Below are 1,153,433 nucleotides of genomic sequence, written 5' to 3'. Positions count from 1 at the left end.
CAGTTTGCTACCAGCAGGCGCGCAACACCCATTGGCACACACACAGCCGCACCCGAGCACTTCACAGGTCTTTTAAAGACCATTTGCATGTTAATGAGGCCTTGCTGTTGTTTCACCCCTCTGAAGAGCCCCTGCAGCTCCACTCTGCCTATTGCTTAAAGATTAAGCCCCCCCACCCCCGAAATTTCTTTGCCCCCTCCCCCGAAATTTGGCTCTAGTAGCGCCTCTGGCTACCAGTCTGTTTTACTTTACTTAGTTATTTTTCCTATTTTTAACCTTTTATTCCAGATGCTGCACATTTCCAGCAAAAATTATTTTCTTTTTTGGATCCATTTCACAGGGGAGGAAATAAAAGAAAGGAGAGGAAAGAGTGTAAAAACCCAGTCTTGAAATCTCGGTTTTCTGTAAGAGAAGAACTGCTAGATAGAAAGAGAGGGAAGAGGGAAAGAGTTGGGGGGGGGGGGGGCAGCTGAAGCTACAGCAGAAGCGGGCACTGTATTTTACTTCTCTGGGTTTAGAAGAAAAAGACAGAGTCCTGTTACTTCTCTGCCGCCCGTCCTCGAACGCAGGGGCGTAGGAGACACTAAAATTCTGGGGGGGACAGGGACAACCTTGTGGACGTTCCAGTGACCCTATACAAATCACCGCCCGTTAAACAAATACAATCACATACTTTCGAAGTGAAATATTGAGAAAAGCAGGCATGTAGTCACAGTTTGCATGTATGCGTTATTGTTATTTACATTCATATAGAAATGAGACCAAATGTTTAAAAAAACATATATATGAATCTTACATCTTCAGGCACAAAGCAAACAAAGGCCGCTGACTTAGGGTGGGGGCGTCGTTTTTGCAAGTGCATTATGGTTTGAAAAGTACCTGCTGCTGCATTCCTGGTCTCCAGCAATTTTCAGGCAACAATAAAAATGTGAAGATAACTTTGGTGATTAATGTTCTTTATTGAGAGAGATCTAAGGTTTGTCTAGTGGAAGTTTTAACTCATGGTAAGGTAGCCACAGTGGGGTAATATGCCTGCTGCAAAGAACGTGTACCATGCAGATCACAAAATGCATATCATGCAAATAGGTTACTGCTTTTGTCTGAGATATTCTTTTGGTATTTGCAATTTATAAGTTAAAATCCTAACATTGAACAGTGAGCTATTAACCATAATCAAAGAGCTGCATAAAAACTTCAAGGTATAGATTAGAACGTTATGATTTTTCCCCAGTCTTTCCCTATCCTAATGTTGGAAAATGGGTTCATTAGGATAGAAATCAATTCTGATTATTAAAGAGAATCCCCCAACCATGGTGTTATGTTTTAAATTCTGAGTTTGTGTTTCTCTAGTGTTGCAAAGCCACCCTGTGCCCTGGGCACTCCAACTTCTTGCTGACTGGTACTGGTGGTACCTGACTGACGGACCCTGGCCTCTGCCTAAACAGCCAGTGCTATTCTAAAAGAGACACTTAAAAATACAGTGAAAACACCTACATACACTAGGGTGCACTATGGGTTAGGGTACCCCTATGATTGGCATGACCTCTCCTATAAGGCCCTAGTACATAATAGGGAAGGGGGATTAGAACTACCTTTAAGTCCCTAGAATATAATAGGGCATGGCAGTTTAGAGGCCAGCAGCCCTTTCTGCACTTGCATGTGTGCACTGCTGAAGACGGAGATCAGATTAAAAGTAGCCCTGTGTTGTAGGACTGCTTTTAAAATGCAAATTGTGCCCAAACTCGACTTTTGGGTTTGGGGAACTTACAAATTGATCAACTACAATGTTGGGGCAAAATTAAGTTAAGTGGAAAAATGTTTTCCACTTAACTATGGCTGTATCATATTTGCCACATAATACATCATCTGCTGTATAATCTAACGATTACCCCAAAAACTATTTTGTAGCTCAACGGATCACAAATTACTAAAAGAAATGTGACTTATGTTGCTGTGAAGTGTAGGGCCCTTTGCCAAGGTTAGTAAAGAAAACAATTGGTCCCAGACACTCCTAATTACACTCAAATTAATACCTGTAGGAGAGTGTAGTATGCAATAAATTCATACAACAGAAAATGTATAATGTAAAGGCACATTCAACAGGGAAAATATCATAGATAAGAGGCCAACCAAAGTCAAGATTGTACCTTAAGAGGCACCGACGGATGTGGTACGTCTCCTACTTGTTCTGAATTAAGAATTGAACGTCTCACCGGGACCAATAGCAGCATGTGATTAGAAGGTCTCACGCCGCTCCATTTCAGTGGTACCTCATGGTGATTTCTCCCCCACCCTGAAGTCATTTCAGGATATTTTGACAGAGTACAGCCTGGAATTTAATTTCATCACACCGCGATCGTGTTCGGGTTCCCTTTCCTTTGTCCTGAGGAAGACCCGCAGCAGAGGAGACTACTTACCCTTTTGCGTCAGGGTTGAAACGTCGACATTTCCCCAGTGAGCCTACACCCAACAGCTACTCCCCTCCTACTCCAACCACAGATGAAGTACCAATGAGGTACCAATGGGTGAGGTGGACTGGCCTCAAGGGTCTTGTGACCTCACTGACAGATTCACAGTTGATATAGGGTGTGCTTCTTTGTATGGAGTGAACTACAGTATGGATTGTGGTGGACAGGCCTTCAAGGTTAAGTCAGACTTGCCACTGTTAGGGTCCACCTGCAGGTGCTAAGACACTGGGCTTCTAAGGTCTATCGGGCCTTTTTAGGTGTAGCATCGGAATAAGCTGTCAGGAGGGTGGACTGGTCATGAAGGCTGAACATGGTTCTCCAGTTCCACATTCAGCAGCTCCAGCCAGAGTGCCACATCCTCTCCCACACTGAACACCATACTGCCCCACTGAGAGAAACTCGCACTGCCTTCAGCTACAACTCAATTGTGCTGCGACTAAATTCAAATTATGCACTAGACAACAGTAAAATGCTGCCTGAAAAAAAAATGAACACCACCCTGGAAAAAGCAGACACTCATAGCGAATGCAAGAATAAGCAAAGCATGCGAACTGTAATCAGTAACAACATGGTTACCTTAACGTTTTTAAACTCATTATTCAGAAATCAGTAAGTGATTTTTCCTGAGAAGTTCAGGACATGGCTACAGGAGCAGGAAGGGACCCATTTCAATGTCCATTGCTTATATCCTTTCAAAATGTAAGCAGTTTGGTTTACAAAAGACCACATCCCCGAACACAAGCTAAAATAATTAAAACAGTTGAAAACGATCATATTAAACGTTTCCACTCTACCCATCAACCAGGTATTGCAGTCCCTTTAGAAATGGTGCACTTCCCCACCCTGGGAAAACAATGTTGTTCAAAGAAAGAAGATAAAAAGAAAGTAGCGCTTTCACTGGCAAACTCTGTAAAGTGGCGCTAATGTGTGTGGATGTAACTAACAATCAGGCCTGTCTGCTGACCACTCTGTATTGCTTTACTTAGGTATTTAATTTTTTTTCTCTCCGTCCTGAGGTTTTCGGTCAGAAAATGAGGATATTTCCAGCCTAAGTGTTCCAGATTTTTGGGATCCATTTCACAGGGAAACAACTAAAGAAAAGGAGAGGCAAGAGAGAGTAGGTAAGAGCTGTCTTTTGAAATCAGCATGTAAGCAGGAGCGAGACACAGACAGAGAGAGATGGAGGAATAAAGAGAGGAGGGCAGCCGCCAGAGGCTTCTCTGCCCTTCCCAGAACGGCTGAGCCTTACTGCAGCATAACAAAAGGCAGAGCGCGGGTGGCCTCTTTGACTCCAGGCAGGTCAAGTGCAGGGCCATTAAGTAGCGCTTTCGCGCGCTAATGGCCCTGCGAATAACAGAAGGGAGAGGGGAAATTCTTTTGTCCCCTCGTCCCCCCCACCCTTGTCCCCTGTGTCCCCCCACTCCAAAATCTGGGGGGGGGATATATCCCCCGCGTCCCCCACACTTCCTACGCCCATGCTCGAACGCCAAGCTTTATAGGCGATGGTGATTTCTTGCGTCCCGGGACGCATTTTCAAAATAAAAAAGTAGGGGAACGGACTCGCTGGATTTGAAGAAGTAGGGGCATGCCGTGCCCTGCCGTTCCCCCCCACTTCGACCACTGGCTGTAATTACTTGACGGTGGTTGGTTACCACCTCCCTCACCTCTGTACCATATGTATGTCACGTTTGTCACGCTTTGCTTCTTTTAATCCGGCCAAACACCTTTTAAGTTGCACTAACCAACGATGCATGTGATTGTGACATGTTTTTACTTTGGAGGCTGCTGTGTTCATTGTCTATTTTGTTATTAATTATGATTTCTGTTAATATGTTTTCTTCTTTTATCTGTACAGCTTGGTCCAGTCTACATACATTAAGAAAGGTGCCTCATTGCAAGGTTGTAGAGTGCTTGGTTCAGCTTGGAGTAGCCAACAATTGTGTAGATAGTGTAGTATCCTGACGAATCGACATGTGATTTCCTACACTATAGGCGAGAAACATGTTGACCACTCGTATTTAGCTTCCGCTGACCATTATATCAGCGGTGACACCTTTGATGTTTTTAATTGAGTCCAGTGGGCTCGCAGATTAAATTCATTTTGGAGCACCACTGTGCCTCATTTTATCCCTCTACACACATTCTCACCATATATTTGTTCCCATCTACACCACGAGGCCCCACACCCGCACTTCACCTAACGGCTGGGAAAAATATCTCTGCCAAAGAGTCCCTCATAGGGTGCCCGTCAGGCTTAGCAGTGCTGGCCTGACGTGGAGCAAGCCTTACGATGAAGCATGACACCCAACCGGGTTTGTGAGGGCCCCACTTCCCAATTTGGGAGACACCCAGTCTCCACCTCAGGGTATGAGTGTTGACCAACCCATCTGCCTCCTCTTCCCCCCCGCCAGAAGAACTGCATACTTCTTTTCTCACATATGATTTTCCCCTACAAAGAGGCAGTACTGTGAAAAAAAAATATATCTTTATCATCAGGTTGAGAAAGGTCCACGGAATGATTGAAAAGAATATGTTTCTGTAATTCCGAACATTTGTCCTCCAACTACTCTGAGGGAGGTGCGGCTGTTTCTGGAAATTGGTTGCTACTGTTGTCAGTGGATTCCAAACTTTTCCTTGATTGTGAAGCTTTTAATAATGCTAACCCACAGCGAGATCATAGATATGGTACCATTTGATGACAAATGCCTAGAAGCCTGCTGAGGCTTCAGGGAAAAATTATGTGAGGAACCTACACTTCGAATGCTTGATTACAATATGGAGTTTTAGCTCTTCTACAATATACTTTTTACTCTTACCCAAAAACATGGTGGGGTCATGATGCCAATTGTGTCCCTGTCAGCTGAGTTGGATCCAGCAGCTGTGTGTATTGCAATTAAACAAAGAGAAGAAATTGTGATTGGACATACGCTAATTGTCTGTGGTCCACATTCACTTGAGATTTTTCTGACTCATACACAGACTCGGCACATGATAAAACGTTGTCTGACAAGATATGAACAAGTCATATTGGCAGCTGGGAACATCTCTCTCAGAAGGGGTAGTTTTCTGAATGCTGTATCCTACCTCAGACAGCAATGAAGCCTGAGACAGGAGTGATGATAATAATGAACAGAGCATGGTTGCATTAATGTCACAGAGTCATGTACCAAGCCAAAGTCACACATTAGAGAACAACCTCTTGAAATGGCTGATCTGATTCAGTTTGTAGATGGTTCTTATTTGATGGACCATTGTGGAGCATTAAAGGCTGCTTATGTAGCATGTCACATTTCTGAAATTCTTGAAGCATCATACCTGCCTGATGTAACTTCAGCGGTGTACAGTCGTGTATGTGTGACGGTCTAGTAGTTGGAGGGGCGGAGCATCCGGGCAGGGGAGGAAAAGGAGGAGCGAGAGTGGGGACGGCAGTTAGAGTAGGGACAGAGCAGAGGAAGGTAGAAGAATAAAGAGTTAATAACGAGAACACGGTGTCGGTCGTTATTTGGTGTAGAAGCACGACACGACAGCTGGGGATGAGCGGCATGCTCTCCTGAACCCCAACGTGCGACGTAGCCCGCCCGAGAGCGAGAAGCGGAAGAAGACGTCGGAAGCAACGCTACACGCGTTGCACTCTGAGCCACCTGGACCGTGTTCAACGTCCCGAAGGAGCGGAGAGAGCGGGGTGAAAGCGAAACCCTGCCCCCCCTGTTTGGACCCTTCCGTAAAAGTGACCCGCCGTGTGAGAGCTCCCCCCCAGCGTGAAGTGGAAGACGCGCGTGTCCTGGGGAAACAGCAGCAGCGAAGCTCACCTGCCTGACGTCGACTGAGACCTCACGGAGCCGGTGAGTGAGGCTCTCAGAGCAATACAGTTAGTGAGAGAAGAGCGGTTGAGCCTCGTGTGAAGCCCTGTGTGTGGTGCCGGTCCGGCGGCCATCTTGAAACCAGGCAGCTATCCAAGGACACCCCCATTAAATCGGACAGGCGGCTATCTTGAAGTCAGGCGCCCAGAAACCACTAAAAGGGGATTAAACAAGCACGAGCAGCGACAAGCAACAAGCACGAGCAAAACCAAGCACAAGACAAACACAGAAATAAACAAGCACAAGTAAAAGCAAGATAACTTTGCGACAAGCCTAAGCAAAGACGAGTGAAGAGCTGAACAAGCACGAGCAAAGGCAACCAACACATCAAACAAGCCCAGGCAAAGACAAATACGGACAGAAGTGAGCCGAGACAAGCCCACGCGAGGCGCCATGTCGAACCAGGGATCACCAGCACGCCAAGGAGCGAAACCAATTGTCATGGGACTGTCACACCTGCGCCCGCCAGAGCCTCTGGCGCTCATGGTCGGAGGTAGCATGGGCCCTCGCTGGGAAGAATGGATCGAAGACTTTGAGGACTACATCAAAGGCTCCAAGGTACTCGGTGATGAGGATCAACTGATTGCGCTTCGCAACCTTGTGGGGAAAGACATCAGCAAAATGATCAAGGAAATCCCAGCTGCGGATGCAGGGACGTACGCAAAGGTACAGGAAGCTCTGGATAAGAAATTTCTACACAAAAAAAATGTAGACTACGAGAGGTACGTGTTTCAGCGGGCGCACCAAGAAAAAGATGAAGCGGTAGGCACATACATAACTCGACTACGACGGTTGGCACGCCACTGCAACTTTGAAGCGTTCTCAACGGATGATGCCATACGGCTGCGTGTCATTGAGGGCTGTCAGTCTGAGATCCTCCGAAGAAAACTGCTAAAAAAAAGTCACACCCTAGACGAAATCGAAGAACTGACCAGAGTGCATGACCAGGCCGAGGAACAGGCCAAGACCATGGAAGCCGGACGTACGGAACGCCGAGAGCAGATATGTCAGGTGCGAACCGGTCGCTCTCGCCGAGAGTCCAGGGAGCGCGGGCGACACGATCGGCCATCATCGCGGCGGCGCCACTCTGGGCACCGTCGACCAGACTCAGGGAGGAAGAACAGACGATATGATCACGTGAAGAAGGCGAAAGCACGAAAATGTTACAGATGCGGGTATGACTTCCCACACTCCGGAGTGTGCCCGGCCATGGGACAGCAGTGCCTCAAGTGTGGTCGGAGCAGTCACTTTGAAGCCATGTGCGGAGAGTATCGCCGCGAGAAAGAAAAGAATTCGCCTGCGACGTCGCGGAGCGACACTCGCCGGCACCATGCAAGAGCGGTGCATGACCGCCCGAAGTCGTCATCAAGATCATCGCACTCCAGCAGGGAGTCGCGGATCTCGCGATGGTCGAGGAGATCACCCTCTCGAGACTCTAGATCAACATCAGACGAACGAGGATACTCGGTGGAGTATGCGAACATGATCGCTGACCCTGATCAGCTCAAGAAGTATCCCCGACTGGACATCAGCGTCGGTGAACATAACACAAAATTTGTAATGGACAGTGGGGCGTCACTGAACTACATCCCAGTGACGGAGTACAACAAAATGAACCCTCGTCCTCGACTGAGCCCGGCACACGTCCGTGTCTACACCTGGATGTCCAGGAAGCCACTTCCCTGTCTCGGGAAGTTCTCAACTACGCTGAGACACCAGACAACATCTATCCCGGCCGTGATTCATGTCATAGAAGGACCGGAGGCTGACTGTCTTCTTAGTCTGCCGACGGCCGAACGACTACGGCTGGTGGAGATCTTATACCGTGTCAGCAATGACAGTGACATCGTTCACAAATTCCCGAAGTTATTCATGGGACTTGGCAAAATGAACAGAGGCCGGATCCGCCTCCACATCAACGAACAGGTCCAGCCGGTTGCCCAGCACCCTCGGAAAGTGCCATTTCACCTCCAACAGGCCGTGGAAGATGAATTGCAAGAGTTGCTAATGGCTGACATCATCGAACGCACAGAGGGTCCCACGCCGTGGGTGTCACCAGTGGTAATTGTCCCAAAGAAAGGGACTCCCGGAAAGGTCCGGTTGTGTGTGGACATGCGGATGCCCAACACCGCCATTGAGAGAGAGCGTCACCCAGGCCCCCACCTGAGCGACATGATAGCTGCGCTAAATGGTGCGCGAGTGTTCTCCAAGCTAGACCTTAACAAAGGGTACCACCAGCTGGAGCTCCATGAGAGCTCCAGGTATATCACAACATTTGCAACGCACCTGGGGCTATTTAGGTATAAGAGGTTGAACTTCGGCATCTCATCAGCCGCTGAGATATTCCAAGAAGCCATTCGCCAAACCATTCATCACATCCCTAACACACTGAACTACAGTGATGACATTTTGGTATATGGGGCAAGTGTCCAGGATCATGACACGGCCCTAGACCGAGTCTGCCACGCCCTTCTGGAAGCAAATCTAACGCTCAATAAAGAGAAATGCGAGTTTCATCAATCGAAACTGAAGTTCTTCAGGCACATCTTCTCGGGAGCCGGGATGAAGCCCGACCTGGACAAAGTGAGCACGCTAAACGACACCACGAGCCCACGAGATGTCAGCGATGTGCGATCATTCCTGGGAATGGCGAGCTACTGCTCAAGGTACATTAAAGACTACGCCACGCTCAGCCACCCACTCCGAGCAATGACCAAGCAAGGACAGACGTTTGAGTGGACTTCCGAGTGTGAGCGAGCCTTCCAGGAAATTAAACAAGCCGTAGGAGCAGCTGAAAGTCTGGCATACTTCAGCCCGGACCGCAAGACTGAAATCACGGTAGATGCAAGCCCTGTCGGCCTAGGTGCTATCCTAGCCCAATATGACAACGACACTGATCAGCATCACATAGTAGCACATGCCAGCCGAAGTCTCTCCGACACGGAAAAAGCCTACTCTCAACCTGAAAAGGAGAGCCTCGCGGTAGTGTGGGCCTGCGAGCACTTTCACGTGTTCATCTATGGAAAGCACTTCACCATGGTGACGGACCACCAAGCGCTCGGCACTATTTTTGGGAATCCGCGCTCGAAAATGCCACCTCGCATTGAACGCTGGGGACTGCGACTGCAAGAATACACATTCACCATTGTCCACAAGCCGGGGAAATCAGCCAACCCCGCCGACTATATGTCGCGCCACCCTGAGGCATCTCAACTCCCCAAACTGTCTGTCGCTGAGGAGTACATCCACTTTGTGGTGGACCAGGCGAGACCACCGGCTGTTCCTCTGGAGGTCATCCAACAAGCCACATCGCAGGACGAGATGCTGCAAAAAGTGATTCGCAGGGTGCAGACACACCGATGGCGGCAGGAGGAACCCCATGAATCCGATAATGCGTCAGGAACTGCAGGCGTTCAGGAACGTGAACGAGGAACTGTCCATCACCACTGAGGGTCTGCTATTAAGAGACCACCGAATCGTCATCCCCAGGCAACTGCGCCAAGGAGTCATCAACCTGGCTCACGAAAGCAATCGAGGCATAGTTGCGACCAAGAGGGCCCTCTGTGAGCGCGTCTGGTTCCTGTTCCTGGATACAATGGTGGAACGCACCCTGAAGGACTGTCCGCAGTGTCAGGTGGTGGGGCATGGTGATCCCCCGGCTCCACTGCAAATGACGCCACTGCCAACGGGAGTGTGGCACGAGCTAGCCATGGATTTCTACGGCCCAATGCAGTCGGGCAAATACGTTCTGGTAGTCATCGACGAATACTCCCGATTTCCCATTGCCCAGTTTGTGTCATCTACCGGTGCAGCCACTACCATCACTGTGCTGGATGAGGTCTTCGCAGCCTGGGGTGTACCTAAGGAACTGAAAACAGACAATGGCCCTCCTTTCAACGGGCGGGAATTCAGTGACTTCATGAAGCTAATGGATGTGCGACACCGGCGGATTACGCCACTATGGCCACAAGCCAATGGCACTGTTGAAAGGTTCATGGCCACCCTCAAGAAGGCATTCCAGCAGGCCTCGCTCGACAAAAGAGACCTGCAAACAGCCCTCAACGACGTGCTCCGATCATACCGAACAACGCCTCATGCCACCACAGGCAAATGTCCAGCAACACTCATGCTAGGGCGCCCCGTTCGAACACGGATACCTACATGGGAAGGAGCCCTACGACCAGTGTCTCCAAGTCGCATCCATCAAGAAGTGATGGTTGCCGATAGAGCCAGCAAAGAGAACATGAAAGCGTATGCGGACGGCAGGAGGCGAGCCCGGTCTCTCTCTCTTCAAGAGGGGGATTGTGTGGTGGTCAAGCAAGAGCAGAACAAAAAGACGGACAGTAGGTTTAGGGCGGAACCTTTGACAGTCACTCGACAGAAGGGCACCATGCTGACTGCGGAATCAGACAATAGGCGCATCACGCGGAACGTGTCCCACTTTCAGAAATGCAGCCCTGCCCTGCAGGAAGCCCTTGAGCTGCGGTCAACGACGCCGAGAGCTGAGCAGACCGAGAAACGAATTGAGTGCGCCGCCAATCAGGAACAGGACAATGGGGGCACCCCCAGAGCGGTGGCAGAAGGCCGGTCCCTCAGACCACGGCACACAATTCGACAACCGAAACGGCTAATTGAGGAGATGTAGACTCATGTTCTTTGTGTTGTTAACAAAGGGGGAGATGTACAGTCGTGTATGTGTGATGGTCTAGTAGTTGGAGGGGCGGAGTATCCGGGCAGGGGAGGAAAAGGAGGAGCGAGAGTGGGGACGGCAGTTAGAGTAGGGACAGAGCAGAGGAAGGTAGAAGAATAAAGAGTTAATAACGAGAACACGGTGTCGGTCGTTATTTGGTGTAGAAGCACGACATGACAAGCGGAAGTGGCAGAGTTGATTCCACTGACAAGAGCTTGTTATCCTACAGATGATTTAAATGTGACTATCTATACCATGGGTACTCGCAGACATTTTATCAGAGGCCAAAATGTTTGGTTTGACCGAGGGCCGCACTGATGCCAGCAGTGGCGTTTGAGGGGGAGGGGTTTGGTGGGAAAGTGGGTGTAGGGGAAGTGAAGCATATACATCTAGTTTCTGAATTGCACAATGACAAAACAGAAACCCTGGGATTAATCCCAGTTTCCTCACTTTATCAAGTTGTGTGATCCTAGGCAATTGTTTTCCTTCACTTCCCCCCTTTTTTAGGTCTCGCCTGAACCAGCGCATGCGCTGGTCTGGCGAGACTTTTTGTGAGGGCTCAAGAAAGTGCTACCACTGTAGCCTAGAGCTACAGTGCATGTGCGCGGGCATACACGCCTTACTTTCGCGGCCGCTTTGATGTTTGATCACGATCGCGATCCCTTTCGCGGCCGCAGGGCCGCTTAGATGTTCTCTGTGAGCCAGTTTTTTTTTCCTGTTTATTACTTCTATGTAGTAATGGTGGCACCCGTGCGCCGCCATTACTACAGAGCAGTAATAAACAGAAACAAGCCTTGGCATAGCCAATAGGTCTTGCTTTTGGGACCTTATAAGTATTTAGTTATGCAACTGTTGCATGGCTAAACACTTATAAGGTCCCAAAAGCGAGACCTATTGGCTATGCCAATGCTTGTCTTCATTATCATATAGAAGAGGACCTGGAAATACATGACTTAAGAATGTGCACTGTACAAAAACCTTTTATGTCTGATTAAAAAAAGTATAATGTTGTTCATGTATAGTAATAACCCAGGCCACACAAATAGAGCACAGGCCACCCAAAGAGAGCACATCACTGACTTGCCTATTATTTCTCTATTGGCATTGTTCTCAGCGTGGGGGGGATTAATGCTTCTAACCTCATGTTGGCAAACTATCCGATAACAAAAAAATAGTTCTCAAAGCACTGATATAATCTGATGTACTAAACTGAAACGGTTGTGCATGTTAATGAAATACAATTCTGAAGAGACTTTAATATTTTTAAATTTTTGCTGCAAAGTGCCCTAAAGGTGTTTCTGAAGCTAAAGACTCCCTGGTTACTTGTTTCTTTACCATCAAGTAACCTTTAAATAAATACTTGCCTGTTTACTTAACATTTCTTAAGGTTTAGTGTTGGGTCAAGTAAACAGCATCCCAGTGAGTGCTGCAGTGTACCAGGAGGCTGCATGTATAGGTCAAGAGGGCTGCATGCTGCCACGGGTCGTATTTTGAGTTTCAATGATCTATACAGACAACCAATATGATGATGTTGGAGTGGTCCATGACTTTATACAGTTGTGATCACAACGTGTTTTTTTTGGCTTGCTCTGGAAATCTCACCAGGAATGGCTCTTTTATTCTTGATTTGTTGAAGGCCATACAATTGCCCAAAGAAATTGCAGGGGTCAGGTGCACTGCCCATAAGGCTGGAAGAGGAATAGACATGCTTGGAAATAAATTGCACACCAGATAGCACGATACTGTGCATTTGAGAATGAAGCAGTGATGTCGTACTTTAATATTCGGGACCGCGTAGGGGACAGGGCCCTACCCCTGTCTATCTCTGTATTAGCGAACCGCAAATGGTAAATGCGGCATGTACGAGTGCTTTATATATCGTTCTAGCTATGAATGCACTGTGTTCAGCTTCACTACGCGGGTTCCATTTTGGAAGCAGTGGCCATCTTGTCATTGCCCTCACATAGGCTATAATGGAGTAAATACGGGCCTCACAGTACATGGGCTTTCCCTCTGACTTCTCTGTGACCTGGGCAGCTGGCTCTGCTGCCCCAGGCCAAACCGGTCTCACGAGCTCCCCTTCTTCCGTCCACCTGTGATTAGCATCAGGGCTTGACCCGTCATAAAACCCTTTCATTCTACACAATCCCCCGGCTAATCTCTTCCACACCTGCTTGTTCCTGCTTTATGACTTGTTTCCCAAAACAGGAGATGCTCATGTTTATTGGGGGGTCTATTTACATCAAATGTGGGATCTGAACCTTACTGTGTAAATCATTGTGGGCTGGCCGAACTGGAATGTGGGATGGTCATCATGACTCTGCTTTTTCGTTTGTAATGTATACTTATAATGGCCATATCGTAAACCAAGGAATGTGTGCCTGGAGCATGATATTTTGTACTTAAGGAGAAGTCCGTTCCTATGATTTTCAGCAGTCTCCTGAGAACATACACGCTGTTGTACTTCTAGGATACCTGTAATTGGTCTGCAGCCAATAAACGAATCTTTGACTTCACCCAGAAGACTCTGTGTTTCTGTAGGTCCGGAACAGGGTGAACACAGAAGTCATAGGGTGTGTGCCCCTGCACCGCTGGGTCTAAAATACCCAGTACTTCAGTTTGGCGCCCAACTCGGGACGATTTCAGCGGTACCAGTCCAAGCCAGAGGTTCGTGAGGAGCTTCGTGTGGAAATTCCGGAGGAAGGCCGCCACTTCATCGACCCCTGCATGTCGACGTGGTCCGAAAGTCTTTTCTGCGAGGTTCTCCGCGTCCCGACGGCTACGAAGGACTGCTGCCCTGATTAATCGACCTGTTTTGGACCCTTGACGAGTTTTGAGAGAGCGAAACAATCGAGAGAGTCTTCTGGTGACGCCATCGATCAGCAATATTCAGTTAAGTATAAGTGGAGCGTCTCCTATTTGTTTTTGGTATCCTTCGGGATCGTTTGATTTGGTAATTTGGTACTTTGGAGTTTGCAAACGCCAAAACCAGAGGACTCGTGTATTCACGAGGCTATCGTAATCGATAATCCTTTGACGTTTGGATCTAGACTAGTGAGCAAAGATGCCTGGTTCTGGAATATTTGGTAGATTATCCTGTTTGGGTTGTGGAAAAGATTTCCAGCTAGAGGAATCATGTCCGGTTCCTCCGGTTGGAACTCCAACTTATGAGCTCTATGTAAAACATGGCGTAGGCCCCATTGCATATAACGAAGTGTGGATCCACTACACCAGGAAAGATGGTGTTTTAAAATGGCCCCAAAATGGTAGTTTTGATACCGATATTTTAGATAATTTGGAAATTAAATTGTTTAAGAAGAAAGCCCGGCCGGCGATGTTTGACTCTTTCCGCTTATGGCGAAAGGAAGCCAAACAAAAGGAAATTAAGTTAGCGAAAAAGAATAAGAGAGAGAGAGGTATGTCAGTAATGCAAGCAGCTGTACAATTTAAAGACAATGAAGAGGAGCAAATGAATGAGCAATTGCACAGGCAGCATAAGTTAGGGATTGACAAATGTTACCCAGCTTTACCACATTCTAAGCAGAATGAGTCCGAAGAAAAGGAGAAAGATCCCCTGATGTCACATTTGTTGAGTTCGCCACCCCCGTATGCTCAAACTGCCACGGCGCCTCCCCAGCTTGTAAATATGCCGCCTCCAGTGCATATACTGCAAGCCTTGCCGCAACCGCCAGTTGCTTTGCAGCCAGTTCCTATTCCTGTAGCGCAGCCCTCTCAAGCGCCGCCAGTTGTGCTTCCAACTGCCCCCGCACTTCCTGCGACTTTGCTTAATTCAGCAACTGCCTCCCCTAACACTCTTCCTTCCACCACTCCAGTACCTGTTTCTGCATCCTCTTTTCTTCCCTCTGTTTTTCCCCCTGTTCTCGCCTCAGCTTCTCCTTCAGCGCGACAGCGCTTAGCTAATGTGGTTACTACATTAATGTCTCCTCTCTTCGAGTCATCTGGTGCGACTCCTGGTTTACAGCGTAAGCAGTTGCGCAGCCAATTGCCTAACCCCGATGAGAAAAAAGTAATAGATAACATGGCGCGTAGATGGATCGTTTTTCCTTCACTGTATAATGTGGAATCAGTAGTCAACGTTTTCCATCAATGGGATGCCCCAAAACAGAGATATGTGTTTGAGAAAATGTGCGAAATTCTCTGTGAAGAATTGGAGGATAGTGGTAAAAATCCGAACCCGCAGGAGTTGTGTAGAGTGAGGTTCGATTTTGGAACTGGTATAATTGTGGACCGCGAAGTAGATAAAGCAGTTGCGGTTGTATTGTCCTTTAGGAATGATGATTGCCAACAGTCATTGTTTGAACAAGAGGTCCTTGTGGGGAAAAAGGCAAAAGCGCGCCAATACCCTATGAGAGAAGTTCCCCCGGTATGGAAGGAAGCGGTTGCAGCTGCCGGTGGTAACCCCGCTGTGGCAGCGCATTTCCAGCGTGTTTGGGTGCATGTTCCATGGAAGCGCTCTGAGGTGTTAGCGCTTAAGCAGTCCTTGCCTGATCCCCGTAAAAACCCAGCAGGTTATCATAAAGAGTTGTCACAGACGGCAGGGTCATGCATTATGAATCTGGCCGACATAGACATGTTGTTTGGTAATGTTGTTCCACAGCCTCTATGGGGATCAATTCGTAATGTAGATCACAATGCAGAACTAGGGGATACATGGGCTAACATTGTTGCTGCTGATGCTAGACAAACTGGTGGCGCGAAACCAGAACCTTTAGTAGCTGAACTGCCTGGTAGAATCATCACGTATATGAAGACAATAATGCCTGCGATGCGCGTAAATTGGGACAAGTTATCTGCATGCAAGCAGAAGAAAGATGAGACAGTGTCAGACTTCTTTACTAGGTTTGAAGAAACGTTTATTGACCACAGTGGGCAGGATATGAGTACTGAGGGTGGCCAACGGCTGTTTGTGGATAAGTTTGTGCAGAATTTACTTCCTGACCTGTGTAAAAAGTTAAAAGATTCAGAAAGTTCTTGGGCTGTTTCTTCTTCAGCGCAAATACTGGCTACTGCACAGTATTATGAAAATAGAGATAAGGACGAGAAAGATAGAACAGAAAAGAAAACGAAGGAACTAAAGACAAAGGTCCTTTTACAGCAGGCCTATCCGCCACGTGGAGGTCAGAATAATTACAGGCAACCCCAAGGTGTCTATCACCAACCCCAACAGTTTCAGAACAATCAGCAAATGAATGGGTATTACCAACCACGTGTCCCTGTAGGTCCCAACCAATGTTCATACTGCAAAGAGGAAGGTCATTTTAAATACAGTTGCCCTAAATTAATGCAGCGGAACGGTAATGCGTATGGCGCAAGAGGAAGGGGTGGTCAGCAAGCTCCTAGAGGCAGAGGGCGTGGAAGTGTTCCTCAGAACGCGCGTCCTCTGCCGCCTCAAAATACCATCAATAGCTTTGATCAGCAAGCTAACGCGATTAGTAATACGGCCCAGTATTATAATAATGATTATTATGCAGAGGACGGTGATGTAGAGAATAATGATTACTAGGACAGCCGTAGACAGAGAGAGGGAGTTGTTTCAGTGCCAGTGGATCAGAGTGGACCGTATGTTAAGGTGACTACAGCAAATGTAACGGAGCCTTTTCTGCTAGACACTGGTGCTGCAAAGAGTTCAATCATGCATTCAAAACTCCCTGGCGCACCTTTGTCTGGCGATATAAATGTTTCAGTAGGTTTTTCTGGCGCCCCGGTTAGGAACCCGATTTCCAGTCCCATGTCACTTTCTGTTGGACCTTGCGAGCTGAAAGCACCCCTGATTCTGACAACAGGTTGTGGTGAGAATTTGCTAGGATTAGATTTGTTGAAAAGATTGCACGCTACACTGTACTGTTCTCCTTCAGGAGTACAACTTACATAAGGTAAGAAAGTGATTTCCCCAATGTACTTGTCTAAAAACACAATGCCACCTGAATTGTCATCCCTTCCGGATGCCCTTTGGGCTACTGGTCCCAATGATGTGGGCCTCTTGGAGATACCGCCATACGTGATGACTTTAAAGGCTAATGTCAGACTGCCACGTATTCCCCAGTACAAGATCTCTAATGAAGGGCAGAAAGCATTGTTAGACATTGTCAGCGACTTGATTAATAAGGGTGTGATAGAAGAGACAAGAGGCAACGTTTGCAATAGCCCGATTTTACCTGTCTTAAAACGAACGGACCCTTCACAGCCACCTGTTTACAGATTTGTGATTGATCTTAGAGAGGTTAATAAGATTGTTGTGCCACAGTTTCCGGTTGTCCCCGATATAACTGCCTTGTTAACGATGATTCCAGCCTCTGCTGCATGGTTTTCAGTGATCGATTTAAAGAATGCTTTCTTTAGTATCCCAATTGCAGAAGAGAGCAGGGACATTTTTGGTTTTAGTCTGGGAGGCCGAAGCTTCCGCTTCAAACGCGCTCCCCAGGGCTACTGTGAGAGTCCATCCATATACAGTCAAGCTTTGAAAGCGCAGCTTGATGCAATGTTTTACCTAGAGGCGCTATCCTGATTCAGTACGTGGACGATTTACTGATCGCCGCGGATACTGAAAAGATTTGTAAAGAAGCCACATTGTCACTGTTGCGCCATTTATCCGTTTTCCATCACAAAGTGTCTCTCTCTAAGCTGCAATATTGTCGACAAGAAGTGACCTACTTAGGTCATCTCTTATCGAAGGAGGGAAGGAAACTGACCCCAGAAAGAATTCAAGCCATTGCACAGTTGAGTGTGCCAAAAACACAGAGAGAAGTGCGTGCTTTCTTGGGCATCACTTCATACTGTAGGCATTGGATCCCTAGTTTTTCTTTATTGGCAAAACCTTTGTTAGCCTTAACATGCAAAGACACACCGAATCCTATCCCATGGTCTGAAGAGTGCCAGAAAAGTTTTGTGGAATTGCGTAATGCATTATGTTCAGCACCTGTGTTGGGTACCCCCGACTACAGTAAGCCTTTTACATTGTATGTTCACGAGAAAGATGGATGTGCGTTGTCAGTGTTAACACAGCCTTTTGGCGACAGACCGCGCCCATGCGCATATTTTTCATCTACCTTGGACCCTGTAGCGAGGGCATTGCCAAGCTGTCTGAGAGCGACAGCTGCTGCAGCGATGTCTATCCGACAATCTGCTGGTTTGGTAATGGACAACACATTGATTGTTATGGTTCCACACGCTGTAGACACATTATTAAATAGGACCAAGACACAACACTTGACTAGTGCGCGGCTATCAGGTTATGAACTTACACTGTTAGCTAATCACATACACATAAAGAGATGCAATACGCTGAATCCAGCTACATTGTTGCCAATTCCAGCAGATTCAGATGAGATTGAGCAACATGATTGTCTGTTCAGAACGGAAGAAGAGACGAAAGGGAGAGTAGATCTAAAAGATACTCCCCTGACTGAGTGTGATGGCACTTTATGGGTGGATGGGTCATGTTTCAAGCTCCCTAATGGTGACACGACTGCTGCATATGCTATCACGACTTTGCACACGGTTGTGGAAACTGCACGTGTGCCACATAATTCGGCCCAAGCAGCGGAATTAATCGCCCTCACGAGAGCATGTGTGTTGTCTGAAGGAATGAGAGTGAACATATACACAGATAGCCAGTACGCCTTTGGCGTGGCCCATAATTTTGGGCGACTGTGGAAAGAGCGTGGGTTCCTGACGTCACATGGAGCTAAAATTCAGAATGGCAAGCTGGTGAATGATCTCCTTGAGTCACTGACCCTACCGTTGCAAGTTGCGATCATGAAATGCAGTGCGCACAGGAAAGTTACAGATGATGTTGGACGTGGAAATGCGTTTGCTGATGAGACCGCGAAAGAAACAGCACAGAATGTGAAGACTAGAATGTATGTTGCAGGCCCTGCAAGATGGGTTAATGATGTTGGGATGTGTGAAAACACAATAGAGAGTGTGAAGTCGCTTCAAGCTGAAGCCACAGAGGAAGAGTTAAGCAAGTGGAGAGAAAGTATGGGTAAGTTGGATGAGAATGGTTGCTGGATTGATCTGACAGAACATAAGCGATGGTTATTGCCTGATGCATATGTACTTCCAGTGGTTACTATGGCACATGGAATGGCACATATTAGTACGAAAGGTATTTGTAAGTTGTTGGCTCCAGTATGGCAGAATGCTGGGATTCCCAAGTGTGCAGAGAATGTGGTCAAGAATTGCATAGTATGCTTGAAGTACAACCCTGGTAGGGGAACCCCAACTCCGGCTGGTCACTTTGCACCCCCATCATGTCCATTTGAAGTTTTGCAGCTGGACTTTATTCACATGGAAAGATGCAACAACCTGAAATATGTATTGGTGGTTGTTTGTGCTTTCTCAAAATGGATAGAGGCTTATCCTCTGAAAGATAACACTGCCCTATCCACAGCCAAAGCCCTTGTGAAGGAATTTTTCCCTAGGTTTGGGATGCCAAGAATGGTGTGGTGTGATAACGGAAGTGAGTTTGTGGGTAAAGTGATGAAGAATGTATGTGAAGGGCTAGGGATAAAGCAGAAGTTCCATGCTGCAAATCACCCCCAATCAGCTGGATTAGTAGAGCGCTACAATGGAGCCTTAAAGCTCAAGCTGGCCAAAATCCAGGCGAGCACCGGTCTTAAATGGCCTGACGCTCTGCCTCTAGCACTCCTGTCCACCAGAATGACCATACACTCACGAGTGGGGCTTAGCCCTTATGAGGTCGTCTTTGGCCGCCCGGCTAATGTATGGGGCGTGCCAAGACCGGCGAAATTTAGTGAGATAGAACATCCAGTACTGCTCGATTACCTGTATGATTTGACTGTTAAACTGCGTGTTTTGCACCAACAGGTACATGATACTCTTCCCCAAGCTTCTGAACCTCCTGGACACCCTATCAACCCTGGTACGTGGGTGCTAGTCCGAAATTTTCAGCGCAAAAGCAACGACGAGCCTCGCTGGATCGGCCCTCATCTTGTTCTTCTTTCGACAAGATCAGCAGTGCGAGTGAAAGGGAAGAAGCACTGGATTCATGGTACCCACTGCAAAGTAGTCCCCTTGCCTCTGCCATATGACCAGTGGGTCAAGGAGGGTATCGCCGACTCAGAGACAGACACTGTACCTCGTTCTGTACCATTCAGTGACGCACGCATAAAAGGCACAGTTTCAGACCAAGAGAGTGACAATATTCTACAGGAAGCTGTGCCACCATCAAATCGACTGGACACCACTGAGCCTGAACTTTTGTTTCAAGACCAAACAGCACCTGGCCGTCTCCGCTATAATTTGAGACCTAGGCCCATGGACAAATAAAGATTTCCTTACGATTTCCCTTTTGACATTTTTTGCTCTCCCATCTGAAGGACTTTCTTGATTTTTGTTTTTCGAACCACCATCCGGGTTCTGCCGCAGGGTCGCGGTGCCAAGACTTTGGGGTACAGGCCGAAGACGCTAGGTCAACGGTTCTGGTTGGTCTAGGGCGTTTCCCTGGACTAACAGGCGTGCCCCTCAGCAGAAGAAACTCATCCACCGCGAGCGGCCCGAGTAGAGGATGGAGTTTTTTAAGATGGAGAGACCGATTGAGGAAATGAACTCTAACACAAGGATGTGTAGAACTGTAAAAAGTAAATGTTTTGTCTTTTTGTGTCTTTTTATACTGTGTAGTATCATAATGTTTATTGTAGGATTTGTGTTTTTCTCCGCTCAAAAGCCCATTGCACCCACTGAACAGCCTATATCTCCTTCTACTGCCTCCTCTCACTCTTTTCACCCTTTGCCTGAGCACGAACAGACCAGACGATCAGAGTTTGTAAATAACTCATTTATCCAGCTCTTGCACCAGCACCAACTAGTAATGAATACGACCAATTGCTGGGTGTGTGGGTTAATGCCACATACCATTAACAAGGGTATTCCCTACCTAGTGCTGCCGTACAGTTACAATGGATCGTCATGGGCATTCCAAACCATGTTTCTCTATGCTCTAGATACATACTCCCCTCGCCAACCGCGTTCCATCAGACCTATCACCAATAATAAGGCTTTGATGAAAGGAGTTGCCGATATGAGTAGGGATATCGATGCATACTCATCCATTCCCAAAGAAGAGTTGAGACCTTATGTAGGATGGAACGCGACGGGGTATAGTATTAGTCTGGGTGAAAGACAGCGAAAAATCTCATCTCCAATCTGGGTCGTACCCCACATGGGGCGGTTCTGCTTACAGGGTAATGGTCAGAATCCTAGAGCTCAACTGGGAAGAAGTGACTGTACCGAAACGTACACCTTCCCGTCACAGTTTTCCCCTGCGTTTTTGGCTGCCAAGGGCACATATTTCATCTGTCATGACCGAGCATATACATGGCTGCCCCCTGATTTCTCGGGCACATGTTATATTGCGAACTTGCTACCGCCGACATTTACTGCTGCCTCTGACTATCACAAGACCAGAGTTGTGAGAGGTGTGATTAGTAAAGAGGACACTGCCGGTCAGGAAGCGGGAGACTTCTTCTTGGGTTTCCTGCCGTTTTGGGGACCTATGGTCAATAGTAGGAACCTGAGACAACTGACTCGTGTGGTTGAATCCACTGTCAATGTAACGGCTGGTGCCCTTAGTAATCTGACAGCTGAGCTCCAAGCGGATCGCCTTATGACTTTGCAGAACCGCATGGTTCTAGACGTTATTCTTGCAGACCGCGGTGGGGTATGCAAGGTCATCCAATCCAGTTGCTGCATTTTCATACCAGATAATGCTCCAACAGTGTATCAAGCCATCTCCAAACTCCATAAAATATCTGAAGCCATACACGTGGATAAGGGAGATTGGTCACTAGTGGGGTGGTTCTGGGAATTGATATCTGCCTGGGGTTGGAAAGTTCTGATGGTCATTGGAATGATCTTAGCCATTCTTTTCCTGTTCTGTCTGTGTATACAGTGTGCTCCTGCGATATGTGGTCTCTGTGCTACCTTATGTGTAAGGAAACCTGTATCAAGGGACGAGCTAAGTAATAGGATGATGCTACAGCAACATCTCCATGACTTTGTGAACATTGACCTAGACTCGGATTAAGATGAGTATAGTGATTGCCTATGTAAGGGCAAAAGGAGGGTCTGTCGTACTTTAATATTCGGGACCGCGTAGGGGACAGGGCCCTACCCCTGTCTATCTCTGTATTAGCGAACCGCAAATGGTAAATGCGGCATGTACGAGTGCTTTATATATCGTTCTAGCTATGAATGCACTGTGTTCAGCTTCACTACGCGGGTTCCATTTTGGAAGCAGTGGCCATCTTGTCATTGCCCTCACATAGGCTATAATGGAGTAAATACGGGCCTCACAGTACATGGGCTTTCCCTCTGACTTCTCTGTGACCTGGGCAGCTGGCTCTGCTGCCCCAGGCCAAACCGATCTCACGAGCTCCCCTTCCTCCGTCCACCTGTGATTAGCATCAGGGCTTGACCCGTCATAAAACCCTTTCATTCTACACAATCCCCCGGCTAATCTCTTCCACACCTGCTTGTTCCTGCTTTATGACTTGTTTCCCAAAACGGGAGATGCTCATGTTTATTGGGGGGTCTATTTACATCAAATGTGGGATCTGAACCTTACTGTGTAAATCATTGTGGGCTGGCCGAACTGGAATGTGGGATGGTCATCATGACTCTGCTTTTTCGTTTGTAATGTATACTTATAATGGCCATATCGTAAACCAAGGAATGTGTGCCTGGAGCATGATATTTTGTACTTAAGGAGAAGTCCGTTCCTATGATTTTCAGCAGTCTCCTGAGAACATACACGCTGTTGTACTTCTAGGATACCTGTAATTGGTCTGCAGCCAATAAACGAATCTTTGACTTCACCCAGAAGACTCTGTGTTTCTGTAGGTCCGGAACAGGGTGAACCCAGAAGTCATAGGGTGTGTGCCCCTGCACCGCTGGGTCTAAAATACCCAGTACTTCAGTGAGATCAAATGATCAAATTACAATTCCAGAGACAAAACAAAATGAGTCAATTGAGATTTCTGCTGAAGTTGCAGAAAGTGTCAATTGTTTTTTAAAATCCTATACAGACTTCATTGAGTGAATCGAGGGATCTCCAGGAGAAGGTGTCAGAGGATGAGAAAAGAAGGTGGGACATGTTGGGTTTCAGAAACAATAATCAAGAAGCGTCTAGCACTTCGGAGTATAAAGGTATCCGACCAGACTCAGTGCTGACGTCCGTGGCCAGATATTTGCAGTCAGTCACATGCGGGTAGGGATGCTGTGACCAGGATTTCTAATAAGTATTGGTTGATTTCTAAACTCAGAAGATTTGTGTCAAAAATGTCTAATTTGTCAAAGAAATAATCAGAGAAAGAAGATTATAGTTCTTATGAACCACACTGGCAAATCAGAAAGCTCATTAACGAGGCTTCAAGCAGATTTCATTGAGATGCCAGTTTACAGTGGTTTTAAGATTATTCTTGTGATTGTCTGCTCATTGTCTAAATAGCCCGAGGCCTAGCCCACCCAGAGATCAGACAGCATGGCAGTTGCCAAGCTTTTGTTGAGGGAGTTAATACTTTGGGCTGGTCTACCGACTTCCATTGAGACAGATTGTGGTTCCCATTTAATGAAATTCTTAAATTGATTTTTACAGCTTTCCAAATTTATCAAATATTCTATTGTAGTTAATGCTGTTAATCATCTGGTGTGGTGGAGAGAATGAATGGGACGATCAAAATAAGTGAAGTGTGTGCATCTACTAACCTGAAGCTGGCAGATGCTCTTTCTCTTGCCCTGATGAGCATTAGAAGTATGCAAAAAATAAAAAAAGACAGGCCTCTTGACATATGAAGTGGTAATGAGCAGAGGAATGACATTGGCCTATCTTCCTTCATCTACACTTGTTTCAGTAACTGATGATATTGTACTAGATTGCTGCAAATGTCTGGCTGATGTGGTGACATCTGTTTCTCATCAGGTGAGTTTGGCACAGCTTAGACAAAATAAACTCAGTGCCCTCCCTTCAACCCAAGGGATTGGATTTTTGTGAAGAAGCATGTCGACAAAAGTTGTCTCAACAAATGCTGAAGAGGCCCCTTCCAAGTTGTGATTGTGACTAATACTGCTGTGAAACGTGCTGTGGTCTTCCAGTGGATACATGCCATTCACATGAGAAGAGTGAGGATGGTGCATGAAGATGTGTTGATGACAAACACTGAGTAAGCTCAAGTTTGTAGTGTGAATGTAGATAGTGGTGAGGAAAATATTGAAACTTCACCAGTTTGTGAAGTCGCTGAGGAAAGTGAAGGTGAAGATCCTGGTGAAAGTACCAGTATCTGTGCCAATTCCAATTCGAAGGTCAGAGTGAAGAGCTGTTAAGTCACGGGCAGCAGCAAGAAAAACCAGCGTCTGATCTGACTAGTGAAAGTCTTCAGTTGAAAATGTATGTCTCAAAAAACCCCAGCAGAGAAAGCAGTTCACAGCAAGACTAGTTGCTGATGCTGATCAAACACAAGTACATCAGTGAGTGGAGAAGATTCAGCATAATCACATGTCAAGATGTGAAGTAAGTGACCCGATTAGGGCCACCCGGGTCACCACTGACCACCTCTTAGCCTTCCATGTCTAATGAAGAGTCAGAGAAACTGAGGAGAATATACACCAATAATCATTTATTGTACACACTCAGAGCGGGCCCCCGTCTGCACAGTCTGAAGAGAGTGTTACAGAGGGAACTGAGAACTGTAAGCATAAAGATACATTATATGCAAAGCATGGTTAACTAACAACATGCCCACAGTGGAATGTTCCCAACAGAGTTGGATGAACAGCGTAAAGACAAAAGAAAAAACCTTTTACTCTTGTATCTTGCACAACCCAGAACATTTTCAAGGCTGTTCCACCCTGGGCTTCGATTAAACTGCCAGACAGGTGAGAGAGGGCCTTTATTGAGTGGGAAAGCTATGCACTGGCACTAACAGTTTTTTGTTGCAGAAACGAAACTTAGCAAGGAGCATTTCTCGGAATCAAACAGGATTAGTTTTGAATTGTAAAGAAAATGGCATCTAAAAAAGAAAAAGGCGTAGTGTATGCTAACTTATACATAGCTTTAGAAGAGCATCAGCGAGCATAATCTAACAGATGCAAGGGTTGAGACACTAAAAGCAGTGAAGAGTACCAGCAAAAGTAAGCACTGTCAGAATGAAAGGTTAAAGTCAATCAGAGAAAAACCAGAAGTAATTAAAATCGACTCAGAGAACAGTGAGAGTGAGTTGCCTGTTTCTAAAACCCCAACAATGAAGAGAATTTATAACAGAAAGCATGTTTTAATCTTGCATTAGTGTCTGAAGGAGAAGAAGATAAGTCGGAAACAGAGATCTGCAGCCCAATTAACTGTTACCAATCCATTTTTGAAAACGACACTAGAGCAGAAATCAGACAACTAGAAATAGCACATTTGGACTAAATTAGGCTAGGGAATATCCAGAAAACTTTAGCTCCCACACACTCTCAAACATATCTACTTCTAATTGAGAAACGTGTTGCATTAGGACGGTCTCTAAAAGATAAAACTGAGGCTTACTATAATAAAAATAGAGCTCTCCAATATGAGTATGGCGAACAAGTAGGCAAAGTGCTTGCACACCAACTCTCTGATAAAAGGGTTAGCGAGTAGTAAAAGGTATAAGAGGAGCTGGTGGATTACTTTATACAGACCCAGAAGAGATATTAGAGCAATTCTCAAACTTCTATCAGGCACTTTATAGCAATCCTAATGTGTTCGACACAAGGACATTTATCGAATATATGGACAAATGCAAATTCCGGGAAACTATCCAAGATTAGAAATAGATCAAATACTAGATCTTAATTTAGATATTACAACTGAGAAAATATTTGACGCTACCAATGTACTTCCATCTGGCAAAGCGGCAGGAGAAGACAAAATACAGTTGAAATTCTATAAAATATTTAAGACTAACTTAGCCCCTATTATGTCCCAGCTTATGAATCATGTTGGTGTAAAGGGGATGGTGCTGAACTCGTGGGATATGACAAATATTGTCTTCTTTCTGAGAAAGAGCAAACCGAGGGAAGAATGTGGGTCATATCGACGATTTCATTAACCAACGCAGATGAGAAAATCTTCGTAAAAATATTGGCTATGCGCCTTGCACCCTTCATATGTCACAATTAGTCTCTGACCAACAACATGGATTCATACCTGGCAGGGACACAACTTCACATGTGAATACAGCTCTAGTTGCTTTTGATGCTGGCTCCAAACCCAATAAGGACTTAGGAATGATCATGCTTGACGCTGAGAAAGCATTTGATCATGTAACTTGGGACTGTCCTTGGGCAATACTCTCAGCATATAACATTCATGGCCGCTTCTACGATTAGATTCGTGCTCTGTACAAAAGCCCAGTAGCTAAATTAATTTATCTAAATTACCAGTCCGCTCCTTTCTCTATACGGAGGGGTACTCGGCAAGGGTGCCCTCTATCACCTTTACTATTGGCTCTATATATAGAGCCATTATTAGATCATTAACTACTAACCCACAAATCCTTCCAGTCTTACTAGGCTCTGAAGAATTAAGAGTGACGGTCTACGCTGACGACATTGCCGTTTTCTCTGCTGACCCAGCCAGGGCTAAAGAGGCTATTCAAACCAAAGCCAGTACATTAGAGGATTTCTCTGGGTATAAATTAAATGTCAATAAGACCCAGATTATTCTTAACTTCCGGGCAAACAGGGCAATGATTGGAATTGTCACGTCAGCAATCTATTTAGGAGTACAGATTTGCGCAGACCTAGGACAGGTCATCAAAAGGAATTATGAGCCTTTATTTAAAGATATGGTTGCTAAAATGAAGGAATGGCATAAACTTCCTATTAGTATCATAGGACGTTGTAATATCGTTAAGATGATTTTTTTGCCCACATTTCTTTTATATTTAGGGCAATACCACTGCATGTCCCAAATTATTTCTTTAAAAAATTGGAGGGGGCTATCAGTAGTTTTATTTGGAGTTATAAACAACCGAGACGTGCTATAAAACTTTTAAAACTAACTTACAGATATGGAGGATTACAATTACCCGATGATAAAACATACTTTTGGGCTTCCTTTGAAGGACGTCTTAGTGATCTCCTCGCTTCTAACAAGCCACATTGTTGCTATAGTCTTGCCATTGGTAATGATAGTACCATTTTTTATACAGGATCCACGACCCAAACTACTTTAAAAGAGTAACATTTAAGACGCTGAGGGACATAGTGTACATATGGCAGGATATAACAGCTAGGTGTAATCTACCTTTGGCGCATTCTTGCATGCCATTATGGAGCAACCCCTTGCTTCCGGAAATTTTTCATGATATGCAAGCCAAATCTTGGAACATATATGGTATTAATCGACTCAATCATTTATACAATGCTACTGGTTTCCTTACGTTCTCAGACCTTCAGAAGTCATATGGCATCCCCAAAAATATGTTTTACAAATATTTACATATCAGAGACTGTCTATGGGGGAGTAGAGAAATCAGGCACCCTGCAGGTTCGGATATACTGAATTACCTACACTCAGAGGGAAAACTGACCATCAGTAAGGCTTACCAACTATTCTCTCAAATATAGGAGAACGACAGCCTTAAAACAGCATCTAAATGGAGTGAAATATTGAGACAAGATGTAGGTCCTTGGGATATTGAAGAATCATTGGAGAAATTAGATTCCTCAAAATGTTCTATTAATTTAAAGCTGCAACAATTTAAAACTGTATTTATGCTCTACTATACCCCAGAATGTATAGCTAATTGGACAAATACCATTAGTATCAATTCAAATGACAAATGCAAATGCGCCAAGTGCGGACTGGTTGCTGCTAATATCCTATATATGTTTATTACTTGTCCTGGCTTGACTGACTTTTGGAAGGACGTTTTCTGTATAATAACTGTCCGCTTAAAAATTAATTAATCATCTTACGGATAAAGATTTGATACTTGGCTATAAGTCAGACATAGATCCAGCATTAAGATCCTTTATTTCTATTATTATAGCAACAGCAAGACTTTGCATTGCCTGCGCATGGATATCTAATCTCCACCTACATTTTATGAATGGTGGGTAATGTTAAGGGAGATCTTCGAGAGGGAGATGGCCATAGCCAAAAGTAGATGTATCTGTTCTGGCAAGAAGTTTCATCGAATCTGGGGTCCTATGTTAAATTGATAAATTGTCCCATGTAAAAATGTTGTATCTCTCTTTCTTTCTTTTTTTTGCCTTTTCCCCTCCGTTTTCTTTATTCCTTTATGTGTTCATTTGTTTAATGTAGTATGATTCTTTTTAGAAGCTCGTTTTTTTCTACTGTTTCTTTTCTTCTGTTATTTATTCCTTGTGATGAATAAAAAAGAAAAAAAGAAAAAAGAAAACGAGCTAGAAGAAGGGCTACCTTAAACTCGGAGGGAAACGTTTGTCTGTGGTAAAATTATTTTTCAATTTGAGAAAGAATCCAGATGAAGAAAAGCGTTTGAGAAAATGAACTTCTGGAAAAAGAACTGAAAAATCTTTTTTTGTGAAGTTTGTTTTGAATTTTTAATTGTTTTTAAAGAAAGAAGTTCTCTTCTTATTCTGAAAAAAAGTTTTTGTCAATTTTTTCCAAGTTCTTTTTTTTATTTTTGACCGCAAAAGAAATAGTAAATGTTATAAAATGGTTCTCCTTGATAATGACACTAATAGTTTTAATTATTTTAATCTCTATTAAGACATTTCTCCTGTGGGATATGACTACACAGAGATTGAATTAACTACAGTACATCATGGAGCTGGATCTTTTACATTGACACAAGGAAAGTCGAATTAGTTGAATTCATATTATTATCTATACTAAAATGTTGGGTGAATATTATGCGAATATAATGGGGGTCAAGATTTGTTTGGTGTGTTCTTTTCTCCTTCTCCTGCAGTTGAAGCTGCAACCAACTTGCAGCTTCCAGTTTATTATGGAGTGTCTTGTAATGTGTTTGTTAGTATATTTAATAATCATGAGTTTCTATCGCGATAGCTGTCAGATTTCAATGATTCCCTGGAAAATCTTCCTGTTTCTGAAGATGCACAATATGTGGTAAAATATAGTAAATTTCTGACTACAGTTACGCAAATTAACCTTAACACTTTTAAGACTAAACGGGGTATGTCCTTTTTTGAATGAGTAAAGATGAGCAAGAATTATAACGAAAGAGGAGTGAAAATTGTTTGAGACTGGAAAGATGAGCTAAGGATAAAAGAACAGATTAAGTTTGAGGAAAAATTTAAACTTTTGCATTCGCATTCAAGGTTGAGAACGGAACATGAGAGAAAGGGAAAGTTGTGTATGGCGAATGGTGAACCTACAATATTAGGTCAATAAAATACGTGTGTTGGAGTGTGAAAGAAGTTATGTTGTTAGTGGCGATTTTTCTGGTTGGTGAAGAACCAATTTTGAGAGGGATTTATTTTGTGTCTGGTAAGACTGCTTAGTTCAACCTGCTGGGTTCCTGTTAATTAGCCTTATTGTTTCCTAGAGTCAAACATGTGACTGGAATTAATGATGATGTTGGTTTGAAGAGAGTGTAACATAGTTTTGAACAAATAGTATTAGATATTTTAGTTGCTATGATTCTACCTACTGGTACATCTATGAATGATGTTAAAATTAAAAGGTTGTCTACACTTGTGAACTAGCTTGCTTCAGACACTGCAGCGGCGATAACTCAGATTAATTCATAACTCATAGCAATGTGAGATATGATTATGCAAACCACTTAGTGCTAGATATCCTTCTTGCAAAGGAAATCGTCCTAGGATGGTCACAATATCTTTCTTCAAGGACCTCCCTCTAGCTCATTGTGCCCTATTAAAGAGAAGATAGTCCAAAAAAGAATGAACTGATTATTTAAGAAAGCACAGAGAAAGAAACAAATTAAGATTGCTTTTAAAACCATGATATATGACTGGATAATGATTTTCTGAGGAATGGAGGCTGAAATGCAATGTGAGGAAAATTCAGACAAAAACCTCATACAGAAGTCAAAGAAATATGTATGTCAACATAAAATACATTTGTTGTCCACCATCGCTTGCTAATTCCTCTCCTTGTTTTTTGCTCTCTTTTACCTTTTCCATTGCTGACCGGTGGACTCTGAAATAAGAATGCAACTTATTGTAATTCCTTATGGTTTACAGTGAAAGTATCCCCCATGAGGGATGAAAATAAGCACAGACTGAATACCCCACCAGTTTAAAGTAGGATTTAAACTATTAGTTTTGTATAATAGCAAAGGGAAATGACAGACCCTACTCGAGTGTGCTACCCTAGACCACAGCTTGCTTATAATCGCAGTCTTAGAGACACATATACTCTTCAAGAGCCTATGTACTCATCACACTATTTCTCTGATTAAATTGAGAAATTTCTGTTCTGGGATATTTGTGACATATAGACAGAGTGATCAGAGAAAGCATCCCTAGTTACAGCACTGATCTCCCTGAAATCACCACTAGTTATTTCACTTAATGTCAATAGATTAATTTGACACATTACCTAAATAGAAAAATGACACTGACATATTTTGCTACAAAGTATCCCAGCATAGCCCTCTTCTGAAACTCACCTCTCCCCGTTGGAACCTGAGTAAGGACTAGGTAGGCAAGGCTATTTATGGCTGCAATATAGAATGAGATAGCACTGCAGAAGGAGAAGCCATATCTTTCAGGAAGGGGGGGATAGGCATACCTATTCATAAATCCCTTCCTCGCTACATACTTAAAATATGGAGAGGCCCAAAAGAAGCATATGTATTTCCTAAGCTAAATATCCACTAGGAAATTATAATTGTGAGGTTTGTGATTGTGCAGAATTGTGTTAAATCTTTTTCTTAATAAATTATAATGTATACTACCAGAGATTGAGCAAACTAAATTATCCATTGGTAAAGACGGGAATATTGCTGTTGATACTATACTGGAAATATCAACCAGGCAGGCCTGATAGTTTCAATGAAAAAGACAGAAGCATATGTAATAGTTGACCGTTCCTTGGTGGGTATCTGAAGACTCCTAATTCCCCTCCCCCCGAGAGAGGTCTTATATATTTGTCAAGAGTGCACAAAAGCAGTATCATATAGACTACTTTTTGCTGTCCCATGCCATGCTGTCGAAAGTGACCTCATGTGAGATTTTAGAAGGTACCATTTTGGATCATGCCTCAATGTTTTTGGGATTGTATATAGGCTTAACAACATCCATGAACATAGTTTGCATAGTGGGCACTTATGAAATGCCTAATTCCTTGAGCTGAACGTGTGTGAGTCTAGCCTAGTGGCACTACTCTAAAAGCCAGTTCTTCAGCTTTTTGCGGAATTCATGAAGTGAGAAGGAGGCTCTTCTGTGTAGTGAAAGGTCGTTCTACACTTTAGAAACACTGTAGAAGGAGACCCAACTGCCAGATCTGCTTTTCTCTATGTTTAGGATGTGTCCAAGTAGGAGTACATATGAACGTAGGTGTTTGGAAGGTTTTTGAAAGCAAATGTGATTGCTAGGCCAGTGTTATGTAGTGCATTGAAAGTGTGGTTGAGGAGTTTAAATTATGCTCATTTGCGTAGGTGGAGCCAGTGGAGCTCCTTAAGGTGTAGTGTGATGTGAATGCTGTGTGGGAGATTGATAGTGATTTTGGCCACCAAGATCTGAATGGTCTGCAGCCTTCTGTGAGTTTTTTTTTATCCTGACATAAAGGGTGTTTCCACAATCCAGCTTGCTTGTGACGAGGGCATGCATGACGGTTTCTTTCTCAGCATGTCCAGTGTTTGAAAGCATGAGGCGGTGATGGCATTGGCTTGGGCTGTCATGTTGAGTTTGCTGTCAGGGATGATCCCAAGGTTCTTGGCGTAGGTGGTGGGTGTCAGTTTTAGCTCTGTGGGCCCCCAGGTGGAGTCCCACGATGAAGTCCTCTTCAGGAAGATCACAATATCGGTCTCATCAGCGGTCAACTTTAGACAGTTAGGGCCTGATTATGAACTTGGTGGACGGGTTACTTTGTCACAACAGTGACGCATATCCCATCCGCCAATATATAAATCCAATAGCATATAATGGGATTTAAATTTCGGAAGACAGGATATCTGTCACGGTTGTGACAGAGTAACCCATCCACCAAGATCATAATAATGCCCTTCGTATTCGCCCAGTGGGCTATTTCAGTCATGAAGGCATTGTACTTAATCCAGGTAATGGGGATCTTGTCCGTGAGATACAGAATGCTTGTCATCGGTGTAGGAGAGGACATTGCTGTTGTGAGAGTGGATTATGCTGGCAATATGGATCATGTATGTGTTGAAGATGGTCGGGCTCAGGGAGGATCCTTGCTGAACTCCACAGATGAGGTTGTGGCGTCCCAGGTCCCAGGTGTATTGTGCCAGGTTGGCTGATTGGGTCTTTCCAATCAGGAAGAAGAGGATCAATCTGAGTGTGTTTCCTTGAATTTCGAACTTGTGTCGGTACTGCATGACAAAAGGGTGGGAGTCCTTGTGAAATGCTGCAGAGAGGTCCAGGAGTATGAGGGCCGATGTGTCTCCTCTATCCAGAGTCATGCAGATATCGTCTGTAGTGGCAATTAGGTCAGTTTCTGTGCAGTCGTTTGGTAGGAAAACAGACTGAATGGTGTTGATGGGGTGGTAGTTGTTGAGGTTTTCAGTGAGGCAAATTTCACTTCAAGCTGCAAAAACTTCACCCTGGACTGAACCCTCGTCCCGCTCACCATTGACTCCAGAGTCTAGCTTCTCCTTGGCGATCTCAACTTTCACCTGAAAAACAGAAACGAGCCCTGGTCCATAACATTCCTCGAAAGATTGAGCAAAATGAGACTCACCCAGGTGTGCATACACTGGACCCCATATTCACAACAATTGACAGCATCAAATACAACACCACCATGCCACTCATATGGACTGACCACACATTCATCCACTTTCAAATGAACACACCTCAAGTCAGCACCCCTACCAGGTTCAGCGTTCCAATCTGCAGCTGGGGCAAAAATCACAGAAGCAGGCTGCATCAGTACCCACGGCTGAGATCTTCCCACATCCAACCTTGGCAAAGACACCAACAAGCATAGTAGTTCAAGCAAGCAGGCCAGCTGGTACAGAGAAGACATCCAAGACACCAAATATCACTGTAAAAAGTTATAAATTAAATTTAAAGACAGCACAGCACAACCCACAAAACTATCTACAAGGCTGCACTCAGACGCTATCAAGAGCAAATTGGCGACACCAAGAGCTCTAGTAGATCACTGTTAATGGGACTTTTGGATGGCTAAGGCATGCACCTGAGCCAGGCAGAACCCACCACTCTACTCAGGGCAAGCTAGATACACACCTAGGATAACCTGTGCTCACCCTCTGGTAGCTTGGCACAGAGCAGGCAGGCTTATCATAAGATTCAAGGTGTAAAGAATGTTTGCAACACACACAGTAACACAATGGATATACCACAAAAAACTCCAATCAGATTATAAAAATAAGACCAAACTGACAAAAATCAAATTGGTAGATCGAGAGATATCACTTTTAAATGAATCAAGGCAAAGGCAGTGCTTTATGATTTGTGTTTTCCAGGCACTTGTAGCACTGCAGTTCTAGAAGAGCCAGTGGGCTTCTATTAGAATACTTTAAGGTCCCACTTGGGGTTCTGTCATGCTCTCCGCCATGGAGCGGCTGCCTTGTAGTAAGCTTAGGGATTCCAAATGGTAGCTGCGAGGAGTGCAGTGCAGTAACACAGGAACCGCTCTGGTCTGGTTATAGATAAAAGAAACGCACGTGCACTCAGCTGCGAGGAATGCAGCCCAGTAACCCCGGACTGCTCTGGTCTGACTGCCCACAGCAAATATCTTCTGTGAGGCAACGGGTGAAGTCTCAGACAGCACCCTCCTTTGATATGGAGCACTAACTGTGGTGCTGGTGCTGCTGTGAATCGCTTGGCTCGACGAAGTGCAGCTGGGGCAGCGAAGACGTGGTTGAGGTCTTTGGCTGTATCATTGTCCTGGCAATGGGTAGGGTAGGGGCTGCAGCACTCATGTGCAGGCCCTGGTTTGGTTTCCTCTGCCACTCAACTGTAGAGTGCAGCTTTGTGATGGAGTGGGGCAAGTCAAACTGAGACCAATTTGTGTGTGAAAAAGGCCGCTTTATTGAAACAGGTGCACATCACAAATACCAAACCTGGTAACTGCCGTATGAAACTGAAACGTCGCTATACATTGAAAAACTGACCCCTGATCTCCCCCGCTCCAACGATCCCCTCAAACCTTCCCCCACCCTGCCATTAACATAATAACAACATTACACAGTATTGCATTTAAAAATTATGCCTTACAATAAAAACCAAACTCCCATACATGCCTTTCTGCAACTGTAACTAACAAAACGTCTACCACTGAAACTTAGGCCACTGCCAACCCTGGCCAACTTTTCAAAACCCCGCTACCCAGGAAAAAGGAGGGATGGATCTCCTGTGACCCTTTTTTCTGCCCCCCCCTCTCCGGTTAGGCACATTAACTTCCTATATGACTTTGAACATTTAGGGTCCTAGCCAAAACCTCTCTCACTTCTAAAAGGTAGAGATCCATACCAGTCATTGAAAGGTGAACACAATCCCCTCTGAAGAATTCAACAGTGTCAAAACAAATCTATTTATGAGCAATCCTGCCAAACCCCACTTCCCTACAAAAATGTGTCATCTCAGTGTTAAGTTTCCGTCTGGCCCTGTGTACCGCTCCTGGGTTAAGCGCCCTATGTCAAACCCTACAGGGAACAATCTCAGTCCAAACTACAATGCATCCTGCCCACTGTTGCTTAATCAACGCTAAATCCCTCTTCATATTCTCATCAACACAATGCCCTTTTCTTTGTACAAATAATTTTCACCAAGGTGTATGACCAATATGTCTAGGCACCTGTCGCCCACCATCAAGCTATTCAAGCACGGAATCAATTCCCTCCAGCACATGCCCCCTTTTCCTTTCCACAACACCTTAAACAGCCTATTGATAAAACCTAGGTTTTGTTCAAAATAACTCTTGTGGGCCTGGAGTTGGGCCCACTTCACGAAGGAGTTCCCCACCACCCAAATCGTCATCTCCGCCGAAAGGGGGCCCGCCACAGAACCTGAAAAGAGAAACATCCACGTGAGCTTTACATTGTTGACAACCGTGCCAATCCCCCCGTCATTCCTTCGCAAGTAATACCTATAACACTCAGATGACCAGCGCCCCAGGCGCATGATGTCTCCCCCCCCTCCCGCCCTCTATTGTTAGCTTCTGATGCTGCCCCAAAATGGAAGGAATGTGTACCAAAACCCGCGCTGTTCCAAGTTCCTTTAATGCCGTACTCAAGACCACTAGTATCTGGAAAGCTGTCACTCTGGTCCCATTAGCATGTTCGTAAACTGACCCCCAAGCCCTTGGGACGCAGCGCGCCAACGTGCCTCCCAACTGCAAGGACAAGTAAGCGAAGGAACAGATGCCTGTAGCGAAACCCATTTACCTAGACCCCTCTGATTCGTTTTAGACTTCTGCAACCAAATATGTTTCCCCGAGCTACGCGGGACCAAATCTTCCCACTTAACCTCCCCTTCATGTCCCCCAACAATTGTGATACCCGAAATACGCCCAAAAATATCCACACCATCAATGTAGAAAACAAGCAATTCTCAGAGCTCTCTGTGCAGACTTTCCACAACATCTATATCACCCTACCTAACAGCCGCCAAGACAAAGGTTTCCTGATATGTCACATCTGGCCTTATTCCCTAGCCCATCCCTCTAGAATTCTTGTTCCCAAATCACCTGCTGAAGGCGAGTAGCCCCATAGCAGCTTACCCACAAAAGTAATCCCCGCTAACTTCCCTGCAACCGTGACTCTGGACAATCCTTTATCAATCATATCCAGTATGAACTGAATGACATCCTCCACCCTTTGCTCTTTATGAAAGTGCTGCTGGGCACCTGAAAACAGAAATTCCTTCCACGCTAGACTATAACCTGTCCTAGTAGACTTCGCTAGTGACCCTACCACTAGTTGTAGCATCCTGTGTTGCCTACGTACCACAACTGCTGCGGCATGGGCATCAGAGTTCTGTTGGCGTCCTTGGCTAGCCACCGGAATCTCCCCCACTGCGAACGAGACAAAACATCCACAGTCATTGTCCACACCTTCGTCATGTAGTGTCCTGAATGATATGTCATGATGCAAACAACTGAAGACAAACACTCTCGATAACTTCAGAACATGCTCATCCCTTGCTGACAGGCAATTCACTATCCCTACAACAGCCATATTACCTACTCTGAATGTCACTTTCTTGTGCGCCAGCTGTGCTCTCCACAATGTCACTGCCACCACTAAAGGAAAAAACTCCAGAGTGGCAATGCTCCTACCCCCATCTCTCCATTGTGCAGGCCACAACCACCTCCCTTGCCAAAACAGGCCAAACCCCTTGCTGCCTGCTGCGTCTGAGAAGATTTGTACATCCCAGACTAAGTCTTCTTCCCTTGAAAGAAGGATCCCATTAAAAGACTGTAAAAATACCCGCTACATTCTCAAGTCCTCTTTCACACGTGCTGAGACTCGCACGTGATGGTGAGGTGATCTTTGTCCTGACAATGCCCGTCCCAATCTCCTACAGAAAGTCCTCCCTACTCTCACTACCCTGCATGTGAAGTTGAGATGGCCCAACAGGACCTGCATCTCCTTGACTGGTACCTTTTCCTGAGTTAGCATGACATTGAGCAATTCCAACATTTTTAGTCTCTTGTCCTCTGGCAAGCGTGCCTGCATTGCCCCTGAACCAATTTCTATTCCTAGAAAAGACAGTGCTGTGCTGGGGCTCATTGTCTTTTCGGGTGCTAAAGGCACCCCCAGTTCCCCCATCAGCTCTTTGAAGTTTTCCAGGGCCTCCTGGCACTCCGTGGAGCCAGGAGAGCCCACAAAATCGTCCAGATAATGTGTCACCAACTTGTGACCCGTGTGCTTTGAAAACAGCCACTGCAGAAAGGTGCTGAAACACTCAAACAATGCGCATGATATAAAACAGCCCATTGGTAATGCTTTATCCACGTACCAGTTCCCGCTGAAATGGATACCCAGAAGATCCCAATCATCTGGATGGACTGCAAGCAAACGGAAAGCTAGCTTTATGTCGCATTTTGCCATTTGTGCCACTGCGCCCGCCGTCACTACAAGTGACAGTGCCACATCAACTGATGAGTATCGGACTGTGGCCTACTTTTCATCAACAAAATCATTCACTGAGCTCCCTTCTGGCCATGATAAATGTTGAATACACCAGAATTGACCTGGTTCCTTTTTTGGCACTACCCCAATGGGTGACACAATCAAGTTTTCCATGGGCCAGTCAGTGAAAGACCCAGCCATTCTGCCTAACCTCACTTCTTTGTCTAGCTTTTCCTGCACTATTAGTTTATGTTCCTTCGCTGACTTTAAGTTCTCTGCCCACCATTCATGCCTTGGTCTCCTATACCCCAAATGGAGACCCCATCTGAAACCCTCCTTTAACACTTCCACAGCCCTCTGGTCGTCATATTTCTGCAGTGCTGCATTCACTTTCTCTGGCCTAACCGGAGTATAAGCCCTTGGGCCCAGACCCTGACCCCTCTTAGCCCCCCGTGCCCATGCAAAGTGTTGCTGCTGCTACCCCCCTGCGTTGGCTCCTCCCTACTGTCACTGCTGGCCCCTTTGCTGGTAACCGCCCCCTGCCCCGAAGCAATTGACCAGCGCATGCCGGCATCCGCACTTCGAGCACTCGTGGCGGAATTTACAGAATTCCTGAATGCGCAGTCTCTTGTTGAAATCCCATCAGGACCCTCCTGCCCCCGTCTGCCCCCTTACAGTACTTCCCACTCCTCCACGGGTGGGTCTCCCCTGAAAGGGCCGGTAAACTATTGGAAGCCCACTAGCTGTGAAAATGGTCTTACTCGCTCTTGACTCCCCCATAGTGTGCTGCCACAAATCTGAGTCCAGCTCACCCCATTTAGCTTCGGGATCCCATGCCATGTGCGCTCTAAACAGCTCATCTTATTGCACCCACCCATAACCGCCCCACTGTAATCTGTGCTTTCCGAATAACTTCCATGTATTTAAATAGTGCCACGCAGTGCTCAGGATATTTTTCACAGAAAACACTTTCGTAGATCAAAAACGCAGCCGTCCAATTTTCTACGGTCAATGGAACCCTCGGCCCCTTGGCCAGTTCGTACTCCTCCTCTTTTGACCCTTCTTTCGCTCGCACCTCCCAATGCAACAGCTTAAGCATTTCCACTAATTTTCACTTCCAAATGCGTTCTTTGGTTGCCAGCATCAAATGCACTCTCCGTGGTTAGGTCACCCCCACATAAGGGAGTTTTTTGATCTTCAACTCTTTTCTCTCAAACTTGTCTTTATTCTCGTCAATTGCCTCCTCCCCTTTATCAACTTTTTCTGCACCTCTGCTAACTTTCACTTTGGTCCCGCCTGCCTTCCCTCCTTCTTCAGTGCCCACGCCTATATCTGACACATACTTACCCTTCTGTAATCTACCCTCCTCTCCCCCTATACCATCTCCCCTCATCCCGATCGATACCATCACTGACTTCCCCATCCAGCCTTTTGCTTTACCTGGCTCCAAGGAGGGTGCCTGTGTTGCTGCGGTCCGCCTCGCCAGTGGCCCCGTGGTTGATAATGACTTGGCAGGCCTCCTCGCATGTCCCGACGCCCTCCGTGTTACCTGCAAGACACTATGAGACACATTACTCTGTCCCCCCTATCCTGTCTTCCTCATCCAGCAATTCGCCTTCGTCAATGTTCTCCTCATCAAAATCAAGCTCTTTGCGCCATTCGCCCTGTGTCTCAACATGATGGCACCTACTGTGCCCCGTCTCCCTGCTTCAGCCGGTATTCCACCGGACCTACTGACTGTTTGGTCGGTGGGTCCTGCAGGTGACTGGCCTGGCGCTGGGCCTGACCCAGGGGCCCCACTGCCCTGCATAAAACTGACCCCCCTTTCCTGCCTCATGTCCCTTTCCTCCACCCCAAAAGACCCCTCCGAGCCATGTACGCATCCACCTGCCCTGCTCTGTCCAGGCCCCTCACCTCCTTCCAGGAGGTGAAAATATCTAACCCCTCCCAGGCATGACTGCCTCCCGCAGGCTTCCACTCCCCAGGAAAATCCTCCTCCTCCCCATCCGAGTCTAAGGGCTCCCGTACCCCCCCCCCCCCAAATGAAGCCAAATGCTCACCACTTCCCTCCCAGAAATCTCCATTGACTCCCCATGCCTCTCCCCCCTCCCCGGAAGGCACCTGACCCAGGGGTAACTCAATGCATGCCCCAGGGGCTTGGTTTCTTGATGGGATTACCTCTCTTAATCCCTCCCTCCCTCCCACCGGCCTCCTATATTGTAGAAGCGAGTGCCCCCTCTCCCCCTCAACCCGGGGCATGCCCACATCACCCCGCCACCCTTTCCCCTTTCCCCATGGCACTACCTCCGATTTCCCCGTCAGCCCTGCTGCTCCCGAGGCCTCAGTCCCACTCGGCGGAGGTCCTGGAGCTGACAGGACCTTATTTCACGGCCCCCCATTCTGCGCACTTGATGCGCACTTACGGTCCGATCCGGCCCCACCTCCACGCTCAGTTCCGAGAGCCTCAGACTTCGCACGAGGCTCCGGCACAGCGGATGATCCAGGGACCGCTCTCCTGACATACGAGCGGCCCCTTAAACTTACTGCCCCAATCTTCGCCCTTTTGGGGGAAGTGCATTCCGCGACTGCGGCCACAACCCCTGCCAACGCCCTATAATGAGGATGCGATGGGCCTACGGCATCCGGGATCAGAAGATCCGGCCACCCCGCCTCGCTGAGAAGGCGCACTGCTCCCAACATGCAGTAATATTCAATTGCTATTACTAATTAACCTAAGCTGCTAATCTAACTGCAAAAGGCTACATGCGAAAAAATTGCTCACTACACTACTACTGCTTCCAGCCACCAAATAACCAAACCTAAAATGGTGGCTGGGAGCGACCCTCGCTGTCCCTAATACTTGGGCTATATTCTAACATGCCCAATAATTACAAAATGGCCGGTGCCTGGCCAGCCCTGCCCCTCCCAATCTGCCCACTGCGCTCGGCTGCCCCCCAAAAACCCTTCTTAACACAGAACGGCCTCCGCAGTAAAATGGGAACCATGAGGCCTTGCTGGGAAACTCACGCTGCGCTGAACCCATGGCAATCAGGCAGCGCTGAAGTTCAATAAATGCAGATCTTGGTTTCCCAAAGAGGGACATGGGCTTGGGCAGAACAGCCTCTACAGTAGTAGATTCAAGAAGCCGATGGCAAGGTGTTTGATGTCCCTGAGACCTTGGGGAGAACAGCGGGCAAGCCAGAAAGCCCTTGGATTCACTCTGGGGTTTAGTCCTTGGTCCTGTAACAGGGCAGAGGTCAGCAGGCAGCAGGGAAGCTCAACAAAGCTGGGAAGCAGTTCCTTAGAACAGTCAAGGTCGGGAGGATTGTTTGAGGAGAGAACATGGCGGCGGGCTGAGAAGCCCGGCCGGGAGCGCCGACTCACTCAAGGCATAAACATGAGTTAGCATGAATTTTCCCCCAATGCAGATCCCTATTAAATAAACAAACAAGGAAACTTACCCCATGTTATGGGACTATTCATGCGAAGTTGGCCGGGAAGGTGCCTACAATGCCGTAAGGTTCGGGAAAGTCCAGTGAGCCTACGCGTTCAGGGCATATGCTTGTGGGTGCAGGCAGCTACAGAGCTGCAGTGGAGTCAGAGGGCCACCGCCCGCATCTCCTATCGGGGGCCTCTAAGCAGCCAGGAAATTGGTGGACCAGATTCCAGTAGTCACATAATTGAAAAGAATACGGATGGGGCATGCATGATTCCGGTAAGCAGAAGGGGAGGGGAAGGAGAAACGCTCTTGCCCTAGAGCCCCTATAGAACATACAACCCTGATAAATTCCATAACTGCTCCTAAAGGTAAAAGGGGTCAGAAACACATCACCCCAGAAGAGGCAGATAGGAGATTGATCCAATGGAGGGTAATTGGCTACTGCCTGAGAAATAGGAACTTTGACGTGGAAAGCACAGAAATAGAAACAACACGTAAAAGCCCGGTTATAGTTCCGATAACCAGCAAGTTAGGAGAAAACCAGGGAGTAAATCAGAACTGGGAGGTGAATACCGTTATCTCAACATCTTCCAAATCTGCACAAGGCAAGCAAGGAGCGAAAATTAAAATCACTCCCTCCCTACGCTCCTTTGTAAAAATTCAAGACAAGCAAGGTCCCAATAGTATATCAGTTGCAGGGTCAAAAAACCAGTGTATAAACAGGGTTTGCACAGATACTATCATGCAGAGAAATATCCAAGGTTCCACGGGGTGGGGGGGTTTGACACAAACAATAGATATCAAGTGTCAGCTATCGAAGGGCTGAAGGTAGACATTTTATCATCAACGACTGTGCCCCAGGGGGGGAATTAAATGTAGGGCCGGAGGTAGAAACACCAACTAGGCTGGTGAAGTGATTAACTCCAAGCAGGTTGTAGTATTTCAAGAGTATTTATTATAATAGTTACAGATGTACCAGGATACCACAGTTGGTTACCCCCCAAAGTGAGTGCAATGAAGAGGCAAAATTATCCCAAGGGCACCCTAATCTTAGAGATGAGGGCGAATTTTGCAAAATCTGAGAAAAATCAAGACAAAATACAGGCTACATATGAGGCACTCGAAACACACTATTGGGCCGAGTATTGGTGGTAGAAACTTCCTTAGAAAAATTGGGTAGAGAAGTAGTAGTTAGTCAAGGAGAAATTGAGACCTTAAAAGCAAAATGAGATAGACCTAAGGGAAAAGATTGAGTTTTTAGAAAATAATGCAAGACGAAAAACCTCAGAACTCTAAATATTCCAGAGGGGAAGGAAGGAGAAAACATTAAGAGCTTTGTGGTCAAGCTTTTGAAAGATTTTATCCCTGGGATAGAGGACATGGCGTTAGAGGAAGATATACAAAGGGTTCACAGAGACCCTTATAAAAAAGGGAAATTAAAGAACACTGCTCGGAGAATCTTAGTCAACTTCAAAACCTATGTTCTAAAAGAAAAAAGAAGTGAAGCCCTGAAAGCTGGCACTCTTTCTAAAGGGGTCTGTATTTTCAGAATCCGTTCAGACATATCAAGAGCCACACAGAAAATAGGGAATGGGAATTGGGCCAAAATATGCAAGAACTCAGGTCCTTGGGGGCAACAGTACAAATGTGATTCCCGGCCTCCCTGAAAATTAAGAGGAATCATATGTACAATATTAGGGAGCCTAGGGAGGTGGCAAATCTCACAGAGCAATTCAAGTTTCAACAGAAGTAGACTAGGATCTGTGGGGTGAAACAGGATACTGCCATCTGAGCCAGGGAAGGCCCTCTACCACCCAAAATTCCTTGAGTGTAAAAGCCTGTAAATCCTGTGGCTCATCTTGATGAAAAGGAGAAAGAAAACAGGAAAGGATGTTTCCCTGAAGAACTGAGCTTCTGACGTTTTGCAACATTTGCGGGATAACCTCATCTTCCCTAGTTCGAATGTGTCAGCTGAGGATGAGGATGTTTTAGCACAATATATGAGGCCTGAGTCAGAATCAGTCCCTTTGCAGGCAGCTGTTAGAAGGGTGTTGCAAAATGAATGGAAGGACATTGATAAGTCATGTTTTCTCTCCAAAAGATATCCTATTGGGCAGTGTGCTGATGAATTCCCAACTACTGTTAAAGTGGATAATCTTATGGCGGAGCTATCCATTCAGGGTAATGTCATATTAGCGGATGCCTCCCCTCTGGATCCGGTGGACAAAAAAGTGGATGTGGCAATTAAAATATTATATGCAGCATCTAATTTTGCGGTGAGATCAAATATGTATTCTATATATGGTGTACAGTGACTGCTCAAGGACTTTCAATGTCATCGCATGGCTGAGGGCTTGGACTGTGTGCCCTTCTGAGTGTGATGGAGCAGCAGGTCCAATATTTAAAGGATTTTTCCATTGACAATTTATGTTCCTCCACAGAGGCATCAGGAAGAGCAATCATTATTCGCCGTCATGTGGGGATGCGGGCATGGAAGGCAGATGCTTCTCCGAAGTTAGTAGAGATGAAGTTACCCTTTGGCAGCTCCCGGCTGTTTGGTCAGCAGTTAGAAGAAATGTTCAAGAAAACAGCAGAGTATAAAAAATTGGTTACTCCTGTTAAAGCATTCAATAGAGGCAGAGCTTTTACTTATTGCAGAGCTTTTCTTCTGGCTGTTGCTAAAGGGGTATTGCAGCCCTTTCGAGGGAGGGGTCGTGACCGGGGGGCCCAAAGCTCTGACAAATCCTAGTTTTAGCACCCAATTGTCAATATCTCATCTCCTGTTCCCCCAAAGGCATGACTATGGACTGGATGTTCTTGTAGGGCTACATCTGAGATGTTTCAAAACATTCTGGGCAAGCACCACCCCAGATGGATGGGTGGTCAGAGTAGTTTCAGAAGGTTACCAGGTAGAGTTTCTGGACTTGCCTCCAGATTGTTTCAAAGTGACACCCTTACCTAGCTGCAGGCTTTACAGGATGGAGTCCAAAAAATGCTTCTCAAGAATGCTAGGGGTTTTACTCGATACTCTTCTTGGTGCAGAAGCCTTCAGGAGACCATCGCCCCAGATCTGAAAGACCTCAACAAACCTCCTCATAAATCAAACCTTCAAAATGACAATGTTGCAGAGCATATTCCTATTGCTGAAGCGGAGGGACTTTTTCACGTCTCTAGATATGCTGGATGCCTATTTGCATATGCCAATCTTCCAGGGCCATCCGAAGTTTCTGCACTTTGCAATAGTGGATCATCATAACTAAGGGTGCGTGGAACTTCCATGGAGTTACATAAAAACTCCACGAGCAGGCGGATATCAGTACGTTGTGCTGCTCGCATTGATTTTTAGCACGGGAAGCTTGTCCCATTCTGCAAAATCAGTGTGAATGGCACCACACAGTGCACCAGAGTGTGCCGCTTCTTTGCTGCCTCTCGAGTGGATTTCCTTCCTAAGTAGCAGCTTTCTGAGATAAGTCACGACCACTTGCAACCACCACGTTGAGAAATGCTCACTGGGTGCCGTTCTAGCACCTGAAAATCGTGCTAGAGGAAGCCAATTGTTGCTCATGCTCACCAACTTAACATTGGCTAGACGCATGCATGAAAAAACTCCACCACATGGCGTTGGCGGACTTTTGTTGGAACTCCGCATTGCAAGCACAACACGGAGTGGGCAAAGCTCCGCCAGAGGAGTGGAATTTATCACCCTCCCGATATCATTATCAGTTTCAAGTCCTGCCATTTGGTTTGACACTAAGATTTTTTTTTAAACCTTTTGGCTCCTTTGGTAGGTATTTTTCATACTAAAGGTATTCATTTATACCCATATCTGGATAACTGGTTAATTGGCTCTACTTCTTTTACAAAGTTGAAGAACAATATCACAGTAGTATGTCAAGTCCTGTGAGCCATGGTTTCCTGATCAATATCAACAAATCCAATCTACAAATAGTGCAAAGACTTCAGTTCATTAGGGCTCAGTTTTGCATGGAGATAGGGGAGCTGTTTCTTTTTCTGGACAGGTCAAGCAGAATGGTGTTACATTTGTCAGACTTCCTTCAAAAGACTCAGGCATCAGTTCGCTTGTGGTTAAGGAGTCAGGGAATGCTAGCATTGCACTAGCATTGGTGCCTTAGAGCCGGCTCCACGTTTATCCATTAGGCCATCTTTTGAACCAAAGGAATCCCTTCTCTCAAGTTTACGAGGCTTTGGTGCCAGTTTCTCCACATTTCTGGGTAGAGCTCCAGTGCTGACTTGCGCCAGAGAATCTTCAGAAGGGGTTTCAGTTTAACCTGCCCACTAGTCATTTCAACAGATGACAGCAAAAAGGGGTGGGGGCAGTCTTAGGAAGATGGTCTATTCAAGAGGCCCAGAATTCGTCCAACTGGAGGGAGTTGGCTGGAGTGCAAGCTGATCTTATTTGGTTTCTTCCTCTGATAAATAATATAGCAGTCTGCATTCAGACATTATAAGGGCATATATAAACAGGCAAGGGGGATGCTTCCTTCTATCTTTCAGCTGGCTAAGGAGATATGCACCTGGGCAGAGATCAATCTCCTATGTCTTTGAGCAGCATATATTCTGGGGAGGGTGAATGTGCCAGCTGACCAGCTGGGCAGGACTTTTCCTTGTCTTGCTCCCTGTGTCTCTCTCCCCTAGTCTTTTAGGAAATAGAATTCTCTGCTTCCTCAGTTTTATTCTCTGATCATGGCCAGGGGAGCAGCGGCAATAGATGCATTGTCTGTGAGCTTGCCTCCTGCTCTTCTTTATTGCTTCCTGCCATTTCCCTTGATATCAAGGGTACTACAGAACATTTGTGAGGATAAGGCTAGGATGCGTTAGTAGTCCCAGGATAAGCATGGGGGGCATGGTTTCCACTAGTGCAGAAGATGGTGATCCCTCCTCCATAGATATTTCCACTCCAACCATGCCCCTGGAGGCAGCCACTTCTCTCTCAGAGTTCAGTCACCAATTGAATCGGGGACTTTGACTACTGAGCGGTTAAGGTTGCTAGTTCAGGGCTGATCTTCAGAAGTAGCACAGTCCATTCAGCAGTCCCATCAGCAGTCCCGTCGGTCTGCTACCCATACACCATACAGTCTGTATTGGGGAAACTTTGAGAAAGGGTGTCATTCTACATTCCAATCAATATGAACCAATTAAAATCCTACATTTTCTGAGAGAATGGTTTTGTCCTTGAGTTGACAGTCTCCACCATAAGGGCACATTGGGCAGTAATTCAGGCATTTCAAGGTGAAGTGGTGGCAGGAGTTGCTCAATTGGTTTCAAGACTGTTGAGAAGGTTTTCATTCAATGTCCAGTTATACGTTCTCTAGTTCCTCCTTGGGATTTGTCCCTAATTCTACATATCTTGACAGGGGCTACATTTAAACCTCTTCAAACAGTGGAACTTAAGTACCTGACACAAAAGGTTGTCTTTTTAGTGGCAATTTGTTCGGAAAGAAGGGTTTACGAAGTAGGTGTGATGGAGCAGGATTTTTGCAAAAGAAACCTGCTCAGTCGAACACCCCTATAATACGTACTAACAGTAAGTAGTGTCAGAACAAACTAATGTGGACATTTACATTACACGTGAGAAGCTTGCTTTGCGATGTGCATGAAATAACCCTGAATAATACGTAAATAACCGGAAATGTAATAATTTTGTGTTTAAAATGAATTAAGACGGTTTGCATGGCAAGGCCGCATGTGAAATCAGCAAAAACCATGGTGTGTGTTGCTTTAAAACTAAAAAAAATAACACAGCTTTTATGCTTGTGCTCTGCTAGACTAACCGTTAATAAGGAGTAGAGCTAAAATGGGGGTAAACAGTGAAACGTGCACTGTCTCATAATTGATAAATGTTTGTTCCTGTTCTTTTAGTAATGGACACGTCCTCCATATTATAAAGTTAGCCTCAATCTATTGTGGGTGAAATTTGGAGCAAGCATGGTCTATGTGATCACGTGATCGAACTGCTGTGCGCAGCTGAAAAAGCTTGGCCTGGTGAAGAACGGAACTCTTGTAAAGCAGCCAAAGCCAGTGTCTTCATAGGAACAGAACTTGTAGATGTTGAATTTAACAAAATGTACAATAAATTGTTACATGTGTACTCATGAGAGAGAGAAAGTATTGATGACTGTATTAAAAAATGTTTTAAACAATGGTGTAGTCAAAGGTTGATGATTTCATAGTGGGGTGACATCCCACTCCTAGAACTCAACCAATACCTTAGCTCCAAAAATTTATTTGGCAACTGTTGTGGGACGGACATGTAATTTTAGGGTTTAAGAATAGGTGCTTTAGGGGTGTGGGTTAGAGAAGGAGGAGGAGATTGCTTAGACTGTAGTTGTCCGAGAGAGGGTGTGTCGCTGATCATTGGTTTGCTGTGAGGTCCAGCTTTTCCGGTCTTGTCCCTATTTTAGTCTTGAGTCTTGAGTCTTTGATCCCTGACTCTTGATTCAGGGGTCCCCCACTGCTACCTAGGCCTGGGTGGTGGTTTCCCTTTACAGATCTCTTGGGTTTGTATTTAACTTAACATTGCAGAATATATTTTGCAGATGTATTTTTGTCTCTGAAACTTCTCTCTCTTTATCTATCCCCTCCAAAATTGATGGATTTGTTCAATATATTTGTTTGCATCTAATGTCAATGTTTACTCTCTTATAAATTGAAGTTTCTCTCTCATAAGGTTTCCAGTATTTGAACTTATGAATATGATCTATATGAAGCATTTATATTACTAGATAAACTATTTAACCTCACATAGATTTTGTAGTTATTTTTGCCAGTTTTATGATTTTAATGTCTTTTGAATAACCATTGCTATCAACTCTTCAACCAATTGGTCCATCGACCAAGTAGATGAAAAGTCGATTTACATATGTTTAATTACACTAAAGTACAGGGTGTATGAAATTTAGTGTTTGAGTAAACTAGAGTAGAGTGAAGAAAGACTTACAAACTTGAACCCAGCGCATCAGGGATTTGGGTGAATGTGTATGGGCCAAAGTGATGTGATGTTGTTGAATATTTATCCCTGATCAATATATTTGGGTTCGTGCTTTATCAGTTTCTTGGTAGCAGAGGATGGCTTATTATTGATTAGTTTGGTAATGGTTATTGAATATTGTATATATGTTTTAACATGAGGAGTTAGTGTCATGTTCTATGTTGTTTCGAAGTACAGGTACGGAGTTACCTGAGGAATCCCAGGAAGGAATTTGCCTGAGGTAGGCAGAAGAAGAGTGTGGTAAGGAAATCACACTGCAGAAGTACTTTTTCTGTGGAAATAATACTGAAAGCTAGTTAGGGCTGTCAGTATTATAGTTAGGGAAAATTCGTATGTTAGTAGAGTGTAAGAAATAGCGATGGGTCCACTTTTGAAACTGTAGCAGTATCCCCGGGGGAGTAACAGGACACCTTTCTAATGCCAAGAAAGTCCTCTTGTGAAACTTCGGTTTTATCCCTAGAGGAGTAATTAGAGCTTTCCGGAGCTTGTTAGAGAAGTTAGATAATGCTGGTCGTTATTATTACTTGTGAGGATTTCTTGAAAAAGTTAAAACTATCTCTAAATTTAGCCGAGCAGAGAAAGTAGCATTGTCTTTTAAGTTGTAATTAACAGATTTTTGATTAAGAAAAACTATAAAAAATATTGTCAAAAGATTTTGTATAGGAGGGGTCAGTAGCAGGAGTGATACTGACATCACAAAGTTCTGCGCTGGTATTGGACAAAGCTGCGGGCATGTATCGAGAGTAAAATTGCAAAGGGAGGGTCAGTAGAAGGAGTAAAACAGACGTCACAAAAAGGCCACGCTGGCATTAGTCAGATAGCGGGCGTGAACAAGCAGTGATTGGTTAGCTGGTGTGAGTCTCACTGAAATTGGATGAGACAGAAGTTACGTTGTGAGCTATGATTGGTTGGTTAGTGTGAGTCACGCTGGTATAGTACCAGGCTTAGTGAATAAGGAAAAGAGAATTACGGAGACGTTTTGTTATTCTGTTATTTGAGAAATACTAATATGAAAATGGGTTTGATTAAGACAATAAAGAATTTCTTTAAGAAAGACAAACAAATTGTGACTAGAGAGGGAATTTCAATTCCACCTCCAAAACCCCCTGCTTCTTATATGATGATGGAGCGAGGATATCATACTTGTGTTTGGTTGGAAAACTGGATGAAATATACGAAGGATGAAGGGATGTTAGCTTTTCCTGAGAATGGTTCATTTAATGTGAGAATTTTACAAAATTTGAGAGCTAGAATGAATTCATTGGAGCCGAGTCCAAGACTTACCCAGGATGAAGCATTAGAAGAATGGGAAGTGGAAGCTTATGAATGAGAAAAGGATAGAAGTGGTATAAGATTCAGAGGTTGTATACCTAGATATCCATTTGGAGGCGAGAAGATCAAATGAAAAGATGGAGAAGAGCTTTAGTGACCGAGGGTCTATATCCAGTTTTGGCAGTGGAGAGTCAAACCGGTACTAAGCATAAAGAGAAAAAGAAAAATATAGAAACGTCCAGAGAGAGTTTGGATGAATTTGATGATGAATTGTTAGAAGATATGACTAAAATACCTCAGCCATATGAAAAGAATTCAGGGGAAGGTAACTCCGAGTGCCCCACAAATAGTAACCCCATTAAATCCCCAGGATACCGAAATAGCTAGAATAGTGCGAGAATGTGGAGAAAATTAAATAAATAAAGCTAAAATGGAACAGGTACAGAAAGTAAATCACTTAAATTTGAATGCAGAAGCTTTGACAGTACCTGTGACAATTAGTCCTGTGGTTCCATTATATGGAGAAAATGTGACTTTGTCAAGAGCACATACAATGTCAGTTCCAAGGAGTAATGAAAGGAGTGAAACAGTGTCAGTAACAAATGAAAATAGATGAGATGACCAAAATATCACACTGTTAGATTTACCGGTTGGTGATATAATAAGAGAGACCCAGAGGAGAAGTATTCAATTAGATCCAAGATAAATAGGACCAAATCTAATTCCTGTAGCAGGGAGTTCAGCAGGTCCCTCTCCAGAAGAATTAACTAATTGGATAAAAGAAATGACCAAGCCAAAGGCTCAACCACAGAGTATAAATGTGAGTCACTTGAAAGTAGATTTAGAAGAGATTATTATTGGAACAGTGCGTCCAGATGGATTAGGGATTTATAGTGAGGAAGAGTTTCCGTTAAAGGAAAACCAGCAAGTTGAAAGTGCATGTCGAAGGAGAGAGGTTCCAGGTGGTGGATATGTTCATGTACTTTGGTAAATGACAATATGTTGTCATTTACCAATGATTTTCCCAGATTGCAAAAGAAGCCAGTTGAGTGGTATAAACAAGTGGACTAATTTGTAAAGGTTTCATAGGTGTTGTTGAAAGATTTAGATGGTCTTTTTGAAATAGTAGTTCCAGCTGATTTGTGGACAGAATGTAAAATTACAGTAGACTGGCCTAAGGATGAATATCCTAGGAAGGCAAAAACAGGTGCACCATCTGAAGAGGTGATGAAGAAGTACCATCAGGTCATTACTTTTTTAAAGGGAAAGATTTCACCTAAGGAAACAGATTGGGTTAAGATTGATAGGACGACTCAAGAGCCTAAAGAGTCAGTGCATGCATATTATGAGAGGTTTTTACAAGTGTTTAAACAGTACAGTGGGTTTGAGAATATTGGAGATAAAGAAATGGGACATTTTTTGTATCGATTTGTGTATGGATTGAAACCAGAGATTAGCACAATGATACAGCAGCATATGCTCTGCTGGCAAAGTAAGTCAATAGACGAGATTCTGAGGTATGCAAATTATTGCAGTGTTGACATTGATTCAAGGCTTAAAAAGTTAAAGGAGAAAATGATGTGGGCACAAGTGAAGATGGCAGAACAGCAACAAGAAAGTAATAATATGCAACAAAGTCAGAGTCAGGTTGGTCAAGTATCCAATGGAGGTAAAGGAAAATTTAAAATGAGCAAAGAAGAAGCTAAAAAGAAATTTCCTTGTCATGCGTGCGGAAAGCTTGGACATTGGAAGAATGAGTGTAGATCTGGTCCAAATGATAATGGAGTAAATCAAAATTTAAATCCACAGATGCAGAATGAGGTGATTGGGAAAAAACAGCAGCAGCAGCAGGTAGTTACTCCACAGTTACAGGTGCCAAAACCTCCTATACCCCCTAATGTGAATGCTCATATGCAGATGTACAGCGCAAGTAATGGATTCCAAGGAGAAGAGCAGTTTGGTAAGAATCAACTGGCTTTGCAATATCTGTTGCGGTGTAATGAGAGTGTTTCAGATTCATCTCATTGATGGTGCCTGAGGGGAGAGGGAGAGTGCGTACTTGGCGCATCTTTAGTGGTAGATCACTCAGGTCCATTTGTTGATGGAAAGGTAGAAGGTAAATATATCACCTTCTTATTGGACACTGGTGCTACCCGTTCTACTGTGAGAGCAGCAGAAATTCCAAACCTACCCCTCTCGGGAGAAACTATCCAAGTTGAAGGTGTTGCAAATAAACATATTAGAACTCCTGTCACCGCCCCGATAGAAGTTCATATTAGAAATTTCAAAGACATGCATCGGTTTGTGGTAAGGGATTCCAGTCCTGTTAATCTATTGGGCAGAGATTTGTTGTGTAAAATGTACTGTACCATTTATTGTACACCGGATGGTGTTGCCTTTATGAAACCTGATTAGAATGTTGAATACAATGTAAAGAAGGCCTAAAGAGAATCAGAAGTGAGTGAATTATATTCACTCCTCACTGAAGATTTGCCTGAAAAATTAAAAACTACAGTAAGATCAGATGTGTGGGATTTCACAGGAAAGGAGATTGGGTTAATGACAAATGTAGATCCAATTCAGATTACAGTGAACAATGGTGCTAAATATACAAATACCCCACAGTACAAAATGAGTCCAGAAGTAATTGCTGGAATAACACCTGTAATTGACCAATTGATTGAGCAAGGGATTCTGAAAGAAATAATGGGAAGTCCCTGTAATTCATCCATTATTGAAATTAAAAAGCCTAAATGGAAAATATAGAATAGTACAAGATTAGAGAAAGGTGAATAAGATTGCAGTACCATGTTGTCCAGCAGTGCCAAATCCAACAGTAATTCTTTATCAAATTCCCTGTGATGCTGAATGGTACACTGTTGTTGACTTGTGTCAGGCATTCATTTCCATTCACTTTCACCCAGAAAGTCAATATTTATTTGCCTTCCGGTTCGGGAACCGTGTCTTGGCATGGTGCCAAGTTCCTCAAGGGTACACTGAGAGCCCTTCAATCTTAATCAGATCTTGAAAGATGTTTGGAGACTTTGGTTATGCCTGGACATTCTGTTTTGGTGTAGTACATTGATGACCTACTGGTGGCATCAAGAACGCGAGAAGCAGTGTGACAGACACAATTGCTTTACTGAACCATTTAGCAGAAGGTGTACATAAAGTGTCCCCATCTAAGTTGCAATACTGTAGACAGGAAGTTCAGTATTTAGGTCACAAGATCAAAAGGGGGATCAGAAAGGTGACACCAGAGAGAATAAGTGTGATCAAGAAAATGAATCCACCCAAATATCAAAAGGAGGTGCGAATGTTTTGGGGAATGGTTGGATACTGCAGGCAATGGATCTGTGGCTTCTCACTGATTGCAAAACCTCTACAGAGGTTGACACGAAAAGATGTGAAAGATCCAGTTGTGTTGGACAAAGAGAGTATGGAATCTTTTTCAAGATTGTGAAACAGTCTCTGTCGAGCACCTACTTTGGGAATGCCAGATTATACTAAAGAATTCGCGTTACGCTGTTGTGAGAGAGGTGTGCACTTGCAGTCTTAACTCAGAAACACAGAATGGCACGACGTCCGGTGGCATACTTTTCAGGTACCCTGGACTCAGTGGCTGCAGCATTACCAGGTTGTTTAAAAGCAGTAGCCGCAACTTGTGTAAGTCTGGAACAGAGTGAAGCATTTGTGATGGGTTATCCTGTTAAGGTGTATGTACCGCATTCTGTTGAGATCCTTTTAACGCACACACAGACTCAACATATCACCTCCAGTCGGCTGACAAAATATGAAAGAGTAATTCTAGGTGCTGAAAATGAGACAGTGATGAGGTGCACTACTGTGAACCTCGCTACCTTGTTGCCTCATTCAAGATGTGAGGAAGTGAAGGAGTAAGCAGAACATGATTGTCTGGAAGTGACAGAACTCTGTGCTAAGCCCCGTCCAGATATAGAGGATGAACATTTGGAAGAACCAGATTGTGAACTGTTTGTGGCTGGATCGTGTTTGAGAAATGAAAAGGGTGAATTGTGTGCTGGTTATGCTGTCTGCACTTTAACTGGAGCACTAGAAGCATCCTGTTTAAAGGGGGTAAACTCCATTCAAGTCGCAGAGTTAATTGCTCTGGCTAAAGGTCTAAAAGTGACGATCTACACTGACAGTCAGTACGGATTCGGTGTCGTACAGACTTCGGTCAGCTGTGGATGCAAAAAGGATTTATGACTTCCTCAGGTTCCCCAATTCGGAATGGAAAAACTGTAAAGGGATTATTGGATGCTTTACACAGTTACCAAAAAGAGTTGCAGTTGTAAAATGTGCTGCACATCAATCAGGAGATGACAATGTGACAAAGGGCAAAAGATATGCGGACCAATTAGCGCGTTATTGTAAACAAAATGGGGTAGCTATAAACAGATCAATTCAAAAAGAAAATGCCGAATACCACCTTATGTTCACAACCACATTTGAGACTTGGGATGAGGTAAGGCAAATGCAGGAAGAAGCCAGTGATGAGGAAAAAGAGGAGTGGAACAGAACAGGTTGTAGGAAAAATGCAGGAGATGAGGTATGGGTTTACTGTGATGGAAGACCAGTATTACCAGATTCTTTACATTCTCACAAGACCAGGATGTACCATGGACTAGCTCATATTGGAAGAGATGCAATGGTAGACTGTTCAAGCAGACATGGTATGATCCAAGGTTCAGGGTCATCGCAGAAAGTTTATGTCAAAGGTGTGTCATCTGTCAAAAACAGAATCCAGGGAGAAAGACAGTTGTGAGTTTGGGTGCAATTGAGAGAGCAGGAGGTCCTTTCACCAGACTTCAAATTGACTTTATTGAGTTACCTCCATGCAATGGGCTGAAATACGTCGTTGTCATTGTCTGTTTGTTTTCTTGTTGGGTAGAGGCCTATCCAACGAGAAGGAATGATAGCCTTACAGTGGCTAAGCTGTTGTTGAGAGAACTGATCCCTAGATTTGGTTTTCGAGTCACTTTGGAATCAGATAGAGGATTGCATTTTAATAATGAAATAATTTGAATGATTTGTGCAGCATTACAAATTGAACAGAAGCTGCATTGTGCCTATCGACCAGAGGCATCTGGCATTGTTGAGCAGATAAATGACACAATAAAGTCCAGATTAGGGAAGGTATGTGCATCCACAACACTGAAGTGGCCTGATGCTTTACCCCTTGTATTGATGAGTCTTAGAAGTATTCCTGAGAGAAAGACTGGATTGAACCCCCATGAAGTGTTGATGGGAAGAAGCATGAGACAAGCATTCATACCTGCGAACAAACTGATAAATGTATCTGGTACTGGGAGGTACATATGAATGATATGAATACAGGTACCAGATCTGGGCCCATGTCTTCTACATTTTTAGAGTTTAAATGTATATATGCCCTGGAACCAGTCCTTGATGTGATCCAACCCACTCTCGCCAGGAAACTTTTTCTGCAGTTCCGTCATGGATGTCTCCCGCTCCATGCTGTGACGAATAAATGGTCCAACGGTACAGATAAGGGTTGCCCTGCATGTTTAGCTAATGAAGAAACTGATTTACGTGTTCTGTTTTTTTGCGAAGGCTATTGTAAAATCCGACGGAGTGAGCTCACAAATATATGTAGGAATTTGGGCTCTTCACGTTGTATGGAACTTTATAGACTGCTAAAAACAAACACTGATCTTTCTATTGTCTATGCAGTATCCAGATTTTTATATCGCATGTGGTGCATCAGGGCAAATCTTTTGAAAGAGAAATAATTTCTTACTTATTCTTAAAATTTGTAAATATTTTAAACTTGTTTTTTATTCAATGATTTGTAAAATGGACTTTGTATATTGATGTCTCTTTTATGGCTCATGCCGAAATAAAGATATATTGACTGACTGACTGACAAATTTATCTGATGATCGTGTGCTAGATTATTGCAAAGGACTGGCTGACCTGGTGCGTTCTGTATCCAGCCAGGTTGGAAGAGATGCCACAACGACAAAGCGGTGCCAAGTACATCATTTGAATTCTGGAGAGTGGGTTCTAGTAAAAAGAAACATGAGAAAATCATGCCTAGCACCCCGTTGGAGTGGTCCTTACCATATTGGTGATGACCACAGCAGTGAAGTGTATTGGCTTACCAAATTGGATACATACAAGCCATACCCGGCTAGTCCCAAGTCCAATTGAAAGACAAGAAGAACAGCAACTGGAAAATCAAAATCAAGAACCAGCAGCTGAAGAGTGTGAAGCTGAAGAGTCTAGAGTGACAGATTCTGATGAACATTTTGATGATGAACAGCCAAGCACAAGTAAAGTAAAATAGGCACAAGATACTGGGACTAAAAAGACTGCTTTTGAGTCAGAAGAAGGTGAGGCTGCTGATGAGCCAGAGGAAAGTGAAGAAGCTATTGAGATAGAAGAAAGAGAAACAGCTGTCGAGTCAGGAGAAAGTGAGGCTGCCATTGAGTCAGAGGAGAGTGAAGAAACCATTGAGACCGAAGAAAGAGAAACAGCTATTGAACCAAAAGCAGGACTAGAAAAGAGTAAAGACACAGCTGAGCTAGTGGAAGGTGAACTCACTGATGAATCAGAAATAAGTGTTGAACATACAATAAAAGAAGCACAAGTGAACAGTGAATAACAGATAGAAAGAGGACTGAATAAAAGAAGGGGTGAATAAAACACAGAAGGTGAAAAGGTAGTACAGAAAAAGAGACCTAGAAAAGGAGACACATGGTCAAATGGAGCAAAAAAACTGAAATATAGAATAGTAAGAAGAAGATTGTGAAAAAGACCAGAGAAAAGTAACGAAGTCTCAAGTCAAACAGATCCAGATAATCCAGGAAGAAAAGGAAATAGAAGAACAAAAAGAACAAGAATCCCATGTAGAGGGTACAAGGCTCCTGAAGGGACCTATGTCATACTAGAAGCCTTCGAAAGTTTGGGTCTAAGTGAGATCATGACAATAGTGACACTGAAAGGGAAGATGAAAACAAACTGAGACCACCTTAAAAGGAGCTGTAAAGAGATTTACTGGTGAAAATTTGTCAGTTGAATTTGGATCAAAAGGTTCAGAAAAAGACCAAATAACTGAAATAAAAGAAAGGGGTAAAGAAGAAAAGACTATTCGGCCTCCTAAAAATCGAATACAGAGCAGCAATTAAACTCTATAAACTGGAAATAAAAAGTGCTCAAACGCTATATTACCAATATAGAATTGTTTTTGCTGCAAATTCCCCCCGTGAAGTATTTCGGATTGCTAAAGCTCTGGTCACCCCTTACACCGCCCCTAATATCATAGCGGACACTCAATTCCGTTGCAATCAATTGGCGGACTTCTTTTCAAATAAAATACAAGTGATCTATAAGTCTTTTCCTGAGAATATAATCCCTCAAATGGACTCCACGATGGGCATTACTTTTTCTAGCCACTTAGGTCATTTGGAAGAATTTCTGCCTTTGGATATGCCGTCCTTCTACAGGATCCTGGATCGTTTAACATCAGGTTCCCCATTAGATCCTGCTCCACATTCTATATTAAAACAAGTTAAAATGCTGGTATCCCCAGTGATGCTGGAATTAATTAATGCTTCATTGAGGACTGGAATTGTCCCCCCTGCCTGGAAACAAGCGATGGTTAAAGCCCTCCTAAAGAAACCCAATTTGGATTCAGAGGAGTTGGCAAACTATCGCCCTATATCCTTGTTACCTGGGGTTGGTAAAATAGCTGAGAGGTACGTTAATTCCATCCTTTCTGCTTTTTTGGAAACCAACAACTGTTTCCATCCTACCCAGACAGGATTTAGAGAGCAGCATGGTACGGAAACTGCGTTGATCAGTGTGATGGAAAAAACAAAACGTACTCTTAATGGCGGAGGCTGCGCTGCCCTTATCCTCTTAGATCTCAGCGCAGCCTTCGATACGGTGAACCATCAGCTACTGATTCAACGACTCTGTAAGGTGGGAGTGTCAGGAAATGCACTAAAATGGCTCCAGTCTTTTCTTGAAGATCGATCCTTTGCAGTCCGAGAAGACGACATTATGTCAAACCAGTTGCCATTGAATTGTGGGGTTCCTCAGGGGTCTTCCCTGAGCCCCACGTTGTTCAATATTTATTTGGGCCCGCTGGCGGAAATAGTATTGCCATTTGGGGTTCAAATAATTACTTACGCCGACGATACCCAGTTGGTGGTTTCCATCAACCAGCAAGATAGTTCTTCGTCTGGTTTGTCCTCATGTCTTGCAGCCATTTCTAAGTGGATGGATGCATCATATTTAAAGCTTAATGGGACCAAGACAGAGCTTATATTATTGGGTAATTCGGCTCCATCTAATATCGATCATTTTTGGCCCAGTTGTCTGGGCCCTGCTCCTATTCCCAAAGATCATATTAAGAGCCTTGGGGTGTGGCTGGACCGTAAGTTAGATTTTAAAGAACAAGCCCGCAAGGTTGCTGCCAGCTGCGATGGACTGTTAAGACTGCTTAGAAAGATCTTGCCTATTTTACCTTTTGGTGCTAATAGGTTGTTGGTCTAGGCACTGATTCTTTCTCGGTTAGACTATTCTAACGCTCTATATTTGGGAGCTCCGCTTTCCTCGATTAGACGTCTTCAGATTGTTCAGAACTGCGCAGCTCACCTGTTGATGAATACTCCTAGGCGGCTTTCTGCAAAACCGGCTCTCGCTTCCCTACATTGGCTCCCCATCAATGAACGGGTCCAGTTTAAGGCTCTATGTATTGCCCATAAAGCGATTTCTGGCAAAGGATCTCCTTTGATGCATTCTCTCATTCAGCCCTATTCTCCTAATAGAGTTCTGAGATCTGGAAACAAACGCTTACTCACGGTCCCAAAAATCAGAAGAATTCGTAGTGGGGGGCAACTCTTCTCGTATAACATAGCAAAGCTCTGGAACCTTCTGCCTCTTCATGTCCGCTTAGAGGATGATCATTTATCCTTCCGGAAGAAATTAAAAACCTATTTTTTCCCTTGAGGATTGTCTAAGTGTGAAGTGCTGCTAATAGCGCTGGGATGCCTTCGGGTGAACACGCGCTTTATAAATGCTATTTTCATTTCATTCATTTCATTTCATACGTGTTGTAGTTGAAAAGGAAAAAGAAAAGATATAAAAGACAAAAAGAAGAAAAGAAAAGGAATAGAAAGAAATAAAGAAGAAATTGAGTTAGAGGAGATAAATGGAGAATATTATGACATGATGAAAGAGCTAGTTGAGAGTGCTCTAAAAGAAAATGAAAGTAAAATTTAGATAAATTAAGGTGCCACTCGGTATGGTGAGTATTTATGATGGCTTCTAAAAGCCATCAGAGGGGGGATTGATGGAGCAGGATTTTCACGAAAGAAACCTGCTCAGTCGAACGCCCCTATAATATGTACTAATGGTAAGTAGTGTCAGGACAAACTAATGTGCACATTTACATTACATGGAGGAAGCTTGCTTTGCGATGTGCATGAAATAACCCTGAATAATACGTAAATAACCGGAAATGTAATAATAAAACAAATTAAGATGGTTTGCATGGCAAGGCCGCTTGTGAAATCGGTAGAAAGCATGGTGTGTATTGCTTTAAAACTGAAAAAAGTAACGCAGCTTTTATGCTTGTGCTGTGCTAGACTAACCGTTAATAAGGAGTAGAGCTAAAATAGGGGGTAAACAGTGAAAATTGCATTGTCTCATAATTAATAAATGTTTGTTTCCCATTCTTTTAGTAATGGACAAGTCCTCCATATTATAAAGTTAGCCTAAATCTAGTGTGGGTGGAATTTGGAGCAAGTATGATGTATGTGATCATGTGATTGAACTGCTGTGCACAGCTGAAAAAGCTTGACCTGGTGAAGTACGGAACTTTTGTAAAGCAGCCAAAGCCAGTGTCTTCAAGGGAACGGAACTTGTAGATGTTGAATTTAACAAAATGCACAATAAATTGTTACATGTGTACTCATGAGAGAGATAAAGTATTGATGACTGTATAAAAGATGTTTTAAACAATGGTGTAGTCAAAGGTAGATGATTTCATAGTGGGGTGACATACCACCCCTAGAACTCAACCAATCCCTTAGCTGGAAAAATGTATTTGGCTACTGTTGTGGGACGGACATGTAATTTTAGGGGATAAGAATATGTGCTTTAGGGGTGTATTTTAGAGAAGTAGGAGGAGGTCACTTAGGCTGTAGGTGTCCGAGAGAGGGTGCGTCACTGATCATCGGTTTGCTGTGAGGTCTAGCTGTTCCTATCCTGTCCCTATTTTGGTCTTGAGTCTTTGATCCCAGACTCTTGATTCAGGGGTCCTCCACTGCTACCGAGGCCTGGGTGGTGGTTTCCCTTTACAGATCTTTTGGGTTTGTATTTAACTTAACTTAGCATTGCAGAATATATTTTGGAGATGTATTTTTGTCTCTGAAACTTCTGTCTCTTTATCTATCCCCTCCAAAATTGATTGATGTGTTCAATATATTTGTTTGCATCTAATGTCTCTTCATCTTTCCACTCTATTGCAATGTAAATGTTGATGAAATATTCTGTTTTTACTCTGTTATAAATTGAAGTTTCTCTCTCATGAGGTTTCCAGTATTTGAACTTATGAATATAATCGCTATGAGCATTTATATTACTAGATAAAATATTTAACCTCACAAAGAGTTTGTGGTTATTTTTGCCAGTCTTATCATTTTAATGTCTTTTGAATAACCATTGCTATCAACTCTTCAACTAATTGGTCCATCGACCAAGTAGATAAAGTTGATTTACATATGTTTAAATACACTAAAGTACAGGATGTATAAAATTTAGTGTTTGAGTAAACTAGAGTAGAGTGAAGAAAAGCTTACAAACTTGACCCCAGCGCCTCAGGGATTTGGGTGAATGGGTATGGGCCAAAGTGAGGTGATGTTGCTGATCAATATATTTGGGTGCACGCTGGATCAGGTGCCTTACTCTCAGTTTCAGCTTTTATTCGCTTTTTCCCAGAGAAAGTGGTATTGCACCCAAGTACGGGTTTTCTGCCTGAAGTTCCATCATCTTTCCGCTGTTCACAAAACATTATCCTTCCTTTCTTCCCTGAAGATCCTTCCACAGCTGAGGAGGACCGTTTGCATTCCTTAGATGTACTCAGAGCCCTTTCAGTCTATTTGCATGGAACCTTATCATTTCACAAGGTCGACTCCTTGTTTGTCACTTTTGGGATAGTGAATAAGTGATGACATTCTTCTACATCTACTCTTCAAGATGAATTAAATATACCATCCTTTTGACTTAAGATTTACTGCACATATGATCAATCTGTGTTGCTTGGGTATATCTCACAAGTAAGGACTGGATTGGGGAAGATGGACAAGGAGGTAATGCATTCGTTACATACTGGTAATCTTCATTACTCGGAGTCTAAGCATTCCCCTATAGAGTCTTGTTCTTCCCACCCTCCCTCGCAGGGGAGTATTGATAATAGTGCCTCTAGTTTTTGTTTCTTGTCTGCTTGGTGATAACCGAAAGTGAAGTGAGACTTCTTCCTCTTTCCACTAGCAGCTGGGTAATGGCGGCAATGTTGGGATAATTTTTTTGAAATAGCTAGGTAACAGTGTCTGCAGGGAGGAGTTGGAATCTCACAAGTAGGGACTGTAACGGGGATTACTTGGACTTGGAGTAATGAAGATAACCAGTAAATAACCGGTGCTTTTCACATTCAAGTACTGATATGATTTAGCCACCCAGAAAGAAGACAATTTCCTTTAAAAGGAACATTGAAAAAACATTAAATTAAATTGGAAATAAAAGCAAAGATTGGCCCACCATCCCTAGCACTGAAGTGGGCTACTTTTTAGGTGGATATTCTTATGTGCAAGAGCAAACTGCAGTACTCACAGAAAAGAGAGCCAATGGTTGATGTGAGCTGACCCATCGCCCGTTACTGTGGTGGGCTGAAGCAAAATGTGAATGATACTTGAACAGTCCAATGAATGAAGAGGATGATCTGAAGCCTGTGTATGTAAGTATATATATATATATATATATATATATATATATATATACATACATACATACACATCCAGGCTTCAGATCATCCTCTTCATTCATAGATACATATATATATCAGCCACGGCCCGTATAGGGCGTGCCACCATGCGGTGACATGGTGCGGGGAAGGGGCAGGGTGGGGGGTTGTAAAATGCGGCATACGGACAATTTCAGGTAAGTAATGAAAAAAAAAAAAGAATTTCGTTGCGTGCGCTGCATCGCCAAATGCGATGCAGCACGCGCAAGAAAATTACGTTTTTTCTTCATTACTTACCTGAAATCGCCCATATGCCGCATTTTACAACCCCCCACCCTGCCCCTCCCCCATGTCACCGCCTGGTGGCACGCCCTTTACGGGTGTGGCTGAGATATATATATATACATATATATATATATATATATATATATATATAGACCACCAGTTCCGGTAAAAGATCGGTCTGTCAGCGGGCGGTCCGAGCAGGGAAACCGGAATTCCTGATTTACACACTCCACACAATCTCGTCGTGACGGGAAAGAAGCTCGGACTCCAAAATTGAATGCAGTTACGTTTATTCGCACAAGTGCAAAACGACGCGTTTCGCCATTACGGCTTGGTCACGCGTAACCAAGCCGTAATGGCGTAACGCGTCGTTTTGCACTTGTGCGAATAAACGTAACTGCATTCAATTTTGGAGTCCGAGCTTCTTTCCCGTCACGACGAGATTGTGTGGAGTGTATATATATATATATATATATATATATATTCACTGAAAAAACCATGGGTTTCACACACGTTATAGTTAGGAATTAGCATTTAAAAAACCTTAGAAATTCAATGAAAAAACCAAAGGTTTCACACATGTTATAGTTAGCTGGACATTTCACTCGTAAAAAACCAATGAAATTCCCCCGTTATAGTTAGTTCAGCTAACTATAACTCGCGCGCCCGCAATGCACTACTGATGACGTCACATATTACATCACTCATGACATGGTCAGTGACATCACTCATGACATCACTGATGACATCTCAAATGACATCACTGATGACATCATCCAGTGAATGTGTGTTTTTCTGAAAATTAAATATGTTTTATATATGTATATCTCAAGGTCGATGGAAGAATAAATGAGTATATAAGTGTCTAAATTGATGATTTGTTTCTGAAAAATTGATTGTATAACTGACTGATTAAGTGTATCTTAGTGAATACATGGCTTAGTGAGTAATGTTTAAATGTGAAAATATCTGTATCAGTCTCTCACTTTGTGTATAAGTGGCTGCATGGGTTGGTGAGTAGCTACATGAGTGTCTATATAGGTTTTAGTTGGTTTTTTGAGTATCAGTATGAGTGTCTGAGTGTCTGTATGGTTCGGTGGGGGTATTACGTAGTGCATAGGTGCATGAATGAGAGACTCACTGTTTGTATGTGTTGAAGACAGCATGTGTGCAGGACTGTATGGGTGGATGAGTGTGTGCATGGGTGTGTTAGTGAGTGAATGACTGTCTCAATAGTGTCTTCATAAGTAACTACATATGTTTTAAACTAGTATATGTGACTATTGGTGTTTATAAGTGAGTATATGTGAGAGTGAGAGATTGGAAGAGTTCCTGTATGAATAAGTATGTGTTTCTATAAGTGATTGTTAAAAAGACTAAGTATGTGTAAGTTTCTGTAAAAGTAAGTGTGCTGGTGTGTGTATAACTGTATGTGCAAGTAAATGGATGTTTGATTCTTTATTAGCATGAGTGACTATGTGTGAGTAACTCTATGGATGAGTGGGATTGTGTTACAGGATGTTTAGGTGTATGAGTACATATGATGTGTGAGTACATGTATGAGTGACTGTATAGGATTGTTGGTGGATGAGTGGATGTGTATGTGGATCTTAGAATTACTGAATAGGTTGTTGTAACTGTTATTGGTATGTCCATTGTTTTGAAAATTTTAGTCTCTATTTTTGAATGTTTGTATCAAAGGTTATATTAGGGTGAGAGTAGGTCTACCACTCTGTCACAAGGATAATGTCATCAGTGATGTCATTTGAGATGTCATCAGTGATGTCATGAGTGATGTCACTGACCATGTCATGAGTGATGTAATATGTGACGTCATCAGTAGTGCATTGCGGGCGCGCAAGTTATAGTTAGCTGAACTAACTATAACGGGGGAATTTCATTGGTTTTTTACGAGTGAAATGTCCAGCTAACTATAACATGTGTGAAACCTTTGGTTTTTTCATTGAATTTCTAAGGTTTTTTAAATGCTAATTCCTAACTATAACGTGTGTGAAACCCATGGTTTTTTCAGTGAATTTCAAAGGTTTTTTAAATGCTAATTCCTAACTATAACGTGTCTGAAACCCATGGTTTTTTCAGTGAATTTGCAAGGTTTTTTAAATGCTAATTTTTTTTTTTTCTTCTTTTTTTTTTACATATTTTTATTTTAATTTTCTATACTTTTTTAAAGACTATGGTTAAATTTTTAAAATTCTACAATATGTTTTTTTTAACATTTTTTATAAAAAAAACAGGTAAAATTTATTAGCAATACATTTTTTCCTTTTTTTTTTTTTTTTTTTTTTTAGTACGCGTACCGTAAGCTTACGGTAAGCGTACGGTTTACGCAATGTCCGTAATTTATCTACGCTGTTTGCATAGAGTTACGCAATTTGCGTAGCCGCGCGTACTCCGCGTGGGGCGCATACGCGTGTACGCTACACGCGCACGTTACGCGGAAGTGTCGGGGAGTGACTGTTATGCGCATGCGCGCGAGCGCGTGTCTTTTTTACGCGCATGCGTACTTTTGCCGTAAGCGTACCGTAAGCGTACGGTAGGTCATGTGATCATGAAACACAACTTTTGATTGGTTGAAACTACTTTCAGTTCTAGAACTCTCCTACACCACACCCATTCCCCTCATTTCTGCTTGTGATCCCTTAGGAGAAGGAGCTGGGTTGTCTTTGTGATACGATGGCAGAACAGCAGAGCTCTTCTGAGAGTGAGGCTAGCAGCACTACCTTGAGGCAGAGAGCGAGGAAACAAAAGACCTCTTACGTATGGGAGTATTTTACTTTTCCAGAAGGCCAGCAAAAGGTAAATGCACCCTTAGTGACTTGTAAGCTGTGTAAGCGTGTACTTTCAAGAGGGAATCCTGACAGGAAGTATTCCTTTGGGAATCACACCATGATGAGACACCTTAAGGATGTACACAGAAGGACACATGCTCGACTTACTGAAGGTAACCCTTCAGTAAGTCAACCAAGCACATCCACAGCAGCTCAGCCTGGACCATCATCTGCAGGGCCGAGTCCTTCTTCTGCAGGTCAGGTGAGCCCTTCATCTGTGGGGGGAGCATCTCCTTTTTCTGGTCCTCTGGAAATTAACCCTCGTTTTTCGAGGGTTGAAGTATGGTGCGCCACTTGTCATGATCTAATTACTTATAGGGAGACCAGTATTTCCCTAGTGAACAATAAAATAGATCAGCACACTTGTCGTACCGTCTAATATTCCCAATCTTTCTTTCCTCTGTCCCTGCATGAACACAACCTTACCTTTCATCTATTTTTTATATATGTTTTTAAAAACTTTTTTTTTTTTTTGTACCGTACGCGTACGGTACGCGTAATTTTTTTTTTTTTTTTTTAAAAGCACTAAAAATCAATTATCACATTACAAGGTCCTTGAGAGACTACAATTAAAAACTGCAAATGTGATTGTAGAGAAGTGGAAAAAAGGGACCATGACATTATTGACTTACCATACCCACTCAAAAAAAGATTTATTCATTTAAATTTTTATTAATTGCTTTTAAAATGGTTCTAGTTTTCGAAAATTTTCTATCTCAATCTGAAAAAAAAGAAAAAAGTATTAATATTTAATAAAACATTTAATAATACAGTACACATATTTACATATTTTTCAAAAAATATTTTTGCCTTTTTTTTGCTGTTTTCAGAAAATATTGCATTTCATTATAAATTGTGAAAGCAATTGCATTCATCATTTAACAGCAGGCAAAAAAAAATTAACAATCTCAAAGATTGTTTTTAAAAAAGCCCACAATCTCTTTTTGCATAAACATAACTTTATAGAAATGCATAATATTCTTAAAAAATATCATCTAATATCAATACTTATTTCTTTAAAATACCGTCTGATATTTTTGTTTCAGAAGTATAATCACAATAATATATGTCAAATAACTCCACAATACATCTGGTTCCATTTCCTTTAGGCCAAATAGTAATTTTAAAATTCTTTTTTTGTTTAATTTCCAATGGAAATCCAATAAAAAACAAAAGTTTAAATTGTACAGATGTCACCGATTCTCTGTAACATTTTGGTTTCCGAAAGATTAATTAATAATTAAATAAGTCCACAATAGAATTGTTTACTTTTCCGCATGGCCAAATAGTAATTTTAAAAATCTTTTTTGAAAAAATTTCCAATGACAATCCAATAACATTCCAAAATTTAAATTGTGCAGATGTTACCGATTTTTTCTAAATTTTTGGTTTTCCAAAGTTTCCTTAAAAAATGGAAAAATTCCACATTACAATTGGTTACCTTTCCATTAGGCCAAATGATAATTTGTTAAATCTTTTTATTTGTAAATTCCAAATGGTAATCCAATAAAATGGTAAAATTGTTTTGTCCAGATGTTCTCAAATCTCTCTAAAATTTAGGTTTCAGGAAGATTAGATAGGAATTTGCTAAATCAAAAGGCAAACGTTGCTTAAAAATCATGCTACGATTAGCATCTTTAACTAATTTAGCAAAAGTGACTGTTTTACTCTCTGGCAATGTTAAATAAATAAACCTTTCAGAATCAACATTAGAGCCACATATATTATAACAGTTTTCACAACTATGTTCCCATTTATAGGAGAGACCAAATACATTTTCAATGTTAACCCCTTCTTCTTCCAGTACCTGAAGAAAATAAATCAAGAATTCCTGTGCGTCTTGCTGTACATTTTGAGAAAACTGTGTTCGTCCTGAACATACATCTAAAACTTTTCTAATTTCAGTAGCACTTTCTATTTGAGTTTTATCATTACTCAGCTTTTCAAAAAGGAGACTCAGCACAGTACAGAATCTTTTTCCCTGATTTACTATTATCTGCTCTTGCAAACTTTCCAGATAAAATGCAACATTCAGCACTACATTAGCGTAGCAGTTGACACCAGAGCTATTTTCAAAATAACATCCTACAACCTGTTCTTCATTTTCCTTATTCTTTTTGCTTGCAATTACATCACTCCTCTTTTTTTTCCTCCTCTTTACATCTTCATTACAGATATTCTCATTTCTCCTTTTACGAGAAACTACACGTTTCTCCAACACAGGATACTGACCTAAATGAGGAGCATAGCTTCTTCTTAATCTATTATACTCCTTTACACAATTTGTATCAGCACTAACTTTTGAATCATCAAAGTCTATCATGAATAAACCTGATAATGTTTTCACTCGTGACAAAGCAACATATGCCATACCTTCTTTGAACACAGTTGAACCAATGTTCACAAATGCACAATCTACAGTCAATCCTTAAGACTTGTGAATAGTTACAGCATATGCTAGCGAAAACGGAAACTGCTTCCTACGTACATATAAGTCTTTCACAAGCATGAAACGAACTGAACAACGACAAATGTCTTTAACTTCTTCTATCTGATCAAATTTTATTTTTAAACATTCAATACCATCTTTTTTCTGATAATTAATAAAACCCACAACTCTTCCCATAGCTCCATTAACTAAACCTTTTTCAACATCCAAATTTCTCCTTAAAAATACTCTACAGTTCATGCAAACATATAGATTTTTTTCTAATCCAGCTGTTTTGGAAATCTTCTTCTCTAGTGAATCCAATTTATTTTTCAGTGTGCCTGTTAATGTGACAGTAATTCTTCCATCCTCAATTTTGTCCACTGCTTCCAATTTCCTGATATCTTCCTTTTCCAATTTCAAAAGCTCCTCATTGAATATTGAGCATTCACGTAGAGTTGGCATAAAGCAGATGACACTTTTCTTTTCTGCAATGTTCTTGTATATCTTCTCTGCAACTATTTCTTCCTTTGGAAATAAATTATGTAGCAGCCGAGTCTGTAATGCTTTTTTGCCAGCTTCTGTGAGTAGTCCAATCCTGATATCTTTCAGAATACTTCCATATTCTTCATCGTTTGCTTGCCTCATATTAGTTGTAAGTTCCTTGTACTCAAAGAAGGATCAAATATTTGTATTACCGATGCTTCCCAATGACTTCTTCGTGTCTTCATGTGTCACAGTATTAAACACTGGTTGTCCTTTAACTGGAGTAAGTTGCAAAAGATCTCCAAAAACTATGACGTGTTTTCCTCCAAATAACACGTCATAGTCTGACTTCAGAATTTGCTGCATTCTTAAATGCACAAAGGCAAGCATTAAGTTCGATACCATGCTCACCTCATCAATAATGAGAACTTGCATCTTCTTCAATACTCTTGAAACTTCCAAGCATGCTTCTCCAGTTAGCTTGTTGTATTGTATTTTGTTCTCATGCTCCACTGGTAACATTAGCAAACGATGTAAAGTGATTCCTTTTATGTTATATGCTGCTAACCCAGTTGGAGCAGTAACCACACAAGACAAAGTAGAATCCGTTTTTTGCTGTAGGTAGCTTCTGATGACTTTTATTAGGAAACTTTTTCCAGTTCCAGCTTGTCCGCTTACATACATCCTGATTGGATGAAATGATGTGCATGAGCACTCTTTTTTTTCATGTAGAAATCCGTGATCAATTTTGTTTCTGATCTCTTCATAAATTTGTTGCTGCTCTTCGTTCAGTTGTCTTTCCAAATTTTGTAAGTCTATAAATTCTCCTTGAGCTTGATTCATAGCCGTTTCCACTTCATTCATGGCTATTGATGCTTCATTTTCAACGATTGGTTGTCCTAGGGGATCTTGACTGAGTGTTCCTGAACTTTGGCTGTCCTGAGAACTGTCTCTAGCTATTTCTGCTGCAATTGTAGTTTCCTGTTCAATTTCTTCATTTAACATTTGCAGATAAGTTGTGAATGTATTGCATTGTATGCTGTCTTTGCAAGCATTAAAAGAATCTTCATAGCTTTGAAATTCTCCCAGTAGTTCATCCTCTGTACGCCATGGTTTAAACAGCTGTAAAAGAGCCAAGTAGTAAAATTCCTTTTTGTCAGTAGTGTCGCAACTCAGCTTCCGGTGATTTATCAAACTTCCTTTTGTTTGCTTCACCAAACATCCTTCCTCACCAATGACTTTATATTTTCCATTGTTGATGTCTTCTGCGGCTTTCCGTGAATAAATGTAGTTCTGCAGCACTTCATAGAGACACATGTTCTCCAGATGATGACTTCTCTTTGGGTAATATGTGTCCAACATGTTTGATTTCAAAATATCTGTACTTTCTGGGTCATTCTCGGCCAAATATTCAATTTCTCCAACAGATTTCAGTACCCGATTTCTCATTGCTGCAAGGCCTAAACTTGCCCAAATTATTCTTCTTGATTTCGAGTAGAGACTTGCAGAAGATAACCTATCTGAACATTCGTAGGATCCAATTTCTCGATGCGATAACATCTTCAAACTGAAACTGTACAGCTTCTTACTGACAGTTTTCACGTGAGAAATCTCTTCCCACATTTCCTTCAATTCTGTTTTTTCTGATTTCGTAATGTAAGACGTTACATATCGAGCAACAGCAATGGAATTGTCAGCTACATACTGTATATCCATGTTAGCGTTCCACATGGATAAAATCACTGGGTTGTAGTCATTTATATTTTTGATTCTTCTTTTCTTTTAAGGTTGTAGGTATTCTTAGGTGATTTTCTTGTGATAGTATGTCTCACAGAAGACATAAAACTGTTAACTCTTCCATTTGAAAGAACAGGTCTAGGAAATCCAAATCGACATTTAGTGTAGTATTTATCTTTGCTCTTGTATTTCCGTCGACAGTATTTTCCACACCGATGACTTTGGAAACGTAAAACTTGCTCCTTTAACTTTTTCTCTTCTGTGCTTTTTGGTATAGCACATGTTGCATATTCTTCAATGTAAGATAACACTGCTTCATCAGTATCTGTTCCAAACTTTGGGGCATCCTTGATCCACAACAGCATATGAATATGAGGAGCACCTCTTGCCTGGTACTCTTTTCTCCAAAAGAAATCCACTACTTCTCCTAGAGGTGGATTTTTTTTATTGCAGATGAAGGACATCATAGCCTCAAATCTATGATTGAAATATCTGCAAACATTAACCGGATCCAATGAGCACAGTTCTCCTGCTGTCTTGTATTCGATGTTTTTAATGTTTGAATTTGCCTCTCGTAGAAAATCCAGTATATCATCCCAAGCGTACTCGGCACAGCTTAGGGTAAGGAACCATGTTGGAGTTCCTAAATTCCGTAACATGCATTTTAATTCACCATGGCGTCGGTACCAATATTCATTTGTCCCACGCTGACAAGCCATCAGATTGATCAGTTGTGTTTCCAAATGATCATCTCGGTGCTGCACTTTCTCCATAAAATCCTTAGCAGACACATTTTGTAAATGTACTCCCCTTTTTAAAATGTGATTTACTGCATAAGACAGTGCAGACAAGTCGCTTTCAAATAAAAGATGGAACAAATAAGGAATACTTTGTCGAAATCTGGGATATTCAGCATATAGTCTTGTAGTCCGATACTCAGAAGCTGGAATCTGTTCCGGACGTTCATCGTATCGTCCTCCTTTTCCTTTAGGAAACAGCTGGGGAAAACATCGAGCTTCCAAGCTCTCCTCCCATACACTCACGGGAGTTCCTTTTGCTTTCTTCATCTGAAACAGATCAATATTGTCTCCCATAACTTCTTTTGAATGAAGAGGATGTATGCTAAAATGTTCATAAATTTCTTCTTCCTTTGACTTGTCCACTTTTTCAATTTGTCCAGTTGGTGTTTCTGTGTCTTCTTGTAAATCTTCTTCTTCTTCTATATAAATAGATTCATACCATTTGTTATTCCTTTTCAAATACAAATTTGCTCTTTGTACTTTCCGTACATCTACCAGCTCCTGCCAAATCTTCTTATTCTTTGTAGGTACACCATTAACCAGAATAATTAATGGTTCAGTTTCCAAAGTATCCGCATCAATAGTTTCCATATTTTTTTTCAAATCCAAGGGCAAATACACCACTCTACCTTTTAAACCTCTCAGTAAATCTGAAGGAGGTAATTTACCAGTTTTGGGCTCCATACGTACTATGGTCTGGAACGGATGAACACATTGAATGAGTATAGACTCATATGTATTTAATTCAGAAAGTTCAGCAGGAATAGCATCCAATTCTAAATTATTATGTACAGCTCTGGTCGGCATTCTATTTTCCTCTAACTTGTTGTAACAGTATTTACAAATACGCTGAACTTCACCCAATTCAAAACAATTTTCAAGAAATATATATGTGGCAAAATCCTTCCACTTATAATTATCTTCATTTTCACTCTTTCTGTAGAGATCAACATACCTGGTTTGTTTTCTATAATGAGTTCTGCGGCAACAAATACAAGTAATATTTGGTCTTTCATTAGAGATTATTGCAAATTTTGATATGTGATCATTAAATGTCTTACTTACAGAGGGTTCTACATTTTCTTCCACTTCTTCCTCATTTACTGTGTCCTTCTCTGCACTGTTTTGTTCAGGACCAAAGTAACAAAACTGAATTTCATCAACAACCTTCTCTACATCTGATACCGTTCCACGGAACAGAGCCCTATTCAATTCATCTAACGTTATTGCTGGACTTTTAGCAAAATACAACCGTCTCACAAACTTTCTCATTTCAGTATGATGAACAGCCAGCATCCTAAAATGATGGAAAACACTATTACACACTTTTCTAGATAGACAAGCCAGAGAATGACCCTGCAAACCAGTATTCTCTCTCACTCTGCATGGATCTAGACTTTGAAGCACCTTAATCTTCTGTTTCACACTTTTTTTGCTATATTCTCTTAGAAACTCACGAAATTTATCAATAGATTCCTGACGCACAGTGCAAATACTACTACAATTCCAAGTGTACACTGGGGCTTTAGGACGTCTCCCCATAGCCTCATCCGCCATCACTTGTACCTCATCTCTTGGAACCATTATCTCCTTCTCCATTATGCAACCATTTTTCACTTCATAAGCACGACCTCTGGTGTCAACTGCATGCAGCAAACTATTACTTTGAAAATAACTCTCTTCATTAAAAAAAGGTTCACTACTTGAACTATGCATCCATTTTCCTAAAAACACTTTACAAAAGTTTGTTCTGTTCACTACTCTTTTCCTTTTGCTATGTGATTTCAGTACATTAACCATTTTGTCTAATGTACGCATCCTATTCAAAATTAAAATGAATAGTTTCCTTTTTAATTCTAATGCCTTTGCTGCAATGGCTTCAATTTCTTTTTTTCTCTTATAAAACTTTGCCTTTTGCTTATATTTCTTCACATCCTTTATCACATTGGACATAACTCTCCTTTGAAACATTTTTCTACGTATCTCTTTAAACGCTGTTTTTCTGTTTAAGTTTATCTTTTTAGTTGCAGAAGGTATATTTGCATTAACTAAATTCTCAATTTTTTCCTGTCCTTTTCGATTGAAATCATTCTTTCCAGTACAGACATTTTGTACATTTTTCCTTTTTATGAATATGTTCCTTAGAAAATCTTTTGTTTGCTTACCAGAAGATTTTTTCTTCTTCCCAACATGAGCATCTTCAACTAACTTAGGTCCTCCAGTTGTCTTCAAATATAGGTTTTTTTTGTGGTCTTTTTTTACTCTGGATTTTGAAGGCATCTTAAATTTTGTTCACTGCTCTTCAGCAATACCTGAAAAAAACTAAAAAAAAATTCCTTTATTTTATTTAAATATATTACTACATTTGTTTTCACATTAGTCACAAAACGAAATTTCTTTGCCAATTTGAAAGCACACTTACTGCTCTTTTTTTTGTCAAGTGATAAACACTTTTACAGACTGACACATTATGAATCCACTTTTCAGATTTTTTAAAAAGCACATGTCCAAACTGCTTTTTCAGACCAGGACCATTTGTAACCTGGGTGACTGCCTACACTCCAGCAAGGGCAACCAGCCTTAGTGATGCTGAATGTGTTTGCATTACTGACTGAAACCTCAAACCCCACTCGCTTGTGAATACTGTGCATGATTCCACATGGTAAGCAGCTGGGTGTGTGCTAAGAGTCTGCTTCTGCACCAAAAAATGGCTCCCCCTTTCCTTCTAATGCAACTGTGAAATCACCAGAGCAATACGCAATAAATCTCCGCCTGTAATTCCTATTTGCACACAGAGTCATGTTTTCACATTAGTCACAAAACGAAATTTCTTTGCCAATTTGAAAGCACACTTACTGCTCTTTTTTTTGGCAAGTGATAATCACTTTTACAGACTGACACATTATGAATCCACTTTTCAGATTTTTTAAAAAGCACATGTCCAAACTGCTTTTTCAGACCAGCACCATGTGTAACCTGGGTGACTGCCTACACTCCAGCAAGGGCAACCAGCCTTAGTGATGCTGAATGTATTTGCATTACTGACTGAAACCTCAAACCCCACTCGCTTGTGAATACTGTGCATGATTCCACATGGTAAGTAGCTGGCTGTGTGCTAAGAGTCAGCTTCTGCACCAAAAAAAGGCTTCCCCTTTCCTTCTAATGCAACTGTGAAATCACCAGAGCAATACGCAATACATCTCTGCCTGTAATTCCTATTTGCACACAGAGTCATGTTTTCACATTAGTCACAAAACGAAATTTCTTTGCCAATTTGAAAGCACACTTACTGCTCTTTTTTTTGGCAAGTGATAAACACTTTTACAGACTGACACATTATGAATCCACTTTTCAGATTTTTTAAAAAGCACATGTCCAAACTGCTTTTTCAGACCAGCACCATTTGTAACCTGGGTGTCTGCCTACACTCCAGCAAGGGCAACCAGCCTTAGTGATGCTGAATGTATTTGCATTGCTGACTGAAACCTCAAACCCCACTCGCTTGTGAATACTGTGCATGATTCCACATGGTAAGTAGCTGGCTGTGTGCTAAGAGTCTGCTTCTGCACCAAAAAATGGCTCCCCCTTTCCATCTAATGCAACTGTGATATCACCAGAGCAATACGCAATAAATCTCTGCCTGTAATTCCTATTTGCACACAGAGTCATGTTTTCACATTAGTCACAAAACGAAATTTCTTTGCCAATTTGAAAGCACACTTACTGCTCTTTTTTTTGGCAAGTGATAAACACTTTTACAGACTGACACATTATGAATCCACTTTTCAGATTTTTTAAAAAGCACATGTCCAAACTGCTTATTCAGACCAGCACCATTTGTAACCTGGGTGTCTGCCTACACTCCAGCAAGGGCAACCAGCCTTAGTGATGCTGAATGTGTTTGCATTACTGACTGAAACCTCAAACCCCACTCGCTTGTGAATACTGTGCATGATTCCACATGGTAAGTAGCTGGCTGTGTGCTAAGAGTCTGCTTCTGCACCAAAAAATGGCTCCCCCTTTCCATCTAATGCAACTGTGAAATCACCAGAGGAATACGCAATAAATCTCTGCCTGTAATTCCTATTTGCACACAGAGTCATGTTTTCACATTAGTCACAAAACGAAATTTCTTTGCCAATTTGAAAGCACACTTACTGCTCTTTTTTTTGGCAAGTGATAAACACTTTTACAGACTGACACATTATGAATCCACTTTTCATATTTTGAAAAAAAAAGCACATGTCCAAACTGCTTTTTCAGACCAGCACCATTTGTAACCTGGGTGTCTGCCTACACTCCAGCAAGGGCAACCAGCCTTAGTGATGCTGAATGTATTTGCATTACTGACTGAAACCTCAAACCCCACTCGCTTGTGAATACTGTGCATGATTCCACATGGTAAGTAGCTACCTGTGTGCTAAGAGTCAGCTTCTGCACCAAAAAATGGCTCCCCCTTTCCATCTAATGCAACTGTGAAATCACCAGAGCAATACGCAATAAATCTCTGCCTGTAATTCCTATTTGCACACAGAGTCATGTTTTCACATTAGTCACAAAACGAAATTTCTTTGCCTATTTGAAAGCACACTTACTGCTCTTTTTTTTGGCAAGTGATAAACACTTTTACAGACTGACACATTATGAATCCACTTTTCAGATTTTTTAAAAAGCACATGTCCAAACTGCTTTTTCAGACCAGCACCATTTGTAACCTGGGTGTCTGCCTACACTCCAGCAAGGGCAACCAGCCTTAGTGATGCTGAATGTGTTTGCATTACTACTGAAACCTCAAACCCCACTCGCTTGTGAATACTGTGCATGATTCCACATGGTAAGCAGCTACCTGTGTGCTAAGAGTCAGCTTCTGCACCAAAAAATGGCTCCCCCTTTCCATCTAATGCAACTGTGAAATCACCAGAGCAATACGCAATAAATCTCTGCCTGTAATTCCTATTTGCACACAGAGTCATGTTTTCACATTAGTCACAAAACGAAATTTCTTTGCCAATTTGAAAGCACACTTACTGCTCTTTTTTTGGCAAGTGATAAACACTTTTACAGACTGACACATTATGAATCCACTTTTCAGATTTTTAAAAAAGCACATGTCCAAACTGCTTTTTCACACCAGTACCATTTGTAACCTGGGTGACTGCCTACACTCCAGCAAGGGCAACCAGCCTTAGTGATGCTGAATGTATTTGCATTACTGACTGAAACCTCAAACCCCACTCGCTTGTGAATACTGTGCATGATTCCACATGGTAAGCAGCTACCTGTGTGCTAAGAGTCTGCTTCTGCACCAAAAAATGGCTCCCCCTTTCCATCTAATGCAACTGTGAAATCACCAGAGCAATACGCAATAAATCTCTGCCTGTAATTCCTATTTGCACACAGAGTCATGTTTTCACATTAGTCACAAAACGAAATTTCTTTGCCAATTTGAAAGCACACTTACTGCTCTTTTTTTTGGCAAGTGATAAACACTTTTACAGACTGACACATTATGAATCCACTTTTCATATTTTTTAAAAAGCACATGTCCAAACTGCTTTTTCAGACCAGCACCATTTGTAACCTGGGTGTCTGCCTACACTCCAGCAAGGGCAACCAGCCTTAGTGATGCTGAATGTGTTTGCATTACTGACTGAAACCTCAAACCCCACTCGCTTGTGAATACTGTGCATGATTCCACATGGTAAGTAGCTGGCTGTGTGCTAAGAGTCAGCTTCTGCACCAAAAAATGGCTCCCCCTTTCCATCTAATGCAACTGTGAAATCACCAGAGCAATACGCAATAAATCTCTGCCTGTAATTCCTATTTGCACACAGAGTCATGTTTTCACATTAGTCACAAAACGAAATTTCTTTGCCAATTTGAAAGCACACTTACTACTCTTTTTTTTGGCAAGTGATAAACACTTTTACAGACTGACACATTATGAATCCACTTTTCAGATTTTTTAAAAAGCACATGTCCAAACTGCTTTTTCAGACCAGCACCATTTGTAACCTGGGTGTCTGCCTACACTCCAGCAAGGGCAACCAGCCTTAGTGATGCTGAATGTATTTGCATTACTGACTGAAACCTCAAACCCCACTCGCTTGTGAATACTGTGCATGATTCCACATGGTAAGCAGCTACCTGTGTGCTAAGAGTCAGCTTCTGCACCAAAAAATGGCTCCCCCTTTCCATCTAATGCAACTGTGAAATCACCAGAGCAATACACAATAAATCTCTGCCTGTAATTCCTATTTGCACACAGAGTCATGTTTTCACATTAGTCACAAAACGAAATTTCTTTGCCAATTTGAAAGCACACTTACTGCTCTTTTTTTGGCAAGTGATAAACACTTTTACAGACTGACACATTATAAATCCACTTTTCAGATTTTTTAAAAAGCACATGTCCAAACTGCTTTTTCAGACCAGCACCATTTGTAACCTGGTGTCTGCCTACACTCCAGCAAGGGCAACCAGCCTTAGTGATGCTGAATGTGTTTGCATTACTGACTGAAACCTCAAACCCCACTCGCTTGTGAATACTGTGCATGATTCCACATGGTAAGTAGCTGGCTGTGTGCTAAGAGTCAGCTTCTGCACCAAAAAATGGCTCCCCCTTTCCATCTAATGCAACTGTGAAATCACCAGAGCAATACGCAATAAATCTCTGCCTGTAATTCCTATTTGCACACAGAGTCATGTTTTCACATTAGTCACAAAACGAAATTTCTTTGCCAATTTGAAAGCACACTTACTACTCTTTTTTTTGGCAAGTGATAAACACTTTTACAGACTGACACATTATGAATCCACTTTTCAGATTTTTTAAAAAGCACATGTCCAAACTGCTTTTTCAGACCAGCACCATTTGTAACCTGGGTGTCTGCCTACACTCCAGCAAGGGCAACCAGCCTTAGTGATGCTGAATGTATTTGCATTACTGACTGAAACCTCAAACCCCACTCGCTTGTGAATACTGTGCATGATTCCACATGGTAAGCAGCTACCTGTGTGCTAAGAGTCAGATTCTGCACCAAAAAATGGCTCCCCCTTTCCATCTAATGCAACTGTGAAATCACCAGAGCAATACGCAATAAATCTCTGCCTGTAATTCCTATTTGCACACAGAGTCATGTTTTCACATTAGTCACAAAACGAAATTTCTTTGCCAATTTGAAAGCACACTTACTACTCTTTTTTTTGGCAAGTGATAAACACTTTTACAGACTGACACATTATGAATCCACTTTTCAGATTTTTTAAAAAGCACATGTCCAAACTGCTTTTTCAGACCAGCACCATTTGTAACCTGGGTGTCTGCCTACACTCCAGCAAGGGCAACCAGCCTTAGTGATGCTGAATGTATTTGCATTACTGACTGAAACCTCAAACCCCACTCGCTTGTGAATACTGTGCATGATTCCACATGGTAAGCAGCTACCTGTGTGCTAAGAGTCAGCTTCTGCACCAAAAAATGGCTCCCCCTTTCCATCTAATGCAACTGTGAAATCACCAGAGCAATACACAATAAATCTCTGCCTGTAATTCCTATTTGCACACAGAGTCATGTTTTCACATTAGTCACAAAACGAAATTTCTTTGCCAATTTGAAAGCACACTTACTGCTCTTTTTTTGGCAAGTGATAAACACTTTTACAGACTGACACATTATGAATCCACTTTTCAGATTTTTTAAAAAGCACATGTCCAAACTGCTTTTTCAGACCAGCACCATTTGTAACCTGGTGTCTGCCTACACTCCAGCAAGGGCAACCAGCCTTAGTGATGCTGAATGTGTTTGCATTACTGACTGAAACCTCAAACCCCACTCGCTTGTGAATACTGTGCATGATTCCACATGGTAAGTAGCTGGCTGTGTGCTAAGAGTCAGCTTCTGCACCAAAAAATGGCTCCCCCTTTCCATCTAATGCAACTGTGAAATCACCAGAGCAATACGCAATAAATCTCTGCCTGTAATTCCTATTTGCACACAGAGTCATGTTTTCACATTAGTCACAAAACGAAATTTCTTTGCCAATTTGAAAGCACACTTACTACTCTTTTTTTTGGCAAGTGGTAAACACTTTTACAGACTGACACATTATGAATCCACTTTTCAGATTTTTTAAAAAGCACATGTCCAAACTGCTTTTTCAGACCAGCACCATTTGTAACCTGGGTGTCTGCCTACACTCCAGCAAGGGCAACCAGCCTTAGTGATGCTGAATGTATTTGCATTACTGACTGAAACCTCAAACCCCACTCGCTTGTGAATACTGTGCATGATTCCACATGGTAAGCAGCTACCTGTGTGCTAAGAGTCAGATTCTGCACCAAAAAATGGCTCCCCCTTTCCATCTAATGCAACTGTGAAATCACCAGAGCAATACACAATAAATCTCTGCCTGTAATTCCTATTTGCACACAGAGTCATGTTTTCACATTAGTCACAAAACGAAATTTCTTTGCCAATTTGAAAGCACACTTACTGCTCTTTTTTTGGCAAGTGATAAACACTTTTACAGACTGACACATTATGAATCCACTTTTCAGATTTTTTAAAAAGCACATGTCCAAACTGCTTTTTCAGACCAGCACCATTTGTAACCTGGTGTCTGCCTACACTCCAGCAAGGGCAACTAGCCTTAGTGATGCTGAATGTATTTGCATTACTGACTGAAACCTCAAACCCCACTCGCTTGTGAATACTGTGCATGATTCCACATGGTAAGTAGCTGGCTGTGTGCTAAGAGTCAGCTTCTGCACCAAAAAATGGCTCCCCCTTTCCATCTAATGCAACTGTGAAATCACCAGAGCAATACGCAATAAATCTCTGCCTGTAATTCCTATTTGCACACAGAGTCATGTTTTCACATTAGTCACAAAACGAAATTTCTTTGCCAATTTGAAAGCACACTTACTGCTCTTTTTTTTGGCAAGTGATAAACACTTTTACAGACTGACACATTATGAATCCACTTTTCAGATTTTTTAAAAAGCACATGTCCAGACTGCTTTTTCAGACCAGCACCATTTGTAACCTGGGTGTCTGCCTACACTCCAGCAAGGGCAACCAGCCTTAGTGATGCTGAATGTTTTTGCATTACTGAGTCCAACCTCAAACCCTTAAACTATTCTTTTATTATACCAGTACACCTTAATTTATTGTGAAAACATAGTCCATATTATTTTACTTGTTCCTCACATTTAAATTTCTCCCAAAACAGAAAATAATAAACACAACTTCAACAAAAAGAATTGCATTTCTATTATTCATTTCTTAATTTACCATATACATCCCCTCTCAAACTCTAAACTCACCTTTAAAATTAGTTAGTTGTGAAAGAAATGTGGCACTCAAACAGCAGATTATCAGAGCCAGGATCTCTGTTCTTTACACCTCTCTCCTCTCAGCAGAACCAGATAATGGCAAACTTTCCCTCTCTTTTTCCACACATATACATGTTAGTTTCAAATCTCAGTGCTTGCCCCTTTTTTTCAAATGTAATCACACATTTCTATTGGTTGAAAACCAACCCTTTTCCAAAAGTACCCTTCCCCCAACTTGACTTCTGCCTAGTACCCTTCCCCCAACTTGACTTCTGCCTGCTACCATAGCAACAGCTCATGGAACACTGCTGTGTGGAGTCAGGTCAGAAGGTCGCCAAACAATGTTTCAATTCCACAGAGCAAGAGTGCTTGACTTTTCAAACCTAACAGCAAATCCATAGTACTGTTCTTTGGTAACACATTTTTCTGTACCAATACAAAACATGCTTCTATTAATTTACACATACAGCCTAGTTTTTATTCTAGAATGGTATGAAACAGCCAATCAGTTCTTTTTTTTATGAAAAAAATATGTATGCCTCCATTTCCAAACTGTCTTTCTTTTCATATTGCCATTCTACTGAATTACACCTCCTGAGTGCATCCAGTTCTCCTTTGAAGATGTTCACAGTGTGGATTGTAGGGCACAGCTATGTCTTCTGGAGTGAAAAGTTTGCAGAGAAAACAGGTATGGTGAGAGACCTTGCTTTGCCAAATGTAGACATTAAATGGATTGGTCAGAGAGGGTTAAAGTGGCACCAATTGATGCCATTGGTGAAATCCTTCATGCACATCCAACACCCTGACCTCATAATAGTGCACTGTGGTGGCAATGACCTAGGCACTTTGACTGGGGTAGGTCTGGAAATGCTTATGAAGGACACCTTTGCACAACTGTTTTCACTTTTCCCTAAAACTGCCTTTGTGTTTTCTAACATATGCCAAAGGCAAAAATGGAACTGGTCCAATCTTTTCTGTCCGCAGATTGACAAAGCAAGAAAGCACGTCAACAAATCTGTTTCTGCTTTCCTCCGTGACTATGGTATGGGTTCCATGTACCACAACAACTTGCGTTAAGACATGCAAGACATTTATAGAGGAGATGGTGTGCACTTCAATGATGAAGGGAACAGAGTCTTCCTCTTGAACCTTAGACTCTGCATCGGTACTTACTTGTAGGTACCACTAAAAAATCACTTCATAAACACAACGGCTCTTTTTAGAGCCCCCTAATATCTATAAACTTAAATCTGATTTTCATTTCTTTTTTTATTTTTATTTTTTACTGTACGCTTACCGTACGCGTACCCCGCGATTTTTTTTAAAATCAATAAATGTTTACTTTGTACTTTTCTGTCCTTGTTTGACCCCCTTACAAATGTTAGGGGGTCTGTAACTCTCCTCCTTGCCCCCTTTTCAAGTTATCACCCTTTTTTTTCTGAGTGAAACACACGAAATGGCGGCCGCCGCTTCCTGGTTTCGACCGATTCGAATGTTTACTAAGATCTAAGAGCCAATCAGAATCGCGCTCGCGCACGCCACCGTACGCGTACGGTAAGCGTACCGTAAGCGCACCGTAAGCTGGCTCAGATATATATATTGATTTAAAGGCTATTTTCTCAGAATCTACTGAACAGATTTACACCAAACCTACAAAAGGCACTTCCTTGACCTGAGGACTACCTCTCTGCCAAATTTCTAGTAATTCTGTTCAGCCGTTCGGGCTGTAGCCCTGTCTAAAGGTCCTATGGAAAAATGCATGGGAAAAACGCGTTTTGGGACCCCCCTTTTATCTCAGCCCCCGCTTGACGAATCCCCCCGAGACTTTCAGGGAAGGAGCGGAGCGTAGCGCCCCACCTATTTTGAAAAATTCGCGAGGATTCGTCGCCCGGCGCCAAAGTTATTCAAAATAGAATGTTGCGGATTTCCTATGGAAACGTGGTCCTAACTATAACTACCTACTGGCGACCGCCAGTAGGTAATATATATATATATATATATATATATATATATATATATATATATATATAAAAATATATATATTATCTACTGGCGGTCGCCGGTAGATAGTTATAGTTAGGACCTATTTTCCATAGGAAATCCGCAACATTCTATTCCCAATTAGTCTGGCGCCGATTGACGAATCTTCGCGAAATTTTCCAAACTTTTGGCCAGCTCCGCTCCTACCCTGAAAGTTTTGTGGTGATTCGTCAAGCGGGGGCTGAGAAAAAAAGGGGGTCCCAAAACACGTTTTCCCTATGCAATTTCCCATAGGATCTGTTGTCGCAGCTACAGCCCGAACCGCTGAACGGAATGACACCAAATTTGGCAAAGAGGTAGTCCTCAGTTCAGACTCGTGCCTTTTGCATAAATGGTGTGAATCTGTTCAGTAGTTCCTGAGAAAAGTAGGGTAAAAAAGTTAGTGATATCTATGGCCGGGGAGGATCCGCGGACCCTACACGCACCGTAAGTGCACCCTCCTCGAACCGAGCGCACACCCTCCCGATCGCGCGCTGAATGCTAATTGGCTGTCGAGTGTCTCTCTACATTCGAAACCAGGAACTGTTGGCGGCCATTTTCTGCCTCGGTAGAAGCGAGGCTGAAGAAGCAAGGGGAATAAGTGTTTAAAACATATAAAGGGGGCAGAGTGGAAATACTCTGACCCTCTAGAGGTGCTTAGGGGGTCCCAGAAGGACCCCCTGAGGCCCCCTTTTAAAAAAAAAAAACGGCGAAATAAGCGCACGGTGCGCGCATCCTAACGCGTTGGATACACGGATTCTCACGTGTTGGATGCGCGGATCCACAGCAATGTTTTTTGAAAAAAGACAAGAAATCATTGGTTGTATGACTACTTTCTACACTGAAAGGTAGGGTGTATATTTCTGTTTTTTAAAGGTATGATTCTTATTGGTTAACAAAAATAGATTGTAAGTAACATTATATATGATAAGCTGATATGTTGAAAAGTCAAGCACACTTCCTGTCTTGTTTAGTAACATTGTGTGCTGAACTTGTGACCAGTGAGCTCAGTGCAGTGTTCCATGGCCTGTTTCTATGGTAACAGGCAGAAGGCAGATTGGGGGAAGGGTTGAAATGTATTTCAGTTGGAAGGGGTTGAAATGTTTAACCAATAGAAATGTGTGTTTACTTTTGAGTTTGTGTGAAGGATTGTGATTTGATGTTTACATGTATATGTGTGGAAAATGAAAGGGAAACTTTTCCATTCTTTGTTTTTGCTGAGAGGTGCACAGTGCAGAGATTCTGTAAAAGAAAATATGGCGAGTGATTGATATACTTCTTCATCTACAAAAGAACTTGAAAGATGAGTTATTTAATTGTGAGGGGATGTATGTAGACTATTTTGATTTTAATCAGACTAATGTATTTCTCCTGCTAAAGTGTAGGGAGTACTTTTTTTCTCTACAATGTGTGTGCATGTAGAAACCATTCTGTGATATGCATTTGTGTTTTTCATGTGTTTGTAGATGGATAACTGTGCTGTTTTTATATTTTGGTAGAATTAGAAACCAGTCATTGTTTATGAATTTGTGAAATGAGTTATGTTATGTTTCTATACTAAAATGTAGTACTACTTCTAGATGAAGAAATGTGTTTTGGTATAGTGCAATGGATAGTGTTGTTTGTCTAGAATCACACAGTGAGTCTGTGTGCATTTGGGACCCAATGTGAGAGAAGCATTTGGTAACATCATGTATTTGCTGACAGATAACTGTTTTAACTTGTCATGTTGTCAAGTTTTAGTAGCATTAGAAGACAGTTATGGCTTATGCTTTCATTAAATGAGTCAGGCATTGACACTAAATTGCAGTCGTGAAATATGTAGATTGTGTGCAGTTCCCTTACCACTTGCACTGTAGTGAATGAGTTTTGGTAAACTCCTAGGGATAGTGGCGCTTGTCTAGAATCACACTGTGAGTTAGTGTGTATTTGGGATCAGTGTGAGAGAAGCATTTGGTAACATCATGTATTTGCTGACAGATAACTGTTTTAAAACCTGTCATGTTGTGAAGTTTTAGTAGCATTAGAATCCAGTCTTTGCTTATGCGTTGCTTAAATGAGTCATGCTTTGACACTGATGTGCTGTACTTATATATATAGATTGTGTGAAGTACCATTAACTCTTCCAGACTAGTGAATGAGTTTTGTTAAACTCCTAGGATAGTGTTGCTTGTCTAAAATCTCACTGAGTCTGTGTGCATTCGGGTAAGGATTGTGAGAGAAGCATTTGGTAACATCGTGCATTAGCTGACAGATAACTGTTTTAAAACCGGTCATGTTGTCAAGTTTTAGTAGCATTAGAAGCCAGTCTTTGCTTGTGCTTTGATTAAATGAGTCAGGCTTTGACACAAAAGTGCAGTCCTGAAATATGAAGATTGTGCGCAGTTCCCTTACCACTTCCACAGTAGTGAATGATTTTTGGTAAACTCCTGGGTATAGTGGTTGTTGTCTAGAATCACACTGTGAGTGTGTGTGCATTTGGGAACCACTGTGAGAGAAGCATTTGGTAACATCGTGTATTTGCTGACAGATAACTATTTTAAAACCTGTCATGTCAAGATTTAGTAGCATTCGAAGCTAGTCATTGCTTATGCGTTGATTAAATGAGTCAGGCATTGACACTAAAGTGCAGTCGTGAAATATGTAGATTGTGTGCAGTTCCCTTACCACTTCCACTGTAGTGAATGAGTTTTGGTAAACTGCTAGGGATAGCGTTGTTTGTCTAGAATCACACTGTGAGTCTGTGTGCATTTGAGAACCACTGTGAGAGAAGTGTTTGGTAACATCGTGTATTTTCTGACAGATAACTAATTTAAAACCTCTCATGTTGTCAAGTTTTAGTAGCATTAGAAGCTAGTCTTTGCTTATGCATTGATAAAATGAGTCAGGGTTTGACACTAAGGTGCAGTACCATGTACTATTCTGTTCACTGTGGCAGAACTGAAAATGTAAAAGTTTTACCTAAGCACTGTCCTAGAAGTAGTCTGATTATTTAGTCAGTTTCTAAGTACCAAATAGATTGCTTGAAATGTCTATGCAGTATGCATGTAGTGTTCTAACATACTATACACTTGTCTTTTACACCTTCAATTCCCTAGTCAGTATCCATACACTTCCAGGAAACATCCTGTCACTTCCTTTGCAGTCCTCTAGAGACCCATTCAACAGCATGTACTAATCCATTCACTGTGCCAAAACCCAAACACTTATAAATTCACCAAGACAGTCTCTTTCCAGTACTCTAATGATTCAGTCACTGCCTAAGTATTCATGCACTGAGCCAGGTCTTAGCACATGGACTTCTTCAAACCCCTATCCACTATGCATGCAGTCCTCTAACCACCTACACACTTGTCTTTCACACCTTCAATTCCCCAGTCAGTATCTGTTCACTTCCAGCAAACACCCTGTCACTGCCGTTGCACTCCTCTAGTGACCCATTCAGCATCATGTACTAATCCATTCACTGAGCCAAACCCTAATAAATTCACCCAGGCACTCTCCTTGCAGTACTCTAATCTTTCAGTCAGTACCCAAGTACTCATCCAGTGACCCAGGCCTTAGTATATGGACTGCTTCAAACCCTTATCCACTATGCATGCAGTCTACTAACCACCTACACAATTGTCTTTCACACCTTCAATTCCCTAGTCAGTATCCATACACTTCCCGGAAATACCCTGCCACTCCCTTTGCAGTCCTCTAGTGACCCATTCAGCACCATGTACTAATCCATTAACTGTGCTAAAACCCAAACACTTATAAATTCACCAAGATACTATCTTTGCAGTACTCTAACCATTCAGTCAGTGCCTAAGTATTCATACACTGAGCCAGGCCTTAGCACATGGACTGCTTCAAACCCCTATGCACTATGCATGCAGTCTTCTAACCACCTAGACACTTGTCTTTCACACTTTCAATTTCCTAGTCAGTATCCATACAGTCCAGCACTTGTCACTGCCTTTGCACTCCTCTAGTGACCCATTCAGTACCAAGTACTAATCCATTCCCTGTGCGAAAAGCCTAGCACTTATAAATTCACCTAGGCACTCTCCTTGCTGTACTCTAATCATTCAGTCAGTACCCAAGTAGTCAAGCAGTGAGCCAGGCCTTAGCACATGGACTGCTTTAAATGCCTATGCAGTATGGATGCAGTCCTCTAATCACCTACACAGTTGTGTTTCACACCTTCTATTCCCTAGTTAGTATTCATACTCTTCTAGCAAACACCCTGTCACTCACCCAGTGTGTCTCCTTATAGTACTGTAATCATTTAGTCAGTTAGCATGTAGTCTTTTAGTGAGGTAGGCTTTAGGGCATGAACTGCTTCAAAGTAGTATGCACTATGCATGTAGTGTTTTAACGATCGTCACACTTGTGGTTCAGGGCTATAGTTTTAGTCAGTTTTTATATAAAATGTGTTTGTACAGTAATGGAATAGTATAAATTTGAAAGTTATTAATATACATTTATTAGTGATTATTTTTTACAGATACAGAACAGGAGTGTTTCTCATTTGTTTGCACTCTTCTCGTGCAAGATTGTTTGGATGAAGGGTCCTTAGGTGTTTCATCATACTTGCTGTGCCGCACGAGTATTTTTTGTTAGGATCCCCTCGTAACAGAACTCTTTGGCAAATCTTGCGAGTGACGAAGGTGGCATTGGTCTTTGTTTGCCCCTTGGGAAAAGTAAAAAATGTCCTCACCACTGAAGAAAAACGTTGTGGGCGTGGTGCCTTCTGCAAAAAAGTTTCCTCAGATTCGGTAAATATTTTAAAGCGGCAACATTTACAGTTTTTGTAAGTTAAACTTATAAAATGTTGTTATCTTTATGCATTTCATATATCTGTTATTTGTTTCTTGTATTTTGTTGAGAATACCATGTTGGTTTTTTTTTAACAATCTTTCTGATTTTCCAGGTCTGTCGTCGACATCCATGGTCCCCATAGGAGTGTTCCGCCTTGTTGTTTTGTATTATTGTTGTTACATTTTGTTTATTAGTTTATTGTTCATCTATATGTTAAGAAAAAAATAAAGTTTGAAAATAGTTTATCGTTTATATATTTATTATTATAAAAAATAAAGTGAAAAAAAAATTAATAACGTTTTTGGTTGTTCTCTTAACTGCTTTGTGACTCTTTCTTGTTATTGATGGAGTCCACCATGGTGTTAAATTTTGGGGCACTTATCGCTGGAATACTGGTGATATCTGCAGTTTGCACCAACTTCTGAATAGTGTGTTAGATTTATCTCAACTTTACTTCCGTTAAAGTGCTGATAATGAAATGGAGAGTAGCCGTTCCCGTGCAAAAAGACACGAGGTGCACCTTTCCGATTTATTCTAAATACTAAAATCCTGTATTGAATTGCACTGAGGTATTGGCTGCACTTAGTGTACACACAAAATCTATTAAGAAATCTCATTGTATTTATATTGATTGGGAATAGTGCGTCAGGTGCTGGATCTTGATGAGATACACTGCTCAGTTCGTATATTGTTCTGCACACGAAAAAAATCACATGACAACTTTCACACCAATTGCAATGAGAAACAAATTCCGGCGATAAGACACGGTAGCACTAGGGATTTTACACCTGCTTTCTGCTGGTGTTAAGCAGGACAACTACCTGCACCATGAAAGGGAACACAGCCAAGAGCCACACCAGAACACCCACAGGTGCCATAGAGTCAATGAGCATGATACAGGGATACCCATGAGGGCCAGAAGACTCATCTCAACAACTCCAGGACCGCCAATGCCCCCCAAACCCACATCTTAGTAAGTGTGTCCCTGTGGTCATTGTCTTAGCATGATAGGCACAAGCCCTGCAACATCACAGTGTGCTGTCACCTCAGCGTTGGCAGTGAGCCTGGATGTGTAGCTATGCACGCATCCTCCTGCATGCACAACTGGCGTGTGCTGGTCTGGGGTTCACAGGTCAGTGCAGGGGTGTGCCTATCCGGCAAGGGGAACGGGGTGTCTAAGACATGTCCGTGTACAGGAAGTGCGGTAAGTGTGTCTCTGTGTTCTGGTGTGGCCTGCTACAAGAGCCGCAGCAGTCGATGTTGTAAAGTGGCATGCACCACCTCCAAACGGCACTGTGATGTTGTAGTTGGAATGTAGCAGGACATGCGCAAATAGGCATTACATGTATGCCGTACGAGTGCACGAGATACAACAGCGCACCGTACAAATGTGTGGGGGCTTGTGGGAGGGAAGAGCAGCCGTTTGGCAACATAACACACAGTGAACTCGACCATGTGCCACATGCTGGGAATCTCATCCATGATGACCACAGTCGCAGACATCCCACAACACCAACGACTGACCTTTGTACACATCCTGTATGAATGCAGCGTTGTTTTCACTTCTATGCTCGTTCAGTGGTGTGATGTTGGCGGGTTGTGTGATTTGTGCTCCTTGTTGGTGTGTTTCATTTTGGCCATTGTTAGTCTATATGTGTGTTGTACTTAATTTTAATTGTGCATGTGTGCCATTCTGTCCATCTCCCCCCTCCCCTCACTCCCTGCTTCTTCCTCTTCCTAGTGCTGTTGTGCCTATAATTTTGATGCTGCACACATAAATACATGTAAAGAATAAATTAGAATAGTTACTTGATTCTTTTAGGTTTCAAAACTTCTCTATTGGTTTCTTTTTAATTTTCCATATGAACCGTTTTGTTAATATTCAACAACACATAGAAGTCAGAAGTGCAACGTATTCTATCAACACACTTTCTAGAACATTCTACAACACCTGCAGGTTAAAAGATCATCAATTTTTTAAAACTTAACAATATTTTTTTGTAACATTTTCTTGAACATTTAACGGCATGTGCAGGTTAAAGGTTGACGATTGTTTTAAGTTCGAACAGTGCCTTCCAAATGCAAGTAGCAGGTGTGGTTGTGCTGAGCAAATGTTATCCTATGATATGTATTCCACGTTGAAACTGCTTTTTTCTTAACCAATCACAAAGATGCTTTTCCACAAAACTAATGTGCACCCCACTTTTAAAAAAGAATGCTTTTCATGATAACTTCAGAGATAAGTTATAGATAGGAATTAGCATTTAAAAAACCTTTGAAATTCACTGATAAACCTTAGGTTTCATGCACATTATAGTTAGGAATTGGCATTTATAAAACCTTTGAAATTCACTGAAAAAACCATAGGTTTCAGGCACGTTATAGTTAGCTGGACATTTCCCTCGTACAAAACCCTAGAAATTCCCCTGTTATAGTTAGTTCAGCTAACTATAACTCGCGCCCCCGCAATGCACTGCTGATGACGTCACATATTACATCACTCATGACATGGTCAGTGACATCACTGATGACATCACTGATGACATCTCAAATGACATCACTGATGACGTCATCCATGTGATAAATTACTGCATCTTCTCACACCCTAATTTAACCGTTGATACACCGACTCAAAATTTCAGACGTCCATTCTCAAAACCATAGATACTCCAATACCAATGACTACATACCCACTTATTAACTCTTAGGTCTACATACTCCTCCACTCATACACCTGTACAGTCACTCATACTTACAGTCACTCCGTACAAGACTATCATATGCATTTATACACCTACATAGACACTCACACACCACCAATCATCCATAGAGGTACTCTCACACCTAGTCAGTCATGCAAATAATTAATTACACTCCCAGTTACTCACCTATGCAGTTATACACACTCAAGTTCACTTACTCATAAAAATAGTACCACATTCTTACGCTCTTATACAATCATTGATACAAGCACGCACTCATCCATACAGCCACTCTCACACTCACACACTCTCACATATACGCACTTATATACTCTTACACACATATATACTGCCTTTCACATATGTAGTTAGTCACAAATTTACCACTGAGATATACATTCAATCCCTAACACACCCATACATACACTCACTCAACCATACAGTTCATCACAGATGCACTCTTAAAACCATGCACCCATAGAATCACCCACTCACACATCTATGCACAGAGTCACACACAGCCTACGCACACAAACACTCAGGCACCCATACAGATACTCAGACAACCAATCAATAACCCATATAGACACTCATATAGCTATTCACAAAACCATGCAGCCACTTATACACCAACACACAGACACATACAGATATTCACACAGTTTAGTCACTAGTCTGTAGTAAGATACATTTAATGACACTTATAGAGTCAGTTACACACCTACAAAATCATCCATTCACACAGTTGTACACCCACTCATTCTACAACAGGCCTTTCCCTATATATAGTAAACATATTAAAACTTTACAGAAACACATACTCACTGGATGACGTCATCAGTGATGTCATCAGTGATGTCATTTGAGATGTCATCAGTGATGTCATCAGTGATGTCACTGACCATGTCATGAGTGATGTAATATGTGACGTCATCAGCAGTGCATTGCGGGGGCGCAAGTTATAGTTAGCTGAACTAACTATAACAGGGGAATTTCTAGGGTTTTGTATGAGGGAAATGTCCAGCTAACTATAACGTGCCTGAAACCTATGGTTTTTTCAGTGAATATATATATGGTGATTACCAGTATATTTTTTTGCAGCATGTATTTTCTCTATGTCTAACGTGCAAAGTTTGAATTAGCCAATTGTGTCATTGTTTCAATTAGCACTAAGCACTTTAAAAAGCGAGATCGCAACTCCCATGGTGTCATGTGATCAAGGCCTCTGGAAGGCTGAAACGCGTCATGCAGGCATTGCTGTGAACGAAATAAATTAATTACTCACTTGCAATCTGGGTCAGTTCTCATCTGTTCCTGTTTCCTTGAAGATCGTGGGTGTTCAGGAGCTCTTCAGGCGAAATCCCCGTCATTTACCTTACCGGTATTGCTTCTCCGGTACTTCAACTGACCCCTCCTTTGAAATTGGGCTAAGCAGCAAGAAGCAGTCCTTTCGGTGTTCCGGAAGTTTCTTTGTTCCTGTCAGCATCAGCCGCTGCAGCCCCCGGACTACGTGCATCACTCCCGGAATCGGCAGCGAGAGCGGCGCTGAGAGTCGGACGACCCTGCAGGCACCAAGGTACTCGCTGTGGTAGGGAGTTTGCCATACTGTACGGAGAAGGAGTGTACTAGGGTTTCGGACAACGGGATTATCCTTTCTGTCCCTTTACACTGTGAGTACACATTAGTGTTATACTATACACAGCGTTATGTCTGCCGATGCCATGAGGAGCAGGGAGGAGGCGGCTATTGACCTGTTTGATGACTCACCGGCTGGGGAGTCATCGACAAATACACAAACAGTCACCACATCTAACGGGATGTCTAACCCTTGTGACATATTTAAATGCCTGGTAAAGTTAATGAAAGCTGAGCAGTCCAAGTGGTGGGAGCACCGCTCCCTGAGCCGTTACCTGGAGGTGGGGCGTATACCCCGTGGACTTAGAATCATGCTGGCACCCAGTTATGAGCAACCTGACCCTAATATGCTCAATGTATGGTCTGAATGTAATTTTGGAATCTTCGCTCAAATTGGTAGCCATCCTACTAAAATATGCAGAAAGTGATCGTGCAGCGTTGCAGGTCAAAATTGATGAAATGAACAAAGAAATCCAGGCACTGGAAACTTCGGTCGATTGTAAAAAACTTAGGGAAGAAATGATTACGCGGTTACGCAAAGAGGAGGAAATCATAAAAAAGCGCAAGGCATTTAAATTTCAGCGGGACAAGATCGACTATCAACAGGGTCGTATTTTCACTTTCACAAGGAAATTTGATGCCATTAAAGCCTCTAGAGTACCAGTAGCGCAGTCCTCCTCTGTTGCTAACTCGAATGCCAAACAAACACCTCAACCAGCATCCTCAGTATCAGACCTCAGTTCACTACCTGACAGTGAGTCTGATACAGAGCCTAGTAGAAATGCAACGCACTTGGGGTTTACCAGGTTTTCCCTGGCACAAGAGGTGGACTGTTTGCGACAAGATCGACGCGAAACCTTAAGACCGAGGAGGCCAAATCCCAGCAATGCAAAAGAAACAATCAAAAGGGCAGATCACGCCGACAAGCAGGCCTCACACGCCAAGCCAAAAAGAAAAAACAACAAAAGATGGAACAAGTAGTCAACGTGCTACATGAGGACATTGAGCATATTGGATCCTCATCAGTCTTAAACCTTACCAATATCCAGGTAAGTCAAGCTGAGACTAAAATTCTCCATCTTGGTCTCACGTTCAGTGCACCTAGTAATTTCAACTATTCAAAAACATGGATTGATCTGTACAAATTTATCCGCAAATTGAAGCTTCAGAAGTACTTTTTGCTTAACCACACTGCTCTGAGACCTAATCCCACACCCATTGTGGGCATGCAACAAGGATTAAGTGTCAATGATCTTGAACTATTGCAAGATCTTCAGCAACTACATAATGAAGTCTCCAGCTCTGGCAGCACAGCAGAACACCTGGTTTTAAATATGCCTGGCCATACTAAATTCAAATCTAAATCAACTTTCACTCCACTAATGCTGCATTTTAATATTGATATTTTTCATGAATTGTCCATCTCAGGGATCAAGAAATTATATTCATCTACCTTACGTGCAAAATTCAAATACACAGCGCAGAACAGCTGCTACATTCAACTTGTTAAAAAATTGCAGGCCAATGACAACATCATTGTCCGCCAATCAGACAAGGGCGGAAACGTAGTGCTGTGGCCCATGGATCTCTACCTGGAGGAAGCCTACAATCAGCTTAATGATTCCCAGTGCTACAAGCGTTGTGATGCAGCTACAGTGAAAACAGCACAAACTGAATTTTATTCCCATCTTGTTGCCTGGAGGAGTACAGGATTACTGAGTCAAGATGAACTAAAATTTCTTAAGAATGACTTTCCAGTAATTCCTGTAATCTATTTTATTCCTAAAATTCACAAGAACATTGAAAAGCCTCCAGGCAGGCCTATTATATCGGCACGCAATGGGTTGTTTGAAAATACATCTGTGTATATTGATGGCTTTTTACAGGAGCATGTTAAGGCTTTACCGTCTTATGTGCAAGACATAGGTGATTTCCTCAGGAAAATAGCCGGGTTAACTTGGGACCCTTCGTATTGGCTGATAACGCTGGATGTAACATCTCTTTATACCAGCATTCACCATCCTGATGGTTTGAAAGCAGTCAAGCACTATCTGGGCACCAGGCAAATTCATATGTTTAACCACAACAAAATGCTGTTTGCCATGATTTCCTTTTGCCTGCACAACAACTTCTTCATGTTTGGTAATCAATATTTCCAACAGGTCAGAGGTGTTGCCATGGGGGCCTGTTTTTCTCCCAGCTATGCCTGTCTCCATATGGGCTGCTGGGAGGAACGGGTCCTCTATGGTCAGCACCAAGACATATTTGCCAAACATTTTATTCATTGGTATCGCTATATAGACGATATTTTTATGATATGGCAAGGTACTAAACAACAAGCTCTTGACTTCATTGATGTGATCAATTTCAACACATTAAACCTCAATTTCACCTCTGATATAAGTCAGGACAAAGTGTTCTTTTTGGATGTTGAAATTGTTGTCAGTTATGGTAAACTCATGACACGACTCTTTAGGAAACCCACTGCAGGCAACACTTTGCTGCATGCCACAAGCCATCATCCAGTGCACCTCATACGCAGCATTCCCTATGGGGAGATGCTGCGTATCAGGCGCATTTGCAGCACGGAGTTGGATTGTCTTAGGGCACAGGAAATCAGAATATTGCGATTTTTAGCCAGGGGCTACACAACCTCCACAATTGACAGTGCAATTCACAAGGCTAACTGCTTGTCTAGAAATGATGTCTTGATGAACAAAGCATCCACAGCAACATTGGTCGAAACCAAAGAGCCAGTTAGATTGATTTTGACGTATAATCGCCAATACCAAGCCCTCCGTAAAATCTTAAGGAAAATTTGGAGCTTGGTTTGTAATGACCCTGTAATTGGGGATCTAATGGCAGCGAGTCCGGAAATTACATTTAGGAAAGCACGCTCTATGAGCGATGCTTTAGTCAAATCCAGTCCTGAAATAGGCTCTAGTAAAACATGGTTACAGGCAAGCAAGGGTTTTAAGAGATGTACTAGCTGCAAAGCTTGCAGACATGGTGTCAGCAGAACGGAGTTTCAAATTCCGTTCTGTGACATTCCTCGACCTATCACCAAACTACTCACCAGCAAGACTGATTTTGCTGTCTATGTGCTGGAGTGTCCATGTGGCCTGCAATATGTTAGTAGCACCAAGTTGCAGGTTCATAAGCGGATACTCCAGCACATATGGGCAATCAATGGGAGTGATGCTTCCTATCCGGTTGCACGCCATTTCAAAGAACGACATGACAATAAAAGTGAACTTCTCAAGTTCTTTGTCATTGATTCGGTACTCCCCTTGAGACGGGGAGGCAATAGAGAATCTTTGTTGCGTGCACTTGAAACCAGATATATCTTAGAATTAGACACCAAGACGCCACAGGGCCTCAATTCTAGCGAAGATTTTTACACTTGTCTTTAAGTTGGTTCAGTTCATGACTCCCAGTATTCTTACTTGATTTGTGTATTGGTCACGCCTCCTGTATTACCTATTGATTTTAACACTTTTTTGACACTTTTTTATCACGTTCTGCACTTTGCACAATATACTGTACACATTTTTTGCACTGAGACATAGCTAGGTTGATGTCCAATTTCGGACTGATGATTCAGATACATGTTATTTGGTCAGCAACATTCATAGGCAGTTTTACAACATTTGTGGGGTAGGCTTCCAAAATGCATTTACATCGTATATAGTTGAAGCCGTTAATTGTCTTTTAGCCATGTCTGTTAGCGGCATTGTGGGTCCAGCTTATACTGTTGGACTTTACCCACTTGGGTAAAATTTTCAATTGCCAATTTTGCACAATATTTGCTTGGTTTGCTCATATAGGAGAGTAATTTCAAAATTCAAATGTATTTTTTAAAAATTTCCCCTTTGGTTTTACCTTCAAATTATGATGATCACACATCTTATGCGTACCTAATTTGTTTATAAGGATTTTAACTAATTACTATGTGTGTAATCATGATGTTGCCCATTACTGCTGGCGATTACCAGTATATTTTTTTGCAGCATGTATTTTCTCTATGTCTAACGTGCAAAGTTTGAATTAGCCAATTGTGTAATTGTTTCAATTAGCACTAAGCACTTTAAAAAGCGAGATCGCAACTCCCATGGCGTCATGTGATCAAGGCCTCTGGAAGGCTGAAACGCGTCATGCAGGCATTGCTGTGAACAAAATAAATTAATTACTCACTTGCAATCTGGGTCAGTTCTCGTCTGTTCCTGTTTCCTTGAAGATCGTGGGTGTTCAGGAGCTCTTCAGGCGAAATCCCGTCATATATATATATATATATATATATATATTCACTGAAAAAACCATGGGTTTCAGGCACGTTATAGTTAGGAATTAGCATTTAAAAATCCTTAGAAATTCACTGAAAAAACCATAGGTTTCAGGGGCGTTATAATTAGCTGGACTTTTCACTCATACAAAACCATTGAAATTCCCCCGTTATAGTTAGTTCAGCTAACTATAACTCGCGCGCCCGCAATGCACTGCTGATGACGTCACATATTACATCACTCATGACATGGTCAGTGACATCACTCATGACATCTCAAATGACATCACTGATGACATCATCCAGTGAATGTGTGTTTTTCCGAAAATTACATATGTTTTATATATGTATATCTCAAGGTCGATGGAAGAATAAATAGGTATATAAGTGTCTAAATGGATGATTTGTTTTTGAAAAATTGATTGTATAACTGACTGATTAAGTGTATCTTAGTGAATACATGGCTTAGTGAGTAATGTTTAAATGTGTAAATATCTGTATCAGTCTCTCACTTTGTGTGTAAGTGGCTGCATGGGTTGGTGAGTAGCTACATGAGTGTCTATATAGGTTATTAGTTGGATTTTTGAGTATCAGTATGAGTGTCTGAGTGTCTGTATGGTTCGGTGGGGGGTATTACGTAGTGCATAGGTGCATGAATGAGTGACCCACTGTTTGTATGTGTTGAAGACAGCATGTGTGCAGGACTGTATGGGTGGATGAGTGTGTGCATGGGTGTGTTAGTGAGTGATAGACTGTCTCAATAGTGTCTTTATGAGTAACTACATATGTTTTAAACTAGTATATGTGACTATTGGTGTATATAAGTGAGTATATGTGAGAGTGAGAGATTGAAAGAGTTCCTGTATGAATAAGTATGTGTTTCTAAAGTGATTGTTTAAAAGACTAAGCATGTGTAAGTTTCTGTAGAAGTAAGTGTGGTGGTGTGTGTATAACTGTATATGCAAGTAAATGGATGTTTGATTCTTTATTAGCATGAGTGACTATGTGTGTGAGTAACTCTATGGATGAGTGGTGTTGTGTAACAGGATGTGTAGGTGTGTGAGTACATATGATGAGTGAGTACATGTATGAGTGAATGTATAGGACTGTTGGTGAATGAGTGGATGTGTATGTGGATCTTAGAATTACTGAATAGGTTGTTGTAACTGGTATTGGTATGTCCATTGTTTTGAACATTGTAGTTTCTATTTTTGAATGTGTGTATCAAAGGTTATATTAGGGGAAGAGGACGTCTGCCACTCTATCACAAGGATGATGTCATCAGTGATGTCATTAGTGATGTCATTTGAGATGTCATCAGTTGTGTCACTGACCATGTCATGAGTGATGTAATATGTGACATCATCAGCAGGGCATTGCGAGCGCGCGAGTTATAGTTAGCTGAACTAACTATAATGGGGGAATTTCAATGGTTTTGTATGAGTGAAAAGTCCAGCTAACTATAACGCCCCTGAAACCTATGGTTTTTTCAGTGAATTTCTAAGGTTTTTTAAATGCTAATTCCCAACTATAACGTGCCTGAAACCTATGGTTTTTTCAGTGAATTTCAAACGTTTTTTAAATGCTAATTTCTAACTATGCCTACAGAGATAGGACATGTGAAGAAAGAAGAAAAAACGCACAGAAAGAAAAAAAAGAAATGCAGAAAGAAGCAACAGAATTCCTCAAAGACGAAGAAAAGTGCAGGAAGAAGGATAACGTGCAGAAAGAACAAACAGAAGAGCAGAATGAAGCCTTGTTGCAAAATCATCCTGTACCCTCAACTTTTTCAGACGGATACTGGTGGTAACTGAGTCTGACTAGCCAGTCCTAGAGCCAGTGCTATGTTAAAAGACACTCAGAATACAGTGAAAACACCTACATACACTAGGGAACACTATGCGTTGGGGTCCCTCATGACCTCCTCTGTAAGCCCCTAGTGTATAATAGGGCAGGGGAATAAAACTACCTCTTAAAACGCGCCACAGGGCGTGTTTGCACACGTCACCTCAGGCCCCGTCCCCTCACTTCCCCACTGTGTAAACACGCCCTGTGGCCGTTTTAAGTTGGGAGATTAAGTCCCCTTGAATCCTGAGGGTCCCTAGGGTCCAACCAGACCACTAGGTACCTCCAGTAAGCGCCACAGAGCTGCGTTGCAGAGAGATGTAAAAAGAGGCACAGCCTAGACCACCTCTCTGCAACACAGCGGAGTGGTGTTTCCTGGAAGCACCTGGTGGGCTAGTTGGCCCCCAGGGTCCCTCAGGATTGAAGGGGAATTTTTTCCCCAACTTAAAACGCGCCACAGGGCTTGTTTGCACACGTTAACTCAGGCCCCGTCCCCTCCCTTCACCACTGTGTAAACACGCCTTGTGGCCGTTTTTAGCTGGGAGATTAAGTTCATTTGAATCCTGAGGGTCCCTAGGGTCCAACTAGCTCACAAGGTACCTCCAGTATGCGCCACAGAGGTGCGTTGCAGAGAGGTGTTAAAAAGTGGCACGGCCTGGCCCACCTCTCTGCAACGCAGCTCAGTGGCGCTTACTGGAGGCACCTGGTGGGCTAGTTAGCCCCCAGGGCCCTCAGGATTGAAGGGGAATTTTTTCCCCAACCTAAAACGCGCCACAGGGCTTGTTTGCACACGTTAACTCAGGCCCCGTCCCCTCACTTCACCACTGTGTAAACAAGCCCTGTGGCCGTTTTAGTTGGGAGATTAAGTTAATTTGAATCCTGAGGGTCCCTAGGGTCCAACTAGCCCACTAGGTATCTCCAGTATGCGCCACATAGCTGCGTTGCAGAGAGGTGTAAAAAGTGGCACGGCCTGGACCACCTCTCTGCAACGCAGCTCAGTGGCGCTTACTGGAAGCACCTGGTGGGCAAGTTAGCCCCCCGGGGCACTCAGGATTGAAAGGGAATTATTTCCCCAGCTTAAAATGTGCCATAGGGCGTGTTTGCACACGTCACCTCAGGCCCCGTCCCCTTCCTTCCCCACTGTGTAAACATGCCCTGTGGCCGTTTTTTAAGTTGGGAGAATAGGTCCCCTTGAATCCTGAGGATCCCTAGGGGCAAAATAGCCCACTAGGTACGTCCAGTAAGCGCCATTGCAGAGAGGTGTAAAAAGGGGCACGGCCTGCACCACCTCTCTGCAACGCAGAGCAGTGGCACTTACTGGAAGCACCTGGTGGGCTAGTTGGCCCCCAGGGTCCCTCAGGATTGAAAGGGAATTATTTCCCCAACTTAAAACACGCCACAGGGCGTGTTTGCACACGTCACCTCAGGCCCCGTCCCCTCCCTTCACCACTGTGTAAACGCGCCCTGTGGCCGTTCTAAGTTGAGAGATTAAGTCCCCTTGAATCCTAAGGGTCCCTAGGGTCAAACTAGCCCACTAGGTACCTCCAGTAAGCGCCACAGAGCTGCGTTGCATAGAGGTGTAAAAAGGGGCGTGGCCTCAGAACACCTGTCTGCAACGCAGCTCCCTGCGCACACTGGAGATACCTGTTGGGCTAGTTGGCCCTCAGGGACCCTCAGTATTGAAGGGGAATTAATTCCCCAACTTACAACTGGCCAGGGGGCGCATTTGCAGAGTGCTGCAAGGAGGGGGCGTGGCCTCCAGCGCGATGCCGGTCTTTTATTTATTTTATTTTTTTAAGAAGGAGGGCTGTGTGGCCCCCTTTCTTTTTCCAATTTACTGGCCCTGGGGACCCCATCCCCCAGGGCCTGCACCCTAATTTTTTTGTTGAAAAAAATAAATTTGGCCCTCCCAAGGCCTTAATCGGCCCCGGGGACCCCAACCCCTGGGTCATGGCCTTTTTGTTATTTAAAATCTTTAGGAGGGGGCTGCGTTGCCCCCCTCCTCAGGCCACTTATGGCTCCGGGGACCCCATCCCCCGGGGCCGGCCTTTGTTTTTTATTATTTTAAAAATATATATATTTATAGAAACACCTAGGACATGCTGGACAAACCGTATGTACCTATCACCATGACAATTTGCGTGATATTCATTAAAAGGCGACTATGCATAGAATTAATCCACATGGAATGTATTTACACCGCTAGTGAAGCTCTGACGTGTCTGACGCCCTACCGTGCCTAATCCCGGCGCCCCCGCCGGTGGGTACTCTCCAAGTAGACACCCTTGTCGTTTATTTATACAAACATGGGTAGCTATTGACGGGCACATTTAATATACACGCACACCAAGCCATTCAAAGGGGATTCGACAAAAATTCGACCAAACTATGCAAGAAACCCCCCTCACGGTTAATAAAAAACACATCCACCGCCGGATGTGTAATACTTTTTATTTTACTCTCTGGAAAGGAGACAAACCTCACTTGAGAGTCACAGCGTGCTCCTGGCTGAGCCCAATGCTGTGTTACACCCACCAGTGCCCGCCGATTGCCTCACACGTCTGTGTTGTATTCCACCAGCTAGTGCGTATGCTATGACACTCTCTAGCCCATGTGCACTGTAACACCACCCCGTGAATATGTCATGCCACACTTGCCTTCGCACGGGTTATATTGCCCCATCTAACGTGCCTTCCTCGATGTGTATGTTATAACGCACAGTGCTATGCCATACATATTACAATCTGGGATCCATATCTTTGTCACAGTGCATATGCAACGTTACACTCCCCAGCACATATTTTATATTACAACTTTAGAGACTAGTTATGTTACACAACACTGCCCTGTGCATATTACACTCCAAGGCGCATATCGCATAGCACGCGCTAGTGCCTGTGCTATCTCGCGCTCTCCAATGAATTTGTCATTGCGCACAATGTATTGCATATTAAATTTCACGCCCGGTTCATCTTATATCACACTTTTTGGTGCATAGTTTATACCATATACTACATCTAGTTTTCATTTTCAATCGTGCTCTCAGGACTATGTTCTATATAGCATTGCGTCCACCAACCCTTTTCACGGGCATTACATTTTGCGATGGGGGTGGAGGGTCAGGGGGTGTTTCTGCCAAGTGAGCCCGGAGTCACAGTCACAAACGTCCTCTTCTTCCTGAATAAAAGTGAGATTATGCTGCATTCTTGTTCATATTTTAAGTAGTTCGCACAGACACACATTTTAAAAACAATAAAGTTCCTAATACCCATCTTCTCTGAACAGTTAGCTTGCTGCCCCATCCACCTCCTCCCTATCCTCTGTTGTCTGAATCCATGGACTAGCCTCCTCCCTCCTGCCATGCATGGTCTGATGTGCTGCCACTGCCCTCCATTAAGCATGATGTACCAGTCCACTCCTCCTGCCCTCCATTGCCCAATTCTATGGCCCATCATTGACCTCCTGCTTAGCCTCTGTGCTTAGCTTGATGCCCCTATTCTCCTTCCCCCTCCCCTCCGATGTCTTTGTGCATGCCCCTGCTCCATCTTTTTTGCCCACTATGTTCCATGGACCTGCCACTCCTATCTACTCTGAGTATTCTGTTGAGCTGCCACTCCCCTCCCACCTGCCTAGCATTGTCAGATGACTGTAACCTGTCCCTGCCACCTCCACCCTGCCTGTCCACATGCCAAGCCCCTATCCTCTTCCTCCTGTCCTCCATGGTCCATTTTACTGCCACACCCTTCTGCCCTCCCTGATCTGTTCCTCCTGCCTGCCCCGCGCGGTCTGTTGTGAGGCCCCTTCCCCTGAACTCTCTTGTCTGTGCCCAGGTCCTGACCCTCCTTTCTATCCTCCATGGTCCTTTGTGCATACCCCTGCACCCTCCTTCTTGCCCATCATAGCCATTGTGCTGCCACTAACCCTCCCGCTTGCCATGCATGGTCTTCTGTGCTGCCATGGCCCCTCCCACCTTCCCTGTGTGGTCAGCTAGCTGCCCCTGACCCCCTCCCACCTTCCCTCCATGGTCTGTGTGTATGCCACCATAGTCTCATTGTTGCTCTCCATTGTGTGTCTTGTTTCTAGTGCCCATCCTGCCTGACCTCCATGGTCATCTTGCTGCTCCTGCCCTGCCACCTTGCCCCCGGCCCTCTGTTTCCATGTGCAGACCCCCTATTCCCTCCCTCCTGGCTTGTCTGTTCCATTGTAATGCCCCTGATCCGTCCCTTCTGCCCTTTATGGTCTGTTATGCTGCAGCTTTCTCTCCTGTCTGTCCATTATGGTCAGCTAGCTACCATTGCCTCTTTCCCATCTGTTCTCTGTTGTCCATGTGCATGGTCCTGTCTCCTCCCTATTGCTTTCTATGGATTGTTGTGCTGCACTCCCGACCCGCATGCGCTGTGTGGTGTATTGTGCTGCTGCAAACCCTGATCTCTGCCCTGTAGGGTCAGTTTGGTGCACCTCTCCGTGTCCCTCCTGTCCTCTGTTATCCGAGTCCATGTCCCCACCCCAATTCCTCCTGCCTACCATGATTCAATGTACCATACTTGCGAACATTTTGAACTTGGTAAGAGGGAGATTTTGAAAAAAAACTGGGGTATTGATTTTCCCCTTTGAGTTACATTGAAAAAGAGGAGATTGTAGACAGGAGACAGATCAAATAAAGCCCATTTGAGCCTAAAAACATTGGACGTTTCCTGGCTGAAACGGATCTGTTGGAATGTATGGTTGTACTACCACTGCCTCTTCCTTCTGCCCACAATGGTCTATTATATTGCCACAGCCTCTCTTGCCAGTCCTGTATTGTTGGTTTGTTGCCCCTGCCCCCCTTTCCACTGCCCTCCATATTCTGTTGTGCTGCCACTGCCCTTCCTGCCTGCCCAGTGTGGTCAAATTGTTGCCTCTGCACTCTCCTACCTGCCTTCAATTTTTAGAGTCCGTGCGCCCCTGGCCTCTGCCTCTCAACAGTATCCCAATGAACAACTAGATTGCTAACATTCCATATTTATTACAAAAGTGTGGAACGCCTGACGTCATCTTGATGTAATCAAAACTGTAATACCTAGAGTATTTCCTTTAGAAATTACATATATGAGAGGGTCTTATTTGCATCAAAATTATGGTTAGTGCTCTAAAAAACTAAAATGAGGACATATTTTCTGAGTTTTCAAATAGCGACAAAGAACTTTTAAATTATTTGTAATCTTTAGGTTTTTTTATCCAGTTGACCACTTGATTAAATGTTGCACCTTGGCGAGAGGATGTGGTGTTACTTCCAGAGCTGCAGACTTTGCAACTGGGGAACCAGGTTGGAGTTTCTGCTTCAGCACAACATTCTGTGATTGTGGTCAAATCACTTAATCTCCCCATGTCTACAACCAAAATGAATTTGAGCTTGTGTGATGTAACCAATGCTCATGTAAAGCATTCCAATACCTGACAAGTCTGCACTATATAAAACTGCAAATACACAAAAAATAAGTGTTTTGCACACTTCTGTCATTGGGCTACATGTGGGCTACACCTGGGTGATATTTGTGCTGCATTTAGGCTCTTTTGTGTCTGGTGGCCATTTTAGGAGATTTATTTGTTATGAAGTTTCCTAATTTCCTCATTTACTGCAGTCTCCTCAGTAGGAAATGCTTTCAGTTTTTTACTTTGATTCCATCAAGAAGGTATTCAGATATGTCACACATTTGCCATAAATTCTGAATGTTAGCACTCTAGTTGCTCATTAGATCACTGTAGTAAAGCTACTGCTCACCACGGAAGTCTGCTGCTGGTATTAAAAGTGCATGTTTCAGTCTGCATATCAGAATTTTTTAATGAAATAGAAGAGGATTTGAGAAGTCACTCAAAATGTGCCCTAATTTTTCTTTCTTCAGCACTAATCATAATTTCTTTGGAAAAATGAACCCCCTCATTGTGTTCCTTTTTAAATTAAATGTTTTAAGTGTTACCAGTTTATTCCAATCAAGATGGCTTCAGGTGTGCCATACTTTTGTCATAAGTAAGACAGTAAGCGCTCTAGTTGTTCTTAAGAACACTCTGGGACATTCTGTCATTAGGCTATACTTGGGCTATATCTGGGTGATATTTGGGCTACATTTGGGCTCTTTTGTCTCTGGTGGCCATCTTGGGAGATTTATTTGTTATGAAGTTTCCTAATTTCCTCATTTACTGCAGTCTCCTCAGTGGGAATACTTTCAGTTTTTTATTTTGGATCCATCAAGAAGGCATTCAGATGTGTCACACATTTGCCATTAATTCTGAATGTTAGCACTCTAGTTGCTCATTAGATCACTGTAGTAAAACTACTGCTCACCAGGGAAGTCTGCTGCTGGTATTCAAAGTGCATGTTTCAGTCTGCATGTCAGAATTTTTTTATGACATAGAAGAGGATTTGAGAAGTCAAAATGTGCCCTAATTTTACTCTCTGCAGAACTAATCATAATTTCTATGGCAAAATGAACCCCCTCATTTTGTTCCTTTGTAAATTAAATGGTTTAAGTGTTACCACTTTATTCCATTCAAGATGGCTTCAGGTGTGCCATACTTTTGTCATAAGTAAGACTGTTAGCGCGCTAGTTGTTTGTTAGAACACTCTGGGACATTCTGTCATTGGGCTATACTTGGGCTACATCTGGGTGATATTTGAGCTACATTTGGGCTCTTTTGTCTCTGGTGGCCATTTTGGGAGACTTATTTGTTATGATGTTTCCTAATTTCCTCATTTACTACAGTCTCCTCAGTACGAAATACTTTCAGTTTTTTACTTTGATTCCATCAAGAAGGCATTCAGATGTGTCAAAAATTTGCCATAAATTCAGAATGTTAGCACTCTAGTTGCTTATTAGATCACTGTAGTAAAGCTACTGCTCACCAGGGAAGTCTGCTGCTGGTATTGAAAGTGCATGTTTCAGTCTGCATGTCAGAAGTTTTTTAATGAAATAGAAGAGGATTTGAGAAGTCACTCAAAATGTGCCCTAATGTTTCTTTCTGCAGCACTAATCATACTTTCCATAGCAAAATGAACCCCCTCATTTTGTTCCTTTTTAAATTAAATGTTTTAAGAATTACCACTTTATTCCAACCAAGATGGCTTCAGGTGTGCCATACGTTTGTCATAAGTAGGACTGTTAGCGCTCTAGTTGTTCTTTAGAACACTCTGGGAAGCTGCAGTAGAACACAAAGGAATCAACTGAAAGTCTCTGCCCTTGTTGGATGTACATGTTTTACTGAGAATGTCAGACTTCATTCTCACATGACTGAGAAAGATAATGTGAATTTACAGAAAATATGCTCTCAGTTAGCTTATAGATCACCTTCCAAACCTCTGTGGGAAAAGCATGAGAAAATAGTTTTCTCTCAAACATGATTCATCATATCACAGCAGAAGGCTTTTTCACATGGTAAAATCACCTTAGAACACACCACAATTTTAAAATGAGTATGGTACCATCAACAAATGATTTATAATGTAACTAAAGTCTTAAAACCTTCTATTAACTGCAATGCTTTTTAATGAGGTGCTATCATGTATATTGGTTCCAAGATGGCTGCCAACACGTCTTGGATGAAGTGCTGACAGCCAATCAGATCTCACGATGAGATGTGTGGTTAGGCTCCGCCCAGATATATATGTGATTTTACTTTTGATTTTCTGAGGAACTACTGAACGGATTTACACCATTTAAGCAAAAGGCACATGCCTGACCTGAGGACTATGTCTTTGCCAAATTTCAAGTAATTCTGTTTAGCCGTTCGGGCTGTACCTTCCACTAAAGGTCCTATGGGAAAATGCATGGGGAAAACGTGTTTTGGGACCCCCCTTTTTTCTCAGCCCCCGCTTGACGAGTCACCCCGAGACTTTCAGGGTAGGAGCTGAGCGGAGCGCCCCATTAGTTTTGAAAATTTCACGAAGATAAGTCAACCGGCGCCAAAGTTATTCAAAATAGAATTTTCAGATTTCCTATGGGAACTCGGTCCTAACTATAACTATCTACTGGCGACCGACCGCCAGTAGATAATATATTTGTCAGTCAAGTTAGCTTTATTTGACGATTGTCATAAAAGCATACAGAAATTAGATATAAGTACAAGAAAGAAGGACATATTAAAATAGTTTAAAAAATAAATAGTATCACAACATGATTCATAATTCAAGGTTTTAGAGAATCTGCCCAGCCAGCAATTTACTCCTAATCACTCAGGCCCTTCCGAGGAATTTAGCAACAGATATATAAATACATGGAATTTTTGTAGAACGCAAAATTCTAACTGCTACCTTGGCATTCCTAGTGCCCAACTGTCGACACATTGGTTTTATCCAGGCCCGTCGCGGAATTACATATGATGGGCATTGAAACAAGAGATGGTTGATTGATTCAGTAGATGCCATACAACCAGGGCAATTGAGCATGTTTCTCGAGGACCATCTAGATGTGAATTCTCTGACTGGAAGACTACCAACTCTAAATTGGAAATAGAGCTTCCTATCCAGAGAATTAGTAATATCATCCCAGAATGTTGCCAGGAAAATCGTGACATGAAAATCAAGAAATACACCTGTTAGTGAAAGCGGGGCTATACTTCTATAAACTCGAGTAGCCACCATTTCCCAATATAAGGCCTTCAATACTTGCTTTGACGGGAACCTGGCGTTTACTGGGTCCTCCCACAGATCTTTTAGACCCAACTCTTTAAGCGTCTCATATATCCTATGGAGCCACTTAACTTTGTGGAAGGTATCGATCTTAATTATGTCCATAAGGCCAAGAGCAAAGAGCCCAAGTTCCGGGGTAACCCATAATCGTCGCCAGTATAAGACTGGTCGAAACGAGGCAATTAATGCTATTGGTCTCATTCCTAGATCATAAAACAAAGGGCACAAAGGAGTACTCTGCGGTAATTTAGTAAGATTGCGTAAAAATCTATTTTATGAAGTAGACATTTTATGAAGATTCTCAAATCCCCATAACTCAACTCCATAGAGCGCTGCACCAACCACTTTTCCATCATACACACAGACTGCAGGGTCAATTGGTTTTGTCAAAGATTTAGTATGTTCTTTACTCAGCGCACCAGAGAGTTGAGAATGTTTGAGGGTTGCCAGATCTACCTGCTTCTTCCAACCCAAATCATGTTGGATACAAATACCTAAATAAATAAAATCTTGGACCTGATAAAGTGGCAGATTATTCATAAATATTTTGCCCTTGAAAGATTTGGACTGATTAAAAGTCATACATTTTGATTTTAAAACATTTATTTCTAGCCCGCGAGCTGAACCAAAGTCCTCAAAAATACCTAAAGATTTCTGAAGGCCGCTCGGGGTTTTAGCTATAATCAGGCAATCGTCGGCAAACATTAAAATAGGAATTTTAGCACCTGCCAATATAGGGGCATCTACGCTTGCATCAATTAATAATTTAGCCACATCATTGATGTACATAGAAAATAAAGTTGGCGCAAGAACACAGCCTTGTCTAACCCCCTTCTGTATAGGAAACTGAGTGGTCACTTGTCCTACACAACCCCACCTGATCTGTGCAAAGTTGTCCACGTGCAGCCTGATAATTAAAGAAAGTAATAAAGGTGGCATACCCATTTTGTCTAGGACAGCCCATAAAGATGGCCGAGGGGCAAGATCGAACGCTGCCCTTAGATCAATAAAGGCAGCATATAGGCTGCCCCCTCCTAAAAGTACGGTCTTCCAGTGGAGCATAGCAAAATGCAACACCTGGTCGATAGTGCTTATTCGGGCTCTAAATCCTGCTTGCAAATGGGAAAGGATTAAGGCGCCGATCACGATCCTGTAAAAACCGGGTACGAACCGTCGGACGGAGCATATTCTCCGTCCGACGCGTACCCGGTCGTCAAAATCTACCAACATGGAATTACGATTCGCACGGAAACACCATTTCCGTACGAATCGTAAAAAACCCCGACCGAACAAAATAAACATACAAATGCGATCCGGGAAAGCGCCGACCTGACGTCGGGACGCTCGCAGCCTGCCATTCACGAACCAGGAATTACGATTTGCACCGACGTCATCCCGCACGGTGAATATTTTCCGGCTGCCAAAAACTGCCGGGAAATCAGGACGACGCGAACAAGGAGTACCAGTACGCGATGGACAGACAGCACGACGCGAACAAGGAGTACCAGTACGCGACGGACAGACAGGACGACGCGAACAAGGAGTACCCGTACGCGACGGACAGACATGGACCCGAACCTACGTGTCATCCCGGCCCTCATAGCAGTCGACCTCCTCTACAGGTTACGACGCAGATGCCGCTGAAGGTCAGAACAACTAAGGGAGGGGGGAAAGGGGGGGAAAGGGGGGGGCAGGACCAGGGGCAGGCCACAAAACCCCCACCATAGTCACACAGCACACATGCCCTGGACATACCTGACTCCCAGGCCCTGGTCACTACGAGGGGGTGGGGCCATGTCCAGCCAAGCCAGCGACCGCCACAAAGGAAGTCCTTGACGACGCGAACCTGCAACACAACCAGACAGGTACGTCCCGTACCCACGCCTTAAGAGCGTGGGTACGAGTCGTACCACGCCCACACCTACGTCACCCCAACAATGGCGGGACGGCTCGTACCCACGTGGCAAAGGCCTGGGGACGGCCCGCAGAAGCATCACATATCGTGGGGACGGATATGTACGGACCGTACCCCCACCCCGTATGCATGGAGCGGACCCCCAACCCCAACAGTGCAAGTATGACACATACCCCCACCTGCGGACGTATGGAGCGTACCCCCCACCCCAACAGTGTAAGTACACCCTGTACCCCCACCCGCGGACGTATGGAGCGTACCCCCACCCCAACAGTGTAAGTACGACCCGTGGCCTCACCCGCGGACGTATGGAGCGTACCCCCACCCCAACAGTGTAATTACGACCCGTGGCCTCACCCGCGGATGACTGGAGCGTACCCCCACCCCAACAGTGTAAGTACAACCCGTACCCCCACCCGCGGACGTATGGAGCGTACCCCCACCCCAACAGTGTAAGTACGACCCGTGGCCTCACCCGCGGACCAATGGAGCGTACCCCCACCCCAACAGTGTAAGTACGACACGTACCCTCACCTCAAAGGCATGGAGCATACCCCCCACCCCAACAGTGTAAGTACGACACGTACCCTCACCTCGAAGGCATGGAGCGTACCCCCCACCCCAACAGTGTAAGTACGACCCGTACCCCCACCCGCGGACGTATGGAGCGTATCCCCACCCCAACAGTGTAAGTACGACCCGTGGCCTCACCCGCGGACGAATGGAGCGTACCCCCACCCCAACAGTGTAAGTACGACACGTACCCTCACCTCCAAGGCATGGAGCGTACCCCCCACCCCAACAGTGTAAGTACGACCCGTACCCCCACCCGCGGACGTATGGAGCGTACCCCCACCCCAACAGTGTAAGTACGACCCGTGGCCTGCCCCGCGGACGAATGGAGCATACCCCCACCCCAACAGTGTAAGTACGACACGTACCCTCACCTCGAAGGCATGGAGCGTACCCCCTACCCCAACAGTGTAAGTACGACACGTACCCCCACCTCGAATGCATGGAGCATACCCACATCCGTGTATGTAATGAGCGTACATATTGTGAAATGGAAGAGGTGTGTGCAGAGTCCTCCCAGCAGTGCCCAGAGACAGGAGGGGTGTGTGCAGAGTCCTCCCAGCAGTGCCCAGACACAGGAGGGGTGTGTGCAGAGTCCTCCCAGCAGTGCCCAGACACAGGAGGGGTGGGTGCCTATCACTCCCAGCAGTGCCCAGAGACAGGAGGGGTGTGTGCAGTGTCCTCCCAGCAGTGCCCAGAGACAGGAGGGGTGTATGCAGAGTCCTCCCAGCAGTGCCCAGACACAGGAGGGGTGTATGCAGAGTCCTCCCAGCAGTGCCCAGACACAGGAGGGGTGGGTGCCTATCACTCCCAGCAGTGCCCAGAGACAGGAGGGGTGTGTGCAGAGTCCTCCCAGCAGTGCCCAGAGACAGGAGGGGTGTGTGCAGAGTCCTCCCAGCAGTGCCCAGAGACAGGAGGGGTGTGTGCAGAGTCCTCCCAGCAGTGCCCAGACACAGGAGGGGTGTGTGCAGAGTCCTCCCAGCAGTGCCCAGACACAGGAGGGGTGGGTGCCTATCACTCCCAGCAGTGCCCAGAGACAGGAGGGGTGTGTGCAGAGTCCTCCCAGCAGTGCCCAGAGACAGGAGGGGTGTATGCAGAGTCCTCCCAGCAGTGCCCAGACACAGGAGGGGTGTATGCAGAGTCCTCCCAGCAGTGCCCAGACACAGGAGGGGTGGGTGCCTATCACTCCCAGCAGTGCCCAGAGACAGGAGGGGTGTGTGCAGAGTCCTCCCAGCAGTGCCCAGAGACAGGAGGGGTGTGTGCAGAGTCCTCCCAGCAGTGCCCAGAGACAGGAGGGGTGGGTGCCTATCACTCCCAGCAGTGTCCAGAGACAGGAGGGGTGGGTGCCTATCACTCCCAGCAGTGCCCTGAGACAGGAGGGGTGTGTGCAGAGTCCTCCCAGCAGTGCCCAGACACAGGAGGGGTGGGTGCCTATCACTCCCAGCAGTGCCCAGAGACAGGAGGGGTGTGTGCAGAGTCCTCCCAGCAGTGCCCAGAGACAGGAGGGGTGTATGCAGAGTCCTCCCAGCAGTGCCCAGACACAGGAGGGGTGTATGCAGAGTCCTCCCAGCAGTGCCCAGACACAGGAGGGGTGGGTGCCTATCACTCCCAGCAGTGCCCAGAGACAGGAGGGGTGTGTGCAGAGTCCTCCCAGCAGTGCCCAGAGACAGGAGGGGTGTGTGTAGAGTCCTCCCAGCAGTGCCCAGACACAGGAGGGGTGGGCGCAGAGTCCTCCCAGCAGTGCCCAGACACAGGAGGGGTGGGTGCCTATCACTCCCAGCAGTGCCCAGAGACAGGAGGGGTGTGTGCAGAGTCCTCCCAGCAGTGCCCAGAGACAGGAGGGGTGTGTGCAGAGTCCTCCCAGCAGTGCCCAGACACAGGAGGGGTGTGTGCAGAGTCCTCCCAGCAGTGCCCAGACACAGGAGGGGTGGGTGCCTATCACCCCCAGCAGTGCCCAGAGACAGGAGGGGTGTGTGCAGAGTCCTCCCAGCAGTGCCCAAACACAGGAGGGGTGTGTGCAGAGTCCTCCCAGCAGTGCCCGGACACAGGAGGGGTGGGTGCAGAGTCCTCCCAGCAGTGCCCAGAGACAGGAGGGGTGGGTGCCTATCACTCCCAGCAGTGCCCAGAGACAGGAGGGGTGTGTGCAGAGTCCTCCCAGCAGTGCCCAAACACAGGAGGGGTGTGTGCAGAGTCCTCCCAGCAGTGCCCAGAGACAGGAGGGGTGTGTGCAGAGTCCTCCCAGCAGTGCCCAGAGACAGGAGGGGTGTATGCAGAGTCCTCCCAGCAGTGCCCAGACACAGGAGGGGTGGGTGCCTATCACTCCCAGGAGTGCCCAGAGACAGGAGGGGTGTGTGCAGAGTCCTCCCAGCAGTGCCCTGAGACAGGGAGGGTGTGTGCAGAGTCCTCCCAGCAGTGCCCAGACACAGGAGGGGTGGGTGCAGAGTCCTCCCAGCAGTACCCAGACACAGGAGGGGTGGGTGCCTATCACTCCCAGCAGTGCCTAGAGACAGGAGGGGTGTGTGCAGAGTCCTCCCAGCAGTGCCCAGAGACAGGAGGGGTGTGTGCAGAGTCCTCCCAGCAGTGCCCAGAGACAGGAGGGGTGTGTGCAGAGTCCTCCCAGCAGTGCCCAGACACAGGAGGGGTGTGTGCAGAGTCCTCCCAGCAGTGCCCAGACACAGGAGGGGTGGGTGCCTATCACTCCCAGCAGAGCCCAGAGACAGGAGGGGTGTGTGCAGAGTCCTCCCAGCAGTGCCCAGAGACAGGAGGGGTGGGTGCCTATCACTCCCAGCAGTGCCCAGAGACAGGAAGGGTGTGCGCAGAGTCCTCCCAGCAGTGCCCAGACCCAGGAGGGGTGTGTGCAGAGTCCTCCCAGCAGTGCCCAGACACAGGAGGGGTGGGTGCAGAGTCCTCCCAGCAGTGCCCAGAGACAGGAGGGGTGGGTGCCTATAACTCCCAGCAGTGCCCTGAGACAGGAGGGGTGTGTGCAGAGTCCTCCCAGCAGTGCCCAGACACAGGAGGGGTGGGCGCAGAGTCCTCCCAGCAGTGCCCAGAGACAGGAGGGGTGGGTGCCTATCATTCCCAGCAGTGCCCTGAGACAGGAGGGGTGTGTGCAGAGTCCTCCCAGCAGTGCCCAGACACAGGAGGGGTGGGTGCCTATCACTCCCAGCAGTGCCCTGAGACAGGAGGGGTGTGTGCAGAGTCCTCCCAGCAGTGCCCTGACACAGGAGGGGTGTGTGCAGAGCACTCCCAGCAGTGCCCAGAGACAGGAGGGGTGTGTGCAGAGTCCTCCCAGCAGTGCCCAGACACAGGAGGGGTGTGTGCAGAGTCCTCCCAGCAGTGCCCAGACACAGGAGGGGTGGGTGCCTATCACTCCCAGTAGTGCCCAGAGACAGGAGGGGTGTGTGCAGAGTCCTCCCAGCAGTGCCCAGAGACAGGAGGGGTGTATGCAGAGTCCTCCCAGCAGTGCCCAGACACAGGAGGGGTGTATGCAGAGTCCTCCCAGCAGTGCCCAGACACAGGAGGGGTGGGTGCAGAGTCCTCCCAGCAGTGCCCAGAGACAGGAGGGGTGGGTGCCTATCACTCCCAGCAGTGCCCAGAGACAGGAGGGGTGTGTGCAGAGTCCTCCCAGCAGTGCCCAGAGACAGGAGGGGTGTATGCAGAGTCCTCCCAGCAGTGCCCAGACACAGGAGGGGTGGGTGCCTATCACTCCCAGGAATGCCCAGAGACAGGAGGGGTGTGTGCAGAGTCCTCCCAGCAGTGCCCTGAGACAGGGAGGGTGTGTGCAGAGTCCTCCCAGCAGTGCCCAGACACAGGAGGGGTGGGTGCAGAGTCCTCCCAGCAGTGCCCAGACACAGGAGGGGTGGGTGCCTATCACTCCCAGCAGTGCCTAGAGACAGGAGGGGTGTGTGCAGAGTCCTCCCAGCAGTGCCCAGAGACAGGAGGGGTGTGTGCAGAGTCCTCCCAGCAGTGCCCAGAGACAGGAGGGGTGTGTGCAGAGTCCTCCCAGCAGTGCCCAGACACAGGAGGGGTGTGTGCAGAGTCCTCCCAGCAGTGCCCAGACACAGGAGGGGTGGGTGCCTATCACTCCCAGCAGTGCCCAGAGACAGGAGGGGTGTTTGCAGAGTCCTCCCAGCAGTGCCCAGAGACAGGAGGGGTGGGTGCCTATCACTCCCAGCAGTGCCCAGAGACAGGAGGGGTGTGCGCAGAGTCCTCCCAGCAGTGCCCAGACCCAGGAGGGGTGTGTGCAGAGTCCTCCCAGCAGTGCCCAGACACAGGAGGGGTGGGTGCAGAGTCCTCCCAGCAGTGCCCAGAGACAGGAGGGGTGGGTGCCTATAACTCCCAGCAGTGCCCTGAGACAGGAGGGGTGTGTGCAGAGTCCTCCCAGCAGTGCCCAGACACAGGAGGGGTGGGCGCAGAGTCCTCCCAGCAGTGCCCAGAGACAGGAGGGGTGGGTGCCTATCACTCCCAGCAGTGCCCTGAGACAGGCGGGGTGTGTGCAGAGTCCTCCCAGCAGTGCCCAGACACAGGAGGGGTGGGTGCCTATCACTCCCAGCAGTGCCCTGAGACAGGAGGGGTGTGTGCAGAGTCCTCCCAGCAGTGCCCTGACACAGGAGGGGTGTGTGCAGAGCACTCCCAGCAGTGCCCAGAGACAGGAGGGGTGTGTGCAGAGTCCTCCCAGCAGTGCCCAGACACAGGAGGGGTGTGTGCAGAGTCCTCCCAGCAGTGCCCAGACACAGGAGGGGTGGGTGCCTATCACTCCCAGTAGTGCCCAGAGACAGGAGGGGTGTGTGCAGAGTCCTCCCAGCAGTGCCCAGAGACAGGAGGGGTGTATGCAGAGTCCTCCCAGCAGTGCCCAGACACAGGAGGGGTGTATGCAGAGTCCTCCCAGCAGTGCCCAGACACAGGAGGGGTGGGTGCCTATCACTCCCAGCAGTGCCCAGAGACAGGATGGGTGTGCGCAGAGTCCTCCCAGCAGTGCCCAGAGACAGGAGGGGTGTGTGCAGAGTCCTCCCAGCAGTGCCCAGACACAGGAGGGGTGGGTGCAGAGTCCTCCCAGCAGTGCCCAGACACAGGAGGGGTGGGTGCCTATCACTCCCAGCAGTGCCCAGAGACAGGAGGGGTGTGTGCAGAGTCCTCCCAGCAGTGCCCAGAGACAGGAGGGGTGTGTGCAGAGTCCTCCCAGCAGTGCCCAGAGACAGGAGGGGTGGGTGCCTATCACTCCCAGCAGTGCCCAGAGACAGGAGGGGTGGGTGCCTATCACTCCCAGCAGTGCCCTGAGACAGGAGGGGTGTGTGCAGAGTCCCCCCCTCCCAGCAGTGCCCAGACATAGGAGGGGTGGGTGCCTATCACGCCCAACAGTGCCCAGAGACAGGAGGGGTGTGTGCAGAGTCCTCCCAGCAGTGCTCAGAGACAGGAGGGGTGTATGCAGAGTCCTCCCAGCAGTGCCCAGACAGAGGAGGGGTGTATGCAGAGTCCTCCCAGCAGTGCCCAGACACAGGAGGGGTGGGTGCCTATCACTCCCAGCAGTGCCCAGAGACAGGAGGGGTGTGTGCAGAGTCCTCCCAGCAGTGCCCAGAGACAGGAGGGGTGTGTGCAGAGTCCTCCCAGCAGTGCCCAGACACAGGAGGGGTGGTTGCAGAGTCCTCCCAGCAGTGCCCAGACACAGGAGGGGTGGGTGCCTATCACTCCCAGCAGTGCCCAGAGACAGGAGGGGTGTGTGCAGAGTCCTCCCAGCAGTGCCCAGAGACAGGAGGGGTGTGTGCAGAGTCCTCCCAGCAGTGCCCAGAGACAGGAGGGGTGTGAGCAGAGTCCTCCCAGCAGTTCCCAGACACAGGAGGGGTGTGTGCAGAGTCCTCCCAGCAGTGCCCAGACACAGGAGGGGTGGGTGCCTATCACTCCCAGCAGTGCCCAGAGACAGGAGGGGTGTGTGCAGAGTCCTCCCAGCAGTGCCCAGAGACAGGAGGGGTGGGTGCCTATCACTCCCAGCAGTGCCCAGAGACAGGAGGGGTGTGTGCAGAGTCCTCCCAGCAGTGCCCAGACACAGGAGGGGTGTGTGCAGAGTCCTCCCAGCAGTGCCCAGACACAGGAGGGGTGGGTGCAGAGTCCTCCCAGCAGTGCCCAGAGACAGGAGGGGTGGGTGCCTATCACTCCCAGCAGTGCCCTGAGACAGGAGGGGTGTGTGCAGAGTCCTCCCAGCAGTGCCCAGACACAGGAGGGGTGGGTGCCTATCACTCCCAGCAGTGCCGAGAGATAGGAGGGGTGTGTGCAGAGTACTCCCAGCAGTGCCCAGAGACAGGAGGGGTGTATGCAGAGTCCTCCCAGCAGTGCCCAGACACAGGAGGGGTGTATGCAGAGTCCTCCCAGCAGTGCCCAGACACAGGAGGGGTGGGTGCCTATCACTCCCAGCAGTGCCCAGAGACAGGAGGGGTGTGTGCAGAGTCCTCCCAGCAGTGCCCAGAGACAGGAGGGGGTGTGTGCAGAGTCCTCCCAGCAGTGCCCAGACACAGGAGGGGTGGGTGCAGAGTCCTCCCAGCAGTGCCCAGACACAGGAGGGGTGGGTGCCTATCACTCCCAGCAGTGCCCAGAGACAGGAGGGGTGTGTGCAGAGTCCTCCCAGCAGTGCCCAGACACAGGAGGGGTGTGTGCAGAGTCCTCCCAGCAGTGCCCAGACACAGGAGGGGCGGGTGCCTATCACTCCCAGCAGTGCCCAGAGACAGGAGGGGTGTGTGCAGAGTCCTCCCAGCAGTGCCCAGAGATAGGAGGGGTGGGTGCCTATCACTCCCAGCAGTGCCCAGAGACAGGAGGGGTGTGTTCAGAGTCCTCCCAGCAGTGCCCAGACACAGACGGGGTGTGTGCAGAGTCCTCCCAGCAGTGCCCAGACACAGGAGGGGTGGGTGTCATGTCCTCCCAGCAGTGCCCAGAGACAGGAGGGGTGGGTGCCTATCACTCCCAGCAGTAACCTGAGACAGGAGGGGTGTGTGCAGAGTCCTCCCAGCAGTGCCCAGACACAGGAGGGGTGGGTGCCTATCACTCCCAGCAGTGCCCAGAGACAGGAGGGGTGTGTGCAGAGTCCTCCCAGCAGTGCCCAGACACAGGAGGGGTGGGTGCAGAGTCCTCCCAGCAGTGCCCAGAGACAGGAGGGGTGGGTGCCTATTACTCCCAGCAGTGCCCTGAGACAGTAGGGGTGTGTGCAGAGTCCTCCCAGCAGTTCCCAGACACAGGAGGGGTGGGTGCCTATCACTCCCAGCAGTGCCCAGAGACAGGAGGGGTGTGCGCAGAGTCCTCCCAGCAGTGCCCAGACACAGGAGGGGTGTGTGCAGAGTCCTCCCAGCAGTGCCCAGAGACAGGAGGGGTGTGTGCAGAGTCCTCCCAGCAGTGCCCAGACACAGGAGGGGTGGGTGCCTATCACTCCCAGCAGTGCCCAGACACAGGAGGGGTGTGTGCAGAGTCCTCCCAGCAGTGCCCAGACACAGGAGGGGTGGGTGCCTATCACTCCCAGCAGTGCCCTGAGACAGGAGGGGTGTGTGCAGAGTCCTCCCAGCAGTGCCCAGACACAGGAGGGGTGTGTGCCTATCACTCCCAGCAGTGCCCTGAGACAGGAGGGGTGTGTGCAGAGTCCTCCCAGCAGTGCCCAGACACAGGAGGGGTGTGTGCAGAGTCCTCCCAGCAGTGCCCAGACACAGGAGGGGTGGGTGCAGAGTCCTCCCAGCAGTGCCCAGAGACAGGAGGGGTGGGTGCCTATCACTCCCAGCAGTGCCCTGAGACAGGAGGGGTGTGTGCAGAGTCCTCCCAGCAGTGCCCAGACACAGGAGGGGTGTGTGCAGAGTCCTCCCAGCAGTGCCCAGACACAGGAAGGGTGGGTGCCTATCACTCCCAGCAGTGCCCAGATACAGGATGGGTGTGTGCAGAGTCCTCCCAGCAGTGCTCAGACACAGGAGGGGTGTGTGCAGAGTCCTCCCAGCAGTGCCCAGACACAGGAGGGGTGTGTGCAGAGTCCTCCCAGCAGTGCCCAGAGACAGGAGGGGTGTGTGCAGAGTCCTCCCAGCAGTGCCCAGACACAGGAGGGGTGGGTGCAGAGTCCTCCCAGCAGTGCCCAGACACAGGAGGGGTGGGTGCAGAGTCCTCCCAGCAGTGCCCAGAGACAGGAGGGGTGGGTGCCCATCACTCCCAGCAGTGCCCATGGAACGCAAAGGGTGGAGTAGCCACAGATACCATGCCCACAAATGTCAGTCAGGTGCACAAAGACCCTGCAGTACACGTACCACATGTGTGCGAGGCTGGGAGTATACACATGCATGGGGCCAAAAAGAAAACATGTCCACATGAAGTCATGTCAATAGTCCACATACACAAGTACAATGACTACCAAGGATGCCACGAACGATGCAGGTGGAGAATGGCTCAGCATGATTGTGCAAAGGTGTAGGACTACGTCACACACCCAGCTAATGGACACACAGCTCTGCGCTAAAGTCAGGGGACACCCTGCAGGGAAGAAGTCAGGGTACACAGAGGAAGGAATACACCTTGGGACAATTGCAACATGCAGCAACTGCTTACATGAATGGAGAAAGGTAGCTAACACCGTGTGATGGCACACAGATCCCAGGGTCCCCCCTATGAGCAGCACACTACTACATTTCCCACACACCCAACACATGACCAACACCCACAACCATGTAGCAGCCCCACCAACAGCAATGCCAGCAAAGCAGGAGTGTTCCAAGGGCAAAACATAAATAGCTTTATTCAGCATGAGCAAAAAACTAGTATGAAGTAAGTCCAATATTAACAAAGCCCATAGGGCAGTCCAGGAGTCCCAGCTAGATGGGGGACACAGTGGGATGCGTGTCCCCTAGCTTGCCTGCACAGTTACAAGCCGTTGTCTTCCACAGGGGTCAGGGCATCATGTTGGGGGGAAGGAACAGGCACCGCAGGGACAGGAGGGCGAAGGGTAGGCGACGTGGGTGCAGGGATGGAGGACTCCACCACAGGGGGTGAGGCAGGGCCAAAGGTGGATTCTAGGAGCGCGCTGCACACCTCGGCAAGGTCCTCCAGGGACTCCCCTGCACCCGAAGGAACCACAGGCCCCAAGGAGGGGGGGGGTCAGAGGGATGGGTCGCAGCGCCACTGGGGGAGGGTGTGGACAGGGGGGGGGACTCAAGCACCCTGACCGTGGACTTCCTTGACCGCTTGCGGGGTGGTGTCACTGTGGGGCTCAGGGACAGAGCGGCCATGAAGGAGTCTTTGGGGGAGATGTGGCCAGGAGAGCTGAGGGGAGGGGATTTGGATGGAGTGGATTGGGTGGAATGCGGACTCCCACTCTGGCTGCGTGTCACACGTTTGCCCGCCGACCCAGTGGGTGTGCCTACTTCACCCTGTGTGTGCGTGTCAGGAGGTGTGCAGCGGACCTTCCCTGCTGGTGTGGTGCCTGTGTCTGTTGTGGTGGGTGCATGCTTACGCCTGGGTGTATGTGGGACAGGCATGGGAGTGGGAAGTGTGGAAGGAGCAGGGGCAGGGGGTGGGACGTAGCGCTGCAGGAGACCCACTGCTGCAGTCAGTGTGGAGTCTATGGACCTCAGCAAGTTGCGTTGGTCAGCCTGCGATGAATGAATGCCCTCCAAGTATGCCTCCATGTTGTTGAGGACCTGGCTGTGGCCATGGAGGACATTAAGGATCGCAGTCTGACCAATCTGCAACTGCCGCTGGATGTCCACAGACTCAGCATTGGCGGCAGCAGTGGAGACAGGGGCAGGGGGTGCGGTGCCTGGCAAGAAGGAGACATGTGGTGACCGGGCACGTTGGGAAGGGACACAAGCACGTGGGAGGCGGCTGATGCCAATGGAGGGGGCGGTGCCAGATGTAGGGCTGCTGTCAGATGGTGGTGCAGCCACCGCCCACTCGGAGAGATCATCCTCGGACCCGTCAGCTTCATACTCTGTTGTGCCAGTCGACAGGTCCCCGGGTTCACTCTCCTCCGCCTCAGTCCCACTCGAAGTGCCAGCCCCGATGTCACCGCTGGCACTGGTGCTCGGTCCCTCCGCGCCGTCTGTGTCCATGTCTCCCTCCGTGTCCCCCGACGATGCTGTGGGCAGGGTGAAGAGACAGAAATTAATCATACACCTGTATACATATGTCACATGAGTCAAATCTTCTTAGGTTACAGTGCATAGCCTGAAACAAAGGAAGAGTTACAACTACAAAACAAGGTACATATGTAGGCCCTGCAAGACACAGTTGTGTGACCCACCATGCCATGGAAAAACTATGGAGAGCATGACACAATAGCAAATGAGATGACATTGAATATTGACTGAGGAGCAAGGCCCTGGGGACAATACAGCACTGCATCTGCACCACACAGTGTGGCAGGAAATTGGGATGAGCAGGGACCATATCCAGGAACTAGAGGCACATGCAGCATAGGTAATACTGATAACATGCCCACCCTGACTGGCACACAGCACCTTGAGTGTATGTCCAGACAAACATCACACACTGGCCAGTTCGAGCAAGGAGATTACAGGTCTTGACATGTAGGCCATGGCCGCACCACCCACCCCCTACATGAGACAAATCTGTGGAGACACAGGAAGCACTTACATCTCTTAGTCTGGGTGAAATACACATGGGATGCAATAATTCAAGATTGCACACCAAATACCCAAGGTGCGCCTGTCCAAATAATCATGTACAAATGGGCATCATCAGATGATTGCTACAAGACACACAGGCAATGGCCACCGTGAGTATGTACTTGGAAAATCAGGTCAGGCTGGACAGTGGACACTTGTAATACATCTCACGTCAATAAACATGGTGCCAGGGGACAATGGCACAGAGCACAACCTATGCTGTAGACACAGAGATTGTCGACATTCTCGGATTACACACATGATACCTAGGAAAAGATGCCCCTGGGGACAGTAGTGGCCACACAACTCCATGCTCCTGAATGGGAATGACTGCGACACACGCTAACATCCCTGCACTATGCGTAACGCACACTCATGCACATTGTTAGACGGACCGGGAGGGTCGGCCGAGGACGAGGGGAGAGGTCTCCGGGGAGAGCCGTCTCCAGTGATCGTACAGATGAATAACTTCCCCCCCACAGATATACACCACACAAGGATAAGATTTAGCGTTCTTTATAGGTGATTTCTTAAGGTACGATGAAATGGTACAAGGAGGTCTGGACTCAGGGGTCCCCTCGATTCGAGTCTCTTGGTTTGGGGAAAGAGGGTAGCGGGACAGTCTGGTTACCAGTCTGGTAGCTGAGATGGTATGGTGGATAGCTCACAATCCTCGAGCTCGGTGTTCTAGCTTGGACGGGCCGCGGCAGCGCCAGCAGGTCCCGGTGAAGATGGTCGTTACACGGTCCGCGGCAGCGCCAGCAGGTCCCGATGAAGGTGGTCGTTACAACGGTCCGCGGCAGCGCCAGCAGGTCCCGACGAGGATGGTTGTTGCAGAAGGCCGCGGCAGCGCCAGCAGGCAGGACGATAGTTCACAAGGCAGGGCTACGGCAGCGCCAGTAGTCCGTCAAGGCTGAGTTCTCTCGGTGTCTCTCGACTCCAGGATACAACTGCCTTCCTGCTCTGGAGCTGCCCTAGTTATAGGTCTGGCGCCCTTTGATGTCCGGACCCTCGCACTTGGAGGTCGGGGGGTCCGGGATGAGGGAGTCCAGACACCCAGCAGGGGGTGGAGCCAGCGCCTGGGGGAGCTGGAGGGTGATCGGCACCTGGCGGGGGAGAGCCCTTGACGCTCCTTTCTCCCATTGACCTGCCAAGTGGTCCGTTCACCTCCTGGGTGGATGGTGGTGCCGGGATGTCGGGGCCGGCCAGGCCCAGGGTTAGGGTCGGGCTGAGGCCACGCGGCCTCGTGGCGCAGTGTCCAAGATGGCGGCTGATCCGGCCGGGGGAGCCGGTAGTGGTTCGGCCCCATGATACATGGATGTCCGGGGGCAGGAGTTCCGTTGGGAGACGGGGTGCGGGTTGCCCTTGGGGGTAACACCTGGGAGTCCGGGGTTTGGGCCCTGTCGTGCGGGGAGGGAGCAAGCCCTTCATGTGGCCTGTCCAACATGCGTCCCCCCCAGCTGAAGGCGGGGAGAGTCACCCATCCTCTTGGGGACTCTCCTCGTCGAGGCGGAAAAAGCGTGACAGGCCATCTGCGTTGGCGTGGTCTTGGCCCGGTCGATGTTCCACAGTGAAGTCCATTCCCTGCAGGGAGATGGACCAGCGCAATAGTTTTGGGTTTTCCCCCCGCATCTGCATTAGCCACTGCAGGGGTCGATGATCGGTTTGCACCCGGAAGTGGGTACCGAAGAGATAGGGCCGGAGCTTTTTGAGGGCCCACACCACTGCGAAGGCCTCCCTCTCGATTGTGCTCCAGCGCTGTTCTCGGGCCAGGAGGCGTCTGCTGATGAAGGCCACCGGCTGGTCAAGACCCTCGGGGTTCAGCTGGGAAAGAACCGCCCCGATGCCGTGGTCGGAGGCGTCTGTTTGTACAATGAATTCCCGACTGTAATCGGGGGCCTGGAGCACAGGGGCGGTGCACAGGGCGGCCTTCAGCTTCTCGAAGGCCGCTTGACAGTCGGGTGTCCAGTTAATCTTCTTCGGGTGGTTTTTGGACGTGAGACCCGTGAGGGGCCCCACAATGCTGCCATAGTCCCTCACGAACCGCCGGTAGTAGCCGGTGAGTCCCAAGAAGGCTCGGACCTCGGTCTGCGTGACGGGGGGTTGCCAGGACTGGATGGCAGCAATTTTGAGTTGCAGAGGGGCCACCAGACCGCTTCCCACCTGGTGTCCGAGGTAGGTCACGGACCCTTGACCAATTTGGCACTTGCCGGCCTTAATCGTGAGGCCGGCCCGCTGGAGGGCCTGCAGGACCTCTTGGAGGTGGTGGAGGTGGTCGGACCAGTGGCGGCTGTACACAGCGATATCGTCCAGTTAGGCGGCGCTGAACTCTTCGAGCCCCGCCAAGACCTGGTTCACTAGACGTTGAAAAGTAGCGGGGGCATTCTTCATGCCGAAGGGCATGACCTTGAAGTGGTAGTGGCCATCGGGGGTAGAAAAGGCGGACCGTTCCTGGGCCCGGGGTGTGAGACCGATCTGCCAGTAGCCCGCTGTCAGGTCGAAGATGCTGAGGTAGCGGGCGGCCCCCAGGCGGTCGATCAATTCATCCGCTCGGGGGATAGGATGAGCGTCGGTCCGGGTGACAGCGTTCAAGCCCCGATAGTCGACGCAGAATCGGAGTTCAGGAGTAGTGCCGGGGGCAGCGGCTTTGGGGACCAGTACGACCGGGCTGGCCCAGGGGCTGTCTGAGGGCTCGATGACCCCAAGCGGGAGCATCTTGGATACTTCCTCTTGGATGCAGGCCCGCACCCGATCTGGCACGCGGTAGGCCCGGTGTCGGATAGGGGGACTGTCCCCGGTGTCCACGTCGTGCAAGCACCAAGGGGTGATCCCTGGGGTGAGGGAAAACAGTGTAGCAAACTGCAGCAGGAGGTCCCGGCAGCCCTGGCGTTGCTCTGGGGTGAGGGCATCGGAGAGCCGGACCCCGTCCACGGAACCGTCGTTCTCCTGGGTCTTCAGGAGATCAGGGAGGGGCTCGGAGTCTTCTTCCGCCCCACTGTCGGTAGCCATCAGGAGGCTGAGCTCTGAGCGCACAAAGTGGGGTTTGAGTCTGTTGGTGTGGAGGACCCGGAGGGGGTTCCGGGGGGACCCCATGTCGATGAGGTAGGTGACGGGGCTCTTGCGTTCGACCACTTTGAAGGGCCCCGTCCACTTATCTTGCAAGGCACATGGTTCGGTGGGGGACATCACCCACACTTGTTGACCAGGTTCGAATTCGACGGAGGAGGCATTCTGATCGTACCATTTTTTCATGTCCTCCTGACTGGCCTCGAGGTTCGCTTTTGCCATCTCCCTGAAGCGCCGGGTCTGATTGCGTAGTGCCAGGAGGTACTTGAAGACGTCTGGAGGGGTCTTTAGGGGGGCCATCTCCCAACCTTCTTTGACTAGGCTGAGGGGCCCTCGCACAGGGTGCCCGTACAGGAGTTCGAAAGGGCTAAAGCCGAGGGACTTCTGGGGAACTTCTCGATAGGCGAAGAGGAGGCACGGGAATAGTACATCCCACTGGCGACGGAGGGGCTCTTCCAATCCCCCAATCATTCCCTTGAGTGTGCGGTTGAATCGCTCAACTAGTCCGTTCCCTTGAGGGTGATAGGGGGTCGTGAATCGGTAGGTGACCCCGCACTGTTGCCAGAGGGACTTTATATATTTCGAGATAAAGTTTGTGCCTCGGTCGCTGATGACTTCTCGGGGGAAGCCCACCCGGGAGAAGATCCCCATTAGGACCCGGCCGACCACCGGAGCTGTTACAGTTCGCAGGGGCACAGCCTCGGGGTAGCGGGTGGCGTGGTCCACCAGCACCAGGATGAACCGATGTCCTTGCGCCGTGCGGGGGTCCAGGGGCCCCACAATGTCTATTCCTACCCTCTCGAACGGGGTGGTGACCACTGGGAAGGGTTGCAGAGGGGCTTTGAGCTTACGGCCGCTCTTCCCACTGGCCTGGCACGTGGGGCAGGACCGGCAGTGGTTAAGGACGTCGTTCCGCATCTTCGGCCAGAAAAAGTGGGTCACTAGGCGACTGTAGGTTTTGTCCTGGCCCAGGTGTCCAGCCAGGGGAACATCGTGGGCCAAGGTTAGTAGGAAGTCTCTGAAACGGAGGGGCACCACCAGCACTCGACTGGCCCCTAACTCCGCGATTCTTTGTTCACTGTATAGCAGGTCGTTATCCCAATAGACCCAATGGGTTCCGGTGGAGTCCCCTGCGCTCTGGGCGCTGGCTTGCTGGCGGAGTCCCTCGAGGGAGGGGCAGGTCTTCTGTTCCTGGCGGAACTGTTCCTGGGTGGGCCCCCCTTCTTGACGCCACTGAGCCAGGCCGGGAAGGTCCTGGGGCTGGGCGACCCCTTCGGGCGTTGGCTCTGGGGGGTCGGTGTAGTCGTTGTCCTCTACTGGAGCGACCGGGGGAGGAGGTGCTGGCCATTCTGGTTCTTCTGGTCGGGGGACGGCACGGGCGGCCATGGACCGGGTGGTTACGCAGGCCCAGTCCGGGAGGCCCAGCATCCCCAGGTGCTCTCTTCTTTCGACGGCGGCCCACGGGGAACTCTCAAGGTCATTCCCCAGGAGGCAGTCCACGGGGGCATCATCCCGGACCGTCACCTTCAACATGCCGGAGACCCCTCCCCATTCGAAGGGGACGCCGGCCATCCGACACAGACTTTCGGAATTGTCGGCTGAGCGGACGGGGCAGAGAATGTTCGGCAGGATCTGCTCTGGTTTCACCAGGTGACAGCGGACGGCCGTCACACTGGCCCCTGTGTCACGTAGGGCTGCGGCCCGACGCCCATTAATGTTCACCCACTGGCCATATTTCCGGGTGTTGGCGGGTAGGGGAGCCCGCGGGACCATGTCTTTTCCCCCTAGGCAGGCTAGAACCATGGCGGCCGGTTCCCACTCTTGTTGTGCCTGCTCATATTCTTCCTGTTCCTCGTAGATTTGTTCTCCCCCCAGGGCGGCGGCAGCTACCTGGCGGGGCTTTGGCGTTTGGTTCTGCGGGCAGCTCGGGTCATTGGCGTAGTGGCCGACTCGCTGGCATCGGTGACACGTGACGTTGGCTCGGAACCCCGGGCGCATCGGGGGGTTGCCCCGGCCGGCCGGGGGCGGGGTGCTGGCCGCGGGAGTGGCCGGGATGGTGTCTCTCCCTCGCCCCTGGCCTCCTCCTCCTCCTCGGGGACGGTGCTGACCTTGGTTGTTTCGGTTTTGCTCGTGTGGCCCTCTCCGGCCCACTCGGGTGCTTTCCCATCGGTCAGCTTCGGCGGCGAGTTGCCGTGGGTCAGTCAATTTACTGTCGAGGAGGTGCTGCCTGAGCTCGACGAAGCAGTTGTTAGACAGGTGCTCCCACAACATAAGATTAAAGAGTTGCTCGTAGGTCGTTACGTGGCTTCCCTTGATCCAGCCCTCGAAGGCTCGGCTGAAATAGTTGACGTATTCCACCCAAGTTGTACCCGGGATCCGGGTGCAGTCTCGGAACCTCTGGCGGTACATTTCGGGTGTGAGCCCATATCGGGTGAGGAGGGCAGCCTTCATGTGGTCATAGGATGACATCTGATGATCTGGGAGCTGCAGTAGGGCATCGCGGCCTTCGTTGACGAACCTCCCCCATAGGCCGGCTCCCCAGTCACTCCGATTGATCCGGTGGGAGGTCATGGCGATCTCGTAGGCTTTGAACCACTGTTGTATGTCGTCCTCTCGGACATACTCTCGGACAACATCCTTGGGGATGTGGACTTTCTTCTTGGTTGCTCCCGGGGTGTGCGGTCGCTCAGGCACCCCCGGTTCTTTATTCTGTTTCCGAAGTTCTATTTCCGCCAGTTTGCGCTCGTGTTCGAATGTTAGTCTTTTTTCTTCGAGCTCTCTCTGCCTCTGTTTTTCTTCCCGTTCTTCTCGGAGCCGCAGATGTTCTAGATTTAGTTTTTGCTCGGCTAACTTTAGTTCACCGTCCATCTTGAGTCGTGCCATTTCCAACTCATGTAATCTGGTTCTTTCTCTTTCCTGGATCTCTTCCTGCGAGAGGCCCGTTCCTCGCTCCTCGGGAGCTGTGGCGTTCCCCTCTGGTGCTACACCGTTTTGGTCGGGGGATCCGGCGACCCCGGTTTCCGCCCACGACTCAAGGGCGTGCTTCAAATCGTGTTTGGTACTCAGGCCGGTGGTAGCAATGCCTAGTTCCATGCAGAATTGTTTAAGTTCGCGATGGCTATACTCTTCCAATTTATCCATCTGGAATTTCTCGGTGGGACCGCTCTCTTTGGTTGACATCGTGGTTTGTCGTGGGGTGAGCTACTCTCTGTACGATTACGCGTTGATTCGGATCGCGCCGCTGGCCACCAATGTTAGACGGACCGGGAGGGTCGGCCGAGGACGAGGGGAGAGGTCTCCGGGGAGAGCCGTCTCCAGTGATCGTACAGATGAATAACTTCCCCCCCACAGATATACACCACACAAGGATAAGATTTAGCATTCTTTATAGGTGATTTCTTAAGGTACGATGAAATGGTACAAGGAGGTCTGGACTCAGGGGTCCCCTCGATTCGAGTCTCTTGGTTTGGGGAAAGGGGGTAGCGGGACAGTCTGGTTACCAGTCTGGTAGCTGAGATGGTATGGTGGATAGCTCACAATCCTCGAGCTCGGTGTTCTAGCTTGGACGGGCCGCGGCAGCGCCAGCAGGTCCCGGTGAAGATGGTCGGTACACGGTCCGCGGCAGCGCCAGCAGGTCCCGGTGAAGATGGTCGTTACACGGTCCGCGGCAGCGCCAGCAGGTCCCGATGAAGGTGGTCGTTACAACGGTCCGCGGCAGCGTCAGCAGGTCCCGACGAGGATGGTTGTTGCAGAAGGCCGCGACAGCGCCAGCAGGCAGGACGATAGTTCACAAGGCAGGGCTACGGCAGCGCCAGTAGTCCGTCAAGGCTGAGTTCTCTCGGTGTCTCTCGACTCCAGGATACAACTGCCTTCCTGCTCTGGAGCTGCCCTAGTTATAGGTCTGGCGCCCTTTGATGTCCGGACCCTCGCACTTGGAGGTCGGGGGGTCCGGGATGAGGGAGTCCAGACACCCAGCAGGGGGTGGAGCCAGCACCTGGGGGAGCTGGAGGGTGATCGGCACCTGGCGGGGGAGAGCCCTTGACGCTCCTTTCTCCCATTGACCTGCCAAGTGGTCCGTTCACCTCCTGGGTGGATGGTGGTGCCGGGATGTCGGGGCCGGCCAGGCCCAGGGTTAGGGTCGGGCTGAGGCCACGCGGCCTCGTGGCGCAGTGTCCAAGATGGCGGCTGATCCGGCCGGGGGAGCCGGTAGTGGTTCGGCCCCATGATACATGGATGTCCGGGGGCAGGAGTTCCGTTGGGAGACGGGGTGCGGGTTGCCCTTGGGGGTAACACCTGGGAGTCCGGGGTTTGGGCCCTGTCGTGCGGGGAGGGAGCAAGCCCTTCATGTGGCCTGTCCAACACACATCATGTCACAGGCCACCACATGGGACATGCCTGCTGGAAGGCCTGCCACTCGAGAGATTAACTCCCATGTCTGGACTCAGCATTAGTGCCAACTGACATGGAACCCACAAGTCCAGAACTGGACAGGGCACAGGCAAGGTCACAAAACCTGTTACACACCACCCCCACACATGATGCTGCAGGCATTGTACACTTGTAGAAGGTGTCAGGCTACATAACCTTGTGATGGAGTGACTACACACAGACCAGGGAACACATTGCAAGGAGGGGAAGGGAGGCAGGAGAGCACTGCAATACTGTGGGGAACAGGATCTGCACAGCACCATAAACCCTGGAAGTGTATCCATGGAACAGTGCACTTACAAATGCTGGTGAAACACAACAAACACACACATGTACCTACCCCCTTCCGGCTGCTGCATCTCCTGTAGACGCCTGTCCAAGTCTGGAAAGACCACCGCCAGCACACGTTTCTGGATGTGGGAGAGACGGCGGCGCCCGCGGTTCTTATGGCTCTCAGGTGAGTCCCCCAGCAGGACCCGTGCGATCCTCCGCGTCCAGCACCCGATATCCTGCCAGCGTTTCCTCACCTGGGACAGGTGCCGCCTCCGACCATCCGCACTCCTCACGGCGCTGACGGCGTCCAGCCATATCTGCTCCTTGGCAGAGGCGTCTACCTGTGAGGATGAACAAGTGACACTACATCAATACACCTGGCACATGTCACAGGGACACAGATTAGAACACATTTGCTGTTTACAACAAGGCATAGTGTGCATCCAACGCATTGCACCTTTGTCATAGGGACATGATCCTCTGGGGGAAGGCCAAAAGCAGTACGTGCCATTGAAAGGACACAGGTGGAATGAGGGCAACTACACAATCAATGAGCCAGGCTCACACTGTGCATCACACCCAACACTCCTGTCTCTGGGCACTGCTGGGAGGACTCTGCACCCACCCCTCCTGTCTCTGGGCACTGCTGGGAGGACTCTGCACCCACCCCTCCTGTCTCAGGGCACTGCTGGGAGTGATAGGAACCCACCCCTCCTCTCTCAGGGCACTGCTGGGAGGGCTCTGCACCCACCCCTCCTGTCTCAGGGCACTGCTGGGAGTGATAGGAACCCACCCCTCCTGTCTCAGGGCACTGCTGGGAGGGCTCTGCACCCACCCCTCCTGTCTCAGGGCACTGCTGGGAGGGCTCTGCACCCACCCCTCCTGTCTCAGGGCACTGCTGGGAGGACTCTGCACCCACCCCTCCTGTCTCTGGGCACTGCTGGGAGGGCTCTGCACCCACCCCTCCTGTCTCAGGGCACTGCTGGGAGTGATAGGAACCCACCCCTCCTGTCTCAGGGCACTGCTGGGAGGGCTCTGCACCCACCCCTCCTGTCTCAGGGCACTGCTGGGAGTGATAGGAACCCACCCCTCCTGTCTCAGGGCACTGCTGGGAGGACTCTGCACCCACCCCTCCTGTCTCTGGGCACTACTGGGAGGGCTCTGCACCCACCGCTCCTGTCTCAGGGCACTGCTGGGAGTGATAGGAACCCACCCCTCCTGTCTCAGGGCACTGCTGGGAGGACTCTGCACCCACCCCTCCTGTGTCTGGGCACTGCTGGGAGGACTCTGCACCCACCCCTCCTGTCTCAGGGCACTGCTGGGAGTGATAGGAACCCACCCCTCCTGTCTCAGGGCACTGCTGGGAGGGCTCTGCACCCACCCCTCCTGTCTCAGGGCACTGCTGGGAGTGATAGGAACCCACCCCTCCTGTCTCAGGGCACTGCTGGGAGGGCTCTGCACCCACCCCTCCTGTCTCAGGGCACTGCTGGGAGTGATAGGAACCCACCCCTCCTGTCTCAGGGCACTGCTGGCAGGACTCTGCACCCACCCTTCCTGTCTCAGGGCACTGCTGGGAGTGATAGGAACCCACCCCTCCTGTCTCAGGGCACTGCTGGGAGGACTCTGCACCCACCCCTCCTGTCTCAGGGCACTGCTGGGAGGACTCTGCACCCACCCCTCCTGTGTCTGGGCACTGCTGGGAGGACTCTGCACCCACCCCTCCTGTCGCAGGGCACTGCTGGGAGGACTCTGCACCCACCCCTCCTGTCTCAGGGCACTGCTGGGAGGACTCTGCACCCACCCCTCCTGTCTCAGGGCACTGCTGGGAGTGATAGGAACCCACCCCTCCTGTCTCTGGGCACTGCTGCACTGCTGGGAGGGCCCTGCACCCACCCCTCCTGTCTCAGGGCACTGCTGGGAGTGATAGGAACCCACCCCTCCTGTCTCAGGGCACTGCTGGGAGGACTCTGCACCCACCCCTCCTGTCTCAGGGCACTGCTGGGAGGACTCTGCACCCACCCCTCCTGTCTCAGGGCACTGCTGGGAGTGATAGGAACCCACCCCTCCTGTCTCAGGGCACTGCTGGGAGACATCAGGCATTCCCCCCCCTGGGACCCCCCCTACAGTACATAGCATGTGTGTCACACCTGGACACAATGGCAGAAGTCACAGTCACAAAAACGGGACACAGTCTGTGCCAGTGGACACTGAACTCACCTGATAACCTGGTCGCCCATACAGCATGGGGTACCGTGGGAGGATCACATCCACCAAAGCCATGTTCTCCTCCAGGGTGAATGGCTGTGACCTCTCCACAGCCCATGGTTCCAGGGAATCAGTAGCAGCAGCTGGGTCATGGAATACAGAGATGTGCAGGCAAGTGCTCCCTCATGGGACCTGGCTGCCTTATATCTGCTAGGCCTGGGCGGTAAATTCCGTTCCGCTCGCGGAATTTGCGGAATTTGGGTAATTTCGCGTTCCGCGGAGAACGCGAAATTGCCCAAAATTCTACTTTCCGCGACTTCGCGGAATTTTTTCTTGTTCGCGTTCTCAAAATGCGTGTTCGCGAGATATTTCTCCCCGAGCACGCAAACAGCAACTGTGAACAGGAAAAAAGCATCGCGAACAAGCAATTCCGCGTGTTCGCGGAATTTCTGCATGTTCGCGGAAATTTTTTACCGTTTCGCGGAGATTTGCGTAACGCGATTACGCAAATTCCGCCCACCCCTAAATTATCTGCCTTGCTGGCCCATCTCATGCACAGGAGTACAGAGTGATTGGTCACTCACATTTGCATCCTATGTTTCCTCCAATCCCTTCAAACCTAGCAGTTTGTGGGTTCTCAATCTGTTTTTTTCTCCTGCATGATGTCAGCCCCACAAACACATTGCAACAAAGTAGATTCATTCCAACTGACTTCTGCTGTGCACCTTCCTGAACAAATTCAAAATTTGAACTTGGTCTCCTTGACAACCAGCATGCATGTAGGCCTTAATACTTGTCCCTCATGTGTCCCCTATGTAATTTGGAGCTTCACACACAGGTACGGTGCGTTCCGGGGCCCTAGGGCACCCCAAATGCATAGCAACAGCCCGTACACGCGTGCCTACGTTCACTATCACTATGGGTGTCCTCGCGTATGCGTACTCGTAGTGGTACAGGCCGTACACACGCCTGTACGCTCACTATCACTACGTGTACGCATAGGCGAGGACACCCATAGTGATAGGGAGAGTACAGGCGTGTGTACCGCCCGTACCACTACGTGTACGCATACGCGAGGACACCCATAGTGATAGGGAGAGTACAGGCGTGTGTACGGCCCGTACCACTACGAGTACGCATACGCGAGGACACCCATAGTGATAGGGAGCATACAGGCGTGTGTACGGCCCGTACCACTATGGGTGTTCTTGCGTATGCGTACTCGTAGTGGTACGGGCCGTACACACGCCTGTACGCTCACTATCACTATGTGTACGCACACGCGAGGACACCCATAGTGATAGGGAGAGTACAGGCGTGTGTACGGCCCGTACCACTACGAGTACGCATACGCGAGGACACCCATAGTGATAGGGAGCGTACAGGCGTGTGTACGGCCCGTACCACCATGGGTGTTCTTGCGTATGCATACTCGTAGTGGTACGGACCGTACACATGCCTGTACGCTCGCCATCACGATGGGTACACATACGGCAGCACTCCCATAGTGATATGGGAACGTACACAGGCCCTCTTAGCAGCAGTACGGCGGTTTTCACACGTCACAGTGGTGACAGGCAGCACACAGGAAGGAATAGGGCGGACATACTTGTCCATGGATGGACATACTTGTCCATGAATGGACATCAAGGCATTGTCTGTGCATTACTACATGTGTGGGGCACAGGTGTGACAGGCTGTGATGTGGCACATTACTCCTGAGTCGAGAAGGCAACAGATGTATGATGAGATGTGTACAGATGTAATATGTGACGGTGCAATGTGTGCCAGGCATGCCCTTGACTCCTTGGACATGTGTGCATGTTGTACTGCACACTTGGGATGACCGACACTGGCATGGCACGGACACCAACACACGGAAGTGTCCCTTGATGCCCGGTACAGGGGTTACCACACCTGACTTGTCACTACCCACGGTGAACGGTGTGACTATGTCATGTATGTGTGGGGGCTTGCCATTTGGTTGATATTGGAGCACCCTCAAAAGCTGCAGCTGTTGCAGCAACCAACATTTGTCTGTGTGTAGATTGACATTGCACACGGTTCCGCACACCATGCCACATGTGGTTTCGGATGTGAGGTGCGCATGTATGCATGGGACACGGAGTAGCGTGACAAGGACATGTCTGCATCCTCTCAATGAATGTGTGGTGAGTCATGACATGTGCACCTTCATGGCAAGGTGTGTGGGCTGTCCTAGTGTAATGTCATGTGACCTGTGGCTCTAGTGTTCTGCTACCAGTCTCTGCAATCGGCCTCCTACTTCTGCTGATGTGTGGGTGTATGTCACTCCTGTCTTGCGTCTGGCTGTTCACTTGCACTGGGACACAGCTAATCCCATGGCATGGCATGGGGAGGTTCTCAATCTCCGTGTGTAGCTGGGTCTTGGTAGGAGTGTCACCTGGCATCCATACGTGTCCAGGGCATGTGGCACATACCTCACTCCGTATGTAGCATATGTGTATAGACAGATTAACATGTGCTCAGTACAAATGATTTGTTGTTGTGGTGCACTCACTCTTCCTTGTCACTTCCAAATTACTGCAGAGCGCCGCCTCTTCCCCGAGCAATGCCGGACTTGGCTGCCATGCGGGAGAATGATCGGATCTGGTGCTACCGCTTCCCACGACGGTTGATTCTGGAGTTGACGGCGAGACTGGCACCACACCTGCAACCGCTGCACAGGTATCCTACGGCACTGACACCCAAGCTGAAGGTAATAGCAGCCCTACATTTTCTAGCCACGGGTACCTTTCAAAATACCATAGCTCATGTTGGTGGCATATCCCAGAGCATGTTCTGCCGTGTGCTGCATGATTTCTTAGAGGCCATGTTGATTCACCTGGATGACTTCATCAAGTTCCCAACCCCTGAACAGTTGACTGGGGTCAAGCGTGGATTCTATGCCCTGGGAGGGATGCCCCATGTCATTGGGTCCATAGATGGGACACATGTAGCTTTGGTACCACCACACGCACGGGAGGTAGCGTACCGCAATCGGAAGCACTACCACTCCATCAATGCCCTTGTGGTGTGTCTGTCCAACATGGTGATTTCACATGTCTGTGCTCGTTTTCCAGGATCAGCACACAATGCCTACATCATGAGGCGTAGCAGGATGCCTGAAATGATGATGCAGCTGCGCAACGAACGAGCATGTGTTGTTGGTGGGTACAGTCTGTCTGTCCTGTATTTTGCATAGCCTACCAGCACGACCGCTTCACCACTTCTAACGATGTCCATGTGCTTCCCATGTAGGGGACGCTGGCTATCCCAACATGCCATGGCTGCTCACACCTCTCCGCAACCCCATCACGCCGGCCCACCTCCGCTACAACACCGCCCATGGCCGGACAAGGCGAGTGATAGAGAGGACGTTTGGCCTGCTGAAGAGCCGATTTCGGTGCCTCCACAAGACCGGCGGCGCGTTCCCATATGCCCCTGCGAAGGTCTGCAAAATCTTCATGGTCTGCTGCATGCTGCACAACATGGCAGTTGAGAAAGCTGTGCCACTCATCCTGGATCAACATGACGAGGACCATCCACCAGTGGAGGACGAAGGGCTTGGCAATGGGGCTAGTGATGTGGAGGATGTGGAGCCGCAAGAGGACATCTGGACTCGGCTCATACGCGACTTCTTTGCTTAGTGGTGAGTACCAGTGTCTGAGTGTGCACACATTGCTCCACGTGTGGCATGTGTTGTGATGTGTGTCTCCACCTGCATGTATGGCACGTGAGTCAGATGTGTGTGTGGGTGTGTCACTGGAGTGATGGTGGCAGTGATGGTTGTATTTCCACAGTCATAATTGTGACCTAGCATGTTGTCATCCATACATGTGTCGAGAACATGCACATGCAAGTGGCTGTGCTTTTTGTGGCTGACTTCTTGTGTGTCTCTCATCCCCAGGTACTTGCGCATGCCGTCTGCTGGTTGCATTGTTGTGGCACTGCTATTCCTCATTGACACGTCATCGTGTGCTGACTCAGCGTTACACGCACGGACAAGTTTGGAAGTCTCCTTAGGGTAAGGGATGCATCAGGGGTGTATTGGGTGTGGCAGTTGTTCACGATGTATGCACACTGCCCCTGTCGATGTTTGGTTCCTCTGCAGCCATGTAGCATCATCATGGGACATGACATGCAGCTGTGTACACCTGAATAGATGGTCTGACTGGTTGACAGTCATCAGTGATGGGATAGTGGATTGTGATGATGGCATCAATGTGTGTAACACTGCCCTCTGATACATACGGTTTGCATTGGCTTGACATGGTGTGGGACTTCTACATCAGCGGATCAATGGTGTATGGCAGTCTCTCCGTGAGCAGCTGTGGGTGTTTAGCTGTTGGCCGACAATTGTGTGCCAGTTCCATGGCTATCACGCATTTGTGCTGCAGAAGGGGGGTGCCAGTGTTGGACCCACATGTTACTCCACATGAGGTGTTCATGTGTACTTCAAGTTGCCTCTGCAATCCCGAATACATGACTAATAAAGGTGTCCCTATGCCTCCAAGGTGCCTCTTCTCAGTCAATGCTGGTGTGTTGCCACGGTGCATCCAGCATGTCTGGCAGGGTTTCCCCTCATAGTGGCTATGTGTCTATGTGTCGAGTAGCAAGATGCAAGCTGTGTGTGTGGGCTGAGACTGTGTATTATGCATGATGTCCATGACTGTGTGGGTATTGTGACATGTGTCATCCCCATGCATCCAACGTTGGCCAGGCCCCCATTCTCTGCATCCACCGGCCTCAAGCTTGCAGGACATGGTTCTGCCACCTGTCTACACATACCTGGTTGCCCTCCAGGACACTGGACTGGATCCCTGACCTCTGTGCATGACTGTTGCAGTACTCAATGTGTCTGTCAGCACGGTTGTGCGGCCACCCCCTCAGCTGGTTGGGCCCATTACGGGTGTGTATGGTGCTCCATGTCTGTCTTGCCTAATACACTGTGGCCCGTGTGTCCTGTGCCAGACTCAGGCCCCAGGGTGTGGATGGTTGAAGTCAAAAGAGAACTCAGGCATGTTTAGACTTTACAAGACACATGTAAGGTAATAATGCAACCAGCAGGCATCTTCTCTAAATGGTGTGAATTTTTATTTTTGTGGGGGGGTGGGGTATGACGTGAGGGGCTTTCCGGGAGTTTGGAATCCAAAGTTCAGTAGGGGAGTTGGTGTCCTTGCCATTGGAAATCCTCAGAGTCCATGCCACAGTCTTTGTCCACATTGGTCAGACAGTGACCAGCAAGGCCATGTGGCAGAGAATGTCTCGTGATGCTGTGATGCTGTTGCTCCAGTGGGCCAGGTGCCAGGCCAGGTGTCCTGGGAGATGGTGATGTAGCGCCGACACTCACGGTCCTTTCCGTGGACGACCCGGCCTCCTGCGGGGACCCTCAGAAGCAGGCCGTGACGATGTTTGGGATGCTCCATCGGATGTTTCCTCCTCCTCCTGATCCCTCCCTGTGGGTGGTGATGTTCTACGCCTTCTGGCACAGGGAGGGTTGCCCATGTTGTCGGCCATCTGACGGAGTGTATCGTGAATCCCCTGGAACACCATCACTTGCTCAGCCTGTCTGTCCTCCATCCTCCGTTGGTGTTGCAGTAGACAGGCATGTTGCTGGGCCTGCTGGGTCTTGATCCCCTCGAGGATGGACACAACCTGGGCCATGCCCGTGGTGTCCTGCCAGTATGAGTCCAGGATGTTACGGACATGGGAATATACCGGTTCCCCAGCCAACTGGTCAGGCTGGCGCCTCCGCCGTCCTCCACTCCCACCACCCCTGCCCACTTGCACCTGGCCTGCCCTTGTGGGCACATCGGGTCTCCGGGACCCCTGAGGGGTGGCATTGGCGTTGTCGCCTGCCTCCTCCTGGGTGCCCGGGACACCGTGTCCCTCCTGGCCAGCCTGGCTGCTTTGTGGTGGTGGGACAGGGATCCTGGGTGTCTCCTGGGATGTGGCAGGAGTGGGGGTGGTGGTTGGCCCCGTTGTACCTGACGCAGGTGCTGCAGGTGGTTGGACAGCAGAGGTGCCAGGTTGGTCGGGGTCGTCCACAGAGTGGTGCGAGTCGTCGCTGCCGGTGGGATCGGGCTCCCGCAGATCCGGGTCCTGTGAGTCTTCCCCCCCAGTGTTGGGGGGTGAACCACGACGTTGACCTGTGTGTGAGAGAGACAATGTTAATTTTGGTCCATGCAACATCCATGTTTCATCAGTTTCAACGTTGGCACATTTCCTCTTGCAATTAGGATCTGTCTTGCATTCCACTCACAGTGCACTTGTGCATGGGTGTGTCCCTTGGGCACCACTTTGGCCCCTTTAACTATGTGTGGCACAGTCTTACTTGCTGCGTCAAGTGTGACTGCAGTCAGCAGTGGAGTGGGCAGGTGTGGCGAGCCATGCATTGGTGCCTTCCGTGTAGCACTGTACATGTGCACATGGAGTGGATCCACACACTTATATAATGCAGGTAGCTGTCGTTGTGCTCGTGAACAGGTTGTGACATGGCCCTGTGTTTTGCCATGGGGAAGAGGGGGGGTTCTGGCACTGGCCACCCTTGGCTACATGCACGCAGTCTACCTGCTGACGAGCAGACATTCCCACACACCACACGGCTGATTTGCTCTCCCTGTGTCTCCCTCCCTCTCTCTCCCCCTCTCCCTCCCTCCGTGTGTCAGCCTCCTCCCTCTTTCCGTGTCCCTGTGTCTCCCTCCCTCTCTGTCCCCCTCTCCCTCCCTCCGTGTGTCAGCCTCCTCCCTCTGTCCGTGTCCCTGTGTCTCCCTCCCTCTCTGTCCCCCTCTCCCTCCCTCCGTGTGTCAGCCTCCTCCCTCTGTCCGTGTCCCTGTGTCTCCCTCCCTCTCTGTCCCCCTCTCCCTCCCTCCGTGTGTCAGCCTCCTCCCTCTGTCCGTCTCCCTGTGTCTCCCTCCCTCTCTGTCCCCCTCTCCCTCCCTCCGTGTGTCAGCCTCCTCCCTCTGTCCGTGTCCCTGTGTCTCCCTCCCTCTCTGTCCCCCTCTCCCTCCCTCCGTGTGCCAGCCTCCTCCCTCTGTTCGTATCCCTGTGTCTCCCTCCCTCTCTGTCCCCCTCTCCCTCCCTCCGTGTGTCAGCCTCCTCCCTCTGTCCGTCTCCCTGTGTCTCCCTCCCTCTCTGTCCCCCTCTCCCTCCCTCTCTGTCCCCCTCTCCCTCCCTCCGTGTGTCAGCCTCCTCCCTCTGTCCGTGTCCCTGTGTCTCCCTCCCTCTCTGTCCCCCTCTCCCTCCCTCCGTGTGTGAGCCTCCTCCCTCTGTCCGTCTCCCTGTGTCTCCCTCCCTCTCTGTCCCCCTCTCCCTCCCTCCGTGTGTCAGCCTCCTCCCTCTGTCCGTGTCCCTGTGTCTCCCTCCCTCTCTGTCCCCCTCTCCCTCCCTCTCTGTCCCCCTCTCCCTCCCTCTGTGTGTCACCCTCTGTCACCTCAGCCCAGCTTCCTGGGCACACACTGTTAGCAGATCTTTGAATGGCCCTTGGCTTGTTGATGTGAGTTTGTTTCTGATCTCCAGGCACCCATTGGGTGTAGTGTCTGTCTCTGCGCTGCTGCTGTGGTGGTGTGTGCTGCCACTCTTTCACAATGTTGGCTGTTCATTAGCTGCTGTCATGTGCAAAACAGTGCCTTCACCCCCATGTGTTGATGCAAGGCGTCCGCCATTTGCTGGCGAGTCTTTCCTGTGTGGGGACACAGTGTTTGTATGGCTGTGACCTAGGCCATATGGGCACAGGGCATTGTTGTCTGCTTCTGAGTTGCACTATGTGAATTTTGGGGCCCACCCTCCCGCCATCCGGGTTACCGTGTCATGTGTTGGTGTCTTCTGTGGCCTGTGACTTGACATTGTCCAGCTGGGTGCATGGGGCATGGTGGCGCCAGTGGCATGTGCGTGTTCATGGAGTGTGGTTGAGTCATGCGATAGCTTGGGGTGGTTGCGTGCCTGTTAGTGATTTTGGTTGTGGATGACGTTCCCCCCATGTGAGGTGCGTTGTTTGTGTACTCACCCGGGTCTCGGAGTCCTCCTAATCCTTCGACTGCCTCCACCGGCTGTATGGCCATCACCCTCTCCTCCCAGGGCTGGTAGTGTACGGGTCTGCGGGAGGGCCCTCCTCCAGTGGCGTTGGCCTGGTTGTGTTCCTCCAGCATCTTGGCTCGGACCCTCCTCCGCAGATCGTACCACCTGGCTTGGCATTCATGCCTGGTGCTTCTGGTGTCCGCAACAGCATTCACAGCATCGACGATGGTCTGCCACATGGCTGTTTTTTCTGCAATGCTGGTCTGTCTGACCAATGTTCCAAAGAGCTGTGGCTCGACTCTGAGGATTTCATCGACAAGGACCTCCAACTCTCGGTTACTGAACTTTGGATTCTTGTTAGTGGGCATGGTGAGGGGTGTGGGTGTGGATAAGTGGGGGGGGGGTGTGGATGGTTGTGGGTGTGTGGGTGTGGTTGTGCAGGTGTGTGTGTGTGTGTGTGAATGTGATGAGGGGGTGTTTGTGGAGGTGGTTGTGTGAAGGTGTGCAAGTGTAAGGTGTGGTGAAGCTTGTAGTATGGTGCTGTGGGTTGTATGTGGTGTCTGGCAGCAGTGAGTCTGTTGCAAAGGCTCATGGTTTGTGTGTGTGGGCCCTTTTTATTGGTCCATTGGTGGGCGTGGCTGTGTTTGAAGTTTGGGTGGGTGTGTTATAAGGAGTGGTGGTGTTTTGGGCCTCTGTTTGTTTTTGGCAGTTGCAGGTCAGTGAATGTGTTTTTTTAGTGTTTGTTGGACATGTTTAGTGGCTTTGTGCCATTCGAATGGTGTATTCTTGTGTTGTTTTGTTTTGTCCTGGTTGTGTACGTGCGTTTTTAGCGTGTGTACGGTGTGTACATGGGCCATTTGGTTGTACGGTGCTGTCCTTGTGTGTGGCTTGGTACGACTCGTACATGCGGTTGTGATGTTGGGGCCTGGGGTGCGCTCCGTACTTAGGAGGTTGTGGTGGGGGTGCGACTCTGACGTACACGGGTGTACATACAGGGGGGTACGACACGTACTGGGGTGTACATACATGGGGGTAGGACACGTACAGGGGTGGGGGTACGACTCTAACGTACAGGGGTGTACATACACGGGGGTAGGACACGTACAGGGGTGGGGGTACGACTCGAACGTACAGGGGTGTACATGCACGGTAGTACGACACGTACAGGGGTGGGGGTACGACTCGAACGTATAGGGGTGTACATGCACGGTAGTACGACACGTACAGGGGTGGGGGTACGACTCGAACGTACTGGGGTGTACATACACGGTGGTACGACACGTACAGGGGTGGGGGTACGACGCAAACGTACAGGGGTGTACATACACGGGGGTAGGACACGTACATGGGTGTACATACACGGGGTAGGACACGTACAGGGGTGGGGGTACGACTCGAACGTACAGGGGTGTACATGCACGGTAGTACGACACGTACAGGGGTGGGGGTACGACTCGAATGTACTGGGGTGTACATACACGGTGGTACGACACGTACAGGGGTGGGGGTACGACACGAACGTACTGGGGTGTACATACACGGTGGTACGACACGTACAGGGGTGGGGGTACGACGCGCACGTACAGGGGTGTACATACACGGGGGTAGGACACGTACAGGGGTGGGGGTACGACTCGAACGTACTGGGGTGTACATACACGGGGGTAGGACACGTACAGGGGTGGGGGTACGACTCGAACGTACAGGGGTGTACAAACACGGGGGTAGGACACGTACAGGGGTGTACATACACGGGGGTAGGACACGTACAGGGGTGGGGGTACGACTCGAACGTACTGGGGTGTACATACACGGGGGTAGGACACGTACAGGGGTGGGGGTACGACTCGAACGTACAGGGGTGTACATGCATGGTAGTACGACACGTACAGGGGGGGATTACGACTCAAACGTACTGGAGTGTACATACACGGTGGTACGACACGTACAAGGGTGGGGGTATGACGCGAACGTACTGGGGTGTACATACACAGGGGTAGGACACGTACAGGGGTGGGGGTACACTCGAACGTACAGGGGTGTACATACACGGGGGTACGACACGTACACGGGTGGGGGTACGACTCGAACGTACAGGGGTGTACATACACGGGGTAGGACACGTACAGGGGTGTACATACACGGGGGTAGGACACGTACAGGGGTGTACATACACGGGGGTAGGACACGTACAGGGGTGGGGGTACGACTCGAACGTACTGGGGTGTACATACACGGGGGTAGGACACGTACAGGGGTGGGGGTACGACTCGAACGTACAGGGGTGTACATGCACGGTAGTACGACACGTACAGGGGTGGGGGTACGACTCGAACGTACTGGGGTGTACATACACGGTGGTACGACACGTACTGGGGTGGGGGTACGACGCGAACGTACTGGGGTGTACATACACGGGGTAGGACACGTACAGGGGTGGGGGTGCGACTCGAACATACAGGGGTGTACATACACGGGGGTACGACACGTACACGGGTGGGGGTACGACTCGAACGTACAGGGGTATACATACACGGGGGTAGGACACGTACAGGGGTGTACATACACGGGGGTAGGACACGTACAGGGGTGTACATACACAGGGGTAGGACACGTACAGGGGTGGGGGTACGACTCGAACGTACTGGGGTGTACATACACGGGGGTACGACACGTACAGGGGTGGGGGTACGACTTGAACGTACTGGGGTGTACATACACGGGGGTAGGACACGTACAGGGGTGGGGGTACGACTCGAACGTATAGGGGTGTACATACACGGGGGTAGGACACGTACAGGGGTGGGGGTACGACTCGAATGTACAGGGGTGTACATACACGGGGGTACGACACGTACACGGGTGGGGGTATGACTCGAACGTACAGGGGTGTACATACACGGGGGTAGGACACGTACAGGGGTGTACATACACGGGGGTAGGACACGTACAGGGGTGGGGGTACGACACGAACGTACTGGGGTGTACATACACGGTGGTACGACACGTACAGGGGAGGGGGTACGAAGCGAACCTACAGGGGTGTACATACACGGGGGTAGGACACGTACAGGGGTGTACATACACCGGGGTAGGACACGTACAGGGGTGGGGGTACGACTCGAACGTACAGGGGTGTACATACACGGGTGGGAGGTTCGACACGTACACGGGTGTACATACAGGGGGGGTGTGTACATTAACGGGGAGTGCGACTCGAACGTATGGGTGCTGGGGGGAGTGTTGGGCGCGTGTGCGGGGACATGTCTCCATGGTTGCAATGGGAGTTCGGTGCGGACGGTGTTTTTACCATACGGTTGTGAGATCGGACGCACGGGTTGGATCGTGATTCCTCGGTCGGACTTCACTTTTCACATTTGTACGGTAAATCGTACGAGGACGTGTCGGACACATTTTCCGACCCGAGGACGTGTGGGGAAATATTCCGAATGCGGTTCGTATGGACTTTTTACCATGCGAATCGTGATTGCCAGTTTGTACGGCACTTGTACGATTCGTACGGAAAAAGACCGGATACGAGTCGTACGGGGAAATTTTTTACCGGATCGTAATTGGCACCTAAATGTTCAGAGGCCCAGTCCAACACTTTATTCAAAATCAACCTACTCAGAATTTTTTGTGTGGTATCAATCAAACTAATTGGTCGATAGTTACCGGGGAGGGACTTATTCCCTTTCTTAAACACCGGAATAATTTCAGCGCCTTTCCAGGAGGTGGGTATCGGGGCGCCTCTAGCAATCAAATTAGCTAATACTAGTATATACTTTCCCCAGGATTCACTATTACTCAGGAAGATATCGGCTGGAACTCCATCCATACCCGGCGCCCTACCCGGAACCACAAGTTTTAGAGCATTATCGACATCACCCAAGGTAAAAGCTTCATCCTTATAAAACACAAGTTGAAACTCAGGGGTAGTGCTCAGACCCGCTCCTATAGCATAAAGGGACTCGAAATACTCAACCCATACTTCTTGTGATACCCAGTTTTGGGGTTTGTCAGGATTTCCCCCACTCCCCCACTTAAGAACTGCCCACAAACGTCTAGAATCATGTTGGGCACCTGCTTCCCTTAGTTCCTGCCATCTTTGGTCATCCCATGTTCATTTGGATTTTAATATTACTTTCTTATAGACATATCTTGCAGAGCGAACACTGGAACTTACGCCACTTTTAAGGGCAATACCCAGGTTCAAACGAGCTTCTCTACACTCTGCAGTGTACCAACGTGGGGAAGAATCATACTTGTTCTTGATTGGTTTACATGGCCTCACAAAAATATCTCTAAGTTCTAGGAAAAAAGATTCGTGGATCATTGTCCCAGGCATACGGGATCATTCTAAGGCACTCTGCCCCTAGTTCCTGTATAGCAAGGTTTAGGCTACTTAAGATAAAATTAAGATTTACTTGACTTTGAACTACTTTTGCCCATCTGACATGGCGCATATCATTCGCAATGACTGGATCTTGTTGAGTCTGAGCAGACAAGTCATGGCGGACAATAGGGTTCACCCAGAACAAGAGTGACAAAGAAAGAGGATTATGGTCACTCTCCAGTCTATCGATGATCATCATACCTCTCAGGTCTTCCCACAGTTCAAGGGATAACAAATTGTAATCGATTCTACTGGCACGTGAGCCACTCTTAAAAGTATTGGACCCTAATTTGTCATGCTCAGACCTGCCATTAGTTGCTCGAAGCCCCTTATTCAAACAAAGGGCATTGATCTGAATTGCCACTTCAGACCAACGATTGACAGGATCAAGGTCTAATTTTGGGATACCCCATAAACGGTCCTCTTCATCCGAAACACTCCAGTCAGCGCCAACTAAGGGTTCAAAGGTAGTATTAAAATCTCCTCCAATAATGACATGGGAGTGCTGAGAATAGAGAAGCATAAGTTCCTCAAGGCAAGCTATGGTATCAGACTTCTTACCACCAGTGCTTCTAGCATAAACATTATAGATGTCTAATGATTTCCCATTTTTAAACTTGACATGAAGGAGCTGCATATACGGATGTAAAGTAGAGAACTCCTTGACAGTAGTGCCAAGGACCTGCTTGATCCAAACAGTAAGACCGCCTGAAGGGCGCCCTTTTTTACCCTATTCTGCTAAGACATTAAAATTCAAAAACCCAGGAAAATGCTGGGCCTCTAGGAGCCAAGTCTCCTGGAATAAACATATGTCATAAAGATTGATAAACGATGCCCAATCAGGCTCCTTAGTCTTTGATTTTAGACCTGCAATATTCCAAGATAAAAGCGTCCCATACTCTGAATGAATTACACTACCTTCCTGTTGAACCTCCAACATACTACTCAATTGGGGTGTCCTCTCCAATTCCATGGCAAAACCGTGAATTTCAGTGCTATCAATAGTACCTTGCTCAGAATCAATATTTAGGATTTTGCCAGTCGCCAAAAGGCAAACTATAGGATCATCTACAGCACTTTTGTTGCGCAGTCAGTCATTTAGTTCTAAGCACGAGTCTCCCATAGGCTGACTGTAAGGAGCATCTGCCCGTGATAACCGAAGGGGAGTAGACCTCATTTGTATTGCAGAACAGTCCGGGGAACAGCTTCTAAACTCAAGAATAATCAAATTCCCTGCAATACTAGCATCAATGAAGCCTACCTCTATATAGTCCACCTCACTTCCACCCTGTGAAATCCTTCTAACTCCAGCAATGTCAGCTCTAATCACCGAACGACAGCCCCTAGGGACATTCACCATATATTTTTTGTATGGGTGAGGCGTGTAAGTACTTGGTTCATGTTTTAAATCACCTTGATAAGTACTACCCCTAGGGTAAGTTCCATGTCTCACATTATCAGAAGATGGGCCTCCATCAGGCTTCTTGGCCTGGTAATTACCTACGGGTGCTCTGTTAACTCGTCCTACATTTCTCGGGGTGCGATCAAGAAATTGATCAGCCCTCGACAATTCTAAGAGTCTAGACTGATTACTTGGTAAGTTTCGCTCTTGGGATGAGTTGTTCCTACTAATATTAGGGAACTCACTATGCCTGGATGCCACTATTGGTAGAACTTTGTTCGAACTCCCTCCAAGCATAGGAACCTCATTAGCAGGATAAATACCAGAGCCCGAGTTGTTTTCTTCAAGCTTCTTAACGGTAACAGTTAAGATTTAAATTTTACTTTGCATAGACTCTATCAAGGAACAGAGATTTTTCATCACCACCAGTAGAGATTTCATGTCACTAGCACTTGTTTCTAAAGCAGGGATACCATCAGTAGAATTTATAATACAACTACCCTCTAATACAATCGTATCCGGAGTTAAGGCTGGGGGAACAAGAAGGGCCAATGCAGGATTACAAATGTCAGTATCAATTTCTCCCAAGATAGAAAACCTATTGGTACAGACAATATTTGCCATTTGGTTAACCACAGGTGGAATCACATTTGGAGAAAGAGAGACAACCTCCTCATCAGACATAATGTCTGAAACCCTACAAGCAGACTCTTTACCGGGCACCCCTACGCTCTGATCCTCACCACTTTTTTTAGTGAGAAACATGTCCGGAACAACAACAGAACCTCTAGTAGCCTCCCTTCTCCCGCATACGACAGATGTATTCGAGGTATTGCGCAGCTCGCCACATTCTTCAATTATATTGTCAATGCGGTGCATTACACAGTTTCCACATATGTAAGCGTTTTTTCTTAGCTTTGATCTTCCTCAGCTTGCTCTTCACAGGTGATATGCTAGTAAGCTCAGACTCGCCCTCCCGGTTTTTCCTCTTACCCATGTCTTATGACGTTCCCAGCCAATACGCACAATACCTTGAAGTCTCGATGTCAGGGGGTAGCCCGACCCGGCCCCAGTCAGCCCCTGATGGCCACAGACGGCCCGCGAGGCGGGAGAACTGGCTGTCTTTTAAACGCCACCTGGCGCGAAAGCGGTCATCGGGTCCTGCCGCTAAGGCTCCTGGGTTCTGTAGTCCCCTCGCTGCTCAGCCGCAATGGAAGGGCGACGGCTGCGGGGAACTAGCAGGGCTCGGCGGGTGGCAGGTATCGGGTGGGTCTGGATACAAATGTAGATAATATATATATTCCAGCTCTCAATCACCAAGTTCAAAGAGAGAAATATGCACTCACGGGAAACGTTCACTCGGGATCTTTATTCCCAACCAAACAAACGCGTTTCTGCGACCTGCCTTCCTCAGTGTTTGTCGACACACCGGGAAGCCACCATGTTTTATAAATACTTTACATCAGTTTGTCACAAGTGAAAAAGGACTTAATCAATGTTGCTGCTGTATGCGCCATTTTGTAATATGCAATTTAACATTTAATCACCATTGCTTTCTATAATATTACAATTCAAATGGAGGAAACAAGTCTGCAATAATACAATAATCCAATTATTCATTACTTCAAGATTATTATAAATATTTCCACCATATAAAATTATGATTCTCAATTTGCTCGGCAAAAAATCGTAAATCGCCATATTTACATGCCGCGTATCGGCTTTGACACTGCATAATGCCAAATTCCTAAACATAGTCGCCATTATCCTGTATGGGTATTCAACAGTCACTATGACCATCTATGGCGATATTTCCTTGTTACCTCGCAATTCATCTAGCCGTGGATCGGCTTGGGTCCCTTACAGCTAATGAACATACTTTACTCATTCTAGCATGTTACTTTTCATGTTCTTTCACCACAACATTAACAGATAATCAGCGGTTCTTCCACAGATTTAAATTCCAAAACTACAAAGAAATCACAAATAATTACAAATAATCCTTATACTGTATATATTAAAATTCATTGTCTCCACCTCTATATTGCGTGGCTAAACACTTATAAGGTCCCAAAAGTGAGACCTATTGGCTATGCCAGTGCTTGGTGTGGCTGTGTGTGTGGTTGTGTGTGGTTGTGTGTGTTGTTGTGTGTGTGGTTGTGTGTGGTTGTGTGGTTGTGTGTGTGTGGTTGTGTGTGTGGTTGTGGGTGCGGTTGTGGGTGTGTGTGGATGTGTGGTTGTGTGTGTGAGGTTGTGTGTGTGAGGTTGTGTGTGTGTGGTTGTGTGTGGGAGGTTGTGTGTGTGTGGTTGTGTGTGTGGTTGTGTGTGTGTGGTTGTGTGTGTGGTTGTGTGTGGTTGTGTGTGGTTGTGTGGGTGGTTGTGTGTGGTTGTGTGTGTGTGGTTGTGTGTGGTTGTGTGTGTGTGGTTGTATGTGTGTGGTTTTATGTGTGGTTGTGTGGGTGGTTGTGTGTGTGGTTGTGTGTGTGTGGTTGTGTGTGTGTGGTTGTGTGTGTGACTGTGGTTGTGTGTTTGTGGTTGTGTGTTTGTGGTTGTGTGTGTGTCGTGTGTGTGGTTGTGGTTGTGTGTGTGTGGTTGTGTGTGCGTGGTTGTGGTTGTGTGTGGTGTGGGTGTGGTTGTGTGTGTGGTTGTTTGTGTGGTTGTGTGTGTGTGGTTGTGTGTGTGGTTGTGTGCGTTTGTGTGTGTGGTTGTGTGTGGTTGTGTGTGTGGCTGTGGTTGTGGGTGGTTGTGTGGTTGGGTGTGGTTGTGTGGTTGGGTGTGGTTGTGGGTGTGGTTGTGGGTGTGGTTGTATGGTTATACATGTGTGTGTGTGTGGTTGTGGTTGTGGAAAGAGAAAGCACGTTGTAAGTCAAACGGGCGCAGCAAAGCATTAACACAACAACAAAACAAACAAGATCACTTAGCGAAGACTGAGTGCTGATAATGGATACACACAGCCCAACATCTTAAGAGTTTGATTGCAGCCAATGTGCACTCAAACCTGCCCCCTCCTTGTGAGTTGCACCCCATATTTCATGAGTTGTTGTAACTGCTGCACTTACCAAAGCGCTTTGAGAACTAAAGCGCTACATAGGTCTAATCGATTAGCCAGTCGCCAAAATGCTGTGCTTTTAAAGAGAATATGCCAAAAGTTTCCAGCTTCCACATCATATCCTCATGAAAGCGCCAACGAAAGGACTCCCTGAATGGTGCAACGGACATGAAGCAGCCACTGCGATCAGAATTAAACACTGTGAACATTATCCAGTTTCACAGTAACATTTCCTTAATGTTCTTTAAGTCACAAAACAGTAATACTAAAAGCATCTCAAAATAAAGGAACACAAACATCGAGTTTGTGGAAAGAGAAAGCATATTGTAAGTCAAACGGGTGCAGCAAAGCATCAACACAACATGTTCTTTGATGTTTGATGTTCTTGGAACGAAAACATCAAAGGGGCGCCACAAAAGTGATCACGGGCGAAAGTGAAAGTGATCGCGGGCTCTTAATGAGCATGAGAAGGTTTGCCAGCCTCTGCTCCTAAGCGCGCGCCCGCGCACATGCACTGTAGACCTAGGCTTAAAATTCATTATCTCCACCTCTCTCTCCTACATTGACCTCCGATGCAGTTCAGTTTATATTCACAATATTCCTATGTTCTGTTAAATTCATGAATTACCCATCAGATACCCAGGTGTGATGCTAATTCTTCCCCCCTATTTAAACCCCTGGGGACTTTGTCTGACAATCCACTATATAGCGTGACTCTAACCTTCACAGTTTTTTCAACCTGTAACACCCGTTGATGTTTTCGGGCACATGGTCTAAACCATAAAACTGTCATTGGTTCCTGTTGCTGGAATGTTTTTCGGCATAGTGTCTCGCCACTGGATATGACGCATCATTTTTTGCTATTGCCCTTTGATGCTCTAATATTCGAATTTTCAGGGGGTGTATTGTACTGCCTATATAGCATAGACCGCAAAGGCAAATTAGACAATACACTGCATATGGGGTATTACAGGTGATACATTTATTGATAGTGCACATGAACTATAGCTCTAGGCTGGCCATGGTAGCCTTTTTTGAGCCCTCACAAAGAGTCTCGCCAGAGCAGCGCATGCGCTGGGTCAGGCGAGACCTAACAATACCGGTTGGAAAAGAGCCACCACTTCCAAGAATCAATAAACAACAGGCACTCAACTTCTCAACAGAAGAGTAGCATAATGTAGCGGATTGATGAAATAGGCATGGAGTCTGGGTGATCAGTCAGTTGGAGCAAGTCTGCAAGTGGTGAAGAGTTGTGTGTTATGCTGCTGGTGTGTGTTTTGGGGGGGACACATGGGCCTTGGGGTATCACTAAAGTGTACTGACCCTCCTGGCTTACAGAAACCAGATTGCGGTGGTAGGATGATTAATTTGTTGTTTTAGCGATGGCACTTTTATTCAAGGTGTGACTTATAAGGCAGGAAAACCACATAGTAACAAAAGCGCTGTGGCTGCCCATCATTTGGCCACAATGAGAAACTTATGAGCGAGGAGATGCTGTCTGTAACTATCCGTCCGCACAGGCATTCCCTTTAAGTGCCACCCGCAGCTGGCGCGCCTCCTGCCCAGGCCTGCCAAGAAACACGCAGCTCAAGACAAAGTCTAATCTCAACGGTGTAAAGGAACTGGAATTGCTGTCCTATTATTTTTAAGCATATGCTACAGAGATCAATAATGGGAAATGCTTACTTTTACGTGAGTCTCGTGAAATCTCGGTGGGTTAAGGCACTCCCTGCACATGATGTGTGTAATCAAAGAGAAACTGATTTTTAGGTTGAGCATTCAAGACCTATTGTCATTTCTTAAGTTGGGTTAAAGTCATCCTCCAGCTTTTGTTTGTTAGAGTGTCCCTCAAAAATCCTTGCTTGCCAGTGGTCAGTCCTGCCTCTTTGTCACTCCTTTCTCTCTTCCGTTCCTGCCATGCAGCAGGGACTAAGTACTGTCTCATCACACTACAGTTCTTTGTCTGTTCTGTGGGGGACTACTTTATTTCTTTGTTTCCTGCTCTGTTCCTATTTGCCTGTGTGTAGTTTTGGCACTATAGCTAATTACATTTAAATATAGTTTTTCACCCTCCAACCTCCTCCCAATTCCACAGTTTTATTGGGGGTACTTTTTCGCCATGCCTCCCTCTTCGTGATTATATTTTTTAGGCTTTCAAGCAATTTTCGCTTTTCAACGCCATTTGCGCTTTTTTTAGTAGGATGTTAGTTTGGGTTTGGGCTTTGTTTTACGGAGGATTGGGCTTGTTTTTTGGTAGAAGAGCAGAACAAGCCTTGGTAACGCAAACATCTGGCAGTGAATGTCTGAGTTTTTGGCGTTGCCAGTGCTTGTTTAGGACTTGTGCCCTGGTTGCATGTGATTTTGCAACAGGTGTGTTTGGCCGGAAACGCAGTTGCCCTTTTTTTCTTGGGCCAGGGCACTGGTGGCTTCTCAAAGATAATGAAGACAATTCTGCAATCGACAGGAAGTGCTTGGGTGTGGCACGCCCTCGTGTCCCTGTCTTTGCCTACATCGCAACGTACACATGCTACAAGTCTACAACTGTCTAGTGTTTACAGTGTGGCTCGTTGTTTGGGTTGCACTAAACACATGTTGCAAGTGCAAAGCGTCATGCTTACGCCTATTAAATAGGGCAGGTGAGAAAGCTTCCATAATGAAATAATGAGATTCGTTACGTGAATAGAACTCCAGGGGGCATATTTACAAGCCCTTTGCGCCACTTTTGTGTCACTTTTCCCATGTTAAAAGTGACAGAAAAGTGGTACAAGTGGCTTGGAAATCTGACCCCGAATTTCTAAGGTTTATTAAAGAGGACAATCGTTTTTTAAATTAGAATAGTCTTTGGAGGAAACCTACCTCCTCTGAAATAAGAATGTGGCATTCATTTTCTCGCGTAAAGCGTTAGAAATGCTAATGAAATGTTTCCAGTCTGTTTATCGTTCGATAGCACCTGAGGATACGTGGATATGCGTGGTAAAGGTACTGAGGGGCAGAGGTACTGTAAATGCTATATTCACAGAAATGGTTATGAATAATAAAAAGTAAACACGCAAAATTTTGTAAAGAGAATAGTGTTTATTGTATGCTACTGCCACCTAGAGGTTTAAGTGTAAATCTTAGAAGATTAAAAAAACCCATACAACACAGGGCAATGGTCCTACCTACCGCTTGAGAGCATCCAGGAAGTATAACAAGTTTTAGGTCTCGGCTTACGAAAGCAGCGCGCATGCACTGCTCTCGTCATACAAGGGCATCTTGGAATCAATACAGATTCCAAAGCTCTCGGAGGCGGAGTTGAAGCCCCGCCCATCTTTTTAATTGGGTAGCGTCATCTTGCAAGCAAAAAGCTGGCTTCTGATCATAAAGGAGGCTTCTTAGTCCCTCCTTGTTGCCGTCTTGTCTCCTTTTGGCCCCACCCACCGGGATTGGATCTCTGACTTGCGGCGTTACACACTGTCCTTCATTAGCTGGGACGCACTATGTTTTTCGCACAACGCCGACAGCTTGTTTTTTTATGGTTCCTCTATTGCATTAACTTGTGTTTGAGCGCCCTCTAGTGTGCCTTTTGCACTCCTTTTTACTCCCAGTAAAGTAGATATGAACGTGATCCATTCTTATTACCTTCTTGATTTTAGCTTAAACACGTTTGACATTTTTATTAATTTGTAGTGTTGGGTGTTGTTTCACTCAAGCCCTCCAATGTAATAATGTTTATTTGTCGTCTATTCTTTTTCGATGTTTTTGAAACGTTTGCCCCCTTTGAAGCAGCCACTCCTGGGACCCCAAGAGTGAACTCGCGCCACACTAGGGGCGGCAGAGATGAGCCTGTAAAGAGACGCAACATCCGCTATTCAATGCCTACGGATACCCGTGCTGCACTGGGAACACCAAGAGATGGCGCCAGCGTGAGTGCGTGACAGTGGACACCTGGGACAGGACTACACCTGCCAGTGGGCCTCTCGAAGAGAAAGATGTGGGTGACCATGAAAGGCGCTGGGCACGCGGTATCACCGGAAGAGCCTGTCCAAGCCAGCAGCCAAGACTTCACTCGGGAGATAGAAACTTTCTCTGTAGTTTACAGAGAAGAGAGAAAACACAATAAAGTCTCGATGGGATGTTGGTCCATGTGCAGTTGTAAAAAAGTATCAAGGCATTTCTGAATACAAGCTCTGGAGGCTGGCACTCTGAATGTCTAGGTGCAACCACGGTAACCATCTGCTTCCCGTGTGGTGAATGGCTGAGTACCCCAAACTAGAACACTGGAAGCCGGCACCAGCATCAGTGATCCGTCACTAGCCCCGTACACTTCCCCAAGAGGTTGTTGAGTCCGCCTCCACCTCTCAATGTGAAGCCGTCAGTGCAGAGACCGAGCAGGAGTTCCAACATTCTCTGGAAAAGATGTCATCATCACGGAAGTCCCAAATCTTCCAGGTCAAAGGGTGAAGGCCAGTGAGGTCACAGGGACTTATGTGTGAGTGTGCCTTGCGAGTGATAGTGCACTTTACAAATACATATAACATAATATGTCAGTGCTTCATTTGTAAACAAGCATTGAAAATGCAATCGGTCTCGCCTTTTATTAAGTTAAAGCCATTTGCTTTGCTAATGATATTGTATAGCAAAGCAAATGGCTTTAACTTAATGAAAGGCGAGACATATTGCATTTTTAATGCTTGTTTTAATTGTCCAGTTCATGCTGTCCGTTTCATATTCTCCTAACTGAATAGTGAGCGAGAGTCTTAATTTTATTAAAGACACAGAGGTGAAAATTATAGAGTCTCCATGGGGCATATCAGCAAGGCGAGGCGATAGAATTATCGCCGCTTTTGCGGCCGTTTTCGGACGAAAAGCAGCGATAATTTTATCGCCTAATTAGTAAACTCACGCTAACGCGTGAAAACTTGCGTTAGCGTAGGAATTCCTAACGCCCAGCTTTGCATCTCTAATGAGATGCAAAGTGAGCATTCCTGCCCTGACATAACAGGAGAAATGTCGCTAAGCGACATTTCTCCTATCATCAAGCCCCACGCTATGAAGCATAGCTGCAAGAAAAGTAGCGATAACCCCTGTTATCGCTACTTTCCTTACGCCTGCTTCAGGACTGACTTAGCCATGATATCCTATGGAAGGTGAATATCATGGCTAAGTTTGTGAGGCCCTATCATCAAGCTAACGCCACATTGTGTGAGATTATCGCTGGGTTTCCAGCGATAATCTCACGTTAGGCAGTTAGCGTAAGGATTTTTATCGCTTTTGAGATAAGCGTTGCTAATAGCACGCTATCTCAGCGATACAAATCCACGCTAGCCGGCGATAATTATCCTAGCGCTAAGTGCGCTTAGCGCTAATTATCGCCGGTTGTTGCGGATATGCCCCCATGTTTGTAAGAAAATAAGCTGCAGGTTTCAAATGCGAAATTACGGAGATCAAGGTTCACTAGAATCCGTCAGTGTGGCACATCGTGAAAATTCAAAGCGCACCAGGAGAACATTGTGCAGAACCCTATTTACTAGGAGCTCTGAACCGATGGGGTCATGGGCCACTTATGCAAAAAAATGTTTTAGTGAAAAGCCATAGCGTCATGACACAAAAGGCAAACAAGCGTCTCTTGCAGGCACCTGCTCCTGTACAAATGTATATGTGTAACAGCCGCCCAAAGGTGAGCCACATAAAATGTGTAGTTCTGCAGAAAGTACACATATTGCATGTGAAAATATAATGCAGTATTCACTTGCAAAGATGGGGCCCAGCTCTATCTGTCCTGGCTCTCCCTTGGACCACAGCTGTTGAATGTCACTAGGTGCCAGGAGGTGACACAGGAAAAAAAAAAATATAGAGCACCTTGCCACACACACTAATATGTCCAACTACATTTCACTGCAAAGTAGTGATTGTTTGCGGTACTATAGGAGCCTGTTGTTGAGTAAATCCAGTAGTCGTATTAAGATTCAAAACGAGATTTAATCCATAAGTAAAGAAAAGGAAGCACCGCTGGTTACACAGCTTCCAGCTCCAGCAGACCTCCAACAACTGTCCCTCTTGGTTCATGGGACCGATCACATGTTCTATTCTAGAACACTGTGATCGTGCCATGAACCAAAGGGTTTATAAAATAACATGCATATGATCTCGTGCATGCAAGCACGAGATAAACAAAGGAACAGCCGGTTATCACATATAACACATCTTCCCCCCTAAAGTAAAATAAACAAAAATTAAAACATTTAATACACAAATCTGTTTCTGATAAATGAAACAAAATCAGCCATCCACCCTGGTTTTTTCCGCTGTCGTTTTCTAGAATCTGCATCACATTCCTCATCATTGGAAACATTTACAAATTCGGCATTGCTGATAGGACAATTGACGAGATCTTCATCTTCTTTAACATTGTCAACTGACCTTGTTTCATCCACAGAATTGGAATAAATACTTTTGTCCCCTTTGAGAACAGCAATTCTACTCAAATTCCAAACTTTATTATTGGTAAGTTTGACAGAGTTCTTAAGTACCTCTTTTATTTCAAAAGGTCCCATAAATTGGCTTTCCCCTTTTTTGACCCTCCAGGGTTTTTTTACTTTAACAAGCATCCCTACATTAACAATAGGATCATGTACAGACCCACAGTTCAAGGGATAACAAATTGTAATCGATTCTACTGGCACGTGAGCCACTCTTAAAAGTATTGGACCCTAATTTGTCATGCTCAGACCTGCCATTAGTTGCTCGAAGCCCCTTATTCAAACAAAGGGCATTGATCTGAATTGCCACTTCAGACCAACGATTGACAGGATCAAGGTCTAATTTTGAAATACCCCATAAACGGTCCTCTTCATCCGAAACGCTCCAGTCAGCGCCAACTAAGGGTTCAAAGGTAGTATTAAAATCTCCTCCAATAATGACATGGGAGTGCTGAGAATAGAGAAGCATAAGTTCCTCAAGGCAAGCTATGGTATCAGACTTCTTACCACCAGTGCTTCTAGCATAAACATTATAGATGTCTAATGATTTCCCATTTTTAAACTTGACATTAAGGAGCTGGATATACGGATGTAAAGTAGAGAACTCCTTGACAGTAGTGCCAAGGACCTGCTTGATCCAAACAGTAAGACCGCCTGAAGGGCGCCCTTTTTTACCCTTTTCTGCTAAGACATTAAAATTCAAAAACCCAGGAAAATGCTGGGCCTCTAGGAACCAAGTCTCCTGGAATAAACATATGTCATAAAGATTGATAAACGATGCCCAATCAGGCTCCTTAGTCTTTGATTTTAGACCTGCAATATTCCAAGATAAAAGCGTCCCATACTCTGAATGAATTACACTACCTTCCTGTTGAACCTCCAACATACTACTCAATTGGGGTGTCCTCTCCAATTCCATGGCAAAACCGTGAATTTCAGTGCTATCAATAGTACCTTGCTCAGAATCAATATTTAGGATTTTGCCAGTTGCCAAAAGGCAAACTATAGGATCATCTACAGCACTTTTGTTGCGCAGTCAGTCATTTATTTCTAAGCACGAGTCTCCCATAGGCTGACTGTAAGGAGCATCTGCCCGTGATAACCGAAGGGGAGTAGACCTCATTTGTATTGCAGAACAGTCCGGGGAACAGCTTCTAAACTCAAGAATAATCAAATTCCCTGCAATACTAGCATCAATGAAGCCTACCTCTATATAGTCCACCTCACTTCCACCCTGTGAAATCCTTCTAACTCCAGCAATGTCAGCTCTAATCACCGAACGACAGCCCCTAGGGACATTCACCATATATTTTTTGTATGGGTGAGGCGTGTAAGTACTTGGTTCATGTTTTAAATCACCTTGATAAGTACTACCCCTAGGGTAAGTTCCATGTCTCACATTATCAGAAGATGGGCCTCCATCAGGCTTCTTGGCCTGGTAATTACCTACGGGTGCTCTGTTAACTCGTCCTACATTTCTCGGGGTGCGATCAAGAAATTGATCAGCCCTCGACAATTCTAAGAGTCTAGACTGATTACTTGGTAAGTTTCGTTCTTGGGATGAGTTGTTCCTACTAATATTAGGGAACTCACTATGCCTGGATGCCACTATTGGTAGAACTTTGTTCGAACTCCCTCCAAGCATAGGAACCTCATTAGCAGGATAAATACCAGAGCCCGAGTTGTTTTCTTCAAGCTTCTTAACGGTAACAGTTAAGATTTAAATTTTACTTTGCATAGACTCTATCAAGGAACAGAGATTTTTCACCACCACCAGTAGAGATTTCATGTCACTAGCACTTGTTTCTAAAGCAGGGATACCATCAGTAGAATTTATAATACAACTACCCTCTAATACAATCGTATCCGGAGTTAAGGCTGGGGGAACAAGAAGGGCCAATGCAGGATTACAAATGTCAGTATCAATTTCTCCCAAGATAGAAAACCTATTGGTACAGACAATATTTGCCATTTGGTTAACCACAGGTGGAATCACATTTGGAGAAAGAGAGACAAGCTCCTCATCAGACATAATGTCTGAAACCCTACAAGTAGACTCTTTACCGGGCACCCCTACGCTCTGATCCTCACCACTTTTTTTAGTGAGAAACATGTCCAGAACAACAACAGAACCTCTAGTAGCCTCCCTTCTCCCGCATACGACAGATGTAGTCGAGGTATTGCGCAGCTCGCCACATTCTTCAATTATATTGTCAATGCGGTGCATTACACAGTTTCCACATATGTGAGCGTTTTTTCTTAGGTTTGATCTTCCTCAGCTTGCTCTTCACAGGTGATATGCTAGTAAGCTCAGACTCGCCCTCCCGGTTTTTCCTCTTACCCATGTCTTATGACGTTCCCAGCCAATACGCACAATACCTTGAAGTCTCGATGTCAGGGGGTAGCCCGACCCGGCCCCAGTCAGCCCCTGATGGCCACAGACGGCCCGCGAGGCGGGAGAACTGGTTGTCTTTTAAACGCCACCTGGCGCGAAAGCGGTCATCGGGTCCTGCCGCTAAGGCTCCTGGGTTCTGTAGTCCCCTCGCTGCTCAGCCGCAATGGAAGGGCGACGGCTGCGGGGAACTAGCAGGGCTCGGCGGGTGGCAGGTATCGGGTGGGTCTGGATACAAATGTAGATAATATATATATTCCAGCTCTCAATCACCAAGTTCAAAGGGAGACATATGCACTCACGGGAAACGTTCACTCGGGATCTTTATTCCCAACCAAACAAACGCGTTTCTGTGACCTGCCTTCCTCAGTGTTTGTCGACACACCGGGAAGCCACCATGTTTTATACATACTTTACATCAGTGTGTCACAAGTGAAAAAGGACTTAATCAATGTTGCTGCTGTATGCGCCATTTTGTAATATGCAATTTAACATTTAATCACCATTGCTTTCTATAATATTACAATTCAAATGGAGGAAACAAGTCTACAATAATACAATAATCCAATTATTCATTACTTCAAGATTATTATAAATATTTCCACCATATAAAATTATGATTCTCAATTTGCTCGGCAAAAAATCGTAAATCGCCATATTTACATGCCGTGTATCGGCTTTGACACTGCATAATGCCAAATTCCTAAACATAGTCGCCATTATCCTGTATGGGTATTCAACAGTCACTATGACCATCTATGGCGATATTTCCTTGTTACCTCGCAATTCATCTAGCCGTGGATCGGCTTGGGTCCCTTACAGCTAATGAACATACTTTACTAATTCTAGCATGTTACTTTTCATGTTCTTTCACCACAACATTAACAGATAATCAGCGGTTCTTCCACAGATTTAAATTCCAAAACTACAAAGAAATCACAAATAATTACAAATAATCCTTATACTGTATATATTAAAATTCATTGTCTCCACCTCTCTATTGCGTGGCTAAACACTTATAAGGTCCCAAAAGTGAGACCTATTGGCTATGCCAGTGCTTGGTGTGGCTGTGTGTGTGGTTGTGTGTGGTTGTGTGTGTTGTTGTGTGTTGTTGTGTGTGTGTGGTTGTGTGCGGTTGTGTGGTTGTGTGTGTGTGGTTGTGTGTGTGGTTGTGGGTGCGGTTGTGGGTGTGTGTGGATGTGTGGTTGTGTGTGTGAGGTTGTGTGTGTGAGGTTGTGTGTGTGTGGTTGTGTGTGGGAGGTTGTGTGTGTGTGGTTGTGTGTGTGTGGTTGTGTGTGTGTGGTTGTGTGTGTCTGGTTGTGTGTGTGGTTGTGTGTGGTTGTGTGTGGTTGTGTGGGTGGTTGTGTGTGGTTGTGTGTGTGTGGTTGTGTGTGGTTGTGTGTGTGTGGTTGTATGTGTGTGGTTTTATGTGTGGTTGTGTGTGTGGTTGTGTGTGTGGTTGTGTGTGTGTGGTTGTGTGTGTGTGGTTGTGTGTGTGACTGTGGTTGTGTGTTTGTGGTTGTGTGTTTGTGGTTGTGTGTGTGTCGTGTGTGTGGTTGTGGTTGTGTGTGTGTGGTTGTGGTTGTGTGTGGTGTGGGTGTTGTTGTGTGTGTGGTTGTTTGTGTGGTTGTGTGTGTGTGGTTGTGTGTGTGGTTGTGTGCGTTTGTGTGTGTGGTTGTGTGTGGTTGTGTGTGTGGCTGTGGTTGTATGTGGTTGTGTGGTTGGGTGTGGTTGTGGGTGTGGTTGTATGGTTATACATGTGTGTGTGTGTGGTTGTGGTTGTGGAAAGAGAAAGCACGTTGTAAGTCAAACGGGCGCAGCAAAGCATTAACACAACAACAAAACAAACAAGATCACTTAGCGAAGACTGAGTGCTGATAATGGATACACACAGCCCAACATCTTAAGAGTTTGATTGCAGCCAATGTGCACTCAAACCTGCCCCCTCCTTGTGAGTTGCACCCCATAATTCATGAGTTGTTGTAACTGCTGTACTTACCAAAGCGCTTTGAGAACTAAAGCGCTACATAGGTCTAATCGATTAGCCAGTCGCCAAAATGCTGTGCTTTTAAAGAGAATATGCCAAAAGTTTCCAGCTTCCACATCATATCCTCATGAAAGCGCCAACGAAAGGACTCCCTGAATGGTGCAACGGACATGAAGCAGCCACTGCGATCAGAATTAAACACTGTGAACATTATCCAGTTTCACAGTAATATTTCCTTAATGTTCTTTAAGTCACAAAACAGTAATACTAAAAGCATCTCAAAATAAAGGAACACAAACATCGAGTTTGTGGAAAGAGAAAGCATATTGTAAGTCAAACGGGCGCAGCAAAGCATTAACACAACATGTTCTTTGATGTTTGATGTTCTTTGAACGAAAACATCAATGGGGCGCCACAAAAGTGATCACGGGCGAAAATGAAAGTGATCGCGGGCTCTTAATGAGCATGAGAAGGTTTGCCAGCCTCTGCTCTTAAGCGCGCGCCCGCGCACATGCACTGTAGACCTAGGCTTAAAATTCATTATCTCCACCTCTCTCTCCTCCATTGACCTCCGATGCAGTTCAGTTTATATTCACAATATTCCTATGTTCTGTTAAATTCATGAATTACCCATCAGATACGCAGGTGTGATGCTAATTCTTCCCCCCTATTTAAACCCCTGGGGACTTTGTCTGACAATCCACTATATAGCGTGACTCTAACCTTCACAGTTTTTTCAACCTGTAACACCCGTTGATGTTTTCGGGCACATGGTCTAAACCATAAAACTGTCATTGGTTCCTGTTGCTGGAATGTTTTTCGGCATAGTGTCTCGCCACTGGATATGACGCATCATTTTTTGCTATTGCCCTTTGATGCTCTAATATTCGAATTTTCAGGGGGTGTATTGTACTGCCTATATAGCATAGACCGCAAAGGCAAATTAGACAATACACTGCATATGGGGTATTACAGGTGATACATTTATTGATAGTGCACATGAACTATAGCTCTAGGCTGGCCATGGTAGCCTTTTTTGAGCCCTCACAAAGAGTCTCGCCAGAGCATCGCATGCGCTGGGTCAGGCGAGACCTAACAATACCGGTTGGAAAAGAGCCACCACTTCCAAGAATCAATAAACAACAGGCACTCAACTTCTCAACAGAAGAGTAGCATAATGTAGCGGATTGATGAAATAGGCATGGAGTCTGGGTGATCAGTCAGTTGGAGCAAGTCTGCAAGTGGTGAAGAGTTGTGTGTTATGCTGCTGGTGTGTGTTTTGGGGGGGACACATGGGCCTTGGGGTATCACTAAAGTGTACTGACCCTCCTGGCTTACAGAAACCAGATTGCGGTGGTAGGATGATTAATTTGTTGTTTTAGCGATGGCACTTTTATTCAAGGTGTGACTTATAGGGTAGGAAAACCACATAGTAACAAAAGCGCTGTGGCTGCCGATCATTCGGCCACAATGAGAAACTTATGAGCGAGGAGATGCTGTCTGTAACTATCCGTCCGCACAGGCATTCCCTTTAAGTGCCACCCGCAGCTGGCGCGCCTCCTGCCCAGGCCTGCCAAGAAGCACGCAGCTCAAGACAAAGTCTAATCTCAACGGTGTAAAGGAACTGGAATTGCTGTCCTATTATTTTTAAGCATATGCTACAGAGATCAATAATGGGAAATGCTTACTTTTACGCGAGTCTCGTGAAATCTCGGTGGGTTAAGGCACTCACTGCACATGATGTGTGTAATCAAAGAGAAACTGATTTTTAGGTTGAGCATTCAAGACCTATTGTCATTTCTTAAGTTGGGTTAAAGTCATCCTCCAGCTTTTGTTTGTTAGAGTGTCCCTCAAAAATCCTTGCTTGCCAGTGGTCAGTCCTGCCTCTTTGTCACTCCTTTCTCTCTTCCGTTTCTGCCATGCAGCAGGGACTAAGTACTGTCTCATCACACTACAGTTCTTTGTCTGTTCTGTGGGGGACTACTTTATTTCTTTGTTTCCTGCTCTGTTCCTATTTGCCTGTGTGTAGTTTTGGCACTATAGCTATTTACATTTAAATATAGTTTTTCTTCCTCCCACCTCCTCCCAATTCCACAGTTTTATTGGGGGTACTTTTTCGCCATGCCTCCCTCTTCGTGGTTATATTTTTTAGGCTTTCAAGCAATTTTCGCTTTTCAACGCCATTTGCGCATTTTTTAGTAGGATGTTAGTTTGGGTTTGGGCTTTGTTTTACGGAGGATTGGGCTTGTTTTTTGGTAGAAGAGCAGAACAAGCCTTGGTAACGCAAACATCTGGCAGTGAATGTCTGAGTTGTTGGCGTTGCCAGTGCTTGTTTAGGACTTGTGCCCTGGTTGCATGTGATTTTGCAACAGGTGTGTTTGGCCGGAAACGCAGTTGCCCTTTTTTTCTTGGGCCAGGGCACTGGTGGCTTCTAAAAGATAATGAAGACAATTCTGCAATCAACAGGAAGTGCTTGGGTGTGGCACGCCCTCGTGTCCCTGTCTTTGCCTACATCGCAACGTACACATGCTACAAGTCTACAACTGTCTAGTGTTTACAGTGTGGCTCGTTGTTTGGGTTGCACTAAACACATGTTGCAAGTGCAAAGCGTCATGCTTACGCTTATTAAATAGGGCAGGTGAGAAAGCTTCCATAATGAAATAATGAGATTCGTTACGTGAATAGAACTCCAGGGGGCATATTTACAAGCCCTTTGTGCCACTTTTGTGTCACTTTTCCCATGTTAAAAGTGACAGAAAAGTGGTACAAGTGGCTTGGAAATCTGACCCCGAATTTCTAAGGTTTATTAAAGAGGACAATCGTTTTTTAAATTAGAATAGTCTTTGGAGGAAACCTACCTCCTCTGAAATAAGAATGTGGCATTCATTTTCTCGCGTAAAGCGCTAGAAATGCTAATGAAATGTTTCCAGTCTGTTTATCGTTCGATAGCACCTGAGGATACGTGGATATGCGTGGTAAAGGTACTGAGGGGCAGAGGTACTGTAAATGCTATATTCACAGAAATGGTTATGAATAATAAAAAGTAAACACGCAAAATTTTGTAAAGAGAATAGTGTTTATTGTATGCTACTGCCACCTAGAGGTTTAAGTGTAAATCTTAGAAGATTAAAAAAACGTATACAACACAGGGCAATGGTCCTACCTACCGCTTGAGAGCATCCAGGAAGTATAACAAGTTTTAGGTCTCGGCTGACGAAAGCAGCGCGCATGCACTGTTCTCGTCATACAAGGGCATCTTGGAATCAATACAGATTCCAAAGCTCTCGGAGGCGGAGTTGAAGCCCCGCCCAGCTTTTTAATTGGGTAGCGTCATCTTGCAAGCAAAAAGCTGGCTTCTGATCATAAAGGAGGCTTCTTAGTCCCTCCTTGTTGCCGTCTTGTCTCCTTTTGGCCCCACCCACCGGGATTGGATCTCTGACTTGCGGCGTTACACACTGTCCTTCATTAGCTGGGACGCACTATGTTTTTCGCACAACGCCGACAGCTTGTTTTTTTATGGTTCCTCTATTGCATTAACTTGTGTTTGAGCGCCCTCTAGTGTGCCTTTTGCACTCCTTTTTACTCCCAGTAAAGTAGATATGAACGTGATCCATTCTTATTACCTTCTTGATTTTAGCTTAAACACGTTTGACATTTTTATTAATTTGTAGTGTTGGGTGTTGTTTCACTCAAGCCCTCCAATGTAATAATGTTTATTTGTCGTCTATTCTTTTTCGATGTTTTTGAAACGTTTGCCCCCTTTGAAGCAGCCACTCTTGGGACCCCAAGAGTGAACTCGCGCCACACCAGGGGCGGAAGAGATGAGCCTGTAAAGAGACGCAACATCCGCTATTCAACGCCTACGGATACCCGTGCTGCACTGGGAACACCAAGAGATGGCGCCAGCGTGAGTGCGTGACAGTGGACACCTGGGACAGGACTACACCTGCCAGTGGGCCTCTCGAAGAGAAAGATGTGGGTGACCATGAAAGGCGCTGGGCACGCGGTATCACCGGAAGAGCCTGTCCAAGCCAGCAGCCAAGACTTCACTCGGGAGATAGAAACTTTCTCTGTAGTTTCCAGAGAAGAGAGAAAACACAATAAAGTCTCGATGGGATGTTGGTCCATGTGCAGTTGTAAAAAAGTATCAAGGCATTTCTGAATACAAGCTCTGGAGGCTGGCACTCTGAATGTCTAGGTGCAACCACGGTAACCATCTGCTTCCCGTGTGTTGAATGGCTCAGGACCCCAAACTAGAACACTGGAAGCCGGCACCAGCATCAGTGATCCGTCACTAGCCCCGTACACTTCCCCAAGAGGTTGTTGAGTCCACCTCCACCTCTCAATGTGAAGCCGTCAGTGCAGAGACCGAGCAGGAGTTCCAACATTCTCTGGAAAAGATGTCATCATCACCGGAAGTCCCAAATCTTCCAGGTCAAAGGGTGAAGGCCAGTGAGGTCACAGGGACTTATGTGTGAGTGTGCCTTGCGAGTGATAGTGCACTTTACAAATACATATAACATAATATGTCAGTGCTTCATTTGTAAACAAGCATTGAAAATGCAATCGGTCTCGCCTTTTATTAAGTTAAAGCCATTTGCTTTGCTAATGATATTGTATAGCAAAGCAAATGGCTTTAACTTAATGAAAGGCGAGACATATTGCATTTTTAATGCTTGTTTTAATTGTCCAGTTCATGCTGTCCGTTTCATATTCTCCTAACTGAATAGTGAGCGAGAGTCTTAATTTTATTAAAGACACAGAGGTGAAAATTATAGAGTCTCCATGGGGCATATCAGCAAGGCGAGGCGATAGAATTATCGCCGCTTTTGCGGCCGTTTTCGGCCGAAAAGCAGCGATAATTTTATCGCCTAATTAGTAAACTCACGCTAACGCGTGAAAACTTGCGTTAGCGTAGGAATTCCTAACGCCCAGCTTTGCATCTCTAATGAGATGCAAAGTGAGCATTCCTGACCTGACATAACAGGAGAAATGTCGCTAAGCGACATTTCTCCTATCATCAAGCCCCACGCTATGAAGCATAGCTGCAAGAAAAGTAGCGATAACCCCTGTTATCGCTACTTTCCTTACGCCTGCTTCAGGACTGACTTAGCCATGATATCCTATGGAAGGTGAATATCATGGCTAAGTTTGTGAGGCCCTATCATCAAGCTAACGCCACATTGTGTGAGATTATCGCTGGGTTTCCAGCGATAATCTCACGTTAGGCAGTTAGCGTAAGGATTTTTATCGCTTTTGAGATAAGCGTTGCTAATAGCACGCTATCTCAGCGATACAAATCCACGCTAGCCGGCGATAATTATCCTAGCGCTAAGTGCGCTTAGCGCTAATTATCGCCGGTTGTTGCGGATATGCCCCCATGTTTGTAAGAAAATAAGCTGCAGGTTTCAAATGCGAAATTACGGAGATCAAGGTTCACTAGAATCCGTCAGTGTGGCACATCGTGAAAATTCAAAGCGCACCAGGAGAACATTGTGCAGAACCCTATTTACTAGGAGCTCTGAACCGATGGGGTCATGGGCCACTTATGCAAAAAAATGTTTTAGTGAAAAGCCATAGCGTCATGACACAAAAGGCAAACAAGCGTCTTTTGCAGGCACCTGCTCCTGTACAAATGTATATGTGTAACAGCCGCCCAAAGGTGAGCCACATAAAATGTGTAGTTCTGCAGAAAGTACACATATTGCATGTGAAAATATAATGCAGTATTCACTTGCAAAGATGGGGCCCAGCTCTCTCTGTCCTGGCTCTCCCTTGGACCACAGCTGTTGAATGTCACGAGGTGCCAGGAGGTGACACAGGAAAAAAAAAATATAGAGCACCTTGCCACACACACTAATATGTCCAACTACATTTCACTGCAAAGTAGTGATTGTTTGCGGTACTATAGGAGCCTGTTGTTGAGTAAATCCAGTAGTCGTATTAAGATTCAAAACGAGATTTAATCCATAAGTAAAGAAAAGGAAGCACCGCTGGTTACACAGCTTCCAGCTCCAGCAGACCTCCAACAACTGTCCCTCTTGGTTCATGGGACCGATCACATGTTCTATTCTAGAACACTGTGATCGTGCCATGAACCAAAGGGTTTATAAAATAACATGCATATGATCTCGTGCATGCAAGCACGAGATAAACAAAGGAACAGCCGGTTATCACATATAACACATCTTCCCCCCTAAAGTAAAATAAACAAAAATTAAAACATTTAATACACAAATCTGTTTCTGATAAATGAAACAAAATCAGCCATCCACCCTGGTTTTTTCCGCTGTCGTTTTCTAGAATCTGCATCACATTCCTCATCATTGGAAACATTTACAAATTCGGCATTGCTGATAGGACAATTGACAAGATCTTCATCTTCTTTAACATTGTCAACTGACCTTGTTTCATCCACAGAATTGGAATAAATACTTTTGTCCCCTTTGAGAATAGCACTTCTACTCAAATTCCAAACTTTATTATTGGTAAGTTTGACAGAGTTCTTAAGTACCTCTTTTATTTCAAAAGGTCCCATAAATTGGCTTTCCCCTTTTTTGACCCTCCAGGGTTTTTTTACTTTAACAAGCATCCCTACATTAACAATAGGATCATGTACAGACCCTCTTTTCTTATCATACCGTTCTTTATTAACATCATGATTTTTGATGAGATTTTCCTTTACAATCTGAAAATCCAAACTAGACATGGTAGACGGGGCTAACCACGCAGGATTGCATTTGGTTCTTGGATGTCTACCCCTCATTATTTCAAACGGGGAGTAACCCGTCATAGCATTAATGGAGGTTCTGTACATCCATACAGTTTTAAAAATTTGTAGTTCCCATTTATCATTTCCAATTCCCGTAACTTGGATAGCACTTTTGAGAACTCTATTAAACCTTTCAATGACACCATTACCACTTGGGTTGTACAGAGAAGTGGTACAATGAATGATGCCTACTCTATTGAAATACGCTTTAGCCTTGTTAGACAGAAATTGAACACCATTATCTGTAATTAGCCGCACTGGTAACCCCTCCTCAGTGAAAATGTCATCCAAAAACAATAAAACAGAATCAGTGTCCACTTTATCCACAATTTTGACCACAGGCCATTTAGAAAAAACATCAATGGTTGCAAGAACAAATTTAGAGCTAGGACCAACAGGACCCATAATATCCATGGCAATAGTATGCCACGGAAAATCCGGAATGTTATGTTCACCTAAATTAGGTTTGAGAGTAACCAAAGTCTTATCAGCATTCGCACAAATAATGCAATTCCTAATAACACGTTCAATAAAAACATCCATGCCTGGCCACCAAAAATAATTTTTCACTTTTTGCTTGGTTCTGACAATACCACAATGACCCTCGTGACCGTGAGAAACGATAATATGTCTTAATTTGCATGGAGGAATGGCACGATCACCTCTTTTTAGCACACCATCTACCAAAGAAAGTTCATCCTTAATCTCCCAAAAACCTCTAAGGTCAGAATTAATGTTCTTTTTATTAGGCCAACCCGATAAAATGTACCCCTCAACATTTTTTAAAATGGGATCATTTTCAACTTCCTTAAACCAAACCTTTCGGTCAATTGGTGAAAGGTCTTCATCATGCACCAAGGCTATATGATAATCATCCCACTCATTGTATGTGCTTTCTCTCAGAGGCAAAGGCATTCTTGATATAAAGTCAGCCGTTACATTATCTTTTCCAGGCACATAAACAATGGTGTAAATAAAATCCTGAAGGCGCATAAACATTCGGGCTATGCGTGCTGAAGCTTTCAACATGCCTTCAGTGGTTAAAAGGCGTACTAAAGGTTTATGGTCACTTCTAAGTAAACACTCCTTGCCCCACACAAACACCCTGAAATGCTCAAGTGCCCAGACGCATGCTAAAGTTTCTCTTTCTATAGTAGAATATTTCTCTTCAGCAGGTGTGAGTGCCCTGGACGCATGCGCAATGATGTGTTCATTCCCATTTTTAGATTTCTGAGACAGCACAGCTCCTAAACCCTTCGAACTAGCGTCTGTAGTGATAATACTAAGGAGTGATGAGTACAGGCCCCAGCTAGGCCCGCAGAATACAAGGGTTCGCTCTCCTGTAACAAAAGCTAGAAGGAAGTTGGCACGGAAACTGCAAATACAAATACAGAGTTTATTAACCCTTAAGGGTGGTCCTACAACCTACACAACACTCTTCAGTATTGCATAGAGTAGCACTAAGAACTTGCGTACGTGGTCCCCTTTTATACACAACAGAGGGGCTCATAAGTGGGTGGATACAACATAGAGCAAAATTCATTACCATTTATGGACATTTTCGATACAGGATCAATATATGGGTGGAGTTAACAATTTCTTGAGCCCGCGAAAACATGGTCAAACAAGGACTAACTGATAACAGATGTGGTCAAGTCTGGACATGCGCCAGACGGACAAAGGAGCTATTTATAGACTGTTACTAGGCAGATTACAAGAGCAACTAGCGAAAAGGTAGGACTCTTCTCGTGCAAAGCACGTGGAGACATGACAATACAAAATGGAGTCCGGACATTAGTCAGCATAAAACAAGAAACATGCTTTAACTGGAGAGAATTCATGTCTTTAGTGAATGCTTAATCATATCGCTGTTTTAATTTTCAACAGACGACCCTTTCACCATTTACTGAAGACATTCGGCTTGTCAGGATAATCATCATATATGTCAATTTTCATCATCTCTTCCACCTCTTTGTTTAAATGTTTCTGATAGGTGACATTGGCAATAGCTTTCTTATCAGGAATACAGAATGACACACATAAAGAACAGAGTAAAGGACCACACTGAACACAGATGCAACAGGAAAACAGAACTGCCACAATAATACAGAGACCAGTTAAAACTTTCCATCCCCATGTAGTAATCAATGCCCAAAACCATCCAGAAAAGGTCCAAGTGCCATTTTCTGTATGAATTTTAGACTGATGGCGTGTGGTCAGGAATAATACACAACTACTTCCGATAATTCTACATGCTCCACCTCTGTCTGCTAACATAACATCTAATACCATACGATTCTGTAACGCAACAATTCTAGTGATTTGTAATTCTTCCGTAAGATTCCCAAGAGCAACAGCAGCTTGATTCGTTACAGCCTCTACAACTCTTGTTAATCGTCGAACCTTCCTACTATTTAGGGCAGCTCCAACAAAGAAAAACAACATACTGCTGTAAGCTAGTATCAGTTTGATCAACATCATCAATAGATAGAGTACGTTTATACCTATTTACAGTTACATTGTTCAATAACTTCAAATCTTTATGATAGGATGCAGGCGCTAAGAATACAGGGGTAATAAGAACGCTACATAACATACTCCGGACCAGCCGGCTGGTAAGCGATAATAACCCTTATTCCCACATACGAAATACGTATTATGGGAAGCTAAGAAAGTACTATTATTTAATCCATCTATATTCAAAACAATAATACAGTCACTAACACCAACAGGAATATGACCCACACTCTGAACACACAGGTCCGCTTGAGCTTGTGCCACTTCAATCACAAAGTGTTCATTCCCAGCAGTGTCTCTGGTGTTCGTGAAGATATAGGGGATTGATTCATTGTCTGGTCGATATTCTTCCCACTCCCATATTGTCCCATTTGCTTGTGGATAGCCTTCTTTGTCTTGATGACATTCCCTGTTAAGTCTAAAAAGCAGTCGTCCCACTGTAGGTTTCCGAGTGGCAAAAAGCAAAGTATACCATGCTCTACAAGAGCCATTATGAGAGAAAGGAAGAGGTATGAACGGCGTTCCTCCTTTCTTCTGATGAGCTGGCATCATACCACATATCCAACAGTTCGTAGCATTTGTAGCAACATGGGTATGATGCAACATCTGGATAAAAGTATTATTCAAATAAGACTGACGATGCTTCAGTTCTTGATACGGAAGTGTATAAAAGTAGTGCTCCTCAGGCACTGGAGTAGTCAAAACAAGTAACTCACGGGCAGGAGTCACATCCTCAACAAACCACGTGGTTATACCAACAATGGCTACAATGATAATAAAGCTTGTCACACAAAAAATCTTATTCTTCTCCATTTTATAGTAAAAGTCAATATCTTCCTGAAACTAAAAGGTTGTCAGAACTCTTCCCCTTAGGCAGCCGTTGATTTCTTCACCAGTGGGCCAAAACGGGTGTCACTACACTAATGCAGGGCTGATCCCCCCCCCCCCTTGCCTCATTGGCTCTCCATTTCACTAACCTAAGGGCCGTTCTGACAACGTCCTGATACAGAAAGAAATCACTTCCTCGGTCTGAGATGATATCTTCTGCCTCCAGGAATCGCTTGGTCCGGGAAGAGCTCCTCAGTGTCGTTCGGTTCCACAGCACGGCCTTTCTCTGCAGTCAAGATTTCTCGATGGTCGGTCAATACAGCAGGCTCCACTAATCCAGGTGGCACTTTACGACAGTGCAAGGAGTGGATCCAGTTCTTCCGATTGGAGACTCGCACAGCTGTCCTCGTTGCGAGCAAGACTTGCTCAGGACCAACCCATCTCGGCTCCAGACTGTTCGTCCTTTCAAACACCTTGATCATAACATGGTCTCCAGGCCGGAGGTTATGTCCTTCACCTGTGGACCGATCAGGGAGCGCTTCTCGAATCTGTTGATGGATAGAAACCACATTATCCGTTAACTGTGCCAGATAATCATTCATCATTACACAAGGTACATCATACACTGACTTCGGTTTCGGTGGACCCCAAATATTCATTGGGCGTCCAAACACGATCTCATAGGGTGTGAGACCGGTCCGAGAATGCGGTATCGATCTAATTGACAATAATGCCAGCGGTAAAGCGTCTGGCCAAGTCAAAGAAGTCGAAGCTTGGATCTTAGCGATCTTAAGCTTCAAAGTACCGTTATATTTCTCAACCAATCCCGCAGACTGAGGGTGAAACACTGCATGAAATTTCTGGGTAATTCCCAGTCCTTTCAGGACATACTTGATAACGTCTGCTATAAAATGAGGTCCGTTATCACTCCACAACAATCTACAAACACCATATCGAGGGAAGAACTCCTTCAATAGCATCTTGGCTGTAGTCATTGCAGTATTGTCTTTCGTAGGGTATGCCTCAACCCATTTGCTGAAGGCACAAACCACTACTAGAACATACTTCAGATTGTTACAGCGCTCAAGCTGAATGTAATCCATCTGCAAAACCTCAAAGGGTGCAGTGGGTGTTGCAAATCCTCCTGTTGGAGCTCGTGTACCCTTTCCGGGGTTGTACCTCAGGCAAATCATGCAGGTCTGCACTACCCTCTTTGCCGTACTAGCGATCTCCGGATGCTCCCAAACTCGTGTGAGTAATTTGACAATTGCGGAAGCTCCAACATGCGCTAGTCCATGTGCCATCTGAACCATAGGTTGTACAAAAGCTGTGGGTAACTTCCATTTATCCATCTGCTTACTTCTCCAACACCCTTCGTCATCTAATTCTCCATCATTGGACCACTGCTCCCGTTCCTTATCGGAAGCGGTCCTCTGTATCTCCAGCACTTCTCTCCTAGCATCGTGCCATCTTTCTGCCTGTGACTTTACAACATACATTGCAGTAGAGCCAGGTTGCATCGCCGTCTCTCGTGCCACCCGGTCTACAAAAGCATTCCCTTCTCCAACTTTATCAACCACCTTTTTATGGGCACTACATTTAACTATAGCAATCTTCTTTGGATATGTTAATGCAGTCAAAAGGTTGTGAACTAACTCTCCATACATTATCTGTGCTCCATGTGACGTTAGGAACCCTCTCTCCTTCCAGAGTAGGCCAAAATCGTGCGCTACTCCGATGGCATAGCGGCTATCTGTATAAACATTCACACACAATCCTGTACTGAGCTCACATGCTCGTGTTAATGCTATCAGTTCCGCTGCTTGAGCTGATTTCTGCGGTATGCGTGCTGTCTCCACTATTGTTTGTAATGTGGTAATTGCATACGCTGCTGAAGTCGTACCATCTGGTAGCTTCAGGCATGATCCGTCCACCCACAGTTCTCCATCTACATCCGTAAAGGGCGTATCCTGGAGATCAATACGACCCTTTGTCTGTTCCTCAGTCACAAGAATACAGTCATGTGCTTTTCGTGCTTCAGACTGAGTTTCCGGGAACGGCAACAATGTGGCTGGATTTAACGTTGCACACCTCTTTAACGTAATATGAGGAGCCAAAAGCGTCAACTCATATCCCGTTAAACGAGCACTGGTCAAGTGCTGCGTCTTTGTCTGATTAAGCAGAGCATCAACAGCATGGGGAACTAATACCAACAGCTTATGAGATAACACAATTCCCTCGCTTTGGCGTATTGACACAGCTGTCGCTGCAACCGAGCGAAAACAACCAGGCAATGCTCGGGCGACAGGATCAAGTACAGCCGAAAAATATGCACAAGGGCGCTGCTTGTCGCCGTGCATCTGCACTAAAACTGATAATGCACATCCATCTTTCTCATGTACATACAATGTAAAGGGCTTCGTATAATCAGGGGTCCCTAACACTGGTGCTGAACAAAGGGTTTGTCACAATTGCTGAAAGGCAATTTCACACTCATTTGACCAGGGAAGTGGAATTGGGGTATCTTTTGTCAAAAGTGCTAACAATGGCTTAGCTATGTGTGAGAACCCCAATATCCATTGCCTACAAAAAGAAGCAAGACCCAAAAATGCACGCACGTCCTTCTGTGTGGAAGCTACTGGCGTGTCCAAAATTGCTTGAATACGATCTGGTGTGAGTGCACGCCCCTCCTTAGACAAAAGGTGACCCAAATAGGTCACCTTTGGTCTACAGAATTGCAATTTCTTCCTCGACACTTTGTGATTGTGAGATGCCAAAAAGGAAAGCAAGGATAACGTGCACTTCTCACACAGCTCAGGAGTGTCGGCCGCCAACAAGATGTCGTCGACATATTGTATAAGGGCGACACCATCAGGCAGAACAAAGGAATCCAATTGTCTTTTCAATGCTTGACTGTAAATACTAGGACTCTCTGTATAACCCTGAGGGACTCTACAAAATCTATAAGACCTATTATTCAAAGTAAAGCCGAAGAGGTACCGGCTATCAGGATGAATAGGAATCGAAAAGAAAGCATTTTTCAAATCGATAACTGAAAATGTGGTCGCCGTTGGTGGGACCAGAGTAAGCAACGTCGTGATATCAGAAACCACTGGATACTGAGGTATCACTATCTTATTCACTTCCCTTAAGTCAATGATAAAACGATAAACCCTAGTATCGGTATCTTTCTTCAAAATGGGTAAAATAGGACTGTTGCAGACGTTGTAGGGAACTTCCTCCACTACTCCCACCTTAATCAAATCCTGCACAATTTGTATGAGTGCCTCCTCCCCCTCCTGGGAAATACGATACTGAGGGAGGCGCGGTAACACCGCACCCTCCTGGACACTAATGTGGACAGGCGGAATCACCATCTGTCCCACATCAGTATCCGAAGTGGCCCACAAAGTACGAGGGAGAGAAGCTAATACAGTATCCTCTGCAACCACACACATCCGTTCTGTCATAGGGTGATTATCGTTTAATATCACACGTACTCCAGTAGGGGAGCAGAGGATCGTAGCTCTGAAGTGCTTGAGCATATCAAGACCCATAATGTTGTCAGGCGTGTTCGGGGCAAGCAAAAATGGGCAAGGCGCAGAAAGGTGTTCAACACGAAATGCAAGGGGTCGGGATAGAGGGCTTCGAGAGAGTGTACCATCAAACCCTACCGATGTAACCATTAAGCCAGATGGGGGAGCCCTCGGAACCAATTGTTTGGACAGCGCACTGCGAGTAGCTCCTGTATCAACTAGGAACCGATCAGTAGAACCCAGAACATTTGCTGAAACATAAGGACCCCTCTGATCAACCGGCACTTCAACTGATTCCAACCCCCATCCAATGCAATCCTGCGCATGCTTCAAATCATGGTACCCAGAACGGTCATTCCCAGACATTTGATACTGATTTTGCCGATCAAATACATTAGGTCTATCTCGCTGCTGCACGTTAGGCTCAAAACGAGCACGATCATTGGAATTCCCTCTGAAATTCGAAAAGCCCCCTCTACCTCTCGACGGTCCCTGACCACGTCCCTGACGGGATGCATATAGTACCGGACAATCCCTGGCCCAATGACCCAGCTGTTTACAATACGCACATTGATTTCTATTAACATCTGACCGACCCGAAGGGGGACCATAGAATCCTCCTCTACCTCTTTCGACACCCCGACGAGGCGGACCATACACTTGTGCTAGCATCACCTTAGTTTTCAAATCTTTCGATTTCTTCTCCTCATTCCCCTTCGCTTCTTGTTCCTGACGCTCATAATACTGAGCCATAGTCAGGAGGGATGCCGGAGACGAGCTGGACCAAGAACTTTCACTCGCCTTTAATCGAGCTGCTATTCCCGGTAATAAATTCGCCACATATTTATCAGCAAAAAGGTGTCGACCCGTATCATCCGTAAGCGACTGACCACTGAAATCATGAAATGTTTCCTCAAAGCGCGTAAAGAAGTCTGAAACTGATTCATCAACCTTCTGTTTACACGAGGCTAACATATTCCAGTCAATCTTTTTAGGGGGGATAATCGTTTTCAACTTAGTCAAGATAGCAGCAGGAAGATCTAAAATAAGCTGGGGCGGTTTTTGCGCGGGTTTTCTCTCCCTATCCTCATCCTCAATCTCAGACCATTTAGCCTTAAAAGTGGCTTGATCATCCACCTTCCGCACAGATCGCCACATATCCGGTGGTAAAATGAGCCCAAAGAACAAATCTATATCTGCTAAAGTCATAGTACAAGAATTCAAGGCCCCTTCGACCTCTTCATAAAATGCCGCTGGATTCTTGCGGGGGTCAGGCAATGCATTCTTTAATGCCATAACATCAGTCCTATGCCAGGGAGTATAAACCCAATTATACACAAAATATCCCCTAGCATCGGGGGAAGACATGTCTGGACTAGTTCCTGCTCCTTTAGGAGGAATATACAAAGGTGCCGCCTCTCGCATCGGTTTAGCATGCACTAGTTCACTCTTATCTGAATGAGAGGTAGACGATTGTTTTCCGCCGACGTGTGAATCCAATTTCTCCTTCTCCCCTGTCTTTTGGCGCGCTCTCTCTTTAAGTTCAAGCATCGCGTGCCGCAAGGTAAACAGCCGTCGAACCGCATCGGGTACCTTGGAGGGAGAAAAGACACCGTTACGTAATGCTTTAGAATCTGATACTACATCATCAGGCTCAAAAACATCAGAATATTTGCAAAAGGCAGTAACCACTTCGTCAGAAAAGGTTTCAACAAAATACAACTTCTCTCTATCCTGCCAATTTTCCAAAAATTCCAATAATTCAGTAAGAGATAGCTTGCCTTTAAGCGCGCGAAAAGAAATTTTCCGAAGCTCACCCATACGCTCAGTTGATAACATGGACCGCGTGTCTACCTTATCCAAAACCGATCCAGAATCCTGTGACCTCGGGGCAGACACGTCAACATAAGGGGGCGGAGAGCGATCTAATAAATGAAAATCATCTTCGAGATTAGTAAGGACAGGATAAAGTGGCTGGCGGACAGCATATTGACCCGAGACTTGCAACCTACGCTCTTTCTCTTGTCTCTCCGCCAGTTCTCTTTCCTCCCGACGCTTCGCTTCCTGTGCTCTCACATGATCATTTTTCTGTTGCTCTTTATCAATCAGCGCTTTCTCACGTTTCTCTCGCTCACGCACTTCCTTCACCCATAACCGTACACATTCAAACATATCTTGCCGAGCACGCCATTTACACATACACTGTTCCACATACTCAATCTTACGCATATCAAACGATCCATACAAAGGCCATCGTAACTCAGGATCCTTTTTGGTATATGTCCTCCACACTGTGCTGTACATTATAGAGGAAAGACCATGCTTCACATACATATCCCTATTAGGAGTCCCCTCTGGGGGGGCTGGAGCAGATTCCTCGAGATTTAACCGGTTTCCCAAGCAGCAGCACCACTTACGGAGTGCGCTAAAAGCAGGCATGCTCAAAGTAATGCAAAATATGCAGTATTATCAAAAATGGCACTTAAACTTTGCGCCGTTCAAATTTAAACAACTCCAGAGAAATATCTCCACATTACCTGCCTATATGTGTTGCAACGCATATATTCTCACAGTAATCAATACAAAATATGACCGGTCATCACAAATCAAACTCAAATAGCCAACCCAGGCTTCAAAACTCGAAACAAGTACCGTACAACGGTTCTTACCAATCAAGAGTGTCCAGATTCCAACTGCCAAGTTCCAAAATTCGCCCAAACGGCTGTCACACGGCAAACCGACAGAAGAGGTCTCAGTCGAGGACCGGCGCCACCCAGATGGTCAGCTCGGAAGGGAAGGAAGAAAACCTCGTGATGCCAGGACTAAAAGACGCCGCTGGCAGTGATCACATCCCCGGCCAAATTCCTCACCTTCGTCACGACCAGTCCTTCGAGCATCGGAGTCGCCGATGAGCCCCACGTGACGGGCGCCAATTGATGAGTACAGGCCCCAGCTAGGCCCGCATAATACAAGGGTTCGCTCTCCTGTAACAAAAGCTAGAAGGAAGTTGGCACGGAAACTGCAAATACAAAGACAGAGTTTATTAACCCTTAAGGGGGGTCCTACAACCTACACAACACTCTTCAGTATTGCATAGAGTAGCACAAAGAACTTGCGTACGTGGTCCCCTTTTATACACAACAGAGGGGCTCATAAGTGGGTGGCTACAACATAGAGCAAAATTCATTACCATTTATGGACATTTTCGATACAGGATCAATATATGGGCGGAGTTAACAATTTCCTGAGCCCGCGAAAACATGGTCAAACAAGGACTAACTGATAACAGATGTGGTCAAGTCTGGACATGCGCCAGACGGACAAAGGAGCTATTTATAGACTGTTACTAGGCAGATTACAAGAGCAACTAGCGAAAAGGTAGGACTCTTCTCGTGCAAAGCACGTGGAGACATGACAATACAAAATGGAGTCCGGACATTAGTCAGCATAAAACAAGAAACATGCTTTAACTAGAGAGAATTCATGTTTTTAGTGAATGCTTAATCATATCGCTGTTTTAATTTTCAACAGGAGTGAAGGATCAAAACCTGAAAGTGCAGTCGCAACACAAATAGCTTTCTTAACATCATTAAATTCAGTCTCGCAATCCTTACACCACAAAAATCTGCTTTTGTTTTTTATCAATTGTCTTATGTTAAATGTTCGACAAGAAAAATTTGGCACATATTTTGAATAAAATTCAGTGCGACCTAAAAAAGATCTAACATCATCCTTGGATTTGGGATGAGGAGCAGATCTAATAGCCTCAACCAAATCATTTTTAGGTTTGACTCCTTCCTCACACAATTCGTGACCTAAATAAGTCACCGACTTCACTCCAAATTTACATTTGGAATGTCTAATGGTCAAACCATGGTCAGAAAGAACTTTAAGTACATTCTCCAGTGCTGACAAATGTGACTGAGAATTACTACCAAAGACAAGAATGTCATCTTGAAAACAAATTGCGTTTTTGCAATTCTTGAGAATATCTTGCATTACACGTTGGAAAATGGCAGCCGCAGACGCCAAACCAAAAGGCATTCTGTTGTACCTGAAACATCCAAAAGGGGTAATGAATGCTGTGTAGTCTTTGCTATTCTCATTCAATTCAATCTGGTGGTACGCTGCCGATAGGTCAATTGTAGAAAAAACATTTACCCCCCCAACGCTACTCAGCATTTCAGAGATGCGTGGTAAAGGAAACTGATCAATAATGATGTTATTATTCAGATGGCGTAAATCAATGCATAGCCTAATTTTCCCATTGGCACGTTTAGCAACGACGATGGGTGAAACCCACTCAGAAGACTCAATTCGCTCAATAATGCCATCTCTCACTAATGATTCTAACTCTACTTTAACTTCCTCACGGACAGCTAAAGGAATGTTGCGTGCCTTATGAATCCTTGGACAAGAATCTTTTTTTAAACGGATCTCATGTTTAAAATTGTTTAATTTGCCAATATCAGTACTGAAAACACTGGGAAATTTTTGTAATAAAAGTGCACTAAGGCCATTAGACTCATCAATTACCATGACTGGGTCAGGACTATTGGGGTTAAGAACAATATCTAGTCTGCCCTGATCGAACCAGCTTAAGACAGATGGTCCATTTTTTGACACGTATAATTTGGTGGTGCACTCCCTATTTTTGAACCTGAAGATGAGAGTTCTATAACCCAGAATGTCAATTCTTTCACCTGAATAACCCTCTGGACTGATGTCCGTCAACTCTAACGTGCTACCTAGTTTTGGCACAAATTGCGAGTTCCATAGATTCTCATTCACTATGGAGTAAGGGGAACCTGAATCAGCATACATCTTGGTATTAACACCCCCGATAACCATATCACACAAAGGTTTTTTCCTGATGACTGAATTATCAATATTCAGAATAGGATGATCTGAATCTTTAATATTGAGAAGCTAAGAACATACCTCACTGTAATCAGAGTTAGGTTCTTCGCCCTCACTATCGTCAGTTTGATCAATACACTTTACTTTGTTGTTAACCTTCTTTTTATTGCAAGCTTTAGAAAAGTGACCAACTAAACCACAATTAGAACATTTCTGCTTGATAGCAGGACAAAGTTTGAAATTAGCTAAATGAGTTTTACTTCCACATCTATAACACCTCAAATAATCTTTTTTTTCGTCATTCTTATTCTTGAAAGAACTAGAGATTTTATTAGATTTAACGTCCTGTTCTTTGAAGCGAGTTTTAGTATTAACTTTAGAAATAGTATCTTTATTGGCACTGTTAGATTCCCCCTTGACCTGCTTTGCGCTTCTGCATGACATTTCAGATTTTCTTACGATGGCTAGAATACTCTCCAGATCCGAATCCCCATTGACCCATAACCTTTCTTGGATAGTAGCATTGTTAGCGTGCATTACTACTTGATCTCTAATGAATTCCTCTTGTAAATTGCCAAACTTGCAATCTAAAGACAGAGTTTTCAAAATGGAAACGTAACTATCCACAGATTCATCAGTAAGCTGTTTCCTTTGAAAGAATTTGTACCTTGAAATTCCAACACAAACTTTAGGGGAACAGTAGCGATCAAAGTCTGAAATAGCTTTTTCAAAAACATTTCCATCACCACTGCTTTCCACTCTGGGTAATTGATTAAACGCTTTCAGTCCTTCCGGACCCAAGGAATGTAAGAAAATGCCTTTTTTTTCTGGTGGTTTCATTTTACCATTAGAATCCAACGTCTCAATATAGTTTATGAAATACGCTTTCCATTCAACCCAAGGCATACATGGAGAGCTACCAGCTGACCAATAAGGTTGCGGAGGGGCAAGAGTATAACCCTGTGCACACATGTTAATATTTTACAGAAAGAAACACAGTAAATGTGAGATATATGAACCAAATAAGGTACTACAAGTGCACAAAAGCAAAACAGATAATGTGCATATATCCAAAACACACTTTAAATTGCCAAAGAAAACATTGAAGAAAAAAAACTTGAGGGAATCACACCTGAATGCTTTGAAATGCAAAATTGAAAGATATGCCACACACAAAAAAAATTACCATTTTAAACCACTAGATGCCATAAATGGCTAACCCAAAAATTGAACAGAAAATAACATAAGTAAAATTTTGCTTCGCAAATACGAACCAAACCGGAACAGAATTAATTCAAAGAGTCTTCGATGGTAATTCTTTCGCAAGGATGAAAAGAAGGATAAAATCCATCTCCTTAATGATGGTAATCGATTTAAAAAACAAAAAACAAACGAACAATACTGAATCAGGCAGTCAGTATGAAGAAGTCCGTAGGCTGTTGAAATTCTGCCGATCTATGTGTAGCGTGTCACGTGACTCAAGACGCACACGCCATCACCGTGGTTACGTAGTCAGCGCTGGAAGAAGAAAAGAACTCTGCACGGAAGAACGACGATGGAGCTCCTGGGGTGAATTCGGTGAGTGGAGCGTTGGGTTATGTTTTAATACATAACAAATACACAGATGCTAGCTACAAATGCTCCGCATGTCTAAACGATCGATGCTTACATTGTAGGTTCCACACCTCTGTAATATACGAAGAGCTCGTCCACCTTTTTTTTTAAATGTGTTTCCCCGCTCCGTCTCAAAATCCGTTCAGACTTAGGTACAGCACTTGAGGGAAACGAACTCGAGGAATGAACACTCGATACAATGAACTCCCACGAAGTGGCCAGGAATTATGATGGAGGTCCAATTCAAACGAGATAGTAAATAAACTGGATGATGAGCATTGAAAAAATACGAAGAAATACTGAAATATATATATTTAAAAAAATAAAAAAATAAATAAATAAATAAATCCAGCTCGTAGGTTCGAAAGAAGGTGCTTCCTTAGATCGTCGCCAGTTTTGTTGAGTAAATCCAGTAGTCGTATTAAGATTCAAAACGAGATTTAATCCATAAGTAAAGAAAAGGAAGCATCGCTGGTTACACAGCTTCCATCAGACCTCCAACAACTGTCCCTCTTGGTTCATGGGACCGATCACATGTTCTATTCTAGAACACTGTGATCGTGCCATGAACCAAAGGGTTTATAAAATAACATGCATATGATCTCGTGCATGCAAGCACGAGATAAACAAAGGAACAGCCGGTTATCACATATAACACCTATGTATTTGCTTAAAATGTTTTCATTTGTGTATGCATGTATTTGTGTAGATATCTACATATCCATAGCTACAGATAAAGATAGACACACACATACGTTAGGTAGGTAGGTAATATGATCCCAATGATGCCAGCAATGAGTTCTGGTGACATTATAAACCCCAAACCTGAAATTAGAGTCCATTGTAAATGTCTCCAGAACTCAAAGATTGCAATATAGGACTATGTTACACGTTACCCTTTATGTATTTTTATGTGACATGTTTACCTATATTTTAGAGTAGTTATCTTGAAAAATCTGTTTTCTTCAAGCAGCTGGGAATGAGAACTGATTGGAAATAAAGTGTTCAGGTTTACCTCTCATAAATCAATTGTTTATAAAAGAATGGATAATGGTGAGGGCCAGTGGATTCAAGCAATTCTGCGAATGCCTCCTTCACCACGTAATCATTGAGGTATGACATATGGCACATCATTTGTTTAGTTTGCAGATCTCACAAAAATTGTTTGTAGCTCAAATTTCTGAAAATAGTACGCAAATGTATTTGCCTCATGATTTATTTACCCTTTTGTCGCAAAATTACGTAAGCTTGCCACTTTATGAAGATAACCTTATTGCACGTTTTTATTCGTGCATGACATGAAAACTTTTTCTACACAGCATCAAAACAAAAGCGACACTTTTCCAACCATAGACGCTACATGGCGTAGCTTTGTATAATCGTGGATAAGCGCTGCAATGCCCCACAGAGGAGTAGAAAGCACTTAAGAAGTGACAAAGGTGCTGCAGGTGGAGGGGTCCACCTACGACTCTGGGTCCCATCTTGCCACATACATCGGAGCACGGCTCTACAAATGTGGGTTCACAAAAGTCAACAAGAAAAGGTAACTGCTTATTGTGGTCTGCATTTCACTAATCCAAAGGCAGAAGGACTTTGCCTAAAGATAAATATGCAGGTGGGCATTGGTGAATCAATACCTTTCACTGGGCTCTCTGTCCTCATAGCACAAGACAGTTTAAGGTCCTTCCTGGCAGTTCAGTATTCTTTTTATATTTTAAATGTGTCATCTTTGTTGCCATGTTCACTCTGAGCTTTTTCATTAGCGCTAAGTGAAAGTGAAGAAATACCTTGTGCAGTGTTCATTGTGGTGTGCTCACAGGCAGAGAGTGAGAGGCTGGAAGATGCAGACAGGCCCCTGTGTGGTTCCAGTGGTTCTCTTTTGATTGTGATGTCCACATGATGCAGTTTCTCAGTGTATCTTTTACATATGAATAAGTCATTAAATACATACATAGGAAATATAAAAGGAAGAGTAAACAAATACTGTTTACACATAATCTTAAATTTGAACACATCACCGAACCAGGGGGCATATCAGCAAGGGCCGGCTATAATTATCGTTCAGTGCTCTTAGCGTGAGGATAATTATCGCCGGCCAACTCTGAATTTTATCGCGGAGCTATCCGCTATCAGCATCGCTTATCTCCAAAGCGATAAAATTCAGAGCGCAAGCTGCCAATTGTGAGATTATCGTTGGAAATACAGCGATAATCCCACAAGGTTTGGCGACAGCTTGCTGATAGGGATAGACATACTTAGCCATGATATCCACCTTACATAGGATATCATGGCTAAATCAGAAAAATACCAGACGTAAAAAAGCAGCGTTAACCGCGGTTAGCGCTGCTTTTTTTAACCGCCAACAGGGTTAACGATATACTTGATAATAGGAGAAATGTCGCTTATTTTACTCTGGAACGCCCCCTTTGCATCTCATTAGAGATGCGAGGGGAAGCGTAGAGTAAAAGGGTGATGATACCATGCGAATTTGCGTGTTAGCACCCTTTTGCTGATAGAGCGTTAGTTTTATCTCTGCTTTTTTGGCTTTTAAAGCCAAAAAAGCAGAGATAAAGCCCTTGTTGATATGCGCCCAGATGCCCTGAATTTGGAGCAGTCAGCAGTCAGACACACTCTGAGAACGAAAGGTGCGATGTACGAAATATTTATGAAGTCAAAAACACTCCGATTCGAATTTTGCAACCATAAAAGCGTTTTTGGCCATGTACCAATGCAGTTACAGGAGTCGGTAGAGTTTTACCAACTCGTAAAACAGAAATGTCACTGGGTGTTTATTCTGTACGTGGGTGCCCTTCCAAATATGCTAAATGTATCAACGGTTTGCAACAGGAATTACTGTCCAAATCTGTGAAAAGTTACTGACTCCTCATTGGGATGGTAACTTATTTGCTAAAGGAAAGTGATCCTCTTCCCCTTAGTGAATTGTGGACCTACTTTTTGAATATTAATGAGATGGGTGAGACTGAGGCAAATGCAGATTTGGAATTTTACAAACCGACCTATTAGTACTGTAGCCTGAAAACATATTTAAAACACAGAAGGATAACTAAAAAAAATCAAAAAGGATAAAGAATGGAAAGGAAATAGCATTGGCAAAGTAAATTATAAGCATGACAGCTGTGCTCTGAAGTGCACTTCATTCCCAAACTGATGACCTGAGTAAGAATGTACAAAGACCAAACGGCAAGACTGATGATAGGTTCCCATGCACACAGATGCCAGGAGTGCAGGACGCACTCAACATGCTCTCCAGTGCGGGCTATGAATGATAACTCAGCGAGCCTGCTCAAGCTTCATTAAGGGGAGTCACGTGACCTGTGTAAGAGAAGATAGTAGTTCTCCATACTTGATGTGCTGGCTGAGTTGTGCTGAGTGTGGGCTCGGGTAGATTTTGATGGCTTCAATACCTTACACCGATGGTTTACTGAGTTGGTTTTGGTTCATATGTTTCTGTAGTGTGTGTCATTGTTTAAGGGGTATTGTTGTCAGAAATACAGAAACTGTCATCTAGTCATCCTAATAAATATATATGGTCCAAATATTTATACTGTAAGCAGATAGGGTTAGGTAGTTTCAATCCGATCTTGGACACTGGTCTTGATGGAGTACTACAGACCCCAACACAATCTAGGGTAAATGGGTGCGAACCTCAGGAGCGACAGGGATGTTGAAACTCCAAGACCCCGTGCGAGCTAAAAAGGCATTGAGAAAATATACTTGTTCTGCTCATGAGATCATGCCTCCTTTTCCATGATAGGTTTTAGGCTGCGTTCACAGGGGCTTATGGCCTGGCTACAGGAGGGAAAATACTTACCCCGCTCTCCCCGGTTGTATTACACGTCACATTTATTGAACAAAAAGACAGCATACTCTCTTGGAGGTTTCCTCCTAGGGTTCTACATGACACAGCTTTTAGATCTGAGATATCCTTTGAGATATTGAAATCCTTCACTTTGAATCCAAATACAGTAGAAACATGAGTCAGTCTGTGGGAGGCCTTTAATTCTCTATTACTTACTGGTAATCTTCATTACTCCGGGTCCCGTTGTCCTTGTCCCATTCATTGAAAAAGTGGAGATAACCATCTCCCGACAGAAAAAAATACCTGAGGAATGCTGGGACCCTAATACTGCCCCTCCCACCGGGAATACATAAGCAGTACTTACCCAGCATCCCGCCTATACAGCCAAGCCCACACAGGAAGGCCGGCCACCCGAGAGGGAGGGAGGGGCGTATGAATGGGATGAGGACAACGGGACCAGGAGTACTGAAGATTACCAGGAGTACTGAAGATTACCAGTAAGTAATAGAGCATTACCCCAGGTCCCTTATGTCCTCGTCCCAATCATTGACAAAGTGGAGAATACCAAAGCAGAAAACCGGCCTTCCGAACCCACAAGCTCACCCAAGAAACCACACCTCCCTCTCCCTCCCATCTTGCACTCCTCAGACGTGCTAGATCCACGTACAAAAAACACATCTTCAAGGAAAAGGCATCCTTCTTCTGCACTCAACTTGATCGTGCTAAAAACAGACCGAGGGAACTCTTCAAAATCATTTGAAACCAAACTTCCCCCGCACTTCCAAATATGATCCCCTAATCAGCCAGATGTGAAGTAATTTCCCACTTCTTCTCGGAAAAAATAGCTAAAATTGATCAATCCTTCCTTCCCACACAGCTCCCCTCCAACTCCCAATGAACACCCGTCCTCACCTCTAATGCCTACTCCACATCCCTTCGACCAGTTGAACCCTTCTCTCTTCTGCCCACTATCCTACCGCTCCCCAGTGATTCTCCTCACACACCTACTTCCTTACCCCCCCTAACCACTCCCCACACCTATCCCCTACCACATCTCCGGAAACCAACTCCCCTAACTCACAATTAAAGAACAATGCCTCCTTGCTCAACTTCCTCCCCGTGACTGAGCTAGAAGTCCTTAAAATAATTGGTAATCTTAAACCGTCCTCCCACACAAAAGACCCCTTACCCTCTAACCTTGTCCCTGCCCTTAAGCACATCATCACCCCATTCTGGACCACAATCATCAACACCTCTCTCTCCACTGGCTGTGTCCCCACCTCCCTTCAACTTGGACAAATCTCTCCCATAATCAAAAACCCCAATGCTGACCCCAATGACCTAAGCAATCTCCACCCCATCACTAACCTCCCCCTTCTCTCAAAGGTCCTTGAAAAATGTGTCCTACTACAACTAGACAAACACATCGAAAACTTTAACCTACTCGACCCCTTACAATCAGGCGTTAGGAAAGGCTGCAGCACCGAAACGGCAATGCTCAATGTCGCCGATGACATCCACCAATCACTTGACAATGTCGAGACCTGCCTTCTTATCCTCCTTGACCTCTCAGCAGCGTTCGATAGAGTCAACCATTCAGCCCTACTTAATGTGCTTAGGACCCGTTTCGGCCTTAATGGTACTGCCTACAAATGGTTCGTCTCCTACCTACAACACTGAACTCAGCAAATTAAAATTCAAATCAGTCTTTCTAACCCCACTCCTGTATCCCTGGGAGTCCCCCAAGGATCTATTCTCTCTCCTTCCCTCTTTAACCTCTTTATGGAACCCCTCACCCTCATTCTTAAACAGGCAGGCATCAACTACCACCTCTACGCCGATGACACCCAAATCTATTACAAGATTAAAACTCATGCTGACATCATACACTTGAACAACACCCTCACCAAGATCCAAACTTGGTTCCATTCCAATCATCTCAAACATAACCCTAATAAAACCAAAATCATTCTCTTCTCCCCTAAAAATAACCCTCTCCCCGTTCAATCCTGGATATCTGACTTTAACGCACTCAACTGCTCACTCACCCTGTCCAACTCCGTCAAATCTCTTGGTATTTCTATCAACGACACCCTAACCCTTAACGTCCACATCAAAAACTCTGCTAAAGGAGCCCTCTTCACTCTCAGTCACCTCAAGAAAATCAAACCCTTTATACCGAGCGATGACTTTAAAACTTGTAGTTCAGTCACTTGTTCTTTCACGTATTGATTATGGTAACGCCATTCTCAACAGAATCCCCAAGGTCCACCCTGCTCCAATCAAAGCTGTGCTCAACCTTGCAGCCAGGCTCATCACAGACTGCAAACGCTTCGATCATATTTCCCCGGCTCTCAAATCTCTCAAATGGCAGATCTGCCTACAAAACTGCCTTCATTACTCATAAAGTCCTCCACCAAAACACTGCGCAGTACCTCTCAAAGAAACTCCTCATTGCGGGCACCACACGACCTCTGAGAAGCACCAACACCCTCCTCCTAATCCCACCACTGCATGAAAAGAAAGCCATACAATCACGCTCCTTCTCTGGCAATGCCCCTATTATCTGGAATGCCCTCCCAAAAAACCTGTGCTGTAACCCCTCCTATTTCAGCCTCAAAAGAGACCTAAAACTCCACCTCCTCAATTATTATTGGGGATCCGAAACTGTGACCTGCACTCGATCTCCAATTCACCATGTTATATTAGTCCAGTAATATTTGTCCATTTCCTGAACATCATCTACCTAATTATGTATGTGTAGCTCTTGCCCCTGTTAATCTATTTGATTTGTATATTTCGCATGTTGTTTTCATTATCTTTTATCTACTTGTATGCCATGTTTGGCCCAATTATTATTGGGGGTCCTAACCTGTGACCTGCACCTGATCTCCAATCACCATGTTATATTTGTCCAGTAATTTTTGTCCATTCCCCGAACATCATCTAAATAATTACTTGAAGTGTATAGATCTTGCACCTGTATATCTATTTTGATTTGTATATTTCACATGATGTTTCATTATCTTTTTATCTACTTGTGTGCCATGTTTGCTTTTTATCCTCTCATGTAAAGTGCTCTGATACCTCTGGGTCTAGCCAGCACTGTATAAAACTTTTAAAATCAAAAAATAAAGAACAGTGCAATGGTAAATACACACACCGATCCTTAGACCATGATATAACACAAGTATATCAACCCCTGATGACATTTAGTACATACGAGCTACCAAAAGCTGCACTATCACTGAAGATAATGCTTGTCCTTCTAGCCAAGAGAGAATTACTACAGAAGCTCACTTAGCCTGTATATTCCCCACAGCGTGTCTATGCACTGTGTGTTGAAGAGGTATTGAAAATCCTTTCACAAGAGATTGGGGCAATAACATCACCACTTATCATCAGCGTGACTCATGAGATCTCGCATTGACAAAAAAGTTTAATTTTGGAGGTGGTAAAACAGTAGTACTTGTATCAAATTAGCCAATGGGCGGAATGCTCCACAGTAATGTACTGTCTATCTCTTATAAACTTGAGCCTACCAAAAGTAGACGCTTGAAGTATAAAGATAAAGAACAAGGAGTACATATATTTAATAGGGAGAAGGTCTTCATTTTTCTACTACTTTATTTTTAAACCCGTTTCCCATCTGAGAGACCTATCAAACTTGAGACAGCAATGAAAGCACAGCCATTCGTAATGTGAGTTACATGTCCCATCACTCCAAGGTTTTTTTGTATGCACTGTAGCGCGGCGCAGCCTTATGTGTCTAGGCACTGCGGAGCGCTGAAATTATTACACACCACTCCGTATGTTGCTTGTTTCGGAAAGACCCAGAGCGGTCTTCCAGCGTTTATTTATCTCCTCGCGACGAGCCCGCCCCAAGGAGTGCATACAAGTGAAACAATGTATATTAGAGCCCGGATGGCTCTCTATATCCCTCCTTTTCTTTAGCACTTGTCCATCATAGCCTTTATGCTCACGGGGACGTGCACACAAAGTCCTTGAACTTCTGGCTTGGTGCAGGGTTCGGCCGGAGACCATACTTCTGGGTCTAGGATTTGGAAATAGTCTCTGCTCAAGCCAGAACATTTGATGATGGCCCATTCATGAGGGCCTGGTTGGACCTCTGTGGGACAGGGGCAGTCATGCCATCTCCTGCTCCCTGGGACTCCTGTGCGGAAACTGTTGGGCTTGGTGAGCCGATGTCAGCGTGACTCGCTGTCTCGCCGGACTCGTTGAGCTCCTCATAGTTGGTTGTTGACCCCTAAGCTTTCTTGAAACAGATGACATTCCGGATAACCACCTGATTGCTCCTTTGGGCGGAGATCATTGTTCCTTGAACGCGGTCCACAGTCCGCACTTCCGGTTCGTATGGCATCCGGAATTTCCAGCCGGGGTGTCTGTCCTTGACCACTATGCGATCTCCCACTTTTACCTGTGGCACTGTGGCTCCTCTGATTACACTAGCCTTTTGATTCGTCTCTGTCCTCCAGGCTTGTATGGCACCATCCTCCCTCTCTGGAGGCTTCCATGCCGGATACGTCGGTATGCTATCCCACGGGGTCCTCTTGTAGAGCAGATGCGACGGTGCGCAACGGGTGGTGCTGTGAGGGGTCTGCCTGTAGGCATCCAAAAATTGGTTCAGCCCAGAGTCAGCATCTTCTCCCTGAACCACGGCAATGCGCAGGGCCCGGTGCACCAAAGTAGAAGTCAGATTAGTTAGGGATGGACTTTGCAAGTCAGGGTGTACTTTGTTAATAGTACGTACAGTGTTAGTTTAGGGTGAGGCGAGATTGGTGCATTGTTCGAACATTGGACAGGATAGATCGAATGTGCTCCAGTGGAGGGGATTACATTATCCTGGACGACGTGGGATTCATCAAGAGCTAGGACTGAGCAGCTCCACCGCCAGTGCTCAAGAGCACCAACTTTGATGAACAATAGGAGTCTACCAGTGAGGCTCTGACGGACACTGGGAACACTTGCTCTTGCCATCAGTTTAATTGCATTCCTTTTCCCTTGTTCCATAATGTATCCGTCTTGTAGGCCCATTGAGGAGGAGGAACAGCCATTTGCATCACCGCGACTAGCACAACAGGTCTGGTCTAAAAAGAGTAAAATAGTTTTTGCATCAATAATTGCGACTGCACTAATACTTTTATTGGGGATATCCTGGTTCCTGGAGGAGAAGTATCCTGTACATTCCTTGGTTGGTACAACACCCATTCTCCCTGAACACATTTTTGTCACTCTGGCCCCTCACAAAGGAGAGCACCGAAAGTCCTATAAGGATAATGTATTTATACAAATGTTGCATCAGGCTCATGAGGTGTCGAATACAACTAATTGTTGGGTGTGTGGACTACTTAACTCAGTAACTCATAAAAGTGATAACTTGTCCATGCCACTGCCATACATCAGTAGTTGCAAGGGTTGGTTTGAATTGCTCAGTATGGTGCACCCCCATCCCCATTTGATACTCTGGATAGGACACCTGCTGATTCTTGCACTATGGTACAGAAGGTGCATTTCCGTCACAGGGTCCCCCTGATGGTTCTACAGGCCAAGAACCATTTGGTAGATTGTTCGAACATTGGACAGGATAGATCGAATGTGCTCCAGTGGAGGGGATTACATTATCCTGGACGACGTGGGATTCATCAAGAGCTAGGACTGAGCAGCTCCACCGCCAGTGCTCAAGAGCACCAACTTTGATGAACAATAGGAATCTACCAGTGAGGCTCTGACGGACACTGGGAACACTTGCTCTTGCCATCAGTTTAATTGCATTCCTTTTCCCTTGTTCCATAATGTATCCGTCTGGTAGGCCCATTGAGGAGGAGGAACAGCCATTTGCATCACCGCGACTAGCACAACAGGTCTGGTCTAAAAAGAGTAAAATAGTTTTTGCATCAATAATTGCGACTGCACTAATACTTTTATTGGGGATATCCTGGTTCACTTGTCCATGCCACTGCCATACATCAGTAGTTGCAAGGGTTGGTTTGAATTGCTCAGTATGGTGCACCCCCATCACCATTTGATACTCTGGATAGGACACCTGCTGATTCTTGCACTATGGTACAGAAGGTGCATTTCCGTCACAGGGTCCCCCTGATGGTTCTACAGGCCAAGAACCATTTGGTAGATTGTTTTTAAGGTCCTATATGAACGCATACAAAAGTGTAAAGAACGGGACATGGTCCCGAATGGAAATAGCTGATTTCCATGGTATTTCCAGTCTTTCCAGGCTCGTAATGTTACTGACGACCAGCCAATACCAGTGTCAGTGGTCAACACAACAGCTAGTTTCTGTGTCCAGGGGAACGGAAGGATGAAAGTGGGGGAGAGCAGATGCAATTCCACCTATGAGTTGAGAATGACCGCTAATCCACCCTTAATACCACCCCCTAATGTCTATTTTGTCTGTGGATCCCAAGTTTATGTCTGGCTTTCGGGGGTATGGTTGAGCAGGTGTTATCTCTCTTTTCTCCTCCCCCCTGTGTATATAGCTCCATCCAATTACCATAAAGATCATCGGCTGCAGGGTAGGAGTGTATGCTTTCCCCGAGTCAGAAGTGTCATTGATACAAAGGATATAGACCAAACAGATACTACCTTACAACAGTTTGAGGATGCTATGAAGAGTATCGTACTCTTTTGGGGCCCCATGTCCAATAGCCTTAACATTTGTCGGCTCACCAGAGTTGTAGAAGGGGTTATTACTACAACAGCAGGTATATCGACCAATATTACTGCTGAGCTCCAGGCTACGAGGCTCGTCACTTTACAAAACAGGATGGTGTTAGACGTCATCCTTGCTGATCGTGGAGGGGCCTGTCACGTTATTGGCAGCAGCTGCTGTGTGTACATACCTGACCATGCCCCCAATGTGTATGCTGTCATACAGAAATTGCTTAGATTTTCATTGAATATACACTAAGAAAATGGTACTTGGACACTCTCTGGGTGGTTCTGGGGTTGGAAGATCTTTATCTTTCTAGCAGTGACTGCTGGTATTGTCTTCACATGTTGTCTTTGCATACATTGTCTACCGACCTGCTGCACTTAATGTATTAGTGTTCTCACCCCTAAACGTAAAAAGCCATCTCCTGACAATAGTGCTGCCATCATGTTGCAAAAAGACATTGCCGATAGGATGCAGATTGATGAGGGAATTTTTGGATCTGCATCATCCCTTGCAATGTCAATTTCCGATGCTGAATATATGAATAACTCTGATTGTTGATGTTTTTTCTTTTTGTTTCCTTGCATATCACATCTTTTTCGTTCCCAATTCTGCAAGGAGGGTCTGTTGGATTAAAAATGTTTTACCTGTACTGTTCATGCATTACACGTCTTAAGTTAGCATTTTTGGCACCATTTTATATTCAGCCACCATTTTGAGTTATGATTGAAACTAACTTCTGTCTCTATGCCACAGCTGAAAGCAGCTGCAATAGTTTTTTTGTGTTTCTCCAAGGTTGAGCCTTGCTGTATTAATGAATACACCTCTCTTATTAGTGCATACCTTTCCCACTAGATAGGCCTGTTCCCACCCTTAGAGCAGCGGGAACAGGCAGAGCGACCTTGGTGCTGAGATAGCATGTATCCGGTCCCAGACTCGAAACTCATCTTACTGTACTTCATAATTTTAGCTGCACCCGTTATTAGATTTTCATTGGAAGGTTGGACATTCTTGATTCAGAAAGCGTACATATTGTATCTCTATGTTTGCTAAAGTCAGTCCCTCTGCAGCAATCCAAGGAGGCTGGTCAGACAGGACTCCGCTCGATTGTATCTGAATAAAATATACTAGGTTTGTATTCTCTACTGTCTGACTGACTCTTCATTTGTATGGAAGACTGAGAGGTGGTCGTGAGTGACCCGGGTGAACCTAATCGGGTCACTTCCTTCATCTGTAGCTGCTGGCTGAGCTAATGCTCACATTTCACAGCTACCCATTTTACAAAAAAAGGGTCAGTTTTTAGTGGAAAAATGTAATGTATCCATGTTGCGATTTTGGGAGATTTTCTGACGCAGACACTAGACATTTTTTTCAGGAGACTTTGGAGAGTTCTCGGTGGAAGGAAGTCTGTAGCTCCATGCAGATTCCTGAATGTACCATCAGAGAAATGTGAGGAAAATGTGTTTTTTTATTCAAAATTTGAGGACTGCAAGGTATTCTGGGTAAAAAAAACTGCTGGGGGCCTCCCAAGTTACCCACCCCAGATGTCACATTTTGAAAAATATGCAAACTTGCAAGGTTTCCCTAGGTACCTAGGTACGGGCTGAGCTGGGCCTCAAAATTCACAGCTACTCACTTTGCATAAAAAAAGGTTCAGTTGTGAGTGGAAAAATGTGATGTATCCATGTTGCATTTTTGGGAGATTTTCTGATGCGGGCGTGCGCCCTACCCACACAAGTGAGGTACCATTTTTATCAGGAGACTTTTGAGAATGCTCGGTGGAAAGAAGTTTATGGCTCGCTGCAGATTCCTGAACTTTCCATCACAGAAATTTGAGGAAAATGTTTTTTTTGTCAAAGTTTGAGGTTTTCAAGAGATTTTGAGTGAAACCAAAACTGATGAGATACAAGCAAGTCACTCCACCCTGGAGTCCCTCAGGTGTCTAGTTTTCAAAAATGTGCAAGTTTGCTAGGTTGCTCTAGGTGCTGGCTGAATTAGGGGCCAAAATCCACAGCTACCCACTTTGCAAGAAAAAGGTCATTTTTGAGTGGAAATATGTGATGTATCAATGTTGCGTTTTGGGACGTTTCATTTTGCAGGCACTAGGCCTACTCAAGTGAGTTAGGCACCATTGTTTTTGGGAGACTTGGGGGAGTGCAAGGTGGAAGGAAGTTTGTGGCTGCCTGCAGATTCTAGAACATTCCATCACAGAAATGTGTGGAAAATTAGTTTTTTTGTCAAAATTTGCAAGGGATTAATGGTAAAAAAGAACCCTGGTGAAAGCCAAGCAAGCTACCCCATTCTGGATTTGCCCATGTGTCAAGTTTTCAAAAATATGCTAGTTTTCTAGGTTTCCCTAAATGCTGTTTGCACTAGGGTCCACAATCTGCCGCCATCCACTTTGAAAAAACTTCAGTTTTGAATGGCAAAAAGTGATTTATTAATGTTGTGTTTTGGGACGTTTCCTGTTGCAGGCTCTAGGCCTACCACACAAGTGAGGTACCATTCTTATGGGAAGACGTGAGAGTACAGAATAGTAGAACATTTGGTATTACCAATTGTAGTTTGTTACATTTGTGCCTTCGAAGTGTAAGATAGTGTGTAAGAAGAAAGAGATTTAGAAAAATGCCCTTTAAATCGTATGCTGGTATGGGTACACACAAATTCAAGGATGTGCAAATAACCAGTGCTTCTAAACTCCACATATTGTGCTCATTTCAGAAATACATATGTTTCTTTGATACCAATTTTTCACTTTACATATCTCACCATATGAATTGGTGAATACTCGGTATACAATGAAAAACCATTGTACGGTGCAGCTCAGTTGTTGACTCTGGGTACCTTGGTTTCTTGGAGAACATACAAACTCTATATATCCCCACAACCAGGATCTATCAGACGAAATGATATATTGTTTCTGTAAATAGTCCATGGTCACAGTTACAGATGAAAACATTGTCACAAAAGACAGTTTTTCCCTACTCATTTTCAATATTTGTTTAATTCTGTGGGAAAACCTTGGGGGATCTTCACATATAACCCCTTGCTGAATTCAGAATTCTGTCTACGTTTCCCAAATCTATAGCTATCATGGATCACCCATGGGTTTCACACTGGTTTCCACTACAAGCTGAAAGTAGGTTGAGTGTACTGTAAAACAACGTTCACAAGGAACTCATTCAAAAAAAAATTTCAATTACATACAATCTCAATGATTGCATTTGAATTAATCTCATACCAGTAAGTCAAGAAAAAGAAATACAAAATTTTTTTAAAACAAAGACAAATCAATAATAAACACAGTAAGTCTACACAAGACCCTTTTAAACTACTGAAATCTACCAAGCCTCAGCCGAGGTCTTTATTTAATAATCACTTTTTATATCAAATATAAAAACACATTTTATATATACACAAAACCTCTCTTTCTTACATTTACAGTGAATGGTGAGCCCCAGTGAAACAAACCATAACCTCATACAATGTGACAAGACAAAAAAGATTTGTGGAAGGTTATTGGAAAAAATTATAAGGACAGTTTATATACAATATACAGTGATTCAGTCAAGGCTGTCTCTTATTTTGTTGTCGACGGCGTTTCGACCCACTTTTAAATACCGGGTCTCATCAGGACTGTAATTCTGGGGGCTGAGAGAGAAGAAAGAAGGGAAAATAACTATACTACAAGTCATATACTAATATTTTAAAAGAAGGGTACCTACGAGACTTACAATTTCTTGGCTTACCAGTTTAACACATACAATCGTCCGTATAGGATCCAGTATGTATAGAGATGTGGCGGATGAAAGTTACATCCAAACCTATAAGTAAGGGATACTCATTTAGTAAAGACTCAATCTTAATTACTCCATATCATCACCCGAGTGTCCAGTGTTAGCGCACTTACTTGGGTTCTTTTCTATCCTCCAAGAGTGAGAGTCAATTGTTGCACCGGATATTTAGGGAGATTTAGAGTGCTGTTTCAACACTTCTGTAACGTATTGAAAACTGTGATCAATGTTCATAGGACAAAAAAAGGGGGGGGGGATGATCCAGCTCAAAAACCCACTTAATCTACTTACATGTTCAGTGTCAGAAGAAAGGATGACAACTCATATGATCAGTAAAGGTTCTGTTGTATATTCAATGAGGCAGTGCTCACCCACTGTAAAAAACGAGGTGTCTGGTGTCCCTGTAATTTAATTTACATAGGACAGACCACACAGCCAGTAAAGACACGGATCGGCCAACACAGGAGCCGTATCCGGTGCAAAGTGATGAATGCCCCCCTGGTCGATCATTTTATTGAAAAGGATCACACATTCAATGATTTGACCTGGCAAGTGGTTGAAAAAGCCAAGCTTCCACGTAGGGGAGGTGACATCTCTCTTATTCTCCAATCCTTAGAATGCAAATGGATAGACAAGTGTAGGTCTATCAAGAATGGATTAAACAGCCTTGAGGAGTGGCGAAAATTCATTAGTTTACATTAGTGTGACTCTCCTAAAATCTCTGCACATCTATGTATTTGACAGGGCTCTGTCATGCAGTAGACTAATGGAAAGGATCAAGATTAGACAGGATCATATGTTAAAATATTTTGTGTTTCTTTAGAACATTTTGTACAATTTATTAAATATTGTATGGGTGTATCCCCCCGTCCCCCCCGCCCCCTCCTCTTCCCCCCCTCCCCCTCCCCTTGTTCAGAATACACACTTGTGCTGAAAAATCGATGTTTTGTATAGTATGATTGCTTTACAAACGGAAATAATGGTTTATGTATTGATGTATTGTGACCAAGGTTCACATTATGGCACTGATACTGTTCACTAATATACTAGGACTATGCCGTAAATGACACTGACCATCTTGAACAACTACTGGTATCAAAAACGATAAGTTTTCCCACTCTAATGGCAGTGATTCCATTAAGATGTCCACCACGCTTACATATATCTGAAATATTACTCTCTAATTTCAACCACTGCATCAAATCATCTGAATGGTCTACAATTGGATTGCAATATATATTTATACCCATATTATGGCTACTGGTGTTCCCAATTCAAGATGGCCATGACCGTAACAACCTGGGTATAGAAAATACCTCCAAGCCCAAAAATGACTTTCAAGATGAAATAATATACTATACAGTTTCTTTTCCCCCGCCCCCGCCCCTCTTTTCATTTGTACGAATTTGAAGTTACATGACTAAGAGACTTTGAATTGGGTCGAGTAACGTTTTTCTATTACTACAAGATGGCAGCCACTCGTGCCGTCTTAATATCGGCAAACATTAAAATAGCGAGGGTCATGGCTGAATACAAATGTGATCGACTCCGCCGTCCCAACGCTCCCCCATTTAAAAGCTTCAAAGGTAGATTACATCCATATAGCTTATAAAGGAATGGGCATGCATATTTTGAGGAATAGAAGGATTATTAGATATAATTTTACCGTTATAAGATGGCGGCCACTAGGGCGCATTTTTTTCATAGGATCGGCAGTTAAAAATGAGCAAGTTCCGGGCCCGACTGCTAGCTAGATTAATTCGGCTGCAAGCTCTGCGTGAAAGAACACGTATCGACCAAGGTGCCACGAAGTAAGTAGCCCCTTGCACACAGAGAATTATATTTTTAAAGCGACTATTATGGTATAATGAGGGACAATGGCTAATTCATTAATACCCTCGTTTTTTACAGTGGGTGAGCACTGCCTCATTGAATATACAACAGAACCTTTACTGATCATATGAGTTGTCATCCTTTCTTCTGACACTGAACATATAAGTAGATTAAGTGGGTTTTTAAGCTGGATCATCCCCCCCCCCCCCTTTTTTTGTCCTATGAACATTGATCACAGTTTTCAATACGTTACAGAAGTGTTGAAACAGCACTCTAAATCTCCCTAAATATCCGGTGCAACAATTGACTCTCACTCTTGGAGGATAGAAAAGAACCCAAGTAAGTGCGCTAACACTGGACACTCGGGTGATGATATGGAGTAATTAAGATTGAGTCTTTACTAAATGAGTATCCCTTACTTATAGGTTTGGATGTAACTTTCATCCGCCACATCTCTATACATACTGGATCCTATACGGACGATTGTATGTGTTAAACTGGTAAGCCAAGAATTTGTAAGTCTCGTAGGTACCCTTCTTTTAAAATATTAGTATATGACTCGTAGTATAGTTATTTTCCCTTCTTTCTTCTCTCTCAGCCCCCAGAATTACAGTCCTGATGAGACCCGGTATTTAAAAGTGGGTCGAAACGCCGTCGACAACAAAATAAGAGACAGCCTTGACTGAATCACTGTATATTGTATATAAACTGCCCTTATAATTTTTTCCAATAACCTTCCACAAATCTTTTTTGTCTTGTCACATTGTATGAGGTTATGGTTTGTTTCACTGGGGCTCACCATTCACTGTAAATGTAAGAAAGAGAGGTTTTGTGTATATATAAAATGTGTTTTTATATGTGATATAAAAAGTGATTATTAAATAAAGACCTCGGCTGAGGCTTGGTAGATTTCAGTAGTTTAAAAGGGTCTTGTGTAGACTTACTGTGTTTATTATTGATTTGTCTTTGTTTTAAAAAAAAATTGTATTTCTTTTTCTTGACTTACTGGTATGAGATTAATTCAAAGGCAATCATTGAGATTGTATGTGTTGGAAGGCGGACCCCGAGGAGTCGGCGAGACCACCAAGGGGGGCCCTCACACTGTACGAGGTAGCCGAGCGCTGCCGAGAAGTCTCCTGAGAGATCCTTCTCCTATCACGTACTAGCACAGTAACACCACCACACAGGACTCAAGGAGGTTGTCTTACGACAAGCAATTCTTTATCAGCAATAAAAAGGTTACGAGGTCATTATTTACACGAAGGGATCGAGGGATCCACAAAAAGTCTCAGTGTCTCTTTGGAAGGGTAGGGGTAGCGGGACAGTCTTTGGCAGGAGTGCGGTACGAGGGTACCTGGGGCCCAGTTCTTATCCTCAAGCTGGAGGACCTCCGGATCTCGGAGGGGTCGAGCCGCGACGGCGTCAGCAGGGAGCCGGCGTACAGTTCGGGGAGAGCCGCGATCCAATCAGCAAGGCTCTCAAGATGGTTTCTGCTCAGCTCGAGCCGCGACGTCGTCAGCAGGGCTCCGAGGGAGGTTTCAGCGAGGTTGGGCCGCGACAGCGTCAGCAGGGCTCCGATGTTCCAGGTGGTTCAAAGTGTTCACAAGAAGGAGCCGCGACGCAGTCAGCAGGGCTCGTGATGGTTCCGACAAGAGTTCTTCTCCGTAGGGTCAGCCGCGATTCAATCAGCAGGGCTCTCGACTCCGGGATACAACTGCCGATCTGTGGCGGGGTCGCCCCAGATATAGGTCTGGAGCCCTTTGATGTCCGGACCCAGGCGCCCGGGGGGGGCGGAGAGGCCGGGTGGAGGTGGCCAGACGCCCAGCAGGAGAGGCGCCAGGCCCAAGGGAGTTGCAGGGCGATCACACCTCGAGAGGGGAGGACAGTTGGGGGTCCCATCGATACTGTCCTCCGCCGGGGGCGATGAATGGTTCCTGCGGCACCCCCTGGCCAGTTCGTGGTGCCTCGATGTCGGGGCTTCGCTGGGGTCGAGGCCGGGTTGAGCGGGGTCGCACTGACTGGTGCACAGAGTCACGTGGATGCCAACAAGATGGCGGAGCCACGAGGGGTATGCGACTTCGTGCAGCTCTGGATGAAGGGCCTCGGTGCAGTTCAGAAGGGTGGCCCGTGAAGGCCGGGGCAGGGAACGGGCACAATCCACGGGGTTAAGGACCACGCCACGAGGCCGGGTCCAACAGGCGTCCCCCCCAGCCGAAGGCATGGAGAGTCACCCATCTCCTTGGGGATTCTCCTCGTCAAGGCGGAAGAAGCGGGACAGGCCGTCGGCGTTGGCGTGGTCATTGCCGGGCCGGTGTTCGACGTCAAAGTCCATCCCCTGTAGCGAGATGGACCACCGCAGCAGCTTGGGGTTCTCGCCCTGCATTTGCATTAACCACCGCAGGGGCCGGTGGTCGGTCTGGACCCGGAAGTGGGTACCAAAGAGGTAGGGCCGGAGCTTCTTGAGGGCCCACACTACAGCGAAGGCCTCACGCTCAATGGTGCTCCATCGTTGCTCTCGGGGCAGTAGCCGTCGGCTGATGAAGGCCACTGGTCGGTCGAGCCCCTTTTCATCGGCTTGGGACAGGACGGCCCGATCCCATACTCGGAGGCGTCCGTCTGCACCACGAACTCCTTATTGTAGTCAGGGGCCTGCAGCACCGGGGCAGTACACATTGCTGTCTTTAGGGTGTCGAAGGCTGCTTGGCAGCGGGGTGTCCAGTGCACCTTCTTGGGCTGCTTTTTGGACGTTAGCTCTGTGAGGGGGCCAACAATGCTCCCATAGTCCCGGATAAACCGCCGGTAGTATCCGGTGAGACCCAGGAAGGCCCGGACAGCGGTCTGGGTAGTGGGGGGTTCCCAGGCCTGGATGGCATCTATTTTCGGTTGGAGAGGGGCCACCTGCCCGCTCCCCACTTGATGGCCCAGGTAGGTCACGGATCCGTGGCCGATCTGGCATTTGCTGGCCTTGATTGTGAGCCCGGCCCGCTGGAGGGCGGCCAGGACGGCTTTAATGTGAAGGAGGTGCTCTGCCCAGTGGTTGCTGTACACGGCAATGTCATCTAGGTAGGCCACGCTGAAGGCCTCAAGCCCGGCCAAAACCTTGTTCACCAGTCTTTGGAAGGTGGCCGGGGCGTTCTTCATTCCGAAGGGCATCACCCGAAAGTGGTAATGCCCATCCGGGGTCGAAAAGGCGGATATTTCTTGGGCGCCGGGGGTGAGCTGGATTTGCCAGTACCCGGCGGTGAGGTCCAGCGTGCTCAAGTAGCGAGCGGCCCCTAGGCGGTCGATGAGTTCGTCGGCCCGGGGTATAGGGTGGGCGTCTGTCTTGGTCACTGCATTCAGGGCTCGGTAGTCCACGCAGAATCGCAACTCTGGGGGGTGGCCGGGAGCTGCGGCCTTGGGCACCAGGACGACAGGGCTGGCCCACGGGCTGTCGGAGGGTTCGATGACCCCCAGGGCCAGCATCTTCGTTACTTCGGCCTGGATGCAGGCCCGCACTCGGTCGGGTACCCGGTAGGCTCTGTGTCGCACGGGGGGGCTCTCCCCGGTGTCGACGTCGTTGACGCACCAGTGGGTCACCCCCGGGGTGAGGGAGAAGAGGGCTGCGTAGTCCCGCAGCAGTTGCTGGCAGTCGTTGCGCTGTTCCGGAGTCAGGGAAGAGGCGAGTTGGACACCTTCGATTGATCCATCATGGACGTTGGACTGCAAGAGGTCGGGCAGGGGCTCGGAGTCGTCCTCGCCCTCCTCGTCGGTCGCCAGCAGCAGGCTCAGCTCGGTCCGGGCAAAGTGGGGTTTTAGCCTGTTAGCATGTAGGACCCGGAGGGGGTTCCGGGGGGACTCCAGGTCGACCAGGTAGGTGACGGGACTTTTCTTCTCCACTACCTTGAAGGGCCCGGTCCACTTGTCCTGGAGGGCGCCGGGTTCAACCGGGGCCATGACCCATACTTTCTGACCTGGCTCGAATTCTATGGTAGAGGAGTTCCGATCGTACCACCTCTTCATGTCCTCCTGGCTGGCCTCGAGGTTGGCTTCGGCCATGGCTCGGAACTTGCGGGTCTGGTTTCGGAGGGTCAGGAGGTATCGGTAGACGTCAGGAGGGGCGCCTTGGGGCTTCATCTCCCAGCCCTCCTTGACCAGGCTGAGCGGTCCGCGGACCGGGTGTCCATACAATAGTTCAAACGGGCTGAACCCCAGGGACTTCTGCTGGACCTCCCGATAGGCAAACAGGAGGCACGGCAGCAGGACGTCCCATCTCCGCCTGAGGGGCTCTTCCAGGCCCTGGATCATTCCCTTTAATGTTCTGTTGAACCGCTCAACCAGTCCGTTCCCCTGAGGGTGATAGGGGGTCGTGAACTTGTATGTGACCCCGCACTGCTGCCACAGGGACCGCATGTATCTGGAAATAAAGTTCGTGCCGCGGTCGCTCACCACTTCGCGGGGAAATCCCACTCGGGAGAAGATCCCCATTAAGGCCCGGCCTACCACGGGGGCCGTTATAGTTCTTAGCGGGACCGCCTCCGGGTACCTGGTGGCGTGGTCCACGAGAACCAGGATGAAGCGGTGGCCCAGGGCGGTCTGGGGGTCCAGGGGCCCCACAATATCGATTCCGACCCGTTCGAACGGGGTGCTGACGGCTGGAAAGGGCTGGAGGGGGGCCTTGACCCGACCCCCCGTCTTCCCGCTGGCTTGGCAGGTCTGGCAGGACTGGCAGTGGTTGTCCACGTCTCTCCGCATCCGGGGCCAGTAGAAGTGGGTCACCAGACGGCTGTACGTTTTGTCTTGCCCCAAGTGTCCGGCGAGGGGCACATCATGTGCCAGGTTGAGCAGGAACTCCCGGAAGCGGAGGGGGACCACCAACACTCGGCTGGCCCCGAGTTCTGCCACTTTTTGCTCACTGTATAGCAGGCCCTCGGCCCAGTAGACCCAGTGGGTGCCGGTCTGGTCCCCGTTGGTTTGGGCGGACGCTTGTTGGCGGACCCCTTCGAGAGTGGGGCAGGACTGCTGCTCTTGTTGGAACTGCTCCCGGGTGGGGCCCCCTTCGTGTCGCCATTGTGTCAGCTCTGGTAGGGCGCACGGGGAAGCCATCTCTTCGGGGGAGGATTCCCTAGGTCCAGGGTCGGTGTCCGCCTCCTCCTCGCTGCTGGCGGGAGGGGGTGTGAGCCCCTCGGGCTGGGCGGCCCCGGGGGCCGAGGATGAGCGGGGGGCCCGGGCAGTCATGGACCGGGTGATGGCGCAGGCCCAGTCAGCCAGTCCCAGCATTCGGAGGTGCTCTCGTCGCTCTACTTGAGCCCAGGGGGAACTCTCCAAGTCGTTCCCCAGGAGGCAGTCGACAGGGGCGTCGTCGCGTACCGTCACCTTCAGCAGGCCCGTCACCCCTCCCCACTCGAAGGGGACCAGGGCCATCTGGCACAGGCTTTCACTGTTGTCGGCCGTCCGGACGGGGCACAGCACATTCGGTAGAATCTGTTCAGGGGTCACCAGGTGGCAGCGGACAGCGGTGACACTGGCGCCGGTGTCACGAAGGGCTTCGGCCCGTTGTCCATTGACCGTGACCTGCTGCCGGTACTTCTGGGTGTTGCTTGGGATGGGGGTGCAGGGTACCATTTCTCGGCTACCCAGGCAGACCAGGGACATGGCTGCCGGCTCCCACTCAGTGGTCCCTCGGTCGAGGGTCTCCTCTTCCTCTTCTCCTTCTCCCAGGGCGGCGGCCGCCAGCTGTCGGGGCGGGGGCCCGCCGGCCCCATTTCTTCGGTTCAGGGGGCAGACCGGATCGCTGGCATAGTGTCCGGTTTGTTGGCAGCTGTAGCACGTTACTGGTGGCCGTGGTCCGGGTCTGGCCGGGGGCGCCCCCCTTCGGGCTAGGCTCGGGGAGAGTTGTTGCTGCGGTGTCCCTCGAGGGGGGCTCCTGGGGGCCCCGGCGGGAGGGTCTCGGTTCCTGTTCGGTCCTCCCCCTCCACCGCGCTGGCGGGGGGTCCGGTGGGGTTCCTCTGGTACTCCCCCATTGCGTTCCGGGGACCCGGGAGTTGACCCATCGATCGGCCTCGACGGCGAGTTTTCGCGGGTCGGTCATTTTGCTGTCGAGGAGGTGCTGTCTCAGTTCCACGAAGCAATTGTTGGAGAGATGTTCCCACACGATGAGGTCGACCAGCTGCCCGTAGGTGGTTACTTTGCTCCCTTTGATCCACCCTTCTAGGGCCCGACTGAAAAAGTCCACATATTCCACCCATGTGGTACCCGGGATTTTCTTGCAGTCTCTGAACCGCTGGCGGTACATTTCCGCGGTTAGCCCGTAGCGGGTGAGCAGGGCCTCCTTCATGTGATCGTAGGAGGTCATCACCTCCTCCGGCAGCTGGAGCAGCGTGTCTCGACCCTCACTCAGGAACCGCCCCCACAGGCCCGCGCCCCAGTCTTTTCGGGGCACCCGATGAGAGGTCATGGCCACCTCGTAGGCCTTGAACCATTGTTGGATGTCGTCATTCTTGTAATACTCCTTAACGACCTCTTTCGGGATATGTACCTTGGTCTCGGAAGGCGGTAGAGTGTCTCTAGTATTGGGGGTGTTGGTCCCTCCGTTCTTGGCCTTGATCTCGAGCTCCTTGAGACTGCGCTCGTGCTCAAGGGTCAGTTTCTTTTCCTCCAACTCCCGGTGTCGTCTCTTCTCCTCTATCTCCTCTTGAAGCCGTAGCTGCTCTAGGGCCAGTTTCTTTTCTGCCAGCTGGAGTTCGCCGTCCAGCCGCAGTCGTGCGAGCTCTAGCTCGTGGTTCCGGACCTTCTCCCGCTCTCGTATTTCTTCTTCGGAGAGGCCGGTTTCTAGGCTCTTTCTTCCTCCGGTTGCCGGAGTCAGTGCGGTTGATGTGGTCTCAGTCAGGGGCAAGGGACCTTCTTCCTGGGAGGGGCCTGCCCCGGCCTCCAGCCATGACCTCAGAGCTTTCTGCATCTCCTCTTTGGTACCTAGGCCGGTGGTTGCAATGCCTTTGTCTTTGCAGAACTGTTTTAACTCTTTGTGTGTATATTCCTCCAGCCGTTCGGGCTGGAACTCCATTGTCGCGTTGTTTTCCTGGCTGCTCATGATGCTGTTCGTTTGGATGGGTAGCTAGTGGGTACTGGCTGGTACGTACTGCGTTCGGCTCGGATCCCGTCGCTGGCCACCAAATGTTGGAAGGCGGACCCCGAGGAGTCGGCGAGACCACCAAGGGGGGCCCTCACACTGTACGAGGTAGCCAAGCGCTGCCGAGAAGTCTCCTGAGAGATCCTTCTCCTATCACGTACTAGCACAGTAACACCACCACACAGGACTCAAGGAGGTTGTCTTACGACAAGCAATTCTTTATCAGCAATAAAAAGGTTACGAGGTCAATATTTACACGAAGGGATCGAGGGATCCACAAAAAGTCTCAGTGTCTCTTTGGAAGGGTAGGGGTAGCGGGACAGTCTTTGGCAGGAGTGCGTTACGAGGGTACCTGGGGCCCAGTTCTTATCCTCAAGCTGGAGGACCTCCAGATCTCGGAGGGGTCGAGCCGCGACGGCGTCAGCAGGGCTCCGGCGTACAGTTCGGGGAGAGCCGCGATCCAATCAGCAGGGCTCTCAAGATGGTTTCTGCTCAGCTCGAGCCACGACGTCGTCAGCAGGGCTCCGAGGGAGGTTTCAGCGAGGTTGGGCCGCGACAGCGTCAGCAGGGCTCCGATGTTCCAGGTGGTTCAAAGTGTTCACAAGAAGGAGCCGCGACGCAGTCAGCAGGGCTCGTGATGGTTCCGACAAGAGTTCTTCTCCGTAGGGTCAGCCGCGATTCAATCAGCAGGGCTCTGGACTCCGGGATACAACTGCCGATCTGTGGCGGGGTCGCCCCAGATATAGGTCTGGAGCCCTTTGATGTCCGGACCCAGGCGCCCGGGGGGGGGCGGAGAGGCCGGGTGGATGTGGCCAGACGCCCAGCAGGAGAGGCGCCAGGCCCAAGGGAGTTGCAGGGCGATCACACCTCGAGAGGGGAGGACAGTTGGGGGTCCCATCGATACTGTCCTCCGCCGGGGGCGATAAATGGTTCCTGCGGCACCCCCTGGCCAGTTCGTGGTGCCTCGATGTCGGGGCTTCGCTGGGGTCGAGGCCGGGTTGAGCGGGGTCGCACTGGCTGGTGCACAGAGTCACGTGGATGCCAACAAGATGGCGGAGCCACGAGGGGTATGCGACTTCGTGCAGCTCTGGATGAAGGGCCTCGGTGCAGTTCAGAAGGGTGGCCCGTGAAGGCCGGGGCGGGGAACGGGCACAATCCACGGGGTTAAGGACCACGCCACGAGGCCGGGTCCAACAGTATGTAATTGAAACATTTTTTTGAATGAGTTCCTTGTGAACGTTGTTTTACAGTACATTGTACTTACCCGGTTCACAGGGACACAAGGGTCGCTCTTGTAAATTTAAAATATAGAAAGTAGGTTGAGAGCACAAAAAATTTGAAGAATTGGCTACATCTTTGAAAAATGCCAAAACTGTGGTAAAAAAATGTTTTTTATTCAGCTCTGCATGGTCTTGAAAGCTGGGAAGATGGGGACTTTAGCACAACAAACCGTTTGGTGATGCCATTTTTAAGAAAAAAACATTTTTAATTTATCCAGAGCACTTTTTTTCCTATTTTTCATGGGATAACCTAAATATCTAAGCATCTCAGAGCTGACGAAGAACAACTTGTAATCGCTATATGGCACTATAGCAACTCAGTAATAGGTGCAGTGACTCCTTTGTTTTTTTGTGGATTTATAGATGGCTGTTGCACATACAGCTCCCCAGGTGTATCTATTTTACCATCCCTCCTCTTACTTAGCCTTTGATCTGTTTGTATCCCATCTGATACTGCTCTTTGTGAGCAACAACTTTTCTGCGAGTTTTCTTTCTTTATCATTGACCCAATACAGCAATGGTTTGGTGGCCCCTATAATTGTAAATCTTTATTCCAGTCAACATACAGTCATTATTGTCATAGAATTTATTCACTTAAAACGTGCCAGGCCTCATACTTTTACTAACATATGCATTTCTTATACCTTTTATTTCTTATGTACTTTCAATGCGTAATGCATGAAAAAGCAAAGATGCTTGACCCATTTGTCTTCTGCAGTGTGGCGTGGCCTTTTAAACCCAGACAATGCTACAGTTGATAGAGGCAGGGCGCTTCAGTAGTTTCTTGCACATCACTGATAAGTAACAGCATTTTGGGTATTCTTAAGTGATTTTGAGACTCAAGTTAGGAAGTCTGTTTTGGTGATATCACTTCTCTGCTCCCTCCTGTAGCGAGGTATATTTCTGAGTAAAGTAGCAGAGGTTTGAATTGGTGATGTACAAGTAACTCTGACTTCTGAGAGAGGTATTGGTGAGGTAGTAGTTCAGAAATGCTATGTTGATTCTAAAAGTGAGGAATCTCTTAATTTGATAACTCAAGGTAATTCCTATAAACTATTAATATTTGAAGAGCCGACCTGTCTTTCTTTGAGGGGACATGTCTTTCTAGCATTGTTCAGAGCCCTTACTAAAAAAAGCAAATCAATTAACAAACCAGAAATGTTTTCCCTTTTATTACAGGGAGGCTGTCCTGCTGAAGAAAATAACATAGTAACTGTTCATAGAATTATATGGTTAGATTATTTTCAAGTCCACAATAGTGAAAGTCTGCTTAGTGCTGCTGTGACAGCACTTGGATCTCAAGGTCTTAAATATTGCTGCAGATTCAAAGTTGAGATAAAACCTTTCTACCGACTGTGGTTCGAGAAACAGGAAAGAGATCCATATTTGTATTGTAACTAATGCAAACGGAAAAACAAGCATTTGCAATGCAATAGGTCTCGCATTTATAAGAGTTTGAGCTATTGGCATTGTAAAATTACAATGCCTTTTATTTATGTTTTGGTTTTAAAACAAATAAAAGGCATTGTCATTTACAATGTCAGTAGCATAAACTCGCATAAAAGCAGTGTGTGGAGTGCAGCAGTGTGCGGCGTGCAGCAGTGTGCGGCGTGCAGCAGTGTGCGGCGTACAGCAGTGTGAGGCGTGCAGCAGTGTGAGGCGTGCAGCAGTGTGTGGCGTGCAGCAGTGTGTGGCATGCAGCAGTGTGTGGCGTGCAGCAGTGTGTGGCGTGCAGCAGTGTGCTGCGTGCAGCAGTCTGTGGCATGCAGCAGTGTTTTGTGTAACAGTGTGAGGCATGCAGCACTGTGTGGCGTGCAGCGGCGTGCAGCAGTGTGCGGCATGCAGCAGTGTGCGGCGTGCAGTAGTGTGCTGCGTGCAGCAGTGTCGTGCAGCATGCAGCAGTGAGTAATGCAGCAGTGTGCAGCAGTGTGGCGTGCAGCAGTGTGTGCCAGAGAAAACACCCTGTGCAACTAATAAATACCTGAGAATAATAGTCAGCCAATTGTGTTAGGCATAATTTGAACGACATTGTAATTGAACTCGAGCAAATGTGTAATATAACTCGAGCACTGGTACTTTGTAGAGTCACTGAAACCTGTGGTAAAAAAATGCGCTAGTGAAAAACGCGCTAGTGGAAAACGCGCTCGCACAATAACTCACGAACCACAAATTCTTTGTATAGCAAAAAAGGCCACTTTATTAAGACAGGTGCCAAATAAAATTATCTTCAAACATTTGTCCATATATAATTAAATAAATTCCTCCAATTTATTTCCACCTATCTACAAAAAACATAAGCCCCCAATGTAGACAACAATCGGATCCCGAATGCCTGACCCCTGTAGATAGCATCCCTCATTCCCATTTCCTGTCCTCTTAACTTCGTCCCCCCCACCTCCCCGATTGGAGGATGGACAATCCCGCTCAAGGCTGCCCACCCCCCAACAAAAAACCCGCCAACCAGGAAAACCCAAAGAGTTTTCCTGCCCCACCCCTGAACAATGTTTGCAAAAACCCTTCTCAGGCGCACCAAATACTTTCCTGCCAAATTTGCGCAATCAAGTCCCTTAATTCCAGTAAATAGTATGCTTGCCCCATTTTGGACAAATGAACCCCATCGTCCCTAAAGAGATAACCTTCTGTGCTCCGTATGTTAGAATGCGCCAGAACCTTCACGCCATTGCCCTCACAAAACAGTCTCATGGCTCGGTTAACCTTCCGTCTCGCTTTCTCCATCGCCGCATGGTTATGTGCTCCTTTCCAATGCAGCCTCGTGATGAATTCTGTCCATACCACCTGGGTGCCCACCCAATAAGCCTTGAGGACCTCCAGATCACGTTTCATCAATTTTATGAGAGTCAAACCAGATAAGCTAACAAGATCATTTTCCCCCAAATGGAGAATAAGCAGATTCGGTGGCCCCCCTCTTGAACACATCCTGTCCAACAGGGGGAACAATCCCCCCCAACGCATTCCCCCTTTTCCCTGCCATACCACCTCATGACTAGCACTGTGAAGTCCAAGTAATCTCCCACAAATCTGTTGTTCGGCATATACGACGGCCCATTTTACGAAGGAATGTCCTATTATCCATGTTGTCTTTTTCCAACTTACACTCCCCGGAAGCTTACCTAGGTAGAAAAACAAACATTAACCAGAAAACAGAGGAAAACGTGAGTTATTTCCTAACATATTTTTCGCAACATTTGGACTTCCATCTCCCAATCCGCCTTATGTCTGCCCAGGACCACCCCAAACAAGCCGCCTCTGTGGCTGCCCCAATGCGGAAAGAATGCGTGCCAAAACATAACGGATTCTCCCCCAAACGAAGGAGCACCCTTCTCATAACAGCCAACAACTGTGAAACTGTAATCGGATGCCCCTGTGCATGGCAAAAAATTAGTCCCTGAGAAAAGAAACTAGAAACTGTGAAAACCTCCCATTCCTGGACAGGACAGCATTGACCCACCCCACTCCTGTTTATGAAAACCCATTTTCCCCTGCCTAATTGATCGGTTTTGGAAACCCGCAGCCAAATGCGCAACCGTTGATCCTCAAGAAAAACCTCTGTACTATGAATCCCAGCCCTGTTACTCAATCCCAGGAGCTCGGACGCCCTGAATGCCCCAAAAAACAACCAAAGAAAACATAACCTAAATAAACCACATTCGGCCTCATTGTAACAGCAAAGAGGGAGCTCCAAAAGCATCTTTTGCAACAGCTCAAACGTCACCGCCCGCCGCAACTGCCTTGACCCAGCCTGAAACCTACCTAGACCTCTAAGGACCCTCTTTACCAAAACCCCCTGCACCGGATCCCTCCCCCACCTCAACTGTCCGTAAAAAGAAATCCCCGCCAATGGTAGTGTGGGAAAAACCTTTGTCTATCAGGTGTAAAACAAAACCCAATAACATTTGTTCATCAGTCAAACTCCTCCTATGCTCAGCACACAGTTTACCATAGCATAAGAACTCGCTCCAGGCTTGCTGATAGCTCCGTCTCGTAGAGGCCGCTACTGAATTTTCTACCAAGGCGACAATTCTCAGTCCCCCCACTCCCAGACACACTGTGGGATTTGGGTCTTGTTGGGTACTGCCCCGGGTGCCAGCCTGCGAAACTTTGCCCACTGTAAACGAGACAGAGAGTCTGCTATACCGTTATGTACTCCTGGAATGTACCTTGCCTTAAAAACAATGTTAACCTGTAAACATTTGAGCATAAAGGCACGCAACAAACGCAAAACTCTCAAATCTCTGGCCTTCTGGTGATTAATCAATTCCACTACAGCTAAGTTATCAACATTAAACAGCACTGAACGATTTTGAAACTCCTCTCCCCAAACATACAAAGCAACCAGGAGAGGGAATAACTCAAAAAAGGTGATGCTGCGATCCTGCAACAGCCAATGACTGGGCCAACTTTCGGCGCACCAACGCCCCTCCCAGAATATGCCAAAACCGTGTGCTCCAGACGCATCCGAGTAAATCTGAACTTGCCAAATCATGTCCTCCTCCGCAAAAAACAAAGACACTCCATTAAAGTCTGCCAGAAAAGTCAACCATATGGACAAATCCGCCCTAGTCGCCGCAGAAATACGCACTCTATGGTGTGGGAGAGTTGCCCCAGACATAGACATCCCGAGCCTCCTACAGAAAGTTCTCCCAGCCCAGACCACCCTACACGAAAGTTGAGGTACCCTAACAGCTTTTGCACCTGCCTTAGCTTCAATTTGCGCTCCTCCAACACAGAGGACAAGAATGCTGAAATCTCGTGCACCTTTGCCGCCGGCAGCCGAGCCACCATCTCCACTGTGTCAATCTCGACGCCCAAAAACACCAGCGTCGTGCTAGGACCCTCCGTCTTATCCGGTGCCAGCGGCACCCCCAACTCTTGAGTCATTAGCTGGTAAGAACGCAATGCCCCTTGACATTGACCAGTGCTCTTCGCACCAAGGAACAAAAAATCATCCAAATAATGGCAAATTAGGTCATGACCAGTAACATAAGTAAATCTCCACTGCAAAAACGTGCTGAAGGTTTCTAAAAGGGCACATGATATAGAACACCCCATTGGAAGCATTTTATCCACGTAAAAAGCCCCTTGCACATGCATTCCCAAGAGCTCAAAGTCAGACGGGTGAATTGGTAGCAATCGAAACGCCGATTGGATATCGCTTTTTGCCAATTGCGCAGCCTTCCCTGCCGATCCCACTAAATGCAGAGCATCATCTACAGAAGAGTATGACACACAAGAGTCAACAGGCGATATAAGGTCATTAATGGAGGAACTCTCGGGCCACGACAAATGGTGTATCAAACGGAACTCCCCTGCTTTCTTTTTAGGAACTACCCCCAGTGGGGAGACAATCAAATTGGGCAGAGGACAGTGCATGAAAGGACCCGCAACTCTACCTGCCTCCAGCTCAGACCTTAACTTCTGCTGAACCACCTGCGGGAACTCCTTCGCTGACTTCAAATTATCAGCCCATCTACACCGACGAGGACCCTGATAGCCAATCTTAAAGCCATCCCGGAAACCCCCAAAAAGTCTGGATAGTCCTCCAGCCAGCGCCCCAAAACCGCTAACCTAATTGGGGTAGGAGCCCTTTGCCGCAAACTGCAAAAACTGCCCTCTTCCCCGCTGCCCTCTACCTTGGACCCCGAAACTCTGGCCTGCATAGCATTGTGTGAGGGGATGTTTGCCTCCACATTGAGAGCACTCATGCTTGTATGGGCAAAACTGCCTACTGCAGAAGCCCCTGTTAAAGTTCCAACAGGCCCCCAAATTGGACGGCTGACACCTTCCTCCAAACCCCGCCCCAGGCTGGGCGGGACGAGCTTATAAGGGCCGATAAGATACCGGCAACCCACTGGCAGTATGAGTAATAGCAGGTGGCTGAGAAGACGCCATCCATTGCAGCCACAGCTCGGAATCCACATCACCCCATGGACTGTCTGGGGCAACACTCAGCCGAGCTCTGAACTCATCATATGACAACCAAGCATATCCCCCAAAATAACTCTGAGCCTTCCTTATAATATCCATATACTTAATTAAGGTGACTGCCCGATCCGGATACTTTTCACAATAAATGGAAGCGTAGATAAGAAAGGCAGAAGACCAGTTCTCAATCGTTTTGGGGACCCTAGGACACCTGGCCAACTCCCATTCCTCCTCCTTGGAGCCCTCTTTCGCCTGTATATCCCGATGTAATAATTTAAAAACGTCAACAAACTCATGTCGCCAAATTCTACTTTTAGTCCTATTGGATAAATGGGAGCCCAATGGCATAGCAATCCCCATATAAGGCAATTTTTTGTGAATATTCTTGTCCATCTCCCCAGACACCGTGACCTCCTGACATGTGTTTGTAAGGGCTGTACCCCCCCTTGCCCTTCCACCACGAATAAACCTGGTTGTACTGCCCCAGCAGACGCCCTTTCCCCCAATGCCTCCCCCCAACACCAATGGACCTGGTTAATTTCGGAGGGTGACCCCCTTGTTGCCACATCGACCACCAACCCGCCGTACCTGCAGGCAACGGAGCTGCACCTTGATGGCCGACTTGACGGACCTCCTGAGGGCGAATGACAGCTGCAGGCTCTCGTGCTTTTGCTTGGTCCACACTAGACGTCTGCAAAAGACTAAAAACACTGTGTTGCCCCGACAAACCCCTCTTACCCCTTCCAGATGTCGCACAATGCTCCCTCCCTCCCTCCCGACCCCATCCCCATCCCTTAATTCACCTTCTTCCAAATCATCATTGTCAGTGCCCAATAGCATAGCATCACCGCCTCCACCATGAGGTGCCCCACTGACACCCAACATCTCCAAAGCGTCCCGTCCCCCAGAACCTAACTGCAAATTCAACTGCTTCATAGCTGAGGGGTGGCCCGAGTGGGAAAGGAAATCCACTCCAGATCGCCCTTCCTCTAATGGCCCCCCAAATGGAGCCGCAGCGCGCTCCATCCGCAATGGTTGCTTACCGGCCGCACTCCGTGTGGATAAAACCGGCAGAGTGTCCCGCAAGCTGCTCAAACTGTCTTGTTCCTCCCCACCTGTTGTGCCCCCAGAGCCCCTGAAAATACCACCCTGGGGCCGGAAAGCTGCACCCTCAGTACCCACCCACACCCAATGACCTGCCTGTGACTCCTGCAATGCCAACGTGGCCGACTCACCCAAGGGCGCTCCTTGTGGCTCCAGCACTCCCGAGGGGCTGTTGCACTGCCTAGCCGCCTCCACACTGCCAGTTGTGTGCACTAACAAAGGGGCCGCAGCGTGGACTGGCTGTAACCCAGGAGACAATAGCACTGTCACCACACCATCCTGCGCGCTCACATGAGACAAGCAATCACCAACCACAGAGGCTGTACCGGGCATAAATAAACTGGGAGCCAAACTACCTCTCCCATGTGGCAAACCCCTTAACTGCTCCCCCAAAGGGGACTCCCTGGTCAAAGGATGGTGAACCAGCCCTGAGGGTGCCTGCGCTGGACTCTAAACATATTGCTGCCCATTGAAATTCACCAGCGTAGCACACCCCTGGAGCATTAATGCCACCGGCTCCTGCGCAGGGAAATTAACGCGCTCCTGGACTTTGCCATAAAGAGCCTTGTCCCCCACACTCACTGCCCTCCTCCCCCTCCGTGCCCCCACCTTCACAGACTTCGACCGGATAACAGCGCTCCTCCCCCGCAGCCCAGCCGAGCCTATGGACCTCCCCCTCCTGACACCCACCGTAGCACGCCGCCCCCCGCAGACAAGCGAGCAGACCACGTACCTGTTCCCCTCCTGGGGCCACCACTTGAGAGCCGGCCTGCCCCTCGCTGCCTGCAGCCTCGTCTAGCTGCAGCCCCACCGGGACATATGTTACGACATTACCACCGGCCCCAGGCTCCGGGAAAAGACAGGCCGCCACCGCTTTTGACACGCCGCTCGCGGACTTGCGAGGAGCTCGGGCAAGGCCCACCCATGCCGGCCTGGAACTCCGGCCGGCAGCACAGATCACCCGGATGGCCTCCCGCACCTCCTCTGCTGACGTCATCCCGCCCAAAACAACTACGGAAAACTGCCAGGGACAAAAAGTTCAGGAAACCCCTTCTCCCAGCTCCCGAGGGCACAGTGATTTTCCCACCCCTCCTACCCTCTATATCATAGTGACCACACCGTCATCCGCTTCAATCAACACACATGCACAGACGTCACCCAAGGATTACACTGACACTTTCTTTGTGGGTGAAGAACTGCTGCAGGTTTATTTCAAACAACATAAGTATGACGATAAATGGGTTATCTTACGGGCGATCCAGGGCAAGCAGCCCCTAGCTGCTCCGCCCGCCTGGTGAGCCAGCACACACGGTGGGTCGATGCCCGGCAGTGTGGCACATATTTATTTGCAGATCATCCACTGGGTCACGTGATCTGTCTCCTACTCCCGCCCCTTCTGACAGGGGCGGAGCGTGTTGTGGCACACCCCCGGTTGGTCAGGCCCCCCAACCGCCCGAAGAACTAACGGGGCGCCGTCGCGGTCTTCCCAGAACCCCCTTCGGCTCCTGGACCTTGGCTCAGGCACCCTTACTGTGCCGGACAGGGGTACCCTTACTGTACCACCTGTCGCAGAGGTACCCTTACTGTACCCGTCTGCATCCAGATCGCCCTGTAACTCCGCCTGCAACGCAAAAGAAAAACATTAAAACATTCCAATAACGCGCTGTCTCTGCCACGCAGGGTAAGCGGAAAGGGTGGGAATACGCGTGTCCGAGCAGGAGCGGCGCGCAGGAAGCCTAGGAGGAACTGGGTGAGAGGGACGCCTAAGTAGGGGGGCTAGCCTCGCCCCCCCCCCAACGGCCCGCCTCCACCTGTACACTTATTGGGAGATCTCCTCCCTGGGCGTGGCCTCGCGCGCGAGGCAGAAGGAGGGGGAAGGCTGCGACGGGCGGCCACTAGAGGGCTGCCCTGCTGATGTCCCACTGCGTGGGACGCGGGCAGCGGCATAGTGACCACACCGTCATCCGCTTCAATCAACACACATGCACAGACGTCACCCAAGGATTACACTGACACTTTCTTTGTGGGTGAAGAACTGCTGCAGGTTTATTTCATACAACATAAGTATGACGATAAATGGGTTATCTTACGGGCGATCCAGGGCAAGCAGCCCCTAGCTGCTCCGCCCGCCTGGTGAGCCAGCACACACGGTGGGTCGATGCCCGGCAGTGTGGCACATATTTATTTGCAGATCATCCACTGGGTCATGTGATCTGTCTCCTACTCCCGCCCCTTCTGACAGGGGCGGAGCGTGTTGTGGCACACCCCCGGTTGGTCAGGCCCCCCAACCGCCCGAAGGACTAACGGGGCGCCGTCGCGGTCTTCCCAGAACCCCCTTCGGCTCCTGGACCTTGGCTCGGGCACCCTTACTGTGCCGGACAGGGGTACCCTTACTGTACCACCTGTCGCAGAGGTACCCTTACTGTACCCGTCTGCATCCAGATCGCCCTGTAACTCCGCCACAGCTCTGGGGAGGCTACCGTCGCTGCCAGAGCCCCCCCTCCCTCCATAGGCTTTACTGATGTCCTTTGCTAGCTAGCGCCTCTTGTACGTCGAGCAGGAACATGTCCATCCCTACCCTGGACAGGTGCACCCCATCCTTCTCGTAGTACCCCTCAACCTTCTCTTGGATCAATGCATGTCCGATGAAGCCCATGCCCCTGCGCTCCATAAATTTTTGCATGGACCTATTGACCCTTCTACGTGACCGCTCTACTGCTGCCGGGGACCTGGCCCCCCTCCAAATCCTGCGGGGTACAATTTCCGACCACCAGACTTCGCATGACCCCCCAGCCTGGCTAATGGCTGGCAAGTCAGTTTGCATGGACATGAGCAGGGCCCTCCTTCCCATGGAAACCAGGTCATTACCCCCTAGGTGTAAGATAATAATCGAGGGCTGAACCCCCACAACAGCCAGGCGCTGCTCAATCATGCCCCGGGCTTCAATCCATTTCATTCCCGGGGAGCCCAACCACACGAACTGTGTGTTAGCAAAATTCTGCGACCAGTTCCTGTGTGCTGCCCAGCGTTCCAGCCTCGTGATGTAGGAGTGTCCTATCAACCAAACCTGGTGACCTGTCAATGAAACGATGAAGCGGCTTTTAGGTAGTCGTATCTTTATTACACACAAAATTAGATACGTTCATCTAAAAAGAACAAAAAACCCAGGGCGGGAATAGTCGGGTCTGCACATACAGCATCAAGGGCGAACATACCTCTTAAAACAATCCGACTCCCACCGCCCCACCCCTTTTACCCCTTCTGGGCCCAGGCCGGCTTTGGCCGCTGAAGTGGCAGCACCAATTCTGAAGGAGTGCGAGGAGAATCTGCGCCCACTCCCCGATAGGCCAGCCTTAGCCAGAGTGGCTCCCAGAATACGGTCGAACTGAAACTTGGTGAGGGGGGGATCCATCTGCATGAACCAGGAAGGGACCCGGGGACGCTGGACGCAAGGCCAGGTATTCCCTGACCATGTGGACCGGGCAGTACCTGTTGTCCCCTAGGGTCTGTAACACAACTGTCTTCCCCCTCCCCGCCTGGTCTGTCTTTGATCTGCGAATCCGTAGCTCCAGCGATGCATTGAGGGCCATCCGCAATCCCCAGCGCTGAGTCAGACAGGTCAGCTTTCGATTTTGCCACTAGCTCGCTGACCCTAAACGCGCCAAAGAATGCCAGGCTGAAAGCCGTTGAAAACAGCCTAGCTTCGAACGGGGAGAAAGTAATCAGGGGTACCGCGTCCAGGAGGAGCTGAAGGTCTATGAATTCAATGGGTGCCCTGGTGTCAGGTTGTCTAACCTCCTCCCTGGCCCAGCCCTTCAGGGCCGCCCTAATCTTGGATGACCCCGTTGGGTCGACACTCCCATCTAACCTGGCGTCATGGCGCACGGCTGCCAGGTGACCACAAATCCATGAGTGCGATCTGCCATTCTCCTTGGCCCACACCACAAAAGCCTCTACCTGTTCCTCTGCCCCCAAGGCTGAGCAACCCAGCGCCTCCACTACCGCTCTGAACGTTGCTAACTGTGAGTCATACTTCCTCCGCGTCGCTGGTGCCAAGGACCTCTCCCCCATCTTCCTCAGTCTTTCCCCCACTGAAGCAAGCGCCAGAGGTGGTCCGGGAATGGTGTCATCTCCGCCCTTGCCCGCGGCCAGGCCTCTCGGAACCGGAGCCACTGAAAGCGAGAAAGAGCGTCAGCTGCCACATTCCGTACACCCGCGATGTGCCGTGCCCTAAACTCGACATTGCTGCGCAGACCCTCCTTGACTAACTCCCTCAGTAGACTCAGGACTAGCGGGCACGAGGCAGTAAGGCCGTTGATGGCGTGCACCACCGCCATGTTGTCTGACCAGAAGACCACCTTCATGTTGCTCAGTGTGGCCCGCCAGAGATGCAGCGCTACTAGAATTGGGAAGAGTTCCAACACTGCAATGTTCTGTGTCACCTTCTTTTTTCGCCATGCATTGGGCCACCGCATAGCGCACCACTCTTCCCCCAGGATCACACCAAAACCTTCCCTTCCAGACGCATCAGAAAACAAGCAAAGCTCCTGGCTGGCTATCCACGGGGCCCTCCAAATCACCGTCCCATTAAAACCAATGAGGAATTCTGCCCACATGGCGAGATCAGCCTTCAAGCCGGCGGTCAGTCGTACAAAATGGTGCTTCTGAGTTACATTTGCCGTGGCCCCTGCCAGTCTCCTTGAGAACACTCTGCCCGCTGGAATCACTCTTGCTGCAAAATTCAATTTGCCAATCAAGCTCTGTACAGCCCCTAGGATCGCTTTGTCCTTGCCCAACAGCGCCTGGATATCCTGCAACAAGCCCAGTACCTTATCGGCGGGGAGCCTCGACTCGCCTTTTACCGTATCTAGCTCCACGCCAAGAAAGCTCAAGACCTGTGCCGGCCCCTCGGTCTTACCTGGGGCAAGGGGAACTCCTAGAAACTCTGCCAGCTCCTCAAACCGACTCAAGCCTACCGCACACTCGTCCGACCCACCCGGACCGAAGAATAGGAAGTCATCCAGATAGTGGGTCACCTGCGTGATCCCGTGAAGGTCCCCCAAGGCCCACTGAAGGAACGAGCTGAAGGCTTCGAAGTAGGCGCAGGAGACAGCACAACCCATCGGCATGCAGCGATCATAAAAGAACTGCCCCGCCCACTTGAAGCCTAGCAGATGTTGACTAGCTGGATGCACCGGCAGCAGGCGGAACGCGGATTCAATGTCCGCCTTCGCCAACCACGCCCCCTTCCCTACTCTCCTGACCATGTCAATGGCCATGTCCAGGGAGCAGTATGCCACGGAACAAATCCCCTCATCCAGCCAGTGGTTCACAGAATTTCCTTCAGGGTACGAAAGGTGGTGAATTAAGCGGTATGCGCCCTGTTGTTTTTTCGGCACCACTCCCAGTGGTGACACCAAGAAATGGTCCATGGGCGGGCTGCTAAAAGGCCCAGCGACCCTTCCTGCTGACAACTCCTTTCGTACCTTTTGGTCCACCACCCCGGGCATGTTCCTAGCTGACTTCAGGTTCTGTGCATCCCTGGACTCCAGCGGCCCCTTGTATGGAATCCTAAAGCCATCAATGAAACCACCCGCCAGGAGGGGCCTGTCCCGAAGCAGTGGATAATGCCTAATTAGTGGGGGGATATTTTCCAGGATGATGGGTGCAGGACCCTTAACGGGGCCGGGGCGTTCTGTGGTGAACCCAGAAATGCAGGGGACGGAACAGTTGGAGGGGAGGACTGACGGAGGGGGTGGCCCTTGTGTGGTCTCATAGGCGTTGGGCGTCTGTCCTGTTGGGTGCAGCAGGCTGTGGTGTGCTCTGGCTGGGGGGGCAAGAGGTGGCAGGGTGTTGTGCGCCGCACTTGCTGCAGCTGTGTGCGAATTTACATGACCTCCCCCAGGTGCAGTTTCCCCCGTTGTAAAGGCGGCATGTCCCTGAATTGAATCGCTTGCCCTGCCGCTGCCCCCGCCCCCTGCCACCCCGAAAAGGCTGCTGAAAGGGGCGCCTGGGAAACTGATCCCTCTTTCTATCGACTGCCTCCCCTTGCACTTTATATGCCTGATCCTTCTTATCCCTGGTGGGTCGGCACATGTGTTCTACCCAAAGCTGAATCTCCTTCTGATCCCACCCCAGGTCCGGACATATGGCCATTCTTTTCCTGAAATCCTGGTCGTAATAGAACCAACCCAACCCCCCAGAGAGCCTAGCCTCTTCTTGGATCGTGCTGGCATACTGCATTAGAGCCTCACTCTGGTCCGGAAATTTCTGCACTACGACAGCTGCCAATATATTAAATGCAGATGTCCAATTTTCGATCGTCTTGTCCGGCCATCGCTGACACCTGACCCTTTCCTCTTCCTTGCGCCCCATCTTTCTCGTGTCCACCCCTGCCGACCCATGCATAAGTAATGTCAGGATGTCTATATACTCTCGCCTCCATATCCCTTCTTTAGCGGCCTGCGGCACCAACCATGCCAGGGAACAGCGGCCTGATGCCAATGGCGCTTGGGTGACCAGGGGCTTAGGAACCTGGGCTGAACCCTCCCCTCCTGACGCAGCACCACCCGATGCCACGGCGGGCGTAGACTCAGCAGCAGCAGGGGTGGAGGGTGTAGCAACCGCCGGTGTGGGTGGCGGGGACGCCAACGCGCCGGCCGTAGGAGTACTCGCTGCATTACTTGTGGAGGGACCAGTGTCCCCTGGAGGTGACAACCCCGGGGCTCCCCCAGGCTCACCATTGCGCTGTTCCACGGTTGTACTCTGCCCAGCCCAGACTTGGAGCACGGGTGCCTGGGCTGGTGCGGGGCCCGACGCTGTGGGCAATTGTGGCGGTGCAGCCAATGCGTCCAGGCGGCTCTGGAAGACAGACATGAGGCCAAGCATCTGGTCCATGGCTTTGCCCATCTGGGCCATGTCAGTGAGTCCTGTGGCAGAGTCGTGCACCGGTGTTGTTGCGACTGCCGGGAGGACGGTACGTGTTGCGGTCGCCTGGCGTTTCCTGGCCGGCAGGGCCTCCGGCATGTCTTTAGACGTGGGCTTACGCACCCTGGTGGACCTCCAGGGCTCTGACCCCAAAAGGCCTGGGGCGCCCTCGGATGGGGGGGGGGTTACGACCACGCCCGAATCCTCCACCCTGCGACCCTCCAGAAAACCTAGGGCCCACGCCGTGCCCTTCTCACGGGCGAACGCCATAAAGTCCGCCCAAACCCCTTCCTGTGGTGCGCTCGACTGCGTCTCCTCGACCGACGTCTCTTGGGAGAACAGTGGACCCGGTGTCCCGATATTCTCCATTGCGGGTGGGCTACTCCGAAATTACAGCTAGTGCGCGTCCCCTTTGCGCCTTCTCCTTGGATCCTGGCCCTACGTTCGCGGGCTGTCCCTCACCGGATCTGTAATTGGGGAAAGGAGCGGAGTTAGAACGACAGAGAAGCAATGCACTAAATATACCCATAACCACATGCTGGTAACCCGACACACTCATGCACGCGTCGTAGCCTGTATCCACTCGCGTCGCAAAACTACCCTCTCAAGGTACCAGGCTAACCGCACCCGTGAACACCCTGTGTGCAGCCTGGTCTAAGTCCGACCGGGTTTGTTGGCCGCACCCATGGAGTGAAGACAGTACTTGCACTCCCCCCAGCGGCCCAACCCCCCCTGGCTACCCAACTCCCTGCCCGAGCAGGGGCCACGTGACTGCAAGCTACCCGCGGCGATCCGGGCCCGGGCCCGCATCGTTCGGTGCCCTTGGTAGATACAGCGGGAAAGCGAGCCTCCGTGATCGAATGCCTATTGATCTGTTGCGCTACTCAGGCCGCGGGGTTTGGAAAACCTATACTTGATCACCGTACCTAACTTCCGCATTCCTGAATGGGAAGGGTCGCGTTTTTTCTGCCCAGAATCACAGGATGAGGACGCGACGTCCAACCAACCCCCAACCCCACCGGGGTCTAAACACGCGCCACAACGTTGATGGCCCGTGCATCAGTCACAGAAGAAAGGCGACTTCTTGTTACTGTTGAAAGTTAATATCTCGAGTGGCACCCACCAGCCGGTCTAGGCGCGCTCTGCACGAACACCGCCTTTACATTACACAATCAGGCACTGGGGTGGCTCGCGTACTGTCCCGCAACACGAGGGGGTGGCCCGACGTTCAAACCATCGCACAACAACCGCGGTCTATGTAACGCGCCCCATTCATGATGGCCCGCGCAACTTTCACGTGGAAAAAGGAGCACTCTTACTATTGTTGCGTGTAATATATTTATCGCGTAGACCCAACCCACCGGTCATGGCGCGCTGTGCACGAGCACCGAATTACTTAAACACATTCAGTTACTGGAAGCGTGCGATCACGTTGTTTGCCCGGCACACCGGATACAGGAGCCTTCTTATTGTTGTTGCCTACGAATGACACGCGTGCGGCCAGCCCGCCGGTAATGGCGCGCCTAGCCCGACAAACCTATTACGTTACGCACATACAGCTACGGGAAGGGATCACTTTGTTTGCCCGGCACACCGGATATAAACGCGACGTGCAAACCAACACACAAACCCCCATGTCTATTTAAACGCGGCACATCGCTGGTGGCCCGTGTAGCTTAACGTGGAAGAACGAGCATTCCTATTGCATTCGCATAGTGATCATACCGTGTGAGCCTAACCTGCCGATACCGTGTAAGCCTAACCTGCCGAGATTAGCGCGCTTTAAGCCCCCACCGTACCTGCATTACACGTTCAGGCGCTGGCAAAAACAGGGGGGGGTGCAAAGCATTTAGCTAGAAATCCCTCGATGTGGACGCGACGCTCAAACTAACTCCCCCCCCCCCTCCCACAGTCTGTTCACGCGCCACAACATCCGCTGGCCTTTGTAGCTTTTGCCGCGCCCGGGAGCCAACATTGTTAGTGTTATTGCGTTTTCATATCTTAGAACGACTCAACCCGGGATGTTGGAGCGGTGCACATGGTCCCCGTAAAGACATTACAAATTCAGGCCACGGGGAACGGATCAAATTATTTGCACAAAATCAGGATGGGACACGACGTCATACAGCCTCACAGCACCCGCGGCCCGTAAACGCGCCAAATTGTTCGACGGCCCGCGTGTGTTCCGCGGGACAAAGGGGGCACTTTTAATTTTGCTGCGTAGCGTTTAGAAGCAATTCAAAAAAAACCCGTATCTGATCTATTGCACTCCCGCGCCTTGGCATTACACAGCTGAGACGGGCGGGGGGGTTAAGTCAGTGGGCAGGATAAAGGCACATGCTGCCCCACCGGGCTCCGGCGTGCTGCTGCAATGCGAGCGTCTGCTCTCGACGCGCCAAATCTCTCAGTGGACGCGACGGCCACACCGGTCCCCGACACCCCCGAGGCTCGCCATGTTACGATGGGCCCCACACTCTAACCGCGATGCTTCCTGCTGCCCGGAATCGGCCCGACTCGCGCCGTGACACGCATACCCTCCTGGGCCTTCTAAATTCCGACGCGATGGACCCAAGGACACAATGGCCGCGCATGCTGCACGCGTACAATCGGACGGGAAACGCGCCTGGCCGCTAGTCCGATACTGGACCTCCCTCGCCCTGCCACCCCGCAATCGCACCACGACACATGACCCCCCCCCCAGCAACACCCGCATTGCCCCGCAGGGACACGGGACACTGCTTGCGCCCCCCACACCCATGGCCATCCGGGCCACAGGGCCCTGTCCACCTGGTCATGCCCAGGGACAGGGCCGGGGTGGGAGAGGTTAGCAAGACTCACCGAACGTAGAAGATATCCCGGAAGGCACGACGACGCTGGAGGGGGCCCCGATCAAAGTACCATGGTGCAGACGGCAGGAAATACGCGTGTCCGAGCAGGAGCGGCGCGCAGGAAGCAGAGGAGGAACTGGGCGAGAGGGACGCCTAAGTAGGGGGACTAGCCTCGCCCCCCCCCCCAACGGCCCGCCTCCACCTGTACACTTATTGGGAGATCTCCTCCCTGGGCGTGGCCTCGCGGGCGAGGCAGAAGGAGGGGGAAGGCTGCGACGGGCGGCCACTAGAGGGCTGCCCTGCTGATGTCCCACTGCGTGGGACGCGGGCAGCGGCAAACCTCCCCTAGCGCACCTCCCGCCTCCCTGATCACCTCTCCCTCTCACCTGTGTGGCCGTTCCATTGCGCGAACAACCCAGGGGGCGACAGGCTCACGCCACGCACCCCCTGGGTCTCCCCTAGTGAAAAAACACGCATGTATGTAAAGTTCAAGATCTAAGAAATGTCTGAAAGGACTGCATCCTACTTACCGAATCTGTCCTAGAGAGTGGCCGTAATCACTACAGGTTGATGACACAGTCTTGGTAGAGTTGTGCGTGTGAAAAAACTGAGGAAAACATAACCGGCTATAAATAATGACTACATCGCGTAGCGCGCGAAAAAGTCAAATAAAGCTGAACAGTAAAGAGAGACTGAACCGTAGACGTAGTATGAGCGCTATCTTGGAAAAGGAACAAGTATGATGTAACCAATACGGCAGAGTAATAGAAAAAAGCGGCGACGTTGGGTGCAACAGGTATGCAGTATGGAATACTGTCATGTAGGTCATAACGTTTCTAATGAAAACGGAAAGATGAATTGAACTGAAACTGAAAATTGGTAAACAAGAAACATAGGTAATGCGCTAAAGCGCACAAACAAGAGATATGAATGGAATTGCTAATGACGCGCGCAATATAAGCGCCATCTTGGGAAAGAAACGTATTTTATTATGACCAGAACAGCAATGCAAAAGAAAGAAACTACTTTACCACATACTATCCTGTATTAATCAAACACGTCGAACAAAATAGAAAGGGTGAAGGAAAGCTGAGAATGAGAAGGTGGTGTACAGCAGAACATCAGTGCTCGCCCAATACATAAAGTAAGAGTGGAAAGGATGCAATGGATGGCGACTTAACAACTATATGATAAATAATTAAAGGAACTAATCCTATTGTGACCTGAATGGAAATAAAACACAAGCAGACGAAAAAAAACTAATAGATGAACTCTCTTGTCTGCTGCCCCCTGAAATGACTACATGTTAATGGAAGTACTGAAGGCAACTGCTCTGATAAAACAGTGTTGCAGGCACTCCTGAAGAGTAAGCTATGATGTATCTAGTATGCAGGGACAAATACATAGTGCAGTAACTACAGAGCTAAACCTAGCATGCAGGAATTGTGGAAGGGAAGTCTATGCCTGATAACGAAAAAAGTGCCAGTGAGGTTAAAGCTTGGTGGAGTGCACTTGAGTCTGCTTTAGCACTGGTGATGCCTAGTGCCACAATGTTTGTTGGCGCCCCCCCAGTGACCACCTCTGCCACGGATTCCCTAACTACCACTCTTTAACAGAGTCCCTCAAGTCTCAATAAACATTCTCTCCCAGATGCATTCAGTTTTATAGTGCCATTCATACCAGTGTAGGGTTTCAGAGCACTATACAACACACACTACACAGAGACAATCAATCATAGGTGTGTAAATCAGTGTATAGGAAATGTTACCTCAGAACGAGGGCTTCAAGGTGTAGGAGTCACATGTCCTTCTTACTAGTAGACAGTATAGTTTAGGAGTACTTGATCTGGAGAAGCACAAACTCAGAATTTGAAACGTTAACGCCATAGTTGGAGGTTCTCTTTAATAATCAGAATTGATTTCTATCCAAATGAACCTTTTTGTCAACATTAGGATAATGAAAGACTGGGAATAAAAGTATAAGGGTCCAATCTATACCTTTTAATTTGCATGCAGCTGTTTGATGACGGTATACCTCACTGTTCTGTTAGGATTTTAATGTAGAAACTGGAAGTAACAAAAGGATCTCTCAGACCTATTTACATTATGTGTCCTTTTGATCTGCATGGTAAATGTTCTTTGCAGCAGGCATATGAACCCTCTGCACTATCTTACCATGAGTCAAAACGTCCACTAGACAAATCTCAGATCTCTCTCTTGGAAGAACAGTATTCACCGGAGTTATCTTTTTTTTTTTTTTAAAACAAACTTTATTGGGATTTCCATATGCAGGTATTACATACTTCACATCACATTGCACATGTAATTATTCCGGAAACACAGGATACAATTCAGGTTTTGTGTATTATCCTTTCAAGTTGTGCTGTTGTCCACAATATAACACGATAATGTCTCAATCACGCTAGGAGGGTCGCCATTATGTCCCAGTATTGTGCTCCCCATACCTAGCTTTTGAACAAATGTGTTCAGGAGGAGCGGAGACCGCTCAACTATTCACAAACCCCTAATCCCACCCAAAGCCCACCCTCCATACCCACCCATGCCACAAAGTAAGCAGTCACAGTTTGGGGGACTCGAAGCATCCTCTCGGGGGGGGGGGAAGAAAGAAGGGACTGCGAGCCGGAGCAGAGGGCAGCCCCATCCCAAGCCCATGGATGAGGTCGGAAGGAGGCCAATCCATGTACCACGACAGGGGGGCCCCGACCACACCATTCACCACATCACACATTACCCGGAGTCAGGCACACCCTCTCACTCCCAATGACCCATCTCTGTCAACGAGCACCACCACTTATGCGGGGGGATTCCGGGGGGGTAGGCACCATAGCCCCTCCCTCCGACTCTTCCATCTCGCTTTTGAATGATTCAGTCAGATACGCCCACTCCAGTGAGATAGGCCGCTTACGCAGCCCCCGACTCTCCTCACGATACAGCGCCTCGCGTTCCGCTACCGCCCATCGTAACACCTCTTCTCCCCAAGTCTCAACACGTGGCGGCGTGCGGGATTTCCACCGTTGTGTTATCAGGCGCTTTGCCAGCATTAATGCCAGGTTAGCGAAGCGGCGTAGCAGCTTCGCCTTCAAGGGGAGCGGTAAAAGCCCCAGTAAACAAGCTTCTGCCGTGTCCCAGGAGGGGCGTTCAGCAACTGTGCTCAAGACGTGCGCTATCCCACCCCAGTACCCCCACAACCTCGGGCAAACCCACAGCATGTGTACCAGGTCTGCATCCGGCGCCAAGCAGCGGGGGCAGGTTCCATCCGCCGTGTTGTACATCTTACCCAGCGTATGAGAAGTAAGGTAGGCCCTGTGAAGGACAAAGAGTTGTATAGTTTTCAATCGACAGTTACGGGATACTTTTTTAGGGTACTCCAAGACATAAGCCCACTCTTTATCACTAAATGTCCGTGACAAATCTGTCTCCCACCGCGTCCGCAGAGCAGTCACAGAGACCTGAGTGTGCTGCCGGAGGCCCCGATAAAGCCCTTTGACCAAAAATCGTCCATGGCCCATTATGTGGAGGGAACGCAGAAGGTGAAATGTGGAGGGTTCCGCCGGCGCCCCCGCCAATGTGTTCGAATATACCGAGCGATCGCAGCGTGGAGCAGAAGTTGGGTGTCGGGCACCCCGTTAACCCTCACAAACTCTTCGTGAGGCATCAGGTTGCCCTCTTGGAAAAAAGCCCCTATAGTTCCACCCCTTGCTGCGTCCATGCCCGTACTTGCCCGGCACGCAACACCCCCCGTCTCGTGGGGAGGCCACACAGTGGCATGTTTGGGGAGTATGAATTTTGGATTTTGGCATATTTACATGCCTTTGTCCAGTAATGGAGCGCTGTCTTTAGCAGAGCCGGCGGGTCCAATGGTTTAGGAGCGCCAGGGCATAACAACGAGTGCAGGGCACCACGTGCCATTTGGGTCGGGGTATAGCCAATTTCAAACAGGTTTTTCCCGGCCAGCCAGTAGGCCAACCACTGCAGCTGGCCAGCGATGCAGTATGCCCGAATATCGGGTGCACCCTTCCCGTCAGCTCCACTCGGTAACCACAACTTCGCCAACGCCAGCCTACGCCTCCCCATACCCCAGATCAGCAAGATCAGCAGCGTGTCTAGTTCCCGAAAGATCCAAGCGGGATACGCCACCTGGACATTGACAAAGTAGTAGAGTAGGCGAGGTAACATCACCATCTTGGATATCGTTACCCGTCCTGCTACAGTGAGGGGCTGTGTGTTCCAGAATGTAATTTGGGAGCGTACAGAAGAGATGGTGCGCACCAGATTGCCTGCAATGACATCCGGCACTGAACGATATATATTAATCTCCAAGTACCTAAAGGTGACCGGCACCACCCTGAAGGACAGGGGCCCAAAATGGAGCACCGGAGCCTCAAGCTTTCCACTGAAAGAGTAGGCTACGGACTTGGAGGCATTGAGGCGTAACCCGGAGATCTCTCCGCAGCGGAGAAAAAGATCCGCCACCTCCCCCATGTCGGCGCGGAGATCCCGGAAGTACAATAGCATATCGTCCGCGTAGAGCGAGACCGAGTGCAAGACACCATCCAACAGGATGCCATGGGGCCCCATGACCCGCCGGAGGGTTTGGGCTAGCGGTTCAAGCGCCAAGACAAACAATATGGGCGATAATGGGCACCCCTGGCGCGTACCTCGGAAGATGGGGTAGGCAGCAGAGACAATCGAGCCAGTCTTCGCCCTGGCCGTGGGATCGGTGTAAAGCAGCTGGATCCAGGCACACACTTCTGGGGGAGCACCCATTTTCTTCAATACTTCCAACATATAAGACCAGCTGAGCGGATCAAAGGCCTGTGATATATCCAGAGATAAACACCCTGCGCTCTCCGGTCGGGGGCCCGAGGCATGCCAGATGGCATGAAAACGCCTGAGATTCAGTGATGTACTCCGGCGTGGGACGAAGCCACATTGATCCGTGTGGATCAGTCGCGAAAGGAGTGGGAGTAAGCGATTAGCAAGAAGTTTACTAAGAATTTTATATTCCATGTTGAGGAGCAACAAGGGCCTATAGGATGACATATCTAAGGGATCCTTCTCCGGCTTGAGGAGGGACGTGACAATTGCCTCACGAGTAGTAGGGGGCAACCGTCCCTCCGCGAGTGATGACAGATAGAGTTGGTGTAGTTTCGGGACCAATAGGGAAGAAAAAGTGGAGTAAAATTCGGCGGGTAACCCATCAGAGCCCGGGGTCTTACCCAGGGCAAGCGATTTGAAAGCTACTCTAATCTCGGCCGGAGTGATTGGTGCTTTTAAGTCTCGGATCTCAGCCTCTGAGAACACCTGCAAGCCCGCCTGTGACAGAAACTCAGTTACCACCTCTGTACCTGGCGGTGGGTGCGCTCCATAGAGTGTCTCATTGTGAGTCCGGAACGCCGAGTTGATCCCCAGTTGAGTGTGTACTTGCCCGTGACCTCCAGTATTAATGGCCAGGATGGGAGTCGGGCAGGTCGGGGGGACAATCAGTCATGCCAACAATTAGCCATCCCTATCAGCCTCCGAGTGTGTGCGCTGCATGTACACCCCGTAGTCTATTAATCGAAGCCGTTCTAAAGTTTCCGCGTATTTCACTCTGGCGTCCTGTAGGGATGCCTCAGCCTGCGCATCTCGCTGGGCCTCGGCCTCCTGCCCCTGGAACGCCGCCTCCAATTGGGTCAGATCCCAGACCCCCTCCCTTCGAGCCCCCACCAGGGATCCCAGGGACACCCCCCGTATTGACACCTTAAAGGCTTCCCATTCCAGGGAGCGTGTTGACGCGGTAGCTTCATTAATAGTAAAATATGAGGTGATTGCCATTTGCAAGGCGTCACGGAAGACCTGGTCCTTCAACTGGAGGGGCTGCATCTTCCATGTCGGTATTGGCACTGGGGAGCGGCCCCAACCAAGGCACAACTCAATGGGATTGTGATCAGATAAGGTTTGCCCAAATAAGTGCAATGGGAAACCGCCGAGGTCAGTGTCGGTGATCCCAAAAAGTAATCCAGGCGTGTATGCAACTGGTGTGGGAAAGAGTAAAAGGAATACTCCTTAGCTGCCGGGTGTTGCAATCTCCAAAGATCTAGTAGGTCCCAACCACGCGCCCATTGAACCAGGGCCACAGCGCGAGCACGTACGGCTGTACCAGCCAAGGGAGGATGTGATCGATCCTGCTCAACCTCAAATACAGCATTCAAATCACCACCAAGCAACCATGGACAATCACTCCAGTCAGACAAGGCCACGGATACCCGGGAAAGGAATACCGCATGCTCCACATTTGGGGCATACAAGGAGCCCAGCACTACAGGCACTCCATCCAACAGGCCACGCAGCAACACACATCTACCCTGATCGTCAATCCGGCTTTCTACCAAGGCAAAGGGGACCCCAGCACGGATCCACACCGCAACGCCTCTTGAAAAGGCGGAGTAGGAAGTGGCATAGAATTGGCCTCGCCACCGTTTTTGCAGTTTCAGGGATTCAGTATGTAACAGGTGAGTTTCTTGTAAACATACTATCTGAGCCTTACGGCGGTGCAGCTGGGCAACTATTCTGTGGCGTTTTTGAAGGGAGCCCATACCCCGCACATTACAGGATATCAAAACATAGGACTTAGGAACCGTCATTGTCGTGGGAGACACCCTCCCTCCCCCACTCAGCCCCCTACCCCCTCCCTCAGCCCCACCCCCGCACCCCATTTCCCCCTCGTGTAGACCGTGTGGCAACCCCGTAAACAAAACCATACCTAACCAATACTGGGTCCGACGCCCCAGCCACGTCCGACCAAACTGTAAACAAAACATGACTACAGATTCTAAACCAGTCCTATTGCCTAATCGGGGAATTGGTGAAGGACACACTGGGGTAACTGTAACGATGTATCACCCGTGGAAGCGCCCAAGACAGGGCAGGCCGGGGGAACTATCTATACTTGCCCGGATCACACTGTATGGTGCAATGTCCCACTAAGGTGGGCGAAGTGTATAGGAGATATCCACCATGAGCAGTAACTGGGTGCACATTCCCAAGCGCACCTCCGGAAAGCAAATGGCACAATAGTACACAAATGTCCATATCAACAGCCTGGCAGCCCCTCCAGAGGATCTTTGCTGAGGTGAGTAGAATCCGAGGGGAACAACGCTACACTGCCATCCGTGTCAGAGTCTGTGGAGTTTCCTGGGGAGGGGCTAGTGCTGATCGCAGGTCGGGTGGAGTGAAAGGAGGAGGCCGAGCACAACGCATCGCGTTGGCCCTCCCGGATTTGCTGCGGCGGCGGTGCCCCGGAGGACGTACTCTGTGTCAACATAGTCTTTTTCCGTCGTCGTGGGGGCCTCTGCGATCTTGGCGCCGAAGAATCTAACCGCCTAGCCGGAAGTACCTCCGGGAAGTTTCTGTTCATCCAGTCCCATGCACTGTCCGGTGTGTCAAAGAGAGAGACCGCTGTTGGTGGACCACTTTCAGCTTGGCTGGAAAAAGCAGCGCAAAGGGGAGGCCCGCTGCGCGCACTCGCGCCTTCACCTCCATGAAGGAGAAGCGCTTCCGCTGTACTGCCTGTGTGTAGTCCGGGAAGATGAGGACGGTGGCGTTGTCTACACGCAGCCGACCCCTGTCCCGGGCCACATGCAGGAGGTGGTCGCGATCCCTATAATTAAGGATACGTGCTAGTAGAGGGCGGGGGTTGGCCCCCGGCGGAGGCCGTCCCGCCGGGACCCGATGCGCCCTCTCCACAGTGAAGTGGGGGGAGAGACCCGCAGGGGCCACCGCTGTTTTCAACAAGGTCTCAATGTGGATTGTGGGGTTCGTGCCCTCCATGCCCTCCGGGTAGCCCACTATCCGGAGGTTATTGCGGCGCGCGTGCCCTTCCGCATCGTCCGCACGTGCCTGCAGTGCGTCGATCTCCTGGCGCATTCGGGTGAGCTGTTCGGTGTGTGCCGCCACTTGTGGCACTGTCTGGTCTGTGCGACGCACCTTGTCAGCCAGCTTCCGGTGGTCGTCTTTTAGGAGATTCAGGTCAATGGATATCACTCCCAATTGGCCCTCCAGCGATGAGCGAGTGTCCCTAATCTCTTTGAGGATCATATCCAGTTTTTCTGGTGGGGTAGCTGGTCGATCTTTTAAAACACTATTTTGGTTTTTGCCCACGCTGTTTCTCTCAGTTTGCTCCTTACCTAGTTCACTCTTTTGTTGTTGATTTATTATGAACCAGGGGGATCAAGAGTGATTTTCCCTCACCCTCTTGTTGTTATTGTGGTAGCTGGTCGATCGCCACCTGAAGATCGGCCTGGGCAAACGTCAGAACTGATCGGGGGACGGGACATATTGCCCCCGCTGGGCTGGCATACAGGCGTCTTGACCCTGACCCTACCCATAACTGTGCTCGGGCAGAGCGTAGGGAACAATCCTGAGTGTCTCGAGCTCGTCCGTTCTGATGCCCATACCAGGGGTTTTGCCCTGCGGGAAGCTGCAGGGAGGGTAACAAAACAAACCCCCAAAGGCCTTTCACCGTTGCCTCCGGTTCCGCAGCCAGTCTCCCCCAGGCAGGCAAGGCGGCTCGCGGGCTCAGCCCGCTGGCATGCAGGGCGTCGCTATGAAACAGGTATGGAGCCAGTTGTAAGGCTAACCGTGTCTTCCCATGGCGGCAGGGATGTGAGGGTTATCTGCGGGGCCGCTCTCCCCTTCTCTTGGCTTCTGGCCCCTAGCCCGGTCCAACACTGCCACCAGTCAAAGAACGATCTGCTGCTCAGGGCCCCTCCGCGGTGTCCCCACTCCTCACCTTCCGCATCGACGCCTCAGCCTCTGCCAGGCTAGGCAGCATGTCCCGGTGGGCGGGCACGCAAAGGCCCTGGGGCTACCCCGGCAGGCGCCGTCACCACTGGTCAATCCCCTCCGGATGGCGCCTCTCGGGTTCGCGTCACTGCTTCAGGGGAGACTCCCGCAGCCTCTTCCAGCCGCAGAGACTCAGCGTCCCCCGCAGGGAGCTCTCTGCCGGTGCCTCAGCTCTCCGGACCCACAGGAGCACGACACTGGCACCCCCAGGCCTCCGGGACACCTCACCCACGCTCCGGCACCGAAATCCTGCAGACCATGCCCCCCACAGGGCTCAGGATGTCACTGCCAGTCTGCCCCAGGTCACACCACACGATACGTGTACAGCGGGTCCTCCACCCGTGGCAGGCCCGCCGGGCCGAGCACCACCTCCTTTTCCGACAGGGCCACAGCGTGTGCATAGGCAGACCGGACCCCCCTCTGTCATGTAAGGGGGCCTCGTGTCCAACTTTCGAAATCCGGCGGGTGGGCACCCCGCGACTCGGGCACCATCCACGTTGCGGCAGGCCTCAGTCCGGGGGATCGCGTGCCGGCCCAGTCCGCACGCCGGGTCACGCACGCCAGCTCCGCCCCTACCACATCACCGCTGCTGCAGCCCGTCGCCACCACGCCAGGCCCGGAACCGCGCGTCGCCGGCACCAGGGTCACAGCCGGTGGCGGCGAGCTATTTTTCCACGCACAGGAGCACCGGACATTACAGCTGCGTGATTCAGGAGCCGGGTGCCGCCATAGCCCCCAGAGAGGTAGGGAATGTCAGGATTTTGCCGCCCCCGGCCCGGAGCTCGTCTTTCAGACGTCCGCCATCTCCGGCTGCTAGCCACGCCCCCCTTTTCACCAGAGTTATCTTGACATTTTTATTGTTGCCTGAAAATTGCTGGAGGCCAGGAACGCGGCCGCAGGTGCTTTTCAAACCATAATATACTTGCAAACACGTTGCCCTAAACCAAAGTCAAGGCCGGTGCTGTTGCACCGGTCGCACCATCCCAGAGACTGTCCTGGTGCTGCTATGTCATTTCACAAGTGATTTGGTACACAGACCCAAATGACATGGGCCTCCTCGATTTGTGTGATGTCATTATTATGCTATTACCATTACTGTAACTTGAAATCCCCACCAACTTTTTAATTGGAGAATTTAGTCAAAATCATGACTGGTAAATATTGGACATCTGAGCAAACTAAGAAATGTTCCCAGTGCATAAAAAATATCTATAACTTTTCTAGTGTATCCACTTTAAAGATGTTTATTGCAACCAGGATTGTACCCACATGGGCACGTGGTAAAGGTTCAAACACTCGCATCGGACACAAGAACGCTATTTACACAAATATGGATAAACTTCAAGGATTCCAGAACCACCTCGATTTAGTGATAATTGGAAGAAAGTCCAGTTCTGCCTAGTTTGTTAAGACTACACAGACACTTTCACTGTGGCGGTGTAGGACATGCAGTAAGTCAGTGTTCTAGACAGATTTCAGAAAACTCAAGGTGGTGCAGGTAAGTATCTTTATTCATTGTCATCTTTTCAACATAACTGCCACGTCATCTTAAGGAGTTTGGGTGCCCTGTGCAAGACATATTATGGGGTGCTGTGCTTGGAAAAGCTTTGGGGCAGATTTACAAGCCCCTTGCGCCACTTTTACATAATTTTTCCTATGTTAAAAGTGACACAAAAGTGGCGCAAGGGGCTTGTAAATCTGCCCCTTTGAATGTTATTACAAGTTTCCTCCTAATTCAAGCCCACAATACTAAATTGAATGTTATCCTTTGTTGAAATATGTCCCTGCTGGGACCCCAAAAATCTTTACTATGACACTGGGTGTTGAGAGACAGTCAGCAGTACAGATAGGCTCACACGTTTAGATAACTTAATAGAATAGGCAGAGGTCAAATAGAGAGAAAGTTCACTTTCTCTGGGGGTCCATTGGAAGGTGGGGGCCCTAGGCAATCGTCTACCTTGCCCATTGCTTAAAACGTCTTTATTAACGGTCACTTATCACGTCCAGGTGTTTTTTCATTGCCCAGAAGGCTACAAACGGCAGCCTAGTATTTCATTATTGGAAATGGTTAAGTAGAAGGTAGTCTGCGATTCTGTTGCTGCTAAAGTCGGTCATTGCTGGTTCACACCGTTGAGCACGGGGCGCAGACCTCCTTCTGGCAGACCCACTGTAATCCATTGATGCAGCGCTCGGGTTCAATGGAGCCGCGTCTGAAGGTTCCGCACCAATCCGCGCCAGCAGAGCCTGTGACACCGGTGACCCGGAGCCTGCAGAGGGACATGAATGTGAAAACAACGTCTATCAGTGTCATGAGATACAAGTCACAGTTCACACGCGGACACAAATGTGAACAAAAATGCTTAGCAAATTAGGCCCATTCACAAAAATGAAGAGACCTTTTTATCATAACATATATCCATTGATTGAGCTTTATTTACTCTCAACGCGCTTCTGTCATGTCCAGTTGTAGAATTCAAACTTGTTTACATACAGCACATCACGCAATGCACTAACTAGATAATTCCGGAGTTAGTGTACGTTCTGAGCACAGAATCACAGAGCAGCAACCAGCGATTTGTGTTTCCAACCTGTGCTATCTGCTGCTCGTGCACTAACTCATATTAGCACTTGGTGTAGGACATTTAGAGCTGGCAGCCAATCAGAATGCTCCCTTGGCATATTATAACTACTGCTGTAATCCTGTTCATGAAATAAGCAGTAGCTGCTAGCTCTCAACGTTCTTTTGGTGTACTGCTCAGCCCTGTCCCTGAGGTTTGCAGCCATCTTGCAATGATATTGTAAATAGTGTATCTTTGCTTTTAAGTTTCAACATACCTGTCACGTTTAGAAGCAACATGTTGGCGATATTGGAGTGGTAAAAACAATGCTGCAATACGTACAATACCATTCCAAGTTACATTACATTGCAATTGGTGGCCATCTTGGATTGCTAATGTGTATAGTGTATCACTATTGTACTAACCCAAGGGTGCCAACATAATGCTTGTTAACAAGTTGTCTATCTTGGAACATTAAATGAATGATACAACAAGAAGAATGCAATTCCCAAATGATTGCACAGTTTGGAAAAACAGGTCTCACAGGATGAAACTCACTGCAGATTAAATGACTGGCAACTGAGAGGCCTGGTAGGACTGTCTGTGGAAGGACAGGAAGCTGTTCAAAAAAAGGAGGAGGAAAGAAATGAAAGGAGGCCTATAAAGAGAAGAAAAAAACAGAAAGCTAAAAGCTCAGTCAAATAAGTGGCCTACCGTTGTTATCGTGAGAAGTGCGGCAAAGCTGTGTGGTAGTAATATTGTGAATCATTGCAGATTCTGGAACTTTCTCTCACAGAAAATTGAGAAAAAGGCATGATTTTAGCCAAAGTTTGTGGTTTACAGGGCATTCTGGTTAAGATAACAGTGTGATTCATGCAAGTCACACCACCCAGGATTTTCCTAAACGTGTATTTTTCAGAAATGTCTGGGTTTAATAGGTTTCCATGGGCTACAGCGAGTCCAATTTCCTCAGCTACCCTCATCACCAAATCAGTCAATTTTGTTGGTGAAAACGTAATGTCTCCGTATTGCATTTTGTTGCCTTTCATCACTGTTTGGCTAACACTAGCCATACAAGTGAGCAAACGAGATACTGTTGTTTACCTGGAAAAGTGTAGGACCACTGGGTGGTAGGAATTATGTACATCACACATATTCCTGAAACTTTACTGCACAGGAACTGCAAAAAATGTGTGATTTTAGCTGAAGTATGACAATGCTGGTCATTCTGGCTAAGAAAACATAGTGGGATTTAGACAAGTCACACTACCCTGGGCATTCCTGGGTGTCTAGTGCTCAGAAATGCTTAGGTTTAGTATGTTTCCCTATATGTGAGCCAAGCCTGAGCCCAAATATTGCAACTAGCCACACTGCCAAAGTAGGCACATTTTGTTGACGAAAGTTCAGTGTATTCTCTTCCCATTTTGGAGCCTTTCTTGTCGTGGACACTAGGTCCAGCAACACAAGTTCTCTTCATTTTTGGCTTCCCCATGTAAGCTATTGTGCAAAAAAGAGCACACTTTGCAAAACACTCTCTGAATCATATTATAATATGAGTAAACACAAATTTAGAGTTGTACAAATAATCACAAATTCTTTACCTTGGTATCTAGGGCACATTTTAAAATTGAATAGGTTTCCTTCATAACCATTTTTATTAGATTTTGGCATATAAATTGCTGCATGGTAAGTACACAATGAAAAATCATTATAAACAAAGAGGGTGCGAGGAGAGTGTGAAAAAGGGCTCTGTGGTTAGCCATATTTATTATTAAATTTCTGTCTCCTGAAAATTGTTTGTGCTCTTTTAGGAACAAAGTATGAGGAAATCTGTTGCGTACATTGTAATTCATAAGAAGCAAAATGTTTAGCGACAGGAGCATGTTCCCTTGGTTTAGCCTGTGCTTGGGAATGCCTATTTGGGCTTAATATATGTTAAGTTATTGCCAGCGGGTGAGTTGCCCAGCATTTATTTCTCTAGTTCACCATCTACACAGTTCTGGTGTGATAGTAAGCATGAGTGTTGTGTCATTGGCCTGCCTCACAATGCACTTGTTCCATCTCACAAAAACGGCTCTAGTTCAGCAAGGTTCATGCATCTGTGTCTGAGCTATCAGCAGGATGGTTGGAATTTGCAGTTTGATGCAAATTTCTCTCTTAGGTTATCACCTCAGTCTGTTAACAACCAGTGCTGCTGTGATAGTTTGACATTGCCACCAGCACTAGATTTACTGGAGCCACAGATCATCACGGAAGTTGCCTTTACCTGCTCTCTCTTTGCTTCGGTCAGAGCACAGCAGGTATAGAAAAGAAGAGAGAGCAGTCTGGACGTGCTGACATTATTTGTAATGTGATTTAGAGTGGCTGACGTGAGTGTGCACCTCCACTGATTTGGTAGCCATTGTACGAAAGTCATCCCTTTTGCCCTGAACACACCAATTTCTTTGAATGATGCTGGTGGTTACTGACTCAACGTGTCCTTGGCTCTCCTAACAAGGCCCAGGGCCAATGCTCTGTCCTCTAAAAGGTATATGGTAATTGGTATAATTCTAATTGACAAAAGACGACTTACCTGTAAGTCCCTAGTATATGGTAGGACATGTAATTTTAAAGACCCAGTGGATTTAATACACTTACGTATGCACTGCTGTGGTGTCTGGTGTATTTTTAAAACCAGGCCTGCCAACCAGGTTGGTTTTAAGATAGAACTGTGTGCAAATTCGACTTTTGAATTGAAAGTACTTCCAAAGTCTAAAACTACCTTTTTATTACATATTAGTCACCCTTAAGGTATGCCCTAGGTGCCTCAAGGGCAGGGTGCATTGTTATAAAAAGCAGACAATATAAAATGTTTTATATGCCCTGGTAAGGGAAAACAGCCACAGTATTTTTCACTATTGTAGTGTTCGTAGCTAACATGGGAAGGCTTTATTAAACTTTAAAAAGTCTAACTTTTGATTGGAGCTAGCTAGGCATCTCATTCAAAGTATCAAAATAATGGTCACCATAAATCCAGCAACTTTCCAAGGCTGGATTTGTTATAACTGTTAAAGGAAAGTAGTCTTAGAACTTAGGGGCACATGCATCAAGCATTTTACCGGTCGCAAACGGTTCGAATCGCAGAATTGGCCCGTTTGCGAATGAAAAGACTTTTCCAATGCATGTACCTTTTTGCATTAGCAAAATAAGAAATCGCAATTTTTTGCGATTACCCAAAGTGTGAATGCATTTAGGGAATCGCAATTTGTGATTCCCTACTTGAAATACATGTAGCATTTCCTAAATGCGAGTGTGCATTTAGGAAACGCTTAATTACCATCAACTTCAAGTTGATGGCAATTTGTGCATGCATTGGAAAATGCTGCAAAAAAGCATTTTTTCAATGCGCTATGTCGTCCACACATGTGCTACACATGTACTTACTTACCGTTTTTGGGGGTTGCCTCAAGGGAGCCTTACACCCCCAGGCACCCCTGGATTTGCATTCGCAAATTGCGATTACCAATTTGGCTAATTGCAAATGCTTTCCCATTCATTCCTAAGGGCCTGTAGGCCCATAGGAATGAATGGGAATGCATTCCCTAACAGTGATTCGCAATTTGCGAATCACTATTAGGGAATTGTAAGGATTCACAAGATTAATTGCCAATCCTTCATGCATAGGCATTTGCAATTACCAAATAGAAAATCCTTAAAATTCGCTATTTGGTAATCGCAAATGATTACCTTGATACATGTGCACCTTAATATCCTGAAGGTACTGAAAGCAGCCCTGCAGCAGGCTCTTCTTATTGGTCAGCCTTTTACAGTCTGAGCCAAGATGCTACTTGAGTAGGTGTGAAGAGACCTCCTGCTGGGACAATACAGCCATTTGGTGGGAGGAGATTTTCTTCTTGGAGAAGCCAGGAAGAGGAAGGGGGCTGAGGAGATAAACTGGACTTCGAAGGCAGGAGAACAGTTGTCCTAGGAACCAGGCCTGCCCCCAATTCTTTGATCTGTGGTAAACTCCGTAACTCAGCACATCAAAACGCAAGTGCAAACAGCTGGAAATAAGATGGCGTACCATCAAGAACCACACCGACAGAGCCACCTTCAAATCAGCCCTCAACGACTACCATTGACAGATCAAAGCGGCAAAAAGGAGGCCCTGTCCCATCGAACCAACACCAGCGCCACCGAAACCAGGAAACTCTTCACCATCGTCAGAGTTTACCTGCCCTTCAGCCACTGAAAACTCGATCCCCCCTCACAAGAACTCTAACGCCCTCACCAACCATTTCCACAACAGGATAGCGATCATCTGTAAGAACTTTGATCTCTAACCCTCCAACCTCCGTAGTCTCCGATCGACCACCACAGCTAATCATCCGCTCAATGCATGGAAGCGGCTTAGCGCACCGAACACAACCACCCTTATTAATTCCTTCCACTTGGGAGCACAAACCAACTCCTGCCCCCACCGACTTTTCAACCTCGGAAAAGACGAGATCAGCCGCCAATTCACCAACATCATGAATGCCTCGCTAACCATTGCCACCTTTACGGATGCCTGGAAACACGCTAAGATCAGACCCCTCCTCAAGAAACCCTCAGCAGACCCCAACGAACTCCAGTACTACAGTCTCATCTCACTACTCCCGCTCCCTGCAAAGTACTGGAGAAGGCCATCAACCTACAACTCACCAAACATATGTAAAGAAACAACTTGCTAGACCCCTCCCAATCAGGATTCAGAACCAATCACAGCACAGAGACAGCTCTGATCACCGCAACAGATGGCATCCACACTCTACTCGACAGAGTAGAATCAGCTGCTCTGATCCTGCTTGACCTCTCCTCCACCTTCGACATGGTGTCCCACCACACACTCATCGATCGCCTACACCAGATTTGTATAACAGATGACATGCTCAGATGGATGGCATCCTTTCTTACAGGACGCAGCCAGAAAGACCGCCTCCCTCCCTTCACATCGCAAGCCAAGCCCAGCATCTGCGGTGATCCCCAAGGCTCATCCCTCAGCCCAAATCTCTCCAACGTCTGCATGACTCCACTTGCAGATATCATCAGAACACAGGACATCAACATAATCGCCTACACCAATGACCCATAGCTCGTCCTATTGCTCTTTGCCGACCCCGCCGTAATGAAGACCAACTTCCACAACTGCATGTATGTAAGACAACTGCCTAAAACCTAACACGGACAAGACTGAAATTTTCATCCTTGGCAAACACACCACCCTCTGGGATGACTCCTAGTGGCCGTTGGAATTTAGACCTGCCCCCCACGCCAAAAGGCCACACCCACAACCTCTACATCATCCTAGACAGCTAACAGTCCATGGGTCAGGTCAACACCATCTACTTGGCCTGCTTCCACACATTCTGCATGCTCTGCAAGGATTTCAAGTGGCTCTCCATCAGTACCAGGAAGACAATAACACATGCCCTCCTTACCAGCCAACTGGACTACGATAATGCACTCTATACAGGCACCATCACCAAACTCATGCAAAGACTCCAGATGATCCAGAATGCAGCCGCCAGACTGTTCCTCAACCAGCCCAAGAGAACCCACATCCCCTAGCACCTGAAAGACCTCCACTGGCTCCCGGTCCAGAAGAAATGCCATTTCAAGCTCCTGACCCACGCGTAAAAGCCGTCCACCACCAACGACCCACCTACTTGAACCAGTGGCTATACTTGCACCAGTTCCCGAGGAACATTCGCACCACACACCTAACCCTCGTGCAGATTCCTTGCTGTTAGAAATTAGGTTTCTGGTTAGCTAGGGTATGCACCTAAGCCAAGCAGACCCACCACTCAAGTCAGGGCAAGAGAGTTACACACTGAAGATGAACCCCTGCTCACCCCCTTGGTAGCTCGGCAGACCAGTCAGGCCTATCCCAAAAGCAATGTGTAAAGCCTATGAGCAACACACTCGCACGGCAGCGAGACACTAAGCACACTACAAAAGAAACTCCACACAAGGGTATTTAAAAAAGCCTTTGTACTATCCATAAAAACACATTAGAACACAATCACATATATTTAGGCTTTCCTGTTTTTAGTTTCTATTTTTGGTATATTCCGGTGGGGTTTTTTCAGTGTTTTCCAGTGATTTCAAGACCTTAAAAAACAGTGCTTACCCATTTTTATGCCATTAAAAACAACAGAAACAGTGTTTTTCCGGTGTTTATGTAACATTTCGTTTTTATTATTATTGCTTGCTCTCTGCACTGATAGTGCATGCCATTTAGAAAGTGTACATACAGTGTATATGAGATCCAAACACATTTTTACAAATCAAACTTTTTGTAGTACACCATACAATGCTTCTTCAGTGAGTCTTTGGTTATGCGCACCAGCTCTTTTCTTCGCATTTAAACTTTTATCTGTGAAAAGGCCCTCTCAAAATTGATGGATGCACAGTTGTTTCACATGAAAGAGCCTGTGATCCAAACCATAGTACCAGGGCCGCAGCAGGCTGTGGCTGGATCATGGCTGAGCTCAGACCAGGGCACATGGGAAGGGGAGGGGTTCATCCACAGCAGAGACAAGGGGAGGCCCTCAGTGAGCACTAGAAGGCTGCCCTTCTCTAGCGACAGCTGTTGTGCATGTTTTACCAAATGCGCTTGGTCCCGAATTCTTAAATCACCTCTCGATTGCAGTAACATTAATACTGATGGGGGCCCTATCCCCCAAAGTTAACACCCAGCTGTAGATTAGGGCCTTAGTAGGGTCTGCCTACAGCAGGCACCTCTACCAACCCTGTGATCATACACAACAGAGTAGCTACTTACTCGTCCAACCAGAAAGTACCTTGGGCCTCTACAAGAGGTAGGAGAGTGCTATGGCAGCAAGATTACAGTGACATGCAGAATTTGTAAGCGCAATATCAGCATATGCCACTTAATGTTCAGTGGAAATTGGCATTTTCCGCTCACTTTGTGACTGCATCAAACTTGTAGAGCTGCTGCTAGATCGGTGAGATCACAGCATAGTGCTACCTGACTCTGAATACCAGTCCCAGGCAGCTTAGGGAGTGCAGCAAACAAAAACACTGAGGAGCACTGTATGCCTGATGGTGCTGACAGAGTAGCTGCACCACAGAAGGCCTGGTTAGATCACTAGTCTGTCTGCTTTTCAGACACATTCCAGCTGGAGACTGCTTCATCAATGTATGGCCTGAGGGCAAGCCTAGTGTCAAAGTACAGTGTAGAGTGGCATTATATTATCTTTCCAAGAGTGGGTTGGTATGATCAAAATCTAGTTCCACCTGGCTGAAAATCCTTGTTCCTCAAAGCTGAGACAGGAGTGCAGTCAGCATAAAAACACCCTCTCTATGCACAGGCCCACAAGTGAAGCACCAGCTATCTAGTTCAAACATCTATTATTCTGGGTCTTCTGTTGCCGGCCAGAGAGGCCGTTTGTTCCAGGAATGGGCCCAGATGGAGGCTGGCCAAGGAAGAGGGTTGACAATGATCCAACCATAGTTGCCAGGAGCTTGAATGAGCTGAAAATGGAAAATAAATTCAGCGTTGTTCAGGTCAGGGGGCCCCAAAAAGATGCAGAGGCTGTGCAACAGATATAGATGCAAGGAACAGCATTAACAGATATATGCACTGTGCCAACAGATAAAAAGTGTAGCATCATATGAAAGGTGCATCACTAACAAATACAAAGGCTTTTTATGGTGCCTCGTTTGTTGATGCCAGATGATGGATTAGTTTGACATTGGTAGCAGCCACCACATCAAGGTCAAGTACTGCCAGCTTCGAGACACTTCTACCCCTCTGTGGTCTTGGTGGTGAATGCTGGAGGGTGGACAGCCTGACTCAGACATTATATTACTACGGCCTTGTGAAAACCACTTGATGGAGATTCTGAAATGCCTTGTTGGCCAGAAAGTGGCAAGTGCTCTTTCAAAAAATTAGCCATCTTTGCCCATTACCAGCCCACCCACAGAGCCTTCCTTCTCCCCTCTCCTATTTCTGCAGCTTGCTGGAGATATTTGCCTTCGGTAATTATCAAGTGCAGTTAAAGGAAAAGTAAATGTGTGGGTGCGGGCGCTGTGGCATTTCTTCCTAAGTGATGCTGAGCAGCGAGGCTGTTAATTTTAAAATTGTTAAAAGGCAAACACCCAACTCTCTGTTAAAGGTAGAGGGAAGGTTTGTGCTCGCCGCCTCCCAGAACCACCCAAAGGGATAGAATAGGAAATAGAATCTTTAAACCAAACCGCAGGGCACATGTCCTAAAAAAGGAAGTGGGGGGGACTAACCTCGTTAGGCAGTATCCAAGTGAAATCCTGACGCTTGCCATCACAGTGCATGATGTCACGACATGTGAAATTGCATGTGACATAACAGGAAGTGACCTCACTGGATGTGACATAACAGAAAGTGACATCAGATATTAAGACCTCATACATGTTTATCTGGTATATAACTAGTACATTTCAGCACTTTATGAGATTTAACAAATGAGATTTGGCATCAAGGTTGTGCAAAAAACAGTGCCACAACCCCAACGCAAAATCTGGCCTCAACTGATATATTTATTTTTTTAAACACTATCACAAAGAAATTGGCAACAAGGAGAAACATGGCAGTAGATCTCTTCTGCTTAATTGGTTACAATGTCTGCATTTTAAAATATTTTATGGGTTAAGGCATCTGCTCTAAAGGTGCCCAGTACATCTCAGGGAATAGTAATAATGGTGAGATAACTCTGGAGGTGAACGCATTTGTTGGAGAGATCTTTGTTTTGTGAAGTCCCAGATTTGAATTGAAGTAGTATAAGGTTAATGTGTCTCCTTCAAAGCACATCACGTAACATGCAGATGACAGATTTTTATTTTAGGTAGATAGTAAAGTGGGTTACTGCTTTTAACACAGAGATCGTTTTGTTACCTGCACTTTGTAAATTGAAATCCTTTTAATATAGCACAGTGAGTTATGAAGGATACGTGGGACAAGTGACTCCAACACCTTGTAACCCTGTCTCATGTAACTCATCTTGTACATTGATTTAAACATGTACATGATTTATTGTCAATGTATAATGTGTATGTTACGTAAAGAGCTCTGACACCCTGCATTGGGTTGCCTAGGGCTCTAAAAGAAATAAAATAGTGCTATTGAAATTGTTATTTGTGTAAATACTGGGACAGACCAACACATCTGACATTCTAACACTGCATGCATCTATTATATACAATGACTGAACAAATGCAAAAGCTGCCTCTCTTGTGAAGAGAGAACAAGCTGTGTGCCTTTGATTCCCTCCATGGCATTTCAATTTTTTAAGTGTGAGGTTCTTGGCCGCCGCCAGTCTGGATTTTCAGACAAAAGGAGGCCTGATGGTCCCTTAACTTGCACATAAGGTTGCCTTCCTCTAATCTCGCTCTGTTGGTGTAACATGAGTCCTGATTTCAGTAAATAGCCCAAGAGATTAACTGAACCTAAACCATTGTACTGCGTAAGGTCTCTTTCCTAACACCAACACAGAGCCATCCGCAGCGATTCCAAATTAACAACAATAATTTGAGACCTAACCTATGAGATTAAATGTTGCACAAACAAAATAAATGAGTAGTGAATATGATTGTTGCATCAACAAAAAATAGAGTTGTTTTAATTTGTAACAATGCCATCAGCCGGGGTTCAATCAAGAACCTTTGATTCCTCAATTGTTAACATTGAGGACTTTGCTCCCAGCAGAGAATGGACCCCTGGTAGCAATGTCTTTGTCCTTCCCCCTGGCACAGGACTCTGAGCCCAGTCCAAACCAGTTCTGGGGGCACTTAAAAATATCTTTACAAGTGCAAAACAACATCCATTGTTAACCCTCCAGATCAGGAATGACCACTGAAGCACATATCAGGGAATCCCCAATGCAATCCAATGAGAGGGCAGCCTCACAACAGTGAGCAATCAAATAGGCTATTTGTCACTACCAGGACATGCCACACAGTTAAGGCACATGTCCTACCTCCTAACTACACCGCACCCTGCCCATAGGGCTAGCTAGGGCCTACCTTAGGGGTGACTGACATGTAGTAAAAGGGGAGTCACAGACGTGGCAACCACTTTATGTGCCACGTCACAGGGGCAGTAAACTGCGCGCGCAAGCCCTGCAGTGGTACAGGCCTGAGACAGGTTTGAAAGGCTACTTTGGTGGGTGGCGCTAGCAGCACTGGAAGTCCACCAGTAGCATTTAATTTACTGGCCCTGGGTATATAGAATACCACTGTACAAGGGACTGACAGGTAAATTAAATATGCCAAACAGGTGCAGACCAATCTTAACAAGTTTACCATGGAGAGCACATGCACTTTAGCACCGAACAGCAGTATTAAATTGCCCAGAGTCACAAATCCACCAACAACAGGTCTGAAGAAATACAGGAGGAAGACAAAAAGTTTGGGGATGACCCTCCAAAAAGGACCAAGTCCAACAGTTGCATACACCACTGCCATACCAGAGGACACTCCATCTCCCATCTTGCCACCAAAGCCTGGAACACCCTCCCCCTCTGTGAGAAGTTGGCCTGGTATATGATGTTCACTAGTTAAAGTGACCACCTTGTACCATGCCAAGCAACCCTTATGGTGTGGTTGTAAGTCAACCTTTTCGGACTAGCTGCCCTAGTGGTAGCGTGGGCTAAGCAGTCTTTGAGGCTAAACTCGTGAAACGTGTTAAGCAAGCTGTTTTACCAAATGCAACCCCCTTTTATACCAATGAAAGGACACCACACAGATATATATTGAAAATATATATGTATTTATTTCTCAAAGTATCCCCTAGACTCTTTATGAGCACAGGAGCACAAATCGTCAAACAAGATTACAGTAGAATACACAGAAGTTGCACTTTATATGGATAGGCCCTGGTGGCCGCTCAAACCATATACTAAAATAGTGGTATAAGTACCACGAACAGAAAAGGGAAAAGGCCTAGGGCCTCTAGAATCGCTGGGCCTACAAGGAGCTAACTTCAGTTAGTGACCAGGAGGTCCACGGGTTGTGTGTGCAGAGCAAATAGTCACACGCGAGCTCCCATAGGTTTTCAATGGGTGCGTAAAAAGTACAAAGTTACTGCAAAAAGGATCTTCCGGATGGACTATGAACTCAAGATTGGAAACACAGACACTAGAGATGATACTCTACACTTGGGCACCGGAGTGCCAGCTTTACCTCACCCACAGGAAGCGGGTGCGTAGGTGTCGAAGTGCGTCGGGTTTCTTCTATCTGTTCAATGGAGCCTGAAGACAAAGATGCTGCAGGCGGTCGGTCCGGAAGAGATGCGGTGGATCCAAGAGTGGATCGGAGTTGTAGAAGACCTGTAAGCAGAGGGGACAGTGTTCACAGTCACTAGCCAGTGACCAGCGTGGCACCAGGTGGGTACCAGGCGATGTCGGGTGCAAACAGGAAGAAAGGTGCAGCTTGTCTCTGCAGCCACGTGGTCCCTGGAGGTCGACGACGTCCAGGAGTCGGTTCACGAGCTGTCCCACGCAGGCTCTCGGTGTCGGCGACTTGATCGAAGCAAACAAGCCTTGGCAAAAGCAATTGTTGTGGAAAAAGAAATAAGCTGATGGTTCTGACCAGCAAGGTCAGAGGGACTGCTCCTTTGGAGGGGAGCAAGGGCCAGTCTGGAGCAACCAGACCAGCGGTGCAGTTCTTGAAGTTCGTTGCCAAGATGGCCACTAGCCAGCGGCCAGCAACCGGTTAGGCGCGTCGAGTGGCAAAATGCAGAAGGGCCCCACGCAGATCGTGGAGATGCTGGAGGGCTCACCTTTGGTGCAGATGCTGCTCGGATGTTGGGCTTCTCAGATCCCAAAGCACAACTTGGAGGGAGCCTCGGTTGTTGCGCTTGCAGCTGATGGCTGGCTCCACGTGTCTCGGTGCCTCCACGGGTCTCCTCTTTTCAGGGACTGTGGATCGGGCGGTGAGAGGTCTGGAGGTCCAGGTCTTGTCAGTCTCTGGGCTCGGGCTCCGGCGGGAGGCGGCGGCAAAGCAGACGTTGATTCGCTGGATGGTGCTTGCGTTAGCAAGGTGGTCACTCCCTGACCACAGGGGAGATTGGCTTCAGTCCTCTGTGCGGCAGAGCGTTGAAGTTCCCGTCTTCTTCTTAGTTTCAAGTTGATTCCAGGATGTCTGAAGTCTTAGGACACAGCTCCTACCTTTAAGCGGATTCTAGGGGCCGGACTACCTGCTAGGTCCCTCCCTAAGGGTGGGACCAGGAAGGGGGGTGGTTACACCCCCAATCCTTTGTCCAGCTCGCCCTAGGCCCGGGACTGGTGTGCCCCAGGACCGGTTTGAACTGGCATATGCACCGAGGCTCCTTGTGAGCCTCAGGCATGTCTGGTTTCTTTCCAGCCCTACCTGACCAATACACAAAATCCTGTCTGGGGTGGTGCACGCACCTCCCCTGGCAGGAAACCCTTTGTCCACTCCTCCCAATCTGGAAGGACTCCCAGCAGCAGGAGGGCAGACTTGTGTCTGTGGTGGCAGCATCCATTTTGTGGAGCTGAGGCTATGTCTGATTTTACCCGGTTTTCAGGTACTGTACATGTCGTGCCCCTCTAGAAGGGTGGAATGCTAACCCCGTCGCCAGAATTGGCGAGGGGTTAGTATTCCAATTCGTATGACACCTTACTCAACATGTTTTGATAAAGTCAAACCAAAGATAGCATCTAACCGCGAGGTTCATAATGCACTTAAGAGTATATGGTATGACGATATCTGGAAACAGTAGAAGGAAGTGGTTCCGACCACTGCAGACAGGCTCAGCTCATGCCAGAGCACCATCTCACATGGAACCAAGCACTCTGCCTTCAGGATTGTTAAGGCCTGCCATAGGAGTGACTTATAGGTTAACATGTGTCCCATTTAAGGTTAGGTATAGGTATACTACACCTACGTAAGAGGTGGTTACACCAACTTACCCCAGCTGCGTGATCAGCCAGTTGTGTCAAATTTGTTAGGCCAGGCCAGGGGTGGCATAATACATGCTTCAGCCCCTGGTAGGCCTTAGCTACACCAATGCCCTGGGTACCTAGTGTACACTGGTACAGGGGCACACAGGGTGATCTAATTCCAATGGGTTATGCACCTAGGGTGCATGGAGTCCATTTTAGAGTGAGAACAGACAGGCTGAGACCCTGAATGGCAGGATCTCAGGCCTACTAAGTCGAAAAATCAGCTAGACACTAGGCAAAAAATTGGGGGTAACCATAGTCAGATATCCACCTTCCTACACAACCCCCCCCCCCAAACGAAGGGAGATAAGGCTGACCTTGACCAGGTAAGCCTATATTGCCCAAGTGGCCATATAAGGAGGAACCAGCACTGGCATGGTTACCCCCTGTCTCATGGTCCACTAAGCAATCCGATACCCTAAGGGTATCAGAGGGTCTCCACCATAGGGAATCTCTACCTTTGGTGTGTCTTGGCAAAGTAAAAGGCTGGTGTTGAGATGGAGTACTGAAGTGAGTGTCCTCAAAGTGAGGCCTCAGCTTCCTCCAATCATCCTCCACCATGGACGCCTTTCTTTCCTTAACTGAGTTGCACTGTGCTCTCAGGGTCAGCCTCTGGCTACCTAAAGCTGGTGGCTGGGTCCCTTTTGTGGGCTTACTGGAGGGACAGGTCAGGTTTGGGGCCCTAAGGTCCCATGTTTGCCTGTGCCCAACAGAATCCCTCTGGGGGAGGTCCCTAACTACCTGAAAAGGAGATCCCTCAGGAATGTCTTTACCCATCACCTGGCTAGGGCTACTAGCCAGGCAATCCTCATTCTTTTGATGGGGGGGTTCTTGGGGACAGGGGCCCTCTTGGGGTCCACTGGCCTCCATGACCTCTGCAGCCCTGGGCTGACTGAGGCAGGGTAGAGAGAGGCAGGCTACCTGCACCAGACTGGGTCCCACCTTGGAAGGGGCCACTGACATCAGAGGCTCTGCCAGGCCAGGCCTGGCTACCTCTGGGGCAGTTCCTTCACAAGGGGTGAGGTCAGATCCCTGAGGAGGCTGACCTTTTCCTAATGTCTGGGGAGAGGGAGACTTTTCTTCCTCCCCACTACTCTCTGTTTGTGTGGAGTGATCCATAGTTTCAGGCTTCACTACACCTATGTCAGTCTGAGTATAGGCTGAGACCATTACAGCCTTGCCAACCTTTTCAGGGGGGCACTCAGTTTGTGTTTGAGCTGTGACTGTCACAGCTCTGCCAGTCTCTACAGGGAAGTCTGTCTGTGCCTGGGCTGTGGCTACCACTGCCCTTCCAACCTTTCCAGGGAGGAAATCTATTTGGACAGGGGTTGTGAACGGCACAACCCCACTACCCTTTTGTGAAAGGCCTACCATTTTAGAATGGGTGTCTTGTTCAACTCCAGCCCAGGCTGAGAGTTCTAAGTCATTCCCCAGTAAGCAGTCTACAGGCAAGGTTGGGGACACTGCCACCCTTTTAGGGCCAGTGACACCTCCCCAGCTGAGACATACCTCTGCCATGGGATGACTGTTCTGTTTGCCATCAATGTTAGTTACCTGGTAGGAGAAACCAGGCAAAAGCTGCTCAGAGGGAACTAGCCAATGGGCCACCATAGTGATGCTAGCTCCAGTGTCTCTGTAGGCCTCAGCTCTTGTACCATTGATGTAGGGCTCCTGTCTGTACCTACCCAAAGTGTTGGGACAGGCAGTGAAGTTGGCAAACCCCAGGCCACCATCACAGACAAGAGTAGTTGCTGTAGGGGAATTGGCTAAGCCAGGGTCCCCCTGTGTTCCCCAAGTAAACCCACCCAGATTTCCGGGGGCACTCCCACCACCTGGGGGATTACTGCTGACAGTAATAGGTGGTGTGACAGGAGTAATTGGAGGAACAGTTTTGTTTTTAGCCTTTGGGCAACTGCTGTCAGTTTTCCAATGCCCAGGAATTTTACATTCATGGCAGTAAGGCTTTTTAGCTGTGGTAGAGGAGGGAGCTTGGGACCCACCACCCTGTGTGGAGTTTTGGGGCCCTGAGGAAGATTTTTCTTTTGCTTTATCCCCACCCTTCTCTTGAGGCTTGGTGGTATCTTTCTTTTGGTCACCACCCTGGTTTTTAGGCCTGATCCTGGTCCTGACCCATTTATCTGCCCTCTTTCCCAATTCTTGGGGAGAGGTCAAATCTGAGTCTACCAGGTGTTGATGGAGAAGCTGGTTTTGACAATTACTTAAAATCTGCTCTCTCATCATCAAATTGTACAATCCTGTATAATCAGACACCTTACTTCCCAGCAACCAACCCTCCAAAGCCTTAGTTGCACATTCCACATATTCAGACCAGTCCTGAGTCTGTGCCTTCTGGGTATCTCTGAACATTAACCTGTACTGTTCAGTGGTTAAGCCTAACCCATCAACTAGGACACTCTTCAGGGCTCTGTAGTTTCTGACATCCTCCTCCCTAACAGTGAGGAGTCTATCTCTGCCTCTTCCTTCAAAGGAGAGCCATAAGATTGCTGCCCACTGGTCTTCAGGAACCTGCTGCACTTTGCAGGCTCTCTCAAGAGCAGTCATCCATTTGTGGATGTCATCCCCACTTTTGTAGGGGGGCACAACCTTGGACAGGTTACTATTGTCAAAGACCCTATCTTTGTCCTTAGGGACAATGCTGCCACCAGTGGGCATAGACCCACTCTCTCTAGGTTGCCTAGCCTTACTCAGTTTCTCTTCCATCAGAGCTACTTCTAGCTCCTGTCTCCTGATTCTCAGCTGAGCTTCCTTCATTCTGGCCTCATGCTCCCTCCTCTAAGGGGTGGTCATCCTTCTCCTGGAGTGACCTTGAGAGCCTCTAGAGACATGAGAAGCATTAGATTCACCTGAGTGATTCCTTTGCCTCCCAAGCCCTGTGTTAAGTCCACTGGGGAGATCCAATGGGAGGATCCCATTGTCAGTCCCCAATAGCCTTAGGTTAGCTGGGCCACGTATAACACTTGGCACTGGGCTAATTCTCCCTTCATCCTCACTACCTTCTGTATCAGTACCCTTCTCACTTTCATCCTCTGTAGTATGAATCTCATCTAAGGGGTGACTATTGGAAAGGGGTACCTCAGTAGCATCTTCAGAAGGGGGGCCTCCTGTTCCTGTCCCTAAGGGGCCTAACTGGGAGGCTTTCCTGAGAGCTTTCTGATCTTCGTCAGTCTGTAAAAGCTCTCTGAGTTCAGCAGAAGTAGGATTCTTGGGCTGTTTAAGGCCCCTGATATTTGCCAACTGCCTGAGCTCATTTTGATTAAGGGTAGCAAAGATGGATGGTGCCCTCTGGGGGTCACTCTCAACAGAGATGGGTACAGTGGACCCCTCTGCCCCAGCCATTGCTCTTAAGTGTGGGTGGATGTGTTGCAATCTACCTACACTTGGGTTTACCTACTAAACCTATCTAGTAGTTGTAGTCAGGGTGTGCTACTCCCTTTGCTCTACAACAACTAAGTTCAGTAGAACTTAAGTATATCTATCTTGTTTTATATGTACCTACAGGTACCTATGTGATCTTTCAATTGGTAACCAAGAGATTACAATGGTAAAACACAGCAAGCTCAAATCCAACCGCTGCTCACCAATGTGAGAAGTTGGCCTGGTATGTGATGTTCACTAGTTAAAGTGACCACCTTGTACCATGCCAAGCAACCCTTATGGTGTGGTTGTAAGTCAACCTTTTCGGACTAGCTGCCCTAGTGGTAGCGTGGGCTAAGCAGTCTTTGAGGCTAAACTCGTGAAACGTGTTAAGCAAGCTGTTTTACCAAATGCAACCCCCTTTTATACCAATGAAAGGACACCACACAGATGTATATTGAAAATATATATGTATTTATTTCTCAAAGTATCCCCTAGACTCTTTATGAGCACAGGAGCACAAATCGTCAAACAAGATTACAGTAGAATACACAGAAGTTGCACTTTATATGGATAGGCCCTGGTGGCCGCTCAAACCATATACTAAAATAGTGGTATAAGTACCACGAACAGAAAAGGGAAAAGGCCTAGGGCCTCTAGAATCGCTGGGCCTACAAGGAGCTAACTTCAGTTAGTGACCAGGAGGTCCACGGGTTGCGTGTGCAGAGCAAATAGTCACACGCGGGCTCCCATAGGTTTTTAATGGGTGCGTAAAAAGTACAAAGTTACTGCAAAAAGGATCTTCCGGATGGACTATGAACTCAAGATTGGAAACACAGACACTAGAGATGATACTCTACACTTGGGCACCGGAGTGCCAGCTTTACCTCACCCACAGGAAGCGGGTGCGTAGGTGTCGAAGTGCGTCGGGTTTCTTCTATCTGTTCAATGGAGCCTGAAGACAAAGATGCTGCAGGCGGTCGGTCCGGAAGAGATGCGGTGGATCCAAGAGTGGATCGGAGTTGTAAAAGACCTGTAAGCAGAGGGGACAGTGTTCACAGTCACTAGCCAGTGACCAGCGTGGCACCAGGTGGGTACCAGGCGATGTCGGGTGCAAACAGGAAGAAAGGTGCAGCTTGTCTCTGCAGCCACGTGGTCCCTGGAGGTCGACGACGTCCAGGAGTTGGTTCACGAGCTGTCCCACGCAGTCTCTCGCTGTCGGCGGTGTCGGCGACTTGATCGAAGCAAACAAGCCCTGGCAAAAGCAATTGTTGTGGAAAACGAAATAAGCTGATGGTTCTGACCAGCAAGGTCAGAGGGACTGCTCCTTTGGAGGGGAGCAAGGGCCAGTCTGGAGCAACCAGACCAGTGGTGCAGTTCTTGAAGTTCGTCGCCAAGATGGCCACTAGCCAGCGGCCAGCAACCGGTTAGGCGCGTCGAGTGGCAAAATGCAGAAGGGCCCCACGCAGATCGTGGAGATGCTGGAGGGCTCACCTTTGGTGCAGATGCTGCTCGGATGTTGGGCTTCTCAGATCCCAAAGCACAACTTGGAGGGAGCCTCGGTTGTTGCGCTTGCAGCTTGTCGTGGTCTTTTCAAGATGGCTGGCTCCACGTGTCTCGGTGCCTCCACGGGTCTCTTCTTTTCAGGGACTGTGGATCGGGCGGTGAGAGGTCTGGAGGTCAAGGTCTTGTCAGTCTCTGGGCTCGGGCTCCGGCGGGAGGCGGCGGCAAAGCAGACGTTGATTCGCTGGATGGTGCTTGCGTTAGCAAGGTGGTCACTCCCTGACCACAGGGGAGATTGGCTTCAGTCCTCTGTGCGGCAGAGCGTCGAAGTTCCCATCTTCTTCTTAGTTTCAAGTTGATTCCAGGATGTCTGAAGTCTTAGGACACAGCTCCTACCTTTAAGCGGATTCTAGGGGCCGGACTACCTGCTAGGTCCCTCCCTAAGGGTGGGACCAGGAAGGGGGGTGGTTACACCCCCAATCCTTTGTCCAGCTCGCCCCAGGCCCGGGACTGGTGTGCCCCAGGACCGGTTTGAACTGGCATATGCACCGAGGCTCCTTGTGAGCCTCAGGCATGTCTGGTTTCTTTCAAGCCCTACCTGACCAATACACAAAATCCTGTCTGGGGTGGTGCACGCACCTCCCCTGGCAGGAAACCCTTTGTCCACTCCTCCCAAGCTGGAAGGACTCCCAGCAGCAGGAGGGCAGACTTGTGTCTGTGGTGGCAGCATCCATTTTGTGGAGCTGAGGCTATGTCTGATTTTACCCGGGTTTCAGGTACTGTACATGTCGTGCCCCTCTAGAAGGGTGGAATGCTAACCCCGTCGCCAGAATTGGCGAGGGGTTAGTATTCCAATTCGTATGACACCTTACTCGACATGTTTTGATAAAGTCAAACCAAAGATAGCATCTAACCACGAGGTTCATAATGCACTTAAGAGTATATGGTATGACGATATCTGGAAACAGTAGAAGGAAGTGGTTCCGACCACTGCAGACAGGCTCAGCTCATGCCAGAGCACCATCTCACATGGAACCAAGCACTCTGCCTTCAGGATTGTTAAGGCCTGCCATAGGAGTGACTTATAGGTTAACATGTGTCCCATTTAAGGTTAGGTATAGGTATACTACACCTAAGTAAGAGGTGGTTACACCAACTTACCCCAGCTGCGTGATCACCCAGTTGTGTCAAATTTGTTAGGCCAGGCCAGGGGTGGCATAATACATGCTTCAGCCCCTGGTAGGCCTTAGATACACCAATGCCCTGGGTACCTAGTGTACACTGGTACAGGGGCTCACAGGGTGATCTAATTCCAATGGGTTATGCACCTAGGGTGCATGGAGTCCATTTTAGAGTGAGAACAGACAGGCTGAGATCCTGAATGGCAGGATCTCAGGCCTACTAAGTCGAAAAACCAGCTAGACACTAGGCAAAAAATTGGGGGTAACCATAGTCAGATATCCACCTTCCTACACCCTCCAACTCCGCACCTCGATCTCGGTGACCAACTTCAGGAAGGGGTGTAAGACCTGGCTCTTTGAATGAGACCCACAGCAAGTGCCTTCCTCTAATCTCACTCTGTTGGTGTAACATGAGTCCTGATTTCAGTAAATAGCCCAAGCGATTAACTGAACCTAAACCATTGTGCTGCGTAAGGTCTCTTTCCTAACACCAACACAGAGCCATCCGCAGCGATTCCAAATTAACAACAATAATTTGAGACCTAGCCTATGAGATTAAATGTTGCACAAACAAAATAAATGAGTAGTGAATACGATTGTTGCATCAACAAAAACTAGAGTTGTTTTAATTTGTAACAATGCCATCAGTCGGGGTTCAATCAAGAACCTTTGATTCTCAATTGTTAACATTGAGGACTTTGCTCCCAGCAGAGAATGGACCCCTGGGAGGGCCAAGTGCGCCTCTCATAAAAGAAACAGGGGCAGGGGAGGTGGAAAGTCAACTGCACAGCTAGAAGCACTCTAACCTACCAGATAGCAGAGCTGAATTAGGATCAAGGAGCCTGGTGTAGTGATCTGTGTGCAGCCGGCAGGCCCGATTTGATTTAGGTGAAAGAATAGATTTTAATTTTCCTAATGTCATCAATCAGCCCAGGAGGGAAGCGGATGGCGGGCAGCAAAGCAATGGACGCAGGAAAGAGAGCAAAACGAGCACACAAAGCCACGGATTGTAGGATGAGGGAGGAAGGGAGCAGACACCACCATGAACAGCGGGAGGAGGTTGAAATGGTTCATTGGAATTACAGATGCCTAGCTTGGATGTTGGTTTGTCCTGCTTTGGCTACCTCAAGTGGGAAAATGTGCAAGTGGTCAAGTGGTGCAACAAATGTGAAAAAATCAGAGATACTTAGTTTTAAACCGGGTCAGCTGATTAGCAGTCGGTAGGGTAATGTCAGGCACAATCGGGTTTAACCGATTTGTGGACAGCCTACATATATTACACTGTGCCACAAGGCACTTGTCATGACTTCACAGGGATAACATAAATCACTTGGCCAATAGGGCCATTGTCATAATCATCACATTTATGGCGACCAGTAACTACTGGTAGGAACTGTACTTTGCATAATGTTTATGCATACACATTATTAGCGGGGCACCATAGTACACACTAGTAGCATGCACACATTAGGAACTGTGAATCCCCCTGCATGTGCCAACAATTCCTTGGAGCCATATAGCCCCCAACAGTGAGAGGCAGCTGCCCACAGACCCATGGCGCAGCCACCGAAATAATGCTAGGGGGGCCCTTCTTGGGCTCGCCCCACAATGGACACAGGAGCAAGAAAAAGCCCCCAATAGTGTGCACAATCTGCAGCTGCTACGATTCACACAGTGCAACTGCTGGCAAGCCAAATACGTAGGAGACCTCTCCCGGTCTCATGCACCCAATGCGCAATGCCCTGCGAGGGTGGGGAGACCACACTTGGTCCCCCACGAAGGCAACTCCCACAACGGCAGCTGACCGCGAGGACTGGACTCACCCTCACTCCGGGCAAGTCAGAATCCCAAGGGCTGTCTGAGACCTCGATGGGGCCTAGCAGCCCATCCTCTCTGCTCCACTTGTGCGGATACAGTCTTGCCGGGCCAGAACCTTCCGCTCTGGCCCACAAAGGAAGAGGCGGTCGGCAGAACATGGAGCGAAGCCTCCGTCGGCTTCTCTTCTCCACTGGACTGCTCGCGGCCGTAAGCCCTGCCCCAACCAGACTCAGTCATGCCTGGCTTCGGTATGCTGCTCTCTCCTTCGAGTGAGCCCTGACCGCAACTAGGCTCAGCCGCTGACTGACTTCTGGTTGCAGCTGCTCCTCTGTAACGGCGCGACTTCACTCCTCTGTGCCCGCCGCACTCAGTATCTACTGCTTTGTAGGCTCAGTGTTTCTGAGCATGGAAGAATGAAGTGCTCCACCGGCACTGATTAGGGAACAGAGCGAGCCCTCTTCAGAGCTTCCCCAAAGTAAAAGGGAGGTACCCTAATTAAATTAAGCGGTCACGTAGCACTAAGTTGTTCAAGAACAGCAGGGCAGGATTCCACGCCCTGAGAGATCACTGGAGCAGAGGACAGGGCACAGGCAGGCAAGCACGCAGTGTCCCCTAGCAGAGGGGCAGTTCTCTCAGCTACAGGCAGCAGGTAGTCCCAGGTGGCGGTACCTCTTGCCATACAGCAGTCCTCTCTACTTCAGTTTTTGAAATTCAAGAAGTTCGCCAGACATGGGGTCACAGCCCCAGTACTTATAGTAGCAATGTATTTGTTCTTCCCCCTGGCACAGGACTCTGAGTCCAGTCCAAACCAGTTCTGGGGCACTTAAAAATATCTTTACAAGTGCAAAACAACATCCATTGTTACCCCTCCAGATCAGGAATGACCACTGAAGCACATATCAGGGAATCCCCAATGCAATCCAATGAGAGGGCAGCCTCACAACAGTGAGAAATCAAATAGGCTATTTGTCACTACCAGGACATGCCACACAGTTAAGGCACATGTCCTACCTTCTACCTACACCGCACCCTACCCATAGGGCTGGCTAGGGCCTACCTTAGGGGTGACTGACATGTAGTAAAAGGGGAGTCACAGACGTGGCAACCACTTTATGTGCCACGTCACAGCGGCAGTAAACTGCACGCGCAAGCCCTGCAGTGGTACAGGCCTAAGCCAGGTTTGAAAGGCTACTTTGGTGGGTGGCGCTAGCAGCACTGGAAGTCCACCTGTAGCATTTAATTTACTGGCCCTGGGTATATAGAATACCACTGTACAAGGGACTGACAGGTAAATTAAATATGCCAAACAGGTGCAGACCAATCTTAACAAGTTTACCATAGAGAGCACATGCACTTTAGCACCGAACAGCAGTGATAAATTGCCCAGAGTCATAAATCCACCAACAACAGGTCTGAAAAAATACAGGAGGAAGACAAAATGTTTGGGGATGACCCTCCAAAAAGGACCAAGTCCAACAGTTGCATACACCACTGCCGTACCAGAGGACACTCCATCTCCCATCTTGCCACCAAAGCCTGGAACACCCTCCCCCTCCAACTCCGCACCTCGATCTCGCTGACCGACTTCAGGAAGGGGTGTAAGACCTGGCTCTTTGAATGAGACCCACAGCAAGTGCCTTCCTCTAATCTCACTCTGTTGGTGTAACATGAGTCCTGATTTCAGTAAATAGCCCAAGCGATTAACTGAACCTAAACCATTGTGCTGCGTAAGGTCTCTTTCCTAAAACCAACACAGAGCCAGCCGCAGCGATTCCAAATTAACAACAATAATTTGAGACCGAACCTATGAGATTAAATGTTGCACAAACAAAATAAATGAGTAGTGAATACGATTGTTGCATCAACAAAAAATAGAGTTGTTTTAATTTATAACAATGTCATCAGTCGGGGTTCAATCAAGAACCTTTGATTCTCAATTGTTAACATTGAGGACTTTGCTCCCAGCAGAGAATGGACCCCTGGGAGGGCCAAGTGCGCCTCTCAAAAGAAACGGGGGCAGGGGAGGTGGAAAGTCAACTGCACAGACAACGCAAAATACTGGAGGGTCTGACTGAATCCTTGTTTACCACAAAGGGGACAAGAAACTGAAAGAACTAAATGTTTGGAAACTTTCTGCAAAGTTTGGTAGAAAAGTTCTAGGAGGAGGCCACCTCAACGTCGAGAGCCGAGCCGCCGACATCGATTTGCCGATCAAATCTACCTGGCTGGTTTGTCCTGCTGAACGGTTCCAGGAAGAGCTCAACTCGACGTTGAGGGGGAAGCGGTTAATGATGGCTTCAATACCCTTCTCGCCATTAATGCCGAGGATTCAATGTCCATGTTTTCACAGAGCTGCAGCAGGCCGCCATCGCCGACTCGAACTTTGGATCCGAGGAACCAGAAGACTCGCCAGCGAGTGAAAAGCTCCAGCATAAAGATTAAGAGCCTGATTTAGATTTCGGCTGACAGGTTACTCCGTCACAGCGGGGATGGAGAGCCATCCGCTGAAATATAAATCCCATCTGGCATAATGGTATTTATATTTCGGCGCACGGGTTATCCATCCCCGTTGTGACGACGTAATCTGTCTGACGAAATCTAAATCAGGCTCTTAATCTTTTTCCTAAAGGTACAATTTTGACAGGGAGCAAGCCTTCTGCTTTTCTGACCTGTTGTCCATCACGATCAGCCTGAAACTTTGACTTTGTCAATGTCTAGCACAACCAGATGCCACGAGTGGAGCTTTATGCTTTTTGGCGGTAGAATGCGCAATTTTTTATTTAATTTTTAAAAAAATCTTATCTCCGGATCCCTACATTGGATTATTGTCATTTTGGCATCGTTTCAAAGATAAAAATAGTTTCTATTCTAATAAATCAGTGTTCGAATTTTATTGTGTTGTGTCTTTAACTTATTTACTGTTGTGGTGGTATTAAATGCTTTACATAAGCCTGGCTCCTCGTTTGCTAAGCTACTAAGGGTTGAACAAAGATTACTTTATGGAAACTTGACTGGACCTATTAGTGTTTGTGGTATTATTACTACCAGAGGGTGCATACCTCCACCTACTAATAACCCACTTTCCTACATACAAGTTGAAACAGTATTATACTGGTTTATAATTACATTACTATTGCATGATTCCCACTGATTTGGTAGTCACCATGAAATGGTTATGACCTTAGCCTATCATTACATTATTGTTCCAAGATGTCCGCTAAATTTAGCACTGGTCGCCACTGGCTTCAGATGGGAATGCCGGTTCTCTGTAGCCCGGTAGAAGTGAAAGGAGGCTGCTGGGTATTCACTCCAGAAACAAGCAGCCTGCAGCAGTAGCAGATTGAAACGAGGTGGTCTGCCTAATGAACAAGCCACCCGGCAGTGGCAGAAAAAGTACTCGAGCACTTTAGAGTTGTATCTGATTAGACACCTTCATCTGTTGATGAAACCGTAGAAATACAACAGCACATCTTGTGTGTGTAGTCAACACAGGAAAACTTTTGAGCACAGAAGAAGCAGAAAAGCCTTAGTAAAGATAGGCTTAGCATCGAGTCCAGAAAAAGGGATTGCCTTCTGAGTACAAGTAGGAGATAGAGAATTGAATGTGACAGAAAGTGTGAACATTAAGTGTATTTTGATGTATTGAAGTGGAAGCCCTTTATGGAAGATGAAATGATACACCAATCAGCTATTGAGATGAGCCATTTATACTTTTCTTGGGTGATCCAAGATGTAATTGACACTCTCTCAAAGCAATGGCTGAAGACCCTCACCCAACCAAGCAAATGGATAAAGACCCAGACTGTTGACCCAAAGGCCAATCTATCTGAAATGCAAATAATTGGTCAATTAGACCAAAAAAAGTGGGTGAACTGATTTTTGATACTTATTTAATAAAAAATCGAAAAATAGTTTTGCCTCAAAGATAGTCCCATCATTTGCACTAAAAAAAAAAGACATGTAGTTTCTCTTCATCCTGTAAGATAAGCACAACATAAATACTAAACATAATTGTGACATGTTTGCCCAGATGAACATACTTCTTGCTTCATTCCATGCCCTTCCATCCATAATAACAAAAATGGTGCAAACAGATTTGTCCTGCTCTTTTGTCATGGTACAAGCCTTTTGTAAAATAGGTCCAAATCTCTGACTTTTGTTGAACGAGTTATTTTGAAATGGCACAAGAATAAAGATGTGGGATTTAGGACTAATTAAATACATATTGGGATGCTTTTGACGTAAAGAGAAGTTTTGGAGGACAATTTAAACAGAAAACAGTGCTTGCCGTGATTCTTCAAAAATTCACCAATGAGCAATGTCCTCATGCGACGTTGTATAAAAGAAAATAGATTTAGAAGTGTTATTACTGTTAAAAACAGTTACTTGTAGCAGCAAAAATGTTTGATTAAAAAGTGGTAAATTGGTGCTAAACATCTCACCTTAAATTCCAAAAGACCACAAAAGTTCATTAATGTCTTCTTGGACAGCAGGACATGGGTATTCAGTTGTAAAAATGTTCCTCGCAATTCCAGTCAAGTCCACAGCCTAATGCCCAGTTATCAATGAGATGCTGACTATGCTTAGCACGTGCTGCTGGTTTTGCTCTAGAAGTAAGTGGAAGTAAACAGCCATTCAGGCTTACATTTAGAATACGAGTTTTAAGCGCTTTGTGCATGAGGGTAGATCAAAGGGTGGCAGGTAGAAGCAACTTGGAAGCTCAGCTCGTTTTGGGCTCGAAGTTCAAGAGATCCTCGAGGTGAGCCAGAGCCTGGCATCTGGCTAAAGCTTTAAGTGGCTTACCCAGTGGCGGCTGGTGACATTTGAAAGTGGTGTGTCGTAAAACAATTGCCGTACAGCACTGTGGCGTGCGAGCGTAGCGAGCAAGCCTCAACCACCTACGGGGGGTTTGGGGGGGCTTCTCCCTCAAGAAAGTTTTGAAAAAAAAGATTGTGCAAATGGTGCATTTTCAAGCAAATATGAGAAAGCAAGAAGGTGACTGACGATCACATAACCTAAGTGCACAGATATTCTTTTCATATATGAACATCTCTAGAAGCCTGTGTTTATTATACGACTTGCAACAAGGGCTGCCTTAATTTACCACCAAAGAGGTGAAGCAGTGCCAGTCGAAAATGCTTTGTGATCCGGCCCTCAGAGAGCACCATTTGAAAAGCCAGCGGGTATGACCACAGCTTTTAAATTAGCATAACGGCTTGTGCCTAAAGCACGATAACAGGGACACGGTCACCCACATACTTGATACCCCCACACCTATCTTCATTTATACAACGTTCTAATTATCTGTGCTAGATTATGAAATCCATCACAGATTTTAAGTGCTATTAACAATCTCCAGAAACCCCATGTGCTGTAATAAACAGTGCAATGCCCTACACGCACTTAACTTTTCTCTCTCCTCTATTGCTTTGTGTACAGAGACAACCTCGATTTAGACTTAAATCAACAGCCACCGTGTGTGCTATTCAAGCAGAACAAAAAAACAATAATAAATACACAGTGGGCAGAGCGAGGCTCTGAATATTAAACAAACAAAGGGTGCTGACGTATCAAAATAGGGAGAAATAAAATTCAGATCATGCTTTAAAACATGCAATTTTTAACACCTGCTGAAGAGAATATTTTGGTTACAATTATCTGCCGTTCATAATGCCCACCAGTAACTTTGTATGAAACAAAACGGAAAAGCTACTCTGGTTAAATGGTTAAAGTTAACACAGCTGTCAACTTTTTTGTGACGTTCAGAGAGCAGCTGTTTCAAGAACGTTTAAGAGAACGTGCGCTGTTGACAGTCGGGACCCGGTGTTGTGTAATATCTGGTATCCCCTCGAGATCTGGTATCCCCTGCTCTTCGGAATTCTCCGGACGTCCTGCCTATTGGGCAGCTCGGACGAGCCCCCAGCAGCCCCACCCACCCCAGGAGAGAGGAACCTCGGCTCCAGCAGGCAGAAGGAGCTGCGCGCCGAGCAGAGCTGCAGATAGAAACGCACGCATTGCAGTTAGGTGATTCTTAAACAGCCATTGAATCCCTTACGTCTTGGAGACAGGAGAGAAAATAATTCATGGTTCTGAAATTAGCTCATATTACAATTCTTTTCTGGGCCATTTCCAACTGCTGGCTAAACAATTACGTTCGCAGATGCAGAGTTCTTTTAGGAAGCACGATTAAAAAGTGATTACAGTAAAATCTTTATTGAAATGTTATTCGAGTTTATGTGCGCTAATATGTATTGTGTGTCTGAGAAACATCATGTATGCCTTTGTGCCACTTTCATCGTGAGCTGTGGAGGGCACACATGTTTGTATATACTTACTTTAGTTCAAGCACATAGCTGGCATGGTTTCAGATTGCTATGTGTGACATTTTCATAATTTTAGTGTAATTATGAGTGACAATTCAATGACTATGAGGGGCACTTTCTCGCGCGCAAAATCAATCAATGAAAACATGAAAAACATGTAAATATCAGAAATTACTCCCATTTGAGCAGCGAGAACCTCTACGGGCCCCTGACAGACATTAAATTATGACGCCCAGTGAGAATACCCGACTATCACAATTTCAGGGATAGTAGCATAGTGATGCACACAAAAATGCATAGGTTAAGTAACAGTCACAAAGAAGAACTTACATACAACAAAAAGGAATTATAAACTTGTATAGTATGAGAAACAGTACCAGAGTCATAAGCATAGTCGTACACAATATTCACAGTTGTATAAAAGGTCAATTTGTATGCCAGCTTTAGTTTGGAATGTTGAGCGGAAGCTATTATGCAAAGGATCTATGGCCTGTCACCCTAAATGCATTACAATTAAACACTTCTACTCATTCACTGTGCCTGTGTTCACTTACATTCTTACTCAAACTCGCAGTTTTGTGCCCTTTAAATATTTTTTACCTAATTCATGAAAAATTCTATTCCGACGCTAGTTCAAGAAGTCCACTTTTTGCTCAGATTGAGTTTCCATCGCTTTGTAAGCGATCAAAAATATTGCAGTATAGTAGTGTCAACTCAATTGTTACATTCAGCCCACTTACCAAAAGTAGTATTTTGCGCAACACAAGTGATACATGCGAAATAGACAAGAACGAACTCACAGCTTATACAGCTGAGCTGCTTGTAGGAGGCTGCTCTATTACAGAGAGAAGATAATTGGAGGAGGAAATGCTGCCTGCACGACCAAAGCTGGGAGAAGTGGCTCTGATTTACATGCACTCACACGAAGCAGACATTTTTTGCTGCAACAGGCAGGCGCGTTATGCAAACGGAACTTGTAACATATTAAAGATTGTGGCCGCCTTCGAATAATACTTTGCTTTTCTTTTGGGTAGGGCAGTATGGCAGCGCCAGAAGGGCATTGGTGCACATGCTTTTTGCCAGTGATGGAAATGGATGCTATGTTGTTTTTGCACTGGTGTAACTTTATCACAAAGCATCCTTTGATAACCTAAACAAGAACCCTCCCGTTGGTTAAATGTCAATCTTACGTGTAATAGTGACATCATTCATAGTTCCTTTATTCGTTTTTGTTGGGGTAAATAAAATAATAAACTTGTAGGAACTAAGGATCCCTAGCCTTGTTCCCATATTTACACTCACGTGTCTCACCTCCCCTCGACTGATGCTTGCTGGTGTTTGTCATTACTCTTTTCTATAATTTAGTGTAATTTATTAGAGCTTTGGGGAATGGGTGGGAATACTCCTTTTGTGTAAAGGTAATGTGGATTTAAGTGCCAGACTGGAGCCCAGGACACTTGTGAAATGGTGAAAGCTGCTGCTGTCCGCATTCAATGTAATACAATATTTAATTAAATGTGAAATGTAAACTGAACTGTCCCTGACATTGATTACCTTAGGGGCTACACTGAACCACTGTCCCTGCTGCACAGTTAGTTGTTGTGCGAGCTCGGCTGCCGCTGCGTCACTGCTCTCAGTCAGAACAGTCATCCGACCTGAAGGAAAGAGGGCTGAGCATAAAACAGTGAGTACCTCGAACTCCTCAGGTCAGTGTCGTCAGCTTGCCCGCTTATGGCCTGCCTTTACGTGTCCCCTCGTGGCTGCACAGTCTTTGGATAAATCCTTACAGTCATTCTCATGACGTTGGGTCACGTGAATCAGAATGTTGGGACCAGGTCAAATGTATCCAGAGCGGAGCACAGCTGAGTCTGCCCCAAGCCGCGAGCAGCACGAACCAGCACTTCGAGATTTGCTCAGACAGACACTGCGAATTACTATATTGCAGTGCTCCTGCTTGACACTGAGGAAGCGCTATAATGCGTGATGATTATTTTTAATGCGGTGATGCGGGGACTTGCCTTCAAATGCGTTAGGATCACGCGTGATGCGTGGCACTTGGCAGGGCTGCAAACACCTGCCTTTGCTTGTTTCTGTAAGCTTCGGTGCGTGTGCTTTGTCTTTCATTGCAAGTTTGTGTGTTTGCATGTGTGTATGTTTGTGGGTGCATTTGTGAGGGCATGCATTATGTGGATGTGCATGTGTTTGGGCACCTGTATGCTTTTGTTTTGTTTGTGTGAGTGTATGTGTGTGTGCCCTTAACTTCCAAAGCAGTTCTCTGTGCTCATGTTTGTGTTTGCAACTGTGTGGGCATGCAATGTGAGTGCGTGTGTGATTGCATGTATTCCTCGTGTGCAGACTTGATTGCTGCAATGTATCTTTCAAAGTTAAGATATAAGATACTAACTTATATCCTGTACTGTCGATTTCTGGTAAATAAGAGCAAATACAACAGTCTAAACGGTATGAGTCTTATTTAAAGTTTTGAAATGGATGACAAGCAGGTTTCTGCTCTCCTGAAAAGGTGCTGTTCCGCACAAAACCAAATGAGGTGCATATTAAATGTATCATATGGAAATGATTTAGATGATTAGTGTGAAAAGAGTCAAAAAAGAGCTTCCTTTTTTATCAAGTATGTTAGTGGCTCTAGGTGTTGTGCTCACAGAGTTTCTTGTGAAGTGATTGGCATTAAGCCATGAACTTGTAATGAGGGCCTTTCTATCCTGCTAGCACAGATAAACTCGTTTGCCCCGATTTTCACTCTCTGGGGTCGATTCCGATCCGGGTCGGACAGCCCTCCGAGAGCTGTCCGTACCCTTACCTTGCGACCGACTCGTCCCGGGAGCCGGTCCGTCCGGGCAATGAAGTACGATGCGCATAACTGACACAATTCCGTCCGACACATAGGCTGCGATTCCAGCAGCATTTCCAGTACGAGCCGTACCTCCGAATGCTGATTCGAGTCGCCTGGAAGCAGTTCCCACAGCAGTTTCCGGGCGGACAAGTACGATGCGCAAATCCCACGCGCCAGATGGGTCGCCACTAGCAGCACGTCACAGAATCCGGGAGAGCTGCATATCAGGTCCAATTTGCGTCTCAAAACGATCCACGGCTACGAGACGGACCAATTCTCAACGTGTACGAGACGGAGCAACGAGCAGCAAGTACGAGCTGAACCAACAATGAATCCCATCGCGCAGGTCATCCCAGTACTGTACATCAATGACTGGATCAGGAACAGACGCGCAAAACGCAGACGGTCAGTCAGACACCCCCACAAATTAACATCACGAACACACGAAATGCTACACACACATAGGGGGTGAAATCCCTTCCACCAGCAACAGCAAAACAACAGGGGTAGCATGGTTCCCACTAGCAGCAGTCACCACACCTAGGGGGTGCCCATCACCACTCTCCTCCCCACTCATAGGGGGCTGTATGTCCTGCACCACTCCCCTCCCCACTCATAGGGGGCTGTATGTCCTGCACCACTCCCTCCCCACTCATAGAGGGCTGTATGTCCTGCACCACTACCCACAACTCATAGGGGAATTATGCCCTGCACCACTCCCTTCCCCACTCATAGGGGGCTGTATGTCCTGCACCACTCCCCTCCCCACTCATAGGGGGTTGTATGTCCTGCACCACTCTCCTCCCCACTCATAGGGGGCTGTATGTCCTGCACCACTACCCACAACTCATAGGGGGATTATGCCCTGCACCACTTCCCTCCGCACTCATAGGGGGCTGTATGTCCTGTACCACTACCCACAACTCATAGGGGGATTATGCCCTGCACCACTCCCCTCCCCACTAATAGGGGGCTGTATGTCCTGCACCACTTCCCACGCATAGGGGGCTGTATGTCCTGCACCACTCTCCTCCCCACTCATAGGTGGCTGTATGTCCTGCACCACTCCCCTCCCCACTCATAGGGGGCTGTATGTCCTGCACCACTACCCACAACTCATAGGGGGCTGTATGTCCTGCACCACTCCCCTCCCCACTCATAGGGGGCTGTATGTCCTGCACTACTACCCACAACTCATAGGGGGATTATGTCCTGCACCACTCCCCTCCCCACTCATAGGGGGCTGTATGTCCTGGACCACTCCCCTCCCCACTCGTAAGGGGGCTGTATGTCCTGCACCACTACCCACAACTCATAGGGAGATTATGCCCTGCACCACTCCCCTCCCCACTCATAGGGGGCTGTATGTCCTGCACCACTGCCCACAACTCATAGGGGGATTATGCCCTGCACCACTCCCCTCCCCACTCATAGGGGGCTGTATGTCCTGCACCACTTTCCTCCCCACTCATAGGGGGCTGTATGTCCTGCACCACTCCCCTCCCCACTCATAGGTTGATCAAGCAAACCATCCCCTTAACATCTTGGCAAGATCATATGTTTGTGTGTGCAAAATGGCCACAAGCCAGATCCAGACAGTGAACATACAATGTGACTCACATCACATGCCTGCCCAAAAGTCACAAAAAGTGAGTGTGGGGTCCAGAAAACCAGCATTATCAGATCAATGTGGTTATGGGGTACAAACCCCTTATCACTAAAGTGACCAAAAGGTGAGTGTGGTGGACATAACAAGAGTGGCATAACCAGACCAGCACTTGTGACTACTGCAACCAACGTAGTGGCAATGTGGTGGTTGTGTCACTTACAAACATAGATATGAGAGGCAAAGAATGCTGTGTATAACAAGAACTTTCATGTGCAGACATGCATTGGCCATGACCCCTGACAATACCAACAGTGTACAATTAGACTGTGTGAAAAGTGAGCATCATGATGCATACACACATATCTCTACAAACAGACACACAAACTGCGGAATCCTGTGGAGACTGTCAATGTTAGGTGACAAAGTCACATACCATGGCAGCAATGGGACATACCAAACATGATCAATGTGCAGGATGATGAGCTACAAGAACCATTGGACACTAGGGACAAACCTCCAAACAACATCCCCCCAATGGAACGCTAAAGCCACACCAATGCAGAGGCGCAGATGCACAAACACAGACAGGCAGCCACACACTGCATATCATACACAGCACATGTGTGTGTCACAGTGTCCCCAGGCTAGTGCACAACGCATGACGGTGAGCTGAACTACAATGACACACATGTGTACACAGTGCCATACAAAAGTAAATCTTTGACTGGGCACACCTTTGGGGGGCAAGCAGGCATTGTCAGGTGAGCGGGATCACAAAGGATTCATGTGACACAAGGTGGGTGGAACAGCAACCAACACAGCATGAGACAGACCCAACACAGCACTACCCTTTAGTACCCTAATTTGTGGTGACATTAGCCTGTAGGCCAATCCCACTGTTATGATAAAGCAAGTTTTTCCCCATACTGTGTAGAACAGTCAGATGTGCGTCCTGCGTCATGTATCCGGGATCACAAACTCACATCCCACCTCCATAAACACAAATCACTGGCCATGGCCTGCAAACAATGGGCAAAAAGTAGTCATGGGCCTAGACATGATTGACTAGACATGAAGCAACTCCCATTGGGCATCAGCTAGGCACACAGGGACTAGTGATATTGCTCGTGCACACATGACAATCCCGGGGGGGGATCCAAGGTACCCACAAATCCTCACACATGGGCTGACAACAACACCAGTGAAGGTCTGCCACACTGTACAGCATGTGGCACATCGACATTACGTGAAAACTACACAATTAATTCGGAACCCTGCCACACACCTACACCAATGTTGAACCAAAGGAGAGCTACAACGCACAAAGGTCGACACCTTACAACATAGCAGCAATGACCCTGATGATAGGGAGTAGTCTCACACACACACACACACACACACAAGTGAGCTTGTCAATGACAGATATCACTAAGGAAAAACAACATGATGTTGGTAACACATAAGTGCCAATGGTAATCCAGAATGTGTCCCACGTGCGTTGGACAACATCCCTGGAATTTACTACTGAAACAACCAGGGATGCCAGCCTTATGAGCAGTAGTTTGTCATGCACCTACATCCCACAAAAGGCAGGGCAAAGAAGTTAGATGAACACAGGCCAAGTCTGCAAGTCCACAAAACAGGTACATCTGTCTGGAACACAGGCTGCATCCAAAAACGTGAAGTGAACACATACAGACATGCTGACACAACACACACCATGTGCCCAGGCAATGTTATGGAATGACACAATGCCATGAGGGTACTGCACTCCTGGGGAAGGTCAGCTGTGCCAAATGTAGTCTGTGCAGGCTTCTGTCACGCCAGCACAACACTTGCACAGTGATCCAACTATTACAACTCAAGAAAAGCTATGTCACAGAAGCTTGTGTACGGGAGTCCTCCCTAAGTCATCTGCACATATGCAATACACATGTACACCAAGTTGGACTGATGACACAGATGACTTGTGTAACATGGATGCACAAACATGCCTGTCCAGTGGAGATTGTCCAAGTGAGGGAATCTTTCCAAGTGCCCAAATGTAAGCACAACCTATGTGCAACAGTGTATGCTAAAGATGCGAAGTTGCAACCCCAAAGAGAAAATCTGGCCTACAACATGTAGCCAACATCACACCTTGAAATTGCAGCTGAGGATGTCATGGATACATATCTGAAAAGTACACAGATTTCAGGGACCACATGGAGTACATCCCATCAAAAAATATTCTGTTATACCTTTAAAACACCTGTACAGTAACAAGTCCATGACACTCATCATCAACATCATGTACATTTGATGCAACAACACTGGATTACAACAATTGACTTTATTAGGAACAGAAACCGTTTAGCCACAATGTCAAGAGGCCAATGGCCAGTCCATTTCTGGAGTCCTCACAGGGTGAGATGTGACAAGTCGTCAACCATTGCTTGCCTGCACTGCTACGGGCAGGGGACATCTCCCCTTGGAAGGGCATACACAAAGGCAGGCCAGGCACCGCAGTAACAGGATCAGGGGACAGCAGAATGAGGCAGGGGAAGGTTGGTGGGTGCAGGAGTGTCACTGGCAACTGCAGCAGAGGTGTCTAACACAGTTGGTGCCGTCACCACGGCAGGGCCCAAGTCCAATGGGGTGTGTGCTGACATGAATGCAGGGCCCAAGTCAGATGGGGTTGTTACTGGCAGAACTGCAGTGGGGAGGTCAGATGGTTGGGACAGGGCCTCCACTGCAGTGCAAAACTCCAAGGGAGTGTCATGGGGCTCAGGTGAGGTTGGCAGGACAGAGGGGGGGACACGGTCCCCACATCAGTGGCAGGAACAGGCTGAGCATGTGAGGTGGGGGTGGAAGTGCATGTGGTAGGAGGGGATGGCCTAAGCATTTTGGGGATGCGGTATCGGTGTGTGGGGGAACCAGGGGCAGGGTGTGGTGGGGGACCTGTGGAGTGGTGGCCTGGGGGCTGCAGGATGTAGACTGTGACTTTGAGCTGCGGGATTGGGGGGGGTCTTGCTCTTCCTGCTCTGGGGGAACTTGCGGATGGGGGCCTCAGTGTCCGGGCTCCTGGGGGTGGGTGTCTGTGTGGCAGGGGAACTCGCCCTTGTGCGTGGTGACTTCCTCTTCCCCTTGTGCAGCTGAGCAGATGGATCGGTGGGGAAGAGGCCAAGGTCACAGAGGAAGAGCTGCTTGGAAGGGGGGGGTGCAGGTGAGGCAGAGGAAGTGCTTTTGGAGGGAGAAGCATCTGAGGTCTGTAGAGTGCTCGTGGATGCCTGTTTGTGCGTCTGTGACCCATCCCCTGTGTGTGTGTCATCAGTCCCTGGAGTGTGCGTGCCTGCGGATTTTGATTTTGACTTGCATGATTGTGTGCTGCCTGGGTCTGTTGTGGTGCGTGCCGGTGCTGGTGTGTGTGTGCATTGGACAGGTAGGGTAGTGGGGGCTGTGGGTGTGGCAGAGGTAAGAGGGGTGAGGGACTGTTGGAGGAAGGATACTGCTGCTGTCTGTGTGGAGGCCATGGACTGAATGGTCCGATGTAGGGCAGACATGTTGGATGAGATGCCCTCCATGAAGGACACCAGTTGAGTTCACAGAGTGGTGTGGGAATGGAGAACACTCAGCATCGCAGTCTGCCCTACATGGAGCTGCTTCAGTAAGTCCACAGACTCCACACTCAGGGCAGCAGGGGGTGCGGTGCCTGGACCAAAGGAGACATGTTACCTCACACGGGGGCCTCCACGGACATCTGGGAGGGTGGAGATGGTGGTGGTGGTGGTGGGGACAGACTCGCTAGGTGTTGTCTGGGGTCTGCTGACACCCGCCTCCACAAGGGAATCCTCACTGGAGATGCTGTGTTCCTCAGCAGAGGTGTTTGTAGCTGAGGTCTCCTCTGTGTGGCTCCCCTCACCCTTAGTGCCACTGGGTCCCTCAAAATCCTCTGAAGCTGACCCAGTCTGGCTCTGAGGCTCCTCTTGGTCAATAGACTGTCTCCTCCAGTAGCCGTAGATGTATCCGCAGTCAATCGGGATAAACAGATCCACATAAGTCACCCGTTTCACCTGACACATCACAGTCAGTACAGCACATCACAAAGTACGCCTTGGCATCAAGTGCCAGATATTGCGAAAAGTGGAGACATTTTTGGGAAATGACACCTGTCAGTCAACCATGCCCCTCATATCCTGCCCCTCCATGGACCCATCTGTCTGGGGCATGTTGTATGCCACTTCTCATATTTGTGCACAAGCACCACATGGACATATCTCAGAACTGCAGGACTCATGATTTTAATCTGCCAGGACTAACACATGCCATCTCCTGCCACTGACTCAGTATATGTGTCATGCAAAGGGATGGCCAAATTCATTGTCACTAAAATGGATATGCTTCACTCACAAAACACCATGATGTGCACATGTTTTGATGGTCAAGGCCACAATAGAGTGCATGCTGTACAACTGATATCACTGTGGGATAGACATCAGCAAGTGGGATACCATGCTACGGCCCAGTATGGCTAAGCAGCCAGCACTGGCTTCTGTCTCAGGGGCAGTGCATCCAAATTTAAACACACTGCACTGTGTCACAACCATTAACATGTATGAGAATGTAAGCCCTGCAGATGTCAAGTGCACAGGTACACCCAATGCTAGCCACATCTTCAGGCATCTGATGATCACACGTAATAAAAAATGCAACAGATGACTGACTGCAAGCACAAATCTGTAAGCATGATGACATCACAGCATGATGAGAATGAATTGAGACTGCCTGCACTGTGATGTACAATACAACATTATGCACCGTCAAGAGATTCCACACCTATGCATGAACCCATTGTGATGATCCATTGGCCACACCCCAGCTAGCTGCACAAACCAAAATGACCAACACCACAGGAGTCTAAGAGGCTAGGCCACCTCACAATGACACCGATGCAGACACCATATAGCACACTTCACAATGCACTAATGTTAGGCTGACACACAGGAGTAGAAGAACAGAGTGTACTTCATGTCCGGAGTAGGCATACCTGTCCAGGAACATGTGCAACATGGGATTACCCTGGACACCAGGCATGTGTCCATGCATGTGTGAAACACATGATGTACATTTTTCTTATGCCCATAAATTGTCGTTGCTGCTACATGGCTGTTTGTCAAATACCCCTGGCACATATGGTGTGCCAAAACATCAACTGGAACACATATCAATTGCCCACACAGAGTACATGTCTTTTTTTCTGGCAATGTGCAGACACATGGAAATCTTGTGCCTCACTCATGAAGACCAAACAATGCACCGGTCGCAGATGCTGTTCACAACGTTAAATTTGTACAACAGCAGGAACACACAACCCAAGTTACACAAGTCACAGACTGAAAGGGGCACACCTGTGTATCAGATGAGAATGGGACATGACCTATGTTTGCCACACGACTCCTGTACAATCAGACAGGAGATCTGTGGAAGTAAAACCAGGATGTGGGAGTGCAAAGAGCATGTGAGACATTGGACACAGAGAATGCATGCACTTACCCCCTCCTTGCTGCTGTGTGGCCTTTAACTGCCCATCCAGGTCCGGGAATACCACCACCAGAATCTTGAGCATGTGGGGGGTCAGTGTCCATCGTCCGACCCTTCTGCGAGGAGGCGACAGCTTCAGCTGGACTCTGGAAATCCTCCGGGTCCAGCCACGAAGGTCCTGCCACCTCTTCTGGCAGTAGCGGATGCGGCGTCTGTGGGCCCCCACAGAATGAACAGCCCGGGCAATGGTCAGCCAGATCTCCTAATTCTGGTGGGCATCAACCTGTGAGGATGACAAGGAAAGAAAAAGTCCTTTACCACACATGCCACATGTTTGTGCATCACACAGTTGGATATACATGTCTCTCTCGCAAGGGTATATGATGGACACAGGTAGTGCAGATATGGTGATTGACAGTTGTCCTGAAGTTCCAACAGGGAAACATTGCCTGAGTATTACAACCGTGTGAAAAGGCACTTTTCATGCACAGTACCTGTCCACTACAGGAACCTACACACCCTGGGGGTACTATAAACACAATTTCATTGGTGACAGTCAGACAACATACACAATGAATAATGGATGTGAAGTGCACACTCACCCGCTTCCCTGGTGTCCCATACAACTTGCTATACTGTGGAAGGAGGCTGTCCAGCAGGGCCTTGTTCTCCTCCACTGTGAAGGCTGGGGCCCTCTCATCAGTACGTGCCATTCTTGGAGCCAGAGGATGCAGAGACAGCAGCAGTGGTAGCAGAGATGTCAATCTTGATCATGTACTGCAGTCAAGTGAGCTCACAGGTGAACAGACAGACTTATATCTGTGCTGCAGAGGCAGATTCAGTCCCATGTGTCAAAAGCGATAGGTCCAACATGTTTGCATCCTATGAATCTGGCCAATCCATCGCATTGCACGCCTCGTACACGCCATCCGCATCATTTGAAATATTCAAAAGCATTGCAATGACGAGTCTGAAACATTGTTGCAGGCAGCCAACAGATTTTCAAGAAACCGATTTGTACCAGGCTCAAATCCGCATCTGTTCCTATTGAAGACATTGTGCAAGGCGTGCGTGCAAGTCGTGCGTGCGGCTCCGTCCACCCGTGTCAGTCCCCATTGAAGACATTGTGCAAGGCGTGCGTGCGTCTCCGTCCACCCGCGTCAGTCCCCATTGAAGACATTGTGCAACGCGTGCGTGCAAGGCGTGCATGTGGCTCCATCCCTAGGTGTCCAACGCGTCTTTCGCATTGGTCACCCACGTCAGTCACCATAGAAGTAACTGTTTAAGGCGTGCAACACACCATAGCTTGCCATTGACCCATGGGCACAACAACAATAAAGTCTGTGACACAGTAACTCAAAGTGCATGTCAGGCTGTATTACCTGTGTGAGTATGTGGATAAACATGTGATTTTGTATGTTTAACTTAGCGGCACCCACTCCCAGGCAGGGCAGGTTGTCATGGGGACAGATACAATTGTTGGCTGGACACATAACCACTGTGTTTGACAACAGTACCTTTCAGTGCATGAGGCATGTACACAGTTCCCGGTGTACATTGTGTATGTCATGTGACACACACCCTGACTCTTCAGTGGAATGGTAGGTGCCTCACAGGGTGACACAGTGCCACATATGTGATGTTCATCCACAGTATGTGTGCATTTTCATGCAGAGATGATTTCATGTGCTCAATGTCAAACGTTCACAACATCCCTGTCTATTGTCAATGTGAGTTGATGTTGTGTCTGTGTGTCACAAACATCCATGTGTAAGCTGGCATGAAATCAGGGGGCACTACATGTGTGTGTCATGTGTGCTTTGTGTTGTGCATATGGGAAGCCACATCATGATGGTGTCCATGTTGTGACACAAGGTCCCTGTGTCTGTCTGTCAGGATCCTGTGATGTGGGGTAGACATCTGTCCTCACTAGTCTCTGTGGTGTGTGTCTGGTATGTGACACTCGTACTGATGTACTGGGACGGAGTCCATTGATTGCTCACAGCAAAACAGGGACCTTGTTGTGTGGCCCTGCAGTGCTGAGATGTCAGATGATGGGCATGTATCTGATATGTGTGTCCATACCCAGAGCACACACATCATGTTCTTGTGTCCTGTAATGTGGTCTCATGTGCTATTTGTCATGTACATTGGCACATAGATAGGGGGAATGACAAACGGTCTTTGCTCTCCGTTGTACTGCAGGAGACCAAATGTCCACAGACCGTTCCCGGACGTGGAAACCATGGGTTAACGTGACTGCATGCGACGGTACCACTTCACCAGGCCACTGATCGAAGAATTGGCGGAGCAGTTTGCCCCACATCTGCAACCTGGCTGGACATACCCTACAGCGCTGACCCCCAAGGTGAAGGTGATGGCAGCCCTACACTTTTTTGCCACCAGTACTTTCCAGCACACTGTTGCTACTGCTGGTGGGATGTCACAGACTATGTTCAGCCGTGTGCTTCCTGATGTGTTGGAGGCAATGTTGCATTTCCTCGACCAGTACATCCATTTCCCCAAAGCACAACAACTAGCTGACATCAAGGGGGACTTCTATGCTCTGGGCAGGATGCCACATGTCATTGGCTCTATCGATGGGACACATGTGGTTTGGTACCACCGCAGGCACATGAGCAGACGTACCAGAACAGGAAGCATTTCCATTCTATAAATGCTCTTGTCGTTTGTTTGGCGGACATGACCATTTCCCATGTGTGTGCAAGGTTCCCGGGCTCAGCGCACGACGCCTACATGATGAGGAGTAGTCGCATCTCAACGATGATGGCACAGATACAGTACCAGCGTTCCTGGCTTGTCGGTGTGTACTGACTGCTTATCACTGTGTGTGTTTGCTAAAGTAGATTCGCACCCTATTTTCACACTCAACTAATGTGCAATTGTCTCTCTGTAGGTGACTCCGGATACCCCAACATGCCGTGGTTTCTGACACCCCTCAGGAACCCTGTGACACCTGCGGATATGCGCTACAATGAGGCACATGGTCGGACCAGGAGAGTGATTGAGCGGACATTTGGCCTCATGAAAAGCAGATTCCGCTGCCTGGACAAGACAGGAGGGGCCCTCCCATATGCACCTGCGAAGGTGTGCAGGATCATCATTGCGTGCTGCATGCTACATAACCTGGCAGTGCACAAGCGGTTGCCTCTCATCCAGGATGACGATGACCAACCTCCGCCAGCCGTGGAGGATCCTGGCCTGGGGCATGATGCCAGTGATGATGAGGGTGATGGTGATGTTCGAAGCCAGCTGATCCAGAAATTCTTCTCATGAATGTCAGTATACAGGTATGTGTTGTTAAAGTAATGTGTCGGCATGACCTATGTTGGCGGTGCACTGGTGCCGATTGAGTGTGACTGTATGCTACTTGTCAGGATGCTTGCTGTGATGTGTCCATTCTGGTAGTCTGTACTCCCAAACAGTGTTTACCTGATTGTTAGGATGTGTCTGGGTAGTTAGTGTTTTGTTTTGGGCATGTATATTGTTGTTGTCTCCTGTAAATCTGTGTTTTTGATTGTGTTTTCTGTCTGTCCTTCTCAGGGTACTTTGGATGCTGTGTGGTGCGGTCTGAACCCCAAGACACAGATCCTTGTTCCAGAGTGCAAGTCCCAACCAATGATGTGCTACACACCCCTGGACTTTCATCGTTCACCACATGTTTCATTTTCTGATCACTGTCACGTTAGGTTAACGTGCATCAGTTGTGGAATTCTCACAATGTGAATATTTAATAAACCTGCCCTTCACTTTGTGATGTGCTCCGTGTGTGTCCACACATCTAACAGTAATTCGGATCCTGTACCTGTGGGCTGCTTTCCAATGATCCCGGATGGGTGTTGTGTGTGTGCATTCCACTGTGTTTCCTGTTGACATCAGTGTTGACGAGGAGTTAGGGGCCCTGGTGAGATTGTGTTGTGTTGTCCTAGTGGTGTGTCTCACTCATATGTGCCACATTCACATGACTCACATAACTGTGTTCACATTGCTGTATTAGTTTGCATGCACAGTGATCCTTAGCTGCTCATCATCGCCATGGCACAAAGCAAGTAGGAATCACGACAGAGGCAAGTATTGTGTGATTGTGAATTTATTTACAAACATGTGTAAGGATGGTGAACGGAATTTGCAGTGTTGTACAATGTGATGGTAATCCAAAGTTCACAGGTGAGTTGGTAGTCTTGGTAGTTGAAATATCCAGAGTAGAAACCACAGTCATTTGGTGCATTTGCACAACTTTAACCCTCCATGTCAAGTGGGTGATTTAGATGTAGGTCGACAAGGTCAACTGGTTTGCACACAAAGGATGTTAACAGGAGCAGGTGTTGGGTGCTTGGGAGATATGCATGGCCATCAGCATCTTAATTGCCCTTCTTCGGATGACCCCTCTTCTTCCTCGGGGGACCCTCATGTGTAGGCTGATGCGGTGCCGAGGACTCTCCGCCAGAGTCCTCCTCCCTCCCTGTGACTGTTGCGGATGTTGTGGCAACAGATGTTGTGGGCGCACATGGAGGTGTGGTCAGGTTGGTGCTGATCTGGTGTAGGCATGTCAGTATGCCCCTCTGCACTGCTGTTAGTTCATCCAATTTGTCCCACTTGGACTCCACCCGGGCCATGTGGGAGTCCAAGCGGGCATGATGGGCAGCCTGCTGTTCTTTGAGTTCCTTGAGGATCCCCAAGACCTGTCCAAACTCTCCGGTACTTTCCTGGTACGCATCTATGATGCGTTCCAGGTGTGCCTCATCATGCAGTCCAGCTCCATCGTCAGGCTGTGTCCTCTGCCTGGCCACCCTCGCACCACCCTGACCCACAGGGGTAGGACCTGCCATGGCCGGCCCAGCCAACACTGGGCCCCCTTGAGTGTTAGCGCCGGTTGTGTTGTCCCTTGCTTCCGGGGGGCCCTGTGTACCTGTTCTGGTTGTTGTTCTGGGGCCTGGGCCTGTCCGTGTCGGCATGGGGACTCTGTCTGGTGTCCGATGTGGCAGGAGTGGTTGAGGGGGGTGCTGATGTTACTGCTGCTGGGGCTGCACGATAACTCCCGCCAGAGGTGCCAGGTCGGTCAAGGTCGTCGTCCGAAGAGGACGGAGAGTGATCCACGCAGGGGAGCTCAGGGTCCGGCAGAGTCTGGGACTGGGACTGTTCCTCAGGACCTGCTGTGTCCCTAGCATCCCCTGTGTTTGAAGGAGACACACAATGTATGTTATGTTTTTACAGACCTCAATGTTTCACACACATGACATTTGACACTGAACATCATTATGAGAGTCTGTACATTGCATTTTCCTAAGTTGTGACAGACAGAGGTTGATATTGTTGGATCACTTTGTAATGGCAACCTGGAGCATTTTGATGTGCACGTCAAGCTGTGTGCATGACCAGCTCATGTATTGACCAATTGTCTGTAGATGCAGATTGCCACTCAGGTTCCATTACATACCTGACACTGCTGTATTATCACTGTCCACATTTGTGCTTTAACAATGACATACGTACAATTACACTTGGGGTATGTGGCGAGCTTGGGGCATGTATTGTGTGATTCTTCTCTTTCCTCTGTGTGTCACATTGGTGTGTCTGTGCAACATGGTTGCAGTATGGTATGCCTGAGATCCAATGTGAGACACTAATTTGTTGTCTGTGTTCCTAGTTCACATCTCTTTTCATACAAGTCATGGTGCTAGCATAGCTAATGAAGTTGGTGCGGAGTTTTGTATGTGCTAACGCCTTCTATCTTGTCAAATTCCTCCACAGTGAGAGGGATTGGGCACGGAAGCTCTCTTGCTTTTCAATGCTCATTACAGTGATGGGCAGAGGTGTGTGTGTTACAGTTCAGCTGTTGTGAGTTGCATGCCTCCTCAGATACAGTCCAGGTTAGTCATTGTGTTTGGGGTCTCCATGACAGTGAATAATGTGTTGCATGAACATTGCGTACAATGCAGACCGATGTGGGATTGAAATGCAGCTCACAACTGCACATTCTTTGAATGACACCATGCTACAGTGTCAGCTATGTGTGTGTTCATTCTAGCCACTGTCAGGTGTCCACTGTCAATGATGTATTGGTGACATTGTGTGTGCTTGTTGCTATGTACTATGTCTACATCTCCCCAATTGTCATCTACAAGACACATTTTCACAGCCAGGTCAGGGGACTCCACAGGGACACTGCATCTCCAGAGAGTGGGAGGATACCTACAGTTCCAATGGGTGTGAGTGTAGATGTGTTTGAGTTGGCCAGTGCATAGGTGTGACTTGCAGACAATTCATACATCATGACCATGTGTCATTCATCTTGCCAAGACATTTACTTTTGGAGTGACTGGTCCCAAGGGTGCACTTTGTTCTGGCTGAGAAGGTGTGCTTTGAGGCGACATTGATGGTATTGCAGGACCTCCTTCACCCACAGAGGCCAGCGAATCCCCCATGTGTCCTGCTTCCATTGCAGGGAGTCACAATTTATGTTCAGGATGTCTGGTCTTAGTGTCCTGTTGTCAGTTAGAGGTCAAGGCCCAGCATGGTCTTGTGCTCCCCACAGCAGGGCCTAGTGTCAGCCATCTTGGTAGTACTTTTGCACTCCCTGTGAGGTGAGCATGGTTCAGTGTGAGCCTGCAGGGACATGTGGGTGGGGGACTGGTGGCTGTGACTGCAACTCCCATCATGCGTTTGGCTCCACCCACCTTCCCACAATACCTGAGCTTCCTTCCTGTGGATCTTTTTCCCTATGTGGTGGTGGGCCTGTGCTGGCAGTTTGGTAGGCAGTGGTGTCCTGGTGTTTGTTTGCACTCAGGTCCTGAAAAGCCCATGTCTTTCACACAGCAGATCCCAGTGTGGTCAATATTTGTGGGATATTCAAAGGGATTCTGAGGGATTGCATTAGACCAGGTGGTTTGGGTGTAGTTTGTGTTAAGGGGTGTGTGTTTGTGTATGTGCAAGTGCCTGCTGGTAGTTGTAGTCAGAGCTGGCAGTCCTCCTCCCCCACTCCAGACCTCCCACCATGCATCATGCTTCCATTGCAGGGAGTAGTGGTCACCTTTCACGATGCCTGGCATTGGTGTCCTGTTGTCAGTTAGAGGCCAAGGCCCAGCAGGGCCTTGTGCTCCCCACAGCAGGGCCTAGTGTCAGCCATCTTGGCAGTACTTTTGCACTCCTTGTGAGGTGAGCAAGGTTCAGTGTGAGCTTGCAGGGACATGTGGGTGGGGGACTGGTGGCTGTGACTGCAACTCCCATCATGCTTTCTGCTACATGCACATTCCCAGCAGCCCAACCTTCCTTCATTTTGACTCAGCTTTCCAGTGAGGTGGTGTGACAGTGGTGGCAAAATGGAGGACAGTGTTATTTATGGTCATGCCTTGCAGTATTGGTCATTAGGTTTGTACATGTTAGGACGTAGTTCCATCTTACTGTTGGATGGCAGATATTGTATTTGTATAACTGATATACACCACACAGGATACTTGCCTTTCCGTTGCTATGGCTTTGCTGGCGGTAATTTTTTTCACAGTCCCCTTGACAGTGCTATATGTGTGTTGCCACACAATTATGAGTGAATTGGATGTGTACTCACCAGGCTCTAGTATTCCTGTTAATCCATGTATGCTTTCCGGTGGTAGGATGGCCCGCACCTTCTCCTCCCAGGACCTGGAGTGCATTGGTTTGGCAGGAGGGCCACCGCCAGTCTGCCTGCTCAGGGTGTGTTCCCTGTCGATGAGCTTCTTGTCCCTCCTGCGCACATCATAATACCTGTTCTGTATATTGTCCTTTGTGCGCAAACAAGGTGCTTGTGCATTGACCTTGTCAACAATCCTCTTCCACATCTTGGTTTTCTGTGACATGGGGGTCTGTTGGACCAATGTGCCAAACAACTGTTGCTCTACCCTGAGTATTTCATCAACCATGACTTCCAACTCACTATCTGTGAACTTTGGATTCTTCTTGGGGGCATGGTGCTGGGTGGTTGTGGGGATTGATGGGGGTGTATGTGAGTGTGGTAGGAGTGAGTTTGTCAGTGAATATGTGATTTAGTTTTTAAGTGGTGAAAATGGTGTAGTTGTTGTGTGCGTTGTGGTGTGTCTCTGCAATGTGGTGGTGGTGTCTGCTGTCCTATGCCTGTAGTTTGCAAAGGATCATGGTAGGGATTTCTTGCCATTATACAGGTGGAGTTGTGGGTGTGTCTTGCTTCCTTTTTTATTTTTTATTTATTGGCTTTGTCATTTGTTTTTTGGGGCTTTTTGTTGTGACTTTTCCTTTGCTTTTGTTGTGCATGATGGAGACGTTCGTTTGACTGTGTCGGACGCTGCCAGAGGCTCGCGCGGGGTAACCCGAGTCTGTCACACTGACATTCTGCTGTTTTTGATGTTGTCGTATGCGTTGGACGCAGAGGGGTCTGTAGTTTGCTAGTCACTATTTGCTGTGCGTCTCGGTTTTCATGATCGTGCTCCGTGCGAGTCGGTCTCAATTCATACGTTTTGCATCATACTGCGCGGCTCGTGCATCGCGGGTACGTTTCGGTCTTTTAAATTCCTAGTGCGTGTCGGTCGGTAGGATTCCCGATCATTTTACGGGCGAATCACTGATTTTTCGTACGTTTCCGTTGTTCGGCTCGTGTTCCGTGCGAGTGGGTTGTAATTCACATGCGTTGCATCGTACTGCGCGGGTCGTACGGCGCCGGTCCGTGTCGGTCGGTCTCCGTTCCCGGTCCGTGTCGGTCGGTATGTTTTACAGATGGAATCAGAATCGGCCCCTCTGTCTTAAGTCTCTATGGGAAAGCCTTGCTCCTGTCACATCTTAAGTGCCCCTCCACATGTGGGCCATAGAAGAGGTCCACAGGGCAGCAAAGCCCAGCTATTTACAAGATGCGAGAGGAATTAGTGAGAAAACCCTTTCATGCTGCACAAAGCTTTCTCATATTTCAGAATGGTGGAGCAGGTGTGAACCTGGACTTCCTTGGGCATGTGCAGAGCCAAGGAGTTGGGTGCTTTATATGAAACTAGATATTCAAAGGTAGTGATACCTGTTGCAATCCGATATGGTGGGCTAATGCACCTGCAAAAGAAACCTGTGTATAATAAACAAAAAATGAATTAGAATCAAGTTGTAACTACTAAACCTTGTATCGAGGTGTCTGCACTATGAGAAGGTATTGTCTAAGTCAATTAGTCTGGCTTACAACTTAAAGTATCTCTATGCTTTCATCCATTCAGTCACTCATCCGCACTCACATGAAAGTAGTCACTCTTTATCATACAGTCAAGCATCTGGCCTCACCTTACCAACCTACGAAAACCTCATGATCGGACAGTGCTCCACAGCTCATTCATCAAAAGCCCAGAACACTGACAAATGAGGAAGGTGCTTGATGTGTGTGAGGCCTCACTTTGGTAACGACCGGACCCTTTTTATGAGAAACCTAGTAAAGGGCCTTCAATTCAGAAACCACCTTAGAACCTGCCTTTTCAGAGATGCATTTAATGTTCACACTTTCAAACATAGTCAATATTAAAACCAGGCAAAAATGTCCTCCAAGACCTTTTTCTAGGATGACCATTTACGTGTCTCCTATGTGTACCATATCCAGGTGGTTCAATTCCTTTTCATCACCATATAATTCTATTCCTTTCACCTTCTTTACTTCCACAGTGCTCTAAAGTAGTCATAGGGCAACACCTAAGAGCTTTGTAAAACTATTAAATGCATAAACACATCTGCACTTTAGTTGTGCTTCCATAACTAAATAAAATGATATATGTCCTATTTGTCTTGCTTGCAGAGGGGCTCAGACTCAGTAATTCAGTACTTTGCTTGACTGGCCAACAAGAGTGGAACCTGCTTTGTCCATACGCAATTCCTTGCTGTCAGACTGGTTGGATAGAGTTGGAACTGCACTACCCACAGTCATCCATTCATGGTGGTCATGTGATGACTGCTGGTGTCGCTTACATAGGCGGGAAAGTACAGGTATTCCTGCTGACCCTCCTCAAGCACTATAACATGTGACACCAATGTGTGCTCCCTCAGCCTTCCCAGAAGGCACAAGTGACTTACCTTCATTGACACTTGTCATCGTCCCTAACGAGTGCCACCATCCATCATAACATTCACTCAGCAAATCAAGGCTGAGCCCAAGTGCATGTCTGTGTCGCACCTGGCGATTTAGATGACTGGTCTGTTGGTGTTGAGTGGATATGATGCAAGCTGGCACACAGGCCCCTAATGATTGACAGCACAGCAGAGCAGTACAAAACTAAAATCATCATTTTAAATTGGTCCTAATTTTACTACTGAACTAGAAGGCTGCATGGGCTGGGCCTCATGCACAGTGACAGTGCTTGTACAGGAAGAATAGAGGCGTCCCAATGACCACCAGCCTCACCCTCGTCCATGGTGAACTATGACCCCTGTTGAGGGTATAACACTGGGGTGTCATCAGCACAAGAGATAGTCATGGCACACCTGCAGCAAGTGGCGTACCTGTTCAAGGCAGATTACATCAATCCTAGTGGAGATGCAGCTGCCCCATCTAAATCACGCGAAATTAACCTCGGGAAGAATGGTGCCAGCATATTGTTTTTTCTTTCCAAATGTGTCTTTAGACATGTCTAGCTTCCACTACTGCTGCACTGTTCTGATAAATAGCATCCTTTGTTAGCATGTTCATTTCCAATGAGTGTTTATGTTAACCCATTTGCAGTGAGTAGCTTGTATTTGCCTTTGAAAGGCTATCTCTGTCCTCTCACCTACTTGGCTGTTGATGCCCTGCAAGAAAAAAGTCAGTCAGGATGTAATTTTCCTTTTCGCATTTCACAAGCCTGACAAGTAGCACTATGACATTTGATACTATCAGCCATTCCTGGCTTTTAAGACCACAGCATTGCGGGCAATGTAGTTTTCCATTTTACACTTTCTCATAATCCTAGCATTCAAAGTGCTGCTGACTAAAATGCCAGAATTGGCCTGGCGTTTTATACATCCCCATGAGACACTTGTCAGCTATGTTTAAAAATCAAATCAAAGCAATTTACATCAGTGGTTCTTAAGCTGTGGTCCCAGGACCCCTGGGGGTCAGCGAGGCAAACTCAGGGGTCAATGATTGTGTTACAAAATGAGATAATATTAAAATAAATACATTCAACATCATAAAGTGTATACAAAAAAGGAAGCAAAATTGAAAATGTAAAAGTTTATATTGATTGTGAATTAAACAAAATATTTCAATATTTGAGCATTCGTTTGGTATATGTTTGTTTTTGTATTTTTGTGCATTGTTTTGAGATTCAAATTATGAAAATTGCTTAGGCTCGGGGGACCCCATCTTCCAATAATGACTCAGTTCGGGCCACCACATTCCAGTAATGACTCAGTGGGAGTCCACAGAAGTCAAAAGGTTATGACGGCCTTATCTAGATAACTTAAAATCTGTTTGTTTCACACATAAAACCAAAAGTAAATTCTGCCCATGTATTTTGTGAGGGTTTACTCACACCATGCGTTAAAACAAGCATAGGCAATATGAATAGTTTTGTCCTTTGTGTAGTGGAAAGTATAATACTAAGCTTCATAACGCAATACCACATGGACAGCAGCAGCTCAACCTTTCCTAAATCTGGATGAAAACGACATGATATCCCTTTATGGGGGGGAGGGGGTTCAGTGTTTTTATGCTACTTTATAATTTCGCCAAATTGTTGTAGTGACCATTTTTTGTAATGTATGCAGGTTTTTTTTATGCCAGTGAACTGTCATGTTTTGTGTATCCGCAGCTTTGCAGGGCAGTTCTGCTTTGTGCGTCTATGTGGGGTACAATCCTATTGTGTAGTGCAGAGTAGGTGTTCTAGAGTCAGCTGTGGATGGACAGTGTAATAGCAGCCTTGCTGATTGTGTTCCAGTTTCACAGGGAGATCTGTCCATGTGTACATGTGTTGGGGGTTAAGCATACTTTATCGGTCGAGCAGATGCATGTTTTGCGTGGTTGCACAGTGAAACTTATGCTGGAGATCCGCTTATTGCATGTCCTGTCCCTGTTCCCTTCATTCATTACATCTGTTTGCTTCCTCGCCCCACCCTGGCCCCTCTACTGCTTGCCCCTCCACCCACTTGCTTTTGTCTGGTTTTTTTTGTAAATATTTTTATTGCACATTTTCTATCAATATAAACACCCTATACACACCCCCCCATGCCCTGCCCCATACACTCAGAGTTAATCACTATACACAAAGAGTATAAAAAAAACATCCATATAACCAAAAATACAATCTTTTCTATTTTACCACAACATAGAGTTGGAGCTGACCAACCGGGCGGCAGATTTACCCCTAACAAAGTCAGCTGTCCTACTTTGTAGTGCTTTGTGCAAGAATAAACATTGACATTAAATAACATCCCTCCAAAAATACCAATAAAAGTGACAGACCCCCCTCAACCTGAGGGTCTCATACCCCATTTGCATTCAATTTGCCCACAGGATATACAAACAATTGAGCAATCCTTATATACATATACAAATTCCTAACCATCTTGCTAGCCACACAATGTAACCTTTAAAGATAGTTTGGCTATTTTAAAAAGACATAGAAAAGGCTATAGCCCGACCTCCTGGGTCTCCCACTGCCATATATACTAAATACAAATCCCCCAAGAGCCCTTTACATATCTAGTTGTTTACCCAACCACTTAGGGGTGCCCAAAGTTTACTTCCACTTTTCTTTGCTTGTCTGTCTTTCCTAGCATAAATAGCCTTCTCCAGATTGTGGTTCACCAATAGCTGTCTCAACCAGTGTTGGAACACTGGGGGATTCGGATCTAGCCAGGCCGATGCTATAGTGAGTCTTAAAAAAGCCATTGCCACTGCCAAAAAAGGTTTTGCCTTCATAACCGTCCCTCTTTTTGAACTCCCAATAAAATAAGATGTGTGGTCAGACTGACTTTTATCTCTAGTTTATATTCAAGAAAACGGGCGATTTAGTCTTTTACAGGGCTCAGGGCACTACAAGGTGCAAACATATGCACTACATCATCACACACATGGAAATGCGAGGACAGTTCACACCTCAGCCCTGCCCCATTTTGCTATACTAGTGGGCGTGTGGTATAACATAAAGCAGGTCTGAAAGAAGTGAGCTTGCAAATTAGCTGACATAAAAACAGATTGCGAGAAATTAAGAGCTTTATAGAGATCCAAATCAGATATCAATACATTCTCTTCCCATTTTCCCGAGAACTTTACGAGATCACCTTTCATCTCTAAATTCAGAATATTATATAAATTCCCGATTCTGCTTTCGCATCGTGCGGTTATTTCTCGACCAGCTCAATTATGCTAAAGCCCACTGAGCCACCCCCCTTATGCTGCAGATAGTCCCTGACTTGCAGATATTAAAAAAAGTCTCTACCGTTAATACCAAAGTTATGTTTTAACTCCTCAAATGAGACAATCCCAGTGGAGGAATAAAAAGCCCGTAGACTGTTGATACCTAATTGCGACCATCTTTGTATACACTAAACCCCAAAAATTAAGGGAAGATTTTCATTAGTCAGCAACGGTTTGTAAAAGTTCATTCTTCCTATTTTCAGCAGTTTGCATACCCCGGCCCAGACTTTATAGGCACCCAAAATGCACTTGTAATAGCTAAACTCTAGTTGTCTCCAGAAGCAACCCCAGGCTTCATTGCCAATCAATAACTCATATGTTGAAGATATAGCCTCTTGAGGCTTATTAATGTGCTGTTGTCCAAGTAATGTAGAGCTATATTGCAACATAAAGGCCAATAATACAATTTGAGGTTTGGTAATGCCCCCCCTCCTTTTTCTTTTGGAAGTGAAAGGTATTTCAATGCCTTTGTTGGTTTGGAGTAGGCCCATAAAAACCTTGAGAACACTGCCTCAAGCGTCTTCAACCAATGGTTCGAGAATTCTAAATTGATTGACCTATACAAATAAAGAATTTTAGGGAAAAAATCATTTTTATTAAATTACACCTCCCCACAATTGTAAGATTGAAATTGTCTAATCTGCCTAGATATTTTTTCATCTTTCTTATGAGAGGGTCCAGATTTAGTCCACCTCCGAGTTGATGCTAACACCCATATAGACAGCTTTTTTATCATTCTTTTATCCACCATCGTTATCTTATCATTTATCACCATGTGGGTCTCTTCCATATTCAACGAGTATCCGCAAACCTCCCCAAAGAGTACTGCCTCCCTTTCAATTGTTTTAAGGTCCATTTCACGTTTAGGGGTCACCACGGCTATATCGTCTGCATACGCTAAGATTTTCTTCTCATACCCTTGTACTACCACTGGTGTAATTGCTGAATTTAGCTTGAATTTACGTTTCAGAGGGACTATATACAGTGCAAACAGCTAGGGGGAGCAGGGACACCATTGCCGTATCCCTTGTGTGATCTCTATATTTTCAGGCAAATCACCTGAGACAAAAATATTAGCTCCTGGTTTGTAATATAGGGTCTTAACCACTTGTAAAATGTCCAATGCCCATAATCTGCATTATCTGCCAGAGAAAGTGCCAGAAGACCCTATCAAAGGCTTTCTCTGCATCCAATAAGACCAGAGCCATAGGGTCCCATGACACTTGTACTGCATCGAGCAGTGTGACCACTCTTCTGATCTGATCTGTCATGTCCCGCCCGCTATAAAGCCATGTTGTCGGCTGGACACTATCTGTGGCATAACCTGTGCCAACCGTGCAGCTAAAATCTTAGGACAAACCTTTGCATCCCCGTTCATTAAAGTTAATGGTCGATATGAACTAAGAACTGTGGCTGGTTTCTTCTTTAAGAAAACAACCATATTTGCTGTAGACCACGATCCTAGAGGGGAAGTTCCTCTATAGATCTGATTTAATAAATCAGTCAGATGTACTTTCAATTGGGGGGCAAACGTTTTATAAAATTCCACTGGGATCGGCCTTACCTGTAGCCATACCAGCTAATGCCGTATAAATCTCCTCCCAACATATGTCCCCTTCCAGGGACTCTTTATCTTCCGGGGACAATATCCTTAGCGGCACTCCTCTCAAAGTATCGGCTATCTGATCTGAGCTGGCTATTGATAATATGCCCTAAATGCCTCCCTGATCTTCCTGGGCTCAGAAACTGCCCCGAAAGTGGGATCACATATTCCTCTCACTTCATTTGCTGAGATTTCTGTCTAGCTCTTGCAGCCAGATGATGCCCGGCTTGCTCGCTACATTCATACACTGCCTCCCTCCGGGCTGCCATTTTTTCTGCAGCTCTATCTGCAAAAATCTGATTAAGTGCTGGTCTAGCTAAGGTGACCCCTAGGTGAGCCTCCCCTATCTCCCCTCCCTGCTTGACTATTCCAACCAGGTCCTCCTCAGCAGTGGCTAACATATCTTGTTTACGCTGAATGAGTTGTTTTTCTTCCTTCTCTCTATCCAACTAGAACCCCAGCATCCCCCCACGTAAACACATCTTCAGTGTGTCCCAAACTACCCCTATTGGTGCACTACCACTTTTCCCTTTAAAAATATTGGGATCAATTCCTCATATGGCTGCGATAATCCACATTTGTTAATAAGGCCCGCTCAAAACTCCACTTTGTTTTAGTTTCAGTCTCCCCAACCCTGAATTTCCAGCATTAAAGGATTATGATCTGACAAAAAACACGGGTATCATTCAATTCTACAGCTCGTCAACAATGTATTTGAGATAAAAAAAATTGTCTAGCCCTGCAAGCGCACCATGTGGGCCCGAAGAATAAGTGAACACATGCTCTAGAGGTCTCTTCCTACTTCAGACATCAATAAGCCCATGATCTTCACAGATGCTTTCTATGGCACGAGAAACTTTTGTTTTCTGACCCACATACTTTTTAGATTTGCCACTATCCCAACCACTGGGCAGATTGATATTCAGATCCCCACATACCTTTATTGGCAGAGGCTGATGAGTTGATTCATTCGATAAGTCGTTAATAATATGTGGGATGTCCAAAATACTCCCATACACAGAACATAATGACAGTACGCCTCCGTTTTTAATATGACATCCAACAATCACCAATTTACCTTGTCAGCTGGAACTTGCGTGAACTGTATTTTAATACCTTTGGCCAAAATCGCCAGCCCCCCTATTCGAACACTTTGAGAGATCCCCACAATCAACCTATAGCCAAGAGTATTTAGGACATCTCTATGTGAGCCTTCAATGTGGGTCTCTTGCAAGTAAACCACATCTGCTTTCAATGTTTGCTGACAAACTGCCACTCTCGCTCTTTTTTGGCATCATTCAACCCACACATACACACTTTTCCTTGTCCACCCACTACATGCCTTTCATAGCCGGACTATAGCTCTTATACATGGATACAATTAACAAAAATGGCTCTGTCCTAATTTCCAAATTTTACACCTCTGAGCGTATGAACCCCCTATCCTCCCCCTCACCCCACCCCACCCCAACCCATCACCCAAAACCCCCTTTCCCTTCAATCCCCCACACCTCCTCCCTCCGCCCACCCCACACATGTGAGCAATCAAGCCTAGCCTGTGTGAGGGTATCTGTATAACTGCTCTCTCCACCCCCCACCTTATCCATCTGCTACAACCTCTCCATATTTTGTCCTGCTTCAAAGCATCATAAGCTTGATGGTCCCATCTCATTGTAAATCATTGGGGAATCTCTCTCCTCAACAGCTGCATCTGACTACTCGGCTCCCTCCCTCCATTTCTCTGTTGAGGCCTTTCAGATCTCCCCCGACAGTTCAATCAGGTAAGGCTACGAACACTACCCTTAAAAACTATTTTCAGTTTCACAGGGTACTGTAAATATACCTCCGCTCCCAATTTCTGGAATTGTGTGAATTGCCTCACACACCATCTCCTCTCCACTGTGGCATAGGTGAAGTCAGGTCTTGCACAAAAGGAAACCCTTTCAAACTCCTTTTTTGCATTTGGCCGTGCTTGCGCATATATACATTCCCTCAGAAAAAATTTGCCTGAAAATACAAGCATTGGCTGAGGTTGCTCTTGATTGCCTGCATGATGAATTTTAAGAGTTAAGGGAACACGATCGGCCCTTTGAATTTCATTTTCCCAGACCCACCCTATCAAATCTGGGAAGGCCCCCTCCAAAAGTTTTATTCTATACCCTCTTGCATCCCCCCTTCATGGCCTTCAGGTATTCCTAGGAGTCTGGGGTTATTTCTTCTTTGCCTGTTCTCCTTCTCTTCCAATTTCCGCATCATGTCAGTTATCTGGGATCTTGAGATATCTTTGTCTTCTTTAATTCTGCTGCCTCTCATTCGAGAAACTCTGTACGGGCCTCAACCATTGTCATTCTCTCCGATATGTCTGTGCATGTTTTATTGATCCCCCTTACTGCACCCTGCAATTTTTTAGAGGTTTGCTATGCCCAACGATTGTCACTTGTCACTTCCTCCTGCATCTGTTTTATAGAAAATAAAATATCAGAGGGTGAAGGTTCTCCCGTGTTCTGTACTTCTGAATCAGCTGTGCCGCTGGGACCCTCTATTATTCCGTTATCTGGTTTCTCATTTTCCTGAGGCAGCAACTGTGTGTCTGGATAATCAAATCTTAGGTTGGGTGAGTTCCCCCGACTCAATCCATCTTGTCTAGAGCTCTCTTTTCTCACATTTCCTTTTCTTTCCCCTCTCTTCTGCAGTGAGGCTTTTTTTTCTCTCTCCCCACCCTCGGACCTACTTTTTCTCCCTACAGCCACCACTGATTCCTCCAATGGGCTGTTGCTGCTTAGGTCCGAAAAGGTAGTAGTGGAGGACTTGTTTCCTGGTGGTGATGATTCCGAGTCATCCATCAACGAGAAGAATTTTCCACCCAAAAGCTTGGGGGAGCATAAAGTTATTGGGCCCGTTAAACTGCCTTGGATTATCTGGGTAGGACTCGCCTTCCTGGAGGACACAACAACCGCTGACATCTCAACCCCACTTTTTTTTCCGCTCTATATGACCCCGCCGGGGTGCCAACTTTAATGGATCCGACTGCAGTGCTGATGAGGGCACCAGGATTACTGTCTCTTCATCCACCTCGCTCTGCATCGTAATTGGAAATTCCTCTGATGACATCACAGGGGTGTCCAAATCCAACTGGACCGCTGGGATAACTGCCTTTTTCATTTCTTTGTTCCTTGTAGCAGAAAACATATCAACAAGTGATGGCTGGCCATCTCCAGCTTCCATGGGGTTAATACCACGAGACAGCTGTTGTGCCTGTTTGTTGCCAACATCTGGGTTTCCTTATCCTTTAGCTGTCTGATCGTCACTTTTTCTCACCATCCTTCCTTCCATTGCTGTGTCTCGGCTGCTTGGTACTTGAGCTGAAGTTGGTGCACCTGTCCTGGCCCATCCGGTTGAACAATTACCATAACTTATTACCATAACTAATATTGGTCTCTGAGTCTTAGCTCTTTGTCTCTTCTGTCATAGTGCCGGGACACTCTGTCAAGTAGCTGTGTGCTCTATAAATCTATGATAAACATTAACAGAGCCGCTGTGACGGTTGACGATGGAGGTTTAGTTTTCGTGGACTTTGCCCCTCTGTCTGCCATCTTTGCCAGCCACTCCTCTTTAAGGGTTACCGTAACGGCCAGTGTTTGTAGCACATTAGCCAGTTGCTTCGACGTCATAAGGTTCACAGCCAAATTATAATCCACGGCAAATTTGAGGAGACCGCGTCTAAAGCATCCATAACGTGAGTCACCAGAGCTCCTCTCACATTTCACCACCATCGGCTCACCCTCCCGCCGGACTTCCTCGTGCTGTTCAGGTACTGGAATGGACCACCGAGCTATCGAAATGGGGTGGGGCGATACGCAGTGAGGTAGGTTACACAAGCACCATCTTGCTCTCTCCCACTTGCTTTCGTCTCTGTCATCTCTTTCTCTTCTCACTCAGTTTCTCCATTGCTTGATCTTTTCTGCCTCAGTTCCATCCCTGTCTCCCATTCCCCCCTCAATTCAGTTGTCTGCCTTTCTTTTCTGTGGTCCTCGTTCATTTCCATTTTGCAAGGATTAAAGACCCCCTATGACTCCAGAGGCTATAAATATGCAGCATTCATGGGAGTGTTGCCGACTTTTCCTGTTCCCACTTAGCTCCCTGTTTCTTTGCATGGGTGTCATGGCCTCCTCTCCCTGGGTAGGGGGTTGAATCAGGATCAGACCGGAGGGAGGAACAGGAGAATCAACTCAGATGCCATCTCACCCCCTACCCTCCAGGACGTTCCCTGTAGAAGCCCCCAACAAATGGGTCTTCCTATCAGCCTCGTAAACAACAAGCCTCTAGCCCACATCTGCATAGCCATGGGTTCAGCCTCCATTTGTCTTTCATATTGTGTTACGTGAGCTCCACCAGGCAGTGTAGGAGTGCTTTGCATGGACGCCAGTTGCATTGCATAGGAACACACCAATTTTGTAGGCACGAGAAGATGGAGTGGTTTGCCCATAGTCAAGGGATGTTGGGTCGACGCGGAGACTCGAGCCTTGTTTCCCGGCTCTGGATTCAGCATCTCTGTCCGTTGCCTCACACCCTCTCTTAGCGTGAATGAAAGAAGGCATTACAAGGCATACTGATATTGTTTTACAGTTTTATATTGCGCGAACTCAGGTTCGGGGGCACTAGAGCACTTTAAATGAGCATCACACTTTTTTTCTGCAATATCTAGGGCTCTTAATGTTGGAATGATGTATACACTTGCAATCACATGTTTAAACTGTTTGCCCTGGATATAGAACACTATGTATAATGTTACTCTCTACAGCTGACATTCTCTAACTACTTGAACACAGAATGCCTTCTCCTACTATACTCCTAAACACTGCTTGAAAAAATGTCATTCATTTACTCTTGCTTGATTCCTCTCCTTTCTTTCTTCAGAATGCCCCTCTGCTTGGCTTCCATCCTCTGCATATCTTCTATTTCTGAGAATAGTAGTTTAATTAAACAATAGTCTCCTCTGTCTCTTGCCTGTCTGCCTCAATCCTTTTTATTGTCATTCTGCATTTGGCTGATACCTCATTTCATAGATCACAACCTTTCCTCTTTAAATCCCTATCCCTGTGATCTAACAATAACTAATATCTGCCAGCCTATCTATCCCACCCAACAGTTCACCGGAAACTACACAACTAATCAAAATAAACAACAATAACCACTGGACTAACCACTAATCGTTCCGGCGTAGTGTGCTATTTGATGTAAAGCGCTTTGACGCCTCGTAGTAGGCACTATATAATTACAATTACAATTAAATGACAGCCATGGAGGATTTCTCATTCACTTTATTGCAAAGAGCATTACAGCCTTTGTTTGGCACTTGTAATACGGCAGAGTGGATACCCGTCACGTTTTGTTAAAGTTTCACATCTGAGAAACTCTAAATAAGATTCTGTGTGTCTCAGCTAAGAGAATGCCTGCTATTAATTTAGCATATTATTAGTATACTCCTAATTGCAGGATTGTATTATGTTTATAATTTTCAGTAGTAAGGCATCATTAGAAATCATCCACTGTGCACATGTGAGCAGCGCACAATTTATAAAGGAATCAAAACATGATGCGTTGGGGGTTTCAGAGGAAAAGTTGAGAAATTAGGTTTCTGTTGAACTCAGATGGCGAAAAGAAGTGAGACATGCATTAGCAGTAGGATGGTAAATAAAAAGAATCAGGTAGGAAAGGAGACAAACGGTGAATAGATTTCCAGAAGGAAGAGCAATAGGCAGTGCTTAATTTGTAAAAGAATAAGTCCCAGGGCCCAATGTTTTGCATTGTTTTCTAAGACACGCCGGTGGGATTATGCCCGAGACATATAGATCGACTTAGAATCTCCGACTGTATTAATTCTAGAAGACTCGTAAGCTCAATTGATTATCTGATACACCCTGAAGAAGCCCCAGGCCGGATGGCCATGTAAGGGGGCGAAACACGAGTTGGCTGTTTTTTCACTCGTTATTTAACCCATATAGAATTCCTAAATCACCTTTATATAAAGAATTTTCACCTTGAACTCAGCCTACTGGAATTTTTTCCTGAATCAGAACAAACACAAAAACTTGTCCAGACATCCTTTTCTGTAACCAAAGTTTTGCTCAGATGCCCGCGGCTGTCATTATTAAATGGCGGTGTGTTAAATTCAACATTGCATTGTCTTGCTTCCACCTCATTCCCTGCCTCTTTATTTCACTCTTGCAGGTGCTTGTTTATCCCTGCTTTGTCGCTGTGTCACTGTCTGCCTTTCTCTTCTTCCTTCCCTTCTTTTGGGGGTTTTCTCTCCCCTGCTCTGGATCAAAACCTGTTGAGGAAAAATAAATGCTCGTCCCTAAAAATAAGTGCATCCAAGCAGTGGGGAGACTCCATGTGTCGACTGAACAGTAAGGACAGATAATCTCATAAACAGAAAGGAAAAATGAATGGAAGAGAAAAGAGTACTGATGGACTTTGAAATAGGCATAGATGATATATATTGTACCACTGACATTACACAACAGAATCAAGAGTTCATGGTTAGCAGTGCAGAGTATCACACAGGATGTAGGATGCAGAAGCCAAGGCAGGACCTTGGAGGGCGCAGTTCGAGCGTGAAGCTTTTGTGGTTTACAGCCTCTGAGGTGAGGCTGAGGAGAACGGTGCCACGAGAAGCAAGTGGAGCGAAAGAGACATCTGAAGCTCACAGGTGGTCAACCCGGGGCTCCCAGTCCACACGGGCCTCTGGAGCTGTGGCCCCCAGACTGCGGCCTGGCTGACACCAGTCCCTCGCAGCTCTTGACTGCCACATCACTGGGGGAGTACACAAGTTTCCACAGTATTTGAGGGTTGATAATGCCAGTGATCAATATACCTGCCAAACAGACACCCCTTCAACCCAGCAGCACTTAGCATTCTGGGGCAGTTGTCCCCCCGCATTACCACCAAACATTACGCACCATGCCAGCTGGTGGGGTGCTGATCGCTCCTTGCAGCACGGAGACGCGATATAAGACAGAGACACATACTGTGCTGCAGCCAGCTCCCAGGAAGGGGAGGTTAGTGCCAGAACTACCAGGACCTCCCGCATAGTTCGCAGGCCTGCATCTGCCTTGAAGGTCAGCAGAGCAGGCATTGGAGATACTGAGCCTGCATGACAACAGGGCTGCGAGTGGAGAAGGTGGCGAATCCCACATCGAGGGCGATGCAAGTCAATGTCCAGAGAAGCTCCAAGGAAGAAGGAAACTAGGATGGAAGAGATTGCTGAGCTCTGATGTGGAGGGTGGAATATGAGCTAAGGTAAGGCCATAGTGCTGTGGCACACAACTGGTAGGTGCGGAGGTGGCCGGCTTTAGGTCAGTGCAGCTTGTGCCTTCCTTTTTAGAATCCCATACCAGCTCCGCCTTTACCATTTTTACTGCAACATTGCCACTATCCCCTCCCCCTTGATCTCAGCCAGTAAGCTCAGTTTTGGTTGCAATCCCTGCTGGGATACACAGGGCATCCCTACTAGGCAGCCACAGGCTGAGAATTGGCTACAAGTGCTCAAAACAGCCAACTGAGAACCATTGTCGTAAGATCCGATACTTTTAAGACACCATAAAGTATCTAACAAGGACACAAGCCTCAACTCATATTGGGTAGTGGTGTGCTCGTACCTCTCCCAGTAGGCAGTGAGTGATAAAGGGTTATGTGTAGCCACAGGAGGAAGGAGACATTGGCTCTGGCTTTTACTGTGAGACGACTGAGATTGGGCGCAGCATAAATCAACAGGAGGTGGGGCCTCCTGATGCTCATTGGAATAACTTGGGGAAAAAGATCCCAGCATGTGATCAGGTAAATCCGGGGCTCCAGTGGTGACCCTAAAGAGGAAAAGGAAGGCGCCAAAGCAGCCAATATAGCCACTGACACTAACACCTATATTGGTATCTCCACACTAAATTGCAACAATTTCACTCCTGGACTCCTCATGCTTCCCTAGGGAGGCCAATGAGGGGCTGCTACAGCCAAAGATTACGTTTAAGTTTACCTTCTTGAAAGATGCTGGGGGAGTCAAGCAATTTGAACATCAAAGGGTTTACTGTTTCCCTAAGCCCCACAGTACTGGCACAAAACCCTCTTAGAGGACCAGCTATCCCCCGGCAGGCGGTGGTTTCCACAACTAGCAATGGCACCATGATACTTCAAGAAATCCATAGATCCCCTGTTAAGCAGAATAATTTAGATAACCAGGGTATGATGCCGGTAGCTCGAGCCAGCCTGAGAGTCAAAATAAACCCTTTATGCCTAGAGCTCTTAGAACACTCTGAGCAGACAGAGGAAACAGTGATGAAAAATGATATCCCCCTGACAGCAGAACATTTCTTGCAGCCAACACTCGGTCAACCACTGGGGAGCGGGACGACCTGCTACAGTTAATAAACCAACTTGAAGGAGGAAGAAAGGAAATGTCAAACACTCATGACTGACTCACCGCCAGTGCTAGGAATGGGATCCCATAGCAACTGTTCAACTCCACTGGGTCGTGCTGTGGCTGCGACTATCCCCCCCACTGTGCTGAGCCCTCAGGAAACAGCTGACAATTTGGCTGGTACTGACAATGAGGACTCATTAGCAGCTGTGAATGATACTTTATATCTCTACTCGAAGGAATGGGAGAGGATGCTTGTCTCATAGGGCATTGAGGCACCAACAAACTCCAGCCCAAACCCAAAAGGAAGCAAGAACTCACAAGGGGCCTTATGGTCAACCATGTTAAGGATTCTGCAGGGCTCAGAAGAGGCACTCAGTTTTCAAGCAAACAAGCAAATGGATATACAAATTAGCCTACTGAACACTCTAGCAATGTATGTGTCAGGCATTGATGAGAAAATTGCGAACCGAAAATTGCAAACCAAAAGAAAGCACAGGCTGACATGCAGGGAATAGGAAAGAGGTGCAGGTGCTCCCCTGTCTTAGACAAGCTGTCAACACTTCCGGTGAAAATGTCGAGTCTACTGGTTGACCTCAAAGACCTGAATAAAGACAGGCCCCAAATGAGCATAGGACCCCTGAACACTAAGGCAAACCACTCAGAGGCACCACTTCCAGTAGAGCCAGAGGGGCTGAAGTGTGGCCACCTTTCCTGCTGCAACAATGAAGGCCGGGGACTGCTGGATCCAACACTGGGATGGCACCTTCGCCAATGGCAGGCTCACCAGATTTTGACAGGACCCAATAAAACATGGACGAACCACCAAAACAGCAGGGAGCAAGGAAGAGAAAGGGTTGCAACAAAAAGCTCCCACGGCCTAGCAGGCTGGCAGCCACCCAGTCTTCAATACAAGACTCAGGCCACACTCCACCCCCAGGGATGCAGATCTCTATGAGAAACTGACAACTCGGGCAGGGAGGATGTTCCAACATTAATGACCACTTTTAAACAAACCAGCCCTGCGAACAGATAGAGGTAACATTCTCAAGCTCATTCGGACAATGGATGAGATGGGGGAGGCCGCCTCACATAATATAGTATCAATTGAATGTATTGACCCAGGCGCTGGTCAGTGAAATGAATCAACTAAGGTAGTGTGGGGATCTATTGAGATTGCTGAGAAGATCCTGAGTGCAGCCAATATATTCCAGGGCGGGGGGATTACCCTTACACCATTCAAGGGAACAGGATATAAGTTTGCCTTAACATCGACCTGACCGAGAACTGTCTACTCTGTCCTGAAAGGCGCAAGAAGCAAATTGAATGGGCTGAACGGCCCTGTGGTGGGTATGCCACAGAACCAGACGTGGCACAGAGTGGGGTTGGCTGTCTGGTGCCTTGAACAGAACCAGAATTTTACAATGACAAGACACTGCTCTTACTACTGGTATTGACAAAGCACTTAGGATCTGCTCTTGGAATATTAATATGCTTGAAGGACTAGACACCTACCAATACCTGCACACCTTCCATGTAATTCTCATCCAAGAAACCTGGGCTCATCTAGAGGGCTTTACAAGCTTTTATACTCCTGCAGTCAAAGCACACAAACATGGCTGCAGTAAGGGTGGTCTGGCAATAGGAGTCTGAGCTTCAAGCAATATTGAAAACCTAGAGCAAGAAACTGATGAAGCTGGCCTACAAATCGTAGTAATGACGGTCACGACTACAAACAGCCAGCCAAAGAAAATTATAATGGTAAACTTCTACATTCACCCCAACGCCGCAACCAAGGCTGTGCTAACAGAGAAGCTGACTAAGACAAACCTGACTCTAAGGCTAAATGAACAAGAGTGAAATGATAGTTACAGGCCACTTCAACATGTGGTTAATGAGCAAGCTACCGAAAAATGAGGTCACAGCCCAAGAAGCCCTTTGCCAACTCAGGTGGCCCCCAGTGGCAAAAAGAAGATAGAAGTCAAAGCCTATAAGAAAACCTAGATCATTTAGGCCTTAGAGCATTAAACGGTCGGTACAACCCCGGCAAACCACCTGAGCCTTCGTTTTTGTCCAGATCTGGTGCATCACTCATTGACTACACATTTGTAAGTTTCTCACTACTGCAAGCTGTTAGTACTTATGAGTATGGCAAGAAATTGGAAAATGACCTCCGGTCCCAAGAAATAATTCTATACTTAGGCTTAGAAGCACTCGTACCCGCAAAGGATAATGGAACTCCAGGTTACATGATCAACCTCAAACGCATAAAATGCACATTCGCCTCTGGTGAAAACCCACTGATCAGCTGGGAAAGATTCACTATAAAACTCACAGATCTGACTGCAAAACCAGTCAAGTTAATCTTAATAAACAGGCAACATCAAGAGATTAAGGTCAACTCCCTGGAGAGGGGAGGAAGGAGTGTAACCCCGATTCTGGATGGCCAAAAAGGAAGCCAACCGCCTCTGCCAACCCCTCAAAAGGTCACTTATGGACCCTGTCATTCTGAAAGATCTCGGAGCTTCAAGGAAACAATTAAAAAGAGCAAAATGGCAGCTTCAAAGGGCATCTCAGGATTCATTCTGGACTAAGCTGCTGCATGACATAAGAGAAAACAACTCCACCTCCTTTTGGCAAACATTAAACGAATCAACCGGCCCCTCCTAAGAGTGGCAGCATCCAACAACTCTGAGACAATCTGGTATCATTTCTTGAGCTATCACTATAATCAAGGGGCACTGGAGGAACAACAAAGGTGCAAATTAGATGACCCTGACCCAGCAAGCACATCTCAAACCTCACAAAGGGAGAGGGCCCCAGAATTAGCCAGGTGCCCAATCCGCCCTTGCGATGTGCAGAGGCAAATTGCAAGGAGACGTAGGTAAGGGGCACTGGGCTCGAATGGCATTCCACCAGCCATTTACAGGGAGGACCCACTGTTCTGGACAGCTCAACTTGCCCCATTTAGCTCCATAGTATTCCTTCCTCATGGAGAGGTTCAAATCTTGCCCCAAAATACAAGGGGATGTAAGGGCAACCCCAGAAATTACTGTTTAATAGCCTTAATTGATAATAATGTAAAATACTATGCAGGTGACCTATTGGAGGAATTTTAACATTGGGCTGAGGCATACTTACTTGTTCCTGTAAATCAAACCGGCTTTACTAAACAAACAAGGAACAAAACAAACATCATGGTGCTTTCGTTGCTGATTGATTCTACAAAAATTAATACAAACCCTGTCCACCTTTGTTTAATTGATTTTAAATATGCTTTTGATACAGTGGATCGGGGTAGGCTCTGGAGGAAATTGGCAAACCTAAAAATGCCAAATGGTTTGTTAAGATCCCTGGAAATACTGCACACAGACACCTGGGTCATGATCAAGGTAGGGGATGGCTCCCATTTATCAAGGAAAATAAAAACCACGCCAGGGTTGAAACAGTGATGTGTTTTGGCCTCAACCTTGTTTAACCTGTTCCTTGCAGAACTCATTCCCTCACTAAATGAAGTGAACTCACCAAAGTGGTGGGCTTCCAGTTATCAAACCTACTGTATGCAGATCATTTAGTCCTTGCAAACAGAGCCAAGCTCGACCTACAGCGCTTGTTGAATGAAACCCTCGCCTACGGTGAATAACAGAAAAAAAACAAAAATGTTACCAGTGCAAAGAAAAATGAAACAGAAGCATACCTGGCATCTGGGGAATGAAATAATTGAATCATTAAAAAGCTTCAAGTACCTTGGAGTTTATTTCAATGGGAATGGGAGCTATAGCGACGGACTGGAGGAAATCAGGAAGAAGGGCAAAGCGTTGGCATATTTTTTAGGTCTCTTTGCAACAAGCTTAAAGACCCCACACTTACCCCCATCTTACAGGTAGCACATGCTAAGATCCTTCCCACCTTGAGATATGGGAGGGAGGCTCTTGGCTCTCAGGGCCAGGACAGTGCAAATCTGGACAGAATGATTCTCAAAATATAAGGGTGAATTTTCCAACTATCTCCGAACACATCGCCTGCTCAAATAAGGCTGGAATTTGGTTTTCCCAAAGAGTCAAGGGCTCGGAAGGTGGCCTGTGTGTCCTGTTGCCACAAGTTTAAGAAGGCTTCAGAGGGCTTTCTGGGCGGCCACCTCTGGCAAGAACTGGAACTCAGGCCGAGCTCCCCACACATGTCTATGTAAACCAGGCATTGAGTTCACAAAGCTTAACAAATGTTTGGGGCTTATCTCTAGTCCACCGGGAGCTTAGAAAACTAACCAAATCTAGAGCACAGTTGGCATCAGTGTTTGAGGATAAAGATCAACTGTCTAAACATAGTTATGGGTGGATGACACTTCAAAACTACACCACGTTTAAATCACAGGGCTACCTTGACGAAGCCTATTGCAATTGGGCCAAGGTGCATTTCCTGAAGTACAGGCTGGGTTTATAACCATTATTAAAGCACTGCTCCCATGGGGAAGAAGGCCAGGGCAAGCCAGTTGCCGGTTATGCCTGTGCCACACCAGTATAGGGGATCTACGTGAGCGTTTGTGCAGGAAGTGGAGAAACCTGTCATAAGGTCATGCAGGGAGACAGTGCTAGCCTGCTTTGACCCTACCGATATCAGTCTGAACTGTGCCATGATCAAATTCCTTCAGAGATTTGAATAGAGGGCTGCGACTAAGGAGCAAGTAGCCAGTGGAGATGCAAGAGCTACTTGAGAAGTCACCACTTGGGCATTAACACTCCTAAACGCTTGTGATTGCCTGTAGCTAGGCTCAAACCAAAGGCACAATACTCGAAGGTGGGAACAATCACACTTCAACTTTGAACTGCACCACCTCGACCCCTTGACAACTGCTCTATCGGTTTACTTACGCCTTTTTTCCAGCAATTAACTTTTGTCTTAATTTTTAGAAAAAGGGTTTTTATGAACTGATATCTTGCACTTTAATGTTTTATTGCTTACTAATGCCCGCACCAGTACAGATCTTCTATTTTACTTTTTAAAGTAACATTAAATGCTTTCAAAATAGATTTTTATTGACCTTACTGCTATCAAATGAGTCATTTTATGTGTGTTGTATAGGTGTTTTATCATGCATTTTGATGCAAAGATTTTAGTTAATCATGAATTAAAGATTTACTTACTTAAAATAAATCATGAGCTTTTCTTTAACTTCCAAAAAGGCTTCAAAATCCACAGCTTGCTGTTTGGTCACAAACAGGAAAAGATGGTTATGTGCAGAAGGATGGGTGTTAATAGGACATGAGAGTTTTAGCTGACGTATCAGTTTTAGGAGAGGTGGGCAAAGCCGAGAGAAATTGGGTGTAAAGGACAGGGGTGACATGAACCAGAGACAAGGGTAGTGAAAAGAGGGAAGGGCTGCAGGAGCAGAGCTTAATATACAACTTATTAAGTTCTCTGAAAAAGGAGAAGCAGCTCCAGAAGTGAATCAAAGGGCAGACAGCAGCGTAGCTTTGGTGCGGAACATGGGTCTGTGGAATTAGCCCATCATCTATGAGGAATTTGGGGCTGGTCCTGCTCATACCCACGTGACCAAATGGCTACTCTGTGACATGTGCCAGCCCTCATTCAGTTAGATTAGCCGAGACACAAAGAGAAGAAGAAAGATTAAGGCCTCAATTATGATAAGGGCTGCACAAAATGGGTGCACTGAGGTGGTATGCAATTTGTGCATGGTACGAGTAAGGCACCTTGAATTGTAGAATGTCATGTGAAAAGCTCATGCTATTCCATACTGGGGTGAACAAACATGGCATGTGCTTTATCTGGTCCCACAATTTGCAGCAGGTTTCACCTTGCATAAATCACGACGATAGCAAACCGCCACAATTTGTGAACACATTTTAATTATCAGCTCACTCTTAATATAGTCCTGAGAGAGATACAGAAGGGAAAACACATTTGATATTTAGCAATTAGTCACCCCATATTAACTAATTTCTTATTGGTGCATCAATATGTATCAAACAAGTCAGTGAGTCACACAGTTTCAAGTAGTAAAGAAATGTATTTTATATGTATGTATGTGGTATTTATGATGCACCAAAAGGTAGTGGATCTCTCAACACAGGTAAAGGCAAAGACAGAGGGGCAGATTTACAAGCCCCTTGCGCCACTTTTGCGTCACTTTTCCCATGTTAAAAGTGATGCAAAAGTGGCGCAAGGGGCTTGTAAATCTGCCCCAAAGTCGGCATGTGATATAGAGGGCTGCCAAGTTTTTTTTTATACCACTGTAATTTTCGCGACGTTCCCAATTGCTACAATTCATAAGGTTTGCAAAGTTTCTGCCCAGCTAAACTTCCTCATTCACCAAATGCATTAATAAAATGTGGTTCAGATGGAAAAATGTTGCAGACCTTTTCCCTGCAAGTTTACCTTGGTCAATTTTTTTTATTAGCACAGGGACAAATGCATGTAGAGGTTTTGTCCACATTTGCTTTTTTTGAATAGTTTGTTCTCAATACTTGGGTCTCTTCTCCCCATTTTCATCCTCTCTGTGCCACTTTTCACACTTCTCTACCTTTCAATTATTAACTGTACCATCCTGACTCTTGCTTTCGGGTTCTTACAGAGGGTGCAGATCTAATTAAGATATCCTGGCCAGACGCCGATTTCCTCCAGAGTCGCCAGAAGGTAATCCCAACCCAGTATGTCAAACTCCTTATCTAAGTCAAGCGTCACCACCAACTGTTCCCCCGTCTCACTCAAGTTAGGTTTCATCAGATTAAGTAGTCATCGCATGTTGAAAAAAGAATTGCATTCTGGAATAAACCCACATTGATCTACGTGCACTAGGGTGTTAGCAACAGGGAGCAGCCAATGAGCCAGGGCCTTCCCTAATATCTTATAGTCTACGTTTAATAGGGAGAATGGCCAATATGAGGGGACTTCGGGGGTATTTACTTCGAAGTCTTTACTTCGCAAATACCTTTACTACGCATGATTTTAGTGTGCATGTTTTTACTTCGCAAATATATACAAATATACAAAATCTTGCGGAATGATGTATAAATTTGAAAAGCTACTGTCGTCTGCTATCAAATAAATATTCACCTCAGCTGATCAATGGCTGAATGGCAGCCCATGAAATGTAGGGGATACGAGATATTACAGAAATGTGTGAGCTATAATATTTGGTATCCCCATAGTAACCGATGTTAGAAAGCAAAATGAAGGGTGCTATTTGGCATAGAAATACTGTGCTCACCCATCCAACAGAAGACCATGTCAAATTGAGTCCTGGTAAGTTTTAACCCGAGAAACACAGGGGATACCAAATATTATAGATGGCATAGCCCATTATATATGGTATCCCGTAAAGGAACCGGATGTAAAATGTTTTGGAATGATGTATAAACTGTGAAAAGCTGCGTTAGTCTTGTATCAAATAAATGTCCACCTCATCTGGTCAATGGCTGAATGGTAGGCCAAGAAATGTAGAAGATACAAGATATTACAGCAACGCCGGAGCCATAATATTTGGTATCCCCATAGTAGCCAATGTTGAAAAGAAAAAGGAAGGGTGCTATTTGACATAGAAATACTGTGCTCACCCATCCAACATAAGACCATGTCAAATTAAATCCTGTTAAGTTCTAACCAGAGAAACACCGGGGATACCAAATATTATAGATGGCATTGCCCATTATATATGGTATCCCCTAAAGGAATCAGATGTAAAATGTTGTGGAATGATGAATAAACTGTGAAAGCTGCTGTAGTCTGCTATCAAATAAATGTCCACCTCAACTGGTCAATGGCTGAATGGTAGCCTATGAAATGTATGGGATACGAGATATTACAGCAATGCCTGAGCCATAATATTTGGTATCCCCTTAGTAAATGATGTTGGAAGGCAAAAGGAAGGGTGGTCTTTGGTATAGGAATACTGTGCTCCCCCATCCAACATAAGGCAAAGTCAGAGTGAATCGTGGTAACTTCTAAACCGAGAAACACTAGGGATACCAAATATTATAGGCCGTATAGGCTATTAAATTTGGTTTCCCATAAGGGTACGGATGCAAAATCTTGTGGAATGATGTACAAAATGTGAAAAGATGCTGTAGTCTGCTATTAAATAAAAGGCAAATTCAATTGGTCAATGGCTGAAGGGTAACCCATGAAACATAGGGGATGCGAGATATTATGGCAATACGTGAGCCATAATATTTGGTATCCCCTTAATAAATGATGTTGGAAAGCAAAAGGAAAGGTGATATTTGGTATAGAAATACTGTGCTCTCCCCGCCAACATAAAGCGATGTCAAACTGAATCCTGGTAACTTCTAACCCGAGAAACACTGGGGACACCAAATATTTTATAGGCCGTATAGGCTATTATATTTTGTATTCCCTAAGGGTACCGGATGCAAAATCTTGTGGAATGATGTATAAAATGTGAAAAGATACTGTAGTTGCTATCAAATAAAAGGCAAACTCAATTGGTCAATGGCTAAAGGGTAACCCATGAATCATAGGGGATACCAGATGTTATGGCAATGCGTGAGCCATAATATTTGGTATCCCCTTAGTAAATGATGTTGGAAAACAAAAAGAAGGGTGCTATTTGCTATAGAAATACTGTGCTCCTGCATCCAACATAAGGCAAATTCAAATTGAATCCTGGTAACTCCTAACCTGAGAAACGCTGGGGAAACCAAATATTATAGGCCCATTAGGCTATTATATTTGGTGACCTTCTGGAAGGTCGCTCCCCCCCGCTGCAGCTCCGCCTGCACCTCCGCTGTAGTGTCCTGATCGTCTCCGAAGTCGAGGCCCTCCACCACCCGCAGGCTTCCACATGCGCCTCATCCCTGGTGGCCGGTGGTGGCCTTGGTTTGTATCTGCTCTACTCTGCCTTCTCTGCCTATCCTCCTCTGTGCCCCCCTGCCCCCCGCTCACTGCTCTGTTCTGTGCCCCCTTTACTGTGTGCCCCATTTCACTCTGCTGTTGCCCCCTTTTATTGTGTGCCCCGTTTTGACTCTGCTGTTGCCCCCATTTATTGTGTGCCCCGTTTCACTCTGCTGTTGCCCCCGTTTATTGTGTGCCCGTTTTTACTCTGCTGTTGCCCCATTTTATGTGTGCCCCGTCTTGACTCTGCTGCTGCCCCCTTTTTTTTCTGTGCCCCGTTTTTCGCTGCTGTCGCCCCCCTGATTCTGTCCCCTTCCCGAGTTCGCCCCGCTCCGCTTCCCTACCCCCACCGCTGCTTCCCCTGCGGTCCCGCCCCCTCCGTGCCCATTCGCTGCCCCTGTTAAACACACCTCCCGCCTTCCAGCTGCTTCTCCCTCCCCTCCTCCCCACATATGGCGGCCGCTGGGCGGCCCGTCTGCACCCGTCCGCTCCTGGACCGTGCCCAGCGCCAGAACCCCTGGCCCCCACAGCAGCCACGAGGACCGCCACCTCTGCTACGGCGCCAACACCCTCGTCGCTCTAAACCCAGGAAGGACCGACACCTGCTGCAAGGCCGCCCCGAGGCGCACCCACGGCCCCTTCCCCTGCCGGAACTGCAGCTTCTCCTGCCTCGAAAGCGCCAAGACGCCTACCACGACGGAACCCAACCAGCTTAGATGCATCCTGATCAACACCCGCTCCGCACACAAACACGCCGTCGAACTCTGGGACCTACTCGACACCACATAACCAGACGTCGCCTTCCTGACCGAGACCTGGATGAATGAAACCTCCTCGCCAGACATGGCCATAGCCATCCCAGACGGGATCACAAGCAGAGACCGCACCAACAGGGCCGAAGGAGGAATCACCATCGTCCACAAAAACACCATCAGGGTCTCAACAAACACCAACGATACCCTCAGCACCCCCGAACACATGCACTTCCAGATCCACACAGACCGCAAGACCACCCTGAGAGGCACCCTCGTCTACAGACCGCCAGGACCCTGGCCACAATTTTGCGACTCCATCGCCGACCTCATCAGCACGCACGTACTGACCTCCACCGACTACATCCTCCTCGGAGACCTGAACTATCACCTGGCGAACAACAATGACAGCAACCCTTCCACCCTGATCGCCAACCTCGCCAACCTCGGAATGAAACAACTCGTCACGACGCCGACCCACATCGCCGGCCACACGCTAGATGCCATCTTCTCCTCAAGCCCCTACGTCACCTTCAGCCATGCCTCCGAACTCACCTGGACAGACCACCACAGCATCCACTTCTCCTTCCGAAAACCCCTCACACACCTGTGGAAATATGGATTTTTCTGATCAGTTATGTCCCCTATCTTGGACCCCAACGGTTCCATGTATGAATCACAAGTACATGTATGTTCCCTCCAGTTCTAGTTCTGAAGACGCAAACACATGTGCGTCCACCGTCAACATGTCCTCTGTCAGATCCGCCATGAATGGGCTGGATATTCCATTCCTAAGTATGAAAGGCCACCGGCTTTATATGGTTCACTTATGCCATTTTGCAGTTCAGGCGAGTAGGCCCGATTCTGCCATCAAGCTTTTCTCTGCTCTCTGCCTCTGACAGCTTCAGTTTGAGCTCGCATCTGTATCCATGAACTTTGTCCTACTCCCTGTGCGGCTAACGGTGCCTGCCTCGGCCGGTTTGCCTGCCTGCCAAAAACTGTATTTCACCTTCGAGTTATCTGCTTCGCTCCTCAGCCGATGCATTCCTATCTAGTAGTTTAGGTAAACATTTCCTTCAGCTACCGAGCAAAGGGCCCGGCCTCTCTGTCCTCATGCAAGTAATTCATAGCCCTGTTACCATGGAAGGTTTCTGCCCCTTGCATCTCATATAGACACTTAGACACTTAGACGCTTGTGCACGCACACACAGTCAGTATAGAATAGATTTTGTCCAAGAGTCCTCCCTTTGTGGATAACATAGTTCTTTAAACATAGGATGTTAGATATGATTTGGGATTAGGTTGACTTGACCCCCCCAGACTTCTTGTCTCCACATGTAGAGCTAAATGTCAAGTCCCCTTCACCCCCTAGTTGCACGTCAATCACACGTCATGCTGCTGCGCACGCATCTATGCCAAGTATAATCTTATAGATCCACCTATATATGACATCATAACCAATTATGTTCCTTTTTACTCCTCATTACGCCCATTTTCGGTTACGCATGTGAATCGTCATCTTCCTTATCAATTGTTACGCCTACCGCATTCGCTTCATTGTAATGTATGTTCTATAAAAGTCATTTCTTGTCAATAATGTATGTACTTCACTTCCTGAACCTCCGTGGTGATGGAACTTGGAGCAACCGATTATAATCGATCATTGGAATAAAGCCCATTCCGAACCTCTAATACCACGGATTCTGCCTCTTATTTACTGAGCTATTTTTTTATGTTTCCGTATCAAATTAAGTCCCGGTAATTAAATTATTTACCACATGAATGGCGCCCGAATAGGGACACTTTCTCATCTCACGCGCCGGCGGTGAGTTGCAGGCCCGGTCTCCTGCCACAGCTGGACGGACAATAACGCGTACCAGCAGGATTTCCTGTATCTCCCTCCGGTCAAGCGGGGGCGACTGAGGCTGCGATCAACACCCAGACGAGGCGGTGAGAAGTGCGAAGTATCCCGACCAGAGCCTAGCTGAGAGAGCAAGATCCGAGGTATACAGAGGCCCACCAGTTTCCGAAGTCCCAAGTCGAGTCCAGTCTCCGCAGTGTTCGAGTCGAGTCCAGTCCGGTTCAAGTTCAGTTCAGTTTCCGAGGCCTTCCGTTTCCGAGCTACCCGGTGAGTACCATTACTGGGGAGGCATTCTGACGTGCACATAGGTTGTGCCGGTCAAGACGGGTTTGGGTACACAAATCCGGTCTGCACTGTTTCAGCAGTGTATCTGTACTGTTTAGCAGTATATCTAGTATATCAAGTATATAAATTCAGAATAATTCAGTTAAAGTCGAGTATTATGTTTTAGTGATTAAGTTTTCTTTAGACCATCATCATTATTGATTGTTCAGGTAAATGTTAAATGTTAAGGGCCTCATGTAGGTAAATAAATTTCACCGGTTCGTAAATACCGAGCCGTACCGAATCGGTAAATTAGAATCGGTAAGTTATATGTAGGTAAAAATTCGGTAACAGTTACCGATTCGGTAACATTCGGTAATTACGAATCGGAATACACCGAATCGGTAAATACCGAGGTGGAATCCACCGATTCGGTAAATACCGAGGTGGAATCCACCGATTCGGTAAATACCGAGGTGGTATTTAGCGATTCGGAAAATACCGAGGATACTACCACCTACCCTTAACCAAGTAGCCAATATCACAATCATGCCATCATAGAAGGTCTCTCAGGCTTGAATAGGGGACCCCATACCTCAAAGATCAGCTCAGTGAAATCACATCACAGGAGCATCAGGAGTCTCCTCGCAGGAAGGCTCGCCTTCGGTCTGAATAATAAACATGATGTCTGTGATATTAAAAGCACCAACTTTCAGGTATGTGCAGCTGCGCGTGTGCCATGGCTAAATCGTGGGTCGAACAACCCAGAGTGGAAAACATGCATTGTGTAAAATTCCAGACTGTGTGTCACAGCATGTACAGACCAAGGTCGCTGCGCAGTGCTTGGGATGGGAACAACATAATGCACTCGTCTGAAGGAATTTTCGAGTCATCAGTTTATTCAAGAAAGAACATGTAAACGCAGTGTCGTGTGCAAAGACACAAATATGGCTACATAACATTCAACGCGGTCATGCCAACTGAACAATGCATGTTCGTATGCAGGGAGAACTCACTACACGCCCCCTTGAGCGAAGCAATATGTAATAGGCAAGAAAAGAGGGAAAGCAGAGTTCAGTTTGGTCAGAGCAGGACAGGGCATGACCAATGCAGCGCCAAAGTCCTACAGTCCAATTAATTGCAGCATACAATTGTAAAAAACACAATGCATATATAGTAAACAACTCAAGCAGACCATCAGGAAGAGAAAAACGAGAAATAAAAGAAATGAATGTCGCGCCAGGGTGCTGTCCAGTAGCACAGGCGCAATGGACGACTATCCAGTCAATCCATGAATGTATAGGCAGCATATGTGGCCACGGCTTCCAACAGCCAATCGTTTTCAGGGCCACTAAAAGTCTCAGCCATCCAATTGAGTAAAGAAAAGGAACATACGTGTGCTCCAACCAACGGAGCCTCTAGCACAATCTGAGGGCACCCGGAATGTTCCTCCAAATAGCTCATGGACAAGAAGTCGTAGGCTGCCGCTGAGATGTCCCAATTACCCAGGATACCAAGCGCCGCTCCACACTCCATGATCCGGACACCATAACAGGACAACTCGTGAGACACTAAGGGCCGCATCAGTCGATCGAAATCCGGCACCGGAGACAGCATGTTGGTCAAGCACAAATCCAGAGGCCATTCAAAGGGACAATCCAGGCAGTGCAATACAGGTTGTACGCAGGTGAAGTAGGAATACCTGAAGGATAATCCATAAGCCAGGCTCAAAGTCGCCAATGGCAAAGTACCATAGAAGTCAAGCATCCTATCACGAAGAAGATGCAGACGGGACAGGCGCTCGTGTGGCACAGAAGGAGCAGCCATTCCGTAGTATGAAAAGTAAAAGCAGCACACCTTCCACCAGCGCCAGATGCAGCGGAACACCTCCAAAGATGCTCGGGAACAGTGAATGTAAAATGCCGAAATTACACAAATAATAGTGTGGAAGGAGGTCACGAGACCCGAGCCCCACATGTTCACACAAATTGAGCCAGGCCGGTCGTGGACGAGGCATTGATAATACATTGGATCAAAGAGCCGAAATGCAGGGGGAGGTCAGTATTCAGAAGCGCCTGTTCCTCAGTGCGCGTAGTAGCAACGTGAAGGACAAATATTTCACGAGGGAAGTCAAAGGCACCTGTTTGTGGGACAATGGCGCTCTATTCTGCTCAACTAGTTGGACTCTGCTTTCAAGGTTGGAATCGAAGGTCAGATGGAAACATCCCGCCGCCCATGCGGGGGTGGAATTAGAACAGTATTGCAGCAGACAACTTCATGCGAGACAGTTATGTACGGGATTACCACTCACATCCCGCAGCAAACATCATTTATCATATTTAAATGAATACCGTTTGCAAGCACAGTGAAAGAAGGTGTAATCACAGGCACTGGGATACCTCGTAGGACGCACGCCGAAATCGGGGCTTGTACATTGCATGCGCCGTGTACTTGCATGTGCCCATTGTCTCATGCATGAATCCTAGGAGTGAGAGTGCTAGTGCTAATATCTATAACGGCTTAGGCCTTCTCCATGTTCGCTTGGTCAATGGCTCTCAGTCTGGAGGCAGCCTCACTGTGCGACAACTTGCAGACCTCGTTGTAAATAGCATACGCGCACCTTTTGGTTCTGCCACCCACGGGACCTTTCACAATAACATTCCATTCGGTATGCACATTGATGGAGTGGGTGGACTTCCTGATCCTGTAGATGTGCTCTGTGTCAGCTGGTGGACAGAGTGGGATGTGTGTCCCATCAATGCAGCCAATGTAATGGGGGAATGAATTCCTGAAGGAACGGGACAGGCAACTCTGGGATACACCACCCACCGCAGCTGTCACCACCTGCGAAATGCCGGATGCCAGCAGATGTGGGCTGCAGAGCACCTGCACATGTGGGGGTATGGCGTGCGCCCTTCTTATTGGCTGGTCCAGGAGTGGGTGTAGGTCCCTGCTTAAGTCCATGATGGTTTCGGGGTGTAGCCTGTACCTCTCATGTATCTCTGCATCAGTCAGCTGGAATAGTGTGATGCGCTGTCTGTGGATGCGTTCCTTCCGTCGCCAAACCCTCAGTCCTGCTGCCTGTAGACGTAGGCGCATTGCAATGACGTGCATGGCTGCCAGGCTGTCCACGCTGTTGCATTTTGGGATTGCTGAGCTGCACTGCTGTTGGTTACCACCTGCTTTCAATCCGTGTTAATTACCGACTCTTATTTACCGATTTTCCTGGATTTCTTATTTACCGAGTGCTCCTACATGTCATTTTAATTATTTCCACTTCATATTTACCACTTCATGTTTACCGATTCGTTAATTATGTATTCGGTAACTATGAATCGGTATTTACCGCCTCATATTTACCGAAAAGTGGTTTTTGGACTCCTACATCTCACTTGTCTGTATACCGGTCGGTAACGGCATATTTACCGAAATTCGGCCGTTACCGACCGGTATTTCGCTACCTACATGAGGCCCTAAATGTTTTAAGTACGTTCTGCATATTGTGGTGTGAATGACTGTTCATTATCGTGTTTACTGTATTAAGTTTGTTTTAAATCAAGTATCAGATCAGTTCTCAATATGCCGCTCTTTTCAAAATTAAGACAGATCACAACAAGAAAAGGGGTACTCGAAGAAGCCGTTCCTATTCCTCCTAGGGACACTCCAGGGTACTTCATGTATCATAAACATGGCTTAGATGCTATATTATTTCTTGATTTATGGGTAGACTACACCAAGGAATTACCAGAAAGTCAGAGGTGGCCCACAGCGGGGACCTGGGATGCAGAGTGCATCATGAAAGTCGAGGAAGAGTTATGGAAAAGGAAAGTCAGACAGTCACAGAAAGACGCCGTTGAGTTATGGCGTAAAGAATCTCATAGACGTACCGAAAAAGCCCTCCGACAGGAAGAGAGAAATAGAGAGAATTCAAATAAAGTACGAGAAAACCTATTAATTGAAGAAGGTACAAGAGTGAAATCAGAACAAGTAGACAGACAAAGACATGCCCTTATGAATGGTATGTATCCCCTTCTGGCCGAAGGATTACCTAAGGCTACTCCAGAGATACCGAAAGACTTGCCACCCCCATTATTCCCAATAAAGGTACATCCTAAGGGGCATCCTAGAACCGCAGAAGATGTTTTTCTTTCCTCATATTTAGATGACGCAGCTCCCGAGTATGCTAATTCCGCCCCACATAGACCGCCTGCCAGGGAGGTTCAACGCCAAGATCCAGTACCCGTATCTCTACAGCAACAAGTCCTGACACAAGTTCCGGCAAGCACATCTGTTTCTGCATCCGTTCCTACAGCTACTTCTATAGCTGTGTCAACACCTATAGTTGCTGTATCGCGTTCAACGAATCCTTTCACGCCCGATACCCCAGACGGGGCTAGGGGAGGTGCTACCAACATTTTCTCTACGCTACCCAGAATAAATAAACTTACCTTTCAAGAGTCAGCACATTCACGTACCCCCAAACTCATAAACGCCCGTACGCTTAAAGAACTTCTTGTAGATTGTAGATATGACCCTGTGCCCGGCAAAGAGGACGAAATGATCATGGCATCATTACGCATCAGACGAGCCGCGGTGTATTTAGGGAAGCTACCAGGAATGACTGCGCATCTAGATAATATATATCATTTTGTTCAAACAGGGCGAGATTCTGAATGTATTAACAGAGCTATGGAATATCAGAAAGTGGAGATACAGGGGGAACTGTTACGTTTCCTCATAAATTGTGTGATCAGAAATCAAGACCGACCAGGGGTAGACCCGGAAGCAATGCAAATTCTTACCAGATGGAGTCAGAATATATCAGAAGGAAGACATGATAAGCAGAATTGTATAATAGCCATGTGCCGAAAGATCCGAAAAGAAATAGAACGCCTACACGAAGAAAGATTAGCGGTAGACCAGTTCGAACAAAACGAAGAAGAAGGATCAGGACTGCCCACCGGACAGTCAGACACCATAGCCTATGTAGGTAGAGGAAGATCTTGTAATAGTAATAGATGTCTTATTGACCCGATACATCCGATATGTCCAGATAATAACAGGAGTTTCCCAACACCCATAGTCCATATAAGGTCTAACGAGCATTCGTTCCAAGCCGCTGACAAATTACTCCGAGAACGAAGGGGTTATCATTTTCTCGATTCTATGGATGAACAAGAATTAGCCAGGTCAGCTGTCCATTGGGTTGACAGTCCCGGAAAGTACAGTGATGATACAGTAGCACGCACGTTTTTGAATCTCACCCCAGATGAACAGCGTTTAGCTGGAATTTACGTGATTCAACAACTCCTTATACTATATCAGAGTCAACATTCGGACCCTGGTCCCTTACCTGATATATTGACTGAATTACTCATGAATAGATGGAGAGGTTCAGGTACTAAATTAATTAAAGAAATACTAGAATCAAGAAAGCAGTACATTCTTTTTGTATGTTCAGAACATGTTTCACTACCCATTAAGGAAAGAACCACGTATTACATGGACAGACAGAATCCTTTACGAGAAGTACACCCAATAAAGGGCGAGGACAATGAGTTTAAACGCGTATTTGTATACACGCCCATATCGAAAATAGAATTGTTAGAAATGAAGAAAGTGGTACCCAGTCATGACAAAGATCCAGCGGGTTTCCACCGAGAAATTAAAGACATGTTACTCATGGGAGAGTATACCTATCCCGACATTATGACAATATTAAAGGTATTGATGCCTGCTGGCATTTACGAAAAACTCAGGGAAAAAGAGTGGGAGGTAGGAGACCAAAAGATAGAATGGTCAGCATTAGAAGCAGAAGAAAGGGCCCGAACTGCAGGAGCAGGGCTTGGGGATAAAACTAAAGCACTACCAGGTTTACTAGTACAGGTACTGCCACGTTTATTAACTACGAAAAAGGAAGATTGGGGTACTATTTCAGCCTGTAAACAGAAGCAAGATGAAGACACTAGTGATTACTATGCCCGATTTGAAAAATGTTTTGGTATAAATAGTGGCATAAAAGCAAGTAGCGAATCATACCCACATCTGTTTGTGACAAAATTAGTGGAAAATGCCTTGCCTCAAGTAAAGAACAGAGTATTAAAATTCGAGAGTACCTGGCAAGGTAACACCCCATCACAAATGTTACAAATGTTACAGTACCATCACAATAGAATTAGAGAGGAACAAGAACATGAACACAGACGCATGAAAGACACGAAAATGAAAATGCTAGTTTCTCAGACAGTTCCAGCTGAAGGACATAAAAAGGGTATGACACATTCCGGTGATTCAGCAGGACCTGTAAAAGGGACATGCAATTATTGTAAAAAGCCAGGTCATTACGTACACGATTGTCCAGTTTTGAAACATAATATCGCCATAGGTAATACAAAAGAAAGACCACGGCCACCTAGACAGGATCAGAATGAACAAGGAGCCCCGCAGCATGCACAGTCCATGCCAGCTCCACCACCGTCTGTACAGTTTGTGCCAGCTGCACCAGCGCTGCCTGTTACTGCCACACAAACCACGACACGACAACTGTACCAAACCGCACAGTACGACTATCCTGATTATCAACGATACGCATGAACCAGCCTAGAGAGGGAAGTTGACTTACCCCTTATCGAGATCCCAGTAGACCAAGAAGGACCTTATGTACATAGTGAATTATTAGGCCAAGACAGAAAATTTTTACTCGATACCGGGGCAAGTCGAACAACCATAAAACGTAGTGAAGTTCCAGGGGCACCCCTCTCAGGCTCACAGAATATTTCCCTTGGTTTTTCAGGAAAACCTATTGTTAATGAAGTGTCACAACCTCTTCCACTTACGATAGGACCTTTGACCCGAACTACAGATTTATTGCTTACTAAATCATGTCCAGAAAATCTGTTAGGAATAAAAACACTGAAAGCTCTAGGAGCTATAATATGTTGTTCTCCGGAAGGAGTAAGATTGTTTTTACGTGATTTTAAAGGTCACTATGTATCTAGAGACATGGATCCCCGACTGCAGACTTTACCTACACATCTATGGGCACAAGGCCCTACTGATGTTGGTTGCATGAATATTACACCATATCGAGTCACATTAAAGGCAGGAGTGGTACTACCACGAATGCGACAATACAAGTTACCACCAGATGCTGTAGTGGCTTTGCTGCAAATCATTGACGAGCTCATTGCCCAAGGAGTAGTTGTGGAAACAGACTCCAATGTATGTAATTCACCAATAATTCCGATTCTTAAACGAACAGATCCGAAGGCCCCGCCAGTATATCGATTGGTTATTGATCTGCGCGAATTAAACAAGTGCATTGTGCCACAATTCCCTGTGGTCCCTGATATCTCGTCATTATTGACAGCCATTGATTCCGAAGCAACATTCTTTACTGTAATTGATCTTAAAAATGCCTTTTTCAGCGTCCCAATAGATCCGGAAAGCCAATATTTGTTCGGATTTAGTTTAAATGGACGTAGCTTTAAATTCTCACGCGCACCTCAAGGATTTACAGAAAGCCCCAGCATCTATAGCCAAGCACTGAAACGAGAACTTGACAGTATCCACATGCCAGTTAACACTGCCTTGCTTCAATATGTCGATGATCTGTTGATCACCGCTAGAAGCGAACCCGAATGTGAGAAAGCATCACTGACAGTTTTACAATTTCTAGCTGAAAAGGGACACAAGGTGTCCCCTTCTAAGCTGCAATTCTGTGTCCAGCGAGTTGTTTATCTTGGACACTCGCTGTCCAAGGAGGGAAGGCAGCTTACACCCGACCGCATTCAGTTAATAGCTAACATGCCAATACCCAAGACACAAAAGGAAGTACGAGCCTTCATAGGCCTCACTTCATACTGTAGGCAGTGGATCCCTCAGTATGCATTTCTAGCAAAATCACTCATTCAGTTGACAACACAGGAGGCAGCCACATCGACTGTTCTCCCTTGGACTCAGGAACATACACAAGCTTTTGAAAGCCTAAAGAAAGCTTTATGTCAAGCACCTGTTTTAGCAACGCCATGTTACAGAAAACAGTTTACACTCTTTGTTACAGAACGCGAAGGTACTGCCTTGTCAGTACTCACACAGGAACAAGCAGGAGCACACAAACCATGTGCTTATTTTTCTAGTACATTAGATCCAGTAGCTCAGGCTTTGCCTGCATGCCTAAAATCAGTGGCAGCGACAGCTTTAGCAATCAGACAAAGCGATGCCATAGTGTTAGGACATCCATTGACAGTTCAAGTACCACACGCAGTAGAGGTTCTTGTAAATAGAACGCAAACGCAACACTTGACTATAGCGCGACTTACAGGGTACGAACTTACATTGTTCCAGCCACATATAGAAATCAGACGCTGTAACACATTGAATCCTGCCACACTTTTGCCAGTAATCGAAACAGACCCACTAGCCCATGACTGTATTGAAGTTATTACAATAACGACGAAACCCAGACAAGACTTAACCGATGTCCCATTGTCAGATCCAGACCTGACATTGTATGTAGATGGTTCATGTATGAGAACAAATACAGGAGAGTTAGTGGCTGCTTACGCAGTCACAACAGATACTGAAGTCATTGAAACAAATCGTATAAATACTTTGTCAGCTCAAGCCGCAGAGCTCATCGCTCTGACACAAGCCTGTATTCAAGCCACGAATAAAAAAGCCAACATATACACTGATTCACGTTATGCATTCGGAGTTGTACATGACTTCGGCGTGCTGTGGCGAGAAAGAGGTTATTTAACTTCCCACGGTGCCCACATTCAGCACGGACCCCTCATTCATGCCTTATTAGATGCGATACATCTACCGACTGCAATATCAATTATGAAATGTAAAGCTCATACGAAAGTCACTGATATCATTTCTCAAGGCAATGATCTAGCCGACAGAACAGCTAAACAGACTGCTCAAACACAAACATCCGACATGACAAAGACAATAGTCCCGACGCCGACACATTGTATGACAGTTAAAGATCCTACTTTTGACGTAATTGACATCCAGACACATGCTACACCAGATGAAATAAAGAAATGGACCGAATTAGGAGGGATCCAAACGGATCAAGGATGGATGATGAAGGAAAAGTCTGTGTGGTTCCTTCCTGATTCAATGGTCCAAGTTATAATTAACACTATACATAGTCCAGCACATCTAGGAGAAAAAGCTATGCTAGATAGCATTCAACACATTTGGTTCAATAAACATTTACGAGCAGCAGCCAAACAAAAGGTCCGTACCTGTATGATCTGTTGCCAGTTCAACCCAGGAAAAAGCGTTCCCGTAGAACAGGGTGGATTTCATCCTCCTGATCACCCTTTTGAAGTCCTCCAGATGGATTATATCCAGATGGAACGATGTCGAGGATTCAAATATGTTCTCGTAGTTGTTTGTGCTCTTTCCCGTTGGACGGAGGCATACCCGGTTTCAGATTACACTGCCCCGACTACTGCCAAACAGTTGGTTCGAGAATTCTTCCCACGATACGGTTTACCACGTGTTGTTCACTCAGATAACGGCCAGCCGTTCTCATCCGAATTAATGAAACATGTTTCACTTTTGTTAGGTTATCAGTGGAAATTCCACTGTGTCCGACACCCTGAGGCAGCAGGTCTCGTAGAAAGACATAATCAGACCCTGAAAATTAGATTGTCCAAAATATGCAGGGAGAAAGGTGTCGACTGGGTAGTAGCACTACCAGTTGCACTCTTTTACACGAGAATGGTAGCACACTCTCGAACAGGGCTATCCCCGTATGAAGTGATCTTCGGCAGACCACCAAATATGTGGGGGACGCCTATGCCACGAAAAATAACTGATATTGACTGTAATATGCTGACAGATTACTTGGCTTCCTTGATGTCTGCACTACAATCTTGTCGTTCACAGGTAGCTGCAGCTTTTCCCGACAACACCGAGGTGAAACCCCATGACGTAGTTCCGGGAGACTTGGTCCTCGTGAGGAACTTTGATCGAAAGACTCAGCTGGAACCTAGGTGGAGGTCACCTCAGCTGGTGTTGCTCACCACAAGAACAGCCGTGAAGATCGAGGGCAGGAAAGGCTGGATTCATTCAAGTCATATCAAGAAATTCCATGGACTATCAGCAGATGTGAATACCGCACCTCGTGTGTCTTCACCCATTGACTCAAAACTTCCTTTTGTTGAAAAAAGTAGTCCTGAACTTTATAAACTAAAGCTTAGGTCCAACCAGTCAAGCAATTTGATTGTTTAAGTCCTCTCCAAGGTGAAGCGGTTGAATTGTCTCTGACATGTATCCCTTGGACCTAAATAGAGAAAGCACCCGAAAAATGTTGAAACGACAGGCGTACTGTAAATCACTGCGTAGCCATTGCATAATGACGTTATTAATTTTGTTTTTCTTGAGTATTTTAATAATTACTGCAAGTATATTGTTGCACATATATTATCCTATTTCTAGACATGTTTACAATGTTACTGCTGAACATTCTTTTAGTGAATTACCTCCGCTTGAGTTGTCTTATAGATTTGCGCTGCGCAATAACACTTTTATTAGTATGTTACATCATTCCCATCAGGTTAGCAATGCTACAAATTGTTGGATATGTGGCCGACTCCCTCCCTATCAGAATTATAAAGGAATTTTACCTCTCTTTCCATACCCGTTCACACACAACGGCTCCTGTGGAGCATGGTTTAGTTTAATTAATTCCCTAGATTCGAATTCTGCAGTTTATCAAGATAACTGGGTATGGGGAAATTTGAACTTAATTTTGCTTAAGGTCTGCTACCCCAACAAGGAGGGACTTCCCCAGAGAACAGGAACTGATCTAGAAAATGAAGTGTATGGATTAGGTAATTTCACGCTTAATCTTATGATCCTAAATGTCGAATCCGAAGCTACGCCAATTTTGCCCGCTATGTCAATATTTCCAGTAAAGGGTGAACTATGTGTAAGGAAAAATGGTTCCATACATATGGGCCATAGTAAATGCACGACTGTAGTAGAATTTAGTGATCAAGGCAAGTCCACATTTAGAGCTTCCCGCCATTCCTATTTCATATGTGGTCAGACGGCATATGTACGTTTGCCTCTAGACTGGGATGGTACTTGCTATATTGGATTCCTTTTGCCACCTGTTTTTCTAGCTCCCCCTGATTATCACAGAAACACTCATTTAGTAAATAATAGAGTAAGGAGAGATCTCCCAATAGTCGATTACACTGAAACAGCATGGGAAAAATACACAGATTTCAATAAAGGTCTCTTTCCCTATATAGGTACTGTTACTAATAGTAAGCTGATACGTAGATTAACTAGAACCCTTGAAGCAGTAGTGAATGAAACTATTTCCGCTTTAGGCAATTTAACAGAAGAGCAGTCTGCTATGCGGATTGTTGTGCTTCAAAATCGTCTTGTCCTTGACGTCATCCTGGCTGATAGGGGCGGAGCTTGTAGGGTCATCGGATCAAGCTGTTGCATTTTCATACCAGAAAATTCGCCATCTGTATATAAGGCCATAACTCGCCTTCATAAGATTGTAAGCCAGATACACCAGAACCCAGGCACCTGGACTTGGTCCGGTTGGTTTTGGAGTGTACTATCTACCTTTGGATGGAAGGTCCTATCTTTCCTAGGTATTGGCCTTCTCATACTGTTCAGTTGCTGTCTATGTCTACAATGTGGACCAGCGATCTGTGGTCTGTGTGCCACATCGTGTATTCCACCACCAGGATTTCATTCATCACGGAAGAAGAAAGAAGAACAAATGATGCTATATGAACAGATCAATGGATTGATGAAGATTGATATCTCTTAACGGGCAAGTAGGGGACAAGGAGGGAATGTGGAAATATGGATTTTTCTGATCAGTTATGTCCCCTATCTTGGACCCCAACGGTTCCATGTATGAATCACAAGTACATGTATGTTCCCTCCAGTTCTAGTTCTGAAGACGCAAACACATGTGCGTCCACCGTCAACATGTCCTCTGTCAGATCCGCCATGAATGGGCTGGATATTCCATTCCTAAGTATGAAAGGCCACCGGCTTTATATGGTTCACTTATGCCATTTTGCAGTTCAGGCGAGTAGGCCCGATTCTGCCATCAAGCTTTTCTCTGCTCTCTGCCTCTGACAGCTTCAGTTTGAGCTCGCATCTGTATCCATGAACTTTGTCCTACTCCCTGTGCGGCTAACGGTGCCTGCCTCGGCCGGTTTGCCTGCCTGCCAAAAACTGTATTTCACCTTCGAGTTATCTGCTTCGCTCCTCAGCCGATGCATTCCTATCTAGTAGTTTAGGTAAACATTTCCTTCAGCTACCGAGCAAAGGGCCCGGCCTCTCTGTCCTCATGCAAGTAATTCATAGCCCTGTTACCATGGAAGGTTTCTGCCCCTTGCATCTCATATAGACACTTAGACACTTAGACGCTTGTGCACGCACACACAGTCAGTATAGAATAGATTTTGTCCAAGAGTCCTCCCTTTGTGGATAACATAGTTCTTTAAACATAGGATGTTAGATATGATTTGGGATTAGGTTGACTTGACCCCCCAGACTTCTTGTCTCCACATGTAGAGCTAAATGTCAAGTCCCCTTCACCCCCTAGTTGCACGTCAATCACACGTCATGCTGCTGCGCACGCATCTTTGCCAAGTATAATCTTATAGATCCACCTATATATGACATCATAACCAATTATGTTCCTTTTTACTCCTCATTACGCCCATTTTCGGTTACGCATGTGAATCGTCATCTTCCTTATCAATTGTTACGCCTACCGCATTCGCTTCATTGTAATGTATGTTCTATAAAAGTCATTTCTTGTCAATAATGTATGTACTTCACTTCCTGAACCTCCGTGGTGATGGAACTTGGAGCAACCGATTATAATCGATCATTGGAATAAAGCCCATTCCGAACCTCTAATACCACGGATTCTGCCTCTTATTTACTGAGCTATTTTTTTATGTTTCCGTATCAAATTAAGTCCCGGTAATTAAATTATTTACCACACACCACTGCACACTACAGACACCCCGCCGCTGCTGGGGCAAAGTCACCCAAGAACAACTACAGACAAGCCTCGCACTCAACCCTCCGACGAACCCCACCAACCCCGATGAGGGTGCACTCACCCTCGAACGTTGGATGAACGACTGCACCAACACCGTCGCCCCGCTGAAAAATCCCATCAGCAGAGACACCAGCAGAAGAGTCAGCTGGTTCACCCCGGAACTCCTCGACTCAAAACGCACCTGCCGGAAACTGGAAAACATATGGCACAGCAACAAGACGCCAGACAGCCGCACCGCCCACAAAGACGCCATCCACAACCACCACCACCTCATCAGGACCGCCAAAAGAACCTCCTTCACAGACCGCCTTGACAACAACGCACACAACAGCAAGGAGCTCTTCACCATCGTGAAGGAACTCTCCAACCCCAGCTCCAACGCCAACGACATCCCACCATCGCAAACCCTGTGCGACTCCCTCGCGACCTTCTTTCACCGGAAAATCACCAACATCCATAACAGCTTCAGACCCCGGACGACCACTGCCGACCGCGCCGAACCGAACCCACCGCACCCCACCGCCCACGACACCCTGACAACCTGGGCCAACGTGAGCATCGAGGACACAATTAAGACCATGGGAACAATACACTCCGGATCCCCGTCCGACCCTCTCCCGCACCGCATCTTCAACAAAGCCAGCAATTCCATCGCACCCCACCTGCACAAAATCATCAACCTCTCCTTCGAGACCGCCACCTTCCCTGAGAACTGGAAGCATGCAGAGATCAACGCCCTACTGAAGAAACCCAAGGCGGATCCGAGCGACCTCAAGAACTTCCGACCCATCTCCCTGCTTCCGTTCCCAGCAAAGGTCATCGAGAAGATAGTTAACACCCAGCTCACCCGTCACCTCGAAGACAACAACATCCTGGACCCATCCCAGTTGGGATTCCGCAGCAACCACAGCACCGAGACTTCCCTCATCGCCGCCACAGACGACATCAGGATCCTGCTAGACAATGGCGAGACAGCAGCCCTCATCCTCCTGGACCTCTCCGCCGCCTTCGACACCGTCTGCCACCACACACGCGCCTCCATGACGCAGGGATCCGAGACAAGGCCCTAGACTGGACCACCTCCTTCCTCTCCGTCAGAACTCAGAGAGTCCACCTCCCCCCGTTCCGATCCGAGGCCTCCGAGATCATCTGCGGTGTCCCTCAAGGATCCTCCCTCAGCCCGACGCTGTTCAACGTCTACATGGCACCACTAGCACGCATCGCCCGACAGCACGACCTCAACATAATCTCCTACACCGACGACACTCAACTGATCCTCTCCCTCACCAAATAATCCAACCTCCACCACGGAATGAAGGCCGTCGCAGACTGGATGGAGGACAGCCGCCTCAAACTGAACACAGACAAGACAGAAATCCTCATCCTCGGGTCTAACCCCTCCGCATGGGACGACTCCTGGTGGCCCACGTCACTGGGGTCCCCCTTGGCCCCCACCGACCACGCACACAACCTGGGAGTCATCCTCGACTCGAAACTCTCCATTACCAAACAAGTCAACGCACTCTCCTCCACCTGTTTCAACACCCTCCGCATGCTCCGCAAGATCTACAGATGGATCCCGACAAACACGAGGAAAACAGTCACCCGGGCCCTTGTCAGCAGCAGACTCGACTACGGAAACGCCCTCTACGCCGGGGCCTCGTCAAACTCATCAACAGACTACAGAGAATCCAGAACGCCTCTGCATGCCTGATCCTCGATGTCCCACGCCGCGACCACATCACCCCCCACCTGAGGAACCTACACTGGCTCCCTGTCGACAAAAGAATCTCCTTCAAGCTTCTTATCCACACACACAAGGCACTCCACAAAACCGGCCCAGCCTATCTCAACAGTCGACTCTCCTTCTACGTACCCAACAGGAAACTCCGCTCCGCTGACCACGCCCTGGCCACGGTCCCACGCATCCGGAGAACTACTTCCGGAAGCAGATCCTTCTCCCATCGCGCTGCCAGGACCTGGAACACCCTCCTCCTCCACCTGCGACAAACCGAAGACCTGCTGACCTTCAGGAGACAACTCAAGACATGGCTGTTCGACCAATAGCAGCATCACCCCCCCAGCGCCTTGAAACCCTCCCGGGTATGTAGTGCACTTTACAAATTATGTGATTGATTGATTGAGTGTCTCCTAAGTGTACCGGATGCAAAATCTTGTGAAATGAAGTGCAAAATGTGAAAAGATACTGTAGACTGCTATCAAATAAAAGGCAAACTCAATTGGTCAATGGCTAAAGGGTAACCCATGAAACATAGGGGATACTAGATGTTATGGCAATGCGTGAGCCATAATATTTGGTATCCCCTTAGTAAATGATGTTGGAAAACAAAAAGAAGGGTGCTATTTGCTATAGGAATACTGTGCTTCCGCATCCAACATAAGGCAAATTCAAATTGAATACTGTTAACTTCTAACCCGAGAAACACTGGGGATACCAAATATTATAGGCCGTATAGGATATTATAGTTGGTATCCCCTAAGGGTACAGATGCAAAATCTTGTGGACTGATGTATAAAATGTGAAAAGATACTGTAGTCTGCTATCAAACAAAAGGCAATATCATCTTTTCAATGGCTCAAGGGTAACCCATGAAATATAAAGGGGATACGAGAAATGAAAGCAATGCGTGAGCCTTAATATTTGGTATCCCCATAGTGTATGATGTTGGAAAGCAAAAGGAAGGGTGCTATTTGGTATAGAAATACCTTGCTCCTGCATCCAACATAAGGCAAAGTCAAATTGAATCCTGATAACTTCTAACCCGAGAAACACTGGAGATACTAAATATTATGGGCCATATAGGCTATTATAGTGGTTATCCCCTAAGGGTACGGATGCAAAATCTTGTGGAATGATGTACAAAAATGTGAAAAGATACTGTAGTCTGCTATCAAACAAAAGGCAATTTCAACTAGTCAATGGCTAACGGTTAACCCATGAAACATAGGGGATACGAGATATTACAGCAAAGCGTGAGCCATAAAATTTGGTATCCCTATTGTAAATGATGTTGGAAAGCAAAAGGAAGGGTACCATTTGGTATAGAAATACTGTGCTTCTCCATCCAACATAAGGCGATGTCAAATTGAATCCTGGTAACTTCTAACCCGAGAAACGCTTGGGATACCAAATATTATAGGCCCTATAGGCCATTATATTTGGTGTCTCCTAAGTGTACCGGATGCAGAATCTTGTGGAATGAAGTACAAAATGTGAAAAGATACTGTAGTCTGCTATCAAATAAAAGGCAAATTCAATTGGTCAATGGTTAAAGGGTAACCCATAAGACATAGGGGATACGAGATATTACAGCAATGCGTGAGCCATAATGTTTGGTATCCCCTTAATAAATGATGTTGGAAAGCAAATGGAAGGGTGATATTTGGTATAGAAATACTGTGCTCTCCCCACCAACATAAGGCGATGTCAAACTGAATCCTGGTAACTCCTAACCCGAGAAACTCTGGGGATACCAAATATTATAGGCCGTATAGGCTATTATATTTGGTATCCCCTAAGGGTACCGGATGCAAAATCTTGTGAAATGATGTACACAATGTGAAAAGATACTGTAGCTGCATTCAAACAAAAGGCAATTTCAACTTTTCAATGGCTCAAGGGTAACCCATGAAACATACGGGATACAAGATATTACAGCAATTAGTGAGCCATACTATTTGGTATCACCATATTAAATGATGTTGGAAAGCAAAAGGAAGGGTGATATTTGATATAGAAATACTGTGCTCCCGCAAGCAAAATAAGGCAAATTCAAATTGAATACTGTTAACTTCTAACCCGAGAAACACTGGGGATACCAAATATTATAGGCCGTATAGGATATTATAGCTGGTATCCCCTAAGGGTACATATGCACAATCTTGTGGACTGATGTATAAAATGTGAAAAGATACTGTAGTCTGCTATCAAACAAAAGGCAATGTCATCTTTTCAGTGGCTCAAGGGTAACCCATTAAATATAGGGGATACGAGCAATGACAGCAATGCGTGAGCCATAATATTTGGTATCCCCATAGTGTATGATGTTAGAAAGCAAAAGGAAGGGTGCTATTTGGAATAGAAATACCTTGCTCCTGCATCCAACATAAGGCAAAGTCAAATTGAACCCTGATAACTTCTAACCCGAGAAACACTGGGGATACTAAATATTATGGGCCATCTAGGCTATTATAGTGGTTATCCCCTAAGGGTACGGATGCAAAATCTTGTGGAATGATGTACAAAAATGTGAAAAGATACTGTAGTCTGCTATCAAACAAAAGGCAATTTCAACTAGTCAATGGCTAAAGGCTAACCCATGAAACATAGGGGATACAAGATATTACAGCAAAGCGTGAGCCATACTATTTGGTATCCCTGTTGTAAATGATGTTGGAAAGCAAAAGGAAGGGTACCATTTGGTATAGAAATACTGTGCTCCTCCATCCAACATAAGGCGATGTCAAATTGAATCCTGGTAACTTCTAACCCGAGAAACGCTTGGGATACCAAATATTATAGGCTGTATAGGCTATTATAAGTGGTATCCCCTAAGGGTATCGGAGGCAAAATCTTGTGGAATGATGAACAAAATGTGAAAAGATACTGTAGCTGCTATCAAATAAAAGGCAAACTCAATTGGTCAATGGCTAAAGAGTAACCCATGAAACATAGGGGATACGAGATGTTATGGCAATGCGTGAGCCATAATATTTGGTATCCTCTTAGTAAATGATGTTGGAAAACAAAAAGAAGGGTGCTATTTGCTATAGAAATACTGTGCTCCCACATCCAACATAAGGCAAATTCAAATTGAATCCTGGTAACTCCTAACCTGAGAAACGCTGGGGATACCAAATATTATAGGCCCTATAGGCTATTATATTTGGTGTCTCCTAAGTGTACCGGATGCAGAATCTTGTGGAATGAAGTACAAAATGTGAAAAGATACTGTAGCTGCATTCAAACAAAAGGCAATTTCAACTTTTCAATGGCTCAAGGGTAACCCGTGAAACATACGGGATACAAGATATTACAGCAATTAGTGAGCCATACTATTTGGTATCACCATATTAAATGATGCTGGAAAGCAAAAGGAAGGGTGATATTTGATATAGAAATACTGTGCTCCCGCAAGCAAAATAAGGCAAATTCAAATTGAATACTGTTAACTTCTAACCCGAGAAATACTGGGGATACCAAATATTATAGGCCGTATAGGATATTATAGCTGGTTTCCCCTAAGGGTACAGATGCAAAATCTTGTGGAATGATGTACAAAAATGTGAAAAGATACTGTAGTCTGCTATCAAACAAAAGGCAATTTCAACTAGTCAATGGCTAAAAGGTAACCCATGAAACATAGGGGATACAAGATATTACAGCAAAGCGTAAGCCATACTATATGGTATCCCTGTTGTAAATGATGTTGGAAAGCAAAAGGAAGTGTACCATTTGGTATAGAAATACTGTGCTCCTCCATCCAACATAAGGCAATGTCAAATTAAATCCTGGTAACTTCTAACCCGAGAAACGCTGGGGATACCAAATATTATAGGCTGTATAGGCTATGATAAGTGGTATCCTCTAAGGGTATCGGAGGCAAAATCTTGTGGAATGATGTAAAAAATGTGAAAAGATACTGTAGTCTGCTATCAAATAAAAGGCAAATTCAATTGGTCAATGGCTGAAGGGTAACCCATTAAACATAGGGGATACAAGATATTATGGCAATGCGTGAGCCATAATATTTGGTATCCCCTTAATAAATGATGTTAGAAAGCAAAAGGAAGGGTGATATTTGGTATAGAAATACTTTGCTCTCCCCGCCAACATAAGGCGATGTCAAACTGAATCCTGGTAACTTCTAACCTGAGAAACACTCGGGATACCAAATATTATAGGCCATATAGGCTATTATATTTTGTATCCCCTAAGGGTACCAGATGCAAAATCTTGTGGAATGATGTAAAAAATGTGAAAATATACTGTAGCTGCAATCAAACAAAAGGCAATTTCAACTTTTCAATGGCTCAAGGGGAACCCATGAAACATACGGGATACAAGATATTGCAGCAATTAGTGAGCCATACTATTTGGTATCCCCATATTAAATGATGTTGGAAAGCAAAAGGAAGGGTGATATTTGATATAGAAATACTGTGCTCCCGCATCCAAAATAAGGCAAATTCAAATTGAATACTGTTAACTTCTAACCCGAGAAACACTGGGGATACCAAATATTATAGGCCGTATAGGCTATTATATTTTGTATCCCCTAAGGGTACCAGATGCAAAATCTTGTGGAATGATGTACAAAATGTGAAAATATACTGTAGCTGCAATCAAACAAAAGGCAATTTCAACTTTTCAATGGCTCAAGGGGAACCTATGAAACATACGGGAAACAAGATATTGCAGCAATTAGTGAGCCATACTATTTGGTATCCCCATATTAAATGATGTTGGAAAGCAAAAGGAAGGGTGATATTTGATATAGAAATACTGTGTTCCCGCATCCAAAAAATGGCAAATTAAAATTGAATACTGTTAACTTCTAACCCGAGAAACACTGGGGATACCAAATATTATAGGCCGTATAGGATATTATAGTTGGTATCCCCTAAGGGTACAGATGCACAATCTTGTGGACTGATGTATAAAATGTGAAAAGATACTGTAGTCTGCTATCAAACAAAAGGCAATGTCATCTTTTCAATGGCTCATGGGTAACCCATGAAACATAGGGGATACGAGATATGACACCAATGCGTGAGCCATAATATTTGGTATCCCCATAGTGTATGAAGTTGGAAAGCAAAAGGAAGGGTGCTATTTGGTATAGATATAACTTGCTCCTGCATCCAACATAAGGCAAAGTCAAATTGAATCCTGATAACTTCTAACCCGAAAAACACTGGGGATACGAAATATTATAGGCCATATAGGCTATTATAGTTGCTATCCCCTAAGGGTACGGATGCAAAATCTTGTGGAATGATGTACAAAAATGTGAAAAGATACTGTAGTCTGCTATCAAACAAAAGGCAATTTCAACTAGTCAATGGCTAAAAGGTAACCCATGAAACATAGGGGATACGAGATATTACAGCAAAGCGGGAGCCATAATATTTGGTATCCCTGTTGTAAATGATGTTGGAAAGCAAAAGGAAGGGTACCATTTGGTATAGAAATACTGTGCTCCTCCATCCAACATAAGGCAATGTCAAATTGAATCCTGGTAACTTCTAACCCGAGAAACGCTGGGGATACCAAATATTATAGGCTGTATAGGCTATTATAAGTGGTATCCCCTAAGGGTATCGGAGGCAAAATCTTGTGGAATGATGTACAAAATGTGAAAAGATACTGTAGTCTGCTATCAAATAAAAGGCAAATTCAATTGGTCAATGGCTGAAGGGTAACCCATGAAACATAAGGGATACAAGTTATGATGGCAATGCGTGAGCCATAATATTTGGTAACCCCATTAATAAATTATGTTGGAAAGCAAAAGGAAGGGTGATATTGGTATAGCAATACTGTGCTCTCCCCGCCAACATAACGCGATGTCAAACTGAATCCTGGTAACTTCTAACCCGAGAAACACTGGGGATACCAAATATTTTAGGCCGTATAGGCTATTATATTTTGTATCCCCTAAAGGTACCTGATGCAAAATCTTGTGAAATGATGTACAAAATGTGAAAAGATACTGTAGCTGCAATCAAACAAAAGGCAATTTCAACTTTTCAATGGCTCAAGAGTAACCCATGAAACATACGGGATACAAGAGATTACAGCAATGAGTGAGCCATAATATTTGGTATCCCCATATTAAATGATGTTGGAAAGCAAAAGGAAGGGTGATATTTGATATAGAAATACTGTGCTCCCCCATGCAACATAAGGTGATGTCATATTGAATCCTGGTAACTTCTCACCCGAGAAACACTGGGTATACCAAATATTGTACCCGGTAAAGCCATTATATTTGGCATCCCCTAAGGGAACCGGATGTAAAATCTTGTGGAATGATGTAAAAATGTGAGAAGGTATTGAAGTCTATTATCAAACATAAGGCACTTCAGCTGGTCAATAGCTAAAGGGTAACCAATGAAATATAGGGGATACAAGATATTACAGCAATATGTGGGTCATATTATTTGGTATCCCCATACTAAATGATGTTTTAAAGCGAAAAAAAAGGGTGCTACTTGGCATAGCAACAATTTGCTCACCCATTCAACATAAGACTATATCAAATTAAACCCTGGTAATTTCCAACTCGAGAAACACAGGGGATACAAAATATTAAAGGCCACATAGGCTATTATATTTGGTATCCCCTAAGCGAACTGGATGTAAATTCCTATGGAATGATGTAAAAAATGTGAAAAGATACTGTAATCTGCTATCAAATAAAAGACAACTTCAAGTGGTCAATGGCTAAAGGGTAACCCATGGAAAGTAGGGGATACGAGATGTTACAGCAATGCGTGAGCCCAAATACTTGGTATCCCCATAGTAAATGATGTTGGAAAGCAAAAGGAAGGGCGCTTATTGGCAAACGAATACTGTGGTAAGCCATCCAACATTGGACCACGTCAAATTGAATCTTTGTAAGTTCTTACCCGAGAAACACAAGGGATACCAAATTTCATAGGCGGTAGAGTCCATTATATATGGTACCAGATATTACAGCAATGCAGAAGCTGTAATATGTGGTATCCCCATAATACAATATTATGGAAAACGGAGGGAAGGATGCCATTTGGCAGGAAAATACTTTGTTCAACCAGACAACAGAATGTCATGTCCAATTGAATCCTGGTATGGTCTATCCCGAGCAACATAGGGGATACCAAATATTATAGCCCTTATGAGACATTATATTTGGTATCCTCCAAAGGAACTAGAAGTGAAAGCTTGCGCAGTGAATTCAAAAATGTGAAAAGATATAGCAGTCTGCTAGCAAATAAAAGGCAACTTAAGTTGATATGTGGCTAAAAGGTAATGCTTGAAAAGTTGGAAATTCTCGATATTACAGCACTGCAGAAACCATAATATGTGGTATCCCACGGTAAAATATTATGGAAAACACAGGTAAGGGTGCTATTTGGCAGGAAAATAATTTGTCCACAGAATGCCATGTTAAATTGAATCCTGGTAAGCTCTAACTCAAGAAATATAAGGGATACCAAATATTATAACCCAAACAAGGCGTTATATTTGGTATCTCCGAAAGGAACCAGATGTGAACGCTTGTGGAATCAAATGAAAAATGCAAAGAATGAATATAATCTACTATCATATAAAAGGTAACTTGAATTGGTCAGTGGCTAAAAGGTAACCGTTGAAAAGTAGGGGATATCAGAAATTACAGCAATGCAGGAGCAGTAATATGAGATATCCCCACAGTAAATGATGTTGGAAAACACAGTAACCGGTGCTATTTGGCAGGAATATAGGGGGCAAAATCTTGTGGAATGATGTACTAAATGTGAAAAGATACTGTAGCGCTAGGATAATTATCGCCGGCTAGCGTGGATTTTTATCGCTGAGATAGCGTGCTATTAGCAACGCTTATCTCAATAGCGATAAAAATCCTAGCGCTAACTGCCTAACGTGAGATTATCGCTGGAAACCGAGCGATAATCTCACGAAATGTGGCGTTAGCTTGTTGATAGGGACTCACAAATTTAGCCATCATATCCTCCTTCCATACGATATCATGGCTAAGTCAGTCCTGAAGCAGGCGTAAGGAAAGTAGTGATAACAGGGGTTATCGCTACTTTTCCTGCCGCTATGCTTCATAGCGTGGGGCTTGATGATAGGAAAATGTCACTTAGCAACATTTCTCCTGTCATGTCAGGTCAGGAACGCCCACTTTGCATCTCATTAGAGATGCAAAGCTGGGCGTTAATATTTCGTACGCTAAAGCAAGGTTTCACGCGTTAGCGTGACCTTGCTAATTAGGCGATAAAAGTATCGCCGCTTTTCGGCCGAAAACGGCCGCAAAAGCTGCGATAATTTTCTATCAACTCGTTTTTGATATGCCCCAAACTGTGTTCATGGAGCCCAAAGTTTGCCATGTCAAATTGAATCCTGGTAAGCTCTAACCCGAGAAACATAGGGAACACCAAATATTACAGCCCTTATAAAGCATTATATTTAACATCCCCAGAAGGACCCTGATGTGAAAGCGTGTGGAATGAAATCACAAATATGAAAAGATACAGCAATCTGGTATAAAAAAAGGCAACTTGAGTTGAAAAGTAGGGGAAATCAGATTTTACAGAAATGCATGAGCTGTAATATGTGGTATCACTTTAGGAAAAGATGTTTGAAAACTCAAGCAAGGATTCTATCTGGTAGAAAAAGTAATGTGTTCATACAGCCAACATAAGGCCATGTCAAATTGTATCCTGGCAAGTTCAATCTTCAGAAAAATAGGGGCTACCAAATATTATAGGCTGTACAGGCCATTATATTTGGTATACTCCGAAGGAAGCAGATGTGAAAGCTGTGAAATTAAATGCAAAACAAGACTGTAGGCGTCTACAAAATAAAAGGCCATTTAAACTGGTCAGTGGCTCAAAGGAAACTTTGAAAAGTGGGGACAAAGATATATTAATGCATGAGCAATTTTGTTTGCTACCCCCATACAAAAAGATTTTGGAAAACAGAAAGATTGGTACACATTGTTAGAAAACAATATTGTGTTCACTTAACCAATATGGAAATGTCTTGTTACTTACCCATTTCAAATGTTTTCTAAATGTGAAATACAAAATGCTATTGAGCAAAGGAAGAATGTGCTGTAACCAGTAGCACCCAAGATTGGCTGCTAGTCACTAACCAGACCAAGTAGAGGGAGTATCCACCACCTAAAACCAAATAACATATTGAGACTAAGGATATTTTTTAGCTTTATTTATTTATTTATTTATTTGTAGGTTTATATAGCGCTAGAATCGACTCCAATTGGAGTATCTCTGCGCTTTGTGGAGCCGGTAAAACAGAGGAATAAAAGGAGCTAGATCTCATTTCTGAACAACACAGTTTTCAGGAGTTTTCTAAAAGTGAGATGTTCTTTACACTGTCTCAGAGAAAGGGGAAGTCTATTCCACAGAGTAGGGCCCGAGATTGATAGTGCTTTACTACCATGTCTAGATATTTTTGCACGGGGAATCACCAAAAGAAGATTGTTACTGGACCTAAGCGAACGAATTGGAACATAAGGAACAAATTTGTTCTGAAGATAGATAGGCCCATGTCCATTTAAACATTTGTGAATCAAGCAGCATATCTTGAATTTTGATCTCTGGCGGATAGAAAGCCAATGTAATTGCTCCAGAAGAGGTTTGGACGCAGTTCTCGGAGGGGCATTAAGGACAAGACGAGCCGCTGTGTTTTGAATGACCTGAAGCTTAGCCAGCACGCCTTCGTTGGCAGAAAGCAACAGGCCATTACAGTAGTCAATGCGAATCAAAACCAATGTTTGGACCAGAGTTCTCCTAAAGGAGTCCGGTAGTAAAGGAAAAACTCTGCGTAGCAGGCTAATAGTATGGAAACATATTCCAGCAATGTGGTTGACATGCTGTCCAAATAACAGGTCTTGATCCAAACGAATCCCTAAACTGTTCACGACCTGTTTAGGTTCCGGAACTACTCCCAGATCGGGTGGCCACCAATCAGGGGTCCATAATAATTTGGCTTCTCCAAACAACATTAGTTCCGTTTTGCTGACATTGCACTGAAGATAGTTGGAAGACATCCAATGAGCCACCGCCTTCATGCCCGCAGAAAAAGAGCCTTAAATTTCAGCGGACATAGTCTTAAAAGGGAAGAGGAGCTGAGTATCATCAGCTTATGATACTGGGATAAAACCATAGCTACGCATCACTCTTGCCAGGGGTGCCACATAGATGTTAAACAGTGTTGGGCTTAAGCAAGAGCCCTGTGGCACCCCTTTAGAGATCTCAACCTCCGCTGAATGGTACGTGTCCATGATGACTCTCTGGGAACGACCAGATAAAAAGCTCTTTAGCCAATCAATGGCTTTATCCTTGATGCCAGCATTCGACAACCGGTCAATAAGAATGGTATGTGACACGGTGTCGAACGCTGCTGATAGATCTAAAAGGACTAGGATTACTGAGAAGCCCTTATCCTGGTACATATGTAAGTCATCCATAACAGACAGCAGGGTGGACTCCGTGCTATGTTTCAGCCTGAACCCTGACTGAGAGTAGTCCAGGCCGCCAGCAAGTTCAATGTGATTGGACAGATGACAGTTGACATATTTTTCGATCAGTTTCCCTAAGAATGGTAATAGGGATATGGGCCTGAGATTTGTTAAATCGGACCACGGAATAGCAGTATTTTTCCTAATAGGTCTGATAAGAGCACGTTTCCACTCTCTTGGGACAGTGCCTTAGCCAAGAGAGAGATTCATCAACCTTTGGATCATGGGGCAGAGCTGTTCAGTCAGGACAGGCATAATCCTGGCTGGGATGATATCATCAGGACTGCCACTTTTAATCCGTGATATTAGTGCAGATGTCTCTTGTAAAGAGATGGGTGGAAAGGAGTTTAACATATATTTATGCTGTTTGGGATCAAGATCTGTCTTCAGAAGTGCCATATCTGTGGTCGAGCTTTTATTAGTGCAAACTATTTTATCATAGATTATATCTATTTTATTCGTAAAAAAGCATGAGATGTTGTCACACAGCTGTTGGGAGGCTAATTCCGAGGATTCACATGCTGCCGGTTTAACAAAGGTTTGTAAAACTTGATACAAAACCCTTGAAGAGTTCCCTGCAGCTGTAATTTGTGATGCAATGTAAGTTTTGCGGGCAACGCGAATGGCTTTATGGTATGTAGATAGTGAGTCCCAATATTTATTTTTATCCTCGACCAAATGAGAGATTCTCCACCTCTTTTCTAATTTCCTGGCATGTAGTTTTAGCGTCCTAAGTCGATCAGTAAACCAAACTTCTTGTTTCTTTGCTGGTCTGGGTTTAAATTGTTTGAGAGGGGCAATCTTATCAATAGTTTCCATAGTGGCTTTTTCAAAATTTTTAATGGCCATATCAATATTTTCTTGAGGAAAGAAAGGGGGAAAATAAAAATTATTTTTAAAAATAGTGTCGGTAATTTTGTGCCACTGTCTACGTATCCTCGGTAATAGCTTGGGTCGTGAGGGGATACATTTAGGGTAAGGAGTAAGGAATTCAACAAAATAGTGATCTGTCCAATTAACCTGTCTTGCAGACGGACAGGAGACCAGCGTAAAATTAGAAAATATCAAGTCAAGGGTATGACCTGCCTGATGTGTGGGCCCAGAGTTACGTTTCATAAGGCCTAATGAGGACAGGTCAAGTAATAAGGATTGAGCCTCGCTACAATCCGACTTATCACTGTGTACATTAAAATCTCGGACTAAAATAAAGTCGCTATCATTGTTGACATATGGGGCAAGTAGCTCAATCAGTAAGCTAGAAAAGTTATTACACGGTCCAGGGGGCCATTGGAGGGCAGTATTATTTTAAAAATTAATAATTCAATTTCTGGGGAACTTATTTCTTCTAAAACCGATATACTAATTTCCTGTTTATGGACAATAGCGATCCCACCACCAGTCTTAGTAGGGCGATCCAGTCTAACTATTTTATAGTCACTTGGAACTCCCAAGGTTATAGCAGGAGTGGAATGTGGTTTTAACCACGTTTCCGTGAGGTAGCACAGATCGGGTTGTTTAGAGGAGATTAAGTCCCAAACTTCAGCACTGTGTTTAGAGAGTGACCTAATGTTACACAAGATGTTCTTCCTCCCTAATAGGGTGTGGTTACTTCCAGAAACCAAACTGATATCAGGATCGTCTGATATAGAACGGTCAATATTAGTCGTATCTCGGGAAAATATGGTGCTCTGAGTGCAGCAATATTGGCAAGAAAAAGGCCCTTCTACCTCAGGGTATTCAATTGCCCTGCAGCCCTTTAACGAATGTAAGTTATATCCCTTCCATACCTGAGAGCTATAGGTAAGCCTCATCAATGGACGCCTTTGCGTGTTGGTTTTGACAGTCCCCATGGCCCCTAGCCCCGTCCTGTCGCGGACGGGCGCAGACGGGCAGGTCTTTGGCTTGTCTTCGGCGCTGTCAATGGCGCCCTTCTGCGCGCAACCGCTGCGCGCTTTGGCCGACGAGGGGCTAAATAGCCTGTGTGGAGTGCTGTTAGAGCGCTAACCGCTCAACTGTTCCGGGGTTAGTGGGCGTGTCTTGCTCTTGTCCACCCGCCCTCCGCTCAACGGTATTGGATACCGAGTCGGACCAGGGCGGGTAGGCTGGAACACTGAGCAGAGACAGAACCTGGCCCCTAAAACCCCTTACAGTAGAGGTAAGATCGTCAGTGCGCTATCAATTAGAGTATAACAGATAGGCAGTCGATTATGAATGCAATACAACACACAGTGAGGATGGTTATGATTCAATAAGCAATTTAAAAATTACGCCGCAAGTCATTTTAAAATCTCCAATTCTAATCCACAGTGACACACTTCATGTGCTAGTTGCTCAAAGTGCTCCGCTCTGGAAACGTTACCTGACACCAAGCGGGGTCGGGAGACACTGCCACTGTCCTCCCCTTACCTTACTTTCAATTTTTTTTAAATTTGCAATGTTTCCCCTTGAATTTGGCATGCCCTTCACTTTGCACCTGAAGCAACCGCCTAGTACACCTTATAAACTCTGACCGTAACTTTTATTTGTTAAAGTGAAGCTTGCGCTGCAGGTATTTGAATGTCTGGATTCTCTTTGGGTTGTTGACCATTACACTGTTCATTTTCACACAGCACTTTTAGTGTTCCCAAGCCAGTAAGTCTCCTTCATACTGGCAATCTTAAAAGAGTAACTAAAAGTCCCAGAATGCTCAATGTAGACTAAAAAGTGAAGATTTACATCTCTCATAATAAAGAGAGACCTGACACTGGGGCTGCACCAGAAACAAATATCATTTGGTTATGTTTACTATTCTGAAACAGCCAAGTGTTGGCACATGAAAAGGTTTTTGTGTAAAATGCCCTATATTCATTTGTAACAATTATGCTTCCTTTTAATAATCATTGTAGGAAATGACCATATTTTGTGTGGCGTCCCTCCAGATTTTTCCCATATCTGCTTTGCTGGCTTTACAACTCTGTGCAATTTACCCCTGCTAGTAGGGTGCCTGTGTGCCCTCTTAGATATGGTTAATTTGGCTTATTTCTCATTGGAATATTTAACTCGCTTGGATGTCCTTACTATATGATGAAGAAAGTGAACACAGGGTCCGGAAATGTAATGGCACTAGAGGACTGCAGTGCCTATAGTGCCATCAACTACAGCAGCAGGGCAAACATGGCTTCAGGCCTACCCTGTGTATTTCTGACTGCTGCACTGTAAACATTTACTGTGCATTCATTCAACAAAAAGTTTTTGTTAGGGAAAATCATTTCTTTTGAATATCAAAAAGTCACTCCTGTTTAGGCTGCATAGCCCACAAGGCAGTGTGCAGGGTTTATGAAAGTAGAACAGTAGTAATATACAGTTAACAGTAGAAATATACAGTTAACATGCCCTTATAGTTACTTGCACTCAAAAGCTATTTGTACTGTGAGAAGGCTCTTGCTATCCCAAAGGGAAACACTGGGAAGCGATTGTAAAAATAAATGTTGGTCTCTCCAGTTAGGGTCCAGCTACAAAAATGATGAAACAACTATTTTCTATTAGTTATTAAAATCCCAATTCAATGGTGTGAAGTCGCATTTTTAATGAATATTAGGGAACGGTATATTTTAGAAAGTAAAATTTTCCCTGCTTGAAGCTGCTAAGGCTAATTTGCATTCTCTCATAAGCAGTGGCACAGCCAGGAATAGGCCATGATGAATGGTATGAACAATTATCATAGGGCAGGTACAATGGCTTTGGAATCAGGAGTTGTTTTTCCCTTCCCCTGGCAGAAAGACCAGTGGGGTTGGCCCAGGAACTTAATTTACTTCGAAGGGGTGTCCCCTGTAACATGCAAATGTTTGGTAACACCTGGAGAGGTCCGGGCTTATGTCCTTCTTATTAGGCTGGCCCCAAATGCTACCTCCAGAACTGGTGTAGGGTGACCTCAGAGAAGGAGAGTGCTGATTTCTCTGGTCATACATCTGGGAAGGCAGTGCACACAGACTCTGCATAAAGAGAAAAGGATTTCTCCATCTTGGAATTTGAGAGTGAGGGGGCACTGTGGGATTGTTTACAGAAGGGCAAACAGGAACAGTTTCAAAAGCGGGTAGAGTTAACCCTAGGAATTTTTACCCATTCGCTTTGAGCGCCATTAGGAGCAATACACTCGTTGGTACCAAGCGTGAATATGGAACCTCAAGACACACTTTTTAATCACACTTTATGGACCTGTGGAAGAAGAGAAGAGGACCAGACCTGATTTCTGTAACTAGAGCAGAGCCTTGAAGGATTGGGCTTGCTTTCCCTTGTAACCGGGACAAAAGAGTAGACGCCTATTGACCTGTATAGCTATAGGGCCACAACAAGATGCAAGAGGACTTTTCCATGAAGTGCCCAGCTGACCAATAACAACTGGACCTGACTTGATACCTGCTGATGGCCTCTCCTGGAGTGAGTCTTGACTTCCAACTGTTGTTTCTCAGGTCCCGGAAACCTGAGCTGTGTCTAACTGCACTTGTCATACCACCTCTGAAAAGTTGGTACCTACAAGGTTTTAGATTTCCAGTTCTCAAGAGGACCGGAACACACAAACCCATTCTATCCACCCACGGCATAGCCACGCGGTTTGAAGAAAGTGGTTTCTCCCACTTGGAGCTTCGCCGCAGCAGCAAATCAGTGGGCCCTGATCGATAAGGTACCAGGCCTCATGGAGCTGACCGTCGGATACAGCCTGGGGGCTTGACCCACTGAAGGATTTTGACTTCAATTTCAGAGACTGAGTCCCAAGGAAAAACTCTACTGTGGCCATTGACTATCAATGGTGTGTAATCTTTTTCAGTGCTATTATCACTTTAATCTTTAAAATTCAGATCTGATGTATCCCTTAATGGATTAGTCTTGTTTTGGTGTCATTTGGCTTATTACATTTTACTCTATTTTTATAATTCGGTTTGGTATTTTTATTGCTTGGTGTTTTTTACATTATTACTGTTCTGACAGTGGATAAATAAGTCACACATTGCCCTAAATTAAGCCTGTCTTATCTACACCATTCCTATCAGCGGGTGGAGCTTAGGTTAATTAGTGACTATGAAGGTCCACGCTGTCTCGAGTTGTGAATATTTCTTGAGATGCATAGTTGACCACACCAAATATGAATCCAATTTCTTGCAATCATAGAAGAAATGCATATTTTTAAAGGACTGCTTTGTGTGCTTCTTGTTTTAGGTGTAAATGTCAAAAGGAAAAAAAATACATAGTTGTATTGCTTTTTAGGTTGAGCCTAGGGAACACACATGTGCTGTCTGGAAGACCTGTTATATTGATAAAGGAGTCTGCTGCTTAACATTGGTTCAGTCCAGTGTCGCTCTTCTTTGTTGCCTCCTAAGTGGTTCATGCAGTGATACTTCACTTCAGTTCTTCACAGAGGAGCACCGCCTAAATACAGTTTCTTTCCGCTTTCATTCTTCATCTGTTGTTGGGTAGAACTATTTTTTCTTATTGTGGCAGCGCGGCATGCCATGCTTTATCACTGTGCAACAAATGTAAAGCCCAGTTCATATGTACAGCCGCCCACCCCTGCATTTCTCTCATTACCGGCCCACCACCCCCCATTTCTCTCATCAGTCAGTGGTGAGAATAAAATAGTGGTGGCTCGCCTGGATGCTGTGAACTTAAATGCATGAAGTCTGCCCTCCGTGTGACAATGCCTCTGCTAAGAGCCGTCTTGCTTCTTTCGCTAGTACTTGTTTTGTGTTGCTGCCGCTGTATTAGGTTCACGAGCCCTCAACCATGATTACGCAGTTTGCGATCCCTTAACCAAGATGGCGCATCCTAAACAGATTATCTTCAGCGTTGAAAGTACCGTAACTAATATGGCGCCCTTAGGGTGACAAAGTAAGGGTGCTGCGCTGGTCAAAATAATCCAGTTTTTGCCTTCCTTCTGCCTCCGGTGCTGGCTGAACTGCTGGAGGCCCTGGAAGACAGCAACAAGACCATGGGGTCCACGCTGCTGCAGCAGCAGCAGGTGAAACTGGGCCTGGCAAAGCTGGAGCAGGCAACGCGCATGGCCTTGGAGCTCCATTTGTTCAGGTAGGGCAGGGGTGGTGGGCTGTCCGGGCAGGTACAGCATCACAAGTTCGGCAGGAGTGCTGTTTAATACAATACATGCTGAACACCTGAAACTGTTATCTGCAACTTTGCAAGGCATACAAAATGTTTCTGGAGCGTGCTTTGGGTATAGTTATACTTCTGAAATGTGAGGCTAGACTATTGTTTTTTCAGAGCGCAGTGCAGCCTTATTTCTTCTTCGTAGTGCTTCAATGAATGTATGGGTCAGGTGTTTGGTCAGAGAATAAGGACTTTCACCTAGACCCATCAACTAAAGCAGTATCTTATACATTCTGGGGCCGTACTGCAGACAAGTGCGCCAGCGCTAATTGTCGCTGTGCACCAGAGTATGTCTGTGCTTATGTGCATTTGCGTCTGTGCGCTAATACAATATGCACACAGACGCAAACGCTTATAAGCACAAAGTTCAAAGTCTTCACCAACATCACGGCGCATTACAGACTGATCCTCTGTAATGCCGTTGGGCGCACAATCTGGTGCACAGTGGCAATTAGCGCTGGCGCAGTCATCTGTAATACGGCCTCAGAATATGATATCATCTGTTTGTTCTTCCAATCAAGTAAGCAACAGAGATACTGGGAAGCTGCTGCTGTGAAGGCTCACTGGGAAATGTTGCAGTCCTCAGAACAAAAAGACGGTAATGCTGCCACTGCTGTGCCAGTCATGTCATCCCTTCCTTGCCCTCACACGGTTACAAGTTGCAAGACTCCGGAAACATGTAGCATGCCCTTTGTGTGCATGTCATGCACCAGAGAGTTTACAAATAGACCTATATTTGGCAGTCTCAATGCCACAGAGTGGCATAATTGTGTTCTTCAACAGGGCATTGTCAACGTGTCCTTGCAACGTGCAGAACACCACATGCAAGTGCTATAAATGGGACCAGTCATCAGGCTTTTCCTTCATCAGTCATAATTAGTAACTGTCTCTTGTAAGGTTTGATGGAACACAGCATTTAAGATTTGAATGGGTTACACCAGCGTCCAAGTGTAATACTGTGTTGGAAATCTGCAGATTAGGCAGGCATCCAAGCAGCTGACAATGAAGCTTAGTTTCAGGGTAAGGGCACACAACCACCACCAACTTCTGAATTGTAAATGGGATTTTATGTTTATTGAGATTTGGGCCACCATGTAGCCTGATATATCATCCAGTCTTGACCTAAGGTCCAATAAAGTACAACACTTTCCTTTTTATAAATATTTTCCCTATGTGTCCATCTTTTTCTTTCCCATACCAACCATCTGTAACTTTCCTACCCATGCATCACCTATCATGTTTTCATTCAACTGATCACCCAGACATCCGTGCATGTACAGCCATCCATCCATTCAAGCATTCATACAAATAGCTATCATTCCACCAACCCATCCATCCTAACTGCACCTCTGCTTCTTAAATGCTCACATTATATGGATGATAGCCACATAATTCCACTACACACCACATACACCGACTCTACTCTATAACACAGAAATATTTACATTTACGATGCCAATAGCTTTAACTCTCTTTTTCTAACTGATCACTCCACTGCAAACAAAAACAAGCATTAGCAATGCAATAGGTCTCGCATTTGCTAGAGTTTAAGCTATCGGCATTGTAAATGACAATGCATTTTATTTATCTGTTTTGTAATTAACACATAAATAAAAAACATTGTCATTTACAATGCTAATATCTCAAAGTCAAAATACGAGACCTATTTCCTTGCAAAGAAGCAGCTGCCATTGTCTCGGGCTGCTTGGAAATTGAAAGCACGAATGGCGCGCTGAATGTTGCAGGAAGCGATACCAAAGGGGATGATGGATGGAGCGTTTGAGCAAATCAAACACTCACCCCCAGTCAACTGATCTGGGTTTAATCCATCATCATTCTTTAGCTCACTCCACCACCCCAGTTCAGACATGGCCATATGCAATCAGTCTGACCCTGTGCCTCATGGGAACAGTCCTATATAAGCCCTACCTACCCTTAATCCTTTGGGCTAAACCCCTCCTTTTTTGACAATCATGGGAACAGTCCAGCACAAACTGCCAAGCCATGTCTTCCCTGGACCGGAAACAAGCATCCTGGAACTGGTTTCGGGTTCATAACCCTCATCAGCCAGCTATCTTGAATCCAGTGGCAAAGTGAGCAAGGGACCCACGTCTGGGCATACCCTGCCAACTTAGGACGAACAAAGCGATACCAAAGGGGATGATGGACGGAGCGTTTGAGCAAATCAAACACTCACCCCCAGTCAACTGATCTGGGTTTAATCCATCATCATTCTTTAGTTCACACCACCACCCCAGTTCAGAATGTTGCTGGAAAGCCTGTCTGCCTGCAGTAGGAGAAACTCATTTGAAAACCTTCTTTTTTTAAAATTTATTTTATTGATTTTAAAACAAGCTGGACAATCAAAGTACAAGCCATAGTAAACAATAGAATCTTTGCAAACCCACAGCTCCCCCCCACCCCCTGCCACACCCACACCCAGGCAGAACAATAGCAGAATTACAGTACATTTCGGACAACAAGACATCCATTTATGCAAAATTATACCAAGAACAAATCCAAAGAAAGCTCTTCCCCCTATTCAACCCACAGCCTGGCACTAAGACCAACTCCAGGACCAACCTCAATCGACAATCACCCTTTGAGCAGGCCAGCCCCTCCCTATAGCCTATACATTAAGGAGAACCGGAGCCTAAAGAAGTCACACCGCATAACGCTCACAGTAGGTCCGGGTGGGACCCCAGATACTCCGTCAAGGGGGCCCAAAAATCTTTAGGTCGAGATGATTCCGGCAGTTCCTCCTCATATATCTGAAGCTGGTTCTTACAGTACACCAAATCATGGAGCCACTTTTTTATAGTAGGCAACGTTTTTGCTCCCCAGCACTGCGCCACTGCCCTTTTTGCGAGAAGAGTGGAGACTGTAACAATGTGCCTATTGCAGGGCTTAAGGCGCTTAACATACCCCAGCATAACTCAGGGGTACAGCACACAGGTTCCAGCACCACTTCTGATAGAATAGTCACCACCGCAGTCCAAAAAGCATACACCCTCGCACATAGCCAGGCAACATGGAAAATATCTGCGTCCGCCGCCCCACACCTCACACAGTCAGCGGTATCTCTGAGACCATATCTATATAACTGTAGGGGGGAGTAATATACCTGATGCAGGAACTTAAAATGGATAATTCGAAGGTTGCAATTGGCAGAGAGGCGGCCCGTAAGCTGGCAGCACGCTTTCCAGACCTCAGGTGAAATAGGAGTGCCCAGTACCAGCCGCCAACGCACGCAAGAGGGACGTTCCTCCAGATCGCGTTCACGCAAGGAGGCATTATAGAGTCTTGTGATTAGCTTTTTTCGACTCTCTCCCGTCAGCAGCACCTGCAGTGCTAGTAGAATGGTAGGCTCAGCAGGATAAGCCGGATACGCCGCACGGACAGCTTGACGAACCCGGAAGTATGTGAAGTTGAACATAAAACCGCGCTCTGCACCATTCTGTGCCTCTTGTAGCGTTTGAAAGCATCCCCCCTAGTATAAGTCACCCAGCCGAGAGATGCCAGCTGCAGCCAACTCCCATAGGTCAGACCCCACCCTTGCCGCAGAGATTTCTGGGTGTGATGCTAGAGGTAGCAGCGGCGCATACAGGTAGCGTAATGCGCCCTCATAGCCAGCATGCGCCAGGCCCACGCCGTGCACTGTGTGGGCTTGATCTCAGACCGTGGACCACCCGACCCCCCCGAGAGAGTCACTGCCAGCAATGCAACAGGAAGTACAGCATCTGCCTCAATAGCCACATGGGGCTGAAACCGCAGTGGGAAATACCAATAGTGCGCAAATTGCGCTTGAGCGCACAGATAATAGAGGCGAAGGTCAGGAGCCTCGAAACCTCCCCGATCAAAAGGCTGCACTAACAGATCCCATCTACACCTGGGCTTCTTACCTCCCCACACATTCAATTTTATAGGGATATTGACAAATAAATACAACAATTTAGGCAAGAACACCATCTTTACAACCGCAATCCTATCCGCAAGGGAGAGGGGCATGTGCACCCATCTCATAGCCTGTTCAGAAATACGGGTAACCGTGCGGCCGTAATTCTCAGTGACAACCATATCCGGGTCCCTGTGGACTGAGACCCCCAGATATTTCACAGGGTCAGATGTCCATGACAAGGGAAAGTCCAGCTCCACTTCTTTAGTACCTGCAGTTAGCGGAAACACCACAGATTTGGACCAGTGGATCCCTAGGCCAGAGAAGCGCTCAAACTGTACGTACTCCCTGAGGAGCGCAGATAGGTGGACAGCAGGTTTGCGAACATAAAGCAGCATGTCATCTGCATAAAGGGAGACTATCAATGGTCGTTGCCGGAACTGTAGTGCAGCTGCAGCGTGTTTTTGGCGCAGCTTGCAGGCAAGGGGTTCCAATGCTAAGGCAAATAGCATAGGCGACAATGGGCACCCCTGCCTTGTGCCTCTCCTGATGGGAAACAATGATGACACCCACCCGTTAACCCGCACTCGGGCAACCGGGTCACTGTACAGAACCCTTAGCCACTGCAAGAAGAAAGGGGGAAAGCCCATTCTAATCAATACTGTGAACATAAAAGGCCACAGTAGAGAGTCAAAGGCCTTAGCTGCGTATAGCAGCACAGCCACCACTTGGAAGTCTGACTCAAAGTAATGCAGAGTAGAAAAAAGCGTGCGCTAATTATGCATGGTGGAGCGCTCCATGACAAACCCAGACTGATCTGGCAATACCAATAGTGGAACCAGTGGTTGTATTCTAAAAGCTATCATTTTTGACAAAATCTTTGCATCTATATTGATAATAGAAAGTGGTCGATACGATCCGCATTGATTTGCCGGTTTATCCGGTTTCAGTAGCGTGATCAGTAGGGCCTCCCGGAGCGAAGGCGGCAAGGTCCTGGTCTCATAGGCCTCCGCATAAACTGCCAAAAGCCGAGGAGCGAGGTCTGTCGCATATGCCTTGTAAAACTCGCTGGAGAGTCCGTCAGGACCTGCAGCTTTGCAGGTCGGTAGAGACAGAATAGCCTCCATAACATCCTCCTCGTCGAACGGTCTCAAAAGGTACTCTCGATGTCGAACGGACAGCCACCCAAGCGCTATATCATCGAGGTATTCATGAATCTCCTCTATTGGTGGCGACTCTCTAGCGGCGTATAGGCGAGTATAGAATTGCAATACAATGTCACAGAGATCAGTGGTCGAGTGCCGGGCCTCCCCCGCCTCATTCAGGAGCTCAGTTATGGTTTCCTGGCTACTCGGTTCAGACACCTTCTGCGCCAGCGAATGGCCAGGGCGGCCACCCTCACCATAGTAACGCGCTGTGCGGCGCCGGGAACAATGTAACAGCTCTTGGTCAACAGTCTCATTATGGCCTGTAACCAGTTCCCGTATGGCGGCCAGTTTGGCAGTGGTTGGGTCAGAGTCATAGTCCCGCTCCAACTTGGAGATGTCAGATTCTAGCTTCTTTATCCGACGCCGAATATCCCACAATACCCCGGACTGGACACTTATGCAAGCCCCCCGTACAGTAACTTTAAACGCTTCCCAAAGCGTTCCCGCACTTTCTACAGTCCCCTCATTTTCTCTAAAATAATGTTTGATGGCGTCTGCTATAGTGTGCTTGAATACTGGGTCCTTGAGCTCCGAAGGCTGCAGCCACCAAGCAAAAGGTGGCGTCTGATACATAGGAATCTGTAACGCTAGAAATACCGGGGAGTGGTCCGATAAAGTGCGAGCCCCATGTGATGCCTCTGTCGTCCAGGTGCAAACCGTCTCCGATACCAACCAAAAATCAATGCGGGACCATGACCCATGCACTGAGGAAGCGAACGTGCTCTTCCAACTTGAAGGATGACGTCTACGCCAGACGTCATGTAAGTGACCAGTATCTAGAAGCCCCAGCAAAACATCTGCCGCATGTTTGGGTCGGGCCACACTACTGTCAGTTCGGTCCATGGTAGCATCTAAACACAGATTAAAATCCCCCCCCATATGACCAATGCCGGGGGGAACGACGATATCTGACGCCACACATCAGAGTAAAACGAAGGGTCATCCACGTTCGGTCAGTAAACATTCACAATCAACACACTCTCTCCAGACAAACGGCCAAGCACAATCGCAACCCGACCACAAGCATCAGTTACAGATCTAATCACAGTGAAGGATACACCTTTCTTCACCAGGGTCAGCACGCCCCTAGAATAGGATGAAAAAAAGGAGAAGAGCCGAACCCCTGCCCAATGAGAGCCCACTTTGATAGCTGATTCCCCAGTCAAGTGAGTTTCTTGTAGGAGGGCAACCTGCACTCCCATACGATCTAAGTATGCAAACACCGCCCTGATTTTTTTAGGCGTATTTAGGCCACAAACATTCCAAGTAAGGAACTGGATCCCACTAGTCATCATGAAGGACCTGACATATATGGACCCATATATATATATATATATATATCTAATAGATGGCATCTAAGCTTCGCGTGCAACCACTTATGAAGTTTATCTGTAAAAATGCTAACTACATTCTGCCTTCCCAAAAAAGAACCACCCCCAACCCCCACCCACTTCAGCTGCCCCAACATGCCAAAGCCATCCCAATACCCTACCCCATCCTCTTCCCACAACCCAACAACTAAAGAGTACATTTGGGGTACACCCATCATCAGGGGGCACAGAGTGCTGCTAGCCTCCCATAGGTGGGAGGTGGCCAAGCTTGTCCAATACATTGAACTGCATGCATAGAACAACTGTGGCAAACAGTCTTAAACAGAATTCCAAGGCATCTGGACGGTAGTGATTCTAAAGATGAGCCTGCCACCATGCCCATGACTAAATGCCGATGGCCATGAACCCTTATGGGACCCACGCTCCAACCACACATAAGGTAGCCACAGGACAAGGAAAAGGGCCAACTGGCAATAAGAGTCTGTGAACAGCCACGTGGAAGTTACAAAGGAGCATCAGTGCTTGCACAGAAGAATATGTTACATAAAAATGATCAACATTAGAAATTAGAGCAAATAGAAAGCGACAGCAGACATAAAAGGGAGTCGCAGAAAAACAAAGAAGCCCCAAGCTTGTCGATACATTCCACCCCTACTCCTCTGCCGCAGGAGCAGTAGTAGAGTCCCATCTCCTGCGCTTCAGCTGCTTGGCGTGGTCCCCTTGGGGATGAGAATATCTTGCTGTCGCCATCCACCCCGATGCGGAGTCGGGCCGGGTACAACATCGCATAAGAGACCCCCTCAGCCTGCAAAACATTTTTCACACCACCAAATTCTCGGCGGGCCGCCTGGACAGCCACCGTGAAATCAGGAAAAATGGCCAATGTGTTACCCTGATGGACGATAGCGCCTTTCTCTCTGGCCATTCGGAGGATAGTGTCACGATCCATGTAATTCAACATTCTAGCGATAAGGGGGCGAGGAGGCGCACCTGGGACCGGGTGAGCAGCTAAGGAACAATGGGCACGCTCCACTATAAACATGCTGGATAATTGATCCGAACCAAAGATATCTACGATGAGGCGTTCAATATAAGTCTCCATTTTACCCACATTTGTGGACTCCGGCAGCCCAGTAATATGGATATTGTTGCACCGGGACCGCGCTTCTAAGTCCTCGTTCTTTGCCTGAATGAGGGCAGAACTTTCTCCATGCTGGGGGTTTTGCCTGCTACAGAACTAAGGTCGTCCTCCGTCGCTGACACCCTCTGTTCCACCTCATTCACCCGGGCATTCTGTTTTTCAAGTTGGAAGGACACGTGATCAAGACGGGTATTCACCGCAGTCATCGTGCATTCAATAGACTGCAGTGAGCGCTGCATAGCCATCAACGTGGATTCCAGCGTGGGGGGGCCCTACGCTAAGGAGTCAGCCTCAGAGTCCGACGCAGCCTTCTGCATGGTCTTGGTAGTCTTCCACGATTCGAGTCAGGCGCGGCTGCGACTTGTCAGTTCTCCCCATGGCCCCAGACCTAGCTCGCCCGGTCGTATACACCTGAGCCAAGGATAGAAGCACAGGTGGTCGTGCAATGGTTCACGAGGGCCGAGAAATAACTTAACTGGGGGGGATAGTCGTAAACTCCAAACAATGCAGAATCAGCCCCCGCCAGAGACACTCCCCCCCACAGCAGGTCCGCAAGTGGTAGCAGTGGAAGCCCTTACCAGCAGGTAAGTGCCATACACAGTCAAGAGAGATAGGAGGCCAGAAGGAGTATGTTTGCGGGCCCACAGAAGCAGTGATCAGCAGGAGGCCTCCAATCCAGGCCACTGTTAACCCCCAAGATCTAGGTCGACAGCGCTGCGCTCCGCAGTCACCTCAGCACACCAGCCAAGGTCCCAGAGCTGAGAAGTTATGCCCCCAGGCCCCCGTCCTTCAATGGTGGTATCTGAGAAGCTGTCATGTGACTAGGGCTGAAGCGTCGGTGCAGCACTGTCCACAGGCTCGGGGGCCGCTCAAGAGTCCCAAGGGAAGCGGCGCCTGAAAGGCCGAGGGGATCTCCAAATAAGCCGAAGGCGACACACGGGAGCCTAACCACAACATCGCGCCCCGTGCCAGCTGCAGCAAGCAGGCCAAGGTCCTGGATTAAGGCCCGATCCCGCTGCCGCAGCCCGTGCCTCTACCCGACTCCAGCCCCACTCACCGCTGCCGGCACCGACGGGCGTCCGGAATTTAGAGTCACCGCACACCAGCAAAAGACGTGGGGAGGATGATGACTGCAGCCCCGGGGGCCTGCTCCTCACGATCCGAGCAGCCCCCCGCACCAGCAAACGGGCAATGGCTCACTTCTCCGGCACCCGGCCCTCAGGATCGGAGCAAGGCAGGCAGAGTCAGCAGGTAGTCGTTCTGCCTCAACAGAGCAGGAGACACCGCACATAGATCCAGGTCAAGCACCAGACTCCGCCTCTAAGTACGGCCTAAAGCAGCATGGCGGCCGCCATTTGCAGCGTCACGGTAGCGAGACAGCACAGGTTCGGCGAGCCGCAAGCAGTGAATCGTCAGAGGCAAATCCACCACCGAGGGACACCGCAGAATACCAGGAATTCGCACAGGTAATTGTCAGCTATCAAACGTGCGAGATGCAGCAGATAATTGGCGGTTTGTGGCTCGGCCGGGCAGAGCCTCACAGCAGTGTGGCCATTTTGCCAGACGCCCTCTAGCGCCCCCATTTGAAAACCTTTAGATTAGATTGTGCTGTGCAGCATGAGGCATAAGCGTGCACCAGGTTCTGTGAGTGAAAACCAGCCATGTGGGAAACCGGCATTAAAGTGTGCTGTGCAGTGTGAGGCACAAGTGTGCACAAGGACCTGTGCCTTAAAAACAGTATTATGGAAAACCAGCATTAGAGTGCGCTGTGCCACATGAGACACGAGCGTGCACCAGGGTCCATATATGAAAACTATCATTAGTGTGTGCTTTACAGCGTGAGGCATGAGAGTGCACCAGGATCCGTGTGCGAAAACAGCCGTGTGGGAAACCTGCATTAGAGTGTGCTGTGCAGCGTGAGGCATGAGTTTGCACCAGGGTCCATGCATGAAAACCAGCTGTTTGGGAAACCAGCATTAGAGTTTGCTGTGCAGCGTGAGGCATGAGCGTGCACCAGTATCCGTGTGCGAAAAACAGCCATGTGGGAAACTAGCATTAGAGTTAGCTGTGCAGCACGAGACATGCGCATTCAGCAGGACCTGTGCATTAAAACCAGCCCTGTGAAAAACCAGCATTAGTGTGTGCTGTGCAAAGTGAGACAAGAGCGTGCACCAGGATCTGTGCGCGAAAGCCAGCCATGTGGGAAACCAGCATTAGAATGTGCTGTGATGCGTGAGACACAAGGATGCACCAGGATCCATGTGTGAAAACCAGCATCAAAATGTGTGCAGTGCTATGTGAGACACGAGCGTGCACCAGGATAAGTGCATGAAAAATACCCCTGTGAAAAACCAGCATTAGTGTGTACTGTGCAGCATGAGACATGAGCGTGCACCAGAATCTGTGCATAAAAAACAGACATGTGGAAAAGTAGCATTAGAGTGTGCTGTGCAGCAAGCGACACAAGCACGCACCAGCATTTGTGTAGGAAAACCTGCCCTGCTATGTGGAAAACCAGCATTAGGGTGTGTTGTGCAGTGAGTGACATGAGCGTGAACCAGAATTCCTGTACAAAAACCTACCACGTAAGAAGCTGGCACCAGAATGTATGCCGTGAGCCCCCAGCATGCACCAGGATCCGTGTACGAACAAAGGCAGTAAGGGAACTAGTTCCAGAATGTGTGCTGTGTAGCCTGAGACACGAGCGTGCACCAGTATCTGCGTACGAAAACCAGCAATGTGAGAAACAAACAACAGAATGTGTCCCACCAGTGTGCACCAGGAGCCATGTATTACACGCATTTGCAATGCAATAGGTGTCGCATTTGCCAGAGTTTAAGCTATTGGGATTGTAAATGACAATGACTTTTATTTATTTGTTTTGCTAATCAACACATAAATAAAAGGCATTGTCATTTACAATGCCAATAGTTCAAACTCTTGTAAATGCGAGACCTATTCAAAGAAGCGGCCGCCGTTATCCCAGGCTGCTCGGAAAGTGAAAGCACGCATGGCGCAATGAATGTTGCAGGAAAGCATGTTGTGCCTGCAGTAGAAGAAACTCAATAAAGAAAATAGTGCTTACAGACTAAAAAAGACGTACCGTGTAACAACTGAAGTAAAAGAGCCAGTCCTCATAGGAGGTTACAAATGAAGACAAGGCGGTACTAAGGAAGAACTTACAAGCCTATTAACGAATCAGAAGCCAGCATTTCCAAAGGACAATGACACAAGCCAATGGCAAATATGAGAGGAGAGTGTACGGGGCTTCTATTCCATGCTTCAATACATCATGCCACAGAGTAGCGCCTGCGCTGCCCAGGCACGACCTAGAAAATAAGTAAAAAACATTGTCATTTACATCGCCAATATGCTCTAACTTTCACAAAAGTAGGAGACAGATTGCGTTGCCAATGCTTGTTTAATTAGCATGGGCACAAAAAGATAGAGCAGCTGGTAAAATGACAAGTATGTTATATGAGTCAAACTAAACATGCACTGTTATACAACTTATTGTGCAAGTTATATGTTTGTCATTAACACCTTGTAACATATTCATTATATGAAAATCAAAACTCTTTCCCCATTTTAATACTTTGCCTTTTTCATTGCCTTTTTTTTACCTTTACCCTTTAATCTTTCGCTCGTTTTGATTTTATTTTTCCCCTTATTTGAAACCCCTGTTGTTTATATTCTCTTCCCCTCATGTTATTTCGTTAGGATTCGATATCCTTCAGCAATAGTTTCTTTGCTTTCACAATGTTTATTCACTTAATTGCTATTTCCATTACGATTCATTTTCTCCATTTATTTCCGTTTGTCTCTCCATTTATTTCCGTTTGTATCTCTTCGTGCAAAAGTTTCAGGTGATTTATCGCCTGAGCCGAGTTTGACATGCTGTTCAATCGTGTATCCCCTAACTCAGCCCGAGCAGTGATCAACTGCTTCTGTCTGAACCTGCCCGGGCTGAGTTTCGTTTCCGAAAAGTCCCGAAGTGCAGGGGATACACGATACCGTGGGGATACCAGATATTACACAACACCGGGACTGAGGAGGAAATAAAACCAAACAAAGTGTGCTTGAAACCAAACAAAGTGTGCTTGTCAATAAAGGTCAAATCCAAGCGTACAAGCAAAAAAAAAAAATGTATCAGTCAATTCATTACCCTCCTTCCCTTGAACGGTAAATTAAGTAACCCATCTGTGTAGTAGAGGTTTCACTTCAGGCCTGTGCGCGCCGCACGCGCAGTGTGCAGGCGCGGTGCGTCCATTAGGGCGTTGGGGCGTAGCCCCCCCGCCCGCAGCGTCGGCGTCGGCGTCTTTGAATTTAAGTAATCAGTTTACTTAAGTTCATCAAAGAGGAGATCTGACAATCATGCCAGTCAGAATGACGACGGACCGCCCACCCGGGGGTGGGCGGTCCGTCGTCATGTTGACTGACATGATTGTCAGACAGACCAGGCAGGGGCAACAGGCAGCAGCACAAGTGCGCATGATTGGGGAAGGTGAGCGAATTTTCGCTCCGTGCCCAGCCATGCGCACTTGTGTCTGCTCTGGCTGGCGCATGCCCATTAGGAGACCGAGGGTTGAGCAAAGGCTCAAACCTCGATCCCCTAATGGGCAGGCGGGCGAGCAGTAACCCGTGCCCTCGCCAATCCTGGCGCTGCTAGCAGCGCCAGGATTGGCTGACTCAGCCAGACAGCCAATGAGAGCCTGAGAGGGGCTGTACAGTAGGCGCCATTCCAACGGATGACCCGAGGCGGTGCGGACGTGCTCAGGAGTCCTCAGCTCAGGTAGGATAACTAGTTTTTTAAAATTTATTTTAACACCCCCGCGCAATACCCCCCCCCCTGCAATATCCCCCCCCACGCGACACATACACCCCCCCCCGCGAGCCGCAACTGAGCCCTAATAACCTGGCGCCTACGCATGCCACTGAGGCTCAGCCCCGCTGCTTGACTCCTGGCAGAGCGGGCAGTGTGCCAGTCTGGAACACTATGGAACCAGAAGCCAACAGGCTCTCCAGGGGTCGCTCCTGAACGGGAACCCTGCCATACAGATGACAACACATGAACGTTTCTTGGTTCAAACACGCGAAGAACACTGATTCTCCTCTTAGAAAGGGAAATTAATAGAGCTTGCTCGACATTAAAACGTCTCATATTAACCATTCATACAGCACACCCCAAAAATTGCATGTTTGCAGATGCTCACCATGAATAACCAGAGTTTTGCACTGGAATTACGAAGTGTATGTGTTTCACACACACAGTTCAAATGCTGAAAGCCGTCGAAAGGTCCATTTGAAAGACCAATAGAAAAACACGCAGGAATCGATGCGGGAACACCGATTCTCGCATGCTCGATCCCAAATTATGAAAATCCCTATTATTTTCCTACCTCTGAAATTACGGGGACCGGTTATGATAAATTGGGAGCAGGTGGCCTTACGAAGGGGGGTGATTAACGAGCCACTTGGAAAGAGAGCCTGCCAGTGAAACTCTTAAACTCTGGGTGTGGCAGGGCCAAGCGCTGCGTGAAGCGCCTGTGCTTCGGTTGTGGGAAACCCCTGACTCGAAGTGTGACTGTGAACCACACGAGCTCTGCCTTTGGCAGTCACAGTCACAGATGCCACGTGCTCTGGGTACGGCAGTGCTTGGCTTTGAAGCACTGTAGGTCTGGGTGTCAACCACCTCTCAGGAAGAAGGGGTTGGTGCCCCGACTCCGGGTGTAAACAGGGGCCCTAGGAAGGCCTCACTTGACTCGGACTCTGAAACGCGGCAGCGCTTATCGCTCCCTGGAACAAGTCGGCGCAACCACGCCTAACTCCGAGGCCGAGCTTTGAAACATGCATGCTGCACATGTCTCGACGTGTGTGACATGCTCTGCGTGGCGACCCTGTCTCTTAACGAAACACAAAAATCGGTCCTAAACAAGGGGTTGTGTATTTTTTTTTCTTAGTATTGTATTACAGCGTGTGTGTATACTCAAGTTGGGGGAACTTCACTACAATTAGTGCCATAGGGTTATTGTTTACTGCGCTATGCTGCTACTGAGAATGTGCAGCTCACACCGTGGCGTCATGCGTAGTCCTGTGGCATTTATGGCTGCAGGACTTCAACGTGCGCAATAATTTGCAAGTTAAAATATAGGTTTGGAAAGTGATGTTGAGGTGTTGTTTAGTGGCTAAGCTATTAACTTTAAAGCCTGGGACCCTGGGTTCTGATGCCAGCTTCAAGAACTAAATAAAAATCCTGGGATTCTGGGAAAATCATTTACGCTCCCTGTGCCCGATATAAATATATTCGAAACGTAATATGATTGTAATTATGTACCATAATGGTGTGCAACATCCACATGACGCAGTAGATCTTTTGTTTTCCCTTACCCCCATCACTGCTGGGCTCACGCTGTGATCGATATCAGCACATAAATAGCCATCTTTAAATTAATTAGCACAGACATCTTTAATAAAACTCGAGCTCTATTTCTTACTGCGTGATATGCACTATGGACTTTGCATTGCTATACGTTGCTCCTTGGTTTACACACGAATGCATATATTTTCTCCTTATAGTCATGTCTTTGTCTCTTAACTCTACAAATGATTAACAGTGTCTCATAATTTAAACAAAATAAATCAATAACCGCTGGAGGTTTTACGCATTACAATTGCATTACAATACAACACTCACCCAGAAATATGAAAGCCAGCCATGTGCAACTCACATACATAATATACGGCAAACATACTGCGCTCATCTTAAAGTCATAAAAGCACCCAAAAGCAGTCCACTTACAATCCTAAATTTCTGCATGGAGGCGTTCTTGTGTGTTGTCTGGCCGCCCTTAGCTCTTATCTGGCTCCCGAAAAGTTGTGTTGAGTTTGACAACCGGACTAATCTGCAAGGCGGGGTGGAATGCGTGCTCTTGCTGTTCTTTTTTGTTTTCCGCGAGCCAGTGGCCCATGCCATTACCATGGCAACCAGGAAGAGTGCCCGGAGCCTGCTAATTCACCTCTTTATTGTTGCCATAACCGCACTTTCACAATAGCTTTCTTAGCCTTCTTGGTATCTCAATACAGCACGGTAAGCTTTCCTGTGCTGCATGTGCCCAGTGGTGGACAACTGTGAGGCACAGTCAGGAACTGAGTACCTGCACTGCTTTCCTTTGACAAGATATAGCCTGCACTTCTTTCATTTGCAGTGAGAAAGTCTATACTTCTTTGATTTGCATGGAGCGAGCCTGCACTTCTTTCATTTGCAGGAAGAGAGCCTATTTGTGTGCTAATTAGAGTGTAATAAATGATTGGCTGTTGCTGCATCGCCGTAAAGGGTACCCAGATGTACACACTACGTGAACATAATGTGCGCGGGCATGGCGCATTAAAGTTTGTCAGCTGCATTACCTCAACAGGTGTGGGGCCTGTCGGAGGAAATTTGCTGATAATTGTCCCATATGATTTAGTGGCTGACTTGGCAAAAGTGAAAGATTTAAAAATGCTAGTTTAACTCTATGAATGGTTTTGGCAAAAAAAAGTTTGTTAGTCTCTATGGATGGATTCATGCTTTGCCTGCCTTATCTCAAGCATGCTGAAATTCTCTCTCACCACTCATGTTGATTTTAATTTGCAATATTTCCCACTGCACTCCTGCATTTTGTTTGAACATTGCTGCCTAACTTACAAGTACTTGTTATACATTAGCCTGTTGAATAGGTTTTAAATCTGGCAGGTGGCCATAGTGACCAGAAGCAAGACTGGCCCTTCCAAAATACAACATCCTCATGTCTCAGCCATGCTTTTTCTGATGTTGCCCCTGGTATTAAAATAATACTCCACTACAAATCGGACGCTTCCTTCACTTCAATACATTTGAAGGGCTTTATTGGGCTCCTGTTGTATTGGTCTTTTTTGCAGATGATTTGGGGTGTCTGGTGACCTTCTTATTGCTTCCATGTTTTTTGTTCTTTTATTAATCTGTTTTACCTGTATGGAAATCCTTTTTGTGGATTTTGCTAATTTCTTTGATCTCTTTGGCACTCAGTCACACTTAGTGAACCTAGTCTACTTTCTAGAGCAGGCATCAGCAACTGATATGGCGATTACTGTTGTCGTGTGCACCTATTATAAGCAAGATTGAGCTTTTTTCTCCGTATAATTTGTAATTTTGCCTTGTAATTGTGTTTTTCAGGCTGGTTTTTAGATATGCAATGATGTATAGTGAGCCATATGTTTAACCTGTAAGGCAGGTGCAAGGGATGTATTATGTTTTGTGAAATTGACCTGTTTTATTCAAGTGGCCTGTTCCAGATCATAAACGTTCAGGCATGCAAAAAAAATGAATTTAACCGAGATCTGTGACTGGGGGTGAATGTTTGATTTGTTCAGCATGAAGACTGAAGGTGGGGAGCTGGTTTCTGGCGTGTTAAACATTTAATGCTCCCCTGTGTTTGGTTTCCAGTTCCCTGGGCGAGGCAGGTATGCCCGTTAAACATGTGGGTGCTGCTGAGCTCATGTCCTGAGCTGGGAAGCTTATGTTCAAGGCTATTTTTCAGCACCTTGATCCTTTTTCATGTTTTTCTTCTTTCTATATTGCATCTTGGAGTCTTGGTACAGCACTGTGGCTCATAAAAAAATGCTTCCTTTGATATTACTCAGCAATGCATTGTATCTCGAAGTCTCTTATGAAGCTCTGTGGTTATACTGAATAAGCATCTACCTATGTTATCTCTTTATTAATGTAATAACTGCACTTTCACAATTGCTTTATTAACATTCTTGCTTTCTCAAATTTGCTTGAAAATGCACCATTTCTCTTCTCTTTTTTCAAAATTTTCTCGGGGGGAGAACCCCCCCGAACCCTCCTTATAGGGGTTCAGGCTCGCTCGCTACGCTCGCTCGCAACGGTGAAGTATACCAATCATTTTACGCCCCACCACTTTCAAATGTCACCAGCCGCCCCTGGCAGTGTGTCTTACTGCATATCTCTCTGAAGAGGAAGCATGAGGTCGAAGGCTCCAAGGGGGACTGGTGCATCCAGATCCTGAGCAGGGACCCTCTGTCCGGTCACCATTGCGCCCTGGGGTGAGTGAGTGCGAGCACCTAACATGGGGCAGCGAGGGCTTCCTGGCACTGCCAGCTCCATTGTTTCAAATGTAACCCCAGTGCAACGGTTACAGCGCCGCGAAACGCAGGCATTTACACACAATGCTGCAATTACACACAATCTGTAAACGGAGCACAACCCTGACTAATGTGTGATCTTTGTCTCGTGCTAAGAGCCTAGTGGGGACGAGGCAGTCGCGGCCGGCATTATGGGCGGGTGGGGGGGTGGAAATAGGGTCTTCGCGGGAGGAGGCAAGAGAGGTTTAATAAAAAAATGAAAAAAAATAAAACTTACCGTCCTGCGCCAGGATGGATCCCGACTCCCGCCATCCTGGCCTGCATTTTCCAATTCCTGCAGGCAGCTCTGCTATCATCGTCATCACAGGAAAGTTAGCCTCCCTCCCCTCCGCCAATCACAATGCTGCAATGGCAGCCTGTGATTGGTGAGGCGCAGCGGAGCGCGCCCCACCGGGTCATTTTCTTTATGTAGGCTGCGAGAAAAAGGGAGAGTGGGCGGTCCTGCTCGAGGGCGGGGGGAGTGGCTTACCCACTGTTGTGCTACTGACTGTTTGGTCGGCCCTTAGGCAAGCCACGCCCCCCTGCCCTCGAGCAGGACAGCCCACCCCCAACCAGGCACTTCTGGTTTCTCGCAGTGCGAGAATTAGAAACATAAATGGTGGTAGTTATTACCATTTATGTTTCTGCCATCTCGCACAGCGAGAGCAGTGAGGCGACGCCCCCACGCCCCAATGGGGGAGCCGCCACTGGGCTTACCTACCTTTACAATGCAGGTATTTAATAAAATACAATGAATTACAGTCCTTTAAGATGGAAAATAGTTCCTTATGTATTGCAATGCAAGCATTCCATAGGTGGCAGAATGATAAAACCAAAAAATCAACAGTAAGAGGTGAGAGGGAACGTATCCTCTAAGCAGAGCTCAAGCCGGCTTTGTGCATTTTAAGGACTTGTTAACAATAGATCTTGCAGGCAGCTACCTATTGACTGACGTATTGCTCAGATTAGAGGCGTGCAAACTTTCAATTATGCAAGCAAAGTTTTGCATTATTACTAATTTTTTGCCCTTCTTGCTTTTGTCCTGCAAGTATTACTTGCTGTTGAAACTTAATGTTATTTCCTCTTGTGAGAACTGTGAAATCAGGTTGCGATGGTAACTGTCAAGCATTTTGTACACAAGTGCATAGCGTCCTTATGTTTTTCCCATGGATAACTTGACAACTGAAAGACTTGAAGTTAGTTAATGCAGTAAGATAACCAAGCAGTATAATATGTGTTTAAATATTTCAAGACTACATAATCATATTCCTCACTAAATTCTTTATTCAAATATGCTTTAAAATGCACCAATTTCCACTCTTTCTTCTTTCATAATTTTCTTGGTTGGGAGGAACATCAACAAACTCTGCTTATGTCAGTTGTGCTCACTCGCTTTTCTCACTCGCTATGTAAAACTCAGCCCCAACTTTTATGCCTCACCACTTTAAAATGTCACCAGCCGCCAGTGCTGTCTGCACCATCTTTTTGGATGTCAGCTGGAGATTGGAGTTGTATATTTATCAATCCTCAAGTGCTTTTTGTTTCAATGACTGATCTCTTTCAGTGTGCTGCACCTAGAGGTCTACTTTCAAAATAAGCACTAGAAAGTTAGGGGCTTATTAACAAGCCCCTTGCGCTGCAGCTATGTCACTTTTTCCCATATTAAAAGTGACACACCAGTGGCGCGAGGGGCATGCAAATAAGCCCCTTAGTAACTTGAGGCAGTCAGTTTTTATCTCAAGATTGCACATTCGCACCTTCATTGAAGAAACACTGCAACATTTCTCCAGTGTTGCTACATGTGCTTATAGAATGAACTGCCAAAACAGGTAAAGGCTTGGATGAATCATTGATTTTTTTTAAAAGTACTTCTTAAAACTGAGTTTTGAGGATAGAGTGGCAAATTCTCTTCCAGCTGTTATAGGACCAGGTAATACATTTTCTGAGATTTTTCAGATTCATCATTGCCTGACCTCTAAATGCTGTGGCATTTAGATGGCAAAGCCTTTGACAAAAGAGGTGTGAGAAATTGTGTTGTTGGTTGATTGGGATGTGAACCCTAGTCAAGCAATAGCCAAAATCCCTTGCAGTGTGAACCACAAAAAGTCACTAAATTAACCACAGCTTAACCCTGGGTAGCTTGTCTACAGCGCCACGAAGCCTCAAGGCAGCAGTGCGCTTTACAAGAACACATACATTTACATTTACATTTACATTTGTCACAAAAAGCACTCAGGCTTAACTTAAAAGTAAATTGTAAAGTATTTATGCAGCACACAAACAGCAATAAACTGGAAACAGCATAAGAAAGATCCCACACAAATCTGGAAAAATAGATGAAATGTAAAAAAATTATTTGACACCTAAACAAAAATCAATCCAATCAGTGGTGTTAGAGGTCGTGCTTCCTGTACTCTTTTTATCTGTAAAACGCCTGAAAACTCCAAGTCCCAGAATGCTTTGCCAGAGGGAGTACCTTGTATGCCTTCCCATGCCCCCTTACACTAGATCATGTGACTGCTGCCGGCATATAGGCTGCCTGCTCACAATCACAAGTGCTTGGCCTCACTTCCTGTATTAGGACCACGCCCCTTTTTCCTGTTTGGATCTTTCCTGGACCGATTCCTCGTCTTCCTATGTTTCACACGAGTTTGTGGAGCCAAAACCGTCGGAATTCTACATCGTGACTCTGAAGAACCGTGAGTTGAGCTGTCTGTAGAGTCAAAGACTGTTTGTACCCTTGTTTAGACCCGCGCGCTGGAAGCATGCGTGTGTGGAGTTTCTTGCCGCTAGCGCGAGGAAGCGCTGTTGTGAATATTGCCGTCTTACCTGCCTGTGCCTGCCTGTGCCGTTAGCGCTGCCTTCGCGCTAAGTGAATTGCCCTTTGCCCTCCAGCGCCGGGAAGCGCTGTTGAACTCTCGGTGGCCGCAAACGCTGGTAGGTGTTGTTCTTGGAGGCTCGGGCGGACACACGCTACAGCATCTTGTTTGGCCCCCACCAAGTTCCCTATCGTTTATGAATGGATTAGAAGGCTTGAAGCCCCATCTGGACAGACAGTCCTGTTTCTTTACTTATCCTCAAAAGGCATCAACTAGGTGAAAGGACTATTGGATAGAAATAGAGGCTTCTCTTGTTGATGAACACTCCACACAGCACATTGTAAGACGCTGTATGTATCCTTTGTTATGTGAGCGTGATATATCCAATGTCACCCATACTGTTCACCGCCGGCCCTCTTCCCACGGGTGCCACAGAGAGGAGCAGGTTCTTCTTGTTTTGAGTACTCCTTTGTTTCCTTCTTCTCAAGAAGAGTCCTTCAGGCCACATTCCCCAGATCTGCTTATGTGAGTATGAGAAGGCATATAACGTAAGGAATACAGCGTGGGGGGGGTCACAAGGGATTAAGTCTTACAATTTCTTGTTGTTTTCTGTCTCCCTGTAGGAACCCCGACACCCTTGCCTGCCATCCCTGTAGAAGACCTGGTGGTCCTTTCTGGTCTCTTCGCCCTCTGGGGGGTCTAGGTCTTCCTGTAGTGTGTCTATACCTATAGGGGACTGGACCCTGTGAGAGCGAAAAGACTTTCTCTTCGCTCCCGTGGATCTCGGACTCTCTGTCGTTAGACCCAGAACCGGACAGAAAGGCCAAGCCCACGTGTCTTTAACATCCCCTGAGCGAAGATGGATCAAGGCGCGTCATATGATGCGTCCAGGGTAGAACCGTTGCGCCTTGAAAACCCTGACATTACCATGTCTGAATTAGCAAGTACCGTAGTTACATTACAGTCGGAACTTAAAGCTTGAAGGGGAGAGAATCAGCGTTTGGTAACAGAATTAGGAATATTAAAAACACACACATCGTTAGAGACCGTAGGAACAGGAACACTTCCCAAACAGAAGCCCAGTTATATTCAGCCAGGTCATTTTCACCTCCCATCCTCAGACGCATCTGTGCCTCCTGTTTCCACGTCTGCCCCGGTTAATGTAACGGTGGTCACTCCACCCCATACTCCTTTGGCCATGCCTGAACGGTTTACCGGGGATAGCACTAAATATGCAGTCTTCATGAACCAGTGCCATCTCCAGTTCCTTTGTCGAGCTGCGGCGTTCCCTGATGATGCCGCCAAAGTAGCATTCATCATATCGTATCTGAGTGGGAATGCTGCTCTTTGGGCAGTTCCGTTAGTGGACAATGACGATCCAGTTCTCTATAATTTAGCACATTTCAAGGAAAGGATGCGGAGTTTATTTGCTCGCCATTCTTATATGCAGGCCAGCGACAACGAGTTACTGAACTTGAAACAAGGGACGAAGGACCTTCTTTCGTACATAACCACGTTCAACCGGTTAGTCACTGAGACACAGTGGCCTGAAGAGAAAAGAACATCCCTATTTTATAGGGGCTTAAGAGATGACTTAAAAGACATTCTGTCTCAGATTGTAGATCCACCAGAGGATTGTGCGTCCTTCATTGATTTAGTGGTCAAATTAGACCATAGGCTGACAGAAAGGAAAGGAGAGAAGTCAAAAGGAGAATACCCACGTCTTTTTCTTTCAAGGCCTGACAAAAAAGATCCCAAAGATTCGAGTGAACTGATGCAGATCGGGGGGTCAGAGGCACTTTAACTGCGGAAGAAAGAGCAAAAAGACGACGTTTGAATTTATGCCTCTACTGTGGTAAGGGAGGGCATTTTGCTCGAGAATGCCCAGTGAAGCCAAAAAAACTAGGTAATAGTATCGTAAACAAATCCGGGGCAGTTCCCGTTTCGGAAAACTGAAAGACTTGGTAAGTTTAGAGATCGATTTCCCAAGTCCTTCAGTGTCTCAGATCTCGCAGTCTGTCTCTACCCACGTGTCTCCTGTGCCCAAACATTTTATCATTTCGGTGGTCTTTATTCTGCCCTCTCAACATAGAAAGTCTATGGCTATTTTGCTGGATTCTGGGGCTACTGGGAATGTCTTAGATATAACTGTAGCTAAAGCCTTGGGGTTGCAATTTATCACAAAACCCCCTCCCGAAAGGGTTCGAGCAGTGGACGGGTCTGAGTTGTCCTCAGGGTTGATTAAACATCAAACCCCCGATATTATCATGGTGTGTGACAATGGGCACTCAGAGGCAATCTCTTTCGATCTCATAGACACTCCCACGTTTGGGGCCATATTAGGAGTACCATGGCTACAACAACACAATCCCCACATAGACTGGGTCGCTAGAACAGTAACGTTAAGGTCTTCTTTTTGCACACTGCACTGTTACAGAGAAACTGCGCTTTGGCAAACGCCTTTATGTTGCGCTACGGCGTCCTCCTACGCCACGAGTCTGCCTGCTGAATACCAAGATTTTGCTAGTGTATTCGATGAGGTGAAAGCGACAGCTCTACCACCGCATCGAGCATATGACTGCAGGATTGATTTAATCCCTGGAGCTGAACTGCCCATCAGTCGAATATACGCGTTGACTGAACAGGAGACTAAATATCTTTATGACTACTTGCAGGAGATGTTGAAGAAAGGTTTTATTAGACATTCTACCTCCCCTGTATCTTCGCCTCTTTTCTTCATCCCCAAACGAGAGGGAGGATTGAGAGCATGCCTGGATTACCGCGCTTTAAATAAAGCTACGGTAAAAAACAAATACCCTCTTCCACTCATCTCCACTCTCCTGGATCAAGTACGTAAGGCGAAAATATTCACCAAACTAGATCTCAGAGGTGCGTACCATTTGATTAGAGTAAGAGAGGGAGATGAGTGGAAAACGGCATTCCGTACCAAATTCGGTTTATACGAATACTGCGTTATGCCGTTTGGCCTCTGTAATGCTCCAGCAGCATTCCAATTTTTTGTGAATGAAATCTTACGCGATTATTTAGATCTCTTTGTCATCGTCTATATTGACGATATCCTAATCTATTCACAAAACGAGCAAGACCATGTAGAGCATGTGAGGCTAATACTACAACGCTTGCAAGAACACCATCTATTTGCCAAATTGGACAAATGTTTGTTTCACACACGAAAGGTGGACTTCTTGGGTTTCGTTATCTCACCAGAAGGGATTCATATGGATCCAGCTAAGGTCGCTGCTATCACCAATTGGAACAGCCCCAAGACCGTGAAAGAAATACAATACTTTTTAGGATTCGCTAATTTCTATAGAAGATTCATTCACCACTTCTCTGAATTAGTGTCTCCTATCACTAGACTGCTAAAGAAAGGGGTGCAGTTTGACTGGGATAAAACTGCTGAAGCAGCTTTCCAGGCCTTAAAAGACAGATTCACCTCTGCCCCCATAATCAGACACGCCGATGAGACCCTGCCTTATTTTGTAGAAGCGGATGCCTCACAATATGCAGTGGGGGGAGTATTGTCGCAGCGCGACAGAAGTTCGGGTACTCTCCATCCTGTGGCCTATTTTTCAAAGACTCTCTCACAAGCAGAACAGAACTACATGATTGGGGAACGAGAATTGTTAGCCATAAAGATGGCTTTTCAGGAGTGGAGGCATTATTTATTAGGGTCACCCCATACTATCACGATTTATTCTGACCATCGGAATCTGCAATTCTTTTGATCCGCTAGGGCCCTCACCCCCAGACAGATGAGATGGGTGTCTTTCTTCTGTGAATACGACTTTATTATCACCTTTAGGCCGGGTGCAAGGCATGGAAAAGCAAATGCTTTATCCCGGTTAGGAAAAGAGCTCAGTATCATGGAGGAAGAATCCGTGCCCATCATTCCAGAAAACAAGATCGTGGCTTTGGATACACACAAGGAGGTTACGTCTGACTCCTTTCTTGCCCAATTAGAACTTGAGTATAAAAAGTTAGGGCAGGAGACATGGTTAGCAGAGCCATTGAACACAGTGGCGAACGGCTTGTTTTACCATGAAGGAAGGCTGTTCATTCCCTCACCTGATACTCGTTCACTAATATTGAAATAGTGTCATAATTCACCCCTGGCTGCACATCCTGGAAGTGACAAGACTCGTCAACTGTGTCAACGGTGGTTCTGGTGGAAAGATATGTATCATGACATCTCTGAATTTTGCAAAGCCTGTTCCACCTGTGCACGACAGAAATCCATGCATTGTGAGCCCGCTGGTCTATTACGACCTTTATCTGTCCCTGAGTGCCCCTGGTCCACTATCAGCATGGATTTTATCACTGATTTACCTATAAGTAGGGGTTATACTGCTATCCTGGTGGTGGTGGATATTCTATCAAAAATGGCACATTTCATTCCTCTTAAAAGACTTCCCCGAGCCACTGACCTCATTGACATCTTCATCGACAACGTAGTGAAATTACATGGTTTGCCCTCGGTCATAGTGTCAGACAGAGGACCCCAATTCATCTCTAAATTCTGGCAAGGACTCTGTAAGACACTTCAGATAGATCACCGACTCTCGTCCGCTTATCATCCGCAAACGGATGGACAAACGGAGAGGACAAACCAAACTCTAACAGTTTTTGAGATGTTTATTGAGTACTATAACCAGTGAATGGAGTCAAGCTCTTCCCTTAGCTGAATTCGCCTCCAATAATTCCACACATTCCGCTTCCAAAGTTTCTCCTATTTTCTTTGTAACAGGACAACACCCAAAGTTTCTCCCTTTACATCTACCCCCTGAAATGCTAAACATTCCGGCAGTACATGAACACCACAAGACCCTTAAAGCATTTGGGAACAAGCTACTAGAGAATTACTTGAAGCCAAACAACACATGAAAGAACAGGCAGACAAACATAGGCGCCCGGCTCCTGTCTACTCTGAGGGGGATCAAGTATGGTTATCCACAAAGAACCTCAGGCTAACAGGACCGCGTAAATTCTGGCCCAGGTATATAGGACCTTTTCCTATAACTCGGATAATTAATCCGGTAGCCATGAAACTTGATCTCCCCACAGACATGCATATACACCCCGTTTTTCACATTTCTCTCCTTAAACCCTTCATCCCTCCCTCTAGTCCAGAGCCTCCACCTCCTCCCATCACTGTAAACGGTGAGCAAGAGTTTGAAGTCAGACGCATTGTTGATTCTCGTAGACATCGAGGAAGGTTACAATACCTAATAGATTGGGTGGGGTATTCTCCCGTAGATAGAACATGGGAACCCGCAGAGAATGTACACGCACCAGTCTTAGTCAGGAGATTTCACGCCTTGCATCCCTACAAACCCAGACCTGTGATTAGATCGTTAGGGAGGAGAACTGTTAGAGGTCGTGCTTCCTGTACTCTTTTTATCTGTAAAACGCCTGAAAACTCCAAGTCCCAGAATGCTTTGCCAGAGGGAGTACCTTGTATGCCTTCCCATGCCGCCTTACACTAGATCATGTGACTGCTGCCGGAATATAGGCTGCCTGCTCACAATCACAAGTGCTTGGCCTCACTTCCTGTATTAGGACCACGCCCCTTTTTCCTATTTGGATCTTTCCTGGACCGATTCCTCGTCTTCCTATGTTTCACACGAGTTTGTGGAGCCAAAACCGTTGGAATTCTACATCGTGACTCTGAAGAACCATGAGTTGAGCTGCCTGTAGAGTCAAAGACTGTTCGGACCCTTGTTTAGACCCGCGCGCTGGAAGCACGCGCGTGTGGAGTTTCTTGCCGCTAGCGCGAGGAAGCGCTGTTGTGAATATTGCCATCTTACCTGCCTGTGCCTGCCTGTGCCGTTAGCGCTGCCTTCGCGCTAAGTGAATTGCCCTTTGCCCTCCAGCGCCGGGAAGCGCTGTTGAACTCTCGGTGGCCGCAAACGCTGGTAGGTGTTGTTCTTGGAGGCTCGGGCGGACACACGCTACAGCATCTTGTTTGGCCCCCATCAAGTTCCCTATCGTCTATGAATGGATTAGAAGGCTTGAAGCCCCATCTGGACAGGCAGTCCTGTTTCTTTACTTATCCTCAAAAGGCATCAACTAGGTGAAAGGACTATTGGATAGAAATAGAGGCTTCTCTTGTTGATGAACACTCCACACAGCGCATTGTAAGACGCTGTATGTATCCTTTGTTATGTGAGCGTGATATATCCAACGTCACCCATACTGTTCACCGCCTGCCCTCTTCCCACGGGTGCCACAGAGAGGAGCAGGTTCTTCTTGTTTTTAGTACTCCTTCGTTTCCTTTTTCTCAAGAAGAGTCCTTCAGGCCACATTCCCCAGATCTGCTTGTGTGAGTATGAGAAGGCATATAACGTAAGGAATACAGCGTGGGGGAGGGGTCACAAGGGATTAAGTCTTACAATTTCTTGTTGTTTTCTGTCTCCCTGTAGGAACCCCGACACCCTTGCCTGCCATCCCTGTAGAAGACCTGGTGGTCCTTTCTGGTCTCTTCGCCCTCTGGGGGGTCTAGGTCTCCCTGTAGTGTGTCTATACCTATAGGGGAATGGACCCTGTGAGAGCGAAAATACTTTCTCTTCGCTCCTGTGGATCTCGGACTCTCTGTCGTTGGACCCAGAACCGGACAAGTGGAACCAGAGTTATGCATTTTTAAAGATTTTAGTGAAAATAGCAGCAAAAAGCACACACAGCCAGCTATGGATATCAGGTCGTGCTGGACCGGGTCAAAGTCACAAGTTCAGGCCCACTGTGATAGAGCGCAAGTTGGCTACAGTCACCAGGTTAGTCACTGAAAGTTTACCTTCTCAAATCAGTCCTGTTCGTGGTGGAGATGGCCTCAAGGAGCAAGTAGAGCGTCGCTGGAGGTTGCAGGAGTAGCGCGAAGAGCAGGCCAGGCATTGCAGATGCACATTGCTACAGCCTCGCATTGCTGGTCCCCATGATCGTCAATGCTGTTGCATAAAGAGGCAGCTGCTAGAGCTTTGCATTGAATGGAACCATGGGTGGCAGGGTCTTGGCACAAACAGGTCCATTCATAGTCGTGAAGAGCCCAAAAACATCAGTACAGCTCTCTGGGGGTCAGGAATGTGCTTCATCTAGCTCTAGGTGCTGGTGGGAGTGGTACGCTCGGATGTCTGAGCTTTCAGGGTGCCCTCTGTGCCTGTGCCCATCAGCTCGCCTGACATAGGTGGCAACTCATTTCCCAGAAGGCAGTCTATGGCCATCCTACTCCAGGAATACTACGTCCATGGAGTGGACCAGGACCTGCCTCTGGGCCTGGGTTATCCTGCACACCTGACCAGTATATTGCTCAGGGAAAACCAGCCTTTCCACTACCATGGTCCGTCTGGCCCCGGTGTCCCTCAGAGCAGTGGCTGGGACCCTATGCACCTAGATCTGATGGAGAAGAGAACCCGACCCTTAGGGATCACCAGTATACTCTCTCAGTCTATCTCCCATTTAAGGGAAACTGGAGCATGTTTTACTACCTGCCCCTGGGGACTACCTTCCCCTTAGGCCACATGGGGCTCTCCTGTTGAGTTCCCCCTAGTGGGTGGGTTCTTAGTACAGACCAGGTGCCTTTTCCTGTGCCCCTATGGGGAAGAAACAAAAGCACCGGGGTTGGAAATGGGGTACCCTGGTCCTCTGCCCACTAGAACCTCCCCCTTATTCTTAAGAGTGAAATGGAAACCATTTCCTGCCACACTAGACTGGGATTTGTCAGGGTCACTGTATATCCCCTTACTCTATTGGTAGGTCCCTGAACCACCCTCCTTCAGATTATTCCCAGGTACCTTCTCAGACACTGTTACTTAACAGAGTTCTGCCTTCCTTGTAAGCTCTCTGGCATCAATAAGCTTGCAGTGAACCAGATGTTGGCATAGCTATTGAAAACAATGATGGACCATGTGCACTCCTGCAATTAGATTTTACAGTCTTTCAAAGGGGTTTTCCTCACTATCCTTCACCCATCCATCCAGTGCCTTGGAAAAGTAGTCCACAAAATACACCCAGGACTGGCATGGGAGTTTCTGGCTATCCCTGAACCTCTGACGGTACTTCTCTGGGGTCAGCCCAAACTTAGAAATAAGTATAGTTTTCATAGGGGCATATTTTGCCTAGTCAACCACCTCAAGTGTGAGAAGCGTGTGCCTTCCAACTATGGGTATGTGTTTCCACACCCACCCCCCCCAGTACTCCTCCGGGACCTTGTGTATCCTCAGGACTATCTCATATGCAGAGAAAACCATTTGGTTATGTCATCTCCATCATGTAGTTGGGCACCAGGGCTGGTGGTCTCACCTCGCCAGTGGAAACTGAGGTAACACTGCCACCTTTTTATGCTGGATTTTGAGGCTTGTTTCAACTTCAGGTCCAGGACCTTGAGACTCAGTTCATGAGTCCACAACCGTTTCTTTTCCCTCAGAACTAGTTGTATCTCCTTCAGGACTAGGGGTTTCTCCACCTCCGCCCTCACTGCTTGTGTAACCAGTTCCAGCTGGGCCAGCTGCAGCTGACACTCCACCACAGTTCTCCTGTCCCCCTAGTCTTTAGGGGGCAGGGCTGGGGAACAGACATTTCTTCCTGTGCTAGACCCAGAAGGAGACATTAATCCTCTGGGCCTCCCACTCTCCTCTGGTTGTGGGACAAACTGAAAAAGAGGCTTCTCTCTCTCCCCTAGGTCTGTTGCAAAGCAGTCCTCTATTTCCTCTTCCTCCGCCTCCTCCTCCTCATCCAGTGTATCCTCCTCTTCGTTATCCTCCTGTGCTGCAGCTTGCATTCTGTGGACCTCCTTCCAGGCTCGAAGGGCTATCTGATAATCAAACTTTGGATAACCCTTAGAGAGTTTCAGTCCCCTCCCCCTGCACAACATCCCATGCTTCAGCTCTCAAATATCCAGCTCCATCTTAGCAGGCAAGAGTCACTGGCACAAGAAATGTGAGGCAGGAATCAAATTTGGAAAAAGGAAAAAATATGGCCAAATTAAGGGCAATTTAAAACAAATATTCAACTCTGGGGTCAATTTTTTAATCTGGGATTTTTGTGTAACATAAATCACTGCATGATACTGCACAAACACAAGTCCTGATCCCATCATCTCTACCAATGTGAGAAATTAGGTGTTGGTTGACTGGGGCAAGCAATAGCCATAATCCCTTGCAGGGTGACCCACAAAATTAACCTGTGCTTAATCCTGGGTGGCTTGGCACAAAAAAGCAGTCAGGTTTTTAATTAACCTGCGCTTAAACCTGGGTAGCTTGGCACAAAAAGCAGTCAGGCTTAACTTAGAAGCAATGTGGAAAGCATTTATGCAGCATACAAATAGTAATAAAGTAGAAAAACAACACAAGAAAAATCCTTCACCAATTTAGAAAAATAGAGGAAAGTTTTATAATTTAATTGACACCAAAATGACAAAAACAATCAGTAGAATCAGTATTTTGAAAGAGTTTAATGAAAATGGTGCCAAAAAGCACAAAACGCCAACTACGCATATCTGGTTGTGCTGGACCGGGTCAAAGTCACATGTTCAAGCCGACTGTGATGGAACACAATTCAGCTATAGTCACTAGATTAGCTCTGCTGAAAGTATGCCTTTTCAAATCAGTGCTAAGAGTCCCATTTGCGGTGGTGGGGGCCATATGGAGCAGGGAGAGAATCACAGGTGGCTACTGGAGTAGCGTGAAGGGGAGGCCAGGCATCATGGATGAGCATTGTTGGAGCCTAACGTTGGTGGTCCCCACAAGCAGTTGATGCTGAGGTGTAAAGAGGTGGCTTCCAGAGATTCACTTTGATTGCCGGCATGAAAGGCAAGGTCTCGATGGGAACAGCCATATTCATAGTGAAGAGCCCAACAACTTCAATACAGCTCTCTTGGGTGTTGTCACTAACTTGCTTCAGCTGGCTCCAGGTGCTGGTGCAGGATGTGGGGGAGTCTTTTATTTTCCTGAGGTTCAGATCAGGAAGCCTGCAGACTAGCCCTTGGAGTCACTCTGGTAGCACTGGGTTCAAAATGAAGTTACAGGTCCAGTTCTCCTCTCACAGGCAAGAGGACAGCAAGGCAGCATGGCAGCAAATCCGTAAAATAGCAGTCCAGCAGGGCACCAGTCCGGGCGAGTAGCACTCCTTTCAGCAGCACAGCAGTTATTTTTCCTGGCAGAGTTAACAGGTCCAGAAGTGTACTGAAGAGTTGGTGTCTGAGTTCCTACTTTCATATTCCAGTGCCATGGTTCTGGAAGGTGGGAGAAGATTCTAGACAGTGGCTTTGAAGTACATGGAGTGTCCTGGCTCCTATACCCTGGCTCCAAGCTGCCTGCGGTGACAATGTGGGGTCATGAATTCCTTTGTGTGATGGCAGAGCACACCGTATTCAGTTGCAAGTGGGGCTGTGATTAGCTCCGCCCCCTCAGCCTGCCTGCAGATGGCCCAATAAGGTACACCTAATCCCTCTATTGTGTGACTGTCTGGGAGGAATTTACAATTTCTAAGGGTCAATTACACCCAGTCATGTGACCCAGGCTAAACTGCAGGCATTAAAGGGCTAAGGGCAGAAAAATACCAACTTTCTAAAAGTGGCATTTTTAAAATTGCAACTAAAAACCAGACCCTTCCATTAAATATTTTGTATCATTACAGTTCCAAAGACAACAAAATGACATAGCTCTCTGCCCCAATTGGAAATTACAGCTTATTAAATTTGAAAAAGAATCCCCGATGATATCCTATGGGAGGGGAAGGCCTCCAGTAGTGAAATAGAATTTAGAGTTTTTTCACTACCATGACATTTAAAAGTTAAAAGTACATGTACAACCTTTTAATTATAGTATATCTTACCCTTTGGGCTACCCAGGGCCTACCTTAGGGGTGTCTTGTATGTAACAAATTAGAGTTTAAGGTTTGGCAAGAGGGGTTTAATACCAAGTTGACATGGCACTTTAGAACTGCATTTAGGCTGCAGTGGCAGGCCTGGGACCTGTTTTAAGGGGCTACCTAGGTGTTGGCATAATAATTGCTAGTAATTGCACACTAGTAGCATTTAATTTACATGCACTGGGTACATGGTATACCACTGTATATATATATATATTCACAGAAAAAACCATAGGTTTCAGGCACGTTATAGTTAGGAATTAGCATTTAAAAAACCTCAGAAATTCACTGAAAAAACCATAGGTTTCAGGGGTGTTATAGTTAGCTGGACTTTTCACTTGTACAAAACCATTGAAATTCCCCCGTTATAGTTAGTTCAGCTAACTATAACTCGCGCGCCCGCAATGCACTGCTGATGACGTCACATATTACATCACTCATGACATGGTCAGTGACATCACTCATGACATCACTGATGACATCTCAAATGACATCACTGATGACATCACTGATGACATCATCCAGTGAATGTATGTTTTTCTGAAAATTAAATATGTTTTATATATGTATATCTCAAGGTCGATGGAAGAATAAATGGGTATATAAGTGTCTAAATGGATGATTTGTTTTTGAAAAATTGATTGTGTAACTGACTGATTAAGTGTATCATAGTGAATACATGGCTTAGTGAGTAATGTTTAAATATGTAAATATCTGTATCAGTCTCTCACTTTGTGTATAAGTGGCTGCATGGGTTGGTGAGTAGCTACATGGGTGTCTATATAGGTTATTAGTTGGTTTTTTAAGTATCAGTCTGAGTGTCTGCATGGTTCGGTGGGGGGTATTACGTAGTGCATAGGTGCATGAATGAGTGACTCACTGTTTGGATGTGTTGAACACAGCATGTGTGCAGGACTGTATGGGTGGATGAGTGTGTGTATGGGTGTGTTAGTGAGTGAATGACTGTCTCAATAGTGTCTTTATGAGTAACTACATATGTTTTAAACTAGTATATGTGACTATTGGTGTATATATGTGAGTATATGTGAGAGTGAGAGATTGAAAGAGTTCCTGTATGAATAAGTATGTGTTTCTATAAGTGATTGTTTAAAAGACTAAGTATGTGTAAGTTTCCGTAGAAGTAAGTGTGGTGGTGTGTGTATATAACTGTATATGCAAGTAAATGTATGTTTGATTCTTTATTAGCATGAGTGACTATGTGTGTGAGTAACTCTATGGATGAGTGGCATTGTGTAACAGGATGTATAGGTGCATGAGTACATATGATGAGTGAGTACATGTATGAGTGACTGTATAGGACTGTTGGTGAATGAGTGGATGTGTATGTGGATCTTAGAATTACTGAAGAGGTTGTTGTAACTGGTATTGGTATGTCCATTGTTTTGAAAATTTTAGTCTCTATTTTTGAATGTGTGTATCAAAGGTTATATTAGGGTGAGAGGAGGTCTGCCACTCTATCACAAGGATGATGTCATCAGTGATGTCATCAGTGATGTCATTTGAGATGTCATCAGTGATGTCATGAGTGATGTCACTGACCATGTCATGAGTGATGTAATATGTGACGTCATCAGCAGTGCATTGCGGGCGCGCGAGTTATAGTTAGCTGAACTAACTATAACGGGGGAATTTCAATGGTTTTGTACAAGTGAAAAGTCCAGCTAACTATAACACCCCTGAAACCTATGGTTTTTTCAGTGAATTTCTGAGGTTTTTTAAATGCTAATTCCTAACTATAACGTGCCTGAAACCTATGGTTTTTTCTGTGAATTTCAAAGGTTTTTTAAATGCTAATTTCTAACTATGCCTACAGAGATAGGACATGTGAAGAAAGAAGAAAAAATGCACAGAAAGAAACAAAAGAAGTGCAGAAAGAAGCAACAGAAGTCCTCAAATACGAAGATAGGTGCAGGAAGAAGGATAACGTGCAGAAAGAACAAAAAGAAGAGCAGAAAGAAGCCTTGTTGCAAAATCATCCTGTACCCTCAACTTTTTCAGACGGATACTGGTGGTAACTGAGTCTGACTAGCCAGTCCTAGAGCCAGTGCTATGTTAAAAGACACTTAGAATACAGTGAAAACACCTACATACACAAGGGAACATTATGCGTTGGGGTCCCCCTGTGATTAGCATGACCTCCTCTGTAAGCCCCTAGTACATAATAGGGCATGGGGATTAAAACTACCTCTTAAAACAGGTCACAGGGCGTTTTTGCACACGTTAACTCAGGCCCCGTCCCCTCCCTTCACCACTGTGTAAACACGCCCTGTGTCCATTTTTAGTTGGGAGATTAAGTTCATTTGAATCCTGAGGGTCCCTAGGGTCCAACTAGCCCACTAGGTACCTCCAGTAAATGCCACAGAGCTGTGTTGCAGAGAGGTGTAAAAAGTGGCACGGCCTGGACCACCTCCTTGCAATGCAGCTCAGTGGCGCTTACTGGAAGCACTTGGTGGGCTAGTTAGCCCCCAGGGGCCCTCAGTATTGAAGGGAAATTATATCCCCAATTTAAAACGTGCCATAGTGCGTGTTTGCACACGTCACCTCAGGCCCCGTCCCCTCCCTTCACCACTGTGTAAACGCACCCTGTGGCTGTTCTAAGTTGAGAGATTAAGTCCCCTTGAATCCTAAGGGTCCCTAGGGTCAAACTAGACCACTAGGTACCTCCAGTAAGCGCCACAGAGCTGCGTTGCAGAGAGGTGTAAAAAGGGGCTTGGCCTCAGAACACCTGTCTGCAGCGCAGCTCCCTGGCGCATACTGGAGATGCCTGTTGGGGGCGCGTTTGCAGAGTGCTGCACGGAGGGGGCATGGCCTCCGGCACGATGCCAGTCTTTTATTTATTTTAATTTTTTAAGAAGGGGGGCTGTGTGGTTCCCCTTCTTATTCTAATTTATTGGCCCTGATGACCCCATCCCCCAGGGCCTGTCTCCTAATTATATTTTTTTGACCCCAATCCCTAGGGCCGGCCACTGTTTTTTATTATTTTAAAAAAATATTTATTTATAGACACACCTAGGACATGCTGGACAAACCGTACGTACCTATCACCATGACGATTTGCGGGATATTCATTAAAAGGCGACTGCATGCAATGAATCCACGTGGAATGTATTTACACTACTAGTGAAGCTCTGACATGTCTGATGCCCTACCGTGCCTAATCCCGGTAGACACCCTTGTCGTTTATTTATACAAACATGGGTAGCTATTGACGGGCACATTTAATACACATGCACACCAAGCCATTCAAAGGGGATTCGACAAAAATTCGACCAAAACTATGCAAGAAACCCCCCTCACGGTTAATAAAACACACATCCACTGCCGGATGTGTAATACTTTTTATTTTACTCTCTGGAAAGGGGACGAACATCACTTGAGAGTCACAGCGCGCTCCTGACAGAGCCCAATGCTGTGTTACACCCACCATTGCCTGCCGAGTGCCACACACCTCTGTGTTGTATTCCACTAGCTAGTGCATATGCTATGACACTCTCTAGCCCATGTGCACTGTAACACCACCCCGTGAATATGTCATGCCACACTTGTCTTCGCACGGGTTATATTGCCCCATCTAACGTGCCTTCCTCGATGCCTATGTTATAACGCACAGTGCTATGCCATACATATTACAATCTGCGATCCATATCTGTGTCACAGTGCATATGCAACGTTACACTCCCCAGCACATATTTTATATTACAACTTTAGAGACTAGTTAGGTTACACAACACTGCCCTGTGCATATTACACTCCAAGGCGCATATCGCATAGCACGCGCTAGTGCCTGTGCTATCTCACGCTCTCCAATGAATCTGTCATTGCGCACAATGTATTGCATATTATATTTCACGCCCGGTTCATCTTATATCACACTTTTTGGTGCATAGTTTATACCATACACTATATCTAGTTTTCATTTTCAATCGTGCTCTCAGGACTATGTTCTATATAACACTGTGTTCACCTACCCTTTTCACGGGCATTACATTTTGCGATAGGGGGTGGAGGGTCAGGGGGTGTTTCTGCCAAGTGAGCCCGGAGTCACAGTCACAAACGTCCTCTTCTTCCTGAATAAAAGTGAGATTATGCTGCATACTTGTTCATATTTTAAGTAGTTCGCACAGACTCAATGTTTTAAAAACAATAAAGTTCCTAATACCCGCCTTCTCTGAACAGTTAGCTTGCTGCCCCATCCCCCTCCTCCGTATCCTCTGTTGTGTGAATCCATGGAATAGCCTCCTCCCTCCTGCCATGCATGGTCTGATGTGCTGCCACTGCCCTCAATTTAGTATGATGTACCAGTCCACTCCTCCTGCCCTCCATTGCCCAATTCTATGCCCCATCATTGACCTCCTGCTTAAACTCTTTGCTTAGCTTGCTGCCCCTATTCTCCTTCCCCCTGCCCTCCGATGTCTTTGTGCATGCCCCTGCTCCATCCTTTTTGCCCACCATGTCCCATGGACCTGCCACTCCTATCTACTCTGAGTGTTCTGTTGAGCTGCCACTCCCCTCCCACCTGCCTAGCATTGCCAGATGACTGTAACCTGTCCCTTCCACCTCCACCCTGCCTGTCCACATGCCATGCCCCTATCCTCTTCCTCCTGTCCTACATGGTCCATTGTACTGCCACACCCTTCTGCCCTCCCTGGTCTGTTGTGCTGCAACTGCTCCTCCTGCCTGCCCCGTGTGGTCTGTTGTGAGGTCCCTTCCCCTGAACTTTCTTGTCTGTGCACAGGTCCTGACCCTCCCTTCTATCCTCCATCGTCCTTTGTGCATGCCCCTGCACCCTCCTTCTTGCCCATCATAGCCATTGGTCTTCTGTGCTGCCATGGCCCCTCCCACCTTCCCTGTGTGGTCAGTTAGCTGCCCCTGACCCCCTCCCACCTTCCCTCCATGGTCTGTGTGTATGCCATCACAGTCTCACTGTTGCTCTTCATGGTGTGTCTTGCTTCTAGTGCCCATCCTGCCTGACCTCCATGGCTATCTTGCTGCTCCTGCCCTGCCCCCTTGCCCCCAGCCCTCTGTTTACATGTGAAGACCCCTACTCCCTCCCTCCAGGCTTGTCTGTTCCATTGTAATGCCCCTGATCCGTCCCTACTGCCCTTTATGGTCTGTAATGCTGCAGCTTTCTCTCCTGTCTGTCCATTATGGTCAGCTAGCTACCATTGCCTCTTGCCCCTCTGTTCTCTGTTGTCCATGTGCATGGTCCTGTCCCCTCCCTCTTGCTTTCTATGGATTGTTGTGCTGCACTCCCGTCCTGCATGCCCTGTGTGGTGTATTGTGCTGCTGCAAACCCTGATGCCTGCCCTGCAGGGTCAGTTTGGTGCACCTCTCCATGTCCCTCTTGTCCTCTGTTATCCAAGTCCATGTCCCTATCCCATTTCCTTCCATGATCCAATGTACCATACTTGCGAACATTTTGAACTTGGTAAGAGGGAGATTTTGAAAAAAAACTGGGGTATTGATTTTCCCCTTTGAGTTACATTGAAAAAGAGGAGATTGTAGACAGGAGACAGATCAAATAAAGCCCATTTGAGCTTAAAAACATTGGAGGTTTCCTGGCTGAATCGGGTCTGTTGGCATGTATGGTTGTACTACCATTGCCTCTTCCTTCTGCCCACAATGGTCTATTACATTGCCACAGCCTTGAAGGAGGGTAGATTTTGTATCACAGGGGGCCCCTGGCCCGTTCTGTCCACACCTGAAGTATGAGACCCTTGTCCTTGCCCTGCCAGCCGCATTTGTAGGCCGTATTAAATTGACCAGCGGGTCCTGTGTTGCTATATAATTATCCTGAGACATCCTTACCACTCAGCCAGCATAAAACCCCTGTGTAGGCCCTTCTGTTCAATATGTAGGCCTCTTTGTTAAATTGACCATAGCTCTGCAATTTTAGTGTATAGCAGTCTGAAGGCAGGTCTGCGAGGCCTTCTGCTCCAAACTAGTAGCCCCCACCCTACCCGAGTGCTCCGTGCTCGGTATCAAAGTTCAACATCCCACTGAAGCTGTCGACATACAGTAGGCTGCATCCTGGACTGGTACTTGCTTCCTGGGCAGGTTTCCCGCTTTTAAGGAAGTGGCAACCGCAGAGCGTCAAGTTAGGAGAACTGAGGAGATTTTGTACATGAATATATTGAATTCCCCTACAATACCCATTATTTTCTGCTTGCTCTATGGAACTTACGATAAGCGATTGGCCTGAGAGACTGACCTTTTCACCCAGTCCATTGTCAGCATTAAGTGGGTAAATGACGAAATGTCTGGTAAAATCTGCAGACGAAGCTTTTGGGTAGCATACGTAGGTAGATGTAGCGTGCAAAGGAGCCCACAAAATGATATAAAAAGGGAGCACCCACAGATATCGACGGACTACCTCGCCGTCTGTATGTAGGTTAACAGGCTGTGCAGGTTTTCCCCAAGAGCTGGGAGCTCTTGTCTTCCTTTGCTTAAAATGTCTTGCTCTGCTTTGCTTGAAGTATCTTATTCTATTTTACCTATATGAAATGTCATGTTATGTTTAACCATTGTTCTCTTTACTTTTGCATTTAAAAGATTTTGTATTGTAATTGCAGGAATGCTTGCTCTAAGAGTAAACGTGAGTGTTCCTAGGTAACATTTTCCTTGGTGTAACTTGTTTCTCATGATGCATTTATAGATGTGTTTTCTCTTTCTCTCTGTCAGTACATTAATTGAGATACAGAGAATATCATGACAGCTGTATGATTATCTGGATTCTGTATTTTGTACTTTATGTCTCTATTCTGCGGTTTCTTTGAAGTTGTATCTTCTCATTAAACTGCCATTGTATTCTGCCACCAATTCCATGTCTCATATGTCTGTTTTCTTCATTTTTGGAGCAAGCGTTCCTAGGCACCCCGGCTCAAATTAAGGTGCCCCTTTTGTCCCTGACTCACTCTCCTGCTCAGTTCTGTGGTGGCTCCCGGGGCTCTGGGGACCGCCTCTAGCTTCCTTGACCCGTAATAGATCTTCCCTCCAACAGCCTCTCTTGCAAGTCCTGTATTGTTGGTTTGTTGCCCCTGCCCCCCTTTCCACTGCCCTCCATAGTCTGTTGTGCTTCCACGGCCCTTCCTGCCTGCTCAGTGTGGTTAAATTGTTGCCTTTGCACTCTCCTACCTGCCTTCAATTTTCAGAGTCCGTGCCCCTGGCCTTTGCCTCTCAACAGTATCCCAATGAACAACTAGATTGCTAACATTCTATATTTATTACAAAAGTGTGGAACGCCTGACATCATCTTGATGTAATCAAAACTGTAATACCTAGAGCATTTCCTTTAGAAATTACATATATGAGCGGGTCTTATTGGCATCAAAATTATGGTTAGTGCTCTAAAAGACTAAAATAAGGACATTTTGTCTGAGTTTTCAAATAGCGACAAAGCACTTTTAGATTATTTGTTATCTTTATGTTTTTATATCCAGTTGACCACTTGATTAAATGTTGCACTTAGGGGAGAGGATGTGGTGTTACTTCCAGAACTGCAGACTTTGCAACTGGGGAACCAGGTTGAAGTTTCTGCTTCAGCTCGACATTCTGTGATTCTGGTCAAATCACTTAGTCTCCCCATGTCTACAACCAAAATGAATATGTGCTTGTGTGATGTAACCAATGCTCATGTAAAGCACTCCAATACCTGACAAGTCTGCACTATATAACACTGCAAAAACACTAAATAATAAGTGTTTTGCACACTTCTGTCATTGGGCTATATTTGGGCTACATCTGGGTGATTTTGGGCTACATTTGGGCTCTTTTGTCTCCGGTGGCCATCTTGGGAGATTTATTTGTTATGAAGTTTCCTAATTTCCTCATGTACTGCAGTCTCCTCAGTAGGAAATGCTTTCAGTTTTTTACGTTGATTCCATCATGAAGGTATTCAGATATGTCACACATTTGCCATAAATTCTGAATGTTAGCACTCTAGTTGCTCATTAGATCACTGTAGTAAAACTACTGTTCACCATGGAAGTCTGCTCCTGGTATTAAAAGTGCATGTTTCAGTCTGCATGTCAGAATTTTTTAATGAAATAGAAGAGGATTTGAGAAGTCACTCAAAATGTGCCCTCATTTTCTTTCTTCAGCATTAATGATAATTTCTATGGCAAAATGAACCCCCTCATTGTGTTCCTTTTTAAATTAAATGTTTTAAGTGTTACCAGTTTATTCCAATCAAGATGGCTTCAGGTGTGCCATACTTTTGTCATAATAAAGACAGTAAGCACTCTAGTTGTTTTTAAGAACATTCTGGGACATTCTGTCATTGGGCTATACTTGGGCTACATCTGGGTGATATTTGGGCTACATTTGGGCTCTTTTGTCTCTGGTGGCCATCTTGGGAGACTTATTTGTTATGAAGTTTCCTAATTTCCTCATTTACTGCAGTCTCCTCAGTAGGAAATACTTTCAGTTTTTTACTTTGATTCCATCAAGAAGGCATTCAGATGTGTCACACATTTGCCATAAATTCAGAATGTTAGCACTCTTTTTGCTCATTAGATCACTGTAGTAAAGCTACTGCTCACCAGGGAAAACTGCTGCTGGTATTGAAAGTTCATGTTTCAGTCTGCATGTCAGAATTTTTTAATGAAATAGAAGAGGATTTGAGAAGTCACTCAAAATGTGCCCTAATTTTTCTTTCTGCAGCACTAATCATACTTTTTATGGAAAAATGAACCCCCGCATTTTGTTCCTTTTGAAATTAAATGTTTTAAGAGTTACCACTTTATTCCAAGCAAGATGGCTTCAGGTGTGCCAAACGTTTATCATAGGTAGGACTGTTAGCGCTCTAGTAGTTCTTTGGAACACTCTGGGAAGCTGCAGTAGAACACAAAGGAATCAACTGACAGTCTCTGCCCTTGTTGGATGTACATGTTTTACTGAGAATGTCAGACTTCATTCTCACATGACTGAGAAAGATAATGTGAATTTACAGAAAATAAGCTCTCAGTTTAGCTTATAGATCACCTTCCAAACCTCTGTGGTAAAAGCATGAGAAAATATTTTTCTCTCAATCATGATATCCCAGCAGAAGGCTTTTTCACATGGTGAAATCACCTTAGAACATACCACAATTCCTAAAATGAGTATGGTACCATCAACAAATGATTTATAATGTAACTAAAGTCTTAAAACCTTCTATTAACTGCAATGCTTTTTAATGAGGTGCTATCATGTATATTGGTCCCAAGATGGCTGCCAACACTTTTGGATGAAGTGCTGACAGCCAATCAGATCTCAGGATGAGATGTGTGGTTAGGCTCCGCCCACATATATATATGCTTTTAAATGCTATTTTCTCAGGAAATACTGAACAGATTTACACCAAACCTACAAAAGGCACTTCCTTGACCTGAGGACTACCTCTCTGCCAAATTTCAAGTAAATCTGTTCAGCCGTTCGGGCTGTAGCCCTGTCTAAAGGTCCTATGGAAAAATGCTTGGGAAAAACGCGTTTTGGGACCCCCCTTTTATCTCAGCCCCCGCTTGACGAATCCCCCCGAGACTTTTAGGGTAGGAGCGGAGCGTAGCGCCCCACCTATTTTGAAAAATTCGCGAGGATTCGTCGACCGGCGCCAAAGTTATTCAAAATAGAATGTTGCGGATTTCCTATGGAAAAGGGGTCCTAACTATAACTACCTACTGGCGACCGCCAGTAGGTAATATATATACATATATATATATATATATATATATATATATATATATATATATATATATATTCACTGAAAAAACCATAGGTTTCACACATGTTATAGTTAGCGGAAATTTTACTGATAAAAAACCAATGAAATTCCCCCGTTATAGTTACTGCAGGCAACTATAACTCACGCGACCGCAATCCTCTGCTGATGCTAATACTGTATTTAGACACTTATTTGCCCATGTCTTCTTCCATACATTTTTAGCTATACATATATTACAAATATTTTTTTTTCATAAAGACACATATGTCATCAGCAGAAGATTGCGGTCGCGTGAGTTATAGTTGCCTGCAGTAACTATAACGGGGGAATTTCATTGGTTTTTTATCAGTAAAATTTCCGCTAACTATAACATGTGTGAAACCTATGGTTTTTTCAGTGAATTTGCAAGGTTTTTTAAATGCTAATTCCTAACTATAACGTGTGTGAAACCTATGGTTTTTTCAGTGAATTTGTACGTTTTTTTAAATGCTAAGTTACTTTACGCCATTCGTGGCGTGCGCGCGCACTTAACGCAGTTCGTTCTGTGCGCGCACGGTGCGCTTCGCGTACCATGCGCGCACAGTGAGCACGCGGTGCGCTTCGCGCACCGCGCGCCCACTTTACGCAGTTAGTGCCCACGCACGGTGGGCACGCGGTGCGCTACGCGCACCGCGTGCCCACGTTACGCTAGATGGGCCATGTACGCACGATGCGCTTCGCGCACTGTGCGCACATGGAGGACATATGATGTACTTCGTTTTGAAAGGTAATATTTTAATTTTTCGTAGATTTCATAAGCCATGCACAAATGGTGCACTTCGGGCACCATTTGCACACGGGGTGGAGAGAGTGTGGATAATTTTTTTTTTGTTTTTATTTTTTTTAAATATTTTAGTTTATCTCAGTGTGTGATGAGCCATGCACAATTGGTGGACTTCGGCCACCAATTGCACACGGGGTGGAGAGAGTGTGGTTGATTTTTTGTCTTTTTTTAATTTTTTACCGTACGCGTACGGTAAGCGTAATCGGCGAAATTACCGAAAAAATTAAAATTCCGTTTTTGGCCTTGGGGGATCTTTGGGGACTCCCTCACCATGCCTATGTGTGTGGGAGCTGTCGAAACAGCCCCTTTACATGTTTTTGGGCTTTAAATCACTCTCAGTGCGAGAGAGAAAATGGCGGCCGCCGCTTCCTGGTTTCGGCCGATTCGAATGTTTACTAAGATCTAAGAGCCAATCAGAATCGCGCTCGCGCACGCCACCGTACGCGTACGGTAAGCGTACCGTAAGCGCACCGTAAGCTGGCTCAGATATATATATTGATTTAAAGGCTATTTTCTCAGAATCTACTGAACAGATTTACACCAAACCTACAAAAGGCACTTCCTTGACCTGAGGACTACCTCTCTGCCAAATTTCTAGTAATTCTGTTCAGCCGTTCGGGCTGTAGCCCTGTCTAAATGTCCTATGGAAAAATGCATGGGGAAAACGCGTTTTGGGACCCCCCTTTTATCTCAGCCCCCGCTTGACGAATCCCCCCGAGACTTTCAGGGTAGGAGCGGAGCGTAGCGCCCCACCTATTTTGAAACATTCGCGAGGATTCGTCGACCGGCGCAAAAGTTATTCAAAATAGAATGTTGCGGATTTCCTATGGAAACGTGGTCCTAACTATAACTACCTACTGGCGACCGCCAGTAGGTAATATATATATATATATATATATATATATTCACTTAAAAAACCATAGGTTTCACACCTTATAGTTAGCTGGACATTTCACACGTAAAAAACCAATGAAATTCCCCCGTTATAGTTAGTTCAGGTAACTATAACTCACGCGACCGCAATCCACTGCTGATGACGTCAGATATTACATCGCTGTATTTAGACACTTATTTACCCATTTATTCTTCCATTAAACTTTAGCTATACATATATTACAAATATTTATGTTACAGAAAGACACATATGTCATTAGTGATGTAATATCTGACGTCATCAGCAGTGGATTGCGGTCGCATGAGTTATAGTTACCTGAACTAACTATAACGGGGTAATTTCATTGGTTTTTTACGAGTGAAATGTCCAGCTAACTATAACATGTGTGAAACCTATGGTTTTTTAAGTGAATTTGCAAGGTTTTTTAAATGCTAATTCCTAACTATAACGTGTGTGAAACCTATGGTTTTTTAAGTGAATTTGCAAGGTTTTTTAAATGCTAATTCCTAACTTTAACGTGTGTGAAACCTATGTTTTTTTAGTGAATTTCAAAGGTTTTTTAAATGCTAATTTATGTATGTATTATTTATTTTTTATTTAAATTTTTTTTGAATTTGGATAAATTTGAACAGCATAGTTAATATCTTCTTTAAAATTATAAACATTTTTAATTTTTTTAATGGGTTTTTCACTGTGCGCGCACCGTGCGCGCACGGTGCTCGCACGGTGCGTGCACCCCGCAGTTTAAAAAAAAAAAAAGAATGTTTTTTTCACCCTTTGGGGTCCCTCAGGGACCCCCTGACAAAGGCTAGGGGGTCAGGAACTGTCCACCCTGCCCCCTTTTCACGTTCTCCACCTTTGTTTTTCACTGCCTCAGACTGCGAGAGACAAAATGGCGGCCGACACTTCCTGATTTTGACCGATTCGAATGTTTACTGACATCTATCCACCAATCTGAATTAAGCTCTCGCACGGCACCGTGCTCGCACGGTGCGCGCACGGTGCGCGCTTATAGATATGTATATACTTTTAACTGCAATTTTCTCAGGAAATACTGAACAGATTGACTCCAGACATGCAAAAGGCACTTCCTTGACCTGAGGACTACCTCTTTACCGAATTTCACGTAATTCTGTTCAGCCGTTCGGGCTGTACCTTCGACTAATGGTCCTATGGGAAAATGCATGGGGAAAACGCGTTTTGGGACCCCTCTTTTTTCTCGGCCCCCGCTTGACGAATCACCCCGAGACTTTCAGGGTAGGAGCTGAGCGGAGCGCCCCATTAGTTTTGAAAATTTCGCGAAGATTCGTCAACCGGCGCCAAAGTTATTCAAAATAGAATTCTGAGATTTCCTATGGAAACACGATCCTAACTATAACTATCTACTGGCAACCGCCAGTAGATAATATATATATATATATATGTATATATATATATATATAGGTAGTTATAGTTAGAATGTTGCGGATTTCCTATGGATAATAGGTCCTACCTATATATATATATATCTATGTATATATATATATATATAGTTATAGTTAGGATCGTGTTTCCATAGGAAATCTCAAAATTCTATTTTGAATAACTTTGGCGCCGGTGGACGAATCTTCCCGAAATTTTCAAAACTCATGGCCCGCTCCGGTCCGCTCCTATCCTGAAAGTCTCGGGGTGATTCATCAAGTGGGGGCTGAGAAGAAAGGGGGGTTCCAAAACATGTTTTCCCCATGCAATTTTCCTTAGGGACCGGTAGTCGCAGCTACAGCCCGATCCGCTGAACGGAATTACACCAAATTTGGCAAAAAGGTAGCCTTTGGTTCACACTCGTGCCTTTTGCTTAAATGGTGTAAAACCGTTCAGTAATTCCTGAGAAAAACAAAGGTAAAATCATAGATATATCTATGGGCGCAGTGGATCCGCGCACCCTGCCGAGCACGAGCTGTATGCTAATTGGCTGTCAACACTCCAAACCAGAAAGTGTTGGCAGCCATCTTGTGCCTCGGTAGGACCGAGGCACAAGAAAAGAGAAGAAAAAAAAAAATGCGCACAACGCAAAAAGTGGGCAGGGTGTAAACACCCAGACCCCCTAGGCCTGCTTAGGGGGTCCCACAAGGACCCCCAGGGCCCCAATTTTATTTATTTTTTTAAATCGGCAAAATCTGCGCTGGGTGCGCGGATCCTGCTAATCAAAAAAAAAGCCGAAGCGCGGACTCCTGTGCTTCAATGAATATTAGCCCCCGGGGGACAAATACCGGGGCATGTTATAAATAAAGTGTGGGGGGGCCCAATCTCCCCCACACTGCCCCGGGGATCGCCACCCCCGGGGCTTAATAGTTTAATGTGGGGGGGCCTATAAGGCCCCCCGAGTCCCAGGGACCACCACCTCCCAGGGCTCAACTTTATTAGCATTGCAGGGGGGGCACACAGCCCCCCAACAGCCCCAAGGACTGCCACCCCCGGGGATTTCTTTAAATAAATACATACCCTGTGTGGGGGCTCAAGCCCCCCCACACGCCCCGGGGACCGCCACCTCCCCAGGGCACTAAAGATTTTAAAATGGGGCGTCTGTCCACCACCCCCGGGGCTTTGTAAAATATGGGAGGGGGGCCGTGTGGCCCCCCTCCTGGAGCCTTGTTGTGGCCCTGGGGACCGCCACCCCCCAGGGCCAGCTCCTGCATTGTCCTAGGGTGCCCACCCCCGGGACACTGTAGTTTCCTATGGCAGTGCTATGCCTGTCATAGGAAACTGCTTTGCTATTTGGAAGCGAGAGCAGGAAACCTGCTCTCTCTTCGAAATAGCAAAGCAAAATGCTTTTCCACAGGGGGAGCAGCATGTTAGCTGCTCCCCATGTGGAAAAGCAATGCCGGCTCCAGCAGGAGGCGGGGAGCCATCTGGGACCGTGGGGGGATTGGGGACCCGGTGGATGGGGTCCCTGGGGCTATAAGTGGCCCGGGAGGGGGGCCACGCGCCCCCCTCCCCAATATGTAAATTTAATAAATAAATAAATAAATAAAGGCTGGCCCCGGGGGATGGGGTCCCTGGGTCCATAAATGGCAAGGCAGCCCCCCTCCTATATGCAATAATTGTTTTGAAAAAGGGCCTTGCCCCGGGGGATGGGGTCCCCGGGGTTGATTAAGGCCTCGGGAGGGGGGCCACGCTGCCCCTTCCCAAATTTTAATTTAAAAAAAATGAAATAAGGGGGCAGGCCCTGGGGGATGGGGTCCCCAGGGCCAAAAAATTAGTAAAAGAAGGGGGGCTACGCAGCCCCCCTTTAAAAAATAAATATATATATAACGGCATCGCGCCGGAGTCCACGCCCCCTCGTTTCATCACTCTGCAAACACGCCCCCTGGCGCGTTTGTGGATGGGGAACGAAATTCCCTTGAATACTGGGGGTCCCTGGGGGCCAACTAGACCACCAGGAACCTCCAGTATGCGCCAGGCGGCTGAATGCAGAGAGGTGTTCTGAGGCCATGCCCCTTTTTACACCTCCCTGCAATGCAGCTCTGTGGTGTTTAATGGAGGTAGCTGATGTGGTAGGTGCACCCGAGGGACCCTCAGGATTCAAGGGGGGGTAATCCCACAACTTAAAACGCGGCACGGGGCGCGTTTGCACAGTGGTGAAGGGAGGGGGCGGGGCCTGAGGTGATATGTGTTCAAATACCCCCTGTGGCGCGTTTTAAGTTCAGGAATTAATTCCTCTTCAATCGGGAGGGTCCCTGGGGGCCAACTAGCCCACCAGGTGCCTCCAGTAAGCGCCACGGAGCTGCGTTGCAGAGTGTAGTAAAAAGGGGTGTGGCCTCTGAACACCTCTCTGCAAGGCAGCTCTCTGGCGCATACTGGAGGTACCTGGTGGGCTAGTTGGCCCACAGAGACCCTCAGGATTGAGGAGCAATTAATTCCCAAACTCAAACCACGCCGCAGGGTGTGTTTGCAGACATGTAACTTCAGGCCACTCCTCCTTCCTTCACCACTGTGCAAACGCGGCCCGTGGCGCGTTTTAAGTTGGGGGATTAACTCTCTTTTAATACTGAGGGTCCCTGAGGGCCAACTAGCCCAAGAGGTATCTCCAGTAGGCGCCAGGGAGCTGCGTTGCAGACAGGTGTTCAGAGGCCACGCCCCTTGTTACACCTGAATGGAACGCAGCTCTGTGGCGCTTACTGGAGGTACCTAGTGGGCTAGTTTGACCCGAGGGACCCTTAAGATTCAAGGAGACTTAATCTCTCAACTTAGAATAGTCACAGGGCGGGTTTACACAGTGGTGAAGGGAGGGGACGGGGCCTGATGTGACGTGTGGAAACACGCCCTGTGGCACGTTTTAAGTTGGGGAAATAATTCCCCTTCAATCCTGAGGGACCCTGGGGGCCAACTAGCCCACCAGGTGCTTCCAGTAAGTGCCACTGCACTGCGTTGCAGACAAGTGGTGCAGGCTGTGCCCCTTTTTACACCTCTCTGCAATGGTGCTTGCTGAACGTACCTAGTGGCGAATTTGCCTCTAGGGATCCTCAGGAATTAAGGGGAGTTAATCTCTCAACTTAAAACGGCCACAGGGTGTGTTTACACAGTGGGGAAGGGAGGGGACGGGACCTGAGGTGACGTGTGCAAACACACCCTATGGCACGTTTCAAGTTGGGGAAATAATTCCCCTTTAATCTCGAGGGCCCATGGGGGCCAACTAGTCCACCAGGTACTTCCAGTAATCACCACTGTGCTGCGTTACAGAGAGGTGGTCCAGGCCTTGCCCATTTTCTCTGTAACGCAGCTCTGTGGTGCTAACTAGAGATACCTGATGGGCTAGTTGTACCCAAGGGACACTCAGGATTCAAGGGGACTTTATGCCCCAAATTAAAACGGCCATAGGGCATGTTGGCACACGTCAGCTCAGTCCCCCCTCCCTTCACCAGTGCAAACGCACCCTGTGGCGCGTTTTAAGAGGTAGTATTAATACCCCTGCCCTATTATATACTAGGGGCTTACAGAGGAGGTCATGCTAATAACAGGGGTACCGCAACACATAGTGTTCCCTAGTGTATGTAGGTGTTTTAACTGTATTCTAAGTGTCTTTTAGTATAGCACTGGCTCTAGGACTGGTTAGTCAGAGTCAGTTACCACCGGTACCCATCTGAAAAAGTTGAGGGTACAGGATGATTTTGCAACAAAGACTCTTTCTCCTCCTCTGTTTATTCTTTCTGCACGTCTCCCTTCTTCCGGCACTTTTCTTTGTCTTTGAGGACTTCTGTAGCTTCTTTCTACATTTCTTTTTCTTCTTTCTGTTTGTTTTTTCTTCTTTCTTCACATGTCCTATCTCAGTAGGCATAGTTAGAAATTAGCATTTAAAAATTTGAAATTCACTTAAAAAACCATAGGTTTCAGGAATGTTATAGTTAGGAATTAGCATTTAAAAAACCTTAGAAATTCACAGAAAAATACATAGGTTTCAGGGGTGTTATAGTTAGCTGGACATTTCACTCATAGAAAACCATAGAAATTCCCCAACTATAGTTAGTGCAGCTAACTATAACTCGTGCCCCCGCAATGCACTGCTGATGACGTCACATATTACATCACTCATGACATGGTCAGTGACATCACTGATGACATCACTGATGACATCTCAAATGACATCACTGATGATGGCAAGAGCCCCCCACACGCCCGGGGACCACCAGCTCCCCGAGGCACTCTATATTCAAATTGGGGGTCCGTTACGGAACCCCAGCCCCGGGGTCCACCACCTCCCTGGGGCAAAGAAAACAAAGGGAGGGGGGCCCTTGATGGCCCTGGGGACCTCCACCCCCCAGGGCTGGCTCCTGCAATGTCCCAGGGTGCCCACCCCAGAACATTGCTGTTTGATATGGCAGGGCGGGAGCACGGCTGCCGCCCTGTCATAGCAAATCCTGCTTTGCTTCATTGAAGCAAGAGCAGGAAAACCTGCTCTCGCTTCAATGAAGCAAAGCAGGATTGCTTTTGAGCAAGGGGAGCTGCATGTCAGCAGCTCCCCTTGCTCAAAAGCAATGCCGGCTCCCGCAGGAGGCGGAGAGCTGGCGGGATCGTGGGGGCATTGGGGCTCCCCCCATGGTCCCCAACGGAGAGGCCAGGCCCTGGGGGATGGGTTCCCTGGGGCCTGAAGTGGCCCAGGAGGCGGCCATGCGGCCCCCCTCCCCGGCAATTCAAAATTATAAAAAGGAAAGGCCGGCCCCAGGGGATGGGCTCCCCGGGGCCATAATTGGCCTGAGCCCCCCTCCTAATAATTAAAAAGATAAAGATAAAAAAGTATGGCCATGCCCCGGGGGATGGGGTCCCTGGGGCCAAAATTGGCGAGGGGAGAGGGGCCACACTGCCCCTTCCCAATTTTTTTTAAAATTTGTTTTGACAAGAAGGGGTCAGGCCCTGGGGGATGGGGTCCCTAGGGCCATACAAATGCCAGAAGAAGGGGGGCCACACAGCTCCCGTCTAAAAAAATATTTTTTAAAAGCCGGCATCTCGCTGGTAGGCCATGCCCCCTTTCCCCACCACTCTGCAAACGCGCCACCTGGTGCGTTGTAATTTGGGAAATTGATTCCCCTTCAATACTGAGGGTCCCTGGGGGCCGACTTACCCATCAGGTAACTCCAGTAAGCACCACAGAGCTGGATTGCAGAGAAGTTGTCTGAGGCCATACCCCTTTTTGCACCACTCTGCAAATATGGCTCGAGGCGCACTGCTGCTTGGAGGATTAAGTCCACCGTCAGGACACAAGGGGACTTCATCCCCTGAGCAGCAGTGCGCCAAGAGGCGCATTTGCACAGTGGTGTAAAAAGGGGGCATGGCCTCGGACCACCTCTCTGCAATCCCGGTACCTGGTGGGCTAGTTGGACCCCAGGGACCCTCAGTGTTCAAGGGGACTTAATCCCCAAACTTAGAATGCGCCAGGGGGTGCATTTGCAGAGTGGTGGAGAAAGGGGACGTGGCCTAGTATGAGAAGTTAGCAATCCTGCTGTGTGGGACTTACTGGAGGTAATAAGAGGGGTAGTTGGCCCCCAAGGTTGACGTTGGGGGCTAACTACCCCTCCTGTTACCTCCAGTAAATCTCACACAGTGGGATTTCTAAGAGGTGTTTGGAGACCACGCTCACCTTTCTCCACCACTCTGCAAACGCGACTGCTATGTTATAGTAGAAATTAGCATTTAAAAAACCTTTGAAATTCACTGAAAAAAACATAGGTTTCAGGGACGTTATCGTGTGTGTATGGGTGAGTTGGTGAGTGAATGGTTGTCTAAGTGGTACATGTGTGAGTATCTACATATGTGAAAGGCAGTATATGTGAGTGTTGGAGTATATTAATCACTATATGTGAGAGTGAGTGGTTGTGTGAGTAGCTGTATGGATGAGTGTGTACTTGTATCACTGATTGTGTAAGAGAGTAAATATGTGTTAGTATCTGTATGAATAAGTGAGGTGGTATGTGTATAACTGTATAGGTGAGTAAATGGGAGTGTAAATGATTATTTGCATGATTGACTAGGTGTGTGAGTAACTCTATGAATGAGTGGCGATGTGTGAGTGTCTGTATAGGTGTATGAGTGCAAATGATAGTGCTGTATTGATCAGAGACTGCATGTATGAGTGACTGTATGGGTGAATGAGTGGACTCATATGTAGACCTAGGAATCAGTGAGTGGGTATGTAATAACTGGTATTAGTGTGTCTATAGTTTTGAAAATGGTAGTCTGTATTGTAGAGTGAGTGTATCAAAGGTTATATTAGGGTGTGAGGAGGTGCATCAGACTAGCAGGTGGATGATGTCATCAGTGATGTCATATGAGATGTCATCAGTGATGTCATCAATGATGTCACTGACCATGTCATGAATGATGCAATATGTGACGTCATCAGCAGTGCATTGCGGGGGCGCGAGTTATAGTTAACTCAACTAAATATAACGGCCAAATTTCTCTGGTTTTGTACGAGTGAAATGTCCAACTAACTATAACGTTCCTGAAACCTATGTTTTTTTCAGTGAAAAAAAAAAAAATATATATATATACATATATTACCTACTGGCGGTCGCCAGTAGGTAGTTATAATTAGGACCTAGTTACTATAGGAAAATGGCAACATTCTATGCCCAATAACTTTGGCGCCGATTGACGAATCTTTGCAAAATTTTCAAAACAAATTCTTTGTGGAGATCAGCTTCTATGTTGAAAGTTTAGGGGTGATTCGTCGTCAAGGGGGGGGCCGAGAAAAAAGGGGGGTCCCAAAACGTGTTTTTTCAATGTTAATTTCCATAGGAAACTTGAGACAAGGCGACAGGTCGAACGGGTGAACGGAATTTCCCTAAATTTGTAAGGGAGAAGGGTCTTGGTCTAGAAAGCACGCTTTAGTTTATTTGGTGTAAATCCGTTCAGTAGTTTTTGAGAAATATCAAAATTTACAGATATCCATATTTGGGAATTCTGCCATCTGATTGGCTGAGGCATTACGAGCACGAGCTTGCTGGTGATTGGCTGCGAGCGGTTGCAACTAGGAAGTGTTGGCCGCCATTTTGTGATTCTGTTGAAGCGAGTAAGGGGAAAAAAGGAAAATAAAAGTGGGAAAGAGGAGGGTAGGAGCGCTGTGAGGTTTGTAGGGTGGGTAGGGTATGCTATAGAGGGAGTGTGAAGCAAATTATTTATCCCTACTAGTGAGGTGAGGTGCCGGTAGACTCTGGGATGAAACCGTGCATCTAAACTGTGAGCTGAGTGCTGTAAAGTGATGTGCTCTGGGCACTGTAGCATAGTGGGCGCTGTAGCATATCTGTGCAGGTGGTGTTAGTATGCGTTTAGAGTATAGTGGGAGTGGGAAGCAAAGTACTTAGTGGTATCGGTATGAAGACTCGGGGATGAAACTGTGAGTGTAAGTCGTGAGTTTATTGCTGTGAAGTGATGTGCTGTGGGCGCTGCAGGATACTGGCCACTGTAGCATACCTGTGTAAGTTGTGTTAGTGTGAGTTTATTCTATACAGGGAGTGTAAAACAAATTACTCATCCCTATTGGTCTGAAGAGTCAAATGTAGTGCTTTAGGCAGCAGGAATAAAGGAATAATTGTGAAGAATATAATGCAGAATGTTTCAATGCCAGAGAAGGAAAATGGTAAAATGAGTTGTGTCTAAGAAAGTGGTTGTGTGTAATAAAGGGATGTCGTTTGAAAATTATATAGAACGTGTCTTTATTTCAGTGCCATAATTGAACCCACTGGTGCAAGACCTAGGGTATCCATCTGATGCAAAGTTGAACCACTTCTGCTGTATTCAAACGTAAGCTCCGGCATCGGTGACATTGTATATTACATGTTACAGTTGCATGTGAAATAAACAATAGCTATTACACTTGAATTAATCTACATTGTATAAAGAAAATAAAGGTAGGCTACGATAACTACATGTATCGTTTAAGAAAAGAAATAAATAAAAAAGAAATTGCAAAATGTAGTCATTAAACTTTTTATGTACCTTGGCAGTGCTTTTTTGTAACAGAAAATTAACAACAGTATAATAGTTAGCAATCTGTTGTACAGTAGATTCAATATGGTGCATGTCAGAATTGGTACTAGTTCTACCCACATTGGAACTTTGAGAATTAATACAAACATTTCGCGTCCGAAATCAAAGCTCCTGCATCAGTGAATTGCACATTATATGTTACAGTTCTATGTGACCTACAGAATAGCTATTAGACATGAATAAATACATTGTATAATGAAAATAAAGGTAGTTTACGATTACCAAACTGTGCCAACCAGTTCCTAAACAAACTCGTCTTTTTACATTTTTATCGTGAGGTTCTGAGCAGAGGCTGACTTTGAGTAAAATAGTGTGAAAGGGCTTTGTGAATAACAGGCAGGCAGAGAGGTGTGTGCACAAAGAATAGACGTGGTTTCTAAATGGGTGTCAGGTTTAGGTTAATTTTGGAAGTAAATAGCGTATTTGCATAGGCCATTAATCACCGATTCCTGGTTATACTGGAGATGTAAGGGGGAATAATGAGGATAGAGTTCAAATGTCTGAGTATACTTAGAAAGTTAGTATGTCAAAGTAGTAGGATTGAAGTGTATTATAAAAAATTTAAAGGAAAAAGTAAAAAAAGATGGAAAAAAATCCATTCAAGAATAATGTGAGTTTCTTACAAGTTTTGGAGATTCCAGTCCAGAAGTTCTTCAGCTGCTTGAGATGCGTAATGTTCCAAGAGGCTATTGTTGCCATCGTGTGAGAAAAGCAAAGCAATCCAATTCATATCCTCAAAGGGTTAGTAATGTTCCTCGAATGTTGGAGTGGTAATTTGAATGGGCAGGCAATCTGTGATGTTGTGAAAGGTCGCACGTTGCAGGAGATCTTAAGCGGCTGGGCAGAAATCCCATTGCGCTGCGATTCCTTTTTGCATTGCATTCGCCATTGCTCTTCTGCCAGAACAATCACGTTCATGGTTTTCAAGATACTCCGTTACCTGCTGGATATCTGGAGCGTTGTTGAGATGTTGGCAAGACATACATCCATTCGCCAGTCGAATGGGCAAGTTTTGCACTCTAACGATGGTTGTACGCAGATTGCATAAGTGTAGATAAATGTTATGCTGTAGCTAGCTCCGATAATAGATAGAGGCAGGCAGCCGAAAAGTTTTTCAGTTTATTTACAGTATTGATGTAGCTTGGCGTAGAGGCGTATTCTGTCGGACATAGTTATTACCATAGAGTGCGTAGCCATTTCTTGAAGTAGAATTAGTAGTAGGATGGCCGCAAAGAGGGTGAGAATTATGGGCACTGTTCCTGTTATTCCAGAGATGATCGAAAGAATGTCTGAGTGTAGTCTGGTATTAAAAGAAGAACAGTTTGAAAGCGTGTTAGAAGGCTGTAGGAGATCGTGTTAAAAAAGTGTGCCAGACCTTGAGTGTGACATGTGTTGAAAATTGTGTAACAATTCACAAAGTGTAATTGGCGGTTCGTATTTAAAAGGGAATGTATTTTATTTGAAGTTCGTGGTATCTGCAGTCGATAAATTTCTTTTGCAGAAGTGAAGGAGACTTCTGTTCTGAACAAAGGTGCTTTTAATTTGGTTTGTTTCTTGAAATGTGTTTTCAAACTAGGAATTGAAGGCCAAATTGAAGTTTGGGAATTAGTTTGTGTGGGTGGGAATAGATATTGCCACAGGAAGTTACTGTTTGAAACAGTAAGGACATGCGGTATGCCAGCTCATATTCCGTAGGAGTGTATGTTATTGAGAAGCAGATAACTGTCGTTAGAAAGCTGTGTGAATGTTGGTGTGATTGTGGGAGTTGGCGTCCTTTTAAGAAAGGACACAAGATTGGTGGCTGTAAGCTTAGAAGCACCGTGTAGTTGGACATTCTTGGATAGTAATAAATGACTGCCATTGTGATCGCACTATTCACCTGTGAGAAAAACCTTTGTATGCTCTTTAAGACAGCGATATGTAAATGGAGTAAGCCACTGCTCGTGAATAAACGCGCTACCTTATATAACGACTTTCAACATGACAAACAATATGTGCACGTAGCAGACTCAATGACACTGCATACTGTGGGAACTGTGGCTAGCCATGTATACAAACTAAACATGGCATGGCACCTCTGCCTCACTATGCAGAATGCGGGGAGAGATGAGAGCAAAGTGTGTGCGAAGGTGGCAAGTAATTCTCGATTATAAAAGTATACAATGCAAAGTCTTGAGGGGATGTGCCGGACAGACTTGAGTATGCAGAGCACAGAAGTGTACATGTCAACATACACTGATGGTCTATTGAGTGAAGTGGACAGTGGACACAACCATGACAGTACAGTCAGTAGGGAAGATTACGGAATGGTAGCGTGTACGTGCACCCCCCCCAAATGTTTAGGGAAGTGGGCTGGCTCGCTGTATGCAAGGCTAGCGTAGTGGTATGAATAAAAGGCACATTTCTTTGGGTGTGGTTCTCTTCTGGATTGGCAAACGTGTCTGCCAGGTCTGCGCAGCTTACACTACCACGAGGCTCGTGCTGTGAGCGAAGGTGGGTGCATGAATAATGCTCTCAGCCTGCTGGTACTCAGAAACCGCCATGGCCGCTGTGACGCATATATGCCCCACAGTTCACCTTTCGACACGGCTGTATGTGAAAGAGGTCTGACTACGTGCCAGCAGAAGGTCTTGGGTCGAGGTCTGCGAGCTCGGAAGGCTCCTGAGATTAATGCTGGCTACCGTGACACAGGCACACAGAGCCCAGCCTGAGGCCCAGGAGCATGGAGTGCTCTGTATAAGAGTAGCACAGTAGTCCGACAGGTACTGACAGTGGAACGGTGTTTTGATACCATAGTGGACGATGTTAGAAGTGTATCTGAGAGTGGAGATGAAGGTGCTCCCTTAGACCAGCCGCAATCAACTCTGGGTCCCAAAAGTGGAACAGTGTCTTGATCCCATAATGGACGATGTCCGATATTACCTGCTGCTGAGTTTTCAGAGAACTCCCTTGAGGTGCATCACACTCTGTGCTTCCGTAGCTAACTGCTGTACAGGATTATAGGGCTTTGTTGACTGTAGTTGCTGGACTATAGCGTGGTACAGCAGGTCCGAACAATGAAACGGGGTCTTGATTCTATGATTGAGGATGTCAGAAGTTAAAGTCTGTGATGATTTCTGTGTACACCCTCCGACCAGGTGCAATCAACTCTGGGTCCCAACAGTGGAACGGTGTCTTGATCCCAGAATGGACGATGTATGATATTACATGCTACTGAGTTTTCAGGGAACTCCCTCCGTTGAGGTGCATCAGACTCTGTGCTTCCGTAGCTAACTGCTGCACATGATTATTGGGGTTGGCTGACTGCAGTCGGTGGAGTACACCACGGTACAGCAGGTCTGAACAGTGGAACGGTGGCTTGATATCACAATGGACGATGTTAGAACTGTATCTGAGAGTGGAGATGAAGGTACCCCCTCCGATCAGGTGCAACCAACTCTAGGTCCGAACAGTGGAACGGTGTCTTGATCCCACAATGGACGATGTTAGAAGTGCATCTAAGAGTGGAGATGGAGGTACTCCCTTTGACCAGCTGCAACCAACTCTGGGTCCCAACAGTGGAACGGTGTCTTGATGCCATAATGGATGATGTTAGAACTGCATCTGAGAGTGGAGATGAAGGTACCCCCTTTGACCATGTGAAACCAACTCTAGGTTGCAACAGTGGAACGTTGTCTTGATTCCACAATGGAAGATGTCCTCTATTACATTCTGCTTAATTTTTACAGAACTCCTTCCGTTGAGGGGAATTAGTCTCTGTGCTTCTGTAGTTAACAGCTGCACATGATTATTAGGCATGGTTTATTGCATTTGCTGGAGTACATAGCGGTACAGCATGTTCAAACAGTGAAACTATGATTGAGGATGTCAGCAGTTAAAATGTGTGATGATTTTTGTGTATAGCTTCGGATGAGGCGCAACCAACTCTAGGTACCAACAGTGGAATGGTGTCTTGATCACACAATGGATGATGTCCGATATTACCTGTTGTTGGTTTTTTACAGAACTCCGTCTGTTGAGGTGCATCAGATTCTGTGCTTCTGTAGTTAAGTGCTGCACATGGTTATTGGGCTTAGTTGACTGGTATTGCTGGAATACACCGCGGTAGAGCAGGTCCAAACAGTGAAATGGGGTGCTAATTATATGATTGAGGATGTTAGAAGTTACAGTTTGTGATGATTTCTGTGTACCCCCTCCGATGAGGTGCAAGCAACTCTAGGTTAGGAACAAACCATCAGCACCATGGTTCAATACGGAGCTCCGTAGCGAAAAGAGCCGTTGTAAGAGACTTGAGCGAGTCTGGAGAAAGGACTATGAACCCACGGCCAAAGGGGTATATAAGGCAGCCCTAAAAAAATTCCATGCACTAAAACGTAAGGTGATGAGAGACTACATGGCAAAACAAATTCTGAATGCTGACAATTCCTCCAGAGAGATTTTTAGGATAGTAGAGGGCTTTATGAAACCCCAGACCCTAAAAAGTACAATTTTACCCTCTCTGAATCTCTGTGAAGAACTGGCCGCCTTTTTTCAGGATAAAATTTTGACCATCTACTACACCTTTTCACCAACTGAAAATCAGGATATCCCAATGGTCAGTACATTAGACAACTGGTCAACCTTCCGTCGTTTTGAGAAGGAAGCCTCTCTGAAGGAACTCATGAAAATCAAGTCAGGTTCTCCTCTAGATCCATGCCCGGCCAGAATCTTTAAACTTTTAGCGCCTCTTCTTAATGATACCCTGAACTCTCTTTGGAACACATCTTTGGAGACAGGTATCTTTCCATCTGATTGGAAAAAGGCACTGGTCCGGCCCATCCTCAAAAAAGAGGACGCTGACGCTTCAGAACTAAAACATTTCAGGCCAATATCCTTATTACCAGCCCCAGCAAAAATCCTTGAAAAGGAAGTCCAGAGACAACTCTCAGACTTCCTTGAATCTAATAATCACCTACATGATTCACAATCAGGATTTAGGGCAGGATATAGTACGGAGACTGCCCTCCTGGAAGTCGCAGAGTCAATCCGTGAAACCCTTGATCTAGGAAGCTGCGCAATGCTGGTACTATTGGATCTATCTGCATCGTTTGACACGGTCTCCCATAAGATCCTCCTAAATAGGTTACGTCGGCTAGGAGTGACGGAGACCGTGTTGAATTGGTTTCAGTCATTCTTGGAAGGCAGGTCACAACAGGTCTTTCTACACCCTCATGTTTCCAGCTCTAGATCTTTGGCGCAGGGGGTGCCACAAGGTTCGGGACTGAGTCCGACATTATTCAATGTCTATCTTGCGCCCCTCGCTGCAATCATAGAGAAATGGGGTGTGCGGGTTGTCTCGTATGCAGATGACACGCAACTGATCTTCTCTTTTAAGGAACATTGTGATACAGCTTTTATCAATTTTAAGCAATGCCTATTAAATATCTCCTCCTGAATGACTGAAAGCTGCCTAAAACTAAATACTGATAAGACTGAGGTTTTATTTTTTAATCAACCCACTCCACCACGGACTGAGCTGTGGTGGCCGGTAGAGCTGAATCCTCCTCCGATACCGGTAACGGTGGCAAGGAACCTAGGTGATAGATTTGACTCGCAATTGTCAGGCAAGGCTCAAATCACGCATGTCTCCTCCCAATGTTTCTGGAGACTGAAGGCATTACGTAGATTTCTACATTTCCTCCCAATGAACTGTAGGAAAGCAGTGGTGTATGCCCTTATCACATCTCAACTTGACTACGCCAATAGCCTGTACATTGGCCTCCCGGATTACCTGATGAGAAGAGTGCAGCGTATCCAAAACTCAGAGGCCAGGCTCTAGAGGAATGTGCCTCTACGATATCACATTTCGCCCCAACTACAGAGCCTACACTAGTTGCCGGTAAGGAAAAGAGTTCAGTTCAAGGCTCTTTTGTTGGCTCATAAAGCAACTAGAGGGGTAGGCCCACGCTATCTCAAACAGAGGCTGCAGAAATATCTTCTGGCAAGAACTCTTAGATCCCACAATCGAAATCTTTTGGTTACTCCACGGTTTAGGAATGCTAGGACAGGTGGACGTGCGTTCTCCGTTAAAACGGCAATGCTATGGAACACTCTACCCAATGATCTCAGACAGCTTGATAAAGAACTTCCGTTTAGAAAGGCCCTGAAGACCTGGTTATTCGGGCTACCCTAGAGACTTCCGCAATCCTCTCCCCGCTTCTTTCTCTCGTGCCTGTAGGATGTTAGCGCCGGGACACTTCCGTTGGAAGTTGCTGTCGCGCTTTATAAATATATTATTAATAATAATAATAATAATAGGTCCCAACAGTGGAATGGTGTGTTGATCCCACATTGGATGATGTTAGAACTGTATCTGAGAGTGGAGATGGAGGTATTCCCTTCTACCAGCTGCAACCAACTCTAGGTTCCAAAAGTAGAACGGTGTGTTGACTCCACAATGGACGATATTAGAACTGCATTTGAGAGTGGAGATGAAGGCACTCTCTTCGATCAGGTTCATCCAACTTTAGATCCCAACTGTGGAACGGTGTCTTGATCCCACAATGGATGATGTTCGATATTACCTGCTGCTTGCTTTTCTCAGAAATTCGTGTGTTGATGTGCATCACAGTCTGTGATTCCATAGCTAACTGCTGCAAATGAGTATTGGGCTTGGTTGACAGTAGTCTGTGGAGTACACTGTGGTACAGCAGGTGCAAACAGTGAAATGATGTCTTGATTCTAAGATTGAGGATGTCATAAGTTAAAGTCTGTGGTGATTTTTCTGTACCCTTCTGATCAGGTGCAACCAACTCCGTGCTTCCGAATCCAACGGTATGTGGCTGTGAGTTGTGAATGACCACTGGATTTGGTGTAGACTGCAGTTCGCAGGGTTCACAATTTAGATTGCGTGGTGATTGTTTAATTACAGAATCCAGTGGTTAAGTAATTAGAATGTCTATTGAAACATACACAATATTATTTTAGTATAGTTGCTTCAAGAAGTGTTTTTATATCAGTTATATGTATAGTGAAATGACCAAATTTATCTTGGAAGTCCAAAGGAACAGTGAATAGTGTAGACTGTGGAGAGATGAAATCCCAATTCGAAATGTTTTGATTTATTCATTGTAGAGTTCTCTGTAATTTATGTTGTTTTATTTTGTAAAGAGGGAGTGAGAAAAAGTATTGATGGTTTGTGTGAGTACAGCTTTTAATTAACAATGCAGACAGTAGTGTTCACAATTCAGATCGAGTTGCTATTGTAGATGATGCAGTCCTGTAAGAGAAGAGATTGCTGTAGTGTGCTCTGTCTGCACCACTCATACGCATTATTGCAGGCTCTGCACACGTTTTCTTTGCTTCGTGTATTGCAAACTGTAGAGCTCTAGTCAATGCTACGTGACTGGGGGCCCTTGCTGAACGCTCTCTCTGGCCTATACTGCAGACTTCAGTGTTCACATTTGACATTGAGTCAGTATTGTAGATGATGCAGTCCTGTTGGAAAAGACATTGCTCCAGTGAGCTCTGTCTGCACCACTGATATGCATCATTGCAGGATCTGCACACTTTTTTTCTTCGTGTATTGCAAACTGTAGAGCTCAAGTGAATGCCAGGTGGCTGTGGGCTCTTGCTGACTGCTCTCTCTGGCCTACACTGCAGACAGAAGTGTTCACAATTCAGATGGAGTCTCTATTGTAGATTAGGTAGTTCTGTAGGAAAAGACATTGCTCCAGTGTGCTCTGTCTGCAGCACTCATACGCATCATTGTAGGCTCTGTACACGTTTTCTTTGCTTTGTGTATTGCAAACTGTAGAGGTCAAGTCAATGCCATGTGGCTGTGGGCCCTTGCTGAACGCTCTGTCTGGCCTGTACTGCAGACTTCTGTGTCCACATTTGACATTGAGTCGGTATTGTAGATGATGCAGTCCTGTAGGAAAAGATATTGCTCCAGTGCGCTCTGTCTGCACCACTCATATGCATCATTGCAGACTCTGCACACATTTTTTTTTAGTTTGTGTATTGCAAACTGTAGAGCTCAAGTGAAGGCCATGTGGCTGTGGGCCCTTGTGACCGCTCACTCTGGCCTACACTACAGACAGCAGTGTTCACAATTGAGATTGAGTCGCTACTGTAGATGAGGTAGTCCTGTAGGAAAAGACATTGCTCCAGTGTGTACTGTCTCCACCATGCATATGTATCATTGCAGGCTTTGTACACTCTTTTTTGTTGCTTTTCTGACGACAAATTGGGTAGGTGAAGTCACTGTACTTATCTGTGGGTCCTTTGTGACCACTCTCTATGGCCTACACTGCAGACAGCAGTGTTCATAATTGAAATTTAGTTGGTATTGCAGATGATGCAATGTTCATGGCAACAGATATTGCTCCTAGTACGGCCTGTCTACAGCACGCATTATCGGTGGCTGTGCACATGCTGAATGCTTTTGATGTGGTTATGAGTGCACTAGAACTGATGGAGCGTTTATGATATAATCTTTTTGTGTATTATTTCAGATCTATTGATTGTGTGTCAGTATATCATGAGTTTGTGTTCTTTTACGATGGAATTATTTCTGTATTATTTCACATCTACTGTCCCTACCTTACTGCAGCATAAATTATTGATTCTTTTAATATTGAATCACTGTGTGTGATCCAATGATTACTGTGGTTGTTGATGCTAGCAGCAACCATTGTCTGAAGGCTGGTTTAGACTTACCACACACACATCCAGCACAGACGTCACTGGATATGTCACCATGGTAATAAAAAGGAGTCGAGCGTACGTGCCTGTATCCACTTCCACTATCTATCTATGTGCGTGTGTTCATTATCTATGCATGATACCGTCTCTGGGCCGTACTATATTACGTTGTGTTGTGGACAGCGTATGCAACCATGTTACCTGTGGTATTAGAGAAAATTTCGGTAATGCCACTTTTAGGTGCATGGGTATCATAGGTGGAAGGCTACTTTACAGAGCATGAATATTGATGAAAATGATGGTCGCATGTTGTGTGTAGTGTAAGATATGTGTATATTGCAAAAAGTTTTGAACAAAGCTCTCTAAGTAGAAAAGGTGTGTCTCATGAAATGCAGTACAGATATTGACTAAAATGGGTGGCGTTTTCGAACTGTTACAATGGGAAATGTTATGAACTAATGAAATGCTTTTTTTTTATGCCAGTGCGCAATGAGATCGCACCCGATGTGATTTTGAGAAAATATATTTATTATAATATAAGTTTATTAGAGGTAGAAATATATAACTGTTTAAAATATTTTTAATTAGCGCTTGCTCTCATATATACTTTAAAGTATTTTAGATATAGTTTTGAGACAAACAAATGAGGGAATTGCGTATGCGGCGTGACATCGTATGTCTATGACGTAACACAGGCCATGGCAGCGTGCACTTATCGCATACGCAACATGCAGCAGGCGCGACCCTATACGTACATGACGTAACGCGTGGCTTGGTAGTGCGTACCCGTCACATACCAAAGTAGCAGCTGGTGCGGCCTCATATGTACATGTTGTTACGCGGGACGTGGTGCCACAAACCCATTGGATACGAAATGCGCATCATTTAAATGTGGTGGATAGGATTCGCATGTTGATCGAGCTTGGTAGACTACCGGTACGGGACTGTAGATTTCTCCACAAAAAAAAATATATATACATATTTTGTGGGGAAGATATAAAAGATTACATAATTTGTAAAGTTTTAAAAACGGATGATAGAGTTGCAAAATATTAAAAAACGATTTGAAAATAATATAGATTTTATAAATATTAGAAAATGAAATTATCATTTAAAAAACCTTCAAAATTCACTGAAAAAACCATAGGTTTTACAGACGATATAGTTAGAAATTAGCATTTAAAAAACCTTAGAAATTCACTGAAAAAACCATAGGTTTCAGGGACGTTATAGTTAGTTAGACATTTGACTCATAAAACCAGAGCAATTAGCCTGTTGTAGTTAGTTGAGTTAACTATAACTTGTGCGCCTGCAATGCACTGCTGATGACATCACATATTACATCACTCATGACATGGTCAGTGACATCACTCATGACATCACTTTGGCCTACACTGCAGACAGCAGTGTTCACAATTGAGATTGAGTCGGTATTGTAGATGAGGAAGTCCTGTAGGAAAATACATTGCTCCAGTGTGTACTGTCTGCACCATGCATATGTATCATTGCAGGCTTTGTACACTCTTTTTTGTTGCTTTGCTGATGACAAACTGGGTAGGTGAAGTCACTGTACGTATCTGTGGGTCCTTTGTGACCACTCTCTATGGCCTACACTGCAGACAGCAGTGTTCATAATTCAAATTGAGTCGGTATTGCAGATGATGCAGTGTTGATGGCAACAGATATTGCTCCTAGTACGGCCTGTCTACAGCACGCATTATCGGTGGCTGTGCACATGCTGAATGCTTTTGATGTGGTTATGTGAGTGCACTAGAACTGATGGAGCGTTTATGATATAATGTTGTTGTGTATTATTTCATATCTATTGATTGTGTGTCAGTATATCACGAGTTGTTGTTCTTTTTCGATGGAATTATTTCTGTATTATTTCACATCTACTGTCCCTACCTTACTGCAGCACACATTATTGATTCTTTTAATATTGAATCACTGTGTGTGATCCAATGATTACTGTTGTAGTTGATGCTAGCAGCAACCATTGTCTGAAGGCTGGTTTAGACTTACCGCACACACATCCAGCACAGACGTCACTGGATATGTCACCATGGTAATAAAAAGGAGTCGAGCATACGTGCCCGTATCTACTTCCACTATCTATCTGTGTGCATGTGTTCATTATCTATGCATGATACTGTCTCTGGGCCGTACTTTATTACGTTGTGTTGTGGACAGCGTATGCAACCATGTTACCTGTGGTATTAGAGAACATTTCGGTAATGTCACTTTTAGGTGTATGGGTATCATAGGTGGAAGGCTACTTTACAGAGCATGAATATTGATGAAAATGATGGTTGCATGTTGTGTGTAGTGTAAGATATGTGTATATTGCAAAAAGTTTTGAACAAAGTTCTCTAAGTAGAAAAGGTGTGTCTCATGAAATGCAGTACAGATATTGACTAAAATGGGTGGCGTTTTTGAACTGTTACAATGGGAAATGTTATGAACTAATGAAATGCTTTTTTTTATGCCAGTGCGCAATGAGACCGCACCCGATGTGATTTTGAGAAAATATGTTTATTATAATATAAGTTTATTAGAGTTAGAAATATATAACTTTAAAATATTTTAATTAGCGCTTGCTCTCATATATACTTTAAAGTTTTTTAGATATAGTTGTGAGACAAAAGATGAGGGAATGGCGTATGCGGCACAACATTATACATTTATGACGTAACACAGGGCATGGCAGCGTGCACTCGTCGCATACGCAACACGCAGCAGGCGCGACCCTATACGTACAAGACGTAATGCGCGGCTTGGTAGTGCGTACCCATCACATACCAAAGTAGCAGCTGGTGCTGCCTCATATGTACATGTTGTTACGTGGGACGTGGTGCCAGAAACCCATCGGAAACTAAATGCGCATCATTTAAATGTGGTGGATAGGATTCACATGTTGATCGAGCTTGGTAGACTACCGGTACGGGACTGTAGTTTTCTCCACAAAAAAAAATATATATACATATTTTTTGGGGAAGATATAAAAGATTACATAATTTGTAAAGTTTTAAAAACGGATGATAGAGTTGCAAAATATTAAAAAACAATTTGAAAAAATATAGGTTTTATAAATATTAAAATATGAAATTAACATTTGAAAAACCTTCGAAATTCACTGAAAAAACCATAGGTTTTACAGACGTTATAGGTAGGAATTAGCATTTAAAAAACCTTAGAAATTCACTGAAAAAATCATAGGTTTCAGGGACGTTATAGTTAGTTGGACATTAGACTCATATAAAACCAGAGAAATTAGCCTGTTATAGTTAGTTGAGCTAACTATAACTCGCACGCCTGTCACTCATGACATCACTGATGACATCTCAGATGACATCACTGATGACATCATCCACGTGATAGTTTGACACACCTCTTCACACTGTAATATAACCTTTGATAGATGCACTCTAAAATACAGACTACCGTATTGAAAAGCATAGGTCACACCGATACCAGATACTAGATATCCATCCACTGATTCCTATCTATATATTGTGAGCCAGGTATACACTGATACAGTCACTCATACATGGTGTCACTCATCACTACATCAGTATAATATCCACTCATGCACGTATATATACATTTACACAGTGCTACTGATCAATAGAGTTACACACACATCTATTCAGTCATGCCAAAAATCATATACACATCACCTGACTTATGTATACACACATCACTTTCCTTATGTATATAGATGCTATCACATACTTACTCTCTTATACAATCACTAATACATGTACACATTTGAGTATGTAAACACTCTTGCAATCACTGTCTTTCACATCGTCAATTATACACCCCAACACACACATATAGTATGTAAAGACATATATAGTTACTCACATATATACAACTGAGACATTAATTCACTAATCAACACACCTGTTCACACAGTCAGCTATCTATACAGCCCTTCTGAGATGCACTTTTGAATCTATAGAACCAGTGAATTGGCCATTCAGACATGTATGCACAGAGTCAGACACCACCCACACACCCACATAGACAGTCAGACCCCCATACAGATACTCATACAATCAATGAAAAACACATATACACACTGATGTAGCTACTCACCAAGCCATGTGCCTGCTTACACACCAAGTGAGAGCCTAAGAGAGAAATTCACACAGTCTATTCACTAATCCATGCATTCAGTAACATACATTCAACCAGTGACTTATAGAGTCAGTCATGCATCTACTAAATAATGTATTCAGGCACTTTTACATTGACTTTTTCTTGAATACACCTTGGCATAGATATATATGAAAAATATTTAAACTTTAAAGAAACACACATTCACTGGATGATGTCATCAATGATGTCATCAGTGATGTAATTTGAGATGTCATCAGTGATGTCATGAGTGATGTCACTGACCATGACATGAGTGATGTAATATGTGACGTCATCAGCAATGCATTGCAGGCGCACAAGTTATAGTTAGCTCAACTAACTATAGCAGGCGAATTTCTCTGGTTTTATATGAGTCAAATGTCCAACTAACTATAACGTCCCTGAAACCTATGTTTTTTTCAGTGAATTTCTAAGGTTTTTAAAATGCTAATTCCTAACTATAACGTCTGTAAAACCTATGGCTTCTTCAGTGAATATATATATATATATATTTTCACTGAAAAAACATAGGTTTCAGGGATGTTATAGTTAGTTGGACATTTCATTTTTAGAAAACCATAGAAATTCCCCTGTTATAGTTAGTTGAGCTAACTATAACTCACACCCCCGCAATGCACTGCTAATGACATCACATATTACATCATTCATGACATGGTCAGTGACATCACTGATGACATCACTGATGACATCTCAAATGACATCACTGATGACATCATCCAAGTCAAAATCTGATGCACCTTATCAGACCCTAATATGATACTTGATGCACCCACTCAAAAATACCGACTATAATATTCAAAACCATGAACACACCAATACCAGTTAGTATATATCCACTCACTAATTCCTAGGTCTACACACACATCCATTCATTCACCCATACAGTCACTCATACATACAGTCAGCCATCAATACAGCATTATCATATCCAGTCACATATCTATACAGACACTCACACACCGCCTCTCATTCATAGAGTTATTCGCACACCTAGTCAGTAATGGAAATAATCAATCACACTTACATTTACTCACCTGTACAGTTATACACATACCACGTCACTTATTTAAACATATACTAACACATACTTACACTCTAATACAATAACTAATACAAGCACACACTGATCCATACAGGCACTCTCACAATCACTCACTCTTACATATAGTCATTTATATACAGTCCAACACTCATATATACAGACTTTCACATATGGAGTTACTCACACATTGTCATGCCCCGTGGTCCTGCCCCCATGATATTTCGTGTATTTAAGGAGCGTAGACGCACACGAACGCGCTTAGCGTTCTAGCTTCTGGACCCATTTCCGTCTGTTCCGCTTGTGCCTGACTTCCGTTTGTGAAACTTCCTGTTCCTACTAGCGTCCTCCGTGTAGGGGGAAGAGTTTGGCTCGCTGTTTGATTCCCGTCTTCCCCTACCTTGTTGTATTGTCCCGCAGCCCTTTCCGCCTGCATTGTGGAGCCGGATACAATCTTTTGATCTCCCAGCTCCATCGGGAGATTGTTACTGACGCTGGTCTTAGTGTTCCGTCCCGGGGCTCCATCCGCCGGGTGTTACGCCTCGCTTCCAGCTTTCTCCTCACTTCCGGGCAGGGCTCTAGCTGTACACTCTGAATCCATGAAAAAGAGGCGTGTGGCAGTATTATAGCCTCTTGCTCCCTCCCTATCTATTCCGTTCCTTTATTTTTTCCCTCATTTTCCCTCGCCTTGTGTTTCCGTCCCGCATCCAGCTCTGTTCTCGCTGTTGGCGGGGCCCCACCTGTGTACTTCCCATCGGGCATAGCCTGGGTGCCCCGCTTACCTACGAGAGTACTCCCCGGTCTTCCCCTGTGAAGACATTGTCCTGGTACTCCTCTGGGGATACTTGCGTGGACCACTTTGCAGTCTAGGCTCATCACTTCAGAATCACGGTAACAGCGCTGTGCGCTGCCCCATTTTGTTTCTATATATTCTTGCTATGGTATGGAGACATAAGAGGGGGTACTTAGTCTTCGTTACTTCCTTGGCAGATTAATCCATGCACAGTTACAGAACAAACTCAGTTACTTAAGGTGGATTTCTATCCTTTGTTCTCACAGTTCTTCAGTAGAATCGTGGGGTAAGTCGCACACATGTGTAGCATATGGTTTAAGGCTTAGAGGAGACGCCTCTCTAATCCTGTGTTTTTCTGTTGTACAGGACATCAGACATTGAACCTATTACGTTTACCCACTACCCGCCTAGAAGTAACATGATCATGGTATGTAAGACAGGGGGTTTCACTTAGATACCTGAGTTGTACTAAGCATGTGAAAGCAAGAAATAACTCCATCTTTTTCCACAGCTGAATACAGCCTCAACTATCTCTGACGTGGAGCCTTCAACCCTACTAGAGTTGTTCCCCCGCCTTTCCTTGTTTTGTTTCCCTGTTTTCCCCTGGTGTGCCATCCGTCACTCCAGAGTCTGATAGAGTCGGAAGGCCATAGGGGAAGGCTGAGGTATTCTCTTCAGGTTCCTGATGCTCCTGCAGAAAACTCTTGGCAGTCATAACTCACGTGTACCACTGAGGCATCCATTTACTCACTAAGACACACATACACACACTCACCAGGCCATACAGCCCTTCACAGATACAGACTTAAACACATATACCCAGTGAATTATCCACTCACACATCTATGCACACAATCACACTCCTCACCCACCTACACAGACACACAGCACCCATACAGATACTCAGACAAGCAATCAATAGCTCATATAGATCCTCATTTAGTTGCTAACCAAACCATGGAACTGCTTACACACCAACTGACAACCTAAACTGTTTGAATGTCTGTATCAGTCGATAACACATGAATTATCACTCACTTATACAGTCAGTCACACACCTACTTAATCATCCATCCTGACTCTTATACACCCATTAATTTTTCAATACACCTTGGCATATATAAATAAAACATATTTACATTTTATAGAAACACACATTCACTAGATGATGTCATCAGTGATGTCAGTGATGTCATTTGAGATATCATCAGTGATGTCATCAGTGATGTCACTGACCATGTCATGAATGATGTAATATGTGACATCATCAGCAGTGCATTGCGGGGGCGCGAGTTATAGTTAGCTCAACTAACTATAACAAGGGAATTTCTATGGTTTGCTATGAGTGAAATGTCCAACTAACTATAAGATCCCTGAAACCTATGGCTTTTTCTGTGAATTTCAAAGGTTTTTTGAATGCTAATTTCTAACTATAACGTGCCTGAAACCTATGTTTTTTTCTGTGAATTTCTAAGGTTTTTTAAATGCTAATTTCTAACTATAACGTGCCTGAAACCTATGGTTTTTCTATGAATTTCTAAGGTTTTTTAAATGCTAATTTCTAACTATAACGTGCCTGAATCCTATGTTTTTTTCAGTGAATTTCAAAGGTTTTTTAAATGCTAATTTCTAATTATAATGTTCATTAAACCTATCTTTTTTTCTGTGTTTTTTAATTATCAACCCATTCTCAACTTGGTGAAAACTGCAAATCTCACCACTCTTCCATCGATACCTTACGCCAACAAAATCGCCACAAAGAAGAGCCACAACTAACGCTAATGAAATGCAAAGTAGGCGTTCCCGTGCAAAAAAGCACGAAAACACCACTTCCCCATATTTTCAACGACCAGCCAAATCTGCAATGCGATCCAAAAAGCAGGCGATAAGCCAAGTTAGCAATAACAAATTAACATCAACCTTTAACTGGTGTAAGGGGGTCCACTATCTACTCTGTGAATTGGACCCAACTCACAGCCACATCTAAAGACCAAAACGTGATAGAGCTACTGATCATGCAGGTCAGACACGCAACAACACCACAACACCCAGCGCCACCACCACCAGAACCTCCCCCTGCACCACCCCCGCTACTACCACCAAGGCAGCGCAAAACAGGACAATGGACCTTCCCAAAACACCATGCCCCTCAGCCACACAATAGCTGAATTTTGGGAGATGTGGCAAACAACTATATATGAAGGAGGCAAGTCACCCTTCAACAATAAAGCACACAATGCCAAGTGTAACGCTGATGTGCTGCACAGACCTCACTATGCAAAGCACAAATCTCTCCATGTGGAGATATACTGTTGATACTTGTAGTGTAGTGCACAGTGGACGCAACCATGTTACCTCAGGCAGTGGGGAAAATCTCGGTCATGTAGCTGTGTTGTCCCCCCTGGAAATGGAAGTGGAGTGGGTTGCTCCAACGTACGCCACTCCAGCGTAGCAGTATGAATAAATAGGCCAGGCCCTAGGCGGGGTTCACTTGAGGGAAGACCAACAAGTCTGTCACAGTTGCAGCCCAAACCCTGGCACGTGGCTGCCACCATAACCGCGGGCCTCCTTAACACAGGCCCTCTGTGAACCCAGTGGCACAGCACCGCAGACTTATGTCTGTACCGACTACTGCCTTCGATCTACACTGCGGACAGCAGCGCTCACAATTCAGATGCCGTGGCAATTGCAGATGTTGCAGTCCAGTTCGCAAGACACTTTACTTCCAGTGCTGCCTGCCCAGACCACGCATCATCGCACGGTGAGCACACACTGTGTGCTTCAGGTGCTACTAGCTAATCAACAATAAATCATCGCCATGTAGCTGTGCAACCATCCTGACCACTGCCTCCGCCCTACACTGGGGTTACACAGTTCTCAATTCAAGATTAGTAGTGACGCAAATTGTGGAAGGCACTATAATGGGTTAAGAAGACCACATGCTCCCAATCTGCGCAGCTCAAGTCAACGTCACTTGCCTGTGGGCCTTTGCTGACCGCTGCCTCCGGCCTACACTGTGGAAGACCGACGACACGTGGTGCCAACTAACCCTGTTCAACACAAGCCGATCCCACATGTGTAAGTGTGTCCTGAGTCCTGAATTGCAGCGACAACAGCACCAGACTTCCTTCAATCAGTGAGGGGTATTTCCATATGGAAGGCCAGTGACACGTGGTGCCACTGAACCTGCACTACGCAGGCCTGTGGGGCCACCAACGTATGCACATGGCTTTGGGCCCTTGCTCACCGCTACCTCTGGCCTACACTGTGGAAGACCGGTGACAAATGGTGCTACTAACCGTCTTCAACAGAAGCCGATCCCGCATGTGGAACTGTGTCCTAAGTCCTGAATGGTAGTGACCCTAACTCTGTGAGACAACCACAGCACCAGACTCCCTTCGATCAGTGAGGCATATTCCATATGCAACGGCGGCGACACAAGGTGCCAATAACTATGTTCAACACAAGCCGAACAATCCCACATGTGGAACTGTGTCCTGAGTCCTGAATGACAGTGACCCCAAGTCTATGGCAGCGACCACAGCAGCATACTCCCTCTGATTAGTTAGGCATATTTCCATATGCAACAACGGTGACACATGGTGCCAATAACTCTGTTCAACACAAGCCATTCCCACATGTGTAACTGTGTCCTGAGTCCTGAATGGCAGTCACCCCAAGTCCGTGGCAGCAACCATAGCACCACACTCCCTTCGATCAGTGAGGCATATTTCGATATGTAAGGCCAGCAACACGTAGTCCCACTAACCTTCTGTAACACAAGCCGATCCCACATGTGTAACTGTGTCCTGAGTCCTGAATGGCAGTGACCCCAACTCCGTACCACCACACTCCCTTTGATCAGTGAGGGGTATTTCCATATGCAACTACAGACTCCAGTAGGCAACTAACTCTCACAGTCCTACACCCTACATATTATCCTTTTAGTATCCTCGCTTCAAGAATTGTTTTTTTATATCAGTTATAGCTTTACTACAATGGCCAAATTAATTTTCAAATGCAAACTAACATGGAATAGCAGTCTACACTACAGGCAGTACAGCTCGCAATTCCAATTTTAAATGCTAATTTCTAACAAGATTGTACTTAGAAAATACAACACTTCGTCAATGTATTCTATACTTATTTCATCTTTTCATCATACGCCTACACTGCACTCAGTAGGGCTCACAATGAAAATTATTTCTTCATTCATTAACTACAGAGTCCACTAGGCAAGTAACTATTACGGGCCTCAAATCTACATATTATCCTTTTTTCTTGAACATTTTTTATATCAGCTATAGCTTTAGTACAATGACCAAATTAATTTTCAAGTACAAATGAACACTCAGCAGTCTACACTGCGGGCAGCAGACCTCACAATTTGAATTTTGGACATGTGGTGCCAACTAATACTGTCCAACACAAGCCGATCCCACATGTGTAACTGTGTCCTGAGTCCTGAATGGCAGTGACCGCAAGTCCATGGCAGCCACCACAGCAGCAAACTCTCTTTGATCAGTTAGACATATTTCCATATACAGTGACCCAAAACTTAAAAGCAGCGACCACACCACCACACTCCCTTCGATTAGTGAGTGGTATTTTAATATTGAAGGCTGGCAACAAGTGGTGCCACTGAACCTGCACTATGCAGGCCGGTGATGCCACCAACGTATACATGTGGATGTGGACCCTTGCTTCCCGCTACCTCTGGCCTACACTATGATCAGCAGGCCTCACAATTCAGATACAGTCGTAATTCCATAAGACGCAGTCCACTAGCCAAGACAAATTGCTCCCACTGCGGCCCGTCCACACCAAGCATCATCACAGACTCATACAGTCTCAATACTTCTGGTACCACTAACCCTCTTTAACACAAGCAGATCCCACATGTGTAACTGTGTCCTGAGTCCTGAATGGCAGTGACCCCAAGTCCGTGGCACCTACCACAGCACCACACTCCCTTCGAACAGTGACGCATATTTCGATATGCAAGGCCGGTGACACGTAGTCCCACTAACCTTCTTTAACACAAGCCGATCCCACATGTGTAACTGTGTCCTGAGTTCTGAATGGCAGTGACCCCAACTTCGAGTTAGTGACCACAGCACCAGACTCCCTTCAGTTTTATTTGTTGTTCTTTTCTTTAAATACATGTTTTTATATGTAAATCTATACATGACTAAGATTCTTCTTTGTCCAATCGCACAGTGACACTTCCAGGCCCAAGAAGGTTGTTGGAGGTATGATGGTAATGTGGGAAGAGGGTGCGTTACCTTCTGATGTGGGGAGAGGCAGCGTCAAAGGGGTATCTATCACAGAAAGAACTCCGATATATTTTCACAAATGCCTCGGACCAATGCCAGCTGACGGACTGAATCACAAAATGTTTTTTCGCTGCTTATGTAGTGTGAATTATAAACAGTTTGCACCCAACCTCGCTGAGGGCCAGCTGCGGCCCGTCCGCTTGACTCACAGACGCAATACTATGAGCCATCCGCGTTATTGTAGCTATCCCTGCCCTGTTCCGTCGTACGCCACGCCACTGCGATAACGTTCCGACGTTGACCCCACATAGCTACCTGTCGCAGGCGTACTCGATATTGGTGTGCAGGTCAGTGGTCTAGTTCTCATCATCTCACGGCCACTCCCTCAGGGCAGGTTTGCACACACACCACACCCATTCAGCACATGCATCACAGGCCATGTTACTACGCAAATATAATAGATCAACAACGTAACATCCTTTATTGCCGGTGCTGACTAGAGAGTGGACGCTCCACATGTCTCAACCATAAAGAGTCTTTAAAAAGTTGCGCAGAAGGTTAGTCGCACCCTGATCTGTATAGCCATCAGGGGCCTACCACCCCTTGGCGTGGACTTCAGATGCACAGGGTTTGTACCACCCAAACCTCATATGGCCATCAGGGGCCTACCACCACGTGCACACACTTGAGTTCCACAGGCTTAGCGGCACCAAAAGCTGATGTGGTCTCCGCCATCGATGACTCAGGACTCGGCGACATGTGTGAGATCTGCCGGGCCGCGGAGTAGCTGATGTGGTCTCTGCCATTGATGACTCAGGACTCAGTGACATGTGTGAGATCTGCCAGGACGTGGAGAAGATGATGTGGTCTCCGCCATTCAGGACTCGGCGACATCTGTGAGATCCACGGAGAAGCTGATGTTGTCTCCGCCATTCATGACTCAGGACTCAGCGACATATCTGGGATGCGCAGAGTTTTCACGGTGCCCACTGCTGCACACTCCGGTGGCACCAGGTAATTATTTGCTCATGGATGCGCAGAGGAAGCAGTGTGTGTCTCTCTCTCTCTTCCTTCTTTTCCTTCTATCTCTCTAACTCTCTCTCTTCCTTCTCTCTCTCTTTCTCACTCCCTTTCTTTCTTTCCCTCTCTTTTTCTCTCTGGCTTTTTTTTCCTTCTCTATTTCTCTGTGCCTCTCTCCTTTGATATGCCCATTACACACGTCCTTATTTTGTGCTTTATTTTCCAGGCTCTGTCGTCGACATCCATGGTCCCCACAGGAGTGTTCCCCCTTCTTGTTTTCTGTAATTCTGGTTACATTTTGTTTATTTGTTTATCATTTATATATATGTTAATAAAAAAAATTATTTTGCAAATATTTTTTCGTTTATCGTGTACATATATATTTCTAAAGAAATAAAGTTTAAAAAAAAAAATCATAACGTTTTTGGTTGTGGGACTCTTTATTGTTCTTATTTCTGTTATTTGATGGAGTCCACCATGGTGTTAAATTTTGGGGCACTTATCATGGGAATAGTGGTGATGTCTGCAGTTTACACCAACTTCTGAATAGTGTGTTAGATTTATCTCAACTTTACTTCCATTAAAGTGCTGATAATGAAATGCAGACTAGCCGTTCCCATACAAAAAGACACGAGGTGCACCTTTGTGATTTATTCTAAATACTAAAATCCTGTATTGAATTGCACTGAGGTAGTGGCTGCACTTACAGTGTACACACAAAATCAATTAAGAACTCTCATTGTATTTATATTGATTGGGAATAGTGCGTCAAGTGCTCGATCTTGACGAGATACACTGCTCAGTTCGTATATTGTTCTGCACACGAAAAAAATCACATCACAACTTTCACACCAACTGCAATGCGAAACAAATTCGACAAGACGACTACCTGCACCATGAAACGGAACACAGCCAACAGCCACATCAGAACACCCACAGTTGCCATAGAATCAATGAGCATGATGCAGGGATACCCATGAGGGCCACAAGACTCATCGCAACAACTCCAGGACCGCCAACGCCCCCCAAACCTGCATCTGAGCAAGTGTGTCCCTGTGGTCATTGTCTTAGCATGATAGGCACGAGCCCTGCAACATCACAGTGTGCTGTCACCTCACCGTTGGCAGTGAGCCTGGACATGTAGCTACGCATGCATCCTCCTGCATGCACAACCGGCATGTGCTGGTCCAGAGTAAACAGGTCAGCGCAGGAGTGTGCCTATCCGGCAAGGGGAACAGGGTGTCTCGGACATGTCCGCCTACAGGAAGTGCGGTAAGTGTGTCTCTGTGTTCTGGTGTGGCCTGCCACAAAGGCCACAGCACTTGATGTTGTAAAGTGCCATGCACCACCTCCAGACGGCACTGTGATGGTGTCATTTGAATGTAGCAGGACATGCGCGAATAGGTATTACAATGGTGTGCCGTATGACTGCACGAGATACAACAGCGCACCGTAGAAAAGTGTGGGGACTCGTGGGAGGGAGAAGAAGCTGTTTGGCAATATAATACACAGTGAAGTCACCCATGTGCCACGTGCTGGGCATCTCATCCATGATAACCACGGTCGCAGACATCCCACATCACCAACGACCGGCCTTTGTACACATCCTGTATGAATGCAGCATGGTTTTCACTTCTATGCTCGTTCAGTGGTGTGATGTTGGCGGGTTGTGTGACTTGTGCTCCTTGTTGGTGTGTTTCATTTTGGCCATTGTTTGTCAATATTTGTGCTGTACTTAATTGTGCATGTGTGCCATTCTGCCCATCTCCCCCTGTCCCCCCACTCCCTGCTTCTTCCTCTTCCTGGTGCTGTTTTGTCTATAATTCTGTTGCTCCACACATAAACACATGTAAAGAACAAATTAGAATAGTTCCTTGATGCTTTTAGGTTTCAAAACTTCTCTCTATTGGTTTCTTTTTAATTTTCCATATAAACCGTTTTTTTAATATTCAACAACACATAGAAGTCAGAAGTGCAACGTATTCTATCAACACACTTTCCAGAACATTCTACAACACATGTAGGTTAAAAGTTATCCATTTTTTAAAACATAACAATATTTTTTTGCAACATTTTCTCGAACATTTAACGGCATGTGCAGGTTAAAAGTTCACAATTGTTTTAAGTTCGAACTGTGCCTTCCAAATGCAAGTAGCAGCTGTGGTTCAGTTGAGCAAATTTTATCCTATGATATGTACTCCACGTTGAAACTGCTTTTTCTTAACCAATTAGAAAGAAGCTTGTCCACAAAACGAATGTGCACCCTACTTTTAAAAAAGAATGCTTTTCAACTCCCAATCATGTATTGTTTTGTATGTCAAAAAAAAGTACTTCCCCGTCTTTAAACATATCTCTTATTCTACCAAGGATCTGCATGAGCTACAGACATCTTTCCATACCTTCCAACCATACCTTCAAAATGCTAGTGTGGATCGTAGGACATAGCTATATTTTCAGGTGCAAGAGGTATGCAAAACACAGACGTATTGACTTAGACCTAGGTTTACAAAATGTGGACATTAAATGGTTTACACAGAGAAGATTGAAGTTGCACCAATTGCTACCTTTGGTTAAAACCTCTTTGCATCTTCCACACCCTGACCTCATGAATGTGCATTGTGTTGGAAATTACCTAGGCACATTTACTGGGGTAGGTTTGGAAATGCTTATGAAGGACACCTTTGGACACCTCAGCTCAGCACCATGTGACTCTGGGCAATAGCTCACTTAATAGCTCACATAATTTCCACGCCGGCCTCGAGGGCCTTCAGACCCATTGGGGTGAGTAGTTTGCGCTTTACAAATACCGTATTGATTTGATACGCACAAATTTACCTTCGCACTCCCTGTATAACACTCCCTAAGCACCATACACAAGTTACAATGTTCAAAACAAAAGTTCCTCCGAGTAGGTATAACTACATGCTGACACTACTTGACAGATGTGGCACAGCGGCCAGAGCACATGACTTCACAGCATATGACACACAGTTTGGACTCACGCTTTCATCCCCGACTCCGGCAGCACCTCAGCTTAGCACCATGAGACTCTAGACAATACCTCACATATTTTCTGTGCCCCAGGACTTTCAAACCAGTAGGAGTCAGTAGTTCATCCTAGTAGGTATAAACACATGCTGACACTACTTCCACTGGTGTACTGAAGCGGCCAGGGCGCATGACTTCACACCATAAGACACACCGTTTAGGCTCATGCTTTCATCCCGACTCCCGCAGCAGCTCACCTTAGCAGCATCAGACTACACAATGCCTCACTTAATTTCTGTACCCAGCACTTTCAGACCGGTAGGTATGAGTAGTTCGCTTCACACCCCCTCTATAGCACACCCTAAACACCCCACAGAGGTTACAGTGCTCCTACCCTCCTCTTTCCCGCATTTTTTGCCCTTTTTCCCCCCTTACTCGCTTCAACGGAATCACAAAATGTCGGCCAACACTTCCAAGTTGCAAACGCTCGTAGCGCTCGCAGCCAATCAGCAGCAAACTCGTGCTCGTAACGCCTCAGCCAATCAGATGGCAGAATTCCCAAATATCGATAGCTGTAAATTTCGATATTTCTCAAAAACTACTGAACAGCTTTACACCAAATAAACAAAGGCATGCTTTCTAGACCAAGAAACTTCTCCCTGCCAAATTTGGGGTAATTCCATTCACCCGTTCGACCTGCAGCCTTGTCTAAAGTTTTCTATGGAAATTAACATTGAAAAAACACGTTTTGGGACCCCCCTTTTTTCTCAGCCCCCCCTTGATGAATCACCCCCAAACTTTCAACATAGGAGCTGATCTCAACAAAGAATTAGTTTTGAAAATTTTACGAAGATTCATCAATCGGCACCAAAGTTATTGGAAATGGAATGTTGCCATTTTCCTATAGTAACTAGGTCCTAACTATAACTACCTACTGGTGACCGCCAGTAGGTAATATATATAGATATAGATATAGCTATATATATATATATATATATATAGAGAGAGAGAGAGAGAGAGAGAGAGGGAGAGAGAGATAGAAAGAGAGAGAGAGATATATATATGCAAAAAAAGAAGCAGAGAACTCTGGATAGTTCTCAAGTTTAGGTGGAAAGCAGCTCCAGTATAGAGCACTCTCAACACAATCGACAGGGGTTACTTTTGTTCATTTCAGGTTGTCTTGGATGGTATTTACCGATCCAAAGCTGTAATACTGTGCCTGGAGTGGTAAAAGGCTTTGGCCATTTTACAGCTCAGCAAGGATAGCACAGTACTAATCCTATGCTTAAAACCTTTGCTCTCTGAAATGGTAAAAGACTTTGTCCCTTTCTATCTCGGCGTGGATGGCACTGTCCTAATCCTACGCTTAAAGACTTTGATAGAAAAGCAGACATTAACTTAGAGTGTCGCTGGTGTTGAGAGTGCTCTATACTGGAGCTGCATTCCACCTAAACTTGATAACTACCCAGAGTTCTCTGCTTTTTTTTGGTATAATTTATGCAGCACTCTATGCCTGAAAGGGAATTGTATGTATATATATATATATATATATATATATATATACACATGATCTCTCCATTTGGAAGGAATCAGAGGGACACATTGAGGGAGCCAGGAAAGACGTTTATTTGCAGTGTTGGCATGACGCGTTTCGGCGGGGGTATGCCTTTATCAAATGCCGGTATGCAAACTTAGTCAAATCACCCATCCGCCATGATATTACTAAAAACGTTCTCTGATTGGTGAAAATCCAGTTGGGCTGAGTTTGTAGTCCAATCCATACTGCAGCCCACGTCGGTAGACTACAATTCCCAGCAGGCAACAGTCCTGGCCTGCTAGGTGAATGTTTGGCATCAATCCCACGGCCTCTCATAGTGAATGTTGGATTTTCAAGTTTTCAGGAACGAGATACCATGCAGAACGGTGAGGGTCCAATGTTGCCACAGAAACAACTTTCCCTCCCTGGCCCCTCGAAGCCCAATCCGCATTAGTCCAATTCCAGCGTGCCTCTGGGACAAAGATACAGTGCTCTTGTCCCTCCGTGTAGTCACGGACTGCTTCTGCAGCGATGCTGTGCCTTCGCAGGATGCGGCGGTCACAGAGTAATTACAATCCCTTGGATGCTTCACAACGATGTTGCCCTTGTAACTCCGGACACTTCGTTGGGAGGGTCACCTCTAGCGTGGCAGGGGCAAACGCACAACATATAAACACACGATCTCTTCATTTGGAAGGAATCAGAGGGACACATTGAGGGAGCCAGGAAAGACGTTTATTTGCAGTGCTGGCAAGCCGCGTTTCGGCGGGGGTATGCCTTTATCAAATGCTGGTATGCAAACTTAGTCAAATCACCCATCCACCATGATGTTACTAAAAACGTTCTCTGATTGGTGAAAATCCAGGTGGGCCGAGTTTGTAGGCCAATCCATACTGCAGACCATGTCGGTAGACTACAATTCCCAGCAGGGAACAGTCGTGCTCGTAACGCCTCAGCCAATCAGATGGCAGAATTCCCAATATCGATATCTGTAAATTTTGATATTTCTCAAAAACTACTGAACGGCTTTACACCAAATAAACAAAAGTGTGCTTTCTAGACCAAGACCCTTCTCCCAGCCAAATTTGGGGTAATTCCATTCACCCGTTCGACCTGTAGCCTTGTCTAAAGTTTCCTATGGAAATTAACATTGAAAAAACACGTTTTGGGCCCCCCCTTTTTTCTCAGCACCCCCTTGACGAATCAACCCCACACTTTCAACATAGGAGCTGATCTCAACAAAGAATTAGTTTTGAAAATTTCACGAAGATTCATCAATCGGCACCAAAGTTATTGGAAATAGAATGTTGCCATTTTCCTATAGTAACTAGGTCCTAACTATAACTACCTACTGGCGACCGCCAGTAGGTAATATATATAGATATAGATATAGCTATATATATATATATAGAGAGAGAGAGAGAGAGAGAGAGAGAGAGAGAGAGAGAGAGAGAGAGAGATATGCAAAAAAAGAAGCAGAGAACTCTGGGTAGTTCTCAAGTTTAGGTGGAAAGCAGCTCCAGTATAGAGCACTCTCAACACCATCGACAGGGGTTACTTTTGTTCATTTCAGGTTGTCTTGGATGGTATTTACTGATCCAAAGCTGTAATACTGTGCCTGGAGTGGTAAAAGGCTTTGGCCATTTTACAGCTCAGCAAGGATAGCACAGTACTAATCCTATGCTTAAAATCTTTGCTCTCCGAAATGGTAAAAGACTTTGTCCCTTTCTATCTCGGCGTGGATGGCACTGTCCTAATCCTACGCTTAAAGACTTTGATAGAAAAGCAAACATTAACTTAGAGTGTCGCTGGTGTTGAGAGTGCTCTATACTGGAGCTGCTTTCCACTTAAACTTGGTAACTACCCAGAGTTCTCTGCTTCTTTTTTTGCATAATTTATGCAGCACTCTATGCCTGAAAGGGAATAGTTTTGATATATATATATATATATATATATATATATATATATATATATATATATATATATATATATATCTCAAGAATTTAGTCCTAATGCAATTCCTCACAGATTTTCTTTATGGTAGACATGACAATATGGCGCGTTTCGCCCACCTCAAATGGGCTTGATCACATATTTGGACGTGCCGCCGAAAACACCATTTTAAGCTTTAACAACACCATGTGATGTATAGTATGCATAGTCATAGAAAACAGACTAATGTATATAGAATGACAAAACTTCGTATGAAGATCATATTATCAAAGAAATATGTACTATAGAGACAAATGTATTATTATTACATGACATTCAATCCTATCATTCGATCTTAAACTATATTGTCAAAATGTAAGATTTAAAATGCAAAAAATAGTGAACACGGATGTTGTGCAAATATGCTGACAATAATGACAATGATAAGCTCCAATGCATGAAATTTGAGCAAATATGCTGACAAATAATGATAATGATAAGCTCCAATGCATGACATTTGAGCAAATATGCTGACAAATGATGACAATGATAATCTACAATGCATGAAATTTGATTTGAGCAAATATGCTGACAAATAATGATAAGCTCCAATGGATGAAATTTGAGCAAATATGCTGACAAATAATGACAATGATAAGCTCCAATGCATGAAATTTGAGCACATATGCTGACAAATAATTACAGTGATAAGCTCCAATGCATAACAATTTGAGCAAATATGCTGACAAATAATGACAATGATGAGCTCTAATGCATGAAATTTGAGCAAATATGCTGACAAATAATGACAATGATGAGCTCCAATGCATGGAATTTGAGCAAATATGTTGACAAATAATGATAATTATAAGCTCCAATGCATTAAATTTGAGCAAATATGCTGACAAATAATGACAATAATAAGCTCCAATGCATGAAATTTGAGCAAATATGCTGACAATAATAACAATGATAAGCACCAATGCATGAAATTTGAGCAAATATGCTGACAAATAATGATAATGATAAGCTCCAATGCATGAAATTTGAGGAAATATGCTGACAAATAATGATAATTATAAGCTCCAATGCATGAAATTTGAGCAGCAGTGCATATATAATTTTATGAGCCGCAGTACATGTGAATGTATATAACATTTACCAATAATTACAATGTGTCACCTTTCCTTGGGTACTGAAAATCTAAACATTTATTAAATATAAATATATATATATATATATATATATATACTGTCAAGGTACATAGGTGTGGAGTAAAGAATAGGTAATTTTTCTTTCCCTATATGCACTTAATTTAATTTGAATACTTCGGTCCTGAATATTTTGCCCACGATAATAATGGGCCACAATATTTTTGCACTCGATATTCCAGAGTACAAATCTTGATGGCCTTTTATCCCCCCTTTCACTTGTGATTTAGAAGGAGTCGCAAAGGGTATTTTGTAAGACAGACCAGATCAGCTTTTTGGACTCAGAGAGTAACCTGTTTACATTTTAAAACTCTATTTCGCGATAGCTAAACTTTTGATTTTGTGAACTGAAAAATAGTTTTGTATAACGATTGCCTAGTGCCCAGCATTAATTATAGTGGAAATTACACTCCCAAAAAAAGTGTTAAACACAGTGACAAACTTACACAGCTTCATTCAGAGCAGATCCATTTACCCAGGTCCAACGCCGCCCTGCGGGTGTTTTGAAAAGTCCAATCCAAGCGTAGTTGGTTATTTTGGATGTCAAGTAATTCTGCACACAACAAACACAATCCAAATTCAGTACAAACGTAATCCGACCTTTCCTTGAGTAAAAATGTTCTGCAAACTATACCTGGCGCTGTACGACAACGTTTATTGTAAGGAACTGTCATGGCGAGCCAGTGCATGAACAACAGTATGCCAGTGAGACAAAATGTTCAAGAAGTTTTTTAATAACATAATATATTTCAATATTTTATACGGTGCTATCACACTGAGGTCTTGTGGAGTGTAGCTAAGATGTTTGGCAGAGTCAGCTCAGCTACACGTCCAACCACCAAGTGCATCCTTCTCATGCTAGAGTGGGGCAGGAACAGGGAAAATCAATTATTGCTCTAAGGAAGCAGAATACATGAGCTCGCATGTTTGAATGGAGTGTTTCTTCCTAAAAATTTTACCTTATCATGACAGAAAGGATCTAGGCACCATTATGAATAAATGCGTGCCTCCACCATGTGGTAGGCTAATGCGTGAAACAGTGAAGGAGAAGATGTTCAACATGTAAGGTGTAAATTGAAGCAGCAATATATATATATATATATATATATTCACTGAAAAAAACATAGGTTTCGGGCACGTTATAGTTAGGAATTAGCATTTAAAAAACCTTAGAAATTCACTGAAAAAAACATAGGTTTCAGGGGCGTTATAGTTAGCTGGACTTTTCACTCGTACAAAACCATTGAAATTCCCCTGTTATAGTTAGTTCAGCTAACTATTACTCGCGCGCCCGCAATGCACTGCTGATGATGTCACATATTACATCACTCATGACATGGTCAGTGACATCATTGATGACATCACTGATGACATCTCAAATGACATCACTGATGACATCATCCTTGTGATAGAGTGGCAGATCTTCTCTCCCCCTAATATAACCTTAGATACACACATTCAAAAATAGAAACTAAAATTTTCAAAACAATGGACATACCAATATCAGTTACAACAACCTATTCAGTAATTCTAAGATCTACATACACATCCACTCATTCACCAACAGTCCTATACAGACACTCATACATGTACTCACTCATCATATGTACTCATACACCTATACATCCTGTTACACAACGCCACTCATCCATAGAGTTACTCACACACATAGTCACTCATGCTAATAAAGAATCAAACATCCATTTACTTGCATATACAGTTATACACACACCACCACACTTACTTCTACAGAAACTTACACATACTTAGGGCCATATGTAGGAAGCCCAATACCGGTCGGTAACGGCCGATTTCCGGTAAATATCCCGTTACCGACCGGTATTCAGGCTTTTGGTATGTAGGGAGCACATTTCAGGATTCGGTAATTTACCGAATCGGTGAAATTACCGATTCCGTAATTTTACCGATTCGGTAAATACCGAATCCTGAAATGATATGTAGGGGGAGTGTGTGGTTGTTGTGGGGATTCGTTATTTACCACCAACTAAAAGTTGGTGGTAAATGACGATTAGCTGTAAAAAAGCATTTTTTTGCACTTTGAAGTGTGCAATGTGGCAGACATACATGCCCTTAGGGCTTGTATGTGTGCCACATGTGCACACATGCACGAATCAGGGGTGCAGCAGGGTGTCACTGTGACACCCTGCCACCCTTGATTGTGCTCCCCCATTAACGAATCGGTATTTACCGATTCGGTAATGGTAACTGGCTTCCCATTGATTCCTATGGGCCTCCTGGCCCATAGGAATCAATGGGAAGCCAGTTACCATTACCGAATCGGTAAATACAGATTCTAAATTACCGACCCATTTCGATTCGGTAAATATTACCGATGGATTAACTACATATCATTTACCACTTCATAAATACCGAATCGGTAAAATTCGGTATTTATGAAGTGGTAAATGTTCGGCTACCTACATATGACCCTTAGTCTTTTAAACAATCACTTATAGAAACACATACTTATTCATACAGGAACTCCTTCAATCTCTCACTCTCACATATACTCACTTATATACACCAGTAGTCACATATACTAGTTTAAAACATATGTAGTTACTCATAAAGACACTATTGAGACAGTCATTCACTCACTAACACATCCATGCACACACTCATCCACCCATACCGTCCTGCACACATGCTGTCTTCAACACATACAAACAGTGAGTCACTCATTCATGCACCTATGCACTACGTAATACCCCCCACCAAACCATACACTCAGACACTCATACTGATACTCAAAAAAACAAATAATAACCTGTATAGACACTCATGTAGCTACTCACCAACCCATGCAGCCACTTATACACAAAGTGAGAGACTGATACAGATATTTACATATATAAACATTACTCACTAAGCCATGCATTCACTAAGATACACTTAATCAGCCAGTTATACAGTCAATTTTTCAAAAACAAATCATCCATTTAGACACTTATATACCCATTTATTCTTCCATCGACCTTGAGATATACATATATAAAACATATGTAATTTTCAGAAAAACACACATTCACTGGATGATGTAATCAGTGATGTAATCAGTGATGTCATTTGAGATGTCATCAGTGATGTCATAAGTGATGTCACTGACCATGTCATGAGTGATGTAATATGTGACGTCATCAGCAGTGCATTGCGGGCACGCGAGTTATAGTTAGCTGAACTAACTATAACGGGGGAATTTCAATGGTTTTGTACGAGTCAAAAGTCCAGCTAACTATAACACCCCTGAAACCTATGGTTTTTTCAGTGAATTTCTAAGGTTTTTTAAATGCTAATTCCTAACTATAACGTGCCTGAAACCTATGGTTTTTTCAGTGAATTTCAAAGTTTTTTTAAATGCTAATTTCTAACTATGCCTACAGAGATAGGACATGTGATGAAAGAAGAGAAAAGGCACAGAAAGAAAAAAAAAGAAATGCAGAAAGAAGCAACAGAAGTCCTCAAAGACGAAGAAAAGTGCAGGAAGAAGGATAACGTGCAGAAAGAACAAACAGAAGAGCAGAAAGAAGTTTTGTTGCAAAATCATCCTGTACCCTCAACTTTTTCAGATGGATACTGGTGTTAACTGAGTCTGACTAACCAGTCCTAGAGCCAGTGCTATGTTAAAAGACACTCAGAATACAGTGAAAACACCTACATACACTAGGGAACACTATGCGTTGGGGTCCCCCTGTGATCAGCATGACCTCCTCTGTAAGCCCGGTGGGTACTCTCCAAGTAGACACCCTTGTCGTTTATTTATACAAACATGGGTAGCTATTGACGGGCACATTTAATATACACGCACACCAAGCCATTCAAAGGGGATTCGACAAAAATTCGACCAAACTATGCAAGAAACCCCCCTCACAGTTAATAAAACACACATCCACCACCGGATGTATAATACTTTTTATTTTACTCTCTGGAAAGGAGACGAACCTCACTTGAGAGTCACAGCGTGCTCCTGGCTGAGCCCAATGCTGTGTTACACCCACCAGAGCCTGCCGAGTGCCTCCACCTCTGTGTTGTATTCCACCAGCTAGTGCGTATGCTATGACACTCTCTAGCCCATGTGCACTGTAACACCACCCCGTGAATATGTCATGCCACACTTGCCTTCGCATGGGTTATATTGCCCCATCTAACGTGCCTTCCTCGATGCCTATGTTATAACGCAGAGCGCTGTGCCATACATATTACAATCTGGGATCCATATCTTTGTCACAGTGCATATGCAACGTTACACTTCCCAGCACATATTTTAAATTACAACTTTAGAGACTAGTCAGGTTACACAACACTGCCCTGGGCATATTACACTCCAAGGCGCATATCGCATAGCACGCGCTAGTGCCTGTGCTATCTCGCGCTCTCAAATGAATCTGTCATTGCGCACAATGTATTGCATATTATATTTCACGCCCCGGTTCATCTTATATCGCACTTTTTGGTGCATAGTTTATACCATATACTATATCTAGTTTTCATTTTCAATCGTGCTCTCAGGACTGTGTTCTATATAACACTGCGTCCACCTACCCTTTTCACGAGCATTACATTTTGCGATGGGGGGTGGAGGGTCGGGGGTGTTTCTGCCAAGTGAGCCTGGAGTCACAGTCACAAATGTCCTCTTCTTCCTGAATAAAAGTGAGATTATGCTGCATACTTGTTCATATTTTAAGTAGTTCGCACAGACACACATTTTAAAAACAATAAAGTTCCTAATACCCACCTTCTCTGAACAGTTAGCTTGCTGCCCCATCCACCTCCTCCCTATCCTCTGTTGTCTGAATCCATGGACTAGCCTCCTCCCTCCTGCAATGCATGGTCTGATGTGCTGCCACTGCCCTCCATTTAGCATGATGTACCCTTCTTCTTGCCCATCATAGCCATTGTGCTGCCACTAACCCTCCCTCTTGCCATGCATGGTCTTCTGTGCTGCCATGGCCCCTCCCACCTTCCCTGTGTGGTCAGCTAGCTGCCCCTGACCCCCTCCCACCTTCCCTCCATGGTCTGTGTGTATGCCATCATAGTCTCGTTGTTGCTCTCCGTGGTGTGTCTTGTTTCTAGTGCCCATCCTGCCTGACCTCCATGGTCATTTTGCTACTCCTGCCCCCTTGCCCCCAGCCCTCTGTTTCCATGTGCAGACCCCTATTCCCTCCCTCCTGGCTTGTCTGTTCCATTGTAATGCCCCTGCTCCGTCCCTCCTGCCCTTTATGGTCTGTTATGCTGCAGCTTTCTCTCTTGTCTGTCCATTATGGTCAGATAGCTACCATTGCCTCTTTCCCCTCTGTTCTCTGTTGTCCATGTGCATGGTCCTGTCCCCTCCCTATTGCTTTCTATGGAATGTTGTGCTGCACTCCCGTCCCGCATGCGCTGTGTGGTGTATTGTGCTGCTGCAAACCCTGATGCCTTCCCTGTAGGGTTAGTTTGGTGTACCTCTCTACGTCCCTCCTGTCCTCTGTTATCCGAGTCCATGTCCCTACCCCAATTCCTCCTGCCTACCATGATCCAATGTACCATACTTGCGAACATTTTGAACTCGGTAAGAGGGAGATTTTGAAAAAAAACTGGGGTATTGATTTTCCCCTTTGAGTTACATTGAAAAAGAGGAGATTGTAGACAGGAAACAGATCAAATAAAGCCCATTTGAGCTTAAAAACATCGGACGTTTTCCTGGCTGAAACGGGTCTGTTGGCATGTATGGTTGTACTACCACTGCCTCTTCCTTCTGCCCACAATGGTCTATTATATTGCCACAGCCTCACTTGCCAGTCCTGTATTGTTGGTTTGTTGCCCCTGCCCCCCTTTCCACTGCCCTCCATAGTCTGTTGTGCTGCCACTGCCCTTCCTGCCTGCCCAGTGTGGTCAAATTGTTGCCTCTGCACTCTCCTACCTGCCTTCAATTTTCAGAGTCCGTGCCCCTGGCCTCTGCCTCTCAACAGTATTCCAATGAACAACTAGATTGCTAACATTCTATATTTATTACAAAAGTGTGGAACGCCTGACGTCATCTTGATTTAATCAAAACTGTAATACCTAGAGTATTTCCTTTAGAAATTACATATATGAGAGGGTCTTATTTGCATCAAAATTATGGTTAGTGCTCTAAAAAACTAAAATGAGGACATATTTTCTGAGTTTTCAAATAGCGACAAAGAACTTTTAAATTATTTGTAATCTTTATGTTTTTTTATCCAGTTGACCACTTGATTAAATGTTGCACCTAGGGGAGAGGATGTGGTGTTACTTCCAGAGCTGCAGACTTTGCAACTGGGGAACCAGGTTGGAGTTTCTGCTTCAGCTCAACATTCTGTGATTCTGGTCAAATCACTTAATCTCCCCATGTCTACAACCAAAATGAATTTGATCTTGTGTGATGTAACCAATGCTCATGTAAAGCACTCCAATACCTGACAAGTCTGCACTATATAAAACTGCAAATACACATAAAATAAGTGTTTTGCACACTTCTGTCATTGGGCTATACTTGGGCTACATCTGGGTGATATTTGGGCTACATTTGGGCTCTTTTGTATCTGGTGGCCATCTTGGGAGATTTATTTGTTATGAAGTTTCCTAATTTCCTCATTTACTACAGTCTCCTCAGTAGGAAATACTTTCAGTTTTTTACTTTGTTTCCATCAAGAAGGCATTCAGATGTGTCACACATTTGCCATAAATTCTGGATGTTAGCACTCTAGTTGCTCATTAGATCACTGTAGAAAAGCTACTGCTCACCAGGGAAGTCTGCTGCTGGTATTCAAAGTGCATGTTTCAGTCTGCATGTCAGAATTTTTTAATGAAATAAAAGAGGATTTGAGAAGTCACTCAAAATGTGCCCTAATTTTTCTTTCTGCAGCACTAATCATAATTTCTATGGCAAAATGAACCCCCTCATTTTGTTCCTTTGTAAATTAAATGTTTTAAGTGGTACCACTTTATTCCAATTAAGATGGCTTCAGGTGTGCCATACTTTTGTCATAAGTAAGACTGTTAATGCTCTAGTTGTTCGTTAGAACACTCTGGGACATTCTGTCATTGGGCTATACTTGGGCTACATCTGGGTGATATTTGGGCTACATTTGGGCTCTTTTGTCTCTGGTGGCCATTTTGGGAGACTTATTTGTTATGATGTTTCCTAATTTCCTCATTTACTACAGTCTCCTATGTAGGAAGTTTTTTACTTTGATTCCATCAAGAAGGCATTCAGACGTGTCACACATTTGCCATTAATTCATAATGTTAGCACTGTTGTTGCTTATTAGATCACTGTAGTAAATCTACTGCTCACCAGGGAAGTCTGCTGCTGGTATTGAAAGTGCATGTTTCAGTCTGCATGTCAGAATTTTTTAATGAAATAAAAGAGGATTTGAGAAGTCACTCAAAATGTGCCCTAATTTTTCTTTCTGCAGCACTAATCATACTTTCTATGGCAAAATGAACCCCCTCATTTTGTTCCCTTTTAAATTTTAAGAGTTACCACTTTATTCCAACCAGGATGGCTTCAGGTGTGCCATACGTTTGTCATAAGTAGGACTGTTAGCGCTCTAGTTGTTCTTTAGAACACTCTGGGAAGCTGCAGTAGAACACAAAGGAATCAACTGACAGTCTCTGCCCTTGTTGGATGTACATGTTTTACTGAGAATGTCAGACTTCATTCTCACATGACTGAGAAAGATAATGTGAATTTACAGAAAATATGCTCTCAGTTTAGCTTATAGATCACCTTCCAAACCTCTGTGGGAAAAGCATGGGAAAATAGTTTTCTCTCAAACATGATTGATGATATCACAGCAGAAGGCTTTTTCACGTGGTAAAATCACCTTAGAACACACCACAATTCCTAAAATGAGTATGGTACCATCAATAAATGATTTATAATGTAACTAAAGTCTTAAAACCTTCTATTAACTGTAATGCTTTTTAATGAGGTGCTATCATGTATATTGGTCCCAAGATGGCCGCCAACACTTCTTGGATGAAGTGCTGACAGCCAATCAGATCTCACGATGAGATGTGTGGTTAGGCTCCGCCCAGATATATATGGGATTTTACTTTTGATTTTCTCAGTAACTACTGAACGGATTTACACCATTTAAGCAAAAGGCACGAGTCTGAACTGAGGACTACCTCTTTGCCAAATTTGGTGTAATTCCATAAAGCACTTCGGGCTGTAGTTGCGTCAACATGTTCTATGGGAAAATGCATGGGGAAAACGCGTTTTGGGACCCCCCTTTTTTCTCGGCCACCGCTTGACGAATCACCGTGAAATTTTCAGGACAGGAGCGGACCGGAGCTGGCCAAAACTTTGGAAAATTTCGCGAAGATTCATCAATCGACGCCAATGTTATTCCAAATAGAATGTTGCGGATTTCCTATGGAAAATAGGTCCTAACTATAACTACCTACTGGCGACTGCCAGTAGGTAATATATATATATATGTAAGGACTTCCACATGTGTAACTGCAGCTTATTAAACTTGAGCAGCGAGCTTGAAGATCTTCCCCTTTAAATGTGGTAGGAATGTCTCCGTGAATTTCAGAGAGACGCTCTTGACTTGAAGTGGACAATTCATTTTAACAAGCAATGGCATGCATAATGCCGTTTGTTTATTGCTATTAAAGGAGGCAGATTTGATCTTACCTGTGTGGGCTCACGTCTTTCCTACTGGAGAGGTTCGTTTGGTCGGATATATATATATATATATATATATATATATATATATATATATATATATATATATTCACTGAAAAAACCATAGGTTTCACACATGTTATAGTTAGCTGGACATTTTACTCATAAAAAACCAATGAAATTCCCCCGTTATAGTTAGTGCAGGCAACTATAACTGACCGCAATCCTCTGCTGATGCTAATACTGTATTTAGACACTTATTTGCCCATGTCTTCTTCCATTAAATTTTAGCTATACATATATTTTTTTTTCATAAAGACACATATGTCATCAGCAGAGGATTGCGGTCGCGTGAGTTATAGTTGCCTGCACTAACTATAACGGGGGAATTTCATTGGTTTTTTATGAGTAAAATGTCCAGCTAACTATAACATGTGTGAAACCTATGGTTTTTTCAGTGAATTTGCAAGGTTTTTTAAATGCTAATTCCTAACTATAACGTGTGTGAAACCTATGGTTTTTTCAGTGAATTTGTACGTTTTTTTCAATGCTAAGTTACTTTACGCCGTTCGTGGCGTGCGCGCCCACTTAACGCAGTTCGTTCCGTGCGCGCACGGTGCGCTTCGCACACCGTGCGCGCACAGTGAGCACGCGGTGCGCTTCGCGCAGCGCGCGCCCACTTTACGCAGTTAGTGCCGTGCACGCACGGTGGGCACGCGGTGCGCTACGCGCACCGCGTTCCCACGTTACGCTGGATGGGCCATGTACGCACGATGCGCTTCGCGCACCGTGCGCACATGCAGGACATGTTATGCGCTTCGTTGCGAAAGGAAATCTTTTTTCTTTTCATAAAGTATGTAATTTCCCATGCACAAATGGTGCCCTACGGCCACCATTTGCACTAGGGATGGGGAGAGTGTGTACATTTTTTTTTTTTTTTGGGGAAATTTTTACCGTACGCGTACGGTAAGCGTAATCGCCGATTTTTTGAAAAAAATTTAAATTAATTTTTTGCCCTTGGTGGTTCATTGGGGACACCATCATCAAGGCTATGTGATTAGGAGCTGTCTAAACAGCCCCTTTGCATGTTTTTTCCATTTGTTAATCCTCCACCCCTCAGAGTGCGAGAGAGAAAATGGCGGCCGACGCTTCCTGGTTTTGACCGATTCGAATGTTTACTAAGATCTAACAGCCAATCAGAATCGCGCTCGCGCACGTCACCGTACGCGTACGGTAAGCGCACCGTAAGCGCACCGTAAGCTGGCTTAGATATATATATTGATTTAAAGGCTATTTTCTCAGAATCTACTGAACAGATTTACACCAAACCTACAAAAGGCACTTCCTTGACCTGTAGACTACCTCTCTGCCAAATTTCAAGGAACTCTGTTCAGCCGTTCGGGCTGTAGCTGTGTCTAAAGGTCCTATGGAAAAATGCATGGGAAAAACGCGTTTTGGGACCCCCCTTTTATCTCAGCCCCCGCTTGACGAATCCCCCCGAGACTTTCAGGGAAGGAGCGGAGCGTAGCGCCCCACCTATTTTGAAAATTTCGCGAGGATTCGTCGACCGGCGCCAAAGTTATTCAAAATAGAATGTTGCGGTTTTCCTATGGAAACAGGGTCCTAACTATAACTACCTACTGGCGACCGCCAGTAGGTAATATATATATATATATATATATATATATATATATATGTTTGACTAAAATAATGTTGGGATCGAACTAACAGAGCATACAAAAAAGTAGTGCCCTCACCTCCACCCAAGGTTCTTTCCACGGCCCTTATTTGTGCTGTGCATTCCTTGTTCATAAAGGGGCTGTATGGGGATCCCTTCATGGGAATAAATTAGCCTGGCCAAAACACCAGCTCACAGTAATAAGATGATAACAGCATTTTGTAATAACGGGAGATCATCACATCGGAGGTAAGATAAATAGATGATTTATTCTTCAGAGAACAAGATGACATGCACTCTTACGAGCCTGCGTCAAACCGTCACTCCCGGAATCCGGAACACGTACTGTGTTCTAGATTCCAGAAGTGCTAGCAAGTTACCACACATTTCCCTTCTTTGAAAAAATAAGAAAAAGCTTTTATGAGACAACATTAGTAAATGAGTAAGAACAAATGAGCTCAAAACCTTAAACATCACACAAAATGATACATAAAAAAAATACATTTACAAAAATACTAGAATGAATTGATACAATGAGGAATACATAAGAAAATAATGTCACTTGTTTACTATATAACCCTTATGCCATACAGGGCTTTGCCGGGATCTTTGTACATGACATTTACCAGTAATTCCATCATTTGACGGAATAGACTTCCTCAAACTAGTTCTGTTATAAGAGATTTTGGGTAAAATGAATCAACTAGAAACAGAAACCTCCCTATCAGAAACCTCCCTATCAGGCCACAACCCCTGAGGAATCCTCACCAACTTGGAAAAACTCCAAACATTTCCATCGGATAATTCGGCAACTTGACGACCAACAAAAATTACTTTCAAAGGATGAGAAAAGCGAGATTCACCAGATTTAACAAACCTTCCTTTCTTCACATGAAACCCAGTCATTAACTTTAACTGGTGAATTGATAACTTTATCAAAACACTCATGTGGCATAGCATTGTCATTCTTTTTGACAAGTAATCTTCTCATCCACGCTTGACTCAAATTAGCTATGCACTTCCTTCCCCTCATCTTTTCAAAAGGTGATAGATCACCAGTGTTCCTAGGAGTATTCCTATAACTCCAAAGAACTTCACTAATAGCTTGATTACAATTCTTACCATTGGCAATAGCTAATTGCAAACCTTCTTTAAAAACCTTGACCCACCTTTCTACAATCCCGTTACCCTGAGGATAATAGACGGAAGAACGTTTGTGGATAATACCATGCCTATCAAGAAAACTTTTCATTTCAGTAGAAATCAACTGTACTCCATTATCAGTTATGAGAGATTCAGGAAAACTTTCCCTTTCAAATACCTCGTTTAAAAATTGAATGACTATTCTTGAAGTACTATGTGGAACAATTTTAACCTCAGGCCATTGAGATAACTGATCAATGAGAATGATTGCATAAACAGGATTCTGACCTAAACATATGGGACCTGCAATATCTAAAGAAACACGCTCCCACACCCGAGATGGTCTGGACACAGGAAGATGTTCATATGATACAAGTTGCTGAGATTTATCACTAATACAGCATTCTATGCAGTCCCTGACCCTTCTTTCGACCGCTTTGTCCATAGCTGGCCCCCAAAATTCACTTCTAATCCTGCGTTTCATGCTTGTCATACCAGGATGTCCTTCATGAGCCATATTCAAAATGGTTTGTTGCAAATCAGTAGGAACAACAAGCTGTAAGCCTCTCATTAAAACATCATCCTTTACAGACAATTCATGAGAAATTTGATAAAATGGCGCATGCACTCCGACACAGGCCATGACGATTTGATGTGCCCCATTACATTCTTGAGTACAGCGTCATTCTCACAAGCAGATTTCCATTCTTTTTCTTGTACACAACCATTCGATACTTCACAAATAGAAATTTCCAGGTTATCATTATCTTCTTCAACTTCATTGTCATCATCCACTGGTAATCTTGATAAACAATCTGCAAGAACATTTCTTGCACCAGGGATATATTCAATTTTAAAATGAAAGTCCTGTAATTTATATTGCCATCTAGCAATTCTTGAAGTAGCTCGTCCACAACCCTTTGTTGTAAAAAGATCCACTAAAGGCCGATGATCTGACCTAACTTTGAATTCCGTGCCATATACATACTTACGAAAATATTCAATACCCCACCAACAAGCAATAGTTTCTTTTTCTAATGTGGAGTATTTACACTCTGCACCTTTCAATGGTCTAGATGCAAAACCAATGGTGACCAAATGACCATCCTGATTTTGCATCAGAACCGCACCTAATCAAACATTGCTTGCATCAGAAATAATTAGTGAATCATATGCAGTGTTGAATGTGGCTAAGGCAGGTGCAGATGCATTTTGTTTTTTTAAATGCGTAAATTCATATGCACAATCATCATCCCAAAAAAATGAAACATTCTTTTTCAATGGATTTCTCATGTGTATGGTTTTGTCAGCAAATAGTGGTATACATTTTGCATAATACTCAGCAAGACCTAAAAAAGATCTAAGTTGGTCTTTATTTTGAGGATTAGGGGCTTGCTCAATAGCTCTAATTAAATTTTTCTTGGGTGAGACACCATGTTTGTCAATTGAATGACCTAGATAATCAACAGATGATACTCCAAATCTACACTTGTCTTTGGTCAACGTTAAACCATTATCCTGAAGAATGCACAACACTTTGGTGCCGATTCCGATCCTGTAAAATTTTTCCCCGTACGAATCGTATCTGTATTTATTTCCATACGAATCGTACAAGTACCGTACAAACTGCCAAGTACGATTCGTATGGGAAAAAGTCCATACAAATCGCATTGGGAAAATTCCTCCACACGTCCTCGGGTCGGAAAATGTGTCCGACACGTCCCCGGACGATTTTACGTACGAATCGGAAAACTGAAGTCCGAGCGCGCAAGTACGATCCGTCCCGTCCGTCAGATTGTACAACCGTATGGAAAAAACACCGTACGGACCGAACTCCTATAGCAACCATGGAGACATGTGCCCGCATACGTGCCGAACACCCCACCCCAGCCCCCGTATGTACATGCCGCACACCCCCTCAGCCCCCGTATGTACGCGCCGAACCCCCCGCAGCCCCATATGTACGTGCCGAACACCCCCCCAGCCCCCGTATGTACGTGCCAAACACCCCCCCAGCCCCCGTATGCACGCGCTGACCCCCCCAGCCCCCATATGTATGCGCCGAACACCCCCCCAGCCCCCGTATGTACGCGCCGAACACCCCCCCAGCCCCCATATGTACACGCCGAACCGCCCCCAGCCCCCATATGTACGCGCCGAACCCCCACCCCACCCGTGTATGTATGGAGCGAACCCCCACCCGTGTATGTATGGAGCGTACCCCCACCCGTGTATAAATGGAGCGTACCCCCACCCGTGTATGAATGGAGCGTACCCCCACACGTGTATGTACGGAGCATACCCCCACCCGTGTATGAATGGAGCGTACCCCCACCCGTGTATGCATGGAGCGTACCCCCACCCGTGTTTGTACGGAACGTACCCCCACACGTGTATGTACGGAGTGTACCCCACCCATGTATGTACGGAGCGTACCCCCACCCATGTATGAAAGGAGCGTACCCCCACCCATGTATGTACGGAGCGTACCCCCACCCGTGTATGTATGGAGTGTACCACCACCCGTGTATGAATGGAGCGTACCCCCACCCGTGTATGTATGGAGCGTACCCCCACCCGTGCATGTACGGAGCGTACCCCCACCCGTGTATGAATGGAGCGTACCCCCACACGTGTATGTACGGAGCATACCCCCCGTGTATGTACGGAGCGTACCCCCACCCGTGTATGAATGGAGCGTACCCCCACCCGTGTATGTACGGAGCGTACCCCCACCCGTGTATGTATGGAGCGTATCCCCACCCGTGTATGAATGGAGCGTACCCCCACCCGTGTATGTACGGAGCGTACCCCCACCCGTGTATGTACGGGCCGAAACCCCACCACCTATGGACGGTGCGGACCAACACCCTGCCCGTGTCTGTACGCACCCTACCCCAGGCCCCAACACCAGCACCCTCACCCAACATCACGCATGTACGAGTCGTACTAAGCCATAGCAAAGGTCAACACTGTACAACAACATGGCCGATGTATGCACCTTACAGACGCCAAAAACACTCGTACTGAACCAGGACAAAGCAAAACAACACAAGGAGAGTCAATTCGAATCGCACAACACCACTAAACATGTCCAACAAGCCCAAATACATCCTATACACTGACCTGCAACTGCCAAACAGCTAAACAGAGGCCCAAAACACAACCACTCCTTATAACACACCCACCCAAAGTTCAAACACAGCCACACCCACAAATGGACCAATAAAAAGGACCAACACACACAAACCATGATCCTTTGCAACAGATCCACTACTGCCAGACCCCAGAGACAACGCACTGCACCATACTAGAACCATCAATACACCTTACACTTGCACTCTTACACACAACCACCATCACAAACACCCCCTCATCACATTCACACACACACCTTCACAACCACACTCACACACCCACAACCATCCACACCCACACCCCACACCATGCCCACTAACAAGAATCCAAAGTTCACAAAGGATGAGCTGGAGATCCTTGTCGACGAAATCATCAGAGTCGAGCCACGGCTCTTTGGAACATTGGTCAGACAGACCAGCATAGCCGAAAAATCTGCCATGTGGCAGAGGATCGTCGATCATGTGAATGCTGTTGGGGCCACCAGAAGGACCAGGCATGAATGCCAAGCCAGGTGGTACGATCTGTGGAGGACGGTCCGCCGCAAAATGACGGAGGACCACAACCAGGGGAACATCACTGGAGGAGGGCCGCCCCGCAGACCGGTACACTACCATCCCTGGGAGGAGAAGGTGATGGCCACGCTGCCGCCGGTGGGAGTACACGGAGTAGAATGAGTCCGAGAGCCTGGTGAGTACACAAACAACTCACCTCACATGTGGGGAACGCCATCCACAACCAAAATCCCAATTATGCACGCAACCACCCCAAAGCCATCACCGGACACAACCACACTCCAAAAACACACACATGCCACTAGCGGCACCATGCCCCATGCACCAAGCAAGGCCATGCCAAGTCACAGGCCACACAAAACACCAACACAAGACAGGATGTCCCGGATGCCGGGAGGGTGGGCCTCAAAATTAACATTGAGCAACTCAGAAGCAGACAACAATGCCCTCAGCCCATATGGCCTAGGGCAGAGCCATACAAACAGTGTGTCCCCACACAGTACTGTGTTGCCTGCAAATGGTGGCCGCGTTGCAGGATGACATGGGTATGAAGGCACAATTTGCACATAACAGCAGCTAATGAACAGGCATCACTCTGAAAGAGTGTCAGCACACACCGCCACAGCAGCAGCGCAGACTCAGACACTCCGCCCAATGGGTGCCTGGAGATTATAAACAAAGCCACATGAACAAGCCAATGGCCTTTGAAAGACCTGCAAACTGTGTGTGCCCAGGAAGCTGGGCTGAGGTGACAGAGGGTGACAGACCGAGGGAGGGAGAGGGGGAGAGAGAGGGAGGGAGACAGAGGGTGACAGAGGGAGACAGACAGAGGGAGGAGGGTGACAGAGGGAGGGAGAAAGGGTGACAGAGGGAGACGGACAGAGGGAGGAGGCTGACAGAGGGAGGGAGAAAGGGAGACACAGGGAGACGGACAGAGGGAGGAGGGAGAGGGAGGGAGAAAGGGAGACAGAGGGAGACCAATTCACCCTTGGGTGGTGTGGCCATGTCCGCTCGTCAGCAGGTGGACTGTGTGCATGTAGACAAGGTCTGGCAGTGCGTTAACCCCCCCTTTTTCCTTTGCTAAACACTGGGCCATGTGTCAATCTGTGCACGAGTAGATACTTGCTGCAGGCACAAACCTAACCTTACACCCAGTATACCCACTCACTGTGTTTGTTAGAACCCAGTCACAAATGCATAAGTTACCTACCTGCATTGTCAAATAGTATGAAAAAAGCACCATTTGCCCACGTACAGTGCAACACGTAAGGCGGCTCTGCATGGCTCGCTACGCCCGCTCACTACACTACTGACTGCGTTCCAAAAATATGCATCAACTAAGAGTGTGTCACACATAGGTAAAGTGGTAAAGCTGTGGCCAAGGGACATACCCATGCACAAGTGCACTGTGAGAGGAATGCTAGACATATCCAACTACCCAGAGGAACTATGCCAACTTTAATATGAATGAAACATGGATGTCGCATGTAACACAATTAACATTGTCTCTCTCACACACAGGTCAACGTCGTCGATCTCCCCCCAACACTGGGGGGGAAGACTCACAGGACCAAGCTCCGCATGAAGAAGATCCCACCGGCAGCGATGACTCTCACCACTCCGTGGATGACCCCGACCAACCTGGCCCCTCTGGTGCCCAACCACATGCAGCACCTGCGTCAGGTACAACTGGGCCAACCACCACCCCCATTCCTGCCACATCCCAGGATACAGCCAGGAGCCCTGCCCGCACACAACAACGCAGCCAGTCTGACCAGGAGGGACAAGGTACTCCGGGCACCCAGGAGGAGGCAGGCGACACCGCAAATGCCATCCCTCAGGGGTCCCGGAGACCCGATGTGCCCACAACGGCAGGCCAGGCGCAAGTGGGCAGGGGTGGTGGGAGTGGAGGACGGCAGAGGCGCGAACCTGACCAGTTAGCTCAGGAACCGGTAATGTCACACGTCAGCAACATCCTCGACACATACCGGCGTGACACCAGGGCATCGGCCAGGTAGTGGAGGCCCTCAACGAGTTAAAGAACATACAGGCCGAGCAATATGCCAGTCAACGGCGACACCAAGGACGGATGGAGGCAAGTCTGGCTGAGCTCCTGGCGGTGCACACGGACATGAACCGTTCACTCTGTCGGATTGCCGACAACATGGGCAACCCTCCCTGTGCCACCAGGCGAAGATCACCACCAGCCACAGGGAGGGATCAGGAGGAGGAGGATTCATCCGACGGAGCATCACAAGCATCGTCACGGCCTGCTTCTGAGGGTCCCCGCAGGAAGGTGGGTCGTCCACGCAAATGACCGTGAGAGTCAGCGGAACATCACCATCTCCCAGGTCACCTGGCCTGGCACCTGGCCCTCTGGCCCAACAGCAGCACATCATCAAATGACATTCTCTGCCACATGGACTTGCCGGTCACTGTCTGACCAATGTTGACAAAGACTGTGGCATGGACTCTGATGATTTCCAATGGCAAGGATACCAACTCCCCCAGTGAACTTTGGATTCTACACACCCGGAAAGCACCTCTTGTCATCCCCCCAACACATACCCCAACACAAATAAAAATCATCACAATCAAGAGATGATGCCGTCATTTTGCATTATTCCATTACATGTGTGTTTCGTAAAGTCAAACCATGCCTGAGTTTTTAAATAACTCCAACCATCCATACCCTGGGGTCTGAGTCTGGCACAGGACACACATGGGTCACAATGTATCATCCAATACAGACATGGAGCACCAAACTCACCCGTGATGGGCCCAACCAGCTGAGGGGGTGCCCGCACAACTGTGCCGACAGCAACAGTCATGCGCAGAGGTCAGGGATCATGTGGAGTGTCCTGGGGTGCTACTCCCAGGTATGTGTAGACAGGTGGCAGAACCATGGCCTGCATGCTTGAGTCAGGTGGATGTGGAGAATGGTGGCCAGGCCAAGGTTGGATGCATGGAGATGGCACAATGGGGTCTTGGATGACAGTGCCACAAGGTTGTGTTGTGGTCGTGGGCTGCATCCTGAGTGTGGGCGTGGATTGAGAAGGTCATCCTGCAGCTGGCAGTGATCCATTCCCCCCATCTCTGTTGGACGTTGATCTGGCTTGGTCGCCGGATGTAGAAGCAGAGCTGTGCAGATGCACCCTGGATGTGGACAAGTATCATGGGAGTTGTAACGTACATATCCTTAGAGTGCAGGGTAGGATTAGACACGGATGTTGTAGTTGACCTGGGGGATGGTCTCTCTTGCCTTGAGGTGGATGGAACTGGGGATCTTGTGCATAATGCAGAGTGTGCTGTAGCATGAGGCACAGATGCTGCTGATCAGCATAGCACATGTGAGCAAGCAATCCATGATGAACACCAGCTCGTGTGCGTGGACACTGTGTGCCCTTGCTGCAGGGCCTGCAGCAGCATGCGCCATGTCAAGAAAACAATGCCACAAGTTGCACACAAAGACAAGGATGTCAGGAAGGAACTATGCAAAAGGTGTATGTTAAGGAAAGAATGTCTGGTTCAACATGGCACACACACACACAATGGATGCACATGCAGCACAGTGGCCGTCGTGGAGACTGACATGCCACAATACCTACACAGCCATGGACATCATGCACAATACAGATTCTAATCCCTGACAAACAGCTTGCATCTTGCTACTCTACACATAGACTCATAGGCACTATCTCTGATAACTATGCCAGACATGCCGCATGCACAGTGGCAACAGACCAGCATTGACAGAGATGAGGCACCTTGGAGGCAGAGGGACACCTTTATTAGTCATGTGTGTCGGAATGCAAATGCATCTCTGTTAACACATACACAGGTCATGTGGATGAAAATGTGGGACCGACACTGGCACCCCCCTTTGCACCACAGATGCTGGAAATCCATAGAACTGGCGCACAAGTGACGGGTTACAGCTAAACACCCCCTGCTGCTCACGGAGAGGCTGCTATACACCATTGAGCCTCTAATGGGGAAGTCCCACACCATGTCAACCTGGTGCAACCCGTATGTTTCCGAGGGCAGTGTTACACACATTGATGCCTTCATCACAATCCACTATCCCATTACAGATGACTGTCACCAAGTCTGACCATCAATTCAGGTGAATCCAGCTCCATGTCATGTGCCCCATGGTGATTCTACATGTATGCAAAGTAACCAAACATGAACAGGAGCAGTGCACACACATTCAAAACAAATACCACACCCAAAAAGCCGTGATGCATCCCTTACCCTAAGGAGATTTTCAAACTTGTCCGTGCATGTAACGCTGATTCAGCACACGTTGCTGTGTTCATGAGGAATAGCAGGACCACAACAATGCCACCAGCAGACAGCATGCGCAAGTACCTGGGGATGAGAGACACACAAGAAGTCAGCCAAAAGAAGCACATCCGCATGCATGCGCATGTACTCGACACGTATAAGGTTGTCAACATGCTAGGTGACAATAATGACTCAGGAAAAACATTCTTCTATTTCACCATCACTCGAGTGACACATCCAAACACACCTCTGACTCACTTGGCATACATGCAGATGGACACACACATTGCAACACATGCCACACAAGGCCCAATGCATGCACACTCAGACACTGGAACTCACCACTAAGCAAAGAAGTTGCGTATGAGCCGACTCCGGATGTCCTCTTCCGCCTCCTCCTCCTCCACATCACTTGCCTCGTCACCAAGCCCTTCATCCTCCACGGGTGGATGTTCCTGCTCATCCGAATCCAGGATGAGTGGCACAGCTTTCTCCACTGCCATGTTGTGCAGCATGCAGCACACGAGGAAGATTTTGCAGACCTTCACCGGTGCATATGGGAGTGTGCCGCCGGTTTTGTGGAGGCAACGGAATCGGCTCTTCAGGAGGCCAAACGTCCTCTCTATCACTTGCCTGGTCCGCCCATGGGCGTTGTTGTAGCGGTGCTCGGCAGCCGTGCTGGGGTTGCGGAGAGGCGTGATCAGCCATGGCATTTTGGGATAGCCAGCGTCCCCTACATGGAAACATCATGGACAAAAGTGGGTCAGGAGAAGCAGTAAGACAGGAAGATGACGCTAAATACAGGACTGACAGAGTATACCCACCAACAATACATGCTCGTTCGTTGCACAGCTGCAGCATCATTTCAGGCACCCTGCTACGGCTCATGATGTAGGCATCGTGTGCTGATCCTGGAAAACTAGCGCAGACATGGGAAATCACCATGTTGGCAAGACACACCACAAGGGCATTAATGGAGTGGTAATGCTTGCGGTTCCTATACGCTACCTCCTGTGCCTGTGGTGGTACCAAAGCCACATGTGTTCCATTTATGGACCCAATGACACGGGGCATCCCTCCCAGGGCATAGAACTCACCCGTGACACCTGTCAACTGCTCAGGAGTTGGGAATTTGATGAACTCATCCAGGTGATCCAACATGGCCTCTAAAAAATCATGCAGAACACGGCTGAACATGGTTTGGGACATGCCACCAACATGAGCAATGGTATATTGAAAGGTACCCGTGGCAAAGAAATGTAGGGCTGCCATCACCTTCATCTTGGGTGTCAGTGCAGTAGGATACCTGTGTAGCGGTTAGAGGTGTGGTGCCAGCCTTGCCGTCAAGTTCTCAATCAACTGTCCGGGGAAGCGGTAGCGGTGTATACAGTCATGTTCCCTCGGGTCAGCCAAGTCTGGAATTGGTCGGGGGAGAGGCGGAGCCCTGCAGTAAATTGGAAGGGACAACGAAGAGTGATTACAGTACACCAACAATGTCAATGTACTGAGCACATGTTCAACAGGCAATACACATATGCTACATACAGAGTCAGGTCTGTGCAATATGCCCTGGACACGTATGCCAGGCAGGTGACACTCCTACCAAGAGCCAGCTACAAACGTGGATTCTGAAGCTCAACATGCCATGGCATGAAACTAGCTGTGGGCCAGTGTAAGTGAACAGGCAGACGCATTACAGGAGTGACAGACATCCACATATGTGCAGAAGAAGGATGTTTATCCTACAGACAGGTTGCAGAACACTAGAGGCACAGGTCACATGTCATAGAAAAAGGACAGACCACACACCTTGCCATGAAGAAGTACATGTCAAGACTGATCACACATACATTGAGAGTACGCAGATATGTCCTTGTTTCGCAACTCCGTGTTCGATGCATACATACACACCTTACGTCGGATTCCACATGTGGGCTGGTGTGCGTAACAGTGTGCCATGCCCATCTACACACAGACAAATGTTGGTTGCAGCAACTGCAGATGCATTTGAGGGAACACCAACAGCAAGCTTATGGGACCACATGACACACACATGACATAGTCACATCGTGCAACGTGGGTATTCACATGTCAGGTGTAATAATCCGTGTACCTGGCATCAGGGGACAGTTGCGGGTGTTGGTGACTGTGCCATGCCAGTGACGCATCGCTCAACAAGTCTGTACTACATTCACACATGTCAAAGGAGTGAAGGGGATGTGTGGCACATAGTGCACCATCACACATGGCATGTGTACACAGCTCATCACACATCTATTGACTTCACACCTCCGGAGTTATGTGCCACATCACAGCCTGACACACCTATGCCCGACACATGTAGTACTGCACAGACAATGCCTTGATGTCCAGCCTTGGACAAGTATGACAGCTCAATTCCTTTCTGTGTGCCGCCTGTCACCACTGTCAGGTGTGAAACGCACCGTACATACGCTCTGAGGGCATGCGTACGTTCCCTATCACTATGGGAGTGCTGCCGTAGGCGTATGCAAGAATAATACGGACCGTACACGCGTGTGTACGGTCCCTATCACTATGGGACTGCTCGCGTAGGCGTACTCCATGGTGATACGGACCGTACACACACGTGTACGGTCCGTATCGCCATGGCGTACGCATACGCGAGCAGTCCCATAGTGATAGGGACCGTACACACGCGTGTACGGTCCGTATCACCATGGCGTACGCATACGCGAGCACTCCCATAGTGATAGGGACAGTACACACGCGTGTACGGTCCGTATCACTATGGCATACGCATACGCGAGCAGTCCCATAGTGATAGGGACCGTACACACGCGTGTACAGTCCGTATCACCATGGCGTACGCATACGCGAGCACTCCCATAGTGATAGGGACCGTACACACGCGTGTACGGTCCGTATCACTATGGCGTACGCATACGCGAGCAGTCCCATAGTGATAGGGACCGTTCACACGCGTGTACGGTCCGTATCACTGGAGTAGTGGTGCCCTAGGGCCGTGGAACGCACCGTACCTGTGTGTGAATCATGAAATTACATTGGGGACACATGATGGACAAGTCTAAGGGCCGAAATGCATGCTGGTTGTCATGGAGACCGAGTTTAAAGTTTAAAATTTAGCATCAGGTGGCCAGCAAAAGTCGGTTGGAGACAATATACTTTGTTGCAAAGTAGTTGTTGACTTGACATCATGCTCAATTTTTAAACCATGCAAAGGCACTCACTGGGGTAGGTTTAAAGGGATTGGAGGAAACGTAGGATGCTAATGTGACTGACCAATCACTCTGTACTCCTGTAAATGAAACAGGCCAGCAAGGCAGATATAAGGCAGCCCCGTCCCATGAGAGAGCACTTGCCTGCACAATCTTTCATTCCACAACACTGCTGCTGCTCGTGATTCCTCTGGCACCATGTCCAGGTCTGTGGAGAGGGCCCAGCCATTCACCATGGAGGAGAATATGGCATTGGTGGATGTGATCCTCCCACAGTACACCATGCTGTATGGTCGACCAGGGGAGCAGGTGAGTGCTGAGTCCACTAGCTTAGACTGTGCCCCTTTTTAGTGACTGTTCCTTCTGGCATTGTGTCCAGGTGTGACTGACATGTTATTTAGAGTGGGTCCCAGGGGGGGAATGCCTCATGTCTCCCATGCAGAGCATGCTGTAGTGCATGTGTGCACTCCTCACTTGCATAGTGTTTACTGTGACAATCACTGCATGGTGCATGCCACATTCAGCCTGGCTAATCCTCTTGGGAATGTTGTTTCTACTGTCCTGATGTGATTCTGTGGTCCCCCCAGTGTGACAGGTGACTTTACCCACAGATGTGTGTGACTGTAGTGTACCTGTGGTGAGAGTGTCCAAATGATGTGTTCGTCCCCTGGACATTGGTGTGTGTGTAAGTTCCCTGGCATGTGGGTGAGTGTATATGTGGAGTGTTGCACACCAGCTGCATGAGGGATGCATAAACCCTACCCATCTGATGTTAGCAGGGAGCAGTGCTGTGTGTCTGCAGTGCTGAGCCAGCCCCACACCTGTGACACCCCCCAGTCTAGTGGCACATGTGCAGAGTGAGGTTTGTACCCGCAGTTGGCTATGGCAGGTGATTGTCCTGTGCCTGTGTGTGTCTGTGTACTCTGCTGAGGTTGCGTCAGTGGCCTGGGGCATGTGAGTGCTTTGAGGTGCTGTACATAATCCTGGTGTAGCTTGTGATGCACAGTGTGAGCCTGGATCATTGATTGTGTCGTACCCCTCATGCCACCTGTGTACTTTCAATGCCACGTACTGCATTTGCCCTTCCCCAGAGGATAATCTCCCTATGACAAAGGTGCAATGAGTTGGCTGCATACTATGCCCTGTTCAAACCAGCAAAATTGTAATTATGTGTGTCTCTGTGACATTTATCAGGTGTATTAATGTATTCTCACTTTTGCATCCTCACAGGTAGGCGTCTATGCCAAGGGGGAGATATGGAAGGAAGCCGTCAGTGCCGTGAGGAAGGTGGAGGGTCGGAAGCGGCGCTTGGCCCAGGTGAGGAAACGCTGGCAGGATATCCGGTTCTGGACGAGGAGGATCGCACGGGTCCTGCTGGGGGACTCACCAGAGAGCCACAAGAACCGTGGGCGCTGGCAGCTGGCCCACATCCAGAAGCGTGTGCTGGCAGTGGTCTTCCCTGACTTGGAAAGGCGCTTACAGGAGAAGCAGCAGCAGGAAGGGGGTAGGTACATGTGTTTTTGTTGTGTGTAACCAGCTTTTTGAAGTGCGCAGTTGCATGGATACACTGCCAGGGTTTAAATGTGCAGTGCAGATCCTGTTCCCCAAAGTAAACCGGTGCTGTTCTTCCTCCCTTCCCTTCCTTGACATGTGTTCCCTGGTCTGTGTGTAGTCACTCTTGCACAAGGTTATCTAGGCTGGCAGTTTATCCACGTACCCAATGCTTGCAGCGTCATGTGTGGGGGTGGTGTGTAACAGGTTTTGGGACCTTGCCTGTGCCCTGGCCAGTTCAGTCATTGTGGGGTCCATGTTAGTTGGCACGGATGCTGAGTCCCGACATAGGAGTGTGTCTTAAAAGTGTACTGCCTTACAGCATGCATGTCCAATGTTGTGCCCTCTGACATGATGTGCATGAGTGGGAGATATGCATAGTGCAGGGACGGTTGCTTCAGTTGTAGTCATATACATCCAGGACCATGGAGGAGTGTGGCCACTACCATCCCCTGGGGCACTTTTTCCAAGGTATCATGTGTGTCATTCAACAAGGTGGACATTCTCTGTGTCTGCACCACAGGTTGGGCTCTGTGGCATTGTACCCTGGACTAATTTGTGTTTACGTTAAGTGTGCTACATGTGTCCACTGTACAGGGTGACCTAATTTTGCTTGTGCATACTCACAGTGGCCAGTGCCTGTGTGTCTTGGTACAACTATCTAATGATGGTTGTTTGTCAATGATATATGTGAACATGCGCATGAGGGGTAGTTTGTGTACAATCAGGATTTCTTGCAAGGCATGTTTTTATCCCAGTGTAAGAGGTGTAAGTACTTCCTCTGTCTCAATCACATTGTCTCAGGTGGGGGGGGGGTTTGCGGGCAAGGCTTACATGTCCAAACCTTTTGTCTCCTTGCCAGGTCTGGCCTGTGTGTGATGTTTGTCTGGACATACACTCAACATGCAGTGACCCTGTCATGTTGGGCATGGTTTAATGTATTTGCTAAGCAGCATGTGCAAAAAGTTAAAAGACATGGTTCCTGCTCATCCCTTTTTTGGCTAGGGTGTGTGGTGCAGATGCTGTGCTCGAGTGTCCCCAGATACTGGCTCCTCTGTCTAATGTGATATCAAGTTATTTGCTGTTGTGTCATGCTCTCCATTGTTTCTCAGTGGCATGGTGGGTCAACCAACTGTGTGTTGCAGGGCCTACATATGTGCCTTGTGTTGTAGATGTTACTCATGTTGCTTTTCATGCTATGCACTGTGACCTATGTAATTTAGAATCATGTGTCATATGTATACAGGTGTCTGATTATTTCCTGTCTCTTCACCTTGCCCACAGCATCGTCGGGGGACACCGAGGGAGACACTGGCACGGAGCTTGAGGAGGGATCCAGCAGCGGTGCCACCAGTGCTGGCGAGTCTAGCTCAGCGACTGGCACGGAGGCCGAGGGGAGTGAGGCAGAGGACCTGTCCAGTCCCACGACCGACTATGACGCTGACGGGTCCGAGGCTGAGCTCCAAGAGGGGCGGAGGCTGCTCCCACAGCTGAAGGCAGCACTCCATCTATCGCCGCCCCCTCCATTCCCATCACCGGCCTCCCACTTGCTCGGGTCCCTTCCTGCCGTGCTAGGCGACCACATGTCTCCTTCTTGCCAGGCACCGCAACCCCTGCCCCTGTCTCCACTGCTGCCGTGAATGCTGAGTCTGTGGACATTCTGCGCCAGTTGCAGGTTGGTCAGACATCGCTGCTTAATGTCCTCCATGGCCACACCCGTGTGCTCACACAGATGGAGTCCTACATGAAGGGCATGTCAGCTGCGATGTCTGACCAACGCATGTTGCTGAGGTCCATAGATTCGACACTGACTGCAGCAGTGGGTCTCCTGCAGCGCTGCGTCCCACCCCCTACCCCTGCACCATCCACACTTCCCACTCCCATGCCTGTCCAAAGCACACCCAGACCTCACCATGCACGCACCCCACCAGACACAGGCAGCACACCACCAGGGAAGCCCAAGCGCACACCTCCCGTCACGCACGCACAGAGTGAAGTAGGCACACCCACTGGGTCAGGGGGCAAACGGAAGACACGCAGCCACAGTGGGAGTCCACATTCCTCAAGACCCACTTCCTCCAAATCCACTCCCCTCAGCTCTCCTGTCCAAGAGTCGGACACAGGGTCAGTCCTGCCCAGTCTGTCCATCAGCCCCAGTGTGGCACCACCCCGCAAGCGGTGGAGGCAGGACACCGGCAGGGGAGTTGAGTCCCACCCCCTGTCCACACCCTCCCCCAGTAGCGCTGCGACCCATCCCTCCGACCGCCCCCCCTCCTTGGGGCCTGTGGTTCCTTCGGGTGCAGGGGAGACGCTGGGGGACCTTGCAACCGTGTGCAGCGCCATTCTCACCACCACCTTTGGCGCTGCCCCACCCTCTGTGGTGGAGTCCTCCGTCCCTGCACCCACAATGCCTACCCTTGCCCCTCCTGTCCTTGCGGTGCCTGGTCCTTCCCCCCCACATGATGCCCCCCCTGTGGAAGAAAAGGAAGTATGAACTGTGCAGGCAAGCTAGGGGGCACGCGTCCCAATGCGTCCCCCACCAGGAATTGAACTATGGACTGCCCTATGGGCCTTGTACATATTGAACTTTTAAAAACATTTTTTTTTCATGCTGAATAAAGCAATGTTTTTTTTCCTTTGAACACTACTGCTTTTCTGGTATTGCTGTTGGTGGTGCTGCTCCATGATTTGGGGTGGTGATAATGTGTTAGGTGTCTGGGAAATGTAGTGCTGTGCTGCTCATGGGGTGGACCCTGGTATCTGTGTGCCATCACAAGGTATTTGCAAATAATCTTTGTCCATGTAAGCTCTTACTGCATGGTGACATTGTCCAAAGGTGTGTTCCTTCCTCTGTGGACCCTGACGTCTTCCCTGCAGGGTGTTTCCTAAATGTTGTGCTGAGCTGTGTCTACATTTCCTTTGTGTGTGATGGATCCGTTCAACTTTGCCCATGCATGCTGGGCAATGTCTCCACCTGCATCATTAGTAGCATCCTTGGTGGTCACTGTACTTGTGTATGGAGTATATTGACATGACTTCATGTGAACATGTTCCCTTTTACGCACTATGCATGTGTGTACTCCGAGCCTCGCACACATGTGTTACGTGTTCTGCAGGGTCTTTGAGCACCTGACAGACAATTGTGGGCATTGTAACTGTGGGTACTCCACCCTTTTCTTTCCATGGGCACTGCTGGGAGGACTCTGCACCCACCCCTCCTATGTCTGGGCACTGCTGGGGGGACTCTGCACCCACCCCTCCTATGTCTGGGCACTGCTGGGGGGACTCTGCACCCACCCCTCCTATGTCTGGGCACTGCTGGGAGTGATAGGCACCCACCCCTCCTATGTCTGGGCACTGCTGGGAGTGATAGTCACCCACCCCTCATATGTGTGGGCACTGCTGGGAGTGATAGGCACCCACCCCTCCTATGTCTGGGCACTGCTGGGAGTGATAGGCACCCACCCCTCCTATGTCTGGGCACTGCTGGGAGTGATAGGCACCCACCCCTCCTATGTCTGGGCACTGCTGGGAGTGATAGGCACCCACCCCTCCTATGTCTGGGCACTGCTGGGGGGACTCTGCACCCACCCCTCCTATGTCTGGGCACTGCTGGGGGGACTCTGCACCCACCCCTCCTATGTCTGGGCACTGCTGGGAGTGATAGGCACCCACCCCTCATATGTGTGGGCACTGCTGGGAGTGATAGGCACCCACCCCTCCTATGTCTGGGCACTGCTGGGAGTGATAGGCACCCACCCCTCCTATGTCTGGGCACTGCTGGGAGGACTCTGCACCCACCCCTCCTATGTCTGGGCACTGCTGGGAGTGATAGGCACCCACCCCTCCTATGTCTGGGCACTGCTGGGAGGACTCTGCACCCACCCCTCCTATGTCTGGGCACTGCTGGGAGTGATGGGCACCCACCCCTCCTATGTCTGGGCACTGCTGGGAGTGATAGGCACCCACCCCTCCTATGTCTGGGCACTGCTGGGAGTGATAGGCACCCACCCCTCCTATGTCTGGGCACTGCTGGGGGGACTCTGCACCCACCCCTCCTATGTCTGGGCACTGCTGGGGGGACTCTGCACCCACCCCTCCTATGTCTGGGCACTGCTGGGGGGACTCTGCACCCACCCCTCCTATGTCTGGGCACTGCTGGGAGTGATAGGCACCCACCCCTCCTATGTCTGGGCACTGCTGGGTGTGATAGGCACCCACCCCTCCTATGTCTGGGCACTGCTGGGTGTGATAGGCACCCACCCCTCCTATGTCTGGGCACTGCTGGGAGGACTCTGCACCCACCCCTCCTATGTCTGGGCACTGCTGGGGGGACTCTGCACCCACCCCTCCTATGTCTGGGCACTGCTGGGGGGACTCTGCACCCACCCCTCCTATGTCTGGGCACTGCTGGGGGGACTCTGCACCCACCCCTCCTATGTCTGGGCACTGCTGGGAGTGATAGGCACCCACCCCTCCTATGTCTGGGCACTGCTGGGAGTGATAGGCACCCACCCCTCCTATGTCTGGGCACTGCTGGGTGTGATAGGCACCCACCCCTCCTATGTCTGGGCACTGCTGGGAGGACTCTGCACCCACCCCTCCTATGTGTGGGCACTGCTGGGGGGACTCTGCACCCACCCCTCCTATGTCTGGGCACTGCTGGGAGTGATAGGCACCCACCCCTCCTATGTCTGGGCACTGCTGGGGGGACTCTGCACCCACCCCTCCTATGTATGGGCACTGCTGGGGGGACTCTGCACCCACCCCTCCTATGTCTTGGCACTGCTGGGAGTGATAGGCACCCACCCCTCCTATGTCTGGGCACTGCTGGGGGACTCTGCACCCACCCCTCCTATGTCTGGGCACTGCTGGGGGTGATGGACATCCACCCCTATGTCTCTGTCCACTGTTGTGGATCGTAGCACGACACCCACTCACCCGCCTGCACCCTTGGTGCAGTACACTGCTCACCTGGCCATCAACCCCCCCCCATATACTGGTCAGATGCTGCAGGCACTATGACATAATTTGTGGCGTGTGTATGCCATGTATCAATGATATACTGGTGCCCTAGGGGTAGGCGTGGTACAACCCGTACCCACACTCTGAAGGCCTGGGTACGGCCCGTAGCCAGGCCTTTGGAACGGGGGTACGGTGCGTACCCCCATTGTTGGGGTGCCGTAGGGGTACGCACCGTACTCAGGCCTTCAGAGCGTGGGTACGGGTCGTACCACGCGTACCCCTACGTCACTCCAACAATAGCGGTACGGCCCGTACCCACGTTCTGAAGGCCTGGGTACGGCCCGTACCGGCATTGTTGGGGTGACGTAGGGGTACGCGTGCTGCAACCCGTACTCACGCTCTGAAGGCCTGGGTACGGTGCATAGCCCTACGGCACCCCAACATTGGGGGTACGCACCGTACCCAGCCCTTAAGAGCATGGGTACGGGTCGTACCACGCGTACCCCTACGTCACCCCAACGTTGGCGGTACGGCCCATACCCACGTTCCATAGGCCGGGGTACGGGCCGTACCTGCATTGTTGGGGTGACGTAGGGGTACAGGCCGTACCCATGCCTTAGGAGCGTGGGTACGGGTCATACTACGCGTACCCCTTACGCCACCCCAACAATGCTGGTACAGCCCGTACCCAGGCCTTTAGAACGTGGGTACGGGCCGTACCGCCATTTTTGGGGTGACATAGGGGTGGGCATGGTACGACCCGTACCCACGCTCTTAAGGCGTGGGTACGGTACGTACCACAATTGTTGTGTTGCCAGTTCGCGTCAACATACACTTCCGTTGTGGCGGACGCAGGCCTTGGTGGACACGCCCCCACCCCCTCGAAGTGACCAGGCCCTGGAGGTCAGGGATGTCCAGGGCATGTATGATTTGTGACTTGGGTGGGGGTTATGTTTCCTGCCCCTGCCCCCCCCCTTTGCCCCTGGGTGTTGATCTGACCTTCTGCGGCATCTGCGTCGGTTCCTGTAGAGCAGGTGGACTGCTATGAGGGCCGGGATGACACGTAGGTTCGGGTCCATGGCTGTCCGTCGCGTACAGGTGCTCCTTGTGCGCGTCGTCCTGATTTCCCGGCAGTTTTTGGCTGCCGTAAAATATAATCTGTGCGGGGTGACGTCGGTACGGATCGTACTTCCTGGTTCGTGAAACGCAGCCTGAATGCGTCCGGACGTCACGTCGGTGCTGTCCCGGATCACATTCGTATGTATTTTTTCGTCAGTCGGTGTTTTGTACGATTCGTACGGAAATAGTGTTTTCATATGGATCGTACTTGCATATTTGTAATGTTTATTTACCGGGTACGAGTCGGACGGAGAAAATGCTCCGTTCGACGGTTCGTACCCGGTTTCTCCAGGATCGGAATCGGCCCCCAAGTGTAGAGTGTGAGTATGTTCAGTGGAATTAGAAGCAAAAATCAAAATATCATCTTAAAAATAAAGTACGTTGTCCATATGTTTAAATAACTTGTGCATTAACCTTTGAAATACAGCCTGGGTCAAACCGTCACTCCCGGAATCCGGAACACGTACAGTGTTCTAGATTCCAGAAGTGCCAGCAAGTCACCACACATTTCCACTGAGAGAAATAAATCTGTGAACTTTTCTTTTTGCTATAACATGTTATCTGTCTTCTCTTATGCTTATGTTGGTGCATCTCTTCCTGAATTCATTCTAAATCATAGGGAATGTTGTGTGGCTTCCTTGATCTCCAGGAGTTAGTTCCTTATGACTGCCCTGGGTAGTGACTAGGAGGTGTGTGCACCTACAAATAAAACATATTTTATTTACATTTGCGTGCAATCTATTTACATTAAAATCAAAAACCCAAACCTATCTTAACTGCTTACCACGGCTTGCCAAGCTCGCCATTGATTCTCAGGGGGTCTATGCGCGCACCTTATATTCAGCTCATGGGCCAACGATTGGAATTTAGGAAAATAAGACGAAGTGGATCTTTCTCAGACTGGCACAACAGGACACAGCGATGATAACGAGGGTGACAAAACCTTCACTCAAACAATGGCAAAGCCAGTAAGTTTGCGCTATTTATATGAATTAGTTCTTTGTTATAATGGACATACATTGATTGTGTTTTATTTGTGGGTGCACAGACAAACAGCTTACAGGTACCCATAGATACACTCAATGCATGCAGAAATACAGTACTCACAGACCACACATGCAGTCAAATAGCAGCTATAGGTCCACATGCAGAAGTAGGAAGATTGTATAAATGGTCAAACTCACTTGATCGTCTGAGAAATTAGGGGCATATTATCAAGGACGGCATTAAAATTATCGCCGGTTTAGCGGCAGAAAACTGCCGCTAAGGCAGCGATAATGGGCTTGATAATATGCCCTGGAGAATTCCAATTGCAGCCCATGTTGACACCAAAACATGGGCTTCTATTGGAATTCTCTAGGGCATATTACCAAGCCCATTATCGCCGCTTTAGCGGACCTTTTCTTCCGCTAAAGCGGCGATAATTTTTAACGCCGTCCTTGATAATATGCCCCTTAGACAGTAGACTATCTGGATAACATGCAGAACAGACATTAGACATATACAGCAGACCTTGTCCTCATGGGAAAACCTACCACCTGTAGAGGGATCAGTTCTCAAAGGCCAACTCAGTCCTCAGTTAATGTAGGTCTTGTAGATATTAAATCCCAAAATGCGAAATTACAGTCCATGTCTGTCAAACCTCACAGGTCGGGAATCCGTACAGTGAGACCAACTTTTCAGCAGCATAGGGCACTTATGGCCTGTGTACCAGTTTGGCGGGTGAGATGCCCGCCTCAAACGTGACGGATAATCCGTCCACCAAATTACAAGTTCCATAGGATATAATGGAACTGTAATTTGGCGGACTGGACGGCTGTTACTTTTGTGACGGAGTAACCCTGTCAGCCAAACTCATAATTCATAATTAGGTAAGCCACGGCATGAGTGTGGTTGGGTCATGATGTGGCTGCTAATTCATGCTGCATATGGCCGATTGGATGAATGTATAAATTGGTGAGTGGGTGAGGTATATAGTGAGATATAACAGTAGTATTTCAAGTGGAGATGTAGTAAAAGGCAATTGACTTTGCTAAGGGTGGGTGCTGATGTAGATGAGTTGTGTTGTGAGAGTTAAGAGATGTTAATGGCTGAGTTGTACGAGTAAGTATGGGTGAACAGATGGTGTGGCAAGTGGGCGAGTGAGTTAAGGTGTGAGTATGAAAGGTGAATGCTGCCCATGGTTGGTGAGCAGTAAGTAAATGCTGATGAGTGGTATATGTAAATACGTCTATGCATGTGAGGGACTGAGTGGAAAGAAAGTGAAGGGTGTCCCGAGTAAACAACCGTAGAGGCAGTGGTGTGTTTATGAGATTGAGTGGTGTCACTGCCAGTGAGCATGTGATGATTTAAATTGCTGTGTTTTTGATGATGCAAATATGCTGGTGCCTTTTTGTGTAGGCACATTTGCTCACCATTGTATACCAATAAAATGATTAACAAAACAATTACAACTTTTGTGTAATTATTTATGCATCTTTAGCACTGCTTGTCGCATTAAGAAAAGCTAGAATTCTTTGTGAGTGATAAATAAATAAAAGCGGTCATGTGAGTGAAATAATCTGCAATGCCTTGTAGCCAATGTGGTAAAATAGCATCAAATCTGTGCCATTTGTCCGAAGGCCAGACAGGTAGTACATAATCTCTGCTATTTTGCCATGGCTGGTAAAAACTTTACTATTTATCCGGCTACTGGTTAATTAGCAGAGCTCATGTATTACTAGACATGCAACCCTGCATGCAGAGCCTTAAAGAGCTCTTTAATTACCAAGACGGGGCGTTTCCATCTCCATGACCAAAATAACTAATTAATCCAGGCAATTAACTGTATACTGATTAGAATGGAGAAAAGCATCTACAGCAGAAAGTGAAAGAACGATTTGTATTAGGGCCAAAGGGCGTGATTACATCCTCAACAGGCCTTTGTCTCAAGAATGAACAGGAGACTGGGTTGGATTTAGACCAGAGGCGCACAGTAAAACACATAGTTGTTCAGTGACTGCAGGAGGCTGGGCATTTTAGGATATGGCACACTAGGAGGGGACATCACTGTAGTGTCCTGGTGGACACGTTCTAGTGTTCTGCCTGTTTGTACACTCACACCAACACCCACCCATCACAGGCGTCACCAGTCAGGTGCCCCTGCTAATAAAAGGGGTCGGGCGCAAGTGCCCTGGGCCTGTTCCAGTACCCCATTGCTGAGTGTCTGTGTGGTCATTGGACAACATGTGGGCCTAGGGCACGAGACACCACAATGGCGAGGAGTGGGTCTTATACCACGCGTGAGGAAGCAGCCGCGTCTCGGTTCCTTGGGGGGAGTGTAGCTTGACCGTAGGGCACCCCTGCACCTGCAGCTGAAACGACCACAGCACCGGAGCTGTGGTACGCCTGGACACGCGCCCTCCAGTTTGCCCCTGCATCCGACAGCATGCTGACCCGGCTGCAGCCTGCCCACCTCACTGACCGGCGCAGCAAATGTAAGACCCGCTGTGCTAGCAACACTGTTGTGGCCTGCATAAGAAGCCACAGTCTGCTAACTGAAGCCACCCCCTCCTGCACCTACGGCCGCAGCCATCCTGACTGGCTCTGCGGTGGGGAAGTGAGCCTCTTGAAAGGAAGGAGTCTTGAAGTCAGCACCATGGCAGAGGTGCCTTCAAGCTGCCAAAGCTCACTGCAAGAGATATGGACCCTACCACGCTCCTGAAGGACCTGCGTGGATGAAGGCCAGCACTGCATTTTGAAGTGCTTGCAGTAGGCTGTCTGACACAGCGAGAGACTGCCCTGCCCGCAGGTGAGAAAAGCGCGGATCTGTCCCACCATGGTCAGCATGAATGCCACCCCCAAGAGCACGTTGAACAGGGGTGGGCAAGTAGGAAGGCCCACAGTGCTACGTAGCAGCCATAGCATAGTCCCCACGTCATATTATCACCCACTAACCTGCATGTAGTGGCTGCTACAGGTACAGAGGGGAAAAAGGACAGGCTGTTCTCCGCATTGGCGCTGTGTAGACCCGGCACCAGCTTCGCACCAAGAGCCCATGACCATGCCCAAGTAGTGACACCAAGGTAAAGGAGAGCACTGACCTTCCTCCATGCAGCACACCCTGCACGAAATGCCCTGACGTCCGTCTCCACAGCACCTGTGGGACAGCATGGCCTGCAGCATGGGAAATGCTGCTGCGGCCATGTGAGAAGAATCTGCGGCATCTAGCGGTCAAATGCAATACCGCACCACAAGCAGAAGTCACCAACCGTAGATGGAAGCACCTGCAAGAGCAAGCTACCCTTTCGACAGGCATGAGCAACGGAGCTGCACTGCCACCGCAAGTCAGCTCTTCCTCAAGAGGCCCCAACGCCATAAATTGAGAGGAGAGAAAGTCAGCGCCCGGCATCTTGCCTTGTCAGGAGCGTTCCAAGAGATGCAAGCGAAATCAATCAGCAAGTGCAACTCCTACGCTGGCAATCCTTGTACCGGCAGCACTGCCATGGAGCACTCGTGGGCACACAGGTCAAGCCCAGAGGGACACAAATAGGCCTGCACCAGCTACCAGTCCCCCGCAAGAGGCTCCAGTTCCGGCACAAAGTGAGACTATCCACGAGCAGAGTGCTACAGTGCCATCTAGTGGACATTCAGAGGTACCGCATCAGCAATAAAGAAACCACAGCACTAAAGAAGTGGTGTGCTTCCTGACACCCCAGCTGTCCTTGGCCAGAAAGAGTAAACCAGCGAGACAACACTGCAGGACAGCCTGCATGGAGGGTGCTAGACAGAGGGGCAAGCACCTGAAGGAAAGAGCCTGCAATGCCCTATGCTCCTAGGACCTACAGTAAAAGCTGCCAGCAATACAGCAAACGCTAAGACTGCAAGTCTCAAGGAGCCACCACCAAAGATTGATACAAGAGAGCGCAGCAACCCTACCCCCTATGGACTGCCAAGTGGGCTGAATTAAATAGACTGCAACCCCTCAGCAAAGAGCCCCAGGAAGCCCCACTCCACAGAAAATAGAGAAAGGCAGTGCCTAGCAACAGGGAAGAAGAATGAGGCAGCATGAGCTACTGAATTACAGGTTGGTGTGCCTGTGAGGAACACCACCACATGTAACGTCAGTAAAGCTGCCCCGGCCTCCAGAGGAGAGAAGTAACGCTTCACAACAGACAGCGAGGGCCAGCAAGCACTGCTGTCACAGCTTGCTGTTGGAGATCTGCTTTCCCCAGAGAAAGCTCAGAGAGTATCAGCTTGAAAGAAGAGGGAAAGTCCCAAAGTGAGCATGGCACGAACTCTAGTGGCTGTTGATGCCACCACAAGCAAGGAAATTGAGCCACGCACCCTCAGTGGTGACCGGACACCACCACTAGATACTAAACAAGCACACCAAGTGCCAGAAGAGGGCGCACACGAAGAAGACGAAGCGCGCGAAGTCCGAGGTGTATGACGCATTCACCCAGAAGCGTGTCAGCATGGGCAAATGCCCAGGAGAGAGAGACCTCTCCAAAGAGAAAAGCAATGCCAAAGACAGCAGAGTGTCCTCCCTCACACGGCCTCAAGGCAGAGTCACCAATGACCCAGACAGGCAAGAAGAGAATCTCACACCCCACGTGGCAAGCCACCACCACAACGTGCGCTCCGACGAAGGTGACACGTGGCTGGACGCCACAGTCGCATCGCAAGCATGGAGCACATCACTCGTAGTGACCAACCCCACCTGGCATGCCCGAACGGAGGCAGGATCAAGTGCCACGATTGTGCAGCCTCGATGCGCAAGCCCGACACCCCCGAGTGAAAAGAAGAGGAGCATCGCGAAATCCCTGAGGAGGGGATGGTGCCTGTGAAAGGCCCTAAAGAGGAAGAAGCAAGTCCTACAGACAGGACAGACCTGTGACAGGTCCACAGAAAAGGAAAGACTGTCTCAAGAAACGGACACGGCCAGTGAGATGTCCATGTGGCGCAAACATGAGACATGTGGCATGATGCCACATCTGAGTGACGAACCTGGTCGGAAGAAGGAGAAGAGCATGGCATGAAGCCACTCCGCATAGGAAAAAACTAACAGTGGCACGACGCCACAGGGCAAACGACCACCACAGGCACGCAAGAAGGAATGGAGAAGAGCGATAGGACAGAGGACTCGCGCCAGCACTGGAGAAGGTGTTCATCAGCACAAGCCAGCCACCAGGGTGAAGAGACGTCACTGGAGACAGCTTCGCGGGGGGACCAACCATAAGCCGCTAGCAAGTGCGATTTGCGTCCAGGCCCCACGCTTCGCAGTTCGATCATCCTCTCACCTGTCACTGGCTGCTTGGCATCGATAGCACCACACCTAGCAAGTGCACCTGCTGGAAGACAACTGCAAGTGGCCATGAAGTCCCTCCAGTCCTCCTCAATCCACAAGATCACCTCCAGCAAGAGATCACCGCCTATTGCCTAACTGAAACAAATATCATCATGTCCCTTACCCAGGTGCATCATCACCAAGCACATCAAAGGAGCATTGATGCACCATAGTGGATCCAACCACTCGAGACAGCCAGAGATCAAGGAGGCATTTCTGGTGCTGTGGGACACTAGCCACCCAAGAACCCTCTGTGTGCCTCCGTATACCTGAAGCTTAATGAAGAAGAGCATGCCCGACCATTTGACCATCCAGCCTTAGGGTTACACGAAGCTTGGCCGTGGCCCTGTTGAGAGTTCTGCAGCGACCCCTCGGCACGGCCTACAAAAGGCCTGCACAGCCCACACAGTCAAGTGGCAATCCAGGGGCAAGGGCCTCAATGGAATTCCTGTGAGAAGGTAATCCAGATCGGAGAGATGCGTCGGCAGCAGCTCCACGACAGGCACCAGGAAGCATGGAGATCACAGATGAAGACTTGTCACCAAAGACCATCTAAAGAAGGCACAGAACCTGAGTCCTGATGGCACGGACACCCAGACTGAGACCCCACCCTCTACGGCTACATGAGCAACTTGTCTGTAGTCCTGTTGGCAGTTCCTCAGCGACACCTTTGTGTGGCCTACACGTAGCCCGCACAGTCCACACGGTCCCATGGCAGCCCGGCAGGACGGCCCTCCAGGAAACTCCAGTGAGAGAGGATTCCAGGCAAGAAAGGCAAGTTTGAAGTTGCTCGGCTGTCAGGAGCTGGAAAGATCATCAAGTACCTTGCCTCCAAGGAAAGGTCTCATACACCAAGATCTTCCTCAATAACGGTAGGTTTGTCGTCCACCGGAACCTGAGCGCCTGCAAGATCTCCAGAGTGGACTCCACCAACGCTCCTGATGCACCGATATTTGAACTTTGTAAATAGACTCCAACACCGCGAGACCAGGCCGGTCTGAACTAAATCGCTGAGGTGGATTAAAGCTTCCTGACCGTGTGGTCCAGAACTCCAACACCGCCCAGCAGATCACCTGAAGAGACTCAGTGGTGCTGTGTATTGTTGTTTTGTCTTCTTCATGGTTTGGACTTTTGTTTGGTTCTTTTTCATTAAAGTTTGGGAGGAATGTAGTTTCCTGCTGGACACATTCTAGTGTTCTGCCTGTTTGTACACTCACACCAACACCAACCCATCACAGGTGTCACCAGTCAGGTGACCCTGCTAATAAAAGGATACCGGGTGCAAATGTCCTGGTCCTGTTCCAGTACCCCACTGCTGAGTGTCTGTGTGGTCATTAATACATCATGTGGGCCTAGGGCCTGAGACACCACAATCACCATTGGTAAAGGTCATTGGATGGACTTTTAAGGCCTGTTAAGTGGGGTCTGAGGGTCGTGGCTGACAGATGTCAAAAAAGAGCTGGCTGGAGTGCCCTAAGGCAGATTGTTGGAATTTGAGGGCCGATAAAGGGGTTTGAGAGTCTAAGGGCCTGATTTAGATATTTAGATATTGGCGGATGGGATACTCCATCACAACGGTGACGGAAATCCTGTCCCCCGAAATCTAAATCCCATAGGAAATAATGGGATTTATATTTCGGCAGATGGGATAGCCGTCACCGGAGTGATGGAGTATCCCATCCTCCAATATCTAAATCAGGCCTTAAGTCTGGACTCTGGATCCAAGGCTGAGGGATTCTGATGATGAACAGAGTGTGTGTCAGATGCTAAATAACCCTTTATCATATGTGATCATTTAACCAAAGGCTGGCAATTTAATCAAAAGTACAATGCTTCTTGGAACTTGTAGATTAAGTTAAAAGATGGTAAGCAGTGCGTTGACTGTAACAAAGTCCTGCCGGTGCTCAACCCCATGGTGGCCTTCTTCTCAGAAAGTGAGATACTTGAAATCCCTATCTGGCTGAGGGCCAGAGTAACCAGGAGAGTCAGGTCCAGCACCACCAGAGTGTGAAGGAGCTAGACTAAAAGAGATACAGTTAGGGGTACCAGGCTGGCCATGTGGGCCAGGCCTAGGAGGAGCAGAATAAAGAAGTCTCAAGAGGACCAAGACATGTGAGTGCAGACCGAGGAGGAAACAAACTAGAAATATTAGGTCCAACAGAATCAGGGTGGGGAGAATTAGCAGAGTGAAGACCCAGGGAGCAGGCCTGAAGGATTTCATTAAGGAGGACCACCACGAAGGGGTTGCGGTCATCCGGAGACAGAATGAACCAGGCCAAGGAAGACTAAGGAAAAGGGACTAAGATCATACATACAAGGACTGGAAGACCAGAGGAACTGTGTTACAAAGAAAAGGAGGGAAAGGACAAAGAAGAACAAGGTAAGTAGAGCTTAGACCAGGGCAACCAATGTCTGCAGGACAAGAAGAAGGAGGATCTGGACCAGGAGGACCAGAACAAAAAGGACCCAGACTTTGATAGCTAAGAGGACCAGATCCAGGATAGCAAGACTCTGTAAGTCTTTAACAAAGAGAACTAGCAGCAGGATGATGAGCACCAGTAGAGTCAGAATCAAAAGATAAACAACGGTTTTGAGGACCAGAAACAGGAAGCCCAGAGCTAACAGTGCAAGATGGCTAAGGATCATTCCTAAGTACCAAGTGAAAGGAAATGACTAGAACAAGGGGTAGCAAAACTAGGATGAGAAGGATCAAGAGGACCAGGACAACCAGAGCCAAGAAGACCAATATGACTGAGCTAAGGTGAGCAGAAGGATCAGGACAAAGGCAACCAGTCTCAGGAGGAACTGAATAAGGGTCCAGTGGGTGAAGTATCATGAGACCCATGAGCACAAGAAAGAGGGCCAGGAGAACTCGAACCAGGAAGAAAATTACTAGAATGTCCAAGCCGAGTAGATCCAGAATACAAGCCAAGGGAACCTGCACAACCAAGACCTGCAGACCAGGATGAGGAGAAACAGGTTGAGGAATATAAGAAGGACCAACACAAGGGTCCCAGGGCCAAGGTAGACTTATCGGAACAGGACCAGAATGGGACAGAGCTAGTGGAACCAGGAAGAAACAGGACGAGCAGGATCAGGAGGACCAGACCAAGGAGGACCAATAGGACTATGCATATGAGAAGCCGAACAAAGAGCAGCAGGAGGGTCAGGCCCAGTGTTCTCTAAAAAACGAGAAACACATGTATTGTGAGAACCAGTGATGGTAAAATCAAGAGTACGAGGACCAGAACCAGCTCAGGAGGTCTAGGATGACTGAGAACAGGGGCCAGGAAAAACACATTTGGAAGGGCAAGAGCTAAGAGGACCACAGAAAGGGTAACAAGGGGTACTACAAACAAAGAGACCATGAAGATCAGGGTACAGAGTTCCAGGACCGCCGTGACCAGGAGAACCAGGGAAGGAGAAGGAATTCCAGGACAATAGAGGGCCAGGACCCAGACGTCCAGAGCCAGGAGGGCTAGGTCAAGGATTTAGGATCAGAAGGATTAGGACCTAAATTACCAGGTTCAATAGGACCTGAATATGGAGAACAAGGAACAGTGGACACAACCAAGATGAAAAAAGAGGACAAGAGCCAAAAGCATTGTGGGCCCAACCTTACTGGACAAAGACTAAAACAACAAGAACATCCTATGGACTTGGACCCTGATGACCATCATGACCATGACAAGGAGGATCAGAAGGACCAGGTCCACCGGATGTGGTCTAAGAAGACCATGAAGAACCAAGACCAGGATGATACAAATCAGGGAAAATAGTTCCAAGAAGACCTGGGACGGAAAAGGGTGCCGGTGCGGTCAGAGACAGTCCTCCTGCACATGTGCTGGCCGGGGGCGATGGCTATTGCTCGCCCTCGAGACACACACCAGGAGGGTGATGAAAGCATGATGGGAGTGGCCAGAGGAAGCGGCAATGATTTACTTTTGGATGGGGCGCTTATGCTGTGGCCCAGGCGTTTTCAGCAGAGCGCCATTGAAATCCATGGTAAGGGGCAGGGCTGGCCTACAGGGATGAAGGGAAGTGGGTGGTAACACTGCTGAAGCACTCCCTTAATGTTTGCGCCTCCTGATTGGGCAATGTGGAAGCTGGGGGAGCGGGCTGTGCAGCGTCTATGCAGCTCGTGCAGCGCCAGCCGACACACCAAGGGTTAATGTTGTGAAGCTTCGGACAGAACTACAACGGAGCCCCTGGGGGGAGACTTCTCAACTGTGCCGGAAGCATGCGTGTGCCCTTGGGGGATGAGGACGAGGATATGGTGGACGAGATGGAGAACGAGGAACTGTCAGGTAGGAGATTATGTGCCCACAGTCCAGGGAGGTGGGGGTGGGGGTGGTGGATGCCCAGCTCTGACTGAGCGGGAGGAAAAGTGAAAAACGGTTGGCTCACTGGGCCGGCCCTTGGCACCCTAGGGCCTCCCCACACACCCAGACAGAGTCGAAAGGAGAATGTGCTTAGAATGGAATGGGACTGGAAAGGGGCACAAGTGATGTTTTCATATGTGTAATGCTGAATAAACAACCCGCTTCGACTGCGGGGACAACAGAGTCGCCGTTCTTCCTGGAAATATGAATATGCTCTTCCTACCGTGAGCTTTAGACGGACAGGCAATCGGGCACATCAAGAAGTTTTTTTGTTTCTTATGTTGAACGCTGATCTTTTTTCTACTTGATTGCTTTTAATGGTGACGGGAACCAAGCACCGGAAATATGTATTCTGTGTCTTTTGCATTAGTATTTACAACGGAGGAAGCCTCATGTTGTCCTTTAGACACGACACATAGGAGGGTACGTTTGATGTTGCTGGGAAAGGTTGCAGTTTGCACATTTTCTTTTCATTTATGTTTTTGAAGCCACTCAGCAAAGCTGGGAAGACGGTCTATAGGTCCGGTTGTTGCCTTCCGATCAAGACACCATTATTGTAGTCTAATTTTCTCCTCTTCCCTTTGTGTGACCTTGCCCAACTCACTTCAGCTTGGGGGGAGGGGCAGCAGTGGATGCACTGTGTACATAAGGCAACAGAGCCATTGAGAGAAATAATTTGGACCAGCTCCCTTTCACAATTACGTGTTGGCTGAATCTGCTGGAATATCTTTAATAATTTTCACTTTTGAGCATTGGATTGCAGTTTGCAGGTAACACCTGCTTTGTTGTGTTAGCTTTTGTGTTCAGTTATTGCCGGATTTGGATGCCACATAGCAAGGACCTTGTGTCTCTTACGTCTGGTAGGAAGGTTGAGAATGTATTGAGATGGGGATATTGGCTTGTGTGGGCCATTTTTCCTGATCCATTTCTTGTTAAAAACCTGTGCTTGCTTAAATATTGATCTGTGTACCAGTGAAATGTAGAGACACGGGGAACAGGATATGGGGCTTTTCCCGTTAGCCCTGACACCTGCTGCTGCTGCTGATTCGCACCACCACTTTCAAATGTCACCAGCCGCCACTGGTTGGGACTCAAATTATATACACTGCGACTATGAATAAAAAATGAGGTGTTCTAGGGGAGTGAGGGACATCAGTAGGAGTGAAAGTCTTGTAGGGGCAGTGTGAGGTTGCTAAAGGCAGACAGGGTAACGGTACTGATAGTGAGATTCCAGAAGCGGTCCTGAGGCATGTTCTGAGGGATTCAGAATACCAGGGGGTGATGGCAGGCGGTATTTTTGCAAAGGATCACTGAGATAGGAAAATAACTGATAGATTGTGATGGCTACAGGCATACTAGTGCATTTCTAAAGCTGATGGGAGGTTTCAAGGCTGTTAGAAGGGTTAGGATAGGAAGGGCTCTGAGTCCTGGCAGAGGAGCTCTGAGGACTCACCACAAGGATAGGCAATCACAGTACTGAATATTCTGAGGGCCAGAAGGTGAGATGAAAGAGCTAGCAGACAGTTTTACAGTGGCTCATAAAGAGTGGGCAAGGGACTCAGATGGCCTACAAATAAAGGTAGGATTGTGTAGAAACATATCTGGGAGTGTATGTGATAAAATATGAAAGTGGGATGGGTGTGGATGAGGTTAGTTATGATGGGTGCTGTGGATCTGAGGTGGACTTTGTAGGTGCAGTGGATTGGATTCTTATTAAAAGGCATCTAAACAAGAGAAGTGCAACACGGGTTCTTGACTTTGCTGTGCTCTATCCTATGCCACAAGTCTTCTTAAACTATTGCACAAAAACACTATAAGCTTTATTCACAAAGGTATTAGATTTTTGAGTAAGTTTACTAACCTTTGGGTATTCATAAACTGCATTTTGTAGTATTTTGCATTTTGTAGTAACTTACACATTAAATTTACACTTTGTAGTAAATTACACTTTTGTAGTAAATCCAACACTACATAAAGCCAACCATTTGTACTGCAACACCCTCCAATAGAAAATAATGGTGGTTGTGATTTAAACCAAAATCATATTGGAAACGGTTTAAATTAAATTACATTATTTAAAATAGTTAAAAATGTAAATAAATATAAACTAATGTAATTTTAATTCTATATATATCAATTGCAATCATTATTACTGCAATTTAAAACATATTTGTCTCTTCAGGTCAGAATTAATTGTTTAATTTAATTTAATCGAACATATCCACATTATTAAAGTTTTAATTCAAAATGAATTTAACAGTGTGGCATTTTTCTATTTTGCTCTACATTTAAGGTAAATATACAAAACAAAATTTGTATTAATAGTTAATATAAATATATTTTTAATATTTATGTACTGTGTAGTAAATGTGGTAGTGCTACAGAAGTACTATGAAACTTACTACAAAGTGCTGTTTGTGAAGCAGGTTCAGGTTAACTATTTGATGCCAACAAGCAACTATACTACTAAAATTGGGTTTCGATTAATTGAGACTTTGGCCCTAATTACAATGTCAGGCAGAATCACTTCCCCCCGACACTGCATCGGTCATGGGACCGACCGACACCTGGTTGGTGGTCCCGACCACCTCATTAGGATGTGACGGAACTCTGTTGGGTCGCATTCCTACATTTTACTATGGGAGCATGCATTCCAGCCGTAAACCAGCTGTAATACATGCTCCCATAGTAAAATGGGAGGTGCAGTTCATCCCTGCACCCCGTGGCAGGCACCTCAAGGTGGCTGCCGCAAGGTGTAGGGATCAACAAGGGGACACCTATGGAGGCCGTGCACCCAAGGGGGCCCTGCTGGGGGACCCCAAAGATGCTTTACGACATTGTTTCCATGTCGGACAGAACGGCATGGAAACCATGTCAGAAACTGTCATTGTAATCTCATGAGGATAGTTTATGACCTCTGCATGCAGGTATTCATCAGGACATAGAAAAGACAACAATTGTTGGTGCCTCATGAGGGCACGGGCAGTCCAATAAATGGGTGGTCCATAAGGTAAATGGACTAAATCCATATATCAATCATAAAAGCAACGTCCCCGTATTTCAGTTGGGCACCAACAACGGTTATCTTTTCTATGTCCTTATGAAGACCCACATCCAGAGGTCATAAACTACCCTCATCGCCTAAGATGGGTCGAAACGTCAACACCTTTAATTTTGTGGCCTGGAATACAGTATGTTGGCTATTAAGAAAGTTGGATGATGCATTTAAATTAGGAAGCAACATTCTACAAAAAAGGCCAGATAGCAATTACAATAATGGTGTTGTAAACAGGTCTAACATTGGTTCAGCTGTCTTGGAACAACTCCAACCAATGTTGTTTATATATGAATTATGATATTTTGTTTTTCAATTGTTTTCCTCAGAATTGTACTTTTTCTCTCTGATCACGTAGCACATGAGCACTATTTTCTGCACTATTTCGACAACTGTCTAAGGTTAAATGCTATATTGATTGTGCCTTTTTCATGAGGATTATATATAAAAAGATTTTGTCTTAGCAACTCAGTTGTTCTTTGCCTTTCTCTCTGGTATATATATATATATATATATATATATATATATATATATATATATATATATATATATATATATATATATATATATATATATATATATATATTCACTGAAAAAACCATAGGTTTCACACATGTTATAGTTAGCGGAAATTTTACTGATAAAAAACCAGTGAAATTCCCCCGTTATAGTTAGTGCAGGCAACTATAACTCACGCGACCGCAATCCTCTGCTGATGCTAATACTGTATTTACACACTTATTTGCCCATGTCTTCTTCCATACATTTTTAGCTATACATATATTACAAATATTTTTTTTTCATAAAGACACATATGTCATCAGCAGAAGATTGCGGTCGCGTGAGTTATAGTTGCCTGCACTAACTATAACGGGGGAATTTCACTGGTTTTTTATCAGTAAAATTTCCGCTAACTATAACATGTGTGAAACCTATGTTTTTTTCAGTGAATTTGCAAGGTTTTTTAAATGCTAATTCCTAACTATAACGTGTGTGAAACCTATGGTTTTTTCTGTGAATTTGTACGGTTTTTTAAATGCTAAGTTACTTTACGCCATTCGTGGCGTGCGCGCCCACTTAACGCAGTGCGCGCACCGCGCGCCCACTTTACGCAGTTAGTGCCGTGCACGCCGTGCCCACGTTACGCTAGATGGGCCATGTACGCACGATGCGCTTCGCGCACCATGCGCACATGGAGGACATATGATGCACTTCGTTTGAAAGGTAATATTTTAATTTTTCGTAATTTTTATAAGCCATGCACATATGGTGCCCTTCGGGCACCATTTGCACACGGGGTGTAGATAGTGTGGATAATTTTTTCTTTTATTATTTTTGTTTAAAATATTTTAGTTTATCACACCACTTATAAGCCATGCGCACACGGGGTGGGGAGAGTGTGGATAGTTTTTTTTTTTTTTTTTTAAATTTTTACCGTACGCGTACGGTAAGCGTAATCGGCGAAATTAGCGAAAAAATAAAAATTGCATTTTGGGCCTTGGGGGGTCTTTGGGGACTCCCTCAACATGGCTATGTGTGTGGGAGCTGTCTAAACAGCCCCTTTACATGTTTTTTGGCTTTATTTTACAACCTAACTCTCAGTGCGAGAGAGAAAATGGCGGCCGCCGCTTCCTGGTTTCGGCCGATTCGAATGTTTACTAAGATCTAAGAGCCAATCAGACTCGCGCTCGCGCACGCCACCGTACGCGTACGGTAAGCGTACCGTTAGCGCACCGTAAGCTGGCTCAGATATATATATTGATTTAAAGGCTATTTTCTCAGAATCTACTGAACAGATTTACACCAAACCTACAAAAGGCACTTCCTTGACCTGAGGACTACCTCTCTGCCAAATTTCTAGTAATTCTGTTCAGCAGTTCGGGCTGTAGCCCTGTCTAAAGGTCCTATGGAAAAATGCATGGGAAAAACGCGTTTTGGGACCCCCCTTTTATCTCAGCCCCCGCTTGACGAATCCCCCCGAGACTTTCAGGGTAGGAGCGGAGCGTAGCGCCCCACCTATTTTGAAAAATTCGCGAGGATTCGTCGACCGGCGCCAAAGTTATTCAAAATAGAATGTTGAGGATTTCCTATGGAAACGTGGTCCTAACTATAACTACCTACTGGCGACCGCCAGTAGGTAATATATATATATATATATATATATATATATATATATATATATATATATATATATATTCTTTAGAGTGCCTTATTCCTCCAGTTCATGTAAAGTTTTTCTGATGACTCATTTGAGTCCTTTGCCTCTTTGGGTGGTTTAAAAGGGTCTGTCAGGACCAATTGTTGTACTTACTACATTGTTTCCAGGTCCTTTGATGTTTTCTGGGAGAACCCCATTAGTTTATAAAACTTTCTAAAAGTGTCAGTTTCAAAATTGTAAATTAAAATCAAACTTTACCATTAAAGAGGATTTTTATTTAAAATGTCTCCTACACCAAACATGAAAGGGTACCTGTTCACAATTAAAAGTTAGCACTTATTAAATGTACGAAGGCAACCCAATGTTATCTTATGGGAGAGGTAGGCCTTACAGTCGTAAAAAAACAATTTAGGAAATGTGTACTACCAGGACATGTAAAACTTAAAAGTATATGTCCAACCTTTTAAATACACTACTCTTTGGGCTATGTAGGGCCTACTCTGGGGATGACGTAACATATTAAAAAGGAAGGTTTAGGCCTGACAAAAGGTTTATTTTGACAGGTTGAAATGACAGTTTAAAACTGGCTGCAATGGTATGTGTGAAACATAGTCAAAAGTGCTTTGTAAGTGGGTGACACAATAAATGCTGCTGACCCACTAGTAGCATTTAATTTACAGACCCAGGGTACATGTAGAACCATTTTACTAGGGTCTTACAAGTAAAACAAATGTGCCAACAGGGTGTAAGTCATGTTTACCATGTTTAAGGGATCGCGCACAAGCACTTTAGCACTGGTTAGCAGTGGTAAAGTTCACAGAGCCCTAAAGAGAACAAAAACAGGATCAATAAAAAATGTAGGAGAAAGGCACAATATTTGAGGGAAGATGCGCACATTAGGAAGAGAGTGAGGTCGGAACATTAGGAAGTGAGTGAACCCGCTCGCCCCGAAGTTCGAATCTAGATTCGCACCTGGATTACCCTTAAATTGTACAATTCATGTGCATTTGTGAGCATGCGCTAACGGTTGTTGGAGCAAGGCGGAGCTCTGTGCAAGCGAGTGGTGTGCGGCGGACGGCGGCTGACCCCCGGAAGCTATCAGCTTCAGAGCTAGGAGTCGTGGTGCCGAGGAGCCAAAGGATCTGCAGACCCGGGCAGATTCGTTGCGGATCCGGACACGGACACATCAGAAGCAGTAAAGACAGTGGGGAGGCAGCTGCACTGAGGACTGCACAGAAGGCTGAGGTAAAAGGCGGGGAGCGCGGTTGCCATTAGTGCCGACCGCGAAGTGCTGTGCCCCGGTTGGTTTGGCATTGACTGTGGGCGACTGGAGCATTGTGGGATTCAGGTACGCAGCCGGTGTGAGTCCCGTGATTGCTGCCGCTGCTGCTGTTGAGCGGTTGGCTCCCGCCTCTGCCTCGCCGTTTTTGGCATCCTCTCTGCGGCTGGATTCCTGCTTCTGCCTTGGCATCCTTCTCCACAGTTGACGTGGCTGCTGGTGGGTGGCTCCTGCTTTTGCTTGGTGTTTTAGCGCTCTTGTCGGCCTTGTCGGCCTTTTTGCTCACAGCTGCGAGTTACATTAGTTACAGCAGCAGTAACGGAAGCGGTAGAGTGTGTGCCAGGAGGGCCTAGGAGTGGCATAGTTGATCTGGGCGCAGTTTGTGTTCTACCTGAGGTCCTGCTTGCATCTGGATTATTGGAGCACAAGAAAGTAAAGATACTGGTAAAAGTACTGGTTGGAGTGGTTTCACTACGCGCTCATGGGAAAAATGGGGTGGTGATAGACAGAGTTTCTGAATGATGCAGAATACTCTTACCAAGTCAAGAGATCATGGTTTTAATCCATCACCGTTTTTTAGCTCACTGCACCATCCCAGCTCAGAACCTGGCTACATGCAAATTAGTCTGTACCTGTCCCAGTGCATGATGGGAACAGGGCAAACCAAACTACCAAGCCAATTCTTATACTGGGAAGGAAACAAGCTTCCGGGGACCGGTTTCTGGCATCACAGCCTTCGTCGGCCCGGCTTGCCTGAATCCTGATGGTGCAATGAGCAAGGGACTCACGTCTGAGCATACCCTCCCACACTGAGTGTGGATAAAATCGATTTGGGAAAAATGGGGTGGTGATAGACAGAGTTTCTGAATGATGCAGAATACTCTTACCAAGTCAAGAGATCATGGTTTTAATCCATCACCGTTTTTTAGCTCACTGCACCATCCCAGCTCAGAACCTGGCTACATGCAAATTAGTCTGTACCTGTCCCAGTGCATGATGGGAACAGGGCAAACCAAACTACCAAGCCAATTCTTATACTGGGAAGGAAACAAGCTTCCGGGGACCGGTTTCTGGCATCACAGCCTTCGTCGGCCCGGCTTGCCTGAATCCTGATGGTGCAATGAGCAAGGGACTCACGTCTGAGCATACCCTCCCACACTGAGTGTGGATAATATCGATTTGGGAAAAATGGGGTGGTGATAGACAGAGTTTCTGAATGATGCAGAATACTCTTACCAAGTCAAGAGATCATGGTTTTAATCCATCACCGTTTTTTAGCTCACTGCACCATCCCAGCTCAGAACCTGGCTACATGCAAATTAGTCTGTACCTGTCCCAGTGCATGATGGGAACAGGGCAAACCAAAATACCAAGCCAATTCTTATACTGGGAAGGAAACAAGCTTCCGGGGACCGGTTTCTGGCATCACAGCCTTCGTCGGCCCGGCTTGCCTGAATCCTGATGGTGCAATGAGCAAGGGACTCACGTCTGAGCATACCCTCCCACACTGAGTGTGGATAAAATCGATTTGGGAAAAATGGGGTGGTGATAGACAGAGTTTCTGAATGATGCAGAATACTCTTACCAAGTCAAGAGATCATGGTTTTAATCCATCACCGTTTTTTAGCTCACTGCACCATCCCAGCTCAGAACCTGGCTACATGCAAATTAGTCTGTACCTGTCCCAGTGCATGATGGGAACAGGGCAAACCAAACTACCAAGCCAATTCTTATACTGGGAAGGAAACAAGCTTCCGGGGACCGGTTTCTGGCATCACAGCCTTCGTCGGCCCGGCTTGCCTGAATCCTGATGGTGCAATGAGCAAGGGACTCACGTCTGAGCATACCCTCCCACACTGAGTGTGGATAAAATCGATTTGGGAAAAATGGGGTGGTGATAGACAGAGTTTCTGAATGATGCAGAATACTCTTACCAAGTCAAGAGATCATGGTTTTAATCCATCACCGTTTTTTAGCTCACTGCACCATCCCAGCTCAGAACCTGGCTACATGCAAATTAGTCTGTACCTGTCCCAGTGCATGATGGGAACAGGGCAAACCAAACTACCAAGCCAATTCTTATACTGGGAAGGAAACAAGCTTCCGGGGACCGGTTTCTGGCATCACAGCCTTCGTCGGCCCGGCTTGCCTGAATCCTGATGGTGCAATGAGCAAGGGACTCACGTCTGAGCATACCCTCCCACACTGAGTGTGGATAAAATCGATTTGGGAAAAATGGGGTGGTGATAGACAGAGTTTCTGAATGATGCAGAATACTCTTACCAAGTCAAGAGATCATGGTTTTAATCCATCACCGTTTTTTAGCTCACTGCACCATCCCAGCTCAGAACCTGGCTACATGCAAATTAGTCTGTACCTGTCCCAGTGCATGATGGGAACAGGGCAAACCAAACTACCAAGCCAATTCTTATACTGGGAAGGAAACAAGCTTCCGGGGACCGGTTTCTGGCATCACAGCCTTCGTCGGCCCGGCTTGCCTGAATCCTGATGGTGCAATGAGCAAGGGACTCACGTCTGAGCATACCCTCCCACACTGAGTGTGGATAAAATCGATTTGGGAAAAATGGGGTGGTGATAGACAGAGTTTCTGAATGATGCAGAATACTCTTACCAAGTCAAGAGATCATGGTTTTAATCCATCACCGTTTTTTAGCTCACTGCACCATCCCAGCTCAGAACCTGGCTACATGCAAATTAGTCTGTACCTGTCCCAGTGCATGATGGGAACAGGGCAAACCAAACTACCAAGCCAATTCTTATACTGGGAAGGAAACAAGCTTCCGGGGACCGGTTTCTGGCATCACAGCCTTCGTCGGCCCGGCTTGCCTGAATCCTGATGGTGCAATGAGCAAGGGACTCACGTCTGAGCATACCCTCCCACACTGAGTGTGGATAAAATCGATTTGGGAAAAATGGGGTGGTGATAGACAGAGTTTCTGAATGATGCAGAATACTCTTACCAAGTCAAGAGATCATGGTTTTAATCCATCACCGTTTTTTAGCTCACTGCACCATCCCAGCTCAGAACCTGGCTACATGCAAATTAGTCTGTACCTGTCCCAGTGCATGATGGGAACAGGGCAAACCAAACTACCAAGCCAATTCTTATACTGGGAAGGAAACAAGCTTCCGGGGACCGGTTTCTGGCATCACAGCCTTCGTCGGCCCGGCTTGCCTGAATCCTGATGGTGCAATGAGCAAGGGACTCACGTCTGAGCATACCCTCCCACACTGAGTGTGGATAAAATCGATTTGGGAAAAATGGGGTGGTGATAGACAGAGTTTCTGAATGATGCAGAATACTCTTACCAAGTCAAGAGATCATGGTTTTAATCCATCACCGTTTTTTAGCTCACTGCACCATCCCAGCTCAGAACCTGGCTACATGCAAATTAGTCTGTACCTGTCCCAGTGCATGATGGGAACAGGGCAAACCAAACTACCAAGCCAATTCTTATACTGGGAAGGAAACAAGCTTCCGGGGACCGGTTTCTGGCATCACAGCCTTCGTCGGCCCGGCTTGCCTGAATCCTGATGGTGCAATGAGCAAGGGACTCACGTCTGAGCATACCCTCCCACACTGAGTGTGGATAAAATCGATTTGGGAAAAATGGGGTGGTGATAGACAGAGTTTCTGAATGATGCAGAATACTCTTACCAAGTCAAGAGATCATGGTTTTAATCCATCACCGTTTTTTAGCTCACTGCACCATCCCAGCTCAGAACCTGGCTACATGCAAATTAGTCTGTACCTGTCCCAGTGCATGATGGGAACAGGGCAAACCAAACTACCAAGCCAATTCTTATACTGGGAAGGAAACAAGCTTCCGGGGACCAGTTTCTGGCATCACAGCCTTCGTCGGCCCGGCTTGCCTGAATCCTGATGGTGCAATGAGCAAGGGACTCACGTCTGAGCATACCCTCCCACACTGAGTGTGGATAAAATCGATTTGGGAAAAATGGGGTGGTGATAGACAGAGTTTCTGAATGATGCAGAATACTCTTACCAAGTCAAGAGATCATGGTTTTAATCCATCACCGTTTTTTAGCTCACTGCACCATCCCAGCTCAGAACCTGGCTACATGCAAATTAGTCTGTACCTGTCCCAGTGCATGATGGGAACAGGGCAAACCAAACTACCAAGCCAATTCTTATACTGGGAAGGAAACAAGCTTCCGGGGACCGGTTTCTGGCATCACAGCCTTCGTCGGCCATGTCTGAACTGGGGTGGCGTAGTGGGCAAAAGAACGATGGATTTAACCCAGATCTCTTGACTGGGGGAGAATGTCTGCATTGTCAGCATTCCGTCCATCATTTGTTTGTTGTAACGCTTTTCGCCCTAAGTGGGATGGGTATTCCCAGACGTGGGACCCTTACTCACTACGCCACTGGAGTCAAGCTATCCTGGCTGATGACGGCTGATAGCCAGAAACCGGTCCTAGGATGCTTGATTCCGGTCCAGGGAAGACATGGCTTGGCAGTTCGGGCTGGACTGTTCCCATGAGGCACAGGGTCAAGACTGATTTGCATATGGCCATGTCTGAACTGGGGTGGCGTAGTGGGCAAAAGAACGATGGATTTAACCCAGATCTCTTGACTGGGGGAGAATGTCTGCATTGTCAGCATTCCGTCCATCATTTGTTTGTTGTAACGCTTTTCGCCCTAAGTGGGATGGGTATTCCCAGACGTGGGACCCTTACTCACTACGCCACTGGAGTCAAGCTATCCTGGCTGATGACGGCTGATAGCCAGAAACCGGTCCTAGGATGCTTGATTCCGGTCCAGGGAAGACATGGCTTGGCAGTTCGGGCTGGACTGTTCCCATGAGGCACAGGGTCAAGACTGATTTGCATATGGCCATGTCTGAACTGGGGTGGCGTAGTGGGCAAAAGAACGATGGATTTAACCCAGATCTCTTGACTGGGGGAGAATGTCTGCATTGTCAGCATTCCGTCCATCATTTGTTTGTTGTAACGCTTTTCGCCCTAAGTGGGATGGGTATTCCCAGACGTGGGACCCTTACTCACTACGCCACTGGAGTCAAGCTATCCTGGCTGATGACGGCTGATAGCCAGAAACCGGTCCTAGGATGCTTGATTCCGGTCCAGGGAAGACATGGCTTGGCAGTTCGGGCTGGACTGTTCCCATGAGGCACAGGGTCAAGACTGATTTGCATATGGCCATGTCTGAACTGGGGTGGCGTAGTGGGCAAAAGAACGATGGATTTAACCCAGATCTCTTGACTGGGGGAGAATGTCTGCATTGTCAGCATTCCGTCCATCATTTGTTTGTTGTATCACTACGCGCTCAGGCAGAGAAAGAGCCTCTGCAACCAGCACAAGAAGAATAAGAAAAGCTCAAGCATTAAACGCACCAAAAATAAAAACAAATACAGTAGGAGGGAATCAATCTTTAATTTCTCCTATTGTACAAATGTTTGAAAAGTCTTCAAAAATCCCATATAAATTTGATTTTATGAAGGATCCACTGGAGGCTATTATGTCGATGTAAACAGCAATAGAAGCAAGCAATCTCCAAACACCGATTAAGCCGGATAATAAAAATGTGCAAAATCTTGGTCAAGTTTCAGATGCACAAACATTGAGTACGTGTATGTATCTTTTAGAAAGGGAAAAAATTGTAAAATCAAACATAATAAAGGGTCATGTTACGGATCTTGAAATGCTAAGTGTAGTCCAAGCAATTCAAAAGGAACAGAGTGATTTAGATGCACCTGAAAGATCATCGGATATATCGACTGTCAGTAACCGGCCACCTTTGGAGGTAAATGTAATAATTGAGAAAATCAAATGGGAACCTGGCACAGAGACTAACACAATATTACCAATAGTAAATCAAGAGACTCAAGAATCAATCAGAGATGGAACATCACCATGCATAGTTAGTAGTGATGTCTGTGTAAAAATTGATGGGGATATCGTTCCTAACAAAGAATCTGACAAGGATAATAGTTTAACGTATTACCTTAACATGGATGACCTGGATGGATATAAAGCAAATAAAGGAGAAAATAGAAAAAGTAACGAGGACATACAGTTCTGAAGTACACTGAGTGATAGATGTTCCTTTAAAAACATAGCATCCCATTGTAATGCAAAAAAAATACAGGGAAAGCAATTACATAATGAAGGGGGGACCGAGAATGTCACTCAATTGGATTGTAATGTTGAAAAAAATCTGAGTAGCCAACAACACCATCATTCCACAATGACAACTACAAGTAACCAGGAACTAGGGTCAATCTGGGATATTTTCTATCGTACATCTGCTATGACATTAGAAGCTTTGACATTTCAGTCAAATAAAATGGAGATTCAAGTGGACCTACTTAACGTGATGGCAAGCTCGGTGGTGGGCATAGATCAGAAACTAGCCGAGTTAAATAGCCTAATCAAAAGAGCACAAACGCAGGCCTATACTACAATCATTGATTGCAAATGTGCCCCAATAATAAGCAAATTAATAACATTACCTCAGGCAATGACTACAATTCTTGAAGATGTAAGAATAAGTCTGCAAAATGGGAGACATAAGGAAGAAGGAGAAAATTAAAAAACCAATGACATCAATCCAAAAAAAAGGCAAACCAACAATGTGAGTCTGATCAGTGTATCCCTCTCAGGGAAGTGCCCTACATAGGTAGTTCAACTACGTTAACAGGAAATGACCTGCAACAAGAAAGTAGGATCTCTGATGAGGCAAAGAAACTGGTCAATGCATGTAAGGGAGAAATCGTGAAGGAACCAGTAATAAATGAATTAGAACCCTCACCTCCTAGTGAGATGAAACCATCTAGGAAAAAATCGGGCAGAACAGTAAAAAAGATCAATTGTTATACAACAATGGCAACTATGGATAACAGAAGAACGGAAGTAGATCAGAGTCTACTACAGGATACTAAAAAATCAGTAAGTTTAAATGATAAAGAAACCCCTAGCAAGGGGGAGGACAGGGAAGATAAAACGCCAAAGTATTACTTTTCAAAAAAGCATAAGAAAAAACTCCGTAAAGCAAGGAATAAAGCCAAATTTTGCTTGGTAATAACAACAAAAGATTTAGAAAGAAAGTCTAATGCTTTGAAAGATAACGATCCTAATCAAACTGAAGGCTTTAAGGGAAAACAAGTTAAAGAATCTCATGTGGATAGGAGCTCTCTAACCAATGGAAGTAGTAAGATGTATTTTGCCCTATTTAACAAAGGCAGTAGGGAAAATTATCCTAAAGAAGACACAAATGATACACAAAATTTAAAAGGCACAGATAGCTTATTATCAACTAGTGAAATAAAGTCTTATGATCCAGAAAGAGATGGGAAAGAGAGAGGATTGTTAGGACCTTATGGTGTAACAGAAATGATTCCAACAGACCAAAATGAAAAGGAAAAATTAACAAAACCAATGATCACCCCTAGCAATGTAAAATTGAAGGAGGAGCAGAGTGAGAAAGTAGAAAGACACCTCTTACAAACAATTAAAAGAACAATACAGGTACAGGTGGAAAAGACGGATAATATAAAAATTCCAACTATAAATGAGAGGATCTAGAAGGGAAGAGAGAATGAGAGTGAAAACCAAATACAACCAATATTTCAAAGAACAATTCAGGCTCAACATCATTTACCAGACAGTATATGTGAAAAGATGGAAACTGCTAAGAAGTTAGTTACAACGGAAAAAAGCAATGTTATGAGGAAAGAGGACATGTACGGTCAACTAACAAACAGAATCCTAGGACCAACTCAGGGCATAAATTATAATACTCCTCAGGATCTCCAAAGGCAAGAAAAACACGAGCTAAGGAGGTATAAGGGATCATGACAAAGAGCCTTGGCAGCCCTCAAATTACGTCCTTCTACCCACTATAGACTTGGGAAGTCCAAAGATAACAGTACATGATAAACCACAATTTATTTTTGTCCCTGAATATTGTTCAAGAGGTAGCCATGATATCTTAAATAGAGGAAATATTCCCCATCTCTTTAAATCTATTCACTCACTAGAAAAAATCTCAAGTGAAAACATTGAATCCATCGAATTTCTTACAAATCCTTATAGTAGCAAGGAAATGACATTGATAACATTGGACAATATCCTTGTAGCCGAATTAATTATAAATGTATAGGAAGTTTTTCTCAGCTGGGGAATAAAAATCAATAGGCCACAGCCTACAATGTATCTGAAACCATTTGCTATACCTTTATCCCTGAATCTCCATCAACAAAATAAAGTAAACTCTCAGGTACAGTCTGTGTTAATAAATGTTAAAAAATGCAATTGGATGACAGAATCATTGTTTAAACAATCATCGGATCTAGTGGAAATAGAAAAAACAATTGGAGTCAATGAAAAGTCGATAGGTATGGCTCTTCAAGGCAGTAAAATACAATGACAGAATACAAAAGTAAAGTCAAGAGCTAAAGTAAACGAAGAAAATGAAATATTTAAATTATGCTCATGGAATATTAATGGCCTAAGAAGAAAAATAAGCAATGCATATTTATCACCAATGTCTAGTTATTATCATGTTATACTTCTACAAGAAACCTGGTCTACCAACACTGTAATGCTTGAGGTATTCAAAGGGGATTTTAGGCCTGCAATTAAACAAAGTAAATGGGGACGCCCCAGCGGGGGTTTAGCCACATTTGTTGTTCTAGAATTAAGAATGGAACACAAGCAAATTGACACAAATAACCCAAATTTATTGATAGTAAAGCTACGGTATATGGAAAATAATCTCTTAAAAAACTCTGCTTATAATAAATGTATATATACAACCTACGGTAAGCGCAAGAAGCATTATGACAATCACCCTGATTGCAATGCTATCTCAGCTAATGATGGATGACCCTTTGACACAGTATATTATATCAGGGGATTTTAACTTAAATCTGTTTGTACCCAATATGCAAGATGAGTTAATTCAGGAACAAGATATTCTCTGGAAAATTCCGCAGCAAACACTTCCAACTGTTCCTAATGCTTTCAAAACCCAAATAGGGGCAAATTTTGTTAATGATTTAGAAGCGCTGGGCTTAAGAATCCTAAATGGAAGGTTACCCCAAAACTCCGCACCGGCTTGGACATTTCAATCACAGGATCATAAATCAAGAATTTATTACACTATGTTATCTTCGAATATCTTTATTAATGTGATCTCTTTTTCAATTGTAAAAGCATCTGAGAGTGATCACAGTCAACAAATACTTATTACTAATTTGACTGTTAACAGGCATACTGAATATAGAACATTGCCAGGTCAGACGGGCTCAGTAAATTATAAGAAATTAATTTGGAAGGAGCACAGTAAAGAAGATACTAACAAGACGGCCCTTAAATTTGTAGGAACATGTTTTGAAGATAACACCTTAACTGCAATTGAACAATGGGTTGATTTTATACAAAAACTTGTTAATACCTTTAAGCAAAAAATCCTTAAAAAAGAAAAGGTGCAAGCAGAAATAGAGAACAAAATTACTCTAACCGTAACAACAACTAGGATTCTGAAAAGATCTCGTAATCAACTGAGGAGACAGATAAAAAGGAATCCTAAAGATATGGATTTGGGTTTAAAATTAAAAAGGGTCAATCGTAACCTACAGAAGTTATTGTGGGATGCAAAGATTAAAAAGAAACATGATCTTTGGGCTAAAGTACTCTTTTGTAGTAAAACTCCAGAGAATTCTGGACATTGATAAACGGCTTAGCACTAGGCCTGGGCAGTAAATTTCATTCCGCTCGCGGAATTTGCAATATTTTGACATTTTCGCGTTCCGCGGAGAGCACGAATATGTAAAAACTTTCGCAACCTGCCGCGAAACGGAAGTATTTTTCTTGTTCGCGCTTTAAAAATGCATTCTCGCGCGCGCGGTCGTGATTTACTGGGTCCCTGCGTTCGCCGACAAATTTTCCTAGATGTTGGATTGTTGGTATTCGGTCACGCTATCCCACGAGCGTTTGCGATCACGAACACGTCATTGCGATCGCGAACAGGAAATAAGCATCGCGAGCAAGATGGCCGCGCCCATTAGCAACCGCATGGGCAAGTTGAAGATATATTGCCCCGCAAGCCCGCAAAAACACATCACAAATGGGCGGGAAAAACAATCTCTGCATCTTCGCAAAAGTTTTGCATGCTCGCGGAGATTTTGAGCAAATGCGCAATAATTTGCGAAAGTCAATTTTGCAAATTCCGCCCACCCTTATTTAGCACGATCAAACAGAACAGCTGTAACATCATCCTTAACCGAGAATGAGTGGATCAGGTTCCTGTCTATACATCTAAATCCTGCTGGTGATACAATACAAATGAAACTGAGGGGTAATATGTTCGAACAAATAAAAAAGGACAAGATACAAGAAATTTATATAACAGATAAAAAAAATTGTAAATTAATTCAGAAACTAAAAAATGGTGCGCCAGGCCCAAATGGTATATCATTTGCACTTTATCAGAATGACCCCAGATTATGGTCAGGATACCTGCCAAAGGTCTTTAATGAAATTGTATGGTCATCATCGATACCTGAAAATTGGAAGGGATCACTGATAGCTCCCATTCACAAAAAAGGAGATTGGTATTTGCCGGAAAATTACCGACTCATTACGCTCCAGGATACTGATGCCAAATTATTTGCAGGTGTACTGCTATCTAACCTAACAGAATGGGTAAGAGAAAAGCAGATCTGCTGCGACTTGGAGGCACACACCGTGCCAGTCCATGGGGACAGGGGTGGTGGGAGGGGACATGTGGATTCCTATCGCCAAACAGCTGTTGCCGATGATGCCCAAGCCAACCTCTCCCGGGTTGATGATGCCTTTGAGGGGTACCAGGGAGGAATAGGCCAGGTTTCAAAACACCTCTGGAACATTGAACAACTGCAGGTGTCTCAAGACCAAAGACTTGAGTGCTTCAATGAGCAAATGGACAAGGTCATAGGGGTGCTGCGAGAGATCAGTTCCACCCTCTGATAGGCATTTGCACACACAACTTCCCCTCCCTGTGTGATGTCTCCAGCTGTGCCATCAACAACCACGCAAGCCACAGGGAGGGACACTGAGTCTGGTGGAGAATCCTCAGTACCCTAGGAGCTTGCAGTTGTTGTTACCCCACCAAACGTGGGGTAAGTCCTCCAAAGAAAGATAAAGGAGGGTCGTATGGCAATGCACAACCCCCAGCTAATAAAAAATGTTGCACCTGATATCCTTCATTGTGCGTTAGACATTCACTTTGCTGACTGTTCAACCCAAATGTTCCACATCAAATGGAAGTACACTGTTAGACTTCCGACTTTGATAACAGTGGCTATGACTTTTTGGATTTCAACCAAATACACTGACAACATTTCAATTTTTTTATCACTGATCTATATTGGGTGTCATCAACCTATTAAACCATTTTTTGCTAATAAAAACACTTTGCACATCAATACCAGCTCATGTTGTGCCTATGACATCTATCTCAAATTGCTGTGAGTATTATGTGAGCACTCTGATAAAAGAGTAATCAACCTAGGTAAACAAGTACATGTAAATTGTGACGTACGTGCCACAAAGTCAATCAATCATGGCACCACAAGATAGTCATACAGATTCAGTGTTTCATACAAACTATAGTCCACAGTACATATTCACAGATAGGCATTTGTATGAACAATCATCACAAGTTGGCATCTCACTCAACAATCTATGCCACCAAACTACTTTGTCATGTTCAAACAACTAGACAAAAAATTTGGAGGAGCTACATCACGCAATGCAAACTTCAATGTGAAACACAAATCTTATTTTCTGTGAATACCTTGTAGCAGATCACAAATGCAAAAACAACAATTGATGGACAGAATGAAGATCACAAACACCATAAATGCCATATACAATCAGTGGACAAAAGAGAAGCACACAGGACTGTACTACTGGTCAGTGCAAACAGTTCCAATTACAACAAGTTGGGCTGGCTCTTTACGAAGTATTGAGTATAAAGGGGGCAACCCGTATATACTACCTGACCTGGGTCAATAAGTACAGTACAAAAAGGTATGGTCACGGTAGCAAGCTTCTTTTTGTGAACAGTAAATAGTAGTAGCAAAACACAAAACGAATAAGTTGTGGCATAAATCCAATTTCTTTACTTTGTTGGAGGAATAAAGCACCTTATGCGATTGTATTCAACGCATTAACAAATAAAGGCAACACCGTTGCTCATTATGGTTTTTGTGCAGTATATTACAGTGCTCTTGGTGCAGATGGAAAAATAGGGAAAGGGATGGGTGTTAAGTGGTAACGTGTGGGTGGGGTACAGGGAAAAGGTATTTATGACATATATACATCAACATTGCATGGCATCAGCTTTTCCAGCCTTAGGTAGGTCAAGTGTTCCCAACAAAACACAGAACTCTAATGGACAAGTAACTATTTATAGACAATGTCGCCAGAGTTTGTGTTGTATGAGTGTTGTTGATGTTTCGACCCCTATGTGCAGGGCTGAATGTTATCCTTGCGGTGGGGTCTTCATCAGGACTGGGCTGAGAAGAGCACCTGTGAATAATTGGAAAATAGGTATAAGGGCATGGAGGTGTAATTGTGTATGCTACTGATATAACAGGTGATCACTACCTACTTAGATAAAACTACGGGAAACCTCCACCGTGCGAATGGAAAGTGTGGGCTTGAAGAAGCTCCTGGAGGGAGAGAGGTAAAACAATCACACATCCGCTGGTAGACTCAAAATGACTAAGAAAAGGCTTAACTCGCAGTGTGAGCTCCTCTACTTGAGTGTGATCTACAGGACGGTACTTACTCATCCAGTATAGCGTGAAAAATGCAGCAGTATCAGCTTGCAAAAGTAGGGACCAATCCCATTGATTCTGTAAGAGAAAATGAGGTGGCTCTCAATGAGGCATCCTGGGCGATTGATATATTAAAATGACTAGTGACATTAAGGAACGATGTCTTATGGGGTGTCCGCCTGCCGACTACATGGTGACCCACTGTTTAGAATCGAGAATGGTCGTGGGTGGGAATGCGTGATACTAGTGCCTTCACGCAGGGGATGCCGTCTGTACGGCTGTCTAAAGGCGAATAAACCTGGGCCTTGACCCGAAACCCGCTGATGGGATTGAAATGACAACGCTCCGTAGGCAACAGTTGCAGTAGATATACAAGGTTCCGGAGCCCATATGTGGTCATGGAAGTGCCGCATTCACGTTGCTAAATAATGCCCTGAAGCTATTATGGCACTGGGAGCAGTCGGGAGAGACCGGTCTATGTCTACCGAAGGCCGCTCGTGTGTTAGGGGGCGCGGTGCTTCGTGAACATGGAGCTTCATCGGCCATCTGAGGAGTTCAAAGCATGACCAACAAGGGGGTTCTATTATCAAATAAAGGTTGGTGACGCCATCTAATATCTGGACCATCGTGGAGGAGTGTTCTGAATTAAAATGCAGTCATCTAATGTCTACTGCACTGAAACTATTCAGGCGCTCGGAGTGATCGGGAGGAACCGGTCTATGCCTAACGCAGACCGCCAGCGGATATACAAAGCGAGGTGCTCCGAGAGCGTGGAGCATCATATGCCATCAAATAGAGGAGTTAAAAGCGAGGCCAAGCAGGCGCGCCATTCTAAAATTGAGATAGAGTCAGAGCATAGGGCTCGCTTACCTGGCTTTCCTGGTGATCGCTCTAAAGGGAAACTGGCATCTGAGAGGTGCCGTGATTTAAGACGTGGTATACGTGCACAAGGACGCGCTGACGCTCCTCATCATTATCTACCAGAAAAGAAGAGTCAGAACATGCTCTAACCCTCCATAGGGACTATGTAGAAAGGAATGGCCCAACCTGGTGGCCATGTATGGAGGGGATATGTCAAAAAATGCTTGTGGACATAGATGTGTCAATGAATGCAGTGGGTACTAGAGCCCGTGAAAAACATCGGATGTATCAATGGTCGTGATTAGATAACATGATGTGCAGTACCAAATGCATTCTGGTGGAGTAGGTATCGGCAATGAAGTCAGAGTGGATCGTTGAAGTGTATAACTTCCATTATCATATACAGGTACACAGTGTATGCGGAGGTGACAGTACGGGAACTACTGATATTACAGATCTCGTTGTAACATGTCGAAATGCAAAAAAACATTGTGGCGATCTCATTGTATATGGATGTTTCATAAAATCCTTACTTCCTAATATTAGGCAATATAGTTCCAAGTTGTAAAGTGTCGAAATGCCAAAAGACAAAAACACAAAAAGACATAGTGGCGACCTCATTGCCTATACAGGTTTCATAAAATCCTTACTTCCTAACATTAGGCAATATAGTTCCAAGTATACCATATCTGGATGGAGGTTGTGGACCACATCGTAGTGCATACTCAAGGGATATACATTACAGTTGGTTATCGGTATAGCAAAATACAGTACATTATAATCCCTCATCGTAGGAATCCTTATGTATTGATACAATACCCTTATATATCGTGGTCATTAGTGCATGACCCATATATATAGAAGTAGTCGGCGTGATGCGCAGTCACCGACTATAACTGGGTTCATGGTTTGAAGGCACATATTGTATAATCATAATCAGTTGGTATGCAAACGTATAGTACAGAGACCCTACCAGTGTTGGTCTATTGGGAAACAGAATGTTGATATAAGGATCATGTTTTGCATTGTGTGCCCTCCTGACTGCTATTCTGTGGTAAGGCCAGCCAGTTGCGCATTAGTACCATCCAGTTCATTCAATCCATTATTTACTGTGTCCAGAAGATACATCATCTTACACTCTCTTACATTCAAGATAGGTCCAATGTCACCATCCCTCGGTCCCAATGACACTTTTTCTAAGACCAGCCATTTAATGGAATCTGGTGAGTGTGGGTGTGTGTGTTAAAATATTCCACTAGTGGGGCACCGGGGGTGTTGCAGCGAATCCTACTACAATGCTGCAGTATCCGTGTCTTAACTTTTTGTCTGGTTTTCCCACATATACTAGATTACTTGGGTATTGGATGGCGTAGATGACGTCACTGGAATTGCAATTCGTGTAGGCCTTGAGTTGGATGACGTGGTGTTTGTAAGTAAATGACTTGGTTTGGATCGCCATTTTGCAAGCCTTACAACTAGTACATTTAAAATGTCCCACAATTTCTGGAAGATTCCACATAGTCTGGATTGTCGGTTTTAGTGGTGTGTCAAGGAGTGAGCGAACTACATGATTTTGGATATTTTTTGCTTTTTTGAAGGCATGCATTGGAGGCTCCTGTATGTCTGTCATCAGATATGAGTTTCCAGTGTCCATTGATTATTTTCTTGAACTCATTGCTTCATGTACAGGATGTCGTGACACAGATCATTCTGTTGCTGCTTGGTTTTTGTTGTTTGGGCATCATAAGTGTCTCTCTATTATGGTACCATGCTCTTTTCCTGGCTCGTTTGACCAGTCTCCTAGGATATCCTCTCTCAGTTAGGCGAGTGATGAGGTAATCTGATTCACGAAAAAAGTCTTTCTTCAAGGAGCAGTTCCTCTGGATCCGGAGGAACTGACCAAATGGAAGGTTGTCTCTTCAGCTTCTGTTCTTCTGGCTGATATATCTCAGCAGAGAGTTCCTTTCAGCTGGCTTCCTGTATAATGTGGTGTACAGGTGGTCTTCCATTGTTCTGATCGTGACATCCAGAAAGCCTATTGTATGTCTGTCCCAATGGATTGTAAATTTGATGTCTGGGAAGCAGGTGTTCCGCCATTCAAAGAAACTCTGTAGTTCGGTTTCGTCGCCTGACCAGATCAATAGTATATCGTCTATGTACCTGCTCCATTGTGTGACATTTGCCTTGTGTGGATTAGTGTCGGAGAAAAGGTGTTGATCCTCAAATTTATCCATATAGCTAAGTCTGGGGTGAAGGCTGCCCCCATAGCCACTCCTTTGGTCTGAATGTAAAAGTTATTTTGAAAGACAAAAAAGTTTTGCATCATGGCCGCTTCTAGGAGGTTCACTATGAATTCGGTAGGTACAATGACTGGTCGCGGTCTTTTAGCTAGGGCCTGTCGCATCACAGCAAATGCATGTTTTGTGGTATACTTGTGTAGAGTAATATAATGTCTAAAGTAGCCAGCAGTTGTGATCCTGGGTCGAACTTTATTCCATCCACCAAGTTTATGACCTGCATCGTATCTCGAAGGTATATTTTGGTTGTGTCAGCCAGAGGTTTCATGAAGAAATCAATGTATTTACAAACAGGTTCCAATAGTGAACCACATCCTGATATAATGGGTCTTCCAGGTGGTTTCTGTAGGTTCATTTGTACCTTTGGTAATGTATATATGGTGGGAAGACGTGGTTGGGCATTGTTGAGGTAGTCAAATTCATGCTGTGTCAGAAAACCTGCCTCTTTCACAGTCGCAATTATACAGTGGCTAAGTCTTCTTACTTCTTTGGTGGGGTCTGTGGAAACAGATCTGTAACTGATCCCATCTCCTAGTTGAGAGTAGATTTCCTCTTTATAGTCGCTGATGCTCTGGACCACAATTGCACCGCCCTTGTCCGCGGGTTTGATGACTATGGACTTGTTGTCCTTGAGTGTGTTCAGAGCTTCTAGTTCTCCTTTGGTTATATTATATTTGACATACGACTTGGTAGCACATGCCTTAAGGATATCCCGAATGACAACACTTTCAAATGTTAGGATCTTGTGCAACATCATGTGGCTGGGTGGCATGAATTTAGATGGTGGTCTCATCCCAGAGGTAGAGGTGGATGGTGATGGGATGGAATATCTATAGAAGTATCGCAACCGCACTTTCCAGAAAAAGCGGTGTAGTTCTGCATTGACATTAAAGTGGTTAGGGAATGTGGTGGGTACAAAACATAGTCCCTTTGTCAGAATTCTGGTTTTGTCATCCGACAGGTTGTGTCTTGATAGGTTGTTGATTGGACTGGTCTCCCTTGTTACCATCTGTATGTTCTCCATCTGGTGTTGATCTCTCCGTGGTTTGGAGGAGCTACATCAGACAATGCAAACTTCAAAGTGAAACACAAATCTTATTTTCTGTGAATACCTTGTAGCAGATCACAAACGCAAAAACAACAATTGATGGGCAGAATGAAGATCACAAACATCATAAATGCCATATACAATCAGTGGACAAAAGAGAAGCACATAGGACTGTACTACTGGTCAGTGCAAACAGGTCTCATTACAACAAGTTGGGCTGGCTCTTTATATAGGTTCCAAGCGTATGTCAGTGGTGTGGCACATGCACTGTGACATACCATGTGACAAACAGCTACATCAAGTTTTCAAACACTGATCATCTGGGTGATATGTATGGTGGCACCTGCTGGTCTCCTTCATCTTCAATCAGAGGGATTTCCTTCCTAATTGCCAGGTTGTGGATCATGCAGCCGACAATGGTGATCTGGCACATCTTTCCAGGAGAATATTGTAGGGATCCTCCAGTTTTGTCAAGACAGCAGCCTCTTGCCTTCAGAGGACCAAAGGTCCACTCCACTATCCTCCTTATTCTTTAATAGACCTCACTGAGGGAGACTTCTCCTAGAGTAGTTGGATTCTGCAACAGCGTCAGTAACCATGGCTGGTTGGGGTATCTTGCATCTCCTAAATGGAAGATAGACATGAGTACAATCTTCAAGAAAACATTTACTAAATAGACACACCATACCACTCACAACAAACATCATTAAAAAGCTTACTTACCAACAAGCCAGGCCCACTCTGGAAGGAGTTGAGTCATCAAATGGGATATGATGCTGTTCGGTAGAATGTGCAAGCCGTGGGCTGATCTGGGAAATCAGGCAAAGACGTGGGAAATACACATATCTGCCAAACATACCACCTGCACATTGATTGAGTGGAAGTGCTTCCTGTTTTGATATTCTTGCTCATTGGCCTGTGGTAGAATGAAAGCAATATGTGTCCCATCGAGTGCTCCAATGACAGGTGGGATTCGCCCAAACCCATAAAATTCAGCTTTGATATTGGTCAATTCCCCTGGTTTTTAAAACTTGATGTATCTGTCCATGTGTCTGGTCACCAAAGTACATTGCTAAACATAGGCTGGGGAATTTTGCCAGATGTTGCCACTGTGTACTGGAATTACCCCATGGCAAAACAAATGCAGTGCTGCCATCACCTTAACAATGGGTATCAGTGATGTAGGATAGTAGCGATGTGCACGCATTGAAGGTGCCATCTGCTAGAATAAAATATTATTTGTCACCTTATTGAGACGTTTTTTTCTGGTCATGTCCCTCTCTTCCATGGTTTGTAGGTCAGGAAAGGGCCTGTAGATGGGAGGCTGTCTTACGGGTCCTCCGTGATACCTATGTGTGGAGTGTTAACACAGTAGGTGGTAGATCACAATGTGCCCAGCAACTTGTACTTAGACAAACACCTAAGACCAAGCAACCACACATGACAGTCCACGGCAGTGCAAACCATATTTCACAGAAGAAAAATATACTATATATGCCACAGCATACATGACATTCCTGTCTCAAATATACAGTTAGGAAGGAAGGAAAGTGCATTTGACTCATATCACTGGTGACAGAATTTTTTTTATGCTAAATCAAGTAAGACATAGACAAAATCTCACAAGCCAAGAACACATGACTTAGGTATGTCTATTGACTGAGCGAGTTTTGTTGTAAACACAGTAGGATCATGTTATTATCGCAGCATGTACACCACATACATCTTGAGTTTCACCTAGCACTTCATGCAGACAAATGTAGCATGGTGGACACTGTCATGCTATTCACAATGTTACTGCAGTGCACTCCGTTTAGTAAATAGTTTCACCATCACTTATAAGTATTCCACTGTGTGCGTCCCGGTGTGAAGTACAATGTCTGATAGTGCACTGTGAAGATAAACTGAGAACAATTTGTCAGAAGCGGATACCCACCTGCTGACTCCGGTCGCACCTCATTTAAAAACACGTGTGTTTTTAGATCCAAATATCATAAATGAATTCATAGTATTCTCTAGATTAGGTCATAAGTATTTATTCACACCAATTTCATAATGGGCAATGTAGTTCCTTTATATATAGATATTCAAGATTTTAAATTTCTAAATCCATCGTTAACAATTATTCTATTAAGAAGACGACTCCAAGTCTTGCCCAATGCATTTCGGGTCATAAACCCTTTTACAGGGGTATCCAAGTGGAAAATCTGCAGACAAAGAATGCTGTGCTCAGCTCAATACAGTCCTCATCATAATAAATGAAACAATGTATGCAAATTGAATATTTTGTGTTAAGAACGGACGTGTATCACTGACGTAATTGATAAAGCGGTGTCTTGTACGTTATAAATAAAATAAAACCAAGTGCAACATATCATCTTCAGTGGTAAACTGTGTTCATAAGCATGCACTAACTAAGGAAAAAGCTGTCTCTACACCGATGTAAAAAACAAGCGTGTGATGCTTGGCTAAGGGTAAAGAAAACATGGTCAATGGTGCAACACTTTCTTGACAGTAGCTCCATGAGAAAATATAACAGACGCTTAAGATTATCACAATGTTATTGATTGATAAAAACATTGGTGCTAGACATGTTCAAACATTCTCAAAGGCGGACCGCTACGACCACTTTCAATTGTGAATCTGTTACTGCCCCATGTGCACCCCATATTTAACATGTGCATGAGTTACTACTTACTTAGCATGCAGGTTATCACTGTGATTCTCTTAAAAAAAGTCTGCTAATAGGGAATCAGTTTGGCTCACCTTGTATGAACTTGCGTCAAGCGTCCACTGTGTGTATCATGCTAGCATGACTGGTAGGTTATTTCTTAAAGGTATATTAGCTCCAAAGAAAAAAACATGTTGTTTGAGGAAACCCTGTGCATGAGTAAATTTTGATACTGTGTCGCATGAAATAATAGATGAAATTTATGTAGATGACTAGTTGACACGTGATTAAAGCCACAAAAATAAACATGAAAAATAGCAGTTGTTGGCGGAAACTGCTGAAGTCCCTATGTTTTATCATGTATGATTGTGGAAAAGTATAAGATTATGAACAATCATATACATCTCATAAAAAACATGAATATTCTAATCTATCATTCATCCCAATCGGCTGCATGGATTCCAATTTTTTTATCCAGAAAAATTCAGATCTTGCAAGTCGTTTATGAGGATCCATATCAGGTCTCAATTTCATTACTTCTAAGATGGTAAACCAAAGTTGTGCTATGTTATGTCCAGCTTGAAGCCAATACATGGCTACTGATTATATTTTGTCGTGGTTTCTGAAGTTACTTTTGTGTTCGGTGACCCGGATTTTGATCTTATGCTCAGTTTTTCCTTCATATAGTTTGCCACAAGGACTATTCAAAGCATAAATATAATGCTATAGGTATCACAGGTACTTGAGTGTTGTAGTTTTATGGTGCTGCCTTTAGTGGGATGAGTTAAACTATCGCCCATGATCACGTTATTACACTGGATGCAGTTTGCACATCTTTGCATACCTCTGTGCTCAGCTTTGTCCGGGCTTTCAGTTCTTGATAACAATTCTTTCAAGTGTTTTGAGTGTTCAAAGTTAAACATAGGTTTTTGTTGGTGTAAATCCATTGAATCTGGTTCAGTTTGGATGATTTCCCATCGCTTGTTGATGATTGATTTAATTTTGTGTGCTTTGGTGGAATGTTTTAACACGCATTCCATTGCATTGCCTTTTGATGAATGAATTTTGGTCAACAGTTGTTGTCTGTCAAGTTGAAATAGGCAATGAACAGATTCTTCAATAATATTTGGTGTCTATCCACGTTGTTTGAATCTTGTTGCGATTTGATCAATAGTGTTAGATAATTCAAAGGGTTGGAAACGCTTCTTTTGAGTCTGATGAATTGTGAGTAAGGAAATTGGTGTTTCAATGCAAATTGATGAAAGCTTTTGAAGTGTAAACTGTTGTTCCTGTCAGTACTCTTAGTGTATACATTGGTTTTGATTCCTGTCTGACTGATTTGAATAGACACATACAAGAATACGATCTAGTGTTTATCAATCTGGTGAGCGAACTTTATGTGATCATGATGTTGATTAAGCCTGTGAATATTGTCCTCCAACAGATTTGGATCAACATTCCAAATTATGAATATGTTCTCCATATATCTTTTGTACAGGGTTAGGTGTTGTTGCTATGCCTCTTTCTGGTGTATGAAATCATGTTCAAATTTTGACATAATGATATTCGTGTACCATGGAGTTCCGGAGAAGCCCATTGATGTGCTGTTGCATTCTACATAACAATCATTGGCATAGCCAATAGGTCTCGCTTTTGGGACCTTATAAGTATTTAGTTATGCAGCACAATATCCTTGGTGCAACAACATCAACTGTTGCATGGCTAAACACTTATAAGGTCCCAAAGGAGAGACCTATTGGCTATGCCTATGCTTGTTTTACTGTGTTATCAGTACTCTACCTGAGAAAGGTAAAGGGTCCGAATCTTTATGGCCCATAGCCCTACCAGATACATTCACATCCAGAGTATAGCATTGGTGAAAGGTTAAAGTCCTGTTTGAGGGCTCCATGTTCGCACAGGTGAAGAATCTCTTCTGGCAAGCACTCACAGCTGATCTGGTAGAATTGTAGAGACACCGACATTTAGAAATTTTGTTCGACCTTGAGCATTTTTTATTGTTGGGAAGTTAGGTAGATGAAAAAAAAAAACCTTGTTTTGGATATTTAAAAAGGCCTATTATACAACACTGAGTAAAACATTTTTCTCAAGAACGCCTTCAATATTACGCAGTACAATAAACCAATAAAAACAAACTATTCTTGTGGAAATTCCACTAGAACAGTCTCACAATTACTTTATAGTATCTGGTTGTTGTGTTTGAGTTTTTGGTTAACATGGGCTAGGCCAACAACAAAAAAAAAAACCACAGCAACAAAAAACACAATAATCTATACAAGTTACAAAAATTCTAAAGAAAAAACATTGGGCACAATAAGACAAGTTCAAAGACAATCTTTCTCTAATTCCGCACCAACAATTTGTAACACCCTCGCCATCTATGCGTGGTGTTCTTTACTTCAGCAAAAAAACCTAGAAAAACTCAAGGCCTATTTATTCACAAGATACCTCAGCTAAGAACTTTCAAGAAAAGTTTCTACATGTCAAGTAGCCAAGAGCTCACAAGACATACATACACATTACAAATGTCCACATTTGAGGCTTTCCAAGGTGTAGTATGTCAGTAGCAGATGTTATATTAGTGTTTCTACATAAGATCCAAAATGTCTATCTCCGTTCCACAGCAGCACTCCCTGCTGTTCTGCACACTGGTAGATTTTATGATGATGTTGTTGTAAACTGACCATGTATGTATACGTTGTTAACCATACATGTAAAGCATTCTAATACCAACTGGTGAAACAATGCTGTAGAAAAACAACGTAAACAAATAAGACACTCATAACCAGGAAAAGGCCATAATTGTAACCAACTGGGATTTTGATCTCAGAATGTCGCGTGTCCACAATTCCAGATTTCACTCACTGGATCAGGCTGAAACTCTGAGCAGGGAGCCAACTGAAACGCCCACACAGTAAGCTGCAACACAAAGACAAAAGACACACAGGCACTTAAGTTCTACAACATGTTTTCAGGTGTCAGCAGCCAATTGAAAACACAACTATGCAAATAGGCAAAGAAAACTTCCAATCCCATATCTGACCTTCAGTAGCACGAACAGGAAGGAGAAGTGAGCGCCATACAGGACTTGTAGTGTTTCAGAAAGAAAATTCTGAAAGGAATGGAGGAGGGGTGGGGGCCTGGAGGAAGTGAACAGAATTTGACATCAATATGTAAGCTAGACATCAGTATGTAAGCTAGGGTTTCCTTTACGAGGGGCTGCATAAAAGTGTCTCTCCACAGAGCAAGCAAACAGACCTTCCGAGGAAGAGAAGCTCAACAAATAAAACAACAGTTAATCGGGCGAATTTCATAAGGAAATGTAAATAAGAGAAGCACAGAGTAGACCAGTTATTCAATTGTTGATCAAGCTAGAATATATTGTACACACGTGACACTCCCAACCTTGCAGAATCGAGACGTAAACAAAGCACATTATTTAAAATACGCACAGTTCAATTAAGGGAGAGGTTTAGGGAATGGCACGAGGAAGTCGCCAAAGGGTTCTAGCGCTTTCACACCAGAGACTTACCCGAACTGAGGTCCGAGTTAAATGAGGAGGTTTCATACTTTACGGTATTTTACATCCTGCGACACGAGGCAGAGCTTATTGGGTTCTGCGCTGCACTTACCCTATGTGAGGGTTGACCACACTCTGTTGTCCTCTCTTCGTGTTCACCACACTTCAGCCTAACTACAGGCTTTGTCAATGATCTTTTCCCGCGTCTGCTGGAGTCTAGCGAAGCGGTGCTCCGGAATTGTTTTCCCTCGACACAAATGAAATGCTTTTATTGCTCCGAGTAAGGCAGCTAATGCTGCTTTCCGGAAGCCCGCTAATAGCATCTTGTTAGGAGACTACAAGCTAAACAGGCTGCAATGTTACATAAAGAGAAATCACTAACGTTTAGGGCCCTGGAAGGTGAAAACCGCTGTGCTAAAGTTATTATGCCGTACATATTCATATTTTATATAAAAAATAAGTGCAATCATGAAAAACTTAGTGCTGTTTTGTCAATGCCGGTCATAACTAAACTATTGCAAATCAGTAACACACTTTTTACATTCTAAAACACAATTCTTTCCTGCTGAGCCCCATAAAACATAAAGCCAACTCGATTTATTAACAAGCGCTGCAAAAAATTACGGAGCGGAGCAAGAAAAGACTGAGCGGGGTAGGAGTGATGGTGGGAGATCGGGGAATAAAACTGCAAGAAAAAGCGGACAGAGCTGCAAAAAAAGACGGTGCGGAGCAAGAAAAGACGGAGCGGGGTAGGAGTGATGGTGGGAGATCGGGAATAAAACTAAAAGAAAACAGGCGTGCGCGCCTCGCGCTGACAGCAGGGGGAGGGGAGAGAGGAGGGGGCCGGTGCCTGTTTCCCTTGAGCACACAAAGCGTTTCCCTTGCGGGAGCGAGCCACGTGCATCATGTGTTTGCAAGTTAATTACCAACATATGGTGTCAAGCTCACTCCCGCAAGGGAATCGCCATACGTGCACGCGTTGCCATTGAAGGCAATGCAACGTGTGCACGTTTTTGGGACAAAACCTAAGCGATTGCTACAGGTCTTTTTCCTATCAGCGCAGGCGCGCCACGTAGGCGAGACCTAAAAACTGTTGTTCCATTGTAAATAGCTGAGAAACAGAGCAAAGTGTAACAGTTCCAGCAGGAATTTCTTGTTTTCCCCCATGGGGCCTTGTTTGAGAAGTGCCCATTCCACTGCATCCAAACCTTCATTATGAAGAATTGAAGCAAACATGAATTATTACATGAATTTACTTTTTTTATTTCCTACCCTATAACACCACACAATTCACAACCAACATGTACATTTTTTTTAAATGTGCTTCCTTAATTAACATATTTAATTACCAACTAAAGAAATATTATTAATTATAAAACAAATTAAAACTCATAAACATGATTCAACTTCCAACTCTTTACCCCTATAATACCCACAACGCACAGCTGAAAGTAAACTATAAAAAAATGTATTAAAGAATTAAAATCTATTTTCAAATAAAAAACCAATATTATTTAACAACGATTTATAAAGTAAGTAAAATTAATTTACTCCCCATGCTGTACCCCTATAGCAATAGAACCCACACAGAAAAACATATAAACAAATACCTAATTAAATATACATTAATTAATTAATATTTATGATCAACTAATTTTTAATTAACTAAACATTAGTTACTTCCCAACCTTTACCCCTATAAACACTACAACCCACACCTAAAATTATTTACACAAATTCCATATTTAATTTTCAATTATTTAATATTAATTAAGAACGAATTATTAATTAATTAAACATGAATTACTCCCCACCCTTTACTACATAAACCCCACAACCCACATCTAAAAAAATCACACAATTAATATAATAAATTATCAATTAATTAGTTAATATAAATTAACAACTAATTATTACCTAATTAAACTTAAATTACTTCCCACCCTTTACCCCTATAAACCCCAGAACCCGCACCTAAAATTAATTACACAATTCTCATCATTAATTTTCAATCAATTAATATATATTAATTAAGAACTAATTATGAATTAATTAAAAATAAATTAATTCCCACCTTTTACCCCATAAACCCCACAACACACACCTAAAACAAATCACAGAATTACCATAATTAATTATCAATCAATTAATTAATATAAATTAACAACTTATTAATGATTAATCAAAAATAGATTTCTTCCCACCCGTTACCCCTATAAACCCCACAAACCGCACCTAAAAAAGCACACAATTACCATTAATTAAATATCAGTTAATTAATTGATAATAATTAATACCAATTAATAATTAATTACTGACAATTAATTAGTGAGACGCTCTACTGCGTTCCTCCTCGTCCCACCGTTACTAAAAAAGAAATCAGCCCAATCTTGCTCCTTTTCTGGAAATGCTCTGAACATCTGGAATGCCCTCCCGAGGGACCTGCGCTGCAACCCCTCCAACCTTAGCTTTAATAAAGACCTAAAATATCACCTTCTCAACAAATATTGGAGTCTTTAATTGCTCTGCCGTCCTAGCTTTGTGTGTACCCCACATTGTTTATCTTTCCACAGACCTGGCTCTCTTTTCGCTCTCATGTTCACTCTTCCTTTTATGTATCCTGACCTTAACTCGCCCTGGCTTAGCAGCTATCCTAGCAGCTCCATTCTTCCATGCTATTTAGCGGTTTTGTGGGCACTCTCCCCTGTATTTGTTCTTCCCAGTTGATACTCTTTTTTGTGCTCTGTGTCGTTTCCCTCCATTTCATTATTCAGATGTTTTAACCTATGAATGACACAGAACTCTGCCGCCCTTGACTTATGGATTGTTGTGCTTCCCTTGATTGATATTTTTTGCTCTGCACTTCTGCTTTTTTGGTTTGCCTCCTGCTCATGTAAAGTGCTCTGATGCCTATGGGTCTAGACAGCGCTATATAAAACCTTACAAATATATGAATAAATAAATTACAAATAAATTACTTCCCACAATTAACACTATAAAATGTAAATTAAATAAATAAAAAATAATCATGAATTTATTTTAATTAAATTACTTCCCTCCTTATTCCCCTATAAACCCACAACCCGCTACGGAACGAAAAAAAATCCAAAATGCAATCAAAATAAAATTCATAACTACTAAAAATGTAACACATAGATTAAAAATCATAAACAATATGTCTACAAAAAAGCATACATCACATACATTTAAAAAAGAAACTAAAATACCTTACACTAATTTAAAAAATCGATATTTAAACAACTATATTTTTGCAAACAATATTAATGACTTCTATATTTAAAAAAATGATATTTCTTATCTTAAATTTGATATTCTAGACCACAATATTCTTGCTGTCGATATTTCTGAATCACAATATTTCCAACTCGATATTTGATTAAGTCGACATTTTCAACTCAATATTCTGTCTCAACACCATTCAAACAATGCGGATATCCATCAAATCTTATTGAAGAATCTGTACATCGCACATCTCAACGTGACAGACAACAACTGTAGACCAAAACTCAGTCATCAAAAGGCAATTCAATGGTATGCATGTTAAAACATTCCACCAAAGCATATAAAATCAAATTCATCATGAACAAGAATTGGGAAACCATCCAAACTGAATCAGATTTAATGGATTTATAGCAACAGAAACCCATGTTGGCCTTTAAACGCTCACAAAATTTGAAAGAATTGTTATCAGGTAGTAAAAGCCCATACAAAGCTGAGCACGGAGGCATTCAAAGATGTGCAAACTCCATCCACTGTAATAACATGATCGTAGTCAATGGTTAAACCCATCCAACTAACTAAAGAGATGTTAATTGACAGAACCGGGGAAAAGCCAGGTTTTTATGGCTTTATGAAAAGCCAGGTGCTTTTATGCATGTTGGACGTTTGACGCTTGACGCAAGTTTATGCATGGCGATCCGAAGTGATTCGCGATTACCTGTACTTTTTGTACGAGTTGCACGGTGATAATCTGCATGCTAAGTAAGTAATAACTAGTGCACACATTAAATATGGGTAGCACATGGGGCTGTAACAGATTCACAATTGAAAGCTGTCGTAGCAGTCGACCTTTGTGAATGTTTGAGCATATCTGGCACCAATGTTTTTATCAATCAATAACATTGTGGTAATCTTAAGTGTCTTTTATAGTCTCTCACGGAGCTGCAGTCAAGAACGTGTTGCACCATTGAGCAGGTTTTATTCACCCTTAGCCAAGCATCGCACGTTTGTGTGTACATCGGTATAGAGACCGCTTTTTCCTTAGTTAGTGCATGAATATGAACACTGTTTACCACTGAAGATGATATGTTGCACACAATTTTATTTTATTTATGAAATACAAGACACCACTTTATTTTTTACGTGGGAAATACACATCCGTTCTTACTACATAATATTCCATTCATATACATTGTTTTATTTAATATGATGAGGACTGCATTGAGCTGACAACAGCATTGTTTGTCTGCAGATCTTCTACTTGGATGTCCCTGTAGAAGAGTCTATGACCCGAAATGCATTGGGCAAGACTTCTTAATGGAATAATTGTTAATCACATTTTTAGAAATGTAAAATCTTCAATGTCTATATATAGAGGAACAATATCAGCTAATGAAGAAATTGGTATGAAAAAATACTGATGAGTCAGCAGGTGGGTATACGCCTTTGACACTTTCATGCTGTCATGTTTGCATTGCACATACAATGACATACACAACCCAATGACAATGTACATCTTCCTTAATATGCAGATGTGCACTTAAGTATAGAACACAACAAGCACTTACAATGTCCCATTTGGTTTCAATGCCTCAGTATGGTGCTTGAAGTTTGAGTGCATTGGCCCTCTGGGAAGAGAGGAAACTGTACTTCAGGTTTCCTCTCAAGGTGACTTCTTAATGTGAATGTGGGCATTTGATTTGTATGCTCTTTCAACACACAATATAGTGCTTCCTTGCATGGTGTAGTACCAAACAACCAAATTTTCAAGTTTTGTGTCAGCAACTGAACCTTCATTCATAAGTCGCGGTAGGCGGTTCACAAGCAAGGCAGACACAGCCATAGGCTGTAACTTGTTATGGTAACAGGTGCGGCTCACTGATTGTGTCTGCCTGCAGTGAAGACCAATGTGGTATCCCTCCATTGCTAGTGTAGTAATCTTACTCATGGACTGTGGCTATTTAAACTGCATGGCAGGCGGAGTGTCAGTCAGCAATTGAATCCATTGGATGACTTCGGAAAATGCGACCAACGTGGACCTATCCCTTTGACCGCCTATGCGGTCTAGATATGTCTTGCATTTTGTAAAACAGGACACCTGCCTTCAGAAACTGTACTTCTACAGGCCTCTCCAACTCTCTGCTGCTGTTCACATCCTCTGAGACCTACAATGTCTCGCTGTACAGGGATCAGGGCCCCTGCCTTCACTCCAAAGGAGCTGAAGATGCTGGTGGTCATGATCCATCTCCTGTACAAGCAGCTGCATGGCACACCAGAGGAGCAGGTGAGAACAATCCAGACAGAATACATATTTTAAATGACAGCTACCCATGCACATAGGGCAGATTGTTGCAATGAGACACACATCTGAATCTGAATCTGTAGCCAGTTGTTTAAAAGTGTGTATGTAAATATGATGGACATGTTCACTGCTGTATGTGTGTCAGTACTGGTCTGGACTTTATATCACTGTTGTCATGTAGCCAGTTGTTTAAAAGTGTGTATGTAAATGTGATGGACACGTTCACTGCTGTATGTGTGTCAGTAATGGTCTGGACTTTAAATCACTGTTCTCATGTGAATATGTCATCATTGACATGATGATGCCTTGTTTTCTATCATATTTCAAAGTACATTTGCTTGTGAAGGCATAGCTAAACTAACTCTGATGGTGAATGTGAAATGTAATTTGCAGATGTGGTTAAGTTGTTACTGTATACAGTCACAACAACAACTCCACACACATGATGCAATATCAGCGTTACGTCAGTCATGTCACAAGCCCTCAGATGGCAAACCTGTGCTCCACAATGGTCATGTCAGATGTAGGATGGTGACCAGGTGTATGGGTCATAATGTCCATATAAGCCATGTGTAGATCATATTTAACAATGTGTTGTTGACATTGTGATCATTGGAAAATTACCATACTAGTTAGGTGTATGTCCAGGGCCAAAATGCTACAGTTCCCTTCTGCAGAAGACAAAGGTGTTCTCAGGTTAGCAGTAATGAGATTTCATGCCACCTGTGTCGTTCTCCCATCCACAGTGTAGTGAGAGGTATTGCATGGTCACTTAGGGCAACGTCAGGCTAAAGTGTGGTGTCAACAGGAAATGAAAATGTGTAATGAAATATGTTAAGAATACATGTTTGACAACAGATGCAGTGTTGTGAATTGTAATCTGCTATCTTGGATATTGTTTGTGCTAGCCATTCCTGACCTATGCAATAAAGTACATCTTGCATGTGTACTAAGCGTCTGATACCATGTCATCCGTACCAGTCAACACCCATCTGAAGGAGTTCCTCTGGATGACCATAATCCAGAAGGTGCATTCCCTGGGGGCCACATGTCGGCACAGTGGCCACTGCCTCAAACAGTGGCAAGACCTGAGAGGCTGGACGAAGAAGATCGCCGAATTCTAGCTGGCCATGCACCTCCAGGAAGGAGCGGCACACGCCGCATCCTGACCCCCCCTAATGCGTTACTTCCTGGCAGTGGCCTATCCCTACCTCGATGGGCAGTTGAGATCCAGACAGCAGAAAGAAGGGGGTGAGTAAGTACCTTGATGAACTTTCTACAATACCATGCATGTCCACATATCGCAGCCAGTGTCATGACTTTTAGGTTTTGCAACTATCAAGATACATGTAATGCGTAACATGTAGTATATGCAACAATAATTGTTGTTTTATAGTTAGGTCCCTTGAATCAAGACCATGTAAGACTAAAGAGGCTGGGTATTACCAGTAGTGCGATTCCATTGTGTAATGGGCACATGACAACATAATGTGCAAGAAAGAGACCCTTTACATATTTCTGTGATGCTCAACATAGTTCATCCCAAAAACCATTGTTTGCCATGGTCTCTGTATTGAGACAACAAAATGTCTGTGTTATTTGATGCTTGTGAACTTGACTGTTACATGCCATGCAATACAACCAGGTAGCAGGCCATACAATACAACCTGTTGAAATACAGGCCTTGGTAAGTGGAGATTGATCTGTGTTAAACATTTATCAAACAGCATTTAACAAATTGGACGTTTACGGCTGGCTACATTGACTTATGTGTACTGATGTCACATGTCAGACTGGACCTTACCATAAGTGAGTGAGACAATGCATCCTATCTAATTTTTAGCTGATTCCATGTTTTGGACTATGAGTAGGTGATAACAGGTGTCTGTGAGTGCCTAACTAAGTAGATGTTAGGTTGTAAGGGGGATGGGAAGCCCATGGAAGGAAAGGTTACACATTACCAATTGTATTAATGGTTGTTACAAGGGGCATTCATCTTTGTGTGCAAATACAGCTATGGTTTAGCACCGTAAATCAGATATCTGGAATGTGGCTTCACCGACATCTGAGAAGGGCAGATATATTCAGGTGAAGAACACAACGGCATCTAAGCTGGACAATACGTGAATGGTGATATATATCAGGGAGGGATAGGCTGATTTGTCCTTGTGAGATGTGGACATCAGCAGGATGTATACGATAAGAAACAGTGTTGGCAAAAGGTATCAAGTAAAGTGTTGTGCACTAAAATGTGGTCACACCAAGATTCTACCTGGCCTGGTGGTATAGTAAGCCACATGTCCATCAAGTAATATTAAGTCATTCTTATTGGCAGTGTGATACGCTATGTTTACATGCCAAACTCTTAAAAGTGTTGCAATCTGCCTACAGTACATTTGTTTGTTGCACTGTGCTGACATGACACAATACTTGGAGACATAAATGTTTGCCTTGCTATGCCCGTATTCCGTGTGTAATTTCTTTATGAGTTACACATGTGACTCTTAGAACTGCTTCAACTGCTAATGGACAGATGTGCAACACTAATGTGAACCGTGTGAAATAGCCTATTCTATGACTCCTCCATCTAGATAGTAACTTATAAAACTATGTTAACTGGAGCAGGGCCTCCTGCTGTTCCACAAGCTCTGGACTAGTGAGAGCTCACTAAATGCTGTACGTTAAGGTTACAGTGTTCTTCCATATCTTAGTAGAAGGTCTATTCCCCCTTGGATCACATGAAGTAAATGTGGTATACTGTGAGGGCATCAGGAGTAAGAGCCAAAACATCAGCTGGTACATAGATGTGGTTAAGATGTTAAGAAGGATAAACATGACGCTGCATCAAACTATGTTCCTGACACCATTATGTGAGCGTGCACACAGGTCTTGTAGCTATCAGTAATGTGCTATTGACTCAATATGACTTAATGCTGTCATTCAAGAAGAAATTATGATGTTAGCCAATGTGGGTAGAGTTGTTATTATACCTATTTACCTTGTACATAACAACATCTCAACGAATTTTTTTTCTAATCTGCTTTTCAGCATCAGGGCAGTGAGGGAGTCAGTGCTACACCTGTTGGGGAAGCCAGTGAGCAAGATGGAACCACTGGCACAGAAGATAATGGGAGCACCACTGAGGAGCTGACCGACGTGACGGCTGGAACATCTTCATCTGAGTCAAGTTCCAGTGGGGCCTCCCAGGTGGTGGTGGATCACCCTGGACCTATGCCCACTACATCTGAGTCCACCCTCCTCTACTATCTCCACTCTCACAGCTGCTCCCCAGCCTGCTGTCCATGGCCGCCCTCCTAAGAGGTGAGGAGTCTCCTTTGTGCCAGGCACCTACCCCCTTGACTTGGTCTCCCCTGCTGTGGGGGCCATTGACCTCATGAGACATATATCTGTGGGTCAGACAGCAGCGCTGTATATTGGCCTACAACATGGACATTTGGACTGACCATTGGCTTTTGTTTTCATACTTGAACTCTGGAGGCTGAATAAAGCAATTTTTATTTAGTTTTTTGTATTCCTGTGTTCAAACATATCTCTTGCTGTTAACTGTTAGTTATGTGTAATTTGAGATGTGTGAGTACAGTTTTGTTAGTATGATAATGATAGCATGTGGTTCCTAGATTCCTACATTGGCTGGGTGTCAATGCCCACATGAAGTTCGGGTAGGAGTGTGGGGTGAAGGGCCAAACCTTGCATTGTATATTTTATACATTTATAGTTTAATTAGATTTCTAAGTCCATTGTACAAGTGTGTCAACAGACAAAACTCAATGAGATGTATGCTGCATGTGTATTTGATGTGTACAAAGTGAAACCTCTTGTCAATACACTTTCAGGCACTGTGACTCTGCATACATGATAGTTACTTTATCTACACCGTTCACCCTGTGATGCAGTATAACCAAGAGACACAGTTAGATCCCATCAGGGCACACACCTGCAAACTATTAATTCAAGGTGTTATTTCATAAAACTCTGCAATTGTTAATATTAAACGCAGCACTAGGAGCGAGGACTTTGTTGTTTGGCGATTGAAGGAACTACTAAGCCCAGAACACCTTGGGGGCAGAATCATCACCTGTTGCCCCTCCCTTCTCCCGGCGGCGGATTTAAAAGCGCCTCGCGCCTCCCGCTTCGCGTGACGCGCAGCCCTAGGAGCGAGGACTTTGTTGTTTGGCGATTGAAGGAACTACTAAGCCCAGAACACCTTGGGGGCAGAATCATCACCTGTTGCCTCTCCCTTCTCCCGGCGGCGGATTTAAAAGCGCCTCGCGCCTCCCGCTTCGCGGGACGCGCAGCCCTAGGAGCGAGGACTTTGTTGTTTGGCGATTGAAGGAACTACTAAGCCCAGAACACCTTGGGGGCAGAATCATCACCTGTTGCCTCTCCCTTCTCCCGGCGGCGGATTTAAAAGCGCCTCGCGCCTCCCGCTTCGCGGGACGCGCAGCGCTAGAAGCGAGGACTTTGTTGTTTGGCGATTGAAGGAACTACTAAGCCCAGAACACCTTGGGGGCAGAATCATCACCTGTTGCCCCTCCCTTCTCCCGGCGGTGGATTTAAAAGCGCCTCGCGCCTCCCGCTTCGCGGGACGCGCAGCGCTAGGATCGAGGACTTTGTTGTTTGGCGATTGAAGGAACTACTAAGCCCAGAACACCTTGGGGGCAGAATCATCACCTGTTGCCCCACCCTTCTCCCGGCGGCGGATTTAAAAGAGCCTTGCGCCTCCCGCTTCGCGGGACGTGCAGCGCTAGGAGCGAGGACTTTGTTGTTTGGCGATTGAAGGAACTACTAAGCCCAGAACACCTTGGGGGCAGAATCATCACCTGTTGCCCCTCCCTTCTCCCGGCGGCGGATTTAAAAGCGCCTCGCGCCTCCCGCTTCGTGGGACGCGCAGCGCTAGGAGCGAGGACTTTGTTGTTTGGCGATTGAAGGAACTACTAAGCCCAGAACACCTTGGGGGCAGAATCATCACCTGTTGCCCCTCCCTTCTCCCGGCGGCGGATTTAAAAGCGCCTCGCGCCTCCCGCTTCGCGGGACGCGCAGCGCTAGGAGCGAGGACTTTGTTGTTTGGCGATTGAAGGAACTACTAAGCCCAGAACACCTTGGGGGCAGAATCATCACCTGTTGCCCCTCCCTTCTCCCGGCGGCGGATTTAAAAGCGCCTCGCGCCTCCCGCTTCGCGGGACGCGCAGCGCTAGGAGCGAGGACTTTGTTGTTTGGCGATTGAAGGAACTACTAAGCCCAGAACACCTTGGGGGCAGAATCATCACCTGTTGCCCCACCCTTCTCCCGGCGGCGGATTTAAAAGAGCCTTGCGCCTCCCGCTTCGCGGGACGTGCAGCGCTAGGAGCGAGGACTTTGTTGTTTGGCGATTGAAGGAACTACTAAGCCCAGAACACCTTGGGGGCAGAATCATCACCTGTTGCCCCTCCCTTCTCCCGGCGGCGGATTTAAAAGCGCCTCGCGCCTCCCGCTTCGTGGGACGCGCAGCGCTAGGAGCGAGGACTTTGTTGTTTGGCGATTGAAGGAACTACTAAGCCCAGAACACCTTGGGGGCAGAATCATCACCTGTTGCCCCTCCCTTCTCCCGGCGGCGGATTTAAAAGCGCCTCGCGCCTCCCGCTTCGCGGGACGCGCAGCGCTAGGAGCAAGGACTTTGTTGTTTGGCGATTGAAGGAACTACTAAGCCCAGAACACCTTGGGGGCAGAATCATCACCTGTTGCCCCTCCCTTCTCCCGGCGGCGGATTTAAAAGCGCCTCGCGCCTCCCGCTTCGCGGGACGCGCAGCGCTAGGAGCGAGGACTTTGTTGTTTGGCGATTGAAGGAACTACTAAGCCCAGAACACCTTGGGGCCAGAATCATCACCTGTTGCCCCTCCCTTCTCCCGGCGGCGGATTTAAAAGCGCCTCGAGCCTCCCGCTTCGCGGGACGCGCAGCGCTAGGAGCGAGGACTTTGTTGTTTGGCGATTGAAGGAACTACTAAGCCCAGAACACCTTGGGGGCAGAATCATCACCTGTTGCCCCACCCTTCTCCCGGCGGCGGATTTAAAAGAGCCTCGCGCCTCCCGCTTCGCGGGACGCGCAGCGCTAGGAGCGAGGACTTTGTTGTTTGGCGATTGAAGGAACTACTAAGCCCAGAACACCTTGGGGGCAGAATCATCACCTGTTGCCCCTCCCTTCTCCCGGCGGCGGATTTAAAAGCGCCTCGCGCTTCGCGGGACGCGCAGCGCTAGGAGCGAGGACTTTGTTGTTTGGCGATTGAAGGAACTACTAAGCCCAGAACACCTTGGGGGCAGAATCATCACCTGTTGCCCCTCCCTTCTCCCGGCGGCGGATTTAAAAGCGCCTCCCGCTTCACGGGACGCGCAGCGGGACGCGCCGGGCTAAGCCCGGGCAAAGGGCGGGCCATCTACGGCCGTCCAAGGCCGACCAAGGCTGGGCCACCCCCCCTGTTGTTGGCTGTACAGCTCTCATTAGCCGCCCAATACGAAGGTGATTGAAATACCATACAGTTTCCTATCTATTTTCCACTTTTATATTTGTGTTTTCATTGGTTATATCTGTTATACTTTAGTCATTTCACGTCAATTGTTGTGTATAGTCTCCTACTGCTCGGGAATACCTTGTCAGCATTTATTATACGCAACTAATCATAATGACAACACGCTCCTCAAAACCTAGGCATTCTTTGGTGGGGGGCTCGGTTAGGGGGACATTAGATCACTTTATCACTAGGGCTGCCACTGTTCTTGAACAAGAGATTGCTATTACAGAGCGCCGTTTATCATTGGACCCTATCTATCAGAAGCGCTCGTCCCTGGGTCACATTCAACAGGTCCTGTCACCCCCAACCAGGAACATGGGTCCTGTTCCCACGGATTATGTTGCCCCCCCTTTGCAGTCACCTGATGAAATGGATACAACGACTATTCTAAAGCCTGCTAATACACGCTCCCCCAACCTACAATCATCAATGGATATCTCTTTTGAGGACCCAACCCCAATTCAGACCACCAAAACGGCTAAGACAAAACATGCAAAAACTAGACCCACCCCTCTTAAGTTCGCTGTAAAAAAACCAACTGCGCCAAAAAATAAAAAAAGACGAAAAGACCATCCTTCTGAGCCTCTTATCCTTACGCCTCAAACTATATTAAACCCAATGAGAGCCGGGTCCTCAAAAGATTTGACACAGCCTCTTATATCACCTTATTCTAACTTATTGGCTGACATAGAGCACCTGGTAAAATCTCTACTTTCACCATTGGTGGAGAGAGTTAAAAACATAGCAAAACAGCTAACCTCACTGGAAACTTTACATACATCTTTCACCGCATTAAATAGTGATATAAACACTTTTCTATCTAAAAATTTTACTCCAGTCATCATGCCTCCCTCATCCATTCAAATAGCCACTCAGTTTAGTACCCTGAACCCTATGGACACTGCTCCCGTTCCCACGCCTACAGTAGGGAAAAAAACTATTGCCGAAGGGGCTCCAGGAGGAGATCAATTCTCTCATCCTGCAGTCTCCTTGGGTAACAATGCTAAGTGGCAGTCCCCTCCAAAAAATAGAGCGGAAAAGACTTCCCACATCGATTTGCCCCCCGAAGCAGCACCCTACGTTGTGACACTTACTGGCGTTCCAGAACTTACCCAGGGTAAAACGGAGAGTTATCAAGGCCTTAAAAACAAAGTAGTACATTGGTTAACTCAAAACAGACCACTTTTCCCTGAAATAAATGGCGAAATATTGCACGTGAGAAGACTGAGATGGCTGGGCTCTAGACCCAAGGACATACAGGGCGATATAATCATAATCAACTTCAGGGACCGTAGGGTATTACCTCATATAGTAGACTGGTATACTCCGAGCAGGGACGCGGGTATCTCAACGCACGATCTAAGTTACTTTTACCCCCGCTCTCTCCTGTCTAAGTCCCAAATCCCACATCCACTGTCAAGGATTAATGCCGAGGCCCACTGTTCCACTCTTTCCACTTCCAATAGATTCGCCATTTTATCTGGCTTGGATGAACAAGATTGACTTTCTAATTTTGCACCCTCGGAGGAAAATTTCCTTAACACTAACATCCCGCTGACCACTTCAGTACTTGATATCTTTAATCCCAAAAAAAATACCCCGCTCAATGACAATCTTGGAAGTAAGCAGCTCGAAGACATCGCTCCTTTCTTTACTCCCTCTGAGTCAATGAGCGTAACTGGTAATTTATTACCTAATTCTTCTTTGATTAATTACTCTATGAGGGATATTTCTCCCCCACCAATTCCCCAGAAATCGCAAGAAACAAATGAGACCCCAACAGATCCGGTAATCGATAATGAAACCCCACTCGATGATAGTCTTTTGTCCTGGAATGTTGCAGGTCTTTCCGACAAATTGACCAACCCTGCATGGGTTCAGATCGTCTCCCGTTATAGCATTATTTGCTTACAGGAAACATGGACTACTACTGAGCTTCATCTTTTAGGGTATCAGACCTTTCACACACCAGCTTCCCCTAGCCTTCATGGCAGAAGTAAAGGGGGCCTCACGACTTACATCTCTGTAGAATGTCAACTAAGACCAGCCCACATTACAGGGACTTCAAATTATCAGATCATTTGTTTAACCGGTGGTTCAACAAAGTACACTGTTTTGGTTAACTTCTACAATAACATTCCAAGAACTCATCTTGAACAGACACTTACTGGGCTAAAAATCGATTTATTAAAAATAGAGAATCAAAATAAATCTGATTCATTAATCATCTGGCTGGGTGATTTTAATTGTCCTCTATGTTCACAGAGCATTAAAGGCACCTGTGGAATGGTATTTGATACTGATGATTCCTCTAGCCATTTTCGACATTCCAAACTTGGAGACTTTTTAAATGGCTTAACATCCCACTTTAATCTATCCTATGCCAACGAACTATGTATTCCACCTAAGTGTTTTAAACCCACTTACAATGGGAGAGGTAGCCACACTACTATCGATTACATACTTATATCTTCCAGGTATTCAGGGCTTATTCTTAACTGGGAGACCCTTGACTCTGTAATCAGTGACCACTACCCAATTGGGTTAACCTTAAAACTCTCCCCACATGCTAAGCACAAGGTTAGGCAGAATCCTCCTTACACCCAACCTCTTCAGCCAGGAACCACCATGGGGCTTTATCTTAAATGGGACAAGGTAGTTCCATCCACCTTTTTAAATTCTTTGGTGAAGAACACATATGATCATATCCAAACATGCCTATCACCTTCAGCCATTCCACACGAAATAAGTCACTCCTTTTCCAAAATTTCACTGGAAATAAAAAGATTGCTTGAATGTCCCCCAAAGAAACCCTCCTCCATGAGCAATCGCTGGTTCGATAGGAACTGCTCTAAAGCTCTGCGACTCCTGAAAGCCGCTTTAAAATCTAATCCCAGAAATTGCTTGGAAGTCCAGCAAGCTAGAAAAAATTACCACACTATACGCCAGGCCAGGAAAAATCAGCTGAAGTCAGAGGCCTGGCAAGCTCTTATGGAAGCTTCCAGTAAGAGGGATAACACCGCTTTCTGGAGGGCAATTAATGCCCCTTTTTTTCGATCTTTACAGCCCCCAATCTTGGACTCAGCCATAACCGCTGAAACCTGGGTTAATCACTTTAGTGCCCTATACAATCCCCTTGATCTGGGCGATCAACTGAATGAGAGGGGAAGTAATCTTAACCCCCTCCCAGACTCAAATATTTCTACATCTTTTCCACTGAACATTTCCTTCGACCATCTCGAAGTATTGATGGCACTAAAAGAAAGTCCTTCCGGGAAGGCGCCAGGCCCTGACTGCGTACCGATAGACGTCTTTAAATCGCAGCCGGACCTTTGGGCACCTTTGCTTACCAACGTCCTGAACTCACTGAACACAACAGGCTTTATATCCACCTGGCCTGAGGCAGTCGTTGTCCGAATCTTTAAAAAAGGCAAGAGAGATAATCCCGCCAACAATCGCCCAATTTCACTATTAGATTCCCTCATGAAGGTAGCCGGGCGAATTATTTTAACTAGAATACACGACTGGATAAATGATCAAGATATCATCTCTAATCTGCAATATGGCTTCAGGCACGGGAAGGGTACTATTGAGCAAGGCCTGAATTTGACTCTCATAATAGCTAAATATACTCAGGCCAAAAAAGGCAATCTCTTTATTACCTTCGTCGATCTCAGCTCGGCATTTGATTGTGTTGATCATGAGCTCTTATGGGATTCCCTTACAGAGATAGGACTAGACCCCCTTATCCTCTCATTCATTAAAGAGCTGTATAGGGATGCATCAGCCCGCGTTAGGTATGGCAGAACTGGTGAATGTTCTGACAGATTTTTCATCAGGCGTGGCGTCAGGTAGGGGTGGGCGGAATTTGCGGAATTAACCTTCGCAAATTATCGCGAGAATGTTTAAAATTATCGCAAACAAGCAGAAATATCGCGAAGATGCGGAAGTTTTTTTCCGGCATGTTCGCGAGATTTTCTGCATGGTTGCGGGTCGCCAACTTACCCATGTGGTTGCTTGCGGGCGCGGCCATCTTGTTTTGAGTTGTTCTCGCGGTGCATGATCGCGAGAAGAAAGACGTGATCGCGCGACGCATGACGTCACTGCGGGCGCGAACTGTCGTGAGACAGCGCAAATGGCTAAAAACAATACAACATCTCATGGAGAACGCGACCGGATCAAGAAAACTTGTCGGCGAACGCAGGGATTCAGGTAAGGCGATCGCGCGCGCGCGAGAATGTATCATTTTACAGCGCGAGCAAGAAACAAATTATCGCCAAGCTGCGGAAACCGGAATTTTTGACATTTTCGCGCTCTCCGCGGAACGCAAAAATGTCAAATTATCGCAATTTCCGCGAACGGAACGAAATTTTTGCCCAGGCCTAGCGTCAGGCAGGGTTGCATATTAGCTCCCCTGCTTTTCACCCTTTACATCAATTCTGTTGGACATCACTTAAGTAGAACTTTCCATGACTATCCTATAATAAATGGTAAACCCATACCTATCCTGCTTTACGCAGACGATGCAGCAATTATGTCCCAGACCCGAAGGGGGCTACAAAGGGCAGTAAATGAATTCACTGACTTTATGTCAAAGAGAGGCCTAAATGTCAACACTTCTAAAACTTTTACAATGTCATGCGGCTTGGGGACTGGGAAAAAATCATGTTCTATCTTTTTAAACGGTCAAAAATTGGACAGTATCGATAGTTTCTCTTATTTGGGCATCATCTTTAACAAGAGGGGTGCTTGGCGTGCCGCAGCTCAAGCTAGGGGGTTAGCCTTGTCCAAAGCCATTGGTGCACTGACCAATTTCTCCCAAAAACTTGGGGGCCGCCCGATTAACCCCTTACTCCAGATTTATCGGGCAAAGTGCATCTCAGTTGGCATCTATGGAGCTGGGATTTGGGGGATTGACTCCGTAGACCAAATTCAACGCCTCGAGAACGCTTTTCTGCGTTATCTCTTGGCTGTCCCCCCTGGTACATCTACCCACCTGGTACACGCTGAATTAGGTCTTACATATATTACGGATATGATTAACTCTTCCCCACTCATCCTATGGCATAAAGTCTGGACCAACCAAGAGACTTCTTTTAATAGAGAAATTATCAAAGACTGTCTTAAACTGGATATGGTCAGGAATATTAAATGGTTGAATTATGTAAAGAATTTGTCTTCTGACTTAGGGCATCCCGAATTCTTTTCTGACCCCTCAGCCCTAAGCAAAATAGCAAGAGTTACGTTAAAACGTCTTGTTCTAAACCATTTGAGCAGCCAACGATGGTCCTCTGAAAAACAAAAGAGTTCAATTGTGGAATATCATCACTCGACCATTACAAATGGGATCCAGCAATACCTACTCTTAGAACCATCGCCTTTTACTCGCATGCTCCTGACCCGTTTTCGTACTGACTGTTTTTTCAGATTTTTAACCTTTCCTAACCCAAATTGTTGGTCTATTGACCTGGAGAAATGCCCGTGTGATGGCCTATCGATGCAAACCAATATACATTGTATCTTATTCTGTAGATTTTATCAACTCCCAAGGGCTATCTTTTTGAAACCTTTGCTCAAATCAGGGCGCTTACGCTCACATAGAGTGGTTTATCATAAACTAAAAACTTTGGATACCCCTTTAGCCCTGGCAGCCATATCATCCTACTTGAAAATGACCATGAAGCTGAGGGCCACAATGCAGATCTAGTTGACACATGTATAATGTTCTGTCGTGCATCTGTAATTTTAATTGAATTTGAGATTGTTGTAAAATAACTGAAATTTTATTCTCTTAACAAATTTTTTATTTGTATGTACTTTTATGATATTGTTTTTACATATCGAATAAAGTTCATTATCTATCTATCTATCTTATCTACACATGTACACAGAGCAATGTGTAAACTGCAAAATGTGACTTTAATATCCTTGCACGTTTGGAGACATGGGCCAATGCCTCTGGACTTATATCGAATTCTCAGTATGGCTTCAGACGGGGGATGGGAACAAATGAACAGTGCCTCAACTTGTCCATGATCATGGACAAGTACATGAAGGCCAGGAGGGGGTCGATCCACCTAGCCTTCATGGACTTGTCCAGTGCTTTCGACAGAGTGAGCTGGGGGAAGTTGTGGACACTGATGGGTTTTGAAGAAGCCCTCATTACACTGTTGCGTAGGCTACATGCGTCTACCACTGTAGCTATTCGCTTTGGTCCTGGAGGAGAGAAGACTAGGCCCATTGCTTCCACCGAGGGGGTACGCCAGGGTTCAATTCTGGCCCCTTTTTTATTCCTAATATATACAAATGGATTAGAATCATTCCTGTTAGAACAGCAATTGGAATTCCCATGTATAGAAGGTAAACGGGTTCCTTTGCTGTCTTATGCAGATGATACAGTGTTGATGTCCTTAACGGCCAATAGCCTCCAAAAATGTTTGAACGCATTTATCGAATTTATGATGGGATTGGACTTAAAGGTAAATTTGAGTAAATCATTTATTATGGTATGCGGTCCCAATTCAACAAAAACAGGAACATTTATTGTAAAGGAAAAAATTCTTGATAAGGTGTAAAATTTTACAGGGGAATGTTTTTAATAATCAATTAAATTGGGATTATCTAATTGCGGCTAGGAGTCAATATACCAGAAGAATAATAGAGGGGCTTTTTCGCTTTGCTGGTAAACTCGGACACAAAACGGTAGCAGAAATGTTAACTGTACATAAATCGAAATGTCTATCAGTAGCCACCTTTGGCGCAGGAGTATGGGGCTACCATAAAAGTTCCCAGATCCAGATTCAAGAGAACACATTTTTATGAAGGTTACTGATGATTCCTAGCAGTTCTTCAAGATTTTTATGTCACTCTGAAGTGGGTCTGGATTACATAAAAGATAGAATAAATATTGCCCCATTGATTTTAAGGGTGAAAATCTGAACCCCAGAGGACCTATTTTTCTCAAGGAGTATCCTTAGAGATTGTATGAATCTTGATAATGCAATGTCACTCTCTTGGCTGCGTTATATCAAAGATACTTTTTATAAAATAGGCTTGGAAAATTACTATGATAATCCTGAGGGAATCCAACAAAACATGAAACAGGTTATAAAAAATGCATTTCGTACTGAATTATGTATGTCTAACCCAGATCATGGATTACTAGATTGTGTGTTTCCAAGTCAACAGCAATTTTACTTGTCTTTTACCATGCATGTTCAATCAGGTTTCCTAATGACCAGATTCCGTCTTTGCACATTGCACTTTCTTGTGGCTTTCCCCAATCAGGCAGGTTGGTGTGAGAGACTAACCCCATGTCCCTGTAATAATTTAGCCCATCAGAGCACAATGCACTTTATGTTGTTTTGCACATTTTATAAAGACCCAATGGCACATTTTATCAAGCCCATTTTAAAGGAAATCCGTCCCTGTTCCTATCAGGAGGGATTTAATTATTTGCGGTCATTATCTACTGCAGCCATCTGCAGCGCTGTGCTCAACTTCATTAGAACTGCACGTTTAATCAGGAAACGTTATGAATCGTAAAATGAATTTCAATTTTAGTGATTTTAGTTTTTTTTATATCTTGCATAAATATGTTGTAGAATGGCATGAGGTTTTCTTCAAATTCCTAGAATCTGTGCTGGGATAACATGACCTAGGAAAAGAAATTAGGTATACTGTATATTTAATCTTTGCACAACATTTTTCCTATGTATATTAATTCTTGTTTTTTAATGTATGAATACAAATTTTAGTCACTTTACAGGTTTTTTAATATCTTGTATAAATATGTTGTAGAGGTCTTTCTTCAAACTTCTAGAATCAGTGCTGGGATAATATGACCTAGGAAAAGAAATAGATGTACTGTATATTTAATCTTTGCAGAAAATGTTCCTATGTACATTCTGTCTTGCTTTTTTAATGTATGTAATGCAAACTTTTATGATTCAGTCGAATCGAATAAAGTTATTTGAACTTAAACTTGACTTAATATATATGCTGTTCTTTCAGTGGATCTTGTAAACTACATCCAATGAAAATTTGCCAAATGTGGATGCCACTTTGTGCCAATAGCCATTAGTACCAGTTGAGACTGATTCTCAATGTCCTTTCCAAATGGAGAGTGTGAAGTAGATACAAATCAGGTTGTGTCCTGGCCCTGTTGTCTTCCAGAGATCACCTTAAATTAGAGATCCATTGTATGCAACGTATCCATGCACTGGGGCCTCCTGTGTAGTGGAATTTTGACGGTAGGCATGCCATTCACATTAGTTGGCTATTTCATGTGGATGGTGTGTGTGGGTCGATGACAATGCTTAGTAAGTTAGACTGTGTTTCTGTACTTAATAAATCACTACTGATATAAGTGTTTATTGCATGAGAAGTTGGCTTATGCTAAAAGGAATGGATGTCACAGGAGTTGATAGCTAGTCATAAGACGGTGTGATTGTTGAGTTGAATATGTGAGTCTGTGAATATACATTATTAGTAAACTGAACATAGGCCACATCATGTTGACATGATGTGCTTTATATTCTGTCTTGATGCACAGAGGGACCCAAATTTGATCTTCCACCCAGAGATATCATGCACCATACTTGACCATGGTAACCTGCCTGATAGGGGATGTATGTGGTATCAGAGTTTCATGTTTTTGTTTATTGTTAAATGTGGGTCAGGGTTGGGGTGTGGCCTGACAAGATGGCTCAGTAGAAGCACTTGAGCAGAGCTCCTGCCCCTAATTCAATATCCCACAGAATCCTGGCGGAATTGTTAAAACAGAAATCGTCACCAGAGCTGCCGGATGTTTACCCACTCCTACGGGACTTGCTTTGAAGGACTTCCACTCTCTAAAGGCACGCAGGGGGCAAAGAACTGGTGGTACCGAGATGGAAGGCGGCTTACCTGACCCCGATATGGCACCACCTGAATGGGGTCCCAAAGAACACTGACACGGGGGGGAAAGTGACTGGGCACCATATCCCATCCTGCTTTACTCACCAACACAATTGGAGGAGCTCATGTGACCCAGCCCACTAGGGATTGAGTGTTGGAGGCTGCCGGTGCCTATGTGGAGGCCTGTTTGGAGCTGGAAGGGGCATGGCACCAGGTGCTGGAGAGCTGGTGAGCTAAGAGAGTGCAACCTGGCCTGGGGGGTGCCTGCCGGTGGGCTGAGGCAGGGAAATTGGCCCTCTGAAGCTGCCTAGGATGCAAGACGGGATGGGAGGCCATGAATACAGCCCCGCACAGCCTGCTGCTGGGAGCCCACCCAAAAGAGGGCATGAGGCTCGGAAGGCGGTCAGCCATTCAGGCCCCCTGAAACGGATCTGGGAGGAACCAGCAGGCTACACAGCGGGCCACTCAGGCCATAAAGAAGCACTACCCCAAAGTGGGGAGAGTACAGAGAGAGCAGGGGTGGAGAAAAAATGCAAGCCCTTGTGTGATTTACGGTGGGGCCCTGTGGTCCTGGAATTGTTATATAACCTGGAGAGAACAGCACGGTAGGGAGCTGGTGGAGAGCAACACTGGCAGCCTACATTTGGCTACAATTGAGTGGTAGTACCCTTTGAAACATGTATAAGTGAGATTTAAAGGGGAAATCAGAAAAAATCCCACCCTCGCACACAGCTAAAAATGGATGGCCCAGAAGCCCAACTCCCAAACCCTAGGTGGAGTGGAATAGCTTGTGAAAATGATGGTGCTGTATCACAGACAATCATAACTGTAAGAAAAAGCAACATAACAGGGGGGGGATACGAATAGCCTAGACCGCGACAAAGGCATCAGGGGCATTGAAGAGTGCAAGCTGTCACCTGGAAATGGTCATAGACAAGATTCAGAGGGGAGCACAGGCCAACAAGATCATTCAATACACAGTCCCTGGCCCCAGAGCAGCGGAGCAACCACGAAAAGACACGTTGGACCCAGGTCACCAATCTGCACAGATGAGAGACAAGACAGACATATTGGAGCCTATTAGCGGTGGTCTGGTAGGAAAGATGGCTGCCAAGTAGGGGCTCTCTGTTAGAGATCCTAGGTTGGGGATAACCAAATCGGTTTAAATCCCCCTGCAAACCCCGCCATCCACCTGACATCCACCCTCCTGCAACAATCTGGATCGGAAGGAACAAAAATTTGGCTTACCTCCAAGAGGATCATCCAGCGCGCCAACCCCTCTCCTGCTTCGACGCTCCAGGCTTGCAGCGACTTGTGTTCAGGATCCTCGCTGGACATGCAGGAATGCTGTGGGACCTGCAATATCACCACAGCACTGTGATTGTCGCCTGGGAGCCAGCTCATCGCCCACCTTTGGCAACTCAGAACGGTGATCACCCAGGTTTGTCCTGTCTACGTTAGATGGCGTGTGGGTTCCTTTGAGCCGCATCGCACTCGTCGACTTCAGCGACTGCATGTATCTTTACCATCCGAGACCCCGCTGGACGCGCCGCACACCCGCCGATGCGTGGGGTTCTTTTTGCCACATCGCCCTCCTGCTGGGCTATTCCCAGGATGATCTAAAGCCCCCAGGAGCCATATGACTCGACTCGACTGCTGAGCCGAGCCCCAGAAAAGCGAAGCTGCTTTGCTCTGCACTGCTTAAGTGAAGTTCCGAATCCTCCAAACGGCTTCTTCCTTCGTGACTGCTTCTGTTCTCCCCGTCAGGCGGCATTGTCTTCCTGCTGACCAGCACCGCGTTGTTTCACTGCGGGTCTGGTGCAGACGGGAGCCTGATAATGATCACACAACCCGGGAACTGCAAGGGTATACAATGATAAAACTAGTTGAATCATACACGCTGAACTGGGGAGTCTGGAAGCAGCCTGCCTGACTTTAAAATGGCGGCCGCCACTGACCTAGAGGCGATGTGATGCAATGCAAGGCAGACAGTGTACAGCAACCATCATCTTTCCTTTTTTACACGTGTTGCTTTCTTTTTCTACCTACTGCCATCTTGAGTAAAGGATTGCTCCCTCTTGCCTCAACTCAATCTCCAAAATGGCAGCAACCTGGAAAGGGCAACAGAAAGAGGACTGTGCATAGAAATAGAAAAGGACCTTACAGCTCTTAGATGAGCCTAGACCACTAAGAGGACAGCCATCTTGGAATGACTCACTATAAATGGAAATGTGGTTTGTGAAATGACATGGAATAGTACGTTCTCCACACGCCCTAACCAAATTATATAGAATTAAATAAATTCTATTCCAGAGGAGGATAATTCCCAAACGATCACAATTTACAGTAGGAAAAGATAGCAAAGACATTACAGAAACCAAATAAAGACCCAGGGGGCAAGAGGATACATCAAAGTGGGACACAAGGAAACAAAGGAGAGGAGAGACACCTACCTACCTCCAGGAACGACAATAGACCTGCAAGCAGCGAGAGACAGGTAATGACATCAAAGTGAGGTCACCACTGCAGGAACACCCCGGAGAATTATTTAACATTATTCAGTAAATATGTCCGGAACCAATTTAAAATCAGCAGGCATAAACTTCTATGTCATAAAGTACCCAACTAACCTATCTAAGAATGCAGCCAAAAAATTCAAACAACCTAATTAGAAAATACCCAGACACGCTGATCTCTGACCCCTACTTTAATCTAAACAAAGGCATTATTGTAAATGACTTAATATTTTTCACCAGAAAAACGGCTAAATGGCGCACTGTCATTACAAAGATGCTCAACATACAAAATATAAGCAACATCCCACATGGTACAAAACTTATGATCGTCCCGTCACCAAGATTAAGAGCAGATCTATGCAGAACTATCTACAAGAACGGTATTGTGCTTATACAAGCAGCTAAAACCGAGCTATAAAAGTGCAACAACCTGTTTTTAACGTTAAAAGAGTGTGTAGATAACTCAAGGTTATCTAATCAACACCGGACCACACAAGCAGCCATCCTACTCACCACCAACACTACCACCACAGACTTCACAACACTTAGAGACCCTCTAGAACCACAACCTACAATGCTGCCAGGAGACACAACTTTAACAGGAGGCACATTGGACGGAAGTGATACAGAGACAGGAGAAAATTCTATACAATATGCCAATACCACCCGACCCCGTTACAGCGGGAAGAATCAGCTTCTCTAGCACAGAATTTGACTTCTCCCACACGTAGGCCAGTCAACGGGAACCTCCATCCAGAAATAAAGGATTTGGAAGCTAACATCCCTCTCTTACCCCTCTCAACAACATTACAAATTACATCTATGACCTTATGTAACTCATATCCTCCTAGCGTAGGATCAAGATCTCAGGACATAGGGAGCGCATTCCACACCACACATAGAGGAGGCAAAAAAAAAAATTATGACAAAAATAGGAACACTGAAGAAATCAAAGTTCTAAAGCACCAGGACACAAACAAAACCCAAAATAGGCCGATGCGTAGTCTTAATGTATCACCTCAGACTCAGAGAGAAATCAAAGCTCTTCAAACAGAAATGGGCAATATGTCACAGGACATTTTAAGCGCACTACAAACTATGGAAAAAATACTAGAAATCACAGTAAGCACTCACTCCAAAGTCGAGCACGTCCAAAGTTTAGTGCATAATATTCGAGAAAAGAGTAGAGTGACAGCCATGCCATTATCAAATAGGCATAATCAACCAGAAAGAAATCTTAAATACTTATCAGACGATGAAACCTTAACCATACTACGGTCGTATGAGCCTAAAGCTAGCAGCAGAGGTGAGGAAATTAAATCAGTCCCAATCGATGCAAATAGAACATCCTGGCCTAAGAATAGGAAACCCAACCTTAACAACCTACAACAAGTCCAGCTAACCACCAATACTCAAGAGATGAACTCTAGTAGCTCAGGGAAACCACTACTGTGCCTACTGCTCAACTATCGATCTGCAGCAAAACATGCCTCAGACATCGCTGCCCTCATAGTTAGCCAGGAAGTATACGTGACAATGGCTTATGGAATCCTCTTCCTCTTTCATGGATCTACTGGTGCCCCCTCTTTATAAATTTGTGAGATTAGACAGACTAAAAAAGACAGGTGGCGGTATAGCCTGAATACACCAATCGGATATAGAGGTCAACCAAATACAACCCGACCCTCTCGAATCCTGTGAATACCTCGGTCTCAATATAAGAACTGCAGACAATCAAAGGTGCAACTTGCATGCGCTTTACCACCCACCAGGCAATAATGCTACTTTCATAGACCAGTTAATGGAGATCTTCACGGCTAACTCTACAGTCACACTAATAACATATTCCTAGGCGACTTAAATTTACACTGGGACGACAATAATGACAAACTGGTCAACGCACTTAAAGACTTTTTAACAGATCTAAACCTTACTCAAGCTTGCACACAGCACACTCACTCAAAAGGGGCAACCTTGGACTGGGTAATTTCGAGAAGTAAAGATATTGCAGTCCACTCAATTGTTCCTTGCGATTGGCTGGATCACCATGCCATAACCTTCCTGATACCCACCATAAAAAAGAGCAAGACCGCGCAGCCTGTCAAACTTAAAAAGTAGACCCTAATATTGAGCTACTAGTAGCAAGATGTGAGAAGGATCTAAATCCACCTAACAACTAGCTGAACGTTAACAAACTCACTGAGCACTACACTGAGTCAATGACGAATATAGTCAACTCCACCATGCCACTAAAACTGAAAAGAATATCAGAGAAAGATAAAAATCCATGGATAATAAGAAACTGAATGAAGATAGGCGGAAACTGAGACTTGCAGAAAGAAAATGAAGACAGCACCCATCATCCCCCCAGCTTAAAACTCTAAGAAAATCAGAAACGAGTACAACAAAAGGGTACTCAACTCCAAAAAGGAATTTTTTCGATCGGAACTGGACAACGTCAAAAACAGACCGTGGAAACTATTCGAGATGTTAAAGCAACAATCCAATAAGTTGGCCAAATCTGCCGAAGAAACTACTAAAACTCAACTGAGCTGCAAAGAATTCTCAACATTCTTCACTGATGAGGCCAACACGCTAGAACGAGAGCCCAGGATGGCAGCCGACAACCTCTGCAGCCAACTACCACCACAGAACAATGATACCATGACAAACGATCATGATAGATTGAAAAACAATGCACAATGGGCAGCCTTCAAGTTATATGACCAGAATACCATTGCCAAAACTCTCTCGGATATCAAACCTAATAATCACTACAACTGCCCCTTCCGCTCTAAATGCCTAAAAAGAATCAACCATATCATCGTCCCAATATGGACAAAAATAATAAATGCCTCACTATGTCAAGGGATCCTACCAGAGTGCCTAAAAACAGGTCAAGTCCCCCCCATCATCAAAAAACCTACAGCGGACCCGGCAGAGCCAAATAACTTTCGCCCAGTAACTAATATTCCATTACTTGCCAAACTAATTGAGAAATGTGTGCAAAGTCAAATGAGCAATTACGTCGCCAATTTCAAGCTGCTGGACGACTGCCAATCGGGATTCAGACCAGGCCACAGCACAGAAACAGCAATCTTCCATACAGTGGATGATGCGCTACAGGCCCTAGATCACAATCAAACATGCCTACTAGTACTTCTTGACCTGTCATCTCCTTTTGACACGGTAAATCATGAAAAATTGCTAGCCAAGCTTCAAGACAGGATGGGACTATCTGGAAATGTTCTGAAATGATTTGAATCCTTCCTTCAGAACAGAACACAAAGATTCCTGGTCAACAGACACTATCCCCATCATGCCCAAATTCAATTGGAGTCCCTCAAGGATCAACATTATCTCCATCACTATTCAACCTTTATGACGAACCCCTTACAGAAATTCTCCGAGACGCAAACATATCTTATCACATGTACGCAGATGACACTCAGATCCACATCAAGATCGCGTCACTGGAAGACTTACAGATAATGAATGAGGCCTTAAAAATGTCATTACACTGGTTAACTAGCAATCATCTGAAACTAAATGCACAAAAAATGGAATTCCTATTAATATCACCACCAAAGAACCCCACAGAAGTGAAGGAATGGACCAAACTGATTACTGCGCTAAACTGCACCCCTACTCTAGTTGAATCTACTAAATCACTGGGAATCACGCTTGATAAGAACCTAGACATGAAAGCCCACATCAAATCAATGGCAAAAAGCGCCCAGTTTCACCTGAACTATATAAAAATGTGAAACCACTCATTTCTACGGTGGACCTCGAACTGGCAGTCCAGTCCTTAGTTATTTCAAGGATTGAATATGGATGTACAACTCTAGCAGGTCTATCAAAAATTTCCACAGCACCACAAAAAGCATGCTAAATGCGGCCGCAAGACTCATTACTGGATCTAGAAAATACGACCATATCTCCCCTCACCTGAAAGCTTTAAACTGGTTACCATACAAAGCCAGAATTCAACTTAAACTGGCATGTACTACCCACAAAGCGCTCCACTACAAAACACCAAGGTACTTAGCTCAGAAAATTGAAATTTCAGGGGGAAGCAGACCTGTCAGGAGTGCCCGAGAGCTGTTGCTGAAACCACCCATCTTTTGGATGAAGAAAACGTATGACAGAGCTTTCTCCGGAGCAGCCCCCTGAATCTGGAACTCACTCCCTCCAAACATTAGAAAAATTCCAAACACAGCAACATTCAAGAGGGAAGCGAAGATCTTCCTAATCAGCAAGTTCCTTCCTTAGGCAAGACTGCTCATCATCAGCATCGTGATTAATACCCAAACGTCGATCGGGAATTGTTTCTGATGTAGAACTCACGGAAACGCACATCGGAACCATTTGTATAGGAATACTTTTACACCTTGTTCTTTAATCTGTTCCTAAAATTGTTTTTGCTGAAATGGCTAAGAAAGACATGTACCGGAATATTATATATATTAATGCTGCTATACCCGCTGTATTCCAAATGTACCTCATGTAACTGTGAAGCACTCTGATACCCAAGGGTCACGTTCGTGCTATATAAAACTCTATAAATAAAAATAAATAAATAAATTAGAGACTCTCGGGTGGCTCGGGAAAATACGATGGACAGCATAAACTTATGCCTAGACCTCCCAGGGTCACGTAGAGAGTTGCGAACATGGAGGAAGAGGTCTTAACACTGCGAGACGAAGACCAGAAATTCTGCGACACTGTGGCTTCTCTCCAGGCGAAGTCAAATCGGATGGAGGACAGAGTGGAAGAGGCAGAGGGGCAGTCAGAAGGAACATTTTTGATTCCTAGGTTTTCCTGAAAAAGCAGAGGGACCATCAGCAGAGCTATTTCTGGAAGAATGGATAACAACTAACCATCGTCAATGTTCGATTCTCCCAAAAAAATTCAACAGATAGAGTACACAGGGTGCTGGGCCCTCCTCCATGCCCAGGTACACCTCCTAAAGCCCTATTAGCTCAACTGTTTAACTACAGGGACATAATCCTGCAACATGTCCAAACCCACCCCCCCTCCCCTAGATACGAGGATCGCCCCATCCAAATGTATCCAGACTACACTAGACAAGTGCAAGATCTCTGAAATGGATTCCTGGGGGTCAAACGGTGGACGTGGAAACAAAACATCAAATACAGTCTGGTATACCCGGCAAGGTTACGGGAACAACATGATGGCAGGGTCAATTTTTATGACTCTCCACAGGAGGCAATTGACTGGATGGACTATTTAGGTCTGGGTAGCCGGGAATAGAGCCAAGAATGGTGCAAACAACAGAGGAGGAGCTGAAGACAACAAAGTCGGCTCCATGGCACGAAGCAGAGGAGACCAATCTCACAGGACAAACAGACTACAGGACATATTCTGGTGGGTGCCGACAGTACATTACAGGGTTAGATAGAACCGTTTACAACATAAAACTAGTTTTCAACGCTTTGCCTAGTATAAGAAACCCACACCGATGGGACCACTGAAGCCTGAGGTACTGGGGGCTGATTGAGGTGCATATGACACAACTAGGGACCACAACAGACTGATAGAAAAACTGTGAGTAGACACATCTGGCTGAAAGGTTGAAACCCAGGGCTGAGTGGGTACTGTTTATTTATTGATAATTAATAGATGGAACACTCCTCGTAACAAAAGGGAGGCAGAAAAAAAGAAAAGAAGACAAGAAGGTAAAATTCTACCAAAATAACTCAAATAGGACAGTCCAGCCACCACACTTGGGCGTATTGCTGAGTCCACGACACAGACTTGCAGGATAGTGTTGGGACTGGCGAACTGGCCACACTGTTGAAGCTCTAAAGAGGGACACTGTTGAGGGAATAGGGATTTTGGGGAGTAGGAGGTATATTACTGTATTGGGATGAAGCTACCTGTCCTTAGGCTATTTGGTGAGCTACTGGAATGGGTGGTTACTGCCTGTGGGAAGGGGAGGGGAAATAAAAGAATGCTTCATTTGCAGTGAATGGTTACATTCTATGAACATAGGAGAGAGGTTAACTCTGGGACAGAAGGAACCTGGGGACGCAGAGGCTGGTTTTGTCCAAGATAGGGAGTCATCCCCAGACATTAACTTTGTTAAACGCAATCAAGTAGCGGCATACCTATGAAGATATGGGGTCCCCATAGCATTTCCTAAAGAAAGACACCTGTGGGGGGATTGCCTAAAATATGAACAAAGGGGATGGCATGTCCAAATATTTGCGACATCTCATTCAGGATATGCCAGAAGCGCATTGATATGAGTAGTGCCAGGAGGCCCCTTTAAACCTATAAGGACATGCCTGACCCTCACAGTGGAAAGTCCTCGTGGAAGGAACATTAGATGCTTACAGTATCTGCCTACTGAATATATATGTCCCAAATAATGATGATGGGGACTTTCTGAGAACAGTAATTAGGCATGCCAACCTTCTGCCAGAAATGGAACTCATAATGGCTGGTGAATATAATTGAGTACTGAATGGGGCAATAGATAGGTATCTCCCCAGAGTAGATACCAAACCTAAGGCGAGAGAGGCCTTACGTCAGGTGCAGACTAGCCTAGACGTGATAGATACCTGGAGACACCTCAACCCACACAAACGTGCCTGCTAATGTCACTCTCCTGGCAACAGATACATACAGTCGCCTAGATTCTTTTTTATACAAGCGACGACCAGTCATGGAGTTATAGATGCTCAATACCTGGCCCGGTGCCTTTCGGACCACTCTCCATTCCTGACTGTGTATGCTCTGCATAGTCCTACACCTAGGGTACCATTATGGAGGATAAAGTGCTCACAGACCAGGTCTATAGGTAAACGGTGTTGACGGAGCTGAGACGGTACTTTGAAACTAACTGGCAGGCGACGGGTAGCAGGGCACGAAATAGGATGCCATGAAGGCGATCCTCCGGGGAGTAAGAATGTCCCTGGAGGTGGAATTTAAAAGACCTCTTGAGCAGGACCTGAGTAGGCAGGAGCTGGAGATGACACTTCCTACTGACTGTGTAGACCCCCAGTGCTGAACAACACAACATCAAAGGGTGGGAGAGTTATGGAACAGACTAGATAAATGTGATAGGAACGATAGTAGAAAGTGGTGGTACCTTGAGGTAGACAAATCTGGCCACCTATTGGCACACTTGATCAGAACAGAAACTCAACCGAGAACAATATTAGAGATATGCGATAGAGGGTGCAAAGTAATATATACACAACACAAAATTAATGCTGCATTTGCAACACATCTGGAAGAGGTATACAGAACCCCAGAACTTCATGTGCACATAGCTAGGCGAGATAGTATTGCTCAGACTAGACCCTGAGGCCCAGGAGGCCCTCACTACCCCGATGGCAAAAACTGAACTAATGGCTGCAATAACGGAAATGAAATCAGCAAAATCCTCGGCCAATGAAGTACTAACAGCTGAGTTATATAGGCAATACCCAGATTTTGTCATAGACAGGCTGCTGGAGGTGTTATCGGAGATAAACAAGAAGAAATATCTACCTCAGAGAATGCGGGAGGCGCTCATAGTAGTAGTGTCCAAGCCCGGGAAGGATCCGGCATCGCCAAGCTCCTACAGGCCTCTCTCTATGTTGAATGTTGACATCAGGCTCATTAGGCATGTACTGGCAAATAGGCTATCATCTCCTTGGTTTTGCTTTGTTTGTCCTACGTTTGCAGGGTATGCCAAGTCAGGTCCGGGCTCACAGTGTCACTGTATTCAAGCTAGCTTGGCTGATGAGGGGTGATGCCCTAAACCTGGTCCCAGGATGCCTATTTCTGGTTCAGGGAAGACCTGGCTTGGCAGTTTGGTCTGGACTGTTCCCATGAGGCACAGGGTAAAGATAGTTTGGTCTGAACTGGGGTGGCAAAGTGAGCTAAAGGACAATGATGGATTCAACCCAGATCTGTGACTGGGGGGGAGAGTCTGAAAAGTGTCAGCACTCCGTCCATCATCTCCTTTTGTTTGTTAAATAGGTTACTGCCGCATCATCCCTAGATTATACATGAAGACCAGTCGGGGTTTATACCATGCAGAAACACCCTTAGAAATATCCGTAGGCTGACGCATGTCATGCAGACCCTAGGACTGGTAAACGAAGACTATGCCCTGGCCTTCCTAGACATCGAGCAAGCCTTCAATTCCATTAGATGGGAATACATCTGGCAGGTACTCCACACCATGGGTCTGCGGCCCCGATTTATTGAATGAGTGAAACTACTTTATACAAAGCCAATGGCTAGGGTACGCACGGTAATGTGCATGTCGGTGAGCATGAACTTACAGAGAGGAACACGGCAGGGTTGCCTGCTCTTGCCACTACTGTTCGCCATAGCGATAGAGCCACTAGCATGCACCTTGAGACAGGTGCTGAGAGGATGGGGCACAGCGATAGGTGAGATGGAACATGTGGTCTCCTTATAAGCAGACAAAGCCCTAGTTTACATGAGCCGGGTGACAATTTCCACCCCCATGTTAATTAGAGCGCTGGAAAAGTTTGGAGTGTTTTAAGGACTAACAATAAGTAAATCTAAATCTCAGTTGTCAGTTGTTCTCACTGAGTGAGCTAGGCAGACTCTCACTATCCCGGCTCCCACAGGTAGGGCTCCCATGGACCCATGATAACCACCTTACATAGGATATCATGGCTAAGTCAGAAAAATACCAGACGTAAAAAAGCAGCGTTAACCGCGGTCAGCGCTGCTTTTTTTATCGCTAACAGGGTTAACGATATCCTTGATAATAGGAGAAATGTCGCTTAGTGACATTTCTCCTATTTTTTTTACTCTGGAATGCCCCCTTTGCATCTCATTAGAGATGCAAGGTGAAGCGTAGAGTAAAAGGGTGCTAACATGCGAATTTGCGTGTTAGCACCCTGTTGCTGATAGGGCGCTAGTTTTATCTCTGCTTTTTTGCCTTTTAAAGCCAAAAAAGCAGAGATAAAGCCCTTGTTGATATGCCCCACTGTTGTTTAGGCCTATATCCATTTTAACACTATTAACTGCAAATTAACTCTACTGAGAATTTCCAGCCTGATGACGGGGAATGGTTTAAGCATGTGGCCAAAGATTCGATGTTGGATAATATATGAATTTACATTTTCCTGACCAGTCAATAGTCAGTGAACCCTACAAAAGTTGTTTGTTATTTATGCAATTTATGTGTAGAATTTTACTCTCATAATGAACCAAATACAATCGCACCACTTATGAATGATACATGTAGGAAAAGATTTGCCAAACTGTGCTATAAAAGCCTGTTTTTACAAAACTGCTTTTGGAATGCAACCACACTATTCGGTTGCCAGGTGTGTGCTTATTTCTTAAACAGGCTTGTTCAGTAACACAGGCTTTGTAGAATGCCTATGGCGTTAGTGTGACAGCAGTGTAGAGCAGCCCACTCTGAATATTGTTCCAGCACCAATGCCTGCGCACTAAGTAAAGGATGACATGCTAACATGGGAATTGATAGGTATAGCAGCGTCCTCTGTGGCGACAAAAGCTCCTGACAACTAATGCCACTGAAATAAAAAACAAAAACAGTGACAGAACCTGTTCTGCCTCATACCGTTCATATGTTACCCCTTTCTCGTATATACGTTGGCAGCTCTACCGGTTACTAGCATCTTCCCAGTTTGGCTCGGTCAATTCAGTGATACAGGCCCTCTGTCACTGAAGCCTTAATAGATTTGCTTGCTCCGATACCACTAATGCCTTACTAGCTCCCCCTGCTGCTGTATCACTGATGCCTTACCAGCTCGTCCTTGTCCTCTATCACCACCAGGTGGGAGCCCCTGGAGGAGCAGTCTTCATGGCTCAAGCTCCAGCTCTTCACATCTGTTCTTTCTGGGAAGTAATAGCACTTCCCTCCATGCTGCTCCCAGTGCAGAGGACAAGATGATGCAGGATGAGCTCCGGCCGGAAGACATAGAATGAAAGGTTTTTGTGCATTTAAAACATTGTCTGAAATAATTGATGTATCCCATTGAAGTAGCGTAGCTTCTAACAGTATTCAGATAGCTAAGTGATCAATGCTGAAATCTGAGTCTGACTTCCAAGTTGATAATTGAACCCCATAACTAATAATAGCATTAACACGTGATGTTTACAGGTTTCAAACTTCAAAAGTACAAAAGCAAGTGCAACCTAACAGTTATTGTTGTGTTGTTTCACTGTAAGTTACAACAGTTACCACCATTTGTGTAAGAGATTTGGTCCAATGGCTAGCACTGCTGGCCTTAGAACAGGGGTCCATATTTGTATTCGTGGCAATCACTTAGAAGTAAACGTTATTGAAGAGTATGCAAAACCATTATCTAACACTAAGCATTCTTCAATAAAAATGTAATCAAGTATTTATGTATTTTTAAAGTAATGTTTTATGTATAGAACAAACATGTACTTCATAACAAAATGCTAAATTCATAAAGAAACGTATTCCTTCAAACACTCAAAAGCCTCCCTTTAACATAGAACCTAGATGGATCAGCCATTAATAAAAAAAACAGAACCATATCAACATGTGATCATTACTTTAGGAATATACAAGTTGCTTGATCAGCCAAGTCTGACATCTCTTATAAGTTTCAAATTGCCAGGTATACAAAAGTTGTCAGTATTATTGTAAGACTCAGATCAGTACCTACAGCAAGTTCATTTATAGCGTTAAACATTGGGAGTATGTTAGATTTCCAGAAAATATGCCTAAGTATTTTATTTTGAACAGTTTTGATTGTAAAGCAAACAAAAAGTCAGTGTAATATCAAACCCTGTTTTCCACCACATGGACTAACGTAGCTCACACAGAACAAGCTAGCAATAGCACAAATCTGGCTCAATGATAGGAACCTTAACGACTTTGAACCCTAACTTTCAACAAATTTCAAATCACTTCACTTCACCTAGGACACCAACCTTAACCCCCAAGGAAATACATTAACAAAAAACACAACGATGGCCTAGTATCAGCTTTCTTGTCTAAAGAAAGTGAAACCATTTGGTCCAGAAAGGAACTTCAGAACTGCTGTTCAAGCCCTCGTTTTCTCACATCTGGATGCTGGTAATGTCGAACCCCATGTCCTTCAGACTCCACATTGGCCCTCCTTAAAAGCATCCTACACTCAGTAGCACATACTATGCAGGGGCAAATGAAATATGTTTACATCACCCCCACCCTGATAAAAATCAATTACTTCCCCTTGCCAGCCTGCACCATCTTCAAAACCAGCTACATCATTTACAAAGTCATCAAGACCAGCATCCCCAATTACACTGTCATTTTAAGGCACGGGCAAAGTGGGCTCTGGCCCAGGGCTCCCACCTTTTAAGGGGCCTCATTATTAGGCGTTTGTGACAGTCCTCAACTAAAAAGAGTTTTTAAAAACATAACCTAGGCAGTGGGGGGGGGTTAAAAAAATACCTATTTGATTCTGGTTAGATTCATCAAGCTTTTAACATTAAAAAGCGTATAGGCCCAGTTTAATTGCACCAGCCTTTACCTTTATGCAGTAAATGCCCCTCCCACTGCGTAGTAAAGATTGACATTGTGTGCTCCCTCTGCATTGTTCTTTATGGAGCCACTGCCAGACAGCGGCGATCACAGTCTAGTACCACTGAACTCTGAATACTAGTCCTATGCAGCAGAGGCAGCGCAGCAAACAAAAGCACCCATCAGCTCCATATGCTTGAATGGTGCAGACAGACAGACTTCACCCCACAAGGTAGAAGGCTTGGACGGACAACTAGTCTTTCTGCTCTTCTGGTGTAGTAGGGCCTCAGGGTAGGCCACACGTGTGGGCCACATGTCAAAGTGTAGTACAGACCAGCCGTATATGCTCCCTTCTTGACCGCACTGTCCATGTGGAACTGCTGCTGGGCCAGTGCAATCAGAGCACAGTGCCAACTGACTCAGAATCCCTGTTCTTCGCAAAGCAGGGACTGGAGTGCAATAAACAAAAATGCCCCCTCCGTATCAGACACCAGCCCACTGCACCAAATGCAGCAGGCTTGTTCATGGCACTAGACTTTCTACTTCACTAGTTCTGGCCAGTCAGAGAGAAACTATTTATTGTAAGGTTGGGCCCTGATGTAGGTTGGCTAAGGAAGAGGTTTGTTAATGATCCCACAGTATTGCCAAGGTTGTGATTGAGATGAAAACTTATAATAAATTCTGAGTTATTGTGAGCAGGGGTCCCCAAATTATGTTTGGCCGGGGGACCACAAAATCCTTAAGATGTCCCTGCCCACTTATGTTGTGGAAAAGCTCAACAACTCTGGTTTCTTGCCGCCAGTACACTTTCAGACAGACTGGAGACATGCAAAATGAAAAAGATCAAGGCAGCTGTCTTTTTCTGTCTTTGTACCCAGGATCTGGAACACCATCTGGGATCCATAAGAGCGGCTCCAGTTTAGGAAAGAGTTGAAGACGCACCTCTTTAAAGACACCACATCAATATGCAGTAAAAAGTCAATAACCAGGAACCCTAACCATTACTTGTTGACTGCTGGCTTACCTTTGACTCTGCACAGCGTGGGGCTGCCTTTTTGGGTAGGTCTACACTATACATTTAAAACATAAATTGATAGAGGACAGCACCTGACTTTTTGCTTGTTATCAGTTGCCCAGCTGACTCTAATGTCAGCTTTTTGGCGCAGTTGATGGAACAAATTCACATACCTATAAGTTCTCTCTACAAAGTTTCAGTTAAATCGATCTGCAGAATAAGAGAGAAATTTGATTATAAAACAAGATTTGCTTTTTAAATGAGGGAAAGGTCGCACAATCACTGTGGAATGATAGACTAGCATAATTTATTTATTTATTTATCAAGTTTTCTATAGCGCGAACAAGATCCCGAAGGATATCAGAGTGCTTTACAATAGGCAGGAAGAGAGGCCAAGAGCGCGGTATAAACATCAACTGGGGGGAAAAAAAGAAGATAATACAGTAAACAGGTGTACGCATGTGGAATAAAATTGCATGATATTGATTAGGAATTTGCCATTCGGCGCTTATTTTCCATTGTTCAGTAATGCTTTTGTATGATTCTCCAATGTCCTTGTGCCAGCACCTGGCACTTCCATTCAGAGTCTTTTCTTAAGTGCATTGTCTAGGGCGTTCTTCAATCGGTAACAGCATTTATTGAGTAAAGAATCTATTATTAACTAGGTTTCGTAAGGCAAAGCTCTAATCTTCATTGGCTGTGAGATCAAGCTTTGGGCAACACGAGCATGAATTTTAGGCAGGTGCCCAATTGATATCTTTGTAGCGGTCTTCAGTCTGTTCCAAATGTTATTGCAGATATAGTAATAATTTAGCTTTAATAACTTTCAAAATTGAGGCCGCTGGTGGGCTATATGGGCACTTCTTGTTTTTAAAGCTGGTAAATATACTTTCGACCAGCACTGACTTCCTGACAAACCCCAAATGAATTCTAGGCCTGTTCCCTCTACAGTTTTTCAGAGCTCAACCTTCAGGTGAATACTATCCTGTATTTACAGTATGTTAATATTTTTGTTGTTGCCAAATTGAGTGTAAAGTGTTTGAGTGTGTGGTGCATTCAAATACATTGCCCCAAGAAAGAGCCTTAATTAGACTATTTGGTATGCTGTCAAGAATAACTATGTCATCTGCATATTGAAACAGTACAAAGTGTATACCCCGGCTTCGGTGGAAAGTGTCTCCCTCATGAAGCTTTCACCCATATAGTCTGCGCATAGATTAACAAGCATTTGCAATGCAAATAGGTCTCGCATTTGTGAGTTAGAGCTATTGACGATGTAAATGGCAATTTCTTTTTTACCTACACGTTTTATTTTTGGAGTGAATGTATGTAGTGTGCAAAATCCCTTGGAAAGGTCCTGCACATCGTAATAAATATATTAAAAAAGACGCAGTGTGGATTGTGTCAACAATTGCTTGGCACGTACCTCATGGGTGAAGTGTCGCCACACATGCACACCGTGGTGCTTTAATAATGCGAAACTCATTAATAAAAGTAGTGCTTACAGACTAAACAACACGATCGGGATCGGAGCATGTGAATCTGAATCCTGGCTTCTCTTTCATATTCTGGACTATTTGACTCAATATCCTGCGTCTTGGTTATCGCCAAAACACTGGAAGGCAATGAAGTTTGCCGGCGGGGGCAGGGGGCTTCGGGGGTAAATGACAATTTATTCATTGACTAGTTGTCAAAGGTCGCCCGGTGCTATTAGTTAAAAGAGTGCAGATTTCACTAAGATATTAAGATTACTGTACTCGCATCTATGAGGAAATCGACATTAACTAAACAAAATGCCAGAATGCGTGTCAGTTTTCACAGTGTTTTAGATAGTACTGGTTGCTTAGTTTCATTGCATTAATTTTAGTATTTACTCTTTTACACAGCATCCAAAGTAGGTTACCTAACCCCAAAGCTCCGAGTTGTTAAATGACCCATAGAAGGGAGTCTTTTACAGTTGAGCAAATGTGTCCAAATGTAGTTTTGGTAGTGCCATGGAATGATCAGCCAATGAGGTACTCGATGAGCAGTTATTTAACTACACGTTCAAAACGTACGTTATTGTGGCTGTTGTTTGTTTGTACCCAACCACCTCTTTGAATGTGTTTATTAACACAGAGGTTCATCTACCAGACAGTGCTCACAGAGGGGCGACTAAAGCACAGAACAAAATGTATTCATTTATCCTGAGTGTGAAGGCACCCAGAAGGCTTAGGTGCCCGCCCGGAGAGGCTAGGGATCCTAGCGCTTCTACAGACTCTGCCGTGCTCCTCTGCACCAGCAGGGCACAGCTCAGAATCTGCCGCTTCTGCTAAGAATAGGTGAGGGGGATGAGGTTGGGGCATGTGGGAGTTGCCGGCAGATTTCAAGGTTATTGAAAGTGATGATTCTGACGTGAGGCAATGGAGACTGACTTTGTCTGTTTGTCTGCACCAGTCTATTTTTCTACTAACTACCGGGCTCACTGTCATGTATCCATTTATCTGTCTTTGTTAGTGGTACGCAAGCCAATATATTAATTAGCAGGTAGAGCCAGCCGGAGAAGAGCCAAGCGTATGCTAGCCAGTGGGCGAGACGTGAAAATGATCGGCATGTTAATCATACAGTAAACATGATGTAAATGTGCGATAATGTCTCTTCAGAATTCAAAAAAGTGCATTTCTTTAGCGCGTCACCTCAGTACACAAGATTATAGCACTGAATTGAGAGGAAGGTATTAAAAGTGCTTGTTTTAAGCATGAGTTAAAACACTGCCGCTCCTCCTGCCCAACAACAATGCCATTTGTGAACTAAGAGGCGTCAGTTGCCATGCATACCCTGAATGTTGCCTAGAGTCTTAAAATATTTAGAGTAACATTAAAATCTAGTTCATTAAACAAGAGAAGTTTTTGTACAGCACGCATCTTGAATGCGCATATTTCAAGGTGGCAATAATAAAGATGAAAACGGCAGGCAAGAAAACACGAACGAGAGTGGGGGGGAGGGGCAGGGGAGGTTGAAAAGTCACAGACTGAGGGAGGGGGCGATGGGGTGGGGAGACAGGGAAGAAAATGGATGTATGACGTTACAACACATGCTTTTACACCGCATGCCGTTACAACGCATTTTTTACACCGCAAGATCTGTTACAACGCCAGCCTTTACAACGCATGCTTTTACAACGACGTACACTAGATGGAGTGCTGACATTAGAAATGTATAATTTACTATTCTAACTCCAGTCCACGTTGCAGTAGGGAAGGTGTTTGGATAGTAAAACTACACTATTTCTAATGTTAGCACGCCATCTAGTGCATTTCGTTGTAATGGCATGCGTTGTAATGGCATGCGTTGTAACAGATTTCGCGTTGTAATAGTTTCGTTGTAATGGTAGTGCAGTGTAAAAGTTGCGTTGTAAAGGTTGTTCACCAAGAAAATAGTGTTAGGAGTAAAGGGGCCAATAGCCATTGAAGGATACAAATGAAGAATGAGGAGGGACTAGCAAGCCTCAAACCAATCGGAAGGCAGCATTTCAGACAAAAGCCAATGGGCAGAGAGTGGGTGGAGCTTCCACGAAGCTTCCACACTACAGTATATACTGCATGCTTTACAAAGCGATGGCAGCGCATGCGCGCTGCAGCGCTAGAAGAGGCCTAAAAGAAAATAGTGCTAGGAGTAAAGGGGCCAATAGCCGTGGAAGGATACAAATGATGAATGAGGAGCGACTAACAAGCCTCAAACCAATCGGAAGGCAGCATTTAAGACAAAAGCCAATCGGCAGAGAGTGGGTGGAGCTTCCACGAAGCTTCCACACTACAGTATATACTGCATGCCTCACAAAGCGATGGCAGCGCATTCGCGCTGCAACGCTAGGCGACACCTAAAAATGCACTGGTGCCAATACACAGCCATACTTCAGCCCTCTGTTCGTCAGAAGCTTTTTTCTCACTCCGATCAGGTCCTAGGTTTTCCAATGCAACACGTGGATTGCTCTCAGCAAAGGATGCAAGATCCCCCAATGAACCTTTTGCTAATAAAATAGACATGTTTATCTTGTCCGATTATAATAGAAACAAGTAAACAGGAAAACAAGGAGCAGGCAAACGTATTTCCTTGTGACAGTTTATTTTGTTTCAGGATCAGTACATTACCTATGGTGTTGCAACCCTTGCAGAAACCTGAGAAGTAGAACCTTCTATGTATCTAGGCCTTGGAGAAGGATTTTAGCAAAACATTTATCTTCACTATAAAATAAGGCTATTGCATGATAACACTGAGGATTCGTTTTAGCTTCTATTTTTAAAATATCACATGTAAAATTAAACTCTGCCATGATTCTGGGCTTATCTTGAGCTCAAGGGTGACTGTAAATAAAATGTGACCGAACATTATAGTATTCCTTGATGGCATCCATAGGGAGCCCATTAAGCCAAGGAGCGTTTGGCGAGCGTGCTGGAAGGATTTTCCCCTAATTACCTTTTAATGTATACTTCAATATGATTTAGGAAATAATAGATTCCCGAAGTGTCAGGTTAGGTACAAAATGTACTATATTTACATGCACACCTTAGCTAAAGCTTGAGCGTTATTAAAGATGGAATAATCAATCATGTATTTTAATCAAGTTCCTAATTAGTTCTCAAACTTTCTTTGAGTCATGAGAATGTGCCCTGTTAATGATATCTGCTCATCCTTTTGTCAGGAAAGATTTCTTAGCCGACTATAGTTTCTTCTTGTACTTTTTCTTTGACTCTGCAGTTTCCATAGCTACCTGAGGTGTAATCAGTAATTTGTTCTATTTCTTTGTAAGCCTCTTAAGAATTATTTTATGTCTCAATTCTGGGGTAAATCATTCCCATGCCATATTCCTATCTTGATTTTGACCTCATCAAATATGATTTAATAATGGGACCAGTAATAAAGTTTACTGCACTTAGGGCTAGATTTCCCCGATGTGTGTGAATTAATGGAAAATGAAAAATTAGAAACCACATTAGAGGAAACCACATCATGGAAAACTAGTTTTAAGGAAAGACAGTTTTACAAAAAAATCGAAAATGAAAGGAAATTTTTTAAAGGACAGCTAATTTTAAGGAAACATCCAAAATTACATTATGCCTGGGTGGAGTTTAGGACTACTGGACTTTCAGTCCAAGCCAGCACTCTCCCCAGCAGCTCCGCGAGCAGCACCACCTCGCCTCAGCCCTTGAAACCGCCCTGCTTGTGGGTTCGCGCTGGCAGCCCGCCCGACTCAGCGCTTTAACTGCTAACCTTTTCCTTCCTGTCGCTGGCTAATACTACGATATTTTGCTGGTATAAATTTCATGCTTTTTTTCTGCTTCGTATTATTTGCACGCTCCTCTGTGCTTGTGTTGTGGCATTCACGCTATCTTTACTGTTGGTATTATTCTGTTTCACGCTTCAATTGCGTTTCAGCCTTCCCGCCGCAGCTGCCCCTGCGACCCCTCAACCAACACAGTCCCCGCTCCTGCCTCCCTACCCCAGTCCCGCCCCCCTCCCCTACATAATGGCGGCAGCTGCGCAGTCGTGCAGTGGACGTGCGCAGCGGGCGCGCTGCTGGCGCGCCAAAGGCGCCCCTAAGGCAAGCCCGTCTGCGCCCGTCCACGACCTAACCGCGACTAGCACCAGAAACCCTGGTTCACCTGAACACCGCCGCTACGACTCAGCCACCCTCCACGCTCTCAATGCCGGAAGACACGCCGACTGTGCAAGATCCTTGCCGACCATGACCAATGGGCAGTTCTCGTGCAGACTTTGCTGCAGATCCTTCACCATCGACAAGGCTCCGACAGCCGCCGCAGGGCCACCAGATGCACGCCATGTCAAAACCCTGACCTGCATCCTCCTCAACGTGCGCTCCCTGCACCAACACGGCATTGAAATCTGGGACCTGATCGACACCCTCTCGCCCGATGTGTCCTTCGTCACGGAAACCTGGACCAGCGCCACCCCTGGCCCCGACATCGCCACGGTCATCCAGGACGGCTACAAGATTCAGAGAAAGGACTACCTGCACCGCCCAGGAGGAGGACTCGCCATCGCACACAAGACCCCCCTCCGACTCTCCACATCCAGCACGAGTGACCCCCACTGCAATACAGAACACCTCCACTTCCAGATCCAGACCAGCCCCAGGACCACGCTACGCGACACCCTCAACTACAGACCGCTAGAACCTAGCACCCAGCCCGCAACCACCATTGCCGAGCTCGCCACACTGCACGCCATCTCATCCACTGACTACATCCTACTCGGGTTCCTGAACTTCCACCTCGACAACAGCAACAACCCCGACTCCACCAATCTCCTCGACAACCTCGCCAACCTAGGACTGAAGCAGCTTGTCAACACTCCCACCCACAGAGCGGGTCACACCCTCAACCCCATCTTCGCAAGTGGATCAAACATCCGTTTCAGCCAAACCACCCAGGCCATCTGGACGGACCACCACTGTGTCCATTTCAGCTTCAACACCACCACTGCACCCAAGCCTGCCCCGCGCCCGCCACGACGGTACTTGAGCAAGGTCAAAGAAGAACACCTCAACTCCACCCTCCTCCAAGAACCCCCCAGCGCCACGACAGACACAAACTCCGCAGCCAGGGAATTTCACTGCTGGGTCTCCTGCTGCGCTGACAAGCTTGCGCCCCTCCGCCATCCCGTCAAACAACGCCGTCTAAAAGCCGCTTGGTTGCCACTGAGCTTCAAGAAGCCAGACCCTCCTGCAGACGCCTAGAGAAAACCTGGTGAAACTAGAAAACCACAGAAGCACGGAACAACCACAAGAGCGCCCTAAAGGAATACCACCAGCGCATAAGAGACTCCAAATGAACCTTCATACAAGACAAAGTCCAGATCAACGCAACCAATGTCAAGGAACTGTTCAACGTCATTCAGCAGTTCGCAAAACCCACCTGCGTAGCCACGGACGTCACATCCTCCCCGGAACTCAGCGACAAGCTCAGCTCCTACTTCCATCTGAAGATCAAGGCCCTCTACGACAACTTCAATGAACAAGCACAAGACAGCACCTCCCTACCTACCGCTGACGATAAACCTACCATCACGTCCTGGAACCCCGCGATCGTCGAGCACATGATCGCGACCATGAAGAAAACACACTCAGGAGCCCCAACAGGCCCCTGCCCATGCCACATCTTCCACAGGGCCACCGCTGTCATCCTACCCAAATTGGGATGGACGATCAACACCTCCCTCAGAGCCGGCACCTGCCCCGACAACTGAAAACGGGCGGAGGTGAAACCCCTCCTCAAGAAACCAACTGCCGACCCTACGGACCTGAAAAACTACCGGTCCATCTCTCTCCTCCCCTTCGCAGCCAAAGTCACCGAGAGAATCGTGAACGCCCAGCTGACGGCCTTCATCAAAGACAACTCCATCCTAGACAACTCCCAGTCTGGTTTCCGCAGCAACCACAGCACTGAGACCGCCCTCCTTGAAGTACTCCAATTTTTGAGACCCCAGAGGTGCCAGGGGTAGCACCCTATGACTTCGAGTACTTCCTGATGTGGCATTATAGAATTCTGCATATCTTGATAGTATAACAAAGAACTTGGCAACAGAAGCTGAAATATGAAAAGACATCTTTATTAAACTCAAATGAGTGAGACTACGTCGCACAGAAGCCTTAGAAACTGAATGAGGCAGTCTGCAGAACAGAAACCAGTCTCCTCTTTTATAGAGAATGTTACGCTCTGGGCAACACCGCCCTTCTCTTGCAGTTGGTCATTCACATGTATACATTGCAAACGAAAAGGCAGAGTCATGATGACTATCCCACATTCCAGTTAAGCCAGCCCGTAATTATTTACCCAGCAAGGCTCAGATCCCACATCAGATATCGATAGGCCCCAATAAACATGAGCATCTCCTGTTTTGGGAAACAAGCCATAAAGCAGGAACAGTCAGGTGTGAAAGAGATTAGCCAGAGGCTTGTGTAGGATGAAAAGACTTTATGGTGTGTCAAGCCCTGATGCTAATCACAGGTGGCCAGAGGACGGGGAACTCGTGAGACCAGTTTGACCTGGGGTGGCGGAGCCAAGCTGCCCAGGTCACAGAAAAGTCAAAGAAAGGCCCATGTGCTCTAAAAGGCCCGTTTTCGCTTCATGCTATATAGCCTATGTGAGGGCAACCATAAGATGGCCACTGCTACAAAATGGAACCCACGGAGTCAATGTATAATAACGTATACATAGTGCATTCCTTGCTAAAACGTTACACAAAGCACTTGTACATACCGCATTGACCATTCGCGGTTCGCTAATACCGGGATAGACAGGGGTAGGGCCCTGTCTCCTACGCGGTCCCAAATTTTAAAGTACGACAGACCCTCCTTTTGCCCTTACATAGGCAATAACTATACTCTCATCAATCCGAGTCCAGGTCTACAGACATGAAGTCATGGAGATGTTGCTGTAGCATCATCCTATTACTTAGCGACTCTCACGGGACACGTCTCCTTACACATGTAGTAGCACAAAGGCCACATATGGCAGGACAAAATAAGGAATACCTCTATCTAGGTGGCATAAGATCACACCCCCAACAATTAGTGATGTTTACTACTAACTAGTGTCGATGCAGAATCTGTACAAAAGAATTGCTTACGAATTCTGATCTTTTAACCTGCTCATGTTCAGGAAAAGGGTGGAAAAGAGTGCAAAGAAACAGTGGTAGGGAAAGACATAGGTTGGGAAGAGGGTGCAGAAGTCAATTGAGTAGAGAAAATCAATCCCACCCATAAATGACAACGTCATGTTTAAAAAAAAAAACACTAGAAAACACGTTATTAAGAATATATAGACAACGGAAGAAAGTAGCGACCACTATTACAAATGAAATATTAATCGTCTACAACCCTGAGCAAAAAGCAAATCCTAAAATTATTTAGTAACATTTTAGGGCTCCTATACATTTTGTATGTTCAGGTGAAACAGTGGTGACCCTCATCAATGCTCTGAGGTGAAAAGGGGGTACTCTTCCACAGAAAATGGATTTTATTCTGCTTATACTAGACAATGCCAGCAAAACAAACAGTCTTCTAACACCTAGTCTATACAATCACACAGAAACCTCTTGTGAAACCACCTATGCCCAGAGTCCGTTCAAAAAGCCTCTCTGGCAGGCTTCTTATTGTCCATCAAATCTTCTTCTGTTGTTTTCTTTTGCCTGGGCCTCTTCATTCAAGCCCTTCATGAGAAAAGTACTGCTTAGTTGGAGTGCCCTCCTGGCAAACACCCACAGCTCACTCGAAAAAAAAAGTCTCAATGTCTCAAGGCAGTGCGCCAGTATTTTCCCTTTGCGGCAGGCACTACAGGTAGTGTGCTCTCCATTGATCAAGGGCACAGGTCATCTCGTGCAGATTCGGGACCATTCTCAGACTCCAACACTCATCATTCAGTGTCAGAGGACGCTCAGGCTGCTCTTCCATAGGCACTGGAATGTAGTGCCTTCTGTCAATCTTGGATCCGCCGGTGCACTGCAATTCCATTGAAGCAAAGGAAAAGAGGGGGGGTGTGTGGCCAAAAACTCAGGCCAAGGGGCTCAAGGGACTGCACACTGTCAGAGGTTACCAGCACATGACAGGCGCTCTTTTGCACTGGAATTCTGGTTCTGTGGCAAAACCAGCTCCTCCTTCTTTTCTGATGTTGAACGCCTTCTGATGAAGCAAGTGTGATGCTTTAAACAGTTCGTTGTATAACAAGGGGACTGTAAACAGGTGGCCTGTGATTTTCAAAGGAGTGGCCACACGCCATGGGACAATTTTCGTCTAGAATACACTGTCTTTCTCAGGAAGCAATACAAATAAAAAGGCAGTAGGCAAAACAGTGCCTCTAAGCTTTTCAATTGGGTTTCCATGTGAGAGCCTCCATCATCTAAGGGTAGATAACTACACGAGAATTCTATCTAAATGGATGTCTTCATATATGGTGGCATTGTCTAATAGGGCAAACACATTTTTTTTTTTCAATGATTACATATAAGTGTTTCTAAATTCCTTATCTAGGACATCTCAATAGAGAAATCACATGGTACAGATTATCATAGGCATGTAGAAACCTTTCACATCAGGTGCACTAGACAATACACAGGCTAATAGTCAGATATGAAAACAAAAGACAAGAACTAGAGGGTCCTGATATTTACATGATTAGAAACTTCTGATCCCACCGAAAATTAAAGCAGCAGGAACAAAAAGGGTAAAAACCACATTAAAAAATAGACATTGAAAATTCGTCATGTTCAAAAAAGGTAAACGTAAGTTATCTCCTATCGGGATGGAAAATTTGTCTTACTATAATATAATATACTTGACAGTCAGGCTGGAAAACATTGAAGCAGGCCTAGGGACAATTCTTGAAAACCAGTCTGGTCATACAAGAGGGGATTATACATAATATGGAGGTTCCTGGTGCATCACTGCAGTCTGGAAGTGTGTACCTGAACAATACACCTACAATAATAAATGGGCTGACTGGTGAAAGGAATACGGAGAAGGGAATTGGAACTAGGACACAACTAAAATCCCCAATAACTAAGCATGATGCGACATCGGTCAGGGAAGAAGCAACAAAAGCAATAAAAAATAAAAATCTATAGGAAGGACAAGAATTTACTTGGGTGATAGTCAGGCATGTGACACTACACCAAGAGTACGGGTGATACACAAAAGGCCAAAGTTACATACATTTCAACTCTACCGCTGGTGACTACACCATATACGGTAATCTTAGGTAATGTTCCAGTTCCTTCTTCAGGGAAAAATGAAAACCTAGTTTTCTTTTAAGGAACAAAGCCATAGGGTACTTAGGAAGCAAAACATCATTAACTAATGTAATATAGAAATTAGGCCACCTTGAGTCACAGATCTATAATTTCATCCTTAGGTCCAATCAAGGATACATAAATGTAAGGCTGCCTGTTCCATTAAGGGAAAGGGCAGTAAGTGACTAACTGCAGGTGACACACTTTGATCCTGTAGATCTCTTTTAGTTTTCTGTAATACCATTATAGCCAATTTAGACATGCACTGGTGAAGTGTTGTCTCTCATGTCCACAGCATGAAATATCATTAGCTGTGGAATTTAGTAACCAGAACAAGTTCAACCAACTGTTGCGTAGCGATGGGCATCGTCATGACCATCCCCTCACAACACAGGTAAACTTGTAATAGTATCAAAAAGCAGCAACAAAAACAACGAAAACATGCAAAAAATAATAAAAACGCACAAAACGTCAAGCCATCAGATATACTTGCTGTATATCAAGCACAAAAAGCATAGACAAAACAATAGCATATGTAAATAAGCGGTGATACACAACACCATGTCATGTACTTTTATGCACTGTAAACCTGCAGCCCAAAACCCAATATTTGGGCCTGTTTAATTTGTCAGGTTTAAAATCCTTACCCTCCTTTTTGACAGTAGATCACCAGGCAATGGAAATCTGCTGTCAAATATAACTTTACTGTTTCTCTTCTAACATACAGGACCAGCAAGAACAATTCATGATAGAACCAAATACACAAAAATAAATTGCCATTATTAACTGTTACCCTCTTGTCAGTCCTTGCAACATCAAGCCACTTTAGTTTTAGCGTTCTAAAAATAAAAATCGTTACACTGAAACTCCATATTAATTTGGCACCTACAATTTCCACTGTGGAAAATAAGTCTTAATTGTCAATTCGTTCACACTTAGCATGTAGCCTTAAAAAAATGTTAGAATCTCATTTTCTGTCTAAGACTTAATGCAACACTACGTTTTCTGTTAAAGAAGAGCAACTATAGCAGGCATTATTCTATTTTTTTTTTTAGAGCACCAATGTATCTGCAAAGCATTTAACATGATGTTTGGACTTTCAAAGAAAACCCCTTTGCTATATTTTCCCTTTGGAATTAAGTTCTTTAGTTTTAGTGATACTATGGAGAAACCAGAAACCCCACCTTTAGAGGCCCGTGTAGCAAGGTCATTCTGCATTCCACAGAGGCAAGGCCCTAATTTAAAAGGTCATAAATGTCAACTCCATTGTTTACGGGAAAGATAGCATCTCAGCAGCGTGACCGAGCCAGCCTCTGCAGCTCTCCCAACCCCCAGCTTCTGACACTCTGAATTCGTCAAAGCCAGAAGGCCTTCCTAATTCCTCCTAACTCGCAATAATTCGTTCTATTTTGAAAAATAATTTCTCCTTTTTAGGCGCTAAAAAAAAATTATCTCTATTCCCATATTATTAAACTACATTTACTGTGAATAATTCACAAAACTTAATAACACACATACCACTTTTTAGAATAAATCCTTGTTACAATCCTATGTAATGGTACACATTTCAACAACCTTAAATGAATGAACGTCTCAGTAGGCCCAGCTAAAGTTAGACTGAACTCCAGCAATTGGGACCGCTTTCTGCCCCAGTCCACTGGCACTGCGAATTGCATTTGCAATGAGTTTTGATATTTTCTTCATCATTTAGTCACTTGCCTTTATACCACATTCCTTTTTATTCCCTTCGTCAATACAACCTTCCTCACGCTACTCTTCATGTCTTTATTACTCCCCTTCATCATCTCTCTTCCCTCCACGGCATTCTATTTTCCCAATTGTTCTTCTCCTTCCTACGTATTACCTAGTTCCTATAACCGTAATTCTACATTTCTCCACCCCTCTATCATTACTGACTTCATCACGTACCTGCTCACAAACATCCTCTTTTTCCTTCATCAAAAAAGAATTCTCCATTTCTCTTTCTCTATGTGGGTGCTAACTCCATTAAGGCCGTTTTTTATTAACATCAAATAGTTGCGGGTTGCGACACCATATTTTATTTAATTTCTCCAAGTTTTAAAAAGGTCCTGTTTTTCATAGCGTGTTCAGTAGTATCGTAACAGACACAGCTAAAGTTAGAACCTTCAACCCTGATATTAAAACAAGCCTTTGTACTGGCATATTGACTCATTGAATCATAAGAAGGCACAACCTGTAAATATATATCAAACCTAAACGTATGCATTTACTGAAGTCTGAGACACTTTAAAAAGTACTCTGAATGGAAGAAAATGCAGTTCAAACAGTGTTGTCTACCCAAATTCGACTTTCATTCTTTTGGCATTAAAAAATGAATATCCTACAATTATTTTGCATAATATGCATTACCAGAATGTTTATTACATAACCCATGAGTCAGGCATTGGAAATAATAACTTATACTTTACAGAAATGAGCTTGTTTGCGCCTGCGCCAAGGGAAAAGTGTACACGCGAATGCTTGTCCTTTTAGTGATGCAACACAACTTAAATCAAATTTTAATGCTAGGAGGTCATAGTATGAGTATTAAGCTTTATAAATATCAAAAAACGATTTTGAAAAGCACTTATTTTTTTTTTAAATAATTTTTCCCATGATTAATAATTTTCTTTTAAAAAAAATCCCAATTGTTCGTTTTTGTGATAATTCCATGTATAAAAAACAAGCTGCATCTCTTGCCTATCATTTTGGACACACTAACTCACACGCCTAAGCGCATAAGCCCAACTTGAAACGCGTCACATTTTTGCGCCACTTTCATTTAAAAGGACGGTTCTGCAAAATTCCATCCGTGTTCAACTGGGAAGGTGCTGGCTGAATGAACATTTCTATCAAATATACTGCAGCTGAAAAGTTTGCCTGTGAACATCTAATACAATGCATCTAAGGAAAATGCTGTAAATTTATTTACTTTTGCAAAAATAGTTAATTTCGTTTTTGGGGCCTGATTTATATCTATTGAATGTGTTTCTAATTTTATCCTTTAAGCATTTAACGGCAGTTTTGTACATGTGCACAATTGCTCATTCTATAAATTAAAGAGCACCATATAGCTATTTTAGCACGTCACATGGTTCGTTTCTGGATTTCTTTTTTAAGTTTCTATTTGATATTAATTAACCAACAATTTACTTAACAGACTGGAAACATCAGAAGACCCACAGACACATATTGAGCTCATTTCAGACATAAACAGAAAGGGGTTAAACAGACAATACAGCCCGCTTTAGCCATTTTTCATGAATAGCGCCGTCGCAATTTACTTACAGAAGTTGCACTAATGATAAAAAACCACAGACATTTAAACACACAGTTGACTTACAAATCAATACGCATGACAGAAAGAAAGAACAGCTCACAGACTATACTTGAAACAAACCATTTGCAAATACTAGTTGTAGGTCATATTTACAAGCAACGCTTTTCAATAGTGTTCCAAAAGGCTGCATAAACAGCCCCACAGACAGATGCATGTCCAAGAAGTAGTGAATGCACTCAATTCACTAGCTTTGCCTAGCAGAACACCACACAAAATCGTTCTGCATATCTTCATTCATGAAACTGCGCAGAACGAAGGATCCTTGTTTTGTATTATGTCATATTTTAATTCCCTGGGGATACAAAATCACCAAGGAAGAAATATGTTTTAAAATTTAACCTATTTAGATATTTCCCACACTATGGTACCTTTCAAAACAAAAAGCAACACATTTTTCCATGTGAGCTTACAAACAGGCATGCCAAAAATACTGCGGAAAACGCAAGTATTATAATCAAAACCAAATGGAGAAATATCTCCTCATTACCTGCCTACACAAATTGCAATTCGCATATCCAAACCTATACAAACCAAAAGCTACATTTCCAAATTTGCTAAGATCAGGCATCTTATAGCTCACTAATCTAGCTTCAAACTTCAAGGGGTTATCTCTACCAATACACTCGCAAATATGCGAGACCCTCGGTTTTGGTAATTGCAATGACCAAATCAGAAACCAAGAAACCAACCCCTCGGCTTTCGTAATTGCGATAACCAAATTAAAGACCCAAAGAACCAAAGGACTGGGAGCGACCCACTTATACTTAATTCGTATTCTTAATAATCAAAAGGTTATCCAAATTCTAATTGTCAAGTTCTACATGACCAAACGTCTTCTATAATACTCACGCCAAAAGGGTTCTTTTTCTCACCTTTTGAGTGACATCATGTGGAGGATCAAAATCAGGAAGAGCAGAAATATACCGGGCTACATAATCAAAGAATCTCCAGAATCCCTGTGCACAGAGTACCTTCTTGGTAGAATCCCGTTCTGTCCTCCTCAGTAGATTTCAGTCTCCTGACAAGATCACTCCCACAGAAAGTCACTTCTCTGATGAGGCCGCGCTGGTGGGCGCCAACTGAAGTACTCCAATTTTTGAGACCCCAGAGGTGCCAGGGGTAGCACCCTATGACTTCGAGTACTTCCTGATGTGGCATTATAGAATTCTGCATATCTTGATAGTATAACAAAGAACTTGGCAACAGAAGCTGAAATATGAAAAGACATCTTTATTAAACTCAAATGAGTGAGACTACGTCGCACAGAAGCCTTAGCAACTTCATGAGGCAGTCTGCAGAACAGAAACCAGTCTCCTCTTTTATGGAGAATGTTACGCTCTGGGCAACACCGCCCTTCTCTTGCAGTTGGTCATTCACATGTATACATTGCAAACGAAAAGGCAGAGTCATGATGACTATCCCACATTCCAGTTAAGCCAGCCCGTAATTATTTACCCAGCAAGGCTCAGATCCCACATCAGATATCGATAGGCCCCAATAAACATGAGCATCTCCTGTTTTGGGAAACAAGCCATAAAGCAGGAACAGTCAGGTGTGAAAGAGATTAGCCGGAGGCTTGTGTAGGATGAAAAGACTTTATGGTGTGTCAAGCCCTGATGCTAATCACAGGTGGCCAGAGGACGGGGAACTCGTGAGACCAGTTTGACCTCGGGTGGCGGAGCCAAGCTGCCCAGGTCACAGAAAAGTCAAAGAAAGGCCCATGTGCTCTAAAAGGCCCATTTTCGCTTCATGCTATATAGCCTATGTGAGGGCAACCATAAGATGGCCACCGCTACAAAATGGAACCCACGGAGTCAATGTATAATAACGTATACATAGTGCATTCATAGCTAAAACGTTACACAAAGCACTTGTACATACCGCATTGACCATTCGCGGTTCGCTAATACCGGGATAGACAGGGGTAGGGCCCTGTCTCCTACGCGGTCCCAAATTTTAAAGTACGACATCCTCACTGCCACTGACGACATCCACATGCTACTACACCAGGGACACACCACAGCCCTCATCCTTCTAGACCTCTCCGCAGCCTTCAACACCATCTCCCATCGCACGCTTGCAGCCAGACTCTACGACGCTGGGATCCAAAGAGCCGCCCTCGCCTTCCTCTCTGGCAGAACCCAGAGGATCAGACTCCCCCCTTCCTCTCCAAACCTACTGATATCAACTGCGGAGTACCCCAAGGATCAGCACTCCGCCCGACGCTCTTCAACATCTAAATGGCGCCCCTCGCCAACATCGTCAGACAGCATGGGCTCAGCATAGTTTCCTAAGCCGACGACACCCAGCTCATCCTCTCACTCACAAAGGATCCCAAAGACACAAGACTCTGCTTCCAGGAGGGAGTGAAGAACGTGGCAGCCTGATTGAAGGACAGCTGCTTGAAGCTAAACTCAGAGAAGACCGAAGTCCTCATCCTCGGACCCTGCACCTCCACCTGGGACAACACCTGCCGGCCCTCCACCCTCGGTAACCCACCAACCCCAACAGACCACGCTCGGAATCTCAGCATCATCCCTGACTCCTCTCTCCCCATGAACCGCCAGATCAACGCTGTTGCGTCCACCAGCTTCAACTGCCTTCACATCCTCCGTAAGACCTTCAAATGGATCCCCCGAATGCAGAAAGACTGTCACCCATGCACTCATAACCAGCAGACGGGACTACGGAAACGCCCTCTATGCCGGAATCAACAGAACTCTTCTACACAAACTCCAAACCATCCAGAACGCCGCAGCCAGACTCGTCCTTGGGACAACGCGTCATGAGCATATGACCCAACACCTACAAGGCTTCCACTGGCTCCACCTTCAAACTCCTCACTTACGCCTACAAATCCCTCAACAACATCGGATCCAAATACCTCAATGTCAGAGTATTCTTCCACGTACCCAAGAGGAACCTCCACTCCTCCGACCTCGCCCTGGAGCTTCCACTGGCTCCACCTTCAAACTCCTCACTTACGCCTACAAATCCCTCAACAACATCGGACCCAAATACCTCAACGACAGAGTATCCTTCCACGTACTCAAGAGGAACCTCCGCTCCTCCGACCTCGCCCTGGCAGAGGTCCCCCACATCCGCAGAAACAGAACTGGCGGGAGAGCCTTCTCCTACATTGCAGCCAAGACCTGCAACGAGCTCCCTTTGAACATCACACATTCCCCAACCCTGCTCACGTTCAGGAAGGACCTCAAGACCTGGCTCTTCGACTGATAAGGAGCCACTTCCCTCCCTCCTCCCCAGCACCGTGAGACCCTCACGGGTGAGTAGCACGCTTTACAACCCCTGATTGACTGATTGATTGATTGACTGTGGGCTATATGAGCTTAGGGATGGATAATGTTTAGAGTGATGAGGGCTTTTTAGGAGTCAGGAAAAAATGGAAATCTGGCATAGAAAGGGGTCCTTAAGGTTCAGAGATGGGTGGAGTGTAGGGGTAGTGAGGAGTTCTAGGGTTCACGGATGAGTGGTGTTGAGGTGTTTTAGGTGTTTTTAGGTTTCAGGGATGGGTGGAGTGTAAGGGTACTGAGGGGTTATAGGGTTCATGGATGGGTGGAGCTTAGGACTGGTGAGGGTTTTTATGGTTCAATTATGGGTAGCGGATGGGGTGGTGAATAGTTTTTAGTGTTCAGGATGGGGTGAGTTAAAGGTGGTGAGGGGTTTAAGGATTATGGGGTTGGTGGAGTTTAGATGTAGAAAGGGTTTTTTAGGGTTCAGGAATGAGTAGTTTAGGGTAATGAGGAGTTCTTATGGGTCAGGGATGGTTGTGTTTAAGGGCTGTGAGGGTGTTTTAGGGTTCATAGATGGATGGAATTTGAATGTGATGAGGTGTGTTAAGGTGTAAGTGGTCGATGGGGTTTAGGCGCAGAAAGGAGTTTTTAGGGTTTTGAAATGGGTGGAGTTAGGGGTAGTGAGTTATGTTCTGGTTCAGGGATGGTGGATTTTTGGGGTAGAAAGTGCTTTTAGACTTCAGGGTTGAGTGTAGTTTAAGTGTAGTCAGGGGTTTAGGGGCAGGGAATTGATGGTCTTTAGGAGTTATGAGGGGTCAGGGATGGATGGTGTTTACAGGTCCTGATTGGTCAGCAAATCAAAAGAATGCAAAGTAATTGTTTAACAAAGTAAAATATATAAATGTGAAATAATATCTCCTAAAGTGAAGCACAGAAATAAATATCTCTGAGAAAACGGTTTCTGAAAGTAAGACCTGTAACCATTGCATTTACACTGAAACAATAAGCATTCAAAAGCCAATTCCAACCAAAAAAGGTAACTGCCATTCATTCTGGAAATTTCCATTAAACAGTTTGGTTGTAGGATAGATACACGCATGGCTAAACCATACTTGCCTCTAACACGCAGCCCAAACCACTAATGCGTCTTAACCATGCATTCCTTTACCATGCATGCCTTTACCACGCAATTACGTGGTAAAGGGGTATGCCTGTCTAAAGTCGCCACTACTCCGACCCCCTTCTCTAAGCTACTTACCCGCTACCTGTCCCCCTACCCTGAGGCCCAAAACCTTCCCAACCCACCCCCTAACAACCTCTGTGCTGTCCCTAAAACTACCCCAACCCCTTCCACTGCCCTTAGGCCTAAAACTCTAACCCCTCGTTTAAAATACTACCCGACCCCCGAGCTCTAACAAATACCCCGCCTTCTCCTAAGTCCTAAAAACTACCCTGACTACCAATTCCCCTCACCTGTCCTGAGGCTTAAAACCCTGCCTCTCTACATGCACTACCCTCACCCCCCCACCCCTGTGCTGCCCCTAAATCTACCCAAACCCCTTCCACTGCCCTTAGGTCTAACACCCTGACCCAATATAAAAAAACTACCCGACCAGCCCTTAAAACTATCCGGACCCCCCACCAGCCCTGAACACTACCCGACCCCCTCATCAGCCCTGAAAACTACCCCAACCACCAGCCCAGAAAACTACCCTGACCTCCCAAGTCCTGAAAACGACCCTGAAACCCCCCTGCCCTGAAAACTACCCAGATCCCCAACCCTGAAAACTACCCCCACACCCATACAAACCTGGCCGAAGCCCCACTTACCTCACAGCATCTTCTAGCTCTCTTCCTGCTTCCGCTGAGCAGCAGCCAGCAGCAAGACTGCTCACTGCCTTAAGGCATATGCATGGTTAAGGAAAGCGTGGTAGCGCTTGCATAGTTGGAACACGTATGGCTGAGGCCGCTGTGTTCCAACTGTTTTTCAACAGTTTACAAGAAATGGTTTCCAGCAATTCTATTCAATAAAATCGCTTTACTATGAAATGACATATAACCAGATTTCCCAACACTGTTTCAGCTCCTTCTTTCATGTCTTTTTGTAGGTTTGGAAAGAAGTCTTTTCTCATATTGGCTTTCAATTCTATTAGGTTGACTAAAGAGCTGGAAGGGTTGTATGACATTTCCATGCACCCATTAGAACACAAAGCCTTTACCATTCATAGTCTTTACCAAGTACATACATTTACCACGCATGCCTTTCCAAAGCACAGTGTGTATATATAAGGTAAGTGAAACCCCTACATAGAAAATAGAAATAAAAAATAAAATAAATAAATAAAATAATATATACATATATTATATATTACCTACTGGCGGTCGCCAGTAGGTAGTTATAGTTAGGACCACGTTTCCATAGGAAATCCGCAACATTCTATTTTGAATAACTTTGGCGCCGGACGACGAATCCTCGCAAATTTTTCAAAATAGGTGGGGCGCTACGCTCCGCTCCTACCCTTAAAGTCTCGGGGGGATTCGTCAAGCGAGGGCTGAGATGAAAGGGGGGTCCCAAAACGCGTTTTTCCCATGCATTTTTCCAAAGGACCTTTAGACACAGCTACAGCCCGAACGGCTGAACAGAATTACTTGAAATTTGGCAGAGAGGTAGTCCTCAGGTCAAGGAAGTGCCTTTTGTAGGTTTGGTGTAAATCTGTTCAGTAGATTCTGAGAAAATAGCCTTTAAATCAATATATATATCTGAGCCAGCTTACGGTGCGCTTACGGTACGCTTACCGTATGCGTACGGTGGCGTGCGCGAGCGCGATTCTGATTGGCTCTTAGATCTTAGTAAACATTCGAATCGGTCGAAACCAGGAAGCGGCGGCCACCATTTCGTGTGTTTCACTCCGGAAAAAAAGAGTGATATCGTGAAAAGGGGCAAGGAGGAGAGTTACAGACCCCCTAACATTTGTAAGGGGGTCAAAGAAGGACAGAAAAGTAGAAAGAAAACATTTATTGATTTTGAAAAAATTCGCGGGGTACGCGTACGGTAAGCTCACCGTACGCGTACGGTAGAAAAAAAATAAAATAAAAGAAATGAAATGCAGATTTAAGAGTTTAGATATTAGGGGGCTCTAAAAAGAGCTGTTGTGTTTATGAAGTGATTTTTTAGTGGTACCTACAAGTAAGTACCGATGCAGAGTCTAAGGTTCAAGAGGAAGACTCTGTTCCCTTCATCATTGAAGTGCACACCATCTCCTCTATAAATGTCTTGCATGTCGTAACGCAAGTTGTTGTGGTAAATGGAACCCATACCATAGTCACGGAGGAAAGCAGAAACAGATTTGTTGACGTGCTTTCTTGCTTTGTCAATCTGCGGACAGAAATGATTGGACCAGTTCCATTTTTGCCTTTGGCATATGTTAGAAAACACAAAGGCAGTTTTAGGGAAAAGTGAAAACAGTTGTGCAAAGGTGTCCTTCATAAGCATTTCCAGACCTACCCCAGTCAAAGTGCCTAGGTCATTGCCACCACAGTGCACTATTATGAGGTCAGGGTGTTGGATTTGCATGAAGGATTTCACCAATGGCATCAATTGGTGCCACTTTAACCCTCTCTGACCAATCCATTTAATGTCTACATTTGGCAAAGCAAGGTCTCTCACCATATCTGTTTTCTCTGCATACTTTTCACTCCAGAAGACATAGCTGTGCCCTACAATCCACACTGTGAACATCTTCAAAGGAGAACTGGATGCACTCAGGAGGTGTAATTCAGTAGAATGGTAAAAAGAAATGAAAGACAGTTTGGAAATGGAGGCATACATATTTTTTTCATAAAAAAAAGTACTGATTGGCTGTTTCATACCATTCTAGAATAAAAACTAGGCTGTATGTGTAAATTAATAGAAGCATGTTTTGTATTGGTACAGAAAAATGTGTTAGCAAAGAACAGTACTATGGATTTGCTGTTAGGTTTGAAAAGTCAAGCACTCTTGCTCTGTGGAATTGAAACATTGTGTGGCGAACTTCTGACCTAACTCCACACAGCAGTGTTCCATGAGCTGTTGCTATGGTAGCAGGCAGAAGTCAAGTTGGGGGAAGGGTACTAGGCAGAAGTCAAGTTGGGGGAAGGGTACTTTTGGAAAAGGGTTGGTTTTCAACCAATAGAAATGTGTGATTACATTTGAAAAAAAGGGGGAAGCACTGAGATTTGAAATTAACATGTATATGTGTGGAAAAAGAGAGGGAAAGTTTGCCATTATCTGGTTCTGCTGAGAGGAGAGAGGTGTAAAGAACAGAGATCCTGGCTCTGATAATCTGCTGTTTGAGTGCCACATTTCTTTCACAGCTAACTAATTTTAAAGGTGAGTTTAGAGTTTGAGAGGGGATGTATATGGTAAATTAAGAAATGAATAATAGAAATGGAATTCCTTTTGTTGAAGTTGTGTTTATTATTTTCTGTTTTGGGAGAAATTTAAATGTGAGGAACATGTAAAATAATATGGACTATGTTTTCACGATAAATTAAGGTGTACTGGTAAAAATAAAGAATACTTTAAGGGTTTGAGGTTGGACTCAGTAATGCAAATACATACAGCATCAGTAAGGCTGGTTGCCCTTGTTGGAGTGTAGGCAGTCACCCAGGTTACACATGGTGCTGGTCTGAAAAAGCAGTTTGGACATGTGCTTTTTTAAGAATCTGAAAAGTGGATTCATAATGTGTCAGTCTGTAAAAGTGATTATCACTTGCCAAAAAAAAGAGTAGTAAGTGTGCTTTCAAATTGGCAAAGAAATTTCGTTTTGTGACTAATGTGAAAACATGACTCTGTGTGCAAATAGGAATTACAGGCAGAGATTTATTGCGTATTGCTCTGGTGATTTCACAGTTGCATTAGATGGAAAGGGGGAGCCATTTTTTGGTGCAGAAGCAGACTCTTAGCACACACCCAGCTGCTTACCATGTGGAATCATGCACAGTATTCACAAGCGAGTGGGGTTTGAGGTTTCAGTCAGTAATGCAAATACATTTAGCATCAGTAAGGCTGGTTGCCCTTGCTGGAGTGTAGGCAGTCACCCAGGTTATACATGGTGCTGGTCTGAAAAAGCAGTATGGACATGTGCTTTTTTAAGAATCTGAAAAGTGGATTCATAATGTGTCAGTCTGTAAAAGTGTTTATCACTTGCCAAAAAAAAGAGTAGCAAGTGTGCTTTCAAATTGGCAAAGAAATTTCGTTTTGTGACTAATGTGAAAACATGACTCTGTGTGCAAATAGGAATTACAGGCAGAGATTTATTGCGTATTGCTCTGGTGATTTCACAGTTGCATTAGATGGAAAGGGGGAGCCATTTTTTGGTGCAGAAGCAGACTATTAGCACACACCCAGCTGCTTACCATGTGGAATCATGCACAGTATTCACAAGCGAGTGGGGTTTGAGGTTTCAGTCAGTAATGCAAATACATTCAGCATCACTAAGGCTGGTTGCCCTTGCTGGAGTGTAGGCAGTCACCCAGGTTATACATGGTGCTGGTCTGAAAAAGCAGTTTGGACATGTGCTTTTTTAAGAATCTGAAAAGTGGATTCATAATGTGTCAGTCTGTAAAAGTGTTTATCACTTGCCAAAAAAAAGAGTAGCAAGTGTGCTTTCAAATTGGCAAAGAAATTTCGTTTTGTGACTAATGTGAAAACATGACTCTGTGTGCAAATAGGAATTACAGGCAGAGATTTATTGCGTATTGCTCTGGTGATTTCACAGTTGTATTAGATGGAAAGGGGGAGCCATTTTTTGGTGCAGAAGCAGACTCTTAGCACACACCCAGCTGCTTACCATGTGGAATCATGCACAGTATTCACAAGCGAGTGGGGTTTGAGGTTTCAGTCAGTAATGCAAATACATTCAGCATCACTAAGGCTGGTTGCCCTTGCTGGAGTGTAGGCAGTCACCCAGGTTATACATGGTGCTGGTCTGAAAAAGCAGTTTGGACATGTGCTTTTTTAAGAATCTGAAAAGTGGATTCATAATGTGTCAGTCTGTAAAAGTGTTTATCACTTGCCAAAAAAAAGAGTAGTAAGTGTGCTTTCAAATTGGCAAAGAAATTTCGTTTTTTGACTAATGTGAAAACATGACTCTGTGTGCAAATAGGAATTACAGGCAGAGATTTATTGTGTATTGCTCTGGTGATTTCACAGTTGCATTAGATGGAAAGGGGGAACCATTTTTTTTATGCAGAAGCAGACTCTTAGCACACAGCCAGCTGCTTATCCTGTGGAATCATGCACAGTATTCACAACTTCTCCACAATCACATTTTCAGTTTTTCATTGTAATCTCTCAAGGACCTTGTAATGTGATAATTGATTTTTAGTGTTTTTAAAAAAAAAAAATAATAATTACGCGTACCGTACGCGTACGGTAAAAAAAAAAATCAAAAAAAAGTTTTAAAAAATATATAAAAAAAAGTTGAAAGGTAAGGTTGGCTCTTAAAAGAGCCGTTGTGTTCATGCAGGGACAGAGGAAAGAAAGAATGGGAATATTAGACGGTACGACAAATGTGCTGATCTATTTTATTGTTCACTAGGGAAATACTGGTCTCCCTATAACAAATTAGATCATGACAAGTGGCGCACCGTATTTCAACCCTCAGAAACCGAGGGTTAATTTCCTGAGGACGAGAAAAAGGAGATGCTCCCCCCACAGATGAAGGGCTCACCTGACCTGCCGAAGATGGACTCGGCACTGCAGATGATGGTCCAGGCTGAGCTGCTGTGGATGTGCTTGGTTGACTTACTGAAGGGTTACCTTCAGTATGTCGGGCATGTGTCCTTTTGTGTACATCCTTAAGGTGTCTCAACATGGTGTGATTCCCGAAGGAATACTTCCTGTTGGGATTCCCTCTTGAAAGTACACGCTTACACAGCTTACAAGTCACTAAGGGTGCATTTACCTTTTGCTGGCCCTCTGGAAAAGAAAAATACTCCCATATGTAAGAGGTCTTTTGTTTCCTCGTTCTCTGCCTCAAGGTAGTGCTGCTAGCCTCACTCTCAGAAGGGCTCTGCTGTTCTGCCATCGTATCACAAAGACAACCCAGCTCCTTCTCCTAAGGGATCACAAGCAGAAATGAGGGGAATGGGTGTGGTGTAGGAGAGTTCTAGAACTGAAAGTAGTTTCAACCAATCAAAAGTTGTGTTTCATGATCACATGACCTACCGTACGCTTACGGTACGCTTACGGTGCGCTTACGGCAAAAGTACGCATGCGCACAACAGGCACGCCCCTTCACTTCCGCGTAACGTGCGCGTGCAGCGTACGCGTTACGCGCTGTGCGCGCGTGACGTGCGTATACGCAAATTGCGTAAATAAACGCAAACAGCGTAGAAATCTAACGTAATTAAAGCAAGCCGTGCGCTTACCGTACGCGCACGTTAACAAAAAATAATAATAAATAAAAAAAGGAAAAACAAAAAAAAAAAGTTATACTAATAAATCTTACCTGTTTATTATATAAAAATGGTAAAAAAAAACATATTGTAGAATTTTTAAAATTTAACCATAGTCTTTAAAAAAGGATAGAAAATTAAAATAAAAATATGTAAAAAAAAAAGAAAAAAAAAAAATTAGCATTTAAAAAACCTTGCAAATTCACTGAAAAAACCATGGGTTTCACTCACGTTATAGTTAGGAATTAGCATTTAAAAAACCTTGCCAATTCACTGAAAAAACCATGGGTTTCACACACGTTATAGTTAGGAATTAGCATTTAAAAAACCTTAGAAATTCAATGAAAAAACCAAAGGTTTCACACATGTTATAGTTAGCTGGACATTTCACTCGTAAAAAACCATTGAAATTCCCCCGTTATAGTTAGTTCAGCTAACTATAACTCGCGCGCCCGCAATGCACTACTGATGACGTCACATATTACATCACTCATGACATGGTCACTGACATCACTCATGACATCACTGATGACATCTAAATTACATCACTGATGACATCACTGATGACATCATCCAGTGATTGTGTGTTTTTCTGAAAATTAAATATGTTTTATATTTATGTATATATCAAGGTCAATGGAAGAATAAATGGGTATATAAGTGTCTAAATGGATGCTTTTTAAAAAAAAAAATGTATGTGTAACTGACTGATTAAGTGTATCATAGTGAATACATGGCTTACTGAGTAATGTTTAAATATGAAAATATCTGTATCAGTTTCTCACTTTGTGTATAAGTGGCTGCATGGGTTGGTGAGTAGCTTCATGGGTATCTATATAGGTAAATAGTTCTTTTTTTAAGTATCAGTCTGAGTGTCTGTATGGTTCGGTGGGGGGTATTATGTAGTGAATAGGTGCATGAATGAGTGATTCACTCTTTGTATGTGTTGAAGACTGTATGGGTGGATGAGTGTGTGTATGAGTGTGTTAGTGAGTGAATGACTGTCTCAATAGTGTCTTTATGAGTAACTACATATCTATTAAACTAGTATATGTGACTATTGGTGTATATAAGTGAGTATATGTGAGAGTGAGAGATTGAAAGAGTTCCTGTATGAATAAGTATGTGTTTCTATAAGTGATTGTTTTTTAGACTAACTATGTGTAAGTTTCCGTAGAAGTAAGTGTGGTGGTGTGTGTATAACTGTATACGCTAATAAATGGATGTTTGATTCTTTATTAGCATGAGTGACTATGTGTGTGAGTAACTCTATGGATGAGTGGCGTTGTGTAACAGGATGTATAGGTGTATGAATACATATGATGAGTGAGTACATGTATGAGTGACTGTAGAGGACTGTTGGTGAATGACTGTATGTGTATGTGGTTCTTAGAATTACTGAATAGGTTGTTGTAACTGATATTGATATGTTCATTATTTTGAACATGTTAGTTTCTATTTTTGAATGTGTGTTTCAATGGTTATATTAGGGGAAGAGGAGGTCTGCCACTCTATCACAAGGATGATGTCATCAGTGATGTCATCAGTGATGTCATTTGAGATGTCATCAGTGATGTCATGAGTGATGTCAGTGACCATGTCATGAGTGATGTAATATGTGACGTCATCAGTAGTGCATTGCGGGCGCGCGAGTGATAGTTAGCTGAACTAACTATAACGGGGGAATTTCAATGGTTTTTTACGAGTGAAATGTCCAGCTAACTATAACATGTGTGAAACCTTTGGTTTTTTCATTGAATTTCTAAGGTTTTTTAAATGCTAATTCCTAACTATAACTTGTGTGAAACCCATGGTTTTTTCAGTGAATATATATATATATACATGTATATACATGTATATATATATATATATATATATATATATATATATATATATATATATATATATATATATATATATATATATATATATATATATATTTTATTTCAAAGCCCCAGGGGTTTTGAAGGCGCACTCGACAGCGTTTGAAAAGCCATGAGGCTTTATTAACAAAAGAGAGCCAGCATTTTCAGTTAGGGTTACCAGTCCGACGCGTTTCAACGCAGGCAGCCTCTTCTTCATGGACACTTGACGAACACAGATGGCTTCAATCACCTTATAACCTTCGTAAGGCTCATGCTAAAACCCGCAGTGGATTTGGTGTAGTACAGTGCATGCTGGGATCGAAGAACAGTGAATACCTTTGTAGGCTCTGTGTTGTGTCTTTCAAAGCATTATTTCGCACTCCAGTGTGCCCCCATCTGTTGTGCTGGATGATTACCTCGCAAGCGCTGTGCTGCTCGCAGTAGCGGCATCGTTCCTGTTCTGCGCAGCCTTTCTATATTTTGCCGAAATGGTGCAGCCTTCCACGGCCGGGCAGCCGTGTTGATTATTTTTTATTTCAAAGCCCCAGGGGTTTTGAAGGTGCACTCGACAGCGTTTGCAAAGCCATGAGCCTTTATTAACAAAAGAGAGCCAGCATTTTCAGTTAGGGTTACCAGTCCGACGCGTTTCAAGGCAGGCAGCCTCTTCTTCATGGACACTTGAGGAACACAGATGGCTTCATTCAACTTATAACCTTCGTAAGGCTCATGCTTAAACCCGCAGTGGATTTGGTGTAGTACAGTGCATGGTGGGATCGAAGAACAGTGAATACCTCTGTAGGCTCTGTGTTGTGTCTTCCAAAGCATTATTTCGCACTCCAGTGTGCCCCCATCTGTTGTGCTGGATGATTACCTCGCAAGCGCAGTAGCGGCATCGTTCCTGTTCTGCGCAGCCTTTCTATATTTTGCCGAAATGGTGCAGCCTTCCACGGCCAGGCAGCCATGTTGATTATTTTTTATTTCAAAGCCCCAGGGGTTTTGAAGGCGCACTCGACAGCGTTTGCAGAGCCTACAAAGGTATTCACTGTTCTTCGATATATATACACATTGAAAAAACAAAGGTTACAGGGACGTTATAGTTAGGGTCAGATTTAACTCAGCCCCCGCAATGCACTGCTTATGACCTCACATATTACTCATGACATGGTCAGTGACATCACTCATGACATCTCAAATGATATCACTGATGATGTCATCCAGTGTCTGTGAGTGTTTTTAAAAGTTTATGGGTGTTAAATATATATATACCAAGGTGTATGGGTGAATCAGTGGGTGTATGAGTACCTGTATGGATGATTCAGTGGGTACATAATTGACTATATAAGTGAGTGATTAGGTGTCTCAATGAATGTATGGGTGAATGGCTAGGTTGTGTGAATGTCTGTATCAGTCTGTCAGTTGGTGTCTAAGTGGCTGTATGGGTTGGTGAGTGGGTACATGGGTGCCTGGATGGGATATTGATCAATTGTTTGAGTACCTGTATGGCTGTATGAGCGTTTGCCAGGTCTGGGCAGAGCTTGCAGAGTTTCACTCTGCAGAATTCCCCGTAGTTGCCAAAAAACTCAGCTGAACTCCGCAGAGTTCAGCGAGTGGATCGAGTTCTGCTCAGCACTGTCCCTAGGGAATTTCTTCTGGTTGGGTGATTGACATTGATGTAGAATAGGTGATAGTTAACGCAAGATTTTATTTTAGAGCATTTCATTTTATTGTGCTGCTAAAGCCTAGAAAGCAAGTAGCACCAAACATCAGCAATCAGCATCCAGCGTCAGTAAGAGGCAGCGCGTTCAGGGAGCAATACAGCTCTCGAGAGAGAGGGGAGAGCAGCAGAGGACTGTATCAGTACCCGGAATCTTTGGCCAGAGGGCAGCAGCAGTGCTCCCTGCAGCCCAGAGTCCCACAGAGCACACAGGTCCCTTAGAAAAGAGAGAGTTGTTTGAGACAGACAAGAGTTGGGCTCTCAAAGCAGTCACTTTGCAGACTCTGATTCACTAACTTAGGAGTACTGGTTGACTCCGTGTATGACTGCAAGGAGAGGGGCCACCTGAACGAGAGTACAAGACTCTCCTGCAGGGGCTGCTGGGAGCCCACTTCGTCCTCAGCTTATGGCCAATCATGATGGCGGAGAACCGGCAGCAGCTGGGGGAGGACTGGATATGCTGCTGTGACAGAAGCCCTCATTTCCATACCCAGGGAGATTTGGTGTAGTACAGTGCATGCTGGGATCGAAGAACAGTGAATACCTTTGTAGGCTCTGTGTTGTGTCTTTCAAAGCATTATTTCGCACTCCAGTGTGCCCCCATCTGTTGTGCTGGATGATTACCTCGCAAGCGCTGTGCTGCTCGCAGTAGCGGCATCGTTCCTGTTCTGCGCAGCCTTTCTATATTTTGCCGAAATGGTGCAGCCTTCCACGGCCGGGCAGCCATGTTGATTATTTTTTATTTCAAAGCCCCAGGGGTTTTGAAGGCGCACTCGACAGCGTTTGCAGAGCCTACAAAGGTATTCACTGTTCTTCGATATATATACACACTGAAAAAACAAAGGTTACAGGGACGTTATAGTTAGGGTCAGATTTCACTCATACAAAACCAGCTGTTAGCTCTATAACTCAGCCCCCACAATGCACTGCTTATGACCTCACATATTACATCACTCATGACATGGTCAGTGACATCACTCATGACATCTCAAATGATATCACTGATGATGTCATCCAGTGTCTGTGAGTGTTTTTAAAAGTTTATGGGTGTTAAATATATATATACCAAGGTGTATCGGTGAATCAGTGGGTGTATGAGTACCTGTATGGATGATTCAGTGGGTACATAATTGACTATATAAGTGAGTGATTAGGTGTCTCAATGAATGTATGGGTGAATGGCTAGGTTGTGTGAATGTCTGTATCAGTCTGTCAGTTGGTGTCTAAGTGGCTGTATGGGTTGGTGAGTGGGTACATGAGTGCCTGGATGGGATATTGATCAGTTGTTTGAGTACCTGTATGGCTGTATGAGCGTTTGCCAGGTCTGGGCAGAGCTTGCAGAGTTTCACTCTGCAGAATTCCCCGTAGTTGCCAAAAAACTCAGCTGAACTCCGCAGAGTTCAGCGAGTGGATCGAGTTCTGCTCAGCACTGTCCCTAGGGAAGTTCTTCTGGTTGGGTGATTGACATTGATGTAGAATAGGTGATAGTTAACTCAAGATTTTATTTTAGAGCATTTCATTTTATTGTGCTGCTAAAGCCTAGAAAGCAGGTAGCACCAAACATCAGCAATCAGCATCCAGCGTCAGTAAGAGGCAGCGCGTTCAGGGAGCAATACAGCTCTCTCTCGAGAGAGAGGGGAGAGCAGCAGAGGACTGCATCAGTACCCGGAATCTTTGGCCAGAGGGCAGCAGCAGTGCTCCCTGCAGCCCAGAGTCCCACAGAGCACACAGGTCCCTTAGAAAAGAGAGAGTTGTTTGAGACAGACAAGAGTTGGGCTCTCAAAGCAGTCACTTTGCAGACTCTGATTCACTAACTTAGGAGTACTGGTTGACTCCGTGTATGACTGCAAGGAGAGGGGCCACCTGAACGAGAGTACAAGACTCTCCTGCAGAGGCTGCTGTGAGCCCACTTCGTCCCCAGCTTATGGCCAATCATGATGGCGGAGAACCGGCAGCAGCTGGGGGAGGACTGGATATGCTGCTGTGACAGAAGCCCTCATTTCCATACCCAGGGAGATCAAGGCACGGGATTGGATGCCACGAGGGGGCACTGCCCTGCAGCAGCAAGAGCAGGGCAAGAGGCAGAGAGTGAGACTCAGCAAGAAGCTGCACCGGAAGCTACAGAAGCAGTTTTGGTCAGAGGCCTCTTTTGCCTCATGCTCTAGTTTTCACAAACACATTTGCAGTCCTCTAGTTACTGTGTTTTTTTATGAGGAGCCTATGTTTTAAAATAAAAATGTGTCAGGAACATAATACGCGCTTTTGAAAACAGCAAGGGCTTTGTGTTAAAGAAGTAACAAACAAACAGCTTCTTACAGTGATTTGGTCTGCGTTGTCCATTTGAGCAGGAGGGTGTGGTGAGTGCGTAGTTCAGAGAGTGCGTCTTGCCTGCCTCCCGCTATCTGCCTGCAGAGTAGGAAGTGTGACGTCTGTGTTCTTCCTTCTTCATTCCATACTACAGAAGATGTATTAAGGGTGGATTGAACTGTGCACTTCAGAACATTGCTTTGACGTATGCGCAGACCGGAGTAAATTGGACAAATGGTGAGAGCCATTATGGAAAAGGGTGAGGTGGTGGGCTAGGATTAAGAATGGAATTAGCGTGACGCTCTGGCAAACTCCGCTCCACCAACAGTTGGCAGAGTTTTTGTGCTGAACCCCGCGCTCCAAGTGGAGACCGGAGTGGCAAAAACTCTTTGAAATCTGCTGACAGAGCGGAGTTCATCACCTACCCTTAGTGCCTGTGTGGGTGGGTGAGGGGGTGTGTGGCTGCCTGAATGGATGAGTGAGTGGGTCAGTCAGTGACTGTATGGGTTAGTGAGTGTGTCTGTGAGCAGCTGTATGGGTGAGTGTCTGTGTGTATAGCTGTGTTGGTGAGTGAGTGCATGTGTCAGTGGCATATGGGTGATATGTAGACCTTAGAGGAGGTACCAGGAGGGCTTCTAGACCCCCAAGGTCTGTCAGGAGTAGAGTGGATTTCATGCCCCAACCAGTAGTGCATCACGAGCTGCGTTTGCAGAGTGGTGGAGAAAGGGGGCATGACCTCCAAAGACCTCTGAGAAATCCAACTGTGTGGACTCACAGGAGATAACAGGAGGGATAGTTAGCCTCTAAAGACCTCCTGTTACCTCCAAATTGCTGGGACCTGGTAGGAGGCCATGCCCCTTTTCTCCACCAACCTGCAAACACGCCTCCTGGTGCACTACTAGTAGAGGGATAAAGTCCCCTTGGCTATTGAGGGTCTTTGGGGGCCAACTAGCCCTCCTGTTACATCCGTCAAGTTCCACACAGTGGGGTTGCTGAGAGGTTTTTGGTGGCCATGCCCAATTTATCCACCACTCTGCAAACGCACCTCCTGGTGCACTACTAGATAGGAATGAAGTCCCCTTGGCTCTTGAGGGTCCTTCAGGGCCAACTAGCCCTCCTGTTACCCCCAGTAAGACCCACACAGGTATATTGCTGAGAGGTCATCAGAGGCTACGCCCCCTTTCTTCACCACTCTGAAAACATGCCTCCTGGCACACTACTTGTTGAGGGAAGAAGTCCACTTTAGTCCTGAGGCCCTCAGGAGGCAAGGGGACCTCATCCCCCCACCAGCAGTGCACTGATATGTGTGCTTGCAGACGGTGGAAAAAGGGGGCATGGCCTTTGACCACCTGTCAGCAATCCCACTCTGTGGGGCATACTGGAGGTAACAGGAGGTCTTGTTGGTGCTAAGGAACCTCAGTAGCCAAGGGGACTTCATCCACCAACCAGGAGTGCACCAGGAGGTACGTTTGCAGAGTAGTGGAGGAAGGGGGCAGGGCCTCCAGTGAGTTGGCAGCTTTTTTTTTTCTTTTTTTCTTTTGATATTTTAGGCCCCCCTTTCCTGGACCAATTGCATCCCCAGGGACCCAATCCCCAATGGAAGCCCTTTTTTAATTATTTTTTTGAAAAACAAAGGGAGGGGGTCGTTCAGCCCCCCTCCCAGACCATTTTCAGCCCTGGGGACCCGATCTTGAGGCCTGCCCTTTTTAATTATTTCTTTTTTTTTTAGAACAAAGGGAGGGGGAGTCTTGCGGTCCTCCTCCCAGGCTATTTTTTGTCCCCATCCCCCGGCACCTTCCCCAATTCCTAAATTTAAAGGAAGTAAGCGAGGGCCCAGCCTCTAGTGTGGGTGCCCTGGTCCCAATCTAGGGAACCCACATTTTCCACGTTGGGCCAGCGCCCCGCCTCCTGCGGGAGCCAACATTGCTCTGTGGTCCCAAACAAATGTCTGTTTCCCTGCTCGCTTCACAGCAAGCAGGGAAATAGTCATGCTCCGCTTTCAACAAGCAAGAGCATTTTCTGCTCTTGCTTGCTGAAATTGGAGCACTGTTTGCCATGCCATAACAACCTGCAATGGGTGGGCACCCTGGAACTTTGCTGGAGCTGGCCCTGGGGAGTGGCGGTCACAGGGCCATCTAAGGCTCCATGAGGGGGCTGCACGGCCCCCCTCCAACATTAATTAAGCCCCAGGGAGGTGGTGGTCTCTGGGGCTATACCTGCAGCGTGTCCCCCATATATAATTAAATAGAGTTGTCTCAAAGAGGTGGTGGTCCCCGGGGTTGCGTGGGGCGACATAGCTCACCATATTTGTTTGAATTAGCCCTGGGGAGGTGGCAGTTCCTGGGTCTATGTGAGGGGTCCAGAGACCCTTCACACATTAATATTTAATAAAACCCTGGGGATGTGGCGGTCTCCGGGGCTGAGGGGAGCCGCATGGCCCCTGCATGTTTTTTGTCTTCAGCCCCACTGAGGTGGTGGTCCATGGGGCTGCATGGGGCCTGGGTGGGCCGCCTTCATTATTTTCGAATTGCCTAATTAAACGAAGTATGGGAGCCCGTGCTTTGGTTTTTTTCATTTTCAGCAGGAGTTGCAAATCCAACACAATTCCCGCTGAATTGCTTTAAAAAAATAATTTTTTGGACCCTGGGAGATCCATGTGGGACCCTAACAAGTGAATCACTTCAACCAAGTCCCAAGATGGCTGCCAACACTTCCTGGTTTGAAGTGTTGGCAGCCTATCAGGTCTCAGCCACGAGATTGGGAGGGGTCACAGATTCACTGTAGCCTCAGTTGTATATCTGAGAAATCTTTACATTTCTCAGCAACTACTGAACGGATTTACACTATTTTACAAAAAGGATGCCAAGAGCTACCTTTCTGTTAAATTTGGTGTAATTCCGTTCAGCACTTCAGGCTGTAGCCGTGTCTAAATTTCCTATAGAAATTAACCTGAAGCAAAAGCATTTTGGGACCCCCCCTTTTTCTCTGCCCCCGCTATACATATTACCCTGAAATTTTCAAGACAGCAGCTGAAGTGACTGGTGTTTTTAGTTTTGAAAATGTTGCGAGGATTCGTTAAATGATGTCAAACTTATTGGCAAACAAATTTATTTTTTTCCTATGGGAACTAGGTTCTTACTATAACTACCTACTGGTGACTGTCAGTAGGTAATATATACAACATTATAGTTAGTTGTCAGTGTGAACATTAATAATTTCAACTAAAAAACACTGAAATTCTGTGCAGAACTAACTATAACTTGCACCCCTCCATGCTCTGCCGATGATCTCACATATTACATCACTCATGACATGTTTTATGACATCATTTATGACATAAATGAGGACATTTATACGAGATCATTGCTGACAACTCTGATGACATCACTGATGATATCACAGACAAGCCACTGTAACCACTCAATGTCACTTTAAAGTTTTATCTATCTATCTATCTCTCTATGTATCTATCTATCTGTCTCGCATCTATCTGTTTATCTATCTATCTATTTATATATATATATTCATTCAAAAAAACATAGGTTTCAGGGGTGTTATAGTTAGCTGGACATTTCACTCGTACATAACCATTGAAATTCCTCCGTTATAGTTAGTTCTACTAACTATAACTCGCGCGCCCGCAATCCACTTGTGATGACGTCACATATGCCATCACTCATGACATGGTCAGTGACAACACTCATGACATCACTGATGACATCTCAAATGACATCACTGATGACATCAACCACATGATAGTCTGACACACCTCCTCACACTCTAATATAACCTTTGATACACGTACTCTAAAATACAGACTATCATTTTCGAAACCATAGACACACCAATACCAGATACAAGATACCCATCCACTGATTCCTATGTATATATTGTAAGCTAGACATACACTCATAGAGTCACTCATACATGCTGTCGGTCATCATTACATCAGTATAGTATCCACTCATACACCTATACATACGTTCACACAGTGCTACTGATACATACAGTTACTCACACATCTGCTCGGTCATGCCAAAAATCAATCGTACCCATGTACTTACTTATGCAGATATATACACACCACCTGACTTATTTATACACACACCACCTTCCTTATTTATATAGATACTAACACATACTTACTCTCTTATACTCTCTTATACAATCACTAAAACAAGTACACATTCATGTATGTAGACACTCTTGCAATCACTCTCTCTCACGTATAGTCAATTATACACCCCAAAACTCACATATACTGTTTAAAAACATATATAGTTAATCACATATGTACAACTGAGATGTCAATTCACTAATCAACACACCTGTATACACAGTCAGCTACCCATACATCCTTTCCGAGATGCACTTTTGAATGTATACAACCAGTGAATCAGCTATTCACACATGTATGCACAGATTCAGACACCCCCCACCCACCCACATAGACACTCAGAAACCCATAGAGATACTCATACAATCAATCAATAACCCATATAGACACTGATGTAGGTATCCATCAACCCATGCACCTGCTTACACACCAACTGAGAGACTAATATAGACATTCACACAGTTTAGTTACTAACCCATGCATTCAGTAACATACGTTCAATCAGTGACTTATACAGTCAGTCATGCATCTACTAAATAATCCATTCAGGCACTTCTACAACCACTCATTCTTCAATAGACCTTGGCATAGATATATATGAAAATTATTTAAACTTTACAGAAACACACATTCACTGGATGATGTCATCAGTGATATCATTTGAGATGTCATCAGTGATGTCATGAGTGATGTCACTGACCATGTCATGAGTGATGTAATATGTGACGTCATTACCAGTGGATTGTGGGCGCGTGAGTTATAGTTAGTAGAACTAACTATAAAGGAGGAATTTCAATGGTTTTATACGAGTGAAATGTTCAGCTAACTATAACACCCCTGAAACCTATGGTTTTTTCAGTGAATTTCAAAGGTTTTTTAAATGCTAATTGTTAACCATAACATGTCTGAAACCTATGTTTTTTTGTGATTTCCAAAGATTTCTTAAATGACAATTCTTAAATGTAATAATAGTTCTATTTTTTTTCTTGATACTGATTTTCTACATTTTGAAAACTATTTTTACATATTTTATTTTTTAAATTACATTATATATTTTTAATATAAATGGAAAAAATATTTTTTTTTCCAATATTGAAACTCTACTGTTTTTTTTGTTTTATATTTTTTAAAATATATTTATATTCTTTTCTTTTTTTTTTTCAAATTTGTTTTAGGAGTCGCGCACCCAACGCGTACCTTTCTCGACCACTGCGCGAAACCTAGCCCCCATTTTAGGATTATTGTGTAGGATCCGCGTAGGATATGCGATGGGTGCATATTTTCATGCGCGATTGCTATGCGACCGGTACGTGACTTCAGCCGCATACGCGACACATACGTATATTACTGTACGTGACGCTCGTGTGCTTCCGCGTGACGTCATATACGTGTTCAACGCGATGGGTACGCGATTCCCGCAAACATTTTTAATGTTTAAAATGATATATGTATGTATGTAATATACATATTAGGGCAAGACATTATCTAAGCTATTCATAAAAATAATATACTTTTACTTTTAATAAACTTGTATTTCTTTTAAATGCACTTTCACAAAGTCGCGTTGGGTGCGTTCTGTCTGTGCGCACGGTGCGCGGACCCCATGTGACCTGAAAAAAAAAGATTGGTTCATAACATTTCCCATTGTAACTATTGAAGGACCCCACCCATTTCCATCATTCTTCTTTGAGCTTCTTTGGAGGAACATCTCACACCTCAGAAGAACTTTTTCTTGCTGATTTCCACAGCTGCTATTCATTTCCATCTGAAGACAATGGCTTCTGGACAGCAGCCACCATCAGATTCAGAACATTCTTCAGATGATGGGTTTGTTCCTGAACCTCCACGCCCTGAACGATACACCTCAGTGGGTTGGATTTTTTTTCCTTTTCTGAAGGACAGAATAAATCTAATGCAACAAAAGTCACCTGCAAAATCTGCCAAAGGGTCCTGTCGAGAGGTGGTCCAACCAAGAAGTACTCTTGCGGGACTGCAAGCATGATGAAGCACCTCAAGACTTTGCACCCCATCAACTTGGCGAGGGAGGAGTGCAGAAGACTGCATGACAACCCTCCGCCAGCAGTGGCAAGTACATCTGCGGCATTGCCATCTGTCAGTCACCCGGACATACGTCCCGAATTCGGACAACTTAAAATTAGTTGCATTAAATGCAACAAACTGCTCTGGTATGGAGAGCAGTCCATTGACCTTATCTGTAGAGCGCAGAAAAACCACCAGTGTTAAACTTTTTTTTTCTTGAAGTTCACTGTTTTGTTCATCCTGTTCCCTTTTTTTCTTTAAAAAAAAAAAAAAAAATCACGAAAATCGTTCAAAACAGCACAAAAAAATATTTTTTTAAAAAAAGTTATTTTTCAGGACTAACTTCTCTGGTTAAAAAAAGAGCTATCTTTGTACGATAGTGTGTGAAAGTCTGATTGAATGTATGCGTAGTGTATAATTGACTGAAAGAATGCATTAGTAGTGTATGGTGAATGTATAAGTGCAGAACTATAAGGAAGTGCTGCAGCATGACACTGTAACCTCTTTAGCTGCAGTGTGCTGTGGTACTTCCGAAGCACAGGGATGCAACATATGTCCATAAATATGTTCTAAGTCTATGCTTCCCTTTGCACTGCAGCCATGCGGTGACACAGGCACCCTTGCACCATGGTGCAAGGATATCTGTGTCGTGTGGAGTTTGTTTTTGTGCAGGAAGACACACCTTCCTGCACAAAAACAATCAGTGAAGGCATTTTTCTCCTTCAATGTATGATATGCAATGTAGCATATATTGAAAGATAAAAAATAAGGAGAAATGAAAACAATTCTCCTTTTTGAGCCTTGATACCCCAATTGGAGAATGGTGCAGCATTCACACACATGTCCAGATTTATGATTTATGATAAATCTGGAGATGTGTTTTGTTCTATGAGTGTTCTGTGCAAACACGCACAGCAACACCTATAGAACGCTTCTTCAATGGAAAGTGTGTGTATGATAAGGTCGTATTTACATGGAAAAGAAAAGAAAGATAGCCAGAGTGCCTTTTCCTCTCCTTGTAAATATGAAAGAGTGTCTTCCGCCATCACTATGTTACAAAAAGTGACATATTGTTGGCACAGGATGCTTCTAAATTTGCCCCATAAGTGCTTAGGTATTGACAGACTGTTACAATAAGAACATATTGCTAGCTGATTGATTAAAAAATTGCATGAGAGTGACAGGAGGTAAGCACAGAGATATCTCTCCAAAGCTGCTTAAAGTACAACGATTGAAATGCTTGCAGTCCTTCAATAGTTACAATGAAAAATGTTATGAACCAATCAAATTTTCTTTTTTCAGGTCACATGGTATCCTTTCCCACTTTCTTCATCAGTGTGAAAAAACAGCCGATTGTGCGTTTTAATACTTAGTCAATCTTACCTGGAGAGTACTCAATTAAAAAAAAAGGCTAAACATTTTTTTCAGATATTTTGCATAATTTAAATATTTGAAAATGTCATACTTAAGAATTAGGATCTGTGAAAGAAAAGAAAAAAATCAGTTATAATATATAACATTATATTTTTTATAACACAACATAATTTGAACATTATATAAAATATTTTATTTGCCTTTTTTGCTGTTGTCAGAATATATTGAATTTCACTACAAACAGTGATTTCAATGTTACTCATCACATAACAGCGGGCAAAAAAAAACCAATCAATGAGATTGTTTAAAAAAAAACATATGTATGTAAAACATTATTTATAATATACTCAACTATTTCTCAACATTCCATAAAAACAACATCCTCAATAACATACTATATAATACAAATCTCATATATATGAAATGCTTTCTTCTAAGGAAATGTTCTTTCTTTAATTTAAAAGAACTGAATTAATAATTAAATGAAGTATTCTTTATCATTTTCATATACTTTAAATGATCTTCCTAAATAATACGTGCTGAGAGAATGTGCAACAAAAAGTCCTTAATTGAAATGTATACCTTTCCTCTTGGCCAAATGGTATTCCTGAAATCCTTAATATTGCAATTCTCCAATAGTAATTGAATTAATACTTTTTAACATATTCCTCATAAGCCGAATTATCTTCTTAAAACTTTGGATTTAAAAATATTACATACGAATTTGGAAATTTGTAAGGCAAACGGTGTTTAAAAAACAATTGAGAAACATTACAATATGTCCATCCTTCACTGCATTTTAATTAGATACTGCAATGTCCAGATGTTGTTGAAGGACCATCATGGAAAATAATTGCTACTGCTACAAAAGTTCTTCCTGATATTGATAGTTGACTTGCTACAAAATGTTTAATTAAAGTTTCCAATTTTCTACCATCAGCAGTACAACGTTGTATCATTAAAATTATATATTGTCCATATCTTCGTATAAATAATGTTGATAACATTTCTGATTTGCATTGGCTACACTCCATGTTTTGATTTGCTGCTTTAACTAGTTTGTTGAAAGACACTGTTTTAGTCTGGTAAAGTCAAATATATAAATCTCTCAGTATCTATGTTAGTGCTACATGTAAACATACAATTTTCACACTGATGTTCCCATTTATAACAAAGGCCAAAAAGATTTTCAATTTCTATTCCTTCATTTTCCAATACTGCAAGCATATACATTAGACTTTCTTGAGCATCTTGTTGGACATACTCCGTAAATTGTGTGGAACCAGAACATATATCCAAAAGATTAAGATCTCAGAAACGCTTTGTATTTTACTTTTATCAGTTATCAATTTTTCATAAACACAATGCAACTAGGAACAAAATCTTTTTTCACGATTCTCCATAATTTGCTGTTGCAAACTTTCAAGAAAAAAAACTACATTGACCACTACATTAGCATAGCAGTTGATACCTGAACTATTTTCTAACTGATAACCAACAATCTCTTCAATACTGTTCTTTTTCTTTTTGCTTGCAATCTCAACATTATCTTGATTTTTTTCCTTCTCTATAACTTCACTACAGATATTTTTATATCTTCTTCTTCGACCTACCACATGCTTTTCAAACACAGGATATTCACCTAAATTAGGAGCATACGCTCTTCTTAACCAATTATACTCTTTTACACGGTTTGCATCTGCACAAATCTTTCCCTCATCAAAATCAATCAAATACAATCCAGATAAAGTTCTGACTCGGGACAAAGCAACATACGCCATACCCTCTTTAAATACAGTACTGACAATGTTCACCAAACCACTGTCTACACTTAATCCTTGAGATTTATGAATAGTCACTGCTTATGCCAAAGAAAGAGGAAACTGTTTTCTACGTACATACAAATCTTCAACAAGCAAAAAACAAGCAGAACAACAAGCAATTTGTTTCACTTCTTCAATCTGATCAAATTTGATTTTTAAACATTCAATTCTGTCTTTTTTTTGATAATTCACAAAATCAACAACTTTTCCCATTGCTCCATTCACTAAACCTTTTTCCACATCCAAATTACGCCGCAAAATTATCCGACAGTTTACACATACATAAAAATTATTTTCTAAACCTGCAGTAATAGATTTTTCTAAGGAATCCAATTTTGTTTTAAATTTTTCCGTCAAAATAATAATGATTCCTTCATGCTCTATTTTATCAATGGTTTCCATTTTTATTATTTGTTCATTTTCTGGCTTCAAAAGTTCTTCATTGAAAATAGAACACTCGCGTACTGTTGGCATTAAGAGGATTAACGATTTATTTTCTGCAATGTTTTTATATATTTTTTCAGGAACTATATTTTCATTTGGAAACAAGTTTGTAAGTAGTCGACTTTGTAAAGCTTGTTTGCCATATTCTGTCAGTACTCCAATTCTTATATCTTGAAGAATCCTTCCATATTCAGCATTATTTGCCTGTCACATATTTTTAGTGAGTTCTTTGTACTCAAAATATGACGAAATGTTAACATTTCCAACACTTCCCAAGGACTTTCTGGTGTCTTCATGCACAAGTGTTTTAAATACTGGTTGGCCTTTTACGAGAGTAAGTTGCAGTAGATCTCCAAAAACTATTACATGTTTTCCTCCAAATAACACATCGTACTCTGTTTTCAGAATTTGCTGCATTCTTAAATGCACAAAAGCAAGCATTAAGTTTGAGACCATGCTTACTTCATCAATAATCAGAAGTTTCATTTTCTTCAGCACTCTTGAAACTTCATAACAAGATTCTCCAGATAGCTTGTGATATTCCAATTTGTTTTCATGCTCTACAGGTAGCATTAGTAAACGATGTAATGTGATTCTGTCGGAGCAGTTACAACACAAGACAAATGTGAATCAGTTATTTTCTGTAGATAACTGGTCAAAACTTTAATTAAGAAACGTTTTCCTGTTCCAGCTTGACCACTGACATACATTCGGATAGGTTGAAATGATGAGCATGTGCATTGTTTCTTTTCATGTAGAATTCCATGGTCAATCTGTTGTCTTACTTGTTGATATATTTCTTTCTGTTGACTATTTAGTTGTTCTTCCAAGTTTCCTAAGTCCATAATATCTTCTTGAGCTTGATGCATTACTGTTTCCAATTCATTCATCGCAATAGCCGCTTCATTTTCAAGAATTGGTTGTCCTAGTGGATCTTGACTCAGTGGAGCAGAACTTTGACTGTCTTGAGAACTGTCTCTAGCAATCTCAGCTGCAATAGTAGCTTCTTGATCAATTTCATCGTTCAACATTTTCAGATAATTAGCAAAAACTGTACATTGCATGGTATCTTTACAAGCATTGATGGAACCTTCATAGCTCTGAAAATCTCCAAGTAATTCCATTTCTGTACGCCATGGTTTGAACAGTTGTAAAAGTACTAAATAGTAAAATTCCCTTTTATCAAGAGTATCACAACTCAGTTTTCTGTGATTAATTAAATTTCCTTTCCTTTCTTTCACCAAACATCCTGTGAAACCAATCACTGCATATTTTCCATAATTTATGTTTTCTGTAGTATTCCGTTTAATCATTCATCATTGATATACTTTGATTCTTCACTTCTTCTCAAATTGTATGTATTTTTGAGAGACTTTCTACTGATGGTATGTCTCACAGCTTACATGAAACTGTTTGCTCTTCCTTTGGATATTACAGGACGTGGAAATCCAAAAAAACAATTGCTATAAAAGTTTTCCTTAGACTTGTACTTTCGTCGACAGTATTTTCCACATCGATGACTTTGAAATCGTAAGACTTGTTGCCTTAAGGTGTTTTCTTCTGTTCTTTTTGGTATAGCACATGTGGCATATTCTTCAATAAAAGACAAAACAGTGTCATCCGAATCAGTTTCGAATGTTGATGCATCCTTAATCCATAACAGCATATGTATATGAGGAGCACCTCTAGCTTGATACTCCTTTCTCCAAAAGAAATCCACAACTTCTCCAAGAGGTGGATTCTTTTTATTGCAGATAAAAGACATCATAGCTTCAAACCTATGATTGAAATATCTGCATACATTAACAGGATCCAAAGAGCACAATTCTCCAGGTTTCTTGTATTCAATATTTTTTATTTTAGAATTTGCCTCTCAAAGAAATTCAAGTAAATCACCCCAAGCGTATTCAGCACAACTTAGGGTAAGAAACCACGTAGGAGTTCCTAAGTTCCTTAGCAATCATTTAAGTTCTCCATGACGACGTTACCAATATTCATTAGTACCCCGCTGACATGCCATCAAATTAATGAGCTGAGATTCTGAATGATCATCTCTCTGATGTACTTTATCCATAAATTCCTTTGCAGAAACATTTTGAAGATGTACTCCTGTTTTCAAAATGTGGTTGACTGCATATGAAAGTCCAGACAAGTCACTCTCAAACAAAAGATGAAATATATATGGGATGCATTGTCGAAATCTTGGATCTTCTGGATACAATCTTGTTGTCCGATATTCAGAAGCAGGAATCTGCATAGGTCGTTCATCATATCGTCCACCTTTTCCTGTTGGGAACAGCTGTGGAAAACAATGAGCTTCCAAACTTTTTTCCCATACACTCATGGGACTTCCCTTCGCTTTTTTCATTTGGAATAATTCAATATTATTCCCCATCACTTCTTTGGAATGAAGTGGATGTACACTATAATGTTCATAAATTTCTTCACTTTTGAACATGTCCACTTTTTCAATTTGTCCACTTGACGTTTCAGTGTCATCTCCTAAAAGTATTTCTTCTTCTTCCACATGCACTTTTTTGTAGTACTCATTGATTTTTATGAGATATAAGGTTGCCTTTTGCACTTTCTTAACATCCACTAATTCTTGCCAGATTTTCGTACTCTCAGTAGGAACACCATTAACTAGAATAACTAGTGGTTCACTTTCTACATTCTCTACACCAATAGTTTCATATTTTTTTTTAAATCTAGGGGTAAATATACAACTCTTCCTTTTAATCCTCTTTGTAAATCTGAAGGAGGCAATTTACCTGTTTTAGGCTCCATACGAACAATAGCTTGAAATGGGTGCACACATTGAATCAGAATAGACTCATACGTATTTAAATCTATCAGTTCTGGAGGAGTAGTTACCAACTCTAGATTATTATGGACAGCTCTAGCAGGCTTTTTATTCTCATCTAATTTGTTATAACAATATTTACAAATACACTGATCAGAACCCAAATCAAAACAATTCTTTACCAACAAATAAGTTGCAAATTCCTTCCACTTATCATTATTTTCTTTTTCACTTTTTAAATACAGATCAACTCTCCTAGTCTGATTTTTATAGTGAGTTTGCCGACAACAAATACAAGAATAATTTGGCCTTTCACCTGAAATCACCTTAAACTTTGTAATTTGTTATTCATATTTTTTTGTAGTAGTATGTTGCAAATTCTCTTCAACATTTTCTTCTATTAATGTGATAGTTTCTGCACTCTCTTGTTCAGGACCAAAGTAACAAAACTCAATTTCATCACAAACCTTCTTCACATCTGTTACTGACCCACGCAAAAGAGCACTGTTCAACTCATTTAACATTAGTGCTGGACTTTTTGCGTAATACAATCTCCTGACTAACTTCTGCATTTGAGAATGATGTACCGCTAACATCCTGAAATGATGAAAAACACTTTGACATACTTTTCTAGAAAGACAAGCAAGAGAATGACCTTGCAAACCAGTATTTTTTCTCACTCTGCAAGGATCTAGTCCTTGCAACATCTTAATCTTTTGTTTTACACTTTTTTTTACTGTATTCTCGTAAGAAATTGCGTAAAATATCAATAGATTCCTGTTGTATACTACAAATACTACTGCAATCTCAAGTATACACTGGGGCTTTGGGACGTCTCCCTAGAACTTCACTTCTTCTTCATTTCTGGGAACCATCTTCTCTTTGTCAATTGGACAACCATTTCTAACCTCATAAGCTCGACCACTGGTATCAACTGCATGCAATAAATTGTTGGTCTTACAATAACTCTCTTCATTAAAGAAAGGCTCTGAACTTGAACTGTGTTTCCATTCACCCAAAACAAATCAGAAAAATTAGTTCTGTTAATTACTCTTTTCTTCTTACTTTTGTCCTTCATAAAATGGATTGGTTTATCTAGTGATCGAATTCTGTTTAAAACTAAAATGAATAATTCATTTTTTAATTCAAAAGCCTTTTGAACAATAGATTCAATATGCTTCTTCTTTTTATAAAATAGTGCTCTTTTTTATATTTTTTCTCATCTTTTAGCAAGTTAAAAAACAACTCTATTATCAAAAATCTTTTTTCAGATTTCTTTATACTGATTTTGCCTTCTTTTACCATACAATATGTGTTTTGAATATAATTTTCAATTTTTTCCTTTGTTTTCATTCATATTCTTTTTTCTGGTCGAAGCACTGTTAGTACTTTCCACTATCTGCACACAGTTTCTAGGCTTTGAAAGTGTTTTAATGAATTCTTTTATTGTCTTACCGGAAGACTTTTTTTTTTACCCAAATGATGTTGGTCATCCAATACTTGTTGAGTTTTCTTCAAATAATAGTCCTTTTTCTGTTGTTTTCTCTTTGCTGATTTTGTAGGCATGATGACTCTATTTTAATGATGATAAACAATACCTGGAAAAAAATATATATATATACATTTATTTTAATAAATCTATAAATGAAACTTTTCTATTACTAAACAAACACATTGTATATAAAACATTTAAGCACTTTCTTTTATAATCACTAATAGAAATTGTAATTGAAGTTCTGAAGACAACTGTGTAGGTGGTTAGAGGACTCCATGTGTAATGAACAAGGGTTTGTACCAGTGTATGTGTTAAGGCCTAGAACATTGTATGAGTAGTTAGGTACTGACTGAATGATTAGAGTACTATAAAGAGTATAAGAGGTTGGAATTTGGCACAGTGAATGCATTAATATATGGTACTGAATGAGTTATTAAAGGAGTGTAAGGGGAATGACAGGGTGTTTGCTGGAGTGTATGGATACTGCCTGGGTAATTGAAGACCTGAAAGACAAATGTGTAGGTGGTTAGAGGACTGCATGCATAGTGGATAGGCGTTTGAAGCAGTCCATGTGCTAAGGCCTGGCTCAGTGCATGAGTACTTGGGTACTGACTGAATGATTAGAACACTGTAAGGAGAGTGCCTGGTTGAATTTATAAGTGGTTGGGTATTGGCAAAGTGAATGGATTAGTACATGGTGCTGAATGGGTCACTAGAGGAGTACAAGGAGAGTGACAGGGTGTTTGCTGGAAGTGAAGGAATACTGACTGGGGAAATGAAGGTGTGAAAGACAAGTGTGGGTCACTGGAGGAGTGGAAGGGGAGTGACAGGGTGTTTGCTGGAAGTGTATGGATACTGAGTGGGGAATTGAAGGTGTGAAAGACAAGTGTGTAGGTGGTTAGAGGACTGCATGCATAGTGGATAGGCATTTGAAGCAGTCCATGTGCTAAGGCCTGGCTCAGTGCATGCGTACTTGGGGACTGACTGAATGATTAGAGTACTGGAAGGAGAGTGCTTGGGTGAATTTATAAGTGTTTGGATTTTGGCGCAGTGAATGGATTAGTACATGGTGCTGAATGGGTCACTAGAGAAGTGCAAGGGGAGTGACAGAGTGTTTGCTGGAAGTGTAGGAATACTGACTGGGGAAATGAAGGTGTGAAAGAGGACTACATGCATAGTGGATAGGGGTTTGATGCAGTCCATGTGCTAAGGCCTGGCTCACTGCATGAGTACTTGGATACTGACTGAAAGATTAGAGTACTGCAAGGAGAGTGCCTGGGTGAATTTATAAGTGGTTGGGTATTGGCAAAGTGAATGGTAGGTGGTTAGAGGACTACATGCATAGTGGATAGGGGTTCGAAGCAGTCCATGTGCTAAGGCCTGGCTCACTGCATGAGTACTTGGGTACTGACAGAAAGATTAGAGTACTGCAAGGAGAGTGTCTGTGTGAATTTATAAGTGGTTGGGTTTTGGCGCAGTGAATGGATTAGGACATGGTACTGAATGGGTCACTAGAGGAGTGCAAGGGGAGTGACAGGGTGTTTGCTGGAGTGTATGGATACTGACTATGGAATTGAAGGTGTGACAGACAAGTGTGTAGGTGGTTAGAGGACTGCATGCCTAGTGGATAGGGGTTTGATGCAATCCATGTGCTAAGGCCCGGCTCACTGCATGAGTACTTGGATACTGACTGAAAGATTAGAGTACTGCAAGGAGAGTGCCTGGGTGAATTTATAAGTGGTTGGGTATTGGCAAAGTGAATGGATTAGTACATGGTGCTGAATGGGTCACTAGAGGAGTACAAGGAGAGTGACAGGGTGTTTGCTGGAAATGAAGGAATACTGACTGGGGAAATGAAGGTGTGAAAGACAAGTGTGTAGGTGGTTAGAGGACTGCATGCATAGTGGATAGGGGTTTGAAGCAGTCCATGTGCTAAGGCCTGGCTCACTGAATAAGAACTTGGATACTGACTGAATGATTAGAGTACTGCCAGGAGAGTGCCTGGGTGAATTTATAAGTGTTTGGGTTTTGGCGCAGTGAATAGATTGGTACATGGTGCTGACTGGGTCACTAGAGGAGTGCAAGGGGAGTGACAGGGTGTTTGCTGGAGTGTATGGATACTGAGTGGGGAATTGCAGGTGTGAAAGACAAGTGTGTAGGTGGTTAGAGGACTGCATGCATAGTGGATAGGCATTTGAAGCAGTCCATGTGCTAAGGCCTGGCTCACTGCATGAGTTCTTGGGTACTGACTGAATGATTAGAGTACTGCCAGGAGAGTGCCTGTGTGAATTTATAAGTGTTTGGGTTTTGGAACAGTGAATAGATTAGCACATGGTGCTGAATGGGTCACTAGAGGAGTGCAAGGGGAGTGACAGGGTATTTGCTGGAGTGTATAGATACTGACTGGGGAATTGAAGATGTGAAAGACAAGTGTGTAGGTGGTTAGAGGACTACATGCATCGTGGTTTGGCGTTTGAAGCAGTCCATGTGCTAAGGCCTGGCTCCGTGCTTGAGTACTTGGGTACTGACTGAATGATTAGAGTACTCCAAGGAGAGTGCTTGGGTGAATTTATGTGTTTGGATTTTGCTGCAGTGAATGGATCAGTACATGGTGCTGAATGGGTCATTAGAGGAGTGCAAGGTGAGTGACAGGGTGTTTGCTGGAGTGTATGGATACTGACTAGGGAATTGAAGGTGTAAAAGACAAGTGTGTAGGTGGTTAGAGGACTGCATGCATAGTGGATAGGCGTTTGAAGCAGTCCATGTGCTAAGGCCTTGCTCAGTGCATGAGTACTTGGGTACTGACTGAATAATTAGAGTACTGCAAGGAGAGTGCTTGGATGAATTTATAAGTGTTTGGATTTTGGCGCAGTGAATGGAATAGTACATGGTACTGAATGGGTCACTAGAGGAGTGCAAGGAGAGTGACAGGGTGTTTTCTGGAAGTGTAGGAATACTGACTAGGGAAATGAAGGTGTGACAGACAAGTGTGTAGATGGTTAGAGGACTGCATGCATAGTGGATAGGCGTTTGAAGCAGTCCATGTGCTAAGGCCTGGCTCACTGCATGAGTAATTGGGCACTGACTGAATGATTAGAGTACTGCAAGGAGAGTGCCTGTGGGAATTTATAAGTGGTTGGGTTTTCACACAGTGAATGGATTAGTACATGGTGCTGAATGGGTCACTGGGGGAGTGCAAGGGGAGTGACAGGGTGTTTGCTGGAAGTGTATGGATACTGAGTGGGGAATTGAAGGTGTGAAAGACAAGTGTGTAGGTGGTTAGAGGACTGCATGCATAGTGGATAGGCGTTTGAAGCAGTCCATGTGGTAAGGCCTGGCTCACTGCATGAGTACTTGGGTACTGACTGAATGATTAGAGTACTGCAAGGAGAGTGCCTGGGTGAATTTATAAGTGTTTAGGTTTTGGCGCAGTGAATAGATTAGTACATGGTGCTGAATGGCTCACTAGAGGAGTGCAAAGGGAGTGACAGGGTGTTTGCTGGAGAGTATAGATACTGATTGGGGAATTGAAGGTGTGAAAGACAAGTGTGTAGGTGGTTAGAGGACTGCATGCATAGTGGATAGGCGTTTGAATAGTCCATGTGCATAGGCCTGGCTCAGTGCATGAGTACTTGGGTACTGACTGAATAATTAGAGTACTGCAAGGAGAGTGCTTGGATGAATTTATAAGTGTTTGGATTTTGACGCAGTGAATGGATTAGTACATGGTGCTGAATGGGTCACTAGAGGAGTGCAAGGAGAGTGACATGGTGTTTGCTGGAAGTGTAGGAATACTGACTGCGGAAATGAAGGTGTGACAGACAAATGTGTAGGTGGTTAGAGGACTGCATGCATAGTGGATAGGGGTTTGAAGCAGTCCATGTGCTAAGGCCTGGCTCACTGCATGAGTACTTGGGTACTGAAAGAAAGATTAGAGTACTGCAAGGAGAGTGCCTGGGTGCATTTATAAGTGTTTGGGTACTGGCACAGTGAATGGATTAGTACATGGTGCTGAATGGGTCACTAGAGAAATGCAAAGGGTATAATAGATATTTAAACAGTTATGTGTCAGCAAATACATAAAGTTACCAAATGCTTGTCTCACAATGGTTGCCCAAATGCAGACAGACTCACAGTGTGATTCTAGACAAGCAAGACCATTCCTTGGACTTTAACAAAACAAACTCACTAGTGTGGAAGGGGTAAGGTGAGTGCACACATTCTACATATTTCACTACTGCACTCTAGTGTGAATGCCTGACTCATTCTGCGAATGCATAAGCAATGACGGGGTTCTAATACTACTGAAACTTGACAACAGGATAGGTTTTTAAGCAGTTATGTGTCAGCAAAGACATGAAGTTACCAAATGCTTCTCTCACAATGGTTGCCCAAATGCAGACAGACTCACAGTGTGATTTTAGACAAGCAAGACTAGTCCCTGGACTTTAGCAGGAGAAACTCACTAGCCTGGAAGGGGTAATGTGACTGCACACATTCTACATATTTCACTACTGCACTCTAGTGTGAATGCCTGACTTATTCTGCGAATGCATAAGCAATGACCGGCTTCTAATACTACTAAAACTTGAGAACAGGATAGGTTTTTAAGCAGTTATGTGTTAGCGAAGAGATGAAGTTACCAAATGCTTCTCTCACAATGGTTGCCCAAATGCAGACAGACTCACAGTTTGATTCTAGACAAGCAACACTATTCCTTGGACTTTAGCAAAACAGACTCACTCGTCTGGAAGGGGTAAGGTGACTGCACATATTCTACATATTTCACTACTGCACTCTAGTGTTAATGCCTGACTCAATCACGAATGCATAAGCAACGTCCGGCTTCTAATACTACTAAAACTTGAGAACAGGATAGGCTTTTAAGCAGTTATGTGTCAGCATAGACATGAAGTTACTAAATGCTTCTCTCACAATGGTTGCCCAAATGCAGACAGGCTCATAGTGTGATTCTAGACAAGCAACACTATTCCTTGGACTTTAGCAAAACAGACTCACTAGTCTAGAAGGGGTACGGCTACTTCTACATATTTCACTACTGCACTCTAGTGTGAATGCCTGACTCATTCTGCGAATGCATAAGCAATGACGGGGTTCTAATACTACTGAAACTTGACAACAGGATAGGTTTTCAAGCAGTTATGTGTCAGCAAAAACATGAAGTTACCAAATGCTTCTCTCACAATGGTTGCCCACATGCAGACAGACTCACAGTGTGATTCTAGACAGACAACACTATTCATTGGACTTTAGAAAAACAGACTCACTAGTCTGGAAGGGGTAACATGACTGCACACATTGTACATATTTCACTACTGCACTCTAGTGTGAATGCCTGACTCATTCTGCGAATGCATAAGCAATGACCGGCTTCTAATACTACTAAAACTTGAGAATAGGATAGGCTTTTAAGCAGTAACGTGTCAGCAAAGACATGACGTTACCAAATGCTTCTCTCACAATGGTTGCCCAAATGCAGACAGACTCACAGTGTGATTCTAGACAAGCAACACTATTCCTTGGACTTTAGCAAAACAGACTCACTAGTCTGGAAGGGGTAAGGTGAGTGCACACATTCTACATATTTCACTACTGCAATCTAGTGTGAATGCCTGACTCATTTTGTGAATGCATAAGCAATGACCGGCTTCAAATACTACTAAAATTTGAGAACATGAGAGGTTTTTAAGGAGTTATGTGTCAGCAAAGTCATGAAGTTACCAAATGCTTCTCTCACAAAGGTTGCCCAAATGCAGACAGACTTACAGTGTGATTCTAGACAACCAAGACTATTCCCTGCACTTTAGCAGGAGAAACACTGTAGTCTAATTAAAAACAAAGGCACCACATACAACTGACAAATTAATAACTCACCTTTCAAATTGATTAGTAGATTAAGAAGTATCTGAATCACACACCAGAATTTCTTATACAGAATGTCTGTAGTGCATTGCTCTTAGCAAAACCAAAAAATGGCAAACTTTCCCTCTCATTCTGCACACATATACATGTAAATATCAAATCACATTACTTCCCACATTAATTCAAAAGCTAACACACATTTCTATTGGTTACACATTTCAACCCTTTCCAATTGACATAACTTTGAACCCTACCCCCACTCTGCTTAATGCCTGTTACCATAGTAACAGTTCATGGAACACTCAACTGAACACACAGGTCACAAGTTCAGCACACAATGTTGCAAATCCAAACAGCAAGTGTGCTTGCCATTTCAAAATATCAGCTTATCCTATGTAATGTTGCTTTCACACAATTTTCAATAACCAATAAGAAACATGCTTTTGAAACACAGAAACATGCACCCTATTTTTCAGTCTATAATGTTCTCAAACAGCCAATCACTTCTCTTTGTTTTTTAAACTGCATCTTATCCACCATTTTAGAAAAAGCTTAGTTTTTAAACTGCCCATTTCACATACAGACACCTTCTGAATGCATCCAGACCTCCCTTCAAGATGCATAGAGTGTGGATTGTGGGACACAGCTACATTTTCTGGAGCCAAAGATATGCAGAAAACAGAGGTACTGACAAAGACCTAGCTTTGCCAAATATAGACATTAAATGGATTGGACAGAGAGGATTAAAGTGGCACCAATTGATGCCATTGGTTAAATCCTTTTGCATCTCCAACACCCTGACCTGATAATTGTGCACTGTGGTGGCAATGACCTAGGCACTTTGACTGGGGTAGGCCTGGAAATTCTTATGAAGGACACCTTTGGAGAATTGATGTCACTTTTCCCCCAAACTGCCTTTGTCTATTCTAACATATGCCAAAGACAGAAATGGAACTGGTCCAGTCAATTTTGTCCACAGATTGAGAAAGCAAGGAAACATGTCAATGAAGCTGTTTCTGCCTATCTCCGGCATTATAGGATGGGGTCCATTTACAAAAACAATCTGCGTTTTAATATGGATGGCATCTATAGGAGAGATGGTGTACATTTCACAGATCATTTAACAGAATCTTTCTCAACAACTTTAGACTCTGCATAGGTACTTACTTGTAGGTACCAAAATCTCCCAATAAACACAAGGGCTCTTTTTAGAGCCACCCAAGGTCTAAACATATAAGCTTGATATATATCTGAAAAATATTACTTTTTTTCCCCTTGGAGTCGCGCACCCAACGCTTTAGGAATCGCGCACCCAATGCGATAGGAATCGTGCACCCAACGTATTAGGAGTCACGCACCCAGGGCGTGCACACCACATCACTAATTTATATTCTCCCCGGGGACCCCATCCCCCGGGGCCTATACACAACGTTGGGGAGCGTGGGGGGGAGCCCCAATGCCCCCACAGTCCCGCCGGCTCCCCGCGTCCTTCGGGAGCCGGCATTGCTTTTCCACATCGAGAGCTGCTAACATTCAGCTCTCTGTGTGGAAAAGCAATCTGGTTTGAATTTTGAAACAGAGAGCAGGTTTCCCTGCCCTCTCCTCTCTTTCAAATTCCAAACCAAGTTTGCTATGGCAGGGCGGGAGCCGTGAGGCTCCCGCCCTGCCATAGCAAACAGCAGTGTCGTGGGGTGGGCACCCCGAGACACTGCAGGAGCCGGCCCTGGGGGGTGGCGGATGCGCGCACCCAGCGCGCATTTTGCTGATTTAAAAAAAATATTAATAATTTGGGGGGCCCTGGGGGTCCTTGTGGGACCCCCTATGCAGGTCTAGGGGGTCAGGGCATTACTACCCTGCCCCCATTTTGCGTATTGCGCTCTTGTTTACATAACCTCTTGTGTCTCGGTTCTACCGAGGCACAAAATGGCTGCCAACACTTCCTGGTTTGGAGTGTTGACAGCCAATTGACATGAAGCTCATGATCGGGAGAGTGCGCAGATCCAGCACAGCCATAGATATATATATTTTTTATTCCTTAATTTCTCAAAAACTACTGAACAGATTTACACCATTATTAAAAAGTTCGCTTTCTGAGCCAAGCAGTACAGTTTTGCCAAATTTGGTGTAATTCCGTTCAGCAGTTTTTGCTATAACAGTGTCTAAAGTTCCCTATGGAAAAATGATTTTCTCATCACTATTGTTTGAATTTCTCAGGAACTACTGAACGGATTACACCAATTTAAAAAAAAGGCGCTTTCTGAACCAAGGGCTACCTTTTTGCAAAATGTAGTGTAATTCCTTTCAGAAGTTCGGGCTGTAGCCGTGTCTAAAATTTCCTATGGGAAATAACATGGGGAAAACGCGTTTTGGGACCCCCCTTTTTTCTTGGCCACGCTTGACAAATCACACATAAACTTTCAGGATAGGAGTGGACCGGAGCGCCCCACGAGTTTCGAAAATTTCGCGAAGATTCGTCAATTGGCGCCAAAGTTATTGCAAATAGAATGTTGTGGATTTCCTATGGAAAACAGGTCCTAACTATAACTACATACTATACTATATATATATATATATATATATATATATATATATATGAAAAAAAGAAGAGTTGCCTTAGGAGAAGGAGCCACACACGTCGAGTTGTCACCTTTTAATTTGGGGATTGCAAAAGCTTTACACCAGCACTCCAACACCAGTAATCGTGCCATACGCGTTTCGAGCAAACCGCTCTTGTTCACTGGCATACCGGAAGCATAGCAGCATGAAAAAGCGCGCTGCAACCAAGGTTTTAAATGTTCAGCCTCAATGGGCGTGTCCGCTAGTGCACCCTGGATAATGCAGTCCACTTAAAATACTTTCCCCAGTGGGCGCCGCCATGCCAAAATAGTTCTTACCCAAGTGGGGTGTTGAAAGACAGCCCGGTTTCAGTCTCTGCAATGTCACATCCCCAAATTGGCCTCGATGCTCCGCAGGCATCTAAATACTCGTGACCCTGCGGACCCGCTGTAATAGGCAGTGGGGCTCCTTCGCGGCTCGGGCCAGCCGCTAATATGAAAAAAAGAAGAGTTGCCTCAGGAGAAGGAGCCACACACGTCGAGTTGTCACCTTTTAATTTGGGGATTGCAAAAGCTTTACACCAGCACTCCAACACCAGTAATCGTGCCATACGCGTTTCGAGCAAACCGCTCTTGTTCACTGGCATACCGGAAGCATAGCAGCATGAAAAAGCGCGCTGCAACCAAGGTTTTAAATGTTCAGCCTCAATGGGCGTGTCCGCTAGTGCACCCTGGATAATGCAGTCCACTTAAAATACTTTCCCCAGTGGGCGCCGCCATGCCAAAATAGTTCTTACCCAAGTGGGGTGTTGAAAGACAGCCCGGTTTCAGTCTCTGCAATGTCACATCCCCAAATTGGCCTCGATGCTCCGCAGGCATCTAAATACTCGTGACCCTGCGGACCCGCTGTAATAGGCAGTGGGGCTCCTTCGCGGCTCGGGCCAGCCGCTAATATGAAAAAAAGAAGAGTTGCCTCAGGAGAAGGAGCCACACACGTCGAGTTGTCACCTTTTAATTTGGGGATTGCAAAAGCTTTACACCAGCACTCCAACACCAGTAATCGTGCCATACGCGTTTCGAGCAAACCGCTCTTGTTCACTGGCATACCGGAAGCATAGCAGCATGAAAAAGCGCGCTGCAACCAAGGTTTTAAATGTTCAGCCTCAATGGGCGTGTCCGCTAGTGCACCCTGGATAATGCAGTCCACTTAAAATACTTTCCCCAGTGGGCGCCGCCATGCCAAAATAGTTCTTACCCAAGTGGGGTGTTGAAAGACAGCCCGGTTTCAGTCTCTGCAATGTCACATCCCCAAATTGGCCTCGATGCTCCGCAGGCATCTAAATACTCGTGACCCTGCGGACCCGCTGTAATAGGCAGTGGGGCTCCTTCGCGGCTCGGGCCAGCCGCTAATATGAAAAAAAGAAGAGTTGCCTCAGGAGAAGGAGCCACACACGTCGAGTTGTCACCTTTTAATTTGGGGATTGCAAAAGCTTTACACCAGCACTCCAACACCAGTAATCGTGCCATACGCGTTTCGAGCAAACCGCTCTTGTTCGCTCGAAACGCGTATGGCACGATTACTGGTGTTGGAGTGCTGGTGTAAAGCTTTTGCAATCCCCAAATTAAAAGGTGACAACTCGACGTGTGTGGCTCCTTCTCCTGAGGCAACTCTTCTTTTTTTCATATTAGCGTGTGGCTCCTTCTCCTGAGGCAACTCTTCTTTTTTTCATATTAGCGGCTGGCCCGAGCCGCGAAGGAGCCCCACTGCCTATTACAGCGGGTCCGCAGGGTCACGAGTATTTAGATGCCTGCGGAGCATCGAGGCCAATTTGGGGATGTGACATTGCAGAGACTGAAACCGGGCTGTCTTTCAACACCCCACTTGGGTAAGAACTATTTTGGCATGGCGGCGCCCACTGGGGAAAGTATTTTAAGTGGACTGCATTATCCAGGGTGCACTAGCGGACACGCCCATTGAGGCTGAACATTTAAAACCTTGGTTGCAGCGCGCTTTTTCATGCTGCTATGCTTCCGGTATGCCAGTGAACAAGAGCGGTTTGCTCGAAACGCGTATGGCACGATTACTGGTGTTGGAGTGCTGGTGTAAAGCTTTTGCAATCCCCAAATTAAAAGGTGACAACTCGACGTGTGTGGCTCCTTCTCCTGAGGCAACTCTTCTTTTTTTCATATTAGCGGCTGGCCCGAGCCGCGAAGGAGCCCCACTGCCTATTACAGCGGGTCCGCAGGGTCACGAGTATTTAGATGCCTGCGGAGCATCGAGGCCAATTTGGGGATGTGACATTGCAGAGACTGAAACCGGGCTGTCTTTCAACACCCCACTTGGGTAAGAACTATTTTGGCATGGCGGCGCCCACTGGGGAAAGTATTTTAAGTGGACTGCATTATCCAGGGTGCACTAGCGGACACGCCCATTGAGGCTGAACATTTAAAACCTTGGTTGCAGCGCGCTTTTCCATGCTGCTATGCTTCCGGTATGCCAGTGAACAAGAGCGGTTTGCTCGAAACGCGTATGGCACGATTACTGGTGTTGGAGTGCTGGTGTAAAGCTTTTGCAATCCCCAAATTAAAAGGTGACAACTCGACGTGTGTGGCTCCTTCTCCTGAGGCAACTCTTCTTTTTTTCATATTAGCGGCTGGCCCGAGCCGCGAAGGAGCCCCACTGCCTATTACAGCGGGTCCGCAGGGTCACGAGTATTTAGATGCCTGCGGAGCATCGAGGCCAATTTGGGGATGTGACATTGCAGAGACTGAAACCGGGCTGTCTTTCAACACCCCACTTGGGTAAGAACTATTTTGGCATGGCGGCGCCCACTGGGGAAAGTATTTTAAGTGGACTGCATTATCCAGGGTGCACTAGCGGACACGCCCATTGAGGCTGAACATTTAAAACCTTGGTTGCAGCGCGCTTTTTCATGCTGCTATGCTTCCGGTATGCCAGTGAACAAGAGCGGTTTGCTCGAAACGCGTATGGCACGATTACTGGTGTTGGAGTGCTGGTGTAAAGCTTTTGCAATCCCCAAATTAAAAGGTGACAACTCGACGTGTGTGGCTCCTTCTCCTGAGGCAACTCTTCTTTTTTTCATATTAGCGGCTGGCCCGAGCCGCGAAGGAGCCCCACTGCCTATTACAGCGGGTCCGCAGGGTCACGAGTATTTAGATGCCTGCGGAGCATCGAGGCCAATTTGGGGATGTGACATTGCAGAGACTGAAACCGGGCTGTCTTTCAACACCCCACTTGGGTAAGAACTATTTTGGCATGGCGGCGCCCACTGGGGAAAGTATTTTAAGTGGACTGCATTATCCAGGGTGCACTAGCGGACACGCCCATTGTGGCTGAACATTTAAAACCTTGGTTGCAGCGCGCTTTTTCATGCTGCTATGCTTCCGGTATGCCAGTGAACAAGAGCGGTTTGCTCGAAACGCGTATGGCACGATTACTGGTGTTGGAGTGCTGGTGTAAAGCTTTTGCAATCCCCAAATTAAAAGGTGACAACTCGACGTGTGTGGCTCCTTCTCCTGAGGCAACTCTTCTTTTTTTCATATTAGCGGCTGGCCCGAGCCGCGAAGGAGCCCCACTGCCTATTACAGCGGGTCCGCAGGGTCACGAGTATTTAGATGCCTGCGGAGCATCGAGGCCAATTTGGGGATGTGACATTGCAGAGACTGAAACCGGGCTGTCTTTCAACACCCCACTTGGGTAAGAACTATTTTGGCATGGCGGCGCCCACTGGGGAAAGTATTTTAAGTGGACTGCATTATCCAGGGTGCACTAGCGGACACGCCCATTGAGGCTGAACATTTAAAACCTTGGTTGCAGCGCGCTTTTTCATGCTGCTATGCTTCCGGTATGCCAGTGAACAAGAGCGGTTTGCTCGAAACGCGTATGGCACGATTACTGGTGTTGGAGTGCTGGTGTAAAGCTTTTGCAATCCCCAAATTAAAAGGTGACAACTCGACGTGTGTGGCTCCTTCTCCTGAGGCAACTCTTCTTTTTTTCATATTAGCGGCTGGCCCGAGCCGCGAAGGAGCCCCACTGCCTATTACAGCGGGTCCGCAGGGTCACGAGTATTTAGATGCCTGCGGAGCATCGAGGCCAATTTGGGGATGTGACATTGCAGAGACTGAAACCGGGCTGTCTTTCAACACCCCACTTGGGTAAGAACTATTTTGGCATGGCGGCGCCCACTGGGGAAAGTATTTTAAGTGGACTGCATTATCCAGGGTGCACTAGCGGACACGCCCATTGAGGCTGAACATTTAAAACCTTGGTTGCAGCTCGCTTTTTCATGCTGCTATGCTTCCGGTATGCCAGTGAACAAGAGCGGTTTGCTCGAAACGCGTATGGCACGATTACTGGTGTTGGAGTGCTGGTGTAAAGCTTTTGCAATCCCCAAATTAAAAGGTGACAACTCGACGTGTGTGGCTCCTTCTCCTGAGGCAACTCTTCTTTTTTTCATATTAGCGGCTGGCCCGAGCCGCGAAGGAGCCCCACTGCCTATTACAGCGGGTCCGCAGGGTCACGAGTATTTAGATGCCTGCGGAGCATCGAGGCCAATTTGGGGATGTGACATTGCAGAGACTGAAACCGGGCTGTCTTTCAACACCCCACTTGGGTAAGAACTATTTTGGCATGGCGGCGCCCACTGGGGAAAGTATTTTAAGTGGACTGCATTATCCAGGGTGCACTAGCGGACACGCCCATTGAGGCTGAACATTTAAAACCTTGGTTGCAGCGCGCTTTTTCATGCTGCTATGCTTCCGGTATGCCAGTGAACAAGAGCGGTTTGCTCGAAACGCGTATGGCACGATTACTGGTGTTGGAGTGCTGGTGTAAAGCTTTTGCAATCCCCAAATTAAAAGGTGACAACTCGACGTGTGTGGCTCCTTCTCCTGAGGCAACTCTTCTTTTTTTCATATTAGCGGCTGGCCCGAGCCGCGAAGGAGCCCCACTGCCTATTACAGCGGGTCCGCAGGGTCACGAGTATTTAGATGCCTGCGGAGCATCGAGGCCAATTTGGGGATGTGACATTGCAGAGACTGAAACCGGGCTGTCTTTCAACACCCCACTTGGGTAAGAACTATTTTGGCATGGCGGCGCCCACTGGGGAAAGTATTTTAAGTGGACTGCATTATCCAGGGTGCACTAGCGGACACGCCCATTGAGGCTGAACATTTAAAACCTTGGTTGCAGCGCGCTTTTTCATGCTGCTATGCTTCCGGTATGCCAGTGAACAAGAGCGGTTTGCTCGAAACGCGTATGGCACGATTACTGGTGTTGGAGTGCTGGTGTAAAGCTTTTGCAATCCCCAAATTAAAAGGTGACAACTCGACGTGTGTGGCTCCTTCTCCTGAGGCAACTCTTCTTTTTTTCATATTAGCGGCTGGCCCGAGCCGCGAAGGAGCCCCACTGCCTATTACAGCGGGTCCGCAGGGTCACGAGTATTTAGATGCCTGCGGAGCATCGAGGCCAATTTGGGGATGTGACATTGCAGAGACTGAAACCGGGCTGTCTTTCAACACCCCACTTGGGTAAGAACTATTTTGGCATGGCGGCGCCCACTGGGGAAAGTATTTTAAGTGGACTGCATTATCCAGGGTGCACTAGCGGAAACGCCCATTGAGGCTGAACATTTAAAACCTTGGTTGCAGCGCGCTTTTTCATGCTGCTATGCTTCCGGTATGCCAGTGAACAAGAGCGGTTTGCTCGAAACGCGTATGGCACGATTACTGGTGTTGGAGTGCTGGTGTAAAGCTTTTGCAATCCCCAAATTAAAAGGTGACAACTCGACGTGTGTGGCTCCTTCTCCTGAGGCAACTCTTCTTTTTTTCATATATATATATATATATATATATATATATATATATATATATATATATATTCAATGAAAAAACCAAAGGTTTCACACACGTTATAGTTAGGAATTAGCATTTAAAAAACCTTGCAAATTCAGTGAAAAAACCATAGGTTTCACACATGTTATAGTTAGCTGGACATTTCACTCGTAAAAAACCAATAAAATTCCCCCGTTATAGTTAGTTCAGCTAACTATAACTCGCGCGCCCGCAATGCACTACTGATGACGTCACATATTACATCACTCATGACATGGTCACTGACATCACTCATGACATCACTGATGACATCTCAAATGACATCACTGATGACATCACTGATGAAATCATCCTTGTGACAGAGTGGTAGACCTCCTCTCACCCTAATATAACCTTTGATACACACATTCAAAAATGGAGACTAAAATTTTCAAAACAATGGACATACCAATACCAGTTACAACAACCTCTTCAGTAATTCTAAGAACCACATACACATCCACTCATTCACCAACAGTCCTATACAGTCACTCATACATGTACTCACTCATCATATGTACTCATACACCTATACATCCTGTTACACAATGCCACTCATCCATAGAGTTACTCACACATACTCACTCATGCTAATAAAGAAACAAACATACATTTATTTGCATATACAGTTATACACACACCACCACACTTACTTCTACGGAAACTTACACATACTTAGTCTTATAAACAGTCACTTATAGAAACACATACTTATTCATACAGGAACTCTTTCAATCTCTCACTCTCACATATACTCACTTATATACACCAATAGTCACATATACTAGTTTAATAGATATGTAGTTACTCATAAAGACACTATTGAGACAGTCATTCACTCACTAACACACCCATACACACACTCATCCACCCATACAGTCCTGCACACATGCTGTCTTCAACACATACAAAGAGTGAATCACTCATTCATGCACCTATGCACTACGTAATACCCCCCACCGAACCATGCAGACACTCAGACTGATACTTAAAAAAACAACTAATAACCTATATAGACACCCATGAAGCTAATCACCAACCCATGCAGCCACTTATACACAAAGTGAGAGACTGATACAGATATTTTCATATTTAAACATTACTCAGTAAGCCATGTATTCACTATGATACACTTAATCAGTCAGTTACACAATACATTTTTCAAAAACAAAGCATCCATTTAGACACTTATATACCCATTTATTCTTCCATTGACCTTGAGATATACATATATAAAACATATTTAATTTTCAGAAAAACACACATTCACTGGAAGATGTCATCAGTGATGTCATCAGTGATGTCATTTGAGATGTCATCAGTGATGTCATGAGTGATGTCAGTGACCATGTCATGAGTGATGTAATATGTGACGTCATCAGTAGTGCATTGCGGGCGCGCGAGTTATAGTTAGCTGAACTAACTATAACAGGGGAATGTCATTGGTTTTTTACGAGTGAAATGTCCAGCTAACTATAACATGTGTGAAACCTATGGTTTTTTCACTGAATTTGCAAGGTTTTTTAAATGCTAATTCCTAACTATAACGTGTGTGAAACCTTTGGTTTTTTCATTGAATTTCTAAGGTTTTTTAAATGCTAATTCCTAACTATAACGTGTGTGAAACCCATGTTTTTTTCAGTGAATTTGCAAGGTTTTTTAAATGCTAATTCTTATATTTACCTTTTTTTTTTTTTTTTCTACATATTTTTATTTTAATTTTCTATCCTTTTTTAAAGACTATGGTTAAATTTTAAAAATTCTACAATATATTTTTTATTTTTACCATTTTTTTAAACTAAACAGGTAAGATTTATTAGTTTAACATAGTGGGGTTTTTTTCCCCTTTTTTTTTTGTTTTTGTATTTTTTTAACGTGCGCGTACAGTAAGCGCACGTCTTGCTTTTATAACGTTAGATTTCTACGCTGTTTGCGTTCAGTTACGCAATTTGCGTAGACGTACCTCACGCGAGCGCAGCGCGTAACGCGTACGCTGCACGCGCATGTTACGCGGAAGTGAAGGGGCGTGCCTGTTTTGCGCATGCGCGCGTGCGCGTGTCTTTTTTACGCGCATGCGTATTTTGCCGTAAGCGCTCCGTAAGCGCACCGTAAGCGTAACGTACGCGCACGGTAGGTCATGTGATCAAGAAACAAAACTTTTGATTGGTTTAAAGTACTTTCAGTTCTAGAACTCTCCTACACCACACCCATTCCCCTCATTTCTGCTTGTGATCCCTTTGGAGAAGGAGCTGAGTTGTCTTTGTGATACGATGGCAGAACAGCAGACCTCTTCAGAGAGTGAGGCTAGCAGCACTACCTTGAGGCAGAGAAGGAGGAAACAAAAGAGCTCTTTCATATGGGAGTATATTTCTTTTCCAGAGGGCAAGAAAAAGGTAAATGCACCCTTAGTGACTTGTAAGCTTTGTGGCCGTGTACTTTCAAGAGGGAATCCCAACAAGAAGTATTCCTTCGGGAATCACACCATGTTGAGACACCTTCATGATGTACACGGTAGGACATATGCTCGACATACTGAAGGTAACCCTTCAGTAAGTCAACCAAGCACATCCACAGCAGCTCAGCCTGGTCCATCATCTGCAGGACAGAGTCCATCTTCGGCAGGTCAGCTGAGCCCTTCATCTGTGGGGGGAGCATCTCCTTTTTCTGGTCCTCTGGAAACCAACCATCGGTTTGCGAGGGTTTTAATTCGGTGCGCCACTTGTCATGATCTAATTTGTCATAGGGAGACCAGTGTTGCCCTAGTGAACAATTTAATAGATCAGCACATTTGTCGTACCGACTAATATTCCCATTCTTTCTTTCCTCTGTCCCTGCATGAACACAACGGCTCTTTTAAGAGCCAACCTTACCTTTTAACTTTTTTTTATATATTTTTTTAAACTTTTTTTAATTTTTTTTTTTACCGTACGCGTACGGTACGCGTAATTTTTTTTTTTTTTTTTTTTAAAAACACTAAAAATCAATTATCACATTACAAGGTCCTTGAGAGACTACAATGAAAAACTGAAAATGTGATTGTGGAGAAGTGGAAAAAAGGGACCATGACATTTTTGACTTACCATACCCACTCAAAAAATTATTTATTAATTAAAATTTAATTGTAATTGCTTTAAAAATGGTTCAAGTTTTCGAAAATTTTCTATCTTAATCTGAAAAAAAGAAAAAAGTATTAATATTTAATAAAACATTTTATAATACAGTACACATATTTACATATTTTCCCCAAAAAAATGTTGCCTTTTTTTTGCTGTTTTCAGAATATATTGCATTTCACTATAAATTGTGAAAGCAATTGCATTCATCATTTAACAGCGGGCAAAAAAAAAATAACAATCTCAAAGATTGTTTTAAAAAAGCCCAGAATCTCTTTTTACTTAAACATAACATTATAGAAATGCATAATATTCTAAAAAAATATCATCTAATATCAATACTTATTTCTTTAAAATACCGTCTGACATTTTTGTTTCAGAAGTATAATCACAAAAATATATCTCAAATAACTCCACAATACATCTGGTTCCATTTCCTTTAGGCCAAATAGTAATTTTAAAATTCTTTTTTGATTAAATTTCCAATGTTAATCCAATAAAATTCTAAAGTTTAAATTGTACAGATCTCACCGATTCTCTGTAACATTTTGGTTTCCGAAAGATTAATTAATGATTAAATGAGTCCACAATACAATTGTTTACCTTTCCTCATGGCCAAATAGTAATTTTAAAAATCTTTTTTGAATAAATTTCCAATGGCAATCCAATAACATTCCAAAATTTAAATTGTGCAGATGTTACCGATTTTGTCTAAATTTTTGGTTTTCCAAAGTTTCATTAAAAATTTAAAAAGTCCGCAATACAATTAGTTACCTTTCCTTTAGGCCAAATGATAATTTTAAAACTCTTTAAATTTGAAAATTCCAATGGTAATCCAATAAAATGGTAAAATTGTTTTGTACAGATCTTGCCAATTCTCTCTAAAATTTAGGTTTCAGGAAGATTAGATAGGAATTTGCTAAATCAAAAGCCAAACGTTGCTTGAAAATCAATTGGGAATCATTACACAGTGTCCAGCCTTTTTCACATTTAAGATAAACTGTGTAATGTCCAGAAGTAACAGTAGGTCCTTCATGGAAAATTATTGCAACTGTTACAAAAGTTTTTCCTGAAATTGATAATTGCTGTCCTGTAAACGTCTTTATTAAAGTATCCAATTTTGAACCATCAGCTTTACATCGTTGCATCATTAAAATTACATATTGTCTGTATTCCTTTAAAATTAACGTTGAAAACATTTCAGATTGACACTCACCGCATTCCATGCTATGATTAGCATCTTTAACTAATTTAGCAAAAGTGACTGTTTTACTTTCTGGTAATGTTAAATAAATAAACCTTTCAGAATCAACATTAGAGCCACATGTATTGTAACAGTTTTCACAACTATGTTCCCATTTATAAGAGACACCAAACATATTTTCAATGGGAACCCCTTCTTCTTCCAGTACCTGAAGAAAAAACATCAAGAATTCCTGTGCGTCTTGCTGTACATTTTGAGAAAACTGTGTTCGTCCTGAACATACATCTAAAAGTTTTCTAATTTCAGTAGCACTTTCTATTTGAGTTTTATCATTACTCAGCTTTTGAAAAAGGAGACTCAACTAAGAACAGAATCTTTTTCTCTGATTTACTATTATCTGCTCTTGCACACTTTCCAGATAAAATGCAACATTCAGCACTACATTAGCATAGCAGTTGACACCAGAGCTATTTTCAAAATGACATCCTACAACCTCTTCTTCATTTTCCTTTTTCTTTTTGCTTGCAATTACATCACTCCTTTTTTTTTCCTCCTCTCTACATCTTCATTACAGATATTCTCATTTCTCCTTTTACGAGAAACTACACGTTTCTCCAACACAGGATACTGACCTAAATGAGGAGCATAGATTCTTCTTAATCTATTATACTCCTTTACACAATTTGTATCAGCACTAACTTTTGAGTCATCAAAGTCTATCATGAATAAACCAGATAATGTTTTCACTCGTGACAAAGCTACATAAGCCATACCTTCTTTGAACACAGTTGAAACAATGTTCACAAAAGCACAATCTACAGTCAATCCTTGAGACTTGTGAATAGTTACAGCATATGCTAGAGAAAACGGAAACTTCTTCCTACGTACATATAAGTCTTTCACAAGCATGAAACGAACTGAACAACGACAAATGTCTTTAACTTCTTCTATCTGATCAAATTTTATTTTTAAACATTCAATTCCATCTTTTTTCTGATAATTAATAAAACCCACAACTCTTCCCATAGCTCCATTAACTAAACCTTTTTCAACATCCAAATTTCTCCTTAAAAATACTCTACAGTTCATGCAAACATATAGATTTTTTTCTAATCCAGCTGTTTTGGAAATGTTCTTCTCTAGTGAATCCAATTTATTTTTCAGTGTGCCTGTTAATGTGATTGTAATTCTTCCATCCTCAATTTTGTCCACTGCTTCCAATTTCCTGATATCTTCCTTTTCCAATTTTAAAAGCTCCTCATTGAATATTGAGCATTCACGTAGAGTTGGCATTAAGCAGATGACACTTTTCTTTTCTGCAATATTCTTGTATATCTTCTCTGCAACTATTTCTTCCTTTGGAAATTAATTATGTAGCAGCCGACTCTGTAATGCTTTTTTGCCAACTTCTGTGAGTAGTCCAATTCTGATATCTTTCAGAATCCTTCCATATTCTTCATCGTTTGCTTGCCTCATATTAGTAGTAAGTTCCTTGTACTCAAAGAAGGACCAAATATTTGCATTACCGATGCTTCCCAATGACTTCTTTGTGTCTTCATGTGTCACAGTATTAAACACTGGTTGTCCTTTAACTGGAGTAAGTTGTAGAAGATCCCCAAAAACTATGACATGTTTTCCACCAAATAACACGTCATAGTCTGTCCTTAGAATTTGCTGCATTCTTAAATGCACAAAGGCAAGCATTAAGTTTGATACCATGCTCACCTCATCAATAATGAGAACTTGCATCTTCTTCAATACTCTTGAAACTTCCAAGCATGCTTCTCCAGTTAGCTTGTTGTATTGTATTTTGTTCTCATGCTCCACTGGTAACATTAGCAAACGATGTAAGGTGATTCCTTTTATGTTATATGCTGCTAACCCAGTTGGAGCAGTAACCACACAAGACAAAGTACAATCCGTTTTTTGCTGTAGGTAGCTTCTGATGACTTTTATTAAGAAACTTTTTCCAGTTCCAACTTGTCCGCTTACATACATCCTGATTGGATGAAATGATGTGCATGAGCACTCTTTTTTTTCATGTAGAAACCCGTGATCAATTTTGCTTCTGATCTCTTCATAAATTTGTTGCTGCTCTTCATTCAGTTGTCTTTCCAAATTTTGTAAGTCTATAAATTCTTCTTGAGCTTGATTCATAGCCGTTTCCACGTCATTCATGGCTATTGATGCTTCATTTTCAACGATTGGTTGTCCTAGGGGATCTTGACTGAGTGTTCCTGAACTTTGGCTGTCTTGAGAACTGTCTCTAGCTACTTCAGCTGCAATTGTAGTTTCCTGTTCAATTTCTTCATTTAACATTTGCAGATAAGTTGAGAATGTACTGCATTGTATGCTGTCTTTGCAAGCATTAAAAGAATCTTCATAGCTTTGAAATTCTCCCAGTAGTTCGTCCTCTGTACGCCATGGTTTAAACAGCTGTAAAAGAGCCAAGTAGTAAAATTCCTTTTTGTCAGTAGTGTCGCAACTCAGCTTCCTGTGATTTATCAAACTTCCTTTTGTTTGCTTCACCAAACATCCTTCCTCACCAATGACTTTATATTTTCCATTGTTGATGTCTTCTGCGGCTTTCCGTGAATAAATGTAGTTCTGCAGCACTTCATAGAGACACATGTTCTCCAGATGATGACTTCTTTTTGGATAATATGTGTCCAACATGTTTGATTTCAAAATATCTGTACTTTCTGGGTCATTCTCGGCCAAATATTCAATTTCTCCAACAGATTTCAGTACCCGATTTCTCATTGCTGCAAGGCCTAAACTTGCCCAAATTATTCTTCTTGATTTCGAGTAGAGACTTGCAGAAGATAACCTATCTGAACATTCGTAGGATCCAATTTCTCGATGCGATAACATCTTTAAACTGAAACTGTACAGCTTCTTACTGACAGTCTTCTCGTGAGAAATCTCTTCCCACATTTCTTTCAATTCAGTTTTTTCAGATTTAGTAATGTAAGACGTTACATATCGAGAAACAGCAATGGAATTGTCAGCTACATACTGTATATCCATGTTAGCATTCCACATGGATAAAATGACTGGGTTGTAGTCATTTATATTTTTTGATTCTTCTTTTCTTTTTAGGTTGTAGGTATTCTTAGTTGATTTTCTTGTGATAGTATGTCTCACAGATGACATAAAACTGTTTACTCTTCCATTTGAAAGAACAGGTCTAGGAAATCCAAATCGACATTTAGTGTAGTATTTATCTTTGCTCTTGTATTTCCGTCGACAGTATTTTCCACACCGATGACTTTGGAAACGTAAAACTTGCTCCTTTAACTTTTTCTCTTCTGTGCTTTTTGGTATAGCACATGTTGCATATTCTTCAATGTAAGATAACACTGCTTCATCAGTATCTGTTCCAAACTTTGGGGCATCCTTGATGCTCAACAGCATATGAATATGAGGAGCACCTCTTGCCTGGTACTCTTTTCTCCAAAAGAAATCCACTACTTCTCCAAGGGGTGGATTTTTTTTATTGCAGATGAAGGACATCATAGCCTCAAATCTATGATTGAAGTATCTGCAAACATTAACCGGCTCCAATGAGCACAGTTCTCCTGCTGTCTTGTATTCAATGTTTTTAATGTTTGAATTTGCCTCTCGTAGAAAATCCAGTAAATCATCCCAAGCGTACTCAGCACAGCTTAGGGTAAGGAACCATGTTGGTGTTCCTAAATTCCGTAACATGCATTTTAATTCACCATGGCGTCGGTACCAATATTCATTTGTCCCACGCTGACAAGCCATCGGATTGATCAGTTGTGTTTCCAAATGATCATCTCGGTGCTGCACTTTTTCCATAAAATCCTTAGCAGACACATTTTGTAAATGTACTCCACTTTTTAAAATGTGATTTACTGCATAAGATAGTGCAGACAAGTCGCTTTCAAATAAAAGATGGAACAAATAAGGAATACTTTGTCGAAATCTGGGATCTTCTGCATATAGTCTTGTAGTCCGATACTCAGAAGCTGGAATCTGTTCTGGACGTTCATCGTATCATCCTCCTTTTCCTTTAGTAAACAGCTGGGGAAAACATCGAGCTTCCAAGCTCTCCTCCCATACACTCACGGGAGTTCCTTTTGCTTTCTTCATCTGAAACAGATCAATATTGTCTCCCATAACTTCTTTTGAATGTAGAGGATGTATGCTAAAATGTTCATAAATTTCTTCTTCCTTTGACTTGTCCACTTTTTCAATTTGTCCAGTTGGTGTTTCTGTGTCTTCTTGTAAATCTTCTTCTTCTTCTTCTATATAAATTGATTCATACCATTTGTTATTCCTTTTCAAATACAAATTTGCTCTTTGTACTTTCCGTACATCTACCAGCTCCTGCCAAATCTTCTTATTCTTTGTAGGTACACCATTTACCAGAATAACTAATGGTTCAGTTTCCAAAGTATCTGCATCAATAGTTTCCATATTTTTTTTCAAATCCAAGGGCAAATACACCACTCTACCTTTTAAACCTCTCAGTAAATCTGAAGAAGGTAATTTACCAGTTTTGGGCTCCATACGTACTATGGTCTGGAACGGATGAACACATTGAATAAGTATAGACTCATATGTATTTAATTCAGAAAGTTCGGCAGGAATAACATCCAATTCTAAATTATTATGTACAGCTCTGGTTGGCATTCTATTTTCCTCTAACTTGTTGTAACAGTATTTACAAATACGCTGATCTTCACCCAATTCAAAACAATTTTCAAGAAATATATATGTGGCAAAATCCTTCCACTTATAATTATCTTCATTTTCACTCTTTCTGTAGAGATCAACATTCCTAGTTTGTTTTCTATAATGAGTTCTGCGGCAACAAATACAAGTTATATTTGGTCTTTCATTAGAGATTATTGCAAATTTTGTTATGTGATCATTACATGTTTTACTTACAGAGGGTTCTACATTCTCTTCCACTTCTTCCTCATTTACTGTGTCCTTTTCTGCACTGTCTTGTTCAGGACCAAAGTAACAAAACTGAATTTCATCAACAACCTTCTCTACATCTGATACCGATCCACGGAACAGAGCCCTATTCAATTCATCTAACTTTATTGCTGGACTTTTAGCAAAATACAACCGTCTCACAAACTTTCTCATTTCAGTATGATGTACAGCCAGCATCCTAAAATGATGGAAAACACTATTACACACTTTTCTAGATAGACAAGCCAGAGAATGACCCTGCAAACCAGTATTCTCTCTCACTCTGCATGGATCTAGACTTTGAAGCACCTTTATCTTCTGTTTTACACTTTTTTTACTATATTCTCTTAGAAACTCACGAAATTTATCAATAGATTCCTGACGCACACTGCAAATACTACTACAATTCCAAGTGTACACTGGGGCTTTAGGACGTCTCCCCATAGCCTCATACGCCATCACTTGTACCTTATCTCTTGGAACCATTATCTCCTTCTCCATTATGCAACCATTTTTCACTTCATAAGCACGACCTCTGGTGTCAACTGCATGCAGCAAACTATTACTTTGAAAATAACTCTCTTCATTAAAAAAAGGTTCACTACTTGAACTATGCATCCATTCTCCTAAAAATACTTTACAAAAGTTTGTTCTTTTCACTACTCTTTTCCTTTTGCTTTGTGATTTCAGTACATTAACCATTTTATCTAATGTACGCATCCTATTCAAAATTAAAATGAATAGTTTCCTTTTTAATTCTAATGCCTTTGCTGCAATAGCTTCAATTTCTTTTTTTCTCTTGTAATATTTTGCCTTTTTTTTATATTTCTTCACATCCTTTATCAAATTGGACATAACTCTTCTCTGAAACATTTTTCTACGTATCTCTTTAAACGCTGTTTTTCTGTTTAAGTTAATCTTTGTTATTGCAGAAGGTATATTTGCATTAACTAAATTCTCAATTTTTTCCTGTCCTTTTCTATTGAAAACATTCTTTCCAGTACAGACATTTTGTACATTTTTCCTTTTTTTGAAGATGTTCTTTAAAAAATCTTTTGTCTGCTTACCAGAAGACTTTCTCTTTTTCCCAACATGAGCATCTCCAACTAACTTAGGTCCTCCAGTTGTCTTCAAATATAGTTTTTTTTTGTGGTTTTTCGTTACTCTGGATTTTGTAGGCATCTTAAATTTTGTTCACTGCTCTTCAGCAATACCTGAAAAAAACTAAAAAAAATTCCTTTTTTATATTTAAATATATTACTACATTTTTTATGATCTTTTCAAATCTTAAAATACTAAGTACCCCTTTCCTAGAAGTGAAAATCACAATAACACATTCACAAACTAAATATCTAAAAACAATTCCTGAGTGCACACAGAGTCATGCTTTGAAATTAGGCAGAAAACGAAATTTCTTTGCCAATTGGAAAGCATACATTCTACTACTTTTTTGGCAAGTAATAAGTACTTTTACAGTCTGACACATTTTGAATCCACTTTTCAGATTCGGATAAAAGCACATGTCCAAACTGCTTTTTGAGACCAGCACCATGTGTAACCTGGGTGACTGACTACACTCCAGCAAGGGCAACCAGCCTTAGTGATGCTGAATGTATTTGCATTACTGACTGCAACCTCAAACCCAACTCGGTTGTGAATACTGTGCATGATTCCACAGGATAAGCAGCTGGGTGTGTGCTAAGAGTCTGCTTCTGCATAAAAAAATAGCTCCCCCTTTCCATCTAATGCAAATGTAAAATCACCAGAGCAATACCAAACAGATTTCTGAGACCAGCAACATGTGTAACCTGGGTGACTGACTACACTCCCGCAAGGGCAACCAGCCTTACTGATGCTCAATGTATTTGCATTACTGACTGCAACCTCAAACCCTAAAAGTATTCCTCATTTATACCACTACACCTTAATTTATGGTGAAAACATAGTCCATATTATTTTACATGTTTTTATTTGCATTATTAAGTGCAACCTCAAACCCCACTCAGTTGTGAATACTGTGCATAATTCCACAGGATAAGCAGCTGGGTATGTGCTAAAAGTCTGCTTCTGCATAAAACAATAGCTCCACCTTTCCTACTAATGCAAATGTAAAATCACCAGAGCATAACGCAATAAATCTCTGCCTGTAATTCCTCTTTGCACACAGAGTCATGTTTTCATATTAGTCTGAAAACGTAATTTCTTTGCCAATTTGAAACCACACTTACTACTCTTTTTTTTGGCAAGTGATAAATACTTTTACAGTCTGACACATTTTAAATCCACTTTTCAGATTCTTAAAAAAGCACATGTCCAAACAACATTTTCAGACCAGCAACATGTGTAACCTGGGTGACTGAGTACACTCCAGCAAGGGCAACCAGCCTTAGTGATGCTGAATGTATTTGCATTACTGACTGCAACCTCAAACCCCACTCGGTTGTGAATACTGTGCATGATTCCACAGGATAAGCAGCTGGCTGTGTGCTAAGAGTCTGCTTCTGCACAAAAAAATAGCTCCCCCTTTACATCTAATGCAAATGTAAAATCACCAGAGCAATACGCAATAAATCTCTGCCTGTAATTCCTCTTTGCACACAGAGTCATGTTTTCATATTAGTCAAAAAACAAAATTTCTTTGCCAATTTGAAAGCACACTTACTACTCTTTTTTTGGACAAATGATAAGTACTTTTACAGTCTGACACATTATGAATCCACTTTTTAGATTTTTAAAAAAGCACATGTCCAAACAACATTTTCAGACCAGCAACATGTGTAACCTGGGTGACTGAGTACACTCCAGCAAGGGCAACCAGCCTTAGTGAAGCTGAATGCATTTGCATTACTGACTGCAACCTCAAACCCCACTCGGTTGTGAATACTGTGCATGATTCCATAGGATAAGCAGCTGGTTGTGTGCTAAGAGTCTGCTTCTGCATAAAAAAATAACACCCCCTTTCCATCTAATGCAAATGTAAAATCACCAGAGCAATACCAAACAGCTTTCTGAGACCAGCAACATGTGTAACCTGGGTGACTGACTACACTCCAGCAAGGGCAACCAGCATTAGTTATGCTGAATGTATTTGCATTACTAAGTGCAACCTCAAACCCCACTCGGTTGTGAATACTGTGCATGATTCCACAGGATAAGCAGCTGGGTGTGTGCTAAAAGTCTGCTTCTGCATAAAAAAATAGCTCCCCCTTAACATCTAATGCAAATGTTAAATCACCAGAGCATAACACAATAAATCTCTGCCTGTAATTCCTCTTTGCACACAGAGTCATGTTTTCATATTAGTCTGAAAACGTAATTTCTTTGCCAATTTGAAACCACACTTACTACTCTTTTTTTTGGCAAGTGATAAATACTTTTACAGTCTGACACATTTTAAATCCACTTTTCAGATTCTTAAAAAAGCACATGTCCAAACAACATTTTCAGACCAGCAACATGTGGAACCTGGGTGACTGAGTACACTCCAGCAAGGGCAACCAGCCTTAGTGATGCTGAATGTATTTGCATTACTGACTGCAACCTCAAACCCCACTCGGTTGTGAATACTGTGCATGATTCCACAGGATAAGCAGCTGGCTGTGTGCTAAGAGTCTGCTTCTGCACAAAAAAATAGCTCCCCCTTTACATCTAATGCAAATGTAAAATCACCAGAGCAATACGCAATAAATCTCTGCCTGTAATTCCTCTTTGCACACAGAGTCATGTTTTCATATTAGTCAAAAAACAAAATTTCTTTGCCAATTTGAAAGCACACTTACTACTCTTTTTTTTGACAAATGATAAGTACTTTTACAGTCTGACACATTATGAATCCACTTTTTAGATTTTTAAAAAAGCACATGTCCAAACAACATTTTCAGACCAGCAACATGTGTAACCTGGGTGACTGAGTACACTCCAGCAAGGGCAACCAGCCTTAGTGAAGCTGAATGTATTTGCATTACTGACTGCAACCTCAAACCCCACTCGGTTGTGAATACTGTGCATGATTCCATAGGATAAGCAGCTGGTTGTGTGCTAAGAGTCTGCTTCTGCATAAAAAAATAACACCCCCTTTCCATCTAATGCAAATGTAAAATCACCAGAGCAATACCAAACAGCTTTCTGAGACCTGCAACATGTGTAACCTGGGTGACTGACTACACTCCAGCAAGGGCAACCAGCATTAGTGATGCTGAATGTATTTGCATTACTAAGTGCAACCTCAAACCCCACTCGGTTGTGAATACTGTGCATGATTCCACAGGATAAGCAGCTGGGTGTGTGCTAAAAGTCTGCTTCTGCATAAAAAAATAGCTCCCCCTTAACATCTAATGCAAATGTTAAATCACCAGAGCATAACGCAATAAATCTCTGCCTGTAATTCCTCTTTGCACACTGAGCCATGTTTTCATATTAGTCTGAAAACGTAATTTCTTTGCCAATTTGAAACCACACTTACTACTCTTTTTTTTGGCAAGTGATAAATACTTTTACAGTCTGACACATTTTAAATCCACTTTTCAGATTCTTAAAAAAGCACTTGTCCAAACTGCTTTTTCAGACCAGCAACATGTGTAACCTGGGTGACTGACTACACTCCAGCAAGGGCAACCAGCCTTAGTGATGCTGAATGTATTTGCATTACTAAGTGCAACCTCAAACCCCACTCGGTTGTGAATACTGTGCATGATTCCACAGGATAAGCAGCTGGGTGTGTGCTAAAAGTCTGCTTCTGCACAAAAAAATAGCTCCCCCTTAACATCTAATGCAAATGTTAAATCACCAGAGCATAACGAAATAAATCTCTGCCTGTAATTCCTCTTTGCACACAGAGTCATGTTTTCATATTAGTCTGAAAACGTAATTTCTTTGCCAATTTGAAACCACACTTACTACTCTTTTTTTTGGCAAGTGATAAATACTTTTACAGTCTGACACATTTTAAATCCACTTTTCAGATTCTTAAAAAAGCACATGTCCAAACAACATTTTCAGACCAGCAACATGTGGAACCTGGGTGACTGAGTACACTCCAGCAAGGGCAACCAGCCTTAGTGATGCTGAATGTATTTGCATTACTGACTGCAACCTCAAACCCCACTCGGTTGTGAATACTGTGCATGATTCCACAGGATAAGCAGCTGGCTGTGTGCTAAGAGTCTGCTTCTGCACAAAAAAATAGCTCCCCCTTTACATCTAATGCAAATGTAAAATCACCAGAGCAATACGCAATAAATCTCTGCCTGTAATTCCTCTTTGCACACAGAGTCATGTTTTCATATTAGTCAAAAAACAAAATTTCTTTGCCAATTTGAAAGCACACTTACTACTCTTTTTTTTGACAAATGATAAGTACTTTTACAGTCTGACACATTATGAATCCACTTTTTAGATTTTTAAAAAAGCACATGTCCAAACAACATTTTCAGACCAGCAACATGTGTAACCTGGGTGACTGAGTACACTCCAGCAAGGGCAACCAGCCTTAGTGAAGCTGAATGTATTTGCATTACTGACTGCAACCTCAAACCCCACTCGGTTGTGAATACTGTGCATGATTCCATAGGATAAGCAGCTGGTTGTGTGCTAAGAGTCTGCTTCTGCATAAAAAAATAACACCCCCTTTCCATCTAATGCAAATGTAAAATCACCAGAGCAATACCAAACAGCTTTCTGAGACCTGCAACATGTGTAACCTGGGTGACTGACTACACTCCAGCAAGGGCAACCAGCATTAGTGATGCTGAATGTATTTGCATTACTAAGTGCAACCTCAAACCCCACTCGGTTGTGAATACTGTGCATGATTCCACAGGATAAGCAGCTGGGTGTGTGCTAAAAGTCTGCTTCTGCATAAAAAAATAGCTCCCCCTTAACATCTAATGCAAATGTTAAATCACCAGAGCATAACGCAATAAATCTCTGCCTGTAATTCCTCTTTGCACACTGAGCCATGTTTTCATATTAGTCTGAAAACGTAATTTCTTTGCCAATTTGAAACCACACTTACTACTCTTTTTTTTGGCAAGTGATAAATACTTTTACAGTCTGACACATTTTAAATCCACTTTTCAGATTCTTAAAAAAGCACTTGTCCAAACTGCTTTTTCAGACCAGCAACATGTGTAACCTGGGTGACTGACTACACTCCAGCAAGGGCAACCAGCCTTAGTGATGCTGAATGTATTTGCATTACTAAGTGCAACCTCAAACCCCACTCGGTTGTGAATACTGTGCATGATTCCACAGGATAAGCAGCTGGGTGTGTGCTAAAAGTCTGCTTCTGCACAAAAAAATAGCTCCCCCTTAACATCTAATGCAAATGTTAAATCACCAGAGCATAACGAAATAAATCTCTGCCTGTAATTCCTCTTTGCACACAGAGTCATGTTTTCATATTAGTCTGAAAACGTAATTTCTTTGCCAATTTGAAACCACACTTACTACTCTTTTTTTTGGCAAGTGATAAATACTTTTACAGTCTGACACATTTTAAATCCACTTTTCAGATTCTTAAAAAAGCACATGTCCAAACAACATTTTCAGACCAGCAACATGTGGAACCTGGGTGACTGAGTACACTCCAGCAAGGGCAACCAGCCTTAGTGATGCTGAATGTATTTGCATTACTGACTGCAACCTCAAACCCCACTCGGTTGTGAATACTGTGCATGATTCCACAGGATAAGCAGCTGGCTGTGTGCTAAGAGTCTGCTTCTGCACAAAAAAATAGCTCCCCCTTTACATCTAATGCAAATGTAAAATCACCAGAGCAATACGCAATAAATCTCTGCCTGTAATTCCTCTTTGCACACAGAGTCATGTTTTCATATTAGTCAAAAAACAAAATTTCTTTGCCAATTTGAAAGCACACTTACTACTCTTTTTTTTGACAAATGATAAGTACTTTTACAGTCTGACACATTATGAATCCACTTTTTAGATTTTTAAAAAAGCACATGTCCAAACAACATTTTCAGACCAGCAACATGTGTAACCTGGGTGACTGAGTACACTCCAGCAAGGGCAACCAGCCTTAGTGAAGCTGAATGTATTTGCATTACTGACTGCAACCTCAAACCCCACTCGGTTGTGAATACTGTGCATGATTCCATAGGATAAGCAGCTGGTTGTGTGCTAAGAGTCTGCTTCTGCATAAAAAAATAACACCCCCTTTCCATCTAATGCAAATGTAAAATCACCAGAGCAATACCAAACAGCTTTCTGAGACCTGCAACATGTGTAACCTGGGTGACTGACTACACTCCAGCAAGGGCAACCAGCATTAGTGATGCTGAATGTATTTGCATTACTAAGTGCAACCTCAAACCCCACTCGGTTGTGAATACTGTGCATGATTCCACAGGATAAGCAGCTGGGTGTGTGCTAAAAGTCTGCTTCTGCATAAAAAAATAGCTCCCCCTTAACATCTAATGCAAATGTTAAATCACCAGAGCATAACGCAATAAATCTCTGCCTGTAATTCCTCTTTGCACACTGAGCCATGTTTTCATATTAGTCTGAAAACGTAATTTCTTTGCCAATTTGAAACCACACTTACTACTCTTTTTTTTGGCAAGTGATAAATACTTTTACAGTCTGACACATTTTAAATCCACTTTTCAGATTCTTAAAAAAGCACTTGTCCAAACTGCTTTTTCAGACCAGCAACATGTGTAACCTGGGTGACTGACTACACTCCAGCAAGGGCAACCAGCCTTAGTGATGCTGAATGTATTTGCATTACTAAGTGCAACCTCAAACCCCACTCGGTTGTGAATACTGTGCATGATTCCACAGGATAAGCAGCTGGGTGTGTGCTAAAAGTCTGCTTCTGCACAAAAAAATAGCTCCCCCTTAACATCTAATGCAAATGTTAAATCACCAGAGCATAACGAAATAAATCTCTGCCTGTAATTCCTCTTTGCACACAGAGTCATGTTTTCATATTAGTCTGAAAACGTAATTTCTTTGCCAATTTGAAACCACACTTACTACTCTTTTTTTTGGCAAGTGATAAATACTTTTACAGTCTGACACATTTTAAATCCACTTTTCAGATTCTTAAAAAAGCACATGTCCAAACAACATTTTCAGACCAGCAACATGTGTAACCTGGGTGACTGAGTACACTCCAGCAAGGGCCACCAGCCTTAGTGATGCTGAATGTATTTGCATTACTGACTGCAACCTCAAACCCCACTCGGTTGTGAATACTGTGCATGATTCCACAGGATAAGCAGCTGGCTGTGTGCTAAGAGTCTGCTTCTGCACAAAAAAATAGCTCCCCCTTTACATCTAATGCAAATGTAAAATCACCAGAGCAATACGCAATAAATCTCTGCCTGTAATAGCAACATGTGTAGCCTGGGTGACTGACTACACTCCAGCAAGTGCAACCAGCCTTACTGATGCTGAATGTATTTGCATTACTGAGTGCAACCTCAAACCCTTAAAGTATTCCTTATTTATACCAGTACACCTTAATTTATCGTGAAAACATAGTCCATATTATTTTACATGTTCCTCACATTTAAATTTCTCCCAAAACAGAAAATGATAAACACAACTTCAACAAAAGGAATTCCAATTCTATTATTCATTTCTTAATTTACCATATACATCCCCTCTCAAACTCTAAACTCACCTTTAAAATTAGTTAGTTGTGAAAGAAATGTGGCACTCAAACAGCAGATTATCAGAGCCAGGATCTCTGTTCTGTACACCTCTCTCCTCTCAGCAGAAACAGATAATGGCAAAGTTTCCCTCTCTTTTTCCACACATATACATGTAAGTTTCAAATCTCAGTGCTTCCCCCTTTTTTTCAAATGTAATCACACATTTCTATTGGTTGAAAACCAACCCTTTTCCAAAAGTACCCTTCCCCCAACTTGACTTCTGCCTAGTACCCTTCCCCCAACTTGACTTCTGCCTTCTACCATAGCAACAGCTCATGAAACACTGCTGTGCAGAGTTAGGTCAGAAGTTCACCAAACAATGTTTCATTTCCAAAGAGCAGGAGTGCTTGACTTTTCAAACCTAACAGCAAATCCATAGTACTGTTCTTTGGTAACACATTTTTCTGTACCAATACAAAACATGCTTCTATAAATTTACACATACAGCCTAGTTTTTATTGTAGAATGGTATGAAACAGCCAATCAGTTTATTTAAAAAAAAAACAATATGTATGCCTTCATTTCCAAACTGTCTTTCATTTCTTTTTACCATTCTACTGAATTACACCTCCTGAGTGCATCCAGTTCTCCTTTGAAGATGTTCACAGTGTGGATTGTAGGGCACAGCTATGTCTTCTGGAGTGAAAAGTATGCAGAGAAAACAGGTATGGTGAGAGACCTTGCTTTGCCAAATGTAGACATTAAATGGATTGGTCAGAGAGGGTTAAAGTGGCACCAATTGATGCCATTGGTGAAATCCTTCATGCAAATCCAACACCCTGACCTCTTAATAGTGCACTGTGGTGGCAATGACCTAGGCACTTTGACTGGGGTAGGTCTGGAAATGCTTATGAAGGAGACCTTTGCACAACTGTTTTCACTTTTCCCTAAAACTGCCTTTGTGTTTTCTAACATATGCCAAAGGCAAAAATGGAACTGGTCCAATCATTTCTGTCCACAGATTGACAAAGCAAGAAAGCACGTCAACAAATCTGTTTCTGCTTTTCTCCGAGACTATGGTATGGGTTCCATTTACCACAACAACTTGCGCTACGACATGCAAGACATTTATAGAGGAGATGGTGTGCACTTCAATGATGAAGGGAACAGAGTCTTCCTCTTGAACCTTAGACTGTGCATCGGTACTTACTTGAAGGTACCACTAATAAATCACTTCATAAACACAACGGCTCTTTTTAGAGCCCCCTAATATCTAAACACTTAAATCTGCATTTCATTTCTTTTTTTATTTTTTTTTTCTACCGTACGCGTACGGTGAGCTTACCGTACGCGTACCCCGCGATTTTTTTAAAAATTAATAAATGTTTTTTTTGTACTTTTCTGTCCTTCTTTGACCCCCTTTCAAATGTTAGGGGGTCTGTAACTCTCTTCCTTGCCCCCTTTTCAAGTTATCTCCCTTTTTTTTTCTGACTGAAACACACGAAATGGCGGCCGCCGCTTCCTGGTTTCGACCGATCCGAATGTTTACTAAGATCTATCAGCCAATCAGATTTTGAATAAATTGTGCGCGAGTCAATAGCGCTACCATTCTCTGCTGACAACACGCCACAGAAGAAGGGACATTTGATTCCCGAAACGCGTCTGGCGTATGGATTGTTTGATGCGGGACTTTGTTTAACCATCTGCTTGCATGCTGCCATTAAATGTGATGGAAAGCTGATCTTCCTGTGGCCTTTTTTCAAATGGGAAACCTGTAATTTTGGATTTATAACGGCTGTCTCCGGTCGTGAAATTCGGCCCACCGCGTCAAAGCGGATCCTTCGAGCACAAAGCTGATGTTTGAATGACAGGAAGGAAGAAGTGCTGGCGCCATGCAGGATGGTGACAGCGCATTCACAAATGACAGCAACAAAGCGGGGCAGGTGGCAACAGGCTCTCACATCTACCCACTTGGTGAATAATTTGTCTAAATTTTGAAAAGGAGCGCGCCCACTGTGGATTACTGATAGCGCACTACGAGACCCAGAATGCCGTGTCTTCGGCCACGCCCACTGAGGCAGGTTTTGAATAAATTGTGCGCGAGTCAATAGCGCTACCATTCTCTGCTGACAACACGCCACAGAAGAAGGGACTTTTGATTCCTGAAACGCGTCTGGCGTATGGATTGTTTGATGCGGGACTTTGTTTAACCATCTGCTTGCATGCTGCCATTAAATGCGATGGAAAGCTGATCTTCCTGTGGCCTTTTTTCAAATGGGAAACCTGTAATTTTGGATTTATAATGGCTGTCTCCGGTCGTGAAATTCGGCCCACCGCGTCAAAGCGGATCCTTCGAGCACAAAGCTGATGTTTGAATGACAGGAAGGAAGAAGTGCTGGCGCCATGCAGGATGGTGACAGCGCATTCACAAATGACAGCAACAAAGCGGGGCAGGTGGCAACAGGCTCTCACATCTACCCACTTGGTGAATAATTTGTCTAAATTTTGAAAAGGAGCGCGCCCACTGTGGATTACTGATAGCGCACTACGAGACCCAGAATGCCGTGTCTTCGGCCACGGCCACTGAGGCAGGTTTTGAATAAATTGTGCGCGAGTCAATAGCGCTACCATTCTCTGCTGACAACACGCCACAGAAGAAGGGACTTTTGAATCCCGAAACGCGTCTGGCGTATGGATTGTTTGATGCGGGACTTTGTTTAACCATCTGCTTGCATGCTGCCATTAAATGCGATGGAAAGCTGATCTTCCTGTGGCCTTTTTTCAAATGGGAAACCTGTAATTTTGGATTTATAATGGCTGTCTCCGGTCGTGAAATTCGGCCCACCGCGTCAAAGCGGATCCTTCGAGCACAAAGCTGATGTTTGAATGACAGGAAGGAAGAAGTGCTGGCGCCATGCAGGATGGTGACAGCGCATTCACAAATGACAGCAACAAAGCGGGGCAGGTGGCAACAGGCTCTCACATCTACCCACTTGGTGAATAATTTGTCTAAATTTTGAAAAGGAGCGCGCCCACTGTGGATTACTGATAGCGCACTACGAGACCCAGAATGCCGTGTCTTCGGCCACGGCCACTGAGGCAGGTTTTGAATAAATTGTGCGCGAGTCAATAGCGCTACCATTCTCTGCTGACAACACGCCACAGAAGAAGGGACTTTTGAATCCCGAAACGCGTCTGGCGTATGGATTGTTTGATGCGGGACTTTGTTTAACCATCTGCTTGCATGCTACCATTAAATGCGATGGAAAGCTGATCTTCCTGTGGCCTTTTTTCAAATGGGAAACCTGTAATTTTGGATTTATAACGGCTGTCTCCGGTCGTGAAATTCGGCCTACCGCGTCAAAGCGGATCCTTCGAGCACAAAGCTGATGTTTGAATGACAGGAAGGAAGAAGTGCTGGCGCCATGCAGGATGGTGACAGCGCATTCACAAATGACAGCAAAAAAGCGGGGCAGGTGGCAACAGGCTCTCACATCTACCCACTTGGTGAACAATTTGTCTAAATTTTGAAAAGGAGCGCGCCCACTGTGGATTACTGATAGCGCACTACGAGACCCAGAATGCCGTGTCTTCGGCCACGCCCACTGAGGCAGGTTTTGAATAAATTGTGCGCGAGTCAATAGCGCTACCATTCTCTGCTGACAACACGCCACAGAAGAAGGGACTTTTGATTCCCAAAACGCGTCTGGCGTATGGATTGTTTGATGCGGGACTTTGTTTAACCATCTGCTTGCATGCTGCCATTAAATGCGATGGAAAGCTGATCTTCCTGTGGCCTTTTTTCAAATGGGAAACCTGTAATTTTGTATATATATATATATATATATATATATATATATATCACCAACACGAGTCCACCAGCCGTTGCACCTCAGCGTCACGGGTGCTGCTCAGCGCTTGGAGGACGCGCAAATTAATTCCAAAACACAGGTTACCCACTCCTCCGGAACCTTTTTCAATAGAGCGCACTCAGAGCCATCAGCGTTTCGTAAGCACTTTTTACATTTATTTTCGTCTCAGCTGCTTGCAGAATAGACAAACGCGTTTCAGCGTAACCGCCTTCGTCAGTGTCTATTCGATTGTTACAATCAAAATGTTTAAATAAAGTTTTCATGCAATTCATGGAAATAGAAAATAACGTTTTTAAATAAACATAGAAGAAGATCCAATGCTGCAGACATTTGTTATGTTAAGATAGCGGACATCTTTGAACGGTCAATACATTGTATTCATGTATGGGTTCATAGCTTGAATATGCTTATATCTGTCACTTATTTACTTTACAATTAATTATTGTTCATCCAAATGCATTCCAAAGTAATGAATGATTGCAATTCATTCGGCCGCACTTTCTAATTCCGCCCTGTATGGGCATATACTACAACAGAGTCTGCATAATTACATCAAATGGACAATACAGTTATTTCTGTTATGAGCTCATTATGGGATGCGGAGACCCTCAATCTAACTGATGTGGACCCACATTTCCTCTTCATTATTAAGTCCTTTTGGGGCCTTTGTTTGCAACTTTATAATATACTTGGATTCAAGAATACGTAATTTCTTCACCTGGTCTCCTCCCCTTTCAGATTTGACAATCTGATCCAGGCAGAAGAACCTGAGAAGGTTACTGTTGCTTTGGTGTTCCATTTCGAAATGACGGGCAACCGGGTAATTATGGTCTTTATTTGTAATTGCCCGTAAATGTTCTAAGATTCTTTTTTTTGTGGGATGAATCGTACTTCCCACATATTGTTTCCCGCATGGACACACCAAACAATACACTGTGTGATCCGAGTTGCAATTTAGAAGCTTTGAAATCGGGGTTCTCCCGGTTTTTCCTGGTATTACATAGTCCTTTACTTTGTGGCTGTTTTTGCAGCTACGCGAACTTGTTCGTAGGCTGGTGGGAGGAGCACGTTGCCTGGACCGGTACCAATGCTAAATGGATGGATAACATCGCTCTGTGGACACGGTACATTGATGATCTGTTCATCCTGTGGCGTGGTCCACAGAGCGATGCAGAGGACTTCATCAAAGCTCTTAATGTTAATGATCAAAACTTACAATTTACCAGTTGCATCAGTAGTAAGGAGGTGGTATACCTTGACCTCAGAGTATACATTGAAGGGAGTACTATAGAAACAGCCCTCTATCGTAAACCCACAGCAGGAAACACAATCCTGCATGCAGGAAGTTGTCATCCGAGGAGTGTAGTTAACAATATACCACTTGGGGAGTTTCTGAGAATGAAACGAAACTGTTCCAAGACCTCGGAATTGAACAAAGCAATCAGTCAGGCCAAAGTGAGATTTCAACAAAGAGGGTATTGCAAGGGAGTTCTGAATAAAGCGGAGCTCTATTGCAATTCTATTCAAAGAAGCGTCTTACTAGTGGACAAGATTAAAAGTAAAGATGCAAAAATTAGGATAATTACCAATTTCACTGAAAAATCATCTGAGGTTTTTCATATTCTCAAAAAAAATTGGAGAATATTAAAATCTGACACTGTAGTGGGTAAAATTCTTACTGACAATCCCCTGGTAACATACAGAAGAGGAAATTCTTTGAAGGATCATTTAGTCCAAAGTCACTATGTGGCTAAGAGGAAGAAACCTATACCTATCAAAGGTTTCTTTCCTTGCATGAAATGCAAAGCCTGCAAAAACAGCCACAAAGTAAAGGACTATGTAATACCAGGAAAAACCGGGAGAACCCCGATTTCAAAGCTTCTAAATTGCAACTCGGATCACACAGTGTATTGTTTGGTGTGTCCATGCGGGAAACAATATGTGGGAAGTACGATTCATCCCACAAAAAAAAGAATCTTAGAACATTTACGGGCAATTACAAATAAAGACCATAATTACCCAGTTGCCCGTCATTTCGAAATGGAACACCAAAGCAACAGTAACCTTCTCAGGTTCTTCTGCCTGGATCAGATTGTCAAATCTGAAAGGGGAGGAGACCAGGTGAAGAAATTACGTATTCTTGAATCCAAGTATATTATAAAGTTGCAAACAAAGGCCCCAAAAGGACTTAATAATGAAGAGGAAATGTGGGTCCACATCAGTTAGATTGAGGGTCTCCGCATCCCATAATGAGCTCATAACAGAAATAACTGTATTGTCCATTTGATGTAATTATGCAGACTCCGTTGTAGTATATGCCCATACAGGGCGGAATTAGAAAGTGCGGACGAATGAATTGCAATCATTCATTACTTTGGAATGCATTTGGATGAACAATAATTAATTGTAAAGTAAATAAGTGACAGATATAAGCATATTCAAGCTATGAACCCATACATGAATACAATGTATTGACCGTTCAAAGATGTCCGCTATCTTAACATAACAAATGTCTGCAGCATTGGATCTTCTTCTATGTTTATTTAAAAACGTTATTTTCTATTTCCATGAATTGCATGAAAACTTTATTTAAACATTTTGATTGTAACAATCGAATAGACACTGACGAAGGTGGTTACGCTGAAACGCGTTTGTCTATTCTGCAAGCAGCTGAGACGAAAATAAATGTAAAAAGTGCTTACGAAACGCTGATGGCTCTGAGTGCGCTCTATTGAAAAAGGTTCCGGAGGAGTGGGTAACCTGTGTTTTGGAAATATATATATATATATATATATATATATATATATATATATATATATATATATATATATATATATATATATATATATATATATATATTACCTACTGGCGGTCGCCAGTAGGTAGTTATAGTTAGGACCACGTTTCCATAGGAAATCCGCAACATTCTATTTTGAATAACTTTGGCGCCGGTTGACGAATCCTCGCGAATTTTTCAAAATAGATGGGGCGCTACGCTCCGCTCCTACCCTGAAAGTCTCGGGGGGATTTGTCAAGCGGGGGCTGAGATAAAAGGGGGGTCCCAAAACGCGTTTTTCCCATGCATTTTTCCAAAGGACCTTTAGACACAGCTACAGCCCGAACGGCTGAACAGAATTACTTGAAATTTGGCAGAGAGGTAGTCCTCAGGTCAATATATATATATGTATATATAATCTACTGGCGGTCGCCAGTAGATAGTTATAGTTAGGACCGTGTTCCATAGGAAATCCGCAACATTCTATTTGGAATAACTTTGGTGCCGGTTGACGAATCCTCGCGAAATTTTCAAAATAGGTGGGGCGCTCCGCCCCGCTCCTACCCTGAAAGTCTCGGGGGGATTCGTCAAGCGGGGGCTGAGAAAAAAGGGGGGTCCTAAAACGCGTTTTTCCCATGCAATTTTCCATAGGGACCTTTAGTCCAAGGTACAGCCCGAACGGCTGAACAGAATTACTTGAAATTTGGCAGAGAGGTAGTCCTCAGCTAAGGGATGTGCCTTTTGCATATATGGTGTCAATCTGTTCAGAAGTTCCTGAGAAAATCAAAAGTAAAATCACATACATATCTGGGCGGAGCCTAACGACACATCTCATCGTGAGATCTGATTGGCTGTCGGTACTTCATCCAAGAAGTGTTGGCAGCCATCTTGGGACCAATATACATGATAGCACCTCATTAAAAAGCATTGCAGTTAATAGAAGGTTTTAAGACTTTAGTTACATTATAAATCATTTGTTGATGGTACCATACTCATTTTAGGAATTGTGGTGTGTTCTAAGGTGATTTTACCATGTGAAAAAGCCTTCTGCTGTGATATCATGAACCATGTTTGAGAGAAAACTATTTTCTCATGCTTTTCCCACAGAGGTTTGGAAGGTGATCTATAAGCTAAACTGAGAGCATATTTTCTGTAAATTCACATTATCTTTCTCAGTCATGTAAGAATGAAGTCTGACATTCTCAGTAAAACATGTACATGCAACAAGGGCAGAGACTGTCAGTTGATTCCTTTGTTTTCTACTGCAGCTTCCCAGAGTGCTCTAAAGAACAACTAGAGCGCTAACAGTCTTACTTATGACAAAAGTATGGCACACCTGAAGCCATCTTGATTGGAATAAAGTGGTAACACTTAAAACATTTAATTTACAAAGGAACAAAATGAGGGGGTTCATTTTGCCATATAAATTATGAATAGTGCTGCAGAAAGAAAAACTAGGGCACATTTTGACTTCTGAAATCCACTTTTATTTCATAAAAAAATTCTGACATACAGACTGAAACATGCACTTTGAATACCAGCAGCAGACTTGCCTGGTGAGCAGTAGCTTTACTACAGTGATCTAATGAGCAACTAGAGTGCTAACATTCAGAATTTATGGGAAATGTGTGACACATCTGAATGTCTTCTTGATGGAATCAAAGTAAAAAACTGAAAGTATTTCCGACTGAGGAGACTGTAGTAAATGAGGAAATTAGGAAACTTCATAACAAATAAATCTCCCAATATGGCCACCAGAGACAAAAGAGCCCAAATGTAGCCCAAATATCACCCAGATGTAGCCCAAGAATAGCCCAATGACAGAATGTTCCAGAGTGTTCTTAAGAACAACTAGAGCGCTTACTGTCTTACTTATGACAAAAGTATGGCACACCTGAAGCCATCTTGATTGGAATAAACTGGTAACACTTAAAACATTTAATTTAAAAAGGAACACAATGAGGGGGTTCATTTTGCCATAGAAATTATGATTAGTGCTGAAGAAAGAAAAATTAAGGCACATTTTGAGTGACTTCTCAAATCCTCTTCTATTTCATTAAAAAATTCTGATATGCAGACTGAAACATGCACTTCTAATACTAGCAGCAGACTTCCGTGGTGAGCAGTAGCTTTACTACAGTGATCTAATGAGCAACTAGAGTGCTAACATTCAGAATTTATGGCAAATGTGTGACATATCTGAATACCTTCTTGATGGAATCAAAGTAAAAAACTGAAAGCATTTCCTACTGAGGAGACTGCAGTAAATGAGGAAATTAGGAAACTTCTTAACAAATAAATCTCCTAAAATGGCCACCAGAGACAAAAGAGCCCAAATGTAGCCCAAATGTAGCCTAAATATCACCCAGATGTAGCCCAAATGTAGCCCAATGACAGAAGTGTGCAAAACACTTATTTTTTGTGTATTTGCAGTTTTATATAGTGCAGACTTGTCAGGTATTGGAGTGCTTTACATGAGCATCGGTTACATCACACAAGATCAAATTCATTTTGGTTGTAGACATGGGGAGATTAAGTGATTTGACCAGAATCACAGAATGTTGAGCTGAAGCAGAAACTCCAACCTGGTTCCCTTTTGCAAAGTCTGCAGCTCTGGAAGTAACACCACACCCTCTCCCCTTGGATGCAACATTTAATCAAGTGGTCAACTGGATAAAAAAACTAAGATTACAAATAATTTAAAAGTTCTTTGTCGCTATTTGAAAACTCAGAAAATATGTCCTCATTTTAGTTTTTTACAGCACTAACCATAATTTTGATGCAAATAAGACCCTCTCATATATGTAATTTCTAAAGGAAATGCTCTAGGCATTACAGTTTTGATTACATCAAGATGACGTCAGGCGTTCCACACTTTTGTAATAAATATAGAATGTTAGCAATCTAGTTGTTCATTGGGATACTGTTGAGAGGCAGAGGTCAGGGGCACGGACTCTGAAAATTGAAGGCAGGTAGGAGAGTGCAGAGGCAACAATTTGACCACGCTAGGCAGGCAGGAAGGGCAGTGGCAGCACAACAGACTATGGAGGGCAGTGGAAAGGGGGGCAGGGGCAACAAACCAACAATACAGGACTGGCAAGAGAGGCTGTGGCAATATAATAGACCATTGTGGGCAGAAGGAAGAGGCAGCGGTCATACAACCATACATTCCAACAGACCCGTTTCAGCCAGGAAACGTCCAATGTTTTTAAGCTCAAATGGGCTTTACTTGATCTGTTTCCTGTCTACAATCTTCTCTTTTTCAATGTAACTCAAAGGGGAAAATCAATACCCCAGTTTTATTTCAAAATCTCCCTCTTACCAAGTTCAAAATGTTCGCAAGTATGGTACATTGGATCAGGGTAGGCAGGAGGAATTGGGGTAGGGACATGGACTCGGATAACAGAGGACAGTAGGGACATTGAGAGGTGCACCAAACTGACCCTACAGGGCAGGCATCAGGGTTTGCAGCAGCACAATACACCACACAGGGCATGCGGGACGGGAGTGCAGCACAACAATCCATAGAAAGCAATAAGGAGGGGACAGGACCATGCACATGGAAAAACAGACAACAGAGGGGAAAGAGGCAATGGTAGCTAGCTGACCATAATGGACAGACAGGAGAGAAAGCTGCAGCATAACAGACCATAAAGGGCAGGAGGGACGGATCAGGGGCATTACAATGGAACCGACAAGCCAGGAGGGAGGGAATAGGGGTCTGCACATGGAAACAGAGGGCTGGGGGCAAGGGGGCAGGGCAGGAGCAGCAAGATGACCATGGAGGTCAGGCAGGATGGGCACTAGAAACAAGACACACCATGGAGAGCAACAGTGACACTATAATGGCATACACACAGACCATGGAGGGAAGGTGTGAGGGGGTCAGGAGCAGCTAGCTGACCACACAGAGAAGGTGGTAGGGGCCATGGCAGCACAGAAGACCATGCATGGCAAGCGGTGAGGGTAAGTGGCAGCACAATGGCTATGATGGGCAAGAAGGAGGGTGCAGGGGCATGCACAAAGGACCATGGAGGATAGAAAGGAGGGTCAGAACCTGGGCACAGACAAGAGAGTTCAGGGGAAGGGGCCTCACAACAGACCGCACGGGGCAGGCAGGAGGAGCAGTTGCAGCACAACAGACCAGGGAGGGCAGAAGGGTGTGGCAGTAAAATGGACAATGGAGGACAGGAGGAAGGGGATAGGGGCATGGCATGTGGACAGGCAGGGTGGAGGTGGCAGGGACAGGTTACAGTCATCTGACAATGCTAGGCAGGTGAGAGGGGAGCTCAACAGAACACTCAGAGTAGATAGGAGTGGCAGGTCCATGGAACATGGTGGTCAAAAAGGATGGAGCAGGGGCATGCACAAAGACATTGGAGGGCAGGGGGAAGGAGAATAGGGGCAGCAAGCTAAGCACAGAGGCTAAGCAGGAGGTCAATGATGGGCCATAGAATTGGGCAATGGAGGGCAGGAGGAGTGGACTGGTACATCATGCTAAATGGAGGGCAGTGGCAGCACATCAGACCATGCATGGCAGGAGGGAGGAGGCTAGTCCATGGATTCAGACAACAGAGGATAGGGAGGAGGTGGATGGGGCAGCAAGCTAACTGTTCATAGAAGGTGGCTATTAGGAACTTTATTGTTTTTAAAATGAGTGTCTGTGCGAACTACTTAAAATATGAATAAGTATGCAGCATAATCTCACTTTTATTCAGGAAGAAGAGGATGTTTGCGACTGTGACTCTGGGCTCACTTGGCAGAAACATCCCCTGACCCTCCACCCCCATCGCAAAATATAATGCCCGTGAAAAGGGTAGGTGGACGCAGTGTTATATAGAACATAGTCCTGAGAGCACGATTGAAAATGAAAACTAGATATAGTATATGGTATAAACTATGCACCAAAAAGTGTGATATAAGATGAACCGGGCCTTGAAATATAATATGCAATACATTGTGCGCAATGACAGATTCATTGGAGAGCGCGAGATAGCACAGGCACTAGCGCGTGCTATGTGATATGCGCCTTGAAGTGTAATATGCACAGGGCAGTGTTGTATAACCTAAGTAGTCTCTAAAGTTGTAATATAAAATATGTGCTGGGTAGTGTAAAATTGCATATGCACTGTGACAAAGATATGGATCCCAGATTATAATATGTATGGCATAGCGCTGTGCTTTTAACATAGGCATCGAGGAAGGCACGTTAGATGGGGCAATATAACCCGTGCGAAGGCAAGTGTGGCATGACATATTCACGGGGTGGTGTTACAGTGTACATGGGCTAGAGAGTGTCATAGCATACGCACTAGCTGGTGGAATACAACACAGAGGTGTGTGGCACTCGGCGGGCACTGGTGGGTGTAACACAGCATTGGGCTCAGCCAGGAGCACGCTGTGACTCTCAAGTGAGGTTTGTCTCCTTTCCAGAGAGTAAAATAAAAAGTATTACACATCCAGCAGTGGATGTGTGTTTTATTAACCGTGAGGGGGTTTCTTGCATAGTTTGGTCGAATTTTTGTCGAATCCCCTTTGAATGGCTTGGTGTGCATGTGTATTAAATGTGCCCGTCAATAGCTACCCATGTTTGTATAAATAAACGACAAGGGTGTCTACTTGGAGAGTACCCACCAGCGGGGGCACCAGGATTAGGCACGGTAGGGTGTCAGACATGTCAGAGCTTCACTAGCGGTGTGAATACATTCTACGTGGATTCATTGTATGCATAGTCACCTTTTAATGAATATCACGCAAATCGTCATGGTGATAGGTACATACGGTTTGTCCAGCATGTCCTAGGTGTTTCTATAAATATATATTTTTTTTAAATAATAAAAATCAAAGGCCGGCCCCGGGGGATGGGGTCCCCGGGGCCATAAGTGGCCTGAGGAGGGGGGCAACACAGCCCCCCTCCTAAAGAATAAAAAAAAAAAATAGGCCATGACCCGGGGGTTGGGGTCCCCGGGGCCGATTAAGGCCTTGGGAGGGCCAAATTAATTTTTTTCAACAAACAAAATTAGGGTGCAGGCCCTGGGGGATGGGGTCCCCAGGGCTAATAAATTAGAAAAAGAAAGGGGGACACACAGCCCTGCTTCTAAAAAAAGAATTAAAAAAAAGACCGGCATCGTGCCGGAGGCCACGCCCCCTCCTTGCAGCACTATGCAAACGCGCCCCCTAGCCAGTTGTAAGCAGAGACGTTTTAATGCATGGGCAAAGTGGGCTCTGGCCCAGGGCCCCAGCCTTTCAGGGGGCCCCCTGACAGAGTCAGCTCCATTCTCCAGAGTTTTGCCCTAATGACCTTGAATATTTCTTAAACAGATTGTTTTAAATACTGTTTTCCTTTCATTTATTTTTTTATGTACCTTATTTGTGAGTCTAGTATAGCCATTTTGCAGAGAAATGTTGTGTTTATGTTTCATGCAATATACATAAAAAAGTTTCTTTTAGATCAAAACAAGGCCTTACATATAAGAAATGGGAGGGCGTTACAAAGATTATTTGCAGTAATATTGCTGAGCTGCTGCTGTGTTACAATATTGAAAACACACATAACTATCCCTGAATATTAGATGTAAACACATTTAGGGCCTTATTTATGAGAAGTGATGCATGGCTGTGTGAAAACAGGGATGCGTCACTTTTTAGTGCACCCTCCTTGCTACATGATGGATGCATCATATTTACTGTATGGAGCATCATGTTGCATCATGTTACAGATATCTCAGTATTTCTGACGTATCTGTAGGCGCAAAAGTGATGCATTGCTGGGGTGTGTCTGAAAATAGACGCAACTCCAGCAATGTGTCCTTTCACATGGGGCTTGAAAGGGCCTGCATCAGTCTTACGCCTGCTGTTTCAAAGTGATGCATCTGCCTAGATGCGTCACTTTGCAAATATAGAGCAACATGGCACATTTTTTTACGCTGCCGGTGTGTCACAAAAAGTGATGCACTTGCGGCATAAAAGTGAAGCAAGGCCTCATAAATAAGGCCCTTAGAATTTGGACGAGTGTACCTTTGCACTGTCAGGGAACTAATGAAATGAAATAGTGTATTTAATAAAGTGCGCAACTACTCAGACTAGGGTGTCCTGGCGCGTGACAGCGGGAGGAAAACGTGTGTAAAAGACCCATCGGTTGGTAAAATCCAGGTTTTTAAGTTCTTCCTGAAAGGGAGTAGGTCTGTGGTTAGTCTCAGAGACTCAGGGAGGCTATATTCCACAATTTTGCGCCTAGAAAGCCGAGGGATCTGCCTCCAGTGCGGGCACAGCATTTTTTTAGGCACGAGGGCTAGGTTGGCATTGGAAGATCTTAGGGGTCTAGCTGTTGTATAGCGATTAACGCGCTTATTTAGGTAGCCGGCTCCTAAGCCATGGAAAGCTTTAAAGAAGATGGTCCTCGCTTTGAAGTCGATACGTTCTTTTATGTGGAGCCAGTGTAGAGACTTGAGAATAGGGGTCATACTAGATCTGGGTTTAGGTCTCAGGATGGCCCTGGCCGCCGTGTTTTTTACCACTGAATAAGGGATTTGGGAAGACCAAGGTACAAGCTGTTGACATAGTCAAGCTTTGATGTCATCAGAGCCTGTATCACGATCTTTCTGCTCTCAAGCAGCAACAGTGGCAGGAATATTTTTAGCATCCGGAGTATGCCAAAGCAAGCGCCAGTTAGATTTTGGATTTGAAAGCGCATGGAGATTGTCTTTTCTATGACAATTCCTAGGTTTTTTACTTTCTCCGTTTCCGCGGGTGGGGATGGCAGATCTTTTGGCCACCAAGAGCTTCAGTCAGAAGTTTCTGGATTACCAAAGAAAACAACTTCACTTTTGTCAGGATTGCACTTCAGCTGATTGATCTTAAGCCAGTTAAAAACCTTTGTGAGGCAAGACCTAATCATTGCCCCGTCAAAGTTGGTTCCTTTTTCACACATAAAAATCAGCTGAGTGTCATCAGCATAGGAAACAGTTTTGGCGCCCTCTTCCTCTACCAGAAATGCAAGGGGGGATAGATATATATTAAAAAGGGTAGGACTAAGAATGGAGCCCTGAGGGACACCTACATTCATGGCTGGAACCGGGTAAGAGAAAGGGGGAGCCAGATGTCCTGAGATCCATTTGCCAAGAAGGATGACATCCATGTTATGGCTCCTGGATGTTAACAAGTCTCTCCAGGAGCCTCTTAATTGGGACCATATTGAAGGCCGCCGACAGATCGAACAGTATCTGAACAGCCTTGCCTCCCTGGTCCAGGCTTACCCTTGAGATATTGAGTCAATTCCAGCAGAGCGGATTCCGTACTGTAGTTAGCTCTAAAACCGGAATGGGACACATGAAGGAGCTTCCAATCTTCAATGTGTTTTTGGAGGGCCTTGTTTACATGCTTCTCTAATACTTTGGAGAGGGCCAAAAGAAGGGAGATTGGCCTGTAGTTGGCAGGGTCCATCGGTTTGGCGTTAGCCTTTTTTATCAGTGGAAGAACCTTAGCATTCTTCCATAATTTCGGCGTGTTGCCTGAGGAGAGGGAAGCATTAAAGAGCTGGTTTACAGTGGGGTTTATGGTGGAAGCTAATAGGTTCAGGATATGCACTGGACATGGGTCGGTAGGAGAGCCAAACTTAATGCTTTGGAGAATGGTCAGTGACTCTTCAAGCTGAAACTAAGGGAAAGCTAGTAAAGATGGAGGATCCAAGAGGTGAAATTTGCTATTAGAACTAAGGTAGAAGGTCCGTTCTTTCTCTGAGATGTTAGTGAAGGCTTGTTCGATCACGGGGATCTTTTTGTGGAAGAATTGAGCTATTTGCTTAGACCATTCTTGCGTGCATGGCACTGCCTTTGTGCCAGCTTTCGGGGCGTTAAAGGATTTAACTATGCTAAAGATTACCTTACTCTTATTTTGGGCATTTTCTATCTTGGTTTGAAAGAAGTTTTTCTCGGCTGCCTTCACGAGAATCTAATGAGTTTTTAAGTTGTCTTTATACACCTTCCTGTCCACAGGTAGATATTTTTACCGCCATTTACGTTCCATTTTTCTACAATTTTCTTTGCTAGATCTGAGGGAATCGTTAAACCATGGAGCTGGTGGGGGCGAACTCCTTAAGGAGCAGGAAACAACCGGTACAGGCGAATCAATGCTAGTTCGGAGCCATGAATCTATTGAGAGGGCATCCGAGTCGGGGCAGCCAGACAGCTCCAGTGAGGAACGACCGAGGGCGTCTGCTAACATCGAGATGGATATTTTATGGAACGTCCTGTAATTAGGGACCCTCTTCCCTGCGTTAGCCCGAGGGGCTGTGGCAGAGTTGGGAATGACGAATTTTAATAGGAGGTGGTCCGACCAGATAATGGGAAGAGGTAGGTTTACTGATATGTCAAAGTTGTGAAAGATTTGCCTAGGGTATAGCCCTTCTCATGGGTGGCCGAAGAAATAGATGGGTCACAGAGGCAAGATGGCGGGTTGAACACGCCACTGAGCGGCAGCGCTGCGAGATGCTCTCCCTCTCCCACTCTGCCCTCGAACAGTGCCGCATGATAATCGCTTAAGAAACAGAGAAAACTTAACCCACTCTACACCTTTTCACCCGTGGATATTTGCTACCGACCAAGACATCGGATGCTGCGTTTTTTGTTGGGTTGCTGTGTGCGGAGGATTTTCTTCATTCAACCGGCGATAGCTCTGGGAGTAGCCGGAGCCTTGCGGGACTCTTCATTTGGCTGCTCTGGTCTGGGATCACAACGGCTTCTGGCTACACGCTCTGATCGCAGTTTCTGCTCCTGCTTCGTCATGGCCCCGAAAAATGCACAGAGATCAGCTCGGACCGGGTGGGGTCCCACTGTTGAGAGCTCAGCTTGCAGTGGAAACATTGTTGCGGGAACAACTTCGGCTCCTTTGGCGGCTCCTTTGGAGGCTACATCAGAACACGCTGGGAGAATCGAGAAGAATGCAGCGATCCCCGGTAAGCAGATTATTCGAGCTTCTTCATTCTCTGCAGATACACAAGGCAGGGCAGGCTCCTTATCGACTTCTGGGAACAACGCTGTTCATGGCGGCCCCCCTGCACCCCTTCTGCCCCTTATTCATAATGAAGCTTTGTCTCTAAGTGGTATTGGAGGCGGGACAATTACAAACCAACAAACAGACAACTATAGCGTCAACGGAGAAATAAATTCTAATTTATCTAATAAGGGGTGCTCAAAGACTTTTATACCAGCTGGGGGGGGCACACTCACGGCTGATATTTTGAGACCACCTGAATGCCCACAAGGGATCGGCCAGATGAATGCAAATACAGAGAAGAGTTCGGGTACACTGACATCACCCACTACGGGCATACAAACGGTATCAACCGAAGAAGAAATGAATCATAAGGAAACTGAGGATTGCCCTATCGATGACTATGAAGATTCGGTTGAAGAAGAAGAAGAAGATATGTCTAGTCCTCCCATGAGACGCTCCGGTCCTAAAAGGGGAAAATCAAAAGCGAAACACAAAATGAAGAAAGGAAAGATTCCCAATACTTCCATTTTGTCTGTTTCAAGCTTGGTCATGAAAACACGCGGTAAAGCCATTACTGATGAAAGTCCCTTACGAAGGTGGATACAGGCAAAAGGAGGGGTCAAGAACATGGCCTTACGCCTTTCAGGTATTAACTCTGCTAACCCCGCTGAAGAAGAAGAGCACTCAAAGGAGTGCCCTGCTATGGCCGAAGGCAATATAATTCAACTTGCTCCGACTGTTTCATCTGCTGCTGCTCCAGGCATTCTCTCAGCTGACCCTTTTGTTTCTACTACTTCTAATGCAGTAATAATTACTGATTTGGATTTCCAAAGACCATCTTTAATCCCTGCAAGTCCCTCTAGCGTCCCGCTTGCTCAAGATCATACTGGGAGTACAGAACTTAACCTCTCTTCTTTTGATCAGATTCTAAAGATTTTAACTGACCATAGAAACGAAGCACAACAACACTTCCTACAGCTCAGAGAGGATAATTGTCAACTTCAGAGGTCCTTAGTAGAAGCCACTAATAAATTTGGGATAATCACTCAAGAAGTGGCGGAGCTACAACAAAGGGTTGCAGGCATCGAGGAAATATCTGCTCGGGCCGAGACTTTAACTGGACAACATGACGCACAGATATCTACTCTTCAGAACAAGCTTGAAGATATGGAGAATCGTCAAAGAAGGCAAAATCTTCGACTTTTTGGTATAGCGGAAGGCTCAGAAGGATCTGATCCACGGGCCTATATGGTAAACCTTTTTCAGAGAGCTTTCCCAGACTTATCCGATTGGGACTGGGATTCCCAGCTACAAAGGGTCCACAGGCTACCTCTGGCTCAAAGAAATAAAGAGAGTAAATTCCCACGGCCTTTTTTGATCTACTTTGGCAATTATCTACTAAGACAAGCGGTCTCTTTTAAGGCCAAGCCTCATTCCCCTATCAAAGTGGATAATGTTACGTTTTTTGTTAGATCTGACTTGAGCAAGGCCACCATGGACAAACGTTGGAAACTACGACAACTCATTGACCCTTTTAAATCTTTGGGTGGGCAGGTATTCCTGCAGGAACCAGCCCGTTTAAAAGTAATAAAGGGGGGGCATACATATACTTTCACTGATGTTAAGGAAGCTGAGACCGCACTATCGAAATTTGGCTAAGAACTGCTGACAATCTCCTATCTACATAATCATTCGCTCTAGGGCTCTATGGCTTTAGCGGATAGGTCGCTACACTTGGCAGATTGGCAATCTGGTTCGGGCAGAGTGTGTACAAAGTGTGTACAAGAGTTGGGTTTCTTTTTCAAATTTGTGTTGGTATTTACACATACACTGTTCGGTTTTTATTGTTGGTTTTTTTAGGCGGAGTGGGGGAGTGAGAGGGACTACTCGCTGCTGCCTCTCATCTAGGCTGCCCTAACAACGGCAGCATGGAACAAGGGGGTGCTCTCCCCCAAGGGCTCTGGGGGAAGGTCTGGTCCGGGGTGGGTCTGGAACAAGGGTTCACGGGTGGTAGTTAATAATGTTAAAAATGACAACACAATAGTAAATAATAAAAAAGAAATGCTGATATATTTGACAGTCATTTTTAGAATCATTGACTTTCTAAAATGATTAGACTTAGCTGCTTAGTATGGAATGTCGCTGGCCTCAATTGCAAGAGCAAGAGACGATTAGTACAAGAAGAGCTTAAATTGTATAATCCCCATCTAGTTTTACTTACTGAGACACACATTTGTTACAAAGACAGGAATTTGTTAAGGTTATTAGGGTACGAGATTGTCGCTTGTACTACTTTAAACGCCACTATTAGAGGGGTTGCTATCTTAAAGTTAAGACAATTGAAACTAAATATTATTAAAACGGCTGTAGACAAGAGGGGCCGATGGATAATCATTCAAGTTGATCTGGAAAGTTGTAAATATGTCATATGTTCTGTATATGGGTCTAACATTGACGATCCTTATATTTTTGATTGGTTAAGCATTGAATTATTGGCATGGGAAGGAGAACTCTTAATCGGGGGGGGGATTTTAACTGCATAATTGATTATGATATAGATACTACTAAACATAGGGGGTCTCAACGTATGCGGAAGACACGTGCGGCCATATTGGAATTAGCTCGTTTACACAACCTAAAAGATGCTTGGCGAACTCTTCATACCAAAATACCAGGTTACACGTACTATTCCGCACCTCATAAACTATGCTCTCGCATAGACATGATCTGGGCTTCTGATAAGATTTTAGAATTTAGTATGATCGACATTTGCCCAAGACTCACTTCAGACCACAATCCCATTCTTTTTATTTTCAGTACAGTTTCAAGAAGACAAGATATTAGACTATTCTCATTTCCCAGATACCTTCTTTCAGATCTAGAATTTACATTACAACTAAAAAAATATATCTCTGAATTTATCGAGATAAATTTTCACTCTACCTCTCCAATTTATGTATGGGATGCTTGTAAGGCTAGTATAAGAGGATTTACCCAACAATTTATTTTTACACAAAACTCCAAACTTCGCAAAGAGGACAAGACTATTACGTCCAAAATTCTGCTGCTAGAAAATCAACTAGCAGACGCTCTTATACAAGGCTCATTAGATGCGGACAAACTAGGACTAGAACTAATTAGTCTCCGATCTGCTACCAAAAATGTTCTTAGAGAACGAGCTAGTGTAAAATTACATAAATATAAAATCTCTCAATATGAGAGTGGCGATAAAATTGGTAAGATTTTGGCTTACAGAATTGCAGATGACAAAGCAAATACAATAATTAAATTCATTAAGGGACCCAATAATACTATTTATGACCAAACTACACAGATAATAGAACAATTCGTTAAGTATTATAGTCATCTATATACTCCGGAATATAACCCTACGTTACATAATATTCAAGCATACATCGGTAATAACGTGACCAATAACATAGAAATTGAACATAATAGGCAATTAGGGGAGAATGTGACCATTACCGAAATCAGAACGGCTATTACTTCTCTCCCGTGTGGTAAAGGTGCAGGGGAAGATACACTTCCTATAGAACTTTACAAAATTTGTATTGATGAAATACTTCCCCTTTTCTGCTCAGTAATCAACTCGATTGGTCAAACAGGAAAAGTTCCAAATTCTTGGAATTCTGCTAAAATTGTTTTTTTTCTAAAAAAAAATAAACCTGCTGAGGAATGTGGCTCTTATAGGCCTATTTCACTTATCAACGCAGACGCCAAAATATTTTCTAAAATTCTAGCACTTCGATTGGCTCCTTATATGCCTAAGCTAGTAAACCCACAACAACATGGATTTATTACTGGCCGGGACACTACAGCCCATGTTAACATGGCGATTACTGCTTTCGACGTAGCAGCGGTTAATTCCACCCAACTCGGTATGATACTCTTGGATGCTGAAAAAGCATTTGATCGAGTCGGGTGGGATTACCTATGGGCCGTAATGAGGGCCTACGGCTTCAAAGGCCAATATTTAAGATGGATACAGGCCCTATATGACTCCCCAACTGCTAAAATTAGCTATGCAGGTATGATCTCCCCAGGTTTTAAAATACTCAGGGGTACGAGGCAGGGGTGTCCGCTTTCACCCCTGCTGTTCGCGCTCTCTATGGAACCATTTATAAACTCATTGCTAACTAAGCCCCACATCACCCCAATTGAATTCGGCCCTAACTCTTTGAAAATCACTGCCTATGCCGACGATATTGCCATATACTCTACTGATGTAGAAAAAGCTCTTATAGAGATAATTGAAGAATCTAACGCTTTTGGATCTATTTCAGGATACAAATTAAATCTAAGTAAAACACAGGTAATACTAAACTATAAACCACTGACTTTTGTCCAAGGTACTTGTCGGGTGGCGACGTATTTAGGTGTCAAAATATCAGCCAAAGTAAGCGACATAAATACCCTCAACTATGCTTTATTGAAAGAAATAGCTGGCCTACTCAAAAAATGGCACAAAATACCTTTAAGCTTCATAGGCCGGATTAACTTAATCAAAATGAAGATTTTGCCCAAATTCTTGTATTTATTCAGGTCTATACCCTTACGTGTTAACAATTCCTTTTTTAAGAAACTAGATGGGATTTTAAGTAGTTATATCTGGGGGTATAAGAAAGCTAGAAGATCGCTTGCCCTGCTTAAATTACCTATTAACAAAGGCGGTTTAAACTTCCCCGACTTCAAATTATATTTTATGGCAACCTTTCTTGGCCGTCTTCGTAGTCTATTTAACCCTAATAGTCAATACTATTACCACCAATTTATGTTGGGCACTGACTCTAATCGATTCCTCGCAAGAGTAAATGACCCTAACTATTTCAAAAGGGTCAAGTTTAAGACTGCGAGAGAGACTGTTGCAATATGGAAATCTCTACTAACTATATGTAAGACTTCTTTTTTTCATTCAAAGCTTTCTTTGTGGGGGAACCCTGGGTTACCAGGAATATTCAATGATGGACTTGGGACCGTCTGGGCCAACTTGGGAATTAATTTTTTGGGGGACCTTTATGGCAATCAGGGATTTTTAAATTTCACAACGCTTAAACTTCTCTTTAATTTAACTGAAGCTATGCAATTTAAATATATGCAAATTAGAGATTATCTGGTTTGCAAGATGAAAATTAATCAAATTTCGGACTCGGATTTATGGACGTGCTTCTACTCCGAAAATCAAAAATCATTAATTAGCAGGGGTTATAAATGTTTGAATAATTTCAAAGAGGATAACTGCCCAAAAATTGCTCTGAAATGGACATCTAGACTAGGGATTAACATTACCCCCACCAAAATTTCGGCGTCACTCTGTAATATTAATAAAGTGGTACAATCTTCGAGCTTGAGGATTCAGTTATATAAAACTATCTGTTTTTTATAATATACCCCGTTCAGAATTTCTAACTGGTCTCAAAACTCTTCATCAAGTTCACGCTCTAAGTGCCCCAAATGCGACCTTGTGGAGGCCGATATTACTCATATATTTTTTTCATGTCCAGCCTTGTCTGAGTTTTGGTCTGGATTCGAAAATGTCTTATCGCAAAAACAAATTGTCTTGGGTTCACTTTCGCCATTGTCTGTACTATTAGACATACAATCTCTGAATTGCCTACATAAAGATTTATTAACAATATTATTTTCTTGTGCCCGATTGACAATTGCTAGGGCTTGGATCGCCCAGAAACCTCCACATATTCTGGAATGGTGGTTCTTGATTAATGAAATCTACACTATGGAGCGTGCTATTGCCAAAATGAGGGGATGGAAGTCAATGAAAAAATTTGATAGAATTTGGGGAACTTTTCTTTAAACTTTTTGTTTACCTATTTGTACGACCTTTTCGATATCAAATGTATATGTTACTATTATCAGCTAATCTTTGGTTTTTGACTTACTTGTGTTGTCAATAAAAATTCTTTAAAAAAAAAAAAGGAAACGTGTTGCAGGCCTGCAGCGTCTCCAACAAAGAAATTGGTTGAGGGTCTTTTCCATTGTCCATATGTATATTGAAATCTCCCAGAATAAGGCAGTTGTTGTATTTTAAGGCCAGGGAGGTGGTGGCTGTATTAAGTATAGTAATAACATTTCCAATTGTACTGGGTGGTCTGTAAATTAGAAAATCAGCTATGCTATGGTGGGGAAGAAGGTACAGTCGAAGTCTAAGGACACTGCGCCCTCAATGTTTTCCATTGGGATGGGAGAGCAGTCTAGTAATTGATTGTAAATTATGGCGACACCGCCCTCTTCCCACTCGGTCGGTCCCTCCTAAGGATTTTATAACCCGTAGGGATGGCCGAGGTGATAGTAGGGTTGGAGGCTTCAGACAGCCAGGTCTCAGTGAGAAATAAAAGATCAGGCTGTTCGTCTAAAAGTAGACCATAAATGTGTGGTTCATGCTTTTGCATAGAGCGACAATTTAAAAGGGTGGCCTTTAAGTCATTTGTTTTTTTATTGTTTTTACACTTATTGTTGCATGGGAGGATCTTGGGTGTGGGTTTCCTGGGATTGAGGAGAGACCAGTTGCACTTATTGCATCGAAAGTCTACCTCCAAGCTCGGATCAGCCGCTGTACACTGACATAATGGTAGCCACCTAAGGCTAAGCAGTGTTTCCCTATTGTAATATAGTGGAAGAAACTCACCGGAGGGGAACTGGGCAGCATGGCCGGCGCCAAGGGCCTCCGGGCGCAGACGGGCTTGCCTTTGGTGCACCTTCGACGCGCCGGCGGCACGCCCACTGCGCGCATCCTTTTGCATCAGGAATATATAGACTAATGCCTATGATGCAAACTGGATCGCTAACGCAGCTGAGGAAGTGGAAACTACGTGGGTGGAAGTGAGGAACCTCATAGTAGCCACAGCCCTCTGCACAATCGGCGTATTAGCCATGGCGGACCAGGACTGGAGGAAAAGCGAGATGTGAATCGAAGCAGCTGAGGAGGTGTAGGCAAGCAGAATCAAGTGAAGTGCAAGTGCGCATAGGTAGGAGAACTTGTTAGAAAGCACAGAGTAATTCAGCCACACATATACAATTTAAAAAGTATTAAAAACCTAGTAGCAGGGCAGAAAACACTAAAGCCTACCGCTGTCAGCTGCGCGCATCTGTTTGCATCAGGAATATATAGGCTACTGCCTATGATGTAAACTGTATCGCTAACTTGAGCTGAGGAAGCGGGAACTGTGTGGGCGGAAGTGAGGAGCCAGATAGTAGCCCCAGCCCTCCGCACAATCGGCGAATCAGCCTCCGCGGACCAGGACTGGAGGAAAAACTAGATGTGAATCGTAGTAGCTGAGGAGGTGTAGGCAAGCAGAATCAAGTAAAGTGCAAGTGCTCGTAGGTAGGAGAAATTGTTAAAAAGCACAGAGTAATTCAGCCACACATATACATTTTAAAAAGTATTAAAAAAACTACGAGCAGGGCAGGAAACACTAATTCCTACCGCTGTCAGCTGCACACGTCCATTTAGATCGGGAATATATAGGCTAGTGCCTATGATGCAAACAGGATCGTTAACGCCGCTGAGGAAGTGGAAACTGTGTGGTTAAACAAGGGCTCAAATTGGATCATAAATTCAAAGCTGTTCTGAACAGGGGCCCCCAAAATATGTTTGGCCCAGGGCCCCCAAAATCCTTAAGATGTCCCTGGTTGTAAGTTGAGGAATTAATTCCCCTTCAATACTGAGGGTCCCTGAGGGCCAACTAGCCCAACAGGTATCTCCAGTATGCGTCAGGGAGCTGCGTTGCAGACAGGTGTTCTGAGGCCATGCCCCTTTTTACACCTCCATGCAACACAGCTCTGTGGCGCTTACTGGAGGTACCTAGTGGGCTAGTTTGACCCTAGGGACCCTTAGGATTCAAGGGGACTTAATCTCTAAACTCAGAACAGCCACAGGGCGCGTTTACACAGTGGTGAAGGGAGGGGACGGGGCCTGAGGTGACGTGTGCAAACACGCCCTGTGGCGCGTTTTTAAGTTGGGGAGATAATTCCCTTTCAATCCTGAGGGACCCTGGGGTCCAACTAGCCCACCAGGGGCTTCCAGTAAGCACCACTGCTCTGCGTTGCAGAGAGGTGGTGTAGGCTGTGCCACTTTTTACACCTCTCTGCAACGCAGCTCTGTGGCGCTTACTGGAGGTACCTAGTGGTCTAGTTGGACCCTAGGGACCTTCAGGATTCAAGGGGACTTAATCTCCCAACTTAAAACGTCTACTGGGCGTGTTTACACAGTGGGGAAGGGAGGGGACGGGGCATGAGGTGACGTGTTCAAACACGCCCTGTGGTGCATTTTAAGAGGTAGTTTTAAACCCCTGCCCTATTATATACTAGGGGCTTACAGAGGAGGTCATGTTAATCACAGGGGGACCCCAACGCATAGTGTGCCCTAGTGTATGTAGGTGTTTTCACTGTATTCTGAGTGTCTTTTAACATAGCACTGCCTCTAGGACTGGTTAGTCAGACTCAGTTACCACCAGTATCCGTCTGAAAAAGTTGAGGGTACAGGATGATTTTGCAACAAGGCTTGTTTCTGCTCTTCTGTTTGTTCTTTCTGCACGTTATATTTCTTCCTGCACTTTTCTTCGTCTTTGAGGACTTCTGTTGCTTCTTTCTGCATTTCTTTTTTTTCTTTCTTTGCGTTTTTCCTTCTTTCTTCACATGTCCTATCTCTGTAGGCATAGCTAGAAATTTGCATTTAAGGAACCTTAGAAATTCACTGGAAAAACCATAGGTTTCAGGGGCGTTATAGTTAGCTGGACTTTTCACTCGTACAAAACCATAGAAATGCCCCCGTTATAGTTAGTTCAGCTAACTATAACTTGCGCGCCCACAATGCACTGCTGATGACGTCACATATTACATCACTCATGACATGGTCAGTGACATCACTCATGACATCACTGATGACATCACTGATGACATCATCCTTGTGATAGAGTGGCAGACCTCCTCTCCCCCTAATATAACCTTTGATACACACATTCAAAAATAGAAATTACAATTTTCAAAACAATGGACATACCAATACCAGTTACAACAACCTACTCAGTAATTGTAAGATCCACATCCACTCATTCACCAACAGTCCTATACAGTCACTAATACATGTACTCACTCATCATATGTACTCATACACCTATACATCCTGTTACACAACGCCACTCATCCATAAAGTTACTCACACACATAGTCACTCATGCTAATAAAGAATCAAACATCTGTTTACCTGCATATACAGTTATACACACACCACCACACTTACTTCTACAGAAACGTACACATACTTAGTCTTTTAAACAATCACTTATGGAAACACATACTTATTCATACAGGAACTCTTTCAATCTCTCACTCTCACATATACTCACTTATATACACCAATAGTCACATATACTAGTTTAAAACATATGTAGTTACTCATAGAGACACTATTGAGACAGTCATTCACTCACTAACACACCCATGCACACACTCATCCACCCATACAGACCTGCACACATGCTGTCTTCAACACATACAAACAGTGAGTCACTCATTCATGCACCTATGCACTACGTAATACCCCCCACCGAACCATACAGACATCAGACACTTATACTGATACTCAAAAACCAACTAATAACCTATATAGACACTCATGTAGCTACTCACCAACCCATGCAGCCACTTATACACAAAGTGAGAGACTGATACAGATATTTACATATTTAAACATTACTCACTAAGCCATGTATTCACTAAGATACACTTAATCAGTCAGTTATTCCATCAATTTTTCAAAAACAAATCATCCATTTAGACACTTATATACCCATTTATTCTTCCATCGACCTTGAGATATACATATATAAAACATATGTAATTTTCAGAAAAACACACATTCACTGGATGATGACATCAGTGATGTCATCAGTGATGTCATTTGAGATGTCATGAGTGATGTCATGAGTGATGTCACTGACCATGTCATGAGTGATGTAATATGTGACGTCATCAGCAGTGCATTGCGGGCGCGCGAGTTATAGTTAGCTGAACTAACTATAACGGGGGAATTTCTATGGTTTTGTACGAGTGAAAAGTCCAGCTAACTATAATGCCCCTGAAACCTATGGTTTTTTCAGTGAATTTATACAGGGACGTTAGAAGTAGGGAATAGAATTTAAAAAAAACTTGGAAATTCACAACAAGAAAAACAAAGGTTACAGGGCTGTTATATTTAGGTTCAGATTTTACACACATGAAACCATAGAAATTCTGCAGTTATACTTAGCTCAAGTAACTATAACTCGTGCCCTGGGGTAACTATAGCTTGCTCCCCCACCATGCATTGTTTTCTCATCAATACTTTTACAGAAAATGTTGCAGTGATATTATCAATGATGTCATAGAAGTTGTTATGAGTGATGTAATATATGGGGTAGGTAGCAGTGCATTGCTAGGGCGCAAATTATAGTTACTTTAGGAGGCTAGTTCATAACTGTAACATCACTGTAACCTTTGATTCTTTAGTGAAGTTTGAAGCTTATTTTATTTGCTTAAGTTAATTAAAACCATTGCATTACAATAAATACCATTTAAAGAAAAGGTACAGCCATTGCTCGTAAAATGTAAAAGTTCTTGATATAAAAATAGATACTATGTTCCATGTAGTGGCTGGGGGCATGTTGTTATATTTACGTTGATGCATTTCATTTCGACCATCCCGGTACATGTCACCCGGCTGACTCGTCTATGTCTCAGTTCTTCCTTCCATTCCATTGTCCTTGACTACCTCATGATCAACGTTAATCCCAGTTCTCTTGTAAAGTGCTTGTGTTTTGCCACTTTGGACGGGAGTCTCCGATCAGCCCTAATGGAGAAACCTGATTGACTCACGGTTGTCCTTATTCTCCTTCCTTTCAGTGCACTTCAAGCACCTCTGGTTCTTATCTTGAGTCCTGATTCTCTTATAAGGTGTTTGTGCTTTGCAACTATATATCATATTGGGTTAAACTATTATATAAAAAAACATTCTTTAGTTAATCCAAAGGGTTGCTTAATCTAAAGTAATATTTATGTAACATACGCTAATCCAGGCACTGTGACCAACCTCATGCAGGCAGCCAACCCACACAGCCCACCTCATTAGGCTGATTTGGTCCCTGGGGATTCCATGCCCTTGCACATTTTGAGGAGAAAGGGGCATGTATCTCCCTCCTCAAGCCATTTTTCTGCCGCAGATACCCCATTTCCCGGTGCCTGACCATATTGTAAATGGGGAGGAGGGAGTGCAACCCCCTTCCCCAGGGCCAATTTTGGTACCGGGGCTCCCATCCTCCAGGGCCCAGCATCTTTTGTGAATTGGGAGGTGGGCACCCAGCCCTTCTCCAGGGCCTATTTCAGCCCTAGGGACACCCTTCCAAAGGGCCTGACACCTATTTCAGTGGGGAGGGGGGCACAAAGCCCCCTCCCCAGGCTGATTTCGGCCCGGTGACCCCATCTCCTGAGGTCTAGCCAATCTTTAAAGGGGGAGGGGCAATCAGCTTCCCTCCGAGGGCTGATATCGGCCCCAGGAACCTCATTCCCTGGAGACAGGCCAATAATTAAATGGAGAGAACGACTGCACGGCCCATCTCCTTGGCCTGATTTCAGCTCTGGAAACACCATACTGCCTGGGGCCCAGCCAACTAAGGTTGGACCAAGGGCACCCACAATCTTATTGTTGGGGGCCGTGGGGGAGCCCCAAGGACCCCACTGCCCCAGTTGGCTCCCCACATCCAGCAGGAGCCGGCATTGCTCCCACCCGAACATAGGAGCTAAAAATGCTGCTTCCGGTGGGTGGGAGCAATATTCCGATCTGTTTCCTTGTCCGCATCACTGAGTTAAGGGAAACCAATCTGAAGTTTGCTCCCAGCCAGTGGGAGCATTTTTAAAGCTCTCACCATCTGGGAGCAGACTTTGTATTTGCACTCGCGTGGGGGAAGCTTTGAAGTTGCTCCCACCAAGCAGGAGCAAAAACAGTTTTCCCTGCCTGTGCCACTGCATGCAGGGAAACCGCTACGCCCTAAGGTAGGACCCCCCGGGACATAGCAGGAACTGGCCCTGGGAGATGGGGTCCCTGTGGTCATTAATGGCTCTGGGAGGGGGGCTGGAGCCCTTCTCCCTTTTTAAATTGTGTTTGGGCCCTGAGTGATGGTGTTACCAGGGCTGAAATCAGCCTGGGGAAGAAGGGCATGCCCCCTCCCCATTTTTTCACTTTGCCCAAGGCCCCGGCGAATGGCATCCCTGTGGCCGAAATCGGCCTGGGAGGGTGTCTTTGTGCACCCCTGCCAATTTATGTTTATAGCTTGGCCCCAGGGGATTGCGTCCCTTGGGCAGGAATTAGCCCTGGAGGAGGGCCACACACCCCCTCCCAATTTAGAATAAGGCCAGGCCCTAAAGGATGGGGTGCCCGGGGGCCGAAATAGGCCCAGGAGGCGGCCACACCTCAATGCATATCTGCTGGACCCTGGGGGATGGGATCCCTAGGACTGATTTTGACCTGTGAGGGGGCCGCATACGCTCCCTCCTCTAATTATATTGAACATAATCTACCCAAGATCAGGCCCACCCGGGAGCATTAAAAAGAAAACAAGTGCAGGGAACCCGCATGGGGCTAAAAGTGCATTTTAGTTTTTTACATTTTAACACAGATTCATGGATCCTCCATGGATTTGTGACTCTTGTGCAAATGTGCGGTAAAATAAAATATTTTAAAAATGCTTTTGGTCCCAGGCGGGGTCCCACAGGCCTAGGAGGGCTCAGGGTATTCCTACCGTGCCCCCTTCTGTGTTTAGTTTTCCACTGTTTGGAGACTCAGCCTGAGTCCAAGTCCCAAGAGGGCTGCCACCACTTCCTGGCTAAAGTAGTGACATCCAATCAGAACTCATCATGAGATTTGTTGGATCCTTGGAGCATCTGCGTCCCTAGATATACATATGTCTCTTTTCTTTAATAACTTCCAAACTACTTAATGGATTTACACCAAATTACAACAAGCATTTACAATTCAAAAGGTCTCACATTTATGTAAATGACAATGCCTTTTATTTATCTTTTTGTTTTTGAAACATAAATAAAACACATTGTTATTTACATAGCTTAAACACACGTAAATGCGAGACCTATTGCATTGCAAATGCTTGATATAAGTAAAGCTGTGACAAGTAACTCCTGCAGTGTGTTTGTCAAAGGGGAAAGTGGAGAAATTGGCTAATGAGGCCTTACACCTTTTTAAAAAAAGTTTTATATAGTAGGAATTGGACCTAAACATACCAGTGCGCTTTAAATGAGCACTAGTTGCATTACAGGCCGACACATTATTTTTTATGCCCAGCAGCACAGGCTGTTTGAACCTCCTGCAAGACTCGAACCTCGCTTCCCAGCTTCAAAGTCGGTCGCCCTATCTGTTAAGCCACAGCCTCTCTGTCTCCGACAGCTTGCAGATGGGCTAAAGAAAGGTACACGCAGGAAGCACACAAAGAATACATGACTGCCGAAAGAATCCGGTGTCCTGAGGCTGCAGCAGTCTGGGCTACAGAGCACAACAGGGAGGGGGCGCTATTGCCATTTTAGCCCAATGGGCGTTGGTCCATCAATCAAGGAGCCACCAATGAGAGTGTGAATGCTTGCAAATAGATTATACGCCTGCCCCTCCTCCCCCTCAGTAGCATTTACTCGTCAGGTGTGCTGATTCTACTAATAGATTAAGGTATGGCCACACCCGAAACTAGTCAGAACTGAGAGGAATGCCAATGTTCACAATTATTGTGCGTCCGAGAAGGGATATTCCTGCGTTTTTTCAACCCAGTAACATGGCGTGAAAGAAAAAGACTCCTCTGGTTTCTGGCTGGACTGCTGAGTAAGTAAAAGAGGATTTGGCTCGGCTCACATTGGTGCCGCATTCCGAGACTCCCCCGCAGTCCTTGCCTGGGACCCCCTCAGGAGTCCCCACGTTCAGCACCTCAGCCGGGTCATTTCTGGTGCGGGTCAGGTATTTATGCCTGCCCCCACCCACTGGTCGGCCTCTTGGTTCCCAGCTGGATACGCAGTTAGTGTCGCATCGGGGATATTAGAGGCAGTGTCGGTGTTTGAAGTGAGTGCAAGGCCCTTTGCTCCTACCTCCTGGCAGTGCCCCCTTCGGGGTATGGCTGCTGTTGGACAGGCCTCACAGACGGCCCGCGCCCTCCCCGCTCGACAAGGCCCGAACTCCGGACCACCTGGCATAACCCCGCAACGAGCACCTGCACCCCGTCCCCCGACGGACCCTCTGCCCTCGGACCCCCACTCATCACGGGGTCCGGCCCCACCGGCTTTCCCGGACGGGTCCAGCCGCCATCTTGGACCCTGTACCACGCGGCCGCCTGGCCTCCCCTCGACCCTAACCCCGGGCCTGGCCGGCCCCGACATCCCGGCACCACTATCCACCCAGGAGGTGAGCGGACCACTTGGCAGGTCAATGGGAGACCGAAGTGTCAAGGGCTCTCCCCCGCCAGGTGCCGATCGCTCCCAGCTTCTCCGGGCACTGGCTCCACCCCCTGCTGGGTGTCTGGACACCTTCATCCCGGACCCTCCGACCTCCAAGTGCGAGGGTCCGGACATCAAAGGGCACCAGCCCTATAACTGAGGCAGCTCCGGAGCAGGAAGGCAGTTGTATCCTGGAGTCGAGAGACACCGAGTGAACTCAACCCTGACGGACTACTGGCGCTGCCGTAGCCCGCTCTTGTGAACCATCGTCCTGCCTGCTGGCGCTGCCGCGGCCCTCTGCAACCTTCATCTTCCTGGGACCTGCTGGCGCTGCCGCGGCCCGTTGTAACGACCATCATCTTCCTGGGACCTGCTGGCGCTGCCGCGGCCCGTTGTAACGACCATCCTCACCGGGACCTGCTGGCGCTGCCGCGGACCGTTCATCTTCCTGGGACCTGCTGGCGCTGCCGCGGCCCGTTGTAACGACCATCATCTTCCGGGGACCTGCTGGCGCTGCCGCGGCCCGTTGTATCGACCATCCGCACCGGGACCTGCTGGCGCTGCCGCGGCCCATACCACCTAACCACCAAGCTCGAGGATTGTGAGCTCACCACCATTACCGGATTGGTAAATAGACTGTCCCGCTACCCCCTTCCCTACCTTGCGAGACTCTAATCGAGGGGACCCCTGAGTCCAGACCTCCTTGTACCATTTGACCGTACCTTACCTAAGTACCTATAAAGATCATTGAACCTTCTCCGTGTGTGATACTTGTCTGTGGGGGGGAAGTTACTTGTCTGTACGATCGCTGGAGACGGCTCTCCCCGGAGACCTCTCCTCCTGACCCCGGCCGACCCTCCCGGTCCGTCTACCTTTTCTAACATTGGTGGCCAGCGGCGCGATCCGAATCAACGCGTAATCGTACAGAGAGTAGCTCACCCCACGACAAAGCACGATGTCGACCAAAGATAGCAGCTCCACCGAGAAGTTCCAAATGGAGAAACTAGACGAATACAACCACCGCGAACTGAGACAATTTTGTATAGAACTTGGCATTGCTACCACCGGCCTGAGTACCAAGGATGATCTAAAGCGCGCCCTTGAGTCGTGGACAGAAACGGGGGTCACAAGACCCTCCGACCCAAGCAGCATCACACCAGACCAAAACAGCGTTACACCAGAGGGGAACGCCACGACTCCCGAGGAACGGGGAACGGGCCTCTCACCAGAGGAGATACGAGAAAGAGACAGAGTCAGACTGCACGAATTAGAGATGGCACGACTCAAGATGGATGGAGAGCTCAAGCTAGCTGAACAAAAACTCAACCTCGAGCATATGCGGATTCGAGAGGAACGGGAAGAAAAACAGAGACAGAGAGAGCTGGAAGAGAAAAAGATAACGCTCGAGCACGAGCGCCAATTGGCAGAGATAGAACTGCGCAAACAGCATAAGGACTTGGGGGTGCCTGAAAGACCACACACCACGGGACCGACTGAGAAAAAAGTGCACATCCCCAAGGATGTGGTCCGCGAGTATGTCCGAGAAGACGACATACAACAGTGGTTTAAGGCCTATGAGATCGCAATGACCTCCCACCGGATCGACCGGAGTGATTGGGGAGCCGGACTTTGGGGAAGATTTATTAACGAAGGTCGCGATGCCCTGCTGCAGCTTCCCGATCACCAAATGTCGTCCTACGACCACATGAAGGCTGCCCTCCTCACCCGCTACGGCCTCACACCCGAGATGTACCGCCAGAGGTTCAGGGATTGCACCCGGATCCCAGGTACAACTTGGGTGGAATACGTGAACTATTTCAGCCGGGCCTTCGAAGGGTGGATCAAGGGAATTCAGGTCACCACATACGAACAGCTCTTCAACCTTATAGTATGGGAACACCTGTCGAACAATTGTTTCGTCGAGCTCAGGCAGCACCTGCTCGACAGTAAGCTGACTGACCCCCGGCAGCTCGCCGCAGAAGCTGACCGGTGGGAAAGCACCCGAGTGGGCCGGAAAGGGCCACACGACCAGAACAGAAGCAACCAAGGCCAGCACCGACCTCGAGGAGGAGGAGGAGGCCAGGGGCGTGGGAGAGACGCCTTACCAGCAACAACCGTGACCAGCACTCCGCCGCCGGCCGGCCGGGGCAACCCCCCGTTGCGGCCTGGGTACCGAGCCAACGTCACGTGCCACCGGTGCCAGCGACTAGGCCACTACGCCAACGATCCGAGCTGCCCGCTGAACCAAACGCCCAAGCCCCGCCAGGTAGCTGCCGCTGCCCTGGGGGAGGAGCAGTTGTCGGAGGGACCCGAGGAGTATGAGCCGGATCAGCAAGGGTGGGAACCGGCCACCATGGTCCTGGCATGCTTAGGGGGAAGAGACATGGTTCCGCGGACTCCCCTACCCGCCAACACCAGAAAATACGGTCAGTGGGTGATCATTAATGGACAGAGAGCTGAGGCCTTGCGCGACACCGGCGCCAGCGTGACGGCCGTCCGCTGTCACCTGGTGAAGCCCGAGCAGATCCTGCCGAACATTCTCTGCCCCGTTCGCTCGGCAGATAACTCCGAAAGCATGTGCAAGATGGCCTGCGTCCCGTTTGAATGGGGAGGGGTCTCCGGCCTACTGAAAGTGACGGTCCGGGACGATGCCCCCGTGGACTGCCTCCTGGGGAATGACCTCGAGAGTTCCCCGTGGGCCACCGTCGAGAGGAGAGAGCACCTGGGGATGCTGGGCCTCCCGGACTGGGCCTGCATAACCACCCGATCCATGGCCGCCCGGGCCGCCCCCCGATCAGAAGAAACCGAATGGCCGGCACCTCCGCCCCCGGTGGCCCCCGTAGAGGACAACGGCGAGCCCGACCTCCCAGACCAGGCCCCCGAAGGAAACGCGCAACCCCAGGGCCTTCCGGGTCTGGCTCAGTGGCGGCAAGAAGGGGGCCCCACCCAAGAACAGTTCCGCCAGGAGCAAAAGACCTGTCCCTCCCTCGAGGGACTCCGCCAACAAGCCAGCACCCAAGCCGCCGGGGACACCACCGGAACCCACTGGGTCTACTGGGATAACGACCTGCTCTACAGCGAGCAAAGAATCGCCGAGCTGGGGGCCAGTCGAGTTCTGGTGGTACCGCTCCGCTTCCGAGACTTTCTGCTCAACCTAGCCCACGATGTCCCCCTGGCTGGGCACCTGGGCCAAGATAAAACGTACAGTCGACTGGTGACCCACTTTTTCTGGCCAAAAATGAGGAATGACGTTCTGAACCACTGCCGATCGTGCCCCACATGCCAAGCAAGCGGGAAGAGTGGCCGGAAGCTGAAGGCTCCTCTACAACCCTTCCCGGTGGTCACCACCCCGTTCGAGAGGGTGGGGATAGACATTGTGGGACCGCTGGATCCTCGCACGGCTCAAGGACACAGGTTCATCTTGGTACTAGTGGACCATGCCACCCGCTATCCCGAGGCGGTGCCCCTACGGACCGTGACCGCTCCAGTGGTTGGCCGGGCCCTGATGGGGATCTTCTCCCGGGTAGGCTTCCCCCGAGAAGTCGTCAGCGACCGAGGTACGAACTTCATATCGAAGTACATGAAGTCCCTCTGGCAACAATGCGGGGTCACATACAGATTCACGACCCCCTATCACCCCCAAGGAAACGGACTAGTGGAGCGATTCAACCGCACTCTCAAAGGGATGATTGGGGGATTAGAAGAGCCTCTCCGTCGCCAGTGGGATGTACTGCTCCCGTGCCTCCTCTTTGCCTACCGGGAAGTACCCCAGAAGTCCCTCGGCTTTAGCCCCTTTGAACTCCTATACGGACACCCTGTGCGAGGGCCCCTCAGCCTAGTGAAGGAGGGCTGGGAGCAGACCCCCCTAACGACCCCTCCAGACGTCTTCAAATACCTCCTGGCCTTGCGAAACCAGACCCGGCGCTTCAGGGAGATGGCCAAGGCGAACCTCGAGGCCAGCCAGGAGGACATGAAGAGGTGGTATGACCACAATGCCTCCTCCGTGGAATTCGAGCCAGGGCAGCAAGTATGGGTGATGTCCCCCACCGAACCGTGTGCCCTGCAGGATAAGTGGACGGGGCCCTTCAAGGTGGTCGAGCGCAAAAGCCCCATCACTTACCTCATCGACATGGGGACCTCCCGGAACCCCCTCCGGGTCCTCCACACCAACCGGCTCAAACCGCACTTTGTGCGCTCCGAACTAAGCCTCTTGATGGCTACGGACAGTGGCACCGAAGAAGACTCCGAGCCCCTCCCGGATCTCCTGAAGACTCAAGAGAAGGACGGCTCCGTGGACGGGGTCCGGCTCTCCGACACCCTCACTGCGGAGCAACGACAGGACTGCCGGGATCTCCTGCTGCAGTTCGCTGCCCTGTTCTCCCTCACCCCCGGGGTCACCCCCTGGTGTTTGCACGACGTAGACACCGGGGACAGTCCCCCTGTCCGGCACCGGGCCTACCGCGTACCAGATCGGGTACGGGCCTGCATACAGGAGGAGGTGGCCAAGATGCTCACGATCGGGGTCATCGAGCCCTCGGACAGTCCCTGGGCCAGTCCAGTCGTACTAGTTCCCAAAGCCGCTGCCCCCGGCACCGCACCTGAACTGAGATTCTGCGTCGACTACCGGGGCTTGAACGCTGTCACCCGGACCGACGCTCACCCCATCCCCCGAGCAGACGAACTGATCGACCGGCTGGAGGCCGCCCGCTACCTTAGCATCTTCGATCTAACGGCGGGCTACTGGCAAATCGGCCTCACACCCAGGGCTCAGGAACGGTCAGCCTTCTCCACCCCCGATGGCCACTATCAATTTAAGGTCATGCCCTTTGGCATGAAGAACGCCCCCGCCACGTTCCAACGCCTTGTGAACCAGGTCTTGGCGGGGCTTGAAGAATTCAGCGCTGCCTACCTGGACGATATCGCTGTGTACAGCCACCACTGGTCCGACCACCTCCGTCACCTCCAAGAGGTCCTACAAGCCCTCCAGCGGGCCGGCCTCACCATTAAGGCCGGCAAGTGCCAGATTGGCCAAGGGTCCGTGACCTACCTTGGGCACCAAGTGGGGAGCGGGCTGGTGGCCCCACTACAACTGAAGATCGCTGCCATCCAGTCCTGGCAGCCCCCCGTCACCCAGACCGAGGTCCGAGCCTTCTTGGGGCTCACCGGCTACTACCGGCGGTTCGTGAAGGACTATGGCAGCATCGTGGGGCCCCTCACGGGTCTCACATCCAAGAACCAGCCAAAACGGATCAATTGGACTCCTGACTGTCAAGCGGCCTTCGAGGAGCTGAAGGCCGCCCTGTGCACCGCCCCGGTGCCCCAGGCCCCCGATTACAGTCGGGAGTTTGTGGTGCAGACCGACGCCTCCGACCACGGCATCGGAGCCGTCCTCTCTCAGCTGAACCCCGAAGGTCATGACCAGCCGGTGGCCTTCATCAGCCGACGTCTCCTGGCCCGAGAACAGCGCTGGAGCACCATCGAGAGGGAAGCATTTGCAGTGGTGTGGGCCCTCAAAAAGCTCCGGCCCTACCTCTTTGGTACTCACTTCCGGGTACAGACCGACCATCGACCCCTGCAATGGCTGATGCAGATGCGGGGGGAGAACCCAAAACTCTTGCGCTGGTCCATTTTCCTGCAGGGAATGGACTTCACCGTGGAGCACCGACCGGGCCAAGACCACGCCAACGCGGACGGCCTGTCCCGCTTTTTCCGCCTCGACGAAGAGAGTCCCCAAGGGGATGGGTGACTCTCCCCGCCTTCAGCTGGGGGGGACGCATGTTGGACAGGCCTCACAGACGGCCCGCGCCCTCCCCGCTCGACAAGGCCCGAACTCCGGACCACCTGGCATAACCCCGCAACGAGCACCTGCACCCCGTCCCCCGACGGACCCTCTGCCCTCGGACCCCCACTCATCACGGGGTCCGGCCCCACCGGCTTTCCCGGACGGGTCCAGCCGCCATCTTGGACCCTGTACCACGCGGCCGCCTGGCCTCCCCTCGACCCTAACCCCGGGCCTGGCCGGCCCCGACATCCCGGCACCACTATCCACCCAGGAGGTGAGCGGACCACTTGGCAGGTCAATGGGAGACCGAAGTGTCAAGGGCTCTCCCCCGCCAGGTGCCGATCGCTCCCAGCTTCTCCGGGCACTGGCTCCACCCCCTGCTGGGTGTCTGGACACCTTCATCCCGGACCCTCCGACCTCCAAGTGCGAGGGTCCGGACATCAAAGGGCACCAGCCCTATAACTGAGGCAGCTCCGGAGCAGGAAGGCAGTTGTATCCTGGAGTCGAGAGACACCGAGTGAACTCAACCCTGACGGACTACTGGCGCTGCCGTAGCCCGCTCTTGTGAACCATCGTCCTGCCTGCTGGCGCTGCCGCGGCCCTCTGCAACCTTCATCTTCCTGGGACCTGCTGGCGCTGCCGCGGCCCGTTGTAACGACCATCATCTTCCTGGGACCTGCTGGCGCTGCCGCGGCCCGTTGTAACGACCATCCTCACCGGGACCTGCTGGCGCTGCCGCGGACCGTTCATCTTCCTGGGACCTGCTGGCGCTGCCGCGGCCCGTTGTAACGACCATCATCTTCCGGGGACCTGCTGGCGCTGCCGCGGCCCGTTGTATCGACCATCCGCACCGGGACCTGCTGGCGCTGCCGCGGCCCATACCACCTAACCACCAAGCTCGAGGATTGTGAGCTCACCACCATTACCGGATTGGTAAATAGACTGTCCCGCTACCCCCTTCCCTACCTTGCGAGACTCTAATCGAGGGGACCCCTGAGTCCAGACCTCCTTGTACCATTTGACCGTACCTTACCTAAGTACCTATAAAGATCATTGAACCTTCTCCGTGTGTGATACTTGTCTGTGGGGGGGAAGTTACTTGTCTGTACGATCGCTGGAGACGGCTCTCCCCGGAGACCTCTCCTCCTGACCCCGGCCGACCCTCCCGGTCCGTCTACCTTTTCTAACAGCTGCTTCTGCCCCCCACCACGTTGGCATACTGGCAGTGCTAGAAGGAGAAAAGGGGACAGAGTACTAGGGGCCCCCCTCTACTTTAGTGGGCGAAGTTATAAATTCCCTCCAGCAGATTTGTGGTGGAAGCTGTATAGTTTAGGACGTATCCCATCCTGTTGCTTCTTGCTGCCAGCCTACTTCGCAGCCTTGATTATTTTTCCTGGGGGGAGCTGCCGTGATCTCTGCTCCACCTCCGCTATGTCTCCGAGGCTGATACAGTCGGTCCACAGGTGGCCTCTGGGTGGGAGGGACTGAGGTCAGGTGCGGACAAGTGTTAGCTTAAAAGCACTGTAGAATGGGGTGGGAAGCACAGTTAGAAATTTCCTTAACGTACTGACCCATAGCCTGACTAGTCCACGTAAAGCAAGCTTTCTTTGATTGTCGGGCTGGCTTGCGTGCATAAGGAGGACACAGAAAGCCGCTTGAATCCTGGATGTTGGATCGAGCCCTAGTCTAGGTTCACTCAGCCTTCATCCTTCCGAGGTCGCTTAATAAGTACCAATTCCTTGGGTAATAACCACTGTGCCTATGGATACGCTTAAGAGACCTATGACTGGTTTGGAGCGCTGTGTAAAAATCGGAAAGCAACTGGCAGTTATGATGCAATTTATACTCTGACACGTATAGGACACACGCAATGCAGAATCTGTCTGTAGGGACCTTGATCGATTGAACTGTCTTTGTATGAGTTCCGTTTGTGGCCCAATAAATAAACCAGAACCGATTTACTATCAACGATTTCCTGGGGGTGAGAAGGCAGGGACAGCTGAGTGGTGGGGGGTGCGAGAAAAGAGTGCTCTAAATCACACGTACCTTACAGTGTAACACTCGAAGTAAAGGGGCCAACCACCATGGGAGGGTACAAATGATGACATGGCCCATAATAAGGGAGGACTAACAAGCCTCATGATCAATCAGAAAACAGAATTTTACGAAGGAAAAAGACAGAATCCAATGAAAAATATGGGCTATTTCTAGACTAACATCTACCTTTCTGCCAAGCTTGGTTTCCAAACAGCAGCTGAAGTGAGTGGCAAGCTAGTTTTGAAAATGTTGTTAAGGTTCGTCAAAGATATTTTCAAAACAAAAAATGCTTTTCCTTTGGAAACTATGGCCTAACTATAACTATATCTATATATATATCTATATATATATATATATATATATTCACTTAAAACGTCAGATATTACATCACTGTATTTAGACACTTATTTACCCATGTCTTCTTCCATTAATCTTTAGCTATACATATATGACAAATATTTATTTTTCAGAAAGACACATATGTCATCAGTGATGTAATATCTGACGTCATCAGCAGAGGATTGCGGTCGCGTGAGTTATAGTTGCCTGCTCTAACTATAACAGAGGAATTTCATTGGTTTTTTACGAGTGAAATGTCCAGCTAACTATAACATGTGTGAAACCTATGGTTTTTTAAGTGAATTTGCAAGGTTTTTTAAATGCTAATTCGTAACTATAACGTGTGTGAAACCTATGGTTTTTTCAGTGAATTTGTACGGTTTTTTAAATGCTAAGTTATGTATTTATTAGTTATTTTTTTTCAGGTTTTTCACCGTGCGCGCACCGAGCACCCACGGTTCGCAGTGCGTGCCGTGCGCGTGCCGTGCGCGCACCTCGCGATTTAAAAAATCATTCTCCACCTTTGTTTTTCACCCCCTCAGACTGCGAGAGACAAAATGGCGGCCGACACTTCCTGGTTTCGACCGATTCGAAGGTTTACCGACATCTAACAACCAATCAGAATTGCGCTCGCGCACGGCACCGTGCGCGCGTATAGATATTGATATGCTTTTAAATGCTATTTTCTCAGGAAATACTGAACATATTTACACCAGACCTGCAAAAGGCACTTCCTTGACCTTATGGCTACTTCTCTGCCAAATTTCACGTAATTCTGTTCAGCCGTTCGGGCTGTAGCTGTGACTAAAGGTCCTATGGAAAAATGCATGGGGAAAACGCGTTTTGGGACCCCCCATTGTCTCGGCCCTCGCTTGACGAATCACCCCGAGACTTTCAGGGTAGGAGCTGAACGGAGCGCCCCATTTGTTTTGAAAATTTCGCGAGGATTCGTCAACCGGCGCCAAAGTTATTCAAAATAGAATTTTGAGATTTCCTATGGAAACTAGGTTGTAACTATAACTATCTACTGGCGACCGCCAGTAGATAATATATATATATATATATATATATATAAAGCCATAGTCATACGAAACTCAGACAAAGGAGGTAACATAGTGATTTGGAGCAAAATCGAATACAACAAAGAGGCTTATGTACAATTAAATGACAGGGAGTGCTATACAAGAATTAGCAGTACCAACTTAAAAACAATATATGCGCAATATCAACAGAAGCTTCGTATATGGCTAAAACAGGACCTAAGAACGTCTCAGGAATACAAATTTCTAAAAAATGAACATCCAGTAATACCATCGATTTACTTTATTCCTAAGACACATAAGGATCCTCTAAAGCCCCCTGGGCGACCTATCATATCGGCACGCAATAGTGTCCTTGAACATACATCACAATATGTTGATCATTTTCTCCAGCCTCATGTAAAATCACTACCATCATATATACGTGATACTAGCGACTTCCTCAACAAACTACAAGACATTGAATGGGAACAGACCTATATTATGATGGCCTTGGACGTGTCCTCACTATACACCAGTATAAGACATGATGATGGCATTACAGCGATTGAACATTATTTGAACAAAGAGCAGGATCATTGTGAGAAACACCAGAAAATGCTACTTGATATGATATTTTTTTGTCTTAACAACAACATATTCATGTTTAATAATGTTCTTTACCGTCAAATCAGAGGAGTGGCTATGGGGGCCAGCTTCTCTCCAAGCTACGCATGCCTCCATATGGGCAAGTGGGAGGAGCTGGTCCTCAATAAGCTACTGCAAAACAACAAGGGGGTGATATCGTGGCTACGATATATTGATGATTTGTTTGTCATATGGAAAGGGACAAAAGAGTCGGCTTTACAATTTGTAACAGACATCAATAATAACGACCTTAATCTACACTTCACCGCCACTATTAGCGAGAAGTCTGTAACTTTCCTTGACACTCAGATGTACATTAACAACGAAAAAATAGAGACAAAACTTTTTAGGAAACCCACTTCAGGGAATTCAACTCTCCATGCAGGGAGCGCACATCCGCAGCACCTCATCAATAGTATTCCATATGGTGAGATGCTGCGAATGAGAAGACTCCACAGTAATGATACTGATTTGAGACAAGCCCAGGAAGAATGTAGATTAAGGTTTTTGACGAGAGGCTATTCCCATAAAATCATTGAAGCTGCAATTAACAAATCTATGCTTCAATCGAGAGCTGAATTACTTAAAGAAAAGAAAATAAACATACTGGAGAATCACACTGTATTAGACACTGAGAATACAACAACAAAACAAAATACATTGAGGGTTGTCCTACAGTATAGTAGTCAACACAACCAAATCAAATCAATTCTACAGAAGAATTGGCCATTGGTAGTAAATGATTCTGTCATTGGACCTGAACTACCGCCCAGGGTGTTGGTAACGTACAGCAGAGGTCCGTCCATGAGAGACCAATTAGTTACAACAAATCCAGAAACAATTGAAACTTCTAGTTGGCTCTCTAAACATAAAGGATTTTTTCGTTGCAAAACTTGCAAGGCATGCCAACAAGGCATTAATATGACAGAATATAAAACACCATTTAGCGATAAAAAACGCATCATACGCAAATTGCTGACATGTAAAACTGATCATGCAATTTATGTACTTACATGCCCATGCAATCTGTCATATGTGGGCAGTACCAAACTTCCAGCCCACAAGCGCATTTTGCAACATCTCAGGGCAATTAACAACCAAGACAATACTTATCCAGTTGCACGCCACTTCAAAGATCAACACTCGTCTAATAACAAAGAACTTAAATACTTTGTTATCGATGCTATACCACCAAGTAGACGAGGCGGCAATAGAGAAGGTGCCCTGAGACGATTGGAAACGCAATATATTCTCGAGCTTGATACCAAACAACCTAATGGTTTGAATATTACGGAGGACCTGTACACTTGCCTTTAAAAAATTCAAGAAATAAAAAATTCGAAAAATTCTATCTACTTAACAACCCAAAGATATAGTATGTAACAACTATGAAGGCACTGTTAATCGGGGGGCCTTTTTTCAGCAAGTTCTTACATAATATAATGATAAAATGTATATTTCTCAGTAGATGTGGTCACTATAGAGTTGTACACATATATAGAAGTGTCCAAGTCAGCAACAGTATCCCTATTTTTTCAATAGTTGATATGAGAAGTACAGCACTGCATACATTATTTATAATGATAGTTATTAAAACTTTTTTATGGTATTAAATTTTATAACATTGGAATTTTAGGATATTTGATGGAATTAATTTATTAGATTTTAATTTATTATCTATTATACCATGTTATTGAATACTAGTATTGATGAACAATCCTATGTACTTCTCCAATACAATAATACTGTGACTTCTCTAAGATAATAACACTGTGACTCTAGACACCGCACGTTTACAGCACTTGGTAATGTATTTATACAAATACACAACAATGGTACCAAAACTCCAACAATCTGATTAAGACTCAACAAATTGATGTATCTTGAGGTGAATCTTAGGAAATCAAAGAAGAATGTATCTGACTATACACTATTTAGCACTTGCACTTTATTCGCTACTGCACTTTCTCTTATCTTATATATAGATTTCACGACAATGAAGGAGTAAAACATCATGAGAAGTTGAATATTTATGACAGAGCAGGCAGCGGCACATAATAAAATGTTGTTGGTGTAAATTGTATTATTTACAATATTGAATTTATTTATGTTTTGGTATTTATCCATATACATTCCGCAACATGTTGACACATTAAGATGACCAGTGATTTAAATTGTCTTTTAATTAGAAATGCTGTAAGCTGCCACAGTCTTTGTACAGTCTTTTTACTATGTTTATACATACCTTCATTGCACTGTCACTTTAAAAACGTAATGACGCTTTGTACCCCTGTCATGTGATCAAGGTTCTTTTTTTAACCGAAATGCGTCAGGACCGAACAGGCTAATAAATTATACACTTTGGCACCTATTTGTGGTCCGTCTCCGTCTATGGCGTGAAGCTGAGGATTGACGGTGTGATATGATATATATATATATACATATATTACCTACTGGCAGTTGCCAGTAGGTAGTTATAGTTAGGACCTATTATCCATAGGAAAATCATAACATTCTATTCCCAATAACTTTGGCGCCGGTTGAAGAATCTTTGCGAGATTTTCAAAACTAATGACCCGTTCCGGTCAGCTCCTATCCTGAAAGTTTGGGGGTGATTCGTCAAGCGGGGGCTGAGAAAAAAGGGGGGTCCCAAAACACATTTTCCCCATGTTATTTCCGATAGGAAATTTTAGACATGGTTACAGCCCGAACTGCTAAACGGAATTACACCAACTTTTGCAAAAAGGTAGCCCTTGGTTCAGAAAGCGCCCTTTTTCTTAAATGGTGTAAATCCGTTCAGTAGTTCCTGAGAAATTAAAAAAATAGTGGTCAAAAAATAATTTTCCCATTGGAAACTTTAGAAACGGTTATAGCAAAAACTGCTGAACGGAATTACACTAAATTAGGCAAAAAGGTACTGCTTGGCTTAGAAAACTACCTTTTTAAAAATGGTGTAAATCCGTTCAGTAGTTTGTGAGAAATTAGGAAATAAAGATAATGATATCTAGAGGCACGGTGGATCCACGCACCCTCCCGATCACGAGCTTCATGCTAATTGGCTGTCAACACTCCAAACCAGGAAGTGTTGGCAGCCATCTTGTGCCTCGGTAGAACCGAGGCACAAGAAAAGAGAAAAACAAACGGGCAAAACACGAAAAGGGTGCAGGGTAGAAAACCCTGACCCCCTAGGCCTGCTTAGGGGGTCCCACGAGGACCCCCAGGGCCCAAAAATGTATCCGCGGATCCGGACGCAAAAAAAAAAAACCAGAGCGCAGTCTCCCGCACTTCGTTATTATTTAGCCCCCGGGTGGGCCAAGTCCCGGGGGCTATCTCCAGCCCCGGGGACCGCCACCCTGCGGGGCTTTTCAAAAATATATGTGGGGGGCTCGCAGCCCCCCAGCCTCAGGGACCACGCCCCCAGGGCTTTTCTAAAATATTTGTGGAGGGCTCATGGCCCCCCACAGCCCTGGGGACCGCCACCCCCAGGGGCTTATGTATTAAATGGCTGGGGGGTTCAAAGGCCTCCCGCAGCCCCGGGGACCGCCACCCCCCAGGGCTTGTTTTTAAAAAAAGTAAACAAACCTGTATGGGGGGCTTGAGCCCCCCCACATGCCCCAGGGACTGCCACCTCCACGGGGCACTAAGTATACAAATTGGGGGGTCCGTTATGGACCCCCCCAGCCCCGGGGACCACCACCTCCCCGGGGCTTTGTAACTGGTGGGAGGGGGCCGTGCGGCCCCCTCCTGAAGCCCTTGATAGCCCTGGGGACTGCCACCCCCCAGGGCCGGCTCCTGCAGTGTCCCCGGGTGCCCACCCCTGGGACACTGCAGTTTTCTATGGCGGCTCCCGCCCTGCCATAGCAAACTCTGCTTTGGTTTTTGGAAGAGAGCGCTCTCTCTTCCAAAAACCAAAGCCGATTGCTTTTCCACACGGGAGCTGCATCTTAGCAGCTCCCCATGTGGAAAAGCAATGCCGGCTCCCGTAGGACGTGGGGAGCCAGCAGGACCGTGGGGGGATTGGGGACCCCCCTATGGTCACCAACGGATAGGGCCGGCCCGGCATCGCGCCGGAGGCCCCACACCCTCCCTGCAGCACTATGCAAACGCGCCCCCTGTCGCGTTTGCAGATGGGGAACTAATTCCCCTTGAATACTGGGGGTCCCTGGGTGCCAACTAGCCCACCAGGAACCTCCAGTATGTGCCAGGGAGCTGCATTGCAGAGAGGTGTTCAGAGGCCACGCCCCTTTTTACACCTCTCTGCAACGCAGCTGTGTGGCACTTAGTGGAGGTACCTGGTGGGCTAGTTGCACCCCAGGGACCCTCAGGATTCAAGGGGAGTTAATCCCCCAACTTAAAACGAGCCACGGGGCGCGTTTGCACAGTGGTGAAGGGAGGGGGCGGGGCCTGAGGTGACGTGTGCAAACACGCCCTGTGGCGGGTTTTAAGTTGGGGAATTAATTCCTCTTCAATCCTGAGGTTCCCTGGGGGCCAACTAGCCCACCAGGTACTTCCAGTAAGCGCCACGGAGCTGCGTTGCAGAGTGTTGTAAAAAGGGGCGTGGCCTCTGAACACTTCTCTGCAACGTAGCTCCCTGGCGCATACTGGAGGTACCTGGTGGGCTAGTTGGCTCCCAGGGACCATCAGGATTGAATAGGAATTCATTTCCCAACTTAAAACGAACCACAGGGCATGTTTGCAATACTGTAACCTCAGGCCCCGCCCCCTTCCTTCACCATTGTGCAAACTCACCCCCTGGTGAGTTGTAAGTTGGGGAATTAATTCCTCTTGAATACTGAGGGTCCCTGGGGGCCAACTAGCCTACCAGGTACCTCCAGTATGTGCCAGGGAGCTGCGTTGCAGAGAGGTGCTCAAAGGCCACGGCCCTTTTTACACCTCTCTGCAACACAGCTCTGTGGCGCTTACTGGAGGTACCTGTGAGCTAGTTGGATCCCAGGGACCATCAGGATTCAAGGGGACTTAATCCCCCAACTCAAAACGCTCCACACCCTGTGGCGCGTTTTAAGTTGGGGAATTAATTCCTCTTCAATCCTGAGGGTCTCTGGGGGCCAACTAGCCCACCACTTACCTCTCTGCAACGCAGCTCTGTGGCGATTACTGGCGGTACCTAGTGGGCTAGTTGGACCCTAGGGGCCCTCTGGATTCAAGGTGACTTAATCTCTCAACTTAAAACGGCCACAGGGCGTGTTTACACAGTGGTGAAGGGAGGGGACGGGGCCTGAGGTGACGTGTGCAAACACGTCCTGTGGCGCATTTTCAGTTGGGGAAATAATTCTCCTTCATTCCTGAGGGCCCCTGGGGGCCAACTAGCCCACCAGGTGCTTCCAGTAAGCGCCACTGCGCTGTGTTGCAGAGAGGTGGTCCAGGCCGTGCCCCTTTTTACACCTTTCTGCAACGCAGCTCTGTAGCGCTTACTGGAGGTACCTAGTGGGCTAGTTGGACCCCAGGGACCCTCAGGATTCAAGGGGACTTAATCTCCCAACTTAAAATGGCCACATTGCGTGTTTACACAGTGGTTTAGGGAGGGGACCGGGCCTGAGGTGATGTGTGCAAATACACCCTGTGGCGCATTTTAAGTTGGGGAAATAATTCCCCTGCAATCTTGAAGGCCCCTGGGGGCTAACTAGCCCACCAGGTGCTTCCAGTAAGCGCCACTGCGCTGCGTTGCAGAGAGGTTGTCCAGGCCGTGCCCCGTTTTACACCTCTCTGCAACGCAGCTCTGTGGCGCTTACTGGAGGTACCTAGAGGGCTAGTTGGACCCTAGGGACCCTCAGGATTCAAGGGGAGTTAATCTCCCAAATTAAAATGGCCACAGGGCGTGTTTGCACACATGTAACCTCAGGCACCCCCCTCCCTTCACCAGTCTGGAAACGCGCCCTGTGGCGCGTTTTAAGAGGTAGTTTTAATCCCCCTGCCCTATTATGTACTAGGGTCTTACAGAGGAGGTCATGATAATCACAGGGGTACCCCAACGCATCAATCAATCAATCAATCAAAGAAATTTATAGAGCGCGCTACCTACCCGTAGGGTCTCGAGGCGCTTGGGGGGGGGGGGGGGTGCCGCTACTGCTCGAACAGCCAGGTCTTGAGCTTCTTCCTGAAGGAGAGGAGGTCTTGGGTCAGGCGCAGGTCGGCCGGGAGGGAGTTCCAGGTCTTGGCGGCCAGGTAGGAGAAGGACCTTCCTCCAGCAGTGGTTCTGCGGATGCGTGGGACGGTGGCGAGGGCGTGGCTGGCGGATCGGAGGTGGCGTTTGGGAGCGTAGAAGTTGATTCGGCTGTTGAGGTAGCTCGGGCCTTGGTCGTGGAGAGCTTTGTGTGCGTGGGTGAGGAGGCGGAAGGTGATTCTCTTGTTGACCGGGAGCCAGTGCAGGTCTCTTAGATGTCCGGAGATGTGGCTGTGACGTGGGATGTCGAGGATGAGTCTGGCTGAGGCATTCTGGATGCGCTGGAGTCTCTTCTGGATCTTGGCGGTGGTTCTGGCTTAGAGTGCGTTGCCGTAGTCCAGTCGGCTGGTGACGAGGGCCTGGGTGACGGTCTTCCTGGTCTCTGTGGGGATCCACCAGAAGATCTTCCGAAGCATGCGCAGGATGTTGAAGCACGATGAGGAGACGGCGTTGACTTGCCTGGTCATGGAGAGGGAGGAGTCCAGGATGAAACCCAGGTTGCGTGCGTGGTCTGTCGGTTTGGGTGCGGTGCCCAGGGCGGGGGGCCACCAGGAGTCGTCCCAGGCGGAGGGCGAGGAGCCCAGGATGAGGACCTCCGTCTTATCTGAGTTCAGCTTCAGGCGGCTCGTCGTCATCCACTCGGCTACCTCTCTCATCCCTTCGTGCAGGGAACACGCATAGTGTTCCCTAGTGTATGTAGGTGTTTTCACTGTATTCTAAGTGTGTTTTAGCACAGCACTGGCTCTAGGCCTGGTTAGTCAGATTCAGTTCACCAGTACCCGTCTGAAAAAGTTGTGGGCACAGGAGGACTTTCTGCTCCTCTGTTGGTTCTTTCTGCACATCTCTTCTTCCTGCGGTTTTCTTCGTCCTTATGGACTTCTGTTGCTTCTTTCTGCATATCTTTTTTTTCTTTCTGTGCGTTGTTTCTTCTTTCATCACATGTCCTACCTCTGTAGGCATAGTTAGAAACTAGCATTTAAAAAACCTTTGAAATCCACAGACAAAAACATAGGTTTCAGGCACGTTATAGTTAGAAATTAGCATTTAAAAAACCTTAGAAGTTCACTGAAAAAACCATAGGTTTCAGGGAAGTTATAGTTAGGAATTAGCATTTAAAAACCTTAGAAATTCACTGAGAAAACCATAGGTTTTAGAGAAAGTTATAGTTAGCAGGACATTTAACTCGTACAAAAACCGTGAAATTCCCCCCGTTATAGTTAGTTCAGCTAACTATAACTCGCGTCCCTGCAATGCACTGCTGATGATGTCACATATTACATCAGTCATGACATGGTCAGTGACATCACTGATGACATCACTGATGACATCTCAAATGACATCACTGATGACATCACTGATGACATCATCCGTGTGATAAATTGATGCATCTTCTCACACCCTAATATAACCTTGGATTCACCCACTCAACTGAATAGATAGATAGATAGATAGATAGATAGATAGATAGATAGATAGATAGATAGATAGATAGATAGATAGATAGATAGATAGATAGATAGATAGATAGATAGATAGATAGATAGATAGATAGATAGATAGATAGATAGATAGATAGATAGATAGATAGATAGATAGATAGATAGATAGATAGATAGATAGATAGATAGATAGATAGATAGATAGATAGATAGATAGATAGAGATATGTGTATATAGATATAAATATCTGCCAGATGGTTATAGTTAGGATCTTGTTTCAATAGGAAATGCCTTTTTTGTTTTCTAATATTTTTACACTGTTTGACAAATCTCCACAAAACTTTCCCAAAAGTCTCTTTTCTCTAGTTTGTGCATGGAAAGTTTTGGGGTGTGCCTTCAAACAGGGACCAATAAAAAATATCCAAGCATTTTTCAAAGACTTGTTTAGGCAGTGCTTTGCATAAAAAACTGAACTGAACTACACCAAATTTATCTGCTAACTATAACTGTTGAATTTCTGTGGAGGTTTTTTTTTCAAAATGCTACTTTGGCACTGACATTTTCACCTAACTATAACGTCAGAAGGTAAGATTATTTAAAAAATCAGGAGAAACAGGAGGGCACCGCTTTAGCTTCACCATCGTTTGAGGATACAACAAACAGATCCCTGGAACGGTGTTGTGTTTTGTGCTGTAGTGGTGACTGGAGACATACAACACACAGAATGGCTCCAAACAGAAAAATTACTGAATTGTGAGCTTCTTCAAAATGGAAATTACACAGCAAAAAATCAGTGGCAGAACACAGCTGACCAATAGTACCACTTTATGTGTGCTATCCTGTTGAATCATCTAAAATGGAAATAACACTTTTAGGGCCAGATGTACAACCATTTTTATCAGTTGCAAATGGGAAATGTGCCCGGTTGCGACCGCCAAATAGGTCTGTGCAATTTACACACCCTATTTTGCGAGTCGGTAACCAATTACCAACTTGTAAAATAGGGTTTGTGACTTGCTATTAGGAAGAGGCATGCTGAGGGCGTTCCTTCCTAATAGCGAGTTGCACTTCTATGTACAATTGTTTTGGGACCACAACTGCGGTAGCAAAACACTCGCAGTTTACCACCCACTTCAAGTAGGAGGTAAGCCACTTGCAAATGGGAAGGGGTCCCCAGGGCACCCCTTCCCCTTTGTGACTGGCAGCGAAAATATTTTTCAACAGCAGGCAGTGGTCCTGCAGACCCCTACATACTCTAAAAAATGAAACAGAAACATTTATTTTTTCTTTTTTAAATAAATTCCGTTTTTCTTTAAGAAAAATGGGCTGCATTTGAAAACAAGCATTGACATAGTCAATAGGTCTCGCCTTTGGGATCTTATAAGTGTTTAGTTATCCAGCACAATATCCTTGGTGCAACAACATCAACTGTTGCATGGCTAAACACTTATAAGGTCCCAAAGGCGAGACCTATTGGCTATGCCAATGCTTGTTTGACATGCTAACAAAATGCGGGTGTACACCTAGCATTATCCTCATGATGTATCAATATATTCATCATCATTGTTTCTTTTAATATAACACTTATAAGTAGATTTTTTTTACAATGTCTATGCACTATTCATAACAAATGTTACTTTTGCCTCATTTAATATTACTCAATTTACAAACCTTTGAGGTTTAAATGTTCAGATTGCCATGTCAGGATACATACATTTAATCCGAGCCTCATGACAGATGTTAGCAGGGAGTGTTTAACACTCTGAGCCACCTTACCGGGTATAAACCATTATATTTGTATTACATATTCCCAATGTTTAACAAATATTCTACAAGGGATGCTAAACAAAAAAAATGTTCCCAGTCTAGACATATTTTTTCATGATTCATAACATGCATGGGTATTTCCGCTGCATCAAATACAGCTTTAATCTCAATGTAATATCCAATTTATTTTTGGTGCACGTAGATGAGTATGTGTTAATAAGATGGTACTCAGTTCAAATGTAGTGCTGATCTGCCAAATGCAAAAAGAACTGTTGATGGACAGAATGCAGAACAATGTCATACATTCACCCCAGTACAGAGATCTGGGCCTAAATCCATCGTTGTTTTGCTCACCATGCCATTCCAGTTTGGACCCAGCCATATGCAAATCAGTCTTGACCCTGTGCCCCATGGGAACAGTCCAGCCCGAACTGCCAGGCCAGGTCCTCCCTGAACTGGATACAAGCATCCTAGGACCGGTTTCGGGGTTTCACCCCTCTTCAGCCAGGATAGCTTGATTCCAGTGGCATGGAGAGCACGGTACTCACGTCGGACCATACCCGTCCCACTTGGGGTGACAAATGCAAAAAGAACTGTTGATGGACAGAATGCAGAACAATGTCATACATTCACCCCAGTACAGAGATCTGGGCCTAAATCCATTGTTCTTTTGCTCACCATGCTATTCCAGTTTGGACCCAGCCATATGCAAATCAGTCATGACCCTGTGCCCCATGGGAACAGTCCAGCCTGAACTGCCAGGCCAGGTACTCCCTGAACTGGATACAAGCATCCTAGGACCGGTTTCGGGGTTTCACTCCTCTTCAGCCAGGATAGCTTGATTCCAGTAGCATGGAGAGCACGGGACTCACGTCTGAGCATACCCATCCCACTTGGGGTGACAAATGCAAAAAGAACTGTTGATAGACAGAATGCAGAACAATGTCATAGATTTACCCCAATACAGAGATCTGGGCCTAAATCCATCGTTTTTTTGCTCACCATGCCATTCCAGTTTGGCCCCAGCCATATGCAAATCAGTCTTGACCCTGTGCCCCATGGGAACAGTCCAACCCAAAATGCCAGGCCAGGTCCTCCCTGAACTGGATACAAGCATCCTATGACCGGTTTCGGGGTTTCACCCCTCTTCAGCCAGGATAGCTTAATTCCAGTGGCATGAAGAGCATGGGACTCACGTCTGAGCATACCCGTCCCACTTGGGGTGACAAATGCAAAAAGAACTGTTGATGGACAGAATGCCGAACAATGTCATACATTCACCCCAGTACAGAGATCTGGGCCTAAATCCATAGTTTTTTTGCTCACCATGCCATTCCAGTTTGGACGCAGCCATATGCAAATCAGTCTTGACCCTGTGCCCCATGGGAACAGTCCAGTCCGAACTGCCAGGCCACGTCCTCCCTGAACTGTATACAAGCATCCTAGGACCGGTTTCGGGGTTTCACCCCTCTTCAGCCAGGATAGCTTGATTCCAGTGGCATGGAGAGCACGGGACTCACGTCTGAGCATATCCGTCCCACTGGGGCTGACAAATGCAAAAAGAATTGTTGATGGACAGAATGCAGAACAATGTCATACATTCACCCCAGTACAGAGACCTGGGCCTAAATCCAACGTTTTTTTTTGCTCACCATGCCATTCCAGTTTGGACCCAGCCATTTGCAAATCAGTCTTGATCATGTGCCCCATGGGAACAGCCCAGCCCGAACTGCCAGGCCAGCTCCTCCCTGAACTGGATACAAGCATCCTAGGACCGGTTTCGGGGTTTCACCCCTCTTCAGCCAGGATAGCTTGATTCCAGTGGCATGGAGAGCACGTGACTCACGTCTGAGCATACCCGTCCCACTTGGGGTGACAAATGCAAAAAGAACTGTTGATGGACAGAATGCAGAACAATGTCATACATTCACCCCAGTACAGAGATCTGGGCCTAAATCCATCGTTATTTTGCTCACCATGCCATTCCAGTTTGGACCCAGCCATATGGAAATCAGTCTTGACCCTGTGCCCCATGGCAACAGTCCAGCCCGAACTGCCAGGCCAGGTCCTCCCTGAACTGGATGCAAACATCCTAGGACCGGTTTCGGGGTTTCACCCCTCTTCAGCCAGGATAGCTTGTTTCCAGTGGCATGGAGAGCACGGGACATACGTCTGAGCATACCCGTCCCACTTGGGGTGACAAATGCAAAAAGAACTGTTGATGGACAGAATGCAGAACAATGTCATACATTCACCCCAGTACAGAGATCTGGGCCTAAATCCATCGTTTTTTTGCTCACCATGCCATTCCAGTTTGGACCCAGCCATTTGCGAATCAGTCTTGACCATATGCCCCATGGGATCAGTCCAGCCCGAACTGCCAGGCCAGGTCCTCCCTGAACTGGATACAAGCATCCTAGGACTGGTTTCGGGGTTTCACCCCTCTTCAGCCAGGATAGCTTGATTCCAGTGGCATGGAGAGCACGGGACTCACGTCTGAGCATACCCGTCCCACTTGGGGTGACAAATGCAAAAAGAACTGTTGATGGACAGAATGCAGAACAATGTCATACATTCACCCCAGTACAGAGATCTGGGCCTAAATCCATCGTTTTTTTGCTCACCATGCCATTCCAGTTTGGACCCAGCCATATGCAAATCAGTCTTGACCCTGTGCCCCATGGGAACAGAACAGCCCAAACTGCCAGGCCAGGTCCTCCCTGAACTGGATACAAGCATCCTAGGTCCAGTTTCTGGGTTTCACCCCTCTTCAGCCAGGATAGCTTGATTCCAATGGCATGGAGAGCAAATCTGTGACTGGGGGTGAATGTTTCGCTATTGTGCAACATTCCGTCCATCATCTTGTGTGTTTTGCTGTTCGCCCTATGGGGAAGGGGATGCCCAGACGAGGGTCCTGTGCTCACTACGCCACTGGAGTCAAGCTATCCTGGCTGAAGAGGGGTGAAACCCCGAAACCGGTCCTAGGATGCTTGATTCCGGTCCAGGGAAGACATGGCTTGGCAGTTCGGGCTGGACTGTTCCTCTGAGGCACAGGGTCAAGACTGATTTGTATATGGCCATGCCTGAACTGGGGTGGCGTGGTGAGCAAAATAACGATGGATTAAACCCAGATCTGTGACTGGGGGTGAATGTTTCGCCATTGTGCAACATTCCGTCCATCATCTTGCGTGTTTTGCTGTTCGCCCTATGTGGGAAGGGTATGTCCAGACGTGGGTCCCGTGCTCACTACGCCACTGGAGTCAAGCTATCCTGGCTGATGACGGCTGATAGCCAAAAACCGGTCCTAGGATGCTTGATTCCGGTCCAGGGAAGACATGGCTTGGCAGTTCGGGCTGGACTGTTCCCATGAGGCACAGGGTCAAGACTGATTTGCATATGGCCATGTCTAAACTGGGGTGGCGTAGTGGGCAAAATAACGATGGATTAAACCCAGATCTGTGACTGGGGGTGAATGTTTCGCCATTGTGCAACATTCCGTCCATCATCTTGCGTGTTTTGCTGTTCGCCCTATGTGGGAAGGGTATGTCCAGACGTGGGTCCCGTGCTCACTACGCCACTGGAGTCAAGCTATCCTGGCTGATGACGGCTGATAGCCAAAAACCGGTCCTAGGATGCTTGATTCCGGTCCAGGGAAGGCATGGCTTGGCAGTACGGGCTGGACTGTTCCCATGAGGCACAGGGTCAAGACTGATTTGCATATGACCATGTCTGAAATGGGGTGGCGTGGTGAGCAAAATAACGATGGATTAAACCCAGATCTGTGACTAGGGGTGAATGTTTCGCCATTGTGCAACATTACGTCCATCATCTTGTGTGTTGTGCTGCTCTGCCAATGCACCTCAATCTTTTCTGATTTCATTTTATGCAGTGATTGGAAAAGGGGGACGAAGAAAGATTTAAACCTATAAAATACTTATTTCATGCTCAGAAGCAGAATATAAACATAGGCAAATTAGGAAAAAGCTAGAATATAAATAAATACTGCCAGATCGGTAAAGGCTAGTGGCTCGCCAGTAATTGTTGTAAAACACGTCTGATGACTTAGTGAGGCGGCAAACGTTCAGGTGAGCTGCTGGTAAGACCCTTACAGAAAGGGTTGCGGGCAATGTGCACTGGAAACAAAAGTAAGGGTGTTTAAAATCAAAGGTGTAAAATGATATGCGCCCCTGCTGGCTGTTTATTCACAATAGGATTACTGGTGGTCCAGATGAGGCCTTCTCGACGATACTGCAACGTGACGTAAAATAAGGTGGAGCCTTCAGCTGGGACACACCTATTGGTACCATGCGTCTTCCAATCTGCAACATTTGACTCATGCGCGGAGACTTTATAAAAAAATCTAAATCCATGCCAAATATTTTGGCTTTTCTGTATCTACGCATTTCCCATAGATACAAAACGGATGAGCCCCGTTGACATACCAGGCCCTTTGTTCCTTGAAAGTAGACAGATAAAACAAGCATATAGTGCAAGGCATTTTCCAAGTTATGGTGCTATTTATCCGATGAGATTTCAAATGACCTTGGTGAGTAGGTCATATGACAAGTGCATGCCTTGGAATCATTTACCGCATGATGGATTCTTCTGAAATGTGTAGTCTGCAAAGCCCCTATTTTGCAGTTCAATTTCTAACATAAATAAATGACCTATTTGCATGATCTTTGGTACAATGAGCTCTATGCTCAAGATGCAAATCTATTAAAGAAGTGCAAATGTTAATAGGATGGCTGAGAGGATGTGGCCTAACGGCCAGAGCTGCGACTTTGGAGCTGGGGAACCATGTTCGAGTCTCAGCTTAAGGCTCAACATCCTGTGATTCTGGCCTCCCTGTGCCTAACGAAAAATGAATGTGTCCTTGTGGAACGCAACTGGTGCCCATGTAAAGCGCTCCAATACCTTCAGGTAGAGTTTGCGCTATATAAAACTGCCCGAAAACATTTTTTTGTGTATATCGGTGTTTACATAGCGCGAGTTTAGCAAAGAAGCGCTATATATTATCCAACAGAACACATCACCACGCCACGGTGATTCTTAACATGTGGTTTGATCTATGAGAGTCAAAAGGCGCATTCATCTCTGTCTGCAAAAGAAGATGTAATAATGCCAGGTGGCAGGTGCGGCTTCAAAACATGGAACATTTAGAACGCCAATTTGCGCCAAGACGTACGACCTGTAAGTTACAAGGCTGAATTTCGACAGGACCATATCAGCACCTCATCCTTCTTAGTTGAACTGGAGCGCGTTCCAAATCATCGGGGTAACAGTGACTCTTTTATTATTTGCAGCGCCCAGAAAAGATAATCTGCGGTTTTGAGCTCTATGAAAAGGAAACTAAGGCACTCGAGAGAATCGAAGCTTTTATAATAGTAAATGTATAGTGACCCATATGACGATCATCGTCTTCAGTCGCGTTCAGAAATGTGATGCTTTCTTCAAAGAAATCAAGACGAATCTACCATTTGGGCGCAGTACCGTTAGATTAGTTAATGATGTCGCTTGTGATTTACAACGTCTTGAAACTGCAGATGTGTGGTTTGAAGCGCTGCATGAAAATAGCCTTTCTCAGTGTCGTTCTGAGCGACAGTGATGTGAACAAATGTCTCCTTACCAACTCTGCCAGGATTTAAGAAATCTGATTTAATACTGTACTGTAACAGTACGAATACATGAAAATATCGCACCTGCGTGTGCTTGTGTTGTGACACACTCTGTTGTAAAAATCGTTAGCCGAAAAGGAGTACCGGTGTTCGTTATATGCAGCGATGTGTACTGTAAAGTGAGCGCTCTTACTAGACTGTCGCCGCTTAACTACCGATATCTCCTCCCCTCCTTACTCGAGAGAGCGTAGAGGTGATTTGAAAATTACCCAACGTGAAGCAGTCTTTTAAATCGTGTATGCATTTCAACTAGTTTGTTATTTTACTTTATGGACGTTGTGACAGACCTACAACTCATGAATGACTTGCAAACATTATGAATCAGAGAACGAGAGAAATACTCGTAAAATCAGAAAAGCGGCGGAAAAAAGTATCATTAGTCTGCACTGTATTGATAACAAGCACAAGGGCGCGTCTGGAATACAGGACTAAAGGAACGCTCCGCACCTCGATGTGTTTGAACTGAAAGGCCTTCAGCTCGTCCAGAACGGTACGGAGAAAGCTCTGCAGCCACTCGCGGCTCTGTTCCCGGTCCCCGGGCGCGTCCTCTCGCAGGACGCAGGCTGAACACTGTAATGTTGCGCCTGTGACGCAACAGGCGTTAACCGTAGCGTAAGGGTCATGTGACTCATAGTGTGAATAAACGTTGGTTGCGCGCATGCGTACGCCACTAGGGCTACGACCGCGAGACCAGGAATACATCCTAATACTGGCTCCGTCTATCATTTTCCAAGCCCCGACCTGAGTCCCGTGTCCGACCTCTCCTGGGTCCCGCATAGCTGCGGTAGCGCCTCCGACATAACAAAGTGACGACGAGGGTGGGCGCGCCCCCTCCGACCCGTGCGCTGGTGTGGCGGGCGCGAGCGCTGTCCTCGGCTTGCAGCGCTCGTGCCCCAGTGCGCGTCAATCACACGGGCCCCATCGACGTGCAGCGCGGCACACCCGCTGCCCTCCACGCGAGTGCTGCTGTCGATTGATGCCCTATGAGAGGCGGGAGAGGAACGGAGCGCCGCACCTCCGCCCACGTGGTCCAGGCCTCGCTGCCTGCAGTGCAGCGGCTCACCTCGGGCCTTGCTGATCTGAAATACGTGTTGAGCCCTTCAGTTTCCCTGCGAGGAGTGCCTCATGCCTGAAGCTGCCTGTGAGTACCTCTGCTTTTTGGTGTGGTGCAGGGAAATAAGAAAACAAAGGCAGGCCCACAGAAAACAAAAGCAGGCCCACGTTCCTCAGTGCAGCAGCACCCAGCACCACGGAGAGGCCCAACAACAAGAGGGACAGGGGATATCACACAAGGCAAGGGTCCCAGCATAGGTGGGTGAGAAGCGGGAACCCCAAGAGAAGGCCAGTCCACGTGCACCTGATTGCACGCTCGTGCCCAGCATAACAAGGTCATAGGGGTCAGGAGGGACCTCGGTGACAAGGCACGACAGGAAAATGGCCACTATTCCACCCATTGAGCCATTCACAGTGGAGGGGTCGCCATCGCCGCTAGCAGCCAAATGGAAGGACTGGGTGGACTGCCTGCGTATCTTCTTTGAGGCCACCAAGGTCCATGAGGACCAGAAGCGGGCAATGCTAATCCACTTGGGAGGCAAAGACATACACAATATCGTCAAAACGCTAGCCGAGGCCACCCCCAAAAGCCACCATACGCTGATAAATGCCCTCAACGAACATTTCGAACCAATGGCCAATCAGGACTATGAAAGGTTCATCTTCCGGCAAGCGCGCCAACTTCCGGAGGAATCGTTAGACACGTACCTAACGAACCTAGCGGCCACATGTGGGTTTCACGACGAAACCGAAGAAATTAGGGGACAGATAATCCAAGGATGCGCGTCGGCCAAGCTGTGAGAACGCATACTAGGCAAGCCCCTAGCAGAAATACTAACCCTGGGACGGACCAAGGAATTGTCAAAAGCGCAGGCGGCGCACATGGAGGCGGCTCTCCAAACACCAGTAAAATCGGAACCAGTAAATGCAGTAACAATCAAACCCCCACAGAGGTGGAGCAGGAAAGGACCAGGGACACCCTCTCCGGGACAACCAAAATCCTGCGGATACTGCGGAAGACCACCACACTCGGAGGCCGAGTGCCCCGCAAAAGGCAAAAGATGCTCGGGATGTGGGCGATTTAACCACTTCGAAAAAGTGTGCCGGTCAAAGAAGTATCTCAAACCTCGCCAGGTAGCGAATACTCTCAAAGAAGATGAACCAGAGCCCAGTGACATGGACGATCATGAGGAAGAAGAGAGAGTGGTGCACAAAACCCACATGATCGGTACCGCCACCCGAAAGTCAAGACGCCTACCCCAATGCAGCATCCGGGTAGGATCCCAGGAGGTTACCGCAGTGGTAGACACAGGGGCCACTATCAATATCATGGCATCCACCCTACACAGCACCATGAATCCAAGACCAGCTCTCCACCCCTCGACCATCACCGTATTTGCATACAGGCACGATGCTTCTCTGAGGATACGGGGACGGTTCCGGACGACCATAGCACATGGCTCACAGTCCATCACAACTAACGTCTACGTTACCTAAGACGGCCAGGGGATGCTTCTGGGGTGCCGAGCGGCTGAGGACATGGGAGTCGTAACATTTGCTTTCGGTGTACACCAAGAGTCCCTCCAACACCTCCTTGCGGAATTCACGGAAGTATTTCAAGGGATTGGGAAATTCAGGGGGAAAGAAATCCACCTTCACATTGATCCAACGGTCCAGCCTGTCGCCCTAAGACACCCGCGAATAGCGTTCCACCTGCGGCCCCTGGTAGAGGAGGAGCTCAAGAAGCTGGAGGCAGCAGGAATAATTGAGACGGTGTCAGGTCCCACTCCGTGGGTGTCCCCGATCGTCGTTGCGCGGAAGCCCAAACAGCCGGGCGCGGTGAGAATCTGCGTCAACATGAGACTCCCCAACGTCGCGATCAAGCGGGAACGTCACATCACTCCCACGATAGACGACCTCATCGGAGAAATGGCGGGAGCCTGCTGGTTTTCAAAACTGGATCTGAGGTCCGGATATCATAAATTGGTGCTAGACGAGGCCTCCCGCAACATCACCACGTTTTCAACACATGTGGGACTCCGGAGGTACACAAGGTTGAGTTTTGGAGTGTCCAGCGCCGTGGAAGTATTCCAAAATGTGATACAGGAGTTGATTGCGAACATTCCCGGTGTCATCAATGTCAGCGATGACATCATGATACACGCTAAAACCATCCAAGAACACAATGAACGTCTTCTTCAAGTGCTACGCTGGTTGCGGGATGCAGGCCTCACTCTTCACCGAGAAAAGTGCGAGTTCCTACACCAAAAGCTACAGTTTTTTGGCTACACATTCTCCATGGAAGGGGTCAACCCAGACCCAGAGAAGGTTTGGGACATTAAAGAGGCCACCGCTCCCACCAGCATCACGGAAGTCCGCAGCTTCCTTGGGATGGTCAATTACTGCGGGAGATTTATCCAAGACTTGGCTAACCTGACATCACCACTGAGGGAGCTGACCAAAGATTCCACCACCTGGAAGTGGGGCCCTGAACAAGCCCAGGCCTTTGAGAAAATCAAGGATGCTCTCTCAGAAGCTACCACCCTGGCGTTCTTTGACCCCATGAAACTGACACTAGTCGCAGTGGATGCTGGCCCTGTAGGATTAGGAGCAGTCCTCCTGCAAAGAAAGAACCCACAGGAAGAGTGGACCCCCGTGGCATTCGCCAGCAGATCCCTCACCGAAACTGAACAAAGATATTCACAAACAGAAAAGGAAGCCATCGCTATCCACTGGGGGTGCCACCACTTCCACCTGTACATATATGGGAAGCCTTTCGTAGTAGCAACAGACCACAAGCCGCTGGTGGCACTTTTCTCAGGAACCTCGACTAAACCGCCGCCACGGATTGAAAAGTGGATGCTGCAGCTCCAGAACTATAACTGTAAAGTAAAGTATCACCCGGGGTCTAAAAATCCGGCTGACTACCTGTCCCGCCATCCTCGGAAGGCCACGGCGCAGGAAATGGAGGATGCAGCAGATACAGAAGAGTACGTCAGGTGTGTCACCGCTTGATCATGCCCCATACCCATTTCCATGGAAATCCTATGGGAGGCAACGAGCCAAGATGAATGTCTACAGCGCACCAAGGAAGCCATCAAGAACAGCAGCTGGCACAGAGCCAAGGAGGAATGGAAAAGTCTAACAGCCACGGCACAACGAGTGATGGACAGTTTATACCACGTCAGAGACGAGCTCATCGAAGATGATACAGGGTGCCTGTTGAGGGGACATAGGCTGGTGATTCCGACATCCTTAACCCAAAGAGTGGTGGACCTTGCACACATTGGGCATCAGGGAATGGTCAAAACAAAGTCGCGGCTTCGCACTAAGGTGTGGTTCCCGCTAATGGACGACCTTGTGGAGGCCACGGTCTGAGCCTGCATGGCGTGTCAAGTAACTGGGGAGATACCCAGACCCGCTCCGATCATCATAGAACCCCGACCGAGAACCACGTGGTCTCGAGTGAGTCTGGACTTTAGCAGCCTGCCAGATGGTCGCCACACCTTGGTGGCCATTGATGACCACTCCAAATATCCGGAAGTTGAAATAGTGTCAGTACTAAGCGCCACGGAGATCATACCAATGCTCGAAAAAATCATGGCGGCCCATGGTATCATGCAGGAACTGAGAACGGACAATGGGTCTCCGTTCCAAAGTCAAGAATTTGCATCATATCTGCAAGCCCTCAGCATTCACCATCGGAAAATCACCCCTCGGTGGCCCCAGGCAAACGGGGAGGCTGAAAGATGCGAACACTCAACAAAGTGATCCGGATTGCGCATGACAAGGCCCAGTCTTTGGAGACGTTTCTCAGGAGCTATCGTCAAACGCCACACACTACCACAGGCATTGCCCCGGCTCATCTGTTAATGGGGCGAGTAATCACAGACTCAATCCTTCATCACCCGGAATGGCAGCCGGAGACCCCCAAGGACAGCCTCATAGATGCCCAGCGCCGTAAAGCACACGCGCATGTCAGCCTCCGGCGAAGATCCACGGTGCCCAACATCCAAAGAGGGGACGTAGTGCTGCTCAAAAACCGAGTCACCAGTGGAAAGTTTCGCCTGACCTTTGAAAAAGAACCATGGACAGTAGTGTACGTCAAGGGAACCCGTGTCGTAGCCACTCGAGGGAGAGAGAGAATAACACAGAATGTGTCACACCTCAAGAAATATTACCCTGAAAGGCCCGAACAGTCATCTAACCAAGGGGAGAACTGCCCCAACACGCGAGCGGTGGAAGAGGCCAGGCTAGGTGGATCCGAAACGGGGCCAGCCTTCGAAGAGGCAGGAGAAGCCGGAGGGCCTGAGACCCAGATGCTAACTCCGCACCAACGAGCCAATGAACCAGCAGCGGGCGATGCCAGCCACTCTCAAAGGGTCGTGGCCCCTACCAGCTTGCCGGACAGCGAGAGCGGGGACTCCCTGAGCCGTGGTCTGTCGCAATACAGCCTGAGGGGCAATCCTGAACCATCCTGCCAGTTGAAAGACTACCTAACCTGCTGTTTTGGGGTCCGAACTTTGGCCTGGAATGTGGCACTAGGCTGAAAGCTGACTCTGAGGTTTTTTAGCAGCCATGTTTTGCTTTGATGTTGTTGGGGAGGAATGTAACGTAGCGCCTGTGACGCAACAGGCATTAACCGTAGCGTAAGGGTCATGTGACCCATAGAGTGAATAAACGCTGGTCGCGCGCGTGCGTACGCCACTAGGGCTACGACCGCGAGACCAGGAATACATCCTAATACTGGCTCCGTCTATCATTTTCCAAGCCCCGACCCGAGTCCCGTGTCCGACCTCTCCTGGGCCCCGCATCGCTGCGGTATCCCCTCCGACATAACAGAACACCAGCCGGACGGCCTTGGCCCGCTCCACCAGGTTAGACAGGGGATTCAGCTCTACGCCACCTAGCGCCACACCCAGGAACTGCCTCCCACCTTGGAAAATGGGGAAGGTCAGTGCTTTAAATGCAAAAAAATAAGTGCAGGTACTCACCAAATTGAGATGTGGACTAAGGGGCGGGGCTTAAGGTGGGGCTAGATGGTGGAGCTATGGGCAGCGCAAAGGGATCCGGCCAGGGGCACCCATTTAAGCATTCATGCACGCAGACAGGGCATTCAGTACATGTATTTTAGAAACGCTTACATTCGCTGCTGCCCACATTAATTAACCTTGATTCCCACCTGCTGTGCTACAGCATTACTATCGCCACCTTCCTCCTAAGTCTGGTTAAAACAAGTGCTGCTGTACTCTGCTATGCCAGCAAGAAGCCTTCTCTTTGATTTCCCAAGAGTAACAAGATATGTCTGTTAGCAGGCCCTGCTCACACACGTACAGTTCTATGCACTCCACAGAGCCTAAGTGGACACTGTGCAGGTGCACATAGACCATTGGGCTCAAAGGCCTTCAGTCCCCCCCCCTCGTGTGTGTGTCAGCCCGGGCTGAGACAGCTTCCCGGGCACACACACACACACACACACAGCAGCACCGAGTACTTCACAGGTCTATAAAAGACCATTTGCTTGTTAAAGAGGCTTTGACCTTCTTCACCCCTTTTTAGAGCCCCGGCAGCTCCACTCTGCCTATTGCTGGGAGAATTAGCCCCCCCCTCCCGAAATTTTTTGTTAGCCCCCCCCCGAAATTTGGTTCTAGTTGCGTCTCTGACACTGTGTCAGTAATCACAGTGTGAGTCGGGCCCCCTCCCAAACTTCCTGCCAGCTCTGACTGAAAGCCTTCCGAAGGCCGCTCAATTAGCACATTGTAAGGCGAGATTAGCACTCGATCAGAGTGTTTCACGTAAATGGATCCACTCGTTAGCTGTTTTGCGCTTCTTTTTGAAAATGTCAATTTCACTGAGCTTGGCTCACATCCCCATGAGTACCGGTACTCTCTTAGGACAAAGAGAAGTTCCGGTACTTAAGCGCCGAAAATTTAGAAGTGCTGGTACTCAGTACCGGTGAGTACCGGCTCATTTAAAGCACTGGGGAAGGTGATGTTGAGGCTCTCGATGTCAGCAGGGTTACCCTGTACCTCGTGCAGCAGCGGGTTGGGGGGCACGCAGGAGCCCCCGCTGGGGGCGCAGAGTTGCTCGAAGGTCAGGTTCATACTGGTCGAATGCAGAGCTTTCACCATCTGGTCCAGCCTCAGCAGCTCTTCGAAGGCGGCAGTGGTCAGGATATTTTTATTGTCTCTGGTCACCGCAATGAGGGAGGTGTAAGTGCCCTCGGTGTAGAGCTTCTGTGCCGAGAAGAGCCCGGAGTCGTTGGTAGGGAAGTGGTCTATTATAACAGCCCTCTCGCTTTTGGCGGGACCCCCGGCGGGCGTGAACTGCTCCTCGATGTCATTGGATAGTCTCTGTGGTAAGAAGTAGAACCCGGCTGCCAGCCCTGCAGCCAGAACCACGGGCACCAGCAGGAACCACCAGGGATGCCTGGCGATCAGTGCGCCCAGGCGGCCGAAGGCCCGGGAGAGGGGCCGCTCAAGGCAGTCAGTCTGGCAGGTCGTCATGGCAGGGTCAATCAATCAATCAATCAAGCATTTGTAGAGTGCGCTACTCACCCGGAAGGGTCTCAAGGCACTGGGGGAGGGGGGTAAGTTACTGCACGAACAGCCAGGTCTTGAGTTGCTTCCTGAAGGAAAGATGGTCCTGGGTCAACCGAAGATGGATGGGGAGGGAGTTCCAAGTCTTGGCTGCCAGGTAGGAGAAGGATCTTCCTCCGGCGGTGGCTCTGCGGATGCGTGGTACGGCGGCGAGGGCGAGGCTGGTCGATCGTAGCTGGCGGGTGGGCGTGTAGAAGGTCAGGCGGTCATTGAGGTACTTGGGGCCCAGGTCGTGGAGAGCCTTGTGTGCGTGGGTGAGGAGCCTGAACGTGATACTCTTGCTGTGCAGGTCAGGGTAAAGGGTAAAACACCCAGGCGACAACCCTCAGCACCGAGCACCAGAATGATGTGGAAAGCCACAAAGTGCACGCCGCATAAATACGAAAAATAAGACAATATAAAATAAACAAGCACATTATTACCCATTTAGATGCCTCAGTTACATATCATTAAATTGCCAGGTGCTTTATTTGGGATTGATTAATACGCAGTTTCCCAAATCTGTCTCATTTCAGCTGCGGTTGCCAAATGAGAATTAAGTGCCGGTTGCGAGTAAATACAAGCGCGGTCCCGAAATCGCACTGGCCACTGTTTAGCATAAACGGTGGCACCAGCCAATGGAAAAGAGGGGCAGGGCTTAATGCCCTTTACAGAAAATACCCAAAATCATTAATTCTCGCCAGCAAGACTGCGCATGTGCGCAGCCCATGCCAGGCGAGACCGAAAAAACTGCTTTATTTAAAAAGCAGTCACAGACATGGTGGTCTGCTGACCCCAACAGGCCACCATCCATGAGTGCTGGTCATTCCCAATGGGGTCACAAATTGTGACCAGCCTCATGAAAATTAATGAGGCAGGTCGTTTGTGACCCCATTGGGAATCACAAACAGTGTCTGAGACACTGTTGTACATTCCATTTTGCAAGTTGCAATTTGTAGCTGGCAAAATGGAATGGTGGTACATCTGGCCCTTAGTCTGAAGAAGTCTGAACAAACCCCCACTTTAACAACATTCATTGTGTTTTTAAAGAAAAATGAGCAACAGCTGGGAACATCAAATATCCCTGGTTCTGGACAAATTAAGATCTGTAAATTACCGATCTCTGGTTTAAGCAGCAGTATCTCAATGCTTTGGTAATACAGGTGACTTACTTCATAGCTAATGGAGTTATTGTATAAAATCATAGGTGCATCACAGATGATAAATCAATGATCCAGTCAAGTAACAACCGTAAACGTTTTTAATACATGATGCCCAATTTACCTGCAAAGGTGTTCAAGGCACATTCATAACTCCACTGAGAGTTTTCCTTCTGGTGTGGCCTCTCATTATGCAACCTAAAAACTGATGCAAAAAAAAATATTGAGGAACAAGAGAAAATAACAATTTCAAAGCAATGATGTATGTGAGAAGGTGGTAGATAGGAGGATGCTTCAATTTCAAATCATTTAAGGATGCAATCTTCATGAATTTCCACCACTCAGTCCCACATGTGCTGCAACTAATTAGCAATTCTCCTTATTTCCAAGATTTGCAACTTTACTAACCTTAGAGGTCCATTGTGATTTTGAGCACACACTCATGAGCAGCAAATCATGGGTAGGTGCTATAATAAAAATCATTAAAAAAAACTCAGTAAAAGCAAAAGCCAAAAGGTAAAAGTGACGTTAATGTAATTGTAATCATAAATTGTATTTATATAGTCCTTACTACCCTGACAAGGAGTTGAATCACTTTGGGGCGAGTAGCACACTACTCTGGAATCCAAGATTTGAAGGTAATCATTATTATATTAGAAATAAGTCTCAAGTTGACAACTAATCCTAAAACATTCCTGACATGAGCTGAGATGACTAGTACACTAGTTTTGAAAAATTTCTTGAAAATTTGTCAAGCTGCGCCAAAGTTATTTGCCAATCAAAAAACATTTTATCTATGGAAACCGCCAGTAGGCAATATTATATATATATATATATTCACTGAAAAAACCATAGGTTTCAGGCACGTTACAGTTAGAAATTAGCATTTAAAAAACCATAGAAATTAACTGAAAAAACCATAGGTTTCAGGAACGTTATAGTTAGTTGGACATTTCACTGGTACAAAACCATAGAAATTCCGGCGTTATAGTTAGTTCAGCTAACTATAACTTACGCCCCCGCAATGCACTGCAGATGACATCACATATTACTTCATTCATGACATGTGCATTGACATCACTGATGACATCTCATATGACATCACTGATGACATCACTGATGACATCATCCAGTGACTGTGTGTTTCTGTAAAGTTTAATTTTGTTTTATATATATGCCAAGCTGTATTGAGGAATGAGTGGGTGTATAAGTGTCTGTATGGAGGATTTAGTAGGTACGTGACTGACTGTATAAGTGAGTGATTAAATGTGTCTTACTGAATGCATGGGTTTGTGACTAAACTGTGTGAAAGTCTGTATCAGTCTGTCTGTTGTTGTGTGAGCTGCTGCATGGGTTGGTGAGTAGCTGCATGAGTGTCTATATGAGTTATTGATTGCTTGCCTGAGTATTTGTATGGCTGCCTGAGTATGTGGGTGGGTGGGAGGTGTGCAACTCTGTGCATAGATGTGTGAGTGGTTGATTCATTGGGTGTATGGGTTCAAGAGTGCATGTGGAAACAGCTGTATGGGTGGGTGAGTGTATGTATGAGTGTGTTGGTGAGTGAATGGATGTCTCAGTGGTACATGTGCAAGTAACTACATATGTAAAAGGCAGTATATGTGAGTGATGGTGTAACTATGTGAGAGTCAGTAATTGTGAGAGTGGCTGCATGGATGAGTGTGTATTTGTATCAGTGATTCTATAAGAGAGTAATTATGTGTTAGTATCTGTATGAATAAGTGAGGTTGTGTCTGTATAACTGTATAGGTGAGTAAATGGAAGTATGATTGATTCTTTGCATGGCTGACTAAGTGTCTGAGTAACTCTGGATATGTGGCAGTGTGTGAGTGTCTGTATAGGTATATGAGTGCATATGATAGTGTTGTATTGATGAGTGACTGCATGTATGAGTGACTGTATGGGTGAATGAGTGGACATGTGTGTAGACCTAGGAATCAGTCAGTACGTATTTAGTAACAGGTATTGATGTGTCTATTTTTTCGAAAATGGTAGTCTGTATTTTAGAGTGGGTGTATCTATGGTTATATTCAGGTGTGAGAAGGTGCATCAGATTTTCACGTGGATGATGTCATCAGTGATTTCATTTGAGATGTCATCAGTGATGTCATCAGTGATGTCACTGACCATGTCATGAATGATGTAATATGTGACATCATCAGCAGTGCATTGCTGGGGTGCGAGTTATAGTTAGCTGAACAAACTATAGCGCTGGAATTTCTATGGTTTTGTACCAGTGAAATGTCGAACTAACTATAACGTTCCTGACACCTATGGTTTTTTCAGTTAATTTCAAAGGTTTTTTAAATGCTAATTTCTAACTATAACATGCCTGAAACCTAGCGATTTTCCAGTGAATTTGAAAGGTTTTTTAAATGAAAATGTGTAAGTCTAATGTACCTCAATCCTTTATTTTTTTTATTTTATATATATATATGTATTATCTACTGGCGGTCGCCAGTAGATAGTTATAGTTAGGACTGAGTTTCCATAGGAAATCTGAAAATTCTATTTTGAATAACTTTAGCGCCGGTTGACGAATCCTCGCAAAATTTTGAAAACGAATGGGGCGCTCCGCTCAGCTCCTACCCTGAAAGTCTCGGGGTGATTCGTCAAGCGGGGGCTGAGAAAAAAGGGGGGTCCCAAAACGCGTTTTCCCCATGCATTTTCCCATAGGACCTTTAGTCGAAGGTACAGCCCGAACGGCTGAACAGAATTACTTGAAATTTGGCAAAGAGGTAGTCCTCACGTCAGGGATGTGCCTTTTGCATATATGGTGTCAATCTGTTCAGTAGTTCCTGAGAAAATTGCAGTTAAAAGTACATATGTATCTATATGCGCGCACCGTGCGCGCACCCTTACGTGCGCGAGCGTAATTGTGATTGGTGGTTACATGTCAGTCAACATTCGAATCGGTCGAAATCAGGAAGTGTCGCCCGCCATTTTGTGTGTGACAGTGAAAAACAAAGGTGAAGAACGTGAAAAGGGGGCAGAGTACAGAGTTCCTGACCCTCTAGCCTTTGTCAGGGGGTCCCTGAAGAACCCCGAAGGGTGAATTTAAAAAAAAAAACATTTTTAAAAAATCGCGGGGTGCGCGCACGGTGCTCCGATGGCGGAAAAAAATCATTAAAAAAATAGAATTAAAAATCAAATTTTAGTGATTAGATGTTAGGTGGCTCTAAAAAGAGCCGTTGTGTTAATTGAGGAACAGAGGAACAAAAAAATGAAAAAAATTATGGGGTGCCGCATGTGTGCTGCTGTATCTTGCTCTCTATTAGGGGAATGCTGGTGTCACCATAGAAGAGAGGAGCATTGCACGCATTGCACCGTATATGCACCCTCTGGAACAGAGGGTGCATATCCAGAGGAACAGAAGCAGGTGAAGCTGCCGCCGCAGATGAAGTGCTCGGCTGAGCTGCCGATGATGTGCTCGGCTGAGCTGCTGTGGATGTGCTCGGCTGAGCTGCTGGAGGGTTGTCTCTAGCAGCTCGAGCATAAGCCACAGGATGTACTCCTTTAACGTGCCTGATCATAGCAAAAATACTAAAAGAGTATTTCTTTTTAGGATCTCCTCTTGATAAGACAACACCACAAATAGTGCAGGTGACTTTCGGAGCATTCACCTTCTTCTGCCCCTCTGGAAAAGTAAAAAATTGCCATATAAAAGAGTCTTTCTGTTTCCTCTGCCTCTGTGGCACAAGGGTCTCTTGCTCACTCCCAGAAGATGACTGCTGCTCTGCCATTCTCAAGTACTGGAGTACTGGAAAAGCTGCTCAGCTCCTTCTCCCAGGGAATCAGAAGAAATAATGAGGGGAGTGGGTGTGGTGTTGGAAGTTTCTGGAACTGAAACTACTATAAACTAATGAAAAGTGTTGTTTCTTAATCACATGACCTGAAACTACATTAAACCAATGAAAAGTGTTGTTTCTTAATCACATGACTTGCCGTGCGTGCAACGTGAGCGCACCGTGCGTGCACGAAGGACGCGTGCATGCGCGTAAGGAGCACGCACGCATGCGCGTACGGAGCACGCGCGTACCGAGCACGCGCGCATGTGCGTACGGAGCACGCGCGCATGGAGCACGCACGACGTACGCATGCGCACGTGGAGCACGTACGCATGCATGCATGGTGCGCGCACGGTCAAAAACCCTTAAAAAAAAAGAGCTGAGCCATTCCATATTACAGGATACAGTCAATCTATAACTGTATACATAGGTAGCTTATTGTAAAATAAAAATTTTAAAAATATAATAATACATTCATAAATTAGCATTTAAAAAACCTTGCAAATTCACTTAACAAACCATAGGTTTCACACATGTTATAGTTAGGAATTAGCATTTAGAAAACCTTGCAAATTCACTGAAAAAACCATAGGTTTCACACACGTTATAGTTAGGAATTAGCATTTAAAAAACCTTGCAAATTCACTGAAAAAAACATAGGTTTCACACATGTTATAGTTAGATGGACATTTCACTCGTACAAAACCATTGAAATTCCCCCGTTATAGTTAGTTCAGCTAACTATAACTCGCGCGCCCGCAATCCACTGCTGATGACGTCACATATTACATCACTCATGACATGGTCAGTGACATCACTCATGACATCACTGATGACATCTGAAATGACATCACTGATGACATCACTGATGACATCATCCTTGTGTAAGAGTGGCAGACCTCCTCTTATCCGAATATAAACTTTGATACACACATTGAAAAATACATACAAAGGTTTTGAAAACTATAGAGATACCAATACCAGTTAGAACAACCTATTCAGTAATTCCAAAATCTACATACGCATCCACTCATTCATCAACACTTCTATATAGTCACTCATACATGTACTCAGTCATCATATGTACTCATACACCTATACATCCTGTTACACACCTACACTCATACATAGAGTTACTCACACACATACTCACACATGCAAATAAACATCCATTTACTTGCATGTACAGCTATACACACACCAGTACACTTACTTCTACAGAAACGTACACATACTTACTCTCTAAAACAATCACTTATAGAAACACATACTTATTTATACAGGAACTCTTCCAATCTCTCCCTCTCATATATCCTCACTTATATACATCAATACTCACATATACTAGTTCAAAACATATGGACTTACTCATAAAGACACTATTGAGACAGTCATTCACTCTCTTACTCACCCATACACACACTCATCCACCCATACTGTCCTGCTCACATACTGTCTTCAAAATACATACAGTGAGTCACTCATTCATGCATCCATGCGCTACAGCCCCCACTGAACCATACAGACACTCATACTGATACTCTAAAAACGAACTAATAACCCATATACACACTCATGTAGCTACTCACCAACCCATGCAGCCACTTATACACAAAGCGAGATGCTGAAACAGATATTTAAATATATAAACATTACTCACTAATACTTGTATTCACTAAGATACTGTTAATAAGTCAGTTATACAATTAATTTTACAAAAAAACCCACCCATTTAGACACCTATTTACCCATTTTTTCTTCCATTAACCTTTAGATATACATATATAAAAAATATTTATTTTTCAGAAAGACACACATTCACTGGATGATGTCATCAGTGATATCATGAGTGATGTCATTTGAGATGTCATGAGTGATGTCATGAGTGATGTCACTGACCATGTCATGTGTGATGTAATATGTGACGTCATCAGCAGTGGATTGCAGGCGCGCGAGTTATAGTTAGCTGAACTAACTATAACAGGGGAATTTCAATGGTTTTGTATGAGTGAAATGTCCAGCTAACTATAACATGTGTGAAAACTATGGTTTTTTCAGTGAATTTGCAAGGTTTTTTAAATGCTAATTCCTAACTATAACATGTGTGAAACCTATGGTTTTTTAAGTGAATTATCTACTGGCGGTCGCCAGTAGATAGTTATAGTTAGGACCGTGTTTCAATAGGAAATCCGCAACATTCTATTTGGAATAACTTTGGCGCCGGTTGACGAATCCTCGCGAAATTTTCAAACTAGGTGGGGCGCTCCGCTCCTACCCTGAAAGTCTCGGGGGGATTCGTCAAGCGGGGGCTGAGAAAAAAGGGGGGTCCCAAAACGCGTTTTCCCCATGCAATTTTCCTTAGGGACCTTTAGTCCAAGGTACAGCCCAAACGGCTGAACAGAATTACTTGAAATTTGGCAGAGAGGTAGTCCTCAGGTCAGGGATGTGCCTTTTGCAGGTCTGGTGTCAATCTGTTCAGTAGTTCCTGAGAAAATCAAAAGTAAAATCATATATATGTGGGCGGAGCCTAACCACACATCTCATCCTGAGATCTGATTGGCTGTCAGCACTTCATCCAAGAAGTGTTGGCAGCCATCTTGGGACCAATATACATGATAGCACCTCATTAAAAAGCATTGCAGTTAATAGAAGGTTTTAAGACTTTAGTTACATTATAAATCATTTGTTGATGGTACCATACTCATTTTAGGAATTGTGGTATGTTCTAAGGTGATTTCACCATGTGAAAAAGCCTTCTGCTGGGATATCATGATTGAGAGAAAAATATTTTCCCATGCTTTTCCCACGGAGGTTTGGAAGGTGATCTATAAGCTAAACTGAGAGCTTATTTTCTGTAAATTCACATTATCTTTCTCAGTCATGTGAGAATGAAGTCTGACGTTCTCAGTAAAACATGTACATCCAACAAGGGCAGAGACTGTCCGTTGATTCATTTGTGTTCTACTGCAGCTTCCCAGAGTGTTCCAAAGAACAACTAGAGCGCTAACAGTCCTACTTATGATAAACGTAGGGCACACCTGAAGCCATCTTGCTTGGATTAAAGTGGTAACTCTTAAAAGATTGAACAAAATGAGGGGGTTCATTTTTCCATAAAAAGTATGATTAGTGCTGCAGAAAGAAAAATTAGGGCACATTTTGAGTGACTTCTCAAATCCTCTTCTATTTCATTAAAAAATTCTGACATGCAGACTGAAACATGCACTTTCAATACCAGCAGCAGTTTTCCCTGGTGAACAGTAGCTTTACTACAGTGATCTAATGAGCAAAAAGAGTGCTAACATTCTGAATTTATGGCAAATGTGTGACACATCTGAATGACTTTGGAATCAAAGTAAAAAACTGAAAGTATTTCCTACTGAGGAGACTGCAGTAAATGAGGAATTTAGGAAACTTCATAACAAATAAGTCTGCCAAGATGGGCACCAGAGACAAAAGAGCCGAATTGTAGCCCAAATATCACCAAGTATAGCCCAATGACAGAATGTCCCAGAGTGTTCTTAAAAACAACTAGAGCGCTTACTGTCTTCATTATGACAAAAGTATGGCACACCTGAAGCCATCTTGATTGGAATAAACTGGTAACACTTAAAACATTTAATTTAAAAAGGAACACAATGAGGGGGTTCATTTTGCCATAGAAATTATGATTAATGCTGAAGAAAGAAAATGAGGGCACATTTTGAGTGACTTCTCAAATCCTCTTCTATTTCATTAAAAAATTCTGACATGCAGACTGAAACATGCACTTTTAATACCAGGAGCAGACTTCCATGGTGAACAGTAGTTTTACTACAGTGATCTAATGAGCAACTAGAGTGCTAACATTAAGATTTTATGGCAAATGTGTGCCATATCTGAATACCTTCATGATGGAATCAAAGTAAAAAACTGAAAGCATTTCCTACTGAGGAGACTGCAGTACATGAGGAAATTAGGAAACTTCATAACAAATAAATCTCCCAAGATGGCCACCGGAGACAAAAGAGCCCAAATGTAGCCCAAAATCACCCAGATGTAGCCCAAATATAGCCCAATGACAGAAGTGTGCAAAACACTTATTATTTTGTGTTTTTGCAGTGTTATATAGTGCAGACTTGTCAGGTATTGGAGTGCTTTACATGAGCATTGGTTACATCACACAAGAACAAATTCATTTTGGTTGTAGACATGGGGAGACTAAGTGATTTGACCAGAATCACAGAATGTCGAGCTGAAGCAGAAACTCCAACCTGGTTCCCCAGTTGCAAAGTCTGCAGTTCTGGAAGTAACACCACATCCTCTCCCCTAAGTGCAACATTTAATCAAGTGGTCAACTGGATAAAAAAACATAAAGGTAACAAATATTTAAAAGTGCTTTCTCGCTATTTGAAAACTCAGAAAATATGTCCTTATTTTAGACTTTTAGAGCACTAACCATAATTTTGATGCCAATAAGACCTTCTCATATATGTAATTTCTAAAGGAAATGCTCTAGGTATTACAGTTTTGATTACATCAAGATGACGTCAGGCGTTCCACACTTTTGTAATAAATATAGAATGTTAGCAATTTAGTTTTTCATTAGGATACTGTTGAGAGGCAGAGGCCAGGGGCACGGACTCTGAAAATTGAAGGCAGGTAGGAGGGTGTGAAGGCAACAATTTAACCACACTGAGCAGGCAGGAAGGGCTGTGGCAGCACAACAGACTATGGAGGGCAGTGGAAAGGGGGGCAGGGGCAACAAACCAACAATACAGGACTTGCAAGAGAGGCTGTGGCAATGTAATAGACCATTGTGGGCAGAAGGAAGAGGCAATGGTAGTACAACCATACATGCCAACAGACCCGATTCAGCCAGGAAACGTCCAATGTTTTTAAGCTCAAATGGGCTTTATTTTATCTGTCTCCTGTCTACAATCTCCTCTTTTTCAATGTAACTCAAAGGGGAAAATCAATACCCCAGTTTTTTTTCAAAATCTCCCTCTTACCAAGTTCAAAATGTTCGCAAGTATGGTACATTGGATCATGGAAGGAAATGGGGTAGGGACATGGACTTGGATAACAGAGGACAGGAGGGACATGGAGAGGTGCACCAAACTCACCCTGCAGGGCAGGCATCAGGGTTTGCAGCAGCACAATACACCACACAGGGCATGCGGGACGGGAGTGCAGCACAACAATCCATAGAAAGCAAGAGGGAGGGGACAGGACCATGCACATGGATAACAGAGAACAGAGGGGCAAGAGGCAGGACCATAATGGACAGACAGGAGAGAAAGCTGCAGCATAACAGACCATAAAGGGCAGGTGGGATGGATCAGGGGCATTACAATGGAACAGACACGCCAGGAGGGAGGGAGTAGGGGTCTGCACATGTAAACAGAGGGCTGGGGCAAGGGGGCAGGGCAGGAGCAGCAAGATAGCCATGGAGGTCAGGCAGGATGGGCACTAGAAGCAAGACACACCATGAAGAGCAACAGTGAGACTGTGATGGCATACACACAGACCATGGAGGGAAGGTGGGAGGGGTTCAGGGGCAGCTAACTGACCACACAGGGAAGGCGGGAGGGGCCATGGCAGCACAGAAGACCATGCATGGCAAGTGGGAGGGTTAGTGGTAGCACAATGGCTATGATGGGCAAGAAGGAGGGTGCAGGGGCATGCACAAAGGACGATGGAGGATAGAAGGGAGGGTCAGGACCTGTGCACAGACAAGAAAGTTCAGGGGAAGGGGCCTCACAACAGACCGCACGGGGCAGGCAGGAGGAGCAGTTGCAGCACAACAGACCAGGGAGGGCAGAAGGGTGTGGCAGTACAATGGACCATGTAGGACAGGAGGAAGAGGATAGGGGCATGGCATGTGGACAGGCAGGGTGGAGGTGGCAGGGACAGGTTACAGTCATCTGACAATGCTAGGCAGGTGGGAGGGGAGTGGCAGCTCAACAGAACACTCAGAGTAGATAGGAGTGGCAGGTCCATGGAACATGGTGGGCAAAAAGGATGGAGCAGGGGCATGCACAAAGACATCGGAGGGCAGGGGGAAGGAGAATAGGGGCAGCAAGCTAAGCACAGAGTTTAAGCAGGAGGTCAATGATGGGGCATAGAATTGGGCAATGGAGGGCAGGAGGAGTGGACTGGTACATCATACTAAATTGAGGGCAGTGGCAGCACATCAGACCATGCATGGCAGGAGAGAGGAGGCTAGTCCATGGATTCACACAACAGAGGATAGGGAGGAGGGAGATGGGGCAGCAAGCTAACTGTTCAGAGAAGGCGGGTATTAGGAACTTTATTGTTTTTAAAACGTGTGTCTGTGCGAACTACTTAAAATATGAACAAGTATGCAGCATAATCTCACTTTTATTCAGGAAGAAGAGGACGTTTGTGACTGTGACTCCGGGCTCACTTGGCAGAAACACCCCCTGACCCTCCACCCCATATCGCAAAATGTAATGCCCGTGAAAAGGGTAGGTGAACACAGTGTTATATAGAACATAGTCCTGAGAGCACGATTGAAAATGAAAACTAGATATAGTGTATGGTATAAACTATGCACCAAAAAGTGTGATATAAGATGAACCGGGCGTGAAATATAATATGCAATACATTGTGCGCAATGACAGATTCATTGGAGAGCGCGAGATAGCACAGGCAGTAGCGCGTGCTATGCGATATGCGCCTTGGAGTGTAAAATGCACAGGGCAGTGTTGTGTAACATAACTAGTCTCTAAAGTTGTAATATAAAATATGTGCTGGGGAGTGTAACGTTGCATATGCACTGTGACAAAGATATGGATCCCAGATTGTAATATGTATGGCATAGCACTGTGCGTTATAACATAGGCATCGAGGAAGGCACGTTAGATGGGGCAATATAACCCGTGCGAAGACAAGTGTGGCATGACATATTCACGGGGTGGTGTTACAGTGCACATGGGCTAGAGAGTGTCATAGCATATGCACTAGCTAGTGGAATACAACACAGAGGTGTGTGGCACTCAGCAGGAAATGGTGGGTGTAACACAGCATTGGGCTCTGCCAGGAGCGCGCTGTGACTCTCAAGTGATGTTCGTCCCCTTTCCAGAGAGTAAAATAAAAAGTATTACACATCCGGCAGTGGATGTGTGTTTTATTAACCGTGAGGGGGGTTTCTTGCATAGTTTTGGTCGAATTTTTGTCGAATCCCCTTTGAATGGCTTGGTGTGCATGTGTATTAAATGTGCCCGTCAATAGCTACCCATGTTTGTATAAATAAACGACAAGGGTGTCTACCGGGATTAGGCACGGTAGGGCATCAGACATGTCAGAGCTTCACTAGTGGTGTAAATACATTCCATGTGGATTCATTGTATGCATAGTCGCCTGAGGAAATGGAAAAATTGCGAGACCTATATGTCCCCTCTGTCCCCCTCAAACACTTTATGTATACATACATATAACTCATGCATTTCCCCTCCATGGCCTGTCTATCACCATGGCCTGTCTATCATGATGCTTATGCTATAAACGTGGCCTGTCACCATCCAGTCTCCCATGAGAGAAACGACAATTCTGTATTGAGGCCTACACGTTTTGCATCATGTTTTCCTGCACCACATGAAAACCCGTGTTTTGTGGCTCAGCCAGACCCGAAAAGAGGTTTCAGGCCTCAGACACTCAGAAAGCTGCAGCTGCGTATCCTTGGCCTTGCAAACTTGGGCCTCAGCCAAAGGGGCCCTGTCCGAGACAGTATTGAGCACGGTTATCTGCTTACTCCTACCGAGCCGCATTCCTGCCTGGTGAAGGAGGAATGAACGCGACCCATCTGCAAGGAGGGAGCCCAGCCTTACTGTCTCTCTTTGTGAGATTGGAAAGCTCACGTCAGTAAAAAGCCCATAGCCCCCATGTAAGGACTCTACAGTAAATGAAATAAATGAAGAAATAGATGCCGCATTGGCTCTTGGTGATGGGCAACCTATGTCACCAATCAGTCCCTGCTCCAGACTTTAGATATCATATAAAACAAGATGTGCTGGTCGTCCTGACACTGAAGGCCTCACTGAAGGCCTCACTTCCAGACTCCCCGGTTGCACAGCAACCCCTCCCCACGTCAGCTATACGTCATGCTCGAGTCGAGCACAAGTAAGGCAAAGTTCCAGTACAATTCCAACAGATCACGCAACCCCCTCCAGGTATCCACCCACCTATGACAAATTACCTATTATCATCAAGTGGACGCCCACATGGACGCCCACCTTCACGCCTACCTACACACCCACATGCTCTTATCTCATTCTCTCTTGCTCTTCTGCTTACGTATAATATAAAATGTATATATACTGTACTCTGTGAATAAAGTTTGAGAATATTCTGAGAATACTTTTGAGACCCTTCCAGATCCCTTGTGGTGATGGTAATATTCTCCCTATGACTCGAGTTATTGGAATAAAGCCCTTTTTGAACCTGATACCACAGACTCAGCCTCTTGCTTTATGCATGATCGTATTGATATCAAGAAATTATGAGAGCGTAATACTTTATTTACGACATTAAATGGCGCCCGAACAGGGACAATTCTCTTTCCCCATACGCCGGAGATGAAGGTCCAGTTTTGCCCCCTTCCACAGCCGTGACAGACTTCGAGTGTACACGTCGCGGGTTTTCCCGCCAACTCCCTCAGGCCAACGAAGGAGACGGACTGCGACCAGGCATCCATACGAGGCGGTGAGGATTGCAGATTGTCCCGACCCAGAGCTCACCGTGCGAGAGAGCTGTGTCCGAGGTTTCTGGAGATCCACCTAAGATACGCCATTCCCTGCGCAGCGTCAAGTTTCAGAGGCCTTCAAGTTCAAGTTCAAGTTCAAGTTCTGCTTCCCGGTGAGTTTCTCATGGGGGTTGCAATAATGACGGGTTCATTTAATGAACGCGGTAAAGACGTGTCTCACTTGTGAGACCGGTATGTTCAAGTGCATGCTTCAAGAATTAAAGAAATAGAGTTATCAAAGTATTAAGGTGCACCGATATAACTGTCTGAATGTTATTGTCCTAGTCAGGTTCAGTTAGGTTTGAATGTGTCAGGTTTTTATGTAAGTTTGTTCCAGTATAGTTTTTGTTTTTATAGCGCTATTGTGATTTTTTGTTTTCGGTTACATTCCAACATGCCGTTATTTTCGAAACTGCGTAAGATTTGTACCAGAAAAGGTATACTAGAGGAACCAGTTAACATTCCGCCTAGGGACACACCTGGACATTTCATGTACTGTAAGCATGGTTTAGATGCCGTGTTGTTTTTAGAACTATGGGTGGATTACACAAAGGATTTAGAGACAAAATATAGATGGCCTATCAAGGGAACGTGGGATGCGGTAAGCATTATGAAAGTAGAGGAAGAAATATGCAAAAGAAAATCTAGACCTGCTCAGAAGGATGCCATTGAGTTGTGGCGCAAGGAGTCACATAGAAGAACAGAAAAAGAGTTCCACAAAATAGAGAGAAGTAAAGAAGAATCTGAAAAAGCCAAAGAAAAGAAATTACGGGAGGAAGGGGAACGGGTAAAAAGAGAGCAGACTGAAAGAAAAAAGAATACTGTTGTTGCTGGTATTTACCCCGTCCTTTCAGAGGAACTAGCAAGAGTGACTCCAGTAGAAAGACCCATTAGAGAGCCTCCGCCAGTACCCCGAAAATTAAAACAAACAGCATCCGAAAGGTTTATTGACACCTATCTAGAGGAATCCCCACCAGCCTACGTGGACGGATCTTTCCCTGCACCCCCAACGCCAGAACAGCTCAAGGAGCTCGATGACGGCGGGGAGGGGGGATCCGGGACAGCGTCAGGAGGGGTGTCGACAGTAAAAGTAGACATCCCCGAATGTATATATGATCCAGATCCAGGAAAGGGCAGGATGCTCGTGTTTTCAATACGGCTTAGACGAGCAGTCACAGATTTGGAAAAATTACCAGATATGGATAAACATCTAAAGAAAATGTACACATTCATAAGAACAGGGGAAGGTCCTGAGAGCATAGCAGATGCTATACAAAATAGAAAAGTGGTTGTTAAGAACTACATCCTTCGCTTCCTAATTAATTGTCTGATCAGGGAAAAAGACGAAGGAAACGGGGATGTAGACCATCGTTATACTGGTTGGAGTGATCGCATAGATGCCGGACAGCATGATAAATCAGGACAGACAGACAACATGTTGACCAAAATCCGAAAGGCAATAATAGCGTCACACGAAGCAGGACCGCACGATAAAGCTGCGTTATCATCTGATGATGAAGCAGGGGACCAAGATAAAATACAATATGTGGGCCATGCCCGACGATTCGAGAAGCCCAAGGGCCTGAATTACCGTAAACAGGGAACGGCTATAAGAAAAAGATTTTCCCTTGAAAGTTTGTTCCAAATCACCGACAAAGCTGTGAATGAATGGTTAGGTAATGAACAGCCCTTAACACCGACCGAACTTGAATTAGCACGATCAGCCACCCTGTGGGTATCCCAATATGATTTATATAATAATGATATCGTAGCACAGACGTTTTTGAGCCTTCCACCGAATGAACAGCGCTTAGCTGGTGTTTACATGGTCCAACATTTAATAACGTTATATGAAAGTCAGTACTCTGGTCCTGGTATATTGTATAGGTTGCTGGACGACATAATACTAGACAGATGGATGAACTTGGGTACTGAACTGATTAATGTCATCTTGGATCAGCGACACAAATATATAGTATATGTAACTAGATCCCTGCTTCCCCCAGGTTAAGGGGCAGGCATACGACAAGCTGAACCCCCTACGAGAGGTACATCCTGTAAAGGATGCAAACAATGCACTGCAACGGGTGTATGTCTACACCCCTCTGTCAAAATTAGAGATACTGGAAATTAAAAAAATGTTGCCCACCCATGATAAAGACCCGGGGGGTTTTCACAGAGAACTAAAAGACATTCTCCGCTTAGGGGAATATACATATGCGGACATTCTAAAGTTATTAAAAGTACTATTGCCTGCTGGTATTTACGAGAAGCTTAAAGAAAAAGACTGGGAGGTGGGAGAGAACAAGATTGGCTGGGATGTGTTGCAAGCAGAAGAAAACGCAAGAGGCCCGGGGGTTGGTCTGGGTCCCCGAGCTAAAGAATTACCTGAACTCCTTGTACAAGTTTTGCCAAGATTATTAATTACCAAGAAAGAAGACTGGGATGCTATTTCAGCTTGTAAACAGAAGCCAGACGAGGACACTAGCGATTTTTATTCTAGGTTTGAGAAATGTTTTACTATCAATAGTGGCCTTAAGCCCGGTAGTGATTCATATCCCCATCTTTTTGTGAGAAAATTAGTAGAAAATTCCATACCGGAGGTAAAGTATAGAGTACTGAAGGTTGAGAGTACTTGGCAAGCAAGCAGCCCTTCCCAAATGTTACAGATGTTACAGTATCACCAGAACAGAATTAGAGAGGAACATGACCAGGAAAAGAGACGCATGAAAGACACAAAGATGAAGATGCTGGTGGCCCAATCGACACCGCCAAACACAAATGCAAACACGAACAAGAATAGCACGAAACAAAATAGTGGGACTTGTAATTATTGCAAGAAGCCAGGCCACTTCGTAAATGAGTGTGCAGTACTGAAACACAATATAGCGATAGGTAAAACAAAGCCTCGTCAATATCCTCCCAAGGACAGTAACACACATCAGACATCAGATACGTTTCCACCGCCGCCACCGTCTGTCCATACACCTGCACCAGCCCGAGCTACAACACAAATGTATGAGCACGCTCAAAATAACTATCCAGAATACCAGGCATATTCATGAAGCTGCCCAGAGAGGGAATTCGACCTGCCCCTTATTCCAGTTCCTGTGGACCAAGCGGGTCCCTATGTACATGCACGGTTACTGGGACAGAATAAAAAGTTTTTGATTGACACTGGGGCTAGTAGAACTACCATTAGTCATTCCGAGGTGCCCGGGGCACCCCTCTCAGGCTCAAAGAGTGTATCCCTGGGTTTTTCAGGTAGACCTATTATAAATGAGGTTTCAGAACCAATCTCCTTAGGAGTTGGTCCACTAATACATACTACAGACTTACTACTTACTAAATCATGTCCAGAAAACTTGCTAGGTATAAAAACATTAAAAGAACTAGGAGCAGTTATCTGTTGCTCACCAGAAGGAGTGCGACTGTATTTACGTGATTTCAAGGGACATTTTGTAATGAAAGATATTGACATCAGGCTCCGAGACGTACCACAGCACCTATGGGCACAAGGCCCAACTGACGTAGGTTTCATGAACATTACACCACACCAGGTCACCCTCAAGGATGGTGTAGTGCTGCCGCGGATTAGACAATACAAAATACCACCTGAGGCTGAAGTAGGTTTACTAAAAATATTTGATGACCTGATTGCACAAGGGGTGATGATTGAGACCGATTCAAACATATGCAATTCGCCAGTCCTTCCTATTCTTAAAAGTACTGACCCCAATATACCACCTGTATATAGATTAGTTGTGGACCTGCGAGAATTAAACAAATGTGTGGTACCACAGTACCCTGTGGTCCCGGACATCTCTTCGTTATTGACTGCCATTGATGCAAATGCTACGTTCTTTACAGTGATCGATCTGAAGAACGCATTTTTCAGTATTCCAATACATCCGGACAGCCAATATCTTTTCGGTTTCAGTTTAAAAGGTCGCAGCTTCAGATTCACAAGAGCACCACAGGGCTTCACGGAAAGTCCTAGCATTTATAGTCAGGCACTGAAAAGACAACTAGACAGTATTCATATGCCTAGCTCTACAGCACTGATACAGTATGTCGATGACATTCTCCTCACTGCACGATCGGACCATGATTGTGAAGATGCTTCCCTGATGGTTTTACACTTCCTGGCTGACAAGGGGCACAAAGTGTCCCCTTCGAAGTTACAATTCTGTGAACAGCAAGTGGCGTACCTTGGGCACTTGCTATCCAAGGAGGGTAGGAGACTGACACCTGAGCGTATACAATTGATTTCAGGCCTTTCACAGCCCAAGACACAAAAGGAAGTACGTGCATTCATTGGCCTCACTTCATATTGCAGGCAGTGGATTCCCCAGTATGCTTACATAGCCAAGCCCCTAATACAGTTGACGACACAGGAGGCAGCTTCTACTAACGTCCTCCCTTGGACACAAGAACACACTGTGGCATTTGAAGAATTAAAGAGAGCTTTATGTCAAGCACCAGTTTTAGCAATCCCTGATTACAACAAATCTTTTATGCTTTTTGTGACAGAACGGGATGGAACAGCACTATCTGTCCTCACACAAGATCATGCAGGAAAACACAAGCCCTGTGCTTATTTTTCTAGTACATTGGACCCAGTAGCACAGGCTTTGCCTGCGTGCCTAAAATCTGTTGCAGCAACGGCCTTAGCCATAAGACAAAGTGACTCGATAGTGCTGGGCCACCCTCTGACAGTACAAGTACCACACGCAGTGGAAGTTCTCTTGAACCGAACACAAACACAACACCTAACTGTAGCGAGACTGACAGGTTATGAGCTGACGTTATTTCAACCACACATAGAGATCAGACGATGCAACATACTGAATCCTGCTACTCTATTGCCCTCCAGTACAGAAAGCCTTTCCCCACATGACTGTGTTGAAGTAATACATACCGTGACTAAACCAAGACAAGACTTGACAGATGTTGCACTCCCAGACCCCGACCTGACACTATATGTTGACGGCTCATGCATGAGGACAGGGGCGGGAGAATTAGTGGCAGCATATGCAGTGACTACTGCTACTGAAATAATAGAGACTTGGGGCCTCATGTAGGTAAATAAATTTTACCGGTTCTTAAATACCGAGCCGTACCGAATCGGTAAATTAGAACCGGTAAGTTATATGTAGGTAAAAATTCGGTAACAGTTACCGATTCGGTAACAGTCGGTAAATACGAATCGGAATTCACCGAATCGGTAAATACCGAGGTGGTATCCACCGAATCGGTAAATACCGAGGTGGTATCTACCGAATCGGAAAATACCGAGGTGGTATCTACCGAATCGGAAAATACCGAATCGGTACGTACGGATTCGGTAAATAACATCACATGACTTGACGAAACAGCTAATCCTGTGCAACGACAGCCCACCCAACCAGGAACTGCCCACACCCAGGCAGGTGTACACAATTAGCCGAAGTGGCCACACCCAGGCAGGTGTACATAATTAGCCGACCCTGGAGAGGCCTGGAGTGCAGAGGAGAGGCAGGGAGCAGTTGCATGTGCGAGCGGGAAACGAACAGCATGTCCAGCCAGAGAACACAGAAAGACGGAGGGGAAAGGAGGAGGAAGCTCAAATTCAGCCCCAAGGAACTCCAGGTGCTGGTGGAGGAGGTGGTGAAGCAGCACCAGAAGCTGTTTGGGAGGCAATCCCTGCAAGTGCCTGAGGCCGAAAAGCGCAACATATGGCTGGCCATCCAGGCGCAGGTCAATGCTGTAGGAGTGACCCACAGGGACATTGAGGTCCTCAAAAAGCGCTGGTATGACCTGAGGATTGTGACCAAGAGGAAGATGGGCGACATCCAGAAGGAGGCCAGCCAGACCGGAGGTGGAACCAACAGGGCACCTGCCCTCACCGAACTGGAGGAGCTGGTGGCGGCCACACTCGAGCAAGAGAGCGTCGTGGGTCTTGGGGACGCCGACAGCTCTGCCAGAGCCGCAACACACCAAGGTAAGACGAAAGCACAGCAATGTAGCCTCCCCTACCCCTATCCCACATCCCCCATTGTGAAACGAGAATCACACTGCTGTCCACACGTGTCAGTGCAGACAGGCAATGCATTCCGGGAGATGTAGTCAGGGCAACACTAACCATGACGTAAATGTTACAGGGCAACAAGGCATGTCACGCACTCGAGGCACAAGGAGACAGAGGACAGATTGGAATGTGAAATGATTTATTGTGACGCTTGCAATGCAGCCCTTCGGGGACACTGAGCCAATGTTGTTTTTCTGTCCACAGATGTGACATCATGCAGTACAGGGCATGCTGCAGGGGAGACGGCACACCGGCCACAAAAATCACCTCTAGCCAGCACGAGTTCAGACCAGGGAGCAGGCCCACTTGCAGCCGCACCACCTACGCAGCCAGCCTCGCCGCACACAGAGCCAGCATCACCTCACCGAGAGCCAGCATCACCACCACCAGAGCCAGCATCGCCACTCATGTTCGATTCACCGGCCACATCTCCGCTTGCAGGTGTGAGAATGAGGAGGCGTCCAGCAGCCAGGCTACGAGCCTTAGACACCTCGTCAGACGACAGCATGGGCCCAGAAGACCGCACCGGGCCCCAGGAAGGGAGCCATCCCACTGTGCCCCACACCTCACAGGCAGCACAGACGGGAGCAAGAGGGCGCCGCAGGTCGCGTGTCCAGAGTCCACCAGCACCCACTGACGGCCATGGTGTCTTCTTGGGGCTCGAGGGCCAAATGTTGAAGCAACAGCGCCTGCAATCAAAGGCAGTTATGTCAGTCCAGAGGCACATGCGGGTGATGAAGACAAGCTTAGTCAACATGGACACAAACATTGGCGGCATGGCTGCGGGCATTCGGGACATGTCCCAGTCAATCCAGCAGTTGTGCAGCAAATTAGATGCTGACATCGAAGCACGGCGCCGGGAACGCCAGAGAAGGGACACTACCAGCAGGGCACTCAACCGTCTGGCAACTGCGACTTCCCTACTTTGCCGGCGCTCTGTGACGATGCAGGAGGGCCTAACACAGTGCTGCAGCGACCTGTCTCGGGGGATGGTGCAGGTGACAAGTGCACTAGGGGTGCTATTGACTAGTCAGGCGTCGACAACTGCTGCAGGGGATGCTGCGGAGAGCATCGACACCAGCAGCAGCATCACACCCCCCGTCCCCGAAGCACGCAGGAGCAGCAGGCGGCTTGGGGTTGGCTCTAGTGAGGATGCACAGGCCGTGCAATCCACCACTGCAGCGCGTATGCGCAAACATTGATGTGGCCCTGCTTATCCACTTGCCATTGGGTGACGTAACCCTGGACATACTCATTGTATAGATGGCATATTGCCAGATTGGCCTGTTCATGTGTTCATGGCGTGGTGCCACATTAAACTACGTCATGACTTCTCACAACTCGCTGTGTCCCCTCACTTACTCAGAAATAGTTGCATGTGATCTCTGCCCGTCTCTCTCTCCCATCGATTGCAGTTGGCACTCTAGCTGCGCTGCCCTCTGGCTGGCCTGACTCATCCTCGTTGTCCTCAAAATATGTTAGTTCCACATCTGTACCTTTTTTCGTGGCAAGGTTGTGCAGCATTGCACAAGTGGCAATTATCTTGCAGCAGGTGATGGGTTTGTACTGGCGTGCGCCTCCGCTCTTGTGGAGGCAGCGGAACCTGCTCTTCAGTAGTCCAAACGTGCGCTCCACCACATTGCGTGTTGTTTTGTGGGCCACGTTGTATCGTCTCTCACTCTGGGTTGCTGGGTGTAGGTAGGGAGTGAGGATGAATGAACGGCATGCATATGCACTGTCGCCTGGATGAGTAAAAGGGAACCATCAGGTACATGCCTCTATACACTCTGATTTGCAGGTTTCAAGGGGCGTCACTGTTACTTACCCAGCAGGTATCCCTCTCGGAATTCTCCGGCACTCAGTCGTGTGTAGATCCCACTATTCTGGAAGATGTAAGAGTCGTGGGTGCTCCCAGGAAACTTTGCAACAATATCTGTGATGATGTTCCCTGCATCACAGATCACCTGCACATTGATGGAGTGGGTGGACTTCCTGTTCCTGTAGATGTGCTCTGTATCAGCTGGTGGACAGATTGGGATGTGTGTACCATCAATACAGCCGATGACATGGGGGAACTGTGCCATGTGATAAAAGTCTGTTTTTGTTTTCTGCAGTGCAGCCTGTGTGTTTGGGAAGCTTATGTAGTGGTGCATTCTCTGCATCATCGCATCCAGGAACTTCCTGAAGAAACGGGACAGGCAACTCTGGGATACACCACCCACCGCAGCTGTCACCACCTGATAACTGCCGGATGCCAGTAGATGTAGGCTGCAGAGCACCTGCACATGTGGTGGTATGGCGTGCGCCCTTCTTGTTGGCTGGTCCAGGAGTGGGTGCAGGTCCCTTATCAGGTCCATGATGGTTTCGGGGTGTAGCCTGTACCTCTCATGTATCTCTGCATCAGTCAGCTGGAATAGTGTGATGCGCTGTCTGTAGATTTGTTCCTCCCGTCGCCACACCCTCAGTCCTGCTGCCTGTAGACGTAGGCGCCTTGCAATGACGTACATGGCGGCCATGTTGTCCACGCTGTTGCATTTTGGGATTGCTTATGTGCATTGTTGATGGTTACCACCTGCTTTCCATCCGTGTTAATTACCGACTCTTATTTACCGATTTTCCTGGATTTCTTAATTACCGACTGCTCCTACATGTCATTTTAGATTTTTACCACTTCATATTTACCACTTCATATTTACCGATTCATTACATGTGTCTTCGGTAAATATGAATCGGTATTTTAGAATTCGGTAACTATGAATCGGTATTTACCGCCTCATATTTACCGAAAAGTGGTTTTTGGACTCCTACATCTCACTTGTCTGAATACCGGTCGGTAACGGCATATTTACCGAAAATCGGCCGTTACCGACCGGTATTTCGCTACCTACATGAGGCCCTAAAAGAATAGACATACTGTCAGCACAAGCAGCAGAGCTCATCGCCCTAACACAAGCATGTATAAGAGCTGAGCACCTGAAAGTAAACATTTACACCGACTCCCAATATGCATATGGGGTAGTTCATGACTTCGGGGTGCTATGGCGAGAAAGAGGTTTCTTGACCTCTCATGGGGCCAAGATACAGCATGGCCACCTTATTCAAGCCCTTCTGGAAGCAATACATTTACCAACAGCCATAGCTATCCTAAAATGCAAAGCACATACTAGAGCCACAGATACCATTTCTCAAGGCAATGATCTGGCAGACCGAACTGCTAAACAGACAGCTCAGACCCCACTAGACATGACAAAGTCGCAGGTACCATCAGTGTCCAAAGCCATGACAGTTAGGGACCCTTCCAAGGATGTACAAGACATACAGACACATGCCACTCTAGACGAATTAAAGAAATGGTCGGAACAAGGAGGGGTACTGACTGATCAGGGTTGGATGACTAAGGGCAAAACAACATGGTTTCTTCCTGATTCGATGGTACAAGTGATCATAAATACCGCACATAGTCCTGCACACCTAGGAGAGAAAGCAATGCTAGACAGCCTACAGAATATATGGTTCAACAAGCACCTGCGTGCAGCAGCGAAACAAAAGGTCAGAACATGTATGATCTGTTGCCAATTCAATCCAGGTAAAGGCATTCCGATGGAACAAGGTGGATTCCATCCACCTGACCATCCTTTTGAGGTCCTCCAAATGGATTATATCCAAATGGACAGATGTAGAGGTTACAAATATGTCCTGGTAGTAGTATGTTCACTATCAAGGTGGACCGAAGCCTATCCAGTCCCTGATTATACTGCTGTAACTACCGCCAGACAATTGGTACGAGAGTTTTTCCCACGTTATGGATTACCGCGTGTCGTATATTCCGACAACGGTCAGCCTTTCTCCTCTGAACTCATGAAACAAGTATCCCTTCTATTAGGGTATACATGGAAGTTCCATTGTGTGTGACATCCTGAAGCAGCAGGCCTTGTACAAAGACACAATCAGACCTTAAAGATAAAACTAGCAAAGATTTGCGCAGACAAAGGTGTAGATTGGATGGTAGCCCTGCCAGTTGCCCTCTTTTACATGCGAATGGTAGCCCATTCTAGAACAGGCTTATCTCCCTATGAAGTGGTCTTTGGTAGACCACCGAATATGTGGGGCACTCCAATACCTAAAAAGATTACTGATGTTGATAGTAACATGCTGACAGATTACCTGGCTTCCTTGATGTCTGCACTACTCTCTTGTCGTTCGCAGGTTGCCGCCGCTTTCCCTGACCACACCCAAGTCAAAGAACACTCGCTCCTGGGGACTTTGTGCTTGTACGGAATTTTGATAGATCAAGCCCTCTTGAGCCGAGGTGGAAGACGCCGAAGTTGGTGTTGTTGACCACAAGGACCGCTGTTAAAGTCGAAGGACGGAAAGGATGGGTACATCTTCATCATTGTAAACGCTACTTCGGGAATAACTGGACTTTCAAAAAGAACACTAACTGTTCGGACTTTGAGCCCCCTTTTCTAGAGGAGACTCCGCAGCAGGAATATAAAACCAAACTCAGATCTAATAAGTCAGAACCCGTTTGATCAATTAAGTCCACTAGGTGGTGAAGCGGTTGAACATGTATTCTGGCTTGCATAAGATCTCTAACGAAACGAATGAGAAAAAGAGCAAGATGAAAAGCAAATACTGTAAAATATTACGTGGTAGATGTATAGTTACTTTGATTTTTCTATCTCTTCTGTGTATCACGATAATATGTATCAGCTTAATACTACATGCTATTTTTCCTCCTATTGCTTCACTCTTACACTCCTCCACTAATGATACCATAATACACACATTTAGTGATCTGCCATCCCATGAGTTATCGTATCGACTTGCCTTGCGCAACAATACCTTTATTCAGATGCTGCACCGTTCACATCAGACTAGTAACGCTACAGACTGCTGGGTCTGTGGCCGACTTCCCCCGTATCAGAAGGTGAAGGGAGTGTTGCCTCTTTTCCCTTTTCCGTTCTCCCATAATGGTTCTTGCGGAGCATGGTTTGCCTTAATGACATCCATCAACGGTGATGCCAAAGAATGTCAAGACAAGGAGTGTAGGGGCGACTGGGTATGGGGTAACTTGAATAAAGTCATGAATGAAGCATGTTTCCCAGATGAAGAAGGTCTTCCCCAAAGGAAAGGTACAGATCTAGAAAATGAAGAATATTTGCAAGGAAATGCAACTCTGGACTTTATAGTGTTGAATGTCAAGCCCATACACAAGTTAGGTCCATCCTCGATTACAGTCCTACCAGTAAAAGGGAATCTGTGTGTCAGAAAAGAAGGCTCGGTACAGTTGGGGCACAGCGAGTGTCATACTATAATAGTGTTTAAAGACAAAGGAAAGTCCTATTTCAGAGCATCACGACACACCTACTTTATTTGTGGCCAGACAGCCTATGTGCAACTACCCTTAGACTGGGATGGTACGTGTTACATATAATTTCTTTTGCCACCCGTTTTCTTGGCCCCATCAAATTATCATCAGGACCTCCAACTAGCACTTGTCAGACACAGACGAGGGCTCGATGCCTCTGGCATTGACCAGACTGAGACAGCTTGGGAGCAATATACAGATTTCAACAAAGGATTCTTTTTCTTCATAGGTCCCGTCCAGAATAGTAAACTCATCCGCAGGCTAACAAGAATTCTAGAAACAGTTGCTAATGAGACTGCATCAGCCCTGGGGAACTTGACCCAGGAGCAGTCTGCTATGAGACTGGTCGTTCTTCAGAATCGTCTTGTTCTTGACGTCATCCTGGCGGATAGGGGCGGGGCTTGTAGGGTCATCGGTTCTAGCTGTTGCGTATTCATTCCTAATAACGCACCGTCTGTATACAAAGCAATAACGAGGCTCCACAAGATTGCCCAAAACATACATCAAGACCCAGGCACGTGGACTTGGTCCGGTTGGCTCTGGGGATTAATATCGGCATGGGGATGGAAAGTGTTGACCATCTGTGGATTACTGCTACTAATGATATTCAGTTGTTGCCTATGTCTGCAGTGTGGCCCGGCCATTTGCAGCCTGTGTGCTACTGCATGTGTTCCACATCCCCATTTACAAAGAATTGAAAACGGAAAAATAATGCTGCAAGAACAGATCGACTGTCTCATGAGAATAGATGTGACATGAAGGGTCCACTAGGGTACAAGGAGGGAATGAGGAAATGGAAAAATTGCGAGACCTATATGTCCCCTATGTCCCCCTCAAACACTTTATGTATACATACATATAACTCATGCATTTCCCCTCCATGGCCTGTCTATCACCATGGCCTGTCTATCATGATGCTTATGCTATAAACGTGGCCTGTCACCATCCAGTCTCCCATGAGAGAAACGACAATTCTGTATTGAGGCCTACACGTTTTGCATCATGTTTTCCTGCACCACATGAAAACCCGTGTTTTGTGGCTCAGCCAGACCCGAAAAGAGGTTTCAGGCCTCAGACACTCAGAAAGCTGCAGCTGCGTATCCTTGGCCTTGCAAACTTGGGCCTCAGCCAAAGGGGCCCTGTCCGAGACAGTATTGAGCACGGTTATCTGCTTACTCCTACCGAGCCGCATTCCTGCCTGGTGAAGGAGGAATGAACGCGACCCATCTGCAAGGAGGGAGCCCAGCCTTACTGTCTCTCTTTGTGAGATTGGAAAGCTCACGTTAGTAAAAAGCCCATAGCCCCCATGTAAGGACTCTACAGTAAATTAAATAAATGAAGAAATAGATGCCGCATTGGCTCTTGGTGATGGGCAACCTATGTCACAAATCAGTCCCTGCTCCAGACTTTAGATATCAGATAAAACAAGATGTGCTGGTCATCCTGACACTGAAGGCCTCACTGAAGGCCTCACTTCCAGACTCCCCGGTTGCACAGCAACCCCTCCCCACGTCAGCTATACGTCATGCTCGAGTCGAGCACAAGTAAGGCAAAGTTCCAGTACAATTCCAACAGATCACGCAACCCCCTCCAGGTATCCACCCACCTATGACAAATTACCTATTATCATCAAGTGGACGCCCACATGGACGCCCACCTTCACGCCTACCTACACACCCACATGCTCTTATCTCATTCTCTCTTGCTCTTCTGCTTACGTATAATATAAAATGTATATATACTGTACTCTGTGAATAAAGTTTGAGAATATTCTGAGAATACTTTTGAGACCCTTCCAGATCCCTTGTGGTGATGGTAATATTCTCCCTATGACTCGAGTTATTGGAATAAAGCCCTTTTTGAACCTGATACCACAGACTCAGCCTCTTGCTTTATGCATGATCGTATTGATATCAAGAAATTATGAGAGCGTAATACTTTATTTACGACACGCCTTTTAATGAATATCACGCAAATCGTCATGGTGATAGGTACGTACGGTTTGTCCAGCATGTCCTAGGTGTGTCTATAAATATATATTTTTAAAAATAATAAAAAACAGTGGCCGGCCCTGGGGATCATTGGAGTCAAAAAAATATAATTAGGAGACAGGCCCTGGGGGATGGGGTCATCAGGGCCAATAAATTAGAATAAGAAGGGGAACCACACAGCCCCCTTCTTAAAAAATTTTAATAAATAAAAGACTGGCATCGTGCCGGAGGCCACACCCCCTCCTTGCAGCACTCTGCAAACGCGCCCCCTGGCGAGTTGTAAGTTGGGGAATTAATTCCTCTTCAATACTGAGGGTCCCTGAGGGCCAACTAGCCCAACAGGCACCTCCAGTATGCACCAGGGAGCTGCGCTGCAGACAGGTGTTCTGAGGCCAAGCCCCCTTTTACACCTCTCTGCAACGCAGCTCTGTGGCGCTTACTGGAGGTACCTAGTGGTCTAGTTTGACCCTAGGGACCCTTAGGATTCAAGGGGACTTAATCTCTCAACTTAGAACAGCCACAGGGCGCGTTTACACAGTGGTGAAGGGAGGGGACGGGGCCTGAGGTGACGTGTGCAAACACGCACTATGGCACGTTTTAAATTGGGGATATAATTTTCCTTCAATACTGAGGGCCCCTGGGGTCTAACTAGCCCACCAAGTGCTTCCAGTAAGCGCCACTGAGCTGCATTGCAGAGAGGTGGTCCAGGCCGTGCCACTTTTTACACCTCTCTGCAACGCAGCTCTGTGGCACTTACTGGAGGTACCTAGTGGGCTAGTTGGACCCTAGGGACCCTCAGGATTCAAATGAACTTAATCTCCCAACTAAAAACGGACACAGGGCGTGTTTACACAGTGGTGAAGGGAGGGGACGGGCCCTGAGTTAACGTGTGCAAAAACGCCCTGTGGCCTGTTTTAAGAGGTAGTTTTAATCCCCCTGCCCTATTATATACTAGGGGCTTACAGAGGAGGTCATGATAATCACAGGGGGACCCCAACGCATAATGTTCCCTAGTGTATGTAGGTGTTTTCACTGTATTCTAAGTGTCTTTTAACATAGCACTGGCTCTAGGACTGGTTAGTCAGACTCAGTTACCACCAGTATCCGTCTGAAAAAGTTGAGGGTACAGGATGATTTTGCAACAAGGCTTCTTTCTGCTCTTCTTTTTGTTCTTTCTGCACGTTATCCTTCTTCCTGCACTTTTCTTCGTCTTTGAGGACTTCTGTTGCTTCTTTCTGCACTTCTTTTTTTTCTTCTTTCTTAAATGTCCTATCTCTGTAGGCATAGTTAGAAATTAGCATTTAAAAAACCTTTGAAATTCACAGAAAAAACCATAGGTTTCAGGCACGTTATAGTTAGGAATTAGCATTTAAAAAAACTCAGAAATTCACTGAAAAAACCATAGGTTTCAGGGGTGTTATAGTTAGCTGGACTTTTCACTCGTACAAAACCATTGAAATTCCCCCGTTATAGTTAGTTCAGCTAACTATAACTCGCGCGCCCGCAATGCACTGCTGATGACGTCACATATTACATCACTCATGACATGGTCAGTGACATCACTCATGACATCACTGATGACATCTCAAATGACATCACTGATTACATCACTGATGACATCATCCTTGTGATAGAGTGGCAGACCTCCTCTCACCCTAATATAACCTTTAATACACACATTCAAAAATAGAGACAAAAAGTAGGCCTGGGCGGTAAATTCCGTTCCGCTCGCGGAATTTGCAGAATTTGCGTAATTTCGCGTTCCGCGGAGAACGCAAAATTGCTCAAAAATCTGCTTTCCGCGATTTCGCGAAATTTTTGCTTGTTCGCGTTCTAAAAATGCGTGTTCGCGAGATATTTCTCCCCGAGCACGCAAACAGCAATTGTGAACAGGAAAAAAGCATCGCGAACAAGCAATTCCGCGTGCTCGCGAAATTTCTGCGTGTTCGCGGAGATTTTTTACCGTTTCGCTGAGATTTGCGTAACGCAATTACGCAAATTCCGCCCACCCCTAACAAAAAGTTTCAAAACAATGGACATACCAATACCAGTTACAACAACCTCTTCAGTAATTCTAAGATCCACATACACATCCACTCATTCACCAACAGTCCTATACAGTCACTCAAACATGTATTCACTCATCATATGTACTCATACACCTATACATCCTGTTACACAATGCCACTCATCCATAGAGTTACTCACACACATAGTCACTCATGCTAATAAATAATCAAACATACATTTATTTGCATATACAGTTATACACACACCACCACACTTACTTCTACGGAAACTTACACATACTTAGTCTTTTAAACAATCACTTATAGAAACACATACTTATTCATACAGGAACTCTTTCAATCTCTCACTCTCACATATACTCACTTATATACACCAATAGTCACATATACTAGTTTAAAACATATGTAGTTACTCATAAAGACACTATTGAGACAGTCATTCACTCACTAACACACCCATACACACACTCATCCACCCATACAGTCCTGCACACATGCTGTCTTCAACACATACAAAGAGTGAGTCACTCATTCATGCACCTATCCACTACGTAATACCCCCCACCGAACCATGCAGACACTCAGACTGATACTCAAAAAAACAACTAATAACCTATATAGACACCCATGTAGCTACTCACCAACCCATGCAGCCACTTATACACAAAGTAAGAGACTGATACAGATATTTACATATTTAAACATTACTCACTAAGCCATGTATTCACTACGATACACTTAGTCAGTCAGTTACACAATCAATTTTTCAAAAACAAATCATCCATTTAGACACTTATATACCCATTTATTCTTCCATCGACCTTGAGATATACATATATAAAACATATTTAATTTTCAGAAAAACACACATTCACTGGATGATGTCATCAGTGATGTCATTTGAGATGTCATCAGTGATGTCATGAGTGATGTCACTGACCATGTCATGAGTGATGTAATATGTGACGTCATCAGCAGTGCATTGCGGGCGCGCGAGTTATAGTTAGCTGAACTAACTATAACGGGGGAATTTCAATGGTTTTGTAGAAGTGAAAAGTCCAGCTAACTATAACACCTCCGAAACCTGTGGTTTTTTCAGTGAATATATATATATATATATATATATATGTGGTCAAACCAGAGTTGCCCTTGCAACAGAGACGCACTCCTCCAGCCGGTGATTTATCACAAACCTTTTTATTGTTTCAGAACAGGTATTTCCATTCCAAATCCTTTTCATCCCCCAGCCTGACGCGTTTCAAAGCTTCATGCTTTTTCTTCAGAGGCTTTTGGACTGCAAGTGGCATTTTGGCTCCCACAGTTCCCTGCGTTGTCATCTTTTATTGGCCTCCGGTGTGCCTGCTTCAGTGCTAAATACTATTGCACGCCGGAACTTGTGGTTCAGCTCAAAATTAATTAATAAACTCCAGTGCTTTTCGTGCAGTTCAAATGCAATTCAAGGATCATTAAAACCCTCCAGTGGGCTTCAGAAGGCAAAGTCCTGTTCTATAATTAGAAACCAGCTGCGCCGATCAAGTTTCCCCAAATAGTTTAGGAAAGTCGGACCCTTTTGAAATCTGTAGGGTGGTGCGTTTCTCTCACGGCTGGGCTAGCCGTGTATTTAGTCAAACCAGAGTTGCCCTTGCAACAGAGACGCACTCCTCCAGCCGGTGATTTATCACAAACCTTTTTATTGTTTCAGAACAGGCATTTCCATTCCAAATCCTTTTCATCCCCCAGCCTGACGCGTTTCAAAGCTTCATGCTTTTTCTTCAGAGGCTTTTGGACTGCAAGTGGCATTTTGGCTCCCACAGTTCCCTGCGTTGTCATCTTTTATTGGCCTCCGGTGTGCCTGCTTCAGTGCTAAATACTATTGCACGCCGGAACTTGTGGTTCAGCTCAAAATTAATTAATAAACTCCAGTGCTTTTCGTGCAGTTCAAATGCAATTCAAGGATCATTAAAACCCTCCAGTGGGCTTCAGAAGGCAAAGTCCTGTTCTATAATTAGAAACCAGCTGCGCCGATCAAGTTTCCCCAAATAGTTTAGGAAAGTCGGACCCTTTTGAAATCTGTAGGGTGGTGCGTTTCTCTCACGGCTGGGCTAGCCGTGTATTTAGTCAAACCAGAGTTGCCCTTGCAACAGAGACGCACTCCTCCAGCCGGTGATTTATCACAAACCTTTTTATTGTTTCAGAACAGGCATTTCCATTCCAAATCCTTTTCATATATATATATCACTACCAAGGCTCACTAAGAATTAGAAGCAAGTCGGACACAGCTCCGGAATTTGACACCAGCATTTAATAGAGCTTGGCATCCATATTCATCCAAGCATTCTGCAAAAAACAGTGTTGCGCACACGCAAGGTAATTCAATGAAGTTTTTACTGTATTACGGTCCCATGGCTGAACATATATAATTCTTTCTCCCTCTAGGTCAGGTTGTGGGAGGAGGTACATACAGAGGTATGGAGAAAGACAGCAAAGGGGGGAGAGGCGGTGCATAATCATTACAAATAGTGAAGGAAAATTATGCAGGAAAATCACTGTATAATCTATTGTGTGTGAGAAACTTGCTAAAATCATGGGGCTATTCCTTTGTATTTGGACTATATCTCCCATGGGTGCATGTATCTAGTCACAAAGTTGTCACTTCACTCAAAACCACTCATCTATTAACATAAATATTAAGTTCATACAGTATTCAGAAATACAGTATTCAAAGATATAGCAACGTCATGTATATTGTGATAATTGAACCTGCATGTACCCACAGTTCTTCTTCGCAATTTAGACCATGAGAGGTAAGAGTGCACAAATCCACTACATACTTGGACTCCATCTGTCTCAACATTCTTACCCTGTCTCTTCCTCTTTTTGAGGCCGGGACATGGTCTATGCAGAAATATTTCAGCTGTTGACTTTTTCTATTATGGTGTTCTGCGAAATGTCTGGCCACTGGGTTGCTGTTATCTAGTTTGGTAATAGCACGCATATGTTCCAAAATTCTCTTTTTTGTCTGGTGTATCGTGCTTCCAACGTAACGTAGGTTGCACGGACACACCAGGCAATACACAGTAAATTCCGTGTTACAATTAAGGAGTCGAGCTATAAACCTGGTCTGGTCCTTGCCTGGAACCTGGATCTCTTTCACTACATTGCTGTTTTTGCACGCCTTGCATTTCAGGCATGGATAGAAGCCCGTAACATTACCTGGACTTACTGTTGTTGTATTGTTGTAGTGACTGTGAACCAGAATGTCTTTTAGAGAAACATTTTTCCTGTATGTTATGCTTGGATGGTGCGTAATGGTTTTCCCAATAACACCATCCGATCTGAGAATGTTCCCATGCTTCCCTAGATTCTGGTGGATTTCTCCAGAGTCTGTGGAATAAGTTAATATCTGTCAAGAACCCAGTAGTCTTCGCAGAAGCAGAACGACGCAGATCCCAATGCCCGCCCACCGGTGCCGCCGCGCTTCTCACAGAGCAACGTCACCAATAGGGGGGAAAGGGGAATGGGACAGAGAAGAGACACTCCTTCTTCAGCTACCACCCTCGTGCTGCTACCAGGAATCTTCTGTTGTGGCTGTTCCTGACTGCCGAGTGGGTGCCTAATACACAGAAGGGAAGAGGACATAAATATACAGTCTACTATGCTATCACACAATTTCTATTAGCTCTCTAGGGTTCAATCTCCCTACCAGCTATAGCAGGAGCATAAGCTACTCTTCTATATTTGCTGTGTTGTTGGTGTATGATTCTCGGTCTGTAATAGAGGAAATTCCCTGTAATCAAAAGTAGTGTATATGAGTCAAACACTCGGGAACCTCCCTGTCTACTATGGTAGAGTCTACTCATAAATATACCTTCTATCACAAATGGTGTCAATATAGATTACACTTTTCAACAGTGTCTTTCAGATCAGTGATCTTACATTCTTGATGGTTCTAGTCCTTCGCCAGTGCTTTTGGTCCTCTATTCTTTAACGCGCAAAAAGGTACCAGGAAGGGTAAAGAGGGAGGAAAGGAAAGGTAAAGCGCAGTAGAGGGAATTGCAGAGCTACCTTAGCGCCAGGTAGGAACCAATTCTGCTAACTGGCATTTGGCATTTATTTTCATGTGTTACTCTCTTGGATGGGTCTTACTTGAAAGAGAAGTTGCAGGTAACTGTTCAACACTCCGTGGACTCTCTCTTGAAGTGTTGCAAAACAAGTGGAAACCTTCTTGTGGAAGTAACTTTGAATACTGGATGCTTGACGAGATGAGAAGACGACGGGTGACTAAAACTGAGGAGACTTCCCTCACAGGAAACAAGGGGAGACTGGACTCTCCCACGACGTCTTCACCAGTTAAATTCTGAAAGCGGGAATCTTCGTATTCCCGCGCTACGAACTGCTCCGTTCAAAACCGTACTCTCCTATTCAATATCTGAGGAGAAACGGCAGGTACGTGTGAACTCAAAACAAACTTCAGTTGAAGTGCGCAGTAGTAACCGCGCGCACTTCCCTTAACCACTAAACTGTACAGGTGTTTTCAGGTGCGATGATAACTATGACTAATGCAGCGGCCATCTTGCAATGTGCAATTGCCTACTCTAAATCATACCAAAAATTAACCAAACAAGGTTTGACAATGACTCTCGCCTTTTTCAATGTATTACATGGATTCTGATTCATCACAGTGGCAACCTGAATTTCCTGACAATATCATTCTGGTGGTCTTATCCTCAACCATTCTATCTGTCTTATTGGGAAGTTCTTCTCTATCTTGTAGATTGACGTTCATTGTTGCTGGATTTAACACCTTCTGAGGATAGCCTCTTTGAGCAAACCGACTCACTGCATGTTCGGCGGCTGCATCATAGTCCTTTCTAGTTGTAATATTCCTTTTCAGGCGTAACAGCTCCCCATAAGGGATGCTGTTTATGAGACAGTGTGGATGTTGGCTGGTGTAGTGCAATGTAGTGTTCCCTGCTGTAGGTTTCCAAAATAGCTTGGTTTTCAATTGGCCCCCATCAGCAAAAACCATCAGATCCAGATACGCTACCTCTTTTTTACTAATGGTTCCAGTGAAAGGTAGGTTGATGTTATTGGTATTGAGGCTGTCTATATATTGATCTAATTCATTTCTAGTACCCGTCCATACGAAAAATATATCGTCAATATAACTGGTTCAGATTGCTATCTTCTGTGCCAAGATCTCATTCCTACCTGCCCAGGCCACGTGCTTCTCCCACCAGCCCACGAACAAGTTTGCGTAACTGGGGGCGAAGCACGTGCCCATCGCGGTGCCCTGTTTCTGTATGTACAATTGATCACCAAATGCAAAAATGATGTTGTGTAGGCAGAAGGTCATGAAATCCACAATCATCTGACTGTGCTCCATGAATTTCAGCGGTCTAGTTTTCAAAAATGTTTTTACCGCTTTTATTCCCTGATTATGATTAATACAGGTATATAGACTGGAAATATCCATTGTCACCAGGAAAAAGTAATTGTCCCAGTTTATGTTGGCTATCATCTTGATAAAATCTGTGCTGTCCTTGACAAACAAGACTAAATCATATACAAAGGGACAGAGGATACAATTAACTAAGATAGAGGTGTCTATGTGTCTATCTATCTATCTATCACCTACTGGCAGTCGCCAGTAGGTAGTTATATTTAGGACCTTGTTTCTATTGAAAAAGCGTTTCTTCTTTTCCCAATAACTTTGGCGCCGGTTGACGAATCTTCGCGGAAGTTTCAAAACGTTGGTCGCGCTCCGGTCAGCTGCTATCTTGAAAGTTTTAGGGTGATTCACCAAGTGGGGGCCGAGAAAAAAGGGGGGGTCCCAAAACGCGTTTTCTCCATGTTATTTCCCATAGGAAACTTCAGACACGACTACAGCCTGAACTGCAGATCCAGCCACAAAAATAAAAAAAACGAAGCGCGGGCTCCCGTGCTTCGTTATTAATAAGCCCCCATGCGGGCCAAGTCCCGGGAGCATCTCAAAAATATATGTGCGGGGGCCCAGGAGGACCCCCGCAGCCCCAGGGCTTTCTAAAAATATTTTCGGGGGTAACACAGCCCCCCGCAGCCCCGGGTTCCGCCACCCCTGGGGCTTGTTTTTTAAATGGGTGGGGGGGCCTCCAAGGCCCCCCAAGCACCAGGGACCGCCACCCCCTGGGGCTTTTCTAAAATATTCGTGGGGGGCTCACAGCCCTCCAACAGCCCCGGGGACTGCCACCCCTGGGGCTTGATTTTTTTTTTTAAACTATCCTGTGTGGGGGGGGGGGCACCTCCCTGGGGCTTTGCTACTGTTGGGAGAGGGGCCGCGCGTCCCCCCCTCCTGGAGCCAGTGATGGCCTTGGGGACCGCCACCCCCCAGGGCCGGCTCCTGCAGTGTCCCGGGGTGCCCACCTCTGGGACACTGCTGTTTGCAATGACAGGGCGGGAGCCTCGTGGCTCCCGCCCTGTCATTGCAAACTCTGGTTTGTGTTTTGAAAGAGAGAGCAGGAAACCTGCTCTCGCTTTAAAAATCCAAACCACATTGCTTTTCCACATGGGGAGCTGCATCTTAGTAGCTCCCCGTGTGGAAAAGCAATGCCGGCTCCCACAGGAGGCAATTGGAGACTCGGGGAATTGGTGACCCCCCACAGTCCCCAACAAAAGGCCAGGCCCTGGAGGATGGGGTCCCCTGGACCATTAGTGGCCCAGGAGGGGGGCCACGTGGCCCCCTCCCCATTATAAAAAAATGAATTAAAAAAAACTGAAAGGCCGGCCTCTAGGGATGGGGTCCCCGGGGCCATCAATGGCCTCGGGAAGGGGGCCACGCAGCCCCCTTCCAATTTATAAAAATGACAAAAAAAGGGTCTGGCCCTGGGTGATGGCGTCCCCAGGGCCAATAAAAAAGGAAAGGAAGGGGTGCCACACAGCCCCTTTTCTTACAAAAAAAAAAGAAGAGACCGTCATCGCGCCGGAGGCCCCGCCCACTCCCTGCAGCACTCTGCAAACGCGCCGCGTGGCACGTTGTAAGATGGGGAACTAATTCCCATTGAAAAATGGGGGTCCCTGGGGGCCAACTAGCCCACCGGGAACCTCCAGTATGCACCAGGGAGCTGCGTTGCAGAGAGATGTTCAGAGGCCATGCCCCTTTTCACACCCCTCTGCAACGCAGCTCTGTGGCACTTACTGGAGGTACCTGGTGGGCTACTTGGACCCCAGGGACCCTGCGGATTCAAGGGGACTTAATCCCCCAACTTAAAACGCACCACGGAGCACGTTTGCACTGTGGTGAAGGGAGGGGTCGGGGCCTGAGGTAACATGTGTGCAAACACGCCCTGTGGCGCGTTTTAAGTTGGGGAATTAATTCCTCTTCAATCCTGAGGGTCCCTGGGGGCCAACTAGCCCACCAGGTACCTCCAGTAAGCACCACAGAGCTGCATTGCAGAGTGGTGTAAAAAGGGGTGTGGCCTCTGAACACCTCTCTGCAATGCCTGTTATAGTTAGCTGAGCTAACTATAACTCTCGCCCCCGCAATGCACTGCTGATGACGTCACATATTACATCACTGATGACATCTCAAATGACATCACTGATGACATGATCCAGTGAATGTGTGTTTCTGTAAAGTTTAAATATGTTTTGGAAATATATATATACCAAGGTGTATTGAAGAATGAATGAGTGTATAAGACTCAGGATGGATGATTAAGTAGGTGTGTGACTAACTGTATAAGTGACTAATTAATTGTGTCTTGTTTAATGCATGTGTTAGCGACTGATATAGATATTCACACAGTTTAGGTTGTAAGTTGGTGTGTAAGCAGTTTCATGGTTTGGTTAGCAAATAAATGATGGATCTATATGAGCTATTCATTGCTTGTCTGAGTATGTGTATGAGTACCTGAGTGTCTGTGTGGGTGGGTGAGGGCATGGGAATCTCTGCATAGATGTGTGAGTGGCTAATGCACTAGGTATATGTGTTCAAGTCTGTATCTGTGAAGGTCTGTATGGCTGAGTGAGTGTGTGTATGAGTGTCTCGGTGAGTGAATGGATGCCTCAGCGGTACATGTGAGTAGCTCCATATGTGAAAGGCAGTATATATGAGTGTTGGACTATATAAATGACTATATGTGAGAATGAGTGATTGTGAGAGTGCCTGTATGGATCATTGTGTCCTTATATTAGTTATTGTATTAGAGTGTAAGTATGTGTTAGTATATGTTTAAATAAGTGATGTGGTATGTGTATAACTGTACAGGTGAGTAAATGAAAGTGTTATTGATTATTTCCATTACTGACAAGGTGTGTGAATAACTCTAAGAATGAGAGGCAGTGTGTGAGTGTCTGTATAGATATGTGACTGGATATGATAATGCTGTATTGATGGCTGACTGTATGTATGAGTGAGTGTATAGGTGAATGAATGGATGTGTGTAGACCTACAAATTAGAGAGTGGATATGCACTATCTGGTATTGGTGTGTTCACGGTTTTGAAAATTATAGTCTGTATTTTAGACTGGGTGTATCAAGTGTTATATTTGGGTCTGATCAGGTGCATCTGATTTTCACATGGATGATGTCATCAGTGATGTCATTTTAGATGTCATCAGTGATGTCATCAGTGATGTCACTGACTATGTCATGAGTGATGTAATATGTGAATTCATCAGCAATGCATTGCGGGGGTGCGAGTTATAGTTGTCTCAACTAACTATAACAGGCAAATTTCTCTGGTTTTATATAAGTCAAATGTCCAACTAACTAGAAGGTCCCTGAAACCTATGGTTTTTTCAGTGAATTTCAAAGGTTTTTTTAAATACTAATTCCTAACTATAATGTCCCTGAAACCTATGGTTTTTTCAGTGAATTTCTAAGGTTTTTTAAATGCTCATTTCTAACTATAACATGCCTGAAACCTATGGTTTTTTCAGTGAATTTCAAAGGTTTTTTAAATGCCAATTTCTAACTATAACGTGCCTGAAACCTATGTTTTTTTCAGTGGTTTCAGGTGCGTTATAGTTAGGAATTGGCATTTAAAAAACTTTAGAAATTCACTAAAAAAACCATAGGTTTCAGGGGCAATATAGTTACCTGGACATTTCCCTTGTACAAAACCCTAGAAATTCCCCCGTTATAGTTAGTTCAGCTAACTATAACTCGTGCCCCCGCAATGCACTGCTGATGACGTCACATATTACATCACTCATGACATGGTCAGCGACATCACTGATGACATCACTGATGACATCTCAAATGACATCACTGATGACATCACTGATGATGTCATCCATGTGATAAATTAGTGCATCTTCTCACACCCTAATATAACCTTTGATACACCGACTCAAAATTTCAGAAGGCCATTTTGAAAACCATAGATACTCCTATACCAATAACTACATACCACTCATTGACTCTTAGGTCTACATACGTCTCCACTCACTCACCTGTACAGTCACCTGTACAGTCACTCATACTTACAGTCACTCCATACAGGACTATCATATGCATTTATACACCTATATAGACACTCACACACCGCCAATTATCCATTGAGGTACTGACACACCTAGTCAGTCATGCAAATAATTAATCACAGTACAATTTACTCACCTATACAGTTAAACACACTCAAGTTCACTTACTCATAAAAATACTAACAAATTCTGACACTCTTATACAATTACTAATACAAGCACACACTCATCCATACAGACACTCCCTCAATCTCACACTCTCACATATAGATAGTTATATACTCTTACACACACATACACTGCGTTTCACATATGTAGTTACTGACACATGTACAACTGAGATATACATTCAATCACCAACACACTCATACATACACTCACCCAACCATACAGTCCATCACAGTTGCACTCTTAAAACCATGCACCATAGAATCACCCACTCACACATCCATGCACAGAGTCACACACACCCTAAACACACAAACACTCAGGCACCCATACAGATACTGAGACAACCAATCAATAACCCATATATACACATTCATATAGGTATTCTCAAAACCATGCAGCCACTTATAAACCAACACACAGACACATACAGACATTCACACAGTTTAGTCACTAGTCTGCAGTAAGATACATTTAATGACTCACTTATAGAGTCAGTTACGCACCTAGAAAATCATCCATTCACACACTTGTACACCCACTCATTCTTCAACAGGCCTTTCAATATATATATTAAACATATTACAACTTTACAGAAACACAGACTCACTGGATGACATCATCAGTGATGTCATCAGTGATGTCATTTGAGATGTCATCAGTGATGTCATCAGTGATGTCACTAACCATGTCATGAGTGATGTATTATGTGACGTCATCAGCTGTGCATTGCGGGGGAACGAGTTATAGTTAGCTGAACTAACTATAACGGGGGAATTTCTAGGGTTTTGTACGAGGGAAATGTCCAGCTAACTATAACGCCCCCGAAACCTATGTTTTTTTTGGTGAATTTCTTTTTTTTTTTTTAAATTTTTATTTTTGAATTTTTAAAGAATCAGCATTGGTGATATAACAGTTTCATAATATTAACATTTGTTACATGATACATAGAAAAGAGACTTTAACCCAAAGAAAAGACAGTCGGTCATAGCTGCAAACAGTGGAAATTCAGCGTAAAGGATAACAAATTTAATCATATCCAGTTCTTAATTGGAGCCCATAGTGATAGTCCAAATTTCTTTTTCTCCCTGCCTTTAAGTTTGTACAAAGTGGTTTCCAACTTATACAGAGAGAGTAATTTAGTCATCCACATACTAAAAGACGGTGGATCGGGGTTTATCCATTGGGAAGTGATACATAATCGGAGAATTACCATACATAGAAACAGAAATCCTTTCTCAGGAGCAGAGCGGGTTCTAACATTTGCATCAAACTCGACACCAAACAAGACTAGTTGAGGTGACAGATTAACTGAGATGCCAAGACTTATATTCAAGAAGCTTTGTATCTCCTTAAGCCAAGGGGAGATAACGGGGCAGTCATATATCATGTGGACCAAATCTGCAGCCCTTAAAGTGCATCTGGGACAGAAGACCCCTCGATTTGCCCCCCATTTAGCTACCTTAGCTGGAGAATAGTATAGGTCAAAGATAGCCATGAAATATTGACTCTTATGCCTACCTGAAAATAATAGCCGATCGGCTAGATTAAATACGGTTTGCAGGTCAACCCCTGTTATCCCCAACCTCATCTCCCAGCGGTGCTCATATAAAGCAAGGTCATCCTGTTGACATGCAGTCATAATTTTGACAAGTTGAGAGATCTTACATCTCCCTTTTACACATTCAAGTATCGAGTTCTTTTCCAGGCTAATCTGTCCTTTTAACTCTAAATTGGCTAAAAAGCTGCGAATTTGGAGGTATTTAAAGAAGTCTGTATGTGGCAGCCCAAATCTTTCTTGGAGTTCTGCAAATGAGATTAATTGTTTTCCTATATAAAAGTCACCAATGGATCTGACACCCTGAGCGCTCCACCTCCTCATTATATAATCAGAAAAAATTGTAGGAAGTTTGCCTGATATTCCCACAGGCATATATCGATTATATTCCTTAAAAGAAAAATGTTTACAAATTTTTGACCAGATTGCTACAGCTGCAGCTAGAATCTTGAAACGTGTCTTTTTGTAATAGCTGGGCTCAATAAACTTAAAGAACATATAGTTAGCTTCTGGGCCAAAAACAAGTTCATAAATAGATGGGGAATTAGCTGGATCCTTGTAAGACTGTACACCAAAAAACAGAGTTCCCATGTGTTGTAACATAGCCATCCAATAATAGTGTTGGAATTGAGGGATATTTAATCCCCCCCTATCCCTGGCTGAACTTAGTTTTTTATAGGTTCTCCTTGTTCTTTTATACCCCCATAAAAAGCGGGAGCATATTCTTTCGATTTTCATAAAGATTGAATTAGGGACCAGAAGTGGGATCGTGCGGAATAAATAGAGAAATTTCGGGAAGACTACCATCTTAATAACATTACACCTGCCATATAATGATAGATGCAAGTAATCCAGATTCTCTAGCATTTTATTTGTTAAGGTTAGGGTGGGATCAAAATTTAAACTGACTATAGACTGTACATTGGCCGCAATTTTCCCCCCAAGGTAAGTCGTCTCTGTAACTATATTAACGCCAGATAATACCTCAGAGCCAGTATAAAGAATTTGGGTTTTGTGTAGGTTCAACTTATAGCCAGACACGGCACCAAATTCTGATGTCAAAAATTCAATACGTCTCATTGCATTGGGGACATCTAATGTGACCACAGCCACGTCATCCGCATAGGCTAGAACTTTTACCGACTCGGTCACAGGCTGTACTGGAATAATCTGCAGATCATGCTCAATCTTAATCAAAAGGGGCTCGATATAAAGAGCAAACAGGAGAGGGGAGCAGGGACACCCCTGCCGAGTACCCCTGTGGATCTTAAACTCCCCAGAGCAATTACCTGAAATACGTATTGTGGCAGCTGGACAGGTGTACATAGCTTGTATAGCCTTAATAAAGGAAGATGGAAACCCTTTCCAATAGAGAGTTGCCCATAAAAATTCCCAGGAGACCCTGTCGAATGCTTTCTCAGCATCCAACAGGGCCACCCCTATTGGAACTTTAGAGACCTGAGACCAGTCCAGAAGAGAAATTATACGCCGGACATGATCCGTAGTGCCTCTGCCTGCCACAAACCCATGCTGACGTAATGAGACATGTGATGGAATGATCTTTCCAAGTCTTCTAGCAAGAATCTTGGAAAAGATCTTGCTGTCTGAGTTTATTAGTGTGATGGGGCTGTATGAGCCTGGCTCAACCGCATCCTTACCTTTCTTTTTTGGTGAATTTCTAAGGTTTTTTAAATGCCAATGCCTAACTATAACGCCCCTGAAACCTTTGGTATTTTCAGTGAATATATAGATATATATATATGTATATATATCTATATATTCACTGAAAAAACCATAGGTTTCAGGGGTGTTATAGTTAGCTGGACTTTTCACTTGTACAAAACCATTGAAATTCCCCAGTTATAGTTAGTTCAGCTGACTATAACTCGCGTGCCCGCAATGCACTGCTGATGACGTCACATATTACATCACTCATGACATGGTCAGTGACATCACTCATGACATCACTGATGACATCTCAAATGACATCACTGATGACATCATCCAGTGAATGTGTGTTTTTCTGAAAATTAAATATGTTTTATATATGTATATCTCAAGGTCGATGGAAGAATAAATGGGTATATACGTGTCTAATGGATGATTTGTTTTTGAAAAATTGATTGTGTAACTGACTGATTAAGTGTATCATAGTGAATACATGGCCTAGTGAGTAATGTTTAAATATGTAAATATCTGTATCAGTCTCTCACTTTGTGTATAAGTGGCTGCATGGGTTGGTGAGTAGCTACATGGGTGTCTATATAGGTTATTAGTTGGTTTTTTGAGTATCAGTCTGAGTGTCTGCATGGTTCGGTGGGGGGGTATTACGTAGTGCATAGGTGCATGAATGAGTGACTCACTGTTTGTATGTGTTGAAGACAGCATGTGTGCAGGACTGTATGGGTGGATGAGTGTGTGTATGGGTGTGTTAGTGAGGGAATGACTGTCTCAATAGTGTCTTTATGAGTAACTACATATGTTTTAAACTAGTATATGTGACTATTGGTGTATATAAGTGAGTATATGTGAGAGTGAGAGATTGAAAGAGTTCCTGTATGAATAAGTATGTGTTTCTATAAGTGATTGTTTAAAAGACTAAGTATGTGTAAGTTTCCGTAGAAGTAAGTGTGGTGGTGTGTGTATAACTGTATATGCAAGTAAATGTATGTTTGATTCTTTATTAGCATGAGTGACTATGTGTGTGAGTAACTCTATGGATGAGTGGCATTGTGTAACAGGATGTATAGGTGTATGCTTTGAATCGGAGACCTGTAACTTTGCCTGCTGGGTCCTTGCTGGCGCACTCAATTACCTGCCCTGCTGTTGCTGCTCCTGGGCTTTCTGTTCATCGGGTCACCCTCGCTGCCGCTATTCTACTCTGCGGCCGGAGAGCGGGGAGACTACACCTCCCAGGCGCCCCAGCGCCCGTCTGACGCCACCCACGCGCCCGGAGGCGCAGTAAAAGCCCGCAGCTCCCTCGGGGTAGCGGGAAGCTTTGAATCGGAGACCTGTAACTTTGCCTGCTGGGTCCTTGCTGGCGCACTCAATTACCTGCCCTGCTGTTGCTGCTCCTGGGCTTTCTGTTCATCGGGTCACCCTCGCTGCCGCTATTCTACTCTGCGGCCGGAGAGCAGGGAGACTACACCTCCCAGGCGCCCCAGCGCCCGTCTGACGCCACCCACGCGCCCGGAGGCGCACTAAAAGCCCGCGGCTCCCTCGGGGGAGCGGGAAGCTTTGAATCGGAGACCTGTAACTTTGCCTGCTGGGTCCTTGCTGGCGCACTCAATTACCTGCCCTGCTGTTGCTGCTCCTGGGCTTTCTGTTCATCGGGTCACCCTCGCTGCCGCTATTCTACTCTGCGGCCGGAGAGCGGGGAGACTACACCTCCCAGGTGCCCCAGCGCCCGTCTGACGCCACCTACGCGCCCGGAGGCGCACTAAAAGCCCGCGGCTCCCTCGGGGGAGCGGGAAGCTTTGAATCGGAGACCTGTAACTTTGCCTGCTGGGTCCTTGCTGGCGCACTCAATTACCTGCCCTGCTGTTGCTGCTCCTGGGCTTTCTGTTCATCGGGTCACCCTCGCTGCCGCTATTCTACTCTGCGGCCGGAGAGCGGGGAGACTACACCTCCCAGGCGCCCCAGCGCCCGTCTGACGCCACCCACGCGCCCGGAGGCGCACTAAAAGCCCGCGGCTTCCTCCGCGTCGCTGGACGCGCGCGGGTGGCGCCGAGCTAAGCCCAGGCAAAGGGCGGGCCCTCTGTGGCCCTCAGAGGCCGATAGAGGTTGGGTTGGGACTGCCCCCTGTAAAGTGACTGTAAACCGCTGTTGGAGTGCCCACCCATTCTTGGGTCTGTACAGGTGACTGTGAGGAGGAGTTCATAGCACGACTCATCGTGCCATTAATTGGTTGGTTGTATTGTGCTGTGTACTGCGCAGTGGAAGCATGTTGAAAGGGTCTTCTAAGGCATGCACCAGGGTTGCGGGTATGGGGACTTTGGATAGTTATCTAAAACAGGCAGAATCTGCCATTGTGAAAGAGATCGCTTCGGTCGAACGAAGACTATCTTTGGACCCCATTAGACTATCTGTTCCTCTATTACCCGCTGTGGTCTGTTCATCAGATAACGTCCCCTTGGTTGATGTGCATTTGCCTGAGAATATGAATGGCTCTTGTATCAATGTTAGTCCTACAATTGTGTCACCCCCCTCAACCGTAGTGAGTCCTGTACAACCCTCACCGGTTGTTCGCACTAGGCAATCAAGGATTAGGTCTAACTTGAATGCTGGTGGTGGTAAAATAGCCATGGGGAAAAGAAAGGCGAAGGATAACCCTCAAGGTGGTAGAAAACCGGCAAAATTATCTAAAGCTAGTCCCGCTCCTGGATTGAACAAAGTCAAAATTAATATTGAGGCCCCCCGTTCAACTAGCGAGATTCAGGGAGCAACAGGGAATGTTGGTATTAATTCAGCAATTGATAGTATTGTCGATAGAAACAGTGAAAAACTTATGTCAGATCTTAAAACTGTTCTTGATGATCATCTTAAATCATTTACTGCTCCTTTACTGATTACCTTGAGGCGTATTGAGGAGCGGCTGAATATAATTGAGTCACATCTCACTCCTAGGGCTTCCATTCCTGGCCCTAGCATCCGGGCAATTGACTCCCTTAGTTCAGCCACTGCCTCGGTCACTAACCTTTTGGATACCATAATTACTGTACCCCAACAAACAGTACCTCAGGGTTCCATTTCGGCTACTGGTGTAAATCCATCGGCCCCAGCCTTAATTTCTAGGGGCACAACCCAAGCGGTGGTCTCAGGTTCCCGGAATACTGAGGGGAGGCCCGGCTCTTTGGCTAATTATGATAAGAGGGACTCCCTACATTTACCTGCTGAGGCCTGTCCATATACCATCATTTTAGCTAATGTCTCAAAATTGGAAGGGGATAAAAGAGAACACTGGACTTCTTTGAAAAACAAGGCTATCCACTTCTTATCTAATAAAACTGTTTTGGGACAACATCTTGCCAACAATTTTATGATGATCAGAAGAGTCCCGTGGGTGGGCAGGACGAACAAGAGCTTGACGGGTGATTGTATTGTTGTAAGTTTTAGATCTCCAAGGTTGGTTGAGGATATATTGAAACAGGCGGGGACAGTGAGAATTCAGACGGATTTTGTTAATGTTCTCCCCTTAGCCTTCTTTTATCCTCCATTTCATGTTGGGCCGCCATTTAGTGACCCCATTAGGGATACTGGCTTAAACAACTATACTATCCCTATTTTTAATAGATTTGACGCTCTCTCAAACCTAGATGACAATGAATGACTAGGGACATTGGTAGAGCGCAATACTCTGGATAGTCGGGTAGCTGGCTGTGTTGAGAATATATTGCAGCCATTGGATGACTGTAAAGCCACACCCATTTCTGGCGTATTGGGTAATCTATTCAATGTGGTCACCTGGAACATAGCAGGACTGAAAAATAAAATTGATGATCCAGCTTGGCGATCACTTATAAGATCAGGACACATTATTAGTTTACAAGAAACCTGGGACATAGAGAATACCCTGTCCATTGATGGGTTCAGGAGTTTTTTTGTTCCAGCCGTGCCTTCAAATGCGGGGAGGGCAAAGGGTGGGCTGGCTACTTTAATTTCCGCTAGCATCCCGGGTCAACAGACTCAAATAGACACAGGTTCACGGAACAGTTTGGCAGTTCAAATTTCCCTATTAGAAAGAGGTGTTCTTTTAATAGTAAATTTTTATAATTCTTTTGATAGAGTCACCACAACTGATCACCTCTTAGCTTTAACACGCTTTTTGGGAGCTTACAAGGACGCAAATCAAAATGACTGTTTTATAATAATTTTGGGTGATTTTAATATTCACGGCTGTCCAGAAAATTGTTTGTCCTTTGATCCTCTAGGCTCATCTATACAAGGTGATGCTCATTTCGAGCACTCAGCTCAGGGAGACTGTCTCGAGTCAATTTTAGCTGACTTTGGTCTTATACTCCCTCCTACGACGTCTGAGATAATTCCTACCTTTAAAGGGAATGGCAAACATTCTGTTATTGATTACATCTTTATTAGTTGTGCACTTGGTGAATTGATTCACGGTTACAATGCGACCTGGTCACATTTTAGTGACCATAACCCCGTGGTCCTTAGCTTTTCAGATGCTTTTATCATCCCTACTAAAACTTTGGACAGGACGGATGAATCTAGTATCCACCCCTCTGATCAGAATCGCAGGATTAGATGGAACAAAATAATTCCGGAGGACTTTCACTCTAATCTAATAAGGAAAGTGGGTCCTGAGATAATTACTTGTTTGGACCTGGATGCCGGTAATAAGGAAGTTCTAGAGGCTTACTCGGCAATCTGTTCCCAAATCTCTGCGGACCTTAGTTGCCCAGCCAAGGGTAATGATAATACCATCTTAGGCTGGTTTGACAGTAATTGCTCTTCGGCTAACAGAAGGCTGAAGGCTGCCTTACGTAGTAAACCTATCAATAGACCGATTGTTGCAAAGCTTAGGAAAGAATATGATAAAGCCTTGAAAACATGAAAGCAAAAGATTAGATAGGATGCATGGGGGGAATTAGCTTCCATAGACGTTCTTAGAAATAGTGCATGATTGATGAAAATATCGTATTTTTCCTGGCCGACTTACATAGGGACCTCTCCGCCACTGTCAGATACGACCGCCAGGGTAATTGTACTGGTAAGATTGAAATCTCAAACGGTGTTAGACAGGGCTGTAGTTTAGCCCCCCAGCTTTTTACTTTATATATCAATGATTTAGGTGCTATTTTAACTAGGTCGTGCAAGGACATTCCTAGAGCGGGCAAATTCTCCATTCCGGCATTATTATATGCCGATGATGCCGCATTGTTAGCACGTACACCAGTGGGTTTGCAACGTTTGCTGGACTCATTTGCAAATTTTATGAAAGCACTGGATCTTAGTGTGAATTTTTCTAAATCACATGTCATGATTATGGGTTGTAAAGCAAAAAAAGTTAAGACCTTGTATTGCGAAGGGCATGTTTTATCCCGTGTTAGTAGATTTCCCTATTTGGGGGTTATCTTTGATGACAAGTTCAATTGGTCTCCGCAATTGGCAGCTAAGCGTAATGTATATGCTAGGTCCAACTTAGCTGTCTTGGACTTTGCCCGCAAATTGGGGGTGAAACCCATACAGGCCATTTTGAACATTTATGTTGCTAAATGTCTTTCCATAGCAATGTACGGGGCCGATTTGTGGGGAATCAAAGATGTTAAAATTCTTCAAATAGTTGAAGATAAATTTTTAAAATCCATCTACCCCAGTCAACCCCTGCTTTTATTGTTCATCAGGAATGCGGGATAGATTTTTTAGAGGACCGTATTGCTCTAGCTCCATTGTTAAAATGGATTTCAATCTGGCTAAACCCTGATCTGGAATTAAATCATGCGATCTTAAAAGATTGTTTATCTCTTGAGTATGGCTGCTCCATTCCTTGGATAAATTATATTAAGAACTTATCCAGAGAATTAGGTCGTCCAGAATTATTTGATCTACCGGACAACTTAATTAAGGGGGATTTAAAATGGGTGAAAACTGAATTTAAACAGCGGATAGCTTTAGAAAGAGAAGACAAGGAGCTACTTAAACCCTCAGTCAGGGCCCATCAGTTGGTAATTACTTCCAACAGTATTGAACCCTACTTGGTCACCGTTAACAATATGAATCATCGTTTTTTATTGACCAAGTTTAGACTGAACAAATTCCATCTTTTGCTCACCAATTCCCCAGGGTGGTCTAGCGATAGGGACTTGGGAATCTGCTCTTGTGACGGATTTTCCCTCAAAGACACAGTGTACTTTATCTTCTTTTGTAAACACCTGTCTCCTATTCGCAAAAAATTCATCATCCCCCTTATTAAGGAGAAAGGTTTTAGGCAGGTCAAACCTGCCCTTTTATATTTACAAATGCTGGGATCTACGTGGGAGATGTTCAATATAGCCAATTTTCTAGTAATCTCAATGAGACTAAGGAAGAAAATTTCCTGGATATAATAATTATTTGGGTAACTCATGAATTGAAACCAAGTGTCTTGTATGCCTTTTTAACCCAACTGTAGTGTTTATTATTATTGATATTTATTGCATATGTTTTTTAATATTTATATGCTTTTATGGTTTTTGTTGTAAACCGAATAAAGTAATTCTTGACTGACTGACTGACTGTATAGGTGTATGAGTACATATGATGAGTGAGTACATGTATGAGTGACTGTATAGGACTGTTGGTGAATGAGTGGATGTGTATGTGGATCTTAGAATTACTGAAGAGGTTGTTGTAACTGGTATTGGTATGTCCATTGTTTTGAACATTTTTGTCTCTATTTTTGAATGTGTGTATCAAAGGTTATATTAGGGTGAGAGGAGGTCTGCCACTCTATCACAAGGATGATGTCATCAGTGATTTCATCAGTGATGTCATTTGAGATGTCATCAGTGATGTCATGAGTGATGTCACTGACCATGTCATGAGTGATGTAATATGTGACGTCATCAGCAGTGCATTGCGGGCGCGCGAGTTATAGTTAGCTGAACTAACTATAACGGGGGAATTTCAATGGTTTTGTACGAGTGAAAAGTCCAGCTAACTATAACACCCCTGAAACCTATAGTTTTTTCAGTGAATTTCTGAGGTTTTTTAAATGCGAATTCCTAACTATAACGTGCCTGAAACCTATGTTTTTTTCTGTGAATGTCAAAGGTTTTTTAAATGCTAATTTCTAACTATGCCTACAGAGATAGGACATGTGAAGAAAGAAGAAAAAATGCACAGAAAGAAAAAAAAGAAGTGCAAAAAGAAGCAACAGAAGTCCTCAAAGACGAAGAACAGTGCAGGAAGAAGGATAACTTGCAGAAAGAACAAAAAGAAGAGCAGAAAGAAGCCTTGTTGCAAAATCATCCTGTACCCTCAACTTTTTCAGACGGATACTGGTGGTAACTGAGTCTGACTAACCAGTCCTAGAGCCAGTGCTATGTTAAAAGACACTTAGAATACAGTGAAAACACCTACATACACTAGGGAACATTATGCGTTGGGGTCCCCCTGTGATTAGCATGACCTCCTCTGTAAGCCCCTAGTATATAATAGGGCAGGGGGATTAAAACTAGGCCCGGGCGGCAAATTCCATTCCGCTCGCGGAATTTGCAGAATTTGCGTAATTTCGCGTTCTGCGGAGAACGCGAAATTGCTCAAAAGTCTGCTTTCCGCGATTTCGCGAAATTTTTGCTTGTTCGCGTTCTCAAATTGCATGTTCGCGAGATAATTCTCCTCGAGCACGCAAACAGCAATTGCGAAAAGGAAAAAAGCATCGCGAACAAGCAATTCCGCGTGTTCGCGGAATTTCTGCGTGTTCGCGGAGATTTTTTTACCGTTTCGCGGAGATTTGCGTAACGCAATTACGCAAATTCCGCCCACCCCTAATTAAAACTACCTCTTAAAACAGGCCACAGGGCGTTTTTGCACACGTTAACTCAGGCCCTGTCCCCTCCCTTCACCAATGTGTAAACACGCCCTGTGTCCGTTTTTAGTTGGGAGATTAAGTTCATTTGAATCCTGAGGGTCCCTAGGGTCCAACTAGCCCACTAGGTACCTCCAGTAAGTGCCACAGAGCTGCATTGCAGAGAGGTGTAAAAAGTGGCACGGCCTGGACCACCTCTCTGCAATGCAGCTCAGTGGCGCTTACTGGAAGCACTTGGTGGGCTAGTTAGCCCCCAGAGGCCCTCAGTATTGAAGGGAAATTATATCCCCAATTTAAAGCGTGCCATAGTGCGTGTTTGCACACGTCACCTGAGGCCCCGTCCTCTCCCTTCACCACTGTGTAAACGCGCCCTGTGGCTGTTCTAAGTTGAGAGATTAAGTCCCCTTGAATCCTAAGGGTCCCTAGGATCAAACTAGACCACTAGGTACCTCCAGTAAGCGCCACAGAGCTGCGTTGCAGAGAGGTGTAAAAAGGGGCTTGGCCTCACAACACCTGTCTGCAGCGCAGCTCCCTGGAGCATACTGGAGATGCCTGTTGGGCTAGTTGGCCCTCACGGACCCTCAGTATTGAAGAGGAATTAATTCCCCAACTTACAATTCGCCAGGGGGCGCGTTTGCAGAGTGCTGCAAGGAGGGGGCGTGGCCTCCGGCACGATGCCAGTCTTTTATTTATTTTAATTTTTTAAGAAGGGGGGCTGTGTGGTTCCCCTTCTTATTCTAATTTATTGGCCCTGATGACCCCATCCCCCAGGGCCTGTCTCCTGATTATATTTTTTTGACCCCAATCCCCAGGGCCAGCCACTGTTTTTTATTATTTTTAAAAAATATGTATTTATAGACACACCTAGGACATGCTGGACAAACCGTACGTACCTATCTCCATGACGATTTGCGTGATATTCATTAAAAGGCGACTATGCATACAATGAATCCACGTGGAATGTATTTACACCACTAGTGAAGCTCTGACATGTCTGATGCCCTACAGTGCCTAATCCCGGTAGTCACCCTTGTCGTTTATTTATACAAACATGGGTAGCTATTGACGGGCACATTTAATACACATGCACACCAAGCCATTCAAAGGGGATTCGACAAAAATTCGACCAAAACTATGCAAGAAACCCCCTCACGGTTAATAAAACACACATCCACTGCCGGATGTGTAATACTTTTTATTTTACTCTCTGGAAAGGGGACGAACATCACTTGAGAGTCACAGCGCGCTCCTGGCAGAGCCCAATGCTGTGTTACACCCACCATTGCCTGCTGAGTGCCACACACCTCTGTGTTGTATTCCACTAGCTAGTGCATATGCTATGACACTCTCTAGCCCATGTGCACTGTAACACCACCCCGTGAATATGTCATGCCACACTTGTCTTCGCACGGGTTATATTGCGCCATCTAACATGCCTTCCTCGATGCCTATGTTATAACGCACAGTGCTATGCCATACATATTACAATCTGGGATCCATATCTTTGTCACAGTGCATATGCAACGTTACACTCCCCAGCACATATTTTATATTACAACTTTAGAGACTAGTTAGGTTACACAACACTTCTCTGTGCATATTACACTCCAAGGCGCATATCGCATAGCACGCGCTAGTGCCTGTGCTATCTCGCGCTCTCCAATGAATCTGTAATTGCGCACAATGTATTGCATATTCTATTTCACGCCTGGTTCATCTTATATCACACTTTTTGGTGCATAGTTTATACCATACACTATATCTAGTTTTCATTTTCAATCGTGCTCTCAGGACTATGTTCTATATAACACTGTGTTCACCTACCCTTTCCACGGGCATCACATTTTGCGATAGGGGGTGGAGGGTCAGGGGGTGTTTCTGCCAAGTGAGCCCGGAGTCACAGTCACAAATGTCCTCTTCTTCCTGAATAAAAGTGAGATTATGCTGCATACTTGTTCATATTTTAAGTAGTTTGCACAGACACACGTTTTAAAAACAATAAAGTTCCTAATACCCGCCTTCTCTGAACAGTTAGCTTGCTGCCCCATCCCCCTCCTCCTTATCCTCTGTTGTGTGAATCCATGGACTAGCCTCCTCCCTCCTGCCATGCATGGTCTGATGTGCTGCCACTGCCCTCAATTTAGTATGATGCACCAGTCCACTCCTCCTGCCCTCCATTGCCCAATTCTATGCCCCATCATTGACCTCCTGCTTAAACTCTGTGCTTAGCTTGCTGCCCCTATTCTACTTCCCCCTGCCCTCTCCATTCTTTTTGCCCACCATGTTCCTTGGACCTGCCACTCCTCTCTACTCTGAGTGTTCTGTTGAGCTGCCACTCCCCTCCCACCTGCCTAGCATTGTCAGATGACTGTAACCTGTCCCTGCCAACTCCACCCTGCCTGTCCACATGCCATGCCCCTATCCTCTTCCTCCTGTCCTACATGGTCCATTGTACTGCCACACCCTTCTGCCCTCCCTGGTCTGTTGTGCTGCAACTGCTCCTCCTGCCTGCCCCGTGCGGTCTGTTGTGAGGCCCCATCCCCTGAACTTTCTTGTCTGTGCACAGGTCCTGACCCTCCCTTCTATCCTCCATCGTCCTTTGTGCATGCCCCTGCACCCTCCTTCTTGCCCATCATAGCCATTGTGCTGCCACTAACCCTCCCACTTGCCATGCATGGTCTTCTGTGCTGCCATGGCCGCTCCCACCTTCCCTGTGTGGTCAGTTAGCTGCCCCTGACCCCCTCCCACCTTCCCTCCATGGTCTGTGTGTATGCCATCACAGTCTCACTGTTGCTCTTCATGGTGTGTCTTGCTTCTAGTGCCCATCAGGCCTGACCTCCATGGCTATCTTGCTGCTCCTGCCCTGCCCCCTTGCCCCCAGCCCTCTGTTTACATGTGCAGACCCCTACTCCCTCCCTCCTGGCTTGTCTATTCCATTGTAATGCCCCTGATCCGTCCCTCCTGCCCTTTATGGTCTGTTATGCTGCAGCTTTCTCTCCTGTCTGTCCATTATGGTCAGCTAGCTACCATTGCCTCTTGCCCCTCTGTTCTCTGTTGTCCATGTGCATGGTCCTGTCCCCTCCCTCTTGCTTTCTATGGATTGTTGTGCTGCACTCCCGTCCCGCATGCCCTATTTGGTGTATTGTGCTTCTGCAAACCCTGATGCCTGCCCTGCAGGGTCACTTTGGTGCACCTCTTCATGTCCCACCTGTCCTCTGTTATCCAAGTCCATGTCCCTACGCCATTTCCTTCCATGATCCAATGTACCATACTTGCGAACATTTTGAACTTGGTAAGAGGGAGATTTTGACAAAAAACTGGGGTATTGATTTTCCCCTTTGAGTTACATTGAAAAAGAGGAGATTGTAGACAGATCAAATAAAGCCCATTTGAGCTTAAAAACATTGGACGTTTCCTGGCTGAATCGGGTCTGTTGGCATGTATGGTTGTACTACCATTGCCTCTTCCTTCTGCCCACAATGGTCTATTACTTTGCCACAGCCTCTCTTGCAAGTCCTGTATTGTTGGTTTGTTGCCCCTGCCCCCCTTTCCACTGCCCTCCATAGTCTGTTGTGTGCCAAGGCCCTTCCTGCCTGCTCAGTGTGGTTAAATTGTTGCCTTTGCACCCTCCTACCTGCCTTCAATTTTCAGAGTCCGTGCCCCTGGCCTCTGCCTCTCAACAGTATCCTAATGAACAACTAGATTGCTAACATTCTATATTTATTACAAAAGTGTGGAACGCCTGACGTCATCTTGATGTAATCAAAACTGTAATACCTAGAGCATTTCCTTTAGAAATTACATATATGAGAGGGTCTTATTGGCATCAAAATTATGGTTAGTGCTCTAAAAGACTAAAATAAGGACATATTTTCTGAGTTTTCAAATAGCGACAAAGCACTTTTAAATTATTTGTTATCTTTATGTTTTTTTATCTAGTTGTTCACTTGATTAAATGTTGCACTTAGGGGAGAGGATGTGGTGTTACTTCCAGAACTGCAGACTTTGCAACTGGGGAACCAGGTTGGAGTTTCTGCTTCAGCTCGACATTCTGTGATTCTGGTCAAATCACTTAGTCTCCCCATGTCTACAACCAAAATGAATTTGTTCTTGTGTGATGTAACCAATGCTCATGTAAAGAACTCCAATACCTGACAAGTCTGCAATATATAACACTGCAAAAACTCAAAATAATAAGTGTTTTGCACACTTCTGTCATTGGGCTATATTTGGTCTACATCTGGGTGATTTTGGGCTACATTTGGGCTCTTTTGTCTCCGGTGGCCATCTTGGGAGATTTATTTGTTATGAAGTTTCCTGATTTCCTCATGTACTACAGTCTCCTCAGTAGGAAATGCTTTCAGTTTTTTACTTTGATTCCATCATGAAGGTATTCAGATATGTCACACATTTGCCATAAATTCTGAATGTTAGCACTCTAGCTGCTCATTAGATCACTGTAGTAAAACTACTGTTCACCATGGAAGTCTGCTCCTGGTATTAAAAGTGCATGTTTCAGTCTGCATGTCAGAAGTTTTTTAATGAAATAGAGGAGGATTTGAGAAGTCACTCAAAATGTGCCCTCATTTTCTTTCTTCAACATTAATCATAATTTCTATGGCAAAATGAACCCCTTCATTGTGTTCCTTTTTAAATTAAATGTTTTAAGTGTTACCAGTTTATTCCAATCAAGATGGCTTCAGGTGTGCCATACTTTTGTCATAATGAAGACAGTAAGCGCTCTAGTTGTTTTTAAGAACACTCTGGGACATTCTGTCATTGGGCTATACTTGGGCTACATCTGGGTGATATTTGGGCTACATTTGGGCTCTTTTCTCTCTGGTGGCCATCTTGGGAGACTTATTTGTTATGAAGTTTCCTAATTTCCTCACTTACTGCAGTCGCCTCAGTAGGAAATACTTTCAGTTTTTTACTTTGATTCCATCAAGAAGGCATTCAGATGTGTCACACATTTGCCATAAATTCAGAATGTTAGCACTCTTTTTGCTCATTAGATCACTGTAGTAAAGCTACTGCTCACCAGGGAAAACTGCTGCTGGTATTGAAAGTGCATGTTTCAGTCTGCATGTCAGAATTTTTTAATGAAATAGAAGAGGATTTGAGAAGTCAATCAAAATGTGCCCTAATTTTTCTTTCTGCAGCACTAATCATACTTTTTATTGAAAAATGAACCCCCTCATTTTGTTCCTTTTTAAATTAAATGTTTTAAGAGTTACCACTTTAATCCAAGCAAGATGGCTTCAGGTGTGCCATACGTTTATCATAAGTAGGACTGTTAGCGCTCTAGTTGTTCTTTGGAACACTCTGGGAAGCTGCAGTAGAACACAAAGGAATCAACTGACAGTCTCTGCCCTTGTTGGATGTACATGTTTTACTGAGAATGTCAGACTTCATTCTCACATGACTGAGAAAGATAATGTGAATTTACAGAAAATAAGCTCTCAGTTTAGCTTATAGATCACCTTCCAAACCTCTGTGGGAAAAGCATGAGAAAATAATTTTCTCTCAATCATGATATCCAAACAGAAGGCTTTTTCACATGGTGAAATCACCTTAGAACATACCACAATTCCTAAGTACCATCAACAAATGATTTGTAATGTAACTAAAGTCTTAAAACCTTCTATTAACTGCAATGCTTTTTAATGAGGTGCTTTCATGTATATTGGTCCCAAGATGGCTGCCAACACTTCTTGGATGAAGTGCTGACAGCCAATCAGATCTCAGGATGAGATGTGTGGTTAGGCTCCGCCCACATATGTATATGATTTTACTTTTGATTTTCTCAGGAACTACTGAACAGATTGACACCAGACCTGCAAAAGGCACTTCCCTGACCTGAGGACTACCTCTCTGCCAAATTTCAAGTAATTCTGTTCAGCCGTTCGGGCTGCACCTTCGACTAAAGGTCCTATCAAAAAATGCATAGGGAAAACGCGTTTTGGGACCCCCCTTTTTTCTCGACCCCCGCTTGACGAATCACCCCGAGACTTTCAGGGTAGGAGCGGAGCGGAGCGCCCCACCTATTTTGAAAATTTTGCGAGGATTCGTCAACCGGCGCCAAAGTTATTCCAAATAGAATGTTGCGGATTTCCTATGGAAACACGGTCCTAACTATAACTATCTACTGGCGACCGCCAGCAGATAATATGTATATATATATATTCACTGAAAAAAACATAGGTTTCAGGGGTGTTATAGTTAGCTGGACTTTTCACTTGTACAAAACCATTGAAATTCCCCCGTTATAGTTAGTTCAGCTAACTATAACTCGCGCGCCCGCAATGCACTGCTGATGACGTCACATATTACATCACTCATGACATGGTCAGTGACATCACTGATGACATCTCAAATGACATCACTGATGACATCATCCAGTGAATGTGTGTTTTTCTGAAAATTAAATATGTTTTATATATGTATATCTCAAGGTCGATGGAAGAATAAATGGGTATATAAGTGTCTAAATGGATGATTTGTTTTTGAAAAATTGATTGTGTAACTGACTGATTAAGTGTATCATAGTGAATACATGGCTTAGTGAGTAATGTTTAAATATGTAAATATCTGTATCAGTCTCTCACTTTGTGTATAAGTGGCTGCATGGGTTGGTGAGTAGCTACATGGGTGTCTATATAGGTTATTAGTTGTTTTTTTGAGTATCAGTCTGAGTGTCTGCAGGGTTCGGTGGGGGATATTACGCAGTGCATAGGTGCATGAATGAGTGACTCACTGTATGTGTTGAACACAGCATGTGTGCAGGACTGTATGGGTGGATGAGTGTGTGTATGGGTGTGTTAGTGAGTGGATGACTGTCTCAATAGTGTCTTTATGAGTAACTACATATGTTTTAAACTAGTATATGTGACTATTGGTGTATATATGTGAGAGTGAGAGATTGAAAGAGTTCCTGTATGAATAAGTATGTGTTTCTATAAGTGATTGTTTAAAAGACTAAGTATGTGTAAGTTTCCGTAGAAGTAAGTGTGGTGGTGTGTGTATAACTGTATATGCAAGTAAATGTATGTTTGATTCTTTATTAGCATGAGTGACTATGTGTGTGAGTAACTCTATGGATGAGTGGCATTGTGTAACAGGATGTATAGGTGTAGGAGTACATATGATGAGTGAGTACATGTATGAGTGACTGTATAGGACTGTTGGTGAATGAGTGGATGTGTATGTGGATCTTAGAATTACTGAAGAGGTTGTTGTAACTGGTATTGGTATGTCCATTGTTTTGAAAATTTTAGTCTCTATTTTTGAATGTGTGTATCAAAGGTTATATTAGGGTGAGAGGAGGTCTGCCACTCTATCACAAGGATGATGTCATCAGTGATGTCATCAGTGATGTCATTTGAGATGTCATCAGTGATGTCATGAGTGATGTCACTGACCATGTCATGAGTGATGTAATATGTGACGTCATCAGCAGTGCATTGCGGGCGCGCGAGTTATAGTTAGCTGAACTAACTATAACGGGGGAATTTCAATGGTTTTGTACAAGTGAAAAGTCCAGCTAACTATAACACCCCTGAAACCTATGGTTTTTTCAGTGAATTTCTGAGGTTTTTTAAATGCTAATTCCTAACTATAACGTGCCTGAAACCTATGTTTTTTTCTGTGAATTTCAAAGGTTTTTTAAATGCTAATTTCTAACTATGCCTACAGAGATAGGACATGTGAAGAAAGAAGAAAAATGCACAGAAAGAACAAAAAGAAGTGCAGAAAGAAGCAACAGAAGTCCTCAAATACGAAGATAAGTACAGGAAGAAGGATAACGTGCAGAAAGAACAAAAAGAAGAGCAGAAAGAAGCCTTGTTGCAAAATCATCCTGTACCCTCAACTTTTTCAGACGAATACTAGTGGTAACTGAGTCTGACTAACCAGTCCTAGAGCCAGTGCTATGTTAAAAGACACTTAGAATACAGTGAAAACACCTACATACACTAGGAAACATTATGCGTTGGGGCCCCCCTGTGATTAGCATGACCTCCTCTGTAAGCCCCTAGTATATAATAAGGCATGGGGATTAAAACTACCTCTTAAAACAGGCCACAGGGCGTGTTTGCACACATTAACTCAGGCCCCGTCCCCTCAGTTCACCACTGTGTAAACACGCCCTGTGTCCGTTTTTAGTTGGGAGATTAAGTTCATTTGAATCCTGAGGGTCCCTAGGGTCCAACTAGCCCACTAGGTACCTCCAGTAAGTGCCACAGAGTTGCGTTGCAGAGAGGTGTAAAAAGTGGCACGGCCTGGACCACCTCTCTGCAATGCAGCTCAGTGGCGCTTACTGGAAGCACTTGGTGGGCTAGTTAGCCCCCAGGGGCCCTCAGTATTGAAGGGAAATTATATCCCCAATTTAAAACGTGCCATAGTGCGTGTTTGCACACGTCACCTCAGGCCCCGTCCCCTCCCTTCACCACTGTGTAAACGCGCCCTGTGGCTGTTCTAAGTTGAGAGATTAAGTCCCCTTGAATCCTAAGGGTCCCTAGGGTCAAACTAGACCACTAGGTACCTCCAGTAAGCGCCACAGAGCTGCGTTGCAGAGAAAAAGGGGCTTGGCCTCAGAACACCTGTCTGCAGCGCAGCTCCCTGGCGCATACTGGAGATGCCTGTTGGGGGCGCGTTTGCAGAGTGCTGCACGGAAGGGGCATGGCCTCCGGCACGATGCCAGTCTTTTATTTATTTTAATTTTTTAAGAAGGGGGGCTGTGTGGTTCCCCTTCTTATTCTAATTTATTGGCCCTGATGACCCCATCCCCCAGGGCCTGTCTCCTAATTATATTTTTTTTACCCCAATCCCCAGGGCCGGCCACTGTTTTTTATTATTTTAAAAAAATATATATTTATAGACACACCTAGGACATGCTGGACAAACCGTACGTACCTATCACCATGACGATTTGCGTGATATTCATTAAAAGGCGACTATGCATGCAACGAATCCACGTGGAATGTATTTACACCACTAGTGAAGCTCTGACATGTCTGATGCCCTACCGTGCCTAATCCCGGTAGACACCCTTGTCGTTTATTTATACAAACATGGGTAGCTATTGACGGGCACATTTAATACACATGCACACCAAGCCATTCAAAGGGGATTCGACAAAAATTCGACCAAAACTATGCAAGAAACCCCCCTCACGGTTAATAAAACACACATCCACTGCCGGATGTGTAATACTTTTTATTTTACTCTCTGGAAAGGGGACGAACATCACTTGAGAGTCACAGCGTGCTCCTGACAGAGCCCAATGCTGTGTTACACCCACCATTGCCTGCCGAGTGCCTCACACCTCTGTGTTGTATTCCACTAGCTAGTGCATATGCTATGACACTCTCTAGCCCATGTGCACTGTAACACCACCCCGTGAATATGTCATGCCACACTTGTCTTCGCACGGGTTATATTGCGCCATCTAACGTGCCTTCCTCGATGCCTATGTTATAACGCACAGTGCTATGCCATACATATTACAATCTGGGATCCATATCTTTGTCACAGTGCATATGCAACGTTACACTCCCCAGCACATATTTTATATTACAACTTTAGAGACTAGTTAGGTTACACAACACTGCCCTGTGCATATTATACTCCAAGGCGCATATCGCATAGCACGCGCTAGTGCCTGTGCTATCTCGCGCTCTCCAATGAATCTGTCATTGCGCACAATGTATTGCATATTATATTTCACGCCCGGTTCATCTTATATCACACTTTTTGGTGCATAGTTTATACCATACACTATATCTAGTTTTCATTTTCAATCGTGCTCTCAGGACTATGTTTTATATAACACTGTGTTCACCTACACTTTTCACGGGCATTACATTTTGCGATAGGGGGTGGAGGGTCCGGGGGTGTTTCTGCCAAGTGAGCCCGGAGTCACAGTCACAAATGTCCTCTTCTTCCTGAATAAAAGTGAGATTATGCTGCATACTTGTTCATATTTTAAGTAGTTCGCACAGACACAATGTTTTAAAAACAATAACGTTCCTAATACCCGCCTTCTCTGAACAGTTAGCTTGCTGCCCCATCCCCCTCCTCCCTATCCTCTGTTGTGTGAATCCATGGACTAGCCTCCTCCCCCCTGCCATGCATGGTCTGATGTGCTGCCACTGCCCTCAATTTAGTATGATGTACCAGTCCACTCCTCCTGCCCTCCATTGCCCAATTATATGCCCCATCATTGACCTCCTGCTTAAACTCTGTGCTTAGATTGCTGCCCCTATTCTCCTTCCCCCTGCCCTCCGATGTCTTTGTGCATGCCCCTGCTCCATCCTTTTTGCCCACCATGTCCCATGGACCTGCCACTCCTATCTACTCTGAGTGTTCTGTTGAGCTGCCACTCCCCTCCCACCTGCCTAGCATTGTCAGATGACTGTAACCTGTCCCTGCCACCTCCACCCTGCCTGTCCACATGCCATGCCCCTATCCTCTTCCTCCTGTCCTACATGGTCCATTGTACTGCCACACCCTTCTGCCTTCCCTGGTATGTTGTGCTGCAACTGCTCCTCCTGCCTGCCCCGTGTGGTCTGTTGTGAGGCCCCTTCCCCTGAACTTTCTTGTCTGTGCACAGGTCCTGACCCTCCCTTCTATCCTCCATCGTCCTTTGTGCATGCCCCTGCACCCTCCTTCTTGCCCATCATAGCCATTGTGCTGCCACTAACCCTCCCACTTGCCATGCATGGTCTTCTGTGCTGCCATGGCCCCTCCCACCTTCCCTGTGTGGTCAGTTAGCTGCCCCTGACCCCCTCCCACCTTCCCTCCATGGTCTGTGTGTATGCCAACACAGTCTCACTGTTGCTCTTCATGGTGTGTCTTGCTTCTAGTGCCCATCCTGCCTGACCTCCATGGCTATCTTGCTGCTCCTGCCCTGCCTCCTTGCCCCCAGCCCTCTGTTTACATGTGCAGACCCCTACTCCCTCCCTCCTTGCTTGTCTGTTCCATTGTAATGCCCCTGATCCGTCCCTCCTGCCCTTTATGGTCTGTTATGCTGCAGCTTTCTCTCCTGTCTATCCATTATGGTCAGCTAGTTACCATTGCCTCTTGCCCCTCTGTTCTCTGTTGTCCATGTGCATGGTCCTGTCACCTCCCTCTTGCTTTCTATGGATTGTTGTGCTGCACTCCCGTCCTGCATGCCCTGTGTGGTGTATTGTGCTGCTGCAAACCCTGATGCCTGCCCTGCAGGGTCAGTTTGGTGCACCTCTCCATGTCCCTCCTGTCCTCTGTTATCCAAGTCCATGTCCCTATCCCATTTCCTTCCATGATCCAATGTACCATACTTGCGAACATTTTGAACTTGGTAAGAGGGAGATTTTGAAAAAAAACTGGGGTATTGATTTTCCCCTTTGAGTTACATTGAAAAAGAGGATATTGTAGACAGGAGACAGATCAAATAAAGCCCATTTGATCTTAAAAACATTGGACGTTTCCTGGCTGAATCGGGTCTATTGGCATGTATGGTTGTACTACCATTGCCTCTTGTTTCTGCCCACAATGGTCTATTACATTGCCACAGCCTCTCTTGCAAGTCCTGTATTGTTGGTTTGTTGCTCCTGCCCCCCTTTCCACTGCCCTCCATAGTCTGTTGTGCTTCCACGGCCCTTCCTGCCTGCTCAGTGTGGTTAAATTGTTGCCTTTGCACCCTCCTACCTGCCTTCAATTTTCAGAGTCCGTGCCCCTGGCCTCTGCCTCTCAACAGTATCCTAATGAACAATTAGATTGCTAACATTCTATATTTATTACAAAAGTGTGGAACGCCTGACATCATCTTGATGTAATCAAAACTGTAATACCTAGAGCATTTCCTTTAGAAATTACATATATGAGAGGGTCTTATTGGCATCAAAATTATGGTTAGTGCTCTAAAAGACTAAAATAAGGACATATTTTCTGAGTTTTCAAATAGCGACAAAGCACTTTTAAATTATTTGTTATCTTTCTGTTTTTTATCCAGTTGACCACTTGATTAAATGTTGCACTTAGGGGAGAGGATGTGGTGTTACTTTCAGAACTGCAGACTTTGCAACTGGGGAACCAGGTTGAAGTTTCTGCTTCAGCTCGACATTCTGTGATTCTGGCCAAATCACTTAGTCTCCCCATGTCTACAACCAAAATGAATTTGTTCTTGTGTGATGTAACCAATGCTCATGTAAAGCACTCCAATACCTGACAAGTCTGCACTATATAACACTGCAAAAACACAAAATAATAAGTGTTTTGCACACTTCTGTCATTGGGCTATATATGGGCTACATCTGGGTGATTTTGGGCTACATTTGGGCTCTTTTGTCTCCGGTGGCCATCTTGGGAGATTTATTTGTTATGAAGTTTCCTAATTTCCCCATGTACTGCAGTCTCCTCAGTAGGAAATGCTTTCAGTTTTTTACTTTGATTCCATCATGAAGGTATTCAGATATGTCACACATTTGCCATAAATTCTGAATGTTAGCATTCTAGTTGCTCATTAGATCACTGTAGTAAAACTACTGTTCACCATGGAAGTCTGCTCCTGGTATTAAAAGTGCATGTTTCAGTCTGCATGTCAGGATTTTTTAATGAAATAGAAGAGGATTTGAGAAGTCACTCAAAATGTGCCCTCATTTTCTTTCTTCAGCATTAATCATAATTTCTATGGCAAAATGACCCCCCTCATTGTGTTCCTTTTTAAATTAAATGTTTTAAGTGTTACCAGTTTATTCCAATCAAGATGGCTTCAGGTGTGCCATACTTTTGTCATAATGAAGACAGTAAGCGCTCTAGTTGTTTTTAAGAACACTCTGGGACATTCTGTCATTGGGCTATACTTGGGCTCCATCTGGGTGATATTTGGGCTACATTTGGGCTCTTTTGTCTCTGGTGGCCATCTTGGCAGACTTATTTGTTATGAAGTTTCCTAATTTCTTCATTTACTGCAGTCTCCTCAGTAGGAAATACTTTCAGTTTTTTACTTTGATTCCATCAAGAAGGCATTCAGATGTGTCGCACATTTGCCATAAATTCTGAATGTTAGCACTCTTTTTGCTCATTAGATCACTGTAGTAAAGCTACTGCTCACCAGGGAAACTGCTGCTGGTATTGAAAGTGCATGTTTCAGTCTGCATGTCAGAATTTTTTAATGAAATAGAAGAGGATTTGAGAAGTCACTCAAAATGTGCCCTAATTTTTCTTTCTGCAGCACTAATCATACTTTTTATGGAAAAATGAACCCCCTCATTTTGTTCCTTTTTAAATTAAATGTTTTGAGAGTTACCACTTTAATCCAAGCAAGATGGCTTCAGGTGTGCCATACGTTTTTCATATGTAGGACTGTTAGCGCTCTAGTAGTTATTTGGAACACTCTGGGAAGCTGCAGTAGAACACAAAGGAATCAACTGACAGTCTCTGCCCTTGTTGGATGTACATGTTTTACTGAGAATGTCAGACTTCATTCTCACATGACTGAGAAAGATAATGTGAATTTACAGAAAATAAGCTCTCAGTTTAGCTTATAGATCACCTTCCAAGCCTCTGTGGTAAAAGCATGAGAAAGTATTTTTCTCTCAATCATGATATCCAAACAGAAGGCTTTTTCACATGGTGAAATCACCTTAGAACATACCACAATTCCTAAAATGAGTATGATACCATCAACAAATGATTTATAATGTAACTAAAGTCTTAAAACCTTCTATTAACTGCAATGCTTTTTAATGAGGTGCTTTCATGTATATTGGTCCCAAGATGGCTGCCAACACTTCTTGGATGAAGTGCTGACAGCCAATCAGATCTCAGGATGAGATGTGTGGTTAGGCTCCGCCCACATATATATATGCTTTTAAATGCTATTTTCTCAGGAAATACTGAACAGATTTACACCAGACCTGCAAAAGGCACATCCCTGACCTGAGGACTACCTCTCTGCCAAATTTCAAGTAATTCTGTTCAGCCGTTCGGGCTGTACCTTGGACTAAAGGTCCCTATGGAAAATTGCATGGGGAAAATGTGTTTTGGGCCCCCTCTTTTTTCTCAGCCCCCTCTTGACGAATCCCCCCAAGACTTTCAGAGTAGGAGCGGAGCGGAGCGCCACATTAGTTTTCAAAATTTCGCGAGGATTCGTCAACCGGCGCCAAAGTTATTCAAAATAGAATTTTGAGATTTCCTATGGAAACTAGGTTGTAACTATAACTATCTACTGGCGACCGCCAGTAGATAATATATATATATATATATATATATATATATATATATATATAAAAATTGTGAATAATTTTTAGTTAGGGAAAACTATTTTCATTTTTTTTTTTTTTTAAATATTATACAGAAGTCGCGCACCCTACACAATGGCTGCGCGCATTCCGGTAGCCATTTTGAAAATTCGCGCTGGGGGTCGCGACTTCGGCGTAGGAGCTGAACGGAGCGCCCCATTAGTTTTCAAAATTTCGCGAGGATTCGTCAACCGACGCCAAAGTTATTCAAAATAGAATTTTGAGATTTCCTATGGAAACTAGGTTGTAACTATAACTATCTACTGGCGACCGCCAGTAGATAATATATATATATATATATATATATAAAAATTGTGAATAATTTTTAGTTAGGGAAAACTATTTTCATTTTTTTTTTTTTTTAATATTATACAGAAGTCGCGCACCCTACACGATGGCTGCGCGCATTCCGGTAGCCATTTTGAAAATTCGCGCTGGGGGTCGCGACTTCGGCGTAATTTGTAAAGTATGAAATATATTTAAATTAATTATAAATAAAAGTTTTCCTTTAAGTGTTTGTCTAAATTTATTAATAATAGTATTTTAAAAGTATTATTTTCAATATAATTTCAGCTAAAAATTATTCGATTATTATTGGATTCGGAGGTTAGGAGGGATGGCCATTTTGCTCGATCTGTTTTGCAAGATATTTTGGTCTAGTCAGGTGGACACCCTCCGGCCGGTTGAGCTACAGCTTAAGGATTCTATTCCAAAGGTGAGGAATCAATAGGCAGAAGTATCCATCAAAAGAGCAAGTTACTTACCTTCGGTAACGCTTTTTCTGGTGGATACAGTATCTGCCTGTGGATTCCTCACTGTCCCACCCGCCTCCCCGTTGTCCACCTGGTTGTACCAAAAAGATGCTTTTACTGTTTGGCATGAAGGTTTTTAATATGTCTTAATCATGCTTATGTTTTAATAGTGAGAAATGCTTGATCTGTTGCTAATTCTTTATGCCTTTATTGGTTATGCATGTCGGTCCACCTGTTTACCTCGGTGCACGGAAAAAATGGGTGAAACTGATGTCAGCATGCCGACGAAATCCTCTTATGGCTACTATGACATCATATGGTGTCGCGAGCGGAACTGTGCTATTATGAAATCGTCGTCGACGTGGGAGAGCTAGGAAAAAATGTCTGCGGAATGCTGGCACAGGGGAAATTCACCTAAGTGTTCAGGCTAGTCCTTTGGGAGCAAGTTTATATTGCCACTCCAGAAACCGAAACCAGTGATCTGAGGGCAGAGGCCCTGCAGATGGCACCCGAGGTCGGGAGCCCAGTTGTGTGCACCGGTGGGGCAGCGAAGTGACAAGCACCACTACCCACCGGATCTTCTCTTTGTATCTGGCAGAAACAACAAGGTTAAAATGCCCTAGTTCCAAAATGTAGAATTAGTGCTGCAACGGTCCTCAAGAGGACCTGCGATGGATGCAGCTTCTGCCTTCCATACACTGGAGGCGGCACATGGGTCACGCGGTACGGTCATACTGCGGTGAGACGCACACTCATTGACCTCTCATGGCACTGCTTCACACTTCGGGGACAAGGCTTTCCATTAGCTGTATTTTCTGATGATGTGTCACGCCGGCCCAGTCCAACAGCAGAACCCCTTTAGATCCAAACAGACTCTTCCACTCTCTCACCAGAAGTGAAACCAGGCCACGCGGACACATTCACAATACAATAGCCGGGAATGCACTTTTTGGTAAAAAAAACACATTCCGTCCTCCTAATTTATCAAATAAACAACTCACTGAAGAACAGGGGCCAGCTATGATCGGTAAACAGCCGTTACAACGACTTTTTTACTTCGCGATACCATTACAACGCATGCATTACCACATATGCGTTGTACATCACAAAGTCATTACTACGCATTTTTTTAGAACGCATGGTCATTTACCACGCATGCCTTTACAACGAATTTTGTTGTAAAGGTATGTATGGTAAATGACCATGAGTTCTAAAAAAATATAGACGATCCACGTCGTTATAAGGAAACAGAGGCTGTTCCGTTTCCTCACAGCAACGTGCACCGCCCCTCAGAGATGACATGAAGGAGGAACCACGAGGAGAGAGGAACCACAAGGAGTGAGAGGTAAGGGGGATAGGGCATTGGGGTGGTGGTTACTTTTCTAACTTTAATGGTAGTGCAGTGGTGTTTGGGTAGTGTAGGGGGTCTTGCTGAGGGTAGTGTTTTAGGGTTTAGGGTAGTGCAGTGGTGTTTGTGTAGTGTAGGGGGTCATGCTGGTGGTAGTGTTTCAGGGTTTAGGGTAGTGCAGTGATGTTTGTGTAGTGTAGGGGGTTGTGCTTGGGGTAGATTTAGGGTTTAGGGTAGTGCAGTGGTGTTTCTGTAGTGTAGGGCGTTGTGCTGGGGGTAGTGTTTTAGGGTTTAGTTTGAGTTTGAGTTTAAGGGTTTTGTAGAGCGCTCATACACCTAGCGGTTTCTTGGCGCTAAATGGCTACTACTACTCAGGGGGCAGGAAGGTATGGGGAAGTAACCGTTCAAGAGGGGAAGGCTTGGGTAAAGAGAAAGGTCTTGAGGCCTTTACGGAACAGAGGGTACTGGGAGCAGGTTCTCAGGTAGATTGGAAGGGAGTTCCAAAAAGCTGGGGCCGTGGTCGAAAATTTGGAGCCCCCCCACTTCTTCCGTTTGAAGCGAGGGACCACGAGGAGGTGGTGGGAAGAAGAACGGAGTTCTCTCGATGGAATGTAGTCTTGAATGGCTGTGTTAATGAAAGAAGGGGCAGAGCCTGTCCGGGCTTTAAAGATGGTACAGGCAAGCTTGAATAAGGCACGCTGCCGGACAGGGAGCCAGTGCAGGGAGACAAGGAGGGGTGTAACGTGGTGTGATTTTGGTAAATTAAAGACCAGCCGAGCGGCTTGGTTTTGGACCAATTGAAGACGCCTCATGAGGTATTCAGGCATGCCGTGATAAAGGGCATTGCCGTAATCTAGGCGAGATGTTACCATGGCCAGAAGTATTAGCTTGAGCGCATCAGAGAAAAAGAATCGTGAGACTTTGCGAATTGTCCTGAGGGAGAGGAAGGCTGAGGATACGACGGCAGAGACTTGAGAGTGTAGGGAGAGTTGATTGTTAATTTTAAACCCAAGAGTTTTGACGGAGGGGACAGAAATAGGTGGGGAGCCTAAGGAAGAGGGCCAAAAGGAAGAGGACCAGGGACTGGAGCAACCACCTGTCAACACCAATTCCGTTTTATCGGGATTGAGTTTCAGGTGGTTGAAGTTCATCCAGTCCTGGATAAAAGTCATGATGAACTGAAAATTAGATATTGACTCGAGGGAGGAAGAGAGGGAAAAGATGAGCTGGAGATCGTCTGCGTAGTTGTACACAGAGACCTCCAGCTGCTGTAAAGCAAAAATAAGGGGGGCAATGTAAAGGTTAAATAAAAGGGGGGACAAAGAGGATCCTTGGGGGACCCCGCACTGGATGGGCCGAAAATCAGCTGAATACTCACCCAGGCGAACCGCCTGAATCCGACCGCTCAAGAAGGAGGATAGCCATAACAGGGCCGTCCCTCCGATTCCCGCCGCCTCGACACGTGAGAGTAAGATGGTATGGTCCACCGTGTCGAATGCGGCGGAAAGATCCAAAAGGACCAGGGCCTGTGGTTGATTAGTGTCCATTCCCTGTCGTAGGTTATCCAGGACAGATATAATTACAGACTCAGTTGAATGAGCTGAGCGGAAACCGGCCTGTCTCGAAGCCAAGACACTATTTCTTTCCACAAACTCACTCAAGGTTTTGACTACATGACGTTCCAGTACCTTTGCCAAGAAAGGCAGAAGAGAGATGGGGCGGTAGTTGGCTGGATCCGAAGGGTCCGCCCCAGGTGTTTTTAAGATCGGAACGATCACTGCCGATTTGAGTGCGGGGGTAACAATACCCTGGGACAACGAGCTGTTGAGAAGCGTAAGGGGCGGTGAGGGGCAGTGAGAGTAGATCTGCTTCAAAATATAAGCAGGGCAGGGGTCCAACGGGGAGCCGGATTTAACCAGCGGAAGAATAGAGGAGAGTGAATCGTTCGTGAGGGGAGGAATTGAGTCAAGACGTGCTGTAGCTGGAGGACAGCAAGGGTCAGTGAAAGCCGGGGAAGGGGGGGGATCTTAGCTTTAATCTTACTGATTTTGTCGAGGAAGAAGGAGTTGAGGGAATCGCATAGTGGTTGTGATGGGGAAGGTTTTAGTGAGGCTCTATCGGAATAAGCGAGATCTTGAACGATGGAGAATATTTCTCTTGGCCGGTTCTCCGCGAGCTGGATTTTGGATGAAAAGTAAGTTTTTTTTGGCAGTGGTGTTTGTGTAGTGTAGGGGGTCGTGCTGGGGGTAGTGTTTTAGGGTTTAGGGTAGTGCAGTGGTGTTTGGGTAGTGTAGGGGGGCGTGCTGGGGTAGTGTCTTAGGGTAGTGCAGTAGTGTTTGGGTAGCGTAGGGGGTCATGCTGGGGGTAGATTTAGGGTTTAGGGTAGTGCAGTGGTGTTTGGGTAGTGGAGGGGGTCATGCTGGGGGTACATGTAGGGTTTAGGGTAGTGCAGTAGTGTTTGGGTAGTGTAGGGAGTCGTGCTGGGGGAGTGTTTTAGGGTTTAGGGTAGTGCAGTGGTGTTTGGGTAGTGTAGGGGGTCATGCTGGGGGTAGTGTTTTTGGGTTTAGGGTAGTGCAATGGTGTTTGGGTAGTATAGGGGTACTGCTTGGGGTAGAGTTTTAGGGTTTAGGAAAGTGCAATGGTGTTTGGGTAGTGTAGGGGGTACTGCTGGGGATAGTGTTTTATGGTTTAGGGTAGTGCAGTGGTGTTTGGGTAGGGTGGGGAGTACTGCTGGGGGTAGTGTTTTAGGGTTTAGGGTAATGCAGTGGTGTTTGTGTAGTGTAGGGGTCGTGATGGGGGTAGTGTGTTAGGGTTTCGGGTAGTGCAGTGGTAGTTGTGTAGTGTAGGGGGTAGTGTTTTAGGGTTTAGGATAGTGCAGTGGTGTTTGTGTAGTGTAGGGAGTCATGCTGGGGGTAGTGTTTTAGGGTTTAGGGTAGTGCAGCAGTGTTTGTGTAGTGTAGGGGGTTGTGCTGGGGGCAGTGTTTTAGGGTTTAGGGTAGTGCAGTGGTCTTTGGGTAGTGTAGGGGGTCATGCTGGGACTAGTCTTTTAGGGTTTAGGAAAGTGCATTGGTGTTTGGGCAGTGTAGGGGTCTTGCCGGAGGTAGTGTTTCAGGGTTTAGGGCAGTGGTTTTCGGGCAGTGTAGGGGGTCTTGCTGGGGGGTGTTGTTTCAGGGTTTAGGGCAGTGCAGTGGTGTTCGGGCAGTGTAGGGGGTCGTGCGGGGATGGTGTTTCAGGGTTTAGGGCAGTGCAGTGGTGTTCGGGCAGTGTAGGTGGTCATGCGGGGGTGGTGTTTCAGGGTTTAGAGCAGTGCGGTGGTGTTCGGGCAGTGTAGGGGGTCGTGCTGGGGCTGGTGTTTCAGGTTTTAGGGCAGTGCAGTAGTGTTCGGGCAGTGTAGGGGGTCGTGCTGGGGCTGGTGTTAAAGGATTTAGGGCAGTGCAGTGGTGTTCGTGCAGTGTAGGCGGTTGTGCTGGGGCTAGTGTTTCAGGGTTTAGGACAGTGCAGTGGTGTTCGGGCAGTGTAGGGGTCGTGCTGGGGCTAATGTTTCAGGGTTCAGGGCAGTGCAGTGGTGTGCGGGAAGTGTAGGTGGTTGTGCTGGGGCTAGTGTTTCAGGGTTCTGGGCAGTGCAGTGTTGTTCGGGCAGTGTAGGGGGACGTGCTGGGTCTAGTGTTTCAGGGTTTATGGCAGAGCAGTGGTGTTCGGGCAGTGTAGGGGTCGTGCTGGGGGTAGTGTTTCAGGGTTTAGGGCAGAGCAGTGGTGTTCGGGCAGTATAGGGGGTTATGCTGGGGGTGGTGTTTAGGGTTTAGGGCAGTGCAGTGCGGTTCGGTAGGGGGTCGTGATGGGGTGGTGTTTCAGGGTTTAGGGCAGTGCAGTGGTGTTCGGGCAGTGTAGGGTGTTGTACATGGGGTGGTGTTTCAGGGTTTAGGGCAGTGCAGTGGTATTTGGGCAGTGTAGGGGGTCTTGCTGGGGTGGTGTTTCAGGGTTTAGTGCAGTGGTGTTCGGGCAGTGTAGGGGGTCTTGCTGGGGCTGGTGTTTCAGGGTTTAGGGCAGTGCAGTGGTGTTCGGGCAGTGTAGGGGGTCGTGCTGGGGCTGGTGTTTCAGGGTTTAGGGCAGTGCAGTGGTGTTTGTGCAGTGTAGGGGGTCGTGCTGGGGCTGGTGTTTCAGGGTTTTGGGCAGAGCAGTGGTGTTCGGGCAGTGTAGGGGGTCGTGCTGGGGGTGGTGTTTCAGGGTTTTGGGCAGTGCAGTGGTGTTCGGGCAGTGTAGGGGGTCATGCTGGGGTAGTGTGTCAGGGTTTAGGGCAGTGCAGTGGTGTTTGTGCAGTGTAGGGGGTCGTGCTGGGGCTGGTGTTTCAGAGTTTTGGGCAGAGCAGTGGTGTTAGGGCAGTGTAGGGGGTCGTGCTGGGGGTGGTGTTTCAGGGTTTTGGGCAGTGCAGTGGTGTTCGGGCAGTGTAGGGTGTCGTGCTGGGGATGGTGTTTCCGGGTTTAGGGCAGTGCAGTGGTGTTCGGGCAGTGTAGGGGGTCATGCTGGGGTAGTGTTTCAGGGTTTAGGGCAGTGCAGTGGTGTTCGTGCAGTGTAGGGGGTCGTGCTGGGGTAGTGCTTTAGGGTTTAGGGCAGTGCAGTGGTGTTTGTGTAGTGAGCAGCGCATGCATTGCACCAAGATGGCTGCCAACACTTCCTGGATTGAAGTGTTGGCAGCCAATTAGAGCCTAGCTTGTGCTTGTGTAGTTAGGTCCCGCCCAGATATAAAAAGATTTTTTTCCTTTAATATCTCGAAAACTACTGAACGGATTTACACCATTTAAAAAAAAGGTCGCTTTATGAACCAAGCACTATCTTTTTGCCAAGTTTCGTGTAATTCCGTTCAGCTGTTTCAGCTGTAACCGTGTCTAAAGTTTCCCATGGGAAATTGATTTTTGACCTTTATTTTTTTTAATTTCTCAGGAACAACTGAACGGATTTACACCATTTAAAAAAAAGGTTTCTTTCTGAACCACGGGCTACCTTTTTGCCAAATTTGGTGTAATTCCGTTCAGCAGTTCGGGCTGTAATCGTGTCTAAAGTTTCCTATGGGAAATAACGTGGAGAAAACACGTTTTGGGACCCCCCTTTTTTCTCAGCCCCCACTTGGTGAGTCACCCCGAAACTTTTAGGATTGGAGCGGCTACAAGTTTTGAAAATTTCGCGAAGATACATCAACCAGCGCCAAAGTTATTGAGAAAAGAAAAAACGCTTTTCCTATGGAAACTAGGTCCTAACTATAACTATCTACTGGTGACCGCCAGTAGATAATATATTTAGTATACTATGTATACATGTGAAAATGTGTCGGTCCACCTGTTTACCTCGGTGGCATGGAAAAAATGGGTGGAACTGATGTCAGCACGCCGACGAGGTCCTCTTATGGCTCCTATGACGTCATACGGTGTTGCGACCTGAACCGTGCTATTATGACATCGTCGTCTATGTGGGAGAGCTAGGAAAGAATTTCCGTGGAATGCTGGTGCAGGGGATATTCACCTAAGTGTTCAGGCTTGTCCTTTAGGAGCAACTGTTTATATTGCCACTCCAGAAACTGAAACTAGTGATCCGAGGGCAGAGGCCCTGCAGATGGCACCCGAGGTGGGGAGCCCAGTCGTGTGCACTGTTATTCAATGAAGTCCACCATGGTCTTAAATTTTAGAGGACTTATCGCGGGAATACTGGTGATATCTGCAGTTTCCACCAACTTCTGAATATTGTGTTAGATTTTTCTCAACTTTACTTCCATTAAAGTGCTGATAATGAAATGAAGACTAGCCGTTCCCGTACAAAAAGACACGAGGTGCACCTTTGCGATGTATTCTAAATACTAAAACCCTGTATTGAATTGCACTGACGTAGTGGCTGCACTCGCAGTGTACACACAAAATCATTTACGAAACCTCATTGTATTTATATTGATTGGGAATCGGGCATCAGGTGCTGGATCTTGATGAGATACACTGACCAGTTCGTATATTGTCCTGCACATGCAAAAAATCACATCATAACTTTCACACCAACTGCAATGCGAAACAAATTCCAGCGATAAGCCACGTTAGCACCTGGGATTTTTCACCTGCTTTCTGATGGTGTTAAGCAGGACGACTACCTGCACCATGAAAGAGAACACAGCCAAGAGCCACACCAGAACACCCACAGGTGCCATGGAATAAATGAGCATGATACAGGGATTCCCATGAGGGCCACAAGACTCTTCGGAACAATTCCGGGACAGCTAACACCCCCCAAACCCGCATCTGAGCAAGTGTGTCCCTCTCGTCATTGTGTTAGCATGATAGGCACCAGCCCTGCAACATCACAGTGTGCTATCACCTCAGCGTTGGCAGTGAGCCTGGACATGTAGCTACGCACGCATCCTCCTGCATGCTCAACCGGCGTGTGCAGGTCCGGAGTACACAGGTCAGTGCAGGGGTGTGCCTATCCGACAACGGGAACGGGGCATCTCAGACATCTCCGTGTACAGGAAGTGCGGTAAGTGTGTCTCTGTGCTCTGGTGTGGCCTGCCACAAGGGCCGCAGCAGTCGATGTTGTAAAGTGGCATGCACCACCTCCAAACGGCACTGTGATGGTGTAGTTGGATTGCAGCAGCACATGTGCAAATAGGCATTGCAATGGTGTGCCGTACGAGTGCACGAGATACAACAGAGCACAGTACAAAAGTGTGGGAGCTCGTGGGAGGGAGGAGCAGCTGTTTGCAACGTAACAGACAGTGAACTCACCCATTTGCCACGTGCTGGGCATCTAATCCATGATGACCACGGTCACAGACATCCCACAACACCAACGACCTCTGTGAATGCAGCGTGATTTTCACTTCTATGCTCGTTCACTGATGTGATGTTGACGAATTGTGTGACTTGTGCTCCTTGTTGGTGTGTTTCATTTTGGCCATTGTTTGTCTATACTTGTGCTATACTTAATTGTGCATGTCTGCCATTCTGCCTATCTCCCCCCGTCCCCCCACTCCCTGCTTCTTCCTCTTCCTGGTGCTATTCTGTCTATAATTTTGTTGCTCCACAAATAAATACATGTCAAGAACAAATTAGAATAGTTTCTTGATTCTTTTAGGTTTCAAAACTTCTCTCTCTTGGTTTCTTTTTAATTTTCCATATAAACAGGTTTTTTTAAATATTCAACAACACATAGAAGTCAGAAGTGCAACGTATTCTATCAACACACTTTCTAGAACATTCTACAACATGTGCAGGTTAAAAGTTCATCAATCATTTTAAACTTAACTATTTTTTTTGCAACATTCTCTCGATCATTTAACGGCACGTGCAGGTTAAAAGTTCACGGTTGTTTTAAGTTCGAACAGTGCCTTCCAAATGCAAGAAGCAGGTGTGGTTGAGTTGATAACTTTTATCCTATGATATGTACTCCACGTTGAAACTGCTTTTTCTTAACCAATCACAAAGATGCTTTTACACAAAACAAATGTGCACCCTACTTTTAAAAAGGAATTATTTTCGTCTCCCAATCACGTATTGGTTTGTATGGCAATAAAAAGTAGTTCCCCATCTTTAAACATATCTCTTATTCTACCAAGGAACTGCATGAGCTACAGACATCTTTCCATACCTTCCAGCCATACCTTCAAAATGCTAGTGTGGATCGTAGGACATAGCTATATTTTCTTGTGCAAGAGGTATGCAGAACAGAGATGTATTGACTTAGACCTAGGTTTACAAAATGTGGACATTAAATGGTTTGCTCAGAAAGGATTGAAGTGGCACAAATTGTTGCCTTTGGTTAAAACCTGTTTGCATCTCCAACACCCTGACATCATGATTGTGCACTGGGGTGGAAACGACCTAGGCACATTGACTGGGGTAGGTTTGGAAATGCTTATGAAGGACACCTTTGGACAATTAATGTTACTTTTCCCTCAAACTGTCTTTGTATATTCCAATATATGCCAAAGACAGAAGTGGAAATGGTCAAACCAATTTTGTCCTCAGATTGAAAAATCTAGGAAGAATGTCAACAAAGCTGTGTCTGCATACCTCAGAGACCATAGAATGGGGTCGATCTACAACAACAACATACGTTTTGATATGGCTGATATCTACAGAAGTGATGGAGTACACTTCACAGATCACGGAAATCAAGTTTTCCTGAATAACTTGAAGCTGTGAATCCGCACTTATATGTAGCTCCAACTAATCAACACAAGGGCTCTTTTTAGAGCCACCCTATAACTGACAACTTAGGCCTGCTATTTTAGGGCCAGGTAACGGCAACTCCTGGACCCTCACCAAAATGTATTCTCCACACAGCTGTGACGCAGCGGCCAGACCATCTGACTTTGCAGCACAGAGCTCTTGCTTTGATCACCACCTCTACTCCCCCATAGGGGTGAGTAGTTTGCGCTTTACAAATACCGTATTGATTTACCTTCGCACTCCCTGTACAACACCACCTAAGCACCATATACAAGTTGGACAAGTGTGGCACAGCGCCCAGAGCACATGACTTCACAGCATAGCAAACACAGGCTCACGATTTCATACCCGAGTCCAGCAGGAGCTCAATTTAGCAGCATGACACTCTAGGCAATACCTCACTTAATTTCCATACCCAGCACTTTCAGACCAGTAGGGGTCAGTAGTTCACCGGCTTTACCCCGAGTCCGTCAGCAGCTCAGCTTATGCCCACAGCGCCATCAGACCCGTAGAGTGAGTAGTTTGCACTTTACAAATACCAAATTGATTTGATATGCACAAAATTTCCTTCGCACTCCCTGTATAACACCCCCTAAGCACCATACACAAGTTACAATGTTCGAAACAAAAGTTCTTCTGAGTAGGTATAACTACATACTGACACTACTTGGACAGATGTGGCACAGCGGCCAGAGCACATGACTTCACAGCATATGACACACTGTTTGGACTCACGCTTTCATCCCCTAGTCCGGCAGCAGCTCAGGCTAGCACCATGAGACTGTACACAATACCTCACATATTTTCCGTAACCCAGGACTTTCAGACCAGTACGGGTCAGTAGTTCGTCCTAGTAGGTATAAACACATGCTGACACTACTTCCACAGGTGTAGTGCAGTGGCCACGGCACATGATTTCACAGCATAAGACACACGATTTGGTCTCACGCTTTAATCCAAGACTCCCGCACCAGCTCACCTTAGCAGCATCAGACTCTAGGCAATACCTCACTTAATTTCCATAGCCCAGCACTTTCACACCGCTAGGGGTGAATACTTCGCTTCACACCCCGTCTACAGCACACCCTAAACACCCCACAGAGGTTTCAGTGCTCCTACCCTCCTCTTTCCCACTTTTTTTTGCCCTTTTTTCCCCTTACTCGCTTCGACGGAATCACAAAATGGCGGCCAACACTTCCTAGTTGCAACCGCTTGCAGCGCTCACAACCGATAAGCAGCAAGCTCGTGCTCGTAACGCCTCAGTCAATCAGATGGCAGAATTCCCAAATATTGATATCTGTAAATTTCGATAGTTCTCAAAAACTACTGAACAGATTTATACCAAATAAACAAAAGCGTGCTTTCTAGACCCAGAACCTTCTCCCTGCCAAATTTGGGGTAACTCCGTTCACCCGTTCGACCTGTAGCCTTGTCTAAAGTTTCCTATAAAAATTAACATGGAGAAAACACGTTTTGGGACCCCCCTTTTTTCTTGTCCCCCTTGACGAATCACCCCCAAACTTCCCACATATGAGCTGATATGAACAAAGAATTAGTTTGGAAGATTTCATGCAGATTCATCAAACAACGCCAATGTTATAAGCAAAACAAAAAATGCTGTTCCTATGGAAACTGGGTTCTAACTATAACTGCCTACTAGTGAACGCCAGTAGGTAATATATATACATATATATATAAGCATTTAAAAAACCTTTGAAATTCACAGAAAAAACCATAGGTTTCAGGCACGTTATAGTTAGGAATTAGCATTTAAAAAACCTCAGAAATTCACTAAAAAACCATAGGTTTCAGGGGTGTTGTAGTTAGCTGGACTTTTCACTTGTACAAAACTATTGAAATTCCCCCGTTATAGTTAGTTCAGCTAACTATAACTCGCGCGCCCGCAATGCACTGCTGATGATGTCACATATTACATCACTCATGACATGGTCAGTGACATCACTCATGACATCACTGATGACATCTCAAATGACATCACTGATGACATCACTGATGACATCATCCAGTGAATGTGTGTTTTTCTGAAAATTAAATATGTTTTATATATGTATATCTCAAGGTCGATGGAAGAATAAATGGGTATAGAAGTGTCTAAATGGATGATTTGTTTTTGAAAAATTGATTGTGTAACTGACTGATTAAGTTTATCATAGTGAATACATGGCTTAGTGAGTAATGTTTAAATATGTAAATATCTGTATCTGTCTCTCACTTTGTGTATAAGTGGCTGCATGGGTTGGTGAGTAGCTACATGGGTGTCTATATAGGTTATTAGTTGTTTTTTTGAGTATCAGTCTGAGTGTCTGCATGGTTCGGTGGGGGTATTACGTAGTGCATAGGTACATGAATGAGTGACTCACTGTTTGTATGTGTTGAAGACAGCATGTGTGCAGGACTGTATAGGTGGATGAGTGTGTGTATGAGTGTGTTAGTGAGTGAATGTCTGTCTCAATAGTGTCTTTATGAGTAACTACATATGTTTTAAACTAGTATATGTGACTATTGGTGTATATAAGTGAGTATATGTGAGAGTGAGAGATTGAAAGAGTTCCTGTATGAATAAGTATGTGTTTCTATAAGTGATTGTTTAAAAGACTAAGTATGTGTAAGTTTCCGTAGAAGTAAGTGTGGTGGCGTGTGTATAACTGTATATGCAAGTAAATGTATGTTTGATTCTTTATTAGCATGAGTGACTATGTGTGTGAGTAACTCTATGGATGAGTGGCATTGTGTAACAGGATGTATAGGTGTATGAGTACATATGATGAGTGAGTACATGTATGAGTGACTGTATAGGACTGTTGGTGAATGAGTGGATGTGTATGTGGATCTTAGAATTACTGAAGAGGTTGTTGTAACTGGTATTGGTATGTCCATTGTTTTGAAAATTGTAGTATCTATTTTTGAATGTGTGTATCAAAGGTAATATTAGGGTGAGAGGAGGTCTGCCACTCTATGACAAGGATGATGTCATCAGTGATGTCATTTGAGATGTCATCAGTGATGTCATGAGTGATGTCACTGACCATGTCATGAGTGATGTAATATGTGACATCATCAGCAGTGCATTGCGGGCGCGCGAGTTATAGTTAGCTGAACTAACTATAACGGGGGAATTTCAATGGTTTTGTACAAGTGGAAAGTCCAGCTAACTATAACACCCCTGAAACCTATGGTTTTTTCAGTGAATTTCTGAGGTTTTTTAAATGCTAATTCCTAACTATAACGTGCCTGAAACCTATGGTTTTTTCTGTGAATTTCAAAGGTTTTTTAAATGCTAATTTCTAACTATGCCTACAGAGATAGGACATGTGAAGAAAGAAGAAAAAATGCACAGAAAGAAAAAAAAGAAGTGCAGAAAGAAGCAACAGAAGTCCTCAAAGACAAAGAAAAGTGCAGGAAGAAGGATAACGTGCAGAAAGAACAAAAAGAAGAGCAGAAAGAAGCCTTGTTGCAAAATCATCCTGTACCCTCAACTTTTTCAGACGGATACTGGTGGTAACTGAGTCTGACTAACCAGTCCTAGAGCCAGTGCTATGTTAAAAGACACTTAGAATACAGTGAAAAAACCTACATACACTAGGCAACATTATGCGTTGGGGTCCCCCTGTGATTAGCATGACCTCCTCTGTAAGCCCCTAGTATATAATAGGGCAGGGGGATTAAAACTACCTCTTAAAACAGGCCACAGGGCGTTTTTGCACACGTTAACTCAGGCCCCGTCCCCTCCCTTCACCACTGTGTAAACACGCCCTGTGTCCGTTTTTAGTTGGGAGATTAAGTTCATTTGAATCCTAAGGGTCCCTAGGGTCCAACTAGCCCACTAGGTACCTCCAGTAAGTGCCACAGAGCTGCGTTGCAGAGAGGTGTAAAAAGTGGCACGGCCTGGACCACCTCTCTGCAATGCAGCTCAGTGGCGCTTACTGGAAGCACTTGGTGGGCTAGTTAGCCCCCAGGGGCCCTCAGTATTGAAGGGAAATTATATACCCAATTTAAAACGTGCCATAATGCGTGTTTGCACACGTCACCTCAGGCCCCGTCCCCTCCCTTCACCACTGTGTAAACACACCCTGTGGCTGTTCTAAGTTGAGAGATTAAGTCCCCTTGAATCCTAAGGGTCCCTAGGGTCAAACTAGACCACTAGGTACCTCCAGTAAGCGCCACAGAGCTGCGTTGCAGAGAGGTGTAAAAAGGGGCTTGGCCTCAGAACACCTGTCTGCAGCGCAGCTCCCTGACGCATACTGGAGATGCTTGTTGGGCTAGTTGGCCCTCAGGGACCCTCAGTATTGAAGAGGAATTAATTCCCCAACTTACAATTCGCCAGGGCGCGCGTTTGCAGAGTGCTGCAAGGAGGGGGCGTGGACTCCGGCACGATGCCAGTCTTTTATTTATTTTAATTTTTTAAGAAGGGGGGCTGTGTGGTTCCCCTTCTTATTCTAATTTATTGGCCCTGATGACCCCATCTCCCAGGGCCTGTCTCCTAATTATATTTTTTTGACCCCAATCCCCAGGGCCGGCCACTGTTTTTTATTATTTAAAAAAAAAATATATTTATAGACACACCTAGGACATGCTGGACAAACCGTACGTACCTATCACCATGACGATTTGCGTGATATTCATTAAAAGGCGACTATGTATACAATGAATCCACGTGGAATGTATTTACACCACTAGTGAAGCTCTGACATGTCTGATGCCCTACCGTGCCTAATCCCGGTAGACACCCTTGTCGTTTATTTATACAAACATGGGTAGCTATTGACGGGCACATTTAATACACATGCACACCAAGCCATTCAAAGGGGATTCGACAAAAATTCGACCAAAACTATGCAAGAAACCCCCCTCACGGTTAATAAAACACACATCCACTGCCGGATGTGTAATACTTTTTATTTTACACTCTGGAAAGGGGACGAACATCACTTGAGAGTCACAGCGCGCTCCTGGCAGAGCCCAATGCTGTGTTACACCCACCATTGCCTGCTGAGTGCCACACACCTGTTGTATTCCACTAGCTAGTGCATATGCTATGACACTCTCTAGCCCATGTGCACTGTAACACCACCCCGTGAATATGTCATGCCACACTTGTCTTCGCACGGGTTATATTGCCCCATCTAACGTACCTTCCTCGATGCCTATGTTATAACGCACAGTGCTATGCCATACATATTACAATCTGGGATCCATATCTTTGTCACAGTGCATATGCAACGTTTGGCTATTACGCCCAACAGAGAAGCAGACTCTTGCTCCCTCCGGCCGCCTGCTACTCCTTGAGAGCTCCGGTCCCGCACTACCCGGCAGCCCCTTCCGCTGCCTAGACTGTCCACCGCAGGCCCTTGAACACTTGGTTCTGGCCCCCTGCGCCCTGGCTGTATCCTTAAGCTCCAGTCTTTCTGATCGCTTGGTTCATCAGTCGCCGACGGTCCCTTAACACGAACACGGAGATCCTTCTTTCCAGCATCGCGGAATTCCAACGTACCCCAGGCACCCATCGAGTTGTCCCCGGCTCCCACCGAGCCTTACTAGTTCCTCTGTGAGCTGTTCTCCAGGCTCCTTGACACTATCTATCAGGCAACAGTTCAATTTCTAGTCCTGATGATGATCCCATAGTATTGAGAGCTAGGGATCGAAACGTCGACCTTTGTAACAAACACCACTAATTAACCACTGTGACAAAATGAGTGCGTTGTTTGTTGGTTTGAGCTTACACAGTATTAGTATGTAAATGTAAGCCGCCTTTTGCTCTCTCTCTCCCTTTTTTGCCTGCTTTTTCCTTCTTGTGTCTATACTCCCTACACCTTCTTTTCTAACGCTCGGTACAGGACTGTGCCGTTCGCCATCCTTGTTGTGCTTTGTATTTTGCCCATCCTGTTATCTTGCCTGAATAAATATTCCTCTGTCCGGCTGGACATTGGAAGAACCTCCATAGTGCTCATTGTAGTCTATGTTGAAACATTCGTATCATTTTCTCTTATGCCAAGGACCTTTGTTTATTAAAATACGTTACACTCCCCAGCACATATTTTATATTACAACTTTAGAGACTAGTTAGGTGACACAACACTGCCCTGTGCATATTACACTCCAAGGCGCATAATGCATAGCACCCGCTAGTGCCTGTGCTATCTCGCGCTCTCCAATGAATCTGTAATTGCGCACAATGTATTGCATATTATATTTCACGCCCGGTTCATCTTATATCACACTTTTTGGTGCATAGTTTATACCATACACTATATCTAGTTTTCATTTTCAATCATGCTCTCAGGACTATGTTCTATATAACACTGTGTTCACCTACACTTTTCACGGGCATTACATTTTGCGATAGGGGGTGGAGGGGCAGGGGGTGTTTCTGCCAAGTGAGCCCGGAGTCACAGTCACAAACGTCCTCTTCTTCCTGAATAAAAGTGAGATTATGCTGCATACTTGTTCATATTTTAAGTAGTTCGCACAGACACATGTTTTAAAAACAATAAAGTTCATAATACCCGCCTTCTCTGAACAGTTAGCTGGCTGCCCCATCCCCCTCCTCCCTATCCTCTGTTGGGTGAATCCATGGACTAGCCTCCTCCCTCCTGCCATGCATGGTCTGATGTGCTGCCACTGCCCTCAATTTAGTATGATGTACCAGTCCACTCCTCCTGCCCTCCATTGCCCAATTATATGCCCCATCATTGACCTCCTGCTTAAACTCTGTGCTTAGCTTGCTGCCCCTATTCTCCTTCCCCCTGCCCTCCGATGTCTTTGTGCATGCCCCTGCTCCATCCTTTTTGCCCACCATGTTCCATGGACCTGCCACTCCTATCTACTCTGAGTGTTCTGTTGAGCTGCCACTCCCCTCCCACCTGCCTAGCATTGTCAGATGACTGTAACCTGTCCCTGCCACCTCCACCCTGCCTGTCCACATGCCATGCCCCTATCCTCTTCCTCCTGTCCTACATGGTCCATTGTACTGCCACACCCTTCTGCCCTCCCTGGTCTGTTGTGCTGCAACTGCTCCTCCTGCCTGCCCCGTGCGGTCTGTTGTGAGGCCCCTTCCCCTGAACTTTCTTGTCTGTGCACAAGTCCTGACCCTCCCTTCTATCCTCCATCGTCCTTTGTGCATGCCCCTGCACCCTCCTTCTTGCCCATCATAGCCATTGTGCTGCCACTAACCCTCCCACTTGCCATGCATGTTCTTCTGTGCTGCCATGGCCCCTCCCACCTTCCCTGTGTGGTCAGTTAGCTGCCCCTGACCCTCTCCCACCTTCCCTCCATGGTCTGTGTGTATGCCATCACAGTCTCAGTGTTGCTCTTCATGGTGTGTCTTGCTTCTAGTGCCCATCCTGCCTGACCTCCATGGCTATCTTGCTGCTCCTGCCCTGCCCCCTTTCCCCCAGCCCTCTGTTTACATGTGCAGACCCTACTCCCTCCCTCCTGGCTTGTCTGTTCCATTGTAATGCCCCTGATCCGTCCCTCCTTCCCTTTATGGTCTGTTACGCTGCAGCTTTCTCTCCTGTCTGTCCATTATGGTCAGCTAGCTACCATTGCCTCTTGCCCCTCTGTTCTCTGTTGTCCATGTGCATGGTCCTGTCCCCTCCCTCTTGCTTTCTATGGATTGTTGTGCTGCACTCCCGTCCCACATGCCCTGTGTGGTGTATTGTGCTGCTGCAAACCCTGATGCCTGCCCTGCAGGGTCAGTTTGGTGCACCTCTCCATGTCCCTCCTGTCCTCTGTTATCCAAGTCCATGTCCCTACCCCATGTCCTTCAATGATCCAATGTACCATACTTGCGAACATTTTAAACTTGGTAAGAGGGAGATTTTGAAAACAAACTGGGGAATTGATTTTCCCCTTTGAGTTACATTGAAAAAGAGGAGATTGTAGACAGGAGACAGATCAAATAAAGCCCATTTGAGCTTAAAAACATTGGACGTTTCCTGGCTGAATCGGGTTTGTTGGCATGTATGATTGTACTACCATTGCCTCTTCCTTCTGCCCACAATGGTCTATTACATTGCCACAGCCTCTCTTGCAAGTCCTGTATTGTTGGTTTGTTGCCCCTGCCCTCCTTTCCACTGCCCTCCATAGTCTGTTGTGTGCCACGGCCCTTCCTGCCTGCTCAGTGTGGTTAAATTGTTGCCTTTGCACCCTCCTACCTGCCTTCAATTTTCAGAGTCCGTGCCCCTGGCCTCTGCCTCTCAACAGTATCCTAATGAACAACTAGATTGCTAACATTCTATATTTATTACAAAAGTGTGGAATGCCTGACGTTATCTTGATGTAATCAAAACTGTAATACCTAGAGCATTTCCTTTAGAAATTACATATATGAGAGGGTCTTATTGGCATCAAAATTATGGTTAGTGCTCTAAAAGACTAAAATAAGGACATATTTTCTGAGTTTTCAAATAGCGACAAAGCACTTTTAAATTATTTGTTATCTTTATGTTTTTTTATCCAGTTGTTCACTTGATTAAATGTTGCACGTAGGGAAGAGGATGTGGTGTTACTTCCAGAACTGCAGAATTTGCAACTGGGGAACCAGGTTGGAGTTTCTGCTTCAGCTCGACATTCTGTGATTCTGGTCAAATCACTTAGTCTCCCCATGTCTACAACCAAAATTAATCTGTTCTTGTGTGATGTAACCAATGCTCATGTAAAGCACTCCAATACCTGACAAGTCTGCACTATATAACACTGCAAAAACACAAAATAATAAGTGTTTTGCACACTTATGTCACTGGGCTATATTTGGGCTACATCTGGGTGATTTTGGGCTACTTTTGGGCAACATTTGGGCTCTTTTGTCTCCGGTGGCCATCTTGGGAGATTTATTTGTTATGAAGTTTCCTAATTTCCTCATGTACTGCAGTCTCCTCAGTAGGAAATGCTTTTAGTTTTTTACTTTGATTCCATCATGAAGACATTCAGATATGTCACACATTTGCCATAAATTCTGAATGTTAGCACTCTAGTTGCTCATTAGATCACTGTAGTAAAACTACTGTTCACCATGGAAGTCTGCTCCTGGTATTAAAAGTGCATGTTTCAGTCTGCATGTCAGAATTTATTAATGAAATAGAAGAGGATTTGAGAAGTCACTCAAAATGTGCCCTCATTTTCTTTCTTCAGCATTAATCATAATTTCTATGGCAAAATGACCCCCTTCATTGTGTTCCTTTTTAAATTAAATGTTTTAAGTGTTACCAGTTTATTCCAATCAAGATGGCTTCAGGTGTGCCATACTTTTGTCATAATGAAGACAGTAAGCGCTCTAGTTGTTTTTAAGAACACTCTGGGACATTCTGTCATTGGGCTATACTTGGGCTACATCTGGGTGATATTTGGGCTACATTTGGGCTCTTTTGTCTCTGGTGGCCATCTTGGCAGACTTATTTGTTATGAAGTTTCCTAATTTCTTCATTTACTGCAGTCTCCTCAGTAGGAAATACTTTCAGTTTTTTACTTTGATTCCAAAGGCATTCAGATGTGTCATACATTTGCCATAAATTCAGAATGTTAGCACTGTTTTTGCTCATTAGATCACTGTAGTAAAGCTACTGCTCACCAGGGAAAACTGCTGCTGGTATTGAAAGTGCATGTTTCAGTCTGCATGTCAGAATTTTTTAATGAAATAGAAGAGGATTTGAGAAGTCACTCAAAATGTGCCCTAATTTTTCTTTCTGCAGCACTAATCATACTTTTTATGGAAAAATGAACCCCCTCATTTTGTTCCTTTTTAAATTAAATGTTTTAAGAGTTACCACTTTAATCCAAGCAAGATGGCTTCAGGTGTGCCATACGTTTATCATAAGTAGGACTGTTAGCGCTCTAGTTGTTCTTTGGAACACTCTGGGAAGCTGCAGTAGAACACAAAGGAATCAACTGACAGTCTCTGCCCTTGTTGGATGTACGTGTTTTACAGAGAATGTCAGACTTCATTCTCACATGACTGAGAAAGATAATGTGAATTTACAGAAAATAAGCTCTCAGTTTAGCTTATAGATCACCTTCCAAACCTCTGTGGGAAAAGCATGAGAAAATATTTTTCTCTCAATCATGATATCCCAGCAGAAGGCTTTTTCACATGGTGAAATCACCTTAGAACATACCACAATTCCTAAAATGAGTATGGTACCATCAACAAATGATTTATAATGTAACTAAAGTCTTAAAACCTTCTATTAACTGCAATGCTTTTTAATGAGGTGCTATCATGTATATTGGTCCCAAGATGGCTGCCAACACTTCTTGGATGAAGTGCTGACAGCCAATCAGATCTCAGGATGAGATGTGTGGTTAGGCTCCGCCCACATATATATATGATTTTACTTTTGATTTTCTCAGGAACTACTGAACAGATTGACACCAGACCTGCAAAAGGCACATCCCTGACCTGAGGACTACCTCTCTGCCAAATTTCAAGTAATTCTGTTCAGCCGTTCGGGCTGTACCTTGGACTAAAGGTCCCTATGGAAAATTGCATGGGGAAAATGTGTTTTGGGCCCCCTCTTTTTTCTCAGCCCCCTCTTGACGAATCCCCCCAAGACTTTCAGAGTAGGAGCGGAGCGGAGCGCCCCACCTGTTTTGAAAATGTTGCGAGGATTCGGGAGCCAGTGCCAAAGTTATTCCAAATAGAATTTTGCGGATTTCCTATGGAAACACGGTCCTAACTATAACTATCTACTGGCGAGCGCCAGTAGATAATATATATATATATCTGTATATATATATATAGATATATATATATATATATATATATATATTTATATATATTTTCGCTCCTCTCCTCCTCGGTACAGCCGCCGCTCTCCAAACCAACAGGTGCGTCGTCGCAAAGGGACCACCAAGGAACGGTCCGTAATATTTCACTTTTTTTCGCCCATAGACAAAGATTGACGACGCTATGTTCTGGCCAAATAATTTATTGGGACATCTTGGAAGGACGCGTTTCGCCTGCCCAGCAGGCTTGTTCACTTGTTGGTGGACAAGCCTGCTGGGCAGGCGAAACGCGTTCTTCCAAGCTGTCCCAATAAATTATTTGGCCAGAACATAACGTCGTCTATCTTTGTCTGTGGGCGAAAGAAAGTGAAATATTTATATATATATATGAAGGCTCAGTGGTTGCCCATCAGTTTAAGAAGCACTCGAGAGGCAGAGTTCGCTTACAGCATTTAATGAGTACAAGCGTAGTCCAGATGCCGATGTGATTCACCACCTGCACTGCGTGCCTAACGCGTTTCAAAATTAATCTTCATCAGAGGCATGGTGGCTTGTGTGCAAAATCGGCTTTTACCCGCGTTTTGTATTCTTTATGGCACGCCCCTTTTGAAGGCTGTCTGAATAGAACTGTGTCGGGAATGCTGGAAGTTGTAGTTCCATGTAGTCCTGAATGGTTGCACAACTTAATAATGCTGCAATGTTAAGCCCTGTATGAGCCTCAGCATTGGCTCTGCTTTTATCCCTCTCCACCAATCCACAGGTAGGTGTGATGATTATCTCACTACGTGGCCCCCTTAGAAGACAGGGTGGTGCATTCTCCATGGCAGGATGGCCGCACTGGAATATCCAAAGGCTCAGAGGTTGCCCATTAGTTTAATAAGCACTCAAGAGGCAGAGTTGGCTTACAGCATTTAATGAGTACAAGCATAGTCCAGATGCCGATGTGATTCACCAGTTTCATTACATGCATAACGCATTTCGAAATTAATCTTCTTCAGAGGCATGGCGGCTCATGTGCAAAATCGGCTTTTACCAGCGTTTCGTATTCTTTATGGCGCTCCCCTTTTGAAGGCTGTCTGAATAGAACTGTGCCAGGAATGCTGGAAGTTGTAGTGCCATGTACTCCTGAATGGTTGCACAACTTAATAATGCTGCAATGTTAAGCTCTATATGAGCCTCAACATCACTCCACAGGTAGGTGTGATGATTATTTCACCGCGTGGCCCCCTTAGAAGATGGGGTGGTGCATTCTCCGCGGCAGGACGGCCATGTTGGAATATCCAAAGGCTCAGAGGTTGCCCATCAGTTTAAGAAGCACTCGAGAGGCAGAGTTCGCTTACAGCATTCAATGACTACAAGCGTAGTCCAGATGCCGATGTGATTCACCAGCTGCACTGCGTGCCTAACGCATTTCGAAATTAATTTTCGTCAGAGGCATGGCGGCTTGTGTGCAAAATCGGCTTTTACCAGCGTTTCATATTCTTTATGGCACGCCCCTTTTGAAGGCTGTCTGAATAGAACTGTACGGGAATGCTGGAAGTTGTAGTGCCATGTACTCCTGAATGGTTGTACAACTTAATAATTCTGCAATGTTAAGCCCTGTATGAGCCTCAGCATCGGCTCCGCTTTTATCCCTCTCCGCCACTCCACAGCTAGGTGTGATGATTATTTCACCGCGTGGCCCCCTTAGAAGACGGGGTGGTGCATTCTCCGTGGCAGGATGGCCGTGTTGGAATATCCAATGTCTCAGAGGTTGCCCATCAGTTTAAGAAGCACTCGAGAGGCAGAGTTTGCTTACAGCATTTAATATCATTTATATATATATATATATATATATATATATATATATATATATATATATATATTTTTTTTTCAAGAAAGCTTCTGCACAAAGCCCTGCTTTCACCACTCCATCGACAGGACCAACAGAGGGACTGCACACAGGAATCCTTTATAGAAGCGATTTGTTTGGCTTCAAATGCTCCCATAAACTATAAAGCAAATAACCAGGAAAATACAAGGAGCGCATGTTAACCCACAAACCAGACCTATGCATTTCAGCCATAGCCTTCTACTGGGTCATAGAGTTCAGTGTACAGAGTGTCAATTTAAAGGGACAGCTGTAACCTTTCCCACCTTCAATTAAAACTTTGTATGTATTCAAAGGGGAATCAACACATTCCTAATACTTATCCAATAAAGAATATCAATTCAATTCAATTCAAATTTACTTTATTCGGTATCCAACAATACCATAAAAGTGCAGAACAGTTATTTAAAAACACAATCGATAAAACACTCTACATTTGTTTAAATAATTAATAAAATTATGTACAGATATCAGTGCAAGACATCGTAAGAATTCTACTAGGTCAGACTAACAATTATTTTAAATGAAGCTCCACGTCACAGTAAAAAGCAAGGATATGGGTTTCTGGCATGCAAAACCACCCGAATACCGGAAGAGGAATTTCATAACCCAATTCAGCAGCCAAAATCTATCGTATTTCTTAATCTCGCGCCATCCTTAAAAAATTCACAGTGCAGTAAAGTGTAAGAGCCTCCTTGGACAGCAGTTTTAAAAATAACAACGCCACCCTTGCGTGTTTGAACCTCAAGGACTTTAAAATACTCTTTAAAAACAGCCTCCTGGGGTGAGCATAAAAAGGGCACAATAAAACAAAATGAAGCGTGTCCTGCAGAGAATTATAGTCGCAGCCGCTTGGACCCCGCAATTCGATTGACGTAAAAAACCCTGATGGGCTCCCCAATGTTTGGTGGAGTAGGTTCATCCTAAATCTAGTCATCAGGAATCTGTCATGGGCGTTATAAAGGTACCCCAGGTATGGTTCCAAGCCTGGGCTAGATTTTGTGAGTAAGTGGGCTCTCACAGTAGGTTTAACCATCTCAGTGTCTTCTCTGGCAGATGCCCTCTGGTTTAAAAATGCCAACTTGATGATCATCTTATCCCTTGCTGCCAACAGTTCCGGTTTATAATAATAGTTGGCAAGACCCAAACCAGAAAGGGTTTCCTTTACATATTTCAGCCAATGAATATTATGCCCATGCTCCCTATTGATGCAATCGGTTAAAATCTGCCTACCCAAGGTGGCTTCTGGGTTAATCCATATTTTTAACCAACACAATAGAGGTTTTAATTGTATCTCATCTCTGATGTAAGAGAGACCTAGCTCTTCATGAATTGAGTAGGATGGAGTGCTCTGTGGGACTCTAAGTAACCTTCGCATAAATTTGTCTTCTTCAACTTGTATCCTTGATGGGTCTGCAAATCCCCATACCTCGCTACCGTATAGCATTTTTGCCTTACAGATAGCCCTATACAAATTCACGATTTGTTCAGGGGCCCATCATCCCAACCTGTGTGCGAATTTCATAATTGCCCCGAAGAGCTAGTGAGTGATGTACATTTCTCTTCTATCAATTTGTTGAATCTGATGCTGGTATCAAACACAGTTCCCAAGTACGAAAATACCTGCACTTTTTCTATGGGGTGGGAGCCAATCCTAAAGGTGACTTTCCTGCCTGGTCTTTTTCCCATCTCCATAATGTAAGATTTGGAGAGGTTAGCGGACAACTCCAGTTTCTCCATGAAAATAAGAAAACCATCAATTATTTGCTGGAGACCCCGCGCGGTGCGTGACAGAAGCACCGCATCATCCGCATACAATAAGACCGGTATTTTTTTATTGCCTATCCTCGGACTATCCGCCCCCATTACCCCCAGTGACTTCTCTAGGCCATTAATATATAGTGTGAATAAAAAGGGTGCCAATATACAGCCCTGTCTAACCCTCCTGAAGCAGGGAAAGGAGTCCAACATGTCACCCTCATCATTATATCGGACTCGGGCTGAGGTGTGCTGGTGTAACGTACATAAAATACTAACCAATCCTGGGTCCACGCCCATGGCCCCCAATAACTCCCACAATTTTGTACGATTAGCCCGGTCAAAAGCTGCTGTCAAGTCCATGAAAGCCAGGAACATTGTCTCTTTACTAGCAACAGTGTACTTGGCAACAAGGAGATAAAGATTCAGGCATTGGTCAGATGTTGAACGACCCGGCCTGAAACCATATTGGATGTCCGAGATGATGTCATGCTCGTCCGCCCAATCCATGAGGCGGTTAAGAATTGCTCTCCCCATGACTTTCACTGAGATGTCAATGAGGGAAATTGGTCTATAACATTGTGGTTTGTCTTTATTACCCTTTTTAAAGTTTGGGACAATTATCGCAGTGGACCATGAAGGGGGCATACCTTCCTCCACTGCTGTGTTGATTACTCTTACTAGGATAGGCGCCCATAAGTCTACTTGAGAAAGCAGAAGGTCCGGGGGCCTTATTACGGGTCAAGCCCTCAATTCCTGCTTTTATTTCACTTAAAGAGAAAGGGGTTTTCAAAACTATTCGATTTCCTGCCCCCTCGAGTGGAGGTGCTATACTTAAGCATTCATGATTGTAAAGTCCTTTGAAATGCTCCACCCAGGCCTCTGGTAAAACATGACAGGCAATTTTAGATGTGTTCTTATCTTGGAAGAATGGATCATTGACAGTTTTCCAGAAGGCAGTCATGTTCCTCGCTTCGGCTGCTTCCCTCAGATTTTCCCATGCCTCGTTTTGCAGTGAGGTTTTTCGTTGTTTGAGAGGCTGTTTATACCTCCCCCTACACCTGGACACCCTGGTAGTATCTTTGGGGATGATCTTTAATACTGCTTTTAGGTCTCTCAAGGTGCTGGAACATTGCTGGTCGAACCACCTGGGGGTGTCATCTGCTTCTTTTCTACTTCTACTTCTAAGCTGTCCATCTATACAATGTGCAACCCCCTCAAAAGCAGTGATTGAGCCCGCCCCCATGATAGCAAGGTCTAGGCACTTCCATATCTGTTGATGTTCCTCTGTTATTAATACCTTGTAAAGTTTATCAGAATTAATATTTGCCCATCTTAATCTCCTTCCGTGGCTTTGATGGAGCCTCAAATCTGTTTACAGGGGGGATGCCTAACTTGATCAGAATCCTGTAAAATCAGGACTAGCGGATTGTGATCACTAAAGATGCTTGGTTCAACATTAAAACTCAATATCCAGCGAGTTAAGATGGTATGTACAAAAATAAAATCCATGATAGAGCCTCTTCCGTTTCCTTTAAACGTTGGGGCAATGCCCGGGTCCCCAACTACTCTTATCAGATCCAGTGTGTGTGTTAGGGCGTGGGTGCCCAGCACCTTACTTAACTCCAATCCCTCCCTAGTATGTTATGTTATGTGTTATGTTATGCGTTCTTGTATAGCGCAACAGCTGCCCCAGCAAAGGGGTGTCCCGGCGCTCTGACAGGCAGGAAGAGGCATACGAGGAACAGGAAGGCTAACAGGGGAAAAGAGAAGCAGGGAAGACAAATGACCTAAGCCCAAATGACCATATGTAATCCTGCTTCCCTTGGACATAAGGCCCATTCCCCCTTGCAGTTGAGTAAACATTTGCACAGGTGGTAGTTGAAGTCACCCATCACCACCAACTGTGCGCTACTTGCCCCATTTAATTCTAATCCTGTCAGCCTATGGTCCAATTCTGCCAAACTGGCCAGTGTCTGTCCACCATTAATGGCATTATAGAAGTTAATAAAAATCAGTTTCCGTCCCCTGGTTATGAGTTGTATACCCTGGGAGCAAGGAGAGTCCCAGGCAAGGTCCTCCCATTTTCCCCTTATCCTCAAGTCCACATAAGTGATGAGACCTCCTTTTGCTCATCCTGCCGGGTATCTCCGTGCAGGCACGAAGTACATTTTGTGCCCTCCTATTGCAAGGTTTGAAGGATCTACCTCCCATGTTTCTTGCAGGCAGATGATGTTAAATCTCCTTATGTATTCTAGCCAGTCCTTGTTTATTAGGTTACTCGACAGACCCGCTATGTTCCAGCAGATTAAATTAAAAATTCCCGGTCCTCCTAATGTTGAGTTAAGTTAACACTTAGATCAACATGCTCCTTATGAGGTACTGACCCTCTAGGGGGACTGGATTCATTGTTAATCTCGCTGTGGGCTAACTGTGATGGGGACTGTGATAGCGTGTAAGTTGATTCCCCACCTGGTCCTCCAGTGTCATTAACATAATGCACATCCTCCATAGAACCTCCTTGGACTATGGGTGGCTCCTTTGGGGAGTCAATCTAGATCACTTAGAGCGGAAACACTTTGAAGGGGGGCATATCGATTAAAAAGCGGGACTGAATCCCCCCCCCCCCCAATCTCCCTGCCCTCAATTGCCTCGGGTCTTCCCTATTCTGTGCTGGCAATAAATCTCTATAAAAAAAGCCCAGTGGGCGCAATCTTACCCTGGAGTCACTTTCTTCCTGTTGGATACCTTTCTTTTGGTAATAGAGCAGGTTTCTTACCAGCTCCGGGTATCTAAAATTTAAAATTGCACAATCTCCCAGGGACCCCTTCCTACTTTTACCAATCCATGATACTCTTCTGGCCATTAGAATATGTCTATGATTGCTAATGCTAAAACCTGCATTAATGGTCAACCAGTGAGCTGCTTTGTTAATCAACGCGCCTGTGGTTTCTTCCCTGCCTGCTGTGTATGCATTAATCCCTGTCAGAACCACCGTGTACGGACTTGCGGTTGGGGGTAGATCTAATACTGGCAATTCCTGGATGTTAATTGCCAGATCCACTGCTGATGGTACTAAATCAGTGAGCCTAACAATTCTACCCCTCTGCCGTTGTGATGCGGTATCACCAGTTAGTCGAGCCTCTGGCCTCTCCCCCCCTTTGCTGACCAGTATATTCCCTTATACTTGAGTGGTCTTGGGCCATACTGCTAGTACATCCCGGTTGTTTTTTCCCACTTTGCACCTCCTGTCTGTGTCTGGCCGGGACCATTCAATTTTTTTTGGACACCCCCCTGTCACCATCATTGAGCACTCCTGACTCAATTATCACAGCATCTCCCCTTCCCATCTGGCGTGGCCCATTTTGTGATGTATCCTCTGTCCCAGCTTTTGTAATTAGTTGCGCAATGTGCCCTTCTATAATATTTAGCCTCTCTTGCAGGTGCCCCAGGTGAGCTGTCAGTAGGGATTCCAACTTCGTAATTAGATCTTTGTTACGTCCCTCTGTGACTACTGCCTCACTACAGTTCGGACACCTCATGTGGATCGTCGGTGCCCCTTCGTCCATCACCCCCTTCCCTCTTACTCCTCCTCCCTGTCCTACCTTTTTCGTGGCATGCGGTCCACCTTTCCTCATACCCTTAACTGCGGCTTTGGTCTCTCTTGAATTATTAGTGTTCGTAAAGAGACCCTTTGCCTGTTGTGCTTTTTTTGAGCGAGTAACCGCCTCCCCTCTAAGCTCTGGGGTGACTTTTTTCACTATCTCCTGGCTTGCCGTTACGTCCTCCTCTACCCTTCGCCCTGAGAGGTCAGGTGTCAAGGAGATAGAATCCAATGTCTCCCCCCCTCATGTAAGGAAGTAATTATTAACTGGTGATAAGGCCTCCCCTACTGTTGGGAGGGGCGAATGTATTATTGCCTCGGTGGTGACCCCATTCCTGCCATTCCCCCTAATACTTTTTCTTGGGACTAGCCCTGGGACAGGGGATAGGCATGTGGCAATGGGGCCCATGGACGATCTTTTTTGTTCAATCAACTTATCCAGAGAGAGCCTTTTATCGGATAATTGAATTTCATCTAAGGTCCCACTTACACCCTCCCCCCCCACCATTCTGTTTGTCTCTTTCCGGATACTCATGTCACATTGAATTACAACAAATTACAAAGGTGTGACAGTCAAATGTTCACTAGCGTTTCCTTTTTTGCGAGGGAAAAAAATTCGGTACTTTAAAATGGGGGGGCCATACGCCAGAGTTCCTCGCGCCTTCCACTATACAGCCTCTTGATCGTTTATGAGGCTACGTTCGTTTCCATACAGCCCCCACTGGTTCCAGGCCTTTAGCTCCCTTTAGTTGTTCAAAGTTGTTCGAAGCTCACCCACTAGCTAAAAAGTCAAAAGGGGTGGCCTAGCCCGGCCCGGCCCGGCCTCCTTCGGCCCCTGTCGGCCCGCCCTTTACCCGAGCTTCCCCACAGGTGCAGTCGATTCCCCGCCGGGCCTCCTGGGACCTGTAGTCTGGCTCTGTAGCGGCAATCTGATCAGTTTGTTTCACCACGAAGCAGCTCAGGATGTTCTTTTCTCTGTAGTTTTCCAAGATTGCCTGTCAATATTCTATTTATGAACAACAAAAGTCCGGCAACCAGCGCAGACCTCGGCTTCCTCACCTCGGGTCACCACCAGCACAGCCGGGTCAACCAGCGTTTTCTGTTCTCCTCCCCCGCTCTCACTCACAGCAGCGCAGCCCAATACAGGAGCCCCTGCTCGACGTCGGGCCAGAGGGCAATTACCGCCTGTGGATTTTCACCGTTCGCGGGTCAAAACTGCAGCCCGGTCTGGTCCAAACTGACTCCCCCGCTACTCTGTCGTTGCCCGCTGAGTTCTCGCGATAGGTCCTCCCACGTGACTCCTTCCACCTGGGCAGCTGCACCTTGTCAACAGCAAAGAATATCATTTCTGCGGTTTGTTACAGACATAATACAAAAGGTCAGAAGAATCATTGTGAAGTACACTATTAAAGAACATGATTCACCAAAGTCATACGTTTTAGGCTCTCAAACAGGCACATTTTGTGCTTAGCCAAGTAAACAGTCCTAATGCGCAGTTGTTTTTTTGGAGTGGCTGTATAGTTTATAATGATCTAATTACATATTTTTAATAACATATTTTTAATAACATATTTTCAGAGAAGAAGAATGGACCAGTGCTAACCGCACCATTAAAATCCTATTGCAACTGGAACAATTCAATGAAACCCATGTATTAATGTTGCAATATGCATACTTATATACAGTCCGAAGTACTTTTTGTAACATGTATTAAACAGCAAAGTACACAGATAAAATGAATTATAAAGTGCAATGTGCTGTCCCTGTAAAGTACCAGGGATAAGAGGTACTACACAAAAAAGCAAGCAACCTCGTATTCAGTTCCAGACCATTTCCGTATTGGATATAAAGTGCAAAGTGCTTTATCTGTCCCATAAACAGGTTAGAAAGAGCCATTAGTCGCTCCTATAACACCTCTTCTAATACACCAATAGTAAGATGCAAAAGGGCTCTGATTTTTCATTCACAAACATCACATATAAAGATCTATAAATAGGTTCATGAAAATTGCTGTACCCATAGAATACCCATATTGGAAAGTGCTAGGTGCTGCTTTTGTGTCACCTCCACTGTTTCACTAAAGCTTGATCACTGAAGGTTTCATTATTGCACACAAATATAAAGTCCAGAAATTGGAAAGTGATGATGTCACTCCTACATCCACTCTTCTATTGCACTAATAATATTAAAGTGCAGTATAGTATTATTACCAAAAACCTGGGAAAGTGTCTCGTGCTTGTTTTTAAAAGGTGACAAGGTTTTAAAATTTAATTTCATCCTCTTAGAGACATAATCATTAAGATCAAACATATAATCTAAAACATTTAAGACATCCTTCTCCATAGCTTTTTTAAGAATGGTATCATAGATATTAAAAAACAATCATTGAAAATGTTACAAAAATGTATAAAGTTCGGCATCTGCATTCAAGCCCCATGGAATTTCCATTCCAAATGTAATTATCCATTTCGATTCTGCTCGCCTCAGGACTGCTTCTCTGTCTCCTCCCCTGATTTTAAAAGGTTATTTTCCAAAATACTGTCATGATGTTTCTAAATATGTTTAGCCATGTTATGTTATTTAAATGTGTAGTGCGCATGGATACTTCGAGGAGTGTTTCGGCACGAGCCATAAGGAATGCAGAGATCAAATTAAACGAAGAGAAATGTTTTCAAATTCTTTTTAAACAGAATAGTATCTTGAATGCTCCAAGAGTAAATGGCAGCGAGTTCCAAGGTAAAGCAGCTTTCAAAGCAAGGGAACTGCCTCCCATCCTTTGCAGCCGGAAACGAGGGACATGAGCCAAGAGTTGTGTGGAGGAGCGCAAATGTATCACCGGTGCATATAAAGAAACATGCTTTCGTAAATAGATAGGGCCTGAGGCATGAAGAGTACAATGGGCTAAAACTAAAAACTTTAATTTAACCCGTTCGGCTATGGGCAACCAGTGCAGGGAACGCAGATTTTGACGCACGCTGCTTCTGAGGGGGACGTTGAGAAGAAGCCTGGCTGCCGCATTCTGAACAACCTGCAACTTGTTAAGCAGATATCCTGGGATGCCAACATACAGGGCATTGGCATAATCCGATCAGGATAAAATCAGGACTCTGGTTACCGATTCTTTAGCGATTCTAGGAAGAAGAAGAAGGAATTTCCGAAGGATTTTAAGTAGTCCGAAACAGGTTCCGGCTATCTTCTTGATCTGGGTCGCGAACAAAAGATTCTCCTCAAACCAAACCCCAAGATTCTTGGTGGGTTGCCCCTTTGAGGTTGGCAGAGCAGAATCAGATGTCCAGAGTGTTTCTCTAAACTGGGGAGGGAACTTTCCATACAGGAGGATTTCGGATTTCTCCTCATTACATTTCAGTTGTGCAGAAGCCAGCCACTGAAAAATTGTAGTCAAATAGTTTTTTGCAGAGGAGGTGGAACACTCATTTCTTCCCCAAGTAAACAAAATCTGGGTGTGGTCAGCATAAGCAATGATTTTGGCCCCCAGATCCTCCGTCAATTGAACCAGTGGGGTGACATAGATGTTAATAAGGAGGGGGCTCACGGAGGACCCCGTGGGACCCCCATAGACACCCTCTGTAGTGATGACGATGAGGAGGGAGCCATACCTGTTGCGTCCGGTCCTCCAGAAAGGATTTGAGCCAGCCCCAAGCAGTACCAGATATGCCTATATCAGCGAGTCAGGTCAAAAACAGTGAGTAAGGGACAGTGTTGGATGCCGCCGAGAGGTCAAGCAAAACCAAGGCTGCCCTCCCGCCAGTATCCAGACAGTCTTGGATGGCCTCCGATACTTCTACTAGCGCTGCCTCAGTGCTATACGAGGCCCTGAACTCCGGCCGGATGTAAAAGGCCCCCACTTTCAATGAACTCAGTCAGCTGTTTTGTAACTACTTTTTCACATACCTTTGCCACGCTGGGCAAGAGGGAGATGGGACAATAGCTTCCTAGGCTCTAGGGATGCAATGATGGTTTTTTTATTAGGCGTAGAATTTTGGCCTGTTTCCAGGCTACCGGAAAGTGAGCCTCCTGAAGGGACATGTTAACAAGTCTGTTAACTTCTGGGTTAACAGTCTCAGCAACTTCGGCCAAAAGTCTGGCAGCACAGGGGTCCGATGGAGAGCCTGATTTCAGGCTCTTGAAAAGTGAGCTAGGCAGGTCGATGGAGCCAAAGGCAGACAAAGATAGAGAGGGAGAAAGAGGTAGAGCCCCTGACATCGAAGGCACATCGGAGTCTCCTCTCCCAGAGCTAAATGATGCCTGTATCGTGCACATTTTATCCATAAAAAAACTGGCGAGATTATCACACCAGGCATCCGTGGATGGAAGCGAACACAATTGGGCTTTAGGTGCCATAAAGCTCTGAATTTTGGAAAAAATGTCCTTGCTATTATTCCTAGCTACGTTGATACGGGCCGAGTAATAAAGGCTTTTCGCAAGGGCTATGGTGATATAGTAGGTTTTTTGTTTTGAGCTTTGCCAAAGGGCAAAATTCCTTGCGCCATCCACGCTCCAATTTCTTGCACTCTTGTCTTAAGTCCTTCAAGTTAGTCGTGAACCGCGGTTTAGATGGGGAGACCCTGGAGTGCTTATGGTGAGATGCGGTGGATAGAAGATCCACTTTTTTTGAGATCCAGCTTGTGAAGCGGGCAAACCCCCCTTCAAGGTTATTAGCGGAATCGGGTCTAGAGGCCTCCAGGGCCCTACTAAATGCAAGTGGGTCAATTTTAGCGAAGGCAAGTTCACACTTAGGCCGTGGCAGGGAATTGATGTCAGCTGTCGCCCAGGAGAAATAAGTCAGGAGGTGGTCAGACCAAGAAACCGAAAGAGGATCATCGACCACGATGGGAAAATTCAAGCAAATTGGGTCAAGGATGTGCACTCCAAGATGCGTAGGATGGCTGACCCATTGGGTAAGGTGGGCGAGGTTCACTATATCTAGGAATTCTAGGGTATTCCCAGCTGCTGCCTGGTCAAGGTGTATATTCAGGGCTCCAAGAATATCTATCTGTCGTACATCCAGTCAATCTGTCTCTCATATTCATTCTCCTCGGAGCAATTCCTACGGGCTCTCAGGAATTCTCCGTACGGGATGCTCCATTTTAGGGCTTTTGGTGTGCACTGTTGGCTGATAAGATGCTGTTACATGCTGTGGTCTTACGGAATAGAGTGGTGCAAATTCTTTTATCTTCGATGTAGATCCGTATATCTAGATAGTCAATCGAGCTCTTGCTGTATGTACGAGTAAATCCTAAGTTCAGGGAGTTGTTGTTTAATGATACAAAAAAATCTTTCAATTCATTCTCCTCTCCTTCCCATATAAGGAAGAGGTCATCGATATAATGGACCCATAAAACCACCCTTTCCAACTTCATGCTATTATACTTTGGCCACAGTCATTCTGTCTCCCAAAAGCCCATTGTTAAATTTGCGTATGTTGGGGAGAATGAGGTGCCCATGGTAGTTCCTTGTTTTTACCTGTAGAATATCCCATCGAAGATAAAAACATTGTTTTTTAGGCAAAACAACATCATCTCCGGGAGCATTTTCGTGTGGTTGAGCAAATTTAGCGACCGAGATCTCATAAAATGCTCACAAGCCATAACTATCATGGACTATCGAAGTATAAAGAGAGACTACATCCACTGTGGCCATGATGTACCCAGGTTTCCAGGGGGTATCATTGATGTGCTTCAGAAAATCCATGGATCCTCATATGTAGGAAGGTAGATCAGCTATATATGGGAACAGAAAGATATCCACTAAATCTGGAAGTGTTCTCTAGGCGAGAACCACATGAACTGACGATGGGGTGACCTGGAGGGTTTTCTAGGCTCTTGTGCACTTTGAGAAATACGTATAGGGTCGGGACAATAGGATGGGTCACCTTAAGATATAGCAGTTCATCCTCATCAAGCAGGCCTTCATCATGCCATAGTTGTAATTTGGTATTAAAGGTAGACATAATTTAATTAGTGTGGTTATTTTTTAACCTCTTGTTGTTGGTAGAGTACCCTAATTGTCTCCTAATTTCCTGATGGTATTTAGTACGGTCCATCACAACAATGTTCCCGCCCTTGTCTGACTGTTTAATTATGATGTTAGTGTCTCTGCGTAAATCTGTAAGTGCCCACTAATCTTCGGTTTTCATATTAGAATGTCTATAATTCCAGTTTTTCTTTTCTTCAATGTAGATGTCCCTCAGGTCTTCTGCCACAAGTTCCTGGAAGACATCCACTCTGTTGCCTGGAGGTAGTTGTGGGCAAAATTTCAATTTTCCTTTACATTTACTGCTTACAGATGTATCTGTTTCTATGCCCATTGTTGCACAGTAATAACGATGTGATGCTCCATCATATTCAGTATCATGTTGATCTCCTTCATTAATCAGATTGTGGAGGACTCTCAAAGGTTCGAATCAGGTAAGGTTGGACAAGGGTTGTGTTAATTCCGATTTCGGTTTGGAGGTGGACCTCATGGCAAAAAAGTTCTATATATTATTATTGTTATTTTTACATATTTTGCATAACAAAGGATTTTGATACCTCCCTTTGGCATGGAATACTTAGCTGTGAATATGTTTGACGTAAGGGAGAACGTATTTCTTCAACCACCCTTTTCAGGATGGAAATTTCTTCCTTTCCCTGGCTAGTGGTGAGGCCTCCCTCAGGCCTCGTTGCACTTTCTTGAGATAGTGGACAAATGATTTTCCCTACCTAGGGGTTACATTTAATGCAACACATTAATGGTCCAACCAAGCTGCCTATATAAAAAACTATATTTTGAGAAAGCACCAAATTCAATCCGTTTGCTACCAGATTGGGACGGACACCGCTTAAAGAGATCCTGAATACATATAAGAGCAAAGTGGTTCCTGATGTTTGTTAGGGGCATGGGTATGGGGTAATGACCTCATACCCCTGTGTGGCCTTGCTACAGGTAGTGGAAAATACCTTTTTAGAAAGGTTACTAGCAGTCCCCTGACCTGTGCAAATCATTTGTCATAAAGAGCTGGGGTTACAATATATTGAGGATTGAATTCCCATTGCTCCTCTTTTATTGCGGCATGCTGTTTGGTAAAAATTTGCTGCAGTTTTAAATCAAGACCTGATTAAGGACTGTTTGTCATTGGATAGTGTCAATCATATGCCCCGGCTTAATTACATAAAAAGTTTTTCCATGAAATTGGATGAGAGCAATTATTTACAGACCAGCTCAGTCTACAGAAGATTGATGGGAAAGAATTCAGGCCATTTTTAATTGAGTATAGAGAGATTGAATGCATGGAGTCTGAATATTAAAAGGAATCTGTTTGGTCTCATGCTACTACGTTGACTAAGCCCGATATACAATCTACTTTAAATCTAGATTTTTTTCAGCAACTTTGATCACTTGCCAAGGACGGAGTGTATGTTACCTTTCTTGAAGGATTTCGCCCTTGTTCAATGTAGGCCTCCCTTATTATATCTACAGCAGCTGCAGTAGAATTTTGGGGCATATTTACAAGCCCCTATTGCAACCACAATGTCACTTTTCAGGACGTTGTGGTGGCGATAGGGGCTTTGCCCTATTCACAAGGCAGCTTTAAGCCACTTAATGTGGCTTAACCCTGCCTTGTAAATAAGGCACCCTTTTAAGCTGTACTTAGTGTGAAAGGGGAGGGCAATGGGTGTTGTGGTGGGCATTCCACCGCAACACCCATTGATTTTGACGCTGTCCCCTTTTTGCCAAGGTGGCATAAATAGGAGGCAGCACCAAACTTAAGACAAGGAGAATCCTGGTCTTAACCTGCCTTAGCAAGGAGAAATGTTTAATTTCTTCAAGTGTGTGCTGTTTCCATCTGTGCTGTGTTGTGCAGCACACATGGAAACAGCAAAAAGCCAATGATTGTTTATGTGCAGGAGGGTGACCCTTCCTGCACATAAACAATAATTTTAAAAAAATGACATTTTGCAATTTCTATGTGTGCTGCATTAAGCTGCACAAATACGGTGCAGCCCTGAGTTTCAGAAGTGGTGGAGCACGGCGTTAAGCCAAGGCAGCTAACACCGCACTCCACCACTTCTTGGTAAATTGCCCCTCTGTCTGTTGTCAGATTTTTATGGTGTGTTGTCAGCATATGAAAGTGTCTCCCTGAGGTTCCCCTTGAAACTGAGTTGTTGTAATATCCTAACCCTATGTGACCAATTGTTTTATCCAAAGTGACTAACTTTTTTTATTACGGCACGTTTAAGCATCTAGTGTATGTTTTTAAGACCCACTATTTAATGCATTGTATGAATTTTTAATGATGTATTGAACTGTATTAGTATATTTCATTGTATCTTTTATTGAGAGATTTGAGCCCCGAATATTCATTAGCGAACGAACGAGCGAATGAGTGATACTGAAATTATAATGTTTTTGTAGATGAGGAAGGAAGCGTCGGCAAATGTGAAATGTTTGCTTAACAATACCGCAAATTTGCTTCATGACATAGAGCAGAGGCTGAAAATAAAAGGAACAGACAGAAAGTCAAATTACAAATGAATACATACTTTTTTATTTAAGACCCTATTTAGTGTCAAAGCAAGGTCTTTGCAGGTTCTTTAAACATACATGGCTGGCATTTGTTCTATTAGCAACCCTTTTTTATATTAATTTTCATGAAATACATTTTCACACTACAGCAGTATATGTAAAATACAAATGTAAGGAGGAATAGGCAGAGTCGGGGCCCAGGGGGTACTGGAAAAAGAAAAAAAACCAGCCTCCATAACCAGTTTCCAAAGGTATGCAAATGGTCTTTAAAGTCCTGTGAAAAATCTGGGCTGCTGGAGTCTTACTAAGACTCCAGACACTGCCCAGCCGAGCCCCCAGCAGCACACCCACTGACCTCTGGCCCCACGGCACTCTGAGGGCTTCGAAGTAAATGAAGACAGCCTGGAAATGCAGCAAATAAACATCGCTGCACTTCCAGGCGTCTTCATTTACATGTGCTGGCAGAGGCCTTTGCGCCCCCCTGGGAACCCATCCACGCCCCCCCAGGGGGGCGCGCCCCACAGTTTGAAGAACTGTGACATAGAGGATAGCAGAAGGCCCATCTCTTCTGAAGATGTGATGCAGTAGCATGTTTATGTTGCATAGAAGTTGTTGGAGGAGAACATGTTGTCACTGAGATCAACTCTCAGGGACTAACTCTCAGGGACAAGATCATAATACGAAAAATAGTGAACAGTGGCATTTAAGTGGCTTCCCTTCAGGTACAGCAAAAACAAATGAAATCGTATCTGTCGACAGTCTTTCATTACGTGCTTATGTTTTTTTTTTTTTTTAATGAATATAAACAATACAATCTACATTAAACTTATTGGAAAATTAGGACATCAAATGTGGCAGTAAAACTCTATTTAAATGGCTCTTGCACTGTCTGTCCTGATGTAGCAACACTGTTTGGCTGTTAGCCCATGTATACTGCCATGTATTCACAGCTATCCTTTTCTGGGCTCCTATCCCAGGCCTCCTGACTATACAGACGGCCAATTCTTGGCTACTGTAAGACTGGATGGCTATTTGTGGCTGCACCAAAAGAGGGCGCTGGACTGCTCTGAAACTGGCTTAACTATTTTTGAACAAAACATTTTAAATCACTAAATTTTACAGAGCTTCATTTCCTGGCTCTGCCCTAACATTTTTGTTAATTGTTAGCCAGTAGTTTAGCTGTGTACAACAAGCTCATCCTTAGTTTGGAACCTTCAGTTTTGGTTTTAACTGCACAATGACAAAAATAGACACTCATTTTAAAATGTAATATGTGTTCAGTACTTACCCCAAACACCAAATCCTACAAGAGCCAGGACCGCAACTATATGAAGCGCCCCACTGATCCATAGTGTACGTCTGTGCCAACTGGGACACTGGGAATCAGCTGTGAATTCAATGTTTGACAAAATAAAAACATGTCAGTCATTAATGAATATGCATGAAGTAATCATTGCTCACTGTCAGACAATCTTCAACAAATCCCCATCAATGAGCAATGAAAAATGTGTTAAAGGAAATCTTTAATCGTCAATCCCCTCACGCTTGATTGGAGCTACTTCCGGGAAATATGAATGGGCTTTATCAGTGGGGATCCTTCAAAGAGGTTGTGGCTTGCACCCCTCTTACCTCATGATAGGCTGCTCTGCATGCAGGAGCTAAGGAATGGTTGTCACCTCTGCGGTTTAGAATACTCTAAGCCAAGTACCAATTCATACCCCACAGCCACCAGACAGTTTTAATACAAGACCTGAAAGTGGCAAACCAGGAGGTTATCAGATTTGCATACCCAAACAACAGAAGAATAGCTTTCACTTACAAATGCTGGATTGAAAAAAATGAAGAGCCATTCGTTGGGGATTGTAAATTAGAATTTCTATTGCCTAACCATGTTTCAGGATTGGCTGAGAAAGGGCCACATTTGCTCTTTCACCATGATCAATGTTGCAATGTCCACTCATCTCTGACCAAAAAAATATGTAGGAGTGGCAATCAAAGGTAAAGGCCCATAATATGAGTTTGCTCCCTTTCCATAAAATTATTTTAAAAACTTTCAGAATTCAATACTAAAAGAAACTCACATGGATTATTAGACAGTCCCCAAATACCAAAGAAACTGCCTCTATCCCATCAAAGCAAACGATTGAAGGGGTCCATTGGAAACGTCTTGTTACCCTATTTCAGAGCAAAGGTACTGCCAGAATCTGGGGATGGGCAGGGATAACGTGTGTACCCTTTAAGGATATTGAGGAAGGAGTTACCATGCCATTGTTAATACAGCGTATCCCTGCATTTTAGTTCCAAATTACTCTTAATTGCTCAAGCCGGCATAATCGTGTAATTTCTGTAGTTGTGAAATTCCAGAAATTACACAATTATGCCAACTTGAGTAATTAGGAATAATTTGGAACTAAAATCCCAGGCATGAGCACAGGAACAAAGAATTTAGGGGCATATTTACAAGTGAATGGCGAAGAGTGGAGTTAAGAAAAAGTTCTAACACCACGCTCTGCTGGTGTTCCTTCCTGCACATAAACAATCACTAATGGTGATTTGTAACTCCTATATGTTCTGCATTGTGCAGCACACTTGAAGTTGCAAATAATCATTTTTTTAATGATTGCTTATGTGCAGGAAGAGACAGCTTCCTGCACATAAACAATCATTCATGGCGATTTGCTGTTTCTATGTGTGCTGCACAATGGAGCACACATACAAATAGCAAAAGCAAGGAGAAATTAAACATTTCTCCTTGTTTTACCATGATAACATCCGGTTTTCCCTGGTCTTAATTTTAGTGCTGCCTCATATTTACGCCACCCTTGTAAATAGAGGGCAGTGTCAAAATCAATGGGTGTTGCGGCAGAACGCCCACTGCAACACCCATTGCCCTCCCCTTTCATGCTAAATGTACAGTGAAAGAGGGCCTTATTTACAAGGTGGCGTTAAGCGATATTAAGTGGCTTAAGTGTTCTGGTCTGTTCACCGGGAGCACTTCTCCCGGCTCCACCTCCTCTGGTGCGCGGTGCCCGTCCGTGCGAGCGGGCCCGCCCACCTATTTCCGGCGAGGTTAGCGCTCTAGTTTTCGCGCCTCTACTGCCTACATAGCTCACGCTGGCGCGAGCGCGCAGCGTGTGTTGGCACAGCTGAGAGCTAATCGGAGTGTGGGGTTCGGGCTGCGAGTGGGCTCCTGATTTGGTGGATTGCTGTGTGACCACTTTTAAAATTTTTAGCTAAAGTGACAGTTTGTGTTGGAACCTCAAGCGTCTGATGAGGTATATGGAAATATTCTGAAGGACATTATAGTTGGAGTTCTAACCAAGCAGGGTAAGAGTACCTTACAAAGTTGACTATTATCAAAAAACTATTCTTCTCCAACAAGACAACAGCACAACTCATGTTCAATTTGATTGAAGATGGAAAATCATTACTGTGTTTAAACTTCAAGAGTGCAGCAATTTCAACAAAAAGTTACTGAAACTGGACAAATAGGACATTTTTGATCTAACAGCTATTGGCAAAATGGAGCACCAAGGAATAACAATACTGCTGATTGAGAAACTGCAAGCAAAACTGGATTCTATAGAAAAATTTGTATCTGGGATTGCTGTATTAGAGAAGTGTTTACATGTTTGTAGAAATCGTAGAGTAATTTTGCAGTGACATTTAAATGTTGAGGAAGGCTTAGTAAATGGTGAAATGGGTAAAGTAATTGATTTTATTAATTTTCCAAATGGGAAAGAAGTTGAATATGTAGCTTTAAAATTTGATCAGATTGATGGTGGGAAACAGATTAGCTGATGTGTTGTGCGATTTTTGCTTGTGAAATACATATTTGAAGGGGTACTAGTTCCCATTCTCTCTAGCGTATGTTGTAACTCTCCATACATTTCAAGGTTTAGGTGTAGATGCCGATTTTATTAACATCGGGAGTAGTGTATTCAAAGAAGCTATGTCATACGTTGCATTGTCACAAGTTAGAACATTGCCTGGTTTGTATTTATTTGATTTTATGAAAACAAAGCTACTGCTGACACTGGTTGTGATAGAGAGTATAATCGGTTGAGAAGTGAATATGTTCCTCACTTACAGTATCGTATTTATAAGAAACAATCTGTCCTAAGCACAAACTTACTAAGCATTAAATGGATGTTGTGCAAAAAAAGTTAAAGATGAGTATAAGAACAAGAAAAACTGCAATATGAAGGAGAAATCGTTTGGTTTCAGTTTGAAAATAGAAATGGTATCGACTGCTATTGTAGTGATTCAAGGACAACAGGCAGGTAAGATGAGCCACGTTTATTAGGCTGGACCATCAGGCACAGCAGCGACAGTGCAGCTCACCGTTTAACTGTTGTTTCAAAACCCCCGGTGCAGAACATTCATACATCAAGGTTCTGCACTGATGAGGGTTCCATACAAGTGTTCACGAGCCAAGCACGTGGAAAGAGAAGCACGAGCCACTACAGCTATGAAAATGTAGTTCTGAATATAGCCTTTGATTTACCACATCGAGTAAATGCAATTGAGCATAAAGGAGATAGCAGGTTCTCCTCAACATCTAGTGGACACAATCCATGGATATGTACTATTTTCTCAGAACTGTCAATAAGACGCACAAGAGTTTATCATGGTTATCGTTGGACTTTTGGAATAAGAAGAAGTGAATATTGAAGAGTTATTTGGTCTAAGTTACAAATGGGATCATGATTGTGTGGATTGTTCTTTTACATGTACTACTAATCTAAATTCTGAAAGGTTCATCTATTTAACATTACCGGATTCGAACACTGTAACATTTGACAACCTACTAAGAAATGTAAACTAGAACATGACCTGCCCAAATTGTGGATCTGATTGCATGTCTATGTTACAGATACACAGAAGTGGAGGAGTAGTTGATCTACAAGGATGTCCTTGGAAGCCAATAACTCCTCCTGCTACCTCCAGAAAGTCCCACACAGTGCGGTTGCTTAGAGGTCTTCAGAGGCCACGCCTTCTTTCTCCACTACTTTGCAAATGTACCTCCTGGCACACCGATGGTTGGGTGATGAAGTCCCCTTGGCCCCAGAAGGTCCTTGGGGACCAACAAGCCCTTCTGTTCCCTCCAATAAGGCCCACACCACCCGGTTGCTGAGAGGTCTTCGGGTGCCATGTCCCCTTTCTCCACCACTTTGCAAATGTGCTTCCTGGCGCACTGATAGTTGGGGGATGAAGTCCCCTTGGCTCCAGAAGGTCCTTGGGGGCCAGCAAGCTTTCCAGTTACCTCCAGTAAGACCCACACAGTGGGATTGCTGATAGGTCTTCGGAGGCCATGCCCCCTTTCTCCACCACTCTGAAAACGCGCCTCTGGTGCACTGCTGGCTGGGGGATGGGGGAGGGAAGTTTGCACAGTGGTGGAGAAAGGGGACATGGATTCCAAAGACCTCTCAGCAATCCCGCTGTGTGGGACTTACTGGAAGTAACAGGAGGTCTTGTTGGGCGCTAAGGATCCTCAGCAGCCAAGGGGACTTTATCCCCCAACAAGCAGCGTGGAGGAGAAAGGGAGTAGAGCTTCTGACGAGTTGCTGTGCATTTTATTTTATTTCCTTTTCTTTTCTTTTTTTAGGCGTCCTGTGCCAATTTCGGCCCTGGCGACCCAGTCCCTTGGTGCCTGGCCTTTTTTGTTTCTATATTTTTATTATTAAAGGGCTGAGCGGCCCCCTTCCCAGACCAATTTTGGCCCCGGGGACCCCACCTCCCAGTGCCCCGTCACCAAGAATGGAGACCTCACAGGGAGTCTCAATACCCCCACAGTCCCTGCCAGCTCCCCGCATGGTGCGGAAGCCAGCATTGCTTTTGGACAGAGGGAGCAGCTGAACATTCAGCTCCCTCTGTCCAAAAGCAATTCTGCTCCGCTTCGTGCAACCGAGAGCCTTTTACATGGGCTTGCTTGTAGGAAGCGGAGCAGCGTTTGATATGGCTTGGCAGAAGTGGTGCTCCCGCCAGGGGGCGCGTTTGCAGGGTGGTGCAAGGAGGGGGCGTGGCCTCAGGCCCGATCCCATTTTTCTTTTTTTTAAGAAGGGGGGCTGTGTAGCCCCCCTTCTTTTTCTAATTTATTGGCCCTGGGGGCCTGCCCCCAATTTTTTTAAAAAAATATACAAATCGGAAAGGGGGCCACGTGGCCCCCCTCCCGAGGCCATAATTTGCCATGGGGACCCTATCCCCTGGGGCATGCCCTTTTTTTTTTTTTGAGGAGGGGGAATCATGGCCTCCCTCCCGGGCCACTACTAGCCCAGAGGACCCCATCCCCCGGGGCTGGCCCTCTTCTTTGGGGGCCGTGGGGGGTCCCCAATCCCCCCACAGTCCCAGCCGGTTCCCCGCGTCCTGCGGGAAACGGCATTGCTTTTCAATATGGGGAGCAGCTAACATGCTGCTCCCCCTGTGGAAAAGCAATCTGCTTTCCTATTTGGAAGAGAGAGGGCACATTTTGAGTGACTTCTCAAATCCTCTTCTATTTCATTACACAAATTCTGACATGCAGACTGAAACATGCACTTTCAATGCCAGCAGCAGACTTCCCTGGTGAGCAGTAGCTTTACTACAGTGATCTAATAAGCAACTAGAGTGCTAACATTCTGAATTTATGGCAAATGTGTGACACATCTGAATGCCTTCTTGATGGAATCAAAGTAAAAAACTGAAAGTATTTCCTACTGAGGAGACAGTAGTAAATGAGGAAATTAGGAAACTTCATAACAAAGAAGTCTCCCAAAATGGCCACCAGAGACAAAAGAGCCCAACTGTAGCACAAATATCACCCAGATGTAGCCCAAGTATAGCCCAATGACAGAATGTCCCAGAGTGTTCTAATGAACAACTAGAGCGCTAACAGTCTTACTTATGACAAAAGTATGGCACACCTGAAGCCATCTTGATTGGAATAAAGTGGTAACACTTAAAACATTTATTTTACAAAGGAACAAAATGAGGGGTTTTTTTTTGCCATAGAAATTATGATTAGTGCTGCAGAAAGAAAAATTAGGGTACATTTTGACTTCTCAAATCCTCTTCTATTTCACAAAGAAATTCTGACATGCAGACTGAAACATGCACTTTGAATACCAGCAGCAGATTTCCCTGGTGAGCAGTAGCTTTATACAGTGATCTAATGAGCAACTAGAGTGCTAACATTCAGAATTTGTGGCATATGTGTGACACATCTGAATGCCTTCTTGATGGAACCAACGTAAAAAACTGAAAGTATTTCCTACTGAGGAGACTGCAGTAAATGAGGAAATTAGGAAACTTCATAACAAATAAATCTCCCAAGATGACCACCAGAGACAAAAGAGCCCAAATGTAGCCCAAATATCACCCAGATGTAGCCCAAGTAAAGCCCAATGACAGAATGTCCCAGAGTGTTCTTAAGAACAACATAGAGCGCTTACTGTCTTACTTATGACAAAAGTATGGCACACCTGAAGCCATCTTGATTGGAATAAACTGGTAACACTTAAAACATTTAATTTAAAAAGGAACACAATGAGGGGTTCATTTTGCCATATAAATTATGATTAGTTCTGAAGAAAGAAAAATTAGGGCACATTTTGAGTGACTTCTCAAATCCTTTTCTATTTCATTAAAAAATTCTGATATGCAGACTGAAACATGCACTTTTAATACTAGCAGCAGACTTCCGTGGTGAGCAGTAGCTTTACTACAGTGATCTAATGAGCAACTAGAGTGCTAACATTCAGAATTTATGGCAAATGTGTGACATATCTGAATACCTTCTTGATCGAATCAAAGTAAAAAACTGAAAGCATTTCCTACTGAGGAGACTGCAGTAAATGAGGAAATTAGGAAACTTCATAACAAATAAATCTCCCAAGATGGCCACCAGAGACAAAGGAGCCCAGATGTAGCCCAAATATCACCCAGATGTAGCCCACATGTAGCCCAATGACAAAAGTGTGCAAAACACTTATTTTTTGTGTATTTGCAGTTTTATATAGTGCAGACTTGTCAGGAATTGGAGTGCTTTACATGAGCATTGGTTACATCACACAAGATCAAATTCATTTTGGTTGTAGACATGGGGAGATTAAGTGATTTGACCAGAATCACAGAATGTTGAGCTGAAGCAGAAACTCCAACCTGGTTCCCCAGTTGCAAAGTCTGCAGCTCTGGAAGCAACACCACATCCTCTCCCCTAGGTGCAACATTTAATCAAGTGGTCAACTGGATAAAAAAACATAAAGATTACAAGTAATTTAAAAGTTCTTTTTTTTTTAAATATCTTTTTATTGAGAGTTCATAAAGAAAAAATCAATCAATACAGAACACATTTATAATAGAATTAATACGGTACGGAGCACGTTGGTACAAAAACATTTTCAAAATTCATCAATTCGGAACTCGATTTATAAATTGCAAAGTGGAAAAATAGAAAACATAATTGAGTTTCAACGATTCAGATCTTAATTGTAAAGTGCAAAGTGCATAAGAGAAAACAATCTAGCAGACTGTTAATTAATATGATATAGTTAAAAATTGAATGCTGTGAGAAGGTTTCAAACACACTCCAAAGCTTCTCATATTTCTTAAGTGCCCCTGATCTCAGTGCATATTTCCTTTCCCTGCCCTGGATTCGTAGTAATTTTGCCTTCCAAGCCTGAAAGGTTGGTACTTGATCGGTTTTCCAGGACTGCAAAATAAGGGATCTGGCTATTAAAGAGGCTATGAAAAGGGACTCGTCATAAGGAGTGTGGCTCATAGAGCAGCCTAGTACAGGAACTAAGTTGTCAAATATTATACTGGCTTTAAGCTCCAGGGAGAGGTATTTTTCAATTTCCTTCCAGAATGGCTGGATTTTTAGACATTCCCAGACAATATGTTTCCAGTTCCCTTTCTCCTCACACCGTAAACATTTATCGGGAACTAGGGGGAAGATGCTGTGGAGATAAGAGGGAGTTCTATAAATCAACCATTTATTATAAAAATGCATGCGTCTAAAATTGGCACCGCAAAAAATTGTTTTATTAAATTTATTTATCTTATCCTATACATACTGGTTGATTTCAATATTTTCCCTCTTCTTCCACCTCTCGATGATCTTACTGGGAGATTCCTGCCCTTTGTCTTCTTTTAATAATTTAATCCAAATACTCATCTTTTTTTGAATTTTATTATTCAAAGCTGTCGAGATAATTTCTTTGTGGTATAGATTTCCTATATCCAACTCTCTAATCCTTGGGTTGAGCATACAGAAAGACCAATTCAAGGTGGAATGAGAGAGATGTACCTGTCTAGAAATTTCATCCCATGACTTCCACCTATTTCCGGTAAGGAAGTCTTCAATCTTTACAAAGCCATTTTCTTTCCAGAGATTTATTGTTTTACTATCCATGCCTCCCTCTTCTCCCAAGTTAAAGTTGTTCAAATCCATTGTATTACTTATTCTAGGAATAAAGTAAAATTTCAAAAACTGAAATTTCTGTTTGAAAATCCACTGAAGGGACTTGTAACAAACTTTCTTTGGATCTTTCGTGGTTCTAATCGGATCAGATATTTTTACTTCTGACAGCATCTTCTTCATAAAAAAATTGTCTGCCTCGTTAGTGTCTGAAAAAAAAAACCTAAAACTGTGATGTGCAAAAGATGCAAAGTAATATTCTCTAATATTTGGAACGGACAGCCCTCCTTGTGAAGAAGGAAGGTATAAAGTGTTGTATGCAAGCCTAGGAGATTTTTTAGCCCAGAGAAAAGAGGAAATCAGGGCATCCACTTTTTTAAAAAAAGAGACCTGGGTTACACAAGATACAGCATCAAATAAAAAATTAAAAAGAGGTAGAACCGACATTCGTATTAATGCTGCTCGCCCCATTAAAGACAGGGGTAATAAATTCCAACGATCTAAGAGAGACCCAACCTTTTTTAGCAAAGGTGAGAAGTTTAATGAAAACAGATCTTCCAGATTATCCAATATGAATATTCCCAAATACCTCTTCGGGGATGGGTTATATATTTGCCTAAATTCTGGTGTTAAAGTGTCAACAGTGCAGTTTACTAGAATAATTTCTGTCTTGTTAACATTAATTTTATAACCCCCTAGTTTTTGGAAAACCGAGAATATTTTTAAAATTTTCAATTGACTAGAGGGTTTAGAGTCTAAAAAGAGGGCAATATCATCGGTGTATAATTTTATATTAGTCATGCCAGCTACTGGGGCTGTTTCAGTCCGTATATTCCTAATCGCAATCGCCAAAGGTTCGATAAATAACGCGAATAGGATTGGTGACAAGGGACATCCTTGGCGCGTGCCTCTAGTGACCAGACATGTCCCGATATTAGAATTGTTGATGATAATCTGTGCCCTAGCATTTATATATAGATGTTTTAAAATAGTGATAAAAACCTCCGGGAAATTAAAACTGTGCAAAATAGCAAAAAGGAAGTCCCATGACACTAAATCAAAGGCCTTCTCTGCGTCTAACAGCCAGATTTGAGCCTTCACTTTATTAGATTTAAAAAAAATCTAATGCCTCCAATACAAACCTTGTGTTTGAATGGAGGTGCCTGCCTGCAATAAAACCACACTGATCGTTAGCTACCAGACATCCCACTATTTTATTCAATCGGTTTGCTAAAAGTTTTGTAAAAATGTTATAGTCTGTTTAGGAGACTTATGGGTCTATATGAATTTATATTCTCCTTTTTTTAAATGCTAACCACCACAGCTGAATGAAAAGAATCTGGCGGGGAGCCTCCTTGGAGTAGGTCATTCAGTAAAAGTAAAAATTCTTTATGTAAAGTTCCCCCAATTTTTTAAAAAAATTCAATAGGAAGACCATCATCACCGTTAGCCTTACCGTTGGGCAGGGAGCTAATCACCTCAAATAATTCTAACACTGAGAAATCCTCTGTGAGGTATTTCTTGCCCCCATCATCCAATTTCGGAATTGGCAGTTGCTCTAAGAACTCCCCAATAGAATCAAATGATGCCCCTTCAGTCGCTTGATAGACTCCCTCATAGTGTTTTAAAAACAACTCGCCAATAGAGGCTGTGGTCTTACCATACAATTTAGTAATGGGGTTGATTAATTGATCTATTCTATTGCGAGCCTGCTTTTCTTTGGCTTGCCAGGCCAAGAGCTTCCCTGTGTATTCGCTCTCCTCATAGATCCTCTGGGCATAGAGATTACTATTAGTTTCACCTAGGTCATAATAAAAGTCCCTCATCCTGCTCTTAGCCTCGTGGAGTTTTTGCCCAGAGTGCATCGATCTAACCCTATAGTGTTCTTGGGTTGCCTCCGTAAGATCAGTTTGAAGTTTTATTTTCTCCTCCATTCTTGCCTTCTGCATTGGCATTTCTTTAGATGTTATTAACCCACGCAGAGTAGCCTTAAATGCGTCCCAAATCGTATGTATTGGGGCAGTGCCTCTATTCTGTGCAAAAAACTGCTCAATGAATTCTTCAATGTCTGCACACCATTGAGGATCAAGGAGGTTAAGATTATTAAAAAACCATCTTCTAGCAGGGCTTATATCTTGTGATCCCAGCTTTACCTCCATGTAGACTGCCGCATGATCGGAGAAAGCATTAGACAGATGAGCATAATTATATAGCTCTAAATCATGAGAGGATAAAAAAAAATCTAATCTAGATGCAGAGTTATACTTTGCTGAGTGGCATGAGTATTCTCGTTTAAGAGGATTAGAGAATCGCCAATGATCCATGATATCAAGGTCTAATTTACAAATTTGAATTGCCAAAGCAGTTTGGGGTTTATTTTGACGACGATCTTTTTTGGAAGAGTTCAGTGAGGGATTTTGAAGAAAATTGAAGTCTCCCACCCAGAATATTAACCCAGGGAGCCCTGTTATGGCATTCTTTAACTGCAAAATAGGTAAAGAGTCATCTAAAATTGGTGCATACATTGTAGCGAGAATTATGTCTATATTGTTTAATTTACCGTGTGCAATTGCCCATCTACCTCTATGGTCTGTGGCTGTACCAGTCAACGTAAAACCTACATGTTTTCCTATTAATATACATACTCCTCTCTGTGCCAGCCAAGCTGAGGAAGAGATCTTATGGGCGGCCCAGTTCTTCAAAATTTTATCTGAGTCATCCTGATCTCTATAATGGGTCTCTTGTAAATAGATAATGTCTAAGTTAAAAAATGTTAACCAACATTCGATAGCGTTTTTTTTACGAACATTATTAAGACCATTTGTATTAAAAGAGATAAACTTCAAGATATTATTAATTCTTTCAGAGGAGAATGATAAAACATGCAAAAAGGCAGCCGTAACAGATAAATATGGCTAAGGGAATTTTAAACCTCAGCCTGTGTAAATGAGCATTATGCAACATATATAGATAAGTAATCATACAAGAACTACCGCAAATAAACTCTTTGTGCAAATAGGCAGATAAGGACTGCAGTTGTATACTAACAGCGGAACCTTGCTTTGTGCAAATACGCCAATAGGGAGCAGGAACATCTCTCTGAGCAAATAGGCAAATGAACAGTACAGTTGTACGATACCAGCAGAAACCTTTCTTTGTGCAAATAGGCGAATAAACAGTGCAGTTATATGAAAATAGCAAGACCTCTCTTTGTGCAAAAAGGCAAATGGATAATATGGTTGTGCAACAATTTGCAAATACGCAGCAAAAACCCTTTCTCTGTGCAAATAAGCAAATAAACACTGCAGTTATATAATAGCAGCGGAAACCTCTCTTTGTGCAAAAAGGCAAGTCAAGAGTGCGATTGTATAATAACGCCAAACCCTCTCTTTGTGCAAATGGGCAGACCATAACGAAACGTATCAGTCTAGATGTTAAAGCAAATGACCTTATCCGTACCATAACTTTGTTGAACTTAATATTAGAACAGATGATTCTTCAATGTATGAACTCTCTATTTTTCCCCCCATGCAGCACCCCCTTTCCCCTCCCCTCCCCCCGCCCCCCCTAGAGTGGACGGTACCCCCCCGTGTCCCACTTCCGTCCTTCTCTGATGTTTCTTCTTTTTGGATGCCATGTCATTGCATCCTTGTATGCTTCCTGTCCCCGCCATGGGCCCACCATTTAAATAGAAAGACAATTAGCAATGAGCTATGCACCTAAACCTTCGAGGAATGTCTGAGCTTCGTATAAGTTCGTAAAAATAAAAAACTTCCCTTTGGTCAGTACTTTAAGTTTTGATTGCTGCACAATCATAGCTTGGGCTCTCTTGCTTTTAAAAGAGTCAATCAAAGTCAAAGTCAAAGTCAAAGATTGCTTTATTCGGTTAAAAAGTTTTAAAACCATCAAAGCACAGAACAAAGTTTCATAGTGCAAATAGTTACAGTTACAAAAGTCAAATGAAATCACTGACACAAAACAAATTAAAAACTCCAATTACAACATTTCATGAATAATAAATAATACAGTACGATTGGCACCTGGTCACTATAAAAAATATGTCATCCAAAAAATTCTACAATTTTTACAAATCCATAAAACCATTACTGCTTCTTCAATCCACATTCTCCCATTATTAAAAACAATACTAATAAGATGTGGGGAGGTTACTAAAAGGACTGCACCCTATTTCTACGCCTAATGGCCCCTGTAATATAGCTGGCTACCCCAAAACATACCAGTGGTGACCCAAGCATTTGTAGATAAACCAGTGCGGGCCTCACTTGCTCAAAATTACAGTTCTTAAGAATAGGAAAAATAAATTTCTTACGCTGCAAAGAGTAAAACTTACAAACAAATACCAAATGCAACGTATTTTGTTCTGAGGTGTTGTCACAAGGACAGGGCCCCGGGGTTCCCTCTTTGAAAAAACCCTTAGGGTAAGCCAATAGCCAGGGAAGCATGCCATGCTTGAACCTTATCAACAAAAACAGATGAAATGGTTTGTTTATATAGGTCAAGTATGGCTGAATCTCTCTGCCTATACTTAGCGTGACAAACCTCCTGACTGCCGGCTTTCCCAACTCACTTCCTTCCCTCAGTGACATTGCTCTACTCAAGAACTGAGTCTTAAAGGCCTTTATCTCCCCTTTACTCGACGCACTTGGTTTGTCATACAATTCGAGGCAGCCAAGTGACTCCAAATTAATTTTAATGTATCGAAACCATGGAATAGACATGACTTTATCAAGAGACAAGCAATCTTGAATAATAAGTTGATTTAAATTCGGAGGTTGCTGTGCCCAAATTCTCAACCAACCTAGTAATGGAGCCACAGAAATTTGATCAGTAAGATAGCCTGCCCCCAGGTCTTCGTGAACATTAAAAATAGGAGCAGATGGGGGGAGTGACAACAATTTCCGAAAAAAGGCATTTTCTACTGTCTGGATTTCAGTCGAAGCCTTGTAACCCCATACCTCGGTACCATATAGGGCCATAGGAACACACTTAGCTCTATATATCTACATAAGAGCGGGTAGGGGTTTACACCCCAAACGTTTTGCAAAGCCCAACAACGCTCCTGTCGCCCTAGCAAGAATATTCTTTTTCTGGGCGCGTTGCATGACCCACGATCTCCTGTCATCAAAGACAATCCCCAAATATGGGAAGGTCTGCACTTTTGTGAGCTCCTGCCCATTACAGTAGAATTTAGCCTTTTTTGCCCCCCCACAACCAATTGACATGGAATGTGATTTTTTGAAATTTATTAATAAGTCTAAAGAGACCATAAAATCATAAAATCCGTTTAAAAGGGCTTGTAGGCCTCTCGCGGTTCTTGCCAGCAGAACCGTGTCGTCGGCATACAATAATGCGGGAATCAATTTTGAGCCGGCTCTGGGGATATCCTTGCTGGTCGAAATTAAAGCCACCCCCAGATTGTTAATGTAGAGCGAGAAAAGCAGGGGAGCAAGAATTCACCCCTGTCTTACCCCTCGCTTCACCTGCCATGCATCTGACAGACTCCCATCTTCATTGTAGCGGACGACAGCGGTAGTGTCCTCGTGAATAAGTGCCAGGAATGATATTAACACGGGATCAAGCCCCAATACCACTAGGGAGGCCCATAGTTTTTGACGATTTACAAGATCGAAAGCAGTGGACAAATCCATAAAAGCTAGATGTAAGTCCCCCTGCTTAGCGACCGTGTACTTCCCAATGATAAGATGTAAAGTGAGGCATTGACCCACTGTGCCCTTTCTTTGTCTAAACCCGTATTGTAAGTCGGTGTAGGAAGGTGGATATCTGACTATGGTTACCCCCAATTTTTTTGCCTAGTGTCTAGCTGGTTTTTCGACTTAGTTGGCCTGAGATCCTGCCATTCAGGCTCTCAGGCTATCTGCTCTCTCTTTAAAATGGACTCCATGTACCCTAGGTACATACCCAATTGGGAGGGATCACCTTCTCAGCCCCTGTACAGTGTACCATAGGTACCCAGGGCATAGGTGTACCCAAGGCCTACCAGGGGCTGAAGCATGTATTATGCCACCCCAGGCTTGGCCTAACAAATTTGACACAACTGGCTGATCACTCAGCTGGGGTAAGTTGGTGTAACCACCTCTTACTTAGGTGTAGTATACCTATACCTAACCTTAAATGGGACACCTGGTAACCTATAAGTCACTCCTATGGCAGGCCTTAACAATCCTGAAGGCAGAGTGTTTGGTTCCATGTGAGATGGTGCTCTGGCATGAGCTGAGCCTGTCTGCAGTGGTCGGAACAACTTCCTTCTACTGTTTCCAGATATCGTCATACCATATACTCTTAAGTGCATTATGAACCTCGCGGTTAAATGCTAACTTTGGTTTGGCTTTATAAAAACATGTCGAGTAAGGTGTCATACGAATTGGAATACTAACCCCTCGCCAATTCTGGCGACGGGGTTAGCATTCCACCCTTCTAGAGGGACACGACATGTACAGTACCTGAAACCCGGGTAAAATCAGAAATAGCCTCAGCTCCACAAAATGGATGCTGCCACCACAGACACAAGTCTGCCCTCCTGCTGCTGGGAGTCCTTCCAGCTTGGGAGGTGTGGACAAAGGGTTTCCTGCCAGGGGAGGTGCGTGCACCACCCCAGACAGGATTTTGTGTATTGGTCAGGTAGGGCTTGAATAGAACCAGACATGCCTGAGGCTCACAAGGAGCCTCAGTGCATATGCCAGTTCAAACCGGTCCTGGGGCACACCAGTCCCGGGCCTGGGGCGAGCTGGACAAAGGATTGGGGGTGTAACCACCCCCCTTCCTGGTCCCACCCTTAGGGAGGGACCTAGCAGGTAGTCCGGCCCCTAGAATCCGCTTAAAGGTAGGAGCTGTGTCCTAAGACTTCAGACATCCTGGAATCAACTTGAAACTAAGAAGAAGACGGGAACTTCGACGCTCTGCCGCACAGAGGACTGAAGCCAATCTCCCCTGTGGTCAGGGAGTGACCACCTTGCTAACGCAAGCACCATCCAGCGAATCAACGTCTGCTTTGCCGCCGCCTCCCGCCGGAGCCCGAGCCCAGAGACTGACAAGACCTGGACCTCCAGACCTCTCACCACCCGATCCACAGTCCCTGAAAAGAGGAGACCCGTGGAGGCACCGAGACACGTGGAGCCAGCCATCTTGGAACGACTACGACAAGCTGACAAGTGCAACAACCGTGGCTCCCTCCGAGTTGTGCTTTGGGATCTGAGAAGCCCAACATCCGAGCAGCATCTGCACCAAAGGTGAGCCCTCCAGCATCTCCACGATCTGCGTGGGGCCCTTCTGCATTTTGCCACTCGACGCGCCTAACCGGTTGCTGGCCCGCTGGCTAGTGGCCATCTTGGCGACGAACTTCACAAAATACACCACTGGTCTGGTTGCTCCAGACTGGCCCTTGCTCCCCTCCAAAGGAGCAGTCCCTCTGACCTTGCCGGTCAGAACCATCAGCTTATTTCATCTCCTCCAACAATTGCTTTTGCCAAGGCTTGTTTGCTTCGATCAAGTCACCGACACCGCCGACAGCGAGAGCCTGTGTGGGACAGCTCGTGAACCGACTCCTGGATGTCGTCGACCTTCAGGGACCACGTGGCTGCGGAGACAAGCTACACCTTTCTTCCTGTTTGCACCCGACATCGCCTGGTACCCACCTGGTGCCACGCTGGTCACTGGCTAGTGACTGTGAACACTGTCCCCTCTGCTTACAGGTCTTCAACATCTCCGATCCACTCTTGGATCCACCGCATCTCTTCCAGACCGACCGCCTGCAGCATCTTTGTCCACAGGCCCCACGGAACAGATAGAAGAAACCCGACGCACTTCGACGCCTATGCACCTGTGGGTGAGGTAAAGCTGGCACTCCGGTGCCCAAGTGTAGAGAATCATCTCTAGTGTCTGTGTTTCCAATCTTAAGTTCCTAGGTCATCCGGAAGATCCTCTTTACAGTAACTTTGTACTTTTTACGCACCCATTGAAACCTATGGGAGCACGCGTGTGACTATTTGCTCTGCACACGCAACCCGTGGACCTCCTGGTCACTAACTGAAGTTAGCTCCTTGTAGGCCCAGCGATTCTAGAGGCCCTAGGCCTTTTCCCTTTTCTGTTCGTGGTACTTATACCACTATTTTAGTATATGGTTTGAGTGGCCACCAGGGCCTATCCATATAAAGTGCAACTTCTGTGTATTCTACTGTAATCTTGTTTGACGATTTGTGCTCCTGTGCTCATAAAGAGACTAGGGGTTACTTTGAGAAATAAATACATATATATTTTGAATATATATCTGTGTGGTGTCCTTTCATTGGTATAAAAGGGGGTTACTTTTGGTAAAACAGCTTGCTTAACACGCTTCACGAGTTTAGCCTCAAAGACTGCTTAGCCTACGCTACCACTAGGGCAGCTAGTCCGAAAAGGTTGACTTACAACCACACCATAAGGGTTGCTTGGCATGGTACAAGGTGGTCACTTTAACTAGTGAATATCATATACCAGGCCAACTTCTCAAATTGGTGAGCAGCGGTGGGATTTGAGCTTGCTGTGTTTTACCATTGTAATCTCTTGGTTACCAATTGAAAGATCACATAGGTACCTGTAGGTACATATAAAACAAGATTAGATATACTTAAGTTCTACTGAACTTAGTTGTTGTAGAGCAAAGGGAGTAGCACACCCTGACTACAACTACTAGGTAGGTTTAGTAGGTAAACCCAAGTGTAGGTAGATTGCAACACATCCACCCACACTTAAGAGCAATGGCTGGGGCAGAGGGGTCCAAGGTACCCATCTCTGTTGAGAGTGACCCCCAGAGGGCACCATCCATCTTTGCTACCCTAAATCAGAATGAGCTCAGGCATTTGGCAACTCTTAGAGGCCTTAAACAGCCCAAGAACCCTACCTCTGCTGAGCTCAGAGAACTCTTACAGAATGATGAAAATCAGAAAGAGCTCGAGAAAGCTTCCCAGTTAGCCCCCTTAGGGACAGGAACAGGAGGCCCCCCTTCTGAAAATGCTACTGAGGTACCCCTTCCCAATAGTCACCCCTTAGATGGGATTCCTACCACAGAGGATGAGAGTGAGAAGGATACTGAAAGTAGTGAGGATGAAGGGAGAACTAGCCCAGTGCCAAGTGTTATACCTGGCCCAGCTAACTTAAGGCTATTGGGGACTGAGAATGGGATCCTCCCATTGGATCTCCCCAGTGTACTTAACCCAGGGCTTGGGAGGCGAAGGAATCGCTCAGGTGAATCCAATGCTTCTCATGGCTCTAGAGGCTCTCAAGGTCACTCCAGAAGGAGACTGACCACCCCTCAGAGGAGGGAACATGAGGCCAGAATGCAGGAAGCCCAGCTGAGGATCAGGAAGCAGGAGCTAGAAGTAGCCCTGATGGAAGAAAAACTGAACAAGGCTAGGCAACCTAGAGAGAGTGGGTCTATACCCACTGGTGGCAGCATTGTCCCTAAGGACAAAGATAGGGTCTTTGACAATAGGAACCTGTCTAAGGTTGTGCTCCCCTACAAAAGTGGGGATGACATCCACAAATGGATGACTGCTCTTGAGAGAGCCTGCAAAGTGCAGCAGGTTCCTAAAGACCAGTGGGCAGCAATCCTCTGGCTCTCCTTTGAAGGAAGAGGCAGAGATAGACTCCTCACTGTTAGAGAAGAGGATGTCAGAAATTACAGAGTCCTGAAGGGTGTCCTAGTTGATGGGTTAGGCTTAACCACTGAACAGTACAGGTTAATGTTCAGAGACACCCAGAAGACACAGACTCAGGACTGGACTGAATATGTGGAATGTGCAACTAAGGCTTTGGAGGGTTGGTTGCTGGGAAGTAAGGTGTCTGATTATACAGGATTGTACAATTTGATGATGAGAGAGCAGATTTTAAGTAATTGTCAAAACCAGCTTCTCCATCAACACCTGGTAGACTCAGATTTGACCTCTCCCCAAGAATTGGGAAAGAGGGCAGATAAATGGGTCAGGACCAGGATCAGGCCTAAAAACCAGGGTGGTGACCAAAAGAAAGATACCACCAAGCCTCAAGAGAAGGGTGGGGATAAAGCAAAAGAGAAATCTTCCTCAGGGCCCCAAAACTCCACACAGGGTGGTGGGTCCCAAGCTCCCTCCTCTACCACAGCTAAAAAGCCTTACTGCCATGAGTGTAAAACTCCTGGGCATTGGAAAACTGACAGCGGTTGCCCAAAGGCTAAAAACAAAACTGTTCCTCCAATTACTCCTGTCACACCACCTATTACTGTCAGCAGTAATCCCCCAGGTGGTGGGAGTGCCCCCAGAAATCTGGGTGGGTTTACTTGGGGAACACAGGGGGACCCTGGCTTAGCCAATTCCCCTACAGCAACTACTCTTGTCTGTGATGGTGGCATGGGGTTTGCCAACTTCACTGCCTGTCCCAACACTTTGGGTAGGTACAGACAGGAGCCCTACATCAATGGTACCAAAGCTGAGGCCTACAGATACACTGGAGCTAGCATCACAATGGTGGCCCATTGGCTAGTTCCCTCTGAGCAGCTTTTGCCTGGTTGCTCCTACCAGGTAACTAACATTGATGGCAAACAGAACAGTCATCCCATGGCAGAGGTGTGTCTCAGCTGGGGAGGTGTCACTGGCCCTAAAAGGGTGGCAGTGTCCCCAACCTTGCCTGTAGACTGCTTACTGGGGAATGACTTAGAACTCTCAGCTTGGGCTGGAGTTGAACAAGACACCCATTCTAAAATGGTAGGCCTTTCAAAAAAGGGTAGTGGGGTTGTGCCAATCACAACCCCTCTCCAAATAGGTTTCCTCCCTGAAAAGGTTGGAAGGGCAGTGGTAGCCACAGCCCAGGCAAAGACAGACTTCCCTGTAGAGACTGGTTGCTCCAGACTGGCCCTTGCTCCCCTCCAAAGGAGCAGTCCCTCTGACCTTGCCGGTCAGAACCATCAGCTTATTTCATCTCCTCCAACAATTGCTTTTGCCAAGGCTTGTTTGCTTCGATCAAGTCGCCGACACCGCCGACAGCGAGAGCCTGCGTGGGACAGCTTGTGAACCGACTCCTGGACGTCGTCGACCTTCAGGGACCACGTGGCTGCGGAGACAAGCTACACCTTTCTTCCTGTTTGCACCCGACATCGCCTGGTACCCACCTGGTGCCACGCTGGTCACTGGCTAGTGACTGTGAACACTGTCCCCTCTGCTTACAGGTCTTCAACATCTCCGATCCACTCTTGGATCCACCGCATCTCTTCCAGACCGACCGCCTGCAGCATCTTTGTCCACAGGCCCCACGGAACAGATAGAAGAAACCCGACGCACTTCGACGCCTATGCACCCGCTTCCTGTGGGTGAGGTAAAGCTGGCACTCCGGTGCCCAAGTGTAGAGAATCATCTCTAGTGTCTGTGTTTCCAATATTAAGTTCCTAGGTCATCCGGAAGATCCTCTTTGCAGTAACTTTGTACTTTTTACGCACCCATTGAAACCTATGGGAGCACGCGTGTGACTATTTGCTCTGCACACGCAACCCGTGGACCTCCTGGTCACTAACTGAAGTTAGCTCCTTGTAGGCCCAGCGATTCTAGAGGCCCTAGGCCTTTTCCCTTTTCTGTTCGTGGTACTTATACCACTATTTTAGTATATGGTTTGAGTGGCCACCAGGGCCTATCCATATAAAGTGCAACTTCTGTGTATTCTACTGTAATCTTGTTTGACGATTTGTGCTCCTGTGCTCATAAAGAGACTAGGGGTTACTTTGAGAAATAAATACATATATATTTTGAATATATATCTGTGTGGTGTCCTTTCATTGGTATAAAAGGGGGTTACTTTTGGTAAAACAGCTTGCTTAACACGCTTCACGAGTTTAGCCTCAAAGACTGCTTAGCCTACGCTACCACTAGGGCAGCTAGTCCGAAAAGGTTGACTTACAACCACACCATAAGGGTTGCTTGGCATGGTACAAGGTGGTCACTTTAACTAGTGAATATCATATACCAGGCCAACTTCTCACAGTCGGAAATTATACTTTTATCTTCCAACCAATTTGTTAGGCGAACGAGAACTGCTTTACCCATTATCTTCATCGCGGAGTCCAAGAGAGAGATAGGCCGGTAACATGCCGGATCTTCTCTTGACCCTTTTTTAAATAATGGGACTATAACTGCTTTGCCCCATGACGTAGGAGCGCCCGCCTTAGATACTGCATTAAAAACAGAAGTTAAGATCTTTGCCCAGTACCTTGGATCCGCCCTATAAAGGTCCGCGGGGACACCATCCGGCCCTGGAGCTTTACCTTTTGCCAATGACACAATGGCCTCCAGGACTTCATCATCCTTAAACTGAATTTCTGAGGCCAGTTTAGTATCCCCATAATTTACTGGATTGAATTCATGAATCTCAGAATAAAGACCACTAAAATGATCCACCCATCTGTCTGGCGGGATGAGACAGTCTTTATTTGTATTCTCCATCTCATCAAAAAGTGGACTGTTAATCACCTTCCAGAATTGAGTGCTATCTTTCAAAACACTTGCCTCTGACAATTCAACCCATGCCATATTTCTTAACTGGATTTTTCTTGCCTTTATTGCTTTTCAGTCAATCAGTTTAACGAAGTCCCTGCGTCTGTGAGCAGATGCTGCTGACTTATCTGAAAAAATCCGAAAGTTATTCGCACCATCGGCGTTAAATGATTTCTTAGAGTATGCAGTATTTAAAATTTTCTCCTTTACCCTAAAATCAGAGAAATTAAGCAGAATTGTACGCGGATATTTCAGATTATTTGGTTTATACGCCAGGACTCTGTGCGCTCTTGTGATTGTTAAATCTCCTTGGAGCTCAGGTATGGCTTTCTTCAGAAGGGACTCTGACCACTTAACTACATCCTTATCTTCCAGTCCCTCTGGTATGCCTACCAAGCGTAAGTTAGACCTCCTATTATAGTTTTCAAGGTCCTGCATTTTTTCCGCTAGCTGGGTTTTCTTTCTATTGGCTGCCAGAAGATCTTTCTGTATTCTCGATAGAGAGTCCTCTAAAGATGAAATCCACGTTTCGGCTTCGGTGACTCTTAAGGGGAAATTCCCAAAACTTTCTTCCATTTTTGTAAGCCTGCTGTGCAGCTCAGAGATTTCCTGAGCCTGGGAGTTTTTAAAATCTCTTAATTCCTGAAGGATAGTTCCGAGCAAAATTTCAATAGAGTTCGCTTTTGTGGCATTCGGGAGGGAAAACAGCCCATCCTCTTGGGAGACCTGAGATGCCTGTGGGCTTAACTCTTGACTTAGAGGTTTCGTAATGCGCATGTGGCTAGAACTTATAAACAGCTGAGCCGGGGGGTGAGAGAGGATCAGGGGCAGTGCAGTGTGGGAAGAATTCCTATTTTCTGAAGTTGGTACTGTAGGAATTGCTTCTTCAAAGCCTTCTTCAAAGTCTTCAAGACCTTCATGGCGTGGCGCCGCTCCCTGTACTGCCCCAACCATCTCAGGTGTTATGAGGTTATGGCTGGTTAAAACCCCTCTGGTATTAAAAACACCTCGCTCCGACTTGCCATTACCCCCCTCTTGATTCGCCCCCCCTTGTACAGGAGTGCTCGAAAGTTGCCCCTGTTGAAGAAGGGGTTTGAAGAAAAGAGGATATTGCTTAGGAGTTGACTGACTCACAATCTCCTTAACTGGGGGTAAATTATTGAGGACATTATCCGCCCGGCCTGGCTTTGTTCCTTTGTTCTTCCCCTCCACCTCGCCTCTCGCGCCTTTCTCACCTTTCTCACCTTTTTCGGTGGTAACTAATAGGCTCAATTCTGTTGAACGTTCAGACAGAGACAGATTATCTGCATCTATGTCCCCCTCGATCGTCTGTTGGTTATCTTCGTTATCTACATCATCATCGTCATCTTCATCGCCTTGGTCTCTCAAAGCATTATATTTGTTTTTACCTACCTGTATCTCAGCAGTCTTTTGTTTCAGAGTGTTTCTTTGTTCAATTTTCCTTTTATTTCCCCTCCCTCCATTAGCCGCTGGCGGGGTTTTAATCGTCGACTTCAGCAACTCCAGTTTGGCCTGCTTGCCCCTTGCTCTTGCCGCCATCTCTATGTAGAGATTATCCGAAGCAATGCAGTTAAGCGAAAACACCGCCGTTTAACGCCGTAGGGCGTGGAGGGCGTGGAGGGCTGGGGAGGGTAGGAAATGTAACAATGCAGCCTAGGAGGTTCCTGTATTCCTTGCCTCTCACCGCCTCTCTGTTTTTTTTTTCCCCTAATGCGCCGCTTGCTGGACTGAAATGGCCCAAAACAGCAAGGAGCAGATGAGTGGTGGACAAATGGATAGATGGCAAGCGGCAAATGGCAAGAAAAAATGACGCGTAGAAACTCCCCGACTCAACAAGCAGCCCTAATGTCTCTTAAGGCGTGCATGCAGGGGATTAGGCACAGCAGGTATAGTAAACAAAGCTGAGTGTCAGCTGAATGGTGAATGTAGGCGGGTGAGAAAATGAGCAGGCGGGCGGGTAGGCATAAGCAGAAATAAGCAGAGCGAAGTCTGGAGCCCCATGTACCTCAACACTCCATGTTCGCATAGAACCGTATCCCCCGTAGTCTCGCATTCCCGAAGCAGTCCCGAAGCAGTCCTGTAGTCCTGAAGTCGAAATCACGAAGATAAAGATAAATCACGGCAGCATGACATGGCAGCAGGGGAAAACTTAAGAGCACGGATCACATTCATGCTCGCAATTTTTTGGTCGACATAGTGCAGCAGTCATGAGGCGTGTAGTATCTCAGCAGCTCGGCAGCTCCAGCGTTACCTTCGTGGGCGGGGCCACGGCTGGACGGGACAGGAAGCACAACGGCATCGTACGTGGGCTCACGTCACCGCCATCTGGTTTCCAATGATCTCCGCACCACTTTCGAAGTAATTTAAAAGTTCTTTGTCGCTATTTGAAAAACCAGAAAATATGTCTTCATTTTAGTTTTTTAGAGCACTAACCATAATTTTGATGCAAATAAGACCCTCTCATATATGTAATTTCTAAAGGAAATGCTCTAGGTATTACAGTTTTGATTACATCAAGATGACGTCAGGCGTTCCACACTTTTGTAATAAATATAGAATGTTAGCAATCTAGTTGTTCATTGGGATACTGTTGAGAGGCAGAAGCCAGGGGCACGGACTCTGAAAATTGAAGGCAGGTAGGACAGTGCAGAGGCAACAATTTGACCACACTGGGCAGGCAGGAAGGGCAGTGGCAGCACAACAGACTATGGAGGGCAGTGGAAAAGGGGGCAGGGGCAACAAACCAATACAGGACTGGCAAGAGAGGCTGTGGCAATATAATAGACCATTGTGGGCAGAAGGAAGAGGCAGTGGTAGTACAACCATGCATGCCAACAGACCCGTTTCAGCCAGGAAACGTCCAATGTTTTTAAGCTCAAATGGCCTTTATTTTATCTATCTCCTGTCTACAATCTCCTCTTTTTCAATGTAACTCAAAGGGGAAAATCAATAACCCAGTTTTTTTTCAAAATCTCCCTCTTACCAAGTTCAAAATGTTCGCAAGTATGGTACATTGGATCATGGTAGGCAGGAGGAATTGGGGTAGGGACATGGACTCAGATAACAGAGGACAGGAGGGACATGGAGAGGTGCACCAACCTGACCCTACAGGGCAGGCATCAGGGTTTTCAGCAGCACAATACACCACACAGGGCATGCGGGACAGGAGTGCAGCACAACAATCCATAGAAAGCAATAGGGAGGGGACAGGACCATGCACATGAACAACAGAGAACAGAGGGGAAAGAGGCAATGGTAGCTAGCTGGCCATAATGGACAGACAGGAGAGAAAGCTGTAGCATAACAGACCATAAAGGGCATGAGGGACGGATCAGGGTCATTACAATGGAACAGACAAGACAGGAGGGAGGGAATAGGGGTCTGCACATGGAAACAGAGGGCTGGGGGCAAGGCGGGCAGGGCAGGAGCAGCAAGATGACCATGGAGGTCAGGCAGGGTGGGCACTAGAAACAAGACACACCATGGAGAGCAACAGTGAGACTATGATGGCATACACACAGACCATGGAGGGAAGGTGGGAGGGGTTCAGGGGCAGCTAGCTGACCACACAGGGAAGGTGCAGGGCTCGAAAAATTCACTCGGCCGCTCGCATTTGCGAGTCAGATTAATTCAGGACGAGCTATTTTTAGGTCCTACTCGCCCTTACTGGCGAGTAGGAATACAAACTGACACTTGACCTCTGCCTCTGAAAACAGGGGAAATGTGACAAGATAGCAAGATTTAAAGGCATCTTTATTGCTCACAAAGTAAATGATCAATAAAAATGCTTTTAAATCTTGTTAACATGTCACATTTGCTCAGCTTTCAGATTAGAGGTCAAGTACATTTCAGTTGGGTCGAGTAGATTTTGTAGGTTACTAGACCTGCAGGTCTAGTGCATTTTTTATGATTTTTCGAGCCCTGAGGTGGGAGGGGCCATGGCAGCACAGAAGACCATGCATGGCAAGCGGGAGGGTTAGTGGCAGCAAAATGGCTATGATGGGCAAGAAGGAGGGTGCAGGGGCATGCACAAAGGACCATGGAGGATAGAAGGGAGGGTCAGGACCTGGGCACAGACAAGAGAGTTCAGGGGAAGGGGCCTCACAACAGACCGAGCGGGGCAGGCAGGAGGAGTAGTTGCAGCAGGGAGGGCAGAAGGGTGTGGCAGTAAAATGGACCATGGAGGACAGGAGGAAGGGGATATGGGCATGGCATGTGGACAGGCAGGGTGGAGGTGGCAGCTAGGCAGGTGGGAGGGGAGTGGCAGCTCAACAGAACACTCAGAGTAGATAGGAGTGGCAGGTCCATGGAACATGGTGGGCAAAAAGGATGGAGTAGGGGCATGCACAAAGACATCGGAGGGCAGGGGGAAGGAGAATAGGGGCAGCAAGCTAAGCACAGAGGCCAAGCAGGAGGTCAATGATGGGCCATAGAATTGGGCAATGGAGGGCAGGAGAAGTGGACTGGTACATCATGCTGAATGGAGGGCAGTGGCAGCGCATCAGACCATGCATGGCAGGAGGGAGGAGGCTAGTCCATGGATTCAGACAACAGAGGATAGGGAGGAGGTGGATGGGGCAGCAAGCTAACTGTTCAGAGAAGGTGGGTATTAGGAACTTTATTGTTTTTAAAATGTGTGTCTGTGCGAACTACTTAAAAGATAAACAAGTATGCAGCATAATCTCACTTTTATTCAGGAAGACGAGGACTTTTGTGACTGTGACTCCGGGCTCACTTGGCAGAAACACCCCCTGACCCTCCACCCCCATCGCAAAATGTCATTTGAGATGTCATCACTGATGTCATCAGTGATGTCACTGACCATGTCATGAGTGATGTAATATGTGACGTCATCAGCAGTGCATTGCGGGCGCACGAGTTATAGTTAGCCGAACTAACTATAACGGGGGAATTTCTATGGTTTTGTACGAGTGAAAAGTCACGGATATTAGATTAGAAGATGGTTTGTGAATCGGAGCGCCGTGAGGCTGCCTCGACGATGTTTAAAAAAAAGGAGGAGAGAGGGGACAAGAGACGAGAGGAAGGGAACACAGGCAAACCCAACATTATGACTCAATGCATCGCGCTCGAACGGCTGTACGAGCGAGAGATTAGAAAGTGGTGGGAAGGGACCTCACTACAGAACTATATTGAAATCAACAGAGTGCCCAGGGGCCTGAGGATATACACCGTACCGGCCTATGAGTCCCCGGATCCCCTACTACTAGACGAGTGGGCAGAGCACACTGCGGAATCGTGCAGAGGGATGCTGCGGATTCTGGTCAAATTTGCATGGAGCGACCGCAGTAAGGCACTGCAGGATATTGAAAATTTGGAAGAGATATTAAAAAAGGAGGAGGACCAAACCAAGATCAGTGAATACAGGGAACAAATGAAGAAACGCCTGAAAAGCTACGAAGAGAAAATCAAATCACAGAAACAGAGTAAATTTGATCGCAACGAGAATGATTACGCGCAAGGAAGAGTCTTGACCTTTACCAGGAAGTTCGATAATCCGAGGAAAGAGCTTCTTAGTGACACCAAGAGATCAACACAGGCGGAGGTGGAAGTACCCCTGACCTCAGAATCAGAGGTAACAGAAAATGAATCCTCTGAGGAGGAGAATAGACAAATTTCAAGATCTGGATTAACGCGTACTCCTTTTCGGGAGGAATTCAAATTAATCCGCCAATCGTGGCAGAGGGGAGGCAGAGGCAAGCCCCCGGATCAAACGGGAAGAGGAAGACCAGGAGAGGACAAGGGGGTCGGAAGAGGCAATCTATCCCCGCCAGCAACGCGAAGCAAGACGGCATACACCAGAAGAGCATCCAACAGGAGACGGTGAATATGGAAATGAATCTCACTATTATTAACTTTAACCAACAAAAAACTGACTAAAACTGAGGAGTCAGTCCTTGAATTGGGCCTTACATTTTGTGCTCAGAAGAATATGGAATTTACGCAGACACGCATTGATCTTTTTAAATTCACACGTAAATTAAAATTGCATAAGTACTTCAAAGTTAAACCACAAGCTATGAAACCCAAACACCAAGTTAGCGTCACACCAGTAACGGATGAACTCGTAGGTGGGGATCTTAATGCCATCATGGTTCTGGAGGAATTAAGAACAGAAGCGGAAGATGGGACTTTAACGTCTTTGAGGCAATCTCAGCAATTGGCAGTCACAGGTATAAAACAACAGGGTGGATAAACTACATACAAACCGGTTTCACAATTCCTATCCCAAATGGCGCCAGATGCAGTTGAAGTATTTTCGGAAGCTGTAACTAAGGATCTGACACAGCTCCGACGGAAACAGAAATTCAAAAAGGACAATTCAGATAAAAGCAATTTTACTTTTAACAACAAAAGGCCCTAAAGGATTTGAGCAAGGACAGAGGAATAGTGTGTAAACCATCGGATAAGGGGGGCAATATTGTCCTGCAGACCAAATAGAATTACGACAAGGAAGCGCTGCGTCAACTCTCCAATGAGCGGACATACACTGCCATCACTGTGAATGAATATCATATAAGTATGGAGGATTATCATTCTCTCATTACTAAGTGGCACAAAAAAGGATTATTGATTATGGATGAATTTTTATTCCTGAGAAGATTGAACCCTACTATTCTGACTTTTTATCACCTACCTAAGGTGCATAAAAACAAGTTGACACCGCCGGGGAGACCAATTGTGGCGTCCCAGGGAAGTTTTACAGAAAACATGTCCATTTATGTTGACTCTTTTCTCTTGCCCCATGTTAAGACCTTAAAATCGTACATTAGAGACACTAAGGATTTGTTGGGGCACATTGCTTCTTTACAATGGAAGGAAGAGTACAAATTGATGGTATTGGACATCTCAAGTCTGTACACCTTTGATAGCGCATCATGATGGATTGGTGGCAATGGAATATTTCCTTAAGAAACGCCCTCTAAAGTACATGGAACATAATGAACTGATAATGGACTTTGCCAGATTTTGTCTCACAAATAACATCTTTCTGTTTCAAATGCAGATGTATAGACAGACCTCAGGGACGGCCATGGGTACCTGATTCGCCCCCAGCTATGCGAACTTGTTCGTAGGCTGGTGGGAGGAGCAGGTAGCCTAGGGTATTTCCAACATACACTGGACAAATCAGGTAGTCAGGTGGTACCGTTTCATTGATGACTTGTTCATCGTGTGGAACGGTTCACTTGACACAGCCAGAGAGTACATAAAGGTCCTTAATAACAACGAGGTGAATCTTGAATTTACCGGCGAAGTTGATGCAGTGTCTGTGAATTATCTAGATGTCAACATCTATGTAGACGGGGGGCAGCTTAAAACTAACTTTCGAAAGGAGACAGCAGGGAATTCCGTCCTACATGCCTCAAGTAGTCACCCCACCAATTTGGTAAGGAGTATCCCCTATGGGGAATTGCTCCGGATAAAGAGGAACAGTTCTGATGAGAAGGAGTTTCAACAGGCAGCTAGTAATAGCATCAGACGTTTTGAAGCATGGGGCTACAGTAGGGGAGTTCTAGATGAGGCCTTTGGGAGAGTGAATGCCACCAAAAGGTCAGATTTGCTAAAGAATAAAGAAATACAGGATATGGATGATGAAACTAGTGGAGGTAAATTCAGGCTTATCACTACCTTTTCTAGGAATGCGAGGGACATGAAAAGTAACCCTGGGCGTAGTTCGCGAAGTAGCACTTCGCGAAGCTACGCAAAGTGAAGTTCGCACTACGCGAGCTACGCGTAGCACTTCGCGAACTGCGTAGTACCTTGTTCGCACTGTGCCAGATGTCGTTTTCAATGATTGCACAGTGCGGACAAGCAACCGGCACTGTGCAATCATTGAAAATGGCATCTTGCACAGTGCGAGCTGTAGTTTTCTGCTGCTCGATTAGATTTTTACTCGAGCTTCAGCTTTCTCAACGCGAACTGGTAGTTTCTCATCGCGAGCGGTCGCGAGCATACGCGACCACTCGCAATGAGAAACCTGACCTCCTCGCGTTGGGAATCTCGCCGGGAGGTTTATTTTCCATGCTCGCGATCGCCAACTTGAAGTTGCTGATCGCGAACAAGGAAAAAGTCTTGCCGGGATGTCATTTTGCTTGCTCGCGGTCGCCAACTTCACGTTGAGGACCGCGAGCAAGCAAAAAATGACCGCAGCACTACGCAACACTACGCTACGCATGTTCGCACTGTGCTACGTGCAGTTTGCATAGTGCGAAGTAGCGCGAACTTCGCAAACTACGCGAGCGTAGCGTAGTGCTTCGCCCAGGCTTAATAAAAAGAATCATGCGAAAGAATTGGCACATTCTACAGACTGACAGCATAATAGGGGGAGATCTTCCATCTAACCCCCTGATTACATTCAGGAAAGCTAGATCTATCAAAAATGACTTAGTGTGTAGTTATTTGAGTGACGCCCCGAGATCACCTTTTGGAGCTTTACAAGGGTTCTTTCTGTGTGGTAAATGTAAAGCCTGTAAAGGAAGTTAGAGAGTGCTTAGTTATGATATCCCAAGCATGAGGATTAGTAGGAATATCAGGAAGTTTTTGACGTACACCACACCTTATACAGTATACTGTCTTATGTGTCCATGCGGCCTACGTTATGTGGGCAGCACTATTCATCCCACGAAGATCAGAATTCTGGAACACATGCGAGCGATAAGCAAAGGTGACGAGACATATCCTGTAGCACGACATTTTGACAAAATACATAATCGTAACAGGGATGAGTTGAGCTATTTTTGTCTGGACCATGTACCGATGAATCCTAGAGGGGGGGATAGGATACTGAGACTCCGGAGATTGGAGTCGCGGTACATTATTGATCTTCAGACTAAAACACCATGGGGTCTCAATAGCAGTGAAGAGTTGGCCGTCCACTTAGGAGAGTAAAGCATTTATCACCTTATTTCTTTGAAGCCTGTTGAATTCCCTATGACTGTTGCACTAGGTACACAGACTTGTATATATGTATATATGTACAGATGGAATTAAGAAGAATTTGATCTTTTGTATTGGTTCTCCTAACTTTTCTTGATTGATCTCCTAAATTCACTGATTAATGAATTTCCTGCATAAGGTATTGAGGAAGTAAGTGCTAACCCACTCCGACATTTGTTTGGTAATTAATGATCATGAATGTAAGATATATAGTGAGTGTACAACATGGTAGCCGTAACCATGATTTATAATTTGAAATGTTCTTTTCCTCCAAGCTTTTGCCCATCCAGGGCTTTATAACGCACAGGAATGTAAATATGTATATAATTTCAATTAATGAACAGAGCATATTTGTGTATACTACCATCTTGTTATGCTGGGATTTAGGACATTCCAAGATGGCGCTGACATTAGGGAGGAAATGTCGGGGACAACGCGATTTACGTTTGTCCCTTGTTAATGTTTATGGGTTGCATGAACGTTTAAAAATCATGGTGAGTTGGCGCCTCGGTAAACATGGATGAAGGTTGTTACCGAAACGCGTCTGTTTTATGATCGTGTAAGTTTCCAGTTAAATAAACTTTGGGAACTGCCCCCCGTGAGTGCTGTCTTTCTCCAGTAAAGTTGGATGTGAGAAGGGGAGTTGCAGCGGTAATATATATATACATATATATATATATACATATATACATATATATATATATATTCACTGAAAAAACCAAAGGTTTCAGGGGCATTATAGTTACGAATTGGCATTTAAAAAACCTTAGAAATTCACTGAAAAAACCATAGGTTTCAGGGGCGTTATAGTTAGCTGGACATTTCCCTCGTACAAAACCCTAGAAATTCCCGTTATAGTTAGTTCAGCTAACTATAACTCGTGCCCCCGCAATGCACTACTGATGACATCACATATTACATCACTCATGACATGGTCAGTGACATCACTGATGACATCACTGATGACATCTCAAATGACATCACTGATGACATCACTGATGACATCATCCATTGAGTATGTGTTTCTGAACAGTTTTATTATGTTTAATATATATAGGGAAAGGCCTGTTGAAGAATAAGTGGGTGTACAAGTGTGTGAATGAATGATTTTCTAAGTGCATAACTGACTCTATAAGTGAGTCATTAAATGTATCTTACTGCAGACTAGTGACTAAACTGTGTGAATGTCTGTATGTGTCTGTGTGTTAGTGTATAAGTGACTGCATGGTTTTGTGAATAGCTATATGAGTGCCTACATGGGTTATTGATTGGTTGTCTGAGTATCTGTATGGGTGCCTGAGTGTTTGTGTGGGTATGGTGTGTGTGACTCTGTGACTAGATGTGTGAGTGGGTGATTCAGTGCGTGCATGGTTTTAAGAGTGCATCTGTGATGGACTGTATGGTTGGGTGAGTGTATGTATGGGTGTGTTAGTGATTGAATGTATATCTCAGTTGTACATGTGTCAGTAACTACATATGTGAAACGCAGTGTATATGTGTGTAAGAGTATATAACTATCTATATGTGAGAGTGTGTGATTTTGAGAGTGGCTGTAGGTGCCAGGATATCTGTGTCATGTGCTGTTTGTTTTTTCTGCAGGAAGACACAAAATGTGTTAGTATTTTTATGAGTAAGTGAACTTGAGTGTGTTTAACTGTATAGGTGAGTAAATTGGACTGTGATTAATTATTTGTATGACTGACTAGATGTGTCAGTACCTCAATGGATGATTGGCGGTGTGTGAGTGTCTATATAGGTGTATGCACAGAGTGACTGTAAGTATGAGTGACTGTAGAGGTGAGTGATTGGACATGTATGTAGACCTAAAAGTCAATCAGTGGGTGAGAAGTTATTGGTATTGGAGTATCTATGGTTGTCAAAATGGCCGTCTGAAATTTTGAGTCGGTGTATCAAAGGTTATATTAGGGTGTGAGAAGATGTACTAATTTATCACATGGATGACGTCATAAGTGATGTCATCAGTGATGTCATTTGAGATGTCATCAGTGATGTCATCAGTGATGTCACTAACCATGTCATGAGTGATGTAATATGTGACGTCATCAGCAGTGCATTGCGGGGGCGCGAGTTATAGTTAGCTGAACTAACTATAACAGGGGTATTTCTAGGGTTTTGAAGGAGGGAAATGACCAGCTAACTATAACGCCCCTGAAACCTATGGTTTTTTCAGTGAATTTCTAAGGTTTTTAAAATGCCAATTCCTAACTATAACGCCCCTGAAACCTTTGTTTTTTTTTAGTGAATTTCAAAGGTTTTTTAAATGCCAATTCCTAACTATAACGTGCATGAAACCTATGGTTTTTCAGTGAATTTCAAAGGTTTTTTAAATGCTAATTCCTATCTATAACTTATCTCTGAAGATATCATGTTTAATGATTTTGATTGGATTTCTATATTTTTCAAATTCAGTGTGTCAATTTCATTAATTACATTTTTTTAAATACTTTTTTATCACCATTTTTTAAACTTATTTTTTCAATTAATTCTTTTAAAAATTAAATATTATTTGAACTTAATAGGTTTTTCAAACATATTTTTTTATATTTTTCAAAATATTTTTTGAACTATATGTGCAAAACTTTATTTTATATATTTTTTTCAATGTTTTTGGATCCGCGCACCCTAAGCGCACCGTTCCCGATCCCTACGCGATAGCATCCGCAAATGGTACGAGTTGGGTACGTGTTTAGTGCGCGATTGCAATGCGACAGGTACGCGACTCCCAGCCTATACGCGACACGTTCGATGTACGTAATGCGACGTTTACGCGCTTCCGCGACACGTCATCTGCGTCTATGATGCGGTAGGTGCGCAGATCCCGCGAAATATTTAACATTTAAAAAAACACATATATATGTATTTCATGTGAATATTAATTGAAGACAAACTCTAAACTAGTCTTAAAACTAATATATTTTTACATCTAATCCTATAATTTTTTTTAATTCAATTTCGCGGATGCGCGCTGTGTGCGTGCTGAGTAAGCGCACAGTGCGCAGATCCCATGTGACCTGCAAAAAAAGAGATTTGATTGGTTCATAACACTTCCTGTTCTAACTACTGAAAGACCCAACCCATTTCAATCATTCTTCTTTGCGGTTCTTTGGAGAACCATCTCTTTGGAGAGAAGAAGATTTTTTAGACTAAGTTTACACTCAGCTCTAACTTTTTTCAACCAATAATGGCTCCAGGGCAGCAGGCATCACCTGCATCACCTCATAGTTCTGAGGAAGAATTTTAAAAAACGTTTTTCTTCAGTGGTGTGGAAATTTTTTACTTTTCCCGAGGGGCAGAATAAGACCAATGCCACCTTGGTCACGTGCAAGATTTGCAAAAGAGTCCTATCGAGAGGGGATCCTTACAAGAAATACTCTTGAGGACCCTTCATCCAAACAATCTTGCACGAGAAGAGTGCCGACGGATGAGAAACACTCCTGCTCCTGCGCCATCCACCTAATCGCAGCCGAGCATATCAGGAGTGCATCCATCAGCCCAAACCTTGGACATCCGTCCTCAATTTCAATTTTTAAAAGTGCTCTGCACTAAGTGCAATGCGACTTTGTGCTATGGTGAGCAGTCGATCGATCTGATCTGTCACATTTGCTAGTCTTTTTGGGGTTTTTTATTGTTCCCTGAAGTTTATTGTTTGGTTTCTTCTGTTTTGTTTTTTGTTTTTTTGCAGAAAAACCCAAACATTTTTTTAATTGTTTAGAAAACCCAAAAAAAATTATAAAAGAAGAAAGAAGAAAAAAAAAAGCTCTTGTAAGAACTAACTTTCCTGGTTTAAAAAAAAGAGCTACATTTCTTTGTTAGTGTGTGAAAGTTTAGATGAATGTATGTGTAGTACGTAATTGACTGAATGAATGCATTAGTTGCGTATGGTGAATGTATAAGTGCAGAACTATGAGGAAGTGCTGCAGCATCACACAGTAACCTCTTTAACTGCAGTGTGCTGTAGTACTTCCGAAGCACAGGGATGCAACATATGGACATAAATATGTTGCAAATCTATGCTTCTCTCTGCACGGCTGCTTAAACTGCAGCCATGTGGTGACACAGGCACCCTTGCACCATAGTGCAAGGATATCTGTGTCATGTGCTGTTTGTTTTTCTGCAGGAAGACACACCTTCCTGCACAATGAGAAAATGCATTTTTCTCCTTCAATGTATGCTGAACATTTCAGCATGCATTGAAGATATACAAATGTGGAGAAATGAAAACAATTCTCCTTGTTGTGCTTTCCTACACCAATTTTAGAATGGTACAGCATTCACACACATATCGAGATTTATGATTTCTGATAAATCTAGACATGTGTCTTGTTCTATGAGTATTCAGTGCAATCATGCACAACAACACTTATAGAACACTCTATCAACGCAAAGTGGTCTGCATAATGAGGTTGTATTTACATGGAGTATAAAAAGTGCACAGAGTGCCTTTTCCTCAATTTCTAAATATGAAACAGTATCTTACACAATAACTAATTTACAAAAAGCGACATATTTCCATTTTTAAAATTCCTTGCGAATGATAAAAGTAAGCACAGAGTTTTGTCTGCAAAGATGTTCAAAGAAGAAGGATTGAAATGATTGCAGTGCTTCAACAGCTAAAAAGGTGAAATATTATGAACCCCTCAAATCTCTTTTTTTGCAGGTCACATGATATCTGATTATGGTCAGATTTCAAAAATACATAAACAGAGTGTTTTTAGAAACGTGTTTCAACTTTGTAGCTTCTTGCAGGCCTCTTCATTCTGCATATTGAGACTTAGTTAAACTTACCTTCACAGTAATAGGAATAAGAAATGGTATTCATCTTTTGCTGTTTTTCATTCAAATATAAATTCTTAAAAATTGCTTATTTTAAAATTTGGATCTGTGAAAGAAAAGAAAAAAAAATTATAACATATAATAATACATTTTTTACAACACAACATAATTTCCACAATGTGATTTGGTTGCCTTTTTTGCTGTTCTCAGAATATATTGAATTTCACTAGCAATAGTGATTTCAATGGTACTCATCACTTAACAGCGGGCAAAAAAAAAAACAATCAGAAAGATTGTTATAAAAAAACCAACATACTATTCTCAGTAAAATACCAGAAAATACAAATCATACATATATGAAATGCTTACAGATTACAACATTTTATAACTTTAACTTATAAAACTGCAAATGTTGCTGCATTAAAATAATCACTGAATAAATGACCACCAGAAAGTCCATAATTCAAAAATATACTTTCCTTGAGGCCAAATGGTATTTTTGCACTTCTTCTTTATGTAAATTGTCCAATGGTAGTCCTATTAAATTATAATAATAAATTCCTCAGAGAGTGAATTATCATCCTAAAACTTTGGCTTTAAAAATTTTAGGTAGGAATTTTGTAATTCCCTAGGCAAACGTTTGAAAACCAACTGGGTATCATTACAAAGTGTCCAGCCTTTGTCACATTTTATATAGGCAGTGTAATGTCCAGATGTGGTGGAAGGACCATCATGGAAAATTATTGCAATTGCTACAAAAGTCCTTTCTGATATTGATAGTTGTGCTGCTACAAATTGTTTTATTAAAGTATCCAATTTTCTTCCATCAGCTGTACAACGTTGCATCATTAAAATTATGTATTTTCCATATTTTGTTAAGAATAATGTGGATAACATTTCTGATTTACATTGGCTACACTCCATGTTTTGAATTGCACCTTTCACTAATTTATTGAAAGACACTGATTTACAGTCTGGTAATGTTAAATACAGAAATCTCTCAGTGTCTACATTGGTGCTACATGTATACATGCAATTTTCCCAATAATGTTCCCATTTGTAAGAAAGGCCAAAAATATTTTCTATTTCTACACCTTCATTTTCAAAAATTGCAAGCATATATATTAAAAATTGCTGAGCATCTTGTTGGATATTTTGTGTAAATTGTGTAGAACCAGAACACACATCCAAAAGATTACGAACATCTGAAACAGATTGTATTTTACTTCTATCTGTTGTCAATTTTTCAGAAACAGAATGCAACGGCGAACAAAATCTTTTTTCCCAATTCTGCAAAATTTGTGCTTGCAAACCTTCCAGATAAAAAACAACATTGACCACTACATTAGCATAGCAGTTGACACCAGAACTATTTTCAAACTGATAACCAACAATCTCTTCAACAGTGTCCAATTTCTTTTTACCTGCAATCACAACATTATCTTCTTCTTTTCTTTTCTTGATACCTTTAGAACAGATATTCTCTAACCTTCTTTTTCGACCAACCATACGCTTTTCAAATACAGGACATTGACCTAAATTTGGAGCATACACCCTTCTTAACCTATTATACTCTTTTACACAGTTTGCATCTGCAGTAACCTTTGTCTCATCAAAATCAATCAAAAACAAACCAGATAATGTTCTGACTCGCGACAAAGCAACATATGCCATACCCTCTTTAAATACAGTAGATCCAATGTTCACCAATGCACTGTCTACACTTGATCCTTGAGATTTATGAATAGTCACTGCAAATGCCAGAGAAAATTAAAATTGTTTCCTACGGACATATAAATCTTTAACAAGCAAAAAACGAACTGAACAACGACCAATTTCTTTAACTTCATCAATCTGATCAAATTTAATTTTTAAAAATTAAATTCCTTCTTTTTTCTGATAATTCACAAAATCCACCACTTTGCCCATTGCACCATTAACTGAACCTTTCTCTACATCCAAATTACACCTTAAAATTACCCGACAGTTTACACACACATACAGTGTCTTTTCCAAACCAGCAGTTTTAGATATTTTTTTTCTAAACAATCTAGTTTTGATCTCAACTTACCCGTCAAAATAATAGTGATTCCTTCATGTAGTATTTTATCGATGGCTTCCGTTTTTACAATTTCTTTATTTTCCAATTTTAATAATTCTTCGTTGAATATTGAACACTCACGCAGTGTCGGCATTAAGCAAATCACTGACTTATTTTGATCAATTTCCACATACACTTTTGCAGCAACTGCATTTTCATTTGGAAAGACATTGCAAAGTAATCGACTCTCCAAAGCTTCTTTCCCTTTTTTTGAAAGAATTCCAATTCTTATATCTTGAAGAATACTTCCATATTCAGCATCATTTGCCTGTCACATATTTGTTGTCAGTTCTTTGTATTCAAAATTACTCCAAATGTTCACATTACCAACACTGCCAAGAGACTTTCTGGTATCATCATGGGCAAGTGTTTTAAATACCGGTTGTCCTTTTACCGGTGTCAGTTGCAGTAGATCTCCAAAAACTATGACGTGTTTTCCTCCAAATAACACGTCATACTCTGTTTTAAGAATTTGCTGCATTCTTAAATGCACAAAGGCAAGCATCAAGTTTGAAACCATGCTCACCTCATCAATAATGAGAAGTTTCATTTTCTTCAGCACTCTTGAAACTTCACAACAAGCTTCTCCAGATAGCTTGTGGTATTCCAATTTGTTCTCATGCTCTACTGGCAGCATTAGTAAATGATGTAAAGTAATTCCTTTAATGTTATGTGCTGCCAACCCAGTTGGAGCAATGACAACACAAGACAAATGCGACTTAGTTGTTTTTTGCAGATAACTTGTAATTACTTTAATTAAGAAACTCTTTCCTGTTCCAGCTTGACCACTCACATACATTCGGATAGGTTGAAATGATGTACATGAGCACACTCTCTTTTCATGAAGTAATCCATGGTCAATCTGCTCTTTCACTTGCTGACATATTTGTTTCTGTTCAACATTTAGTTGCTCTTCCAAGTTTCCTAACTGTATTGCATCTTCTTGTGCTTGATACAGTGCTGTTTCCACCTCATTCATTGCAATCGCTGCTTCATTTTCAACAATTGGTTGTCCTAGTGGATCTTGACTCAGTGCAGCAGAACTTTGACTGTCTTGAGAACTGTCTCTAGCAATCTCAGCTGCAATTGCAGCTTCTTGATCAATTTCATCATTCAACATTTTCACATAATTTGCGAAAGCACTGCATTGTATGCTATCTTTACAAGCATTAAATGAATCTTCCCACATTTCTTTCAATCAGTCTTTTCTGATTTAGTAATGTAAGACGTTACATATCGAGCAACAGCAATGGAATTGTCCGCAACATACTGAATATCCATGTTAGCGTTCCACATGGATAAAATAACTGGATTGTAGTCATTTATGTATTTTAATTCTTCGCTTCTTCTTAAGTTTTTTTTTTTTTTTTTTTTTTATTGAGCAGAGCAGAGCAACGAGCTTCTTCTTAAGTTGTAGGTGTTTTTCAGAGACTTTCTTGTGATAGTATGTCGTACAGCTGACCTAAACTGTTCACTCTTCCTTTGGCTAATACAGGACGTGGAAATCCAAAACGACATTTGGTATAGAACTTATCCTTTGACTTGTACTTTCGTCGACAGTATTTTCCACACCTATGGCTTTGAAATCGTAAGACTTGTTGTTTTAAGTTTTTCTCTTCTCTGCTATTTGGAAGAGCACATGTAGCATAATTTTCAATGAAAGACAAAACAGTTTCATCTGAATCTGTTCTAAATTTGGGGTCGTCCTTGACCCATAACAACATATGTATGTGAGGAGCACCTCTTGCTTGATACTCCTTTCTCCAAAAGAAATCCACAACTTCTCCAAGAGGAGGATTCTTTTTATTGCAGATGAAAGACATCATAGCTTCAAATCTATGATTGAAATATCTGCATACATTGACAGGATCCAAAGAGCACAATTCTCCAGCTGTCTTGTATTCAATATTTTTTATATTGGAATTTGCCTGTCGAAGAAATTCAAGTAAATCATCCCAAGCATACTCAGCACAGCTTAGTGTAACAATTCATGTAGGAGTTCCCAAGTTCCGTAGCATGCATTTCAGTTCTCCATGTCGACGGTACCAATATTCATTAGTCCCACGCTGACATGCCATAAGATTAATCAACTGAGATTCTAAATGATCATCTCTCTGATGCACTTTATCCATAAAATCCATTGCAGTTACATTTTGAAGATGCATTCCAGTTTTTAAAATGTGATTTACTGCATATGAAAGTCCAGACAAGTCACTTTCAAACAGAAGATGAAACATATAAGGGATACATTGTCGAAATCTTGGATCTTCTGCATATAATGTTGTTGTCCGATATTCAGATGCAGGAATCTGCACAGGATGTTCATCATATCGTCCACCTTTTCCTGTCGGAAACAACTGCGGGAAACAACGAGCTTCCAAGCTCTCTTCCCATACACTCATGGGACTTCCTGTTGCTTTTTTCATTTGAAACAACTCAATTGTATTCCCCATCACCTCTTTGGAATGAAATGGATGTACACTGTAATGTTCATAGATCTCTTCACATCTGGACATGTCCACTTTTTCAATTTGTCCACTTAATGTTTCACTATCTTCTGCTAAATCTATTTCTTCTTCTCCAACAAACACATTTCTATAGTACTCATTATTTTTTAACAGATACAATGATGCCTTTTGCACTTTTCTAACATCCACTAACTCTTGCCAGATTTTCTTATTCGTAGTAGGAACACCATTATCTAGAATGACTAGTGGCACATTTTCTGCATGATCTACACCAATAGTTTCAACATTTTTCCTTAAATCTAATGGTAAATACACAACTCTTCCTTTCAATCCTCTTTGCAACTCTGATGGAGGTAATTTACTTGTTTTGGGCTCCATACGAACAATAGCCTGAAACGGGTGCACACATTGTATCAGAATAGACTCATACGTATTTAAATCTATCAGCTCTGGAGGAATAGCAACCAACTCTAGATTATTATGAACAGCTCTAGCAGGCATTTTATTCTCATCTAATTTATTATAACAATATTTGCAAATACGCTGCTCACATCCCAAATCAAAACAATCCTCTACCAACAAATAAGTTGCAAATTCCATCCACTTATCATTATCTTCTATTTCACTTTTTAAATACAGATTGACACCCCTAGTCTGATTTTTATAGTGACTTCACCGACAACAAATACAAGAAACATTTGGTCTTTCACGTGAAATTACCTTAAACTTTGTGATTTCATCCTCAAATCTTTTTGTAATTACAGGTTCCTCATTGTCTTCAACATTTTGTTCTACTAATGTGTCAGTTTCTTCACTCTCTTGCTGAGGCCCAAAGTAACAAAACTCAATATCCTCACAGACCTGCTTCACATCTGAAACTGAGCCACGTAAAAGAGCACTGTTCAACTCACTTAACTTTAGTGCTGGACTTTTTGCATAATACAGCCTTCTCACTAACTTCCGCATTTGAGTATGATGTACTGCCAGCATTCTGAAATGGTGAAAAACACTTTCACAAACTTTCCTAGAAAGACAAGCCAGAGAATGACCTTGCAAACCAGTATGTTTTCTTACTCTGCAAGGGTCTAGTCCTTGCAACAGCTTAATCTTTTGTTTTACACTTTTTTTAGTATAGACTCATAAAAAACTACATAATTTTTCAATAGATTCCTGTCGTACACTACAAACACTACTGCAATCCCAAGTGTACACAGGGTTTTTAGCACGTCTCCCTAAAACTTCATCAGCTATCACTTCTTCTGCATTTCTTTCAACCATTTTCTCTTTCTCCATTGGACAACCATCACTAACCTCATAACCTCTACCACTGGTGTCAACTGCATAAAATAATTTTTCACTTAGTGAGTAACTCTCTTCATTAAAAAAAGGCTATGAACTAGAACTGTGTTTCCATTCACCCAAAAAAACATCACAATTGTTTTTTTTTATTAATAACTCTTTTCCTCCTACTTTTGGCCTTCATTACATATATTGGTTTATCTATTCATCAAATTCTGTTTAACAGTAAAATAAACAGTTTCCTTTTTACTTCAAAAGCCTTTTCCACAATGCTTTCAATATGCTTCTTCTTTTTATAAAATAAAGCTCTCTTTTTATATTTCTTCACATCTTTCAGCAAATTATGCACTACTCTCTTGTAAAATATTTTTTTATGCGTAATTCCTTACACTGATTTTGTCTTCTTTTACCATACTTTATCTCCTTTGACTGAACATTTGCTTTTTTACTTTTCCTCTTATTTTGATTTTTTTTCTTACTTAAAAAAATTCTCTGAAGTTGCAGCATTCTCTACATTCTGTTTGCTCCTACAAACATTTTTTATAAATTACTTCGTGATCTTACCAGAAGATTTTTTCCTTTTAGCCACATTATCTTGTTCATTCAATACTTGTGGTTGATGTTTCTTCAAATAATCCTCCTGTCTCTGGTCTTTTCTTTTTCTTTTTTTTCTGGCATAATTTCTCGATTTTAATGTTGAAAAACAGTATCTGCAAAAAAGAATCACAAATAAATGTATATTTATAACTTTCAAATTTACAGTATTCCATTACTGTACAAACACATTTTATATAAAAACTGACTAAGAAACTATAGCCCTGAACCACAAGTGTGACGATGATTAAAACACTACATACATAGTGCATACTACTTTGAAGCAGTTCATGCCCTAAAGCCTACCTCACTAAAAGACTACATGCTAACTGACTGAATGATTACAGTACTAAAAGGAGACACGCTGGGTGAGTAACAGGGTGTTTCCTAGAAGTGTATGAATACTAACTGGGGAATTGAAGGTGCAAAAGACAACTGTGTAGCTGATTAGAGAACTGAATGCATACTGGATAGGCATTTAAAGCAGTCCATGTGCTAAGGCCTGGCTCACTGCATGAGTACTTGGGTACTGACTGAATGATTAGACTACAGCAAGGAGACTGCCTGGATGAATTTATAAGTGGTAGGCTTTTCGCACAGGGAATGGATTAGTACTTGGTACTGAATGGGTCACTAGAAGAGTGCAAAGGGAGTGACATGATGTTTGCTGGACTACATGGATACTGACTAGGAAATTGAAAGTGTAAAAGACAAGTCTCTAGGTGGTTAGAAGACTGCATGCATAGTGCATAGGGGTTTGAAGCAATCCATGTGCTAAGGCCTGGCTCAGTGCATGAATACTTAGACAGTGACTGAATCATTAGAGTACTGGAAAGAGAGTGTCTTGGTGAATTTATAAGTGTTTGGGTTTTGGCACAGTGAATGGATTACTACATGGTGCTGGATGGGTCACTAGAAGACTGCAAAGGGAGTGACAGGGTGTTTCCTGGAAGTGTATGGATACTGAGTAGGGAATTGAAGGTGTGAAAAACAACTGTGTAGGTGGCATACTGCATAGACATTTGAAGCAGTCTATTTGGTAATGAATGGTTCACAACATAAGTACTTACAAACTGACTAAATCATCAGACTACTTCTAGGACAGTGCCTGGGTAAAAATTTTAAATTTTCAGTTCTGGTGCAGTGAAGACAATACTACATGGTACTGCACTTTAGTGTCAAAGCATGACTCATTTTATCAATGCATAAGCAAACACTGGCTTCTAATGCTACTAAAACTTGACAACATGACAGGTTTTAAAACACTTATCTGCCACCAAATACACTATGTTACCAAATGCTTTTCTCACAGTGGTTTCCAAATGCACACAAACTCACAGTGTGATTCTAGACAACAACCACTATCCCTAGGAGTTTACCAAACCTCATTCACTACAGTGCAAGTGGTAAGGGAACTGCACACAATCTACATATTTCATGACTACACTTTACTGTCAATACCTGACTCATTTAATGAAAGCATAAGCCAGAACTGCCTTCTAATGATACTAAAACTTGAGAACATGACATGTTTTAAAACAGTTATCTGTCAGCAAATACACGATGTTACCAAACGCTTCTCTCACAGGGGTTCCCAAATGCACACAGACTCACAATGTGATTCTAGACAAGCACCACTATCCCTAGGAGTTTACCAAAACTCATTCACTACAGTGGAAGTGGTAAGGGAACTGCACACAATCTACATATTTCACAACTGCACTTTACTGTCAATGCCTGACTCATTTAATGAAAGCATAAGCCATAACTGTCTTCTAATGCTACTAAAACTTGACAACATGACATGTTTTAAAACAGTTATCTGTCAGCAAAGACACGATGTTACCAAATACTTCTCTCACAGTGGTTCCCAAATGCACACAGACTCACAGTGTGATTCTAGACAAGCACCACTATCCCTAGGAGTTTACCAAAACTCATTCACTACAGTGGAAGTGGTAAGGGAACTGCACACAATCTACATATTTCACGACTGCACTTTAGTGTCAATGCCCGACTCATTTAATCAACGCAAAAGCAAAGACTGGCTTCTAATGCTACTAAAACTTGACAACATGACAGGTTTTAAAACAGTTATCTGTCAGCAAATACACGATGTTACCAAACGCTTCTCTCACAGTGGTTCCCAAATGCACACAGACTCCCAGTGTGATTCTAGACAAGCACCACTATCCCTAGGAGTTTACCAAAACTCATTCACTACACTGGAAGTGGTAAGGGAACTGCACACTATCTACATATTTCACGACTACACTTTACTGTCAATACCCAACTCATTTAACGAAAGCATAAGCCATAACTGTCTTCTAATGCTACTAAAACTTCACAACATGACATGTTTTAAAACAGTTATCTGTCAGCAAATACACGATGTTACCAAACGCTTCTCTCACAGTGGTTCCCAAATGTACACAGACTCACAGTGTGATTCTAGACAAGCACCACTATCCCTAGGGGTTTACCAAAACTCATTCACTACAGTGGAATAGGTAAGGGAACTGCACACAATCTACATATTTCACGACTGCATTTTAGTGTCATTGCCTGACTCATTTAATCAACGCATAAGCAAAGACTGGCTTCTAATGCTACTAAAACTTGACAACATGACAGGTTTTAAAACAGTGATCTGTCAGCAAATACACGATGTTACCAAACGCTTCTCTCACAGTGGTTCCCAAATGCACACAGACTCACAGTGTGATTCTAGACAAGCACCACTATCCCTAGGACTTTATCAAAACTCATTCACTACACTGGAAGTGGTAAGGGAACTGCACACAATGTACATATTTCACGACTACACTTTACTGTCAATACCTAACTCATTTAATGAAAGTATAAGCCATAACTGTCTTCTAATGCTACTAAACTTCACAACATGGCATGTTTTAAAACAGTTATCTGTCAGCAAATACACGATGTTACCAAACGCTTCTCTCACAGTGGTTCCCAAATGTACACAGACTCACAGTGTGATTCTAGTCAAGCACCACTATCCCTAGGGGTTTACCAAAACTCATTCATTACAGTGGAAGAGGTAAGCGAACTGCACACAATCTACATATTTCACGACTGCACTTTAGTGTCAATGCCTGACTCATTTAATCAACGCATAAGCAAAGATTGGCTTCTAATGCTACTAAAACTTGACAACATGACAGGTTTTAAAACAGTTATCTGTCAGCAAATACACGATGTTACCAAACGCTTCTCTCACAGTGGTTCCCAAATGCACACAGACTCACAGTGTGATTCTAGACAAGCACCACTATCCCTAGGAGTTTACCAAAACTCATTCACTACAGTGGAAGTGGTAAGGGAACTGCACACAATCTACATATTTCACGACTGCACTTTAGTGTCAATGCCTGACTCATTTAATCAACGCATAAGCAATGGCTGGCTTCTAATGCTACTAAAACTTGACAACATGACAGGATTTAAAATAGTTATCCGTCAGCAAATACACAATGTTACCATATGCTTCTCTCACATTGGTTCCCAAATGCACACAGACTCACAGTGTGATTCTAGACAACAACCACTATCCATACGAGTTTACCAAACCTTATTTACTACTATGGAAGTGGTAAGGGAACTGCACACAATGTGCATATTTCAAAAGTGCACTTTTGTATCAAAGCCTGACTCATTTAATCAACGCATAAGCAAAGACTGGCTTCTAATGCTACTATAACTTAACAACATGACAGATTTTAAAAGAGTTATCTGTCAGCAAATACAATATATCACTAAATGCTTCTCTCACAGTGGTTCCCAAATGCACATAGGCTCTCTGTGTGATTCTAGACAAACAACACTATCCCTTGCACTATACCAAAACACATTTCTTCATCTATAAGGAGTACTGCATTATACTGCAGAAACATAACTCATTTCACAAATTCATAAACAATGACTGGTTTCTAATTCTACCAAAATATAAAAACTGCATAGTTATCTGTCTACAAACACATGAAAAAAAGAAATCCTTATCACAAAATGGTTTCTCCATGCACACACCGTCAATAAGATTGTAGAGAAAAAAAAGTACTCCCTACACTTTAGCAGAAGAAACACATTAGTCTGATTAAAATAAAAAATAGTCTACATACATCCCCTCACAATTAAATAACTCACCTTTCAAGATGTTTGTAGATTAAGAAGTATATCAGTCACACACCAGATATCAGTCACACACCAGATTTTCTTATACAGAACCTCTGCACTGTGCACCTGTCAGCAGAACCAAAGAATTGCAAAGTTTCCCTCTCATTTTCCACACATATACATGTAAACATCAAATCACATTCCTTCCCACATAAATTCAAAAGCAAACACATATTTCTATTGGCTAAACATTTCAACCCTTTCCAAATTACATAAACTTCAACCCTTCCCCCAATCTGCCTTCTGCCCGTTACCATAGAAACAGGCCATGGAACACTGTACTGAGGACACAGGTCACAAGTTCAGCACACACAATGTTGCTAATCAAAACAGCAAGTGTGCTTGACTTCTCAACATATCAGCTTATCATATATAATGTTCCTTACGATCAGTTTTTGTTAACCAATAAGAATCATGCTTTTAAAAAACAGAAATATGCACCCTACCTTTCAGTGTAGAAGGTTGTTAAACAACCAATGATTTCTTGTCTTTTTTCAAAATTGCATCTTACTTTCCAAACTACCATTTCATTTACAGAGATCATCTGAGTGCATCCAGACCTCCTTACAAGATGCTTACAGTGTGGATTGTGGGACACAGCTACATTTTCTGGAGCCAAAGGTATGCAGAAAACAAAGGCTTTCACAAAGACCTAGGTTTGCCAAATGTAGACATTAAATGGATTGGACAGAGAGGGTTAAAGTGGCACCAAGTGATGCCATTGGTGAAATCCTTCATGCAAATCCAACACCCTGACCTCATAATAGTGCACTGTGGTGGCAATGACCTAGGCACTTTGACTGGGGTAGGTCTGGAAATGCTTATGAAGGACACCTTTGCAGAACTGATTTCACTTTTCCCTAAAACTGCCTTTGTGTACTCTAACATATGCCAAAGGCAGAAATGGAACTGGTCCGATCATTTTTGTCCACAAATTGAGAAAGCTAGGAAACATGTGAATAAATCTGTTTCTGCTTTTCTCCGAGACTATAGAATGGGGTCCATTTACAATAACAATCTGCGCTTTCATATGCAAGAGATGTATAGGAGAGATGGAGTACACTTTACTAATGAAGGAAACAGAGTCTTCCTCAACAACTTTAGACTCTGTATAGGTACTTACTTATAAGTACCAAAAACTCTCAATGAACACAACGGCTCTTTTTAGAGCCACTCAAGAACAAAACACTTAAGCTTAATCTTTATCTCCCAATAATTTGATTTTTTTTCCCTTGGATCCGCGAACCCACCGCGAGAGGATCCGTGCATCCAACGCGATAGGATGCGCGCACCGTGCACGCATTTCGCCGCTTTTTTTTTTTAAAGGGGGGTCACAAGGGGTCCTTCTGGGACCCCCTAAGCACCTCTAGAGGGTCAGAGTATTTCCACTCTGTCCCCTTTATATGTTTTACACACTTATTTCCCTTGCTTCTTCAGCCTCGCTTCTACCGAGGCAGAAAATGGCTGCCAACAGTTCCTGGTTTCGAATGTAGAGAGACACTCGACAGCCAATTAGCATTCAGCGCGCGATCGGCAGGGTGCACGCTCGGTTCGGGGAGGGTGCGCTTACGGTGCGGGTACGGTCCGCGGATCCTCCGCGGCCAGAGATATTTATGTACTTTTAACTCAGTGTGTGTGTGCATGTAGAAACCATTCTGTGATAAGCATTTGTGTTTTTCATGTGTTTGTAGACAGATAAGTGTGCTGTTTTTATATTTTGGTAGAATTAGAAACCAGTCATTGTTTATGAATTTGTGAAATGAGTTATGTTATGTTTCTATACTAAAATGTAGTACTACTTCTAGATGAAGAAATGTGTTTTGGTATAGTGCAAGGGATAGTGTTGTTTGTCTAGAATCACACAGCGAGTCTGTGTGCATTTGGGAACCACTGTGAGAGAAGCATTTGGTAACATTGTGTATTTGCTGACAGATAACTGTTTTAACTTGTCATGTTGTGAAGTTTTAGTAGCATTAGAAGACAGTTATGGCTTATGATTTGATTAAATGAGTCAGGCTTTGACAGAAAAGTGCAGTCCTGAAATATGTAGATTGTGTGCAGTTCCCTTACCACTTGCACTGTAGAGAATGAGTTTTGGTAAACTCCTAGGGATAGTGGTGCTTGTCTAGAATCACAGTGTGAGTTAGTGTGTATTTGGGATCAGTGTGAGAGAAGCATTTGGTGACATCATGTATTTGCTGACAGATAACTTTTTTAAAACCTGTCATGTTATGAAGTTTTAGTAGCATTAGAATCCAGTATTGCTTATGTGTTGATTAAATGAGTCATGCTTTGACACTGATGTGCTGTACTTAAATATGTAGATTGTGTTCAGTACCATTAACTCTTCTAGACTAGTGAATGAGTTTTGGTAAACTCCTAGGATAGTGTTGCTTGTCTAAAATCACACTGTGAGTCTGTGTGCATTTGGGAACCACTGTGAGAGAAGCATTTGGTAACATAGTGTATTTGCTTACAGATAACTGTTTTAACTTGTTATGTTGTGAAGTTTTAGTAGCATTAAAAGACAGTTATGGCTTATGATTTGATTAAATGAGTCAGGCTTTGACAGAAAAGTGCAGTCCTGAAATATGTAGATTGTGTGCAGTTCCCTTACCACTTGCACTGTAGTGAATGAGTTTTAGTAAACTCCTAGGATAGTGTTGATTGTCTAAAATCACACTGTGAGTCTGTGTGCATGTGGGTAAGGATTGTGAGAGAAGCATTCGGTAACATTGTGTATTTGCTGACAGATAACTGTTTTAAAACCGGTCATGTTGTCAAGTTTTAGTAGCATTAGAAGCCAGTCTTTGCTTATGCTTTGATTAAATGAGTCAGGATTTGACACAAAAGTGCAGTCCTGAAATATGAAGATTGTGTGCAGTTCCCTTACCACTTCCACAGTAGTGAATGATTTTTGGTAAACTCCTAGGTATAGTGGTTGTTGTCTAGAATCACACTGTGAGTCTGTGTGCATTTGGGAACCACTGTGAGAGAAGCATTTGGTAACATTGTGTATTTGCTGACAGATAACTATTTTAAAACCTGTCAAGTTTTAGAAGCATTAGAAGCCAGTCATTGCTTATGCGTTGATTAAATGAGTCAGGCATTGACACTAAAGTGCAGTAGTGAAATAGTTAGATTGTGTGGAGTTCCCTTACCACTTTCACTGTAGTGAATTAGTTTTGGTAAGCTGCTAGGGATAGTGTTGTTTGTCTAGAATCACACTGTGAGTCTGTGTGCATTTGGGAACCACTGTGAGAGAAGTGTTTGGTAACATCGTGTATTTGCTGACAGATAACTGTTTTAAAACATGTCATGTTGTCAAGTTTTAGTAGCATTAGAAGACAGTTATGGCTTATGCTTTCATTAAATGAGTCAGGCATTGACAGTAAATTGCAGTCGTGAAATATGTAGATTGTGTGCAGTTCCCTTACCACTTGCACTGTAGTGAATGAGTTTTGGTAAACTCCTAGGGATAGTGGTGCTTGTCTAGAATCACTCTGTGAGTTAGTGTGTATTTGGGATCACTGTGAGAGAAGCATTTGGTAACATCATGTATTTGCTGACAGATAACTGTTTTAAAACCTGTCATGTTGTGAAGTTTTAGTAGCATTAAAATCCAGTCTTTGCTTATGCGTTGATTAAATGAGTCATGCTTTGACACTGATGTGCTATACTTAAATATGTAGATTGTGTGCAGTACCATTAACTCTTCCAGACTAGTGAATGAGTTTTGGTAAACTCCTAGGATAGTGTTGCTTGTCTAAAATCACACTGTGAGTCTGTGTGCATTTGGGTAAGGATTGTGAGAGAAGCATTTTGTAACATCGTGTATTTGCTGACAGATAACTGTTTTAAAACCGGTCATGTTGTCAAGTTTTAGTAGCATTAGAAGTCAGTCTTTGCTTATGCTTTGATTAAATGAGTCAGGCTTTGACACAAACGTGCAGTCCTGAAATATGAAGATTGTGTGCAGTTCCCTTACCACTTCCACAGTAGTGAATGATTTTTGGTAAACTCCTAGGTATAGTGGTTGTTGTCTAGAATCACACTGTGAGTCTGTGTGCATTTGGGAACCACTGTGAGAGAAGCAGTTGGTAACATCGTGTATTTGCTGACAGATAACTATTTTAAAACCTGTCATGTGGTCAAGTTTTAGTAGCATTAGAAGCCAGTCATTGCTTATGCGTTGATTAAATGAGTCAGGCATTGACACTAAAGTGCAGTCGTGAAATATGTAGATTGTGTGCAGTTCCCTTACCACTTCCACTGTAGTGAATGAGTTTTGGTAAGCTGCTAGGGATAGTGTTGTTTGTCTAGAATCACACTGTGAGTCTGTGTGCATTTGGGAACCACTGTGAGAGAAGTGTTTGGTAACATCGTGTATTTGCTGACAGATAACTGTTTTAAAACATGTCATGTTGTCAAGTTTTAGTAGCGTTAGAAGACAGTTATGGCTTATGCTTTCATTAAATGAGTCAGGCATTGACAATAAAGTGCAGTCGTGAAATATGTAGATTGTGTGCAGTTCCCTTACCACTTGCACTGTAGTGAATGAGTTTTGGTAAATTCCTAGGGATAGTGGTGCTTGTCTAGAATCACACTGTGAGTTAGTGTGTATTTGGGATCACTGTGAGAGAAGCATTTGGTAACATCATGTATTTGCTGAAGAATAACTGTTTTAAAACCTGTCATGTTGTGAAGTTTTAATAGCATTAGAATCCAGTCTTTGCTTATGCGTTGATTAAATGAGTCATGCTTTGACACTGATGTGCTGTACTTAAATATGTAGATTGTGTGCAGTACTATTAACTCTTCCAGACTAGTGAATGAGTTTTGGTAAACTCCTAGGATAGTGTTGCTTGTCTAAAATCACACTGTGAGTCTGTGTGCATTTGGGAAGCACTGTGAGAGAAGCATTTGGTAACATGTTGTATTTTTTAGCAGATAACTCTTTTAAAACCTGTCATGTTGTCAAGTTTTAGTAGCATTAGAAGCTAGTCTTTGCTTATGCATTGAAAAAATGAGTCAGGGTTTGACACTAAGGTGCAGTACCATGTACTATTCTGTTCACTGTGGCAGAACTGAACATTTAAAAGTTTTACCTAAGCACTGTCCTAGAAGTAGTCTGATTATTTAGTTAGTTTCTAAGTATCAAATAGATTGCTTCAAATGTCTATGCAGTATGCATGTAGTGTTCTAACATACTATACACTTCTACACCTTCAATTCCCTAGTCAGTATCCATACACTTCCAGGAAACACCCTGTCACTTACTTTGCAGTCCTCTAGAGACCCATTCAACAGCATGTACTAATCCATTCACTGTGCCAAAACCCAAACACTTATAAATTCACCAAGACACTCTCTTTCCAGTACTCTAATGATTCAGTCACTGCCAAAGTATTCATGCACTGAGCCAGGTCTTAGCACATGGACTTCTTCAAACCTCTATCCACTATGCATGCAGTCCTCTAACCACCTACATACTTGTCTTTCACACCTTCAATTCCCCAGTCAGTATCCATTCACTTCCAGCAAACACCCTGTCACTCCTGTTGCAATCCTCTAGTAACCCATTCAGCATCATGTACTAATCCATTCACTGTGCCAAACCCTAATAAATTCACCCAGGCACTCTCCTTGCAGTACTCTAATCATTCAGTCAGTACCCAAGTACTCATCGAGTGACCCAGGCCTCAGTATATGGACTGCTTCAAACCCCTATCCAGTATGCATGCAGTCCTCTAACCACCTACACAATTGTCTTTCACACCTTCAATTCCCTAGTCAGTATCTTTACACTTCCAGGAAACACCCTGTCACTACCTTTGCAGTCTTCTAGTGACCTATTCAGCATCATGTACTAATCCATTCACTGTGCCAAAACCCAAACACTCATAAATTCACCAAGACACTCTCTTTGCAGTACTCTAATCATTCAGTCAGTGCCTAAGTATTCATGCACTGAGCCAGGCCTTAGCCAGGCCTTAGCACATGGACTGCTTCAAACCCCTATCCACTATGCATGCAGTCTTCTAACCACCTAGACACTTGTCTTTCACACTTTCAATTTCCTAGTCAGTATCCATACAGTCCAGCAAACATCGTGTCACTGCCTTTGCACTCCTCTAGTGACCCATTCAGTACCAAGTACTAATCCATTCCCTGTGCGAAAAGCCTAGAACTTATAAATTCACCTAGGCACTCTCCTTGCTGTATTCTAATCATTCAGTTAGTACCCAAGTAGTCATGCAGTTAGCCAGGCCTTAGCACATGGACTGCTTTAAATGCCTATGCAGTATGGATGCAGTCCTCTAATCACCTACACAGTGGTGTTTCACACCTTCAATTCCCTAGTTAGTATTCATACTCTTCTAGCAAACACCCTGTCACTCACCCAGTGTGTCTCCTTATAGTACTGTGATCATTAAGTCAGTTAGCATGTAGAGTTTTAGTGAGGTAGGCTTTAATGCATGAACTGCTTCAAAGTAGTATGCACTATGCATGTAGTGTTTTAACCATCGTCACACTTGTGGTTCAGGGACATAGTTTCTTAGTCAGTATTTATATAAAATGTGTTTATACAGTGATGGAATAGTATAATTTTGAAAGTTATTAATATTCATTTATTTGTGATTCTTTTTTACAGATACAGAATAGGAGTGTTTCTCATCTGTTTGCACTCTTCTCATGCAAGATTGTTCGGATGAAGGGTCCTTGGGTGTTTCATCATACTTGCCGTGTCATACGAGTATTTTTTGTTAGGATCCCCTCGTGACAGAACTCTTTTGCAAATCTTGCACGTGATCAAGGTGGCATTGGTCTTCATTTGCCCCTTGGGAAAAGTAAAAAATTTCCTCACCACTGAAGAAAAACGTTGTGGGCGTGGTGCCTTCTGCAAACAATTCGGTAAATATTTTAAAGCGGCAAAACTTACAGTTTTTGTAAGTTAAACTTATAAAATTTTGTATGCTGTATGCATTTTATATATCTGTGATTTGTTTTTTGTGGTATTTTGTTGAGAATAGCATGTTGTTGTTTTTTTAACAATCTTTCTGATTTTCCAAGTCTGTCGTCGACATCCATGGTCCCCACAGGAGTGTTCCGTCTTGTTTTTTTGTATTATTGTTGTTACATTTTGTTTATTAGTTTATCGTTCATATATATGTTAATAAAAAATAAAGTTTGAAAATAGTTTATCGTTTATATATTCATGATTATAAAAAATAAAGTTTGAAAAAAAAATTAACAACGTTTTTGGTTGTTCTCTTAACTGCTGTGTGACTCTTTCTTGTTCTTATTACTGTTATTTGATGGAGTCCACCATGGTGTTAAATTTTGGGGCACTTATCGCTGGAATAATGGTGATAGCTGCAGTTTGCACCAACTTCTGAATAGTGTGTTAGATTTATCTCAACTTTACTTCCATTAAAGTGCTGATAATGAAATGGAGACTAGCCGTTCCCGTGCAAAAAGACACGAGGTGCACCTTTCCGATTTCTTCTAAATACTAAAATCCTGTATTGAATTGCACTGAGGTATTGGCTGCACTTACAGTGTACACACAAAATCTATTAAGAAATCTCATTGTATTTATATTGATTGGGAATAGTGCGTCATGTGCTGGATCTTGACGAGATACACTGCTCAGTTCGTATATTGTTCTGCACATGAAAAAAATCACATCACAACTTTCACACCAATTGCAATGCAAAACAAATTCCGGCGATAAGACACGTTAGCACCAGGGATTTTATACCTGTTTTCTGCTCGTGTTAAGCAGGACAACTACCTGCACCATGAAAGGGAACACAGCCAAGAGCCACACCAGAACACCCACAGGTGTCATAGAGCCAATGAGCATGATACAGGGATACCCATGAGGGCCAGAAGACTCATCTCAACAACTCCAGGTCCGCGAATGCCCCCCAAACCCACATCTTAGCAAGTGTGTCCCTGTGGTCATTGTCTTAGCATGATAGGCACGAGCCCTGCAACATCACAGTGTGCTGTCACCTCACCGTTGGCAGTGAGCCTGGACGTGTAGCTACGCACGCATCCTCCTGCATGCACAACTGGCGTGTGCTGGTCTGGGGTTCACAGGTCAGTGCAGGGGTGTGCCTATCCGGCAAGGGGAACGGGGTGTCTCGGACATGTCCGTGTAAAGGAAGTGCGGTAAGTGTGTCTCTGTGTTCTGGTGTGGCCTGCTACAAGAGCCGCAGCAATCGATGTTGTAAAGTGGCATGCACCACCTCCAAACGGCACTGTGATGGTGTAGTTGGAATGTAGCAGGACATGCGCAAATAGGCATAACAATGGTGTGCTGTATGAGTGCACGAGATACAGCAGTGCAACGTACAAAAGTGTGGGGGCTCGTGGGAGGGAGGAGCAGCCGTTTGGCAACATAACACACAGTGAACTCGACCATGTGCCACATGCTGGGCATCTCATCCATGATGACCACGGTCGCAGACATCCCACAACACCAACGACTGGCCTTTGTACACATCCTGTATGAATGCAGCATGGTTTTCACTTCTATGCTCGTTCAGTGCTGTGATGTTGGCGGGTTGTGTGACTTGTGCTCCTTGTTGGTGTGTTTCATTTTGGCCATTGTTAGTCTATATGTGTGTTGTACTTAATTGTGATTGTGTGCCATTCTGCCCATCTCCCCCTCTCCCCCACTCCCTGCTCCTTCCTCTTCCTAGTGCTGTTGTGTCTATAATTTTGTTGCTCCACACATAAATACATGTAATGAATAAATTAGAATAGTTCCTTGATTCTTTTAGGTTTCAAAACTTCTCTATTGGTTTCTTTTTAATTTTCAATATGAACCATTTTATTAATATTCAACAACACATAGAAGTCAGAAGTGCAACGTATTCTATCAACACACTTTGTAGAACATTCTACAACACGTGCAGGTTAAAAGTTCATAAATTTTTTTAAACTTAGCGATATTTTTTTGCAACATTTTCTTGAACATTTAACGACACGTGCAGGTTAAAAGTTCACGATTGTTTTAAGTTCGAATAGTGCCTTCCAAATGCAAGTAGCAGGTGTGGTTGAGCTGAGCAAATTTTATCCTATGATATGTACTCCACGTTGAAACAGCTTTTTCTTAACCAATCACAAAGATGCTTTTCCACAAAACTAATGTGCACCCTACTTTTAAAAAAGAATGCTTTTCATGATATCTTTAGAGATAAGTTATAGATAGGAATAGGCATTTAAAAAACCTTTGAAATTCACTGCAAACACCATAGGTTTCATGCACGTTATAGTTAGGAATTGGCATTTAAAAAACCTTTGAAATTCACTGAAAAAACCATAGGTTTCAGGCACGTTATAGTTAGGAATTAGCATTTAAAAAACCTTAGAAATTCACTGAAAAAACCATAGGTTTCAGGGGCGTTATAGTTATCTGGACATTTCCCTCGTACAAAACCCTAGAAATTCCCCTGTTCAGCTAACTATAATTCGCGCCCCCGCAATGCACTGCTGATGACGTCACATATTACATCACTCATGACATGCGGCCGCAGATTCGCCATGCACCAGGCCTCTTGACATCCGGCCCCTGTTTCAAAAAGTGCTCATTCATTGCAATATGTACAATGAAGTAATTTGCTACGGAGAGAGCAGCATAAATTTAATTGAAAACCATATACAGCAGCACACATGCTCCAGGTCATAATTTTTTTTTGTTTGTTTTGTTTTTTGTTCCTGTTGAGCAGTTTTTGATTCCCAGTTTTGTTTTGGTGGTGCAAAAAAATCCCCCAAAAATTTAAAATTGTTAAAAAACAAAAAAAAAGATATAAAACAAAAAAAAAAGTTCTTTTCAGAACTCACTTCACTTCTCCAAGAAGAGCTATATTCCTAATATACTGTGTTGTAATTTTATTGGATGCATGTGTACTGTATACATGAATGATTGAAATGATTGAAAAGACTGAGTGAAGAGGTAGAAAGGACAGACAGAATGAGTGAGAAAAGGAAAGTATGATCAGTCATGAAAGGGAAGTGAAAGACAGACTGCAACAAAAGGATTAAGGGTAGAGGATACAGGTAAGAAGAGTGAATAAGTAAGGGAATGGCAGTGAGTAATGGAGAGTGATGGAGGGGGAGTGAGAAAAGGGGAGTAAGGGACAGAGATAGGAAAATGGAGTAACAGATGAAGCGGATGAAGTACAGTAAGGTAAAGAGATTGAAAGTAAGAGAAGTGGAGTGATGGTGATATAAGGGGTATGAGGATTAGAAAAGGCGGTAAGAGAAAGTGAGAGATGGGGAGTGAGGGGATGGAAGGATTTAGGAAACTGGAGTGAGAGAAAGGGAGTCAGGATTTCAATGACCAAAGGAGAGTGAGGAAGAGTGAAGGAAAGAATGCGAAAAGGTGAAGGGGTGTGAGATACAGACAGGAGGAAGTAAAGTAGGTGAATAGGAGTGACTATAAGTAAAGGATAGTGACAGTTAGGGAAGGTGAGGGAAGGAGAATGACGGAGAAGGTTAAAAAATTAACATAGATGGAAATTGAGTGATACAGAGATGTGGAGTGGTAGAAACAGAGGGGTAGATTTATAACAAACTAACGCAGCACGCTGCAGCAAGTAATTTTGCTGTGCCGTGCTGCGTTAGTTTCGAAGCACAAAGATGCAACATATTTATAAGAATATGTCGCATCTCTATGCTTCCCCTGCGCTGGCGCACAAACTGCAGCCATGCGCCGGCACAGGCTCCCTTGCACCATGCTGCAAGCATGCCTGCGTGGTGGGGAGATTGTTCTTCTGCAGGAAGGGACACCTTCCTGCACAAAAACAATCACAAGAGGCTTTTTCCTCTTTCAATGCATGCTGTAGCATGCAGCACGCGCTGAAAGAGGAAAAAACAAGGAGAAATGAAAACTTTTCTCCTCGTTGTGCCTCGCTACGCCACCTCTAGGGTGGGGTAGCATTCACATGCATCTCCAGAGTTACGATTTCTTGTAAATCTGGAGATGTGTCTAGTTCTATGGGTGTTGCGTGGGAACACCCACAACAACACCCATTGAACGCCCCTTCAACGCACAGTGCTGCGTGTGAAGTGGCTGTATTTACGAGGAGAGGAAAAGTCACGCAGGCTGGCTTTTCCTCTCCTTGTAAATATGGAGGAGGCCCCTGTGCCACCAGTACGTCATGAAAAGTGACGTAGTGGTGGCGCAGGGGGCTTGTAAATCTGCCCCAGAGATGTTAAGGAAATTAAGGGTAAGACAGACAAAGGGAGAGAGACAGAAACAGAGACAGAGAGCAAGGAGAAGGAGTAAGGCAGTTAGAATAACTGAGACATATGGAGACAGGGAGAGAAACATGGTTGAACAAATAGTGATGGAGGCAGTAAACCTAGGGGAGTAGTAGAAAAGGAGTGAGGGAGTTACGAAAGAGCAGTAAAGGAAGAAGAAAGAGGGAAGGGGAATGAGAAAAGCAGACTGAGGAGAAGTGAAGAAAAGGGAGCATGAAAGTGAAGGGGTGAAAAATACAGATATTTTAAACTTACCTGACCAAAAAAATAACTTAATTAGAAATAAATGTTTTTTTGTAATTACAAGAAAAATTGATTCAATTTCCTAAATTTTCTTTCTTGATCTGAAAAAAAAGAAAAAAAGTAGTAATATTTATCAATACATTTAAGAATACAGTACACATATTTTCATATTTAAAAAAGTAATTTTTTGCCCTTTTTTTGCTGTTTTCAGAATATATTGAATTTCACTGAAAATAGTGACATCAATTGCATTCATCACTTAACAGCGGGCAAAAAAAGTAAACAATCAGAAAGATTGTTTAAAAAAGCCCTGAATCTATCCTCAGTAAAAAATACCTTGATAGAAATGTAACATATATATTAAAAATATCTTCTAAGAACAATAACTATTTACAATAAATAACGTCTGTAAATCTTGTTGGTTAAGCACATACACCAAAATAATATCTGTCAAAGAAGTCCACAATAGAAACAGTTACCTTTCCATGAGGCCAAATGGTAATTTTTTTATTCTTTTTTGGTGAAATATCCAATGTTAATCCAATAAAATCAAAATAATGGTTTCTTCAGGTGCTGCAATTTGTATCTAAAATTTTGGTTTTAGTAAAATTAATTAGGAATTTGGTAATTCTGCAGGCAAACGTTGCTTGAAAATCAATTGAGAATCATTACACAGTGTCCAGCCTTTTTCACATTTTAGATAAACTGTGTAATGACCAGAAGTTATAGAAGGTCCATCATGGAAAATTATTGCAACTGCAAAAAAAGTCTTTCCTGATATTGATAATTGATTTACTACAAACTTCTTTATTAATGTGTCCAATTTTGTTCCATCAGCTCTACAGCGTTGCATCATTAAAATTAAATACTGTCCATATTTCTTTAAAAGTAACGTTGATAACATTTCTGATTTACATTGAGAATATTCCATATTGTGATTTGCATCTTTAAGTAATTTACTAAAAGTCACTGATTTACTCTCTGGTAATGTTAAATATATGAACCTTTCAGAATCAACATTAGAGGTGCATGTGTTCAGTTTTCACAACAATGTTCCCATTTATAAGAGAGACCAAACATATTTTCTATTTCTACCCCTTCATCTTCCAGTACCATAAGCATATACATTAAGAATTCCAGTGCATCTTGCTGGACATTTTGTGCAAACTGTGTACATCCAGAACATACATCTAAAAGAATTCTAACATCAGAAGCACTTTCTATTTTAGTTTTATCATTACTCAGCTTCTAACAAAGGAAACTCAGCAGAGAACAAAATCTTTTTTCATGATTTAGTATTATCTGCTCTTGCAAACTTTCAAGATAAAATTCAACATTCAGCACTACATTAGCGTAGCAGTTGACACCAGAGCTATTTTCAAAATGACAACCAACAACCTCTTCAACATTGTCCTTTTTCTTTTTGCTTGCAATCACATCACTGTCCTTTTGTTTTCTCTTCTGTACATCCTCATTACAGATATTCTCAATTCTCCTTTTCCGACAAACAACACGTTTTTCAAACACAGGATACTGACCTAAATGAGGATCATAGCTTCTTCTTAATCTATTATACTCCTTTACACAATTTGCATCAGCACTAACTTTTGAGTCATCAAAGTCTATCATGAATAAACTAGATAATGTTTTCACTCGTGACAAAGCAACATATGCCATACCTTCTTTAAACACACTAGATCCAATGTTTACAAAAGCACTATCTACAGTTAATCCTTGAGATTTGTGAATAGTTACAGCATATGCTAGAGAAAACGGAAACTGCTTCCTACGTACATATAAGTCTTTCACAAGCAAAAAACGAGCTGAACAACGACTAATGTCTTTAACCTCTTCAATCTGATCAAATTTTATTTTTAAAAATTGAATTCCATCTTTTTTCTGGTAATTAACAAAACCCACAACTTTACCCATAGCTCCATTCACTAAACCTTTTTCTACATTCAAATTACGTCTTAAAATTACTCGACAGTTCATACATACATAAAGATTCTTTTCTAAACCAGCTGTTTTCGATATGTTTTTCTCTAGAGAATCCAATTTAGTTTTCAATTTGCCTGTCAATGTAATAGTTATTCCTTCATGCTGTATTTTATCCACTGCTTCCATTTTCATAATCTCTTCATTTTCCAATTTCAAAAGTTCTTCATTGAATATAGAGCATTCATGTAGTGTTGGCATTAAGCAGATCACAGTATTTTTTTCTGTAATTTTCTTGTATATTTTCTCTGGAACTATTTGTTCTGTTGGAAACAAATTACATAGCAATCGACTCTGTAAAGCTTTTCTGCCATGTTCTGTGAGTAGTCCAATTCTGATGTCTTTGAGAATACTTGCATAATCATCATCATTTGCTTGCCGCATATTGGTAATGAGTTCTTTGTACTCAAAGTATAACCAAATATTCACATTACCTATACTTCCTAATGACTTTTTCGTGTCTTCATGTGTAACAGTAGTAAATACTGGTTGTCCTTTAACTGGAGTGAACTGCAGTAGATCCCCAAAAACTATAACATGTTTTCCTCCAAATAACACGTCATAGTCTCTCTTTAGAATTTGCTGCATTCTTAAATGCACATAGGCAAGCATTAAGTTTGATACCATGCTTACCTCATCAATAATGAGAACTTGCATTTTCTTCAACACTCTTGAAACTTCAAAACATGCTTCTCCTGTTAGCTTGTGGTATTCTATTTTGTTCTCATGCTCTACTGGTAACATTGGCAAACGATGTAAGGTAATTGCTTTTATGTTATATGCTGCTAACCCAGTTGGAGCAGTAACAATACAAGACAAAGGTGAATCAGTTTTTTTCTGTACGTAGCTTCTAATTACTTTAATTAAGAAACTTTTTCCAGTTCCAGCTTGTCCACTCACATACATTCTGATTGGTTCAAATGATGTGCATGAGCACTCTTTATTTTCATGTAGTAATCCATGATCAATTTGTTTTTTTGACTTCTTCATAAATTTGTTGTTGTTCATCATTCAGTTGTTGTTCCAAATTTGGTAAGTCTATAAAATCCTCCTGAGCTTGATTCATAGCTGTTTCCACTTCAGTTATGGCTATTGCAGCTTCATTTTCTACGATTGGTTGTCCTAGGGGATCTTGACTGAGTGTTCCAGAACTTTGACTGTCTTGAGAACTGTCTCTTTTTACTTCAGCTGCAATTGTAGCTTCTTGTTCAATTTCTTCATTTAACATTTGTACATAATTTGTGAAAGTACTGCATTCTATGCTATCTTTACATGCATTAAAGGAATCTTCATAGCTGTGAAAATCCCCAAGTAATTCATCCTCTGAACGCCATGGTTTAAACAGCTGTAAAAGTGCTAAGTAGTAAAATTCCTTTTTCTCAGTAGTGTCGCAACTCAGCTTCCTGTGATTAATCAAACTTCCTTTTGTTTGTTTCACCAAACATCCTTCCTCACCAATGACTTTATATTTTCCATTATTGATGTCTTCTGTGGCATTCTGTGTAAAAATGTAGTTCTGCAGCACTTCATAGAGACACATGTTCTCAAGATGATGACTTCTGTTTGGGTAATATGTGTCCAACATATTTGTTTTCTAAATGTCTGTACTTTCTGGTTCGTTCTCTGCTAAATATTCAATTTCTCGAATAGATTTCAGTACCCGATTTCACATTCCTGCAAGGCCTAAACTTATCCAAATTATTCTTCTGGATTTGGAGTACAGACTTGCAGAGGATAATCTATCTGAGCATTCGTATGACCCAATTTCTCGATGCGATAACATCTTTAAACTGAAACTGTATAGCTTTTTACTGACAGTCTTCTCGTGAGAAATCTCTTCCCACATATCTTTCAATTCCGTTTTCTCAGATTTAGTGATGTAAGATGTGACATACCGAGCAACAGCAATAGAATTGTCAGCTACATACTGAATATCCATGTTATCATTCCACATGGATAAAATGACTGGGTTGTAGTCATTTATAAATTTTGACTCTTCTTTTTTTCTTAGGTTGTAAGTATTTTTCGGAGATTTTCTTGTAATGGTATGTCGCACAGCTGACATAAAACTGTTTACTCTTCCTTTTGAAAGAACAGGTCGTGGAACTCCAAATCGACATTTTGTGTAGAATTTATCTTTACTCTTGTACTTTCGTCGACAGTATTTTCCACACCGATGACTTTGGAAACGTAAAACTTGCTCTTTTGAGTTTTTCTCTTCTGTGCCTTTAGGTATAGCACATGTTGCATATTCTTCAATGAAAGTAAAAACTGCATCATCAGAATCTGTTCCAAATTTTGGGGCATCCCTGATCCACAACAGCATATGAATATGAGGAGCACCTCTTGCTTGGTACTCTTTTCTCCAAAAGAAATCCACAACTTCTCCAAGAGGTGGATTTTTTTTATTGCAGATAAAGGACATCATAGCCTCAAATTTATGATTGAAATATCTGCAAACATTAACCGGATCCAATGAGCACAATTCTCCTGCTGTCTTGTATTGGATGTTTTCAATATTTGAATTTGCCTCTCGAAGGAAATCCAGTAAATCATCCCAAGCGTACTCAGCACAGCTTAGGGTAAGGAACCATGTAGGAGTTCCTAAATTCCGTAACATACATTTCAATTCTCCATGGCGTTGATACCAATATTCATTAGTTCCACGGTGACAAGTCATCAGATTAATCAATTGAGATTCCAAATGATCATCTCACTGTTGCACTTTGTTCATAAAATCCTTTACAGACACATTATGTAGATGTACTCCACTTTTTAAAATGTGATTTACTGCATAAGATAGTGCAGACAAGTCGCTTTCAAATAAAAGATGGAACAAATAAGGAATACTTTGATGAAATCTTGGATCTTCTGCATATAATCTTGTAGTCCGATACTCAGAAGCAGGAATCTGTACTGAACATTCATCATATCGTCCACCTTTTCCTGTAGGAAACAGCTGGGGAAAACATCGAGCTTCCAATCTCTCCTCCCATACACTCACAGGCGTTCCTTTTGCTTTTTTCATCTGAAACAGATCAATAGTCATAACTTCTTTAGAATGAAGAGGATGTATGCTGAAATGTTCATACATTTCTTCTTCTTTTGACTTAACCTTTTTTTCAATTTGCCCAGTTGGTATTCCTGTGTCTCCTAGTAAAACTTCTTCATCTTCATCCATATAAATTGATTCATAGTACTTATTATTTCTTTTCAAACATAAATGTGCTCTTTGAACTTTTCGTACATCTACTAGCTCCTGCCAAATTCTCTTATTCTTTGTAGGTACACCATTAACCAGAATAACTAATGGTTCAGTTTCCAAACTATCTGCATCAATTGTTTCAATATTTTTTTCAAATCTAACGGCAAATAGACAACTCTTCCTTTTAACCCCCTTTGTAAATCTGAAGAAGGTAATTTACCTGTTTTGGGCTCCATACGAACTATAGTCTGAAACGGATGGACACATTGAATGAGTATAGACTCATACGTATTTAAATCACTAAGTTCTGCAGGCATATCAACCAATTCTAAATTATTAAGTGCAGCTCTAGCTGGCATTTTATTTTCTTCTAACTTGTTATAACAGTATTTACAAATACGCTGATCTTCACCCAAATCATAACAATTTTCCAGAAACAAATATGTAGCAAAATCCTTCCACTCATAATTATTTTCTTTTTCACTTTTTTTTATAGAGATCAACATTCCTTGTTTGAGTTTTATAATGGGTTCTCCGGCAACAAATACAAGTAATATTTGGTCTTTTATTAGAGCTGATAGTAAATTTTGTCATTTGATCTTCAAAATTTTTACTAACAGTGAGTTCTACATTCTCTTCCACATTTTCCTCAATAACTGTGTCAATTCCTGCACTTTCTTGCTTTGGTCCAAAGTAACAAAACTGAATATCATCAGTAACCTTCTCTACATCTGATACAGATCCACGGAACAGAGCACTATTCAACTCATTTAACTTTAGTGCTGGACTTTTAGCATAATACAATCTTCTCACAAACTTTCTCATTTCAGTATGATGTACTGCCAGCATCCTAAAATGGTGAAAAACACTTTGACAAACTTTCCTAGAAAGACAAGCCAGAGAATGTCCTTGCAAACCAGTATTCTTTCTCACTCTGCATGGATCTAGTCTTTGTAGCACCTTAATCTTCTGTTTAACATTTTTTTACTATATTCTCTTAGAAAGTCACGTAATTTATCAATAGATTCTTGTCGTACAGTACAAATACTACTACAATTCCAAGTGTACACTGGGGCTTTAGGACGTCTCCCCATAACCTCATCAGCTAACACTTCTTCCTCATTTCTTGGAACCATTTTCTCCTTTTCCATTACACAACCATCTTTAACTTCATAAGCACAACCTCTGGTGTCAACTGCATGCAGCAAACTATTACTTTGAAGATAACTCTCTTCATTAAAAAATGGTTCAGTACTTGAACTATGCTTCCATTCTCCTGAGAACACTTTACAAAAGTTATTTTTTTTCACTACTCTTTTGCTTTTTGACTTCATTACATTGACCATTTTATCTAATGTACGGATCCTGTTCAAAATTAAAATGAATAGTTTTCTTTTTAATTCTAAAGCCTTTGCAACAATTGATTCAATATGTTTCTTTTTCTTATAAAATTTTGCTTTCTTCCTATATTTTTTCACATCCTTTAGCAAATTGAACATCACTCTTCTCTGAAACATTTTTCTACGAATGTTTTGAAATTCTGTTTTTCTTTTTAAGTCATTCTTTATTGCTTCTGTTTGTACATTAGCACTTACTATTTTCTTACTATTGTCTTGTTGTTTTCTACTTGAAACACTTTTTGCAGTGGATATATTTTTACATTTTTTCTTTGTTTGGGGATATTTTAAAAAAAAATCCTTAGTCTGCTTACCAGAGGACTTTTTCTTTTTTCCAACATGAGGTTCTTCAACTAATTTGTGTTGTCCAGTTGTCTTCAAATATAGATGTTTTTGTTGTTCTTTTCACTTTCTTGATTTTATAGGCATGTTTAATTTATTTCAGTGTTGTTCAGCAATACCTAAAAAAACTAAAAAAAAAATACCTTTATGTAATTTAAATATATTACTATATTTTTTTTGAGCTTTTCAAATCCTATCATATTATCTGCCCCTTTCCTACGAATGCAACTCTTACAGAACCAGACCAACATGAATTAAATCTCTGACAACAATTCCTGTGTGCACATAGACTCATGGTGTGATTCTAGGCAGAAAACGATATTTGATTGGCAATTTGAAAGCACATTTACTACTGTGGTTTTGCAAGTGATAATTACTGTAACAGCCTGACACATTTTCCTTATAGTTTTGAGAAGCATTAAAGAGCACATGTCCTAACAGCGACTTCAGACCATGAGAATGTGTAACCTGGGAGAGTGATTAGACTAGAGCAAAGGAAATGGGCCTTGGTGATGTTGAATGTGTTAGCGTTACTCACTGCTATCTGAAATACCACACAGTGCTGAATAGTAAGCATAAGAGTGCAGGAGAAGCACCTGGCTGTGTGCTAAGAGTGTGCTTCTGAAGACTGTGTATTGTCAGGTGCAAGAGAGATCTGCATGGACGCTTGCACAACTGCATGATGACTGGAGAGATGTATGTAAGAGTACATGTGTGGTAAGGGTTAATTGGTGAAGTTTTGAACATGTAGAAACTACCTCACCCATTGCAGGAGTGGAAGGAAAATCTACCATGTTGCTTTCAAATGTGTTAGCATTGGCCTCTCATTTGTGAGATATTGATTTGGGCTGAACGCTAACCATCACAGTTCAAGAAAACAAGCTGCCCCTTTCCTACGAATGCAAGTCTTACAGATCCAGACCAACACGAATTAAATCTCTGACAACAATTTCTGTGTGCACACAGACTCATGGTGTGATTCTAGGCAGAAAACGATATTTGATTGGCAATTTGAAAGCACATTTACTACTGTGGTTTTGCAAGTGATAATTACTGTAACAGCCTGACACATTTTCCTTATAGTTTTGAGAAGCAGAAAAGAGCACATGTCCTAACAGCTACTTGAGACCATGAGCATGTGTAACCTGGGTGAGTGATTAGACTAGAGCAAAGGAAATGAGCCTTGGTGATGTTGAATGTGTTAGCATTACTCACTGCTATCTGAAATACCACACAGTGCTGAATAGTAAGCATGAGAGTGCAGGAGAAGCACCTGGCTGTGTGCTAAGAGTGTGCTTCTGGAGACTGTGTATTGTCAGGTGCAAGAGAGATCTGCATGGACGCTTGCACAACTGCATCATGACTGGAGAGATGTATGTAAGAGTAGATGTGTGGTAAGGGTTAATTGGTGGAGTTTTGAACATGTAGAAACTACCTCACCCATTGCAGGAGTGGAAGGAAAATCTACCATGTTGATTTCAAATGTGTTAGCATTGGCCTCTCATTTGTGAGATATTGATTTGGGCTGAACGCTAACCATCACAGCTCAAGAAAACAAGCTGCCCCTTTCCTACGAATGCAAGTCTTCCAGAACCAGACCAACACGAATTAAATCTCTGACAACAATTCCTGTGTGCACACAGACTCATGGTGTGATTCTAGGCAGAAAACGATATTTGATTGGCAATTTGAAAGCACATTTACTACTGTGGTTTTGCAAGTGATAATTACTGTAACAGCCTGACACATTTTCCTTATAGTTTTGAGAAGCAGAAAAGAGCACATGTCCTAACAGCTACTTGAGACCATGAGCCTGTGTAACCTGGGTGAGTGATTAGACTAGAGCAAAGGAAATGAGCCTTGGTGATGTTGAATGTGTTAGCGTTACTCACTGCTATCTGAAATACCACACAGTGCTGAATAGTAACCATGAGATTGCAAGAGAAGCACCTGGCTGTGTGCTAAGAGTGTGATTCTGGAGACTGTGTATTGTCAGGTGCAAGAGAGATCTGCATGGACGCTTGCACAGCTGCATGATGACTGGAGAGATGTATGTAAGAGTACATGTGTGGTAAGGGTTAATTGGAGTTTTGAACATGTAGAAACTACCTCACCCATTGCAGGAGTGGAAGGAAAATCTACCATGTTGATTTCAAATGTGTTAGCATTGGCCTCTCATGTGTGAGATATTGATTTGGGCTGAACGCTAACTATCACAGTTCAAGAAAACAAGCTGCCCCTTTCCTACGAATGCAAGCCTTACAGAACCAGACCAACACAAATTAAATCTCTGACAACAATTCCTGTGTGCACACAGACTCATGGTGTGATTCTAGGCAGAAAACGATATTTGATTGGCAATTTGAAAGCACATTTACTACTGTGGTTTTGCAAGTGATAATTACTGTAACAGCCTGACACATTTTCCTTATAGTTTTGAGAAGCAGAAAAGAGCACATGTCCTAACAGCTACTTGAGACCATGAGCCTGTGTAACCTGGGTGAGTGATTAGACTAGAGCAAAGGAAATGAGCCTTGGTGATGTTGAATGTGTTAGCGTTACTCACTGATATCTGAAATACCACACAGTGCTGAATAGTAAGCATGAGAGTGCAGGAGAAGCACCTGCTTGTGTGCTAAGAGTGTGCTTCTGGAGACTGTGTATTATCAGGTGCAAGAGAGATCTGCATGGACGCTTGCACAACTGCATGATGACTGGAGAGATGTATGTAAGAGTACATGTGTGGTAAGGGTTAATTGGAGTTTTGAACATGTAGGAACTACCTCAACCATTGCAGGAGTGGAAGGAAAATCTACCATGTTGATTTCAAATGTGTTAGCATTGGCCTCTCATTTGTGAGATATTGATTTGGGCTGAACGCTAACCATCACAGTTCAAGAAAACAAGCTGCCCCTTTCCTACGAATGCAAGTCTTACAGAACCAGACCAACACGAATTAAATCTCTGACAACAATTCCTGTGTGCACACAGACTCATGGTGTGATTCTAGGCAGAAAACAATATTTGATTGGCAATTTGAAAGCACATTTACTACTGTGGTTTTGCAAGTGATAATTACGGTAACAGCCTGACACATTTTCCTTATAGTTTTGAGAATCAGAAAAGAGCACATGTCCTAACAGCTACTTGAGACCATGAGCATGTGTAACCTGGGTGAGTGATTAGACTAGAGCAAAGGAAATGAGCCTTGGTGATGTTGAATGTGTTAGCGTTACTCACTGCTATCTGAAATACCACACAGTGCTGAATAGTACCCATGAGATTGCAGGAGAAGCACCTGGCTGTGTGCTAAGAGTGTGCTTCTGGAGACTGTGTATTGTCAGGTGCAAGAGAGATCTGCATGGACGCTTGCACAACTGCATGATGACTGGAGAGATGTATGTAAGAGTACATGTGTGGTAAGGGTTAATTGGAGTTTTGAACATGTAGAAACTACCTCACCCATTGCAGGAGTGGAAGGAAAATCTACCATGTTGATTTCAAATGTGTTAGCATTGGCCTCTCATGTGTGAGATATTGATTTGGGCTGAACGCTAACTATCACAGTTCAAGAAAACAAGCTGCCCCTTTCCTACGAATGCAAGCCTTACAGAACCAGACCAACACAAATTAAATCTCTGACAACAATTCCTGTGTGCACACAGACTCATGGTGTGATTCTAGGCAGAAAACGATATTTGATTGGCAATTTGAAAGCACATTTACTACTGTGGTTTTGCAAGTGATAATTACTGTAACAGCCTGACACATTTTCCTTATAGTTTTGAGAAGCAGAAAAGAGCACATGTCCTAACAGCTACTTGAGACCATGAGCCTGTGTAACCTGGGTGAGTGATTAGACTAGAGCAAAGGAAATGAGCCTTGGTGATGTTGAATGTGTTAGCGTTACTCACTGATATCTGAAATACCACACAGTGCTGAATAGTAAGCATGAGAGTGCAGGAGAAGCACCTGCCTGTGTGCTAAGAGTGTGCTTCTGGAGACTGTGTATTATCAGGTGCAAGAGAGATCTGCATGGACGCTTGCACAACTGCATGATGACTGGAGAGATGTATGTAAGAGTACATGTGTGGTAAGGGTTAATTGGAGTTTTGAACATGTAGGAACTACCTCAACCATTGCAGGAGTGGAAGGAAAATCTACCATGTTGATTTCAAATGTGTTAGCATTGGCCTCTCATGTGTGAGATATTGATTTGGGCTGAACGCCAACTATCACAGTTCAAGAAAACAAGCTGCCCCTTTCCTACGAATGCAAGCCTTACAGAACCAGACCAACACAAATTAAATCTCTGACAACAATTCCTATGTGTACACAGACTCATGGTGTGATTCTAGGCAGAAAACGATATTTGATTGGCAATTTGAAAGCACATTTACTACTGTGGTTTTGCAAGTGATAATTACTGTAACAGCCTGACACATTTTCCTTATAGTTTTGAGAAGCAGAAAAGAGCACATGTCCTAACAGCTACTTGAGACCATGAGCCTGTGTAACCTGGGTGAGTGATTAGACTAGAGCAAAGGAAATGAGCCTTGGTGATGTTGAATGTGTTAGCGTTACTCACTGATATCTGAAATACCACACAGTGCTGAATAGTAAGCATGAGAGTGCAGGAGAAGCACCTGCCTGTGTGCTAAGAGTGTGCTTCTGGAGACTGTGTATTATCAGGTGCAAGAGAGATCTACATGGACGCTTGCACAACTGCATGATGACTGGAGAGATGTATGTAAGAGTACATGTGTGGTAAGGGTTAATTGGAGTTTTGAACATGTAGGAACTACCTCAACCATTGCAGGAGTGGAAGGAAAATCTACCATGTTGATTTCAAATGTGTTAGCATTGGCCTCTCATTTGTGAGATATTGATTTGGGCTGAACGCTAACCATCACAGTTCAAGAAAACAAGCTGCCCCTTTCCTACGAATGCAAGTCTTACAGAACCAGACCAACACAAATTAAATCTCTGACAACAATTCCTGTGTGCACACAGACTCATGGTGTGATTCTAGGCACAAAACAGTATTCCTGAGTGATACCAGTACACCTTAACTTATGGTGAAGACATACTCCATAATATCTTACAAGTTCAAGGCAGTTAAACATCTAAAAATGTAAAACACAACTTTAAAAGAAGAATCACATTTCTATTATTTATATCAAAATGCACCACATACATCCCCTCTCAAATTCATTTCTCACCTTTAAAAGTAGTTAGTTGAGAAAGAAATGTGGCACTCACACAGCAGATTATCGGAGCCAGAATCTCTGAGCTGTACACCTCTCACCAGAACCAATAAATGGCAAACTTTCCCTCTCTTTTTTCACACATATACATGTTAACTTCAAATCACAGTGCTTCCCACATTTTTTCAAATGGAAACACACATTTCTATTGATTGCAAATTTCAACCCTTTCCAAATGATCCCTACCCCCAACATGACTTCTGCCTGCTAGCATAGCAACAGGTCATGGAACACTGGTGTGAGCAGAGAGGTCAGAAGTTCAGCACAAAAAGTTTCTAATCCAAAGAGCAAGAGTGCTTGACTTTTCAAACCTAACAGCAAATCCAAAGTAATGTTCTGTGGGAACACATTTTTCTGAACCAATACAAAACATGCTAGTAAAAATGTAAACATACAGCCTAGTTTTTAGTGTAGAATGGTGTGAAACAGCCAATGAGTTCATTTTAATAAAAAAAGCATGTAAGCCTCCATTTTACAACTATCTTTCTTTTCATATTGCCATTTTACTGAAAGACACTTCTGAGTGCATCCAGATCTCCTTGAAAGATGTTCACAGTGTGGATTGTAGGTCATAGCTATGTCTTCTGGAGTGAAAAGTATGCAGAAAAAAAAAAGTATTGTGACAGACCTTGCTTTGCCAAATGTAGACATTAAATGGATTGGTCAGAGAGGGTTAAAGTGGCATCAATTAATGCCTTTGGTGAAATCCTTTCTACATCTCCCACAGCCTGACCTTATAATTGTGCACTGTGGTGGAAATGACCTAGGCACTTTACCTGGGGTAGGTCTGGAAATGCTTGTTAAGGACACCTTTGTGCAATTGATGTCACTTTTTCCACAAACTACCTTTGTATATTCTAATATATGCCACAGGCAAAAGTGGAACTGGTCCAACCAATATTGTCTACAGATTGAGAAAGCAAGAAAGCACGTCAATAAGTCTGTTTCTGCTTTCCTCAGAGACTATGGTATGGGTTCTATATACCACAACAACTTGCGTTACAACATGCAAGGCATTTATAGAGGAGACGGTGTACATTTCACAGATGAAGGGAACAGAGTCTTCCTCTTGAACCTTAGACTCTGCATCGGTACTTACTTGTAGGTACAAAAAAATACTCAATGAACACAACGGCTCTTTTTAGAGCCAACCAACATCTAAACTCTTAAATTTTATTTTTAATTCAATTTTTTTTATGAATTTATTGCCGCCATGTGCGCACCGTGCGCGCACAGTGCGCGCACCATGCGCGCACCCCGCAATATTTATAAATGTTTTTTTTTTTTGGGACCTACCGGGTCTTTCATGGTCCCCCTGAGAAGGCCTAGGGGGTCAGGAACTCTAAACCCTGCCCCCTTTTCACGTTCTCCACTTGTGTTTTTAACTCTCTTCTCTAAAACTCAAAATGGCGGCTAGGGGTGCGCGCACCACGCGATTTAAAAAAAAAAAAATGTTTTTTCACCCTTCGGGGTCCTTCAGGGACCTCCTGTCGAAGGCTAGGGGGTCAGGAACTCTCTACCCTGCCTCCTTTTCACGTTCTCCACCTTTCTTTTTCCCTGTCACACACACAACACACAAAATGGCGGCTGACACTTCCTGATTTCGACTGATTTGAATGTTGACTGACATGTAACCACCAATCAGAATTACGCTCGCGCACGGCACCGTGCGCGCACGGTGCGCGCACGGTGTGCGCCTTTAGAGATTTATGTACTTTTAACTGCAATTTTCTCAGAAAATACTGAACAGATTGACACCATATATGCAAAAGGCACATCCCTGACCTGAGGACTACCTCTTTGCCAAATTTCAAGTAATTCTGTTTAGCCGTTCGGGCTGTACCTTCGACTAAAGGTCCTATGGGAAAATGCATGGGGAAAACGCGTTTTGGGAGCCCCCTTTTTTCTCAGCCCCCGCTTGACGAATCACCCCGAGACTTTCAGGGTAGGAGCTGAGCAGAGCACCCCATTAGTTTTGAAAATTTTGCGAGGATTCGTCAACCGGCGCCAAAGTTATTCAAAATAGAATTTTCAGATTTCCTATGGGAACTCGGTCCTAACTATAACTATCTACTGGCGACCGCCAGTAGATAATATACACACACTCAAACCTGATATCTTTATATACTGGCTTGCATTTGGCTTCTTCCTACTACTGTCCATAGCATAAAAACATAGACTCTAACACTCTTCACGCACTAGCAGCAAAGCCACTTGGTTTTGCTAATAACTCAAACCGCCTCTTCATTCATTGACAACTTTGTGTGTGAGGTTCAGTGGGTAAATGAAAGAATGAGTTAGGGGTTAAAAAATGGATTTATGGATTGACTGAGTGCATTTCGGATGAATGAGTGACTGTATGGATGAAAGCATTGAGGCACTATCAGATAAATGTAGACCGATTGCCTTTTCCAATGCTTGTTTTGATACTGCATCGACCAAGCCTTTAAGGAAGCGGGAGAGCACTATGGTGACACTGTGAGTTTGAGTGTAGATATGGTATTCCATGCAGACCTCCATCTTCACATCTGCAGCCATTCATAAGGGTTCCAAAGGAAATTCCAGATTATGAAAACTATGCTGTCAAACATCCATTGAAGGATTGGCTGGAGAAAAATGTCACATTTGGGAAATAAATATACCACGTCTGGCTCCTACAGTTCAAAGACAGAGGCAACATTTACGTTCATGCTTTAACATATGCTGAAACTCACTGAGAGAGGAATGCTGGCACCCTGATATTGTTGACATTTTTGTTACATTTGACACTGCAGACAGCTCTGTTATTCTCAGGCGCATTCATGGACCATTTATGGGGATGTATGCGCACTGTTCCATTGGATTAGTTGCATTTCTTTTCTGCTAGAAGCCAACATACAATACTAAGGGCCTAATCTAGTCATTGGTAGATGGGGTACTCCGTCATGACGGTGACGGAGTATCCCATCCGCCAATATCTAAATCAGGCCCTAGTTCTTTGAATTAATGGGGGGTGGATATCAGGGAGTTCCAAGATACAACCCTGCCAACGCATTTTAAATTTGCTATTTACCCCTTGGTCTAGGTAACAAATGAAGGTGGTCTGCTGTGTCAACTGTATATTAATGTCACCCAGGTCCTGCTTGCTCTGCACAGTGGCAGTGGCAGGAGGTACAAAATGGTTTGCAGGACAAATTGGCTGTTCTTTATGACAAGAGACAGTAATTTGCTCTGGCACTGAGTTGGCCTCCTGTCCATTGGCTGATTCAGCCAGTCCCGATTCTGGTCTCCCAGGGCCTGGCCATAATGTAAATGGGGAGGGGGCACACAACCCTCACCATGGGACAATTTCTGGCCCCAGGGACCCCTTCTTCTGGGGCCCGGCCGTATTATAAATAGGGCTCCCGGTTTTCCGTTTTACGGATTCTTACATATAAATACAGACGGAAATCGATATTTCCTTTGTCTGTATTTATATGTAGAAACGGCAAAACACTAGCAAATGTTGCTGCCACTGCATCAGTTTCCTTTCCACGCCCCTGAAAATTCATTGAAATCCCTTTCAATCAGGGTCTTTTAGCGCCCTCATGTGGACCTATTGGCTCAGGGTCTTTCAGTGACGCCCGTTCCCCTGAGCCAATTATCATTGGATCGAAGCATCAGTGTGTGGGCATGCCAACACCTCCAGCCTTGCCCTCATAACTTTTGCCCTTTATTTTGGGGGCTCACCGGACTGTATTTCTTCTTTCCCTGGACTACGGACCACCAGGCTTGAAGACGCCTACCTGTTGCTACCATCAGCTTTTGTTTCTGCATCAGCCCTTCTCTTGAGTTCGGCATCTCCAGGGCTCTGCCGCTCGTGCCTGCTCTGCGCCAGCCTGCCGCCGTTTCTACTGGCAAGGTAAGTGAATTTCCCCTGCCCCCCCTGTATGCCCCGGCAGCACCATGGGATCGGAAAGGACTTGAATCAATTTGTTTTTAGTGGGAGTCCTTGCGGTCCCGTCTTTATCTCCTGCCAGGTCCTATATGCAGTGAAAGTTGCACCCACGAAGTATGAAAATGCCCCCTGCAGCACCAGCCGCTATGGGCCGCTCTCCCCCGTAATGCTCCCACCACCAGGATGCAATCTTAGTACACGGGTCTGTGTCCCTGGAGGAGGGAGAGTCGTCAGCACGAGCACAGGAGATGCATTCACATGTGTATGGTGGTACGCTGGTGGGTTGTGAGACCGTGTCTAGGCGCTTTATATGATCTCGATACGTTCACAGGCTTGGACTGGGCCAGAACAAACGACGCACTTATTGGACATTTTGAAAACTTAGAACCAGCTAAAGGGAGGGTGAGAAAAGAGCCATTCAGTGATGACGCTCTGAGGCCACATGTGTTTATTGAGAAGAGGCGTCCGCGTCCCTGTGTATGTGGGGGCCGAAGCTGATGTATGGGTGCTGCGGAGGGTCCAGTGCTGCCGAGTCCCTGGGTAGCCCGTGCAAGGGTTTGGGCACAGTTGAGGCTATGAAATTGGGTGCAGATGCCCAAGGTGAGTGAGGCCTGGGGAGATGGGTTACTGAGTGCACAGGAGGGAAGGGGGGCACCTGTTGGGATCAGGCGGAGTAGGGGTTGGGGGAGGTTATGAAGAGCCCAAAGGGTAGAACGGTGGCTACTGAGGCCAAGAGATTGGACCTGGGGGGCTAGCATAATTCTGGCGCAAATAGGTTGTGCTGGGCTGGCTCCCCCCTGCTGCCTCGTGAGGGATGACGGGATGTGTTTTGCGGCTCTCACCACAGAGCGGGGAGTTTCAAAGCACTGGCTGGTCCTGTCGCCTCCAGACAGCCTTGCTTCGCCTACGTGTCCGCCCTACCATGTGCAGCCTGGGAAGTTTGTATTAAATATTGGTGTGGCCTACATCGACAGGTTATTTGTGTTGAAAAGAGATGTTGTTTTTATTAGAGAGCTCATATAATCAAAGCAGGGCCAGGGTATTGTTTAAAGCTGATGACTATTTTAAAAAGAGGTGGGGGAACACTTTATGGAGCTGGAATGTTAAAATAAAAAGCCCAGCATTTTAGTCACATAGCTTATTTTGTGGGATCTTCCTCTGAAGGTTATTCTCAGTATCATTTTGTTTAGTGTGGCACTTTGCTGAGGTTCAAGTTCTGAGGGCCTACATTAGGGTCTACGGACTGACGGTTTGAGACTTCTGCACTAAATTTGTGCTGCTCATGAGTGGTGGGCCAATACTTGGTTGTTTTGGACTCTGTGCTAGGGCTGGGCTGTAGGAATTTGTGGCCTAGAACTGCTGGGGATGTTGTGGACTAGGATGGGCAAACTGTGGGTCTAAGGCAGTGGACTAGGGGGCAGATTTACAAGCCCCCTGCGCCTCATTTACGCCGCCGTTGCGTCTTTTGTGACACAGCGGTGGTGGAAATCCTGCGCCATGGTGCGGGGTACTTACAACGTGAAGCATCTGGGAGATGCGTCACGTTGTAATGCCCTGCGCCACATGTAAGCCTTCCTGCGCAGGGGGGGGGGCGTTCCGGCGCAGGAAAGCCTCCTAAAAGAGGCTGAGTGAAATCTACAAGTTTTCACTCAGTCACTTTTAGGCCCGTGCTGCCTCAAAACCCTGCGCCTGCCTGAAGCAGGCGTATGGATTGACGCAGCATTAACAATATAGAGCCCCCCAGAGCATTGCTGGACCTGCGTTGCGCTTGTGACGCAACTCCACTTTTACAACACAGATGCGTCACGCATCTGTGCTGTTTTTGCCCCATGGTGTGCCGCATTGTAAATGCAGCGCATCCATGGTGGCGGAGCTGTGGCGCACAATAACTGGTGCATCCCTGCTGATATGCAGGGATGCACCAATTATTGTAAATATGCCCCTAGTTGTTTAGGGCTAGGCTTTTGAGGGCTGTGGTGTAAGGGGATGGGTACAAAGGTGGTTCTGGGTTTGATGGACTAAGGGACTAAGGGCTAACCCATTGGAAATGTGGGCTAGGGATATTGCCTGTTTTGCTGAGGCTAAGACTTGGCAGCTGGTATTATGGACCAATGCTTTGGTTCTGGACCACCAGAGTATGTGATTGTGGAACCAGCTCTAGGGTGGTGGAATGTGGAAACACAGCAGGGAAATGCATGACGGTACCATATTTCCATCTATCAATTCCTATATGAAACATTCTCAGTATCAGTGCAGAAGTGATTTCCTTAGTGCAACACCAGAAAATTCAATAACTGTTCCCCCCATCCTCCACAGAACCTTTTTTTTTTGACAAAACCCCTATTAGTGACCAATAGAGTAATTTGCCATGTTTCATTCAGTCAATCTTAGAAGTAAAACCATATATTCAACTATTACAAAAAATATGTTTTATCAGTGAGATTTTCAGTAAAAGGGTTGGGGAGTGATGACAATGCCTGCAAGAAATTTTTGGAGTCACATCTTTTTCATGGATACAGATTCAGGGACGCTAGACGCCTAGACACACTACCTGTGTGATGAAGGTAAAACTCCCTCTGTGTATGTTTCATGGCACGTAGCAGTATGCGCTGTCACTGTCCAAAAACAGGAAGCAAGTGACCACGGCCACTCTGTCTGATGTTTAAGCAGACGGGCACCGCATTTCTGACAGTAATTCATAAAGCAGGCCTTTCGCTGCATTTAAAAGTACATTTACCCATTTAAAAAAAAGAGAGAGTTCATGGAGCAGTAAACTGAGAGCTCAAGAATAATATTTTATGTATCAATAGTTATAAGGGTACGTCAGAATAATTATTCATTTTTCGGTTTGCTTTGTCCATTATTCAAGAAAATTAATTAAAATTGGAATCTTTAAGGCAAACAGCCATGTGCACAGCTTTAACACAGTCCAGTGAGCCCTGGCTAGTGGGAAGCTCTGATGGTAAGTGTTGGTGTTAATCTCTGGTGATAGCCTCTATTTCTACTTAGTAACTGCAAGTAACAATAGGGTCTCTCTGACAAAAGCAGTAACCCACTGACCTATTTACATTATGTGTACCTCCCGAGAACTACTATGGAGTTACTAGAAAGTAACTTTACTTGCCTTGAAAAACACAGAAAGAGTAAGAAACACTTTCTGTTCTTGGTAGTAAATGTAAGCGCTGTGTTTCATTGTCTGCTTGTAGCCCAAGGTTTAAACTTTCACTGAACTCAGAATGCAGGCGAACAACAATAGCTAATGCCGCCATTTAAAGACTTTGTGTGTCTTGCTTTCAGTTTGTTGCACTCTCCTGACTCGCCTGCTGCTGCAAGGTCCTGACGTCACTTCCTGTTTACCACTTATTAAGGTAAGCCTGTTAAGTTTATGGTTCAAAACTTCCTTGAGGTGCCCCGTTTACCTTTGTACTTCCATGTAATTATTAGCACACTGTTAAAAAGAGAGGTTATCAGTTTTGAATCCGGTGGGCCCACTCGGCCTTCCATCCATATCAGGTTGATAAAACGCCTAGTTTTAAGTCAGTATAGTTTACACCTACGGTGAGAGTAACTCTTCAGAGAAAAAGCACATCATAAAACAAGTAAAAAAAACACCATTTGTCCAACTCTACCTCCCCACTGGAAAAACTAGAATTTGAAACCTTAAATAAAGCTTTTTTAACTCCAAGGAAATCCGGAACAGTAAGGCAACCACTACTGTGAGTATTTCTGCCCTAAGGGGCCAATTTCAAAAGTTATTCTTTTTCATAGTTTGGCCATGATGTCCTTTTGCATCATTTATTTTTGTGATATAACAGATAGATTACCAATATCAAAAAAGATTGCAGAGGGCAGATTACATAGCACGTCACCATCGCCTCCATCTCGCTCGCCCACACTCCCCGCATCAGCAGAAGCACGAGCGGAGGATACTCCTTCTCCTATCTCACAGCGAAGACATGGAACAACCTCCCACTCCAGCTCCAGAACGCCCCATCTATTCTGGAATTTCAAAATGTTCTTAAGACCTGGCTATTTAAATGAGTTTCTCGGACCCTGCAAGTGCCTAGGCACCATCTCGGGTGATTAGCTGAGCTCTATAAATGTACTTATTGAGTGAGTGTGTGAATATATCAATGAAGAATTCATTGGTATATGTGAACATATTAATGGCATCTGCAATTGTATTGAGCTGGCTTCTCTCTGCTCCTCGAAAACCTGAAAACTAATTGGTTATCTTGAAAGGCGTGGACATATTTTGATAAAGAAGAAATTATTTGCAACTAAAAATGTACAAGCTAAGAGCAACGAGACACATTGATGGATTTGAACGTCTTTCGGGTAAAATTCCTACATACCCAATTCCGAAGTGCAGATAATGGATGAGTGTTTTGTCCTAGTCACATACAGTATTTTAAACATCAAACCAATGGCTGCTTAATTGTTGAATCCTTACATTTATAGAGATGGGCCGCAAACGCAAGGACATTGATGATTACGTACAGGAGTATGCAGAATTTGAAGCCGTATCCCTTAAAGGGATGAAAATGTTCAGGTCATGTCGAACAACTGTTGACATTGAAAACAGGGCAGCAGATAATATCAAAGCCCACCTGAGCAGCAAAACGCATGAGAGACTTTCTTCTCCAGTCATAAAGAAGGCCCGTATGGAACAAATGACCATGGATTTGAACGTCTTTCGGGTAAAATTCCTACATACCCAATTCCGAAGTGCAGATAATGGCTGAGTGTTTTGTCCTAGTCACATACAGTATTTTAAACATCAAACCAATGGCTGCTTAATTGTTGAATCCTTACATTTATAGAGATGGGCCGCAAACGCAAGGACATTGATGATTACGTACAGGAGTATGCAGAATTTGAAGCCGTATCCCTTAAAGGGATGAAAATGTTCAGGTCATGTCGAACAACTGTTGACATTGAAAACAGGGCAGCAGATAATATCAAAGCCCACCTGAGCAGCAAAACGCATGAGAGACTTTCTTCTCCAGTCATAAAGAAGGCCCGTATGGAACAAATGACCATGGAGCAATGCACAACTCCTGCACACCAAAATATTGAAGAGGCTGCAGATATCCCGCACAAGTTTTGCAAGCTCTGTGTGAAGATGGTGTTCCACTTCACCAGGCTGATGGCCCAATTGGAGCGCTGATTAGGCAGCTGTGCCCTGCAGCAAGGACAATGTGCAAATCCAGCCAAAGCTCCCCGAAGTGTTTGAAGCACAGCTCGGAAACATACATCAAGCTGTAGCAAATGTCCCTATCTCTTTAACAATTGACGAAACCACAGAGGGACATGGTGACCCAGCCACTGGAACATTGGTCACATATTACTGTGATGATGAAGAAAAGGGTCACCGCTCAGCCTTAGTTTACATCACTGTATCCAATGAGTGTAATTCTGCTAAAATTGCCTTAATTGTATACAGTGTGCTTCAAAAGTTGGGTAAATCATGGCATGATCTTGTTTCAATATGTTCTGATTCTGCATCCTATATGACAAAGGCAGTAACTGATTTGCGCACTGCTCAGAGGATTAATTCCATCCATGTAAAAGATCCATGTCATCTTATACATGCTGCTGTTTCCTATGCTCTGTCTCAGCCTGAGAACCGGGACTTGATTTTGTTATAAAGGCTGGAGCAGTATTTAAGTATGTGCGAAACTTAAAACGCATTTATTCGCAAGGAAATGTAGACGGGAGAATGAGATATCCAAGGGCGGTTGTTGTGATCTGATGGTTCAGCTGGTACGAGGGAGCAGTAAGACTCTTGGAAATATGGCACTACTTCCTTGCTTTTGTAAACAATGAAGAAGCCACTGGATCCAAAATTGATCACCTCCGTAAACTCCTCGGCCCCAACAGTGCAAACCACCAATCTTTCTATGTGAAGTTGCATTTCATTGTTAAAACCCTCACTGGTATCATCAACATTCTGAAGAAGCTTGAGTCAGAAGAAACACATGCCCACCAAATATATTCAGCCATAGAGGTTGACATGGCTGTGGCATTGGAGCAAGACTATACGCAAGACCCAATGATTGCCAGTCTATTGCAAATGTTACCACAAAGAAAGCAAATGCCCTAATAAAAGAGATGATTACTTTTAAAGATGCACTGAAAAACAAGTGGGATGCTGTCCTAACTCGTAACATAATTGGGCAAATGAGTTACAGCTCTTTTTGGAAACGGGCTACAATCCTTGACCCATTCAAGAAAGTTCCTTGTATTCAGGATTTCAATGATTACAAAGATTTATTCATGTTGGTTGGAACTTCTGATGATGTAATGAATGTTGTAGAAGAAGAATTCAAGAAATATCTAATGCACCTGATCCCACAAAAAGACATCAGTGCAATGACATACTGGCGTTCTCAGAAGCAAGAATGGCCAACACTGTGTAATCTTTCTGTGAATCTCTTGGCCATTCCAGTATCATCAGCAAATATTGAACGGGTTTTCAGTGGTCTTCATTTCAGTAACAGACCAGAAAGAGCCTCAATGTCCGCAAAGTCTTTTGAAATGCACATGTGCTTGTACTACAATGGCAAAGTTTTCAGATGAATGTATTGTGTTGACCAATAACAAGCGGGCGCTGGTGTGCATTGTCAATTTAAATAAATGCGGAAAAATACTAGCTGAAGCATCGTCTTTTGCTTGTGGCAAAAATAAATGTGGATAAATACAGACGGAAATGGCAAAAAAATAAATACCATAAAACCGGGAGCCCTAATTATAAAGGAGAAGAGAGCACACCGCTCCCCTCTCTTGGCTGATTTCGGCTCGGGAACCCCATCTCCCAGGGATCAGTAATTAGGCAAGGGGGATGGGGCCACACGGCCTCCCCTAACTGGATCAGATCCCACTCAGGGCACCTACTGATGTTGGGGGCTCCAAGATGAGCCCCAATGCCCTTCTGGAATTGCTCCCACCCGTAGGGAGCAGCTAAAAATGCTGCCCCTGCTGGTGGGAGAAAAATGTTCATCTGTGACCTTGGACCAGTTTCAAGCAACTACATACGGACTTCTGTGCGGGGTCCCTCAGGGCTCATCATTGAGCCCATCCTTATTCAACATATATGTGTCGGAATTCGCTTCTTTGATACAACACTTCGGCTTCAATTTGACATCTTACGCAGACGACACTCAGATCGTGATCGCGGTGCATAAAAATCAAGTTTCCCCTGCAACACAGTTGCAGAAATGCATGAGGGAAATCAGTTACTGGATGGGAAGGTATTGCCTCAAACTGAATTCGGATAAAACTGAAGTGGTGATTTTTGGTAACCTTCAACCTATATGGGATGGATCATGGTGGCCGGCCGAAATCGGAAAGCTTCCAAAGCCGGTAGAAAAGGCTAAAAACCTCGGGGTGCTGATTGACAGCAAACTCACCTACTCCCAACAAACCAATGCCACAGTTTCAGCTGCATTCTACTGGATAAAGAAACTGAAGAAGACAATACCCTACATTCCGCCTGACCATAGGAGGACGGTGGTAACTACTCTAGTGCTATCAAAACTAGGCTATTGTAACAGCCTCTACCTTGGGTGACAGAAACAATATTTGAAAAAACTTCAAATGGTGCAGAATGCAGCGGCCAGGCTTCTACTGAACTTAACAAAGTATCAATCAGTCTCAGAAGATAATCGGAATCACCACTGGCTGCCAGTGGCACAACACATTAATTTTAAGGCACTTTGCCTAGCTTATAAGGCACTGAATAATATAGGAAGTATTGCAAGTTGTTGAAAACTTGACCTCTGCGCACAGTAGCTATAAGGCTGTTGCCACTAGCTATTATTTACAATTCTACACCAAATTCCCATTAACTTAATAAATCAACAAAATAACACATCAAAAAGTTGTTTCAATTTTACTCAACCGTTGAATCAGTACAAAGTCATACAAAATACAAATAAATGCATTCATATATATTTGTTCATATATTGAAGAGATCTTGTTGTTGCCCTTGAAGAAAACTTTCTTCTCTGCTTTAATAATGCCCAATGCATTTCGGGCCGATATGGCCCTTCTTCAGGGGATTGATTCTCTAAAAAAACATACATATGGTATTTACACTCTAATATGCACGGAAGCAATAAAAAATTACTGACAGACATATATACCAGTAATACATAACTGTGACCAAAGAAATATGAATACACATATTTTATCAGAATTACACAATCCTGCAGCTTATTAAACATTGTTGTTACATTCAAACGCAAAAACGCAAAAAAAGGTGTTCTTAGGGAAACTGCCACCATAAACAAAACACAAACCCAAGTGAGGATTAAACACCGGAAAACGAAACTTACAAACCACTCACGAGGACAGTCTCTTTTAGCAAGCTACCACACATAAGCTCCTATAAAAAGAATTTAAATGAGTCCTTAAACACTGTACTGATGTTAAATCATGAAACCATGAAACAATACAGCAACCATGCTTGTGCTCAAAACTGACCTTGCAAAGTGCTGCTGTCAAACTGGAGATTAGTTTGCTTTACTCAAATACGAATACCTACAAAAATAGTACAAGAAAGTTGTTCACCCCATATAGAAATCACAACGATTCGTACCTCAAAATCAACCGCCATCTCAATCCTAATATTGAGTATATCTGCGTCTCAAATGATCTCGTCAACTTTTCAAACAATCTCGTCGATACCATCCTACGTCAGACGCCATTATACCGCAAGTTCCATGACGTCTACTAATACGTAACTGACATGAAAATCGACATAGGACTACGACGTTGTAGTTCTCCATTGAAATACTAATAAAAACTACCCGATGCACGAAGAGGATGGAAAATGATAATAAATCCGACCCTAAAGCAAACCTCTTGTATCAGAATACAAAGTGGACAAAAAACAAATACTCCGCGAAAATATCTCTAAGTGAATTGAAAAAAAGACACCAGAAAAGGAACACATATCCTAATCAAAAAACGACAGAGTGAACCACAAAGGTTAGTAAGTGAAAACACTAGATCGTAAACAAAGGACAACATAAAAATGTGTATACAAAGGTTTTTTGGTTGTAACAACATTGGTCCATGTATAACATAAATTGTTCAGCGTAATATCAATATTCATGTGTATATACAAAACTCATACAGCTACCACAGGCACAATCCATACTGATGCGCTCACAAAAAGCAGCCTAAATCTACTTTATCATTGATCCCTTTCGGGTCCTGAGTGTCCAATTTTTTTATCCACAAGACCTCTCTCTGTAACAAAGTTTTAGTGAGATCTCTACCAGGTATATGGTCTATAATTTCTATGACCTGAAATTTAAGTTGCGCAATTGAATGCCGTGCCTTTAACCAATGAAGTGCTAGACTACTTTTGGTATTACTATTCCTAATAGTGCTTTTATGTTCAGATATGCGGGTCTTTATTTTACGTTCGGTTTTACCAATATAAAACAGACCACACGGGCATTTTATACCATAAATCAAATTTTTGGAATTACAGTCAGCATTATGTTTTAATGTTATAGTTTCCCCTGACATTGGATGTTTAATAACAGTACCGCATATTACGTTGTTGCAGTGCGCACAATTTGAGCACCTTTGGGTGCCCTTAAATTCTTTGCAAGGTACTTTAGGTTTGTATGTCAACAGTTCCTTTAGGTTTTTGGAACGTTTATAAGCATGTAATGGTTTTTCCTTGAACAAATTAATAACATCACTTTCATTTTCTAAAATTTCCCATCTGTTGTTGATAATCCTCCTCAAATGTCTTGAACAGGTAGAAAATTTAGAAACAAATACTTGTCTAGTCATTTCAGTTTTCGGTTTGTTCTCCAACAGACTGACACGTGACCTATTTTCCATTTTTTTGATAGAATCATCCAAAATCTTTTCTGGGTACCCTTTAGACAGGTATCTTTTTTTAAGAGTACAGATGTTTTTTTGTAGTGAAGTGTCATCCGAACATATTCTTTTCGCACGTAGAAATTGAGAAAATGGAAGATTGTAAATCAGGTTTTAAGGATGAAAACTATAAAATGATAAAGCATTAGTCTTATCCGTCATTTTGTGATAAACCTCAGTTTGGATAGTTTGATTTTCCACTTTAACCAGTACATCTAAAAAAGGTAGTGACTGCTTGCTCATGGTACTGGTGAATTGAATGTGTTCGTCAAAAGAATTAAATTGGGATATTTTCTTTTCAAGTAATTCCCAACCTTGACTCCAGATTAAAAAAATGTCCTCTATATATCTGCAATAAAGTGACATATTATCTGTCCATTCTTTGTCACTGTATAGATATGCTTCTTCGAATTTTGCCATATAGGTATTAGCATAAGCTGGGGCCCCCGAAAACCCCATCGAAGGTCCCTTTAACTGCAGATAAAACCTATTCTCCCATTCGAAGTAGCTGTGGTGGAGACAAAAATGCAACATTTCCAAAATAAAAACCTTATCAGCTCCTATGGCAGATTATCTTAATAAAGCCCATTCCGATGCTTCAATTCCTCCAAGGTGGGGAATGGAGGTATATAATGCTTTGACATCAAGTGTACACAAGATTACTTCCTTATCCAAAGTCACTGACTGACGTTTTTGAAGAAAGTGAGTGGTGTCTTTGACATATGATTCCCATTTTTGGATGAAAGGTTGTAAAAAATGATCAATATACTGACCAATCGGTTCAAAAATTGTCCCACATCCTGTTACTCTAGGTCTTAAAGGCGGATCATTAAGATCCTTATGGATCTTAGGGAGCATATAAAATCCCGGTCCTCTGGGGTTCATTTCCGTCAAGTAGGAACGTGTGGTGTGAGAAATCCATCCCATTTCTACAGCTTTGTTCAAAATGGTCTCAAGAGTAGATGTCAACTGTTTTGTGGGGTCTTCAGCTAATGCAAAATAGATCAATGAATCCATGATATGTTCTTTAACCTTATGATTGTAGAAGGTTTTATCCATAATTACAATAGCTCCTCCCTTATCAGCTTTTTGTATCACTATTTGGGAAGTTTGTGCTAAAGAATTGAGTGTGTTTCTTTCATGTTTGGAAAAATTAACACTTTTCAAACACTTAGTTTTTACTTTGGAAAGCTCGTTTTTCATAAGATTCTCAAAAGCGTCGAGCACTTTGTGTGACGTGGGAGCTTGAAATGTGGATTTTCGTTTGAACTCAATAAATTCTGGTTCCGGTCTTTCTATTTCCATGGTATTAACATTCGAGAAGAAATAGCGTAGACGTAGAATCCTCATAAATTTGAAAAAAGCTATTTCATTTTCCAAATCATTAGTCTGGTATGTAGGGACATACCCCAATCCTTTGGTCAAGATCCTGATTTGATGAGGAGTTAATTCAATGGATGAAATGTGAACAATTAAGTTGTTCTCTGACTCCTCAGGTTCTGTCGTGCTTTTTCTTTGACTTCTCCTTGTTTTCCTGTTTGTTTCCCTGGTGGTTGACTTATATCCGTCTCCTGAGCTAAAAAAGACTAAGAGGTGGATGCTGTTGCCAATACTGTTTGATTTCCATTAGTTTCCGTACAAACAGTTTCAATTCTTTTTGCAATTGGTGGGGGTGGTCTGTTGACATTAGTGTCTCCCTCTGTCGCTACACTTTCTTCTGAGGACGTATTTGTGTTTTGCTTGAAAAATAACTTCTGCCCATGAGTAAACCTCATTGAGTTTATAATCCAAGGTATCTCTTTTGTACTTTCTTAATTTCCCTTCTTGCAATTCCTTTGAGTACACATCCAATTTTGTGTTAATTTCTTCCAAAGCTTTGTTCCAATCATCAGTATCCATTCTCGTTTCAAGATCCGTACGAATGACTGAGATTTCTTCAGTAATCTCATTGATTACTGTTGCCAGTTCTTCGATTAATAATAGTATTAAATCTAGTGAGCATTTGTTGAACACTGCATACCAATGTTCCATATATTCCTTTTTCAAATGAAACCTGAATAACATGTGTTTAATGGACACTCATAACCCCTTGGAATTCTTTTTGCACGGTGATACTGCACAAATGTGGAGGCATTTAGGCACTTATTGAGTTGTCTTCTTGTGAGAAATTCTAATTGTTTCAATTGCTGTAAAGTGCTTCCCTGCTCATTAAAAGATTTGACATCATGTATGAGAGAATACATTTCAGAAGCTTGTTCATTTGTATAGACCAATGTAGTGGCCTGATTTTAGTGAATAATATAGGACCTGCATCTCTAAAAAGCCTCTTGTCCTGGTACCTCCCAGGCAGACAGCTAAGGTCTACTGTTGCCAGGTTAATGATGGTTCCCAGGATTTGAACCTCAAGATGGGGAGGTCTAACTATAGGCAACTGCATGGCCAAACTGTGGAATACACTCCCGGGAAATATGAGAGCTGCCAACTCTCTCATCTCTTTTAGAAAATATCTGAAAACCTTGTTATTTTTAAACTAATTCACCTCTTCTCTTCAGTTTTCATGCTCCCGGCTGCTCGGAGGGGACTTAGGGATAAATTCTGATGTAGTTTCTAAAGCATTCCTACCAAATCGGTTCCGGAGTGCTTTCCTGATGATTCCGACTGAGCAATTTGGATGTATCCAGGTGCTTCCTGATATGATTTGGTCGGACTCCCATTGACTTCAATGGGAGCCTGTGGTTTCGAACCAGAACCCAGGCTCCCATTAAAGGAAGGGGTGGCTGGGGAAAAGCTTGCACCCTGCAGTGGGCACCCCATGGTCTCTGCCACACTGTGCATGGTTGGAAAGGGGGATCCCTTGGGTATCCCCACGGGCCCGATTCAGAAGGCCCTGGGTGAAGGGGGGCCTACTATGGGACCCCAAGACAGATTCCGGCAGCCAATTCATTCCGGAGTAACCGAATCGGAGCGGCTGTCCGAATCGGTCATCGTACTTGCTTGCTCGGAAACCGAGTCCATAGAGCTGTACATTTCTGCTCCAAAAGACGCAACCTGTCAAAACAACTTCGTAACCAATTCGGACAGCCCTAACGGTTTCCAGGCATCATAATCGGTCGTTGGGAAGTGTGTACGATATGGTCGGAAACAAGGGTTCTGGATCAGATTCGGCACACCCAAACCCGATTCGGAGCCCTTCCAAACAACATCGGAATCAACACCTTAGTGTTTGCTCTCAATTGGCGGGAGCTCTGAAATTGCTTCCACCAAGCAAGAAAAAACACAGGTTTCCACGCTTGTGCCAGTTTGGGCAGGAAAAAGGCTATAGTCCCGTGAGTATCTAGCTGGAGCAGGCCATTAATGACTCTGGAAGGAGGCCGCGTAGCCCCTCTACCTCTTGAATTTGTGTCATCACCACTGGAGAAGGGGGTCCCTGGGGCCAAAATCAGCACGGGAAAGGGGGCTGCATGCCTTCCTTCCCCATTTTCAATCTTGGCTGGGCCCCGACAAATGGGGACTCTGGGTCCAAATTTGACCCAGGATGGTGGTAGCGTGTCCCTTCCCTATAAATCCTAAGGTCAGGCCCCAGTGGGTGAAATAGGCCTGAGGAGTTAGGCCGAGCATCTCCCCTTCCCTTCCTCTCATCGGCTGGGCCTCGATGGATGGGGTCCCCAGAGCCGAAAGTGGCCCGGGGAGAGGGGGGCTGCTTGTTCCCCCTTGCCCTATAGGTAATATATATATTTATCCTGTTCAGACATTCAGTTTTTTAGCTATGATGTTTTTTAATAGCTATTTTAACTAATGTCGAAAAGCACTTTCTTGCACTAGCACTTTATTAATTTATTTGCACACACATTCCTCCGATGATTCTGGTTAAACTTGAATGTGAAATAAACTGTACCAGATAAGGTCCTTTTATATCAGTTCATTACATCTTACTGATTAACTAATGCTTTTAGCCACTTGGCTTCAATTAGCAACACTGATTTGTTCCATATTAAAATGTGGGCAGATATCAATTTGTAAACATGTACATTGACACTTGCAAAAGTAAAATGCTTGTTAAGTATTTTGTTTAGCTTCATCATGTCAGGGGGAGTGGTTTTATCATTATCACGTCACTATATATTGTGTCATTTGCTCAAGCACGTCATGTGATCAAGACCGGGGAGACGCGGTCGAAACACGTCATGCTGTGTGATTTAGCGCAATAAAGCACCTTTAATCCAGCTCGAAGTGGTCCGTAACTGATTTCCTTGGATGAAAGTGTGTGTCAGGAGCTTGTTTTTACATATATATATATATATATATATATATATATATATATATATATATATATATATATATATATCACGCTCCAAGTAACACCCAGCTGCTGAACTCTTATTCGACGGGTGCTAATCTCCGCCAGCGTGAGGGTGAAATCACGTAAAATACTACAGCTTCCAAAATGCGGAGCACTCTCGGGAGGTATTCAATAGTTCTTTATTCGAGCATCATAATTAGAGCAAATGCATTTCGGCGTTTAGCCTTCCTCAGTGCTCATCAACGCAGCTCTAAACACATAGCACATTTATATGTAACCACAAATGATTTCATTGGGGAAACACTTTGTCATGGCCAGTGACGAAGGACTGCTTGAATTCATGGTGTAATGCTGAACTCTGTGGCTGCCATGTCTGCGTGTGATTTACAGCCTAATAGAAAATACCAAGTTATGTTTAAACGGCTGCATTTCGTTTTAAATAAAAGTTAAGTCATGTTTGCCAAATGTCACTTACACGCAGCATGATTAATGCCGTCCTTCGTGAAACCAGCCTCTGTGCCTCTTTTCCCATTGCTTGTGCCTTGTTGCCATCCCTCGCTGTGCCATGGCTTCAAAAAATGTTAAGCACTCCTGTCGGTAAAGTATGGATTACTTCAGTCCTTCAATTCTATAATTGACAGCATCTTCCAGCTGGCAGGATGATTTTCATTTCCTTCGACCTTGGCGGTTCAAGCAGAAATACATCACGCTCCAAGTAACACCCAGCTGCTGAACTCTTATTCGACGGGTGCTAATCTCCGCCAGCGTGAGGGTGAAATTACGTAAAATACTACAGCTTCCAAAATGCGGAGCACTCTCGGGAGGTATTCAATAGTTCTTTATTCGAGCATCATAATTAGAGCAAATCCATTTCGGCGTTTAGCCTTCCTCAGTGCTCATCAACGCTGCTCTAAACACATAGCACATTTATATGTAACCACAAATGATTTCATTGGGGAAACACTTTGTCATGGCCGGTGACGAAGGACTGCTTGAATTCATGGTGTAATGCTGAACTCTGTAGCTGCCATGTCTGCGTGTGATTTACAGCCTAATAGAAAATACCAAGTTATGTTTAAACGGCTGCATTTCGTTTTAAATAAACGCAGTGCATTGCGGGCGCGCGAGTTATAGTTAGCTGACCTAACTATAACGGGGGAATTTCAATGGTTTTGTACAAGTTGTGGTAAATAATTCTCCTTTACCTGGACTTAATTTGATACAGAAACATAATTAAATAGCTCAGTAAAATGAGAGGCAGAATCCGTGGTATTAGAGGTTCGGAATGGGCTTTATTCCAATAATCGATTATAATCGGATGCTCCAAGTTCCATCACCACGGGGGTTCAGGAAGTGAAGTACATACTTTATTGACAAGAAGTAACCTTTATAGTACATACATTACAATGAAGCGAATGCAATAGGCGTAACAATTGATAAGGAAAATGACGATTTGTCTGCGTAACCAAAAATGGGTGTAATAAGGCGTAAAAAGGAACATAATTGGTTATGATGTCACCTATAGGTGGATCTATAAGATAATACTTGGCATAGATGCGCGCGCAGCAGTATGACGTGTGATTGACGTGCAACTAGGGGGTGAAGGGGACTTGACATTTAGCTCTACATGTGGAGACAAAAAGTCTGGAGGGTCAAGTCAACCTAATCCCAAATCATATCTAACATCCTATGTTTAAAGAACTATGTTATCCATAAAAGAAGGACTCTCGGACAGAATCTATTCTATACTGACTGTGCGTGCGTGTACAAGCGTCTAAGTGTCTACACTGAAAGCGAGGGGGTAGGAATATTCCATGGTAACAGGGCTATGAATTCCTTGCATGAGGACAGAGAAGTCGAGCCTTTTGCTCGGTAGCTGGAAGAATGTTTACTTAAACTACTAGACAGGAATGCATCGGCTGAGGGGGAAGCAGATAACTCGAAGGCGAAATACAGTTCTTGGCAGAGAATAGGCTGATGTCAGGCTTCATGAGCCGCGCAGAGGATGAGACAAAGTTCATGGTCACAGATGCAGGCTCGAACTGGAGTTTTCAGAGGCAGAAGGCAAGAGGAGTTTGATGACAGAATCAGGGCCTACTTGCCTGGACTGTAAAATGGCATAAGTGAACCATACAAAGCCGGTGGCCTTTCATACTTAGGAATGGAATATCCGGCCTATTCATGGTGGATCTGACAGAGGACATGTTGACGGTGGACGCACATGTATTTGCGTCTTCATAACTGGAACTGGAGGGAACATACATGTACTTGTGACATGCACATAGAACCGTTGGGGTCCAAGATAGGGGACATAACTGATCGGGAAAATCCATATTTCCACATTCCCTCCTTGTCCCCTACTTGCCCGTTAAGAGATATCAATCTTCATCAATCCATTGATCTGTTAATATAACATCATTTGTTCTTCTTTCTTCTTCCGGGACGAACGAAATCTTGGTGGTGGAATACACGATGTGGTACACAGACCACAAATCGCTGGTCCACATTGCAGACATAGACAGCAACTGAATAGTATGAGAAGGCCAATACCTAGGAAGGATAGAACTCTCCATCCCCAGGCTGATATCACACTCCAAAACCAACTGGACCAAGTCCAAGTGCCTGGGTTCTGGTGTATCTGGTTTACAATCTTATGAAGGCGAGTTATGGCTTTATATACTGATGGCGAATTTTCTGGTATGAATACGCAGCAGCTTGATCCGATGACCCTACAAGCTCCGCCCCTATCAGCCAGGATAACGTCAAGGACAAGACGGTTTTGAAGCACAACAATCCGCATAGCAGACTGCTCTTCCGTTAAATTGCCTAAGGCGGAAATAGTCTCATTCACTACTGCTTCAAGGGTTCTAGTTAATCTACGTATCAGTTTACTATTAGTAACAGTACCTATATAGGGAAAGATGCCTTTATTGAAATCTGTGTATTTTTCCCATGCTGTTTCAGTGTAATCTACAATTGGGAGATCTCTCCGCTCTCTGTTGTGTACTAAATGAATATTTCTGTAATAATCAGGAGGAGCTAGAAAAACAGGTGGCAAAAGGAATGCAATGTAGCAGGTACCATCCCAGTCTAGAGGTAGACGCATATATGCAGTCTGACCACATATAAAGTAGGAGTGGCGATAAGCTCTAAATGAAGATTTGCCTTGATCACTGAATTCTACTGTAGTGGTGCATTTACTATGGCCCACATGTATGGAACCAACTTTTCTTACACATAATTCACCCTTCGCTGGGAATACCGACATGGTGGGCAAGACTAGTTCAACTTCGGATACGACATTTAGAATCATGAGATTAGGTGTAAAATTACCTAATCCATATACTTCATTTTCTAGATCAGTTCCTGTTCTCTTGGGGCGACCCTCCTTGTCAGGGTAGCAGACTTTGAGTAAAACTAGGTTCAGATTTCCCCATACCCACTGATCCTGGTAGACTGCTGTGTCTGAGTCTATGGAATTGATTAAACTAAACCATGCTCCACAGGATCCATTATGTGTAAATGGGTGTGGAAAGAATGGCAGGACTCCTTCATAATTCTGATAGGGAGGGAGTCGGCCACACACCCAACAATTAGTGGCATTACTAGTCTGATGGGAATGATGTAACATACTAATGAAAGTGTTATTGCGCAGCGCAAGTCTATAAGATAATTCATGCGGAGGTAAGTCACTAAAAGAATGTTCAGCAGTAACATTATAAACATGTCTAGAAATAGGGTAATATATGTGCAACAATATGCTTGCAGTAATTATTAAAAGACTCAAGAAAAACAAGATTATTAATGTCACTATGCAATGGCTACGCAGTGATTTACAATACGCCTGTCGTTTCATCATTTTTCGCGATTGTCCATGATTCAGGTCTAGAGGATACATGTCAGAGACAGATTCAACCGCTTCACCTAGGAGAGGACTTAAACAATCAAATCGTCTGACGTTCTAGGCCTCAATTTAACTTTGTAGAGGTCAGTTTCAGTCTTTTCAACCAAAGGAAGTTTTGAATCAGTCTGTGAGGGAGTGCAGGGCACAATGTCTATATCCGAGGATTGTCCATGAAATTTCTTGATATGACTTGAATGAATCCAGCCCTTGCGGCCCTCGAGCTTCACGGCTGTTCTTGTGGTCAGCAGAACCAACTTGGGTGTCTTCCACCTGGGCTCCAGCGGAGTCTTTCGGTCGAAATTTTTCACAAACACGAAATCACCCGGAACTACGTCATGGGGTTTCACCTCAGTGTTGTCGGGAAATGCTGCAGCAACCTGTGAACGACAAGATTGTAGTGCAGACATCAAGGAAGCCAAGTAATCTGTCAGCATATTACAGTCAATATCAGTTATTTTGCGTGGTATGGGCGTCCCCCACATATTTGGTGGTCTGCCGAAGATCACCTCATACGGGGATAGCCCTGTTCGAGAGTGTGCTACCATTCTCATGAAAAAGAGTGCAACTGGTAATGCTACTATCCAGTCGACACCCTTCTCTCTGCATATTTTGGACAGTCTGATTTTCAGTATCTGATTATGTCTTTCTACGAGACCTGCTGCCTCGGGGTGTCGAACACAGTGGAATTTCCACTGATATCCTAGCAGAAGTGAAACATGTTTCATTAATTCGGATGAGAACGGCTGGCCGTTATCTGAGTAGACAACACGTGGTAAACCGTATCGTGGGAAGAATTCTCGAACCAACTGTTTGGCAGTAGTCGGGGCAGTGTAATCTGAAACCGGGTATGCCTCCGTCCAACGGGACAGAGCGCAGACAACTACGAGAACATATTTGAATCCTCGACATCGTTCCATCTGGATATAATCCATCTGGAGGACTTCAAAAGGGTGGTCAGGAGGATGAAATCCACCCTGTTCTACGGGAACGCTTTTTCCTGGGTTGAACTGGCAACAGATTGTTTGGCTGCTGCTCGTAAATGTTTATTGAACCAAATGTGTTGAATGCTGTCTAGCATAGCTTTTTCTCCTAGATGCGCTGGACTATGTATAGTGTTAATTATAACTTGGACCATTGAATCAGGAAGGAACCATACAGACTTTTCCTTCATCATCCATCCTTGGTCCGTTTGGATCCCTCCTAATTCAGTCCATTTCTTTATTTCGTCTGGTGTAGCATGTGTCTGTATGTCAATTACGTCAAGGGTAGGATCTTTAACTGTCATACAATGTGTCGGCATCGGGACAATTGTCTTTGTCATGTCGGGGGTTTGAGTTTGAGCAGTCTGTTTAGCTGTTCTGTCGGCTAGATCATTGCCTTGGGAAATGATATCAGTAATCTTCGTATGAGCCTTACATTTCATAATTGATATTGCAGTGGGTAGATGTATCGCATCTAATAAGGCATGAATGAGGGGTCCGTGCTGAATGTGGGCACCGTGGGAAGTTAAATAACCTCTCTCTCGCCACAGCACGCCGAAGTCATGTACAACTCCGAATGCATAACGTGAGTCAGTGTATATGTTGACTTTTTTATTTGTGGCTTGAATACAGGCTTGTGTCAGAGCGATGAGCTCTGCGGCTTGAGCTGACAGAGTATTTATACGATTAGTTTCAATGACTTCAGTATCTGTGGTGACTGCGTAAGCGGCCACTAACTCTCCTGTACTTGTTCTCATACATGAACCATCTACATACAACGTCAGGTCTGGATCTGACAATGGGACATCTGTCAAGTCTTGTCTGGGTTTTGTCGTTATAGTAATAACTTCAATACAGTCATGAGCTAGTGGGTCTGTTCCGGTTACTGGCAAAAGTGTGGCAGGATTCAATGTGTTACAGCGTCTGATTTCTATATGTGGCTGAAACAATGTAAGTTCATACCCTGTAAGTCGCGCTATAGTCAGGTGTTGTGTTTGCGTTCTATTTACAAGAACCTCTACTGCGTGTGGTACTTGAACTGTTAATGGATGTCCTAATACTATGGCATCGCTTTGTCTGATTGCTAAAGCTGTCGCTGCTACTGATTTCAGACATGCAGGCAAAGCCTGAGCTACGGGATCTAATGTACTAGAAAAATAAGCACATGGTTTGTGTGCTCCTGCTTGTTCCTGTGTGAGTACTGACAAGGCAGTACCTTCGCGTTCTGTAACAAAGAGTGTAAACTGTTTTCTGTAACATGGTGTTGCTAAAACAGGTGCTTGACATAAAGCTTTCTTTAGGCTTTCAAAAGCTTGTGTATGTTCTTGAGTCCAAGGGAGAACAGTCGATGTGGCTGCCTCCTGTGTTGTCAACTGAATGAGTGGTTTTGCTAGAAATGCATACTGAGGGATCCACTGCCTACAATATGAAGTGAGGCCTATGAAAGCCCGTACTTCCTTTTGTGTCTTGGGTATTGGCATGTTAGCTATTAACTGAATGCGGTCGGGTGTAAGCTGCCTTCCCTCCTTGGACAGCGAGTGTCCAAGATAAACAACTCGCTGGACACAGAATTGCAGCTTAGAAGGGGACACCTTGTGCCCCTTTTCGGCTAGAAATTGTAAAACTGTCAGTGATGCTTTTTCACATTCAGGTTCGCTTCTCGCGGTGATCAGCAGATCATCGACGTATTGAAGCAGAGCAGTGTTAACTGGCATGTGGATACTATCGAGTTCTCGTTTCAGTGCTTGGCTATAGATGCTGGGGCTTTCTGTAAATCCTTGGGGTGCGCGTGAGAATTTAAAGCTACGTCCATTTAAACTAAATCCGAACAAATATTGGCTTTCCGGATCTATTGGGACGCTGAAAAAGGCATTCTTGAGATCGATTACAGTAAAGAATGTTGCTTCGGAATCAATAGCTGTCAGTAATGACGAGATATCTGGAACCACAGGGAATTGTGGCACAATGCATTTGTTTAACTCGCGCAGATCAATAACCAATCGATATACTGGCGGGGCCTTTGGATCTGTTCGTTTAAGAATCGGAATTATCGGTGAATTACATACATTGGAGTCTGTTTCCACAACTACTCCTTGGGCAATAAGCTCGTCAATGATTTGTAGTAAAGCCACTACAGCATCTGGTGGTAACTTGTATTGTCGCATTCGTGGTAGCACCACTCCTGCCTTTAATGTGACTCGGTATGGTGTAATATTCATGCATCCAACATCAGTAGGGCCTTGTGCCCATAGACGTGTAGGTAAAGTCTGCAGTCGGGGATCCATGTCTCTAGACACATAGTGACCTTTAAAATCACGTAAAAACAACCTTACTCCTTCCGGAGAACAACATATTATGGCTCCTAGAGCTTTCAATGTTTTTATTCCTAGCAAGTTTTCTGGACATGATTTAGTAAGCAATAAATCTGTAGTTCGGGTCAGAGGTCCTATCGTAAGTGGCAGAGGTTGTGACACTTCATTAACAATAGGTTTTCCTGAAAAACCAAGGGAAATATTCTGTGAGCCTGAGAGGGGTGCCCCTGGAACTTCACTACGTTTTATAGTTGTTCGACTTGCCCCTGTATCGAGTAAAAACTTCCTATCTTGGCCTAATAATTCACTATGCACATAAGGTCCTTCTTGATCTACAGGAATCTCGATAAGCGGTAAATCAACTTCCCTCTCTAGGCTAGTTCATGCGTAACGCTGATACTCAGGATATTCATACTGTGCGGTCTGATACATTTGTCGTGTTGTTGTCTGTGTGGCAGCAACAGGCAGCGCTGGTGCAGCTGGCACAAACTGTATTGGCTGTTGTGCGGCTGGCATGGCCTGGGCATGCTGCGGAGCTCCTTGTTCGTTCTGCTCTTGTCTAAATGGCCGTGATCTTTCTTGTGTTTTACCTATGCTGATATTATGTTTTAAAACTGGACAATCGTGTACGTAATGACCTGGCTTTTTACAATAATTGCATGTCCCTTTTACAGGTCCTGCTGAATCGGAATGTGTCATACCCTTTTTATGTCCTTCAGCTGGAACTGTCTGGGAAACTAACATTTTCATTTTCGTGTCTTTCATGCGTCTGTGTTCATGTTCTTGTTCCTCTCTAATTCTATTGTGATGGTACTGTAACATTTGTAACATTTGTGATGGAGTGTTACCTTGCCAGGTACTCTCGAATTTTAATACTCTATTCTTTACTGGTGGCAGGGCATTTTCTACTAATTTTGTTACAAACAGATGTGGGTATGATTCGCTACTTGCTTTTATGCCACTATTTATACCAAAACATTTCTCAAATCGGGCATAGTAATCACTAGTGTCTTCATCTTGCTTCTGTTTACAGGCTGAAATTGTACCCCAATCTTCCTTTTTCGTAGTTAATAAACGTGGCAGTACCTGTACTAATAAACCTGGCAGTGCTTTAGTTTTATCCCCAAGTCCTGCTCCTGCAGTTCGGGCCTTTTCTTCCGCTTCTAATACTGACCATTCTATCTTTTGGTCTCCTACCTCCCACTCTTTTTCCTTGAGTTTCTCATAAATACCAGCAGGCATCAATACCTTTAATATTGTCATAATGTCGGGATAGGTATACTCTCCCATGAGTAACATGTCTTTAATTTCTCGGTGAAAACCCGCTGGATCTTTGTCATGACTGGGTACCACTTTCTTCATTTGTAACAATTCTATTTTCGATATGGGCGTATATACAAATACGCGCTTGAACTCGTTGTCCTCGCCTTTTATTGGGTGCACTTCTCGTAAGGGATTCTGTCTATCCATGTGATACGTGGTTCTTTCCTTGACGGGCAATGAGACATGCTCTGTGCATACAAAAAGAATATACTGCTTTCTTGATTCTAGAATTTCTTTAATTAATTTAGTACCTGCACCTCTCCATTTATTCATAAGCAATTCAGTCAGTATGTCAGGTAAGGGACCAGGGTCCGAATGCTGACTTCGATATAATATAATGAGTTGTTGAATCATATAAATCCCAGCTAACCTCTGTTCATCTGGGGTAAGATTCAAAAATGTGCGTACTATTGTATCATCACTATATTTTCCGGGACTGTCCACCCAATGGACAGCTGCCCTGGCTAAATCTTGTTCATCCATAGAATCGAGAAAATGATAACCCCTTCGTTCTCGGAGTAGTTTGTCGGCGGTTTGGAACGAATGCTCGTTAGACCTTATATTGATTATAGGTATTTGGAAATTCCTGTTATGATCTGGACATATCGGACGTATCGAGTCAGTAAGACGTCTATTATTATTACAAGATCTTCCTCTACCTACATAGGCTATGGTGTCTGACTGTCCTGTGAGCAGTCCTGACCCCTCTTCCTCGCTTTGTTCGAACTCGTCTACCTCTAATCTTTCTTCGTGTAGGCGTTCTATTTCTTTACGGATCTTTCGGCACATGGCTATTATACAATTTTGTTTATCATGTCTCCCTTCTGATATATTCTGGCTCCATCTTGTAAGAACTCGCATTGCTTCCGGGTCTACCCCCGGTCGGTCTTGATTTCTGATCACACAGTTTATGAGGAAACGTAACAGTTCCCCTTGTATCTCTACTTTCTGGTATTCCATAGCTCTGTTAATACATTCTGGATCTCGCCCTGTTTGGACAAAATGATATATATTATCTAGATGCGCAGTCATTCCTGGTAACTTTCCTAAATACACTGCAGCTCGTCTGATACGCAATGATGCCAGGGTCATTTCGTCCTCTTTACCGGGCACCGGGTCATATCTACAATCTATAAGAAGTTCCTTCAGCGTACGGGCACTTATGAGTTTGGGTGTACGTGAATGTGCTGACTCTTGAAAAGTAAGTTTATTTATTCTGGGTGGCGTAGAAAAGATATTGGTAGCACCTCCCGTGGCCCCATCTGGGGTGTCGGGTGTGAAAGGATTCGTCGAACGTGACACAGCAACTACAGGTGTGGACACAGCTATAGAAGTAGCTGTAGAAGCGGATGAAGAAATAGATGTGCTTGCCAGAACTTGTGACTCGATTTGTTGCTGTAGGGATACGTGTGCTGGATCTTGGCGTTGGACCTCCCCGGTATGCGGTCTATGCGGGGCGGAATTTGCATATTCGGGAGCTGCGTCATCTAAATATGAGGAAAGAAAAACATCTTCTGCGGTTCTAGGATGCCCCTTAGGATGCACCTTTATTGGGAACAATGGGGGTGGCAAGTCTTTCGGTATTTCTGGAGTAGCCTTAGGTAATCCTTCGGCCAGAAGGGGATACATACCATTCATAAGGGCGTTTCTTTGTCTGTCTACTTGTTCTGATTTCACTCGGATACCTTCCTCAATTAATAGATTTTCTTGAACTTTATTTGAACTTTCTTTATTCCTTTCTTCCTGTCTACGTGCTTTTTCTGTGCGTCTATGAGATTCTTTACGCCATAACTCAACGGCGTCTTTCTGTGACTGTCTGACTTTCCTTTTCCATAACTCTTCCTCGACTTTCATGATGCACTCTGCATCCCAGGTTCCCGCTGCGGGCCACCTCTGACTTTCTGGTAATCCCTTGGTGTAGTCTACCCATAAATCAAGAAATAATATAGCGTCTAAGCCATGTTTGTGATACATGAAATGCCCTGGAGTGTCCCTAGGAGGAATAGGGACGGCTTCTTCGAGAACCCCTTTTCTAGTAGTGATCTGTCTTAATTTCGAAAAGAGCGGCATATTGACTACTGATCTGATACTTAATTTTGAACACACTTAATACAAAAGCACAATAATGAACAACCATTCATACCACAATATGCAAGACGTTTAACACATTTAAATATTAAACATTAAAACATTTTTAACCGTTAGAATAACCAACAATGATGATCGTCTGCATAACTAATCACCAAGCTTAATTCTTGACAATAACTAGATACTTCGGAATACTTGATATACTGCTAAACAGTACAGATACACTGCTAAAACAGTGCAGACCGGATTTGTGTACCGAAACCCGTCTTGACCGGCACAACCTATGTGCACGTCAGAAATGCCTCCCCGGCAATGGTACTCACCGGGTAGCTTCGGAAACGGAAGGCCTCGGTAACTTGAACTTGAACCGGACTGGACTCGACTCGACTCGTCGGACACTGGGCTTGACTTCGAGCTGGTGGGTCTCTGTATACCTCGGATCTTGCTCTCTCAGCTAGGCTCTGGTCGGGATACTTCGCACTTCTCACCGCCTCGTCTGGGTGTTGATCGCAGTCTCAGTCGCCCCCGCTTGACCGGAGGGAGATACAGGAAATCCTGCTGGTACGCGTTATTGTCCGTCCAGCTGTGGCAGGAGACCGGGCCTGCAACGCACCGCCGGCGCGTGAGATGAGAAAGTGTCCCTGTTCGGGCGCCATTCATGTGGTAAATAATTCTCCTTTACCTGGACTTAATTTGATACAGAAACATAATTAAATAGCTCAGTAAAATGAGAGGCAGAATCCGTGGTATTAGAGGTTCGGAATGGGCTTTATTCCAATAATCGATTATAATCGGATGCTCCAAGTTCCATCACCACGGGGGTTCAGGAAGTGAAGTACATACTTTATTGACAAGAAGTAACCTTTATAGTACATACATTACAATGAAGCGAATGCAATAGGCGTAACAATTGATAAGGAAAATGACGATTTGTCTGCGTAACCAAAAATGGGTGTAATAAGGCGTAAAAAGGAACATAATTGGTTATGATGTCACCTATAGGTGGATCTATAAGATAATACTTGGCATAGATGCGCACAGCAGTATGACGTGTGATTGACGTGCAACTAGGGGGTGAAGGGGACTTGACATTTAGCTCTACATGTGGAGACAAAAAGTCTGGGGGGTCAAGTCAACCTAATCCCAAATCATATCTAACATCCTATGTTTAAAGAACTATGTTATCCATAAAAGAAGGACTCTCGGACAGAATCTATTCTATACTGACTGTGCGTGCGTGTACAAGCGTCTAAGTGTCTACACTGAAAGCGAGGGGGTAGGAATATTCCATGGTAACAGGGCTATGAATTACTTGCATGAGGACAGAGAAGTCGAGCCTTTTGCTCGGTAGCTGGAAGAATGTTTACTTAAACTACTAGACAGGAATGCATCGGCTGAGGGGGAAGCAGATAACTCGAAGGCGAAATACAGTTCTTGGCAGAGAATAGGCTGATGTCAGGCTTCATGAGCCGCGCAGAGGATGAGACAAAGTTCATGGTCACAGATGCAGGCTCGAACTGGAGTTTTCAGAGGCAGAAGGCAAGAGGAGTTTGATGACAGAATCAGGGCCTACTTGCCTGGACTGTAAAATGGCATAAGTGAACCATACAAAGCCGGTGGCCTTTCATACTTAGGAATGGAATATCCGGCCTATTCATGGTGGATCTGACAGAGGACATGTTGACGGTGGACGCACATGTATTTGCGTCTTCATAACTGGAACTGGAGGGAACATACATGTACTTGTGACATGCACATAGAACCGTTGGGGTCCAAGATAGGGGACATAACTGATCGGGAAAATCCATATTTCCACAAAGTGAAAAGTCCAGCTAACTATAACACCCCTGAAACCTATGGTTTTTTCAGTGAATTTCTGAGGTTTTTTAAATGCTAATTCCTAACTATAACGTGCCTGAAACCTATGGTTTTTTTCTGTGAATTTCAAAGGTTTTTTAAATGCTAATTTCTAACTATGCCTACAGAGATAGGACATGTGAAGAAAGAAGAAAAAATGCACAGAAAGAAAAAAAAGAAGTGCAGAAAGAAGCAAACAGAAGTCCTCAAACACGAAGAAAAGTGCAGGAAGAAGGATAACGTGCAGAAAGAACAAAAAGAAGAGCAGAAAGAAGCCTTGTTGCAAAATCATCCTGTACCCTTAACTTTTTCAGACGGATACTGGTGGTAACTGAGTCTGACTAACCAGTCCTAGAGCCAGTGCTATGTTAAAAGACACTTAGAATACAGTGAAAACACCTACATACACTAGGGAACATTATGCGTTGGGGTCCCCCTGTGATCAGCATAACCTCCTCTGTAAGCCCCTAGTATATAATAGGGCAGGGGGATTAAAACTACCTCTTAAAACAGGACACAGGGCGTTGTTGCACACGTTAACTCAGGGCCCGTCCCCTCCCTTCACCACTGTGTAAACACGCCCTGTGTCCGTTTTTAGTTGGGAGATTAAGTTCATTTGAATCCTGAGGGTCCCTAGGGTCCAACTAGCCCACTAGGTACCTCCAGTAAGTGCCACAGAGCTGTGTTGCAGAGAGGTGTAAAAAGGGGCTTGGTCTCAGAACACCTGTCTGCAGCGCAGCTCCCTGGTGCATACTGGAGATGCCTGTTGGGCTAGTTGGTCTCAGGGACCCTCAGTATTGTAGAGGAATTAATTCCCCAAGTTACAACTCGCCAGGGGGCGCGTTTGCAGAGTGCTGCAAGGAGGGGGCGTGGCCTCCAGCACGATGCCAGTCTTTTATTTATTTTAATTTTTTAAGAAGGGGGGCTGTGTGGTTCCCCTTCTTATTCTAATTTATTGACCCTGATGACCCCATCCCCCAGGGCCTGTCTCCTAATTATATTTTTTTGACCCCAATCCCCAGGGCCGGCCACTGTTTTTTATTTTTTTTTTTAAATATATATTTATAGACACACCTAGGACATGCTGGACAAACCGTACGTACCTATCACCATGACGATTTGCGTGATATTCATTAAAAGGCGATTATGCATACAATGAATCCACGTGGAATGTATTTACACCACTAGTGAAGCTCTGACATGTCTGATGCCCTACCGTGCCTAATCCCGGTAGACACACTTGTGGTTTATTTATACAAACGTGGGTAGCTATTGACGGGCACATTTAATACACATGCACACCAAGCCATTCAAAGGGGATTCGACAAAAATTCGACAAAAATTATGCAAGAAACCCCCCTCACAGTTAATAAAACACACATCCACTTCCGGATGTGTAATACTTTTTATTTTACTCTCTGGAAAGGGGACGAACATCACTTGAGAGTCACAGCGCGCTCCTGGCAGAGCCCAATGCTGTGTTACACCCACCATTGCCTGCTGAGTGCTACACACCTCTGTGTTGTATTCCACTAGCTAGTGCATATGCTATGACACTCTCTAGCCCATGTGCACTGTAACACCACCCCGTGAATATGTCATGCCACACTTGTCTTCGCACGGGTTATATTGCCCCATCTAACGTGCCTTCCTCGATGCCTATGTTATAACGCACAGTGCTATGCCATACACATTACAATCTGGGATCCATTGTGGTTACATATAAATGTGCTATGTGTTTAGAGCTGCATTGATGAGCACTGAGGAAGGCTAAACGCCGAAATGCATTTGCTGTAATTATGATGCTCGAATAAAGAACTATTGAATACCTCCCGAGAGTGCTCCGCATTTTGGAAGCTGTAATATATATATATATATATATAGAGAGAGAGAGAGAGAGAGAGAGAGAGAGAGAGAGAGAGAGAAAGAGAGAGAGAGGGAGAGGGAAAGGGAGAGTGAGTGTAGAGGTAGCATTGTAAAACTGTACCTGTCCAAACGGCTACCATATGTGGGGATAGAGATGTCTTGAGAACAAATCCCTCACATACATATGCCTGGCTCAAAGTATGATCCAAGCCGACAGCTACTAAGGTGATTGTAACTCTGACTTGTGGTTTTAGCATCTTTTATCACCACAAACATAACAACTTGCCTCCCTGTTACTAGCAGCTGGAATAACTGGAATGGGATCTAATGGTGTCAGCCACACTTCTGTTGGGAGATTTCCAATCACAAGGCAGTGCTGCAACAAAGGCTGGATTGAGGATGGCCCTAAACAATCCAGTCTATATACTAATGGGATAGACAGCAATGTTCATTGTTGAGATGCCTCAGTTGGTCATTATTTTAAAAGTATTAAATGAGTAGCTTGAATCAAAAATAAAGTTTTGTTATTTATGCAAAGTATTGAGTTTCTGAGTGAAAAAAACTTGTATATTTATAGGCGACTCAACGTCCTCACCAGGGCTGGCTTTAGCACTGGTGGTGCACAGTGCAACAATCTTTGTTGATGCCCCCCCTACCCCAAAAAAACCCTCCTCCATGAATTCCCTCACTACCACGCTCCACCAGTGCCCCTCATCTCTCTGTGGCCCCCCTCTCACATGCATTTCATGTCTTTTATAGCTCTACTCATACCAGTGTAGGGTGTCAGAGCACTTTCCATCACACACACATTATACAGAGCCAAATAATCATACGTATGTAAATCAGTCTATAGGATATGTTGCATAAGACAGTAAGGATTACAAGGCAGAACAAAGAGTGTTTGATCTGGAGAAGCACAAACTCAGAATTTAAAACTGTACTGCAGTGGGTCAGCTATAACGATGCATTTCTGCCCAAATGAATCTTTTTTTATCAAAATTTGGAGAATGAACGACTGGGAAAAACATTACGTTCGAATCCATACAATGCAGTTTGCATGGAGCTCTTTGATCACAGCTCAGGGTTTGTAAATTATTTTGCAAGTAACAAAAGGATTTCTGTGACAAAAGTAGTAACCCACTGAGTGATCCACATAAAATATTGTTTGGTGATTTGCGTGGTATATGTTCTTTGCAGCAGGGATATTAACCCTCTGTGCTGCATTGGAAGAGTCAAAACTGCCACTAGACACAGCTCCATCTCTTCTCATTAAACACGAGCTATCTTGACATTTTTATTGTTGCCAGAAACTTCTGGACAGACAGGGAAAGCTGTTCCGGGTGCTTTTTTACATTTCTGGTATTTCTAAACATGGTGTCACCGAGTTCAGCGCCAGTCGCGGCCGGACCGGTCCTCACTGCACTGGTCAGAGCTCCGACACAGAGGGGAGGCTGTCTCATATTCTCCTGCAACGTTATTCCAATGCATTTAAGGACAGACTCGTTTATAAAATGACAAATGTAAAAATATCTGTGTGCTTTCTTTCAATGTAGACCAGGTGGTAGAATTCTTCAGGGGGCGCATCATTAGTGAAAGAGCAGACGGAGCTATGGGGTGGTTGCTACAGGGCTCAGCATAATGCGTAACTGTATCCTTTCGGCATTATCAGCCACCAAGAAATTGTACAGAATGCCAGAGGAATTCTCCAACTTAGCAGTACTTTCCAGTGCAGAATGTTATATACTACAATTAGAAGGTAAACTATCTGATGCACCTTTGCAGGGCCCTGCAGCGCTTTAAATTGGAGCGAAAATGACAAATAAATAACTACTTACAGCGCCCAGTTGCTGCTCTCCTCTCTTTGGCGCGAGGAGCTCTCCCAGGAATCTTGATATCTGCATAAACAACTTCTCCCGGCATGTCACGCGCTGAAGGAGGAGCTCTGAGACAGGGGTCCTGCGATGCATCAGGTCTCAGGTGCTGGAGTGACATGAATGAGCGGCTGTAGTGCCTCCAAGAAGAGGAAGTGTGCGCAGCTTGTGTGACTGACGAATGACGCCACTGACGTAGATTCATCAAGAGCGTGCCTCTTCCTCAGGGAAACCCCTTAATACTGTGACTGACTGCGGCGATGTATTTGAGGGCTGCAGGGAGTGAAAATCACAATAATAGCGTAAATATAATTTTCTTACTTTATTCTATGTACGTAGTGCATCTCCATGCAAAATCCGAGCACTCTATACATTAAAAATACATACTCGCAAACAAAAAAAGAAGCAGTACTAAAGTTCATACAAAGTACCATTTTTTTGTCAAAACTCTTTTTATTCAGCATTGCAATCAAGTGCTACAGATCACACAGTAGAGTGCGCAGGGCCTCGGACCTATACAAGCGGCTAGTACGACATCAGTTTCGCCTATTGGGAAGTCCCGTCGCCCCCCCCCCCATGCTCCAAAGAATGCCAGTTTTATGACATCAAACAATAAGGGTGACCCCCTAAACTATAACATTAAACAAACCCCCCCTAGCCCTCCCCTTCCCTGGTGGTGGTGGTGGTGGTGGCAGCTCTGAAGTCACTTGTCTGATCCTCGGGTGTGTCTTAGAGTTAAGGCGGTGGGAGCTTATCAACTGTTTCTCAATGGGACACTACTGTTCCAACTGGAACTACAGGGGGACTCCCTCAAAAACTAATTAGAACTGAAATAGGTGCATGGCTCGTATTGAAGGTGGGCATACCGCCGATGGAAGGCCACGGGACAGAAAGGTTCGTATTGGGCCCCATTTATACTCAAAATTCTTGTACTCGTCCCTGAAAATATCGACCATCCTTTCCATGGTGAGGATTCTCCATTGGCGGGAGTACCACAGCGATATCGCTGGTGTGTCTTTTTTCTTCCAGGCTGCTGCTATTGTGAGTTTTGTCACCCCCAAGCATGCCCACATTATTGCCTTGTCTGCTTTTGACTGGTGTTCAAGATCAGGGTCCAAAATGCCCAGCAGAACTCCCTCTATGGTTGTCGGGATGGGGTACTCCAGCATGTCTTTGATGTGTGAAAGTATATCCTCCAAAAAAGCGTGAATACCGGGGCAATCCCACCATATGTGATGAAAGTCCCCTTGTAGGCCTTAGCACCACCAACAGAGATCCGAGGTGTCTGGAAAGATCTGTTTGAGTTTAGTGGGATATAGATACCTGTCAAGGAGTGTCTTATAGTGCGCCTCCTTCAAAGCCACTGAGTGGTTGTGCCTACTAAGGTCTCTCCATATGTGTTTCCACTCCTCCTCTGTAATATCTCTTCCTATCACTTGTTCCCAGAAAGGCATGTATTGCGCCCGTGGGCGTGTATCGTTGCTAACAGCATGGCGTATGAATGAATTAATGAATTTACATTTCTAAAGCGCATGGCTACCAGAAGGCCACTCAGCGTTAGGAGCAGAGTCATCACAGTACTACAGCTAGGCATCAAGGAAACAGAAAGGTTTTCAGAAGTTTGCGAAAAGATAAATAGTTGCCCTCAAGTCGGATACAATTGGGTAGCTGGTTCCAACATTTCGCTGCGTTGTATGAGAACAGGCGTCTGCCATTCCGCGCTCTGTTTATCCTGGGAACAACTGCCAAATTTTTATTCCCAGAGCACAAGGGCCTATTAGGGTAAAAGGAAGAAATAGTAGACGGACCCTTGGACGATAAAGTCTTATGGACAATACACAGAGCTTTAAACTGAACTCTTTCCGTGACCAGAAGCCAATGGAGAGAGGCAATAGAGGGTCTTGCAGAATCCCGATTAGGGACCTGCATGAGGAGGCGTGCTGCACAGTTTTGTACAGTCTGAAGTTTATTTATCGTTGCGCATGGAGACCCTAGATAAAGCACATTGGCGTAATCAAGTCGGGAAAGAATCAAAGCTCAAACCAACAGTCTCCGAGCATTGAAAGGTAGCAGGGGAAGAATTTTCCTTATCATCTTCAGGATCCCATAACAGGTACCTGCCACCTTCCATGCTTGCTCCTTAAAATTTAGATTATGATCCAGCCAAACACCAAGGCTTTTAATTTGATCTTTGGGAGGAGGCATGACGCCCAAACACCTAAACCAGAGTGACCTGGTATTCAGGGTGGAGGTTTTGCCCAAGAACATCAGCTCCGTTTTAGCCCCATTAAGTTTTAAAAATGAGCCTTTCATCCACGCGGAGACCCTTTCCAGACAGTCGGCCAAATTAGTTTCCACTTTATCAGATTGGTTAAGGGAAACAATCAGGGGCGGTGGGTGAGATTTTCAAGTGGTGGGGCGCAAACGAATTAGCATACAGCACCGTAGCGAGCGAGCGCAGCGAGCGTGCCCGAACCCCAAAAGGGGGGTTTGGGGGGGTTACCCCCCCCAAGAAAATTTTGAAAAAAAAGAAGAAAAATCGTGCATTTTCAAGCAAATTTGAGAAAGCAGGAAGGTTAATAAAGCAATTGTGAAAGTGCAGTTATTACATTAATAGATGGCATAACATAGGTAGCTGCTTATTCAGTATTACCACAGAGCTTCATACCATCTGTCCTATTATGCTCAGGTGCTGAATTCAGACTATAAGACTCATGGAAATCTCAGCTCTAAGAGTAGAAGAAGTTGCACAGCAGTGTAATGGTTGCCAGGCTCGTTCCGCAGGAGCGTCAGGAACTTGAAGAAAAGTCCACAGTCTTCCCCTACGGCCTTCCGACTCTATTAGACTCTAGAGTAACGAATGGCACGCAAGGGGAAAACAGGGAAACAAAACAAGGCACATTCTAATTCGCTCATAGAGGCTACCACCAAATGATCCCGAAAACCAGTCACAAACGAGCACAATTCAGGCCCCTAAGCTACACTTACAAGACACTACAAAACACTGTCCCAGCATACCTCAACAATTGAATCTGCTCTTACAAACCTTTCAGGCACCTCTGCTCATCCAGACTCCTACTTGCACACAGCTTACCCATAGAGAAAATCAGATCTGGCAGTCAAGCCTTCTCCTACATCCCTCCTAAAGTATGGAACGACCCGTTGATACATGTTAGAGACTCCTCCTGACTTTTTGAATTTCGTAAGAAGCTAAAGACTCGGCTTTTCAAGTAGTCCTACTTCCTAGGTGTGGCTAGACATAACATGATAAGACAGGTTTAAAATACTGTTCGATATGATTCTAGTTTTCTCTTCTTTTCTTCAAATCAGGCAGCCATTATAGCCTACACAGTAGTTGTCTACAAAGCATTAAGATCGCTGGTTTGATGTAGTTCCTATATATTTTAAATCATGCACTATTACAGTTTTACTTCATTGCAGTTTTTGGCCTTAGGTTTAGGAAATATTTATGTACATAGCCACTCAGACACCTTCAGCCAGTCTTAGCGTTTTGGGCAAAAGTGCGTACTTACAATTATAGAAAGCGGAACGTTAAGTCCCACAATGCAATTTGCTCTGCTAAAAGCCCCTGCTGGCTGAAGGTGTTTGTTGTACATGATGTAGCCATTTGCAGCTAATCAGTCTTTCTGCCACATTATGGCCTACTTCATGGTGGTGTTTTTGAAGGGATCAGATGCATAGGAAGTTACATTTCCTCTACCATCATGACATGAGACATAGCATCTCCCTTCTCTCACTTTGGAGTGACAGCACTCATCTCACACTCTAGAGTGTGTGAAGCAAATCCGTCTCTATAAAGTGAAGTGAGTGAACAGGATTTTCTACTTTGTCCCCTTTCCGAGGACATACATCATCTGGGATGATTTTCATTCCTGCTTTCAAATAATGTGAAACCATTTTCATCTACTTCTGCCACACTGAAATCAGAAAGTGGCGGTACTCAACTTAACAAAAACCATCCTTCAGTCCATGTTTATAAAGTAACATAAATGCAATTAATGGGAGAGAGGGAGAGAGGGGTGTGTCTGTGTGTGTCTGACAAGTGGCAGTATTTCATGTAGCTGGAGCACATTTTCGAGTTGGGGTGTGGACAGCAGGATAGATGGGCTGTGGACAGTGGGATTGATGAGCATTGGACAGCAGGATAGATGAGGTGTGGGCAGTGGTCTATGTGCGCTTTGCGGCTGCAGAACAATGGGTCATAGACAAAAGGATAAACAAAATTCAGCGCTGTAGGATTGTTGAGTTGGGGGACTGTAGAATGACGGAATGTAAATATTGGTGCACATGTGCTCTGGGCAATAGGATAGATGAATTATGGGACTGTAGGGTATTAGTAGTATTATAAGTTTACTGCATTAATCAAAAGATTACAGTAAAAAGATATAAAACACCACGGTCAGTACAAGTATAGGGAATTCAGTAAAATAGATAATGATATTTTAAAATCAAGTCATAAAATACAGTTTACTAGCATCTGGACCCAGATGGATACAATTCAGAATAGAGGCATTATATCTATATCACAGAGTTAATGATGTGTACACCTTGTCTAAAAATTTCATTTTTGCACTATTGTCCTTGAGGCTATCGCGATTTCTAGCGGTTTAAACAGTAAATCTCATGTTTTGCCCTATTGAAAATCCCTGGAAAAAGCCTTATCCTGAATACACCCTTCATGTCCAGCCAACCCTCACTGTGCATGGCCTCGAGTGTTAACCGCGGGGTCTGATCTCTGGCAAGGGGGCCTGTCCCCACCCTTCATTAAAAATATATATATATCTTTTATTAATTTTTTCAATACAATTAAACATACATTCCCATATGCATCATACATGTTAGAAGAAATGTTGTTATGGTCTTGTATACATAAAGTCGGGTATTACCATTATACAGTTGTAGCCATAGGTACAATCACAGCGTGTGTGTCTATATATTTGTGAAGAATATTATTTTCTCATGTTTACCTTGTGCACGTGGCTACCTCTGCAGACAAACAGCGCTTGCATAACACGAGTGCACCGTTTCACCCGATAACGTACGGGTACATTTCACACATATAACACATATGGAAACTCTGCAAATAGTAACACATCAGCGATGTTCGTGAACATGTATGAAGGTGACAGATATTATTATTTTCAATGGAAAAACCGAAAACGAAGGAAAAAATAACAGAGAGATGAAACATGAGACCAGCAGTGAAGGCAGTGTGACAGGGGCCGTCTAGAGTGTGCTGTGACAGGTCGCACTGTTTGTGGTGAGGCGGAGCTGCGTTTCATGTTTTGTGCCTGACTGGAGGAGTGTCAAAGTTTACTTGTGCGGAACGTGTCTCATGCAAGTCCGGGCCATGTCACGACAGATGCTCCAGGTTTCCTCAATGCGTTGGGTGTGGTGGAATCACTGAGTGCTGTTTCCATCATTATCTCCTGCCTGCTGCGCGGGAGGCGGTGTACCGCAGCGTTAGGATGTGTGCTTTCAGGATGCCATGCCATCCCTGGACTGCGCTGTTAATGCCTTTAATGATACGGTGGGAGCGAGGGTAATCGTGAACCGCTGACTCCGGGGAGGGTGGGAGTGCTCCAGAGTTTGCACTTTGCGCCCCCTCTCCAGCCAGCACTACACCTGCAGGGACCATACAGGCTTGCTGATAATTAATGAATTCTCTAGAGGTCATCAGAAGACGCATCCTACCTGTGTGTCCCCCCAGGCGTGAAGAGATGGAGCAGCAGGCCCGATGCACACCGTCCACGAGTCACGACCACGAGGCTCAGGCGACGCGAGTCAGTGAAGTGAACCGTTACCAGATCCGAGTCATCCGACGCACGCTTACCTTACGTCACGTGCTGCGCGGTGACCGGCCAATCCTGGCGCAGTGGCGCTGCATGCAGCGCCAGGATTGGCTTGGAGGGCACAGTGACTGCTCGCCCTGTCGCCCTTTTGCTGCCAGCGCTGCCGCCAGCAGGTCCTGCACCCCTCCCCCCCCCCTACTAGCTAATGGGGCCGGCCTGGGTGCGCATGCTCGGGCAAGTTGCTGCCCGAAGCATACATGCGGGGGGAAAAAAAACGTTTTTTTCAAAGACCTGTCAATCATCATTCAAATCAATCACCAGCCAGCCCGCCCCCACCCCCCTGCACACTCCCGATAAAGTCGGGTGCTGCCCGGCGCCGCCGGAATAATTTTGGTTCTGCGCTAAAGTAAATGGTAAAACATTTATTTTACTTATTTAACCATAGGGCAGCCGCGGGTCCACGCAGCAGGGCTGGTGGGGCTACGCCCCTACGCCCCAATGGACGCACCGCGGCTGGAAACAATCAGCTGGGGGTCGCCAGCATAGGTGACAATCTGAATGCCAAAGGGCTTGAGAACCTCAGCCAGAGGGCTCATATAAACATTAAAAAGCATGGGGCTCAGGAAAGAACCCTGAGGCATCCCGCATCTCAAAGGCATACTTTCAGAAATAAAGTTATCCTCAAATACTTGGAACGATCTGCCATCCAGAAAGGACTCTAGCCACTTAAGTGCTGTTCCAGTCACTCCTACCTCTCTGAGTCTCGAGATAAGTAGTTGGTGATTGACCGTGTCGAAAGCTGTGCTAAGGTCAAGCAGGACAATAGCCGCGGAGCTGCCGACATCCAGAATTTTTCTGGCTTCTTCAACAACTCCCAACAGGGCGGTCTCCGTGCCCTGTTGGGGTCTAAAGCCAGTTTGTGAGGGATGAAAACATTCATTCTTCTCCAAGAAAGCGGAGAGAATGGAGTTCACATATTTTTCAGTATTTTTTTGAATCCCTGGCAAAAGCGAAATCGGACGGTAATTTGCAAATACTTCTGGATCCAAACTGATTCAGGATAGTGGGGGGGGGGGGGCATGTTGCTAGGGGAGTCAGATTTCAATTGGTTAAGATAGTTTTGTAGGGATTTAATATCCATGGGGGAATTGCCTCTAGGAAGAGATCAGGCGACCATGATTGATCCTCCGAAAAGGAGGTATTTAAAATTGCAGGAGTAGGGGATAAAGCCAAATAGATATCTTCAATTTAAAAAAAAAAAGATTGTTGCAACGCCCTTAAATATCATCAGAGGGCAGAGATGGAGAGGGGGTGTTAAGAAGAAATTTCGCAATCTGAAAAATTTCGCACGGAGGTTTGGAGGCTGAGATAATCCTTTTTTCATAGTACAGGGATTGAGAACTTCTAATTTCTGCCTTGTACGCTTTAGTAGCCTCTCTGTATTTAGTTTTCTTAATGGTGGAGAAATCTCTCCTCCAACTTCTCTCCAAGCGTTTACATTTTTGCCTCAACTCTCTAAGCTTGGGAGTGTACCAAGCTATTCTTTCGGAACCTTTCTTGTTAGTCATCCATTTTTTGGGGACCAACAAGTCTAAGGAGGAATCAAGCCAGTTATTAAACTTATTGTTGGCGATTTCTGGGTCATCCTCAAGCACGGGTCTGGTATTACTAAGAAATTGCGCCCAGGACTACTAATCAGAGGGTTCCATGAAAAGCAAATCATATGATGATCCGACCAAGGTATTGGAATTGGCTTTTCAACAACAAGGTTGGTAATGTTGGAAAAGATAGGGTCAAGTAGATGGCTTTTTTAGTGAATGGGGTCAGTCACGTTCAAATTGAGTAAAAGAGCACCCTCTGCAATAGGTGAGGCAGAATCATCAAAATGGATATTAAAGTCACCCAATACAGAGAAATTAGGAAGAGAACTGACTAAGTTGGCTATTATCTCAGGGATGTCTCTACTGAAATGGCCGATAGCTCCTGGTGGCCGATATATTAAGACCCCAGAAAAGGTACAGGTATGGGAAAAACCAAGTGCAAAACAGAAACTTTCACAATCAGGGATCAGACTTGCCGATATACGACAGTTGATTTTATCTTTATAAATAATAGCCAGGCCACCTCCTCTATTTAATTCCAGATCTTTCCTCTGGATCAGAAATCCAGGGGGGAGTACTTGGACCAGCACCGGATCTGATATGTTGGTGAGCCATGTTTCAGTAAGGAACAGGGCATCCTGGTCTTCTTCTTCCAACAGTAGCCAGATTTCGATTGCGTGCTTAGGCATCGAACGGTAGTTCAATAGGCACATTTTAAAAATAGACTGAGAAGATGGTGCCTTAACAGCTGAGGCTGTGGCTAGGGAGCCTAGTTCAAATGAACAGTGAGGACATTTACTCCTGGTGCTTGTCGGAGCGATTATGTAACCACATTTATGTGAACAGGTCTCTCTAAGATCATACAGCTGGTCTGCGGAATAAGAAAACTTTTCTCTTGTGGGAGAACCAGGGGTTCTGGCCCCTGGGCCCGGTTGGGCGTGGACGGGCGCAGTCGGGCATGCCTTAGGTGTGCCTGGTGCGCCTGCTGCACATCCACGTCATCTGCCCCTTTTGAACTACGGCTAACGCGGAAGCCATCGCAGCTAGACCATTGACCTGGATTTGCAATGTCCCCGCCTGAAGATCCCCTCCCGGAGCATTGAACACAGCTCCTTCCCCCAAACCGCAATGTGCAAATTAGCAGGTAAAACTTCAGTATTTAAGATAATGTGCAAAATAGGCAAGGATTTAAAATGATTCAAACTGTCTCCACAGAATTAAAAACTCGCTGCAGCCACGAACCGAACGGCTTGTGTTCAGTCAATGAGCTCTGCTCCAGACTGCTCCCTTCATGGTGCCCGCCCTCCGTACCAGCTTCTCTATATGTGTATGTTCTCTAGTGGCGTCATCTCTTATTTGTGGGAGGGAAACCCAGTGTTTGAGTTGGAGATAATGGTAGTGCTCACTTGTGGGACCTGGAAATCCATTTTGCAGCTCTCAAATGTAAGCACATCAAAATTGTGAAACATGTCTGATATCATGAGGCAGCCCCCTTCTCTCCATTGGTCAAAGGGTCCTTCTCGCCGCGCTGGTGGGAAATCAGGGTTGAAGTGAATCGGGGTATGTGGGGAAGGGAAAGAGGTCCAGCCCTCCCTTTTCGTGATCTCGTCCCAGACTTTTAGTGTGGTTCATGTTGGGGTGCTGAGATATGCATTTGCTGGTCTGTCTTTTTTCTGTTTCCATAGGACATCCCAGATTGTTCTTCCCACTTTCGCTATCACTGTGGAGCCAATGTTTGTCAGATTCCCTCATGGACCACTCTACAACCAGTGCGAAGTCTGGTAGAGGCACCACCCCCTTCCTTCTGTGAGTGCCGTAGCACATGAAAGGGAAGGCGTGCCCTCCCACCCTGCCAGATAAATGTAGTGACGAGCGAGCGTAGTCGGGGTAAGAGATCACGGTCTAGGTCAACTGGGAGCGCCTGGAAGAGGTAAAGGAGTTTTAGCAATACTGTCGTTTTGACGTCGTTTATCCGTCCAAGCCAGGAGATGTACAAGGGTCTCCATCTCTTAAGGTCTTATTGAAGTTGCGTCACCAAAGAGGGGTAGTTGGCCTTGTACAGATCTTCAATTCTGGGGGCGAGTTGGATGCCCAAATATAAAAGGGAACGTTTAGCCCATTGTAGCGAGGTCTGGCCTCTTAATCTCATTGCCTCGCCCTCAGGGAGAGTGCGATTTAGTGTGGAGGATTTTGATAAGTTAACTTTAAAGCCCACCACTGCTTCGAATTTCCCCAATTCCACCTGTACAGCCTAAAGTGAGGAGCTTGGCTCCGTGAGCGTTAGCAGAACGTCATCCGCAAAGAGTGATGCCTTGTGTTATGTACCCCCAAAACCTATTCCCTTAATTTCCCCATTTGCTCGGAATAGAACAGCCAGAGATTTGATTCTAAGAGCAAATAGAACAGAGGGGAGCGGGCATCCCTGTTGTGTGCCGCTGCTAAGGGCAAAGGGGAGGGAGGAGAATCCATTGACCTGGACCTGGGGGTGAGGGAGATCATAGTTGGCCCTGACCACATTAAGAAATCTATCCCCAAAGCTGAACGTCTGCATGGTAAGGAAAATAAACGACCAATCAAACCTGTTAAAGGCTTTTTCAGCGTCTAGACCCACCAAGATTGCCGGGAGTTTAAATTTAGAGACTTTATCAATCAGGTGTATGGTTATTCGAATGTTATCATGTGTTTGCCTTCCCTTTTAAAGCCTGATTGATCAGGGTGGATTAGTGTGGGCATTAGGTCTTCTATCCTAGTGGCCAAAATTGTGATGGGCCTTTAAGAGGTGCAGCCCCGAGAATTGTTCCCTGGTTTCGGGATAACGGAGATCACCGCCTCAGACTTCGAGGTCGATACCTTGGCTTCCTCAGCTATCACATTGAACAGCTCAGCGAGGTGCGGGATGAGCTTGGACCTATAACTTTTATAAAACTGCGCCGTCTGGCTATCAGGCCCTGGAGCTTTGTGAAGTTTAAGTTTTGTGATAGCCTGCCCGATTTCGTCTGCAGTGATTGACCCATTTAAACATTCAATTTCTGCTGGGTGGATGTTGGGGAGCTCCAACGAGTCTAAATAATATTGTTGCAAGGAGGTATTGAGTTGTGCCTAGGTAAAGGTCCCCATAAAATCTGCTAAATATATTGTCTTTTATTTAATCTGAATGGATGATGTGTCGATCTGCATCCTGGATACCCCCTATATATTCACATTCCCTTTTCTCCCGCAGCAGCCTCGCTAAGTGGGACCCCACCTTATTGCCATGGGCGTACGATATCTGCCGTAGTTTCAGTATCTTATATTCGGCCCTATTATTGTAAATAAATCGAAGTTTACCCTTTAGCGTGATAAGCTGTCGCTGCAGTAAGCGGGTCGGTGCTGCCTTATGAGCTTTCTCCACTTTCTGGATGCACTTACGCCTTAGGACTGCTTTAAATGCGTCCCAATTATTTTGGGGGGGGAGAAGCCTGTAGGTGATTTAGTTAAAAGAATTCAGAGATGGAGGCCCTCAGTTTGTTCCGAAGAATTCGGGAAGTATCATCTAGGTGTGCCTGGCTTTTTATTGCCCCATGCTAGGTTAATGGACACTAAGCTATGATCTAAAACTGAAATTGGGAGTATCCGAGCCACTCGTAAAGGACCTAGCAACGCCTGATTTACAAAGATATAATCTATCGTGGAGTAAGACTGGTGGACTTGTGGGAAGTAGGTGTAGTCTTTGGTAGTAGGATGTAGTGTTTGCCATGCATCGCGTAGGCCTAAAGTATGTATTTTCTGTTTCATCCCTTTGGTGAAGCTATTGATAGCCACGCTGTGAGAATGTGAGCTGTCTAGATCAGCATGCCAAGTCAGGTTAAAATCGCCTAGGAGAACCCTGGGGCACTCTGCAAACCCGCTAATCAAGTCCAGTGTGGAGGACATGAAAAGTGCTTGCCCCGAGTTTGGGGCCTAGATAGAAATAAAAGTACAGAGGTTGTCCCTTAATTTCCCCTTTACCATAATGACTCTTCCGTCCCGGTCGGCCTTTATGGCTTCAGGTTGGAACTTTACCGAGCTACGGAAGAGGAGAGCAACTCTTTTTGTTTGGTATTAGCAGATGATTTGTAGATTAAGGGATAGCTTCTGTGGTGAAGCCGTAGCTCTTCGGTCTTTTAGAGGTGTGTTTCTTGCAGCACCACTATGTCAAACTGGTGGTCATTAAGATATTTCCTGATTTTTTGCCGCTTGTGTGGCGAGTTTACTCCTTTAACATTCCCTGAAGCTATGGAAACCATTTAGAAAAGTGACCCCTCTCCCTGTCCCTTCTGTCCTCCTGTCCTAATTTGTGCCCGTTCTTTCAAGCCTCCCCCTCCAGGTTCTCTCCTGTCCTGAGCAATCGCAAAGACGCTGGCTGCCTGCCCCCTGCATATACATATGCCGACTGCACCTCCTCAGCACCACCAGGAACCCTCCCCCATACAATAATTACCCCAACCCCCCAGAAACTCTGTGCTGAAGAGCCAACGGGCTCCCAGCTCGGCTCTTCTCAAGGATGAGTAGAATAATTCTGGGCGGTACGGACAAGGCCCGAACCCCCGACTGTCGTGTACTGTGTACATATAGGACCCCCGGACATTGTCTATCGCCAAAATCAGTCTGGTGCATCAAGTTGTTACACAAGCATGAGCACTCGCCCTTCCTGCCGCACCATGACCCAAGTATCATGCGTCCCGACGTAGTGCTGCTTCAAAGACTCTCCGTGGGCTTCTGTATGTACAGGTCATCCACTTCTCTAATGTCTCATTGTTGGTTTGTCTTGCCTTTCGAGACGTTTTGCCAAGGCGGGGCATCTGTCCGTGTTGCTCCTGTTCCTTTCGGAGAGCTTGAGGCACTTTCATCTTCTAGGATCGGAAGACCCAGAATGTGCAGTCCTTCTGCCAGATCCGAAATGTGGTGGGATTTGTTCTTATTTTCGAAAGCTAGTCCAAAGGGAAAGTCCAGCAGTAACGCACATTATCTTCTCGTAGTTTGGTGGTGATTGGACGCAGCAATTGCCTGCGTGACAAAGTGGAGGGTGCCAAGTCCTGAAAGAGTGCACACTTGTAGCCCTGGAATGAGGTCTCTCCTTATTTCCTAGCGGCGCTCAAGATGGCTTCTTTTGTTTTGAAGGAGTGCATCTTGACGAGGACATCCCAAGTGCGTCTGCACTCCCCTGTCTGAGGGGGTCCCTACTCAATGGACCTGTTCTATCTTGAGTTTCATATGGCGAGGGCTCATGATCTCGGTGAAGAGGCCCTCCATGAAGGCTTCCAGGTCTGGTCCCTCTGAACCATCTTCCAGGTCCCCAAATCAAATGTTCTCCCTCCGGGACCTGTTTTCTAAGTCTTCTGCCTTCAGGAGCACTTGGTGAAGTTGGAGAGTCTGCTGCGTTTCTTGTATTTTGGAGGAGCGAGCGTCCAGTTCCTGTGTCTGTTCTTCCACTTCTAGCACCCTGGAATCTACTTCATCTACGTCGTGCTGCAGTGTCGTCATCTTCTCGGTGAGATCGGCCTTCAGTTGGTCTAAGGAAGCTCGTATTTCCTGCTTAATTTCTAGGCAGAGTTCTGATTTAAAGTCCTGGAGGGAAGCCACCAGATCTTCCCTGGTGAGCTCCATGTATTGCGTCTTATCCCCCTCAGTGAGATAATGGCCCTTCTCTGTAGCTGCAAATTAGCTAGAGACCTTATTTGTTGCTTTTTTTGGTGACATATGGGCAGTGAGTTGCGCTGTCTCGCCCCACTGTATAATGGCCTCTTGTGTGCTGTCGAGGAACGTCTGTTATGAGTCAAAATGGAGCCACGCCCTAGAAATGGATCACTCTGTGGGGGACATCTTAAGGTCAGGCACTGAGTGTAATGCTGCTGCAGCCAGCCCGGGTTGGTATTGGTAATGCCTCACCTCCTCCCGCCAGGGTACCTGCTAATGGAAGTGTGGCTCCATTCTCGTTGCCCCATCAGACACAGTCATTCAGTTGTTGTGGCCACCCTTGGAATCCTCGGCTGGTCGGGTGCCATCCCAAGGTCAGGCAAGACTTCCCTGTGCAGGCCTCCCTAGGGCCTGTCTTTTGCAGCCTCATCAAAGTTGCTCAGGAACCAGGGGGCCCCACAGTGTCGCCCGCTCTGCTCACCACTGGCCTGTGCCAGTGCTATCGGAGTACTGCACTCTCCCGCGAGGTCTCGTCATGCCCTGCAGCTCCGGTCTGTCTCCACGTGCAATGGGTGTGCGACACTGAGCCGCAACAAGCTCCTCCCAAATTTCCTCGAGATGAAACATGCAGCCGCAGCTCTCTCCGCCTGGGACCAGGGATTTGGTAGCTCCACTTTCGATTAGGCTGCTACTGCTTTCCTGCCATTCGTGCTCCTCCACACCATCTTAGGTTCGCCTCTCGCTCTTGGCCCTATGGCGATTCCGCCCTTATAGTGCTCCCCGTTACAGCAATCGGTACATCTCATTGCTCCTGGTCAGCACGGGACTCCGCTGGTCCAGACCATATGCTTTACGGTCCACTATGCACGCTTTTAGCAGCTTGTGGCATTCTCAGGGCTCCGGAGTTGATGCGGATCCTGTCCACTCAGCCATCTTGCTTGGCCACGTCCCCCACAAAGTGCAATTTGATGTGGACCAAATTATTATGTGCAAATTTAGAACTATAAGATTTGTAAAGGATCTCAACTCTAAAAATATTTGTGACTTTTAATATCCGTTCGAAAACCAAAACATTTGAACAATTGAATTAAATTATAATTGTGACACACATGCCCAGAACATTAACTCCCTGGTGCCTGGTTCCTATTTATCCCTGGTTGTACCAGATGACATTCATATTAATTATCAATCAGATTCTTTAAAAAGCAGTTTCCCGATGGGCTGTTTGTTTAGGGAGTATGCAGCGCTTGTGCCTGAAATTCTTTAGCTTGCGGCACATGGTTGGTTAGTGCACCTTTCTCCTCATTATATTATCTAATTACTTGTCATAAAATAAAAGCTGCACTGCTGGGTTCCATGCCCTCTGTGTGAGCTAATACGACACCTTTAGGAAAAAAAATTTACAGGATGCTTGTTAGAAATAGGATTTTTGGTTGTCTGATGTATGCACCCAGGCCAAGTAGGAATCCTCACTCTTGTCTGGCTAAGCTGGTACTCACTAAAAGACAGCCCATGCCCTCCATCTGGTAGCTTGGCAGAGAGCAGTCAGGTTTATCTAAAGAGGCAATGTGTAAAGTAGTTGTGGAACAGCAACACACTCACACAGTACTGTCCTGCCAAGTGCCATGCATCAGGTGCTAGACTAACACATTTTAGTGTGGTTGTCCTCATCACCGCATTAAAATGCATTAATGACGCATTTAGTGTCTTGACAACAGGTGCATACTGTGACGAAGAAGCTGGGAGTAACGACTGCTATCGAGTTGAATTTACGTCAGCGTGGAGAGTGCTGTGCAAACGGTGCTGTTAGTAACACAATGAAAACACCACAAAAAGACTCCACACAGATTCAGAAAAATAGATTGTTATAGTCTGAACAAAACAAGACCAGATGACAAAAATGTAATGTATAGAACTTGAGATATTATGCACATGCACAAATAGGAGGATCGTCCCAGCTCAAATGCTGCACCGTTGCCTTGCGGATCGTTTTGAACTTCTCCCATTGTTCCCATTCTGCTCTCTGCCATCAGTCCTTTGCCCCCCGGTTTCACTAGGAAGTACAGAAAGAGGCATTCGTGTGCTTCCTGTGTGCCCGCAGGCAGCAAGCGGTGAGCTGGCAGTGGGGCGAGCAAGGAGAAGGGAGTAAGAAGGGGCGACTGGCCACAGAGGAGATACACATAGCCCAGATCCCAGCTTCATTCTTCAAGTGAGCCGGAGATGTGCGCAACCTGGGATATTTCAGGCCCACATCACATTCCCGCTTTGTTGCGGGTACCCAGCTACACAGCTGGGTTGGGACTTGGTCCTTCGGCGTGCTCTTGGGTCTTTTGCTAGATGCAAGACTGCATGAACTTGCAAGGAGATTTCCCTCACTTTCGCCATTGGAGCATTGGTGCATTGGTACATCGAAGGCTGAGTCCCCGCTGTGTGCTGTATGTTGGGGAGGACTAGGCCACAGACCCCCTCGGTGTTGCGTAGGCGAACAGTATTAGGCTGGTACAGCTTGTGATTCTGGGGCCTGCTCCCTGCACTCGTGTGTACTATTTACTTTGTGTGCTCTCTTGTGTGTCCCTGCTTCACTCTCTAGGAAGGGGGATAACGTCAACTTGTGGAGTTTCAAGGAGGAGGAAAAAAGGGAAAGCAGGCATTGTGGTTCATGGCATCTGTGGACAAGTGGACATCTGTAAACAAGTTTTTATAAGGTGTCTTTGAAGATGCCTTCTAGGTGTCTGCGCTCTGGTCATGTATTTGCCTCTTCTGGCCCAACTGATTCAACTGCTAACCACAATTTTAAAAACAAAAAAACCTAATCAGTGAAAGGAGCCCCAGTCCCACTTGTCCCATTTGTCTCTCTTGAAGTCCCATCCCTGCGTGTTGTCCCTGTTTTCAAAGAGGGGGAGAGGGGCTGAAAATAAGGAGCCGGAGATGTTTTCAGGTGTAAACAAAGAGTTGAGTTTAGTTACGGTTCTGTCCCAGGGCACAGTCTCTTGTCAGATTAATCGCTTCGCCCATAATCCAGTTCAACCCATTCCCCAAAGTCCATCCAGCAAGTTATGTCGCTCAGGGGAAACAGTGGAAGAAATGGACATAGCGGACACAAAGACTGTTTCTGAGACAAATATTGTCGGTATCAAGTTGGATTTCAAGTCTGGGCCTACGAGTCCTGTGGCCCTATCTGGTGGCCAAAACGTTGCTCCTGTGTCAGGAATGCCATTGTCTAAAGAGGACTCTCATGTGATTCATGGTGAACTCTGTGGCGATGTGTGTAGCGGTGACCCCAATGTATTGGAGGACTATTCATTGCCGGACATTGCCACTCATAGAGAAAAATCGAATTAGGGAGGCTAACCTAAAATTGCCAAATGGCTTGCACATGGTCTTGAGTCCACCTTTGTGCTACCTACCTAGTCATTCTCCATTACTGGCTTTGTATAGCAGCACAACATCTTCGAGGGTCGCTTTTTTAGGTTCAATGGACTTGCTGAATTGTGACCTGTCCGCATCCACAGGGGATCAAGTCCTCGTGCAGCCATCAAATTTAGAAATCGAGGGACAGGTGGAGAGAGGGCCCACTCCAACATCTTATTTTCTGTAGAGAAGATCCTTTCCTTAATTTTGGCTTTGTTGGCTAAATCGTTGCTAATTCTGATCATGTGTTGGATGTCTTGTCCTCCACTTTAAGGGGGGTGCAGCACCTCACTTCTTTTGGTTTACGTCCAGGTAAGGATGAAAGGGGCACTGAAATGAGATCCCAGGCTTCCTAGATTAATACAGTGGCATTAAATGGGGTGTAAGAAGTTGGAGTTCAGGTGGGTGGCTATAATGGAGCAGGGACCACTCCTCTTCGGCAATCCAGAGGTATATTTGAGGCCACTAAATAGAATGTCACTATTTCCTGTTCTTATTTCCCAAACCATGTATCTGGAGAGCAAAGCCAGGCAGCCCAATGTGCAAATGTATCTGTATCTGAGAATCCTCTTCCCATTTTTCCGATATTTAAAAAAGGGGTTCCCCTTACCCCTGAGGCTGTAGTTTCACAAGATGACCCTCCTGGTGCTAAATTATCAAGGGCTGAACAAGATGGTATTTCTTCTGTAAAGGGAGCCTCTCACCCATGTTGTAATGGGGCAAAATGCCAGAAGGGGAAAAAGAAAAGCATTTGGCACATTATGAAGCATACGTCTAAAAAACTGAAGTTTTCTAATGCCTTTGAAGAGTTCCCTCCCATTATCCAGCCTCAAAAAGTAGAAGAGTTGATGAGGTTCGTTCCTTTCATAGGTTTGGAGTTTGAGTCCCCAGAAGTAAGTAGCATGCTCCCTTTTCCTATTATACCAGAAGTACTAATTCTAGGCTGCCACCGTCAGGACAAGGGGCTTACAGATATGGGGGTAACTGTTCATAATAACTGTGGTGGTTTGAGCACGGGAATAATGAAGGATGATGCTTGAAGTGGGATTTTAGAATCGATGAGTACAGATGTAGAGGGTAATGGAGTTCCCAAGAGGCTGGGTGGATCTCTAAAAGATTTCCCCCAGTCTCCTCTTGTGGGGATTCCTTCTCTGTATGGACTGATCTCAAACATGTGAGGATTCTTAATGGCGAGGCTCCTCCGTTTTTTCCACCAGCCCCCATGCTTAAATCAGGAGCTGGACCAAGGCTGAGTAATAATCCAGCCGAAGGACTTGGATTTGGCCATTTTTCTAATACCTTGAATTTTGTCTCTCTGTTTGATAGGGAATTGGGCCCACTGATTGGAAGCTTCATCCTGCAGCTCTTATTAGATATCGAGGATCTGTGCCTTGTATCAAGTAGAAATATTTATCAAGTGTTCTTGGATATCCTACGCACACTTCCGAGTTCTAGAGTCACATTTAGTTCTAGGATTGTTGTAATGCTAATCCTGGCTAATGTGGACCATTTCCGGAAAAAAGGCATTGATGTTTTCCCATTTGAAGAGACCAATGACGCTAAGTTAGATAGTCAGAGGGTGAGCATTCTGGCCCCATAAGATATGTATGCAATATTAGGGGGTTGTAAATCCAAAGGATATCATAATCTCTATTGGTAGTGTCACGGGGAGGAGAGTGATAAATATTGTGGGGCATGAGAACCAGATGGTCGGGGAATCTGGAAAGGGAGATGAGTTAGTTCCCTGAAGGTGGGTAGCAGGCGCACTGAATGCTTCCAAAGAAAACATAAAACATTCAATGTTGCAGAGGTAGCCCCTTAGGTAAAATTATTTCCTGGTATATGGTGGGCTTAGAGCAGTCTAATTCCAAGCTAAACTTTTTAAAGCGTTTTCACACAATGATAATTTGCTTACAGGAAACTTGGGTTTTTCTGATTTTAAATATGAGAATTATTTAATATTTTCGTGTGCAGTAAAACCTACAGTAAAAGGTCACCCCAGAGGAGGTATAGCTATTTTACTTAGTAGCAGTATAAACTAGAATCTTATGGTGTTTGTCCTTCCCTCAAATGTTTGTATTTCTATAAAGTTAGCTCTGTGCAATGTAATAGGAGGATCGTATTTATCTTTTCTTCTGTTAAATGCTTATATTCTCCCTGGGAGGCCGTCTGACTCTTTAGTTGAGTCTATATTTTCTTTTCTGCATAGTATTAGTATCTTGGAAGAATACCCACTAATAACTATGGTGGGAGATTTTAATGCTAAAATCTCGAATTGTTCCTCATTGACCTTTGGAAACCTGGAGTTGGATTCGCTGTGGAGTATCCCAGAGGCAGTTTTACCTAGTAATATTAGATCAGACAGGCGGAGATTATGCTTTTTGGATTGCCTGAGAACCAATTACCTTGTTGCTTTAAATGGCAGATTACCAGAAGTTTATTCAGCCTTCTTCACTTTCAAATCCTTTCAAGGGCAATTAATAATTGATTATATGGTGTTTTCCTATAAAATGTTATGCGCTTGTTCACAGTTTGAGGTAATGAGGATGGATCTGAGTGGTAAATCAAAAGGGGGGCACTGGTCCAAAGTGAGTGTTGAGGAGAGTCAACGACGCACTAGAGAAGGGGGGAGCACGAAGGTGGAGGTCAGGGCCCTAAAATAGGGGATGGGGAGAGACATAGATTGTCTCTTGTTGCCCTCACACACCCCGAGGGATGTCATGCTTCATCATCGGGCAGGTGCTCCTCGTCGGGCCGGCGGTGCAATGCCCTACGGGTCCCCCGAAGGGTCTCTTTGACGGAGATCTTTTAAGAGAACTGCCGATCGGTGCATGTGGGTGTATGGGTAGGGGTCCTATGTTAGGAGTGATGCGTGCGTGCAGTGCGTATTAAAACTGCCTAAGGGTTACCAGAGGGAAGTTTTAATAGGGAGGTACCCTTGGCAGAATAAAAAAACCCGTAGGTTTTGGAGTTACCTAAGGGGGCGCAATGAGCCCAGGTAACTATGCTGAGGTCGACATGTTTCCCGCCTGGTTTGGTCGAATAGATCCCTGGCGTTTCATCAGGACCAAAAGTGAAGGTGGAGTGTGGTGAGTGCACAAGCGTGTTAGTGTGAGCGGGGTAGCATTAGCCTTGTCACACCTATAGGGGGAGAGGGAGGGACGCTGCCTACAAACTACTAGTCAGTGGCGGTTGTACCTGCAAAGGAAGTCTTTGTCCCCCTTAGATTCTGACCTGTAAGAGGGGAAGAGATAAAAAATATATATAGGGTTCAAGTATATTAGCTTTACACCCTGCAACAAGATATCCAAGACAGCAAAAGTCCAGGATGCGTAGTTTGTTAAAAGAGACAAACTAGGTGAGACATGTATGAGTCCACCCACCAGGGGGTGGCCAGCGCGAACATCAACCGTGAGGCAAAGAGGTGGGGGGGGCGCCATCGGACAACCAACGCGAAAGCGCGGGAGTCCGAGGGGCAAACCCTCCCAACAGCCCCGGACCAAGTCGCGTCGGCAGGATGCCACCTGATGAGTGTAGCAAAGAGGGGGAACGAGCAAGAGTGTGTTCCAACCCTGAGACCACACTTAGTCTGGTAGCGGAGCCGAGACTTGGGCAGCACAGAGGGTAGGCGCATTCCTATATGGTCCCAGGTAACATGAAACAACGATATCCATTGAACATTAGTGCTCACTATGCATGTGTCAAAGGCTGCATCGGAGCTTACCTAAAAATGGAGATAAAGTTACTCCATGAGCTTAAAGGCGTGGGATGCCCGCACCGTCTTGGGCTGAAGGTGCAGCGCGGGACATACAAACAGAGAAGGGGGAGGGGGGAAGGGGGAAAAGGAGAAAAGCGGGTATAAAGCATGCCATCAGTATCGTAACGTAAGCACAAGCAGTACATCAACGTACTTTCGAACTTGGTTGTAGGTGTGCGCTACTCAATTACTCACGGTTAACTCGGGTGTCGGCGCTTGTAGCCTACCCTGTCCGGACGCCAGCTCGCAAGTAATGAGCTGGTGGATGTGGCCGTGTTTATCAGCCTGAGTACGGGGTCATGGAGGAGGTGCCTGCTTCCGGTTGCCCCGTCATGCTTCTGGGGTCAATGTGCATGCGTGAGAGAGCTAGCGCTGTGTTCTGGGAGCGTGCATGCGTGTTATCGCGCGGAATGAACCAGCGTCTGCGGCTAGAGCCCGGGTTAGGTGAGCAATCCTAAATGTGTAATGTGTGTCTCCCGGTACAATTGCCGGGCATGAGCCAGCTGCTAAAATGAAGGTATGATGCGGTGGGGGGGGCCGGGCGGCAGGCTCCTCCAGTGGCCGCAATGACTGTTATTTACACTACCCACCCTCCCTAAGCTAACGTGTAGGCTGGGAAGGTGTAGTGTGTGATACAGATGGGAAAGGAAAGAGAAAGGGGGGGAAGGGGGAGAGGGAGGACGGGCGCGGGCAAAGTGCACACACAGGTCGTGTCACTTGTCCTAGGGTGATACAGCTGTGGTGGTGGTTCACAGCTGGGCACCGCAGGATAGAGAGCGGGGATCAGCGGAAAAAAGATCGTCCCGCATAGTAGGGGTGAATACATATCCACAGATATTGTTAGATACTAGTTATGGGGTGACTACGTGCTAATGAGCCCAGTGGGTTGTCGTGTACATAAACCACTGGTGAAGGATCCTGCCTGGTGTGGATGTCAGTGTATCATAGTTCTGACCAAGGGATTTCATCATTAAGGCCCTGTGTATTTGTGTGGAGGCCGTGGACCCACCTTTGTTCGCGTCTGAAGAGTGAGTTACTACTCCAACTGGGGTTAGCCTCTAAGATAGTCCACTGGAAGGCCTCACACGGGTGGCCTTTTTCCAAGAAGTGGTTAGTGAGTTTTGTGGCTGTGCGTGCTCGTCGCACAGTGCTTTTGTGTTCACTGATCCTTTTCTTTATGGCTCTAGTAGTCATACCAACGTAGTACAAGGTGCATGGGCACATGATGAGGTATACACAGTTGGTTGTGTTACAATTGGTATGTTTCCGTTCCCATCGGAAGTGCCCCAGTTGTAATGATTTAGTGTGTTGCGTGGAGGAGCAAGCCCCACAGGTGCCACATGGATGGTGTCCTGTGACTGCTGGCAGGTTCCACAAGGTGGTTTCCCTGACCGTCTGTGGTATTCGTGGGCGTGTGTTCACCAATTGATCGCGTAGGTTGGCAGTTCTCTTAAATGCGAACCGGGGGGGTTCGATAGCCAGTGTATCACTGTTGAGGATCCTCCGGTTTCGATTGATTATCTTTTTGATTTGATTGGATAAAGGAGTGAAGGTTGTAACGCAAGTTATTAGGTCAGTGGTTACAGGTACCCTCATCTCCAATAGGCCTTCCCGTGTGTTGTTCCTGGCCCGCTTCCTGGCTTCTCTGATCACTTGTTCGGGATAGTGTCTCTCAGTGAGGCTGTGTGCCAGGAGGTTGGCTTGGGATTCAAAATCGTGTATCCTACTGCAGTTACGTCTGATTCTCAAGAATTGACCGAAGCGCAAATTCTCTCTCAGTGCTTTGGGATGATAGCTCTTAAAGCTAAGGAGGCTGTTACAGTCCGTGTCTTTCCTGTAAGTGGTGGTATGTAGTACTCCGTTTTCGAGGCTAATCGAGAGGTCCAGGAACGGGATCTCCTTGGTACTGGTCGTCATCGTGAAGCGTAGATGTGGGTCCTGGTTATTGACCCATTCGTGGAATCTCTTGGCCGTGGTCTCTGTCCCCTCCAGAGGATTAGGATATCATCTATGTAACGTTTCCACGTGACCAGATTCTCGTGGAATGGGTTTGTCTCAGTGAAGATGTGGGTAGCCTCAAAATGGGCCATGTAGAGGCCTGCCAGACTCGGAGCGAAGGTGCTCCCCATGCTGGTACCCTGTATCTGATGGTAAATTGTGGTTTTGTACATGAAGAAGTTGTTTGTTAGTGCCATCGAGATAAGGGCTGTGATGAAATCCGCCGGTGTGTTGGTGGGGAGTTCTGATTCTCACAGGAGGCTACTCACGACCTCAATGGTGGCATTCTGAGGGATGTTAGTGTATAATGCCTCCACATCGAGGGTGAGCAGTAGGTTAATATCCTCCGTATTCTCCTCGTTGAGCATCTGAATGAGGTTGAGGACATCACGGCTGTCCTTAAGATATGCTGGAGTAGATTGGACCATGGTGCGTAGAAAGAAGTCGCTGAATTGGCTGAGGGGTTCCAAAAGCGAGCTGATGCCTGATACTATGGGGCGGCCCGGGCACGGGGTGACCCCCTTGTGAATCTTGGGGAGGAGGTAGAAGTAAGGCATTCTGGGTGTCTCGTTTATAAGGAATGCCGCTTCTTTTGCCATGATCCAACCCTCAGTTGAAGCCTCATTCACTATAATGCAGATCTGTCCTAAAAGACGTGTAGTTGGGTCAGTCTTCAGTACTTCATAATATTCTGTGTTGTTCAACTGGTGGGTGCATTCCTGCTCGTAATCTTCGATGTTGAGAATTACGGTGGCGCCCCCTTTGTCAGCGGGTTTGATGATGATCGCGGTGTCATTTCTTAAGGAGTTTACTGCATTCCGTAGTTTGTTAGGCATATTGTTGTAGATGGTGGGAGGTTTCAAAAGGTTGACCTCCTTGAGCACTGCCTTCTCGAAGGTGAGGACCTCAGAGGGAATCATGCCTGCCGTAGGTTTAAACCTGGAGGACGGTCTCAATCCTGTGTCCTCCTGTTCGGATCTGATAGTGTCCTTGAAGAAGGTCTTGAGTCTGACCTTGCGGAAAAGTTGATGAAGTTCCTTGTTAAGTCGGAAATTGTCTTCTTTGGGTGTGGGTACGAATCCTAATCCCATTTCAAGTGCCGGTTTTCAGGCCGTTCTCTGCTATATTGATTCTTATTAGGAGTGCTTTAGAGAGTCGTTTGGCAGTGCTGATAATTAGGACGATCCAATCGCGGGTGCATTTCCATGCTATTTGACTCCATTCTCTCCTAAAGATGAGGTCTTCCAGAAAGATCCTGGGTGCAGTCCGGACCAGCAGGCCATTGGGTGCTGCGTTGGCTCTGAGGTATTCAGTCATAACGGAGCCGTGGAGGGCGATTTTAACCTGCAGTTTCTTAAGGGAGGCTAACGAGTTCCAGTCGCCCTGAGCGCTAGTTGTGGCTGTGTTGCCATCGCTGTCTAGTAGTGATGGCATCCTCAAAATTTCTGCTACAATGTCTTCACCAAAGCTAAGGCCAAGATTGTCGCCCATGGTGGAGGTGGTCTTGTCTCAGGTAGGAGAGGGAAGAAAAGGAGGGGTAGAAGAGAGTGATCAAGGTATTCTCTCGGTGGCTTTTGATTTAGAATTTAAGGCGCTTGAGTCCTGGAATACCAGAAATTATATATTTGTCTATACCAAAATAAATGGGCGCACATTTTGGTCAAGTAATAATATGATGAATTTGGCCGGATATGTTAAAACACCGAGTTTAGGCCCTACAGGAGACAACAGTATTACCTGGTTCGAAAAGCAGTTGTCTCTTTTTTGATCTTAGGGGTGTAATAAATGAACCACCAGTGTTCAAATCTCTTGGTCGTTACCCCTTTTGAGGCAAACAAGGTAAAGCATGACCTAAATTCCCTAGTAAGGGAACAATTTAGGCAGCTGTCAGTAGTGAGACAAAGGGAAATCAACAGGTTGAAGCGGGTGAGAACGAGACTGAAGGTGTCTGAACGTAGGTGGGAGGAGGATCAGAAATGCATTAAGCTAAGAGAAGTTGCGTTTTCTGCTGATTCGCGTAAATATTGGTCCTTAATAGCCAAATATTGTTATTCTAGAGTTAAGGTTGAGGCCATTTTAATATCCGACACAGAGTGCACACAATATATCTAATGCATCTAATTCTAGTTGCGGTTTTCTGGTGGAGTCGAATTATGAGTCTCCCGCATTGAATGTATATGGCCCTCCTTCATGTTGTTAAAAAATATATATGTATCCATATAAATTAATATGTATGCACTTCTAAGATATATTGCTAAAATATATAACACTAACATGAGGCTTGGAGCCCTAAAGGGCTTCCTATCTGACCTTAACTGGACAAGCTTCAACAGCTATTCTGTACCACCTTAGAGGTCACTTGCTTGACTTCATGATAGTTTACTTATCTGGTTGTGCAATTTGCTTACACAGTGCTGAGCCAGCCTTTCATGGTCTGCCCATATATAGCTGTTTATAATTGGCATGGTGCAGATCTTGCACATCCCTGTTAGCCATATTTGGCTTGGTGCCTTATTCTAGTTCTGCTCACATGGCATTACTAAAATGTATATAATACCCAGAAACCAGTCACTCTGGAAAGAAGCAGGCTGAGAGCCCCTAAGGCAGGAGACCTGCCTTCTTCCTTGCTGATTAGCAATGATGCATGCATGGGTACCAATAAATACATTTCACTCTGTTCCTGAGCATCCTGCTGTGTCTGGTGAGTTTCATTAATTTTCTCTCGGGAGGGTGCAAAGTGTTTCCCAAGCAGAATGGCGTCAGAAGTGGGATACCTTGGCTTTCAAATGAAATGCTTAGAATATAACTAGTAGTGAAATAAAGAATTGCGGTGTATCTACACATATGAAATGTAGTGAAACAGGAGACTGACAAGTGGCAGGTCTTTCGGTGGCTTATAAGATCCACTGCAGAAGAGCCCGTGCCAGAATGGGATATTGATTTTCCCTAGAAGAAGAAACCCTCCCAGAGTATAGTAAGTGGAGCTTCTGACTGGCCGGTTGCACCGGAATACTGGGAAATGATTTTGAAATATGCTCAGTTATGTCATGAGTAAATGACTGCATTTAAATAGTGAACTGATCTTCAGCAGTAATGGGCCACTATGTTTCCTTGAAATGTGTCTTTGAATTATATGAAAAATAGAGCATTACTGCATTAGAGAAGCAAAATTGTTTTATGTGAGGTCTCTGAGTGGTCCATAACTGTTGATTTTCATCTTTTCACTTTATCTATACAGTACCTAACAACTTTTTCCTTGTAGGAGACTTTTTTTATTTATCTTTCAGGGTGTAAGTGCACATTGTGAGTAAAAAGCACATTTCATGAGAGTGGATCTTGGAGGAAAATCATGATAAGCCCAATAGAAAAAAGAAAACAAAACTGGCAGGAGAGAAAAGTTGAAAACAAATCATCACCAGATAGCTCTGCAAATAAAGGTTAGAACATAAATTATATAAAATATGTTAAGTAGTTACATGCTAGTATGGAAAGTGTAGCTGTAACAAAGTATAGATATGTAAAACTTCAATTATTATATTCCCAGAATGGAAAAAATTAGAATTAAAACTCTTTGCAGAAATTCCAAGCATGGCATATGAAAGGAGAATGGACTTTGCATACATTGTCCTATGTTTCGGAGAAGATTTTTTGTGTTTGTTTATGTTTATGTACACGGTTGATGTATGAAGGGTTGTTCATGTTTTATGTACTTCTTGTAAATGTTATCTCATAACAAGCGAAGGCTCTGATACCTTTGGGTATAGCTAGAGCTATATAAAACTAAAAATAATAATAATTTTAACATAGTAATGTTAAACTAACTTTACCTAGAAAAAGGCACTCAATAGTAAAAGAGTAGGCCTCACAGAGAAAAACTAATTATGTGTATTTTACACAACTAGGACATGAAACAGCTTAAAAATTGATGCCCCTCCCTTTGTTAGTACTGCCTATGAGCTACCTAGATTCTACTTTAGGGGTAACTTATATGTAGTAAATAGGAGTTCAGAGTTTGGCAAGTAGTTTCATATGCCAAGTCAAAGTAGCAGTGAAGTGCACACACAGGCCTTGCAATGGCAGTTTTGAAAGGCTCCTGTGCAAAGTGTTGTAGCGCTCTAATGGCATTTGATGTACATTTAATACAGGCCCTGGGCATATGGTATAGCACTTTATAAGGACATTTCAAGTAAACTCAATATGTCAATAGTGTATATGTTACAGTCAAAGTGTGAAATCCCGGTATTGTATAGAATGCCTAGGTAATGTATAGAATGCCTGATGGTTTTTGGCAAACTATGAAATATACGTTTTTTGTGAAAATGTTACATACTTTTCCTAGGCATTCTATACAATTCCTAGGCATTATACAGAATGACCAGTACCATTTACGCAAAGTGTTAAAAGGCCACAAGATGAGATTCCTAAGCATTCGGCAAAGTGTGAAATCCCGGTATTGTATAGAATGCCTAGGTAATGTATAGAATGCCTGATGGTTTTTGGCAAACTATGAAATATAAGTTTTTGGTGAAAATGTTACATACTTTTCCTAGGCATTCTTTACAATTCCTAGGCATTATACAGAATGACCAGTACCATTTACGCAAAGTGTTAAAAGGGCACAAGATGAGAAGCCTTTATTAATTAATACGCATTTGAAGCTGAAAGAACAAAACTACGAAATAAAGCACAGGATATTCTTACCGGAAAACAATGAAAGCAGAACTGAGATTGAAGTACTTGTTACACTAAGAAAGGCCGGAGTAACACGTGGAGTTGTACTCACTTTTATTCTTCACACAAAAACACCTTATATTTTGGCACTTTGATCTTGTACATACATTTCCCGACTTAAAGAAGAATGCGAACAGAATATTGTTACCGGTAAAACACAAAGCAGAACTGGCATGATCTACTTGTTACAGCACAAAAACACCTTCTATTTTGGCACTTTGATCTTGTACATACATTTCACGACTTAAAGAAGAATGCGAACAGAATATTGTTACCGGTGAAACACAAAGCAGAACTGGCATGACCTACAGAATGCGAACAGAATATTCTTACCGGTAAAACACAAAGCAGATCTGGCATGACCTACTTGTTGCCGCACAAAAACACCTTCTATTTTGGCACTTTGATCTTGTACATACATTTCACGACTTAAAGAAGAATGCAAACAGAATATTGTTACCGGTGAAACACAAAGCAGAACTGGCATGACCTACTTGATGCAGCAGGGAAGGCTAGAGTGACATTTTGAATTGCACTTAATTTTCTTTTTCACACAAAGGCACCTCATATTTTGGCATTTCATCTTGCACATACACCTGACGAATCTTTGGCCGCTTCCTGTGGACTGAGAAGTAGCTGCAGATCGGAGAGGTATTTCGTGGTCAGGAACGTCTTCAATTCTCATTAAGTTCTTTGGACATACAGTGAATTGTGATCTGGCATAGAGTTGCTTCAAGATTCCTTGTGCAGTTCCAAGTCGGTAAAAGCCATCTTCTGTCACGTTCATAACAACTGCCAAGAGATTGCGTGAGTCACCCCGCCCTTTGTCGACATTGGGAATCGAAACTCGCACAGTGGCACCCAAAGGCACAGGAGGAATTTTTTTGTCAGAATCCCTTTTCATTTTTTGGGCCTGAATCTCAAGGTTCGATTTCGATTCCATTTTACTTTGGATAGCTTTCTCAATATTGAAGCAAACATTGCACAAAATGCTAACCCCATAACCATCTACTTCGTTGCCATCATCGTCTTTAGGAGAATGTCCACAGATGGCATGAACGTTTCGGCCACACTTTCGACATGTATGAGCACCACTGGTTTCTTTTAAGCAGACGCAACAGATAGCGGAAGAAGAAGGATTTTCGGTAACCACGGAAATGGAAGGCTCTTCGATAACCATGGCTTCATCACTGTTTTGGTTTCCTCCATCATGGATTGCATTCTCAGCTATGTCTTCTGCAGGGAGCTGTGCCTCTTGCATTGATTCATCTCGTCTTTCTTCCTGCTGTTGTGTTGTTTGTACGCTCTGTATTATTTTTTCGAGCTCTTCCTCACTCTCTACGTCTTGTAAAACGTCGTCAGGCAGGGACGACGTCGAGAGACCTACTCTAGCTTTGCAGCCGAACAGAGCTTCGTATGGTGACCTCTTAATCCCAGAATGAAAAGCTCTGTTCTTCATAAATTGGACGAACCGCAATCCCTCACTCCAGCAGCTAGTTTTTTCATCTTGCATCCAGGCACACAGTATATTGTCAATGTCCTGATTAGCTCTTTCAACGCTCCTCTGACTTTGTGAGTGACGCGACTTCAAGGTGGGCCAATACTCCTTTACGCTGCTTACCACATTGTTTGCAAATTCCCTGCCGTTATCGGACTGTAGAATCGTTGGAGCACCAAGCAACGTAAATATTTCGACGAGCTTGTAGGCTACTTCTTCCGCTCTCTTTGATTTCAGAGCCCTGAGAGCTACAAACTTAGTGAGATGATCTTGGTACACAATTATAAACTTGTACTCTCTGTCAGGATGGGACTGAAAATCGATGAGATCGACCTGACAATGGGAGTTGAATTCAGAAAAAAACATTGGCTTGACCACAACACCTTTTTTAACACCTTTTTGCTTCTTCTGGCAAGGCTCACAAAGGTGAATGTACAGCCCAATATCATGACGGGTAATGTTCTTATACTTGGGTGAAAGTTCTTTCAACATCCTGTCCCGTCCTCCATGACCAATAGCCAAATGGACCTTATGGAGTACGTCAAATAACTCGGAGTCCGCGACGTAAAACTGAATAGCACTCGTACCTTCTTTAACAGGATAGATCAACTTAGTCGTATTCTTGACCATCATTACGTCATAGTGTTTCACCAGCCAATAGTCCTGTGGTTCCTTCTTAATGGTCGTCTTAGCCTTTTTCACATCCTCCACTAACTTTTGGTAACTGGTTTCGGTTAGGAAAACACCGTTTTTAGCAGCATTGACTCTTACTTGAGATAATTCCTGTCTTGGCGCTACACTCCCTTCCGACATGGTGATACAAGAACCACGGGAAAAGATGATGGCAGAGCGTCTGTGGAACCTCAGCCGGATGCTATACACGACCTCTGATCCTGCTTGCAGGCAGGTCGCTCCCCACACCACCGCACGGCTGCCACCTGCTCTTTGCCTGTTTGCTTGTGCTGTCTCTGCCCCACGCTTGCTGGCAACTTGTGCTGTCTCTGCCCCTCGCTTGCTGGCAACTTGTGCTGTCTCTGCCCCTCGCTTTCTGATAACTTATGGTGTCTCTGCCCCTCGCTTGCTGATAACTTGTGCTGTCTCTGGGATTAGGTCTATTATATACTTTGCCAGCAGACAATCCGGCAAAGTATACAATGCCTCGGCAGTGTATAAAATATTAATCATTTCATACTTTGACGTTCGATTTTCAGGCATTTTCAGGCATTCTATACATTACCTAGGCATTCTATAGAATGCGGGATTTCACACTATGACTGTAACATATATATTTATATGTGTGTATGTGTGTAATCTTAAACTTTTTATAAACACTCAAGCTCAGTGGATGATGTCATCAGTGATGTCATTTGAGATCTCACCAGTGATGTGATTTGAGTGATGTCACTGACCATGTCATGAGTGATGTAATATGTGATGTCATCAGCAGTGCTTTGCGGGGTCATGAGTTATAGTTAGCTCAGCTAACTATAACAGCTGAATTTCTCTGCTTTTGTATGAGTGAAATGTCAACCTAACTATAATTTCCCTGAAACCTGTTTTTTTTCAGTGAATATCTAAGGTTTTTTAAATGTTAATTCCTAACTATAATGTCCCTGAAACCTCTGTTTTTTTCAGTCAATATGTATATATATGAAACGTGTATATATGTGTGTGTTTGTATGTGGGTGAATACATATATCATTAAAAAGAAAAAATTTATGATTATGAGAATGCTAGACTTTTTTATGCATTAGACGTATACTCATGTCTAAGTATGTAAATATGGCTATGTGAATGTGGATGTATCTATGTACTTGAGATTATGCATTGTATAAGTATATAGGAATTATACGTACAAGAAAAAAATATTAAATAAACAACTGTTAAGCATAGGACAATAAATGTATGTTTTGCATTACATGGATGCCTATTTCATAGTATGTAGATTACATTAATATACGAGTGTCTAATATATGGTTTATGCTTCTATGATATGTATGTCTGGGTATGTAGATGAGATAGTCTGTATGTCTATATACATGTGTGGATGTATATAGAATTATGCTTCCTTTTTTACGGATATACATATTTATTGAAATAAAAAAGTAACTGTCTATATATATTTGGGTACATAAATTTGGATTAGTGCCTTGTATATTGATATGACACTGTAAAACGTATATATGTTTGCATGTCTGTACGTATATATTTAGATAATTGTGCATGTATGTCTTTATACTTGTAAATATTAATTTTGTATTAAAGAAAACACTTCCAACTCTGCCTTTCCCTTAGCTCTCTGATTCATCCCAAACCTTTCTGACTACAATGGACTCCAAAACATACTACCAACCTCTTCTCTCTTTCTGTCCAATTCATCCAACTAACAGGCGCACATGTCCACCACTCCCAATAACAGAAAAAGCATGAAATTTAAAGAGAGCACACGTAACACAATTATTCCTATTTGGAAAAGGAAGCACATATTACTGATTGACTGCCTATTTAAGACTACTCTTGGATTTATAGTAACCTGCTACTTGCTGCAAGCGCTTTAGTACCTCGTGTAGGGTAGTATGTGCAGTATAAACACAATTTCCAATGATACTTACTAAGGCAGCCGACAGAGCAGACTCTAAGGAAGAGGAGGGCGCTCAGCTTCGAGCAAAAGAAGCAGAGATGTGTAGAACTGATTATGTAAACAAATGTACACTTGGACACAAACCCACCTTATTTGCAAGTAGTAAATCAGTATTCCTTATAAGTGCGTGGAAACTGATATCCTGTGTTTCCTAGACAGGAGAACATTGATTGTTTAAAATGATTCAACTTTATTAGTTACAACAATAGAAAGAGACCTAACTGGACATCACCAGTAATGTGCATGATCTCGGCGCCCCTATATTGGAGTGGTCTACCCAACATTCAAGAGGAAGAATTGACTATTAAACCTCACTGCCTCTTCAGTGTCAAAGACTGAAAGGGAGTTACTTGCAATTCATATACTTTACAGCAATATCATGGATCTTGTGCTACCAGAGAAAACAGGCAATACTTGTAACAAGTATTGCCTAAGTACCCCTGAATCGGGAGAACTGGCTTGAAGTTATGTTCTTTTTTTATTCAGAATTTTCATGTTGGCATTTGACTGTTTTTTGATACATGCTGGACATACTGTACTCAGACGTTTGGTGTATGGTTTTCTAACTAACCAAATACAAAAATAGAAAGATATTTCAGCTTGGTTGTCACCACAATGTCCCTTCACATACACAACCGAGATAACACTCACCTGCTCATTTCTGAGAAACATGCCAGGGACTGTTGACAACAGAACCACAGGAAGCGAATGGCCACAGCCCTTTTCCATTCAACGGGTTCCGCAGTCGCACAAATGTGTTTCTGTCTTAACACCCAGAGGTCAAAAGACTTTCAGGACGGAATTTGTGTCTCAGCTTTGCACGCAACCTAGTTATTCATTGTTTAGTAATTCAAGGTTGTCTGACACATAACAGTTAGGATGTAACACTGTCTTACAATCCCTACAAGGCGTAGTTCAGAAGTGACACTCATTTGGAGGGTCCCACCAGCATTCTGCTGTCATTTTTAGTAAATATTTTTTTTAAAGCCGGAAATGCGATTTAAAAGTGCTGTGACCTTTCAAAGTTACCTTCATTCAAATGAAATCTTCACATTGGACAAGGTATAGCATGTCGGGGCCCTCATAAAAACATTAAAGAGTTGAGCAATCGGAATTAAAAACGTGTTAGCTGTAAGCAGGGCTTTTTCTTAATATGTGATCATACTTGGAAAACCAAATGAAAGAATAAAGCATGTGCCAGATCCATTCAGTCAACGAAGACCAATTCGCTAAAACTGCTCCTCATTGATTGGAGTTTTCACCCCACCTTGTTTAAGCACCAGCCCTCTTTTGAGAGCCTCCACCTTCTCGACGCTTCCCTGCGACATCCAGCACTGAGGAATCCAGTCTCCAGAGTCACCAGCCCGACTCTTTCTGGTGAAATTGCATTCCTCTCTGATCGTTCTCTCTCCATCTTCTCCCTCGTCTTTCTCTCTCTCTCAAAGTCCTTCGTGTCTGCAGGAATTAGTCACTATGAGTGGGGAAAGTGACAGAGGAACAAGTGGCAACCCAGGGATTCCAAAGCCTCAATAGCTCCAGCCCATCGGGGAAATGCCCAATTGAATAAAAGGCCAGTCTGGCCCTGAATGCTCCCCTACTTTATTCTCGTTTCCCCAAAGGATGGTGCATTTAGCTGTTCTTAGTGCTCCCTTTGGACAAGAACTGAAGAAGAAACATGACTCACCTGGAGCTGAAACTTATCTGAGGAGATGGAAGTTGTATTGTCGCACACAGGCTGTAGGCTCTTGAAATGCATTCTCTGAAGCATTCTATAACTTAGGATTTTTCACCAGGTTCCCCCATTCTTTTTTTAGGTCTCGCCTCACCCAGCGCATGCGCTGGTCTGGCGAGACTTATTGAGAGGGCTCCAAAAATGCTACCAGGCCAGCCTAGAGCAACAGTGCTTGTGCGCGGGCGCTCGTGCCACGCTTTACCGCGATTACTTTCACTTTCGCGGCCTCACGGCCGCTTGGATGTTTGATCGTGATCACTTTCGCGGCCGCTTGGCATAGCCAATAGGTCTCGCTTTTGGGACCTTATAAGTATTTAGTCATGCAACTGTTGCATGGCTGAACACTTACAAGGTCCCAAAGGCGAGACCTATTGGCTATGCCAATGCTTGGTTTACTTCCACCAGCCACTCTCCTGAATTGTCCGGCACTCTCATACTTGAATATTCCAGTTAAAATTGCATTGTTCCCTAGTTGGTGGTGAGTTGCCCACAGGTAGACACTGGCAAGGAGTTGGTGCTGCCCCTTTTCTTAGAATAAAGCTATTCTTAAACACCACATATTGTGCTGGCTTGCTCTGTGAAGTGAATGTTATCAGTCTTGGTTGAGAGGCCAGCAACAGGGAAGACTGGCCCACCACAAGCCACCAACATTGGAGATTTGTTAGCCAGCGGCCTTGGAATGGGGAGCAACAATATAAAGATGAATATTATTGTTCCTAGAGCCTTGACAGGACTACAACATCACTCAATAGCAGAAATATTCAACTTTTTCACTTCTCACTAGAAGAACGTTTTAGGCACTGAAATAGAGATAAAATCCTATATGTGAATCACGCACCAGGTGTTTTGGGCACATTTTAATCTTGGTGGTCGAGCTGCTGATCCCTCAAGGCGATGGAGTAAATTCCTCTGTCGTCCTGGCAGAGGTCCCAGCTACCAGATCTATAAATGACCAACTTGGGTCATTTATGAAGCATTGGTATTAACCTCTGTCACAGCAGTTCCTGTCAATGCATTTCACAGTTTGGTGAAGAACGCGGTCAACGTAACAGACCCTTGCACCAAACAGTTTTCTTACTTTATGATCATAAAGAAAATCCTAAAACATCAAAAATGAAAAGTGGAAAAAGATAATGCCCCCCTCACCATGGGAATCAACTCCTATAGTGTTTTTTTTACTGTCCCTTACTTCCAGGATTTTCCTTGCATTGGCAGAGAGTAAAAACTTCTATATGTCTGTTCATCATAACTGGGCGGGCAAATATACAGTCAATTCTCTGATGGTCCTTACTTCACTGGTCCGTCAGAGACGTTTGGTATCAAGGGGGAAGGATTATCTCCGTTGTGGCTAAACTATGGTCTGCCCGCTTCTAAATTCTGCAAGTGAACCATTATGTTGGCGGTAAGCATTTCCATTGTGACAGAGTATGCTTACTGCCAACATATAAATCGCGCCATTCGTCTGCAGCCTCCCTGCTTAGGATTAGCACATCTGAGTTATTACAGTTCCAACATGTGAAGTTGTGATGTGGCCTAGAACCCTCTCAGGGGAACATAATTAATTACCCGACTTGATACACCAGTCCCTCCTGTATTAAACGTTTGTAAGTAAGGAAAGTAATTTTATCTTGCATGCCCAGGAGAGACTGCCTTGTGTTTAGTGTTTTTGCTGCAATGTTCCTGGCCTTGAGTTGCTTATCACTAAAGATGGCTCTATCTGGGAGTCGGAAATAATGGCCTGGAACTTACTTAGCACCTGTATGTTTGGCTGGGCCGGCACCAGTGGATGACCACATCAGATCAACACATATTCCAGACTGCATTCCATTAGTTAGGCACCTTGGACTTGGGGGCAGATTTAAAAGCCCCTTGCGCCAATTTTGCGTCACTTTTCCCAATGTTAAAAGTCACGCAAATTGGCGCAAGGGGCTCGTAAATCTGCCCCTTACTTTTTAACTTTGTTTAGCCAAGTTAACAGTAAACTTGTAAAATATTGCATTTCATTCTGCTGAACCCCTTACATTTGCGGTGGTACGAGAATACCATTATCAGAATATTGTCTGGACATAAATATTGTTTATATACCAACAAGGAATCCGTGGGTCTACTTGGAAAAAACTGAATGCTGCGAGTGAACAAAACAAAATGCTCCAAAGAAAAAGTCCTCATAAAGAGGACGAAGTCCCATCACCCACCGAAGTGGCATGCTTCATCATCTGGGGCCTCCTCTTATCCACACCTGGTGTGGTTAAGGAGCTACGACTCCTTTGCTATTGTAAAAGGAGGAGCTCGCGGATGTTTTCTTAATGGTAACAACCTCGGTGTACAAATATTAATAGAGACTGAAGCTGCCAAACGTGTGGTGAAAACTAAATGAGTAGTGAAGTGCAGTGTAAAAAACAGTGTATTAAAATTGACTACCAAAGAAAAATATGTTTATTAAATATCTATAGATGTCAAAAAAGAAAAAGAAAAAATGTGTTCCATACCTATTGTCGAACACACTATGAACAAATATGATCAATAATATACATGGTCAACATGTTTCAGCCATAAATGATCGTACATTTTGATCTTGGCTTTCTTCAGGACCGATTCATACTACTGCATCAAACAAAGATGAAAAAAGTGTAAAAAATCACACAACAGTCTTAAACTAGAACGATACCACCTACAGATATACCTGCTCCTAGCAGAGTGAGCGGAACTGCAGGGGTTCGGAATGATCACCTGTTCAAGAACACAAGAGGGGAAAGGGCAAGAAACAGGAGAACATATCAATGTCACAAGTGGTCTTGAAACACAGCAAACAGTTTATAAAACAACTGGAGAAATAATAGCCAGTTGAAGTACTAAGGTCTCTGAATAACCTTCTTACGCGTAATGAATCGGGGACGAACGCCTCCACTCCTGGTGACAACTCAGGGCGTGAGGCAGCACTCTATGTAAAAAATGACAAACAAGGACGAACTAATACCAATACACATTGCTAAAGTCTGTTGAAAAGCAATGGCAATGCTATATCACTGTGCCTCTTAAAATCGCTCAACTGGACTCTCTGAGCCACAATATTAGTTATTATCAAGGGACACTACTGGACAGTATTCATGATGTCATAAATATTGTTTCCCAAATGTTATTTGTAAAAATAGTATTTTTTTGTAGTCCAGAAACGTGTCTCAAAAGTAGGCCTGAGCACATTCAAATATACTGAATGGGCACTACATTTCAGTGCTGCACAGTTATGACTCCATATACCAGGGATATTCGCTGTCTTAATACTGAGTGCTGAGTTGGGCTGCTGCCTGATTTCTCAATGTGTCCATGCTTAGTTGGCCTCTACATAGTTTCCTGCAGTGTCAGTCCTGTACACAGTCCTTTCATGCTCTGCAATCGCACTGAACCGTGTCCTGGTCATCTGTGTTCAATATTGATAGAAAAAGCTTTGTGTGGAACAAGTAAGTATCAAACTTCAATACAGTGCTCAGGGATCGGTCTCTTGCATTGCTGCTCAGCTGTTTTTGACAGGTGGACAGGGGGTGAGACCCTTAATGAAGAAAGTTGGCATGATTTAAGATATTTTATATATGTCTGTAGTAATTCCCGTAAATGCAAGAGGCTTTCCTCTTGGCACATCAGAGCACTTCCCCAGATGTAGGTTGATATGTGGTCACTTCAGAACCAGCATTAAGTGATATTAGTACATCGGTTGTCATTACCGCCCTTAGTGCATCATTATCACAACAATTTGTAGAACAGCTACTGTTGCTACTGTTGCGACTTCTCTAGATTTGAGAGTTTGACCCCATACAGAAGAGGGTCACCCCAGAAATACATCTGTTGTTGCAGTTTAAGGGTCACAGCCTCTGGAAGAAGAGACACACTTCTAGAATTGAACGTTGTACAAACTAAAAGCAGAATTCAAGAAACTTAATTACATAAATGTCGTCAGCAAGGTTGAGGTTAGGTGGGGGCCGGAGCCTAGCTGGCACCAAGATGGCTGCTCTGTAAAGAGACTCTGCCGGCCGAAAATAATATCCGGCATTTATCCTCCTCCAACGGGCTCATCCATGACCCTGTGGCCCTTATTTGATCGACCTGACCCATGAAGAGCCTACGGAGGTCAACTGCGGGTTTTAATGAGACTGGGGGCTGCAGTGGTACACCTGATCCTGTTGTGGCCTGGGCTTTCCTGAGCACCGCGGGCCACTGTGTCAGTGGTGGCCTTGTGTCTCCTTGATGGTGCTGTGGGGAACCCCCAGCTAGTGACTGCTGCTGCTGCGATGAAGAACTTTGAGGGGAACAATCCTGCATGAGCCCACTGAGGTCCACCGATCTTCAAAGTGGAGTTGGTGAGTGAGACCTAGGTCTCGGCATCTATTGGGCCCCGTGAGAGATGAGAGAGATGAGTCATAATCCAAGTGCTGCGGCGGTGAGATATCCCCCTTAGTAATTTTTGTGGCGGTTGGGGCTTGGACCTGGCGTCTGCTGGAGAGGCGGTCTATATTTTTAAGTACCTCCAGCTGTGTCACTTGCCACTGCGACAGGGGTACATCCAGCAGCAACGATCCTACGGTAGTGCTCACAATACCAACTGGGGACTAGTAAACTAAAACACTACCTTCTCTATGCCCCCCATAGCCCGGACCTTATTACTGAACTTGGGCACATGCCTGGCTATTGTGGATATGAATTGAGGCACTTCAGTGTTGACGCCCATTTGCTGATCACCTTCCCGTCAACGACTGCAATGGGGCCCGCCTAGGCTGCTGCCTCCTCAGTTTGACGCTACTGCTTGGTGTAGCGAATCTGCAGCCTATTTTACCAATTTATGTTCTGCAGCCTGCTCTTGCCCCCCTTGGCTATGACTTCCATTGCGGGGAGAGGCAGGACCATATACAGGACCTGCAGCCCTAGAACTGCCCTTGGCTTGCTGGCCTGGCAGGTCCACCTGGTACCCTTTTGAGGACTATGCGCTGGATATGCCGCCTAGGGGAGGTGCCCACAGGCCTGAACTCAGATATGATGCAAGGTGCCCCCTGAACTGGACGTCTTGAGTGACTTCATACCTTGCTGGCGGGCTCTGATTCATCTGGGAACGAAGGGGTTTGACCCCAGCTATATGGTTGCCTCCACCCTGGGTCAGTTTGTGCCCCAAGTAGCAGGACCCAGTAGAGGGAGATCATCGCTGAAGTTGCACTACATACACTGACGCAGCCGGACAAGTCTCAACTGTGCAATACGGTTGCTCTCTTACCCACACTGCATATGCAGCCCAGGCATTCACGCTCAGTGAAAAGACACAATGGGCAAAGAAGACCCACGTCAATCAAAGCTCTTGTTTGAAGTCAAAAGACACACCAGGCAGTTGAGCCAGGATCCTTCTCAAGAGGAACAAGGTGATACCCCCAGAAATTCTGCTTGGCACAATGATGACCTAAGAGCGATCGATGATAAACTGGATCTAACGGTCAGCCCTCTAGACTGCATGAAAGGGAGGGGCGACAAGCATGAGAACAGGACAGACCATCTTGAAGCTAGAATCTCAGAAGCGGATGATGCGCACGCTACGACTAGCGAACATCTTATGTGTATGGACAAGGTCCTTGAAATTATCAAAGCAAAGAACAAAGATTTGGAGGTGCAAAATCCTCCTAATCGCCAGAGTCCCTGAAGCCACAACCAAAGACAAAATGGATTATTATATGGAAACTATGTTTTGTAAGCTCTTCTGCGTGGTCTTGTCCCCGATTTCATTGTTGAACGGGCTCATTTCCCCTTGTTCCACCGCCATCAGACTCCAAACCCCGACCTATAGTTGACCGGCTGCTCAGTTATAAGGATCGAGATGTGGCCCTCCACCAGGCCCGAGAGCACCGGGAGGTGCAATATCAGGGAAACACAATCTCCTTTTACCCAGATTTCACTACAACAGTGCAGGCAGAGAGTTCCTGCCCGCCAAGCGAATGTTGCAAAAAGCAAACAACAATAATATTCTCCTATACCCCACTAAATTACGCATACCGCATTAGTGGAAATCTCACAATTTTTCTGATCCAAAGGCAGCCCTCAAGTTCGCACAGGGAATCGAGGTGGAGGCAGGGTTGCCCCGGGCATCTCCTCAGAACAGAGGGGAAGGCGATATGGATAACAATGAATGATCTTGGGGTTTGCCAACTCACTGTTGAGTAGCATGGCCCCCTCACGGAAGAAGACAATGCTTGAATATTTCTAATACATGCAAATACAACCACATTCTGTTGTTTCCACAGATGATACTCCCGGTGCTACTATCATGATACACATGGACCCTTTAACATAAATTTGGGACACTTGTGCCTCTTCAGCCACCCAGTCTGTTATTGACTGGGCAGTACGCCTGGCTTGTCACCACCCTCAGGAATAATTCCTATGTATCTTGTTCTTCTACAGGAATGGGTAAGGGGTAGGGTTTTGATTTCTGCAATGTTCAGGGGGCTGAAATGAGTGGGGGTGGGAAGATATTTAATTGTTATTTTTTCATGTTTTTGTTTTTTCCTTAGGCAGGCTCTACACAAAACACTTAGGGGCCTATTAGGATGGCGGGCGGACTTTCGTACTTTCTGCCCATGCTAATATGCCTGGCGGTGTCTAGCAGACACCTCCACCATATCTAGCCCCTTTTCTGCCCAGTTGACTGGTCGACAATGCTAAGCACTGAGCGTCTGCACGCTTGATTCACATGCGTGACTGACGGCTCTATTTCAACAGCTGGGTTTTGTGCTCCGGCTCGCTAGTCACGCACGGAGACATCCCAGACGAGCAGCGGTGACTAACCATGAAGCACTCGGCCTCTCACGCATTTCTTACGCACAGTCTTAATACAGAGTTCGGGTTTACTAACCGGTGCCCCCTTTTTACTGTTTCAATCCACTGTAGACGTTAAAGAAACCAGGAGTAGTTTGGCCTGTACTTTTAAGCTCAGGTAATTGAATCTTTTTTATTAAAAAAACAGGCACACCATGCAACACATTTACCTTGTGCTTAGTTAATACGCTCCTAAATGCAACCCTCCTTTTTAACTGGGTGTCTTTCTATATTTGCCAACAGATTCACTTTGGAACATCGATATTTTTGCCCAACGATTTTCAGTAGTTCAGGTATTGCATCGCCTTCCCCACTGTGTTTTGCAATACAATACGATTTAGATAATGTGGTGGTTTCACACTTTTGGTCCATAATAGTGTTGTCACATCTATGTTTTCAGATTTCATTTACTATGTCAGGTCCAGCTTATTAATCCGGCATGGCCCAGCTAACGTTTAACTTTCCTTAAAGTAAGTGACCATCTTTTGGTCTTAGTTTCCCCCAATTAACGCACGAGTTCTCTGTCCTGATACTGCACCTTAAACCTTTCAGGTGCTGTTTCTCGCTCCCACGAATTAGGAGCCCACGCGCCCTTCTCTGCCTTTAACCTTCGTTCAGAGGCTACACATGGTAATAACCGTATTGGGCTCAGGCCCATTTTTAGAAGTGGATGTAAACCCCGGTCTACATGACTCCGGTTCTAAGGTGTTTTTATGCTCTATCCCTAGGTCACTCCCTCTCCCTTCCCCACCACTTCTGTCCTGAGGAAGACCCCGGCGTAAAGGATATAACAGCCTACATTCTTCTTGGGGTCGAAACCTCAACATCTAACCTGTTAGCCAGCGTGAACAACAGAGATTCTACACTGTGTTTTTGTTGAAAACCATGGCAACTTATTGTTTGATAAATTGTGAAAAATAGGCTCGAGAAATGAGCTACTTGTTTTCTAAGTAACGTACTGTTGCGATGTACACTTTATCCTGCAGTCACTTCCTTATCCTCACTTGAACCACAATCACTCCCCCTTCATCCCCCCCTTTGTCCCTTTCTAGGGGCACTTTTCATACAGTAATGTTTAAATGATGACACCAATAGATCGATGCCCAGTGTGATTAAACAACACTGAGTGCAACAAATACTCTTTGAACTTTTTGAAATTTGTGGTTTGATCCATGTAAATTTTGTATCATCGTTTTCTGGGACCACTGTTCCTACGTACTGTTTTGCCCCCAGGTCCCAGAGACTGCTTTTGGGTTTACCCTTCTTACGTAACTAGTCTGTTCCTTTAGGCGCCGGGCTGAGTTGATTACTTAATCGTACGATCGCTGGGCAATAAATGCAAGCCTGGATGGGAAGAGCAGAGCGTATCCTGCTGCTTCGCTGGGTGCATTGAGTGCCCCCAGGTTCACATATCGGGGTACCCTTGTTTTTCTTTACTACTGTTACATACAATGACCTCATTTTACATCGGTCTGCACCAGGCCACGACAACCTCAAGTCAGGAGGAACTTGCAGTCTACCTGGACACAATACAGCTACTTTGGTTGAATCGTTCTCATTTCTAGACTCCCCCTTCACGAAGGAGGAAATACTGCAAGTTATTAAAAAAAAGTCTTCCAAGCAATAAGGCGCCAGGTCACAATGGCCTAATGATCTCCTTCTATAAAGAATATGCCACCTTACTGATCCTGCACTTACAATTCATGTTTGAAGCCTCCCTGACATTGGGGGAATTAACCCCATTGCTCCGAGAGGCAGTCATTGTAACTATACTTATACCACAGACACATGCGAAACGATGCCACTATTACCGGCCACTTTCAATGATAAATATTGACAATAAAATACTTGCCAAGCTCCTTGTGCTCCTACCCGATATAGTACACCCAGATTAGTCAGGCTTTGTGCAAGGATGATCCACAGCTGCACAATCTACAAACGTTGTTGGCTCTGATACATGGCATGGAACCCGGCTTGACCCGCAGTCGTTGCATTACGGGATGCCACAAAGGTATTTGATTCACTGGAGTGGTCATACTTATTCTTCCTCCTACCCTGCTTGGGCCTTAGTCCGAAGTTTGTGCATCTCATCTGGCTGCTATACACCTCCCTGATGGACAGATTCTGTGTGAACAGGATGATATCGGACCCGTTCCAAATAACCACAGCACAATTGAGGGCTGTCCCAGGTCCTTTTTGCGATCGCGATGGTGCCACTGGTGGCCTGGCTTAGACAACACCATGCTCAGCGTGGGCTTAACTATACAGGGCGAAAAATCTAATCTCGATGTACGTGGACGACATTGTGCTCTATGTCCGAGCCCCACAGGCTAACCTTGATCCAATTATACGAGAAGTTATACAGTTTGAAGGCCACTCTGGCATCCATATAAACTGGGCTAAATCTATCCTTTTTCCACTCAGCCTCCAGATAAATCAGAATTCCGCTTGGGATGGACGCTAGATCCATTGCACTCTTTAGGCGTCTGGCTGAGTCGAGATGTAGAAGAACTCTGGCGAGTTAATTACGGGAGAGCTATATCCTGGCTGGAGGAGATAAAAAGGACAACTAGCAATAGCTAAAATGATCGTATTACTTAAATTCTTATATCTCTTCATCAATATCAACATACCGCTGGTTTCTCAATTCATCCAGTGCCTAAAATCTAGTTTGATATCGCTGGCATGGGAAACACTTACACTCCCTCTGTGACAAGGAGGCCTTAACGCAGCAGATATGTTATTATATGGGCCTTGCACCAGGCTAAATACCTGCATTACTGGCTATCCTACACAATTCCAGCCACAAACAGTAATAGAGACAGATGCTGCTTCTTCTGGCCGCTAACCACCGCCCTATACAATACCTACAAGCCTTCACGTAAAGAGATAGATACGGTGTAACTTCTTAAATGGGTGAGAGATGGCCTGCTCCATCGGGCCAAGCTTAATTGTCTATATGCCCCCCATTCCTCTAAAGTGCAACACAATGTTGCCCACCCTGCAAGATGATGGACCCAGAGGGGAGGAAATTAATGATATTACCAGACCTATACACTGATGGACACTTTATTCCACCCTTTGCTCTCTACGACTCCCTATGGTCCACAGCACAAGACACTGTGCTCCATCACCAGATACGTGTCACATGTAGAGCACTGCATGACAAGTTCCCAGAGCCTCCACCATCGTTGCACGCTCTTGAGCTCATGCTGGACAACACTTCCCCCTGTAAATGTGTCACTAGATTGCACGCCGTAATGCAGGATAAGGCACCCACCCTCATCCCAACAGCCCGTGACATATGGGTGCGAGACATAGACCCCCAATTGCGGACGAACAGTGGATATATTGCTGTGAATAGAACGCTACCCTCTCGCCCAACTATAGGCTGAGACTTATCAGCTTTAAAATCCTCCACCTTCTATATCGTACACGGATACAAATGCAGCGCATGAGATTAATAAAGGAAGTACGCTGTGTGAGATGCATGGCTCATAAGGCCACTTTTGTGCATCTTGCCTTGCCCTCAGATGGCGGAATACTGCCAGACAATACTCCATGCTCTGCAACAGATCACAGGACACCCCCTGCCGCAGACCCCACTGGTATGTTGCTTAGATTATGTGAAAAACCTCCTACCCTACACCCGCTGCTTGGCGGCTATACTCATACTCTTGGCAAAGTGCAGAGTCACTGCATTGGGGAAGGAGACCTGCGAACACAGCCCGGTATTTGGCTACAAGATGCAGCTTATTGTTATGAACAACTGGCCAATTACTGGGAAAAAATACCAGCGACATCTCACCCCAAAGATATCTGGGAACCACTTCTATTGTACCTACTTCTTAAGGATTTTCCTCCTAGATCACCCGCAGAGGTGATTTCTCCTCCAGATGCCCAAGCCCCAGAACCTGAGGCGGTGACTTCCCTATAGGTGTACACACAACCAGATGGACTGCCTGCTCTCCTCTCCTCTCCTGAATAAGCCTGTACTTGATGATTGTAACACACTCTAACACACTCTAATGATTCAAAACAACTGATGGACTCTATAATCTTCCTCTCTTACCGGATGTAGTGGTCTAAATATGATTTTCTGCCAGCCCTGCCAGTATGCAACATTATGGGGCTGATTCGGATCCATGTCGGAAGGGCACCGAATGCCATCCGGCCGGAAAAGCTACGAGCCGTATGCGTGTTTTCCGGGCGACTCGTACAGCTGTACAAGCGAGCCAGTGTGATGCGAGCTACATGAAATTCACCGACCGAGTCGTTTCCGGGTCCAAACCGCTCCGTAAGTCTCGGTCGTAAGCTAACCGTGGCGTGCAATGGATGCGATTCACGACTGAGCCAGTACGATGCATGCGTCGGACAGCCTGTGCGAGACGGAGTGTCCAGCTCGCAAAAGCTCCCCGAGTCGGACTTCGGGGGTCCGCGTTGGACCCCCGAGACCCGCAGCCGTACGACTCGCACACAGGGGGAGACCTATGGGTCTCCCCAACACAGGCATGTACGGTGCGGATGGCACCGACGCGTACCCACTGTAGGGGGCGTACTTGTTCGAGACGTACCCATTCAGTCAATGGGAGCCCATGTACACGTCATACGACCGGCTCCCATTGACTCCTATGGGAGTCCGACCGAACCGAGTCCGGCAGCATACGGCCGCATCGTACTCGCTCTGTCGGACTGCAGGCCTCCGGCTCGGTCGGAAAACACTCCGGATCCGACTCGGTCGGAGTGCTTTCCGACCCGGATCGGAATCGGCCCCTATATCTCTTCTATGGTCTTGCCCTTTCATGTTCCCTTTCAATCCTGCCCCTCCCTTTTCCCCACCACTCTTGTTGTTTGCTGTTGTAGATATCAATGTCTACTGTATTTAAGGCCATGGCCTTTGTGATGTAAATGCTAATAAATACTTTAAAAAGAAAAGAAAAAAAGGCTGAGCTTAGGTTTTTGAGTAGGGAAGCTGCAAAGTATGCCTGTGCGGTGTATGAAAGATGTAAATAGCTGGTTGATAAGTTTGAGGTTGATTTAAATGAAAGTAAAACATGAACAAAGAGTTTCAGTATGTATGTGCATGACTGAGGGAGCATTACAGAGAATGAGATCATCAAGCCTGGAGATGCATCTCAAAGAATTGGTGGAATACATTAGATAGTGGAGTAAACTGTCAGAACCAAAGGTGAATGTCTGATCAAGCACACCAACGTGATAACCTGCCCTGCAGGAGCGATGCACGATGAGCGTCCTGCGCCGCCCCGCAGTGGTCCGCGGACCAACCATAGGATAAGGTTCACTTCCAGAGATCTGCAAAGGAAGTAGAATGGCCAACCGCTGACCATGTGTGATCAACACCTGGATCTCTCTCAGTTCCTTTCTTTATAGGACTGAGGAGATTATTACTGGCTTATGTCTGTACAGGGATACATAGTCAAATTATTTACACCTATTCATATTGGTTACATCATATTCCTAGTACTGCATAGTGAGTAGCAGTTCTTTCTAAGTGCTTGATAAATACCTGGCTGATCTGACCACGGCTCCTCTAAGTAAGGTACTCAGCAATGAGTGAAGACTGGCTGGTGTTTTACGTGCAAATCACCAGTCTCACAATGGCATTTCAAAAGTTCCCTACAATGTCAGCTTTCAGACCTCTGTCCACCAGAGGTCTGAGTTTTTAGTTTCGGGTACACACTTGAGCTGTTCGAGCCCTGCGAGTCTTTAATGATCTCTCTGGCTTGATTATACTAAATATTTTGAGATAGCCTTGTTAGGCTATAGTCTCAACAGTGTTCACAAGACATGCAAACTGGGTAACCTGTGCAATTGAGCACACATGCCCAATAATGTCCACAATTGGTAGATACCTCTTGTTGTTTTCTCTTTCCTTTACATGCTGACCTCTGGATGACAACTGTTGAAAGGGTTGTGCAGCTAAGTAGGACAGACCACATGCATTTTTCTGAAGGATGCTTTCAGGTAAGCTTCACTGCAGGATCTCTGAAGGCCTATCAGGAAATAAACCAATTGCCTAGCAAGAGTCTGATTCACGGTCAATGGCCGGTCCTCATAATGATAGTTTTGGTATGTTGAACAGCTCCGGGATAGTCAGCTGCTCTTGACTCTGTAAGATGCCAGGCGAGGTGTTGCCCAGCCTTTTCACCTTGTTCGTAGTGCTGTCGGTGGTGTCTGTATAGAGCTTTTTTCTGACCTGTAAGTGAGGTGAGCAGCAGACAGGGTCTGAGATTTATGGTGGTGCATTTCCTGTACCTCCCTCTCTGGTTGTCTTTGCACGGTCCAAGTTTTCTGGTGCAGTCGGGCCAGTTCTCTCATCATTACACCACAAATCGATTCCTTCCCCACTCCCCACAAAGTCTGTTGTGAGGAGTCTGAATGTTTGTTGAGGGTAAGGTAATCCTTAAGTTTAATCTGCAGCTCTCTTTTTTTCACTGGCTGTTAATGGTATTAGGTGTTCAGCCTCCTGGACCTGTCCCACCGATTCTTTCCACAAATTAGCAGATTTCTCCGGGGACAAATTGGATGAGCAGAATATCTCTGTATTTTTGTCCTTAGATAGGTTAGCATCTGGTGTACAAAACTTGTCATGCAATAATGTTCATAGACCATATCATCAGGGCTCTGGTGAGCGACATTGCAAACTAAGAATAATTGAGCGTGTTATGGTGAGAATTTCAGGCTGAGTCAATTAACTACATGTGTACTTTAGAGCAGCGGGGCACTCCTAGGGGAGACAGAGAGGCGGCCACCCTAATGAGATGCAATAGGTTCATCTTAAAGCCATAGAAAACAATCAACGTTGTGAAGAAAGCTTCGAGAAGTGTGACAAATTAAGGTTTTAAAGGCGAGTGAGATTTGTCCCTCTCCTGGGAGGAAGACCCTCACTTATCCTTGTGCTGTTTTGGCTGCCAGGCTTCACCTGTTGCTCCATACTCGTTGCTTTGACATCTTTAGTCACAGCTGGAGTGGAGGACCCCCTCTCTGACACTGTGGACAGTGGCACGCAGGTCATTTCAATTTCTGAAATTGTTATAGATTCTATATAACTTTCTGTGGATCATGGGATTTTCATGTACCTCCATTAACATTCAGAATCAGGACCGCTGGGTGAACATTAATAGCATGCAAGAAGGTAGCAGACAAGGCCACCTGAGAGTTTCAATAGACATATGGGTTGTGAGCTTTAATTGCCTGCAGGATAAGATGGACAAGGTAGTAAAGTAGAAGACATTCTTTTACTGGTGGTGTTTGTGAAGGAGGGGTGAGTTGTAGTGTTGCAGTCTGTGGACCTTTGGCATTTCCAACTGCAGTCGGAAAGAGTCACCTAATGAATGTGGAATGAAAGATTCCAAGGATTGGTACAAATTGTCCTCACCTTCTGATTCAGGCACTCCATATATACGAACATTGCTCCTTCTACTATGGTCTTCAAGGTCCCTAATTTTCTTGTGAGGGATCTCTATTTCTGATCCCCAGTCTGGTCCATTCACAGAATGTTGTTCCAGAGTGGCAAGCAGCTGCTCCATTCCGTCCAGAAGGGAGTGGAGGGTGGACACATCTGAGCACAGAGATTTTAGTTCTGTAGGAGTTCTCAACAATGAGTGCTCTAATGACCCCAAAGTGAGATTAATGCCTTTAAGCTCTTTTATGAGGGAATCAAAGGTTGACGGCTCCATTGTAGCAGGGGACGGGGCACTAACCGTTTTATGAATGAAACCCATAACTGCCTCAGAAACAAATTGTGACAAGTGGCTTTAGGTTTGGACATCAAAAAGGAGATGGAAACGGGTGGAGAGTGAGGCCCATACATGAAACCAACAGACGTCACTAGGAATCCGGAAGTCCAATTTTATAAAGCTAAATTAGTCTGTGGAGTGGTCACAGAAGGGCATCCAGAAACAGACATAAAGCTAAGTTTGGTACACTATCGGGCGGGGCAGGAAAGGAGATACTACCCCAGGCTGTCTCCAGCAGGATCTGTAGCAGGCCCTGGATTCAAGGTGACCAGGGTTCCGTGGTGAAAGCCCAGAGGAAAGTCAGAAGATGAACAAGGTTTGGGTCTCCCCTCTAAGCCAATAGATAAAAAGGCACTGATGACAATACACACTGTGGCTGTCTAAATTGCCTGCCTGACCCCAAGATGGCTGTTGTATGGTGTGGCAAGAGGGAACGAGGGGGAGCCCAGCCCAAGCTGGTGTCCTTGTGCCAAGACGGAATGTCGGTACAGGCATGTGTAGGTAGCGCAGCAGCAGAGGTATCTCCAGGGGTAATGCACACTCCACAGAGGGCATAAATGCACTGCTGTTGCAGTGTAGCGAAAAATACACTGTCTCGGTAAAAAATTCTTAGATAGTCTCTGTAAGCGGTTGGGGTTCGGTAGTGGAGGTGACTTACCTGGGTGGAAAAGCGCAGCAGCACCAAAATCTCTGGTTGTTGGAACAGTAGGGAGTCTCCCTCTAAGTAGAGTGGTGCCCAGGTCCAATAAGGTACGCCATGTACAATAGGTGCAGGATGCACCAATGAAATCCAGTCAGTCAGGAAACCCTCAGTCTCCATAAAAGCTGAAATACAGTTAGTGGACATCCATCGATCTGCCAGAGGGATCAAGAAAGGGGGGATGACACTATCTAAAAATCAGCAAATCTGGTACATGGCCTAGCAGGGTAGGTCGGCCGGGAGCTCTCAAATAGGAAGTCAGAAGAGGTTGCACACTCCAATGCAACCTCTTCTGAATATAATCATCAACTTGGCACTTACACACTCTAAAATGGTTGTCCTAGGTGACTTTAACTGGTGGGAGGACGCAAGCACAAAGAACCAGTTGCGGGATCTGACGGCTACCTGTTTTGGCCTTACAAAAGGGGGTGGTGATGGACGGAGCATCAGAACCAATCAAACACTCACACCCAGTCAACAGATCTGGGTTTGATCCATCACCTTTCTTTAGCCCACTGTGCCACCCCAGTTCAGACATGGCCATATGCAAATCAGTCTGACCCTGTGCCTCATGGGAACAGTCCAGCCCGAACTGCTAAGCCATGCCTTCCCTGGACCGGAAACAAGCTTCCTAGGACCGGTTTCTGGCATTTCAGCCGTCTTCAGCCAGGCTTGCTTGAATCCAGTGGCAAAGTGAGCAAGGGACTCACGTCTGAGCATACCCTGCCAACTTATGGCGAACAAAGCGGTACAAAAGGGGGTGGTGATGGACGGAGCATAAGTTGGCAGGGTATGCTCAGACGTGAGTCCCTTGCTCACTTTGCCACTGGATTCAAGCAAGCCTGGCTGAAGACGGCTGAAATGCCAGAAACCGGTCCTAGGAAGCTTGTTTCCGGTCCAGGGAAGGCATGGCTTGGCAGTTCGGGCTGGACTGTTCCCATGAGGCACAGGGTCAGACTGATTTGCATATGGCCATGTCTGAACTGGGGTGGCAGAGTGGGCTAAAGAACGCTGATGGATCAAACCCAGATCTGTTGACTGGGTGTGAGTGTTTGATTGGTTCTGATGCTCCGTCCATCACCACCCCCTTTTGTACCGACCTGTTTTGGCCTTGGCCTCCACCAGTTAGTCACATCTCCCACCCACCAAAAAGGTCACATACTGGATCTGTTGTTCACCAATTAGGCGGAGGTCAATAGCTTCCCCTCCATCTCAAAGGAGGCTTTTTGTGAGGAGCTTTCAGCCCTGAAGAGCGGCTCCCCTTCGGACCCCATGCCCATTCGGATCCTCAAGCAATTTACGAACATCATTGCAGGCCCAGCTATCGACCTGCTGAATGCCTCATTCACCCACGGCATTGTCCCACCTAGCTGGAAGCAAGCCATTGTCAAGGCCCTTCTGAAAAAGCCAGGCCTTGATCCGGCCGATTTGGCGAATTACCGTCCCATCTCGCTTCTGCCCGGGCTGAATAAGATCGCCGAGAAGTTTGCCAACTGCCACCTTTCGCATTTCCTGGAATCTAATGATCTACTGGGTCGTACTCAGACGGGCTTTCGGCCTGGCCAGGGAACCGATTCGGCCTTGATTTCAATGGTGGAGGAAGGCAGATGCATCTTGGATTCGGGAGGATCCGCCGCGGTGGTCCTCCTGGATCTAAGCGCTGCATTTGATACGGTTGATCATAATATCCTGATCAACCGTTTGGGGAAGATTGGAGTGAGAGGGTCGGCCCTCAAATGGCTCGCGTCTTACTTGAGTGGCCGGACTTATCAGGTCTGCGAAGGCAATCTTCGATCTCTGCCTACCCCCCTTCAGTGTGGAGTACCGCAGGGCTCCTCACTGAGCCCTACGCTTTTTAACATCTACATGGCCCCACTGGAGGAGGTGGTTTCACCCTTCGGGGTGAAAATCGCAACCTACGCAGACGACACTCAATTGATCGTCTCGCTGTCCCTCTCGGAAAGCCAGGGGGAAAAGTTCGCATCATGTCTTGTTAACATCATGTCATGGATGTCGGAGTCCCGGCTCAAACTAAATGGGACGAAAACGGAGCTGATGCTTCTTGGCAATCTATGTTCAACACTCCCCAAATCCATGTGGCCGGACAGTCTAGGTGCCCCCCCAGTTCCCAAAGAAGCAATAAAAAGTTTGGGGGTTTGGCTTGAACCTGAACTGTCAATGACCACTCAAGCTAAACGAGTGGCAGGGACCTGCTATGGACTGCTCAGGTCAGTACGGAAGATCCTCCCGCTACTCCCGGAAAACTCCCGGAAACTTCTGGTTCAAGGATTAGTCATGTCAAGGCTGGATTATAGCAACGCCTTATTCCTTGGCTCACCAGAATCCACCCTGAATGTGCTCCAAAGAGCTCAGAATGCGGCTGCAAGAATGCTCACTGGTACTGCCAAAAGATCATCAGCTAAGCCTGCTCTCAAGGCCTTGCATTGGCTTCCAATCCGAGCTCTCATAAAATTTAAATCCCTTTGCATCGTGTTCAAAGCTTTGCAAGGATCAGGCCCTCCAATCCTTAGAGACCTGGTGCGCCCTTACAAACCTACGCGAGCCCTTCGCTCGGATGATGGTAATTTTGTGGTGATACCCAGAGCCAAAAAGGTGAAGTCCGGCGGTCGCCGGTTCTCTATTAATGCAGGCCAACTATGGAATGCTCTGCCGACGGCCCTGCGGAAAGAACCCAATCTAGTGCGTTTCCGCAAGGCACTGAAAACTTATCTCTTCCCCCGTTAGGCTTTGCTTTAGTTGTGTTTGGGTGGTGGTCCTGTGTTTTGTTTCAGCGCTGGGACGCTCAAGGGCAGCCATGCGCTTTACAAATCTCTTTTCATTTCATTTCATTTCAGGTCGAGCTTTTAGGCGTTCACCCGCTTATTTGGACAGACCATTTTTGCATTCAGTTTAAGATACTGCTACCAGCTACCTCTTCCCAATCCAAAACCACGGCAACGTACAGAGAGGGCAGAAACTGGACCAAACTGGGCAAAACCGGATCACTGTTAACTCTCCCCACAGCCAACCTTTTCGTAACCTCCAGATCGGTGGAGGCTAATTATAGTGCCTACCATAAGTTTATAACTAACGAGCTGGACCTTCTAATCCCGAAGAAGAGGATTAGAGTCAGGAGCGGGCCATCAGCGCCTTGGTACGATGATGACCTGCAACAGTTAAAACAGCTCTGTAGGCAGACCGAAAGGAAATGGAGGAAGGGGCTCCTTGCAAAGCGAGCTTCTACGCTGACTCTATAGCGTCTGCCTCAAATGGAGCAAGGGAACTATTTAGAATAGTGAACTCTCTGTCAGCCCCTAGTTGCCTTGAAAATAAAGTAGTACCCTCTAAGAGGTTATGCGATGATATTGCCACCTATTTCAAGGACAAGGTGAAGAAGATTACGGATCTCTTTGGGGGCTTTGACAGAGCAGCTGACGTCCCTGGGAAAGGAACGCCCCACGAGAAGCCAAGCAAAGATTGTTCTCTGACCCTTTTTCCATCTTTCTCAGATGAGTCATTTATCAAGACGGCACACAGCACACAGCATCTCGTCGGGCTCCCCCCTTGACCCTCTGCCCACAAGGTTTGGAAGCTATGGGGTTATTCGACCTTCCCCTGGCTGCGCCAGATCTGTAATCAGTCGCTAGCAGAGGGCATGGTCCCGGATAGTTGGAAACAGGCCGTGGTTTCCCCTCTGATTAAAAAATCAACCCTGGACCCAACTGTCCCTGCCAGCTTCCGGCCAATATCTCTCCTCCCGTTCCCTATCAAAATCTTGGAGAAGGCGGTGAGCAGATCCCTCTCGAGTTATCTAGAGGCCAACCGTTTGCTGGATAGGGACCAGTTCGGCTTCCGCCCTTTCCACGGAACCTAATCCGCATTAGTCACCATGTTGGACACGTTGCGGATGCGGGCTGACACAGGGAGCACCGCTGTCTTGGTGCTCCTAGATCTGTCAGCCGCATTCGATACCGTGAGTCATGAAACGCTGCTGGGATGGTTGACGGAGGTGGGGGTAGGGGGCCAAGCACTACAGTGGTTGCGTTCTTATCTAACCGGAAGGCACCAAAGGGTGACTATGGGTTCTTTCGTTTCAGAGACTACACCTGTGGACTTTGGAGTTCCACAGGGCTCTAGTATCAGCCCCATCCTATTTAATATATATTTACAACCGCTATTTTCCATCATTAAAGCATTTGGGGTGGAGCTGATCCACTATGCTGACGATACCCAACTGGCCTTTTCCCTGGAAGGCAAACAGGCAGTCTCTCTGGAGCAGTTCCAAAACTGCATGAGGCAGACTACGGACTGGCTATGGAGAAACTGCCTGCAGTTCAACGGAGACAAAACAGAACTGTTGCTCTATGCACCAACAAAACTGATCCAACATCTTCCGGTGGACTTCAGGATCGCCCCGGATTCAGCTCCACTGACGCCAGTTAGCACTGTACGGAACCTGGGGGTCTTGTTCGATAATAACCTTCAGCTGGCTTCACAGGCTAGCAAAACTTCCAGTACTGCGACTTCTACGCCGTATTCTCCCATTGCTGCCTGCAGACTCCCGCAACACGGTCGTTAGAAGCATTATCCCCAGCAGGCTGGATTACTGTAACTCTCTGTACCTCGGAGCCCCCCAATACATTTTGCAGGGGCTACAGAGAGTTCAGTCAGCTGCTGCCAAGCTGGCACTTGGTCGCAAGTTTGACTCATCTAACACCGAGGCGCTCAGAGATCTACACTGGTTACCCGTTAGAGAGAGGGTCCTTTTCAAATCTCTGTGCCTGGTGCACAAGGCAATCCATGGATTAGGCCCGAGCCCACTCCAGGAAAGATTTGCCTGGTATTCCCCGGTAAGGCAGCTGCGGTCATCCAGGGCCAACCTGCTGGTACAGCCCAGTTTTAAACGGGCTAGGCTAGGAGGGAGGGCATTCAGGGTGGTCGGAGCTCAAAGCTGGAATGTGCTCCCACCCGCTCTCAGACAAACGCAGTCATTGATAGAATTTAGAAGGAGCCTCAAAACCTGGTTGTTCCCAGTAGGGTAAAGTCTCCGACTTGTCCTCTCGTGCGATAAAACATCCTGTCTGGTCAGAGCGCCTGGATACCCGAAGGGTTACAGTTTTCTTTCCGCGCTATATAAATCCTTATAATAATAATAATAATAATCTTCTTCGGGCAACTTCTGCCCTCTGGCAAACACATTTTTAATGGACCAGCTGTGAAAATGAGTGATCTGGGAGTGTTCATTCATTTCTATTCCCTCTGAGCTGATTTGATGACTGTAATAAATTGGGTTATTGGTTGATGAGAGAAATCTTACACATGGAGCCATCGGGCTCGACAGTGACAGGCTCTCCATCAGCGACAACATCTTAGTCCCCCTGGAAATCCAGCTGCTAACATTCAGAGCTTTTTCATGCCATTGTCAGCAGTTTCACCAAATCTTTGTCCAGTACTTCGGGTGATGAAAATTCCTCTTCAGACATAGCCTGCTGTCTTGCCTCACTCAACTCCACTTTCTTCTAGACTTTATTCCAAAACATTTTCTAAGTCTGAAGGTAAACCGAGACTGGGCCTAATCCACCCCTTGTATCCATCCCACACTCTATGGTGGTTAGTCTCAATTTTTTACTTTGACCCGGCCTCGCATGACCAGATACCTGTGGTTGGCACTTTGATCTCTTAGGCGCTAAAACAACCTTCAAAAATGTGTACCTCTAGTTCTACTAATTGGATTAACTTGTTTTTGGTGTCATTGTATTTATTAAAATGTATATTTTTCTCTAAACTGTTTTGGGATTTTTCTTGTGTTGTGTTTTCACCTAATTATAGTTTGTGAACTGCATTAATACTTAACATAGTGCCATTTTGTACCAAGCTACCAGACTGTTATTCACAGGTTAATTTAATTTCTTTTGTGGTTCACCCTTACAGGGATTTGGGTGGTTTCTTGAGAAGGGTTTATATCCCGTCAATGATAAACAAACCTCTTACACTGGGAAAATGTCATACATGTGCTGCAACAAAATGGTCCTCTTTTATGTTCCTCTTTCCCCAAAAGCTGGCACTTTGATTAGGCATCAGCAACCCCCTACCCAATATCGAAATACAGAAATATTGCCAAGCAAATATTGGTCATAAACATGTTGACATTCTATTCTTAAACAAAAAAATCATATATTGATTACAAAGATTTTACCTTTAAAAATAAACCAAATATATAAATAAACAAAAATAATGCAATACACTATATCCGGAGAATGCTAAACATATAGAACACTACCCAGTTATCAACTACAAAAATTATCCACAGCCAACATATGATTCACCAAAAAAATAACTCTAATTAAATTCCACAAAACTACTAATTTAAAATGCCGTAAACAAATAACATATCAAATATTTATTTAAACTATAAACACAAAAAGATTATTCAAATATTAAATAAAATATATCATAGTACCAGTGACCTAAATGAACTAAAAATAACATGACATTATTATTAAATCAAAATTATAAATGTTACCACCCAAAACAAAACCCATAAAATAATTATATATTAAAATAATTTTGCTTAAAGTTAATTTAATATGACCTCAAAAAGAAATACCAATAAAACTTTAACATATAAACACTAAGGTGCCGATTCCGATCCTGGGAAAATTTCCCCCGTACGAATCGTATCCGGATTTTTTTCCGTACGAATCGTACAAGTAGCGTACAAACTGCCAAGTACGATTCGCATGGGAAAAACTCCATACGAATCACATCCGGAACATTTCCCCACACGTCCTCGGGTCGCAAAATGTGTCCGACACATCCCCGGACGATTTACCGTACGAATCAGAAAAATGAAGTCCGACTGCGCAAGTACGATCACTCCTGTCCTTTTGATTTTACAACTGTATGGAGAAAACACCGTAGGGACCGAACTCCTATAGCAACCATGGAGACACGTGCCCGCATACGCGCCGAACACCCCACCCCAGACTCCGTATGTACGCGCAGAACACCCCCCCAGCCCTCGTATGTACGCACCGAACCCCCTCCCATCCCCCGCATGTACGTGCCAAACGCTCCCCGGCCGCGGATGTACGCGCCGAACCCCCACCAGTGTATGTATGGAGCGTACCCCCACCCTTGTATGTATGGAGCGTACCCACAACCCACCAGTGTATGTACGTAGCGTACCCCCACCCGTGTATGTACGGACCGTACCTCCACCCGTGTATGAATGGAGCGTACCCACACCCCACCCGTGTATGCATGGAGCGTACCAACTCCCCACCCGTGTATGTACGGACTGTACCCCCACCCATGTATGAATGGAGCTTACCAACACCCCACCAGTGTATGTATGGACCGTACCCCCACCCGTGTATGAATGTGCGTACCAACACCCCACCAGTGTATGTACGGACCGTACCCCCACCGTGTATGTATGGACCGTACCCCCACCCATTTATGCATGGAGCGTACCAACTCCCCACCCGTGTATGTACGGACCGTACCCCCACCCGTGTATGAATGGATCGTACCAACACCCCACCAGTGTATGTACGGACCGTCCCCCCACCCGTGTATGAATGGAGCGTACCAACACCCCACCAGTGTATGTACGGACCGTACCCCCACCCGTGTATGTACGGACCGTACCCCCACCCGTGTATGCATGGAGCGTACCAACTCCCCACCCGTGTATGTACGGACCGTACACCCACCCGTGTATGAATGGAGCGTACCAATACCCCACCAGTGTATGTACGGACCGTACCCCCACCCGTGCATGAATGGAGCGTACCAACACCCCACCAGTGTATGTACGGAGCGTACACCCAGCCCCCCCTGTATGTACAGTGCGAAACACCACCACCGATGGACGGTGCGGACCAACACCCTGCCCGTGTCTGTACGCACCCTACCCCAGGCCCCCACACCAGCACCCTCACCCAACATCGCGCATGTACGAGTCATACTAAGCCATAGCAAAGGACAGCACTGTACAACAACATGGCCCATGTACGCACCGTACAGACGCAAAAAACACTCGTACTGAACCAGGACAAACCAAAAAAACACAAGGAGAGTCAATTCGATGCACACAACACCACAAAACATGTCCAACAAGCCCAAATACATCCTATACACTGACCTGCAACTGACAAACAGCTAAACAGAGGCCCAAACCACTACCACTCCTTATAACACACCCACCCAAAGTTCAAACACAGCCACACCCACAAATGGACCAATAAAAAGGCCCAGCACACACGAACCATGATCCTTTGCAACAGATCCACTACTGCCAGACCACAGAGACAACGCACTGCACCATACTACATACATCAATCCACCTTACACTTGCACTCCTTCACACAACCACCATCACAAACACACCCTCATCACATTCACACACACACACCTGCACAACCACACTCACATCCCCTCAACCATCCACACCCACACCCCCACAACCATCCACACCCACACCCCACACCATGCCCACTAACAAGAATCCAAAGTTCACCAAGGAGGAGCTGGAGGTCCTTGTCGACGAAATCGTCAGAGTCGAGCCACAGCTCTTTGGAACATTGGTCAGACGGACCAGCATATCCGAAAAATCAGCCATGTGGGAGAGGATTGTCAATTCTGTGAATGCTGTTGGGTCCACCAGAAGGACCAGGCATGAGTGCCAAGCCAGGTGGTACGATCTGCGGAGGACGGTCTGCCGCAAAATGACGGACGAGCACAACCAGGCCAACATCACTGGAGGAGGGCCGCCCCGCAGACTGGTACAGTACCATCCCTGGGAGGAGAAGGTGATGACCAAGCTGCCGCCGGTGGGAGTAGACAGAGTAGAAGGAGTCCGAGAGCCTGGTGAGTACACAAACAACTCACCTCACATGGGGGGAACGCCATACACAACCAAAATACCAATAATGCACGCAACCCCCCCAAAGCCAGCACCGGACACAACCACACTCTAAAAACACGCACATGCCACTAGCGCCTCCATGCCCCATGCCCCAAGCAAGGCCATGCCAAGTCACAGGCCACGCAAAACACCAACACAAGACAGGATGTCCCCGATGCCGGGAGGGTGGGCCTCAAAACTAACACAGAGCAACTCTGAAGCACACAACAATGCCCTCAGCCCATATGGCCTAGGGCACAGCCATACAAACAGTGTGTCCCCACACAGTACTGTGTTGCCTGCTAATGGTGGCCGCGTTGCAGGATGACATGGGTATGAAGGCACAATTTGCACATAACAGCAGCTAATGAAGTCGCATCACCCTGAAAGAGTGTCAGCACACACTGCCACAGCAGCAGCGCACACTCAGACACTCCGCCCAATGGGTGCCCGGAGATAAGAAACAAACCCACATGAACAAGCCAATGGCCTTTGAAAGACCTGCAAACCGTGTGTGCCCAGGAAGCTGGGCTGAGGTGACAGAGGGTGACACACAGAGGGAGGGAGAGGGGGAGAGAGAGGGACGGAGACAGAGGTGGATACAGGGAGACAGACAGAGGGAGGGTAGAGGCTGACAGAGGGAGGGAGAAAGGGAGACAGAGGGAGACGGACAGAGGGAGGAGGCTGACAGGGGGAGAGAGAAAGGGAGACAGAGGGAGACGGACAGTGGGAGGAGGGTGACAGAGGGAGGGAGAAAGGGAGACGGGACAGTGGGAGGAGGCTGACAGAGGGAGGGAGAAAGGGAGACAGAGGGAGATGGGACAGTGGGAGGAGGCTGACAGGGGGAGGGAGAAAGGGAGACAGAGGGAGACGGACAGTGGGAGGAGGGTGACAGAGGGAGGGAGAAAGGGAGACGGGACAGTGGGAGGAGGCTGACAGAGGGAGGGAGAAAGGGAGACGGAACAGTGGGAGGAGGCTGACAGAGGGAGGGAGAAAGGGAGACAGAGGGAGACGGGACAGTTGGAGGAGGCTGACAGAGGGAGGGAGAAAGGGAGACAGAGGGAGAACAAATAACCCTTGGTTGGTGTGGCCATGTCCGCTCGTCAGCGGGTGGACTGTGTGCATGTAGACAAGGTTTGGCAGTGCGTGAACCCCCCTTCAACCTTTGATAAACACTGGGCCATGTGTCAATCTGTGCACGAGTACATCCGTGCTGCAGGCACAAACATAACCTTACACCCAGTATACCCACCCACTGTGTTTGTCAGAACCCTGTCACAAATGCTTAAGTTACCTACCTGCATTCTCAAGTAGCATGGAAAAAACACCATTTGGCCACGTACAGTGCAACACGTAAGGCGGCTCTGCATGGCTTGCTACGCCCGCTCACTACACTGCTGACTGCGTTCCCAAAATATGCATCAACTAAGATTGTGTCAAACATAGGTAAAGTGTCGAAAGCTGTGGCCAAGGGACATACCCATGCACAAGTGCACTGTGAGATGAATGCTAGCCAAATCCAACCACCCAGAGGAACAGTGCCAACTCAAAAATGAATGAAACATGGATGTCGCATGTAACACAATTAACACTGTCTCTCTCACACACAGGTCAACGTTGTCGATCTCCCCCCAACACTGGGGGGGAAGACTCACAGGACCAGGCTCTGCGTGAAGAGGACCCCACCGGCAGCGACGACTCTCACCACTCCGTGGATAACCCAGACCAACCTGGCCCCTCTGGTGTCCAACAACCTGCAGCACCTGCGTCAGGTACAACTGTGCCAACCACCACCCCCATTCCTGCCACATCCCAGGAGACACCCAGGAGCCCTGCCCGTACACAACAACACAGCCAGTCTGTCCAGGAGGGACAAGGTTCTCTGGGCACCCAGGAGGAGGCAGGCAACACCGCAAATGCCATCCCTCAGGGGTCCCGGAGACCCGATGTGCCCACAACGGCAGGCCAGGCGCAAGTGGGCAGGGGTGGTGGGAGTGGAGGATGGCGGAGGCGCGAACCTGACCAGTTGGCTCAGGAACCGGTAATGTCACACGTCAGCAACATCCTCGACTCATACCGGCATGACACCTGGGGCATCAGCCAGGTTGTGTCCACCCTCGAGGAGATGAAGACCCTGCAGGCCGAGCAACATGCCAGTCAACAGCGACACCAAGGATGGATGGAGGCAAGACTGGCTGAGCTCGCGGCGGTGCAAACGGACATGACCCGTGTACTCCGTCGGATTGCCGAAAACATGGGCAACCCTCCCTGTGCCACCAGGCGAAGAACATCACCACCCACAGGGAGGGATCAGGAGGAGGAGGATTCATCCGACTGAGCATCACAAGAATCGTCACGGCCTGCTTCTGAGGATCCCCGCAGGAGGGTGGGTTGTCCACGCAAAAGACCGTGAGAGTCAGCGGAACATCACCATCTCCCAGGTCACCTGGCCTGGCACCTGGCCCTCTGGCCCAACAGCAGCACATCAGCAAATGACATTCTCTGCCACATGGCCTTGCTGGTCACTGTCTGACCAATGTTGACAAAGACTGTGGCATAGACTCTGATGACTTTCAATGGCAAGGATACCAACTCCCCCTGTGAACTTTGGATTCTACACTCCCGCCAAGCACCTCTTGTCATCCCCCCCAAACACGTGCCCCACCACAAATAAAATTCATCACAATCACGAGATGATGCCATCATTTTGCATTATTCCACTACATGTGTGTGTTGTAAAGTCAAACCATGCCTGATTTCAGAAGTTACTCCAACCATCCATACCCTGGGGTCTGAGTCTGGCACAGGACACACATGGGTCACAATGTATCATCCAATACAGACATGGAGCACCATACTCACCCGTGATGGGCCCAACCAGCTGAGGGGGTGCCCGCACAACTGTGCCTACAGACCTATTTAGAAGAGCAACAGTCATGCGCAGAGGTCAGGGATCATGTGGAGTGTCCTGGGGTGCTACTCCCAGGTATGTGTAAACACGTGGCAGAACCATGTCCTGCATGCTTGAGTCAGGTGGATGTGGAGAATGGTGGGCCGGCCAAGGTTGGATGCATGGAGATGGCACAATGGGGTGTTGGACAACAGTGCCACAAGGTTGAGTTGTGGTTGTGGGCTGCATCCTGAGTGTGTGCATGGATTGAGAAGGTCATCCTGCAGCTGGCAGTGATCCATTCCCCCCATCTCTGTTGGACGTTGATGTGGCCTGGTCGCCAGATGTAGAAGCAGAGCTGTGCAGATGCACCCTGGATGTGGACAAGTATCATGGGAGTTGTAACGCACATGTCCGTAGAGTGCAGGGTAGGATTAGACACGGATGTCGTAGTTGACCTGGGAGATGGTCTCCCTCTTGCCTTGAGGTGGATGGAACTGGGGATCTTGTGCATAATGCAGAGTGTGCTGCAGCATGAGGCACAGATGCTGCTGATCAGCATAGCACATGTCAGCAAGCAATCCATGATGGACACCAGCTCGTTTGCGTGGACACTGGGTGCCCTTGCTGCAGGGCCTGCAGCAGCATGCGCCATGTCAAGAAAACAATGCCACAAGTAGCACACAAAGACAAGGATCTCAGGAAGGAACTATGCAAAAGGTGTATGTCAAGGAAGGAATGTCTGGTTCAACATGGCACACACACACACAATGGATTCACATGCAGCACAGTGGCCGTCGTGGATACTGACATGCCACAATACCAACACAGCCATGGACATCATGCACAATACAGATTCTAATCCCTGACAAACAGCTTGCATCTTGCTACTCTACACATAGACTCATATGCACCAGCTCTGAGAACAATGCCAGACATGCCGCATGCACAGTGGCAACAGCCCACCATTGACAGAGATGAGGCACCTTGGAGGCAGAGGGACACCTTTATTACTCATGTGTGTCGGAATGCTAATGCAACTCTGTCAACACATACACAGGTCATGTGGATGAACACGTGGGACCAACACTGGCACCCCCCTTTGCAGCACAGATGCTGGAAATCCATAGAACTGGCACACAAGTGATGGGTTACAGCTAAACACCCCCTGCTGCTCACGGAGAGGCTGCTATACACCATTGAGCCCCTAATGGGGAATTCACACACCATGTCAACCCGGTGCAACCCGTATGTTTCCGAGAGCAGTGTTACACACATTGATGGCTTCATCACAATCCACAATCCCATTACAGATGACTGTCACCAAGTCTGACCATCAATTCAGGTGAATTCAGCTCCATGTCATGTGCCCCATGTTGATTCTACATGTATGTAAAGTATCCGAACATGAACAGGAGCAGTGCTCACACATTCAAAACAAATAGCACTCCGAAAAAGCCGTGCTGCATCCCTTACCCTAAGGAGATTTTCAAACCGTACATGTAACGCTGATTCAGCACATGTTGCTGTGTTCATGAGGAATAGCAGGAGCACAACAATGCCACCAGCAGACAGCATGCGCAAGTACCTGTGGATGAGAGACACACCAGAAGTCAGCCAAAAGAAGCACATCCGCATGCATGTGCATGTACTCGACACGTATAAGGTTGTCAACATGCTAGGTGACAATGATGACTCTGGAAAAACATTCTTCCATTGCACCATCACTCGAGTGACACATCCAAACACACCTCTGACTCACTTGGCAGACATGCAGATGAACACACACATTGCAACACATGCCACACACGGCTGGTTATGGTCATTAAAGGGAAATTTCTAATCCTTTATGAACATTTTCTTTGTTGTATTGCTTTGACCTGTATCGACCAATGACTGTATAATTGTATGTGTGCACAGGATTGTTCGTTACATGCCACACACGGCCCAATGCGTGCACACTCAGACACTGGAACTCACCACTAAGCAAAGAAGTTGCGTATGAGCCGACTCCGGATGTCCTCTACCGCCTCCTCCTCCTTCACATCACTTGCCTCGTGACCAAGACCTTCATCCTCCACGGGTGGATGGTCCTGCTCATCTGGATCCAGGATGAGTGGCACAGCTTTCTCCACTGCCATGTTGTGCAGCATGCAGCACACGAGAAAGATCTTGCAGGCCTTCACCGGTGCATATGGGAGTGCGCCACCGGTCTTGTGGAGGCAACGGAATCGGCTCTTCAGGAGGCCAAACGTCCTCTCTATCACTCGCCTGGTCCGCTCATGGGCGTTGTTGTAGCGGTGATCGGCAGCCATGCTGGGGTTGCGAAGAGGCGTGATCAGCCATGGCATGTTGGGATAGCCAGCGTCCCCTACATGGAGACATCATGGACAACAGTGGGTCAGGAGAAGCAGTAAGACAGGAAGATGACGTTAAATACTGGACTGCCAGAGTACACCCACCAACAATACATGCTCGTTTGTTGCGCAGCTGCAGCATCATTTCAGGCACCCTGCTACGCCTCATGATGTAGGCATTGGGTGCTGATCCTGGAAAACGAGCACAGGCATGTGAAATCACCATGTTGGCAAGACACACCACAAGGGCATTAATGGAGTGGTAATGCTTGCAGTTCCTATACGCTACCTCCTGTGCCTGTGGTGGTACCAAAGCCACATGTGTTCCATCTATAGACCCAATGACATGGGGCATCCCTCCCAGGGCATAGAACTCACGCTTGACACCTGTCAACTGCTCAGGAGTTGGGAATTTTATGAACTCATCCAGGTGATCCAACATGGCCTCTAAAAAATCATGCAGAACACGGCTGAACATGGTTTGGGACATGCCACCAACATGGGCAATGGTATGTTGAAAGGTACCCGTGGCAGAGAAATGTAGGGCTGCCATCACCTTCATCTTGGGTGTCAGTGCAGTAGGATACCTGTGTAGCGGTTGGAGGTGTGGTGCCAGCTGTGTCGTCAAGTCCTCAATCAAATGTTGAGGGAAGCGGCAGCGGCGTATACAGTCATGTTCCCTCAGGTCAGCCAAGTCCGGAATTGGTCGAGAGAGAGGCGGAGCCCTGCAGTGAATTAGAAGGGACAACGAAGAGTGAGTACAGTACACCACCAATGTCAATGTACTGAGCACATGTTCATCAGGCAATACACATATGCTACATACAGAGTCAGGTCTGTGCAATATGCCCTGGACACGTATGCCAGGCAGGTGACACTCCTACCAAGAGCCAGCTACAAAGGTTGATTCTCAACCTCAATATGCCATGCCATCAAACTTACAGTGGGCCAGTGTAAGTGAACAGGCAGACGCATTGCAGGAGTTACAGACATCCACACATGTGCAGAAGAAGGATGTTTATTGTACAGACAGGTTGCGGAACACTAGAGGCACAGGTCACATGTCATAGAAAAAGGACAGACCACACACCTTGCCATGAAGGATTACATGTCAAGACTGATCACACATACATTGAGAGTATGCAGATATGTCCTTGTTTTGAAACTCCGTGTCGATGCATACATACACACCTTACGTCGGATTACACATGTGGGCTGGTGTGAGTAACAGTGTGCCATGGCCATCTACACACAGACACATGTTGGTTGCAGCAACTGCAGATGCATTTGACCAAACACCTACAGCAAACCTATGGGAACACATGACACACACATGACATAGTTACAGCGTGCAACGCGGGCATTCACATGTCAGGGGTAATATTCTGTGTACCTGGCATCAGGGGACAGTTGCGGGTGTCGGTGACTGTGCCATGCCAGTGACGCATGGCTCAACAAGTCTGTACTACATGCACACATGTCAAAGGAGTGAAGGGGATGTGTGGCACATAGGGGACCATCACACATGACATGTGTACACAGCTCATCATACTTTTATTAGCTTCACACCTCAGGAGTATAGTGCCACATCACAGCCTGACCCACCTGTGCCCGACACATGTAGTACTGCACAGACAATGCCTTGATGTCCAGCCTTGGCCAAGTATGACAGCTCAATTCCTTTCTGTGTGCCGCCTGTCACCACTGTCAGGTGTGAAACGCACCGTACATATGCTCTGAGGGCGTATGTAGGGTCCCTATCAGTATGGGAGTGCTGGCGTATGCGTACGCCACAGTGATACGGAGCGTACACGCGTGTGTAGGATCCCTATCAGTATGGGAGTGCTGGCGTATGCGTATGCCATAGTGATACGGACCGACCCTACACACGCGTGTACGGTCCGTATCACTGTGGCGTACGCCAGCACTTCCATACTGATAGGGACACTACACACTCGTGTACGGTCCGTATCACTATGGCGTACGCGCCAGCACTCCCATAGTGATAGAGACCCTACACACGCGTGTACGGTCCGTATCACTGTGGCATACGCATACGCCAGCACTCCCATAGTGATAGGGACCCTATCAAGCATGTACGGTCCGTATCACTGCATTTGGGGTGCCCTAGGGCCATGGAACGGACCGTACCTGTGTGTAAATATTGAAATAACATAGGGGACACATGAGGGACAAGTATAAGGGCCTAAATGCATACTGGTTGTCATGGAGACCGAGTTAAAAGTTTGAATTATTGCGTCAGGTGGCCAGCAGAAGTCGGTTGGAAACAATATACTTTGTTGCAAAGTGGTTGTTGACTTAACATCATGCTCAATTTTTAAACCATGCAAAGCCACTCACTGGGGTAGGTTTAAAGGGATTGGAGGAAGCGTAGGATGCTAATGTGACTGACCAATCACTGAAACAGGCCAGCAAGGCAGATATAAGGCAGCCAGGTCCCATGAGAGAGCACTTGCCTGCACATTCTTTCATTCCACAATACTGCTGCTGCTCGTGATTCCTCAGGCACCATGTCCAGGTCTGTGGAGAGGGCCCAGCCATTCACCATGGAGGAGAATATGGCGTTGGTGGATGTGATCCTCCCACAGTATACCATGCTGTATGGTCGACCAGGGGAGCAGGTGAGTGCAGACTCCACTAGCTTAGACTGTGCCCCTTTTTTGTGACTGTGACTTCTGGCATTGTGTCCCTGTGTGACAGACATGCAATGTTGTTTCGAGTGGGTGCCAGGGTGGGGAAGGCCTCATGTCTCCCATGCAGAGCATGCTTTGGTTCCTGTGTGCACTCCTCACTTGCATTGTGCTTACTGTGACAATCAATGCATGGTGCATGCCACATTCTGCCTGGCTACTCCTCCTGGGAATGTTGTTGCTACAGTCCTGATGTGATTCTGTGGTCCCCCCAGTGTGACAAGTGACAGTACCCATAGATGTGTGTTTGTTTAGTGTACCTGTGCTGTGAATGTCCAAATGATGTGTATGTCCCCTGGACATTGGTGTGTGTGTAAGTCCCCTGTCATGTGGGTGAGTGCATATGGGGAGTGTTGCACACCAACTGCATGAGGAATGGATATACCCTGCCCATGTGATGTGAGCAGGGAGCAGTGCTGTGTGACTGCCGTGCTGAGCCAGCCCCACACCTGTGACACCCCCCAGTCTAGTGGCACATGGGCAGAGTGAGGTTTGTACCCGCAGTTGGCAATGGCAGGTGATTGTCCTGTGCCTGTGTGTGTCTGTGTACTCTGCTGAGGTAGCATCAGTGGGCTGGGGCATGTGACTGATTTGAGGTGCTGTACATAATCCTTGTGTAGCTTGTGATGCACAGTGTGAACCAGGATCATTGATTGTGTGGCACCCCTCATGCCACCTGTGTACTTTCAATGCCACGTAGTGCATTTTGCCTTCCACAGTGGATTATGTCCCTATGACAAATGTGCAATGAGTTGCCTGCATACCATTGCCTGTTCAAAGAAGACAAATGGTTAATATGTGTGTTTCTGTGTCATTGCTCAGGTGAATTAAACACTTTTGCATCCTCACAGGTAGGCGTCCATGCCAAGGGGGAGATATGGAAGCAAGCCGTCAGTGCCGTGAGGAATACGGAGGGTCGGACGCGGCGCCTAGCCCAGGTGAGGAAACGCTGGCAGGATATCCGGTGCTGGACGAGGAGGATTGCACGGGTCCTGCTGGGGGACTCACCTGAGAGCCAGAAGAACCGTGGGCGCCGGCATCTGACTCACATCCATAAGCGTGTGCTGGCGGTGGTCTTCTCCGACTTGGATAGGCGCTTACAGGAGAAGCAGCAGCAGGAAGGGGGTAGGTACATGTGTGTTTGTTGTGTGTCACCAGCTTTTGGAAGTGCGCAGTTGCATGGATCCACTGCCAGGGTTTACATGTGCAGTGCATAACCAGTTCCCCAAAGTAAACCGGTGCTGTTCTTCCTCCCTTCCCCTCCTTGCCATTTGTTCCCTGGTCTGTGTGTAGTCACTCTTGCACAAGGTAATCTAGGCTGGCAGTTAATCCAAGTGCCCAATGCTTGCAGCATCATGTGTCGGGGTGGAGTGTAACAGGTTTTGGGACCTTGGCTGTGCCCTGGTCAGTTCAGTCATTGTGGGGTCCATGTCAGTTGGCACTGATGCCGAGTCCCAACAAAGGAGTGTGTCTTTAAAGTGTACTGCCTTCCAGCATGCATGTCCAATGTTGTGCCCTCTGACATGATGTCCATGAGTGGGAGTAATGCATAGTGCAGGGACGGTTGCTTCAGTTGCAGTCATATCCATCCAGGACCATGGAGGTGTGTGGCCACTACCGTGCCCTGGGGCACCTGTTCCTAGGTATCATATGTGTCATCCAACTATGTGGACATTCTCTGTATCTTCGGCATAGGTTGGGCTCTGTGGCATTGTACCCTGGCCTCATCTGTATTGACGTAAACTGTGCTATATGTGTCCACTGTATAGTGTGACCCAATTTTGCTTGTGCATACTCACAGTGGGCAGTGCCTGTGTGTCTTGGAACGACAATCTGATGATGGTTGATTGTCAATGATATATGTGGACAGGCGCACCAGGGGTAGTTTGTGTACAATCAGGATTTAGTGCAGGCCATGTGTTTTTATCCCAGAGTAAGAGGTGTAAGTACTTCCTCTGTCTCAATCACATTGTCTCAGGTAGGGGGTGCTTTGTGCGGGAAAGGCCTACATGTCCAAATCTGAAGTCTCCCTGCTAGGTCTGGCCTGTGTGTGATGTTTGTCTGGACATACACTCAAGGTGCAGTGACCCAGTCATGTTGTGCATGTTTTAATGTATTAGCTTTGCAGCATGTGCAAAAAGTTAATAGACATGGTTCCTGCTCATCCCTTTTTTGTCAATGCTGTGTGGTACAGATGCTGTGCACGATTGTCCCCAGAGCCTGGCTCCTCTGTCCTATTTGATATCAAGTAATTTGCTGTTGGGTCATGCTCTCCAGTGTTTCTCAGTGGAATGGTGGGTCAACCAGCTGTGTGTTGCAGGGCCTACATATGTACCTTGTGTTGTAGATGTTACTCATGTTGCTTTTCAGGCTATGCACTGTGACCTATGTAGATTTGACTCATGTGACATATGTATACAGGTGTCTGATTATTTCCTGTCTCTTCACCTTGCCCACAGCATTGTCGGGGGACTCCGAGGGAGACACTGGAACGGACCATGAGGAGGGAACAGGCACCAGTGGCAGCAGTGCTGTCTTGTCTGGCGCATCAAGTGGCACGGAGCCCGAGGGGAGTGAGGCGGAGGACCTGTCCAGTAACACCACCGACTATGACGCTGACGGGTCCTAGGCTGATCTCACAGAGGGGGCGGAGGCTGCTCCCACAGCTGACAGCAGCACTCGATCTCTACCCGCCCCCTCGATTCCCATCACCGGCCTCCCACTTGCTCTGGTCCCTTCCCACCATGCTAGGTCAACACGTGTCTCCTTCTTGCCAGGCACCGCACCCCCTGCCCCTGTCTCCACTGCTGCCGCCAATGCCGAGTCTATGAACATCCTGTGCCAGTTGCAGGTTGGTCAGACTGCGATGCTTAATGTCCTCCATGGCCACACATGAGTGCTCACCCAGATGGAGGCATACATGGAGGGCATCTCAGCTGCGCAGTCTGACCAACGCCAGTTGCTGTGGTCCATTGACTCGACACTGACTGCAGCAGTGGGTCTCCTGCAGCGATACGTCCCCCCCCTACCCCTGCACCATCCACACTTCCCACTCCCATGCCTGTCCAAAGCACACCCAGACGTACCCATGCACACACCTCACCAGACACAGGCAGCACACCACCAGGGAAGGCCAAGCGCACACCTCCTGTCACGCACACACAGGGTGAAGTAGGCACACCCACTGGGTCGGGGGGCAAACGGAAGACACGCAGCCACAGTGGGAGTCCACATTCATCACAACCCACTACCTCCAAATCCACTCCCCTCAGCTCTCCTGGCCAAGATTCCAACAAAGATTCCTTCATGGCCGCTCTGTCCCTGAGCCCCAAAGTGACACCACCCCGCAAGCGGTCAAAGGAGTCCCCGGTCAGGGTGGTTGAGTCCCCCCCTGTCCACACCCTCCCCCAGTAGCGCTGCGACCCATCCCTCCGACCCCCCCCCTCCTTGGGGCCTGTGGTTCCTTCGGGTGCAGGGGATACGCTGGAGGACCTTGCAACCGTGTGTAGCTTCTCCAACACATTCTCACCTCCACCTTTGGCGCTTGCCCCTCCTGTCCCTGCGGTGCCTGGTCCTTCCCCCCCACATGATGCCCCCCCCCCCTGTGGAAGCAAAGGAGGTATGAACTGTGCAGGCAAGCTAAGGGACACGCGTCCCTATGTGTCCCCCACCAGGAATTGGACTATGGACTGCCCTATGGGCCTTGTACATATTCAACTTTTAATAACAATTCTTTTTTTAATGCTGATTAAAGCTATGTTTTTTTTCCTTTGCACACTACTGCTTTTCTGGTATTGCTGTTGGTGGTGCTAAATATTTGCGAAATAACTTTGTTCATGCATGCTCTTACTGCATGGTGACATTGTCCCAAGGTGTGTTCCTTCCTCTGTGGACCCTGACATCTTCTCTGCAGGGTGTTTCCTAAATGTTGTGCTGAGCTGTGTCTACATATCCTTGGTGTGTGACGGATCCGTTCTACTTTGGCCATGCATGCTGGGCAATGTCTCCACCTGCATCATTTGTGGCATCCTTGGTGGTCACTGTACTTGTGTGTGGAGTATATTGACGTTACTTCATGTGGACATGTTCCCTTTTACACACTATGCATGTGTGTACTCCCAGCCTCGCACACATGTTACGTGTTCTGCAGGGTCTTTGAGCACCTGACTGACAATTGTGGGCATTGTATCTGTGGGTACTGCACCCTTTTCTTTCCATGGGCACTGCTGGGAGGACTCTGCACCCACCCCTCATATGTCTGGGCACTGCTGGGAGTGATAGGCACACACCCCTCCTGTGTCTGGGCACTGCTGGGAGGACTCTGCACCCACCCCTCATATGTCTGGGCACTGCTGGGAGTGATAGGCACACACCCCTCCTGTGTCTGGGTACTGCTGGGAGAACTCTGCACCCACCCCTCATATGTGTGGGCACTGCTGGGAGTGATAGGCACCCACCCCTCCTATGTCTGGGCACTGCTGGGGAGACTCTGCACCCACCCCTCCTATGTCTGGGCACTGCTGGGAGTGATATGCACCCACCCCTCCTATGTCTGGGCACTGCTGGGGGGACTCTGCACCCACCCCTCCTATGTCTGGGCACTGCTGGGAGGACTCTGCACCCACCCCTCATATGTCTGGGCACTGCTGGGAGTGATAGGCACACACCCCTCCTGTGTCTGGGCACTGCTGGGAGGACTCTGCACCCACCCCTCATATGTCTGGGCACTGCTGGGAGTGATAGGCACCCACCCCTCCTATGTCTGGGCACTGCTGGGGGACTCTGCACCCACCACTTCTGTGTCTGGGCACTGCTTGGAGGACTCTGCACCCACCCCTCCTGTGTCTGGGCACTGCTGGGAGTGATAGGCACCCACCCCTCCTATGTCTAGGCACTGCTGGGAGGACTCTGCCCCCAACCCTCCTATGTCTGGGCACTGCTGGGAGTGATAGGCACTCACCCCTCCTATGTCTGGGCACTGCTGGGAGGACTCTGCACCCACCCCTCCTATGTCTAGGCACTGCTGGGAGTGATAGGCACCCACCCCTCCTATGTCTGGGCACTGCTGGGAGGACTCTGCACCCACCCCTCCTATGTCTGGGCACTGCTGGGAGTGATAGGCACACACCCCTCCTGTGTCTGTGCACTGCTGGGAGGACTCTGCACCCACCCCTCATATGTCTGGGCACTGCTGGGAGTGATAGGCACCCACCCCTCCTGTGTCTGGGCACTGCTGGGAGGACTCTGCACCCACCCCTCCTGTGTCTGGGCACTGCTGGGAGGACTCTGCACCCACCCCTCCTATGTCTGGGCACTGCTGGGAGGACTCTGCACCCACCCCTCCTGTGTCTGGGCATGTACGCTCGGGACATACACGGGTGTGGATACCCTCCATTCATACACGGGTGGGGGTACGCTCCGTACATACACTGTTGGGGTGTGGGTACGCTCCATTCATACACGGGTGTGGGTACGCTCCGTACATACACTGGTGGGGTGTGGGTATGCTCCATTCATACATGGGTGTGGGTGTGCTCCATTCATACACGGGTGTGTGTACGCTCCGTACACACACTGGTGGGGTGTGGTACGCTCCATTCATACACGGGTGGGGGTACGCTCCATTCATACAAGGGTGTGGGTACACTCCATTCATACACGGGTGGGTGTACGCTCCGTACATACACTGGTGGGGTGTGGGTACGCTCCATTCATACACGGGTGGGGGTACGCTCCGTACATTCCCGTACCCACGATCTGCAGGCCTGGGTACGTACCGTACCCACGCCTTAGGAGCGTGTGTACGGGTCGTACCACGCCCACCCCTACGTCACCCCAACAATGGCGGTACGGCCCGTACCCACGTTCTAAAGGCCTGGGTACGGTGCGTACCCCTACGGCACCCCATTGGGGGTCTGCACCGTACCCAGGCCTTCAGAGCGTGGGTACGGGTCGTACCACGCGTACCCCTACATCACCCGAACAATGCTGGTATGGCCCGTACCCAGGCCTTTAGAACGTGGGTACGGGCCGTACCGCCATTGTTGGGGTGATGTAGGGGTGGGCGTGGTACGACCCGTGCCCACGCTCTTAAGGCGTGGGTACGGTACGTACCGGTATTGTTGTGTTGCCGGTTCGTGTCAACATCCACTTCCGTTGTGGCGGACGCTTGCGTTGCTGGACACGCCCCCACCCCTTCGAGGTGACCAGGTCCTGCAGGTCAGGTATGTCCAGGGCATGTGTGATTTGTGACTTGGGTGGGGGTTATGTGTCCTGCCCCTGCCCCCCCCCTTTGCCCCAGGGTGTTGTACTGACCTTCTGCGGCGTCTGCGTCAGTTCCTGTAGAGCAGGTGGACTGCTATGAGTGCTGGGATGACATGTAGGTTCGGGTCCATGGCTGTCCGTTGCGTACAGGTGCTCCTTGTGCGCGTCGTCCTGATTACCCGGCAGTTTTTGGCAGCCGGAGAATTTTATCCGTGCGGGGTGACGTCGGTGCGGATCGTACTTCCTGGTTCGTGAATACGCAGCCTGAATGCGTCCCGACGTCACGTCGGCGCTGTCTCGGATCACATTGGTATGTATTTTTTCGTCGGTCGGTGTTTTTTATGGTTCGTACGGAAATGGTGTTTCCGTGCGAATCGTACTTGCATGTTTGTAATGTTTATTTCCCGGGTACGAGTCGGACGGAGAAAACGCTCTGACCGACGGTTCGTACCCGGTTTCTCCAGGATCGGAATCGGCCCCTAATTAGCATAAAAAAGTCTATACGTTAAAAAAATTCAAATTTGATACAAAACAACCAATTCAATTAAACTTTGAACAAATTAACCAACACAGACCCTTTAGTAATTAAATAACCACTATACAAGGGCACAAAACATGGATTAATTTACAACAAAAGCACCAGCTTTCAGAAAGCAATACTCTGCTGCAATCTACACATGAATAAGGAAGAAAAGAAAATCAACTCTAGAAACTAAGTAATAAAAAGTATATACATTACAGTTAAATAACCCCAGCAGACAAACTTTTACCTTAAACCCAAAAATGTATATAATGATTTGTATTTTTATTTTCCATAATATAGCAAACACAAGTGGAGCAAAGTAAAAAATTAGAAGATGAAAATAAGAATGTGATCTCTCTAAACTCCAATCTCTAAAAAGACAGAAAAAGAAATTCCACAAGTTAAACGCCTGCTGTGCCTAAAACATTCCAAGGCTTAAATATACCTGATAAGTTAAATTCACCACATCGCAAGGAACCCTTTCTTATGTATTACAATACTAACAATGACAGAAGAAAAACAAATGACATAACAGAAAACAACCTGTTAAGATTAAAACTAGGGGTGGGCTAAAGATTCTGTTCTGCTGGCAGAATTAGTGAAATCTTGGTGACTCTAGGCCTGATTTAGATGTTGGTGGATGGGTTACTCCAACTCAGTTGTGATGTATATTCCGTCTATCGAAATATAAATCCCATTATGTCCAATGGGATTTATATTTTGGCGGGCGAGATATCCCTCACTGTGGTGACGGAGTAACCCATCCACTTAAATCAAAATCAGGCCCTCCGTGTTACTCCTGTGCTTGGATATGCACAAAGTGCCGTCTTCTGCTGCAGCTGATCGTGATAGGCCAGGTGGGACCACCGGCTCCTGGCCTTGGCATACTTAATATAATTCTGAGTTTATGGTGTAACTCAAGGTAAATTGCTGGTGCTCGCTTATTGGAGGGAATTCTTGCCATGAGGGCACCCAGGGCAGAATGCTTTTGCTGGGACATTGGAGATAATTATTGGCATTAGGGAGGGCACCCAAGGCAAAATGCAGAACCTGGAATACTGGAAGAAATACTTGACACAAAGGCCAGTAATGGCAAAATGCTAGTGCTAGCATACTGTTGACTATTCTTTGCCATTATTGATGGCTGCTAGGGCATATTGGGGCCAGGGCATGGGTTGGAGAAAGCAATCCATGATAAAATGCTGCCTCTGAAATGCTGGAGATAATTTTTGACGTAGGGACCAGCCATGGTATATGAGCAATATCAGTGGGAAAATTCTGGTATGTAATTATTATAGGGTTGCTAATAACAGAATGCTGGCACAATGAAGTTAACTCTTAACATATGTACAACTCCCAAGGCAAATTAATAAACAAAATGGAGTGAACTCCTGGCAAGTATTATGCCTCACCACTTTTAAAGATCACTCGCCACCACTATAACCAATACCAACTATACTAACCCTAAGCACACCTATACATATCATTCCAATTATAAAATCTTCCAAAAATGAACTTAAAATTACTCTCACCTGATCCTTGGAGTAACTACAGAGAACGGCAACCACACAGAAGCTGGAATGACTCAAAATTAGGTTGAAAGACTAAACTATAGAGACAGTGGTAAAAAATGGCTACTATATGAACGTAAAGAAGGGTTGTATGATTAAACCACTACCTCCTTAATCACGAGTGCCTAAACCACGAATTCTAAACAATGACCCAATCTAAACCGCTAACTACAGAACCACGAAATACTGAACCACGAATACCCCCACCCCTAAATACTAACTCAATCCCCTCCTACCCCCTTAAAACTAACTCGATTCTCACCAACCCCCTAAAAACAACTCTATTCTCCCCTAACCCCCTAAAAACTAACTCGACCCTCTCCCCCCTAAAAACTAACATGATCCCTTCTCACCCCTAAAAACTAACTTGATTCTCCCCAACCCCCTAAAAACAAACTCGATCCACTCCCACCCCCTAAAAACTAACACAATCCTGTCCCACCCCCTAAAAACTAATACAATCCCTCCAAGCACCTAATAACTAACCTGAACCCCCCACCCCTTAAATACTAACACAATCCCCTCCCACCTCCTTAAAATGCTCACGATCCATCCAAGCCCCTAAAAACTAACCTGAACCCCCTACCTCCTAAAAGCTAACTTGATCGCCTCCCACCCCCTTAAAAGGTACACAAACCCTCCAAGTCCTATAAACTAACATGAACCCCCAGACCCCCTAAAACTAACCCGAAGTTAGTTAATTTTCAAAAATACCAACATCAAAATATAAGATTAAGCCTACACAATATATTTTATTGCTATGAAAATCATAATTAATAACTAAATGTGATTTTTTTAAAAATATTCCTTACACATTTTAAAAACATTACATTTTGACACATTCTTTCCACAAACAATAAATTTTAAACTAATTTACAAATATATAAAGAAAATTACATTATATTTAGAAATTTATTTTTTCATTTAAAAGACTCATTTTAATCTTCTACCCATCTTTTTCCCTATAACCACTACATCTTGCCAAAAATATAATTACAAAAATACCAACAAACAATCTATAAGAAGAAATCAAAATGATGTAAAAAAAATAATTTGTGATCCAGAAGTGTATTTACATTTAAACTGTAAAAAACATGTTTTTAATTAAACAACTTCCCACCCCATGCTCCTACATAAACATATCCCATAATAGTTTTAACAACAATATTAAATACTACACTAAAAACAATATACTTACCTTCAAAATTTAGGAGGACAATATGTTTGATATCATGATGTAGAGGCAATGATATTATGGTAACACAATATTTGCAACTAATAATGGGGAAGCAACTTTCAAGCTGGATAAGCTTCTTGTAAAAACAAACAACTGGTTAATCAGATTAAATGTTAGTTTCCATTATAAAACAGCAAGCCTGTCTCACAATTATCACTGGGGTAGGAGTCTTTTATTTTGTTCTAACTGTCTCCCTGTTTCTCTATATCATGTTATTTGTGAATGTATCCAATTTGATGGCTTTTCAGGTTTGCTATAAATTGGAAAAAAACAATTGTATTCACTTAGCTGGTCAAAGCCCTTTGATTGGAATTTCCCAGGGGAACGTTGTTGCTTTCTTTGAAACACTTTTGTAGTACTGAGGATTAAACAGAAGAGATGTCCGTTCTAGAAACACTATTCATGGGGACAATCAAGAACACATCCATGAACGGTATCAAGAAACCAGCAGGGGAATCAAATTAATTTTATATGCTAAAGACATATGTAGGGTAGATCCTGGAGTAAATGTGTGGCTAAATTCATGTCTTGATCATCCAGCCGAGCCTCAGTAGGGGAGTATGACTTCCATTGGGTAATCTAAAGTTCAAAATATCTAGGCATATATGTACACATAGGATTAAAAAATATTGTGAATGACAACTTAGAACCCCAAGGGTTTGATTCACAAATGTAAATTTACACTTTTGTGTATGCCTACAATTTTTTGCTATTCACAAACAAATTTAAGAGTAGTATCTTTACGACTGTCTTTTCTTTTCATGTGTAAAGTCTCTGCCACGACTAGGGGGACTCCGCAATCATAAAGATACTACTCGTAAAATTCATTTTGAAGAGCGATAGATTGTAAATTTACACAAAAGTGCAAGTTTACCTTTGTGAATCAGGCTCTTAATTATCAAAATTCAAATACACTTCCACAACTGGCTCCAATGGCTATTAATCCTATGGGGTAGGGTTCAAATAATTAAAACGGTCATCACCCCATGGTCTAAATATACCTTCTGCATGCTACTCCTATAAATCCCGAAACACGCAGTGTTACACATACAAAAGCAGATTAGATCTTTCCTTTGTAAAAGATCCAACCCCATACTAAGCCAGAGAAACCATTTTTCGGCACTTGATCATGACCACAAAATGAATCTTATCACTAGGCATTCCAAATATGGCAAAAGGCATTCTTAATGTTAACAATCTTTGACACCTCCTCATAGGCAGTCCTGGAACTCAAACCAGTAGATACTAGGGTAGGACTTATTGCCCTTTGTGCATCCAAATTACCGATACCATCAAATTTGAATCCAGTAACAAAATTTAAACTATTGGTCTGGAGTGCAGTACATAAAGAGATGAAGGTAGAGTTGCTGCTTCACCTATCAGCCCCCATATGAGGTAATGTAGTCATTAAAATGTAAAGAAGCTTCTAATACTGGAAAGAATGAGCAGCTCAAGGAACCACAATGCTAAACCACCTACTCAGTGGCGAACAACTACAAATGTTTACAGAACTGAGCTCAGACTTTAAATCACCCCATAGTCAGGCTTGGCATTGGACACAGACGTTTCATTGCTTGCGATCCTGATTCAAAATCAAACAAATTTCCCAATATTTACCTATGTAACAAAGTGCAGCTTTCACAGAGGCCTAGTATCAGATCTATACCAAATAATTATCATCGATTTGTTATCCGCTCACACTGTAGCTAACTGACTGGTTAACTGCAATTTCCTGGTATTACGTTGCGGCAGACTTGTTTTCCCTTCTCGACCAACATAATTGAGGACTGAGAGAAGTCAGGCATAAGCATAATTGTTTAAAAATCCTACACAATTGGGACTGAACATAACTGTGGCTACAAAATGTAAGCCTGCAGAATGAGGAGGGTGGCAGTTAGACCGTCACAAGTCCTCTGCACCAGCTGGAGATCCAGGATCCTGCAGGAGTGGCGCAGCAGTCAGGAGCATGAATATGCTAGCGGTGCTGCTGCAGCATAGCTGAGCATATTCTGAGTTGTCTATCCACTGCCCTTTTTATGTCTGTGACCCCTGGAATTGCACCCCTGTTCCTGCAATTTATGACATGCACAATATGGTGCATGCCATACCATACAGGAACTTGCTGTGACGGTCTCACGGCACCAGCCTATCTTGAGGCTCTCCTATGAGCCATAGACAGCCACTGCCATGACAACACCACAGCATCACGCATCCACCATGGATTAAAATAGTAATCCAGTGGGCAGGTGCACTACGGACTTGGCTGTCCTCCTGCGTACACTTCAGTGGTGGTGCCACAGGAGTACCGCCAAACTCGTAATAAGGCCCCTAGTAAGTGGTTATGTCCAAATGTATTGGAAATCTTTGTTTTCTCAGAATTTTATCTCTTTCTCTTCTTTTATATTTGAATCTTTTCAACAGCATATGCTACTCTCTAAAAAAGCACTCAGCTCTTCAGGTAGTAACAGACTACATCATTATATAGGCAATGCTGATGTAGAGTCGGCCACCAGACTCCAGCCGAGAATGAAAAACAGCCAATATATGTGCAAATCCAATTTTATACAAATCTCCATGGTCAAAGTTAATTTGGTTCCCTTCAAGGTGCTTCATGTACAAACATAGTAATTTATGGCATTGCAAGTGAGCACCCATGGATGCCAGGGGAGGCGGAAGTAACATCACACAGTAATTGACCTTCACTTTCACTCACACACACCTTCGCAAATACACACACATTCATACAGACAGAAACTCTCTGTCTCACATAAATGCACTCTCAGATGTATTGTCAATAAATTCCTTCATCGAGTGAACTACACACCAACAAAGGACTTAATGAGTGTGGTGTGGCAATAGGAATTGTAGGCGTTGCCACACTCCGACTGCTGCTTTTCTTCACCTACATTGAGGTTGCCTTGAAGTTGCAGCGTATTTGGCGGTAGTGTTTCCTGACTGGTCCATGATGATTACAGAGATATTGCATTCATCATCCTTGGTGGTTTTAAGGGGAAATATGGCTGATATCCCTTTTGGTGTAAATAAATATGTAGCTATTGCAGAGCCACCAGAATTATGCAGCAATAACTGGAAAATGATGTGGCAGAGGAAAAACGGATTATGTAGCACAATGCCGCACCTTTATTATTTTCATTTTTTTTTTTTCATTTTCCAACTTTATTTCGACTGAATTAGTCATAAAAGCTCATACAAAAAATACAGTACATTAGGATATTTGTCAAAGAAGCAAATGTAAAAACAATCTTTCCAGGGCTCCAACTGTAAAATACTGTTGATCGGGTGAGTATTAAGTTATACAGTAGACATTCATCATATTAATACCAAGTCAGGTTATCAAATTCAAGTTAAAGACAGCTGTAATCTTCTTATCCTCCACATTGATGCTAGGAATGAAGAGACTGCAAATACTATTTGTCTAGATAGGTCTGATTTAAGTACCCTGAAAGCTTCCATACAGTGTATGAACCCTAAATTCCTACAGATAGGTAGGATCCAATATTTCCTGCTCTTTTTGTAGGCGGGACAAAAGAATAGCATATGTAAATAGGACTCCAATTCTGCATCACAACTGGGACAATTTTGCAAAGTGGGATAGGACCATTTAGCTGTAAATGCTCTTAGGGGGAGTGTACCGTGTCTCCACTGTAAGAACAATTTCCTGGTAAAATCAGGTCTAATCTCACTCAAGGCCTCTTCAAAATGGTAATCGTCTTTAACTTTTAGAAACGATTGGGTTAGGATAGAAGATTGTAATTTGGAGATGGTCTCTGCTAATTTGGACTCGTAGTAAATATGGGTACGTTTTTTCCGGGAGATAGTAAAACAAGCCGTCGCTGGGATTGTCCAGAGATCCGAAAGACCTAGTACACCCAGTTGTTTCTTTACATACAATAGCCAAGGAAGTTTGTATGCGCTTGAGAGACTCAATATTTCCTCTAGTTCGTTCCTATAAACCTCCAGCTCAGGTGTTGTCCATATCCTCCTCCAGAAAATCAAGGGCTTCAGGCCAAGAACATCATCTATTGGTCGTAAACCCAAGTCAAACCTTAAGGGGAGTAAAGGGGTACTTTGTGGTAGAGCTGTCAGATGTCTTATAAACCTGGATTCAGCAAGCGGTATCTCATTGCAGCATTTAGTACCCCAGAGTTCTGCACCATAGAGAATCCAGCCACGGGCCTGAAGTTAATAGATTTCGAGAGGTGGCGCTAGCGGTTTTTCAGAGGAGGTATTATAGAACTTCAGGATCGCGCCAATTGACTGGGCTAATTTTAAGTGGGCCTTGATTTGGTGCGAGGTCCAAGATAATCCTTCGTTTAAGGTAAGGCCTAGATAATCAAAGGTATGGACTCTCTCCAGGATGATGCCACCTATGGTGGGGTTTGGGCGCGTTCTAGTTGGAGGATTGAAGATCATGAATTTGGTTTTCTACGTATTAATTTCCAATCCCTGTTCCAAGCAGAATAGCTCAAACCCGTCCAATACCCTCTGCAAGTCCAAAGGAGATTTGGAGAGCAACAGGGTATTGTCAGCGAACATTATCGCCGGTATCCTGCTGCGATCCAACTTGGGAGCATCGCTATTTATAACCCTGTTCAGATACATGAATGCTCCATTTACGTAAAGACAAAAGAGGGTAGGTGCAAGGACGCAGCCTTGCCTAACTCCCTTTTCTACAGCAAATCTTGGAGTGAGTGTACCTAACTTCCCGTGCCTTACTTGTGCAAAGTTCCCTTTATGTAGGCGGGTTATGATGTTCAACAAGGGGGCAGGGACTCCGACGTTTGCTAAGACAGTCCATAGTTTTGACCTGGGGACCAAATCGAAGGCTGCCCGAAGGTCAACGAACACGGTGTAAAGAGAACCAGCCTCAACGTGGACAGTCTTCCAGTGTAGAAGCATAAGCCGGAAGATTTGATCTAGGGTAGATATCTTTTTCCTAAACCCAGCCCGATAAGGACTGAGGATGGAGCAGTCCTCCATCCAATCTTGTAATCGATTTAAGATCAGGCGAGCAAAGATCTTTTGGGGAACATCTAAAAGGCTAATTGGCCTATAGTTACCGGGAAGCAAAGGAGAGCCTTTTTTTAAAATTGGAACTATCTCTGCTCCAAGCCATGTGGTAGGAATTGCCATACCCTTTAAGATTGCATTGAACAATGCAGTTAAATAAGGGGCCCATATTAGCGGCTCATTTTTAAAAAGATCTCCAGGGAGCTTATCTAAGCCCGGGGCTTTCACAGTAGGGAGGCTATTCAAAATGTCTACAACTTCAAGGATACCAAACTCGTCAACAAATTGGTGAGAACCGGAGTCCTCGGGACTAGTCCCCAAGCTAACCTCCTGACTCGAGGCATCAAGGGGTGGACTAGTATTACATGCATAAAGGGCTGAAAAATAAGCCTGCCAGACGCTAGCGGCTACATTAGGGACAACTGCTGGAATAGGGGCCGATGAGCCCATGTTAACAATTTGCCAAAATAATCGCGGATCATTATTTTTTAGTGCCTGTGTTAAAATCTCCCAGTTATTAGCTTCCCACTCGGCTTTAGCTTGGGCAATTAGTGTTTTATATTCCCTGCGTTTCTGTTTTATTAATATTTTGTTGTTTGTGGATTTAAGTGCAGCCAGGAGCTGTGATTTCGCCTCCCTGCATGATGCGTTATACCAGTTTGGTGTTACGGGGCATTTTCTTTCTCTGCGAATTGTGGGATTGAAGACACTAGCCAAAATGGTGGTTAGCTCAAGATTTAATTCCTCAAATTTTTTATATGTGCCCTTGTTCGGAGTTCGGAGCGGTAAATGTCCGACTGCTTCCAGTGACAGAATTACCTTGAGATATAAATCATCAATTGCACCGGGCGTGTTGATCAAGTTTTCCCACCTCACCCTTCTTCTATTGGTGGATAGGAGAAGGCCTGTGTCGATAGTCAGCGTGTCATTTTCGCTATCGGGAGTTATACAAACCCCCTGAAGAAAAAAACATAGCTGTAATGGGTTATGGTCACTTTCTGTCCTCGGGTGGACCATAAAATCATGGACCTTATCCCAAGAGCAGGTCTCCACAAATATATAATCGAGCAAGGACTCATGGCCAGGTTTGTTAAAGGTGCTTTTGGCAGGAGCATCTGATTTAGTACGGCCGTTACAAGCCCTAAAAGAGTGTTGCAGAGTTAAGGCCGTAATCTGGACTACAAGGGGAGTCCAGGCCCGTGGGGGATTTCCAACAGGTGGTGGTATTTTCCAATAATCATCCTCCTCCTGGATGTCGCCATCTATCATACCAGGAAGAGGCTCAAAGTGACAATTAAAGTCGCCACCTATTAAGATGGTAGAACACTTAGAGAAACTATTTAGGAATAGCAAAAGCTGTGCAATAGTTATCGACTCCGCAGTCGGGTTTACTGGACTAGAGTATACGTTGACCAGAGTGAGCCGAACATCATTCGGCCAAGTCAGAATCACACACTGGATATCTGGGGATTCTGAATTCACTTCAGTCACTTTGCAACCTAAGTGTGTACGGACCCAAATGGTCAATCCCCCTGATGGTCTTCCTCGGCCCTGCCACTGGGCTGGGATTGAAAAGGAAGCAAAGGCATTACGGAACTGTGGGGTCCTTGCCCATGTTTCTTGAAAAAGGCAAATGTCCATACTGTCTATGTATTGGCCCCAGTCAGGGCACCCTAGTTTGTTGGCCAGGCCAGCTATATTCCAAGATAGAAGTTTCAATTGGGCGAGTAGAGGTGGTGAGTCTAAGGTTGGAGTTGGCATAACTACTTCAAATGTACAATTACTGGGGCGTGGGCCGATCTTATTAGCCCCACTATAGAGAGCTGAAAAGGGAATCGCATGAGAAGAGCTCTGCGATAGACTGTTGGGTGCCTGCACCGCTAACAGCTTATTACTTGCTGTAGATGGATTTAAGTGCATGTTGGTGCTATGAATCATCAACGGTATGATGTTATCAGCTCCCGCTCCGGTTACACCCGGGGTAGATGGGTAATTATAATTTAATTTAGTAACTGAGGTTCTGTGTGAATGGTCTGGAAGATCAACCTGAGAATCGACTGTGAAGTGGTTATTAGTTAGTCAATCAATCTCACTAAGACACCTAAATCGATTGAAATCTCCAAGGTATGATGTAGGGCACTGAGGGACCTGGTCAATTCTGTGCCCAACAGGAAAACCTCTACGTCCCACCCGTGTCCACCCTAATTCGAGATCTTGTTCTTGATTTCTGCTAGATGAGGGATAAAAAAAAGCTAGTGGGAGAGTCTTGATGGAAGACTCTACCCCCAGATGGGGAGAACTTAGGATGAAAGAAACTGCACCCTTGTCCCTCATATTGATGATCACGCAATCCCCGTTATGATCCTTCTTAGTGGGGCCCACCCATTGAACCCTTCGGACCATTAGGATTTCACCTAAACATTTTAGCGGCAGTGGTCTGTGTTTTGAAAGCCAACTTACCACTTTATTCTTGAGTGAAGCGAAGGATTCAATAGTTCCCTCCGTGAGCTTGGGGACACCTGCTAGGACAACAACGAATGGCGCGGCCTCCGGGGGGAGATTTAGATTTTGATAGTCCCTTGTGGTAGGCGCATTTATAGTAATGTCCTGATACAAGTTTTCCGCTGTCCTGGGTGCAGGATTTTGAGTTTCTCGGGGAGAAAAGGAAGAGATAGAACTATTAATAGGGGCAGTAACAACCTCACAGTGCGAAAGGGGATTTTCCACAGCTTGTACGGGTTGTTATTTTCTTAATTCTCATTTCAACACCTATTAAGACTATGTGGGCAATGTCCTACCTGTTTAACAATTGAAATTTGTTACTTTTGTGGTAAGCTTACTCATGGAGTTTGTGAATATTGTAAGTAGTAAACTTACCCCAAAGTGTAAGTTTACCTTTTTGAATCATGCTCTGAATGTGCATCTGTTTTTTAATTTGTGTTGCTCTACAGCTGCTTTCGGAGATGGCGTATATAATACACTCAAGAGAAAGTTATTTGCTGAAGAGATGGGTTTTCAACAACTTTCTGAAAAGGAATGTTCCTAAGTGAGAGCTGGAAAGTATACCAGAATCTGGTTGCTAACACAGAGAACGAGAGTACGCCTCTTCTGACTTTGCCAATCTTTGAAATACATAGTAGAATGAAGTTGGCAAAGTGTAGGCTTCTGCTTTGCAGATATTGTGTCACAATCTCTCTCAGAAAACGTCTTTCTAATAGAAGTCCCTGTAGTTAATAACAAAGGCTTTGAAATGAATCCATTTTTTATTTACAACCAGTCTAGGTTCTTCAGATATGCCACATGCCTGGCAGGTATTTTTAGGATCAGTCAGGCGGTCACATTCAGAAGTGTCTGCAATCTGCACAACACACATGCCGGCAGGCACAAATAGAGGGCATTGTCATAGTTCAATATGGTAGTTCCTAAGGTATGCACAAAGATCCTTTTGGTGAAGTCCGGCACAAGAGGAACGATCTTCTCTTAGAGTCTTCAGTATGAAGAAGCAAGTTGAGGGGACCGTGGAAATTTGTGGAGGGAAATTAGGATTATTGTCATATTTGTACCCCAGATTTTAAGTTGCGGAGGTTGGAGTGTGGGGTTCACCCAGTTCAGAATGTCACCAGCCAATTTGTCAGAGTTCAGTTTTAGACAACTCTCTCTCATCCAATTGGCCGTAGAGACTTGGTAACCGATAAACGATTCCACAAAGTCTGCAATACATTTTTGAAAGGAGAGCAGCATCTGAGTAGTGTCAGCAGATAAGTAACACTAATAAGAGACCCCACAACTTCACAATCCTTGCCATATAGTTACTAAACAATGCAGGTCCCAAAGCTGAGCTCTGTGGGACACTGTATCTGCGAGGTTTGGAGGTAGAGGCAAATGGTGGCAAATTGACTGCTTGGGCTCTGTCCATTAGAAAAGTACAGCCAAGAAAGAGCTGTGCCATTGATCCCCATGTTTCTAATTAATCCAACAGGATGGAATGGGACACAGTGTTGAACCCTGCTTAGAGATCCAACAGACAACCACTGCTGCATGGATCAACTTAATGAGCTCTGCCACTTCCAACAGGGCGGATTCAGTGCTGCTGAAGACCTGATGGAAGCCTGATTGCTACACAGGAAGTGGCTTGCTGCTTTGGGATAATCTGTAAGCTGATGATTTATCAATTTCTACAATATTTTGAAGTCAGCAGGTAAAACCAAAATAGGTCTAAAATTGCTCAATACCCAGGGATCAACATTAGGTTTTCTTCAAGACCTATATGAAGTGGCCTTTTTTACAGCTTAAAGGCACCACCGCAGATTCCAAAGAAAGACTGAATGGGCAGTTGAGACATGGGTTAATTATGGAGGTCACCAGTTTTATTTTTATTTTTTTGTTTAAAGAGCTTTATTGAAGCAAATAAGAACAAAGGTACAACATTACAACAACAATTATAAGAAAATTAGAAAAGATAGCATGCAATATAAATAACCATAGTAAAATGAAAACCTGATATAATTACTATTTGTCAAAAAGCAAAACCAAAAACTAGGAACAGTAATACAGAATCAGGTACCTTAGTGAATTAGAATTTTGCATTTTATAATTAAAGAGAGAAGCGAGAGAATAGAAGAAAGAAAAAGAAATAAAAAAGAAATCACATCCTTACCAAATATACTGAATAGGGAAATCTGATAACAAGCACTATAAAAGTTCAGATAAGGAAGTGATAATAATATAGGGCCAAATTCTGTCGCAATAGCTACTCGCAATTTGCGAGTCAAAAAATCGGATGTACAACAGCGTGTTTAACACTGTTCGCGATTCAAAATGGGGTCGCAAATTGCGAGGCTCATGAATATTAATGAGCCTCTCGCAATTTGCGAGCCCATTGGGAATGACAGGCCCTCCCAGGGATGGTGGCCTGCTGGGCTCAGCAGACAACCATGTCTGGGACTGCTTTTAAATAAAGCAGGATTTTTTAATGCAATAATAAAAATATGAAACATTTTCGCTAAATAGGCTTTATACATGGGCCATGAGGTTTTTGCATGTGCAAACGGATCGCAGACCCTTTTGGGCATGCAAAAATGGGTCATACATTTGGCCCAGGGTATCTTAATATGAACAATATAAAAAGAATAATTCACAATACTCATGGTTGCTGAAAAACAAAAGTACTGCCTTTGTTACGCATTACAGGTGAGGATAAATAGTTGGCAAGTGGAGACCGAAATGCTTCTCTTCGCAAAAGTTAGTGACAGGTAGTTGCAGAAGCTCTATCCAGCCTATGATGGTAACATAGAAGATTACAACAGCCATAAAAGGTGACCTTAGTGGCGTCCTTCCAATTAGAGGTAATAACCTGAAAGCCAATGGCAAGTAACAAATCCACAAATGAGCCCAGCTTGTGAGCACCAAACCAATTTGCAGAGTTACTGCCCAAAAATATGGAGTAGATCTCAAAAGGAAAATTAATAGAACAAATGGAGGAGATTGATTTACATACCTTTGTCTAAAAAGAGGTAATGCTAGTACAAAGGAAGAAGGACTGTAAATATGTGCCAGGGGTGTTTGTGCAGGTACAACAATTAGGGGATGGGTCCGAGCTGCATTTTGAAATATATAATGGGGTTAAAGACAACCTCTGATAAAAGTAATATAGAGTTTGAGTGGTGATGGCATTACAGGAAGTGCGCTGTATTCATGTCCAGATAGAGTTCCATGTGTGTACAGAAAGAGTGTGCTACAAATCTGTTTCCCATAAAAGTTCAGTTTTACTCTTGGGGCAATTGGGAAGAGAAAAATAAAGATGTTTATAGATAAGGGAGGCCCGAACTGAAGGGGAGGTAGATAACAGTTCTAATGGGAGAATCTAATGATCTAGAAGAATATCTAGAAAGAAGAGAGAACTTTTGAATTAAGAACATTTTTAAAGAATCATACTTAAGAAAGGAGGTGGCGGGCAGGCCAAATATGGATTGTACTTCCGGAGAGGAAAGAAAGTACGTACCTTGAACTAAATGTTTAACTTGGACTATCCTTTGGCAACCCAGTCCTTCCAGAAAGTAGTACGGTTGGAAAGTTTAATAGACTTGTTATGCCATATAGAGGAATCAAGGAACACTTGCAGAGATGAAAGAGATTTGGCAAGGACCGGATAAAAGGTCAATTTAAATTGTGAAATGGTTGGGGTCTTAAATGAACGAGGAGGATGAGAAAAATTAGCTAGCGAAGGAAAAGGATAGGGATGAATCAAGGAGTCCTCCAATCTATGCTAGACCGATATGAAGGGTGCTTCCAAGGGAGATAGATACGGTAAAACTTGAAGAATTAGAAAAGAGGAGTGGTACTGTCGGAAGTTGGGAAAATTTACACCTCCCCGATCCTTAGGTGCCAAGAAAGAAGAAGACAAAGAGATGCGGGCTTTCCGGTTATTCCATAGAAATGTACTTAAAGTGCTACTGAGAGTTTTAAAGAACGTTAATGGAAGCCTCACTGGTAGCATGGATAAATAAAAGTTAATAACAGGGTGCATCATCATTTTGATTGTGTCCAACCTACCCCACCACGTTAGATATAAGGGAGACCATTTCCCTGCCATGTGAGTCACTTTCAATAAAACATCTTCCACGTTAAGTTGAACCGTTTTGCTGATTGAAGATGAGTTTTTGACCCCCAAGCATGTAATGTAATTGGTGGTCCATTTGAAACCTTACCTTAGAACATATTTTTTTAACAATATTTGTTTAGTGGGAGAACTTCAGATTTTGTAAAGTTTAACTTGTAACCCGACAAGGTGGCATATGAAGATAAAATGTCAGTAAAAGCAGGTAAAGAGATAATGGGATCAGAGATATATAACAAAATGTCATCCGCATAAGCAGTAAATTTGATTTCAGTAGATTTGTAAATAAAACCCCGAAATAAGGAAGAATGTCATAAAGAATGAAGAATAGGTTCAAGAGATAGTATAAAAAGAAAAGGAGATAGAGGGCATCCTTACAGAGTGCCTCTTTAAAGGGTAAAATATGAGGATTGAGATCCATTACCAAACACCAAGGTAGATGGGGAAGAGTTGAGCAAATTTATAAGAGACAAAGTAACAGGGCCAAAACCATGCCATTTAAGGGCCCACATCATAAAAAGCCAGTGAAGGCGATCAAAGGCTTTTTCAGCATCTAAGGTGATGGGTGCTAAAGGTGAGGAACTCTTAGAAGCAAGATGAATAATATTTAAAAAGGTTCTTGAATTGTCAGCCAAGGTTCTACCCCTAACAAAACCAGTCTGTTCGGAACCAATCAGATCTGGAATTACCTGATTAATACGAAGGGCCAGCACTTTAGAAACATTTTGCAATCTATATTTATTAGAGAAAAAGTGTGATGGTTGGCACAAGAAGAAAGGTCTTTATCCTTCTTTGGGATTAAACAGATCATAGCTTCTAGAAAGGTACCACGAGACTCATTATGAGAAATATAGTGCTGAAAAAGAGATAGGAGAATTGGGAGAAGAATCTGTGAGAAGCAGGAATAAAATTCGGCAGTAAAGCCATCAGGGCCAGGAGCCTTATCCTTTGGTAGGTGAGCTAAAGCTAACTTAATCTCAGAGAGGGATAGGTCTTTATCCAAAAAGGAACAATCATGGCAAGGAGAGGAACGAGGAGGTAAAGAATTGAAAAACGAATCCAAAGCAGTGTCTGAAGGAGAAGACTCAGGGGTATATAAATTCTTATAGAAATCTGTGAAGCATTTTAATAACTCTTCATCTTTAAAATGGTTAATACCTTTATCATCAATGAAATTAACTAATTTGGATTTTTTTTATTTGTCTTTCAAATAGTTTGCTAGAACTTTACCAGCTCTATTGCGTCCACCGTAGAATTGTTAGTTAATTTTTAGTAATGCTCTGGAGGCTTCCTCCATCGATTTCCTATTAAATTTAATTTAGACTGGACAAGTTGTTTAAGAGTAACTTCATTAATAGAGGAATAGAAAGCATGCCCGAGTTGCTTAATAGAAGATAATAAGGAAGCAGATTCCTTGAGATGTTTTTTCTTCTTAAACGCCACGTAATCAAGAATAAAATCTCTGGCTGTAGCTTTAAAAGCATCTCAAATTGCATGGAGAGTTATGTCCTGGCTGGTGTTAGTGAGAAAAAACTGTGGTAAAAAAGCTTTGAAGCGTTGTATAAAAATAGGGTCTTTAAGTAAGTAGTTGTTAAAGCGCCATCCACAGGGTTTGGAGGGTTTAGAAGGGAGATCTAAATTAATAAAACCAGGAGCATGGTCAGAAATAAGTGTGGATCCAATTTCGGCGTGAGTTAGGTTAGTGAGAAGATGAGGATTCAAAAAAATATAATTCATTCTAGATTTGGAATTATATGTGGGAGAGTAAAAGGTGAATTCCAAACTGTCCGGGTTGGATATCCTCCATGCATATACCAAACCTCTTGAATGGATGGTGCTCGCAAAGGTTTCTTGCATTTTATTAGGGATATTTCTAGTAGTGGATTTCCTGTCAATGAAGAGGTCCACAACCTGATAAAAATCTCCACCCACCAGGAGGTTGGAATTAGAACAGGAATGGAAGACTGGCGTCATAGATTGCCAGAACTGTGAATCAGTACCAGTGGGGCCATATATGTTAAGGAGAGTAATAGGGGAACCATTAATAACAAGGTGAAGAACAAACCAACTGCCAGTGGCGTCCCTCTCCTCCTTTTCTACAGTAAGGGAAAGGTACTTATGAAACAGTGTCACCACTCGTTTTTTCTTTTCACTAGTCGGGGAGCAATACAAATGTCCTACCCAGTGCTTTTTAAGAGTGCTAATATCATTTTCGTACTCTTTGTTTCTTGATGGGGTTATGCAGACCCTTCACATTCCAAGACACGATACAAACATTATCAGTCATAATGAGAAGGGAGGAGCAGTAAGCACAGCCTTGAGCATTCTAAAATTGGTAACACTATGAATTTATCATGCAAAAATATTAGGTCAACATGAAAAAAGTGTGCAATAAGAATAAGTAGGAGCAATGGATGTTAAAGAGGTAAAAAACAAAATAAGAAAAATAGATGGAAATTACTTGAAATAGTAAATTAGAGAAAGAAGAGGGAAGGACTTGAATTCAAAGAATAAAAATAGGAAAAAAAGGCCAAGGAGAAGGTAGAAACAAAAAGAAATGAGTAGAGGGTGTGAATGATAGAAAAAGATATGTTGACAGGAAGCCAAGAGACTTCAGTCAAAGTGAGCAGAATACACTTCCAGTGTGAAGAAAACAGCATGAAGAGGCGGGGAGCTGCGAAAACGAAGACAGATGACAGTTTGAGAGAAGTCAAAGAGAAACGACGAAGACTACTAAACAGATCGATGAAAATGAGTAGAGTACAGAGCAGGAGTTAGATATAGATGGTAAACATAATTAACCTAAAGAAATAAATAATTTAAAGAACAAACATAATAAACATGCATATTTAATGGAGGGAGTAACACTTACCAACATATGATGAAGAACTATAAACACTAGGATTGGGAAGAGAGGCACAGGGAGGAAGAAACATCGAGGAAGGGTGACTGTGCTAGACAAGAGACATCTGTAAAAAAGAAACCACAAAGTAGTTAGGCACTAGTCACCTTAGAAGGGCAGACAAATAACAACCACAGGTTAAAGAGGTGAATAGAGGTGAAAACCATCAGAACCTGTAAATTAAAGAAATCTTATGAAAATAGGAACTAAAACTTGTTAAGAAAGTCACTATTCAGGATTTTCCAAAGTCCATCTCTTCTCCTTTATGGCGAAGAATAAACTGTCTTAAATTGTCTTGGCAATCAAATGAGTGAGTCCTTTCCTTGTAGATGACTTTAAAAAATAAGGATGCACTAGACCATATCTGCAATTCATGGAACAAAGAGCGGGACAAAAGGAAAGGAACTCCTTATGGCAGGGGGCAGTAGCAAGAGCCACGTCCTGAGATAAGAAAACACTCTGGCCGGACCATATCATTTGCTTTCTCTGCTTTGCCACAGACAGAACCATTAACAATCAAGTATATTCCAAAAAAAGGACAATTATCCCTCTGGAGTGGCTGGCTGATGATGCAGAAGAAGACCCTCCAAGTTTGGGTCCAAAGCGATGCGCATTTTGCAGGTTAAGATTGGTACCTTCCTTGAGACCAACTATTTTAGGAATATGAATTTTAAGAAAGGCAAGCATGCCAGGCCCCTCCTCCCCTTCAGGAATATCATAAATCCTAAGGTGGTTGCGTCTGTTGCGATTTTCCAAGTCCTCTGTTTGCTGTTTAGGAAGAGCTATTTCCTTGGTCATAGCATCAACTTTAGGGATCACGTCCTGAGCATCACTGATCATTTGCTTCACCACTGACACCCTTGACTGAGGCCATTTCTCCTCTTATCTCAGAAGAGTAGCATTGGTGTCAATAACAAAGGATTTCAGAAGTTTTATTTCCTTCATGAGGTCATCCAGCTTTATCGTTCATGGAGATTTTGTAGGAGAACAAGGCTCCTTCTTTTGGCATTTTGATGCAGCAATGGTGGAGTCTTTGCAGAGGGAAGACATGTTCACAGAAGGACCTTTTTGACTGAAGGGGGTGGAGGCTCCATGCAGAGACAAAAATAATATAAGCCACTAATGCACCACAGCCTCAAAAGTCACTCATTTATCAAGTGCTCAACTTAATAAATAATAAAAACACCAGAGGAAATCCAAAAACTGAGGATAATTCAGCCGGGAACCAAATTGGGAACACTTTTGAAGAAACAATGACTTTTCTTTTCTTTTCTCCTTGTTTCCTTTTCTTTTCTCTTCTTTCCTTCTTCCTTTCTTTCCTTTCCCTTCTTCCTCTCCCTATTTCAAAACATGTGGAAGGCAGAAAATAGCAGAAGAGGTCTATGAAAAAAACACCACAGAAAACCCAATATAACTGAAAGGCTTTAAAAACAGCAAAAAGAGGGTTATTAGGCCAATGCGCTGCCAGAAGATTGTTAAGGCCTTCTTTCAATGTGATTTAGGGCATACCCTAATCTCCAGGATTGCACACGAAGGAACTGTTCACTGCCGCATCCTGCGGTAGGCAAAATGGCAGCGTCAATCATCCCCTCTGAGGAAAAAGCAGCGAGGGGGAAACAGGAATGAAATATGGCTTGTTGAAAGGAAAAAAAGACAGCTACCTGCGCCCCCCGCATGTTCAAAGCCTCCACTCCATGATGTCTAGACATGCATTCTGCTGCTCCGAATAGGAAATGGTCCCGGTCAAGGTGCGGAGCTTCATCGAGTTGCGGCCATCTTGCGGCGGCTCAAGCCATGCCCCAAAAGGTCACAAGTTTTAATATGTGTGATGGGCTGCGGTCAGCCTGAGAGCCTGGCCTGCATTTCAAAATAGCTTGAGCCAAGACATCTAAGAAGATCTTAGTAACAGTGTTCAAGGATTAGATATAGATAATGGGACTGACAAAGTAAGTTTAAGTTTACGTTTATTGATTTTAACTAAAACTAAACTAAATACTAAACTTAAACTAAGATAAAGTAGCTCTTTTCCATGTCCTATTTTGTTCCTGATCAAATTCCAAATAAACGATTCCACTTTAATATGGAAGAAATTGGGAAAGCTGACGACGGAGATCAGATGAACAAGTATATTTTTGTTGGTAGGGCAAAGTCATCAGATAAATGGTAAAAAAGATTTGATTTTTCCCACAGCACTAGATGTTGTTGTAATGTGTGCCGAGAAAAACTGTGACTGTTTTTTTAATAAACTTTCAAAATTGTTTTAAGCACTCTACACTATTTGTGTTTTGCATGAACACCACAGCCCATCCACCATCATCTTTCTAAATGTATACACTGACTTATCTCATTCCCAAGCTCTGCTGAGGACATTTCTTGTACTGTCTCTCCCACCCCAGGGAGAAAGCATGATCATTCTCAGTAGGACTTACATTTAAGAGCTCACTAGTTGTAACTGTCTCAATGTCAAAACTTTTGTTTTTTATCTGTTGCATCAGTCAATGTTCATTTTTTGCTTTTTTCTTCTATATTTAAAAGGAAAGTGAACCTTTCACTCTGAGGAAATCAAGGCTCCTTTTGCAAGTGCAGTGGTGCAGTGTTAAACATATACAATGCTACACTCCCCAGAAAACAAGCCTCCATGTATACACTTCCCATACGAAAAGGTGTTCCTCATTTATTTGTGCCTACCAGCTATGCTTTACAATTTGGCTACATTTTCTAGTTAATCCTGTGAATTCACTCCATGGCCTATGTAAGTATCTCTTTTCATTAATAGTCCTGGCCCATTGGTGCACCTCCATAACAAAACTGTTGTCCAGAGATTTTAATTTTTGATTTGTGTTTTTGTATCATTAGAGATCTGTTAGAACTGGGGGTCTCTAATTGGCAGAGGTATGCACCTTTGTCCAAGTAGGTACCTTTGCTTCTAGTTAGGGTGAAGGGGAAAGTCACTTTAGATAACCCCTGCACAAACCCATGGTAGCTGGGCACGAGCAGACAGGCTTACCCCAAAGGCAATGTGTAAAATATTTGTACTCAAAACACACAGTAACACAGTAATAACACCAAACATGGACACCACACCAAGTTAGGAAAATAAAGAATCTTTATCTGAACTCAACAAGACCAAAATGACAAAAATCCAACATGCATGTAGTAAAGTAGTACTTAAAAACAGTTACTTCCAAAATAAAGCTTGTAGAAAACAAATAGAGCCACCTAGGGCTATTACGACATTGTGACAGTAATAAATCCAATGTACGGCCCAAACGCAAGGGGCGCAACATCAGAACGGAGTCACACGGACCCTCAAACAAACAGTACCTTGGAAAACTAAGTATTCATACTGTCGTGGAGGTGAGGCGTTTGCGGTAAGGTCAAGGCCGGCTCCCTGGCTGCAACAGGGGAGACGAGGTGGTGTGTCCCTGAGAAGGTGACATGTCGAATCCAAGACAGGGGAAGTCGGTTGCATCGGCATTGAGGCATCAGTTCCAGTGAGGCGATGCGAAGTCGGCATAACCTAGTTAGGCAGTATGCAAGTGACAGCACGGCGCGCGACATCACAGCCCTCGAGACCACACATGGCATCACAGGAATTAACATCACACATGGCATCACAGGAATTGACATCATCAATGTGGCATCACAAGCCACGACTTTACAGGAACTGGCATCACAAGAAGTAACATCATAGAAAGTGTCATCACAAGCCATGACTTTATAGGAAGTAACAACACAAGAAGTGACATCATTGAAAGTGGCATCACAAGTCATGACTTTACAGGAAGTGGCATCACAAGAAGTGACATCAGATCTAAAGCCTTCACATATATGTTTAGCAGGTCTATCATGTGTACGTTTGAGCGCATTGTGAGGATAATAGCACAGTGAGGGATGTCAGCACTTCCACCGAGGGCCTAAGGGGGCTAGAAACTACCTTACCCGACACCACTTGCGGCAGAAAAGGCTGCTAGCGCTATTTTACCTACCGCGCCTGGAGGTGCAGAAAAGGAACACCACACTCCCGCAACACGGGACACTAGCACTTCCACCGGGGCCTAAGCGGGACAGAACTACCTTGCACAGCACCACATGCGGCAGGAAAGGCCGCTGACGTGATTCTACCGCGCCCAGAGGTGCAGAAAGGGAACACCACACTCCCGCAGCACGGGACGTGCGCACGGACGTAGCCAGGAGGATGCCAGGAGGATGCTGGGCTGGGCCTTTACTCTTGGCTCTGCAATTCCTGCTACCTGTAATTGGACTTGTGGTGGGAATTCATCTCTAGAACCCCAAGGACTTCAAAAGGTAACTTTATTGTATTTGACTGATAGATAAGTAAGGGTTCTTTTTTATTGCATTATGGGGAAGCGAAAGCCCACATCTGCCCAAAAAACCACTGTTACCACTCTAGATGGTTTTCTGTAAAAGGCGCCGGGAGCTATCAGCAAGGAAATAGAGCGTGCTGAATGGAGACTTTCCTTGGCACCAACCCCTGAGCAACTGCCGGCTTCACTGTTACCATCTTCAAATGATTCCCAATACGGACACACCAGCAACTGTTATTGTGGACAGGCTTCAAGTCCCTATTTCCCCCACTGTGATAACTCTGAGCCAGGGTAAAGCACGAGGTACATTGGATGATGAAGCGAGCCCTACTCACATCGACGAAGGCCGGCCCATTGACTGCAACAGGAGGAAAGAGGAAACGAATTGGGAGAGCGGGGACTGTTTATAAGATTAATAGTCAGTCGCCCAAGATAAAAAGATCTAAACAAACCCACGTATCAGGAAAAGTTGTTAAATAATGTATAGGAGGGATAACCAATGTTGGGCAGGATGGGTCTGACATTTTAACCGGAAAATTCTGTAAGTTAGTCCAGGAGGCCCTAGCACCCAGTTTGGTAAGAGTAACCAATATTGAGGAGCAACTAACTCTTGTATGCAAAGCCCTACCACCAGCAGAAAAGAGTTCACTACACATTTCAATTGAGAGAGATGTACCATCAAGGGATACAGCCGAAAGGCGGGAAGTTAACTCATCGGAGGCTTCATCTAATAGGGTGGCCTCTGGGAAGGTATCATCTACCCTCAGTGATATTCCCCGACCCCGTGGTTGCACACAGTAGATCATAAATATTAGTACACCGGATGAGTTAGCAGAGGATCCCGTTTCCCATGGAAATCCCCCCTCCCTGAGACAACATCCGGGTCAGGGCGGCTTGTTCCCCAAAATATCTAATTTAGGGAATGGGGGTAGACCCCTTTTGCGGGACACAATGTCCCACAATCACCACCATGGCCCATTAGGCGGGAAGGGGACCATTGTCTCACTAAATTTGCCCCCAGAAACTACCCCCTACACTTTGATTTTAACTGGGGTTCTGAGGTTACTTCCCAGCCAACAAGAAAGCTGCCAGAGCCTTATAAATAAATCTGCACATTGGTGTTCCAGGAAAACTCCACCCTATTTTAACTGATTTGGGTAGGTGGCACAAAGAAAAGTATTCAGGGGACTGTGTCACGCTTAATTTCAGTGATGCGAGGTGTGTTCACTTTGCTTTAAACCAGCTGAAAGACTTGCCTAGCGAACAGATAAAGGCTTGACCTCTGGGTTTCTTTTACCCTGCTTGCCAGGTTTTCTCCCTTGGCATGCGGCCACTAAGCCAAGACATATCACAGATGTCTCCACCCGCTCCTCCTCTTTCCACCCTAATTGCTATGAGGTACACTCAGACCTAACCGAGATTGATTGACTAACTAGACAATCCGGCTGGCAACCAGATTATGGAAGTAGGGGTCCCCTACATGTTGATTTAGGGTGAATAGCAAATAAAGAGGTATTTGGCAACACAAAATCCCCCAAAAACCCTGTCTTAAATTTCGCTGGTTCCTCTGTAAAGGAGAACTTGAGTGACTCGAGAACCTGTTCTCTGGTGACAAATATAGCTACTGAAAATAAGTGTCAGGATGAGGGGCCGACCCAGATACCCGTGGCAGTCCACTTGCCTCAATAGTTATAGCATCGGATACTGGCCGGGGCCACTCTATACCCCCAGTTAAATTAATCTCATGGAATGTTGCAGGCATACGCTCGAAATTATCAGATGAGGTTTGGCTAGAATATATTAGGGGATTTGTGGTAATTTGTTTGCACAAAACATGGGCTAAAGAGAGCATAGTGATGGATGGCTTTCATGCCTTTGATGTTCCTGCCACAGCTTCCTTAGCTGGGAGGCCAACAGGAGGGCTTGTAACCTTTCTTACAGTTACATTTGGTTCCAAAAAAGCTCACTGTGTAGGATCGTCACAGTGGTTCCAATTGATTTTGATTGTTAAGATGATGCAGGTTAGAGTTTTACTTGTAAATTGGTACTATAATATTTTCGACCCAAAGAACTGTCATGTTATAGAAGCCCTGCAAATGGAAATTGCTAATGTTTCCGGGAAGTGGCAGCCTTTATGTGTTCTGTGGGTGGGGGATTTTAATTGTACGTCCTGTGAGCATACCAATGAAAGAGTTTGTGGTCTCTTAGATATAGATGGACAGCCTTTAGCACATTTCATTCACACCCCGCGGGGGAGGCACTAAATACCATCATTATTGAGAATGATTTGGATAGTTTGACTAATAGTTTCCCAGTTCAGAGCCCCCCTTTTATTGGCGGGGGTAGGGAATGTTTTATTGACTTTATGTTTATTTCCAGGGAGTGTTCTTTACTTGTTTGTGATTTTAATGTAGAACCAATACTATCGAGTGACAACAACCCACTCGTTGTCTCACTTAAAGTAATAGCCAGAACTACAGGGGGCGACGGTCGCCAGATTCACTATAACCGCAATAAAGGTGTAAGAATAAACTGGGGTGAAATAAATCCATCACTACTTGGGGTGAAATAGTCAGAGCAAATCATGATTTGATCATGGACTGCCTTCAGCGCTATCTCCCTCAACAACGAGTGTACAAATCATTGAAAGGATTTGCTTTAATGTAGCCAATACATTAACACGCCTGGCCAGGCCCAGAAGCACCAAGAAAAATGATGGTTCAATGCAGAATGTTCAAGAGCCCACAAAAATTAAAAAATTGCCCTCCAATCTATGCCCCGTAATAGAGAACAAATAAAAAGTGCTAGACTTTTATACAAAAACACCATCAATAAAAGAAAAGAGGAGAGGGGCGTCTAGCATGGGAGGATTTGGAGAGAGGTAGTGCTCTCAAAGATAGTAAATGTTTTTGGGCCGTTATTAACCGACTGCAGTTCACTGAGGAAAACTTGACTCAATGATTTTGGGTGAAACTTGGGAATCTAATTTTTTGACCATTTTAAACCCGAGCGCTAGGGAGCTGACGGTGTGCAGTGAGGAGCTCCCAGCAGATTTGGTACAAGCAGCTGAGCTTAGTGCCTCGCTTATGGTGGCAGAGGTGGAAGAAGTAATAGCGAAGGTAATATGTAAGAAGGCACCAGGTCCAGATGGAGTTCCATTAGACCTTTTTAAGTTAAATACAAATCTTTGGGCACCCCTGTTGACTAATGTTTTTAAATCGGTAGTGATTGGTTCAATCCCAGCCTCCTGGAAAAAGGCCATAGTTGTACCGTGTTTAAAAAAGGGAACAGAAACGACCCCTCCCGTTACAGGCCTATTTCCCTTATTGATGCCACTGTCAAGGTGCAGGGTAGGGTAATCCTTGCTCGACTAGAGACCTGGGCAACTAATAAGAGGATTATCTCGAAAACCCAGTATGGTTTCCCAGGGGGGTTGGGAACAACAGAGCAATGCCTAAATTTGTCCCTGATTATGGGCAAGTACATGAAGGCAAAACGTGGATCTATCCACCTTGCCTTCATGAACTTGTCCAGTGCATTTGATACCATCAACAGGGAGAAATTGTGAGCGTTAATGGCAGAATGGGCTTTGAAAAGGCGCTGATCCAACTTTTAAAAAGACTTCATGCTAACACCTCCATCTTCATAAGATTCGTCCCACAAGGGGAAAGGACTAAGCCCAGTGCCTCGACCGAAGGAGGCAGTGGTGCATTTTAGCCCCGTTTCTTTTTTGATTTATACAAATGGTTTTGTAAGCGTTTTTATTGGGCAAGAAAATTGATTTTCCTCTTATTAAAGGCAACCCAGTCCCGTAAACCTTCACATATCTGGGGAATATGTTTAATAAGGAGATGAAATGGGATTCTTTGATCACGGGAAGGGCCCAGCAAACAAGCAGAGTAGTGGAGGGGCTGTTTATGTTTGCCTGCAAGTTAGGCCATAAGCCAGAGCCCGAGCTTATTACTTTATACAAAGCAAAATGCTTGTCGGTTGCATCTTACGGGGTGTGTGTGTGGGGCTACCAAAAAACTGTTTGTTACAAGGGGTGGAAAACAAGTTTATAAAACGCTTGTTGATGATGCCAAATAGCTCTGCCACCTCTTTCTCTCACCAAGAGGTGGGGATGGAATATATAGAAGATCGCATTGGCTCGGCTCCCTGCTCCTATGGTCCAAAATATGGGTGTCTGAAGAATGACAGTTTTCTAGGGAGATTATTGAAGACTGTATTAATTTGGACAATGCTTTGAAGATTCCCTGGCTTCGTTTTGTGACGGATAGGTTATTTGAGATTGGGTTGGGCGATTACTTTGACACCCCGATGAGTATCCCTGCAAATGCCAAGGTTATAATAAAAGAGGTGTATAACATCAGGGCAACCTTGCGTCATTTGCAATTGGAGGCGTCAGGTCCTAGCTGCCCTTTTATCCCTAAACAGCAATTTTATCTAGCCTTCACCACAAATAGTCAGATACGTTTTCTTTTAACAAGATTCCGCTTAGGGACTTTGCACTTTTTAGTGGCAATTCCTAAACAATCTGGGTGGTTGGACAACCTCACTCCCTGCCCTTGCGCCAATATGGCAACCCAGAGCACCTTGCATTTTATTCTTTTTTGTGCACTTTATAAAGAACTGAGTAGAAGATCTTTGGCACCCCTACTAATGAATATTCGTCCATGTACATATTTTGAGGGGTTTAGATATCTGCAATCGCTGACCAACTCTGCTATTTGCAGTGTGGTGTCAAATTTTTTCAAAGCTGCAATGGGCATTAGTAAACGTTATGAATTACAGTAACTGTCTGGGGAGAAGAAGTGATTTGTATAGTTCCATTTAAACAAATAGGAAATGTTATGGCCGATGAGGCATTTATTTTTGTGATTTTATCTCATCAAGGATCTTTTTAACATTTTAAAAATGTATTGTCTGTTTGTTAAACTTTTGTGGCTTTGTGCCGAATAAATTTAATTTGAATTGAATAGAATTGACATCATAGAAAGTGGCATCGCAAGCCTTGACTTTACAGGAAGTGACATCAGATCTAAAGCCTTTACATATATGTTTAGCAGGTCTATCATGTGTACGTTTGAGCTCATTACGAGGATAATAGCACAGCGAGTTATGGAAGTTAATATGTGACTTCTACACCTTGCAATCCTCCAGTTTTATGTAACACATCCTGTACATTCATTTACAAACTTATACAATTTATTGTGCGTGTAATATGCACGTGTTAATGTAAAGTGCAGTGTGAAGAGCTAACAAGGTTTGAGCCTTTTTTCCCCCTCCACTTCATTTGCATCAGGCGTGAGGCTCCTGACTGCTGCCAGCCAAGAGATTGGAACAAAAGTTGGCCTGATGACCCTTCAAATTCGTCCTTTGTCATGGGCCCAGCAGGAGTCTTAAATATGAAAGCCCCGTCCCCACCGGCACCTTATTGCTTATGCAAATGGAAAGCAGACAACATGCAGGTGCTGCTGAAAGTATCCCCGTGTTTAAAATTACACCGGGACGAGTTCAGCACATTATTCAGTGGGGCCCAAATTCTTGGCAGGGTGGACGGCGTTATCTACTGCAATAGTGCACATGACGTGCACTTTGCAGCTGCAGTTCCTGCTTCTTCCTCACAGCACGCAGGTGTTGTCAAGGCACTACAAATGTGTGATTAATGCATTTTAGTGTGGGGATGCAGACCACTACCCTAAAATGCATTAGTCTAAGCTTGATGCGTGGTACTTGGCAGGGTTGCGTAAGGCATACAAGAATGTAGCAGGAGATAAAACGCATATTAGGAATGTTCTGTGGTTGGCTAAGGATGGAAAACAGCAATGCATTTTTACAGATTCCATTGTGCTGCATTCTGGAATAACACAGACACCTCTCAGGGATGTAGCATTCACATTTGACAAGTGATAATAAGGGAGACATTGTTTCATTAAAAGACTTTTAATGGAGAATATGCATTTGAATACAGTATCATCAAGGAGCTACTTCCAGGTAGTTGGAGAGCGACCAGTAGCTCGTAAGCCACTCGTTGGAGAAACCTGGTGTCTGGAGGGGAATCAGTTTATATATTGAATTAGATAGCTTTGTCAGAATTGACGGAGGAAAGACTGTTGCGCATGACTTTAAATGTGTACGTAGTAGTTGTTTTAGCAGGAAACCTTCCCGCTGCCAATTACTCTGTGGGGAGCTTACCATGTAGTTTTTGCCATTTTGAATTATTAGCTTTTCAATGAAAACGTAGGCAGAAGCAGTGATGAGCTAAACTAACTTGTTTGATTGCTTCTAGGGAAGTGTGCAGTGCTAGGGTTTTGGGCGTTGAGGGCGGGATGTTTACCTAGAGGGTGTCTCCTCTGCTAGTCTGGTGCTAGGACTGTTCCCTAGTTTCCCTTGTTACCTCAATGATGTGCTGCTTTAGACCTAAGGGAAGGTGGGGCCAGGTAGAGGGAGTTCAGTCGTGTATGTACGAAGCAGGTGCTGTTAATGTTTACAAAACCTTTCTGCTCCACACTCCGCTCCAACCTTGGCTTGTTGGGGTGGTGGATGAAGGTGGAGACTTGGGTGGATACTGAAAGTTGTGGCGCTTATTCGGTGACAAACAATGGCACTTACATTTGTATCACTGGGATATAAGTTGGAAGACATTAGGAAGTGAAAAGTATCGAAGAATGTTACATTCTAGACTGCAGACTAGACTTTCTTCAGTGAGTAGAAGGGTCTTCGAAACCGAACCGAGGGCTCCACCTTTTCCTTTAGTTCTCTTGAATTCTGCCAGCCGCTTGATCTTGCACCCTCTTTTCTATGGTTCTTCCACAGTGCCTTGCGTGACACTGACGGTAAAGTAGTTTTTCTGATGATGGACTGACAAATGGCCTTCTTTGTTGATCAAGGCTTAACACCACTGTCAAGCACTGCCTCGGCATCCTTGGTAGCAAGCCATGCCAGAAGGTCCAGGTTGGCATCTGTGACGTTTATTTTCGTCATTTGAGCACCAGGCTGTACCAAGCAGGGGGTTCAGTATCGTTACCTGACGCCTCTCTTTTTGGGGTCTGACCCCCTAATGTCTCTGTCCTCTTTGGAACCACTGAAGGTTGTGCTCAACCTGTAGGGCGTGCGATAGAATATCAGCTCCTGTACTTCTGCAGATGTTTCAAAGGTGTAACTATGAGCTGTGCTATCACGGCAGCCTTCATGTTTAACTGGTATGATCCGAGAGGCTAATAGGACTCTTCAATCGCTGTGCGCGAGCCGCGCAATGGCATTTCCACTCCGGGCACATGGATGCATGTGAACAATCTGGCCTCAGTGATTTTAGGTCACTGTTGTGTTGCCTTTCACGTTTAAGTAAATTTATTTTACTTTGATGGCCCACAGCACCACCCATGTATGCTTTGCTACACAAAGGTAATTTTGAAAATTCTCACGCTCTGAAATTATGTACAGAGTTATAGATTATAGCAAGCGTTGAGCTCTTCGAGAGCCAAGGCTAGAGTTTCCTGCTCTTTCTTCACCTGCAGTCACGTGATCACACTGGGTGTTTTTTTCTGAATTTTACAGCTACAGCAGCCACATCCTGCGCAGTGGGGGGCATTCCACTCCCTGGTGCGCCTCACAGTACACACAGAGCCTCTGGTTGCTTCTCAGTGGTTCGCCCACAATCTGCTTGTCTTCGTTGACATTTACAGCAACGGACTTTACCAGCTGGGTTTGTGGTCGAAGGACAAAGAAGCGCCAGCAGTAAGTAGGTCAGGTCTCGCCCCCCTTGTATTGTGGTGGACTGGGCTGAACATTGAAACCATAAGTAGGTCGGTGGACAGAATCTGCTTGAAATGAGCTGCTGGACAGGAGCTTGCAGGAGTGTGTGCTTTAAGAGAAACACTGGCTGCTGCACACCCTTTATCCCTGCCCTTGCTACCCAGAGTTGCCTGGGAGAAAGGAGGCCCAGAATTGCTTGTGAGAGTGAGGTGGGACAGTGTGTAAATGCCATGTTAGATACAATAAAGCACCAGGCAGGGTGAGGGGTGTTTTAAAAAGGAGGAACATGGGCAGACTAATGCATGAAGTGATCATCCGTTCCACTGACGACATTATTTCTATTTGTAAATATTTAAATACAAAGTCTACCCAAGATTGAATGTGAGGCTCTGCCCCCTCTCCTCAGAGCACCTAAAATAAACATGTTTTCATGGCCAACTAAGCCAGACTCCAGCAACTTAAAGATGTCTTCATTCTGGACCTCTAAATAAATTGGAATTAACCTAAACACCGTTATGAACTTCAGATTAATTTTAGTCCTGTTTGTCATAGCAACAGTTCTAAAGAGGATGCGCACCAGGAAAAATTCACTCAGTCATGCGCATTATTACAGACAGTGCACCGGGGCGCAACGGACATGTGCACACCCGGGTCACTTTGGTATTACTGAAGGAGCCACAGATGCTTGTGCGGCCACTTATGTAATACAGATGACGCTGGCACACATGTAGCATCAGCGCTATCTCAAGAGGGTGTTTCCTCATTTGCACAGGGACGTGGTCCCATGCAAATGTGGGAATCTCTTTACCTCTGCACCCGCGTCATATTATGAATGTGTCGCAAAGGCAAAGAAGCTGTCAGGAGGTGCACTAAAAGTGCGCACCAAAATAGTGGGCACTTCCAGAGCGCCCCCTGATGGCATCCCTCTGAATGGAAGAAAGCGGGTTCTATGGACCCACCAGACATCCCCTTGCAGGTGGGTGCAGTCACTCACTGCATTCGTTTGCAAAGGGATCTCTCTCCCCTCTTTAAAGTGTAGGCGGGTGGCCGCCTGCACAGTCAAACACGGAGCAACGTTGAAGCAGCCGCACAGTCAAACACTGAGCAACTTTGAATCAGCTGCTACAGATTTCACTGAATATGCTGCCCCCAGGGCATCAAAATTTCGTGATGCCCTGAAGGCAGTTCATCCACTGTAATAGGACACCCTTTCTCTGTTTGTACACGGTGCACCTATTTAAAGGGGTGCCATCATGCAAACAGGAAAAGTGCACCTTATCTGTAATAGGGCCCCTGGTTGTTACCACACCCTTGAACAGTATCATTGGAAGCAATATTTAACATCTTATTTTGCTCAAGGTTATGTCTGCCCTGTTATAGTACTTGACGGTTTCATGCCCTTTCATATAATTTATCATATGTTGCTTTTCTTTCATCAGGACACACAATTCAACATTTGAGATAGAGTTTTGGACGTGTTGACATCTGCCCACTTCCTCCAGAACTCTACTGTATGAACCAAGCACCACTGGCCTCGATCATTAACCCAAACACAGAGGATTTCACATGATCTCTGGCGACATTGAGCTGTATATGAAGCTGCTTGAAGGCACCTAGAATAAATTGGATTTAGATTGTTTAAAAGTTTGTATGATTTTGTATGCATGTCATAAAATGTGTACCTGTAGATATCTTTTAAGACCTGATGAAGTTCTTACTTGGAATAGAACGCATTGCCTGAGCTGACCCAATTTCATAGATCTTAGATGAAAAATTGTCAGACTTGGCTCTCTTGTCAAGATTACCCCAAACCTTTTTCCTTCACCCCTCCTGTTTATTATATTTTTATTTGAACAAGGACCAAGTGCACTTTATCTCTGCCAACAAGTTCTAAAGATCTTGTGCTCGCTTTTCTAAATATAGTAAAATTGGCCTACACCTGATTCGCAAATTTAATTTACTTATAAGGCTCTATAAAGTGGTACTACCTGTACCCAGGGCCTGTAAATTAAATGCTACTGGTGGGCCTGCAGTACTCATTTTGACACCCACTGAAATAGCCTTTAAAATATGTCTCAAACTTGCCACTGCACCCTGCATTGCACTTTTAAACTGCCAACTCGTCTTGACAAAATAAACTTTTATCCTGGCCTAAACTTTCCTTTTTAATACAAATAAGTCACCCCTAAGGGAGGTCCCAAATGGCCCATAGGGCAGGGTGTATTGGATTGAAAAAGGTGCACATGTGTTTTAAAAGTTTACATGTCCTGGTAGTGAAAAACCCCTAAATGTGTTTTTCACAACGCTGGGTTACCTGGTGGGAACAGATAGAGAATGCTAAATTTTGGCTCAAAATAATTTTTATTTCAAACACTGTTTAATGGTAAAGTTGGATTTTAAGTCACAATTCTGAAAATTCCACTTTTAGGAATTTGGCATTTTCTCCTCCTAACCACTTGGTGCCTGCTGCCAGTGTCCTGGGCCGTATGAGTCTGCTGTTCAGCTTTGTGTATTCCTCCCAAACAGTGAGAGTGTAGGTGTGGGCAGGATGTGCAATCCTGGCAGTGAGTGTTGGGAGAGGAGCTGGTCCCTGCCCCATTTGCACTTCAATTGGGGATGACTGCAGCAAACACAAAAACCTAACACTAGTCTTTTGTGACCATTGACTTCTTGTAGCCATGGCAGGGGAAGGAAGAACTTAGCAGAACCTGTTGTGGGGGTAGACTAGAAGTTTCCCTCACTTCAAAGGTCGGCACCAGGCATTAATGGACCCCCAGAGCAACACTTCAGTTCACTCCTGGACCTATGGAAGATTGCAGATGGACTGCCTTGTTCCAGAGATGACTCTCCTGCTGTTAGAGGCTTGCCTGGACCATCTGAGGACTGCCCTTCTCCTACCAGAGGACTGCCCTCCCTCTAGAAGCCTGCCTGTGTCCCCAGGGGACTGTCCTGCTGTTTGAGGCCTTCCTTGTTGAAGGAGAACTGGACTGTCTCCATGTTCCCAGGAAAACCTGCGTGACTCCAAGGATCAGTTGGCTGACCTTCTGTTCTGAGTGACAGGAACACATCAGACTCCCGAGACCTCCCTGCACCTGCCCAGCTAACCTGCTGCAAGTGGACCTGCTTGGACCTGCAACTGGACCTACTTGAGCCCTTCCGACTTCTGCTACAGTGAGTCCCTGATCCCCAAGAGCTGCCTCCCAAGGTGTGGGACCCTTGGCTGGCATCAGAGTGCACTCCTCTGAAAGAAAGGGCGAAATCCTGAAGTTTTGTGATAGCAAATAGGCTCATTCATATCGAGACTCTGCCATCTGTGCCGCCCACCAATGCGAAGCTTTTGTGAACCTGGCTCTTCTTTCTGCAGTGACTGCCAGCGAAGACAGACAAATCGAGATCTGCAGTTTGCGCTTCAACAACAACAGCCACTGGTGACAGCCAACTGGAAGCTCCAACAATGACTGTCTGTGACACCCAACTGGCTGTTCACACTATAGGGACAACAGGCCGCACTGCCCAGTCTGCTCTTTACACTATAGCGACGATCCTCCGCAACCCTCTCCTTGCTCCTCACAGCCTTCTGCTCTACCAATTTGCATTGGACATGAGAAGGTAACTTTTTTAGTGGGACTTACCTGATCCTTTTATTCAGCCCGTGCTCCATCGAGGTCAGACTGAACCTATGAGTTTCCACCGGTCTAGCACAACAAGATAACCGCAAATGGAGCTTTGTGCTCCTAGGCACTATTTTAGCCTACAATTTTAAAATTGCAGATTTCCAGTCATACTGAAAATAAATTGTTTTGGGATTTTCTTCTGTTGTGTTTTCACTTTATTACTGTTTGTGTGCTTCATAAATATTTAGCATGGTGCCTCTAAGTTGAACTTGACTGCTTTTGTGCCAAGGTACCAGAGGGTTTAACACAGGCTAATGTATGGTTCACCTTGACAAGGATTTTGTTTATTGCTTGAGGGGAGTTTCACACCTCTCTACCAATAACCCAATTTCTTACATTGATGTTCAGTGGAGGGATCCAGTACTTGTGTTTTTGCAGTGCCACTCAGTGATTTTGTGGAACATTAAACTCCCATATAAATAATTTGATACCAGAATTGACCTTTTTTAAATTCTGACTGATTGGCTTCTTTTGCTTTTTTCCAAGTCCACTTCCATTACACCTGTCTCTTTGCACCTGTAACCCTGCCTGCAAGGATGGAGTTTGAGCTAAACAACCTGGAGAGCTACACCGTGGCTGAGCTCAAGGGATTCTGCTTCAAGAGACCAACAGCTCCAACATTCAGGAACTTCAGAAGGCCCTCAGGGCCTATGAGTAGGCCCACCAATTACAGTCCACAGAAGGGAAGTTATTGAGGAGGAAAGAAAAAAAACACCTGACCATGGCCCCAGAGGAGAGGGGAGTGCCCACGGGAGTAATGTGCTCTGCTAGATCCAGAGCAGACAGCAGTATCTCTTCCCACCATCTATCCCCGGAGGAGCTGGAGAAGAGGAGAGCTGAGAACGAGCTTCGGCACACAAAACTTAAAAAGGAGAAGGCTCCTGCTCAGAGGGCCTAGGAAGGAAAGAAAAATATTGTTATCTCATGAGAGGAGCCTTAAAGAGCTGGTCATAAAAGTCGAACAAGCCTCAGAGTCCAGCAGTAATGGTGGCAGCACTAATTTAGTGTCCAGTGGAGACTTGAGGGTCTGCATTACCCAAGACTTGGTGCCTACATATGTAGTAGGGGATGGCATTGATTAGTAGTTTTTAGCCTATAAAGTAGCCCTTAGGATGCACAGGGTCCAAAAGGAGGATTGGGAGCATGGCTCTTCAAACACATGCCTACCGTGGGGGGATACCTTGCTTTCACCAGATGTAGGGGACTGGATGAAAGCCATTCTGCTCTCTAAGTTTGAGCGTACCCAAGAGAGATACTGCATAAGGTTCAGGGATGACCAGAAGCTGCCCAATTAGTCTTGAGTGGATTTCATGGATTACTTCAGTAATGCACTGTCTGGTTGGGTGAGAGGCAGCAAGGTGAGAGATATTAATGAGCTGCATGACCTGATTTTGAGGGAGCACATGCTCAGTACTTGCTTTACAGAGTTGTGCCAAAACCTAATTGAAACCAAGCTCACTTCATTCCTTTGAGTCAGTACTAGAGTGTCCAAGAAGGAACCTGGGAGTAACCCCAAGAAGGGTGGTTCAGGATCCCTCCAACAGAGTGAGGGGGGGACCCAAGTAGACACAGACAGGTCCCAGAATAGGGTGGGGGAAAGAGTTCCCATTCTCCTTGTTCTGAGAAATAGAGAGGAGGTTCTGAGTGAAGTGGTCCAGGGTACCCCATTTTCAGCCCTGGTGCTTTGATTATTCTGAATTAGGACACCTGCTGGGGGATTCTGTCTGTCCTGATAAACCACCCATTGGTCGGAACTCTTTAAGTGTGGCCAATATGGAGTTAGCTGTAAGTAGTCCACAGGAGCACAGAGTAGGAAGTGTCCTAATTTCTATTAGTTGAGAGGTTGACTCAGAGGTAGAATTTGGATCCCTGCAGGTAGGAGTTATCACTTACACCAGATCACATTGAATGGGATCCCTGTCACTGTTCTGAGAGATACCGGTGCCAGCCAGACAATGGTAATGAAAAGGTTGGTTTCCCCAGAGTAGTACATCAGACATGTGTGTAGGGTTAATCAGGCCCAGGGACAGGACTTCTTCCACCCTATGACTCTGGTATCCCTGTAATCGGAGGGGGACGGGACCCAGAGGAGGGTCATTGTAAGACCCTAGATACCCAAAGACTGTATTCTGGCTGGGACATGAGTTGCCACTGGTATTACAATGGCTGGGGGGGGGGGGGGGGAAGCTGTCCAGGGTACCCTGAAAGCTCATGTTGCTGGGGATAACAGTCCCAGGTAGAGTGTGTGAGGGTCCAGATGGTGGGGTAGGGGATGGCACAGCTTGCCCCTGACCCCTTTTCAGCCTCAGGGTACGGAGCCTGGGCTGAGTCACCAGTTTAAGGCTGGCACCCCTGAACCACTGTTAATGAGAGAGGAGGTACAGTGACTAATACCCTTGGCATTTGCCCCCACTCTGAGGAACCTTAGAGGTAAGAGAACAACCAAGAGCATTTAGGGAGCTTCTTGCCAGCCTCAAGTCTGAAAGTGAGGCCTACCCAATGTGTCCGCTTGGAGCCTCCACCTGGAAGTGGATAGCCCAGGTCTGGGCCCTTGACACTGACAGCTGTCAATGGCCTCTCCTGTTTGTTGTCCTTATGTTGATAATTATCCTTGGTTTGGGACAGAGGTCTAATCCAATGGGTGGAATTGTCCACAGCACTCTAGTGGCCACGTTGGTACTGTCTGCCAACTAGGAAGTATCTGTGAGCATATCATGGTTAGGTGCTTCACAAATGGGGTCCACAGATGAGGAGACCAGTTCCCTATGTGTCAGTTCAAGTGGTTCAAGAGAATATTGACAGAGGGATCTAACTGGATTCAGAGGGGAGTAGAACTGACAAGAGCCACTGCATAAGAGGACCACTGTCCACATTCTGTCACATAACTTCAAAAGCCCATCAAGGTATTGATTAGTCTACCCTGGCTTTTGGCTGGAGGGGGTCATTTTGGACTTGGCCATCTCTGCACCCCAATATTTTTATGTCTTCACGCCTCCTGTTTTTTAAAATATGTGTTTGTTGGCACTAGGACTCTATACATTTTACCGCTGCTAACCAGCGCTAAACCTCTTGTGGTCTTTCCTCTAAACATGGTAAAATAGGCCAACACCTGATTGGCACATTTCGTTTCCTAATAAGTCCCTAGTAAAGTGATACTATCTGTACCCAGGGCCTGTAAAGTAAATGCTACTAGTGGGCCTGCAGCTCTCATGCCACCCACTGAAGTGTCCTTGAAAACATATCTCAGACCTGTCACTGCAGCCTATAGTGCAGTTTGGCCTGGCAAAATAAACCTTTTGCCAGGCCTAATCTTTCATTTTTATTACATATACATTACCCCTAAGGTATGGTCTAAAAAGCCCATAGATATGGTGCATAATATTTAAAATGTTGGTCATGTGCTTTTAAGTTTTACAGGTTATAGTAGTTACATGTCCTAGTAGTGAAAACTTGTGATATCAAATTACATTTAATAAGTGCTAACTTTTGATTGGGAACTGATAGGAATGCCAAGTCTGGACTCAAATGAATTGTAATTTAAAAACCTGTTTAATGGTAAAGTTGGATTTTTAGTCATAATTGTGAAAATACCACTTTTTGAAAGATGCCATTTTCTTATCCTAACCATTTGGTGCCTGCACCAGTGTTTTGCGTCACATGACCCTGCTGTTAGGCTTTTTGTATTCTTCCCAGGCAGTAAGACAATAGGTCATAGGTGTGGGCAGGATGGGCCATCCTAACAGGATAGGTGGGGGCGGAGCTGTTCCCTGACCCACTTGCACTTCAATAGGGGCTCCCTCCAGCACACACAAAGAAACCTAACACTAGACATTTGTGATCCTACACTTCTTGGAGCTTTGGCAGGGGAAGGCAGGAACTTTCCCCAACCAGATGTGGAGGTAGCCTAAAGCTTTCCCCCCACTTCAAAGGTTGGCACCAGGTGTAAATATTGGACCCTCGGAGCAACTCTTCCGTTCACTTCTGGACCTGTGGAAGACTGAAGGAGGACTGCTGTGAATCCCCAGAGGACTGCCCTGCTGCTAGAGGCTTGTCTGGGCCTCCAGACACTGCCCTGCTGCGAGAGGCGTGCATGGACTCCCAGAAGACTTCCCAACTTTTACCAAAGTACTGTCCTGCACATAAATCATTTGAAAGGGGATTTGCTGTTTCTATGTGGGCTGCAGAATGCAGCAAACATAGACAGAGCAAAATATGAGAAGAAATTAATGTCTCCTTGTATCCCCACCCTAACACCACGTTTTACCTAGCCTTAGTATTTGGCACTGCCCCATCCTTGTAAATATGGGGCCATGTCAAAAAGCAATGGGTGTTGCGGCAGAGCGCCCACCGCAGCACTCATTGCACGCCCCTTTGACACTAAATGAAGCATGAAAATGGGCCTTATTTACAAGGTGGCGTTTAGCCACAATAAGAGGCTTACCTTCACTGTAAAATAAGTAGAAAAGGATATCTCCACCATAATGTCGCAAAAAGTGACGTTCTGGTGGGGATATATCCTGGTTTCTTGCTCTTTCCACCTTTTCATGTATGCAGATGCCGTTCATTTTTGTCCAAACTCCAAATGGACTACAACACAATTTAAACATACTAAGAGGCTTAATTATGAGAGGCTTGCGCCACTGGATTGTCACTTTTTCTGTTTTTCTAATGCTTCAGCGGTGCAAACCTCTCAACCATATCTATGAGGCCACACAAAGCCACTTCGCGTGGCTTTGCATGGCCTCATAGATATGGATTAAGACAAAGCAGCGCAAGTCACTGCATTGCTTTACTCTGCACCAGGGAGGTGTTCCATGGATGTTGCAGTGAGTTTTTCAACATCCATGGGTTTTGATACTGCCCCATATTTACTTAATCATGTAAACCTGGGGATGCTCCAAAATCTTACGCCTCCCCAGAGGAGGCGTAATGAGGAGAAATATTTTTATTTATCTGCATTTTTTCCTCTTTCCACGTATTCTGGAATCTTCATGGCACACAGAAAGAGTAAAACGCCTCCCTGGGTTGTTTTTGAGCAGGAAGGTACCCCATCCTGTTGAAAAACAATCCTGCATGCAATGCAGACATCCTTGCACCATAGTGCAAGGTGGCCTGAGTTGGCGCTAGATAGCCCATTGTGTGCCAGACCTGGAAGAAAGGAGAGGAATGCACCATAGTGCATAAATATGGGACATTCCTGCCCCTATTTGGGCAGAACATTTTCTCTGAATCTTGATAATAAACCATATGTATTACAACTAGGTAATAAGGCTACAGCACATGCCAGTGTGTTAAATACATTCTACAGTTCTTTTGGGAGGAGACATTTCATGCACTTAGTGGATATCTATAAAGTAAAAATTCCCCCATTCTCACCTGGCCTCTTGAACATATTCCTGTTGACAATTGTTCCTACTTGAATTTATATGTGTTGTAACCTGGTGTTATTGTAATGTATCCTCTCCATAGTTTATCAGTTTCCGGCTGCTCAGCCAATGTGTGTGTGATGTAATGGAATGTGGATGAGTGCTTGAGCCTATAAGAGTGTGAGTTGGAGAGAGTAGGATGAGCAGTGAGGATGCTGTTCCTGGTGTGGCATGTATATGTAACCTAAGATACATCTTCTGCAATAAATCTACATCCTATATGAACTGGCTACCTTAATTACAATATCACAACCAAAGAAGGGAGAGTAGAGGTAGGAGATAATGGGGACCTGTCCTCCACAGTTCTATGAAAATAATCAACAAAGGTACCCTCTCAAAGAAGGAGAAGTAAGGGAAGGGAAATAAATCTCCTTGCAGAGAAACAAGCTCATAAGAAATTCTTTTCTTTTTCATAAAACCCTCACCCACCCAGGTTTCCCCTTGGTGTCATGCTTCATCATTGGGTCCATCCCTGGCCTTTACCGACAGGGGCGTGCTATGACCTACGAATAGGCAGGAGCACTAGTTTTGTAAAAATTGGGGTTGTCCTTATACATCTAACATTAGTAATGAATCAGAAAGGAGTGGGCTTTTTGCAAATATGAAAAAAAGGAAGCAACATTTTTTAAAATACCAAATTAGTTAGTCCAAAAAATAAATGTATTTCCTACCCCTAAATTGGTATGCTAAAATCTGGGGACAATGTGGAAACCTTCTAGGCGTAATTACCTAAGGTTTCTCTTGGTGGTCAACTAGTTTCATGCCTAGCCCCAAGGCATTTCATCAGGACCAAGAAAGAAGAAATGATGTTACCACTCCTGGTGTTGTAATGAACACAATAATAATAAAAATCCAAATTAAACATACAGCAGCTAATTGGTCTGTGTTAAATCAAAAATACTTAAAATGCGACCATCATCGGGCCCCATGAGTCCATAGTGGAGTTTAAAGGAGGGACGCCTGTAGTCAAACCTCCATCAAAGCTACTCCCTCTCTGTAGACCTGACCGTACTCCTACTCCTGAGAGATATGTAAAAGCATAAAACTTTCACAGCATCAAAGAAGAATTATACCTTTACAGTAAATTGCTAATTTGATTTACAAAGATTGGAATGTAAACTGAAATATTTGCATCTCGCCGGCACAAGTAAGATAGTGTTACAAAAACGATATCCCAAGATTAAGTTACACTCTAGATAGCGTACATTGTCCTAACATGAAATTGTATAACACCTTACTAACATAGTATGCTACAGACAAGCTGAAAGGGACCTATTTATATTCTTTTAGCTCAGTGTAAGACGTTTTATACTTATGCTAAGGGTGTGACTGAAAAAAATGATGCTTACTTAAGCTATTTTTGTGGGAGATGGAAGCAAGATTAGAGACATGTATCATACAACTGCCCAGCAATTGTAGAACCTTGTAATTGCTATCTAAATCCACTTTACTTCAAGTTTAATATAACAAGAATAGATACATTTATCAATTTTATAATTTTCCCCACAAATGTGTATGTGTCATATAACCTTTTTTTAAATGTTTTTTTAAGATATTTAAAACTGTAGTTATACATTATTGGAACTATTGTTATCATGTTATTTTAGACGAGTTTTACATCATTGATCTCAATAGAAGTCTAAAACTATTTTAATAAATTGTCGTTATCCTACCAAGATTAGTTGCAGAGATGAGAAAAGTGCTAGAAATAACATGTGTACTTCTGCAAACCCATTCAAAGCCTATCAGACAGACTCACACAAGTGACAACATTTACACTATTCGCAAATCAACTAAATAAAAAACATACATAAATCAGCCTCGGCCTAGTCTAAATTGTGACCCCCTTAAATACTCTAACCTTCTTTGGGATTTAAAAGGAGTACAATTGTTTAAAAACTAATTGGTACAAACCAGACCTTCCAGAGAAGAGACTGTGAACAACCAAACAACTCTTTGGGTATGCCTAAGTTTCAATGCCACTACGTGTGTGGTTCTTCCATCTTTGGTACACATACTACAACATATAAAATTATAGGGATAGAGCTCAAACATTCTGGAAATAGAGTTTCCCCACTAATTGCAACTCAGATTGTGCTATATGTATTTTAACATGCCCGCGAGGTCCGTAATATGTTGGCATGATCACTAAAAATGTATTGGTGAGAATGGAGGAATATATAAGCAACAGCCACACTCCCAAGTGCAGGGAGATGATACATCCCATCAACGGTTGTTCATGGACAGTATTTGAGAAAATTACTGCCAACTCTTGACGAACTTTATGTCAAAAAATAACAATGCATTTACATTAGACAGCCACGAAAATCAGAATAAAAAAGCCCCCACATATTGTGACCAGCTGGTTGTCCGCCCAACCAATAACAACAGACACCACAACCAAAACACAGAATTCTGATTAAGCCATTACAGCAGGCCTAAGGGCTTGAATATACATAGGATCATCGATGTATTTTGAACAGATAAAGAGTACATGACAGTAGATTTCAGGTCCAATTGAGAAAACTCAATTCAACCCATTACCACACAATTATAATCAATTTAGAAGAATTCCAAAGTACTTAAAAGTTTAATAAATATTACCTTGTTTGAGATAAGAGAGAACTCAGACTGAAATGACTGTGTTTACCAGAGTCCTCACCATCTCAATGGAACTATAATGTTAGGGACATATAATAGGACTAACTAAATGATGTACAGAGGTGAATTTGTACAACCAGAACAGTGTGATGTAATGGAAGAGAATGATGAATAAAAGTGTACAGTGTGTCTCTGCACTGCTATCAAACTAAAAGAGTCCAGTTGGGAGCCACCACCAAGATGAATGAACGTATAGGTGATAGTGCTGCACCAGGTGTCTGCCAGGAGAGACTCCTAGATAGACATGGAGAGTTAATGTGCCAAATCTATTCAGGCACAGACGCAAGAGAGGTAACATACACCTGAGGACCTAGGGATTCTGAAACCACATGGTAGGACTGTGTATAGCAAAATCCGGGGCTTACTTTGTAAAAAAATAGCAAGTGCCAGGGTCCTTCTTGGGAGACCACTGCAGCCTGTCGTACCCATTGCCCCTGCCAGCTCCGCCAATGGCAGTACCAACACAACCATTAACCATCTCACTCCTACAAATGTGACAATTCAGACTATTCCAGGCCACCCAAAGCTATAATAATGTTATGAGCACCACTAGATGAACTATTGCTCACTGTGTGTAGAATATTTTTATATTTTATCTCTCTAACTGCACACAGAAGCACAAGATAAAGAGCGAGATTGAGATGGTATAATACGGTCACAAGATAGAGCCTGTGAGGCAGTAAGAGAATGATAGACGTTCAGTCATAATTTTATTACCATGGCGGTCTGTATAAGGGGTTGCATGATATACTTAAGGAGCCAAGACCACAACGGTTAGCATGGCAATGCATGCAACACTATCTGTATTATTCCACCATTGCAGGATTTAATGTTTGCAAATGTTATTCTATCTGTCCCGCGTGTTACTCCACTACTGTGTTAGTCCAAATCTTCCTTCTCCAATCCTATCACTCCGAAACAGTAATTTGTGCTTTGAGAACTAACTTTACAAAAACTCTCAATAAATAACATTACCACCACTAGCAATACCGTCTCTGATACCATACTGCCAGCACTATCAATGCCAGCAATTGTAAATATTTCCATAGCGCTTATGACCCCTGTTCCAGCGCAACGTCCAATCAGGGATCAATACTCGATAACACCCAAATGGCCCATACACATTCCACCAAATCCCTGATGCGCTGGGGGTCAAGTTTTAGTGACGTAAAGTTTATGCTTTCACAGGATTATAACATTTCCTAGATACATGATTAAAACCTATACATCAACTTCCTTTCCTCTTGGTCGATATACCTATTAGTTGAATAGTTGATGGTAATGATCACATTTTATCTAACTAACTATCAAGTCAGCTAAATAATCACAGACTCTCTGTAAAATAACAATAACACTCCCCAGCACACGTCAAGTTTGAGTAAAAGCTTCACAATTAACAGTGCAACATATCAGCACAATTAAAATAAAAAAAAAATTCTCTTCTCAGTTCTTTAATTGAGTGGATCTTCACCAGCTTCCAACAGCCAACACGTGTTTCGTCGCATATAGGGAGGTTAACCCGAAACTTTTTCAAGGCTATATCTTCTCAATAGAAAACCTTAGATTCGTGGTGATACTTCCGACCCACAAAGGGTTTCAGTAATTGCGGCGTCCCAAACTCTGTTTCTCTATAAAACATCCAGGGATCTTGAAATGTCCCGTTATCAAATGCTTCAAGTAGAAATTTCAAAATGCAGGATGCCACCACTCGTGTGTTACCGTACTCGGCATCACACGAATGGCGGCGTCCTGCATTTTGAAATTCCTACTTGAAGCATTTGATAACGGGACAGTGCGGAAAACCAACTCCTCATCGCCTAAGGTGAGTAATTTTAAATAGGCATGTTCCAGACTGATGGGAGTATGTTTTTTAAAATAGGGATTTAAAAACCACTTAATATATTTTAAATAATATTTGCAAAAGAACAGAAAGTGCTGGATAGATTGTCCGCTCTGACCATCGCACGGGCATGGAATATAATCAAGTTCATGGTTGTAACCAAGAGGGAAACATAATACAAATTTGATGGTACCAGCCCTTAAACGAAATAGAAGGCTCCTCTCCCAGTGGCTCAATCAGCAATGGCCATGTAGCTATGGACAAGAGGTTTATTCTATTCCTTCTCATGTCTTTCTGTTCTGTATAATGAGTAGAGCGTGCTCCTAAGCTCGCTTTTATTTGCAGCCATCGCTGTACTAGGGTCTTTGTAAAAACTTTCCTTATTAACACTACAAAGGCTCTGGTGCACCCCTGACAGCCACGGTATGTCTTTACCTTTTGCACATGCCATGCAGTCACTAATAATCTCTCTCATCAGGGATGCTGCCGGGTTCTTCCAGACTGATAACCAGAAGAGGGCAGGACGTGCTCTAATAAAATCTTCAATAAAATGTAAATTAAGTTCATTATGGCAAATATATTGGGGTGTAGAGATTGGGATGCCTAGTAATTTCCTTCAAAATCTATTTTCTTCCTGTTGGATGCAGGTACTATTGGCAAAGCCCCAAATCTCAGGGCCATATGTGGCAGTCGGCACACATTGAAACTTAAAATTATTTTAAATAGGTAAAATAGCACCTCTTCTCTTTGGGCGTGGAAGGCTAAGAATCGAGTTGGTGGCCTTTGAGAACTTTCTCCTAGCGTGAGCCATATGCTCACTCCAAGAGCCGTTCGCAGCAAAGACCACCCCAAGATATGGAAAGGAACTAGTACTCATCAGCTTCTGATTATTCACAAGTATAGTATTAAGTTGACGCTTCCTTGGGCCACACGACATTACAAAAGACTTTTAAAAATTAGTGCATAAACCCAGGCTATCCATGTAACTAACAAAACCATGTACTAACCTGCGTAGGGCGTTCGGGGTGCGGCCCCATAAGGACCGCATCGTCTGCATAGAGGAGTACGGGGATAGGGCTCCCATTGATTTTTGAACCATCTTGATTTAAGGTTTTTAAGTAATTGTTTAATCCATTGATGAAGATGATAAAATGGAGGGGGGCCAAGACACAGCCCTGTCTGACCCGGCTACCTACTTCAATGGCTTCCGAAACTACACCCCCACACCCAATTCTCACCCGCGCTTTAAGATCTTTGAGCAGGTGTTCCAGAAAGTACACCAAAGGCTTGTCCAATCCATAGGCAAGCAGGATAGACCAGAGCTTTGACCTGTTAACAAGGTCAAAAGCCGAGGTCAAATCCATAAAGGCCAAATAGACCGGAGATACTTGTGCAATGGTGTATTTTCCCATGATTAAATTGAGGTTAAGGCATTGTTCAATGGTGCCCACCTTACTACGAAAGCCTAGTTGACAGGGATCTAGGATTTCATTTTCCTCACACCACTCTAAAATCTTATTGTATAGGACTTTACTTAAAATTTTTAAGGTATTATCGATTAGAGAGATAGGCCTATAACAATTTGGTTGGGAACGATCCCCTTTTTTAAAAATCAGAACGATAATACTTGTAGACCAGGAGCTGGGTAATGGGGCGTACGCTAAATTATTAAAAACATTTAGGAGCAATGGGGCCCAAAAGTCTGGCTTGTGTTTGATAAGGTCGATGGGTAGACCATCTGGTCCTGGGGCTTTAGCACCCAAACTCTGGTGAATCGCTGCTTCCACCTCAGGTAGGGTCATCTGTATCCTTGTTAACGGCCCCAGCACAAGGTGGTCAGCCTCCTGTGTGGGTGCAGCATAACTTTCTGTAAAATGCTTTTCCCAGGACTCACTCACGATGGTACAGCTTATCGGAGTGAGGAGCTGACCCATGGACCGAAGGTCCCTCACGGCTGCCCAAATTGTGTCCCCCCTTTTAGGATTTGCTGCTACCTCTAGAGCCTCCCACCGATTTCTTTTTTAGAATCTCCCCTTTCCGATTAAAAATCGTGGTTTTATACCTCCGCCTCGCCAATTTTACTTCAAGGGGGCATCTAGGGTCAGATAATAAGGTTCCCCGGAGTTGTTTGTTGGCCTCCGAGCACTTATGATCGAACCTTCTCGGATCTCGCTTCATTCGGGATATCGGTTTTGATAGAAGCGTTTTTACTGCTGTACAAAGTTTATCAAAGTCATAGACAACTTCAGGATGTTGAACTTGAGTTGATAAACACGAATTTATAAGGGGCATATTTCCCTTAACCGTCTTCTGGAAAAGGTCATTATTATCTACACCCCTCCATATTAGCCTCAAATCATCAGTGGAGGGTGTTAAATTCCTAGCACCGCATTCTGAATTAAAAATAGGCTGCGGTGTTAGGCTCAGTCCTATTCTGATGGGATTATGATCCCCTTGGCTCATAGGGATAACTTCATCTTCCATAAGGTGGTCAGCGAGGTGGGGGGATATGAAGAAAAAATCTGTGGTGGAGGAACACCACCTTCCCCGAAATGTTGGCACAAGAGGATTAATAGCACAATTTTTATCTACAATGTCCATCATATTTCCAAACCTTTTAAACCATTTACCTACAGAAGCGAAACCCTTACCAAGTTTCTCCCAGACACCGTCAACCTCAAATCTTCATGTAATTTTGTAATATTCTTTATATGTCCTTCTATACCTTTACTTTTATCAGGTATATAGGTACAGCAGTGTTGAATTTTCAACATACCACAGACTACACCCTCTTTTGCTAATAAGATATCAAGGGCAAGTCGATTTTGCAAAACTATTGATCAGATTGCAACCATTTCTGGGCCAATCATCAAAAACCCATCAGCAGTATCTGTTGATAAACTATCAACCACTGTCGACAATTTTCAAATTTTATGTGAATTTAGAACGACTCCAACTGTGGGTGTCAATGCACCAAAAATAAAACCTACTATTTCTGAAAAACTTGCTCTCTTGTTACGTGTTAGTCCTTGATTTATTTAATTTAGTCTGTTGTTGTCTCGGTACATGTGATAGACCTTTGGAAAGACGATAACAAAATAACAACTACCATACCAATGTGCATGCAACCTGTAATAGACTTTCTTACCACACACATAATAGACTCCCGGGAAACAGGATCTGTTCCACCCTTCAATCCCAAACCTCCAGTAATTTGGAAAGCATGCTCACATTCACTAGTACCAATGAAATAATTGTTATAATTAGTTTTCATTCTAAGCAAACATATTTTTCCCTTTTGATGGCAGTCCAGGGACATTGCAGAGTATGTCTCGCCTTTAACATAATTTCCTTCTCTGAAAGCCCACGGTGGTACCTGTGACTTTTGTTCAGCAGCTTTTCCTTGGAAACTTTCTCTTCGATTTACTACCATCTCTAAAAATACTTTTTCTTCAACCCATAAACTACATGTTAGATTAATCTTATAAGCATATTCTATATTTAGTGTGTTAGTAATATGGAAGAATTCTCCCATATAGCGTGCATTGTTACAACTTAATACTTTATTCAGTTCTTTTATAACAGTTATTTCAGAGAACACTAAATCTATATTGGAATAATGATACTCGAGCTTCACCGTTGCATAAAAGAGGCTCGTTAGGATACTTCAATACACACTATATGTTAAAGGTAGGTGATGGTATGTCACTTCTCTGAGACAGACGAAGTTAATTGTATTCATACACAACAATCACTCACATTCAATGTGTCAATATACTTATACAGGGAAACATCCCGAACAACGACTCCGGAACAACGAGTTCCGGAGTCACGAAAGTGGAACAACGACTTGGACGAACAATGACTCAGACTTAACCACACATGTGCGTGGTTAAGGCTGAGTCGGTCTAGTGTTCGAGCAGGGCGGAGTTCGGAGGAGCATCGCAGTCGCAGAGGAACAGGTAAGAGGGGTTGATTTTTATGGGGTAGGGGTTAGGGGTTAGTATATAGGGGTTTGGGTTTCGTTTTTACGGGATATGGGTGATTGTGATTGTTTAGAATGGGTGAGAGGTATTAGTATGAAGGAGTAGAATAAGTAAATAGGAGGTGGGGGTTTACGTTAATAGTAAAAGGGAGAGGGGAATTTGTTTTATGGGGGTTGAGTTAGTATTTAGGAGGACGGGGGTTTCGTGAATATTTCAAGGAAGATGGGAATTACATTTATGGGGTTGAGTTAGAATTTAGGAGGAGGGGGTTTTGTGATTAATTAAAGGAAAAGGGGAAATAGATTTAAAGGGGTTGAGAAAGTATTTAGGAGGAGGGGGGTTTCGTAATTATTTAAAGGGAGAGGGGAATTAGATTTAAGGGGGTTGCGTTCGTATTTTAGGGAGTGTGAGTGATCGAGTTTTTGTTTTTGGGTGGGGGAAATTCGTATTTAAGGGGTGGGGGTAGGGGTACTACTTGTTAAGCATTTTTTTTAACACGCATTCCTTTAACAAGAAAAATCGTGATAAAGGAATGCTTGGTAAAAATAAACGTGGTTTAGACGAGGTTGTGGTTGCGACCTCGTTGTTAAGGAAGTCGTGGTTGGGGAACTCGTTGTTCCAACATACAACCCCTTATACAACATTTTAGTAAACACATTTAAGGCAAAATCACTCATTGATTTATCATGATGGATAATGCTTCCATGCATTTGTCCTATGTTAGTATTAGGGGTTCCTTTAATAACATCACTTATTCTTTCACTTGTCAAATAATTAGTATTGTTTCCATCATTAGACACCGTTAGAATAGGTACTATGACAGTTAGTAATATCCATATAAATGTTAATAACAAGACACTACATAAGCAAGCTTTAATGCATCTGCGTTTTAGACTAGATTTTGGATGTTCAGTCACTTTTGCTTTGACCATTTTGTATTATATAAAAAATCTATTGAAACCTATAAAAAAGAATCTATACTTTACTCAAAATAAAAAATTAATATATATATATATATATATATATATATATATATATATATATATATATATATATATATATATATATATATATATATATATATATATATATATATATATATATATATATATATATATCGTAATTTTACACTTCAAGGCTTTCTTCTTTACCCCTTTATTTTATTTTATTTAGGTCTTCTGAGTCATTCAGTTTTTCTTTTTAGCTACCAAATTGCACCTTCATTTTTCACAGTTATTTTAAGGTGGTTTCAATTTGTTTTCATCAACTTGCTCAGTGTCAGAACTGTCCTTTTTTTTTTACTTGAATCTAAGTTTTCAACTTCTTCCAAAATGACGTAAGTCCATTCTGGTGCCCTGCATTTTCTGCTTGAGAATCTTACTCTTTTAGTTTTTCGTACCAATTCTTCCCCTAACTCTTCTTGTTCTGCTTGACTTTAGACTTCATTATTCTGCTTTGGTCTTCTCTTTGACTTTCTTCTCACAAGAGTGTATTTCAGTTTTTTCACTCCACCTGGCAAATTGTTACCTTTTCTTGATCTCTTAGTTTGAACTACTCTTTCACCTTCCTCATCTGGTTCACAGGTTCTTTTATTTGACCTTTCTTCTATCTGTTCTTCTTGACATTCAGTAACTTCTCTTTCTCCTGATTCAAAGTTAATCTCACTTTCTTTTGGCTCAACAGAAGGCTCACTGTCTTTTTGCTCAACCGCAAGCTCACTTTTTTCCGGCCCAACAGCAGACTCACTTTCTTCTTGTTCAACAACAGACTCACGAGACCCAGTAGCTGGTGCCCACTCTATTTGACTTCTGCTTGGCTGTTAATCATCTGTTGGTTCTTCAGAATCTGTCACCCTAGATTCTTCAGCCTCACACACTTCAGTCTCTTGTTCTTTGACTTCTATTTACCAGTTGCTGCCCTTCTGGTCTTTCAAGTGGACTTGGGACCTGTCTGGTATGGCTGGCATGTATCCAGTTTGGCAAGCCATCGCACTTCACTGCTGTTGTTGTCCCCAATATCACCTGGTAAGGTCCGTTCCACCTGGGTTCTAAACACGATTTCCTCACATGTTTCTTGACTAGAACCCACTCACCAGGACTCAGATCATGAGCTTGATTCTGCTGTATTGTGCTATTTTCTCCAACCTGATGAGACATGGAATGCACCAGATCAGCCAATCCTCTGCAATAATCAAGCACTAGATCATCAGATATATTCATCAGTTTGTTCGCTGGTATGTATGCTTGTCTCATTGCTCTTTACATTAGGATTTTGTGAGGCCTTAAACCCGTCTTTTTGACAGGAATGCTTCTAAGACTCATCAATACAAGGGGTAAAGCAGCAGGCCATTTCAGTGTTGTGGATTCACCCACCTTTCCTAACCTAGGGGCAGATTTACAACAAAGTAACGCAGCACGGTGCAGCACGTCATTTTGCTGCGCCGTGCTGTGTTAGTTTGGAAAGTACAGAGATGCGACATATTTATTAGAATGTGTCGCATCTCTGTGCTTCCCCTGCGCTGGTGCACAAACTGCAGCCATGCGCTGGTGCAGGCGCCCTTTCACCATGGTGCAAGGATGCCTGCGTTGTGGGGAGATTGGTTTTGTGCAGGAAGGGACATATTCCTGCACAAAAACAATCACAAGAGGCTTTTTCCTCTTTCAATGCGTGCTGTAGAATGCAGCACGCATTGAAAGAGGAAAAAACGAGGAGATATGAAAACATTTCCCCTTGTTGCGCCTCGCTACGCCAACGCTAGGGTGGCGTAGCATTCACACGTATCTCCAGATTTATGATTTCTCGTAAATCTGGAGATGTGTCTTGTTCCATGGGTGTTGCGTGGGAACACCCACAGCAACACCCATGGAAAGCCCCTTCAACGCACAGTGCTGCATGTGAAGGGGCCATATTACGAGGAGAGGAAAAGTCACGCAGGGTGGCTTTTCCTCTCCTTGTAAATATGGAGGAGACCCCTGCACCACCAGTACGTCACGAAAAGTGACGTAGTGGTGGCTCAGGGGGCTTGTAAATCTGCCCCTTAGTTTTTATGGTGGCATTGATCTGTTCAACCACTCCTGATGCTTGGGCCGATAGGCACAATGCAGCTTCTGTTCAATTTACAATGTTGCACAAATCATCCAAATTATCTCATTGATGAAATTTGTTCCTCTTTCTGTTTCTAAAGTGACTGGAAATCCATATCTAGGATCAAACTCTCTTAGAAGAAGCTTTGCGACAGTTAAACTGTCATTCCTTCTCGCTGGATAGGCTTCCGCCCAGCGAGAAAACAAACAGACAACAACCAACACATGCTTCAGCCCATTGCAAGGGGGTAGCTCTATGAAGTCCAACTGGAGTCGGGTAAATGGACCTGCTGCTCTTCCAATTCGTCCTCAACTAACAACTGTCTTCCTGCCTGGATTTTACTGCTGACAGGTGACACACCTCTGGCAAAGGCTCTCTGCAATGACCCTGAACTTTAGGTCATACCATAACTGCTTGAAGAGTCTGATCATTGCATCTCTTCCAACATGCGCAATTCCATGGTACACCAGGGCCATGTGGGATAGTAAACTGTCTGGCATGCATTTCTCAAAGTTTCTTTTTCCTCATCACTTGCTTCTTCCTGCAACTGTCTAACCTCATCCCAGGGTTCATATGCAAATGTGAACATAAGATGGCAATTGGTATTTTCCCTTTCAATCCCTCTGTTTAGGGCCATTAAACTTCGTGCACAGAAACGCGCTACTTGGTCGGCGTATCTGTTGCCCTTCGTCACATTATCATCTCCTGATTTATGTGCAGCACATTTAACCACTGCAATTCTTTTGGGCAATTGTAAAGCATCCAATAATTCTTTTACAGTTTTGCTGTTCCTAATAGGGGAACCTGAGGAAATCAGAAATCCCCTCTGCATCCATAGCTGTCCAAAATTATGGACAACCCCAAACCCATATTGACTATCAGTAAATATGGTTACCCTCAGGCTTTTGGCAATTTTGCATGCTCCAATTAGAGTATCAATTCAGTAATTTGAGCAGAGTTTACCCCTTTTAGACAGGATGCTTCTAGAACTCCCGATACGGTTCAAACAGCAAAGGCAGAGCATACTTCACCCATCTCATTCCTTAGACAAGACCCATCCACAAACATCACACAATCTGATTCTTCAAATGGATCGTCCTCTATGTCAGGCCTAGGATTTGTGCACAGTTCTTTCACATGCAAACCATCCTGATTCGCTTCCTCTCTCACTTCCTCACAATAAGAATTGGCAATAGGGTTGTCGGATACACAATTGTGCACCTCACCACGGTCACATTTTCAGCACCCAAAATCACTCTTTCATACTTAGTCAGCCGACTTGAGGTCATGTACTGTGTTCTGGTACACTTTAGAAGGATCTCAACTGAATGTGGCACATACACACTTGACTGGATGTCCTATCACAATCGCTTCACTCTGTTCCAGACTTACGCAAGTGGCTGCTACTGCTTTCAAACAGTCTGGCAATGCTGCGGCCACTGAATCCAAAGTAGCAGAGAAATATGCTTCTGGACGTCGTGCCATTCCATGTTTCTGAGTTAAAACTGAAAGTGCACACCTATCTCTTTCACACACCAGTACAACGCAAAATCATTTGCATAATCTTGCATTCCCAATGCAGGTGCTCGACAGAGGCTGCTTCTCAATTTAGTAAAACTTCCCTACTTTCATCGTCCAACACAATCGGATCTTTCACATCTTTTCATGTCAACCTCTGTAAAGGTTTTGCAATCAGTGAGAATCCACTAATCCACTGCCTACAGTATCCAACCATTCCCAAAAACATTTGAACTTCCTTCTGTGTTCTTGGCAGGTTCATGTGTTTAATCACATTAATTCTTTCTGGTATCACTTTTCTTACTCCCTTTTCTATTTTGTGTCCTAGGTACTGCACTTCCTGTTTACAAAATTGTAATTTTGCTGGTGACACTTTGTGTCCTCCTTCTGCTAAATGATTTAATAAGGCAACAGTATCTGTCACACGTGCCTCTCATGTCTTTTATGCCACTAATAAGTCATTAATGTACAGGACCAAAACTGAATTTCCTGGCATGACTAAAGGCTCCAGACATTATTTCAAGATCTGATTAAAAATTGATGGACTCTCTGTGTACCCTTGAGGAACTCGGCACCATGCCAAAACACGGTCTCCAAACCGGAATGCAAAAATATATTGGCTCTCTGGATGTAAAGGAATAAAAAAAAATGCTTGCCACAAATCAATTACTGTGTACCATTCTGCATCACAGGGAATCTGATAAAGGATTACTGCTGGATTTGGCACTACAGGACAGCAAGGCACTAGAATTGTATTTATTTTTCTTAAATCCTGCACTATATTGTATTTCCCACTGGACTTCTTGATACCTATAATAGACAAATTACAAGGACTGCTCAGTATTTCTTTCAGGATTCCCTGTTTAATCATTGGATCAAGTCACAGGTGTGACTCCTGCAATCATTTCTGGGCTCATTTTGTATTGGGGTGTGTTTGGATATACAGCACCCCCTTTCACTGTAATTTGAATCGGGTCTACATTTGTCATCAGACCAATCTCCTTTCCTGTGAAATCCCATACATCCGATCTTTTTAGTTGTTCAGGTAGATTTTCTTCTGTGAGAAGTGAAAACAACTCATCCACTTCTGCCCCTTCCTTTGCTAGCATCATCTTAAATTCGACATCCTCATCAGGTGTCTTAAAAGCAATACCATCTGGTGTACAGTAGATGGTGCAGTTCATTTTACACACTAAGGGCCTCATGTAGGTACCTCAATACCGGTCGGTAACGGCCGAAAATCGGTAAATATCCCGTTACCGACCGGTATTGAGGCACTTGAGATGTAGGTGGCTGATTTATGGATTCGGTATTTACCGAATCGGAATTTTAAGAAATTGGTAAAATACCGATTCGGTAAATACCAAATCCAGAAATGCAATGTAGGGGGCACTCAAGTGAGTGCATTATTGGTGTCTGGATTCGTTATTTACCACCAACTACAAGTTGATGGTAAATGACGAATACCTTACAAAAAGCATTTTTGTGCTATTTGTAAAGTGCCATGTGGCAGACATACATGCCCTTAGGGCATGTATGTGCGCCACATATGCACACATGCACAAATCAGGGGTGCAACAGGGTGTCAATGTGACACCCTGCCACCCATGATAATGCCTCCCCTATTACCGATTCGGTATTTACCGAATCGGTAATAGTAACTGGCTTCCCATTCAATCCTATGGGCCTCCAGGCCCATAGGAATGAATGGGAAGGGATGCATTATTACTGATTCGGTAAATACCGATTCATAATTACCGATATTTACCGAATCGGTAATAATTACCGATTATTTACCTACATACTGTTTACCGATTCATAAATACCGAATCGGTAAAATTCGGTATTTATGAATCGGTAAATAGTATGTTACCAACATGAGGCCCTAAATCTCCACCTAAGAGATTTACTGGACTCGAGTCACATACCACAAAACCATGCATGTCTCTGAAATTTCCAATATGAATTTCTATTGGATTGTGACTGATGTCCTAATATGTTTATTCGAGACTCCTACAACTTGGATAGTTTCTCCAGAGAGGGGTAGGTTTGGAATTTTTGCATCTCTCACAGTAGAACTGGTAGCACCAGTGTCCACTAGGAAAGTAATATCATTACCTTCCACTTTTCCATCAACAAATGGACCTGACTGATCTACCGTCAAGGATGCGCCAAGTACGCACTTTTCCTCCCCCCTCAGGCACCGTCATTGAGATGAGTCTGAATCATTCTCATTGCACTGCAATCAGTATTGCGGAACCATTTGCACACTTTGATTCTTACCACTTTGGTCACGTCCGTGAATCCAGTGTTCGCACTGTACCTCTGCACCTGAACATTCACATTATTTGGCATGGGAGCTTGTAGCACCTATAACTGTGGAGTAACTACCTGCTGCTGATGTTGATTCACACCCACCTCATTCTGCATCTGTGGATTTAAATTTCGATTTATCCCATTATTCTTTTGGGCAGATCTACACTCGTTCTTCCAATGTCCAAACTTTCGGCTCGCATGACAAGGAAATTTCTTGCTAGCCTCATCCTTACTCATTTTACCTCTTCCTCTACCCCCACTGGGTCCTTGACCATTTTGATTCTGACCTTTCATCTGATTCTTGTTTGTCTCTTGCTGTTCTGCCACTTTCACTTGTGCCCACATAATTTTCTCTTTTAGCTTTTTGTCTTGCTTTCAATGTCGTCACTACAATACTTTGCATACCTTAAAATGTCATCAATTGTTTTACTTTGCCAACAAATCAAATGCTGTTGAATCATATTATTAATCTCTGGTTTCAATCCAAACTCAAACCGATACACAAAATGTCCCATATCTTTGTTTCCAATATTCTCAAACCCACTGTACTGTTTAAATACCTGCAACAATCTCTCACAGTAAGCATGTACTGACTCTTTTGGCTCGTGGGTCGTTCTGTCAATCTTAACCCAATCGGTTTCTTTAGGGGAACTTTTTCCCTTCAAAAACGTGATTACCTGATTATACGTTTTCATTACCTCGTCAGACGGTGCACCTGTCTTAGGCTCTCTAGGATATTCTTCTTTTGGCCAATTGACAGTGATCTTACACTCTGTCCACATGTCTTCTGGAACGACAATCTCAAATAATCCATCTAAATCCTTTAACAAAACTGTTGAAACTTTCACAAACCTCTCTACTTGTTTGTACCACTCAACTGGTTTCTCTCGTAACCAGGGAAAATCATTCGTAAAAGATAATATGTCCTGCCTTCACCATGGAACATGAATAAATCCACCACCTGGAACCTCTCTCATCGGACACGCCCTTTCAACTTGTTCAGTCTCTTTCGAATGAAACATAGATGCTCCTTTACTAGCTGCTTCTTCCTTCTTTCTCATCCATCTATTTTTCCATCGATCTACTTCTCCATATTTCTTAAAAATGTTAATCAACTCCTTTATCTGCAATTTTTTCCCAATGCATTCAAACTTTCTAAATCCTTATCAGTAAAGGCCAATCTGTATGACTTCTGTAACATCTTTCACTTTTCTATGTCTATTCCATACTCACTAGCAGCTTTGGATATTTTCCAATGAAGATTCCTCGCTCTCCAAGTAATACTTTTACACAAAAACAACAGTTCATCATCTCAATAAGTTCCTAATCTGTTTGGACTTATTGTGCCAATAATCATCTCTTCCAAATCTACTTTCATCTGGCTTAGATTTATACTCTGTGGTTAGGGTTTTGGCGTTACCATTTCCTTTATCCAATTATTTAATTTTTCTGGTGAAGGACCTGTTGAACTCCCTGCCATTTTTTTTTGGACAGTTTTATATAGCGCTGGCAAGACCCGAAGGTATCATAGCACTTTACATAAGGTCAACAATGTTACAACAATCAGAACAATTGGAAGATACATCAAATATATGTGACACCTTAAAGTGAGAGCAGGAGAGACAAGTGGGGGGAGGGGAAGAGGGTGAGGGGGAGTGAGAGGGAAGAGGATGGGGGAAGAAGGAATGAGAGTCAAGGGGAAATTCAGCCCAGAAACAGAGTAGGTAGGTGACGGCACGAGGAGGTAATCAACAGCCAGTCTCCCCCATAGCTCGCAAAGTAGCTCCAACGGTCATCGGTCAGAATGATAGACAGAAAGGATATAAGGAAAAAGCAAAATTGCAGATATATGATGAGGAGGGGGCATGTGTAAGACAGGGAGACGGAGAAAAACTGTGCCCAAGGTCCGGCTGGGTAGGTGAAGGTCAGGGGTTGAACCAAGGCCAATCTCCTCTATAGCGGAACAGAGCAGCTCCACCGGGCGTCGGACATGGTGCTCGGACTCCGCAGTCGAGATAGAGATAATGTGAACTCAGGGATAATCAGATTAGTGCCGGGGGGGGGAGCCATGGTCCAAGAGAATTACAGACGTCATCTTGAGATCAGGCATAGTCCTGGTAGGGGTTATGCAAGGAAAAAGATCGGGAAGGAGAAAAAAAGAAAGTCACCACTGGCGGCCATGTTTGGGTCAGGCATCATGGGACCCTTTTCCGAACCATGAGACTGTGACAGAACTTTGCAGGGAAGGAAGTGCTAGTCTCTCTTAGTTTTTAATAAAAGATACAAGACCTCCCAGGCGCTTGGAAGTAGCGCCGTCTCTGTAAGCGCACTGGGACGCATCTCAAAAACGGAAAGCAGCGCGGTAGGAGCCGCCATATAGCCTCCCGCTGGGGAGGCGGGGGGGACCGCTAAGTTCAATCCTAGGCAGCAAGTGTCTCCAGGGTCCAGGAAAACTCTCCGGCATGTCCGCTGCGGCCGCCAGATGCCTTCCGCACGCAGTGATCAAAGCACACAAGTGGAAGGAGGCTCACTCCATGCCAGAATCGAACTTGGTGCAGGTCCGATGGTCAGGACTGCGCCTACGGTGCAATTAACAAATTCCGTTGCGGGCACCCACCAGGGAAGCGGGTTGGTAGGATTTCAGGATTCAGCTCCCGATGTCGCAGCCCCAGCTCGAAAACATTGAAACGCCTGTTTGTTCCATCCCAGGCACCATCTTGACACTAGATCATACGGCAAGACTTTAGACAAAATCCCAGCGATGCAGGGTCTAGATGTGATGGCGGCCACAACGATAGACGTTCCCCAACTTCCGATGACAAGGGATGGCTCCATCAGCTGGTTTGTGGAGTTTAAGCACCGCGCTAGGTTGTAGAGCAATGGTGTGACATTCGGCCCTATTATCCTCGGGTCTATCTGTATACTTCTTCTTGGGGTTTCTGTTATCATCTAAAAAACTGGAAGATCTAGTAAAGTAGTATTTATTTCAGTCTGTCCACCCTCATACGCTACCGTCACTACTCCACTTCTGACGCTACTCCATGGAACTGATAACGTATGTACTTTTGATGCATTCTGTTTTTCTCCATACAATGGGACAAGAGGACCAATTGTTACAGGTACCGTTAATGCTTCTGCATTTAATCTTAACTTATTTAAATTCTGGACCTGCTCTACTCTTGCCTGATTCATCAATTTCATTTCATTTTCTCAGGGGCGCTGGAGGGCGCACGGTAAAATGGCTGCGCTGTACTGCAGGTCCACTGGCCAATTTGCCAATCTGTACTTTATCCTGCTCCCTAAACACCATCCGAGCTCAATAACCGGTGGCATTTGATATAGACCTGCAAGGCGGCTGCCGGAGGCAACTTTGCTGCGATCACCAGCCCGAACTGCGCTGAACTGCTGGCTGGCTGAATGGCGGCTCTGTGAACAACATGGAGCCGCATGAACAGATTAGCGCCCGTGTGAGTCCTTGGCGCTGCCTGCACATCCGAATCTGCACTGGGAGGTACCGCTGATATAACTCTAGCTGTGAGTGCCTGGGTGGCCCCACTCCTCTGTTGCAGTTTGTGAGGGGCAAACAGGTCCTGAATCTGAGTGGGCGGCATGGAGTTGTGAGAAGAACCGGCCGCCCGTCTTGACCAAGCATGGAATGGCCATGATGTGGCCCCTGCGAGCCTGCTGTGGGTCGCCGAGTGAAGTGGGTGACTGATAGGCGGACGGAGAGGTGAGCAGAGCCTGAGTTCACAGCGACTTCCCTCTGAAAGGCTGTGGGAACTGGCTGTAGGTGCAAGGCAGGGCAGACCTGGGACATACCATGGCGGCCGCGTGAGCAGTATATCGGCTGCTGGGGACCTGAAGGCTGCCTGAGAGTCGACGCATACTCTGGAGGGTGCCGGTGGACATTGTTTTACCTGCAGGTAGCCTGTGGGGATCTGCCCCTCCATTGTGGCCTGCTCAGAGCGAACTGTGTCTGGTTTTGGGCGGGCGGTGGGGGACTGTGGTGTGGGCCGGGTGCCCGTCCCGAGCAGGGCTGTGCGGCTCGGGTGCAGCCCCCGCAGGCTTGCTGTGAGTAATCCGTGTGCTGCGAGCAAGTGGATCGGAGGACGGCGACGAGGCTCTTGTCTTCGTGGTGACTTCCTTGTGGGAGGTTGCACACCCTGTGCGCGAGTGTGAGGTAAAGCGGCACTGGGAAAGGAAAGAGATGGCCGTGGGCCTGCTACCGTGCACTGCAGATGTGGGGCAAAGAGATTGTGTGAAGTGTAAAACACCATGGCTGTATCGCTTCACTGATGTGGAACTATATTTGTATTGAGTGGTGTTGATGTTCACCTGGGCCGGCCTTCTGGACTGATATCTGCGTTGCGGCCCCCCTGCGTGGCACATATGATACGACAACAGGGTGCTCTGGAACCACATTGAGGCAGGCCCAGACTGATCGCTGCAGTGGAGTGTGATGGCTGGTGGTCGTTCCTGCGGCTACATTGTAAAAGATGGAGGCGAGAGGGGTGCTATCCTCTCCTCAAGTTCAGTACAGCTTTTGTGGCCGTGCTGCATTGAGGTACTAAACATATAGTGTAGTGCTACTAAGAACAGTAATGTGTGTCAGTGGTGTCCGTCAGTGAGGGGAGACATGGGCAAGTGTGCTGTACTGAGGGTGCAATGGGCACAGCCATGCTGCAGGGAAAAGTGCATCCTGGGCAAACCAGACAAAAATCAGCTGCGACACACTTTTAACGTGCGAAAGCCCGGAAGGCTGCAGCAAAGAGCCACGCCGGACTCTGAATCGGACGCCCCAGCGGAACCTCCATCTCCCTTGAAGGCCGTTAGCTGCCATACGAGCAAGTCTGCAGTCCATTGATGGAGAAATTGAGGCTCTCAGTGGACGTATGGACCACATCCCCGCAAAATTAGACAAGCAGATGGCACGACTGGGTGAAGCCCAAAAACGCATATCGGATGCGGAGGATGGACTGCAGAAGGTGACTTCCAAGTCCCTGGATATGGAGAAAGTGCTCGTGGTTATCCAAGCCAAGAACTAGGACTTGAAGCCCAGATCCCAGTGCAATAATTTATGAATCACAGGACTGCCGGAGTCGACCAATGTAGGCAAGCTGGAGATTTACATCGAGAATATGCTGCACAAGATTTTTGGGGTGGAGAGTCTATCACTTTTGTTGATAGTGGAGAGAGCTCACTGATCACTGATGTGTTTTGGGAGCTTATCTCTACTGATCGGCCACCTCCCTTTCCAACTAGGGAGTTTGTTGTGCTCCGGCGTCCCCAAATGGGTGCACCCCAAACTACGCTATGTTCATATCTCACATTTGGGGGATTCTGTTTAGTTCCTGGGATGGCTTTGGCAAGTTGGGTATGCTAAAGTGGGTGGAGGGCAGTGGGGGGAACTATGGTTACTGGGGTTCGTTGCATGTGGTTGGCTGGACACTACAACTGTTGTTAATGGGTACATGTTGGTTTTTGCAAATAAGGGAACTATGTATATCAATGGTCAACATATACAGAGACGCTGGCTAAAGACAGGGTTACGTGTCTAACATAGAATGTCCGTGGATTGAATTCCTCTCGAAACATTAGGCAGGTGTTTGCCTATCTGGACCGACATGAGGTCCAGATTGCTCTTCTCCAAGAGACACACCGGACCAAACACCCGGAGGCCAAGATTGCTCTCAAATGGGCTGGATATCACCTAGCTTCTTCCCATTCCTCATATGAGCGTGGGGTCATAAAGTGGGGCATTGCATTCATTGTGATTAAAATGTGCATAGGTGAAGGGGGGCGCTACACTATTGTGCACGGCAAACTGGGTATCTCGCTTTTAACTATAGTTAATGTGTATGGGCCCAATACAGATTAGCCTGCGGCTATTATCAATATAATACGCGACTGGCCCGAAACTGAGGTGTTGTGGGGTGGCGACTTCAACATGCACCTAGACCCTAGTAAGGACAATTCCGGCAAGCAGGGAGGCGCACACCTAAAACGGCCCAGCGCGTAAGGGATGGAATGTATGAACTCGGTCTAGTAGATACATGGCAGCTTCCCAATAACGATACATTAGAAGGTACACACGCTTCTGCTGCTCACAGTAGTTGGTCCCGCTTGGACTATTGGTTATTAAGTGGAGGCGCAAATGCCTGGGTATCGGACATATTTGCACTCCCTCGCACTTTATCCGACCACAATCCAGTCAAACTCACTCTACATATCCCAACGAGTATCCTGCATCAATTCACATGGAGATTCTGGTCAGAATCTCTATTAGATCTTGTCTATGCTACCATGATCAGGGAGGCCATATCCAGTTTTATTACTTAAACACGGGTTCGGTGGACAGTGCTGCAATCCTCTAGGAGGCCTTTAAGGTGACTATCAGGGGCACCTGCATCAGCACGACATTAGGCATTCTTAAGGACATTGGGGGACAAATCACAAAAATTGAGACTGCACTGTCAGAGCTTGAACAAGAATATGAGAGGCTCCCTAGCATACACACACTATCCCAAATTATGGATCTCCTGGTAGAAAATGATGAACTAGCAGCGTCAGAGATTGGCTATTTGTCCAAGAGACGTGGCACGGGCATATGGAGAGGAGTCAGACCGGGCCATAATCTAACAACTAAGCTTAAACACCACACTGAGCATCACACCATAACAAAAATAATGGATGCTCAAGGTGTGAACCACTACACACCGCAAGCAATAATCGAACAGTTTCGCACCCGTTATGAAAGGATATACACCTCGCAAGGAGGGGCTGACCCACTAGAGCTGGATGATTATTTGGCCGACATAGCATGTGCGTGGCTAGCTAAGGGACGCCAAGATTATCTAAGCCAACCGATAGAAGTAACTGACATTCATGCTGCAATTTGCTTCCTACCCAACAAAAAGGCGCCTGGGCCAGACGGCCTCATGGCAGAATTTTATAAAGAATACGCTGAGTTACTGGTACCCCATCTACTAAAATGTATGGCGAAGCACACGAAGCAGACAAACTTCCTCCTTCGCTACGACAAGCCTTGATAAAAACTCTATTAAAGAAAGATAAGACACCATTCAATGCGAATCTTATAGCCCCTTATCACTTATTAATCTAGATGCCAAACGTCTTGCAAATGTTTTATCCACCAGACTTCAACCATTAATGCCGAAATTGAGCCTACCGTATCAATCTGGTTTCATACTGGAAAGGTCTACTTCCCACAACTTACGCACTATCTTTGCAATGCTTTATTTACTGCTCCCTGCCCTCCCCGCGGCTGCTGTTATGTTGGATGCGGCGAAGGCATTTGATTTCATCAAATGGATTTATATGTTCCAAATCCTGAGGCGAATGGGATTCCCTGCGGTTTGTATTGGCTGTGTGAGGTTACTATACACTGATCCCTCTGCATGGGTTCGGGTAGGGGGCCTAACATCTGAGCCCTTCCACATCCACAGAGGGACCAGACAGGGGTGTCCTCTTTCACCGCTTCTGTTCTCCATCATGCTTGAGCCTCTAGCTTGTATAATCAGACAAAGACATAGAGACTCGGCTATCAGATTTGCACACTGTCCAGTTGGCATATCTCTCTATGCTGATGACATAGTACTGTTAATAAGAGAGCCGCAGAGATACCTAGCACCAGTATTGTGTGAATATATTAGATTTGGCCTTTTTTCTGGACTGTCTATTAACTGGGACAAATCGGTGAGATTACCACTAACACCAAACATGAAGTCGCCACCTCTGGAGTTTCCGTTGGTGTGGTCTGCTGATCCCATCAAATACTTGGGAATATGGGTGCACCAAGATCCCGAGATACTGATCAAAGAAAATTACGGGAGGGCGTGCTCTCTGCTTGTGCAGCAGGTGGACAGATGGGTAGGATTACCGTCATCTTTAGCGGATCGCATTGCCCTCATTAAAATGATTGTTTTACCTCGCTTTCTCTACCTGTTCAGCAACATATAAAACATAAAAGAAAATAAAACTAACCATGCAGTTTTTCATTACTGTGCGCTCACTATTGGTGAGGTTAATCTGGGGTGGGAAACAGGCTCGGGTGAGTTGGAACACACTTATACTGGATTATGATAAGGGTGGCTTCTGTGTGTCAGTCTTGCACTTATATTATCTCTGCTCACAGGCGCAGTATGCCTACTACTGGTACAGTCCTCATGCTTTCATTCCACATGTTGCGTTGGAAGATGGGGATGAACATACGATTCCTTTAAAGTGCATATTAACTCACTCACATAGAGGCACGCCAAAGCACAAAATAAAGATAGACACCACCACTTGGCATTCTATTGGTAAGCTGGCGGTGAAACTTCCACTCTATGCTCCAGCGCTCCCCCGGGCTCATCTTGCTGCATTCTCGGTGATGCAGGAGAGTGGTGCGATGCATTCCTTAAGACAGGCTGGTATACACACAATGCAAGACGTTTTCACTAATGGTAGCTTTCTCACAGCAGGGGAGGTGCAATACATTCATACCCCATCACCGCTTTTTAGGTTCACATTTCACAGACTAAATCTGGCGAAACAGGCGCATTATGATACATTTCCTAGTGAGCTGCCTACGTTGCCCCTGGTAATGCCCACACGTAAGAAACTAATCACTAAATTGTACAGGACAGTGAGAGCAGAAAAAGTAAACAGTGTCGATAAATGCTTTGCTCGCTGGAATGATAGACTCACTCCACCGCTAACACCCGTGGAATGGGAACACTGCTGCAAATCTATTAACAAAAGGGGGAGGACAGAAGGGCTTTTACAAGAGGTCCAGCATACATGCCCCGGATAGACTATATTTAGAAAGGGTATGCAGTTCCTTAAGGGGATGGTTTGTTAGTGAGGTCAATTCTCAAATCCGTCGATATTGATTGGACTCAAAGAACCTATAGGTAGGGAAGGGGAGTTCCCATATTCGGAACTAATGCCCTCTCACACCCAGCAAGCTAGGTGTCATGCTTCATCATCTGGGCCTGCTCCTCGTCGGGCCGGCAGTGCAATGCCCGACGGGCACCCGTGAAGGGGCTCTTTAGCGGAGATCTTTTGTTCCTTGTCGTTGAGTACGTGGGTGTGAGGGGCCTGAAGGAGTGTATATGAGTAGAGTGAGTTAAAAAAGGTTGGATAGTCTGTTGAATGTGTTTATTTAGGACAGCTGTCCACCTCATTAAAAAGTTAGAGGAAGATGGACAGTTAGTGTGACTTGTATTTGTCTCTGTCTCCTACTCTAGTGGTCGACATGTTTCATGCCCACATGGCATTTCGTCAGGACCTGTGTGTGTTTCTATCTACAGTGTACAGAGGGTGATACTATCACTATCTGGGTCAGGCACCACTAAGGTGTGCCAATCGTCGCAGTGGAGCAACCTGCGGAGAAGGGAATATCAAAATTCATATCAGAATCATATTTGCTTATGTTCAAGGTTGCAACCATGCATACCTCAAGCCAACCAAACCATCGTGAGGTATATGACATCAGTCTAGTTCTGTGCCCGTTATTGTTTATGTCAGAGTGCAGGTGAACACCTGAGTGGGTGATCAAGACTAGGGGTGGAGTCATTCATTAGACCCTTAAGTGGTAGACATATCATCACCAATTTAATTCATCGCATAGGAGAATAAGTAGCAAATGATTTTGTTAAGGTGAAACTCACCTAGAGCGACAGGTATTAGTGCTTCAATCAGCTCTTGGGCTTAATGATGACATCCGTGAGTTAGCTTAAGGTAAATTTCACACGAATACCTTAAGATATTTGGACCCCCATACACTCAGAAGCAACTTTTTAAGGGGACTTACATAGTCCATGAGTATCCCTGGTAACGGTCGATATACACTTACTGACCCTTTTTCAATCCCCTACCTAATTTGTTCATAGTACAACTATTAACATTGATATATATCCCACATTATCACCATCATAAGACTCCAACACCTGACATAGATAGCCATTCTTACTTAAGTAAACCCACTACAAAATGGCGCCCACCGTAACTCTGACAACTTGGAGTTCTAACCGGACTTACATATTCCATGAGCATCCCTGGCAACGGTGGCCGATATACACCTACTGACCCTTTTTCAGTAATACAATATATCTCATATTATCACCATCATAAGACTCCAACACCAGACTTAGATAGTCATTCTTACTTAAGAAAACCCACTACAAAATGGCGCCCACCGTAACTCTGACAACTTGGAGTTCTAACCCGATCACATGATCATGAATTCCAGACCAATCCAGATCAGAGCCCTTTACTACATAAAGGAAGTTGAAAGACACTCGTGTAGTTTCCAGCACTGGCGGTGACGGGTAGGTTACGAACCACCTCAGGCAACATGAAACTGTGAGTATCAATTGGCTGCAAGTGACGACGCTGCGATACTGAATATAACAACCTAACATTAGATTCATATATGTTTATGGGTTAATTAATGGTACAAGAGACCATCTAACACTAGATTTATCCCACATATATTTGTGTGGGGTTTAATAATGATTCTAGAGAGAGAGGTGTGTTTACAATAAGTTTATCGAATTACTGACACACGGACGTACTCCAGATTTCCTAATGAGGTTTAAATAAGGACTCAATAAAATAGGGCTCCCGATTATCCTTTGTAACAAGATTCTTAAGCGGTCTGTTTGGCTCACTATGTGCTGATGCACGCTAGTTGTGCCTCCGCTCAGCCACTAGCAATGGCCACAATACTTGGCGATACCCTAATACATGACTATAACACCTGGCATTACCAATCAGGCTACCTTGGAACATGCAACCACTGTACCGTAGTATAGCTCAGACAAGGCATCTTAAAGCTATAACAACCGCTTTTTAATTTTCTTCTTTATTAACTAAGAGAACGTTTGGATGCCTAGTACTCCTTGTTCCATACACAACCTCACACTACAACAAGATATTCCATGTTAGGAACAGCATCCTATACCTGAATAGCCAAATCCTTTGCCGTTTAACACGTGGATTTACGTTTATTTCACTTCACAGATAGCTAATGGGCTAGCCTGTGATACCGCCAAGAGCTGATTGAAGCACTAATACCTGTCGCTCTAGGTGAGTTTCACCTTAACAAAATCATTTGCTACTTATTCTCCTATGCGATGAACTAAATTGGTGATGATATGTCTACCACTTAAGGGTCTAATGAATGACTCCACCCCTAGTCTTTATCACCCACTCAGGTGTTCACCTGCACTCTGACATAAACAATAATGGGCACAGAACTAGACTGATGTCATATACCTAACGATGGTTTGGTTGGCTTGAGGTATGCATGGTTGCAACCTTGAACATAAGCAAATATGATTCTGATATGAATTTTGATATTCCCTTCTCCGCAGGTTGCTCCACTGCGACGATTGGCACACGTTAGTGGTGCCAGACCCAGATAGTGATAATATCACCCTCTGTACATTGTAGATAGAAACACACACAGGTCCTGACGAAATGCCATGAGGGCATGAAACATGTCGACCACTAGAGTAGGAGACAGTTAGAGACAAATACAAGTCACACTTGGGTGCCGATTACGATCCGGTAAAAACCAGGTACGAACCGTCGGACGGAGCATATTCTCCGTCCGACGCGTACCCGGTCGTCAAAATATACAAACATGGAATTACGATTCGCACGGAAACACCATTTCCGTACGAATCGTACAAAACCCCGACCGACGAAAATAAACATACAAATGCGATCCGGGAAAGCGCCGACGTGACGTCGGGACGCACGCAGCCTGCCATTCACGAACCAGGAATCACGATTTGCACCGACGTCATCCCGCACGGTGAATATTTTCCGGCTGCCCAAAACTGCCGGGAAATCAGGACGACGCGAACAAGGAGTACCTGTACGCGACGGACAGACATGGACCCAAACCTACGTGTCATCCCGGCACTCATAGCAGTCGACCTCCTCTACAGGTTCGGACGCAGACGCCGCAGAAGGTCAGAACAACAAAGGGAGGGGGGAAAGGGGGGGGGCAGGACATGGGGCAGGCCACAAAACCCCCACCAAAGTCACACAGCACACATGCCCTGGACATACCTGACCCCCAGGACCTGGTCACTACGAGGGGGTGGGGGCGTGTCCAGCAAAGCCAGCGACCGCCACAACGGAAGTGCTTGACGACGCGAACCGGCAACATAACAATACAGGTACGTCCCATACCCACGCCTTAAGAGCATGGGTACGAGTCGTACCACGCCCACACCTACGTCATCCCAACAATGGCGGGACAGCTGTACCCATGTGGCAAAGGCCTGGGTACGGCCCGCACAAGCATCACATAGCGTGGGGACGCATATGTACGGACCGTACCCCCACCCCCGTATGCATGGAGCGTACCCCCAACCGCAACAGTGTAAGTACGACCCGTACCCCCACCCGCGGATGTATGGAGCGTACCCCCACCCCAACAGTGTAAGTACGACCCGTTCCCTCACCCACGGACGTATGGAGCTTACCCCCACCCCAACCGTGTATGTACGACACGTACCCCCACCCGCGTATGCATGGAGCGTACCCCCACCCCAACAGTGTAAGTACGACCCGTACCCTCACCCGCGTACGTATGGAGTGTACCCCCCACCCCAACAGTGTAAGTACGACCTGTACCATCACCCACGTACATATGGAGCGTACCCCCCACCCCAACAGTGTATGTACGACCCGTACCCTCACCCGCGGACGTATGGAGCGTACCCCCACCCCAACAGTATAAGTACGACCCCTACCCTCACCTGCGGACGTATGGAGCGTACCCCCACCCCAACAGTGTAAGTACGACCCCTACCCTCACCCGCGGACGTATGGAGCGTACCCCCACCCCAACAGTGTAAGTACGACCCGTACCCTCACCCGCGGACGTATGGAGTGTAACCTCACCCCAACAGTGTAAGTACGACCCGTAGCCTCACCCGCGGACGTATGGAGCGTACCCCCACCCCAACCGTGTATGTACGACCCGTACCCTCACCCGCGTATGTATGGAGCGTACCCCCACCCCAACCGTGTATGTACGGACCGTACCCTCACCCGCGTACGTATGGAGCGTACCCCCACCCCAACAGTGTAAGTACGACCCGTAGCCTCACCCGCGGACTTATGGAGCGTACCCCCACCCCAACCGTGTATGTACGACACGTACCTCCACCTCGTATGCATGGAGCGAACCCACACCCGTGTATGTTCTAAGCGTACATATCGTGAAATAGGAGGGGTGGGTGCAGAGTCCTCCCAGCAGTGCCTAGACACAGGAGGGGTGTGTGCCTATCACTCCCAGCAGTTCCCAGAGACAGGAGGGGTGTGTGCAGAGTCCTCCAAGCAGTGCCCAGACACAGGAGGGGTGTGTGCCTATCACTCCCAGCAGTGCCCAGAGACAGGAGGGGTGTGTGCAGAGTCCTCCCAGCAGTGCCCAGACACAGGAGGGGTGGGTGCCTATCACTCCCAGCAGTGCCCAGAGACAAGAGGGGTGGGTGCAGAGTCCTCCCAGCAGTGCCCTGACACAGGAGGGGTGTGTGCCTATCACTCCCAGCAGTGCCAAGAGACAGGAGGGGTGTGTACAGAGTCCTCCCAGCAGTGCCCAGAGACAGGAAGGGTGTGTGCAGAGGCCTCCCAGCAGTGCCCAGACACAGGAGGGGTGTGTGCAGAGTTCTCCCAGCAGTGCCCAGAGACAGGAGGGGTGGGTGCAGAGGCCCCCAGCATTGCCCATGGAAAAAAATAAGGGTGGAGTACCCACAGATCAAATTGCCACAATTGTCAGTCAGGTGCACAAAGACCCTGCAGTACATGTAACACATGTGTGCGAGGCTGGGAGTACACACATGCATACAGCCTAAAAGGGAACATGTCCACATGAAGTCATGTCAACAGACTACATACACAAGTACAGTGATCACCAAGGATGCCACGAATGATGCAGGTGGAGACATCGCTCTGCATGCATGGCCAAAGTTGAAGGGGTCCGTCACACACCCAGCTAATTTACACACAGCTCAGCGCTAAATATTGGGAACACCCTGCAGGGAAGATGTCAGGGTACACAGAGGAAGGAATACACCTTGGGACAATTTCACCATGCAGTAACTGCTGACATGAACAGAGAAACCTAGCTAACACCTTGTGATGGCACACAGATACCAGGGTCCCCCCTATGACCAGCACACTACTACATTTCCCACACACCCAACACATGATCACCACCCAAAATCATGTAGCAGCCCCACCAACAGCAACACCACAAAAGCAGTAGTGTTCTAAGGAAAAATAAAAGGCTTTATTCAGCATTTCCAAATAATGTGTGTGTGGATCAAGTTCAATATTTACAAAGCCCATAGGGCAGTCCATGAGTCACAGCTGGATGGGGGACACAGTGGGACGCGTGTCCCCTAGCTTGCCTGCACAGTCAGACTCCTTTGTCTTCCACAGCGGGGAGGGCATCATGTGGGGGGGAAGGACCAGGCACCGCAGGGACATGAGGGCGAAGGGTAGGCGTCGTGGGTGCAGGGATGGAGGACTCCACCACAGGGGGTGGGGCAGGGCCAAAGGCGGAGGCCAGGATGTCGCTGCACACCTTAGCAAGGTCCTCCAGCGTCTCCCCTGCACCCGAAGGAACCACAGGCCCCAAGGAGGGGGGGGGCGGAGGGATGGGTCGCAGCGCCACTGGGGGAGGGTGTGGACAGGGGGGGGACTCAACCACCCTGACCGGGGACTCCCTTGACCGCTTGCGGGGTGGTGTCACAGTGGGGCTCAGGGACAGAGCGGCCATGAAGGAGTCCTTGCCGGATATGTGGCCAGGAGAGCTGAGGGGAGGGGACTTGGAGGGAGTGGATTGGGTGGAATGCGGACTCCCACTCTGGCTGCATGACTTACGTTTGCCCCCCGACCCAGTGGGTGTGCCTACTTCACCCTGTGTGTGCATGCCAGGAGGTGTGCGTATGACCTTCCCTGCTGGTGTGGTGCCTGTGTCTGTTGTGGTGGGTGCATGCTGACGTCTGGGTGTACGTGGGACAGGCATGGGAGTGGGAAGTGTGGATGGGGCAGGGGTAGGGGGTGGGACGTAGCGCTGCAGGAGACCCACTGCTGCAGTCAGTGTCGAGTCTATAGACCTCAGCAACTGGCGTTGGTCAGCCTGCGATGAAAAAATGCCCTCCAAGTATGCCTTCATGTTGTGCAGCACTTGGCTGTGGCCATGGAGGACATTAAGGATCGCAACCTGACCAACCTGCAACTGCCGCTGGATGTCCACAGACTTGGCATTGGCGGCAGCAGTGGAGACAGGGGCAGGGGGTGCGGTGCCTGGCAGGAAGGAGACATGTGGTGACCGGGCATGCTGGGAAGGGACATGAGCAAGTGGGAGGCGGCTGATGGCAATGGAGGGGGCGGGTGCAATGTTGTGCCGCTGTCAGCTACTGGTGCAGCCTCCACCCACTCGGAGAGATCATCCTCGGACCCGTCAGCTTCATATTCTGTCGTGCCAGTGGACAGGTCCTCGGCCTCACTCTCCTCCGCCTCAGTACCACTCAATGTGCCAGGCACGAAGTCAACGCTGGCACTGGTGCTCGGTCCCTCCGCTCCGTCAGGTGCTCATGTCTCCCTCCGTGTCCCCCGACGATGCTGTGGGCAAGGTGAAGAGACAGCAATTAATCACACACCTGTATACATATGTCACATGAGTCCAATCTACATAGGTTACAGTGCATAGCCTGCAAAGAAAGATCAGTAACATCTACAAAACAAGGTACAGATGTAGGGCATGCAACACACAGTTGGTTGACCCACCATGCCAATGAAAATCCATGGAGAGCATGACACAATAGCAAATGACATGAAATGGAGTTTGACATAGGAGCCAGGCCCTGGGGACAATCCAGCACTGCATCTGCACCACACAGCGTTGCCGAAAATAGGGATGAGGAGGGACCATATCCATGAACTTGAGGCACATGCTGCATAGGTAATACTGAAAACATGCCCACCATGACTGGCTCACTGCACCTTGAGTGTATGTCCAGACAAACATCACACACTGGCCAGACCTAGCAAGGAGAATTCTGGTTTTGACATGTAGGCTTGGCCCGCACCAACCACCCCCTACATGAGACAATTTGTTGAGACACAGGTGGCACTTACATCTCTTAGTCTGGGTGAAATACACAGGGGCTGCATAAATGCAAGATTGGACGCCAAATACCCAAGGTGCGCCTGTCCAAATAATCATGTACAAATGGCCATCATCAGATGATTGTAACAAGACACACAGGCACTGGCCACTGTGACTATGAACAAGGAAAATCAGGTCAGGCTGTACAGTGGACACTTGTACTACATTTCACGTCAATATACATGGTGCCAGGGGACAATGGCACAGAGCACAACCTATGCTGTAGACACTGAGAGTGTCCACGTTTTGTGATGACACACATGACACCTATGAAAATATGCCCCAGGGGACAGTAGTGGCCACACAACTCCATGGTCCTGAATGGGAATGACTGCAACACACGCCACCATCCCTGCACTATGCGTATCGCACACTCATGCACATCATGTCACAGGCCACAACATAGGACATGCGCGCTGTAAGGCATGACACTTGAGAGACTAACTCCCATGTCTGGACTCAGCATCAGTGCCAACTGACATGGAACCCACATGTACTGAACTGGACAGGGCACAGGCAAGGTCCCCAAACCTGTTACACTCCACCCCCACACATGATGCTACAGGCATAGTTCACGTGGAGAAAGCGCCAGCCTACATTACCTTGTGAAGGAGTGACTACACACAGACCAGGGAACACATTGCAAGGAGGGGAAGGGAGGCAGGAGAGCACAGCTATACTGTGGGTAACTGGAGCTGCACAGCACCTTTAAACCCGGGCAGTGTATCCATGCAACTGTGGACTTACACATGCTGGTGACACACAACAAACACACATGTACCTACCCCCTTTCTGCTGCTGCTTCTCCTGTAAGCGCCTCTCCAAGTCTGGAAATACCACCGCCAGCACACGCTTGTGGATGTGGGTCAGACGGCGGCACCCGCGGTTCTTATGAGTCTCAGGTGAGTCCCCCAGCAGGACCCGTGCGATCCTCCGCGTCCAGCACCGGATATCCTGCCAGCGTTTCCTCACCTGGCCAGGCGCCGCTTGCGACCATCCGCACTCCTCACGGCACTGACGGCGGTCAGCCATATCTGCTTCTTGGCAGAGGGGCCTACATGTGAGGATGAACAAGTGACACTACATCAATACACCAGGCACATGTCACAGAGAGACATATTAGAACAAATTTGCTGTTTACAACAAGGCATAGTATGCATCCAACGCATTGCACCTTTGTCATAGGGACATGATCCTCTGGAGAAGGGCAAAAGCAGTACGTGCCATTAAAAGTACACAGGTGGAATGAGGGCAACTACACAATCAATGATCCAGGCTCACACTGTGCATCACAAGCTACACCAGGATAATGTGCAGCACCTCTAAGCAGTCACATGCCACAGGCCACTGACGCTACCGCAGCAGAGTACACAGACACACACAGGCACAGGACATTCACCTGCCATTGCCAAATGCAGCAACAAACCTCACTCTGCACATGTGCCACTAGACGGGGGGGGGGCTCACAGGTGTGGGGCTGGCTCTGCACGTCAGACACACAGCACTGCTCCCTGCTCACATCACATGGGCAGGGTATATCCATCCCTCATGCAGCCCGGGTGCTACACTCCACATATGCACCCACCCACATGACAGGGGACTTACACACACACCGATGTCCAGGGTACGAACACATCATGTGGACACTCTCAGCACAGGTACACACATGTGTGGGTACAGTCACCTGTCACACTGGGCTGACCACATAATCACATGAGGACTGTAGAGGCTACATTCCCAGGAGGACAAGACAGGCAGAATGTGGCATGCACCATGCAGTGATTGTCACAGTAAACACAATGCTTGTGAGGACGGCAGACATGCACCACAGCATGCTCTGGCTGGGAGACATCAGGCATTCCCCCCCCCTGGAACCCCCCCTACAGTACATAGCATGTGTGTCACACCTGGACACAATGGCAGAAGTCACACTCACAAAAAAAGGACACAGTCTGTGCTAGTGGACTCTGCACTCACCTGATACCCTGGTCGCCCATACAGCAGGGGGTACTGTGGGAGGATCACATCCAGCAAAGCCAGGTTCTCCTCCAGGGTGAAAGGCTGTGACCTCTCCACAGACCTTGACATTGTTCCAGGGAATCAGTAGCAGCAGCTGGGTCGTCGAATACAAAGATGTGCAGGCAAGTGCTCCCTCATGGGACCTGGCTGCCTTATATCTGCCTTGCTGGCCTGTTTCATGCACAGGAGTACAGAGTGATTGGTCACTCACATTTGCATCCTATGTTTCCTCCAATCCCTTCAAACCTAGCACAGTCAGTGGGTTCTTATTGTGTTTTTTTCTTCAGCATGATGTCAACTCCAGAAGCACATTGCAACAAAGTAGATTCATTCAAACTGACTACTGCTGTGCACCTGCTTAAAAAAAATCAAACTTTAAACTGGGTCTCCATGACAACCAGCATGCATGTAGGCCTTTATACTTGTCCCTCATGTGTCCCCTATGTAATTTGGTGCTTCACACACAGGTATGGTGCGTCCCGGGGCCCTAGGGCACCCCAAATGCATATCAACGGCCCGTACAGGCGTGTGTACGGTCCGTCTCACTATGGGTGTTCTCGCGTATGCGTACTCATAGTGATAGTGAGCGTACAGGCGTGTGTACGGTCTGTACCACTATGAGTACGCATACGCGAGAACACCCATAGTGAGACGGACCGTACACACGCTTGTACGCTCACTATCACTGTGGGTGTTCTCGCGTATGCGTACTCATAGTGGTACGGACGGTACACACGCCTGTACGCTCACTATCCCTATGAGTACGCATACGCGAGAACACCCATAGTGAGACGGACCGTACACACGCCTGTACGCTCACTATCACTATGGGTGTTCTCGCGTATGCGTACTCATAGTGGTACGGACCGTACACACGCCTGTACGCTCACTATCACTATGAGTACGCATACGCGAGAACACCCATAGTGAGACGGACCGTACACACGCCTGTACGCTCACTATCACTATGGGTGTTCTCGCGTATGCGTACTCATAGTGATAGTGAGCGTACAGGCGTGTGTACGGTCCGTACCACTATGAGTACGCATACGCGAGAACACCCATAGTGAGACGGACCGTACACACGCCTGTACGCTCACTATCACTATGGGTGTTCTTGCATATGCGTACTCATAGTGGTACGGACCGTACACACGCCTGTACGCTCACTATCACTATGAGTACGCATACGCGAGAACACCCATAGTGATAGGGAACGTACACAGGCCCTCTTAGCGAAAGTACGGTGCCTTTCACACATCACAGTGGTGACAGGCAGCACACAGGAAGGAATAGGGCTGACATACTAGTCCATGGATGGACATCAAGGCATTGTCTGGGCAGTACTACATGTGTGGGGCGCAGGTGTGAAAGGCTGTGATGTGGCACATTACTCCTGAGTGGAGAAGGCACCAGATGTATGATGAGATGTGTACAGATGTTATGTGTGACGGTGCAATGTGTGCTAGGCATGCCCTTAACTCCTTTGACATGTGTGCATGTCGTACTGCACACTTGGGATGAGCGTCACTGGCATGGCACAGTCAACAACACACGCAAGTGTCCCCTGATGCCTGCTACTGGGGTTACCACACCAGAAATGTGACTACCCACGGTGCACGATGTGACTATGTCATGTATGTGTGGGGGGTGGCCATTTGCTTGATGTTGGAGCTCCCTCAAAAGCATCAGCTGTTGCAGCAACCAACATGTGTCTGTGTGTAGATGGACATGGCACACTGTTACGCACACCAGGCCACATGTGGTATCGGATGTGAGGTGCGTATGTATGCGTGGTACACGGAGTAGCGTAACAAGGACATGTCTGCATCCTCTCTATGAATGTGTCGTGAGTCATTACATGTACACCTTATTGGCAAGGTGTGTGGGCTGTCCTAGTGTAATGTCATGTGACCTGTGGCTCTAGTGTTCCACTACCAGTCTCTGAAATCGACATCCTACTTCTGCTGATGTGTGGATGTATGTCACTCCTGTGTTGCGTCTGGCTGTTCACTTACACTGGGACACAGCTAATCCCATGCCATGGCATGTGGAGGTTCACAATCTCCATGTGTAGCTGGGTCTTGGTAGGAGTGTCACCTGCCAGCCATACGTGTCCAGTGCATGTGGCACATACCGGACTCCGTATGTCACATATGTATATTGACAGATTAACATGTGCTCAGCACCCAAAAATTGTTGTTGTAGTGCACTCACTCTTCCTTGTCACTTCCAAATTACTGCAGAGCGCCGCCTCTTCCCCGAGCAATTCCGGACTTGGCTGACATGTGGGAGAATGACTGTATCCGGTGCTACCGCTTCCCCCAACCGTTGATTCTGGAGTTGACGGCGAGGCTGGCACCACACCTGCAACCGCTGCACAGGTATCCTATGGCACTGACACCCAAGCTGAAGGTAATGGCAGCCCTACATTTTCTTGCCACGGGTACCTTTCAACATACCATAGCTCATGTTGGTGGCATGTCCCAGAGCATGTTCTGCCGTGTGCTGCATGATTTCTTAGAGGCCATGTTGCTTCACCTGGATGAGTTCATCCATTTCCCAACCCCTGAAATGTTGACTGGTGTCAAGCGTGGATTCTATGCCCTGGGAGGGATGCCCCATGTCATTGGGTCCATAGATGGGACACATGTGGCTTTGGTACCACCACAGGCACAGGAGGTAGCGTACAGGAATCGCAAGCACTACCACTCCATCAATGCCCTTGTGGTGTGTCTGTCCAACATGGGGATTTCACATGTCTGTGCTCATTTTCCAGGATCAGCACACGAAGCCTACATCATGAGGCGTAGCAGGGTGCCTGAAATGATGACGCAGCTGCGCAACGAACGAGCCTGTGTTGTTGGTGGGTACACTCTGTCTGTCCTGTATTTTGCGTAGACTTCCAGCACGACCGCTTCTCCTGTCCTACTTATGTCCATGTGCTTTCCATGTAGGGGACGCTGGCTATCCCAACATGCCATGGCTGATCACACCTCTCCGCAACCCCATCACGCCGGCCCAGCACCGCTACAACACCGCCCATGGCCGCACAAGGCGAGTGATAGAGAGGACATTTGGCCTCCTGAAGAGCCGATTCCGATGCCTCCACAAGACAGGCGGCGCCCTCCCATATGCCCCGGCAAAGGTCTACAAAATCTTCATGGTCTGCTGCATGCTGCACAACATGGCAGTTGAGAAAGCTGTGCCACTCATCCTGGATCAAGATGATCAGGACCATCCACCCGTGGAGGACGAAGGTCTTGGCAATGGGGCTAGTGATGTGGAGGATGTGGTTCCGCAAGAGGACATCCGGACTCGGCTCATACGCGTCTTCTTTGCTTAGTGGTGAGTACCAGTGTCTGTGTGTGCACGCATTGGTCCCCGTGTGGCATGTGTTGCGATGTGTGTGTCAATCTGCATGTATGCCACGTGAGTCAGAGGTGTGTGTGGATGTGTCACTGGAGTGATGGTGCCAGTGATGTGTATTTCCCCAGTCATAATTGTGACCTGGCATGTTGTCATCCTTACATGTGTCGAGTACATGCACATGCAAGTGGCTGTGCTTTTTGTGGCTGACTTCTTGTGTGTCTCTCATCCCCAGGTACTTGCGCATGCCGTCTGTTGGTTGCATTGTTGTGGCACTGCTATTCCTCATGGACACGTCATCGTGTGCTGACTCAGCGTTACACGCACGGACAAGTTTGGAAGTCTCCTTAGGGTAAGGGATGCATCAGGGGTGTATTGGGTGTGGCAGTTGTTTACGATGTATGCACACTGCCCCTGTCGATGTTTGGTTCCTCTGCAGACATGTCGCATTACCATGGTACACATGACATGCAGCTGGGTACACCTGAATAGATGGTCAGACTTGTTGACAGTCATCAGTGATGGGATTGTGGAATGTGATGATGGCATCAATGTGTGTTACACTGCCCTCGGACACATACGGTTTGCATTGGCTTGACATGGTGTGGGACTTCCACATCAGCGGATCAATGGTGTATGGCAGTCTCTCCGTGAGCAGCAGGGGGTGTTTAGCTGTTAGCCGGCACTTGTGTGCCAGTTCCATGGCTATCATGCATTTGTGCTGCAGAAGGGGGGTGCCAGTGTTGGACCCACATGTTACTCCACATGACCCGTTCATGTGTACTCCGAGTTGCCTCTGCAATCCCGAATACATGACTAATAAAGGTGTCCCTATGCCTCCAAGGTGCCTCTTCTCAGTCAATGCTGGTGTGTTGCCACGGTGCATCCGGCATGTCTGGCATGGTTTTCCGTGATAGTGGCTATGTGTCTATGTGTCGAGTAGCAAGATGCAAGCTGTTTGTGTGGGATTAGACTGTGTATTGTGCATGATGTCCATGACTGTGTGGGTATTGTGACATGTGCCATCCCCATGCATCCAACGTTGGCCAGGCCATCATTCTCTGCATCCACCTGACTCAAGCTTGCAGGACATGGTTCTGCCACCTGTCCACACATACCTGGGTGCCCCCCAGGACACTCCACATGATCCCTGACCTCTGCGCATGGCTGTCGCTGTACTCAATATGTCTGTCGGCACGGTTGTGCGGCCACCCCCTCAGCTGGTTGGGCCCATCACGGGTGTGTATGGTGCTCCATGTCTGTCTTGCCTAATACAATGTGGCCCATGTGTGTCCGGTGCCAGACTCAGGCCCCAGGGTGTGGATGGTTGAAGTCAAATGAGAACTCAGGCATGGTTAGACTTTACAAGACACATGTAAGGTAATAATGCAATCAGTAGGCATCTTCTCTTTATGGTGTGACTTTTTATTTTGGTTGGGGTGGGGGTTTGACATGAGGGGCTTTCCGGGTGTGTGGAATCCAAAGTTCACTAGGGGAGTTGGTGTCCTTGCCATTTGAAATCCTCAGAGTCCATGCCACAGTCTTTGTCAACATTGGTCAGACAGTGACCAGCAAGTCCATGTGGCAGAGAATGTCTTTTGCTGTTGTGCTGCTGTTGCTCCAGTGGGCCAGGTGCCAGGCCAGGTGTCCTGGGAGATGGTGCTGTTGCGCCGACCCTCACGGTCCTTTCCGTGGACGACCCGCCCACCTGCGGGGACCCTCAGAAGCAGGCCGTGACGATGTTTGGGATGCTCCATCGGATGTCTCCTCCTCCTCCTGATCCCTCCCTGTGGGTGGTGATGTTCTACGCCTGATGGCACAGGGAGGGTTGCCCATGTTGTCGGCCATCCGACGGAGTGTACTGTGAATTCCCGTGAACACCGTCACGAGCTCAGCCTGTCTGTCCTCCATCCGCCGTTGGTGTCGCAGTAGACAGGCATGTTGCTCCGCATGTTGCTGGGCCTGCTGGGTCTTGATCTCATCGAGGGTCCCCTTCATCTCGTTGAGGGTGGACACAACCTGGGCCATGCCCGTGGTGTCCTGCCGGTATGTGTCCAGGATGTTTCGGACATGGGAATATACCGGTTCCCCAGCCAACCGGTCAGGCTCGCGCCTCCGCCGTCCTCCACTCCCACCACCCCTGCCCACTTGCACCTGGCCTGCCCTTGTGGGCACATCGGGTCTCCGGGACCCCTGAGGGGTGGCATTGGCGTTGTCGCCTGCCTCCTCCTGGGTGCCCGGGACACCGTGTCCCTCCTGGCCAGCCTGGCTGCATTGTGGTGGTGGGGCAGGGATCCTGGGTGTCTCCTGGGATGTGGCAGGAGTGGGGGTGGTGGTTGGCCCAGTTGTACCTGACGCAGGTGCTGCAGGTCGTTGGACACCAGAGGGGCCAGTTTGGTCGGGGTCGGGTTCGTCCACAGAGTGGTGAGTCGTAGCTGCCGGTGGCTCTGTCATCCCGCCGAGCCGGGTCTTGTGAGTCTTCCCCCCCAGTGTTGGGGGGTGATCCACGATGTTGACCTGTGTGTGAGAGAGACAATGTTAATTTTGTTCCATGCAACATCCATGTTTCATTGGTTTCAAAGTTGGCACATTTCCTCTGGGAATTTGGATATGTCTTGCATTCCACTCACAGTGCACTTGTGCATGGGTATGTCCCTTGGGCACAGCTTTTGCGACTTTACCTATGTGTGGCACAGTCTTACTTGCTGCGTCAATTGTGACTGCAGTCAGCAGTGGAGTGGGCAGGTGTGGCGAGCCATGCATTGGCGCCTTCCATGTAGCACTGTACGTGGGCACATGGAGTTGTTCCACACACTTATATGATGCAGGTAGCTGTCGTTGTGCTCGTGCACAGGTTGTGACATGGCCCTGTGTTTTGCCATGGAGAAGAGGGGGGGTTCTGGCACTGGCCACCCTTGTCTACATGCACGCAGTCCACTTGCTGACGAGCAGACATTTCCACACACCACAAGGCTGATTTGCTCTCCCTGTGTGTCCCTTTCTTGCTCCCTCTCTGTCCCCCTCTCACTCCCTCTGTGTGTCAGCCTCCTCCCTCTGTCCGTGTCCCTGTGTCTCCCTCCCTCTCTCTCCCCCTCTCCCTCCCTCTGTGTGTCAGCCTCCTCCCTCTGTCCGTCTCCCTGTGTCTCCCTCCCTCTCTGTCCCCCTCTCCCTCCCTCTGTGTGTCACCCTCTGTCACCTCAGCCCAGCTTCCTGGGCACACACTGTTAGCAGATCTTTGAATGGCCCTTGGATTGTTGATGTGAGTTTGTTTCTGATCTCCAGGCACCCATTGGGTGTAGTGTCTGTGTCTGCACTGCTGCTGTGGTGGTGTGTGCTGCCACTCTTTCACAGTGTTGGCTGTTCATTAGCTGCTGTCATGTGCAAGAACGTGCCGTCACCCCCATGTGTTGATGCAAGGCGTCCGCCATTTGCTGGCAAGTCATTCCTGTGTGGGGACACACTGTTTGTCTGGCTGTGACCTAGGCCATATGGGCAGGGGGCATTGTTGTCTGCTTCTGATTTGCACTATGTGATTTTTGGGGCCCACCCTCCCGCCATCCCGCTTACCGTGTCATGTGTTGGTGTTTTCTGTGACCTGTGACTTGACATTGTCCAGCTGGGTGCATGGGGCATGGTGGCGCCAGTGGCATGTGCGTGTTCATGGAGTGTGGTTGAGTCATGTGATAGCTTGGGGTGGTTGCGTGCCTGTTTGTGAGTTTGGTTGTGGATGATGTTCCCCCCATGTGAGGTGAGTTGTCTGTGTACTCACCCGGGTCTCGGAGTCCTTCTAATCCGTCCACTGCCACCACCGGCAGTATGGCCATCACCCTCTCCTCCCAGGGATGGTATTGTACGGGTCTGCGGGGCGGCCCTCCTCCAGTGACGTTGGCCTGGTTGTGGTCGTCGGTAATTTTGGCTCGGACCCTCCTCCGCAGATCGTACCACCTGGCTTGGCATTCATGCCTGGTCCTTCTGGTGTCCGCAACAGCATTCACAGCATCGACGATCGTCTGCCACATGGCTGTTTTTTCTGAAATGCTGGTCTGTCTGACCAATGTTCCAAAGAGGTGTGGCTCAACTCTGAGGATTTCATCGACAAGCACCTCCAACTCTCGGCTAGTGAACTTGAATTCTTGTTAGTGGGCATGGTGAGGGGTGTGGGTGTGGATGGTGGGGGGGGGTGTGGATGGTTGTGGGTGTGTGGGTGTGGTTGTGCAGGTGTGTGTGTGAATGTGATGAGGGGGTGTTTGTGAAGGTGTGTGTGTGAAGGTGTGCAAGTGTAAGGTGTAGTAAAGGTTCTAGTATGGTGCTGTAGGTTGTCTGTGGGGTCTGGCAGCAGTGAGTCTGTTGCAAAGGCTCATGGTTTGTGTGTGTGGGCCCTTTTTATTGGTCCATTGGTGGGTGTGGCTGTGTTTGAACTTTGGGTGGGTGTGTTATAAGGAGTGGTTGTGTTTTGGGCCACTGTTTTGGATTTAGGCAGTTGCAGGTCAGTGAATGTGTTGTTTTTGTGGTTGTTGGACATGTTTTGTGGCTTTGTGCCATTCGAATGGTGTATTCTTGTGTTGTTTTGCTTTGTCCTGGTTGTGTACGTGCGTTTTTAGCGTGTGTACGGTGTGTACATGGGCCATTTTGTTGTACAGTGCTGTCCTTGTGTCTGGCTTGGTACGACTCGTACATGCGCGATGTTGTGTGAAGGTGGTGATGTTGGGGCCTGGGGTGCGCTCCGTACTTAGGTTGTTGTGGTGGGGGTACGCTCCATGCATACGCGGGTGGTGGTACGCGTCGTACATACAAGGTTGGGGTGGGGGTACGGTCCGTACATACACGGTTGGGGTGGGGGTACGCTCCATACATACGCGGGTGAGGGTACGGGTCGTACATACACTGTTGGGGTGGGGGGTACGCTCCATACGTACGCGGGTGAGGGTACGGGTCGTACATACACGGGTGGGGGTATGACTCGAACGTACACGGGTGTACATACACGGGGGGGTACGACACATACACGGGTGTACATACACGGGTGGGGGTACGACTCGAATGTACACGGGTGTACATACATGGGGGCTACGACACGTACACGGGTGTACATACACGGGTGGGGGTACGACTCGTACGTACACGGGTGTACATACACGGGGGTACGACACGTACACGGGTGTACATACACGGGTGGGGGTACGACTCGAACGTACACGGGTGTACATACATGGGTGGGGGTGTACATACACGGGGGTTCAACTTGTACGTACATGGGTGGGGGTGTACATACACGGGGGGTTCGACTCGTACGTACACGGGTGTACATACACGGGTGGGGGTGTACATACACGGGGGGTTCGACTCGTACGTACACGGGTGTACATACCCGGGGGGGTACGACACGTACACGGGTGTACATACACGGGTGGGGGTACGACTCGAACGTACACGGGTGTACATACACGGGTGGGGGTACGACTCGAACGTACGGGGGCTGGGGGGGGTCGGCGCATATGCGGGCACATGTCTCCATGGTTGCTATGGATGTTCGGTGCGGACGGTGTTTTTTCCATACGGTTGTAACATCGCACGCACGGGGATGGATCGTGATTCCGCGGTCGGACTTCACTTTTCACATTTGTACGGTAAATCGTCCGGGGACGTGTCGGACACATTTTCCGACCCTAGGACGTGTGGGGAATTATTCCCAATGCGATTCGTATGGTCTTTTTCCCATGCGAATCGTAATTGGCAGTTTGTACGGCACTTGTACGATTCGTACGGTAAAAAGACCGGATACGAGTCGTACAGGGAATTTTTTTACCGGATCGTAATCGGCACCTAACTGTCCATCTTCCTCTAACTTTTTTTATTTTTTTTTTATTTGTTTATTCAGGTCAGCAAATCCATGACATTACAGTTATAGATACACAGAGCCCCCGCAAAAGCAGGCTATATCCGAGCCAGTCGACTACTGTAAAACAGCGTGAATACAATGATCAGTTTTCATTTACACCCAAATACACTTTTACATAACCATAACCAACACAAACACTGGTACAGATGGAAAGCAGCAGTAACCAAACAGTTCACATTTGGCAATTGAGGAGCGAAACCTGCAAAGGGAGCAACCAATATGAAGTAGCGCACAGCAGTAGCGATCGTGTGTGTATATCGGACCCCAACACAGCGCAACAGACGTGGGCCTCAGCTATACCACATACGGACACAGGGACCAGCCAGACACGGCAAGCCACCCCACCTCCGGCAGGGCCCCACCTCCACTCATCCGCGCACAGCCGGCCGCCGACAGTTGTAAAATAGGCTAGAGCCCAATAGCAGAGGCGAACACCTCCCCACCCCCAGCAACATCAACCCATGTCATCCGAAACCGCTCCAGACAAGGAACGTGTAGAGCCGGGGGAGCCCGCCCCCTCCCGGGCCCACTGCAAAAAGGGCTCCCAGATGTCCCTGGGACGGGAAGCGGCCGGCATCGACTCCCAATAGCATTCCAGTTGTGTATTCCCATATGTCACATCTTTCACCCATTCCGTAAATTTAGGCAAGGATCTACGGCCCCAGCGCACCGCCACCTGCCGCTTAGCATATAGGAGCAATAGCGCATGTAATTTCCTAATCTTTGGTGGGGTATTGTGAACATATCCCAGCAGCCCCAAATGTGGCGTCGGCGTATCGGTTCTATGGAGGATTTGATTAATAGCAGTGAAGATGTTCAACCAGTATTCCTCCAGGCGTGGGCAGCTCCATGCAACATGCATGAAAGTAGCATTTTCGGCCCCACACTTCCAGCAGGTATCATCTTCCCTAAGACCCATACGATGCAACGATCTTGGTGTGCGATAGTACCTGTGCAAGAACTTAAAATGCACAAGGCGCAGCCTATAATTTGGTGATAGTTCCTTCAATTGCCCACAACAAAAGGTCCACTGCTCTTCAGACAAGGGGGCCTCCAACTCCGCGTTCCACGCATGCATCGAGGAAGGTACAACGACAGGGGCCTGCTCTTGCATGCAGTTGTATAACCGGGACACAAGTTTTTTGGGAGATGCTTTCGAGAGTAAATTTTGTAATGCCTGGAGTTGTGGGGGCTCATCCGGGAATTGAGGCCATAGCGTTTTACAGGATTCTCTAAGCTGGTGGAGGGTAAAAAGATCAGTGAACGTCTCCTGTAAGTCAGTCTCACCCTCCGCGGGAACCCCGAAGGTACCACCTGGGTAGATGTCGGCGAAGGTGCGCAGGGTTTTCCCTCTAATCACTACGTCCCCCCCTCTGTCTTGCAGGCAGGGAAGCAAAGGGTTGCCCCTCAGGGGAGCAGCCGGCGCATACAGGAGAGGGAGATGCGCCCGCCTCCCCAGCTCCCGCCACGTCCAGCGAAGCAAGGCCACCGTGTCCACATCCTTAGAGGGGCGGGGCGACTTCCCGTATAATGCCACACTTAGGGGCAAAGGCGCCGCAACCGCCATCTCCACCGCAACATGCGGTTGGTAGGGAGTGGGGAAAACCCAGAAGTGCAGAAATTGTGCTTGCGCGCACAGTGAGTATAATGCCATGTCTGGGGCCCCCAGTCCACCCTGCCTCAACGGGAGGGTGAGCAGCGCCCAGGAAGATCTCGCCTGGCCCCCAGCCCAAACCAGCGTCAACAGCAGTGACCGCACCCGAGCGTGGAAATGCGCCGTCAGGGGCAAAGGTACATTCACAAATAGGTATAAAAACTTTGGAAGGACCACCATTTTTGCTAGGGCGATCCGTGCAACCAAAGACAGGGGGAGCTTGTTCCAGAGTTCAATTTTCCCTTCCAGCCAGTCCACCGCCCTGCCGTAGTTCAGCGTCCACAAGTCGCTCAGGTTACGACTGATCCAGACCCCCAGGTACTTGACCGAGTCAGTTTCCCAGCGCAAGGGATAGTCCGAGGTCACCTCCGAGGTGGCATCCGTCAAAGGGAACGCGACAGACTTGGACCAGTTAATGGCTACTCCCGCCAATCCCTCGAACCGGACGAACTCCCTCAGCAGTGGGTTCAGGTTCTCGGCGGGGTTAGTAACATACAGCGTCACATCATCTGCATACAGGGAAATTAGCAAGCTGCGAGAGCTGAAGCTGATGCCCCGGGCCGTGTGGTGTTGGCGGACCCGAGCCGCCAGGGGTTCCATGGCAATGGCAAAAAGCAAAGGGGACAAAGGGCATCCCTGCCTGGTCCCGCGTGATATGCCAAATGGCTGGGAGATCAGCCCATTCACCCACACTCGCGCTCTGGGAGCAGCGTACAGGGACCGTATCAGGTTCATAAAGAGGGGACTAAATCCCATTCTGCCAAGAATCCGAAACAGGTAGGGCCATTCAAGCGAATCAAACGCTTTCGTGGCGTCCAAGAAGATGACCGCCGCCTGTATTGAGGGGTGTAAGTAATGCAGTACTGAAAATATCGTTCGTAAATTGTGTGACGTGGCTCGGCCGGGGATAAACCCCGATTGATCGGGCAGCGCCACCATCGGTAACAAGGGTTGAAGTCTGTCTGCGATCAGTTTAGCGTAGATTTTAACGTCTACGTTAATGAGGGAGAGTGGACGTACGAGTCCAACAGCTGGCTATCTTTGTCCGGCTTCAGCAGCGTAATTATTAGTGCCTCCCGCATCGAGTCCGGTAGGGAGCCAGTCTCCTGGGCCTCCGCAAATACCGAGAGGAGCCTGGGGGCCAGTTCGTCAACGTAAGTTTTATAGAAGGTGGTGGTCAGACCGTCAGGGCCAGGGGCCCTGTGCGCGGGCATGCTTTTTATCACCTGCGCTACATCCCGGGCAGTGAACGGGACGTCCATGTATCGGCGGTGGTGGTCATTAAACCAGACAATGGCGATCGAGTCTAGGAAGGCATCTAGGGCTTCTGGAGCTGTGTTCTGTCTGGAAGTATAGAGGGTCGAGTAGAACTGAGCGAAAGCAGTCAGAACTGCATCGTGCCCTAACCGGAGCTCCCCCTCCCCGTCCTTTATGGAAGTTATAAATTGGGACTGCGCTCGCAGAGAGATTAGCCGCGCCAGGGTCCTACTAGGTCTATCTCCCTCACCATACCGACGGGCCTCCGCCTGCTTGCCCAGGAACTTCACCTCGCGCTGCGCCTCGACTCCGAACTCTAGCAGCTTAGCCTTCATTTGGACCGCCAGTGCGGGCGACGGGTCATTACAGAATCTCACATCCAACTCCCGTAACTCCCCCTCCAACCGGCCCAAAGTTCCGCAAATGGCCTTTAGAACCCCTGCCTGCCTAGAGATGCACTGGCCCCGGATCACCGCCTTAAATGCGTCCCAGAGGGCCGCTTCGGTAGACACTGACCCCGTGTTGGTTTCAAAATACTTCACAATGTCCTCTCTAATTTCTTCAGTGAAAGCAGAGTCCGTAAACGCATGCGGGGGCAGCCGCCAGGAGAACGCGCGGGTAGGGGCATCAGGTACCCTAACCCCCAGCAAGCAAGGGGCGTGATCAGAGAGTGACCGTGCTTGAATGTCCACCTCGACCCCCCAGGACGCCACATCCGGCGAGACCAACCAGTAATCCAGACGGGACCACGCAGCATGCTGGCTCGTTATGCATGTCCCCACAATATCATTAGGATGCCTAGCTCTCCATATATCTGACAACAACCCCTCTTCCATGATATCGAAGACGGCCTGCCGCGCTCTGGTGTGTGTAGGCCCTCCCGCACCCCTACGATCTACCGCATCTACCAGTGCTACATTAAAATCCCCACCAAGAATAATCGTGGAACAATCTAGTAGCATGATCTGTGCCTATAGCTCCCTGAAGAAGTCGGGGTCATCCACATTAGGTCCGTACACCGCCGCCAATACCATCTCCCTCCCCTGCAGCACGCCATGGGTAATAACATATCGGCCCTCTTTGTCCAATAGAGTGTGGTGTTCCTTCCAGTCCAGCCCGGCCCTTATGAGTATGGCCACCCCTCTAGCATAATTAGAATAAACAGCGGAGTACACCCACGGCCAACGTGAGTGCTTCAGCCGACGTGAGGGTGTGGAGTCCAAGTGCGTCTCCTGGAGAAAGCAGATATCTACTTTGTGCCGAGAGAGATACCCCTGCATGAGCCGAGCCTTTTTATAGTCCCCAAGCCCTCTAATGTTCCCCGTCAATAACCTAACGTTCGCCATCCCATTAATCATGTTACGTCACATCACCTCCGCCCCCGCAACTACACTGTATCGCCGTCCCAATGTATAGCCTATGCCCTGCGTGTGGTATCATATTGATAAACTGCGAAGAAACATAGCCATCGTACCAAAACATACAAAACGTTAACCAGCCCAACTCCCCCCGCCACCCCCCACCCTCACCAACCCCCCAATCAGGTTGTGACAGATCCCCACCATGGACACGCAAAACGTGTTTGCAACTGGAACCCACAAACAATGGGAGACACCCCATGGGGCGTGGTGCTCCAAGCGTACTCCCCCGCTTGCACAGGGTGGCTGCACCATAATGGACCCCACATCACACCAGCGTCACTCGCCTTGCCTAGGAGGTGCAGTTCGGTAATGAAAGTACACATGCCGGGGGCAGGCACCGCACGTCACTCCATAAACTGGAAACTGGGCCACAAGAGTAGCCACCGGCGGGAAGGGAACGGCCCCGCACTTACCAAACACATTGCCCTACGCGGGTAGCACATGCCGCCTACTCACTCCCTGGTCAGTCATTGTCACTCAGGCGACCGTCTTCCATCTCCGCACGTGGCGACGTGCGTCTAGCCGCAGCACCTCCAAGTTGTTTAGCAAACTTCAACGCCGCCTTTGCCTCGGTGAAGTAGTGTGTGGTACCCTCGTGTGTCACCCTCAGCTTCGCTGGATATAACAGTGCATATGGGACGGTAGCCTGGAGTAGCAGCTTTTTGGCAGGTAGAAATTCCTTCCGGGCAGCCTGCACCAGAGGAGTGAAATCCGGGTAAAAGGAGATGTTATTCCCTTTATGTACAATTTTCCCCTTTTCACGAGCAAGGCGTAAGATGAGGTCCCTGTCTTGGAAATTCAGGATCTTAGCCAGGATAGGGCGCGGCGCCGCCCCCACCGGCGGCCTCTTCCCCAGCGACCTGTGCGCCCTTTCAACCGTGAACACCGGGGAGAGCGCCGGATCAAAGAGTTCGTGGAGCAACTCTGACACATATAGTTCCATTTTGCCCGTGTTCGTCGTCTCTGGTATGCCCGTGATGCGAATGTTGGATCTACGGGACCTGGCCTCTAAATCATCCGTTTTGGCCCGGAGGAATTCCAGTTCTTTGTCCACGAACGTAAGGTGTTTCTTGGTTTCGCGTCTGAACTCGCAGCATTCGGTGTGTTCATTCTCGAGGCTATCTAGCCTGGTTTCGTGCGAGTCCACTTGTTGTTTGACAGACTCCAACTGGGAGGCCATGGCGTCTAGTTTGGCATCAATGCTCTTTAGGCTCGACCGAACCTCCAGCATCAGAGCGCGGTATTCGCCCTCAGGCCCCGTCCCCTGCGAGGTAGACTCTGCCGTCTCCTGGTCCGCCGCCTGTTGTTTAGCCTGGCGCTTGTGGTCAAAAGTGAGCCTGGACTGCTTCGCCTCATTCTTCCCCCCCATGGCGAGGAGCCAGTCTCGGACACTTATAAGGAGGTCTTCACAAAGACAGTCCGGTATGGCAGTATTCAGTTGGCGGCGCCGTAGGTTCCGGCCGCGACCCCCGGGGTCCAGCAGCCTCCCTGCACTACCTCCACTCCTTCGACTCCAGACCAGCAGGGGCACAGCGCAAAGCCACAGGCGGCACTTGGGCAAGCCAGGAGGACAGGTCCACAGAGCTGCGCCGCCACAAGCTGGTCCCGCTCGCCAGCCGGGTCGCCTCAGTCCCCCCACCACTGGGCGATGTGGGAACGGTTTTCTGAGCAGCTGTCAGCCCAAAGATCTCGCACCCGTGCCAACTCGTGGGGCCTCAATGCCGCCTCCGCTCCGCCCGCCAGTGTCCAAAGGAGTATAGTCGCCACGGCTCAGATGCCCTCCGGTACTGTAAGTCACAGCTGCGTCCCCCGCCCGGCAACCTTCAGCTCATAGACAGGAGCGGCGCGGTATGTACAGGCAGCTCCGAGACTCCATGCAGGTCCGTACACGATCCGCCCACCCTCAACACAGGCAATCCTGGTCTGCAACGTGCGTTTAGCGGCTTCCTCGGTGCCAGACGCTCCCGCAGGCCTCCCTCCCACGGCCACCGACCTCCTCCGCAGCGAGTGTGTGGTGGCGTGGGCCCAGCCACAGTCCGGCTCCTACCAATCACTACTCCGGCCAGCCTCGCGCCCGACTCACCCAGTGATCGCAAAATGGCGCCCATGCCGCTCGGGTCTCCTCTTCCACGGTCAGGCGCAGGCAGGCTCGGCAGCGCCTCACACAGCGCGGCGGGCGGAGCGCAGCTGCAAGGCTCCCGAACTGATCCGCTACAGCGGCTTCGACTACCTCCTGTCCGTGCTCCACAGTTCTGAGTCAGCAGCCGTCCGCTCCGCTCCAGACCCACACAGCCCCGGACTCCCGTAGCCGCACCCGTGCGCCTGCGACCTCCACGGCAGCGGGCTCCCACCACAGGATCTGCGCGGGCAGGGCGTCCAGGGGCACAGGTCAGCTCCTCGGTCTCCGGCAGCCTCAAGAATCCTGTCAGCAGTGCACCGCGCTACGCGGCGCCCTCCGGTGCGTAAATCGGGACACTTTGTGTGAGTGGGGCAGGATTTAAGAAGGATTAATTCGTGCAGCCGGCGGAGCTCGCTCACAAAGCGGCCATTTCGCTGCCCGGTTGGCCACGCCCTCTTCCTCTAACTTTTTAATGAGGTGGACAGCTGTCCTAAATAAACACATTCAACAGACTATCCAACCTTTTTTAACTCACTCTAGTCATCTACACTCCTTCAGGCCCCTCACACCCATGCACTCAACAGCAAGGAACAAAAGATCTCCGCTAAAGAGCCCCTTTACGGGTTCCCATCGGGCATTGCACCGCCGGCCGGATGAGGAGCAGGCCCACATGATAAAGCATGACACCTAGCTTGCTGGGTGTGTGAGGGCATTAGTTCCGAAAATGGGAACTCCCCTTCCCTACCTATAGGTTCTTTGAGTCCAATCAATATCGACGGATTTGAGAATTGACCTCACTAACAAACCATCCCCTTAAGGACCTGCATACCCTTTCTAAATATAACACTGCTGCAAACTCACCAGTGCCCTCACCCCCAATGGTAATTTGTGAATCATTCATTTCAAATACATTCATCAGGTTTACCACCCACCGCTAAGACTACATAAGTGTGGGCTCCGGGATAACAGCAGATATAAAAGATGTGGGCGGCCGGATGCAGATTTCTGGCACCTGGCCTGAGATTGCAAGCAGGTGTTTGAGTACTGGGATGAGGTAGTACAGGGCATACAAGATATGTCAAGGGTCCCTGAACAATGTACCCCACGGATCAGCTTATTGAGTTGCATTCCACAGCTAAAGGGAGCAGTGGGCAAATTTATCAGAATTGCGCTGTTACTTGCGAAACGGCGGGTGGCTATAACATGGGAATGTGTTCAGGCCCCGCGACTAGAGCACTGGCTAAAGGACCTGGTTTACTGCAAGGAAAACCTCGAGCTGTATGCGGAAGAGCTGCCATCCTCCTCAAGACCTAAACACATTAGGAAACCTTTAAGACTGTATCTGCGGCACAAGACTGACCATTATCACTGAGCACTGAAGTCTGTGTAATTGTATATGCATGTTCCTTGCAATGTTACTGTCATTGTCATAAGTGGCTAAACAGGAGAGGATCTGGGGAATAAGCCAACCACATGTTGTTTGTTGGATGTTTGATATCTGTACTGTTTTCAATGATATTGATGATATATCTCTGATTTGAAAACCAATAAATATAATTTAAAAAATAATTCATTTCATTTTCTCGTACTGCTCTAGCTATTTCTGTAACTTGTGGAGTCAATGGGGTTCCCATTTGTGAAGCACTTGGAGTCACCTCACTTGGACTTTCTTGGTATGGCGGAGGTCTTTTGGTCATAATGTCCTCAAATAACTCATCATCAGATTCGTTTGGTTCCTCTCTTAGACTCGAAGTCTCTATATTTTTCTTTTTCTCTTTGCTTTTGTCTCCTGTCTGATCGTCAGCAACTAAAACTGGGTACAATCCTTCCGTTATCACATTTCTCCTCCATCTTTTCAACTTATCTTCCCTACTCTCAAAGGGATATCCAAACATCATATTTCTGTATTTTCTGTTGCCTCTATACTTCTCTCTTTCAAATGCCTCAACTTCCCATTCCTCTAAGGCTTCATACTGTGTAAGTCTGGGATTTGGCTCTAGTGAATTCATTCGGTTTCTCAAATTCTGCAATACCTTTACATTAAACTTACCGTACTGTGGAAAAGCTATAACACCAACATCCTTAGTATATTCCACCCAATTCTCTATCCACATACACATATGGTATCCTCGCTCTAACATCATAAAAGAAGCAGGTGTTCTTGGAGGTGGAATAGGAATTCCCGCTCTAGTCACAATTGGTTTATCCTTTTTAAAGAAATTCTTTATTTTCTTAAGCAGCTTCATTTTTCTGACTCTTTATGCTAATATATCTCAGCAAAAACAAGCAAAGAACCTTTCCGTAATTCTATTTATTCTATTTGTCAGTTCGCTTCCAATACCAGCGCGACTCACACCAACCAACCAATCGCGGCTCTCTTCATATCTGCTATCTCGTCCAATACCAGGGCGGCTCACACAGACCAACCAATCAGAGCTTAGTACACGCCCGCTGCCTGACCAATGCCAATGCTTTTTCTGATGTCAGTATTACTCCTGCTATAGACCCTCCCTTTACAAAATAATACAGCAATATTTTTCTAAAGTTTCTCTTATCAAAGTTCTGTTAGTAACAACATAAAACAATGCTACTCTATCTGCTCCCCTAAATAAAGAGAGAGTCTTCACTTTTCAAAGAGATTTTCTTCCACTACAAGTAAAAATAACGGCCAACGCTATTTTACCTTTTCAAACAAGCTACAGGTGGACTTAATACTCCTCTAGGGATAAGGCCAAAGTTTTGCAAAGGACTTTTTGGTGTGAAAAGAGGTCTTGGTACTCCCCTAGGGATAAGGCTGAGTTTCAGAAGTGGACCCTTCGCTATTTAAATCACTCTACTTTTATATGAAATATTCCCTAATATAACACCTACAGCCCACAGTAGCTTCGGTATTATTACAACAGACAAAGTACTTCTGCAGTGTGATTTCTTTATCCACACTCTTCTTCTGCCTATTTCAGGCTGATTTCCATTCCTGGGATTCCTCAGGTAACTCAACACTAACTTTTCATTTTAAGAACATATAATCAATAATCATTACCAAACTAATCAATAATTAAACTGTCCTCTGCTACCAGAAAACTGATCCAGCGTGACACCCAATCAGGGATCAATACTCGATAACACACAAATGGCCCAAACATATTCACTCAAATCCCTGATGCGCTGGGGGGTCAAGTTTTAATGACGTAAAGTGTATTCTTTCACAGGATTATAACATTTCCTAGATACATGACTAAACCTATACTTCAACTTTCTTTCCTCTTGGCCGATAGACCAATTAGTTGAATAGTTGATGGTAATGATCACACTTTATCTAACTAACTATCAAGTCAGCTAAATAATCACAGACTCTCGGTAAGCTTAATAAAGCTTTAACGCATATTCAATGCAATATATTAAGCTCATCCGCATACAGTCACATTTCAAACAATGAAATTCACAAGAGAAAGTGAGAGAGAACAAACATCAGTATATGCAAACAGTGTCAGTCTCATCAACAATTCAATAGTGTGCATGAAGGAGTAGATAGAGTAAGAGACATCAGTTTCAGCAAAAATAAGGCGAAACAAATAATATGCTGGAGTGGATAGGTCAAGAGACATTAGATTCATAGACAGAAATATATTTGCAAATAATTATGCAAAGTACAAGTCAGAATAATGCAAACCCAAAGGACCTGCGAAATACCACCCCCTTGGCTGAGGGGACAGTGGGGAGTCCCCTGAACTAGAGTCAGTGAACAAAGATTCAGGACCCAGGAGCGGGACCGGACAGGAACAGTAAGGCCTCGGACGAATAGCAATGCATCACCCCTCTTGAACAGCTATCTGGAAAGACGCGCTCTAACCACATGCCCAAAGGCACTCCAGTTATACACTAAAACCTATATGTCCATCCCACATCAGTTGAAACATTGTCTGAAACTTGACAGTTTATTGGTGGACTTAAGAGGTGGTCTGTCACACCACTGTGAATCCATTCATAAATTGCACAAGAACATAGTCCTACATCCTTTCCCATTACCTAATGACTGACTCGTTCACATGATTTAACATATGATACATTTCTAAATTTTTGCACATCGTTTCTAACAATGTTCGCAGAAACAGTCTTTAGTCCCACGGGCAGCCACATCCTTTTGGCAGATGGACAATGCATTCAGTGCTGGGTATCCTTGAACTCTTATCCTTTCTTGGCAGCACTCAGCGCTTCTGGCTGCTCTGTCATGACATTTTCGCTCTCACTCCAGCCCCTTCTCTATCAGGCTAACTTAAGCATAATGGCCGCTCATCTCAGCTCACTAGTGGCAAAGAAACATAAACATTAATTAATTAATTGATAGTGCACCTTTCACTGTTTACCACCCATCTTCGCACTATTCCCTGTTATTGTTTTCCTAGCAAAAGTAGCGTTATTTAATATTTTTTAAGCAAGATGCAAGTTGTGGCCTAGTCATGCATTATTTCTCGTTTCTTTCATAGCAGAAATGTGAATACGACTTAGTCTTCTCATGCATTAGTTTACATTAGTGCACTTATGGCCAAAGCAACTTCCCTCATGTTCATGTGTTTTGCATGTTAAACTGTCACCGCACACTGTTAGTACATATAATGGGGGTGTCAAATCCGAGCAGGTTTCTTTGTGCAAAATCCTGCTTCAACACCACTGACAAGGCACTGATGTGGTTTTGGCAGTGAGTAGCATGCTACTCTGGACCTCAACATTAGTAATTAGTAGGTTAGAACTATTTTTGTGTTGGTTATTCTTGTGCATTATTTGTGTTAGGGTTGCGTGCTTGACTTCTTGTGTGTTTCGTAGGGTTTGGGGAGGGGATAGAATGATAGGAGGAGGGTTAAAATGGGAAGTAGTGAGTTGTTTTGTAAGTAATGGTCATGTGTTTGTTACTTGCGTGGTATGGCAAAAAAGGACTGGTGAAAGATTGAGAAGTATGTTTGGGAATTCATGGTAGTCAGTGGATTGAGATGAGTCAGAGGGAGAAGGGATGAGAAGGACATAAGGTTTTCTCATGATAGAAAAATGTAAATAATTTATACACATATATATATATATATATATATACACGCACACACGCACACACACACACACACACACACACACACACACACACAGATGGGCTGCTTGGTAACGTTTTGTTTGCTTGATTAAACCCCTCTATATAAATAACCTTATGTACATCAAAGTGGCATATTGACATGTCTCTTGTCCATTTATCAGGTGGTATATTTCTATGGTTTCAAATAAATTAACTTATATATATATATATATACATATATATATTATCTACTGGCGGCCGCCAGTAGATCGTTATAGTTAGGACCTATTTTCCATAGGAAATCCGCAACATTCTATTTGGAATAACGTTGGCACCAGTTGAAGAATCCTCGCGAAATTTTCCAAACTTTTGGTCAGCTCCACTCCGCTCCTACCCTGAAAGTTTTGCGGTGATCCGCCAAGCGGGGGCTGAGAAAAAATGGGGGTCCCAAAACACATTTTCCCCATGCAATTTCCCAAAGGATCTGTTGTCGCAGCTACAGCCCGAACCGCTGAACGGAATGACACCAAATTTGGCAAAGAGGTAGTCCTCAGTTCGGACTCGTGCCTTTTGCATATATGGTGTGAATCTGTTAAGTAGTTCCTGAGAAAATTAGGGTAAAAAAGTTAGTGATCTCTATGGCCGGGGAGGATCCGCGGACCCTACCCGCACCGTAAGCGCACCCTCCACCGAACCAAGCGCGCACCCTCCTGATCGCGCGCTGAATGCTAATTGGCTGTCGAGTGTCTCTCTACATTCGAAACCAGGAAATGTTGGTGGCCATTTTCTGCCTCGGTAGAAGCGAGGCTGTGGATGCAAGGGGAATAAGTGTGTAAAACATATAAAGGGGGCAGAGTGGAAATACTCTGACCCTCTAGAGGTGCTTAGGGGGTCCCAGAAGAACCCCCTGGGGCCCCCTTTTTTTTCTTTTAAACGGGGAAATGCGCGCACGGTGCGCGCATCCTACCGCGTTGGATGCACGGATTCTCTCGCGGTGGGTGCGCGGATCCACGGCAACGTTTTTTGAAAAACGACAAGAAATCATTGGTTGTATGACAACTTTCTACACTGAAAGGTAGGGTGTATATTTCTGTTTTTTAAAGGTATGATTGTTATTGGTTAACAAAAACAGATTGTAAGGAACATTATATATGATAAGCTGATATGTTGAAAAGTCAAGCACACTTCCTGTCTTGTGTAGGAATATTGTGTGCTGAACTTGTGACCTGTGAGCTCACTGCAGTGTTCCATGACCTGTTTCTATGGTAACAGGCAGAAGGCAAATTGGGGGAAGGGTTGAAATGTATTTCAGTTGGAAAGGGTTGAAATGTTTAACTAATAGAAATGTGTGTTTGCTTTTGAGTTTATGTGCGAAGGATTGTGATTTGATGTTTACATGTATATGTGTGGAAAATGAAAGGGAAACTTTTCCATTCTTTGCTTTTGCTGAGAGGTGCACAGTGCAGAGATTCTGTAAAAGAAAATATAGTGAGTGATTGATCTACTTCTTAATCTACAAAAGAGCTTGAAAGATGAGTTATTTAATTGTGAGGGGATGTATGTAGACTATTTTGATTTTAATCAGACTAATGTATTTGCCTGCTAAAGTGTAGGGAGTACTTTTTTTCTCTACAATGTGTGTGCATGTAGAAACCATTCTGTGATAAGCATTTGTGTTTTTCATGTGTTTGTAGACAGATAACTGTGCTGTTTTTATATTTTGGTAGAATTAGAAACCAGTCATTGTTTATGAATTTTTGAAATGAGTTATGTTATGTTTCTATACTAAAATGTAGTACTACTTCTAGATGAAGAAATGTGTTTTGGTATAGTACAAGGGATAGTGTTGTTTGTCTAGAATCACACAGTGAGTCTGTGTGCATTTGGGAACCACTGTGAGAGAAGCATTTGGTAACATCGTGTATTTGCTGACAGATAACTGTTTTAAAACCAGTCATGTTGTCAAGTTTTAGTAGCATTAGAAGACAGTTATGGCTTATGCTTTCATTAAATGAGTCAGGCATTGACAGTAAATTGCAGTCGTGAAATATGTAGATTGTGTGCAGTTCCCTTACCACTTGCACTGTAGTGAATGAGTTTTGGTAAACTCATAGGGATAGTGGTGCTTGTCTAGAATCACACTGTTAGTGTGTATTTGGGATCAGTGTGAGAGAATCATTTGGTAACATCATGTATTTGCTGACAGATAACTGTTTTAAAACCTGTCATGTTGTGAAGTTTTACTTAAATATGTAGATTGTGCGCAGTCCCCTTACCCCTTCCACAGTAGTGAATGAGTTTTGGTAAAGTCCTAGGATAGTGTTGATTGTCTAAAATCACACTGTGAGTCGGTGTGCATTTGGGTAAGGATTGTGAGAGAAGCATTTGGTAACATCGTGTATTTACTGACAGATAACTGTTTTAAAACCCGTCATGTTGTCAAGTTTTAGTAGCATTCGAAGCCAGTCTTTGCTTATGCGTTGATTAAATTAGTCAGGCATTGACATTAAAGTGTAGTCGTGAAATATGTAGATTGTGTGCAGTTCCTTTACCACTTCCACTGTAGTGAATGAGTTTTGGTAAACTCCTTGGGATAGTGTTGTTTGTCTAGAATCACACTGTGAGTCTGTGTGCATTTGGGAACCACTGTGAGAGAAGTGTTTGGTAACGTCATGTATTTGCTGACGGATAACTGTTTTAAAACCTGTCATGTTGTGAAGTTTTAGTAGGATTAGAATCCAGTCTTTGCTTATGCGTTGATTAAATGAGTCATGCTTTGACACTGATGTGGTGTACTTAAATATGTAGATTGTGTGCAGTACCATTAACTCTTCCAGAGTAGTGAATGAGTTTTGGTAAACTCCTAGGATAGTGTTGCGTGTCTAAAATCACACTGTGAGTCTGTGTGCATTTGGGTAAGGATTGTGAGAGAAGCATTTGGTAACATCATGTATTTGCTGACAGATACCTGCTTTAAAACCGGTCATGTTGTGAAGTTTTAGTAGCATTAGAAGCCAGTCTTTGCTTATGCTTTGATTTTTGAGTCAGGCTTTGACATAAAAGTGCAGTCCTGAAATATGAAGATTGTGTGCAGTTCCCTTACCACTTCCACAATAGTGAATGATTTTTGGTAAATTCCTAGGTATAGTGGTTGTTGTCTAGAATCACACTGAGTCTGTGTGCATTTGAGAACCACTGTGAGGGAAGCATTTGGTAACATCGTGTATTTGCTGACAGATAACTAATTTAAAACCTCTCATGTTGTCAAGTTTTAGTAGCATTAGAAGCTAGTCTTTGCTTATGCAAATGAGTCAGGGTTTGACACTAAGGTGCAGTACCATGTACTATTCTGTTCACTGTGGCATAACTGAAAATTTAAAAGTTTTACCTAAGCACTGTCCTAGAAGTAGTCTGATTATTTAGTCAGTTTCTAAGTACCAAATAGATTGCTTCAAATGTCTATGCAGTATGCATGTAGTGTTCTAACATACTATACACTTGTCTTTTACACCTTCAATTCCCTAGTCAGTATCCATACACTTCCAGGAAACATCCTGTCACTTCCTTTGCAGTCCTCTAGAGACCCATTCAACAGCATGTACTAATCCATTCACTGTGCCAAAACCCAAACACTTATAAATTCACCAAGACACTCTCTTTCCAGTACTCTAATAATTCAGTCACTGCCTAAGTATTCATGCACTGAGCCAGGTCTTAGCACATGGACTTCTTCAAACCCCTATCCAATATGCATGCAGTCATCTAAGCACCTACACACTTGTCTTTCACACCTTCAATTCCCCAGTCAGTATCCGTTCACTTCCAGCAAACATCCTGTCACTCCCCTTGCACTCCTCTAGTGACCCATTCAGCATCATGTACTAATCCATTCACTGCGCCAAACCCTAATAAATTCACCCAGACATTTTCCCTTGCAGTACTCTAATCATTCAGTCAGTACCCAAGTACTCATCCAGTGACCCAGGCCTTAGTATATGGACTGCTTCAAACCCTTATCCACTATGCATGCAGTCCTCTAACCACCTACACAATTGTCTTTAACACCTTCAATTCCCTAGTCAGTATCCATACACTTCCAGGAAATACCCTGTCACTCCCTTTGCAGTCCTCTAGTGACCCATTCAGCACCATGTACTAATCCATTCACTGTGCTAAAACCCAAACACTTATAAATTCACCACGAAACTATCTTTACAGTACTCTAATCATTCAGTCACTGCCTAAGTATTCATGCACTGAGCCAGGTCTTAGCACATGGACTTCTTCAAACCCCTATGCACTATGCATGCAGTCTTCTAACCACCTAGACACTTGTCTTTCACACTTTCAATTTCCTAGTCAGTATCCATACAGTCCAGCACTTGTCACTGCATTTGCACTCCTCTAGTGACCCATTCAGTACCAAGTACTAACCCATTCCCTGTGCGAAAAGCCTAGCACTTATAAATTCACCTAGGCACTCTCCTTGCTGTACTCTAATCATTCAGTCAGTACCCAAGTAGTCCTGCAGTGAGCCAGGCCTTAGCACATGGACTGCTTTAAATGCCTATGCAGTATGGATGCAGTCCTCTAATCTACTACACAGTTGTGTTTCACACCTTCAATTCCCTAGTTAGTATGCATACTCTTCTAGCAAACACCCTGTCACTCACCCAGTGTGTCTCCTTATAGTACTGTAATCATTTCGTCAGTTAGCATGTAGTCTTTTAGTGAGGTAGGCTTTAGGGCATGAACTGCTTCAAAGTAGTATGCACTATGCATGTAGTGTTTTAACGATCGTCACACTTGTGGTTCAGGGCTATAGTTTCTTAGTCAGTTTTTATATAAAATGTGTTTGTACAGTAATGGAATAGTATAAATTTGAAAGTTATTAATATACATTTATTTGTGATTCTTTTTTACAGATACAGAACAGGAGTGTTTCTCATCTGTTTGTACTCTTCTCGTGCAAGATTGTTTGGATGAAGGGTCCTTAGGTGTTTCATCATACTTGCTGTGCCGCACGAGTATTTTTTGTTAGGATCCCCTCGTAACAGAACTCTTTGGCAAATCTTGCGAATGACGAAGGTGGCATTGGTCTTTGTTTGCCCCTTGGAAAAAGTAAAAAATTTCCTCACCACTGAAGAAAAACGTTGTGGGCGTGGTGCTTTCTGCAAAAAAATTTCCTCAGATTCAGTAAATATTTTAAAGCAGCAACATTTACAGTTTTTGTAAGTTAGACTTATAAAATTTTGTTAGCTGTATGCATTTTATATATCTGTGATTTGTTTCTTGTGGTATTTTGTTTAGAATACCATGTTGTTTTTTTATTTAACAATCTTTCTGATTTTCCAGGTCTGTCGTCGACATCCGTGGTTCCCACAGGAGTGTTCTGCCTTGTGGTTTTGTATTATTGTTGTTATATTTTGTTTATTAGTTTGTTTATATTTATGTTAATAAAAAAATAAAGTTTGAAAATAGTTTATTGGTTATATATTTATTATTATAAAAAATAAAGTTTGAAAAAAATAATAATAATGTTTTTGGTTGTTCTCGTAACTGCTGTGTGACTCTTTCTTGTTCTTATTACTGTTATTTGATGGAGTCCACCATGGTGTTACATTTTGGGGCACTTATCGCTGGAATACTGGTGATATCTGCAGTTTGCACCAACTTCTGAATAGTGTGTTAGATTTATCTCAACTTTATTTCTGTTAAAGTGCTGATAATTAAATGGAGAGTAGCCGTTCCCATGCAAAAAGACACGAGGTGCATCTTTCCAATTTATTCTAAATACTAAAATCCTGTATTGTATTGCACTGAGGTATTGGCTGCACTTACAGTGTACACACAAAATCTATTAAGAAATCTCATTGTATTTATATTGATTGGGAATAGTGTGTCAGGTGCTGGATCTTGAAGAGATACACTGCTCAGTTCGTATATTGTTGTGCACACGAAAAAAATCACATCACAACTTTCACACCAATTGCAATGCGAAACAAATTCCGGCGATAAGACACGTTAGCACCAGGGATTTTACACCTGCTTTCTGCTGGTGTTAAGCAGGACAACTACCTGCACCATGAAAGGGAACACAGCCAAGAGCCACACCAGAACACCCACAGGTGCCATAGAGTCAATGAGCATGATACAGGGATACCCATGAGGGCCAGAAGACTTATCTCAACAACTCCAGGACCACCAATGCCCCCCAAACCCACATCTTAGTAAGTGTGTCCCTGTGGTCATTGTCTTAGCATGATAGGCACGAGCCCTGCAACATCACAGTGTGCTGTCACCTCAGTGTTGGCAGTGAGCCTGGATGTGTAGCTACACACGCATCCTCCTGCATGCACAACTGGCGTGTGCTGGTCTGGGGTTCACAGGTCAGTGGAGGGGTGTGCCTATCCGGCAAGGGGAATGGGGTGTCTCGGACATGTCCGTGCACAGGAAGTGCGGTAAGTGTGTCTCTGTGTTCTGGTGTGGCCTGTTACAAGAGCCGCAGCAGTCGATGTTGTAAAGTGGCATGCACCACCTCCAAACGGCACTGTGATGGTGTAGTTGGAATGTAGCAGGACATGCGCAAATAGGCATTACAATGGTGTGCCGTACGAGTGCACGAGATACAACAGCGCACTGTACAAAAGTGTGGGGGCTCGTGGGAGGGAGGAGCAGCCTGTTTGGCAGCATAACACACAATGAACTCGACCATGTGCCACATGCTGGGTATCTCATCCATGATGATCACGGTCGCAGACATCCCACAACACCAACGACTGGCCTTTGTACACATCCTGTATGAATACAGCGTGGTTTTCACTTCTATGCTCGTTCAGTGGTGTGATGTTGGTGGGTTGTGTGACTTGTGCTCCTTGTTAGTGTGTTTCATTTTGGCCATTGTTTGTCTATACTTGTGCTGTACTTAATTTTGCATGTGTCCCATTCTGCCCGTCCCCCCACTCCCTGCTTCTTCCTCTTCCTAGTGCTGTTGTGTCTATAATTTTGTTGCTGCACACATAAATACATGTAAAGAATAAATTAGAATAGTTCCTTCATTCTTTTAGGTTTCAAAACTTCTCTATTTGTTTCTTTTTAATTTTCCATATGAACCGTTTTTTTTTATATTCAACAACACATAGAAGTCAGAAGTGCAACGTATTCTATCAACACACTTTCTAGAACATTCTACAAAACGTGCAGGTTAAAAGTTCATCAATTTTTTAAAACTTTACGATATTTTTTTTAACATTTTCTTGAACATTTAACGACACGTGCAGGTTAAAAGTTGACGATTGTTTTAAGTTCGAACAGTGCCTTCCAAATGCAAGTAGCAGGTGTGGTTGAGCTGAGCAAATTTTATCCTATGATCTGTACTCCACGTTGAAACTGCTTTTTCTTAACCAATCACAAAGATGCTTTTCCACAAAACTAATGAACCCTACTTTTAAAAAAGAATGCTTTTCATGATATCTTTAGAGATAAGTTATAGATAGGAATTAGCATTTAAAAAACCTTTGAAATTCACTGAAAAAACCATAGGTTTCATGCACGTTAGTTAGGAATTGGCATTTAAAAAACCTTTGAAATTCACTGAAAAAATCAAAGTTTTCAGGGGCTTTATAGTTAGGAATTGGCATTTAAAAAACCTTAGAAATTCACTGAAAAAACCATAGGTTTCAGGGGTGTTATAGTTAGCTGGACATTTCCCTCGTACAAAACCCTAGAAATGTCCCTGTTATAGTTATAGTTAGTTCAGCTATCAGTGATCAGTGATGTCATTTGAGATGTCATTAGTGATGTCATGAGTGATGTCACTGACCATGTCATGATTGATGTAATATGTGACGTCATCAGCAGTGCATTGCGGGGGCGCGAGTTATAGTTAGCTGAACTAACTATAACAGGGGAATTTCTAGGGTTTTGTACCAGGAAAATGTCCAGCTAACTATAACACCCCTGGAACCTATGGTTTTTTCAGTGAATATATATATATATTAAGTTATGGTAATACCTATGAGTTATTTCATATGATGTGAAAAATATTATTAGAATAACGCATTGACATTATGTGGCTATTATGTTTGGCGGGGTATATACCTGTAACGTTGAAGGAAATGTATTTTTTCTATGTCCATTAATTGATGCACTAGCACTTGCACTTTAAAAAGAGCGGTCATCAGCCAAAGTGTTGTCATGTGATTAAGGGCGGGATCGCCCGAAATGCGTAATGGCGGAGAATGGCTAATAAATAACTGCACGAAAAAGACTGGGTCTGCACTCGTTTGTTTTCCAACCAAGGGAGGAGTGAAGGCGAGTGGAGGTGATATTTTACCGGACTGACTGTCTCCGGTTCGCGGACCCCCTCTCCGATTGTGGCTTCACTTACGGCAAGTCTTGTCCTGGAGTATCCGACTGCAGTCAGCACCGCGGGCTCGTGGTGCGTGTTGGCGGGGACCCCCGGGGCACTCAAGGTTTTTCCAGTCGGGAGAAAGTGAAGCTCCCTGTCAGCCTGCAGTTCAACGCAAGTACGTGGATTTGCCAGCCGAGCAGCTGTGGGGCTTTTCTGTTTCCGGTGTTTCCAGTGTGGAGGATCGGCGGCGAAGAGGCACCTGCGGCAGAGTTGGAGGGCACTTCCAATAAGGTACGGCGCATATCGGCAAAAGACAGGTGGAAAGGTGTGCAACGCGAGTCCGAACCCCTGCAAGCATTGCGTACGAGGGGTTTCATCTCGCGATTGAATTATAAGAAAGCCAGAAAATGTCTGCAGACACACTCAGGGACCGCGAGCTAGCAGCTGAGGGGATGTTTTCGGACTCCCCCGAAGACGGTCAAGGAACTAGAAAAGTGACCACGGAAGAACCTAGTAAAGGTATGCGACTTAGAGACAGCTTCCGAGCGCTTGAAAAACTGAAACGGCAGGAGCAGGCTAAGTGGTGGGAGGCACGGTCACTACAAAGGTATCTCGATGTCGGGAGAATTCCGAGAGGCCTTCGTATAATGATCGCCCCCAGCTACGAATCCCCGAATCCCCTCATGATGGCCGAATGGGGAGAATGTAATCTTGAATCATCGAGGCGACTTGTTACAATCCTGGTTAAGTACGCTGATATTGATAGGGGAGCGCTGCAAGAAAAAATCGAGCTCATGGAAAAAGAAATAGAACCACTAGGCGATCCGCAGGTTAAGCAAAAATTCGTGGAGGAGATGAACGCACGACTTAAAAAGGAGGAGGAAAAGATAAAGAGTCGGAAAACCTACAAATTCAGGCGTGATCGTGACGATTATGCTAATGGGCAAATATTTACGTTTGCAAGGAGATATGACTCCATGCGTGTTGACACAGCTAAAAAACGTATGGGTAATAAGGAGGATAGAAGAAATTACCAAGAAGCAACCAACGCTTCCCCCTCAGCATCGGAGCTCAGCTCGGCCATGGAGAGCGGATCCGAGTCTGACAATGCGGCAGCGAGATCCGAGGCAAGGAACATCAAATTAACCTTGGGGGAAGAATTAGATATTTTAAAACGAAGCAGGAGGGAAACATTGCGGCCACGCACCCAGGCAACCGAAAAAGCAGGGCAACCAAACGAAGAAGGGAGCGTAGGCAAGCAAAGCGAAAATGTCAGAAGGCGTGGGAGGGGCAGGGCACGACGGTAGGGGACCAACTGCCGGCAAATCTATGCACTGATCCCTCAGCCTCTGAGCATTCTAATACCATTGTAAATCTGGCAGGTATTGATCTCTCGTCTGCAGAAAGACAACTTCTATCATTGGGACTTTCCTATTGCCCCGAATCTCATTTTAATTATACCCAAACCCGCGCAGATATTTACAAGTTCATTCGTAAGCTGAAATTACAGAAATACCATCATCAGCGAGGAAATAAAGAAAGACCAGAACAATCGGGGGGCCCGGACATGGTATCAGAAATGCATGGGCTGAGAGGTTCCGACTATGAGCTTTTTGAGACTACGCGGAGTTTGGAAAGAGGTGATAACATTGTGAATGGACAAGCTCAAGGTGAAAATGTGTCAACTAATATGCAAGCGTCACAGATCCCTGGGACGGATATAAAACCTTGGACTCCGTTCCGCCCCAAGTCTAAATTTGTACCTGTCATGGCGAGAGATTCTATAGACGTTTTCAACGAACAGATAGTGGCGCAAATCAAAAGGCTCAACATTGCAACCAATGAAATAAGTAAAAAGAAGTTTACCAACCATGAGAGAAAATATTGGCAACTCATCAAGAAATTAAAAGAAAATCAGGAGATCATCATACGCAATTCAGACAAAGGAGGCAATTTGGTGCTGTGGCCACTGAAGGAGTATCTTGAAGAGGCACACAGCCAATTAAACAATATAGAATGCTATAAAAAAGTAGCACCGACCAAATTCAAAACCACACAAGAGACGCTCTTTTGCCAGCTTGTGGCATGGAGAAGTACGGGTTTACTCAGTTGGGATGAATTCAAATATCTTAAAAAGGAAAATGCCACCATCCCTGTTATCTATTTTATACCAAAATTGCATAAAGATATGAAGAAACCCCCGGGACGTCCTATAATTTCTGCGTGTGATGGCCTTTTGGAAAACTTGTCTAGATACATTGATTTCTTTCTGCAGGACTTTGTGAAAAGTTTGAAATCATTTGTACAGGACACAAGTGACTTTCTAAGGAAAGTGCAACATATTAGGTGGAAACCTTCTTATTTAATGATTGCACTAGATGTGTCTTCACTTTATACCTGCATTAGAAACAATGATGGTATCAAAGCTATAGAATTTTTCTTGATGAACAGACAAATTGAATTCTTTCTGCACAACAAGATGTTGGTAAAAATGCTTCTATTTTGCCTTGAAAATAATCTGTTCCTATTTAATGGTATTATGTACCAACAGATACAGGGAGTTGCTATGGGGGCCAGCTTCTCTCCCAGCTATGCCTGTTTATTTATGGGCTGGTGGGAGGAGCTGGTCCTCATGCAACAACATGAACGGATATTTAATGAGAAGGTAATCTCCTGGCTCCGCTATATTGATGACCTTTTTATAGTGTGGGAGGGTGATGTTGAAAGCGCCACTGACTTCATTACATTGTTGAATGATAATGCACTCAACTTAAAATTCACTTCACACATTAGCAAGGAAAAGGTCACATTCCTTGACGTGGAAATCAAGATAATAAACAATAAGATCTCCACTACCCTCTATAGGAAACCCACAGCGGGCAATACATTATTACACGCCTCGAGTGCCCATCCTCCACATCTGATTAAGAGCATCCCCTACGGGGAGATGCTCCGGATCAGACGTATATGTAGTGAGGATAAAGAATGTACCATCAAACAAGGCGAAAGCCGGGCGAGATTCCTAAATAGAGGTTATAATACAGAGATCATTGAGTCTGCCATCATTAAATCTAGATCATTGGCAAGACAGGACCTGTTAAAAAAGAAAGAGACTTTATTAGACTCGAAAAGAGAGCAGGAACCTATTAGTTTGATCCTAGGATTTTCACGTCAGGAGAAACAGATCAGGAACATTGTAAGAAAAAGCTGGCCTATTGTGAAAGATGACCCTATAATTGGAGAATTATTATCAAGTAGTCCCTCAGTTGCCTTCAGAAAGACTAATAGTATGGGCATGGCTCTAGTCAGAAGCAACTTGGAAACAGGTAACAAAGGCTCCTGGTTAACAATGAGAAAAGGATTCTTTAAATGTGCATCCTGTAAAGCATGTAAATATGCAACTAATACTAAGAATTATGTTCCAGCATTTGGTTCTAAATCGTGTGATATTCAACATTATCTCACATGTAAGACCGAATTTGCTGTCTATGTGCTCACCTGTAGATGTAACTTGAGATATGTAGGGAGCACGAAATTACCGGTGCATAAAAGAATTCTGCAACATTTGAGAGCGATCAATAATAATGATGAAAGTTACCCGGTCGCTAGACACTTTAAAAGCACTCACAATAGTGATCCAGGATTCTTGCAGTATTATGTCATTGAAACAGTCACCCCACAAAAAAGAGGAGGGGATAGGGAATCCAAGCTAAGAAAATTAGAAACAACATACATCTTACGGCTGGATTCTAAGCACCCCATGGGGCTTAACAACAGTGAAGACCTTTACACGTTTCTGTGAATTCTGAAATATGCTTATGATACGATGTAAGGTGGATATATAGAAAATGTGATGGAGAGGAAATGCTTATTTAAGTCTCACGCTGTGAATGACAGTCCACAGGGACTAATTTATATATATGTGGTTTTACCTCTTTGTTTTATTTTGGTCCTCCTTGGATGGTTTTGTGTGAGTCTTCTTCACCATAGTTTGTTTTTGGATATGAATATTTTAGGTAATATTTTAGGATGATATATATTTCTATTTATTGAATATAAAATTAGTTTTTAGGAATGATTTTAGAAATTGGTAATAGAAAGCACATTTTATGCTTCTACTAAGTGATTCACGGTTTCTGTTGGATCTCCTATGAACAGTTCAATATAAACATTAGTACCTATCATCCAGATCCTTTAATGCACTTTATATTTATTGATGCGACTTTGCTTTCTGTTCGGATGTGGGTTGTGGATTAACATTATGCCAAAATCGGATCCGAATGGAAATTCGCAATCTTCCCAGGTAATCAACTAGTTTTCTTTGAATGAATTTAGTCTTTAAATAATTGGTTAAATTGCACTGTAAATTGTTGAGGTGAGGGCACTTTTATTTTTTTACAATAATTTGTCTTGGACATATTGTGAAGCAAATTTCATGCATTTATGCGAATATTAAGTTATGGTAATACCTATGAGTTATTTCATATGATGTGAAAAATATTATTAGAATAACGCATTGACATTATGTGGCTATTATGTTTGGCGGGGTATATACCTGTAACGTTGAAGGAAATGTATTTTTTCTATGTCCATTAATTGATGCACTAGCACTTGCACTTTAAAAAGAGCGGTCATCAGCCAAAGTGTTGTCATGTGATCAAGGGCGGGATCGCCCGAAACGCGTAATGGCGGAGAATGGCTAACAAATAACTGCACGAAAAAGACTGGGTCTGCGCTCGTTTGTTTTCCAACCAAGGGAAGAGTGAAGGCGAGTGGAGGTGATATATATATATATATATACACTCATGGAACTTATTGTAGTTATTAGTAGCCGGCTTAACCCTCTATATATGCATCGATGTTTACCTAGAAGCCACAATTTCTACATGGTCTGATATACATATGTATTCTTTGGTGTAATAAATATCTGTCCCTAGTATAAATGCATCTGCTTATAACAGGAGGCACTGTTCAGATTTTACTGATGTATAGTTGCATGACAACAGCTCTTTTATACTGTAGTGGTACATTCACGAGTTGTGAGTATAGTTGTCATGTGGGGAAGAGCCTGCGTCTAACTAATGTTCTGAAGTGGAGATGTCTGTCTGTTGATCTTATGTTTGCAGGTCAGGAATTCCATAGTTTGCTGTTTGAACAGATATAGATATTACACACATGTGTTTTTTTCTTTCATGTAGGAATTATGAGTCGGGAGACATTCTTGACTGTATGGTCCTTTGTTGTATGTATTTGTTGATTTTCTTCCTGATAAACAGTGGTTGGATTTAAAGCAAAGTGAAGGAGGATCGTCTGGCAACTGGTAACCAGTGTATTGCCGTTAATGCAGGAGAGATGTGTTTGTGGCTTTCCATGTAGGAGGCGTCTAGTGGCAGCTTTCTGAATTCTTTGTAGTCTTCTCATAGTTGACAAAGCTGAGCCGTCATACACATCAGAAGCGTGGTTTAATTTTGATAGGACAAGGGAGATGGTAGCTTGCACCTTTTGTGAGAATCCTAAGTGCAGGAAGATGTGCTGCAGTGTTTTAATTATGACAAAGCTTGATTTGGCTAACTTATATACTTGAAAATTTATTGACAGTTTTGCGCCCATGGTAGTTCTAAGGGTTTTTACCTCATTGCACTCTTGTAATGGGGATTTCTAGCCAAATTCTGCCAATCATGACATTTTTCACATGAGAGTTAAGAAATGCGAGTGCGAGCGAGATTTGGTGTCTCCTGCCACCATTCTCTTGCACGGGTGGTCAGAGGGCTGCTTCTCAAGTAGATTTGCTGCCACTTGAGTAGATTTTCTACAGCAAAATCAAATTGAATCGCCGTGTGCTCTTTTGCACCGCATGGCGCCGCTCAAGCTGATTTTTCAGCGCTGTTCGCTGCTGGCTCTACATTGCAGCGCAACATGCATTTATCTACCCATTGGTGGAATGCCAAAGAATCTCATGGAGTTTTTATGTAACATCGCAGAATTGCACAGAATGAAACTCTGCTTGTTCCGCCCACCCCTACTTAAAACCCCTAGGGCCTAATAACAACTCATGCATTTTTTTCCGACCTGTGCATTAACACTGTTTACTCACGAGATGGAATTACAAGCTGGATTTATTTAACACATCCGATAATTATTGGAAGCTCTAAATACCTCAACCTTTGTTAAATTTCAGCAGGTCAAACCTGCCGAAATTTAACAGGGAAAACCATACAGTGATAACCGTAGCATGGGGATTGTGGTGCTTCAAACACCAAAATCCACTTGTTATTCTCCAGAAACTGGTGGTAGGTGCTATTTAATGCACCCGATATATAACAAACCCTGAGATATCATTGTTTAGCAAATGCAATAAATAGCACCTACACTTGTAACCAGTCCCTAAGAGATCACCTTAGAACATTTCAGAGTTTGGCAGCAAGGGTGCAGAAAGCACAAATGCCACAGGAAGCTTTCCTGAAGCAAGGAAGTACCAGGTTGATACCATGCCATGTACGTATTGTTATTTACTGATGTGTAGTGATGTCATGTGCAAGTCCTCCATATGACACAACTCGCTGCACACTACCTTTGGCCATGTGCAGTGGGGAATGATTGCAGAACTGGACCATTACCAAGCCCCCCATTCCGCACTTGTGAGGACCCAAGCACCATTCTCAGTGACCAAAAATGTGCTAACTTCACTTTACCAGTCACAAAACAGATGCAACAATTAGCAAGTGATAGCAATCTACTTAACCAACCAAGAGGGTTTCCACCCACAAATAGATAGAGAATAGTGCTTAACTGGTGCCGGAGTTTACCAATCCCAAGTACAGGCACTTCATTATTGAAACCAAGACTTATATATGACAATCCACCACAGAGTGGTGCCACCTGTCCATTTTTCAGCAGAACACATCTGCAGATTGTTTGATAACTTAATGTTTATTACACAAACATAAAAGCACCGACCGCAGAGTTTTAGGTAGCTTGGACTAGTCTAAACTGTCACATATGTAGGAGTGTGATGGTTAGCAGTGTAGTTGTTTTGATACTGGTATTTGGCAGTGTTGGGCAGGGCACTCCTACTGACACGTGTTGAAAATATTAACATCTAGTATACAATATTTCAATTGTTATCATTTTTTAATTAAACAGAGCACAAGCAGAACAAATAGGACAGTCACAGTCAAGCATTTGTAAGATCAAATGGCGTGTCCCGTCAGGAATCATCCCTATCCCCCATACTCCTTAACTTTATGTTAGTCCATCAGCTAATATGTTGCAACGGTATATAATTATTATTTCATACCTGAGGATACGTAAATTACCTTGACTATTTCAATACAAGAAGATTGCCAGAGAAATATCACCCACATTCTTAAGCAGTCTAAACCTGAATGCTTTCCAGTTATTTAAAATTAAACACATAAACGGAAGTATTAGTGATGAAGAACAAAGACAAAGCTTGACATGCAAATCTCTGGCCAAATTCCATGAAAGAGCCCCTCCTCCAACACATGAAATGTATTGTCTTGTAGTAAAAGAAAGTCACTATAACATGTTTCTCTCAACTAGGGAAGCCTGCGTAGAGTATTCCTTTCCTTAACTATGTGCAGAAGGTTCAAGGGACAAATGCCTTCATACAATCCACATTGGGCTACGGCGATGCCACCTTTCGTGGCATGGTGGCTTGTTGGCATGTTAATCGGCTCCAATTAAATCCCAACACAGCCACCCGCCCGCTTGTAAGATTTCAGCAATTAGTTTAATATATAAAATGTAGGCTAGGCATTATTCCGCTTTATGATTTTGCCCATACGTGGCCGAATTCAGAGTAAAAGTACATTTTGAAGTTAAGATCTTCTGCAGGGCACACCAGAGACCCAGGAGGAAATGGACTGTGGGATTCAAGCATTATTGGTCAGAGCCAAGGCTGAGTAAGACTGACACGAGCATCCAGTGGGCTTTGCTAATCCAACATTTTTACAGTCAAGTAGGGTCAAATATAAATTTGTAATATTGTTTGTATTAACTTGCCTGCATACGGTTTTGTACTGAAAATAGGTGTTATCCAAAAAGTGTTTTTATTTAGAGACATACTAGTACATGTTTTAACCTTAGATGTATTTCAGTATTTTAAACTATTCTGCATTGCAAGCATGTGTTTGTTTGTGTTGATGAGTTTTTTAACCCGATTCAACAATAATAAAATGATTTACAGAAATTCAATCATTTGTTTGAACCCTTAGAAATTGCAGTGGTTTCCAGTAAGAAAAAGTTCAGTTCGCGGCTACAAACTTACCAAGGAACAGGCCTTACTTCGTCCACAAAATGTATCAAACACACCCAGGCAGGAGCCTCTGCTCGACTTGACTTTGAGGCTAGAGATTCTTAAAATAAAGCGCTTTGTAACTGCTCACCTCTGCAATAATCACCCCTTAGATATTGATTCTTTAGGAAATTCCCAAAACAATTGAAGTCCTGCCTTCAACAACCAAGCCTTGACGCGCTCTGTTTTCTTGAAGATACTACATACAGCGCCTTGAAAGCAGCAAGACTCCTAGAGAGTCTGAGGGCAGTCAGTGAATGACCATTTAAAATGTATAATTGCGTGGATCCAGGTGTTATTTAAATTACAGTCTCTAAAGATGCTGTGTTCATATTTGAGCTCGATGGTGTCATTTGTGATGTCATCTGTGACATCAACTGTGATGTCAAGAGGTGATGCACTCATGCATTTGGGGCGAAGTGTGGCTGCATAGACAACCCTAACTGAAGACGTTCAGTGCTTTTTCGAATGGAACTCGTATCCATAAGTTCATTTTAACTCAGAGAATTATATTTTGTAAAAGCAATTTAAAGCTTTATTTCAGTTTACAATTTAAACTTGTAAAATTATCAAATGAATCCGAACCGGTTTAAATGAAGTAATGCATGTCTTACAATAACTGAGAGAATGTCCTTGCTCATAACGAAGACCTTTTTCATTTCTGCTCCAAGCTTTAGCAGTATACATTACTCCAATGTCCTACATGACACAGACACAGAGTGCATGAAACAGGGTTATAAGACACAATGTTGAGTATTTAAGACTGCACAGAATGGGCTCTGCAGGTCAAGCCTCAGAAGGGTACATTAGTGTGTGTTTCTGGCTGTTGTTCTGAAGCTCATGCGATGACCGATATAAATGAGCATAAACATCTTTTTGGAGCAATGACAGCCATAGATATGATAAGGAATAAAATATTCAACTTTTCAGGCAGAGGTGCTGCAGCTGCCATCAAAATGATGGGTTCCCTCTCCTGAAAAGTCATTGATGGTTCGGCCTATGAATGTCCAGAAGACCTGATCTGTGAACTGATTCCGAGCTCTTATATCTGCGAGATCCTTTACCGCCCCCCTCATCAACTTCCATCTCTAGATATCGCGAGGGCTTCCTGCTCATGTGTCTCTTGCCATTCTGCCTCCTCGTCTGGTGAGAAACCTGCCCATCATGCAACCCGCGGCTTGCCTTCAGCACCAGCCTGGACCTAGTCATCACCTTCTAGCACCCTGACCAACAGGTTCATGGATGTCAAAAGGACGGTGGCCATTAGCATTATTCTTGACTGACTGGCCCCCCTCGAAGAAGCCCACGGTAGTGAAGGCTTCATCCAATCAGAGTACCCCTCCCAACTCAGGGTGCTAGGCAGCAGAAACTCCCAGGGCCCAAATAATGATGTGCTGGTGTATCATTACCTATGTGGGTATCAGGTTCACAGATGGTGCCATACATTGGAACTGAGATTTGTGAATCACACCAATTCATTCCTCTGAGTCAAAAACATTAAAAGTGTGAGGCTATCACTGTTCAGACAAATATATATAGTTATCAATATTTCCAGCTCATGGTAATGGCTGCCATATCCCCCACTTTTAGTTGCCAGAATAGTCTAAACAGGGTTGCCATTCTGGCCTGAATGCCATGGATCGCTGCTGTCACTGCCACGTCACAGGAAGTTGTCCCTGGCACTGTACCCTGTTTTGTATCTGAGTAATGGCATAGGAGGATGAGGTGAGGCAAGGGATTGTGAGCATTGGAAGAGGTATGGTGGAAGCCCGCGTACAAGAAGATGAGAGGGCGCAATAACCTCACATGAGCATGTGTATCACACACCAGTGCGGAGGATGCTAGTCCGGACACAGATGCATGTCAGGTCTGCAGTGTTCTGGCTGGGCTTGTCTTGTATCATATTGGTACAATGGGGAGTAAAGTGGGACACCTTTGAGGAGTATTGTGGCATCTGTGTGAGGGAACCCTGTGCACAAGACGGTCATTTAGAACAGGGTCAATTGTAAACTCTGGGTGCTGCAAATCAGGAGGGGTGATGTAGCAGAAATGTGTGACTCTCCCAAGAGTGGAGTATCAAACACTGTCACAGTAAAGAGCACAGCAGAAGGGGAGGGCTCTTGGGATGGTGTAGGTAGCTTGGCCGGATATGGCGACTCAGGTATGTGTAGGTTCTCAGTACTGCAACCAGTGCTTAATTTGAGCCGGTGGTTGCTGCTGGGGGCCAGCGGCACTTATATTTAGGGACTGGCACTCTTTTTTTTCGCTATAGATATTTACTGAGCACAAGAGAGGGAAATCAAACAAAGCGATAAGACAGAGGAAGAAACAGAAGGAAAAACCATCAGAGAGAGAGAAAGCAGGAACCTGGTGGAGTAAGGTAAATAGACAGGGAGTGTCTGGTAGTGGATGAAAGAGGCGTGAGGTGGATTTGAGGCTACCGGCCTCAGTACTCGGTGCACAGACATTTACTTGGAGTGGCCGTGGGCTTCTGAGCAGTGCCTCAGGCAATGGCACTCTCTTTTACAAACTAAGAACAGATTGCACCAAGAAGACGTGCAATAGACAGCAGCTGGAGAGAGATGGCATTGCTTATCGATAAACCAGCCATGTTCTCCTTCAACCTATAACACCACTCTAACAGAAGGCTTGGCCTGAAAATGGTTTCAGATCAGACAAACAGTCCACCCGGATATATAAGAAAAACAACTGGCAGTAGAAGTGTAAATCTTACCTCTGTTTGCGTCTGAAGAAAATCAGGGCACGGTAAGAATGAATAGAAAGCAGCGGTAGCAGGGGTCGCAAGAAGGATGTAACTTACAGCATCATTTCCTGTGTGGTTCATTTGAGATAAGTCGAAGAGCTTGATCTATTGAGCCTGGTTCCTCCTACTTCCTCTCAGGAGACCACCAGATTGTAACCACCAGCACCTTCTTCCTTTTGATGACCAAACAACTTGCCTACAGGAGCAAGATGCAGGGCGAAGACGTTTATACAGATATGGACTTCAGTCTCACTGGCGGAAATACCTCAGACTCACCCAGGAATGTGGCTACAGGTAGGGGTGCAGGAGGACTGACAGACCCATGGTTCCTCCATTGGACACACAAATGTTCCATTGACATCTTGTCTTGGATGGTCAGTCTGTGTCTAGGAGACTTCTGGAGGGAAGGTGCAGGTAGAAGTGTGAGAGTGTGTAAGAGAGATGGGGTTAGAATGGCCGCAAGAGTTGAGCGTTCATGTAAAGAATGAAGATAGTGAAAGACAAAAACCATAAACTACAGTGGAAAAAGCCAGCAGAGATGGGCAGTAATGGAGAATAGTGAAAAAAGACCTGACTGACCGACAGATAAATATACAAGCAGAGTTGACAGATCACAATATTTCTTAATTTAAGAGGTTAACAAAGTGCTTCCGGGTACTTCAGGACGTTCGAAAGAAGAGAATGCAGCTTGATGAAGGGAAGGGAGGGAAGACAGGGAGAGTGGCAGTGTCCAATGTTCTTAGACTGCGGACCCCTTTCTCTAGTAGGGGTCAGTTAAAGGCAAGTGTGAATAGTTCTGTTTTGAAAAGTATCCTGAAGTGCTTGTATTTGGGTGTAGGTATTAAATTCGGGCTGTGGGCATTACAGAGTCCACATCCTCCCACACCCAGTGTTCTGCCTCAGTTTCATGCTCTTGTAGAATCACTTGTTAATTGGGTAATCAGGTTGGCAGACACTGAGCAGAGAACTCTGGGATGTTACGAGGAGTCCATTTCTGCACCATAATTATTTGTGGATGGTGCACAACAACAAAAATGTGGTCCTGGTGTCTACTATGGGCCTGTGATTGCATTATGTAGTACAGTGAGGAGAGAGGTATGAAGTGCAAACAAAGGACTAGGTAAGTCATCATAGATACAGATAAGCTGAGAGATAAATTGAAAGAAAGGTAATGTACGGATAAGCTGAATATAAAACAAAAAGCAAGAAAGAGGCAAGACAAGAGGGATAGGGCACCAACATAAAGAAAGAGGAGAGAGAAAGATGGAACACAAGAGTTCAACCTGAAATGTAGTAACTCCACAACACAAAATGAGAAACACACAGAATACATAAGCTAGAGGACAGGTACACTGGAATAAGATCAGAATCGAGCAAGAAAGGTAGATCTATACAAATAAAGTTGAGGTGTATTAACATTGATAAAAGGCCAGAAACTCAATAAGTAATGTAAGAACACAAGAATACATCCATGGATAGGATATGACTAGATCAACAGACAGTGCAGAGTTATACGAAACTACCCCCCACCCCCCACTACAAAGGGGCGGGACACATCTCCCTTTCTGCAATGACTGTATGAAGAGGTAAATCCAATGGTGGAGCTTTGTGCTACGGCTGTGAAGTACTCTGCCTCAGTCCACCAAAGATCATCTTGGTATTCCAGTGTTTCAGACAATATGATTGGACAGCGGGTGGGTCAATAAGGGTGGTCGAAAGAACCAGCACTAGCCACGAGGAGCAAGAATGGAATTTTGATTCTGTAATACAGTGGCTTCTACAGAGCGGATTCCCTGCAATCCACACATTTGGCTTTTGGCTGGAATCCTTCTCTGTCCCTAAAAGTATAGGTCGTATTGCCAGGTCTTAAAAGAGGCACAGAGAAGATTTGCTCCTGAAGAGGGTACCCCTATGTACTAATCAGCCTCCAGATCGCCCTGTAACTTTGCCTGCAATACAAAGTAACAGGTTAACGTATTCCCTGCACCCTCCAGACTGAATACCGGGCATGCGGTAGGGAGGTAGATGGCGTGGCCAGGAGGGACAAAGAGGGAGGCCAGTAGGCAGGGCAGATCTAAATACCTCCCCTAACCCCCTGCGTGCCGGAAGTGATGCGGCTCGGCACCGGACTCAGGGGGACTCTCGGGCTCCCCACAACTAGTGCTTGGTGATGTGCAGAATGCGGCACTAAGGTGGCCGCCCTTTTAGGTGTGCACACTGCGTGCACCGCGGGCAGCCTCATATTCTGGGTAATTGTTAGCAGTGAAATATAAATTTTTAAATTTTAGTACATGTAAACACCAGGTGGCTTCTTATTTGGAGTAAAGACAATTTGCTCTAGTTTCCGCCTTCTCCAGTTGTCACCCAAATTCTCTTGTCTTTCCCCTTTGTGTCCATGGCCCCAGCGTTTTTGCTCTCTGCTTCCTTTTTGATGTGCCCATTTCTTGCTTTTACCATCCACAAAATCAAATTGACTCCAGTCTGTTCTTTCTATCAGCGCACACGGTCCTGCAGTTCGCAGCCCAGCGCCATCTTTAAATGTCCGGCTGTCTGTGCTGATGCAGCAGCACACAAGTACACACAGAGCTACAAACACACACATGCAAAGGGAGTTGTGTGACACCAACTATTCATTCAGCACGCCGAAGCCTACTGGTCTTATCCAACATTATGAAAAGTATTACCAAGGAATTACAACTCTACACTACGCCTGCCGTTAGTAGTCACTGTGAACTGTGGAAATGGTGAGAACCCTGGAGAGATGATGACGCTTACAGATCACCTACTTTGGATTTAGTTTTAAACAGACACAAACACCACCACGATTCTCTGCCACTGTCAAATAAAATGAAACACAAATAAATGAGCGGAGTGGATGCAAACTACAGCCGCAACCACTGAGGGTTATATCTCACAGGAACACTTATTTCAGAGAGAAATCCTCTGTTAAAATACATCTTTAATATCATCTATTATCTGTCCGCTTCTTTTATTCAAAAGCCTTTTAAAATAATTTTAAATGATCAAAGCGGTTTATGAAACATGAAAAAGAGACACCCCCCTTTGGTTCACACCCGACAGTCCCATTCCATGGTCTTCTCGTGGTGGTGTCCACTGGGGAGCTAACAGTTCTTTGTAGGCACTTTCTGAATCACAGACCTCTTGCCTCAGGGATGAGGGCACATCATGTGGAAATAGCAAACATGCCGGGGGTTGTTTATGTCTCCTTTCCAGCTCCCAATTTCTCCATAATTCTTTGTTTTTCGCCATCTCTAGCAGCTGTGTTTATCTGTTCTACTCTATCGAATGTTCTTCTCTTTTATTTTTCCCCTCTTTCATCCATTCTTTTTTTTCTTTCTCCTTCTTGCCATGTGCTATTTTTCTATGCCCCTTCTGTCTAAGACTCACTCAATCTCTCTCCAGCCCCTCTCCCCTCTTCTTCAAGATGGCCCCCACAATGATCAGTCCAAGAAGATGGAACCGTAAATAGTTACTTAGTAAAACATTATTGAAAGACAAGTAGCCCCATGTAGCAGCCCTTTCAACTATTTACGGGTCAATCTCCTGAAATTATCAAGATTGGAGCTTGACTTCTGTAAACCAAATAATTACTTATCCACCAAGCTATATGTCACAATGGGCCTGTGCTCCTGGAAAGGCGGAAGTCTGGGAAAGTGTCTGCCAAATGTACCTCACACCTGACTCGTGAATGAATCTGCCCTACTGGAGGTTGAAAGGAGGATCCCATGGGGTAATTTAGGAATATCTGGATTGAACGTTGCTTTCAAAACGCTGGTAAAATTTGCGAAGTGACAGCCACTTATGTATCAGGTTGTGGGTCCAGAATATCATGGAAGGAATTTCAAATGGTCACAAAATTGGTTTTCAATATTTTGGTCAACATTTTGTGGCCTCTCAGCACTCTTTCCGCGATATTCCAGATAACGGCCATGTATCGGGCTAGTGAAAGGTTCATGAAAGGTGCTGGACAGAGAACAACTTGACTGGATGGCCCACAGAGTTGTGCAATCCTTTCCATCTGCGAATTCTTGATTATCATACTTGATATGAAAGGTTGGATGGATACGCCCATTCACTTCGTGGCCTCTCAGCTGAGACTTCTAAATAGTCCCAGAACAGTGTCTTTAAAAATATGCTGCTACATAAGAGTTACATAAAGGCACTGAGACCCTGAAATAAAGAAGACACCTGAGAAATGTTGTTAGTGCCGGTGCTGAGAAGTAATGACTCTGTTCCATTGAAACTGTAGCTGCCAGGCTTGGAAGTACCGCATCAAATCGGACCAAGACAACCTAAGAGTACCAATAATTTCACTTTAAAACGTAACATGAGCTCTGCTGATCAGTGATGTAAGCTGAGTCCACTGGACACTTGGGGTATACATATCTATTCAGGCCCATAAAGCGTGGGCTGGGGTAGGGCGAAGATGCCATATCCTTGGCCTCTCTAACTGATATTACAGCATCTAAAATACGTGCGCAAATAAATGGCTTGATTTAGGAGTGCACGGTATGAAAAAAGACAATAGGTGAATTAATTAAGCTGTGAGTAATATCACCCCACAATTGTATAATATTGTGCATGAGTAAAAGCGGTGGCAGGGGCTAGGAGAGGACGTTTGAAGGCAGGGGTGATCTGGACAGTTTTAGAACAACTGCCACAAGCTCACAGTTTTGTAGATCTTAGACTTGTTTGAAACCCATCCTCAACCCGGAAATGCTAAGAGATTAATTTCCGTAAAAGTCTTAAATAAATCCCTTTCCAAGGTGGGAATGACCCTGAATACTCCTAAACAGGTGTAGCACATGGGGATAGGTAAAACCTATTTTTCCAGCTCAGAAAAGAAGAACAGAAGTAAGGAAAGTTGCACATAAAACTTGTCCATTATAAAAATGGCAGCCCTATTGGTTCTGTCAACAGTGAATTATATTTAATGGCATTTCCTTTTTCCCACTTTACACGTGGAATAAGACACTTTAACAGCAAAACGTGATTTATATCAATGAGCTCGTCATGAGCTCGTCTTAATTTAAATATTGTCAGAATTGTGAAATTCGGCCCTGAATGGAGAGTGATCATTTTTCCATTTGTGTTCCACATGTGTGAATGCATGATCATTTTAGCATGATATGTGTATAGGGAAATTATTTTTAAAAAAGCGGAGGCATGCAGACCATGGGAAGAGGCCATGAGGGGACTTCTAATTATCTAGAAAACCATATTGATTTCAAAATAAGTACATTGCTTAGAGCTAAATTGGCACAAATTTGACCAAATTTGAACAATGATTCATTTCTAATTGAAGCACCACCAGAAAGTGATAAATGTTGAAAGGACTATGCTATTTGGGAACAGCATACAAGTCTGGTCAATGGGTGCAAAAGATACTAGTAAATTCTTAAAATTAGTACGCGAGTCTGATAATATGTACAAATCCCTTTTGCAGTTGCAAACCCTGCGGTTCGCTAAATCACAGGATTTGCAGCTGCAAAAGTGTTTGTCTTAATACACAAAAGCCCTTTTGACGAGTGGGAAAATTCTTGTCTATTCTTGAAAGGGCTTTTGTAATCCTTCCTGCATTGTAAATAGGAGGGACACTGAAAGTGGTGTTTCCCTACTCTTTTTGATTCAGAAAGAAATGCATTATTGGTTTGTGACTACAACTGTGGTAGCAAATCCTGGGTGAGTTACTGACCCCTGAGTTGGGGTGGTAACTGAATCATAAAAGGGAGGGTGTCAAGAGGATCCCTGCCTGCTTAGCACATGCTTCCAAAATGTGAAACATTATTTTTAAAACAGGATCTCTACCTTTAAGGGATACTGTGAGAAATTGGGTATTAGTTGAGGGGGAATGAGCACCCACCTCAAATAATAACTGCAAACCTAGTCAGAATGAACCACTAAAGTAATTTTCTTTAACCGAGCTCAACCAGTATTAGCCCTTGACATTTGTTGTGTCCCTGTAACCCAAATCGAAGTTCCACCTCATGACCCTTGGAGTCCACTTCTTTGCTCTGGGTACAAGAGGGAGAGCAGGGCCAGCCTTCAGGGCTCTTCTCAGGTCACAGACAGCAGGTCAAGTCCTCTTCTGTGCATCCACAGATCAGAAGTGATCTGAGGAGGGAACTGTGGGTGCCATATTTATGTGTGTAAACCCCTGCTCACTCTGTAGTCGATGGGATGTAAGTTCCTAGGGTGAACCTACACATGTTTTCAGCACTTCACATATGTTTTCCTACAAAAAATCCCACAGTGCACTTCCCTGTTCAAAGCAAATATGATTGAATCTTTCTTACCATGTGCAGAGCTTGTGGACACCCCAGTGGTGTGGTCAGGGAAATGAGCAACCCCTCACATATGACCACTCAAAACAGCTTCTGCGGGCAACTCCTCTCTCACTGGGCCTGATGCCTAAACTGACGAGGGGGACAAAGGAACGTGAAGACCTAGGTGTTAGCTACATCTGCCTGCAATAGCATAGGTCCCTTTGAAGGTAATTACGTTCCTGGGCGCAGCCCAGATGCTTAGCCTACCAGAGTAACAGAACACCTTCCCCACACCCAAAGACTTTATCCCAGCTCTGGGAGATAGTTCACACCTCATCAATTGAGCCATTTAGCTCCTGGGTCATGGAGACTCGTGTAAATTGGCTTTTAGAGGCTTTAGGAAGGTAACAGGCAGCTTTAAAAAAAAATAGCTTTCTGAGTTCCCATACAAATACGACTTCACAAATGAATATGGTTTGTAATAAATATTTTTAAAAATCCAAAAATTAACTCAGTAGCTTATTTCATAAGTGGGGATACTGATATTAAATATAATATTGTATCCCAATGCTTACCTATGGAACAGCTAACCCTGCTACAGTGAAAATAGCCTTTTATGCCTTTTCGCTTTAATAATATGATTTACATAAACATTTTACATGTCGTACTCTTGAATACCATGCTCTCTGCCTTAATGGACAATACGGCCTACTTGGGGTCGACATATTAATATCTAAGGGAGGGTTTAGAGCTGTCAAAAAAGGTTTATTTTAACAGGACAAATTAGCATTTAATAGTTTCACCAATGGCGCGGACTTGTGCCCGCAGGCATAGGCTGATCAGATAGAAACTCTAGACTGGACACAGCAATGTGGTTCCATGATTAAATATCGATGTGAAAAATATCGTTGAAAAAAATATCGATGTAAAAATATCGATTACAAAAATATCTACTCCCTATACTTAAGCAGGTAAGTACAATAATATCGACTCAAAAATATCGATGTAAAAAATATCGACTTTAAAAAATAACATAACTTAAATTAAATTAATTAAATAATATTAATATTATTCACAAAATAAATTAAATTTAATGTATATTTTAACTAATTATAACAAAGAAACTTAATTTATTAAATGTAAACACACAAAACGTGTACATATATATATTTACTTAAATACATTTTATTAACTATTATCTTTAATTTATAAACTTTTTTAATTATATATAAATAAAATAAACAAATATATTAAAAATTTAAAATTAAATATTCTATATTTATTTAACACATTAAACTATTTAAAAAAAGTAATACATACATTTAATAACAAAATAAAAACGTTGGATAGCGAGGGGGTAAAAATTACTATTCCCACTCCAGTGAGTGCAACAGAAGGGAAAGCGTTGGATAGCGGAGGGGTAAAAATTACTATTTTCACTCCAGTGAGTGCAACAGAAGGGAAAGCGCTGGAAAGCGTAGGGGTAAAAATTACTATTCCCTCTCCAGTGAGTGCAACAGTAGGGAAAGCGCTGGATCCCAAAACAATAAAAAACAAAACCATCATCATTTTTATTAAATTTAAGTTCCAATATTAACATAATTAATATATAAATTTAAATATATTATTATTAACAAAGATAATAAAAAACAATTAATTACACATTATTTAACACTATAATATCCACAACACACACCTTAAAATTAATTACACAATTAAATGTAATAATTACCGATCAATTAATGAAAATTAATTTATTATTATTTATTAATTAATCAATAAAAATTAATTACTTACTACCTTTCACACCATTTCCACATATAAGCACCACAACACACACCGACAATTAACTACACAATTACAATTTATAATTACCGATTAATTAATTGTAATTAATGTAAAAATATTTAATAATTAATCAATGAAAAGTTAATTACTTATACCCTTCACACCATTTACACGCATAAACACCACAACACACACCTAAAATTAATTAAACAACTAACATAATTAATTATTAATTGACTAATTGAAATTAATTAACAACTAATTATTAAAATATTATCAATTAATCAATTAACACATTAATTATTCAATACATTTGATTTATTTAAATTACTTCCCACCCTATTCCGTTATAAACCCACAACCCGCTCAAAACTAAAAACGCAAAATTCAAATTTAAAAAACCAAAATTAACTACTATAAATTATTATTTAAATCTATATAATTAAATTACTTCCCACCCTATTCCCCTATAAACCCACAACCCGCTACGGAACTAAAAACGTAGAATTAAACTTAAAATTAATTAATAACTAGTAAAATTCTAAAACATATAAAATGAGAAACAATTCTCATTAAACACACTAAAATACATAACATTATTATTTAATCGATATTTTTGTCAACTATATTTTTGCAAACGATATTTATAACAACAATATTTTTGCAATCGATATTATTTACCTGTCAGTCGATATTCTTGTCAACTATATTTTTGTTGTCGATATTTCTTCCCCACAATATTTTTGCGGCGATATTAATGTCCCACAATATTTCTCTGCCGATATTCCTGCTCTGCACCCAGCAACGTAATATTTTATTTTTTCCATAACGTGGTATGCTGTGCAAATTAGTATAAGGTTATTTTCAAATGAGCCCAGAGGGAGTGGTGCTCACGAAATAGTAAAGTTGAATGACCGTGTTGAACAGATCATGATGGTGATAAATGTATGTGGGTCTGGCAAATTTCTGCACCACACACTGTAATGTCATAATGACATTGTAATGGAGCTCGAAGATTTATTGTTCTAACTTTGAAACTGGTAAATAAAGTGTTAAAAAAAAACAGTTTCACCAATGTGCTGCAAATGGCAAGCTTTCAGTCATGTTTGCCCTGACACTGAAGTGGGTGGCAGAATGGGAGCTGCATTCCACTGTTAGCATTTAAATTACAGGCCCTGGGTTTCTCTTTAGGTACCCTATAATAAGGACTTATATGTAAGTTGAATATGCCGCTTAGGGGGTATGAAACTTTTATCATGTTGAAAGGTGAAGCACATGCACTTTACCACTGAATAGCAGAGTTTACAGTCAGCAAAAACAAAGCAAAAATCTGGGTGTACACCACACAAAAGATGGTGTTTTCCAACAAGTACTAACTGTTTAAGAAAAAAGATCCTATTATAAAAAGTACGTGCAAAGATGGAGGCCTGCTGTGCCTTGAAGGCCAATCACAGGGGGTCACAAATTGCAACCAGCCTATTTAATATTTATTAGACATGATGCTTTGTGAACCGCTGTAAATGTTCAATTTGCAATGCAGCCTTTTAAAACATAGGTTATATTGAATAATGCATTCCCATTCATAAACCAGTTGGTGTGCAAAATGCACATTACTGGTTGGCAAATGAGAGGGATGCATTTTGCCCAAGGATTGCTACTTTATTTGATATTCATGCTGGGAAGAATACATCAAACCTCTGCATTTTGAGAAATAATCTTTGAATAGACCTAATATGTCTTGGGGGCAAACATTTTATAATTCCTGCTATATACATAGGCAAGGGCCAGAGCTATTGTCTGGTCAGACCTCTGCTATTGTGTTATAAACACAGTATGGGGCTAACTGAGTCAGAAACTAAAGAATGAACAGGCTGAACCTCGCAGAATAAAGAATACACCGGGTTTTTGATATTTAAAGAGAGTGAAAGCATTTAAAATAAACATGTTATTTATGCCCTACTTATGAAATAGTGTTAGAAGTAGACTTAAAATTAAAAAGAACCCAAAACCTTTTTTAAACACCATTGCCACATGTAAGAATGATAGAATGGAATTCAAAGCTCAAGATGTTTATCAAACATCAGGAGACGGAAGGTCTGAGGGGGACCAACCATACTTTATTTCCTAAAGTGTTACATGGCGTTTTGCCCACAGATGAAGCGCAGCGAATATCAGATACCTTCATTTGCAATAATGAAAATCCACATGTCTGCAAATTGCAAGAGAGTTCATATAATGCTCTCGTAAGAGGGCCTGTCAGCTGATGAGAAGTATTCCTTCTTTTAAAATGAACAGGATGGAACCCAAATTACTTTTTCACCAAAGAGAAGTTGATATTTGCTCAAATTGATGATGTAATCAAACCCATGACGTGCTCTGTTTACCCATAAGGCAAGTGTAATGTCAGGGGAGTCATTTATGTGAGTAGACATGCATCGTCATTACATGAAGAGTATACGTCACTAGTGTTTGATGCCTGATATATGTGGAGTCTGAGTTATTTGTCATGGTATTTCCGGATGAAGGTGGATTTCAGTAAATGTAACTACTGAAACGCTGTGTTGACGAAATACAAATTCAGATAACTGTGTACGTAATTGAGAGCATATAGAAAAAATATGATATCACAAACGCTTTTTGAGGTCAGAATACTTAGTCCGTGTATATTTGGATTAATGGATTTGTGAAGTGTTGTATTTCAGTTTTTGTGAAGTGTTGTATTTCAGTTCTGTAAAATATCCTTTTTGTGTTCATTTAATTGGAAATAAATATTGAAACTGAATAAAAATATAAATGTATATTGGTGATTGATTATCAATTAATGGTGCTTTTTACTATTTATTTGAGTCAGAGCAGCTGTCTGCTTAAAACGTCAACAGTCAACTTGTGTATATACGAGGAGCTAATCGTTTAACAACAGCATTACAATTGAAAAGACAGTCCTCCTCCTGACAGGTTAGAAACTGTTAGACCTGTCAGCCTTTGGTGCAGTCTTCCACCAAACCTTTTGCCTGCATTCCCCTCCTGTTTGCTGAAATTCGTTACTGTTGACTTTAGGACTCTTTGCTCTTTATCACTCGAAACCAGTGCTAAAGTGTTCTCTCCCCTAAACTTGGTAAAATTGGCTTTGCACCAAATTGCACATTTGATTTACTTATAGGTCCCTAAGAAATTCGTACTACATGTACCCAGGGCCTGAAAGTTAAATGCTGCTCGTGAGCCTGCAACACTTATTTTGCCACCCACTGAAGCAGCCCTTGAAAGCATGTCTCGGGCCTGCAACTGCAGCCTGTGTCCAGTTTTAAACTGCCAATTCAACTTGGCAAAATAACTCTTTTCCCAAGCCTAAGCTATTCTTTTTAATACATATAAGTCACCCTAAGATAGGCTCTACACAGCCCTTACGGCAGGGTGCAGTGATTAAAAAAGTTGGACATGCACTTTTAAGTTTTTCATGTCCTGCTAGTGAAAAAGCCTTAAATTTGTTTTCCAATACTGCAAGGTCTACCTCTCGCTTAGGATAACATTGTGTTATCTTATTACATTTAATAAGTGATAACTTTATTTGGGAACAAGTAGAAATGTCAGATTTGGTCTCTAAAGAATTGTAATTTAAAATACTCCTTAATGTTAAAGCCAGATTTTAATTCACAATTCTGAAAATGACACTTTTAGAAAGTTGGAATTTTGTCCTACCCATTTGATGCCTGCAGCCTGTGCCCTGGGTCACAAGCCTGGTTGTAGTTGGCAGTTAGCCTTGGTGTATTCTTTCCAGACACTGCGACAAAATGGGACCCGTAGTTGGCAGGGCTGTCTCTACCCCAATTACAATTTAGAGGGGCTGCCTCCAACACACTTAAAAAGAGGTTGACAGCAACCTATTGTCACACTAGACCCCTTGAAGTCTGGGCAAGGGAATGGAGTACATTCCAGAAACAGATAAGGGGAAGTCTTGAAGTTTCTCTCACTTCAAAGCTGGTACCAGGTATAAAAAATGGACCCTCTGACCAACTCTTCAGTGCATTACAATAGATTACAGAAGGACTGCCCTGCTGCCTGAGGCCTGCCTTTCTCCCTGAGAAGGAAGACTGGACATGCATCCTTCCTCTTAGGGTAACCTGAGTGACTCCATGGGTCAGTTGGTTGACCTCCTGTTTTGAACTACATGGACACAAGCTTCAGATATCTCCCTACAACTGCCCAGCTGACGTGCTGCAACTGGACCTCCCTGGACCTGCAACTGGACCTGCCAGAGCCAGGCTAGCCTCTGCTAGGGTGAGCCCCTGATCCCCATGATGTGCCTCTCCATGTACTGGGCCCTTGGCTGGCCTCAGATTGCACTTCTCTGAAGAAAAGAGAAAATCCTGAAGTTTTGGCCTTTCACGGCAGCAAACAGGTCCGTTCCTGGCGAGAGCTTGCTGCCCACAATGGCTGCCAGCACAAAGCTCTGATGAACAGACTCTTCACACAACAGTGTCAGCGAGTGATGATCAGTTCACCCTGAAAAGTAGTGTGGTTGTTACTTGAGAAGGCTTAACACTACCTTAATCACAACCGGATTTCCTACAGAAACTAATAATGATTACGTAAACTGGGATCCCTGAAATTCTTTTTATGCAATCTCTTGGAATGTTGGAGGATAGGAATGACTAGTAAAGGACAAAGACATTCTAGATCATACTATACACACCTCCCAATACCAGAAATGTTCATACAGAGGTTTAAAATGTTTTCAAATTGACATTCCTAGCAGTGACCACAAAATTGAAATGCAACATAGTAGTTTAAATATATAACACTAGTATACGTGGGAGGACTGGCAAAGACCTCTTGTAAACACTATGTTAAGAAAGAACAAAATATTCCCTAATATAAGTGGAGATCTTGAATCATATTCCAATACATTAAAGGCAGATATGTGTTTAGAAAAATGTTTTAGAACAAAAGGTAGGCCCTTTTCTATTCAAGAACCTCACAGTGGGTGGGATACTAATTTCCCATGTTTACCAAAAAAATCAAAATTTCTTAACAAATAATGATTCTTCACTCGCTGCCTGTGCACACCCATTCACCCCACAACTTACTACAGTAAATAGGGGTGTTGCACAAAAAACAGCAAGACGTCCTGCCCACATTTGCTTCACCATATTAAACATGCTGTAATGTAGCTTTGCATTAAAACTGGAAAGCAGAACTATACAATTTTTCCAACAAAGAATAGCAAAACATGAAAAGTTCTTCATGGAATTAAGTGAGTTATAGAGCAGGAAGCATCAACTGTGGTATTGATATAAAAGTATAAAGGTATCTTGATTGTACTCTGCCTACTGTTTGCCACTTTCCTTGCATCAGTACACTGACACCTCATTACAGGAACGGAAACTGCTGAGCAATGCAGTGAGCTTCCAGTCGTCTCTGGTTCACAAGGTGCCAAGAAGTACAAGTAGCAGGCATTATTTGTTACAAGTATTGTGCAGAGTCTTCCAAGTTCCCTCTAGCCCAAGAGAACCACCTTGATAGAATAGTTCGCAGAAGATCTTCTGCATCACCATAAATGCAGCCACTGAGTGAGGATCTTGGTAAAGCCTCAGATGATGCGCTGCTTTTAAATAAAAGGGCAATGTAAGGACGATGTCCTGCACATGTAGAATTAGTTTCCCACCATAAAACAGAGCTACTTCTTGCGTCCCTGCAGGATATGCACATGGATATAAGTATCTTGATAGATCCACCAAACACGGCTGGCAATCTTTCTGAACATCTTAGGACTTCTTGAATAACTGACTTAGACTGTAAATATCAGGGATGTGGCAGAGCGCTCCCTCCTTTTTCCCTATTGACCATTCCCTTTGAGATGACCAGCTGGCTCTTCTGGGCTAAAAAAGAGAGCCTCCGGACCTCATGTATAATTATTTTTTTTTGTTTGCTGACTGTGTAGCCGGGATTCTAAGGTCTTTTGCAGGTGTAGAGCACAGTTGCTTCTGGTACCCTGTAATGTGGCAATGTGGGTTGAAAGATGGTAGTGGAAAGAAAGACTTTCCATTGCCTCCTACTGTAGTGGAGTGAGCTTCCCGAGAGGACTCCAAAGAGGGAGAAAAACCTCCCGAAGACGTCAATGGGTCTACCTGGCCTATGTTGATGCCTGGGGAGTGGGCCTATTCTTGAACTTCTAGCTGGACCTGGAGTAGAGGATGTGAAAGAATGCTCTATCTTTGAAAGACTGAATAAATTTCACCTCAGTGGCATGAAGTGATTTTGCTCTACCCTTCTTGCACTGCTCTAGATCCTCATCAGTGGATTGCTAAAGCAAATTGTTTCCAACAACAGAGAGGCCAAAATATTTTTCTTGACCTCTGATTTGGGCTCCATCCAATGTGCAGGGTCCTGGTGGTAGTGTCTGTGATGTACTAGGATTGAGGAACCTGACCATTAGGGGCCAAGCGGCGCACAGTACGCCTGAAATCCTCTAGTTCTCCTGCCTTGCAATACAGAGACACTGGACACTCCGTCTGGTGTAAAAGATCGAGTTTTATTAGCTGCAGCTAGTACAGTTGTCCGTGAAGTCACACAGGGATGGGTTCACAAGAGACTGCCGCTTGATCTCCGTGGCGCACAAGCTGTTATACAGTGAAATACAATGGATACAATGGATAACCTGAAAACATATAGAATTTGAGACAATGTTACCAACAATGGTTTAACCCCTTCAGCGCTCATGACGGAGCCACTCCGTCATGAGCCACGGGTGCCGTGTGCTCATGACGGAGTGGTTCCGTCATGCTGCGGCTGTTGGCCGCCGCTCCTCCCACGCTGCGCTGATTCCCCGCCTGTGCGGGCGATTAGCGCAGTGGGCGGAGTCATGACGGAACCACTCCGTCATGAGCACAGCTCAACCGTGGCTCATGACGGAGTGGCTCCGTCATGAGCACAGCGCCACCGCGCTGCCCCAAACCCCCCCCAGCGCTGCGGCGGAATTCCCGCCGCAGCGAAGGGGTTAAGCTAAAAACTGACTCGGATTCCAGGTGATGTTTGTTGCTGGACCCTTTAAGCAAATTGCAAAGAGAATCCACATGATACAGTTTACAAGGAGAGAAAACATGGTTGTATGTTCTAGAAGGACAGTCGTGGAGCCAGAGAATGCATGAGATGTGTAGCGAAGGGCAGTAGATAAGATAAGCGAGAGGAAAGAATGGTGTGAGCTAACAGATAGTCCGGGAGGGGGTTATCCAGCTCAGACATGAATTAGTGTATTCGGCCAGACCCTGACAGTTAATAAACACGGGAAAAAAGGCTACCTGACACGCAAGGGCAGAAATGACAAAAACAGCTCGTTACCAGCTGCCTGAGTGAGGGCAACCTAAGATGGCAGAAAACACAAGATGGAGTCTGGGTGCGATCGAGAAACGACAAATTTCAGAACATCAGACCCTCCTTTTGCCATTACTCAGGCAATAACTCAATGAATGGTCTCATGTTAGTCTGAGTCGGAGTCGATATCAATTGCCATAAGGTCGTTTAACTGTTGTTGGACCATCATCTTACTATTCTCTGTTTGTTGGGTTACGGGCTTTGATACACATAAGGTAGCGAACAGACCACAGATAGCAGGACCACAGTGTATGCACAAGCAACAAGAGAATATGATGGCCAGAATTGCTCCAAGGAATGTTAGTATCTTCCATCCCCAGGTAGATAACAAGCCCCATAACCATCCCATGAGGGACCAATCTCCTTCGTCCTGATGGATCGATGCGGAGATGGTATGTAATTTTGTGATGGCCTGATATACAGTCGGAGCGTCATCAGGAATGTATATACAGCAGCTTGATCCAATTAATTTACAGACTCCTCCTCCGGTCTGCTAGGATCACATCTAGCGCAATTCTGTTTTGTAACGTCATGAGATGGTCCGCTCGGAGTTCTGCAGTGATGTTACTTAAGGCACCTGCAGTAACATCGATGGTTGTCTCAACCACGTGAACTAATCGCCTAATGTTTCCGCTGATAATCATTGGTCCCCAGAAGGGAATGAATCCTTTGAAGAAATCTCCTCCCTCCTGGCCAGCTGTGTCTTTGGCATCAAATATGCCTCTACCATATCTGTGTCTGTGATGGTCTGAGGGTGCAGTATACGTTGGGAGAAGCAAGAATGCTAAGTAACATGTTCCCGAAAAGTCAGAGGGGAGCCATGTATATGCTTTGTCATAGCAGACAAAATAGGTTCCCGGTGACGGGATCAATGGAGGGTTATTTTGAGACGTGAATACATATATCTGGGAACAGTTTTGTTGAGTGTCATTCTCCTTGCTATTGATTCGGAGGCAAAAGTTGCCTTGGTGGGGTACAGTCCATGCTGGGGAAGACTTCTCTTGTTTGGTCTTGTTATTAAGACTGGAAATGTAATGAGTTACATTCCAACCTTCGTAGGCTTTCTTTTCATCCAAAGGAATCTTACTCTTCCCTAGAATTTTAGCCATGGCCACTATACCCTTTATCGAAGTACCGTGGCTAAAATCCATTCCTTTCTCAAATGTACCTATCAGATATCGAAGTCTGTTGTGGTAGGCAGCCGTAAACATTGTCAGGTAAGCCCATGCTGAACCTTCATATGAGAAAGGCAATACTAAATAGGGCATCCCTTTATGGGCAGTGTGAGGCATGAGTCCACATACCCAACAGTCAGATTTGTTGACAACTAACTGGTGTTGGTGTAACAGCTGGATAAACAAATTATTTTGATACTCCATCCTTCTTATTTGTTCATGTGAGGAAAGGGCACTTATCTTGTGTTGAATTTTAGTGGGACGAGAAGGTACAGAAGTAGATAAAGGAACACTTTTTAGTTGTAACACATGGACAATCCAACCTATACATGCTAATAAAACACATAGAATCAGCAACACACACAAGGTTACGCCAAAACGACTACGTAATGATGTACAATATTTGGTTTGCATTTTCTGTCTCCTATCTACCTGACGTGATGTACCATCCATCCTGGCTAGAAAAATTTGTCGCTCACGGCAATCTTCCTCAATCACTTGGCTATTTGATAATCCTGAACCTAGAGGAACTTGACCATAAACCAGGTTCAGTCCAAGACTCCTACCGAGACCCTGCGACGGGGACAGATGGCACAAATACTATCTAAAAAGGAAAAAATAGTTCATTGGTGGCAAAAGTAACAAATGTTCAAGTCTTTGCTTCAGGCCTGGTCCTCAGGTTGTATTGTTTCTTTGTTGGAATCGTTTGGTCCTGAAAGATTATTTCCGGATAAGTAGTGTTCACTTGCAGATGTAATGGAATGGTTCTTCGAAGAGTGTCATCACTTTCTTCCTCAGTCTGGGTGTCTTCCAGCCGTGCGTTACTAAATGGTACGAACCGGGGAGTCTTGTCTCCTTCAGATTCACCTATGCCCCCGCGGACCCACTGGTCAAAAGGCAAGGGCAAGGGTACCTTTTTGCAATGCACGGCGTGGACCCAGTTTTTCTTGCCTTCTACCCTTACTGCTGTACGCGTAGCCAGTAGAACCTGGCGAGGAGGCGACCAGCGAGGATCAAGATTTTTCTTTCGCTGAAAGTTCTTGGTGCAGACCCAATCTCCCGGTTTGATAGAGTGACCTGGGTCTGTTGAGGCCTCTGGCAGGGCACTTTGAACCTGTTGGCAAAGAACACTTAATTTAGCAGTCAAGTCATGAAGGTAATCAATAAGCATAGGGTACGGTATGTCTGAGTACTTCCTAGGACGAGGAACTCCCCAAATATTGGCGGGGCGTCCGAATATCACTTCATATGGACTAAGTCCCATACGAGAGTATGCAGTAGTTCTGGTGGATAGTAAGGCCAATGGTAAAGCGTCAGGCCAGGCAAGACCTGTGCTGGCCTGAATCTTTGCCAATTTCAGTTTGAGAGTGCCATTGTAGCACTCTACCAAACCCGCTGACTGTTTGCAGCATGGAACTTCTGTCTAATACCAAGACCCGTACTTACTTTCTGCATGATTTTGCCTACAAATTCACTTCCATTGTCACTCCAGACAATTTGCGGCAAACCGAATCTAGGAAAAAACTCTTTCAGTAATACTTTAGCAGTTGATACAGCTGTGTTATCTTTTAAGTGGGAAGCCTCTATCCATCTAGAGAATGCACATACTACCACCAGAACATACTTGAGATTGTTGCATCGATCCATGTGTATATAATCAATCTGTAATACTTCAAAGGGGTACGTAGGGGGAGAGAAATGGCCTGCAGGAGTTGGAGTACCCTTCCCTGGGTTATGCATTAAGCATATGATGCAATGTTTTACCACATTGTCTGCACATTTCGGAATTCCTTCATTTTGCCAAACTGGAGCCAGGAGTTTACATATGCCTTTAGCACTAATGTGAGCTTGTCCATGAGCCATAGTCACTACAGGTAATACATATGCATCTGGCAACATCCATCGCTGATGCTCTGACAATTCTGTCCAACATCCATTTGAATCCAACATTCCCGTACTTTCTTTCCACTTACTCAATTCTTTCTCTGTAGCCTCTTCCTGAATCGTTCTTACGCTCTCAATTGTATCCTCACACATTCCTCTTTCTGGGATCTGATTTGCAGGGCCTGCAACATACATCTGACTTGTGATGTCCCTAGCTGTGTTTTTCGCTACCTCGTCTGCGAAAGCATTCCCGCGACCAATGTCATCTGTGACTCTTTTATGTGCACTACACTTGATGATGGCAATTTGGGTAGGTAATGTGAGAGAGTTAAGAAGATCGGTGACCAACTGGCCATGCTGAATCTTCGTTCCATGGGAAGTAAAGAATCCTCTTTCCTTCCACAAACGACCAAAACTGTGTGCCACACCAAAGGCATATTGGCTGTCTGTGTAAACATTCACTCTTTTCCCTTTCGACAGCACACATGCTCTAGTCAAGGCTATTAATTCTGCAGCCTGGGCTGAATTGTATCTGATACACGCTGTCTCCACTACTGTATGTAATGTGGTGACTGCATAAGCTGAGGTAGTCTCGCCATTGGGTAATTTGAAACAGGAACAGTCAACCCACAAGTTTCCATCCGGATCCTCGAGCGCAGTATCCTTTAAATCTATTCTTCCTTTTGTTTCTTCTTCTGTGCGAAGAAAGCAGTCATGACGATCCTGAGGATCTCTTTCATCTGGGAGTGGTAACAAAGTAGCTGGATTCAAGGTGTTACATTCGCTTTATACGTATGTGGCTTGCTAAGAGAGTCAATTCGTAACCAGACAACCGAGCACTCGTGAGATGTTGTGTTTTAGTTCTATTCAATAAAGTGTCCACAGCATGTGGTACCATGACAGTGAGAGTGTGGTCCAATACTACTCCAGCTGATTGACGAATGGAGATTGCTGTTGCCGCCGTAGCTCTGAGACAGCTAGGTAACGCTTTAGCTACCGGGTCTAACATAGCAGAAAAGTAGGCACATGGCCTCTGTTTGTCTCCAAATCGTTGTGTCAAAACTGATAATGCACAACCTTCTCTCTCATGGACATAGAGCGTGAAACATTTACTGTAATCAAGGGTACCTAACACAGGAGCAGAACACAGGGCTGATCGTAAGTCAGAAAAACTCTTCTGACATTCATCAGTCCATGAGAGTGGATGGGGCTTGTCTTTCTGTGTAAGTGCTAATAAAGGTTTGGCCAATAAAGAGAAATTAGGTATCCATTGTCTGCAGTAGGAAGTAATGCCCAAGAAAGCACGTACTTCTCTCTGCGTCGATGGTACCGACATGTGTGTAATCGCTTCAATGCGTTCAGGGGTTAGTCGCCTTCCCTCCTTTGACAAGAGATGACCTAAGTATGAAAATTCTTGGCACACGTACTGTAATTTAGAAGGTGATACCTTATGATTGAGATCAGACAAATGCCGCAACAATGCCACAGTCACTTCTTTACACACATCCTTTGAATCAGTTGCGATCAACAAATCATCCACATACTGAATAAGAGTGGCTCCTGGAGGCAAAGGGAATTTATCAAGCTGTGACTTAAGAGCTTGACTATAAATGAATGGACTTTCACAATAGCCTTGTGGTGCTCTCTTGAATCGGAAGCTTCGGCCTCCTAAACAAAATCCAAAAATATCTCTGCTCTCTTTAGCAATAGGAATGCTGAAGAAAGCGTTCTTTAAGTCAATCACGGTGAACCAAGCTGCTGAAGCTGGTATCATCGTCAGTAAGGCTGTAATGTCTGGGACAACAGGGAACTGTGGTGAAACAATTTTGTTCACCTCTCGAAGATCAATCACAAATCTATAGACTGGTGGTTGAGAGGGATCAGTTCGCTTAAGAATCGGATCCAAACCCAATAGATTCTCACCACAACCAGTTGTAAGGATAAGTGATGCTTCCAGGTCATATGAACCAATCGAAACAGGTAAAGGGCAAGAGACTGGGTTACGAACTGGGGCGCCGGAAAATCCTACAGACGTGTTTATTAAGCCAGACAAAGGTGCCCTAGGGAGTTTAGAATGAATAATAGAACTTCTCATTGCACCAGTATCTAAAAGAAATGGCTCTGAAATACCCATTGCATTGACAGTGACATAAGGACCATTCTGATCTACTGGAATTGATACTACTCCCTTACTTTTTCCATGGCTGGCCTATTCATTTTGGACAATTTCGTCGCCACTTTCAACATAATAGTCGCTATAATATTGTGTAGACTGGACTCTCTGTTGGTCAAAAGAATTCACAGTGTTAGGAGAGGGAAAGGAACGCTTCTCTTGGAGGGACGTACCTCTACCTCTACCCCTGGAGACTGACTGGAAATTACCACGGCCTCGTGGGACAAACACTCCATTATTAAGTTGGAGCAAAACTGGACAATTACTCTTAAAGTGTCCCTCTTCCTTACAGTAAGCACATTGGTTTGGACCTACCATAGATCGGGGTACATAATGTTCGGGCTTCTGAAACACTTTCTGAAACTGTGAGGGCTGAGAAGACTGGTGCTGAGCAGGACGTGGAGGATAAGCCTGCTGTAAAAGAACCTTTGTTTTTAAATCTTTATTTTTCTTCTCCTGCTTATCTTTCTCTTCCTTGTTCCTGTTTTCATAATATTGTGCTGTAGCCAATATTTTAGCAGTAGAAGAAACAGCCCATGCACTCTCGGAACTTCTTAATTTATTTGATAATTCGGGAAGCAAGTTAAATACGAACTTGTCCACAAATAAGCGTTGTCCACTTTCCGTGCTCATATCCTGGCCACTATGATCCAGAAAGGTCTCCTCAAAACGAGTGAAGAAATCGGAGACGCTCTCGTCTTTCTTTTGCTTACAGGCGGTTAACTTATCCCAATTTACTCGTACTGCAGGCATAAGAGTCTTCATTAAATCAATGATTCTACCAGGAAGTGCTGTAATCAGATCGTCAGGCTTTGCGCCGCCAACTTGTGCTGTGTCAGCAGCTCTAATAGCTGCCCAAACACCACCTAGTTCGGCAGCATGATCTTCCCTACGAATTTTCGCCCATATTGCTTGTGGAACAACATTCCCAAATAACATATCAATGTCAGCTAAGTTCATAACGCAAGCCTCAACTGTCTGGGATAGCTCCTTATAATAGCCAGCAGGATTTTTACGTGGGTCTGGAAGTGTTTGTTTAAGGGCTAAAACTTCGGCTCTTTTCCAAGGTTCATGTACCCATATACGCTGGAAATGAGCAGCCACCGGCTGAGCACCACCTACCGCCTCTCTCCATACTGGGGGAACTTCACGCATTGGATAGTGTTTAGTTTTGTCAATAAAATCAGTTTCGGGGATTTTTAGAGAGAGAAATGAAGTCCTGAATTCAATCAGCATAATCACCGCTTTCTCAACGTGTGCTCCTACTATAAAACCTTTATCAAAATCGGCTTGGAGCTTCATCAGTTCCATAGGAGCCGTGTCTAATTCCATATCGTCCCAACCCTTAATGAGAGTGTCGCACATTACGTCAAAAACATATCTTTGAATGGGCTCTGTCCATTGACAAAAGGCGCTCAAAATATCCTGTGCACTATATATTGGACCTTTCTCAATCCATTTACGGGCGAGGGAACCTAATACTGCTTTTTCTTCTGTAAGAGGAGGCTGACAACGAGATTGTCATCTAGAAAAAGATGGAGACAGATTCAGGGCTCCAATTAAGGGAGAAAAGAAACTTGTGACAGCATTTGTGAGTCTCCTCGGTGTACCTGGAGAGTTTCTCACCAGAACAGGGGATAGAGAGGAATTTAAGGGAGATGGAATAACAGGAGGAGGAGAAAACAAAGGCTGAGGAAGAAGTGAAGTATTATTTGGCTGAGCAGGTCGCTGAGCAGCTGCTGGCTGAGCCATAGGAGGTGCATTAGGAGTTTGTACATAGGGTGGAGGAGAATTCACTAACAAGACATTAAAGGGTCTTCCTCTATAACTTTACTCTTCTCTGAAGGGGAAGTTGGCAACACCGGATAGCATCTATCTACTGCCATGCGATGTTGTCTTTCTGATACCTCCCTACCAGAGTCTACTTTGTTGTTTCTTAACTGCTGAGCAGCCTGTAAAATAGACATATTTTTATCCTTTTGATCTCTTCTTGCTTGTTTCATTTCTTTCTGTTTGGCTTCCTTCCGCCAAAGGTGGAACGAGTCAAACATTGCTGGCCGGGCTTTTCTTCTAAACAAAGTGGTTTCTAAATTGTCTAATATATTGGGCTCAAAACTGCCATTTTGTGGCCACTGTAAAACACCATCTCTTCTGGTATATCGGACCCATGTTTTGTTAAAAGTAATGGGGCCAATACCATGTTTTGAATAGAGGTCATAAGTGGGAGTTCCAACCGGAGGAATCGGACACGAGTCCTCAAGCTGGGAGTCCCTAGTACAACCTAAGCAACAAAATCGACGAAACTTACTTAGACCAGGCATCGTTATTTCTCTGGACTATTCTACAAACTTCAAAAGGGGGGCGTGTCAATTCTTAACAAAACAGCACAAACGTACTCACCCCTTGGCTTCAATTATTGCAACAATTGAAATACAAAAGGGAAACTCAAAGGCCCAAAAACTAAATTTTGTGGGAGCGACCCACCAATCAAATACTTAACTAAGTATCTCCTTATGCCAACGGGAGGTCCGTCTATCGTCTCGCTCTACCAAATCGTCACAAAAACCGGGGCCAAGGCAGGACGGCAGTCAAGGCAGCAGTCGCAGAAGCCGTCTGAAAGGAGAAGCCACGCCGCAAAATCCTTTGGTCCACTTCCGACATACAGGGGTCAATCACGTGGGGCGCCTCCTCCGGACTTTCCTTGCGGGGCCCCTCACGATCCTCTGGCTGCACCGCTACCACTGAAGCCGTCCCTTCGTGGTCGCCATTTGAGGAACCTGACCATTAAGGGCCAAGCGGCGCAGAGTACGCCTGAAATCCTCTAGTTCTCCTGCCTTGCAATACAGAGACACTGGACACTCCGTCTGGCGTAAAAGATCGAGTTTTATTAGCTGCAGCTAGTACAGTTGTCCGTGAAGTCACAAGAGACTGCCGCTTGACCTCCGTGGCGCACAAGCTTTTATACAGTGAAATACAATGGATACAATGGATAACCTGAAAACATATAGAATTTGAGACATCGACAAACGTTACCAACAATGGTTTAAGCTAAAAACTGACTCGGGTTCCAGGTGATGTTTGTTGCTGGCCCCTTTAAGCAAATTGCAAAGAGAATCCACATGATACAGTTTACAAGGAGTGAAACCATGGTTGTATGTTCTAGAAGGACAGTTGTGGAGCCAGAGAATGCATGACATGTGTAGCGAAGGGCAGTAGATAAGATAAGCGAGAGGAAAGAATGGTGTGAGCTAACAGATAGTCTGGGCGGGGGTTATCCAGCTCAGACATGAATTAGTGTATTCGGCCAGACCCTGACACTAGTTAATAAACACGGGACAAAAGGCTACCAGACACGCAAGGGCAGAAATGACAAAAACAGCTCGTTACCAGCTGCCTGAGTGAGGGCAACCTAAGATGGCGGAAAACACAAGATGGAGTCTGGGTACGATCGAGAAACGACAAATTTCAGAACCTCAGGATGTCATCAATTTTATTCTGCAGTTTCTTTGCCTTGAGTAAGCACAAACCTGCATTCATCCAAGCAAAGAGACAAACCTGTCAAACAAGTTTCGGATTAAAGGAGACAACAGAAGGGAAATGTTGTATGGTTTCAGCAAGCACCCAGAGCTGGTTAAAAAGAATCAACTGCTTTGCCTTAAACAACGCGATGATTATTCCCATAATACATATCATTCTAGCTGTTTGAGAAAAACAAAGAAAGTGCTTTACAGAGATGTAGCTGTGGTAATTTAATGGGTCCCATTCAGAAGCCAGACAGCAGAGTGTAGCACTACTTGTAGACCTGAAAGAGATCACATGGTCAGGCCAATAAACAGATTTACAACAGTATAACTTTTAATCCAATATCATAAGAACTTTGAAAGGCTATCCCTGCGGTGTGGGACATGGTTGAATCTACCTTAAAGTCATCAAAAAGAAAACAAGCATTGGAAAAGACAATAAGTCTTGGCAATCCGAGAGCTATGAGCATTGGCAATGTAAATGCATCTATGTACGGCTATGAGGCTGTTTGTATTGATATACACAAATGCATTAACTATTGCCAATGTTTATAGCTCTCAGATTGACGATACCTATTAGCTTTGCCAATGCGTGTTTTCTTTTTCCCTGGAGCGCTAACAAGGCAGACCAGGGGGCACAAACAGGAAAGGGGAAAAATTGGGGAAGTGGATGTATGGGGTAGATATTTCGAGACAGTGATGAAGCGAGAGCAAAAGAAATCACGACTAATGATAGATGAAGGCCCAGATGGGGCTGTGGAGGGGGGGTAGTGAGATCAGAAGATCCCCAAATGTTTAGGGTCGGATAAGGATCTCTCTATTTTAGTGCCCTCACATGTTTCACATTCCCCGCTGGGCTGGAAGCAGATAACCTACATTTGGCAAACATCAGCTTTAAATAAGTCTCATGGGCCAATTAGACATAGCCCCCTGCATGACGTTGCCTTGTACAAGCCACTTCCCTTTTCATTCCTGCTTTTGCATCTCCTTAGCAACCACGGAAACAAACAGAAAAAAATGCATATAAAATCCAAAAGAGGTATGCAACATGTTAAACCAAACTACTTATAAGATGTGGAGTACCATATATATTTATAGATGGAGGGGAAAATAGGTCTTTTGTGACATAATAATTGTTCTAAATTTCACTCAAGGCGAAAACTTATGAAGTAATATTTATACTATGGTGTGTAGTACTGTTATTCTGTCTCTTGTTGAATGTTGACCTTGTGCTGTACTTATTAATACAATAACTGATGGCTGCCCGGGTAGGAACAGCACTTCAACTGCCACATGATCCGATGTTAGAGCCACTCAGATGTTCCCTAGTATATGCGCCGAAGCACATCTTGACATAGCTTTGGTGCCTTAAATAAAGTGGTAGGCGTAATTTTCAACAGGGCAGTGCTGCCTGAAGTAGGCTTAATGCACACCAGTACTCGTAAAGTGGCAGCCGCGGTCGGTAGTAGGAGTAACTGCAGGGCGGTGACATGGGGAGGGGGAGGGGCAGGGTGGGGGGTAGTAAACTATAGATTACGGAGGTTTACAGGTAAGTTAACATATAAATTAATAAAACAAATTTCGTTGCGTGCACTGAATCCCCAAATACGATACGATGGAGTGTGTTGGCGAAGCGGCCCTCCTAGCTGCTTTCCTTCTGGCCTGTACTTGTTTCACAAATTCTTGCGCTGCTTTTGGGGCCTGCAATATTTTCACTTTTCCCTCCACTGTAATCTTCAGCCATGCAGGATAAAGCATTGCATACAGGATGTCCATCTCACGTAGTTTCTTCTGGACCTCTGCAGACTCTCTACAAGCCGCCTGTACTGCAACAGTAAAATCAGGAAAAAAAGACACCGCATTTCCCTGATAATTTGTATTTTGCTTCACCATTGCCAAACGCAGCACTGCGTCCCGATCCCTGTAAATAAGGATCTTTGCTATGATGGGTCATGGTGGCACATCCGGAGGGGGCTTAGGCGCTAGAGAGCGGTGCGCCCTTTCAACAATCAGCACTTGTGAGAGATGTTCAGCCCCAAACAGGTCTCTTACCATCCTCGCCACATAGTACTCAAGTTGCCCTCTATTCATGCTCTCGGGAACACCCATTATACGCAGATTTTTGCTGTGGGAGCGCGCCTCCAGGTCTTTATTTTTTGCCCTGATAATTTCTAGTAGTTTCTCCATCTATTGGCATCTGCCCACTGTGGTGTGTGATTCATCCCCGACTGCTAAGATGTGCTGCTCTGCCGTTGTTAGACATTCTCCCTGATTGTCTAACTTGGCCACAATATTGTCCATTCTGAGTGACAGGGTGTAGATCTTGACATCAATGGCCTGTAGACTTTGCTGCATGGCTTGAAAGGTGGCCTCCAGTGTGGAAGCATGCGGCTGCCCTGCCTCCAGCTCGGTGTCCGAGTGGGTACCCAGCGGCCTAGCCAAGCGATGTAATTCAAAGTAGAGCTTAGATTGTTGCTTGTCAGTTTTCCCCATCTTGCACTTCTTTATATCCTGTGCACTGAGGTCAATATTCCAAGACCGAATGCCCACTCCTGGCACTCGACAAGCTGCCTACTGCACACCGTCCCCAAAACTGCAGTGTATCTTTCAGTAGTTTCACCAATATAGTACCAATTGCAGGTTGTAGGCACACTTATAGGCCTCCTTGCCCCGCTAGTTTGCAGTACAGGTTTTCATAGTAATTAACAACAAGTCCCATCCATTACTTCTCAGTATTATTTAGGCCTTCACCTGACAAGATCCAGCTCTGGCAGACCCCAGCGCGCCATCCCAAAATTCAATTAATATTAGGTCTCCTACTCTGTTCTCACAGTGTCCATGTCCTCTCCAGTATTGCACAATACCCGGTCAATGCAGCCACGATCACTCAGTACCAGGACATGCTCCGGCCTACTTCCCCGCCGAGCCTCACTCTGCCACTGTTGATGACCGCCAACCTCCTCTCGCCTGTACTGTTCTATACCCAGGTCCCAGTGACTTCATTTGGGTCTAGCCTTCTAGGTAACTACCTCCACATGCCTGCAGACCCCCTGAGTGCCGTCTTCACCCACCGCATGTGGCTCAGTATCTGCGCAATACTGGTGGCGGTCCACAAGCGGGGTACGTGTAGAGGCTTCGTCACACCTTCGATATCACACAGAGCCCTTCTTTGGCGGTTATGTGTGCCACAGCATGCCTCACATGCGAGCAAACGGCTGCTTCTCCTGCCTCTAACCACCTGCTGGGGTCCCCAGAGCTCCGAGCCTGATCGTGTTATTCAGTGGGTGTACTTGGCGGTGTTTTTCATATCTCTCCACTCCCTCTGGATCTCAGCACTTCCAGAGGAGGGAAAGCCAATCACCACTGGGCCGATTATTGCCATGGGTAGCAACTCCCAACCTCCTTGTCCGTGGTACCTCTTCCTTTTTGCTGCTACGATTCCCTGCGTCACACCCAGGCCGGCCTTCGCTGCCGTTCTTCCGCTGCACGCTTGGATTGAGAGTGACACACTCAGCACTCCGTGGTCAAATCTGTGCGTCTCTTCTCTTGTGCTGATATGCTGTGGGAGGTTGTCCTCTGGTCGCCGCACCGCTCACAGCTCTTCTTCGCAGTTACTGCAACGGTCCTAAGCTGCCATCTTGTTGTCAGCAGGCCACATTGCCGTGCTCTCCGTCCTGCAATTAGGTCTTACGTGGGGCTTACATCAATTTCACAGCACTGGGGGGATTCCACTTATATTACCGATCACCATCTTTTTCCGCATCAGATGCACTCTTGGTCTGCAGATTATTAACGGATCGTTTAGCCGGCCGGCAGAGCTTCACTACAGTGTGGTCATCTTGCCGTGGGCTTGCTAATGCCCCCAGGAAATGGAAATCTTTAACATGGCTTATAAAACCCAGATGTTTGTGACTGGGGGTGAATGTTTGCATTGTTCAGCATTCCATCCACCATTTGTTCCTTTTGCTTTTATCTACCTAAGTAGGAAGGGTATGCCCAGATGTGGGTCCTGTGCTCACTGCGCCACTGGTTTCAAGCTAGCCTGGCTGATGCCCCAAAACCTGTCCCAGGATGCCTTTTTACGGTCCAGGGAGGTCATGGCTTAGCAGCTCAGGCTGGACTGTTCCCATGAGGAACAGGGTCAAGACTGATTTGCATATGGCTGGGTGCAAACTAGAGTGGCGTGGTGAGCAAAAGAATGATGGATTAAACCCAGCTCTTTGTGACAGGGGGTGAATGTTTGAATTGTTCAGCATTCCGTCCACCATTTGTTATTTTTGATTTTGTTTCCCTAAGTGGGAAGGGGATGCCCTGGTGTGGGTCCCGTGATCACTGCACCACTGGATTCAAGCTAGCCTGGCTGATGAGGGGTAATGCCCCGAAACCGGTCCCAGTATTCTTGTTTCTGGTCCAGGGAGGGCAAGCTTGGCAGTTTGGGCTGGACTGTTCCCATGAAGAACAGGGTCAAGACTGATTTGCATATGCTGGGTCCAAACTGGGGTGGTGTGGTGAGCAAACGTACGATGGATTTCACCCAGATATTTGTGGCTGTGGGTGAATGTTTGCATTGTTCAGCATTCCGTCCATCATTTGATCCTTTTGCCCACCTCACTCAGCCAACACAAATGGTCACCTTCAACAACAACTCCAAGTGGGAATTGAGACAATTCACCAACTGTAACTTCCAATGTGTAGTATATATGATCACTTGCCCATCTGCACTAGATAGGGATGACCACCAGAAAAATTAAAGTCAGAATAGGGAAACACCGCAGCAATCTGAGATGTGGATGCGCAACCACAAAAGTGTTGATCCATTACATGGCACATGAACATACTGTGAGAGACTTCTATTGGGTTATTCTGGAATGAGTGAGCCAAGAATTGCAACTGTCTGAGAAGGAACAACAATGGGTGTTCCGTTTAAAACACACACATTGGTGGACTGAATGAAAACATACCCTGGAGCAAAATCATTAAATGACATATGACCCAAAAGTAACTTTTCCACTATTGTGTATTTACCTATCATTTGTTAATAGCAGCCTTTTCCTAGGAATACACATAAGAACATTTTCTGATTTCAAAACATGAATATTTTTATTTTTTTATTTTAAGAACACATCTTCTACTTTATTTAATACTTCATTTATCTCTAGTATTTTTTTTTTTAATATCTAGGGCTGAATGGCTGGAATGCATTGCACAGGAACCAGGAAGTGTTTCCATTTGGGGTAGCCATTTTGAAAGGTTGGCATCCTAGTCTTCCTTAGACATGAGGACGCCAACGTCTCACCACCATAGCACAGCATAATAGTGCACCGGAATGAATGGCTGACAACTACAGAGCCACGGACGGGCGTCACTCCTCGCGTGAGGGAGTAGACTTGACAACTAAGGTTTCCCTCTCCCTTGAGAGTATAGCTTGATTCTTATTTTAAGCTTTCTCACCCCCTTAAAGAGCATCACTTAACTCTTTTTTACCTTAAATGACTCTGGTTTCTATTTGAATTTATTGTACAAAGTGTGACTACAGGCCCCCCTTACCGCCATACTGTCTCATGAAGCCAAATGGAGGCAATTAATATGTATGTGCCATTTAATCATGATCTGTGTCATATGTATATATGTCCTGTCTGTGCCTTTTCTAAATAATGTATTTAAGTAAACCCCTCTTATGGTAGCACTAGAAGTATTCACATATACTGCTAGAAATATATCATGTTTTTCCACCCAGGTGACGTGGTTCCCAAAATATATTAGCATAATGATGTGTAATACAGCCAAATGCCATGCAGAGCGAATCCCTTTTTCTTTCTGTTCATTTTATCTTTACTGATTCTCCAGAAACAAAACCCATTTGCTGCTGTATGTATATATCTAATTATCTGTTTCTCTACAAAGGTATTCCTAATTAGAGATATGCAGGAGTGGTATCAGGGAGTATTAACCCTTCCTCCTGAAGAATAGCCTTGGGGTAGGGCTAGAAACATGTTGACCCGCGGAACTCAGGAACATTATTTCCATTGAGTTCACAATTTCCCCATTTTTTAATCATTCCAGATAGAGGTACAAAATAATAAAAAAAATCCTACTAGCCAGTTTTTTTTAATTCTTTCCCCCCATACTCCTAAATTTTTCTTCATCCACCGCAAAGACTTCCAATAAAGTGCTCCCATGTAACACGTAGGTCATAGTATGACTCGTTACGTAGTGAAACGGGAAGAACTCAATGATGAAGCATGCCACCAGGGGAATCCCTGGTGGATGAGTGTTATCTAAGGAATCTTTCCGTTTTCCAAAGATACCCAGAGTGGGAAGAAAATCTAAAATGACAGAAGGGCTCCTGTTTGATTATAGTATTTTCTTCTGACTTCTTTAAGATCCAGCTAATAAATTCAGTTCAGTTCATAATATGTTTATTGAGACCGTAGTCCAATAAACAACTAAAAACAATTGTTTCATTAAAATCATGCAATCATAAATGTCCAATAATTAATATCCTTACTTATCTCAAATGCTACAACACCTTAATTAATTATATTAAACAGTGTCTCTTCCAATAGTATAACTATACAATCTAAACATTTATCATACTTTCCTTAATCACCTTTAAAAACGCACCTAATGCTCAGGTAACATAAAAAAACTCAATTTTTCAGTGGCGGCTCCCGCGCTAAGGCAGAGGAGCCTCGCCCCCCTGCTTTTAAGCAGTGTAACTAAAGGAAAAATAAAATGATAATAACTCAATGTTATTATCATTTTATTTGTTCCGGTTGCTTTGGGGGCAGGGTGGGCGTGGCTGCTCTCCTCCCAGAGCAGGGCAGGGGAGGAGTGATTTTCCCACTCCAAATTCGCATGACTGTTTGGCCTGCCCTACTAGTGGGCCAAACAGTCATGCGCACTTTGCATGTTCTCCATGCAGGATGCACTACAGCCAGGGTGGAGACAATGCCCAGCCCCCCAGTCCTGTCTAAGCGCCGCACCACAGCACTCAGACCAATCACAATGCTGCTGTAACACCGCGTCATGATTGCTAAAGGGAACTTGAGTGCTTCCTGCTTCCCTTTCCTGTGCCCAAGTCCGATACGGAGGAAAGACTTGGCAATAAGGTAAGTTTTTTTTTTTTTTTACATTACCCCATCCCCCTTTGTCCCTACACCTCCGATCCATGCTGGCCACCTCTGCCATTCTGGATAAAAACATCTGAGCTTTTGGACGCTACATCACGCCATATTTCAATAAAACTGGTTTCAAAACACTAAGACCCTCAGATCTAAAAAATAAACAATCCAGTCAAATATGCACATTTGAGCATTTCATTCCTAACCCACAGTTACAAAAAACATTAGATTACCATAGCCCCTCATGTCGTGTAGTTCCTATAAACCTATATAGGATATGCGCGCTTAGACAACATAGACTGTGGGATTGGAGACCAGACTGATTCCAGACACCCCCACCGGGTATTATTGCCTGTATACCTAGCTAGCTCACAGTGCCACAGTAAACTCCTCTTACCTGGGAGAGAATAGTTCTTGGCAACTGTCAAATATGACTACCCTGTAACACTGTGTTATCCCCGTGCACTCACAATATTAGTAGTAGTTCACAACATTAGTGTTGGCGCTCCTTGTGTCGCACGGAGTCCCACCGTGCCTTACAATTAAAAGTATGTTGTGAGGAGAGTGACCTTCTCACTGGACAAGTGCGCACTGAATACAATGAAACTCTCAGGTTTCTTCACAAATTTCCTTTTATTGATAGAAGCAACATTTTTTCGTGATTTAAACTTCAATAATTCATTGGTTCAAAAATTATATCCATGCTTCACTTCCGACAAAGTAAATAATTCTTTATGTTACAGCATTAAACTTTCACCCAATGCATTTCGGGTCAATCACATCTGACCCTTATTCAGGGGTCTGAAAGTAAATGAAACAGGACCATTAGGTTCACTTCACCGTTCAATAATGCACACGCCAAATAAACATCATGCACTGAATCATGTTGAAGTGTGAAATGTCGTGCTAGAGATATGGGGTAACTGAAAGAGCTTATTGCAAAAAACAATGTTAAACTGGAAGGAATCTGTCTAAAGGGTGTAGAGTACCCAATGTAAAGAAAGAATAATATGCCTGAAAGCGACCAATATCATAAATCTCAAACCTATTAGAGATAGAAACGAATCAAATCAATACTCTGAACGGAACCTCCGCATGAGTGCATATCGGGCGAGATTCTGTGAACAAGATTTGTAGTTATTTAAAAATTATTTAAAAATGTCGACTTACAAGGGACCAAGAGGAAATTTGTGAAGAAACCTGAGAGTTTCATTGTGTTCAGTGCGCACTTGTCCAGTGAAAAGGTCACTCTCCTCACAACATACTTTTAAACATGACAACCCTGTCACATCAGGGATCGTGGAAACAGTACAATACATTTCTCTCAGTCATTCACGCTCATTTTGTCTCAGAGAGATACACAGAATAAACAATGGGGATGTTTTCAATAAACATTTATTGAACCACCAACATTCTAGTGTAAAATAGGTGTGCTGAAACAACCATAAGACAGAAACAGATATAAATGATTATAAGAACCAATAGGGTAAATGGATGCTAGATTCCTACCATAGTTGCTAAAACAATGAATACAGGCAGGCATATAGATACATGACAGTATTAAGGCGTACTCCTGCGATGCAATCCTAACTAGATGTACTTAAGTGTACCTAGGCTGAAGCCAACCCCATTACCCGAAGTGAGAGACTATGGGACCCCGTCTTGGTCTCGAGATGGACACCTCGCAAGAGATATCAGACCACTGCGAGCTGGAGTGTCTGCGTGCAGGAACCTCAGTGTTTCGCGTCAGTGTGTCAGCATGGAAGTCTTTCTTCTCTTCCTACCCGGGCAAAGATGTGGTGTATATATACCGAAAAGGTACCCTCAGGGATTCTACCTTGCTGTGTCAGGTCGGCCGAGGATGACGGAAGGCAAGACCCTTATCCATATTTATTATGCTGAAGATGGTAATCCTGATGTGATTCTGAATATCCTTATGCATAATTAATTAGGCTAGTTTTCAGGGAAAACCACATAACATTTATGCAGCGCTTAGCTAGGTAAAAGGTCAATAACCAAAAACCCATTATGTAGTACAATGCTATAGTAAATGTAGGTGAAGGGTCAGGTGACTACTCAAGCCTATATTGGGGTACCCTATGAAACATGACGCTCATGGCATAAATACAAAGAATTGACCCCAATTCAAAATTCAAATGTTTCCCGCGTCATAGATTTATTTTCTAATGCAAAAAAGATAGGGGAAGGAAGCACAGTCCTGCCAGGTATCCCAGCACAGAGTGGTAGACTTCTTTTTACTAACATATGTAATGTCTCTGGTTCTCATGTAGCTCATTTTTAGACATTTCTATTGGACGATCCTGCCTGGAGTGGTGCAAGGAATACAGACCTGAATCCTTGATAGGAACATCTTAAGCTAACTGTCCATTTCTGTTCACTCTTCAAGATTCCATCCCTACACCACAATATATTTACATCATTGACTATTTGCAGTAAAAGTGTACATCTTACCTTTCTCTGCGTCTGAAGAAAATCATGGCGCTGTAAGAATGAATAGAAAGCAGCGGTAGGGGGTCGCAAGACGGATGTAACTTACAGCATCATTTCCTGTGTGGTTCTTTTGAGATAAGTCGAAGAGCTTGTTCTATTGAGCCTGGTTCCTCCTACTTCCTCTCAGGAGACCACCACATTGTAACCACTTTCACCTTCTTCCTTTTGATGACCTAACAACTTGCCTACAGGAGCAAGATGCAGGGCGAAGACGTTTATACAGCGCTGGACTTCAGTCTCACTGGCGGAAAGCCCTCAGACTCATCCCGGAGTGTGGATACAGGTAGGGACGCAGGAGGACTGACAGACCCACGGTCCCTCCCCTGGACACACAAATGTTCTATTGACATCTTGTCTTGGATGGTCAGTCTGTGTCTAGGAGACTTCTGGAGGAAAGGTGCAGGTAGAAGTTTGAGAGTGTCTTAGCTACTTATTTTAGGACAGTTGATAGTGAAAGATAGATGGGGTTAGAATGGCTGCAAGAATTGAGAATTTATGTAAAGAGTGAAGAACGTATAATAGATAAACCTTAAACTATAGTGGAAACGCCAGCAGAGATGGACAGAAGTGGAGAATTAAGGAAAAAACTTACAGATAAATATACAAGGAGAGTTGGCAGATCACAATATTTCTTAATTTAAGAGGTTAACAAAGTGCTTCCGGTTGCTGCAGGACGCTTGAAAGAAGAGAATGCAGCTTGATTAAGGGAAGGGAGGTAAGACAGGGAGAGTGGCAGTGTCCATTGTTCTTAGACTGCAGACCCCTTTCCCACTGGGGAGCTAACAGTTCTTTGCAGGCACTTTCTGGATCACAGGCCTCTTGCCTCAGGGATGAGAGCATATCATGTGCACTGGAAATAGGAAACATGCCGGGAGTAGTTTATTTCTCCTTTCCTGCTCCCAATTTCCCCATAATTCCTTGGTTTTCGCCATCTCTGGCAGCTGTGTTTATATGTTCTACTCTATCGAATGTTCTTCTCTTTTATTTTTCCCCTCTTTCATCCATTCTCTTTTTTCTTTCTACTTCTTGCTATCTGCTATTTTTCTAGGCCCCTTCTGTCTAAGACTCTCTCAATCTCTCTCCAGCCCCTGACCCCTCTTCTTCAAGATGGCCCCCACAATAGTCAGTCCAAGAAGATGGAAGATCGGCCTGGTGACCCGCAAACAGTTATTTAGTAAAACATTATTGACAGACAAGTAACCCCATGTAGCATCCCTTTCAACTTTTTAAGGGTCAATCTACTGAAATTATCAAGTTTGGAGCTTTACTTCTGTAAACTGAATAATTACTTACCCACCAAGCTATATGTCACAATGGGCCTGTGCTCCTGGAAAGGCGAAAGTCTGGAAAAGTGTCTTTCAAATGTACCTCATATGTGACTTGTGAATGAATCTGCCCTACTGGAGGTTGAAAGGAGGATCCCATGTGGTAATTTAGGGATTTCTGGATTGAACGTTGCTTTCAAAACGCGGGTAGAATTTGCGTAATGACAGCTACTTATGTATCAGGTTGTGGGTCCAGAATATCATGGAAGGAATATCAAATGGTCACAAAATTGGTTTTCAATATTTTGGTCAACATTTTGTGGCCTCTCAGCACTCTTTCCGCGATATTCCAGATAACGGCCATGTATCGGGCTAGTGAAAGGTTCATGAAAGGTGCTTGACTGAGAACAACTTGACTGGATGGCCCACAGAGTTGTGCAATCCTTTCCATCTGCAAATTCTTGATTATCATACTTGATATGAAAGGTTAGATGGATACGCCCATTCACTTCGTGGCCTCTCAGCTGTGACTACTAAAGAGTCCCAGAACAGTGTCTTTAAAAATATGCTGTTACATAAGAGTTACATAAAGGCACTTAGACCCTGAAAGAAAGAAGACACCTGAGAAATGTTGTTAGTGCCCGTGCTGAGAAGTAATGACTCTGTTCCATTGAAACTGTAGCTGCCAGGCTTGGAAGTACCGCATCAAATCGGACCAAGACAACCTGAGAGTACCAATAATTTCACTTTAAAACTTAACATGAGCTCTGCTGATCAGTGATGTAAGCTGAGTCCACTGGAGACTTGGGGTATACATATCTATTCAGGCCCATAAAGCGTGGGCTGGGGTAGGGCGAAGATGCCATATCCTTGGCCTCTCTAACTGATATTACAGCATCTAAAATACGTGCGCAAATAAATGGCTTGATTTAGGAGTGCACGGTATGAAAAAAGACAATAGGTGAATTAATTAAGCTGTGAGTAATATCACCCCACAATTGTATAATATTGTGCATGAGTAAAAGCGGTGGCAGGGGCTAGGAGAGGAAAGTTGAAGGCAGGGGTGATCTGGACAGTTTTAGAACAACTGCCACAAGCTCACAGTTTTGGTGATTTTAGACTTGTTTGAAACCCATCCTCAACCCGGAAATGCTAAGAGATTCATTTCCGTAAAAGTCTTAAATAAATCCCTTTCCAAGGTGGGAATGACCCTGAATACTCCTAAACAGGTGTAGCACATGGGGACAGGTTTGGGCAGAGAAAACATATTTTTCCAGCTCAGAAAAGAAGAACAGAAAAAAGGAAAGTTGCACATAAAACTTGTCCATTATAAAAATGGCAGACCTATTGGTTCTGTCAACAGTGAATTATATGTAAGGGCATTTCTTCTTTCCCCTTTACTTTTCCGGGGCACACGTGGAATATGACACTTTAACAGCAAAATGTGATTTATGTCAATGAGCTCGTCTTAATTTAAATATTGCCAGAATTGCGAAATTTGGCCCTGACTGGAGAGTGATAATTTTTCCATTTGTTTTCCACATGTGTGAATGCATGATCATTTTAGCATGATCTGTGTTTAGGGACATTAATTTTAAAAAAGCATGGGCATACCGTCCATGTGAAGAGGCCATGAGGGGACTTCTAATTATCTAGAAAACCATATTGATTTCAAAATAAATACATTGATTAGAGCTAAACTGGCACAGAATAAATGCTATGCTGGAGTTTGACCAAATTTGAACAATGATCTATTTCTGAAGCACAACCAGAAAGTGATAAATGTTGAAAGGACTATGCTATTTGGGAACAGCATACAAGTCTGGTCAATGGGTGCAAATGTGATTATTTCTAGGAAATTCTAAAAATTAGTACGCGAGTCTGATAATATGTACAATGCCCTTTTGCAGATGCAAACCCTGCGGTTCGCAAAATCACAGGATTTGCAACTGCAAGAGTGCGTGTCTTAATACACAAAAGCCCTTTTGACGAGTGGGAAAATTCTTGTCTATTCTTGAAAGGGCTTTTGTAATCCTTCCTGCATTGTAAATAGGAGGGACACTGAAAGTGGTGTTTCCCTACTCTTTTTGATTCAGAAAGAAATGCATTATTGGTTTGTGACTACAACTGTGGTAGCAAATCCTGGGTGAGTTACTGACCCCTGAGTTGGGGTGGTAACTGAATCATAAAAGGGAGGGTGTCAAGAGGATCCCTGCCTGCTTAGCACATGCTTCCAAAATGTGAAACATTATTTTTAAAACAGGACCTCTACCTTAAAGGGATACTGTGAGAAATTGGGTATTAGTTGAGGGGGAATGAGCACCCACCTCAAATAATAACTGCAAACCTAGTCAGAATGAACCACTAAAGTAATTTTCTTTAACCGAGCTCAACCAGTATTAGCCCTTGACATTTGTTGTGTCCCTGTAGCCCAAATCGAAGTTCCACCTCATGACCCTTGGAGTCCACTTCTTTGCTCTGGGTACAAGAGGGAGAGCAGGGCCAGCCTTCAGGGCTCTTCTCAGGTCACAGACAGCAGGTCAAGTCCTCTTCTGTGCATCCACAGATCAGAAGTGATCTGAGGAGGGAACTGTGGGTGCCATATTTATGTGTGTAAACCCCTGCTCACTCTGTAGTCGATGGGATGTAAGTTCCTAGGGTGAACCTACACATGTTTTCAGCACTTCACATATGTTTTCCTACAAAAAATCCCACAGTGCACTTCCCTGTTCAAAGCAAATATGATTGAATCTTTCTTACCATGTGCAGAGCTTGTGGACACCCCAGTGGTGTGGTCAGGGAAATGAGCAACCCCTCACATATGACCACTCAAAACAGCTTCTGCGGGCAACTCCTCTCTCACTGGGCCTGATGCCTAAACTGACGAGGGGGACAAAGGAACGTGAAGACCTAGGTGTTAGCTACATCTGCCTGCAATAGCATAGGTCCCTTTGAAGGTAATTACGTTCCTGGGCGCAGCCCAGATGCTTAGCCTACCAGAGTAACAGAACACCTTCCCCACACCCAAAGACTTTATCCCAGCTCTGGGAGATAGTTCACACCTCATCAATTGAGCCATTTAGCTCCTGGGTCATGGAGACTCGTGTAAATTGGCTTTTAGAGGCTTTAGGAAGGTAACAGGCAGCTTTAAAAAAAAATAGCTTTCTGAGTTGCCATACAAATACGACTTCACAAATGAATATGGTTTGTAATAAATATTTTTAAAAATCCAAAAATTAACTCAGTAGCTTATTTCATAAGTGGGGATACTGATATTAAATATAATATTGTATCCCAATGCTTACCTATGGAACAGCTAACCCTGCTACAGTGAAAATAGCCTTTTATGCCTTTTCGCTTTAATAATATGATTTACATAAACATTTTACATGTCGTACTCTTGAATACCATGCTCTCTGCCTTAATGGACAATACGGCCTACTTGGGGTCGACATATTAATATCTAAGGGAGGGTTTAGAGCTGTCAAAAAAGGTTTATTTTAACAGGACAAATTAGCATTTAATAGTTTCACCAATGGCGCGGACTTGTGCCCGCAGGCATAGGCTGATCAGATAGAAACTCTAGACTGGACACAGCAATGTGGTTCCATGATTAAATATCGATGTGAAAAATATCGTTGAAAAAAATATCGATGTAAAAATATCGATTACAAAAATATCTACTCCCTATACTTAAGCAGGTAAGTACAATAATATCGACTCAAAAATATCGATGTAAAAAATATCGACTTTAAAAAATAACATAACTTAAATTAAATTAATTAAATAATATTAATATTATTCACAAAATAAATTAAATTTAATGTATATTTTAACTAATTATAACAAAGAAACTTAATTTATTAAATGTAAACACACAAAACGTGTACATATATATATTTACTTAAATACATTTTATTAACTATTATCTTTAATGTATAAACTTTTTTAATTATATATAAATAAAATAAACAAATATATTAAAAATTTAAAATTAAATATTCTATATTTAATTAGCACATTAAACTATTTAAAAAAAGTAATACATACATTTGATAACAAAATAAAAACGTTGGATAGCGAGGGGGTAAAAATTACTATTCCCACTCCAGTGAGTGCAACAGAAGGGAAAGCGTTGGATAGCGGAGGGGTAAAAATTACTATTTTCACTCCAGTGAGTGCAACAGAAGGGAAAGCGCTGGAAAGCGTAGGGGTAAAAATTACTATTCCCTCTCCAGTGAGTGCAACAGTAGGGAAAGCGCTGGATCCCAAAACAATAAAAAACAAAACCATCATCATTTTTATTAAATTTAAGTTCCAATATTAACATAATAATATATAAATTTAAATATATTATTATTAACAAAGATAATAAAAAACAATTAATTACACATTATTTAACACTATAATATCCACAACACACACCTTAAAATTAATTACACAATTAAATGTAATAATTACCGATCAATTAATGAAAATTAATTTATTATTATTTATTAATTAATCAATAAAAATTAATTACTTACTACCTTTCACACCATTTACACATATAAGCACCACAACACACACCGACAATTAACTACACAATTACAATTTATAATTACCGATTAATTAATTGTAATTAATGTAAAAATATTTAATAATTAATCAATGAAAAGTTAATTACTTATACCCTTCACACCATTTACACGCATAAACACCACAACACACACCTAAAATTAATTAAACAATTAACATAATTAATTATTAATTGACTAATTGAAATTAATTAACAACTAATTATTAAAATATTATTAATTAATCAATTAACACATTAATTATTCAATACATTTGATTTATTTAAATTACTTCCCACCCTATTCCGTTATAAACCCACAACCCGCTCAAAACTAAAAACGCAAAATTCAAATTTAAAAAACCAAAATTAACTACTATAAATTATTATTTAAATCTATATAATTAAATTACTTCCCACCCTATTCCCCTATAAACCCACAACCCGCTACGGAACTAAAAACGTAGAATTAAACTTAAAATTAATTAATAACTAGTAAAATTCTAAAACATATAAAATGAGAAACAATTCTCATTAAACACACTAAAATACATAACATTATTATTTAATCGATATTTTTGTCAACTATATTTTTGCAAACGATATTTATAACAACAATATTTTTGCAATCGATATTATTTACCTGTCAGTCGATATTCTTGTCAACTATATTTTTGTTGTCGATATTTCTTCCCCACAATATTTTTGCGGCGATATTAATGTCCCACAATATTTCTCTGCCGATATTCCTGCTCTGCACCCAGCAACGTAATATTTTATTTTTTCCATAACGTGGTATGTTGTGCAAATTAGTATAAGGTTATTTTCAAATGAGCCCAGAGGGAGTGATGCTCACGAAATAGTAAAGTTGAATGACCGTGTTGAACAGATCATGATGGTGATAAATGTATGTGGGTCTGGCAAATTTCTGCACCACACACTGTAATGTCATAATGACATTGTAATGGAGCTCGAAGATTTATTGTTCTAACTTTGAAACTGGTAAATAAAGTGTTAAAAAAAAACAGTTTCACCAATGTGCTGCAAATGGCAAGCTTTCAGTCATGTTTGCCCTGACACTGAAGTGGGTGGCAGAATGGGAGCTGCATTCCACTGTTAGCATTTATATTACAGGCCCTGGGTTTCTCTTTAGGTACCCTATAATAAGGACTTATATGTAAGTTGAATATGCCGCTTAGGGGGTATGAAACTTTTATCATGTTGAAAGGTGAAGCACATGCACTTTACCACTGAATAGCAGAGTTTACAGTCAGCAAAAACAAAGCAAAAATCTGGGTGTACACCACACAAAAGATGGTGTTTCCAACAAGTACTAACTGTTTAAGAAAAAAGATCCTATTATAAAAAGTACGTGCAAAGATGGAGGCCTGCTGTGCCTTGAAGGCCAATCACAGGGGGTCACAAATTGCAACCAGCCTATTTAATATTTATTAGACATGATGCTTTGTGAACCGCTGTAAATGTTCAATTTGCAATGCAGCCTTTTAAAACATAGGTTATATTGAATAATGCATTCCCATTCATAAACCAGTTGGTGTGCAAAATGCACATTACTGGTTGGCAAATGAGAGGGATGCATTTTGCCCAAGGATTGCTACTTTATTTGATATTCATGCTGGGAAGAATACATCAAACCTCTGCATTTTGAGAAATAATCTTTGAATAGACCTAATATGTCTTGGGGGCAAACATTTTATAATTCCTGCTATATACATAGGCAAGGGCCAGAGCTATTGTCTGGTCAGACCTCTGCTATTGTGTTATAAACACAGTATGGGGCTAACTGAGTCAGAAACTAAAGAATGAACAGGCTGAACCTCGCAGAATAAAGAATACACCGGGTTTTTGATATTTAAAGAGAGTGAACGCATTTAAAATAAACATGTTATTTATGCCCTACTTATGAAATAGTGTTAGAAGTAGACTTAAAATTAAAAAGAACCCAAAACCTTTTTTAAACACCATTGCCACATGTAAGAATGATAGAATGGAATTCAAAGCTCAAGATGTTTATCAAACATCAGGAGACGGAAGGTCTGAGGGGGACCAACCATACTTTATTTCCTAAAGTGTTACATGGCGTTTTGCCCACAGATGAAGCGCAGCGAATATCAGATACCTTCATTTGCAATAATGAAAATCCACATGTCTGCAAATTGCAAGAGAGTTCATATAATGCTCTCGTAAGAGGGCCTGTCAGCTGATGAGAAGTATTCCTTCTTTTAAAATGAACAGGATGGAACCCAAATTACTTTTTCACCAAAGAGAAGTTGATATTTGCTCAAATTGATGATGTAATCAAACCCATGACGTGCTCTGTTTACCCATAAGGCAAGTGTAATGTCAGGGGAGTCATTTATGTGAGTAGACATGCATCGTCATTACATGAAGAGTATACGTCACTAGTGTTTGATGCCTGATATATGTGGAGTCTGAGTTATTTGTCATGGTATTTCCGGATGAAGGTGGATTTCAGTAAATGTAACCACTGAAACGCTGTGTTGACGAAATACAAATTCAGATAACTGTGTACGTAATTGAGAGCATATAGAAAAAATATGATATCACAAACGCTTTTTGAGGTCAGAATACTTAGTCCGTGTATATTTGGATTAATGGATTTGTGAAGTGTTGTATTTCAGTTTTTGTGAAGTGTTGTATTTCAGTTCTGTAAAATATCCTTTTTGTGTTCATTTAATTGGAAATAAATATTGAAACTGAATAAAAATATAAATGTATATTGGTGATTGATTATCAATTAATGGTGCTTTTTACTATTTATTTGAGTCAGAGCAGCTGTCTGCTTAAAACGTCAACAGTCAACTTGTGTATATACGAGGAGCTAATCGTTTAACAACAGCATTACAATTGAAAAGACAGTCCTCCTCCTGACAGGTTAGAAACTGTTAGACCTGTCAGCCTTTGGTGCAGTCTTCCACCAAACCTTTTGCCTGCATTCCCCTCCTGTTTGCTGAAATTCGTTACTGTTGACTTTAGGACTCTTTGCTCTTTATCACTCGAAACCAGTGCTAAAGTGTTCTCTCCCCTAAACTTGGTAAAATTGGCTTTGCACCAAATTGCACATTTGATTTACTTATAGGTCCCTAAGAAATTCGTACTACATGTACCCAGGGCCTGAAAGTTAAATGCTGCTCGTGAGCCTGCAACACTTATTTTGCCACCCACTTAAGCAGCCCTTGAAAGCATGTCTCGGGCCTGCAACTGCAGCCTGTGTCCAGTTTTAAACTGCCAATTCAACTTGGCAAAATAACTCTTTTCCCAAGCCTAAGCTATTCTTTTTAATACATATAAGTCACCCTAAGATAGGCTCTACACAGCCCTTACGGCAGGGTGCAGTGATTAAAAAAGTTGGACATGCACTTTTAAGTTTTTCATGTCCTGCTAGTGAAAAAGCCTTAAATTTGTTTTCCAATACTGCAAGGTCTACCTCTCGCTTAGGATAACATTGTGTTATCTTATTACATTTAATAAGTGATAACTTTATTTGGGAACAAGTAGAAATGTCAGATTTGGTCTCTAAAGAATTGTAATTTAAAATACTCCTTAATGTTAAAGCCAGATTTTAATTCACAATTCTGAAAATGACACTTTTAGAAAGTTGGAATTTTGTCCTACCCATTTGATGCCTGCAGCCTGTGCCCTGGGTCACAAGCCTGGTTGTAGTTGGCAGTTAGCCTTGGTGTATTCTTTCCAGACACTGCGACAAAATGGGACCCGTAGTTGGCAGGGCTGTCTCTACCCCAATTACAATTTAGAGGGGCTGCCTCCAACACACTTAAAAAGAGGTTGACAGCAACCTATTGTCACACTAGACCCCTTGAAGTCTGGGCAAGGGAAGGGAGTACATTCCAGAAACAGAAAAGGGGAAGTCTTGAAGTTTCTCTCACTTCAAAGCTGGTACCAGGTATAAAAAATGGACCCTCTGACCAACTCTTCAGTGCATTACAATAGATTACAGAAGGACTGCCCTGCTGCCTGAGGCCTGCCTTTCTCCCTGAGAAGGAAGACTGGACATGCATCCTTCCTCTTAGGGTAACCTGAGTGACTCCATGGGTCAGTTGGTTGACCTCCTGTTTTGAACTACATGGACACAAGCTTCAGATATCTCCCTACAACTGCCCAGCTGACGTGCTGCAACTGGACCTCCCTGGACCTGCAACTGGACCTGCCAGAGCCAGGCTAGCCTCTGCTAGGGTGAGCCCCTGATCCCCATGATGTGCCTCTCCATGTACTGGGCCCTTGGCTGGCCTCAGATTGCACTTCTCTGAAGAAAAGAGAAAATCCTGAAGTTTTGGCCTTTCACGGCAGCAAACAGGTCCGTTCCTGGCGAGAGCTTGCTGCCCACAATGGCTGCCAGCACAAAGCTCTGATGAACAGACTCTTCACACAACAGTGTCAGCGAGTGATGATCAGTTCACCCTGAAAAGTAGTGTGGTTGTTACTTGAGAAGGCTTAACACTACCTTAATCACAACCGGATTTCCTACAGAAACTAATAATGATTACGTAAACTGGGATCCCTGAAATTCTTTTTATGCAATCTCTTGGAATGTTGGAGGATAGGAATGACTAGTAAAGGACAAAGACATTCTGGATCATACTATACACACCTCCCAATACCAGAAATGTTCATACAGAGGTTTAAAATGTTTTCAAATTGACATTCCTAGCAGTGACCACAAAATTGAAATGCAACATAGTAGTTTAAATATATAACACTAGTATACGTGGGAGGACTGGCAAAGACCTCTTGTAAACACTATGTTAAGAAAGAACAAAATATTCCTTAAATTAAGTGGAGATCTTGAATCATATTCCAATACATTAAAGGCAGATATGTGTTTAGAAAAATGTTTCAGAACAAAAGGTAGGCCCTTCTCTATTCAAGAACCCCTCAGTGGGTGGGATACTAATTTCCCATGTTTACCAAAAAAATCAAAATTTCTTAACAAATAATGATTCTTCACTCGCTGCCTGTGCACACCCATTCACCCCACAACTTACTACAGCAAATAGGGGTGTTGCACAAAAAACAGCAAGACGTCCTGCCCACATTTGCTTCACCAGATTAAACATGCTGTAATGTTGCTTTGCATTAAAACTGGACAGCAGAACTAAACAATTTTTCCAACAAAGCATGGCAAAACATGAACAATTCTTCATGGAATTAAGTGACTTGTAGAGCAGAAAGCATCAACTGTGGTATTGATATAAAAGTATAAAGGTATCTTGATTGTACTCTGTCTACTGTTTGCCACTTTCCTTGCATCAGTACACTGACACCTCAGTAAAAGAATGGAAACTGCTAAGCAATGCAGTGAGCTTCCAGTAGTCTTTGGTTCACAAGGTGCCAAGGACTACATGTAGCAGGCATTATTTGTTACAAGTGTTGTCCAGGGTCCCCCAAGTTCCCTCTAGCCCAAGAGAACCACCTTGATAGAATGGTTAGCAGAAGATCTTCTGCATCACCATAAATGCAGCCACTGAGCGAGGACCTTGGTAAAGCCTCAAATGATGCGCTGCTTTTAAATAAAAGGGCAATGTAAGGACAATGTCCTGCACAGGTAGAATTTGTTTCCCACCATAAAACAGAGCTACTTCTTGTGTCCCTGCAGGATATGCACATGGATATAAGTATCTTGATAGATCCACCAAACACGGCTGGCAATCTTTCTGAACATCTTAGGACTTCTTGAATAACTGACTTAGACTGTAAATATCAGGGATGTGGCAGAGCGCTCCCTCCTTTTTCCCTATTGACCATTCCCTTTGAGATGACCAGCTGGCTCTTCTGGGCTAAAAAAGAGAGCCTCCGGACATCCTGTATAAGTTTTTAGTTTGCTGACTGTGTGGCTAGTATTCTAACGTCTGTTGCAGATGCACACAACAGTTGCTTCTGGGACCCTGCAATGTGGGTTGAAAGATGGTAGTGGAAAGAAAGACTTTCCCCTGCCTCTTACTGTAGTGGAGTGAGCTTCCAGAGAGGACTCCAAAGAGGGAGGAAAACCTCCCGAAGACGTCAATGGGTCTACCCGGCCTATGTTGATGCCTGGGGAGTGGGCCTATTCTTGAACTGCTAGCTGGAATTGGAGTAGAGGATGTGAAAGAATGCTCTGTCTTTGAAAGACTGAATAAATTCCACCTCAGTGGCATGAAGTGATTTTGCTCTACCCTTCTTCAACTACTCTAGATCCTTATCAGTGGAATTCTCAAGCAAATTGTTTCCAACAACAGAAAGGCCAATATATTTGTCTTGACCTCTGATTTGGGCTCCATCCAATGTGCAGGGTCCTGGAGGTAGTGACTGTGATGTACTAGGATGTCATCAATTTTATTCTGCAGTTTCTTTGCCTTGAGTAAGCACAAACCTGCAGTCATCCAAGCAAAGAGACAAACCTGTCAAACAAGTTACGGATTAAAGGAGACAACAGAAGGGACATGGTGTATGGTCTCAGCAAACACCTAGAGCTGGTTAAAAAAAAATCAGCTGCTTTGTCTTAAACAACGCGATGATTATTCCCATAATACATATCATTCTAGCTATTTGAGAAAAACAAAGAAGTTGCTTTACAGAGATGTAGCTATGGGTCCCATTCAGAAGCCAGACAGCAGAGTGTAGCACTACTTGTAGACCTGAAAGAGATCACAAGGTCAGGCCAATAAACAGATTTACAACAGTAGAACATTTAATCCAATATCATAAGAACTTTGAAAGGTTATCTCTGCCGTGTGAGACATGGTTGAATCTACCTTAAAGTCATCAAAAAGAAAACAAGCATTGGCAAAGCCAATAAGTCTTGGTAATCTGAGAGCTATGAGCTTTGGCAATGTAAATGCATCTATGTACATCTCTGAGGCTGTTTGTATTGATATACACAAATGCATTAACTATTGCCAATGCGTATAGCTCTCAGATTGACGAGAGATATTAGCTTTGCCAATGCTTGTTTCTTTTTCCCTGGAGCACTACCAAGGCAGAGCAGGAGGCACAAACAAGAAAGGTGGAAGATTGGGGAGGTGGATGTGTGGGGGTAGATCTTTCGAGACAGTGATGAAGCGAGAGCAAAAGAAAACAATGATAGATGATCGCCCGGATGGGGCTGTGGGAGGGGTAGTGAGATCAGAAGATCCCCTAATGTTTGGGGTCAGATAAGGATCTTTTTCTCTTAGTGGCCTCACATGTTTCACATTCCATGCTGGGCTGGAAGCAGATAACCTCCATCTGGCAAACAGTAGCTTCAAATAAGTCTCATGGGCCAATTAGACACAGCCCCTTGCATGACGTTGCCATGCACAAGCCACTTCCCTTTTCATTCATGCTTTTGCATATCTGTACCAACCACAGAACACTGAGATATACAATGAGGAGATGAATGTTACACTGTTGCGGGTACAGGGCGAAGATCTGCAGCCATCGTGGAGCCAACTATTCTGTATGAGAAAACCATCCGAAACAAACAGAAAAAAAGTGCATATAAATCTTAAAGAGGTATGAAACATGTTAAACCAAACTACTTATTAGATGTGGAGTACCATATCTAATTATAGATGGAGAGGAAAATAGGTCTTTTGTGACATAATAATTGCTCTAAATTTCAAGCAAGGCAAAAACTTATAAAGTAATACTTGTACTATGGTGTGTAGAACCGTTATTCTGTCTCTTGTTGAATGTTGACCTTGTGCTGTACTTATTAATACAATAACTGATGGCTGCCCGGGTAGAAACAGCACTTCAACTGCCACATGATCCGAATTTAAGACTATGGTAGCCATGTTAGAGCCACTCAGATGTTCCCTAGTATATGCGCTGAAGCACGTCTTGAGAACGCTTTGGTGCCTTAAATAAAGCGGTAGGCGTAATTTTCAACAGTACAGTGCTGCCTGAAGTAGGCTTAATGCACACTCGTAAAGTGGGTCTGCTGTGTCTCTTTTTAGGCACTCCATTGATCTCTTGATAACTGTATGTGGCTGCTGTACATGCGCCATTGGGCTACCCTGGTGATGCCCATGGTTACTGCCCCGCGACCACAGTGGGTGGGCTGGAGGTTGCTTCAAGAGGGTGTCCCAGGTAAGGGGGGCAATGCCACAGTGGGTGGCTCAAGGAGAAGTAGAGGTGAATTAGTGGGGAAGGGGTAAGACAGATATAAGGAAAGGTAAAGTGCAGGACACAGGGAAAAGGCGCACTGTAACTGGCGCTCATGAAAAGCGCACTCAAACAAAAAAGTAGTGCAGAAAGAATGCACTAAAACTGCCACGGTGTATGTTTAAAAGAAGATGGGCGGTGCCCTCAGGGATGGCTAAACACTGGAAGAGGCATGATGTATGCATGCCATTGACAAGTGGGGAGAACGAAAAATGGAGCGACGAAGGTGCCATTAAATGGGAAGCCTATGGGCGGGCTGTATGTCCATGAAGTAGATACAACATGTCTCGTACCTAAAAATACTGAAGAGCTGATGTTTGAGGAAACAATTAAATGAAAGGGGGCAAATTTGAAAACTAAATTGCTCACGGTTTAGACTTGCTTTGCATATGCCACAAAAAGTGACGTTCCAGCGGTACAAGGGGCCTGATGAATGAGGCCCTTAGTTCTATCCCTTCGGTGGGTACAGGTGAAATAAGGATCTGGAGGGCACAGGTGCGAGAGAAACTGCAGGGCAAAGTGCATGGTTAGGGGGACAGCCCTCAAGTTCCAAAATTGAAATACAGAATCCATCAGACCCACAGTGCGCAACGGGTCAAGAAGAGAAACTGCTGGTTAGTGCATAAAGTTCTAAATGTTTTTAGTATTTTGTGGTATAAATTGTAGGAGCCTTAGCAGATTTCAAGTATATTTAGGACCCAAACGTATCTTTGTATACACACAGCAGAGATATTGTGCTTTGTAAAATTTACAGATCAGACAAAATGCCAAAGTAGCAGAACAGCAGAATCATTTACAGTATATTTTTTCATTCATCCTAAAGCTTAACCAGATACATATATGCAACACTGGCACGTTTCTTTCTCTCAGGACTATTTACCACTGTCCCAAATCACTTATGAGGGAGATAAAGGCCCCCAGGTGATTCCCTGCAGCTCTCTGGTTCGTGCTCTGAGGAGCTCCCAGAGGAACTTAAATAGCAAAGTTTAGATTTGGGGAGTACCTTAGATATAAGCCCGGGCTAAACTGAATCTACCCAGCTGTTTAATACAAGTACGAAAAGGCGGGCAAACTTTGTCAGTTTTCTGCACTGTATCACGCACTATAGCTGTGAGCTTCTTCGTTGTTAATATTGACCATATTTTGACAATATTTACAGATGGCAGTGGTGGTTTAGTTGGTAGCACATCTATTCTTTGAGTCCATTCAATCTATGTATCCAAATATTGGTGCTCCTCAAGGTTCCGCTAACTGCACCCCACTACCTAAGGTGCAAGAACACTGAAGCCCCACCGGACCCAGTGTAAACGTGAAAGAGATATTTCAACCTCGGCACTCTAGTACAATTATATTATCAATTCATATAAATGTTTTAACACAAACAGATTCAAAATATCAGCAGAACAATGATTCAGTTCTTGCTGTATCGATTTAATATAAATATGTCACCATATTGTGAATCACAAGTTTTGAATATAAAACACAATATCGATATGGTTAGGAATAGACAGCTTCATTTTACAATCCTTTTCTTTTAAGTGTTGAACCGGAAGCCGACACGTGTTTCGTTTCTTGGAAACTTTTTCAAGGCTTAATCATTATCTTTCATTGACCGCACATAAATTAAATGTAGAATTGTCCAAGTCTTTAATGTGAGAATCGTATTTTCCTTTTTAAGTTCTAGAGAAGTTATTGTTCTCTATTAGGACAGACGACCGCGTCTTGTGTTGTGCGTATTTAATCCGCTGATTGTTTTTTCAAATTTAAATCATCGCGGGGTCTTGGGCTATGATATGCCCCTTTTCTATTTGTGAAAGTCTTGCAGCGGCGTCTCTCCCATATTTTGGTCCATAGTATATTAACAGGAGTCTACAGGGGATATCCAAAACTTTGCTATCACCAACCTGGCTGCTGCCGTAGGTGTGTGATTAGCTTCCCACTCAGGGTGATCAGGGCACTCGGCCTCTCTCCCGTGCCACCAAGCACCAAGTTAAGTTGCAGCTCCTGTTCTGTGATACCTTTGATATGTAAAATAATTGGCATCCAATAAGACATAATAACCTCACATCTGTATTATATATGGGACTTTGGGCCTTATGTAGGTGGGCTTGCATTTACCACTTCATAAATACCGAATCATACCGATTCGGTATTTATGAAGTGGTAAATGCTATGTAGGTAATGAGTCGGTAATTATTACCGATTCGGTAAAATTCGGTAATTACCGAATCGGTATTTACCGATTCGGTAATGAGGCATACCTTCCCATTGATGGGAAGGTATGCCTCATTACCGAATCGGTAAATACCGATTCGGTAATGGGGGGAACACATGCAAGGGTGGCAGGGTGTCACATTGACACCCTGTTGCACCCCTGAAACGGCCATGTGTGCACATGTGGCACACATACATGCCCTAAGGGCATGTATGTCTGCCACATTGCACACTTGTAGGCGCTATGAAATGCATTTCCACATCCATTCTTTATTTACCACCAACTATTAGTTGGTGGTAAATACCGACTTCAAACATCACCCACACACTCCCCCTACATCTCATTTCTGTATTCGGGAATTTACCGAATCGGTAATTTTACCGATTCGGTAAATTCCGAATACAGAAATTGTCCCCCTACATACCAAAAGCCTAAATACCGGTCGGTAACGGTATAATTACCGAAAATCGGCCGTTACCGACCGGTATTAGGCTTCCTACATGAGGCCCTTTGTTCCTTTTTCCCTCCCACACCACCAACGTTTTGGGAAGGAGTCAAACAATGCATTAAGATATGCTGCGGTCAGGCACCACCTCACCATATCCTTATACCCATTCCCTTTATATTGGGTACAAATTGATGCTGCCGAGGCCCCTTCCCAAATATGAAACCACAAAGTCTCATAACCATCTCCTTCCAGCTCTGCCTCCTTCTTCTCTGCATAGAATGGTTTATGCGCAGCCGTATGGATTGACACAAACTGGATATAATTGAGTGCAACATTTTTTAGTCTCTTGTCCTTTCAAGAGGGGCTATATGGGTGTTACATCTCTTACTGCGGCTTCTCTCTGGGTCTCAGTAGTAGCCCAAAGCAAGAGTTATGTGTTTGAAAACCTGTCCTGTCTTGTCATACTCCACCATTGCCATAGTGTGCTCCATTTTTAACCTTCCATTTTTCAAATAAATCCCCAGTGTAGCTTGTTCGTGTGGGAACCAATTATGAAAACCCTTGTCTATGACACTCTGGGGGAAGTCTGGGTTCTTCAACTTCAGGGTCAATGGGATGGGTATGTAGTCACCTCACCCCTTCTAACTGTGGAATTGAAGTATAGTAATGTGATTCGTGTGATCTTCGAAAGACATCCTGTCTGCTCTTGCTTGGGGGAGGCTATGGTAACACGCTTGGTGGCCTGGAGGAATAAGCTGTCTTAACATCTAACTAAGGTTTGCCACTTTCAGGAATTGTAAAATCATTCAAAGGGTGGAGTTGAGCTGGCCAAACATGTCATTCAGTTTTCTGGAATGCTAAACTCCCTTGGTGTTTACACCTGTATAATGCATTTTTAGATCCACTCGTGGTTCTCCCGCTCCTGATGAACGCCAAAAGTCTATGTTGTATGCTATTAAGTGCACCGCTCAGAAACATCTATGGTAAAGTCTGAGTAATATAGAGTAGCCTTGGGAGAAAAGCCGTCTTAAGGCATGCAATTCTGCTAAACATTGATATTTCCAATTTCTTCCACCTGTATAGATGTTTGAAAGGATCATTCATAATTGAAGGGCTAGTTGCATCTTACAGATCATTCATTTGCACTTTAATCATCACTCCCTGATACACCAAGTAATTCACAGATACCTTGAGACCTAGTTCCTTCCTTAACGTGCACAATTTGTCTGACGTGTAGAATCCCCACCCCTGTGGATTTTGCATAGTTGATCTAAAAACCTGACACCTCTGCAAATCTCTCTTGTTCATGAATGAGGACTGTTGGTGAACAGGATTGTTCTTCGGCACCATTCCATGCTGTAAGAGTTTTCTAAAGTCCTAAAGTCAAACTGCTACGCTTGACCATAAGTAAATTCAAAGTGTATTACATGAAGTGTAGTCATTCTGTGTATTTCCCTCATAAAGAGGTGTTCTGTTTTCAAATTAATGAAGCACAGATTACATTTTGGGAATCATAGTATACAGACACAGCAGTAGAACTAGTCTCCTGAAAAATGTTAGAGAAACCAGCGTAGAATCATAACTGTGTGCTAATAAGGTCAACAGTTGTAGAGGGAATAGCTTGGAGTGACCAAGACATCATGAGTCATTTGAAGAAGGGTCAAGATTTAGATTAAGGACATTAGTATGCATCCAAATGTCCATGTCTTGAGCCATTAGAGAAGAAGAGATTGTCGCATTTAATATGATCGAAGGATAATCCAGTGAGAAAGGCCGCTCCTTCCGAAATTATAAACTTTCTGGAAAGACTAAAGAAGGCACTTTTCATAATCAGGATTATCATACTTCATCACACTTTAAGTGGGCTGGAAAAGTAAGGAGTTTACTTGTGTGTGGAGTCTGTTGACATGAGTTCATGGGGACATGTTCCCTTGTAGCCAGTATGCATGTGGATAATTCTGGCCTCACACACATGTGTTACACCCCTCCAGTCTCAGGGCACTGCTGGGAGTGATGGGCACCCACCCCTCCTGTCTCAGGGCACTGCTGGGAGGACTCTGCACACACCCCTCCTGTCTCTGGGCACTGCTGGGAGTGATAGGCACACACCCCTCCTGTCTCTGGGCACTGCTGGGAGGACTCTGCACCCACCCCTCCTGTCTCAGGGCACTGCTGGGAGGACTCTACACCCACCCCTCCTGTGTCAGGGCACTGCTGGGAGGACTCCACACCCACCCCTCCTGTCTCAGGGCACTGCTGGGAGGACTCTGCACCCACCCCTCCTGTGTCAGGGCACTGCTGGGAGGACTCCACACCCACCCCTCCTGTCTCAGGGCACTGCTGGGAGGACTCTGCACCCACCCCTCCTGTGTCAGGGCACTGCTGGGAGGACTCCACACCCACCCCTCCTGTGTCAGGGCACTGCTGGGAGGACTCCACACCCACCCCTCCTGTCTCAGGGCACTGCTGGGAGGACTCTGCACCCACCCCTCCTGTGTCAGGGCACTGCTGGGAGGACTCCACACCCACCCCTCCTGTCTCAGGGCACTGCTGGGAGTGATGGGCACCCACCCCTCCTGTCTCAGGGCACTGCTGGGAGGACTCTGCACCCACCCCTCCTGTGTCAGGGCACTGCTGGGAGGACTCCACACCCACCCCTCCTGTGTCAGGGCACTGCTGGGAGGACTCCACACCCACCCCTCCTGTCTCAGGGCACTGCTGTGAGTGATAGGCCCCCACCCCTCCTGTCTCAGGGCACTGCTGGGAGGACTCCACACCCACCCCTCCTGTCTCAGGGCAATGCTGGGAGGACTCTGCACACACCCCTCCTGGCTCAGGGCACTGCTGTGAGTGATAGGCCCCCACCCCTCCTGTCTCAGGGCACTGCTGTGAGTGATAGGCCCCCACCCCTCCTGTCTCAGGGCACTGCTGGGAGGACTCCACACCCACCCCTCCTGTCTCAGGGCAATGCTGGGAGGACTCTGCACACACCCCTCCTGGCTCAGGGCACTGCTGTGAGTGATAGGCCCCCACCCCTCCTGTCTCAGGGCACTGCTGTGAGTGATAGGCCCCCACCCCTCCTGTCTCAGGGCACTGCTGGGAGACATCAGGCACCCCCCCCCTGGGACCCCCCCGACAGTACATGGCATGTGTGTTACACCTGGACGCAATGGCAGAAGTCACAGTCACCACATAGGGACAGTCTGTGGCAGTGGCCTATGCACTCACCTGATAACCTGGTCGCCCATACAGCATGGAGTACTGTGGGAGGATCACATCCAGCAGAGCCATGTTCTCCTCCAGGGTGAATGGCTGTGTCCTCTCCACAGCCCTTGACATGGTTCCAGGGAATCAGTAGCAGCAGCTGGGTCGACGAATGCAAAGATGTGCAGGCAAGTGCTCCCTCATGGGACCTGGCTGCCTTATATGTGCCCTTCTGCCCAGTCTCATGCACAGGAGTACAGAGAGATTGGTCACTCACATTTGCATCCTATGTTTCCACCAATCCCTTCAAACCTAGCAGTCTGTGGGTTCTCTATCGGTTTCATTCTCCTGCATGATGTCAGCCCCACAAACACATTGCAACAAAGTAGACAAATCCCAACTGACTTCTGCTGTGCACCTTCCAGAACAATTTCGAATTTTGAACTTGGTCTCCATGACAACCAGCATGCATGTAGGCCTTAATACTTGTCCCCTATGTAATTTGGAGCATCACACACAGGTACGGTGCGTGTGGGGGCCCTAGGGCACCCCAAATGCATGGCAACGGCCCGTACATGCATGCCTACGCTCTCCATCACTTTTGGTCTGCACGCGTATGCGTACCCGTAGTGGTACGGACCGTACACTCGCATCTACGCTCTCCATCACTATGGGTCTGCACGCGTATGCGTACTCGTAGTGATAGTGAGCGTAGATGTGAGTGTACGGTCCGTACCACTACGGGTACGCATACGCGTGCAGACCCATAGTGATAGAGAGCGTAGATGCGAGTGTACGGTCCGTACCACTACGGGTACGCATACGCGTGCAGACCCATAGTGATAGAGAGCGTAGATGTGAGTGTACGGTCCGTACCACTACGGGTACGCATACGCGTGCAGACCCATAGTGATAGTGAGCGTAGATGCGAGTGTACGGTCCGTACCACTACGGGTACGCATACGCGTGCAGACCCATAGTGATAGTGAGCGTAGATGCGAGTGTACGGTCCGTACCACTACGGGTACGCATACGCGTGCAGACCCATAGTGATAGAGAGCGTAGATGCGAGTGTACGGCCCTATCACTATGGGTCTGCACGCGTATGCGTACCCGTAGTGGTACGGACCGTACACTCGCATCTACGCTCTCTATCACTATGGGTCTGCACGCGTATGCGTACCCGTAGTGGTACGGACCGTACACTCACATCTACGCTCACTATCACTACAAGTACGCATACGCGTGCAGACCCATAGTGATGGAGAGCGTAGATGCGAGTGTACGGTCCGTACCACTACGGGTACGCATACGCGTGCAGACCCATAGTGATAGTGAGCGTAGATGCGAGTGTACGGTCCGTACCACTACGGGTACGCATACGCGTGCAGACCCATAGTGATAGAGAGCGTAGATGCGAGTGTACGGCCCTATCACTATGGGTCTGCACGCGTATGCGTACCCGTAGTGGTACGGACCGAACACTCGCATCTACGCTCACCATCACTATGGGTCTGCACGCGTATGCGTACCCGTAGTGGTACGGACCTGTGGAAATGTGGATTTTCCTGATCAGTTATGTCCCCTATCTTGGACCCCAACGGTTCTATATGCATGTTACAAGTACATGTATGTTCCCTCCAGTTCCAGTTTCTAAAGACGCAAACATATGTGTGTCTACCGTCAACATGTTCTCTGTCAGATCCGCCATCTATGGGCTGGATACTCGATTCCTAAGCATGAAAGGCCACCGACTTTATATGGCTAAGTTACTCCATTTTTACAGTTCAGGCAAGTAGGCCCGATTCTGTCCTCAAGCCTTTCCCTGCTCTCAGCCTCTGACAGCTTCAGCTTGAGCTTGCATCTGTATCCATGAACTTTGTCCTACTCCCTGTGCAGCTAACGGTGCCTGCCTCGGCTAGTTTTCGCCTGCCTGCCAAGAAGCTGTATTTCACCTTCGAATTATCTATTTTGCTCTTCAGCCGATGCATTCCTGTCTAGTGATTTAGGTAAACATTTCCTTTAGCTCACAAGCAAAGGACTCAGCCTTTCCGTCCTCCTGCAAGTGATTCATAGCCCTGTTGCCATGGAAAGTTTTCTGCCCCTCGCATCTCATATAGACACTTAGACGCTTGTACACGCACACACAGTTAGTATAGAATAGATTCTGTCCGAGAGTCCTTCCTTGTGGATAACATAGTTCTTTAAACATAGGATGTTAGATATGATTTGGGATTAGGTTGACTTGACCCCTCAGACTTCTCGTCTCCACATGTAGAGCTAAATGTCAAGTCCCCTTCACCCCCTAGTTGCACGTCAATTACACGTCATACTGCTGCGCGCGCATCTATGCCAAGTATTATCTTATAGATCCACCTATGTTTGATAATCCTAACCAATCATGTTTCTTTTATTCCTTATTACGCCTAGTTTCGATTACGTACCTGTTTTGTCACTTTCCTTATCAAATGTTACGCCTTCTACATTCGTTTCATTGTAATGTACTTATTATAAAAATACATGTCTGTCAATAAATTATTGTACTTCACTTCCTGAACCCTCGTGGTGACGGAACCTGAAGGCCGCGACTCGAGTCGGCCATTTTGAATGGAATAAAGCCCATTTAGAAAACCTCTTATACCACGGATTCTGCCTCTTGTTATTTTGAGCTATTTACTTTATTTTAAGATTCCGTATGAAATTCAGTCCGGTATTTTATTTACCACATAATGGCGCCCGAACAGGGACACTTTCTCATCTCACGCGCCGGCGGTGCGTTGCAGGCCCGGTCTCCTGCCACAGCTGGACGGACCATAAACGCGTACCAGCAGGATTTCCTGTAAGCTCCCTCCGGTCAAGCGGGGGCGACTGAGGCTGCGATCAACCCAGACGAGGCGGTGAGAAGTGCGAAGTATCCCGACCAGAGCCTAGCTGAGAGAGCAAGATCCGAGGTATACAGAGGCCCACCAGGTTTCTCGAAATCCCGATGTCTAGAGGGTCCGCTGTCCGCAGTCATCGAGTCCTGTCCATTCTCTGAGGCCTTTCGTTTCAAGGAGCTACTCGGTGAGTACCATCGCCGGGGAGGCGTGTTGACGCGCACATAGGTTGTGCCGGTCAAGACGGATTTGGGTACACAAATCCGGTCTGCACTGTTTAGCAGTGTATATGTACTGTTTAGCAGTATATCAAGTATTCCGAAGTATTCAGTTATTGTCAAGAATTTAGCGTGGTGATTAGTTAGGCAGACTGTCATCATGGTCGATCATTGTTAAAATGTTTAATGTTTAATGTTTAAAGTAGTCAGAAATGTCTTGCATATTGTGGTATGAATGATTGTTCATTGTTCACCGTTCATTATTGTGTTTTTTTCATATTAAGTAAGTTCAAGAGTAAGTATCAGATCAGTTGACAATATGCCGCTCTTCTCGAAGTTAAGACAGATTACTACCAGAAAAGGGGTGCTTGAAGAAGCAGTTCCTATTCCTCCTAGGGACACTCCAGGGCATTTCATGTACCATAAGCATGGCTTAGATGCCATATTGTTTCTTGATCTATGGGTAGATTATACCAAGGGATTACCGGAAAGTCAAAGGTGGCCCGCAGCGGGAACCTGGGATGCAGAGTGCATCATGAAAGTGGAGGAAGAGTTATGGAAAAGAAAGGTCAGACAGTCACAGAAAGACGCTGTTGAGTTATGGCGTAAAGAATCTCATAGACGAACAGAAAAAGCACGTAGACAAGAAGAGAGGAGTAAAGAAAGTTCAAATAAAGTTCAAGAAAATCTATTAATTGAGGAAGGTATCCGAGTGAAATCAGAACAAATAAATAGACAAAGAAATGCTCTTATGAATGGTATGTATCCCCTTCTAGCCGAAGGACTACCTAAGGCTGCTCCAGAGATGCCAAAAGACTTGCCACCCCCATTATTTCCAATTAAGGTACATCCAAAAGGGCATCCCAGAACCGCAGAAGATGTTTTTCTCTCCTCATATCTAGACGACGCAGCTCCCGAGTATGCTAACGCCGCACCACATAGACCGTCTGGCGGAAGGGTTCAACGTCAGGATCAGGTATCTGTTCCCGTGCAACAACAAGTCCCGACACAAGCTTCGGCAAGCACATCTGTTTCTGCATCTGTCTCCGCAGTCGACTCTACAGAGGTATCGACACCCATAGTTGCTGTGTCACGTTCGACGAACCCATTCACACCCGACGCCCCAGATGGGGCCACGGGAGGTGCTAGCAGTACCTTTACACCACCTAGAATAAATAAACTTGTCTTTCAAGAGTCAGTACATTCACGTACACCAAAATTCGTAAGTGAACGTACGCTTAAGGAACTCCTTGTTAATTGTAGATATGACCCGGTGGTTGGTAAAGAGGACGAAATGGTCCTGGCATCATTACGTATCAGGCGAGCCGCAGAGTATTTAGCAAGGTTACCAGGGATGATTACGCATCTAGATAACATATATCATTTTGTTCAAACAGGACGAGATCCAGGATGTATTAACAGAGCTATGGAATTCCAGAAAGTAGAAATACAGGGGGAACTGTTACGTTTCCTCATAAACTGTGTAATCAGAAATCAAGATCGTCCGGGGGTAGACCCGAATGCAATGCTTATTCTTACAAGATGGAGTCAGAATATATCAGAAGGGAGACACGATAAGCAAAATTGTATAATAGCCATGTGCCGAAAAATCCGTAAAGAAATAGAGCGTATTCATGAAGAAAGATTGGGAACAGACGAGTTTGAGCAAGATGAAGTGTCCGAATCAGGGAATTCCGCAAGACAGTCAGAGACCATAGCCTATGTAGGCAGAGGAAGATCCTGTGAAAATACTAGATGTTTTTCTGATCCAATACACTCTGTATACCCAAATAATAGCAGAACGTATCCGACGCCTGTAATAAATCTGAAATCTCCTGAACATTCGTTTCAAGCCGCAGATAAAATACTACGAGAACGAAGGGGTTACCACCTCCTCGATTCCATGGATGAGCAAGAATTAGCCAGATCAGCCGTTCACTGGATTGACAGTCCTGAACAATACGGTGATGAGACCGTAGCACACACATTTTTTAATCTCAGTACAGATGAACAACGCTTAGCTGGAATCTATATGATTCAGCAACTCCTCATATTATATAAGAGCCAACATGCTGACCCCGGTCTTTTACCTGATATATTAACGGAACTACTCACGAACAGATGGAGAGGTTCTAGTAACAAGCTAATTAAAGAGATATTAGTGTCACGTAAACAGTATGTCCTTTTTGTAAATCCAGATTCTCTCTCCCTGCCCCGCAGAGAAAGAGCACCGTACTATATGGATAGACAAAATCCTTTACGAGAAGTGCACCCAATAAAAGGCGAAGACAATGAGTTTCACCGTGTATTTGTTTACACACCCATATCAAAAATGGAATTATTAGAAATGAAAAAAGTAGTACCTAGTCATGACAAAGACCCAGCGGGTTTCCACCGAGAAATTAAAGACATGTTACTGATGGGAGAGTACACCTTTCCTGATATTATGACGATATTAAAGGTGCTTTTGCCTGCTGGCATTTATGAAAAACTGAAAGAAAAAGAGTGGGAAGTGGGTGACCAAAAGATAGACTGGACAGCATTAGCAGAGGAAGAAAGGGGCCGAACTGCAGGTTCAGGGCTCGGGGATAAAGTTAAACTGTTACCAGGTTTACTAGTACAGGTACTGCCACGTTTATTAACTACAAAAAAGGAAGATTGGGGTGCAATCACAGCCTGCAAACAAAAGCAAGATGAAGACACAAGCGATTATTATGCTCGATTTGAAAAATGTTTTGGTATAAATAGTGGTATAAAAGCAAGTAGTGATTCATATCCACATTTATTTGTGACAAAATTAGTGGAAAATGCATTACCTCCAGTAAAGAATAGAATATTGAAATTCGAGAGTACCTGGCAAAGTAACACTCCGTCGCAAATGCTACAAATGTTACAGTATCATCACAATAGAATTAGGGATGAACAAGAACACGAGCATAGACGCATGAAGGATACAAAAATGAAAATGCTAGTTTCTCAGACAGTACCAGCAGATGGTCACAAAAAGGGTGTGACACATTCTGGTGATTCTGCAGTTCCTGTAAAAGGAACCTGCAATTACTGTAAACAACTAGGCCATTATGTACACGATTGTCCTGTCCTGAAACGTAATATAGCTACAGGTATTTCAAAAGAGAGACCACGATTAGTTAGACAAGATCAGAATGAACAAGGAGCTATGCAGCACGGACAGTCCATGCCAGTTCAGCAACAGTCCATGCCAGCCTCACAGCAACCCATACAGTTTGTGCCAGCTGCACCACCGTTGCCTGCTACTGCCACACAAACCACAACACGACAAATGTATCAGACCGCACAGTATGAATACCCTGAGTATCAGCGTTACGCATGAAACAGCCTAGAGAGGGAAGTTGACTTACCGCTTATCGAGATTCCTGTAGATCAAGAAGGACCTTATGTGCATAGTGAATTATTAGGTCAAGATAGAAAATTCTTACTCGATACAGGGGCAAGTCGAACAACCATAAAACGTAGTGAAGTTCCAGGGGCACCCCTCTCAGGCTCTCAAAATGTTTCCCTTGGTTTTTCGGGAAAACCTATTGTTAATGAAGTATCACAGCCTCTACCCCTTACGATAGGACCTTTGACACGAACTACAGATTTATTGCTTACTAAATCATGCCCAGAAAATCTGTTAGGAATTAAAACTCTGAAAGCACTAGGAGCCATAATATGTTGTTCTCCGGAAGGAGTAAGGTTGTTTTTACGTGATTTTAAAGGTCATTATGTGTCTAGAGACATGGATCCCCGACTACAGACGTTACCAGTACATCTATGGGCACAAGGCCCTACGGATGTTGGCTGCATGAACATTACACCCTATCGAGTCACCTTGAAAGCAGGAGTGGTACTACCACGAATGCGACAATACAAGTTACCGCATGATGCTGTAGTGGCTTTGCTGAAAATCATTGATGAGCTGATTGCCCAGGGAGTAGTTGTAGAAACAGACTCCAATGTATGTAATTCACCTATAATTCCGATTCTTAAACGAACTGATCCTACTGCCCCACCAGTGTACCGATTGGTTATTGATTTGCGTGAACTAAACAAGTGTATTGTACCACAATTCCCTGTGGTCCCTGATATATCATCATTGTTGACAGCAATTGATTCCGAAGCAACATTCTTTACTGTAATTGATCTCAAGAATGCCTTTTTCAGCGTCCCAATAGATCCGGAAAGCCAATACTTGTTCGGATTCAGTTTAAATGGGCGCAGCTTTAAATTCTCACGCGCTCCCCAAGGATTCACAGAAAGCCCCAGCATCTACAGCCAAGCACTGAAACGAGAACTCGACAGTATCCACATGCCAGTCAATACTGCACTGCTTCAATATGTCGATGATCTGCTGATCACCGCAAGAAGCGAGCCAGAATGTGAAAAAGCTTCTCTGACAGTTTTACATTTCCTAGCCGACAAGGGGCACAAGGTGTCCCCTTCTAAGCTGCAATTCTGTGTTCAGCGAGTTATTTATCTTGGTCACTCGCTGTCCAAGGAGGGAAGGCAGCTTACACCAGATCGCATCCAGTTAATTGCTAACATGTCAATACCCCAGACACAAAAGGAGGTGCGAGCTTTCATAGGCCTCACTTCATATTGTAGGCAGTGGATCCCTCAGTACGCATTTCTAGCAAAACCACTCATTCAGTTAACCACACAGGAGGCAGCCACATCGACTGTTCTCCCTTGGACTCAGGAACATACACAAGCTTTTGAAAGCCTAAAGAAAGCCTTATGTCAAGCACCTGTTTTAGCAACACCATGTTATAGCAAACATTTTACACTCTTTGTTACAGAACGCGAAGGTACTGCCTTGTCAGTACTCACTCAGGATCAAGCAGGATCACGCAAGCCATGTGCTTATTTTTCCAGTACATTAGATCCCGTAGCTCAGGCTTTGCCTGCATGCCTGAAATCAGTGGCAGCGACAGCTTTAGCAATCAGACAAAGCGATGCCATAGTATTAGGACACCCATTGACAGTACAAGTACCACATTCAGTAGAGATTCTTGTGAACCGAACACAAACACAACACTTGACCATAGCAAGACTTACCGGTTATGAACTGACATTGTTTCAACCACACATAGAGATCCGGCGGTGTAATACATTGAATCCTGCTACACTATTACCTGTAAAAGGAACAGACCCACTAGCTCATGATTGTGTTGAAATCATTGAAATAAAGACGAGACCTAGACAAGACTTAACAGACGTTCCATTGTTAGATCCAGACCTGACATTGTATGTAGACGGATCGTGCATGAGAACAAGTACAGGAGATTTAGTGGCCGCGTATGCAGTCACAACAGACACTGAAGTTATTGAGACAAATTGTATAGATACTCTGTCAGCCCAAGCAGCAGAACTTATTGCTCTAACACAAGCCTGTATTCAAGCCACAAATAAGAAAGTTAATGTATACACTGACTCACGTTATGCATTCGGAGTTGTACACGACTTCGGCATGCTGTGGCGAGAGAGAGGTTATTTAACGTCCCATGGTGCCCACATTCAGCACGGACCCCTCATTCATGCCTTGTTAGACGCAATACATCTACCCACTGCTATATCGATTATGAAATGTAAAGCACACACGAAGGTTACTGATACCATTTCTCAAGGCAATGATTTAGCTGACAGAACAGCTAAACAGACTGCTCAGAATCGCACATTAGACATGACAAAGCCAATAGTTCAGACACCAACACAGTGTATGACAATTAAGGATCCCGCACTTGACGTAATTGACATACAGACACATGCCACAGCAGAAGAAATAAAGAAGTGGACTGAACTAGGAGGGATCCAGACAGATCAAGGATGGATGACGAAGGAGAAATCTGTATGGTTTCTCCCTGATTCCATGGTTCAAGCCATTATAGCCACAGTTCACAGTCCAGCACATTTAGGAGAGAAGGCTATGCTAGACAGCATTCAGCACATTTGGTTCAACAAACATTTACGAGCAGCAGCTAAACAAAAAGTTCGTACCTGTATGATATGTTGTCAGTTCAATCCAGGAAAGAGTGTTCCCGTAGAGCAGGGTGGATTTCAGCCTCCTGACCATCCTTTTGAAGTCCTCCAGATGGATTATATTCAGATGGAACGTTGTCGAGGATTCAAATATGTTCTCGTAGTTGTCTGCGCTCTCTCCCGTTGGACAGAGGCGTATCCCGTATCAGATTACACTGCCCCGACTACTGCCAAGCAGCTAGTTCGAGAATTCTTCCCACGGTACGGTTTACCACGTGTTGTATATTCAGATAACGGTCAGCCTTTCTCATCCGAATTAATGAAACATGTCTCACTTTTGTTGGGATATCAGTGGAAATTCCACTGTGTCAGACACCCCGAGGCAGCAGGTCTCGTGGAACGACACAATCAAACTTTGAAAATCAGATTGTCCAAAATATGTAAGGAGAAAGGTGTTGACTGGATAGTAGCCTTACCAGTTGCACTATTCTACATGAGAATGGTAGCACACTCTCGAGCAGGGCTATCCCCGTATGAAGTGATCTTTGGTAGACCACCGAATATGTGGGGGACGCCTATACCCCGTAAAATAACTGATGTTGACTGTAATATGCTGACAGATTACCTGGCTTCCTTGATGTCTGCACTACAATCTTGTCGTTCACAGGTAGTCGCAGCTTTTCCCGACAACACCGAGGTGAAACCTCATGATGTGATTCCCGGTGATTATGTCCTCGTCAGAAATTTTGATCGGAAAACCCAATTGGAGCCCAGGTGGAAACTTCCCAAGTTGGTCCTGCTGACGACCAGAACAGCTGTGAAGATCGAAGGGAGGAAAGGCTGGGTGCACTCCAGCCATATCAAAAAATTTCATGGACTTCCTCCTGACACAAACAGTACTCCCCGTGTGTCTTCCCCCATTGACTCAAAGCTACCCTTGGCTGAGGCCAGTAGCACCGAACTCTATAAGCAGAAACTCAGGTTCAGATCTAAACTGTCGGACGATTTGATTGTTTAAGTCCTCTCCAAGGTGAAGCGGTTGAATCTGTCCCGACATGTATCCCTCAGGTCTGAATCACGTAGAGTCCAGAATCATAATGAAACGACATGCTTATTGTAAATTACTGCGTAACCACTGTATTGTGACTTTATTAATTTTGTTTTCCTTGAGTTTTTTAATAGTTACTGCAAGTATATTGTTGCATATGTACTATCCTGTTTCTAAACGTGTTTTCAATATAACTGGCGAACATTCTTTTAGTGACCTACCCCCACATGAGTTGTCCTATAGACTTGCGCTGCGCAATAACACCTTCATTAGTATGTTACATCATTCCCATCAGACTAGTAATGCCACCAATTGTTGGGTGTGTGGCCGACTCCCTCCCTATCAGAATACCAAAGGAGTTCTGCCTTTCTTTCCACATCCGTTCACACACAATGGCTCCTGTGGAGCATGGTTTAGTTTATTAAATTCCATAGACCCAGACACAGCAGTTTATCAACAACATTGGATATGGGGAAATCTGAATCTAGTTTTATTCAAAGTCTGTCACCCCAATAAGGAGGGTCACCCCAGTAGAACAGGAACTGATTTAGAAAATGAAGTGTATAAATTAGGTAATTTTACGCCTAATCTTATGATTTTGAATGTCAAATCCGAAGTTGAACTAATTCTGCCCACTATGTCAGTATTTCCAGTCAAGGGTGAATTATGTGTGAGAAAAGTTGGTTCCATACATATGGGCCATAGCCAATGCGTTACTACAGTAGAATATAGTGATCAAGGTAAATCTTCATTTAGAGCTTCTCGCCATTCTTACTTTATATGTGGTCAGACGGCATATATGCGTCTGCCTCTAGATTGGGATGGTACCTGTTACATAGCATTCCTTCTGCCACCTGTTTTCCTAGCTCCTCCTGATTATTATCGGCATGTTCATTTAGTACACAAAAGAAAGCGAAGAGATCTCCCAGTTGTCGATTATACTGAGACAGCATGGGACAAGTATGTAGATTTCAATAAAGGTATCTTTCCCTATATAGGTACTATATCAAATAGTAAGCTGATACGCAGACTCACCAAGACTCTTGAAGCGGTAGTAAACGAGACTATAGCCGCCCTAGGCAATCTGACAGAGGAACAATCAGTGATGAGAATTGTTGTTCTCCAGAATCGTCTTGTCCTTGACGTCATCCTGGCCGATAGGGGCGGAGCTTGCAGGATCATCGGATCCAGCTGCTGCATATTCATACCAGAAAATTCGCCATCTGTATATAAAGCTATAACACGCCTTCATAAGATTGTAAGCCAGATACACGAGGATCCAGGCACTTGGACGTGGTCCGGGTGGTTTTGGAGTGTGATATCAGCCTGGGGATGGAGAGTTTTATCCTTCCTAGGTATTGGCCTTCTTATGCTCTTCAGTTGTTGTTTATGTCTGCAATGTGGACCAGCAATTTGTGGTCTGTGTGCCACATCATGCATTCCATATCAAAGTTCTCGTTCAAAATGCCGGAAGAAGAAGGAAGAAGAAATGATGCTCCATGAGCAAATCGATGGAATGATGAAGATTGATATCTCTTGAAGGGCAAGTAGGGGACAAGGAGGGAATGTGGAAATGTGGATTTTCCTGATCAGTTATGTCCCCTATCTTGGACCCCAACGGTTCTATATGCATGTTACAAGTACATGTATGTTCCCTCCAGTTCCAGTTTCTAAAGACGCAAACATATGTGTGTCTACCGTCAACATGTTCTCTGTCAGATCCGCCATCTATGGGCTGGATACTCGATTCCTAAGCATGAAAGGCCACCGACTTTATATGGCTAAGTTACTCCATTTTTACAGTTCAGGCAAGTAGGCCCGATTCTGTCCTCAAGCCTTTCCCTGCTCTCAGCCTCTGACAGCTTCAGCTTGAGCTTGCATCTGTATCCATGAACTTTGTCCTACTCCCTGTGCAGCTAACGGTGCCTGCCTCGGCTAGTTTTCGCCTGCCTGCCAAGAAGCTGTATTTCACCTTCGAATTATCTATTTTGCTCTTCAGCCGATGCATTCCTGTCTAGTGATTTAGGTAAACATTTCCTTTAGCTCACAAGCAAAGGACTCAGCCTTTCCGTCCTCCTGCAAGTGATTCATAGCCCTGTTGCCATGGAAAGTTTTCTGCCCCTCGCATCTCATATAGACACTTAGACGCTTGTACACGCACACACAGTTAGTATAGAATAGATTCTGTCCGAGAGTCCTTCCTTGTGGATAACATAGTTCTTTAAACATAGGATGTTAGATATGATTTGGGATTAGGTTGACTTGACCCCTCAGACTTCTCGTCTCCACATGTAGAGCTAAATGTCAAGTCCCCTTCACCCCCTAGTTGCACGTCAATTACACGTCATACTGCTGCGCGCGCATCTATGCCAAGTATTATCTTATAGATCCACCTATGTTTGATAATCCTAACCAATCATGTTTCTTTTATTCCTTATTACGCCTAGTTTCGATTACGTACCTGTTTTGTCACTTTCCTTATCAAATGTTACGCCTTCTACATTCGTTTCATTGTAATGTACTTATTATAAAAATACATGTCTGTCAATAAATTATTGTACTTCACTTCCTGAACCCTCGTGGTGACGGAACCTGAAGGCCGCGACTCGAGTCGGCCATTTTGAATGGAATAAAGCCCATTTAGAAAACCTCTTATACCACGGATTCTGCCTCTTGTTATTTTGAGCTATTTACTTTATTTTAAGATTCCGTATGAAATTCAGTCCGGTATTTTATTTACCACAGACCGAACACTCGCATCTACGCTCACCATCACTATGGGTCTGCACGCGTATGCGTACCCGTAGTGGTACGGACCGTACACTCGCATCTACGCTCACTATCACTATGGGTCTGCACGCGTATGCGTACCCGTAGTGGTACGGACCATACACTCACATCTACGCTCACTATCACTATGGGTCTGCACGCGTATGCGTACCCGTAGTGGTACGGACCGTACACTCACATCTACGCTCTCTATCACTATGGGTCTGCACGCGTATGCGTACCCGTAGTGGTACGGACCGTACACTCACATCTACGCTCACTATCACTACGAGTACGCATACGCGTGCAGACCCATAGTGATAGAGAGCGTAGATGCGAGTGTACGGTCCGTACCACTACGGGTACGCATACGCGTGCAGACCCATAGTGATAGTGAGCGTAGATGCGAGTGTTCGGTCCGTACCACTACGGGTACGCATACGCGTGCAGACCCATAGTGATAGGGCCGTACACTCGCATCTACGCTCTCTATCACTATGGGTCTGCACGCGTATGCGTACTCGTAGTGGTACGGACCGTACACTCGCATCTACGCTCGCCATCACGATGGGTACACATACGGCAGCACTCCCACAGTGATTTGGGAACATGCACAGGCCCTCTCAGCAGCAGTACGGCGGATTTTACACATCACTGTGGTGATAGGCGACACACATGTAGGAATAGGGCGGACATACTTGTCCATGGATGGACATACTTGTCCAGGAATGGACATCAAGGCATCGTCTGTGCATTACCACATGTGTGGGGCACAGGTGTCACAGGCTGTGATGTGGAACATGCCTCCTGAGTGGAGAAGGCACCAGATGTATGATGAGATGTGTACATGTGTACTGTGTGAGGGTGCAATGTGTGCCAGGCATGCCCTTGACTCCTTTGACATGTGTGCATGTGGGACTGCGCACTTGGGGTGAGCGTCACTGGCATGGCACGGACACCAACACACGGAAGTGTCCCATGATGCCCGGTACAGGGGTCATGACACATGACTTATCACTACCCACAGTGCACAATGTGACTATGCCATATATGTGTCCGGGATTTACATCAGGTTGATGTTGTAGCACCCTCAAAAGCTGCAGCCGTTGCAGCAACCAACATGTGGCTGTGTGTAGATTGTCATTGCACACTGTTCCCAACACCATGCCACATGTGTTATCGGATGTGAGGTGCACATGTATGCAAGGGACACGGAGTAGCGTGACAAGGCCATGTCAGCAAACTCACAAGGAATGTGTGGGGAGTCATGACATGTGCACCTTCATGGCAAGGTGTGTGGGCTGGACTAGTGTAATGTCATGTGACCTGTGGCTCAAGTGTTCCGCTGCCAGTCTCTGCAATCGGCATCACACTTCTGCTGATGTGTGGGTGTATGTCACTCCTGTCTTGCGTCGGGCAGTGCACTTGCACTGGGACACAGCTATTTCCATGGCGTGGCATGGGGAGGTTCTCAATCACCGTGTGTAGCTGGGTCTTGGAAGGAGTGTCACCTTGCATCCATACGTGTCCTGGGCATGTAGCACATGCCTGACTCCCTATGTGGCATGTGTGTATTGCCAGATTTACATGTGCTCAGTAGACATGAGTTGTTCTCGTAGTGCACTCACTCTTCCTTGTCACTTCCAAATTACTGCAGAGCGCCTCCTGTTGCCCGAAGAATTCCAGACTTGGCCACCATGCAGGAGAATGACAGGATCCGGCTCTACCGCTTCACCCAACCGTTGATTCTGGAGCTGACGGTGAGACTGGCACCACACCTGCAACCGCAGCACAGGTATCCTACGGCACTGACACCCCAGCTGAAGGTAATGGCTGCCCTACATTTCCTTGCCACGGGTACCTTCCAAAATACCATAGCTCATGTTGGTGGCATGTCCCAGAGCATGTTCAGCGGTGTGCTGCATGATTTCTTGGAGGCCATGTTGATTCACCTGGATGACTTCATCAAGTTCCCAACCCCTGAACAGATGACTGAGGTCAAGCGTGGTTTCTATGCCCTGGGAGGGATGCCCCATGTCATTGGGTCCATAGATGGGACACATGTAGGTTTGGTACCACCACACGCACGGGAGGTGGCGTACCGCAATCGGAAGCACTACCACTCCATCAATGCCCTTGTGGTGTGTCTGTCCAACATGGTGATTTCACATGTCTGTGCTCGTTTCCCAGGATCAGCACACGATGCCTACATCATGAGGCGTAGCGGGATGCCTGATATGATGATGCAGCTGCGCAACGAACGGGCATGTGTTGTTGGTGGGTACAGTCTGTCTGTCCTGTATTCTGTTTGGCCGAGCAGCACTACCGCTTCGCCAGTTCTAACGATATCCATGTGCTTTCCATTTAGGGGACGCTGGCTATCCCAACATGCCTTGGCTGCTGACACCTCTCCGCAACCCCATCACGCCGGCCCAGCTCCGCTACAACACCGCCCATGGCCGGACAAGGCGAGTGATAGAGAGGACGTTTGGCATGCTGAAGAGCCGATTCAGGTGCCTCCACAAGACCGGCGGCGCACTCCCATATGCCCCGGCGAAGGTCTGCAAGATCTTCATGGTCTGCTGCATGCTGCACAACATGGCAGTTGAAAGAGCTGTGCCACTCATCCTGAATCAACATGACGAGGACCATCCACCCGTGGAGGACGAAGGGCTTGGCAATGGGGCTAGTGATGTGGAGGATGTGGAGCCGCAAGAGGACATCCGGACTCGGCTCATACGCGACTTCTTTGCTTAGTGGTGAGTACCAGTGTCTGAGTGTGCACGCCTTGGTCCCCGTGTGGCATGTGTTGTGATGCGTGTCTCCACCTGCATGTATGGCACGTGAGTCAGAGGTGTGTGTGGGTGTGTCACTGGAGTGATGGTGGCAGTGATGGTAGTATTTCCCCACTCATAATTGTGACCTAGCATGTTGTCATCCATACATGTGTCGAGTCAATGCACATGCAAGTGGCTGTGCTTTTTGTGGCTGACTTCTTGTGTGTCTCTCTTCCCCAGGTACCTGCGCATGCCGTCTTCTGGTTGCATTGTTGTGGCACTGCTATTCCTCATGGACATGGCATCGTGGGCTGACTCAGCGTTACAGGCACGGACACGTTTGGAAGTCTCCATGGGGTAAGGGATGCATCTGGGGTGTATTGGGTGTGGCAGTTGTTCACGATGTGTGCACACTGCCCCGGTCGGGGTTTGGTTCCTCTGCAGACATGTGGCATCCCCATGGGACACGACATGCAGCTGGGTACACCTGAATAGATGGGCTGCCTGGTTGTCAGTCATCAGTGATGGGATAGTGGATTGTGATGAAGGCATCAATGTGTGTGACACTGCCCTTGGACACATACGGTTAACATTGTCTTGACATGGCGTGGGACTTCCACATCAGCGGATGTATGGTGTATGGCAGTCTCTCCGTGAGCAGCTGTGGGTATTTAGCTGTTAGCCGACACTTGTGTGCCAGTTCCATGGCTATCACGCATTTGTGCTGCAGAAGGGGGGTGCCAGTGTTGGAGCCACATGTTACTCCACATGATGTGTTCATGTGTACTTCAAGTTGCCTCTGCAATCCCAAAAACATGACTATTAAAGGTGTCCCTATGCCTCCAAGGTGCCTCTTCTCAGTCAATGCTGGTGTGTTGGCACGGTGCATCCTGCATGTCTGGCATGGTATTCCCTGATTGTGGCTATGTGTCAATGTGTCGAGTGGCAAGATGCAAGCTGTGTGTGTGTGCTGAGACTGTGTATTGGGCATGATGTCCATGACTGTGTGGGTATTGTGACATGTGCCATCCCCATGCATCCAACGTTGTCCATGACCCCATTCTCTGCATCCACCGGACTCAAGCTTGCAGGACATGGTTCTGCCACCTGTCTACACGTACCTGGGTGCCCCCCAGGACACGGGCCAGGATCCCTGACCTCTGCGCATGACTGTTGCTGTACTCAATGTGTCTGTCAGCACGGTTGTTCGGCCACCCCCTCAGCTGGTTCTGACCATCACGGGTGTGTATGGTGCTCCATGTCTGTCTTGCCTAAAAAACTGTGACCCATGTGTCCTGTGCCAGACTCAGGCCCCAGGGTGTGGATGGTTGAAGTGAACAGATGACTCAGGCATGTTTAGACTGTACAAGACACATGTTAGGTAATAATGCTACCAGCAGGCATCTACTCTTAATAGTGTGATTTATTATTGGGGGGGGGGGGGCAAAGTGAGGGGCTTTCCGGGATTAGGGAATCCAAAGTTCAGTAGGGGAGTTGGTGTCCTTGCCATTGGAAATCCTCAGAGTCCATGCCACAGTCTTTGTCAACATTGGTCAGCCAGTGACCAGCAGGGCCATGTGGCAGAGAATGTCTCTTGATGCTGTGATGCTGTTGCTCCAGTGGGCCAGGTGCCAGGCCAGGTGTCCTGGGAGATGGTGATGTAGCAGCCACCCTCACGGTCCTTTCCGTGGACGACCCGGCTTCCTGCGGGGAACCTCAGCAGCAGGCCGTGACGACGTCTGGGATGCTCTGTCGGATGTTTCCTCCTCCTCCTCATGATCCCTCCCTGTGGGTGGTGATGTTCTCCGCCTTCTGGCACAGGGAGGGTCGGCCATGGTGTCGGCCATCCGACGGAGTTCAGCGTGAATCCCCTGGGACGCCGTCACTTGCTCAGCCTGTCTGTCCTCCATCCTCCGTTGGTGTAGCTGTAGACAGGCTATTAGCTCCGCATGTTGCTGGGCCTGCTGGACCTTGATCCCCTCGAGGACGGACACAACCTGGGCCATGCCCGTGGTGTCCTGCCGGTATGAGTCCAGGATGTTACGGACATGGGAAAATACCGGATCCCCAGCCAACTGGTCAGGCTCGCGCCTCCGCCGTCCTCCACTCCCACCACCCCTGCCCACTTGCGTCTGGCCTGCACTTGTGGGCACATCGGGTCTCCGGGACCCCTGAGGGGTGGCATTGGCGTTGTCGCCTGCCTCCTCCTGGGTGCCCGGGACACCGTGTCCCTCCTGGCGAGCCTCGCTGCATTGTGGTGTTGGGGCAGGGATCCTGGGTGTCTCCTGGGATGTGGCAGGAGTGGGGGTGGTGGTTGGCACGGTTGTACCTGACGCAGGTGCTGCAGGTGGTTGGACACCAGAGGGGCCAGGTCGGTCGGAGTCGTCCGCAGAGTGGTGAGAGTGGTCGCTGCCGGTGGGATCGGTCTCCTGCAGATCCGGGTCCTGTGAGTGTTCCCCCCCAGTGTTGGGGGGTGCAGCACGACGTTGACCTGTGTGTGAGAGAGACAATGTTAATTTGGATCCATGCAACATCCATGTTTCATCCGTTACAAAGTTGGCACATTTCCTCTTGGAATTAGGATCTGTCTTGCATTCCACTCACAGTGCACTTGTGCATGTGTGTGTCCCTTGGGCACCAATTTGGCCCCTTTAACTATGTGTGGCACAGTCTTACTTGCTGCGTCAAGTGTGACTGCAGTCAGCAGTGGAGTGTGCATGTGTGCCGAGCTATGCATTTGCGCCTTCCTTGTAGCACTCTACATGTGCACATGGAGTGGATCCACACACTTATATGATGCAGGTGGCTGTCCTTGTGCTCGTGTACAGGTTGTAACATGGCCCTGCGTTTTGCCATGATGAAGAGGGGGGGTTCTGGCACTGGCCACCCTTGTCTACATGCACGCAGTCCACCTGCTGACGAGCAGACATTCCCACACACCAAAGGACTGATTTGCTCTCCCTGTGTCTCCCTCCTTCTCTGTCCCCCTCTCCCTCCCTCTCTGTCCCCCTCTCCCTCCCTCTGTGTGTCAGCCTCCTCCCTGTGTCCATCTTCCTGTGTCTCCCTCCCTCTCTGTCCCCCTCTCCCTCCCTCTCTGTCCCCCTCTCCCTCCCTCTGTGTGTCAGCCTCCTCCCTGTGTCCATCTTCCTGTGTCTCCCTCCCTCTCTGTCCCCCTCTCCCTCCCTCTGTGTGTCAGCCTCCTCCCTCTGTCCATCTTCCTGTGTCTCCCTCCCTCTCTGTCCCCCTCTCCCTCCCTCTCTATCCCCCTCTCCCTCCCTCTGTGTGTCAGCCTCCTCCCTCTGTCCGTCTCCCTCCCTCTCAGTCCCCCTCTCCCTCCCTCTCTGTCCCCCTCTCCCACCCTCTGTGTCCCCCTCTCCCTCCCTCCGTGTGTCAGCCTCCTCCCTCTGTCCGTCTCCCTCCCTCTCAGTCCCCCTCTCCCTCCCTCTCTGTCCCCCTCTCCCACCCTCTGTGTCCCCCTCTCCCTCCCTCCGTGTGTCAGCCTCCTCCCTCTGTCCGTCTCCCTCCCTCTCAGTCCCACTCTCCCTCCCTCTGTGTCCCCCTCTCCCTCCCTCTGTGTGTCAGCCTCCTCCCTCTGTCCGTCTCCCTCCCTCTCAGTCCCCCTCTCCCTCCCTCTCTGTCCCCCTCTCCCACCCTCTGTGTCCCCCTCTCCCTCCCTCTGTGTGTCAGCCTCCTCCCTCTGTCCGTCTCCCTCCCTCTCAGTCCCCCTCTCCCACCCTCTGTGTCCCCCTCTCCCTCCCTCCGTGTGTCAGCCTCCTCCCTCTGTCCGTCTCCCTCCCTCTCAGTCCCACTCTCCCTCCCTCTGTGTCCCCCTCTCCCTCCCTCTGTGTGTCAGCCTCCTCCCTCTGTCCGTCTCCCTCCCTCTCAGTCCCCCTCTCCCTCCCTCTCTGTCCCCCTCTCCCTCCCTCCGTGTGTCACCCTCTGTCACCTTGGCCCAGCTTCCTGGGCACACACTGTTAGCAGATCTTTGAGTGGCCCTTGGCCTGTTGATGTGAGTTTGTTTCTGATCTCCAGGCACCCATTTTGTCTGCTGTGTGTCTGTGCGCTGCTGCTGTGGTGGTGTGTGCTGCCACTCTTTCACACTGTTGGCTGTTCATTAGCTGCTGGCATGTGCAAAACAGTGCCTTCACCCCCATGTGTTGATGCAAGGCGTCCGCCATTTGCTGGCAAGTCATTCCTGTGTTGGGACACAGTGTTTGTCTGGCTGTGACCTAGGCCATATGGGCAGAGGGCATTGTTGTCTGCTTTGGAGTCGCACTATGTGATTCTTGGTGCCCAGCCTCCCGCCATCCGGGTTACCGTGTCATGTGTTGTTGTCTTCTGTGGCCTGTGACTTGACATTGTCCAGCTGGGTGCATGGGGCATGGTGGCAGCAGTGGCATGTGCCTGCTCATGGAGTGTGGTTGAGTAATGCGATGGCTTGTGGTGGTTGCGTGCCTGTTATTAATTTTGGTTGTGGTTGCAGTTCCCCCCATGTGAGGTGCGTTGTTTGTGTACTCACCCGGGTCTCGGAGTCCTTCTACTCCTTCAACTGCCTCCACCGGCAGTATGGCCATCACCCTCTCCTCCCAGGGATGGTACTGTACGGCTCTGCGGGAGGGCCCTCCTCCGGTGGCGTTGGCCTGGTCGTGTTCCTCCTGTCTCTTGGCTCTGACCCTCCTCCGCAGATCGTACCACCTGTTCTGGCAATCCTGCTTGGTCCTCCTGGTGTCCGCAACAGCATTCACAGCATCGACGATGGTCTGCCACATGGCTGTTTTGGCTGCCTGGCTGGTGCTTCTGACCAATGTTCCAAAGATCTGTGGCTCGACTCTGAGGATTTGATCAACAAGGACCTCCAACTCTCGGTGACTGAACTTTGGATTCTTGGTAGTGGGCATGGTGAGGGGTATGGGTGGGGATGGTGTGGGTGTGGGGGGGGTGTGGATGTTGGGGGGGGGTGTGGATGGTTGTGTGTGTGTGTGAATGTGATGAGAGGGTGTTTGTGAGGGTGGTCGTGTGAAGGTGTGCAAGTGTAAGATGTGGTGTCGCTTGTAGTCTGGTTCTGTGGTGTCTGGCAGCAGTGGGTCTGTTGCAAAGGCTCATGGTTTGTGTGTGTGGGCCCTTTTCATTGGTCCATGGGTGGGTGTGGCAGTGTTTGAATTTTGGGTGGGTGTGTTATAAGGAGTGGTGGTGTATTGGGCCTCTGTTTGTTTTTGACAGTTGCAGGTCAGTGATTGTGTTATTTTAGTGGTTGTTGGCCATGTTTAGTGGCTGTGTGCCTTTCGAATGGTGTATTGTTGAGTTGTTTTGTTTTGTCCTTGTTGTGTACGTGCGTTTTGAGCGTGTGTACGGTGTGTACATGGGCCATTTGGTTGTACGATTTTGTCCTTGTGTGTGGCTTTGTAAGACTCGTACATGCGGTTGTGATGTTGGGGCATGGGGTGCGCTCCGTACTTAGGAGGTTGTGTTGGGGGTGCGCCAGGAACGTACTGGGGTGGGGGTACGACTGGAACGTACTGGGGTGTGGGTAGACGGGGCTATGACACGTCCTGGGGTGGGGGTGTGGCTCGCACGTACTGGGGTGTAGGTACACGGGGGGTACGACACGTACAGGGGTGGGGGGGTGTACATGGACGGTGGTACGACACGTACTGGGGTGGGGGGGTGTACATTGACGGTGGTACGACACGTACTGGGGTGGGGGTACGACTGGAACGTACTGGGGTGTGGGTAGACGGGGCTATGACACGTCCTGGGGTGGGGGTGTGGCTCGCACGTACTGGGGTGTAGGTACACGGGGGGTACGACACGTACAGGGGTGGGGGGGTGTACATGGACGGTGGTACGACACGTACTGGGGTGGGGGGGTGTACATTGGCGGTGGTACGACACGTACTGGGGTGGGGGTACGACTGGAACGTACTGGGGTGTGGGTAGACGGGGCTATGACACGTCCTGGGGTGGGGGTGTGGCTCGCACGTACTGGGGTGTAGGTACACGGGGGGTACGACACGTACAGGGGTGGGGGGGTGTACATGGACGGTGGTACGACACGTACTGGGGTGGGGGGGTGTAAATTGACGGTGGTACGGCACGTACTGGGGTGGGGGGGTGTACATTGACGGTGGTACGACACGTACTGGGGTGGGGGTACGACTGGAACGTACTGGGGTGTGGGTAGACGGGGCTATGACACGTCCTGGGGTGGGGGTGTGGCTCGCACGTACTGGGGTGTAGGTACACGGGGGGTACGACACGTACTGGGGTGGGGGTACGACTGGAACGTACTGGGGTGTGGGTAGACGGGGCTATGACACGTCCTGGGGTGGGGGTGTGGCTCGCACGTACTGGGGTGTAGGTACACGGGGGGTACGACACGTACAGGGGTGGGGGGGTGTACATGGACGGTGGTACGACACGTACTGGGGTGGGGGGGTGTACATGGACGGTGGTACGACACGTACTGGGGTGGGGGGTGTACATTGACGGTGGTACGGCACGTACTGGGGTGGGGGGGTGTACATTGACGGTGGTACGACACGTACTGGGGTGGGGGTACGACTGGAACGTACTGGGGTGTGGGTAGACGGGGCTATGACACGTCCTGGGGTGGGGGTGTGGCTCGCACGTACTGGGGTGTAGGTACACGGGGGGTACGACACGTACAGGGGTGGGGGGGTGTACATGGACGGTGGTACGACACGTACTGGGGTGGGGGGGTGTACATGGACGGTGGTACGACACGTACTGGGGTGGGGGGGTGTACATTGACGGTGGTACGGCACGTACTGGGGTGGGGGGGTGTACATTGACGGTGGTACGACACGTACTGGGGTGGGGGTACGACTGGAACGTACTGGGGTGTGGGTAGACGGGGCTATGACACGTCCTGGGGTGGGGGTGTGGCTCGCACGTACTGGGGTGTAGGTACACGGGGGGTACGACACGTACTGGGGTGGGGGTACGACTGGAACGTACTGGGGTGTGGGTAGACGGGGCTATGACACGTCCTGGGGTGGGGGTGTGGCTCACACGTACTGGGGTGTAGGTACACGGGGGGTACGACACGTACAGGGGTGGGGGGGTGTACATGGACGGTGGTACGACACGTACTGGGGTGGGGGGGTGTACATGGACGGTGGTACGACACGTACTGGGGTGGGGGGGTGTACATTGACGGTGGTACGACACGTACTGGGGTGGGGGTACGACTGGAACGTACTGGGGTGTGGGTAGATGGGGCTATGACACGTCCTGGGGTGGGGGTGTGGCTCGCACGTACTGGGGTGTAGGTACACGGGGGGTACGACACGTACTGGGGTGGGGGTACGACTGGAACGTACTGGGGTGTGGGTAGACGGGGCTATGACACGTCCTGGGGTGGGGGTGTGGCTCACACGTACTGGGGTGTAGGTACACGGGGGGTACGACACGTACAGGGGTGGGGGGTGTACATGGACGGTGGTACGACACGTACTGGGGTGGGGGGGTGTACATTGACGGTGGTACGGCACGTACTGGGGTGGGGGGGTGTACATTGACGGTGGTACGACACGTACTGGGGTGGGGGTACGACTGGAACGTACTGGGGTGTGGGTAGACGGGGCTATGACACGTCCTGGGGTGGGGGTGTGGCTCGCACGTACTGGGGTGTAGGTACACGGGGGGTACGACACGTACTGGGGTGGGGGTACGACTGGAACGTACTGGGGTGTGGGTAGACGGGGCTATGACACGTCCTGGGGTGGGGGTGTGGCTCGCACGTACTGGGGTGTAGGTACACGGGGGGTACGACACGTACAGGGGTGGGGGGGTGTACATGGACGGTGGTACGACACGTACTGGGGTGGGGGGGTGTACATTGACGGTGGTACGACACGTACTGGGGTGGGGGTACGACTGGAACATACTGGGGTGTGGGTAGACGGGGCTATGACACGTCCTGGGGTGGGGGTGTGGCTCGCACGTACTGGGGTGTAGGTACACGGGGGGTACGACACGTACAGGGGTGGGGGGGTGTACATGGACGGTGGTACGACACGTACTGGGGTGGGGGGGTGTACATGGACGGTGGTACGACACGTACTGGGGTGGGGGGGTGTACATTGACGGTGGTACGGCACGTACTGGGGTGGGGGGGTGTACATTGACGGTGGTACGACACGTACTGGGGTGGGGGTACGACTGGAACGTACTGGGGTGTGGGTAGACGGGGCTATGACACGTCCTGGGGTGGGGGTGTGGCTCGCACGTACTGGGGTGTAGGTACACGGGGGGTACGACACGTCCTGGGGTGGGGGGGTGTACATTGACGGTGGTACGACACGTACTGGGGTGGGGGTACGACTGGTACGTACTGCGGTGTGGGTAGACGGGGCTATGACACGTCCTGGGGTGGGGGTTCGACTGGAACGTACTGGGGTGTACCTAGACGGGTGGGGGTATACATATACGGGGGGTACGTCCCGGACGTACGGGGGCTGGGGGGAGTGTTGGGCGCGTATGCGGGCACATGTCTCCATGGTTGCTGTAGGAGTTCGGTGCGGACGGTCTTTTTTCCATACGGTTGTAACCTCGGACGCACGGGATGGATCGTGATTCCTAGGTCGGACTTGGTTTTTCACGTTTGTAAGGTAAATCGTCCGAGGACGTGTCGGACACATTTTCCGACCCGGGGACGTGTGGGGAATGATTCCCAGTGCGGTTCGTATGGACTTTTTACCATGCGAATCGTGATTGCCAGTTCGTACGGCACTTGTACGATTCGTACGGTAAAAAGACCCGATACGAGTCGCACGGGGGAATTTTTTACCGGATCGTGATCGGCACCAGTGTGTGTGTGTGTGTGTGCGCATGTGTTTTGTCTGTGTGTGTATGTAAGAATCCCAGTTGAAATATGACAGACTCCTTATCACACATGAGTTAAAACTCCTGTAACCAACTATTTACAAAAGAATAGATTAAATAGGAGGGTGTAGCACCCCAAACATCCACCAAGAAGCTACGCCCCTGAGGAGGTCAGGGAGGCATTGTTTACTATGCCTGTGATGTGTAGCAGGGGGACTATGATGGTGGGTCTTGAAGTAGTGAGAAGCAGCAGGTACCTCCAATACGGTGTAGAAAGGCATATCTTACACTTGCAATGGTGTAGGCGAATAACTGATATAATATCGATGACAAAAATATCGATGTAAAAAATTTCGATGTAAAAATAGCAATAGTCAAAATATCGACATCCTATATTTAAAATGTAAATTACGAAAATATCGAAAAAAATATAGATTTAAAAAATATCTAAGTCCAAAATATTGTTTTTTTATATATATAAAAAAGAATGTTAAAACACTTATATTATAAAATTAACTAAAAAAGTAGTTACTTAGATATAAAAAACATTAAAATAAATATAATAAACAAATTTAATTTAAAAAAATGCAAATATATATATATATATAAAATTAAATATATAAATGTATATTTACTTTAACAAAAAATAATAAATGAATAACTTTAATTTATTTTAAAAATTTATAAATATATGAAAATTAACTATAAAATATATATATATATATATATATATACATACACCTATAACATAAAATATAATAATAAAATAATTTTTAAACTTACATTTTGCACTCCATTGAGAGCAACAGTAGGAAAATTGTTGAATAGCGTAGGGGTAAAAATGTACTATTTCCACTGCAATTACTGCAACAGTAGGGAAAGTGTTGGATAGCATAGGGGTAAAAATTACTATTCTCACTCCAGTGAGTGCAACAGTAGGAAAAGTGTTGGATAGCAAAGGGTAAAATTTATTATTCCCACTCCAGAGAGTGCAACAGTAGGGAACGTGTTGGTTAGCGGAGGGGTAAAAATTAATATTCCCACTCCAGTAAGCGTAAAGGTAGGGAAAGTATTGGATAGCAAAGGGTAAAAATGACTATTCCCTCTCCAGTGAGTGCAACAGTATGGAAAGTGTTGGATAGCAGAGGGGGAAAAATTACAATTCCCACTCCAGTGAGTGCAACAGTAGGGAAAGTATTGGATACCAAAGGGGGTAAAAATTACTATTCCCACTCCAGACAGTGAAACAGTAGGAAAAGTGTTGGATAGTGGAGGGGAAAAAATTACTATTCCCACTCCAGAGAGTGCAACAGTGGAGAAAGTGTTGGATAGCGTAGGTGTAAAAATTACTATTCCCACTCCAGTGAGTGCAAAAGTAGGGAAAGTGTTAGATAGCAAAGGGTAAAATTTACTATTCCCACTCCAGAGAGTGCAACAGTAGGGAAAGTGTTGGATAGCAGAGGATGAAAAATTACAATTCCCACTCCAGTGAGTGCAACAGTAGGGAAAGTTTTGGATAGCGGAGGGGTAAAAATTATTATTCGCTCTCCAGTGAAAGGAACAGTAGGGAAAGTGTTGGACAGCAAAGGATAACATTTACTATTCCCACTCCAGAGAGTGCAACAGCAGGGAAAGTGTTGGATAGCAGAGAATGAAAAATTACTATTCCCACTCCAGTGAGTAGGGAAAGTTTTGGATAGCGGAGGGGTACAAATTATTATTCCCTCTCCAGTGAAAAGAACAGTAGGGAAAGTGTTGGACAGCAAAGTGTAAAATGTACTATTCCCACTCCAGTGAGTAGGGAAAGTATTGGATACCGGAGGGGTAAAAATTACTATTCCCACTCCAGTGAGTGCAACAGTAGAGAAAGGGTTGGTTAGCGAAGGGGTAAAAATGTATATTCCCACTCCAGTAAGTGCAACTGTAGGGAAAGCATTGGATAGCGGAGGGGGTAACAATTACTATTACCAGTCCAGACAGTGCAATAGTAGAGAAAGTGCTGGATAGCGCAGGGGAAAAAAATACTATTCACTCTCCAGAGAGTGCAATAGTAGGGAAAGTGTCGGATAGCGAGAGGGTTAAAATTGATATTTCCCAAAAATTAAAATTAAAATAAAAAGAAACAAAATACCAACTACAATACAAAAATTGTTAATAACACAAAAATAAAAAACATACAAAAATACAATAAATGACAAAACAGAAAACTATGTTAATGTTAAAAAGTACTAAAAATTAACTACGAACCTTAATTTATAGAAGTCTAAAAAACATTGTACAAACAAATAACTATATTTAATATAAATTATTTATAGTTAGGGCTCCCGGTTTTATGGTATTTATTTTTTTAACATTTCCGTCTGAATTTATCCATATTTATTTTTTGGGCCATTTTATCTGTATTTATCGATATTTATTTTTTGTTTTGAGTATAAATGGAGTTGTAAAACTGTACATTTCCATATTTATTTAACTGATAGACACGCACTCATATTTTGATGTCTGTCATGATTTCGCTATTTAAGCTGCCAAATATTGTGTAATAATTCATTGACTATATATTAGCATTATACCACAAATGTATGTTGACATATGCCATTATTTATGGGAATTTCATCCTGTTTTTTAATTTCCCATGCAGTTCTTCTGCTCAGCTGTTGGGCTACAATTAATGAAAGACAGCACAGAGAGTCACTTTCAAGAGCACACTTTTCTGTATTTATCCACTGTTAAAAATAAATGCAGACAGAAAACATATTGTTTTCTGTCTGTATTTATTTGTAAAAATCCGTAAAAACAGAAAACAGGGAGCTTTAATTATAATCTAAAAATGAATTATTAATGATTTTTAAAAAAAAGTATGTGACACCATATTCCCCTATAAACGCACGAATGACTCCTACATAATTGACACAATTAACATATTTAACAATTAATTAATTATCATAAACAAACAATTAATAATTATTTAATAATAAATAAATTACCACAAACAACACTATACAATCAAAATATAAAATATATACTAATAAATAAGTATTACTAATTACTTTATTCAAAATAAATTACTTCCTACCCTATTCCCCTATACATACACAACTCACTCCTAAAAACAAATCACACAATTTACATAATTAATTAATTAATAACATGTATTAACCAATTATTATTTAATTAATGAAAATGTAATTATTAATACAAATCAATAAAAATGATTAATTACTTAGTTACAATTAAATTACTTCCCACCCTATTCCCCTATAAACTCACAACCCGCTCCTAAAAAGAAATAACACAATTTACATAATTATCAATTAATTAATTAATAACATTTGGGTGCAGATTCCGATCCGTTAAAAAAAATTACCGTACGACTCGTATCTGTATTTTTTTACGTACGAATCGTACAAGTCCCGTACAAACAGGGAAGTACGATTCGTATGTGAAAAATACATACAAATCGCTTCGGGAAAAGTTTACGAGACGTACCCGGACAGCTTTACATACAAATCGTAAAACTGAAGTCCGAGCGTGCAAGTACGATCCGTACCGGCGTTCCGAATACACAAGCGTATGGAAAACGTCCCGTACGGAGCGAACTTTGTACGACCCCTACCCCGGGTACACTTGTGCCCGGGGTATGAGTCGTACGGCCCCCCCAGCCTCCCCCCTACCCGCGTATGTCCGCACCGTACTCCCCCACCCGCGTATGTCCGCACCGTACCCCCCACCCGCGTATGTCTGCACCATACCCTCCCACCCGCGTATGTCCGCACCATACCCCCACCCACGGACCATACATACGCGAGGATTGGGGTACGCCTGGGGAACAGTGCGGACATATGCGGGTCGGGGGAATGCCTGGGGTACGGTGCGGACATACGCGGGTGGGGGGGTACGCCTGGGGTACGGTGCGGACATACGCGGGTGGGGGGGTACGGTGCGGACATACGCACCGTACATATGCACTGTTGGCCTATGTACGGTGCGTACCCCAACAGCACGTATGCAATGTTGGGGTACGCACCGTACATGATGACACGTACGATGTGGTTGATGGCGTGTACGTCGCGTACCGGGCCCCCTTTTCGTCGCGCATCGCAGCGTACTTCGCTTTTCTGGCACTTTTTGGCTCCCGTAAAAAAATTGCCGTGCGGAGTGCTGTAGGTACGAATCGTACTTGCTGCTCCGTAAAACGCTGCCTGACTCCGTGCGGACGTCGCGTACACGCTGTCCAGGATCAGAATAGTAGGTATTTTTTATCCGTACGGTGTTTTTTACGATTCGTACGGAAATGGTATTTCTGTACGAATCCTACTTGCTGGTTTGTAAGGTGGATTTCCCAGGTACGAGTCGTACGGAGAATACGCTCCGTACGACCATTCGTACCCGGGTTTTACAGGATCGGAATCGGCACCTTGATAACCAATTAATAATTAATTACTAAAAAATGTATTATAAATGCTAATAAATTAAAATTATTACTTACTTTATTATAATTAAATTACTACCCATGCTATTCCCCTATAAACCCGCTATAGAACTAATATACACAAAATTGAATTGACATAAAATTAATCACTTCTAAAAATTTCACACATACATTACAAAAAACAGCTCTTTTTATACAAAAAACATTATATCACATACTTTTAACATACATACTAAAATACAGATCATTAATATAATTATCGATATTATTAACATTGATATTTTGACAAACAGTATTACGGACTTGGATATTACAGAAAAAGATATTTCTTACCTTCAAGTCGATATTCTGGTCACCGATATTCTTGAAGACGATATTCTGCCACTTCGATATTTCCAACTTGATATTCTGGCACTTCGATATTCCAGACTCGATATTCTTTCTGTGCACCGGTGTAGCAATGATGTTCAATCCATGTGTCAAGATCACTGTGAGGCTATGCTGGTGGAGGTCCTCAGTTTAGGTACAGTGCCTGTCTGTCTTCTGAGCGTGGTGTCGGGCTGCGAATGGTCCATAACACTGTATGTAGACCAATAGGACTAATTATCATTATGTGTTGTATCCTCTGCTCAGCAGCTGATGTAATTATATTGGGAACAACCACTTTTTAACCTCTCTTCTGAACCTCAAATGCTCCTCAATGCTTCGCCATTTGGATTGCATTGAGCTCCCGAGCACAGTGACTTGTAACAAGTCGAGCCACCCATGGATTGTAAGGCAGTGTGACGATCTGTGGTGCTAGTCCTTGAGCACAGTTCCCTAGTTTCTATGTGAAGCTTACATGTAATTTGTAGGTATAGGGGTCCTTTCCCTTGGGAGGCTCTATATATGATGCAAAGTGTAGGGTAAACCATACTCATGTAGCTACAGGTAGGCAGCGACGCGTTTGTCGGACTGATGTCATCCTCTTTTAACTCCTTCTTCATCTTGTCCACATCAATATTTTTCAAGCTGCACTGCATTGATGCCCTTTAATGCTACTCGCACTACATTATAGTGATCATATTATTTGTTTATTTCATGTCGTTTCTTGCATATTCCTTCCGTATATATTGTACTATACTGCATTTACGTATATAATTTCAATTTTCTTTTGGCTGTAATAAATGAAAGCAATAGATTGGGCTAATGCGTTTGATGTTCTATTTAACAGCTCAGTGCCCACGCTACTATTGGATCGCCTTTGGCGTCAGACGGGCTGGCTGCGCAGTACCTACAGGAGTCATGGTAGCTCTGTGTGTCTGGGGTAAGTATTCACCTTTCTATCTGTAATCTGTAATCTTCTGCATCCCAACTACCACCATCTTTACTTCTCTCTCTCATTTTGAAACTCCTATCACACACCTTTCCTTCACTCTTACTGCTCTCATTGTTATGCATCTTCTCACTTCTCGTTTCCCTCTCTTTTTAAAAAGCGAGTATAATTCCAGGAAGAGTTCAGGAGCTACCCCACAAACTGAGTGAAAGCCTTCTCCACACATCCACTCCATCAATGTTCGTTAACCAGGCCTGAAGGTCATCCTTGAGGTCATTTTTAGATGCAAAAGGCAATGTTGAATGATTGACTTTTTGGTCTTGGAATTAAGTGGGGAAAGTTATTGCAGGAGGTTTCTTTTACACTGGCCCCAACCACTCGCCTCAGGCGGTCTTGTCTATTTGAGGAGTAACAAGTTAAATCCTGACGCAGGTAAATTCTATGCAATGCTCGTGGGTTTAACTAAAATCCAAATTGTCCTGAGTATTTAGTTTTTGATATCTGTAGAAGATAATACTGGGTTGAGAATGGATTATTTTCTATGTTCATCCACCAATCCCTTGGTGGGTGTGGTTATGAGTAACAGAAGAGTCCAGTATCTCTCATCAGCACCAATTCATTCCTCATTGATACACCCTATTATCCTGAGGGACCATCCTACCACTTTACACAAAACATGTGATGAAAGAGAACAAAACATGGACATAACCAGTGGTGCTGGAAGAGTTTTCAGGCTGGAGATGGTGCCATCAATATTATATCACTGAAGTCATCGGGATTGTTAAAAATTTAAGCATCACTAAAAGGACAAGTGTTACGAGCACATTTAGAAAGCTGAGGGGTCTATTAGGAAGGCGGGCGGATCGCCACCGCCCTACCGGCAGTGGTGATCTGCCCGCCAAATCACCCTGCGAGATGGCCTTTTACCCCCCACCACTTTAGCATGGCGGGGGGTACCAAGGTGGACGGAAAGACCGTACGCCGCTTTTCCACCGGTATGCAATCATCTCGATTGCCTACCGGGTGGAAAAGGCTCATAACATAACACCGCCATCCATACCAGGGGGTGGGAGGGTGGGGGGAAGCACTTGGGGGTAACCATGTTACTCCCCAACATTGGCATGCACAAGGTGGCAGGCACCGCGCGGTGCCTGTCACGTTGAGCATGCCAATGCATATAATGCATTGTGGCGGGTGCTGCTTACAGCACCGCCCACCACAATGTAATACATACAGGATGCCACCGTGGGGGTGGCATCCTAATTGGCGGTGCGGGACCGCCGCACCACTGGCCACCGGTCCCAGCACTGCTAGGGTGGTGGACAGACTGGAGTCGGCCCGCCATCCTAATAGACCCCCTAGTGTGGTAGCGCACTGTCATTTACAGACAGCAAGGCCCTGTGTGGCTTGTTAAATCAGAGTAACGCAAGGCAGTGCATGTATTTGCCTTGAGTTACTCTGGGACAAGACGGCTTTGCATGTGTGGAGTGTAGGAGGTCTCACGCATCCAGCCATATATTTGGCACATTCCCAGTTTTACTTAGACTGGTAAACTTGAGAATGCATCCAAAATATATGACTTCCCAATAAGAGGTGCGACAAGGAGAAATCTCTTTATTTATCCTCGTTATTTACACCCTTCTGCACCACACTTAGAAAGAGGAAAACTCCCCTAAGGTGTCCCATCCTGCACAAAAACAATCCTGCCTGCAATGCAGGCATCCTTGCACCATGGTGCAAGGATGTCTGGGTTGGCGATAGGCAGCACAAAGTGTGCCAGCGCAGTGAGAGACAGCAGGAATGTGCCACATCTTGATAAATGTGGCACATTCCTACCCTCTCCATTTGACCCAGCGCAGCAAGTTGTCTGTCTGCATTGTGTTGCATCAAATGTTGATAAATCTGACCCACGTATACAAACTTGAACAAAACCTAGCAGCAGGCTTATCTCTAATGAGTTTCTTAAAATTGTGCCAGATAGAGACTTAAAACACAGAGAGAAGTTCCAAAAAAGTATGTTCTCCTCTGCTAGCCTTGCCATATTTTCCATTAATTCAAGCTGCCACCTGGTACTTTGTGGAATATGGTGGCAGAGATCTTGCCAGCAATCCCAGAGCACGTCAGGGTGAACCTTTAACGGATCATATACAATGGTCAAGGTTTTGGCTCCACACTTAGATTCACTCCACAGAGCTCTTAAGTGACTTATAACAATGCCTGATGGACATGCCATTTCATGGCACAGGTCTCTTTGTAGACGCGGCGAATTCAGTACTGGAGCGCATCAAAGAGAGAAAGGCAACAGGGTGCTCCTTTGGAGTGGCACCACCAACAATGAAGGCCCCCAAATTATGTTGGCCCTTTTAAGGCTTCTAAAGAGGATTTCAGCAGAGGCCACACCAAACTTTATCTCAGCAGTAGCAGGAACACCCCACCCATGTAGAGGCAGAGGCTTGGGAGCTGGCTTCTGGTTTCCAGGTGCCCAGAGGCAACAAACTACTCAATACCTTGCCCCTCCCTCTGCAGCCACTGCAAAACAACTTTAATTGGCATTGTGGCACATGCTCAAGTTTATAGGAAATAGGATCACCTTTTACCTTCACGGGTGGCAGAGCATCAAATGAGACCAAAGGGTGCGCCAAACTGTCCAAAATTGATACACCCTTACTTTGATGGCCTCCTCGCCTAACATGCCTCCTGCACAACAATGCTTTCCAGAGGACCACTTGTCCATTCTGCTAGCAGACATTTAGGCTCTCTTGGACATGGGAGCAATAAAGGGGGTGCGGGTACTAGAAGTTGGGCCTGGTTGTTGCTCCGGTTACTTCTTTGTGCTGAAGAAGGATGGGTGACTCCACCCTGTCCACAGTCTGTGCTTCCTTCACCTCTTCCTCATGAAGGAAAAGTTCAAAATGGCCTAAGGTCTGTCTGCCTTTGATCCAGGAGACTGGATGGTTGCATTGGATCTGCCGGACCCTATATCCACATCCCCATCCGCAGTCCTACAGGTGTTTCCTGCCATTTTAGGTAGGTCATGAGCATTTTGAATGTTCTTCTTCGGCCTGACCAGTGCACCTCAGGTGATTATGAAACTGATGGTAGTGGTTGCTTCGCACCTTTGAAGGTTGGGAATACCAGTCTTTCCATACCTCAATGGCTGGTTACAGAAGGCTGGCTCCACTTAGAGAGTCATAGACACCCTCCATACGAAAGCCAACCTGTTGACATCCCTTAAGTTCTCAATCAACATGCCAAAGTCACACCTATCTCCTTCACAGCGGCACCCATTCATAAGTGCCATCCTAGATGTGATGCTCTTCCGGGCCTTCCCTCTGCCTCAATGAGTCAAGAACATTTGGGCTATGATTACAATGTTTTACCTTTGACCAGGGTCACAATAAGAGAGGCTTTGAGGCTAATTGGCCTCCTGCATCCTGATTGTGGTCCACTCCAGGTGGCCCATGCAGGCTCTGCAGTGATCTTTGAAGTCTCAGTGGGCTTAGCACCAGTAGAGTCCTTCAGATTCCATTCAGGTGCTGGAGGAGACTGCAAAAGATCAGCAGTAGTAGAAGCTGAACCACAGTTGGACCAGTGGCAGACCTGTCTCCCTAACACACCCAGAGCTAACGGTTGTGATAGGTGAATCATTGGTAGGCTGTGGTGGAAGACTGGGGAGAGAGATAGAGATCAGAGACCTCTGGTCAGTGGAAACCTGCAACCACATCAATGTATTTGAGCTGAAATTCATTCACTTGGCATTGAAAACAATCCTGCCATTCATCAAGGGGAAACTAATGCAATTTCTCACAGACAACACCTCTGCCATGGGGTACTGCAAAACTAGGGTGGACTGGTGTCATGATTCCGCCGCCAAAAGCATCTCTGCCTTCAGAAGAATTGTCAGGGATTTTCTACTATCATACACCACCTGGCAGGATCTTTAAATTCCATGGCGTACAAACTTGGCCGGCGTTGCCTAGCTCATCATGTATGGCAGCTGCAGTAAGAGGTGGCACAGGGTGTCTGTCAGCAGCAGGGAGAACCCTGGCACAATTCTTTTCAACCCGGCAGAGAATGTGCAATCAATAGTTTTGCGAAATTCCAAGGCTGTTCTTGCTCAGAGACGCCTTTTGTTTGGATTGGAGTCTGACACTTCTGTATGCTTTCCCACCTCTACCTCTCCTGACCATGGGTCTGAAGTAGATCAGGAATGACCAAGTCCAAGCCTAGTGGCTCTGGATATGAAGCGAGGAGAGTGTGGTACCAAGAACCTCTGGCTATGAGCATCTGTCCTCTTATCTAGTTGCACCATTAGGAGGACCTCCTGTCACAGCAGCAGGGCAGGGACCTGCAGCCAAATCTGAACAACCTACACCTCCATGCTTGGGGGTTGAGCATCAACAGTTTACTACTTTTGATCTCCTTTCCAAAGTAGTAAATGTCATCTTGGCAGTCTTGAGTCCCTCAGCTAAAACAGCCTATGCTGGACACAGGGAGAGGTTATTGTCTTTTGTTCCTCCTGAAATGTCCAACCTCTACAGGCACAGTTGTCTGGCATAATACTGCTCTTTCCACCTTATTACGTTTGCCTGATCGGCCATATTTATTTAAATCACCTGTTGTGATGCACTTTCTCAAAGGGCTGTCCTAGCTGTTCATGTCAACATTATTTGTCTTGCCTCAGTGAGACCTCAACTTGGCTCTCACTTGCCTCATGTGCACTCCATTTAAGCCAATCTACAGCTGTTCTCTCTGACTGCTTACTGTAAAGACAACATTCCTCATAGCAATAACATTAGCTCATCCCTTAGGTGAATTAAGAGCCCTCTCTGTCCTGCAACAATATACCACTTTTGTGGTGGACATGCTAGTTCTTAGGACAAGGCAGCATTTCTTCCACATTGAGCACTCTATCACCCTGCCAGATGTTTTCATTCCACCTCACCCATCCAAAGAGGAAGAGAGATTTCAACAACTGGACTCAAAGAGAGCCCTGAGGCTTTACATTGATCGTACCAAGGAACTTTGGGTGGACTCTCTGCTCTTTGTTGGCTTCAGTGGTTTGAAGAAACGAAAAGCTGTGCATAAGTGGACTATCTCCAGGTAGATCATCCAGTGCATCAAAATCTGATACCTATTGGCCAAGAAACAGTCTCCAGAAGAATTCCATTCTCTTTCCAGCAGAGCAAAGGCTACAACCGCTGCGCTGATGTGCCGGGAACCTGTCTCGGACATCTGCCATGCTGCGACGTGGGCATCAGTTTATACATTCACAAAGCACTATTGCCTGGATAGCCAGGTCAGGGACGAGGGGCGCTCTACCTGCTCTGTCCTGCATAATTTCCTGGTCTGAATCATTCCATAGACCCACCACCTGGGGAGGGATTACTTTGGTGTCTATTCAAAAGGTGAGGAACCTGCGATTCGAAGTATCCATCAGAAGAACAAATTACTTGCCAACCATAATGCTCTTTCAGGTGGACATTCTTTCTAATCGCATATTCCTCACTGACCCACCCTTCTCCCAGGTCTGTGAATTGGACTCATCTAGTTCATAGTAAATAGATTCCAATCTAGAGATCTGCAAACTGGCAGAGTCTGATTCCTAAGGGCTCAACTTCTAACGGGGCGGATAGCTATTAGAAAGAAACTGCCAGCAGGGCATGGAGGTGCTGGCTATGTAGGGGCCCAGATGTCACTTCCAGGGCAGGATTGAACTAATTCAGAGCCACACAATGCCCCCTACCAAATATGTGAGGAAATTGGTGAGAAGATTCTCTGGATCTACTCTGACACCTGGTAGTATTCATTATGTGAGGTGAGTGAGAGTAGATGGTGTATCCACCAGAAAGAGAATTACTGAAGTTAAGTAACTTGGGGGCATATTATCAAGGGGCGACGATAATATTATCGCCGCTTTAGAGCCCGTTTTCGGGCGCAAAGCGGCGATAATATTATCGCATTATCATCAAGGGCACGCTAGCACGTGATTCCTTGATGTATCGCCCCTTTTTCACACGCCTCGCCTCGCATCGATAATGAGATGCAAAAGAGGCGTGGCTGTGAAACGCAACATGGGATAATATCGCGAAGGAAGCTTCGCGATATTATCAAGGAGGGTTAGCGATTAATAAAATCGTGTTAAGTATGCCTTAACTCAGGAATTTAACGTCTGTTAAATTCCTGACTAAGGCATACCTAACATGGGGGGTGGATTGTGTGGCTAAGACCACAGGCCCTATTATCTAGGATATCGCCGTTTTCCACCATGGAAAACGGCGATATCCCACCTATCTCTGGAATTTTATCGCCTCAGCGATGCGCGTTGTTGATTACGCGCTAACCAGGCGATAAATTCCAGAGATAGCCGGTGATAAATATGCAAGCGCTAAGTGCGCTTTGTGATATTTATCGCCGGCCCTTGTTAATATGCCCCCTGTTTTGCTGGGCATTGAACTTTGTTTTATAATAGTGTACTTAAACTGTTGCACATCTGAAAGACGGCATGTTACGAAAAATGTGGTTGTGCAACTTGTAGTAAGTGCTAAATGGCTAGCCTCAGTTATTGCTTATTGCCTTACTCAATTCTATCTGGGTTTCAAGTATTGAATGATTAGTCAGCTTCCTTTTACTCTTAGAGACTTACATTTCTTGTCAGTCTGGGGGAGAGTATAATCCTATCTAACTTGCCATGTTCTTTAGTTACATTTTCCACGTCTACATTTCAGAACTACTCCAGAATGTCAGATCAAAATCTAATCTGGAGCCCCAGGTGCAGGTTATTATCCGGAACCCTGTTTTATTCTTTGACAACTGCCCTGTGTAGTGACTGTGGCATAGATTGGATGGACTAATTGATGTGTTGCAGGATTCACAAGTGCTCCCTTGGAATAAGTGTCCAGTAAATTTAGGGCGTAGACATAAGGATGTCTGTTCTTTTGTAAAGAGCACAATCTCTGTATTCAACTCAGTTATGAATATTCATGTTTAAGGTGTTATCTGCCTTAATTGTCGTTTGTACATGCCTTGTTGCACATTACCGCACACACTATTGATGATCTTTAACAGGTAAGTTATGTCCGTGTGACTTTACTTCTTTGAAGCCATTATACTCTTATGTTTTGCAAGCAATTTATAAGTGTTTGATCTCCTTAGCTAGCCAGGTCACACCTTCCCTCCAGTTAACCCAATGAGCCCCAGCGTGTGTGGTGCTTTGTTAGTAATAAGTAATTGGAGGTTTGACACGGACTATGGGTAGAAAATTACTGGAGAGACAATTACAATTCAGTGCAATTATTGCGAGGGAACTACACTGCACTGACGAGCCTCTAAGAAGGTGAAATATATGCTGGACTTTTTCTTGTTAGTACCTCTTTTTGGAAGGAATACTAATTGTTTTTATTTTTTTTTGTCAGGCGTACGTTTATGCCACTGTCTGCGCCACCTAAGAGGGTTTGTATGGGGGATATTGTGTGTCCTGGCACCCCTGATTTGAAACTCTATTAATGAATGGTCAGACCATGTCAGATGGTAAGTAGCTCCACAGAGAATATTAGGAGAGTTAGTGAAAATAAGATCTAACGTGTGGCCAGCCGAGTGAGTGGGGCCATTGCTGATCTTTCTTTACTCAAGAGTGGTTAGATCTTCCAGAAGTGAAGAGACATCTAAGGAATACCAAATTGAATGAGCCAGAAATGAGTCTGAGCTCTTCCTTAAAATTAGATGAGAGACTGAGCACTCAATGGTTTAAAATTCATAACAAGTAGGCACTCATCAAAAGGATTCATATTTAAAGAGCAGTGCATAAGTGGATTCAGGGGCTCTTGTGGCCATTTCATTTCCTTACTAATTTATAGGCATTGTACAATGACAATGTTGTGTCTTATGGTATTACGTAGTAATTTGTAACAGAAGTCCTTGCTTTGGCTGCTTATTTTGTCATGCTGTCTGCCAAGTAATGTAATATATTATTTTGATCTATCTATTTTAGCGACATAAGATTCTTGCGATTTAAAAAGTCAGATCAGGTAGCTCATGGTGATGTAGCTAGCAATACCTTTAATTTGGTGACAAACCAATAGAAGTACTCAAGCTCAACTGTAGTCTTTCAATTCATTCACCTGTTAACCAAAGGTGATCATTCTATTAACTCTTAATTATAGAAATACAATATTGGCATACTTTAACATTCTATATGAGAAGTTGGTTTTAAACATTGACAAATACCCAATGCAGTACATCATAAAAATCCAATTTGTAATGTTTTTCTAATTCTGTCTCAGAAGTGTTCTTATCATTCAAAGCATGTTGAATTGTTTTTGGAGTCTGTATGTTATTCTCATGTTGTGACACACACAAGTTGGTATTGTTCAAATTGGGTGGGCTTTTATTGTCTGCAGATTAAGTTCTTGTTGCACTCGCAATATGTTTGCTAAATGTAAATTAAGCAATTATGAAATATGTTGATTGTTGTTGGGTATATTAAGGTATCAGTGTTCTACTTTAGACTTTGTTTTGTTCACCTCTGTATTTTGGGCCATCAACGATTGTGCTCTGGATGCCACCAGGGACTGATTACATACTTAGGTGTAGCTCAGTATGTGTGGCAGAAGTAAAAGTTACCTACTTGTAATCCTAGTTCCGAATCAAAGGTGTTCTCATTGAAGTCATAATCATAGAATATTCCCACCTTATTTATGGGGACTTCAGAACACTTTCTTTTAATTATATCTGTAGATGGTAGTGAACACCTTAATGCACCTAATTTGGTGATAACCCTCATGATCAGCAAGACAGGGCAGCTTTTACTGCATTTTTCTAAACCAGAAAAAAAGGTATCCTTTAGGACTACTATGCAGCACCTGGCTGAAGGCAATGCTGAACTCTATCCAATATCACCTAAAACCTACATAGTGAGGGGAAAAAGAAGGAAAGGGTGTCTACCTGGTGAGGAGTGCAAAAGCTGCAGAGAGAAATACACTGTTGCTTTCAGAAGCCAACAGCTTCTCCTTACCAGCATGCAAAAGGAAGGCAGTTAGCCTCACAGCCTCAGTTCTTTTTGAATGGAGATACATGATATATGATGCTGGGAACGATAATAGTTGTGTTGACAACTGGGGATGCAGGAGGGTTGTTTATGAGAAATAGGATTACATCTTGCATTGTGTGATCCTCACTGATAGTTATAAGCTTAGTATACAGTAGCAAACATATCCCTAAATTGCAGATCTCAAAACAAAGTTATAAGCAGAGTAAACTACAGATATTATAACAAGATATTGCATCTGAGAATCTTCTTAACTCAAAAGATTTGTTAATCTGCCTGACCAAATAAAGTGTCAGCGTTAAATGGTCATCCAAGCAATAATTCTTGGAAAAACTGTGTATTGATTTCTGTGTGACTGCTGTACAGATTTCTGGTAACAGAAGATTCTTTATTGAGGCAGCTTTGCCACATGGAAAGGTAAAGAAGACAGTGATTAGTTGAACTCTCCACAAAAGGGTTTACAAGCATAACATTGTACTATTGTACTGTCTCACTAATCATTCCTATTTCTCCCTTCAACCTCCACCTTGATTGCACCAAGTCCGAAGAGAATACTCCAGCCCCCACCAATGCCCCTAAGGCACCTGCTCCCCTAGTGCAGTTACAATTGGTGGTGGGAATACACAGCCAAAGAGTTTAGTAGGGTTGACCCTGGGTACTGAGTTGGGCTCTGGCCTAGTTAGAGAAACCACTCAGGCTGTTCTTGTCTGTGATGGGGGCATGAATATGACCCCCTCTGTGAGTCTCAGTAACTTGGGCAAGTAAAGGCAACAGCCTTTAATCAATGGAGCACAGGCTTTAGCATTCAGGAACACAGGAGCAAATGTCACTATGGTGACAAAATATCTTGTGGATCCTGGGAAGATTATACTTGGTGAAATGTACCAAGTGACCAATGCTAGCAATGTCAGAACAGACCATTCTCTGGCAGTTGTTAACTTCTCCTGGGGAGGGGTAACTGGCCTTAAGAAGGTTGTGGTGAGTGCAGACTTACCAGTCGAATGCTTGCTTGGCAATGATCTAGAGACTTCAGCTTGGGCAGAAGTAGAGCTCAGGACTCATGCAGAAATGCTGGGCATCCCTGCAGATGTTTTTGCTGTGACCAGGTCACAGGTCAAAATGTCTGAAACTGAACAGATTCTGGAAGAATGGACCAAGTGCCATCCAATAGGAGGAGCAGAAGGGTTAAGGCAGAGCCTTCTCCCCTGACTCAGAAGGAGGATCAGTCTCTTGAGGGAGACGATCACAGTCATGAAGAAAGAACTGTCCCAGAGGAGCTTGAGCCTGATCAGGTTGAGTTCTTGGGGACAGGGGGCCCTTCCAGGGAAGATCTGAGCCAGGAGTAGCAGAGATGCCCCTCTCTTGAACCCCTCAGACAGCAAGCTGCTGCTGAGGCTGCTGGGAGTGCTAGTGGTACCCATAAAGTGTATTGGGATGATGGACTCCTGTACTCAGAGTGTAGAGACCCCAAGCCTGGTGCCACCTGGATGTTGGTTATACCTCTGAAGTTCAGGGGCTTCCTATTGACCCTAGCCCATGATATCCCTTTAGGAGGTCACCTGGGCCAGAACAAGACTTGGGACAGAATTGTCCCTCACTTTCACTGGCCTCACATGTCTGAAGACACAAAGGAGTTTTGTCGCTCCTCTTTAACCTGCCAAGCCAGTGGCAAAGCAGGTGGCACTACAAAGGCCCCCCTGATACCACTACCTGTAGTGGGGGTGCCCTTTGAAAGGGTAGGGATTGACATTGTTGGTTCCATGGATCCCCAAACAGCATCTGGGCACAGATGTATCCTGGCGGTAGTGGATCATGCTACCAGGTACCCAGAAGCTATTCCCCTTAGGACCACCACAGCACCTGTGGTGGTAAGAGCCCTATTGAGAGTTTTCTCAAGAGTGGGTTTTCCTAAGGAGGTGGTATCAGACAGAGGTACCAACTTCATGTCTGGTTACTTAAGGGCAATGTGGAAGGAGTGTGGAGTGAGTTACAAATTCAACACACCCTATGCAATGGTTTGGCTGAAAGGTTCAACAAAACCTTAAAAGGCATGATTAAAGGGCTCCCAGAAAAGCTTAGGCGAAGATGGGACATTCTCTTGCCCTGCCTTTTGTTTGCATACAGGGAGGTGCCACAAAAGGGGGTTGGCTACAGCCCCTTTGAACTTTTGTTTGGTCACCCTGTCAGGGGTCCATTGTGTTTGGTGAAGGAAGGATGGGAGTTACCTCTCAAGCCCCCAAAGTAAGACATAGTGGACTATGTATTTGGTCTCCGCTCCAGGATGGCTGAGTACTTGAAAAAGGCAACTAAAAACCTTGAGGCTAGCCAAGAACTGCAAAAAACCTGGCATCACCAAAAGGCTGTATTGACTGTTTACCAGCCAGGACAGAAAGTGTGGGTGTTGGAGCCTGTGGCCCCAGCAGCTCTCCAAGACAAATGGAGTGGACCCCACACTATTGTTGAACAGAAGGGAGAGGTTACCTTTTTTAGTAGATCTAGGAACTACCAGGAGTCCCCACAGGAGTCTCCATGTCAACAGGCTAAATCCATATGTAGACAGGGCTGCCATGGGCTTGCTCATGGCTACTGATGAGGGACAGGAGGAAGAGAGTGGCCCACTCCCTGACCTCCTCTTACAGAACCCTGATGATGGGTCAGTTGATGGTGTGGCCTTGGCAGGCAGTCTCACTGCTCAGCAGCAAACTGATTGCAGACAGGTGCTCAATCAGTTCAGAAACATGTTTTCTCTGACTCCAAGTCAAACTATCTTGTGCACTCATGAATTGGACACTGGGGACAGTCTGCCTATGAAAAATAAGATGTATAGGCAACCTGACCATGTCAGGGACTGTATCAGGACAGAAGTCCAGAAAATGTTGGATTTGGGAGTTATTGAACCCTCAGATAGCCCTTGGGCTAGTCCAGTGGTCCTTGTGCCAAAACCTCACACCAGTGGTGGGAAAAGAGTGATGAGGTTTTGTGTGGACTACAGGGGTTTCACTGCAGTCACTAGGACAGATGCCCATCAAATTCCAAGGGCAGATGAGCTTATAGATACTTTGGCCTCAGCCAAGTACCTTAGCACATTCGACTTGCCAGCTGGCTACTGGCAGATCAGACTAGCTGATGATGCAAAGACAAAAACTGCATTTTCGACCCCCAGTGGGCACTACCAATTTGTGGTGATGCCCTTTGGTTTGAAGAATGCACCTGCCACTTTCCAAAGGTTGGTGAATACAGTTCTCACAGGTCTGGAAGCCTACAGTACAGCTTATCTAGATCATATTGCTGTCTTTGGCTCCACCTGGGAGGATCACCTGGACCACCTAAGGAATGTTTTGGAGGCCCTGCAAAAGGCAGGACTCACTATCAAGGCCACCAAGTGCCAGATAGGGCAGAGTCAGGTTGTGTACCTGGGCCACCTTGTAGGTGGAGGCCAGGTTCAATAACTGCAGAGCAATATCCAGACCATCATGGACTGGGTTGCTCCAACCACCCAGACTCAAGTGAGAGCCTTCTTAGGCCTGACTGGGTACTATAGGAGATTTGTCAAGGGGTATGGATCAATAGTGACACCCCTGAATGACTTAACTTCTAAGAAAATGCCCAAAAAGGTTCAGTGGACAGCTAGCTGTCAAAAGGCATTTGATGACCTGAAGCAGGCCATGTGCACTGCTCCCGTTCTACAGGGTCCTGATTACTCCAAGAAGTTCATTGTCCAAACAGATGCATCTGAATTGGGGGTAAGGGCTGTACTGTCACAACTGAATGATGAAGGTCAGGATCAGCCAGTAACTTTCATAAGCAGAAGGCTGAACCCTAGAGAGAAACGTTGGTCAGCCATTGAGAGGGAGGCCTTTGCTGTGGTTTGGGCTCTGAAGAAGTTGAGGCCATGCTTGTTTGGTACTCACTTCCTTGTTCAGACAGACCATAAGCCCCTCCTATGGCTAAAACAAATGAAGAGTGAAAACCCCAAACTGCTTAGGTGATCCATTTACCTACAGGGGATGGACTTTACAGTGGAACACAGACCTGGGAGTAACCATGCCAATGCAGATGGACTCGCTAGGTATTTCCACTTAGAACATGAAGACTCAACTGGTCAAGGTTAGTTTAATGTCCCTGCGTTTGGGGGGGGGGGGGTTGTGTAGGAGAGTAGGATCTGATTCACATGGGTACCCCCACATTTTGCTGGTGTGGGCAGTTTTTTGACCTTAGTCTGGCTCTGGCCCTGCTAATCAGGACCCCAGCCTAGTTGCTTCCTCTCTAAAATGTTTTCCATGTACTTTAGGTACATTTCTAATTGGATTCTGGAGTGCCTTGTAAGCCCCTAGTATATGGTATACTATGTACCTAGGGCATAGGTATCTCAGAGGCCTACCAGGGGCTGGGGCTGAAGCATGTATTATGCCACCCCTGGGAAGCACTCCAAAATGACACCACAGGTCTGCTACTGCAGCCTGGGTAAGGTGGTGCTTGCACCCCTTACTGTGAAATAGGCTACCTATATTACTACCATTGCATACACATCTAAAACCTATAAGTCACTCCTACGGCAGGCCTTAACAATCCTGAAGGCAGAGTGCTTGGTTTTTATGTGAGAAGGTGCCCCTGCATGAGCAGAGCCCCTCTGCAGTGTTCGGAATACCTCCTCTGATGCTGTTTGTGGTGCAGCCTGACCATATACTCTTAAGTGCATTATAACCTCCCGGTATATGCTAACTTTGGACTGGCTGCACGGAAACATGTTGTGCTTGGTGTCAAATGTTTTGGAATACTACCCACCCGCCAGTTCTGGCGGCGGGGATAGCATTCCACCCTTCTACAGGGAGAGACATGTTCACACTGGTCTACCCGGTAAAGACTTTCTAAAGCCCTGGCATTGTGGTAAATATTTTGTTACCGGTACTATTTTTTATGCGGTAAAGTCTTTTAAGAATAACTCAGTAAATATAAGAGGCAGAATCCGTGGTATTAGAGGTTTTAAAAGGCTTTATTCCTATACAAAGGAATACAATTCGAATTGTAGGCATTCTATTCCATCACCACGAAAGTTCAGGAAGGAAGGGCATATTTTATTGACAGATAGGCAGTTTTATAGAAAATACATTACAGTGAAACAGATGCAAGAGGCGTAACAGCTGATAATACAGATAAACTGTGCATACGTAGCTAATAGAGGCGTATACATGGGCGTAATTTAATAAACGTCATCATACATGATGTCACAAGTGGGTGGATCCATAAGAGAATCCTGCAATGTCAGCAGAAATATTTGGCAGAGATGCGCGCGCAGCCCCATGACGTGTGATTGACGTGCAACTAGAGGGTGAAGGAGACTTGACATTTAGCTCTACATGTGGAGACAGAAGTCTGGGGTTATGTCAACCTAATCCCAAATCATATCTAATATCCTATGTTTAAAGAACTGTGTTATCCAAAAAGAGAGGTCTCTTAGGATAGAATCTTATTCCATACTGACTATACTGACTGTTAGTGCGTGTACAAGCGTCTAAGTGTCTACACTAGATGTGAGGGGGTAGGAATATTCCATGGTAACGGGGCTATGAATTACTTGCATGAGGGCAGCGAGGCCTGGCCCTGTGCACGGTAGCTGGAGGAATGTTTACCTAAACTACTAGACAGGAATGCATCGGATGAGGAGCGGAGGAGATAATCTTGAAGGTGAAATACAGTTTTTTGGCAGGCGACGGGCTGGATCAGGCACCGTTAGCCGCGCAAGGAGTAGGACAAAGTTCATGGTCACAGATGCAGGCTCAGACTGGAGCTTTCAGAGGCAGAAGGCAGGAAAAGGCTTGATGACAGAATTCGGGCCTACTCGCCTGAATCTGTAAAATGTGGAAAGTGAACCACATAAAGTCGGTGGCCTTTCATACTTAGGAATGGAATATCTGATCCATTCATGGCGGATCTGAAAGAGGACATGTTGACGGTGGACGCACATATATTTGCGTCTTCGAAACTGGAGCAGGAGGGAACATACATGTACTTATAGCATGCACATGGAGCCGTTGGGGTCTACGATAGGGGACATATCTGATCACAAAATTCATATTTCCTCATTCCCTCCTTGTCCCCTACGGACCCTCAGGAGATATCGATCTTCATCAATCCATCGATCTGTTCATATAGCATCTTTTGTTCTTCTTTCTTCTTCCGGGATTTTGAACAGAAACTTGGATGTGGGATACACGAGGTGGCACACAGACCACAAATCGCTGGCCCACATTGTAGACATAAGCAGCAACTGAATAGTATGGGAAAGCCAATACCTAGGAAGGATAGGATTCTCCATCCCCAGGCTGACAACACGCCCCAGAACCAACCGGACCAAGTCCAGGTGCCTGGACTCTGGTGTATCTGGCTTACAATGTTATGAAGGCGAGTTATGGCTTTATATACTGACGGCGAATTTTCTGGTATGAAAATGCAGCAACTTGATCCGATGACCCTACAAGCTCCGCCCCTATCGGCCAGGATGACGTCAAGGACAAGACGATTTTGAAGCACAACAATCCGCATAGCAGACTGCTCTTCTGTTAAATTGCCTAAGGCGGAAATAGTTTTGTTCACTACTGCTTCAAGGGTTCTGGTTAATCTACGTATCAGTTTACTATTAGTGACTGTACCTATATAGGGAAAGAAACCTTTATTGAAATCTGTGTATTTTTCCCATGCTGTTTCAGTGTAATCAACAATTGGGAGATCTCTCTGCTGTCTATTGTGTACTAAATGGGTATTTCTATAATAATCAGGAGGAGCTAGGAAAACAGGTGGCAGAAGGAATGCTATGTAACAGGTACCATCCCAATCTAGAGGTAGACGTATATATGCGGTCTGGCCACATATAAAGTAGGAATGACGAGAAGCTCTAAATGTAGACTTGCCTTGATCACTGAATTTTATTACAGTGGTGCATTTACTATGGCCCATGTGTATGGAACCATTCTTTCTTACACATAATTCCCCTTTTACTGGGAATACTGACATGGCGGGCAAGATTGGTGTAGCTTCAGATTCAACGTTCAGGATCATGAGGTTAAGTGTAAAATTACCTAATCCATATACTTCATTTTCTAGATCAGTTCCTGTTCTTTTGGGAAGTCCCTCCTTGTTAGGGTAGCAGACTTTAAGCAAAACTAAGTTCAGGTTTCCCCATACCCAGTTGTCTTGATAAACTGCGGAATTTGAATCTAGGGAATTAATCAAACTAAACCATGCTCCACAGGAGCCATTGTGTGTAAACGGATAGGGAAAGAGGGGCAAAACTCCCTTATAGTTCTGATAGGGAGGGAGTCGGCCGCATATCCAACAATTTGTGGCATTGCTGGTTTGATGGGAATGATGTAACATACTAATGAATGTGTTGTTGCGCAGCGCAAATCTATAGGACAACTCATGCGGAGGTAATTCGCTAAAAGAATGTTCTGCAGTTACATTGTAAGCACGCTTAAGAATAGGGTAATACATGTGCAATAGGATGCTGACAATGATGATCAGAAGACTTAGAAAAAACAAAATTAATAATGTTACTGTGCAGTGACTACGAAATGATTTACAATACGCATGCTTCTTGAGCAGCATCTGATGATTTCTTTCTCTATTTCGGTCTAGAGGATACATGTCAGAGACAAATTCAACCGATTCACCTTGGAGAGGACTTAAACAATCAAATTGTCTGACTTACTAGACCTCAATTTTAGTTTGTAAAGTTCTGGTTTTGTTAATTCAGCCAAGGGGAGCTTTGAGTCTGTCTGTGAGGGAATACAGGGTTGAGTATCTACACTGGATGGTAGTCCATAAAATTTCTTGATATGACTCGAGTGCAACCACCCTTTCCTTCCCTCGATTTTCACGGCTGTCCTTGTGGTGAGTAGAACCAACTTCGGCGACTTCCACCTAGGATCCAGTTGGGTCTTCCGGTCAAAATTCCTGACCAGCACCAGGTCCCCAGGAACCACGTCATGGGGCTTCACCTCAGTATTGTCGGGAAAAGCTGCGGATACCTGTGAACGACAAGATTGTAGTGCAGACATCAAGGAAGCCAGGTAATCTGTCAGCATATTACAGTCAACATCAGTGATTTTGCGAGGTATAGGCGTCCCCCACATATTTGGTGGTCTACCGAAGATCACCTCATACGGGGATAGCCCTGTTCGAGAATGTGCTACCATTCTCATGTAAAAGAGCGCAACTGGTAAGGCTACTATCCAATCGACTCCTTTTTCTCTACATATTTTGGACAATCTAATTTTCAGAGTTTGATTATGGCGTTCCACGAGACCTGCTGCCTCGGGATGTCGGACACAGTGGAATTTCCATTGGTAGCCTAATAGAAGGGAAACGTGTTTCATTAGTTCGGATGAGAACGGCTGGCCGTTATCTGAGTAGACAACACGTGGTAAACCGTACCGTGGGAAGAATTCTCGAACTAACTGTTTGGCAGTAGTCGGGGCAGTGTAATCTGAAACCGGGTATGCTTCTGTCCAACGGGAAAGAGCACAGACAACTACGAGAACATATTTGAATCCTCGACATCGTTCCATCTGGATATAATCCATCTGGAGGACTTCAAAAGCATGATCGGGAGTTTGAAATCCACCCTGCTCTACGGGGATGCTTTTACCTGGATTAAACTGACAACATATCATACAGGTACGAACTTTCTGTTTAGCTGCGGCTCGTAAATGTTTGTTGAACCAAATGTGTTGAATGCTGTCTAGCATAGCTTTTTCTCCTAGGTGCGCTGGACTATGTATTGTGTTAATGATGACTTGGACCATTGAGTCGGGAAGAAACCATATAGATTTTTCCTTCGTCATCCATCCTTGATCTGTTTGGATCCCTCCTAATTCAGTCCATTTCTTTATTTCTTCTGGTGTAGCATGTGTCTGTATGTCAATTACATCAAGGGCGGGATCCTTAACTCTCATGCAATATGTTGGTGTCGGAACTATTGTCTTTGTCATATCAGTTGTGTGAGTCTGATTCTGAGCAGTCTGTTTAGCTGTTCTGTCAGCTAGGTCATTACCCTGAGAAATGATATCGGTAACTTTTGTATGGGCTTTGCATTTCATAATCGATATTGCAGTAGGTAGATGAATCGCGTCTAATAGGGCTTGAATGAGGGGTCCGTGTTGGATGTGGGTGCCGTGAGAAGTTAAATAACCTCTCTCTCGCCACAGTACGCCGAAGTCATGGACGACTCCGAATGCATAACGTGAATCTGTGTATATGTTGACTTTTTTATTTGTGGCTTGAATACAGGCTTGTGTCAGAGCGGTGAGCTCTGCTGCTTGAGCTGACAAAGTGTTAATACAATTTGTTTCAATGACTTCAGTGTCTGTTGTGACTGCGTAAGCGGCCACTAACTCTCCTGTACTTGTTCTCATACATGACCCATCTACATACAATGTCAGGTCTGGATCTGACAAAGGGATATCTGTCAAGTCTTGTCTGGGTTTCGTCGTGATAGTAATGACTTCGACACAATCATGTGCCAATGGATCTGTTCCGCCTACTGGTAACAGTGTGGCAGGATTTAACGTATTACAACGTCTGATTTCTATGTGTGGCTGAAACAATGTCAATTCGTAACCGGTGAGTCTCGCTATAGTCAAGTGTTGTGTTTGTGTGCGGTTCAAGAGAACCTCTACTGCGTGTGGTACTTGTACTGTCAATTGATGTCCTAACACTATGGCATCGCTTTGCCTGATTGCTAAAGCTGTGGCTGCCACTGATTTCAGGCACGCAGGAAGTGCCTGAGCTACTGGATCTAATGTACTAGAGAAATAAGCACATGGTTTGTGTGATCCTGCTTGTTCCTGAGTGAGTACTGACAAAGCAGTACCTTCGCGTTCTGTAACAAAAAGTGTAAACTGTTTACTGTAACATGGTGTTGCTAGGACAGGTGCTTGGCATAAAGCTTTCTTTAAGCTTTCAAAAGCGTGTGTATGTTCTGGAGTCCAAGGGAGGACAGTCGATGTGGCTGCCTCCTGTGTTGTCAACTGGATGAGTGGTTTTGCTAGAAATGCATATTGAGGGATCCACTGCCTACAGTATGAAGTGAGGCCTATAAAAGCCCGCACCTCCTTTTGTGTCTTGGGTGGTGGCATGTTAGCAATTAACTGGATGCGGTCGGATGTAAGCTGCCTTCCCTCCTTGGACAGCGAGTGCCCAAGGTAAACAACTCGCTGGACACAGAATTGCAGCTTAGAAGGGGACACCTTGTGCCCCTTGTCAGCCAGAAATTTCAAAACCGTCAGTGATGCTGTCTCACATTCAAGTTCGCTTCGGGCGGTGATCAGCAGATCATCGACATATTGAAGCAAGGCAGTGTTATTTGGCATGTGGATACTGTCAAGTTCTCGTTTCAGTGCTTGGCTATAGATGCTGGGGCTTTCTGTAAATCCTTGAGGTGCGCGTGTGAATTTAAAACTTCGTCCATTTAAACTAAAACCGAACAAATATTGACTTTCCGGATCAATTGGGACACTAAAGAAAGCATTCTTGAGATCAATTACAGTGAAGAACGTTGCTTCTGAGTCAATAGCTGTGAGTAATGAAGAGATATCTGGGACCACAGGGTATTGAGGTACAATACATTTATTTAATTCGCGCAGATCAATAACTAATCGATATACTGGTGGTGCTTTTGGATCCGTTCTTTTAAGAATCGGAATTATCGGGGAATTGCATACATTGGAGTCTGTTTCGACAACCACTCCTTGTGCAATGAGCTCGTCAATGATTTGCAGTAAAGCCACTACAGCATCTGGAGGTAACTTGTATTGTCGCATTCGTGGTAGTACTATTCCTGTTTTCAGTGTGACTCGATATGGTGTAATGTTCATGCAACCAACATCAGTGGGGCCTTGTGCCCATAAATGTGTAGGTAAATTCTGCAGTCGGTGATCCATGTCCCTGGATACGTAGTGACCTTTAAAG

General features: G+C 45.1%; 1 protein-coding gene across 2 annotated transcripts; it reads right to left on the bottom strand.

Annotated features, from left to right (window-relative positions):
* Positions 1–227,742: 227,742 nt before the first annotated feature.
* On the bottom strand, positions 227,743–865,357 carry LOC146812990 (killer cell lectin-like receptor subfamily B member 1B allele A). 2 transcript variants are annotated; one of them, XM_085614661.1, is made up of 8 exons: positions 865,221–865,357; positions 762,137–762,235; positions 731,962–731,991; positions 670,730–670,742; positions 664,968–664,978; positions 516,421–516,587; positions 412,853–412,959; positions 227,743–228,276 (listed from the first exon to the last, which is right to left on the bottom strand). In XM_085614661.1, exons 1-8 carry the CDS (start codon positions 865,303–865,305, stop codon positions 228,132–228,134), a joined length of 657 nt encoding a protein of 218 aa, XP_085470787.1. In that variant the 5' UTR covers positions 865,306–865,357; the 3' UTR covers positions 227,743–228,131. The 2 variants fall into 2 exon arrangements, 1 of the variants encoding a protein (XP_085470787.1); XR_014966001.1 differs by lacking the exons at positions 227,743–228,276; positions 412,853–412,959; positions 516,421–516,587; ... (1 more) ...; positions 670,730–670,742; positions 731,962–731,991 and adding an exon at positions 661,158–661,238 and having other exon boundaries at positions 865,221–865,258.
* Between the last annotated feature and the right edge of the window lie 288,076 nt (positions 865,358–1,153,433).

Source organism: Triturus cristatus, chromosome 7 (assembly GCF_964204655.1).
Source record: "Triturus cristatus chromosome 7, aTriCri1.1, whole genome shotgun sequence".
Taxonomy (NCBI): domain Eukaryota; kingdom Metazoa; phylum Chordata; class Amphibia; order Caudata; family Salamandridae; genus Triturus; species Triturus cristatus.
Note: the sequence above shows the minus strand (reverse complement) of the source record. Positions and strands in the feature narration are given on the sequence as shown.

What these genes read in the sequence shown, in the direction of transcription:
- LOC146812990 (XM_085614661.1), bottom strand. Translation starts at nt 865,305, where the DNA reads ATGCCGGGAGAAGTTGTTTATGCAGATATCAAGATTCCTGGGAGAGCT. An exon ending in GAGAGCAGCAACTGGGCGCT is followed by an intron (nt 762,236 to 865,220) that starts GTAAGTAGTTAT and finishes TTGAATTCACAG; the next exon opens with CTGATTCCCAGTGTCCCAGT. An exon ending in TAGAGGACAAGGACGAGCTG is followed by an intron (nt 412,960 to 516,420) that starts GTAAGGCATCAG and finishes TGTTGTGTGCAG; the next exon opens with AATTACTTGACATCCAAAAT.